The sequence below is a fragment of the Mus caroli genome, unplaced genomic scaffold, assembly GCF_978045245.1.
Source record: "Mus caroli unplaced genomic scaffold, Mus_caroli_1 scaffold_2, whole genome shotgun sequence".
Lineage (NCBI taxonomy): Eukaryota > Metazoa > Chordata > Mammalia > Rodentia > Muridae > Mus > Mus caroli.
The window spans coordinates 32,222,650-33,376,082 of NW_028227257.1; the positions used below are offsets into that span (position 1 = coordinate 32,222,650).

Here is a 1,153,433-nt window from a genome sequence, read left to right on the forward strand (position 1 = left end):
TCTCTCACACACACACACACACACACACACACACAGAGAGAGAGAGAGAGAGAGAGAGAGAGAGAGAGAGAGAGAGAGAGAGAGAGAGAAACAGACAGACAGACAGACACACACACACTTTTTCTTCTATGGTATGTTTGTTCTTTAATTTTCAATAATAACTTCTAGAACTCTATTTTGAAAATGTACTTCTCCATCATATTCTACAAAAGTCCCAAACCAATCTCTAGTTTGAAGTCTATCCTTGCTGACAAGCTCTAGTGTTCTAGCATCCACATTGAAGAGAAGAATAGGAAAAATAATATCAAGTAACCTAATAATTAACTGCCTGCCCCTATCTTTTTCCTCCCATGGTCTGGAGAATAATAGTCTGCTACTGCTCCAAGTGAGCCCGTATCCTGTGCCTCTCAGAGCTCCCTATGTCCAAACAAGGAACAGAGGCAGTTAAAATGTGGAAAATTAAGAAAATGCAGAACACATCATTAACTCATACGCTCAGGAAGCTGTGGCAATAGTGACTTCTCCTCACATAAGGCGCACTATAAAAGAAATATATATTCTAATTATTTCCAGTTTACATATTCCCAGTGTGCAATGCACAGCCTCAACGGCTCACTGTAGAAGAAAGTAAAACTGGGCAGCAAGAAGGCAAGAAGAAAGTTAGAGCTAATGCAGAACATTCACAAACCATCCTCACATTGCCCTGAGCAAAACTCTTCTTTTATTTTACAGAGAAAGCAATTGATTTCCCTTATGAACAGCCTCTGTGTTTAGATTCTGTTTACTCATGAGTTTTGACAGGTTTACCCCAAGCAGTTTTGCAAGCCCACTGCTCCTCTCACAGTCTCCATGCTTATCATTCTTTTAAGGTGAAGGGAAAATGCACAACGTCCAGGGCTCTCTGGGTTGCAAGGCAGGCAGCAGGAACTGTTGACATAGTTTATTTTTTGCATAGGATTTTCAATTATTGAGAATGCCATGGCTGAGAACTTTGATTCAGTGCTCCCCTTGCTTGACATCCATCAAGCAACAGAAAGGGCACCTAGTCACATCCACTCAGCTCAGGGTGGAAAACTCTGAAAAGTGGCAGATAAGGTCTCTGTGTTCCTAACTCAATGAAAACCAACAGGAGTTTTAAGTGCACAAGAGTCTGTGGTTTGGCAGTTAACCATGGGGTAGGCTCCATGGAGTGGAGAATCTAGAATTCACCACTCAGTACACAATAATGCCTACAGACTCTTTCACAGGCATAGCCCACACTCCTCTTGCCTCCTGAGGTGAAAATATAAAAGAAATTAAAAAGAAAAATCCTACCTCATTTTCTTCCAAGGATTTTGCTACCTGTTGTTGGCTTTTTTGGGCTTACTAACTTTATCCTCCTAAGTTTTATCACAATGGTTGTTTATGTTGAAAATCTTTGTCCCTGTTCCTGCTAGCACAAGACCCTCTGGGTTTTTTGGAACTGATGTTGTGTTCCACTCACCAATGATCTCAAGATCCCGGGTTGTTAGGGTGCCTGCAGAGTGGAGAGTCCTCTGGGGACCTTGGGGCCCTCCGCCAAGATCATGCCCAAGATCATGTTTTGGGTTTTAAGGGAATTTAAAGAACACTAGTTGCTGCCAGGCTGGGAATATTGTGGGGAAAGCGAGGAGCAGAAAGGGAGGAGAGCAAAATTGTTGGAAGAGCTAGGAGATAAAAATAGAAAGGAGAGGGGTTTTGATGGGGTGGAGAAAGAGGAGAGACACAGGTCAGCCACGAAATAATGAAGTCAGCAAGACCGACATGCTCAAAGTTCACCCTACCAACCCAACAGCATCGAAATTTAAACCTGAGCTGCTCAGCATCCAGAACCATACCTCCCCCACACCCCAAGTAATCTATTTCATGAAAAAAATTAGTTCTAGTGCACACCAGGACTCCATACTTTCATTGCTCCACAGACAGATAATATGTTTTTGAAATGAATATTTAGGTCTTTTTATACTATGTAGCCATTAGTAAATATTTGCAGCTGTAGCATTTTATGATATTATATACTATTATGCATTTTATAGTTTTATAATATTTTATGCAATGTATTTATTTTATAGTATGTTGAATACACTTGTTAACTTAAATTTCATTCTAAAGTTATGAATAGCTCAAAAGCCATTGTTATAAAAGTAGAGTATTCTGATTTTGATTATGCAGTCTTGTAGAATTTTATACTAGTGTATTCTTGTTTCAGCTTAAATAATTCCCATTATATTTTATTTAGAGGGCTGGCCTAGTGGTAATTGATCCCTTTAAATCTCACCTCTCTGTTGAAGCCCTTAACTCATTTAAGAAGACAGTGTGGTTAGGTGGAATTTTCTTTCTCTGGGAATTCTGATTGCATCACCCACTCTTTGATGACCTGCAAATCTTCAGCCACAAACTGCTGACAGCCTCGGCCATCTCTCAAGGATGGATTATGCTTTTCCTCTCTTTCTGCTTTCAAAGTTCTCTTTGTCTTCGAGTTTTGATCTTTTTTATTATTATAATAAAAGCTTTTGGTAAAGTCTCTTCTCTCTGTCTCTCTGTCTTTCTGTCTCAGTGTCTCTCTCTCTCTCTCTCTCTCTCTCTCTCTCTCTCTCTCTCTCTCTCTGTGCTTTTTCTTGGAAGGTTTTGAATTCATCTCCTTGAACACTCAAATCTTGCCCTAGGTTTGAGACATCTCTGTCCTAAGATTTGTTTTCCCTCATGTGGGCTATCTGTTCCTTGTTTGCCTATTGTTAAGCTGTTTGCTTGTGTTCCTTTAAGGCTTATTGGGTTTCTCTGAAGCAATTCTATTTCTCAGTCTTTCCTCAGGAAATGCATGTATATCCAATTCTCTCTGTCCAGTCACTAGACATTTACTATAGTCCTGTGCTTAGTGCTGCAGGACAAAATTAGAGTCTTCCCTGCATATTTCAGGACTAGCTTTAGTGAGGGAAAGGCTTTGTCTGTTAGGTTCTGTGGAGGACATAAGACACACTGCAGCATCAGGTGTAGGGGTTTGGTGCAGGATACTATAATAGCTTTAACTTAGCAATAGACGATCATTGTCTTTATAAATCAACTCTAGTTTTACTCAATATTTTTTTCTTTTTAATTTTCTTCTATTTGATTAGGTTTTTTCCCTACCTCTTTGGTTGTAAACACTAGATAATTTATTCTTGTGGGTTTTTTTGTAAGTACGGCATAAATGTATTTATACTGTTGCTTTTCATGCAGTGTGCTTAACTTTTAGATATTTTATGATATGATATTCATGACCTCCATTTTCTCTTTAATCTCTTTCTAAATGCACATTATAGTTTCTCAAGGATGCATTTGCTGTGTTTTTTTTCCCTCATTCTAATTTCATGTATTTTGTGGTCAGTGTCCTCTTCATAAAACTCCAGGTTAACCATGAGTAGGGACTCCAGTCTAGTATGATTTTAAAAACATAGACAAGCCTGAATTGAAGACTATTTTATGAGTGCTGGCCACAATATGTCAGGATTGTAAAAATCATCCAAAACAATGAAAGCCTATAGAGATTAAAGGTATATGGCAGCTAAACATGACAGATCACCTCGGACAGAATCTTGGAGCAGCAAGAGGAGAAACCAGGAAGGAAAAGGTGAATTCCTTGCAGAGTTCAGGTAGTGGTAACATGCAAGTGTGCTTTCCTTAGTCAGGAGGAAGATGCCATGGTCACATCAAGAGCAGGAGAAAACAAGTGATCATTTCATAGGAACTCTTCAGAGTCTTCGAAGAACTTCTAGAAACACAAAACTATTCTTTAGAAAGATTATTTGAATTTCTAGGACACTAAACCAAACAAAAATAAAATACTTTTCCATGTTCTGTCTCCCCACTCAGCACATACTGCTTAATGTTCCCACTAGCAGGCATGCTTGGCCAGTTCTGTTCTCCTCAGCCCTTACACAGTACTCAATGTTTGCCTGTTTCTCTTACTTCACCCAGAGAGCTTTCTGTAGGTCCTTCAGAATTCAACCAGGATCACTAAGGATGGTGTTCCCATATATTGCTTCCAAGATCCATGTATCATACACTCTTGTCCACTTCATAGTTTAATATAAATATTTTCATTAGAGTGATATACTTATGACCATTAAACTTAAAAGTATAACTTCTCCAAGTTCCTCTTTATTCTGTTTCCTTTATTTTTTATGTCACACATATAAGTTCATGTAACACACATATGCACATGGTATTGTTATTGTTGTTATCGTTTGTTTCCATTCATTAAAACCACTTTCAACTGGAGATGTTTTCATGGTTTAATCACTATTGTGACCTTCATAACTAAAAACATAGGTCACATAGTAATAATTCAATGAATGTTTATTGAGTAAAACTAGTCCTGTGGGAATGGGTGTTGCTTATCAGGATCCCAACAAAATGGTACCAATCTGACTTTGGTGTATAGCAGTGAGGATGAAATAAACTCAACAGTTTCTGGATATATTCAGAAATGAGATGCAACCAGGAAATTGGAATTAGCGATGAATTAGGTGTAAGACTTTTTTGAGAAAAGATGATGAAAGGATAACTTTTACATTTCTGATGAAGGTAGCACCATTTAAAGAACCAAGAAAAACTTCAGGGAGGCATTTGAACACCGGAAACCCAGAAAATTATTTGCAATATTGGATCTGAGACATTTCAACCTTGATGTTCCGAATGAGTTTAGACTTAGAGAAGACTGGAGCTAGAAAGAGTGGCTTGAGTAACATTAGTGAACAGATGGTCTTAAAGTTAAACTATACAATTATCAAAAGATAGGCCACAAAATAGTGGAGTACCATGTACATCTCACAAGCTCAAGCATGAAATGAAGGGAGTTATAGACTGTAAAGAGCATTAAAAGATTAGACCATGCACTCGGGAGTGGAACTCTGATCAGGAACAACACTAAGGGCTTTGTGAAGATATTTTAAGCAGAAAGCAATCAATAGTCTAGAATGTAGCCAAGAAGTCACTAAGATGAGGGGCTAAAGCCTATCCTTGGTTTGGCAAGACGGAGGCCAGTGATGCTCATACAGTGTTTTGCTTCTGCTTTTCCCTTGAAGTGTTGGGGGAAAGAAGACTACAGACAGGTATCTAGAAGAAAGTAGGAAATCTTGAATCAGGGAAGTGATGATAGCGTGGAAGGGAGGAAAAAGGCTGCAGAGTCTGCAAAGGTACATTTATCACAAGGCAATGATGTAGTACAGAATAGAGCCTATGGATGCAAATGTATGAAAGATACATTTCACTGCAAGATTTGACAGTGAAACACTAAGTAAGAAAAAGAAATAAAACTAATGCATTCCATCTTTATTCATTCAAGAAACATAAAAGGTTACAAATTAAAGACCAGTGACCCAATTCTTAATTTATACAATAAGACTAAATGAGTTAGATACCTCTTTTAATGCAAAAGTGTTTCAATTTTGATTTAGAATCTCTTCAGCTTTCCTGTCTATAAAACCCTGCTATATATAATATAACACAGAGATTATGGACAAAGGTTAATTCCACAAATGTCAACTGAAAGAAACTTGACATATCGATGATGTATTTTCAATCATTTTGCTTCTGATTAGAAAAAAGAAAAGAAAAGATTAGACAAAAGGTAACCAGAGTGAAACTTCAGACTTCATCAGACCTCACCACACTCACCTCTGTGATCTAGCAACACCTAAGTTGACTGGAACTGCTAAGACAATGAAAGCAGAAAGGCACTCACAGATTCCATGCTTGTCAAGGGAGGTCATTGAACTACTTGGACAGGAAAACCTGGTTAATTCTAGAAAGATGGTGCAAAGCAGCCAGAGCAGGGAGATGCTCAGGAGATAAAATGTATTGGAACTGGGATATACATGCCATCCTTAGTACATATAAAGTGTTCATTAAAACATGGAATTAATTATATCTGGAGATTGGCACCAGAAGAACAAAACGGGACAGAAAGCACAACAGTGGAGGTAATAAAGGGAACTTAAGTAATGAGTGACAACATCTAGCTTTTCCTCAAGCTCCACTAGGGTAAGCTCCACACTGTCCTTACTCCACACTGCACACGAGGCACGTGGAAGGCAGTGTTCAGTAAGAATGTGTTGAAAGAAGGAAAGAAGATGCTGATAAAGAGAGGAGGTTGAGAAGAGTGGAAGGAACAAATCAATGGGGTAAAGGAAGGAAGGAACACAGAGTTAATGGGAGGAGAATGAGGGAGTTGGACAGCCTGTGGAATACAGTCTGAGGAACATGGCTTGTGTTTTCTAAGTTCTCTTATTTGATAAACACTTATGTTGGAATTATTACATATAGAACACCCAAGCATCTTCAGGTGGAGCAGGACATCAGGGTTCTGAGTATTGGAATACTGCTGAAGTAACATGGGTGATGGTACAAGTTAAAAGTTTTCAACCTAAACAACTATAAACTGCTCCTGATAACATTCAGAGTAGTGGGATGATCATAGGCCAGATCGCATGCTCTGTCTCACCTGTCTCATTCTCATTTGCTTAAGTCCACCACACGTGCATTTCTGTAAACCATCACAGCATGTCTTCATAGCCAATTAGCTCAGTGGCCATTCCCTTCTGTTGTCCTTCACCTGTGTTCTCTTTCCTTTGTCCCTGCTTCTGAAATACAATGCTCCACATGCAATCAGCGTCCAGTGCAAGAAGTGACTGTCTTTTTGGTCCTGATCAGAACATCATTATTCCTCCAGTTAACTCTGTTTAGGGCACTGCATCCACTGGTTTCTTGGGATATGCACATGGCCATCGTGGCCCCCAATGCTGCTCACTGGAAGCTGGACAATTGTCACAGGTATTGTGTTCAGAGGAATCTGTCTGTCTCCTTTACAGTCCATTTTGTCTTTGGACTTGATGGAACCTGTTCCAACCTCATATTATATTTGTCAAAGAACAGAATTAATTAAGAACAGTTGGAATATTTATTTTGCCGTCTTTTTAAAAAAAATCTATGGTGAATTTTTCTTATTTTCTAATCTATTCATGGAATCTCCAGGTTTTAAAGGGTGAATTTGAAAATGACTGTTGCCCGCCGCTTTTGTTCCCCCTGGTAAGAACACACTCAGGGCAACCGGAATCTTCTGCGGCACAAGCTTTATTGCTTACCCCATCAGGAGCCAGTGGAGAAGAGAGCCAGAGAGAGAGCCAGAGAGAGAGAGAGAGAGAGAGATGGCGGAGCCCTCTCCCTTTTATGGAGGACTGTCCTCCGCCTCGGACGTGTCACTCCCTGATTGGCTGCAGCCCATCGGCCGGAGTTGTCGTCACGGGAAAGGCAGAGCACATGGGGTGGGAAACTACCCCAGCGCATGTGCAGATGGTTTGTTTACTACTTAGAACACAGGTGTCAGTGCCATCTTATAATGGCGAATGTGAGGGCGGCTCCTTACAAATGACTTCATCCTCAATTTCAACAAGACCAACCCTGATTTCATTTCTTTAAAATTTCAGCATTCTGCATGAAATGGAGGCACACTAGAGTCCAAATGGCACTGTCCTAACACATGTAATCTCCCGGAGGGATTTACAGCGTGTTCCTTCCTGTTTATGTCTACTGAATGATCTCACCCATTCTTCTTTCTTTTCACACAGTAAATGTTTTACCTTCTCCTTCATTCTCATCTCTCCATGCCCTCCAACTTTGTGGACACGACAATTTCCTCACCTCCATGAGCAGCTTCCCCTCAACTTAGGAGCAGGGTTGTGGGCTGCCTGTACTCACTTAGATTAGCTTATCCTCTGTTGCTCTGACCTTGAAGTTATGCCTGTGTTAGCACTTTGCATTCCCATTGCATTCCTTAAACTGTAGCCATCAGCCCAGTTCTCTTCCTGCTGGATCTCCCCGACTCCCCTCCTCTCTCACAGCATGAACCCAAACGCATGCGGTAATGGTCCATGTCTCAATGTCATCAGACCTACTCTGTTTTATGAGTTTAGGATTATCCAGCAAACTTGTAGTTTTGCCAAACAGCTCTAATATATTAGATTGGGCCACTAAAAACAGATATGTACTTTAGTTTTGTGAGATGTTACCATTGTATGCATAAATGGTAACTTATGCCTTGCTTCTTTCTCTACTACTTCTCGCCAGTCTCAATGAAGCTGAAAATTTCGATAAGCATTTTGACCACGAAACAGACAAATAATGATTTCATGTGACAAAACCTAACAGCAACCCCAAATGTTCATAAACAGGTTGCTTTTCTCCTCGTTGTGGATTTCTCCATGGGCTACAATGTGCTAATACAGATACCCAACTCCAGAGAGCCCAGGTAATTCTGCACACAGAATTATATCACACGGGGATTGTGCATAAACATTTAGTGAATCACACCATGGATTTAGCACTAAACTCTTCTAATCCAAGGTTGCCTCTAAGTAGGTCACCCTTTTGTTGATAAATGAGTTTCTTCTGAGTGTCCCATAACTTTCAGGGCTAACGAATATCAACGTTTGACATTAAGTTTAAAACTGGATGAAAACTCACTGTTACTTCCTTCTAAAAACTATTAATTTTAATAAAATCATTTTCTAGTTAAAAGTATCTCATGTATTTGTGTGTGTGTGGGGGGCATACATGTACCGCAGTATGTATATGGAAACTAGCAGACAGCTAACAGGAGTGCATTCCGCTTCCATGACCACATGGATCTCAAGGCTCTAGCTGGTATTACTAGGCTTGGCTGCAGGCTCCTTTAGCCCCTGATCTATGCCATTGTACCACTTTAATTTTAAAGTTTCAGACGGTGTTCATAGACTAGATCAAGCTGTGGATTAGATGCTGAAGGCGACTACACATCATTGACTCTCGGAAATCTAAAGATGCTTATAGGCTATGTACTTTAGTTACACATCTTTCCTGAAACTCCATTCTACCAATCACTCTAGTCTATTCTCTGACTAAAATTCCTAGAAATCAGCTTTAGTAATCATAATAAAGTAACATTTGTCACCCCAAAGATTTAATTTACCTGTGTTAGCAGTTGGGGGTGGTGGTGCTAATTTTGGGCTGTTTTCCATCGCATTTGTGAGTGTGTGTGTGTGTGTATATATATATATATATATATATATACACACACACACACACACATATATATATATATATCACGTGGCTTTATTTTATCTGATAATCTATTTTGCTGGTTTCTTCATAGTCAATACCAAAAGGAGAACAACTTGTTCTAAATTTGACCACCATCATTCAAGACTTTTTGTTTTTGATTTTTTAGAAATACTACATTTACAGAAGCCAATAGACAAACAAAATAATCAGGCTAGACCTGGCCCATTTCTCTTCTGTGAGTTTCAGGTTCAAGCGTCTGATTAGTAATGAGAAGATCAAACAGTTGTTTGAAGGAGCAGCAGAGTCAGCCAACCAGCATGATGGGACGATGATAGAGAGCATCCCAGAGTTCTCCATGGTGGGAAGGGAATGCCATATTTTCTCTCAAATTAGAGAGCGAGACCAACTGCTCTTATTATTTCCAGACAAACAATGAGGCAAACGCTGGAACAAGTTAAAGTTTATAAGGATCCACATAGCAAAGATGAAAAGAAGAAACACAGTGGGGTCTTGGTTGGGTAGTGCTAGCAAGGCTCAGTTCTGAGAGCACCCCCCCATTTCTACTCACCCCATCAAACACTTTATTTTTGAGGAGAGAGGGAGAGGGAGAGGGAGAGGGAGAGGGAGAGGGAGAGGGAGAGGGAGAGGGAGAGGGAGAGGGAGAGGGAGAGGGAGAGGGAGAGAGAGAGAGAGAGAGAATCTCATGATCACTGACTTTTCCAAAGGGTGTGGTAGATTCCCAGGACTGTGCTCGAAGCTCCTCTTTCACATTTGATTTCCATATCATGTTTCCCCTAATGCTCTTCCCTAAAGACTTGACCCCAGCCTTCACCTTTTTACTAGCCAGGTGTCTGGGAAGATTAGCATTAACTGTAAGTTACCTGGTGTTTGGAAAGCATCAAGATAAGCATCTCAGTAAGAGAGCATCACTCCCTGTTTCAGTAGGTGGCACTGTTGCAGTAAGGCTGTCTTTACAGTGAAGTCAGAAAGGAGGAGTAATCAGTAACTATTAGCACACAGCCAAATGAATTCAAGGGTGCAGGGTTTAAAACAGAGAAAAAAAAAAAACCAAAATACTTAACCAAGTGGAAAATTACTTTCACCCTGACTGGGACAAACTGCCTTTCTGGGTTGGTGCTTGGGACACACCCTACCTCATGTGCTGTTTTTTTTTTTTGTTGTTGTTGTTGTTGTTGTTTTGTTTTGGGGTTTTTTTTTTGTTTGTTTTTTGTTGTTGTTGATGTTTTCCAAAATTGCTTGGCCTGAAGATAACACTGAGCATCAGAAAAACTTAAAGGAAACATCCTACTAAAACTGGTTGGCATTGCTAAAAAGCATCCCATTTGAGAAGATTGAGTCATGGTTGGGCTCTAATCAGAGTAAATGTCACTGAATAAGCATGATGATTCAATACTTGTACCTGATCTTTGATTGGATGCTGGACTAGGGAAACAATTCTGCAATATAGAACATTACTGGAGCCCATCACAATATCTGCATGAGAGATAGAGGTTAAACAATGTCTAATTTCCTGACTCTTGTAGTGTAAATGAATGCAGAACTCATTGCTGCCTGTCACTTCCAGATGTCAATGAGAAGAGACAGGAATTGAATCTGTAAAACTGCACTTATTCAAAGATCTGACAATCTGAGAAGACAGTGGATTGACATCCTAAAATTCTAGCTTCATTACATCTGCAGTCAGCAGATCATGTACACAGAAGGGGTAAACAAAGACATCATATGGGAGTATGGCTCCTCTGGTCAGCTGGTGAACCATCTTTCTGAAACTTGTGATGCCTGTCTTCCCTTAGTACCCATTCACTTAACCCCTGGGTGTCTGAGCTCAGAAATTTCTTGAACCATTGAGTTGAGTTAAGGTCTTCCCATATCAACCTTTTATCCTCCACAGGCATCTAGTCTAGGAGGGGGTGTTAACCCAGAACGGTTAAGCCATTAACAGTATGCACATGCTAAGTACGAAATATGTATGTACTGATTCCTCATTACAACATGACATTCACCCATGTCTTTATAATAAAGAATACGAAAGTGGGTTCCTATCAACAATGGTCCTATAATTGCAGGAGAATAGTGCAAGTTTTGTGAAGTACATCCTAAGGGATCCAGAGAAAACATGGGTAATAAAGAAGTGCCATCAAATTATTCTCAAGTATTCGGTAAAAATGTTGTTGTACGTACCACATGTTTTCTTTATATTGAAACCATGTAAAAATAAGCGGTTTCCTATCCCCACTCACTTCTCTCAGCTGCTGAAACATGCCTAGCCTTTGCCATTGAGCACAGCTTCTTCATCAATCTTTTCACAGTCCAGGAACAGCTCCGAGTGACTTCCTGCTTCCCTCTGTGGTTCTCCCTCTCCAAGTCAGAACTGTCTGCAGGATCAGTTCTAAAGCAGGGTAGTTTGGTGTGATGATGTCATTTACTCTGCCATCTCTTGCTCCTCAAGTATGTTTGTGATTCATCTCCAAGAGCCAGCATACATGTGTTCATTTAACCAGGAGAGCATGTTTAGGAGGCAAGAGCCAAGGACCTACCAACATACAAATCATCACTCAAGTACTGTCTCATCTCACTTTGGGAGAAATGAAATGAAAAACAACAGAGGTATGACAATTTACCTGTGTTTAACCGAACACTTCAGTGCAAGACTCCACCCATTCATTTGCTTTGCTTTGTGCACAGGAGAAATGCATGAGATTTGAGGTCAAGTGCCATGAAGTCATAGAACATATTGCAAATGTTTCATGACCAAAAATCTGAAATATCATAAAATATTACATACACATAAATAGATAGATAGATAGATAGATAGATAGATAGATAGATAGATAGATAGATAGATAAATGCAATATTAACCCAAACATTTAAACCCAGACAATTCACGATTGTGTGGATTAACAGTATTGTATTAATACAGTTGTCCAGATGCTAAGGTTTCTCAGTTAGAAATACCTGAGACCCAGGTAGGTCACTCATTGAGTCTGCACAGCTCTTTAATACAGGTGTGCTAGACAAGCCTACTGGGTACTCCCTGCAGTGACAAAGTATGGGTCACACTATGAACAAATACAAAATGGCCAATGATTGCAGACTTTACCCACCTGACTCTCTCGGCTGCTCTGTAGTGGAGAGAGGAAGGGGGGGATGTCTTTTGAAGCAATCAGCTTTGCATAGGAAATGGAAGTCATCACTCCCTACACTTACCCACACATCCCTCACCTCAGCTGTATTTTCCTATTTCTGGTTTGAGGTGTTTAGAAGCCTGTAACTTTTCTGACCCTGTATATTAGAAAGCTAGAGGAAGGGGTCTCCTGCTAATCTTCAAATAAATGTTTTCTTGGTCTTTTGAGCTTTGCAGTGAGCTATCAGCCTTATACCACTAGAGCAAATTGAAGTCAGCCCAAAGTGGGAGGCAAAGGCCTGCATACTGTCATGAACAGGAGGCTTCCTTCCTACTTTATGGTGGGTGTACCCTGGCCACCTTCTCTGGCTCCAGCTTCCCATGGGTTAAGTGACGAAGCATCCCTGTTACCTTAGAGGTAGATTGGGTAAGGATGACAGAGAAAGAACAAGTTGTCATGTAGGGATGATGGTCTTCATTCACAGACTCAGGGAGGATGGTGCTCACACATGACATTCTTGCCCATTGTCTGCTGCTCCCTAAGTTTCAATTACAATAAACAGTAATTGCCCAAATGATCCCACTACAACTCTCGATCTTGGTGCTGCCTGTTTGATTCCTCTGCCATTAATAAAATGAGTAAGCACAGAGTCGTTTGTAGAGGTAAAATATTTTTGAAAGTCCTGGTAGTTGCATTTAGTGTGAGCTATCTTGCTGCATCATAACCTAAAAGAAAGTATCCCAAGACAAGGAGAGTAAGCATAGTAGACAAAAAAGTCTTTAATAGCAAAGCCACGCTGATGCTATCCATTAATCTAGTAGCCTGTGGGCTAACCTGCTCATGAGGGCAGAACTTTCCTAACCAATCATCTCCCAAATAGCCCATCTTTGAACCCTACTTCATCGGGGACCTACTTTTCAACACTGGAACTTGGCAGATGCCTCCCAAGCACAGCAATGGATGAGTTGCTTGGATCAGACAGGCTGTTAAGCTGAAAGACTTCATCAAGTGTGACTCAGGTCTATGCCTGAAAAGTCATCATACTTTTTTTAAACCATGAACTGCTAAATCATTTTTATTCTCCACCCTAACTTCTAATGTATGCATACACATAACACACACGCACACACACACACACACACACACACACACACACACACACACACAGACCTGTCCTACTCATTTGCTTCAAGCTTGGCTTCTAACTTGCTCCACTCAAACCAATACAATACTACATTCCATCTTGTAGACTGTATGTCTTAGAATAGTTAGCAACCTCTCTCTTGGTGATCTGTTAAGCAGGTTTTGGCTATCCTAGACTACATTTTGCTAAAAGAAGCACAAATTCAGCTTGGCAATCAAACTTCAGGGATGAAATACACATTATAGGTGTGGAACACAATTCAGTTTTTCTATGGAAAGACATCAAGGAAATTGGGAAGTTTATCTAATAGCACACATTTGAGTTCAGTGTTGTTCAGTGAGAGGAAGTGACATGGTTTGCTTTGCTCACATATACTATAGAACTTTCTGGCACTTGAAAAGAAAGGTAAAGAAAGATCGAAGAACACATAGGAACCTTATCTGGGCCTTGATTTCCAAGTGGGAGCTAGCAAGATGTAATGTTTTCCCAAGTCCATTGGCCTGGCATTAGTTAGAAGAATTAACAATGGCTGCAAAATGGCTTAAAGACCATGGATGAGTTAGAGAAAAGACCTGGGGTTCTAAAGAATCCAAGCAGACATGGCACGATAAAGGCAAAAGATATGCAGACATGAATGCAGATAGGAACATCATATTGGCCTAAGGCAGGGCATAAGAAAAACAGCAACAATTACTGGATGTTGCCAGTAAAATCTGAAATATAGAGCTGGAGAGATGACTCAGTATTTATGAATGCTTACCATACTTGCTAAAGATCTGGGCTCAGTTCTCAGCACCAACCATCTGTAGTTCCAGTTCCAGGGGACATTATGCCATCTGCTGGCCTTCTCCTGTATAAGGTATTCATATGGTACACAGATATATGCATTTTAAAAACCTAAATTAAATGCAGAACAGTGGTAACCAGAGATTAGAAAGGGTTGGAAGGGGAATAGATAAGGGGAAGTCAGTCATATTTTTACCCATCCACACTGTGTGAATGTGTTGAAGTACATCACATGACCCTATGAATGTGTACAATTAACTATGCCCATTAAAAAATTAAAATATTTCAAAAGGTAGAAATAATGCTTGGAATGTGGTTAAAGTGGCACACAAAGGTCACTTTTACATTTGCAGAAGAACTTGGTTTAAGGATTCTTACTTAAACAGGCAACCATTACTGTACTTAAGCAAAGAGGCCATTCTGTCTGAACTTATCCAGTATTCTCAGGCACCCTTTCCAGATCACTGTCCTTTGTGCTGGCATCATATGGCCTTCCTGTTTCACATTTCACAGGGATGCCAGACACTGAACTGATCATGATGATTTCATGAGAACTGCTATGCCTGACCATTCTGCAGGTCATAAAACCCCTCATGTTGAGTGCCTCTGTTCTCTCAGGCCACTTTATGATATTCTGAGCCTCCTGTCTTGAGCTGCATCTAGGACTCTTTACACTTTTGACTTGATTTTTTTTTTTTGGTCAGTTTTCTTCATTTTCATCCCTAATTGCCACCATAACCCTCGGACTGGTGATGCTCATTTACCTTTGATCTTGAATCATGTTGCATGGAGATCTACTCTAACCCACAATCCTGCTCACAAGTCACTTCACCCTTCAAGACCTCCATTCTATATTCTCCTCCACTCTATTCTGTATCCTTATGCACATCCCTGTCCCTAGTCCAATCAACAAAGCCCAAATTTAGGTCATTATCCTACATACCTCCAACTCTTCATTTGATCTCCTGATCTCAAGCCCCTTCAACTTACTTCCCTAAGATTTTCCATGCCTCCTCTAAGCTCAACAAATACTATCCTAGTCTCTTTTCCAGCTCTACACCAATGTATCTTCCATACACTTGCATGCTTTGTCAAAAATGACTTGCCAACACTATCCCTTTTGTTTAGAGGGGGAAAATCTTGTTGCTTTGACTTTCCCAAGCCTTGAGATTTAGTTCAAATTCTTATCTCTTCTTTGCTTCCCAGTGGTCTAATGGCTAGGACTGGGCTCTGTCACATAACTTCTTTTCCTCTTTCCCATATTCCCTCTTCTACCTCTCCTCTTTCTCTTTGTATTTTTTCCTTTAATCCTCTGTGGAGAACAGATGAAGTTCTGAGTGTATATGTGTTGTTGATATGTGAAGGACTTACCTCAAGCTCTTACCCATGACCTGGCTTAGGTAAATGGCAAAGCCTTTCTCTGGTCCAAGTACCAATGTTGACAGTGTGTGCTGAAAGCATCAGTCACAGCTTTCTTCTCCTGGATGTTCAGAGCCTGAGACCACTACAGAGTCTTCTTACTGAAGCTAACTGACCCCTCCTTTTTCTGCACACATAATAAATGTGCTGAGTTTCTGCACTGTTTAGTAGGTGCCCTCTATCAGAGTGAGTAGTATATCCCTACTCTTCGCAGCATTTCTGTATGTGTGTCTGCCATTTTTTTTTTTTAGTCTGTTGTGTCCTCATGCTCACATAGCCCTTGCAGAGTTCCAGGACTCAGACATGCAGAATGCTACAGTCCCCTTCTTTTTCTCTCCCCCCTCCATGTGTTCTTTCTTTCTCCTCTCCTTTCCATTGTGCATCCTTTCCCTTTTCTGCAATTTCATTCATGCCTTTGAATTCTCTCTTTTCTTTTTATCTCTTTCTGTCTCTCTTTCACTCCTTCCCTCTCTGCCACTCCCACCCATTTCTATATCATTGCATTTGATGTTCACATATAGTGGGTGAACACCACCTTTCTCCTTCTTCAAGACTGGCATTATTCTGACCCCTTGATTACAGAGCTTTAGTCTCCTAGACCAAATTGAAATGCTACTCTTCCATGTCCCTCTTGGGTTCTCAGCTTTCCTCCACTGTGATTATCTCCTTCTGTGCTCTCACAGAAAATAAATACCATGTATTCTTACCTTCCTTCTCTTAATCTCTAGCCCAGCACAGACCTGGGTCTTCTAAATTGTTTAACGAAACACAAGCAAATAAGTGAATGACATGGGATAATTCTAGGCATGGCAGCCTGCAGTGTGCCAGTGCTCAGCACAGAGGAATGCCCCCTTTCTTCCTTCTTCATGGTTCTGCTATGACTTGAGGAAGGCAGCCAAGGTCATGGCAGACCCAAGCCTCTGCATCGTCTCAGCAGCAGTGAGAACAGAGAGGAATGCTGACTTTGCTTTGACTATGGGAGACTTTACAAGTTCCAGAAAATTGATTTTTCCAGGCCTCCGTGGCTTGGCATAAAAGCCAGACGGGTCTTTATTGAATCTGGCCCTAGGTGGTTAGATTTTTGACCTTGACCATGTGGCCAATGGATCCAACCATGAATGCCTTTTGTTTTCTTCCTTACACTGCAGGGTCTCACTTTCCCAGATGGGTCAGTAGACTTGGCCACCACTGCTGTCCCTTGGGCTCTGTTTGCCCTTTTCCTGTGCTGCTATAATTGTGAATAAGCTGGGGAGCATTTCCTATGAGCAGTTCAATGACCGAGGCACAGGAGGCGATGTGTGCCTACTAGAGTTTGGTTGTTTATGTTTGCCAATGGTCCCTGTAACAAGGAGGCTGCATTGCCTTACAATGTTGCAAAGGGTAATAAAAGAAAATTAGGAATAACATATGAGCAGAACATCAGATCTAAACTACTGTTATTTTATGATTTTACACAAATACAATATATATTTGCTTCAAAAGAATCAGCATGACTATAGTGAATACTATACAGAGAGCTCAGAAGGTTCTATTTTGAAAACCAGGCACAAATATCAATTTTTTGTCTTTGAACATGATATAGTCCACTCTAAGAACCAACTCAATTAAGCAGAGAGTCTTTTTTTTTAAGTAAAAAGCAATAATTAAGAAGCTAAGAATGAGCCGGGCGGTGGTGGCGCACGCCTTTAATCCCAGCACTTGGGAGGCAGAGGCAGGCGGATTTCTGAGTTCGAGGCCAGCCTGGTCTACAAAGTGAGTTCCAGGACAGCCAGGGCTATACAGAGAAACCCTGTCTCGAGAAACCAAAAAAAAAAAAAAAAAAAAAAAAAGAAGCTAAGAATGCACCAGGAGATGAAAATAGATGCCTACTATGAAAGCCTGGATACTGCCACACTGTTCTAGGATTCTCTTTACAATACATATCATCAATCCAGGGCCTGCTAATTCAGACAGCACTCCTGTACCTACTGGAGAGATGGGGGAAGGAAGAGCAGAGGAAGGGAGGGGAGGAAGGGGAGGAGAAGGGAGAACAAGAAAACAGAGGGAAGGTGGGACAGAAGGCAGGAAGAGACAAAAGGAGGAAGGAGGTGAGGAAAGAAAGGGAGAGGAGTAGAAAGAAAAAAGAAAAGGAAGAGAGATGAGGGAAGGGGGAGAAGGGGGAGGAAAGTAGATCAGGAAAGTGAGGAGGGGAGAGGAAAAGGAAATAGGAAGGAGAGAAGGGGAAAGGACGAGACAGGAAGTAAAAGGGAAAGGGAAGGAGAGGGAAGAAATGAAGGATGTGGAGTAATGGAAAGAAGGGACATAGTAGAGATTTCAGAAGTGGTAGAGAGGTGAGGGAGGAGACACATTCACCAAGAAAACACCCAAGATTGAACTTTTTGGAAAGAGAAACACACTCTGAATATTCACCTTAAAATGGAATCTGAAAATATGATTCTCACAACCTACTTTGGTCTATGTTCAACAAAATAATTATCTTTTAAAGGATTCCTGCTTTGAAAGGGAATGGCTGTGTATTATCTAGAATATATTCATATGGGCACAGTAGCGGTCTTTGGAAGTTCTTTCACAGTAGCACTTACACCAGAGGCTGTGCTAGGAAATGTCTTCGAGATACACACACCTAGCAACAGGCATGTTCCTAGTGCAGACTTTGACAGAGTCCCAGTGTTATTCCTACACTCTTTTCCATATCCACACACCTGTGACATGTTTCAGTAACTCCTTTTTTTCCTTTCCAGTCATACCTTAAGGCACAACTGTCAAAATGAGTCATAAAAAATGAAAAAACTGTATATTGGTTTGCCTTGCCAATGATACTGGCCAAGCCTTTAGCATGGAGTCCATCCATTGTGCTAATAATCTCTGGAAATATGTCTGCTGTTACTTGTATATTTGTTTTTTATAGAAAATCTCTTGGGGTTGGGGATTTAGCTCAGTGGTAGAGCGCTTGCCTAGCAAGCGCAAGGCCCTGGGTTCGGTCCTCAGCTCTGGAAAAAAAAAAAAAGAAAGAAAATCTCTTGTTTATTATAATAGCAATCACTATTTATGATTATTTATTGCATCATTGAAGTTTTCTCTCCTTAGCCCCATCCTCGATGCCAGTATCTAAAGCTGCAAGGATACACTGTGGTCCAGGCTTGTAGTTGCTTCTTCTGGGTCAGTCTTCTAGAACCATTCAAGCACAGCCTGTGAGCTAGAAGAATAGAACAGGCTTGCACTCCCAGGACCCTAATCTTAGCTTGTAATGTCCTTAAGTAAGTGTGCTGCCTGCTCGAGGAACCAACTGGGGAACCCTGAGCTTCCTCAAGGAAACGGTCTGCTTGAGGAACACCCCTGACATGTTTTTTTGGCTTCTTCAGACTTAACGTGCTTAGCATCTGGAGCAGCTCAATATTCCCTCGGCAATGTTTTGGATACTTTAATGGATAGGAAGTGCCTTCTCGTTTTCTCTCCTTTGGGGAAGCAACGCTTATGTACAGAGTTTCCTCTTCATTTGGACTGAGAGGTCTGGAGTGCAAGCCAATTTTTTTTCTTTTATTCCTTCTCTAAAACATGCCACTTGCCTGTGGTCCAGGAACGTGCCTCTGGTGAAGATGGAGAATGACCTAAGGTCTGATAGGAGTAGAGCATCCTTGGATAGGGGCAGCCACCTTCTACCTACGAAGCCCCTTTACAGGTGACAGGGAAGATTCATTCATGCAATTCAACTTCCTGCTTTGTTGTAATTAGTTTTAAATTTATAAATCTTCCCCTTCTGGTTTTGAAGGGGTGTTCTTAAAAGTATTTTTCTTGGCTACCAGCTAAGGTTTGTTGAAAGCTAAAGCCAGTGTTAGAGGAAAATTTAGAGGCTAGGGAAGCGAGGGCCTCCCGGGGCCACTAACACTCATTTCCCGTTCTTGCATAGGCTGTGAAGGCATTTCACAGTCTTCATCTTCAGCCAGCAGGCAGGATCCTCAGTGTTGGCAGACAGGCTGAAAGATCTCCCAGTGAATTCAACTGCTATCAAATGCCAAGGAGAATTTCTCACTCTTTTACATGGGAATAACTCAAGGATAAAATATAAAGGTGACCGGAAAGAAATATAAAATCTCATCTGTCACAGAGAAGGAATATCCTGAAGAAGCCAGGACACTCATAAGCCAGCACCTACAGGTGAAAAGGTGGGGGAAAGATTTAACACCAAGAGAGGACCCTGTTCTGGGATGGATAACTTCAACTGTTTTTCTTTTCTTTTCTTTTCTTTTTTCTGCAATACTGGGGATGGAAATCAGGGCCTTGCCCATATTAGATAAATACTGTGACTGAGCAACACATCGCAACCCACACTTTAGTACACACTGCTTTACAAACGCCCCACTCTCAGTAGACAGAGCTTAGAACCCCATGGCAACTTATTGGGAACAGTGACCATAGCCTTCCATTCCCTCATTTCTCTGTCCTCAGCATCAGTATTAGACACAAGGTTCTGGGTGCTTCCAGACAGTGCCACAGAGGCCACTTCCCCTGGTGCAACCCTCTCTACCAGGTGGCCCGTAAGGGGAAATCCTTCCTCTCTAAAGCATTCAAAACACCAAGGTGCTGGAGAGAGATGGCTCAGTGGATAAAATGCATAAAGTGCCTGTTGAACAAGCATTAGCTTGTCATTTCAGTCGAAACAAAAGAAAAAAAATGTAGAACAAAGTAACCTGTCTAGGGACTGGGAGGATATCTAGGAAATCTTCCAGAAAGTTTGCCCAGATGCAAAGATACACTGAACTCAACACTTTCTTGTACCAAGCCCATAGGTAAGTGGAGGTGTCTCATATTAAAGTAATTTTTATTACTTTTATTTTTTTGACAGTCTAGTTGTTGCTCCTCTCCTGGTCGCCCTCCCACAGGTCCTCATCCTATTCCTCCCTCTCCACTGTCTTCAAGAGAATGTCCCCTTCCCCATTGGGCCTCCCCATTCATTGGGGCCTCAAGCCTCTTGAGAATAAGGTTCATCTTCTCCCAGTTAGTGTATGCTGCCTGGTTGGTGGCCCAGTGGCTGAGAGATCTCAGGAGTCAGGGTTAGTTAAGACTGCTGGTCTTCCTGTGGGGTTGCCTTCCTCCTCACCTTCTTCCAACCTTTCCCTAATTCAACCATAGGGGTTCCTGACTTCAGTCTAATTGGGTGTAACTATCTGCCTCTGTCTCAGTCAGCTGCTTGTTGGGCTTCTCAGCAGACAGCCATGCTAGGCTCCTGTCTGTAAGAACACCATAGCATAGTAGTGTCAGGCCTTGGAGCCTCCCCTTGAGATGGATCCCAAGTTGGACCTGTCAGTGGACATCCTTTCCCTCAATCTCTTCTCCATTTTTGTCCCTGCAGTACTTTTATACCAGTACTTTTAGAACAATTTTAGACCAGAGTTTTTGACTGTGGGATGGCAACTCCATCTTTCTACTTGATGCCCTGTATTTCAACTGGAGGTAGACTCTCCCAGTTAATTCTTACTGTTGCTTTAGGATTGCAACAAAGACTCACTCCAACTTCTAAAATAAAGTAACAACAAATTTGTCAAGGGGGTAAAAAAAAATAGTTCCAAAGAAAGCTTTTAATACTACAAAGCTATCAGTTTTGATGATAAAGTGAATTCTTAGTTGTGGCACTGCCGACTGGGATATTGGGTGGTGTCCGACACATAAAAAGAGTCCTTGGAAAACTGCTATGGCTGAGCAGTGAGTTAGTCAACTTTCCGTCATTATGACACAGAACCTAATGCACACAACTTCTAAGAAGAAAACGCCAGGCTGGGAGGTAGCTCAGTCAGTAAAACGCTTGCCTTCCAAGAATAAAGACCTAAGTTTGATCCCTCAGAATCCTTCCCCCCAAACCCGATATGGTGGCATGCTCTTTATAATCCCAAATCTGAGGAGATGGAGACAAGCAGATCCCTGTAGCTCTCTGGACAGCCAGCCTAGCCAAATCCTAGGTCAATGAGAAATGAGAGATAACAGCACCTGAAGACTAACACCTGAGGTTATCCTCTGCCCGGTGCTCCTGCACTCACTCATAGGAATGCTCAGAGAAGGAGACATTTAGTTTAGGTCTATGGTTTCAGAGATTTTGGCCAATGGTTGGTGGTCTTGGGGTCTGTGATGGGGTTTTCCATCATTGTTGCTCACCTCTTGGGGGACAGAGAACAAGGGAGAGAGAAACCTTTAATAACCTAAGTTCTTCTTACTATGTTCTACCTCCCAAATATTCTACCACCTGCCAATACTGTCATGGGCTGTGAAACCAAACATTCAAGACATTCAAGGTCCCAAACTCTAATAGGTAAGATCCTAGAGACTAGAGTGGGTGAGAAAAAAAATCACAGCTGCACATTCGAACATATACCAACTCAACTCAGTTCCATACACATTCACAAACACAGAGGTAAAACTATTAAAATGGAAAATAAGCCACAAAGAATTGGCAGTATTTCTACACGTTGTTATAGAACATTTTCTGGGTTGTGGTGACACTTAGCCTTGGCTGTCAACTTTACACACCTAGGAAGAGAGAACCTCAGACTAAGGCACTGCCACCATTATATGGGCTCATGGGCATGTCTGTGGAGATTTTTCTTGATTGCTAATTGATGAGAGAGAAAGCCAGGCCACTGTGGGTGGTGCTATACCTAGGCAGGTTGGTAGCTGAGCAAGCTGAGAAAATAAGTCAGTAAGAAGCACTCCTCCACAGCCTCTGCTTCTCCTTCCAGGGTGCTGGCTGAGCTCCTATCCATGCTTTCTTCAATGATGTATTATTATAAAGTATAAGATGAGATACTCTCTTTCCCCCGCCCCAAGTTGCAGCAACAGAACTCAAACTAGGAGAGTTGTATTACAAGGGAAAAAGAAAACAAAATTCAAAATATATTGAATTCTAGTGATGTTCAGAAAAGAAAGAAATGTGGTACAGACCAACACTCCTCTTGCCTCTCACTAGTAGAGAACAGCAATAGACTGTTTTCCCAGGATGAGAAGCTCTGCACCCTTGTTGTCAGTGTTCCATTATTTGGAATGAGATTTGGAGAAACTCACATCTTGAGGCATTGGGGAAAGCAATAGAAATCTTAGTGCTAAACATCTGAGAGAAGACTAAGAAGTGCAAGGTTAGTTACAATAAACAAAATGGCTGACCAACCAGAAGGTCACTGTGGAGAATCAGGAGAGAGATGGATGTGCTGAAAGGCCTGGCTAGATTTCTTTTTGAATATGGCAAAGGCTGTGCACATGGGTGAAGGTGCAGCTGTGGAGGAATACCTGCTTGGGAACTGCTGGTGCCCAAAGAGTGGGATAGCTTCGAAAGGCTCTCAGACTGCTCACAGTTCCACCTGCAACAGGAGAAGCTCTTACAGATTTAAATTGACAAGCTGCTCAGTCATTGTTGAATTTTAAGCTAGGCTGAGCTAGTGATGGCTGCTAGAAATCCAAAATTAAAATTAAAACAGAGGTGAAAACCTGGGCAGTGAGTCAAAGCTAACACCCCGTGGAGGAAGTCAGATTCACACAGTCAGTCTGGTCACACTGAAGATCAGATGAACCAACAACATCCAGAGACAACTAAAGGCTTCTGAGAAAGGAGAAATAGCCAGAACCTGGAATTGCTGCAACATGTGTTCTAAAATGTCCAGTTTTCAAAAACAAAACATGAGACACGTAAAGAAAAAAGAAAAAGTGGCAACAGAAAATGCCTTTGAGAGGAGCCAGATGTTGGATGCAGGATCCAGAAATGTCAAATGAGTTCCCATGAATGAGTTTGCAGAAGTTTAGAAAACCAAGGAACAGTAAATGGCAGTGATTTCTCAATGCACAATATCAATAAAGAGATAAATTTATAGAAACAAATGAAAATTCTGGCTTTAAGAAGCAGAATGTCTAATATGGAAAAGAAATCACTAGGAGGGCCTCAAACATATCATGATAAAAACAAGAAATTAATCCAAGACATGAATATAGATAAATGAGATCATACAACAAGAGTAACAGGAAGTTACTCCTGAAGCAGCCTCAGCAAGCGACCAGCACTAGGGTATGAAGAATTCACTGAAATACTTCAACTAGTCCCTCAAAGGTAAACAAATAGTGATAAAAGCCCAGGGCTAACCATTCACAGTGTCTACAGTACATAATTGAAAATGTCCAGTTTCAAGGGAAAGGCACAGAATGGCAAAGAAACCATAGGCTTCATACCAGGAGATGAAGTGCTTACAGAAGTACCCAGAGGTCAGGGTTAAGAGCAAAAGCTTCATGATATCCATGATAATTATGCTCAAAGGAGAACAACAAAGCATAATACCAGAATAAAGAATGCTATAGCATTGGGTCAAACAAAACCCCAAAAGAGAGGGGAAATGGCTAAAGAGAGGCAGTAGAAATCCCAGAGTTAAAAATAAATGTACAATGGGCTACATGGTGGCCAAAAATCACCTGGAGATCAACCCTGACCACCCCATTGTGGAGACCCTGTGGTAGAAGGCTAAGGCAGACAAGAACGACAAAGCTGACAAGGACCTGATAGTGTTGCTGTTTGAAACTGTTCTGTTCTCCTCTGGTTTCTCACTTGAGGATCCCTAAACCCACTCCAACCGCATCTACCACATGATTAAACTAGGCCTGGCATCGATGAAGATGAGGTCACTGCAGAAGAACCCAGTGCTGCGGTTCCTCATGAGATGCCCCCACTGGAAGGCGATGAAAATGCCTCTCGCATGGAAGAAGTAGATTAAAGACTCCTGGAAGCCCTGCCCTCTGTATAGTATCCCTGTGGCTCCCCCAGCAGCCTTGACTGGCCTGACCCACCTAGCTCTCTGCTCATGTCTACAAGAATCTTCTATCCTGACTTGTGCCTTAAGGCAGGAAGATCCCCTCCATCTCTAGCTGCATATGTATCAGAAGATGACCTAGTCGACCATCAGTGGAAAGAAAGGCCCATTGGTCTTGCAAACTTTATATGCCTCTGTACAGGGGAATACCAGGGCCAAGAAGTGGGAGTGGGGGGAGGGGAGTGGGGGGAGGGTTTGGGGGACTTTTGGGGTAGCATTGGAAATGTAAATGAAGAAGATACCTAATTTAAAAAAAAAAAGAATAGCAGGGTTAGGTGTTGTGTATTGTGGCTTTTTTGTTTGCTTTATTTTGTTCTGAAATTAAAAGTATGCAAAATAAAGAAGATGCAGTTTTAAAAAATGTACAGTAATTAGAACTTGAAAATTCACTGAGGAGATTCAGGACAAATTTGAACCAAGTGCAGACATAATGAGTATATATAATGCAGGTATACTTTGTGCGTGTTTTGAAATGACATTGTTTCATATTGCAAATGCATCTCAACAGCATATGCAAGTGTTAAAAATTATGTGGAATTCAAAACTACTTCTGGACGCACACACACAAAAGGAATACATAAGAACATTAAGGAACATAAGAAAATAGATGGCTGGCCCCAGTGGGAGATGGGGCTTTATTACTTTAGAATTTGTAGTCATCCTCTTCCTGGATCAGACTGATGAATGTTCAGACTTCAGATGTGAACCACAACACCCTCCTCTTTAGTATTCTTCGTTCCTGGTTAGTTGACTCCTTGGATAAAGAAATCACAGATATGAAGAGGTAAATACACTAAAAGTCATTGAAGGAATTAAATAATGCTACAGAAAGATGCAAAGGAAAGCTGTGAGGAGAAACGGAAGATGCCATGAAACACGGGAAGGAAAAGCCAAGATGGGATGGCAAGATGGAGATGCTTGCATGTAGGCCTGACAACCTGAGTTCCATCCCTTCCTAAAGGTAGCAGGTCCTCTACCCTCAACATATATCCCTGCAGGTGTGCTTCACACACGCACACACACACACACACACTCGAGCTGCCAAGCATAGAGACTTTTTAACTAACAAGTGCAGTCAGAAAAACTAACTAAGCAAATTAACAAATTAGTGTTTTTAGAATGCAGGGTGGCCGCAAATTCTGAGATAGCAAACTTCTATTGTCCAATGGTACAACACATCTATGGGAGGTATTTTCATAAAATTTTCTCTTTGTGCTTCTTAAAAACACAAAATCTCATATCATTTCCAATGTTCTAATTTTTGTTAAGGAGTATGTATAATACTAAGCAATTTATATCACTTTTAAATACATGTATGTAAACTGTATTAGATATACTTACAATGTATATACACACAACATATGTACATAGGTGTATGGATTTACATGTATATATATATTAATTTAGAAATTAGACATCAAACAATATTAAAAGCTGCTGATAGAAATCATAATGGATAAAATAGGTATAGAATCTGTTTTTGGGGGGTGCTGTGTTTTACTTATGATGACTGTTATCTTCTACAGTAATCTCTACATCAATCTCTAGTTTGACTATTTATGCTTCCAGTTTCTCTCCTATATTGGGCTCCAGAGAAATAGTATCATAACTGAAACTTTACAAACATTTGAAGAATAACCTTTTCAGCATTACTCTGTGCTGAATAAATGCAAGTTTAACATGAACCACATCATACCAGTGAGTAATTCTTTCAGTCTATTAAACAATTGCATGACTTTGTCCTAAGTATAGCATCTTGTATATAGCATTCCATTGTCTTTATTGTTTTTTTAGATAAATAACCAAATATAATTCATCCCAGAAAAAAAAAATCATGGATACCCAACAATCAATTTGCATTACAGAACAGGCCTACATCATTAGCTACTTCTAAAGTGGCCATTCTCAGTAAATTTTCAATGTTTTAAAAGAGATGTCCCACATACTTAAACAAAATCTCAGCACATGAGTTGCATGTGCCTGAATTTATAGATGTTGTTTTATTTACAGATTGATTTTGGAATTATTATTACAATACACATGTTTTATGATGACATTTGAGCGTGTAATCATACTGTACCACAAGAATATGCTGAAGTTGGAGGAGCTCTCCCATTGGAGGCCTCCGTTGTTCAAAGAGAAATTTCATGCCTTGAGTAAATATTTATTTACAAAAGGAAACCAACAGCAACAAAACTTCCTTCTGACTATTCCTTTTAAAAGTCAAGTTTACTTTAAGTGAAAACACAATAAGTCTTTGGTAATAAGGAACAGAAGTGAAGTTGCTGAATAAAAACTGCTTAATACCAGATAACAAAACAGAGTCGTTCAAAGGGAAGCTCATCTTGAACTATTTATAGCATAACCGTCCTCCTTTGTATGGAGGCTTTTATGTGCGATTTGGTTCTCCGAGTGATTCCTACCAACATATGTGTAAACCTTTTGTGCTATTTTGAAGGAAACTATTCAACAAATGCATATACATTTATGTTTATATATATACACACATACTACAACAGGGTCCAGATTCATCCGCTAACCTTGAACTCTCGTTTACACAACTATATCTGTGTCCTAGAGGCTATAGAAAGCTTTAGCTGATATTTTGCAACCATTTCTTTTACAAGGAAGCATTAATGCATGTCATGTGACTCCTTACTGAACAAGATTAGTGACTATACACCAGAAGTTTTAAGCTGAAATGTACATGAAAATAAGCTGAATTAAGTAGAGTTCTTACAACAAAAGCAAAAGCCTGGTGAATTCCCAAATCATGTTGAAAATCTGACATTAGTCACTCTTAACTTGAGCACATAGAAGTGGTACATGGAGAGAGGGCAAGATGGAGAAGTAGTGGGCTGGAGTCCTCTACTCAATTGTAGAGGACTGAGCCAGCATGCACAGATCCCTGAGTTTAATCACTAGGAAAGGGAAATGAATGGAGGAAGGGAAGGGGGGAGGGGACGGAAGGAAAGAAGGAAGGGAAGACAAAAGGAATAAGTAGTTACCTTCCCTCATAAACACATTGCTTCTTCTATGACAACTCTTGTTCCCATATCCCCTGATCCTGTGACATTCATTGAGAAAGTCTCTGGTTGAATGAAATTCTGGAAAGCCATCAAAAGAATTCTTTAATTTACTAAACTGAATTTCAGCTTTTTGTCTCTCTTGCACTACCAAAAAGAAGAAAAAAGAAGATCCTGATGATTAATGTAGCTCAAGTTCGGCCTTGCCTGAGGCCACAAGTGAGCTGTGAGCTGTGACGCCCTATGTCACCTTCCTAACTAAAGCCCCAGAACTCACCCACCACAGGCACACCTGGCGGAGATGCCAAGGAGGAATGGGACATGTGTCTGTGAAGGGATGGGGGCTTCCATTTTTCCTAAGGAAAATTGTCTGGGATTATCCTATTTCTACCATATTCAGGGCTTTCTCTGAATTCTAAGAAATTTCTCTCTTGAAGGATCCTGGTTTTTCAAAGCAATTTAAGAACAATTGCTTCTCAGGAATGCTCTGAAATGTCCAATCCCCTTCTAGACTGGCTCTGCCACACTCTGAATTTCTCATAGAGTCTGGATCTTCTTAGCAGGACCTTGTAGTGCTTTTCTGCCTTTCTTTGTTTTTAGGCTACAGTAGAATCAGAAAAGCAGACTGACCCTACAAACCCCTTGCCTCTGCTCTGGGGCTGCATGGAGATGTAGCCACTTCTGTGAAACAGCTCTGGAAGATCATCTTGTAAGACTGTATGGGCTGCTCTAAGTAAGCAATGCTGTTTAAAAAGTCTCTTAAAAGTCTCTTAGAGACTGCCATATCCAGGGATCCATCCCATAATTAGTCTCCAAATGATGACACCATTGCATACACTAGCAAGCATTTGCTGAAAGGACCCTGATATAGCTGTCTCTCGTGAGACTAGGCCGGGGCCTAGCAAACACATAAGTGGATGCTCACAGTCAGCTATTGGATGGATCACAGGGCCTCCAATGGAGGAGCTAGAGAAAGTATCCAAGGAGCTAAAGGGATCTGCAACCCTGTAGGTGCAACAACATTATGAACTAACCAGTACCCTAGAGCTCGTGTCTCTAGCTGCATATGTATCAAAAGATGGCCTAGTCGGCCATCACTGGAAAGAGAGGTCCATTGGACATGCAAACTTTATATGCCTCAGTACAGGGGAACGCCAGGGCCAAAAAGTGGGAATGGGTGAGTAGGGGAGTGGGGGGAGGGTATGGGGGATTTTGGGGATAGCATTGAAAATGTAATTGAGGAAAATACGTAATAAAAACAATATTTTTTAAAAAGTGGGGTGCTCATTGAAAAAAGTAATGTGTCAGCAGGTATCATTATCTTTTGATTACGTACACGCTGTTGTATTGGTAGAAAAATAGCCCTGCTACATACAGGGCTGGTATCTGTAATCCTAATGCTGAACTCAGAGCACCGGTGCGGTCATCCTGATCTATGTCCTAAGTTCCAGGCCAGCCTGAGATACAATGTGAGACTCGGACACAGAAGAAAGAAGGGAAGAAGAAGAGAGAAGGGGTGAGGAGGAAAAAAAAGAGAGAAGAAGGAAAGAAGAACGGAAGGCAGAAAGGAAGAGGAGGGGAAAGATGAAGGTGGGAGGATAGGATGAGTGGAGAGAGAAGTCTTATAAATACAGTGCTGGACATCTCTAATCTAGTGTTTACTCATATGACTTACAGTAATTAGGTAGTGCCTACTACTACATTCCTAATCTAAATTAAATGCATATATATTTATATTATAGATTATATATAATGTTATTGTATATTAAAGGTATATATTTGTCAAATGCATAGATATTTCCGAATTTAAAATACACACAAAACATATATTTTAGTTTAGCTTATATTTAGCTTTTAGTAATTTTTATGTGTACCACATGTTTGCTAGTGCCAAAGAGGGCACTGGATCCCTTGGAATTGGGGTCACAGGTAGTTGTGACTCAACCCAGCAAGTGCTATTAACCATTGAGCTATCTCTACAGCTCCAGGTTTTAATTTTTAAATAGTAATAAACAAAAAATCTACAAAAACTATGCTGCAGAGTAGATAGCGCTTACAAGACGATATATGTATTTATAACTTGTTATAAACATAAATCTTCTGAAGCATCAACATTTTGTCTACTAGAAAGCAGAAGTTATAGTTTTGACACTCAGTCCTTCCCAGGACTTAAGAGAGGAGAACAGATTAAATTTACAATACTGTTGCATGCTTGTGACGTGAATATGATGCTCCACCCCTTAGTTCACTTGGTCATACATGATGAGTCAACCCCACAGATAATGCACACTGAACTGAACAGATTAAATTTACAATACTGTTGCATGCTTGTGACGTGAATATGATGCTCCACCCCTTAGGTCACTTGGTCATACATGATGAGTCAACCCCACAGATAATGCACACTGAACTGAACAGATTAAATTTACAATACTGTTGCATGCTTGTGACGTGAATATGATGCTCCACCCCTTAGGTCACTTGGTCATACATGATGAGTCAACCCCACAGATAATGCACACTGAACGTCTTAGTCATAGAAACTGTGTAAACAACAAATGGCTCTTTTAGTGGTTAACTTCACAGGGAACATTTTAGTAGGTCATATGCAGTAGTACATTAATTAAGAGTGTGCCGTGAACTGCACTCTCTGGATGGAGTTGGATAAGACACATTTTTTGAATAACTTTCATAAAGCATAATATATGTAATTAAATGCCTAGAGACAATATGGGAAACTGGGTCCTCATTAATTATAAACAAAATGAAGCAATTATAACTAAAATGGAAAAGAATAATTATTCATTAAAAATAAAACACAGACAATGTAGGAGACAGGTAGATCCCTGGGACTCACTGAGTAGCCAAGGTAGCCAGGCAACTTGGTGACTTCCAGGTCAGGGCAAAACCCTGCCTCAAAAAGCAAGATGGACTGCTCCTACCAAACAATCCACTTGAAGGTGTGCTCTGGCTTCTACACACACACAAACGTGCATATACATACACATACAGACTAAGCATGCTCTTATACAATAGCTAAACACATTTGAAGATCATCAGTGCTAAAACTCAGTGGAAAAACACAAATGAAAACTACAGTGATATGCTATTGCACAAACACCTATAATAAGGGCAAAAATACAAATGACTGGCTCTGTCAGGTGCTGGCAAGGCTGTGAAGAAAGGGCTGTTGTGTATGGCTAGCAATGATATGAATGGCATGTCAGTTGCAAAACAGCCTAACAGTCTCCTAAAAAAATTAAACATGTGTTTTCCATTAGATGCAGTAAAAATGAATCCATATATTCACACAAAAGTCTGTGATTGAATTTTCCTATACACTTTATTTATACTGTTTAGAAAACTAGAAACAAACAATTGGCCATTAACAGTAGAGTATACCGTGCAGAAAATTACTTGACAAAAAAAAAAAAAAAAGACCAAAATAGTGATATGAACAATGGCACAGGTGAATGGCAGAATGATTACAGTCCATTAAAAAATGAGTGCAACTGGAATGGATTCATATATAGAAAATTCTAGAAAATGTAAATTAATCCAGGGATCTATAGTGCCAGAAACAGTATCAATGGTCACATCATGTTAAGTAACAGGGAAGTTACAGAAAGGGACGAAAGAAAGGATGGCAGAGGGGTGTGGAGAAATGTAGGGACTACTGCTAGATGTGTTCATTGTTTGGTTTCTGAGCAGAGTTCCAGGTGTCAGACTACATCAGTCGCACTTGGAGGGGGCTAGTGTATGTCAATCATCCCCAGTGAAGTCCTGAAAACCCTCTCAGAAAGCAGAGTCTGATCTTGCTCTTCAGATTTACTCGGTTCCCACCTGATGCTTGGGCAGTCCCTCTGCTCTATTCGTAGCTGGAGTGAAACCGATGTGACACCTTTCATCTGAATTTCTCATTTGTGTAATTTAATGATTGCACAAAGCACATTGTCATAACAAATACCCCAGACTGGATGGCATGCTTTTTCCGTGGTGGTGGAGTGTAGAAGTCCAAGATCAAGCTGACAATAGGGCTGGTTTATGGTGGGAATTGTTATTGGGCTGTAATGGCTGCTTCTCACAGTGTCACAGGGCCTCTCTCCACTGCCTTCAGAGTGCATGGCCTCTGCTGTATTTCAAGCTTGGGTAGAATGCCAGTTGTATTAGAGCCCCACCCATGCGACATCATTTAATTTTAAGCCCTTACAAATACTACTTGGGAATTCAGTTGTAATAAGGGTTAGGGCTTCAACATATGAATTTGAGAAGGGCCAAATTCAAGCAAAACAGTGATATTTGTTTTGATTTATAAGCTTTGATCCCAACATAACATCCAACAATAATTAAACATATGCAGGCCTCCTCTGAGGTGATCAGAACCAGGTCTAGCTGTTGTCAAGGCCAATATTCTTTGTGAATTAGACTATGGATGATTCAAAGCCCTGCTAAGCAGCATTTTTCTAGGTTCCAGTCAGGATTACTAAGTAAGACCAAGAGTAGCATTTAATAATAGGTATCAGAGCTGAGAAGATGGCTCTAGGTGAGAGCATTTGATGTGAAAGTATGAGGACCAGAGTTCAAGTCCCTAGCACCCACACAGAAGCCAGACATGAACAAACAGCATTTGGGGAGAAGTGGCAGGTGGGTTCCAGGCCATCTGCTAGCTAACCTAGCGGAGACTACAAGCTTTAGGTTCACTTAGAGTTCTTTGAAAGAATAAGATGATACTGGAAGAAGTTTTATGCCCTTCTCTGGCCTCTGCACACCAGCACACAGGCCCATACATACCTCAGATATGCACATGAGTGTGCACGCGCTCATGCTCACGGGCACACCCCCCCACACACACACACAAATAAAGCATCACAGAAGATTCTTGACTACACTAAAATTTCAGCATCTTTTACTGTGACTTCCTTCCCTTAATTTGACTAAGTGTAAATGCATAGACCATATGGATTGACAACACTCCACCACAGGAGTAAGAAGGAGATACATAAATACAGAACAAACAAGGTAGCTGTGTTTTAGCAAGCTACTAAAAAATAAAAGATAAAACAACAACAACAGGCAGGCCATCAAGTTGAGGGCCGTCTGATCACAAGTCAGCTTGTGTGTTCCTGGTCTCAGCAGTAAGTTGATGCCGCACACAAGAGCCAGTACCACTGAGCTTGGGCTTTATGTTTTCTACAAATAAGAGAAAAAACCTCAATCTTCTGAAATTTGGAATCAAAAAAGAAAGTCAGGGACCAATGAATGATTTGAAATATAGGTTTTCTGGCTCTCCTCTTTGCTATGGAGCCAAGGTTTCCAGGGGCCTAAACTCCATGTTTCTAGGTTCCCAGATACCCAAATATGCAAAGGGTAAGGAGGAAGATTTAGCATGGCTGAACTTTGTATGGTGTCACTGTCTGTTCCTACAGGTAGGTGAGTCAATGCTACCCCAGATCTGCAGCTGCTCCTGGTCTACTGGCTGAGGCCACGCCCATCACACCACGACTGAGAGAATTCCCATGTGTCAGTGAAATCCAAGGAATAAGGTGATCTTCCCAAAGCTGACCGAATCCCAGCCTCTTGGAGAGAGAGGCAAAAGGAGACTCTTTGGTGAACTTCAATGACACTAGGATCCAGATATGACACTCTGAGTTCCTCTGATCTGCTTCGTCTGTGCCAATCTGATTTTCCCCAGTGTATGCCCATCTCTGGAAGCCAAATTCTGAGAACCAAGTGAGGAAGGGAAAGGAACTAGTGCTTTTAGAATCAGGCAAGCCAGGAATTGAAGGAATACAGTTGCCATTTTTTTTTAAGCCAATGGATCTCAGTGAACATAGAAGAAACCATTCTGGTTGACCTCGGTTTCTCTATTTCCAAAGCTGCTAATTGAAAATCTAAATAAGAACCTCACAGAGTTGTTCTGAGCACTTGAAGTTATGAGCATGAAGACAAACTCAGTTTATAGGGCTCTCATAATTATATTTCAAAATAGGTAACACCAAAATGCTAAATGGATGTAACAAATGTTATTTTAAATATCCTGTAAACCTTAGGCTTTAGGAAATACTGTAGCACTTAGCCCAACCATACTGGGACAAGTGTCCTTCCCTGATAGCTTCTTATATCCATGGAATCTTTTGTTACCATTTAGAAACTGATGTGGATACAGCATTCAAAACTAAGGTCCACGCTTTGGGTTGCCTGAGTTCTCCTCTGATATACTTTCTCTACTCCAGAATCTTATTGAAGACTTCACATTAGATGTTGACCATCTTCTATACTGAGCCTTCTCTAGACTGACCACACCTCAGACTCTCTTTTATGACCAACTTGTGGATTCATAGCTAAGGATTTTGTAGGTTGAATGTCCATAAGTTTGTGAGTTGTTTGGATGCATTTCTCATGGTCAGATTTATCTAGTTTCTATAGTTCTCACCCATGGGCATTATGTTTCCGAAGATAAACTCATGTTGATTTGTGTGGAGGCTTCTGAAAATTACTCAGAACAACAAAGCCAGAATGGAGAAAGCTAATTAATATTGACCGAATTAGAGCAGTAATATGAAGGTGAATGTGGTATCTCTTCATAGACACAGGATTCTCCAAGAAAACATAGTACTTTCTACATATTTGTGCTTACATCAAAGTTAATTTAGAATTTTTGTTCAATAGGTGGGTATGAGCTAGAGTCCTCACTAATTCTTTAATTGCAGGCAATAAATATTAATAAAGAGTTCTAATTCATTGTTCTTCACCATTGTGTTGCATAATTCGCAAGCAGTTTTCTTGTCTATGTCATAAAAGTTAAGCAACAAGCCACTCCTTCAAGGTCAGTTAGCACAAATGTGAAAGATCTGACTCAGATCATCAATAAAATGTGACAAAATGAGATCCAGGTGGACAATCTGTCCTGTTCAAAAGTCTGAAATGAAATATGATCACCAAATGATACAGAAAATTTCATCAGCTAAAATCCAGCTAGATTCCTTAGAAAAAAAGCTGCCTGCCCTGGGTACCATCTGCTGCAGACGCCAGGGATGCCTTTGCTATTAAGCTGTATAGAGTGTCCTGTAAGTAAAAACACCACACTTCTTTCCCCACTATTGTCAGAACCAAGGCATCTGCATATTCCTGGAGAGAGTTGCTGTCCAGAAGGGTGTGCATGACAGACTTTGATGAAACTGAAGCCAACATCAAGAATAACTCAATAGGAAGGTCCTGTTCTTGGCTTACCTCACTTGTACACAGAGCTCTCATACATGGGAGCTGGTGATTTCGTGTGCGTATCCAAAGCCGAGTAGTTATTTGAGTTCCTGAAAGTGAAAAATAAAGAGTTTCCTCATCTGTAAAATGAGCAAGCAGCACTAAATGATCTCCAGGGTCCCTTCCAGATTGAAAACCCTAATGTCCTGTAATTCTATTATCCCAGCCTTTGATATGGAATACTCGATGAGAAATAAGTTCAAATCAGGCCTGACAGCCCAAATCAAATGTGCGGATTCAGCACTCCCCCTCCTAATGCATTTACTGAGTTAATGGGTCAGCAGTAAGACATGCCTTGCCCTGACAAATTCCATTGTGTATCTGGTATCAATACCCAGGCAGGGAGGGGCGTCCATCCTCTGTAAGAAGCCTGCCGAGTGCTGGAGGGGAGGAGGGGCTTGCCGTCCGCCTAGACTCTTAAAGAAAAGTACATGTCAGGAGATTTTCCAGGAGATTAGCTGAATTTTTCCACATTTGAATTTTGGGAACTTGGAAGTCAGCCCAAGAGCTCATAACTTGCTGGCAAAGGGCTGGGATGAGATCTGGGGAGGGTAATGGTGGAGTTCGGTTTACCTTTCTTGTCTCTTTGCAACGCTTCCTCCATTATCAGCAGTTCCTCTTCTTTCAGCAAATTACTAGCACAAAAATCAGCCAACACTGAAGACCTCCCAACCACCCATGATTGCCTCTGCCTTGCTGGAGTCACCAAGGTGAGATAATGCCACTTCCTGGCTGGCCCCACAAGCCTTCATGCTTAGCACAGAGATGTCTAACTTTGCACCGATATCGGCTCTGGGAGTCAGAGTGGACCCTTATGATAGCCTTTGCGTGTGACTGAGAGGGTTGTCCAGCCTTTGTGTCCTTCCTATATAATCAGAAGTAGGAAAGAAAATGCTGATACCATCTGGGAAGTATTAGCAATGCATATTCCAGGGCCTGCCTCAAGATGAACAACTAAATCAGAAGCTATCTCTAAGCAGGGATACAGGTGCTTTGTGTACATTCTGAATTTTGGAAAATTAAATAAATAAAATAAAAATAAAAATAACTTAGAGTTTTCCTTTCCTCTCCTTTCTGGTAGAAAAAAGAAACAGGCAAGTTTATATAGTCAGGACTTTGTGGAGGATAATTGGGCTAAGTGTAATCAACAAATGAAGAAGGCTTGAAACTTTCTCTGGATTCTTTCTGCCTATGAGGGTTAATTTGAGCTATTTCCTGTTGCTTTCTTCTTAGTAGTGGATTTATTCATAGACATGTCAAATTGCTGTTGGGAGATACTAAGACAATGGAGTTTTAGTCTCTGGGGGAGCAGTGCTTTCCTCCTGGGCCTTATGCACCGAGTACCATGTGCCCATTAAAACAAATATGGGTGTTGTGGTTTGATAGGAATGGCCCTCATAGCCTCATGCATTTGAATGCTTATTCATAGGAAGTGTCATTATTAAGAGGTAGCTATGGCCATGTTGGAGGAAGTGTGTCACTGTAGGGGCAAGCTTTGAGGTAATATATGTTCAAGCTATGCCTAGTGTGATACACAGTCTCTCCTTGCTGCCTGCAGATCAAGATGTAGAATTCTAAGCTCCTTCTTCAGTGTCATGTCTGTCTGGTTGCTGCCATGCAGCCATGATGATAATGGACTTAAATTTCTGAAATTGTAAGTCAGCCACAATTAAGTGTTTTCATTTATAAGAGTTGCCTTGGTCATGATGTCTCTTCACAGTAATAAAGCCCCAACTAAGTCAGTGGATCATTGGAAAGACTTAGGGAGCAAGAACCTCAGGCTCACTCTGTCACCTCCATCATGAGATCTACTTGAGCCCTGACTTTGCACACTGTGCTGGCTAGTTTTATGTCAACTTGACACAGCCAGGATCATTTTGAAAGAAAGAACCTCAATTGAGAAAATGTCCCCATAAGATTGACCTATGAAAAAGCCTGTGGGGGAAGCTTCTTGATTGGTGATTGATGGAGGAGAGTCCACTTCACCATAGGCTGTGGTCCTGGGTGCTACAAGAAAACACTGCAGAAGCCAAGAGGAGCAAGCCAGTAAGAAGGCCTCCTCTGTGACTTCTGCTTTAGTTCCTGCCTCCAGGTTTCTGTCTTGAGTTCTGCTTCAGTTCCTCCCTTGACTTTCCTGGATGACAAAATACAAACTGTAAGATAAAATGAACTGTAGCCTCTCAAAGTTGGGTTTGGTCCTGGTGTTTTATCACAACAATAGAAACCCCAAGACACATAGATATAACCATCTAGCCAGCAATGACATAGTCAGGTTTGACAGTGAAGGAAGACCTGTGGAAATATCTGTCTGCATCTTAGTTTGTAAAGGAGCTGCTTTATCAGGCCCTTCCTGATCCAAACAAGCTGGAGAATTTAAAAAATTCTAGCCTAACTCGCATGCTGTGAAGGTTGGGGAGAATTGGGGTGTATGTGAGAAAGAGAGAGAGAGAGACAGAGACACAGACACAGACACAGAGAGACACACAGAGAGATACAGAGAGAGACACAGAGAGAGACAGAGAGAGATACAGACAGACAGACAGACAGAGACACAGAGAGAAAGAGAGACAGAGAGAGAGAGACTTCCATGTGCCTTGGAGAAGAGCTCTCATGTACCCTGACATGCCCCACAGTTTAGGAACCATCTGGAAGGTTCTCAGTGCACATGGTGCCTGAATTTTGATTAGCTGTTACTCAAATTTCCTTTCCTCTGAAATTATTTTAAGGAATTTTTGGGGGGTGCCCTTTTTGATCACGGGTTCAAAGGTTAAGTAAACCTCCATCCTGGAGCCCACACTCATCTTAATTCCAGAATACTCTTCACAAAACATTAGTCTGCGTAACATACTAAACCATCTTGTAACTTGATACGTCCCTAGTTATATATCAAATTTGGTCCAAATCTGATTGTTCCTTTGAGAGCTCTGGGGCTGAGAGCAAAATGTTCAAGAGATTTAAAACAGAAAACTCCTAAAACAGAAAACTCCCATTTCTGGCTAGTGATATCCAAACCGTGACACAGTGATGCCTGATGGATTCGGAAACCTGAAGAAGCATGCCACGGATGTGCCTGAGCTTATGAGCAATTAAAAGGTGGATGAAGCCTCACTCAGAGCTACCTTTCATCTTTATGGATATCTGTATGTAGGTGTCATTCTGTTTTCAAGCAATGTGGCTTGTATGGCCAGTTGTCTGCCTTTCCAGAGCCCTGTGGTGTTCAGTGTTCAGTGTTCAGCAAAGTTCTAGTGTGACTGACCCAGGCTTGGGGGCAAAGTGCCAGAAGCTTTGCCTTCCCAAGGCCAGTTTAATTATTCTAGAAGGCAGTCTTCTTCTCAGTACTTGTTTTGTTTTACAGAAAGGGCTGAGTAGAGAGGTTAGAGAATTTACCAAAATGGTTCTTGGCTTCTACAGGAGTATGTGGTTCTCTACTTCCCAGTGTCTGTCCCTATGATAGGACAGGATCCAGAGGTCCTGGCATTTTGTTGAAGAGGTCACCAATTATTATTTCATAAGAGGAGCCAGATATTTCTAAAATTAAAAAAAAAAACTGGTTCTCTCACCTGTAGAAAATTTCAATTTCCTCTTCTACTTTCCCTTTAAATACAATAAATATTTACCATATTTATTGGATAGATTTAGAAAATTAATTCATAGCTAGAACAAGGAAGTTAACATCAAAGCAAAACCAAAAGGAGAAGAGGTTGATGATGGAGGTAAAAGTCTATCCTTATGAAGCAAAGAATTATCACTGAACAAGACACACAGAGAAGCAAAAGATGGGACCTAGAGTTAAGGAACAACAGGGCTGTACTTAATGATTACCTGGACCAAAACTCCCAGTTTACATGTGGAGGAAAGGAGACCCATAGATATGAGCTGCTTAAAAGCCAGGGTTTGTGTAGTACAGCTGTTCTGTAATTTTATATCCATAACCATAGCTGTGCTCAAAGTCAGATCCATACACCAACAGCAGATTATATGGTAGGATAACCAAGGAGTTCATGAGAAATGTAGAGTCCCTATCCCAACCAAATCTGCTGGCCCAGTGTCACTAGCCATCAGACCCTGCAAGCTCTGCTTTTAGGACTCTCCAGGGTTTCAGAGGCAAGGTGAGTTTGAGCCCCTCTGCATACACACCACATGCCATCTGCAAGCTGCTCAAAGAGAGCAGACAAGTTTTGCCACCCTGAGGATGTGTTGGCCAAAGAGTCAGTGGAAAGAAATATTATATTGTCAGGGAAGGTATGAGCCAATAAAGGATAATGGTGTAAAGTAAGAGAAAAGAAAACAGAACTCAGATTCCTGGTGGGGTGGCTGCTGAAACAGTGGCTGGGTTCTTGCATGGATCCTGGCCATGTAATCAAGACCCTTTTTTCCAGGAAAAAAAATGCAAGAAGACAGAAGGCAATGGGCACCTCTTTCCCAGTTACTGTGTATCTTCGGATAGTTGGTCCCTTGTGGAATTTCACACAAGTATAAGACTCTAGTAGGTTGGATTTTTCTCAGCCTTTCTCCTTTCATGCGTGGGCCTCAATATCTCCTTCTATAACTTGGTGGGGAGTGTGGTTTTCTTCTGGTGGTATAATGTCACTTGCCAGGTTTATGTCTTAACAGCTTATTTGTAAGAGATGAGAGATGCTTATCTCTGAGCTGTTGGCTATTGGAGCACATAAAATAACCTTCACTGTCCCAGCATGGTCACTCTCCACAACTTGACTATGTTCTGTTCAGACATAATAATTGACAGTCTCTATATCTCAAGGCTCTAAATTAGGCTAATAAAGTTAGGAATCTCTACCAGTGACATGTATGTGATTGAAGTAAGTGAACTAATGTATCCAAAGTACGGGGGGAGGGCTGTACATCCTTCTCATGGAGTTTATTTCTGAAGTCTTGCAGTCAACAGAAGATCCTGATCATGTATACATAATGAACTAGCCTGTTAGTGGCCACTCCACCATCTAAGGACAGAGAGTGGGGGACCCAGTTATTCCTTATTTGTAACAGAAAAATTGGTACCATAAACTCCAAAAAAGACATGGCTCATGATGACTTGGAGTGGAAATGTGAAGTACATAGATGCACACTAGGCAACTGGGCTTACATGCCATCCTGCTGTTGAAAGCCATGACACAACCATCAAACCCCAGTTGTCACTCCTATCTTATCAAGGAGAAAGCTGACAGCTTTGCTGATAACATCAAATATAAGACAGCTAGGATCTAACACCAGCACCCCAGAACCCTGGTTCTGCTTCCTATTACTCACATGATCACACTACTGAGAAGAGACTATTCTGAATGTGCATAAGTACCCTGGTGGCCATAGGAAGAAGCAGAATGGATAAGAGGCATCATGATGCACATAATGGGTGACCAGACACAGATGTGCCATATACCCTAAGTTTTTTTTAATCTATGAGAATAGCATAATTAAAGTTCAAGCATGATTTAGTTGGGAGTGGAGGGACTGAAATATGGAACTCTTTTGGATCTACTGCTGTGTCTTATTTTATTTCAAATTCTTGACCATATTTTATGATTTTAGGTCTGATTTATGATGACGTAGGAAATTGCATAGACTATCACTGCTAAGATATGTGACCATCTGAAAATGAAGGTGAGGAAAGAGCCCTGAATCCATTACAGACATTCATTTAAAATTTGAGGGGGGGTGGACAGAAGAAAAATCATGAAGGGGACAAGCAACAAAGTGAAGCTCAGCCACTCAGAACCTGATTGGAGAAGTGGGGAGCAGAGAAGCTGCAAGCTGTGCACAGTTGGAGAATTCGGGGAACGCTCATTTCAGTGGCCAGTTTTTGAACATGTCAGTTTAATTATGATGTATCACAGTTGACAGCGATGCATGTGGAACCAATTACAATGCATGTTAAAATCAATTATTGCATATTTCAGTTTTCCTAAACACTGCAGCAAATGCTCTGTGCATTGCTACAGATTTCAACTCCACTAATCATTTTTACTATCATGGGTCAGCAAGAAAGCACTCTCTCTCTCTCTCTCTCTCTCTCTCTCTCTCTCTGTGTGTGTGTGTGTGTGTGTGTGTGTGTGTGTATGTCCCCCTCCTTGCCTCTCCGTATATATATACGGAGAGGCATATATATATATATATACTGAGAAGCACACATTAAACATACCAACTTCAAATGCAAATAACAGAAACAGTAGCAACAGGTAGAAAAGTTTCAAATTTTCTCTCAGTAAAAAACCTAACCTATCATACCTTTGTGAAGCAAAATAACAACAACAAAAACTGAAATTCCTTAGTAGTTCCAAACCCAGTTTTGGTCCATTTAATCCACTTTAGCCTCTTTACCAGCAATGAGGTTGGATCCTAGCTTCAAGAACCTGGCTATTTTGGTCTAACATGTTTGCCTTAACTGTTTACTCTGAATTTGTGCCCTTTCTGCCCCCCTTTCAGTTTTTCAGCTTAAAATTTTCCCTCCGAATTCCACAACTTATTCATTTTTGGTTTGCTTTTGTGTGCACCAGCAGATCACTGATTTGTTGGAAATGAAAAGGAAGAGCTACAGGGTCGGGTGGGGTGGAGGGTGGTGAAGAACGAGAAGATGAGGGAACATGAGTGAGAATGGGATTTGCTTCCCTTGAGATCTGTGCACTTACGAGTTAGACCCATTCCCAGCTCTCTGTGCTGAGCTCCAAATTAGGCTTACTATGGAGAAGGGTTATCTTCTGCACACTTGGCTTTCTGCATCCTGCCAACTGTCCACTTCTTAGACTAGTTGCAGAAAAATCGCAGTCTCTGGACCATGTTGAGCGAGAGCTAGGCGACTCCCACTAGCCCTTCAAGGTGGGAATTCATCTACGTAAATCCTTTTGCTCTGGGATGAATAGCCAAAGCTCTGAGATGCCTGGAAATTCCAGTAAAAGCCACATGCCTTAAGAAACTTGGCCCCCAGGGAATAAGTGGTGTATATATCCTAGGAAAGAAATCAGCGGTGTCTGAGTCAAGAAGAGCCAAGTGGTCCAGGAGGGACAGAGGTAAACAGCTCATGTGGTTTACTCAAGAGAGCAGCGAGTGGGACATCTCGAACCCCAAATTCTGTATTCAGCTGCCTGCCCAGCTAGGGTGAAGTGCTCAATGCCTCCTTGTCTGCCAGTCTGTACCGTGACACAGAGTTAATCATGTTGAGATAAGAACCCACCCTCTGAATTACTGCTACTTCTGGAAGGTAGAAGGTTCTGTTGAAACGTTCTGAGGATCAGGAGAGAGAACCATTCCCACTTGCTTGTTCTGTAGCTGTACAATGACCGACCCCAACTCTTACCAGCTTTCTTTCATTTTTTAATGCATTTATTAACTCGTTCACTCATGAAGCATCTGCTTTGGCTTAGTCCTGGAGATCCCATGCTTTCTATTAGGGACCAAATAGATTTCCATTGAAGCAAATCCTTCAACAATCACAGGATATAGGAAGAAGGAAAATAATCCTGTGCCCCCACTTTATGTGCTGGGTGACCTAGTGTTGTGATGTATGAACACCTGTGGCAGCCACCTGCCACCTGCCACAGAGACAGTGTAGTGAAAAAAGGAACGGAGAATCCGCTATGCCTCTCTGAGAATTTGACCAGCACTAAGTCTTCATTGCAATCCCAACACTATAGGAGCTGCATTGTGTGTGCATCTAAGTGGTGATCAGGTTATGTGAAAAGGCTGTTGGTAGCCACTGAAAGTTGGAAGACATAATATTGGGAGAAGATTTTTACATTGGTCAGGGTCCTAGAAAAGTTAAGAATTCACCTATATGATCCCAATATTGACAAGGGAGCAACAACAGATGGCCTTGAAGACTGTTGAGCCAGTACGGCCTAGGGAAGCCTAAGAGCTGTTGGTAACCATTGTGACTCTAAGAGTTCCACAGCCATGCTCCTGTTTAAGAGAGAAGAAGGCAGTCACTGCTAGAGCTGTGACAAATCAGAAGGGGAGGAAAGAAGGGACCTGCCACATTCTTCTGCTTGATGACCTCAACCAAGGCAGCATGCGTGTATTGTGATTCACAATGTAGGCCAGTTCCTTGGCAAGTAGAAAGTCGGATGCTCATGGCTGGAACTGACCAGAGTAAAGGTTCTCTGGTCCAGGTCTTCCATGGTTAATTTGAGGGTTCAGGAATCATGGTTTCAGTGTATCTGTAACCAGAACTTGACCGTCACACTGGGAATTGATGACGTATGTAATTCAGTTGAATTAAAGGTGTGAAAATGGGTACAGAATGGATGTCCATTCCAGGATAAAAAATAAAAGCTTTGGGGGAAAGTGTAAAATGCATACAGGTCCTGCGGGATTTGGAATATTCTAGGAAATTCTATATTCTGGGAAATGGGAGGGGGACATAGGAACCTAGAAAACACATACAAAAAGTCTTGCATAGTTATGTATATTGAGAATGTAAGCTTTATTCTGAAGCAATGTCAGGAAAACAATAACAGTCTTCAAGGTGTAAGGGGTGGCGGTATTCCATCTCTCTGTTCAAAAACCCAAATGAGAATTTAACCTTAGTAGGTTCCATAGCAAGTGAAAGCTAACACCTTCTACCAGTCACATCTCACCAGGATGGAGACAGCATATTCACATCTAACTTTGGAGGGAACATGTGTGCAGCTGGCATTCTGTCTCATGTCTGACTGCCTGGGTTCTTGACCTAGTGTGACCCTGAGCACATAGCATGTCATGTCCTAGTTACATCTATAAAACTGTGACAAAATTAACACTGGCTAAACCTGGCATCAGGGCTCATGCCTTTATTTAGAGGTTGAAACAAGAAGATCATGTGGTTGAATCCTATCTGAGCCAGGGCTGCACAGGCAGATGTGGTCTCCAAATTAAAAATAAAAGAAACTCACTGACTTCATTAGATTGATCTGAAGGGAAAATTGAACCAGTGAGATAATGTTTGATTGTATATCTACTATTAGTGTCCATCTTCATAATAGTTATGGGGGATGCTCCTACAACACCTACCACTGCCATTAAACATAAGAACAACATCCTGAAGAGCAGCCATGGAAAGCATTCAGCATGAGAAAGGACTCAAGCAACACTACAAACCCTGAGCTACTGGCTCATCAATATTGTTCCAGCTTTGGGAACAGGGAGATAGTTCGGTGCATAAAGTGATTGACAAGCAAATCTGAGGACTTGAGTTCCGATCCTTTACACCCATGTAAATGTCAGGTGGCCTTGGCAGCCTAGTTATAATTCCAACACTCTAGAATGCAGACACAGGAGATGCCAGCTGGTCATATTAACTTTATATTCATTCACACTCTGGGTTCAATGGAGAGATTCTATGTCATTGAATTAGATGGAGAGCTACCAAAAAAAAAACAAACAAACAAACAAAAAAAAAACAAGCAAAACAATAAAAATAGAGCTATGGGCTTTCATGAAAAATCATAGTATGCACATGTATGCATACACATTCACACACACCTGCAAACAGGGATTCATACATACATCATAAACACAAAACAGTGTCCCCATCTGGTATCCTAGAGCAAAAAAGACCTGAGCAGTTTTCATGGATATTCCTGTATAAGAAGTCTTATTGGTCTGATGGAGAATGTGCACACATTGGGAGTATTTCCAGCCCTTCACAGCCCCTGGTGGCATGTCACAGCACTGGAGAGGCAAGTGTTCAATGCCATGCCAACTAAGGTGGCGCAGACCCAGGAGGAGTTGATGATGAGGCCAGCTCCTGGATTGCCTGTTCTGACTCCCACTGCCACGAGTCAGGAACAGTTTCTGTCATAGTGTCACTCACACACATCCACACCAATAAATAACTGTTACCATCCTATCTGACTCGCTAGGCATAAACAGCAAGCATGACTGCCAACACACACTCTGTGCCACATGTTCCCTTGAATGAAAAGTACAATGTGTCACTGTGCTTTCATGATCCTATGCAAAAGGTTGAATTTCTTTTTATTTCTTCCTCTTTTTTGAATCATAAATCTTTTTTTAATTAGGTATTTTTTTCATTTACATTTCAAATGCTATCCCAAAAGTCTCCCATACCCTCCCCCCCACTCCCCTACCCACCTACTCCCACTTCTTGGCCCTAGTGTTCCCCTGTACTGAGGCATCTAATGTTTGCAAGACCAAGGGGCCTCTCTTCCATTCCTCTTTTCCTTTCTCCTAATGATTTCCACAGCACCACAGCACCATGGCACAAGAGACCTATGGCCTTCAAACATGTATTATATGAAAGGACCAGAGGGCAGAATGCTAGAGGAAGCATGAATATGAGATAGGGCATTCTGAAGCTTGTCAAATTAAGTACTAAACACATGTTAATTTTTAGTACTTCCTCAGCCTAAGGTGAGACAGTATTGTCCCCTGTCTGCCACTCTTCCCCAGGTTTAATGTCAAGGTCATTTTTGAGGTTTCTGGACATGGACTGTATATCAGATTTTTAGACTACCCATTGAGCTCCAAGGTCAACATTTCTGAAGGATTTTTAACTTAATGGCTCTGATGCCTAACTTTATCTAAAAAGAGAGAACTGTGATTCTATCCACTGACTAAGCTGCCCAAGCCAACTGTGGATGTATGAGCCTTGCTGCTTTCTACACTTTTGGGATAGTAGATATTCATATAATCCACAAAACCCAACAGAGCAAAGAGCAATTACAAGGCTTACCAGAGAAGTTTTCATGTCACCAACCACACTAAAGGATAAAGACCATGTGTAGCAAGAATGCTCCAGAACTGCATGTGAGCCTGCTTGAGAACTGCTTGATATTTAGATTCTCAGTCCGACCTCTCTCCTGATGAAATCAGAACTGGGGGTCAGCCACTTGGGCATTATTCAGACCACTTAGTAATGCTGATCCTGACTCCCTGTGGGAATCACTGTTCTAAGACATGTATGTCGAATCCTGATCAAAAAAGACAAGTGCAAAGTTACATAAATCAAATCCTGTAGGGTGAAACCCTAAAGAACACAGATGCTGCTCAAATTGTTACAGACAGAACTGAGAGTCAAAATGGCAGCAGAAGAGTAATCTAATGACAAGACAGTGAGGTGCAGCCTGTCATCCATCATATGGACAAAGAGAAAAGAAGACATTACTGCTTCAGAGCCTGGCAAATCCAAAAGGTATGTCCTGGTCCATGACTCAATAGAGACATTTAGTGATTACAAAGCAGTTTCATTAGGGAGCCATAATGAATAAACAAGTAAAAACAGTCAGCTTGAAGAGAGAAAAGAAACCTTGTGATGGGTGAGATGAAGCCAGATTGAGCATAGTATTGGGTCCCTGAAGAGCAAGTTTGGGACCCCCAGTCTCTTAAATGGTGGTGTGGCCTCTCATAGCCATGTGACAAACAGAGAAGTCTGGTAGCAGATATGACTGGATAAATATTTGAGTTCTATCCTAGAATAGGAACTAGATATCAAGCCACCATCTTATTAAGAAAAAAGAACCTGCCAAAACCAGAAAATTAAGATGCTCACCTTTTTGCCTGGGGAGGGGGTCTATTGTGCAAGCAACGTCCTGGCCTACATGTCTTGACACTGTGTAAGCAAAGCTAAGGGCATCCACAGTTTAGGGACTGTGCATAAAAGAAGGATTGAAGAGCCTAGTATTGCATCACGGCTCTTAAGATGAGCTTGTCAGGGAATATAACTGACACCATTGCATACACTAGCAAGATTTTGCTGAAAGGACCCAGATATAGCTGTCTCTTGTGAGACTATGCTGGGGCCTAGCAAACACAGAAGTGGATGCTCACAGTCAGCTATTGAATGGATCACAGGGCTCCCAATGGAGAAGCTAGAGAAAGTACCCAAGGAGCTAAAGGGATCTGCAACCCTATTGTTGGAACAACATGATGAACTAACCAGTACCCCGGAGCTCTTGTCTCTAGCTGCATATGTATCGAAAGATGGCCTAGTCGGCCATCACTGGAAAGAGAGGCCCATTGGACTTGCAAACTTTATATGCCCCAATACAGAGGAATGCCAGGGCCAAAAGAATGGGAACGGGTGGGTAGGGAAGTGGGGGGGGGGTATGGGGGACTTTTGGGATAGCATTGGAAATGTAATTGAGGAAAATACGTAATAAAAAAAACATTATATAATAAAGTGTTTGAAATTCAAAAAAAAAAAAAAAGCATTTGGGCTTACTGAAAAGAGCTACAATGAGGCGAGCACAGAAGCACAGGCCAATGTCCCAGTACTCTGGAGACTGAAGCAGAGGCCCCTGGGCTAAGGTATAAAGTCAAGGCTCTCTTGGATATTTTAGATTTAACTTTGTCTCTTTTTTTTTTTACTTAAAGAGAGAGGCTCTAGGGCAGTTGTTCTCAGTCTTCCTAATGCTGCGATCCTTTAATACAGCTACTCACGTTATGGTGACCCCCCAACCATAAAATTATCCTTGCTGCTGCTCCACAATTATAACTGTCCTACAGTTATGAATTGTAATGTAAATATATGATATATCCAATGGTCTTAGGTGACCCTGTGAAAGGGTCTTTCGATGCCCCCCAAAGGGGTTTCAACCCACAGGTTGAGAAGCAGCGCAACTAAGGATACAGTTTGGTGACAGAGTGCCTGCCTAGCATGTACAAGGCCCTAAGTTCAACCCTCAGTGTCATTAAATAAGTAATCAAACAAACAAATGTATAAATAGACTGAAGATACCGTGACTAAATAAAAATATCAGGGTGCTCCAGCACCCTCCTTCCATTTATCCCCACACGAATTCTCTGTTTAGCCAGACAAGCCACGCTCATTGTCATGTTCCTTAAAGACTGGCCCTTCTCTTGCCTCTAAGCCAAGTTGTATGATGGAATCAGTCAGGGTGTCTATTCTCAGTTCCTTCCCTGGCCCCTTGCTTTCCTCCCTCTTTGCAACTCTGTCTCCTTGGTGTATACTCTCTTTGTTTTGTCGTTGTCTCCTGTGACCCTGTGTTCCTCAGTTGGACCTGTAAAGATAAAAGCCTCTCACAGTTCCTAGAGGCCACCCACTTCATTTTCTGAACTTTATCAAATGAAATTGCTAAAATAAAGGGAAGGTCTTCTTACGATGCTGTGAGAAAAATCTGTTCCTTTGTGTCTCTGCTAGGTAGAGAACTCACATCAGGGTTTCAGGACAAGTGGGGAAGCGCAGGGGCTCCTAGGCGCAGCAATGTGAATAACTAACAGACTGGAAAAGGCATTAGGAGCTTCCTACAGGCTGTGGGGGGAGGAGAAGGAGGAAGAGAAGGGCTGCAGTGTGGGGCCCATTGTGCCTGTCTGTCTACCCATCTATTTATCTGCATAGTACAAAATTATGTTGCTACAGTACATTATGAAATTGTACTGAGATAGTGCAGATGGTTCGGGAACTTGTGTGTTTCAGCTTCACAACAGCGCAAAAAAAAAAAATGCTATATACATTCAACAGAAACCTTACTTCAAATATTGAATTTTGTGGGGTTTTTTTTTTCCTTAATCATCAACATGTGGTTCTTACTCTGTGTTACTGGGCAGTGGCAACAAGTCACTTCTCCACATCAACTCCGCAGGGACAATGTGCAGACACTCCATAGGTGACATGTTGTTCAACTTGGATGTTTCATTATGTGTATTAAATGCAGTTGAGGCCTAAGCTGCTTTTAACACACAATGAGCTTGTGTAGGACGCAATAGCTTTTTTGTAGGACAGGGACCATCTATGTACTATTAACTAGGGCACTGGTTCAACAATGATAGCCAACCTCTACAAATGGTGGCTTATACAGGATGAAAGACTATCTCTATTGCTTCAGAGCTGGGGCACAGGTAACTCTTGGTGGTATCTGGGAACTAAACATTATCCTCAAGGTGGGAGCTGTGTTAGCTCTTACCACCACCTGTAGAGTACAAGAAACAGTGAAAGATACAGAGGTTAGTGTGAGGAGAAGAGGCCACCTGAGGGGCTACACTCCCTACCACATTGGCTCTCCTATTTTGTTCTTAGAAGTCCCGAAGATTAAAAGACCCCTCACCATACACACAGAATTACCCCTCTAACAGCTACTCATTACATAACAGCTTCTGTTTGGGGGAATTGTTTGAGGGTTTTCTTTTCCATTTCCTGTTCTCTGCCATACTGAACTGTCACCAGGACCTTGATTGTTCCCTATCTGTCACTTTATAGCTGCATGTAATCATATTAAGCTTATTAGAATTCATGCTTTTAAACATCTTTATTTGGTGGCTTTTTAAAAAAAAATCTGATACAAAGTCCCAGTACAATAGTTTAAATATTCTAATAAGCCAAGAGAAAGAAAAGAGAGGGTAAAGGAAGGACAGAAATTCTGAGACTTCACCCACAGCAGTGATGACACATGTGCTTAAAGATAGAATTTTAGTCTCATACACTTACAAAAAGAAAACAGCAACCACAAAAAAATAGCCTTGTAAGTTATCTACCCTCTCCATACACAATGAAAAAATAGAGAGAGATTTGGTTCAATTGAAATATAATACTTACACAGTAACTTGGCTTATATTTATTCAAACATACCATTTTAGGTTTTTTTTTAATGAGTTCATAGTTGGAGATCAGAGTTTTGCTATGAAAAACAATTAGTGTTGATTCCATTCCTGACCACTTATGCACAGAAAAAAAAAGTGTTGGGGTGGAAACAAACTGCTAAAGAATTGCAGAGATTAGGTTGTGGGTCTTTGTGCTTTCATTTGGGGCACAGTGATTTTGATTACCTGGGCAGTCAGGGAACTGAAATAGGTCTAGCAGACTGGACTCCATCATTGATCAACTTGATTCTTTTTGTAAACTTGGTTTTATGGGGGATAGGAAAACAGAGGGTTCATTCCTTTTGAGAGGAATGATTCTAGAATGTATTCTATTTCCGGCATTCACCCTATGTGAAGATGATCAAAAATATGCGAATTGGAAAAAAAAAAAAAGAAGAAGAGAGAAAAAGAGATTGCACTGATGTCCCAAACAGCACTGCCTGCTCCACTGAGGGCGATGTTTTCCCTTCGCCTATAATCAAGCTTCAAAGACTCTAACAGACAATGGCTAAGTCATCCCAGATGGTGGCTCAGACACAGAGGAAAGGAAGAGCCACACATGACCCAGCTACAACGTGCAGGAAGAGTTCCCTGTGTCCACCAGGAGGGTGAGGCAGGCTGGCCAGACAGGAGCTGCAGACACACAGAACATGCTAGAAGCCTCACAGTGAGCCAATTGAGAGGGCTCATTCGGATGCCAGTTGAGCAACGGGCACTGCCAAGGTTTTGCTCCTTTGCAGCTGCATCTCGTATTCATTAGCCTGCCGGGCCCGGTGCTACGGAGGCACAATGTGAAATGCATTAAATAAATGGGGCCCTGCTTTCCAAGAATTTATGTTTTCTTTTTAATATTCTCTTCTTCGCAGCCACGTTGGGCCCCCAAAAGGTTCACGCCAGACTCCCTTCTCCCTGCTGTAGCCCCAGGCTACATCTTCACCAGGTAACCCTCAATCAGGGGAGGCATCATCATCCCAGCCCAGCTAGAGAGCCTTGGATGTATTTTGCTTAAAAACAAATTCTGAGATGTTAGATGGAAGCAGAAAGTGATTTTTTTTCTTCCCCACAAAATTTGACCGCTATAGAAGAGTTTCTCAGAGAATTGGGTCTAATGTGAGCATTCTAAGCAAGAGGCGATTTACACAACGCCTATTCATACTCTTTTTCTTTTTTTCTTCTGAGAATTCGACTATTGTGTAGAATTAAATACAACCATATTGTTAGAGTCAACATAATTATATCAGTTATTTCATATAATAAAAACCACCAGTTTCATTGTGTCTTCTGGTTGACAAAGCGCTTTCCTAACTGATTCTGCAAGTGTCCACTGAAACAGTGAAGTGTTCCCCATCCAACACACACTAAGGAAGAGCACTGAAGCTTAAAGAGGTTAAGCAGCTTATTCAGCTTGCACAGCTGGCAGGTGACAGAGGAGGAGCCCTTTTCTCTGAATTTTCTCATTCTAGCTTTTATACTTTGTAATCAAAGAGACCATGTGTCCTAGCATGTTGCCCAGGAAAGTCCCTAAGGAATCCTTTCCCCCAGAATAAGTTTGTTAAGGGCATCTTCTTTTATTCACCAGACTGACCCAGTCTGGATGCCAAATGCTATTTTGATGCTAAATGACAACCAAACTGTTTGATGCCCTCAGTCTTGCAGACTCTTAGGATTCATCCTGGTGCCCCATCAGGGCTGGGAAGGGTAAAGGGTGGTAGATAGCAAACAGACAAGAGGAGCAGTTCATTGCTTTTCTCTCCTGGACAGGCCTGGTCTCTGCCTCCAGAACTCTGTTGCTTGTTGTTGTTTGAAATAAGATAGAAAATGGATGCCATTCTTCTAAAAGTTTAGAAAACCTTTTATCTGTAAATATAGCAGAAACTACTGTGAGACACATCAACTATTCAACCTACCATTAAAAGTGGAGAATAATGGACTCTAATGCCAACATTAAGAGACTTTATGCACTCAATAAAACTTAGCAAAACTCAGCTGACCCACCATTCTTGACTCTCACAGTTGCTATGAAGTGAAAATCCCATTCAAATTGCTATATGAACTAACCAGTACCCCGGAGTTCTTGTCTCTAGCTGCATATGTATCAAAAGATGGCCTAGTCAGCCATCACTGGAAAGAGAGGCCCATTGGACTTGCAAACTTTATATGCCCCAGTACAGGGGAACCTCAGGGCCAAAAAGGGGGAGTGGGTGGGTAGGGGATTGGGGGGTGGGTATGGGGGACTTTTGGGATAGCATTGAAAATGTAAACGAGGAAAATGCCTAATAAAAAAATAAATTAAGAAAAAAAGAAAAACATAGTAAACAAGAAGAGATAGAAGATAACGGAGATGCTGTGCTTAAGGACTAGAAGTGGGATTTCCTTGGCTACCTTGGCTGTCCACATTTGCCTGGCTGCTGTGGGGGATGCTGGGGTGGTTTTCCCCATCTGTGTCTCCCCACAGTGCAGGGATTGGATTGGACCAACCGTTGTAGCAAGAGATTTTTTGGTGTCCCTGATTTTTACATACAGTTTCTTTCCACTCCAAACGTGCTCATATTGGACCCCTCAGCTGTGTAGCAGTCTGTACCTGCTGTATGCTGTCTGGAAACTGGTTCAGGAAGGTTGAGGATGAGCTGCCCAGAGGAAGTGTGTGATGTGGGGCAGAAGGCAGAGGTGGAATCTTTTAGCCAATGCAGCACCTCCCCACTTCCAGAATCTGAAGTCCCCACATCCTTTTGCTATTCCTCAGCCTAGAACTTTCCCTATGTTCATCTCCGTGGTGACATTCGGTGTCGTTTTTATTTTGGCTTTGTTAGTTTTGCTAGAAGTTCATCAACTTACTAGGATGATTTTAAAGAACCAACTTTTTTAAAATTAATTTTCTCCTTTGATTTTTCTTTCCAATTTCATTAAATTCTTGTCTTGTACTCTTTTCTGCCTGTCAGCTTCAGAGATGTTGATTTTTTTTTTCCTTTGAGCATGCTATAAACTTTTTCTGAAAACTGATTTGCCTGTTCCTCCAAAATTTGCCATGCTTTATTTTTGCTTTCATTCAGATCAAGGTGTATTTTTATGATTCTCCTGAAACCTTGTCTTCCACGTTTTGGCTATGTGTGGTTTAATTTCCAAAGACCAGATGACTTCCTTCTACGCTCATGATATTGGTTTCTATCTAACTTCCATTTGTGGTCACAGAATACTTGTTGGTTTGAACAATTAAATCTGTTTGAATTTACTGAGATTGGTTTTCTGTGATCTGGCTTGGTAACTATCCACTGCACATTTGAGCAGAGTATGTATTTGCTGTAAGCCAGAAGCACTGACTATATTTGTCAACCTGACTGAGTTATTTAATAGCGTTTCCCAGTCTACATTCTTCTTAGCATACATTAATTGTGCAAAATGGTGCATTTTGTCTAGATATTCTTGTTTGTGTATATAATCTGCTATCACTGTATTTACCCCAATTCCCTTCTTTAATCTTTATGCATGTCCTCTTCTATAGTAATCTTTTAATAGTACCCCTTTCTTTTTATGCAATACGTGTGTGTGTGTGTGTGTGTGTGTGCGCGCACACACACATGTACATGTGTATATATAATCTAGATATCTGGACTCCACATGAGAGAGAAAATAGGATTAGTGATGATTATCAACTTTCTGAGTGTAAGTACAAGCTTGTTTCACATTATGTGAGGATCTCTTGTTCTGTCTGTTTTCCTGCAACAATGTGATTTTTGTGCTCAGTGGATGAATAAATCATTATTGGGAATATATGCACTACGTTTTCATTATGCATTTACCCATTGGTGAGGTTATTTCATGACTTAGCTAAGACGATAAGTATCGCTGATTTTCCTTCCATGTCATGTAAGTTATTGGGGGGACAAAATGTCTGACAAGGATTTGTCTAGGTTTTCAATTCTCTTAGTTATATTAGTTTTACTTTGCACATTCTGAAGCTTTGCAATGCAAGTCTTTTTATGACTTCTTGTGAAGTAGCTGCTTTATGTTTATATAATGTTTCTATCATTGGCAATTGAGTGTAAAATACACATTTTCAGGTATCTTTTTATTAGCATTTGATGGAATGAATGTCTACTTTCATCTACACTTGGCTTCTTACTGTTCTTTCATTCCTGGAGGACAGTTTCACTGGGTATAAAATGCTTTCCTACCATCTTTCTTTCTGCATTTGAAAGTTTGATTCATTGCTCCTGGATCCCACACTTTCTTGAGTAAGTCAGATCCTAGTATTTCATTGCAGTTTATTAACTGTGGGTATACCTGAACATCAAGCTCTGTGGTTTATACTCTTTGGGTTTGATCGGAGACTTTAATACTTTATTTATTTTCTCAAATGTGAAATATTTTCATCTACCTCTTTTTAAGTGTTTTCTCTTCATCACACATTCTCTCTTTCTCCTCCTTTTCTGGACTCTGATGACATGTTTTTATTTTCCCGTATTAAATTTTATTATATTCTTCATCTTCCACTTTATCTCTTTGATATTTAGGTTAAACAAATATCTTTGGAGTTGTCTCTAATTTTGCTGATCCTTCTCTTTCATCTCTTTACCACTATTAAATTCCTCAAGTGAGTTTCTGTTCAAGTAACTTCTCTTTGCTTGTGCAGGTTTTCTATTTTCTCATTCACTTAAAGAGTGTTTGTAGTTGATTTTTTTAAGACACCTGCTTTGCAACATTTTTGAGAGAACTCTAGCATAGCAATAATGGACACTGTACTGGAGAAACAGAAAAAAAATGCAATAGGGTCTATGAATTGGATATAATATTGTATCTGTTAACTTTGCTGATTTCATAACTGTCTTGTTTATATGAAGGAATATTTTTGAAGGACTTGAGCTAGATAAAATTGAATTCAACTTACACTTTCTGATAAAGTTACTTCATCCTTGGTTTCTTTTCCTCTAAGATGGTATAATAATATGACCTAACCCATAGAGTTGATTGCTCAGAGAACATGGGGCTGTATGAAAATTCCCAGCAGTGAGTCCCTTGTAAACACTGAATCTAAGGAGACAATGATAACAGCACCAACCTTACCTGCCATACAAATCATGCTTGCATTTGACACCACACAAATCTCATTAAACACACAGAGAAATAGGGAGTAAATATGGTCCATGGAAGAAACCTTCATTGGCCCAGAGAGAACTTTTAAGTGGGGACAGAAGCACTCACTTCACAAGTTCTCCTACAGTGTTCTGGTTCTGGAAGAGCATCTTAGAGCAGAGATAAACCAAGCTACAGAGGCTGCCTCAGTATTCCAGTGGCCGAATTAGGAAGTAAAAGAAAACAGGTGAAATTAATCCATTGTAAATGATATATAGCCCAGCATACTCCATCCCTTATCATTTCCATATGTGATCAAATTTCAGAACTATCAATGACACATGTTAAAATCTCGCATGCTTTTTTTTTTCACACCAAGTCTCTAAAACCTACTGACTTCCACGGTTACAGCATTTCTCAATTAAGATGACAACGTTTTGTCAGAAATCTTATCTTAACATGGATTTTATAAAATTTACATTTGTCCAGGTCCCACACTTCACCTGTTCAAAATGTCCTCATAAGTATTCATTGACCAAATTCAATTCTTAGATTTAAGTTTAAAATTTAAGAGCTAAATAACTTCATGTAGATCAAGTGTCTCAGTTGTAAGTTTCTTTCCCTGTTGCTCAGCATCACATGGCCAGGAGTCTGTTGAATAAAGTGGTACTATTGTTAAGACAGAAATTTCCAGGGGCTTCAAGACCTGGTGTGTGAATTCCATTCACCTTCCCTTAGTGTGAGTCTGCAAGAGTCAAAGTGTGATAAATAGGAAATGCAATAAAGCCTTCATTTCCCAATGATGGCACTTGAAACATGCTAGAAACACTTCTAGCCTAAAACAAAGTCTCCCACCATTTGCTTATATCACCCATTATGCCAATGACTCTACAACTGATTACTCATTACTGTAATGCTTTCTGTCAGGGACCCTGTGCATAACAGGGTACTCCACACAGGACATTCATAGTGTCTTTCAATAGCACAAGGTACCAACCTACACAGGGGAGTACCAGGATTCAGACAGGTACATGGCAGTAAGAGTCAGCAGCATCTGCAACATCATTCTTTTGGGACAGTGGTCCTCAACCTGTGAGTCATGACTACTTTGCAAACTTCTACCTCCAAAAATATTTACATTATGATTCATAACAGAAACAAAATTTCAGTTATAAAGTTACCACAAAAATAATTTTCTGCTTGGGAGTCACCACAACATGAAGAGCTGTCTTAAAAGGTGGTAGCATTAGGACTGGTGAGAACCACTGTCTTAGAAGGTTGCCCTCCCAACTATGGGAAAAAAGCAGAATTGTCTTGCCTCCTGAAAGATCAGTCAAGAGAAGACAACTGTCAACAGAGCACAGCAGACGGGATCTGGATCCTTGGGTAGAAATCAGAGGGAACAGCAGAGGGATGGGAATCCCATAGCATTTCCTGGAAGAAGGAGCCAGACAGACTTTGCTGCCACTAGGCTTGTCCCTAAGATGGATCATTTGTGCTAACCCAAGCTTCCTGAACAGGAGGTATGAGTTGAATGCAGTTCAGTTACCCTAAAAGTCAGAGGCCTGAGAAAGCATGACAGAAAATAAAAGTCTCTGCATCTTCACAGGCTCTGCATATCTGGTAGGGTTGGAGCTGTCATAACATGACTCAGTGTGTTTCAGACAATGCAGTAATAGAGCAGTGATTCTCAACCTGTGTGTAATGACCCCCACAGAGGAAGCATATTACACACCCTGCATATCAGATATTTACCTCACAACAGTAGCAAAATTACAGTTATGGAGTAGCAACAAAAATATTACTATGGCTGGGAGTCACCACAACATGAGGGACTGTATTAAAGGGTGGCAGCAGTAGGGAGGTTTAGAACCATTGCAATAGAGCATGAGCATCTATTTCCAACCCAGCTAGCTGTACGACAGGAATATCCGAGAACCAATGTCTCTACAAACCAAGTTCAAAGTCTCCTTCAGAATATGATAACTAAGAAATACCACTCAGTAGATTTTCCATGAGCCCAAGTTATTCATAGCACTTCATTTGTCTAGAGTATAATAAAATCCATTCTGCAGATGAGGTATCTGAAGGGCTAGCTCCACTTACTTAAGTTTATATAGGTAGTGTAGAATCATGACTAGAAGCTAGGGCTGTGTGTCTGCTGGTGTATGTGTGTGTGTGTGTATGAGAGGGGATAAAACCTAGACACTTAAGAACCCCAGGTAAGTGATTTATCCTAGTCTCCCAAATCTGTTTTCTTTTCTTTTTAAATTTTTTATTAGATATTTTCTTTATTTACATTTCAAATGTTATCCCCTTTCCTCCGAAAGCCCCCTAAGCCCCCCCTATCCCATCTCCCTTCCCCCTGCTTACCAACCCACTCCTGCTTCCCTGTCCTGGTATTCCCCTAAAATGGGGCATCGAGCCTTCACAGGAGCAAAGGCCTCTTTTCCCATTGATGTCCGACAAGGCCGCCCTCTGCTACATATGTGACTGGAGCCATGGGTCCTTCCCTGTGTACTCTTTGGTTGGTGGTTAAGTCCCTGGGAGCTCTGGCAGTACTGGTTGCTTCATCTTGTTGTTCCTCCTATGGGGCTGCAAACCCCTTCAGCTCCCTGGGTCCTTTCTCTAACTCCTCCATTGGGGACCCTGTGCTCAGTCCAATGGTTAGCTGAGAGCATCCACCTCTGTATTTGTCAGGCACTAGCAGAGCCTCTCAGGAGACAGCTATATCAGGCTCCTGCCAACAAGCACTTTTTAGGCCAGAAGTTTGGAATACCCAAGATACAATTCACAGACCACATGAAGCTCAAGAAGGAGGAAGACCAAAGTGTGGCTACTTTGGTCCTTCTTAGAAGGGGGAGAAAAATACCCATGGGAGGAGATACAGAGACAAGTGTGGAGCAGAGACTGAAGAAAATGCCACCCAGAGATTGCCTCACCTGGGGATCCATCCCATATAGAGTTACCAAACCCAGACACTATTTGTGGATGTCAAATCTATTTTCTTAACTACAGTCAGTATTATACTCAGTCGACTCATTTTAACTTTCCACACAAGCTTGTCCACCTAACTAGAGGAACGGAGACAGAGAGTAAAATCACAGCCAAAAGGTTGACTTGTTCATTTTGACTTTTCACTACAGTCAACCCAGGATGTCAAACACAGTGGGGGATGATTTAATGTTGTATTGTAGAGGGAATTCTTCTACACCACCATAAAACTTGTATCAGCTGTCCTAAAGGGGTTAACTGCTCAGAATGACCTAATTGAGATAGCAGAGTGGTATTTAAACATTTCAGAAGCATGTATTAGCATACTTGAGTCATTCTTTATTCCTCCCTGGTGATACACTGCAAATGAAATCCTTTTGTAGCAATGGGAGCAAAGTTGAACTGACTTTAAATTCTACCTCTGTCACTCACAAGTTTTGTGAACTGGAGGAAATTGCCTCATCGCTCTGAACCTCAGCTGTCATCTCTGGTGTGACCTTCATCATGTGGCTTTAGAGTCTTGCTGTGTCACTGAAAGGTAAACCATATATGGAGGACACACCTCCATGAAGGTCTCTGCCCCACAGCAAGATAGACAATAAAACAAGACATAAATCAAAAAAACAAAAAGAATGAATTGGTCTGGAGAAGATTATCCAACACAGAGATATATGAATATGCACACACAGATATAAGTAAACAACCCGATATTCATAGGCTCGAGAGATAGCTGACTGAGTAAAGTGTTTAATACAAACATGGAGACCTGAATTCAGATTTCCCAGAACTTCATAAAATCTGAGTGTAGCTGTGCATGCCTGTGCCCCCACTGTTGGAGGAGAGAGCTGAGATGGGTACCTCCCAGGTATAAGCTTCAGTTTCAGTTCAAAACAAAAACAAAAACAAAACAAAACAAACACTGAGATGAGGTCAAGAAAAGACATCTCATCATCCATCTCCTGCATAGGTAAGCATATGGGCACACATACGCAAACACAAACACAAACACATGTGTGCACACCCATGCACTTGCACTTCTTAAGAAAGAGAATATGACAGGTATGGGGGTTAGTGCAGTTGGAGCACAGAGTACACTCAATGCTTTCTTTACAACAGATTCATTGAGAAGTTGAATTTGAAGGCTGAGACAGAATGTCAGCCATCATTTGGAGAAACAGCAGACTCCATGCCCAAAACTGCCTATAAAGATGGGTAAGAAATCACCCAGAAAGGAGTAGGAAGCAGGTAATCACAATGGGGTACAGACAGGCACAAGAGTCAATGTTTCAGCTATGCAGTAGCAGCCTGCAAACACTTTCCACAAAGGATCACATCGCAAATACTTTTACCTCTACATACACTTTACCTTTACATACACTTTTTGTCCTAACCACTCAAGTGGCAGTGTATGACCTAGTTCCCTAAACCACTCTTGGATCCATCAGATTCGAGTCCCTGGAGGAGTAATGAGGATAAAGGCCTCTGGGAAAAAAACAAACAAACAAACAAACAAAAAACCCAAGTCTTTATTCACATAGATTAGGAGCCATTCTTCTGAATGCAGACAGGGAACGATGGCCATCACTGATGCTGAGTCACAAGCATAAAAACAAAAACAGGGATACATAAATGTGAGATGTGATGTAAAATTTAAGCTAAAGAATAGAGAGTATTGTGGGAAGCTTTGATTTGGACAGTGTCCATGCACAGGCAAAAATTCAGAGCTCCCAGCATAACAATACTAAGACAAGACAATCTCAAAGAACTTGAGTTCCCTAAGATTCAGGGGTTGGGGGATGCTACATGGGAATAGGAACAAGGTGACCCTACACTCAGAGCAGTATTCTTCAAACAAAGAAAGACCCCACAGGGAGGTTTGCCTTTGCTGCATAAAGAATTAGTTTCTCAGTGACTTTAAACCCATCATATTGCACCATCCATCTTAGAAGCAAATTTAAGCCTGGGTACCCTAAAAAGCAGAACATGTACTCTTTCTTAAGGCACCCTAAAATGGCATCCCTGAAGCTCAGTAGGAACTTTGTGCTTGTAGGATGCACGTGGCTGAAGGACCCTATAGAGAATAAAATCTGCATCTTGTGGAGCTGATCATGAAGAGGCCAAAAATCATATCTTCAATTTTAATAAAGTAATCACATCTAAATAAAACTAAGTTATATTACCTCTAATCAATTCTTTAGAAGCAGATGTAGGTCTACACACACACACACACAAAGAGAAAGAGAGATTCAGAAATTATTCTGATTGTAATGACCACCAGAGCATGTTCTAAAAATATAAACGTATGATCATGCACTCATTCCTTTATAATGTTAAATAAGAAGCAGGCCGTATGTTTATGATTAAGCTTGAATTTGGAATTAAGGTATTTGGAGACTGAATTGAGTAGCAAATCATTAACACAGAATCACCTCTCAAGAACATCATATAATAATATAAAATATGTTACTAGCCCAACCTCATGGTTCTCCAAATGGTGTATGAAGAAAGTGAGATGCAGTCCACATTTACTGAGTACCTGCTAGGCTTGAGACTGAAGGATTCTCTTCCCAGATACTTCCCATGACTAACTTTCATATTTCTTCATTTCCCAAAGTGCATATTGATATGGCCACTTTCAATTATAATTATTGTCTATATAAGATCAAAGTCACATGGAAAGAGAGCCAGTTCAGTTTCTGAACCCTCATACACTTTAAAAAAGCAGAGGAAAGGCCTGGAGAGATAGATCAGTACTTAAGATCTCTTTTTGCTCTTGCAGAGGACCAGGGTTCAGTTCATAGCGCCCACATGGCCACTCCAACCTACAAAGGCACTGCACACATGTGGTACACATAAATGCACATGATACAAATAAATTCATGTATTTAGAACATTTATATACATTTTTTTAAAAAAGCAAGCAAGTAAGCAGAACTGAAGCAAGGATGCAAAGATATTTCTGTGCATAAATTCACTCTAAAACTTGAAGGTTTTCTTCATATTCATTTACCTGGTAATTGCTACAGACCTTCACTGGATATTTTTCAAATTCACAAATTATGTTAATATGCTAATAACTGACTCACATCTCCACAAATTTCCAGAGGTCATTAAATCTTATTGTCATGAGATGTTTAAGCAAAACTCTTCCTATGTTCTACTCTGAATAGCATTAGAGGTGAATAGAGAAAGGCTCAGGTTGTGACTCAGTTTTTCTGAGTAGACAGCTAGGTTTCCAGGTGGTCCAATGTGTGAATGTTCTAGATCTATCTTCTTCCCTATGTCAGCTTTCCTCAACCCAGACTTGTCCCAGAATCTAATAGTTAGGATCTTTCAGTTGATTTGACTATCCATACGGGCTTGGGAGTTTTCCTGAACTAGCACACACCTAAAGTATAAAACTGATGGTGTGCATCTTCGAAAGAATGCTATTCAGACCTTACCACTGCCAATTCACCGGCATAAGGTGGTATTTATGAGAGTTTAACTTTCATTCACGAGGTGGGGATGAAGAAAGCATGTTCATAAATAATGCTAAATGATGGTCATTTTACAAACCTCAACAAGCATTGTGTGGCTTGTGACAGGATTTGCCTAGACTTTGGTTTCTGTTGCAAAGCTCCACTTCTTAGTTCCTGCTACAGGTTTAAAAACAAAAAAAAGGCTATACAGATGGTAGATCATTAGGGGAACACCCTCTACTGCTCCTCTGCAAAAGGGACACAATATTGAAGTGACTTCCAATGACTTCTCCTTAAATCTGTCTGTTAGTGTGTCTCTAAAACGCCCCAGCAGAGAAGATTCTTTTTTCAGTACTTATTAATTAACACAGAGACGCCCAGCTGCTCAAGGAGCAGAGAATCAGAGATTGGACCTTCCTACATGAAGCCTCTGTACCACACCCATCCTCCCAAACCTCAGGATCCTGGAGAAGATGGAATGAAAAGATCACAGGAGCCAGGAATAGTAGGTAACTCCAGCAAACAATGCTTTCTAAACACAATGGGCCTGATACACATATAAGCTTGCAGCAGTTGTGACAACATGCACAAGATGTGTGCAAGCTCAAGCTAGACAAAATTGCAGTATCAGTGGTGGAATTGGGCGTGAAGTCCCATTCCAAGTGAAGGAACTATAAGTAAATAATAGTTACTTGCAAAGGGAAGAGTTAGTTTTCTCTAAGGATGTGGGCCCTATATGTTGACCATGTGCCAATGGACACCCACAACACATAGAAGAGTATTTGAGCCACATACATTGGACTTAATGGGGATGTGGGGATTGCGGGGAGGGGAACAAACAACAGCAATAACAACAAAACAAGAGCCCACAGTTCAATGAGTCTGGAAGCAGCTGATTCTGGGAGGAGTTGGGGAAGCAGGTGAAGATGATCAAAATAGAATATATGAAATTCTCAAAGAATTCAAAGAAACTTTTAAAACAATTAAGTCTCACTATATAGCCTTCGTGAGTAGCTTCTAGGACCGGATTCTATTCTCATTTGGAATCACAACTGAAGGTGCTTTCCAGTAGCTGGCCTGCCGTGGTCAGCATATGGTCATTAGCCTGGCTGCTATTGTTTGGCAGCCTCCATCTCTTGCCCCATTTGAACATGGTCCCCAAAGGGAAGCTCAGCAAATTTCATTCCCCTTTTTGGTTATAAATCAAACACTGGACCAAGGCTTTAATTCTTTTGCTTTCAAAACTGAAGCAACATCTCCCACCACACTGACCTCAAAGCTACAGATACATTTCAGCTTTGAGTCTTACACTAATTGTCATGTTTTAGAAACACAAACACTTAAAAATAAGATACTTTGTTCCATTTTTCAATCTAATATTTTATCTAATAAAAATTCCTTTATTTTGTATCCCAAAAGTCTATGTAAAATTATAACTAATCCCAACCACTGTGTCTCTTTACAAATTATTTTGATTGTGTAAAAATGCCCACTTCCTCCTCGGTTTCTGTGCCAGGGTTTCTCTTGCCAGCAAGGTTTAACAGCTCCATGTTTTTGGGTTTGGGCTTTTTGTTTGTTTGTTTATTTGTTTGTAGACTCTATCATTCGCCATTGATAACAACCCTTAGTATAATACCTTCACTGAAATACTTGAGACTTATGTGTTCCTGTATAAATGTATGTAAACATGTGTATTTATATATTTTATTTTTAATTATGCTTCTATTTATTAGCTAAAAAGAACTAAAGCTGGGCCCTACTTCATTCTTTACTAAGTAGATTCTATACTAAGTAGTCTGTCCACTGAGAATTCCTTGTTACACTGATAGAGGGAAAGGTAAAATCAGAGACAAATGCCAAAACCTTCCATCATTAGAGTATAACAATAAAACACAAAAACACAAAAACTCAGTCAAATCCGAGGTGGGAGAGGCCTGTTTTAGAACCATACTGCTTTCTCCAAACTCTGTCAGGGGCCAAACACAATTTCTTAACCCAATGACATTTTTTAAAGTCTTCACAAATCTTGTTACAAGAATTCATTATATTTTCTGAATATAAGGAAAAAAAACTGAAACAGTTCTTTCAAAATAACATTTTGATGAGTTGAGTGTAAATGAACTAGAAACACACGGATTAAATTTCCCTGGAAATACACATGGGTTTCAAAATTAAGGGGAATTAACTTCTCCAAATGTTTTCAATTTGCCTAACCTCAGAAGTTTGATGCATGGTTTGAGACAGTTGGCTTTGTGCCAATTTTGTGCATCCTTGCCAGGGTTCTACCTGGGAAAACATTTTATTTTCATCTATCCTTAGTCCTGACAGCTTAACAATATGACTAATCAGATAGGTAGGGCCCTAAATTGTGCCATAAATATTATTTGAAATGAGCTTCTTGCCTATGCATTGGCTCTTTGACTTTATACAGTACTGGGTGTTAGGAAAGTCCAAAGCAGATGATGTTGTCAGGAAACTTCTGAGGATGTTTGGCAGTTTTCATCTCTTATAAGTGACTCTTATTTTCATAGGATATTAGAAAGAATAGAAACTTAATTTGAGATGAAATTTGTTGACACATTAAAACTGAAATTTTCTGATAACTTTTCCACTCTGTTTCTTTTCGCTTTTATTTTTGGTACTGGAATTATTAAGTAGATGTAGCCTCCGCCCCCCCCCCTTTCCCCACACACATAGGAAAATATAAGCCTGTACCTAGGAAGTCTACAAGATGGTGCACTACTTTAGTGAATTAGTTACTTTTCTGCGATACAATAAGAACCTTAATCTAGTACCACCCTTTACCCCAATTTGCATTTGCTTGAGATGTTGTAGAGACAGAAGTATATCATATGATCCTGAGTTTCAGGTTGACTTTTGGAGATGTGACCAATCACCCTTTAGCATATCACAGCTTAACCCAGAGCTCTGAAGTACATGAAAAAGCTGGTGTGTTTCAAGGTAGTTGCATTTTCATGTCCCATATTCTTGACTCCTGAAGAAAGTTTGGAGTCTGTCTAAACTGACAGTCTATAACTGAATACCACAGAGTAAGTTATTTATTAAGAACAGATGGGGGGCTGCAATCGGGATGTAAGGTGAATAAATAAATAAATTAATGGGGGGAAAAGGAACAAAGATTTATTCAGCACATGGTTCTGCAGGCTGAAAAGCCCACGGTAAAGAGATCACATCTGTGAAAGAACTTCTTGATAGTGGGGTCTCTCTTGGGAGAGACCTGATAAGGCACAAGGCATCATTTAAGAAAAAGGACAGCTGCATATGTAGCAGAGGATGGCCTAGTTGGTCATCAATGAGAGGAGAGGCCCTTCCTTGGTCCTGCAACAGTTCTATGCCCCAGTATAAGGGAATGCCAGAGCCAGGAAGAGGGGGTGGGTGGGTTGGTGAGCAGGGGGAGGGGGAGGGGATAGGGGGTTTTCGGAGCGGAAACCAGGAAAGGGGATAACATTTGAAATGTAAATAAAGAAAATATCTAATAAAAAAAGACACAAAAATAGGAGTAAATTGGCTTGTATATACCCACACTTGAGATGATCCTTTAAATCATGAAAGGATTAGTTCATTCTTGAAAGCAGAGTCCCCCTGAGTCTCTTAAAGATCCTACCTGCTCCTACATTTTACCATCTCACAAAGAGCTAAATTTCAAAGAGAGTTTATTGGGAGACATACTGTGTGAGACTTTCCCTAGGGAGGCTGATACATATTTCTATCCACCCCATATAGGCAACCCACAACAGATCAAAGTAAAAAATTACACTGAAGTCCAACTTGATGACTAAATGAATATATTGGGGCTATTTTCAACAGGGATATAGGTAAGGAGTTACCAACAGCAACAGGTATGACTCTAAAGCAATTGAATCATGAAAAAGCCCATTCCATATCATATAAGTGATAACTCACAAAAGCTGTAAACCTCTGTACAACTTGCAAAGAATGCAAGATATTAGAGTACTTCCTCTCGGTAACTTTGCTGGTCTGAACAGCCAGCCCCAGTGGCTGTTTACTGCTTCCATACCCTTTTGCAGGGTGGGGGGATGCTTTGTGAATCTTGTAAGCTTTATTAGACAAGGGAGGTTTGTTCACTCTCTGAATCTAATGAAACTCCACCCTTCTTCCTTGAGGGAGTGTTTCAATTCGGAGGAAATTGTTACACAACAAGGTATCATGAAGCCACAAGAATAAACTCAGTGACCCTGGGCTCCCACAGCAGAACATTTTAAAGAATGGACCAGGAAAGAAGCAGAGCCTCTGAACATTTTCCCATCTCTGAGTCTTATGTCAGTCTCCTCTCTATGGATGCATGAAAATGGATTTGGCCAGCAAATACCACCAGTGACCTGTTCTCCCCTGGAACATACCTCAGTTTGATTGTACAGGTTTGTGTATGCCAAGAAAGTTTTGTACATTTAAAATCAAAGTTAACAGGTGGGGAAACTTGAGGAAGTCTCTGTTTCTGTCTTTCTCTGTGTATGTGTCTCTGTCTCTCCATCTCTGTCTCTGTCTCTGTCTGTCTGTCTCTCTCTGTCTGTCTCTCTCTGTCTCTCTGTCTCTCTCTCTCTCTCTCTCTCTCTCTCTGACTTTCATAAGCTTGACAGCTAGAGAAGAAGCCACTGTTGTGTACAGATAAGTTCTGTAACAGTCAAAGACAATTGTACAAAAACATAGCTCCCCAGCATAGGTAGATGCGAATTTGTTAATCCTTTAGGGCAGTGGGATCTCCCTGGTTGACCCAGAATCATCCTCTTATCCCATACAAAAATTATGTGAAATGTGTGCTATTGAGCTACAGCACAGACCTACCAAGCCAGAGACTATGGGGTGGAGCCATGGCACCTGCTTCTTTACAAGCCTGCTTGCTCAGGTTTAAGAATCGTGCCTCTAGGGAAAGCAAAGAAATAGTAAAACAAAATCATAATTATCTATCATAACTACTCATACAAGCATGCAATAAATACCCAACAAGGGAAGTTCATCTACAATATCACAATGGTGCTTCCAGGTATTACTATATTATTCCTCTTGTTTCAAAAGATCTGAGCAACAGTCCACTAATACAAACCAGATGTGCCTCAATCCAGATGGACCGAATGAGTCATTTGGAAGCTTAGCCAGGGTTATCTGTGTGGGGTCTGCCCAGCTTCCTCTTCCCCTTTATCATGCCATCACTGGGCCTAGATAACAGTGTTATCCAGTTCAGGGTTATACATAGTACCCTCCTGTACTTTCAGAGTAGAAATCCAAGTCTCAAAGAGAACTTGTCCAGTGAATGAATGTGTCTCGACCACAGCCAGTATTAACTTGTATGAAGATCAATACCTACTTCAGTGAAGGTTTCTAAAAAAAAAAAAAAAAAAAAATGATCATGGTTTGTTTCTCAAAAATGAAGTCCCCATCTCTTTGAAAATTAATGAATAATTTCTGCCTTGATGAGTTCTTGAATGAATTATTATAGCCTTTCGGTAATTATGATGTCAATGTCAGTTCTTACTTTGGAGCAAGTTTGCAGCAGCCATGGTGGAGATACTGATGATCAGGAGGCTGCGAGCATGTGGCAGCAGTGGTATATGAAAAACTCTTGTCTCTTCCTCTTAATTTCATTGTGAATCTAAAATTATTCTTAAAAGTCTTTTAACTTTAAATTGCTCTTAAAAATGGATGTGGCCTATGAATCTCCTGCATGTGTTGTGCAAATTTAGGCTCTGTTTGTGGGTGAGGGTGAATCTCCAAGTTCGGTATTTATCAGGAGCAGGAACTAGATGCATCTGACTCATGCTCAGCTCACTTTCTCCACTCTTATGTCATCCAGATCCAAAGCCAGGGAATGGTGCCACCCATAGTGGGCTGTGTCTTTCTAGAGATGCCCAGGCTGCTGGTCCACAGATCACACTCTGAGAACCAAGGATCTAGGAGAACTATGCTGATCACACAGACACAAGCTTGAGCTCCCATCCTTGAAAACAACTTGGATAAAGCAGGTGACGGAGAAGCTCATAAGTAGAGATGTATGTGCATTCATCAAGCTCCCTAAGGACAATTAGACATTTTTAATGTACTGAGGTGGATTGAGAGGGGAAAGGAGGGGGCTGGAGAGATGGTCCATGGGTGAAAAGCCTTGGCTGTCTTTCCAGAGGACCTGGGTTTGGTTCCTAGCACCCACATCAAGCAGCTAGCAACCATCTTTAGTTCAAGGGAATCTTCTGGCTTCGGGGGACCCTCATGCATGTGGTTGCATATACATACACATAGGCTAAACACTCGTACAAATAAAATAAATAAATCTAAAAAAAAGAGTTTAGAAAGGGTAGGGAGGAAGATAATTCTTTCGATATCATTTGTTTAAACCAATAGTAAATCATTTAAGTCTAGTGCACTTATTCACTTTTATTAGTTTGTAAACAATGTGTATATATGACATTAAGATTCAGACAGTCACAGTACTTAAAATATCCTATAATTTTATTTGAAGAGTTGCAAAAATTAATTTTGTAAAATGTATTTGTTTGGTGGTTTCAAACATGCATAAAATATGTCTGCCTCAAAGCCACTGTCCAACTTCCTTCCTTAAAATATAAAACACTACCCAGTTTGTTACTATTGAAGAATTAAAGAATCACAAAATAACTTTCCTTTAGAATGAAATCAGTCAATTTTTTTTCTTTGACTATTTGATATTCTTTGCTTTTCCAAAACAATTCCCCAGGTTCTTTCTCAAGGCTTTGTTTGCAGCTCAGCTTTTCTGAACCCCTCAGCATCGTCCTGAGTTCTCCTGCATCTTCCCGGTGTTTCATTAGTCTTCCTGGGTCCTCTTACATCTCTGTGGTATTTAGTGTTTTGGGATTTGATCTTCATTGTGGTCTTGTGTTTCTGCAAGATGCCAGGTAAATTTGTTGAAATGTTTAACACTCAATATGCTAATCTGTAAAACAAAAACAATGGTTGCTTCCACTCCTAACATTCCTACTCAACAGAAATATAGTATGTGAAGCCCAGTATATTTGTCAGGAATTTCTAGAGAAACAGAATTTATAGAATGAATCTCTCTATGTAGATATAGAAAGGGCATTATTGGAGTGAATAACAGCTAACCCTTTGAAGGCTGGCTATGAAGGGAAAAATCCAAGAATCCAGTAGTTGCTCAGTTCACAGGGCTGGGTATCTCTTTGTTATCAGTGTATGCTGGAATCCGGAATAGGTAGGCTCTAATGCCAGTGAAGGAATGGACTTGCTAGCAAGGTGAGAGCAATCAGTCAAAGGCTTCCTTCCTCCATGTAATTATATAGGCTTCAACTAGAAGGCATAACCCACATTAAAGATATCTGCCTTCTCACCTCGATATCTGGATTAAAAATGTGGGACTTTCTAACACAACGGACTAGATTAGAAGTGGATCTTCCTTCTTCAAATAATGCAAAAAATTCCTCTCAGGTGCAACTCCAGTTTTGGGGTTTTTGTTTCAGATGTAGTCAAGTTCACAACCAAGAATAGTATCACACCTAGTTAGCATTGCCTGTTACAGTGATTAAACACTGCTCAAAGCAGCAGAATGACAGCTAGGGAGAAGTTTGCTTCCAACATCTTCTTGCCCAGATAATGGACACGCAATATTCATAGTGACCCTCCAAAGAAATGCCTCCCTGGTGTACTGTAAGTCATTTTGACACAGCAAAGAATTGTTCTTCCTTCAACCTGTTCATTTGAGGATGTCAAACTCACAGATCACAAGATGAACTCAGGAATCACCAGCTAGAGCTCACTTAATCACCACCTAAAGTGAGTCAGGTATGTAGAAAGATGTGAGCATTGTGTAAGGGCAGGGCTGGGTTTGTCACACATGTTATCATCTGCTGCCAGTATGCTAGCTCACTATATCTCAATTGATGGCAGCAGTTTAAAATGTTTATTTCTTTTACCTGAAGCTATTTCCCAAGATTATTATAATCCCCTACTAGAAAGCTAGGTTGGCATATATGCGATTTGGGCATTCATGCCATTCCGAGCAAACTTCAGAATGTGAGAGTCTTCCTGTGTGGCTAACCATTTAGTTGAAAATAAAAAGGGAAAAAATAATAAGAAATAACTATATTTTCCAATCAATATGTTGATTTACTTATTTTTGAGACTTTCACACATAGATACTGTAGCTATATCATTTCCACCACTTTATCTTTCCCTTCCAATTTCTCCTATCTCCTCCTACTCCTTCTCAAATTCAGGACTTTCCTTTCTTAATTATTTTATTTACACACATATATGCTCTCTATATGTATAATATATAACATACTTATATATAATATAGCCATTGCCACTGTCAGTCACACCCCAGATGATACTAATATGTATACATATACATTTTACATTCACATATATACATGACATATGCGTATACATATTATATTCGTATAATATATATGGATAATATATACCTATACATACATATAGACATATATATGTGTATATATACATACATATATATAGTCTTAAGTAAGTTTACACTTTTGTGTTGGACATACCCATAGTTATCTTGGGGTACATGTGGCCCCAGGACCTCAGGTTGGATACACCCAAGAGAGTCGCTCCTCAATAGTTTATGCTTTCTTTAACACAATTCCTGATGGGTGTGTGTCCACCTGTGGAAGACAGTGAACAGGCCCCACTGGAAATCAAACAAGAAGGGATCTCTAAGAGATTATTATATGGACCTGGTTTTGCTGGATTGTTGATTTTCAATCACAATCAAAGCATAACCAATAATGGCTGGTGTCAATCTGTAGAGCCACCCCTCAATTTTGACAGTGTGGGCAGATTCTTTTTCCCAAAACAAATGTCCACATTCCAGAGATTCTTCTTAAATAGCCCCCAAATTAGTGGGGCATCCTCATGCTCAGGAGACTGCATCTGCACTTTTTTTTCCTTCCCACAAATTTTCATGTGAATTTTCTGTGAATTGCCATTGCCTTCATTCAGATGTTTATTGACTGTGGCACTCCTGCATCTAGAGCTGTTAGTAGCAACATAGGTTATTTCCTACCCTCACCAACCCTTCACTATAAGTTGGGCAAGATGGTCAAGGGAGGCAGGGAAATGCAGGGTGTGCCACACAATTCTTCCATTCTCGTTTTTCTGTTGCTTCCTATAGTATTCATCTTCCACAAGAACCTGCATCCAACTCTGAAGTTTATTTCATAGAACTTGGATTTTAGGCACTATGAGATGGACAGTTAGCTACTACCATCTAGCATAAGAGTAAGAGGTGATATGATAGACAGCTAGACATGAAAAAAAAAAAAGAACAATCGTCACACCTAGTAAACACTGACTGTTAACATGATCAAACACTGCTTAAAGCACAAGAATGATTACAGCTAAGGAGGAGATTGCTCCCAACTTCATCATATGTGCACATCACATGTGTGTGTGTTTGTGTGTGTGTGTGCGCACGCATATTCATAAATATATAATATACAACTTTCTCAGTCTGTGTACCCTTACCTGGATGTATGTATTCAAGGATGAATATTCAGCATTGGACCAATTGGTTAATTGGTGTGCTCTTCTCTAGGGAAGACTGTTTTTACAACACTCAGCACCCCTTGGTTGCCTGTAGTTCTTTTTAAAACCCAGTTGATTACATCTGAAACTATGAGATCACCTTGATGCTGTGAGACCCTGACACCAGATCAGGAAGAGCAGAATGAGGCCAGCATAAGACTGCTCGCTGATGTAAGGTAGTAATTTCCATTGTCCTTCCCTTATAAAAATGTTAATTTCACCACAACTAAACTATGATGAATTTTTCTTTTACATTTTCACAAATACATAATTTATTCAAGCTATGGGAATAAAATCTAGTTTGAAACATTGTCAAAATTTGTTGCCAATGTTAATTAACCAAAATGTACAAGTTTCCTACTCAACAATTTAACACTGAGTGAGGAAGAACCTTGGCTATTCTTCTAGGCGACCTGGGTTCAGCACCCATATGGCACTGACAATCTCCTTATAGCTCCAGTTCCAGGGCATCTGATGTCCTTTTCTGGCCTTCAGTCTCTTGTGTGAACATGGTGCACATGCATAAACTCAGGTACACACACATATACACAAAATAAATAGATGATGGTTAGATAGATAGATAGATAGATAGATAGATAGATAGATAGATAGATAGATAGATAGATAGATAGATAGATACATACATACATACATACATACATACATACATACATACACAGACAGATAGACAGACAGACAGACAAGTTTCAGAGAACACAGTACACAGTAACATGTATTGTAAAACAGCAAAAAGTACCTAATTCAGGAAGGTAGATACTGTTTGATAGGTCTGTCTGGACGGTATCAAGGCACAAATGCTTCAGGGGGCTGGTAATATCTTGATTCTTGATTGGGTGTTTGTCATCCAAGACTACTCAATTTGTGGGAAACTCTTGAGCTGAAACTAGTGATTTGTGTGCTTTTCCCTAGGACTTCTATTTACAAAATTTACTGCCAGTGCCTACCCTGCCTGGTAATATCAGCACCAACTTGGTTTTTAATTCTGGCTACAACACTATGACCTTGACCTCTGATTAATTTCCATTCCAGGCTAAGCAGTTCTCAGAGCACCTAAACCGCAACTCACCAAGTAACAGGAAGGCAGACTCTCTGGTACTGGAAAATCTAAAGAAGTGATTTGTGCAGGCAGGAGCTTTACAGATGATTGAAGGCATCTCAGTGAGTAACATTTCAATTGTCTACTCAGCGGAAGCATTTGCCACTGTTTCTCTGTTGTCATCTTGAAGAGAGAATGGAATTCTTACAGCTGTCAGTCAAATTCTGCTTGGTGAGGGAATGGGCATCACACATGATTTAAAAAGCAACATTTCTCCAAAACTCACCTTATACTATCTAATTTTTGTGGGTGTTTTAAATGTTCTTGTTGCTACTCAAACACTTTTGAGACAGGCACACAAGGTTCCCCTTATCCCTTTAACAAAATCTTCAGAAAAATAGTTGAACAGACACAGCCTTCATAAGCAGCAATGGATGCTTCCCTCATCCAAGTACATGTCTTCGTACACGTTCTCTGAATGTGATGCTGCCAGGTTATACCGAGACACAGGAGATGGCTTGTCTTCACCAACTCAGCAGTCCAGCTCTGTTATGTGCCATGAGTTGTCAGCTTTTCTTATATCTCCTTTGGTTCTTTTGATTCCTTCCCATTTACCTTCTGAGTCTTGCTGCCCTGCAGTAGATGACGTCTGATGTGGTAATAGTGGCAAAGAAAGCTGAGACTGATTTGCTTATGGCTTTCTATGTGTGCATGTCAAAAAGTAACTGCTGTAATGGTAAAATGGTTGTTTACAAACCAATAAAAGAGACCACTGGAAAGTGACAGGACCAAAATTTCCCCTACAAGTCATTGCTTTACACAATAAATATGTTTGGGTGTCATTAGCACTTGTTTTAACATGATATTTTCTGAAAGTCCAACAGGGTATTTTATAGCAATTGATTTTCTGATGGTTTTCTCTACAAGTGTTTAGGAAGTGCCTGGGACATGTTCCTCCCTACAAATGCAACAAGAGCATCACAAAATGTATCACCTTGAATTTCCAACACACGGCCTTCAGAGAGATAATGACCTCTTCCTTGAAGGTTACCATTTGTTTAAGACAAGGAGGAAACTAGCAGATGATCAACCTATCCAGCTGGCTCAGGAGCAAGTCTGGCAATTGGACTGGAGTCAGGGAGCAGAGAAGATTCCATGACACTTGTCCTAAGAACTGGAAATAAGAGCGTGTTTTACCCAAAGGCTAAGATGTTTCATAGGTCCTGGGAATGGTAGAATTACACAGACAACTCACAAGTGGAGAGAACGTGAGTAGCAGAGCTGGAGAAATAGTCGATCAATCTGTAGAACTCCTTTCTTGGACTGAATAATCCATTTCCTTGTTTCTTTTGGTTCTAATCACTTGTTCTAGAGGTGTAAGAGAATTAACACAGACTCCCTACCTATATTGCCCAAGGAGATGTTTACAATGTTTAAAAAAATTAAAATTCTAAAAGCTGTATATTTTTGTTTAAAAAGTAGTGCCAACCAGACATGTATTCAGTACTAGAATCATGACTAGTTACATTTTATTTAAAAGTTTTCAAAGGATTTGACTGAATTTTACAAAATTAAATTTTAAATGTCAGCTTTATTTAAACAATTTGAAAGTTTCAATAGGGCAAATCTATGATAATGGTGCTGACATGGTTAGTAAAGAAAAAGATGTAAGGCTGTAAATTTGGCTGAAAACCAGAAGCATTCTTTGTGCCATGCAGGGCACATGTTTTAAATTTGTTACTATGAGACATGACCCAGCTAGGCCAATAGCAATGACAGTCCTTGAGATGACTCAAAATTGTATATGACATTTTCTGGACTTGCCCCAAAATGGAACATCTTGATCAAACACTATCATTTCTGACTTTAGGAGTTCTCTAGGTCATATGGCATATGCTGCCAGAATGCTGATAAAGAAATCCGATTTAATTCAAACAAGACACAAATGAACCAGAGTTAAAAGGGAAGATGCTCAAATGAAGAAGAAAATGTGATCTTTGAAAGAAAAATTAACCTTGAGTCTGCACTAGTCACAGTCATTTGGCAGGGGCTGAGGTTGCTACCATATTAGCAATAGTTGATAAAAACAGATCCAATTTTGGCCATTTTATATTTAAAAGGACTTTAAAATATAGATTTAAAAATCTGGCCTTACAGGGGATGGAGCAGAGACTGAAGGAATGGCTAACCACTAACCAGGCCAACCTGAGACCCATCTTATGGGCAAGCACCAATCGCTGACATTATTAATGATACACTGTTATGCTTGCAAACAGGAACCTAGCATGGCTGTCCTCTGAGAGATTCCACACAGCAGCTGACTCAGACAGATGCAGATACCCACAGTCAAACAGTGGATGGAGCTTGGAGACTCTTATGGAAGAATAGGAGGAAGGATTGCTGTGCCCCAAATGGGATAGGAACTCCACAGGAAGACCAACAGAGTCAACTACCTGAACCCTTGGGGCTCTCAGAGTCAGAACTACCACCCAAAGAACAAACACAGGCTGAATGTAGGCATTCCAGCTCATATGTAACAGCTTAGTCTTCAAGTGTGTCCCAAACAACTGGAGTAGGAGCTATCCCAAAAGTTGTTGCCTGTATTTGGAATATGTTCTAGCTGGGCTGCCTTGTCTGGCCTCAGTGGGAGAGGAAGTGCCTAGCCTCACAGAGACTTGAAATGCTAGGGTTTGAGTATTGGGGGGGGGGCTCACCCACTCAGGATAAGAGGAGGGGGATGGGGGAAGAACTGTAGGAGAGGGTGACAAGGAGGGGGGCGGTGATAAGGATGTAAAGTGAATAAGTGAAAAAAAAAGGATAAAATAAAGAAAAAAGTTGTCAAAAAGGTAGCCTTTCTTCCTAATTTAAAAGTGTGAGAACTATGGAGGAAAAAGAAAAGGATAAATAAATTAGAATAAGGAAACAAAACATTTGCAACTAAAAAAGGGAACCTTCCAATACAGATAAACCCAAATTAACTCTCTATGGAGAACAGCTCCTGAATGCTAGGTTAGAAAACTGGGAGATGGCATAGCAGCTAAAGCAAGAGGCCTGGATACTTCAGATACTCACAGCCCATGTCAATGCCATGGGCATGGTAGCTCACTTATCAATCCAGCCTTGGAAGGAAGAAGGGATCCTCAGAGCAAGCAGGGAAGCCACACTAGCTGTACTGTAAACCCTGTGTTTGATGGACAGATATACCTCAAAATAAAAAGGTGAAAGTGGGAGGGTGATCGGGTGATCGAGAAAGAGTTTCAATCGATGCAGATACCCATGTGAAGAAGAAAAAGGAAAAGAAATCAATAGTTTAAACTGAATCATAGATAGTCTTTTATTATATTCTGGCACTGAAAATTTAGAATGTAGATTATATGGACTACAAATCTCGAGTGCATGAATTTTGTTTTGGTTTGTTCTGTTTTGTTTTGTTTGAGTACGGGGATAGAACCAAGAGCCCTGTGAGTGCTTAACATATATTCTACCACTAGGCTACCTTTCTAGTGCCTGCTCCATGAATGCACTTAGCACTCTAAAGAAAGTGACAAATTTTAAACATGACTACAATGTGTACAGTAAATTTAAAAATTGCAATAATTTCTTGCTTGTCATATATGAGGGTATCATCATATTTGAGTACAGCCTGTACATTTCATTCACTAGTTAACCATTCCAGTAGCACATGAATTATGTTAAAAATCCATTTGTGTGGCCTTAGAAGACGTATATCTATCAAAATTGAAACTAAGTTCAGTAGTCTATCAAAGAACAGCAATGACTGGAGAGATCCACCAACTTAGCATTGTTTTCTATGAATAACAACAACAAGTCTTGACTAAGTCAGAATGATGGGTTCTGTCAAGGTAAAAGCCAGGAATTTTTGAAGGTAAAAATAAATCTTATAATTCATGACTTCACATTTAATCACATAAATATTGCTGGTATATTCACAATAGTAACTAAGTTCCACCCTGTTTAAAATTGGGTTGGCTTTTTGTCACATTAAAAGTCACAGTTTCTGGCTTACCATTATCAAGTTCTCCTTGCTAATGTAGAATATTATCTGTGTTATTGGAGGCTCATCAGTTTTAGTCACTGATTTTAAATGTTTTATATACGGAGCACCCTTCCTACATAGTTTCAAGCTTGCTGCTAAAATTCCAGTAATTCCTTATTTATTAGTTAAAATGTTTTGAGGTATTGGATATGAACACCAGGAATGTATACACACTAGGCAGGTGCTCACCACAGAGCTATATCTTCAACCATCAGTATAGCATCTACATCATTATCCCTGGGCTACAGGGTCTCCATCCTCCTCATGCTTGCACTACAGTGTCTATATTATAGCTCTTAATCTATAAAGTCTACAATCTGAGCCATTGGTCACCACTTAGATCAGATCATCATTGAACTTGCCCAGGCAGTACTCCAACTTAAAATGTTCTTTCTACCATCTGTCAAATACTTGGGTTAAGGTATATATGGACATTCTTAACATTTTATTTTTACTTTTTCATTGATGCATAGTACTTCTCTATATTTATATGGCACAACTCAATGTGTTAATCCATATATGCATTATGGAATAACCAAGTTAGGCTAATTAACATAGATGTCACCTCAAATATGTATTCATTTTTTGTAGTAAGAACATTCAAAATATTCTTCTTGTGGCTATTTTTGAAATAAAACATGCTATAGTTGACTAGATGTACTCTTCTATGTTACCAAACTCATTCCTCCCACCTAATTGTGACTTTCTACTTACCATCCATCCTACCCAGCCTCCATAACTTCTTTTCTGTTCTCTATTTCCGTGTAAACAGTCACCCACAGTCATGAGATCATGAGATGCCTGTCACTGTGGATCATTGTCTCATAAGTGAAGTCAATTCCATACTGTTTCTGCACTATCCCTAGCTACTCATTCTCCAGATCTCTCATGTCCCATACCCCTATCTCCTAGGAACGATGGTTTTCTGGATGTGTTACATGCTCCTCAATGAGTAAGATATGTTTGCTCTCTCATTATCTACCCAGATCACCATCCCTGACCACCTTCAATTCTGACATTATTCTTTCAGAAGCAAGGAGGGAAGTAAAGAGTGGAGATAATCCAGACTTCAAGGTATTGCTTCTCAAAACATGTGCAACTCTTTGATATACTTCTTTGAGATCTGCTGGTTCACCTGGTCCCCAGAGCTTTGGGTACCTTTTCACTGGAGGATAAAGATGAATGAGCAAACTCTCCAGGCAAGCACAGATCTTGCATACTGGAGCTACACATCTGGTGCACATTTGGGGAATGAAGAGATAAAGTAGAGAAGTAGAGGGAGAGAAATGGTCCCTTCTGAAAATCAAGAATCCTGGTGGTCCCATGCTTATCAGATCTTCTGCAGTTGTTTTTCCCAGAAACCAATAGTCCTTTCATCAGAAATTTTGAAACACTCAGATTGACCCAAAGCTGGCACTGGGCAAGGTTTTAATTTGGTTCAGAAGCATCAAACCTACAAAGTTGGACTGAGTTCTGACCCTCACAAAATGCACATTCCTACAGAGGTCACTTGACTTCATCCCCAAATAATCTGAGATAGAGCCCAGAGTTCCTGGTAATCGTTCTGCATGGAAGACCATGGAACTTCAATTTGGGGGAACCAGGCCTTCCCACATCATTTTGTGCATTCCTGTCTCATTGCTTAGGCCATTAGAAAGATGTGAAGATTTCCCTTTTCTGTTGTAGCCCCAGCCTCACTTTTCCCACCTTTTCCTTCTCACCCATCATCCTACACTTGAAGGGGTTTCGTTATGTAATCTTACTGGCCCTGTGCTTTCAGACTGTGAATCTGGTTCTGATTAGCAGCCCCAATTCACTAGCAAACACCAATATAACCGGAGTAAAAATAGACTACAAATGATTGTTAAGACAAGTAACCATTTTTGTTAGCAAAACTGTAGCCCAGTGATCATGATTTTCCTGTGATTTTTAGTTGAACCTCGTAAATATAGGCATCTGAATATTCTAGAATTATATAAGCTCTTACAGCTGCCTTATACACTAATGACAATGAATTTAGGACAGATTGCTCAAATGTGGACCTCTGTGGAGTGTTGAGTAAATTATCCGAGCCTGAAAATGCTCTCATCCAAAGAAACTGTACGGTGAGCATTTGTACAAACCAATCAGCCAGTGAGTGGCCCAAGAAGGCTTTGAAACATGGGCTTGGGTTGTTTTCCTTTTATTTGGGCTTTCTCTTGGTATATAGAAGCAACAATTCTTAGAGAACAGCATGTATTCCTCAAAAAGAAATACATCAAAATCTTGTAAGGGTTGAACTCTGTGTCCCAATGTCCGGAGGCATTATCAGAGGCATTGTTACTCTGTGGTATGTGTGAAACTGGGATTAGCTTTGAAATGGTCAGCCTACGTAGAAGTTCTTTCTTCATGCAAAATCTGGGAGACGTGAATTTTCTGAAAATTTTAAATAATTTTTTTTCTGTATTGTGTGTTCCAAGGCAAACATTTTGCCTGAGGTCAGTCAAAGGAGAGAGGATGGAAGGGGCCTCCTACATCTAGTGGCCAGGACCCTGCTGGGAAACCATGCTGGAGCCAGGCAAAGGCAAGCAACAAATTGAGAAGTGAGAAGGGAGCAGGATATGAAACTCCCTCTCTTCAGAGCTTGGAAGGGGGATGGTTATTGAAGGCTAAGCATGACCTCCCTTGGAAATCGCTTCCTGGAAGGGAGAGTCCTCCTCAGTGTGTGCTGTGAACTATGTGTTGAAACTGAGAGAATTGCATTTCCTTCCCCTAAAACTGCTCTTTTAGTTTCCTTGGCAACAATGTGCAGGTGTGTTCAGAGATCAGCACAGTTGAAGATAGCTTTTTCCATTATTTTTGGCCCAGAACCACTTTCCTTTGGGACTTGAACTAACCTTTTACCTACATGCTGCCCAGATCCTTCAAACTACCATCCATCCAGATGCTAGACCTCTCTTCACAGGAAGGAAAAACTGAAAGAAATTATGTTGAGGGCCCCTGCTTGCTCTTCTTGCCCCACTCCTAGCCTTCCCAGGATGCCACACAAACCACAGGGTTAGAAGGTGTTGGGTTTCTAGAGACTCTGGACAACTTCCCTGAGTCTCTCACCTTCCAAACCAAAGCAGCCTTTTCCCATTCTAACTCCCAGATCCAGAAACACTCTCTGTAGTTTCTGGGAAAATTGCCTGTTGAGAATGTCTCCAAGTGGGATGTTCTCTCTGATATTAGATGGGGAGTTGGCGATGATGTCAGCACATTCATGTTGCCAGGAGAACCTCAGTGTCTCCTGGCAACAAAATCAAATTTTCAGTTTCTCTTGTCAGCAGCTGGTGAATCAGCTGACCTACAGGCAGCTTGTGGGACGTTGATACAGTGACTTGTGGCGAGGTCCCCTAGGGAAAGACTTGGGTTCAAATCTAGATGCTGCCATGCCTTAGTTAGAGGCAGTATGAGCAACTCACCCAGGCTTTATGTGCTGGATTTCCTCAGCAACAAAATAAAGGTCCTATCATGTAAAGTACTGTATAAAGGGAAATGAATTAAAGTGCAGAATGCTCAGACCAGAAGCACCCAGCTTTCATAAGTGCTCAATAAATCATTAGCAGTTATTATCACCATCTATCTTTGCAACAGGCTAATGTGCTCCAGTAATGTTGGTCCTGATTCTCCACACACAACAGTGGTTACTATCGTCACTGGAAGAGGTCATTAAGTGTCATGGCACAGAGTATGTCACCTGGAGGATGACTCAGAGCACCATGTTACATGGTATCAGAGCCCAACTTGGGAAGTGACTGCTTTGATCTCTAGCACATACCTGCAGTGTTGTTATTCTTAATGTGTCCTTTAAAAGTGATCAGCTAGCTGGGCAGGGTGGATCATGCCTTTAATCCCAGCACTTGGGAGACAGAGGCAGGCAGATTTCTGAGTTTGAGGCCAGCCTGATCTACAGAGTGAGTTCCAGGACAGCCAGGGCTACACAGAGAAACCCTGTCTCGAAAAACCAAAACAAACCAAAACAAAAAGTGATCAGCTCAGTGTAATCACGGCACTTGGAGGACTGGAACAGGAGGACCACAGAGGCCAGTCTTTGGCTTGTCTCAAAAAGCAAACAAAAGAGAAAGATAAACTAACTGTACAAGAGGCAGACTAAAAAAGTACCCGAGGTACCAAACCATCAAAATGCTATTTTTCTAAACATATGTGAGTGTTTTGTCTGCATGTATGTTTTTATACATTGTGTATACCTGGTACCAATGGCGACCATAAAAGGGAATCAGATCTTCTGTAAATGGAGTTACAGTCCGTTGTGAATTGGTATTGTGAGTCCTGGGAACTGAACTTAGGTCTTCTGCAACAACAGCATTTGGTCTTAACTGATGAGAACCCTTAGAACATTGTTTGAAATAATATTCTTCTTTGGCTTTTGAAAAATGCATACATGCTGGTCTCAAAATCCCGGATTCAAGCATTCCTCCAGCCTTACTTACCCCCATAGCAGAGAGGACAGACAACTCTCAGTGTCCAGACAGATATTTTTAGAAATTGTCACAGCCATCTGGCATTTTTACAGCATCAAATATGTTAACATCTAAGTTTTCATTGAGATGAATCCAGACCAGTTTGGATGCGGTCAAACTTACCTAGAGATAAACATGAATGAGCTGGAGGCCAGCTGTAGGTCATGAGACCACACAGTGAGTCATGAAAAATTGTAAATTTCAAAAACACCTAGTCCATCACTTGGGAGAAGTTTCAGACTAGCAGGTTCTCAACAAAGAACAAAATACCTGATTAAACACAAGTCAAATTATAAGCACATAATGGCACAGAGTCAACAAACCTGGCATGAGTTGTAATTAGGATATAGCTTGGAGAAAGACTGTCATTGAAAACAACTTTATCCCATGTCATGTTTTAAGCCACTGTGATCCCAAATAATCTTTCCTGTAAACTCTTCCAAATGACACATTTCTCCTTCACATTCAATATGCCCCTTAAATCCTCATCCCATTTGTCATGGTACCTGAAGATTTATGAAGATCATGTCTTTAGGTTTTGTAATGAATTCCTCTAGTGTGTTCTAACTAGTATCAAAACCAGTTGTGGGGTTCCACTTGGCCTATCCCATTGCTAGAAAACAACTGGAAATTTGTTATTGTTGTTTCCGTGAGTAATGATTTAACTACTCTGACACTCCTCCCCATCCCTCCCCTGCCAGAGAATGTCAGAGCCCAGGATTCCTGGCAACACTGCTGCAATCTATGCTGTAAGATTAAAGTGGTCCATTCCCTAGTTTCTCCCAATACGAGGAGCATCCAAAGGGCAGCCTTGGCCACACCATAGTGACAGCTTTCCAGAGTGACCAGGCTGCTTTGAGTTCCTCTCTTCTGATTTTGAAATTCACACAGAGGAGTGGTAAATAGATGTCCTTGAGAGTCCCGACAGGAAGACGTGATGAAAGCTGTTTATAAGACTTCAGCAAATAGCCCTAACCACTGCCAATAGCAATGGCTGATGATCTTGCTATTTCAAAAGCCAGTGTTCAGTCTGTGACATCCCATTTACCCAGGCTGCCCTATGAGGATCTTTACTCTGAATAGTACTGATGATTCTGTGGAGACAATCAATCTGCAGTGATTGCTTCATTAGAAGAAAATGATGAAAGCAGTTCTGCCAACCCACCCAGACAAAGGAGAGGGCCTGAGGGAAAACTGGCCAGTTTATTAAGGGCCAGTTAAGTCTTCAGGTAGAGGAAGGCATGTAGACAATGGAAGTTACAGCCAACACTTGAGAATTATCACACAAGTTCAACTGTACCATAGATCTTCTCTGATGATGTCTTCTCATGAGCCAAACACGTAGATGGAATAAATAAGTAGTGCATGTTTGGGAGATACACACTAGTTTTCCATCCAAGAGGTCATTTACTCCTATGTAACTATGTTATATATATGCTGAAAAATGTGACAGCAATCATAGTTCAATGTGATCATATGTGATGGCTGTAATAGCTGGTCGCAAAGATATGCACATTTTTATCCCTTTACTCTTAACACACTGGCATATTTGGAAATTTTTCTGTGAATAGCTATTTTCATTTCCAAGAAATAAACTCTTGGACTTACATTTTTTTAAATATTTTTTGTTAGTTATTTTCCTCATTTACATTTCCAATGCTATCCCAAAAGTCCCCCATACCCTCCCCCCACTCCCCTACCCACCCACTCCCACTTCTTGACCCTGGCGTTCCCCTGTACTAGGGCATATAAAGTTTGCAAGACCAATGGGCCTCTCTTTCCAGTGATGGCCGACTAGGCCATCTTTTGATACATATGCAGCTAGAGTTAAGAGCTCCTGGGTACTGGTGAGTTCATAGTGTTGTTTCACCTATAGGGTTGCAGATCCCTTTAGCTCCTTGGGTATTTTCTCTAGCTCCTCCATTGGGGGCCCTGTGATTCATCCAATAGCTGACTGTGAGCATCCACTTCTGTGTTTGCTAGGCCCCGGCATAGTCTCACAAGAGACAGCTATATCTGGGTCTTTTCAGCAAAATCTTGCTAGTGTATGCAATGGTGTCAACGTTTGGAAGCTGATTATGGGATGGATCCCTGCATATGGCAGTGTCTAGATGGTCCATCCTTTCGTCACAGCTCCAAACTTTGTCTCTGTAACTCCTTCCATGGGTGTTTTGTTCCCAATTCTAAGAAGGGGCACAGTGTCCACACTTTAAAAGAGACATTTAGAGAGAATTGCGGGACTTTACACGAGCAAGAATAAAACAGGACATTTAGACTCATGTAATAAATGTATACATGTTCATCCATTGAGACAATGATATAATGTCCCTTCCTTTACAGTGGCATTTGGAAGTTTCCTCTCTCTGTGTGATTGTTAAGACATGTTTTACCTGTCACTTCTATGGAGGTGACTATGAACGCCAAGGCATGGAGACTGGGTCTGATGGTAGACAATGTGCTGGGAAAGAAAGGGAGACATAAATATCAACACATTTTTAATCCCATATAAACCCCAAAGCCTCAGCTGCTTTAGGTTAACTTAATCTTATTTGTCAAATTTCTGTCAGTGTGTGGTATTTGAAGCCTTTTTCTCTTTGTTTGTTTTGCAACCCAGAAGTTAACTGGAAGGATCTGAGAGGGTGACTTGTTATTTCTCTCTCTGTTGTTTTGTTATTTATTATTAATTTATCTTCTTGTTTTCCCCTCACAAAGAGCATGGGAAAGCTAGAAGCACTGTCTGTCAGCCCCATGCGCTAATGCCAGTCTCAAGTTGCCAGGTCTCTCTCATATGCTCTTTAAATGCCAGCTATGCTGGAAATGTCACCGGCCTTAGTTTCACATTGGTCACCCATAACATCACCCTCTTGAACATCTACCTGCTTGACACCAGGTTCTCCTGCAGCCTTCATCAAGGTACACAAGACAAAGCAGCAGCAGCATGAATTAGGAAACATCCTCTTTGGCTTTCTATTACATAGTAACAGAGTAACACTGTAGGCAGGTGGTTAGCCAGTCATGGTGTTTGAAGATGAATGGAGTCCATGAGAGCAAACACAGTGACTCCCAGAGGCACTTAGCTTGGGAGTTGCAACTAGTACATGCAAAAGAGCAAGGCAAAATCTTCAGGGTAAAGATGGAATTTTCCAACTGATGACTGTTGAGTGGAACTTGGAACATGGAAAGCCTGAACCAGCAGGAAGTGGCCAAGGCACATCATATGCAGCAAGCGAACATACCAAGAAGCCCACACTTCTAAAGAGGCACCCAGGATTTGTTGTGAAGTGTTATATCTGTTTAGAGCTGTGGTCCAGGGTAAAGGTCATTTCTAGCGATTTACCCGTATACAACCAATACTGCTTATTTTAAAGATTCCAGATTTTATAATTGTGGCACTTTGTGCCTGATTTGTCAGATTTCCTCTCAGTGCAAGTACAAGTTCTTACGATTGTGGAAGATTCTCATAACTTTAAGGTGTTGTTTTTAAAGAGTACAAATATTGCACTGAAAAGACAGAAGCAAGTGGGTCTCCAGTCTCAAGCCAGCCTACTCTATAACATTCACAGCTGATATGAAATTGGGAAGAGGAATAGGGAGGAAGGTTTCAGTGAGGAGACAGATAGGTAAGGACAGAAAGGAGGGGAGGGAAGGGACAATTAGCATTAAGGATTTTTGAAAAGTCATACAGAAACCTACTATTTTATAATATGTATGCACATTTATTTTTCATAATATATATACATATTTTATACATATTATATATTCTATTTTATATTATAATATAATTTATATGCTATTTTAAAATATAATATTTTGTATTATAATATAATACTATACTATATTATAGTATAGTATATTTTATATATTATATAGGATATAATATATGCATTTTATATTTGTAATATACACTATATATATATATATATATATATATATATATATATATTACATGAGTTCTATTGGAGTTACCCTACTCATGAGATAATGTTCCTCCAAGAAACCATTAAATTGACAACTAAACAACTAAAAAGCCCAGTGCTGGGATATATAGGATACTTCTGGAGTTGTTTGCCAGAGGGACCATAAAGACACCCCCTCCCAAACAATACAAGCTATTCCTCTTTATTGCCCAGCAGAACTTGATAGTGGCAATCATGTTGTTAAATACACAACACACTTTGGTCACAGGATCTGTAGAAATTAAATTGATGTTGACCACAATGTTTCCTCTCTGTATCTTTCATGGCCCTAGAAGTATTATGTAAGCTGTTGGGGGGGGGGTGTGGAAGAGGGGAGTCTTTATTATCTTATCCACCTGTGAGCTACAATAATGGCAGTGTGGTTAGCTATAACCATGAGTGAAATGGTGACACAACTGTTACGGGAATAACCAAGCTCTTTCTGATGAAATTTAAGCCCAGCTTCACAGGAGAAATCACATACCTAGTACTAGAGCTCTGGCTAAAACTCCATGATTAAAGATCTCACAGGCCCCAAGAGTGACCATACTACTACTGTTTTGCTAAATGGACAAACATCAAACTGTCCTCTAAATTCATATCTCTCTTCTGTCGATTTGAATAACTCTCAAACCTCATGAGAGACATTTCTTTGTGCAGTAGATAGTGATTAATCCCAGAAACTGACAAATGGTGAAAATTCAGATAACAGGTGTCACAAGAGTGCTCAGCCACAAATGAGAAACCTGTGTCATACCCCATCTGACCAATGTTCGGGTGCCATTTAGGAATCGGATGGGAAAACTGTAAGGGTCAGAGATCTGGGAGGATGTGAATGATACAAAATATTTGGGATATAACAGTGCTACTGTACTCATGAACTCACAGATGCTGTGGTTGCCTGCTGAAGATCAAGCCAGTCAACATTCTAACACAGAGGGGAAAGGCTCATGAGATAGGAGCAAATGACAGTTGATAGTTACTGATAGTAGGAAAGTCAGTTTTCTTTATGGTTGAGGCTGCTGGTAGGTTGAATACATTCCAGTGGATGGCTCTATACCTATGAGTATATGGGCAATACAGTGAGGTCGCAATGAGTTAATTTTTTAAGCACACAAAGTTGGGTTTGGTGGGAAGGTAGGTCTGGGGGGAGTTTTGGAAGGAGTAGAAGGTGAATATGGTCAAATTATAATATGTGAAGTCTCAAAGAATATACACATAAATGCATATGGATGTCTTGTTGAAGTGAAGGTCAAGCCATCATTTGGGTGTTGAACTATCACAAAGGCATGAGTTTACAGCTTATGATTCTCACAAGAAAGGATCCTAAGCACAGGAGTGGATGCTCACAGTCAGCTATTGGATGTATCACAGGGCTCCCAATGGAGAAGCTAGAGAAAGTACCCAAGGAGCTAAAGGGATCTGCAACCCTATAGTTGGAACAACATGATGAACTAACCAGTACCCCGGAGCTCTTGTCTCTAGCTGCATATGTATCAAAAGATGGCCTAGTCGGCCATCACTGGAAAGAGAGGCCCATTGGACTTGCAAACTTTATATGCCCCAATATAGGGGAATGCCAGGGCCAAAAGAATGGGAATGGGTGGGTAGGGAAGTGGGGGGCGCTATGGGGGACTTTTGGGATAGCATTGGAAATGTAATTGAGGAAAATATGTAATAAAAAATATTAAAAATTAAAAAAAAGAAAGGATCCTAAGTCATACAGCATCCATGTGGTTGCTTGTGTTATACTAACCTTGGACCTTAGGCAAAGAACGGCATTGATCACCATCAAGAACACCTTCAAAATCATGTCCTACCATGATACCATTTTACAGCTGAGGAGACAGATGCCTGCAGATACTTGGACCATCCTAGATAAATAAGGATGAATGCCAAAATGACAAAACTTTCAAAAGCACAGACTACAGAAGCAACTTAGATAAATAGTACCATATTAAATTTATAAACTTAGTCATAACAAAAACATCAACACAGTGAAGAAACAAACTCAGAATGGGAAAATATTTGTAAATTGCATTGGACATCCATAATATATACACAACTCATATGACTCCATAACAAAATATAATGATAATTATCAATATTATTAACAATGAATTTAATAAGAAAAGCATATGGTTATTGTTAATTTTGATGATTTAATAGTATCTATAAATGTTAGTACTTTATTGATAGTAATAATCGTAACATGTGGTTTTATTCTATTTATTTGGGTTTTGTGAAGCAGAGTTGGGATTTAACAAAGATATTTTAATGTAGGCTTAAGGATGAGAATTAAGAGAGAAAGGAGAGGAGCTCTCAGAAGAAAAGACAAGACACACCAGAGAGCATAGTTCTGTGGGCTTCCCAAAAGTCAGAGAAAAGAAAGATATCTAAGTGTCAGTTTGGGCTCCTCAAGGGAGAGTTACCTTAATCTGATTTAAAATGGGGGAAAAATACTAGTAGATGTTTCTCAGACAGCGTAAAATAGCCAAAAGGAAAATGAACAATGTTTAGCATACTGTCATTAGAGAAATGTAAATCACAACCACAATGGAATATCACCTTACGCTAGGTCAGTGGTTCTAAACCCTCCTAATTTTGCAACCCTTTAATATAATTCTTCATGTTGTAGCGACTCCCAACCATAAAATTATTTTGTTGCTACTTCATAACTGTAATGTTGCTACTGTTATGAGTCATAATGTAAATAGTAGATATGCGAGATATCTGACATGTGACCCACAAAGGGGTCATGACTTACAAGATGAGAACCACTGCTCAAGTTAGAATGACTAGTATCAGAGGATGAAAGATGACACGTATCAATGAGGACATGAAGATGAGAGAAAACTTACACACTATCAACAGGACTTAAATGATCACAGCCATTGTGGGAAACAGTACAAAGGAGACTCTAAAACTAAAAGTAAAATTACCATGTGATCCAGAAAAATGCAGAAATTCTAATACTGGGCTTGTATGCAAAAGGAAATGAAACCAGCAACCTCATTCTCATTACGTACAGCTCTACTTACAGTAGCCAAATATGAAATTAGCCAAAGGTCTGAGTGGATGGATGGATGGATGGATGGATGGATGGATGGATGGATGGATGGATAAGTAGAAATGTTGAATGTGTGTTTTTGAGAGATATAGGAAGAGATAGAGGGACAGAGGGGGGAGGGAGGGAGGGAGGGAGGGAGGGAGGGAGAGAGAGAGAGAGAGAGAGAGAGAGAGAGAGAGAGAGAGAGAGAGAGAGAGAGAGAGAGAGAGAGAGACTCGGGCATAAAAAAGAACAAATATCATTTGCAACAACATAGAAGAGCCCAGAGGAAATTGTGTTAAATGGAGTAATGCAATATCAAAAGACAAATACCGCACAACTTGACTCAGGCAGAATCTGAAAATGATCTCACAGAAGTAGTGGCTAGAACAACAGATACCAAAGATGAGAAGGATGAAAAGAAGACTAGTCCATATCATGGAGTTTAAAAAAAAAAGAATCTATTCTATCTATTCTGGTGATTGAGTTCATAGTAATTAACAATATTCCATATCTTAAGGAAGAACGAATTTTATTCTCTCGACAAAGAAAAACAAATCAGTGTTTAAAAATAGTCTGCCTGCTCTTGGGACCTTTTTTCCTCCTACTGGGTTGCCTTGACCAGCCTTGGTGTGAGAATTTGTGACTGGTCTTACTGTACCCTGTGCTGTGTTCAGTTGATGTCCCTTGAAGGCCTGCTTTTGGGAGGGAGAGGTGTAGATAAGGAGTGGATCTGGGAGAGAAGGAAGGTGGTGAGGAACTGGGGGAAGTGGAGGGACAAGAAGCTGTGATCTGGATGTATTGTATAAGGAAAGACCAAATAGATAGATAGATAGATAGATAGATAGATAGATAGATAGATAGATAGATAGATAGATAGATAGATAGATAATTTAAAGACCCATTAATCACTGTGTTTTTTACCCATTGTATGCTGATATCGAAATGCCACACTCAAAAGTATGTACAATTATTATGTTTCAACTAAAAAAAATAAAGTTGATTGATAGCAAGTCTTTGAAAGTAACATTCTCATCCTGTTGGAAACAATCCTTCCTCCTGTGGCCAACTATGAGGGTTCTTCCTGCTAAGAGGAAAGACAGAGAAAGGACTGATGTTGCCATTGGTGATGGTGATGGTGATAGTGATAATGATGGTGGTGCAGCTTTCAATATCTGGTACCGTGTGCTCTAATCTTAGAAACTGGAGTTGTCCTCTACTCCCAAACTATTCCATCTGGACGAATAAAAACAGGAAGGAAATGTGTAGTTCAAGTTGAGACAGGACATAGGAACTCGCTAAAGACTTAATAATTCTTAGGTACACTCAAGCTGAGATAAGATAAATAGGAAATGCTGACATTACCCCAAGACTTTTCCATCCCTAAAGGAAGAGAACATGAGGCTGCTTTAGGCTGGATGGTTTGAAACCTGGTCTTTTGTTTTTAATTGCTGAGTAGTATTCCATTGTGTAAATAAACTGCATTCTCTTTATATATTCTCCAATTGAGGGACATTTGTGTTGTTACCAGATTCTAGCTATTACAAATAAGGTTGCTATGAACATAGTTGAGCAAGTGTCCTTGTGGGATGATGGAGCATCTTTTGGCTATATGCTAAAGAACGGTATAGCTGGGTCTTGAGATAGAACAATTCTCAATTTTATGAGAAATTTCCAAATTGATTTCCAGAGTAGTTGTACAAGTTTGCACTTCTTACCAGCCATGGAGGAATGTTCCCCTTGCTCCACATTCTTACCATCCTGAGTTGCCCCTTGAGTTTTTTTATCTTAATCATTCTGATGGGTGGAAGATGGACTCTCAGAGTCATTTTGATTTGTGTTTCCCTGTTGACTGAGGACATTGAATATTTCCATCCTCAGTACTAAGGAAAGTGTGGCAGAAGAAAAAAGTAACTCACCCTAGGCAAGCACTGCCACTATCGGAGTTTTAAAAAACACCTTGTGCCCAGAGCCTATCTTAGTCAGTGTTCTTTTGCTGTAAAGAGACACCACAGTCACAGCAACTCTTATAAAGGAAAACATTTAATTTGGGGCTTGCTTCCAGTTTCAGAAGTTTAGCCCACTATCATCATAGCAAGAAGCATGGCAGCATTTAGGCAGACATAGTGCTGGAGAAGGAGCTGAGTATTCTATATCTGGATTAGCAAGCAGCAGGAAGAGAGAGAGAGAGACACTGGGCCTAGCTTGAGCCTTTGAAACATCAAAGCCCACCCCTAGTGGCACACTTCCTCCAACAAAGCCACATCTACTCCTTCTAGGCCACACCTCCTAATGGTGCCAATACCTAACGTCCAAGCACTTAACTATATGACCCTATGGGGCCATTCCTATTCTAACAACCACAGAGCCCAGAGACAAATATCCAATAAACAAACATCCCCGTGTGACTTCGAGGATGTTCATAAAGCCCCTTTTGTGTGTGTCTTTGTGATGTAGGGATTTCCTTAAGATATTGTATCTGCAACTTAGTTAAATGAGTTATTCTCTATTTCATAGCTTCCTAATTGACAATTTGTTCGCAATGCACCAACTCAATGAATTCTTCCTACAGCCTCCAGTTGTGTCCTTGTTTGACATCTGGTAAGGGAAGTGCTGAGAAGCCTAATGACTCAGCAGAAGATACCCAGGCAATGTTTTAAAATTATATTTTCACATCTAGTCCAATAGTTTTCCTATTTCACCAAATCAACCCCAGTATTATCTTCAAAAATTTATACTTGTTGCATCATTTAACAAACAGTTTGCCATGGAAATGTTGATCACTCTTTGCCTTATACCATGCTTGGATATCAGAGCCTAGTGGAGTCAGACTCACTACTGCCTACAGCAGCTGAAGTGTCTGGAGAACAGAGCTTTGCCTTTTCTGCCTTTTAACCACTTAACAGCTCTCAGTCCAACATCCCCATTCACCAAGTGCTCTGAAATATCCCTTGATTTCCTACAATTCCCAAGAAGCAGGAAAGCTGCTGACTTTGTGGCCCTCAGGACTATAGGAGAAAATGCATTTTAATCTCAATTGCCACCCACCTTTCTGCATTCCATAGTGATTAGGATAATTGCAGTGGATTCTAGGAAGTAGGTAGTACTAAGCAGCCCCTTCCACAGGTCCCATCTGTCTACTTAAGAGTTGTATCACAACTAATCAGCCATCATGGGGCGTTTACAGGATATAAGCATCAGTTCAAACAGAGATTCATGGTTCAAATTAATTCTGAGATGAGTGTAAAGACAAACTCAGACAACATGCTTCCAGAGTTCAAATCCCAGCACTGTTATGACCCTGGGCAAGTTTTTAACTACTTTATACCTCAGTTTTAGAATTAAGAACATTTGTAATACTATTGTTGGGTAGTAAAGACAAAATTAAACAACTCCTATAAAGAATTTAGATTGTATGTGAACAATCATATTAATTTTTTGGAGACAGTGTCTTGCTATGTGTTTCAGGGTAGCTTTGAACTCATATTCTCCCTGCTTCTTTCTTCCAAGTTTTAGTTTTGTAAACATATGACACACATTCTTTTCTATGTTAATTTTTTATTAGATACTTTCTTCATTTACATTTCAAATGCTATCCCCTTTCCTAGTTTCCTCTCTGAAATTCCCCTATTACCCACCCCTCTGCTCCCCAACCCAACCCACTCCTGCTTCCTGGCCCTGGCAGTCCCCTGTACTACTTAGAAGACTCAGGCAGAAGATTGAAAGTTCAAGGCCAATTTTAGCAATCTTGGGAGATTCTGTCTCAAAATAAAAAGCGATAAATAGTCTGGGGGTCTGGAGAGGTGACTCTACTGCTTAGCATCTAGGATAACCCTTGGTTTAGTCCCTAGGGTTGACAGGAAAGAGACACAAACACAGAGCAAGAAAGAGAGAAGGATGGGAGAGGGGAGGAGAATGGAAATGAAAGAAAGAAAGGAAGGAAAGAAGGAAGGAGGGAGGGAGGGAGGGACAGGGACAGAGGGACGGAGGGACAGAGGGAGGGAGGAAGCAAGGAGTAAGGAAGTCATGCAGAGTCAGAAATAGTTTTGTCACATGTACATGAATCTATTGGAAATTGAGGTAAAACATTTGGATCACCATCAAACTTTAAGCAAGGAATCTACAACTGTGCATTACACTGGCTCTGCTTAACACTAGCAGATCTGACTTCATTTCAGAGGTACAGATGAAGTTTTGCAAATCTTTTGCCTAAACTCCACATGACAGCGACACAAGCTTCCCAACCCTTGTGTTTCTCAGAGAGATGACATTTCCTGGCAGTGTTGCTACTGGATTTCTTCTACCAGGCATCGCCATCAGCATATGACACAGGGGGAAAGTTCAGTGGCACTGTAGGTCAAGATTTATGAGGAGAGATATTTCCTCCTGGGTGTCCATCACAGCTTTGCCTGACACCCTCACTGCCATACACCACATGACTAAATTATAATCAAAAGGCAAACCAGCAGGAATTCTGACACAGTGTCAGTCATTCAACATAGTACTTCCATATAAGTGGCTCTCATTATATATGATGGGACCAACTTAACCCTCTCTCCACCCTGTGAACTGTTTGCCATTGTCGGGAAGTTGGATAATGAAGTATATACAATGTTTTTTTTTGGGGGGGGGAAAGTATGTGATTTTTCTAAATGGTGGGAAGGTAGAAATCTTTGCTCATTTTTGGCCTGATATGACTTAGGAAGACAACAGTGTAAGGTCAGACTGGTAAGCCTACAGCTGTGAACCCTGCAGTGCTGTGTGGTGTAAAATGGCCACACAAGCATCAGGGCTCCCTGGGTCTCTCCAGTGAAAGTTAAAAGAGCTTTCCTGACATTCTCCTTGATACATTCTCACATGCTGTTTGAGCTCACTGAGAAACTGGCTAGGGAAATGGGGTTGCCTTCTGCCTTCCCCTACTTTAAACCCAATATCCTATAATACCTACTGTCCTGGGTCAGGTTGGCCCCCGGGCTCTGTAGTAGGAAAGTGAAAACCAGCAAGCAGCTAAGGGTATTAAAATCACTGCATCCTAGAAAAACAGCCAGAAGGTGAACCATTTATAGCAGTTACTACTGCTTATTCCATGTTATAAAAATGTGAGCAGTGGGTACAGGAAGCCAGAAATTCTGTCATGGGAAACACATCTTTGGAGAGCAAGCTCAAGCAGAAACTACAGCTGACTTCCTTAACCTCCTCAGTCAGTTTCTGCTGGATATCTATAATTTGATGGTGTTATGCCACGACACTCCAGCTGACCTGCTGCAGGTTGTAGACTCCTAATTTGAGGATGTTTTGCTGTCTGTGGCTTCTCCCTCATTTGAAACTAAAGATCCAGTTATCATAGGTCATTCTGTAGACCGTACAGCACATCCCCTTACCTGTCTGTAATGTGACACAGTTTCAAGGAGAAATGTTTATAGTCAGCTGACTAAAAACAGTAACTAGGTACAGTACCTTTATGAGAAATCTGTTCCTTTGTTGTTCGTTTTGTTTTGTTTTGTTTTGTTTTGTTTTGTTTTGTTTTGTTTTGTTTTGAAGTAGGATCTCACAGTGTAATCCAGGTCCTGCTTCAGCCTTGGGACTGCTGGGGTAACGGGTACAACAGGACATCCTACCTAGACACTCATTTTATAATGGATAAAACCATTGAACCATGACTTTAAACAACAAAGAGACATCAGTCCACTGGGATGAGTCTATCCAGATTGTTACTTGAATGCCATCTGGCCAGAGCAGAGAATCACTTCAAAATGATTCATGACTCCCTCTCATAGCTCTCTTCATAAGAGACTTCACAATATTGCACACATTTCTATCATTGACCAATCAGTAACATGTTCTACTGAATATGATTTATTTTATGGCATCCTAGTAAGAATATTTTGGGGGGAAAAGGGTTCTAAAATTGTTTGAAGAATTTACTTTTAAATTTACAATATATTCTAAGTGTTACTTGAGTGACAAAAAAAGATGAAGCAACCAATTATAAATAACATAAACCTACGTTTATTCTTACAAATCAAGAAAAAAGTCTGTTTTCCAACTTGCTGAGAATAAGGGCATCTCTTTTAATAACAAATACCTGAAGCACATCTGAAAACTAAGGAAAAGCCTTCAGGATGGTCTGCCCACTATTATCCCATTCTCTCAGGAGAGTCACAATGCTTCATGGGTCAGTGGAGCCAGAACCCAAAACAAACATGCAGGCAGTAAGTTATCCCAGCAGGCCCTCGATGTCTTTATCAGATCTGCCAAATGTCAGCGAGGAGGAAGACAGCCACTTGCACATCAGGGACTCAGTCCTCCAGTGAGTCACATGTCTACTAAAGCCCTGAACATTAATAACCAGCACACTGCTCTTAAATCCCACCACCTCAGGCCTGGCACTCGGTGGTGCTTCAGGGAAAAACTCTCCAGTTTAGCAAGAAGGCAGACTGATAACATGGTTCCAAGTGGCCATGAAGGCTCCTTTACATTTGTTCTTTTTAAATTGACTCCTTAAATTGATATACCAGATAATAAGATTTGTCATATTATAGAACTATCTGGTTATGTTTTAATAATATGTGTAGAATGTTGTAATGCTTAAATAGGGTCAAGGAAACATTTTATGTCAGGTATCCTTTCTTTGTATTGCACATTTCTAGATCCTGTCATCTAATTTTTGTAAATTCATAACACCTTATTATGTATAGACTTCCTACTGGGAGAGAGCAGAATTGCTTCTGTCTGCAACTGAGTAGCATTCAACCCATCCTGGACGCTTCCTCCTCTGGACTCTCTCAGCCATCCATTACCACCATCTTTCCTCAATTTCTCTGAGGTTATCATTTTTAGATTACAGGAATGAGTGAGATCAGCCCATACTTACTTACCTTTCTGTGCCTTATTTCAATTAGCATACTAATAGCAAATATTCTGACTCCACCCAGGTTATTACAAATGGCAGGATCTTGTTCCTTTCGATGGCTGATTGATATTCATTGGAAGCTATGTGCACATTTTGGTCAGGGACTCGCACTTTGCATAATTTGGTGATTATCCTGGTGATTAGAGTATAGACACATCATTATATACTGTCTAGTATAGTTTACACTGTTTTGTTTTGTATAAAGTATAGGAGCCCCATATCACAATTTTCATATTGTTATATGTATTGTATATATTCATGTGATAAAACTCTTAGTGTTATGACATCTGCTTTAAAGATAAAACTTGGCTGGTGAGATAGGTCAGCAGTTAAAGGTACCTGCGGCTATGTCTGATGACCTTAGTTAGATCCTTAAGACCTATAGGGTAAAGTTGATTTCTTGGGTGCATGCACATGCTTATGGGTGTGAGTGTGCACACACAGTCACTCACTCACTCACTCACTCACTCACTCACTCACTCACTCACTCACTCATTCACATATACATGTTTCTTGTGAATATCAGATGATAGCTGAGTTTGGCTAATGTCACAAACCCCCTTCTAGGATTGCATCTTTCCCAAGCTCATGCCATCCATCCCCTCCTAAGATTTGGCTTTAGCAACCTCTGTCCATCAGTCAGACATGTATGTTAAGGTGGGCAATTTTTTTCCTTTCATAGGAAACTATCTTCCACAACAATAGAAAAGAAAAATTTTACTCTTGAACACAGAAAAGTTAGTGCCCAAAACTATTTGCCTTTAATCAGAAGGATTAGTTTTAAGTTACTAGACTTATCAAATAATGAAAAAAAAGAACTTTATTCAATATTTCGCAATAATACCATCTTTCTTCTCTCTTGATTCTGACTCATTATTATTTTACGTAAGTTATGCTGTATCCTGCTTTTGAAGTATGTCTGCCCCACTGAATATTGTGCCTTCATTTCTCAGTAGTACTTCTGGATTTACAAAACATCTGCACGCCTTGTTCATCTGTTCATTTACTTCCCAATAGCAATCCTGGTTGGAGTTGTTTGTGCTCTGTCCTGGTGCTCTGAGAAAACATGGCCCTTGGCAGTGACTGTGTAAAGCACTTGAAAACAGAATGATGAAATGGGAATCGCAGTCTGCTCCACTGTACTCGTAACCTGGAAACACTTCTCTAAAGTGAAGGAAAGTAGAGCCTGTTGGTAACTAGATCAGCCATGGCTCCTGCTTGTTCTTATCTCAGAACAGCACTGGACAGAAACGTTAAACAAGTTTCAGCTACTCACTTCATGCACATCATTGGCATGTGCACGAAACATGGCGGACTACTTTAATATGTATTTATGCATACACACACATACACACACACACACGACATGGATAGGTGTGATGATTAGACAACAACTTGGGGAAACCATTGGTTCTCTCCTTCTATCACGTGGCTTCGGTAATAGAAATCAGGCCATTAGTCTAGGCCATAAGTGTCTTCACCTTCTGAGCCATCTTGCCAGCCCCAGTTTTTGTTTTTTGTTTTATTTTTGTTTTTCAAGGCAATTCACTTTGGTCTTGTGACTGTGTGTATACACAGCTAAGTGAGTAAATAAATATTTTAAAAGAAAGAAACAGAAACAGGATCTCACAATGACATCCTGGCTGCTCTCAGACTTGAAATTCTCCCTCTCCAGCCTTGAGTGCGGGAACTATCAATGTGATCCATGGTGGGTTTAATGATAATAAATGAACCTAAACCAGCTTCACCTGAGTGTAAAATTACGTTTCTCCATTTCATGTGATCCGTGAGAACTTACACACTTAGGCTATGGGGAGATATGATTCCCAGTGGGCGTGGCACCAACCTGAGAGCTACCTTTTCCAAGATGGAGGATTCAACAGGCTGCAAGACCACCTCTCCCTGCTTGGCAATAGCTGATTGCAATGACTTGCTAAACAATCTAACCCTCAACAAAAGAACAAATAGATAGAGTAGAGCCAAGCTCTTTCTGTTTTAAAACTAAGACACCCAACAGGACAGCCACAGAGGTGAGTGTGGGAGGCAAATAGTCCTGTAGACTTAGGGAAGTCATTCTCATGGTGAACATCCAAAGGAAAATTCACAAAAAGAGACTGAAAGACAGCATCAGAGGTCATGAGCCCATGACTGAGAGATCCTGTCCCAAAAGATGAAGTAGAGAGGAATGGAAGTTGATACCGTCCATAAACCTCAGGCTTCCCAATGCACCTGAAGATGCATGCACACACATGTAAATAAGTAATTAGATGGACAAACAATACAAAGGAAAATATAAAAATATAAAATGAAAATATAAAAAATGAAAGATAAATGATAAAATAAAAGTAAGCTACAGATTCAGCTGGCAGTGTCCCCTTGCTGTCCTTGAGGCTTTTTTGGTGCAAGGTTGAAAGGATACATTCAGCTCCTTGTGGTGGCAGAATTGTAGAGGTACAGGGTGGCAGGTAGGACTCTTCAAAGCCTCCAAAGGTCTAAACCCTAACACATTACTTCCACATGAATACAGTTTATTCAAACCAAATCACCTTGTCAATATCAAAGTCAACATACAGGAAATTTACACTTCCAGTGGTGAGATCATTACAAGCCTGTGAATGAGGGGAGAGACAAAAAAGGGAACCACACAATCTGCCATGGCCCAGGAGGTGAAAGAGTGCCATAGACAAAGGTCCAGGTAGAAGGTGGCATGTCCAAGGTACAGAGCTATTTGAAATGTTGGCTTACCAGGCAGTGGTGGTGCACACCTTTAATCCCAGCACTTGGGAGGCAAAGGCAGGCAGATTTCTGAGTTCAAAGCCAGTCTGGTCTACACAGTGAATTCCAGGACAGTCAAGGCTACACAGAGAAACCCTGTCTCAAAAAACCAAAAGAGAGAGAGAGAGAGAGAGAGAGAGAGAGAGAGAGAGAGAAAGAGAGAGAGAGAGAAAGGAAGGGAAGGAAGGAAGGAAAGAAGGAAGGAAGGAAGGAAGGAAGGAAGGAAGGAAGGAAGGAAGGAAGGAAGGAAGGAAGGAAGGAAGGAAGGAAGGAAGGAAGGAAGGGTTGGCTCACAGAGGAAGCCAAAACAAACAAACAAACAAACAAACAAACAAAAAAAACAAAACAGAGGTGGAGAGAGTACTTGGGCCTGAGCCCAAAACCAGTGGGGACAATGACAGTGAAAGAATGAGCAAGAGTTGCCTGGAGGGAGTGGCCTGAATGAGACAAGATGCCAGTGTGAAGGTGAGGAGGAGGCCACGACCCAGGACCATAATACAAGGTAGGGTGAAATGAGCCATGTATTGATTTATAGCGAGCCCACCTAGCCCAGTGCCAGGTAAATGTGTTGTGAACTCCAAAACAATGCAAGAGAAATCTATTTAAAAAAAAAAAGAAGTCACCACATTTGCAGCAAGGAACTGTTACATCAATGCTCAATCACATAGGAAAAGGAAAAAAAGAAAAAGAGAAAACCAGGATTACTCATCTTTCCAAGGCTCATATGTGCAGAACTTTGACTGTTAAAATTTCTTACAAATTCTTTGCTTCCTTGTACTCTATGGAAAATATTATAAGCATTCTTTTTAGTGCCATCAAATTTGTTATACCTCCCCACAAAAGGTACAGTGGTAATCTACAGACCACTGTCACAGCCTAGGTAGGAGCCAGCATGAAGAGGCCTCTGTGTCAAACACATCTGAATCCAGAGTGGAAAGCTCCATCTGTGAGAGATGCTCTGCACTCCAGCCAGGGACTGGGCATCTGCACTTCTAGGCTGCCTCGCCAGAGCAGCTGGAAGGGAACTGCACTTAGCTGTAGCCCTTGCAGTGCTTGCTGAAATTGTAGGGAGAGTGTGTTTAGGAAACGAGCGTATTTCAGAAACTCATGGCTTTACAAAATTGTCTTTAGTGTTAAGTAAAATGCAAGTTCATATCATATAGTGAGAATTCCCATCTACATATAAGCTGAGACCCAAGTAGAACAAGAGCCATCCCCACAACCCTAGCACAAGATGGACTGGGAAGAAATTGGTGACAGGAACTGAGAATCTGGCCATGTCTAGATGAGCTGTGTGACTCTAGAAGTCATTAAACCAAGATTTTCATCAAGTTAACTCACTCATCATTTGCTAAACACCTTTATTCCCCTGCTCATAACTGATACTACAGTTCCATCAGAAACTGCCTCATTTTAGGAGTAAATTTCAACCAAGTAAAGTTTAGAGGGACAGATTAGTGAAGGTGGTATAACATGGGAAAATCCACCAGAAATTCTGACCCTCTTTATCCCTCATTCCTCTTAAATGTACTTGCACACACATACACACATACATATGCCACATACTACACACATCCACATGCAAACATGTATACACATTAAACATACATCACACAAAACACATACATACTGTATCCACATGTCTACATAAATTCACACTGTACATACATTCCAAATACAATGCATGTATACACATACATATATTATGCATGGACATACATAAGCTCTAAACATGCATCAATCGAATATAGATACCACACACATATATATAGACACAGAAAAATAGTTCTTATAAACATGGACATATAAACACATACATACATAAGGCACACATGCAACATACACACAAGAAAGAATTTGTTCAACCATCATTATGGCTCAAACATTATTTAGGCTCCAACAACTTTTCACTGCAACACTCTCCCATTCAGATCCAGGGCTTGCTTTCAAACTAGTCAAGTCTTAATCTGCTTTGCACCCATTCAAATTGTGTTACATATTCTGAAGCAGAGAGAGCCATCAGGCTTGGAAGTAAGCTCAGAAGCCAGCTATAGGACCCCAGCTCTCCTGGGGCACAGATCATCCTTTGGTGATCTCAGGAGCTCCTCCTTAGGGTAGGAGACCAGCAAGTATGAAGCAGGGTAAGATGAAGGATGCATAGAGGAGGCTCAATGTGGAGCATAAAGACATGAATCCAGAACCCCAGAATTCATTTAAAGATGTGTGCAGTTGTTCATGAGTCTGTAATCCCAGGTCTTCTGTAGGGAGATGGGAGGCAGAGACAGGAGAATCCCTAGAAGCTTGTGGGTCAGATAGCCGATGTATGCTATAGTAAAGATAAGGGCAGAAGGTAAGGATGTGGTTCTCTGCCCTCCTTGCACACCTTTGCACGTGTGCTTGTGTACACACACACACACACACACACACACACACACACACACACACACCACATGCAGGCATACAAAAGAACACCAGGAGAGACTTGAGACAGCTCATTTCAATTTCATTTCCCTATGAAGATATCCAGACAGACTTGTTAGGCCAGGCTATACATTATTGAAGACAAATTCCTTTTTAGTGGGCTACACAAATAACCCAAGGAGGGCAGACCTACTGGGCTTCCCTGTATGGTTTCTTGGGAGCTGCTGATTTAGGAGTCCACATTTCAGAAATCCACTGGTGAGATGCAGAGACCTGCCTCCTGTGTCCTGCCTCAACATCCTCAACAGCAGGAATCATTCCATCACAAGCATGTGCATATAAGCCCAAAATAAACAATGGTGTGGGAATTGTACACATTCCGGGACTTGCTTAATTTACTTCCTCTTATGCTTTTAATGCATAATTGTTAAGAATGTACTGTAAAAAAGGAGAGACTAGGGCATTTGGGGCATGTCTAAATTAATATTTAATGCAGCCATATACAACAAATGTATGTAAAATACTCATATTAGAGACAAAACACTATTTCATTACTTCATTAAATAATTGTTTTAGTTAGGGTTTCTATTGCTGTGATGAACAAGTATGGCTAAAGCAACTTGGGGAGGAAAGGGTTTATTTAGCTTATTCTTCCATATCAGGAACAGAAACTAACAGCGCAGGAACCTGCAGGCAGAGACTGATGCAGAGGCCACAGGCTGGGGCAGAGGGTGCTCCTTACTGGCTTGCTCCTTATGACTTACTCAGCCTGTTTCCGTATAGAATACAGAAGCACCATCCCAGCATTGGCACCAACCACAATGGGTTGGATTCTCCTCGAATTGATCAACAATTTAGAAAATGCCTTACAGCCAGATCATATAGAGGTATTTTCTCAACTGAGGCTCCCTCTTTCCAGATGACTCTAGCTTGTGTAGAGCTGACATAATACTAGTTGGCACAAATATATTTTGAGACAGACATACTAACTGAGTTTATAAATCAAATGTACATCCGTACACCCAGTTACCCAACCAGAAGAGTTAACTTTTGTCAAAGAACATGGGAATGGAGGGTGGTCTTACTAACAGTACTCACGATTTCAGACCTCTCAAGCCCAAGATCCATTTCACTTCAAATGCTTGGGGTAAACAGGAAAGGGATATACTTGGGGGATGGGGACTTCCAAGAGTAGATAAGAGAAAACTGGTAAAATAGAAATGTCATGGGGTATCGATCAGAGAAGACTGCTTGAGTATGAATTTAAGCCAATTCCTAGGCAAATGGATGGACCTGGAGGGCATCATCCTGAGTGAGGTAACACAATCACAAAAGAACTCACATGATATGTACTCACTGATAAGTGGATATTAGCCCAGAAACTTAGAATACACAAAATATAAGATACAATTTGCAAAACACATGAAACTCAAGAAGAATGAAGACCAAAGTGTGGGCATTTTGCCCCTTCTTAGAATTGGGAACAAAACATCCATGGAAGGAGTTACAGAGAAAAAGTTTGGAGCTGAGATGAAAGGATGGACCATCTAGAGACTGCCGTATCCGGGGATCCATCCCATAATCAGTCTCCAAACGCTGACACCATTGCATACACTAGCAAGATTTTGCTGAAAGGACCCTGATATAGCTGTCTCTTGTGATGCTATTCCGGGGCCTAGCAAACACAGAAGTGGATGCTCACAGTCAGGTATTGGATGGATCACAAGACTCCCAATGGAGGAGCTAGAGAAAGTACCCAAGGAGCTAAAGGGATCTGCAACCCTATAGGTGAATATGAACTAACCAGTACCCCGGAACTTGTGTCTCTAGCTGCATATGTATCAGAAGATGGCCTAGTAGGCCATCATTGGAAAGAGAGGTCCCTTGGTCTTGCAAACTTTATTTGCCTCAGTACAGGGGAACGCCAGGGCCAAGAAGTGGGAGTGGGTGGACTTTTGGGATAGCATTGGAAATTTAAATGAAGAAAATACTTAATTAAAATAAAATTAACTTAAAAATTAAAAAAAAATCCTTATTAGCCAGCAAGCAACCACACAGGTTTTACAGAACCCAGTGTAGCACTGAGTCTTTCTCAGACACACATACACACACACACACAAAATGACTGAGTCTTTCTCAGACACACATATACACACACACACACACACACACACACACACACACACACAATGACTGAGTCTTTCTCAGACACACATATACACACACATAAACATACACACAAAATGACTGAGTCTTTCTCAGACACACATATACACACACATACACACACACACACAATGTTGGGTTGATATACTTCAGTTAAGAAGAACAGTTAGCCAGACGCTGGACTAAAGAAGCCAGAAGGTAAGATTAGTACATTTAGAGACTTTCCCGGAACTATGGACTTGGATGGTTTAGGCCTTTGTTTTAGGTTTGGCAGGTGATGTTGTCTGTGTGCTAAGATTTTTTATTAGACATTTTTATTAGATATTTTCTTCATTTACATTTCAAATGCTATCCCCAAAGTCCCCTGTACCCTCCCCCTGCCCTGCTCCTCAACCCACCCACTCCCAATTCCTGGCCTCAGCATTCCCCTCTACTGGGGCATATGATCTTCGCAAGACCAAGGGCCTCTCCTCCCATTGATGGCCGACTAGGCCATCCTCTGCTACACATGCAACTAGAGACACAGTCCTGGGGGTACTGGTTAGTTCAGTTTTACAGACTGAATAGTACTTCCATCATGGAGTCAGTTGTGCTAAGGTCTAAGGTCTGGAGACCTATTACATCCCCCATGGGACTTGTCAAATGAGTTCAAATCATAGACTCAGCCTGCTCTACAGAGGTGTGGTTGTTTTTTTTTTCCTTTTTTTTTGATTTTTAATATTTTTATTACATATTTTCCTCAATTACATTTCCAATGCTATCCCAAAAGTCCCCCATAGCGCCCCCCACTTCCCTACCCACCCATTCCCATTCTTTTGGCCCTGGCATTCCCCTATATTGGGGCATATAAAGTTTGCAAGTCCAATGGGCCTCTCTTTCCATTGATGGCCGACTAGGCCATCTTTCGATACATATGCAGCTAGAGACAAGAGCTCCGGGGTTCTGGTTAGTACATCATGTTGTTCCAACAATAGGGTTGCAGATCCCTTTAGCTCCTTGGGTACTTTCTCTAGCTTCTCCATTGGGAGCCCTGTGATACATCCAATAGCTGACTGTGAACATCCACTCCTGTGTTTGCTAGGCCCCGGCATCGTCTCACAAGAGACAGCTATATTTGGGTCCTTTCAGCAAAATCTTGCTAGTGTATGCAATGGTGTCAGCGTTTAGAAGCTGATTATGGGACGGATCCCTGGATACAGCAGTCTCTAAATGGTCCATCCTTTCATCACAGCTACGAACTTTGTCTCTGTAACTCCTTACCTGGGTGTTTTGTTCCCAATTCTAAGAAGGGGCACAGTGTCCACACTTTGGTCTTCATTCTTCTTGAGTTTCATGCCTTTATCAAATTGTATCTTATATCTTGGGTATCCTAAGTTTTGGGCTAATATCCACTTATCAATGAATACATATTGTGTGAGTTCTTTTGTGATTGTGTTACTTCACTCAAGATGATGCCCTCCAGGTCCATCCATTTGGCTAGGAATTTCATAAATTCATTCTTTTTAATAGCTGAGTAGTACTCCATTGTGTAAATGTACCATAATTTCTGTATCCATTCCTCTGTTGAGGGACATCTGGGTTCTTTCCAGCTTCTGGCTATTATAAATAGGGCTGCTATGAACATAGTGGAGCATGTGTCCTTTTTACCGGTTGGGACATCTTCTGGATATATGCCCAGGAGAGGTATTGCTGGATCCTCCGGTAGTACTATGTCCAATTTTCTGAGGAACGGCCAGACTGATTTCCAGAGTGGTTGTACAAGCTTGCAATCCCACCAACAATGGAGGAGTGTTCCTCTTTCTCCACATCCTCGCCAGCATCTGCTGTCACCTGAATTTTTGATCTTAGCCATTCTGACTGGTGTGAGGTGGAATCTCAGGGTTGTTTTGATTTGCATTTCCCTGATGATTAAGGATGTTGAACATTTTTTCAGGTGTTTCTCTGCCATTCAGTATTCCTCAGGTGAGAATTCTTTGTTCAGTTCTGAGCCCCATTTTTTAATGGGGTTATTTGACTTTCTGGAGTCCACCTTATTGAGTTCTTTATATATATTGGATATTAGTCCCCTATCTGATTTAGGATAGGTGAAGATCCTTTCCCAATCTGTTGGTGGTTTTTTTGTCTTATTGATGGTGTCTTTAGCCTTGCAGAAGCTTTGTAGTTTCATGAGGTCCCACTTGTCAATTCTCGATCTTACAGCACAAGCCATTACTGTTCTATTCAGGAATTTTTCCCCTGTGCCCATATCTTCAAGGCTTTTCCCCACTTTCTCCTCTATAAGTTTCAGTGTCTCTGGTTTTATGTGAAGTTCCTTGATCCACTTAGACTTGACCTTAGTACAAGGAGATAGGAATGGATCGATTCGCATTCTTCTACATGTTAACAACCAGTTGTGCCAGCACCATTTGTTGAAAATGCTGTCTTTCTTCCACTGGATGTTTTTAGCTCCCTTGTCGAAGATCAAGTGACCATAGGTGTGTGGGTTCATTTCTGGGTCTTCAATTCTATTCCATTGGTCTATTTGTCTGTCACTATACCAGTACCATGCAGTTTTTATCACAATTGCTCTGTAGTAGAGCTTTAGGTCCGGCATGGTGATTCCACCAGAGGTTCTTTTATCCTTGAGAAGAGTTTTTGCTATCCTAGGTTTTTTATTATTCCAGATGAATTTGGAGATTGCTCTTTCTAATTCGGTGAAGAATTGAGTTGGAATTTTGATGGGGATTGCATTGAATCTGTAGATTGCTTTTGGCAAGATAGCCATTTTTACAATGTTGATCCTGCCAATCCATGAGCATGGGAGATCTTTCCATCTTCTGAGATCTTCTATAATTTCTTTCGTCAGAGACTTGAAGTTTTTATTATACAGATCTTTCACTTCCTTAGTTAGAGTCACGCCAAGACATTTTATATTATTTGTGACTATTGAGAAGGGTGTTGTTTCCCTAATTTCTTTCTCAGCCTGTTTATTCTTTGTGTAGAGAAAGGCCATTGATTTGTTTGAGTTAATTTTATATCCAGCTACTTCACCGAAGCTGTTTATCAGGCTTAGGAGTTCTCTGGTGGAATTTTTAGGGTCACTTATATATACTATCATATCATCTGCAAAAAGTGATATTTTGACTTCATCTTTTCCAATTTGTATCCCTTTGATCTCCTTTTGTTGTCGAATTGCTCTGGCTAGGACTCCAAGTACAATGTTGAATAGGTATGGAGAAAGTGGACAGCCTTGTCTAGTCCCTGATCTTAGAGGGATTGCTTCAAGCTTCTGACCATTTACTTTGATGTTGGCTACTGGTTTGCTGTAGATTGCTTTTATCATGTTTAGGTATGGGCCTTGAATTCCTGATCTTTCCAAGACTTTTATCATGAATGGGTGTTGGATCTTGTCAAATGCTTTTTCCGCATCTAAGGAGATGACCATGTGGTTTTTGTCTTTGAGTTTGTTTATATACTGGATTACGTTGATGGATTTCCCTATATTGAACCATCCCTGCATCCCTGGGATGAAACCTACTTGGTCAGGATGGATGATTGTTTTGATGTGTTCTTGGATTCGGTTAGCAAGAACTTTATTGAGGATTTTTGCATCGATATTCATAAGGGATATTGGTCTGAAGTTTTCTATCTTTGTGGGGTCTTTTTGTGGTTTAGGTATCAGAGTAATTGTGGCTTCATAGAATGAGTTGGGTAGAGTACCTTCTGTTTCTATTTTGTGGAATAGTTTGTGAAGAACTGGGATTAGATCTTCTTTGAAGGTCTGATAGAACTCTGCACTAAAGGTCCTGGGCTTTTTTTAGTTGGGAGACTATTAATGACTGCTTCTATTTCTTTGGGGGATATAGGGCTGTTTAGATCATTAACCTGATCTTGATTCAACTTTGGTACCTGGTATCTGTCTAGGAACTTCTCCATTTCATCCAGGTTCTCCAGTTTTGTTGAGTATAGCCTTTGGTAGAAGGATCTGATGGTGTTTTGGATGTCTTCAGGATCTGTTGTTATGTCTCCTTTTTCATTTCTGATTTTGTTAATTAGGATGCTTTCCCTGTGCCCTCTAGGGAGTCTGGCTAAGGGTTTATCTATCTTGTTGATTTTCTCAAAGAACCAGCTCCTTGATTGGTTGATTCTTTGAATAGTTTTTCTTGTTTCCACTTGGTTGATTTCACCCCTGAGTTTGATTATTTCCTGCCGTCTACTCCTCTTGGGTGAATTTGCTTCCTTTTGTTCTAGTGCTTTTAGGTGTGTTGTCAAGCTGCTAATGTGTGCTCTCTCTAGTTTCCTTTTGGAGGCACTCAGAGCTATGAGTTTTCCTCTTAGAAATGCTTTCATTGCGTCCCATAAGTTTGGGTATGTTGTGGCTTCATTTTCATTGAACTCTAAAAAGTCCTTAATTTCTTTCTTTATTCCTTCCTTGACCAAGGTATCATTGAGAAGAGTGTTGTTCAGTTTCCACGTGAAGGTTGGCTTTCTATTATTTATTTTGTTATTGAAGATCAGCCTTAGTCCATGGTGATCTGATAGGATGCATGGGACATTTCAATATTTTTGTATCTGTTGAAGCCTGTTTTGTGACCAATTATGTGGTCAATTTTGGAGAAGGTACCATGAGGTGCTGAGAAGAAGGTATATCCTTTTGTTTTAGGATAGAATGTTCTGTAGATATCTGCCAGATTCATTTGATTCATAATTTCTCTTAGTTTCTCTGTGTCCCTGTTTAGTTTCTGTTTCCATGATCTGTCCATTGGTGAAAGTGGTGTGTTGAAGTCTCCCACTATTATTGTATGAGGTGCAATGTGTCCTTTGAGATTTACTAAAGTTTCTTTAATGAATGTGGCTGCCTTTGTATTTGGAGCATAGATATTCAGGATTGATAGTTCCTCTTGGAGGATTTTACCTTTGATGAGTATGAAGTGTCCCTCCCTGTCTTTTTTAATGACTTTGGGTTGGAAGTCAATCTTATCAGATATTAGAATGGCTACTCCAGCTTGTTTCTTCATGCCATTTGCTTGGAAAATTGTTTTCCAGCCTTTCATTCTGAGGTAGTGTCTATCCTTTTCTCTGAGATGAGTTTCTTGTAAGCAGCAAAATGTTGGGTCTTGTTTGTGTAGCCAGTTTGTTAGTCTATGTCTTTTTATCGGGGAGTTGAGTCCATTGATATTAAGAGATATTAAGGAAAAGTAATTGTTGTTTCCTGTTATTTTTGTTGTTAAAGTTGGCATTTTGTTCTTGTGGCTGTCTTCTTTTAGGTTTGTTGAGGGATTACCTTCTTGTTGTTTCTAGGGTGTGGTTCCTGTCCTTGTATTGGTTTTTTTCTGTTATTATCCTTTGAAGGGCTGGATTCCTGGAGAGATAATTTTGTGAATTTGGTTTTGTCATGGAATACTTTGGTTTCTCCATCTATGTTAATTGAGAGTTTGGCTGGGTATAGTAGCCTGGGCTGGAATTTGTGTTCTTTTAGTGTCTGTATAACATCCGTCCAGGATCTTCTGGCTTTCATAGTCTCTGGTGAAAAATCTGGTGTAATTCTGATAGGCTTGCCTTTATATGTTACTTGGCCTTTTTCTCTTACTGCTTTTAGTATTCTATCTTTATTTAGAGCATTTGTTGTTCTGATTATTATGTGTCGGGAGGTATTTCTTTTCTGGTCCAGTCTATTTGGAGTTCTGTAGGCTTCTTGTATGTTCATGGGCATCTCTTTCTTTAGATTTGGGAAGTTTTCTTCTATAATTTTGTTGAAGATATTTGCTGGTCCTTTGAGTTGAAAATCTTCATTCTCATCCACTCCTATTATCCGTAGGTTTGGTCTTCTCATTGTGTCCTGTATTTCTTGGATGTTTTGAGTTAGGATCTTTTTGCATTTTACATTTTCCTTGATTGTTGTGCCGATGTTCTCTATGGAATCTTCTGCACCTGAGATTCTTCTTCCATCTCTTGTATTCTGTTGCTGATGCTCGTGTCTATGGTTCCAGATTTCTTTCCTAGGGTTTCTATCTCCAGTGTTGCCTCATTTTGGGTTTTCTTTATTGTGTCTACTTCCCTTTTTAGGTCTAGTATGGTTTTGTTCATTTCCATCATCTGTTTGGATGTGTTTTCCTGTTTTTCTGTAAGGACTTCTACCTGTTTGATTATGTTATCCTGTTTTTCTTTAAGGATGTGTAACTCTTTAGCAGTGTTCTCCTGCAATTCTTTAAGGGATTTTTGTGCTTCCTCTTTAGTGTCTTCTGCCTGTTTAGCAGTGTTCTCCTGTATTTTTTTAAGTGTGTTATTAAAGTCCTTCTTGAAGTCCTCTACCATCATCAGGAGATATGCTTTTAGATCCGAGTCTAGCTTTTCCGGTGTGTTGGGGTGCCCTGGACTGGGTGAAGTGGGGGTGCTGGGTTCTGATGATGGTGAGTGGTCTTGGTTTCTGTCAGTAAGATTATTACGTTTACCTTTCACCATCTGGTAATCTCTGGGGTTAGTTGTTATCGTTGTCACTGTTTAAAGATTGGAGCAGAAGCTGTGTTCCACTCACCAGCAGTCTCTAAATCCTGTGGCGGGGGTCGTGGGTAGCTGATGGTACCCCGGTGCTGGTCCAGCTGTTAGAGGCCTGTGGTCCTACTTAGGCCGGTTTTCTGCTTCCCTAACTAATGCAGTCTCTGGTCCTGCGTGCAATTGGATTGGAGCAGAAGCTGTGTTCCACTCTCCAGAAGTCTTAAGATCCTGTGGCGGGTGTTGAGGGTAGCTGGCGAGTGTCAGCCGACCCTGCGCCCCAGCTGCCCAGGTGCTTTTCTGACTGGAAGAGGCTTGTGGCCCTATGTAGGCCGGGTTTCTCTCTCCCCAACCAGAGCAGTCTCAGGTCCCGCGTGATTGGACTGGATCAGAAGCTGAGTTCCACTCACCAGCAGTCCCAAAATCCTGCGGCGTGGGTCGTGGGTAGCTGGCGGGTGTCAGGCAACCCTGCGCTCCAGCTACCCCGGTGCTGTTTGTTCCGGCCGGATGAGGCCTGTGGCCCTACTCAGGCCGGTTTCTGCTTCCCTAACTAATGCAGTCTCAGGTCCCGCGCGCAATTGGATTGGAGCAGAAGCTGTGCTCCACTCACCAGAAGTCTTAAGATCCTGTGGCGGGTGCTGTGGGTAGCTGGCGAGTGTCAGCTGACCCTGCGCCCCAGCTGCCCAGGTGCTTTTCTGACCGGAAGAGGCTTGTGGCCCTATGTAGGCCGGATTTCTCTCTCCCCAACCAGAGCAGTCTCAGGTCCCGCGTGATTGGACTGGAGCAGAAGCTGTGTTCCACTCACCAGCAGTCCCAAAATCCTGCGGCGTGGGTCGTGGGTAGCTGGCGGGTGTCAGGCAACCCTGCGCTGGTGTGGTTGTTTCTAAGGACCATTAATTGTACTGAGCTGATACATAATTGGCCATAGAGCTTAAAGTGCAGGGCCTGTCATTTATTCAGTCAGAATGAGAATTAAAGGCTCAGCTGGTGCTGATAGATGAGTAGTTAACCAGGAAAACCAAATGAACAGGATATGGTATGTTGGTTTCTTTCTCTTTTTGAGGTTTTCTCCAATCCTGGCTAGACTTTCCTAATTCTTCCTGACTAATTAACATAGGAACAGTGGGTTTCCTCCAAAAGCCATACATAGCTTCCTTTAACTCAGGAGAATTCTAAGCCTTTTTAATTTTGTAGGAACAGATTTGGAAGGGAATCTAACTGTTGTTTTAATTTTAAAACAGAAACTTTTAACATGTCTACGTACTGATCAATCTGCCTGGTTAGTTTGAAAAGCATCAGAAAGGCACATTTAGCCAAACAAACATATAATACATGCCCACCAAGGAGTCTCAGGGCCCCAGTAATATTGAATTACCAGAAACAAGATTTGCAAGTTAACTCTGAATGGAAATGAATGATGTACATTATCTCCATTAGATATATCCCTAAGTTAGTAACTTGACAGTAGCTTCACAGACGGTAACTTCACAGCTTCATTCTCTTGTTGCAAGAAACAAGCGTGGTTACTTTACATTTCCTAGTCCCTCGGTATGAATCAGTGTCTGGCCACTTTGGAGCTCCTCCTCAAACGTGAAGTCCCTAAATGAAGCCGTGTCCAAGCATCAACCTCTGGGTGCTCCAAAGCAGTGCCCCAAAGATGGTGATAATGATGAGCAAAAACTAGAAGGAAATTAGTTCTGTTGCCATTCAAAGGATCTTCTTCTCTGTGACAGGTACTGTCGAGCTACAAAACAAGCAAATCACAAAACAGAAACAAACAAAAGCAGGATCGAGCAGCAAGGTAGGACCCAGGAACGGCTAGGAAGCCAGGAAGCCAGCAAGGCAATAAAGACCTGTGTTGGATTCCCACTGAAGTGCATTCTCCAGCACTCAGCATTGGCTCTGAGGAATCTCTCCCTCTGATGAGTGCCCTGCAGATTTCGTGCTGGGGCACCCACATCCTAGGCGTCTCTGTCTGTGTCGAAGTAGGTGGAGGTGAGGGGTAAATGTGACATTTTCACTGTGTGAACATAAGAAAAAAGAAGGAAAGAAAGAAAGAAAGAAAGAAAGAAAGAAAGAAAGAAAAGAAAAGCTCAGCTTTGAGAAATGAATTTGAGAGACAACTACTTTGGCTCCATTCCACAGCTGAGCTTGCAACGGGAGCTAAACTGTAACATCTTTTAAAGTGTCCTCATGGGACCCATATGCACTGCCTGCTAAAACTGTTAACGGACCCAATTAGGTTTTAATTTATCTTAGTTTCCTCGGGCCTGCCATTAAAAGTCACACCACCGAGCTGGCAAGCCTAGCATTACCAGTCCCAGAGTTTTGTCAGGTGCTTTCTCAGTGAGTCGAGCTACACACGAGCTGTAGAAACCAGACCTTCATCCAAACTAAGAAATGTCTAAATGGGTCAGGACCATTTACCCCAGACATCTGTTTGACGCATAACCTGAGGATATTTAAACGTCTCTTAACAAAACAAATAAAGGTTTCCACATTCCCAAGGACAGAAACCATTTAATCTACTTACACAGCCCTTTCAAGAATGTAATATTTTGGCAGGGCATGCATGTCAGTAAAGCAACAAGCATTGAGATTTATAGAGGTTAATTTATGATTGAGGCTGTTAGGACAAATTCCAGGTAGCCGTGCTCATGCCTGGCCACAGGTCCGTCCTGCACGTTGGTACTGGTGCAGTTTAGTGCAGCGGCAGGCTTTGGGAGATCACCAATTGCTCAGCACAAGCGCCCGCTGATCCATTTATTACGGAGGAATCAACACCTCCTGCGAGGTCACTCGCCTCCCTTTGGGTGCTGTGAGGCAGGTGATGAAATCGTGTATTTATCTACAACTTATTAGATTCATTTGACGGACTAGGGATCAATTTTAGCTTAACCAACTGTGTGAGTTGCCGGGTAGGAAGTTTCTTGGTACAGGGCCTGTGGCATGTTTCAAAACAGCAGTTAAAATAATTATCTTAATATGGGGCCACTGGGCCATTCTCAAACACATGTTGGAGAAGCGCTGAGGACTGTGCTTAGAACTAAAAATACCAAACACATGGAAAAGTCGTTGTGCTCCAGAGGCTCTGTGGCTTCTTTATGAATTAGGAAGGCACGGTAAATGTGTGGGATCACTCAGGACACCGGTGGGCCTTTCCTGCCATCAGTGAACTTGCGACCTTACTTCCTAGGAGGGCTGTTAAAGTGAAGTCAGAGGGCACAGGAGCTGTTTGCAACTACCTTTACATGTGTGTGGTCTGAACAACTAACAGATTTTCCCCCCGAAAGATGGGCAGTGGGAGTGGAGCTGAAGAAGCAGCTGGTGAATTCAACATTTAGCTGAAAATACAAAACCTACAACAAGAAACAGAGCTGCCCTCTGGCTCTGGCAGGGAGAGGGTCTCCTGCTTTGAAAAACCTGCATTTTTTCCATCAAGTATAGACCATCAGCACCAGAAGACCCAAGAGGCTTTTGAAACCCAGTTTGCCGCCATGATAAAGAAAGGGTGCTTCTGCTGCCCACTGAGGGCCAAAGGAGTCCTGGGTTTGCTACTGTGAGGAGAAAGTGCAGAACAGAGACCCAAGCAGCGATCGCCATAGTGAACTCCCACAATGCAAAGTGTCAACTGGATTAGAATGATTGACCCCCAAGTCCTTCACCCAAAAGAAAAAAAATGACCAATTTGTCTGGGCCTAGTATTACAGACCCAAAATTCCAGCCACTTGGGAGTCTAAGGCAGGAAAACAAAAGTTGAAGGCCAGCCTGGGCAACTAAGTTAGACCCTCTCTCAAACTAAAATGTTCAAAGAGGACTAAGATGGCTCCGGGGTCCACCGCTGGTCTGAAATGCATAAGACCTGAGTTGAACCCCAAGGCCACAAATAAAATAAGAATAAAAACTAGATCCCTTAGACTTGAATCCCACCAACCCTCGACTCTACCACCTAAGTTCTATAACATTAGCTAAGTTTCTGAAAAATGAAATGTACAAAAACAATCAGTTTATGGTCAATGTCTGGGCATGAAGAAGACAGGTGCTGAAGAAGGGAACCGAAGGTGACAGGGAGTGGTAGAGAAGACTGTCCTTGTGCCTGCTGAATTCTTCGCAACTTTCACTCTTCAGTACCATAAACAAGTTGCTGTGGACATTACATTGGTGATGATCTAGGAGATACCACTGTTACAGTGGAGAAGTTGGGGCATGGCTAATGGCCTTCATACCACTGAGAAAGAATTCTTCTGGGTGAGCCGATTCATTCTCTCTGGTTTCTGGGTCTAACTTGACTCCTGGGAGCTGCAAAGGGCCATACTTTCTAACCTCTTTTAAGTGGCAGGCTACAAACATAAGTTATGATGACAGACTTTTTTTTTGCACAATATAGAAGAGACAAGGAAATGAGTATAGAGTATAGAGAGTCTGTATGTGGCCTTTGGCCTCTGTCATACTCCTGTAGGCTAGTTCTTACTATGGGTTATAAACAAAAATAGACACTAAACTCACAATATAGGGGTTTTGGTTTTGTTTGTTTGTTTGTTTTTAGCTCTACAGCAAGGTACTAGAGTGATCCAGAATGTTCTCAAGATGCTAAAAAGCAAAAAACAAAACAAAAACTACATCCTTTGCAGATATGACCCCTCCAACCCCTGACTCATCTGTCTAGAGGTGGAATCTCTTGAACTTCCCCCGCCCCGCCCCTCGCCAAAAGTTCCTAAGCCAAGAGAGAGGATAGTTTCAATCTAGCTCCACCAGGATGATCAGATGAGTTCTCCAGATCTCTACAGCAAGGCAGTGGGAGAGCCCTGCTCTGCCAGCTGGCTTCTCCCATGTCCACTGGGCTACCAGGAGTGGTGGGGAATGGGGAAGGATTGTCAGCATATGGTTGATAAGGATCATTGGCAAGAAAATGGATACTTTCTTTTAAAAATATTCGCTAGAGTTGATTTGCCAGTTAATTATCACTTTTGTAAAAGAAATGGCACAGCTAAAGGTAGCACTTCTGTAAATAGACTCAGGACTCACTGGAGAGAACACGCAGGCCCTAAGCTGACTATGACTCATAGAACTGAGGTAGGCAAAGGACTTAGGCACGTGTATATTCCTCGGGGCTTTCAGAACTTGGGTGTGAAGTCACTTTTAAGTTAAATAGGACAACACTTTACCACTCATGTGTGAGAGCGTGGAAGCTTCATTTCTTGCTAACCAGTCACTTCATGTGGTCACTCACTAAGTTACTGCTGTAGGCCCCTTCATAAGCACACAGGGGCACACAGGCCCTCAGCAAATATTTGACGAGCTAATTAATTACCAAGTGAAATATACCCTCGGAGTTTATGAATTCATCTAAAAACAGGTTTAAAACGTTCCGTGGTATAAATCACTCTGCTCTAAGAAATTTACAACATTGATCATCCAATAGACTTGGCTTTAGAAGGGCCATTCCTGTTTAATTTCTATTTCCTCGTAAGCATTTTAATGAAAGTTTATAACCTGTTCACTGAGTTGTTTAAATTTTACAAGCTCTGAGTAGCAAATATAAGTTACCGAGCTTAGGTCAGCCCAACCTTTCATTGTATTTGAGAGTCTGAAACATCATTCTCCATCAGAAATGTAATATGGGTTACAGATGCAAAATTAAAATGTTGTGTAGTGGCTAGAGAGATAGCTTACCACTTGCTGCTCTTGCAGAGGACCCAGGTTTGATTCCCAACATGGTGTCTTTCAAACATCTGTAGCTCCAGTTCCATGAGCTCCAACACCCTCTTATGGTTTGTACAGGTACCAGCCACATATGTGATATACATACATACATCAGGCAAAATATTCATACACATCAAATAAAAACAAATAAAATTTTAAGATATTGTACACATTCAAATGAAATGAATAAGTTTTGCTACATTTATTTTTCTAATTAAGACGTTGAAATCCCAAGTGTGTCATACAACATATCTCAATTCGGACTTGCTGAACTCAATTTCAAGGTGGCTCAAAACTGCTCTATTAGACAGTGCAGGTCTAGGATTTAAGGTAAAGTAGAGATTCAAAACAATGATTTCTAAAACCACCTGTAGAGCAAGGAGTAGAACAAAACAATCCTAGAATAAACTCCAAGCCCAATATTATAGCTGACTCCATCACCACTGCTCTCCTGCCCTTACCTATTCCACTCCACCCATGACCCAACACCTTGCTGAGTGCCCACAGCAGAATTGATACCAGGATTCGAATGTTGTGCAGATTTAGCAGCCATTTGCGTGTATGATTCCTCATTAGTAAAACAGACGCAGTGGGCTCAACTTCATAGAGATGTTCGGAGGACCCTAAGGTTACACAACAGTCATTTAACTCCTACCAAATAATTCTCTCTCTCTCTCTCTCTCTCTCTCTCTCTCTCTCTCTCTCTCTCTCTCTCTCTCTCTCTCTCTCTCTCTCTCTCTCTCTCTTTCTCTCTCTCTCTCTCTCTCTCTCTCTCTCTCTCTCTCTCTCTCTCTCTCTCTCTCTCTCTCTCTCTCTCTCCCCCCCCTGGCAGGTTTGTGGGAGATTTTCTTACTGTCAGTTATTTAGCATCTCTTCAGGCATGTACCATCTCCATCCTGCTTGCTTAAGAGAATTACTAAGGCAACAATTTTTTCCCATTTGCTATAAACATCCAGGATGACCTAGGTATGGAACACTTACATCTAACCAGTGGGTCTAGCACCTAGAGACGCCTTTACCCACCTGAAAAGCATCAATAATATTTCATTGCAAACAAGGGTTGCCACCTGTAGTCATCACTAACTTTAATTCAACATTATAATGAAAATTGAGTGGAAAAGGGAATAGTATGTTGTGTATACAAACAACTGAGTATTTTTCAAGACTAAGAAAGCTAAAATGGTAAAAATGTTGTGAATTAGGTATGCTTAAGCTATTGAATTGGTGTTTATTGTTCCAAACATATTCCAAGCACTGGGATTTTTTTTTTTTTTTGCTTGCTTGCTTGCTTTTGGTTTTGTGGGGATTTTTGGTGGGGCTTTCCATATCTTTATGTCCATGCTCTGATGTAGGGGAAATCACAGGAGTCATAATCTTGATGTGGATCTTGTAAGAAAGGCAAAGTAGGTGGGACTCTCACCAATTTCAACTGCTCATTCATAGGTAAGGCTGGGCTGTGCGTCCAGTGCTCAGGAACCAAGTGCATAGTAACACACTTTCAGTGGAATAAAACTCTTAAAGAGGGCTGTGTGCCATCTTTGTGATCCTCCACCCCATTCAGTCCAATATATGGATTAGCCTTATAAATAATAAGAAGAGATTGTGTCTTACCTAGGTGTGGCACATTTTTCTTGTTTAGGATGGTTTTATATATATATATATATATATATATATATATATATATATATATATATATTAACATGGTGTTCAAATTGAGAAAGCAGAACTTGGAAAATGTGATGCCTTAGATTAAAAAGAAGGTAAGTGGTACCCAGGGAAACTACATCTGATCTCCTCCCTTGACTGAGAGAATCCCCACACACCCAAACATTATTTATAGGAAGTAAATTTACCTGAGGGTTAACAATTGCAGCCATGCAATCAAGCTCAAAAATAGGAATGAGGAGAAACAGGCATTTCTCATCATGGCCCCAAACCCCGAGACACATGTTCTTCCTGTGACTGGACTTACAACACCTACCACGAATCACACAGAGCACCACCAACTACTTTCAGCTGTTCCCCAGTGATGAAAAGTTTCAGACATATGGTCACAGAGATTAATATCTGTGCAGACCAGTTTTGAAACAGCCCAGAAAGCATTTGGGAACATGTGGCATTGAACAAATATAAATCCCGAGCCTTGCCGTTTCTTCCATGTGTCTCTCTCTTCCACACCTGGCTGTTCACAGTGAGTCACCCAGAAGACTCAGGGGAGTGAGGACAAAGGCATGGGTATTAGCACATGCTTAGATTCTCAGCCACTGAACAAAATCCACAGAAGGGGGTGTCAACCTTCATGGATCACAGGAGAAGGGAGCTCCAGGATAGCGCTGGCTTTAAGAAAGTCCTACTCTAAGAGAAGGGTCTGGGTAGGTAGTTTGAGAGTCTGCTCTGGGGGTCATCTCAGAGAAATGTCAGACTTTTATCAAGGTTCCTTCTCCCTCAGATCACATGGTGTGGGTTGTACTTTAGCTATTTTTTCATTTATCAAACAGTAAATTTCCCCCACTTTATTGTGACATTAACCTTAAAGTGATCCTTGAGAAGAAGGAAGGAATAAAGAAAAAACCAACACAGAACAGCGAAGATTTTCATGGCTGTCTCAACAAATGGTTTGCAGAAGTCTTATACACATTGATTCCTGCAAAAACACTATTTGAAAATGGTTTCAATTGTGGTCAGAAAGTATGTGCTTTGTGTTTTATAGAAGCATGAGCCAGAAACGATGGATAAGTCAGAGGTGGCGTTTCCAGTTTAGGTCTTGAAAATTTGTTATTTATTACCTAAGATAGAAATGCTTTCTATTCTGAGAAATGACATATGGCAGAGCATAAAGACAGACAGACAGACAGACAGACAGACGACATGCATTTGTACACACACACACACACCAAAAGAAAGTTAATTAAGTTGTGGCCAATAAAAATATTGAGGAAAATTTTATTTACAAAGACAAGGAGGCCAAGGAAGAGAATTTGAATTCTTGCCATCATGAGAATAGAACCAAGGAACATTCTCAGCTTGAACTCAAACACTCCAAGTCGTTCTTTAATAAAATTAAGAGGAGGGGGGTGTGGTGTTGTTGGTAGTTCTAGGGAAATTGCTCAGCTAAAGCTCTTGCTGTTTAAGCTTGAACAGCTAAATTAAGATGCCAGGAACCCACAAAAATACCTGTTGGCATTGCCAGCCAATCTATAATTCCCATACTTAGGAGACAGAAACAGAGGATCCCCACTGCAAGCTGTTTAGTTGATTGTCAGGCTCTGAGTTCAACTCAGGGACTTTGTTTCAGTGACTAAGGTGGAGAACATTTGTGGAAGACTCCTGACATTGATGTCAGTTCTCCACGTGCATACATGGGGAAAGCCACTTGCACACACAAACATGCACGTACACACACATACACACACACATGCACACACATGTACAACATACACACATTTAAATAAATAAATAAATAAATGGGTTTTTCTTTTAAAGAAATGGGGTTCTTTTCCTGTCTGCTGTAGCTCTTGCCCCACTTCATCTGAATGGCAAAATTCTCTTGACAGTTTTCTATCAGTCTAGAGACAGCACCAGGGTCTGCTGAAGAGGAACTCTGAAGCAATGTTGATCCTTTGAAAATGGTGTTTCTTATAAACTCCCTAAACATTGTGTGAGGTTAGCACACAGAAACGTAGTAGGTGTTTCCAAGTCCTTGAACTTCCTCAACACTATTTGGTGCTCATTTTATAAGGAGTAGATACATTACTCAGAGTTTTGGTGGCTGGAAGGCCAGCATCGAGGTGACAGCAGGTTGAGTGTCTGTTGAGGGCTTCTCTCTGTTTCCAGGATGCTACCTCCTTGTTGTGTTTTCCATGGTGCAAAGGACAAAAGGGACAAAGGCATTGCACTCATGCAGCAGGAGAAACAGAAGTGAAGCAGTGTTCAGTAGCCTCTTATAAGAGCATGAATCTCATTCATTACGGAGAAGTCACCCTGGCCCAGTTAGCTCCCAAAAGTCTCTGAGCACCCTCACCTAGGGTGTTATGATCTGGTATGTGAAATTTGGAAGGACACATGCATACAAGCCACAGAAGATACATTTTGTTCTGATACCTACTGCCTGAGTTGGGTTTTTATTGGTGTGATAAAACACTATGAACAAAAACAACACAGGAAGGAAAAGATCTCTTTTAGCTTACAGTTGTAGTCAGTTATGAGGTGAAGTTGGCTCAGGGATGGAAGCAGAGACCTCAGAGAAAGTCTGCCCACTGGCTTGCTTCCCATAGTATGCTCAGCCTGAATTCTAACGAACCTTAGACCACCTTTCCAGGACTGCAACCGCCAACATCATCTGGGAGTTCCCACATCATCAACCAAGAAAATACTCCACAGACCTGTCTACAGGCCAGCCTATCTAAGAGTCATTTTCCAAATTAAAATCTTCTTTCCCCAAATATGTCTTGATTTGTGTCAAGTTGACACAAAGACCAACCAGCATAGACAGAAAATCTCATAGGCAAAAAAAGTATATGTTATAGAGTTGTAAATTGTACATTGTGTTCTTTGTATCCTCTCAATAATTGTCACAGAAAAATTCACATGGAAGATCCAGTGATATACATTATTATAGGTCCTGAGGGTCTGTGAAGATGTAACCAGAATGAAGGGAAGAAATAAGGGCACTCCTCTTGCTACAGTCTCTGAGCTTCTGCTATAGTTACTGGTGAAGTATCTCACCTTATACACAGACATATTCCTATGTCATCCATGGATTTTGCATATAACCTACTAGATAAATAAGTGAATGTGCACCTGGAGGAGAGTTAAATTAAGAAAATACGGCCCAGTACTATCTGGATATCTTGAAGAGATGACTTTAACTTCATTAGGATCACACAGTTTGCAATGTGAGCGCTACAGTCAGGGTATTTGTTCACCCTCGACTATCATGTGACATGTAAGTCAGTTTTATTCTTGTGAGCTTATTGTGTAGAGGTGGCTTCTTTCTCCTAAATGAGACAGCATAACCAAGTGCTAAATACATACCTAATACGTGTATTAGTAAAATCTTTTAAAACTGCTTCAAGATAAGTAGGCCTATTTTTATCATTTATAGAACTTTTTTTAAAAATTATCAAAAAAATTAAGGATTATTATGTAAATCAGGAGAAAGGGGAGGTAAATATGATTGATGTGTGATACATTAATATGTTTAGTGGATATCCATTAACTTATAAATTACATTTCATAATCAATATGCACTAATGTTGTAATTTTAGAGATGAATTCAATCTTTAACTTGGTCATCTAAGCAGCTGCCCCGTAGTCCTTGGTCCTCAGGTCAACGGAGCTAACAGACAGGAATCACACTACGAAGCTCTTGTACCCTCACTTTTTTAAGTTCTTGAACTAAAACACAGATGAGCAATGAATAATGTGCTAGATCTGTACAATAATCCCATTTGCAGATAATGAAGTATTTATATCTTGTTAAGAACCATGCTTCCTCTCAGTCCTCTGTGTGTGATTCTAAAATATGGCCAAAACAACATACAAATCCTCCACCTGCTGCCCCAGCTCTCAGAAGTCAGCAAGATGGGAAACATGTTCGGAAGAAATCAGGAATAGTCATCTTGCTTCCTCTCTGCTAAATCAGTCATTGGCCATTGCGAGTGGATGGAAAAACCCCTGTAATCCTCAGGTGTGTCATTAAACTCATAAATTGCAAGCTTTCTAGGACATTTTATATTACAGTTGACAACGCTCCATGCTATGTTCAGGGATGCTAGCCAAAAGACGCCACTCTGAACATTAAAAAGGCCTCTTCACACTCTTTGTATTACAGAAAAAGAAGCCGATTCAGCAGCCTGTTTATGCAGCTAATTCCTCCCCGACCTTCACCCAGGAGTCCATTACTGCGTCCATGAAGCCATCACCATGTCATTGTGGAACCTGAGCCCCGCTGCTCCTGGCTACCAGTTACTTCTCTATATTTGGACTGTCCAACCATTACAGCTGCAGGGCCTGGAGAGTCAGACATTCAAGCCGAATAGAAAAGGGAAAGTGGAAAATGTGTGTTGGGTTTGTAAAGGTTATTTACTTAACCATCAAAAAATGACTCTTCTTTATGGATAAAAAAAAATGAATAAAAACAGGCTAACTAAAGGATTCCTCTTAGCCCTAGAGTGTAATATCTAAGTGAGTCCTTTAGATATTGTTTAAGAATGAAAAGGAAGGGTGTTTGGTTTTTAATGTACCATCCAACTTTCCTGAATTGTCAGGCTGAGGGGCGTCTTCTTTTTCAGAATGGTCATGATATGTTGAGACAGTGACACATCAAATAGTTTTATCTAAGTGGCGGCTCTCTGCACTGTTTTCATTAACTGAGCTTCTCCCCTTGAACTGAATTACATGTCCCTTTAAAGTGAAGGAACATGTTGTCTAGTCTTGGAAATAAACCTACAGCCCTTGCCTCCCTATACACCATGCCTGTATGAACTCCATAAAGTATGGCAGAAAAGTTAGATAAACGAAAATCTGCAACTGTTTCATAGTGTAACACTTCTCTTCCCAAGACTGTCACCATATATTTGAATACTGATCTGCCTTGGGGGAAAAAAATCATATGTAAAGATTTCTAATCTAGAAGTCACAAAATGCTCTCTTTAAAAATAAGTTAAATACTTGAGGCATTGAGGGCAGGGGGGGTGGGTTCACGCGGTTCATGACACACTCAGTTCTTCCATTACTATATGGTTGGCTTGTACAGATAAGCTTCAGTGTCTTACCAACCTTTAGTTATGAAAGCATGTAGGGGAGAATTTGACTGACAGGCAGTGATTTGAAGGGTCCTATCCTACATGTGTAAAGGGAAAATGAAAAAGTGATTTCCACTCATGGACCTTGATTAGATCAAAATGGCAGGCCAAAGCAAAACTCATGTGAGAAGAAACAGAAACACTGAGCAGGTGTGTTGCTGTTGAAGACATGGAATCCAGTCATCAGAAAAGCAACCACATTCTAATTCCCCATTCTAAGGAGGGACAAAGTATCCTTAGATACTTTGGTCTTCCTTCTTCTTGAGTTTTGTGTGTTTTGCAAATTATATCTTGGGTATTCTAAGTTTCTGGGCTAATATCCACTTATCAGTGAGTGCATATCATGTGAGTTCTTTTGTGATTGGGTTACCTCACTCAGGATGATACCCTCCAGATCCATCCATTTGCCTAAGAATTTCATAAATTCATTTTTAATAGCTGTGTAGTACTCCATTGTATAAATGTACCACATTTTCTGTATCCATTCTTCAGTTGAGGGACATCTGGGGAACAAAATACCTATGGAAGGAGTTACAGAGACAAAGTTTGGAGCTGAGACAAAAGGATGGACCATCTAGAGACTGCCCCACCCAGGTATCCATCCCGTAATCAGCCACCAAACCCAGACACTATTTCATATGCCAGCAAGATTTTGCTGAAAGGACCCTGAAGTAGCAGTCTCTTGTGAGACTATGCCAGTGCCTGGCAAATATAGAAGTGGATGCTCACAGTCATCTATTGAATGGAACACAGGGCCCCCAATGGAGGAGCTAGAAAAAGTACCCAAGGATGCTGAAGGGGTCTGCAACCTATAGGAGGAACAACAATATGAACTAATCAGTACCCCCAGAGCTCGTGTCTCTAGCCGCATATGTATCAGAAGATGGCCTTGTTGGCCATCATTGAGAAGAGCGGTCCCTTGGTCTTGCAAACTTTATATGTCCCAGTACATGTGAAGGCCAGGGCCAAGAAGTGGCAGTGGGTGGGTAGGGGAGAAGGGTGGGGGGAGGATATAGGGGACTTTCAGGATAGCATTTGAAATGTAAAGGAAGAAAATAGCTAATAAAAAAATTGAAAAAAAAAGAAAGAACAGATGGGAATTAAAGGAAGCAGATGTAAACTCAAAAAAGAAAAAAGAAAAAGAAAGAGAAAAAAAAGAAAAAGAAAAAAGAGAAAAGAGAAAAGAAAAGAAACCACAAGGAGAAGCCCAGAACCGAACAGCTTCCTGAATAAAAGCAACAGCACATTCAAAGACCAGCTGATCCTAGTCTTCCTGAGAAAAGAAATCAGCATCACCTGGATTGGAAAGCCTAATAAAGCCTAAAAAGGAAAACTGCACATAAATACTCCATATAGCGCTGATGCCAAAGTCCTTGACAAAAATGCTAGTAAACCAAGCTGAGAACCACTTTAGGAAGATTATAGACCATGGGTAATACGCACACTGCATTAAGAAAAAGAAAGAAAAATGCTCATGACCATTTTGCTGATGCAGAAAAGGCATTTGGCATTCACGTTTTTATATAAAATTTCTCAACATGACAAAGGCTATGTACATTTTGGTTTTGGTTTTGTGAGACAGAGTTTCTCTGTATAACCTAGGCTGTCATTGAATTTCCTCTGTAGACCAGGTGGGCCAGGAACTCAGAGATCCCCCTGCCTCTGCCTCTGCCTCTGCCTCTGCCTCTGCCTCTGCCTCTGCCTCTGCCTCTGCCTCTGCCTCTGCCTCTGCCTCTGCCTCTGCCTCTGCCTCTGCCTCTGCCTCTGCCTCTGCCTCTGCCTCTGCCTCTGCCTCTGCCTCTGCCTCTGCCTCTGCCTCTGCCTCTGCCTCTGCCTCTGCCTCTGCCTCTGCCTCTGCCTCTGCCTCTGCCTCTGCCTCTGCCTCTGCCTCTGCCTCTGCCTCTGCGCCTCTGCCTCTGCCTCTGCCTCTGCCTCTGCCTCTCTGCCTCTGCCTCTGCCTCTGCCTCTGCCTCTGCCTCTGCCTCTGCCTCGAGTGCTGATATTAAAGACATGTGCCACCACACCCAGCCTAAGAACATGCATTGTAAAAACTTCATAACTACATCATCTTTACTAAATAAAGAAGGTTAAAACATCCCACTAAAGTCTAAAAAACAAACAAACAAACAAAAGACCAAAAAACTCAGAGTTTTATGCCTTTTTCAATCCAGGAACAAAAATCCTAGTTAGAGCAAATAGACAAGAATATGAAATAAAAGCCTTTCAAATAAGAGAGATGTAATATTATATCTATGGAAAGATGTTATGATTTTACATATAGAAAAATCTTTAAATATTCACATATAAAAGTCTAAAAGCCAATAAACATATTCAACAAGGTAATTGGATGCAAAATTTGCACACACAGCTCCATTTCTCTGTATGTGTTCACCAGGAAAAAGGGAAATTAAGAAAAAAATTTTAAATAATAAAACTTTAGGAATTAATGAAGTGGAAGACTACACTGAAAACTGCAAACCTTGATAAAACAAATCATATTATTAGTTATATTACTCATTATTTAAGGCATAAGTAAATAGAGCAATGCCTAGTCTGTGGTCTAGGAAGTTTAAGATTATGAAAATAAAAATAATTCATAGGACTCAGAAATTTACATTTAATTTTAATTATAAAAAAAGAATAGTATTTTTTGAAGGAAAAGAATAGTTCATCCTAAAATCCATATGAAGTCTCAAGAGAGCACAAATAGCCAAAACAACCTTAAGACCAAAAAAAAAAAAAAAAAAAAAAAAAAAAAAGACATGGTTTGAGGACTCACATTTCTTCATTTCAATATTTATCTCCCATCTGTAATAATCAAAACACTGTGGTGACATTGTAAGAGAAGACATATGGGGCTATGGAAAAATTGGGAACCCAGGAATAAATTCCCACAATATGACATTTCTTTTGGACAAGGGAGCCAAGAGCATTCAATGGGCAATGAACAATCTTTTCAACAAACAGAGCTGAGAAAATTATTTGTTCTGAATAAAAGAGGAGGGAGTTGTATGTTTACCCAACACATTGTTTGGACATTAATTCAAACTGGATTATAGTCTTAAATATAAGGGCTGGAACTACCAAACTCCTTGAAGAAAATGAAAAGTTTCAGACATACGATTTATTAGGTATGATACCAAAAAACACAAACTATAAAATGCATAAATTTGACTATATAAAAATGTAAAACTTCTGTGCATCAAAATGCACTATTGAATAAGTAGAAAAGGCAACCCAGAGGATGGAATAATGCATTTGCAAATCACAGCTCTGCTATGGCATTAGTATTGAGGAAACACGAAGAACTGCAGCATGGCAAAAGAAAGACAAATAACCCAAGAGTAAAGGCAGGCAAAGATATACATCAGTGTTTTACTAAAGCAGGTGGACATCTGTCCAGGAAGTGTATGGAAAGAGGATCAACACCACTAGCCATTAAGGAAGAGTCAATCAGGCCCACAGAGTTTCCCTGTGATTTTCATTAACATTTACAAAGTGAAGACTCAGAAAAGAGCAAGCATTGATGAAAGTGTGCAGAAATCAGAAGTCTTGTGCACTGCTGATGGAAGTATAAAGTAGTGCAGTCACTATAGGAAACAGTGAGGGCCTCACACACAAAAAGCAAAGATGCAATTCCCATCCGATACAGAGACTCTGCTTCTAAGCATGGTCCCTAAAGAAAGTGAGGACTTAAAGAAATACCAGTATCCATATTGATGTTATGGGCTCAAGTGCCCATCAGCACATAATAAACGAAAGATGATATGATACTACATTGTAATGTTATTCAAACGAAAAAGTAAACAACATTCAGACACATACTGAAAATGGCTAAGTTCTAAAATGTGATGCCAAGTGGGATAATGCAGACACAAAGAGACAGACACTAGAGAATTCTGTTCATGTTAGTATCTGAAATACACAAATTCATAGCCATAAAGATGAAAAGATATTACCAGGAGATGGGGTAGGGAGGACACAATGAGATGTACTGCATCGTAGGTATGCAGGTCCTCTTGGGATGAAGAAAACCACTGAGATTAATGGTAATGGCTTCAGAATATTGTGATTTTACTTAATGCCACTAGATTATAGACTTAAATAACTGAGGACCATTCTTAGAGACTATTCTATCATGCATATTTTACCACAGTGTTTAAAATGCATGAAAACAGATATAGTTAGAAATATTTGTCAAGCTGGAATGCAAAGTCAGATTATGCAAGTGAACATACAATGAAAAACAGAAAACATTACAGAAAAGGGAGAACATATTTGTTACCAAATCAGAAACTTCAGATGCCAGCTAACAAAAATGAAGTCTAAATGGGGGTTCAGGAGTTGGGGACATCCTGTTGGAGACAGGGGGCAGGGAGGAGGAGGTATGGGATGTGGAACAATCAGAGCATAGTCCGGGAGGGGCAAAAAGACTGGACTGTTAAAAAAAAGATTAAAGAATTTTTAATATACTTTATTAGGTATTTTCCTCATTTACATTTCCAATGCTATCCCAAAAGTCCCCCATACCTCTCCACTCCCTTACCCCCACCCCACTCCCACTTTTTGGCCCTGGCATTCCCCTGTACTGGGGCATATAAAGTTTGCAAGTCCAATGGGCCTCTCTTTCCAGTGATGGCGGACTAGGCCATCTTTTGATACATATGCAACTAGAGTCAAGAGCTCCGGGGTACTGGTTAGTTCATATTGTTGTTCCACCTATAGGGTTGCAGATCCCTTTAGCTCCTTGGGTACTTTCTCTAGCTCCTCCATTGGGGGCCCTGTGATCCATCCAATAGCTGACTGTGAGCATCCACTTCTGTGTTTGCTAGGCCCCCGCCTAGTCTCACAAGAGACAGCTATATCTGGGTCCTTTCAGCAAAATCTTGCTAGTGTATGCAATGGTGTCAGCGTTTGGAAGCTGATTATGGGATGGATCCCCTGATACGGCAGTCTCTAGATGGTCCATCCTTTCATCACAGCTCCAAACTTTGTCTCTGTAACTCCTTCCATGGGTGTTTTTTTCCCAATTGTAAGAAGGGGCAAAGTGTCCACACTTTGGTCTTCATTCTTCTTGAGTTTCATGTGTTTCGCAAATTGTATCTTATATCTTTGGTATTGTAAGTTTCTGGGCTAATATCCACTTATCAGTGAGTACATATTGTGTGAGTTCCTTTGTGATTGGGTTACCTCGCTCAGGATGATGCCCTCCAGGTCCATCCATTTGCCTAGGAAAAGAATTTTTTAAAATGGAACAAATTAAAAAAAACATAAATGGGGTAAATACTAAGAGTATTAATGTTTCCCAGAGTCAAATCTGAACTGGATAAACTAACACTAAGCCAAAAGTCCACACAGTAGGATAACAGGGTCAGAGTGCACACAACATGGTATTTACTTACGAAGAGAAATACTTGATACAAAATCACTGAGGTGAAAATTTAAATTTGTATATGCTTGTACTGATATACATATGTGATACAAATTCAGGTATGTGTGTTAAGAGGAATCATATTGATATTATTTAGAAAACAGAATTCTAAGAAAGGTATAATTTGAAATTTTGTGTACTGATAATAGTATAATAATTAGTTATTATAATATGCTACAATATTATAGTACAAATTATAATGTATTGATACTAAGTATAAAATATATTATAAATTATAAGTATAGTATTTTGCTATAATTATTGAGAAGACTATAATAGTTATGATATTGTAATACATTTATTTAATGTATAACAAAGCTTACATAAATAAGAAAGCTGACAAAGTTACCCTCTCTGAGAACTCTTAAAACACTCCTTTTGTGTGAAATTAGACTCTACATGAATTAAAGATATAAAACATATGAAAAGAAAGAAAAATGAAAGAACTGAATCCTCTATTATTAATAGATGTGTTATATAATTTATATAAATGTAAATGGACAAAGAACTCCAATGAATAAGAGATAGGAATCTATAATCAATTCATTTAGATTCAACAACAAAACGGAGTGAAAGTCAAAGGACAGAGAAAGACATTCCATGTAAACAGCAATCCAAAGAAAGCTTGTGTCTATGCTAACAGGTAATATAGAACCTATGACAAAACGTATTAGGAACAAAGAATTGGTTTTTAGAAAGATAAAAGTATTACTCTATCAAGAAGATAGATAGATTATAACATCCATGCACCTAGCAACAGAGTAGTCAAACATGAAGCAAAATGACAGAATCAGAAATGAAGACAATTTAACATTATTAGGTGGAGGTTCCAAGACTGCTTTATCAATAATGGGTATAAACAACAAGACCAAAGAAAATGGGAGACTTGAGAAGCACTATAAAGCAACTAACATAATACCAAAAATATAGCCACCTAAACAAGACATACACAGTGACATCACAACAGGGAAGGGAGAAATCTTCCAAGGTCCCAATGCTAGATGAAGAGCTGCTAAGAGAGAGAGATTAAATCTCTTCAAGGATGTATATCCTGATAGGTTATCAATCCCAAGTGGTCATCCCCTAAACGCATGCACATATGGACTCAATAGGTGGCATTTATCTGTACATATGTGTGACTAGACATATATTTAACAATAAAACTTAAAGAATAGGTCATGAAGTTGAGAGGTAGTGGGGAGGGATAGAAAAACTTGAAAGGGGGAGTAAGGTTGAAAATGATATTAATATAGTACTCACCTATGAAATTCTTAAAAAATAATGATTTAAATTTTTTTGAAATGTTTAAAGTTATTGAGTTGTCCAAGATTAGATGGGTTCCATGGCAAGTTCTAGCAAATACATGAAAAATAAACACTGGTCTTTTATAGATAATTCCAAAGTATGTGAAAGAAAGTATGTGAAGTTCTTTTATAAATATTTATTTATTATTAATACTTCAAAAGGTTTTTATAAATAATTCCAAAGTATATCAAACAAACAAAGTATGTAAAAGAAAGTAATTGCTATGAAAGTACTAATATCAAAATCATAGACCGACATCATAAAAAATCTATAGACAAAATGTTGCTTGAAAATGTATGTACAAATAGTTACTCAAGGTCCTATCAAGCTCAAAACAGTAATCATTCACCATGACCATGCTGTACGTATTCCATAAATGTAATATTAGTTTAATATACAAAATGCAATTGATATAGCACACCATTTTAATAGAAAAAAAAAGGAAGGTGGCCATCCTGATTATCTGAATCAAAGCAAAACACTGGCAGAAATCAAACATTTGATATAGAAGTTAGAAATGAGAGGAAATTCCTACTATCCAATAGCATCTCCAAAACTCAGTGAATGCAATATGTTTAATGATTTTATTATTATCATTATGATGATGGTACTTATTCACTTTACAACCTGCTCATTGCCCCCCTCCCTAGCACCCCTTCCACTCTCCCTCCCCCATCCCTCATCCCCCATCCCCCATCCCCTTCTCTGAGCAGGTGTCTCCCCCTCTCCCACCCTGGCACATCAAGTTTCCTTGAGGCTAGGCTCATCCTCTCCCACTGAAGTCAGACAAGGAAACTCAGCTAGGAAAACATATCTCAGGGACAAACAACAGTTTTGGGGATAGCCACTTCTCCATTTGTTCGGGACCCACATGAAGACCAACCTGCACATCTGCTACATAAGTGTGGGGAGGTCTAGATCCAGTCTGTGTATGTTTGGTTGGTGGTTCACTCTCTGAGAGACCCAAAGGTCCAGGTTAGTTGATTATATTGGTCTTGCTATGGAGTTCTCTTTAGTGGCTGCGATCTTTCCTCCTATTCTTCCACAAGAGTCCCCAAGCTCTGTCCACTGTTTGGCTGTGGGTGTCTATGTCTGTCTGAGTTGATTGGTAGGTGGAGCCTCTCAGAGCACAGCCATGCTAGATTTCTGTCTGCAAGGATAATTAATAGTGTTAGGGATTGGTGCTGGCCCATGAGATGGGTCTCAGATTGGTCCAGTTATTGGTTGGTCATTCTTTCAATCTCTACTCCATCCCCAATCCCTGCATTTGTTGTAGACAGTGTAAGTTTTGGGTGGAAAGTCTGGCCACAGGAGGCAGCCTCCCGGCTCCATATCCCCAATGCTGTGAGTCACAACTAATGACACCCAACTCATTCTTGGGTGCCTTCTATTCCCAGGTCTCCATCTATTCCTGGAGATACCATACCTCCCCACCCCATCAGTTGCAGATTTCCATTCATTCTCTTGGTCATCTGGCCATCCCCCACCCCTCCCCACATCTGACCCTGAAATCTGTGAGTACCGTCCTGATTCCCTATCCCTCCTAGGTCCCTCCCTCCATCTGCCTTCCATGACCATTCCATTCCCCCTTCCAAGTGAGACTCAAGCATTCTCAATTGTGCCCTCTTTCCTGTCCAGCCCCACCCATCTCCTCTAGTACAATATTTAATGATGAAAGCTTTCCCCTAAGATGAAAAACAGGGCGAATATACTCACTCTCACAACTTCCACCCATCATCATATTCTGTTCAACCTAATCAGATTAATTCTTTTAAAAAATAATTAAAATCATCTTGCAAATTATATATTACAATATACAGAACAAAACATGAAAGATCCATAAAAACCCACTTGCTAGCTAATAATTTCAAGAAATTTGCAAGCTACAAGATGACTACATAAAAATTAGTTAAATTTCTATACACTGCCAATGAACAATCAGGAAACAAAATGAAGACAATAATACCATACAATACTACAGTAATTATTTTTAAAATATTTTAAAGTAAATTAATCCATACAAGAAATATATACTGAAAGCATAAAGTAACATTGAAACAGAAAACATGAGCAGAGAGAAGGCATCATTATACTAACAGACTGATAAGCTTAACATCGCTAGAATCATAATATTCCCCCAATTACTCTACTGACTCAGTGCAATGCCTGTGAAAATTCTACCTACCCTTTACTCAGAATTGAAGGCTCTGATTTGAAATCTCATGGGAAAAATCTGAGAACAGTTGGTGTGTCCTTTAAATAATGAGAAAAGCTAGAGGGCTGGCATTTTCTGATTTCAAAATAAAGTCTATAATAATCAAATAATGTGACTCTGGCATTTACAGGTATGTAGAGATCAATGGAACAGAACTGAAATTCCAGGGACTGGTTATTTAATTATCAATGATGGAGTCAATACAATTCCAAAAGGGAAGAATCATCCTTCAACAAATAATTCTGGGATAACTGGAGGTCCAAATGCTAAGGAATAAATATGAACCCTTATTTCATATGATGTACAAAACTCAAGTAATAATTAATAAAGCTCAGTATACAAAATGCTTATGGAAGTCTCTGCTGTAAATATTCATGGTATCATTGCTGGCAGTAGCTTCTTAGTTATGACTCCAAAATACAATCCAATCAATAGATAGTAGTACATTGAAATTCAAAATGTTTGTGTTAAGATGTGGTGCCACAGTCATGAAAATATAACCACAAAATGGGAGAAAGCATTTATAAAGTGTATCTCTGTTGAAAGCCTTGTGCACATATAATTCCAAATCCTTACAAGTCATCAATTAAAATAAGAATAACCTAGACAAAGAATTTCAATGTACTGTTCTTCAAAGAAGATGGATGAAGATCACCCAGAAAGGAGTTAGTGTCAGTATACAGTGAAAACTTAAGTGGGTACCAATGTGAGGCTGGCGGTTTCTCCAGCTATTAAATGTGGGCTTGCCACATGTCCCAGCAACTTCAGTCCTAGATACATTTGCAAGAGAAGTGGAAGCACATTTTAATACCAAGATTCACACACAAGTATTTGCTGCATAATAGGTAATAGCCAAAAAGAGGAACTGACACAGACATCGGTCTACTTATAAATGAACAAACAAATGTGGTACATTCTTGCTATGGAACACTGCAGAGCCATACTATAGTTTACCCAGATGGAGGGCTAGTAGCTCATGCAACACCACGATGTCTTTTTTTTATTAGATATTTTCTTTATTTACACTTCAAATATTATCCCCTTTACTCGTTTACACTCTGAATAATCCCTATCCCATCTCCCCTCCCCCTGCTCACCAATCCACCCACAACCACTTCCCTGGCCTGGCATTCCCCTACACTGGGGCATCTATCCTTCACCGGACCAAGGACCATCAATGACTCCTCTCATTGATATCCGACTAGGCCATCCTCTGCTACATATGCATCTGGAGCCATGTGTACTCTTTAGTTGATGGTTTAGTCCCTGGGAGCTCTGGGAGTGCTGGTTAGTTCATATTGTTGTTCCTCCTATGAAGCTGCAAACCCCTTCAGCTCCTTTGGTCATTTCTTTAGCTCCTTCATTGGGGACCCTGTGCTCAGTCCATTGGTTGGCTATGAGCATCCACTTCTGTATTTGTCAGGTCCTGGCAGATCCTCTCAGGAGAGAGCTATATCAGGCTCCTGTCAGAAAAATCTTGTTGGCATCCGCAATAGTGTCTGGGTTTGGTAACTGTATATGGGACGGATCCCCAGGTGGGGCAGTCTCTGGATGGCCTTTCCTCCAGCCTCTGCTCCACACTTTGTCTCTATATCTCCTCCTATGGGTATTTTGATCCTCCTTCTAAGAAGGACAGAAGGACTTTGGTCTTCCTTCTTCTTGAGTTTCATGTAGTCTGTGAATTGTATCTTGGATATTCTGAGATTCTGGGCTAATATCTACTTATCAGTGAGTGCATACCATGTGTGTTATTTTGTGATTGGGTTACCTCACTCGGGATGATTTTTCTATAGTCCTATCAATTACCTAAAATTTTCATAAATTCATTGTTTTTAATAGCTGAGTAGTACTCAATTGTGTAAATGTACCACATTTTCTGTATCCATTCCTCTGTTGAGGGACATCTGGGTTATTTCCAGCTTCTGGCTATTATAAATAAGGCTGCTATGAACATAGTGGAGCATGTGTCCTTATTACACATTGGAGCATCTTCTGGGTATGTGCCCAGGAGTGGTATAGCTGGGTCCTCAGGTAGTACTATGTCCAATTTTCTGAGGAACTGCCAAACAGATTTCCAGAGTGGTTGTACCAGCTTGCAATCCAACCAGTAGTGGAGGAGTGTTCCTCTTTCTCGACATCTTCACCAGCATCTGCTATCACCTGAGTTTTTGATCTTAGTCATTCTGACTGATGTGAGGTGGAATCTCAGGATTATATAAATTTGCATTTCCCTGATGATTAAGGATGTTGAACATTTCTTTAATAGGGTTATTTGTTTCTCTGGAGTCTAACTTCTTGAGTTCTTTGCATATATTGGATATTAGCCCTTTATAAGATGTAGGATTGGTAAAGATGTTTTACCAATCTATTGGTTGCCTTTTTGTCCTACAGTGTTCTTTGCTTTACAGAAGCTTTGCAATTTTATGAGGTTCCATTTGTCAATTCTTGATCTTAGAGCATAAGCTATTGATGTTCTGTTCAGGAAAATTTCCCCTGTGCCCATGTGCTCAAGGCTCTTCCCCACTTTCTTTTCTATTAGTTTCAGTGTATCTGGTTTTATGTGGAGATCCTTGATCCAGTTGGACTTGAGCTTTGTACAAGGAGATAAGAATGGATCGATTTGCATTCTTCTACATGCTAACTACCAGTTGAACCAGCAGCATTTGTTGACAATGCTGTTTTTTTCCACTGGATCTTTTTAGCTCCTTTGTCAAAGATCAAGTGACCATAGGTGTGTGGGTTCATTTCTGGATCTTCAATTCTATTCTATTGATCTATCTGCCTGTCACTGTACCAATACTATGAAATTTTTATCATGATTACTCTGTAGTACAGCTTGAGGTCAAGAATGGTGATTCCCACAGAAGTTCTTTTATTGTTGGGAATAATTTTCGCTATCCTGGGATTTTTGTTATTCCAGATGAATTTGGAAATTGCTCTTTCTAACTCCATGAAGAATTGATTTGGAATTTGATGGGGGTTGCATTGAATCTGTAGATTGCTTTCAGCAAGATGGACATTTTTACTATATTAACCCTACCAATCCATGAGCATGGGGGAGCTTTCCATCTTCTGAGATCTTTGACTTTTTTCTTCAGAGACTTGAAGTTCTTGTCATACAGATCTTTCACTTGCTTAGTTAGATTCGCACTAAGGTATTTTATATTATTTGCAACTATTGTGAAGGGTGTTGTTTCTCTAATTTCTTTCTCAGTCTGTTTATTCTTTGAGTAGAGGAAGGCTACTGATTTGTTTTAGTTAATTTTATATCCAGCCACTTTGCTGAAGTTTTTATCAGGTTTAGGAGATCTCTGGTGGAATTTTGGGGGTCACTTAAATATACTATCATATCATCTGCAAATAGTGATATTGTCTTAAAAATATTATACTGTCTGGAGGAGTTAGGGACAAGGGTGCATATTAGCAAAGTACATTGTATACATGTAGGAAATTCTCAAACAACTCAAAATATTATACCTTTTATAACGTTGTGCTAAGGTCCAGTGAGGTGGCTCAGAGAATAAAGGTGCTTGATACCAAACGTCTGGGTTAAATCTCTAGGAACTACATGGCAAAAGGAGAAAACTGGCTCTTGAACATTGTTCTCTGACTTCCATGACTATGTTGTGGCAGAGAAGCCCATGTGCACACACACACACACACACACACACACACACACACACATGAACAGATGAAAGAAAACTAGAAGGTATCGCCTACTTTGAAAAGTCACCTATCTTTTGTTATAGCTCTTTAGTTGTTAAGAATACAGGTAACCCAATCACAAAAGAACACACATGGTATGCACTCACTGATAAGTAGATATTAGCCCAGAAACTTAAACTATCCAAGATACAATTTGCAAAACACGTGAAACTCAAGAAGGAAGACAAAAGTGTGGATACTTTGTTCCTTCTTAGAATGGGGAACAAAATACCCATGGAAGGAGTTACAGAGACAAAGTTCAGAGCTAAGACAGAAGGAAAGGCCATCCAGAGACTGCCCCACCCGGGGATCCATCCCATATATAACCACCAAACCCAGACACTATTGCATATGCCAGAAAAATTTTACTGACAGGGCCCTGGCATAGCTCTCTCCTGTGAGTCTATACCAATGCCTAGTAAATACAGAAGTGGATGCTCACAGTCATCTATTGGATGGAACACAGGGCCCCTAATGAAGGAGCTAAATAAAGTACTCAGGGGCTAAAGGGTTCTGCAACCCTATAGGAAGAACAATGATATGAACTAACCAGTACCCCCCAGAGCTGTGTCTCTAGTTGCATATGCAGCATATGCAGTTGCATATGCATATGTATCCCTAGTCGGCCATCAATGGGAGGAGAGGCCCTTGGTATTGCAAAGATCATATGTCCCAGTACAGGGGACTGCCAGGGCCAGGGAGCAGGAGTGGGTGGTTTGGGGAGCAGGACAGGGGGAAGGGGGGTATAGGGGCTTTGTGGATAGCATTTGAAATGCAAATGAAGAAAGTATCTAATAAAAAAAAGCAAACAATCTTTAAAATGTTTTTTTTTTTTTTTAAAGTGACTGAGAAATGTTTAGAATCCTCAGAGCCTGGGTGTCCTATACATAAGCAACTCTTTCCAATAATGATGTAAAACCTGAATATTTAAATAGTTAATTTGTAAGAATCACTTTATTAGCTGAAATTATATTAAAATACACACACACTTCAATGTGCTGTCCCACCACAATGGACCCTTAAGGGGTGGTGATGATCCTGGCACCCTTGGCACACTTTATTTAGCAAAAACCAATGGATATCTAGGAAGAAAGAAGAGGAAGACTTCCAGATTATCAACATTAGATTTTGCATTTGGTTAACAAGGTCCATCAGACAATGCCAACTACAAGGTCATAATCGGAGCAGTAAACCAACTGTGAGTGAATTTGTGCACCGTTTAAGTTAATGTTAGGGTTACTTCTGCTGTGGAGAGAGACACCATGATCACAAAAACTCTTATAAAGAAAAATATATAATTGGGGCTGGCATACAGGTTCAGAGGTTTAGTCCATAATCATAGAGAGAACATGGCAGCACACAGGCAAAGTGCTGAAGAAGAAGGAGCTGAGAGTTTTACGTATGGATTGACAGGCACCAGGAAGAGAGAGAGAGACAGAGAGACAGAGAGACAGAGAGACAGAGAGACAGAGAGACAGAGAGACAGAGAGACTGAGGCTGGCTTTAACATTTGAAACCTCAAAGCCCACCTCTACTTCCTCCAACAAGGCCACAACTAATAGAGCCATTTTCTGGTGACCAAGCATTCAAATTCAAACTGCTACATACAATGAAGTGCAAATTCTAACTAAAAACAGTAAGTTTATGGGAAAAAGAATTTCATAACGCCCCCATGCTCTGGTGTTCTATAGATGGAAAGCAGGCAAAGGTGGGAAATCATCATCTGATGTTCCCAAAACAGCACACACCTGGGCATATCCATCTCCTTCCACAGGAGATCTTTGTCCAGCATCATCACAGATGCCCATGCTCAGAAGTGCACAGGTGGCTTTCAGAACAAGGGGACTCTGCTCTTCTATTTAGTGGCTTTCCTTAAACTCACAAACAAGAGACTTGGAAAGCATTATGTATCAAGGAATAAAGTTTCTAAAATCAGCCTTTCCCCTACAATGCTGATCTGAACACGTCACAAATTTTAATGACAATAATTATAAATTATATTTTTACAAAAGAATACAATTATAAATTTTATTTAAAATGGTGTGATAATTGTGCAGTATGCTTCCTGTAACAGAAAAGTTGAGAGGGAATTCAGCTTGCCTTGCCCAGTCTCTATAGGGAGTGCTCCTGAGTCTTGACTCCTACCTCACAGACCCTGAAATGGCCAGGCTTCATGTGGCAACCTAGCTGTCCTTCTCTCCTCCCTGTAGATCTCACTCCTCCAGCCAGAGCCTGGCAGGATCCTGCCTCACAGACTTTGTACTGCCTGGCTATTTCCCAAGGACTTTTCATATATTCCAGAGGCACGTCAATAACCTCTTTCCATTTTTAGTTCAAATACCACTGTGAGCATGGGCTCTCTCCTGACCACTCATCTTAAACTGCAGTCCGCCATCTTCTACTCTACCACCCCCTCCCCAGCTTCATTGTCTTGCTGTTATTTCACACAGTGTATATTCTTTCTTCTGAAAAAAATAGCTTTTATGTTGTCACAGTTTAGTGTTTCCTTTCAAAGCAGAGCCTATGACAAAGCCTTACAACAAGTTATTCAACCAGACGATTTCAGGTATCAAGAATAAAGCAGGGGAGAAGGGACCTCCAGCATCCATGGAGTGGTCAAAGTCACCACTGGCCACAGAAGGTGTTGGTGATACAAAGATTTCTGTGAGTACAGAACACACGAGTCCCTGAAGGAAGGAAGGAAGGAAGGAAGGAAGGAAGGAAGGAAGGAAGGAAGGAAGGAAGGAAGGAAGGAAGGCTGCTGCATTCATCTCTGCCTCCCAACACCTACTGGTAATTGTTGTCCATTCTAACTCCACACCCTCTATCCTCAATGAAAATGGAGGGATTTCACACTTCCTGGTAGAGGAGTTTCTGCACCTACTCAGATTGTTCTTCACAGCTGCAGCTGCAACCAATTAAGAGTGAGAGCAACAGACTAGAGATATTCACTCATTTGCTGGTTGGATGATCTAGAACGGACACAACTATTGTCTTCTCTGTGGTGGGAGCTGCTGTACCTGACACATAGACAAGTCTTTAATCAACCTATCTGCATGCTAAATGGACTCCAGATCCCTGTAATGAGCCATTTTCTGGTTTGACTGTGTTTCTCAAGTTCAGTGTTAGAAAATTAGCCCTCAAATGCATAGATTAATGGCATTTCAAGCTGACACGCTTGGGAGGTGATTAGAATTTGATAGCTTTTTGATAATAAAACTCCCAGATGCACTGGCAACCAACAAGTTGCTTGGGTTCTCCCAGTGATGCCCTCTACCACACGGCAGCTAGTACTCTACTACCCCTTGCCAAACACCAGTGCCACCCCCCTAGACTTCTAAGTCTCCATACCCGTGAGCCAAAAGAATGCATGCACTTCATAAATTTTTGTTACAGCAAATTAGATAGATAGATAGATAGATAGATAGATAGATGATAGATAGATATAGATATAGATATAGATATAGATATAGATATAGATATAGATATAGATATAGATATAGATATAGATATAGATATAGATATATCCAATATTTTTAAATCATAAGGAAGATATTGAAGGTTACCAGAGACAGATAGATGCTCTTGGAATAATGCAAATGCAGAGAAGTAAGGAGGATCCCTTTACTAAAGAACCTAGGGTGTGGTGACTATGGTACTCCAGGGTTGAATTGGCCTGATGGCTGCCTTCATATACACTGTGAGACATCAAGAGATCTCAGACTTATAGAAGAAAGAAGGAATCTGTCAGCTGTGAGCTGAAAAAAAATTGGGATGCTGTTGGCAGTTATTAACTCATCAATAGATCTGTTACCTTTTAAATGAGACTGACTTTAGCCTCTCGCTAAGCCTTTTATTGATAGAATCTGCCTTTGAACCTCAGACGTGTGTGCCAACAATAAGGCTTCCATAAAGACCCAGCAAGTTGCAAGAATGAAATGTCACACATCCACATACCCTTTCCTTTGATCGTTGTTATTTTAATCTTCCACTCGATGGTATAACACATGCATCCTTTAGTTTGCTATTTTGGTTGTTGCCCTGAACAACTTCAAATCTTACTCTCACTCAAACACAAGTATGTTCATTTCAGTGTTTCCAACATTAAAAAGGAAAGAAAGGGAGGAAAAAAAAAACTTCAGCCTAGTTACAGCCAATACATTAAAAGAGATTTGGTTTATTTTGATGAGGAGGTTTTACAGTTAGGAAATGTGACCATCTCCGTTGGCAAATGTTTGCACTGAATTATAAAAATCTTCAAAGACAGAGAGATTTTCTCCAAACTATTTAAAAATCTTCATAAGGGACCTCCCACAAATGATAACTTCTTTAAAGTAGAAATTGCCCTAAAGATGTACAAGTCTTCACAAAAGAATACCATCAAATGATTAGAACCTTACCAGACCCCATCTGGATTTAAGTTCTAATAATAAGGGTCAGAACCTTGTCCATACCTAGTTTTTAAAAAAAATACTGTAGGAAAGCACATATTTTACTATTTCCAGATGTAGACGGAACATTTTTCGTTTTGAAATACAATGAGAAAACTTTTTTCATGCTATTTTGGAGACGATATATAGGCTGAAGCAGGCAGAGAAAGTTATTTGAAAGTGGTCAGACCAATACGATTGGAAGGCAGGTGAGTCTGAATTGCGGTCAGAAACCAATCCGTGTCTTCTGCCCTGGGCCCACATAATTTTTCTAGGCTCATTTTTATTGGTCAAAATATTAGGTAAATATTTCTGGAGTTGTACTCATCCATGCTATGCTGTATAAAAATTAGCTGGGAGAAACTGAACATCGAGAAGTTACAGCTGAGCACAAGCAAGAACCAAAACAGAGTTAAAAGGAAATCCTTGGCATAGAAATCCACGTGCATACCCACACGTTCCCACCTCTTTATCTTTTAGTAAATTGCTCATCTGTGTTTAGTTTTGAACATATTTTGCAGAGATGTTAAGGCAAAACAGCAGCTCAGTCTGGCTGAATCTCAGCATGTGACATCTCACGTCTCCACTGGATCCCTTTTTATGCTCAGAAAGCAAGTATCTGGAGGTGTTACTCCCACTCATGTCCACACCACACAGATGTCCAGCAAAGACAGATTGTTATACATCTTCTTCAAGGAACTTCTCTCCAAAGAAGTCTTCAAACAGAAATCTTTAGAAGAGGGGGTCAGGGATCTGTGCTTTTGTACAAACCATTTGGTTCATGCTGGTAAACATAACAGCTTTGTGTTTAGACCATGCCTATGTCTGTGCAGTGTCTTGGCATATTTTGCTTTTAGATTTACAGTTTTATTTTTGCTTTCTTCCTACTACCTGGTTTGTTGTTTGTTTGAGGTATATTCATGCATATGTTTTCTTCAAGATTGTCATGTTAACAGTATTGTCCTTTCTACAACTCTTGAAGCTAACATCTCCCAATCCTTACTGATTCAAACTCATGAAACAGGTACATGTTTCTAGATTTAGGCTCAACTGTACTATGCCATATACAAAGTAGCTGGGAGACACAGAACATGGAGAAGTTACAACTGAATGTGAACAAAAGCAAAAGAGAGAGAGAGAGAGAGAGAGAAAGAGGAATTAAAAATCCCTTTACATAGAAATTCATATGCACAACCATCTTCAGAGCTTTTTATACTTTGGTAACAAAAAATAATAATAATAAAATTACCTTTTAGCCAAGGTCCTCAGTATTTCTCCAGTTAGAGACAATCCAGTTAGAAGTTGAATCTCATAGGGGCCATTTCTCGGGCCTTTAGTGCATGGCTTCTATTCTCTATTAGACTGTGTATTAGATACACAATAACCTGAAGCAGTCAGCAGAGGCTCCTAAGAAACCCAGTGCTAAGTCATCAAACCTGAGCAGGTCTTCAGATCCCAGGAATGGCCACCTCCAAGGATGGAATCTCCTTTCAGGCATTCTTTGTAGTTTCCGTGGGAAAAGCACCTACCTGCCCCCCCCACCCCCCAGCACCAGAAACACATGTGTTTGAGCACTTAATTCTAGCTGGTGACACTTGTTTGGAAAGTTGTGGGACCTTTAGAAGGTGGTGCCTCTCCAAGTAAGCCCTGAGTTTTTGTAACCTGATCCCACTTTCTGTATTCTCTGCTTCCTGTCCTATCAACATATCTCCCAGCTGTGCACACCCACATGTTCCATGATGATTGACGCTCTTAAACTGTGAGCCAAAATAAAACCTTCCCACTGTAGTGGTTTGAATAAGTTTGGTCCCTATAGCCTCCTGTGCTTGAATATGCTTGGCCCAGGAAGTAGCAATATTGGGAGGTGAACTGTGCTAGAGGATATCCACATTACATTCTAGCAAAGAGTCTGTCTGCATTCTGCCAACATCCGAATACTCTGAATGACACAGAGTTAAAAATTAATGGACTTACTTGTTTGGCAAAGGCAATTTCAAGGAAATGTAACACCTAAGATGTGGCACTGTGATTGCTCATTGCTCTTAGTCAGCTCTACATTGAGAAAGAGCACAAAGGTAAGAAAAAAAATGTACAGTTCAGCAAGCAGAGGACCATGAGAATGTTTAAGGTACAGAGCCAACAACCGTAATTCCCAAAGACATAAGTACCACTGAAGAGAAAAATGCTCTTCTGCATTGGAAAAATCAGAAAGGTTCCTGAGAGCAAGACCCCACCCACTAAAGATTCCAACTGGAGAAAATATCAATTCATTTGAGAGGAGAGAGAGCCTGAGACAAGAATGCCACTGAAATGGTCCTTGCTTGAAACAACCACTTAGGAAAGTGTTCTTTCACATTCAGCCACCAAGGTACACAATGACCTCTAGAGCTATGGGAGAGGGGAGTTATGCTATGTAGTGAATTGGCAGAAGAACTTGGCAGTGTTGTTCACATAACTGATTTTGCAGACTTGCAAAATGCAAGAGTTACAGGGTCACAGACTTGCACCACGAGTTCAGGAAGTTGCTGAGGCCAGCTAATGTATGGCAGAATAGTAAAAACCCGAATTTCAGCAAGGACCCCTGGATGTTGGAAATGGCAGGACCATTGCATATTTTCCAGGGAAAACTGTAAACACCAAGTGAATCTGGCCCAAGAAAGAAGCTACAACTTACTCAGGAAGCAAGCTGGAGAGAAAAGACTGTCAAAGGTCATTAGAGCTCAGATGAACCTGTCACTGGCCACAAATGCCAGCCATAAAGTGACAGGTTCTGTTGTTTTGCAGGATTTCAGTCCTGCATTGGCACAGTCTTTCCTCCTTGTCCTCTCATTCTTTCCCTTTGAAATGGCAATGTTTATTCTGTGTTGTTGGAGCTTGCAAGTACTGAAGTTCTTTTTCTATTTTACAAGTTCTAACCATTACCTAATAATGATTGCCTTGAGTCTCTGAAGGTACTTTGGACTTTTCAGTAGTGCTGAGGCAATTTTTATTTTATTTTATTTTAATAATCTATGGAGACTTTTTAAGTTGGAATGAGTGGATTTTGCATCATAAAATGGTCAATGAGCCTGCAGGGACCAGGAGAAGACTGTTGGAGAATGATTGTGAACTTGATCTCCAGTTGAAGGCACTGTTTTAGAAGGCTGTGGAACATTTAGGAGAGGTAGCCTTGTGGGAGAGAGTAGAACACTGTGAGAAAAGGGCATTGGGTTTTATCGTCAATCCCTTCCGATTTGTATTCCTTATGTTAACAAGATGCATGGCAGTGTGGTCCCAGCCGAACACTCCTGCCACCACACAAATGCCTGCTTTCCTCCTAATGCTGGCCTGTCCCCTCACACTGTGAGGCAAAATAAATACTTGCTCTCTTAAGTTACTTCTTGTCAAATATGTTTGTCGCAATAATAAATGAAGGAGTAAATAAGTTACTAACCAGATACCTTTCTGCAAATCCTCAATATAAATCCTTTACTTGTGAGTGGGTGTGGTTGTCTGAGTAAGAATGGCCCCCCATGGGCTCATATATTTGAATTCTTTGTCACCAGGGAATGGAACAGTTTGAAAGGATTAGGTGGTGTGGTCTTGTTGGAGTAAGTGTGTTACTATGGGTGGGCTTTGAGGTTTCAAAAGTTCAAACCAGGTCGAGTCTTCCTGTAGGTTCTCTTCCTCCTGCCTGTGGATCAGAATATAGAACTCAGCTCCTTCTCCATCACTTTATCTGCCTGTGTGCTTCTATGCTTCCCACCATGATCATAATGGACTAAGCCTCTGAAACGCAAGCAAACCCCCAAATCAATGTCTACGTTTTAAAGAGTTGATTTGGTCTTAATGACTCAGCAGTAGAACAGTGACTAAGAAGTTTTAGACAACAATAATGCCAAATTCATATAGTTACACTGGGATTGGGTGAATCAACAAAAGTACAGTGCTTAAACTTATGTAGTACAGTAGATGCTTAGAAATATTTGTGGTTTTTATCTGTGTCAAGTACTCTCCCTTGAAGTATTTCTCTTATCATTTTGTTCCATGTAGCTGTAACATACCTATACGTCATAGCATGTCTTTATCACCTCAGACAGAGAACCTAGTCTCTCTTTCCATGGCACCTAGGAATAAGCTTGAGTTGTGTCTTCCCATTCAATACACCTTAGACTTAGCATTCTTCTGAGTTCTAAAAATGGTTCTCTGAACATTGAACTCATGAGTATTGAGCCTATGAAGATGGCTTCGAGAAAGGCAATGGTTAAGGGTTCTGAAAACTAATGAGTTGGGTGTTAAGCAAATGGTAACTGGAATCATGGAATGATGCTACAACATGATGTCTACACTGCAGAAAACTGGCAAGTGCTACATACATATCAGAATGCTGTTGGATTCGGCTTTTTGAAAAGCACTGCTCCTCCACCTCCCTCTCTATCCAGGGGCATTCTGTTTGTCTCCTTGCTCCCATCTCACTCCTGGGTTTAGGTCAACCTTCAACAATAACTTTCCTAACCCCCCTGGGCCCCTCGAAATTTTTGAGCAGGAGACTTTTCAAATCTAGAGGCAAAACAATAATTTACATTCAGTCAAGGCTAAAACCAACCTCTACAAGAAGAATTTAAAAATCCTGGAAAAGAAATTGGGGTAGAGAGTGAGATTGCAAGGAGCAGAGATATGTGTTCCATACCAAAAGATCCTGAGAATAAGACTAGAGGAGATACTACTAGTCAGAACTCCAGATACTACTGAGCACCAATCAATACCTAATTCTGGACCAAAAACTCTGGACAAGAAGGGTTTTCTATAATATTCTTCTTATATCACATATCTCCTCAGTGCTGCTTTGTTTCAAGAGAATCTACAAAAGAGGCTATATTGAGTTGGGAAACTGAAATGTTCCTTTTTGCCTTCCTTTCACAAACTCTCCCCAATCCCCCCTTCATTCTTATCCCCATAGTCCTTGGGAATAACCTAGGACCTAGAAAACTCATTGGTTCCTCTTATGGCCTTTGCTGTGAGAAACTCAGAAACATCTACAAAGATGACTTGGCATGTGGGGCTGTGATGGTTTTATCCGTTACAGACTCAGACAAATCCAATAAAAAAAAGCATCAGTTGTCCCTGTATGTTTTCTTACCCATCTTGATTCATAAGCATTTATTTCACTTAATAGGGAAGACCAAAGCAGTACAGTATGTTTCATATATGTTTTTCACAATTATTTTCACAATACAAAATACAGAAAGCTTCCTGTTAGAAATGCCTACAAGGAAAAAATCTTTTAGAATATAAAATTCAAAAGAAGCATAGCTAACTCATCAATTCACCATTGTTCCTAATTTTTATTTGAGAGATAACAGTAGAAAATGGGGTTTTGGAAAGGAGAAAGCCACATTTTAAATTTTATTGTGCCTGTTTCATTTTCCCCCAGATATTTTAATTCTTTCACTAAAGTCACCTAACCATCAAACTCTTCTTTAAGTCATAAGTTTAAACAGAACACTGAGCCAATGCCTTTTCCAGCTGGTTTGTTGTCACAGATGATGTATTGATTGCAGGTTCGATACATGTGTCAGCATTGCACTGTTTGTCCAGAGCAGGCCCCATGGGCTGCCACACGGCCTCTGTGAGTCTTTGCCAGCTAGGTTCTGCTGGCACTGAGGCCCTTCAGTGTTTGTCCTGGCAAGACCACCTGGGAGGCAGCTGTCCCAGCTCTCTGTCAGATGTGGGATTTTTCAGAAATTGTGTAAGCAGGTCAGTGTTTGTTTCCAGAAGTCTGTGAGGCTGGTAGGTACCTCAGCCAGTTTGTATGTTCTTTGCCAAGACAACCAGAGGAGAAGCTCAGGGTCCCTACATCTACCAACCTCCCAAAGGCACCTGGCCCACGTCTGAAGCTCATGTGAACTTTATCCACTGAGAGCTCCCATCTAGAAAGACATGCGTGGTTTCACCAGGTTTCCTTAGCTCTACCAGTCAAGAGAGAGGGTACATACTGGCTTCTTGTTCCCACATAGACCTTTCCCATATTTCCTCTTCCTTCCTAGCCATTAGTCCCCTGGCACAGTGATTTCAATCACATCTTGAATTTAGGCATTAGCATTCTTCCATCTGTACAAACAACTAATCAAATGAACAAGCAAATTTTTGATACTTCTTTTGCTTCTTGACTTTCCTTCCAAATGACAGGGCATCACATAATTATGCTTGAATTTGATTTTGAAAAATTACCTTGTTTCCCCCAAAAGAACTCTGAAACTCTTTGAAGACTGTTTGGAATTATTCAAATTAAGTTAGACTTTGTCACACTTAGGTTTTTGCTATCCTAGATGCTGATGTTGGTGCTATATTTTGACGGTGAGATATATCCCACAAGCTCCTGTGTTTGAACACTTAGTCTTTAGATACTGGTGCTGTTTGGGATGCTTTATAGAATCTTTGAAGATGGGGTATATCTGGTTGATTAGGTCACTAAGGGCAGACTTTCAGGCCTGGAGCAGAGCCCTATTTATAACCTGAGTACTCTGCTTTCTGGTCTACAGATATGTGACAAGCCACAGTATAAAAATCTGCCACCTGCATCCCAATTGCCATGCTTTCCCCTTCATGGTGTGTGCCCTCTAAACTGTGAGCCAAAATAAGTTGCTTCTGTCAGATAGTTGACCAACAAAAAATGTATCTCATACTGTAGGAATGTAATTTGGGGGAAGAGTTCAAGCTCTAGCTCACCTTAATGCTTTTTGTCATTTGGCAAATCTGTAACAGGAAAAAAAAACCCACTAAGGATCTTTGGTTGCAAGCAACAGGAGGCAGATGAGTCTAACTCATGCTCAACAGGAAAGCAGAGTTTTTCTGTTTTGTTTCGTTTGTCTGCAGAAGTTCATAGCCTGGATGGAAAATGTGATTATAAAATGGAAATGAAACAGGATCCAGGGCAGGAGGCAGGGGAGTTCATCAGAAATTAATTGATCATCTCCTTTGAATATTTTGGAGCAAATAAAGGCCAGAATTTTCATCTCAGCTGGAGAACCAACAAGCCAGAAAAAAATGCATGGCTCTGGACAGAGTCTTGGCTGGATTCCTAGTGTGTTCTAAGGAGAAAAAAAAAAACCCAAGGGCAAGAGACCCTAGGGACCACACCTGCTTCTGTCTGGAAAGAGGGGGTGCCTAACATTCTCTTCTTCCAAGAAGACATGACATGAGGTAAAGCAAACTTCCAGGAAAGAACTCAGTCGAGGTGCTGTTGGGGCTGGACAAAGGGCCAGCTGATGGGCAGGGATAATCCAGAATGGCATGTATCCATGGAAACTAGACATGGGTTTTCCAAGTGTTCTGGAACTTAAGGTTATGGTGAAATTTAAGTCTGCTTTATGAAGTATTATTATCTAATGAAGAAGGCTTTGGGAGTATAGATATACAGGTACCCTGGGCAGAAGTTTTTATTTACTATGAGTTTCTTTGAATCTGCTGGGTACTAAGCACTGAATGGATCACATGAATAATTCTGGATGACTGGATGTGAGCTTGTGCTTATGCTTCTCATGGAAGAAGGGAGTGGGAAAACAGAGAAAGCATGTCAAATGAACTTTAGGAACAAGCACAGAACTAGAATTGGGCTTCCTTTGAAAATGGGGGGGGGGAGAGACTGAGGAGACTTCTTGGAAGACACGGAATTGATTCTATAGTTTTGAGGAAGGAAAAAGATTCAAGACCATGACTAGCCAAAGCAAAGAGAGAGCACCATGATTTGAATTAAAGTCTCTTGTGAGACTATGCTGGGGCCTAGCAAACACAGAAGTGGATGCTCACAGTCAGCTATTGGATGGATCACAGGGCCCCCAATGGAGGAGCTAGAGAAAGTACCCAAGGAGCTAAAGGGATCTGCAACCCTATAGGTAGAACAACATTATGAACTAACCAGTACCCCGGAGCTCTTGACTCTAGCTGCATATGTATCAAAAGATGGCCTAGTCAGCCATCACTGGAAAAAGAGGCCCATTGGACTTATAAACTTTATATGCCCCAGTACAGGGGAACGCCAGAGCCAAAAAGTGGGAGTGGATGGGTAGGGGAGTGGGTGGGAGGGTATGGGGGACTTTTGGGATAGCATTGGAAATGTAAATGAGGAAAATACCTAATAAAAAGGATTTAAAAAAAGATAAGGACATGAGATTTGGGGTAAGACAGGGATGCAGAAAGAGAAAGTTAGCAGAAAGGAAGGATGTGGTTTGACCCATGACTGTCCTTTCCCCAGGCTAAGACACAAACCAGTACTGGATATGGAATGACCAGTTTTAAACCCACTGAAATAGACAAAAGCCTCAAAGTCACTGCATTTCAACAGCCCAGACAAATTAGTAACGCCTTGTTTCTGTACAACTTCAGAAGATTCTCAGCCACAGGAATGTAACACCCTTTTCTTACCCCAAATCCAACCATTTGGGGTACTTACAATAAAATCACAGCATTAATCATCTTCCTAGCTCCAATTTCTGCCAAAAAAAGGAAAAAGAAAAAAAGAGGAAGGGCAGTGTAATTGCTGATATTACTATTTTGTGTGTTGGGTGAGAGTTTCCAAAACCAATAACAATTAATTTTCTTTGGTAGTGTTAGCCAAAAAGGCAGCAAGGTGCCAGGTTTCCAGGATCCTCTTAGATCATCTGGCGTCTCTGAACAATGACTGCAAGAAACCAGCCCTCAGAGGCCAGTAAAGTTCTGTTATTAACCCCAACCTCAGAGATTTCATATCATGGCCATTCCACATCACAGCAGGTACAAAATCTAGGATGGAAAATGTCAGGCTAGATACACATTTTGTCCACAGAAATATTGCCTCAACATAGCTGAAATCCTTGGAGATCTTCTCTACGTAAGACTTGAAACGCACACCAGCCTTGGCTTCCGATTCCTTTTTGACGCTGCTCCAGACATATTTAAGAAATGGGTCTAATTTTGAAAGATATATTTGGGCAGCCCACTAAGACCTAAAAGTGTAATATGCATCCTGATTTTATGCACAAAGAATTTAAAAAAAGGAAATAAAGACAGCCGAAACTGAAATTTCTAAAGGCATTCACACACATCAGATCCTCTTTCTGTCAGCTCTTTTACGGGAAAGTTAAATAAGAATATAGAGACAGTATGCTGTCTCTCTTGGAACAAGAAAATGCTGTCTTATTATTTGTCCACCTATGCTGCAAAAAGACCCCCACAGTATCATAACTACAACTTACGTTTGCTTTCAATACCTTAAAAACCCTGTGACAATTTCCCCTTAAGAATCATGAACACTAGGGATTGCCAAGCACATAACACTTTCTGAAATGCTAAGCAGAAAGTATTTTCCCCAGCTCTTTCTTTTATCTCTCTTGGGATATCTTTTTCTAAACAGAATACTGTCAAGATAAAGGAGTGAACTCCTTGGATGTCAATCAGACAGGGAAAATAGGAAACTATCTCAATTAAGCTGACTTAAGAATTAAAAGAACAAAAAGCACCGGGGTAGCTAGGGCAAAGGGTCGGCTGACACTCGCCAGCTACCCACAACACCCGCCACAGGATCTTAAGACTTCTGGTGAGTGGAACACAGCTTCTGCTCCAATCCAATTGTGCGCGGGACCTGAGACTGCATTAGTTAGGGAAGCAGAAACCAGCCTGAGTAGGGCCACGGGCCTCATCCGGCCGGATCAGCACCGGGGTAGCTAGAGCGCAGGGTCGGCTGACACCCACCAGCTACCCACGACCCCCGCCACAGGATTTTGAGACAGCTGGTGAGTGGAACACAGCTTCTGCTCCAGTCCAATCACGCGAGACCTGAGACTGCTCTGGTTGGGGAGAGAGAAATCTGGCCTACATAGGGCCACAAGCCTCTTCCGGTCAGAAAAGCACCGGGGTAGCTAGGGCGCAGGGTCGGCTGACACTCGCCAGCTACCCACAACACCCGCCACAGGATCTTAAGACTTCTGGTGAGTGGAACACAGCTTCTGCTCCAATCCAATTGTGCGCGGGACCTGAGACTGCATTAGTTAGGGAAGCAGAAAACCGGCCTGAGTAGGACCACAGGCCTCTTCCGGCTGGACCAGCACCGGGGTACTGCCAGCTACCCACGACCCCTGCCACAGGATTTTGAGACTGCTGGTGAGTGAAACACAGCTTCTGCTCCAATCTTTAAACAGTGACAACAACAACAACTAACCCCAGAGATTACCAGATGGCGAAAGGTAAACGTAATAATCTTACTAACAGAAACCAAGACCACTCACCATCATCAGAACCCAGCACTCCCACTTCGCCCAGTCCAGGGCACCCCAACACACCGGAAAAGCTAGACACGGATATAAAAGCATATCTCCTGATGATGGTAGAGGACTTCAAGAAGGACTTTAATAACACACTTAAAGAAATACAAAGGAACACTGGTAAACAGGTAGAAGACAATAAAGAGGAAGCACAAAAATCCCTTAAAGAATTGCAGGAGAACACTGCTAAAGAGTTACAAATCCTTAAAGAAAAACGGGATAACATAATCAAACAGGTAGAAGTCCTTAATGAAAAACAGGAAAACACATCCAAACAGATGATGGAAATGAACAAAACCATACTAGACCTAAAAAGGGAAGTAGACACAATAAAGAAAACCCAAAATGAGGCAACACTGGAGATAGAAACCCTAGGAAAGAAATCTGGAACCATAGATACCAGCATCAGCAACAGAATACAAGAGATGGAAGAGAGAATCTCAGGTGCAGAAGATTCCATAGAGAACATCAGCACAACAATCAAGGAAAATGTAAAATGCAAAAAGATCCTAACTCAAAACATCCAAGAAATACAGGACACAATGAGAAGACCAAACCTACGGATAATAGGAGTGGATGAGAATGAAGATTTTCAACTCAAAGGACCAGCAAACATCTTCAACAAAATTATAGAAGAAAACTTCCCAAATCTAAAGAAAGAGATGCCCATGAACATACAAGAAGCCTACAGAACTCCAAATAGACTGGACCAGAAAAAAAATACCTCCAGACACATAATAATCAGAACAACAAATGCTCTAAATAAAGATAGAATACTAAAAGCAGTAAGAGAAAAAGGCCAAGTAACATATAAAGGCAAGCCTATCAGAATTATTTTTCACCAGAGACTATGAAAGCCAGAAGATCCTGGACGGATGTTATACAGACACTAAAAGAACACAAATTCCAGCCCAGGCTACTATACCCAGCCAAACTCTCAATTAACATAGATGGAGAAACCAAAGTATTCCACAACAAAACCAAATTCACACATTATCTCTCCACGAATCCAGCCCTTCAAAGGATAATAACAGAAAAAAAACAATACAAGGACAGGAACCACGCCCTAGAAACAACAAGAAGGTAATCCCTCAACAAACCTAAAAGAAGACAGCCACAAGAACAGAATGCCAACTTTAACAACAAAAATAACAGGAAACAACAATTACTTTTCCTTAATATCTCTTAATATCAATGGACTCAACTCACCGATAAAAAGACATAGACTAACAAACTGGCTACACAAACAAGACCCAACATTTTGCTGCTTACAGGAAACTCATCTCAGAGAAAAAGATAGACACTACCTCAGAATGAAAGGCTGGAAAACAATTTTCCAAGCAAATGGCATGAAGAAACAAGCTGGAGTAGCCATTCTAATATCTGATAAGATTGACTTCCAACCCAAAGTCACTAAAAAAGACAGGGAGGGACACTTCATACTCATCAAAGGTAAAATCCTCCAAGAGGAACTATCAATCCTGAATATCTATGCTCCAAATACAAAGGCAGCCACATTCATTAAAGAAACTTTAGTAAAGCTCAAAGCACACATTGCACCTCATACAATAATAGTGGGAGACTTCAACACACCACTTTCACCAATGGACAGATCATGGAAACAGAAACTAAACAGGGACACAGAGAAACTAAGAGAAATTATGAATCAAATGAATCTGGCAGATATCTACAGAACATTCTATCCTAAAACAAAAGGATATACCTTCTTCTCAGCACCTCATGGTACCTTCTCCAAAATTGACCACATAATTGGTCACAAAACAGGCCTCAACAGATACAAAAATATTGAAATTGTCCCATGCATCCTATCAGATCACCATGGACTAAGGCTGATCTTCAATAACAAAATAAATAATAGAAAGCCAACCTTCACGTGGAAACTGAACAACACTCTTCTCAATGATACCTTGGTCAAGGAAGGAATAAAGAAAGAAATTAAGGACTTTTTAGAGTTCAATGAAAATGAAGCCACAACATACCCAAACTTATGGGACGCAATGAAAGCATTTCTAAGAGGAAAACTCATAGCTCTGAGTGCCTCCAAAAGGAAACTAGAGAGAGCACACATTAGCAGCTTGACAACATACCTAAAAGCACTAGAACAAAAGGAAGCAAATTCACCCAAGAGGAGTAGACGGCAGGAAATAATCAAACTCAGGGGCGAAATCAACCAAGTGGAAACAAGAAAAACTATTCAAAGAATCAACCAATCAAGGAGCTGGTTCTTTGAGAAAATCAACTTGATAGATAAACCCTTAGCCAGACTCACTAGAGGGCACAGGGAAAGCATCCTAATTAACAAAATCAGAAATGAAAAAGGAGACATAACAACAGATCCTGAAGACATCCAAAACACCATCAGATCCTTCTACCAAAGGCTATACTCAACAAAACTGGAGAACCTGGATGAAATGGAGAAGTTCCTAGACAGATACCAGGTACCAAAGTTGAATCAAGATCAGGTTAATGATCTAAACAGCCCTATATCCCCCAAAGAAATAGAAGCAGTCATTAATAGTCTCCCAACTAAAAAAAGCCCAGGACCAGATGGGTTTAGTGCAGAGTTCTATCAGACCTTCAAAGAAGATCTAATCCCAGTTCTTCACAAACTATTCCACAAAATAGAAACAGAAGGTACTCTACCCAACTCATTCTATGAAGCCACAATTACTCTGATACCTAAACCACAAAAAGACCCAACAAAGATAGAAAACTTCAGACCAATATCCCTTATGAATATTGATGCAAAAATCCTCAATAAAGTTCTTGCTAACCGAATCCAAGAACACATCAAAACAATCATCCATCCTGACCAAGTAGGTTTCATCCCAGGGATGCAGGGATGGTTCAATATACGGAAATCCATCAACGTAATCCAGTATATAAACAAACTCAAAGACAAAAACCACATGGTCATCTCGTTAGATGCGGAAAAAGCATTTGACAAGATCCAACACCCATTCATGATAAAAGTCTTGGAAAGATCAGGAATTCAAGGCCCATACCTAAACATGATAAAAGCAATCTACAGCAAACCAGTAGCCAACATCAAAGTAAATGGTGAGAAGCTTGAAGCAATCCCTCTAAAATCAGGGACTAGACAAGGCTGTCCACTTTCTCCATACCTATTCAACATTGTACTTGAAGTCCTAGCCAGAGCAATTCGACAACAAAAGGAGATCAAAGGGATACAAATTGGAAAAGATGAAGTCAAAATATCACTCTTTGCAGATGATATGATAGTATATATAAGTGACCCTAAAAATTCCACCAGAGAACTCCTAAGCCTGATAAACAGCTTCGGTGAAGTAGCTGGATATAAAATTAACTCAAATCAATGGCCTTTCTCTACACAAAGAATAAACAGGCTGAGAAAGAAATTAGGGAAACAACACCCTTCTCAATAGTCACAAATAATATAAAATATCTTGGCGTGACTCTAACTAAGGAAGTGAAAGATCTGTATAATAAAAACTTCAAGTCTCTGAAGAAAGAAATTATAGAAGATCTCAGAAGATGGAAAGATCTCCCATGCTCATGGATTGGCAGGATCAACATTGTAAAAATGGCTATCTTGCCAAAAGCAATCTACAGATTCAATGCAATCCCCATCAAAATTCCAAATCAATTCTTCAACGAATTAGAAAGTGCAATCTGCAAATTCATCTGGAATAACAAAAAACCTAGGATAGCAAAAACTCTTCTCAAGGATAAAAGAACCTCTGGTGGAATCACCATGCCGGACCTAAAGCTCTACTACAGAGCAATTGTGATAAAAACTGCATGGTACTGGTATAGTGACAGACAAATAGACCAATGGAATAGAATTGAAGACCCAGAAATGAACCCACACACCTATGGTCACTTGATCTTCGACAAGGGAGCTAAAAACATCCAGTGGAAGAAAGACAGCATTTTCAACAAATGGTGCTGGCACAACTGGTTGTTAACATGAAGAAGAATGCGAATCGATCCATTCCTATCTCCTTGTACTAAGGTCAAGTCTAAGTGGATCAAGGAACTTCACATAAAACCAGAGACACTGAAACTTATAGAGGAGAAAGTGGGGAAAAGCCTTGAAGATATGGGCACAGGGGGAAAATTCCTGAATAGAACAGTAATGGCTTGTGCTGTAAGATCGAGAATTGACAAGTGGGACCTCATGAAACTACAAAGCTTCTGCAAGGCTAAAGACACCATCAATAAGACAAAAAAACCACCAACAGATTGGGAAAGGATCTTCACCTATCCTAAATCAGATAAGGGACTAATATCCAATATATATAAAGAACTCAAGAAGGTGGACTCCAGAAAGTCAAATAACCCCATTAAAAAATGGGGCTCAGAACTGAACAAAGAATTCTCACCTGAGGAATACCGAATGGCAGAGAAGCACCTGAAAAAATGTTCAACATCCTTAATCATCAGGGAAATGCAAATCAAAACAACCCTGAGATTCCACCTCACACCAGTCAGAATGGCTAAGATCAAAAATTCAGGTGACAGCAGATGCTGGCGAGGATGTGGAGAAAGAGGAACACTCCTCCATTGTTGGTGGGATTGCAAGCTTGTACAACCACTCTGGAAATCAGTCTGGCGGTTCCTCAAAAAATTGGACATAGTACTACCGGAGGATCCAGCAATACCTCTCCTGGGCATATATCCAGAAGATGTCCCAACCGGTAAAAAGGACACATGCTCCACTATGTTCATAGCAGCCCTATTTATAATAGCCAGAAGCTGGAAAGAACCCAGATGTCCCTCAACAGAGGAATGGATACAGAAATTATGGTACATTTACACAATGGAGTACTACTCAGCTATTAAAAAGAATGAATTTATGAAATTCCTAGCCAAATGAATGGACCTGGAGGGCATCATCTTGAGTGAAGTAACACAATCACAAAAGAACTCACACAATATGTATTCACTGATAAGTGGATATTAGCCCAAAACTTAGGATACCCAAGATATAATATACAATTTGCTAAAAGCATGAAACTCAAGAAGAATGAAGACCAAAGTGTGGACACTCTGCCCCTTCTTAGAATTGGGAACAAAACACCCAGGGAAGGAGTTACAGAGACAAAGTTCGTAGCTGTGATGAAAGGATGGACCATTTAGAGACTGCCGTATCCAGGGATCCATCCCATAATCAGCTTCTAAACGCTGACACCATTGCATACACTAGCAAGATTTTGCTGAAAGGACCCAAATATAGCTGTCTCTTGTGAGATGATGCCGGGGCCTAGCAAACACAGGAGTGGATGTTCACAGTTAGCTATTGGATGTATCACAGGGCTCCCAATGGAGAAGCTAGAGAAAGTACCCAAGGAGCTAAAGGGATCTGCAACCCTATTGTTGGAACAACATGATGTACTAACCAGAACCCCGGAGCTCTTTTCTCTAGCTGCATATGTATCGAAAGATGGCCTAGTCGGCCATCAATGGAAAGAGAGGCCCATTGGACTTGCAAACTTTATATGCCCCAATATAGCGGAATGCCAGGGCCAAAAGAATGGGAATGGGTGGGTAGGGAAGTGGGGGGCGCTATGGGGGACTTTTGGGATAGCATTGGAAATGTAATTGAGGAAAATATGTAATAAAAATATTAAAAATTTTTTAAAAAAAGAATTAAAAGAAGAAAGAAGGAAAAACTTAGCAGTTGCAGAGGAAAGGATGACGGTAAGAAAGTTTCTCAAGGACTTCAAATACATGAGATAAAAATAAAGTGCACTTATTGGGGACAAGGAGTAGAAAAACTAAGAGGGGCAAGAAAAGCCTAAAGGAAGGAGAATCACAAGTGGGTAACTGGGGGAGGGAGGCTGGGGAGATGGCTCAGGGCTTAAGCTCAATGGTACCCGAGTGGCAGCTCACAATCATCTATAACCACAGTTCCAGGAGACTGAATGCCTTCTTCTAGATTCTTTGAGCACATAGACTACCCAAGTGGTATACATGGTACATGTGCATACATGTAATCAAAACACACACTCACATAAAATCTTAATGAAAAACTAATGGGATATGTGTGACAATTGGGAAAAAGGACTTACTTGGCCAGCAAGAAGGGGGAAGGAGACATGAGAAAGGGCAAAGGGTTAATTATGACATCTTCAGAGAGAGAGAGAGAGAGAGAGAGAGAGAGGTGCATCCTGATACATATGAAATGTTAAATATGAAAAACGTCCCATGTATGCCATATATAATCATAAAATATCAATATGAAAATGTCATAATTAACCCATTACTTTGTATGTCACCTTAAAATAAATAATAAAAGTGAAATGACATTCCCCCTGCTGTTCTACACCTTCACTGCTAACTCCAGGGTTGAGCACATGTCACACAGCAGACCCTGTGACTGCCTTAACTTACCATTAGTTTCCAGCATGGATGCTGATAGAAGATGAATGCTTGTCTGTGGAAACCTCAATCTAGCAGCTGGTGTTATTCCCATCTAAATCTCAGTGCTGGGTATCAGTGTTGTATCATCATGAGAAGCAGGATGCGTGTCTGAAAGATAATATGGGAGGCTGGAGAGATGCTAAGTGGCAAAGTGCTTGCTGCCTAGACAGGTTAACTTGAGTTCAGATACCTACACTCACACAAGAGCCAGGCGTGACAGTGTGTATCTATAATCACAGTTCCAGAGAACAAAAACAGGAGAATTCTCACTATCTAGACAGTTTTGTTGAATCTACAGACTCCAGATCCAGGGAGAGCCTGTTTCAAAACAGAAGATGCAAAGTGATAGAGAGGGTTGCACAGCGTAGATCTGTGGCCACCACACATGGACACAGACATGCCCCAGTGTACACACCATGCATACTCATGCATTTGTCACATACAGATATCTTTTAAATAAGTAAAAATTAAAAAGTTAAAGGTGGTGCTAAGACAGAGTCTTGGGTACACGACACTATCAGAGATCCAAACTTGTAAGAAGGAAGAGAAGAAGGAGGACCAGGCTCAAGATACAGTGTGGTATAGGCATTATAAAACTTGGCATGACATCACACATTGGAGGTAGAGGTTTATTTTGTTTTATTCGGCTGCTGGATGCTAACTGTTCTAAGAAGAGCAGACCTGGTCAGGTGGCTTTCTACTGCTGAAGCAGACCTCAGATAAAGGAGCCGACAGCAGGAGGCCACCTGGTAAGTACACCTCTACACCAAGGCAACAAGCCTTCATGAAGCTGAGCAACATCTCATCTGTAACCTAGTGACAATAGTTTCTTGCAGGCAACACAAACAAGGTTGTATGCATGAAGCAACATCTCCCGAAGAGGGAAGTAAATCATCCGTAGTGGTTTGAATGAGAATGGCCCCCATACACTCATAGATTTAAACCTCTGGTCCCAGGGAGTGACACTGTTTGAAAGAATTAGGAGACATGGTCTTGGTGGAGGAAGTCAGTCACTGGGGGTGGGCTTTTGATGTTTCAAAGAGCTGATTCTGAAAGCAGAGTCTCTCTTCCTGCTGCCTGCAGGACAGGAGGTAGAACTCTAGGCTCCTTCTCCAGCACTGTGTCTGTTTGCATGCTGCCATACTTGCCACCATGATGACAATGTATAAAACCTCTGAAATTGTAAGGAAGTTCCAATGAATGCTTTCTTTTACAAGCATTGCCATGGCCATAGTGTCTTTTCACAGCAAAAGTACACTGACTAAGACATAATCTGTGCTGTTAGGGATCGTTATAACCCTTCTTTCTCAGAAAAACATGATAGCCACTCTGTACTAGCATGCCAGAGGCCTTGTAGGTCCAGAGCTAGGAAGTTCAGAGTAGCTTTTTCCAATGTTCTCCCTCCCTGCGCTCTCTCTCTCTCTCTCTCTCTCTCTCTCTCTCTCTATCTCTATCTCTATCTCTATCTCTATCTCTCTCTCAATTCAGTAAAATTTTTACATGGGTTCAAGCCAAGCTTCTCATAAAATAACTACAAATGCAGCACTAGCTGAGACCATCAAACTTTAGATTTAGTACAGATAAATGTACCCTCCAAATGTCTACCCACAGTCTTCCACTTACTTGCAACTAGTGAGCGACAGTTTTTGCTGTTTTGGGGTAGGGTGGCTATAAGAAAGCCATTCAACTCTTCAGAGACAGATAGATGTCTATTCTGTGAAATAAAGATGCTTTTCCCCTCCTCCCCCTTCTGAGAGAGGCTGGGCCAGTGACCTTGCGATCTCACCTACAAATACTTCTCCCAGCAGAAGTCCATGTGTGGAATTAGACTTTGTTTCTCCTCCCCACCCAGCGTTTCCCCCAAGGCTCTGCTGAGAAGGGACAAATCCCTCTTCAGAACAAGAGAGATACTGGTGTGGTTTTCTCACAACAAATATCTCCGAAGAATTTCACATTTGTTTCCCAGCCACCAAATCAATGCATACAGATCATAACTGATGTGAATTCCAAAGTAGAGAGATGCTCTCAGCTGAGAGCACATGACCTGTGCACCTAAAACTATGGAGGAAAAGAACAATATAAATCGCAGCTATGCAAAATCTGGAAGAAAGAAATATTTAAAGGACTTCTAATTTGGCTAGAAAAAAAAAAGGCAACATGTTTCTTTGTACCATTCTGTCCACTCAAAGACAGAGATTTACGACTCAGAACATGATTACAGCAGAAGGCAAGGGAAAGGGGGGACAAGGAGAGGAGAGGGAGGGGAGGGGAGGGGAGGGGAGGGGAGGGGAGGGGAGGGGAGGGGAGGGGAGGGGAGGGGAGGGGAGGGGAGGGGAGGGGAGGGGAGGGGAGGGGAGGGGAGGGGAGGGGAGGAGGAGGATAAAGTAGTAGAGAAAGGAAAGGAGAGAGGGAGTGAAAAAACAACTCATGAGAGTAGAATATATTGATGGTCTCGAGATTTCAAGGTAAAGATATTTTTCGAATACTTTTTATTGTTGACACTCACACATACATTTATATACATATCACTGTACTTGGGTCATCATGTGTCCCATTCCTCCCCCAAAGAGTACCCCTTCTGCTTTCACTCCATACATATATGTGTACTAGTGTAGGTTCTACATATATACCTAGAGTTTTATAAGTGTGTAGCAGGGGCTGGGAAGATTGCTCTATGCTTTAAACATTTACTGTGCAAGCATTAGGATCAGAGTTTGGATCCTCAGCACCTATGTTGGTGCCAGGTTGGCGTGGTGGACCTGCTGTATTCCCAGCACTCAGGGTGTAGGATACCTGAGTGAGCTGGCTCACTCAACCAGATGAGTTCCAGGTTCAAGTAAGAGATTCTGCTTCCAGGTATAGAGTGTATAGAGACTGAAGAAGTCCACTTACGTCTGCTTCTGCCTTTTATGTATTTGCACATGCACCTACTTACACATATGAACATGTATACATCCATGTACAAACAACATGCACATACACACACAAAGAATATAACACCAGTTAACATAAAGGAAAACTTCTGTGAACCAACTCTATTTATTGAAAGTTGGCATTAAAGATGGGAGACAAATCTGGACAAATTTGGAAAAGAACTTTCCAGAATATATAATGAACCCCTGCAAATCAACAAGGGAAATCCAGAAAATGTAATTAGAAAATGGTCAAGAGACTCAAACTAATACTTAGAAAATAAGCCATAAAGTGTCCAACAAGCACAAGAAATAAAACTTTAACATCTCTGGTCACCTGGGAAATACACATTAAAACTACAACTCAAATGCATCATTCATCAACCAAATGATTAAATGAGATGACCGACTAATATGAAGAGCAAAGATCATATTAAATGTTGACAAGTACACAGAAATGGTTAACATGAACATTGTTTTAATAGTTATACATAGAAAGCAAGATAGGGTGACGTGTTCTTGTAATCTCTTCACTTGAGAAGATTTGGATTTCATGGCTATCCTTAACTATATATCAAATTCCAGGCCAGCCTGGGCTACATGAAATCCGGTGCCAAAAATAAGAAGAAAAAAGAAAGTTGTTACATTTTGTAGAATAATGGATCCAAATGTCTTCTTGGGGATAAAAAAGAGTTTAAATGGCTATTATTGACTGTAGAATAAATTTGTGTTGATTGTGTAAATATAATGAAGGAAGTTCCAGGAAGTAAACATGTACACAGAGCCCACACTCCCCACACAGTAGCAACAGTGGCTTTCTTACCCCTTTCATGTAGTAGTGGAAAGAAATGGAGCTGGCCAGTGGCCCCGTTGCTCTTCAACTCCCTCAATAATACACAGATGACCAAGTTGGTATTTCAACAAGGTATTATAGGAGACTGAGGTTCTGAGTGCAATAATCATCAACTAGAAATTTCTACTTGGTCTGCATCAAAGAAGCAGCTGTCTAAGAGAAGTGAACCCAAGATCTCAATCAGAGGAACCTTTCCCAGCTCAGCCCTTCGAGGAAGAATACAAGGTAGTAGTCTTAATGGGAAACTTTCCTGTAAGAGATTCATAAGGAAGGCTCGCAAGAGAAGGATGGGGACACTTCTAACTGCCATGCAGCCTGGACTGTGATTAGAAGGCGGGAGAGCAAGCTGTGGTTCAGAAGAGATCCAGATTAAAGTTCAGAGCAAGCCTCAGCCAGCACAAAGAGTTCCCAAGTGGAGGCGGATGGATCCCACAGCTCTCAGAAAGAGCTACTGGAGCTCAATGAAGTAGTTTACTGTGAGCAGCCAGGATGCATCATGGGTTTAGACTGTGTATTAGCTACTTTTCTTATGGCTGTGACCAAAAGACAGAAGAGAGAAAGAAACAAAGAAAGAAGTGGAAAAGGATAACACCGGGCAAAAAGCAACTTAAAGAAATAATGGTTTATTCTGGCTCACAGTTTGAGGGTGAAAAGTCTACCATGGTAGGAAATGCCTGGCTGAAGAAGTGTGAAGCAGCTGGTGACACTGTATCTATAGTCAAGAAGCAGAGAGAGCAGCCTCATTTCTTAATGAGGCTGAACTATAAAACCTCAAGGCCCACTCCCAGAGACCTACTTCCTCTATCAAGGCTCTACCTACCAAATACTCTACAACATTCCACAACAGTACCAGCAGCTGAGAACCACACTTTCCCTATGGAGTTCACACTCAAAATGCAAAGGCCTGCAAGTCAGCAGTGCCCTGTAGAAGATTCACTGGTCTCTTCCTCTTTGCTCCTTTTTATGACAACACAATTCTAGTACTTAATGGGAGCCAACTACTGATCATAGTGTAACAGTCATATTTCTATGGCAGAGATGAAACACCCAAGAAAATCACCTAAAAGAAATAAAGGTAATTATTTTGAGTTTATCATTTTAGAGATGTCGATCTATGGCCTGAAGAATGGTATGGGGTCGGGAGTGTGAGGCAGAAGAGGCTGCTCATCACTTAGCATCAAGGAAGAAGGGTGGGAGGGAGAGAGAGGGGAGGGAGGAAGGGGGAAGGAGGGAAAGGAAGAGAGAGAGAAAGGGAGAGAGAGGGAGAGAGAGAGAGGAAGAGAGAGAGGGGGGAGGGGGAGGGGAAAGGAGAGAGAGAGGGGGGAGGGGGAAGGAGAGGGGGAGGGGAGAGGAGCCAGGGACAACATACTCCCAGGGCACACCCCCAATGACATAATTTCTCCAAGATCATACCTATTAGTTTCTGCCAGTTCCCTCTAATACCAATGAACCATGAATCTAGCAATAGATCAATCCCCTGAGGAAATAAGAGCCTTCAGAACCCAATCACTTCCCCAAATCCTATCAGCTAGTCACCCACCCTTAACACAGAGCTTTCAAAGGGCATTTCAAGTTCAAACCCCAACAAGTCATTGTTAACACGTTCATCATGTTAGGTGGCACCAGCACATGCTTTCCCCAACATCCCCTTCAATATTCACTTAGCCGAAGATTCATAAACCTGGAGTGCTAAGTAGCCATTGTGATGGTGTCTGCGTGTAGATACATGCATGGTACTTTGTATCTTCCTGCTGTGGGGATCGAGAATGTTGTGTGAAACAGGAATCCTAGCAATAATATACTGTCTTGCCATTAAATTGCCACTAGTTTCCTCTCACTTTCTCCTTGTTGAACCTTATGTCACCTTTGCAGTCTGTAATTATGTCTTGTCTTGTCTGCAATAGATGGCCACCTCTCTTACCCACTGAGGGTGAAGAATGCTCTCTGTTGATTTATCACAACCTTTATGTGCCTTTCCCCATGAAAACCTCAGATAAAAATGTGATAAGCTAATGAATAAACCTTTTCCAGTTTCTCAGAGAGTCTGATTTTCATCACCTTCAAAATAAAACACCTAAGTCTCTGTGTCCTGCCATAATCAGGTAGAGATTATGTATGTGTTTATAGGCAAGTATGTATTTCATTTATAGCAAAACTAAAGGAAATAGCGTTAAGGCACTGTCGTCGTTGGCAGTCAGTTTTATTGTCAGATCTTGATAACTGGGAATATTCCGATTCTTCTTTTTGATCTTTCCCACATCTCTCAGCACCGTGGTAACAGATCCAGGCTGTTTCGAAACATAGAATCAGATGACCCAGAGTCTGGTGACCACAAATCCTGGCATTTTTGGAGCAGGATCAATTCTCAATCTTCTCTCTCATGTCATTTTCTGAGCAGACACATTCACGATTCATAAACAAAACATTCTTTGGCAGACAGATTCCCAATTTTTGATTCTGAAAATATGGTCACCAGATCCTCCAGACTTCTGGAAGGTTTCCTTGGGGATTGTTTAAGAGAACCTTGGGTTTCTGACTGAAAATAAATCTCAATTCACAGTGCCGATTTCCATGTGTCAGAGTTCAATCTCAAGAAGCCCTAAGAATCTCTGTCTCCTGCACAGCTGATGCATCCTCCACCTGCTTACACTTAAACTGGCCATATAGTTATGTTCCACTGAGCTCAAAGGCTTGCCTTCTCCACTTACTTCTGTGCTGTTCATCTTCATGTGCTTATACAACTTCATGTGGCCTGTGACACTTTCCACAGAACCTGAGAAAGTTTGTGTTGAGTCTACTAGCTGTCTTAGGTTACATTCCCCAAGGTAAAGTCCCTTTGACAAGAGACATTCAGGAGAGATGATCCTCAGCCATGCTAGATTAACCAGGACAGCAGAAAAGAGAGCAGTGAGACAAGGAAGGCCTAGAGAATGATGGGCTAAAAAAGGATGGAGTTTCCCAAAGTGTCACAAAGTCAGTCCCACTGGAAGCCCTTGGAAACATCTGGGGAGCCATCCCACAGAAGGGCCAGAAAGATGAACTTTGTATCCACTGCCCATCAGAGATTGGTTGTGACTCACTCCTGCTGTCTTTCCCCACTGCAATGTCTGTCTGCATGCCACTTTGTCCAAATCGACTGTGCTCCAATGACTAGGTGACTAAACAAAGTCCCTCCATAATCAGATACAGGTACTAAGTAAAGAAACCTAAGAGACTAATATCATCTACCAGAAAAGGTAAAATTATCTGGAGATGGGTCTAAAGAACTCAAACCTAGGCTTTGTGCTACAAGTTGATTCTGTGCTGCCTAAGTTCTCAGTCTCTGTGCCCACCCCTCTTGAAGTCCCTTTGTCCCCTAAAGAAAACTACTGCTGGCCTGGCTCATCAGTGCAGCCTTGGGCTAATGAGCAAGCTTTAAGGACAGCAAGACAGACTGGATTTCTACTACCATGCAGCCATATTTTGCTCCCACACTAGAGTCAGTCTGGCATGTCACCACAACTGCACATCATGTGCTAGGCAGTTGCTTCTCAACATTTATCGGATGTGACAATGTACTAGGTGTGGTCTTACCCCAGGGGGTTTAAAATCTAAACAAACCCCTGGCTGTCTTTGATGTGTGGTATTTTCTTTCCCTTTCATTTGGGGGTTCTCCACAGCAGGTGCTGACATTTTTATTATTCACACAGGCATCTCCAGGATCCCATCTCACCGGAACACTTCAAATATATGCAGGAACTTTCTCCCAAGGAGGCCAGAGCTCTTTAAAACAAACCATCTTTATTGTTGTCCAGAGATCCTCCATGCAAGGCAGTCCCCCATGTGAGGAAACATCTTTCCCCCAATTCTTACCTAGAAAAACTGAAGCCCACAGGGAGCCATGACTTTCCCACAGGCCTAGGGTTTTCCTGGGGCTAGGTCTTGGTTTCACAACTGTAAAATTGGGCTGGTCAGAGGAAATTAAATGAGATAACCCTGTGTAGATTCTGGACCAGGATGTAGTAACTGCAGTGGTGACTGTTAGGTTACAGAAAAACAAGAGCTTTTACACACAGTTTCTCCTAAATATACTACTTGCCATAAATCTGAGAAGAGTAGGAAAATTCAGAAGCTGGCCCCAGTGCCCATTGTACATGGAACCTCCCACTAAGGAAACTACTCCTCATCCCTCATGACAGTATCTCACCAGCATCACTGTTCCAGAGACTCCTGTAAGGCTTTGAAGACTATGATGCTGTTTGCAAAGGCAGGACAATGCTTTTCAGGTCTCCCTCTCTTTCTGCATTAGGACCTCGTGGCCTGAGCATGCCTTCTTCCCTTAACAGGGTTATTTTCCTCACGGCTTCACTTAGGCAATAAGATAGGCAGAGGAGAGAAAAGTTGAAGCCTGACTTGTACTATTTGGGGCCAACCTCTTTTACTTTAAGACTTTAAGTTGACATAGATTAGGCAAGTTCAGAGAAGTCCCCGATACTAGTGTTTCACCCTTGCATCTCAATGAAATCAATGGTAAAAATAAGCTTGTGGAAACAGCAATAGTTCCTATCATTAAATGCCTCCTCTGTGCCTTGGCATGGCCTGGCCCTCAGCCTTCAGTGCAACTCAACTGTCTGTCATTACTCTCTGCCAGTAACTGTGAAGAGACACAATGACCACCCGGTTTTACACATGTAGTAGCAAAGACCATTGGCCAGATAACTGATTAATACTACTCTCAAAGGAATGAACTTGTATTTTAAGAACATAGTATCTAGACCAGGTCCTAAGTCATTCTCAGCACATGGTAGCTAGACCATAGGGACTGTATCAATGAAGATCAGGGAACACTTCAGAACACCAATACAGAGGATGCAGAACTTCATGGTGGAGATCCTTTGCTACCACTAACAAATGCCACCAGTTCTGAGTTCCAGTGGAATTTTCACTAGCTATAGTCTTATGAAATACATCTTTAAATTTTTTTTCACTTGTACAGTGGGTTAATGTCAGGTATTCCCTTCTAGAGCCACTGTGGACTGGTTTGTTGTTTGTTTGTTTGTTTGTTTGTTTGTTTGTTTTGATACAGGGACTCATGTAACTCAAGCTATCCTAGAACTCACTAGAGAGCCAAAGATGACCCTAAACTTCTGATCTTCCTGCTTTCTGTAGAACCGGAATGCTAGGTTTACAGCCATGAGCTGCCGTGTGATTGTTTTATATTGAGGATCAAATCCGGAGCTTCCTGAATACTAGACAACCCTTCTGCCAGCAAAGCTCTATCCCTAGCCCTACCATTGCCTCTGTTCAGCAAATGGGCTTGAAGCAGGCCAATTAGGACAATTTGTCCTGAAGATCTCTCTGGAAAAGTGAAGCATACAAACGAGCAGCAGAAGTTCTGATGACAAATGTCTTCTTTCTTTGTGCTTAGCCCAAGAGTGGCTCTGAGGAGAATAGAGACCCTTTGTCACATTCCTATGAAAACAGCCAACTCTACTGCAAACAGGAACTCGTGGAACTCAGTGTTATATCTGAATTTACACTCTTAGATCAGCATCTCATGCTTTGGGCCCTTATGTCATTCCTCTCTTACTTACCCATGGGTTCAGAAACACTAAGGCAGCCAAGTAGGCACCAGTGGCACACGGCCAAGGGCAAATCAGCATGGCTGCCAACAACAGAATGGGTGGCCTCTGCTCTTGGGCCAACTACTGTCCAATAACACTTGTGCTTGGTGACCTTCCAAAAATTAAAAATACCATTCACTTTCATACCAGCTTCCAAGCTGCTATACCTATCCCTCCTCAGTCTCACAGTCACCTCCTTAACTTCGTTGGGGGACAATCTCCATAGACCTACTCAGCATACTGCCTTTTATGGGAATCAGCTTGTTCCAGAACTCAGGGCTCTGAGACATCTCTAAATGTGACCTTTGCACTCTCTCTTCTAAGCAAGGCCATGTTCTCCTTGAAACTCTCCCAGATGACTTAGACAGCTAAGGAGTCATTTAATAATGCTCAAAAGAAATATGCAATGTTGTGTTGCAATTTTAAGCAGCTTATAAATTAGAGCATACCCCATAGCCAAGCATGACTTATTGTAGCTCACCCCAGTGCCCTTTCTGGGGTCACAAACTAGGGCCAGCATATGAAAGCAGGGCAGAACCTATAAATTATTATTAACTCTTTGATTTTTGTCCTGAGTGTTTAAGACAAAGAAGTGGAATAGCTGGATGCAGGGTCTAGAAGTAGCTCATTGGCTGGCTTGCCTGTGTTTTAACCTCACAGCCCCAGTTCATCAAGAAACCCATAAAGAAACCTGAACTCATACACTTCAACCATGGCCCTGACTCCCCTAATGAACCCAAAATATCCACAGCAAAGTATGATTTGTGGGGAAAGGAATTCCAGTGTCTGTCATTTCGTCTTTGCTCTAATAAAGTCTCCTAGTCGACAACTTTATAAAACACTCTTAGAGGACCATAAAGGCAAACCACTTCTGAGGGAAGGTCAACTCAAGGTTGTCCAGTTCCTCTGTGGAACTTTTATTGGCAAAAACAGCCCACTGAAGGCCAACAGTGTGTATCACATAATAGAGCACCCCTTTATAAATAAATAAATAAATAAATGCCACTTCTTAGTATCAATGAAGCGAATTGCATTGAGGGAGTTCTGATGACATGCACACTTTTCAAATGGTGAAGTCTTTTTTACAGAGAGTGGGGAGAAAGAGAGACAGAATGAGACAGAGAGAGAGAGAATATAAACTAACTTCAGATGGCCGATTTTGGCCTCTACTGGTGGGAAATTGAAGAAAAAGATTGATTGAAAGTTCAAAAAAGATTACATTCTCATTTTACTTGTGACTGTTTCCAAGTAAACTCAAAACGTTCTTTTCTATATTTTTGAAAGTCACCCCAAGGACCATGAACCAACAGTCATCAGGACTCTGCATAAAGTAATACACATCCTGAGCTTTCTGGGTAGGATAATAAAAATTACATGTTACAGTCTATCACAGTGATTTAACAACCAGGACTCACACATTAAGGACTTCTTGGCACCAGCTCTTGACTTGTTTACACTTAAGACAGCCCACATTCTGCCCCCTTATTCCCACATCTTCAGAACAAGACACGCAGGTCCAGAAAGATGGAGGGAGCACCAATTATAAAACAGGAAGAAAATGTTGTAACTGCTGCAAGACACAGGTCACCCCACAGAAGAGGGAAAAGAACGATTTAAGAGTCATAGACTCATGGGAAAAGGGAGTGTGTTATGAGTCACCGTCATTCAGTTATGACTTTACCATCCCAACCATGAACACACAACACCCATGGAAGCCTGCAGAAGACTGAGTCCTTTGACTTTCCTTCATGGATAGAAGAGGCATGGATGAGATTCCATCTCTTTCTGAGGAACCAATGACCATTAATGTTTGCTGGAGGAAGAGGTTTTGTTTTCTTTAATCGTGTAGCTATTACAAGATGGGGTGGAAAGAAGGAGGGATTCAGAGGGAAAGGAAGGGGATACCAGAAGATTAATGATGATTACCTTGCATCTCTAGATTAATTTTTTAAAAACCAAGCTTTTATCACAGGTGTACAGATAGATACTGGCCTTTGCAGCCTGGAAAGCTCTAAGATCACATGTTACCAACAATAACAGACAGGATCCAGAGGCAGAAGGGAAGTCAGAGTCCTTGGAGTTGTTGTCCTGTGTCCTGTGAAAGACTGGACAGTTTACATACACTCAATTTAGTGGACTTATAGGTTCTATCATCTGGTTTTAAGTACACAAATTTTCAAATAATAGCTGGATAGTTTTAAAACACAGATCCCTGAAAACATCAATGATCCAGACTTAGCACTTGTAAAGAGAGCCAAGAGCCAGCTGAAGGCAAGCTGACACTCCTGTTCTTCCTCCTTAACAAAATCAAAACCATGAACATGTAACAAACCCAAGGCCAACAGTACTTAATGTTGGTAGCTTTCTTCTCAGTCAGGAGAGAGTGGACTGTGAGCTGCTAGCTCCATATTGAGGCATCAGAACAGGAGAATTTTGAGAGCATGGGTCAGACACCACTCAACCTCTTCCATTCCTGAGAAGAGAGAACTAGGCACTTACACCAGTCACTATCTCAGGACTACTTCCAAGGTGGGAGGGTTAGTGTTGTAATTAATACTTCATCTGTGCAGAAAAGCAGAGACACCTGATGTCCTGAGAGCTTCTCAGGTAAAAGGATGCAGGTAGTAGCTGAGGCAGTAAAGACAGCTTTATTGCAGAAGTCAGAGTGTGGGACATGAGCCCAGGACACCTACCTGATATGACCTCTAAGAACACAATTGACAGTTCTACTTAACTGTCTTCTTAAGTTAACTGTCTACTGACAGTGTGCCACCTCTGGTCTTGATCTTAGGCCCAAATAGCATGAGAGTAATTCATAAGTTGTGCCCTCCTCCCAAGCGATGGCTACAAGTCACTTGCCAATAGGGGGTGGAGGTAAAGCACACTTGGTTCAGTCTGAAAGTAAATACAAGGAGACATCCTTTTCAATGTCATTGATGTCATTATTTCTCTTCTTTCCTCAAAGCTAGAATGATGAACCTACATGAGTTTTCCAAATCTCCTTCATTCCATGTGTGTCCAGTGATTACTTTTGCTCTAAGTAATCAAGATGGGAAGATGGCCCAGGGAAGGATATGTAACCCCAAGCATATCCACCAAAGACCTAGCTTGGGTGCTGAAACTGAAGACCATCTCTTCCTTTGAGGTCAAGGTCACAAGGAACCAGTTCAGGTTCACTTAAAGCTACTATAGCCACCTGTCTTAATAAACCTAAAGAGTGAGGCTTCAATATAGGGAAAAGCAGCATCAAGACATGAAATTTGTCATTGTCCTAGGGTTAATATAGCCCATGATCTTTCATCCATCATCTACCCAAATGCTAGTGGTTCCTGGTGTCCTAAGAGAGAGGGAATCAGACTAGATCCTGAGTTACCAGTAAAAATGTCATGACCACATAAGTAGTGCTAAAGAGTTTAAGCCATCTCTCTCCTAAACAGACTGTGCTGGTAGTTTCTTGTTCTTGACTTGTCACAACCTAGAGTCACCTGGGAAGTGTGAAACCTCAATTGAAGAATTGCTTTGATCAGATTGTTCTGTGGCCATGACTGTAAAAGATTATCATGACTGCTGATGGATGTGGGAGATTCCACTCCACTGTGGGCAGCACCATCCTTAGGCAGGGCTGTCTACGAAAACTAACCAAGCATAAGCTGTTGAGCAAGCCTTTAAGTAATATTGCTCCCTGGTCTCTTGTTCTTACTCTGAGTTCCTGCCCTGACTTTGAAAGTGTAAGCTGAAACAAATCTTTCCTTGACCTCAATTGTTTTTTGTTCTGGTGATTATCACAGGAACAGAAGATAAACTAGAACACTGTTTCCAATCCCTACCCTCTTACACTACACATTGCTTTCATTGTAAAATATGTACACACAGATGTGCTCATGGCTTTTACACTGAGTCTTTGACCAACTGGGTTCCTATCTTCATGTTGTTATCCAATTGTGAATAGCTCCATGCTAGACCTGTTTTACACGTGTAGGTAACTGCATTGGGGTGGTTTCCAGATGAAATGTGTTGATCATCTCCTGGCTAAGGTATTATTCATTCATCAAGCTCAGTACCCCCTCAGCAATCATGGCTCCATTCTCTTTATTTCACACGGACTTTGTGGTTTTAACATGAAGTTAAAATTATTATGTATATTTAGGATAAATCACAGAGGCCAAAATGCTACCTTCAAACTCACTGTTCCATTATATTTCATATTATATAAAGATACAACATAAGAGAAAAGTTTTCTTGTTTTCTGAGGCTGAGGGGATGGCTCAGTCAATAAAGTGCTTGCCATGAGGACCTGAGTGTAGACTTTCAGCATCCAAAGCCAGGACTTGCAGCGTATAATCCCAGCTCTGGAGAAGGCAGAAATGAGGATTGCTGGCTAGTTATTTAGACTGAGCCAGTGACCTCCAGGTCCAATAAGAAAATTTTACTCAAAAAATATAAAATAAAGACACATGCACATGAACTGCACACTTGTGAGCTAGCATGCTCTCTCTCTCTCTCTCTCTCTCTCTCTCTCTCTCTCTCTCACACACACACACACACACACACACACACACACACACACACAAACATTCCTGTTTTCTGCATCTGTGTTAGAGGATGAGATTTTTGAGGGCAGAAAATATTGTTTCTATGACAAATCTCCCTACATTAGCTCTGGTTTTTGATCACATCGAGCCTTGTTGAATAATGATTGACTTGGAGAACTTGAATGGGGTAGGGGGAGAACAATTGGAATAACATTAACTATGGGTCTGCTGTGTGCCAAGCATAAAAGACAATTGACATAATTTATTGATTTATGCTTATAGAACTCTTACCACATGATTTCAGAGCTTACTCAGTAATCAAAACAGTGTGATATTGGTGTTATGGTAGCCATGTAGATCTTTGGAATAGAACCAAGAATTCAGAAGTAGGATTGCATATCTATGGAAAACTGATTTTCAACAAATATGAAAAAGAAACTCAGTAAAGAAAGAGTATTCTTTCTATTGTAACAAAAATATTTAACATCTACATGTTAAAGCAAATTCTCTTCATTTCATACTTTACACCATGAAACAAGAATAAAAAACATAGGTGTTGAACTTTCAACTGTAAAACATCTGAAAGGAAAACAGAAAACTTGAGTGATATCTACCGGGCAAAGGTTTACTATACGTTATTACCCTTAAAACAAATTGATCAGTCTTTTTTTTTTTTTTGACATTTTCATCTCTTTGAAGTACACTAATCAGGGTCTGGAGGGATGGCTCCACAGTGAAGAGGGCTTGCAGCTCAATTATGAATATAGGAGTTCTGCTCCCAGCAATCACATCAGGAATCTCATAACTACCTGTAATCAAGCTGTAGGGGACCCTACACCCTTCTCTGGTCTTCATGGGCACCCACACATAGGTATGCATGTACACACAGACGTAAGCAAATACATATAACAAAAAGTAAAAATAAAACAACCCCTTCTTAAGTGTACTTACTGTCAAGAAAATAAAAAAACAAACATTTGGCAAGAAGACAACTAATGAAAGATTTGTGTTCACAATAAGGAAACAAACTGCCTAACTTGAAAATAAGCAAAAAATAATAATAAGTAATAAAAAAAACTTTCCACAGGGAGATATTTCGATGGTGATGAGTTTATGAGTAGATGCTTTGATACTGTGAGTCACTGAGAAAACAAAATTTAAAACTATAACAAGGGATGAGTCCATAGCTACTAAAATACTAATGTTTAAAGACTCAGTCACCATACTCTTAGGAGGGTGCATACCTAGAAATCTGGTGACCGAAATAAACCACTTAGACAACAACCCACCCATTGCTATCTTACAGTGTTAAAGTATACACATCATGTACCAATTCTGCCTAGACTTACACCAAAGAGAAATGATGTATTGGGTATGAACATTCATCACACCCTTATCCCTATAGCTCCAAACTTAACACAACCCAAAAGTCCACCAATAGATGAATGGGAGCAAACTAAAATATTGTATGTCCCTAAAATTGTCGTTTAAAAAAACTGACAGGGCTCTTCCGGTCAGAAAAGCACCAGGGTAGCTAGGGCACAGGGTCGGCTGACACTTGCCAGCTACCCACAACACCCACCACAGGATCTTAAGACTTCTGGTGAGTGGAACACAGCTTCTGCTCCAATCCAATTGCTCGCGGGACCTGAGACTGCATTAGTTAGGGAAGCAGAAACCGGCCTGTGTAGGGCCACAGGCCTCATCCGGCCGGATCAGCACCGGGGTAGCTAGAGCGCAGGGTCAGCTGACACCCACCAGCTACCCACGACCCCCGCCACAGGATTTTGAGACTGCTGGTGAGTGGAACACAGCTTCTGCTCCAGTCCAATCACGCGGGACCTGAAACTGCTTTGGTTGGGGAGGGAGAAATCCGGCCTACATAGGGCCACAAGCCTCTCCAGTCAGAAAAGCACCGGGGTAGCTAGGGCGCAGGGTCGGCTGACACTCGCCAGCTACCCACAGCACCCACCACAGGATCTTAAGACTTCTGGTGAGTGGAACACAGCTTCTGCTCCAATCCAATTGCACGCAGGACATGAGACTGCATTAGTTAGGGAAGCAGAAACCGGCCTGAGTAGGGCCACAGGCCTCATCCGGCCGGATCAGCACCAGGGTAGCTAGAGCACAGGGTCAGCTGACACCCGCCAGCTACCCACGAACCCTGCCACAGGATTTTGAGAATGCTGGTGAGTGGAACACAGCTTCTGCTCCAGTCCAATCACACGGGACCTGAGACTGCTCTGGTTGGGGAGAGAGAAATCCGGCCTACATAGGGCCACAAGTCTCTTCTGGTCAAAAAAGCACCGGGGTAGCTAGGGCGCAGAGACGGCTGACACTCGCCAGCTACCCACAACACCCACCACAGGATCTTAAGACTTCTGGTGAGTGGAACACAGCTTCTGCTCCAATCCAATTGTGCGCGGGAACTGAGACTGCATTAGTTAGGGAAGCAGAAACCGGCCTGAGTACGACCACAGGCCTCATCCTGCTGGACCAGCACCGGGGTACCGCCAGCTGCCCACGACCCCTGCCACAGGATTTTGAGACTGCTGGTGAGTGGAACACAGCTTCTGCTCCAATCATTAAACAGTGACAATGACAACAACTAACCCCAGAGATTACCAGATGGCGAAAAGTAAACGTAATAATCTTACTAACAGAAACCAAGACCACTCACCATCATCAGAACCCAGCACTCCCACTTCGCCCAGTCCAGGGCACCCCAACACACCGGAAAAGCTAGACACGGATCTAAAAGCATATCTCCTGATGATGGTAGAGGACTTCAAGAAGGACTTTAATAACACACTTAAAGAAATACAAAGGAACACTGGTAAACAGGTAGAATACAGTAAAGAGGAAGCACAAAAATCCCTTAAAGAATTGCAGGAGAACACTGCTAAAGAGTTACAAATCCTTAAAGAAAAACAGGATAACATAATCAAACAGGTAGAAATCCTTAATGAAAAACAGGAAAACACATCCAAACAGATGATGGAAATGAACAAAACCATACTAGACCTAAAAAGGGAGGTAGACACAATAAAGAAAACCCAAAATGAGGCAACACTGGAGATAGAAACCCTAGGAAAGAAATCTGGAACCATAGACACGAGCATCAGCAACAGAATACAAGAGATAGAAGAGAGAATCTCAGGTGCAGAAGATTCCATAGAGAACATCGGCACAACAATCAAGGAAAATGTAAAATGCAAAAAGATCCTAACTCAAAACATCCAAGAAATACAGGACACAATGAGAAGACCAAACCTACAGATAATAGGAGTGGATGAGAATGAAGATTTTCAACTCAAAGGACCAGCAAACATCTTCAACAAAATTATAGAAGAAAACTTCCCAAATCTAAAGAAAGAGATGCCCATGAACATACAAGAAGCCTACAGAACTCCAAATAGACTGGACCAGAAAAGAAATACCTCCCGACACATAATAATCAGAACAACAAATGCTCTAAATAAAGATAGAATACTAAAAGCAGTAAGAGAAAAAGGCCAAGTAACATATAAAGGCAAGCCTATCAGAATTACACCAGATTTTTCACCAGAGACTATGAAAGCCAGAAGATCCTGGACAGATGTTATACAGACACTAAAAGAACACAAATTCCAGCCCAGGCTACTATACCCAGCCAAACTCTCAATTAACATAGATGGAGAAACCAAAGTATTCCACGACAAAACCAAATTCACACATTATCTCTCCACGAATCCAGCCCTTCAAAGGATAATAACAGAAAAAAACCAATACAAGGACAGGAACCACGCCCTAGAAACAACAAGAAGGTAATCCCTCAACAAACCTAAAAGAAGACAGTCACAAGAACAGAATGCCAACTTTAACAACAAAAATAACAGGAAACAACAATTACTTTTCCTTAATATCTCTTAATATCAATGGACTCAACTCCCCGATAAAAAGACATAGACTAACAAACTGGCTACACAAACAAGACCCAACATTTTGCTGCTTACAGGAAATTCATCTCAGAGAAAAAGATAGACACTACCTCAGAATGAAAGGCTGGAAAACAATTTTCCAAGCAAATGGCATGAAGAAACAAACTGAAGTAGACATTCTAATATCTGATAAGATTGACTTCCAACCCAAAGTCATTAAAAAAGACAGGGAGGGACACTTCATACTCATCAAAGGTAAAATCCTCCAAGAGGAACTATCAATCCTGAATATCTATGCTCCAAATACAAAGGCAGCCACATTCATTAAAGAAACATTAGTAAATCTCAAAGCACACATTGCACCTCATACAATAATAGTGGGAGACTTCAACACACCACTTTCACCAATGGACAGATCATGGAAACAGAAACTAAACAGGGACACAGAGAAACTAAGAGAAATTAAGAATCAAATGGATCTGGCAGATATCTACAGAACATTCTATCCTAAAACAAAAGGATATACCTTCTTCTCAGCACCTCATGGTACCTTCTCCAAAATTGACCACATAATTGGTCACAAAACAGGCCTCAACAGATACAAAAATATTGAAATTGTCCCATGCATCCTATCAGATCACCATGGACTAAGGCTGATCTTCAATAACAAAATAAATAATAGAAAGCCAACCTTCATGTGGAAACTGAACAACACTCTTCTCAATGATACCTTGGTCAAGGAAGGAATAAAGAAAGAAATTAAGGACTTTTTAGAGTTCAATGAAAATGAAGCCACAACATACCCAAACTTATGGGACACAATGAAAGCATTTCTAAGAGGAAAACTCATAGCTCTGAGTGCCTCCAAAAGGAAACTAGAGAGAGCACACATTAGCAGCTTGACAACATACCTAAAAGCACTAGAACAAAAGGAAGCAAATTCACCCAAGAGGAGTAGACGGCAGGAAATAATCAAACTCAGGGGCGAAATCAAACAAGTGGAAACAAGAAAAACTATTCAAAGAATCAACCAATCGAGGAGCTGGTTCTTTGAGAAAATCAACAAGATAGATAAACCCTTAGCCAGACTCACTAGAGGGCACAGGGAAAGCATCCTAATTAACAAATTCAGAAATGAAAAAGGAGACATAACAACAGATCCTGAAGACATCCAAAACACCATCAGATCCTTCTACCAAAGGCTATACTCAACAAAACTGGAGAACCTGGATGAAATGGAGAAGTTCCTAGACAGATACCAGGTACCAAAGTTGAATCAAGATCAGGTTAATGATCTAAACAGCCCTATATCCCCCAAAGAAATAGAAGCAGTCATTAATAGTCTCCCAACTAAAAAAAGCCCAGGACCAGATGGGTTTAGTGCAGAGTTCTATCAGACCTTCAAAGAAGATCTAATCCCAGTTCTTCACAAACTATTCCACAAAATAGAAACAGAAGGTACTCTACCCAACTCATTCTATGAAGCCACAATTACTCTGATACCTAAACCACAAAAAGACCCAACAAAGATAGAAAACTTCAGACCAATATCCCTTATGAATATTGAAGCAAAAATCCTCAATAAAGTTCTTGCTAACCGAATCCAAGAACACATCAAAACAATCATCCATCCTGACCAAGTAGGTTTCATCCCAGGGATGCAGGGATGGTTCAATATACGGAAATCCATCAACGTAATCCAGTATATAAACAAACTCAAAGACAAAAACCACATGGTCATCTCGTTAGATGCAGAAAAAGCATTTGACAAGATCCAACACCCATTCATGATAAAAGTCTTGGAAAGATCAGGAATTCAAGGCCCATACCTAAACATGATAAAAGCAATCTACAGCAAACCAGTAGCCAACATCAAAGTAAATGGTGAGAAGCTTGAAGCAATCCCTCTAAAATCAGGGACTAGACAAGGCTGTCCACTTTCTCCATACCTATTCAACATTGTACTTGAAGTCCTAGCCAGAGCAATTCGACAACAAAAGGAGATCAAAGGGATACAAATTGGAAAAGATGAAGTCAAAATATCACTCTTTGCAGATGATATGATAGTATATATAAGTGACCCTAAAAATTCCACCAGAGAACTCCTAAGCCTGATAAACAGCTTCGGTGAAGTAGCTGGATATAAAATTAACTCAAACAAATCAATGGCCTTTCTCTACACAAAGAATAAACAGGCTGAGAAAGAAATTAGGGAAACAACACCCTTCTCAATAGTCACAAATAATATAAAATATCTTGGCGTGACTCTAACTAAGGAAGTGAAAGATCTGTATAATAAAAACTTCAAGTCTCTGAAGAAAGAAATTATAGAAGATCTCAGAAGATGGAAAGATCTCCCATGCTCATGGATTGGCAGGATCAACATTGTAAAAATGGCTATCTTGCCAAAAGCCATCTACAGATTCAATGCAATCCCCATCAAAATTCCAAATCAATTCTTCAACGAATTAGAAAGTGCAATCTGCAAATTCATCTGGAATAACAAAAAACCTAGGATAGCAAAAACTCTTCTCAAGGATAAAAGAACCTCTGGTGGAATCACCATGCCGGACCTAAAGCTCTACTACAGAGCAATTGTGATAAAAACTGCATGGTACTGGTATAGTGACAGACAAATAGACCAATGGAATAGAATTGAAGACCCAGAAATGAACCCACACACCTACGGTCACTTGATCTTCGACAAGGGAGCTAAAAACATCCAGTGGAAGAAAGACAGCATTTTCAACAAATGGTGCTGGCACAACTGGTTGTAAACATGTAGAAGAATGTGAATCGATCCATTCCTATCTCCTTGTACTAAGGTCAAGTCTAAGTAGATCAAGGAACTTCACATAAAACCAGAGACACTGAAACTTATAGAGGAGAAAGTGGGGAAAAGCCTTGAAGATATGGGCACAGGGGAAAAATTCTTAAATAGAACAGTAATGGCTTGTGCTGTAAGATCGAGAATTGACAAGTGGGACCTCATGAAACTGCAAAGCTTCTGCAAGGCTAAAGACACCATCAATAAGACTAAAAAACCACCAACAGATTGGGAAAGGATCTTCACCTATCATAAATCAGATAAGGGACTAATATCCAATATATATAAAGAACTCAAGAAGGTGGACTCCAGAAAGTCAAATAACCCCATTAAAAAATGGGGCTCAGAACTGAACAAAGAATTCTCACCTGAGGAATACCGAATGGCAGAGAAGCACCTGAAAAAATGTTCAACATCCTTAATCATCAGGGAAATGCAAATCAAAACAACCCTGAGATTCCACCTCACACCAGTCAGAATGGCTAAGATCAAAAATTCAGGTGACAGCAGATGCTGGCGAGGATGTGGAGAAAGAGGAACACTCCTCCATTGTTGGTGGGATTGCAAGCTTGTACAACCACTCTGGAAATCAGTCTGGCGGTTCCTCAGAAAATTGGACATAGTACTACCGGAGGATCCAGCAATACCTCTCCTGGGCATATATCCAGAAGATGTCCCAACCGGTAAAAAGGACACATGTTCCACTATGTTCATAGCAGCCCTATTTATAATAGCCAGAAGCTGGAAAGAAACCAGATGTCCCTCAACAGAGGAATGGATACAGAAATTATGGTACATTTACACAATGGAGTACTACTCAGCTATTAAAAAGAATGAATTTATGAAATCCCTAGCCAAATGGATGGACCTGGAGGGCATCATCTTGAGTGAAGTAACACAATCACTAAGGAACTCACACAATATGTATTCACTGATAAGTGGATATTAGCCCAAAACTTAGGATACCCAAGATATAAGATACAATTTGCTAAACGCATGAAACTCAAGAAGAATGAAGACCAAAGTGTGGACACTGTGCACCTTCTTAGAATTGGGAACAAAACACCCAGGGAAGGAGTTACAGAGACAAAGTTCGTAGCTGTGATGAAAAGATGGACCATTTAGAGACTGCCGTATCCAGGGATCCATCCCATAATCAGCTTCTAAAGGCTGACACCATTGCATACACTAGCAAGATTATGCTGAAAGGACCCAAATATAGCTGTCTCTTGTGAGACGATGCCGGGGCCTAGCAAACACAGGAGTGGATGTTCACAGTCAGCTATTGGATGTATCACAGGGCTCCCAATGGAGAAGCTAGAGAAAGTACCCAAGGAGCTAAAGGGATCTGCAACCCTATTGTTGGAACAACATGATGTACTAACCAGAACCCCGGAGCTCTTGTCTCTAGCTGCATATGTATGGAAAGATGGCCTAGTCAGCCATCACTGGAAAGAGAGGCCCATTGGACTTGCAAACTTTATATGCCCCAATATAGGGGAATGCCAGGGCCAAATGAATGGGAATGGGTGGGTAGGGAAGTGGGGGGCGCTATGGGGGACTTTTGGGATAGTATTGGAAATGTAATTGAGGAAAATATGTAATAAAAATATTAAAAATTAAAAAAAAACTGACAGGAATGGGAACAGTCACAGTCACTATTAAAGTGGAGACTCAAAGTCATTTCACTCAAAGGAGAAAAGAATACAGTCTTTATGATTCTGCAATATCGTACTGTGCATATGATGAGCTGGGGAGATGATTCTGTGGGTGAAGTGTTTGCTCTGCAAGGGGGATTGGGGAAGAAGGGGAAAAGGGGAAAATGGGAAAAGGGGAAGGGGGATGAGGAAAGAAGGGGGAAAGGGGAAGGGCAAGAAACAGAGGAAGAAGGGAAAGATTATCCAGGGTACAAGACATCCTCAGGAGACTCCTAGTGTAAGCGTGCATGTACTGTAGATTAGATGACAGTTTTATAGGTGTACTCAATCTGGCAAAGCTTCTCAAACTGCACACTTATATACTTATATATAATCTAGTATAGTAATGTAATTTAGCAATTTCATAAACCAAGAGATGACTCAGAGGTTAAGAACGTGTGTTGCTCTTAAAGGGGATCCAGATTCAGTTCCCAGCACCCACATGGCAGCTAACAACCATCTACAACTCCAGGTTCACAGGATCTGCACCCTATTCCAACCTCCATGGGTTGTACATACATAGTGCACAAGCATACATGCAGGCAAAATACCTATACACATAAAATTTGTTTTGAAAGATTTCAGTTTCTTACCACAAGACAAACTCCAAAAGTGTTCTGGCATCCTTTCCATAAATTAAAAAAACAAAACAAACAAAAAAAAGGACACTAAGTTTAGTTGTCCTGAACATGGTTGTCTGGGAAAATAGCATGTATTTGAATTATCTTGGATGAATTCTCTATCTAAATGTATACTCTGAAGATTAGTCAATGGGTAAATCTAACATGATTTCTTCATTGATAATCTTATTAAAGATTTATTTAAAATTTTTAAAATCATGTATATGTATATGTATGTGTGCCTGTGTGTGGGTGTGTTCACATGAGTCCAGGTGCCTGCCAAGGCTAGAGGTGTCAGATCTTCTGGAGTTGGAATTATATATAGTTGTGAGCCACCTGACTTGGATTCTGAGAACCAAGCTCCTGGTTCTTATAATTGAGTAGCAAGCACCCTTTACCAAAGAGCCATCTCTCCTCTTCTTTTGGTACAGACAGTGCACCTATGAAACAGTGGTTCTCTCTCATCCCACTAAGGAAGCAGAGGGTGATGCTCTCTACATAAATGATGCAAAGACTTCAGCAAATTACAGGAGCATCCCCAGAAGCCACTGCCACTGTCCTCTGCCAGCTACCTAAACAGACACTTATAAAAGAGATGGATCTCAAAAAAAAAAAAAAAGGCAGACTGTATCCTGGCATCATAAATTTTACCAAACAGCCTTCTGAAAAATAACATTGGGTCCAGGAACTCTGCTAGAAAAATGTCTAGACTACCCTCAAATTTGAGAACTTTGAGAAGCTTGCATAACATCAGGTTGAGAGGCACTTCATACATCTTACTGTCTTGATGTTCTATTTGTTTGGGTAGAAATCAGACTGTCCACTTTCTGGCAAACCACACTATATTCATAGGTGTGGACTCTTAACAGAACTTTGTCAAGGTGCCATCAAACATATGGGCCTGCCTGCTGTGGCTCCCTAATACGCAACAAGGAGTTTAACTCATTACATGAGTGCTAGGACCCCACATCAGTAAAACCAAGGATGTAAAGAACAGTAAATGCTTTTGAGCAATCTAAATCCCATTGCCTCCAGTGTGAAGACAGAAGGGATGGGTGAAGGGGGCCTATGCTTTCAGTCTGTTTCTGTTGTATTCTTTCTACTTCTATTCCAAGAAGCTTGTGATCCAGACCTAGCATTATTGCTATTTTTCTGAATTTTACAAATTATTGCACTGGCAAGATGGATCAGTGAATAACGGTGACTGCCAAAAAGCCAATTTGAGTTATATCCAGGGACCAACATTGCAGAAAAGGAGAAAACAACTCAAAAGTTATCCTTGGATTACCATATATGCGCTGTGGTATAAGAGCAACTACATTCACACACACACACAGAGAGAGAGAGAGAGAGAGAGAAACACAGACAGACACACACATGCAAGAGGAGAGACAAGGGAATAATTAATTAATAATAAAACTACCAATTCATTTATATTGAATAATACATAATTCACATCATTATATTATGTTGTTACACTTTAAAATCCTTTGTTTTCTAGTTCATTACTTTTTAGGTCAAGAGTGAAATCCTATTATTTTGGAAACTTAGAGAATAAATTTATTCTTTTTCCATAGAGCTCTCACAATGTCTAGAAGAACCACATGAGCACCTAAATAAATACTACAATTCCCATCATCCTTCTCAGCCCAAGATGCACATATGAGTAAGTTCTGGCTCAAGAGATAGAAGCTGTTTTCCGGTCACACAATTCTGGAATCCTTGTGGAGAATTTCCTGGAGAGATCATTGTCCCCTTCTAGAGACACTCAGGGACACTAGGACATCCATTCTTCTTCCCAGAGCATGTATTTTCTTCAATTATTGAATCTCAGACTCTCTAGTTGATGCATTTTTGCAGGGTTTTACTAAATCCCCAAACAGGGTGATGGTCACACTGACAGACACAATAAAGTCAATGGAACATAAAAGAATCAGCAGAGAAATGACTTCTGACTTGGGGAATAGGAGAAGGCCTAAGTGGGGATAGCAGTAGGTTCTGGGTAAGGGATGCACCTGTGCAAGGGGGAGGGCACAAAAAGCAACACTGATTCAAAATAACCACCAAAGACACATACTGAGGAGTACTCTGCCTAGTGCATGCTCTGGATGGAGGCCAGTGCAAAGGTCTGAAAATGGTCTATCTCATCCAAAAATGAACACGTAAGATTTAACCTACAATGTGAGATGTTAAGAGGTGATACATTAAAAGATGCTTAGAACTCTGAGTGATTGTTATCTTGCCACAACCTGGCTTGACTTGCTGTCTTTGTAATTGCCACTCACCATGGATCCCTTTGCTGTTCTGGGAATCCCCTAGTAAGGACTTTTCCCAATGTATAATCTTCATCCAGAGCAGTGGACCAAAATAAACTTCATTTCTTTATAACTAACCCAACTGTGGTATTACTAGAAGCAGAAAAGTGAAGCAGGGCACTCCCTCCTATGTGTCTAACAGTGCACAGATGATCAGTGTGTGCCTCCTGGAATGCTGGCAAGAGGTGGCTGTTTACTTGTGTAAGCATGGTGTAGAATCACTCTTTCTTGGCATTTACACTCAAAATGGAATGACTCAGAACAAGGCTATTGCTTTATAAAAATGGAATGATCCGGGGCTAGGCATAGCTGAAAGTTGCCATTCCACACAACAGAGAAGAGCCCCGACAGGCCCAGCCCGTTCGCCTCTCACTGGATAGGTTAGAGGATAGCCATATTGTAAGCAGCTGTGGCATGTGCTGGTAGAGCCCTCAACCCAAGGAAAGGCTTTGGCTGAAAAAGGTCAATAGTAGGTGTGTTAGTCACTTTCCATTGGTATAAAAAGAAAACACCCGAGGCAGGCACTTTTAAAGAGGAAGGGTACTTTTTGATTCAGAATTCCAGGAGGTTTTAGTCTCTGCCAGTGTAACACTGTTGCTTCTGAGTGCATAGTTTTGTTGTTGTTTTGTTTTGTTTATTTTAATCAGAAATTTTCTTTATTTACATTTCAAATGTTATCCACTTTCCTCTTTTACTCTCCAACCCCCCCCCCCACACACACACACACTATCCTATCCCTCCTCCCCCTGCTCACCAAGCCACCCACTCCTGCTTCCCTGTCCTGGCATTCCCCTACACTGGGACATCGAGCCTTCACAGGACCAAGGGACTCTCCTCCTATTGATGTACAACAAGGCTATCCTCTGCTACATATGCAGCTAGAGCCATGAGTCCCTCCATGTGTACTCTTTGGTTGGTGGTTTAGTCCCTAGGAGCTCTGGGGGTACTGGTTAGTTCATATTGTTGTTCCTTCTATGGGGCTGCAAACCCCTTCAGCTTCTTCAGTCCTTTCTCTAACTCCTCCATTGGGGACCGCGTGCTCAGTCCAATGGTTGGCTGAGAGCATCCACTTCTGTATTTGTCAGGAGACAAATATAGCAAGCTCCTGTCAGCAAGCACTTCTTGGCATCCACAATAGTGTCTGGGTTTGGTAACTGTATATGGAATGGATTCTCAGGTGAGGCAGTCTCTGGATGGCCTTTCCTTTAGTATCTGCTCCACAGTTTGTATTTCCTCCTTTGAGTGTTTTGTTCTCCCTTCTAAGAAGGACCAAAGTATCCACACTTTGGTCTTCCTTCTTCTTGAGCTCCATGGGGTCTGTGAATTGTATCTTGGGTATTCCAAGCTTCTGGGCTAATATCCACTTATCAGTAAGTACATACCATGTGTGTTGTTTTGTGACTGGGTTACCTCACTCAGGATGATAACTGAGTGCATAGTTGGTAAGCTGAAAACTTTTTTTAAAAATTTATTATTAGATATTTTTTCATTTACATTCTGTTTCATTTGGTGGAACAGAGTGGCTACCGCTTCTGCCTGAAAGGAATCAGAGAAGGAGCTAGGGAGCAGACACACCTTCAAATGCACACCCACAGTGACTTACTTCCTCTACCCAGGCTACTTCCTAAACATAAACTCTCAATGGACAGAGTCAGCACCATCACAATCTAAATTATCCTCAATAGTAGGACCTTGTGGGGAACAGACCTTAGACACAAAAGCCATTGGGCAGTTTCTTTCCTTTTTTTCTTTCTTTTTTTTTTTTTTTTTCTGAGACAGGGTCTTTCTGTATAGCCCTGGCTGGCCTGGAACTCACTCTGTAGACCAGACTGGCCTTAAACTCGGAAATGTGTTTCTTTTTTTATTTTTATTTTTGGCACTTTTATTAGATATTTTCTTCATTTACATTTCAAATGCTATCCCCAAAGCCCCCTATTCCCTCCCCCCACACTGCTCCCCAACCCACCCACTCCTGCTTTCTGACCCTGGCATACCACTGTGCTGGGGCATATGATCTTCACAATACCAAGGGCCTCTCCTCCCATTGATGGCCGACTAGGCCATCCTCTGCTACATATGCAACTACAGACACAGCTCTGGGGGTTACTGGTTAGTTCATATTGTTGTTCCTCCTATAGGATTGCAGACCCCTTTAGTGGATTTTAGGCCAGAAACATAGACTATCCAAGATACAATTTGCAAGACACATGAAACTCAAGAAGAAAGAAGACAAAAGTGTAGATACTTCACTCCTTCCTAGAATGGGGAACAAAATCCCCATGGAAGGAGTTACAGAGACAAAGTTCAGAGTTGAGACAGAAGGAAAGACCATCCAAAGAGTGCCCAACCCAGGGATCCATCCCATAAAAAACCACCAAACCCAGATACTATTGCATATGCCAGAAAGATTTTTCTGACAGGACCCTGACATAGCTCTCTCTTGTGAGGCTATGCCAATGCCTGGCAAATACAGAAGTGGATGCTCACAGTCATCTATTGGATGGAACACAGGGCTCCTAATGAAGGAGCTAGAGAAAATACCCAAGGAGCTAAAGGGCATTTTCTATGCAAACTGTGATGGCCAAGCTTCCAAAGCACAGAGCCTTCTTGCCCAGGGCTAAGAGTGGAAGGGTCTTGCTATAGGAACTCATTGATTACTTATCATTTTTGTGTTCATCTCCCTACTAAAACAGTCCGGGTCTATGAAAAGAAGACTATGTCCAAAGTGTCTAGCAGTAGGCCCACTTGGCTCATCTCTGGCTGCAGTAGAGTGAGTACCAAGATGTTTACCATTTCCTGTCAGCCTGGCTGCCCCACACAGTGAGCCTTAAGGATGAGTCATGCCAGCCAGAGTTTACTGATTGTACTGATGAGGGGACGAGGGTTAAGAAGAGCCAGCCCTGTCCAAGGTCAGCCAAGCAATTAATGGTCATGCTCAAGTGCAAATCCAGCCTGTATATTTTCCAAGCCACTAGCCTTCCATCGTAGACCAGCCCCCCAATCCTACCCCTGGGGTGACAAAGTGCTTCACAGATCCCAGGTAAACATTGACTAAATGACCTAACTTGTAACTGGCTTCATTGGTGAGGTCTGTTTTACAGTAAAGAGGATTGCAGTCCAAGTTTCTCTCGTCACTAAAACCCTTTGGCTTACTTCCTCCAACCCACGTCTGAAGCTTTTGAAAAATTAAGTTTAGTGGATGCTTGTTTCTGGACCTCAGTTGCTGTTCTCTTCCCTTTCCTGGCAGCCTGGTCCAAGCACCAGATCCCAGCTCCAGAGTCAACGAGGAGCTCAGCACACACAGGGATGTCAACTCTTAAGAATGTTGAAGAATCATCTTAAGACAGAAAGTGTCCACTGAGTTTGTCTTTTGTTCAGTAAGTGACAGCTTGCTTTGAGGCCGGGAGATGATGCTAGACAAAGCTACTTAGTTCTGTACATTTTCATTAACTATTAGAAGGCAACTAAGAATTAACAGCTTGATATTCATTGGATAAAATAGAAAACTCCAAAATATTTCTATCTTTGGGGAGAAGAATGAAAACTATCCTATAGAAGCGAGGGGATTGTTAAGAGTAAGTTCATTTCCTTTCAGACCTTTCCCTCCTGGTGAATTCTGTTTCCTATCCCACCAGCTCATGATCTCTGGAATTTCTCTAATTGCATGTAGTCTTACAATATCACACGTGAAATCTTCAAATAAAAGTCTTTATAGCCTGTTTAAGTCCTCACCCTCCCCGTGTCTGCCCTTGCCCTCTGTGGATGTTAAGATGGGACCTAAGTGACAAATGGAAGCTTATTCTCCTTTTCACTTTCTGTTCTCTGCTTAGCTTTTACCCCAACTGCTACAACTATCCACACTCTCTTCTTATCTCATGGCCAGATGCCAACACTAGACATCTAGGTGGTGAGTTCTCTCTCCATGTCTGCCTACTTCCCTAACCCTGCAGTGGCTCCACAGTACTGCATTCTGTCTTATCATAGTATTTGAAGTTTTCATGATTCAGCCCAGAATTTTCTATCAATCCTATTGTCTCACCACAGGAGCCAGTCCAACATGCCAGGTCCAACTTTAAGCTGTGCATATTATTCCCTGAGTCACTCACTCGTACATGTTAAAAGTCTCCGTCCTCCTAGAAGTCTACCCTCAGTGCTCCCTCTGATTCATACTTTTCCTGACTCTCTCTCCTTACACCTTGCTTATTATCCTTACACCTTGTGGACTGCAGTATCTACCCAACAGTCCACACTTAGAGGTCAGGAGACCCAACATACCCATTCTGTAATCTAACACAAAGTAAATGTTCAATGGATATCTATTCGGAAAAGTGGATTTTGACTGAAATTCTTGGTAACATGTTGCTTTCTTTCTCTCAAGAATAGTGTTACTAAAGTAGCCCTAAAGATATTCTGTTGTCTAAACCAGGCTTAAGAGGTTAGATGTGGTCAAAACAGTGTCCCGACTTCTAGCTCCTTGCAGAAACCTGAGTAGATGGATTAGCCAATAAACAGACCTGGATTTTCCCAAACCTACTAACTCAGAAGAGGGCACGGGTTCATTTTTACTATTAGGGATAATTGCCATCATTAAGATTTTAAGAACCTCCTAAGCCTTTTATTTACAGTTCAATTTAACAGTTTCTAGGGCCTGACACTTACCTGCTGGGTTTTCTAGTCCCCAGAGAGTTTTGAAGCACAGAGTCTGTAATGAAAATTAATGCATCACTTTTGAGAAGGAAGGGAGGCTGGCTCTGATCCATTAGCTGAGCCAGGGGATAGCTGAATATCAAGGAGTAGGTTCTGTCTGGAAGCATGAGATGCAGCCCTGATCTCAGGCCGTTTCATTTTTTGCAAACCCTTCACTTACAGAAAACAAGACAAGGAGTGGTATTGTGTACCAAGCATCATATGAGAGAAGTGTCTTTGCACACCTATGCCTGGACCACCTCATTTCTGGCTTATAAGTCCCTCCTAGGTGTCTTCCCCTCCCTTCTGCCCCAGGCCTGCTGATGTTTGGAAGTTGTGTGGTCAGTTTGTGTTGTGGATCAATGCCCAGCACTGACTTGGATGAAAACAGCAGATCTTTTTGTCTGACTGCTGTCTACGTCCCACACAAACTGCCCTTTCAAGGCCAGAAAGAGCTGTTAACTCACTCTTCCCACCACTGCCTCATCTTGGGCTGTGGTTGGAAAGTTCAGTGCCCTCCAAAAGCTTGGCACTTGCTATGACTAGCTGCACCACGGCAGAATGGGCATAGCCAGTACGCAGTCACAGAGAGAGGCTGGGCTCCCCCAGCAGGACAGTATTCTGGGAACAGGAAACTATTGGGTCCCACAATGGGTAGACTAAGAAACAAAGGTGATCATGCGCTCTTCCACAGTTACTGTTTCTTTAAAAAGAAGTTAAATGATAATTTTTCAAGGTAACAATTGTATTTAAAAACAATAACAGCAACAACAACAACAAGATAAAAAAAAATCCTTCCATGGTCTGTGCAGTTTCCCCATTTCCTTCTTATTTAACGTGTCCTTACTACCATACTTCACTCTTCATGACTGTAACAAATCACTATCAATTCATAAAAAGCAGAGTCATATTCCCATAGACGTCAGTATAGAGTCAGAGGATTCTGTTGCTTCTGGTCCTATGGGAAGCACTATGTCTAGGTAGGAGTGTGTGGTGGGAAAATCCTTTACTCCCGTGTTAGAAGGAACTGAAAGGAAGAAAATACTGGGATCCCACAATCCTCTGTGAGATAAAGCCCATCCTGAAGGTCTCCCATGAGCCCCCACCCCCCTCCTAAAAGGTTACTTTGAGTACCAAACCCTCAATGCATGGGCCTTTGGGGGACATTTAAGATCTGAACTACAGTGTGTCCTAAGTGAAAATTTAACTCAGCACATGTACTGAAACTCATAACCTCCCTGGCAGTGGTGGTGCACGCCTTTAATCCCAGCACTTGGGAGGCAGAGGCAGGTGGATTTCCAAGTTTGAGGACAGCCTGGTCTACAGAGTGAGTTCCAGGACAGCCAGGGCTATACAGAGAAACCCTGTCTCGAAACCACCACCCCCCTTTAAAAAAAACCCTCATAACCTCTTAATAAGGGGTAAAATATAGTGATATATGTTATATTAGTTACTTGAAATATCTTTGGGTTTCCTGAAAATGGGAAAGAAATGAAACCATAAAAGAAAGGCTTATTATGTTTCTAATACTGTGATGGGAACTGTAAAATAAATTTTAAGTGACATAGTATAATTTGGAACATCAGTTACTTTTGATTACATTTCTTGATTTATTATACTTTTAAAATGTGTTAATTTTTTTTACAGACATATGTGTATGTGTTATGTATTTGTGCATGTGTAAATATTCTTTTATAGGGCAAAGGCTTCTTACAGTCTCTTGCTAAACTTCCTAACTTCAAGAAGAACTTTAAAAACTATGTGGCTCACAAGTTGCCACATAAGCAAAATGCAGCTGTGCCTAGACCTGAGTTGACTTAGCTTAAAGGGCTCAGCCCAGGTGGGTTGCACCTGCTTCAACTAATCAAGCAATAGTACAAAAAGACTGGAGACTAGAGAGAAATTAACATGCAAAATTATTCAAGTGATTGTTGCTGTATGGTAATTCACTGTAAAAAAACCAACATTGTTTAATGTTCATAGATTCTATGGACCATGCATTTGCTACCTTAAGACACAGTAATAATTTCTCAATGTCCATCAATATCTACTAGATTTGATAGAAAGTTTCAAACGCTAGAGGGTTTCCAGGGCTGGGAGTAAGAACAACATGGAGACACTTCAGCAGCTTCTCCTCACTGGAAGCTGCCACTCAGGATCCTGAGCCCAAGTGTTTAGGAAGGCCTGCAAACACAAGTATCTTAACAGCATGCCCACTGGACTTCCTAGATGAATGTCTCTGGAAAACAAGGTGCAAGGGATGACACCATTATGACATCCTTATCTTAAAAGGGATTCCATCTCTGTGGACAGAGCAGAGAGACTGTGCCATACAGGTGCCCTCATCAGCAAAGAAGCCAGGTTAATCATCTATGACACCTCCCATGAGTCAAAGGCTAAGAGCAGGTCCCAGGAGTCCCTATAGGGACTATGAACACCCATTGGCCAACAGGCAAAGCAGCAGTATGTGCACATAAATACAGACAATAAAAGCAGAGTCTGCCCTTGACACATAGTGTAATCTCAGAACTAAATGTTCTCACCATGGATGTTTTAAAGTTAATTGGAGGAGAATAGAAAGTAATCACTTTAAATGGCTATAACATCTGAGGTTTAGTAAATCTACAACTGAAACTAAAAAAGGATACCAAAGGTAAATTAACAATTTTACCAAGATGAATATGCCTTTGGTGACAGCCCAGGTCTCCTCACTGCTTCACTCAGGTGAAGCAGTGAGGAGACCTGTGACATCAATCACAGTTCATTACCCAGCTTACAGCTTTCACATGATGGCAGAGAGGAGGCTGCTCACACAAGCAAGATGCTTTCTGATGGCTGTGTTGGAGGCAGTAGAAAACTTGAGTACAAAAAAAAAAAAAAAAAAAAAAAACATGGCTCATGGCTTGACACTAAAATGGGACTCCTGTCAAAGGAGAATTATAAACTGGGGGCTAGGACATTTAACTGTTTTCTTCTTGTTTCTGAAAATCCTTTTTCTGTGAATACTCACTCATTCCAATAGAACATCTCTGTTGCATGTCCTTTTCAAAAGCAGCCTTGCTCTCTCCCTTCAGACCTGAAATACTAAGGTGTTGGTGTGAAGAGTGGCATGTAATCCCTACAGTGTCTGAAAATTACAAGTATTTCTTTGCTCAGCAAAGAAGGAAATCCATGATCTATTGTTGGGAATATTTAAAACACAGGCAAGTGGTTTGGCTATCATTAAAAAAAAATAAGATACCAAATATGGATTAGGGGAAAGAGAACTTTCACACACTGTGGACAGGAATACAAATTAGTACAGAGACCATTGTGGAGCTCCCCCTCCAGAAGTAAAAATAACATATGATCCAATATTTCCATTGCTGGGTTTTAGCTAAAGGAAATGAAATCAGAGTTCACAGCCCCTTGTTCACTGCAGCACCATTCACAATAGCCAATGTATGGTAACAACTTCAATGTCCATTAACAGGTGAGTGGACAAAGGAAGTAGAATGGAGAATTACTCAACCTTAAATAAAAAGAAAGTCTGATACTTACAACAGGGATAAATCAAGAGGTCAGGATAAATGAGATAAACCAGACTTAGAAAAACAAATGTCATCTGATTTCATTTACATTTGAAGCCAAAGAAATCAGACTCATGGAATGGAGAGTAGAATAGTAGGTGTTGGAATGGAGAACAGGGAGTGGGGAGATACTGGCCAAAAGACTCAACATTTTGTTTCTCCAAGAATGGGTATAGCAACCTACTATAGGACACAGCACATGTAGCAAATAATGCTGTGTTCCAGGGTTGAAAGCTGCTGATTGAAGTGTTTTGAGAAGGGTGAACATCATGCTAACAAAGATGATACAATGACATTGTGAGGCAGGGCTAACCTTTGGAAGGTGGTAGAGGGTTTGTATCATAACTGATGGCGGCTTCACAGGTAAAGTTTATGTGTCCCAAAACTCATCAAATTGAAAATAAGTAGATGTGTCTGGCTTATCACATGCCAATCATTCTCTAACAAAGAAACTCAAAACTGGATAAACAAGTAAGCAAATCCTAATCTAAATGTGATGACAAAACACAGAGTAAGGTGCAAATATGTGACTTGCTTCATCCAATTAGTCACTAGCAATCACAAAGTAGCAGGATAGAAATGCACTTGTGTGTATGACTTCTGCCATTGCTACAGAAAGTACCTTGTTGGGTCAGCTATATAATTCCTAGATAAAGACAGGAGTGTGACATCTAATAGGTACCCCAACCATGGTTATCTCACCCAATCATCCCAAGGATGTAGGAAGAAATGTAGCCCGGGCCAAAAAAGCCACCAAGCCCTGTTTTTGCAAAAGCAGCCATCCCTCCTTCCACCCCCAAAATTACAACAGCTAAATAAATACTTTATGGTATTTCCCACTGAGATCTTGTAGCTGTGATATGGATTTGGGGGGCATGAGCCATTGCAAGGACTTGGAACACTAAAGACTAAGAATGACTTCTATTGAGTCTATGTAATTTGTCATGAAATACATGGTATAAAATAGTCCCTTTATGGCCTGACAACATTTTATACAGTCTGTGCTTTGTAGACATTTTTCTTCTTCATTGATGCCTTTGAAAAGAGAAAACGTGTTGAGTTTCACGTCAGAGGACACAAATTCAGGTTTTGGGCCACATGAGCTGCCATAGATGAGTCCTTGAGGGGTAACTTCCCCCATGAACCTACAGGAATCATAGCAAGGTTTATGGGTTCCCAAGACGACAAAATTGCAGTGTTTGTGGTATTCTGAGCCCTAGGAGTTCTCCCAGATGACAGCAGCTGTTTAAGAAATATAAACTTCAAATCTCACCAGAGATCAGCAAGGAAATGAGAGGAGACATGGAGCCTCATACTTAAGACTGAAAGCACCGAAATGACCCTGCCAGGGCCAAAGCCCAGTTCAATTGACCAGTACCTTCAGTCAGCTATAATCTTGCACTTCTGTCTGTAAAATGTATAAAATCATGCTAACTTCTCTGCCCCAGCTACTTCCACTGTATACGGATTCATTTATATTTAGAGAGACTCTAAATACAAACACCCAATGACTACTTTCCTTATCCTATGTTGTAGCTTCACTTGCAGCATGTGGGACAGACCTCGTACAACTTCCAACCCTGGCAAATCCTTACAGGACATACAGGAATTCCTATTTCTCCTTCCTTCCACTCCTGAGAGTCACATTCCCAGCCCCTCTTCCAGCTCAGGCCCATACTTTCATCTGTTCCTCCTAATTCACTGTCCAGCTTTCTTCTGCGCTGAAGTCCAGGGTGTTAGCTTTTATGCACTACATCTGTAGCCTCTTTGTTCTCTTTCTGATTGAGAAGCCAGGGGCCCCATGGGTGTGAAGAAAACAGAGTCAGAGTGCTTAACCACCTCCCTTCTCAAGATCTCACTGTCCCCTGGATATATCATTGTCCAAGTATAACAGCTCCTCTTTGCATCTTTTTCTCCACAGCTCTTTGACTACACTAACCCTTCTCTTCCCTTGTCGTATCACACTGCTGATCATGTTTCTATTTCTGAGCTTTGCATTCCATCTTGGTGTTTTCTTGTACCCTTCTAGTGTTGCCCAGATTGAGCACGATCAATATGTTCCCTGTCAGAATCATTAGTATAGGGGTGTTTCCAGACTGACATTAAGATGGCATTCTGGGATTGAACAGCCCTTAATAGATGGAAATGAGATATAAAGGTTCATGGCACCAGCAGCATTAACATCACTCAGTCGTCACAATAGCTTGAATATGGAGAACATAGAGACAAATGTATTGGGGTATTGAGAACTGGTCATTTGTAGCCATGGAAACAATGATGCTTGTGAAGAATCAGAGCCTGCTTCTGATGGCCATGATCACATATACAGGAAATAGCAGGAGTTCCCAAGCCATATATATATATATATATATATATATATATATAGAGAGAGAGAGAGAGAGAGAGAGAGAGAGTTCCCAAGCCCCAAATACATACATTTATGCTGCAGATATAACTTTTAGTACCTCAGAGTGTGATTCCAGAGAGAATTAAGTTCACTGAGGTCATATAGTTGAACCCAAATCCAATATGACTAATATTTTGTCAAAAGAGAGGACACAGAGAGGGAAGAGCACATGAAGGACAAGGGGACAAACCTCAGAAGCAGCCAATGAATGCTAAGGGCACTCCATCTCAGACTTCCATCCTCCAGGCCAAGCAGGAAACAAACCTCTGATATTTAAGACTCTCAGTGTGTAGTACTCAGGTGATACTCTGCCAGCACGTGTGAAAAATTGCTAAGTACTTGAAGGAGTCCTCACAGTAGCTGGCATACAAGCTCAAGAACATCACTAATTGCACTGAGCAAAAAATAACGTAAAGGCTTCCAGACCAGGGGGTCTAAATATACAATTCAATAAGGTCAAATGTGTGTGTTCTCTTAGAGATGCCCACTCTCTGTCAGTCCCATTTCTAGGTTTTCACTCCCACCTTAAAACTTCCATACAATTTAGACAGCCCCCCTGCAGTCTCAGACTTCCAAAGAAGGGAGGCACAAAGCAGGATGCAGTGCTTGCACATTCAGCAGCTTCTCTGTTTCATAGACCCTTGGGAGCTAGATACCCTGCAAACTTCCATGAGTCCTAAAACTCAAGTCTAGCTCATTAAACTTTCATGGATATCTTTTAAACATATTATATCACAGCCCGATTTCAGAGGCAAAGACTAGTAAATATAGCTAGCCTTTATTCTCATGCTGACTTTATAGAATAGCTCTTTATACACTGAAAGAGTAAAAATGGTGATGTGCACTTTTAAAGAAAGAGGTGGTATAGGAAAACATACCAGCATCCCCCAAAAAGACAAGGTAAATAATTGAAATCATTTTTTTTTATAGAGGGAGAATATAGGATGACAAAAGTACAGCCTCTACAAGTTAAAATGATCCCAAAAAAATCATGATCAATATAAATATTAATTGAGGAGACAACCAAACATGGTGGCACATGACTATAATCCCAGCATGTAGGAGGTTAAGGCAGGATTTTGAGTTAGAGAGCAAGGTGAGCTATATAGCAAATTCAAGTCAAGTCTAAATTGTGGCAGTTCTTGTCTCAAAAACAACGAATATATGTAGCGGGTAGGGAATATTCTCTACAAGCAAAGGATTGTGGTACAACACAGAGGATCCAAGGTAGACATCCCCACTCTTGGTCACTTACCCATGCCCTAGACGCTCTGTAGGAATCTCCTCACCTCCCTTCTTGATCTTTTTCTGTGACTATGCCCAAAGAAATCGATATTGTGATGATTGCTCATTTCTCCTTGAAAAGCTCCTCTTTGCTGGTTGAGGCAGGCTGGGGTCCCCTCTGATGTTTGCCATCACTTCTACTTCAGCTATCATTTATTGCCCAACTTGGGCTCATTTCCATCACCTGGTGAATTAAATGACCAATTGTATTGTATCCTGTGACATCAGGGATGTCAGTAATCAGGGGTCCTCTCTTCCTTATTTACTTAACAAGATAGAAGCAGATTATGGGGCAATTTGCTAAGTAGAAGCAGCATGAAAGAGGGGTGCTAGATAAAGAATGTGAGAGAAGAGTCCTGTGAGTATGAACTTTGCACTTCTGGCCAGTCTGGTAGATGCTAATATGGTAATAGAACTTACTGGAAAGTGTTCTAAAAGACTAATGAGTAGGAAAGAACTAATAACCCCATTATTTTTTGCCTTTGCCAATACTATAAAAAAATTTCAAATATGCATCCACTCAAATGGAAAAAATCATCCCAAGCATAGGTCAGCTTGGATGACACCAATGTACCATATTAACTATGCAGAGTCAGCCCAGAGAGACTCAAACGCTAACCTAGAAATAATTGCCTGAGAGCCTTTGAGGGAAGACTTGGACACAGAATGGAGGACTGCATAGTGACTGCCTTCCAGGGAAACTTCCAGTCTACAGGCTATTGTGGTTTTCTTTCAACCTCAATATGATAATTTTTTCTTTATCATTTGTGCTGTTCTACACTCTGGTTATTTCAATTTCAGCATCATTCTGAACATTCATCTCCATGGCCACCAATTCTAGGCCATTCTACAAACACTCTAAGTGAAATATTAGTCACAGACCAAAGAAACTGATCCTACAAAAAAGCCAAAGTGCTTAGTGTTTATGTCCAGGCTGACATTTATCCCTAGCCATCCCTTAGTTAGGAAAAGCAGAGCCAAAGGAAGTCCAAACTCCAAGCATACCTGGTTAGGTAATGTGACTGGACAATAAATACCGTGGTGGCTTGATGTCTGATCAAGTCCAAGAAATATGAGTTGAGGATACATCCACCCTGAGTATGAAAATTTTACTCCAATTTGAGAAAGCAGAACCACTATAATCCTCATCAAAACCAGTTGTCAATCATATTGAACAGGCCAGTGCTTCCAGGGTGGCAGCCACTACCTACATGTGAATCATTTAAACATAAATCAAAATTAGTTTCCTTAATTAACACTAGTCACATTTCAATTTTCTAGCAGCTGAATGTATCCAATGATGAGAGCATTTGATCATACCATCATTGCAGAAAGTTCCATGTGATAGTGTTCTTGATCTCCACTTCCTGCAGGAATATCTCACATGCTACCCCACCTAATTATTACACAAAAACAGTGGGTAAGGGTTGGGGATTTATCCATATTAAATATGCAGAGATTGAGATTCAGAAGTCATCAACAATTCTTGTCATGAGATGCTTTCTTCCAAGAATAAAAGCCATTTCCATTCTCATCAGGGCAGTTGTGACTACTTTCAAGGAACCCAAGAGAACTGGCCTGTTGATGTTCCCTCACAGAGGAAAGAAATGGGGGAAGACCATTGAATTCCTTCATTTGAGAATTCAGCCACATCTGCCTAGACTCTCTGCCAACTTTGTAATTCTGTTCCAGCTACAATACTTGTGGTATGAGGACATACTACAGTATGTAGAGTACATTAACTGGAAGATTAACTTATGGGGTGACTCCATGATACTGCTTCTACCAGATCATGGCCCTTGGTAGTGTAAGACTTTGAAGTGATACATCTACTTTGGGGATCTTCCACTAAGTAACCCTTCACCTATGCTCTGTATGTAAACTTCTTAGTTTACCAAGTTGGATTTGTTAGAATCTCATTTAGTGTGCAATTGGTGCCCAACTTAGGGTGAATAGATGTTTGTTCCCATTTCCCCATGGGTACATTAACACAATACCTCCTCAAAGACTCCCAGGCATCCATTCTTAAGTACACACATGTTGGACTTAAACTGAGTACTCTGCTTAGATATCAGAGCTCTGTACCAAAGCAGCCAAACCATATACTGTAAATGGGGAGAAATTAAAGACTGGCACCATTTCCTGCTTAGACAACTAAGACAGTGACTGAAGTCTTTGTTCCACTTCAGTGTTATTGAAGATAAAGGAAGAAGGCATTGTCATAGTCTACTTAAAATCAATCACCTTAGCCTAGCATTCTCTCCAGTACCAGGTGGTTTTCATATGTGGGGTCAACCTGCCTCCGTCTCACACATGCATCCCCTTCCTTTCTTTATATTTCCTTCAGTACAGGTGCTAAATCTGGACTATGTTTTATGTTTTATGCTGATATTGTTGGCATTTTTGAAAGTTATTTGATGTCTAAGAAACTCATGAACCTTTTATTTTCTCCCTTGAAAATTTAAAAGAACATAACACGAAGAGGGAAGAAACACATTTATGCCCAGACAAACCTTGTTTCCAAATAAGATTTCCACTGTGTCTGATGATTCCTGCATTTGCAATTCATTCAGCTGCCACTAAGTCTGTGTTTTCTATACTACTTTTCAAGTCAGCATCTCCTAACTACAGTCAGTCCCCAGAACTATCACATTTGTGGAGAAGCTCAGCGCAGGAAACAAAACTGGTCAAATTCTTCCCTCTAGTCAGTCATCTCTGTTGGCTCTTTCCTTGTCTTTCTGACCCAGTTCCATCTTGCCTGCAAATTCTCCTGGACATCTGATGCAGGCAGCAGAGATGGGATTCACATGAGCCACAGCTGAGTTCACAGAGATGATTTGTGAGCCTCAGTATTTGCACATATGTGGTCATGCGGGACCTCTCTGGCCAGGCCAGCCGTTCTTCCCCCACATCTGTTAGTTAATCGGAAATCCAAATGTCCAAGACAGCACTGGGAAACAGAAGAAGGATTAGTGACCCACTCTGGAGAACTTCTCGTGCCGGAAACAAAAAGTATGCAGCTCTGTCTGTAGCTCTTTCCAGATAAGTTTGCACAAATGAATGTCATCATTTTTCTTTCAAATAAAAACCATAATACATAGAATAATGAAGAAGGTGCTGGACCCTCCAGCAGAGGCTGCTCACTACCATTTGAAAGCATTACCAGCAGCAGTGGATGGCTGCTCCATCTGCTTCCCATTGTTCTTCATCCTTCTGTCCATTCCTTGTTTCTGTTCCCTTGTTTCTCTTACTGTTTCTTTGTGTCTTTCATCTTTCCCTTGTCTCTGATCCCCAGAACAAGTTCAGGGACCAAACTCTGGGGAGCAATCCCCAGTGATTCAAATAATTAAAGAGTAAATAATAGTAATGAGTGCTGGCTCAGCTATGGAATCAGGAAAGCTCTCGTATACTATTGCAATGAATATTTTTTCTTCAATTATGGAGTACATCATGGAGGCTCCTCAAAATACTAAAAATAGAACCAGTTCAATCCTATTACTGGCTAAAACTCTAAAGAAAATTAAATAGGTATTTATAAAAGACACCTGTTCTTTGTGTTTATCTCAGCACTCTCATGATAGCCAAGACAGTCAACCTGAGTATCCAAAGATGGACAACTTAATAAGAAGAACATTGTGCATCCATACACAGTGAAATATTACTCAGGCATAAAAAGAGAATGAAACCCTGCTACTTAAGGCAACATAGATGAACCTGGAAGAAGCAGGACATTGTGTTAAATAAATTAACAGGAAGACAAACATCACATGGACTCCTTACATGGGATTTAAAACTTTGGCAACATGAAAGAAGAGGGTGGTATAAAGGTACCAGGGGCTGTAATGTATGAGAAAGAGAGAGGAAAATAGAGTAGAATGGTTGGCAATCATCTTCGAATTTTTAACTAAATAAAATAAATTGAGTGTTCTACAATGCAGTATGGCAGCCATACTTAAGGACTATTCATTGTATTCTTCAAAACAGCTACAAGAGAGGACTTAGAAATTTTCAGTGTGTAAATTGGGTGTGGGTGACATCATTTTAAGCAGCAGCATCAAGCACTTAGCACAGGCTAGTTCTTAGCATGATGGCCACATTTGAGTTAACACACTTTAGCTCAAAACCTTGTGGGAGATTTTATATGGTTATTCTTATTACATACTGAACTCAACTCTTTGGTTATAGAAATGAGGGGGAAGGGAGGGAGGGATGGGGAGAGAGGGGGAAAGGGGAGAGAGAGAGAGAGAGAGAGAGAGAGAGAGAGAGAGAGAGAGAGAGAGAGAGAGACTAAGAAGCATAGGCTAACCTCACACCCAAAGCAATTCTTCCATGTCAGCATCCCAAGTACTATTATAAAATGTGACCCACCCTGCCTAGCTCAGGAACTTTTTAAAAACCCTTTTTTCATTGGCTCTGGAACTTGACACACTTTACTGGACAGCTTCTCTTGGCTATTGGAAGTTATGGATAAACTCATTTCATCCAGATTAATTATGAATAGAAGGGAAGAGGACAATCTAGAAGGCTTAGAAGAGTCACAAAAAAAGTAAATTAAGGAATTGAAAAATTAAGCCTATGTTCAGTCCAATGGTTGGCTGTGAGCATCTGCATCTATGTCAGTCAGTATTCAGCAAAGCCTCTCAGGAGACAGCTGTATCAGGATCCTGACAGCAAGCACTTCTTGACAACCACAATAGTGTCTGGGTTTGGTGTCTGCATGTGGGATGGATTTCCAGGTGGGGCAGTCTCTGAATGGCCTTTCCTTCAGTCTCAGATCTACTCTTTGTCCCTGTATTTCCTTTAGACAGGAGCAATCCTGGGTTAAAATTTAGGAGATGGGTGGGTGGTCCCATCCCTCAAAGGGGGGGCCATGCCTAACCTCTGGATATGGTCTTGACAGGTTCTCCCTCCCCTTTGTGGGATATTTCAGCTAATGTCATCCCCATGGGGTACTGGGAGGCTCTTGCTTTCCTGGCATCTGGGACTTTCTGGTTGCTGCCTCCAGTTTCCCACCCCCCATTGCTACACACCTCTGTTCAATTTCCTGACCCTCTGTACATCTCCTCCATCTCTACTCATACCTGATTCTTCCCCTCTTTTGACTCTCCCCCTCTTTTGACCCTCCCCCTCTTCTCTTCCTCCCAAGTCCCTCTCATACTCCTCTTAAGCATAGGGACACCAGTGGAGGAGTTAGGGGAAGGAGCTGAAGGGGCCTTATCTGGCATCAATGTGAGGTGAGACCTTTGGTCCTGTGAAGGCTTGAAGCCCCAGTGTAGAGGAATGCTGGAGTGGTGAGGTAGAAGTGGGTAGGTGGGTGGGGGAGCACCCTCATAGTAGCGGGGTAAGGGAGAATGGGATAGGGAGTTGCAGAGGGGAAACTGGGAGTGGGGATAACATTTGAAATGTAAATAAATAAAATATCCAATTAAAAATAAAATTAAAGAATTAAGTGTAAACTGGTTGGATTGGCAGGTGGAAGTGAGTAGAGTGGAGGAAGGACAACCAAGAGCCAAAAGCTTGCAGGCTCCATGAGATCTCCCATTACTTCAGAGAATCCTTTACCTGACTTTACCCAGACCTTTGTGAGCTAGATCAAGCCTCAGTATCTTTATCTGAAAATGAGAAATCTGGTTTGGTCTTTCTTGCTCAAAAATTTGGATTTACCTTTACAAACCATTTTATGTTAATTCTCTTCAATGCCCACACTGATCAATGCAGAGTAAGAACAGACAGGTGCCACCAAAGAGAAATGGCTGCAGTAAGTGCATGCCAACTGGAGAAGCCATTCTTCGTCACAGCTACACATTGATGGCATAATTAGATAAGACTCTTCAAAAAGGAGCTTCTAAATCTAGACTGTTCTGGGTCCTTTGAAGTAAATGTTACAGTCCTTATCTGATATTCCCAAATGATGTATGACACTGGGAATGCAGAATAAGAACAGAGATATTTGCAGAGCACCTGCTGTGAGAGCTTGGAGCCCTGGTTCCATTGTATTCATTACAGTATGTAAACTAAAAGCTGTTCTACGTTCTATACTGTTGAACATTAGGATTATTAACTGAGTGTGGAAAACAATCTGCTAAAGCTCATTTCAATGAACGTCCAGGAGGAGGATCATAGGCCACAGGGGATGCATTGTAACCAAATAAATTTGAGCTCTGAGAATTCGAACAGCATCAGATTTCACATAATTTGTTGTAGAGGCATATGGAGTATCCACACATTCTGTGAATCAAACACTAAACGTATATGCATTTGCCTCTTTCTTTCTTTAACTCATTTTGCATGTTATCATGACAGAAAAACCTTGACAGTCGTCACTAATAAATTCTACAAGTTGTGGCAATGATATTACTAGTGTGACCAGTTCACTAGTGTCTTTGTAAGGACAATCTGTTCTATAAGATCAAATAGAAAAAAGTTACTGGGAAAGCTTCAAAATGCATAATCTAAAACTCTTCTCAGAAACCCAAGGGCATCTAATTCCTTGGGAAATTTCCTATGTGGAGTCAAGAGAAAAGAGGGGTAATCACCTTGAATAAAGATCAAACACGGAGCCACCTCTAAACCACGTAAGTTCCACCACATACCTCCCAGGTCCTGAGTTTGACTCCTAGCACAGTGAATAATGAGAAGCATGGGAAATAGGAAGAGGAGAAGGAGGACAGAGAGGAGAAGGAAGGAAGAGGAATAGAGGGAGGGAAAGAGGAGGAAGTTTTGCCCACTGGTACCTGGTTTCAATCTAAGACTAGAATCTGATGCACTAGACTATGTGGTCAGACTTCCCTTCTCAGGGGAGGAGAAAAAATAACCCCCACCTGAATCTACTAGAGTTACATTCTAGCTGTTTTCCTGACCCTTTGTCCAATTTTTATCTCCATCACAACCAGGTCTCTTGCCTAGCCTTCATCACAACCTGCATCTAAAGAGTAGGGTGCTCTTGGACCAACGTCTCATGTAGACCCGACCTTGGTCCAGGCAGATCCTCATGGCCTGGTCTTGGGAAAGTGTAGGGGCCCTGTAGACCTCAAGGAGCAGGGACTCAAAGAATAAAACAAGGCAAGATTTCTGACCATAAGTCAGTTCAAGCCCCACTCACATCCCATAGGAAGAGTGTGAAATAGCTGAATGGAGCTCTGCAGTCTAGTTGCAATGGTTTGGGTTTCAGGTCTACACTCACCACATTAGGTCCTTGGTGATTATTTTCAACCTTCTCACCCTTTGCTCTACTTATGTAAAAATGAAGATAACCAGAGTGTCTTTGGATGGAAATAATAAGCTCTTGTTTTTCTGTTTAGTTTTTTGCAGTATGGTGAACTGAAACTAAAGCCACATGCATGCATGCATACATACATACATACATACATACATACATACATACATACATACACACACCCCACTATATATATCACTAAGCGACATTTACCATCTTTCCTTTGCTTTCTATTTTAAGACAAAGTTTCATAAAATCTCATAAGCTAAATTTGAACTCACTCTATGAGGCAGCCTTGAGATCTACCTGCCTCATCTTCCACACCTGAGCTACCTATGATGTTTCAAATTGCCTGACTTACAGAGCACTTAAATTCACTCTTTTCATTAGTCATTAGGCTTAGGATGACTTCAAAATCCTTCCAGCAATGAGGGAATCTCAGTGTTAAACATTTGCAAGAATCTCATGGTCAACTCCATTTAGAAAACATAAGGATTGCCTGCTACACTATGATGTAAGCCCCAGTGACTGCAGGCCACACATGCCTAGGGAGATCTATTCATATCACACTCTTTGGTTCCTCCTTCCTCAAGTGGAGCATGGTAGGGTGCTAGGAGAAGCTGGTAACTTGTGAACTACTTTCAAAATGTCTCATTACATGTGGCTCACCCTTAAGGTAAAGAACTAAAATACCTAAGGCCATAACCAAGAGTTGCCAGTTCCCTAAGTAGAAAGATCCCAGGACTGAGGGAGTCAATTTAGCCTGTAGTGGGTGCAGAGGAGGTGTGTGCTATGACTTGAACATGTGTTGAACGTAATCTCCTGTGTAATGGTATTATGAGGTAGGGTCTTTGGGGAAAGTCATGGGGGTAGAGCCCACATTAATGGATTAAAGACTTTTTGAATGGACTTGAAGGGGTGAATGGTTAATACTTTTTGTTCTTCCACCATTTGAGGACACTGTATTCACCCCTTTCTCTTTGCCTTTCAATGCCTTCCACCAAGCCAAACACTCTCCAGATGTGCACCTTTCTTGGGCCCTTGATCTCTAACTTGCCTGACTTTATAACTGTGATAAATAGATTCTGTTGTTTATAAATTACTCGGCCTGTTTTCTGTTATAACAGCATGAATGGGCTCAGATAGAAGGTCTCTACAAAGAAGCAGAGCCAGAACAGGCACAGAGGGAAAAGACACCATGTGGCTCCTAAAAGCAACTCAAAGAGAGTAAAGCAGGCAGCAAGATCAGCTTCTGGGCTCCTGATGGTTTCCCGGTTCCTAGACTTGATCCCACCTCTGCCTCAGCTGTCTTCCTTGTGTAATTTCTATGCCCCTTCAATAAACTCAGCCTGATGCATGAGCATGTTTAAGACTGGTGTGCTCTTCCTTCAAACCAGGAATTCTAATAAGAACATATCCCTGTGGCCAAGTCTTACCTCAAGACAGACGTTAAAGCATCTCAGGAATTCATTCTGGACTGAGTAGACAGCAACACATCTATACTCTGAGCTCAGTAGGCTGCCTCACGTTTGCCCTAGGTTATTTTCAGTCTTTTTCATTTCTTAACATCACAGTCACACTTTTGAGTGCTGGGATGCAAAAGAAGACATTGAAATGTTAAAGGAAGATTGGACACTGGATCCAAATCCATAAATATGCACTGAGTAGAAGACAGACACACTGAGTTCACAGACCATCTTTATTGTCCTCTTGTTCCATTCTGGTGCAATTTTCTTTTAAGCCAACCTGCCAAATATTTGACTATGGTGCTATAAATAAAAACACATTGGGGACACCTTCAAAGCTAAGGAACTGTACCTCATCTTCCAGAAAATTCTCTTGTATATGATTATTGCTTTTAGACCCTTTCAGAAACCTGAGGAAAATAGGAGTCAACAACAGCCATTTCTGGGAGAAATTTAAGCTGTAAAATAGCTTCGAGACAAACTCCATTATGTTCCCAAGATTAATGTATGTTCAACTGTGGTCGGTAAAATAGGCAGAAAAATCTCAAGTGACCAGGAATCTGCGGATTTCAGCTGCTTCCTGATTTCACCAGGTGAAAGGACTGACATCCCTCAGTCCTAAGCCTCGGGGTCTCTTCCTTTCTGGCCCCACTCAGGGTAGATCATGCTGGAGAACTTGCTGAAGAGCTTTGTTGCTCCTCTCGGTTTCCTGTAAACTCCCCTTTTGGGGGGATGAAAAATCAACCTTGAAAACATTTTAATATGCATCAGCAATGATGGAAGCTGTGTTGCTGATGGTATTGTAAGGGTAGGTACTTACTCTATAGTTGTACCCCAAACTGCTCCCATCAGTCTACACAAAACCCATTTGACAAGCCATATGAAGTGATCCTATTTTGTAGCATTGTGAGGGCAGACCTTGTTCTAAGAAGTGGAAGAATTACTAGGTCTGGCTAAAGTTATAGCTTGATATGTAAGATGGTGCATGTACTTCAAAGCTGGTTGCTACCACTATGCTTCAGTTTTTAACTATCCTACTTCTTTCCTTTTTTATATTTTATCTCATGCTACCAACTAATTTGCTGATGTTTTCTGGGCATACACCATGGAAGGCATCACTCAGGTATATATAACTATAGATAAGTGAAGGACCCATTGAAGTCACAAGTTCCCAAAATGAACATGTCCTACAATGGATGTGAAACCTGCTGAAAAATGGAAATAACTCCTTGGTAATTTCAAATCAGTTTTGGTTGGATAGCTTCAAGGATGGATGTGGGATTATACAATAATGAACCATTTAACCAGTGGCCTAATGGCTGGTGTGAATAAGCCACACCCTGATGAGGAGCCCACTGGAGGCCACTCGAGCTTTCAGCCCAACCTCTCAGTACCTGATTCCATTTATGTGATATCATCTCATCCATGGATGATTTCACTTTTAGGGTCCCAAAGACCATGTGGAGAATGAGCAGCAATCCATTGAATAAAGCACCGGATGAGCAGCAATCCATTGAATAAAGAACCGGCAGCACAGAGCCTACCTTCCCTCATGAGTGTGGGCCACTCATATTCCCCATCAAGCTTGCCCTTGAACTTCTCTTTGTTGCTCCCACTCGAACAAACATGTAAGCTTTAAGAAGAAAAACCAAAAACAGCAAACATCAGTGAAATAGAGACATACTGCTATCACAGGAATCCTCAACACAGCAAGAGATCTGAGATAAAACTGGTACTTGAATATTACTTTGAGCCTTCCAATTTGGGGATGGACCATAATCAGAACAAGAAGGTGCCTAGAACTTCCAAGTGGTTAGAGGTTAAAAGATCTTCATGTCTGGAGCCATTTTCTAGACTAATAAATCCTGGGCCCAAGAGAATTAGCCAGTGCTGCTGAATTCCTGGCTCCCTGTTCTATAATGTCCAGTGCAACATCTGGCTCCTACAGTTTTCCTGCCTAAAACAGTTGGTGTTCAAGATCCCAGCCAAGTCAGCTTTCTCACCATTTAATGTTCCCTGTTGCCACATTCCTTCTTTTTCCCAGCCTGTGGTACCCAGGCAGGGAAGGGGGTATTCAGCTTTCTCAGGCAGAGACCCAGTTTAAGATGTATCAGTTGATCTCTGGCACCTGTATGCACCATGTAATGAGAAACAGGAGCTCTGCCCTCTTTCCAAACCCCTGGACTAGACCCCAGTGCTCCATGGCACCTGGCAGCTTGGTGTTTTCTCCCTTGGTTCTGCAGCAAGTCCTTTCTCTTGTTACATACTAAACCACTGCATTTTGGTCCCCAAATTCCTGTTGAAGTTCTAAGACCAGCACCTCATAATATAGCTGTATTTGGAGATGAGGGTCCTTAAAGTGAATTAACACAATATAAGTGATGTCATTGTGAGATGAGTTTAAAACATACAACACTGAGATGCACAAGTACACAGACACACATACACACAACCATAACATAAAAGCTAATGATTTTCAGCTGAAATTCCAGAACTTAAGAGGCTGAGACAGAAGTACCCCATGTTCAAGGCTAACTTGGGTTACATAGCTAGAGCTTTTCTCAAAAAACACTTTTAAAAAGTTGGTTTGGTTTGGTTTTGTGTTTTGAGACCGAGTTGCATGCCCCAGCCTGACCTTGAACTTTAAGGATAAGATTGACCTTGAACTCCTGACCCTCTTGCCTTTCCTTCTACCTCCCAGGTGCCAGAATTATGGGCTTGTGTCACCAAGCCTAGATTAAATTTTTCTTAGGTTAAAAAAAAAAAAAAACAGAGAGACAAAGAACTATTATGTTCCGATATAAAGAGATAACAAATAGAAATGACATTCTTGAAGGAACCAATCCTGTCACCTTGATGGTAGACTTCTGCTCTAAGAACTATAAGACTATAAATTTATTTCCTTTATAAGCCACATCATCTGTGATATTTTATCACTGCAGTCCAAGCAAATTAATAACTCAAACTATCACTTGTCAACACTGGAGCAACAAGGAAGAAAGGTCATTCATGAAGCCAGCATGTCACAAAGCTGATTCTCAGCACCCTATCCAAATTTAAAACAGGATGGAAATACAGACTACAAACTCAGGCCACTGAACTCTTTGAGTGATGTTCATTCATGAAGCATGCTGTGGGGTGCTGGAGTCTAGGTTGGTGTTTCCTGCTGGTTTCTCCTCTCTAGATTCAGCAAAACCTGCTTCCCCAAGACAAGCCTCTGTGCCTGTAGAGAAAGGGATAGGAACTTGGACCTTGCTTGATTATTCACTCCAAACAGATAAAATGGCAGAGAAACACCTGAAAAAATGTTCAACATCCTTAATCATCAGGGAAATGCAAATCAAAACAACCCTGAGATTCCACCTCACACCAGTCAGAATGGCTAAGATCCAAAATTCAGGTGACAGCAGATGCTGGCAAGGATGTGGAGAAAGAGGAACACTCCTCCATTGTTGGTGGGATTGCAAGCTTGTACAACCACTCTGGAAATCAGTCTGGCCGTTCCTCAGAAAATTGGACATAGTACTACCAGAGGATCCAGCAATACCTCTCCTGGGCATATATCCAGAAGATGTCCCAACCGGTAAAAAGGACACATGCTCCACTATGTTCATAGCAGCCCTATTTATAATAGCCAGAAGCTGGAAAGAACCCAGATGTCCCTCAACAGAGGAATGGATACAGAAATTATGGTACATTTACACAATGGAGTACTACTCAGCTATTAAAAAGAATGAATTTATGAAATTCCTAGCCAAATGGATGGACCTGGAGGGCATCATCTTGAGTGAAGTAACACAATCACAAAAGAACTCACACAATATGTATTCACTGATAAGTGGATATTAGCCCAAAACTTAGGATACCCAAGATATAAGATACAATTTGCTAAACGCATGAAACTCAAGAAGAATGAAGACCAAAGTGTGGACACTGTGCACCTTCTTAGAATTGGGAACAAAACACCCAGGGAAGGAGTTACAGAGACAAAGTTCGTAGCTGTGATGAAAGGATGGACCATTTAGAGACTGCCGTATCCAGGGATCCATCCCATAATCAGCTTCTAAACGCTGACACCATTGCATACACTAGCAAGATTTTGCTGAAAGGACCCAAATATAGCTGTCTCTTGTGAGACGATGCCGGAGCCTAGCAAACACAGGAGTGGATGTTCACAGTCAGTTATTGGATGTATCACAGGGCTCCCAATGGAGAAGCTAGAGAAAGTACCCAAGGAGCTAAAGGGATCTGCAACCCTATTGTTGGAACAACATGATGTACTAACCAGAACCCCGGAGCTCTTGTCTCTAGCTGCATATGTATGGAAAGATGGCCTAGTCGGCCATCACTGGAAAGAGAGGCCCATTGGACTTGCAAACTTTATATGCCCCAATATAGGGGAATGCCAGGGCCAAAAGAATGGGAATGGGTGGGTAGGGAAGTGGGGGGCGCTATGGGGGACTTTTGGGATAGCATTGGAAATGTAATTGAGGAAAATATGTAATAAAAATATTAAAAATAAAAAAAAAAGAAGTAGCAAATGCTCGCCCACCAGAAACATTCCACAAAACTGAAGAAGGAGGAGGAGGGGGAAGGGGGAGGGGAAAGGGAGGGGAGGGAAGGAGGGAAGGAGGAGGAGGAGGAGAAGGAAGAAGCCTGTTGAGTAGGCAAAATGATTTGCATGTCTGTCATCTTCCCAAAAATGTACTGTAACCCTATCTTCCTGCTGGCTGCCTTCTTTTTGCCATTCAGAAATGAACCTGGAGTCTCTTGAATGCATCTGTGCCCTTCACCTCAGACACTTTTCCCAGTAACTCATTCCACATGGACTATGCCCCATGCAAGATGAGCTCCACCAGGGCTCTCTATTTACTCTGAGTCTCCTAATTTTATGAACAATTTCCTAACAATAAGGCCAATTAGACCATGGCATCCTGCTCCAGGGACAGTGGCAGAATCCCCACCGAGAATGCAGTCCAGCTTGGCCGAGACAGAGCACTGTAGAGTTCTGAAAGGAAGACTCACTGCAGAATGGTGGCCAAGCAGACTGCCTGATCTAATTCTGTAGTTGTTTCTCCAGCCCTGAGAGCTCAGTGGTGCCAAGCACTTTCTGTGTCAGAGAAATGACTGTTCTGCCATCTTCAACAAAAGCAAGCGAAGTTGCTGCCTTTTCCATCATGAGAAGCCTATGTAGGGACAAGTCAGGTTCATGTTAAGGATTAGGAAGGCCCTGTTTTTGCATTACTGGAGTAATACCTGTCAAGTACCGACTATACAGAACAAACTGATAGATTTTAGGAAAGGTCAGCATGGAGAATAAGCCAATGCAATTCTACTGAATCAAATGTCCTCTTCAGGGGGAAAAAAAAGCCTCAATTCTCAGAGCCACATTTTTTATTAAAGTAGACTTTCAGTTGGTGCTGCAGACTTTACCAAACCCAGCAGTTTTGTAATCTTATGACCAGCAATAAATTTGCTTCAGGAGATCATTTTCCAATCAGTTCCATTACAGCAAACCTATGCCGTTGTGCTTACCTCCAAAATATACAATTACATGAATTAGCAGAGACCAATGAATTCTTAATTTCTTGCCTGTTAGTTCAAACCACATGAAATATTTCTGCAACCGGATATTTTTATTGAGACCAAAGCATTCACATTCCAAACAATGCATTTCTGTTTGGTCTTCTAAAGCCTAATCAAGTCTGTACTATCTGTTATCAATATGTTGTTATTCAAACCATTCTTTTGCTTGATGCTGCTCATTCTCCATTTGTGCATAGTTTTAGAGAATACCTACATTGCAATGTGTACCTTTTTCCACTGGGAACACAAAGAACAGCAAACGCATACTATTGATGTTACTATTCTATAGCTTGTAAAATTCGGGAATCACAGAGTTTTGAAGCTGATGAGACTTTTGAAAAACCTCACTTAAAGGCCACAAATTCAGTAGTTTCTCTTAATTTGGAGTGGTGATGGGACCACCTGTGTGCACTTGTGTACCTATGTGCACATGTGCTGAGCTCTTAAATGCAAAATGCAATTGTCCATAGTGAGAGGACATGCCAGCATGTGAAGAGATAGAGGAGCAGTGTCCAGATCACTCTGCACCAGCTTCACTGATGGTTCAGCTCTAAGGATTTCTCAGCTCTTCCCCAAACTAAAGCTCATTAGCACTGGTCTGAGCCAGGTGTGGTACTATGAACAAGCAGTCCCAGGAGGACTCCATTGGAGAGAAAGGGAGAGACCCTGTCTCAAAAAAAGAAAGAAAGAAAGAAAGAAAGAAAGAAAGAAAGAAAGAAAGAAAGAAAGAAAGGAAGGAAGGAAGGAAGGAAGGAAGGAAGGAAGGAAGGAAGGAAGGAAGGAAGAAAGAAAGAAAGAAAGAAAGAAAGAAAGAAAGAAAGAAAGAAAGAAAGAAAGAAAGAAAGAGAAAGAGAGAGAGAGAAAGAGAGAAAGAAAGAAAGAGAAAAGGAGGAGGAGAAAAAAGAAAAGAAGGAAGGAAGAAAAGGAGGAAGGAAGAGAGGGAGGGAGAGGATGGGAGAAAGAAGAGAGGGAGGAGGAGAGAAAGGAAGAAAGAAGGAAAGAATGAAGGGAAGAAAGAAAAAAGAAAGGAAGAAAGAAAGAATTCCTAGTTTTATTCTTCTTTTCCCTCCTGAATAAACAACATTCTTTTCAAATTCCCTGGATGTGGGTAAAGCCAAAGACTGATCTTATTCCAACTGATTTCTCTTAACTGTGTTGTTGTAACTGTCTTGTGGTTGAGGATAATACCTAGAAGAGTCTGCTTTGATCTCCCAACTCAGTCCCCTCTATCTCCTGGCTGAGATAGGGGTCCCTGCATCCTTTTCAGCAGTCATCCTGTGATCTCAGCTCTCCTGCTTGGTTCCATCAAGAACTCGGTCCAGCTGGGAACCTCAGCATTTCACCCAGATGTTTCTCCTTCCAAGTGCACACCTGCAACCCAGAGCTTCCCTACTCTCAAACTGAAATAGAAAGGACTGTCTGCATCATCTCCTATTTATCTTGGTTATATTTGCTGATATATTTCTTTTCTGGTCTTCTCTGCTTCTTTCTTTGACGTCCCTTCCCTAGTTATCCATCAAGATGTAGGGAGGCTAGCCATAGATTTATTTTAATTCTAAATGATTCCTGACCCTGGCTTTGGTACCTCAGGACAACAGAATCCTGGAATTCACAGAACTCCAAGATTTGCCTGGCTCTCTAAGACTGCTTCTTGGATATCCATCCCTAGACCCTGCTGGCTACTCCTTCCCAGCTGACAGTCCTTAACTATCCAGTCTCTCCTATCACTTCAGGATCCAAGCCACACCAGCCACACTCAGTCTAATTCAGAAGCTCTTTCCACAGCTCCTACATAATTCCAATTTACATTCTCAAAAAATGTACTATATATGTTAGACCTTTTCTATGGAATGAAAAATCATGTCGTTCTAGAAGATTCAAATTGCAATGACAGAGATCTTGGAGTCACTATGTCTCTACAGCATAGGTAGTATCAATCCCATCCATAACACAGGTGTACCAGAGGCATCTTCCTTCATTTCTTTCTTTCTAATCAATCCACATTCTGCCTATCAGTCTCCATCCCATCTGACTGACAACACAATCTAAAGTTGTCTTCAGGCTTCTCCAAGACCTACAAAAGGCTTTGTGAATTGAACAGACCTGTCTTTGGTCTTCTCTTCCTTCTCAGGCAGTATATGGCTTAAGCATGATTTGTCTCTGGGCCATGGTTCCTCGGATCTGACCACACTGGATCACTGGCTTTGGAACTTATCACTCTGAATTCCTGGAGAATTTATTCTAACAAGAAATACCTTCTTGCAAACGCAAATAAAATTTAAAATATGCAAACAACATTAAATTAAAACTTGACTAAAATTGGAAACATCATTGACACTTGTATTTCAGGTGTTTATAAATTTCATGCTTTGCTTATCCTATCTATGTTTAGAATTTAACAATTCAAACTTTAAGTAAATCACTTTGTAATCCAAAAATGTTTTTACAAAGAAGAGAAAAAGAAATGCCTTCCTAGAGATGCACAGACCATTCCTCCCAGCCCTTCACTCAGTATCACATCTGGATCAGAGATAAAGCCTTTCTCCAGTTAATCTCTTTTCTGAGGCTCTTACAAGAAAAGCCGGATGTCTTCAGGGTTGCTTCTGACTTCTGGCCTGTGCTTCACCCACCTACAGGAGGACACTTGACCATCTACAAATTTGAAAGACAAGAACAACAGAAAGGAGTCAGAGGTTACTTATCAAGTTAATGTCCAACCTATTTTAGCAATGTTCAACTGAATATTAGTGTACTGGATCCATTAGAAGTGTAACCAACCATCAAAAAGCAAAATTGGACTTCTTTCACACAAATGGGACACAACAGTAACCACACCTTATGATTTCCAATCTAGAAATAAGAACAGATATTCAGCTAAATAAATAGAGCTATGGAGGCAAGAAAAGGAAGGATAAATTTCACTCTTTTACTCTTTTTATCAATTGTCATCTTTTTCTGAAAGGATGAAAATGCTTTGTTCAATAACCTTCCATATATCTGGGCAGTGATGGTACATGCCTTTGATCCCAGCTCCTAGGAGGCAGAGGCAGGAGTATTGCTGTGAATTTGAGGCCAGCCTGGCCTACGGAGAAAGTTCCAGGATAGCTAGGACTGTTACAGAGAGAAACCCTGTCTTTTAAAAACCAATAAAACAAACAAAAACCTTCCATAGTATCCCAAAGGAACTTGACCTTCAAAAAAATCTGTTCTTGTTAGTCATACTGAGGTAGAAGGGGAGGGTTCTATAGAGCTTGGCAAGGGTACAACAAATCACAGGGACATGGTAGTAGGTGCTTTTATACAGTTTGTTTTATAAAGACATAATGAATATATGCAGCAATGCTGTGTATCCGAAATGCACAGCTCACTAAGGCTTGACACTCGTCCACAACCCTTCCATTGCCATCACGGTTAGATGCAGGGCTTTCTTCTTTCCTGGGGTCCAGCTAATCCTTTCTCCATTATCCTGCTGCCCATTGAAGCAGAGTAGTTTTGTCTTTAAATAGATCTTTAATTTCCCCCTGGGTCAAATCACGATGTGTATATTCTTTCCTTCTGTAGAGTCCTGCTTTGAAATACTGTACTTGGCTCTTCCACTTAATAGCCACTTAATAATATTTAATCATTATAAACACAGATTGCTCTCAGGCCTGTGGTTTTCACCATTTGTTGAGTTTGCAAATATTTTCACGTGGTTGGCACTCTACTCCATAGTCCCTCACTCCTGTTCACAATGAACATCTGAAGCATCATTTGAAAGAAAGCTATGTAAACTGACACTAAGTGTGCACATTTTCTCCCAAAGTAGAAAACTGAAATGAAAATGCTTTCCACGGTAAAACAAGCAGATATAATTTCTACTTCACGTCAGACTGGATACATAGTAGTAGACATGAAAAATGCTTTAAGTCATGCTCTTCATTGCAAATTAGTGTAAATGCACAAGAAATTCAACTTGCTTGTGAATGACTGCCAAGTGTGTAAGTATCTCTTCTGCTCCACCAGTCATGTCCTCTTGCAGGCCATATTCCTGGAAAGGGCTACCAAAAGACAAAGGAAGTGCCAAGGAAGTTGTGAACAATATCATTTGGATGAAATGCAACTAGACCTATGGGTTATTCAGCAAAATCCTCCAGCAAATTTGCTAGTATCAGTGTCCACCAATAGTAATAAGTATAATGATAGTCATAGAGATGCTATAATCTCAGCTGTAGACAACACAGGACAGAAAAGCCAGAAACTTACTTTATTTTAGGTGTCTGATTTTTCTACTTCAAGAAACTTGGTTTGAGTTCAGAGCAGAGCCTGAAGGAATGGCCATCCAGAGACTGCCCCACTTGGGGATCCACCCCATAAACAACCACCAAACCCAGTCACTAGGCAGATGCCAAAAAGAGCCAGTTGACAGGAGCCTGATATAGCTGTCTCCTGTGAGGCTCTGCCAGTGCCTGGCAAATACAGAATTGGATGCTCACAGTTTTCCATTAGATGGAGCACAAGGTCCCCAATGAAGGAGCCAGAGAAATACCCAGGGAGCTAAAGGGGACTGAAGCCCCATAGGAGGAACATCAATCAATATGAACTAACCAGTACCTCCAGAGCTCCTTTGAACTATACCACCAATCAAAGAAAACACATGGTGGAACTTGTGGCTCTAGCTATATATGTAGCAGAGGATGGCCTAGTCGGTCATCAATGGGAGGAGAGGCCCTTGGTCCTGTGAAGGCTCTAGGCCCCAGTATAGGGGAATGCCAGGACCAGGAATGGGAGTGGGTAGGTTGGGGAGTAGGGGGAGGGCATAGGGGATACGGGATTTTCGGAGGAGAAACTAGAAAAGGGGATAACATTTGAAATGTAAATTTGAAAAATCTAATAAAAAAGAAACTTGGTTTGATTTTCTTCTTCATAAATACAAAGATGCAAAAGCAAAGAATGAAGAAAATAAATGTAGCCATTATTTCTCACTAGTCCTTGCTTTTGCTTTTGCTTTTGCTTTTGTTTTGTTTTTGTTTTTATTTCCAGTTCCACACCACTTTGGTTACTGCAGCTTTTCTAGTTAGTTTTATGCTCCAGGAAGTGTGAGCCTCTTCATTTTGTTCTTTTTTAGGATTATTGTGGTTTCTGTGGTTTCCCTGGAGGATATAGTTCTCTATAGCTGAAAAAAATCATTAGAACTGTGGTAGTGATTATACAAACTTCTTTGGGTAGTATTGAAATCTCAGCAATAATTATTTTCCACCTAAGAGTATGGAATATCTTTACACATTTTTTATTCTTTCATCATTTTTTATAATACTTTGGGCTTTTCATCATGCAATTCTTGAACATGTCGGTTTTTTGATCCTATTATCAATGGAATTGCATTCTTAAATTTTTGGTTGACCTTCGTAAATATGTAGGATTTGTTTTTTGTTGGTCACTACTTTTGACTGATTTTTACTCTCTGTTCTAACTTTTTATTTCTTTCATTCTCCATCCTTGAGTTGAGTTTGTTCTTTCTTTGGCTTCTTTAATTGTAGAAACATTCCCCATGGGTCTCTCTCATCCTGGGCATTGCGTCCATGACAGCTCAATCATGTTGGTGTGTTAGAGGTTTGTTTGCTTTACTAAATAAATGTTTATCCCTTCAAGTTTGTTGATCTTACCTCATATCTTGTTATTTTAACACATACTTCATTTTAACACATGCTGGTTACACATAATAATGGGCTTAATGTGACATTTCAACACCTCTCTTGTCCCTTCCCCATTCCTACTGGTTCCCTACCACTTCCAACCAGTCTACCTTCTGTGTGTGTGCATTCGAGTGTGTGTGTGTGTGTGTGTGTGTGTGTGTGTGTGTGTTTCTGCCTCTACAGGTTTAGCTGAAGTTGCCTGCACATGAGGAAGACACCTACTGCTGAGGAGTTGCCTGGCTTTTGGTGATCTATGATTAGAACCCCCAGTGTTTAAAATTGTTAGATCTTCTTGATGTATCAAGCTATTTAGAAATATGCAGTGTTACTCTCCCCCTCCCCCCTCCTTCTTTCAGCCCTTTTAACTTAAAAGCTATGCTGTTTGGTTTTCATCACTCCTGCTCTTTTTTGCTTACAATTTTCTTTTTCATGGAAAAGGCTTTATGCCCCTTGGTGCCCTCTTGTCCCCTCTGCTTGTCTTTAGATCTAAAGCAAGACTCTTGAGGATAGCACGAAGTTGCACAGCACTGTTTCAGCCATTCTACCAAACTCTATTTTCTTGCTAGAAATTTAATTTTAACTTAAATCCTTACATTTACAGAAAATAATAATAATGGGACATGAATGACTACTGAAATGTGACAATGATTTCTGTAAGCATCACGGCTTTGTTGGTCCTTGTTTCTTAATTATGTTTGTTTGTTTTTGTAGTGAAACATGCTCCCCATTTTTTTACTCAGAGTCTCACTAGATAACCTGGCCAGGAACTTGCTTCCTAGACTATACTGACCTTGAACTCATAGAAATCTACCTGCCTCTTCCTTCTAATTGCTGAGACTAAAGGCATGCACTACCATGCTTGGCTTGAACCATGCATTTTGAAAACACACACACACATACACACACACACGAAGAGCCTGAGGAAGTTTCAGGCCAGGATTACACGTCTTCAAGACCTGAGCAAACCAAAGGCGGTCAAGGTCAGATCTCCAGATGTGCCAGGTCATGAGCTCCATCAACTGACCCCAACATTCCAAACTGAGGGAGAGAACCCATGCCCAAACTACCAGGGACCTCAGCATACCCAGATACCCATTAGGACCATAGTAAAGGGTTCTGCCTCAGCCATTATGAACAGAGTTGCTTGAATCTCTAGGTTACCATGTCCTCGCTGTCCTCTAGTGATTTTTATATAGATAAATTAGGAGATTGATTCAGTCCTTGGTAAGTGTAGCCCCACCTTCAAACCTCACCATGAGCATTTCTTTCTATGTAGTACAGTCCTGTGATCTTCAGAGGAGACAAAAATTCACCAAAGCAATGTATAAACAAGAGAGAAGACACCCTACCATCTCACATCATTTGCCAGACTTTGTAATATAACTTGAAGGGTAATATTCCTATAAAATTACCTGAAACAATCTGGAATAAAAAGTTCTTTAAATGGCCAGCTCCTAATATTGGCTCTTCTGACTCTGTATGACTCTCTCATCCACCCTGCATGCTCATTCTGCACAGTAGGTGAGTGGTGTCTAATACTTGACGCCATGATCTACCTGGAACGGGGTGGCTGAGTCCCAGTCTACATTCCCTCTGATGCTGGATTAGAGAGAGCCTTAGCCCATCCACTTGGGTGAGGAATATAAAAAAGAAAACCAGAAGAGAAATTCCCCGGCCTCGAACGCATGTGCTTTGAAGAATTTTTCACCCGGAAAGGCTGCTAGACTCGGGATGACAGCTCCAACAACGTGAATCTGCTGCCCGGTTCCAGATGATAGCACTTCCTACATGTTTCTGCCAGCTGCTGATTGGCCAGTAGTTCTGAGTAACACTGAAAGGCATCTCCCCACATGGTCTAAGAAATGTGTGCTGGGCTTTCCTAGGAAATATATGTCATGCAGATGGGAAGCAGTCTTAAAAATATTGAAAATGGCTTCCAAACATCCGGAGCCAATTCCAAAGGCAAAAGTCCTGGTTCTGTGAAATAAAATTAGGAAGCACAATAAACCAACATGGGTGGTAAATTCAATACAATTCCCCTTGATATTTATAGGAACTGGAGGAAACGGCCTAAATAAATGGATGTTTCCCCTCATTTCTGGTTACATGGAAGGAATCAAGTCTAGCAGGATAGAAGTTTAAAAAGCACAGAAGAGAGTCCCCATCATTGCCCACGCTGCTTGTGAGATGGAATGAGTGCTCACTGCCATCTCTGGCCTCTTCCAGCTGTGCTCCCTGACCTCAGCACTAATTCCACTTCATTGTTATTGTTAGCTAAACTGTCATTATTCTAGTATAATGTAAGGTGCATCAAAAAGAAGACTGGCTTTGTTTCACACTCTTCATTATGTCAGGAGAAAAGTTGCTGAGGATCTCCCAAAGCAGAGCTTGGAACAAGAGCATGAATGTGAGGATTTGTGTGGGAGGTGGCCACACAGAAGCCCAAGGTAAAGGAGGGAAGACAGACAAGAAGGGAAGGCTAGTGATCCAGGGTAAGGAAGAGTAGGTTATGACTCCGGACAATGGGATCTCAGCCCTCCTTGTAGCTACTCTTCCCTAGGCACAGCTCCTAGACCCATCCAGACTGCCCTGCCAAAAGCAGGAGAAAACACCTCACGGCTCAGAAGGATGACCCAGAGGAAGAGTGGAGCTGCCAGCAGCCCCACTATGCACACGCTGAGGGAAGACATGAGTAAATAATAATGATTTTTATCTCTGCTCAATTTCCCTTTATAATGTCATCATCTGTTAGGTGCATGGCTTTGAGCTCTCTTCATTTTCTTTGAAAAGCATCAAATGCTGGAACTGGGGGACATTAGTAAAACAAGTCAGACTCTGAAAGACATGTAGTACGTGTTTTCCCTCATGTATGTGCTCATTTTTTAAAGTCAGCTGGAATATACAGTATTAATTGCTATGAATAAAATGGGGATTCGAGGAGGGAGAAGCTGAAGTTTGAGAACACTATTATGGCTAAATGAAAGGAATAAGTTTAGTGTTCTTCAGAATGGAGCGACTAGAGTTCACAGTAAACTATATTCTTATGAAGAGCCCAAAAGTGTGGCACTTGGAACTCCAAACACAAAGTAGTGGTAAGAAACTTGAAAAACGATTTGCTTTCATTTGATCAGTTCCTATTATGTCTTGAAATATCATCCTGTGTCCTCCATAAACATATATGGCTATCTGTACTGGCTATTTTTGTGTCAACTTGACACAGCTGAGTTATCACAGAGAAAGGAGCTTCAGTTGAGGAAATGCCTCCATGAGATCCAACTGTAAGGCATTTTCTCAATTAGTGATCAAGGGGGAAAGGCCCCTTGTGGGTGGGACCATCCCTGGGCTGGTAGTCTTGGGTTCTATAAGAGAGCAGGCTGAGCAAGCCAGGGGAGGCAAGCCAGTAAAGAACATCCCTCCATGGCTTCTGCATCAGCTTCTGCTCCCTGACCTGTCTGAGTTCCAGTCCTGACTTCCTTTGGTGATGAACAGCAGCATGGAAGTGTAAGCCGAATAAACCCTTTCCTCCCCAACTTGCTTCTTGGTCATGATGTTTGTGCAGGAATAGAAACCCTGACTAAGACAAATTGGTACCAGCAGAGTGGGGTATTCCTGTGACAACCTGACCATGTTTTGGGAGGACTGTGGAAGGACTTTGGAACTTTGGGCTTGAAGATCCATTCGTTGTTAAGAGCTCTGTCAGATGTTGTGTAGGAGCTTGGAAGATAATGTTGAGAACAGTGCAGAAGATGGAGGTCTGGTTTGTGAAATTTCAGAGGGAAAATTAAAGACTCTTTTCAGGGCCGTTGCTGTTTTGTGAAGATTTTGTAGTTCTGGTTAGCTGGGGCTGAAGAATCAGCTGTGATTAACAAGATACCAGAACTACTAAAGCAAAAACTTTGCATTACTGGGACTATTGATGCTGGTTAGCTGGAGCTAAGAAATTAGCGGTGATTAAGAAGAGACCAGCATTGTTGAGGTGACATCTTCTGGGAAGTGTTTTCTGAAAGCACAAAGAAGCTGTGTTCCAGAGATAGGCAAGGTTGTACTCCTTCTGCAGCGGGACTTGGTAATGTGTAAGGGTCACCCAGGTGGTACTGGTTTTGAAGGCATGAAGGGGGTCATGCAGAGCAGCTGAGGCTAAGCACTGTGAGAGGCCATGGAAGGCCATTGGTGAAGGTGCAGCCTCAGTTGTAATTGAAGGCCCAGGACTGAAGGGGTCATGCAGTGTTTTGGAGATGCCAGTACCATGAGATGACCACCAAGAGCAGCAGCAGCAGTGGAGTACAGGCATCTGGAGCCCAGAGGACGACGTGTGTGCTACAAAGGGCATGGCTGGAGAAGTGACCCAAGCCCTTGGAGGAGCCCAGAAGATCGTGAGTTGGATCCCAGACGTTGGACAGTTGGAGATTGATTTTTGCTTTGATTGTGACTGTGCCCTGATATTTTCCCTCTTGAAGGAAGAAACTGTTTTAGTGGAGCCCACAGTTAAGAGACTTTTAATTGTAAAAAGACTTTGAATTTTAAAAGAGATGGATATTTTAAAGAGATTCAAATTTTAAGAATATGTAAAGACTGTGGGACTTTTAAAGTTATTTAGATCTTGGGGATGAATAAGAATGTAAGGGTTGAGGCTTACTAGTGATGTGTTTGTGTGTCAAGTTGACAAGGGGTCAATTGTACTGGCTATTTTTGTGTCAACTTGACACAGCTGAGTTATCACAGAGAAAGGAGCTTCAGTTGAGGAAATGCCTCCATGATATCCAACTGTAAGGCATTTTCTCAATTAGTGATCAAGGGGGAAAGGCCCCTTGTGGGTGGGACCATCCCTGGGCTGGTAGTCTTGGGTTCTATAAGAGAGCAGGCTGAGCAAGCCAGGGGAGGCAAGCCAGTAAAGAACATCCCTCCATGGCTTCTGCATCAGCTTCTGCTCCCTGACCTGTCTGAGTTCCAGTCCTGACTTCCTTTGGTGATAAACAGCAGCATGGAAGTGTAAGCCGAATAAACCCTTTCCTCCCCAACTTGCTTCTTGGTCATGATGTTTGTGCAGGAATAGAAACCCTGACTAAGACACTATCACATTCATCCAAAAATATTTCTTAATATTTAAGAAATATTTAGCCACTTAATATTTAGCCACTCTGACTGGATCAATGCATGCTGGATAAATGTATCAAATTATCACACTGTTCCTTTCAAATATGTATGTACAATTGGAGTAAAATGAAAAGAAGAACCACATCCCGACAGAGTAAGGTGGTGTACACTTTTAATCCCAGCACTCAATAGACAGGAGCAAGTGTATCTCTGTGAGTTCAAAGCCAGGCTAGTCTACCTAACTAATTCTTGGCTGGCAAGAGGCTACATGGTAAGACCCTGTCTAAAGGAGAGGGGTTATAGGTCAGTAGAGCACTTGCATAGTACCTACGAGATGCAGGGTTCAATCTTCAGCATTGTAGAATGGAAAAAAGGAAGGAATGAAAGTGGAGAGGGAGGGAGGGAGGAAAGGAAGGAAGGAAGGAAAGAAGGAAGGAAGGAAGGAAGGAAGGAAGGAAGGAAGGAAGGAAAGAAGGAGAAAGAGAAGGAAGAAGGGAGGGAGGGAAGGAAGAAAGGAAGAAAGAGCCAGAAGATGGGAGAGAAGGAGGAAAGGAAGAAAGAGCCAGAAGATGGGAGGGAGGAAGGGGAGGAAAGGAAGAAAGGGGGCACAAAAAAGGAAAGAAAGAAAGAAAGAAAGAAAGAAAGAAAGAAAGAAAGAAAGAAAGAAAGAAAGAAAGAAAGAAAGAAAGAAAGGAAGGAAGGAAGGAAGGAAGGAAGGAAGGAAGGAAGGAAGGAAGGAAGAAAGAGAGAAGGTTTCATTTAAGATGTCCATGGGATAGACCAGCAGTGCTGTCCCTGCTTCCCTGCTTAGCCAAAGCCCACACAGCTAGGGCAGGTGTGTCTCCACAGCTGACACCATTAGTGCTGATGCTCCACCCTTTCCACTTTGGCACCTGCTTTTACCAGGTAGAATATCCTTCATCCTTTATTCCTTCTGAGTAGGTAACTGCCACTATTTCCCAAGGTTTTCCCCAGAAATAGCTCCAGCCACTCACAGAGGGGTGACACAGACACACACACCCAGGGGTGGCTGCCTTCCCTTGCCAGCTCCACTCTGGCCACCTTGCCCTCCCCCAGCGTATTACCTTACACCTTGGTGTCAGCTTGGTGTCTGCCTTCCCATTAACAAGGCATACAGCAGTAGCTGTAGTGCATGCTGGTACATCCTCTGGAAATGTTCTCCCTCTAAAAATGAGGCAGTTGTGAGCAAGGAGTTCCAAATTTTCATTTTATAAAGGAAAAAAATTAAACTAGGGAGCTCCCGCCTGGGTGTCAGGAGATAAGAAACAACCTACTTTGCAAAGGCTACACTCACCAGCTCCCATGTGTGAGAACTGATCCAGTGACTTCCCTCAGCGTGCTTGTCCTCGGCCTGAGAATGAGCAGCCAGAGCCAAAGAGATGAGCCCCAAATGCTCACCACTCAGGCCTCCTCCTCAGAATATTCAGTCTGCTGATCTTGTCCAGGGATGTGGGCTATAGAAGACTGTCAAGACAGACACATCCCCACACCTTCTAAGCCGCCATCCACTAGCCTTGGTTCTTCATAAATTCTATCTGGTGCAGATTCTGTATGAGTGTCACAGGGCACAACAAGTTTTGGGGTGGGAATAGAGAACTCATGAAGAGTGAGGTGGTACCCAGGACCACTACTCTCCCGCATGTGCATACAAAACCCTGTGAGTATTTCAGACTTGACTCCTCAGCTGGTTTTACACAGTAAGAGATACCATGGGTAATCTAGCAATCAGTTACTAGCAATCAGACTAGTAACCAAATAGTTGTGGGTAAGGGAACAATGTAATCTGGCATCCTTCCCCTTCAGTCTCCTCTCTTCCAATTGAGCTGCACCTTGCCTGATCTCCGCTGTGGGGATGTGGGAGAGCCCCATCCTTCTGCAGAGCCAAATGCTGTAGCTTCACTGAGCCAGGCGCTCATCATCTGGACTCAGTCACTTCGTGGTTTATTGTTTCCTTATGATGATCCCTTATTTCATTGTCCTTGAAAATATTAATGTTTTCTATTTTGCATGTATATTTTAATTCTTGTCTTTCATCTCTATATTTGGGTTTGTCTTAAAAGTGCAGTTAAAAAAAAATTAAATCAACCAAAAATTTGCCAGACCTTTTAAATGTGGTCCCCACTACAGTTTTGAAGTTGTGACTTTAAGGCTGCGAATTTTTTTCTAGGGAATGAGAGTTCATCTTGAAAGGGAGCAAGGTGAGGCACCATATGGCAAGACTCCAGGCAGGGGGTGGGTGGAGGAATCTCCCATCTTCCCTTCAGGACAAGCTGCTCCCAGTTAACCCCTTAGACCCCAGGAGCACTTCTCAGGGTGCAATGTGGCCACGCTTGCATTTGTTTCTATGTAGACAATTCCTGCAACCTGAGTCAATGATCAGAAAGCTCCAGTTACCAGTGCATCGCTGGACAGATCAATAAGGCTGTACAAGGTGAGGCCTTTGAGGCCGCATTAGAGGCATGTGAATAAAGAGGCATATAACCAGGTCTTGAATCCAACAGCTTCTAACTTGACGAGTTGTGTGAGCTCTTCTCTTGATGGACTAGTCTGCAGGGCCCAAACAGTATTTGTGCAAGGAAGTGGTTGTATGCTCTTAGGGTCTATATCACCAAATACAGACCACATGAGAAGAAACCTGAGCCATACACTGGTGATGCTACTTTTTGCACAGATGTCACAGTCAGTTTACAGTGACTGCCTCCATGAGAAAACACCCTGAGCTTATACTCCAGCTTCCTCCCCCACCTGGTGAGCTCACTCTCCTCGGTGCTCAGTTAGTACTGAATATTCCCATCATGTTAAAGCGGCACCCTCTTTTTTTCAGAGTCCCTACACAATCCTTGCTTCCTTTCCGATGAGCTCTAAACAGTCAGAATTCTTTCTTTTCTTTTGAATTTTTCGAGACTGAGTTTCTCGGTACAGCCCTGGCTGGCCTGGAACTCAACCTATAAGCCAGGCTGGCCTCGAACTCAGAAATCCACCTGCTACTGCCTCCCAAGTGCTGGGATTAAAGGCTACCACTGCTAACAGAATTCTTGTGAGTGACTTTCAACCACCTTCAACCACTGTAACTTTTATTTCCTTCCTCTCTTCCTTCCTTCCTTTCTTCCTCCCTCCCTCCTTCCCTCCCTTCCTTTCTTCCTTCCTCATTTGGTGATGGTGTCCATGCTGGGGAGAAAACCCAGACTACTCACATGTTAAGCACATGCAAGAATCATCCAGGAAAAACAAACTTGAGTTCTGGAGACAGAATGTGGGGGAGCAAGATTATAACCAGCAGGTGAGTCAACCTGATCCCTGCTCGGTGTGACTGACTGTCATCACCCCCATTCCATGCCCAGCCTTCACTTCACTCTAGCCAACTTCTCTACCTAGGCTCGCACAAATTTCCATTTCTGACAGAAGCTGTGTATAGATTCAATGTACTGTGTGACCATCACAGCATGACAATGTGAGATCTATTCTCTTTTTTCTGTTAACACTTCATGTTTCGCCTTTAAAAAAATGTGTAACATATTTAAGGTAGAACCCCTATATTGTCCACATTTCTTGTTTTTTTTTATATTACTAATATTTATTTGGATGCCTTCAAATGTGTAATCCTACAAACTTTTAAGTTAAAATGTGCCCTATTTTTCTGGATTGGTTTTAGCATTGAGTTGATTTTGGAAACATGAAAGTGAATCAGCAAGAGAGTTTTCCTGGCTGTTCTGAAACGTGCTATATTCCATTTTCTCACTCTCTACACGACTTCTCAAAACTAGCCAGAAATAAAAACACTGGACTTAATCTCAAAATTGGCAGCTCTCTGCATCCTGGCTTGACTCCATGACAATGAGGTGAGAAAAGAACATTACTTCGGAGCTGTAAACTGACCGAAGTGAGTGAAAAGTGAACTGTATCACCCAGCTTGGATGATGGACTGCTAGGCAGGCAGCTCTGCCAGTCATGTAGTAGATACTGAATCTGGGCATCCTCCTTGGCATGAAACACATACAGCTCTGAGCACGTGATGCTTTGAAACTCTGCTGTTTTCAGTCAGCATAGGAGAAGGTGTCACAATGAATGATCACCTCTGGTTTGCATAGGAGAAGGTGTCATGGTGAGTGAGCACCGCTGGTTTTCACTGCTGTTCTCACTGCTCTGTCTTTACGGTGGTTGACACCATTTTATCTACAGCTTTCTAGAAGACGCACCGCTCTACGTGAATTTACTTACTTTGATTTGAAATTGACTTAGACAGTCTGTTCTTTTTGTGGAACTTTCTGCTTCTGGGGACACAGGGGAGAACAGCTCCAGCAAATGCCTGGGTGGCCTGCCACATCCCCTGGGAACCTGCCAACCCTGAGACAGCCACTTGGATGTCTGTGGGAGCTTCTATGATCCTCTGCCTGAGGCTTTCTCTGGCCATCAGAGTTCTAGGGTAGACTGGATATTTCAGGAACCTGATGCACCCTAAAGACCCCCAAGACATGGCAAATACATCCTATTTATCTGGGCCCTCAGTTGGTGATATTTCTGAGGTGTGCTCTACACAGTCTTGTGCATGGAGCCCCACAGTCCCTAAGACGGCCTGCTCATTAAAGTCCCATGTTGTGGCCCTTCTTTACTGTTCCTCTTAACCTCACCATGCATCGAAGTGGAAAGTTCTGGTTTTGTTGGAGACCCAGTTGTGTCATGTGATGATTTTCTGGAAACTGTTTTATGAAAAGATGTTTTGCTGAAGCAGACACATAAGAGGATGTTTTACTGAGCACAGACAAATGGTGTTTTTCTGGAAGCTGCCTGGTGAAAGGGTATGTGATGTTTTGCTGGAGCAGACATTGAGAGGATACATGATGTTTGGAAAGACTATAAGTACAACCCAACAGACAGTGGACAATGCTCTGGCATTGTTTCGCTTGCCTTCTTTTCCTATCTTTGCTTGTCAGAACTTCAACGAAGATTAGAATTGACCCAAGGACCTGTAAACAGGTCCACATCTCCCTGTTCTATTTAGTCATCTTCCTCCCGTACTTTTGGTCAGTGGGCTATAAGGAAGGTTGAAGCATTCAAGTAGGCTTCAAAAAATATAAGCCTACAACGCATCCTGAGATCACCTCCTGAGTAAATGATGTGCATTTTTCTCAAGCTCTGGGAAAATGCAGATTAAGACAGAGGCTTCTACAAGCTTTGAAAGTGGAATTAAAGAAAAGGTTTGTGGGAGCAGCTAGCAAATGGGTTAAAGAAAAGCAGACAGGTGCTTAATGAGTAGAAGCAGGCTAGAGCACCCACCTCCATCAGTTTCATATTAAGTGAGGCAGAGGTACTTGCTAGTTGACAGTGCAATTGTTACAGAAAAAATATGATTCTTAAAGTAAGATCAACTCTTGTGGGACCCAGGGCTAACTGAACTGGGAAGAAGTCTAGCAAAGTCAAGTAGCATTCCAATTAAACTTAGTGTGAGAGAGAAGAGCAACTTCAGCTCAGGTTCATGATTTGAAGTAGAGAACCTGCTCATTCTTCAGTGCCAGCTCTGGCTCACATGTGTTGTAGGAGTGCACCCACCCTTCAGCCCCAACTCCTGAACACCATCTGGGGTAAGGAGCAGGCCCATACTTAGTCTCAACTTTAATTCATCCTTTCAGGTTGGATATCCCACCCATATTTGGGTCCCAACTCCAGCTCCACATTTGAGGTTAAGGAGTCCTCCAATTATTCAGCCTCATTCCTGGTTGCCATTTGAAAGTGGACCTAGACATCAGTTCCCAGGTTGTCTTACAAGGTGAGAGAGTTCACAAAGAATCTGGCCTCACACCCCAGTCTTCACCCCCTCTATAACTACTCCATATTTATACAACCCACAAGGTCAACCAGTTAGACTACCTGATCCCATATCCTTCACACTGCCTTTTCTTTTTTTTTTAATTTTTAATATTTTTATTACGTATTTTCCTCAGTTACATTTCCAATGCTATCCCAAAAGTCCCCCATAGCGCCCCCCACTTCCCTACCCACCCATTCCCATTCTTTTGGCCCTGGCATTCCCCTATATTGGGGCATATAAAGTTTGCAAGTCCAATGGGCCTCTCTTTCCAATGATGGCCAGCTAGGCCATCTTTCTATACATATGCAGCTAGAGACAAGAGCTCCGGGGTTCTGGTTAGTACATCATGTTGTTCAGACAATAGGGTTGCAGATCCCTTTAGCTCCTTGGGTACTTTCTCTAGCTTCTCCATTGGGAGCCCTGTGATACATCCAATAGCTGACTGTGAACATCCACTCCTGTGTTTTCTAGGCCCCGGCATCGTCTCACAAGAGACAGCTATATTTGGGTCCTTTCAGCAAAATCTTGCTAGTGTATGCAATGGTGTCGGCCTTTAGAAGCTGCTTATGGGAAGGATCCCTGGATACGGCAGTCTCTAAATGGTCCATCCTTTCATCACAGCTACGAACTTTGTCTCTGTAACTCCTTCCCTGGGTGTTTTGTTCCCAATTCTAAGAAGGGGCACAGTGTCCACACTTTGGTCTTCATTCTTCTTGAGTTCCATGCGTTTAGTAAATTGTATCTTATATCTTGGGTATCCTAAGTTTTGGGCTAATATCCACTTATCAGTGAATACATATTGTGTAAGTCACACCAGTCAGAATGGCTAAGATCAAAAATTCAGGTGACAGCAGATGCTGGCGAGGATGTGGAGAAAGAGGAACACTCCTCCATTGTTGGTGGGATTGCAAGCTTGTACAACCACTCTGGAAATCAGTCTGGCGGTTCCTCAGAAAATTGGACATAGTACTACCGGAGGATCCAGCAATACCTCTCCTGGGCATATATCCAGAAGATGTCCCAACCGGTAAAAAGGACACATGCTCCACTATGTTCATAGCAGCCCTATTTATAATAGCCAGAAGCTGGAAAGAACCCAGATGTCCCTCAACAGAGGAATGGATACAGAAATTATGGTACATTTACACAATGGAGTACTACTCAGCTATTAAAAAGAATGAATTTATGAAATTCCTAGCCAAATGGATGGACCTGGAGGGCATCATCTTGAGTGAAGTAACACAATCACAAAAGAACTCACACACTGCCTTTTCTTTTGGCTCCCTGCTCTATCATCTTTCTTCCACCTCTCCCAAAGAACAAGGCTGCCCTGGCTTATACAGTATGACTCAACTTCCCAAGGTAGGTTGCTGCTCTTACATTCTCTGGTTGCATAGCTACCCTTCTCTCTTCAGCCTGATTTTAACCAAAAACCCAACACTTCACTCTCTAGAACCATTTCTCTGCTTCTGACTCCTTCTATGAACTTCCTATCTAGCAGCCTAATACTAACCACTAATCCCATTACGCTTTCATTCTTTGTCTTTATTTTCTCCACTCAGACCCACCATAACTGATATACTGGCACATATAGTCCTTTTGGTTTCCCTTTACCCTCTACAGTTGTGTACTTAACAAATGCCTGTTTGTAGTCATTTGACACTGTTTTCACAGTGGGTTTACTGATGGACAGAACCCATAGTTGCAGGCAGTACTCACATTGCAGTGGAGGTCTGGAGATAGAGCCTGGAGCCTTGAACGAAAATCTAAATGAGAAAAACATCTTCAGGACCCTATTACAACTTAGTCTCTCCAGAACACTGCACACATCATCAGAAGAGTGAGTTTAACTTTACATGCCAGTAGAGGTCAGAAAGATAGAAGCCATTAGAAGAATGGCAGAGGGATGAGCCTTAAGAGAGGATAGTGTATAAAAATGCATTGGACAGGAAAGTGGAGGGGGGATGTTGGAAGGAGGAAGTTCTAAACTAGGAAATCATGAAAATATAGGGAAAAGAAGAGGGCCTAAAACTGTGAATATATACAAACTAAACAGAAATACATTTCATAAGCTTACTGGGAAATTCAATTGAAAAACCAAGAGTTGGAATAGAGGTACTCTCTAGAAATATTGCTTCTAGGCTATTAAATGAAACACCCAGTACCAAGTTGTTAGTCATGGAGACCCCTAAAACAACACAGACTACTGACAGTGCTACCCACCATATGAATCAACTGCATGCTTTGGTCACAGGACATAAAGAAAGCATGCTAAAGCTGAACTAGAAACCTCATTTATGCTGATTGGCCTTCATAGTTCCAGAAAGTGTTGTGTAGTCTGCCGGGTCTGAGAGGAGAGTCACCAGCAGTCATAATCAGCTATGACTCCTGTCAGGCAAGGTGTTCCCTCTAGCACAATAGTGGTATGACTATCATAGGAGTAACCATTCACTTTCAGGTTGAATTTGAGGCCCATTTCACAGAAAAGAACTTATACCTGAGTCAGTAAATCTCATAGAGAACCCATGGCTAGCGACATAAGAGGTCCTTTGGAGAGCCCACCACCATATTTTTGCTAAACAGTCATGTTGTCAAATGTTCTCTAAATATTCATGTGTATACTTGTAGATTGAGGCTATACACAGCTAGTGCTCTGCCCTAAATGGAACAGCTGTATCACTCTCTCCAACAGGTACGGAACATTGTGAAAGAGGAGGCACAGACAATGTAAGAGCAGAGGATGGGGAGATGTGCAGCAGGAAGAGATCTTATGAACACAACACAGTGTTTAGACTCACGAACTCACTGCAAGCTGGTTGTCTGCTGGTTGCCTGCACAGAATCTACACAAAATTAGGCCCATCAATACTTCATTAGAAATCAGGGAGGGACCATTGAGTTCCCACTTATACTCAAGCAAGAGACTCTAAGCTCAAAGAATCACAGATAAAAAGACACAAAAGTGTGACAGTGACTTGTTGCAGATAAGGGTTACAATAAGAGAAAGGAAGGCTTGAAAAGGGGAAATGGGGATAAAATAACAAATTTCACCATAGAAATGTGTGAAAGTGCCAAAATAATGATTAGAAAGGACTTGTTAGATACTCAGTGGGTAAAGATGCCTGCCACCGAACCTGACAATAGTCAATCTCCAAGAAATGTGTGGTAAAAGGAGGAAGGAAAAAAAAGTCGCAAGCCTAAATAAAAGAAATCTTTCTGAGATGACAGATTACTAGAACTTTCCTACTCACTTTGAGGTCACTGCAAAGCTCAAATGGTTTTTGCTCCATTCCTAGTAACTATGTGGAAAAGGGAGAAATCCTAGCTAATGCTATTTCATCAAAGTGGTCCAGGCCAGCATCATCAGAGTCAAACCATTGACACCTTGTGTCTGAGATGACATTTAATGAGAGTAGGAACTCAACTCATCATACTTCCTCCCCAAAAAACAAAGGGAAGAAGGGTGAGGAAGAGCTGGGAAAAGGAGGGGGACTAATAGGGAAGGGACTGAAGTAAAAGTGAAAGAGAAGGAAAAGGATACAGGGGTAATTGAGGAAGAGGGGAGTAGAAGGAAAGGAGAAGAGAGAGAGAAAAAAAGTAGAGAGATGGGGGAGATGGATCAACTAAATTAGTCTTCAAAGAAGTCTTCTTGGGTCTGTTGGCCAGCAGCATGCACCACAAGTGTGAACAAACCAGGGGAATCCTTGTAGAAGATTCAGGATGCCAACAAAAGCCATCTTTGTATCCTGAGATGTCTGCCATGGGATATATTTTACCTTGCTCTCTTTTCCTAATTCCTGGCATGAGAAACACTAAAAATCTTTCATGTTTTACTTCAGTAAACACAGATTGATTGTCAAGTCCATTGCCAGGAACTGGAGATGAGCAAGAATGTTTCCCTGAAGCTGTGAGGAACAGAAACCCACAAACAAACAGAACCACTGATAGTAATCTGCACTCGGTGGGGAGCAGTTTTTGGAAGCAAGACACAAGGTGGCAGGGAGCAGGGGAAAGAAAACACTATAAAGGAAAGAGATGAGAGCAAAGGTGGGGTTCACGCATACTCTGGAGAAAGATGGGGGTCAAATCTCTGTGGTGATTTGGATTCTATGTCACTGCTAACTACCTAGAAGAAAAAGCCAGCATTATTGGATTCATCCAGCTTAAGAAAACCACAGAGCATCACTGTGGACCGCAGAACTGTGAGCATGTCTCTCCATTTGCTCTCCAACACCCCAAGGTCAGAAAGCCAGCATGAGTGACAGGTAAGCACATGTCAGTTGAGTGTGACGTCTTCCAAGTTCCCACTGGATTGAAAAAATGGATGGAAGGGAGGAAGCAGTTCAAATAGCAACAATGATGTCCTGGAACAGAGGGGCATGGGCTACAATGCTTCTGGGCTCCAATTCAGCTTAGCAGACGTCTCATGAGGGCTGACTGGAAAAAATATTTTGCAACCCTCCCATTGTTTCACCTTTTTCATGGAAGCCCTTCAAAAGAAAATAAAATTCTTATGTGTCTGTCACCACAACTTCTTGTAGTGAGAAATGCAGGGTGGGGCTTTGTTGAAAGGAAAAAGAAAAAGAAAAACAGCAGACCAGGTAGAGTATTGGGTCACCGCAAAGTACTGGCATGCAGGAGCTGGAGTCGTTTGTCTGCTCTTCTGACTCTTTTTATAACCCATTTTAGACATCATCGATGCTTCCAGGATGTGGAAATTAGCATGAAAACCTGAAAAGTGTCCCTTTGCATCCCATGATCCCATGGAGCTGCCGGGACCCTGGGTAAACAGTAATACAAAGACATTCCACAGGACTCAGGACAAGTCATCTGTTTGCAAGGGTGAAGAGTGTGGCTGGTTCCCTTCTGCCTGAAGAAGAGGCAAGGTGACTAAGCAGAGGATCTGTGAGCTTGTTTGTAGAACCTGCCTAGGAAACTGATATGCTCTCAAAGTGTCCCTTCATTCCAGTGTCACTTCAGTGGGGCAGGTAAAAGGATTATGCAGGGGCCCCCTGGCCTCCACCCATTGTCTGCAAAGGCTGACACTGAATGAGGTAATTTAACTCCCTTAGAGATAACCCACTGCTATGTGTGTTCACATTCATAGCTGGCAGTTCCCATGAAGGAGCCCAGCTCTTTTCCGGGGCCTCTCAATCCATTAGCAAAGTAGTAGCAGAGCCTGAGATGGTCCTGAACCAAGAAGATGAGGTTCTCTAAGAAATAAAGGCCCTGCTCTCAGTGTCCTGCATAGGACAACTGCCCTGGTGTGCAAAGCGGAGAAACGTAGGCTAAAACAATATAAAAATATACATGTTTTATTTGTGACTTGACTCAACATTTTCAATTTTTAACAAAGAAAAAAATGTGGCTTTAACTCCAAAGAAGGAGAACGGGAAAGGGCATTTTATAGCTTCTGTCCTCACAAGGCAGATGAAGGGGCCTTAAGTGTGACCTATATCCTCGCATTAGAATCTATTCTCCAGTTCAATAGTCAGTCCAAAATCACCTACACTGCTCCCAAAGGACTGTGGTTCCCTTTCATTGATGGAAATTTCCTATAATTTAAAAAAAAAAAAACATTATTATGTTTCTAAAACAAAGTCACAGAGGAAAGAAAGCCAAGAGCGTTCATAATCTTACCCTCTACATAATCCTTGTTGACAACGAAAAGAATGTTAAGTCCCACACAGGATGAAGAAGAAGCCAACCATGATGGGCGGTGGAAATACTTTTAAAACAGAATAAACATTTTCTCTAAACATAACCATTACCAACAATTGCCTTGCGTTTCCTGTCAGGAAAAACACATGTAGGTAGTACAAACCCCTCTCATTCAGTAGGTGATTGATGGAGGGAGACCCCAGAGGCCACGCCTATCCCCAGCCTGCCAGCAGCTTCTGGGAGAGTGCCTCGGCTCCACTGAGTATGTTTTGGCCTGACCCTGTTTCAGTGGCTCGATAGATGAATGCAGCATAGCGAATTTGCCTGGCTCCCTCGGATGCAAAATGAAAGAGACAGAGCAGCAATGTGGACTCGCAGCACATTCTCCAAACAGCAGCCATAGAATGGAATCTTTATTTGATCGGTCCTTAGCATTGGCCTGGTTTTCTATTGGAGACTCCTTAAGTTGTCAGTGTACATCTCAATTAAAAGCTCCCTTTAAATCTCACAAAACCTGGAATGAAATGCAGCTAAGCATGACAGTGATGTTCGGGATTCTGAGATGAGATGGTTCAGAATGCCTACAAGCAAGGGAATACAGAGACGATATATACTAACATTATCTAAAACATGTGGGAAGGCTTCAAATGAAGCCACAGCTCAAGTTCTGCGCTGAGAAGGTGCAGACAACATTTAGCCAAACACAGTTGCACTTCCTCCGCGCTGCCCGTCCCCCCACTGATTCTCAAAACACATCTTAAGGAAGGGGGCACACTGATGGAGCCTGTGAAGAGAGTCCATGGAGAGTCCTGTGCCAAATGGGAACTCACCAAGGATCTGACTGCTCAGGAAAGGAAACTAACACCAGACTTCAGGAGAAGGCTTCCTTTTGACCAATGTTTCTCAGGATGCTCCTCTCATACTGAGACCATTGTACCCTGACTTAAGTAGAAGCCACAGCATAGTAGAGCTTGAAGAATCATTCCACAAGGGAACAAAGTCAGTCCTGAGCTGGGCGGTGGTGGTGCACGCCTTTAATCCCAGCACTTGGGAGGCAGAGGCAGGTGGATTTCTGAGTTCGAGGCCAGCCTGGTCTACAAAGTGAGTTCCAGGACAGCCAGAGCTACACAGAGAAACCCTGTCTCGGAAAAAAAAAAAGTCAGTCCTGGGAGGGTCCAGCCCCCTTAGCACCCAAACCAGCTGATTTATTTATCTCTCCTTAGAAATTCACCAGCATTCAAAACTAAGTCAAGACAAAGGTGACTTGGGAAAGAATTAAGTTAATAAGATTAATTAATTCTTCCTAAATAACCTCATGAAAGTATCTTAAGGACCTCGGAGGTAGGGACATCTTGATAAGATGGAAGCTTAGACCACTTTACAGTCTCTAATTTGCTCCCCTGAAAGGAGAGTGAGCTAGCACGGTGTCACCTACGCAGCTCCCTTTAATTTGGTAGGACTGCCTTGACAACATTTAATAAATTAGACACTTTTATGTCAAGTATAACAACAACAAAAAAAGAATTTCCACTACCAAAGTAAATGCCATTGATGTGTTGTTCTCAGAAAAATCCCAATGACAATGTTTTCTTTAATTTTTATTTAGGAAGAGGGGTATTTAGAAGACCAAACAAATGTGCAGGTTAGCTGGGCTCTGAGACTGTGGCTTCCCTGCTTCTCCAACTCTCACCAATAAGGACCCAGGGTTTTTATCTGCATAATTCATTCAGAACCCACTGAAAAAGAAGCTCCAGGGTGGAAGGGCTTTTTATGTAAACGTCACTGGTACATGCAGCCATGACGGGGAAGGATTGTGGAAAGGGGTGACCAGGAGGGGGACAGTAAGATGTGTAAAGTGAAAGTTAATTAATTAATTTTAAAAATTGGGCCTTAGTATATCTTTCTCATGATCATTTTGTAAATGTCAAAGAAGATGAAGGAGAAGCTCCGAGCACCTGTTGTACCATTGCATTCCCAAGGAATAAAAGCAAGTCTCTGGGTACTAATAGATAACTTGGGCACAAACTGAATCTACAGTGTAAAGTAAAGAAAACTCGTGTTCTTCTTGCTTCTACTGATTGCTTTTTTATTTGTTTTTAAGACATCATCTCACTAAGAGGTTCAATATGGGCTTGACCTGGGTAGTCCAGGAAGACCTGAAAAGTAAGATCCCCCTGCCTCTGGCTTCTAAGTGCTGGGTGCAAGCATGTGGCACCATGCCCGCTAAAAAGATGTTTGGGTCCAAACTACCTTCTTGATTGCTTTCTGGAGAGAGAAACCTGAGCCTGTACATTCTCTGCACAGCCATGAAGAGCCTCCTGCTGTGTCAGGTGACCCTGGAAACCCACATTTCTGAGAAGCCAATTCCTCCAGCCAGTTTCTGCACGCAGGCCAGCTGAAACACCTCGGTACATAGTCACGTGTGTTCTGAAGAAGCTTAAAATTCTCTAAGAGCTTCTTCTGGGTCTGCTGCCCAGAGGACTCATCTTAAATGACAAATTTCTCAAATCAGCCGCCTATCGCTTTCCTCACCCCAGAAAGCAAGTGTGTGTTAGTAACTTGAGAAGGTAGTAAAAGACGCTGCAGGAGAGGCCACTTTTCCAGCCCAAACAAGACTGATTGATCCCACCTCAGCTTCCACAGTTCCATCACTCGACACCAGGTACCAGTCAAAGATGCACAATCACAGAGCTTCTATTCCTGGACCCAGGGCTCCAGTACAGAGCATCCCAACTCAGCACACACACAGATTCAGACAGTGGCTCAAAACTATAAGTCCACTAGATCTGTATTGCCTCTGTCTCCTTTCTCTGCTGATGTTAAATATTAAACTTCACAAATATCCAGCTACTCAAAAGATAATAGCAACAATAACATGTCCCAAAGATGATTAGAAAAAATAATAATAATTTCATGGCAGTCTTTGGACTCCCTTGAGGTGTTTATTTAAAGGCAACTGACAAGCAGTTCACAAAGAAGAAACCTTCATAACACGGTCTGGCCTGAACTGAACTAGTTAGCAGTTATAAAAATAGTTATTATTTCACTATATGCAAGATAATCTTACACAAGTTTAATATTGTACATATTAATTATGGTATATATATATACATATACATATATATATATATATATATATATGATTCTACCATTCTTAGCCAGAAACAAAAAACATTTGTTTTAAATTTAAATAGTTGTTTTTACTTGTTTGTTTTCTAAGGTTTGGAAACAAAAGTCTCACTATGCAGAATAACTGGTCTTGAATGCATTATGTAGTCCAGGCTGGCCTCAAATTTGAAATCTACCCTCAGTTTCCTTGTCTTTGGAATTATAGGCATGTGTCACCACATCTTGTTTAAATTACAGTTATTTTTCAGCTGGTACATCAAAACACAAAAAGAACACGGTTGTGGTGTCACATCTTGGTTATCCAAGTTTCTACCAGGCTGAGGCAGAAGGATTGCAAGCTAAAGGGTATCACTATTGTATCACTGTCAGAGGGTGTTGTGAGAGGTGAAGAGGGCTGACAGAATGCTGCCCTAGGTTTGGACACACATACATATTGCACATATTTGAATCAGATTAAACACTTCTGTCTTATCAAGCATTCATTCTTTTCTTTTGGTAGAAACCTTTTTTGTATTTTTCTTGTAAATGTACATATCTTTCCTGAAATGTACACTCTGTGGCTGTGACCTAGGATTCTCCCTCTGTACAGAGGAACCAGAACTTCTTGCAGTCCTCTGACCAAGCCCATCCTTTCCTGAAACTATTGGAAGAGATAGAGAAGTCACAACAGAAGCTAATTCAACTGGACTGACTTGCATCACTGCTCTGCACCCAAATAGAAGAGTGATTTTTCCCACGAGAAGATATTTGATATGTATTAAATCAAAGCTGTTCCTTTACAACACAGAAGTTTCCTTTCATTAGATAAACCCAATACTCTTGTCTATTAGTGGTGTCTAACACTCCTAAGATAGTCATACGAATTCAAACACACTTCCCCAAGAATCTCTGGTGCCCCAAAGTCCTTCTTGCTTTAGGGAGTAGATGCTATTTGAAGACTATCGATCCATTTAGCAATGTAAATGAAGGCGGCATCTGATCTGATGGAACTGTAACCGGCTATGATATGAAATACCAGTCACTCCTGAAGCTGTTCCTTGCATATTGGCATCATAACACAGTGTCTCTCTCATGGCACCTCAGTAAGCTCTCCTCTCTAGTTGGCTCTAATTAAAACTTGTTGGATGTCAACTCAATCCTGGGTAGGTCCCCTTAAAAGTAAATCCAAGACTATAGACATTTTGGAGAATGGAGTCCTTCAGAGGACCTTCCCACTTTCCCAGTGACTTCTTCAGGGGTACAGTTATTACATGAGCATTTCCAAGGGAAGGCTCAGCTTTTCCTTGATTTTATTTTGGTTTTTGTTGTTGCTATTGGCTTCTTTGTTTTGCTTCTCTTATCATAGTTTATTTTAAAATTTAACTTAATTTTTCAAGCACCTTTTAAAAATTTTAATCATTTTTACTTTTGTGTATTGATATTTTACATGTATGTATGTGTGAAAATTCCAGACCTTGGAGTTACAGACAGTTGTGAGCTGCCGTGTAGGTGCTGGGCTTTGAATCCAGGGCCTCTGGAAGAATAATCTCTTAACTGCTGAACCATCTTTCCAGTACCAAAATTGTTTTGTTTTTTGTTTTTTGTTCTTTTTGTTGTTTTTTTTTTGGTTGGTTGGTTTGGGTTTTGGGGGGTAGGGGGTCTTGGGGGGGTTGGGTTGTTTGTTTGTTTGGTTGTTTTTAGACAGTTTCCCTGTATAATAGCCCTGGCTGTCCTAAACTCACTCTGTAGACAAGGCTGGCCTCAAACTCACAGAGATCCACCTGCCTCTGCCTTCTAAGTGCTGGAATTAAAGGCATACATCACCACATCTGACCTCAATTTAGTTTTTAATTAGCATACAAAATAACCAGTTTTCTTATGGCATTTTCACACATACTTGGTTTTGATTGAGTCTCTGCCTGCCCACCCCAACCCTGATTACACCCTTCATCCTCTAGGACTCTCAGAAGTTGTATCTGTAAAAGCCCCCCAAGAACTCTGAGATGCTCCCAGTCTGATCCAAAGATCACAAGAAACAGAAATTTAACTCAGTGCTTTTGAAAGTGTGGTTACCGTTAAAATGCAGGCTTACTGTGCAGCCCACTTCAGAGAGCTTGATTTCATGAGATAATGACTTATATTCACATAAAACTCTTTAAAATAAATGGCAACTTTACTCATAGTCATCAAATTGCTAAAAATCTACGTGGCCTCGGTGGATGGGTGAAAAATGGGAGCTGTGGTGCTCTGACAATGTTCAGCAATGAACAGAAGTGAGCTGCTTGTATGTGCAGTCCCATGGCCAATACTGAGCAACTTGTGCTAAAGGAACAAAGTCAGATGGGAAGGGACAACTATAGAAATGTGTCACCTAAAAGCAGAGGCATCTGAGAAAATGCTATGAATGGGGAGGTAATGTTATTGTCATAAAGATCACAAAGTGTGAGTAGACGAAGCTACATGGTCTAGCCTGCTGCACACCTAACACATGGGAAAAAGCTGGTTTCTTTTAAGCAGCCAACATGTACCATGAACTGTTTTGAAGTGCATGGCAATAGTTAGTGTTCATGGATCTAAACATGGGAGAGATCTAATAAATGCACTGCACAAGTCAGATGTATTTTTTTTTCACAACTGTAATACCAGCACTCAGGAGGCAGGGATCAAGAGTTGAAGACCTGTCTGCAACAAGCAATTAGAAAAAAGACCAGGCTCTTCTGGCCGGACCAGCACCGGGGTAGCTAGAGCACAGGGTTGGCTGACACCCGCCAGCTACCCAGGACCCCCGCCACAGGATTTTGAGACTGCTGGTGAGTGGAACACAGCTTCTGCTCCAGTCCAATCACGCGGGACCTGAGACTGCTTTGGTTGGGGAGGCAGAAATCCGGCCTCAGTAGGGCCACAAGCCTCTCCAGTCAGAAAAGCGCCAGGGTAGCTAAGGCGCAGGGTCGTCTAACACTCCCCAGCTACCCACAACACCCGCCACAGGATCTTAAGACTTCTGGTGAGTGGAACACAGCTTCTGCTCCAATCCAATTGCGCGCGGGACCTGAGACTGCATTAGTTAGGGAAGCAGAAACCAGCCTGAGTAGGACCACAGGCCTCATCCCATCCGGCCGGACCAGCACAGGGTAGCTAGAGCCCAGGGTCGGCTGACACCCGCCAGCTACCCAGGACCCCCGCCACAGGATTTTGAGACTGCTGGTGAGTAGAACACAGCTTCTGCTCCAATCTTTAAACAGTGACAACGACAACAACTAACCCCAGAGATTACCAGATGGCGAAAGGTAAACGTAATAATCTTACTAACAGAAACCAAGACCACTCACCATCATCAGAACCCAGGACCCCCACTTCGCCCAGTCCAGGGCACCCCAACACACCGGAAAAGCTAGACACGGATCTAAAAGCATATCTCCTGATGATGGTAGAGGACTTCAAGAAGGACTTTAATAACACACTTAAAGAAATACAAAGGAACACTGGTAAACAGGTAGAAGACAGTAAGTGGAAGCACAAAAATCCCTTAAAGAATTGCAGGAGAACACTGCTAAAGAGTTACAAATACTTAAAGAAAAACAGGATAACATAATCAAACGGGTAGAAGTCCTTACAGAAAAACAGGAAAACACATCCAAACAGATGATGGAAATGAACAAAACCATACTAGACCTAAAAAGGGAGGTAGACACAATAAAATAAACGCAAAATGAGGCAACACTGGAGATAGAAACCCTAGGAAAGATATCTGGAACCATAGATACGAGCATCAGCAACAGAATACAAGAGATGGAAGAGAGAATCTCAGGTGCAGAAGATTCCATAGAGAACATCGGCACAACAATCAAGGAAAATGTAAAATGCAAAAAGATCCTAACTCAAAACATCCAAGAAATACAGGACACAATGAGAAGACCAAACCTACGGATAATAGGAGTGGATGAGAATGAAGATTTTCAACTCAAAGGACCAGCAAACATCTTCAACAAAATTATAGAAGAAAACTTCCCAAATCTAAAGAAAGAGATGCCCATGAACATACAAGAAGCCTACAGAACTCCAAATAGACTGGGCCAGAAAAGAAATACCTCCCGACACATAATAATCAGAACAACAAATGCTCTAAATAAAGACAGAATACTAAAAGCAGTAAGAGAAAAAGGCCAAGTAACATATAAAGGCAAGCCTATCAGAATTACACCAGATTTCTCACCAGAGACTATGAAAGCCAGAAGATCCTGGACGGATGTTATACAGACACTAAAAGAACACAAACTCCAGCCCAGGCTACTATACCCAGCCAAACTCTCAATTAACATAGATGGAGAAACCAAAGTATTCCACGACAAAGCCAAATTCACACATTATCTCTCCACGAATCCAGCCCTTCAAAGGATAATAACAGAAAAAAACCAATACAAGGACAGGAACCACGCCCTAGAAACAACAAGAAGGTAATCCCTCAACAAACCTAAAAGAAGACAGCCACAAGAACAGAATGCCAACTTTAACAACAAAAATAACAGGAAACAACAATTACTTTTCCTTAATATCTCTTAATATCAATGGACTCAACTCCCCGATAAAAAGACATAGACTAACAAACTGGCTACACAAACAAGACCCAACATTTTGCTGCTTACAGGAAACTCATCTCAGAGAAAAAGATAGACACTACCTCAGAATGAAAGGCTGGAAAACAATTTTCCAAGCAAATGGTAGGAAGAAACAAGCTGGAGTAGCCATTCTAATATCTGATAAGATTGACTTCCAACCCAAAGACATTAAAAAAGACAGGGAGGGACACTTCATACTCATCAAAGGTAAAATCCTCCAAGAGGAACTATCAATCCTGAATATCTATGCTCCAAATACAAAGGCAGCCACATTCATTAAAGAAACTTTAGTAAATCTCAAAGCACACATTGCACCTCATACAATAATAGTGGGAGACTTCAACACACCACTTTCACCAATGGACAGATCATAGAAACAGAAACTAAACAGAGACACAGTGAAACTAACAGAAATTATGAATCAAATGGATCTGGCAGATATCTACAGAACATTCTATCCTAAAACAAAAGGATATACCTTGTTTTCTGCACCTCATGGTACCGTCTCCAAAATTGACCACATAATTGGTCACAAAACAGGCCTCAACAGATACAAAAATATTGAAATTGTCTCATGCATCCTATCAGATCACCATGGACTAAGGCTGATCTTCAATAACAAAATAAATAATAGAAAGCCAACCTTCACGTGGAAACTGAACAACACTCTTCTCAATGATACCTTGGTCAAGGAAGGAATAAAGAAAGAAATTAAGGACTTTTTAGAGTTCAATGAAAATGAAGCCACAACATACCCAAACTTATGGGACACAATGAAAGCATTTCTAAGAGGAAAACTCATAGCTCTGAGTGCCTCCAAAAGGAAACTAGAGAGAGCACACATTAGCACCTTGACAACATACCTAAAAGCACTAGAACAAAAGGATGCAAATTCACCCAAGAGGAGTAGAGGGCAGGAAATAATCAAACTCAGGGGTGAAATCAACCAAGTGGAAACAAGAAGAACTATTCAAAGAATCAACCAATCAAGGAGCTGGTTCTTTGAGAAAATCAACAAGATAGATAAACCCTTAGACAGACTCACTAGAGGGCACAGGGAAAGCATCCTAATTAACAAAATCAGAAATGAAAAAGGAGACATAACAACAGATCCTGAAGACATCCAAAACACCATCAGATCCTTCTACCAAAGGCTATACTCAACAAAACTGGAGAACCTGGATGAAATGGAGAAGTTCCTAGACAGATACCAGGTACCAAAGTTGAATCAAGATCAGGTTAATGATCTAAACAGCCCTATATCCCCCAAAGAAATAGAAGCAGTCATTAATAGTCTCCCAACTAAAAAAAGCCCAGGACCAGATGGGTTTAGTGCAGAGTTCTATCAGACCTTCAAAGAAGATCTAATCCCAGTTCTTCACAAACTATTCCACAAAATAGAAACAGAAGGTACTCTACCCAACTCATTCTATGAAGCCACAATTACTCTGATACCTAAACCACAAAAAGACCCAACTTCAGACCAATATCCCTTATGAATATTGATGCAAAAATTCTCAATAAAGTTCTTGCTAACCGAATCCAAGAACACATCAAAACAATCATCCATCCTGACCAAGTAGGTTTAATTCCAAGGATGCAGGGATGGTTCAATATACGGAAATCCATCAACGTAATCCAGTATATAAACAAACTCAAAGACAAAAACCACATGGTCATCTCGTTAGATGCGGAAAAAGCATTTGACAAGATCCAACACCCATTCATGATAAAAGTCTTGGAAAGATCAGGAATTCAAGGCCCATACCTAAACATGATAAAAGCAATCTACAGCAAACCAGTAACCAACATCAAAGTAAATGGTGAGAAGCTTGAAGCAATCCCTCTAAAATCAGGGACTAGACAAGGCTGTCCACTTTCTCCATACCTATTCAACATTGTACTTGAAGTCCTAGCCAGAGCAATTCACAACAAAAAGGAGATCAAAGGGATACAAATTGGAAAAGATGAAGTCAAAATATCACTCTTTGCAGATGATATGATAGTATATATAAGTGACCCTAAAAATTCCACCAGAGAACTCCTAAGCCTGATAAACAGCTTCGGTGAAGTAGCTGGATATAAAATTAACTCAAACAAATCAATGGCCTTTCTCTACACAAAGAGTAAACAGGCTGAGAAAGAAATTAGGGAAACAACACCCTTCTCAATAGTCACAAATAATATAAAATATCTTGGCGTGACTCTAACTAAGGAAGTGAAAGATCTGTATAATAAAAACTTCAAGTCTCTGAAGAAAGAAATTATAGAAGATCTCAGAAGATGGAAAGATCTCCCATGCTCATGGATTGGCAGGATCAACATTGTAAAAATGGCTATCTTGCCAAAAGCAATCTACAGATTCAATGCAATCCCCATCAAAATTCCAAATCAATTCTTCAACGAATTAGAAAGTGCAATCTGCAAATTCATCTGGAATAACAAAAAACCTAGGATAGCAAAAACTCTTCTCAAGGATAAAAGAACCTCTGGTGGAATCACCATGCCGGACCTAAAGCTCTACTACAGAGCAATTGTGATAAAAACTGCATGGTACTGGTATAGTGACAGACAAATAGACCAATGGAATAGAATTGAGGACCCAGAAATGAACCCACACACCTACGGTCACTTGATCTTCGACAAGGGAGCTAAAAACATCCAGTGGAAGAAAGACAGCATTTTCAACAAATGGTGCTGGCACAACTGGTTGTTAACATGTAGAAGAATGCGAATCGATCCATTCCTATCTCCTTGTACTAAGGTCAAGTCTAAGTGGATCAAGGAACTTCACATAAAACCAGAGACACTGAAACTTATAGAGGAGAAAGTGGGGAAAAGCCTTGAAGATATGGGCACAGGGGAAAAATTCCTGAATAGAACAGTAATGGCTTGTGCTGTAAGATCGAGAATTGACAAGTGGGACCTCATGAAACTACAAAGCTTCTGCAAGGCTAAAGACACCATCAATAAGACAAAAAAACCACCAACAGATTGGGAAAGGATCTTCACCTATCCTAAATCAGATAAGGGACTAATATCCAATATATATAAAGAACTCAAGAAGGTGGACTCCAGAAAGTCAAATAACCCCATTAAAAAATGGGGCTCAGAACTGAACAATGAATTCTCACCTGAGGAATACCGAATGGCAGAGAAGCACCTGAAAAAATGTTCAACATCCTTAATCATCAGGGAAATGCAAATCAAAACAACCCTGAGATTCCACCTCACACCAGTCAGAATGGCTAAGATCAAAAATTCAGGTGACAGCAGATGCTGGCGAGGATGTGGAGAAAGAGGAACACTCCTCCATTGTTGGTGGGATTGCAAGCTTGTACAACCACTCTGGAAATCAGTCTGGCGGTTCCTCAGAAAATTGGACATAGTACTACCGGAGGATCCAGCAATACCTCTCCTGGGCATATATCCAGAAGATGTCCCAACCGGTAAAAAGGACACATGCTCCACTATGTTCATAGCAGCCCTATTTATAATAGCCAGAAGCTGGAAAGAACCCAGATGTCCCTCAACAGAGGAATGGATACAGAAATTATGGTACATTTACACAATGGAGTACTACTCAGCTATTAAAAAGAATGAATTTATGAAATTCCTAGCAAAATGGATGGACCTGGAGGGCATCATCTTGAGTGAAGTAACACAATCACAAAAGAACTCACACAATATGTACTCACTGATAAGTGGATATTAGCCCAAAACTTAGGATACCCAAGATATAAGATACAATTTACTAAAGGCATGAAACTCAAGAAGAATGAAGACCAAAGTGTGGACACTGTGCCCCTTCTTAGAATTGGGAACAAAACACCCAGGGAAGGAGTTACAGAGACAAAGTTCGTAGCTGTGATGAAAGGATGGACCATTTAGAGACTGCTGTATCCAGGGATCCATCCCATAAGCAGCTTCTAAACGCTGACACCATTGCATACACTAGCAAGATTTTGCTGAAAGGACCCAAATATAGCTGTCTCTTGTGAGATGATGCCGGGGCCTAGCAAACACAGGAGTGGATGTTCACAGTCAGCTATTGGATGTATCACAGGGCTCCCAATGGAGAAGCTAGAGAAAGTACCCAAGGAGCTAAAGGGATCTTCAACCCTATTTTTGGAACAACATGATGTACTAACCAGAACCCCGGAGCTCTTGTCTCTAGCTGCATATGTATCGAAAGATGGCCTAGTCGGCCATCACTGGAAAGAGAGGCCCATTGGACTTGCAAACTTTATATGCCCCAATATAGGGGAATGCCAGGGCCAAAAGAATGGGAATGGGTGGGTAGGGAAGTGGGGAGCGCTATGGGGGACTTTTGGGATAGCATTGGAAATGTAACCGAGGAAAATATGTAATAAAAATATTAAAAATTTTAAAAAAAGAAAGAAAAAAGACCAGATGACAGGCATTTTCAATTCCATTTAATCTGCTGGGATCACAGGGGCACACGTGGGCTATCATTAACCAAAGCAGTGTCATGTGATGCATAAGTACATCGTATGCATCAAGTTTTCCCTTTCTAATCTGGTAAAGAAGGTGAGCACGCTCATGGTTTCCAAAGACAGGGTTGGGAGAAAGGATTGTACATGAAGATTAAGGAAGTTTTGAAAGCTGACGATTCTATAGAACTCACAGGACTGGTCACATAATTATTCTATTGTCAAAATCCACAGAATTGTGTGTACACTGAAATGAATTCCTGAGTACACAAAAGCATCACTTCAGACAAATTTCCTCTGACTTTTTTAAAATTAAAAGTATAATTCTTGTTTTCTTACTGCACAAATTCTTCAAGACTATTCATCAGCTTTTCTGCTCCTCCTTCACCTTGTCAGAAGTCATCTTGATAACAGCAAAGGAAATCCATCAAGTCAAAGTGATAGGCAGATAAATTTTCTGTACATCAACGAAAAAAGACTTATATATAATATCAGAGAGAATTCAGATAGTGTACAGTCTAATATAATGTGTAGAACTCAAGAGCAGGTAAAGTTTCCTGGGTGGCTATTTAATTGTAGTTATAAAAGGTTCACTCCAGGAATCTGTCCTCCAAAACTACACACACACACACACACACACACACACATGAGTGCACACACATGCACACACACACTCTCATACACAGGGGCTGGACCTCGTGGCAACAGGCTTATAGTCCTGGTTACTGGAGAGGGTGAGGCAGGAAAACCACAAGTTCAAGGCATTCCTGGACTACAGAGTGATTTTGAGACCAGCCTGGGCAATTTAGTGAGATCCTATCTCAGATTTTTAAATGGCTCGGAAATAATACGGTGGTAGACCACTTACCTCACAATTGCAGCACTGTTATAAAGTAGCAAGCATAAGAAACTAGAGAGCTGTTGATGAGTGCTGAATCGATTCATAATTCCTATCTACACATGAGAGAGGAATAAGGGTGCTGAAGGAGGAGGGAGAAAGACAAAGGTCACAAGTGACAAGAAGTGGAAAGAAAGCTGGAGGGGGTGGGAGAGCACAAAGTGGGAGGGGGACAAGGAAGAAGAGGAGAAAAACAACAAAACAGTTTTTGGTAAAAGTGAATGAAAGTTTATTCCCTGGAAACTGATTTAAAAACAAAAATAAGTAAACTTATATTCAGAAGAACTGCATATTTCAGGCCTGTGGAGTTAATGAGGTTGGAAGTACTTGCCATGAAGAAGTGAAGACACGAGGCCTCAGAACCCATAGAAAACTGCTGAGCACAGGACCACATGCTTGTCATCCCAACACTGGGGGGACAGAGATAAACTGATCCCTAGGGCTCACTGGCCATCCGACTTAACCAGCAATGCCTGGCCGATTGAGAGATTTGTTTTCAAAAACAAGGGGGATCACACCTGAATAAAGACACCCATAGTTAACCTCTAGCTTCCACACAAATGTGCAAACACACACAAATACACACACACACACACTCCAAGTATTTAAAATATTATAAACATGGGCTCTTTGTTACCTAGATCCAAAACACCAAGAAGGAAAGTGTAAGAGATTTTGGTATCTTCTGATAGAACTCATAGATGCCAAAAAGAAAAATGACTACACTAGTTGAAATCATACTAGACACATGAAAATCATTGAGTGTATAATAATGTTTAAAACAAACACTATTTTTTAAGTACATGGTTGTTATCAGTAGCTGCCAGGACAACTCATTCTTCTGAAAATCAGGAAGGCAAAGAAAGAATCAAGCTATCCTCTTTGCAAAGAATCTCATCATTAATGAGAAAAATATTCTTTGAAAGACTCTAATAAGTTCAGATTTTAAAAATCAGCAATTTTTATTCCCCTTTACCATATTTGTATATGTGTAACACTGGCTGAGGTGGGAGGGGACTATTTGATAGCATTGACCTATTCCTGTACTGTACATGCTACCCTGTGGCTGTCAGCACAGTGTCACTAAACATTGCTCCAGCATATAATAAAATAAACATGTTGTCAAAGTAAAATATATATTAATGTTACTATTTTGAGTTAACTGAAAATTGTATAAATTTGTTTCCTTCAAAGGCATTATATCATATGATAAGGAAATTCAGGCTCTCGTAGTTGTCTTAGTTAATTTCAAACTGTGTGACAAGACAGCCTTCAAGAGAAAGCATTTAATTCTGTGCTCACAGTTCCAGAGGCTTAGAGTCCATGACTCTCAGAGCAGGGAGCTTGCAGCAGGCTCACAGGAACAGTGCTGGAACCATAGCTGAGAGCCACAAGCATAAGGCACAGAGAGATAACTAAGAATGGTGTGGGCTAGCCCCCAGTAGCACACCTCCTCCAACAAGGCCATTATGATGCCCAACTAGACCCACCATCTGGCAACCAAGCAACCAAGTACTGTAGCTTATGAGCCTGTAGGGCTCACTCTCATTCAAATGCCAAAGTAACTGTACAACGCCTCTGATTTGTTTTCTGGTAGTAGTGTCCTCTCTGATCTCTCTCTCTCTCTCTCTCTCTCTCTCTCTCTCTCTCTCTCTCTCTCTCTCTCTCTCTCTCTCTCTCTCTCTCTCTCTTTCTCCATAGTGGCACGATGTCTTTTTTTTTGAAGAGGGAAGAAATATTTTATTAAGAGAAATAGAAACATGTCCAATATTAAATATTTTTTGGAATTACATTTCATTTTATTTTTTATTAGATATATTCTTTATTTACATTTCAAATGCTATCCCCTTTCCTGGTTTCCCCTCTGAAAGTCCCCTTTCCATTTCACCTTCCCCCTGCTTACCAACCCACCGACTTCCTGGCCTTGGTATTCCCCTACACTGGGACATAGAGCCTTCACAGGATCAAGGGCCTCTCCTCCCACTGATGACCAACTAGGCCATCCTCTGCTACATATGCAGCTCAAGCCATGAGTCCCACCATGTACATTCTTTGGTTGGTGGTTTAGTCCCTGAGAGCTCTGGGGGTACTGGTTAGTTCATATTGTTGTTCCTCCTATGGGACTGCACACCCCTTCAGCTCCTTGGGAACTTTCTCTAACTCCTTCATTAGGGACCCTGTGCTCAGTCCAATGGATGGCTGTGAGCATCCACTTCAGTATTTGTCAGGCACTGGCAGAGCCTCTCAGGAGACAGCTATATCAGGATCCTTTCAGCAAACACTTGTTGGCATCCACAACACTGTCTGGGTTTGGTGATTGTATATGGGATGGATTCCCAGGTGGGGCAGTCTCTGGATGGCCTTTCCTTTAGTCTCTGCTCCACAATTTGCCTCTGTAACTCCTTCCATGGGTATTTTGTTCCCCCTTCTAAGAAGGATCAAAGTATCCACACTTTGGCCTTCCTTCTTCTTGAGTTTCATGTTGTTTGTAAATTGTATCTTGGGTACTCCGAGCTTCTGGGCTAATATCCACTTATCAGTGAGTGCATATCATGTGTGTTCTTTTGTGATTGGGTTTCCTCACTCAGGATGATATCCTCCAGATCCATTCATTTGCCTAAGAATTTCATAAATTCACTGTTTTTAATAGCTGAGTAGTACTCCATTGTGTAAATGTACCACATTTTCTGTATCCATTCCTCTGTTGAGGGTCATCTGGGTTTTTCTAGCTTCTGGCTATTATAAATAAGGCTGCTATGAACATAGTGGAGCAAACTTGAAGCAATCCCACTAAAATCAGGGACTAGGCAAGGTGCCCACTCTCTCCCTACCTATTCAATATAGTACTTGAAGTCCTAGCCAGAGCAATTAGACAACAAAAGGAGATCAAGGGGATACAAATTGGAAAGGAAGAAGTCAAAATATCACTATTTGCAGATGATATGATAGTATACTTAAGTGACCCCAAAAATTCCACTAGAGAACTCCTAAACTTGATAAACAGCTTCAGCAAAGTAGCTGGATATAAAATTAACTCAAACAAATCAGTGGCATTTCTCTACACAAAGGAAAAACAGGCTGAGAAAGAAATTAGGGAAACAACACCCTTTTCAATAGTCACAAATAATATTGCCTTGGTGTGATTCTAAGCAAGTGAAAGATCTATATGATAAGAACTTCAAGTCTCTGAAGAAAGAAATCGAAGAAGATCCCATAAGATCGAAATATCTCCCATGCTCGTGGATTGACAGGATTAATATAGTAAAAATGGCTATCTTGCAGAAAACAATCTGCAGATTCAATGTAATCCCCATCAAAATTCCAACTCAGTTCTTCACAGAGTTAGAAACGGCAATTTGCAAATTCATCTGTGGTACCACTTCTATTCTCACCTTGAACTTGAGGAATCATTAAATTAGCACATAGAATTTAAATCCCATTTTGACTGCTACTGAAACCTGGGCCACCACAGAAGAAGAGCTCTGAACTCTAATGCATGCTTCTATTAACTTATGCCAAGGTTCAGAAATGCTAGAACTGGGTCTTTTGTATTCTATGGAGAAATGAGAGTAGGACTCTCCAAGATGCAAAAGTATGATTATTAAATATAAAGGGATGGGCTCGGATGATACCATGAATCACCAGTGAGTAAATACTTGTGCTCTAGGGAGCCATTTAATAATTTATAAGCCATGTAAATTATGTCATACATGAATTATAAAATTGTGTAATAGTTTCCTGTTACAAGAAGATTTGGCATTGTTGCCATAAAATCTTACTTTCATTTCTAGGAATAATCTCCTCCATGCAGACTGTGGCTAATGAATGATCATCTCCTACCCCACCTGAACATCGCTGGCCATCTATTTCTGACTTCGGTACTGATTCTGCAAGCATCCCCTGTACTCAGCAAGAAATGCAAAATGAATTAGCTAACAGTGGCTGGTTTTGTGGCATAGCTAAGGGAAATTAAAACTTTTTAAGGTTGCTGAAGCCAACGTATTTTGTTAAGTGAATACAGAACACAGTTACCTTTGTAGTGGTTAAAATAGCACAGAATAAATTAAAACAGTCCTCATAAATCCTGAGAGCTGCTCTGAAACCCAACTGAAACTCAGCAATGGTGTTTAGTAAGCAGAATTACATTTGATTTAACTTAGCCACCTGTCAAGATGAGGCATGGGTTGTGGGTATAAATCTTCATCCACAAGCTTGATGTGCAAAAATCCATGCATCTTGTGGCCCAAGGGGTGAGAAAAATCTGGCTTCATTTGTGAAACAGGAAAAAGGAAAGTCAAATTAATATCTATGACAATGTTTCTTCTACATATGGGTTCCCAACAGTTTTTGCTACACAAAATTTTGTATAATAGCATTTTACACAAAAGTGATTTGTTTAATAGTCACTTAGGAGTATCTACATGTGCAGTACCCCAAGGTAAAGAGTACACAAGTGAAGAGACAGACCTGTTCCCACCCTTTTAGAGTAGATGAACTCATGTTAGAGGCAGGAAACAGATCAGTAGACATGTAAATCTTTCACTGGATTGTGTCCAGTCATGAGGGAGTCTCCACAGAGCACTGATGGAGATTACATAATCTAGGAGGTCGCTTTTGAAGGAATGCTCAAGGAAAATCATCTCAAAGTGTAGGCAATCAAGGGAAGGCATGAAGAATGAAGGAGGTAGACCCAGCCAAGCAGTGGAACTGCATCAATACAGTGGTGGCACACATGCTATTGCTGAGCTAGGTGAGCTCTGCATTTGTCAGAAGAGCATGCACTTGTTTTTTTTTTTTTTTTCCCCCTTGGGGGAAGGGTTGGGGGGTTTTGGATTTTTGGGTTTTTTGGTTTTAGTTTTTCAAGACAGGGTTTCTCTGTGTAGCTCTGGCTGTCCTGGAACTCACTCTGTAGACACCAGGCTGACCTCGAACTCAGAAATCCGCCCGCCTCTGCCTCCCAAGTGCTGGGATTAAAGGCCTGCACCACCACTGCCCAGCCAAGACTTGTTTCTTATGATGTGCTTTCAAATTTATTATTATAAAACCTCAGCTAAATGCCCATCCATCCGTAAATGAGATTTAAAAGAAGGTGTGTGTGTGTGTGTGTGTGTGTGTGTGTGTGTGTGTGTGTGTGTGTGTTCAAAATATAATACAATCTAATTAAAAAGGGAGAAATGGAATATTAGGAATATACTCCACTCTATGGATGCATCCTCCAAACCATTTCACTGACCAAAGGAATTCATACATGACTGAGCACTCAATTAAACTTCTGATAAAAGCCGGGGGTGGGAGGGGTGGTGGCTCATGCCTTTAATCCCAACAGTTGGGAAACAGAGGCAGACAGATCTTTGAACTTGAGACCAGCCTGGTCTACAGAGGGAGATCCAGGGCAGCCAGGACTACACAGAGAAACCTTGCCTTGAGAAAGAAAATAAATTTGCATTAAAAATTTGTAAGGTAACGGAAATGACTGGCCATCTTGCTGACCTGACATGGTGAGAGCTAGTCTGGTGAAGAGAGCTTTGATGTACATGGAATGTCAGTGCAGCACACTTCTCGCCAAAACTCCTCAAGTGCTCTTACTCTTCTTATTTCCAACACTCTGTTGGAGTATTCTGAGAAGGAACACTCTACACACTGTGTTTATTTCTCCTTATATTTATTTCTCCATTCTTCTAGAAAAGACATTTGTCCTAGTCTGCCTTCCTGTTACTGTAATAAATATCATGACCAACAACATGCACTTCTGGATCTCAGTCAATATTGATGGTCAGGGCAGGAACTTGGAGCAGAAACCATGGAGGAAGACAATCTATTGCCTTGCTCTTTGGCTTGCTCACTTCTACAGCCCGAACGCACTTGTCAACAGATGGTTCTGCCCACAGTGAGCATCAATCATCAGTCCAGGAACTCTCTCACAGACATGTCCACAGGCCAGTCTGATCAGGGCAAGTATTCAACCGAGGATTTTCTCTTCCCAGATGACTCTACACTGTGTGAAATTGACAATGAAAACTAACCAGTCACAATCAGCATTGTTGGTCCTTTATTCTAATTATATGGCTCTGGCCTACAGCTTCCCATGTGGGTTGCTGTTTTCTATTTAAACACATGTAACCACCATCCTGAAAGCTTTCGCTGACAACAGCAGCATAAGTGTCCACATGCAGAATATACCAGAAGTCCTAAACAATTAATACACATACAAATAGGCTTCTACCAATAAATAACAGGGGTAGGAACTGAATATCCCAAAATTTTTGCTGCTTTCCCAGAGTTCTCTGAAAGACTGATGCCACAAATCAGTCCAGAGAGGGTCTACCAGCTGTCAAAATAACTTAGCTTCCACTTCTCCTTGCCCCTCTGCCCACTCCCTTACCTCTGCATCCAGGGACCACTTACCAAGTAATGCATCGCATTCAAGTTCTGCTCCAAATCTTCATCTTCAGAACTCAAGGTTTAAGAAGTCCTAAATGCGGGCAGACATCTTGCTTCTGGGACTCCACTGAGAGTATTCTGCACAGGTGAGAGTGTGGAATACAGAAGCTGACAGCTTCTAGGACAGGCCGAAGCAACTCAGCTTCGGGGAGAGATCCAGTTTTGGGCCATCATTTTCGGCCAGGAGAGAGGTCCGAACACCAGATATCTGTGCACCTTCTCTGTAAGAGGAGACCTTGCCTAAAGAGAGTGCTCAGACCACTGAAACTCAGAGGAGAGAGCTAGTCTCCCACATCTGCTGATAGAGGCTAACAGAATCACCTGAGGAACAAGCTCTAACCAGAGACACTAAATCAACTAACTTCAGAGATTACCAGATGGCGAAAGGTAAACTTAAGAATCTTACTAACAGAAACCAAGACCACTCACCATCACCAGAACCCAGCACTCCCACTTCGCCCACTCCAGGGCACCCCAACACAACCAAAAAGCTAGACCCAGAATTAAAAGCATATCGCATGATGATAGTAGAGGACATCAAGAAGGGCTTTAATAACTCACTTACAGAAATACAGGAGAACACTGCTAAACAGGTAGAAGACCTTAAAGAGAAAGCACAAAAATCCCTTAAAGAATTGCAGGAAAACATGACCAAACAGGTGATGGAATTGAATAAAACCAACCAAGACCTAAAAAGGGAAGTAGACACAATAAAGAAAACCCAAAGTGAGGCAACGCTGGAGATAGAAACCCTAGGAAAGAAATCTGGAACCATAGATGCGAGTATCAGCAACAGAATACAAGAGATAAAAAAGAGAATCTCAAGTGCAGAAGATTCCATAGAGAACATTGGCACAACAATCAAAAAAAAAAATACAAAATGCAAAAAGATCCTAACTCAAAACATCCAAGAAATACAGGACACAATGAGAAGACCAAACCTAGGGATAATAGGAGTAGATGAGAATGAAGATTTTCAACTTAAAGGGCCAGAAAATATCTTCAACAAAATTACAGAAAAAAACTTCCCAAACCTAAAGAAAGAGATGCCCATGAACATACAAGAAGCCTACAGAACTCCAAATAGACTGGAACAGAAAAGAAATTCCTCCCAACACATAATAATCAGAACAACAAATGCACTAAATAAAGATAGAATATTAAAAGCAGTAAGGGAAAAGAGTCATGTAACATATAAAGGCAAGCCTATCAGAATTACACCAGATTTTTCACCAGAGACTATGAAAGCAAGAAGAGCCTGGACAGATGTTATACAGACACTAAGAGAACACAAATGCCAACCCAGGCTACTATATCCAGCCAAACTGTCAATTACCTTAGATGGAGAAACCAAAGTATTCCATGACAGAACCAAATTCACACATTATCTTTCCACGGATCCAGCCCTTCAAAGGATAATAACAGAAAAAAACCAATACAAGGACAGAAACCACGTCCTAGAAAAAGCAAGAAGGAAATCCCTCAACAAACCTAATATAAGACAGCTACAAGAACAGAATGCCAAATTTAACAACAAAAATAATAGGAAGCAACAATTACTTTTCCTTAATATCTCTTAATATCAATGGACTCAACTCCCCAATAAAAAGACATAGACTAACAGACTGGCTACACAAACAGGATCCAACATTTTGCTGCTTACAGGAAACCCATCTCAGGGAAAAAGATAGACACTACCTCAGAATGAAAGGCTGGAAAACAATTTTCCAAGCAAATGGTCTGAAGAAACAAGCTGGAGTAGCCATTCTAATATCTAATAAAATTGACTTCCAACCCAAGGTCATCAAAAAAGACAAAGAGGGGCACTTCATACTCATCAAAGGTAAAATCTTCTAAGAGGAACTCTCAATTCTGAATATCTATGCTCCAAATACAAGGGTAGCCACATTCATTAAAGAAACTTTAGTAAATCTCAAAGCACATATTGCACCTCACACAATAATAGTGGGGGACTTCAACACACCACTTTCACCAATGGACAGATCATGGAAACAGAAACTAAACAGGGACACAGTGAAACTAACAGAAGTTATGAAGCAAATGGAACTAACAGATATCTACACAACATTTTATCCTAAAACAAAAGGATATACCTTCTTCTCAGCACCTCATAATACTTTCTCCAAAATTGACCACATAACTGGACACAAAACAAGCCTCAACAGATACAAAAATATTGAAATTGTCCCATGCATCCTATCAGATCACCATGGACTAAGACTGATCTTCAATAACAAAATAAATAATAGAAAGCCAACATTCATGTGGAAACTGAACAACACTCTCTTCAATGATATCTTCGTCAAGGAAGGAATAAAGAAAGAAATTAAGGACTTTTTGGAGTTTAATGAAAATGAAGCCACAAGATACCCAAACTTATGGGACACAATGAAAGCATTTCTAAGAGGAAAACTCATAGCTCTGAGTGCCTCCAAAAAGAAACTAGAGAGAGCACACACTAGCAGCTTGACAACACACCAAAAAGTTCTAGAACAAAAGAAAGCAAATTCACCCAAGAGGAGTAGATGGCAGGAAATAATCAAACTCAGGGGCTAAATCAACCAAGTGGAAACAAGAAGAACTACTCAAAGAATCAACCAAACGAGGAGCTGGTTCTTTGAGAAAATCAACAAGATAGATAAACCCTTACCCAGACTCACTAGAGGGCACAGGGAAAGCATCCTAATTAGCAAAATCAAAAATGAAAAGGGAGACATAACAAGAGATCCTGAAGAAATCTGAAACACCATCAAATCCTTCTACAAAAGGCTATACTCAACAAAACTGGAGAACCTGGATGAAATGGACAAGTTTCTAGACAGATACCAGGTACCAAACTTAAATCAAGATCAGGTTAATGATCTAAACAGTCCTATATCCCTTAAAGAAATAGAAGCAGTCATTAATAGTCTCCCAATCAAAAAAATCCCAGGACCAGATAGGTTTAGTGCAGAGTTCTATCAGACCTTCAAAGAAGATCTAATCCCAGTTCTTCACAAACTATTCCACAAAAATGAATCAGAAGGTACTCTACCCAACTCATTCTATGAAGCCACAATTACTCTGATACCTAAACCACAAAGAGACCCAACAAAGATAGAGAACTTCAGACCAATTTCCCTTATGAATATTGATGCAAAAGTCCTCAGTAAAGTTCTTGCTAACCGAATCCAAGAACACATCAAAACAATCATCCATCCTGACCAACTAGGTTTCATCCCAGGGATGCAGGGATGGTTCAATATACGAAAATCCATCAAAGTAATCCAGTATATAAACAAACTCAAAGACAAAAACCACATGATCATCTCGTTAGATGCTGAGAAAGCATTTGACAAAATCCAACACCCATTCATGATAAAAGTCTTGGAAAGATCAGGAATTCAAGGCCCATACCTAAACATGATAAAAGCAATCTACAGCAAACCAGTAGCCAACATCAAAGTAAATGGTGAGAAGCTGGAAGCAATCCTACTTAAATTAGGGACTAGACAAGGCTGCCCACTTTCTCCCTACCTGTTCAACATTGTACTTGAAGTCCTAGCCAGAGCAATTCGACAACAAAAGGAGATAAGGGGATAAAAATTGGAAAGGAAGAAGTCAAAATATCACTTTTTGCAGATGATATGATAGTATATATAAGTGACCCTAGAAATTCCACCAGAGAACTCCTAAGCCTGATAAACAGCTTCATTGAAGTAGCTGGATATAAAATTAACTCAAACAAGTCATTGGCCTTCCTGTACATAAAGGATAAACAGGCTGAGGAAGAAATTAGGGAAACAACAACATTCTCAATAGTCACAAATAATATAAAATACCTTGGCGTGACTCTAACTAAGGAAGTGAAAGATCTGTATGATAAGAACTTCAATTCTCTGAACAAAGAAATTAAAGAAGATCTCAGAAGATGGAAAGATCTCCCATGCTCGTGGATTGGCAGGATTAACATTGTAAAAATGGCTATCTTGCCAAAAGCGATCTACAGATTCAATGCAATCCCCATCAAAATTCCAACTCAATTCTTCAACGAATTAGAAAGGGCAATCTGCAAATTCACCCGGAATAATAAAAACCTAGGATAGCAAAAACTCTTCTCAAGGATAAAAGAACCTCTGGTGGAATCACCATGCCTGACCTAATGCTGTACTACAGAGCAATTGTGATAAAAACTGCATGGTACTGGTATAGTGACAGACAAGTCAACCAATGGAATAGAATTGAAGACCCAGAAATGAACCCACACACCTATGGTCGCTTGATCTTTGACAAGGGAGCAAAAACCATCCAGTGGAAAAAAGACAGCATTTTCAACAAATGGTGCTGGCACAACTGGCGGTTATCATGTAGAAAAATGCGAATTGATCCATTCCTATCTCCTGTACTAAAATCAAATCTAAGTGGATTAAGAAACTCCACATAAAACCAGAGACACTGATACTTATAGAGGAGAAAGTAGGGAAAACCCTCGAAGATATGGGTACAGGGGGGAAATTCCTGAATAGAACAGCAATGGCCTGTGCTGTAAGATCGAGAATTGACAAATGGGACCTAATAAAATTGCAAAGCTTCTGCAAGGCAAAAGACACCGTCAATAAGACATAAAGGCCTCCAACAGATTGGGAAAGGATCTTTACCTATCCTAAATCGGATAGGGGACTAATATCCAATATATATAAAGAACTAAAGAAGGTGGACTCCAGAAAATCAAATAACCCCATTAAAAAATAGGGCTCAGAGCTAAACAAAGAATTCTCACCTGAGGAATACCGAATGGCAGAGAAGCACCTGAAAAAATGTTCAACATCCTTAATCATCAGGGAAATGCAAATCAAAACAACCCTGAGATTCATCTCACACCAGTCAGAATGGCTAAGATCAAAAATTCAAGTGACAGCAGATGCTGGCGAGGATGTGGAGAAAGAGGAACGCTCCTCCATTGTTGGTGGGATTGCAAGCTTATACAACCACTTTGGAAATCAGTCTGGTGGTTCCTTACAAAATTGGACATAGTACTACCAGAGGATCCAGCAATACCTCTCCTGGGCATATATCCAGAAGATGTCCCAACTGGTAAGAAGGACGCATGCTCCACTATGTTCATAGCAGCCTTATTTATAATAGCCAGAAGCTGGAAAGAACCCAGATGCCCCTCAACAGAGGAATGGATACAGAAAATGTGGTACATTTACACAATGGAGTACTACTCAGCTATTAAAAAGAATGAATTTATGAAATTCCTAGCCAAATGGATGGACCTGGAGGGCATCATCCTGAGTGAGGTAACCCAATCACAAAAGAACTCGCACAATATGTACTCACTGATAAGTGGATATTAGCCCAGAAATTTAGAATACCTAAGATGTAAGATACAATTTGCTAAACGCATGAAACTCAAGAAGAAAGAAGACCAAAGTGTGGACACTTTGTCCCTTCTTAGAATTCGGAACAAAACACCCATGGAAGGAGTTACAGAGACAAAGTTTGGAGCTGAGACGAAAAGATGGACCATCTAGAAACTACCACATCCGGGGATCCATCCCATAATCAGCTTCCAAACGCTGACACCATTGCATACACTAGCAAGATTTTGCTAAAAGGACCCAGATATGGCTGTCTCTTGTGAGACTATACCAGGGCCTGGCAAACACAGAAGTGGATGCTCACAGTCAGCTATTGGATGGATCACAGGGCCCCCAATGGTGGAGCTAGGGAAAGTACTCAAGGAGCTGAAGGGATCTGCAATCCTATATTTGAAACAACAATATGAACTAACCAATTACCCGCCCCCCCCCCCATGGAGCTCGTGTCTGTAGCTTCATATGAATCAGAAGATGGCCTAGTCGGCCATCAGTGGAAAGAGAGCCCCATTGGTAGTGCAAACTTTATATGCCTTAGTACAGGGGAACGCCAGGGCCAAGATTTGGGAGTGGGTGGGTAGGGGAGTGGGTGGGGGAGCGTGTGGGGGACTTTTGGGATAGCATTGGAAATGTAAATGAAATAAATACCCAATTAAAAAAAAAAAACAACTGGGACAGGATGAAATAAAATGGATGTACCTATCCAAAAAAAAAAAAAATTCCTAAATGCAAAGTTTGCTACATCCTAAAGACAACCCTCAATTTTATAAAATGGTAAGGCACAAATAACTCAATGGACTTGTTGAATAAAGTGGGGTGAACCAATAGCAAGAGAGACTAGTTCATGCAATTTTACTTCCCCATCCAAAATTTGTTTGGTTTGCATTCACCAGTACACATATGGACATTGAGACCAGAGCTTGATACCATGTATTTTTTTTTAATTTACTCTCCATCTTATAGTCTATACTAGGTCAGTCACTGACCTTGGATCTTCCCAATTACATAGAGACTCTCTGGCCAATGAGCTTAGAATTCTGTCTCTACCACCCCAGTGCAGCACTGGTGCAATAGACAAGTACTATCACCACAACTTCTTTACATGGATACTGGAAATCCAAACTTAGGAAGTCATGCTTGTATAGCAAACACTTTACTGATTCGGCCATCTTTCAAGCCCTATTCTCCAAAAGTTTTGTAAAAAGGCCTATTTGGGTAGGTGACAAGTCTTGGGTCAAACTTTATAGACAGATTAATGCTATTACCTAGAGTCCTTGTAGCCACAAAATTAATTTTTAAAAAAATCTAACAGCCCAGAAGAAAAATATTCTTTTCTGCCAGAGACTCCTACAAGGATTTTTTTTCTCATGAAAAGAATTCTATGAAAAGACCACACAGTGTCTTTACCTGAACCCAGGAACACAGAGCACAACAGTACACTCTGTCCCCAACAAACACAGGTCAGAATACAGGCCAGTACACATAGCTCTCTAGTGGCTAACACAAGTTGGGGGAGGGGTGTCACATTGTGTGGCTTGCCGGTGATGGTCTAATTTGGAGTGGGTTGAGACTACCAGAGTAGGGGTTTTCAAATGGGGTCCTACTTAGTCAATGGGGAAGTAATGACTGATAATTAGTCTAAAACTCAGTACCCTTCCTCCCAGGGCCATTGCCCAAATCCTACTCTATGTTAGTGAATTATTGAGTTGTGCCTAAGAGAAGCAACTTTTAAAGGGTGGATTTATGTGGAGTCATGGTTTGTGGTCAGATTGCTTGGTCAGCGGCTGTGGGAGCAAATGACACAGGCTGTTCACATAGAAGTAGTTCTAGAAAACAGAGAGAGTGACAGGAACCAGGGATCAGCTAAACCAAAGTTGATCAAAGACTCACTCCTAGTGACATACCTCTACCTGCCAAGCCCCATCTCCTAGAGATCCACAGCACCCCTCCCCAAAAGAGTGCTACTACATTTGCAACAATCATTCAAAACATGAGACAGGAACCCACAGAAATATCTTGAGAAAGCAAAGCCCAGGGTCTAGCTATCTAAGGATATGCTAGTAATTGCCCTTAAGCCAGAGCCCCATATCAAGGACATAGAAAACCCTAACAGCTTGGACTGTGCCACAGAAACCAGGACCATCTAGCTGCCTGCATATTGGTGTTTGCAAGACATAGTGAAATCCTTTCATTTATCCTGAAAGCCTCTGAGAAATGGTTTGGCGATGGTGTTGAAGCAGCCTTCATTTTCCTCGTTGTTTCTGAAGATAGCTTTGAAACATTTCTCACAGTCAACAGAAATGCCCTATATCACATCCCTGTCTTACTCAGTAGTATCCAAATGGTACCTGGGGAGACACCTGGCTTCCTTACAGCTTCTCATCACAACACAGAACTTCTCTTTTGCTCCATACCCTCTCTTTAACCCTCAGGAACCCTCCTTCTCAGGTGGTCTACACCAATGGGTCCTTACTGGTTCCAGGTGCTGATAGGAGCTGTGAAATGTCCAGATTCTGGGAAGACTGTGGAGTGTCTGAAAGAAGCATCTGTGGGGCACAGTGGCAACCTGGAAGCTCCCAGAACTCCATCTCCTAGCCTAGATGCTGAATCACCAACAAAGGATCATTTCCTCCCCTTCCCTCTGTGAAGCTGTCCTGATGTTGGTCATAGTTATAACCCATTTCACTGTTCAGAGAATCCTCAGTGAAGCTAAAGGATAAACGTTTAGCTGTTGCTATTTTTAAGGGGCAGTGTAGCCCCGTGTCCATATATATGGTCACATAACTACATACACATCTACTTCTTGATGTTTTTGAAATATAAGACGTGACACATTTATAGCTGCCAGACACATGTGTGCATGCACATGGGCGCTAAATTAACACATTCACCTTCTAGGAACACAAAAGTACGATGTAATCATATGGAACCAGGAAGCCAAACAAATTCTTCCACCAATATACCACCATGAAGATACACCTTCTGTAAGCCAATGGATGTGTCTGCCAAAAAGGCACTTAGCTCTGTACACTCAACAACCTGATGAAAAATAGGTACCAGTTGGGTTCACTGGAATGTTGACTGTATCCATACTGGTGTGTGAGGATCTTAGTTTGCTGCCATTTTCTCCATAGACAAGCAAACTGCAGAAGTCCTGGCACAAAGCTGGGAATTGATTGTTTATGGGACTGATCCAATGGTGACTGACCTTGTTTGGCTAAGCCAGGGTATGCAGTTGCTTAGTCAAACATTAGATTAGAAGTTTTGATGAAAGTGTTTGAAAGAGAGTTGGACATCCATGTTTCTTGCTATATTATTCACAACAACAAGGACATGGAGTCAGCCAAGATGTCCATCAACAGATGAATGGATAATGGAATGTGGCATGTATAGAATAGAATTTTACTCATCTGTAAAGAAATATGAAATTTTCAGAGAACTGGATGGATCTGAGTAGTATTATATAAGTGAGGTGACCCATACTCAAAAAGATGAAGCATGCTTGCCCTCTTGCAGATGTGGATCCTAATAAATAACATTTATATGAAAATACGGGCATGCAAGAGCAGTATAGACATGGAGCAAGATGGAGGGAACAAGAGATATTGAGAATCAGAGTGGGGGCATAGGAAGGTCCCGCGTGACATGGAGTGGGGGGGCTGGGGCGAAGGGAGAAAAGGGAGTGGAGGAACAATGTGGGAGAAATAACCACAAATTTCATTTGAAAAATGCAATAACAAAAGCTGATTCTCTGAATTCCAATAAACATGCCAATCAGCAGAATTCTCAGCCCTGAAGTTCATTTCCATGGACAGAAGCACACTATAATATTCATACAGTGAGTAGCTGAAGCACCAGCCAAGAACACCCCAAGGAAGTTGAAGCAACAAACCAGGTTCCCAGAGGGCACAAAGGGCTGGTCTTACAGTGGTGATCCTGAGTGAGAGAGACTGAGAAGAACCAGGGCAATGTGGTTTTTTTTTTCTTTTCTATTTTCTCTGCTTTTTTCTATTTTCTTTTACTTTTTTTCTCCAGACTAAATCTGGGACCTTGACATGGTAGACCAGTTACCCTATCACTGAATTATATCTCCACCTCCATAACCTTATGTTATAAAAGACTATATGTGGCTTCAGGCAAAACTAAAACAGTGGCTACCACAGGTTATAGAGAGAAGGAGAAAGAAGAAGAAGAGAAGGAGAGAGAAAAAACATGGGTCAGTGGGTATAAGGTTACAGACAGATGGGAGGAGCAGTGAAGCGAGTGTTTGAGGCACCAGGAGAGACTATAGTCAATCATATTGTACTGTATATGTAAAGTATCCAGAGGGGGAGAGGAATGTTTTCTTCATACACACACACACACACACACACACACACACACTAATGAGTGTGTCCGTTACCTTGATTTTGTCATTAATGTATACAGTGGATAAGTGTATTGGGATGCTACCCTGCAGCTAAAATGGTTTGTAACTTTATGTCAAGTAGAAGTTAAATTTTAAAATAAACCTTAAAGGAAAAAGCTGTCTGAGTTTAGGAAAAAGGCACAAAGGAAAAAGTAACCAACCATCAAAGCTCTGATCTAGCCCTGGAGACAGGAATGCTAGCATATCCCAGACAGCAGCAGACACTCGCATCTGCCTCCTTTCTGTCTTGTTGCCTTGAGCCACTGGCACCATCAAAACCCACTTTTTCAGGAAATGCTGCTCACCTTTTCAAGAATTTTTTTTGGGGGGGAGGGATCTCAGTCTTGCTTCTGCTTTTTTATAGTTTCTTGATAAGCAAACTAGCCAGCAATGATTAAACCCTGTCAGTGTATGACTTTACATTGCATTACTTTACATTGGGCTGTTAGATACAACAAGGCATTCTGTTTTTCTATTTTCTCAAAAAGATGCACCAAGATATTGTCCCAGACTTTAAATATAAAACTGTTGGAAGAAACCAAGGCTGTGCTTTCACAAGCCTGATGAGTCTTTGCACAGCCTGCTTCTCTCTCAAGACACGGAATTGGCCTCCCTTTTCAACACAGGCTGCTGCTCAGCCACAGAGACCTGAGCTACTTAGAAGACTACTCCACCCCTTGGCAGCAGTGACTTTGAGTCTACAACAGGGATCTTGATCTTAGAAGCTCACATGCTCTCACAATTTCCAGCCTCCTTCTGAACTTAACTTTCGCCACATTAACTCCACCTTAAGGAAGGTATTAGCCAGTCTCTGCTGCAGTGGTAGATAACAAGAAGTCCTGACTTTTCACTTGTTACAAGAGCAAAAAAATTATAACACACAGACACACAGGACTGTGAGTCCGTGAGAGCTTGACTTAACTTGGTTAGACGCCAAGCTGAGTTTATGTTTTGCACTGCTGTGAGTGCTTCCATTCTGGGTCACAGACTAATGGAGCAGTGGATGGAGCTTAGAAAAACAAAGCAACCTACACAAGCACATTGAAGTCCTGCAGTGAGGTGTGGCCTGTGTCACCCCAACTCTCTTTCCATTGAAAAGTTCCATGAGGGAACAAATGTCAAAGTAGAGGTGGGTTGTGCAGCTCCTCCTGAGCCGCCAGATGATCCCGCTGAGTCTCCAGGCAACGGGGATGAGTGACAAGCTCTGGTGTCAGAAGGAAGTGATAATTTGCCATCTCTCACTGATAGTTGTTACTGAAACCTGTTCATTTTTCACCCCGAGGTTGTTTTTATTTGTGTGAAGAGAAGCATTTAGGGCCATGCATGTGTGAGAACATATGTGTGGAGGTCAAAGGGCAACCTTGGGTGTCTTCCTGAGGAACTCCATCCACCTTCTTTTAAAAAGTCTCTCATTGACTGACCAATTAGGCTAACCTAGCTTACAGAGTCCCTGAAATTCCACCATCTCTGCATTCCCAATGCTGAAACCATAAACCCACACCTTGTAGCTTTATGTGGATTCTGGAAATTGAACTCAGGTCTTTGTGCTTACAAGTCAGGTACTTTACCAATGTCCAGATCCTGGGAACATTCTTTACTATTTAGCTCTGCTTATCTCACATGCTAGGATTCTAGGCATATTCATGGTTTATTTACTTTTATGGACACTCTGACGTCAGTAACCTCACTTCCCTTATTTAAAGACTACTAGGGATTTCAGCCTACCTCCTACCAACATGCAATTGAGAAAATGTCCCAACCAGATTGGTCTGTAGGTATATTTCTGAGGCATTTTCTTCATTGATGATTGATATGGAAGGACCCATCCTTGAGCAGGTGGTCCTGGGTGTATCAGAAAAGCAGGCTGATCAACCTATGAGGAAGAAGTAAGTAGCCTTCCGCTATCATCTCTGCTTCAGTTCCTGCCTCCAGGTTCCTGCCTTGAGTTCCTGACTTGATTTCCCTAATGATGAACTAAACCTTCAGGCCAAATAAACCCTTTCCTCCCCATATTGCTTCTGGTCATGGTGTTTTATCACAGCAGTGGGAAATGAACTAAAACAATGTCCAACCCACAGAATTACATTTCTTAGCCTCACCTGCCTTGAGCATGCTAAGTATATCTACATTCACCAATTTTGTAACAAAGTGCTGACTATCACATATAACTTATAGAATGCTGGGACCCAGAACTGAAGACACCAGAACAGCCCATGTTAAGTTGTGTAACTGAGGATGGTGGGCCCCTGGGGCACTGTGGCTCACTGTACATTCCAGCCAGGAGAGAGAAGCAGGAGAGAGAAGCAGAGCTGCATTTTGAGGTCTGGGAAAATTGGAATTTGTCTTCAAGTGCAGTCTCCACTCACGTCCCTTGCTTTCTCACCATTAGAAAGTATAAATACTGGAGAGGATGTGGAGAAAGAGGAACACTCCTCCATTTTTGGTGGGATTGCAAGCTTGTACAACCACTCTGGAAATCAGTCTGGCGGTTCCTCAGAAAATTGGACATAGTACTACCGGAGGATCCAGCAATACCTCTCCTGGGCATATATCCAGAAGATGTCCCAACCGGTAAAAAGGACACATGCTCCACTATGTTCATAGCAGCCTTATTTATAATAGCCAGAAGCTGGAAAGAACCCAGATGCCCCTCAACAGAGAAATGGATACAGAAAATATGGTACATTTACACAATGGAGTACTACTCAGCTATTTAAAAGAATGAATTTATGAAATTCCTAACCAAATGGATGGACCTGGAGGGCATCATCTTCAGTGAGGTAACACAATCACTAAGGAACTCACACAATATGTATTCACTGATAAGTGGATATTAGCCCAAAACTTAGAATACCCAAGATATAAGATACAATTTGCTAAACGCATGAAACTCAAGAAGAATGAAGACCAAAGTGTGAACACTGTGCCCCTTCTTACAAGTGGGAACAAAACACCCAGGGAAGGAGTTACAGAGACAAAGTTTGGAGCTGTGATGAAAGGATGGACCATCTAGAGACTGCCATAACCAGGGATCCATCCCATAATCAGCTTCCAAACGCTGACACCATTGCATACACTAGCAAGATTTTGCTGAAAGGACCCAGATATAGCTCTCTCTTGTGAAACTATGCCGGGGCCAAACAAACACAGAAGTGGATGCTCACTGTCAGCTATTGGATGGATCACAGGGCTCCCAATGGAGAAGCTAGAGAAAGTACCCAAGGAGCTAAAGGGATCTGCAACCCTATAGTTGGAACAACATGATGAACTAACCAGTACCCCGGAGCTCTTGTCTCTAGCTGCATATGTATCGAAAGATGGCCTAGTCGGCCATCACTGGAAAGAGAGGCCCATTGGACTTGCAAACTTTATATGCCCCAATACAGGGGAATGCCAGGGCCAAAAGAATGGGAATGGGTGGGTAGGGAAGTGGGGGGGAGGGTATGGGGGACTTTTGGGATAGCATTGGAAATGTAATTGAGGAAAATACGTAATAAAAAAAGTATAAATAAATAGGTAAATAAATATAAAAATGCTGCACCAGGTCATTCTGGACAGTGCTATTTCTAGGAATACAGTTCATGTTCAGGACTCAGGAGGTAAGTGTTAGCAGTACCACAATTCTGCAGACAAAGTTCAAGAGGTTAAGTATCTTCCATGTGTCACGCAGCTCGAACATGGCAGCAGGGCTGGGATCTGAACTCTGTGTGTGTGTGTGTCTGTGTCTGTGTGTCTGTGTGTGTGTCTGTGTATGTGTCTGTGTCTGTGTGTGTGTGTGTGTGTGTGTGTGTGTGTGTGTGTGTGTGTTCCTAGCCACTTCTCTTCACTGTTCCTGGAAATGTCCCCAGAGTGAATTGTAAATCATAACGATAGGCCAAAGCTTTGCTGTAGGTCCTCAGAGCAGAAACCACTTATTTAATGGAAGTTAGAGCTGAGAAACATCAGTATGTGGACCCTCATCTGCACCCAGGCCAGGCCTCTTCACACATCTAGGTCTTTCCTCTGGCCTCTCCATTCTCTTGAAGAGCCCCTGAGGAGCCATCTTCCCTCTCTGAGCGTCTCTAGACAATTTGGTTCAACAGATGATCTATGGGGCCAGTTCTTCCTGGCAAATTTTAGCTGAGACTCTGAAAAATGACTTCTGGCTGAGTCAAGTCTGATGAAAGAGATCTTGCTTGCTCCAATTCCTCTCTGGCTCTCCCCAAACTGTCTCAGAACTCTATGGTACTGTACCATAAGGACCAGTCTAGCGACCAAGCTCATGTCTGTCAGCAGCCTTGGACATAAACCTCACCTTTCTTTCCCTTGTATTCCCGAACACTGCCCTCTACTGGCCACTTCTCAATCCGTGGTTCTGATTCCTCCTTTTTTCTTCCCTCCCCTCCCAGGGCCTCCCCTCACCCCCTTTCCTCTTCTGTCCTCTCCTCCTTGATCCTCTCACCTTCTCTCCTTCCTTAACGTTTTGAATATGAAAGGTTCCCCCACAGCGAACATAATGATTCCTGGCTACCAGGACTGTTTGGGGAAGCTGTGGAAACTTTCTGAAGTAAGTCACTGAGGGTGGACCCTGGTAGATATATTATCCCAGACCCCTGTCACTCTCTGCTCCCTGCCCATCAAGAAGTGAACAGCTTCCACCACACTTTCCTGCAATCCAGCGGATGAGGCAAAAGCATGGGCTGACCCCGCTAATACTGTGAGCCAGAATAAATCCCTCCTCCCTCAATTTGCTTCTGACGGGTATTCCATCAAAAAAGATGCACACGTGGACTAACACAGCTTCTTTTACTGATTCTTCCTCTTTTCCTTTACCTCATAAGGAGGTGCTTGGGTATCCTTACCACATTCTTTCACCTGGATCCAATCACATAAGCCCCAAAGTCTGAGCACCAGCCATATCTATATTTAATCCCAAGCCCCTCAACCCCCGAATGCCTGTTCCTCATCTGCTTACTTCCTGTCTCCACTTGGAGGTCTAGTGAAGTCCCTGTCAGCGCCCCCAAATACCTGCCTTACTTCAGGCTTCCCTGTCAACCAAGGGCTCTGCTCTCTTGCGTATTTTCCAGTGAAAAATGCTTAGCGGCCTTCTGGGGCCCCTCTCCTCACACTCACATTCAGTCTGTCAGCAAGAGCCTGCTTCTTTCCAGACCATGACAGTTTCTCATCATCTCGTGGGACTGTCACTCCCTCCAACCCTCGCCATCTTATATAGCCAGATAGCTGCAAACAGTTCCAACAAGGGTCCCAGCCTTTGTGCCAGCAGAGAAAGAATCTTTGAAAACTTGTGTCCTACATAGAAATTGCTAACATCGTCACTTTTATTGTCATTTTCACCACAAAAATAATGCTAAATAAGCAAGGTAATAACTGTGATAGTTAGGTTGATTTAATAGTTCCTTGATTTAAATACAGATTAAACATTGCAATAAGCCCCATATAAATATAGACGAGTGTTATTTTCAAATTTAAAAGGTAAATTTTTAAAGATTCCCTTTTTTCTTTTTTTAAACAGCAAAGATTATTAAAGAGTATTTTTTTAAATACTCTTCTCACGACCCTGCTAGTGGCCATTCACACTCTCAGGGGCAGAGCAGCATCTTTAGTGTGCCCAATCACCACACAGCTAGTTCCTGCCTCTGCAAAGACACCCACCCCTCAGGATCAGGCTCTACTGCCCTTCTATAACGGTGTTTTGCCCCAGTCTTCACTAATTCTCCCCTGTGTCTTTATTCAGACATCACCTCCATACGTGGTTATACATTGACTAGTGGTCCCTAGTGGTCCCTGCCTAGAATTTTCCCTTCCCTTCTCTGCCCTGCCCCTACGTTCTCACCTCTTTCCCTTTTCATGAGGATTCATGTCTCCTTGTAACAGCTATGCAGTCCTAACCTAGACTATATGACTTTTCAATGCTCAGATGGTGGAAAATAATTCACAGTCAGTTAAAGTTATACATTAAACCTTCCTGTTGCCTCCTCCCAGGCCAGCAAGAGCCATGGGATGCTGTCCATCAATTCTGGGTGAAAGTAGTAAGCCATGCTTCCAGTCAGTGTCAACAATGACTTCCATGTCATCAGAGGAAACAGCTAACTGTACAGTGTGTCTGGCCACTAAAGTAGTGGTCCATAGGCTGGAGTGTAGTCAACCAGTTTACAACTTAAACTATTTCAACTTGTGATGGCTTTATTGTGATGTCACTGTACCTTAAACTGAGGCACATTTGAACTTATTTTATTGCCTGTTCCCTCTGCTTTGATACAAACCTCACACAGGTGTGTATTTTTATATTTTATGTCTTATTTGCTGTTGTATTCAGTGTTGTTCTTAGTGTGGAGAACAGTGCCTGACATGTAGTAGGTAATTGATAATAATTTCTTGATTATCAATGTTCTGTGGGACATTTCTCTGCCAGAAGTGAAGCCATTGTCTCAAAGGCAAACAATGCTTCAATGGCCCCTCCAGACTCTCAGGCTACTCTCTGTGGTTTCTTTAAGACCCAACCCCGATGGGTCTTCTCAGAAACCACTTGCCATTCTGATCTTGTGGAAGATCCTGACTCAAGAAAAATATTGGGTGTTGAGAAGATGGTTCAGTGTGTAAGAGCACTCATTGTGCAAGCATGAGGATCTGAGTTTTAATCTCCAGCACCTACATAAAACTCAGGTGTGGCCACAGATGCCAGTGATCAATGGTGAGTAGAGCCAGGCAGATCCCAAGAGCCCACTGTAAATTCAGCCTGAACATCAAACATCCAGTTCAGAGAAAGATCCTGTCTGAGAGCTCTTATGGCAGGTACCCCAAGTGCACTCTGGCTGCAGTCAGACACATGCACACAGGCACACAGGCTCATACAGTCATAAATGCACTTGGGCACAGATGGGCATTGTATTATAAAGACACACAGAAAGAAAGAAAGAAAGAAAGAAAGAAAGAAAGAAAGAAAGAAAGAAAGAAAGAAAGAAAGAAAGAAAGAAAGAAAGAAAAAGAGAAAGAGAGAGAGAAGAAAGAAAGAAAGAAAGAAAGAAAGAAAGAAAGAAAGAAAGAAAGAAAGAACAAAAAAAGAAAGAGGCAAACAGAGGGGCCATAATACACCTGACCCCCACCCCCACCCAATAGAATAACAACTTAGAATATTTCACTAAAACTTCAATTCCAGAATGCCTGTCTGTGGCAGCCTTGTACACTGCCAGAGTCATTTCAGAAGTCCAAATAGTAACGTTGCTGCCAACAGAAATGAACTGCCTGGAGAGAATTCTTTAGTGACCTGTCATCAATGGGTAGAACAAGCAACAGTCAGCTTGAGTGGGTTTGCAGTTGCTGGTCAGACATCCCCAGCCTTCTAATTTATGGTTAGCCATATAAGCCGGGAGTTCCCCTGGCTAATGGCTTCCTCCTGTGCATGGTGTGCTAGTGACTTCAAAGAGTCCAGGGGAAGGCTGGGAGCTGAGGCCTGCTGTTAAATGGAAGTTGGAACTTCAGAAAAGGTTATTGACACCCTTAAATGGGGAAAGGAGGACAAAGTGTGGGTTTTGTAATAAATGAATATGTGACTCAGTACTTACCTGTCCACTAATATGATCCTGACACTAATGTTCTTATTTGTGTGGTTATCCATTGATGGCCACTGTTTCAGGAGAGAAAGAACAGCATAGGTCATCCAGAGGCCTTCCAAAAACAAAGCAGCAGGTTATGTCATAACAGCTCGACTGGCCTTTGCAGTGTGCTGTGTGTCTGTTGCCATGGTAACCTTTTTTTCCATTTTCAGTAATAAACTGTTGCTCTGCTGTTCTTAATATCTACAGCCAGCCAGTGCCTTGTCAACTGTTCAGGGAATTAAAATGCCTCTAAGACACAGCTTCATCAAAGAACACATGAAATTTGAAAGGTGTGAGGTGAGGGGGGCATTCTGAAGGACAAATTTTTGAAGACACCACCTTCTCCTAAGGAAGCCCTTCCATTCTCCTTAAGTAATGAGATGGGGAAAATACAGCTTGGAGGTTCGGTTGACCTGAATTGGAATCCTACTCATTTGTCAACTTGCTGTGAGTTTCTGAATAAGTTGCTAGGACTTCTTGTCTTGTCTTGTCTTGTCTTAGTCTTCTCATCTGTAAAATGGGATGCCACCATTTTAGTCATGGTGGCTAAAATGAAATACCCAAGGTGGACTGTGTTTGAAGAAAGGAAACTTATTAGTCTATACTTTTAAGGGCTAATGGCCCAAGGCATGGTGGTCTACTGATTCAGGTTCTGGTGGGAGCCTAAGGGTGAAAGGTGCTGTAGAGGAAATAGCTGTGAGATTAGGAGAGCTTCTAGACCAAAGCAGAGAGGAGACTGAGGTCCCACATTCTCTTCTGAGGACATCCTTCAGAAGACCTATAGATCTCTGCATTAACCCTGCTTCTTAAATATTACACCACTTAATAACACCACAGTGAGGACCAAACTCCTATCATGAACCCATAGGAGACAAGCTTGGTTTTAGCCATAACCTATGTAAAAGTTGTTTGGAAAGAAACAATCAAATAATAGCATTTTTTAAAAAAAAAATTTCTTTATATCCTGGGTTAGACATAAAGAAATAATTCAGGAACTGTGAACAGACAGAAGCTTTCAATGTCTGGCTGAGTTCAAAACATATGTTTGTGTTTACTTGCCACCTCCTCTGAGAAGCTGAAAGAGTGCCTTGCCACCATGACACTCCTGTGACATGACAGCCCTGTGACTGTGACAGGACCTGGCATTACCCAAGACGTAAACCTCTGAAAATGTCCTCCGGGAGTCTTTAGATTGGGTTAGCAAAAACGGAAATACTTGCCCTTGTTATGAGTGGCACCACTCCATGGTTGGGGTCCACAGTGAATGAAGAGAGGATGTGGACTGAGGCACATCATTTGCCTCCTGTTTCCAGACTGCAGATGTGATGGAGCCACACTCCTGCCACTCTGCTGCACCTGCCACAGTAGACTGTGTCTTCAAACAGAGTACAAATAGTTCTCCCTTACATGTCTAAAACAAAAACAAACAAACAAACAAAGCTTAACATTTTCTTCTCTATTCTTTGAACACACGTGCATGGTTGCTTCTGAGAGTTTAGTCTTTCCTTCCACAATGTGACCTCTTCACCAGGCTAATCAGCAACTATCTTTACCTGCTGAGCCATCTCCATAGACAAGCTAGTCAATACAGCAATGCTGTAATTTGGACCTGAAGTGTCCTCAAAGGCCTCATGTTTGTTAAAAGCGTGGTCTCCAACCTCTGGTTCTATTAACAGGGGGTAGAAGCTTTAGGAGGTGGGCCCAGTGGGAGGAAGTAAGGCACCTGGGGGGGGGGGTCCTTGAAGAGAACACGAATATAGGGTTCTTTCATCTCTTCCTTCTTGTCTTTAAGATGTCATGAGAGGAGCAACTTTATTCATCACATGCTCCTGCTAAGGTTTTCCACGCTCCACAGACCGAAATTAAGTGACCTCTGAAAACATGAGTCATAAACCTTTGCCCTGTTTAAATACCTTCAGTGTTTTGTCACAGTGTCAGAAAGCTGGTAAACACACTGAGATGGCTAAAGTTATGTTTTAAATTACTATTCTTATGAGATCTATAAAGCAAAAAGTGCCTCTAACCTGTAGACCACACTTGTCCTGAGAAAGATAACGTCCTGGAAGGCTGGGTGCTCTTCATGTAGGATAGCAAACCCCATGTTTTTGCTTCTGTCAACAAGCTTGGTTACACCAACTGTTAGAAGTAAGTTCCAGGTAAAAGAGACAACACAGAGAAAGGAAACTCACTTGCTTTGTATTCCACCCCAGGTGGTGGCTGTGTCTTTTCCTCATTGGCTAGAGATTGGTCTCACACTTTAATTCAATTGGCTTGTCTGAAAATAATCATCACACAGGAAATGAAGGAGGAAATGGAAAGGGACCCTGCTCCAGACCATCAAACGCTTGGAGTGCAACAGGGGCCCATTTGTGCAAGTGAAGGTTTTCCTGATGTTCCATGCACACCTGTAAAACAGAATTAAAACGTTTACATAAAAGTCTTACGGGGATGGGGGAGACGAGAATAGTTGAATTCATTGCCCTAAACAAAAGTTCTATAGTATTTGATAGAAAAAAACTAGTATTTAATTTTTTTATACTCCCACATTTTTCCTCCTCTATTAGGGTCCCATTTTATAGCTCAGGATAGTCTCAACTTCAGAATATCAGAATCCTCCCTCCTCTGCCTCTTGAATCCTGACATTATTAAATACTGCCATTATAGGTCTGTGTCATTACCCATATAACTTCTGATTGAGAAGGTAGTTTAGTTGATAAAATATTTCTTCTACAAGCATTAGCTGATTTTTAACACCAAACACACACTAAAACAATGTTTCTTAAATGGTGGTAAGCTCTTAATTCCAGTCCTATGAGGGTGGAGGCAGCAAAGTCATAGTAATGAAGTAGCAATGGAAAGAATTTTATGGTTGGGGGGTCACCACAACATGACGAACTGTATTAAAGGGTGCAGCATTAGGAAGACTGAGAACCACTGCTCTCAACAATCCAACAATAACTGAGCGAAAACTCTCGGGTTCTAACAGTCAGGTACATTGCAAAGCCCAAATTTTCACTCTGGAAACTTCTCAGTGTGCCAACAAAGTACAGCAGATCTATATGCAGAAAAAATATTGAGTTCATTTTTTATACCTTGGGACATGGAAAGGCATCCCGAGCAATCAATGTCCTGAGAATTTAAGTCTACTTTGAGATTGTGTCTCCTAGAAATGGCAAGGAAGCTATACCCATGACACCTCAACAGTGTGGCTACTTAAATAAGCCACAAACAAGGGCAACACCAATGAGCACACTTTTGTGGGGGATGGGCAATACCATGGGGCCCCAACCTAGTCCAAGAACCAGAAGTAACTAAGCAATGCTGAAAGAGAAGAACTAAATCTTCAAGAATGAGCCCTCTAACTTGTTATGCAATACCAAGTAGTCAACCCTGAAATGGTACACGTGCAAGAAACACTCAGTGTCCTGAGCAGGTTGTATTTTTAAAATGTGTATACATGCAACAATAATAGGGTTTTCTTTTTTTAAAGAAAAAGAAAAGAGGCCATGAATTTGAGAGGGAACAGGTGGAAAGGACATGGGGGAAACTAAGGAAGGAAAGGAGGAAGGAAATGATGTCATCATAGTTTAATTTTTTAAATTGCAAAAAAAAAAAAACCTAAATAAAGCAAGTTTTCACAAAAAAAAAAAAACAGAAAGAAACGTGGGGGCATTTGAATAGGAGCTTCTAATGAGCAAGCTTCGTCATGGGTCACTGAGCTGGGATGTGTGAGGCCAGCCCAGATACTAAGAAGGCAAGCTGTGTCCTCTCCCTCCTGCCTGGAAGTTGCCTGCTCTGTTTTCCATTCACCGTTGCTCTCTTGCCACATTTGCCTTGGATTACTGTGAGTGAATTCCACTTCCTCGCCCAATTGGTGTTGGGCTTCTCCATATGAAATGTTTCGTCCAGTGAAATGTGGGCAGAAGTGACGGCAGCCACCTCAGAGCTCAGGTCCGCCGAAGCAACACATGTTTCTGCTCAGCCTTCTCACACATCTGCAACAACCATGAGAAGACGATGCCCTGGGTCATCCCGAATGGGAGGCAGATGAGAGAAACCTGACACTACGCTCATCCTGAATCCAAGACACTCTCACTGACCTGCCACCCCGGGGATGAAAAAAAATGATCAATTATCATCGTGTTACTTCACTGATGTGTTGTAGTGTTTATTGTGTAGAGTTACTGCAGCTGATATCTGTCTTTGAAACTCTGCCCAAGCTAAGAATTGCTCTGTAAATCTTGGTCTCTGCTTAGTGAGTCCTGCTGGCTCTTCAGCTACATAACCTCCCTCATGATCATTAGCAATGACTAACCACAGAAGAAGTTCACAAAATCACTGCCAGGAGAGATTTTTTTCCCCCAAAATCTTTATGTCTAAGCATTTACTGATGTGTCATTGACAGTTCAAGAAATCCAATTAAATTGATAGAGGAGGATTGTCTTTGGTCATCACAGACTTGACTGAAAGTCCTGGACATGCGGACATGCTGCCTTTCAACTTCTCGGAAATAAAAATGGAAGGCTTAGCTTATATTTTTAAAACCTTGTGTGATGCCCAAATCATTTTTAACAACTGCTGGATAATCTCAAAGGCTGGGTATAACCCTCAACAGTTCAGTGAGAGAGCAACCTGGAAGCTGGCCTGGTGCCTCCTGCTCCTCCTAGACTCCAGTGAGGTTTCTAAAGCACTATCCTCTCCCACAAGCCAGAGATGCCTCCTTTGTAGTGCAGTGGTACAGGTGGACCTTGGAAAGGGGGTTGCATGGACAGGACCCTCGAATGGGACAGAATTCAATGTCCTGGTGATGGGCTTTTGCTTGCAGGTAGTTCTGTAAAAGGCAGCTATGTTCACCTCTGACCCACACATAGTGCAACAAGCAGGGCATGGTTTGGGGCAGTCGATAGAGGAGACTTGAAAAGATTATTGTTGGGCTTTGAGGGAGGTTGACAAATCCACATTTCAATGGAAGCCCTGTTGCTTCTGTGAAATACTTGGAAGGCATTCAACACAGTTGGCTAACATGAATATCTATATAGTGCTGATTTAAGATATGAATGTCTTCTCACTTTTCTGAATGGTCCTGTGTAAGTTTAGTAGATTCTAGCTCCCATTTTTAATCTTCTTCCAGTATTTTAAAGGAAGGGCCTGGAGAAGGGAGGAAGCCTTGAGTGCATGAAGTCTTGAGCACATGTGTATCGTTTGACATGGACCTAGCCTCAGACTCATGGGAAAACGGCCAAGCCACCCCTAATCATTCACCCACCCATTCCCAGAAAGATGAGGCTTAGAGGGATGGCAAAGCCTTCCTTGGGAGTCTCAGTACAAGTGTTGATAATATGTGCACAAAATCTCCAAGGTAGCTTTCTCTTCCCAGATTGCTTACAGCCTAAAGAGTGCTCCCATAGAGACTGCTCCTACCTAGGTTAGCCATACCTCTTTCCTTGATCCATATCAATTGTATACCATAAACCCTGCCCTCTTGTTTATCTGTATGCAATAGCCCAGACTCTATATCTGTATGTGATAACCCTGCCTCTCTGGTCAACTCTGTACAATAAACATGCTGAGAGGGTTTCCAGGGTGCTACAGTTTCTCCATCAGATAGCCTAATCCATTCACTCTCTCACTCTCTCACTCTTTCTCTCTCTCTCTCTCTCTCTCTCTCTCTCTCTCTCTCTCTCTCTCTCTTTCTCTCTCTCTCTCTCTCTCTCTCTCATCTCTGTGTGTGTGTGTGTGTGTGTGTATGTGTGTGTGTGTGTGTGTGTATGTGTGGTGTGTGTGTGTGTGTGTGTATGTTCTATATTTCCTCAGTGCCCAGTTGAGGTCTAATCCCCAGGAGCTGTGCAAGGACTTAGCAGGGGGAGGATAATATTAAAATTCAACAGACATGAAAATTGAATATAGATAACACTTATTGACCACTAAGTAGCAATAATTTTTTAGGATTTTCTATTTCATATAAGCCACAAAAACCCTAAGAAATAAGTACTGTTAGAACTTCACCTACTCAATAAGGACACTGGCTTTGGAGACTGAACAACCTGGCTAAGTCCAAAATGCTGGACACAGTATTGGTGTGGTGGCTAGGGACCCTTCTCAAGCTGGATGCCAGGTTGGTTCACTTAGCAGCCATGTTGTGTTAGTAGAATACCCAAGAGTTATAGAGGTCTGGCCTTTAAAACTCACTCTTAATAATGAAATGTGCTCTCAGAGTTAGCTAAGAAGAAAAAGGAGAATGGGCCACCTTCCACAGGTGCCCATCATAACTACAAAGCCAATAACTCCAGTCCTCACATACTTGATTAATCAACTCATCAATTGGAAATTGAGCAACTTACATGGGTAAGACTTCAGTACCTATAGTTTCACTGGACAGAAGGGTCCCATCATTCTAGAACTTAACACCTAACAAGTTTATGGGGCTGAGGGTGTAGCTCGATGGTAGAGTATTTGCCCAGCACACACCATCAGAAAAAGAAGAGTCTGTAATGTATTTAAGTAACAAATGGAATTATAGTTACTATACTTTCTCATCAACTAGAGAGGAGCATGTTGTCAAGACATGGCCTTAAATGAAAGACATCTGAGATTGCCTATTGCTGATCCACACAAAGCTATCCAAAGCTAGCCAGGCAGTGGTGGCACACGCCTTTAATCCCAGCACTTGGGAGGCAGAGGCAGGCAGATTTCTGAGTTCGAGGCCAGCCTGGTCTACAGAGTGAGTTCCAGGGCAGCCAGGGCTACACCGAGAGACCCTGTCTCGGAAAAACAAAAAGAAAGAAAAAGAAAAAAGAACTATGGCACCTCCAACTATACCTTTGGAGGTTCTTTGTCTCATAATGTCATGTCAGGACTTTTCCTTTTTTTATTTTTTTTGTTGTTGTTTTGTTTTGTTTTTAGAGGCAGGATTTCATTATGCAACAGCTAGCTCTGCCTCTGCCACCCAAATGCTGGGATCACCACCACTGAACTTTTTTTTCCATACTATTTTTTTTTATGTTTACTTATGCTCTTTTGCCCTTTACACATACATTGTGCCTTCCAGTTTAGTGTCGTTTGGGTTTCCTGAGCCTGCAAATGAGTGGGTCTCTGTACCTATACCTTCCCTGTGCCTCTTCCCTGGCTCTTTTCCTTCTGTTTGTTTTGTCCTACTTTGATGTAGTATTTTTTCTTTTATCTTATTGTGTTTTATTTTATTATTTGTTGTTGTCTAATGAGAGACAGAAATGGGGTGAATCCAAATGGGGGGTGGGGAGATACTGGGAAGAGTAGAGGGAGAAGAAATCATGATCAGGATATGTTGTGTGAGAAAAGAATCTATTTCCAATAAAATTGAAACTGGGCAGTAGGACCATGAAGCTTTTTCACACTAGTTTTTAAATATATTTGAATATTTACTCAGTGAAAAGTCAGGTTGTTGGTTTTTTTTTTTTAATTCTGGTTTTCTTTGTTTTATAAAAAAGAAAACTGCATCAACTGATGGACAGGCCTAGTTGAACTGTGGAAAAAATAAGTCAGCCTTTTTAAAGTAGAGAGCCAGCTAGCTGGCTCACCAAGCAAAGGAACTGCTGGCAAGCCTGATCATCAGTATGTGACCCCCAGGATCATATGATGGGGGAGACTTGACTCCCACAAGTTGTCTTGTAGTCTTCAATCACATGGCATGGTGCACAGGCATACACACACATGTAAACATTTAATAAATAAAATACATAAAAAATATTAAGTAGAGAGACAAATTTTGAAAGGTAGTTTAAACCAACTAATATCTGTATGGCAAACAAAAAGTTGCCTAGTTCTTTAGATAATTTTGAGTATAGAGTCACAAAACAATTTGCCTATATTGTAAGAAAACCAAAACATGGTCAGTTCTATGACAAGTGAGTTCTACTTAGGTATGAATCAAAGTAACCTAAGACCCCATACCTTCCTCATATTAGGAGTGCATGGCAATTCCAAAAGGTGAGAATGTGTACAAACCTAATTAGACACCTGTGGGACCACCCCTTGAATGGCAGCGATCCCCAGTCAGAATTTCTAGGGAGCAACAAAGAGGACACAAAGGAGGGACTTAGGGAAACGTAAACTGGACTTCTGTTGAAACTCCTGAGGCCCTGGACCTCTAGTGGCCCAGCTCCCCTTTGGAGATCAAGTCCACTTTCTTTTCTCCCCTTTACCAGCAAGTGGACATGGGTACAAGGAGGGAACCAGAGATGGATCAAAAACTTTAAAAATACATTCTCCACCTCAGATCCATTCTCCATCTCTCCTAAGCTACGACTTGAGAGCCAAAAGATCACCTCGCTGAGCATACAGTGGCACAAGGGTAAATGGTACACTGAAAAGCAATGCAGAGGAGAAGAGAAAGGACCATATGTGGCCCCCTTTACTTGTGAGCTCAGGGAAGACTTCTGTCACAGATAAACACTAAACAGGTCATGACAAGTCTGAGGTCTTGGACGAATGAGAAAGGAAGGAGATAGGGAGGAGAGGACTTTTCCAGGCTGAGGAATTAGACCAAGAAAAATGCCTGAAGTATCAGAATGCGAAAGTCCCTCAGAAAATAATGATTAACTCTATTCAAGAGGTTAAGGATATCTGACGCAATCTAAGCCAGATACCTAGAAGTTGCATTCTGTTTATAGACTGCAAGAAACCAGAGTGATGACTGTTCCAGCAGGCAATGCCCATGGCTACAAGAAGTGGGATGAGAGACTCTGAAAACAAGTGACCCAATTGATAAAAGGTGAGAATCTAAGTAGAATTTCATAGAAGTTGGGGGAGGGGACCTAACGATATCATGGGTACCTCTGAGATTCCAGAACGATGAGGGAGCCAGTTGGATGAGCCCAGAGTGTTGAGCAGTACATGCGTGCTTCATCTTATACTGAGGTTATGCCCATGGTAAGCTGGAAAGAAATCATGAATCAGCAACACATTTAACACCCTAATTTATCAAACATCTTAGCTTTGCCCAGAGTGCCTTAGATGTGCTTAGAACACTTACATGTGCAGAACGTTGGAAAACTTCCTCTGACACAATGTTTTGTTTATGTCGAGTAACCACATGGTCATCATGGGATTACTGGCTTCTTGGGAGCTGTGGACCCATATTGCTACCCAACACTAGAGACTGACACCTCTGCCCAGATATGGGCATTAGACAGCTCATGCTGAAGTCATGTTGCGTTTAAAGAACCATAAACTCATCAGTCGGGCCAGCACAAGCCAAAGGTCATCTGCCATCTGCATCCCAAAGCAACATCAAACGATTTGATCCAAGAAGTCACTAGCAAGCTGGAGAGATGACTCAGCAGTTAAGAACACTTGCATTTGCATCTCTTGTAGAGGACCTGAGTTCAATTCCACTGTGCCACATTGGGCAACACACAACTGCCTGTAACTCCAGCTCTGGGATCCAATGTCCTCATTTGGTTTCTGAGGCACATGCACACATGTACAAACACACACACACACACACACACACACACACACACAAACATATATTAAAATGAATAATTTTTAAAGTCATTGGCACTTTCTAAACAGGGAAAAACATTTAAGCAAAGCAGGTCTATAAGCCTGGTTTCAACTTTTCCTTACTATTATTCATGCTTGTATCCACTGTGTACTTCATGGGAGTCTCTGCACCTGTTCTGAGATGCCAACGATGTTTATATTAGACTTACAGGTGGTAAAATGATACAAAGAAAATAAATACCACCTCCCCAGTTCTGGTCTATAGTTCCTATCAAAATATTTCATAAGTCTGGACCATGCACCTACCCTCCCCTCCCTAAGCAGAATGGAGATTGAGGTAGGAAACAGAAGAAGAGGCAAGCTTGGCTCACACTGCAAACCTGCATCTCATTTGCAGCTGGAAGGAGATGTGCTGAGATCTTGGTGCTAATAGCAAACAAAACTACAGTTGAGAAGGAAGAAAACCAATATTTGAAAATTATATTCATTAACTGTATTTTATCTATCAGCTAGCTCTGGAAAAGATTCCAAAACCCTAACTGAAGGGGAGAAAGGCTGGACATGTGGGTGTTTGATTTCACTGTATCTGTTTTTCATAAACTGGCATGTCGCTCTTTTCTCATCATGGAATGAGAGGATATTCTATTTGAATTCTCCTTTTCCGTACCATGTGGGCTATCATTTATGAACTAAAGAAATCTGTTTGTGATTTTGCTAGGGTATAGATTACACAAAAGTGGTACCTGAAACTTCTTTAGTGACTATTGTCAACAAATTGATTCTTGTACCCCTGCCTCGTGTGCTAAGCAGGATGGCAAGGGCTCCAGATGAGTATAGGAAACAGCAGCACACAGTCTTTTGTTGTGAAAGAGGAGAGATTTGGGGGCTTCACCCGTCTGGTCTATCTTGGCCTCATGCTGGCCAATCTCTGGGGTCTGATCCAGTGCATTCAGCTTCTTCCCATCTCTAGATCTTCTGAAAAGGAACCCACAAGTCAGATCCTGGCTTCAGCATCTTCTGTTAAAGCCCTGTGTTGGCAAGGGCTTTTGTTTATATGCCTCACACTGCTTACTTCCTTTCAAGCTTCTCTGTCTCCATTCTACAAGCCTTGTTTGCTCCTGGGTGCCTGTTCCTAACGCTTTGTCACATTCTGTATCCCCCTGTCCTCATACACAAAGATATTCACACAAGTGCACATGGATGAGCTCACACTGTCAAGTGTGTGAACAGTCTCCGTTTGTGCTGTGCCTCAGAGACATATAAGCCTTCCTCTGCTTTTCAGAGAGACTTTTGCCTGTCTTAGCATCCTCCTCTTATTCCTCTTTCTCCCATAACCACTGTGAAAACACTTTCACTTCCCTGATGTTTAGAGTCTAGCCAGGGATTCCTATGAATCATAGACACCCTGGGTCCTCCTGCATCCATCCACCACCTGCACCCCCCAAACTGTGGCTTAGAACTTTTAGGCATCGTTATATTATACACATATGATTAAATAATATGTGGGGGGCACTAAAATACCATAAACAAATGCACAATATAAGGCAGAAATTAAAGATGTCAGTTGTATACACTCAGGTAAGGATTTCCCAGGATGTCAGTGTGGGAGGGTCACCAAGTTCCTCCTAAGAACTGGGCAGCCAAGTCCCATCCTCAAAACAGGGTATCCACAGCTGCTGCAGAAATAGAAGCAAGTAAAGTATTAGGGTCGTTCATAGAGATCAAACCCCAAAGCCTTAAGCATCACACCAACTCATGCTCCTTTACTAGAATGTTGCCCTTTGACCACATTTAATCCCAAAAGAGGCTGTGAAATCATGTCTAGCTGGAAAAGGAGAAAATGAGTCTGGCAGTTCCCTAATAGGTTAGTTGTGCTATAAAATTCAATAATCATAATGATGAATACAGAGAGAAATGAGATAATTAGTGTGACTAGGGGTTGCAGAAGCAGTATCTGTAGGGAGTGAATGTACCCATGTGGCTGCACCCTTGACCTGAAGCAAAGCTATGTCCAAAAGGTTTCCAGGTTAAGAGACTAGCAGGGCCTCCCCCACAGCTGAGAGTGGGATGCTTGCTCAAATATGACATTTGTGTAACAGCTGGCCTTCAGCGGGCAAGCATCACTTACAGAAGAAGGCCCTTACTGCGCTTTCCTTGCTTCTAAAGACTGCATGGCCACAAGGCTATACTGCTGAGATCCCCTCTATGATTCGCTGGCCACTCCCTTGTTTTCCCAGAATATAATAAATGCTGCAGTTGCTGGTGCACCTCCATCTGAGCTCACGGCCCATTAGATCCCAGCTCTATGTTACCTGTGTCTGTTCTTCCTAATCTTCCATTGGCTCCAGGACACAGCCATGCAGGTGAACGCATATCTATTTAGATGCTGCCAAATATAGGTCTGTCTTGTTCTGATGTGGATCTTATATCATCATTTGCTATAGCTTAGAAAAGAGTTCCCCCAAAGGCTTGCTCCTGGCCTGGAGCACTATTAGAAAAGTGGTGAAACTTCTAAGGCAATAGAACCTAGAGGGAAGCTGTCTGTGGAGGACGTGCCCTGAGTGGATTATTGAGATCCTGGATCCTTGCTCTCACTCCTTACTTCCCAGATGGCATGAAGTTGGTAGTTCCCATTATGACCATTGGCTTGAAAGCAACAGAACTAATTGATCATAGATTGAAAGATCTTAAACCCTGAGCCAAGACAAACCTTTCCTGCTTGTCATGGCTAATCTTGGTTGTCAACGTGAATACAACAAGAATCAACTAAAACACAAACAGCTGGGCTCTCCCATGAGGACCTGTCTGCACCAGATTATCTGATAAAGGAAAGTGAACCGTGAAATGTGGGTGGCATCTTCTAGGAACAGTCCAGATAAAATGACATGAAAGAAAGAAATTTCCCTTTTTGTCTGACTCTTCTCACTCTTGCTGGCAAGCTTATCTATCCTGCTCTTGGGGCATTCCTTAACCAATATTAAAATGAACTTCTTTGGGGTTACAACCTAGACTGAAGACCAGCAGTTTCTCAGAAATCCCCCAGGCCTTCCATGCTAGATTAAGGCTGCTGAGACATTCATCCCTGTCTACTAAGAAACTACTGGATTCCAGGCCTCTTCAGTGTGAGACAGCCATTGTTAAACTACCCAGAGAGCATCCTCTAAGTCAATCTAATAAATTCCCCTTTAATATATATTCACTCTATCAGTTCTATTACTTTAGAGAACCTTGACTAGTACATTCATTATAAATTCATTATCTCAGGCATGTTGTCACAGCAATAGAAAGCTGATAACTGTAAATTGAAATGGAAGTGTCTTAGAGTTTTACTGATGTGAGCAGACACTGTGACCAAAGCAAGTCTTATAAAGGACAACATTTAATCGGGGATGGTTTACAGGTTCAGAGGTTCAGTCCATTGTCCTCAAGGCAGGAACATGGCAGCATCCAGGCAAGCATAGTGCAGGCAGAGCTGAGAGTTGTGTATCTTCATCTGAAGGCTGCTAGCAGAATACTGGCTTCCAGGCAGCTAGGACAAGGGTATTAAAGTACATACCCACAAGGCCACACCTACTCAAAGCTGCAAGAACCCACACAGGTTCACAAAGAATGGAGGAGACCAATAGAAGTGAGGTGGGTATGTTAGCTAGAGAAGAATGTGATAGGCGTTGAAGTCATGCCAACACACTTTTGGTTCCTGTCTTTTGGGGTTTCTAGAAAAAAGTTGCAGAGCTCACCCAGTGCTTGTAGATATCTCCCATCAGAGTGGGAAAGAGGCACACTATAGGATCAATGGCTGACAGTGCTAGTGGGCTCTGCATAGATTAAGGAGGCTGACTGCTAAGTGGGGCATAATGAAGAATGGCAGGTAGGAACTTTGTCATGGGCACAGTTTCAGTGGATTTCATGGTCATTGGAGAGGACCTGGTACCCTAGCCTCTTCATCCACAGTAGTCAGTCTGTGACTGCCCCTGCTCCTGGACTCTTCCAGGCTCAGGTGTCTTTTGTTATCAATCCTAGGACTTAAAGGAAAAGAGAGTCTTTTAACAGGAAATTTAGATTCAACATCGGAGTTAAGTTCATTCTTTCCCTCCCCCTAGTGACAAGATGAACTAACAGCTTCTATGGGTTGTTCCTAATTTGCATAACCACAAGGTGGCAGTTTTCCTAGGGAGGCCCTGCATCCTCTGGCATGCTGCTGTTCAGGAGATGGTGACAGTAACAACAAGGATAGTAGATATTATTCATCAAACCCATCAGGTGCCATCACTGGCCTAAGCGTGTTGCGTAGGCTGTCTCACTTTATTCACACTAAGTGAACAGGCTAATTCTGCCCATGTGCCACAGTTAGGAAGAATGCAGCCATCAGTAACAAAGTCTCCTCCAACCCAGTAGTCCCTGGTCTCCAGGGATCCTTTCTTGTGCCATCAAGTATCACTTGCAATCTTTGTGAACCAACGTAACAGCTAATATAGTGTTTTCTGCTGCCTTGATTGACAGTGTCCTGTGGCAGTTAAGTACACCAGAGGGTAAGGAAGGAGCTAAGGTTTCATCATGTGTAAAATGAGAATAATAACACATACCTCATCCTACTATCAGGGGGACCAAATTAAATTATACTTGTAATTCACTTACCCCCAGCCTGGCATCTGGGGACCGTTAAGTACATGTCGCCCATTATCACCCCTCAGTCACCACTCCTGCCATCTTTATTAGTCCTGTGGTTTTGAGATTTACTAGATTCCAGGTGCTGTGCTAACCTCCTTCCATAGACTCACGAATGTAATTCTCAAAATAGCCCCGTAAGGAAACAGGCACACAGGGTGTTGCAGGTTACTGAGGTTCCCACCTGCTAAGTGACCCATGGGGAACAAAGCTGAGCTGGCAGGACAAACATTGCCATGGTGTGTGCTGGCCATTGGTCCTACAGTGTGCCTCTTTCCCACCCTGGTAAGAGCTATCTGCAGGCGTTGGTATATTTACACTATATGGTAAGTATAATTTCTTTTAAAAGGTCATCTTCATCAAAGATTGTGAAGTTGAATGTGCATATATTTATGCTACAAGAAGTATACCTTCCCATTGAGAGACAAGGACTCTAACAGGTGGTGAAGAAACCATAGGATCATTGTGGTGTGAGTGGCAACTGAAGAATGTGGGATTTTAGAGAAAAGCCTGAATTAAAATTAATGAAGTCAAGAACAACTGAAGAAAGTGTCTATTAATTAATTAATTGATTGATTCACTAATTAATTAAACAAGAAAAATTCTAGCCTCAAAGTTTGACATCAAATATGGCGTGGTTAGGAACTTCCCAGATGCTCTAACTAATTCTTCACAAGATTACGCTAACTTCCATTCTGCAAATGGGAGAAAGAGAATCCACAGTCAAGTAAGCTGAGGAGCACTGAATTAAATAACATAAATAACTTCATTATTTGAGGACTTTTCAGAGTCTAAAATATACTAGTACACTCTTTTAATATAAAGATCTGGGCAGAGTGAATGAAATCTTCCAATTTCTTACTGTAAAAGCTTGTGTAGGTGGGCATCTTAATTCTGGTCTGGTATCATGAACATGGTCAAAACGCATGGGCATGGGAGTCCTATTCATGATGATGTGGTAAACTGTCATATTATCAACTCTTTTCAAAACATTTATGTTTGTATTTATAGGTTTGTGCTGCTCTCATCCTTGATCAGAGAAGCTTTGTATTGCAGAAGGTAGCAGTTAATGACAAGATCCCTACAAGCTGAGAATAAGGCACTGTGAGCACTCAGCTGTACATGGGACATTGATATCAACCCCCACCCCGACACCAAGGCTCAAGAAACATTACAGGAAAGGAGAAAGAAAGAATGTAAGAGCCAGAGAGTGGGGCTGAAAGCTGTGAAAGGTTGGCCTCTGAGCATGACATGTCTATTACACCCACGAACTCACAGTAGGTATGGTAGCCCTCATAAGACCTCCACCAGACCAATGGAATTTAAAATCCCAACACTCAGAGGAAAGTCACCTCTCTAACTTTACGGTAGAGTCAATTCTCTAGCCCAGTTGAATAATAGTACTTGATGACTGCTAAAGGAAGGGCCAGTTGGCAAGTTGCTCATGCCCCAGTAGACAACCCCTTCTTAGTTGTACTAACTGGACTTACTGAATTATGACCCAAATAAAAAAAGACATGAAATAAGAAAAGAAATGGGAGATATGTTGGGAGGAAGGAATAGTTTAAGGGGGGAATGGAGAATGGACATGACCAAGATACATTCTATACATGTATGGTGATTTTTTTTCAAAGCCAAGTGCTATCAATTAAAGATATATTTTCCACCAATGTTTATAAGCAAAATCAGTAATATATTTAGCATCCACATTGCCTGCAATATACTTTTAAAATGCATGTGAGGAATGTTGAGATACGTGTAGAGTAGAAAAGGCAGTTAAGTTGCTAGACAAGTGCCATGGAAGCCTGAGTGATAAGCCAAAGGGCTCAAGCTTTGCTCTGTAGATGATGAGTGAGCATTGAAGGTTTGTGAGATGGAAACTGGCTAGATTCATCATCTGCACAGACACTCTGGCTGTAAAATACAGGAAAGACGAATGAGGGGGGTAGAACAGACATCACTGTGAAATTGTTGGGATGTAGAAGTGAGAGGAAGTGTGAATAAGAAGCAGGCAACAGAGAGAAGCCTTGTCCAAGAATGAGTTTAGGTGAGAAGTAAGACATGGAGGGGCAGCAGATGGCTCAGAAGAGCAGAGCTGGCTTTGACTGCAGGAAATCATGTTGAAAGGGGGAAAAACTACTTTAGATAAGAGAATTGGGGAGGACTATGCCGGGGTATTATACTCAGATTTGGGTCAGGCAACACAAGAGTTCCTCAAGAACATCAAAGAGCAATGACTACCAGTCATTGAAAAGGTATTATGTTAATATCTCTTCAGAGTTTGAGTGGAAGGAACACTGGACATTAACAGTGGGTAAAGAGGCAGAACAGAGTGAAGAGCTTCAGCAAGTAAGTAGAGAAAGAAGAAACTCCTAGGGGTTCCCAGGTGGGCCTGTGAGCACAAACTTTGGTTCCCAATTATCAAAACCCTACTCTTCCTGATCCATCATCCCCTGATGATCGCTGATCCAGTTGGCTGTTCCCTTGTCTACCTTGTCTCTGTTGACACCAGCCTTGGAAGTTCAGTTTTTCCAAGCTCTTGGTTTGTTCCTTCTTTGGATAGAGCCACCACCCATAGTGTCCACATTCAGCTGGCTCAATATAAGTAACTTCTGAAGGTTAGTACTCACAAATTGGAGAGAGACAGATGAAGCTACCATCTTGATTTGAAGAGGAGTCAGCAAAGGGAACACTAATGAGCACATTTCCTCTCATGATCTTGAGGACTTGATCTCATTACAGAAGTAGGGATTGTACAAAGCATGCCACATAGCTGTCTATCAAGGACCACTTCCTGATGCATTAACTCTCAGAATTTGCAACTTCTGTGCGCCTGTGCAATAAGGCTCCCAAGACCAGGAAAAACTGGAGAAGAATCACAGAGTTCTCAGAAAGAAGATGCCAGAACATAGTTTACAGAAATAGTGGTGTACTGGCCTCTAGCAGCCAACTGAGCAGAAATAGTCTTTAAGAAGAGAAAGGGAGAAGGGAAGATTTCTCTCCTTGGAAACTGGTCAGTACCACTCCCAAAGGAGAAACCTCAATCAAACATGCTTGATGTTAAGCAGTGCATTTTAATGGTCCTGAAAGTATAGCAGTCTCCACCAGCACCAAATTCACCCTCCCTCTCCCCTACTTTGTACATACAGGTATAAGAATCCCCAGCCTCAAATGAAAACATTACCGAGCAAAATTTCTTCAAACATCAAATACACATCCTCAAAATGAAAACCAATCAAACCAAGGCTTAGAGAAAGCATGTGTGTGTATTTGGACTTACCCTATAAATTACTTTTAGCTATGATTAAATTCTTTCTCTCTAACAAGTTTCTGGACCATCAATTACTATAATAGACAGGGCTTCTGGACTTCTAAAACAAGTTTAGTAATTGCATTCAAATACATTCTTTCAAGACATATTTGGGATGTGGCATTTGAATGCCAGCCTGAAGGAGCAAGGGACATGAGGGCAACTGACACAAAAGAATGGTTGACCAGATGGCCAGCCTGTAAGCCTGACCCATGACCAACTATGTTTAATATTAAAATGCCCAACCTGGGTAAACTTTATCTCCATGGAGCATTGAATTCTTCAGAATTCTGGCAAATAAATACACAACTGTAGAATCATTTTTCTCAAGTATACTTAGGCAGCTATTGTTTGTAACAAAGTTCATGGCTATGTAAAGAATTTGTTGCCACAAGCATAGGAGAATGAAGAACAAGAAAATCAGCCCTGTTGGGGATTTTTTCCAAGTCACAAATTTAAGTGAAAATAAGTTAATATTGCCTGGATCCAATCTCAACAGGGTGCTAAAGTTATTTGGCTGAGTTTCTGGTATTTATTGCTCTTAGAAAATTTGTCTCCAGGGTAATATTTTTACAATGACAGATTCTTCATAAAAAAACAATTTCAAGGCAAAAATATATATTAGTAGAACAGACCCCAAGAAAAGTTGAGCTTCCTTGCCTATAAAATAGTGATAATACCTGTTGTGAGTATTAAATGCATTAGAAGCACTGAGCCAAGGCCTGGCATAAGAGAGAACTTGAATAAATCTGTCCACCTCCCTCAGGTCCCCTGAGAAGGCTGTGTTGCCAAGTGGGAAGAACACCATCTCCTTGGTTTGGATTTCTATATCATGGAGGTTCCCTGAGTAACATGGAATCATATATTTGCCATATGGACTAGAATTAGTGGAAAATTCTAGAAAGGCTATTGCTTCTGCATCTGACCCTAAGCCTGAAACCCTGAAATAAGCAGAGGAGACTGTCTAGAAGAGAAGTTGAATAAGAGAAGCAACTTAAAGGAAAATAAATTGTTTTGTCTCACAGTTTCAGGGATAAAATTCATCATAGTGCCAAAGGCACAGTAGAGCTCCTAGTGGTAAGCAAGCATGTGGGGAGCTCCACACATCTTAGTAGAGCAAGACCAGGCAGTAACCTTTAAGATACACCCCAATGCCTATGTCTGACAGCTAAGCCCTACATCCTAAAGGTTCCACAATTTCCCTAAATAATGCCACCAGTTGGAACCAATGGTTCAAACACATGTACCTCCTGAAGACATCTATATTCAAACTGTAACAGTGACCATGAATGAACCCACTAGAGTTGGAGTTCATTTTTCACCATACCCAACCTTGATAGCACAATGGTATTTAGATAAAACCAATGACCTTACCACCTTGAAGATCATAAAGGAGAAGATGGATGAGAACTATGAGAGCCAAGACTTGTCTCTGCCTTTACCTGCCATATGAAGCTACACATAAAAGAATCCACAAAGAAACCTGATGCCCTTTGGCTTGCCAGTCTCATGCAATTGAACCATAGAGCTATGCAAGGGAAGGAATGTTGGGAAGTGCAGTTTCAATAGTGGTTCATGTAAGGGGAATAAGAAAGCCATCACAACTTCCCTACATAATGGATTGGCATGCTCCTGGCAAAGTCAAACCCAATAATGCATCCGACATTCCCAAACTCACAAATTTAAGTTCCTGACAGTTCTGTATACAATGTGAGTGTCCAACAAATCCAACAAGACTATAGCACATGACTGATCTCTTGTTGTTTTGTTATGCTTTGTTCATTTACTTTTTGTGTATGGGCATTTGCCTGCATGCATATCTGTGCACTACGTGTGTGTCTGTGCCTCTAGAGGCCAGATGAGGGTGCTGCCTATCCTGAAACTAGAATCACAGATGATTGTGAGTCACCATGTAGATTCTGGAACTCGAACCCAGGTCTTCTGAAAGATCAGCCAATGATTTTTTTAAGACTTTTTTATTGTATGTATATGAATACACTGTGGCTGTCTTTGAACACATCATAAGAGGGCATCGAATCTCATTACAAATGGTTGTGAGACACCATGTGGTTCCTGGGAATTAAACTCAGGGCCTTTGGGAGAACAATCAGGACTCTTAACCATGGAACCATCTCTCCAGCCCCCTTCTGCATTTTTGAAAGATTTATTTCAGCCAGTGCTCTTAACCACTGAGCCAGCTGTCCAGCCCCATATGACTGGTCATCATTTAACAACTTCAGTTTATATTTGAAAATATATATTATGAGTGCAAAGACATTAACTTTTCATTAATATTAATGAGAAGACATTATAATGATTTCTTTTCTAACCCAAGTTTTAAAAATTCACAGGTAGAAAAAATATACCATTTGAATAACAAAACTAAGTACATGAGTAATAATATGAAAATTTAATATTTTCAGTATATCCATTAACTTTCTATTACTAGTAATAAGCATGAGATATCCATTTTCAGAGAAAATGACTATTTTATCTCATCAATTTCAGTCCATAATTAATGCCCTTGTTGTATTTAGGACACTGGAAAGGCCATAAATCATGGTGGCAGCATGTGACAAAACAAACCACTCACCCATGGCTGGGAAGTAAACGAGAAAATAAAAAGGAAGGGAGCAGGCCTTTTGGAGATACTGACCTCAAAAGGCCCCCCTCCTACTCAGGCCACACCTGATAAAGGCCCTGCCATCTCCAAACAGGACCTTTCTAGCAGCTCTTTCCCACACAAATCTCTGAGATGCGTGTAAAGTCCAAAGCATAGCAATGCCTAAAATGCAATGTAGGAATACCTTACTGTTCTGAGTCTGTTTCTTTCCTCTGTACTTTTTTTAATCTGGTTTTTTTTTTTTTTTTTCAGATTTGAGGAAAGGGAATTGTTATTTTGTATACAAAGCCTCAAAAACATAGGTTCATTTTTATTGCTACAAATGACTATAGGCAGACATTTCTCAACCTACTTTAGTAAAGGTTCAGCCTCCCCTCTAGTCCACCACCCACCAGAAGTAGTGGAAAAGGAAAGTTACTAAGATGTGGGGAAGTGGATCTGTTTAGAAATAGTTCCTTGAGTATGATTCCAGTCTTAATTGTTCTCAGTCCACTCCACTAGCAAACACCAAACGTGAATCACCAGCTGCAGTCCAGTCTACTTGGCAGACACCACATACGAATCATCAAGGGCAATTCAATCCAGAAGAAACCTCAAGGCTCACCAACCAGCTCCATGGAAGTTGCAGAAGCCTGAGGAACCTCATGGCAAGTTCTTTGATGAGTTTTGCTCTATGAAGTCACCACAAGTGAAGCATAACAGTGCAATGTAAGGTGAACCAATACATGTGTGTCATCAGCAAAGAATAACGAGGCAGAGCAAAGTGAACCAATATGCAAGCTCCCACTGGCTGTGGTGTCTTATTTATATTCTTTCTAAACTGCAATTGCCCTTTCAAGTGTTTTCTTGAAATTGTTCGTTAATGTTTCAAGGTGAGGCATCGTTTTAGCTGTGTCTACTTCAGCAAAACATTCTTTTATGTGTCTGCTTCAGAAAAACATCCTTTCACCTATGTGCCCCCGCAAAACATCATTTGAGAAAAATGGCTTTCCAAGGAAACCAGAGGTTCCTACTTCAAATGACAGTATTCCTTCACTTTAAAGATTAAAGAGTATTCCACATCACACATCTGGCAAATTTCTCCTAGTGACAAGAGAATAGAACTGCAGCTCTTTATATCTTGGCAAATTAGGAATCAGATTCAAGGCCAAAGGGACTCTGATGTGATCTAAGGAGGCCTATGTCGCTTTACACTGGAAATTTTTTCTTAGACAGATTGAAAACGAACTTATTAGAATCCCTGTCAATTTCACTTCCAGAAACACCACAACTGAGTAGCCAGAGCCAAAGGTCTACACAAAACAGACCAATGAAATCCCAAACTGGATTTTACAGGCATAATATAAAAAAGTCAGCAAAGCCTAGTGACAGACTGTAGATAAGGGGCACAGCAGAGGTAACCACAGAGACATCTGCTGTGTGTTTCATAATTTCCATTATAAAGTTTCCCTTTATTAATTTTTATCATCATCAAGTTTCTAATGGTTTACACAATCACATTTAAGTTTCAGCCTCTCCCTTGGGAAATAATATATAATTGAATGAAAGTTAGTTTTTAAATGATCAGCTTGATTGTAAATATAACAGTTTCATAATTATGATGAGCCTGATATTTTTAAGAATAAATTATTATCATCGTTGTCATAATGCAATACCTATTACATACCTTTCCTAGTGCTATCTCTTGTCCCAGTCCCTCCCTGTCTTCCCCCAAGGAACTTGAAAACGAAGCCTAGGAGCTTGAACATCAAAGGTTGATGTTGTATGTCACAGCACACCTGGATGAACTGGGATTCATCAGATGAGCATTTGATTTCACAATTGCATTGACCCTCTTCAGCCAGGGTGCAGAAGGCTACATTCCAATAGCCAGGGAGACTTGATCAAAAGATAATGTGGTGAGTGGGGACTTTACCAAGAACAAACCTCCTATATCAGTTACCCACATGTAACACATGTCTGTTGCAAGGAAAATATGAAGCCAGTATGCCAGTAGACACAACAGGAATGTTTAAAAAAAAAAAAAAGCCTTCCTGCAGATCTTTACTAGTAGGGCTAATGAGCAATAGAGACATGGCTATATTTTTTTTCCTTTTTTTTAAATTAGGTATTTTCTTCATTTACATTTCCAATGCTATCCCAAAAGTCCCCCATACCCTCCCACACACACACTCCCCTACCCACCCACTCCCACTTCTTGGCCCTGGCGTTCCCTTGTACTGAGGCATATAAAGTTTGCAAGACCAATGGGCCTCTCTTTCCACTGATGGCCGACTAGGCCATCTTCTGATACATATGCAACTAGAGACACGAGCCCCGGGGGTTACTGGTTAGTTCATTGCATACACTAGAAAGATTTTGCTGAAAGGACCCTGATATAGCTGTCTCTTATGAGGCTATGCCGGGGCCTAGCAAACACAGAAGTGGATGCTCACAGTCAGCTATTGGAGGATCACAGGGCCCCCAATGGAGGAGCTAGAGAAAATACCCAAGGAGTTAAAGGGATCTGCAACCCTATAGGTGAGACATGGCTATATTAAAGTCCTCCTTGTTTATATCTTGGCTCTGAACAGGTGGTGGTCAACAAGGGGGCACTGCTCTGTGGCACTGGGATAGAACATGGCAAGCATCTGGATTTCCAAATGGAAAAGACACTGAAAGAAAAAGTCACAGAGTATACAAGACACAGTAGGCCTGATGGTTAATCATGGCACAGACACATGTCAGAAGCATAGACAAGCCTCCACTCTACTCCAGGTAAACTGCACACAAAAATTAGGTGGTCTAAGATGTTTATGATGCTTGTGTGCAAATGGCCACAACGCCAGAAGAACATCAAGTGAAGAAATAATGCTTGTGGATCTGATCATTGAGTGCCCACTATGTGCTAAGCATTTGCAGATGCATCTTCACTCTCACAAAACACTCTCATTGAAGGAACTATTATCCCATTTTAGATATGACATTAATGATAACAACATCTCAAACCAGATCCCCCACAGTGGAGAAGTAAAGGCAGGAGGTTCTTTCAAGGCCTCCACAGATTTTGTTCATGTTTTCACAACCACTGTAAGCAAGAGTGTTGTATTCAGAAAACAAGTTCCTTACAGTCATCCACCACATCAGGATATTATAATCTTTCTGCTTTGCTCTTCCTCAATGATTCCTTGATCCACAGAAGAGAGGGTACAGTGTATGATGTCCCATTTAGGGATGAGGAATTCCTAAGTCTTATTTTCTGCACCTTTAACAATTATGAATCAGGATCTTAAAGGAACATTTCCTTTTTGATTTGAGCTTATAATAAATTTATATTTAGACTCTCACAGGGGCCTTTGAGATGGCTGACCAGGTAAAAGTGCCTGCTGCCAAGCTAAATTACCTGAGTTCCATCCATAGGACTGGCACTGTGAATAGAAAAAGCCAACTCAATCTTATTGTCTTATAACCTCTACACACACACATCAAGGCAGGCATGCATCCATGAGAACACATGTGCACACACACATATACACAAAAAAAAATTAAATGTAAATATTTTAAATAGATTTTTCAGGAAAAGCCAATGACAACTTTGACCTGGAGACAGCTGGCCTAGTGGGGTTCTAATCCTGTGACTGCTGAGCCATGAGTCTCTGAATTCACAGTCTTCTGGTGTTTGTTTCTATGTGTGCCTTGAGAGATCTTGGCGAAACTGGGGCTATTCTGTAGGCCATAAGCACAGTCCTGGGCATCCAGCTACTACAGTTAGACCAGCTTTCAGAACCTGCACAAGTGACTTTTCCCTCAGGATTTCAAACTTTAAGCCTGGATGTGGAGCATTTTAAGGACTGCTTCACCTGAAAATGACCACAGTACTTATTCTTGTCTGTGGCTTCATAACAAATTTCATCTTAAAATGATTGACTTACATATCTCCACAGTAGGCTTTGCAGAATCCTGTTGCATCTCTGTCGAGTCTCTCTTCCATGATACCTCTCTTACCTTCTTAAAGTCTATGTTTTCATGTAGACTTCCATCCCTCTCTTAGTTTGATTCCCTTCCTCAGCAATAGAACCCAATATAAGCAGTTTGCACAACTCACAAATGAGGGAGCTGGTTCTAAGAAGCACTTGGAGAAAGGAAAGCGAGATAAGTCAACCAAGACTCTGATGCTGAAGCAGTTGTCTCTGTGGACAACCTACACTCCTTCCCAAGGGACCTCCAGAGAGAGTGTGAGGAACACACCTCAATCCTTCCCTATTCTGAGATGAAATGCTGGGAAATTTACTAATACACTTCATCCCTTCATTTGTTGATCGTTTCTCCTGGGGTATTATCTCTTGCCATTTCTAGCCTACCCCACACCAAAGTTGAGCATGCTCCTGTAGCCTGTTCAAGAACTCCCTGAAGGGAAGACAGGTATAAAGTTGTGGACCCATAAGGAACTGTAAGAAAAGAGCGACAAAGTGCCTACTGTGAGCTTCTCCTGACTGACAAAACCAGGAGACAAGTCTCCTATAGTATACTATTCAGAACATACCCAAATGAGCAAAATCCATGAAAGAATGAGTCAATAAATAAATGAATTCACTAAAATTATTAGGTTGGTTCTGCCCAAGCAACACTACAGAGATGGTAACTATTCTTGTCTGTTGCTTCATAACAAATTTCCTCTAAAAATGATTGGCTTAAAACAATAAATGCGAATTCGGAATTTCTAAGACTCAAAAATTCAAAATCAGCTTCTCTGAGGGGGGTCTGTCTCAGGTTCTTCATGTGGTTGCAGCTACAGCCATAGCCATCTGAAGGCCCAGGTGGAAGATCTGCTTCCAGGATGTCTCACCTACATGACTGTAGCATAAGGTCTCTGTTGCCTGATAAATATTCAAGGAAGACTTGGCTTTACAACAACACATGGGTTTGTTTCTTGAGTAACTTTTATTTCAAGACAACCAATCTGAGACAGCAGAAGGAATCCTGAAAATCACAATCCCTTCCTCTCTCACTTCCCTTCCTCTGTACTTCAAAAGAAAGATATCAATTCCAGGGCAATCTGTACTATTCTACTCCATATCTTAAGGAGAAGGCCACAGGCTTTGTGAACTTTAATCCTCCTTGATGCCCTTATTTTACTCCAACCCCCTTTAAGCCTATCACCCTAAATCTCCTGCTGACTCTTTCCCAGACCTTACTACTCCTCCAAATAACGCTGGATATAACTGAACGTGCACTGTCTTCCCAGCCTTTCTCATCCAAGGCCACTTAACAGGAATTTTCTATACACATAAGGGCATGGTTAAAAATCATATCCATCCGGCTGCCCACCATGCTCAACTCACTGAAACAGCTTGGAAACTTGACTCTCCATCAAGGAGGCAAAACAGCGGCTACTCTAACTGAAATTGAGAGGTACCTCTTGCACCAAAAAGGACCAAGACTCAGTTCCCAGGTCACCACAACCAAAACCTTACAAGTCTGGTGCACAGGAAACTGCTCATTCCGCTCCAACCACCTTCCACAGGATGCAAGAGACCACCCGGTGGGGTAGCTGCAGTTTCCCAGAGGGGCACCTTTTTCTGGTTCACAGTCATCACCGTCTCCTTTGGCTACTACACATGGGTTGTCTTCTGGCCTCAGAGTATCCCTTATCAGAGCCTTCGGCCCCTGGGTCCCTTCACAAAGTACTTGGTGGACCACTATCACACCTTCCTAAGGAATGGGTATTGGCTTGCTTGGCTAATTCATGTGAGAGAGTCCTTGTATCTCTTGATTTTATGCAAGCATTAAGGAATCATATACACCCAGGCTCGGCTCCCCTGATTCCTACTGACTTTGTTGTTTGGTATAGCTCTCTTTCTCTCCATCCTGCTTGCTTACAGATCAAATCTCCAAGAACACACTTGAAGAAGAGAGCGGGGTTTCCTCTCCACTTCTTCAAGGCCTCCTTTCAGTGGGTCCTGGGTTCCCTGATGACTTCTCTGTCCTCTAGGAAGTGTCTGTGGTAGAACCTGTGTGAGACCCTATAGTTACTATTATTTTGGTGCTCTGACCAACCTTGAATAGACCTTTGTTGTTTAAGAAAGAAATAAGAAGAAGCCTCTTCCGGTCAGAACAGCACCGGGGTAGCTAGGGCTCAGGGTCGGCTGACACCCGCCAGCTACCCACGACCCCCGCCACAGGATTTTGAGACTTCTGGTGAGTGGAACAAACCTTCTGCTCCAGTCCAATCACGCGGGACCTGAGACTGCTTTGGTTGGGGAGGCAGAAATCCGGCCGGAGTAGGGCCACAAGCCTCTTCCGGCCGGACCATCACCAGGGTAGATAGAGCGCAGGGTCGGCTGACACCCGCCAGCTACCCACGACACCCGCCACAGGATTTTGAGACTTCGGGTGAGTGGAACACAGAGTCTGCTCCAATCTTTAAACAGTGACAACGATAACAACTAACCCCAGAGATTACCAGATGGCGAAAGGTAAACGTAATAATCTTACTAACAGAAACCAAGACCACTCACCATCATCAGAACCCAGCACTCCCACTTCGCCCAGTCCAGGGCACCCCAACACACTGGAAAAGCTAGACACGGATCTAAAAGCATATCTCATGATGATAGTAGAGGACATCAAGAAGGATTTAATAACTCACTTAAAGAATTACAGGAGAACATGGCTAAAGACTTACAAGTCCTTAAAGAAAAACAGGATAACACCATCAAAAAGGTAGAAGTCCTTAAAGAAAAACAGGATAACACAATCAAACAGGTAGAAGTCCTTAAAGAAAAACAGGATAACACAATCAAACAGGTAGAAGTCCTTAAAGAAAAACAGGAAAACACATCCAAACAGATGATGGAAATGAACAAATCCATACTAGACCTAAAAAGGGAAGTAGACACAATAAAGAAAACCCAAAATGAGGCAACACTGGAGATAGAAACCCTAGGAAAGAAATATGGAACCATAGATACGAGCATCAGCAACAGAATACAAGAGATGGAAGAGAGAATCTCAGGTGCAGAAGATTCCATAGAGAACGTCGGCACAACAATCAAGGAAAATGTAAAATGCAAAAAGATCCTAACTCAAAACATCCAAGAAATACAAGACACAATGAGAAGACCAAACCTACAGATAATAGGAGTGGATGAGAATGAAGATTTTCAACTCAAAGGACCAGCAAACATCTTCAACAAAATTATAGAAGAAAACTTCCCAAACCTAAAGAAAGAGATGCCCATGAACATACAAGAAGCCTACAGAACTCCAAATAGACTAGACCAGAAAAGAAATACCTCCCGACACATAATAATCAGAACAACAAATGCACTAAATAAAGATAGAATACTAAAAGCAGTAAGAGAAAAAGGCCAAGTAACATATAAAGGCAAGCCTATCAGAATTACACCAGATTTTTCACCAGAGACTATGAAAGCCAGAAGATCCTGGACAGATGTTATACAGACACTAAAAGAACACAAATTCCAGCCCAGGCTACTATACCCAGCCAAACTCTCAAATAACATAGATGGAGAAACCAAAGTATTCCACGACAAAACCAAATTCACACATTATCTCTCCCTGAATCCAGCCCTTCAAAGGATAATAACAGGGAAAAAAACAATACAAGGACAGGAACCACACCCTAGAAACAACAAGAAGGTAATCCCTCAACAAACCTAAAAGAAGACAGCCACAAGAACAGAATGCCAACTTTAACAACAAAAATAACAGGAAACAACAATTACTTTTCCTTAATATCTCTTAATATCAATGGACTCAACTCCCCGATAAAAAGACATAGACTAACAAACTGGCTACACAAACAAGACCCAACATTTTGCTGCTTACAGGAAACTCATCTCAGAGAAAAAGATAGAAACTACCTCAGAATGAAAGGCTGGAAAACAATTTTCCAAGCAAATGGTATGAAGAAACAAGCTGGAGTAGCCATTCTAATATCTGATAAGATTGACTTCCAACCCAAAGTCATCAAAAAAGACAGGGAGGGGCACTTCATACTCATCAAAGGTAAAATCCTCCAAGAGGAACTATCAATCCTGAATATCTATGCTCCAAATACAAAGGCAGCCACATTCATTAAAGAAACTTTAGTAAATCTCAAAGCACACATTGCACCTCATACAATAATAGTGGGAGACTTCAACACACCACTTTCACCAATGGACAGATCATGGAAACAGAAACTAAACAGGGACACAGTGAAACTAACAGAAATTATGAATCAAATGGATCTGGCAGATATCTACAGAACATTCTATCCTAAAACAAAAGGATATACCTTCTTCTCAGCACCTCATGGTACCTTCTCCAAAATTGACCACATAATTGGTCACAAAACAGGCCTCAACAGATACAAAAATATTGAAATTGTCCCATGCATCCTATCAGATCACCATGGACTAAGACTGATCTTCAATAACAAAATAAATAATAGAAAGCCAACATTCACGTGGAAACTGAACAACACTCTTCTCAATGATACCTTGGTCAAGGAAGGAATAAAGAAAGAAATTAAGGACTTTTTAGAGTTCAATGAAAATGAAGCCACAACATACCCAAACTTATGGGACGCAATGAAAGCATTTCTAAGAGGAAAACTCATAGCTCTCAGTGCCTCCAAAAAGAAACTAGAGAGAGCACACATTAGCAACTTGACAACACACCTAAAAGCACTAGAACAAAAGGAAGCAAACTCACCCAAGAGGAGTAGACAGCAGGAAATAATCAAACTCAGGGGCAAAATCAACCAAGTGGAAACAAGAAGAACTATTCAAAGAATCAACCAATCAAGGAGCTGGTTCTTTGAGAAAATCAACAAGATAGATAAACCCTTAGCCAGACTCACTAGAGGGCACAGGGAAAGCATCCTAATTAACAAAATCAGAAATGAAAAAGGAGACATAACAACAGATCCTGAAGACATCCAAAACACCATCAGATCCTTCTACCAAAGGCTATACTCAACAAAACTGGAGAACCTGGATGAAATGGAGAAGTTCCTAGACAGATACCAGGTACCAAAGTTGAATCAAGATCAGGTTAATGATCTAAACAGCCCTATATCCCCCAAAGAAATAGAAGCAGTCATTAATAGTCTCCCAACTAAAAAAAGCCCAGGACCAGATGGGTTTAGTGCAGAGTTCTATCAGACCTTCAAAGAAGATCTAATCCCAGTTCTTCACAAACTATTCCACAAAATAGAAACAGAAGGTACTCTACCCAACTCATTCTATGAAGCCACAATTACTCTGATACCTAAACCACAAAAAGACCCAACAAAGATAGAAAACTTCAGACCAATATCCCTTATGAATATTGATGCAAAAATCCTCAATAAAGTTCTTGCTAACCGAATCCAAGAACACATCAAAACAATCATCCATCCTGACCAAGTAGGTTTCATCCCAGGGATGCAGGGATGGTTCAATATACGGAAATCCATCAAAGTAATCCAGTATATAAACAAACTCAAAGACAAAAACCACATGATCATCTCGTTAGATGCTGAGAAAGCATTTGACAAGATCCAACACCCATTCATGATAAAAGTCTTGGAAAGATCAGGAATTCAAGGCCCATACCTAAACATGATAAAAGCAATCTACAGCAAACCAGTAGCCAACATCAAAGTAAATGGTGAGAAGCTTGAAGCAATCCCTCTAAAATCAGGGACTAGACAAGGCTATCCACTTTCTCCATACCTATTCAACATTGTACTTGAAGTCCTAGCCAGAGCAATTCGACAACAAAAGGAGATCAAAGGGATACAAATTGAAAAAGATGAAGTCAAAATATCACTTTTTGCAGATGATATGATAGTATCTATAAGTGACCCTAAAAATTCCACCAGAGAACTCCTAAGCCTGATAAACAGCTTCGGTGAAGTAGCTGGATATAAAATTAACTCAAACAAATCAATGGCCTTTCTCTACACAAAGAATAAACAGGCTGAGAAAGAAATTAGGGAAACAGCACCCTTCTCAATAGTCACAAATAATATAAAATATCTTGGCGTGACTCTAACTAAGGAAGTGAAAGATCTGTATAATAAAAACTTCAAGTCTCTGAAGAAAGAAATTATAGAAGATCTCAGAAGATGGAAAGATCTCCCATGCTCATGGATTGGCAGGATCAACATTGTAAAAATGGCTATCTTGCCAAAAGCAATCTACAGATTCAATGCAATCCCCATTAAAATTCCAACTCAATTCTTCAACGAATTAGAAAGTGCAATCTGCAAATTCATCTGGAATAACAAAAAACCTAAAATAGCAAATACTCTTCTCAAGGATAAAAGAACCTCTGGTGGAATCACCATGCCGGACCTAAAGCTTTACTACAGAGCAATTGTGATAAAAACTGCGTGGTACTGGTATAGTGACAGACAAATAGACCAATGGAATAGAATTGAAGACCCAGAAATGAACCCACACACCTATGGTCACTTGATCTTCGACAAGGGAGCTAAAAACATCCAGTGGAAGAAAGACAGCATTTTCAACAAATGGTGCTGGCACAACTGGTTGTTAACATGTAGAAGAATGCGAATCGATCCATTCCTATCTCCTTGTACTAAGGTCAAGTCTAAGTGGATCAAGGAACTTCACATAAAACCAGAGACACTGAAACTTATAGAGGAGAAAGTGGGGAAAAGCCTTGAAGATATGGGCACAGGGGAAAAATTCTTGAATAGAACAGCAATGGCTTGTGCTGTAAGATCGAGAATTGACAAGTGGGACCTCATGAAACTGCAAAGCTTCTGCAAAGCTAAAGACACCATAAATAAGACAAAAAAACCACCAACAGATTGGGAAAGGATCTTTACCTATCCTAAATCAGATAAGGGACTAATATCCAATATATATAAAGAACTCAAGAAGGTGGACTCCAGAAAGTCAAATAACCCCATTAAAAAATGGGGCTCAGAACTGAACAAAGAATTCTCACATGAAGAATACCGAATGGCAGAGAAGCACCTGAAAAAATGTTCAACATCCTTAATCATCAGGGAAATGCAAATCAGAGCAACCCTGAGATTCCACCTCACACCAGTCAGAATGGCTAAGATCAAAAATTCAGGTGACAGCAGTTGCTGGCGAGGATGTGGAGAAAGAAGAACACTCCGTTTTTCGTGGGATTGCAAGCTTGTACAACCACTCTGGAAATCAGTCTGGCGGTTCCTCAGAAAATTGGACATAGTACTACCGGAGGATCCAGCAATACCTCTCCTGGGCATATATCCAGAAGATGTCCCAACCGGTAAGAAGGACACATGCTCCACTATGTTCATAGCAGCCCTATTTATAATAGCCAGAAGCTGGAAACAACCCAGATGTCCCTCAACAGAGGAATGGATACAGAAATTATGGTACATTTACACAATGGAGTACTACTCAGCTATTAAAAAGAATGAATTTATGAAATTCCTAGCCAAATGGATGGACCTGGAGGGCATCATCTTGAGTGAGGTAACACAATCACAAAGGAACTCACACAATATGTATTCACTGATAAGTGGATATTAGCCCAAAACTTAGGATACCCAAGATATAAGATACAATTTGCTAAACGCATGAAACTCAAGAAGAATGAAGACCAAAATGTGGACACTGTGCCCCTTCTTAGAATTGGGAACAAAACACCCATGGAAGGAGTTACAGAGACAAAGTTTGGAGCTGTGATGAAAGGATGGACCATCTAGAGACTGCCTTATCTAGGGATCCATCCCATAATCAGCTTCTAAACGCGGACACCATTGCATACACTAGCAAGATTTTGCTGAAAGGACCCAAATATAGCTGTCTCTTGTGAGACTATGCAGGGGCCTAGCAAACACAGGAGTGGATGCTCACAGTCAGCTATTGGATGTATCACAGGGCTCCCAATGGAGAAGCTAGAGAAAGTACCCAAGGAGCTAAAGGGATCTGCAACCCTATAGTTGGAACAACATGATGAACTAACCAGTACCCCGGAGCTCTTGTCTCTAGCTGCATATGTATCGAAAGATGGCCTAGTCGGCCATCAATGGAAAGAGAGGCCCATTGGACTTGCAAACTTTATATGCCCCAATATAGGGGCATGCCAGGGCCAAAAGAATGGGAATGGGTGGGTAGGGAAGTGGGGGGCGCTATGGGGGACTTTTGGGATAGCATTGGAAATGTAATTGAGGAAAATATGTAATAAAAATATTAAAAAATTTTTTAAAAAGTATAGTAAAAAAAAGAAAGAAAGAAATAAGAAGACCCTGCCCTTCCAGCTCTGCAGACCTTCTGACTGAAGAAGACCTCAGGCCACTTCCCTGAGGTTTTTAGCTGAGCCATTTTCCTGCCTTTTGGCTGAGGCACACAAACTAGATTTATTTGTAGGTCCACCTTTCCTCCGTGTGGTGGTTTAAATATGCTTGGCCCATGGGAAGTGGCACTACTAAGAGGTGTGGCAGTATTGGAGGAGGAGGTATGGTCTTCTTAGAGGAAATGTGTCACTGTGGAGGCCAGACTTTACGGTCTCATATATTGGCTCAAGTCTGGCCAGTGTGAAACAGTCTCCTTCTGCTGCCTTTAGATCAAGATGTAGAACTTTCAGCTCCTTTTCGAGCACCATGTCTGCCTGGATGCTGCCATGCTTCCCACCATTGAAGATAATGGACTGAGCCTCTGAAACTGTAAGCCAGCCCCAATTAAATGTTCCCCTTTGTAAAAAAAAACAAAAAACAACCCCCCCCAAAAAAAAACACCCTATCCATCATCCATCAAAAGGCATTTCACCTTCTGCATGGAGTCTTCCCTATGGCTCCATTGAGATCCTTTAGTCTTTTATACGTACCATGGAAATGATGAGTTTTCAGACTTCAGATTGTACTAATATCTATAAATTTTCTTTCCATATAGACAGTAGCCTCCTTGTGGGGAGGCTCAGCCAAATCACAATACAGTCAAGAAGAGTCTTCTCCTGCATAACCCAATCCATATTGGGATCTAGCACAAGGACCAATGAATGTTTTCTGTAAAGAGACAGGTGGCAGATATCTAAGGCTTTGTAGGTTGCTTCATCTCTGACACTAATATTCACCCATATATGACATAGAACGGCAGCAGTGGGTAACCTATAAACATATGGGTGTGGCTTGGGGTCCAACCAAATCTTAACTCTTGTAATACTCAACTGGTTAGGTTTGGTCCAGGGGCTCTGGCTTTCCAGTCACTAAACTCAAGTATCTCCTAAGTGTCACCAAGCTGTAGTAGTCTGGGATTCAAATTAATGATTATTCTACATTTATACGGAATTTTCTCTACTATGCAGTTGTGTTTATTTTCTACCGTTTTTACAATATGACTCTGAGTGAATTTCCTATATAAGAAAAAGAAAGGGTATGTCAACTTTATGAAACTTCCTTTCATCATTTTAGAAGTCACTTTAAGGACTTAGAGGCTGAACATGGTATACATATATAATTATATGTCAGTCATTTTCTCACCATTCTTCTCAGACAAAAGTCGCTAACGTATTTCCCTACCTCAAATAGAAAGTAACCCATTTTATTCTCAGTTACAAGACTACAGGTCAGTCAATTACTAAACAGGAATTTCTACACAAAGTTGAGGATTAGGTCAACATTCTAAGAAAGTCATCTTAATTTCAGGTGTGACTCATATTTAAACTGCTTCTTTCCTGAGATATGCATGAATAGTGATACTTAAAGAGTCAGTGAGCCAGATCACATACATAAAAACTGATATAACTACTTACAGATTAAAGTTGAGCTTAATAAGAACATAATAGGAAATAAACAATTGTCTAGTTTTACTGAGACAGGAAGAGACTGCCAAGGATACACATTTAAAAAGCTAACACGAGTCTTTATAAGGAACTAACATAGTTCAACACAGCCACCCTCAAAAAACTTAGCTTGCCTTTATAACAATGGATATGAAGCTTGAAATACTCTGGTAATAAAGGAAACTCTCTGTTTTCAGGGAAATGTCAGGATGCAAAGTATATTCTTGTTTAAACAGAGGTAAAAAGGAAGCCACTGTATGTGTTTGACAGTGATAAATAGCTTCCAAAGAAAATAGAGCAATGGCTGTCTGCCCCGCCTTTGAAGAACCCGTTCTGCAGGCTGTCAAACCATTGGGTTCTTTTCTGTCTGTCTCAAGTGATCACAGGAAACAATCATGAATTATTTGTTGTCTCAAAATTTACATAAGACTCCTTATTTCAATTATTTCATGTCATCTGAAAAATATTGATGAGTAAATGTTCTAGACATTCAAACCAGTTTTTAACCCCATCTTTGATCACAGTGCTTCCATGACTGCCTGTGGGAGTTTGAGAAAAGCATATATAAAGTTTCAGCATCCTCAATAAAATGAATAGAAAATGTGTTTATGTCACTAAAAAAAAAAAATTCTATGACAGTGGCTTTGAAGGGTGGTTTAATTTGGTCATTATGTTCTTACTTTAAGTGAGATAGGTTTGAAAATTGACAGAAAATCATAGGAAGGTATTAACACAGTGAACAATGCTCTATTCTAATTAAAGGTGATAATTTATAGTTATGCTTTGAAGTAATGAGATCATATTGCCTAAAATAAGATGGATAAATTGTGGGTTGGGTTGAGTATTTTTTGGCTTGATATTGTGTTTTGTTTTGTTTTGTTTTGTTTACAATATGCTATTGCACTGCTACATATTTTAAATAGAGCAACTATTAATACCATAAAACAATGGATCGCAGCCAGGCATGGTGACACACACCTTTAATCCCAGAACTCTGTAAGCAGAGACAGGAAAATCTCTGAATTTGAGGCCAGCCTGTTCTACAGAGCAAGTTCCAGGGCAGCCACGGCTACACAGAGAAACCCTGTCTTGAAAAATGGAAAAATAAATCTCATACATAAAGTTGAGCAAAATCCAGACATAAAAGAACACTAATCATATAGTTCATTCATATGAAGCTGAATAACATAAAAACTAACACATCTGATGGAAGACAAAATAATGGCTAATTCTCAGTGGAGATGGAGTATAGGCAAGGAAGATGTGTGAAAATACATTGTTGATTTATAAATTTATAAAATCTGCTCACACTGTGTTGGTTTTGCTTCTTACAGCACTAAGGATTAAACCCAGGGCTTTGCACATTCTAGACAAATGCACCACCACTAAGCTACACCCGTAGCCCCATCAAGCTGGTCTTAAAGACTATTGTACTATAATCTTTACAGTACTTCCCTGTTCCTACACTAAGTTTTTTTTTAAAGTAAAGGTTGTTAGTGAAAACAACTCTAGAATAAGGAATAGAAGTTGTAGAAAAGATCCAACAGGAAACCAGTAAGTCAATAAGGGGTGTGTTAGTGACTTTTCTCTTGGCTGTGACAAAATACCTGGCAAATAAATTCAAGGAAAGAAGGATTGACTTTGGCTCATGGTTTAAGGCAGGATATGGTGCATCACGGCAGGAAGGCCTGGTGGCCACTGCATGTGGTGGCTGGTCACACTGGTTTACAGCAATGAAGCAGAGCAAAATTAATGCAGGTACTTAGCTGGTTTCTTCCTTTTTCCCATTTTATTCAGCCAGGAACTATAACAGATGGGGTAGTGGTGTTCACATTTGGTGTAGGTCTTCTCTCCCCCGTTAAACTTCTGTGGTAAGACTCTCACAGACATCCACAGTGGTGGGTCTCAAAGGACTTCAAGTCCTGTAAGTTTAGTCATCACAAATCCACCCCTTCCCAACTTGACACACTTCTAAACCGTAACCTTCCAAAGCAGGACCTAAAGGTTCATGGCCATTTCATAATGAAAGATGCATTATGTCCATCTCTAAGTGTCCCCAAACTCTTAAAAGTTATCCAAATTCTCCTTTGAGAGTCAAGGTAATCCTTTAACTGTGAAAGCTTTCACAGAAGAAAGAAGAAGAAGAAGAAGAAGAAGAAGAAGAAGAAGAAGAAGAAGAAGAAGAAGAAGAAGAAGAAGAAGAAGAAGAAGAAGAAGAAGAAGAAGAAGGAGAAAGAAGGAGAAGGAGGAGGAGGAGGAGGAGGAGGAGGAGGAGGAGAAGGAGAAGGAGAAGGAGAAGGAGAAGGAGAAGGAGAAGGAGAAGGAGAAGGAGAAGGAGAAGGAGAAGGAGAAGGAGAAGGAGAAGAGAGTATACAATGGCACAGAATAAACACTCCCATTCTAAATGGAGGAATTGGGGGACAGAGCAAGAAAAGATGAGGCCAAAGAAGACTGAAGTTCACCAGAGAAACCACCAAACCTCCAGCCATGTCTGTCACCTAGGACTTGCAGTGGCCTCAACAGCCTTGGGTAGCTAGCTATACACCTCCTACTCTGCTGCCTAAAGCACCTGTAGCTCTCAGTGGAGCTAATTCTATTCTGTGCTTGCAGCTTTCCCAGACAGACATCCCGCTGCCCTGGCATGTCCAATGTCCTGTGGTCTCCATTGCAACTTAGGTTTCTTATTCATGGTTTCATACAGTAGCCTCTCCAGTCATTCTTTTAGAGACTCGAACCCCACTACACAATGCCTGGCTTTAGTGGCTTCTGCAATGTTGGTGCTGGATAAGACCAGAAAGCAGAAACCATGAGACAGCCTGGATGTTATGATAACTAGAAGTTGCCTCCACCAAACAACTTGGTCTGTTAAGTTTTGAATTCAACCTCATTTAAGTATTCTCTCCCTCTCCCTCTCCCTCTCCCTCTCCCTCTCCCTCTCCCTCTCCCTCTCCCTCTCCCTCTCCCTCTCCCTCTCCCTCTCCCTCTCCCTCTCCCTCTCCCTCTCCCTCTCCCTCTCCCTCTCCCTCTCCCTCTCCCTCTCCCTCTCCCTCTCCCTCTCCCTCTCCCTCTCCCTCTCCCTCTCCCTCTCTCTCTCTCTCTCTCTCTCTCTCTCTCTCTCTCTCTCTCTCTCTCTCTCTCGTATGTGTGTGTGTGTGTGTGTGTGTGTGTGTGTGTGTGTGTGTGTGTTTATCAGTGCCTGTAGAGAACACAGACACCAGATCCCCTAAACTAAAGTTATAGGCAGTTGTGAGCATTCACTCTTAATCCTCGAGCCATCTCTTCAGACCCTGGTATCCTCTAATCCATCAGCAATCTGCTTTGCATCCACCCACCCAAAGGAACAATTAGGCTCTGATTACAGCACTTTAGAGTCTGTGCAACCCACAGGACAGGTCCAAACTGTCCCACTTCTTTTTGCAAACTAGTTCCATAAGCCTGTGAGTTACAGTCATAGCAACAGCCCCATATTTCCATATTAGTCACTGTACTCCCTGCTATGGAAAATACCTGACAAAAGCAACGTAAGGGAGGAAAGGTCTGTCTCAGCTCACAGACTGAGGACAGTACATCATGGCTAACCAAGGGGGAGGGGGGTTATATTGGATTTTTTTTTTTTTTTTTGCTTTTAAATCCAAATCTTTCTCTTCCTAAGCCCTTCTTTTAGAACTGGGATTTCCTCATACACAGTAACATGGGCTCTTGTACACCTATTCTTCCGTTTTTGATGAATCTGGTATGATAAGAATAAGAAGGGCCAACTTACAGGTAATATTCCATAACCTTCATGCTAGCAGTTTCTAATACATTCTAGTAAACACACTCTAAAGAAATAATCTGGGCTGGAGAGATGGCTCAGGACTTAAGAGCATTGACTGTTCCTCCACAAGTCCTGAGTTCAATTCCCAGCAACCACATGGTGACTCACAACCATCTGTACTGGGATCCAATGCCCTCTTCTGGTGTGTCTGAAGAAAGCAACAGTGTACTCATATAATTAAAATAAAAAACAAATAAATATTTTTTTTAAAAAAGAATCTGACGTAAATAAATGTGTCCAGCAATACTTATTACAAAGATTTGATTTTAAAATTCTAAATTTTATAAAACTCTGTGTTCACCTGGAGATAATTTGAGTGATTTAATATGCACCTATCATGAGTTATAATAAGAAAACTTGCCCACATGGAGAATGTATTCAACACTTGGCACAGATTATATCATCAAATTTTCATCAACCCTGAAATGTGATGGATTATTCACATTTTACAAAAATAAAAGCTAGGGTTCAGCTTGGCTATCAGCGGATGTCAGTTCCCAAACACAGGTTGAGTATGTTCATGACATGGAACCTGGCTTCCCTCAGAACATATAGGCCCATCAGAAGCAAAACAGGAATGTGTCCTTTATAAACCAATCTCAAAATCAGAGGCTACTGGAGGCTGGTAAGGTAGCTCAGCCCCTAAAATGCTTGCATGAAGACCTGAATTTGGATCCCCAGCATCCATGTAAAAAGCAAAGTTCAGTGGCACTTAACTGCAACCCCTTTTCTCAGGGGTGCAGGGAACAGGAAGAAACCTGAAATTCACTGGCTGGAGAGTCTAGCCAATCAGCAAGTTCCAGGCTCAGTAACAGATTCTGTCACAAGTTGATAGATAGATAGATAGATAGATAGATAGATAGATAGATAGATAGATAGATAGATAGATAGATGTTATTTTTTAAAAGGAGAGAATGATTAAGGTAAACATCCAGCATAAATCTCTGGTCTCCACGTGCACACACATACACTTGCATGCATATGCACGTACACACACACACACACACACACCACACACACACACACACACACACACACACACACACACATCACTTGCTGTTATTTCTTCAAGGTTATGTTGGTGGCACAGATCAGGCTTATTCAATGTCAGGAGGAGTTATAGAAGGACATAAAGCCTGGAAGGAGTAATTACTGAGGAGCGTGCCTCTTAAAAGCTGTCTGTCACAGGATAAACTCCCTAGAGTTTCATCAGGTAACTAGACACCAAACCACAGACTGCTGCTAGAAACTTCGCTCACATTCCTGGAAGCCAGATCCCTCCAAGCTATTCTGGAAGGCATGTGCTCAAAGACTGAGAAACAAATCTTTCCTCCTTTGACAATGTTGCAGACCTGGAGATGATGACTAGCTAACAAATGTGTATGGCAAGATCAAGTTGGTGCTAGCCCCTATAGGGGAAAAAGCTCTTTGGCCCACAACCCTTTCTATTCACTCAAGTAGCTATTCCCTCTCCTTGTCTACATACTTCTTTCCCACTTGGCATATTGATATTTTCTAGGCAACCTATTCACACACACACACACACACACACACACACACACACACACCACATACACACCCATACACATACACCTTTATTCAGCAACTAGGAGTGTCTGTCATCCGGGACTCACTGCCAGGTGCTGAACACCCAATGTGGGGCTCCAGAGAACTGGTAACCCCAAATTCTCAGCCTCTTAATGCAGTGTTCACATAACCACTTTAAATGATTTTAGAGGTGTACAGTCCAGCTTTTGGACAGCTTTCAGAGTGGAACTCTGAAAATCTGGACAACCAAGATGACTAGAACTGCAGATGTCTTCCCTGGGAGAAAGTGAATAGTGGGAGAACGTGAAGTCTCTGCTCAGAATGACTGATAAGGGTATGACTGGGTCCATAGTCTTCACGCTTCTCTTCCACAAATCCAGAAATCCCACTCCCAGAACGATCAGATATCAAAAATGATGGGAAAACAAGGTCTTGGGAGATGCCAGTGGATTCTCTCCTAAGTTCCCAAGAGCAACTGTTTTAAGGTCTCCTGCAATATAATTTAATTGACAGTAATCTGAAGCCCTATATGTTTTATGACCAAGGTCAGCAAAAGGACATGAGAAATGTGGGAAAATATCCCTTTCATTTATGCCTTGGGTAGCACCTTTCTCCAAGGCTCTCTGGGGCTGTTAGAACACTAGCCAGCTCTGAATACAGTGCTTCTGTTCACGCCTGTTCACTTGGATTAGTCAATTCTGTTCCCACTGTGGTTTTCTCTTTTTCCTTTCCTTCTTCATTGCTACTCACAGGGTAATTTTGTTCTGTCAAATCCATTTCCATTTCCATTAATGGCTTGAGATTTGTGTTTTAAGAATCTGGACAACTAAGATGACATGCTCAAAAATAGAATTTTTTTATTGTTGCAACATGATGATCCAACTTTTTCTATATTTCAAATTCAGCAAATACACCAGTACACCAAGAAATCTCAACAGCCTGCCCCACTTTTTGTCAAAGGGTCACTGAATGCACGTCCAGATGCTAAGAACAAAAAATGAATGTCTAATAAAGAAAAAAAATGTTCTTCCTATTGAGGGATTAAGTTCCAATGATTCTCCCCAGAGTATGACATGCAACTCAGGAATATCAAACAAACAGCTTTTATAGATTATTTGGCAGTTGAATGGGAGGGCATAGATGGTATTTAAGCCCACAGTGGGGCTTCTTGTACCCATATCTAATATGAAGATACCTATACCCCCATAGGTTGTGTTATCTGCATAGCTTCCAGCTAAGAAGATCAAAGTTCAAAGAGTTGTTAAAGGATCGTGGTATGTACTTAAAACATGGTGGTTTAGTGGGACGGAACGATTGCCTCACACACATCAGACTCTGGGTCTAACCCCAGCACTACAAAAAACAAACAATTGGTGGTTTCTGTTGGCTTTCTACAAAAGAAAAGATATTCTAACAAAGTTTTCTGGCTTGTGCTTCCTGCTGCTATGAATTAAGTGCTTATTTCCTCCTAGGCTGAGTTAGTTATCTTATAGTTTACAGCACAGCATACCTTTCCCAAAGGCAGTATATGTCACTGCCCAGTTTTTTCACCATCAACTGCTAGAGATCAATATTACCTGAACGGTTGCCTGCTACTATACCTCTTCAAACCTGTTGTGGCTATGGTGTCATGGGTGTATCTTCAGGTCTCATATTGTGTTCATAAACAAATATAAATGAATTGGGAATACTGTCTCACTAGAAATATGGCTTCAACCAAGCTTAGGGCAAAACCACCAAACACTAGCTAAGATGAACAAGCTTGCAAGCCTCTGTTGGCTTGGCAGCCATCTTCCAGCTCACTCTTTAGCTCCCAGCATGCTCTTTGTTGCTCTAGTTGAAGTGACAGTCTTCAGATGCACGTGGTATAAGGGTCTGTCAGAAGACCAGATTCAAACTCTGAGACTGCACTTCATGACGCCTCAGCAAAGCCATCCAGAGTCTCAGATCTGGGACCTAAAAGTTGAGCAATACAAATAATTTTTTACTAAAGAACAGCTCACAAATGATTCTGCCCATGTTGAACTACCTTATGACACATAAAAATTCCCTATGGAAAAAACAAAAGTTGGAAAAAATATGTAAAATGTCATGAGAGATAAAAGAATTGTGAATACAGCAAAAAAAAAAAAAAGTGAGCATCCATGACTTAAGACAGAAAAAAATAAATCTTTCTCCTTAAGAGATTTATGGACTCCAAAGCAGTAACCTGGGGCCCCCCAACCAGGAATGAGGAGCAGAGAGTGAACACTGAAATCCGAGAGGTGATATGAACTTTGAGCAGCCTCACAAAACTGAAGAAAAAATCAGGATTTGGGGTCTGATGAGAGAGAGAGAGAGAGAGAGAGTGTTCTAGAAAACTTCTGTGGCTATCTGGTGGAGCCCTGCAGCTTATTCCCTTGGAGAAAGGGTAAGGCAGAATGGAACACACCAGGGCAAATGACCAAGCTTCACCAAGCTAGCATGGTCTCTCTTCTCTCCAAACCTGTCCAAAGGGCCAGATGTGATAATGCACACCTGTTGAGGCAGAAAGATGGTGAGTTCTTAGTCAAATCAAGCTAAGTCATGAGAAGCTGGTTCAAGAAAAAAAAGGAGAAAAGCAAATAAAATGTCTTTCTAAAACACAGGGAAAGACGATCTAGAAAATAAATCTGTCCAGAGCCTTCGATCATCCTGAAATGCATCATATATAAAGTCTGATACCAAATAAAAAGCTCCAGGCATTCTAGAAGACATGACTAAATGACAATATTACAAACTTGAAGAAAGAAAAAGCAGGCCATGGTATTTGGAAAAGGTTAAAATAAGTGTGAAAAACATCTCTAAGACATAGAGGGGGGGTTCAGCACATAATTAAAACTAAAGAAGCTACAGGCAGCTTCTGTACCAAAAAAATGAAGACACTGAAGGTACAAGCAAAACAGATGGACTCTAATGTAGAGAACTGATCAGCTAAAAGTAACATCAGTGGAAATTAACCAAATAAGGCATGGGGGTAAAAATAGAGACATATGGGACACAGACGAAATATGTATCATATAATACATCTGGAATCTACAAAGCAGAGGAGCCAGAAACTGTGGCAGGTGACATACTTGAGATACCTAGAGACATAATATTCAGATTTATGAAGGATTGTGGAGGCTGAGAAAAGCAACATATGAAGAGAGGCTATAGTGATGCTCAATAGAACAGACCAAAACAAAAAAAAACAAAAAAAACAAAAACAGAAAGAAAAACAAAAGCCAGTACAGATCCAAGCAAGGCATTGATACATAGCACTGTTATCACATACTGGCTATTGCAGGGTATACATTCTTTTTCAGTTCATGTGAAAAGTTAGAAAGGTGGATTTAAATACAAAAGTATCTACTCAGGAGGTTAAAACATACAGATCCCTTGAATTCAACTTGAGCAGCTTGGAAAATCACCTCTCTAGAAGAAAAACTCAAACAAAGCAAACCTATGGAAAGTTGTGATGAGATTTTAAATAAGAGATGTTATATGTGCCAGACAGAGAAAATTCAAGCAATAAACTAATATTAAAATAATGACTGAAAGCCCTCGTGTCTGCAAAGTCAGCTGCTCTTTTTAAGGGCTCCGGCAAAAGGACGGGAGAAATCAAAGTAGAAATCAGAAAGTAAACAGAGCCAAGTAGTCACAAAACTATGATCTATCAAAACCTGTGGGCTGCAGAGAAAGCCACAATTAGAAGGAAATGTCTGGCTTTAAATGAATATTTCTGAAAAGAACAAAATGAGAAAAAGAAGACAATGGTGAAACCCAAAGAAAAGATGAATAAGCTAATGGAAGTTGGTGAAACAGAAAACTAACATAAAACAGAGAAGAATCTAGAAAGCTAAAAGTTGGCCCTGGGAAGCAAGAAAAGCAGAATGCAAAACACAAATTACCAAACTAAGGAATGAAAGTGGGGGTCCAGCAGATGAAAGTACACTATGAACAACTAACTCAAATGATAACCTAACAGATATGAAAGATAAATAAAATTCAGGTTAACTTTATAATAACAATTCAAGAAAATCTTAAATGAAATGTTACTGTAAAATCAAAATTTACTCAAAAAAAAGTACAGCCCCAGGTGGCTTGTCTGGTGAAGTTTAAGAAACAAAAAAGAGGGAAAACCAATTTTACACGAACTTTTCCAAATGCAGAAAGCCAAGAACAGTTCCTAAATCATTTCATAGCACTAAAACATGAAAAAGCCATTGCCAACCTAGTCTCCTAGAGGAGACTAGGCCAACCCCACTCCCAAAACACCTCAGCAAAGCATAAGACAATCAAACTGTTACACACAAAGAAAATACTCCATGATAGACAGTTTGAATTTTCAGAAAGGCAGTGTTCGTTGGCAACCAAATCAATTGATGTACACATCACTAGAGAGAGAACGATGACTGCATGAAAGATGCAGAGCCAGATTCTGGAGGAAAAAAAAAAAGAAAGAAAGCCCTCATGATAGAAATCAAAGTGGGGTCACTGAGATGGATCTGCAAGCAGAGGTGACTGAAGAAAGTGGGGACAGCAGTGAGGTAGGGACCCCCATGTCCCCATGGATGGCAGAACTAATATTGTAAACGTCTCTAGACTACAAAAAGGGATTCAACCTCATCCCCGTCAGAGTTCCAACACATTCTCAAAAAAAAAAAGTAGAAAAAGACACTAAAATGTATATGGAAGCACAGAACACTGTAAGAACAAGTAGCTAGAATAATAAGTTAATAAGTAACCTCTGAACAGAGGAGCAATAGTGGGGGTGTCTCAATCCCTGATTTTGAGTGTTACTTCTGAATTGAAGGAGTAAAATTCCCCTGACACAAAAAATGGTGCATGTTGACCAACAACGTAGGAGAGAGAACCAAGAAATAAGCCCACCCAACTGCAGATATCTGACTTGTTTCTATGGTTTCAATCATGTAGAGCAGGGCAAAGATTTCCTCTTCAATAAATGTTACTGAGAAATTGTACATCTGTATGTAAAATTGTTAAACTAGTTTCCTGTCTCTCACTCTCACCCTGTACAGATACCAACTCAAATGAGCTCAACCCTTTAACATGAGTAAGCCCTGAGACTCTGAAACTGCTGGAGAAAAACAGAGAGAACACACTGCAAGACAAAAGCTTAGGTTTAAAACAAAATCTGGAAAGGACCTGGTAGCTCTGGAAATAATCACAAGAAATGACATGCTTCTCCCCAGCAGACCAAGAATCATCAGGATTAGAGACTGTGTGTAATGGGAGAGATGTTCATGCAAACTGTGTGTCTCATAGAGATTAATATCTAGACTATGTCAAGAACTCAAAAAATTAGCCAGGCAGCGGTGGTGTATGCTCTTAGTTCCATCACTTGGAAGGCAGAGGCAGGCGGATCTCTGTGAGTTCAAGGCCCACCAGGTCTACAAAGAGAATTCCAGAAGAGCTAAGGTTACACAGAAAACCGTCTTTAAAAAAAAAAAAAAAAGACAAATCAAAAGACCAAAAATTTAAAATAATCTAACCAAGAAATAGAAATGATAAGATACTTCATTAAAGGTGAAGAACAAATGAGCAATAGATGTAACCGCCCTTAGCCATTAAGACAACACAAATCAAAACTACATGGAAAGATCATTTCATCCCAATGAGAACGACTATCAGTTTTTTAAACCCCTAGTGAAGATATTGGAGGGAAGGAGAGTCTATCCACAACTAGCAGGAATATGAACTACTATGCTCTCTGTAGAAAGCATACAGAGGTCCCTTGAAAACCTGAAGTAGAGCATCCATAAGATCCAGCTAACACACTCCTGTACATACCCAACAGGACCCGAGTCAGCCCACTGCAATCATACTGGTCCATCCATGATAACTGCTATGCTATCCACAATAGCTAGGATGGGGAACTAGCATAGACACTCATCAATAGATGAGTGGGTTAAGAAAATTCACATAAGTATAATGGACTTTCATTCAATCATAAGGAAGAACAAAGCTATGTCTGTCATCTGTGGGAAAATAAAATAAGCTAGAAATCACCACATTAAGTAAAATAACGCAGACTTAGAAAATCAAATGTCACATTATCTCTCATGTGTAGAACTTCGACAATTTAAGTATATACATATATGTAATAAATGTACATATTAGATAGTGTGTGTGTGTGTGTGTGTGTGTGTGAGAGAGAGAGAGAGAGAGAGAGAGAGAAAGATGAAAATATGAGGGAAGCGTGCGTCCATGGGAATGGAAGATTAAGATTCTGCATATCCTTCTAGATGGCATAAGTCATCCCACACATGCATGTGGTAGCAAATGAAATGAATTTGGAGATTTAAATCTTCCTAGTGAGTTTTTTTAATATCTATTTCAGATCTATTTTCCTTCACAATACATTCAACAGTTTGAAAGATGTTTTTATGGACCTTGTAGAAACTTAAACTCAGGTTCAGCATCCCTACCTAGCCTGAAGAGATCTATAGAATGTTTCCAGTTTTGAGAGGTGAGTTGTTGTTGGAGGTTTCTGCTTGCTTTTGGTTGGTTTGTTTTGTTTTGTGTTGTTTTTGCTTTTGGTTCTTCACTAGTTGAGCAACCAAAAGTTCATATTTATTAAATACGAAGGGGAAAAAATGAATTCCTACTCAAAATGGTATAGGAAAAATAGAGAACAAATGGACAAATAGAATCATTCAAGCACACAATATATATATTTTAAAAAAGACTATATGCTTGAAAACTCTAACATGTAAGGGAAAAAAGAAAACAATAAAGTGGGAGTGGAGCTTAGTGGCACCTGTAGCCCTGGCAGTCACATTTCAGTAATCTGAATGCATCAAAACCCACGAATGGGTTGGTGGCCCTGGCTGCCCTTGCAGATGATCTGGGTTTAACCTGCCTCTGCTTCTGACCTGAGGGGGCGCTGCATGCAACATGCAGACTTACAGACTTAAGATCTCTTGGGCCTATTGCTTTGAGTAAGAAAATGAGGTGTGTCCACACTTTGGTCTTCGTTCTTCTTCAGTTTCATGTGTTTTATGTAATTGAGGAAAATACGTAATAATATATATATTATTACATATATATGTATATATATATACATATATATATATTATATATAATATATATATGTATATATATATACATATATATATAATATATATATGTATATATATATATGTATATATATATATATATATATAAAGAAAGAAAAGGAGGTGTGAGAAGGAGGCAGAGAGGACAAGGAGAGGATGCCCTAGTACTGGAGAGATACTAAAAATGAGTCGTCAGCTAAAAACGTTTTTAAATGTATTTAACATGTCATTGTTTTTCTGCCTCTAGTGCTTCTTAAAGATGTCATTGTTCTCAGGCCCCACTCATACTTAGAAGTGTTTACATTGTAAAAATCTAAAACATGTGTCCTCCGTTTTTCTCTTTAAAAATCCAAAGATACATTCTCTTTTAAAAATTAAAATCTCCCCTTGAAAATTCTTCTTCTTCTTCCTCTTCCTCTTCTTATTCTTATTCTTATTCTTCTCTTTCTTCACCTTCTTCCTCATCCTCCTCTTCCTCCTCTGCCATCTCTTTTTTCTTTTTTTCCCTTCTTCCTCTTCCCGCTCTTCTTCCTCTTTTTTCTTGCTCTTCTTCCTCTTTTTTTGTTGTTTTTGTTGTTGTTATTTTCGAGACAGGGTTTCTCTGTGTAGCCCTGGCTGTCCTGGAACTCACTTTGTAGACCAGGCTGGCCTGGAACTCAGAAATCTGCCCGTCTCTGCCTCCCAAGTGCTGGGATTAAAGGCATGCGCCACCACCGCCCGGCTCCTCTTTTCTTTTTCTTTCTCTTTTTTCTTCTTTTTCTCCTTCTTCTTCTTCTTTTTCTTTATTTTATTATATTTTTTGATTTTTTAACCTTTATTTCTAATTTCAAAGTCTCATTTTTAATATCTTAAACTTGAATAATTCTATTTGATCTCTATTCCTTATTCTTCCTGCACTGTATTTTTTAGTAGAAATTCAAACTTTTCTCTCACTTAATGAATATAGGCCTTATCTAAAATTTTCGAAGTATAGAAAAAGGAAGGGAGGAATTTCACACTAGGGGGGAAAAGTCAGCAGAAAAAAAATGCAGAGTTGTAATTTTGATTTCTTGAATCCTGGGATCTGGGGATTTACAAATGCAGCCTGTGTTGTGGTTGGTTTTGATGTCCACTTGCCACAACTTAGTGACCTGTGTAGGGAACCTTACCTGAGGAATTGGCCTGATAGCCTTGACTGAGTCGGAAGACCTGCCCTTACTGCAGATGGCACCTTCCAGTGGCCCAGATAAAAGGGGGATTTCAGAAGGAAGAACATTGTGTAAGCTCTGCCTTCCATCTCACCACTGCTAATTGCTGCTACTTCTGATTCCTTCGCTGTTATCAGAGCCAGTGTTTCCATAATGGACCAAGTACGAACAGCTCACCAGGAACCTTCTAGAATTCCATAATAGATCAGGACTACTGGTACACCCATCCTTGTGAACTGAACAAGAGCTGCTGAGTTGTCAACCTTCCAAATGAAAGACTGCTACTGTGGAACCAGCTACTGAGACACCAGTCTTTTTAGGAATTTGCAATGCATGGTACTTTTTAAAACCTGTTCCAGGGACTGGAGAGATGGCTCAGTGGTTAAAAGCACTGCTCTTCCGAAGGTCCTGAGTTCAAATCCCAGCAACCACATGGTGGCTCACAACCATCCATAATGAGATCTAACGCCCTCTTCTGGTGTGTCTGAGATAGCTACAGTGTAGTTACATATAATAAAAAAAAATAAATCTAAAATAAAAAAAAAAAAAAACCCTGTTCCAGGGGCTAGGAGGTGGCTCATTGCATACTACATGCACACATACACACATATACATACACATACTTAAATTTTTAAAATTGCTAACTGACCACTTTGGTGAGTATTTTCAATACTTAGATATGTATGTTTTCATGCCTTTGCTTAATACTTGTACCTACAAGTATTTTATGTAAACCACTGTAAACTAGTGTTTGCATGTCTGCCAGTCTGCCACTGGGAAAATTTAAGCACAGGAAGAGCGAACAGGCCTCCTGGTCCCAGATGCAGGGTGTATATAGATGTATACAGATGCTGTGTTGTCAGTCTTGTGTTCCTCAAGCCTGGAATTCAGAGAGTAGGTGCTGTAGTTAGGATCTAGAATGCCTGCAAAGACCGTTGTATGAACAGCTTAGTCCACAAGCCTTGGCACTCTTAGGGGTAGTGGATCCATTGGCAGGTGGGCCTTGTGTGAGGTCTTTAGGTCATTTTAGTCACAGCCATGAGGAGGAATGTGGGACCCTGGCCCCTGTTCTGTCTCTTCCTTCTTTCTAGTTGCTAATAATGTCGGTGTTCTGGGTGTTCTGAGCCATGATGCTCTGTCTCCTCCCAGATCAAAAACAGTGATCAAATTAATCACAGACTGGAATCATCCGAACTGTGAGCCCAAAGCAACCTTTCCTCTTTATAAGGTGCTCGTCTGAGGCAGAAAGCAGCTAACAGCAAGTTGTATGTCAACTTTATTTGCCCAATTAGATCAACCACATCACATCAATCCAAAAACAAAAGTTCCATGTGTATTTCAAAAAGAGCCCAAAAATGTAATTTTCTAATTAAGTGATAGCAGCCAGTAATTGGTCATCTAGAACCCTGGGCTAAAGGTGCTTATATGATATCATTACTGGCTATCCTGTGGAACAGACCCATTTTACAGATGGAAAGCATGAGGCTTTGTAGAGAAGCTTCCCCAGTCAACCCTGCCATAGCAGCAGATTCCTTGCTGAATACAGGAACCACACTCTGCCCCCACGCTGTTCTGACACCATGACTGCAGTTTCTTCCCTCTACCAACATGAGCAGAACTCTGGATTTCAGATAGGTTGAGGAGCTTTGGTGGTCTGGCACTTTGTACACCCTTGAGTGGGCTTAGTGCTTGCGAAAGACTCAGACCTCCTGAGTGTATTTGAACTTGATGCCCAGGAAAGTCAAGGCCTGCTCTGTTTTCATTCAAAGACAACCATTTTTTTCTTCTCTTGCAAACATCAGGTTGTTTTCCTCATTCTCAACTGAGTTCCAAACCACAATTAAAAAAAAAAAAAAAACAGCAAAAAGCACTTATTGGGAAGAGCAGTGAGGATACAGCAAATGAATCTCAAAGCTGTGAGCATCCAGGTTTCACACAGGCTGCCTAAGCAAGTCAGGTGTTTCCACAACGCCACCCTCACCTAGCAGTGCTTAGGATCAGAATGAAGAGCTGCTGCATCAGGTTAAACTCTTGAGTCTTTGAAGAATCAAAATAACATAATCTATGAATCAGACTACATATGAAATTAATGCTTTCAGGGATACTGTAGACCTACAGCAAAGTCTGACAATAAGGTTTTAACTATCTACATTATGAAAGCCAAAATCAGAAAATATATGTGATATGTGTACCTTTGCATGCAGATAGATAGATAGATAGATAGATAGATAGATAGATAGATAGATAGATAGATATGGATCTACACGAGTAACTTGCTCTATTTCCCAATTTTTCTTCTACATCTTGATACCAAAATAAAATCTCAAACAAATGCTTTCATACCTACCAGGATCCAGGCAAGTAGGCAGAAGATATTTATTTATTGCTCCTACCCAATATCTAATTTGATAATAATCCAGCAGTACTTATTAATTACTAACTACAGATTTGATATCTAATGGGTATTAAATACTTGTCACTTCTTTTACAAGCTTTAATACTTTCTTCAGATACATGAAGGTATGGCAATTATATTTTTAAATAAAGGAGTAGTGTGTCTTGAGGCTCCTCCACACTGATAAAAACAAACGGAAGTGGATAGATCATTTATTACTTTCATGTATATTAAACTTCCACAAGAAACTTATTCCTTGACTGCCTTGCATTACCGCCCTGTTTTACTGCATTACAGTCATCAATAATCTCACAGCTGCTAGTAAAACCTGCCCCAAAACAAATTTTTTTAAACTAATTTGCTTCTGCTGAACTAAACAAAATGAAACTTCTGCAGCCAAACTTTCTCCTGAAGCTGAGCCAGTGTGATGTGAACAATTCCCTAAAGCTGTGTCATCACGACAAAACAAAATGCTATCTGCGTTCTTGACGGGGCTGGTTGAACTTTGATGGGTTCTCAGGATGACCCGGATGCTGTTGTTACCTTACACGCTTGATAGGATCCATCCATGGAGCCAGGGGGACCTAGCACTAGTCCTCATCTTCCTTCATGCAAATACATGTAAATATCATGCTGATGTCTCAACAGTTTCCCCTGGCCATGCTGCTGCTGGCCCAGAGGAAGAAACAAGCAGTGTGCCACATAGACCAGCCAGGACATTTACACAGAAAGGGATGAGTCTGGCTAGAAATCCCATGAGATTCAATTAAAATTAGGAACTCAGACTGCAAGCGTCACGCCGTTGCTTTCTTTAGGGAAACACCACTATCAAGCAATATTAATCATTATCTGGTGATTCCAATGACATCACAGGAGGGCCGATTCTCCCCTGTGTTGAATACGTTAGGCAACTTTGATTATTTCCAACAACTAAATGAGAACTAAAAACACATTGTAGCCAGCACATTTCCTTTTAATTTTTAAATTCATGCATATTATCCCAGAAATGAAATCCATGTGCCTATAAAAATCCATTTACACTTTGCACTTCAGAATATGTGACAGTCTCTTTATAAATCTTTTAATGTCTTTATTTACTTTTGGAAGCATCCGGTTTGTGAAAACAAACTCTAAATAATCAGAACCAAGCTGCCATATTCTATGAATATGCACCCTTCACACTTGACTGATAAGGCCACAAACATGTGGAACTGATTCATGAACACTCTTTGGCACAAAGAAGTGTTGTTAGGAAGACTTAAGAACTGCTTGGTCATGGATTTGGAGTATGTGTGCATATGTTGAAGGCTTTGGGTATTTGTGGGTGCTGGAAGAGGACACAGGACCCTTCTTCTCCTCGTGGCTCTAAGTATCGTACCCAATCTTCCTAAAGATTTTTTTAATGTAAGTTCTCCTGAAGGAACCAAATTAAAAGCTTTGTTGTTGTTGTTTAGGTCCCTGTTAGCAGCCAACCTGAGGAAGGGAATCAGGGATGAGGGCACATTCCAAACATGATGCCTTGATCTTAACAAAACTCATTTACCCACTGAGAAGAGTGAGACACAAGCCAGAAGCCAACAGGACCACCCATAATCAGCCTGCTAAAGACAACAGCAGATTCAAACTATTTCCCAGCTCCATGGAAACCTATTCCCCAGGTATCACAAGGTCTCTGGATACCCTTCCAGGTCTGCTGATGTGACACAATGCATGATCACATAAAACTAACCAAAACAAGCTTGATATAGAAAGTATTTCAATGCAGCATTTATGGCTACCTGCTGTCACAAATTCTCTCTGGCCTAGCCATAAGATCACCAAATAGCCTTAAGATCTTGGTGGCCATCTGCAGGTACCAGAACTGATCTGTAGCTGACAGGTGCTGCCTCTTCTAAGGCTGCTGATTGTTCTAGAGAACTCAGAAACTAGCATTAGCTATCTGGATAGCTGCTGGGTCCTCCACAGATTTTAACATACAGAAAGTATCATCTGCAGGATGGGGACATGAGTTAACTCCTGAGGAATGTTGGTGTGCTGAGCGAAGAAAACAAAGCCAGCATGATGGTACACCTGAGATCCCAGCACTCAGGAGACAAAACAGGAGGGTCTCAGATTTGAGGCTGGTATAGTAACGGTGTGACCAGCCAGGTCTTTATGACAAGATCTTGTCTGAAAGAAGGAAGAAAAAGAGGGCAAAAGGGATTTGGAAAGAAAAATAGTGGGAGAAACAATAGCAACTCTATGAGGAACTGACAGGAAGTCTCTACTCTACCCAGGAGTGGGGACTGAACTGTGGGGCTTTGCTCATTCTAAAGGGGTACTACTCCACCACTGAACTGCATCTCCAGACTTGGTTTTGAGTTGCTATGGTTTGGTTTGGTTTGGTTTGGTTTGGTTTGGTTTGGTTTGGTTTGGTTTAGTAGTTTGGCTGGTTTTGCTTTTTTAATTTTGGTGTAGACTCTTATTAAATTGCCCTTAAGTTGGCTTTGAATCAAAAATCTAAGATTATAGGACTATGCCACCAGGCTTAGGATTAAACTAATGCCTATTACAAAGTTTAAATATTACAATAGCCCAGACAAGGAGGTACAATTCCCATTAAACAGCTGAAGCTGGCAGTTTTGTGTAATGTCACCCAAAGTACACAACTGGTAAGTAGACAAAACAAGATCTGAACCAGCATTTGTCCTCCTGTGTCTGTCTCTGGCCACTATACTCTCTCATTTTCCTTAACGTCTCCCACAGAGCATTCTTCACGGTGGGCAGTTTGGGTCCCATATGTGGAAGTCCTCACTAGAGATGGTGAGAGAGTCCTCTTCCATCCACCCAAGAAAGAAATCGTCTGTATTCCATCTACAAACTCCTCTTAGGGTTTGACCCTAAAGGCGACTAACAGAAGACAGGCTCCTGTCTCCCGTCGCTCTTTGCAGTATCTGTAATGTGTCATCCCTCACAGAAAAACAGTGTGTGCAAGTTTAAATAACTGAAAACTTTTAAAGGATTGCTAGAAGTGGACAATTTTCTTGAATCCATACCAAAAAAAAAAAAAAAAAAAAAAAAGCTCAAATTTTCACAATTATAGATGAAATTAATTTAACTTCCTAAAAGTATCAGTTTAGAGTTCAGTTTAGAGTGGGATCCTATTAAAACTGATATCACTTGTTGTCCACTCAAAGAACTAACTGAAGACAAATCTAGATTGCAGTTGGGGTCAGAAGTGAGGTCTGTCTTTGTGTGGCTATTGGCATCTAATTAACTTATTTGATGCTTCCCATGTGGTTGGACCTAGAACGTTTGGGGCAGGAGAAATCACTGCCTCAACAACAAAAAGACTGTTCCTCATGTGTGGGTGTTCACAACTGGGAAGGGTGTGGCTTTCACAGACCAATTGATTGTTTTCCTGACTCAGTGTTATCTTCCTCCTTATCTTCGTGGAACAATGTGCCCGCCCCCTTGTGGCCAGAATGATATCTTTCCTTTCCTAGATAGCATTAATCACATCACAACTTACTTGTTTGCCCAAGGATTGGTTTTCTTTGTGCAAGGATTGGTTTTCTTTGTATTTTGTTTTCTGGTGTTTGTTTATTTGTTTTTGTATTCCACCAACTTGGTGTTCCAACTCAACTTTGAAAAAAAAAGCCAGTTTCCTCCCATCATTCAATATCTTGTTTCATTTTATTCCCAAAAGACTGCTGTTAAATCAAAACCAACTAGTTACCTGAAGGAGTCTCATTTTATTCTTTGTTATTTGAAAAATCTTATAAACTAAAACCTTGTCCACCAGCACTTGGAGAATCCTTGGAAGCTAGAACTGCACAATCCCTGTAAGAAAGACACTGGAAGTTATCCATCACATCAGTCGATCTCACCAGAGAGAAGGGAAATGGAACCTTACAGGATGGAAATGTAATTTAATAGCTGAATGAACATTTGATCGGCTTATTTCATCCCGAAGAAGAAAAGGGGAGAGTGGGGGCGACCCAGGTGGTTAAATTGTAATACAGTAGAAATTCTATCACCCATGAAAACTGTAATTGGGATTCCACTTTTGGATTTGGCCGACTCAGAAACAGATGTGTGTTTCAATGAGAATCCCAGGCTTCACCTCCTCAAGAAATGCTATTCAGACTCAAAACAGAGCTTTCAACTAGCCTATACTCCAAAGAAATAACTGGGATAAATTGACTGTAATTGTCCCAACTGTTTAGAATTCCCATGTTGGATTGGGGCTAGATGTGTGGTTCTCATTGTACAGGCTTGAAGAAGAAGACACTGTCGTTGCTCCCACTTCTGCTCTTGGGGGAGAGGGAGGGATAATACAAAAAACGGGAGAAAATGTCTTTGTCAAGTTGAGATCCAAAGATTTGAGCAGAAGTATCTGAGCCACGGGTCATTTCCTCAGTGAGTGGGGCTAGAGAGAGAGAGCAGGGTTGAGGTGAAGGCTTAATTTGTGCATAATTCACTCCCAGTAAGAGAAAGAAATCAAATTTTTCTCATTATATGGCCTGTCTGGGTGCACAAGCCTTTCAGCTGAGCTCCTCTGATGCATTCTGGCAAGACTCTAAATTCGTATTGTCCGCATAACATGGAGCAGGTAGCATTTCTTTTGAAAAGAAACTCTGGCCCGTGTAATTCTAGCTAGAGAAGCTGGTGCCAGGAAATTGACAGCGAACCAGACCACAGATAAATTCAATAAATCTCCATCTTTTTACAGGAGTCAAGAACAAGCCAGGGGAAATGCAGTTGTCATGGAGTGAGAGTCACCAGCAGCAGCCCAGCTCTTCATGGGTCCCAGGGAACTGAAGCTGAAGGTGAGTGAACTGCCTGTAACAATACTGGGTATTTCCTTCACCTTGGTTTGTATCAGCATTTATTCAGTGTCTCTCCCATTCTTTTCTTTCCTGGCCCAGAGAGATCTGACTTCCAACCCCAAGACTAGGAAAATCTAATTCATCAACTCCTTCCCTGGTCTGAAGGAGTCAGGTTACCTTCCTGAAGAACAAACCTCCATGTCTCTTGTCCCAGTTCTTTTCCTCCTGCATCTGTTGTCCCTCCTCCTTGCTACAAAGTAGCCACTTCCCCCAGGAAAGTTATAATCCAGTCTAAGTACTTCCTCCAGCAAACAACGAAACAAATCTAGTCTTTGGTCACTGGAAGCATGAAGCTGGCCCTCTTTACAAATATGGTGTTTTTACTAAACACTTGCTGGTATGCATCCATTCGAGAGAACAAAATGAATGCTGTAGGACTTAAGCCACTGGTTTACACGGAGCAGATATGTCTCCCGTGACTGTGTGTATGACACAGCTCTTCACTGGGTACCTGAGAAAGCAGAAACAAGTCCTCTGCTGAAAGAAGGGCATTTGGAAGGTGGCAAGAGTGTTCACCTATAAGAACAGAAATGAGACTACCAAGCAATTTTGAGTTTTCATTTTGATGACTCTACTGTGCATTGCTCCTGTCCTTTCAAAGCCACCAGAGGGCCATCTGAGTGATTCTGTGTCTTTCTTTGCATAGTTTTCTTTTTGATATGTCACTCTGTTTTTCCAGTTATTCTTAAAGTACAAAGTAAAAAGCAGGTGGTTGCCCAGAAACAAACAGCCTCTGAGTACTGATTCTCTCTCAAATTATTCTGCCCTTCTTGGTGCTCTAAAGTTGTGTTATGAGACTGCAATTCCTCTATAGCTCTAGTTGCACAGAGAACAAAATGCCATCTTTTAAATGTAATCTAAATTCTAAATTTAGATTTAGAATTAATCTAAATTAATTAGATTAGATTAGAATTAATCTAAATGTAATCTAAATTCTCCCACCAGTCTTGGAAATAATTCCCCTGCCTTTTTTTTTTACAGCTAAACAAATTCATCTCCAGGGAAGGCAAACAAAGGCAATGCCAGTCTTCTTACAGATGGCCCCTGCAGGCGTTATGGTAGTGGAAGGGTGTGTCACACAGATGGGACTCTGTAGCTAAAGGACACTACAGTCCTCTGTCCCTTAGACTGCTCTCAGAGGAGCAAGAATTTAAGTCAAGTTCATCGGGACTCTTCACACCTCTAGACTCAGAACAGTTTATCACTCAGTATCTAACATGAAAAGCCAAAGCCTATTGGTATTGTGACTATTATATGCATCTCTTATATTCTGCCCCGTCCCCCTGATATTCCTTTATAGCTCTAGATGTACAGAGAGCTCCAGAGTCCAGAATACTCAAAGACTTACTTTCATCACAGGGTATCAAAAACAATGGGGAATAGATCTGACGCATGTTTCCCTTTGCAGGTAGGACTTTAAAAAAAAGTTTCCAATTATCCTGAATTGGATTTCAGGAGTCTCCTAGCCTTTATGACTGAGCAGTCTACCATACAGTCTCGAATGCAAAGAATAAGAGAAGATGAAAATCAGAAAATGGAGTCTGTAGTATGTAGACTAATATAGATTTAGTGTGTATGTGTAGTATATATTGTATAAGTACTTCTCATATTTACAGAAAGGGTTGCAGTGCCTTCACCAGTCTAAGCAAGCCAGTACTTCTCCAGGAAGCAAGAAAGGATGCCTGAAGCTCTATGCCCAGGTTGAGTAACCTCCTCTGAGCACCTCAAGGCTAGCTGAAGTCACAGGCCCCCTGCTATTTTTTCACACTTCCCTCCCTCTCTCCTTAAGACCCACTTCTCTGCAAGATCTACTGGCATGTGGAAAGCTGGCCAGATTGCCTCAGAGTTCAAGTCCCAGTCCTGACTATTGGATGAGATGAGATGAGATGAGATGAGATGAGATGAGATGAGATGAGATGAGATGAGATGAGATGAGATCCTGTCACTCATTTCTATGCCCAAGCTCTTTCTTTGCAACTTGCTGTGTGATCCAGAAAGAGTTAATCTGTTGTTCCTTTCCATTAAATGGAACATTTAAAGTCCAGAGACTTTAAAACCTAAAAAGTCTCTGTGTAAAGAAAGGAAGTACTGTTTTATAACTAATAACTTCAACAAGTACTATCTTTTTAAATGCTGTGAACATCATTTCCCACTGGTCCTATGCATGGGAGCAGATCAGACAGCTACTGTAGACAGCGACACTTCCAAGCAATAACTTAACTCAAAAGTCTCTTCCCTGGGTTTCAGAAAGCCAAACACGGTGAGGCAAAAAAAACTAAAATAACAAAAACAACAACAAAAAACAAACACACAAACAAAAACAATCAGCCAGAAACTCCTTTGTACTTTAAAGATGCTTGTTTGTTTGGTAACCTGAGATACTTTTCTTTGGCTTTTAGAATGATAGAAAAGCCCTCCATTGTCTCCTTTTGACTTTTAATTTTTCCTTTCATTTTAGGATGGTTTCTGCACTTGGCTTTCTCCTCTGGTCCCCAAAGCTGAGCTGGCACTTTCTGGACCATGCTGGGGGGGGGGCGCAGGGTAGGGGGCACCAATCTGCTGGAGCCACTGACAAATGCCCCCATGCAGGTCACCTTCTTTTTCAGCGTCTGCCCAAGCAGAGCAGTGAGTACCCAAGAAAATCAAGAACACATCCTCTGATCGTGTGCATACTGGATGGAGCGAAGGTTAAGCACAAAACACCACAGAGAACACAGACTTTCTCCCTCACCAAGCTGGCGAGTTTCAGACTTTCCTTTATTCAAAGGCAGCCATGTTTAACAGGTGAAGTCAGACTCTCACCAGTAATATATTTATGACTACAACAATTGAATTATGCTCAGAGTCCCCGCCACCAATGCGCCTTAACTTGAAATCATTTAATAGCCCTCTTGCCTAGTTCCTGGGTTTTTGCCCACCCCAATTCCTTGCAAACCAGAAGCCAAAATGCACCTCACCACCCTGAAGCAGTTTGTTTTTCAAAATTAACAAATGTACTGAGCCCCAAACACCGGAAACCATGCTGATGGCTCTGGAGGTACATCAGGGAGTGTTGGGTGTATCCAGCTGAGAGATAAGCCTAGTCTTTAATTACTGAAAACACCACCAGTCCCAGCATCAATCCCAGAATCTCTTTCTCCTGTCCTGTCTTCTTTGGGGTGGCATTAACATAGAAACAAAGCCAGCCTAGTCACTGGGCACAGAAAAACAAAAGGATTCCAAACAATATTCTTGGGGTAGGGGCAGCAATCCAAGGAAGTTGTACTCTTGTTTGTTACTATAAAAATATATGATTAAGGGCTTTGGCTTTGCTCCTTGGTTCAAGCCCCACTCCCTTGGGACTGTGGCTGCTCAGAGGAGTGGGGGGAGGGGTATAAAGGAGAGTTGGGTCCTTGGAGAATGCACTGAAGTTTTCCTCGATTGAAGAAGTCGAGCACAGGAAAGCTGTAAAGACCTTTGATTGTGAGAAAAGTGTGTGTGAGAAGGGGTGGGGGAGAGAGAAGGAGAGAGAGAGAGAGAGAGAGAAAGGGAAAGAGAGAGAGAGGAGAGAGAGAGAGAGAAAGGGAAAGAATTGAGATGAGAATATAGAGGAGGGAAGAGAGAGAGAGAAAACAGGCGGAGGGAGGGAGTGGAAGAGGAAGAAGAAGAGAGAGGAAGGATATGGATGGGAAAAGACAAAACAAAAATAAATTGAGGTTGTGGATGCAGGAGTCTCTCTCCGAACTAGGAAGGTTAGGAGAACGCAGCCATCTAAAACCAAGACGCAGAAAGACCTAAAAAATTCCAGGGTTTCCTGAAGGAAGCACCGGCGGAACTGTTGAGACCGAGGCAGTGCAGGGCCCCAACTCCAGGATGCTGCCAGCGCAGAGGTCGAATGAGCTGAGCTGCATTGCCGGCCGGCTCCTCTGAACCGGGCTGTGGCTCTGCGAGAGGACAGCCCCTAGGAGGTCGAGGCTGGGATGGGCAGTCCGTGTAAGCTACCGAGTGCGTCCGCGGCCTTGCTTCCCGGGCTGGGGGGCTTCCGGTCGGTCCCTGCGGAAGAAGCACAGGAGGATCGGGTCACCTCCGAGAGCCTAGGCTATGGAGCAGGATGCCAGCAGGTCACGGACTTCGGGACGCTCACCCTTCCGTGTCCCGTTCAGGGAGCCACTCCACAAGGCGGGCTAGTGGATCTCCTCAACAGGCCGCTTCTCCAGTCATTCATTCCTGATGATGACCACAGAAGCAAGGGGTGGTGTGCACGTCTTCAGCTCCTAAGGAGACTTCGTGACTAACCTGGTGCTGACCCCGCAGAGCATGTCCTCCGGTCCCCGACTCACCGATCCACTCCAGACCCATGCGAGATAGGCAGGATTGAGGGGCAGCTTAGGGTGTCTGGAGGTAGGCAGGGTGCGGAAAACGGGCCACCAAACATTCTTGGGGGCCTCAGACTTGAGCCAAAGTGGAGCTTTAGGTAAGCAGCGGAACACTGCGGCCACAGCGCATCCTGGGGCCTGTGGGCCTCTGGATTAAGTGGCAGTGGGCTTGCCAGATCAGACGGTATTCTGCGCATTGCTCTATTATTTGGGGTTTTGGGAAGGGGCCCAAGTTTTGCTACTGGAAGCCAGAAAGTGACGCCACGATTGTGCAATCCTATTTTTCCTTTCTCCGGAACCCGGGGCCCGGCTGGCTGTGCAGCTTTTCCTCGCACCAGGAGGCAAAATGATCTCTGAAGGGGTGCGTTTTCGGTTTTCTTTCCCTCCTCTCGCAAAAAGCCACTCTCTAACGCCTCAATTCCAATTCGAGGAGAGGGAACTCTGATTTGCCAGCCCCAGGCAACTTTGACTGTCCTATTTCAAAGTAACAGTACACAGGCGCGCGCGCGCGCGCACACGCACACACACACACACACACACACACACACACACACCAGGTTAGTGCGATATTTAAAGAGATAGATATACAGACGGTCCCGACCAAAGTCCTTCAGGCGATACCCCACCTCTCAGTTCACTTTACTAAGCACAGTTATGACTGTACAACCAAATATCCAGACATCTTTTCCATCCTGATCACACACTTCAAAAGTGAGGACCTGTTTTTAAAACATCTGAGGCGAAGGTTTCTCGGGCAGGAATGACAAGTGGAGAAAAATAAACACCCAGGAGCCAGGAGATGAATTCCACCCCCACTTTGGGAAGATTCTCCCGTGTTCCCTTATCTCAGTTCCTCCTACCCCGTTTGAGGGGGGGGGGGAGTCTTCTGTAGAACTCTGGGAATGGGGGTACCTTCTGTAAGTACCTTTACCCCGGGGAGTCACTTGGCATACTCTAGTCTCTGGGAACTGTGACTAGGGAAGACAACTTAAAAATATGGGAATTGCAAGAACAGAGCATATGACAGAGAACCAGGAGAGGCTGGGACTCCACCAAAGGAGAGGGAATAGCAAGGAGTTTCATAATTTGCAAAGGCTAATTTGCATGACAGAATTCTCTTTTGGTATTGTCCAAGCACCAACTCTGGATTAGCAATAATCAGAACAAAATTGCAAATTCTCTTTAACAAATAAATAGCAAGTTTTCTTACGGGAAGCCTGAAAGTGACACTCATAAATGTGATTTTTTTAATTGCCCCCACCCCTTATTTTTAAATCCCTCCTGGGATCAGTTTTTGAACGTTAAAGTTTGCAGTTTTCTGAAACACGGGAATGCCTTTTGCCTTGAGAAGAAGTCAATGGGGTCCCTCACCTTGGGGAGGAAAGTACTGGCACAGAGACCTTTGGGTGGCTGTGGATGTTCTTAAAAGCCCACCCCCTTCTTGTGAAGAGAATAAGACTTCCTTATTCTTCTCTCAGTTCCTAAGAATTAAAGTTCCCTTTCAGGAGAAGGGAAGCATCAGCAACCATTCCTACTTTCTTGCCTCCATAGGAGGCAAAACAGATTCGCTACCTTCCACCAAGACAAAGGCAGTAAATCGTGAAGCACTAGCTGATATTTGATGAGGCTCCAGGCTGAATAATGAGTAAGGTGCCCATTTGCAGCTAACTGGAGGAACACGCTAGTGAAAATTGTATCCTGGATACGCATTGGGTCATCAAAATAATTTGATTTTTACTGGGTATATTTATATTCATATGAATACAAATTCCTATTGTCTCTGAAAAGACAATTTTGTATCAAAAGTTAACTAGTATTAATTTTACTATTATACAGTAAACGAAAAGTAATGACAGTAAACTCTCATGAAACAATTTTCTTTGAACACGTTAATTGTTTAAGAAATTGTTGAAAGCAAATGGCACTGGATTATATAACTTTGCTTTGACTCTTCAGAGTCCAGTTAAGGGGCAATTCTTTCTGCCCATGAGATGAATGTAAATTCATACTGCAAGGGGGTATGTAACTTTTACGTTTCAAAAACAGGTGCTTAATGAACACTTCTGTTTACAACCATTGAGCACAAATGCTTGCAAGCCAGCCTGAGAAATTGTTCATTGGGATGGGTGTGAATAATTCCTTTAACCCATTTTTTTAAGGCACTGTATGGATCAGGACACTAACTTACTAATTTAATAACCAATGTAGTTAACTTGGTTGTAGGTTCTGCATTTTATTGTAGGAGGCGGATATGATGGTCACAGGGATATTCTGCGAGTGAGGTGTTCTGTATTTCTGAAAAGGGGGTGTCTGATAAAGAAAATCAATCAGGAATTACCCCCAAATACAGATCCCTCCCAAGCTGACTACAGGTCTTTGGAGTTAGTGAGTTTGTATGTGAGGTGGAAGCACCCTCATGACCAAGTGGCCCTTCTGAAAACTCCTTCCTTTTGGAATCAGTGAACTCTTCAGTTTACTATGTCTTCCTTCTCCTTGGGACCAACCCAGGAGAAATCACTTAAATTCTTGACTAAATACTTTTAACTTAAGTAAACCTGCTCAGTTAAGCACTCTACACGGTGTGGCAAAGCTCATTTCAATATCCACACCAACAGTCCCATTTCGGTGTGAGAAACTGAGTGAGGGGGAACTCACCCTGAGACCCTTCAACTGTCCTTAAATGTAGGGGGCTAATGAAAGCTATTTTCAGGTTTCAGAATTCTTTCATGGACTTTTTTTTTCTCCAAGTAATGTTATCCTATTATTTAAACTAAATTAAAATAAAGTCTCTGACTCGGTCTAGACAAATGAGTGCAATCTTAATAGGCTAGGATAGAACTGTTCTACAAAGTAGCTAAGGGCTGGAGAGATGACTCAGCAGTCAAGAGCACTGACTTGACTGCTCTTCCAGAAGACAGGTTTCAATTCCCAGCAACCAAATAGCTCACAGCTGTTTGCAACATCTGATACCCTCACATAGACATGCAGATAAAACACCTTGCGCATAAAATAAAGATAAATAATTTTAAAATATTTTGAAATTTCAAAAGCTGTTTTCTCCCTTCAGTTTATTCCTGTGGGTGGTACCTAGTCTTCCCTTCCATCTCCCTGATTCAGTTACCTGGCCTCACCAAAACTTCTTGGAAATAGATCTTTTTGTCTGGGGACCACTATCATCTGTCTAGCCATGGGCGCAACCCCACCACGACCCCTTCCAGCATTGGTGGGTGTGAGACAAGTAAGATCAGAACTATTTCCTAATCCCAGAACACCCTTCTGGCTCATTCTGTCCTTTAGTTTGTGTGCATGGTCCCCTTCTCTGCTGGAGCGAAACTCCCTTATTCGAGTAGTGAAGTTTAAATATTCTGGTGATCAAAACCTAAATACGAGCAGGTTCATAACTATAACGGACAGATTTAAGATCAGGTGAATTATTTCTCAGTACAGTGAAAAACAAGAATTTCACAGACAGTATGATTTAATCCATGCTGGCCCCATGTGTTAAATCTCTTGGTTCACTTTTTAGAAAGCAGATTTTGAAGAGGGAGGGGGACTAGGCTCCAAGCCACAGCGCCCTAGAATGGAAAGAACCTGAATGCTTTCGATTTCCCCACCGAGAATGCGCTGAGGAACAAGGGTCTAAAAAAGAGAGCCGGGCCAAGGTTTAAAAGGAACTGAGAAGAAAAGGAAGGGCAAGAATCAATGGGGAGTCCAGATGTGGAAGTCAGGAGTGTCACTGATAGGGTCCAACCCCTCCTGTAGGATTGAAGTGCAGGACTCTCTCCACTATAGAGAGCTACAGTTTTCTAGGCTACCCAAATGTGGGCCTGGGATGTTTTGCAATTAACGCATTTTTGCAGTCTACACAAATGTGGGCGTTTTAGACCATTCTTGGCATGGAGAACATGAAGCCAGAACGGGCAAAAATTTGACCAAGAATATAAGAACTTCAATGACACCTAAAGTCTTGATTACCAGCCTGGCCCTCTTCCTTCTCTCTCAATAGATAAATAAATAAATAAATAAATAAATAAATAAATAAAGGGGCAGTTTAAAGTGAATCGCTCACTCTCCCTTTCTTAAGGGCACCTGCTAGAGATGAATCTACCCCAATCGCCTCACGTCTCCCTCCCCTACTTTTCCCACATCCCCCACTCATCACCCCCCTTCCTTTTTTCTGTCTTCCAAGCTCCTCTCCTTAGTTTCTAACCCCTCCAATAACCTGACACCTCCCAGATGGCGCCCCTCACCTTCTCGGTTGGGGTGTTTGAAGGTCATCGCCGCTGCAAGCTCCCCGCCGTGCACCGCCACACCAGCTCCGTGGGGCGCCAGTGGGGGTGCCTGGGCTGGTGGCCAGGGCGGGCCGGGAGATAGGTAGCCGGCTGCTGGAGCGCTGTACACTCCGTGCTGGTTGGAAGCCGGGTAGGCGCAGGCAGGCAGGAAGCCTCCCACTGCGGAGAGGCTGGAAGCCGACTACAGAAAGGAGACAGAGTCAGAAAACCCTCTGGCTTCGCCAGCACAGGCCGCCTTGGCACGAACTCTGTTGTTCTGTCACTTGTCACCGTTCTAGGACTCCCTAGCAATCTGATTTATAAACCTGATTTTAAAACCTCAGGGTGTTTGTTTGTTTGTTTGTTTGTTAATCGAAAGGCATGTCAATCTTCACTCGAAAGCCAGGCTGCTCTCAACTAGGACTGCGGGACTTGAGGACAGCAATAGGCCGCTGGAAGACGCTCTCTGCCCAGACTTCGCAAAACCTGGCTGGGAGTCGCTGCTGCTCTTTCTCCTCACCCTAACCCTTTCTGTGCCCACCCCCGCCAAGGTGACCTCTGCCCTGCATTCTGATTACCTGAGTATATTTAATGTCTGCCTCCAAGGCAGGTTTCTCGAGTCCATTCACTGCTGGCGAGGTGGGGAAGGCCGCACGGTTCACACCCGCCCAGTCTTCCATCTTGGGGGAGTAGGCAGCGCCTTCGCTCCCGGCCAGGGCCCCTGCAGGAACGCAGATGGAGTGAATATCTGTGCACTCGTGAAGACCTCCAGCTCAGACTTTTGTACAGGAGCCAATGACCCAACTAGAATCAGCGACTCAACTAGAATCAGCGAGCACTGCCAGACACCCCCTCCCACCTCCCAGAGGGTGCCACAAACTCCAAAGGCCTTTCTTTGGAGGTGGGGGAAGTGGCAGGGCCCGGCCTTTCCAAGCAAGGGAGAGAGGGGCTTCCAGTTCATTTCCTCCAACCCTGGCCCGCTTCCTACGAAAAAGCCTAAGTACCGGCGGGCGAGGCTCAACCGGAGGCAGTTTGTTCACGGCTCAGAAGCAGCAACAAAAAAGATTCAAGTTCAAGGCAACTTCACGAAAATTTTGTAAACCTCTGGATGTCTTTTATTAGCACCCAGAAAGCTAGAAGACCGTTTTGGCCCAGGTCTGCTTCTAGGGACATTCTTGGTCTCCCAAAAGAGACACCAACTCCAAGACCTACGCCAAGATGTCTCAAGCACAGAGCTGTTCCCAGATCAGGTGTGTGCCCCCTGCTGAGGGAAACCTTGAAAGGTGGGTGCAGACCTGGTAGCCACTTCCCAACCACCTGCCTTCTGCTGCTCCATGGATAGTTTTGGTTGGTGCTATGTTGGTATAGTGCCACCTAAATGAACAGTGTGCAGAGCCTCGGAGATTGGGCTAAGCAATCCATTTTCCCCAGCTTGTGTGTCCTGGGTCTGCTCAGGTCTGCTCCTGGCAGGGAGCGAAGGCGCTGTAAGGAAGGAAACACTAGCTGCTTGGGAAAGGTGCCAATGCTTCCAGAAAACACTATATATATATATATATATATATATATATATATATATATATATCATCCTAGGCAGGGCATCAAAGTTGCCTGAAACTTTCAGTCTTTTCCGTGCAAAAGAAATTACCAATATTTGACTGAATTTTAATGACAACCAGAGCACAAATCCTAGCAACTGCCCCAAAGAGAATGGGGAGTCATTACCTCTATTCTAATGGCAGGACATGAATGGCTTCTGAACCCAACAGAGGTCTAGCCCATACTTTTAAAAAAAAAGAAAAACAAAACAAAACAAGAAAACACTGACCACAGGGGTTCTTTCTCTTTTACTTGAAAGAGCTCCTGAGCCCGCATGAGCTCCTGAAGGAACCTGAAAGCTAAAGAAGGGGCTGAGCAAAAATGGCCCAAGCGGTTTGTTTGGCTTAGATTTGGCGATAGGCATTTTGCATTCTTTTTGCAAGAATGAAAAAGTTCAATTTCAGGCCTCCGATTTTGTGGTCTGCGTCTGCTCTTCTATTTAAGAAATATTTTCCATAGTTGTCATAAAAAGTTCAAGATGTCCGAAGACTCTCACAGAAGGTTCTGGACCCCCAGCCTGTGTGACCAGTCCTGAGCTTACTTTTGAGCCAAAGTCAGTTCTAGAAGGAGAAGGGCATGCAACACCCTCGCTCATCCTCCCGCCCCAAGTTCTGCCTTTTGTAGAAAATTACTGAAGACATCACGACTAAGACATCACGACTAACCTGTTTGCTCCATAAACGTCCGGATGCCCAGGATGTTGCTGACTGAATGTGCGGAGGGCCATGAACGCGGGATACTGACGTGGCCCGCAGAGCCGGGGACCCCGGGATGACTGCCCATCTTAGTGCCCGTGGGTGACACTGGGCTGGGGTAGGGGTACTGGTAGATATGATTGTAGGGCAGTGCAGGCTGCGGAGGCGGCTGCTTACTTGCTTCGTATGGCCCTGGCTGCGCCAGGCTGCCAATCTTATTTCGCAGGATGCGACTGATGGAGCTCACAGAGGGCACGTTGTACTTGTCACAAACGCCATCAGCCAGTAGCCGGTCACGGATCTCCCAGGCAAAGATGCCAGGATCGCCCTGTTTGTAGTCCCGGATGTGCTTCACTACATTGGGGGTGGTAACTCGAGGTTTGCTGCCCCCAATGGCCCCAGGCAGGATGGAGCCGGTCTCGTTGTAGCGCGCCAGGATTTTGCTCACGCAGCCATGAGAGACCCGCAGTTGCCTACTGATGTCACAGGGTCGGATACCCAGCTGTGCTAGCTCCACGATGCGTAGGCGGATGGCATTGGGCAGGGGACGGCCGTTGACGAACACGCCACCAAGCTGGTTCACTTCGCCGTACGTCTGCTCTGCAGACGCGCCGGATAGGAGTGAGCAGGCGAGGGAGAAAACACCGGCGGGTTACTCAAGGGTGACCTTGGGGGACCAATGCACTGCACCCTAGCACGACTCTGAGACAACCCGCAGGTCCACCCCAGCCTCCGACATCTCAGATCTAAGGACAGAGCCAGCCAGGGACAGGCTGGCACATGTCGGGGTCAGGGACAGACATTGTGCTCTTCAGCCCTTGGTGCCCTTTCACGACTTTAGTCATACCCTCACCTCCTCCCTGAACTTAAGGGACTGACCCATCGATGGCTGGGAGCAGCAGAGGACGTGGCTCCTGAGGACATAGAACCCTTCTGCCCAGGGAAAGTGGATCAGGAGGAAAGGAGGGAGGCAAAGAGTCTCAACCCAGCTCCGCACCCGCCCGCACCCGGGCTGAGGCTCGCCCCTTACCCATCGCGCGCGGGCCGGCCAGCTGCCTGGCGCCGGAGCGGCGGGGGCTGGGCCCGGCGCAGTCCGGGAGAGCTCGGGCGCCGCCACCGCCGGAGAGGCATAGAGGGAGGGCGCGCGCGAGCCGTGGGCCGCGGCGGCTGGAGACGCGCAGTGAGCCACTGCCCAGCGCGCCGCCCGCCCCAGGGCCTGCCGCAGCCGCCGCCGCCGCCGCCCGCTCCCAGGACACTCTCCAGGCCCGCGACCCCAGGCCCAAGGTGAACTTCATCCGATTGGGAGAAATTCGTCTGACCGGGAAGCTGCGGGGTGCGAGAATCAATTTGACGCGTCCTCCACGTCAATCTCTACAGTCACGCTGGAGACTCACGAATTGGCAGCTCATTGGTTCCCGTCACCGAGCCCGGCGTCCCCCTCCCCGCCCAGAAACTCTACCCCTCCTCCTAGTTCTTGGCTTCCCCCTCCGCCTTTCTCTACCCTCTCCGGAACCCTTTCCCCCCCCCACCCCCACCCCACCCCACCCCACCCACACACACTCACGAGGAATATACACCATGCTAAACCTGAGCCAGATCCTGGGATCATCCAATCTTTGTTGCTTTTTATGGCCTTCCTAACCTACTTCAGGAAAGGTAGGGGAGTCATCTCAAGTTGATCATACATTAACAATCACCTCCACCGCCATTACTAATAACCCGTTGGAAGGTAGAAGTTGATCCTGGCACAATCTTTTAGCATGTGGCTGTCTCCACCACCTGTTGCGCTGAGGAGAAGAGACAGATCAGGTGGATACAGAACCCAGGGAACCACCAAGATGAAAAAAAAGAGGTCCGGCTTGGTTGGGGCATCGAGGAAGGGTGGTCCACAGTGGCTTATGGAGCTGACTCTCCCAGATCCCATTTCTCATCGTTGTCCATCCTGTTCTCATAACAGGAGTGCCTTTTGGAGTAACATGAGGTGATTTCAGTGACCTGAAAGGAGCGCATTCCAGGTTCTGCCTCGAATGACAAAGCCCACCCACCAAAACTCATTCCTCTCCAGTAAGTGACACAAGGAACAAGCAGGAAAGACAGACTTGCTGCTTCCTGCCCCCAACAATCAGGCAATCTTCAAAAAACCCTAATGGTTGCTGAGCTCCTGTTCCGGATTCAGACGGTCTCTTTCAGACAGGCCAGGAGATCCTGCCACACAAACACACACACACACACACACACACACACACATTCCTCAGCAGTCTGGCCTAGACTTTCCCCGGCACCAGTAGTCTTCCAGAGGTCTCTGCTAAATGAAGCCTGACCTTCAGCTCTGGTATTAAAAATCAACTCTTCGAAATCATATCAATGCACAGTCCTGGGCCTCCAAGCTGACTTCCATAAAGGCAGCAATCCCAAAGGAAGCAATGAGATGGTCATGGAGTTCTGCACCTCGTGCCAGCAGAGCAAGGCCTGGGAGTTCCCAGGTGAGACAAGTAGACACCAAGAGCTTTGGGCTAGTCACAAAATAGCCTGATGGAACCCCAGGAAACAGCCACAATCCTGGACCTTCCATGGAGTTCAAACCACCCCTCAGGAATCAAGAAAATGCCTCTCCTCACCAACAAACATCCCTCCATCTCTAGCTCTTCAGAGCAGCCTGGAGACTGCTCACTGTTCAAGGGCAGTGATGTTGTTAAAGGCTCCTGCAGGTTGACTCTGTCAGCATAGCTTCAGGAGCCTCGCTGGAAGCCCTGACCACTTTTCTCCTTTTTCTGGGGGAGGGGAACTTTGATGGACCGCATTCAAACCATGCAAATGTGTGTCAGAAGGACCTTTGCCATAAATTCCTGGCTCTCCAGAGAAACTGTACAACACCCAGTAGTCTGGGGTTGGTGTGAAGGGAACGGTGAAAGAGAACGGGAGATTCGAAAGAGGAGGCATCTCTAGCTGGCCGCCCATAAACATAGTGCGAGCTCAAGCCCTAAGAGTTTCAGAGAGGTTGCTGGGATGTGGACCCGTGCACCCTTGAAGGTGCCCCAACCCCCCAGTGAGAACAGTAAACACACGGAACACCAGACCCATTAGAACAGGGCAGCCTTCCAGTAAAGACCTAGAGAACAACATAGATTTAAGGTGGGCATACTAGGTATAGGAGCTTTCGGTTTGGGGCGGGGTTGGGGGCATGCGGAGAGTTCAACAAGCAGAGAAGAATGAATGCACTTGGTGGGGGGGGGGGGGGGACAGTTCCGTGAGGCTTTGGGGAGTAAGGACACCTCTCTTTCAATTCTTTTCAGATCGTTTGGGATTTGAGAGCCTTTAATCTAGAGATTCATTTCCAGGATTTCTAGTCAGGCAAGGAATATCAAGAAATGTGTGATCCTTTGCTGTCTGACTCTGCTAGGTGTGAAAAACAGCTTCTATCCCTTAACCCAAAAATGCATCAAAGTAGCTAGCAAAAGGCTGAAGGGCTAGAGGAGGGCGGACGGTAAGCAAGCTCAAAGAGCAGCTAAAGCTAGCTATGCCACCAGAGAGCTGTTTCAACCAAACTACCCTTTGCTCAGCCTGCCACTTCGCCGGCAAGAAGCTCGGTCCAGACAGCATCAAACTCTCTAGAGGAAAGCCCACTGGTGATCCAGGAGAGGAGAAGGTGGAGGAGCGACTTAGGAGATTTGCACTTGTGGAGGCAGGCTCTCTGGAATAGCTGAACCTGCCAGGCTTCCCCATTACCATGTTCCCTCCTCAACAGCCAGCTGCGTGTGCCGGCTCGACCACACAGTGGTCAGCAGGTCTAGGCTTCGGAAAAACCTTACAGTTTGTCGCCCCCTGTCGGGTCCGGTCCCGGCTTGGCTGCGCAGGTTCCCGCGCGCAGCTGGCTGGATGAGGTGGCGCAAAGGTTGGAGTGCAGAAGGCAAAGTGTCTCTTCAACTTTACGCGTTGCGGCTTGGTCATCTCCACCGCTCTGGAACAGCTAATGGTCCACGAGGCGCGCGCAAAGGTAAGAAAGCTCGTATACTCCACGTTTGGTTTGATAAAATAGTATTGCATGCGGCGCTAAGCCCGGCGTGCAACCAAGTGAGCGAGTAGTGGTTTCCAGGAACGTGGAAGTTCCCGGGCTGAAGAACCTCACACAGCGAAAGCCTGGTCCGCCCTGTGCTGAAAGCTCACAGGGGCAGAGGACCAAGGTGAGGGTCTCTGGGGGTCCCTGGCTCAGGTATCCCAGGGCAGAGAAAGTAGGCGAGGCAAGCTTCATAGGCATTGGAAGTTAAAGAGGAGGTTAAAAAAGAAGCGAGTCTTTCTGGGGACTGGAGACTGGGAGCGGAGAAAGTCGCTAAGAAATATTCTGCCCCTTTGTCACCAGAGCCGTGAATGGAGGACCCTAATGTTCAGGCTGAATGAATCAATCTCCAGCTTCACTTCTCTGCACCATCTTGATTTTTGATGGGATGGTGCGGGAAAGTTATTTGGGTGCAAACGAAGCGTGCAACGGGCTGATTGTTCCCCGGGACTCACACATCTCAGGTCTCCAGCAGTAAACTAAACAAGCAGATGCAAGTTCCATTCTGGACCCGCAGGTGCGCAGCTTGATTCTGCCGGGAAGGAACCCAGAGTAGGAGCAAACACGCCGCTTTCGCAGAGCAGCTCTGAAGTAGCCTGCATCGAGCCTCGGTTTTCCAGCAGCCTCATCTGCTAGTCGGGGGCTGGTAGAACTGGGTTTCGCTGCTCCAGTCTCTCCTGGCTCAGGCCTTGCACTTTCGGTGTTTCATGAACACTGGGCAGTGCGTTGAATGGTTCGAAATTAAAGTCAAACAAACGATCTCTTTTCTTTTAAAATTCGTGTGGTGGTTTGTTTTGTCTTTTTTTTTTTAAGCAACGCAAGTTTCAGAGTACTTTGTAAGGATTCTGTGTAAGAACAGACTAAGCAAAGGACTTTGTGTAAGAACAGCCTACTTTACTCTTTAAGGGCATTTTACAATGGACAATTTTACCACTACACAACACTTAAAAATGAAAAAATGCATTTTTTTTTTTTAGTTTGACATGTGGCCAGGTGCAAGAAAGCGTTGGAGGCAAAGCCTTGGGGGACTACAGAACAGGAATCTAGCTCGTGGAAACAGTGTAGACTGCAACGAAGATACGCGGACAGTGGAGAGTGACTGGGATGAAAGGGAAGGATGGGGAGAAGGAAGATTCAAAGATTAATTGATCTCAAAGATCAAGTCAGCATAAGGCCTGTGTCCCTTCCCCACCTTAGGGAGCTAGTGTCCCGCACAGCACCTGTTTTCCCATCTGGAATGCAGGCTCCTCCCCACCTCCAGTCCCACGGAGTTTCCCCCAGGCTTGTATTCACCTTGCCTGTTTGAGTACCCTCCACTCTTTGCAGAGACTCTGTTTATGTCTGCTAGCCTGGAAAAGTCGGGCAGCAGCCTTAAAAGCTGCTCCCGCCTCTCATGGCCCCGTGCTTAAAAATGCATGGTTAGAGAAGCAAAGCAAAGCAAAATCCTTTACACTTTCTTCAAATGAAAGGAATAAATATGAACAGATAACTATTTTGAAGAATAAAAACAAAGTTGGATGCTCAGTCGGGTTCAGGGACTAGGGAAGAAAAAAGAAAATAGACTTGCTGTGTGAGCCCATTAGAAACAAACAGGGGGAAATTAGGCATGACCAGCGAAGATCAAGGATACTTCCTGCTTTGAAATGTAGGGGCCCGACTATTATATTTGTAGCTTAACTTTCAGAGTTTCAGAATGGAAGCATTAAAGGTTGCGCTTGGGTGATAAAAAATAAACTATGAAAGCCAGTAATGGTTTTGTTGGGGGTGGAATAGTGTCCCTGAGCTTTTGAAGTCGCCTGTCTTCTTGTCTTTGGTTCATGTAAATCCTTACCTGACCAAAAACCTGAGCACTGCATATTGTGTGTCTCCCTAACGTCCCTGGCAATGGGGAACATGTCATAAACCTCAATTTCCACTTCTGTAAAGTTACCCACATTGTGCAATTAGATTTATTTCATCTCACTATCTCTCTCTGTCTCTCCGTCTCAGTCTCTATCTCTGTCTCTGTCTCTCTGTCTCTCTGTCTCTCTGTCTCTCTCTGTCTCTCTCTGTCTCTCTCTGTCTCTCTCTCTCTCTCTCTCTCACACACACACACACACACATACACACACACATACCACGTCCATCAAATCCCAAGACATGGTCAAAACTCCACCTTTGCAATAATCTGTCAAAAATGCTGATATGTCCAAGCTAAAAATCAACATCAACGTTGGAAACATCAACTATGGATGGGGCATATCTCCTAAGAACTTGGAAATGTGGGGGAATCTAAGAAGAGCTGTGGGAGGAGAGTGTTTACAGAGGGAGCTGGGGGTGGTTTTAAAGGACTTCTTAAAAAGCAGGACTGGATGAGGGTCTCAGGATGCCCAAAGGATGTCCCTGCTGATCAGACTCACTCAGCTGCAAAGACTGACATGTGAGCCACATCCACTCTGGCCCAACCTAATAGGAAACAGCTTGAAGTGTGTTCCCTGTGAACTCGAGGGCAATGCTTCAGAGGTTTCAGCTTCTGCATGGACTTGGAACAAGGAGGCTGGAGATGGTAACTGGGAATTAAGTCATTGCAGTCTTTTGTCTCAATGAAGACAGTGCCTGTCAGACCTCCTCTGCTTGGACTTCTCTGATTTCTCATTAGAGGTCACTACTCTCCACTCTTGGGCAGACAGGATAATTAACACCTTGCAAAGGTGGCAGTTAGGTTTGTAGAGTAACTGCCGTCATCATTTTACCAGAGGACACTAAACCCTCAGGAGGGCACTGCCTAGGTTCCCTTCCTACTAAGTCAGAGGGAATGGAAACACTGCCCCACTTCAGTGACCTATTTCCTCATAATTAGCATATTGATTGATAATTACAAGTCCATTGTTTTATTTCTATCAACACATACCTCTGGGAAATATTGATATGCGGAAATAAAGTCTTTGCTCCAGTCAGTTTCTTTAGCATTAGCTCAGAAGTCCCAAAGCCTTCCCTCTTCATGTTCATTTAATTTTTCGTATTCACATCTTTGTAATCTCTTGCCACAAGGAATCGCTTTCCTTGACTAGAATCAAGTGTCTTTTATGCTGAGATTCCTTTAAGGCACAGATGGGATTTTTGACTTGTAACTTTTTATGACTTGTCTGCCCTATTCCTTTGAACTGATTGCTATTGGTTATCTTTTCCTCTCCAGTCCCTGCAACATCCCAACAATGCTACATACATATGCACGAGCGCGCGCGCGCGCACACACACACACACACACACACACACACATACATACACATATATTTATGTGTACATAAAGTATGTCCGCTGTTCGGTGATGGTTTTAATTTTCCTCTCCCTCCCCCTGGTGTATGGCCTATGGAGTTTTATTGAAGACCCGTAATGCCTCCGGTTTTGATTTAGTGTTTTGGAGTTTGTGATCTCATTGCCCAGTATGGAAAATATTAGACAGGGTCTGCAGATTGTACACAGGAAAAGACCCGAATCACCATTGTGGGGTGAGTGCTCTTCTCTGGCCCTGAAACAACACAATAGTGCAGCTGGCTCTAAACAAAGAGTCAGCTTTATGGTCATCTAATGGAGACTCCTGCAGCCTGCCCTGCCTTTGCGTGGGTTTTACGAAAAACTGCTGAACACTTAGGCAATCTAGACTCTTCTGACACCCAGAGACTGTGGTTGAAATTGAAATGGTTACAGCTACAGCCTAGAAACCAGAATTTTAAAGATGCAGATGGTTTTCAGGTGTATTTAGATTGAACACTCACTGCTTTGGAGGAAGGTGGGGGAAGGGGTAGGACATGATGCTCCTTGCTTTGTAGCAAAGTTCTGGGAGGCTTCCTCTGTGCTAACGCCCTATGAAGACACTTACAGGCATGTTTAAATCTTTGTCTGAACCAGTCTCTTCACATAGTTTCCTTCTGTAGTACTCTGATCCTCTTGGAAACTGCAGGGCAGATTGTGCCCCTTCCTCTTGTCATTGCTGGGTGCTGAGCTTCTGTCTTTAAGATCCCTGTCTTCCTGCCCTTGAATAGGTGATCCCTGGCTCTTGGTTAAGTGTAAACATCTGCAGAGTGTGCCAGGGTTAGCTCAAGAGCAATGACAAAGTTTGTCCTGAAAGTCTGTGGAAATGATTCATAAATACCCCACAACAGGTTTTGGGGATCAGGGTAATTGGGTCATCCAAGAAGCTGCGAACATCTCTGGTCTTGTAACACTCTAACATGGCTTAAATAATAGACACCTGAAGCAGCAGGGCTTCCAAGGTTATCTGAGAAATACCGAATGCTCTACAAGTTTGACGTAATTTTAGATTTGAAGCTTTCCCGTGGTGGTAATGGCAGACTGCATGAATACTGGAAAATACATGCAGACTAGGATAATGGTAGATAATGGTCTGTGGGTATCTTGGCCAGAGGATGGGCGGTAAGGATAGGTCCCCAAATCAGCTTACAAATCTCTAAAGTCTCAGAAATATAATTAGGTAATTTTCATTTTTATTAGGTTAGCTGGATAATGTTAAGGCCCAAGCTGCTCTTAACTTGATTTTTTTTTAATCATTTTAGGAGACTGGGTATATTCCAAATGACAAGTATAATTTCAGGTTTGCTTTCTACCCCCTTTCTGTTTTTGTTTTGGGGTGTTTGGTTGGTTGGTTGGCTGTTTTGTTTTGGTTTGGTTTGGTTTTTTTCCTGAGACAAACTATAGAGACCACTCTGGCCTCAAACTCTCAATCTTCCTGGCTCAGTTTTCTGAGGGTTGGGGTCACAGACAGGCACCAGCAACTCACCATTGGCTTTCTTTTCATTTTGCAGGCAAGTTTCAATATAGTCTTGGAGTCGCTGTCACTGCAAAACCTTCAACTTTGAAAGTACAGAGCTGCATGCAATGATTTAAAAAAAAAATCCTTTCTAGCAGTGAAATGCAAACCGTTAGTAAAGCTAAAAGGACAAATATAATTCAGCTGGAGTTTGGGGTATTATTAAGTGTCTTGGTTTCAAACCCATAGCCTTGGGCATGCTAGCCACCTATGCCATTCTACCACTGAGCTATGCATGCAGCTCTTGTGTGTATGTTTAAAGCATAGTATAGACATCTGTTGAGGATATCTCGAGTTATATATCTTATAATCCCTATCAATATATATTTTATAAACTCTATCAATTATTTCAAGTAGTCTAAAAATTATTAATGTTCACATTCTTTGACAAATTTACACTCATTGTAATAAGATCATATGAAAAAATAATTTAAAGATATATAAAAAATTGCTAACAATACTGATGACAGAAAAAATAAAATGCCCTTAAATTTGTCTGAGATTTCTCAATAGCAAGCAGAAGCTGAAGGCCGGAGGATGGTTGAAATGTCGTGACAGATGCTAGCAGAGCTACAAGCTGGTAGGTTGCATGAACAGATATGCTGAGAAAATGAGTCTTGACAGGACTCCTAGGCATGCAGACACTGGCAAAATGAGTTGAGTTAATATCCGCCAGCCTAGGACACACTCAGAATTTGTATTATTACTTCTTGGCAGGCCAACAGGAAAGGGGTTTGCCCCTCATCTCATGGGGAGCGTCAGAGGTTGCTGTCCATTCCATTTTATGTAATAACACCTCTATTTGAACCAAAACTCTCTAGTTTAATCTTTTTTCTGCAATTATGTTACACAGACTGTAACCCAGGTCGTGTGATGCGGGGCTGCTGGCCCCATGTGTGGGACATGTGTTCATGTTTGCAATCTCAGCTGACTGGTTTGAGCAGAACGAATCTGGCACTTTCATCTTAGTTTCTCTTTAAACTGGGGCATAGGTAACTCTGCAAGAAGGGCCATGGAACTTTCTGGAGCTGGGACGAAACAGAGCTTAAACTTTGATGAGTAGTAGCCTTAGATGGGATTTGATGACATTATAGTACAACTCTGGGCTTAAGGGTTTTGGGTCATGGAATTGGAGCCTGGATTGTATTGGTCCCATTGTGCTGTCAGAGGCTCTCTTTGCTTTTAAGCTGATGGGAAAGTTGTGGGGAAAGGGTTGACTTATGGTTATGCACGGCAAAAGTATGCCAGGATGCAGGAGCAGGGCTGTGGAGGGGTATGTAGGTAGGAGTGCACCATTGTGGAGCTCAAACACTTTTTCCTTTTAAAGCTTAGGATTATTAAGTCCAAACTGTGTATACACCTTACGTAGAATATCGACAACTGTAGGCTTTTATGTCCATCTGTTGGATACTCGGGTATGTTTGGCTAATAGAAATGCTTATAATCCAAGCTGCAGCACAAGGTAACTTGTGGAGAATGTGGATTTAAAGTACACTCCTGACTTTTCCTCTGTTTGCTGTGTCCCTTCATGGGACTGGTTCAACACACTGAAATGACATCTTGGGGACACAGAGTCACAGCACCTACTTTAAGAAGCTGAGTGACAGTTGTATGACTCGGTCTTCTGTGATTTGGGAAACTCGAGGAAGGAGGAAGGCCTACATTTGCCCAGTGACATGGACAGGTTGGAGTTCTTCATTTTTGTAGTTTCTGGTCAGTGAGGCATGCTGGGCCCTAATCTAAACAGGAGCCACAGTCTATTCTGCTTTTCCCAGTGCCATACGAAGCTCTGCCTTTTTTAGAGAGTGTCATTCACTCCTGTATTTATTCTCTTAGGGTTTTTTTTTGCCCCAAGTGGAGCCCCTCACTTCCTTCCTTGCCATTTGAAGATGTTCTGCCAGCAGGATCTCTCTTGGGGTTCAACCATTGGGTTCAGTCCCCAGAGAACCAAGCCTATGGCTCAGGAACTCAGTTCTATTAGCCCCCTGCATTCTACAAAGTTTGCCTGACTAAGAATAATGTTTGACTCTCTCCCTCCCTCATGAATTACCACTTGTCTCCAAAACTTATATCTTTCTTAGATTGCCCCACATTTTTAACTTTTCCCTATTTCAAGAAGTGCCTTAAATCCATTTTTTTTTTTGGTTAGGTGGCATCTTCTATAACCTTAGGATAAGCATCACACCAACCACTTATTCTTCATTAGGTAAGCACACTACCTAGTAATCTTATGGCCTCCATTGGCTGAGGTGCCAGATGCTTATGTACAATATGAGACACTGTCAGGTTCTGTTCAAATCTCCCTGCCAAGGACTCAAATGCTCATTGCTACAGGCTGAGACTATAAATGTTGATGCTGACGATTCACGTTGGAGACTCTTTCCAATTGTTCTAAGCTAAAGAGTCAGGGTGCCCAAGAAAATAGTAATCCCATGTGCACTGATGCTCACAGTTGGGGTATAAAAGCCTGTGAAACAGGGATTGAAGAATAACTTGGAAGGACCATCTCAGCTTGAGAGCACCAAGTGACTTTGCAGTGATTCTATTATCATCCTACTTGTCCTCCTACTTAGTCAAGCCCCACATCTCCCTCAGGTGCTTATCCCAAGAAGCTGAGCTAAATCTACAAGTTGTGAACACTGTCTGCGTTGCCAACCATTTGAATCTGTTTCTGGTGTATCTTTGTTGCGAGGATGAAGGTGAGGTGATATATCACTGTTGCAAAATCACAAGCATGGAAGCCAGAATGGCCCCTAGTAGTTTGCCAACCTCTTTGTCCTACTGAGGGACATGTTCTAAGCAGGTAGGGGTTCTCAAGAAAGAAAATGATTTGGCTTGTGGTACCTCAAGGGTAAGGAAGGGCCAAGGGGCTGGCAGAGTTGCAGTGAACACCATCAGATTAGCATTTAGGCTCTTAGAATCTGAGAAGCCAAAGAAAGGTCTCAAGTATGGAGGTGGGAGGGCTCCAGGACAAATACAGGGGTTTGAAAGTATGGTCTGGCTTTGTTTCCATCACAGGCAAATTTCTGAAATGGAAATACACAGAACCTCCAGGGCACTCCACAAATTAGAGCGTGGAACACGAGCCTTGTTGGTGGGCTTACACCAACTCTGCAAAATAGCTTCATTGAGCAAATTAATCAAGTAGTTTTGATTACAGGGGAAACATATCTACCAAGGGGAAAATGATTTTCAGACCCTTTCAGTGGTTGGGTTAACATGCAATTCATTTGAGTGAACAGAAGAAAGTTCTTCCTCTCGTCAGCACACAGCCTGAGTGACGAGCATTGGGGATGCAGCTTTTGCTCCTGAGGACTTCCTGTTCTGGTTGCCTGCTTCTGAAGCTGGTCATGCAGATTTCTGTAGTGCTCAGCAAGGGGTGGAGGAAGCGTCCAGCCATGGGAATACTCATCTCTCTGGAGTCCCAGTCTCACCTAATGATTTTGGAAAATAATGTTATGTTGATATCAAACATGCATAGATTCTTCAGGGCATAGATTAGGATGTCATTTTTGTCTTTGTGTTTTGGAAGCACAGAATAGAATGTGTCAACTGCCACCCTAGTTACCAGAAGTCTGTGCTTAGCTCCCATTCTGGAGTGTCAAGGCGTATGCCCCAAGTGTCAAGGGAGGCGCTATGGTAGAAAACTTTGAACTGTGCTGTCAACTCAACAAGCAGAGCACATCAGAGTAAATACAAGATGTGGGTGTCAAAAGGATGCTGTGCTGTGAAGCTTTGAAGTGCTCTGTCAGCTCTATAAGAAGAGATCATCAGAAGCAGCAACACAGGCTCTGAGGTAGGAGGACCGCAGGGCTTTGCAGGTGGGTGCTTGTATCCCAGATGGGCCTTGAAGAGTGGGTAGATGCTGACAAGTAGCAGTCCAGAGGGCAAAGGAGGGATGGCAAGTGGCTCTTGGGGAAGAAAAGTGCTGAGGCAAGTGGGAGTCACAGGGAAGATGTGACTAAAAAGTCAACCACTTGGTTTAAGGGGGAGCAGGAAGTGGTGGCACAGGAAGCAGGAAGGAAGGTTGGGGACCTTGTAAGGAGAGGCCAGAAAGGCAAAACATGGAAGCAGCTACTAGGCAGGGAGGCTGAGAGACTTCAATGCTCAGGTCTTTGGACCAGGGCTAGACATTGATATCATCCCAGAAACTGAGCTGCTAAAGATGACTCCAATCCCTTTTCCTTCATCTCAGGGCCCAAGCAAACCATCTAAACTCCACATCTCAGTTTTATATCCTAAATTTCACTTCACAGGAACATCCAAGGACTAAACTGTCTGAAGAAGATAATATGCTTAGCTTAGCATAGTGCCAGCTGCACAGCAAACGCTCGACAGAAGTGACTGTTCCTATATCACTCTAACAATAGATCATTCAAATATGTCGTGCTATACCATTGTACAGTTTTCAACACCAAATAATAAGGCTGTGAAAAATTAAGAGGGAGCCAGACGAGCTGGAGCTGAGAATTGCAGAAGAGAAAGATATACTGGCAGGAGTTTTGTTCAGCCAATTGTAAAATGATCTCAATTATTCACTAAGGCAGAATTTCTACAAGCCACAGCTTGCTGGCCTCCACTGTATTTATCCCTGGAGAATGGCCGGACCTCATTTTTTTAACATCTCCTTTGAGTTAAATTTGCACTTTCATAACTGTCTCCTTCCTCTTCGTACTCCTCTCATAAAAACAGCCTTAGGAACAGTCACAGGAAAGCACTTGGCGAGGGGCGTGGGGCACTGCCAAGGGACACATCAGGGCACAAAGATGCCCTGTCTAGAAGTGCATGGTAGCGACAAGCAAGGGCTGTGAGTAGAACCCCTTTTGTTCACCGTCACTTTTCACGAGTTTCTCCAGCAGAACATGCCTTCTTCTATGTCAGCTCAGCACTGAGACGTCAGGGTTCAGTGACGGAAAGGCTGAGCCCAGACTACAGGTGATGTGAATGTGGCAACAGCTCTGCAAAGTGCTCACTGCCAATTTCAGACCAGCCACAGACTTTGATCCTGCTATCTACAGACCTTTGACCTCTAGTTCCCCAACTCAGTCTTTCCTCTTGCTTCCCTTCTTTTCTTCTCCTTCCTTCAGCATCTGATGTTGTCCAGAAGACACCGACTGGACCAGTGTGTACTTGAAATTTCCTTCACTGTGGTCATCACCTCACACCCACATGGTTGAAAACAGACTCTCCTCCCTTACTCCTCCTTCTTTTACTCTCTAAGATGTGATTTCTCAGATTTCTCTTTTTTCAAAAATGTTATTTTATTTATTAGTGTGTGTTTATGATTTTTTGTGTGGTCTCACCCCTTTGCTAAGATGTGATTTCTCAGATTTCTCTTTTTCAAAAATGTTATTTTATTTATTAGTGTGTGTTTATGATTTTTGTGTGGTCTCACCCCTTTGCCACAGCTCACACATGGGGAGTCAGAGAACACCTTCAGGAGTCTGCCCCCTCGTCTGCTACTGGTTCTAGGTATTGAACTCAGGTCGCCAGGCTCGTCCCACAGGGGTTTCTACTCATAGATCCGTCTCGCTGGCACCCATCTTCATCCCGTCTTACAATTTTCTGTCTTCTCCATTCAAGCCTTCTTTGAGCCCTTGCACTAAAAGAATGAAATTGTTCCCAGTATCTCCTTAGTTCTCTCTTTCGATTATCTTTGATGCGTTTGCTGGTTCCCAACGTTTCGTCCCAATTGCTTTTTCTCCCCAGAGACTCATGGTTCAGTACTTTTTACTGCACCCGTGTCCCTTCAGATGCTGCAAAACTAAGGAGATACTGGAAACAATTGCAATTTTCTTTTTTGTGCAGTGGCTCAAAGAAGGCTTGAATAGAAAAGAGAGAAATGCTGGGGCGGGGGCTGGGAGAATGGAGAGTAACCTAACAAAATTAACTTCAAACTTAAAGGGGGAAGAAGCGATAATGAGAGACATTTCATTCTAATAAAAGGAGCAATTAATCAAGAAGACTATCCTAAATATATATGTACCAAACTCTGGTGCAACCAGTTTCATAAAAATGATTGATTAACATTAATCCATCAATACTAGGTGGTTTCAGAGCCCTACTTTCTCCAATAAAGAGGTTATCTGGACAAAAATAGAAGAACATTTAAAATTAATTGACACCACATCAAATGAGCTTAGCAGATATCTGCAGAATATTCCATCCAAATATGAGAGAGCATACATTCTATTCAGCAGCACATGGAAGCTTTCCTCAAGTAGACCACGTCCTGGAACAGAAACAAATCGTTACCAATTCAACAAGATTGAACCACTCCTTATAACCTATTTGAACACGAAGCAATAAAAACCCCTAGTATATACCCAAGCTCAGGCTGTATACGCATTTTTAAACTTTCTCACCTGTTCTTACTTTGCTTAAGGTGATTTTTTTTCCCACTTAGACATTCTAAGCTCCCAAGAGACTCAGAGATGAACTGAGAGGTAACTCAGCTGCTTAGCTAGTATGCATGGGTTCAATCCCCAGCAGCACATGGACCTGCAATCGCCTGACTCTTTAATGGAAGCAAGAGGATGGGGAGCTCAAGATCACACTCTGATACACAGTAAGTTTGAGGCTAGCCTAGACTACACGAGACACTGTCATAAAAGAGGAAAACCCACAACAATTAGTATTTATTCGCTTGCTGAAGTCTGCATTTCATGTCATGTCTAGGCACTTCTTCCCTCCACGATGTGCCCTCCTCTCATACATCCACCAGGCGTCTTCATGGCTTTTCATTGTCCACATTTAATCCATGGTGTGTTGAAGCTAGCCCCAGTATGTGGTACGAGGGGTGGATCTCTCTTTCACCAGAGGCTTCAGGGAAACAGAAGGAGTCTCTCGACTGAGGCTCTGAGTTTAAACAGAACCAAAGCCTCCCAGCCTGCTTCCATAGCATAAATCCTGCTGCCCAGTACCATTCCCTAAGGAAAAAAGGAGGATGGGTGATTGGCAGGGAGAGAGCAGGTGAGGGAGAGAGGGACTAGGAGGAGAGGGGAGGGGAAGCTGCAAGCGGGATGTTAAGTAAATAAATAACTTAATTTTTAGAAAGAAATGTGAGCACATAAAATTTGGGGAATATTATTCATTATTTATTCATATTGGTATTACTGTGTTATCTTTTAAAAGCCTTTTCATCTCATAGTCAAATACATAGAAATAGTTGCTAAAGGCACTAGGGGTCTGCCTTAACCAAATCTAGCAAATGTATTTGTTGTATGAGACTTTCCTCCGGAGCCACACAACAAATATATGTCTATCCGCTCCAGAAAAGGAACCGGTTACAGGCCAAAGTAATGACTGCATCAAAATCCAGCTTGGTGGACCAATTTTCATTGGGGTTACTCACAGGAAGGAGCAGGGGCGACTGGACACAGCAGCAGCATCACTCAAAAGCACCGCCGACACATACACACACCAGGGACATCAGGAAAGCGGCATCCTTGGAGCTCTGCACAGCTTTCAGGCAGCTTTGCAGTTTTAAGAACCTTTTCGGCGGCTCTCCTGGCCAGAGTCTTCTCCCCCAGTAGTTGTTTATCCCTATAAATTGAGGAGGACCCTTAGAGATGCACCCAAGTTTTCACTTTCCCACACAGGTGACCTTTTGTTTACCTTCTCAGTCTCATGAGCCTTCCCTTTCCTTCTAGGAGAAACTGCTGTATAACATGCGCATGTGTGCACGTGTGTTTAATCCAGCCTATGACCTCCGACGCTGCTCCAAATCAGCACCCCGAGTGCAGAAGTCCCGGGACGGGTTGAACTTCCTGAGTTCAGTCACATCCACTTGGAGGCACAGCTTGGTTTCTAGGGGTCCTTGTTCTGAGGGTTATCACCAGGTAAATTGGGTCATCATCTGAATATGGTAAGATTATGGTAGTCTGCTGAGGACAGGCATTCTTAGTTTTCATTTCAAACATTGTCAAACACTTCTCCCTATCCTAGTAGCTACTCTCTCCTTCCCCAAACAAAACCCTGGAAATAGTGGGAGCAAGAGCCTCAGTACTGCAATGTCTGAGTCCTCTGTGTGGAAGACAAGAAGGTAAAAACACTAAATAAGGCAGACTCATGGCCCCTTAGTCCTTCCTCTTTTCTCCAGCCTTTCTGGACATCTCTACTCCCTTTTGATACCCACACACATGCAGAACCACTCTCTACCATGATCTCCCGACACTCATGCTAAGCTGGAGCTCAGGTAATCGCATTATTCAGCCCACGTTAGAGAACCCTCTTCTTGCAGTAGATGAGAATTAACACAGAGACCCACAACTGGACAATGCACACCATGCGGTACTTTAGAACACTTGGCCCAAAATGGAATGTCTTCATCAAACCTCTCCCTTCAAGGCTCAGGGATCCATGCAGAAGAGGAGGCAAAAAGACAGTAAGAGTCAGAGGTGGTGGAGGACTCACAGAAACAGCATCTCCCAGACAGGATGGGACTGATGGACACACAGAGACTGTGGCATTGCACATAAGACCTGCACAGGTTCAAACCAGATGAAACTCCAGTATGAAGAAGGAGAAGTAGGCACAAGGTCCTATTCCTAACTAAGAAACTATTTGCAATTGATACCTACTGAGAATGGGAAAATTCCATTTTCTTTAACAAAATATCACTGGCATATAGCCACACTACAGAGCAGGCTCCCATGCCTGGGAGTAACTAGCCAATACAAAATGAACTCCATATATTTTCATTTTTGTTGTTTGGTTTTGTGGGTTTTTTATTTCATTTTGTTTTGTTTTTTGGTATTTTTATTTTGTTCTGCCAGAGTTTTGTTTGTTTGATTGTTTGATTTTTATTATTTTTATTTTTGTTTTTAAGAGAGAGAGAGAGAGGAGAGAGAGAGAGAGAGAGAGAGAGAGAGAGAGAACATGAAGTCGTGTGAGTAGAGAGGTGGGAAGGATCTTGGGGAGAAGTTGGGAAGAGGAAACGTCAAAATATATCCTATGAAAATATACTATGTAAAGAATTTACCAATGGTTTCTTAGACTTTTATGCTTTTATTTGTGACACAGTTGGCTTCCTAAGGACAGGTTAGAATCAATTGTTCTATTCTTCTTACTAAATGCTGCCTTCCTGTTCACATGCAATGTCTAGATCCACAAGCTCTATTCACTTACAATGCATAGCTCCAGTGTGCATATGGAACATGATGCACAGCTTTCTAGTCTTCACTTCTCACCAAATTTCAGGGAGCGGGGGGCACTAAAATACTCATTCGTCAGTAGTCCCTGCCCCTCCCCCCCTCCGCCCGAGAAGAAATTATAATTCCCTTCTCCATATTATCGCTCTACTCATGAACTGGTCTGTTTTCTCATTAGATGCATAACGTATTAGTCATTTTTCTCATGGCATTGGTAGAATAACAGATAAACATAAGTTAAGGAAAGATAAGTTATTTAGACTTGTGGTTTGAGGGGATACAGTCTGTCATAAGGAGTAAGGCATGGTAGCAGGGACACAAAGTGACTGAGGCACTTACACTTAGGAAACAGAGAGAGATGGGTGGTGCTACTCTGCGCTCTCTCTCTCTCTCTCTCTCTCTCTCTCTCTCTCTCACACACACACACACACACACATTTCCTTTTCCTTTCTCTTACTTAGTCTGGAGCCCCCCTCAGTGGACGGTACTGCCCATACCATTAAACCTCTCTGAAAAAATACTCTCAAAGACAACCCCAAAGGTATGTTTCCTAGGTGAGTCAAAGTCTGGTCAACTTGAAAATGGAGATTAAGCATTGCACGGGTCATATCTTCATTCATTTGTGACAGTTGTGTTGGAAATCATTGCTGAAGTATCCACTGCACTATCCTTTCATGACTTTTCTGTTTATTTAGCTTTGTTTATGTAGAACTTTATTGGTATGCTGATAAAACAAAATGAATATTTATAGTTTTAAAGGAAGCTTGCCCTGTGAAGGAGCTGCTATGTGTTGCTGAGCATGACAGTGATGAATTTCAAAGTTTTTACATTTTTATTAGATATTTTCTTTATTTACATTTCAAATGCTATCCCAAAAGTTCCCTATACCCTCCCCCCCTCCCCCCGCTCTCCTCCCAAACCCACCCACTCCTACTTCTTGGGCCTCTCTTCCCAGTGATGGCCGATTAGGCCATCTCCTGCTTCATATGCAGCTAGAGACACGAGCTCTGGGGGGGGTACTGGTTAGTTCATATTGCTGTTCCACCTATAGGGTTGCAGACCCCTTCAGCTCCTTGGGTGCTTTCTCTAGCTTCTATATTGGGGGCCCTGTGTTCTATCCTATAGATGTCTGTGAGCATCCACTTCTGTATTTTCCAGGCACTGGAATAGCCTCATATGAGACAGCTATACCAGGGTCCCTTCAGCAAAATCATGCTGGCATGTGCAGTAGTGTCTGGGTTTAGTGGTACATTTTTATTTAATTTTTTTTATTTTATGTATAGAGTGGTTTTGCCTGCAAGTGTCTGTGCATGTGACATCATGTACATGCCTGTGCTCTTGGAGGGTATCTCTCCAACCCCAAGTGTCATGGTTTAATGTAATAGGAGGAAAAGGTGGGAGTTAGCCTGGAGTTTGGAGGAAGACTTTGCTCAGTAGACAATTCTGTTCCATAAAATCACTTCAGCTATGGATGTCTCCTGTCCTGTGAAATGGACACTGGCCATTTTTATTCTACTCATTGCCCCCATTCTTATACTTAAATCTTCTGCTACATATTGCTTTGGACATTCCTAAAAACCACAGGCAGATTCTGCTTATGCCTACAGAGTGAAAGTAAACGTCAGTGGTATAGAGGCTGAAAAGATGGCTCAGTGGTGGTTAAGAACACTGGCTGCTTTTTCAGAGGCTTCATATTTAATTCCCAGAACCCACATGGTGGCTCACAACCATCTGCAACTCCAGTCTCAGAGGATTCAGCATCCTCTTTCTAGCCTCTCTGAGTACCAGGCACACAGGTGTTGCACAGATGTACATGCAGGTAAAATATCCACACAAATATAATTTTTCTTTCTTTAAAAATATTTATTTATTGTATTGTTTTATGTCTATGAGTGTTTTGCCTGCATATGTGTATATGTGCCATCTCCCTGTCTGGTACTCATAGAAACCCAAAGAGGATGTCAGATCTCCGGCGACTGGGGTTACAGATGGTTGTGAGCTATCCGTCATATGTAAGAACAATAAGTGTTTTTAACTGCTGAGCCAATTCCCGTCCATAAATAAAACTTTCAAAAGCAAGCTCCTGACCGTGTGCGTCCTCCTGTGTCTGTCCTTAGCCCTGGGTTTCCTTCATTCTTGTCTTTAACCCATAGCAACACATGGGGTTTTTTTCCTGAGCCAGGGAGAGCAGTGGCCATTTTCAGAGCAAGGAGATGTGAGTCCTCCCACCACTGATTGGCTAACATAAGCCATTTCCAACTTTATGCCTGACACCCTAGACAAGAGCACCCATGAAGAAAATGGCCAGCCGTGCTCAAATGTCTCCAGTCTCCACTTAGTAAGGGAATGGTTTCTTTTTTTTAATATTTTTATTACATCTTTTCCTCAATTACATTTCCAATGCTATCCCAAAAGTCCCCCATACCCTCCCCCCTCTCCCCTACCCACCCATTCCCAGTTTATTGGCCCTGGAGTTCCCCTGTACTGGGGCATATAAAGTTTGCATGTCCAATGGGCCTCTCTTTCCAGTGATGACCGACTAGGCCATCTTTTGATACATATGCAGCTAGAGACAAGAGCTCCGGGGTACTGGTTAGTTCATAATGTTGTTCCACCCATAGGGTTGCAGATCCCTTCAACCCCTTGGGTACTTTCTCCAGCTCCTCCATTGGGGGCCCTGTGATCCATCAAGGAATGCTTTCTTAAGTGCCCCTTTCTGCAACAGCATCCTAGAGTACCTCCAAAAGTGTTTTAATATTCTAAATATAAAATAACCTGATCTATGTTATGCTGCCAACCCAGGTAATCACCGCAAGGTAGACCTCTGAATTGTAAAAGTAATGAAAAGGATTCCTGCAGCAAGAAAACAAAAAACAAGTACAAAAAAACAAAACAAAACCCATGCATGGTACTGGAAAGATGGCTCAGTGGGTAAAGCACTTGCCACAAGTGTTCGGATCGAATTTGAATCTCAGGTCCCGTGTAGAGTTGGGTGCAGTAGCACACATTTGTAATCAGTACACTCCTACAGCATGATAGGAGGCAAAGAAAGCAAGAATTCTCAGAAGCTTACAGACTAGACTATTGAGCTCAGGTGTGAGCAACAACAGAAGAAAGACCCTGCCTCAAACAAGGTAGAAGGCAAGAACCCGCACCAGAGGCCATCCTCTGACCTCCACACACCGTGTGGTGACACTTTCACATGGACTATCACACAAACAGATGTACACACATACATCTCTCACACATACACACACACACTACACAAGAAAAATATGAAACCAATATTCAGAAAATGAAGACAAAGTACTTTTACGTTTGAAAACTTCCCAGAAAGAACCATACACAAAAACAGAAGCCATTTCCAGCACCAAACTTTATTGCCATTTTTTTTTCTTTTTAAGCCCTGCTAAGTAGCCCAGGCTAGCCTTGAGCACATGATCCTCTTCCTGCCATCTACTGAATTCTGGGATTATAGGCATGTGCTACTCTCCTCAGTCTCCCTTGCGACTGTCTTAGACAAGCCCGATTTCATAGTCACCTCCTGAGGGACAGAAGTGACGTGTGAAATGCTAGAAGCTGGCAGAAGCCGCAGATACAAAGCCCATGGGTAGCTAACAGAGATGAAAAGGGAAAAGACAGTTGCCTCTGAGAACAGAGTACATTCTATAGCCCATCAGTTGTTTGGAGGATTCATACAAACCCAAGTGGGAAAGATGCCAACTTGGATGCTTAGCTCCTTCAAGGACTAGTCACAACAGGTATAGGTCACTCAAGGTTGGGTATGATTACATAAGAAAGTATAGCAACTGCCTCCCTGTGTCATAGGTCACACTCTGGGACCATCTTGCTCCAAACCGACATAGTCTTCCCTGGCCTTGACTGTAAAAGCTGAAGCTATCTGAACCCCTCTTTAGGCCAGGCATGTATGAAGGATTTAAACAGACCATCTTGCTTGAGTACTCGTACTACCCTCAAAGGTAGGCTGACATGGAATGACTCCCCAAACACAGATGGGGAGATGGCACGTGAATGTTAACTCAAGGCTGCTGAGCGAGGATTTGAACCTGGCATCTGGCTCCGGTGTACACATCTATTCCTATTCAGGAGATGAAAGCAGTGGGCAGAGACTCCTGGTACTCAGTCCAGGAACTTTCAGCCCTCCTCTAAGGTTTTTCAAGCAATGCACTTCATTTCCCAGACCTAATTTCGGCAAAGTTAATCAAGCTCAGAATGCCTCTTCTCCCAGAAGCTGGCAGGAGGCACTTGAGGTGCTCTCTAGTGCCCCCACCTGGAGGTAGCTGGTAAGAAACAAGGTAAAGAATTCTCTTTTGAAATTTGGTGGAGACTCCCTTCCAGGTAGGTAGTTTATTAAGTGAAGACCTGATATAACTTAAAATTTTCAGTAATCCACCCTTTATTTTTTTTCTTGTGCTGGGGACTATATCCAGGCCATGTATAGACTAAGCACACACTGAACCACTAACTTATACCTCTACTCCCCATCCATTTTAAAGAGAAGTCAGGGGTCCCAGAAGTCATGGAACCACACAGCCTCTAAAAATACAGTCTCAATCCCTGCTTGTCATATTTTCTAGAAAGGCCATCTTTCATTCTCATCAGATTTTCAAAGCACTTAACTAAAAATGTTCAGAAATCATTACTCTCTTTGCTCTGTAGCCATGGGAATAAATTAAACATCATTGTGTGATAAGTGCCTTAGTGATAAATACAATGTGAGTGTAATTTATACAGTGTGAGGGGTTTTAGTCATTCTCTATTGACAGTCATGTTAGCATTTTGGAAAACACACTGAAGTTGGAATGAAACCCTGGTTCTTATGACAGCTGGGCTATTTACCAGTCATATGTTCCAAAGAAAGTTGAGCTTTCTTCAAGGTCTCAGCAGGTTCAGCTTCAAGGAGCGTGAAAAGATGTGCCCTGGCTGCTGCATACAGAACTCCACCTCTGGGCTTAAAATGCATGGTTGTCTAAGGAGCAATCTTTCACTCTAGAAGTGACCAGTGTTATACACAATATTTCCCTAAGTTTGGGGGCATGACTAGGAAGAGCCAACAGTCTCTTACCTGGCTAAACCACCTTTCACCGTTACAAAAGGTGGGCATTACAGTTAAAGGAAAGGCATGCCCTTGTCCATTCTCAGGTTGGAAATAGGAAGATACTACTGATTTCTCAGGTTGCCAGTCCCGTGATGAACAGCTGCCAATAGAAAAGATCACACTCCTGTTTCAGGTCACAGCAGTGAAGGCTGGTGGTCTCTATCTCCCATCATCTTTTTAATGGTGGTCCGTTGGCTTGGCACAGTTCCATTTGCAGATAATGACTCTCAAATTTGGTAGGAGTGAGGTCAGGGTCACAGTTTCTGGACCTAATCTTGTCCAGAAATTTGCTAACTAAATATGACTATGGAGTACATGTTCATAGTCTTAACCCCCTAAGTTGTCTACCTGTCTTCATAAATTCTCATGTCCCTAAACCCCAGAGGCTTCCCAAGACCCTTCTGAAGAAACAACTTATAATGTTTTTCAGCGTTCTCTACTTGAAATTGTTTTTATCCTTTGGTCTACTGGCTTTGTATCTGCGAGCCTAATGACTGTTTCTGTTTAATTTTCAGATGCTTAATTACAGTGGAACACTTCAACACCATTAAATTAAAACAAGCTAGTAGCTTGTTCTTGATTGTGGTCTGGAATGCTTCCAAATGACGTTGACAGCAATATCAGATATTTAATTCGTACCACACATTTAGCTAACTCTGGGACAAAATTGTGAAATGCCTTGCACAAATCTGCTTGTGAGCTAGGAACATTTCCACGAGGGAAAGACTTTGGGCAGCATGTCTCATCTGCTAATGAGTTTTTAGTGTTTTGCAGAGACCAGAGTCTCTCGTCTTAGAGTATAATGACTTTCCAATTTGGTTTTCATAAGGGCCGCTTATATTACATTTTGCAAAAAACTAATGAAATTACATATTTCTTGTAATCATGGTTTTATTTATATGGCCATGTGACCAAGCCTATTATTTGAAGTTGGCAAGTGAGCAGACAAGCCCTCAATCCGTGGCTTTCTGGTGTAGAAAGCAAGCTTTTTAGGCGCTGTGAAGCCCTGCAATTCAGGTAGGTGTGTTCGATGGGAGTTAGAGGCAACATAAGGTCCCTGTAAGATAATATTCTTGGGGGATGGATGTTAAGAGTTAGTTTGGGTCTTTACAACATCAGTCATATGGGTATTGTTTGCATCTGACAGTTTTTCTTTTAAGATTAATGTGCTTATGAAAACCTTGTGCGTTACTCCGCGAGGCAAGCTTGAAATCCATCAGCATTACCATCGGAATGGCACAGTGCTGGGGGAGAAAACCAAATGACAAACAGAATCTGGTTTTCAGAGGCCAGTGTGTGTTGAGGAGAAATGATCTGAAGCCAAAACTGGCCTCCTTCCAGAAATTCCTCCTGCTATTCAGTTGGCACGGCCCATAACAGGGGAGAGCTGAAGGCCAGGCAAGGGACAAGACATGCTCCATAGAGGATGCTCGACTGATGGAAAGCTTGCCCTTTGTAGTGGACAATGGTTACAAGTAAAACCAAGTCCCAGAGCTTAGATAAGCAAACAGACAAACAAACAAACAAATAAATGTGTTAAAAATAAGAGTCCCCCTGGATTATCAGGCAATGTTGTCTAACACCACCATTTGACCCCTAGGTGGTGATTTCCAGTTGAAACGCATGTTGGAAAAGTTTAACATCTAGTTGGATCAGAGAATAGAAAGGGGACAGTGGCTTAACAGGAGGAGAATGACAACGGGCCTCATTAGCATAAAAAGGCCTTCCTTTACATTTTACAAAAGGATACTAGCGCCCACAAGATGAGAGGGAAACACCTGGCTTGGTCTCCAGCTCAAGAGCAAGTCACACTGATGTCCAACCAGAGAAGCCCAACTGATAGCTATAGATGTAATGGCTATGTCAGGCCCTTGTAAGGCTCAGGATGAACTGACATCATACAAGAATGGAGATTGATGCCTGGTCTGGCAGGTACGAGGAGGCCAGAAAAGGGGATGGAGAGCCCTGCCCAGGCCTCTGAGTTGACAGCCCACTAAGCTGAGAAGGAAGAGGAGAGGTTTTACCGTTCTCTGCTCCCCCCCCCATCATGTTGGCTACCATTTTTCTTGATTTCAGACAGATTCTTTTCAGCACAATTTGGGTCGATCCTACTTTCTCAGCTCTGAAGGTGGGTGGCCAGAAACAGATGAGAACAACACTTGAGAGTTTCCTCGATGCACAGCTTTTCTGAGTCCCAAATCACTTCCAAATGCAGCGGCTCAGCCAAGCGCCAAGAGATCACGCTGCGTGAGGCAGCTGCACATTTGAGAAGGGAGGAATTGGTGGGACCCCGAGGCAGCCTCTGCCAGTGGACTGGGCCAAGAGGCTGTCGCTGCCTAGGCACGGGGGCAGCAGAGGGGGGCGGCTGGATTTCACACCATCTCAGCCCAGAAGACACTGCCAGTGAAAGGGAGTTGCCTCCTGTCTGGCCCCAGCCAAGACTAAGTGGCATGGGGAATAACCAGAGAGCAGATTCCGCCAGCTGCCTGGGATGCAATCCTAGACATCTGCGTCCAGGGAGCCCCTTCAAGGCTTCGGGCCTCAGAAGATGGTGAAGACTGGAATTCAGCCTGGCTGGCTGGAGATGGATTTCTCAACAAACAGTCTGCATGGGCATCTGTGTGGCTTTCAAGGAAGGGAGAGAGACCTGGTGTCTGACGCTGCTAAAGGTGCATAAGCCTCATCTCTTCACTTCCCCCGTATCTCACTGTGAGTATAGATGACGTCATCCCTGGAGCCTTCCTTGGGCAGGTGGGCTTCTGAACCAGTCCGAGGGGAAGTGAAGGCAGAAATTATTATTCTGTGCCTTGCTTTCCCAGGAGGTAGGAAGATGTCCCTCCAAAATGGCCTCCTCTAGAAGGTAACTGCATGGTGGCTCTGCAGGGAGGCCACTGGGCCTTCAGTAGTCACACCTCTGAATTTAACCTGCATGAGGTTGAATTTAACCTAGTCCAATAGAGGTAGGAATATAGTTGGTGTGCTGAGCTCACTCACTGACACCCACTTCCATACTGTCCCTGAGCAAACCATTAACAGCCTGGCACCTTTACCTCACATTTACAAAAGGTGCTGACAGCAAGGAATTCTTGGCTTACTGGGTTTAAAAATTATCATCACAAACCTAGTCTGTTGACAGAACACCGGGTTTTCTAAGAGTCAAGCTCGAAGTCTTGAAAATAAATAAATGGAATGTATTTAAAGACTTAAATGTCTTTCTCATGGTGGTTGTATGAACATATGTCTGCCTCATTCTGCTGAACTAAAACTCCAGGGGATTCAATATTTCTTTCATTTTCAATAAATATACCTCACTTTCTTATCTTCCCCATATGCCTCTACCATAGGCTGACTTGTTCTTCTGTTATGCCATTAAAATATCCCAAGAGGACATTACTCACACAGATCCTTAGAGTACATGGAATCATTTGTCTTTTATGCGTTGAATGCTGTATTTTGGAGATATTTGTAAACCGTGGGAATGGGTCAGTCATTCGCCCCATCTTCTGGGCACTCTATGTCTCAGGGAACCACTTCTGTGCATTCTGCCCAGTCAAGGTAAGGAGGATGCTCAAATATTGCTGGTCAGAGGGGAAATTTAACACCTTTTGAAAGAGAAACTAGACATGTCAGAAGGCTTTGAAAATAAGCATCTTATTTCACTAGGGATTCTCTTTCAAGAACTCCATAGCCCCCATCACTGCCATATTCAAATGTATAAGAGACTCCTGAGGCCACCCTCAGGGATAACCATAGAGCATAGCTCAGGAAGTGTAGTAGCAGTATAAATATATAACTGTGGGAAGCTATTCAAACCATGGTAGGGCCATCCAATAGACTAATATACAATCAAAACAAAAACGATGTATCTCCTGTAGAGCCAAACTGGACAGGAAAGAGCTTGGGAAAGTCCTGACTAAGGATGTGTCTTCTCCCATTTCATCACTGCCTCTGTTTCTCATGGTGAAAAACACCAAAGCATCACTCACTTGGGAATGGGAGAAATTTGACCAGAAAGACATAACCTGTAAGTTGATTGTCAGGTCCTGTACCCCGATAGCCAATTGTATAATGCAGATGCATTTGTCAAGACCCTTTGAATGACCCGCTGAAGACTTGTCCATTTCATTGTATGTTAATATCTCTTAAGCAAAAGGGTCATCAAGTTCTCTCTCTTTTTAAAAACATTTATGTGTATGAGTGATTTCCTGCATGCATGTCTGTGCACCACAGATATGCCTAGTGGGTCAGAGGAACAGGATTGGTTGGTTGGGAGCCTTCATGTAGCTACTGGGAACAGAACCCTAATTCTCTGCAAAAGCAGGAGGTGCTCTTAACCACTGATCCATCTCTCCAGCCTCAGGAGCTTCTTTAAATTTCTTTATTTGCTCCAAGTGACTCTCAAGATCCATCTTGCCGGCAGATGAGTGGATCTTGTGTTCCCTGTTGTGTGAGGGCCATACTGAACTTTCACTGACAAAGATCTTGTTGGCAGGCTTTGTCATCATAGACCAGTATTCCCATTTCTCATGTAGTTCCAGCAGCCTCTGAGATATGTTGCTCAATTGACAATGTTCCCTTCTTTGAGATCTATGGGTGGCTTAATGACAGTCATCTAAAATGTGATAATGCTCTCCACACTTGGACTCCTAACACCCCAATGAAGCAGTAGATCAAGTTCCAGGTCTTATTATCTTTGTTTCCTCTGGGAATGTTTAGTACCGAGAAAGGGTGAGGCCAGACTTACTATAATATATATGCTAAGTGAGCCTCGGCTTCTTAGTTACCTCAGAGCTGAATTCATAGGGCAGAAAAATAAATTCCATACATGCCATTTTTTGTGGATTTCTAAGAGGATGTTTGAAATGCTTTCTGGTTTGACACTTAGGTAGACAGTGCAGATTTCTTTTCTCCTGTTGGATTACTAGAACAAATTCTTGCACCTTCTCATTTTAATTTTAAAAGTTTTTAAATTTATACACAGTGGAATTCAATTTCCTGGGCATAGGGTCCTATGAGTTTTGAGAAATGCATCATCATGGAACCATGGCTCTAATCTGGATGTATTCTTTTTCCCTAAGAAGTCTTCATGCACATATCCAAGTCTTGCTGTGGTCAGTCTTTAAATGTTCTCTCCCAATTCATTTTCTACCTGGAGAAATGCAGGCCACAAGATGGTCTTGTTGTTCTGTTGCAAAGAAATATCGGGACTGGTATCTCCGGAGCATCCTCCGAATGAAGCAGATCGCATGACAAGAAATGCAGCTGAATAAAATGAAGCATGGGAGAGTCTGTGGGCAAGCAAATGAAGCATTTTCTAATAAGAATGTGTAGCAGGTGATACCAGGGAGTCCCAGGATTACTTTAGGTTAACTAAAGTTTGGATATTAAAGCCAAACTTCTTGCTTACTGTACAGCCTTGGCTAAAATACTCTACCTCTCTGTATCTCTATTTTCTCGTTTGTAAAATGACACCCACCTCCACAAGAGCATTTGCAAGAATCCAATAATAGATAATCAATAGACTATCAATATCAGCATTACTTCTGCATATTTTTAGAACATTTTTTGTGCATGATCCCGTTTCGAGTGCATATGCTGGATCCCATTATGCTCATGTTGCAAACAACAATGGAAGTTTGCAACTGACTTCAAGGCAGCTTGTCAACGGAAAATTCTACTGAAAGAAAGGGCTGGTAGAGAACATAGCTTTTTTGCTGCAGGGCAGAGAGGAAGCCAATTGGGCATTCTCTTTAAAATAGTTAACAAATCACATGCCCACACTGTGCCTCATGTAGAGCCAAACTGGGCAGGAAAAAGCTTAGGAATGTCCCAACCAGGGATGTCGCTTCTCCCATTGCATCAGGCTACTGTGGGAAGCAGGGGTGGGCTCCCCTCAAATGAGGCCTCCTTAGGGCAGGGAGCCCCTCTCAGGAAGGATGTTTCTCAGGCACTGCTCTGCTCAGTATGTCTCTCAGGCAGGACTCCACTAGGGCATGGAAGGAAGACTCCTCAGGAAGGAAGTCTCTGGAAAGGCTGTCCCTCCCCCATACAGAGAGTGCCTCAATTGCAAGGTGCCCCTCAGGCCGGGCACTCTATGCTTCCTAGAAACACTGGCCTTAATGAACAATTGCTTGTGAGATGTTTTCAGAAGGGAAGAGACAGGTTCATGCTCAACAGACAAATGTTTAACAAGAGGCTACAGCAGTGCCCATCATCTGAGAAAGATGCTGGGCTCTTGGCTGAATATGTTTCTCTAGATGCTGAAATCTCATATCCCCATCTTGGGGTGAAGGTTCCATTACCTATGTCTGGGCTCTGGTCTATCCAGCTGCCAGTCTTGCTGCTCATGGCTCCCAGTCCTGCCACCTCTGATGGAGTACTCTTTCTGCCTCTGGGGGTCCTTTTAGTAAGTGACCCCTATAGACACTTAAATTGAAAACAGCTCTTATAACTTCCTGCATCTTCCTGCAACCCAGTAGCTTCTCCAGCTGAAAAGAAAGAAAGAAATTGTGAAGGTGAGTGCAGGTGCACACCTATGTTTGTGTGTGTGTGTGTGTGTGTGTGTGTGTGTGTGTGTGTGTGTGTGTGTACATGGTATATGCATGTGCATGTGCACATATATACACTGGGCATCTCCCTCCTCTCCACTTTTTCTGGGACAGAGAATCACTATGTAGCCCTGGTTGCCCTAGTTGGCCTAGCATTTGTTGTGTAGACCAGGCTAGCCTCAAACTCAGAGAGAGACATGCCTGCCTCTGAACCACAAGTACTAAAATTATAGACATAAGTCGTTACACTTAGCTCTCTGCCCATTTATATTAATTATTGTTAATTGATTAACTTGTCTGCTGTTTTTTTAATACAGTCTTTGGGATGTGGGACCTGGGTAGGAGGTCTGTTACAGGGAGTGGGTTTTTGAAAGTTATTCCATCCTATGTTTCCAGTCTACTTTCTGGATAGCCTCCACCATGTGACCAGCCACCTCATGCTACCACCAACAGAGCCGTCCTCAATCACCAATCACCATGCCTTTCCTGCCATGATGGGCTGATGACCCCACCCCCCAAAGCATGAGCCAAAAGAAAGTCTTCCAACCTTGAGTTGTTTCTGTTAGGTGTTTGTCGCTGTGATGAGAAGAGAAACCAGCACAGGAGCTTTAGGGCATTTTGTTTGGTTGTTGTTGTTGTTGTTGTTGTTGTTGTTTTACTCCAGGAAGCCTAGGGTAACCTCCAACTCAAGATCCTCTTGCCTCTGCTTTTTGCGATTCTTTTAAAAGAACATTTTTTAAATTTTATACTAGTAGTGGATTTGTATAGTTTCCACTCCCCCTCTTTCCTCTAACACCTCCCATTATTTTCAATTTGTGTTTTAGAAGTGAAGTCCCAGGAGATAAGGGAATATGCATCAGGACCTTATAGCCTTCCTTCATTTGTCCATCTATAGCCCAACTCCTTAAAAATTATTGTATTTTTCCTGCATATATGTACATGCACCAGGTGTGTACCTGATACCCACATAGATCAGCAGATGGTAAAAGATCCCATGACTGGAACTGGAGTTACATACAGTTGTAAGTTATCATGTGGGTGCTAGGATTGAACCTGGGTCCTCTGCAAGAACACAAAGTGCTCTTAACCACTGAGCAATCTCTCCAGTCCCTCTGTAGCCTGAAATTTGAGATGGGTTGGGAAGCACTCACTCCCAGCTCCATCACTCTCTGGATCACTAGATGATGTTGACTTGTTTCTACTACCCTGAAATGATGTTGTCATGTCAGCATGGGAAATCTTTCCATCATTCCCCTGCATCCTAACAGCACTGAGAAAAATGTGAGGAGAGGTCAGAATCAGGCGTGTATTTCACAGGCAGGCAACTAGTTTACCTCAGGCTGGCAGCAACCACACTTTAATGTGTGGGTTGGTGGAAGTCATTTGCTTACTGCTGATCCACATATCTCAAGTGCCCAGGAGTGGCAGTTGCAACCATCTGCTCCTCTAAGCTGTGGCCAGGACAATGAGCCCATGGGGGAAGGGACATTAACTTCCCCACTCCTATTTTTTATCCTGTCTTGATCCACAAAGACACTGCTGGGTCTTCATCTCAATGAGTCAAAGTCCACAAGGATATGCTGAGCACTCTAATGAAAACCTCTCCTCATAAACTGAAATATATTGGAATTTTCTCAAAAAAACTGACTTTCCTTGAGGAAGGAAAAAGGATGAGATACAACCTGTTGTTAGTGCTGCAGCCCCACTAGATCTTGGACTCTTTGCAGTGCAAAAGGTAGACTCCACAGACAGAGCTGAAGCCAGAGAGAGTTGTGGGAGATGAATTAAGGACGCCACACTTTCAGCCACCTGTGGGAATAATTTCTGTGGAGTAGCTGGAGAAACCAGATGGGAAAAATATGGCTAGTACAAACTCAAGGCACACATGGAAACAGGATGCAAAACATAGTATGAGGGGTGAAGTGAAGGCTTCCCAGAATCAGAGAGACCCTGGAGGAGGAAGACCTGGGTATGGAGGAGTAATAGAAAAGTGCAGGTGACAGCAGAAGATGCTGACCAACTATCCTTTCTGACAGGTTGGGTGCAGAATGTTATCATGGGCCTCACCCAAAGCCGATGCCAGAATTTGGGCCAGAGAGTTGTCTAGCCCATATCTGAATCCATACTGGGCTACTCCAGGTCCCCTGAGTGAGTGCTGTGGAAATTTAGAGCCCTCTGACCAACCCGGGTTAATACTCAGGAGCTACTTGGTTGTGTAAAGGCTCAGTCCTGTGAGGTTGATGGAGGCTGTCTGTCCTTAAGTGTGAGTCTGAGTTTCACATCCTTCTGTCCCCACCTTTGCTTACTCCATGCCACACAGGTTCTGGTGCCAATGGAGCTCTTTAATGCACAGCCTGAACCCTCCACCTCAACTCAGAATCTTAATCCTGCAGCAGAGCTTTCCTACAGCCAGTGGAGTCAAGAATCCTCCAAAAGTGTAATGGACAATAGAGACCCATGGGGTGTCCAGAGGATGCTTAAGGTGCCAACATTTGGAGGGAGTCCTCAGGTCCAAGCCTTGGGCTTCTCTGATTCCTCTGCTCTAAATAACATTTTATAGGTAAACTAGGGGACGTGTAATCCCAGAAGTCCACAATTGTTGAATAGACTGGATGCAATCTGTCTGTGCTCTCCAATTCCCCAGTACTGGCTGCTCTAGGAGACCTGGGACACTTAGAAATGAAAACAGCAGGTAGCCAAGTGTATAATTGGATGGCTTGAGTTTAATTCACTAAAGTTACATGTTAGTACTGTGGAATTATCAGTTGAAGACCACACAATCAGAAGGAAAACAACCATAAGCACGTTGAGGAATGTTCCAAACTCCCATCCAAGGGTATCCTGGTCAAGCTGAATTGTCTGCAGTTATCAAGAAAAGATGGCATGACATTGCTGCATAGGGGTCTTCCGATTCCTCTAACTTTTTATTGCCACCCCCCCCCTTCTGTGAAGCTGATGAGCAGGAAGTAAAAAGTAGGAGCTTCTTCTAAGTAAGGCGAATGCTTCCCAGTGACTTGGTGTGGACGTGGGTAGTGTTCATCCATCCGTCTGACTTTTTCTGCAAGATTGGGGAATGGTAGAGTACAAGGCGTGGATGAAAATACAGAATAACTATACTTTGAATTCTATTAGATTTCTTTCAAAAATGTATTAATTTTGAGAGAGAGCCCCAGAATCAATCACCAAAAGTCAAACTTCAGAGAACAACAACAAAAGACCAGGGAACACACGCATACACCTGGATACTGGAAGAACCCGGCAAGCATGTAATGAAATGATCTAAGTCACAAATTCAAACAACCATGTCACAGCATCACTTTTCTATTATATCAGCAATAGTTAAAAATGGATACACCCAGTTTCAAGGGGGAAGGGCAAAGGCCATGTTTGTACAATGAGATGGGTGTGGACTATCTTTGGAGGAATGATTTGGTAACACCTGCTGGTATGCACGCCAACCTAGGCAAGGCAGGCTTCTGAATGTGTCCTAAAGAAAAGATTATGAGTAATGAGTTAAAATGTGGCCATAGAAATGCTGATTGCAACACAGTTTGTAAGTAGTGAAAACTGGAACCAACTGAAGTATACAACTCATTAGTTAAGTCTACCACAACATGTCTGTTAAAGAATACAATACAACCCAGAAAAGGATGGTGTGGATTTGGGTACCATTTCTAGAAACACTGACAGATTTTCTCTGCCTCTTCCACACACAAATGATATGCCCAGTCTGGAAATTTGATTACTTTCTCTAGGTCTCAGCTTTTTCATCACTGAAGACAACCACACAACCATACTGTCATTATAGGATGGGTGCCACCAGGAGTCATTGAGGAAATATTCTACAGAGGACTTGACATAAGGAAGTATTGGGTAAATGTCATAGAGTAACAATGTATCAATATGGAAAATATTCACTACAATTATTGATTAGGAAGACAAACAGCTCATCAACTGTGTTGAACAGACTGGAAGCTTCTTGAATGAGTTAAAAGACAAACACAAAGTGAAGATGTGCCAGAGTCCTGTGTTGTCAACTTATACAAAGAAGGTCATCTTCTTTGAAGCCATCTGGGTGTAATATTTAGCACAAACAATATCTTCTTTTGTTTCAGTCATCCAGACTGGCCCTTCCTCCATCTTTTCCTGGAAAAATATATCCACTCTCCCATTTTTTTTAAATCTATTTTATGTATATGAATATACTGTCACGCTCTTCATGAACATCAGAAGAAGGAATCAGATTCCATTACAAACTCTCAGGAAAAGTTGTCAGTGTGCCTAACTACTGAACCATCATCCCTGCAGCCCCCACGCTCCCATTCTTGCCTATGTTGAGGTTTCCTTGTGATCAGGAGTGACTCAAGGAATCTTGGGGAAGGCTGGTCCTGTTTCTACGAGAAGTAGTGCCTTTTTAGTTTGCATTTTTAATCATCTGAGAATTTCTCACAATATATTTTGATCATATTGAAGATCCTTTCCAACTCTGTCCAAATGGATCCCTTTTCCTTACTCCCTCAACTTTGTATCCTCTTTTTTCCCATAAAAGCCTATCATGTACAATTTGTTCTGCCCATATATTCTTGGATGCATATCCTTGCACTAGAGCATGGTTGAGGAGTCACACTACCAATGAAAACTAGCTCATTCTCTTTAAAATCTCTCAATTGTCAATAAGTCCTAAGAGGCGGGATTTTGTGTCCATCCCTACCTCTCTATGCTGGTATGTAGTCTGTCCTGAGGGTATGCAGGATCATGTGGCACAAAGATCCTAGGACAGGAAACATTTCTCCAGAAAATGTTTTGAAAGTTTATGATTTTTTCCCTGACAAAGATTTTTTAAATGTTTCATTTTCACATGTATAATTAAACACAATCATATCTATCCCCCATCTCTCCCTTCTAACATTACCTATATCACTTCTAACACGTCCCCACCTAACTTCATGGCTTGGTCATTTTGCTCTGATAACAAACTTCTTTTAGTGCTACCCCTGGTGTGTGTGTGTGTGTGTATGTGTGTGTGTATGTGTGTGTGTGTGTGTGTGTGTGTGTGTGTGTGTGTGTGTGTGTGCGCTCGCTCCGGTAGAGCATGATGAACCTACCAGGGCCTCAAAAAAAAAAAAAACAAAGAAGAAGAAGAAGGAGGAGGAAGAGGAGGAGGGGGAGGGGGAGGGGAGGGGGAGGGGAGGCGGAGGGAGAAAAAGGAGAAAAAAGGAGAAAAAAGGAGAAGAAGGAGAAGAAGAAGGAGGAGGAGGAGGAGGAGGAGGAATTCTCTCCCAGGCAACTGTGCACTGACAATAGCACCTCAGCAGGGGGTGAAGATTATCTACCTCGTCTATTTTGAGATTTTAGCTGGCTTGACCTCGTGCAGGTAATACATCTGCTGTAAGTTCATGAGTTTTATGGCCATTTTAAGTCTGGAAGAGAGCATTGCACAGCTCTTCTACTTACCCTCCAACTCTTACATTCTGTCTGTCTCCCGTTCAACCATGTTCTCTGAGTCTTGGTGGTGAATATAGGTCATAGAGTATACCTTAAAGCAAAATTGTGCTTGTATTGATGAGTCGCAGATGATTTTCCTGTTTTGAGTCCAAAAAATGACACAGAATCAATGCTTCTCACATATCATTTACATTGCAGGAGATAGTAGAAGCACTCTAGAGATGGTTGAACATATACAGGAAAATGTATGCAAATTACAAGTAACTACCATGCCATTGTATGAGAGGGACTCTACCAGCTTTAGACTTTAGTGTGTATGGAACCAAGTGCTGACATATATCCCCTATGCGTGCTCAGGGAAAGCTGCTATTCTTAGACATGAGACGGAAACAAGTGTGGTTACATGTAATTCAGACATCAATTCTCTTGAACAGACATTTTTATATTGTCTTACTTTATCAGAATTCCACCTAGATCTTTCCAATTTAGTTAGAAGGAAAATTGTGTTCATTTCATTCTATATCAAGGATTAAAGATAAATAGAATTTATCTTATTACTCTAAGTCATTTTCTAGTATGTAATGTTGGCCAAATTCTTCATCACAAAAGTCATAGTTCATTATGGACAACTTGAAAAGTGAATTAAGAAATATATATGTATATGTATATGTATGTGTACATATATTAAACACACATGTACACATACTCACACAGGTCACCACCCAGATCCAGTGACAATGAACACCTTGGTTTATTTCTATGCACACTTGACAATTCACTGTGATCTTTCACAGTATCCAGTTTCATGCCTAGCTTTTTAGCTTAATGTGATGAAATGTAATTTTTCAAAATATTATCCTATTGTTCAACCTTTTGCCAATTGTCCATAATTTTAAATAATGCTGAAATGAATATAATTGTTCATAAAACATTTTCTGTTGTTAGGGGAAATCCATGGGCTAATTCCTAGAAACTAGCCTATAAAGACTCAGAATGGTTTTTGGGCCACTCTGTTCAAAAGGCTTTAAAAATATGGTGGAGAATCTCTCACCAGTCCTGAATAGTTTCATGCTAATTGGTAGGCAATGTGACTTCATTTTTAAAATTTATTTTGTTTGTCAATGAAGCTGAAGAGAGTAAGTTATTTATTGAATATTGGTGGTTATACTTCGGTGAATCAGCCTATTTTTCCATTGCCTATAAATTTTGGAGAATGTGGTGTGATTTTTTTCTAATGAAATTATTCATCACTACCTATAAGGACTAACATTTTGTCATATGTTTCCAACTTGAGACCCATCCCATGGGCAACCACCAATCCTGATACTAGTAATAATACCCTGTTATGTTTACAGACAAGAGTCTAGTATGACTGTCCTCTGAGAACCTCTACTCAACTGCTGGCTCAGGAAGATGCAGACACCCACAGCCAAACAGTGGATGGAACTTGGGGACTCTTAAAGAAGAGTTGGAGAAAGAATTGAGGGCCCTGAATGGGATAGTAACTCCACAGATAGACCAACAGAGTCAACTAACCTGGATCATTAGGACTCTCTGAGACTGAGTCAGCAACCAAAGAGCATATATGAGCTCGACCTAGGCCTCCTTGCACATATGTAGCAGATGTGAAGTTTGGTCTTCATGTGTTTCCTGAACAATCCGAGTAATGGTTATCCTAAAAGCTGTTGCCTATATGTGGGATATGTTCTTCTAGCTGGGCTGCCTTGTTAGCCTCAGTGGGAGAGGATGCTCCTGGCCTCACAGAGACTTGAAGTGCCAGGGTGAAGAGAAACCCAGGGAGGAGAAGGGTAGAGGGATGGAGAAGGATTGTGGGAGGGAATGACCAGGAAAAGAGGCAGTGAGAGGGGTGTGAAGTAAATAAATAAAGCAACAACAAAACAGCAGCAGCAACAATAAGAGGCATAAACTCCGAAGAACAAGGAGGTGTGTTGTAGCAAGAGAAGTGCAGCTTGGACGAGTGATCACACTGGCCAAAGACTGCATGATGCTAAGGTTGAAATAGTACCCTGAAGGCCATGAAGACGTGGCAAGCCTCTACCAGTGACATGTTTGGAGTCTCATTTGAGAAAATTGTTTATGATTCCAGAAAGAATGAAGAGTTAGGAAAGCAATACTGGGATCAGGAGTAGAACACATGACCCCAGCCAAAATCCAGGCAAGGACTAACGTGAACCTGATCTAGCAGGACTGAGGGTACAGAGACCACTTTGTGGGTCTTCTTTAGTAGATATGGAGAAAAAGGAAGGAACAATGCTTCCTACTACCCTAGATATATGTGATCACAGAAAGCTCAAGAAAAACCACCCATGGGATTAAGCTGGGCATCTCCCTAGCGGTAAGTTATTCCTGTAATCCTGGGTAACTGCGTGGAGTCTATGCCAGGTGCCTATGGGATATGCAGGTGCAGCTGTCTGTTGGTATCTGCAGGGATTTATTTCAGAACCCTCCACAGATACCCAAATGTACCAGCACTCCAGTTTTTTACATGGATTCAAACAGCAGCAGCAAGCCTGGAGAGATGGCTGAGTCAGTAGAGTGCTTGCTGCACACACAGCAGCCCACATAAGGATGCCCAGGACCTACATAAAAATCCAGGTGTGGTGTTCCACAACCTCAGTCCCAGCTTTGGGGAGAGAAAAGCAGGAGGATCCCTGGGGCTCAGTGGCCAGCTAACCTGGCATAACCAGCAAGCCTGATTCTTTGTGAGAGATCCTATCTCAAAAATTAAGAGGGATGACAGCCGAGGTCGAACTCTGCCCTCCACACACATACACCCATACCCACGGGAGTATATACATACACAAAAGTAAATAAATAGTGTTTATGTTTAGCCTATGTACAGTTTCCTTACAATACCTAATAGAATAAGTGCTCTGTTGCATTATTTAGGGAACATTAACAAGAAGTCTGTATGGGCCCAGCACAGAACTATCCCTTTTACATGTTCAGTCAGTCTCCAGTTATTCAAATCTTCAGACGCAGAATCTTCACATACAGAAAGGCAGCTATATCTAGACCCCTGGGGTCCTGAAAAGAAATACCAGGAACTTGGTCCTGTTAGGCCAAGAAGTTTCATGTGTGACTTTTCTTGTGATAGCCTGCATTTTGCTCAGCTCCTCTTTGTGATTCTAGCATGCAGGCATAGAGGGCTGTTTTTCTTCCCCTAGTCCTGGGTTTCCTGGGGTTGACTGACAGCCATGCACATGAAACCAAAATTTAAGCCCCTTCACTGTGCTAACCCACGCTCCTCCAAAAGGCTTGTCTATGCATGCTCTGAGCAGACAAGAGGCTGTTTGAATTGGCTTAACATGCGCACACACTCAAAAATGCTGATGGAATAAAACACCCAACATCATATGACAGGCTTCAGGCCAGAGGTTTTTAGGTCAGTTAGAAAGCTGAGCAGAAGAGAAAGAAGACAGAGGGGGAAAAAACTGGTATTCTTTCAATTTTAAGGGTGACAGTAGTGTGGGGGTACCTTATATATCTGACATTCAAGTAATTACCAAACAGTAGTTATCAGAAGAAAACAAATGCCTATGTGTTGGGCCCCATTTTGGCTCTGGTTTGAGCCTTGAGGACAAACTGGAGCCTGGCTCAAGTTTCTGCAGCCTTGTGGGAGAGTCTAAGCCTGGCTTGAGTTTTGTGACCTGTCTCAGTCACTTCCAAATGACTCAGCAAGAACTATTTGTCCCTGCCTCTGCCCTACTGTTGTTGATGCAGAGTTTTGCCATTGGCCCTGTCAGTCACTCCATACCCTCTGTCACCCTTCCCTGCCTCTATGTCATCTTACCCCACTGAAAATCCCCCTGCCTATGTTCCGAACTTATATAAGCGAGAGGCTGATGCCTACTTTGACAGACTCCTTGCCCAGATGTGTTTCTTTTGGGCCATCCACACTCGCCATCCCACTCAGCCCGGGAGAGACCCTGGCAGGACTGGTACCTCTCTCCTCTTACCTAGACCTGCCGGCACCTAAGAGGAGAAAAGAAAATATACCACCATGTTTGGTGAAGCCACTTGCCAGGGGCATCTCAGAATAACTTTGCCCATGTATGTACTGCCATCTGGGTAAAACTACATTGAGTGGTTTTTCTGTTTTTGTTTTTGTTTTTTAATAATTATTATTTTGTTTTCTACATGATGAGTGTTTGCCTGCTTGTACCATGTGAGTGCCTGGTGCATACGAAGGCTAGGAGATGGTGCTAGGATCCTCAGCTGGAGTTACAGGCAGTTGTAAGCCACGGTGCCTAATGGACACTAAACCTGGGTCCTGTGCAAGAGCAGCCAGTGCTCTTAACTACTGAGCGAACTCTCCAACCTCCTTTGCTCAGTTGTTAAATATACACTTTTTTCTTTTCCAGTCCATTCCTATGTCCTTCAGAAAACAGTGACTATTAATAATTTGGACTCTTATTGCCATTGTCTCCTGGCCAACATTTCTTCAAGCAGTTCCATTGAGAATACTATACTAGGCACGCCTTTAATCCCAGAACTCAAAGGGGCAGAAGCAGGCAGTTCTTTGTGAGTTCAAGGTCTACAAAGTAAGTTCCAGGTCAGCCAGGACTACACAGAGAAGCCCTGTCTAAAAAAAAAAAAATTCTCACAAAAACCTTTAACTCACATATACTTCATCTTCCTATTTAATGGACTTTGACTAACAAGAAAAGTTTAAACAACAACCAAAAAAGTTCTGTATTAGATCCAGCAATCCAGTCAACTGGTAGGAAATTCTCTGGGAACTTATATAGAGATTAATCTGTTCTGGAAAAGATATATGTACATATTTCTACTTCCTCCCAAGGTCTCCAGGTATCCCCAGCAGACAGTGTACCTGGATGAGATGATGGGGTTTCAACACCGCCTCTGGGGCTCTCCATAACTGAGTGTGTGCACTATTGATGTTAACCTATGGGGGCGATGAAACCAAGGGTCAGAGAATTGTTCTTCAAGGCCATGCAGCTGCAGTGGGAAACTGGAATCTGGACTGGAACTGTAGAATCCTCCTCCAGCTTCTGCTGTGTTGAGGATGGAACTCATGGCTTCACACTTATTGGGTAAAAACTTTACCATTAGACTCTACCTCCAGCCTCTACTCTGACTTTTTAATCATTTTATTGGGCAACCCAGACAGTTAGCAGACCTGAGAGCCACATAGTCCTCAGAAAGTTTCTGTGGCAATGCAATTAATTAAAGGATGGACAGACAAACCAATCTCATGCACTGTATGGGAGCAAATACAAATTTGCTTCTTGGTTCTGCCACTGGTTTTGTCTTCGGTACCATCTTTTCTCTTGGTATACTTAGATTCTTTTATTATAAAAGCTGCAAGTTAGCCAGGCAGGGGTGGTACATGGCATTAATCCCAGCATTCAGGGGCCAGAGGAAGGAAGAGCTCCAGTCTACAGAATGAGTTCCAGGACTGCCAGGGCTAACCCAGAGAAACCCTATCTCAAAAACAAACAGACAAACAAACAACAACAACAAAAACAAACAAACAAACAAAAACCCTTCTGCCTAACACCTAGTATAAAGAGCAAATAAGACTGAAGCAATGAGGGCATGAGAGAGAGAGAGAGAGAGAGAGAGAGAGAGAGAGAGAGAGAGAGAGAAGGGGAGAGGGGAGAGGAGGAGAGAGGAGAGAAGAGGAGAGAGGAGAGAGGAGAGAGGAGAGAGGAGAGGGAGAGAGGAGAGAGGAGAGAGGAGAGAGGAGAGAGGAGAGAGGAGAGAGGAGAGAGGAGAGAGGAGAGAGGAGAGAGGAGAGAGGAGAGAGGAGAGAGGAGAGAGGAGAGAGGAGAGAGGAGAGAGGAGAGAGGAGAGAGGAGAGAGGAGAGAGGAGAGAGGAGAGAGGAGAGAGGAGAGAGGAGAGAGGAGAGAGGAGAGAGGAGAGAGGAGAGAGGAGAGAGGGAGGAGAGAGGAGAGAGGAGAGAGGAGAGAGGGAGGAGAGAGGAGAGAGGAGAGAGGAGAGAGGAGAGAGGAGAGAGGACAGAGGAGAGAGGAGAGAGGAGAGAGGAGAGAGGAGAGGAGAGGAGAGAGGAGAGAGGAGAGAGGAGAGAGGAGAGAGGAGAGAGAGGAGAGAGAGAGGAGAGAGAGAGGAGAGAGGAAAGTATTGTTGTCCCAGGCCCCAGGCTAGACTCAAAGTTTGTATCCTGGCTCCCAAGCACAGAGATTAAAAGATTACTTACATTCATTCATACAATGAGGCACCTTGGCAGGAAAGAAGGGGCACAAACTGTAAAAAAACCTGAGCTACTAAAGTCACCAAAATAATTTATTATGTCACTATCAGCATTGTTTAAGCAAAGTAGAACATAATAAAAAGTTTTAATCATTTTATAAGTTCTTATTTTAATTATAAACCATACACAGTAGTTTGCATGGTGGCTCACATTGAAAAATGTATTTCTGGTGTGACATATCTTCAAAACTATTTGAAATGCATTCATTTTTTTCATCGAATTCTTGGTAAAATGCATTATTTTTTTTAAGTGAAATCTCCTTGGACTGGGACACTTGTCTTCTCAGGCGAGCAGTGTTCTTCAGTGTCTATTCAGACAAAACACACAAAACATTTGTGGAACACACCATGTCACCAGAATCTGTCAGGTAAGGTCTTTCCAGGAATTGGAACATTGATGTTAATATTGCAGAGGATGGTGATGTTTGTGGTGCCACCTTTACTACCTGAGACATTAGTCTGGCTGGGTGAGATGACTCAGTGTGTAAAGATGCCTCTTGCGGAGCCTTGATGGCCTGAATTTAATCTTAGGGACACACAAAGAAGGAGAAAACAGATCCCTGGAACTTGCCCTTTGACCTCCACACCACATATGCACACCCACTCATGTGCAAAAACACAAAAAATAAACATACAAAACAAAATCAATGAAGTTGTAATAAAAAAAAAAAGGCCTCTAATCTATAATGTTCTAGAGGGCAGGAGTCTGAGATACAACATTCCAGGCAACTTTCTTTCTCTGAATTCCTTCCAGATTTCGCTCCTTAACCGCACCATCCCTGAACAGCACAGGCAGGCTTCCAGAAACCCAGTTTACCAGTCGCATCTCTCACATCCTGACAGCCTTTTTTATGAATCCTACCAGTCTCCACACAAGAGATTGGCTAGGTCTCCGTCTATCCATTCAGCAATTAGTACATTTGTTCTTCACCTGGACCTGGCTCCTCTGGCTTCTTCACGGGGGACACACAACCCCTGCCAGAAGAAGGACCACACTTAGCACATTTTTTCCCACCGCTGATGATTTTATGCCGTACTGGCAATGCTCAGTCGCAGCCTCACTGTTGCTGGATCGGAGGTGTGGTGCAGTTTAGTGTTTGCAGCACACCATCAGACTAACGTGGCTTCTCTGAGTACACTTTTCATTTAGATCCTGTCAAACACTGACAATTGGGGTGCACCGCCCACTTCAGCAGGTGCTTTTCTTTACCCAGCCCGCTACTACCACCTGTTGGTTGATGGAGGGAACTGAAGGAGCCGAATGTCACAAGTACCTCCCATTTACAACAAAACTTTGGCCACTGCAAAGTGATCACGATGAAGTCCTACATGTGGAGTCCAGTCTGGTGCCTGGCAAACACTCCTGTAAAACACGTCCTGGACCATTCTTCTTACCTTCCCTCAGTGTTGACTACGGAACTCAAGTCTCTCAGGAGTGTTTGTGCTAGAAACAGACAGAAGAGTAACCCACCTCTCTCTCTCTCTCTCTCTCTCTCTCTCTCTCTCTCTCTCTCTCTCTCTCTCTCTCTCTCTCTCTCTCTCTCTCTCTCTCTCTCTCCTTACTTAAAAGGGCCATATAGAAATGAGCAGCCATGTTCCCAGAAATTTTGAAAATTTCAGAGTTGATTATTTGTCTCAAGTAGGTAATTTTCAATGGAAAATGAGCAGTAAATCTTTTCAGTTGTCTATGTAACAGACCACCCCCAGACTATAACAACATAAAAAAATTATTACTAAATTGAGATATTTAATTTTATTTTAATAATTAACTTAATTATTAAAATATTAAGTTAGTGACTTAATATTAATATTAAGTTAGTGACCCAGGGACTGACTGGGTGGCTCTCACTCCATGCCATACCTGCTGAGGAAAGAGACGAAGCCATGGGCTGTCCTGTTCCATCCCACCAAGCAGATGGAGTACTGTATTTCCCAGGGTATCCACCCGTGCCCAGCCACCAGTCACTGAGCAGCCTCCTCATTTATCAGACTGACTGTGCCAGCATGACAGGGTTTCTGTTCAATTTACTCTTGCTGGTATTTAATAATAAAGGAGGGATGCGGAATGCAGAGGAGGGACCCAGCATTCAGAACGTAGAGACTGCATGACAAAGTCACAGGGCACATACGATAAAGCAATTTTAAGTAGCATTTGATACTTTGATACTGTCTTCTGGTTCAGAAATTTGCTGAGGGGTTTGGGTCATATCCTTCTCGGGTAAGGGGTTCAATACTTACACCCCCGCTTCATCTTGACTCTAAGTAGCAGTTGCTACTAGCATTCTACAGGTAAGCACGTCACCTGGGAGAGTGAAATTTGTTCCCTGTACAGTGCTCAGAGAGCACAAGGACGAGTTTCTGTGTCGATCTGTGTGTAACTGTGTCTTTAAAGCTGGTTACAACTCTTCCCTACCATATAGGCTCATAGCTCAATACTCTGGGATCTGTTTCCCTCTCCCTGGCTTCTGAGCTGGACATGCCTTGTTGCCACCAGTAGAATGAGATGGTGTGACATCCCCATTGTTCCAGTTTCAGGCCTAATGTCTATTCTTCTTTGAGGCACTGTCTCTTTCTGAAGGGTGGCTTCAACCCTAGGATTTTCTTGCCTCGGACTCCTGTGTACTAAGATTTACAGATGTGAACCACCACACTTAGCTCCAGGCCTCACATTGAAGCGTTTTGTCCATGTGGTGGAAGGAAAATGGTATGAAAACAGAGGAAAGGTTCTAGACACAAATCAAACAGACAGGAAAAGGTATAAAATATAGTATGTACCTAGGAGGGGAATCTGAATACAGATTCGGTAATGTCACACCAATGTGAATTGTTCCCCATTTTGATGTAAGTAAATGTCTTTGGTCACAGTAGATGCACTGAGTATTTTTTTTTTAGATAAAGAGGGTTTGTACCTGTGTATATACCTCAAATCTATATATATGGATTTAACAAAGATAGATGGTAGGCAGGCAAGCAGGCAGGCAGGCAGGCAGGCAGGCAGGCAGACAGACAGACAGACAGACAGAAGATACAGTGACTGTTCTTCTTCAATGTAAACTTGGCAAGACCTACAATCAACCAAGACACAGGCCTGTGAAGGTGTGTCCAGGAAGGAGTGACTGAGAAGGAAAAACTCTCCCCAGAGTGGGCAGCACATTCTGGTGGGTGGCCCAGATACAAAAACATCCCAGGAAAACCCAGCTTTTGCTCTTGCTGGTGGGTGTGTCTGTCCTTGCCACCACCACCGCTGCTGCTGCTGTCATCTTTTGTTGACATCACACCCTGGCTTCTTTAGGTTCCAACACAGATGAAACACCATAGACATTGCAGGAGTCATCTAGTCCTCTGGCATCATGGACTGCTGAGCAGCTACTGAGGTCTTAGTCTCCCCAGAACGTCTCTTTCCCCTGTGCTTGTGTGTCTGCAGCTTCCTCTCTTAGGAGATACTAGTTAGGAAATTTAGGGTCCACCCAGTAGAACCAGTCATCCTGTCTTGTGACATCTGCAACCATCTTTCCAAAGAAGATTATGTCCTGAGACTCCCAGCGAACAAAAATTTGGGAGAACACTCTTCATCTCAGTACATGTCATAATTTCATAATTATATTATGAAATTTGTATCCCAGTACATGTCATAAATTTCACAATTTACACAAGAAATTCAAGGTTTGGCAAGGCCTGGGAAATGCCAGTACATACCACAGAGCTGGTTGTAAGCATTTAACTGATTCCCATCCTAAGAAATCTTCAGAGCACAGGTGTGCTGTGTCCAGAACCTCCATGGCTTTTGTACTGCCTAGTTTTATGTCAGCTTGACACGAGCTAGCATCATTTTAGAAAAGGGAGTCTCAATTGAGAAATGAAATACTAGTAACCTGCAGGCCAGCCTTCGGTGTTTTATTAGTTGATGATTGATGTGGGATTGTCCAGGTCACTGTGGGTGGTGCCACCCCTGGGCTGGTGGTCCTGGATACTGTAAGAAAGCAGGCTGAGCAGGCAATGGCAAGGAAGCCAGTAAGTAGCATTCTTCCATGGCCTCTGCATCAGTTCCTGCTTCCAGTTTCTGCCCTAACTTCCTTCAATGATAGACTCTAATGTGAACATGGAAATTAAAGTGAAATGAACCCTTCCCTCCTCCAGTTGCTTTTGGTCATGGTGTTTCACCACAGCAATAGAAACCCTACCTAAGACAGCACTGTACAGGAGCAAGCATCCATTCAGTCCTTTGGTTCATAATCCTTTTAGAGGAAAGACACTTGGTTTACTTCACTGTGCCTCTCATTGTGGGGTTCATGTTTTTGTTTGTTTTGCCATACACCCTACCTAGCCATAATCCCAGTCCTCCCCAAACGAGCATTTCAAGATTTAAAAAAGACAAGCAGTTATTGCCAAAATTATTGTAAACATATAAATATGTTTGGAGCTCAACAATTATGATTTCCTTTGTAGTTATCAATACCTCAAAGTTGATCATTGTTTTTAGATTTGCTTAGATTTTTATGTACTGATTATTGCAGGATATTTGATCACACTGACACCCCCAAGATTGTGTTATTAACCAGAAAGACCTGGTTTCAGTTGTGGTGTGGCTCAGCATTAGCACGCACATTCCGTTGTTTCTTTCTTTCTTTCTTTCTTTCTTTCTTTCTTTCTTTCTTTCTTTCTTTCTTCTCTCTCTCTCTTTCTCTCTCTCTCTCTCTCTTTCTTTCTTCATATTGGTTATCTTATTTATGTACATTTCAAAAATTGTCTCCCTTCCCAGTTTCTCCTCTGCAACCCCCCATCCCATCTTCTCTCCCTCCTGACTCCATGGAGGTAGCACACCTTTAATCCAAGAGCTTTCTATTTGAATTTTGTAAACAGGATTAAATAAAGTCAACTATAAATTAAGAGGCCAAGCAAGCAACCAAATGACAGGAAGTAAACATAGGATTATTAAGAAAAAAAAAAACATAAGGAATAAGAGGGAATCAGGAGGATGGATACAGAGATGTACAGGAAGTAGAAGGGAGGGAGATTTGGTTTGAAGGAGGATTTTTGAGATGGTTTGAGAGAAGGCATCCTTCTGGGATGTCTACTAGAGAGGAGGAAAGTCAGCTGAGTTCTTTATCTGCCTCTCCAAGCAAGCAGGCTTCAACCCTAACATCTGGCTCCCAAGTCTTCATTAGTAAAATCAAGCGGTTAAGATTATGTTTAAAAAACAACTAATCATTAATTCACTACCAAATTTCATCAGTTGAATAAATCCCAGTATATAAGGTTTCTCTTCAGAGTCATCCCCACTTCCTAATGAGCTCTTTAGAGAGCATTCACAGGGCTCCAAATAAGTCCTATTTCTGTCTATGCTAATGTCACTCCCAGAGACTATGATGAGAATCTGCAATGGTGTGGTATGATCCCGAGCAGCTAAGGATCCTTTGGAAGCTACAGCCTCAGAGGCCATTGTCACTCAGAACTCCTGGGTCTGGTCCTCTCATTCCTGTACTTCCTGTTTTCCCCCTTTGGGGATGGTGGGAGTGTACTCCTGATTCTAATTGGAGGAAACAAAAATAGCCTTAGAAACGTCATTCCCATGAAAATGTCTTCACCTTCCGTCACACTGGGTTTGGTGGTGGTCCAGCCTGTAGTGGGTTCCATCTGGGAGTCGCTGCCTGGCTCTGGTATGTACACAGTGACCATTGCTGTCATCCTGACAATGACAACCCAAGACTTCCTGCTTCTGAGCTCATGTCTTCTGGCTCTCATTCATTCTCTGGCCCTTCCTTTTGTCTCAGGTGAGGTGACACTGTGATTTGTGCGATGGCCTGAGTTCATTTTTGCCCTTTCTGCTGGAAACTCGAGGGACAGTTATATTTTGGAAACCTGTTTCTATAAGTCTTGGAAAGCTTTTGAATTTTTCCAATCCAATATGTCTCCTCTTTTGTGATCCCCACTCCTGGAACTTATTACTTAGCACATTTCCTAGCCACTCCTCTAATTTCTTCTGTCTCTCTCTCTCCCTCTTTTCCTGCTCCACATTTTCTTGCACCTTTGTTTCAAGTCTTTCTTTGCCACCATACTGTTTCAGTTTCTGAGTTATGCCCTGAGTGCTTTTTTTCTAAATAACATCTTGGGTTTTTTTAATTGTTATAGTATATATATTTTTAATTCCCAAGGCATTAGCAGTACCTTTTTTAGAGTTTTCTTCTTCATGACTAGTCCATGCTTCCTCTATTTGGTTGTTCTCTGTATTTTATTCAAAGCCAACCTGTTTCGATCTCATTCTTTATTTGAACGAGAGATCATTTAGATATTGCACTTCCCTGCTCCACATGATGTCATGTGTCTCTGGATGGATGTTTTAGGCCAGCTTCTTGGGTGGACATTCTATTTACTCCGGAGATCACTGTAGCTGGCTGACTAATGCACTTCCCAATCCCCATTAGAGCTTCCAAAAGGAATAAGTTTAGCCAAAACTTTGAATTTGGCCCACGATATTGATCTCTAACTTTCACCCCCAGGACTGCAGGGGAATAAATATGTATCTATTCAAGCCACCAAATTTGTGATCATTTGTCATAGACACCATGGAGGAATTAATACATTATATCAGTGACTCTTAGTTGTCTGTTGTATGCCAATGCAAGGAACTCAATGGGAAGGTCTGAGTGTCAGGATGCTAGGCATCTGCACAGACTGCTGTAGAAGCACCTGGATAAGCCACTTTGCTGGAGAGCCACTGAGAGCAGCATCCGGGGATCTTTCTGTTAGAGTTACTCAGATTGCTCAAAGAATACTCTGCACATTACCTAACCATTGGAAATGTAATTGAGGAAAAGATGTAATAAAAAAACATAAAAAAAAAAATCTAAGCAAAAAAAAAAAAAAAAAAGAAGAAGGTACAACCTAGCTGCAACATCCTTGGTGGTCAAGCAGGAACACAGAGTGAGGCATGTTCCCTCTCTATGTCATTAATGACACTGATGTTCTCCAGATGGAATCCTTCTCACTTACCCTCTCCTACCAGTCTTTGTTGGGTAAGGTAAACCGAGATCTGACTACCCACGTATGTGGGTCCCTGAGTGGTCGCCAAAGAGTCTCCATTGGCCTTTCTCCTCTGAGAATCTCCTCTCACCCCTAGTTCCAGAGTTACCTGCGGTTGGGTTTATTAACCAGTAGCTTTCCTACGGTTTGTAGAATTTACAGCACATGTGGCCATATGCTCATTCCCATTTTATGAAAACTAAAGCTAAAAGAGATCAAATATTTTTACCCAAAGATAAAGTCTGATGTTTTGAATCTTGGCGTGAGATGCTTAGGTATGTTCTTTCAATGTCCCCCAGACTTGAAACATCCTAGAAAGGACAACGTCTGATGCAGTGGAAGCAGGGCAGGATGCTGAGCTATCCCAGAGATTAATTGAAGCCAAAGATTTTTTTGCAGTTCTAGATGAACCACAAATGAAAAGGGAGGAGGAAGAGATGAAAGAAGAGTAGGAGAAAAGGGAAGGCAAGGCAGAAGGTGGAATTAGTGAGGGTTCCCCAATGGAAGAGCCACTGAATTACTGATGAACTTCGAACGGAAGTGACACTCTGGGCTTCTGTTGCAGGCAGAATTATCCCGCTACTCAGAGCATCCACAGAGGATCATATCCATGTTGACTTTAACTTTCTAAGCTCTGAACCCACTGTTCTCTGATCCCCTTTATGACACTAGAGCTGGGATCCCACCTGCACATTTTCACTCTGCAAGTAGCCTTGCAATGGGACCTGCTAGTGGGACTCAGTAAAGAGACCCTGCCAGGGAAAGAAGCCCTCTCTTCCTAACCCAGGAACTTCCTGCTTCTGAGTATTTCCTGCTCCTAAACACCTCCTGCTCCTGTCAGCATCGCTAGTGCAATGATTCTCCAGCCAGGCAACAACAACTTCTGTCTGCCACAGCTACTTAGACAGCTTTGCAGACTGTCCAGCATCTGAGGAAACTGTCTCCCATGCTCCCTCTGTAAGCATCCAAAGAGCATCTCCATAAAGCTTCCATCCAAGCATCCGCATTTAGTTGTCACTTGCCTCAAAATAGTAAAAGTGTCATTGTGTGGATGTCCCACGGTACCTTTACCCATTCAGTCTCTGAAAGGCACCTGGGGTTTTCCCCGTTTGGAGTAATGTAGAGAATTCATTTCAGGTCTTTTTGTGTAAATGTAAACTTTTCATTTCTCTTGGGTAGGTTATACCAGAAATGAGTTTGAGAAGTTAAAAACATGAAAGTCAAGGGTTGGGTCAGGGATATGGCTCAGTGTATGCGAGTGTCAGGACCAAGTTCAAATCCTTAGAACCCATGTGAAGGTCACATGAGCCTCTGTAACCACAGCACTCCCACAGAGAGACCATAGGCAGAGATGGAGGGTGATGTAACACTCCAGGTCAGCTGGCTTAGAGCACACAGTGAAAGAACAACAAAAAGACCCTGTCTCAAACAAAGCAGAAGATGGGGACCAGCACCCAACACTGGCCTCTCACATCCACAAGTGCGCTATGGGACTTGCCCACCCACATCCACACCCATGTATGTACACATGCACACTGTGAGGGCACATGAGCACAGTGCGCACGCAAACACACACACACACACACACACACACACACACTTGGTGGAGAAAGCAAGCTTTAAGAAGCTCCAACAACTTTGTTTCTCCTCCCACAGCTTATATATCCCCAGCAAAATCTTTCAAGCAGTATAAAAGTCATAATGTGGTTCCATTCTGGTTTTCTTTTCTTTTCTTTTCTTTTCTTTTCTTTTCTTTTCTTTTCTTTTCAATTTTTATTAGATATTTTCTTCACTTACATTTCAAATGCTATCCCAAAAGTCCCCTATACCCTCCCCCCGCCCTGCTCCCCTACCTATCCAATCCCACTTCTTGGCCCTGGCGTTCTCCTGTACTGAGGCATATAAAGTTTGCAAGACCAAGGGGCCTCTCTTCCTAATGATGGCCGACTAGGCCATCTTCTGCTACATATGCAGCTAGAGATATGAGCTCTGGGGGTACTGGTTAGTGCATATTGTTGTTCCACCTATAAGGTTGCATATCTCTTTAGCTCCTTGGGTACTTTCTCTAGCTCCTCCATTGGGGGCCCTGTGATCCATCCAATAGCTGACTGTGAGCATCCACTTCTGTGTTTGCCAGGCACTGGCATAGCCTCACAAGAGACAGCTATATCAGGGTCCTTTCAGCAAAATCTTGCTGGCATATGCAATAGTGTCTGGGTTTGGTTGCTGATTATGGGATGGATCCCGGGGGGGGGGGGGCAGTCTCTGGATGGTCCATCCTTTCATCTCAGCTCCAAACTTTGTCTCTGTAACTCCTCCCATGGGTGTTTTGTTCCCTATTCTAACTGTTTTTCTTTAAGTGAAGGATTACAATGAGTATATGTAAGAAAAACCATAGTCCCTATCACCCTCACATGATCAAATGTTTCATATATTATGGGTGAAAAACAAATGTGAAAAATAAGTTATTCCCAAGAATCCACGTACATTTGTAACTAAGCAATTCATTATAGATTAACAAAGGGTAAGTAAGCAAGGTACTTTTCTCTGGCAGACTGCAGTTTTCAGTTACAAAGAAAGAATCAACTGTTTTATTATTTATCTTAAAAAGTAATCATAAAAATCTTAAAAGAATCACAAATCTAAAATTTTATATTTAAAAAAGTCATTTCTACTTTAAATCCTCCAGGTGCACATTGACTCATTAACATTTTTTATTGAGTCGTATCAGGAAGCTGAGAGCAAAAATGATACAAGAAAGTCATCACCACCTTGATTCCCAGCCCAGCCTTAGCAAGGGAGAGGCGTGTCATCTAGTAGCAGCCGGGCTGCCATTGCTCTTCTGCCCTGATCTCCAAAACCCCTTGCTCAGTGATTAAGGCTGTGCCTTTCTGAGCTTTAAATTGTTCCCCCAAGAATTTCTACAACCAAGTCCCGAGCAAAAACATCTTAACCTAACTTGACTAACAATCAACATCTCCAGATTCTTTCTAAGGGTGATGTTTAAATCATTATTCTGCTCCAGCAGCAATGCTCAAAAAAGATCAATTGCTATTATCTTAAGTGCCAATGACACTGCCCAGTGAGGGGCTGGAGACCCCTTAGAGTTTTTACACAACTCATAGCTTGGGAGGGATGTAATGACCGCGAGGGCAACCAGCAGATCGATGCTCCATAACAGCATGAAGTCCTCAGGATACGTAGTCCTCCTCAGAGCTCTGCCTCGCCAGGGCACACCCACTGTGTTTGTGCTAACTGGTAAGCTGCATTCCATGAGTCCTGAAGCTGTTCACAGCAAGACTCAGTCTCAAAACCAAAACTCAACCAACCTGCAGTGGCGCCACTGTGCATCCCTGTCAGGCACAAATGCTCTTCTTGCCATGAACTCGTTCTTTGTTTTGCATTTAGTTATTGTAAAAGATGCTTAGCACTATCCCCATTTTTTTTTATCTTTGTGAACATTGTAGATGATTTTAACAACACAACCTCAAAATCTGTTGGAGGGTAAATTTACCAGTTACTTTTTTAATAGTTACTACCAATCTCATAGGGGCATATAGTACTTAAAATATTTAAGGTTTTACGTTTTTATGATCCAAAGAGGTAAAAAGGAACTCGATTGTAAACAGAAGAGGACTGGGAAATGTGTTTTTGCTAGAAGTGTCTCATGTGGCTGCCTTACTGGGTAACTGAGACCAACTGTGGATCTTCCCTTAGCTCTTCATTGAAGCATCTTCGTTTCAGTACTGAGATAGAAGGGTATTCTATTCCCTTTCTTCTAATTTGGGAATGGGGGGATACAATTCATGAAAGCGCAACACTGATCACAGGTTGTAGGTGCCTGGAGTTTTGTTCCTGCTAAAGCTTTTACTAAGGAACTATCATCTTCAATTCAGTTTGTTCTAACACAATTAAAAACAATATAAACATCATCTGGGGCCCAGGGCCATCCCCCACACTGAAGATCTCAATGTAGATGAGACACAACCCTTGTTCCTAACGAGACTCAAGTTCAGTGAGACAGAGACACAGGCAAGACACAGGTTTGCGATGTGCCTGGCCAGAGAAGAGAGGAGACTATACTAGGTAGATTTATCAACATGAAATCCCCCCCAAGTCCAGTGGTTATCCTAGATCAATACAGGAGCAGATCTTTGTTCTTATGAGATATACTAGAATAGTTAGACATAAAATTTGATATGAAATGAATGTACAGAGAAAGCAACAGATGCTGAACAATAATAACTGGTCATCTATAACAGCTGAACCATTTACAAGGGCAGATTGCAGTGTTCCTGTGGTGTTTTCAAAGGCCATTTTTAAAAACAGGAAAAAAATGCTAGAAGGAATACAGGATAAGGGAGGCTTAGACAGTCCTGGTCCTATATCAGCTTTTAATTGAGCTAATTGAAATGAATGAAGTGATACATAGTAAAAAGCTTTAGGCAGGAACAAAACTCCAACCACAGATAGTGGATCCCTGTGCTCTTTCATTAACTTCTGCCCCTCACTCCTTTAATCAGCGGGGAGGGAATAGGCCACCCTCTTACGACACAGGCACGAGAGCTCCTCAGGTAGTGCTAGTGAGAGTCAACATGTCTTCTCTGAAGGTGGATTGCAGTGATGCAAAAGTGCATTACCCAAACTCCTCCCTTTCAGATGAACTCTCTGGTGAGTACAAATGTGTCAAGAGGTGCGTGCCTTACAGTTTCACTACATCCTTATCTTTAATAGCAGAAAATGTGAAAACACCTTAATGCCCATCATGAACACGTTCTAAGTGAACGAGGGTACGTTTCTGGCTTACTGGTCAACAGCACAGGCTCTTATGCAGGCTCCTAAGGGAAAAAGACAATCAGTAGTTGTTTCCAACCTATAGACTGTAGCCTATAAACCTCAAGTTTGTATGACCAGTGTGGCAAGTTATCTGTAGTGGCACAATAGTGGCAATTATATCCAGGAGACAACCAATAGCTCTGTAACTGGACTTCAGGCCCACTCAATAAGGGAGAAACCCATGCCTGATTCTGTAAACTTGGCCAACCACCCATGGCTTATAAGGTCATGAACTCCAGAGAAGAACCGGCTACTGCCACTTTTCCAAACCGTAATATAATTTAAACTCAATTTATACTAAATGATATTATGTATAATAGTGTAAGTCCCTTCTGCATTATAATGACTTATCCTTATAACCACAGATAAGTATAGCTTTTACCCCTAATCAAAGAAGCTTTTATTTTTTTAAGCAGGAAGAGATTATAATAGAAATCCACAACTGATCAAAATGCAGACCACGGGGTGTCCAACCCCAGTTAACACATCTACAATACAACTGTTACACCGATAACTCAGAGAACATCATGGAAGAGGGGATAAAAACATTTTTATAGTCAGAAGGCAAGCAAGTCTGCTGTGAGATCCTGTCTTCTATTTATGACAGTGAAGCTACAGTAATACAGTAAAGCTATGCTCACCTAATCATGACTTCCACAACACCAGTTGACATGCCAACATGGAGAGTGGAACTCTCGCAAGCCCCTACCTCTAGATTAAGATCTACAGGTGTTAAAGGCTACTGAGGGAGAATAAATTTGTCTTCTTTAGGGACAATAATACTGATGGTTATCAAATACCAAATGAATACATATATTAGTAATGCCAATGAGCTAAGCAGGCTCTGTGTGTGTGTGTGTGTGTGTGTGTGTGTGTGTGTGTGTGTGCCTACATAAATATGTGTGCATGAATGTGTGTTAGATAATAAAGAAGAAGGGCTCATGAATCCGAGAGGGGGTTAGAGGAACAGAGAAAGAGCTGAAGTGGAGAGAGGGAGGAACAGCAATGATGTAAATGTAGTACTCATGTGTGTGAACTTCTAAAAGAAAAGAGGAGTATATAAAAATAGTTATCAGGTTCTAAGGAGAGTGCTGGCTAATATCTCGTGTTCCAGTCTCACCATCACCCTCAGTGTGAAGGGGATGATAAAGATCTATGCTTTGGATTGCTGTTCTTAGATTGCAGAAGATTGCTTATGCCAAGCATTCAATACGGTGTCCAACACATAGCAGAAGCCAAGTGGTGGCTTATTAGCTTATTATTAGCTATTAATTACACAACTAATTTTTAAAACCAAACTTTTGTTTGTTTTTCAAGACAGGATTTCTTTGTGTTTCCTTGGCTGTCTGAGAACTAGCTCCATAGACCAGGCTGGCCTTGAACTCACAGATATCCACCTGCCTCTGCCTCCCAAGCTCCTGAGTGCTGGCATTGAAGGCTTGTGCCGCCGCTGATTTGATTAGTATTGACCTGGAATGTTATACCTGGCTCTGTGCTAAGTGTCAAAGCACCCTACCCAATGAGATGGAAGGTCTGACTACATTTAAATCAAGGTGTGTTCTGAATTTCCACTAAGTACGTTTATAGAAAGATGTCTGGAAGCTGATGCACTAAGTGTGAGACTTGAGTGACTAGAGTGGCCTGGACCCTGATCTTGCTTTGCTCTCTGAAGCTCTCTGTTTGTTTTTCTTTCATAACATGTGTAACATTTCTACAAGTGTGTTTATACAATTTTATAAAAGAATAAATCCCCAGGACAGAGATCTTGCTTGTTATGGCTTGGATTTGTCTGTGGGGTTGACCAGATGTCCTGCTAAATGAAGCACCACAGGTCATTTCTGTATACTTCTTCCTATATATATTGATATTATCTCCTTACCTTGTCCTAGGTGTTTTTCAGTTGGCTGCCTTCCAGGAACACAGTGAGTACATAGTACATATGTGTCTGGCTGTTTGTTCTCACTGGGGAACTGTTTGCTGCTTGTCCTGCTCAGTCTGCAAAGTGTCTGTGAGGCCTAGCCTTGCCCCAGGAATGACGATATACATGCAGAATACCCGCTGGAGGCTACCTCGGAGGGCACCTGAACACAGTCAGAGTAATTCCTAAAGGCATCCACATTGTCCTGCAGAAATCCAGCATTCAGACCCCTTCCCTCCAGGGTTGCTGGCTTCTGCAGAGGGACAGTTCACAGACTGCAGAGCATCAAGCTGACCACAAGATGGCAGCCTTTCCCTGTCTGAGTCCCACTGCAGCGCACATTCCCCAGCTCTGTGTGCTTCTGAATCCAGCTTCTGTTGCCCTCTGCCATTCTAGGAAAAAGATTCTTTACCAAAGAGACCTTCATTAAAGATGAGAACAGTGGGATTAAATGTTCGGAAACAGAAGAACTTGAAGAAGAGAATACAATTTCCCCAAACCACGTGCTTACCCAGCCTTCTCTCTCCTCAGGAGAAGTCACAACAGTCTTGTGTCCATTTGCAGTCGGGTTGAATTAGAATTGCCAAGCATCTCAGTGAGCTGTGAATCCACACTCCTTTATCTCTTTGTGCCACTCAAAGCCAGATATTGATGTCTGAAAACAAACTACATAAGCTTCATTATTTAAGTGCCTTTTCCTTAAACAAGACCGCTTTAATGCTTAACAAGGTAGGGGAGCTACATAATTTAAAATCTATGTGAACAGAAATAAGAAATTATTTGTGGTGGGCTCCACTTTTACACCCACCAACAAAGGCAGACATTCACCAGTTTTTGCCTTCCCAGGGCCCCAAAATACAACACAGGCCTGTTCTCCCGTCCCCGGCCGAGGCCGCAGCTGAAGCCGGTCTTTATCAGCGTTCCTTTCTCAATATTTACCAACCAATAAATCTTTTTCCCCCTAAGACAATTGACATTCGAATCCCATTCATGTGGAGGCTTGTTATCCAAATAATATTAAATAAACTGCTTCATGATCTACTGAAAAAGTATTAAGATGGGTTCTTTTTTTCTTTCTCTGCAGGTCAATATTGAAGAAGAGAGAGGGCTGTTTCTGTGTGAGGGAGGGCAGCTGCCTGCCTCCAAAGCGTGTCTCCATCTCCAGCCTCCTGCAGAGGTGCCTCCTTTCTGTTGCTCTTTGGGCTTCCAACAGTCTCTGCCCTGTGGCACCCACTCCAAGGCAAAGGTGACAAAGGCAAGCTTATCTGTGTCACTACTGTGGCCTCCAGAGTACAGGGAGTGTTTCCAGAGTCTCGTGTGGCTGGAACATCAGTCCTGAGAAATGTGTTGGTAGACCTTGTGTCACTGTGCAAACATCATGGGCTGTTTGAGGTATTCGTTGGTCTATCTCACTGTGCTGATAAAATGCTCAGCAAAAGTGACATAAAGAAGAAAGATTTTATTTTGACTTCTAGCCTGAGGGGACAAGCCATCGCAGCCGGGAAGAATGGCAACAAAAGTCTGGCCAAGTTGGGTTTGCAGTCAGGCAGCTGAGAGAAATGAACAAAGGATGGTGCTTACCGCCCTTTCTCCTTATTCATCCTTGGGCCCCAGCAGTAAAACAGGGCTGTCCATATCTGGGGCAGGCCCTCCCACCTCAGAGCAAACTTTCTGGAAACACTGTAACAGATATACCCAAAGGTATGTCTCCTAAGTAGCTCTCCTTACCCTCAGGGTGACAATCAAGATGGGCCACGGAGTTACGGAAATGGACTCAGTTGGTAAAGTGCTCACGGGGCAAGCCTGAGGACCTGAGTTCAATCTCCCAGACCCCAAGGAAAAAGAGCTGTGTACTGTGGTGTATATCGGTAATCCCAGCACTGGAGAGGCTGGGACAAGGGGAGAGTTCCTAGACTTGCTGTTTAGCTGTATAACATAATTGGTTGAGTGTGAGGCTAATAAGAAATTGTTTTGAAAGGGAGATAGACAGCACTCCTGAGACCTGAGGCCATCATCTGACCTTCTCAGGCGTACATGAGCCTCTCCCTCCCCCTCCCCCCTCTCTCTCACGCACGCGCAGCGCACGTGTACACACACTTTAAAAGTGATTATAACCAGTACAGTACATTTACCTGAATCTAAATGGTGTGGCTGCTCCCCACTTGGTCTCCCTGGTGATGCTGTCATTCACACACAATCGGCCACTGACTAAAATATCACAGGAAGCACAAAACTGAACTCTGCCCATTCTCTCATGGAGCAAGTCAGTCCTCTGACAACATTTCCAATCCCGCTGTTCCACAAGCAACCCCCGCCTTCCATTTTTTTGTCGGAATACATGTCTCTGAGAAGAGACATCAGAGGAGACAAGAGAACTGGAGCTAGCTCTGCTGTCAACTTCATGGTGTAACAAATCACAGGACTCGCCTTTCTGGACCCAAATTTCTCCGTTTATATAAGGACGTGCTCCTCTCTCTAATCTTGCCCTCACTTACTAAGGAAGATCTGGACCACTGGGACTGGCAAGTTGTTGCCGGAAACTACAAGCACTAGCAGCATCTTGATGGAGGCTGGGGAATCTTCTAGAGGGGAGAGGACCAGAGACTTTAGGATGTTGCTGTCAGTGGATAAGACTTACAAGGTGGTGATCCTTCTGTGCCAGGAGATACTTCAAGACATCATTTCATCCTTGAAGCACTCCATGTGATGACATCCATATTCCACTGGATGGCGCTAAAGCACTGAAGTTAAATAATGACTGCTCCCGGCATAGTTTGAACTGAACATCTATCTGCAACCAAGTGGCTTGGTTTCTGAAGCATGATCTCCTCTCAGCTACTAACAGGTAGTGAGGGCAAAGTACCACAAAGCCTGGCACAGCCTAGCGCAATGGTTAAGTAGAGCAGCTATTTCACACACTGGCTGCTGGAGAGCCTTGACCCATCTCCTCTGCTCCTCCGCTTCCTTTGCCTTTGCTCTCACAGGCACGGCTGTAGTCTGAAAATCCACGGTGGGAAATGGCCCCACATCTGGCAGCTTTTGAGCACCCACTTGTCACCATGAGTGCAAAGCCTCCCCCTCTGACCTCAAGTCACCACGAAAATGTGATGTATGTTGCACCAATAACCTCCAGCCTGTGTGTGTAAGGTGTAAAGGAAAGATAAATGAAGTTAATGTTTAGACTTAGGTCCTATCCCCAGAATTTCTCATTATCTATAATCAAATTCCAAGACCAAAAAGGAATCCAGAGCCCAGCTTCTAAGCACTTCAGAGAAGAAATTTCCCATTTCTGTACAAGTAAGACGTGTGTGGTGTTTCCTCATTGGATGTCAAAAAACAAAGTCAAAACTGCAAGCACTGCAGGAAAGATTTGAGGGCCTCTTCGAATAAAACATTTTGTTTGCTCTTCCCTACCAAGTGGAGCTGCTGTCATTTGGGGCTTATCCTTAAAAAAGCTTTCTCTGAACTATACACCCTTAGAAATTACATAAACCAAGGGTTGGGCAGAAGACTCGGTTGGTAGAGCATTGCTGCTAAAGCATGCAGATCTGAGTTCAGTCCCCAACACCCTGGGAAAAAAAACAGAGACCAGAGAGAAGTCTCCATGGCTAAGAGAGCTGCCTGCTCTTAAAGAGAAATACGGTTCAACTCCCAGCACTTTTGTGTACATGACGGCCCAAAACCACCTTAAACTCCAGTTTGAGGGAATCGTGTGCCCTCTTCTGGACTCTTCAGGAACTGCATGTGTATAGTATGTGCATACATATGTACATACATACATACATACATACATACAAGCAGAACACTCTTATGCATGAAATAAAAAGCTCTTAGGGAAGGACGGGGGGAAAGAAAGAGAAAAAGAAAGAAAGAGAGAGGAGGAGGGAGGGAGGGAGGGGGAGAGAGAGAGAAAGAGAGAGAAAGGAAAAAGGATCTATTTTTAAAAGCAAGCAAGCCAAAAAGAATTTCTGAGTTCTAGATTTAGTGAAAGGCCATTATCTCAGAAAGTCAAGGTGAAGAGTGATTGAGGAAGAAACTCAGTGTGCGCGTGAGTGCGCGCGCACACGCACGCACACACACACACACACACACACACACACTGCCATGTAAACGTGATTTGTACTTCAGTGAAGGGGTTGTGTCTTTTAATAATGTTTCCATCCTGGACATACTGTCTCAAACTTCCTTTCTTCATTTAACAATGCCCCAGGAACATTTCCCTGTTCCTACTCACAACCTGCCTCATTCCTTTTAAATACTGCAGAGTGTTCTACTGTGTAGGCGAAGCTTGGTTTGTTTTTATTACCCTTTTATAGATATTATGGTGTGTCTATTTTGTGTTATTCTAGATACTGTCATAATGGACTCCTCTCCACACTCTTCTTTGTGAATTACTATGGTTTAAATCTTGAATATCCCTGAAGGCCCTTTGTAGTGAAGACTTACATAGTAGTCTCCAGCCTGCGGTGCTACGGGATGTGAAATGCATAGGAGGCGGCGAGATCGTTGGAAGAGGGGTCCTTGAAGGAGGTTCTGGAACTCTAACCCCTCCCATCTTTATTATTTCCTGGCTCCTATGAGATGCCAAGCCTTCTTCAGCATGCACTCTCATCATGGTACCCATGCCACTAAGGGCCCAAACCCTGCAAAACAGAAATTTCTTTTCTCTTTTTTCTATGTAGATTATTTCAGATGTTTTGTCAAAAAATGGAAAGATGACCATTTATGCATGTGAGTCGATATTTGGTTGGTATAAATAATAAGAAAAATTGCTGAATATATAATATTATATTCATATTTATTCACACATATAATTATATATTATTAAACAACCCCAAATACCATCTAAGATTTTCACAAATAGTGGCACAAAATGTGCAAGACTTTAAGACTCTGAGTAGTGAGGAAGCATCCGTCAGTCAGAGGCAGGCAGTGAGCAGCAACAGTGATAAGCAGATGTGGGGAGATGGGTTGGATTACAGGACTGCTCAGCAAGGAAGCATGTCAGAATACAAGCCAGGGGACAGTGACATCAACAAAGAAAATCCTGAAATGCTTCATAATTGATGGAAAACACAAGAATTGCACTCAGACATGCCAGAGCGTGCTGTGGTGCTTTGCAGATGTATTCCCCGCAGTGCACACACCATCTCCTGGTAGCTATGCTTACCCTGAGCAACCAAATGCTGCAGCTACCTCTTCCCGTGGAGATTCCAAGGGCTCCTGGCATGTGTTAGCTAGGCATGGCCTATGGAGGAAAATTACCTGTCCTCCATGCTACAATCTATTGCTATGTGCTGGGCTAGTACAGACCCTTAGTCGACTGACTTGCTTAGAGAGAGAGAGAGAGAGACAGAGACAGAGACAGAGACAGAGACAGAGACAGAGACAGAGACAGAGACAGAGACAGAGAGACAGAGACAGAGAGAGACAGAGAGACACAGACACAGAAACACACAGAGAGAGAGATATGTCCAGAGTTATCCTCAGAATTTCTACTTGGACCAATGCAGTGAGATTTGGCCACAAGAGGGTATACCCCCAGGCACTTTAAAACCTACTTCGCATCTGTGAGAGACCGAAAATTGGATTTGCTTTTAGCCTGGTAACCCCAGTGCCAGCCTTTGCCAGGATGCCAGTGTTATCTATCATGTCCTATCCACCCTTTCCCTAAAGGAAACTCTCCTCTAATCTTCAGACCAACCTCGCGCTACAAAACAAAGAGTGAACGCTGTGTGGGCCCTTGCCTTCCCCTGTCTGCAAGCTTCTCCTTTGAAAGGCAGCCCAGTTCTTTTTCTCCACAACCAGGCTCCCACTTTTGTATTATCTATTACTTTTTAAAATCTCTGCACCTTCTCCTTTCCACACTTATCTTCATAAAACAGTTGTGGGTTTTTATTACTAGTTTCCTAAACTTATGTGGTTTCTAGTGTGGCCTTGGCATGTATGCTGAGCAGTAAGGATGTATGTGAATAGGAAAGAGAAACATTTAGAGCCCTCAGTAGCGATTGGACGGGGACTTCAGATCTGTTATAACTAATAGTAAACTTCAGCTTGACTTTCGACATCCATCTTAAGCTTTCCTAGTAATGCATTGTTATTGCGTTTTATGAAAGTGCACACCCACGTTGACTGAAGATGTTTCTCAACGTGATTTCTACTCTCTGTCTCCACTTTTCCTGCAAACCAGACAGCAGCTCTCCATCCAGTCAAGCCATTTCATGCTCCCTCGAGCCGACAGGTTGGGAAGTACTGGTCCTTGCTAGAAGGAACAGTTCCCTTCACGAGGTTAAGAGGTCAACATACCTAGAAACATAACCATAAAGACTCAATGACTAAGTCCAAGCATACCCAGGATCGTCCCGGACATTTTGGCCAACCTTCCAGGTCCAGGAAATGCATTCTTTTCGATCTAATGGCTGCACCCATGCACCTGGCAGAAAGCACGGTAGCAAGTGGCTCGGTGGCCTAGAGAAAGCCACCTGGTCGCAGCAAGGAACTTGAGGTACTTCAAGCTTATCTTCTCCAGTTCCTTAAGAGTTGCAGTTTTTCAGAGGTTCACAAGAAAGGCTTTGGCTCTCTGAACAGAATCTACAAAAGTAGCTAAAATTTCATTTTATCTTCTTTCTTTATTTACTTATTTATTAATTTTTCATAGTCTTAGGTATCAAACACAGGAACTCACCTATACTAGGCTGAGCTACAACCCAGCTTAACCAATTTCTTTTCAGGATTTATCTCAGTCCTTAAGAAGAATTATAATCCAGGGTATAGTGATACAAACTTTTAATCCCAGCCCTCAGGAGGCAAAGGCTGGTAGATCTCTGACATAGTTCAAGGCCAGTTTGGTCGACAGAGTGTGCTTCAGGATGGCCAGGGCTATATTACTAAGACTAAGCTTCAAAACAAAACAAAACAAAACAAAAATATTGCTGGTTTGGTAGTTCACACCTGTAATCTTTACACTCAGGAGACAGAGGCAAGAGGATCAAAAATAATTGAAGGCCAGCTTGAACTACATAGTGAGATGTTGTCTCAGAAGAAAATGTGACTGAACCCCTGCTCGATGCTATAATTATCTATTACTGGCTAGCAAGCCTCTGCAACATCAGTGACTTAGGCCAACAGCAATATGTGTTTGGCTCCTGAATTTGCTCTTTGGATGGAGAGTCACAGAAAGAGTCTGTTCCTCTATCTTAACTCCTCCTGACATCAGCTAGGCTGCCCTAAAGTTGAGAGGAGTCACCCACAGGCTCTTTGCTGCAGCTAGCACCTGGGCTAAGAGTGGGACACTGGGGTCCCCCTTGTACACCTCTCTGTCCCTCTGGAGTCTGCCCATGTGGTCTCACCAAGACAGTAGCTTCAGGTGAAGCCACATAAGCACCAGGTTCCCAAGAATGTGTCCTAGAGAGACTGTGACAAAACAGAACCACCTCCTATGACTGCTTCCAGGTTGTGTCCTCTGCTCACTGCAGCCAAACCCAGGCCAAAGGAAGAGGCCTCTCTGCTTCTTTAGAAATATGGGCAAGGCCATGTTGGAGGATGTGGTGGTTTGAATATGCTTACCCAGGGAATGGCACTACTGTGGCCTTGTTGGAGGAAGTGTGTCACTGCGGGATTGGGCTTTGAGATCCTCCTGCTAACCACATGGGGGTAAGACTTCTCCTGGTGGCCTTCAGATGAAGACACAGAACTCTCAGCTCCTCCTGCACCATGCCTGCCTAGGCACTGCCATGCTCCTGCCTTGATGATAATAGACTGAACCTCTGAACCTCTGAACCTGTAAGCCAACCCCAATGAAATGTTGTTCTTATAAGAGTTGCCTTGATCATGGTGTCTATTCGCAGCAGTACTCTAAAAAAGACAGTAGAATATTGTTGTATTTGCACAATACAGTTTATATTAGTCTGGTTTTCATGGCTATCATGAAATAGTCAAGGCAGGCTACTCTATAAGCAAAATTGCTATACTGAGTCCCCAGTTTTGGCGAGTAAAGTTCAAACAACATGGTGTGGGATGTTGCTCAGGATTTAGGGCAGATGGCAAGGGCATGTAGGGATATCATCATATCTCAAAGAACAAGCTGAAATGAGGCTGGGTCAGGCTAAAGCCAAGACCAGGACCAGAGTTTTATAGCACCTAGCTAGTTCTCCTAGAACTCAGTCTAGGAGACCACCATTCCCTTCTGAGAGCAGCATCAATGATGCAAACACTGCAGGTAGACCACATCTCTTAAAGTTCCATCAGCTCTTACACAGATTGCTAAGGACCGAGCCTCTAGCACATCAGCTTTTGAGAAGACAGACTTAGACCATCTCTAAGGCACGGCACAGTTTATTACCACAAATACACAGGAGCAAGGGAAAAGTATGCAACATGTTAGCTTCATGCATTGAATGAGCCCGAGTATAAGATATTTGGATCCTGCAAATACCCCAGGCAGAGGGGAAAGCCACTGGACCACTCTGACCATGGCAGACAACTGGAGCCATGAGCGCCAAGAAGAGTCAGTGGAACTTCTCTTGATGTATGTTCCAAAAACATTTATCCAGTCAGAGTTGTCACTTATCATTCTGGGGCCAACCCTAGTTAAATGACTCCACAGTACTGACTAGTGCCCTGCCAGGGGATCAATCAGCTCAAGTGCTCCCTCCTCCAGACAGTCCTCTTTGACCTTCCCTGCTAGTAAGTATCACCACCCCACCCAGTGGGGCCTCCACTCCAGCAATGAGCTCGGCCACAGTGTGTGAATACATTAGTGATGAGTCACTGGCTTGCCTATTCTGCCTGAATAAATTCCTCCAGGCCCAGGGCTACATTTTCTGTTGTGTCCCTCACTGTGCCTGCCTGGTGACTGCCACAAGGAAGCCACTGACCCTTGATTACTGAAAGAGGAAAAAGGACAGTAAAGTTTTAGAGATGCACCCTATTACCATTCTATTGGGTTCGTATTGATCTCCTTGGGACTCTCAGTCATATGGACATTCATATGTATCCTGGATGGTGGAAATATGTCTGAGTGTGCATATTTGTGCATGTATGAGTGTATGTTCTGTGTACATTTTGTGTGAGAATAAGCCTGTTAATGCATCGGTACATCTTTGTATAGAAAGATGTGTACATGTGTGTAGATGTGTGTTGGTATTGGTGCAGTGATCCATGTGTCTCAGTGTGTGAACATGCATGTGCTTGCATGTAATGTCATTGATGCTGAGCTTGTGTATGCTTGTGTGTGATCATGTGTCTGCATCTTTGTATGAGTATATATACACATATGTGTATGTATAGACATGTGTGTGTATGTGCACATGTGTAAGCTTGTCTGTGTCTGTGCACATTGATTTGTGTATGAGAGAGGGAAGACACACAAAACTAACCATCCAGAAAGCCAGCCATGGGTCTGCAGGCCTGAGCCTGAGGTACCCCGCCCTCATTGCTGATTCTTTTAGCATCCTCAGGGAGGCCATTCTGACTTCCTCTCTGGACAAGGAGCTAAGCAGAGGTCAAGTGACTTGCTCCAGACCCCACAGCAAGTGGTGGCAGCTCCGAGAGGGTCTGATTGCCAGCTCACTCTCCCTCCGCAGGGCCTAGCTGCCTCTCCGTGGTGTGTTGGCACCTGGCCCAGGCCTGGCTGCCGGGTTCTGAGAGCTCCCATTGTGGGTGAGACTCGGCCCAGAGCCATCGCCAGGGCCTGCAGGTGACAGCTCTGTTTTGAGAGGCAGAGGGAGGAGTGACTCCCGAGGAGGCAGGAAAAGGGGTGCCTCTGGTTCTGTGTGGGGAAGGGACTGAAAATCAGAGGCGTGTAAAGGCGGAATGAGGAGAGAGGAAACCAAAGCTAAAGAGGAATAATAAAGATGTCAGGAACTCATACACACACACACACACACACACACACACACACACACACACACACGGAACAGGGGCGAATGACCAACAGCGGGAAGCACACACACACCAACGCAACAGGAAGCAGAGTGCTGGAGGCCACATGGGCTCAGGAAATGTTTTGTTTCCTACTTTAATTGGTGACCTTGCTCACAGTTGCTGGAAGTGGGCACAGCTCAAGAGACTTGAGTGTTGGTGTAGGACAATAGGCAGCTGAATGGCACAGGAGAGCAGCCAAGAACGGTTTTCAGTTCTGTCTCAGAGATGCAAGGAATGGCTGGGCAGAGAAGGAGAGATCAGAACCCTGCAAGCTGGATCCTAGCTGGGCACTCTGTAGAAAGGCACCTAGACAGAGGTGGCCACAGCCAGGCGCACTGAGACGCAGGGACCGCTGCCCCCTACTCCACTTGGATGAGAGCACCCAGGCAGCCCTGGAAATGGAGTCAGAAGGGAACTGCATTCACCCAAGCTTGCCTCACCAAGTGTGACCAAAGGGAATGAATGGTCTCTAATAGGCTTCCTGAGGAGAAGGAGCCAGGCCTCTCAAAGAACAGGCTCAAGGGACAGCGGGCATCCTTAGAGTCTCATCAACAGCCACATCACTGGTGGAAACTGGTTTTAGTTCTTACAGATTGAGACCTGTGAGTTAGGGACAAGAACATAGTTACATGTAGCAACGGGGGAGGGCCACATTGCAATTTCTTCCCATCACCTTCTTCCACACCTCTCCTCTGACAAATAAACACGTGAAAGACATCAGTTGACAGGAACACAGAGTGTGTCCATGTCTAGTACCAGCTAAAACAAGGTCCTGCGGTAAAACCAGAAAAATTCACCTAAACCAGAAATGTTGAGGATGGACTCGGTGTAAGCAAGCATTTCTCTTCCTGCTCTCTCACAACATCTTTTTTGTTGTTTTTGGTTTGGTTTGGTTTGGTTGTTGTTGGTTTTTTTTTTTTTTTTGCTATTTTCTTTATTTACATTTTAATTTTTTTTTTTGTTTTTTTTGTTTTTCGAGACAGGGTTTCTCTGTATAGCCCTGGCTGTCCTGGAACTCACTTTGTAGACCAGGCTGGCCTTGAAATCAGAAATCTACCTGCCTCTGCCTCCCGAGTGCTGGGATTAAAGGTGTGTGCCACCTGGTTTCCTCTCTAAAAAATCCCTATCCCCTCCCAACCCATCCACTCCCACTTCCTGGCCCAGGCATTCCCCTATATTGGGGCATAGAACCTTCACAGGACCAAGGGCCTCTCCTCCCATTGATGACTGACTAGGCCACCCTCTGCTACATATGCAGCTAGAGCCACAAGTCCCACCATGTGATTTCTTTGATTGGTGGTTTAGTCCCAGGGAACTCTGGGGGTACTGGTTAGTTCATATTGTTGTTCTTCCTATGGGGCTACAAACCCCTTCAGCTCCTTGGATACTTTCTCTAACTCCTTCATTGAGGACCCTGTGCTCAGTACAATGGATGGCTGTAAACATCCACTTCTGTATTTCTCACAACATCTTTTAAGTGATGAAGAGACAAAGCAAAATATGCTTAAGAGCAAAATATGGTGGTAGGAAAACCATCAAGAAGTTTCAAGTGTCTGCAGAGGTCCAAAGAGTTGATACACAAGCCTATTGAGAAAATGGAGTTCAGAGTTCCAGGAAAGGAGGACCCAGAATGGGTGTTTGCACTCAGACTCCTAGAGGCTCCAGCTCCTGTGTCAGCAAACCCAAGTGTGGTGGTTGAGAGAACGGCCAGCCACAGGGCTGAAATTAAAGATCACTCCTCCGACTGTCAGTCATTGATCTCTCCCCATATCCTGTTCTATCTTCAGATTCTCTGCCCTAAGGAAACCATATGCCATGTCATCTGCCTTCCAAACGAGTGGAAGAGATGACAGAAATAATGCCACACACCCCCAGATTAAGCAAACCTTTCTAAAATTTAGAGTTACCCATAGCCAAACCTTCCTCTTCCTGGCCTAACCTCTCCTTCTTTGCCTCTTTACTCTAAAGCGAATTCTACCTGCGTGCACATCTCTATGTGTGTGTGAGTGTGCATGTGTGTGTGTGTGTGTGTGTGTCTGTCTGTCTGTCTGTGAGCATTGGATGTATGTGTATACATGTATGTATATCAAAGGTCAGCCTTAGATGCTGTTCCTTGGGCACTGTTCACTCTTTTCTTGTTCTTTTCCTTTGTCTTTTTCTTTGTCTTTGTCTTTTTTACAAGCACTCACTGGCACTCTGAGCATTTTTTGTGGGTTCTGGAAATCAAACTCAGGCCCTCTTGCTTTCAAAGCAATCACTCTCCTGACAAGAGATACCACATCAGGCCCATCACTTCCTTTTTAAAACTTAACAGGTGCACCGAGGATGCTAACTACCTGAAATACAAGATCCAAAGCAAAAAGAAACAAGAGACCCGAGAGAAATGGACCCAGAGTATCAATAAGACTTTAGGAGAAAACCTCTACATAGTATCCTTAGGGTAAATGAGGGAGTATCACAACTCCTAAGCAAGAATAAAATGCTTTTAACATGGAAGAAAGAACTTCATAACTAAAAAACATACTTGTGGATTTTAAAAATTAAATAGGCAGGGGGAGGTAAGATGAGCCAGCAGATAAAAATACTTACTGCCAAGCCTGATGATGTGAGTTCCATCCTTAGATCCTACATGGTGGAGGGATAAAATCAACTCTAATCTCCACACATAGGTTATGGCATGCACACACCCCCATAAATGAATGAATAAATAAATAATAAATAAATAAATAAGTTTTTAAAGAAGTGTAAGATTTAAACACAATGTCAATGTAGGTTACTAGAATACAGCATAAATATACAATAGCCAAAAACACCACAGAAACCCAACCAGCTAAAATTACTGGGGCAAAAAGATATAGTGTATGACACATCATGACACACTATGGTTTCCATAGTGTATTGGCTGGTTTTGTGTGTCAACTTGACACAAGCTGGAGTTATCACAGAGAAGGGAGCCTCCCTTGAGGAAATGTCTCCCATGAGATGCAGCTATAAGGCATTTTCTCAACTAGTGATCAAGGGGAGAGGGCCTAGCCCACTGTGGGTGGTACCATCCCGGGGCTGGTAGTCTTGGGTTCTGTAAGAAAGCAAGCTGAGCAAGCCAGGGAAGCAACCTAGTAAGCAGCCTCCTTCCATGGCTTCTGCATCCACCCCTGCCTCCAAGTTCCTACCCTGTGCGAGTTCCTGTCCTGACTTCCTTTGGTGATAAACAGCAATGTGGAGGTATAACCTGAATAAACCCTTTCCTCCCCAACTTGTTTCTTAGTCCTGATGTTTTGTGCAGGAATAGAAACCCTGACTAAGACACATAGTAAGATTTTTGGTTTGGTTTGGTTTGGTTTAGGAGGTTTTACGGTGTTGTTGTGTTTTCTTTTGTGGGAGAAGTTGCAAGGCTGGGGTTTAATATGGAGTACACGAGAGATGGGTTTGGTTGGGGTGCATGATGTGAAATTCTCAAAGAATCAATAAAAAATTTAAAAAATAATAAAAATAGAGTTAAAACAACGGTATGTATTCAATTATACGTGGTGTTAACTGTTAAGTCTTCAATAAGCAGGCTACAATCCTTACAATCTTAATCGTAGAGGTGAAGGACAGAGTAAGGGGCTAGGGGGCACAGATCTCCCAAAGAAAAGGAAATAGAACAGATAGTTATGGGTGGATGGGGGAACTGGAATGGGAAGGTCAAACAGAGAGGGAAGAAGAAAGGGGGTATGGTAGAGAATGTGAAGAGAGACAGGTAAAACCAAGAGACACTTGAGAGGTTTGTGAAACCCACTACATGGAGAAGTTCCTTACAATATATGTACAAATGAAAGAAATCTAGATGCAATCACTAAATGATGGGGAGACAAATCCCCAATTAGACATCTCTCACCACCAAATAAAACATCCAGTGCTGAAAATGGGTTATGTCTAAACAAGTCAATGGCCAAAAGGGCCTCATTGGAAACACCCCCCCAAAACAACCCAAACTATTGTCAAAGCTATTGGGTACTCTCCACAAACTGATGGTAAGTCCCTATTGCTGAAGACAACACCTACATAACTCAGTGAACACAGAGAAATCAGCTGGTGCCTTCACCCCTATCGACTAGTGTTCATGTTCCTGGAAGGTGCTCAGGACCTGACCAGAAGAGAAAGGTAAATACCAATCCAGCTGCAAACCTTCACTCTCCAATGGTGACCTTCCTGCAAAAATATGCCAGTACAATAATGGCACAAATGATGTAGGAGTAACCACCCACTGTCTGCTTGGATTTAAAGGCTACCCCATGAGATAGAACCTGTGCCTGACACTGTTCAAGTAGCCAAGAACATGACATTAGATAGACCATGGACATAGTCAAAAACAAAATGTTACTGAGGTCTACTAAGGAATGAAGCAATAAAATGATCCCTAAAGGGCATTTTGCTATACTCAGCCATTGCCATAGGCTTAGCCATTACCAGAGGAGCTTCCTCCTGCAATAGATGGGAGCAAATAAAGAGATTCACAAGTGGGATGGGATATCTCCATCAAATCCCTCCCCTCAGAGCTCAGAGAGTTTTGTAGAATGCTATGCCCACTCCAGTGAAGTCTGCCTGTTGGGGTCAAAAGGCCTGGAGGCATTCATTCACGAGGCAAAGAGTTTCAAGGAAGCTCAGTCTCCTGGAATCTTGACATTCTCATAGCCTGTATACTCAAACCCTATCCTTGCGTTAGTATGGTGTATGCTCTCTTTCAATATTGTTTTAAGTGCCTTTAAAGATTGAATTTTGACATAGGTAAGCTTCCACCAGTGTTCCAATGTCCTAAAAAATCCTTGAAGCCAACAAGCTAGGAATTCAGTAAAAATATTACCTAACATTCAAATTCACTTCTAGTAGAGACAGTGAAACTAATTAGCCATTACAAAGAACAGAGCTAGAATAACTCAGGGCTAGTCTACAAAGTGATTACTTAGGACAATAGCTGAGTCCCACCCAAACAAGGGAATACACAATGGCCTAGTGAATAGGTGGGTTAACCATGAAAGAGTTAGGGAATTCCCCCTGGGACAGGTTTCTTCACTAGGCCCAAAGGAACAGCATAATCAGGCATTTACTAAGAACCCATTGTGGTGGGTTTAACAATAGACTAGCATTACACCTGTCCCCATTCTATGTGGTAAATGGGGCCTGGTCCCTGCCTTCTTTTGATGTATGCATTCCTTTTGTTTTGAGACACTGTAACTCAGCAGATTTGTTCGCCTGGCTTTTCTTGTTTTTATATATAAAAAAAAAAGTCTGGTGTTCGTTTGGACGACACACTCAGATTCAACACACTCTCTCATGCCATGTCTGTTTGTCACTCGCCGACTCTATGCCCATCTGTCTGAGACCTTGATTCGCACAGATTGAGGAGGACCCAGACTGTAACAGCTAGTGAGAATGGAAGACACGATGGAAATAAGGCCTTCTAGATACAACAGGGTCACATAGACCTACACAGACTGTGCACTTTCACAGGGCCTGCACAGGTCTAAGCCAGATGGAGTCCCAGCACTGAGAGGGGAAGTAGACAACAGCCTCCATCCCTAACCCAGAAGCTGTCTCCAGCTGACAACTTCTCACACAGGAAAAATCAGTTTGTTTGTTTGTTTTTATCAACAGACTCAATGGGTATACACACCACATTTAAGTGCAGGTCAGTAGTAGGTAGCCCAAAATGCCCAAAACTAACCTAGTGGTATTTCAGGAGGCTTTTAGTCACAAGCTGCTTTGTCTGGGCATTTGTTGTTTCTTTCTTTTTGTTTTGCTTTGCTTTTTAACCTTACAGGAGATTTTTGTTTATATATTATGGTTTCCAGTCTCATGCACTTATGGGATCTGTGTGTGTGTCTGTGTGTCTGTGTGTCTGTGTGTGTGTCTGTGTCTGTGTGTCTGTGTGTGTGTCTGTGTCTGTGTGTCTGTGTGTGTGTCTGTGTCTGTGTGTCTGTGTCTGTGTGTCTGTGTCTGTGTGTCTGTGTGTGTGTCTTTGTGTCTGTGTGTGTGTCTGTGTCTGTGTGTCTGTGTGTGTGTCTGTGTCTGTGTCTGTGTGTGTCTGTGTGTGTCTGTGTGTGTGTCTGTGTGTCTGTGTCTGTGTGTCTGTGTGTGTGTCTGTGTGTGTGTCTGTGTGTGTGTCTGTGTCTGTGTGTCTGTGTGTGTGTCTGTGTCTGTGTGTCTGTGTCTGTGTCTGTGTCTGTGTGTGTCTGTGTGTGTCTGTGTGTCTGTGTGTGTGTCTGTGTCTGTGTGTCTGTGTCTGTGTCTGTGTCTGTGTGTCTGTGTGTGTGTCTGTGTCTGTGTGTCTGTGTGTGTGTCTTTGTGTCTGTGTGTGTGTCTTATGCTTTATCTTTGTTTTTTTCTATTTGTTTCGTCATATTTTGTTTTGATTGGCTTGTTTATTTGTTTTAGTTGCCTGTTTGTTTTCTAATGAGAGGAAGGGATTTGGGTGAGGAGGTAGACATGATCTGGACAGCATTGGAGGAGAGGAACAGAGTACATGAAAATCTATTTTCAATAAAAAACAAACATAAAGAAAGAAAAGATTACCAAAGAATGTAATCCAAGTCTTCATGTTTAATAGTCCATTGAGTACCAGCAAAATGAATGGAAAGTGATTCGACACTGTATAGACACTTTTGAAATGTTACATTATCAAGGATATAAAGGAAATATAAAATGCTTACAGGTTTAAAAAAATAGGTCATATACAAAGGATTAGGACCCAACTATCATCGACAAATCAAGGTACTATTAGACTGTGCTAAAAGCATTCAATCTCCTCTTGGAAAATTAATTTTTTTCATTCTTCTACACTAGCATTACTCTGTGGAAGCATTTTATATGACATGAAACTAATAATAAGTCTGAGATAAATTAAACCTGTTTTAATCATACAAAGACTTGGAGAGCGAACCTCTCAGAGCTATTCCTATAGAAATCATCCAAGGCTGCACCACAATAAAAGAATAAAAACTAGTAGAAGAGAATAGTGTGTAAAGAAAGTATAAAAGTAAAATTAATCCTGACATGCATATAAAAGGAAGTGCAAAGCTCAGAGTTACAGGGCAGATTGAGAAAAACCCCAATTAGAAAAAATTAGAAGTCCAAAATGGCTCCAAGAAGAAGAACGTACTGAAGAAAGACCTGTATGGGATGAGAGACATCAGTGCTTGTCTCATGGAGCGACTCTGCAGAAGACAAGAAAAGTAAAAGAGAAACAAGTGTTGAGCTAGCTTTGGCTATGAAGCCAGCAGGGGTGGGGGTGTGCCTCCAAGCAAAGGATGGAGCTAGCCGGGAGACACCAGCCCTGAATGCTAGAAACATTCTCTTTTGACTGATTTGAGAGTCTTGGCATTGAACTCCTGAAGAAAAAAATGCAAGCCAGTTTGGTTCTGCAATTAAAGACAGATTTTTTTTTAAAAAATAGATACAATATCTGTGTTTAATTGCTGGTTTTCAACTTTGTTGGTTTGTTTGTTTGTTTGTTTTGGTGCAGCGAACTTTATTGATGTATTCAGGAGAATAGGGAGGGCTCCCTAGGTCCCTCCTGTTATTATGGGGGTCTGGGATGGCAATTGTGAGGTAGATGCTCAATGTTGGGGGCAGAGTTGGGATAGGAACTCGACAGCAACCGAGGGCCTCTCTCTTGCTCTCAGTGTCCTTGCTGGGGTGGGTGGCCCAGGGCTTCTTACTCCTTGGAGGCCATGTAGGTCATGATGTCCACAACCCTGTTGCTGTAGCCATATTCATTGTCATACCAGGAAATGAGCTTTACAAAATTGTCATTGAGAGCAATGCCAGCCCCAGCATCAAAAGTAGAAGAGTGGGAGTTGCTGTTGAAGTCGCAGGAGATAACCTGGTCCTCAGAGTAGCTCAGGATGCCTGCCCTTCAGTAGACCCTCAGATGCCTGCTTCACCACTGCCTTGATGTCATCATACTTGGCAGGTTTCTCCAGGCGGCACATCAGATCCACAATGGACACATTGGGTATAAGAACACGGAAGGCCATGCCAGTGAGCTTCCCGTTCAGCTCTGGGATGACCTTGCCCACAGCCTTGGCAGCAACAGTGGATGCAGGGATGATGTTCTAGGCAGCCCATGGCCATCACACCACAGCTTTCCAGAGGGGCCATCCACAGTCTTCTGAGTGGCAGTGATGGCATGGACTGTAGAAATGAGCCCTTCCACAATGCCAAAGTTTTCATGGATGACCTTGGACAGGGGGAATAAGCAGTTGGTGGTGCATTGCTGACTATCTTGAGTGAGTTGTCATTCTCATGGTTCACACCCATCACAAACATGAGGTCATTGGCAGAAGAGGTGGAGATGATGACTCTTTGACCCCACCCTTCAAGTGGGCCCTAGCCTTCTCCATGGTGGTGAAGACACCCTCCACAACATATTCAGCACCAGCATCACCCCCATTTGATGTTAGCGGGGTCTCGCTCCTAGAAGATGGTGATGGGTTTCCCATTGACAACAAGCTTCCCATTCTCGGCCTTGACTGTGCCATTGAATTTGCCATGGGTGGAGTCATACTGGAACACGTAGACCATGTAGTTGAGGTCAATGAAGGGGTCATTGATGGCAACAATCTCCACTTTGCCAAGTGCAGAGCAGAAGCCAGCCCTGGTAACCAGGTGCCCAATATGGCCAAATCCGTTCACACCAACCTTCACCATTTTGTCTATGGGACAAGACTGGCACTACATGAGAAGATGCGGCTGTCTCTGGAACAGGGAGGAGTAGAGAGAGGTTTTCAACTGTTAAAATTAACTGATAGGACAAAAGCCAAAGGATTAAAATATGATTGTAAGATATAAATGTGAACTAAACACTGCAAATGTAACAGAAATAATAATAATAATAATAATAATAATAATAATAATAAGGAAGAAGAAGAAGGAGAAGGAGAAGGAGAAGGAGAAGGAGAAGGAGAAGGAGAAGGAGAAGGAGAAGGAGAAGAAGAAGAAGAAGAAGAAGAAGAAGAAGAAGAAGAAGAAGAAGAAGAAGAAGAAGAAGAAGAAGAAGAAGAAGAAGAAGAAGAAGAAGAAGAAGAAAAGCAGAGAAGAAGTGGAGGGCAGAAATAAGGAAATCAGGGGACAAGAAACAAAGTAACATGTTTTGCTGAAGGTGAACTGCCAGCTTAAAATTAAATCTTAGATATTGTTGGGTGCTTATTGAAGACTGAGTCACACTATGTAGCCCAGGCTTGCCTCAAACTCTTGATGCTCAGCCTCTGAAATGCTCATGTGCCACCGTACCTGGCTTAAAACCAACTCTTAGTTTGTGTTTACCCGGAAGCAGATCCTAAAATAGTGATTCCTCCACAAGTAAGGGGCTTGGGAGGTATACACCACCTTTAAAAGCAAGGAGGTGAAGAAATGAGGAAGGGAAGGGACCAGGTCAGAGTGGATCAGACTGCTTCCTGTTAAGTGGCAAGACACAGGTGAGATGGCTGAGTTAGATAGGTCCATGCTGTCACTGAGAGTTGGAAATGGGGCAGAGTACAACCAGTGGTGATGGTTACTGAATCATGGGCCGGGAGAGAGCATCTTTCTGCTTTTAGCAGGATGCTAAGACAGACTGGAGGGACCCACCTTTCCAGGGTACTAGGAAGCTGGTAAATATTATGAAAATTTCACACACATACACACACACACACACACTTGATACCTTCTTTGGTATCAATTCCTACTACCCCCTCCAATTCTCCCTAGACTCCCTCAAACACATCTGCCTCCCAACTTCATATTCTCTTTTTAAAATTATTATCAGCATCATCACCATCACCACCATCATCATAGTCCCCATCATCGTCACCACCACTAGCCCACTGAGTCTCATTAGTACTACCTATATGCACATGAATGTAGGGTCATTCATTGGAGCCTGGACAACCTACCAGTACCACCTCTCAACAAAAGTGACTCTTCCTCTCTCACAGTCAGCAACTGTCAATAGGTCCTCAGCTAGGGGTGGGACCTGAAGAGCACTTTCTCCATTTATCCCAGAAGTTTGGCTGACTTTACATTATCCAGGTCTTATACAGGTACCCACCATTGCTGTGGGTTCGTGAATTTAATAGGCACATCATGACCAAAGGATAACACTTCCCAGGGTTCTTCCCCCTTCTCTTTCATCCTTTCTGACCTCTCTTCCAGAATGTTCCCTGAGAGTTGAGCACTCTGTGCCACTTATTTTTAGCACTTTAAAGTTCTGAGTCTCTGCATTAACTACTGCACACAGCAATAAAAAGCAAATGGTAGATTCTGTAGGTTTATATGTGCAAGTGTCTGTGTTCCTGCAGCTAGCAATGGTTCAGGGGATACAGCATTGTGATGTCCTAACTAGCAGTTATTGAGCTCTCTCTTGCTGCTCTGGCTGGCTATGAGTAAAAGCACCAATAGTCTAACAGCCAGTCAGACACCCTCATGCCAGCACCAGCTATCCTGAGCATTCCATAGATGTCCCAAGGCAGGTAATACTGTATTAGGTAGTCCTGGCACCTGAATGTACAGCCCCAGCCAGGGCTGTTTGAAGCAGTTTGTACCAGGCTTTTGCAATTGCAAGCCTTGGTGAGCCAATTGCACAGCAGTCAAAGAAGGGCAGTGGGACATGTGCTAAGGTCAAACAAGTTGCTGCAATTGATCTAAACACTCTTCTCAAACTACCTAAGCAGGGATCACTGAGTGAGTCACAGGGAGACATCCTCTAGTGCCGCCTCTGCTACTGTTGCAGCACCATACGCAACAATGACTTTCTGGAGTAGCATTTCCTTTCTACCTTTCAGTCTTGCAGGCTGAGCCTAAGGCAGGATAGAGGGAAAACAGAAGGCAGCTGCAGCCATGTGGGCAACATCAGTAGCAAAGCTGCATGATAGCTAGAAAAGCTACGCTCCCAGGGCCATGACTTGCCACCTACACATTCCACTGGTGCTGCTCACAGGCAGGGGTCTATCACACAGTGTCACTCACAGGACCCTGGTACCTAGTTTCTGGTGCCCAGCTCTGAGCTTCCAAACAATCTAGCATATGGTCCCCAGTCCCAGCCCAGGGTTGCCACTTTGCTCTGGCGACAGTGTTTAGCTACTCAAAAAGTAGCCACCAAAGAGGGCTCAGACCCACCTGGCCATCGGCAGCATGTTCAAAGCCCAAATCTTCCTGCCTACTTACCATCACTTACTGCTCCCAAACTCAGACTGAAAGCTGACAGAGACTGAATGTGAAGACTCATTCCTTCCGTGATTCCCATGCAGGCACTAAAAGGAACACTCAGCCAGCTGACCACCCAGTTGTCTTGCCATCTTGGCCATCATCTTTGATGTGGGTATCATCTTAGATGTGGGTAGGGATAATCTAGGGATATTATTGGACCCACAATTTAACCAAGCCTCCCTAGATCCCTCCAAGAGATAGTCTCTTGGACCATCGCCTGGTCTTTCCTGTCCCTGGGTGAATAAGCTGAGGCCTTACCACGGAGGGGACTCCATGTGTAGGTGTATCCAAAAACATGGAGTGGTTAAGATGGGGACACCAAGACCTTATGGTTACAAACCCGTGGGAACTGAACCACTCAGAAAGATCTCCACATTACTATCTTCTGATCCCTTCATACAAGTATCTTTAATTATGGACATTAGAAAAGACTATAACCAAATCCATAAAATATATTCACAAAATTAATCGCTACTAACTTGCATCAACTTCTATGAAGTACCAACTACAATACTGTACATCTGCTCCACTTATCTTCTTGCATAAATAAGGCACTCTGAAATTTAGTGGCTTTTAAAGCCTATCATTTCTTTAGCTCATAAATCTGAAAGTGTATCCTGGCCAATGGAGACACCATCATTGGTATCAGCAGAGACAGCCACAGTGGAAACCAGGGGGTAGGATGTAGCTGGTGATCTGGTGCTGCCTGAGATGCCAGTTGTGGAACCATGGTATTGACTTCCAAAGCCAATGAGGGAACTAGCTAGGAACTACCTTACCTTTGGTGGCTTGGTCTCAGACATCACACATGCTCAGTTCCATCATGCTCTTGGGCCAAGACTGGAAGAGAAGTAGCACAAAGTTCCTCTGTTGGTGGGAATAGCATGGAAATCACACTGTAGGGCACAGCAAGGCTTGAAGAAGAGTCGCAGCCACTTTCAGAAAACCTAATGCCAAAGAGAAGTACTGTTACTGTTATTCTTGCATGTGGCGACTACAACCTTAAACCTCTCACACTCATCCACCTCCACTTTTACCAGCAAGAAGACCAGACCTTCTGTCTCTTGCCCACACTCAAGCAACAACTGCATGGCAAACTTTAACCCAAGTCTCTGGTGCCCTCAATGTCTTTCAGGCTCTACTGCCCCACCTCTAACACAGCTCTTAAAGTATTGGAATCAGAACAACAGCATCCTTTAACCCTAGGAGTCTGAGTTGGAACTCTGTATCTCATTGGTTCTCAGTTATTTTTCCGTTTTTGTTTGCTTGATTCATCCATTTGTTTGTTTATTTGAGACAAGGTCTCACTGCTCAAGCCAAGATGTCCTTAAATGCATTATCCTCCTGCCTCAGCTACTTCAGGGCTAGAATTTCTAATGTGCACAAAGAAGCCCAACTTCACTTGCCTCTGGTGTAAAAGGGGAGCTACAAAAACCCTTGTTGAAGTTAGCTGTGATCCCAGTATCTAGAAGGCTGAGGCAGGAAGATCGTGAGTCCATGGGCAGTCTGAACTTTATGTCAACACACAGACACACAAACAAATAAGCTTGTAAGTGACTCTCAGACCTGTTCACTGTTAAATAATAACAGGGCTGAACATTATCTGGCACACAGACAAATGGATAATCATAAATCTTTAGGACACTGGATTTCACATACTTGGCATTTATTTAACACTAGGTTGGGCACTTGCAGTGATCTCTGTTTTTTCTGATTTTCACAAGAACTCACCTACATCAATTAGGTTTCCATCCCTGACTAGACGCTTAAAATCATAGTCCTTCAAAGAGACTAACGGCTTATTTCCTCTTCCATTAACACTAGCAGATATTCCAAGGTTAACTTGGTGCCTTACCATGTCATCTGCCTCTTGCATCTTTTGTTCTTTTCTCCACAGCTCACAGCTTCTAACTTTAAGCTATCTCCTAGTCACAAATGGCTGCTGAATCCCATTCATCATATCTACGTCTAATGCCAAAGACAAGTAGGGGGAGGGAGCACAAAAAGACAAGTCCCGTTGAAAAACCTTTTAAAAGGTCTTCCCCAGAGCTGGCACGGTGGCTCAGTGAGTAAAGGCGCTGCCACCAGTCCTGATGGGGTTGGATACCAGACACTTCAATGATAAAAGGGAAAAACTGACTCCCAAAAGTTGTTTTCTGACCTCCACTCATGCACCCAGGCAAGCAGTAACATGCTCACTTACGAAGAAGGAGGTGGCGGGAAAGGTTTAAAATTTCTAAAGATCATTTCCCAAATGTGCCACCCAAGAAACTGCTCTTGTATCTCTGGTCAATTTTCTTCACTAGAGCGACTGGAAGATGGTTTTCTGGATGGGCATTATTGGTTTCTCTGTTGATGATACTGACAGCATCAGAGTGGCTACTGTGGCAGACGTCTACACGCTCTTGTTACATTACACCTGAGTGTTGTCTTGTCTCTTATCTGCCTGCTGTTGTTGCATTAAAAACCACTCCAAAACAGAGAGACTTAAAACCCCTGTTATTTCTTTTCTCACAAACCTACATTTGCAGTGGGGCTTGGGAGTAGAGACTCATCTTTGTTTAATGCAGTAGCCACTGGTGTGGCTCAGTAGAGAGTGGGCGTTGGCTCGCTAACATGGCTGAAAGTTCAACAGGATTAAAGGCAAAGTGCCTTGTCTCATCCCCGTAGAACCTGGGCTTTCTTAAAACATGATAACCTGGTTTCCTGGACAAAGGTTTTGACAGGCAGCTGCAAAGGCACACAGGCAGACAAACAGACAAACACACAGACATTAATAGCATGCTTTTTTATGACCTAGCCTTGGGAATCATATAAAATCACTTTCACCATGTTCAGTTCCTTGAGGCCACCACCCTAAGTGCATAGATTAAGTAGCTACCTCTCCGTAGAAGTGATGAAATTCTGGAAGAAATCATTGCTACAGCCATTCTTAGTGTATCTAATTTTCTGTGTTCAAAAGAAACATAGTAAATTACAGAGACAATTTTCTCCTTCTGTAGGCCATCTCAAGATCTCAGTGGAGTGACTTAGTGAATGAACCCCCACCTCTACCCTTAATGTGCACCATGAGAACCTCCTAAGATTATTTTCAATTTTTATCTCTGTGTATGCATGTGCACAAGTGTATGTTCAGGTGTACACGTGTGCATACATGTGGAGGCCAGAGCACATCAGATGTTGTTCATCAGACATTATCCACCTTTTTCTTTGAGACAGGGTTGTTCTCTGGCCTGGAACCCACCAATTAGGCTAAGCTGGTGAGCCAGGAACCCCCAAGAACCCACCTGTCTCTGCCTCCCAAGGACCACATCTGTAATGTTTTTACATGGGTTTGGGGAGTGGAACTCAGGTCCTCATGCTCTCAAAGCAAACACTGTACTGACTGAACCTTCTCCCCAGCTCAAGAGTCACTTAAATTTTAATGCTAGAACCCTCCCTCAGTCATGTCTATCCTCAGATGATCTCCAGATGGGAACTGGCTGTGGATTGGCTTAGTTCACAATTAATACTCATGGGACAAGAGGCATGAACGGAAGCTGCTGCAGATGTAGGAAATGGAGGACTCCCCAGGACAGTATGACATAGGACTGTACCATGGAGTAATTCCTCCTGACTGAAACATTGCCTCCAGGAGGAAGTAGAGAAGTTCCTGAAACTCAGAAGTCAACACACTTCATGTGCCTGGGAAATCCAAAATGTGCCAGATTCACCAGATTTCCCCACGGGGATTATAGAAGCCAAAATGACTGCCAAGGGAGGAGACTGACTTCCAAAGCAGCTAAGAAGAGATGGCTTGGACGTGTAGGGCTGCCTGCAAGTTGTCCAGAGAGTTCCAGGGCTGCAGCTCCCAGGGGTCATCACCCATGTTAGGATGGGTTTTTCCATGATATGGCTGCATTTAAGTCAGCTCTGATCCTGTTCCCAACCCCAATAAAAACTCATTGGCTCACCAAGTTGAATTTTGATGTAATCAACACTTGGTCTGTTGTGGATTCCCTTTCTGGAATAAATAAGAGAGTGTGTGTGTGTGTGTGTGTGTCTGTGTGTGTGTCTGTGTGTGTATGTTTGTGTGTATGTGTTTGTGTGTGCTCATGCACACACATGTGCATATGTGTTGTGTGTCCCAAGGAAAAGTCACAACAGAAAGTTCAAGACAGTAAGGTGAATGGATCAGGTAAACAGAAGAGGCTGCCTAATGTCCACTCCCCTACTTTTTTAATTCAAAGTGATTTCCAGGGATCCCCCTGATTAAGACAGGGTCTACAACTGCTGCCAGTATTCTGTCAACTGGTTGGAAAGATGAACACTGAAGATATTTAAATTCATTATATTTTCACAAAATCATTGCTAACACACTTCTTAAAAATGTCTCTTATTGTGGTAAATAACATTTATACATATTCTTTTAGTATACACACAAAAGCAACTATCACTGGGGATACATCTCAGTTAATAGAGCATTTGCTAAGCACGAAGCCCTAAGTTTGATGCCCAGTATTGAATAAACCAGACATGATGGTACACACCTATAGTTCCAGCACTCGGGAGGGGGAGGCAAGAGGATCCAGAAGTCTATTGCCATCTTTGGCTATTAAGTAAGTTCAAGGATAGCCTGAGCTACATAGGACCCTATCTAATAATAATTTTAAAACACACTTACTTATGTAATATAGTCTGACGTCTTCTATTTTCTTCTTCTTTATTCTAGTCTATTTAATCAGCTTACAGGTCAAAACTGACCACAACTCACAAACTTCACATTCTACTACTGACAAGCAGTCTCACCAGAAAACTGCCAAGCTGGAGATCTTTCTCCACCTATTTTGTTTCTTATTACATCAAATTGAAAAACACTTCCATCCACTCTCTTATAGTTGCTAGGGAAAAGTACACCCCATCACTGAAGACAAAGGAGTGAATGAAGCGATGAGACCCTAAAACTCTACAGCTCTCTCCAGCTAAGTGAGAAAATTGATTGCTTCCTGAGCACAAGATGCAAGAGCCTTCATTTAAATCTGAAAGATGGAACTAAAGTAGCCATCACCGTGTCCTCCTCAAATCCTCTAAAATCATTTTTACAAGGAGGGAGAGAGTTAAAAGGTATAAGGAGAACAGGAGAATGGATATCGACAATAAAATCCTGCTCAGCAGGTATGGGGCGGGAGATGAAGGGATAGTAGAGAAGTGCATGCCTGCTGTCCCCTGAACACATGGTGTTCTGCCCAGCAACAAAGCCACCGCACCCGTGAGGTCTGGAGCTTCAGAGATGGGGCCACAAATGGACCAGACAACAGCAGAACACACGTGCATCCTCACACAAAGCTGCTTCTTCCCCCTTCTTGCAGAAGACTGAGATTCACCCTCAGAAAGGCTAAAGCGAATGGTGTTAGACCTGGGTGGCAGCAGGCCTGAGGGAGGCTGAAGCTCATCTGACAGAAAGGTAAACATTTCACACTGTACACGGAAACCCTCAAACTACAGCAGACACACTGGCTGCTACAGAGAGCATCCCAAATGAAATTATCATAAATATTGTTTAGAGAAATCAAGAGAAGGTGGAATATCAGTGGTCAAAATAAATATCATATGTCAAGGGAACAATCAGAGGATAGAAAGGAAGAATTAAAATATGATACTAGAACCAGAAAAAGGTTGGCAACATCCTTTTTAAAAAATAAGAGAGGATTAAATGAAAAAAATAGCTTTGGTCTGCTGACACTCGCCAACTGCCCACAACACCCGCCACAGGATCTTAAGACTTCTGGTGAGGGGAGCACAGCTTCTGCTCCAATCCAATTGCGCGGGACCTGAGACTGCATTAGTTAGGGAAGCAGAAACCAGCCTGAGTAGGGCCACAGGCCTCACCCGGCAGGATCAGCGCCAGGGTAGCGGGAGCGCAGGGTTGCCTGACACCCGCCAGCTACCCACGACCCCCGCCGCAGGATTTTGGGACTGCTGGTGAGTGGAACACAGCTTCTGCTCCAGTCCAATCACGCGGGACCTGAGACTGCTCTGGTTGGGGAGAGAGAAATCCGGCCCACACAGGGCCACAAGCCTCTTCCGGTCAGAAAAGCACCTGAGCAGCTGGGGCGCAGGGTCTGCTGACACTCGCCAACTGCCCACAACACCCACCACAGGATCTTAAGACTTCTGGTGAGGGGAGCACAGCTTCTGCTCCAATCCAATTGCGCGGGACCTGAGACTGCATTAGTTAGGGAAGCAGAAACCGGCCTGAGTAGGACCACAGGCCTCATCCGGCTGGATCAGCGCCGGGGTAGCGGGGGCGCAGGGTTGCCTGACACCCGCCAGCTACCCACGACCCCCGCCGCAGGATTTTGGGACTGCTGGTGAGTGGAACACAGCTTCTGCTCCAATCCAATTGCGCGGGACCTGAGACTGCATTAGTTAGGGAAGCAGAAACCGGCCTGAGTAGGGCCACAGGCCTCACCCGGCCGGATCAGCGCCAGGGTAGCGGGAGCGCAGGGTTGCCTGACACCCGCCAGCTACCCACGACCCCCGCCGCAGGATTTTGGGACTGCTGGTGAGTGGAACACAGCTTCTGCTCCAGTCCAATCACGCGGGACCTGAGACTGCTCTGGTTGGGGAGAGAGAAATCCGGCCCACACAGGGCCACAAGCCTCTTCCGGTCAGAAAAGCACCTGAGCAGCTGGGGCGCAGGGTCTGCTGACACTCGCCAACTGCCCACAACACCCGCCACAGGATCTTAAGATTTCTGGTGAGGGGAGCACAGCTTCTGCTCCAATCCAATTGCGCGGGACCTGAGACTGCATTAGTTAGGGAAGCAGAAACCAGCCTGAGTAGGGCCACAGGCCTCACCCTGCAGGATCAGCGCCAGGGTAGCGGGAGCGCAGGGTTGCCTGACACCCGCCAGCTACCCACGACCCCCGCGGCAGGATTTTGGGACTGCTGGTGAGTGGAACACAGCTTCTGCTCCAATCTTTAAATAGTGACAACGATAACAACTAACCCCAGAGATTACCAGATGGCGAAAGGTAAACGTAATAATCTTACTAACAGAAACCAAGACCAGTCACCATCATCAGAACCCAGCACCCCCACTTCACCCAGTCCAGGGCACCCCAACACACCGGAAAAGCTAGACACGGATTTAAAAGCATATCTCCTGATGATGATAGAGGACTTCAAGAAGGACGTTAATAACACACTTAAAGAAATGCAGGAGAACACTGCTAAAAAGGAAGAAGACAATAAAGAGGAAGCACAAAAATCCCTTAAAGAATTGCAGGAGAACACTGCTAAAGAGTTACAAATCCTTAAAGAAAAACATGATAACATAATCAAACAGGTAGAAGTCCTTACAGAAAAACAGGAAAACACATCCAAACAGATGATGGAAATGAACAAAACCATACTAGACCTAAAAAGGGAAGTAGACACAATAAAGAAAACCCAAAATGAGGCAACACTGGAGATAGAAACCCTAGGAAAGAAATCTGGAACCATAGATGCAAGCATCAGCAACAGAATACAAGAGATGGAAGAGAGAATCTCAGGTGCAGAAGATTCCATAGAGAACATCGGCACAACAATCAAGGAAAATGGAAAATGCAAAAAGATCCTAACTCAAAACATCCAAGAAATACAGGACATAATGAGAAGACCAAACCCACGGATAATAGGAGTGGATGAGAATGAAGATTTTCAACTCAAAGGACCAGCAAACATCTTCAACAAAATTATAGAAGAAAACTTCCCAAATCTAAAGAAAGAGATGCCCATGAACATACAAGAAGCCTACAGAACTCCAAATAGACTGGATCAGAAAAGAAATACCTCCCGACACATAATAATCAGAGCAACAAATGCTCTAAATAAAGATAGAATACTAAAAGCAGTAAGAGAAAAAGGCCAAGTAACATATAAAGGCAAGCCTATCAGAATTACACCAGATTTTTCACCAGAGACTATGAAAGCCAGAAGATCCTGGACAGATGTTATACAGACACTAAAAGAACACAAATTCCAGCCCAGGCTACTATACCCAGCCAAACTCTCAATTAACATAGATGGAGAAACCAAAGTATTCCACGACAAAACCAAATTCACACATTATCTCTCCACGAATCCAGCCCTTCAAAGGATAATAACAGAAAAAAACCAATACAAGGACAGGAACCACGCCCTAGAATCAACAAGAAGGTAATCCCTCAACAAACCTAAAAGAAGACAGCCACAAGAACAAAATGCCAACTTTAACATCAAAAATAACAGGAAACACCAATTTCTTTTCCTTAATATCTCTTAATATCAATGGACTCAACTCCCCGATAAAAAGACATAGACTAACAAACTGGCTACACAAACAAGACCCAACATTTTGCTGCTTACAGGAAACTCATCTCAGAGAAAAGGATAGACACTACCTCAGAATGAAAGGCTGGAAAACAATTCTCCAAGCAAATGGCATGAAGAAACAAGCTGGAGTAGCCATTCTAATATCTGATAAGATTGACTTCCAACCCAAAGTCATTAAAAAAGACAGGGAGGGACACTTCATACTCATCAAAGGTAAAATCCTCCAAGAGGAACTATCAATCCTGAATATCTATGCTCCAAATACAAAGGCAGCCACATTCATTAAAGAAACTTTAGTAAAGCTCAAAGCACACATTGCACCTCATACAATAATAGTGGGAGACTTCAACACACCACTTTCACCAATGGACAGATCATGGAAACAGAAACTAAACAGGGACACAGTGAAACTAAGAGAAATTATGAATCAAATGGATCTGGCAGATATCTACAGAACATTCTATCCTAAAACAAAAGGATATACCTTCTTCTCAGCACCTCATGGTACCTTCTCCAAAATTGACCACATAATTGGTCACAAAACAGGCCTCAACAGATATAAAAATATTGAAATTGTCCCATGCATCCTATCAGATCACCATGGACTAAGGCTGATCTTCAATAACAAAATAAATAATAGAAAGCCAACCTTCACGTGGAAACTGAACAACACTCTTCTCAATGATACCTTGGTCAAGGAAGGAATAAAGAAAGAAATTAAGGACTTTTTAGAGTTCAATGAAAATGAAGCCACAACATACCCAAACTTATGGGACGCAATGAAAGCATTTTTAAGAGGAAAACTCATAGCTCTGAGTGCCTCCAAAAGGAAACTAGAGAGAGCACACATTAGCAGCTTGACAACACACCTAAAAGCACTAGAACAAAAGGAAGCAAATTCACCCAAGAGGAGTAGACGGCAGGAAATAATCAAACTCAGGGGTGAAATCAACCAAGTGGAAACAAGAAAAACTATTCAAAGAATCAACCAATCAAGGAGCTGGTTCTTTGAGAAAATCAACAAGATAGATAAACCCTTAGCCAGACTCACTAGAGGGCACAGGGAAAGCATCCTAATTAACAAAATCAGAAATGAAAAAGGAGACATAACAACAGATCCTGAAGACATCCAAAACACCATCAGATCCTTCTACCAAAGGCTATACTCAACAAAACTGGAGAACCTGGATGAAATGGACAAGTTCCTAGACAGATACCAGGTACCAAAGTTGAATCAAGATCAGGTTAATGATCTAAACAGCCCTATATCCCCCAAAGAAATAGAAGCAGTCATTAACAGTCTCCCAACTAAAAAAAGCCCAGGACCAGATGGGTTTAGTGCAGAGTTCTATCAGACCTTCAAAGAAGATCTAATCCCAGTTCTTCACAAACTATTCCACAAAATAGAAACAGAAGGTACTCTACCCAACTCATTCTATGAAGCCACAATTACTCTGATACCTAAACCACAAAAAGACCCAACAAAGATAGAAAACTTCAGACCAATATCCCTTATGAATATTGATGCAAAAATCCTCAATAAAGTTCTTGCTAACCGAATCCAAGAACACATCAAAACAATCATCCATCCTGACCAAGTAGGTTTCATCCCAGGGATGCAGGGATGGTTCAATATACGGAAATCCATCAACGTAATCCAGTATATAAACAAACTCAAAGATAAAAACCACATGGTCATCTCCTTAGATGCGGAAAAAGCATTTGACAAGATCCAACACCCATTCATGATAAAAGTCTTGGAAAGATCAGGAATTCAAGGCCCATACCTAAACATGATAAAAGCAATCTACAGCAAACCAGTAGCCAACATCAAAGTAAATGGTGAGAAGCTTGAAGCAATCCCTCTAAAATCAGGGACTAGACAAGGCTGTCCACTTTCTCCATACCTATTCAACATTGTACTTGAAGTCCTAGCCAGAGCAATTCGACAACAAAAGGAGATCAAAGGGATACAAATTGGAAAAGATGAAGTCAAAATATCACTTTTTGCAGATGATATGATAGTATATATAAGTGACCCTAAAAATTCCACCAGAGAACTCCTAAGCCTGATAAACAGCTTCGGTGAAGTAGCTGGATATAAAATTAACTCAAACAAATCAATGGCCTTTCTCTACACAAAAAATAAACAGGCTGAGAAAGAAATTAGGGAAACAACACCCTTCTCAATAGTCACAAATAATATAAAATATCTTGGCGTGACTCTAACTAAGGAAGTGAAAGATCTGTATAATAAAAACTTCAAGTCTCTGAAGAAAGAAATTATAGAAGATCTCAGAAGATGGAAAGATCTCCCATGCTCATGGATTGGCAGGATCAACATTGTAAAAATGGCTATCTTGCCAAAAGCAATCTACAGATTCAATGCAATCCCCATCAAAATTCCAAATCAATTCTTCAACGAATTAGAAAGTGCAATCTGCAAATTCATCTGGAATAACAAAAAACCTAGGATAGCAAAAACTCTTCTCAAGGATAAAAGAACCTCTGGTGGAATCACCATGCCGGACCTAAAGCTCTACTACAGAGCAATTGTGATAAAAACTGCATGGTACTGGTATAGTGACAGACAAATAGACCAATGGAATAGAATTGAAGACCCAGAAATGAACCCACACACCTATGGTCACTTGATCTTCGACAAGGGAGCTAAAAACATCCAGTGGAAGAAAGACAGCATTTTCAACAAATGGTGCTGGCACAACTGGTTGTTAACATGTAGAATAATGCGAATCGATCCATTCCTATCTCCTTGTACTAAGGTCAAGTCTAAGTGGATCAAGGAACTTCACATAAAACCAGAGACACTGAAACTTATAGAGGAGAAAGTGGGGAAAAGCCTTGAAGATATGGGCACAGGGGAAAAATTCCTGAATAGAACAGTAATGGCTTGTGCTGTAAGATCGAGAATTGACAAGTGGGACCTCATGAAACAACAAAGCTTCTGCAAGGCTAAAGACACCATCAATAAGACAAAAAAACCACCAACAGATTGGGAAAGGATCTTCACCTATCCTAAATCAGATAAGGGACTAATATCCAATATATATAAAGAACTCAAGAAGGTGGACTCCAGAAAGTCAAATAACCCCATTAAAAAATGGGGCTCAGGAGAAACCGGCCTGAGTAGGACCACAGGCCTCATCCGGCCGGATCAGCGCCGGGGTAGCGGGAGCGCAGGGTTGCCTGACACCCGCCAGCTACCCACGACCCCGCCGCAGGATTTTGGGGCTGCTGGTGAGTGGAACACAGCTTCTGCTCCAGTCCAATCACGCGGGACCTGAGACTGCTCTGGTTGGGGAGAGAGAAATCCGGCCTACATAGGGCCACAACCCTCTTCCGGTCAGAAAAGCACCTGGGCAGCTGGGGCGCAGGGTCTGCTGACCCTCGCCAGCTACCCACAACACCCGCCACAGGATCTTAAGACTTCTGGTGAGTGGAGCACAGCTTCTGCTCCAATCCAATTGCGCGGGACCTGAGACTGCATTAGTTAGGGAAGCAGAAACCGGCCTGAGTAGGACCACAGGCCTCATCCGGCTGGATCAGCGCCGGGGTAGCGGGAGCGCAGGGTTGCCTGACACCCGCCAGCTACCCACGACCCCCGCCGCAGGATTTTGGGACTGCTGGTGAGTGGAACACAGCTTCTGCTCCAATCCAATTGCGCGGGACCTGAGACTGCATTAGTTAGGGAAGCAGAAACCGGCCTGAGTAGGGCCACAGGCCTCACCCGGCCGGATCAGCGCCAGGGTAGCGGGAGCGCAGGGTTGCCTGACACCCGCCGGCTACCCACGACCCCCGCTGCAGGATTTTGGGACTGCTGGTGAGTGGAGCACAGCTTCTGCTCCAATCCAATTGCACGCGGGACCAGAGACTGCATTAGTTAGGGAAGCAGAAAAACGGCCTGAGTAGGACCACAGGCCTCTTCCGGCTGGACCAGCACCGGGGTACTGTCAGCTACCCACGACCCCCGCCGCAGGATTTAGAGACTGCTGGTGAGTGGAACACAGCTTCTGCTCCAATCTTTAAATAGTGACAACGATAACAACTAACCCCAGAGATTACCAGATGGCGAAAGGTAAACGTAATAATCTTACTAACAGGAACCAAGACCACTCACCATCATCAGAACCCAGCACCCCCACTTCGCCCAGTCCAGGGCACCCCAACACACCGGAAAAGCTAGACACGGATTTAAAAGCATATCTCCTGATGATGATAGAGGACTTCAAGAAGGACTTTAATAACACACTTAAAGAAATGCAGGAGAACACTGATAAAAAGGCAGAAGACAATAAAGAGGAAGCACAAAAATCCCTTAAAGAATTGCAGGAGAACACTGCTAAAGAGTTACAAATCCTTAAAGAAAAACATGATAACATAATCAAACAGGTAGAAGTCCTTACAGAAAAACAGGAAAACACATCCAAACAGATGATGGAAATGAACAAAACCATACTAGACCTAAAAAGGGAAGTAGACACAATAAAGAAAACCCAAAATGAGGCAACACTGGAGATAGAAACCCTAGGAAAGAAATCTGGAACCATAGATACGAGCATCAGCAACAGAATACAAGAGATGGAAGAGAGAATCTCAGGTGCAGAAGATTCCATAGAGAACATCGGCACAACAATCAAGGAAAATGTAAAATGCAAAAAGATCCTAACTCAAAACATCCAAGAAATACAGGACATAATGAGAAGACCAAACCTACGGATAATAGGAGTGGATGAGAATGAAGATTTTCAACTCAAAGGACCAGCAAACATCTTCAACAAAATTATAGAAGAAAACTTCCCAAATCTAAAGAAAGAGATGCCCATGAACATACAAGAAGCCTACAGAACTCCAAATAGACTGGACCAGAAAAGAAATACCTCCCGACACATAATAATCAGAGCAACAAATGCTCTAAATAAAGATAGAATACTAAAAGCAGTAAGAGAAAAAGGCCAAGTAACATATAAAGGCAAGCCTATCAGAATTACACCAGACTTTTCACCAGAGACTATGAAAGCCAGAAGATCCTGGACGGATGTTATACAGACACTAAAAGAACACAAATTCCAGCCCAGGCTACTATACCCAGCCAAACTCTCAATTAACATAGATGGAGAAACCAAAGTATTCCACGACAAAACCAAATTCACACATTATCTCTCCACGAATCCAGCCCTTCAAAGGATAATAACAGAAAAAAACCAATACAAGGACAGGAACCACGCCCTAGAAACAACAAGAAGGTAATCCCTCAACAAACCTAAAAGAAGACAGCCACAAGAACAAAATGCCAACTTTAACATCAAAAATAACAGGAAACAACAATTACTTTTCCTTAATATCTCTTAATATCAATGGACTCAACTCCCCGATAAAAAGACATAGACTAACAAACTGGCTACACAAACAAGACCCAACATTTTGCTGCTTACAGGAAACTCATCTCAGAGAAAAGGATAGACACTACCTCAGAATGAAAGGCTGGAAAACAATTTTCCAAGCAAATGGCATGAAGAAACAAGCTGGAGTAGCCATTCTAATATCTGATAAGATTGACTTCCAACCCAAAGTCATTAAAAAAGACAGGGAGGGACACTTCATACTCATCAAAGGTAAAATCCTCCAAGAGGAACTATCAATCCTGAATATCTATGCTCCAAATACAAAGGCAGCCACATTCATTAAAGAAACTTTAGTAAAGCTCAAAGCACACATTGCACCTCATACAATAATAGTGGGAGACTTCAACACACCACTTTCACCAATGGACAGATCATGGAAACAGAAACTAAACAGGGACACAGTGAAACTAACAGAAATTATGAATCAAATGGATCTGGCAGATATCTACAGAACATTCTATCCTAAAACAAAAGGATATACCTTCTTCTCAGCACCTCATGGTACCTTCTCCAAAATTGACCACATAATTGGTCACAAAACAGGCCTCAACAGATATAAAAATATTGAAATTGTCCCATGCATCCTATCAGATCACCATGGACTAAGGCTGATCTTCAATAACAAAATAAATAATAGAAAGCCAACCTTCACGTGGAAACTGAACAACACTCTTCTCAATGATACCTTGGTCAAGGAAGGAATAAAGAAAGAAATCAAGGACTTTTTAGAGTTCAATGAAAATGAAGCCACAACATACCCAAACTTATGGGACGCAATGAAAGCATTTTTAAGAGGAAAACTCATAGCTCTGAGTGCCTCCAAAAGGAAACTAGAGAGAGCACACATTAGCAGCTTGACAACACACCTAAAAGCACTAGAACAAAAGGAAGCAAATTCACCCAAGAGGAGTAGACGGCAGGAAATAATCAAACTCAGGGGTGAAATCAACCAAGTGGAAACAAGAAAAACTATTCAAAGAATCAACCAATCAAGGAGCTGGTTCTTTGAGAAAATCAACAAGATAGATAAACCCTTAGCCAGACTCACTAGGGGGCACAGGGAAAGCATCCTAATTAACAAAATCAGAAATGAAAAAGGAGACATAACAACAGATCCTGAAGACATCCAAAACACCATCAGATCCTTCTACCAAAGGCTATACTCAACAAAACTGGAGAACCTGGATGAAATGGACAAGTTCCTAGACAGATACCAGGTACCAAAGCTGAATCAAGATCAGGTTAATGATCTAAACAGCCCTATATCCCCCAAAGAAATAGAAGCAGTCATTAATAGTCTCCCAACTAAAAAAAGCCCAGGACCAGATGGGTTTACTGCAGAGTTCTATCAGACCTTCAAAGAAGATCTAATCCCAGTTCTTCACAAACTATTCCACAAAATAGAAACAGAAGGTACTCTACCCAACTCATTCTATGAAGCCACAATTACTCTGATACCTAAACCACAAAAAGACCCAACAAAGATAGAAAACTTCAGACCAATATCCCTTATGAATATTGATGCAAAAATCCTCAATAAAGTTCTTGCTAACCGAATCCAAGAACACATCAAAACAATCATCCATCCTGACCAAGTAGGTTTCATCCCAGGGATGCAGGGATGGTTCAATATACGGAAATCCATCAACGTAATCCAGTATATAAACAAACTCAAAGACAAAAACCACATGGTCATCTCGTTAGATGCGGAAAAAGCATTTGACAAGATCCAACACCCATTCATGATAAAAGTCTTGGAAAGATCAGGAATTCAAGGCCCATACCTAAACATGATAAAAGCAATCTACAGCAAACCAGTAGCCAACATCAAAGTAAATGGTGAGAAGCTTGAAGCAATCCCTCTAAAATCAGGGACTAGACAAGGCTGTCCACTTTCTCCATACCTATTCAACATTGTACTTGAAGTCCTAGCCAGAGCAATTCGACAACAAAAGGAGATCAAAGGGATACAAATTGGAAAAGATGAAGTCAAAATATCACTTTTTGCAGATGATATGATAGTATATATAAGTGACCCTAAAAATTCCACCAGAGAACTCCTAAGCCTGATAAACAGCTTCGGTGAAGTAGCTGGATATAAAATTAACTCAAACAAATCAATGGCCTTTCTCTACACAAAGAATAAACAGGCTGAGAAAGAAATTAGGGAAACAACACCCTTCTCAATAGTCATAAATAATATAAAATATCTTGGCGTGACTCTAACTAAGGAAGTGAAAGATCTGTATAATAAAAACTTCAAGTCTCTGAAGAAAGAAATTATAGAAGATCTCAGAAGATGGAAAGATCTCCCATGCTCATGGATTGGCAGGATCAACATTGTAAAAATGGCTATCTTGCCAAAAGCAATCTACAGATTCAATGCAATCCCCATCAAAATTCCAAATCAATTCTTCAACGAATTAGAAAGTGCAATCTGCAAATTCATCTGGAATAACAAAAAACCTAGGATAGCAAAAACTCTCCTCAAGGATAAAAGAACCTCTGGTGGAATCACCATGCCGGACCTAAAGCTCTACTACAGAGCAATTGTGATAAAAACTGCATGGTACTGGTATAGTGACAGACAAATAGACCAATGGAATAGAATTGAAGACCCAGAAATGAATCCACACACCTATGGTCACTTGATCTTCGACAAGGGAGCTAAAAACATCCAGTGGAAGAAAGACAGCATTTTCAACAAATGGTGCTGGCACAACTGGTTGTTAACATGTAGAAGAATGCGAATCGATCCATTCCTATCTCCTTGTACTAAGGTCAAGTCTAAGTGGATCAAGGAACTTCACATAAAACCAGAGACACTGAAACTTATAGAGGAGAAAGTGGGGAAAAGCCTTGAAGATATGGGCACAGGGGAAAAATTCCTGAATCGAACAGTAATGGCTTGTGCTGTAAGATCGAGAATTGACAAGTGGGACCTCATGAAACTACAAAGCTTCTGCAAGGCTAAAGACACCATCAATAAGACAAAAAAACCACCAACAGATTGGGAAAGGATCTTCACCTATCCTAAATCAGATAAGGGACTAATATCCAATATATATAAAGAACTCAAGAAGGTGGACTCCAGAAAGTCAAATAACCCCATTAAAAAATGGGGCTCAGAACTGAACAAAGAATTCTCACCTGAGGAATACCGAATGGCAGAGAAGCACCTGAAAAAATGTTCAACATCCTTAATCATCAGGGAAATGCAAATCAAAACAACCCTGAGATTCCACCTCACACCAGTCAGAATGGCTAAGATCAAAAATTCAGCTGACAGCAGATGCTGGCGAGGATGTGGAGAAAGTGGAACACTCCTCCATTGTTGGTGGGATTGCAAGCTTGTACAACCACTCTGGAAATCAGTCTGGCGGTTCCTCAGAAAATTGGACATAGTACTACCGGAGGATCCAGCAATACCTCTCCTGGGCATATATCCAGAAGATGTCCCAACCGGTAAAAAGGACACATGCTCCACTATGTTCATAGCAGCCCTATTTATAATAGCCAGAAGCTGGAAAGAACCCAGATGTCCCTCAACAGAGGAATGGATACAGAAATTATGGTACATTTACACAATGGAGTACTACTCAGCTATTAAAAAGAATGAATTTATGAAATTCCTAGCCAAATGGATGGACCTGGAGGGCATCATCTTGAGTGAAGTAACACAATCACAAAAGATCTCACACAATATGTATTCATTGATAAGTGGATATTAGCCCAAAACTTAGGATACCCAAGATATAAGATACAATTTGATAAACGCATGAAACTCAAGAAGAATGAAGACCAAAGAGTGGACATTGTGCACCTTCTTAGAATTGGGAACAAAACACCCAGGGAAGGAGTTACAGAGACAAAGTTCGTAGCTGTGATGAAAGGATGGACCATTTAGAGACTGCTGTATCCAGGGATCCGTCCCATAATCAGCTTCTAAACGCTGACACCATTGCATACACTAGTAAGATCTTGCTGAAAGGACCCAAATATAGCTGTCTCTTGTGAGACGATGCCGGGGCCTAGCAAACACAGGAGTGGATGTTCACAGTCAGCTATTGGATGTATCACAGGGCTCCCAATGGAGAAGCTAGAGAAAGTACCCAAGGAGCTAAAGGGATCTGCAACCCTATTGTTGGAACAACATGATGTACTAACCAGAACCCTGGAGCTCTTGTCTCTAGCTGCATATGTATCGAAAGATGGCCTAGTCGGCCATCAATGGAAAGAGAGGCCCATTGGACTTGCAAACTTTATATGCCCCAATATAGGGGAATGCCAGGGCCAAAAGAATGGGAATGGGTGGGTAGGGAAGTGGGGGGCGCTATGGGGGACTTTTGGGATAGTATTGGAAATGTAATTGAGGAAAATATGTAATAAAAATATTAAAAAAAAAAAAAAAGAAAGAAAAAGGAAAAAAGGAAAAAAAAAAAATGGGGCTCAGAACTGAACAAAGAATTCTCACCTGAGGAATACCGAATGGCAGAGAAGCACCTGAAAAAATGTTCAACATCCTTAATCATCAGGGAAATGCAAATCAAAACAACCCTGAGATTCCACCTCACACCAGTCAGAATGGCTAAGATCAAAAATTCAGGTGACAGCAGATGCTGGCGAGGATGTGGAGAAAGAGGAACACTCCTCCATTGTTGGTGGGATTGCAAGCTTGTACAACCACTCTGGAAATCAGTCTGGCGGTTCCTCAGAAAATTGGACATAGTACTACCGGAGGATCCAGCAATACCTCTCCTGGGCATATATCCAGAAGATGTCCCAACCGGTAAAAAGGACACATGCTCCACTATGTTCATAGCAGCCCTATTTATAATAGCCAGAAGCTGGAAAGAACCCAGATGTCCCTCAACAGAGGAATGGATACAGAAATTATGGTACATTTACACAATGGAGTACTACTCAGCTATTAAAAAGAATGAATTTATGAAATTCCTAGCCAAATGGATGGACCTGGAGGGCATCATCTTGAGTGAAGTAACACAATCACAAAAGAACTCACACAATATGTATTCATTGATAAGTGGATATTAGCCCAAAACTTAGGATACCCAAGATATAAGATACAATTTGCTAAACGCATGAAACTCAAGAAGAATGAAGACCAAAGTGTGGACACTGTGCACCTTCTTAGAATTGGGAACAAAACACCCAGGGAAGGAGCTACAGAGACAAAGTTCGGAGCTGTGATGAAAGGATGGACCATTTAGAGACTGCTGTATCCAGGGATCCGTCCCATAATCAGCTTCTAAACGCTGACACCATTGCATACACTAGCAAGATCTTGCTGAAAGGACCCAAATATAGCTGTCTCTTGTGAGACGATGCCGGGGCCTAGCAAACACAGGAGTGGATGTTCACAGTCAGCTATTGGATGTATCACAGGGCTCCCAATGGAGAAGCTAGAGAAAGTACCCAAGGAGCTAAAGGGATCTGCAACCCTATTGTTGGAACAACATGATGTACTAACCGGAACCCTGGAGCTCTTGTCTCTAGCTGCATATGTATCGAAAGATGGCCTAGTCGGCCATCACTGGAAAGAGAGGCCCATTGGACTTGCAAACTTTATATGCCCCAATATAGGGGAATGCCAGGACCAAAAGAATGGGAATGGGTGGGTAGGGAAGTGGGGGGCGCTATGGGGGACTTTTGGGATAGTATTGGAAATGTAATTGAGGAAATTATGTAATAAAAATATTAAAAAAAAAAAAAAAAAAAAAAGAAAAAAATAGCTTTAAAGTAAGCTCAGAAGGTTCTTTAGCCTACCATGAGAGTCCAAGAGCAAAAAGATGGGTAGACACATGGAGGTGTCCTCAAGCCTCTTCCTCCACAGCAGGAGTCCATGTCAAATATGTGTCACAGCAGGGGACATGAGGGCAGTGGCAGTCCACGGGATTGCTTTGTACCCAGCCTTGTGAGATGCATGAGTCTATTTTAAAACACAGTATACTTATATTTTAAAAGACTACTCAAATGCATATATTAAAAATTAAATTTTGCTTTCAGCCGCCACAGCCATCTTCCAGTAACTCGCCAAAATGATGAACACAAAGGAAAAGAGGAGAGGCACTGGGTATATGTTCTCTGGGCCTTTTAGGAAACATGGCGTTGTTCCTTTGGCCACATACATGCGAATCTACAAGAAGGGTGATACTGTAGACATCAAGGAAATGGGCACTGCTCAAAAAGGAATGCCCTTATGTAAGTGCTACCACGGCAAAACTCGAAAAGTCTATAATGTCACACAGCATGCCGTGGGCATCGATGTAAACAAGCAAGTTAAGGACAAAATCCTGGCCGCGAGGATCAATGTGCGGATTGAGCACATCAAGCACTCGAAGAGCAGAGGCAGCTTCCTGAAGCGGGTGAAGGAGAACGACCAGAAGAAAAAGGAAGCCAAAGAGAAGGGCACCTGGGTTCAGCTGAAGCGTCAGCCTGCGTCACCCAGAGAAGCCCACTTTGTGATGACTAATGGAAAAAAGCCAGAGCTGCTGAAATCCATTCCATAGGAATTCAAGGCCTAACGTACAAAAGGAAATAAAGTACCAAGATTACAAAAATAAATAAATTTGGGGGATCTGGGATCATGACTTAATCTCTAATGTGCCTACATGCCTTCATGTATAAGCATGAAGACCTGAATTTGGATTTCCAGCACCCACATAAAAGTTGGGTCCGGTGGTTCCCTCTATAACACCTGGACGAGGGGTGGCAGATGGGTTAGATGTAAAGAGAGGTGGACCTCTTGGAATTAATTGGCCAGGCAGCTAAGTTCAATGAGATACCCCGTCTCAACAAATAAAAGAGCAAGTTGTCTCATAGGATTAAGGCAGTTGCTGCCAATCATGAGCCCATATGATGGGAGGACAGAGTGGGCTCCCAGAAGCTGGCCCCTCATCTCCCCCTGTGCACTGTGGCATGTGAATATCCCCTTAATACAAAGAAATAGGTAAACATAAATAAATAATGGGGATTATCATAAAGAAAGACATTCGATGTTAATTTCTGGTACACACACACACACACACTCAACACACAGTCAAATACATAAATAAAATTGTTTTAAAGAGAAGAGAATTTAAGCATACAAAAAAAAGGGACAATTTTTCAAAACTCTTCCCCAGAGAGATCCAGCCAACTGTTTGATATTCATTTGTCCTCTTTTCTAGACACAATTAAGCCTAAACAGGAGCTCATTAAATCATATTTTAAAAATCTCCTCCCCTCAGAGGACAATATCCTTGTCAATACATGTGAGCAGGCTCGGAAACCTTGTCATGAGGACCATATTAACAATGGCTGAGCAGAGCTGTTTGGAGCATTAAATGCTTAGAGACGATGAATGTGGAATCACTATGCAAATTATAAAGCAAGATAAGTACTGTTGGTTATAGCTATAATTATGGTTTAAAAATATAGAAAATTTGATCAGAAGCCAAAGTGCTTGATTAAGCTTCATACTCCACGATCAGCAGATATCTCATTCCTCACACCCAGGGATCGCAGGAACCATGGTCAGAGCTGGAGTGCTTTCAATACACCTGAAGCACGGCGCACCGTGCCTTATTATGTAAAGCCAGGAGAAACGTCTCAGCAGATGTTCCAGATAATGGCAGTTTGTCATGGATATTATCTCCTCTGTCTGGAAACGTGTACTCATGTTTATAGAAGCCCCTCTCCACTTCCATGAACTGTATAATGGTGGAAATGATTCTTTAAAGTTCAGCTGCTGAACTACATTGGGTCGACAGGAAAGAAAAACAGAACGGAAGCTTTAGGCTGACTTGCCCACTCGTGGGGGATGGGCGCACAGAGCAGGGTGTGACCTGGCCCAGAAATGTGTCCTTCCATCTCCAAGAACCCATGTTTCCCAACCCCTAAAACAGTATAAACAGACTTCCTGTCCACATTTGTTATATAGAGAAGACATAGTAGGCTATTAGACTATTAAAGCATTTTTATTAAATGTTGATAATTTCAATATATTTATGTGAAAGAGATGCCAGAAGACAGCGACCTTTATCTCTCATGTTATTGCATTCTCTTTCAGCTAAAGAAATGACAAGCATTCAGTCCTGACACTTCATCTGAACCTGAATGTCCTGTGCTACTTACGCATGTCTCTGCCCAGTGGCATCCAGGACAGGTAGTGCTGTAACCAGCCTAGAACTGAATCAAGTTTCTGCAAGCTTCACCACAAGAGGCCTTGAGCACATTGCTTGATATCCCGACATTGTCTCCTTATCCGTAAAAAACGGAGGCAATAGTAGACAAGTCAGAGCTTTGCTATAAATATACCCTGGGGGGGTTGGGTATCGTAAAACTCCTAACACAGTTGTCTGCTTAGGTTTTTTTTTTTTTTTTCCAATTTTTTTATTAGGTATTTTCTTCATTTACATTTCAAATGCTATCCCAAAAGTCCCCCATACCCTCCTCCCCCCCAACTCCACTACCCACCCACTCCTAGTTTTAAGTGATCAATTAACCGTATTTAGTTTCACTACAGGACTCTTCCACACCTTCCTAATCTCTCTCACTAACAAAATCACCCCACTCCATGGATATTGCCAGAGGAATTATATCAAATGTAGGTATCAGTTATAATGACAGACAAGCATTTGCAACAGAAAAGAGTAACAGAGGCCTGGAATTAGTGTCAATGTCCTGATACACTGTATTCAAACTTTCTCTGAAGACTGTCATGAGGTTTAAATCAAAGGAGTTCAGATAGCAAATTGTTTTTATGTTAACCAAATTAACTAAAATGAAAGAAGCAGAAACAAATAAAGGGTTTGCACATCTGAGAATAGAATGTCCTTTTTTTTCAATTAGATACTTCCTTTATTTACATTTCAAATTTTATCCCCTTTCCTGGTTTCCCCTCTGAAAACTCTCTATCCCCTTCCCCCTCCCCGTGGTCACCAATCCACCTGCTCCCACTTCCTGACCCTGGCATTCTCCTATACTGGGGCATTTAACCTTCACAGGACCAAGGGCCTCTCCTCCCATTGATGACCGACTAGGCCATCCTATGCTACACATGCAGCTGGAGCCATGAGTCACACCATGTGTACTATTTGGTTGGTGGTTTAGTCTCTGGGAGCTCTGAGGGTACTGGTTAGTTCATATTGTTCTTATGGGGCTGCAAACGCCTTCAGATCCTTGGGTCCTTTCTCTAGCTCCTCCATTGGGGACCTTGTGCTCAGTCCAAAGGTAGGCTGTGAGCATCTACCTCTGTATTTGTCAGGCACTGGTAGAGCCTCTCAGGAGACAGCTATAACAGACTTCTGTCAGCAAGCACTTGTTGGCATTCACAAAGTGTCTGGGTTTGGTGATTGTATATGGAATGAATCCCCAGGTGGGGCAGTCTCTAGATGATCATTCCTTCAGTCTCTGCTCCACACTTTGTCTCTGTAACTCCTTCCATGGGTATTTTGTTCTCCCTTCTAAGAAGGATCAAAGTATCCACACTTTGGTCTTCCTTATTCTTGAGCTTCATATGGTCTGTGAATTGTATCTTGGGTATTCCGAGCTTCTGGGCTAATATCCACTTATCAGTGAGTGAGTATCATGTGTGTTCTTTTGTGATTGGGTTACCTTACTCAGGATGATATCCTCCAGATCTACTCATTTGCCTAAGAATTTTATACATTCATTGTTTTTAATAGCTGAGTAGTACTCCATTGTGTAAATGTAACTCATTTTCTGTATCCATTCCTCTGTTGAGGGACATCTGGGTTCTTTCCAGCTCCTGGCTATTATAAATAAGGCTGCTGTGAACACAGTGGAGCATGTGTCCTCATTACATGTTGGAGCATCTTCTGGGTATATGCCCAGGAGTGGTATTAGTGGGTCCTCAGTTAGTACTATGTCCAATTTTCTGAGGAATTGACAAATTTCCAGAGTGGTTGTACAAGCTTGCAATCCCACCAACAATGCAGGAGTGTTCCTCTTTCTCCACATCCTTGCCAGCAATTGCTGTCACCTGAGTTTTTTATCTTGGCCATTGTTCAAAACTCAAGTCCAAGTGAATCAAGGACCTCCACATAAAACCAGATACACTGAAACTAGTAGAAGAGAAAGTGGGGAAGAGCCTCCAGCACTTGGGCACAGGGAAAAGTTCCTGAACAGAACACCAATAGCTTAAGCTCTAAGGTCAAGAATTGACAAGTGGGATCTCATAAAATTGCAAAGCTTCTGTAAGGCAAAGAACATTGTCAATAGGACAAAATAGCAACCAACATATTGGGGAAAGAACTTTACTGAGCTGGAGAGATGGCTCGTGGATAAAAGCACTGACTGTTCTTCTAGAGGCCCCGAGTTCAATTCCCAGCAACCACATGGTAGCTCAAAACCATCCACAATGGGACCTGATACCCTCTTCTGGTGTGTCTGAAGAGAGGGATGGTGTACTCATATATATAAGATAAATAAATAAAAAATATGAAGTCACTTTAGAAAAAAAGGAACTTTACCAGTCCTACATCTGATAGAGGGCTAATATCCAAAATATACAAAGAACTAAAAAAAAAAAAAAAATAGACTCCAGAGAATCAAATAACCCTATTAAAAATGGGGTACAGAGCTAAACAAGGAATTCTCAACTAAGGAATACCAAATGGCTAAGAAGCACCTAAAGAAATGTTCAACATCCTTAGTCATCAGGGAAATGCAAATCAAAACAACCCTGAGATTCCACCTCACACCAGTTCAAATGGTTAAGATCAAAAACTCAGATGGAACAAACTTTTGCCTCTAACTTATCAGGTGGCCTTGGGCGAATCAGGTCTTTGTCTCTTTACTTGCAACATGATAGTGTCTCTCTATCCAGGCCTATATTCAGCACTTTCCTGGAGGTCTTAGACAATGCAATGAGATAAGAAAAGGGAAAAACCATGACCAAAATACATTGTATGAAAAGCAAGTTTTTAATAAGAAAAAAAAATAAGCCAAAGGGTAAAGGAATATAAAGTGCTACTCACAATACCCTTGGAGACGTGGCCTTCTGCTAGACCATGGTTGACTTACCACCAGTCACAAGCTTAAAGGAAGACTGAGTCTCCCTATCCTAGTACCCATCCATTGCTAACAGTTTCTCAGTTAGGTGTAGGACATTGTACCTGGCTCCCTTCTCCCATGGATGGATTTAATCTCCTGTGTACCATCACAACCACAATGAGTTTCTATGTACAACTTCCCTGGCGTGTCTGGAAAACCATTTCCTTGTAGCCACCTGTCACCTCTCCCTCTTACATTCTTTTTTTTAAATTTATTTATTATATGTAAGTACACTGTAGCTGTCTCCAGACACTCCAGAAGAGAGCATCAGATTTCGTTACAGATGGTTGTGAGCCACCATGTGGTTGCTGGGATTTGAACTCAGGACCTTTGAAAGAGTAGAGCCATCTCACCAGCCCCCCTCTTATATTCTTTCTGCTCCCTTTTGTACAGTGATATCTGAACCTTGGAAGGGGGAACTGTGACATAGATGTCCCTGAGGGTCTGAGCACTCTGCCATTCTTACTCTCTGCATGTTGACAGGTTATGCATCTCTGGTGGACAGTACACCGTACATAGGGAGCATTAGTGCTCAGTTTCCTTGGCGGACTTCCTGGAATGGGAGAAAAAAATTGGAAGTCAGTTCTCCAGAATCATGGAATCAAGCAGTAATGCTCAGTGCCCAACGCCAACTCTGGACGGTCAACTACACTAGCTAGCATAGAGGTTGCTAGCCACGAGACGCTATTTACATTTAAATAATTAAAGTAAGCCACAATTTAAATTCAGTCCCACAGTTTCACAAGGCACACTTCACTGAACAATGTCGCAAGGTGCTGGAGGGTGGTTGGCATGGCAGATAGAGAAGAGGAGGGCAATCTTCACCCGCACCTATGTGCTATAGAACAATTGATTTAAAGCCATGTTGGGAATGGGCTGGGTGTAACTCAGTGATAGAGCACATGGTTAGCAATGCATGAACACTGCCATCTTCAGCAATGAATAAAATAGAACTCGTGTGGGAAACGTACCTTCTAGCTTTTACTTGGGAAAATGTCTGCATCCTTATGGGAAGCAAAAGCCTGTGTTCTCTAGGAAGGGGTAAGCAGGAGAATGCAGGAGTGAGTGTCAGAAGCTCCTTCGGAGGTTACCATTTCACACAGTAAATGGCATACTCCGATGCAGTTCATGTGTCTGCCTTTTCAATTTAAGAAATGTAGAATGGGATTGGAGAAATGGCTCAGTGGTTAAGAGCACTGGATGCTCTACCAGAAGACCAGGGTTCACTTCCCAGTGTCCACATGACAGTTCACACCTTCCTGTCACTTCAGTTCCAGAGAATCTGATCCCCTCTTCTAGCTTCCATGGGTACCAAGCACAGACATGTGGTACACAGACATGAGTGCAGATAAAAATAGCCATACACGTAAAGTAAAATAGAGATAAGTTGTATATTAACATTTTCAGAACTCACTTCTATGAGAAGAAAATAATGCACTTAAATACATTTTTGGGAGGTTGAGGATGTGACTTGGTGCAGGAGTAATAAGGTACCTATGTGCACAAACCCTGGCTTCAAGCCTGACCCTCCCCCCCACGCAAATAAAACCAAAAGTCCTTTCTATCACTTATCAGTACCAGCTGGGATGGCATGACAGGTGGCAGCTGTGCCCTTTAGAGAGAGCCGTGGCGCTTGACTGTGTCACGTTCATATCCTGGTCTGAAGTCATTACATAGCCAGTGTGTTCGTAGCTCAGTAAGATGTCCGTACTTAGTTTTTCTATTACTGTTATCAATGGGGATCAAAACAGACAGATGCATTTACTGGTTTCCCGCTAACGATAATAAAAAGAAACAGTTTATAAAATCAGATTATATGAAAAATTGCCTAATGATAATAATTTATAAGCTCATTGGGGAATAATGATGTATTCAAGAGTTGTCGTATGATGAAAGAAAGAGAATATGAAAGATTCTCTCTGTGAAGAGTGACTACAGATGAATTGCACTAAGATACAATTCTTTGATAAGGGACAATAAGAACCTCTAGAACTCTTAATAATACACTACTCAGGGTGAATTGAGGATTGCAATAAAAGCCCATAAATTAAAAAGTTCTCATATGATTTCTGATAAAAGACATGCCAAGGTGAAATAAAGAATCATCAGAATCAACTGATATCCACCTAAAGCCTGGTCGGCTGCGAAATGGACATTCTAGGAAAGTGTAAAATACTTCTTAAGCTTGGTTTTAAGACATGGGCTTCACTGCTTAGAAGTCTGTGGCCAGTGAAGAGAATTCAGTGTGATTCTAATTATTCTCTTCCATGTTGAGTTCTGGAAACATGGAAGATAGTGTCTATGTAATTGTATGATTTTTGCAGGGTGACTTCAATAATCGACCCCTCCCCCTTTTTTACACCCAATAAAACCAGGGCACAAATGAAAAGCATCCAGGCCTGGGAGATGCTAAGTACCTTGTGGTTCAAGTGTTTATCAAGTTCTGGGTCTACACTTAAGGACAGATGGCTAAATATAACCATAGAGGAGTTACCACTCTACAAACATACTGGAGCAACACCACACAACATGGCAGCCAATAGGATAAAGTGAACTCAAGAATTCCCATGTGGAAATGGGAAATGGAAAAGGAAGAAGGAAATATTCCCTGTTTCTTAAGGCCTGTCACATTAAAGAGGGGAAGGGAGACAGGGAATGGAAGTAATACAATAATACATGAGCAGGAGCACGAGAATCCAATACTAATAGGCTATGTGTCTCTATTATGGTTGAATATGAAATGCTTCCTTGCGGTCCAATCACGTGCTTGAACTGTTTTCTCCTCGGGTAGTGGTGATGTTTGGGGAGGTTGTCCAACCTTTAACAGGTAAAGCCCTGCTGGAGGAAGTGGGCCACTGGGAGGTGGGCCTTAGGGGTTAGAACCTAGCCCCACTTCTGGCAGAGCATCTCTCTTCATCTGTCCTGTTCCTGTCCATCTCTCTAGATGTGACCTGTCATGCTAGCTGCCCCCCACCGATGCCTTCCCTACTGTAAGGAACTGCACTTCTTGAGCCATGAGCTAGAATAAACCTTTCCTTCTTTAGGTTGCTTTTATTCGGTGTTTGGTGGCAGCTATGAGAAAAGTAAAAAATACAATCTGTATGTGCATATTTGTGAATATAAATGTCAAGAAAACATACAGATACTAAATTGGACACTGAAGTGTAACAGCAGGTGCCTCAGAGAAGGGATTCAAGTGGGATGGAGGGGTGTCAGGTGGGAGGTTGCTTTTTTTTCTGAACACATCTTCATTGTCTTATTTGTTCTCTGGTGATATGTTATTGAATGATTTGTAGATCAGGTAAATATCTTAAGAAGAGTCTACAAAATACACACAAAATAGTTGTTTGTATTTCCGAACAATGTGACGCTCTTAAAGACATAACATCTTTAATGCAAATTAGTTTGGATAAAAGATATAAATGCCAGTCTTCTATATGCAATAGCTTCCTATTGGTAGTCAGACCAGGCACAGGAGACTGTGGTGTACAGTCCTGAGAGCAATTGGAAGGCAGCAGGGGGTGCTTCCTGGATGTGCTGGCTATGTTTTTGTCACTTGACACAAACTAGTCACCTGGGAGGAGGGAACTTGAGTTGAGAAATTACCTCCATTAGATTAGCCTTTGGTCATATCCAGGGAGCATCTTATCGGTTAGGGATTGATGTGAGAGGATCCTGCTCACTGGAGGTACCTACCCTGGCTAGGTGGTACTAGGTTGTATAAGAAAGCAAACTGAGCAAGCTATGGAGAACGAGCCAGTAAGGACTGTTCCTCCATAGTCTGTGACTCCGTTCCCACCTCCCAGCAGGTTCCAGTGTTGGCTTCCCTTCATGATGTACTGTCCTTTGAAAGTGTAAGATGAAGTAAGTCCTTTCTTTACAAAGTTGCTGTGGTCAGTGTTTTATCACAGCAAGAGAGAAGGTAGCTTCAACCCTGTGACAGCTCAGGTGACTGTGACATTTCACCCCAAATGTCAGTGAGACTCTGCTGTCCAAAAGAGTTTGTACACCAAGTAAGATATTGTAAGAAATCTATAAACCAGGATGGAATGGGTTTTCTTAAGGTTTATTTATTTATAAATGCATAAGTGCTCTGTCTGTATGTACATCTGCACACCAGAAAACAGTATCAGATCCCATTATAGATGGTTGTGAGCCACCATATAGTTGCTGGGAATTGAACTCATGACTCCTGGAAGATCAGTCAGTGCTCTTTACCACTGAGCCATCTCTCCAGCCCCATGGACTATTCAGTCTTGATTGTCAACATCATGCAATTTAGGATCACTTTGGAGACGTGCCTCATGACATATCTGTGAGGGAATTTTCAGAGAGAATTAATGACTTGGGAAGACCCACCATGATTTTTGACAGGGCTATTCTATGGGCTGGTGTCCCATGCTGAATAAAAAGGAGAACTAACAGAACACCGGTAGTCACCTGTCTCTGCTTCCTGAAAACTCGTTTCATGCTCCCACCATTATGCTTTCCTGCCATGGGGCAGCATGCTGACATAACTGTGAGCTGAAAAGAACCCTCCTTCTATAACCTGCTTTGGTCACAGCAATGAGAACCTCAGCACTATTGTCATTTTGAGCTGGCAAAGCCTGTTCTGGATTGGAGGGTATCTTACAACATCTGTGGCCTCTGCCACTAGATATCAAGGTCTTGCCTTCTCCACTTATGACATGGATACAGATATGAAATGTCTCCAGACATTTTCAAATGTCTCCTGAGGACAAAGTCACCCTTGGTTCAAAAGCACTTTCCTATGTTATTACATCAGGAAAAGTTGACACAGGCCATCTTCACAGCACCTTCTGAGAAGATACCTGTTGCAACTGGGGGTAGAAAGTCTTAAGCAAAGAGGGGCAGGAAGCAGTTGTGATGTAGAAAGAGACTTAATCCAAAGGAAGGGGTCTGAAAAAAGCCATGTGGAATTCTACTATCTCAAAACACACAAAATATATAATTGCCAGAATAGCAGAATTCATTAGATATGAAAGAAGAAAGGAGAATACTAGGAGTTGGCTGATTAATCAGGGAGGAGAAAGAAAAGGAGACAGAGGTTGGGTTAACCAAATCGAGAGAGAGAGAGAGAGAGAGAGAGAGAGAGAGAGAGATCTTACTAGTTAGTAAACATTTCAAAATATAGCTATTAAAAATAGTTTGAACGGAATTATCTTGCATGGTTAGACAGTGTCACTTTGAGAAATCATGAGTTGTTAAATGAAAATCACAATACAAAATATGTTGCCTAGTTTTAAGCCAACTTGATACAAGCTAGAGTCCTTTGGGAAGGGGGACTCTCAATTGGGAAAATAACTCCAAAACATTATCCTATATGTAAGTCTTGTAGGACATTTCCTGATTAATATTGATGTGGGAGGACCCAAGTCACTGTGAGTGGAGTCAACCCTGCGCTGACTGTCTTGAGTTGTATAAGAAAGCAAGCTGAACAAGCCATAAGGAGCAAGCCAGTAAGCAGCATTCTTCCATGGCCTCTGTGTCAGTCCCTGACTCTAGATTCTTGCCTCGAGACCCTGCCTTGACTTCCCTCAGTGATGGGACATAGTGTGAGGGTGTATGGTAGATAAACCCTTTCTCCCCAAGTTGCTTTTAGTCATGGTGCTTTATCAAAGCAATGTAAACCCTACCTAAGATAAGAGAGATGGAATACTTAACTATGACTTAAGTCCTCAGGGAGGCCCAGTGGTCTCCAAATCAATACAGGCTATTGTCATTGCCCTTAGCTACATACTGTAAGAGCATAGTAAAATATTACTGCTGAAGACACCACACACTTTGGCTGCAGGACAAAAGAAAATAAATCTCAAACCAAGCAAAGAACTTTCTATCTGATGGTTAGCTTTCATGGTGTCAGAACGTGCTATGGAGGCTACAGGGGGAGAAAAGACACCAATGCTCTTATAAAACACTGCATGTCACAAAAATGATCTGCCAGACAAGATCTGCCCATTGGTACAGTAGTATCACAATTGTTAAGTAACTTACTTTTCTATGCTTGGATTTGAGCTGCTTCACAAGAGGGATTTCATGCTTTCTGTTTTTGAGAGATTTATACATATAAGAAATGAAATATGGTCATATAAATCCATTCTTCTCATCCTCCAACTCTTGCAACATCACCTCAAACACCATATTCTTCCAACTTCATTTCCTTCTCCTCCTCTTTCTCGTTCCCTCTCTTACCCTTCTTCTCCTCTTCTTCCTCCACCCCCTCCTCTTTCTAAAGGCTACTTAGTCTAATTCATACATATTGATATGCATGAATGTGGGGCGTCCATTGGAACACTGGAAACTACCAATGGTTACATCCTAAAAAAGGAATGATTCTCTCTCCCCAGCAGTTACCACCTCAGAAGGTCTAGATAGAGGAAAATAAGAAAGAAAAGCAGTAAAGGCTATGTGCTGAGGAACTGAATTGTTCTGGGTTCAGATATTATTTATGTTACTTTTCCCAGGTACATGACTTAGGAAATTTAATCTTTGGTCATCTGAATTATCATTATCACTCGTAGCTGCAAGAAAGTCTGGAAAGTGTCACTTGGTTATCTGTTCAGCAGTAAATTTGAGGTTTGCTTTTACAGGGGAAAAAAAAAAGGCAAGACTATCTGAGCAGTCCAGGGAGCCTATCCAGCCATTTGAACCACAGGGTGCATTTTCTTGAATACACACTGGCCTTGGGGAATAACTCCACAGAAAGACTATCTCGATTTCTTGAAAAACAAAAACAAAACAAAACATCTAGCCTTTTACTCCACTCTGTTGACTCTTCAGGTTTGCACTCCTAGTGCTCTGGCGCTATTCCAAACCATAGACTAGAACCTCTTATGCTGAGCAGCCAACAGTGACTTAGGAACAAGCCTGGGGCCTCCATTTTGAACAGCCTTCCCCCTGTGTCTTACTTTCTCTTCTCTGAGATGCAAAAACAAACAAACAAACAAACAAACAACAGCATCAGCAACAGCAACAGCATCAGCATCAGCAACAGCAACAGCAACAGCAACAGCAACAGCAACAACAGCATCAGCAACAGCAACCTCCTCTGTGCTTCACTCGGAATGTAACCAGGGGCTGTTACACCTTGCCTAAGCCCAGTGTTTTGACAATGCAGCTGTACTACACCTGTTTCTGGAAGCAAAAAGTGCAACAGAAGAGAGCGAGAGATCCTGTTAACACTAGGTGACAGTGTGTGACATTTCCTGGGTCATCCACCCATGGCTGCCTTTAAGAACGGAACTGTACTTGGGGGAGATCCCAGCTCCTCCTTCTTCTGTGGGGCTCTTCTGGAAATGTGGAAAGACAAAAAAATTGCTTCTGTGAGAGGCAAAGGATTAAATATAAGGATTCCAAATCTTTTCAGCCCTGGCAACAACCATGTCAGCTCATGGAAGATGAAGTCAGGGAAGGAAGATGATTTATTATGAGCTGTTGCAGAATATATTATGCATGGTAGAGGCATGGAAAGGTCTTTGATATGTATCTGAAAGAGCTTCAAACCCATAAAAGAGATAAATTTTGTACGAAGAGTGTCACCGAGAGGCCCGGAAGAATCTCCAACATATCTTCATATCACAGGGAATAATGAAGGGTTGCTCCATGCACACAATCCGGGCATTAATTTCACTTAAAGAGGCCGTCATTAGCATATTGATGCACCAACTTCCCGTTATGAGCCTCTTGTGCTGTTGGGAAACAGAAGAGACTCTGTGTCAAGGCCCAAGAGACATGCTTTCTTGATTGATGGTTTCATCTTCTGATCTGATTGATCTCAGTTTCTTTCCTTCTCAGCATCCCAAGCCACAGTCTGAATACAACAAACTGCTTCTGGCTTTTCTCTTAACTCCCACTTTCTAACCAGCATCTAAGAACACTGCTTTTGTAGCCATGGACATGAGTGTGTTTGTGTTAGCTTCATCCTCCTCTCCGGGCTTGTTCAAGAGTTTGCAGGCAGTCTGTCTGCTTCTGTCCGGTGTTCCTCTTCTGGCCAGGCTTCAGGTAAGAGCTCTCCAGAGCCAAGCATGATTCTCTGGCACAGAGCCGGTTACTGCACCAACAAAATATTTGTCAAGAATGCTCCTCGTTGAATTATGGTTTCCGGCTCCAGGCGGCTGCTACTGCTTAAATTAGGCTGTACCTAATTATGGTTTTATTTGCTTTTCTAAAGAGATATCCGAGTGTGCAGAGACTTGTATACAAAACAATAATAACAATAATAGCAATGATAACAGTAAAGTGTCTCTCTAAACAGCTGCAATTAAGGCATCCATTGTTAATTGCATTAATTAACCTCCCGAGTGAAGCAGCTGGTGAGGTTTCCACAACAAGAAGAAAAGGATGGTTTCCAGAAGTCCTGGCTAAACAGCCTGCTGGCGAGATGACCTCTCGACCGCCAGCTTCCTGTACTTCCCAATGCATTTCTACTAAGCTGCCAGTCACTTAGGAATGGGGACTTCACCACAATCACCCAGAACAGGTACCCCAACATGCCCAAAACTCTTGCAGGTTATAAAAGCCTAGCATGAAGACTGCAGCTCATTGAGAAATGAGAACCAGATCTATGAGATGCCAATCACAGAAATGCCAACAGTACCGTGAGGGCACTGGTTCAGCCTGGTGCTTAGGTCTCCACCCCTTGCCGAGTCCGGAGAGCAGGTCCTTCCCACCTCGGTCAAGGCGTGGTATCTTGCCTTGGAAAAACAAAGCAAGAGGCCTTGGTGAGAAAGTGTGCACACACCTGTCTGTTTCCAAGGGCATTTTCCAAAGATGTGCAGTTAATATCACAACCTCACAAGCTCTGGAATATCCATCTGTGATCGTCTCGGTTCATATTTGAAGAAAGCAATAAGACAAGGAGCCAATTGCTCCTTCTAAAGGGATTGGCTCAGTCTTCTGCCTATCTACTCAGTCTATAAGCTAGTGAGGATATAGCCACTGCATCCAGATTGAGAGAAAGAGTGAGGTCCTATGGATCACCTGTAGTGTTAGTAATTAGTGGATCCATAATGCATCACTTAGCTTCTTACATGACCTGCCTTTCTCTCAAGTGAGCTTGCAGCCAGCATTGTTTATGCTTAAAGCAGATATAAAATGGAATACTACTAAGCTCTAAAGAAAAACACGGTCACAAAATCTTCATAGAAATGGATGCATTTTGAATGTATAATTAGTAAAGTCATAAATCTTAGAATGAAAAAAAACTCCACATGGTCTCCCTCATATTCAGAACTTGGCCAATGATATATGTATATATTTGGTACAGTACAACATGTAGAAAAGATGACGACAAGAGAGGTTAAATATTAGTTATTAGTAGGTGGGGAAAGACTGAGTGTAGTTCATGGACCTGAGTTATATAAGAGGATATAAAGCTAAATGTTTTTTTAGTTCTAACTCTGCTATCGATTGTTCAGGTTTGGTAGTAAATAGTGCATAAAAATACAACCTACAGTGTAAGTGTAAAATCCAACACAGCATCAGAATGCCTAGTCTAACTGCACTAAGATAGGAGGCTTTGCATCTGGTTAATATTAGTGAATAGTGTTTTTTTTTATTTTCAAGTTCCTTTTTTTATATAATAAAATTTTAAAAGGAGGAGGAAGAAGGAGGAGGAGGAGGAGGAGGAAATTTGTTCCTAATGCCATAGAAATTTCCCATCCTGCTTTAGTCTGCTAGGTGAATAAACTCAGCCACATCTAAGCCAGGCTCTGAAGTCTCGAGGGGTACAAGCTTTAGGGTCAACTGTTGGTGCTCAGTGAGTCCAGGTGATTACCTCAGTTTCCTCCCTCACCTTTAAACCACTGGGCAGCACAGCCCGAACTCCTCCAGATCCCCGAAATGGTTAAGTCGGTAAGACTGCACACCGAAAGCTCCTAAGCCCACACCTAATCCACACTGTGTATAAAACACACATTGTTATCCCCACCCCCCACCCCCAAAATGTGAAGTTTAAGTGCCCTTCACCGAGTACCCTCGTCATTCGGAAGACACTCTGTAATGTTTAAGAGTGCCTGGCTGCTAATCTTTAAAATCTCTTTTGCTCTCAGCTCACATCACCAGCTGCATAAAAAGTGTCCTTTCTTGTGTCCCCAATGCTTCAGGTCACATTGCTTGTCCACATAAAAGCCCATTCGAGAATCATTATAACCCAAGCAGCTTTCAGACCAGCGGCACATCCCCTTGGAAGGGTCCCGAGGAGGCCACAGAGAAGTGCCCCAAGGCCTTGTTCTCCTCCTGGGGTCAAAGATCCACCTGCGATAATTAGCCAGATTGGCGACAGACCCGACCGTTGTTGGTGTCTCCACAAAACCCTTCAACGTGCCACAGGAAAAAGTGTCGCTGACTTCTGCTCCCTAGTCGAAAAGCCACCTCAGAGCTTCGTGGAAAACTCCACTCATTAGCTGATTTCCACAGAAAACGACGCCTCAAAAGGCTGTTGACAACCGCGGTAGCCATGGTGCGAACCTACCCTTATCTTTCATTACCCAGCTTTTATTAGAGAAAGAAAAATAGAGGCCTTTGTTTTCACAGACATAACCACCCAGAAAGCTTTTCTACCAGAGGCACAAGATAAAGACAAAACCCTAACACACTTATTGCAAGGCGGTTGATACACTTGAAAGTGCAAAAGCAGTCATCCTGCTCTGTCTGTGTGAAGTCACAGCTTCCTTGTTACTGCCACCAAGCAGTCTCTATTAGCTATAGGAGAGAGTTAGGCAGCGCCAGGTTTTTAAAAAAAAAAAAAAAAAGCATATATTCATTGAAAGCCAATCTTATGCTATCCTGATCTAACTGACACAAGATTCCGATTCATCCAAAACCTCGGTTATTTTCCTAAGGCAGAAATTTATTTGTATTTTATATTTTTAGCAGATAGAGCAGGGTGCAGCGGCACATATCTGTAATACGGAGCATTCAGGAGGCTAAGGCAGGAGGATATCTAGTTTGAGACCACCTTGGCTACATGGCAAGTCCAAGGCTAGCCTACTCTTTACAGCACGACTTTATCAGAAAGTCTGGGGAGGAGTAAAGAGAAAAGGGGAGAAGAGAGGAGGGGAAAAGGGGGAAACGGAAGGGAGGGGAGGACAGACAGGCTATCTGTCAAATATGGTAACTGACATAAACAGATGCAACTGGACAAACAGGTAGATTGCCTGAGCCAATGCCCAGCTTCTTGCCAAGATTCAAGTCGGCAGGAGTATCTAACAACATGGCAAGCATGTGCTCACATTACTCCTGCTTTATGAATGACACACTGTTTAAGGTCTTTGATTTTCACTAGCCATCTATATGTTAAAAGGTCATGTGTTTCAGAGAAAAAAAATATTCATTTCCAATTTTCTCATTAAAAATCAATCTAGGGTCCCAATAGCGTTATCGAAGGGTGGGTCACAGTAGGAGTAATGCTAAGGCCAACCTGCAGGCTTGCAGGTCCAAGCAAGAATCAGCCTTCTGGGAGGAGCCACTGTCCCATCAGAGTCACCACCTGACCTCCCACATCCGGCCGCCCTGCCAGGCCTTTAGGGAATAACCACTTTGGAAAGCTGGGAGTGGTGAATAGTTTATTGGGAAAAGAGTGTTCCACAGTCAACACTGCAATTGTCATTCCCTGTGGATTCTGACTGTCCATTAAAATGTATTTCTAACCTCCATGTCCATACAGTCAGGATTTCCCCAGGAGCCATCCACCCAATGTTAGCCAGCCTTCTGCTACTATGATAAATACCCAAGAAAAGCACCGTAAGGAAAGGTTTGAGCTGGCTCAGGATTTTGGAGAATTCAGAACCTGAAACTGTATCTTGTGTCTGTGGTGAGTGTCTCATGGATGGGAATGTGTGCTAGAGGAAGAGCCAACTATGTAACTTCCCCCATGAGCTCCCTTCTCATAAAGACTTCACCATCTCTCAGTGACAACACAGGCTAGAAACTAAGTCTAGAGCACATGATTTGGGGGGCACAGTTCAAGTCCAACTGTAACATTAGATCAAGAAGAAAGGGGGTACAACTGCCTAAGGAGGAGTGGAAGCCAGCTCACACTAAAAAGGAGCAGGAAGTTTGGGGAAACACTAGGACAGCCATTGTTGGCAAATACAATCAACCCTTCTTGATGGCGGCATTCAAATGTGTTAAGACTGCCCCAGATGCACCATGTGGCAGAGTTGGTGGCCTACCTGCTGTAAGTAGATGACTCTATGTCATAACAGAATGGAGTCCTTGATCCCTGTAGCCCGAGGCCAAACTCTAGCCCTTCATGGGTCACTTCTTCCAGCTTTTTTTTCTCTTTTTTTAATATTTAAGATGGTGAATGGGTGGAAAGTTGAAGAGATTCATTGACATTTTCCATACCTTCTTCAGGTATCACTAAGGAAATGCTTGATTGCAATTATTGAACCTTCAATAACTTCAAAAGTGCAGTAACCTCAGCTTTAGCAAGCAGTCATAGGCTTATCATGGCACAGAAGTAAGCCACTGGTATGTGCTCTGCAGAGAGCAGAAATCCCTGCACATATGGGCTATCTCCAACCACTGCCTGTTCTACCTCTCCTTTCCAGCCAAGAAATAAATGTTTGAGTGATCTGAGTTCTGTTGAGTTATTGTTTTGGTATGCTTATTTGTTGTTTGATTGTTTGCTTGCTTTTCAACTGACCAAGGATTGAAATCAAATAGATCTTAAATTTTGTTTCTTCATTTCCATTCCAAATATGACGAGAAGACTTTATCAGTGGACCCAACAGACAACCTTAATATTGAAGACCCTTACCCAAATGCTCGGAGCCAGAGATGATCAGATTTGAGAGTTTAGAGCAATGGTTCTCAGCCTTCCTAGTGCTGCTGGGACCCTTTAGTGGTTTACAGTTCCGTATGTTGTGGTGACCCTCAACCATAAAACTATTGTGTTGCTACTTCATAACTGCAATTTTGATACTGTTATGAGTCATGATGTGAATTTCTGATATGAGATCCTGTGGAGTGCATGACCCACAGGTTGAGAACCTCTGCTTTAGATTATTTGCATAGATATCATGAAATATGGTTAATGGTGGGGCCCAAGTGTAAACATAAAACATATGTTTCATGTACAGCTACCTGGAGCTTGAAGGTAACTTTATATAAGATTTTTAGTTCCAACATGCTCTGGAGATGACCAATCTGTGAGATCATTGTGGAAATCTCCACTGGGGCTTCATGTCAGGGGCAAAAAGTTTGGAATTTTGGAACATGTAGACTTTGGATTTTCAATTTAAGGATGCTCTGACTATATAAAATGAAGATTCTAGAAAAACATCTTCAGTGTGGATATATAACAGGGATCTGTTTCAGTGTTAATTTTCTTTAAAATATGCTGAGATTTAATGATCAAGATTTTAAGAGAAATGAAGAGACACAGGGAGGTGCTTGCTAGTGCAGCCTCTGGATACAAGGCCAGGTATTCATTGTTCATCAGTCAGGTACCATGCTGGGCTGCAGGGCTTTGAGACAGTGAAGTTGCTCAGACAGGGTGCTATCCTCTCCATGGTTGTGAAAGGGGAAATAGAAGAGACCCTGGCTACCCAATAGACAGGTGCCAACAAGAGGTGCAGGGCACATTTCTGGTTGTTCATGGGACTGAAGGTAGCTTTGTTTCCATTGCTGGGTCTAAGCCAAGTATTCTGAACACAGGAGGGAAAGTCACATAAGTGTCGGCCATGTTTGGAAGCATGGCTTCATGTTGGCTGCTTGATGAGTGAGCCACATAAGGAGGTGGGAGAAGATCATGTGGACAACAGGCTGGAAAACAGAGCAGCAGAGATGCCAAAGGCACACAGCACCCAGGCTCCTGCAGTATTCTCTGCAGCTGGATAATGTTCCTCTGCAGTGGTTCTTATACACTAGTATCCAGAAGAAGACAACACAGCAGAGAAGGAAGATAAAAAGAGACCGTGAGGTTAGCAGCACATATCCAAAGTGTGGAGAGCTTGGTGAGGAGGGGACAAGAAAAGTGGCACTACTGCAAAATAGCACCAGAGGAGCCTCAAGCCCGCAGCAAGCTGCATCTAGCATTGATGGAAGAAGCCCCCATCTGGGAGACAGTGCAGCGAGTGAGGCTCCTTGCTTGTATTTAGCTGAAACCATACTACAATAACATTTTAAAATAACTCTCTGAGATTCCATTTTTGTTTCATTTACATCCTTGGTAAATAACATAATACATGGTGGCTCCAGTCTTAGAGAAGTGAACCATCACCAGTAGAAACTGCCAAGTCATGTAGAAAGGGACCCTGCAACTGAGTTGGAATTCTACTACTGGGGAGTACCTGTACTAGAGATCTGTCTTCTTGTTTGTGCACATATAAATGATCTTGTGTAGAGTCCAAAAGGACCACTGAGATTGGGGGTCTCCATAAAGAACTGTGTAGCTGGAAGCCAGAAAGGGGGTGGGGACTTTACTTACATCCGTTCAGTCATTCTCTTTCAATTTTGAGCCACACAAAAGTGTTGTTTTTCCTAATTAAAAATCAAAACAAAAGCTCCAGACTACAGGTAAAAGCAACTCTTCCATTTCCCAACACCCCACCCCCACCCCCTGGCCAACTTGGTCCTCAGTTCACAAAGCGTCCTGTTTCTATCCCTTCTCATTTTCACAAGACTTTGCATTTCAGCCTTAAGTTCCTGGCTTGAGTGTTTTTCTGGAGAAAAACACCTCATGTGAACAAAGTCGCACATGCAAGGAGTTCCCATGATGGGCAAATAAGGAAACCAATCCAAATGTCCCCCAGAGGAAGGCAAATCAAATGAATCCGCTGGGTTGTCTTATTCTTATTAGTGACTCAAGTCACCTGGGAAGAGGGAACTTCAACTGAGGAATTGCCTCCATCTGATTGGCTTGGGACTATCTGTGAGGTGTTTTGTTAATTAATGATTAATGTGGGAAGTCCTAGCCCACTGGAGGTGGGGCCACCCCTGGGCAGGTGGTCCTGGGTTCTATAGGAAAGCAGGCCAAGCAAGCCACGGAGAGCAAGCCAGTAAGCAGCATTCCTCCATCTCCTCTGATTCAGTTCCTGTCTCCTGGTTCCTGCCTTGAGTTCATGTTTTGGCTTTGTTCAGTGATGGATCATAACCTTTAAATCCTAATAAACCCTTTCTTACCCCCAAAATTATTTCTGTCAGTGTTTGGTCACAATAACAGAGAGTAAGCTAGAATACTAACTTATTTCCACTATATCCAACTAAGACGATTGGATTCCTTTTATACATTAAAACCTTGTATCTATTACTATACATTGCACATATAAATATGTTACAAATATGAATATATAGTCTATAGAAAATATGTATACTATAAATTAATTAGTCTGATACATTATACTTATAGCATTTATAGTTATACAATCAAATCTTATTGCATATGTCAAATATATATTTTATGTAACATTTTTAAAGTACCTTTACATTTGCAAATATTATATGTATATATATGTATATTTGTGTATGTATATGTACTCTACTACCAGGCATGATGACATATATATACCCTTAATCCCAATCCCAGTGCTTGGGAGGCAGAGGCAGGCAGATAACTGAGTTTAAGGCCAACTTGGTCTATGGGCAATTTCCAGGCCAACCAGAGCTACATAGAGAGATCCTGTCTCAATATGTATCATACATACATATATACATACATACAAAAATATCTTTAAAAATGGTTAAATATAAGACATGTTTCATATGTATGGATGAAGTATATATGTGTCTACATATCTACTTTTCTATCTACACATACAGAAATGAATACGTATGTAATAGATACATTAGTCATTTGTAAATGCATAGAAGACTTGTGGAAGCATCGTATAGTCAGGTAGAAAGATAGACAAGAGAGAAGGAAATGTGTAGCAGCTTGACCTCTAAATACTATAGGATAAAAATTGAAGTACTCTCTTGGTGCAGGCACGACATGCATCTGCCGCTAGAGGGCGCAGGAGATTGACAAATCATTCCCAGGGGCAGATGCTTCTCCCAGCTGGATGTCCAACTCTGGCTTGTGTGGAGGAAGCCTGCAGCACCAGAGGGCCTCTCCAGACTATTGGGAACCTGCATCACTAATCTGACCTCTGTCCCCGGACCTCATATTCGAGTCTGCAGATGCTGTTCCCATGCAGAATACAGAGGCAGTCACTGCGCAGAGCCTGATTTCAAGAAGACCGCCTGAGAAATTTGTGTGGGCCTTTGTGGGTCCTCAGTGACAACAGAGAAAAGGCTGGGCCTCTGCAGCTGGCAGAAAAAGACTGGATTTCTGAAGAGTCCCAAGTTCATCTTGAAAAGGTAGTAACACTGTCTCTGGTCCCTGGCTCTAGCCCCCAACTGTCAGACCTGAGGTATGTCCTGTCTCTACAGACATGTGCTCAAAATTCTCCCTAGCCTCTTGTTCTGTTCACTTCTCTTTCTCCTTTGCATTGCAAGGGAAAACTTTTTAAGGACGCGAATAAGTTTATGCTCTACGTTATTCATTTTAAGATAAAACAGCAATTATTGCATAGGTTTTTTGTTTGTTTGTTTGGTTGGTTGTTGTTGTTGTTTGTCTCCTATGTGATTCTGAGCCACGCGTGGTGATATCATCTGTGCTCCAGCTACCCAGAAGACTGAAGCTGGAGATGGCTGGAGCCTGAGTTCAAGGCTAGCTGAAGAGTACAGCAAGTTATACCAAAAGCAAACCAAACCATGATATTCTGCTGGCTGGAAATCTGATCGCCATTACTCCTAACAGAATTTCCTGCTAGAGCAGGGATTCTTCATCGGCCTGTACCAGGTCACTGGGCACGTTTTAAGCACTGTTACTGCCTGAACCCCATGGACAGATTCTGCTGGAACTGGTCTGGGCTGTAGTCGGGGAATTGGGTCCTTTGGTTCTGATGAAGCCAGTGTTGCGAACTGCTCTCTGGTGACCTGTAAAGGGAAACCCCCATGTTCTGTGGCATTCCCTATAAAGCATAGAATCCGCTTACATTGGAAACCAGCTGCACCAGAGTCTCCGAGGCCCTGGTATCTGTATTCTGTCCCCAATGGACAACTTCTAAGCAAGTTTAAATGAAGCTTTTAAGAAGTTTCTGAAGTAGACCGATCCAGAAGGCAAGGGTGTAGGGGAAATAACCTTTTCACGACTTCTCCCGGAAACCAAAATTTTAGATTTCTTTAAAGGCAAAAGATTTTCCTGTCTACAAAGTTATTTCTGACTTTTTTCAAAGGCTCCCATGTTATTATTTTGTTTTGGAGGTAGACTCTCACTCTGTGATCTAGGTTGGCTTTGGATGACTCCTGATTCTCCTGCCTCCGCTTCCCACGGACTGTGACAATAAGATGTTTACCACCAAGCCAGGTTCCCTCCTTGTTTTGTAATTCTTGGGTTTCTCTTTTAGTATTCATTGCCATCGTCCATCTAGCAGAGAGCAGTTGTGAGGGTGCCTGTGGAAATCTGAGCGGCAACTGTCCCAGATCGCCAAGCAGAGGCAGAGGTTTGTGGGTTTGCTGCGCATCATAACCGCACGTGCATATGGGATAGGGTGGAAGTTTGTTGTGCATACACATTGGACATGCTGAAGTTAGATCATTAGCATTTAGTCATTTTCTATAGTAAGTACACTCAAAATCCCCTCTTCTAACTGCTTTGAGAGATACTGCATGCCATATAACTGTGTTCCCTTTCCTGTGTCCTGGAACACTGAGACGAACCCCACCCACTGAACAGCTCACAGAGTCCTGGGAGCTGTACTTTCAAAGGGCCTTAAATAATAATATTATCATCTGCTGAAGTTTTAACATGCTTGATCTCTTACACAAACAAGCACAACTGACTCACAACCTGGATTTTAAAGTCAAATTATTATGTAAGATTACACAAGTTCACAAAAGCATGTAATATACTTTGAGCATACTCCCCTCCATACTCCACCCACTATCCTTCTCCTTCTCCCCCCACCCCCACCCACTAATTCCCCAGACAGTTTCATTATCAGTTTCTGATCATCAATACCTATGTGGATTTATATACCTATGAAATCTTGCACCCACAAAAGAAGAAAGCATGCATTGTTTTTGTTTTGTTTTACTTACCAGAGACGTCTCCCCAGTTAATTTGCAACTTGGTCCCAGCTTTTCATTCTCTTACCAAACAAGCACATCTTTAGGAACCTGACAACCTGCAAGGCTCTTCAGCAGAGACACTGGGCTCCAGATAAGCCTATGACAAGAGAGCCTCATGCTGTGTTGATCAAGCTCCACTCTACTGCATAAGAAAGCCCCTGGGCCTCTCACACCAGCTCCCTCTTTCTGAACAACAGCACCAGCCCTGCATTTGGCCAAAGCCCTCACAAGATGATGGAGTTCCCTGACCCTCCAGCCAGCTCTCCTTGTCCTCCCACCCAGGGAGGTTCAGCCCTTTGGCACAGAAGCAGTAAAGGCCATTCATGCTTTAGTGACGCCAGCTTCCTCCGAATCCATTCTGCCCCTTGGCATCTGACACCCCTACAATGGGCAGAACTGCAGGAGAAAAAAGGTTGACTGCCAAGCAGGGAAGACTGCCAGGTCTTGTCCAGGCATACCCAAAGAGGGCTATCTCCAGTGTCCTGGCATTACAAGGTCCTGTTTTATGCTTTTAATGGTTTTGCAAGCAGAATTAACAACTGATTGACACAGTAGTGTAAATATATCAAATCACACGTTGCGGGTGTATAATTGTAATGTTGAATTCATAATGTGAATGTACTATACAGATGTGTGCAGATGTGTGTACCCATCTCTCTAGAGGTGTAGCTCCAACTCTGTATTCATATAATCGTGTCCATGAATAGACAGTCTGTCTCACCAACCCAACAACTGCTCAAATAAACGAGTCCACCTTCTCTGCTTCCTGATGCATATCACCACATTCCTAACATGTCTCGCTGCATTTCTGCAACAAATTCTGGAGTCTCATCCCTAAGGCTCCATTAACCTATCCAAGAAATGGATATCAAAAATTAGCATAGTTATATGTGGCAGAAAGTGAGGCCTTGATGCAAAGATTTCCCAGAATGCCTGTCAGCTCCCATGGATAAATACTGGTGATAACCTGCGTGGGCCAGAATTAGGCCTTAGACCTGGGACCCGATTTCAGAAAAGCAAGTCACCTTGATTCATTTCAGGTGGTTCTCAACCTGTGACAGCCTCAGATCCCACATCTGGTCTCCGGTCTGCCCAGCAGGTCTGGCTAATTTTATTTACCCTGTCCATGCAGAACAAAAGGAGCACCATGAAAACAGGGTTCAGTTTTGCTTTATTTCATCTCATTTCATGGATCCTTGGGTTTCAGCGCTGATTCCCTATACCAGGCACATGGAAGGCCACATTTAATTTTGCTGGTGTGCCCCAAAGCCCCTGGTTTCCAATGGGTGCTTAATTATGACTGGAATGAAACAATTTATTAAAATTAAAATTTGACTATGCAGTGGTAAACTTCATCACTGTGCATTGAACACCCACTGCACACCCAACTTGGGCTAACTACCTGACATACAGTTGTTGCATTGGCTCTTCCTGACAACTCCAGGGAGCAAAGAGCCATGAAGCAAACTCACCTGACAATTAAGGAAACTTGGGGTTCAGAGAATCCAAGAAAGTGGCAAAGAACTACACAGCCCATTAAATGGTTCATGATTTATAACTGGAGGCAGCCTGGCTTCCAAAGTAAAGGAGGGTTTTGTAATGTGACTTTCTAATTCAGTGTTCTATTTTTTTTTAAACTGTAGTCTAAATAGTGTCCTGAGTTTTATAATTATAAATATTATAATTTTAAGCTGTTACAGTTTTGTAACACAAAGCTACATGGAACTGTGTGCATGAATGTAATTTTTTTCAATTGCCCTTTTATGTAATAATGTTGTACTTGTACAAATTTCTCAAAATAATTAAGTGAAAAATCAGGCCCATCTTCTAGGATCTCATTCAGAAAACCAAGGAAGATGTATTCTTTGGTTTGTCTTATGAAGCTGTCATGAGTTTGATAACAAAATCTGTAGTCAGAAGGAGGAAAATTATAAATGCAAAGCCAGGTACACACTCACAATCTCAACAATCTCAGGGCTCATTCAGGTGGATCCCAAGTTCCAGGTCAGCAGGGACAATACAGTGACACACTGTCTCAAAATAAATGAGGCCAGAAAGATGCCTCCTCAGTTAAAGGCATCTTTTTTTTACAAATCTGATGACCTGAGTTTGATCCTGAGACTTCATAGTGAAAAGAGAGAACCTGAAACTTGACCTCTCACTTCTACCCATGCACAGAGGCACACGATTTCCCATACATTACACACACCATCATCACTACCATGATCGTCAATAAAATTTGAAATTTAAACTGAACTGTATTTTTAAAAGATAAATAAAATGAAGGGAAAAGGGGGCTGGAAATGATTTAGTGGATAAAAGCACTGACTGCTCTTCCACAGGACATGGGGTCAATTCCCAGCACCCACACGGCAGCTCATAACTATCTGTAACTCCCAATCCAGGGTTCTGACACCCTCATGTGTCTTGGAAGAGCGAGAGTGCTCCTAACCACTAAGTATGGCCTCAGCCCTTTCATAGTAAAATCTTAAACGCTCTCTTTTGGAAGTCAGAATGAAGACAAAGATGTCCACAATAACCATTTCTCTCCAACATTTGCAGTGGGGTTTTCATCCAATACAAGAACACAAGAAAAATCCACATTTGTATTCTTTAACTAGAAGATCTTCTGAGAGATGTATTTCTAGATATCTTGTATAAACACCATAATTTGTGAACTTACACAAGGACAGCTATGATGCCACTAGCTGATATACTCATATACTGCTATACACATACACTGTCGTATATGTGACCTCCTAATGGCCTTCCAGCCATGTGCCAGTGACATGGAGCATATGATTATACTAAAAAGTATATGAATTTGTAAAAGAAAGAATAAGCACGTATTTTACAGGCATGATCATATATACATAGAAAGCTCAAAGAATATACAAAGAATTAGAAGTTATGAGTTTTACAAGGTTGCCCATTGCCAAACCAATACACGGAAATCAGCTGCAGGGTCTGGAGAGATGGCTGCATGGCTAAGAGTGTATAGTGCTCTTGAGGAGGATCCAAATTCAGTTCCCAACATTCATGTTGGTGACTCACAACCATCTGTAACTCCAGCTCCAGGAAATCTGACATCTTTGGCTTCCATAGGCACCTGTGCACACACACATTCATGCACACATGCATACATACACATGCACACAGAGAGAGTTTTAAAGAGTAAAATTTTTTTTAATCAGTGCCATTTCTCTAAATTATGAATAAATAGCTGGATTACCAAGTTAAAAAAAAAGCAAAAGATATCAATGATGTCAGCATCTAAAAAATATATCAAGGGTAGATGAGATGCCTCAGCAGGTAGGAATGCTTGCTGCCAGGCCTGATAACTTGGGATTTATCCCCTGAACTCACAGGGTAGAAGGAGAGAATTGAATCTTGCAAGTTGTCCTCTGACTTCCACATGCGCACTCTGGCATGAGCACACACTCAAACACACATGATAATGGACAGACAGACAGACAGACAGACAGATGAAAGAAAGAAAGAGAGAGAGAGAGAGAGAGAGAGAGATATTCCTTAGAAATACGTCTAACAAAATGATGAGACACCTATGCAAAAAATGATCACTTTTTAAAAGTAAGAGCTAAATATATGAAACAGCCTAGTGTTCATAAGTTGAAAGATTTGATATCATAAAATCACCAATCCTATACCAGATTGATGTACAAATTCATTGCTGTCCCCATTAAAATATCAGCACACAGATTCTAAAATGTACATGGACATCCAAAGGACCAGCAATAAGCAATAGTTGAGATGTTGCTGAACAAGAAAGTAGACAGTAGTTGGCTCTACTCACCACCAGGACCAATGATGGTAACTATGAAGATGTGAGGATGTTTGATGGTGAGCTCTGTCACACACTGTTTATCACCAAGGCTGACTGGCTGGCTGGTTGGCTATGTGAGTGACACCTTCCTCTCTCACTCCTTCATGTTCATTCTTCCTGTTGATGTATGCTTAGGTAAGGAGGATGCCCTTCCCTGGGCTTGCTTCCAGCCAAGGGCGTATGAGTCCAAGCTACACCCCCTGCTCGAACCCCCAGACAAGCCAACAAGCTCTCTAGGTTCATCTATAGGAGAACATTAGGCAGTCAGGATTCTTTTTAAAGAGAGAAAAAATAATCATAATGAGGAGGATGGGTAACTTAGCTGGGGCAGTGCTGGAAAGCTGGCCCTGGTGGCATGAGTGTAGGCACATCAGTCTTGCCCCTTGATGGCTGCTGCAGGCAGAAAAGCTGGCCCTGGCCCTGGGCCTGGCCCTGGCCCTGCCCTGATGGGCTGACCAGCTCAGTTATGACCCAGGCCCCAGATCCAGGGCTTTGATTTGGCCCACCCCAGCATCTTCCTCATCTGTGAACAGGAGGAGCACGTGAAGAGGCTGGTCCTGCAGATCCAAAGCTGCAGGATCTCCATGACACAGGACGACCATCGGATATCTAAAAGGAGTCTCAGTGAAGATCCAGTATTGATAGTATAGCCGAACCAGAGACCTCGAACCAGACCAATGACTCTTTGCAATGATCATTTGCAGGTAAAGCTGTTTGGGCAAAAGGGTGTACTGTGGGGCACACTGACACAAGACAGCTTCCACTTCCACAAGATGTTTTCTATGGTTTATTTTGTTTTCTTATGTGCAAGAAGTGGGAAGGTGCAAGGGTTGATGGTGGACATGGAGGGATGGGAAAATGAGTGGGATGGGGTACATAATGTAAAATTCACAAAAAAAAACTATAAAAAGGGTGTGTGTGTGTGTTCCTCTGGGAAATAAAAATCCTTCGTTGATCAAAATCTTAAAACAATTACCATAGCTACTGGTAAACTTTAATTTTATAAATATTCCTTTTATGTCTTTGTTACATTGCATTTTAACGAAGGCTAATTCAATTACACGGTCAGCTAATTCTCCATGTAGACTCACGCAGACTTCAGCTGCTTCAAAAGTGAGTTTTCCATAGGAGTGAAAGGGTAGAATTTGTCTTTCTATGCCTGTCATAGTTCACTTAACACATTTTCCTCTGGGCTCAGACAAATGACAGGTTTTCAACATTTTTATAGCTGTTGTACATATGCACTTTCCTTATCTGTTCATCTGTTGATGGGCACTTCAGTTAATTCCATATCTTGATTGTTGTGAACAACGAAATGCAAAAAAAAAATAGTTTGAGAATAGAATAGTGGCTTTGGTGGGGCTAGGAAAGGGGAGAAGGGGACAGTGGAGGTTGGTGAGATTACAAAGTGCTATTAAATGGGAGATAACTTCTGGTGAGGACAGTGAACACTTTCAAAGTAGTACTGAACTATACAGAACCCAGAGCATCACTTTTGTACCCTTAAACATGCCCTGCTCTTCTATATCCTTCCAGAATCCCCAGCAGCCTTCTCAAGCTGTGTGGTTGACTCAGTTTCCTCCAGACCCCTGCGTGCTACACATTCATGTAGGAACTGTGGATTCCAAACAAACAGAGCTCCATCATCACCCTGCACTTCCTGGATGCAGAGGGGCGAGCCCTATTCCAGTGCGTCCTTCCATGCAGCCACTGAGGCTCTTGGTTACTGTTTTAAATTCAGAATGATACGATGGAAAGCACACTGTGAGGTGTTTTATTTGGGTCTGGAAAATGCAAAATTGAATCGGAGTCTGAAATATTGCACCAAACTCCAGTAATAGCTTTAAAATTGGAAGTTGTTTTTAAGTTTGATTTGTTTGTTTTAGAACGAAAGGAGGGGAAATCAAGAAAGTTTGATTGGTTCTGTCCTGTGGAGAAGCGTGACACACTGGTCTAGCCACTAGAGCCAGGGTTCTCAACCTGTGGGTCACATCCCCTTTGAGGTCCAGTGAGCCTTCCATGTCGGGAGCAAATCAGATGTATATTTACATCATGATTTGTAATAATAGCAAAATTAGAGTTATGAGGTAGCAGCAGAATTTTATGTTTGGGGGTCACCACACTATGAACTGGATTAAGGGGTCACAGCATTAGGAAGGCTGAGAACCACTGTCCTAAAGGTAGGTGTGCACTGTGATGATGCTGGGGTGTGACAGTGTGTGTGTCACATACACACGTCATGGCTGGTGTGAGCTGGGTCAGCAGCGGGCACAGGGCTGACCACAGTAACTCAGCCGACAGGACATGGAGGAAATACAGGCAGGAACAGGGAACTCCAGGCCAAACTCCACACCCTGACTAACGGACTCCACGACCCCCTCACTACACTCCAGGCTTAAGGAACCCTTCACCAGGCAGAGAGCTTGCATTCAGCAGCCTGAGCTCTCTTCTCATCCTACCCCCCAGGGGCCCTGGGCAGTGTTTGCTTATGGGCTCTGTTTCGCTCTAATGAATTCAGGGGGAAATAACTTATATCAACACTGACCACATCTAAAATGCCTGCGTGTGAGAATAAGAGGTCAGAGTCCAAGAGGATGCGCACTGAGGCATGGGTGGCTGACAGCCAGGGGCTCTAGCTTCTGCTTCTTCTTCTTCACCCTGGAAAGACCCCAGTCCACTCAAGCCCCTGAAGGATACACACCCATCCCCTTCTGTATCCTTGTTCCTACTGGGAACTGCTCTGTCCATTCAACATATGCCTACAGAATCCTCTGCTTGGGTCTGAGAGCCACAGGGTAATTCGAACAGCTAGAAGAGTGTCTCACATCTGCCCTCCTCCCAGAAGACAAAGCTTTGGTCCCTGCAGAATCCTCAAGAGGTGGGGCACATTCTACACCATCGCTAGAGCCTGAAAGACATAGACTCTGATCCCTTACAATAGGGATCTGCCTAGTAACACTCCCTGTGTGACTGCCCCTCCTATCTCACACCCCTGCTCCCACTTCCACTGTCTAGCCTCACCTGACTAAGTCCCTGCACAGGTCTTTGTCACTCCCATTTATTCCAGTGTTCCTCAAACCCAGCCATTGATCCCCACATCATTGCACGCTCAGCAACCAGAAACTAAGCCAGGTGTTCAGTAGTTGCTCATGATCTCACATGCTGGACCAGGAAGCAACGGTCTGAGACTGTTGACATTTAACCTTTGCCCTTTGCTCTAGATTGTTAAACTCTTGAGCAGGGCCTAGACAATACCAGCCTTGTCAGGTAGCCAAGCTTCTCATTAAACTAACCAGGGGAGCACTCACCTGATCTAACTCTGGCAGGAGACGTGGCTGATTACCTTTTCACGCTAACACCTCAGCTTCAGGAAGTAGACGGTCCAGGGAAGAGGCAGCACTATGAACTTGACACACAGAGTGACAGGTGCTACCTTGACCTGCTTCAGGGGCAGATATTGTGGATGCTCAGGCAGCTGTAGCCTTATAAGACTTCACTTAAGCGCAGATCTTCTCAGTGCCTTTCATGTGCTGTTGTGCACTGAGGTCCACTCTGAGATACATCATTGGATGCAACCCCCTTCACAAACAGGATCACCTTACATACCTCTTCCTTTTGCTTTTCATTCAAAATGCCCCATCATTGCTGCTTCCTGGAGTCAAGTCTGAAAGGCTGCATGCAACATTACCGTGACTTATGTCTCCTTGCTGTAGGAAGTTGAACGTGGCTTCCTTCCAGGAAATGCTTCCACCCTAAGCCACCACGTCCTGTGGTTTCCCATGTCTATATCACCTCCCATCCCACTCATCTCCCAAACATAAGGTGTTGTCTAGGAATGTCCCCATTGAAGACACCACCCTTCCTAGGAGGTGGTGGAGACCTTCCTTCTTTCCTTCTGTTCTCAGCGAGGTGTTTGGGACCCCTCTGCACCCCTGCCCCTGTCAGGATATCATGATGCCCAGTGTGCTCTAACTCTGGCCCTGTGCTTCCTCCTCTGTCTTCACTCACCAGGGTCTGTGGCTCACCTGCTTCAACCACTGAAGCAGGGATTCCTTTCCCCTGACCAGCGAGCTGCTCAGTGCCTTCTCTTCCCTGTACCACACCATCCGGAAACCTTGCTTGTCCATTATTTCCTGAAAAATCTCTCTCTATGTAGAATTTTGCCACAAAATTAAACCCTTCAAAAGTCAAATCCCACCATCCTACTCAAAACCATCTCGATGTCTGTTTATGCTTTCAGGTTTGTGGAGGGGTTCTATCTGATTCTTTCTTTTTGTTGTTTTTTTTAAATTGGTGTTTTATTGAATTTTTGTGAGTTTCATATCATGTACCCTATCCCCACTCATCTCCCCACCCCCTCACGCCTGCCCTTTGCCCTGTGACCTCCCCCACAAATAAAACACACACATAAATGAACAAACAGAACAAAAATCAGTATAGAAAAAAATCTCATCATGGAAGCTATACTGTGCCCCTCTGTCCACACATCTTCACTTGCAAATGTTTGTTGCCATGAGTCATTAGTCTGGTTCAAGATCTACTGCTTCTGTGACACCATCAATATTGGATCCTCATCAGGACTCCTCTCCATTATCCTGTTCTTGTCCTGTGTCATGGAGGTCCTGCAGCCTTGGAACAAGGCTGGTCCTTTCATACATCCCAACACAATCACAGATAATATAGATTTTGTAGTGGGTCAATTCAAAGCTCTGGATCTGAGCCTGGGTAGCAGCTGAACTGGTCAGCCTGATGGCTCTCACCTAACTGCACCACTAAGATGAACGTTCCAGCACTTCTCCAGCTAGGCCACCCAATGCCGCCAGGGTCATCTCTCCTGCTCTTATTCCCTCCGGGCCAGCTTAACTGCACCCCCTGCCTCCAGATGCAGCCCATTCTCCCAAGTGCTGCAGCCTATGAGGGGCTGGGCTAGCACCCTGCTCTCACACCTTCTGGATGGCTCACATCTGTATCAGGACTAGCTCCACTGTGTTGCCCTGGTGAGGTGCTATGTTGAGTGCTACATCCAGTGAAGGGACAGGGATAGCTCTCCTGATCTCATGGCCCCAGGTTCAGTTCTCCCAGCTACTGCAGGTGGTGGTGGTGGTAGGGTATCATTCCTATACCCATACCATCTTATGGCAGACAGAGTGGCAGGGCCATCTCTCTCACGATCCTCAGGGCCAACTCAGCTGCCAACCCTCCGCCAGGGCCAGTTCTACTGTGCTTCTTAGGAGAGGTACAGGGTCCACTCTCCCAAGTGCTGCACGGGGAGGCAAATAGGGCCAGCTCGGCTCTCGTGACCTCAGGGTCAGCTCTCCTGACAGCCACAGGAGGTGAGCTGCAAGATGGGCAAGGCATCATCTCCACACCCATGACATCTCACTGGAGACAGAGTTGGTGGGGGCAGTTCTCCTAATCTGTCACCCTCAATCACCCCCAGTCAGACGTGCTGTCCAGGTGAGGTGCAGGGTCTGGTCTCCTGAGTGCTGCAGCTGGTGGGGGTCAGAAGAGCTCTCCTGAACTCATGACCCTGTGGGCAGCTTTCCTGATTTTGCCAGAGACAGTGAGGGGCAGCAGAAGCACACCACCTCTGTGGCAAGGTCAGCTCTCTCATACTCATATCCTTAGGGCTGTCTCACCTACACTGCTGCTGCCAGGACCAGCTTCACTGTGCTGCCTGGGTGAGCTGCAGGACTCCCTCTTCCAAGTGGGGAGAAATGGAGCCGACTCTCCACTACACCACATCCAGTGAGGAGCAGAGCCAGTTATACATACATAGCTCCTAGATAGCCATGTGGTTCCCCAGTGGCCGCCCTGATCAGGGACATCCCATGTTCTCTACTGGACATATGAGCCATGGACATTGACACCAGCCCCTATCACTGCATAGTCATGGATTCAGACAGGGCTGTTAGTCACAGCTCAGGTTGGAACCTCACCAGGGCACCCAGGTGGCAGGGCAGGCCAAGGCCACTCACAACAGGTTACTCCTCTCCACACGCAAGTCTCCAGTTCCATCTCTCTTCATAAAGCTCAAGCTATTCCACCTCTCTTTCTCTCCCATCTGACCATCACATACTTGCACATTGTGTTGTGGGTGGCTCCTGCTGCAGGCTGGCCACATGGCTGGTAGGCACCTGAGCAACATCTTCCATCCACGCTGAGTGGTGTGGTAACAAGCAGTTGTCTATGGCTCACCAGTGCCATGCACACAGGAGGATAGGTCTGTGGGTTATATGGCCGTTCCCTGTCTGTCTTCCTCCTCCTGTGCTGCACTGCCTGGATTTGATTTGATTTGATTTGATTTGATTTGATTTGATTTGATTTGATTTGATTTGATTTGATTTGATTTGATTTGATTTTTATGAGTCTTAGGCATAAGACAGCATTGTCACTAATCCAGGCAACAAGCTAGAGTGTAAAAAGGACTGCCTCTGCTCTGCCCCGACTGGTATAATATCAACATCACCAACAAGGTATCTCTTTGCCCATTTCCAGGAGAGCTCTTTTAGTTTTTTAAAACAGTACCTCACTCTATATCCCAGACTGGTCTAGAACTTACTCTAAACCCTCAGGGTGCTTCTCTTGATTCAACCTACCAAGTGCTAAGATTACAAGTATGAGATCTCGTACTTGGCTTTATAGTTTTGAAGGACTGTTGCTGTGTCTTTCACATCTCCTCCTTGGCTACCCACGACATCACCTCTGTCTGAGGTTTAAAAACGCTTAAGTCTTGAGATATGTGGTGGTTCATTCCTTTAATCCCAGAACTTGGGAGGCAGAGACAGATAGGTCTCTGAATTCAAGGCCGGCCTTATCCAAATAGAGAGTTCCAGGCCAAGCTTATAGAGTGACCTTGTCTTAGATAGATAGATAGATAGATAGATAGATAGATAGATAGATAGATAGATAGATAGATCTGGAGTTCAGTCACAAAATCTGTGGCATCTGAGCCCAGTGTTTCAGGGTACTCAGCACACATAAGAACGTTTTAGCTGCTGCCCAAAGTACCCCTGTAGGTTTATATCATTTAAAACCTACTTTTAATAAGGGTTCTTAAATGTTTTAACCTCCCTTTAGCCCACCACCCAGCAGAGGTAATGGAAAGAAAAGGTTCACGGGGCAAGGGAGGACGTGGACCTGTTTAGGAATAGTTTTGTGGAGCAAACCCAATTTGCGTTGTCAGGATATCAGCAGTTTAGTTTACACAAATTTTGTGTTGTTGCTGCTGCAGCTCTTGTGAGCCTTATCTGGCCTCCATGTCTTTCTTCCTTCTAGAGACCTTTTCCTAAAGTCTCTGTGGCCTTTGGAAAGCTCTCATCTTCAACAATTAGGCTGTCAGCTGTTGGTTTATTACCATGCATCAAGACAAAAACAGGAGGCAAATCTACCTGTCAGTAGAGTCTGTCCCTTTCTCATATAAGTCTGTCTAGTCACATGCAGCCCAGAATGCTGCCAGGTAGGACATAAAAGTCCTCAAGAGAGTATAACCCAACTTCTCTCATAGCTGTGGTTTCACCAGATTCCAAATCCAAAAAGATCACAGTCTCAGATCATAGCCATAGCCCTCCTGGTTTATATGGCAACAGTAGGGACCAAGGTGGAGAGAGGACTTGCCCTCAGTATGCTGCACAGATGAGTTATTTGGGCTCACATTGTATCACCGAGTAAACATAGCAACACCAGAAGATGATGGGTCCCAAGAGACAGGACCCTTTCTGACTATGTCTGCTTCTCAAGAACATGGAAGGGTACCAGTGACACTTTCTAACTGATATTCAAACACATGCTTATTTTAAAAGTCTTATCAAGTTCATGATTGCTGGGATACTCTCTTTGGAACAGTCTTCGAAAAGTGCGGCCATGGCATGGCAGAGACACCACAATGCCTCTCCACCACTCCAGCCTTCCACCCTCTGGAATTTGTCCCACACATCTATCTTAAGGTCAGTCAGTCCAATAGTTACTTGAATTGGATAGACATAGCTTACAGCCAAGACAAGTTTTTATCTGGATTTTAAATGAAATGTTCAAGGTATATATAAGTGATTTTTGACTAAAACAAAAATTTGGGAAGTTGTGCAAGATGGTTGAACTTGAGGAAGTGGCTTTCTGTATGCTTGAAGTTTCTGGAAACTCAAAGGAAGGAAGATCCAGCCCACCGCATGATTAATCCCCAAGCCTAGGTCTGTCACACAAAGGGATAGGACAACCATACTCGATGGTTGCCTTGTTTGGAAACAAGAGGTTTAGGGTTGACTACCTAGAAAGCTGTAAGTTTGAAGGATTATTTTTGTTAGGATGATCCACCCAGGGAACTCCAGGACTTTCCCCTTAAGACAGATAAACAGCTTTGTCTCTGATGATCTGAACATTCCCCAGTGAAGAGCAGTCACTGCCATTATACAAACCCAGTTCACCCTGAACAGGGAGACCTGGCAGTCACATGACAAGGTTGGGCCTGAAAGGGCCTTTACAATCACAGAGCATCCACAACGACCTTGAACAACAATTGTTAAGGACGGGGACACACTTTGCATCCTGGATAATGAGAGAGGATTGCACACAGAGACCTTAGATACTTCAGCCAAGCCCCGCTCTGGGTCGTGGTCCCTGGTGAATCCAACCTGCCTCATTCACAGTAGCCTTGGCCTGCATCCCTGACAGTCACTGTTACCACCACTGAAGCCACCTTCCCACTGAATGGGTGAATGGAGTACTTTGCTTCCCAAACCAGAATGTTTTGTGCTCATAAAAGCTATAAAGCAACTTTAGCCACTAGCAGAAAAGTGCAGAATTCAAAGGTGCTGCCTCCAGACAGCCAGCTTGCCCACAACAACAAAAGCACAGTAGTATCAAACCAGATGATGACTTCTGGGATGCAGAACTGCTGTATAAACAGTAAAGTGGGGGTCTATTTTGACTTGGTTTATTGTTATTGTTATTATTAGTAGTAGTATACAAGATTATAGGAGGCCTTTTTCATGCACATGTATGATACACCTGAGGCTATTCCCGCCCCCCAGCTCATTACTCTCCCAATTCTCACCCATCCCCCCTTTCCGTTAGTCCCCTTTGTTTTACTGGATGGATCTGTTTCTACTTTCATATCATCTATGCATAAGTGATTTGTATATATAAAGCCTAGGGCCCACAAGTGAGAGAAAACATGTAATATATGCTTTTCTGAGACTGACTTAATTTGCTTAACATGATTCTCTTTGCTTGTACCCATTTTCTTGCAAATGAGTTAGTTTTGTTCTTTTTTATGGCTAAAACATTTCCCTAGTGTCTATAAACCACATTTTCTTCCTCCAGTCCCCTGTCAGAACTCTAGAATGACTGCAAAGCATAATGCATGAGAGCAGGTTGAGCTGGGCATTAGTGTCACGGGGTGCTCTGTGATTGCTTGAGTTACTCACAGATGCACTGGATTTGACTCAGAAAATCTAGCAAGATATAAGCCTACCAAAGCCACACATGCTGTCCCTAAACTTAGTTTCTATTGAAAACTGGGAAATTCCATGTAAAATTTTAAGTTTCCCTCTAAAAATTTAAAAACAAAAACTTGAGTGTATAAATATGAGGAACAATTTAAAGGTCACAATTTGGATAAGTGTCCCTCAAAGACCCAAGCATCAAAGTGTGTCTCTTAAATCACACAGCAGTGTGCTATAGGGAGATAACGGGACACTGGAGAAGTGAAGACCAGTCAAAGAAGTTAGCCCACTGTGGGTGTGCTCTTGTGGGATGTCTCTGGACTCTCATTCCTTCTTTCTTCTATACTTCTCAGTCACATGAGGTGAACAGCTAGCCACTACACAAGGTGTTCCACCATGACTTTCTGTCCAGTTCTCTCTAGGTCTGGACCCACTTCACAGATACATCCAAAATAATGTTTTTTCCAGGAGTATTAATAAGTCTTGTCATTTCTGTGAGCAAGACTACCAGAGACAGCAATGAGAAAGAGGAAAGATTCGTGATAGTTCAGTTTCAGAACCCTCTGCCCCTCATGGCAGGGAAGGTGTGGTAGACCATAGTGAACAGGAAGCAGAGAGACAGAGTTATAAGAGACCTACGTGAGGTCTCCCAGAATGACCTACACACACCTACTTCCCACAATTAGCTCCTCCCCTGACTTTCATCTCTTTCATCAATATCATCATATTACACACCATCAAAGAATGAATTCATACATGAGGTCAGAGCTCTTGGAATCCAGTCACTTTCCAAAAACTGATCATCTGGGTATCGAGACTCTACTTCATATGTGAACTATAGCATCTGCTTTCTAGGTATTCCCTAATCCAGTCAAGTTGACCCTAAAATAAAGCGTTGTAATTGTCCCCAACAAGAAATGCCAACAGGTGCTGTGATGAAGCCAAGCAGAAGCCAGTGCCACAGGACTGCATCCTACCTCCTTCCATTCCTTTGACAAAGACCAAAGTGCAGGTGAAGGATCACCAGGAACTAGAGTGACTTGGTGTGAGAATGGGTCAATTGGGTGGGTGGGGTGGTGGTGACAGACCTAATCTGTGTTCTGATATGTGCAGTAGTCTCATGACTACTATATGCATTTGTCAAATACTTACAAAAATGCACACTAAAATATGAATTGTGCTCTAAGTACATTACATGTCGGTAAACTTGGTCTTGTTTCCCTGATACATGCACACACACACACACACACACACACACACACACACACACAAAACAGTCCTGGAATTGCCTTCTTACAGAACTTGGATAGCTGATCAGGAGAACCCTAGGCCCTCAAACAAAGAAGTTCATACTAATATCTTGGAATCCCCTAAACACAGCTCCTGAGATAGTCTTCTGTCTGTACATTTTTCCTGGGAGATCCCCAGAGACAGAAGTGAGGAAAGGAAGTTGGGGGAGCCAAAGGGGGCACTGGGGATGGTTTACTAATGACTGACTCCCATAGACCCAAGACTCTGCCCCATGGAGACCCTTAAGGAACATTCTAGAACCAGCCTTCATGTTGTTCACTTGCAGAATGGGAGGACACTACCTTTGCCAAACTAACTCAGGCTTCCTTCTTATCATGATTCTTTGCCTGGCAAATATTCTCCATTCCCAGAGCAGCCCTACCACTGTGCTAGGGTAAGAAAAATTCCTACAACCTGGGAGAAATTTCTGCTCTTGGAAAAGGGCTCACTGCCACAGGACCAGCAAGACCAAACTGTGGAGTACAGACATGGTGGGAATCAGAGGAACCACAGAGCTCCATGTAAGCCAGGTGCTTCGCTGTCTGTCCCATGAGAAACCCCTCAGCCTAAACCCTGACATCTGCTTTTATACTGAGCTGTGTCCAACAGGAATGTCAGCGTACCACTGCAGCTAGACATGAGCCTAACCATTCCTAAGAAAATTATAAACTGACCCCAGCACTCAGGAAACTAGGTAAGGGGATCACAAGTTCAAAGCCAGTCTGGATCATATAACAACACCCTGTCTCAAACAACCAAAAAGTAAAAAAATAATAATAATTATGAACAACAGTCAGGAACCATGAGGGAAATATGAGAATAAAAATTCATAATATTGGTTTTACATTTTTTTTAAAAAGCAAGCAAAGTCATCCACTTGTGTCAAATTGGCTCCAGGTTCAGTGAGAGATCTTGTCTGAAAAAGGTGGCTAGGGTGTTAAAGAAGAAACCTGGGAGTAACCTTTGGTTTCTACACATACATACGCATACAAACACAGCTACATGTACACATGAACATGCATGTACATAAAGTTACAGTCACATATACCTGTAACTTTATCTCTAGGGATTCAACCCCTCTGACCTCTGTGTGCACCTCTGACCTCTGTAGTTACAGACACACACATATACACATGATTAAAAAAGAAATGATGAAGCTATGACTGATAGTCTGATTGTCCTGAGTTAATCACTGAACATTGTATATGTCTATGAATTAGAACACTGCTCCCCATAAATGGGAGTCACTGTTTTATCAACATGAACTGTGTTTAGTGATGATGACTTTAATAAATGTTTGTACCATCCCAGAGAGAGCAAGCGCCCCAGCCTCTGACTAGGAGACAGGGAAGATATAACACTAGGTCAGAGGATACAGAGATACATCAGAAAAGAGGTGGCAGACAAGGGGAACTGGGAGAGGGTACCAGTGATGCCCCAGGGTTAGGCAGTAGTAACCATGTCCTGGGAAAAAGGAAAAACCAGGAAGGGCTCAAAAGAACACAGGGCAGGAAGGAGCCTTAGAGGTATTACCAGGCCCGGTTCTCAAAAGAGAAAAGGGTTATCAAGGCGACAGCTTTAGAAGCACAGAGCCCAGGACTGTCCCATCTGTGAGCACACAATGATGGCAGGGTGTGTGTGTCATAGCCAGAAATCACATACCGAGCCACGAAGCCGAGAGAAGAGGACAGATTGGGAGAGAATACACCCCAGTAACCTAAAGGCATCCACCTAAATCCACCTCCAGGATTCCACCACCTCCGTGGTGCTACTTTGGGGAGCACATCTTTAACACAGGAACTCTTTGGGGATGCTCTTCAGATTCAGATCACAGTGTTCTCTGTGTCTTTGTGCCCCTTTCTGTGCTCACAGGCAGCTGGGATAGTTTCTAAGGCTGTTCCACCCTCCAGATACTTGTGGCCTTCATCTTGTCTTGCACAGTGATGCTTCATAACCCAGGAAAACATAAAAGTTGCATATAGTGATGTATATCTGGACCCCTGAGCACTGGATAAATGGAGACAGTGAGACCCTAGAGCTTGCTGGCTGGCTAGCTAATCAGTAAGTGAACGCAGAGTGTAATGAGTGACCCTGACCAAAAAGATCAAGATGGAGAGTGATAGAGGAAGATACTAGACATCTACCTCTGACCTCTGACCTCTGCTCACCCAGGTGATCACATGTACACATGAACACACACCTGAGGAGAGGTGGCAATAAAGATAAGGAAATCTAACAGAATGTTGTTAAATGCAAGGAGTGTTCCATTCTCTGAAGTAGATACAGTTTCTTTTGTGTCTTTGTGTACTGTGCCTAATGCTAAAGTCATCTTAATGTGGGGCTTCAGGTTGGGATGCTGGAGTGAGCCATCTAAAGTGGCGTTCCTGGAGGGTCTGTAACCCAGTTTATTCTCATCTGGCCACCATTGCCAAAGACACCAAGAAGACATGCCCTGGGCTCACAAAAACTCTAGTGGTATCTTTTTTATTCTCTGTCTCCTAGACTCGTCTCCTGTCACCACAGGGAGAGCCCTTCCAACAAGCTCTCACTCCAATGTGGCAGCATCAGGCCAAAAGCCCTTAGGAGTCCCATAAGCTCCTCCTTTAAGAATAGGAGACATGGAGGACAGAAAAGACCACGAGCCTTCCTTCAAAGTACAGGTAGGCTTCAGGGCCACCATGGGTGACCAATCCTGTCTCCTGCCACGATGTAAGCATGGATGTTCGCCTGCCTAAGATGGACCAACACCAGAGTGACAGACAAGTCCAACCCTGAAGTCAGCCGCCTCACAGAGATACCAACACACACCCCGTGAGATACCAACACACACCCGTGGACCCCGCATCCTCTTCCTGGGGAAATGCCCGGCCTTTCTGTAGGAAAGCATATGGACCTGAGAGACCAGGCAGGAAACACAGACTTTATTTTATTTTATTCTGCATTTCTTAGGTTTCAAAACCATAGAGAGTCCTAGGAAAAGAAGAAACTCCATTGGAGCAGCTTAAACTTTAAAGGCCATATTATCCAAGAAGCAGCCTTCGTGGGGAAGAAAATAGGAGCAAAAACACAGCAGATGAAACTCGCGCGGATGAGATGCTTTCATGGACTCGCAGTCACTGGCATTGTTCCGTCTGAATTGCCCGTGTTTTCGCATTCACCGCAGACAATGAGTTCCTGTGACATTCTGGCATACATTATAGCTGGGGAGAAAATTCAACCCGCTTTGTTTGTTCCATTTTCTGCTTTTAGACGTAATGGAAACGTTAACGTGCTTAACACCCGTGGCCTCTCCTCGGGCCTCATTTCACTTTTCATAGTTATCCTGAGTCCTGGGGAGGGGAGACGGTGCTTCCAGACAAGAGCCGGTGCACACGAAGGCAGCAGCAAAGCTGGCCTGTGGCATGTCCTCTGCGGGCTCACTCCTCCTCTGGGCTTTTCAAGACTTCCACAGCATATAGCCTCATTATGGTTACAATGATCTCAACTGTCCTTCAGAGAAGAATGCGAGGCTGTTGATGACGGGAACCAGTTCAAGGAAAGCCTTCCGGGAGTCCAGGACATAAAGATCACCTTGTTGAACCCCCTTTATATGCATTCACTTACACCTGGTTTTAGAGCCCGCTCACTCAGCTCCCTGGATGGGTTTCTCATGCATTAACTGATGACTCGGTAAGTGTTTAATTTAGAGTTCATACCATAGGTGAGAGTCACATAAATAAACTATTTCAACCCCATGGAAAAAAAAACGAAAGAGGAGGTAAAAACACGACTGCTTTTGAAAGCCCAGTGTGCAGGTCTAGAACATGCAACCTGATGACTGTTCATGCTGCCTCTGCTGCCTGCTTTTGCCAAGAGAGACATGGAGACTTTTATAAGTCCTAAAACTGCATCCCCCCCCCCCCCCGCCGTGGAAAATTTTCCATTGTTTGTATTGGTTAGCTCTGCCTCACTATGGCAATAGAGCTGAGCAGATTAACAGTTTAGAAGGATTAGAGGTGCACTCAGCTCACAGTTTCGGAGAGTTTAGTCCATGACTGGCTGGTTACTTTACCTTGGAATCTGTGATGAGATGGGATATCATGGCAAAACAAAGCTGTGTGCCCTGTGGTTAGCTGGTAGCCAGATGGAGGGAGGGGGAGGGGGAGAGGAAGAGAGAGAGGGAAAGAGCTATCAGGCTTCGGCATCAATAACTTCCCTTTGAAAAGGCCTTTCTTCTAAAAGTTTCACCAGCTACCAAGAGCACCGTTGTCTGGGAATCAAACTTCAATACATAAGCTGTTGAGAGACACAGAAAACAAGCCATAACACCTGTTAACAGAACCAAGCCCTGTTTGGTTACCCTTCTGTTAATGCTGGCCATTTTTATATCCTAAGAAATGCAACTATTACCCTATAAGGGAGGGGAGCCTTGGGAACCTTGAGATACTGATGTGTCTTCTGCTAAACCTTAGAGGAGAGAGAGAGAGAGAGAGAGAGAGAGAGAGAGAGAGAGAGAGCAAGCAATGTCTCTCACCCACCATGATTTAGTAGCCCTCCTGGTCTCCTGTGGGGATCTGAGATGCATGGGTATGGGTATAGACATGACCTAAGGAGGACCACAGAACCCCAGGCTACTTCATGCAAGGTCGTGTAGCTAAATTCCTGAGATCCTAGGTTGGGTTCCCAGAATAGTACAGGTCCTTTTGTGGACTCCAAAGCCTCACACCACCCACAAGGGGATGTGAAGGGAGAACAGGAAGGTGCTTCTACATGCCGAGGAAAAGGCATCCTGACAAGTTACAGCTCAGAGGAAGTTGGCCACCCTGCTAAAGTCAGTCCCAGAGGATGGACATAACCTGATCCCACGTAACGTGCGCTGCCTCCTGGAGGCACCAAACCCACACGACAAGAAGCAGAGTGGAGAGTTCCAGGGGCTAAGTGGGAATAGGAAGCTGGTGTCCCCCGGGCACAGGGTGTTGGTTTTGGAAAACAAAACTTCAGGGATGGGTGGGGGTGGCTGTACAACACGAATGTCCTTTGATGCTCCTCAGGTGCACACTTGGTAAAGTCAGGACATCAAATTTCTTGCTATATATATTCTACCATGTACACACACAGGGTGGGGTGGCACTGATGCTCAGGGTAGGGTTGGTTGGGAGCACTGAGGACAGAGTGCTGCTCTGAGTGGAGGACAGAGGCACACAGCACACACACACACACACACACATCACATACATACATATATATATATATATATATATATATATATAGTTTGGGACATAAGATAGCATATGAAGTTCAAGTATGACTCCTTGTTCCTTTTGGGGTGCCCCACAGTTCCAGCCTCAGTCAAGCCCTGACAGACAGCAGCAGCTCTCGGGGTGTGGCTGGACAACAATGCCCACGGTCTCTCCCAGAGGCTATTTGCCCTCAAGTTCCCCTCAGGTTTCACAGGACCTGTGAAATCCCAGAACTCTTTTCTCTTGGCTCACGAGAATCATTGCCCATCAAGTAGACAAAAGAGATGGGACCTTTACACAAAGCACTAATACTGTTTCGATGCTAAAACACATTGAACACAGTTCATAAAATCTAGTCACACAAAATAAAATTAGTGGACTGAAGAGATGGATCAAGAGTTAAGAGAGCTTGCTGCTCAATCGTTAGGAACTGGAGTTCAAATCCCAACATCCATACTGACTGGCTCACAAACACCTGCTTTGCCAACTCCAGGAGACCATTTACTGGATTTCACAAGCAGCTGCACACATATGTGGACATTCTTACACAAGCCTGTGTGAACACACACACAAACTTTTATATTAAAAAGAAACAAATAAAATTGCTATACTCAGACGACACAAAAGTTTCCAGTGGCTCTCTGGCTTCTGAAAAGGAAACAATACCCAATTCTCCCTTCAAACGGTGGTGAGGTAAGTCTTCCTGGGGGCAGTAAAGTGTGAACCTTCTACCCTCCATGGAATCACACTTGTAGGATTTTTATAATGAGAAAATTATCATTTGTTCTGTATCTCTACCACCAAGCACAGCACTTGACACAAAGTAAGTGGTCAATAATGCTTATAATTCAAGTGCTTATTACTTATAATTAATATATTATATTGTATAAATTTTATATATTATAAAATTATAATTATTATATAATTAATGTAAATTAATTATATTGATTATATAATTAATTTTATACTAATAGATAATTAATATAATTATAAAATTATAATTATATTGTTTAAAGTGTTTATTTGTAATTAAAATATTACACATTATATACTTATGTGCATATATACATACTTGTATGTGTGTGTGTGCATGCATGAGTGTGTGTGCAGAGAGTTGTGACAGAAGTTTAGAATAGCTTGCCATGGACCCAGTCGATTGTTTTCACTCTTGTAGCCAATTATTTTTCAGACTTGAGTCTTACTCTATAGCCTCAGATTCATAATCCTCCTGCCTCAGCTCCTGAGTCTAAGTTTACAGGCACACACCACACCACAACACCAATAGCTGTGTTGACAATACTAGTGCTCCAAAGAAAAACAGGTGCATAATACTCGTGATTTCCAGGCAGTTTCCTGAACACGCCCTCCTGTGTCCTTCATATGAGGATCTTACCAGCTCAGATTTTAGATGGGTAAACATGACTTGTGAAGGGCAATTAAACTTGAAGAATACTCTTTTCTCAGGGTTTTTAAAGAGAGTCTTGAATAGCCCAAGCTAGCATCAAATGTATCCCTGTGTATCTGAGAATGGCTTTGAGTTCCTGATCCTCCTGCCTCCAACTCCCAAGTGCTAGAAATCACAGGAGGCTACCACACCCAGCTTCTTTCAGATGTTAGAAAAACAGATGTTGCTTTCAGATAGCAACCCGAGTTTGGTATTAGCTTTATTGTTATTGTAACAAAATGCCTGAGACAACCAAGAGAGAAAGCATGTTTGGGCTAGTATTTTCCAGGTTTCAGGCCATGATTGTTTGCCCCATTGCCACAGTGAGGAAGCACATTGCTGTGGAGGTTCATGGTTCAGGAAAGCCATCCGTCTACTCCACCATCAGGTGCAAAAGACAAGGCAAAGGCCAACCTCCCACAGTCCTCTTCCAGGCACACTTGCAACAACCTAAAGTCTCCCATTTATCCCCACCTCTCTCTGGTTCCACCACCTTCTGCAGTACCAGGCTGAGAAGCAGACCTTCTCCACATAGACAGGGGGCATTCAAAATCCAAAGTACAGCAGGCCCAATCTCCACTTCTCCCTGAATCAACTGCAACCCTCAAGATGCAAATAGTGCATGCAAGGGCCCTGGGGGTTTCTTCTGGTATGCATTGCTTTCTTGGAGACATGGTAGGAGCGTGCCTCCTGCCGCCCACCCCCGGGTGCTGCTGCAGATGTGTGCCCGTGCCTCCTGATTCCGTTCCTCTTTCTGCAGTAGGAGCTACTTGGCCTTGCCATCCTCTGCACTTAATTTGAGAATATTTGTTCAATTTGAGTGTGTTTTTGACCTGCCAGGTATCTGTGAAACAAAATAACTCCTACTGATAGCTTCTTATCAAGAGTAATTTAAAAACATCCATCATCGACCGCTGAATGTCAGAAGAAAGGTTGAGAGAAATTCCTCTTTCCCTAAATATGTTTTCTTTCTGGCTCCTGTCAGCATCGTCGTCAATCCTGAAATTATAGTGTGCTATGGGAGACCTCAGAAATTGAGGCTTCGGAAATTGTTACAATGAGAACATACAAATCAGCCTGTGGCTCCCAGAAGCCCAGGACAAAATCAACCGGGTAGATAGATAGGAGTCCCACCTTGTGTGGGCAGCACTGCAGGCTTTGAGGGGTTCATTAGCATTGGAGCACAAAATGAGCACCCTGGGGAGGCAAGGGCCCCTCCCTGCCATCCAGGCTTGAAGTTTAGCTGTAAATCAGTGACTCCGGGGCTCTGTTGACATGCGGGCTGTTCTACCTGGCTCCTGACAATGATTAAGCGGGATGAGGGAGAAAGGGACAAATGGGCATTAATAACACCTGCTATTTAAACAACCCTGTGATTTTCATTAAGGGGAAGTTGAAGGTTGTGTATTTTTAGTCCTTTCTGTCACCAAGCTAACAACTGGAGTCACTAGGACACCTGTCAACAGAGAGCCAAGAGACAGAGATGGGAGGAAGTGGCATGAGCATAAGGCACCAGCCTTAAAGGGAGACTTGCAGGACACTGGTGTACACTCTGCAGCATGTACCTGCTGCTGCTATGGATAATACATAAGAAAAAGAAGTTTGTTTAAGCTCACAATTTTGGGAATGGAAAGTCCAAATGGCCTTGCACCAGTTCTGATGATGGGTGCCATGGCTGTCACATCAAGGAAAATGGCATCAGAATTGTGAAAGCACCTCCCTGAGGGAGAGATCACATAGCAGACAGATCCAGGAGAACACAGAGAGATTGGTGTTCCTCTATCATAGCAACCGTCTCTTAAGAACCAACCTTGGTTGCAAAAGAACCACATTAATCGCCAACAACTATGCTTGACGTTCCACCAGCCCAGTATTGTCACTCTGGGAGCAGGCTCCTACGTGAACCTTTTAGATCCCACTCAACCCATCTCTAAACAATAACAGAACCCAACTCATGCTGAAAGACTTGGAAGTGGATGGTAAGCATGGATGGGCTAGCAACTCTGATAAGTGACCACACGCTTTTGCCTGCCATGGGGTGGCACCACATGTCCAGCTTCTCCAGAGACCGCAGAGAGCAGGGACATCCTGTGATTGCTCACCTGAGCAAGAAGGTTCTGAGACAAAGTTCCATCAAAGAAGAGGAAAAAGAAGAAGAAGAAGAGGAAGAGGAGGAAGAGGAAAGGGAGAATGGAGATGAAAAAGAAGGGAGAAGGAAGAAGAGGAAGATTAGCACAAGGGAGGGGAGGAAGTAGGAAATAAAGGGAAGAACACAACTCCTCCTAACTCCACTTTTGTGTGTGTGTGTGTGTGTGTGTGTGTGTTTTGGTTTTGCTTTTTGCTTTTTGCTTTTTGCTTCTTTTTGCTTTTTGCTTTTTGCTTTTTGCTTTTTGCTTTTTGCTTTTTGCTTTTTGCTTTTTGCTTTTTGCTTTTTGCTTCTTTTTGCTTTTTGCTTTTTTTCGAGACAGAGTTTCTCTGTGTAGCCCTGGCTGTCCTGGAACTCACTCTATAGACCAGGCTGGCCTCGAACTCAGAAATCCGCCTGCCTCTGCCTCCCAAGTGCTGGGGTTAAAGGCCTGTGCCACCACTGCCCGGCTTTTAAGACTTCTTTTTATGTGAAAGAAAAATAATCCCAAGTAGGATCTCTGTATCAGTTGCTATTAAGTTGCTGTAATAAAACACCATGACCAAAGGCAACTTTAGGAAAGGAGAACTTATTTTGACTTACGGTTCTGAAGGGGTGACGATACATTACGGCAGGGAAGTGAGGCAGTAGGCAGCAAGCGTTCAGTCGATGTAAGACGTTGAAAACTCACATGCTCCACTGCAAGCACAAAACAGAGAGAATGAACAGGAAGTGGGGTAAGTGTTCAGTCTCTCAACCCCCCAGTAACAGACTTCACAGTACCTCCCCAAACCCACAGGTCGGAACTGAGTATTTAAATACCCTAGACTTTGGGGGACATTTCTCACTCAAACCACCTATATCTTCCTCCGAAATCAAGTATTGTAATTCTCACCTAAATTAATCCCTGGTGGATCTGCCAACATGCTTAAGTTATACAACTTATTGAAGAATAAAGAAGCCATCTAAAGAAATTTCCATGAGCCTATGTCCTGTGTCCTCAACTGCAGGTACTTACAACCAAAAGAAGGGGGTTTGCAAAAGCAGGCGACATGACCTGTAACAGGAGGGTTGGCATGACTTCCAGATGGTATTTAAGATACTGAGGTGAGTGGGTTCCCCTTCAATATGGTTGAAATAAAAGCAAGCCTTCTGGTCTGAGGGAGGAGCCTGCTAATTGAAGCACCCTGTGGACAGTATAGACAGCAGGAGAGAGTCCTAAAGTGAAAGGAGGGCCTCTCTCTCAAAATACCACTCAAGTTCTTCAAAAGGGCTTCCTGCTTTCATTCTCACTGCGGAGCAAGGATGTCCAAGCTAGTGGGATACAGAGAAATCCATAGACATGAGCCAACCTTAGGATATCCTCTGAGGCAGGACATTATATATATATATATATATATATATATATATACACACATATGTATGTATGTGTGTGTGTAATTTTTAAGTAAAAGATTTTTAACTGTTTAATTTTTAATTGTTAGTGGTTTAATTAAACAACGTGAAACTTACAGTCTAACTGTGTTAGCAGTGAACAGCTCAGGGTGATGACGAAATCTATCGTGCTTTGCAGAAGACCTTCAGATTCTAGAAGGCTGATTCTCTGAGCCCATTTCCTTAGCTACAGTGTTATCATAAAAAAATAAAATAAAATCTTTTTTAAAAGAACATGGATGTAATAGCTCGAGGTCTCTCCACTGGAAAGGTGAGGTCTGTTTCCCTACCCCTTAGGACAATATGGTTTTTGTTTCCATTTGTGTGTGGTGTGCATGTATGTGTGTGTGTGAGTATTTAACGTATTTGAGAGCACATGTGTATTCATGTAAGTGCACATGTACATGAGTGGGACTGAGGTATTTGATGGCTCTTCCATATTATTCACTGAGGCATGATCTGTAGTCAGTTGCAGAGTGAGAGATACACCCTAAACAGCTTGCTCTGAGGATCCCATGTCTCTGCCTGCTGAAATTGCAGGTGGGCTACCAGATCCACCAAGCACTTACATGGGCTCCCAGTCCCCAGGATGGTCTGAAGGCACTTTAATCACATAGGTACTTCTGAAGCCTCAGGCTGGTTTTAATATGGTGCATGGCATGTTCCAGAGCTTAAGCCACAAGAGACCTTTCCATCCTTGCCCACTCTAAGAATGCCCAAGACATGGCCAGAATTTTTCATGGAGGGCAAGAGGTTGGAAGCTAGGTGGAAGAAGACACCCCAGGCAAAGAAAGCACGAAGAACAGCCATGAAAATGAGGCCATCTTGGACCTCATAGTCCAGCTAATCCAGAGATGAATGCAGTTGTATGCAGAGATGAATGCTCATGAAAAACAGCCAGTATCCTCAAGTACCCCAAGAAATGACAAATCCCTGTGGTCTTGGGTCACTATGCTTTTAGCTGGCTTACTATACAACTAGTTAATTGACTGTCAACATTAAGGCAGCACTGCACATACGTTAACATTTTAAAGACTTGTTTTATTTTACATTATGTGACTCTGTGTGTAGGTATGTGCACCTGATTGTGAATGTCCCTGGAGCTAAAGTTATAGGCAGTTGTGAGCTGCCCAACGTGGGTGCTGGGGACTGAACTTGGGTCCTCAGTAAGAGCAGTCAGTACATTTTTTTTAAACCACTGATCCAGCTCTCCAGATCGCAATGTTACAATTATTAGGTACATTACACATATATTATATCACATAAAAATAGATGGTGTGGTAATTTGGGAGGTGGAAAGATTGAAAATCGTAGGCTGATCTTCATTAAGAAATGTGGTAACTATCTTATCACTAGTTTCTCTTTCTTCTATACATAATTTACTTTTTATTTTGATTGTGATATATAACCCACACAAGAAAACTGTTCTCCCAAAATGAATGTTAACATTTTGTCATTAATATTAACATGTGTGAATACACATGTATTCTCATACCTGTGAGACATACACATGCACACCACACACACGTTGAAACACATATGCATAATGCATTTCCCGCTTTGGTTAAGATATACAAAACACAGAGTGAAAATACCTGTTCTCCAGACACTAGCCTATTTGCTTGGTTTGATCTGTGCCGTCAGTCAGGACTTACTAGGCAAATGCTGGTTTAAAGAGTAAAGAGAGAGGGTAGAGCTGAGTGGGAGAAGAGGCTGCATCACACACAAAGCCCTGAGATCAACTTGTAGCATCACAAAACTAATTAATTAATTAACCAATTAATTAAAGATGGCAAAGTGCCACTTAGCCTCCCACTTCAGAATCAGATCAAACTAGACCCATGAGGGGTGAGACCCCACACGGTCCCCACCTCTCCCTCAGTAGCTTTTGGCAGTTAAAGCTTGCTGAAGGAGGTAGAGATGTTTTCTTTCCTGGTGTGACCACTGGTAAGTTGCCCACCTCCCTGTAAATGACCCTTAATGATGTAGGCAACCCTAGGGAAGCTCACTGGGTCATCAAGAGAAAAAAAGATATGAAAGTAGAAGGGAGTTGGTAAGAATTGGGGGCAAGGGAGAAGAGAGAATAATAAAGGCATGAATGTGATCAAATTGTATTGTATACACATATATGTGAAAGCATCACAACAAAATCGTTACTATGTATAATTAAAATATGTTAGTGGGGGCCAGTGAGAAGTCTCAGCAGGTAAAGCTGCTTCATATTAAGCCTAACAGATGGCCTGAGATTGATCCTTCTAACCCACACGGTAGAAGGAGAGAACAGACTGTCGCAACCTGTCTGCTGAACAGACACACGCACTCGCGCAGTCACAGGCACCTGTGTTGGGGGAGGAATGAACTGGATTCTTCTTACATTAAAATATTCCCTGGTTACTCCAGAGGCTCTGTTGTCCCTGGTCCTTACTTATCAGTGTTTCTCCATCACTCTTCTCTCTCTGGATGCTCCTCCATTCTATAACCACCATGCTTTGTTTGCTCCCTGCCCCTTTCTTCCCTAGAGTGTGCATTTCATTTCCCCTCCCCAAGAATGGTCCCTGCTGACCTCAGGAAAAATATTTTGTCCTTGCCTCTCTTTCTCTGTGTGGTAAGTGCAGCCCATCCTCACATCTGTAACTGGAGGGCCAGATGATGGTAGAATATCCAGGCTGCCCTCTATTATTAGCAGCTTTCACCTGTGGTAAGACTTTACAAACTATGAACTCTGGATCAATGTTCAATCTGCTGTAAATTGGGAAAAATGCAGGCAAGGGAAGAAAAATAAATTCTTTCCATCTAAAGGAGAATTTGTGTGTTGTTAACTGCCTGTGTCCTTTAGTGTTTTGATTGTAAAATAAAATAAGTGCTGACCCTCAAAAAAAGAAAACAGAAAGGAAGGAAGGAAGGAAGGAAGGAAGGAAGGAAGGAAGGAAGGAAGGAAGGAAGGAAGGAACCATAAATTCATTGTACTGACCAGGAATTAAGTAAAGCCCAGCAGTGGAGCAGAACATGCTTTGGGTAAAGTATGCCCCTGACAAGGGAAAAGATGTCCAACACCATGGGCAGTCAACTTCTTTAACACAAAGCTATGTATCCTGTCCAACTTTTCCATAATTTGGTGCTAGTCACATTAGATTTTGCCTAAATAATCTCAGTGTTCCTGAGGCAGAGGCAAGAGGATTGCTGCAAGTTCAAGGCTGGCTTGGCCCATAGTGAGTTCAAAGCTAGCTATAGCTGTATAGAAAGTTCCAGACCAAGGAAATCTCATAGCTCTGAGTGCCTCCAAAAAGAAACTAGAGAGAGCACACACTAGCAGCTTGACAACATACTCTAGAACAAAAGAAAGCAAATTCACCCAAGAGGAGTAGATGGCAGGAAATAATCAAACTCTGGAGAAATCAACCAAGTGGAAACAAGAAGAACTATTCAAAGAATCAACCAAACAAGGAGCTGGCTCTTTGAGAAAATCAACAAGATAGATAAACCCTTAGCCAGACTCACTAGAGGGCACAGGGAGAGCATCCTAATTAACAAAATCAGAAATGAAAAGGGAGACATAACAACAGATCCTGAAGAAATCCAAAACACCAGCAGATCCTTCTACAAAAGGCTATACTCAACAAAACTGGAAAACCTGGATGAAATGGACAAATTTGTCGGCAGATACCAGGTACCAAAGTTAAATCAGGATCAGGTTAATGATCTAAACAGTCCTATATCCCCTAAAGAAATAGAAGCAGTCATTAATAGTCTCCCAACCAAAAAAAGCCAGGACCAGATGGGTTTAGTGCAGAGTTCTGTCAGACCTTCAAAGAAGATCTAATTCCAGTTCTTCACAAACTATTCCACAAAATAGAAGCAGAAGGTACTCTACCCAATTCATTCTATGAAGCCACAATTACTCTGATACCTAAAGCACAGAAAGACCCAACAAAGATAGAGAACTTCAGACCAATTTCCCTTATGCATATCGGTGCAAAAATCCTCAATAAAATTCTCGCTAACCGAATCCAAGAACACATCAAAACAATCATCCATCCTGACCAAGTAGGTTTCCTTCCAGGGATGCAGGGATGGTTTAATATACGGAAATCCATCAACGTAATCCACTATATAACAAACTCAAAGACAAAAACCACATGATCATCTCATTAGATGCAGAAAAAGCATTTGACAAAATCCAACACCCATTAATGATAAAAGTCTTGGAAAGATCAGGAATTCGAGGTCCATACCTAAACATGATAAAAGCAATCTACAGCAAACCAGTAGCCAACATCAAAGTAAATGGTGAGAAGCTGGAAGCAATCCCACTAAAATCAGGGACTAGACAAGGCTGTCCACTTTCTCCATACCTATTCAACATAGTATTTAAAGTCCTAGTCAGAGCAATTAGACAACAAAAGGAGATCAAGGGGATACAAACTGGAAAGGAAGAAGTCAAAATACGACTTTTTGCAGATGATATGATAGTATATATAAGTGACCCTAAAAATTCCACCAGAGAACTCCTAAACCTTATAAACAGCTTTAGTGAAGTAGCTGGATATAAAATTAACTCAAACAAGTCAATGGCCTTTCTCTACACAAAGGATAAACAGGCTGAGAAAGAAATTAGGGAAACAACACCCTTCTCAATAGTCACAAATAGTATAAAATACCTTGGCATGACTCTAACTAAGGAAGTGAAAGACCTGTATGATAAGAACTTCAAGTCTCTGAAGAAAGAAATTGAAGAAGATCTCAGAAGATGGAAAAATCTCCCATGCTCATGGATTGGCAGGATCAATATAGTAAAAATGGCTATCTTGCCAAAAGCAATCTACAAATTCAATGCAATCCCCATCAAAATTCCAACTCAATTCTTCAACGAATTAGAAAGGGCAATCTGCAAATTCATCTGGATTAACGAAAAACCTAGAATAGCAAAAACTCTTCTCAATGATAAAAGAATCTCTGGGGGAATCACCATGCCCGACCTAAAGCTGTACTACAGAGCAATTGTGATTAAAAACTGCATTGTACTGGTATAGCGACAGACGAGTAGACCAATGGAATAGAATTGAAGACCCAGAAATGAACCCACACACCTATGGTCACTCGATCTTTGACAAGGGCGCTAAAACCATCCAGTGGAAAAAAAGACAGCATTTTCAACAAATGCTGCTGGCACAACTGGCGGTTATCATGTAGAAGAATGCGAATAGATCCATTCCTATCTCCTTGTACTATGGTCAAATCTAAGTGGATCAAGGAACTCCATATAAAACCAGAGACAGTTAAACTTATAGAGGAGAAAGTGGGGAAAAGCCTCGAAGATATGGGCACAGGGGAAATATTCCTGAATAGAACAGCAATGGCTTGTGCTGTAAGATCGAGAATTGACAAATGGGACCTCATAAAATTGCAAAGATTCTGTAAGGCAAAAGACACTGTCAATAAGACAGAAAGACCACCAACAGATTGGGAAAGGATCTTTACCTATCCTAAATCAGATAGAGGACTAATATCCAATATATATAAAGAACTCAAGAAGGTGGACTCCAGAAAATCAAATAACCCCATTAAAAATGGGGCTCAGAGCTAAACAAAGAATTCTCACCTGAGGAAAACCAAATGGCTGAGAAGCACCTGAAAAAATGTTCAGCATCCTTAATCATCAGGGAAATGCAAATCAAAGCAACCCTGAGATTCTACCTCACACCAGTCAGAATGGCTAAGATCAAAAACTCAGGTGACAGCAGACGCTGGCGAGGATGTGGAGAAAGAGGAACACTCCTCCATTGTTGGTGGGATTGCAAGCTTGTACAACCACTCTGGAAATCAGTCTGGCGGTTCCTCAGAAAATTGGACATAGTACGACCAGAGGATCCAGCAATACCTCTCCTGGGCATATATCCAGAAGATGTTCCAACTGGTAAGAAGGACATATGCTCCACTATGTTCATAGCAGCCTTATTTATAATAGCCAGAAGCTGGAAAGAATCCAGATGTCCCTCAACAGAGGAATGGATACAAAAAATGTGGTACATTTACACAATGGAGTACTACTCAGCTATTAAAAAGAATGAATTTATGAAATTCCTGGGCAAATGGATGGACCTGGAGGGCATCATCCTGAGTGAGGTAACCCAATCACAAAAGAACTCACATGATGTGTACTCACTGATAAGTGGATATTAGCCCAGAAACTTAGAATACCCAAGATACAAGATACAATCTGCAAAACACATGAAACTCAAGAAGAACGAAGACCAAAATGTGGACACTTTGCCCCTTCTTAGAATTGGGAACAAAACACCCATGGAAGGAGTTACAGAGACAAAGTTTGGAGCTGAGACGAAAGGATGGACCATCTAGAGACTGCCATACCTCGGAATCCATCCCATAATAAGCCTCTAAACACTGACACCATTGCATACACTAGCAAGATTTTGCTGAAAGGACTCAGATATAGCTGTCTCTTGTGAGACTATGCTGGGGCCTAGCAAAGTGGATGCTCACAGTCAGCTATTGGATGGATCACAGGGCCCCCAATGGAGGAGCTAGAGAAAGTACCCAAGGAGCCGAAGGGGTCTGCAACCCTATAGGTGGAACAACAATATGAACTAACCAGTACCCCCAGAGCTCGTGTCTCTAGCTGCATATGTATCAGAAGATAGCCTAGTGGGCCATCATTGGAAAGAGAGGCCCATCATTTTTGCCAACTTTATATGCCTCAGTACAGGGGAGCACCAGGGCCAAGAAGTGGGAGTGGATGGGTAGGGGAGTGGGGGGAAAGGGTATGGGGGACTTTTGGGATAGCATTGGAAATGTAAATGAAGAAAATACCTAATTAAAAAGAAAGAAAGAGGGCTGGTGAGATGGCTCAGTGGTTAAGAGTGCCGACTGCTCTTCCGAAGGTCCGGAGTTCAAATCCCAGCAACCACATGGTGGCTCACAACCATCCATAACGAAATCTGATGCCCTCTTCTGGAGTGTCTGAAGACAGCTACAGTGTACTTACATATAATAAATAAATAAATCTTTTTAAGAAAGAAAGAAAGAAAGAAAGAAAGAAAGAAAGAAAGAAAGAAAGAAAGAAAGAAAGAAAGAAAGGAAGAAAGGAAGAAAGGAAGAAAGAAGAAAGTAAGTTCCAAGCCAGACAGAGCTATGTAATGATACCATTTCTTAAAAAAATAAAATAAAAATAAAGTTGGGCAGTGGTGGAGCACGACTTTAATCCCAGCACTTGGGAGGCAGAGGCAGATAGATTTCTGAGTTTGAGGCCAGCCTGGTCTACAGAGTGAGTTCCAGGACAGCCAGGGATACACAGAGAGACCCTGTCTTGAAAAACTAAATACCCTCTTCCGGTCAGAAAAGCACCGGGGCAGCTGGGGCGCAGGGTCGGCTGACACTCGCCAGCTACCCACAACACCTGCCACAGGATCTTAAGACTTCTGGAGAGTGGAACACAGCTTCTGCTCCAATCCAATTGCGCGCGGGACCTGAGACTGCATTAGTTAGGGAAGCAGAAACCGGCCTGAGTAGGGCCACAGGCCTCATCCGGCCGGATCAGCGCCGGGGTAGCTGGAGCGCAGGGTTGCCTGACACCCGCCAGCTACCCACGACCACTGCCGCAGGATTTTGGGACTGCTGGTGAGTGGAACACAGCTTCTGCTCCAGTCCAATCGAGCGGGACCTGAGACTGCTCTGGTTGGGGAGAGAGAAATCCGGCCTACATAGGGCCACAGCCTCTTCCGGTCAGAAAAGCACCGGGGCAGCTGGGGCGCAGGGTCGGCTGACACTCGCCAGCTACCCACGACCCCCACCGCAGGATTTAGAGACTGCTGGTGAGTGGAACACAGCTTCTGCTCCAATCTTTAAACAGTGACAACGATAACAACTAACCCCAGAGATTACCAGATGGCGAAAGGTAAACGTAATAATCTTACTAACAGAAACCAAGACCACTCACCATCATCAGAACCCAGCACCCCCACTTCGCCCAGTCCAGGGCACCCCAACACACCGGAAAAGCTAGACACGGATCTAAAAGCATATCTCCTGATGATGGTAGAGGACTTCAAGAAGGACTTTAATAACACACTTAAAGAAATACAGGAGAACACTGCTAAACAGGCAGAAGACACTAAAGAGGAAGCACAAAAATCCCTTAAAGAATTGCAGGAGAACACTGCTAAAGAGTTACAAATCCTTAAAGAAAAACACGATAACATAATCAAACAGGTAGAAGTCCTTACAGAAAAACAGGAAAACACATCCAAACAGATGATGGAAATGAACAAAACCATACTAGACCTAAAAAGGGAAGTAGACACAATAAAGAAAACCCAAAATGAGGCAACACTGGAGATAGAAACCCTAGGAAAGAAATCTGGAACCATAGATACGAGCATCAGCAACAGAATACAAGAGATGGAAGAGAGAATCTCAGGTGCAGAAGATTCCATAGAGAACATCGGCACAACAATCAAGGAAAATGTAAAATGCAAAAAGATCCTAACTCAAAACATCCAAGAAATACAGGACACAATGAGAAGACCAAACCTACGGATAATAGGAGTGGATGAGAATGAAGATTTTCAACTCAAAGGACCAGCAAATATCTTCAACAAAATTATAGAAGAAAACTTCCCAAATCTAAAGAAAGAGATGCCCATGAACATACAAGAAGCCTACAGAACTCCAAATAGACTGGACCAGAAAAGAAATACCTCCCGACACATAATAATCAGAGCAACAAATGCTCTAAATAAAGATAGAATACTAAAAGCAGTAAGAGAAAAAGGCCAAGTAACATATAAAGGCAAGCCTATCAGAATTACGCCAGACTTTTCACCAGAGACTATGAAAGCCAGAAGATCCTGGACGGATGTTATACAGACACTAAAAGAACACAAATTCCAGCCCAGGCTACTATACCCAGCCAAACTCTCAATTAACATAGATGGAGAAACCAAAGTATTCCACGACAAAACCAAATTCACACATTATCTCTCCACGAATCCAGCCCTTCAAAGGATAATAACAGAAAAAAACCAATACAAGGACAGGAACCACGCCCTAGAAACAACAAGAAGGTAATCCCTCAACAAACCTAAAAGAAGACAGCCACAAGAACAAAATGCCAACTTTAACATCAAAAATAACAGGAAACAACAATTACTTTTCCTTAATATCTCTTAATATCAATGGACTCAACTCCCCGATAAAAAGACATAGACTAACAAACTGGCTACACAAACAAGACCCAACATTTTGCTGCTTACAGGAAACTCATCTCAGAGAAAAGGATAGACACTACCTCAGAATGAAAGGCTGGAAAACAATTTTCCAAGCAAATGGCATGAAGAAACAAGCTGGAGTAGCCATTCTAATATCTGATAAGATTGACTTCCAACCCAAAGTCATTAAAAAAGACAGGGAGGGACACTTCATACTCATCAAAGGTAAAATCCTCCAAGAGGAACTATCAATCCTGAATATCTATGCTCCAAATACAAAGGCAGCCACATTCATTAAAGAAACCTTAGTAAAGCTCAAAGCACACATTGCACCTCATACAATAATAGTGGGAGACTTCAACACACCACTTTCACCAATGGACAGATCATGGAAACAGAAACTAAACAGGGACACAGAGAAACTAAGAGAAATTATGAATCAAATGGATCTGGCAGATATCTACAGAACATTCTATCCTAAAACAAAAGGATATACCTTCTTCTCAGCACCTCATGGTACCTTCTCCAAAATTGACCACATAATTGGTCACAAAACAGGCCTCAACAGATATAAAAATATTGAAATTGTCCCATGCATCCTATCAGATCACCATGGACTAAGGCTGATCTTCCATAACAAAATAAATAATAGAAAGCCAACCTTCACGTGGAAACTGAACAACACTCTTCTCAATGATACCTTGGTCAAGGAAGGAATAAAGAAAGAAATTAAGGACTTTTTAGAGTTCAATGAAAATGAAGCCACAACATACCCAAACTTATGGGACGCAATGAAAGCATTTCTAAGAGGAAAACTCATAGCTCTGAGTGCCTCCAAAAGGAAACTAGAGAGAGCACACATTAGCAGCTTGACAACACACCTAAAAGCACTAGAACAAAAGGAAGCAAATTCACCCAAGAGGAGTAGACGGCAGGAAATAATCAAACTCAGGGGTGAAATCAACCAAGTGGAAACAAGAAAAACTATTCAAAGAATCAACCAATCAAGGAGCTGGTTCTTTGAGAAAATCAACAAGATAGAAAAACCCTTAGCCAGACTCACTAGAGGGCACAGGGAAAGCATCCTAATTAACAAAATCAGAAATGAAAAAGGAGACATAACAACAGATCCTGAAGACATCCAAAACACCATCAGATCCTTCTACCAAAGGCTATACTCAACAAAACTGGAGAACCTGGATGAAATGGACAAGTTCCTAGACAGATACCAGGTACCAAAGCTGAATCAAGATCAGGTTAATGATCTAAACAGCCCTATATCCCCCAAAGAAATAGAAGCAGTCATTAATAGTCTCCCAACTAAAAAAAGCCCAGGACCAGATGGGTTTAGTGCAGAGTTCTATCAGACCTTCAAAGAAGATCTAATCCCAGTTCTTCACAAACTATTCCACAAAATAGAAACAGAAGGTACTCTACCCAACTCATTCTATGAAGCCACAATTACTCTGATACCTAAACCACAAAAAGACCCAACAAAGATAGAAAACTTCAGACCAATATCCCTTATGAATATTGATGCAAAAATCCTCAATAAAGTTCTTGCCAACCGAATCCAAGAACACATCAAAACAATCATCCATCCTGACCAAGTAGGTTTCATCCCAGGGATGCAGGGATGGTTCAATATACGGAAATCCATCAACGTAATCCAGTATATAAACAAACTCAAAGACAAAAACCACATGGTCATCTCGTTAGATGCGGAAAAAGCATTTGACAAGATCCAACACCCATTCATGATAAAAGTCTTGGAAAGATCAGGAATTCAAGGCCCATACCTAAACATGATAAAAGCAATCTACAGCAAACCAGTAGCCAACATCAAAGTAAATGGTGAGAAGCTTGAAGCAATCCCTCTAAAATCAGGGACTAGACAAGGCTGTCCACTTTCTCCATACCTATTCAACATTGTACTTGAAGTCCTAGCCAGAGCAATTCGACAACAAAAGGAGATCAAAGGGATACAAATTGGAAAAGATGAAGTCAAAATATCACTTTTTGCAGATGATATGATAGTATATATAAGTGACCCTAAAAATTCCACCAGAGAACTCCTAAGCCTGATAAACAGCTTCGGTGAAGTAGCTGGATATAAAATTAACTCAAACAAATCAATGGCCTTTCTCTACACAAAGAATAAACAGGCTGAGAAAGAAATTAGGGAAACAACACCCTTCTCAATAGTCACAAATAATATAAAATATCTTGGCGTGACTCTAACTAAGGAAGTGAAAGATCTGTATAATAAAAATTTCAAGTCTCTGAAGAAAGAAATTATAGAAGATCTCAGAAGATGGAAAGATCTCCCATGCTCATGGATTGGCAGGATCAACATTGTAAAAATGGCTATCTTGCCAAAAGCAATCTACAGATTCAATGCAATCCCCATCAAAATTCCAAATCAATTCTTCAACGAATTAGAAAGTGCAATCTGCAAATTCATCTGGAATAACAAAAAACCTAGGATAGCAAAAACTCTCCTCAAGGATAAAAGAACCTCTGGTGGAATCACCATGCCTGACCTAAAGCTCTACTACAGAGCAATTGTGATAAAAACTGCATGGTACTGGTATAGTGACAGACAAATAGACCAATGGAATAGAATTGAAGACCCAGAAATGAATCCACACACCTATGGTCACTTGATCTTCGACAAGGGAGCTAAAAACATCCAGTGGAAGAAAGACAGCATTTTCAACAAATGGTGCTGGCACAACTGGTTGTTAACATGTAGAAGAATGCGAATCGATCCATTCCTATCTCCTTGTACTAAGGTCAAGTCTAAGTGGATCAAGGAACTTCACATAAAACCAGAGACACTGAAACTTATAGAGGAGAAAGTGGGGAAAAGCCTTGAAGATATGGGCACAGGGGAAAAATTCCTGAATAGAACAGTAATGGCTTGTGCTGTAAGATCGAGAATTGACAAGTGGGACCTCATGAAACTACAAAGCTTCTGCAAGGCTAAAGACACCATCAATAAGACAAAAAAACCACCAACAGATTGGGAAAGGATCTTCACCTATCCTAAATCAGATAAGGGACTAATATCCAATATATATAAAGAACTCAAGAAGGTGGACTCCAGAAAGTCAAATAACCCCATTAAAAAATGGGGCTCAGAACTGAACAAAGAATTCTCACCTGAGGAATACCGAATGGCAGAGAAGCACCTGAAAAAATGTTCAACATCCTTAATCATCAGGGAAATGCAAATCAAAACAACCCTGAGATTCCACCTCACACCAGTCAGAATGGCTAAGATCAAAAATTCAGGTGACAGCAGATGCTGGCGAGGATGTGGAGAAAGTGGAACACTCCTCCATTGTTGGTGGGATTGCAAGCTTGTACAACCACTCTGGAAATCAGTCTGGCGGTTCCTCAGAAAATTGGACATAGTACTACCGGAGGATCCAGCAATACCTCTCCTGGGCATATATCCAGAAGATGTCCCAACCGGTAAAAGGACACATGCTCCACTATGTTCATAGCAGCCCTATTTATAATAGCCAGAAGCTGGAAAGAACCCAGATGTCCCTCAACAGAGGAATGGATACAGAAATTATGGTACATTTACACAATGGAGTACTACTCAGCTATTAAAAAGAATGAATTTATGAAATTCCTGGGCAAATGGATGGACCTGGAGGGCATCATCTTGAGTGAAGTAACACAATCACAAAAGAACTCACACAATATGTATTCATTGATAAGTGGATATTAGCCCAAAACTTAGGATACCCAAGATATAAGATACAATTTGATAAACGCATGAAACTCAAGAAGAATGAAGACCAAAGTGTGGACACTGTGCACCTTCTTAGAATTGGGAACAAAACACCCAGGGAAGGAGTTACAGAGACAAAGTTCGTAGCTGTGATGAAAGGATGGACCATTTAGAGACTGCTGTATCAAGGGATCCGTCCCATAATCAACTTCTAAACGCTGACACCATTGCATACACTAGCAAGATTTTGCTGAAAGGACCCAAATATAGCTGTCTCTTGTGAGACGATGCCGGGGCCTAGCAAACACAGGAGTGGATGTTCACAGTCAGTATTGGATGTATCACAGGGCTCCCAATGGAGAAGCTAGAGAAAGTACCCAAGGAGCTAAAGGGATCTGCAACCCTATTGTGGGAACAACATGATGTACTAACCAGAACCCCGGAGCTCTTGTCTCTAGCTGCATATGTATCGAAAGATGGCCTAGTTGGCCATCAATGGAAAGAGAGGCCCATTGGACTTGCAAACTTTATATGCCCCAATATAGGGGAATGCCAGGGCCAAAAGAATGGGAATGGGTGGGTAGGGAAGTGGGGGGCGCTATGGGGGACTTTTGGGATAGCATTGGAAATGTAATTGAGGAAAATATGTAATAAAAATATTAAAAATAAAAAAAAGAAAAACTAAATACATACATACATACATACATACATACATACATAAAAATAAAAGGTTAGTTACGCTTTTTATTACACATGCTATTATTATGATATCTCATTTCAACCTTTGAACTGAAGAACACATATGGGACTATGTTGTCCCCCTCACGGGAGCCATTCTAGCACTTTCTAATGGAACTTCTTATGATAAGTGAAGTGCTGAGCATCTAACATGCATTGGACTGCAGAGACAGCTTGAAGATCTGTGCTTCCTGTGGATGGAGGTCAGCCAGTCAGCTCACAATTCACTGTCACTCCAGCTCAAACCTCGATAGGCACCTGTACACATGTGACTTGCATACATACACATAAATATTTCCCCTTATAAATAAATCTTGAACATGTGTGGCTATTAACTCTTTGATATATAACCATTACAACTGAGAAAACTTCTCTTTAATGGTTTTATTTGTATTCACTTGGGGTTTTTCTTATTATCTGTTTATTTATTGAGACATGGTCTCGCTTTTATCTGAGCTCAAACTAGCACACTCAAGAGATTCTCCCATCACACATGCTGAGGTACCGTCATGCCCCACTGCACCCAGCTCAGTCTAGACTCAATGATTGCCTGTGGATAGTGCCTTTGAGCTTGTCAGTACTGGACACTGAAGGCAATGGCCCCTCCCATGTTCTTCACCAGGCCCACTATCCTCCAGTTTTTTAAATATCATGAATATGTGATTGTCATCCAAAGCAGAGATACCATACTCAGAATAAGTAGAGAAATCAAAGCATCTCCAGAGCTTGTACAATGTCATTCGGCTTGTATCTCACCCAGGAGATTCCATGTCCATAAATGATGGGCAGATGCACTTTCTCAGCATGGAGCACTGTGGGACTTTTACTTCTTCGTTTTCCACACCAGATACAAGTTTCCATGAATGGAAGACAGGAATACAATCTATTGTTTTACTCCCTCTCCCTCTCCTTCTCCCTTGCCCTCCTTTCTCTCCATTCCCCCTCTCTTCTTCCTCACTCTCCTTCCCTCTCTGTCTCTGTCTTTGTGTATGTCCCTGGGCATGTGTGTCTATTTGTGTCTCCCTCCCTTTCAAGTTGTGTCTCTCTGTCTCTCTCTGTCTCTGTCTCTCTGCCTGTCTCTGTCTCTTTCTGTCTCTGTGCATGTGTTTGTCTCTTCTGTGTGCCATTGTCTCTTCTCTCTGTGTCTCTCCCCCTCCCCCTCTCTCTTCCTCCCCCTTTCCTTCTGTGCTAGGAGCACATACTGATTACTACTGACCTTCTTGCCAGCTAAAGTCTCTCTTCCCTGCACGCCATCCCTCCCAGGTACATAAGCTGTATTTTTGTGACTACCCAAATGCAGACATGAACTTTTGGGTATCTTTTCTTTTGGGTTCCCAGTCATGAAGACCGCTGTGGGCTTTGGTTCATACCACCAGCTGAAGGCAGATGCTCACCTTGCTGGACAGTAAGAGGTGTCTATCTGGAAGAGGTGCTTGCCCTGAGAGAAAGCTGCCTTGCAGGTATGGTTTAAGAGAAAGTACTCTCCTCAGGATGGATTCCCGTGCTTCAGAAAACTCTGCTTGCTAATGCAGTCAAGACTTGGACCAGATCCCTTGCCGGCACCTTATGATTCCAAGTCATCTGAGAGCCCACCTGGTAGGACAATGATGTCTTCTAGGCAACACATGGAAAACTAAGGATGAAGATATTGCCTTTAACTTTCCAATCTGCCTGTAAGATAGAAAGAAAATAATTGTCAGGAAAAAAAAAAAAGAATAAACGTGACAAAACTTCTCTACTTGTATTTTTTTTTTACTTATCCTCTCATATGTTTCGTCCCAATCACAATTCCATTCCTCTCAGCTCCACCCCCACCTCCCCTCTCCCCACAATCCACTCCTCCTATTTCCCTTCAAAAAAGGGCAGGCTTCCCAGGGCTATCAACCAAACATGATATATCAAGTTCCAATAAAACTAGGCACCTCCCCTAAGGCTGGACAAAGTGACCCAATAGGAGAAAAGGGTCCCAAAAGCAGGCAGAAGAATCAGAGACAGCCCCCACTACCACCGTTAGGAGTCTCACAAGAAGACCAAGCTACACAACCGTAGCATACATGCAGAGGGCTTAGGTCAGACCCACGCAGGCTCCCTGTCAGTTGACTCTCTGTGAGCCCCCTATGATGCCAAGTTAGTTAATTCTGTGTGCTCATGACTCCTCTGGATCCTACAATCATTCCTCCCCCTCTTCCACAGAATTCCCTGAGCTCCACCTAAAATTTGGCTATGAGCCTCTGCATCTGTTTGCATCAGTTGCTGGATGAAGCTTCTCTTCCTCTCTCTCTCTCTCTCTCTCTCTCTCTCTCTCTCTCTCTCTCTCTCTCTCTCTCTCTCTCCCTCCCTCCCTCCCTCCCTCCCTCCCTCTCTCTCTCTCTCTCTCTCTCTCTCTCTCTCTCTCTCTCTCACTCTGATTGTGTTTGGCTATACCCTATGTCTCTGGGCTTTCCAGCCTCTGGTTCCTGGCTCTCTAGACAGCATCAGGAGTGGGCTCCCTCTGGTGACATGGGCCCCAAGATGAACCACTCTGGTTGGCCACTCCCATAATTTCTGCATCACCTTTACCCCAGCACATCTTGTAGGCAGGACAAACTCTAGGTGGAAGGTTTTGTGGCTTGGTTGCTGTCCCAATTCCTCCATTAGAAGTCTTGCCTGGCTAGAGCAAAAGGTTGGTTCAAGCTCCTTCACTCCCCCCACCCCAATTACTAGAAGTTTTAGCTGCGGTCACCCTCATAGATTCCTGGAACTTTCCACTGCACTACATACCTCCCCCAAAATGTCCCCCTCAATTCCAATTGTGTCTCCTAGTACTCTCTCCCTCCATCCTCCCCCCCGCCCAGATCCCTCCTGTTCCCATCCCCACCTGCCCCCAATCAACCGATAATATCTGTTCTATTTCCCCTTACCAGGGAGATCCATGTATTTCCCCATTTGGGCTCTTCTTTTTACTTAGCGTCTCTGGGTCTGTGGATTGTAGCATGGTTATCCTTTACTTTCAGCTAATGTCCACTTATAAGAGAGTAGAGACCATGTTTGTCTTTCCAGGTCTGGGTTACCTCACTCAGGATGATTTTTTTTCTAGTCCCATCCATTTTCCTGCAAATGTCATGATGTTATTTTTTTTTTGACAGCAGAGAGGTACTCCACTGTGTATCTGTATTTTATCTGTAGGCATCTATGAGGATCTGAGGAAGCCTTGAGTTACTGAGTCCGTAGTAGATGAAGTCCTGCATGCATGTGTATTGTTTCAATGGGCCCAGCCAAATCAAGTATCAATGTCTGATGTCCAAAGCCTATGGGAGTGGCAAAGCCTTCCTTTGGGCTGAGGTTCAGAGGGTGGACAAAGCCTTCTTCTGTCTGAATGTAAATGCTGATAGTGTATGTAAGCACAAGTGTTTACAAATGATTGACCAGTGTGTGCAAAATCTAACAATTAGCAGCTTCTCCCTCCCAGATCCTTACAGCCTGGTCTCCCACAAAAACTTCCTACTATGACTACCTAACTACTCTGCCCTGTAGGAGCTAGCTAACCCCTTCTCCCTGTGCTGTACATAAAAATCTGATTGAGGTTCCAGGGTGTTGTATAGTTGGTGCCACTCCATCAGACGGTGCACAGACCAACTTCTTCCAGCTTTTCTATATGTATGTCTCTGTGTCTGTCCTTTCTTCCTTCTCTCACAACCGGTCATGTTTCCAGGTCTCGGGCTATGCAGGAGGCAGCATTAGTGCTTGGCACATATGTAACATTATCTGTGTGCCTGGTGCCCTCAGAGGCCAAAGAGGGCATTGACAGGTGTGAGCCACCATGGGAGTGCCGAGAATTGTACCCCAGTCCTCTGCAAGAGCAGCAAGTAACATCTGCACCCTCTCTCCAGTCTGAGTAACAGCTTTATTTTTGGATTGACCAGGCAGAGCACACTGTTAGATACCTGCAGCACAAATGAACCATGGGAAACCAAGAACTATAAAACTGAGCATGTTATTTTGCAGGTTTATAGAGATTACATAAAATTGAAATTGTGCTCATTTGTTGTTGTTGTTTCTGTAGTCAAACAAACAAACAAACAAAAAACAGGTGTGCATTCATTTAGTCTGCTAACTTTGTAATTCAGAAATAGAGAGCCTGGTATGCATGAGCCCTTGTTTTAAACTCCACTTATACAAAAATAGATAATAATTAAGTACAAATCAATACATTAACTATAGGAGTGGCTTTGGTGCCAGGTAGTGAGTGAACAGAAACAGAAGCAAAATAGAAAAAGCTCAAACAACTGAGCAGTAGAAATTTTTGATCTTGACTTTGAGGTCTATGCTAATGAGAACTGACACAAAGAAAGGAAGAAGGTGCTCCCACCAGCTCGGGAAGGTGCTCCCAGCGGCTTGGGAAGGTGCTCCTGGAAGCTAGAGCATGAAATTCTTAGGTGGTGGCAGAACGTTAGTAAAGCTGTCAGCTGGTGCAGTTGTGCAGAAAGTGAGTGTGGTCGCCTCAGGAGACTTTCTAGCATAGAGGAAGGTAGCACTTGGTCTTTTCTTGCTTTAGTAAAATGTGAGACAAGAATAGGAAGTGAGAGGGGGGCTGGGGATGTGTGGCTTGTCCCTTATGAAGCCAGAGGTGGGCGGAATGACCTCTGTGCAAACTTAAGGAAAGTTCAGCCTCCGAGCTCTCCTTTCCACAGAACATTAAATCTAGTCAATGGTTTTCAGAACCTTGATAGTCTAGGAAACTTTCCTATCGGGATTTTTTAATTACCCTCTACAAAATGGGGTTCCCCTATAATATTGTTTTAAGAATAAAAAAAGATTTTAATTACAATTTTAGGCTGCTATTTCAGTGAGCTGGCCCCTGGGCTTACCTTCAAACGAGATGGCTTTGCTCACAGATTCGTCGTTTATTCACTAATGTTTAGTGTCCTGCTTTGTTATCTGAACTTCTTGAAAATGATGCGTGTTTCCCTTGTGTCCTGGGGACTTTATGTGTTGAGGTTTTTTTATTTAAAATATGGTATATGTCTTATTATAACTACGTAAGTGGCTGAAGATAAACAAATTTTGATGGGCATATAGAATGCAGTTCACTGAACTTATCCTACACAAAGTCACCTCAAAATAACTCACTATCAAAATTTGTACTTTTATGTTTAAGAACAAAACTACACAAGTTTGAAAGAATGGTATCAACAATCAACAAATTTCCAGTTACTCTCACTTTGATAATTTGCTAGAGTGTGTACATGTATATGTATATAAATCATGCATGTGTGCATATGTGGGCTTGCATATTTGTGTGCATGAATGTATATATGCATGTGTATGCATGAGTATATATATGTATGTGCATAGGCCATGCATGTGTGCATATCTGAATATACTTATTTGTGGACATGTGAGTGTATACTTGTGTATGCACATGTTTATGTCATGAATGTGCACATAGGTGGAGGTATGCATGTATGGAAGTGTGTATACACATGCATATCAGTGTGTTAGTGTATGATGATATGTATGCATGTGTATATGTTATACATGTGTACATGTGTGTGGATGCTGCTTATGTTCATATATGTGAGAATATTATTTCAGAGGAAGGCATAACTATAATGACCATTTGTCCCGAGAGTCTCACTGTGTGTTCCATAAGCTTGAGAATCACCACAGTAATCCAGGAAGCAAATCTTTGATTTAGAAAATTGAATGTTAATGAAATGGTGTTGTATATAGAAATATTAAATATATCTCATATTATCTTCACTCTCAACCTGTCATCTCAACACTCTTCTCCATAGTAATATTCTTTTGAATCCAGGATTGTATTTTTGTCCATGTTACTCTGGACAGCTGAGAGCTCAGGACGCCTTGTGCGGGGCTGTGCCTCTTGTGAGTTCCCGTGCACTCTCCCGTGCCTTGTTATCTCTGTTCCACTGCTGCACCAACACACTGCACTGGGCCTTCCTTGGGAATGAAAAAATCCTAGAGGGCTCATCCTCTGCCTTAAGGACCCTCCTGGGGCTAAAGCCAGCTCCAAGTGGCAACCAGACTAGGAAGCCTGCCCTGTGATGGCTGGGCTAATCACCCTCCCTTAGAGGATCCTAAGGAAATCCCAGAGCCTTGAGCTTAGATTCTGGAGCCAAAATGGCTTCTTGGGATAAACTCTTCGTAAGCTATTTCCTGCTTAATAAGGATAATAAAAGATCCTGTTTAAAAGATTACAAAGTAAATTGAAACAAGATAAATCAAGCAGAAACAAATGCACCTAATTGGATTTCAAATGAATAACAAAATCACACTGGAGGAAAGAAAGTGCTCAAATTTAAATAATTAATAAATAAGTAAATAAAGCCAGACATGGTGGTATTTACCTGAAACCCCAGTACTTTGGAAGCTCAGACAAGAAGTCATGAATTTGAGGCCAGCATCTCTCGAGATAGTTAAATTTCCAGTTACTCTCACTTTGATAATTTGCTAGAGTGTGTACATGTATATGTATATAAATCATGCATGTGTGCATATGTGGGCTTGCATATTTGTGTGCATGAATGTATATATGTATGTGTATGCATGAGTATATATATGTATGTATGTGCATAGGCCATGCATGTGTGTATATCTGAATATACTTGTTTGTAGACATGTGAGTGTATACTTGTGTATGCACATGTTTATGTCATGAATGTGCACATAGGTGGAGGTATGCATGTATGGAAGTGTGTATACACATGCATATCAGTGTGTTAGTGTATGATGATATGTATGCATGTGTATATGTTATACATGTGTACATGTGTGTGGATGCTGCTTATGTTCATATATGTGAGGATAAAACTTCCAAGCTTGACAAACTAAGTTTAATTACTGTGACCAACATGGTAGAAGAAGAGAACTAACTCCAGAAAGTTGTCCTCAGACTTTCACACATGCACTGTGGCACAGGTGTACCCACGTGTGTATATGTACCTCTGCAGACATACAAAATGAATCAACTAATTAATTAAAAATGTAATTTTAAAACATTTTTGTAAAATAAGAGTTTGCAGAAGCCAGGGATACACTATCAGACTCGAGTTTGAAAAAGCAAACGTGCGCAGGGCATGGAGGCGTACACCTTTAATCCCAGCACTTGGGAGGCAGAGGCAGGTGGATTTCTGAGTTCAAGGCTAGTCTGGTCTACAGAGTGAGTTCCAGGAAACCCTGTCTCAAAAAAAAAGAGAGAAAGAAAGAAAGAAAGAAAGAAAGAAAGAAAGAAAGAAAGAAAGAAAGAAAGAAAGAAAGAAAGAAAGCAAGCAGGGAGGGAAGGAGGAAGGAGAGGGAGAGGGAGAGGGAGAGGGAGAGGGAGAGGGAGAGGGAGAGGGAGAGGGAGAGGGAGAGGGAGAGGGAGAGGGAGAGGGAGAGGGAGAGGGAGAGGGAGAGGGAGAGGGAGAGGGAGAGGGAGAGGGAGAGGGAGAGGGAGAGGGAGAGGGAGAGGGAGAGGGAGAGGGAGAGGGAGAGGGAGAGGGAGAGGGAGAGGGAGAGGGAGAGGGAGAGAAGCAAACACACAAACAAATTAAACCAAGGAGCCAGATGCAGTGTTCCATTCTTAGACTGAAACTTCACAACAGGGAGGCTGAGTATGTAATGCAGTGACTACACGCACTTATCCTGCACATAGAAGGCCTTGGGCAGATAAATAAATAGGTAAATAAAACAGAACAGACTAAACAAACATCAAACACTCGCTAAACATTTATCATGGCTGTGTGCGCTGCTGTCCTGAGGCTTTCTCACAGTCCTGGGCCCAAGAGCAGAGCAGAGGGTGATGTGAGAAACAGCCAGCTCAGTGGTGGGGTCAGAGAGAGCATGAGCCGTCCAGGATGGACCTCTCACTTTTATCATAGAGGGATGGATGGGGAGGGGGGAGTTTAATGCTTGAAAAGACCTAAAAGCGGCAGTCTTCCAGTGCCTAGGTCTGTCTGATGCCTTTGAAGCATGAGACAGTTGTGAGTACCTGTGCCAGGACACACAAAGGAGTGCTCAAAAAATAATGGGGCTGGGGCTGAAGAGACGGCTCAGTGATTAAGAGAACATAGTGCTCTTCTGGAAGACCTAAGCCGATGCCCAGCACCCACAACATTGTGTGACTCCAGCTCCAGAGACTCCAATGCCTCACACACACACACACACACACACACACACACACACACACCCCACATTTAAAAATAATAAGTCTTTTTATTTTATTTTTTTAAGTTGAAGATCAGGGACAGGAATGATTGGCAAATGCCAAAAGGCATATTCCTGAAAACAATCTCAGGCGATTGAGGTGACAATGAGAGTGTTAGATTCTAATCCTTCAGATAAATTAGGATTCATGAGCTCCTGCACACACAACTTAATTATTTTACATCTTAGAAAAGGTGCTGTCCTTAATAAAATAACCCAAAGTTGCTGGGAAGGCCAAGGCCCTACCAAAGGCCTTCAGGTAGAAGACTGTGTCCTAAGCTGTGAGGAGCAGCAAGAAGAGCTTTTCTTCCCCAGTGGGTCCTGTGTGGAACAGGATAAAGGACCACAGTGCATAACCTAAAGACCAGGACTCACACCACAGGCTACCCTGCCCATTTCTGGTACACAGGATACCAGGATCCATTGCCTGGGAACAAGAAAGAAGCAAGCCCAGAGTGTGCTGTCTCTGCTCACCATGCCTGTCAGTTTTCTACTGCTGACTGGTCAGTCACCAGTGAGTGAATGAACAAGACAGTTAATCCTGGTGCAGGTGTGTGGAACCCTCTGCTTAGGGTCAACACAGGATGTCATTCCCCAAGAGCTCATGGTTTTCTGGGCTCACTAACATTTGGCAATATGTATTCCTTGTGGTTGTCGGACTGAAACATCCAACCAGGGTCTTCCATGGAGGCCTCCACTCCCACTGGAAGCTCTTGGCTGCTGGCTACATGGTTCCCACAGGGTTGCACTGGCAGATCCAGACCAACTCCAGATTTATTTCCAAACGTTTTGTTATCCTTCACTGGGATGGTGCGAATAGTTCAGACCTGCTCAGATAATCTGCTAATGATGACATCAAGGTTAAACAACTGGGAAGTGAATCACAGGAGTTCACAATCCTCCCCACAGTCAAGGGATGGTCATACACCTGTGTGCACTGGGAAGCTACAACATGGCAGCCACTGTATGATTGTGCCACTACCACCAGGAGGACAAGAGGAATTCGGTCCTGCGATAGCTAGCCACAGTACAGACAATCAGAGTGGCCTATACCCTAAAACTTAAATCAGTTGCTTAAAATGTGTCTTAAAAAATAGAAAACAGCAACGGAATTTTCAGTCATTTGTCTCAAGAATATAATTAAAAGCTACACACTGATATATACACAAAATAATGAGTAATGTCTGTAATGTCAATCATAAAATTCAAGACCAACTAAACAGCTGACATTCAGGGAACTGGGGAAGAAAGTTACAGAGCACCACTTGTAATGCAGACCTGTACTTGCTTACACAGAAAAGCATCTTAAAGACCTAGTCAAACAGAAAAGTGCCTCACAGTGCAATGCTATGGAATAGCCCCCATTTATTTTATTTATATTATAAATAAATATACCTGTGCATTTAAAATGCCAAAGCTGCACAGATCAAGTTGTCCCTGGTTTCGATCTCTCTGGGCTAGTATTATAGAGGTGTCGTCACCAGAGTGTTTTAGTTAGTTTCAACCTGTATTGTCTTCCAATAAGCCACAACATATTACGTTCCTTATGCTTTGAGAAAGAACAGGGAACCCCAGAGCACAGCCCATCAGCTGAGTCTTCCCATCAGGTTTGAGGCTCTAGGCTCAGTCCGAGCACTTGGAAAGAGAAGAAGAGTAGGGGACCTCAGAGGAAGACATTTTCTCTTTCTGTCATTAAAATGGCAAAGCAATCTTTTTTTTCTCTCCATCTTCAACTTTTTCATAGCGAGAAAAAAATTTCACACTACCTTATCTAATAATACTAAATTGAATGTCTTTTCGGAAAAGAATATTTGAGTTGCTTGCTGATGAGTGACAAGTCCTCAAACCCATAAAATGCACAGAGCTTTGGGACTCGTGGAATCAGGCGAAATAGAGCCAGAGAGCGTAATACGCATTTCTAGAACAATACGGCAATAACAGCAGGCTAAAGCACCATCATTCGCGTACTACAAATGTATTACTTGCATATTAGTTTCTGATTCATTTACTTCCAAAATTTGCTTATTCCTTCTGTTAAAACATTGCAAAAAAAAAAAAAGTCAGCCAGTTCATCTTCAAGAAAATGCACACTGGCTCTCGTGTCAGACTGATTTCTCGGTGTGTCATTGCGGTTAAGTTATTCTACATCCAACAGCTAATACTCTGAAATAATAACAGATTTCAGCCTTGCTAGAGTATTAGCTTCCAACATGTGGCTGTCTTTGCATGTTAAGAATTAATACAACCACCAGGAGCCTCTCGTTTGTTTGCCTCCCAAGTTCTCGTGCACAGGCTTATGGGCCTGTCAATCAGCTGTATTTCATCCAAATAATTCCACATTGTAGTCATATTTTAGAAATGCCAACTTGAAAAAGAAGGGATGTTCTTCATGGCTGCTGAAAACAACAGGAAGTGAAAATTCAGGTAAGCAGTGGGGGCCTTCTGGGAGCTCCTCACAGGAAGCCCAGACATTGCTGCTGCTGCTGCCTGCCTGCCTGCCTGCCCGGGAACTCATGCACTGAAGGTCATTGTGGGAACTGCTTCTTCTGAAAAAACATGTGGCTACTCTCAACTCCATCAAGATGGTGAAGTATTTTCTTAGGGGTGCAGTCCCCTGAGGAACTGCAGTAGTCCACAGGCCATCCCTGACAATGGTGTATGCCATCTAGATTGTAAGGCAACAGCAGTCCAGGCACCATCTGTGCCGCCAGATGTGTATGCTCTGGGCTCTGCTCTGCTCGGTGTAAGGGGTCAGTGTCCTAGCTCACATTTGGTGTCCTGCACAGTGCCCTCTGAGGAGTTTGAGAGCAATAAGGTTTCCTGCCTCTTCTCTCTCTCTCTCTCTCTCTCTCTCTCTCTCTCTCTCTCTCTCTCTCTCTCTCTCTCTCTCTCTCTCTCCCTCTCTCTCGTGTGTGTGTGTGTGTGTGTGTGTGTGTGTGTGTGTGTGTATCAGAAGTTGACATCAGGTGTATTGAGTCAGTTGTCACTGAACCCAGAGCTTAACTGTTTGGCTAGGCTGGCTGACCTACAAGCTTTGTTCTAGCCATGGGATTATGGGCACATACCATCATGACCAGCTTACATGGGTGCTGGAGATCTGAATTCAGGTCTTAATTGTCACTTTGTCAACTGATCTATGTCCCCAACCCTCCTGCCTGGTACTGCTGAGTACCATGTCCCATTTTACAACACATCTATGTGTCCATGCCTGAAACAAGCAACAAGCACCGGTTTCAGCTGAAATCTCTGAGTTCAGGGCTGACAACGGCTTAGTCTGCACATGGATAAAAGAGTAAGAGAATTAAAAGATGCCATTCACCCTTAGAACACACAGCTTTAATACATGACCCCTCCTTGCAAAAAGCCAAGCCTTGATCAAGCTAGAGAACTTCCAGCCAGTTTGAGAAACCATTTTGTAACTAGCAGATCTTCAAAGGTCTTGAGCAGGTTTTCCACCTGTAGCCTGTCTGGACCAGCAGATGACTGCAGTGGGAGAACTTGAGACCCACAGAACACATTCCTCAGCTGATAATGGTCAAGATGGGTGTGTCAATGACTGTGAAGCCATTAAAGAAAGGGATTCTTCAGCCCTGACATGGAAATGAGGACAAAAGACATAACCCTGTGACCATAAACATCTTGGTCTCAGCGACTAGACCAGTCTGAGGCAGCCTCCTGCAGGATGTAAATTCCCTTGACTGCTGGAATTTTGAATTCTACCCTGTGGTGAATATGTATGGCCTCCATCAAAAATAGTGTTCTCATGAGACCTAACATGCAGAAGAGCCACCATTGCCTGCTTTGGGGCATGGTGGGTGAGATGCTGTATCTACACCCATGAAATTTTAAAAACTTGGTCCCTGATAGGGAAAGCTGCCATCCAGCATCCACTTGACCATAAGAAGTTTCTTTTGTGTGTTTGGGAGCTACCACAGTGTGAGGATCCAAATTCACAAATGATGCATTTAAGTTACACTTCAAGAGGGGCTGCGGGTTAGCTTAATGATGGGGCGAATGCCTCACAGGTGACTCAAGTCCTCCCCACTGCACCCTCTTTCCAAGAAAACACCTTGGCGGGGATACGCAGACACACAGCACACTTCTGGAAAGTGTGAGGCTGGCCATCAGTGACATGAAGAGAGAACAGCTTTTGATCAGAGGACCCATGAACTCAGAGCCATGTAGACATGTGAAATGGATCTCAGGTCACATGTTGTCTAACACTCAGCTCCAGGCATGGTCACGCCCACTGTCTCTTGGGATTTCTCTTCTGTGCATTTGCGTCCCATCTGCTTAGTTCCTCAGTATCACTTACAGATCCCCTGCTTTTGAAAAAAATCATCTCCTTCAAGTTCATGGCTGTGTCTTATATCACAAGGCCTCCTCAGGTCTTACAGCACCCAGACCTGCTCTTGCCTCATCTAAATGTAAATTCCCTCTTATATGCCATGGTCAAAGGATTCCCCACCTGAGCTTAACCCTGCGGGGTCTGTGTCCACTACACACACACACACACACACACACACACACACACACACACACACTCCTGTTCTTTTGAGAAAAATTCAGAGAAATAGCTTTCTAATGCTGATAAAAGCTCCCCTTGTAAAACTGTAATGGAACTAGAGTTTGTGGGACAGTGCCAAGATGAACAGAAAGCAGAGAGCAGTCAGCCTTCCTCTTCTGCAGATGTCTGTGGTTCCAAGTCCTGGTTCAGGCAACAAGGCCAGCGACTGACGGCTGTAGGACAGAGTTCTTTCAAAGGCTGTGAAGAAACTTTGGAATTCTGTAAGATTTGCTGGTTCACCTCTTAGAAGATCACTTTCCAAGTGCATGGCTGACCAGTCATCGACAAACCCAAAGGCTCTAATATGATTGATATGTGTGAAAGTGCTAAGCAAAGGCTTTTAACCCCACAGCTCTTCTGAGAAACTTATAAATAAGAACTCTCCTAAGGGTTCAGAAATATAGGACTTTCCAGGTAGTTTTCTAGAACAGTATTTACTGGGATGAAATTTTGGGAACAACTTAACCTTCGTTATCAGGAATTAAGAAAATTTAAAAGCCAGGGATGGTGGCACACACCTTTAATCCCAGCACTTGGGAAGCAAAGACAGGTGGATCCCTTCCAGTTCAAGGCCAGCCCAAACTGCATAGAAATTTCCAGGATAATCAGGGCTACATAGAGAAACCTCATCTAAAAAAATCAATTAATTACAATTAAAAATTAAAAAAAGAAATGTTATGATGCATTGAGGGGAGGAATGGGAGAAAGAGGAAAGGAACAAGATGAAGGTATAAGTCATACAAAGATCTTCACGATGTAGTGATAAATGAAAGAAAGCATTGGAGGACTCAGGACAGCTGAGTGGTATGTAAGCAAGGGCTTAGAGTCAATGCCAAGAGAGGAAGGAGGAAAAAGAAGGAGAGGGGAAGGAGAGAAGTTAAGAAAGAAGCAAGGAGATGGAAGGTAAGGTATCATACAGCATGTGTACAGTATGATAATTCTCTCATATATAGATAATATACTATATATTCAATGTATATGAACATATATACACTATATGTTTAATTATAGGTCCAATGTTACTCATGTGGGATTTTGTATGAAGAAGAGAGTTATCTTTCTTCAGCACACATTATTTCCATCTGTTGAGGGGAGGAAAATAATAGATAAACAAGTCTGAAAATATCTAAACAGACAATTTTATTTCCTTCACAGACTATTTGGGAAGGGTTATCCTAGGTATGATCAGCTCCAGCAGGACACTAACTAGCTGTAACTAAACTAACCAGAAGTCCATCCAGTCCCAGCGCACCATCTCTAGGAGGACAGCAAAGGGCCAGCCATAAAGCTGCACTCCTACCCTTTGGGGAAAACCCAGGTCTCTCCCTGACTCCAGGACACTGCAGCCGCCATGTTCTTCCTGTCCATGGAGCCTACAGTTACTGCAGAAACTGCAAGATGAAGCAAACCTCCTCCTTCCCCTCCTCCTGTTCCTCTTCTTTCTCCTTCTTCCTTTCCTTCTGTGCCCACTCCTCTTTTTCTGCCCTCTTCCTTCATAGTCTTACAGGCAGGGACTCACTTGCAGCTCACGTTGGCCTTGAACTTGTGCTAACAGCCTCCCACCTCCTAGGATTACAGACGTGCACCATCACTCAGATCCTAGATTACTTCTCTAAAATATACTAGGGTTTTTTTTTTTTTAGTAAATAACTGGACATACACAATAACTCTAAATTCAATTTGAAACATTGGCACCACCAAACTGCATTTCTTTTCTTTAGCACTTAGAGTAGGATAGATAGATAGATAGATAGATAGATAGATAGATAGATAGATAGATAGATAGATAATTATAGGTGTAATTTTATTAATTTTTATTACAATTACTTATTTTTACATGCATGTGTTTGGGTACATGCACCATGGTACACATGTCGGGGGTCAGAGGACAACTTTTGGGACTCAGTTCTCTCCTTCTACGGTGTGGGTTCTGGGGATTGAATTCAGATGGTCAGGCTCAGTGGCAAGCACCTTTATTTCATCTGTCTCAAAGGCCTGGCAATTCATAATTTTACCCTTGAAAACACCAACTAGGGGCTGTCCAGCCTGGCAGTTTAAGTTCAACTGTCAGAACCCACATAAGGAAAGAATGAGTTCCACACATACACCGTAATATGTATGCATCCATGAACACATGCAGATGCTAAGTAATGTAATAAAAATAGATATTATAAAAGATATTACCAAAATGAAATAAAGTAAACATTCAAGCCAAAATTCCACTGTGTGTCTATGTAATGTATTCAGATACTGTGAGCATGGGTAACCATGGACACTAGCTAATGATACAGCATTTATGGGCTCCCCAGTGTGGGTGCTAGGAACTGAACTTGGGTCCTCTGGAAAAGTAGCAAGCTCTCATAACTACTAAACCATGATTTTAGCCCCTTATTTGTGGTCATGATTGACAAAAAAAAATATTCAAGATGCTGAACATTTAAAACTAGTTTATACTCATAAGCTTCAGAAAGATACAAGGATGATATTTAATCTTTACTTATCAATGTTTTGTTTTTGAGATGGGATCGCCTTACGTTGCCCAGGCTAGCCATAACTTGGAGTCCTCTCTCTTCACTCTCCTGAGTAACTGGGAAACCCAGTTACTGACAATAACTAGATTTTAAAAGACTAGTCAAATGAGGCACAGATGCCTGTAATCAAGCCTAAGACTTAGAAGGCAGAGGCAGGAAGATCAGAAGTTCAAGGCCAACTTCTCTTGAAGCCAGCCTGCCAAAGAAAGGAAAACAGAGATGAGGAAAGAAAAGAAAGGGACTGGGAATATAATTCCCTTGGGAGCACACATTCCTAGCATACACAAGGCCATGGGTTCAATTCTCAGCACTGCGCAAACCAGGCACAGTAGCTCATGCCTGTAATCCTAACACTCGGGATCTGGAAGCAGAAGAATGAGTCAAGCAACCGCCAAGCGAGTTTCCTTTCCTTCTAACCTCACCTGAAGGAACAAGTGAGTCCTCTTCTCTTCCTGCTTATACTTATTTAAAATCAACACTCAAAAATTATTAGTTATCCTACCCTACCCACCACCACAAAAAAAAAAAAAAAAAAACAAAACACCCACCAGGAAAAAGGGAAGGTAAATATATTTAAGTATGACGGGCATCTTCAAAAGTTCAAGATAGAGTCATGTAGCACCATCCTTCTTAGTACAAGTAAAACAAACTCTCCTGTTCAATTAAGGACCAGAACATGAGTCTATCAGTAGTGAAGTAGTGATAGATGCTGCATTCACAAAAACCAGCAGCTTTCTTGTCCCCTCCAGCACACCATATGTAACCACTTCTGGGAGTCTAAGTAGAAGAATTCTAGATAATGGTGTATGTCATGTTCTTGTTGTACATAGGACTCATCTGTTCTTGGCCACCAGGGCCTGCAGGAAGTCAGTGACTGTCACAAGACTGCTTCCATGTGAAAACCATGGCCCTGCACCTAAATGACCTCTTGATTCCACAGTCTTGGGCCAAGAGAAGAGGTGTGTTCAACATCTGGCTGCAAACAACGCCGAGGCTCGGACAATGAAGTGGTATTTCCCCCAGGATGGAAAGCCATGCTCTGGAGAATAAACAAACTTCTGAATGCTATCTGTAACAGCTCCATCTGCTGGTTCCCAGATAATGTTACAGATCTGACAGGTGGCCATCGATCATATTGATCCAATAATAAACACTGCATTATAATGGGAGTTCTGTCGTTTTTTTCTTCTCAATTCAGCCAGAACTGTGCCTGGGCCAGACACCAGCCAGCATACACAAACAGTGACTGGAGATGCCAAAATAGAAAAGAAGGGCTGCCTTGGGGGATGGTCTAGATAAATATAGAACTCTCCAGAATAAACGGCACCATAAAGGGACAGTGAGGCCCCTTCTGTCCCTCTTTGTGGCATTAGACAATAGTCCTTCCTCTTCTGTCCCTCAGGTTTTCCTCCCACAAGATGAGAATAATGACACTTGTAACTCCGGTCCAAGTGATGTTAAGAGGATTACTGTAATGAGCCCTTGCTTGGAATGCTATGAGCTCCTGAAAGCCACGAGCCTATGAAGACGAAGACAGAAGCATTGTAATTACATCTCAATGCTCAACTGGAGGTTATTAGTGAGCCAAAAATCTTCCATTAATTCAGTGAGAATTATACATCTATCAGAGACATGTAGTTCTGTGGTGAGATATCAAAGGAAGGGGTGCCAAAGAGAAGAGATGGTGAACACAGTGCGGGCAGAGCTCTAAGAGACCAGGGTCACAGCAGCTTCCTCAGAGGGAGCATAGGACCCAGCTACTTTTCTCTTTTCTCCAAGTTGTTGCTACACACATGCCCAATTTTCTAATGGAATTTGTCCAGCTCTGCTGTCTGTCAGTTTAACTGATACCCACGAAAAATGATCTTACAGAGAGAAAAGTTTTAGGAGTCTCCAACTGTGGTCACATAGATGGACCCATTTCTGGGCAGGATGCTGGGTGGCCGTGTTGGAAACAGAGGTCAACTGCTCACCTCATGGCTGTGAAGTAAATGGAAGCAAGATGGAAGAAGAGGAAGGAGCTGTGTTCCCACAATCCCCTTCTTGGGCACACTCCAATGACCTGAAGACCTCTCCATAGGCCCTGCCTCTTTTTTTCTATCTCATTTGATCTTCTTGTTCTTGTTATTTTGCTCAGCACATAGAATGAGTTTTGTTGTAATGTTTTCATATATATTGTTACACTTTGTTCTTCTTCTTCTGCTCTTCCCTCACCACCCCACCTCTCCCCATCTCCTCAGTCCCCTTCTCCTTCCCAAGCAATCCCCTGCTTTCATAAGACACATATTCCATATCCACCCACTCTTATCCCTCACATCTCCCTTCAAATGTTTTCTTCCCCTCTTGAAGTCCCATGTTTAACTTTCAAGGGGTGGGGAACAGAAGTCAACATCACATGTCTTCACATACAAGAAAAAAAAACATGTGATTTTTTTTCTTTCTGAACTTGGCCTATTTGATAACATGATTTCTAGTCCCATCCATTTTTTTCAGATGTCAAAACTTCACTCATCTCTACAAATGAATGAAAGCCTGTTCTGTATATACACCACATGGTCTTTATCCATCCAGCTCTTGTTAGAAATCTAGGCTACAATCCACAGTTCTGCTACTATGACTAGTAAGCTATAAGCATATTTTGTAAGTGTCACTGTGGTATACTGATGTCAAATACTTAGGGTACATTTTTTTGAGGAGCCACCATACTGAGTCCCATAGTGCAAGCCCCATTACCTAAAAGATACAATTCTCAATGGTGCCACTGCAGGAAACACACCTGAACATGTAGGGACAATGAAGATCCAAAGCAGGTCAAGCATGGTGATGCACATCTGTAATCCCAGCACTTGGGAAGCTGAGATAAGAAGATGGTGAATTCAAGATTACCCTAGACTACATAATGAGATGCTGTCTCAAAAAGGCAGAATTTTAAAAAAAAAGAAAGAAAGAAAGAAAGAAAGAAAGAAAGAAAGAAAGAAAGAAAGAAAGAAAGAAAGAAAGAAAGAAAGAAAGAAAAGAAAATTCAAATCAGGGGTTCTCAATCTGCAGGTCATGATAATTTTGTGGTTGGGGGGTCACCACAACATAAGATATTAAAGCATCACGGGGCAGCATTAGGAAGGTTGAAAATCACTGATCCAAACAATAGCAATATTACTGTCGTAGTTAGGGTTTCCATTGCTGAGGAGAGACACCATGACCAAGGCAACTCTTACAAAGGGCAACATTTATTTGGGGCTGACTTATAAGTTCAAAGGTTTAGTCCATTATCATCATGGCAGGAAGCACGACAGTGTCCAGGCAGACATGATGTTGGAGAAGGAGCCAAGAGTTCTACATCTTGATCTGAAGGCAGCCAGGAAGAAGACTGTCTTCCAGGAAGCTAGAAAGAGGGTCTCAAAGTCCACCCTCACAGTGACAAAGCCCCACCTACTCCAACAAGCCTACACTTTCTAATAGTGCCACTTCCTGGGCCAAGCACATTCAAACCACCACAATTACTATTCAAACTCTTTTATTCACTTAAAAGTTGCAGCTTTCTAAATGCATATGAAATACTACACAGCCAAACCCAAAGCATTTACACTCAGAGGCCAGCACTGACACTGGACTAAATATGGCATTGGGTCTTTAAGCCCTCCATGATCTTTAACATTCTCATCGCATCCAAAGCACTGATCTTTAGGATGCAACCATATTTGGAGATATTTACAGAGCTTAACAAGTAGACAGGTGGTCACTGGGATGTTACCAAATTGAGTATGATGGATCTCTTCACTTTTAAAAGCAGACGGTCTAGGTTGAAGTTGACGTACAATGCTAAAGCACCAGGCTAGCATGCACAAGGCACTGGATTTGATCACCACCACTGAGTGATCTCCATCCACAGGGTCTGGGGACAGAGACATTGCAGATATGCACAAGTGGAAAAGACATGGGAAGAACACAGTCATCTCTAAGCTAAGAATGGAATCCTGATCTTCTCTGCTTAGCATGTGGGTTTAGGGCTTTTGGCCTTCGGACTATAAATGATTGTTTAAGCCACTCAGTTTATGGTACATATTACTCAGTTCTAGCAAACTCATACACCAAGTGAACACAGAGCCTAAGTAAAAATAATTTCTGAAGCTAATGACTGGGTAATTTTTTTTTTCAAGAAACAAGACCAAAAACACTGTAGTTCCTCTACGACAGGCCAAATGACCTGTTTCTTCTTCTGCGAAGTCCTTACCATACAAACACTTCTGATATGATGCCAGTAGGGTGGCTCAGTGGTAAATCATGCACATGGTTGCTGTATCAACACCCAGTCCTGAAATAAAGAAAAAAACAGCCCAAACAATTTAAAGTCTTAAACTCAACAAGATTTACAAATTCTCTGATGATCTCTAAAATTGACAAGAAACGGGAGTGGTGGGAGAAACCTTTCCCTCCTCACCAAGCCCTTTATCAAATTCACCTCCATGATTTCCCATTGAAATTGAAAACTGTCAAAGAATCACTGAGATTTATGATGAGGGGTTTTTTTTTCCCCCAACAGCAGCATCAGCACCAGCTACAACTTGACAACCATGATCTAGATGACAATTTTGTGATTGGTCCCAAATGTAATTTTTTTTCTTCCTCTGATGCTGTAATTGCTCTGGCCTTATCATTTCCTTTATTGTGATATCAGCCATGATATTCACACACACACACACACACACACACACACACACATCCCCCCCAAAAAAAATCACTCAAAGAGCTAAACTCACTAGGGTCAGATAAATATAACTTCACCAAGAAAACCCTAGGGGGCTCAAAAACTAACTTGTAATTCAGCCAATGGATTGCCCATCACCTATGGGAAGCTCTCTGGATGAAGTACAAGGAAGTTTAATTTCCTACCTTCATCCTCTCACCCCTAACACATAAAAGGATCAGGGACAGTAACTACATGATTATTACAGGAAATACCAGTTGCACTTGATCTCTGTGCCTTTCTGTATTTTACTTCCAATGATATAAGGGTGGCCAAATTCCTTCCAAGGAAACATAAGCTGCTTTTTTCTCTCTGATTTTAAATGTCAAGCAATATGCCTTCCTTTGGTAAAGTCTCTCTTGGTAGGACACTCCCCAGGCTCCACCCATGCCCACCTTCCCTCACCCCACTGCCACAAGAAGAACAAATGACAGAGGAGAGCGGAGGATGTTGTCTGTGATTCATGAAGTGAGGAAGGTGAACAGTGAACCTGTGTGCAACTATGTTGTTATAAGAAACAACGCCCAACCTCTAGACTACCCTGAGCCTAGAACACCTAACTTTGGGACTCAGCCCCACTCCTGCCCTGTGACCTCTCTGTTAGAGAACTATGCTATTCAGACAGAAACTTCTGACCAGAAACCAAAGAGTAAGACTAGTCTTTAACATGCAAATATTAATATGCAATACTTCCAGGACTGGAAGGTATAGCTCAAAGGTAGATAGGCATGCTCATGGTTTTCGGTTGCAATAATCCTATAAGCCAGAGGTGCTGAAAATGATATGACTGCCCATTTTAAAGTTCACATCTTCTATTCCATGCACCTTTTTTACTAGAAAACAATAAAATGTGTCATGGAACAGGACTTTATTTAGTCCTGAACACTGGCAGTTGAGACAGTGTCCCTCACTGCTGTCAAAAGAGTGGACTGAAGAAAAAGAAAACTACAGCAGAATACAAAACAAAAAGGAACAGGAGCAGGCCAGGCATGATGGTGCACAACTTTAACTCCAGCACTCTGGAGACAGGGGGCAGGTGGAATTCTGGAAGCTTGGGGACAGTCTGGTCTAAAGTGAATTCCAGGATAGCCAGGGTTGTTACACACAGAGACCCTGTCTCAAATGAGAGAGAGAGAGACAGAGAGACAGAGAGACAGAGAGACAGAGAGAGAGGCTTAGCATGGTGACACAGGCCTGAGATCACAGCTTAAAGGGGGCTGAGCAGTAGTTCAAGGCCAGCCTGGGCTACATTGTGATTTTTTTGAGAGGTAGGGGAAAAGACAGATGTGAGGAGTGGAGGGTAGGGAATGGTAAAGAAACAGGAATGGAAGCAGAAAAGCAGACACCCCGAGAGATGCTGAAAATTGGTGTGGAAGCAGTTGGTGGTTATCGAGCATCTACACAGAAGCAAAGAACACTGGACCAACACCATGGAGTCATTCACGTACATGAATGACTCAGCGATCACTAACTCGCATGAGCTGACCTGGCAGCCAGCCATAGAGAGAAGTGATTTGCCTCCTTTCGAGACACACTCTGGTGCCCCACCTGAGGTGTCCTTAAGCCATGTGTGAAGCATGCTTCTATTAATGCTCTGGGACTGACACTTAGCTTGTAGCTGAACAGAGGTAGGATAGCGAGAAAAATACAAGAAAAGTAATCTGGCAAGGCCAAAGTATAGGGTGGCCTACCAATGCCCTGGATTCTCCAAAGTCCATGACAAGGGGGAAGAGTAGAAGAAAAGCAGTTGGCAGAGAAATAGTGTAATGCATTTCAAAAGAATAAAGACACTAACCAAGCTTTCAAGGCTGGTATGGCTCAGTGCTATAAACCTACTATATAGCCTAGGACCACAAGGTCCTATGGTCAATACCTAGTACCAATTAAAAACGTAAACAAATACAGACACCGAATATAACTCCGTGGTAGATGCAATAGATGATTCAATGCCCAGCGCCAGTAAAAGCTCCAACACAGTACACAATCCCAGAACAAGTCCTAGATCTGAAAACAAAAACAAAAACAAAAAAAAAAACTAGGCTGTTATAAAATAGATTTTGTTTTCAGTAAAACTTAAGCACTGTAAATAAAGAATGACTATCAGACAGTATTATGGCCTTGATACTATTGATGTTCTGAAGTGTGGTACTGCTATCGTGGCTCTCTTGAAGAAGATCCATTCCTGAGAAATACATGCAACTATATCCAGTGGGGAATGTGTCAGGACTTCTGAAATCTTAATGCTGAATAGTTCTGCAAAGATAAGGTGCATTTAGGATAGGCAAAACATTAATAGAGGTTGACTGGGGCGGGGGACAGTAGGCAGGTGTACATCCTGGTAGACTTTCAACTTCCTGTGTTCTTGAAAGCATTTGGAATAAGTGGACCAGGGGGTCATTGAAACAGGAGGACTATAACTGCAGGACCATTCTGGGCACCGTTGTAAAACTTTGTTTCAAAAATAATCAGCATAAAGTTAGGAAGATGAGCTACAGCTCAGACTCTCCTGTTCTTCCCCAGCTTCATTTCCACTCCTCCTATCTTCTAACCCAGAGGAAGAAAAGAGATGTTGGCTTTTCGGGCATCTTTGTTGAGACAAAAGTCATGAACTGCACAATCTATCTGTGTTGTGTGTACAGCTTCTGTCAGCTGTGATATATTTGCAGCATTGTGTGCCCAATACAAAAGTCCATTTTAGGAATTTTTCATCCTAACCACACATCTCCATACCCTGCAGATTTGCTCCCGTTACAGCTCACTACTAACCTAGCTCTGTTTCCAAAGGCACTGGATTTTCACCTCTTGAAGACTTGGCACAGGCTGCCAACTCTTTCACAAAACAACCCATTTGTGCTGCATTTGCTTCCTATGGCTCTCTGCAGGAAATAAGGGAGAACTGGGACCCTGCTTGGTCTCTGGAGCCTAGGAGACTCCTAAGCAGGATTTCGGTCTTCTGCTTCCCAACTCTGCTCAGAGTTCTGTGGGAAGAAAAGAAGCACGTATGCCCTCAAAGAACTCCAGTGTGTTCTGAACTGAACTAAAATACCTTTGGACTTAAAAAAAAAAAAACAAAGACAATTGTGCAGCTAAGTGTGACTGTGTGATTCCAAAAGGAGGCCCAGCCTGGGCTACAATGGACAGACTATGTCTCAAGAAGAAACAAAACCCACAGACCCAACCAGTCAGCCAAATTGTAATACCATGGTTCTCTCAGTAAGAAATGTTTGCTTTTCCCATGCATTGAGTTGTTACATGGCCAGTCTCACCAAGGAAGAGTGCCTTGTGTGAGAAACATGAATGTCCAGAGAGGCTCTCATGGAGGTGAGATCTGAGAAAGACTCTTGAGAAAAGCACACTTACAACAGGAGTCAGTAGGTACAACAGATGTACCTGCAAAAGTCAAGGATGCACAACTGGTGAGCATTTACTTATAAATTCCGAGAACTGCTCCCTCCCAGAGAAGAACCATATGAAGTCTCAGAACTGATACTTCAGGGAACTTTGTAGGACAAAACTTACCCAGTATGAAAGTTCTGTGAAGTTCAAGTCTTTGGATCAGACAGGAACATTTCCAAAATAGTAACAGCATTAGAAAGTTTGGTGGTGGCCCATGCCTTTAATCCTAGCATTCAGGAGGCCGAGGCAGGAGGTTTTCTATGAATTGGAGGCCAGCCTGGTCTACAGAGTGAGTTCTGGGATGGCCATGGCTACACAAAGAAGTCGTGTCTTAGGGGAGGAGGTGAAGCTGGGAAAGGTATCAGGGCTTGATGATCCTGCACAGGTCTGGAGTGCTTAGTGAGGCCAGGTTTTGCAATGGGTTTCTGAAGAAGCCCAGGGCCCTTGAGGAGATACAATGAAGCAGCTGTGTTTCATCTTCAGCTTGGTCCTCTCTACATCCTTTTTGCATCGAATTCTAACAATTACCTGGGTGGTCCATTTGCTCTTTCTAAATGGGGTTTGCCACCATGGGGATGAGATGAAGCCTGCCTGGTAAACGTGGTGCTTCATGTCTCTCAGGCTGACTTCTTCACTGAGCCCAACAAATTCCAAGCTTCTAAGACCCTCCTGTCCATCCCAGAACATAGCCTTACAGATGTCTGTGATGCCAGTGGGACAGTCTTATCACAGTGCACATCCATCCCCATAAGGCAACCAATGTAAAGGCCTCCCATCAACTCCTTTTGTATAATGTTGGACAGGCAGCAGGAAGTTCACCCAAAGGAACAACGCATCACAAACTCCTGAAGGTGGTGAAAAACCAAAGATTCTATATTTCAGTTTTTAAATATAAGTAATAACTTCAAATCCCTGGAGACTGACTACATCTCTGTGGTACAGTGCTGGCCTAGTTCATGCAAGACCTGGATTAAACCCTCAGAAACGATTTAATTAATTCAATTTTAATTTTTACTAATTTTCTAACCTCAACCATCCCTGAAGGCCTGAAGATTCATTTAGATTTTTCTAGAGTAACTGAAGATTTCAGGATAGTCTGCTAAGGTGTTATCCATGGCTGTGTCCAGGTGGGTTTTCTAGCTCTCTTGTGACCTGTTGAGTGCCCCGCCCCCCCCCCAGATTCACATATTCATTCTTTCTTTCCCTCCCACTTCTTTTCAATAGCATCATTTCCCGCCCCTAAGAGCCACCTAAGGACAGTTATCCAGGGAACGCGATGGAGGGGTACCTTGTAATAGTGAAGCCAGATGTTTATGTTTTTCCCTGCAGTAGGGTAACATTTTTCATCTCTTATTTTCTGTGGCCAGGAGGAAGATGCCATTCAGGGAACCCCAGGTGTTTTGAAGATGAGAAGGAAGGTAGGAGGCCTGGCTCAGTGCTTATTAACCACAGAGAGAGCTGGGTTCACTTCAAGAAAGAATCAAATAATGGCCAGGAGAGACAATGACTCTTAATGAATTCATGTGAGGGAAGTGTGAGGTGACCAGTTTGGGGACATGCAGTCTGCAAACTGCTTTCTGAAGGAGAAAAGCAAGACAATTGTTTTCTATTATGGTCCAATAGTACAATATATCCTTGCTTTCCTGAGGCACATGCGGCTGGCTGGGTTTCACATGCAACTGCTGGTGTGGCTTCCTAGGAGGGCCTTAGCTGCCTTTACTTTAAATACAGCCTGGGCTTGAGAAAGCCCAGTCCATGAGGAAGGAGGAGTCTCAGTTCTCTCTCCAGGTGAGCTACCCCTTCCTAGGTTTCCTGTCCTGATTCCCACCCACCCACCCCAATTAATTTCTCCCTAGAGGGTCTGGGAACCCTCACACTTACTCTACCTAGGTGAGAGAGAGAGCAAACCCAGGTTTCCTGGATCAGACCTAGGTGTCATGGGCTTTCTGGAAGAAAAGAGAGAGAGAGAGAGAGAGAGAGAGAGAGAGAGAGAGAGAGAGAGAGAGAGAGAGAGAGAGAGAAAGGAAAACAGCCTCCCAGACTTGAGGGATGGGGAAGGGGACAAGAGAGAGGAAACAGAAGCGGGTCTGAAGAGGGGTGGGGAGTGAGGTTGACTAATCCTGCACAGGTGGCACCTTGGCACAAATACTTCCTGGGCTGCAGAGAGCTGAACACCTTTCCCGGGAAGACTTACATCCCTCAATCTAGGCTGGGTAGTGCACCAGAGGAGGAGACTGAAGCAGAGGCCCAGAGGTCTGTGACCTCCTACGAAGTGCTATCTGCCTTGGACTCGCATATCTAGAGTAAATGCGCTTTCACACATAAATAACGTGCCACATCTGGCCCTTTGGTTTTATGGCGTCTTAGCGACCAAACAATTTATAGATGGCGACCTTGTTAACCAGCAGCCAGGGCTCGCCAGGAGCTACACCGCGCTGGGCACTGATGGGCACAGAGGAGGGGGGTTGAGTGCAAGGAAGACTGTGGGCCCGGGTCTCCAGCTCAGAGGGACGCCACGGAGAAATCCCACCCGGATTGGGGGAGAAGGGGCCACGGCAGGGTGGAAGGTGGAAACCCCCTCCCTCTCAAGCCGGCCATGTGGCAGCTGAAAGAGCCATCGAAGCCCAAGTGTGTTTGCGCTCATACCCAATTTATTACCGCTGAACATATGGCCAATATTTTGACTCACGTCAGTCGGGCTAGAAAAACAAACAGAGCGCTGCGCGGGGGAGCGGCCCCTCCGCGGAGGCTGCGGCTGCCGCGGGGCCCGGAGCGGGCGAGTGAGCGCGGCTGGAGCCCCAGCCCAAAGCTGGGAGGAGGGCGCTCGCCCGCAGCGCCACAACCCGGGCTCCCCAGCGGCAGGCCGGAGTACCCGAGGCCGGGAGCACAAGCTAGCCGAGGCGGAACCGCGCCGCCGCACTCCAGGTGAGCCTCCTGTTCGCGCACGTCCTGCATGCACGCTTGCTCCCGGGGCGCCCGAAGCTTCGGTCTAACGGCCCCCGGGCTGCAGAAGGAGCCGGGAGCCCAGAGCTCCCCAGCCTTCCCACTGCCAGGACACACTGTCTGTTCTCCTGGGGCTGACCGGCGCTGGGGTCGGTCTTTGCTACCGCCGGGACGCGACCACATCCCGGGCAGGGACCTCGCTACGCCTAGAGGACCAAGCCTCTGAACAGCTCGGCGAGGCGACCCTCTCGTCCATCTCTAGACTCGAGACCTGGCTCTGTCCCAGAGTCACGGAGTCGGGAAGCAGCAGGTGGGCAGACACAGGCATCTTAAGCCCTCCAAGGACTTGGCTGGTCACCAGGGGAAGGAGGCCTCGAGAAGGGACAGCCTCCTCCCTCTGGTCGCATCTGTCGTTGAGAAAAGTTTTACCTGCCACAGACTCCAGGTGTTCCCGCAGCCGCACCTGACAGCACGTAGGGCTGTCTTGGGGGCGGGGGGCGGGGGGTAGCTGGGCCGCTGCTGGAGTCCCCCCAGCTCCGTGGGCAGGAGCGGCGCCCACTGCCACCACCGCCCACGTCGAGCCCTGCTGACCCTCGAGCCCCGCCCGGGAGGCCTGCGGTAGGGGGAAGGGCGCAGCGGGAGGGGGCGTCCCGGGAGGTGGAGGACTAGATAAAGGCGGGTGTTGAAACGCCGCGGAGCTGTCCCCGCAGCGCGGGGAGTGGGAGGCGGAACGGGCGCGTCCAGCGCCTCGCCAGCCTCCTCCCCACCCCCCCGGGGCTCTTCGACTTTGCTGGCTGCAGTGAGGAAGGACGCGCCGCGGCCCCCACCTTTGAGGGGTGAGTCTCCTGGTGCGCGCCGCTGGTGACTCACGATTCAGCTTGGTAAGCAGAGGCCAGAATACCAAGGAATTTGGAGATGGCGCCTAATGAGAAAGGAAGGTTCCTTCTGGGGCGGAACTGGCACGCGAGTGGCTCCGGGAGCCGTAAGGAGCTGGAGGGTGAGCGGCGGGAATCAGATTCAAGGACCCACAGGGCTGGGGGCTGGAGCCGTAGATGGTGATCTTCGGGGAGGCGACGAAAACCTGCTGCTTGAAACATTAGTGTCTCCTGGGCCTCACCGGGCTCTGGACAGTTCTCATTTGTGACAGTAGAGATCGCCAGAGGATCAGAAATGAACCTTGGTGGGGCCTGTTAAAGTCAGGGTGTCTTCTGGAAGACCCCTCCACTGATCCTATCATACCCTCCCCTCCCCAGCACGCAGACTCACAAACAGGCCTTTCTATGCCTCTCGCTCCTTCTCCACTTTGGTGGCACTTGGAATTTGGTATGGAGAGGGGACGTTGCTTCCTGAAAAACCTTTGGTGCCAGGTTGGAGAGATAAGACAGAGACTCAGCCGTCCCTATTCAGTGCTCTGTGCGGGAGGCCCCCGCGGGTGTGTGTCTGTCTTTGCCTGCACTTAGCTCCGACTGAGAGCTTGCCTTCCTCTCGCACGGGTGACTGCGTTGCCCATCAGCCCGCCTGGTCTGTCTTGAAGTGCTGAATGCTAACGGGTTAGGAGAAGCAGCTTGGCTCCCAAAGTCTGTGGTAATGATTCTGTCACGTGTTAAGGAGTAAATTCAGATTAGAAAGTGCTCTCAGAGCCTTGCATCCCTGAGAAACCCGAATCTCCCGCATTGGAATCGCCTTTATCAAGGGAAGGTCGGGTTTGGCTGGAAGAACGTTCCTGAAGGCAACAGTGATGATGCATAATCTCATTGTGCCATATTTAATCATTAGAGCTGTGCTAACGAATAAAGGAAAGGGGTTCGCCCGCGGGGACGTGTCGTTTGGTTTCCCAATAAGCGATGATAATGGATTGGCTGGAACAAGGCTCCTTTGGCCCGAGGGGGGCTTAAAGCTACGTTTTTAAAGAAAATATTGGAGGGAGGCCCGTTCCATTTTGTAGTCTGCCCGCAGCCACATTTCGTGTTCAATTTAACATCCATGAAAGTTAAACGGCTTTTCTCGCCTCTTAGTTTATTGGATGCATTTTCAAAGATCTCATTAAAGTGCGTTTATCAAAGTCCTAACATATACCCTCGGGGTCTTATGCCCACACAATAAGGCTGATTAATACAAGAAATCCCAATTTCTATGACAATTTACATCTTAGGGAAATACTCCCTTTGGTGGGGGCAGATAATTGGTAAAGTGTTATATATTTTGCCTCGAAAAAGAAAAGGAGGACTGCATCTCTTAACTATCTTTCTCCTGCAACCACATTTACCTGCTTGGGGACCCCAGGCTGTAGGTCTCATGACTAGGTCTGATCATTTTTCACTGGTTATCTGCCAACATAATTGGAGCTCAATTCCTGGGCTTGGAAAACTTATTGACCCCACCTTTTTGAAGACATAGGGAACTCATCTGGTTAGTGCCTTTCATCCTACCTTTCCTGCTTTTAAAGAATTAATGCCATGGTATGTGCCAAAGACAGACAGGAAGGAAGGAAGGAAGGAAGGAAGGAAGGAAGGAAGGAAGGAAGGAAGGAAGGAAGGGAGGGAGGGAGGGAGGGAGGGAGGGAGGGAGGGAGGGAGGGAGGGAGGAGAGAAGGGAGGGAAGAAGGGAGGGAGGGAGGGAGGGAGGGAGGGAGGGAGGGAGGGAGGGAGGGAGGGAGGGAGGAAGGGAGGAAGGAAGGAAGGAAGGAAGGAAGGAAGGAAGGAAGGAAGGAAGGAAGGAAGGAAGGAAGGAAGGAAGGAAGGAAGGAGAGAAAAACTCACCTTAAGCTTGAACTCACAGTAGACTGTTTTCATCCAGCCAGCCTCCATGACTGGCCCATCTGCTCTATATGACTGGTGAGGTCAGGTTCTTCCCTGCTAGATGTCTGGCCTCCCTGCAGCATTCACACACCCTCTATCAGTGCACTTGCCCCAGGGGCAAAGGTACATGCCAACCAACTGAAGCTAGAGCTGACTTTCCACAACACCCCCCCCAACTTCATTTTCTGGGTTTGGAAGGGGGCTGAGTGGTACTCCTGGGCCACAGTGTCAGAATTTCTTTCACGTGGGATGGCAGGGCTGATACCCCAACCTCTTGCAACCCCAGCTCTTGCCAAAAACCTCCTTGGAGCCTGTTTTTGAGGATGCCTTAAAAAAAAAAGTGATCTTTATGACCACTCACAGGAATCAGGATGGGAGCCATTTTCCATGCCCCTCTATTTAGAGTGCATACCAGTCTCTGCCTCCAACCAGAGATAAAATAAACCTTTCTCCTCCGACAAAACCTTTGTGTGGACGCCGTTAATCATCGCTGGAACAGGAAGGTGCGCCGCTTTGTTTCGGGAGTGAAAGAAGACAAACGCTTGCACCTTAGCACTAACCAGACAATAAACTAATCCACTTGAAGGTTGTTATCTGAGATGGGGTGTGCAGGGCCTGAGAGCTCAGCCACATACTCTACCAGCAAGGGGAGTTCTTTTCAGCCCCTTTTATTCCAGAAAGAAAAGAAGGAAGGAAGAGAAAAAGAAGAAGAAAAAGAAAGGAAGAAAATAATAAAAGAAATGAAGTCAAACAAATAGTGTTCCAAATAAAGGGAAGAGACCTTGTATTTTTCATGATTGGAAATGCTTTGTAGGTGTGGAGGATGAGGGGTGCCCGAGGATAGCTGAAGCTTTGGGCTCTTCAAGGTCGCCTGCTCCCTTTGGACCCGACGCTCAAGATTCCTCACCCTCATCCCCACCCCTAAGACTTCATCTGTCTTTCCTTCCTCTGGAGAATGCACCTACCCAGCAAACGTTCACCAGCTGAGGGGGATGTGAACTCAAAAGTCCCAAGAGGCCAACCAGCCGAGATGGGAGAGTAGGGGTAGAACGCCACGCAAGGACGGCTGTTTGATCCACAGGTACACGGAGGGGCTCGTGCCAAAAGAAGGAAAGTGCCAAAGCCTCTTTGGACTTTCTCAAACTACCATTCTTCCTTAGGGTGCCTGCTGGAGTTTAGAACTCACCCCCTCCCCAACAGGGGGCGTAAAGCCACCGAGAGGAAAAGTGAGAGGCCCTGAAAGCAGGTCGCAGGTAGGTGGCCCCTTGCTCCTGAGCACCGAAAAGGGCGCTCGTGTTTGAGCTACCTGGAAAGTAAACAGGTAAACACCGGCCGACTTAGAGGGCCACTTGTCCTGGAGTGGGGCCACTTAGCCTGTGTACATTCTCTCCCCTTCTGGGCCTCCAGCGATTGTTCAGCTTGGCGGCCGTGCTCTCCAGCCCCCTGAGCGGGTGCTTCAGTCTGCTCCAGAGCTCAGCAACAGAAGTCGAGTGAGCCCTCACCCACGAGGCCTCTGCGCCCCCTAAACACCCCAAAGAAGGTTCTTCTGTAGCTTCCAGGGAGAGGGTGGCCTTCCTCTTGTCGCCCGCTGGTAACTCACCGCGCCTCTTCTAAGGGTTGGAAGAATGAGATCCTGAAGATAAAGCCCAAGGGTGCTGCAGGAGCAGGGCTCCGGATGTCAGGTTGACCCAGGAGAAGTGCCAAACAGGTCTCTCTCCAGCCCAGGGTAGCTCCGTGTAGAACTTTAGTGCCCACTTCAACTCCCTAAGTTTGCAACATCAGGAAAAGGCGTACAAGAGCGAGACTCTGAGGGCCGACCTACCACTACTGCAACTGAGCCCAAACACAAACTTGGCGACACTCAAAATGCTGTCTTCTCCTGGCCTCAACGCAGAGCTTGGAAAAAGCTTACTAAAGAATTCTGCGTGAACAAGACTAGCACAGGTCCTCGCAGAGTTGAAACCGGTGCCAGCACAAGCAGGCACTCGCATATCCTGAATTGAAGCGGCAAGACATTGATACCAGACTCTTCTAAGAGGGAAGGGGCAAGCGACTGGGTCCTCTCATACTGCTGGATATGTAGGATTTCGCCATGAAGATGGTCCAAAGGCCCAGCTGTGACTCTTTCTGGGAGGCCTTTTGGGTGTCCTTAGAATACAACTGCTTGTTTAATTTGGTTAGAAATTCCTTTGCCTCTAACCCGTCCATTCTTTTGACCCCAAGCTCAGCCCGCGAAGTCTGGAGGACGCTGGAGCTCCGTCTAGGCGGGAGACCAGTCCCCTACCTCCAGCTGTGCCTGTGCAGGCCTTCCCACGTCTGCCAGCTACCCCTGAGGGACTTGCATTTTATGATCTTCTAACAAGCCTGGTTTCTCCCCCTCAATTACGAGCATCCCAGCGGGTTTCCTACGTCTTTTCAATTGCAAATTTTAACGCTCTGGAAGCAGACGTGGAAACCCCAGGGGCCACGGAAGGGTGACGAACAGAACTCTCCGGGTCCCCAAGGAAAAGACCGAATGAGCACGTCTTGTTCGCAGCTGAAGGCAAGGCCCAAGTTTCTCTTGCCCTCCTAGTCTAGCTGTCCAGTGCCCCCAGACCTTCAAAGATGGCTTAAGTGGTGAGGGTGGAGCTGGGCAAGAGCCAGGTGGCTTCCTGAGTCCGCAGGGGAAGGATGGGTCCTCAGGCAATGCAGAAAAAGACCCTGTGGGCTGAGCTGCCTTCTGGTCTGCTTTAGTTGAGACCCAGGAGTGGGTATTCTGACAGCCCCGGCCTCTGTGAACTTTTGCTACCTCAGTGAACTGGGGTGGAGGGGCGTCTGTCCCAAAGCACCCAAGCAAGCACTCCCTCCCCACCATTAATTCCCAGAATTCCCTGAAGAAAACAAACAATTCTCTGGTGCACTTTGCTGGGAAAGGAGCGTGGTCAATAGCCACTGACTGCTTCTAAGAAGAAAGGCTCACTATGCCTAGGAAAAGCCAGAGAGTAAAGTTGGCAAAGAGTGCTAGGTAGTCTAACAAGGAAATGGACAGGGTCTAGGTGGCTCCCAGAGGAACACCCACATCAAAGACTTAAAGGTGACTCTGAGACTGGTAACAAGCGACCCCTTTTCCACTCATTTCAAGAACTGGCCTGGTCCAACCAAGCAGTGCTCTGGCCCCACATCCCACCCCCATAGAGGCTCCCCTGAACCTCAAAGAAGTCCCTTCCTCTAAAACAGAGAAGGAGGGGGAACAAAGGAAGAATTTTTTTCCTTGCAATGCTTGAGTTGAGAAACTATTTCTCCCCAGTATTTATTTAGCCACTGAGTAACAATGGTGTAGCAAGCCCATCCTGCCCCTGGATCCAAATTGCCCCCCCCTTCTGGAAAGCTGACTTTCCCCCCTCCCACCCTGCCGGGCAGAGAGCCCCAACCTGAAAAGAGGGAGGGAGAGGCAACAGGCTCTAAAGCTGAGAAAGAAGCTGGAAAAACAGAAGGGGGGGGGGGGAGACAGAGAAAGTAATGAGTCTGAGGAACACGTTTCAAACCAGATACTAATTCTTGCAAGAGGAAAAGGGAGGAAGAAAGGAGAAAAGAAAAGCAGGAGAAAGAGGAATGGGGAACGTCGACATGAAGGGGTTTCCTTAATATTGTGGACGGATTCAGAAATGAATGAAGAGATAGTCCATTGAAAAGGGTTGAATGCCATGACAACTAGGGACAACCTTAGATTTATTCCAAACAGTTAGGACACATTGAAAGAGAGCGTCAATCATGTATTATTTCGCCACTGAAATAAATGCAAAAACCGGGCCTGGACAAAGGCTTCCAACAGGAGCGGGACATTTGTCTACATTTCCCTCATTGTCCGCAGCTTAGCAATCGGTTTGTATTTGTGTTTGCCCGGGTCCGACCACCCAGGACGCGCCGACGTGGGGCTCGCTCCAACCTGGGCCATTGTCACCCACGTCACATACTGGGGGCGAGGCAGAGAGAGTTGCAGAAAGCCTCTGAGCAGCTCGGAGTGAGGCGCTGTCACAAGGCTCTAGAAACCCGGGGGTGGTGGGGGCGCCGCCGCGGCCCAAGCAGCTGTGAGCTTGGAGGACTTGGTGCCTGAGCAGTCTGCTTCGCCTGGACTAAAGCAACCCAAACAAGGACAGTTAGAGGGAAAAATGAAAAGAACCAATCCTGTTCTTCTCTGCCCCCGCCTCCCCTCCAGGCTAAGCCCACTCCTGATGTTAAGTGGGGCGAACAAGTGGTATGTAGCAAACTTGCAGCCTCGTACCTCCTAAATTTAAATAGAATGAAGGGGGTGTAAGATACAGCGTTTTCCTTCCCACCTTACAGAAGTTCAGTTCCCAGGTTTGAAAGAGGTTGTTGCAAAGTTCACACTAACCTAAAGCCAACTGGAAGCCTGGAGCATGCCCTTCCAGCGCACTCCCCGAGGAGAACAAAACTGGAGAAACTAAAACATTTGCACGTAAGAAGCAAACATAAAGACAACGCAGCAACATCCGCTAGACCTTCGACCTCGTCTCCGTGGATTTCTGGGTCTTCACCAGGATCGGAGGCGCGCGCGCACACACACACACACAAAATACCGCCTCTCTTTCTCACGGCCGCTCCACCTTTAGCTGAAGGTTGGGAGGGTAGAGGGCCTGGGAGGCTAGGATAATAAAAAGGTAGCAGGGTATCCAGGCTCTTCCCTTCTCCAGCTGGAAATAAGCAGAGGCCAAAGGCGCTAGGGCGCAGGTCCGAACCCTGCCACTGCTAGAGCCGCAGGCTCCCGCCCCTCCCTTCTCTAGACCGCCCGCAGAGCAGAAAGTGGAGAGCCAGTCTTCTTCCTCTACTAGGAAATTGGGGGCTGGGAGAGGGGGTGTAAATGAGTCTTTAGCAAATAAAAGGCGGCCGGAGGGGGGTGGTCCTCAGTGGTAGCTCTGGCATGTCCAAGCCTATTCCTCTCCTGGGTTTCCAGCTCTTTCGCGGTTAACTAGAATCAATTACTTGACTTGTCATTTCTAGTACTCATCCTTAAGCTTCAACCAAAATATTGACCTAGGAGGCTTACAGAAGTTGGGCTCTTGCCATTTGAACTGGATCTTGTTTAGGGAACCACCAGCGATGGGAAGGAGAGATTTCAGCGGCTCAGGCTTCACCCCCTCCCCCTTTTCCAAAGGCACCACAAATCGCTAATTTTCTGGCTAGTTGGGGGGCTGAAGGGGGGCTTGTGCACGGGACGTGGAGAGGTAGAAACCTGTGAATGTTAAAAAGGATTCTTTGCCCCCCTCCTTTCTGTTTTGTTTTCTTTCTCACCCCACCCCACCCCCCCCCCCCTTAAGATGCAATTTGTTAAAACGGCTCTTTCAAGTGTGTGGACTCGCGAGCGACGCGGTGGTCCTTTGTATGTAAATACTGAGGGAGAAAAAAAGCTCTCCCCATCTTTGCAATTAATTGACACGTTACACCTCTCATCTTGCTCTAGAGGGCCGTTGGCTGGGAGCGCAGAGCTCCCCAAAACCCACAATTTCACATCTGCAAATACTGTCTTCATCCACTTGACTCCCAAGACCCGCCCACACGTGGCCAACCTTTGCGGTTTTAATGTCTCTTCCCCCCTTTTTTTTCACCCCTCTCTCGCTCCCTCGACCCCCTCCCTCTTTTCCTCCCTCCCTTTTTCTCCCCATCCCCCCTCCCCAGGTTCGTGAGTGGAGCCCAGCCTTATATGGACTGATCGCTCAGGCAATGGCCCATTTTTTCCTCGCCACCAGCCGCCACCGCGCGCGGAGCGGCCGCCGGAGCCGGAGCTGACGGCACCTTGGCACCTCTCCTGGAGTTACAAACTGAGGCCGCGCGGCGCTGGGCGCGCAGGCCGCCAGTCACAGCCTACATTTCTGCGTGCTTTCCGAGAAGAGAGAGGCATCGGGTGGGCTTTATTATTTTTCCCCTTTCCCTTTTCCCCCCACAGTGTCCTCTCATTTTAAATAATAATTATCCCAATAATTAAAACCCATCCCCCATCCCTCCCCCCATTCCTTTCCTTAAACCCCCCTCCCCCGCCCGCTGGGGCTGGGGAGAGCCACGAATTGACCAAGTGAGGCTACAACTTTGTGGCATAAATTGCGGGGTCCGGAACCATGTCGCTGACCAACACAAAGACGGGGTTTTCAGTCAAGGACATCTTGGACCTTCCGGACACCAACGATGAAGACGGTTCGGTGGCCGAAGGGCCAGAGGAGGAGAGCGAAGGGCCGGAGCCCGCCAAGAGGGCCGGGCCGCTGGGGCAGGGCGCCCTGGACGCTGTGCAGAGCCTGCCCCTTAAGAGTCCTTTCTACGACAGCAGCGACAACCCCTACACTCGCTGGCTGGCCAGCACCGAGGGCCTCCAATACTCCCGTAAGTAGCGAAACTTGGCCTCAACGGCTGTGGCTGCCTCCATTGCTAAGGCAGTAACCCGGGTGGACGCTGGGAGTTTAGGGGAAGAAGCCATTTAATGTCCAAGTCCCATCCCGGATCCCTAGATTTTGAAACATTTGCTTAGTATGCCCTTTTCCCTCCTCGATAGGCATCCCTTCCCAGTCCCTGATGTCATATATTTTCTACGGGAGAAATTAAAGCAAAGGACAAGAGAGACGCTTTCTAAGAGCTGGCTAGAGATGTCAACCGGACTTATGGCTCTGGCCGGAGTACCCTGGACTCAGATGGCCCAGAGGACTTGGCTTTGCTTTCTGGAGCAGGGATCCCTGGTTAGGGTCCGGCTAGCAGTAGAGGGTGGAGGAGGCTTGGGGTATAATAGCTCATCCCTGCCCCTGCATGATTGTAAAAGAAAAAGAAAAACTATGTGGTGCGTGCAGCGGCGGGTGTGTGTGTCCGTCCAGAAAGCCCGAAAGCAAAAGCGAAAGCCCCCCAAACCTGCTTTACCCCGCCAAGCCCATCAATGCTGGGATTGTGAGGTTTTCCTTTTAAAAATCTGCCCACGTCTCTCCAAAGAGGAAACTGTTTAAGGGTCCAGAGCCCTTAACCCTCAATGACCGTCCACACTCTGCTTCGCACTAAATTCTCCTGAATAGTGGGAACCCCTAGAAACTTATGCCTCAGAGCCCCCGCTGCGCAGACTCTCCTCTGAACCTTAGCGGACCCCGACGGCTTCCTCGGGCGGGGATTGCTGCAAAGGCAGCGGGTCTAGGCTGGTCCAGTGGGCCAAGGGCCCACGGAAGAGCCCTGGGACTCCGGGTGACCCAGGTGGCACTTGGCCTCCAGCCGCCTGATGCGCTTCTCTTCCCCCCCCCCCCCCCAGTGCACGGGCTGGCGGCCAGCGCTCCCCCCCAAGACTCGAGCTCCAAGTCCCCAGAGCCCTCGGCTGACGAGTCACCGGACAATGACAAGGAGACCCAGGGCGGCGGGGGGGACGCAGGCAAGAAGCGGAAGCGCCGAGTGCTCTTCTCCAAAGCGCAGACCTACGAGCTGGAGCGGCGCTTCCGGCAGCAGCGGTACCTGTCGGCGCCCGAGCGCGAGCACCTGGCCAGCCTCATCCGTCTCACGCCGACACAGGTCAAGATCTGGTTCCAGAACCATCGCTACAAGATGAAACGTGCCCGGGCGGAGAAAGGTATGGAGGTGACGCCTCTGCCCTCGCCGCGCCGTGTGGCAGTGCCGGTCTTGGTCAGGGACGGCAAACCGTGCCACGCGCTCAAAGCCCAGGACCTGGCAGCCGCCACCTTCCAGGCAGGCATCCCCTTTTCCGCCTACAGCGCGCAGTCGCTGCAGCACATGCAGTACAACGCCCAGTACAGCTCGGCCAGCACCCCCCAGTACCCGACAGCACACCCCCTGGTCCAGGCCCAGCAGTGGACTTGGTGAGCGCCGCCCCTCCAAGACTGGAGGCCTTAGGCCCTGGCCCCACCCCAGCGGCGCCGGTGGCGAGGAGGACTCGATCCTTACCACGGTTGTTGTTATTATTATTATAATTATTATTATAGAGTCGAGTCTGACTCTCGACTCAGTTGAGGAGGCACAGGGAGGTTGCCTGTGCCTCCCCGAGTGGCAGATTCCATTGACTCTGCCCCATCGCTCTCCCCTTTGAACTTTTGGAGAGGATAGAACTCTAAGCCGTGTTTACAGAATGTTTGTGCAGCTTCGCTTCTTTGCCTCTCTCTCCCTGAGGGGACCAAACCATCCCAACGTTAACGTTGTCACTTGAAAAGAGAAAGGACCAGCCAGCCCCCACCCCCACCCCACCTCCCACCCCCGCACTGCTTTCGTGAATTTTGTAAACTATGTTTGTGTGAGTAGCGATATTGTCAGCCTTCTAAAAGCAAGTGGAGAACACTTTAAAATATAGAGGATTTCTTTTTTTATAAGAAAATGCTAAATATTTATGGCCATGTACACGTTCTGACAACTGGTGGCAAATTTCGCTCTTCGTTGTAAATATCGCTAGTGATCGTTGCCAAATGACGTTCTGGATGGGCCTGTATCCCCATCGGGCCTGCCTCTCTTTGTCGTTTGTTTTCGGTGGGTCAAGTTTGAGTTGCATCGGGTTTTTTTTTAATTTCTATTTTATTTTTAATTTGTTCAGTGCAAACATTTTTCAACTATGAAAAAGGAAAATATGTGTAGGGAGCGCACCCCCCGGGCCCCCTTTTCTCCTGAGCATCGGAGCTTGGAACTCAGCAGTTTCACGTGGTTCCCCAAGAGCGCCGGGCGCTGAAAGCTTTCGATTTTTTTAAATAAGAATTTTAATAAAAATCCTGTGTTTAAAAAAAAAAACAGACACAAAACCAAGCCCAGTTCTTGAATTTGTTAGTTTCCCTCCGGGCCTAATTGGAAGGGGCGGTCAACCTTAAATCTGGAGCCTAGGGCTGGCTGTATTCTGGGCTAGTACTGGCCTTTCCTCTAGCAGCCCAGTGGCCGCGGGGTTACCCAGACAGTGGAGGAGTGCTCGGGATAGGCCTCAAGCAGGCTGACCCAAACGATTCAGTGCAGGACCAGAGCAGCTTGGCCTTCAGCCTGCTTGCCAGTGGTCCAAAGTCCTTGTTGGCCCTGGCGCTCTCCGGCTTCTGTGCACTCTCTGAATCCCCAACAGGGGGAGGGAAAGTGACTTTGGGTAACGCCAAACAAGGAAAGCAAGCCCCCCTCACTCGCCCAAATCTATGAGTGGCTCCTTCAGCCTGAAAAGCTGTTGAAACCACTACACTTGATGGCTATCACTTTGTTAAGTTTAATTTACCTCTGGCTAAGGGGACTGGGGGGGGGAGTGTCTGAGATTGAGTCTGATGGCTTTCTCTTTGCACCACTTTCTCAATATCTGCGTACCAAGTTGAGGCCTAGTTGACCTCTAAGGTTTCTGAGGCTTTGCCTGTCTCTAGAAACTGGCTGAGCCCTGGGTGCCCGAACCAGATCTGGCACCTTCCTCCAAACTCTTTAGTCCCAAGAGCCAGGGAAGTAGAGCGACTGGGGATCCTAGGCAATGAAGTCTTCTCATTACTGATGCCCCATCTTGTCCATCCCTCTGGCCTGGAACCCGATCCGATGGAGCTGGATAGTTCTTGGTTTCTTGGTCATGGCTCTGGGTAGATGGTTAGAAAGTACAAGCTTGGGGTTGAGTGGAACTCCTGCCACCAGGGCTCCGGTAGGAGGACGGGCATGAGCACACTGAGGTGGCAATCTTTCCTTCCTCCACTGCGAACTGAGCTTTTGTCGCTTGAGCCTGGAGCACACATGGTCCTGCATCTCAGCGGGCACAAGCCTTTCTGTTCTGTCTCACCATGGCTTCATGAATCAGAGCCCAGCAATCTCTAAGATGCCAGGAGGTTGAAAGTCAGTCTATTTGGATCTAGTGTCTATGGTCCTCCAGAGCTCCAGCGTTGAGGTGAGGCTAGAAGGTAAGGAGGCAGCCGGCTGGGCAAAGGGAGTCATTCCAGATGATTCCCTCGCTCTTTCTCCCGTCCAGTTGGTGATCAGATTTAATTCAATATCTAAAGCAAACATGATTATCCTTGTGACTAAATTGGGACAACACACGAAGGGACGTGATTACACTATATTCTGCCTTGTGCACACACACCCCATCACTGATGGCAATTGGAGTCTTTCTAATACCCCCCTACAGGTCCTTTCCCATCAGCCCTGGGAAGGGGACAGTTTTCCCTAAATACTGAAAAGTCTCCCTTTGTTCTATGCACAAGCTTGGAAACTGTGGGGTTTTGTTTTGCTGTTTGTAAAAGCTAGAGAATTCACTGCCTATGTTTGCTGTGCAATACAAAAGGCAGATGTCCAACCTGCCCTGGAGCCAATCCTCTCTAGCCTAAGTGCAACTTCTCCTTAGCTCCGGGCCTCTGTGGTTGTCCGGAGGTCTGGTGGGCAGTGCAGGAAGGGTGAGTATTGGGTGTTCAGGGTCCAGGCTTTCTGCCACAAACACTCACAAGCGCTCTCAGACCGTCATGGGAGTGTTAAGGCCCAAACTCTTGCAGGTTTCCAGGGCCCATAGGCCTGCACTCTCAGTATGTCCGCTCAGGAGTCCTCAGGAGTTCTCTGTCCTCGGGTCCCCAAGGAGTCAATAAAAGCGCCCGTGGAGCCCTGTGTGGCCCTAACCCTAGCGCCCTGGGAGCGCACCCCGCTCAGGGTCCGCTTCGGCAGTCTATCTTCGCCCAATCTACAGAGGGCCGCACAAAACCGCACAATGGGAAAGCTGGGAGCTGGAGATGTTAGAGGCGTGCATATTAAAAAGGGACAGAGAAAGGATCGCAGGGGACAGAGAGGGGAAGAGAGAGAAGCCCCCCCAGCCCCCCACCCGCACCATTCAGCGCGCTTATCACGGGCAGTGAATCCCGGAGTCAGGCAGAAGTCTCCTTGGGGTTTTGTTGAGCCTGTCACTGGGTCCCTTTGTGATCCGCGGACTCCATGCTGGATTCCATATGGCCAGCTGGGCCGAGGGAGCGCGAGGAGGGACCCGCACAAAACCCAAATTGTGTCCGGCTTTCAAACCCTGTATTGTTGTCTGTGAAAGGAAGACGCATTAAAAATTCGTGCTATATCTATTGGGGAGGAGGATGGAGGAGGGGGAAAAAAGCCACCCTGTCTTTGATGGCTTCAGAGGGCGCTTGCCCCGCCTAGGCCCCATGACACAGAGTCAGTCTCTCTCTCTCTCTCTCTCTCTCTCTCTCTCTCTCTCTCTCTCTCTCTCTCTCTCTCTTTTTCTCCCTCCCTCCCTCCCTCCCTCCCTCCCTCCCTCCCCCCCCTCCCTCCAAACACACACACACACACACCACGGTTTGATTTGGGACCCTGGTGCTCACTATATCTGAAATGACAGCTAGGCTCTGGTTAGGTGCCCCATGCTGAAGCCAGGCCTGGGGTGCTCAGGAACTAGTTGGTACTCTGGCTTTTCTAGGGCTTCTGGACTTCTGGATATATGCAAACCATATATGTTCGTGCACCAATGGACTGATGGTCAAAGGGACCTCCACATACTTCTGGAAAGGCCCAAGAGGATAAGAAACCAGAGGGCTGCTCAGCCCAGCTAAGCTACAGCCACAGTCAGTTCCAAGGCATCTTTCACCAGGCAGAATCATTTGATAACCAAAGCTGGCTAAAGGGGGTGGGGGGTCCATCCTTACTTGAACTACAGAGGTGTAACCGGCTGGCATCTTAGTGGGGGGGGGGGGGGCGGGGACAGTTCAGAACCTTATCCCACAGCCTTCACCCTTCACCTGAAGAGACTCCATTAGTTCTCAGTATCTCCAGCAGAAAGCAATGCTTAGAAAGAACTCACCCTGTGTGGCCTTCCCTAAGCAGTCTGAGTTGGTTCTGAGTACAACCTCTACAAACACCACCCATATAAGCAACATATTTTCTAACCAAAAAAGTGTATAAACTGCGTTGTGAAAATAAAATAGAAATTGGATGTGTATCTCTAGAGAAAGTAGGAGGACCATGTGTACCACTAAATTGATGAAAATGTCAGGTTACCTCAAATTCTGTCCCCTTTAGTGCTTTGAAATGCCATCATGTAGATAGCTCCATAGAGTGAACACTCCCTTCTCAGTATTCCCCGTTCCCACCAGGGAAATAACTTATTTTCCTTACCTATTGACTGTTAGGCTTAGTTGAGACCTGGCATGGATTTCTCCAGCCTTTTCAAGAGCCTGGTCATTGAAAAAACTAATCCAATATTTGCCAAGAGTAAGGACATTTCTCAAACGTATTTATTAGGGCTCATCGTTTAGTGATCACTTGGACTGAAGACAAGGGCCAGGCAAGAAACGTTAAGGTGCCCTAGACCTCTCCAGGGAGGGGTGGTTTCTCTCCACTTCGAACTTAGAAGCTGGGTGCAAACTTGTGGGATGCTGGCGTTCTCTTCCCTGGCTTAAGTGGCATTGGATTAGATATTGTGTTGGGTGGTATTTCAGGAAATATGTACTTGTGGCTTCCCGAGAGGCCAGGCACAGTGACACTCTAAACCTCGTCGATATATCATCTTTTATCCAGGATCTGCAAATAAACCCTGATCCCCTCTGAGCATTATAGCTGCTGCTATCTCGCTAAGGAAGCGATCTGAGTTTTATTGCTTTTGCCAACACCCCAACACACACACACACACACACACACACACACACACACACACGGAGTCTGGATTTTAAAAGCCTCTATATTTTCCCTCCCAGGGCATCGTTATTAAAAGAGGTGAATAGGTCTCAGCGCCGCCATCAGAGCAAGTGCGGAAAAGAGGGCTTGCAAGGGAACGTTTCCAATGCTCAGCGAACCACGTGGGGTGAGGAAAACTAGGATTTTTCGTGTGTGGCCGCTAGGAGGCGCCCAAGCGCTTTTCTCTTTAAGCGACCCACCGAGTCCCTCTGTCCCTGAAACACACCCGGATTGCAGTGCTACTCCCACAGTCTGCCTGCTACCACGGGCAATCAGGCTCAAAACTAGAGTTAGTGTCTGACCATGGGAGCAGCTGTTCTATTTACAGTGTGTCCGGGTGGCCTGGCATCCTCAGGGGACATCACCATTGAGCATCCTGTTTTTCCTAGGTTGTAATCCTCCCGTCCCTCCATTTCCGCGCTGCTCTTTGCAGTCCCTACCCACCACAGACTCAGCAAAGTGGTTCCGTGAGCCAGGAGTGTGCTGACCCTTAGGAATTCCCATTTATAGCACTCAGGCGCCATTCCCATGATCCCGAACTGTCTCAGACCATTTTAGATGACGGCAGGGGAAGGTAGCTCAGTACGAGTGTAATGGAGAGTTCAGAGAAATTCTGACTTCGGTCCAACCTTCCCCGCTTTTCGTGGGAGGTACTAGAACGAAGAAACCATCGTTTGGCCAGCATGTAATTTGGCCTCCAGGTGATCCTATTCAACCCTCAAATCCAGTTAAGTTGTGGTGCATCTTACAGTCCAGAAAGGCTCCTTGGTCAGAGCCTTTGCCTTGACACTGCATGCTATACAGTAGCGGAATATTACCACCAGGGGGACACGCCGCGTGGACGCTTGGGGGCGGGGGAGGGCGCGGTTAATGGGAGGCTGAAACACCCCATCCTGTAAAAGTATGCCAACTCGGTGCCAATTCCTAAACTACATAGAGGCAGCGGTGTGGGGTGGGGAATCCAAAATGAAAGAGATACACGAGTCGGGATGCCTTCCATCTCTGCCCACAGCCTTTCCAAGAAGTTGGAGGGCACCGCAGTAGACTGGGAGCTCAGAAGATTATCTTCCTCAGCATCTTCTCAATCATTAAAAGCCCCCTGAACTCCCCTCAAACACCCAAACAAAACAAACAAGCATGAAATCAGTCCACCTTGGCGCTCCAGACACTGATCTGTTTACTTTCTTAAACCAGCATTTCAAAACCGACGGATGGATGCCAGGATCGAAGCTGCGGTGCCCATAGTGTCCGCAAGGTGGAGCGATTGGATAAGAAAAGAATTTCAGGTCGGGCGACTGACTCAGGCCTGGGAGCACAATCTGGCCATCTGTGGATTTGAGGGATGTCTGGGTAAAGTCCCTTTACAGTAGGACCACAATGCCAAAGAAAGAATTACAATTCTTTCGCTTGGTGCTTGTCCCTTGGAGTGTGATGAAAAGGTTGATGGCATTCAGCCTTTTTCTTTCGTCTGCTTTGTGGATGTCAACTGTCTCTGTTACTGTCACCACCACAATCAAGGCATATATTTCCACCTCTTCAAAATGTTTCCTGTGCCAGGAAAATGTAATTTATTCTAATAAAAAATAACCTGATACTTGTTGGTAGTCAATTGGAAGACATAGGAGGGATCTCTTTCTTTCTGTTTTTCTTTATCTGGGGTGATTTAGAGCCTTTCTTCATAAAGTGCTAAGAACCAGTGTCAGGTCTCTGATGTCACCACCATTTACCACTTTTGAAGGCACCTCCCAGGTTCCTCTCGTACATCATCACGTCGTCTGGTGTGAGCAATCAATTCACTTTACATGTGAGACTGGGTTTCACAGAAGTTACACTCCCAACACACATGAACCCAGAAAAAAAGCCCCAAGGGCAGAGGGCCCAGCTCGGAGGCATTCCATGCCATTTCTGGTGAAGACAGGGAGGGACTGGGGAGAAAAGTTCCCTTCTGTTCTGCAGAATTAGCTTGGAATCACCTACCAGGTTCCTGTTAGCAGCCACACACAGGTCCCAGAGTCCTCCAAGTTCTCATACTTTGTTACTGGAGTTGTAGGGTAGGGGGGCAGATGGCCAGTCTGGACCAGTAAGTGTCCTGTGGAAATTGAAGAGGCTGGACTTCAGTCCCCAAAACACAGAACCAAAATGTTAATAAAAGGTGTAAGAAGGAGGGGCTGGGGTCTCTCTCCAAGGGGCACGCCCCGAACTGTCTTGGTCCCATGACCTTCCATCTCATTGTCTTTGACACTAGTCTCCTCCTCCTCCTCCTCCTCCTCCTCTTTCCATTCCCAGAGTAACAGAAGTATCATGAACACAGACTTTTCAATGCCAGCAGGATCTCCTCTCTTTAATTAAGCACTTATCTTTTCTTTTAGTGAGGCAATGAGAAAAGGTAACACGTTCCTTGGGGTATCATTGTGCTGACCTTACATCAGAGGAAGGGCCCCATCCATCCATGCTGAGATCTGGATCATATCTGTAGAATGGACACCAAAATGGGGAGGTAGGTTTGTGAGGAAGAATTCTGTAGAGGCGCACCAGATACCTGAGAGTCTGGAGGTGCCTTTCAGACATCATTGGTGCACCCAGCCAGGGATCACATCCGCTCTTCCGGCCACAGGGAGAGCGTTCTGAATGAGAACAAGTGTCTGCGGTATCCCAGGAGGGGATGAATAGCTTCCCACTGCCAGGACCTCTAAGTCTGTGCCTTTAAAAGGAGCAAAGGGGGCTATTTCCAGAACAGGGGCCAGTGCCAAGAAGTTCATGGTTCCAGCCAATTGCAGGCACTGGTGTTGAATCAAAAGCCCAGCATCCTTGTCCCAGGTAGATGACTGAGCCATGTTCCACAGAAGCCCGTGGTAATGTGGATGCCAGCAGCCCTCAGAGACAGTCTGCTTATGGGACTACTTGTATAAACTTACACCCTTCCCTCCCCTGGCTCACTTCCTTATCTTCTCTACCCTCGCTGTGGGCTTGATGCTAGCCTCTCAGAGGCCATTTGCTGTCTGTAACTTGTCGCATATTGCCACATTCTCCTGCAGAGTGGGCACCCACCATATTTGTTAGAGGATGGGTAGTGAAGGAACAGTGATTCCAGGCCATATGATGAGGGAACTAGAGACAAGCTAGCCGCTGGTTGTCCCTCTAGCATCCTGCACACAAGCAGCCAGTCTTGTGCAGATGTAAAACCGGGATCTTGTTCCCTGGAGACCAGTGACCTGTTTGTTTTTCATCAGCCCCCAGCTTCTCCAGTGCCCTCAGCTCCTATACCTTTCTCCCAAGAGAGAGGCTGTGAGTGGGTCAGCAGGCACCTTGAGTCTGCAGAGCACCCCCACCACTGGCCGTCAGTTCTGGGTCCAGAACACCTCGTGTGCAGGTGACATCTCTGAAGACTGCTCTGGGTGGCCACTCTTGATAGCAGTCAAAAAGCCAACTTCACTCCTCAGAAGAGCTGTGCACTCCAAGTTAGGAGGAGGAGGAGGAGGAAGAGGAGGAGGAAAAGGAGGAGGAGGAAGAGGAGGAGGAGGAAAAGGAGGAGGAGGAAGAGGAGGAGGAGGAAGAGGAGGAGGAGGAGGAGGAAGAGGAGTAAGAAGAAGAAGACGACGACGACAACGACTATGAGAAGACATAGAAAGGATGTGTTTACATTTTTTAAGTATTTATTTTTATCTTATCTGTGTTAGTGTTTTACCTCTATGTATGTTTGTGCACCATGTGCATGCCTGGTGCCCACAGAGATCAGAAGAGTTCTTCAAATATCCCTGGACCTGGAGTTGAGGATGCTTGTGATCCACCATGTGGATGCTGGGAACCGAATCTGGGTCCTCTGCAAGAGCAACAAGTGCTTCTTAATGCCCTATCTCCAGCCCCTGGAAAGAGAAACTTTAATGAGGTAAGTTGGTTAAGACTGGTCCCATGGGCAGGAGGGAGCCCAGGAAGGACAGGGGTGGAGGAGACACTATCTACAAGCTTAGGAAGGGCCTCCGGAGACACTGACCCTCCTGGGACTTTGTGCTCAGACTTGCAGCCTCCGCAGAGTGAGCAATTGTTCTCTTCTTCAAAGCACCTGGTCTTCATGCTGCCTGTGCTCCCTCATCAACTGTACACAGGAGCTCCTGGAGATCCGCCCTGCCACTCTCCTCATCAACTGTAGTCGGAGCTCCTGCAGATCCGCCCTGCCCATGTATCTGCTTATCCACCTTAGACTTTCTTGTGTTGTTTTTGTTTTTAAAATAGTTTTGTACTTATTCTTTGACAATTGTCTAACCTATCTGACATGTTTTGGTCATATTTACACACACCTCGATTCCCTCCCCGCCCCCCCCCCCCCCCCCCCCACTGCCTTCAGAAACCTCCTCAGCACATCTCCCATTTACTTGCATAGGAAGAAGAAGGAGAAGGAGAAGGAGAAGGAGAAGGAGAAGGAGAAGGAGAAGGAGAAGGAGAAGGAGAAGGAGAAGGAGAAGGAGAAGAAGGAGGAGAAGAATCAAATAGCCACCAACTTTAATTAGGGGGACTTCACATTCATGGGTGTGGATTATTTACTGGGCCATGGGCGACTTAGTACCTCAGACATTTTTGTTTTTCTTTACCTGCGCACTGTTTGTTGGAAAGGGAGAGGGGGTGGCCTGGTGAGGGAAACATGGTCTGAGACCCGAGGAGCACAGTTGTTTGATTCTTCTGATTGCCTTCATATCCTCTCTCCCTCCATACCTGCCCCTGGCCCTGTACATATCTTTTTTCCTACATAATCTTTGGCACTTCCTCCATCTTCTCTCACCTCCGCCCGGTCTATTTGCCTCCTCCGTGTCCTCTCTCCTCCTCCATTTTCCTCTGGCCTCCTCCATATCACCAGTCCCCTTCCGTATCCTCTCTCCTTCGTACCCAACACATGCTCGTACTGCTGGCGGGCTCTCCTACTGCTTCTGGGCATCCAGAACAAACAAGTTAGCTCTTCTCTCCAGAACCCCCACAGCACCAGGAAAGCCTACAGATTTGGGGGCTCATTCAAGCTCTTACGCTCAAACGCACAGCTCCAAAATATCACACGGAGGAAGTCCATTGAGGAAGCTTTTGCCGGCAACCTTGAGGCTTGCCAAGATGGAGGTGGACTGCTTCAGCTGCCCTGGGAGGATGTGCTCTGCAATGCACTGAGGCTTCCTCTTTGCATGGTCAGTTACCTGCAGAGACCTTGCTTTGGGCTCTTTGCTAAGAACGGAATCTCTGCCCTCCACACTGTGAAGAGCGTTTCTGTGTAGTGTGGCACCAGTCGGTCTATGTGATTGGTCTGTGAGTCTGGCGACTTTGCCTGTGAGATTGTGGAAGACTGGCAAAGTCAGGTCCAGCTTGAAACGATGTCCAGCCATTGGCTTCCATCCTACTGTAGGAACTTCCCACACCTTTCTTTTCCCCAGTGCCGGGATGCATCCGTGGACTTCAGGAGCAGATGGGTACACACAGAAGCCTGACAAACATCCCAGGACCTAGAATCACAGTCCACCTGGGTAGCTTGATTCCGTGCCTTGGGAACAGGTGCCTTCTTCGGCTTTCCTATCTGTATCCCCTGTTTCCTCCCCTGACTTGGAACAGTCGTTTCCCAAGTTCTCTGATGTCTTGTTCTTCCTTCTCAGTTCAGTGTTTCTCCACACCAATGGACTCTGGAGATAATCAAGTTAGCATCGCTTTCAGACATTCAGCTACCCTGCCCAAAGTCCGTGTAAACCGAAGTATTCCCATAGAATCACAGTGTTGGCTCCTAACACTGTGCCTTTGGGGATTTCATGAAGAGGCTGCCGTGAGCCAACTGCAGAAGTCATGAGATGGAGGAAGAGGCTTCCATGAGTCCCTACAGTCTGTCACCAGGTATCTGTGTACGCCAGTGTCAAGTGTTCTCAAACTCTCCTGGTTTTGAAACAGGAAACAATGGAACCATGCCCATGGAAGCAGATTTCTCCCACTGGGAAAGCCTGGGGGCACAGGTGTGACCCTGCTGGCTGGAGGGGAGGTTGTGCTATCACCCCCATCTGGGACATCCCCCTCCAGCTAGTTTACACATAGGTGAGTTTGGATAGATTCTTGCCTCTCCAAACCCCAAATCACAGTTTCTCAAACTTGGGGGGGGCATAAATTAATCACTTGGAGTTTCCTACAGGACAGATTCTACTTTCACAACTCTAAAATCCTGCCTTTATCCTGATCCTGCAAGGTGCTGCGGGGCTGTAAAGCCAGCCTTTGGGTCCAAGGCCTAGATGCAACTCCAGGTGTCTCATCAGGGAAAGCATCTGTCCCCTGGAGAGAGGGAAGTCTGAGAGCTGGGCGGCTTTGCCTTCCTCTCAATGACACAGTGACATCTGCCAGAGACACTGCATGAGTTACCCTGGCCACCCTCAACACTCATTCACTGTCATGGATAGAGAGCACAAGTACAAGAAGCCTGTTCTGACAACAGAAGATGGCCACTGTCCACGTGTGACTTTGAACAAGTTAGTTACGTACACTCTGAACTAGTGCCCCTCTGGTTCACAAACAAAACCCAAAAGGCTCTGGGATGTGGTGGCATGTACCTCTTATCCCAGCACTCTGGAGGCCAGGGCAGGAGGATTTATTGTAAGTTCAAGACTGTCTTACTTAGGGTTTCATTGCTGTGAAGAGACATCATGGCCAAGGCAACTCTTATAAAGGAAGGCATTTAATTGGGGCTGGCTTACAGTGTCAGAGGTTCAGTCCATTATCATCATGGCAGGAAGCATAGCAGCATGCAGGGAGACTTGGTGCTGGAGCAGGAGCCAAGAGTTCTACATCCACAGGCAGTCAGGAGGAGCCTCTGTCTTCCTCAGGCAGCCAGGAGGAGGCTCTTCTCCACACTGGGCAGAGCCTGAGTACATGAGGAGACCTCAAAGCCCACCCCGCAGTAAAACACTTCCTCCAACAAGGCACTCTTCCCATGAGCCAAAGCACATTCACACCACCACAAACACTAAGCTGGGGAGTGAGACCCTGACTCAACAAACAAAGGATAGACCTACCCTTTGTGGCCAGGAATTGGGTGAGATGAAGGTGTGGGTAAGTCTAACATTTAGATAGAAGTTAGAACAGGAGGCAAAAGAGAAAGCCAGAGAAATAGGCCCAGACCAGACTCTCTTCTGCTTCCTTCTCCTTTTGCCAACTTAGGAGGGAAAGACACCCCACTGGATATATCCTAGGTTGTCCTTAGAAGGCATGATTTTGGAAGGCCTTCTACATTCGAGAAGCTATAGTATCAGAAGTCCATGTGGGCTGCGTGCAGCATGGTGAAACAGTAGAACAGTGTTTGCCTGAGGTAGTGCATTAGTTTAATGGACACATAGGCCGGGATGAGGGGCAAGAGATGGGTTGCCGCATTTGCTCTTAGATTAACCCTTCCCTTCTCACCATTCATTCCTTTCTGTGGGCACAATGGCATTTCATAAAATCAGACATGATATCTGCAACAGGAGAAAATAATTTAACAAGGCAAATTGAAACACCACTCGATGCAGACATGCTTTTAAAGTTTCCCACCCTGATCTCATGCAATTAGACAAAGCAATTATGAACACCATCGTCAAGCGCCCTTCCTAGCCCCACTGATACAATGAAAAGCTCTAATGGAGACTTGGTCCCTCGGGCTGGAGAGGCAGCCTGTGCGGGGGAGGGGGCTGGGGGTGGATATTGAAACAATTACCACCGCTGGGTTAATTAATCAAACGAGCAGACATGATAAAAACCCATCTTGCAGCAAGAGCCCAGCAAGTTCAAATGCAGGAAGTACAAAATGCGGAAGGTGACTCCCACCCCTCTGCGTCTCTCTTTTAATGACAGCAAAGTTGGAGGCTTCTGCTCTGACCGAGCTCACCTAGAGGTGCTGAAGGAACAGTTTCCTAGTGATTGGAGGAGGGGCTGCGGTGCTGCTCTCATGGGAAAGAGCACTTGCAGTGCAAATGCGAGGACCTGAGTTCTAACCTCTAGCATCCATCTAGAAAGTTGATCATGAGCTACTAGTTGACAGAGAGAGAGAGAGAGAGAGAGAGAGAGAGAGAAGGAAGGAAGGAAGGAAGGAAGGAAGGAAGGAAGGAAGGAAGGAAGGAAACGGAGGGAGGGAGGGAGGAGGGGAGGGAGGGAGGAGGGGAGGGAGGGAGGGAGGGAGGGAGGGAGGGAGGGAGGGAGGGAGGGAGGGAGAGAGGGAATAAATGTTAGCAATAGCTTCAAAAAAATATTTAAAATAAGACTAACCAAGGAAGTGAAAGATTCTACAATGAGTTTTAAGACATTGAAAACATAGTCAGGTGTGGTGGCACATGCCTTTAATCCCAGCACTTGGGAGGTAGATGCAGGCAGATTTCTGAGTTCGAGGCCAGCCTGGTCTACAGAGGTTCCAGGACAGCCAAGGCTACACAGAGAAACCCTGTCTCAAAAAACAAACCAAAAAAGAAAGAAAGAAAGAAAGAAAGAAAGAAAGAAAGAAAGAAAGAAAGAAAGAAAGAAAGAAAGAAAGAAAGAAAGGAAGGAAGGAAGAAAGAAAGAAAGAAGACATTGAAAACAGAAATTAAAAAGACACAGAAGATGGAAAGATCTCTCATGTTCCTATCGTGAAAGTGGCTATATTAACAAAAAAATTCTACAGATCCAATCAATCTCCATTGCATGCCCACAACATTCTTCACAGAACTAGAGAAAAGCACTCCTAACATGCTCAAGAAAGCAAAAGAGACCACGGCTATTCTGGCCAGGCAGTCCTAAGCAGGAGAGCACTGACCTCAGACTCTGGAGAGCCAGTGGCGTACAGCATGTCTGAGCACAAAAGCAGACAGGCAGACCAACAGAACATAAGACCCAGAAGTAAACCTATACAACCATGGCCACCTAATTTTTGACAAAGGTATCAAAAACACACACTAGACAACTTAGTTAAGAAACAGTGCTGACAAACCTGGATACCCACCTGCAGAATAATGTAATTAGACACATATCTCCATCCTCCATAAAAATATATTAAAGTGGATGAGATAGCTTAATGTAAAAATGAAATGCTGAACATTCCAAGGGAAAACAGAAAACACACCTCATAATAAGAGTACAGGCAAGAACTTTCTGGATAGGACTGAGTAGCAAAGGAAATGGCTCCCAAGAACTGACAGATGGACTTGATTGTAATTTCAAAAGCCTTTGCAAAGCGAAAACAAAACAAAGAAAAACTACTGCTAGAGTGAAGAGATAACCTCACAAATGGGGAAAAGTCTTTGCCAACTAAACTTCAGACAGGGAATTAATGTATAGAATATATAAAGAACTACCAATATTAAACATGCAAAAAGCTGCCAATCAATATATGGGCCAATTAAATGAACAGATAGGTCTCAAAAGAAGCACCAATGGCCAGTGTGCATCTCTGGGTAGGGGTAATGAGGTGACTCAGTGGGTGAAGCTGCTCACCACAGAAGCCTGGCAACCTGAGCTCCATCCCTGGAATCCATGTGAAGCCAGAAGGAGAGAACTGACTCTACAGAGCCCTCCTCTGATTCTCACTGTTCTCACACATGCATGCAAAGTAATAACAATAACAATGAATCCTTATTCATTAGGGAAATGCAAACTAAAACTACTTTGAAATTCCACCTAACTCAGTCAGAGTGACTATCATCAAGAAAACCAATTATGGGATGGTGGTGAACACCTTTAATCCCAGCGTTCAGGAGGCAGAGGCAGGTGATCTCTGAGGCAAGCCTGGTCTACTGGGCAAGTTGCTGGACAGTCAGGAGCTACACAGAGAACCCCTGTCTTGAAAAACTGAAAAAGAAAGAAAGAAAGAAAGAAAGAAAGAAAGAAAGAAAGAAAGAAAGAAAGAAAGAAAGAAAGGAGGGAGGAGGGAGGGAGGGAGAGAGAGAGAGAGAGAGAGAGAGAGAGAGAGAGAGAGAGAGAGAGAGAGAGAGAGAACCAGTTATGAGACTGGAAGTTTGCTGTGAAACACTCTCTCCTAGAAATAACTGCATAAACAAGACAAAAACAATACGAATACCAATAGGCATGTTGCTGTGGAAGGGAGGAATCCTATCCTGAGACAAAGTACTACAAGCAACTAAGGACTGCTGGGAGAAGAATTAGCCTCTCAGAGAGGTAAGCCAGTGCACAGTGCTCAGCCCTAAAACCATATACACATAAGCAATAATAACAGACTCAACACATCATATATATGTATGTATGTATGCATACACATATGTAGCAGTAATCAAAAGAGGTTATTAAGTTGAGAGTCGGAGAGCACAGGAGGAGCTCAAGGGAGGATAGCTGTGAGGGGCTAGAGGGAAGGAAGGGAGGGAAACGTGACGTAATTCTATTCCAATTAAATATATTTTTAAAAAGAAAATGAGTTGTGTATTTTCCCCTAGGTTTTGTATTTTGAAATTATTTTAAGTTTATAAAAAGTTGCAAAAATAGTTTGAAGAGTTTTTTTCATCCCCCCTTGCATCTGGGTCCAGCTAATGTCTGTGCTTTGTGACTATAGTATGACTATCAAAACCAGGGCATCAACACTGGTGCACCACACCTGTGCAGACGTGGCTTCCCCTAGTTTCCCACTCCCGTCCTTTTCCTAGTCTAGAGCCCCACTCGCCCTTCAGCTGCTCCCCTTAGTCTTTCTGTTCAAATTTGGCATCTCTTCTTGGCATCACATATCTTCCCTGATAGTCAACAATTTAAAGGTTGGTCGTCTTGAAAATGTTTTTTGGTTTAAAGTTGCTTAATATTTTCTCATGATTGAGAGCAAATCATGTATTTTGGGCAACAATGCTCCAGAAGAGATGCGAGGCTCTCAGCATGTACTGTCACAGTTAACATTGACCTTGGTCTTCTAGGTAAGATCTCTGCCTTGTTCTTACATCTTGAGGTCACTGCTTTGTTATTAAAAGCTATCCTAAGGGGGTGCTTAGTCTATGCATGTGTCCTCAGACATTTGCTCTCTGACTTTAGCATCGGTCTGTCCATGGATCTTCCTTGCAGCAGTTATTATTGCTGGTGGCTTTGCATTTCCCCCTGAACACTTTTGAATAGATAGAATGGTACCTCAAAATAAGGTTCATGCAGGCCAGTGGTGGTGCACGTCTTTAATCCCAGCACTAGGGAGGCAGAGGCAAGCGGATTTCTGAGTTTGAGGACAGCCTGGTCTACAGAGTGAGTTCCAGGACAGCCAGGGCTATACAGAAAATAAACGTCTCAAAAGACCAAAAAAAAAAAAAAAAAAAAAAAAAAAAAAAAAAAAAGGTTCATTACTCAATGACTTTTTCTTAATATAATGTCCAAAGATTTTCCTTCTTCTCCTCTCTCCTCTTCTCTCTCTTTTGACAGGATCTTGTTGTGTAGTCCAGGCTAGCCTCAACCTCTCCATCTTCCTGCCTCTGGGCTTGCATGGGTACACCAATATACCCTTTTTAATAATCTTAAAAATTTATCCTAGGTTCACATGTGAATATCAGCTTCTCTCTTCCTCCCCATCAAATTTCATGGTTAAAGTTTGGTCACATTCCGATGGTTTGCTGCATGTATCCGTATCTGTTATTGGTCAGGCTCTAGCACAGCCACTCAGGAGATGCCTATACCAGGCTCCTGTCAGCAAGCACTTCTTGGCATCAGCAATAGTGTCTGGGTTTGGTGTCTTCGGATGGGATGGATCCCCAGGTGAAGCAGTCTCTGGAAGGCCTTTCCTTCAGTCTCTGCTCCACTCTTTGTCCCTGTATTTCCTTTTGACAGGAACAATTCTGGATTAATATTTTTGAGATGGGTGGGTGGCCTCATCCCTGAACTAGAGGCTGTGCCTATCCACTGGATATGGTCTCTACAGGTTCTATCTCCCCTTTGTTGGGTATTTCGGCTAATGCCCCCCCCCTGTTGGGTCCTGGGAACCTCTTGGGTCCCTGGCATCTAGGACTTTCTAGTGGCTACCAGTGCACAAGAACCCCAATGGAGGAGTTAGGGGAAGGACTGAAGGAGCTGAAGGGATTTACAACCCCATAGGAAGAACAAAATAACAACCAACCAGACCACCCCCCCCCAAAAAAAGCTCCCAGGGACTAAACATCAAGCAAAGAGTACACATGGAAGGATCCATGGGTCCAGCTGCATATGTAGCAAAGGATGGCCTTATCTGGCATCAATGGGAGGGGAGCCCCTTGGTCCTGTGGAAGCTCAATGACCCAGCATAGGGGAATGCTAAGGTGCTGAGGCAGGAGAGGGTGGGTGGGTGAGCACCCTCATAGAAGCAGAGGGGACGGGTCGGGGAGGAAATAGTGACCTCCTACCCTAAAATGATAGAGGATCAGAGATGTCCAAGAGCCATTGAGTACTCGAATGTCTTGAGGAAAGCAAAGGTGTCTCTGTTCTTCATGAGGAGATGTAGTGAGAGTTTTGGTTTCTTTTAAAACCCAGATATGTTATGTGAATATGTTTTTGTTTTCACCCCAGGTGTGGGATAAGAGGCTGATTCACAGCAGGGTGATTATAATTTGCTTCTCATGTGCTAGCAGGTGCAGGATTTTGCCAGCTACAGGTAGTTTAATTCTGGGAACTCTGGAGAGGGTATAATTGGGGAGCTTCAAGAGAGCCCGTGGCAGCTGCTCCTGGTTCCTGTTGCTGTTGTTTGTCAATTGTTGGTGAACAGACAAGAAGTTGGAGATATCCTGATGAGAAGACTGGGCTTGCCCCAAAGGAACGCAGTGTCCCTAATCAGCAGGAAGTAGTCTACTTTGTTGGCCGAAAGAGGCCTATACCCACTTTCCTCTCTAACCTTTCTTTCTTACCTAGTGTTGGGGGTTGGAAGGGATTAAGGTGGAATAAGGGTTGGAAGGGCAGTAGAGGTATAAGGACCTAATAAAATAGTAAAAACAAACAACAAAAAACTGTCAACAAGGAGACATCTGGAAGCAAAGGGCACTTGGAATACAGTTGCCAAGCATATCTGTCCAGCCTGATGTAAGCCAAAGTCTCAAATCTGAAGTCTCAACCTCCTGGTTGAGCTGCTAGTCTCCTGCAGGAAGCCAGGAGATGGTGTGGCAGCCCTTTAAACTTCCGGAAGCATGAAATTAAGCTGTGTCTTTCTAATGAGAGCTGTTGGGATCACAGGAAGTTAATTTTAAATGACAACCGTTCATCTCTCCTAAAAGCTAGTGAGTTACAGTCATAGCTCACATTTGTAGAGGATGTACCATATGCAGTCACTGTTGCTGATGCTTTATATGTATAGTTCATTTAGCCCTCGTCAATTACTTTAATCCTTGTTTAGTAGATACTACCCCATTTTATAGGTGGCCAACTGATATCATGAAAAGCCTGTTTATCTGAAACAACCCAGTGAGTGGCAGATCTGTAATTCAAAATTACAATGCATCTTTTAAAAAACTTTTTATTGGCTTTGTGAATTTCACATCATGTACCCCACTCCCACTTGTCTCCCCACCCCCTCAAACTCGCCCTCAAACTTACCCTTGTAACCTCCTCTGCAAAAGAAAAAAAAAATTCTCATTGTGGAAGTTGTAGTGTTTCAGTGTGCCACAGTATACCCTCTGTCCACACTTCTTTGCTTGCAAATGTTCATTGCAATGAGTCTTTGGTCTGGTTTGAGGCCTCTGCTATCAATACTGGAACCTCATTGGGACTCCTCTCGGATGTCCTGTTGTTGCCCTGTGTCATGGAGATTCTGTAGTTTTGAATCGTAGGACCAGCCTCTTTATGCACTCTAGAAGTTCATTGATTAAGTAGATGCTGAGACGGGCCAATTCAAAGCCCTGGATCTGGGCCTGGGAGGTATCTGCTACCTCCCCTATACCACACACCAGGGCAAGCTCTCCAGCCCTGCCCAAGTAAACTCATCCAACACTGCAACCAGCAAAGGGCAGAATCACCTCTCCCACAATCCCTCCCTCTAGGAAGCTCACCTGTGCACCCCTCCCCCATCATCAGGGTTCTCTCTACTGAGCTGCCCAGGCAAGGTATAGGACCTGTTCTCTCAAGGGCTGCAGCTGGTGAGGAGCAGGAACAGCTCTCCCTGCTCTCGTGACCCCAGGGCCAGCTCTTCTGCCTGCTGCAGGTGGCAAGGGGTGAGCAGGGGGGACTGCATCTTTCCCTTGTCCTTGTCACTGCAAGGGAGGGAGAGGCAGGGCCAGTTCTCCCACACTGTACATTGCTTAGACATCAATATGTCCCCCCAGGGGGGCAGCCTAGACCTGATCTTTGGTGATAACAGAACCCTGCTGCTGCAGGGCCACTGACCCAGACATGGCCCATAGTGGTATCACAGGCCAGGGCCTCACCATGGTCTTAGGTGGCAACACCAGCTCCTCACATCAGGCTGTTCCTCGTTACCCTCTAATCTCCAGATCTGTCCCCATCCTTCTGTATCTCTTTGTCTTCCATTTCTACACGTGATGCCCAGGCCTCTATCAGGGGTCGTCTCAGGAGTGGTATCAGGAGTGCTATGCCCTGCCCTTGCAGTGTGGCCCCTGGCAGGGGTCATCTTAGACACAGTCTGCCCACCTTGGCCTGAGTCACCCCAGTCTAGTTCTTGTCTCAGGGTAGCTCCCTGTTCATGCCCCATAGTACTGGGCTGCTAGCCATTTCCAGCTTATTCCCCGCCTCAGTGTGCATGTGGCTTCTGGGAGTTGGTGCTTTCCTTCTCCCGTGAGGATCCTGGAGAGCAAACTCCAATGTCAGACTTGGCAGCAAGACTTTTTTACCCACTCAGCCATCTTGCTGGACCCAAATACATCTATCTTACTCCCCGTGTTCTAGTGTCTAAAATAAACGGAATGATATAAAAGGCAAATATCACCCTCTATAAAATGAAATGTCAAGGTCAGCATTGACACATCTTCATGCATGAGTGCAAACTTCCCTAAAACTTAAATCTTCCCAGGGGCCTTAACCGCCTGCCTTTCATCACAGGGGTCAAGTAGAGATCAAGACAGACCCACCTGACATGAGCCGTCTGTGATATGTCCAGCTCCAAACAAGTAGCTAATTTCAGCTACTGTGAGGACTGAGTAGCAACATCCAATGCAGCCCTAATGTTAGAGCTGAGAGCAAGCCCCACTACAAGGCCTTACAGTACAATCTTACCTGGATGATGATAGAAAAAGAATAGGGCAGAGTAAAGCCATGAGAGAATACACTTTCTTCAGGTTTTTCTTTTTGCAATCAAATCAATAGACCTGACTGCAGCCTGGGTAGATCCTCCAAGCTGGGCCATCACTGCTGCAGTGGACATGGGAAGGGTTCTGCTCACTGTCCTCCCCAGTCAAGAGATTAACACTGTGCCGCCTGCATTTGCTGAAGAAATGGCATTTAAAAAAAAGGCCCATTAACATCTCATAAAGAGCTACTAGAGCTTGCAAGAAAGGAAGAATTGGAATTGGGACTCTTTCTTCAGAGAAGGCAAGTGTTTTGAGAGAGGGAGGGAGCTTGGTGTGGTGGCACATACCTTTAATCCCAGCACTGAGGACACAGAAGTAGGTGGATCTCTGAGTTTGAGGCCAGTCTGGTCTACAGAGCATATTTTAGGACAGCCAGGACTACACAAAGAAAATTTTTAAAAAAAGAGGAAAGACTAGGAAGTGCCAACATGGGGAGACCAAATGCCCTGGCATGTCCTTTAAAGCACATACAATTCTCATCTAGATTTCTACTCCTGTTTCTTTCATATTTTTCAGTTCTCCAAGATTAGCCGCACTCTGAGATGTTGGGAAGAATGTTGTCATTTAGTTAATTTAAATGTAAGAGTCTGTGATATCAACCCTCCAAGGTCTTGGCATTTCAGGAAGAAAATGAAGAGTTCAATTTTGTTGGGGTCTAGACAAGGTTGTAATGTGTTAGACCATAAAGTCCCACAGCAGAGGCCTGAGAGTAAGTTCCAAGTCCCTGGACACTGCTTTATTACACCACTCACTGTTGATTTGAGTTGTATCATATTATCTGCAGAGCACATGGGTACTGGTCGTTTCTGTCTGTGGGTTTCAGTTTAGAGAAGTTCTCAGTGCGGACAGTCAGTTTTTAGTTCGGTATAAAACACCATCTGATGCTGTAGGCCAGGAACCCAGGTATGGCATGGGAAGAACTCTTGGGGTTCGCTCCTCTGTGTTCCAGACCTGAGATAGTCTGCTCTGACGGCTAGAGCTTCTGATGGTGGAAGAGTCACTACTAGGCATTTCTTTATTCCCATGGTAGTGCCAGGCTAGGAAGACTGAACGACAGGCTCAACTCAGGCTCTCACAAAACGCCAACCAAATGCCTGCCCAAGTGTGGCTCTGCCCTCCCTCATGGTGATGTCAGAATAATTAGACTTCTTACATGGAGTGTTTAGGAGACCAAGTGCTCTCCAAGAGGAGATGGATGGTGCTTTGTGAGTAGGTAGCATGGCCTAAAGGCTGCAATGCACTGCTTCTATCACACTCTGTCAAAGAAGCCAGAGTCTGTCCTGACTCAAAGGGTCATGACACACCCCACATTTCACAGTCTGAATGTGTCCCCGCAAATTTTGTATCTTAGAACAAAGCATGCCATATGATAGTATTAAGTGTGGCAGTTTAGGAGGTGACTAAGTCATGAGGCCTCTGTCCTATGGGATGGGATTGACCCTATAAGAGGGCTTTATGACATTTTATTCTCTTCAACTTCATGGGGACACGGGTATTGTTACCTCTGGAGGACACAGCAACAAAACTCCATCTTGGAAGCATAGGCAAGCCCTTCTCCAGATACAAAGCTAAGAATGTCTTCACTTTGGACTTTCCAGCTAGAATTGTGAGAAACAAATATGTTCTTCATAAAAATTACTTAGTCATGGGCTTGGTTACAGAATCCAAACCAAAGGATATATAAATGATTTCTAGTCCGCAGCCATAATGGGTTGCTTTTCAGAAACTGAAGCCCACTTCTGCCACATGCTCATTTCCAATGACAATTTTCCAGATAGCCATGTAGATACTGCTCTGGATATATTCAAATTGTTCTTAAACACTAGGGTACCTAAGATTCAGTGGATAGCTTGGAAACACACAACACCCACATACCCCCCTGACACACACACACCTCTGCCCACACATTTCATTTCTCTCCCTGATCTAGTGATTGCCAGTCCTCTACTCCTACCTCAGTCTGACATTTATTATTAGAGAATGTATGCATAATAAATATATGTGTGCATGTATTTGTAAGTGTGAGTGCATGATAAATATGTGCATGTGTCATATATGCAGAGAGCCAAGGTTGACAGAGAGAGTCTTGAACTTCATTCCACCTTATTCATTGAGGCAGGGTCTCCCAGTTGAACCCAAACCTTGCCAATACAGCTAGACTAGCTTACAAGCTTGCTCTGGTGACCCACTGTCTCTGTCTTCTAAGCCTTGCAATTATAAGCAGGCTGCCATACTCACCAGCATTTTGGTGGGTGCCAGGATTCCAAACTCTAGCCCTTCAGTCTCTCTCTCTCTCTCTCTCTCTCTCTCTCTCTCTCTCACACACACACACACACACACACACACACACACACAAAACACTCATATACATAAAAGTATTTAAAAAAAATGTCTCACAGACATTTCTACAGAAGACTCTGGTGGAAGCATCTTCTCAGTTGAAGTTTGTCCTTCCTAGACGACCCTAGCTTGTGTCAAGTTTACAAAAATAGAGCCATCACACCAGGCAATGCCTCTCAGGGTTAGATTCCTTGCATAGAGGTCCCAAGAGGTCTTGCATAGAACTGTGAACGTGAAGTCTTAGTTACAGTAGGAGACCAGGATGTTTGAGATGATGGAACCATGGGATAGCTGCAGAAAAAAGCTCCAGACACAGAGTGGAGCCAGACGAAGAGAAAGGGAGTGTCCACTACAGGCGGCACAGACGCCAAGATGGACTTCCCATGGCCACTGGAGCCTACATGATTCCATCAAGTGACCAGATATAGACATTCTATAGGGTTTTGTAGTAGCCCTTTAGGGTTTCAGTTTTGCACTAATCTGGTCTTTCTTTGCAATGTCCTCATTCTTCACTGTTGGAAAGGGGATGCTCACTCTGTACCAATTCATATTGGAAGTATATAACTTGGTTTTTTGTTTAAAAATGGGTTCGACTCACAGTTGAGAGATTGTCTGAGTCTCAGAAGATACTCTATAACTTAAAATACTTTAAAAATCAAAGCTTTGTTTATTTTGTGTGTATGAGTGTTTGTCTGTAGGTATGTATATGCACCATGTACGTGCTTGGTGCCGGTGGAGGTCAGAAGAGGGTGTTGGATCCTGGAGTTACAGATGATTGTGAGTCACTATGTGGCTGTTGGAAATTGAACTTGGGTCCAACATAAGAACAGAAAGTACTCTTAACTCTTAACTCCAGATAGTTTTACATGTTTGAACAGGTACTTACATTTCTGAACAATTTGGAACTAAGATTCTGAAGACTTTTAGAGATGGGTTAAAGGTATTTTTCATTATGAAATGAAAATAAGGTTTGGGACCAGGAGTGGAATGTTACGTTATTATATAAAAGTAATATATTTCATGTCAAGTTGACAAGAGGTAGGCTTCTAATGGTTACTCTATTTGTTAACTAGTCAGAACTTAAAATCATCTAGGAGACAAACATCTGGACATGTCTCTGGGAACATTTCTACAGAGTTCTGATGAGAAAACAAGTGGGGCATAAGTACTTATCTCCCTTCCTAGCTGGAGGCACAGTGAGACCAGCTGCCTCACGAGTGGCAGGACTTCTACACAATGATGAACTGTGCCTCAAACCATGAGCCAAAATATTCTCTTCTCTCCTTAAATGGTCCTTGTTGTGTATTCACCACAACACAAAAACAACCCAGTGCTAGGGATGCTGCCCACTAAGACTATCAAAGCTGATGCTCGTCCTTCACTTTGGACTCTGAACACATAGAAATGTGGATTTATCATTGGTAGGTGGTGAAATGTGTGGGTCATTAGAGTTAATCCCAGGAGGAGATTACCGTGGAAGGACAATGGCTGGTGTACTGAAACCTCATTCTTGTCTTCACTTTCTCTTCTCCACAAAGGCTGTTCTCTCAGTGGGCCTGGGCAGGGAGCTCAGTGGTAGAGAGGTTGTCTAGCATGCAGAAGGCCTTGGTTTTGATCCCAAACACTAGGTAAGGAGTTTAGGTTAGTTGTGTTGCTTTGGAAGAGAAACTAATTGTTCTGGGCCCTAGTCTTTAGAACAAAGCATCCCTGGCAGACTTGCCATATATGGAGAAACAAAAATGGGATAGTCAGAGAGATTCATGCTCAAACTCTATGCAAGCAGTGTCAAATGACCACCAGAGAGATATTTGTATAACGTGATAGCATTCCTGGATACTCCAAGGAATATAAAGGAAAAAAATGAGAGGAGAGGATGTTTTATAAGGGTCTTAGACACATTTGTCAATATTTATGGAGAGAATGGTCATCGAAGGGTGAAGACACAGAGCAAACAGCTGGCTCTCATTCTGAAGCTCTCCAGGTCCCCACAGTTCACACCGTTCACACCAACTCAGGTATCGTGGGAAATGGTTTGTTGTGGATAACAAAAGACGTGCCTATCACCCCTGCCACTCTGCAGACTCCAAGGTTTTAAACTAAACTCTATGCCAGGACTCTGTGTGTGTGTGTGTGTGTGTGTGTGTGTGAGTGTGTGTGTGTGTGTGTGTGTGTTTATACACATATACTTGTTATATCTCAGATCTGCCAGAATGTTATCATGTCATGAATATTCTCATTTATGGGCTTTGTTAGACAGGTGCATAATTCAGTTGATACATATATGAGTGGAATTGCTACTTTTCTAAAAATTACCATATTTCCAGATGAATTTGTGGTTGATTTAAAATGTCACATATACAATAAAATGTATTTTAAATTTTAGCTTGAAGCAGGGGATTGGTGTGTGTTCCAGGCACTGTGACCTACAGCATGAGATTGTATCTCAGAAAAAAAGTTGTTTTGAAAATATAACGTTCCTATCAATATGAACTAACCAGTCCCCCCAGAGCTCCTTGGAACTATACCACCAATCAAAGAAAGCACATGGTGGAACTTGTGGCTCTAGCTATATATGCAGCAGAGGATGGCCTAGTCAGTCATCAATGGGAGGAGAGGCCCTTGGTCATGTGAAGGCTCTAGGCCCCAATATAGAAGAATGCCAGGACCAGGAATGGGAGTGGGTGGGTTGGGGAGCAGGGGGGCAAGGGATATGGGGATTTTTTTGTAGGGGAAACTAGGAAAGGGGATAACATTTGAAATGTAAATAAAGAAAATATCTAATAAAAAAAGAAAATATAAAGTTCCTAAAATAAATGCCAACAAAATGTTAGCTATTATGCCCCAATATGGTTTATGACATTTACAGCATTTTTCTCAAAAAAAGCAAACCTATTTCTAAATTAGAGCTTAAGGCTTTCTTTTGGGTTGCCTGTCTACTTCATGTGCAAATCTTACTTTTAATAATTTTGGGAGTTTTGGAGAAGTCAATGTTTTATGGACAAGAATGTGACTTGTTTTGTTGAGCATTGCATGTGAGCGTGAGAGGAATGTATAGTCTGTTGAGGTTTAATGGAGTAGCCAGTTATCTCCATTAGATCCAGTTGATTGATATGTTTAGTTCGCCTATATCCTTGTTGGTTTTCTGCCCATTAAAGCCATCCAGTTCTGAGATAATCACTGAAGTATCCAACTATGCTGGTGTGTTCCTCTATTTCTACAGTGTTATCAGTTGTTGTTCCGTGGGATCTGACAACCTTGTAAGGCACATGTATGTTAAGGATATGTCTTCTTAAGGAATTGACCTCTGTAATTTCATAATGCTCTTCTTTTTCAAGGGTCTGTTTTTGTTTCATGTGTTTGTTTTCATGTACAACTGTGCACCACATGGTATGCCTGGTGCCCATGGAGACCAGAAGGGCATTAGCTTCCTTGGAACTGGAGTTACAGGCAGTTGTGAGATACCATGTAGGTTATGGGAGCCAAACCCATCCTCAAGAAGAGCAGCCAGTGCTCTTGATCACTGAGCCACCTCCCCAGCCAAGTCCTAGATAACATTTCTTGCTCTGAAATTTCTCTGTCTGAGGTCTGTGTAACTATTACCAGTTTCTTTCTGTCAGTGTTAACATGGTGTGTCTTTTTTTTTTAATCCTTTAGTTTTAATCTACATGTGTCTTTACATTCAAGGTTGGTTTCTTATATGTGGCTTGTTCTTCTGATCCACTCTGATTATATCTTCCAACTGCTGCAAATGGCCCATTAATATTCATAGTTGACTGATATAATTGAATTAATATCTACTATACTTTCACTGTTTCTATGGTCTGTGATGGTTAATGTTAAGATTAACTTGATTGAGTTAAGGGATAACTCTCTGGTAAAGCATCAGTTCTAGGTATATATCCGTGTGGGTGTTTCTAAAGAAACTGGCACTACAGTCTATAGATTAAGCCAAATATGACCTTTCCAACATACTGACAGCCCAAATGTTTTTAACAACAAAAGAAGCAAGCAAACAGCAGAGGAAAGGTGGATTTACTTCCTTCTGGAAGGAGAGTCCCTATTTTCTCCTCCCCTCAGACATGAAAACTCTAGGTCTTTGGATTCCAGGACTACACCCTAGCTCCTCAGGACTTGAGTCTCAAGTTGAATTAAATTACCAGATTCTCTGGTTCTCTAGCTTAAAGATGGCACATCCTGGAAATTCCCAGCCTTTATAATCACATGGACCAATTGTCATAGTTATGCCTGCCTGTCTGTTTGCCCATTGGCCTATTGGCTATTTCTTCACAGAATACTGACTAAAATACTGTTCTTGTTCTTTGTTTTTATTTTTGTTTTCTACTCTTTTTCTGCCTCCTTTGCTCTTTAATGAGCATCCCAAATGATTCTGTTTTCTCTCTTTAATGAATATCTCAGTCTTACTTCTTCTTTCCTTCTATTGGTGGTTACTCTATACTGTTTGTAATGTATACTTATAACAATCCAAGTCCACTTTCATAAAACACTACACTGCTTCCTAGGTCGTCTATCTACAGGAGCAAGGGATCCTAATCCTCCCACACACACACACACACATTCTTTACTACTATTACTTGCTTTGCTTTTGTATATAAACATGTGTGAGTGTCTGTACACATAGGTAGACATACATAATTGAATACATGATCACTAGTGTTATTCTAAAGAGGCTATATATTGGTGCTGAAGAATAATAAAATAAAGCCTCTATTCCCCCTCCCATGCTCCTCTTTGACACTCTTTCTATATACAGGTCTAAGTTTCTATACCACTGTTCCTTCTCTTTAAAGAACATCTTCTAATATTTCTTACAAAGTGTGTCTAGTTGTAACAAATTCCCTTGATTTTTATTTTTCTGAGGAAGTATTTCTCTTTTAACTTTTAAGTATAGTTCCACAAGGTACAGAATTCTATACTGGTATATATTTGAGAATCAAAACTTCAAATGATTCATTGCACTTTCTGATGGCTGGCATGGTCTCTGAAACATCATGTATACTTTAATCATTACTCTTTTATAGGTAGTGTGTTCTTCACCCTGTTACACTTGCGTCAGGACTCATTTATTTATCTTTGATTTCTTTTAAAAATTAAAAAAAGATTGGTTTGTTTTATGCATATGGGTATTTTGTTTGCATGTCTGTCTGCACACCAGAAGAGGGCATTGGATTCTATAGGGGTACCATAGTTATACAGTTTTAGATGTTTGTGATTCTCCACGTGGGTGCTGGGAATTGAACTCAGGAAGAGTAGACAGTGCTCTTAACCACGGATCCAGGGTTTATTCTCAGTTGTCAGTTGGGAATCTTGTCATTTTGTTCTCCTCCCGTGTGTTTAGGATGGAAGGGATGCTGTCAGAACTATATGTGAGTATTTCCCTTCCTTTATTTAGACTCTGACAAAACTCAGCAATTAGGCTTTTGCTAAAGTTTCTCCTTTGTTAAGGACATGGAGTGTTCTTCTGTATTTCAAGATGATTGGAGTCTTTCTGTCCCATGCTGGAAGTTGTTTGCTTTGAGAACCTGAGAGTACTCCAAAAGGCAAGTCTGATAAATGAATACCACCACTGCCCCGGTCACACTGGATCCACCTTGAAGTTTTTGTTTCCCAGGCTTGTCCATGCTGAGGATACACCAATTTATCTGTATACAGTTCAGGTGTTCTGTCCCAGAATTCGTTCCCATCATGATTGTTGGTTATGGGCTTCTGTTCTGGTAAATTACAATTCTCTGTATTTACCAGCTAGTCTCTCTAGTTTTGAGGGCAGCAGTGTTGTTTCCCTCATGGAAGAGTTGTTTTCGGTTTGCTTATTTGTTTTTTATGTGTATGTGCATGTGTCTGCAGATGTGTGCATGTGCCCACAAAGGTCAGAGAGTGTCTGATCCCCTGGAGCTAGAGATCAGGAAGTTATGTGTTATCCAACGAAGACGCTGAAAACCAAATTCCAGTCCTCTTTAAGAGCAGCAAGTGCTCTCAACCACTGAATAATCTCTCCAAACTTGATATGCTATTTTTTTTCAGATTGCAATAGCATAGTAATTAAAGCTTCTTAGCATGTTAGTCTAGACATGAGTGCTCAGCAGCAGTCTGTATGTATACCGTATAGTTACTATAAAGTAAGCTGTATATATGCCTCCATAGTACAGTAAGTGTGGACAAACTCCAATCAGATTTTACTATTAAAAAGGATAGTAACAGATCTGTATTATTAGCCTTGTTTTCAAGCTCACTTTGCTGGGTTTGACAATATGGTATGTTTTTATAAGATGTAATCATGGGGGGGTGGCTTGATAAAGGTTACAGTCTATATTATTTTTAATTACTATCTTAAATTATTTAAATCACTACAAGTCTTTAAAAAGAACTAGCTTTGTGTTATGTATTTCTTTCCACCTTGTAACCTACCATCACCTATGAAATTGAAAATATTATCTCAAGGTTTTATAGCAATCATTTAAAAATGGCTACACCATGCTTACAACCTGACCATTGGATCCTTTAAAGCCTCCAACTTTGACTAAGATAAACCAAAGTAATACTTCAATTAATAAGGCACCACATGGGAAAAGTCAGGCTGAACAAGAATTGGACTCCAACGGTAACCGCAAAATTCACTTCATTAGTAAGATTCTTTCAGAGAAGGAAAGGGTATACTGGCTGAGTGATCTGTTTAACAAAAATCTCAAAATTCAGTTCAAATATTAGTTAAACTTTTATATGACAAACTTCTGGTCCATTAAAGACCAAAACCCTGGCATTTTGCATAGATATTCTATCTCATCACCAAAGTCTTTGCCTTTTGACCCAGGAGTTTCCTGAGTTTAGATCTTCATTCGGCAGATATCACGAACCTTATTGGGGCTGGGGGCTGTCAGAGTTTGAATCAGGGGTCTTGATATATAGCCTATGCTGGTGTCAAAACTACTAATCTTGCCTCAGACTCCAAAACAGCTAGTGGTGTGTGCCACCATACTTAGCTTGATCATCCTACATATAGCATGTGTGAGGTTGTTCTGAATAGGAGTGTTGGTAAGAGCAACCAGTGAGTGTCAGAGGAATAATGCCAGGCTATTACAATGCTGCTTTAAAGTAAAATAGAGATTCTTTTCGAATCAATTTGCAAAACATCCAAGATATGTGGTGAAAATAAAAATGGAAGTTGCAGTACTCAAATGTGTACAATATGCACACTATGTAGCCATATTGGTTTATATTTACATAAAATATACATATAAAACACAGTAATTGTCCATGGGTTTAAGAATGTGGGAATTTTCTAAGAGTAGAAGAAGGCTAAATGTGCATTGAATATTCATTTTTGTAAGTGATTTCATTTGATTTGTGAGATAGGTTTTCTATTAATATTTATGATATACTATTTTCTATTAAAAACACAACTGTTTTTTAAAAATAAAATTACACATAAGTGAACATGGCTACTTGTGCAGTGTCTGTGCAATTTCTGTGTACTTACCATAGCAAACTTGCAGTAACGTGGAGAAATGATGTCACTGCATAGCCAAGGCGTGTTTAAAGAGACAGCTATGCACAAACATGCATTATCCATTGCACAAACAGCTTTACTCTTCCCACACAATTTAGACATTTAAGATGTTATTAGTTTCGGTACTCTTCACCCTGTTGTATGAATATGGTGGCATCCTGGGTACAACAGATTCGCTGTCGTGTTCATAAAGTCACTGACAACTCTGAAAAGTCTTCGGCTGAATAGGTACATATTAAATCACACTTCTGAAAAGTAAGTAGGAAAAGAGGATTGACTGTGAAGACAATGATAAGTGTAACCTTCGATTGTCAGGGATGTGAGGTGGTTGCCTGGATGCACACAGTGATGATGGGATGACGAGTGTGTCCATTTCCTGCTATTACAGAACACCTAAGGCTGCATGCAGTATCTTAGAAAGAAGAGGAGATTTATTTATTTATTATATGTAAGTACACTGTAGCTGTCTTCAGACACTCCAGAAGAGGGAGTCAGATCTCATTACGGATGGTTGTGAGCCACCATGTGGTTGCTGGGATTTGAACTCCAGACCTTCGGAAGAGCAGTCGAATGCTCTTACCCACTGAGCCATCTCACCAGATGTATTCACTGATAAGTGGATATTAGCCCAAAACTTAGGATACCCAAGATATAAGATACAATTTGCTAAACGCATGAAACTCAAGAAGAATGAAGACCAAAGTGTGGACACTGTGCCCCTTCTTAGAATTGGGAACAAAACACCCAGGGAAGGAGTTACAGAGACAAAGTTCGTAGCGGTGATGAAAGGATGGACCATTTAGAGACTGCCGTATCCAGGGATCCATCCCATAATCAGCTTCTAAACGCTGACACCATTGCATACACTAGCAAGATTTTGCTGAAAGGACCCAAATATAGCTGTCTCTTGTGAGACGATGCCGGGGCCTAGCAAACACAGGAGTGGATGTTCACAGTCAGCTATTGGATGTATCACAGGGCTCCCAATGGAGAAGCTAGAGAAAGTACCCAAGGAGCTAAAGGGATCTGCAACCCTATTGTTGGAACAACATGATGTACTAACCAGAACCCCGGAGCTCTTGTCTCTAGCTGCATATGTATCGAAAGATGGCCTAGTCGGCCATCAATGGAAAGAGAGGCCCATTGGACTTGCAAACTTTATATGCCCCAATATAGGGGAATGCCAGGGCCAAAAGAATGGGAATGGGTGGGTAGGGAAGTGGGGGGCGCTATGGGGGACTTTTGGGATAGCATTGGAAATGTAATTGAGGAAAATATGTAATAAAAATATTAAAAATCAAAAAAAAAAAAGAAAGAAAGAAGAGGAGCGTATTGTCTTACCATTTTGGAGACAATCCAAGATCCAGGTGCCAGAGTGTGGTGTCTAGCTTGCTGCACATCTTGCTGCATCCCCACACACTTGGTAGAAAATAAATAGGTAAGAAAATAACAGAGCAACACAAAGCTGTTTTAAGAGATTTAATTCCATCAGAAAGGAATGAAGCCTTGCGGCGATCTGACCACCTCTTAAATACTTCACTTCTTAATACTGCCTGTCAATTGGCAACACTTGAGCTTTTGAGTATCATCCAATGTGTAGAGGGAAAGCACAGACAAGGTGGAGGAATTTGCTTCTGTCTGATTTAGGATGCTGGCTTTCTCTTACCCTAGAATATTGGCTCTCCTGGTTCTCAGGAAAAGCCTTTGACCAGGGCTTGTAGGTATGACTCCAGATTACATATGACAGACTGTAGGACTACTTACTTCACTCAGATAACTAATATATTAGAGAAACTTGAGAATTATTTTCATTTTTACAACATACATTTGGAGGTAGACAGTCTAGAAACAGCAAAACAGTTCTATAAACTCATCAGGAACCCAGATCTCTGAAGCCATCTGTTCTGCCATCACTAGACAACCCTTTATCCATTTCCTCTACATGACAGATTTATTATTCATGGAAAGTTAGATAAAACTTCTGAATGTCTTTGTGGTCATTTATATTTGGGAAAGATGCTTTGTTCTACTCTGTAGAATTGAAGCTAGGCAGCTAGTAAAGACAATGATCGTATTAACTACACCAAGAAAATGACTGGCTCTTTATGCTGGAACTCCAATGGCTCAGGCTCTAAGATCAAGAATTGATAAATGGGACCTCGTGAAACTGAAAAGCTTCTGTAAGGCAAAAGACACAGACAATAGGACAAATCAGCAACCTACAGACTGGGAAAAAAATCTTCACCAAACCTACATCTGATAGAGGGCTAATATCCAGAATACATAAGGAACTCAAGAAGCTAACCTCCAAAACATCAAATAACCCCCCAAAATGGGATATAGAGATAAACAGAGATTTCACAACAGAGGAATCTCGAATGGCCAAGAAGTACTTAAAGAAATGTTCAAAGTCCTTAGTGAACAGGGACGTGCAAATCAAAACAACCCTGAGATTCCACCTTTCAGCAATCAGAATGGCTAAGATCAAAAACTCGGGTGACAGCAGATGCTGGCGAGGAAGTGGAGAAAGAGGAACACTCCTCCATTGCTGGTGGGATTGAAAACTCACACAACAACTCTGGAAATCAATCTGGAGGTTCCTCAAAAAATTGGAAATAGATCTACCTGAAGACCCAGCTATACCACTCCTAGGCATATACCCAAAAGATATCCCACCCTGCCACAAGGGCACGTGCTTCACTATGTTCATAGTAGCCTTATTTGTGATAGCCAGAAGCTGGAAACAACTCAGATGTCCCACAATGAAAGAATGGATACAGAAAATGTGGTTCATATACACAACGGAATACTATTCAGCTATTTAAAATGAGGACATAGCCAGGCACTTGCCTTTAATCCCAGCACTTGGGAGGCAGAGGCAGGCGGATTTCTGAGTTCGAGGCCAGCCTGGTCTACAAAGTGAGTTCCAAGACAGCCAGGGCTGTACAGAGAAACCCTGTCTCGGAAAAAAAATGAGTTTTTCAGGCAAATGTATGGAAAAAATATCATCCTGAGTGAGGTATCTCAGACCCAAAAGGACATGCATGGTATATACTCACTAACAATTGGATCTTAGCCAAAAAGTACAGAATACACAGAATACAATCCACAGAACTCAAAAAAGTTAACAAGCCAAAGGGCCCAAGTGAGAGTTCTTCAATTCCACTTGGGAGGGAGAAGAAACAAGAGGGCAGAGGGAGGGGGGAGGAAATGAGTGGGGAAGGGGGAAAGGGGAAGGGAGGGGGAGGGGAAAAGGGGAACATGATCAGATATTGGGTGGGACCAGGAGTAAATCCCCCAGGGCCACCAGAAGGCACGGAAATACACATACAACCTTGGGAGGTGGGAGGTGGGGACCCTCTAGAATGGACCAGAGAACTTGGAAGTGAGAGAATCTCAAGACTCAACGGGAGGGACCTTAAATGAAATGCTGAAGAGCTGGGAGAGGGAACCTGTAGAATCTACCTCCAGTAGAAAGACAGGGCATCAAGTGGAGGGATGGGGTTGCCATCCCACAGTCAAAAACTCTGACCCAGAATTGTTCCTGTCTAAAAGAACTATAAGGACAAAAATGGAGAAGAGAGTGAGGGAAAGGCGCTCCAGTGACTAGCCCAAATTGGGACCCATCTCAAGAGAAGGCTCCAAGGCCTGACACTATTACTGATGCTATGATGTACTTATAGACAGACGCCTAGCATGGCTAATCTCCGAGAGGCCCAACAAGCAGCTGGCTGAGACAGAAGCAGGTACTTGCACCCAAGCAATTGACTGAAATCAGGGACCCCTATGGTTGAATTAGGAAAAGACTGGATAAACTGAGGAGGAGGTCAACCCCATAGGAAGACCAGCAGTCTGGACAGACCTGGAACCCTAAGATCTCTCAGACACTGAGCCACCAATCAAGCAGCATACACCAAGCTAGTCTGAGGCCCCCCACACACATATACAGCAGAGGACTGCCTGGTCTGGCCTCAATGAGAAAAGACACACCTAATCCTTGAGAAACTTGAGGCCCCAGGGAATGGAGAGGCCTGGCAGGGTGGTGGTAGGGTGTGAGGGTGTGGGGACATCCTCTTGGAGATGGGGAGGGGGGGAATGGGATGAGGAACTGTGGGAGGGCAGAACAGGAGGGGGATAATGACTGGATTGTAAAAATAGGTTAACGACAATAACAAAAAGAAAAAAATAATCAAACAGTCCATTTCTCAAAAAACTTTGGATAATTTTTAATCACAAAAAGCAGAACATCCCCGTTACCTTAGGCGAGTTGAGGAATTAAGGGGAAAGCACACATGAGGAAGGAAGGCTTTGTTCCCATTGTTTCCTATTACTTTCTTATTTATTTTTATTGAAAATATTCTTCTCTCATACAGTCCATCCCAGCCACAGTTTCCTCTCCCTCTACTGCTCCCAGCTTTTCCCACATCCTCTATCCCATCCCACTTCCCCTAAGCTTCCCTTCAGAAAAGAGCAGGCCTCCAAAAAAACAGCGACCAAACAAGACAAAACATGATGAGACAAGGCAAAACTCCTCATATTGAAGCTGGACAAGAAAATCCAATGGGAGGAAGAGTCCCAAGAGCAGGCAAGTTTTTGAGGAATTCTATTATTTTCAATAAAGTTTACTATCTCTTTGTGTCGACTCTTTTTTTGAGATGGGGTCCTAACAGCCCACACTAAACTTGCACACAGGAGAGGATGACTTTGAACTTAGGGCCCTCCTGCTTCCACCTCCTTCGTGCTAAGATTGCAGGCATATACTACCACACCTGACGACAGAACCCAGGGCTTTGCACAGGCCAGGCAAGCAGTCTGAGTTACATACACAACTTCTTACATGTTTTTAAAAGGAAAATTACTTATTGAGGGTGCATACTACAGTGCACATATGGAGATCAAAGCACAACTTGTGAGTCCCAGGGATTTAACTTATTGAAGCTTATTGGCAACTACCCTTACTAAGCCATCTTGCCACCCTAAACAAATTATTATAGAGAAAAAATTGTCGCGTGGTTAAGAACTAAGGCTATACCAGTTCTATTCACTGGGGAAGAAGCAGGATTGGAAAACTTGGCTCAGTAAAAGCTTAAAATTTGCAGTCTCCTATTCCTGACCTTTTGAAGATGTTTGGGGTCACCTATTTGAGGTAATGAAAGTACAGCTTTAGCACCCTGCTATGATAATATTCTCTGGCACTGAACACTGAACATACCTCTTATTTTAAGTAGAACTCATTTGTTTTCTTCATGACTTATACTTTATTAAAAGCCTAAATCAAGAGACAGTGGCTCCCTCTCTAAGAGCCCAGTCCGTGGTTAGCAAAGAGCAGGCTTAGACTAGGTTGTGGTTTACCCTCCTTAGTGGTTATTTATGATTCTTCTGTTATGCTTATTCTAAAGTCTACTATCGTCTGAGCAAATTTACTTTCAACTCTCCACTGAGTTCACCAAAGACAAGTAATCCTCCTGCAACTGGCAGGGCTGAAGTCTAAGCCACCCGATATGCAATTAAGCATATCCCAAGGTTCAGCTGCTATGCTACAGTTTACATTCATTACAGCCATTTAGCAAGGTTCTGCTGCTTATGCCCTGCTCTGGATGGGGATTTGCATCCTTCATTAGCATTCTGGTGCCAGTGAAGATGCTGGGGCATATTCCACTATCAGGTTGAATCACAGTATTATGAGATTATGGCTGCAAATTTCACCCTTCTGCTGCTAGCGGAGCCCTCTAGGAATAGGCCTGTTCAAGCAGCTGTGCCAGTTTTTGATGGGAAAGCTGGAATGAGTTCCCTGTAAGGAGCATAAACCAGGGTGGGTTAGACTGGTTGTACAATTTTGAATGAGAACCCAAAATGGGTACACATAAATATAACTTGAAAATCACCAATTCAGCTCTCTGCCTGCTGGTGCCGTGAGGGAAGAAGCGTTGCTAAAGGTGCTCATCCCTGCTGTCCCGTCTAAGTCAGAGCATCCTAAGGACCCAGAGCAGCTGCGGAAGCTCTTCATCAGAGGGCCAAGCTTCAAAAGAACTGGCGAGTCTTTGAGGAGTCATTTAAGCAATGGGAAGCTCACCAACTGTGCGGTAATGAGAGATTCAAATACCAAGTGCTCCAAAGGCTTCGGATTTGTCACCTACACAGTGACAGTGGGAGTGGATGCAAATATGAATGGAAGACCACATAAAATGGGTAAAGAGTTGTGGAACAAGAGAGAGTCTGTGTCAAGAAAAGACTCTCAAAGACCAGGTATCTGCTTAACTGTGAAGATGATCATTTTTGGTATTGGAGAAGAAACCAAAGAACATGACTTCTGACATTATTTCACTTTTGGTGACCTTGGCTCAGTGAATGAGACTGTCATTCAGAAATACAATATTGTAAATGGCTACAACTGTGAAGTAAGAAACGGTCCAATGAAGCAAGAAATGGCTAATTCTTTATCCACCCAAAGAGGTCAAAGTGGTTCCAGAAACTTTGGTAGTTGTCTTGTAAGTGGTTTTGGTGGCAGTTACGGTTTTGATCACAGTGGTCTTCAGTGTCCATGTGTCTTTGGTGGCAGCTGTGGTGATAGAGTATGGTGACTGTGGGGGTGGTTATAATGAATAGTAATGATGGAAGCAATTTTGGAGATGTTATAAGCTACAGTGATTTGTGAAATTACAACTATTAGTCTTCAAATTTTGGAGCAGTGAAGGGAAGAAACTTTGAAGGCAAAAGTTCTAGCCCTTATGTTGCTGGCAGCCAATATCTGTTAAGTCACAAAACCAAGGTGGGTATGGTAGTTCCAGTATCAGTAGCTGAAATGTTCTAATTCTTGCCAGGACTTAGGAGCCTATCATGAGGAGAGGCAGAGGGCAACAGGAAAACTACAGGTTACAACAGATTTGTGAACTCATTCAAGCATAGTGGTGGTGAGGCCTAGAGTCTATAAAAAGGATATATTTTAGACAGTTCTGCATATGGGCAAAAACCCTTCAGAACAATATTTGTGACTAATTTAATAACTGGTTATTTCAGTTTCTGTTCTGTGGAGAGTGTAAAACACTTTACTGTATACTTTTTATTATTACCCATACTGATAACTGCTAAATACAATAGTCTGATCATGAGACTGAACACCATGATACCTTCTTTTCTTTTTTTATTATTTATTTATTTGGTTGGTTGGTTGGTTGGTTTTTTCGAGATAAGGTTTCTCTGTGTAGCCTGGCTGTCCTGGAACTCACTCTGTAGACCAGGCTGACTTCAAACTCGAAATCTGCCTGCCTCTGCCTCCCGAGTGCTGGGATTAAAGGCATGTGCCACCACTGCCCTGGCTTTTCTTTTTTTTAAAAAAAACAGGGTTTCATATTTATTTCAATAGTTCAGCAAATATATACACACATATGTATATGTAGATACACATTATATATATGTCTGTGGAAATTAAGACACAAAACACAATAAAACACTACAACTGGGATTCCAGCTAAAGAGTGTAGTTAAGTTCACTGTACCTCCTGGTACTTTGCTATAGCTTGGGATTTTGAACACAAGGACACAGATTTCAATTATCACATAAAGTTAGTTTACACTGTTTACAAATAGAAACACTGGCAATAAAGTGATATTTTCGGACAATGGAATTCTGGGAAAAATAAGTTATGAAGCAGAACCTCACAGGAGTTCCTGATACTGCAAGTATCTCCACTCAAACACAAATGCTGAATTTTCCTTTCTAGTTAATAATTATATAGATTATACATTTTTTCTTGAGAATATATTTCCAAACTAGGAAAAGGTTAAAAAAAAACTGGAATGAAGTATATAATTTAAAAATTTTTTTTCATTAATTTGTTGTGAATTTCACATTATGCACCCCGGTCTCACTCATCTCCCTGTCCCTTTGTATCTGCCCTCTGCCATGCAACCTCCCTGCCAAGAAAATAAAACAAGATAGAATAAAAAACTCAACAACAAAAACCCTATCTTATCATGGAAGCTTTCTGTAGTGTGTCACAGTGTGTCACACAGTGTACCCTTTTGTCCACACATCTTTACTTGCAAAAGTTTGTTGCAATGAGTCATTGGTCTGTTTTAAGGCCTCTGGCATCTGCTACACTGTGAATGCTGGATCCTCACCAGGACTCCTCTCAGATACCCTGTTGTTACTCTGTGTCAAGGAGATCCTGCAGCTCTAGATCTGTAGGACTAGACCTTTCATGTGCTCCAGCAGTTCATAGATGAGGTAGATGCTGGGATGGGTTAACTTAAACCCATGAATATGGGCCTGGATGGTAGCTGAGTTGCCACCAGCCCTCCTGCTCCCATACTACCAGAGCTAGCTCTCCAGCACTATTTGAGTATCTTTCTTTTGGTCACCAAGGCAGTCTGGCCCTGGGAAGACACTTCTATAAAATATTTTTGAAGAAAAATCACTACACATGAGTGTGTGTGTGTGTGTGTGTGTGTGTGTGTGTGTGTGTGTATGTGTGTGTAAAAACAAACTATTTTGCTTTGCAAGACATAAGGAAATTTTTGCTAAGGAAGTCACACATGTACTCTGAGCTAATTAACTTAGTTTCCCATGAGATGGTTCTGATACAATCACCAATTCTCATCACTAGATAGTTTGACACTGGGTGATATATTTTTCTAAACAATACCACAGATTATACAACAGGCCATAGTGTTTCACATATATTCTGTACATGTAGCATAAATGTTACAGTGAAAACTTGTAAGTTTATCTTACTCAAATATCATTTAAAAATTGATTCATGAGACCTGGGTCAAGTCATGTTACCTTTCTGGGAACCCATCATCAGATCACCAAATGCCTTCATTTTAAATATGCCATGTCAAGTTAGTCTACTTTGAAGCCATCTTGGTTAACTTTTTCAACAGTCTGAAGTTAGAATTCCTTCACCGTAATGTCATGTTCCATTTGAAATTTACTTATGACTGTTTGGATAAAGAAGCCATTATCTTTAGAAATCTTAGTGTAGTTAAACTACTAAGTTACTGTTGTGATATTAATGAGTTTTTCCATTCAAAGTGTCATCCAAACAAGTCACAGAATTATTTGGACCAGTCTCAACTTATCAAGACCCCTGAGATCTCTCAGACACTGATCCACCAAATAGGCAATATACGCAAGCTGGTCTGAGGCCCCCAACACATATACAGCAGAGGAATGCCTGGTCTGGCCTCAGTGGGAGAAGATGCACCTAACCCTCCAGGGATTTGAGGCCCCAGGGATTGTGGAGGCCTGGCAAGTGGGGGAGGGGGGACATCCTCTTGGAGACAGGGGAGAGGAGGAATGGGATGAGGAACTGTATTAGGGCAGATCAGGAGGAGGTAACGACTGGACTGTAAAGAAAATAAAGGTAATAAAAATTTTTCAAGAAAAAATAAACAGATGAGCACCAACAAAAAAACATAGTTGTTGGCATATCATATGTATTATCAAAACTGAATGATGGGAAAAGGTAAAATAATAGAAAAGAATGTATCTTGTGTATCATCCATTGTCATGTGTCAAGGACAAAGGACACAAAACAGTGATGAAGGATGTCATACAATTTATCAGATGGGACAGAGTCTTGAGGAAGATTTTGGTAATGATGATAAAAGGGAATGAGTCAATAGGTCACTCATTTAAAGGTCTGCTAATTAGCCTCCCTGGCAATGGGCAAAGAGATACCTCGGTGTGGTTCTTATATCAGTCAGGGGCAGAGCAGAATGCAGTTCTTTGTTCATCCTAGCTTGATGCCTGCCTTGGTGGCCAAAACTCTCTTATACCTAGATCTCATAAAAAATCAAATCCAATCCAAACAGCACAGCACAGGAGGAGAAAGATAAAAACCTGTGGACCACCATGCCACCCATAAACCTGCCCTCCAGTGTGCATGGCACAAGTGGGCCATGGACACCCACCTGTCATCATGCCATGCAGCACAGGGGCCCACTAGCTGTGTAGTCAGCTTGCAACAGGAGCCACATGCACCACAATGTGTGACTATGGGGTGGTCAGATGGGAGAGAAAGAGAAGTGGAGACGCTTGAGCATTATGAAAAGAGATGGAATTGGAGATTCAAGAGTAGAGAGAAATAACCCGTTGTGAGTGGCCAGCCCTGCCACATAGGGACATGATACGGTCCCAGCATGAGATGCCACTGAGGGGCATTTCTGAGTCCATGGCTACACAAAGGCAGTGGCATGTGTCGATGTCCACGGCTCACATTACCACTAGAGAACATGGGAATACTTCTGGTTGAGGGATCGTGTGGATATCAAGGGGCTGTGCATAACTGGCTCCACCCCTCACTGGATATGGCACTCTGGAGAGCTGTCTCCATCTCTCACCAGCAGCAGCACATGGGAACATAGGCTCTGTACCTCACCCAGGCAGCACAGTGGAGGCGACCTTGGTGGCACAGTTCTGGGTGAGCCATCCCTAAGCCTGAGTGTGGAAGAGCTGCCCCCATGAGTTGTCTGCTGTGAGGTGTCATGGATGCAGGAGGGATGCCTTCCTCCACTTGCCCCTCACCCACTGAGGTAGTCTGGAGATCTAGCCTCAGAATCAGGAAAGTAGAGGTGCCCCTGCCCCTCATTGGATGTAGCACTTGGGAGTACAGGCCCAGCACCTCATCCGGGCAGCACAGCAGTGCTGCTGGCCTGGTCAAGGGGGAGCAGGTAAGACAGTCCTGAGGACAGAGTAAGGGAGAGCTGACCCTGCCACTCGTCTGCCATGAGGTGGCGTAGGTGCAGGGACGATGCTTTTCCCCTCTTGTCCTTCACCATGTACAGCAGCTGAAAGATTGGGCCTTAGGACCATGAGAGCAGGAAAGCTGTCCCTGTCCCTCACCTGCTGCAACCCTCAGGAGAGAGGGCCCTAATGACTGGGAATGCAGGTGAGCCAATCCTGAGAGTGACAGCTTGGGAGAGTTGGCCCCACTACTTGTCTCCAGTAAGATGTCATGGGTGTGGAGATGATGCCTTGTCCCTCTTGCAGCTCACCTCCTGTGGCTGTCAGGAGAGCTGGCCCTGAGGTCACGAGAGCCGGTGAGATGACCCTGTTCCCCTCCTGCTGCAGAACTCTGGAGAGTGGACCCTGCACCTTGACTAGGTAAATCTTGTCATAGATGGGAAATCAGAGTTTTACATTATGATCTCTGTAACTTAAGAGATCTTTCAGCTGGTATGGAAATTATATATTTAGATGAATTTAGTATTGAATTAATATACATATAAACCAAGGCTGGAGAGATGACTTCATGGTTAAAAGCACTGCCAAGTTTGGTTCCCAGAGCCCATGTCATGCATCTCACAACTGTTGAGCTCTGGAAGGGGAGTGGAGGGGGGCTCAATACCTCCTTCAAGCCTCAGTAGATACCTGTACATACATGGCATACATTCACAGAGAGATACACACAAACAATTAAAAGTAAAGCAAGTCTTAACAAAATTAAAAAGATTATCAACAGACTACAAGCCTACCATGCAGGTGCATTGCCTATAATCCCAGTAGTTGGGATAATGAGACAGGAGTCCAAGACAGGCCTTGGCTACAAAGCAAGTTTGAGGCCAGCCAAGGCTACATAGGACCCTGACTTACAAACAGAAATAATAATGAGTAATTAAAAGACTAGAATAGTATGCCCTCAAAGAACCTCTTCTCCTTACTATTATCTTCAGGGTTGTTGAGGGCTGGTCTCTGCTGATCTCCACATCACTTTCCTCTTGCATCAGCATCCAGACAGCCAGGCTTCCCTGCTGTTCCCTGTGCTTGGAAGATTTGGAGCCCACACAGTTGCTATTCACTAGACCAAGGTGCTCTTTCCCTGAACACACACACTGCTCTTGCATTTGCTTAATGTGTGACTTCAGACAAATAGGGTCCCTCCTTAAACATGGACTTCACTATGCCATTCCCAATTAGTCTTGTTTTTATAAGTATAGTCATTTGTTATCCAAATATGGTCAGGAAAACTATCCGAGAGCTGGAACTTTGGTTTGCTCCTCAGCATATTCTTAGTGCCTAGCATCAAGTCTGAAATACAAAAGGTACTGGAGTGGATATCAAATATGTAAACTGATATATTATACTATAAAATACATAACCACAAAGGAACCTAGAGAAGAAAATGTGTTATTCCAGTGTTTGGTTGGGGATATTAGCTCAGTGGTAGAACACTTGCCTGTATGCACAAGGCCCTGGGTTCATGCATAACAACAACAAAAGCCTTGAATGGATAGGAGAATGGACTCACAATCCAATTGTGAAAGAACTTATATACCTTATTCTTACAGGCAAAGGGGAATGTTTCTAGTAGTTTTCTATGGCTTTTGCTTGACAACTGTTTGGTTTCTCTCTCTCTCTCTTCTCTCTCTCTCTCTCTCTCTCTCTCTCTCTCTCTCTCTCTCTCTCTCTCTCTGTGTGTGTGTGTGTGTGTGTGTGTGTGTGTGTGTGTGTGTGTGTGTGTGTGTGTAGCACTGGCTGTCCTGGAACTCACTCTGTAGATCAGGCTCGCCTCAAACTCAGAAATCCGCCTGCCTCTTCCTCCCAAGTGCTGGGATTAAAGGTGTGCACCACTACTGCCCAGCCCTTGCTTGACACTGTAATGTTTAACCCAAGTAAATAGTAACAGTTAATCAAATAAAACTATACCCACACTTGAGAATTTTGTTTTTTATTGAGTATCAGATTTGCTAGTGTGGGTGGAAATGTTGCCTGAAAATAAGCTTTAAAGAAATTGTAGTTACTGGATCTATTGGCTGAGTTGATTCCTTTGCAGGTAGGCACCATAAAGCTGTTTCTTGGTGTGTGGCTTTCTTCTACATTAACAATCTAAGACCGGGAGCATCTTATGAAACACAGAATGGAAATGATAAGTTAGCTGTGAGAAGATTATATGCTGTCTTTCTCCATGATTAATGAGGCTCTGATTCCAAAGGTTCAATTTGGTTTATGTGCAGTTTTCTCAAGTTATTCTGAACTGACAGCTAAATATGCAGCCTCTTTGTTGGCACCCTTTATGGGTAGGTGCAGCTGGATGAAACTCAGCCACAAAGGAGGTCCCTGTGTTATCATTAATGGTGACTTAGTGTAACAGATGTTGTCTACATATTAGGCAGGCTGCTTAACTTGCCTGTTGCAAACACGAAGCCTCTTGAAACTATAATGTACTACACACTGTCTGAAATGTTCCATTCTTTTGTAACAGTCCTCCTTCAGAAGAGCAGCAGTTTACAATTCAAAGAACAAAAGAGAGACTCAAATGAAGAAATGCTATGTTCTTAACATTTGTGTTCATCATGATTACAAAGAGGAAACAGAGAGGAAAGACATCATGGGAAAATACATGTATTAAAAACAAAAGTTTAGGGAGATGGCTCAGTGGTTAAGAGCACTGACTGCTCTTCTGAAGGTTCTGAATTCAATCCCAGCAACCACATGGTGGCTTACAGCCATCTGTAATGAGATCGGATGCCCTCTTCTGGTGTGTCTAAAGTCAGCTACAGTGTACTTACAAATAATAATAAATAAATCTTTAAAAAACATAAAATAAAATAAAAGTTTAAATGAATAGGTGCTGAACAAGTGAGGGGATGGGTTCTGTCTCCTGTGCAGTTCTACATGCAGTGTCCCCATTAACATGTTTAGGATAATAGAATAGATGACAAACGATTAGAAATGTTGCCTATCTGTTAGGGGAAAACTTCATTCTCTCACATCATCTGGTTATGTCTGTCTCATTTTTAGGCAAAGGACTAGTAATTTGTTAACAACCATAAGTGCAAGTTTTCCACAAACCCCTCCTCTACAATGATACCATATACCATATTTTTCTCTTTGCTTTTTAAATAGAAATGCACATAAATTCCACTGTTATTTTGGAATAGCTAAGGAAATTGGTATATGTATCAACAAATTCATCAGTTCCATATTTCCCTCACTAAATAAAAGGTTATCTTCATAAAACCATAGGAAGATTGTAGGCAAGTGTGTTGGTACAAACCTGCAATCATAAGACTCAAGATGCTGAAGCAGGATGATCAAGAACTCTGGGCCAGACTGATCGACATAGTGAGAACCTGCAAAGAATAAAGGTGTATATGAAGAAATTATGCATTTTGGAAACATTTGAAAATTTTATCCAAAGCTTAAAAATATTCAAACATTATGACTCAAAACTTGAAATATATTCCTTTTCTTTTCTTTTTTTGTTTTGTTTTTTTGTTTGTTTGTTTTTTGTTTTGGTTTGGTTTTTCAAGACAGGGTTTCTCTGTGTAGCCATGGCTGTCTCGGAACTTACTTTGTAGACCAGGCTGGCCTCAAACTCAGAAATCCGCCTGCCTCTGCCTCCCAAGTGCTGGGATCAAAGGTGTGCGCCACCATGCCTGGCTGAAATATATTCTTAATAGTTAAAAAATATAGTTCACAAAAATATACTTTTTAACAGCATAAAATAAGCAAATGCACATTCTTATGTCATACCACACTGAAATAAATTATTACCTAGTAAAAGACTCTTTAGCCATCAAAACTATGGATATGACAACTACACAGTAACATGATAATTATATTTCATATTAAATGGGAAGGATGCAAAATTGTATATAAGTATGATGATGTTTAACCAGGATCTGGGACCTGGTTTCCTGTGTCCCAGACGCTGCCGGGGACCTCAAGGAGTTGGGAACGGGAGTCCACAAGTTCATGAGTCCATGCCTCCCCTAGGCCTTCTTTGGAAGATTTAGGTGAGGCTCTTTATAATGAAGGCCTTCTCCAGCAATGTCGATCCTTAACAAAGGAGACAGCCCTTGTTTGTCCAAAATGCTTCGATGGTGGGTGTGAATTCATACATCTTACTCAGGGTGAACTAGGGATTAAAAACCTTTTGTAGAAAGAACCCAGGAAATGAAGCTCATTGGCTAAACACTAGAGGCCTATCTAGACACCTCATTAGCATAGCAGGTTTTTATGCTATGTGACTGATTGTCATGGGCCTCTTAGTTGGGTGTAGTGGTTACATGTTCCAGATCAGGTAGCTTGGCAGGGAGCTGGCCTCATGCCTGCTGTCCTCAGTTCTGAGATTTTCCAGGATTTAGGCTTTACCAGTTCTTTTGTCTGGTGGGACAGTCCACTTGCCCCACGGGTAACATGCATTTCTCAGAAGGTACCATGTTTATGTCCCAAAGAAACTGAATTCTTACCTAGATCATGTATAAGCACAGCCTAAAGATGCTTCAGACTTTCAAGGAGGGAAAAGGCAAGACCTGATCTTAGGCAGGAGGGCTAGAGACGTCACAAACACTGCCTCACTTCATTCTCATAGCAATCCTTTCTTCTTTCCCCCCCTTGCAGTCTGGTTAAACAAGCTCTCTACCACTAAATCCCAAGGCAAAACAAAATGCCAACAAGGACAAGAACAAACAAACAAACAAAAAACCACCAAGTAATTTGCTAAGGGCAGATTTCGGATTTGAATCCAGATCTGACCATGTGTCTTTGAAGCTCTTTCCAACTCACAGACTTTTTTTTTTAAAGGATCCACAATTTCAATTATTTTGTGTGTAGGCCAGTATTTGACATGTCTTCCACAATCCATCTTCACTTTTTTCTGAGGCAGAGTCTCTTCGCCACGCCTGTAGCTCAACAATTCAGATAGTCTAGGTAGCCTGTTTGCCCTAGGGAGCCCATCTTCACCTCCCAAGCATTGGGCTTGCAGGTGGGTCAGCACATTTGTTTTTTATGTTGGTTGCTGGGGATCTGAAATCCAACCCTTACACTTGCTCAGCAAGACACTTACTCACGGAGCTAGCTGCTTCTCTTTCTTTAAGTTTTAAAGTTCCATGTAGAGTCCATATCCACATAACTCTTATTCTTGCCCAGACTCCTTGGAATTCCTGCAGCAGAGATAGATACTGTGAAATTCTGTAGGCGTGGACATTGGTAGGGACTGAGAGCACATTGTCTTCATTGAGGCCTAGGAACAGAAAGTGGCAAGCAAGACTGAGAGACCAGAGTGACCAAGATCTGAGAGATCAGCAGATACATCCATTTGAGTAAAACTATAATTAATGTGCCCATGTAACTGCCCATTTTAAAAACAAACTTTAATACAAAGATTATCAGGAATTCAAAAGAACAGACAACAAACCCTCATTTGTACATATAGAAGTTTGGCCTGGTTCTTCCTCCCAACACTATGCTCCCAGTAATAAGACTCCCTGAGTAATAAGACTCAGACTTAAAATTTATTTACAAATACTTTGGCCATATAGTTAAGCTTTTCTCTGACTAGATCATAACTTAATATAATCCATTTCTTCTGATCTACGTTCCGCCATGTGACTGGTTATCTGTGCTCAGGTATCATTTGTCTATCTTGACACATCTTCCTGGGCAAATCCTCTCGTGCCTCACTCCATCCCAGAACTCTTTCTCTCTCCTGGATGTTCCAACGTTTATTCCTATAGGCCATAGGTTGTTTTAATTGGCATGTTATACATCCATACAATACACAAGATACTCTCTCTACTTGTCCACCACTCAGTTTACCTATTTACTCTGATATTGTCACATTTGCTTCATTTATCCTTTTTCATTGTTTTCTTGCTAAAATGATTTAAGGCAAAGTCTGAGCACGTGGTTTCTCCCTATGGGTACTTTCTTACATAATGGTAATGCCCTGGTCACATTGTTGCAGAGATCATTGTTTTACATAGCTGACATCAGGTAAGTGAAGGGTGGAGCTGAAGGCTTGTCACAGAAGGAAGCATTGCTCTCTGGGGCCATGCTGTGTTATCTCCACAGGACAGAAACATTTTAAGGTATGCCCTCTAAGACACTTCACTCACCTCAACCCCAGACAAGTTTGTTTTTCAATACCCAGTCTTTAGTCATGCTGCTTTCAATTTTTCTTTTAAAATTTTGTTTGTGCCTGTTGGTAGTTATACATGCCTTTAATCCCAGTATTTCAGAGGCCGAGGTAGGTGGATCTCTGAGTTGGAAGCCCACCTGATCTACAGAGCGAGTTCCAGGACAGCCAGAGCTGCACAGAGAAAACCCTATCATGAGACAAAATGAAAATTGGTTTGTTCAAATCTGAAGTTTAAAAGACACTATCTTTAAAGTGCTGAGAATAAGTTGAATGCTAAATGAGTAATCTCTATCACTTTCTCAAAGGCTCAAGGAACATCACGGAGAGGAGGGTAGAAAGGCTGTGAGGGACAGAGGACAGAGAAGAGCTATATGAAGCACTGTCTGAATATGGCATGGCTATCACAATCTCAAACACAACAGTTGTGACTACACATACGTGCATGTCCACACATGCACACACACATATATACATGCACATACAACATGGGGTTAGGAGAGGATTTGTTGCAAAGAAGAGTCAGTCAGAGCAGAAGAGAAAAAAAGAGAATAATGAGGGATGAGTACAATTTCAGTGCATTATATACACCTTCATAACTGTCAAGTATAAAATTTAAAAAGCCACCACTTGCTTTCAGACGCTGTATATCCGACTTTGCTCAAGGCACAGTTTACTCCTTCTTGCTTCTGGATATTGATTTGTTGTACAGACTAGCTCACACTCTGCATTTGTTTCTGACATTTGTAAAATTTGTTTCTATGTTTCCCGAATTTCTGTAACTGATGTATGTGATGATTCAATTCTCCATTGATAAAAATATTTACTTTATCTATTTTTAAATAACTGATACAAGCTTACCCATAGTTTTTAAGACTTTTTATTGATTTCTGAGGTTCATATCATGCACTCCAGCCCCATTCGTCTCCCCATATCCACCCTTGTAATCTTCCTCCCCCACCCCCAATAAAAAACACACAAACGGACCAAAAACTAAAAACAAAGCATAGAAAATATCTCATTGTGGAAGCTATAGTATGTCACAGTGTGTCTCACAGTATACCCCTTCGTCCACACATCTTCACTTGCAAATGTTCATTGCAATGAGCCATTGGTTTGGTTCAAGGTCTCTGGCTTCTGTCACACCATCAATATTGGATCCTCACCGGGACACCTCCTGGTTGTTCTATTGTTACTCTGTGTCATGGAGATCCTGCTCAAACTGTTCCACTTCTCTTTCTCTCCCACCTGTGTACCACCTCCTTGCACCTTGTAGTGACTCCAACTGCAGAGGCCACGCAGCTGGCAGACTCCTAGCTGACCTCTTTTGTCAGCACTTACAGCCCACCTGGCATGGCAGCAGGCAGATCTGTGTGTGTTTTTCTGTGCCAGTGCTGCATGGCACCGTGCTTGGCAGGTCTCTGTCTTCCCATAGAATTATCTTCGAACTCCTGTTCTCTGCACCTGCAACTGTTTATCCCTTTGTGGTTTGTAACAGCTCTTTTGTTTCCTGACTACAACTCTATTTTATCATTTCAAAGGACACCTTTGAATTTTACTGAAATTTAAAAAAAAAATGTTTTCATTATTTCATTCCTCTCTCTATGATCTTGGCACTCTAAAGAATCATGAGAGATCTGCTTGACTGCCATCAGCTCTGAACCCAATTAGTTCTGCCCATACTGGAGATGCAGCCTGGCCACAGATATGACCACTCTTCAGCAGGTTTCCATGAAAACATCTGAGATGCAGCTTCTTCTTTCAATCAACTCCATTTGTTTTGCATTCATCATTTTTACAAGCAGAGAGATGGCCTAGCAGTTAGAGATGCTGGCAGCTCTTGAAGAGGACCCATGTTTTGTTCCCAGCACCCATGTCAGGTGAATCACAATCACCTTTATCAGGTTCCGGGAGATCGGACAGCCTCTTGTGTCTTTGGGCACCCACGGTAGTGACATACACATACACACATAAACAAACAAAATATGATTATTTAAAACAACAATAATTACAGGATAAATATACCTTTCCTGAAATATTTGGGACCAAAAGTTTCTGACTTTATACATTTTTTTTCAAATTTGGGGATATTTGTATTTTCTTTTATTCATAAATTATTTTATTTTTGAGATTATATTTACATCATTTCTCCTTTCCTTTCCTCCCTCCAAAGTCTGCTATATGCACTGCCTTGCTCTTTTCCACGTTTATGAAATATCCTTTAGTTGATCATCTAAATCTGTATACTGTTACTTGGATAAATGCATAATAAGATGTGGTATGTATATAGTCTGGAATCCTATTGTGTTATTTAAAATGTGAACTTTACAGGTAAATGGGTGGAATTAGCAAAGATCATAATGAGGGAGGTAACCCAAACCCAGGAAGACAATGTAGCATGTTCAGACTTGGCAGAAGGCTCCTGGCAATGAGGTGTACTTCAGATGAGAGTACACACACATCCTGGAATAACTGCACAGACCAAGAAAATAAAAGGGGTATATTTCCAGAGTGGGGTGTGGGAGAGCAATAGAGAGGTGAATAGTGGGGTATAATTAACCTTATTTGAAAATGGGTAAAAGGGGGGCTCTAGGAATGGAAGAAGGAAATAAATATAGGAGGTAAGAGGGTAAAATAACAGTAAGGATGTGTGAACAAGTCATAAGGAATAATGCTATTAACTATTTACCTAGAAAACTTATAATACATGTAAGTCAATAAATAAATTGACATATATAGCTTAAAGGAAAATTTCCCATCTGGGTTGAGAATGATCCCCTTCAGACTGATAGAATACATGTTTCCATATTTCACTTATTTCATCTATAATTGTTTCTTTTAGGTTTTATGTATACAGGCGATATAACATGAACAAACTCAAGACTGGATAACTATATATTTCAGATGAAGAAACAACGTTGCTTATTTGATTTGCATTATTGGTATGAGATTCAATTTTCTTTACGATGTAGATATTTAAAATAAATGACTAAACTTCATAATGGTTATTCTAGCTTGATAGATATGTATCTATACAGAATATGAAAAGTTAAATGTTCAGAGTTCTTCCTTAGCATAATTTCTAATGATGATTTCAGTTCCTGGTAATTATTTCTTGTCAAACTGTTTCTAAAGTATTTGGTTTTGGCCTGAATGAGGCAAGCAAGTCTCAGCTAATCTGGCTCCTATCAAAGCCTCTAAAGAACAGCTTTTACCCCTGAAGAGGTTATCTATATGAAAATAGAGCATTGTATGTATATGGTTGCTGCTGATTTTTCTGTATTAAGCTATCTTCTAATTTAATTTTGTCTCAGGGTAACCCATTTCTTTCAGACTTAGACACCAGTTGGGGAAAACCGTCTCGTTCTGGAGAACTGTAAGCACACCATTTGTCAGTACTGAGTAATGCTGACGTTAAGTGCCATTGCTTTATTTAGAGAACAGTACATTATATGATAAGTTGTCTATCTGAATATATTTTTACTTTATAAATATGTTATCAGTTCTTTTTTTTTCCCTGAGACAGGGTTTCTCTGTGTAGCCCTGGCTGTCCTGGAACTCACTTTGTAGAGCAGGCTGGCCTCGAACTCAGAAATCCTCCTGCCTCTGCCTCCTGAGTGCTGGGATAAAAGGCGTGAGCCACCACACCCCATGTTATCAGTTCTTTATATCAGAAACCTTTAATTATCTTCATTTAAGAGAAACTAAGTTTCCCAAATGCAGACCACTTTTCTAAAAATGATGTGAAAAATTTAATATTTGTATAATTAAGATGGTCCATCAGACAAATATTTTACAGACAATACTAGTTTCTAGTCCTAAACATTTGCAAATTAACATAGCTTGATATATATGGAGCTTAAATGACACATATTTTCCCACATGTTTCTTTACCTGCACTTGAATTTTCTACCTAGAATCTTGGCAAATGATTAAGTACTTTACTAAGTACTTAATCCTGATTAAGTACTTGATTGTGGTCAGTGATTTTTGAAGCTTTTCAATGGTTTGCTTAAGTTCCACTTCAGACACTCTGTGACCAACCTCTGTATCAATTCTCCTGCATCCCTACAGCAAATATGTTCTGAAGGATGCTCATATGGACTTGACCATACCTCTGCTTTAGAAAGAGCTGAGAATCAAACCATCTGACCTAAAATCTGGAGAGCTGGGTATTACATGGCTTGGCAGGCAGGAGCTCAATTATATATTTTTCATTTAGCAGACTAAGTAATTCTTTTGAAGAATCTTAAAGAGATTCTTTAGGCCACATAAGGCTTTTTGTGAAAACTCAATAGACGGCTCTCCATCAGATTAAAATTCTCAATCTTCTTTCAGCATTTGCAATATCAATCAATACCATTTTGTATATCTATGATTACTTTTCAGAATTTCACCAGGGCAAAATTCTGTCCATGAACAGCTGGGTTTTTTTCTCTCTGAACCTTAAATAACACTGCTTGTAATAACTTCCTCTGCCTCACCCCAGTTAACAGCATTTCTTTGGATAGTTGACTGCTTTTAAATAATAAAATATGTTATATTAAGACCAAGAAATGGTATTACTCTATTATCGTACCTTGAAGAATATGCACAGTCTTTCATTTTATCATAACTTGAAGAATATTCCCAGCCTTTCATTTACCCTGCAACATTTTTTAGATGAAATAGAATATTATATATTCAGAAAGGACTCAGTGTCCTGCCCCACAGATACTTGCTCAGCCATGTCCATTGGCACTCCTATCCACAACAGCTGGGTAATGGAATCAAGCTAAATGCCCTTCAGCTGATGAATGGAGAATGAAAATGTAGTGCCTACATATTACGAAATACTATCCAGTTGTAAAGCAAACTGAGATAATGAAATATTCAGGTAAATGCATGGAACTAGAAAAAATTATACTGAGTAAGGTAACCCAGATACCAAGACCAAAAGACAAATACCATATATTCTCTCTCATCTGTGACTCCTAACTCAAAATCGTTAAAGATAAATAAGTGTAGCTCCCACCGCTCATCAAAGAAACTTTTCTTTGTAACAGAGACCATTACAGAAAACCACACCAAATCAATATGCAAATAACAAGTGATCCTGCAATACCCAGCCCCAACTAATTCATCTACAGCACAATTTCTACACATAGGGCTCCAGGGAACATTAAAGAGGGAGGAAGAAAGATTCTAAGAGCTGGAGGAACAGGAAGTCTGCTATGAGATTGTGTCTCCTAAAAATGTCAATGAAGTCTCATAAACATGACTGCCTAAAACAAGATGTGAGAAAAAAAACAACACCAACCAAAAAGTTCACATGGACAGAGAAATCTCTAAGAGCCCCAGTCCTAGACAATTTTATATATAGCCTAATGGCCTATCCTATTTCCACCTTTTAAACATATTGACCACCTTTAAGGTTTTAAAAATCTCTTTAGAAGCTCTGTGGCTCCCGCCTGTCCCAGAAGCTGTCTGCTTCTGTGTGCACACTCTCACCACATGAAACTGAAGAAGAACGAAGACCAAAGTGTGGACACTTTGCCCCTTCTTAGAATTGGAAACAATCACCCATGGAAGGAGTTACAGAGACAAAGTTTGGAGCTGAGACAAAAGGATGGACCATCTAGAGACTGCCATATCCAGGGATCCACCCCATAATTAGCCTCCAAACGATGACACCATTGCATACACTAGCAAGCATTTGCTGAAAGGACCCTGATATAGCTGTCTCTTGTGAAACTAGGCCGGGGCCTAGCAAACACAGAAGTGGATGCTCACAGTCAGCTAGTGGATGGATCACAGGGCCCCCAATGGAGGAGCTAGAGAAAGTATCCAAGGAGCTAAAGAGATCTGCAACCCTGTAGGTGCAACAACATTATGAACTAACCAGTACCCTGGAGCTCTTGACTCTAGCTGCATATGTATCAAAAGATGGCCTAGTCGGCCATCACTAGAAAGAGAGGCCCATTGGACATGCAAACTTTATATGCCCCAGTACAGGGGAACGCCAGAACCAAAAAATGGGAATGGGTGGGTAGGGAAGTAGTGGGGAGGGTATGGGGGACTTTTGGGATAGCATTGGAAATGTAATTGAGGAAAATACATAACAAAAAAAAACTTAAAAAAAATAAAAAATAAATAAAAATCTCTTTATTGTAAAATCTCTTTTCATTCATGCCAGAAGATATAATTTGTATTTGAATAAATATAAGATTAATTAAAATACTTTATGTACCTATTAATTACAGATTGAACATATGGAAATAAACTGGCCAAACAAATATATGAACAATTTTTAAGACTATTGAAATAAATATTTAAGGAAATTTCGATTATTGAGAACTCAACAAAGGACATTATGAAATTTAGTTAATCCAAATAAATAAATGGAGTCAGATACACTGAAGAGACTCATCTGAATGAACCATGTCCTATAGCTGGAAGAACTAGAATCAGCACTCCATGGGTCAGGGATTCAGGCCCAACTCTTGAGACAGGGGCTAATGTCACAGTGTTGAGCCAAAATGTCTTCACTGGAAATCTCACTCTGCTATTGAGACATTTCTACATATTGGCAGGAGCTCACAAAAAGGTAAAGAGAAAAGAGACGTTTCTTTGATGAGAGGTGAGGACAACATTTATCTCTGGGTACAAGGACAAGTGTGTAGAGTGTAGCTAATGATTAGGTTTGTTTAGTAAAATGCTGTAGTAGGTTCTCCTCCTACTATACTCCTACTACTAGTAGTCTCCTCTGTGACCTCTCTAGTCCTGGGTAGTTGACCAGGTTTCTAGTACCAAGCATGGTTTCCCTCTTGTTTAGTGAGTCTTGAAGCCAATTAAGTAGTTGTCTCTAGGGAAAAACCTATAAACTGATTATCCAACACCACAAGGTTAGCCCTGAAAACATATATACCAATACATTATACAGACTCTCTCTCTCTGTGTGTGTGTGTGTGTGTAAATGTTTGGCTTTCGGTCTATGCATTAGTTTCCATCTGTTGCTGGGTGAAGTCTCTCTGATGACAGTCATGTTAGGCTCCTCAGAATATCATCAATAGTGTCAAGGGTAGGCTCACCTTCATGCATGGGTCTCAAGCTGGGACACACACACACACACACACTGGAGCAGGGATATCTCTGACTACATTGTCTGACCTTGAATCACTTTTTCCTAATTGGACTGCCTTGCTTAGCCTCAATAGATGTGTCTAGTCTTACTGCAACTTGGTATGTCAAGGTTGGTTGATATCCATAGGAGGCCTCCCCTTTTCTACAAAGTAGAGGTGGAAAGAGATAGAAAGGTGAGGAGGCGGCACTGGGAGGAGAGAAGGGAGGGGGAACTGCAATCTACTGTAAACTCTTAGCTACCTGTGTTTCACAACACATCCCCTTTTTTTATTCTTTGTCTTTTCTGGTATATCCCATATTTTTTCTCTTTTTTTTTTCTTTTTTCTTTGTGGTTGTTCCTCAAGACTCATCTTTACTTTCTTTGCTTTGTATTTACCATTTTTCCCCTATGAACACAAGTTAGTTTCAATCGACTTGATACAAACTAGACATATCTGAAAAGAGGAAATCTTAAATGAGGAACTGCCTACATCAGACCATCTTGTGGCCAAGTCCATGGAGGCATGTTCTTGCCTAATGATTGGTATGGGAGGTCCCAACCCACTTGGCGTTGCTGTTTCTGGGTAGGTGGTCTTGAATGGTATAAAAAAGCAGGCTCAGTAAGCCATGAAGGACAAGTCAGTAAGCAATGTTCTTCTATACAATCTGAGTTTCAGTTCTCCCAGTTCCTTCTTTGAATTCCTGTCTTGATTTCCCTCAGTGATAGCCTGGGGCATGGACATGTGAGCTAAAGTAAAACATTCTCTTTCCCAAGTTTATAGGTAAGTTGTCTCAGCAATAGAAACTAAACTAGTTCACAGATACCTGGCCAACCTTGAGTTCCAGTACTACATTATCAACCAGTCGAGAGCTTTCACAGATATTCCAAACTAATGATTTCTCCCTTTTCAAATATATTTCAGTCACTGAAATCCCTAAGCATTCATTCTAGTTCAGTAATGCAAGGCTGATACTCCTCACTCATTCATGATCTCTAACAGGGCTCATTCTAGTGCACTAGAGGTCTGCCAGAGTAGCTAGTACTAACACCACCATCCAGCTTCTTACTAGATTGTAGTTGAAGTCCTTGGCAGATAAGTCAGAGTGCCTCAAATCCCTTGCTGATCTAGGGGTAGTGCAATGTCTGCCCCCTAACACATTTCCCCATCTCTCTTCATACTTCTTTTACTTGGTTTCTCACTGTTACATCACATGGCCTCAGTTTCTTGTTTCTCTCTCTTCACATGCTTGCTTTTCTCTCTGCTCTTCCCTTAGCCCTCCATCTGACAATCCAACTTATCTCCAGGCCCAGTTTAAATAACAGTTCCATCATAAATCTTTCTTTCCAGTTCCCTCCTGCTATATTTGATTGGACTAGATTTAATTCTCTGGGCCACCATCATGACTTGATTTGAACTTTTGTTTTCATGCTATCTGCAGACTAAAATTGGCATGGCATATGGACCTGTCTCACCTTCCATATTTTTAACTCCAAGGAGGTGGGGCTACCTATGATCCAATTCTTTTCATTTCTAGCAACTCCCAAACACGTGGTAAGCTGTCAACAAATGTTTCAGATCACTTTTATTTCTCCCCTGTTACAACTATGCCAATTGCCCTGAGACACTCAAGCCAAACCTGTCAATTTTATGTTGATGTGCTTCTGTTGATAAACCAATCACAACTTACTCCTTTCCCTAGCTTCACCTTTTACCTCTGCTCTGTCCTATTATGCATTATTGTACTATAATGGTATTTGCCTTCCTTTTTCTTGCCCTCATCTGTAGTTTGTCTCCCTCCCTTTTTATTCTTTCTCCCTCTTGCCATCTCTCATCTTCCTCTTTAATGCCCCCCACTTCTGTTGTTATGAAAAAGGAGGATCTTGTTATGTAGGCCAGGCTGATCCGAAACTTAGTCCAGGTTTAATCCTCCAGTTTCATCCTTCTAAGAGCTGAGATTACGAGCTGTGCTAACCCTGGCTTACCCTCTTCTCTGAAATGTGCTCTTTTGAAAGAGGTGGGATTACACTTTGACTTATAAGGATAGGTAGACGTAACAATTAAATTCTCTTCAAAGACTTTTATACTTTTCTCTTGTGACAGGACAGTCGGGAGTGGAGAAAACTACATCAAGGTTAATATTTGGAAATCCAATGAACAAAGCATAGAGAGGTTGGGGAAAACTGTGAATGGCCATAACTGAGTGAAGGGATTTGGGGGGGTGCTGTTTTCCTCAACTCACTAACCCACTTCTATTCCTGGGAGTGCTCTCTATTTCTAGACCTAATGAGTCCCTGGGATACAAAAGCCTGAGATCAAATATCTTCTGATTTATGTTTGCAGCTTCTAAGCATATTTTCCTACCATTCTTCACTGTTTCTCTGACCTCCATGGCTAACTTTAAAAGGCATGAGTTTTTCTCAGTTACCCTTTCTGGTGGTTGCTGGGATTTTTAGTTTGTCTATATTGTTGCCTTTATTTCAAAATCTAATAAAATTGCCCTCAAACTTTCTTCTTAGTCTTTTGAAAATCCTTTTATTTAAGAGATTACAACCCCCACCCCCAAATGGAATCTCATTTTCTTTACTAACAATATTGTCACTATTCTTCAGCCCCTACTAGGTGAAGTGTTCTGCATCGGTGTGACCCTGTAAGCTCTAGTGACATATCACAGAGCATCTCTGGAAATTCTAACTTACAGACCAAAACAATGACACTCAAGAGAGGTTAGCAAACTTGTTCAAGGTCATCTAGGCAGTTGGCAGCAGCAGCCTTTGAGCCCACTGTATTTTCAGTTTTCATCATTCCTATGAAGAGAGCTTTACACATCACCACTCACAATGCTGAAACAGTTTCCCATGAAAACCCATTTCACAACACTAGCTCATCTTATCTAGAGCCATTCATTGTTACAATTTTTGATTGCTGAATGTATTATATTTTTCTATGTTTGCTAAGTAGGTTTTCATATATTGTAAATAATGCAGAAAGGCAATGTCTCACATATGGGAACTAACTAAACATCAGTCTTTATTCTGTCAGATAATTGCAAAATAATAAACACCTGAAAAAATCAGATATAGTTTCTATACTCTATTGTCTTCAATAGCAGCGGGTTTGATTAACATGGGGGAAAAGAGCCGAAACGAGAAAATAGAAGAGGGTTATTTACATCCTGGTCTGTTTGTACATCCTCAAAGAGGCTGTAATGCAGCACAATTTCAATGATTGTCATAAAATTGGTAGTTCTCAACAGCACCTAAGATTCTCCATTGACCTGATTGTTCCTGGAATTCATTATAAAACAAAGATAAGGATAATTTTCCTGGGATTATTGTTAAGTGTCTGATTGTGTGTATAAGCAACTACCATTTTCAGTTTTCTGAATATAGAAGCATGGCAAACAGAAAGCAGTGATTAGGAAGAAATTCAAACTTCATGGTATGTGCCAGTATTTGTTCTGTTTTTAGAATTCAAATTCAGAGAAAAAGAAACTATATCCTTTTGGTTTCATCTTTACTTAATTTTCACTTCCTAGAGCTCATGTAAGCATTCTACTTACATTTAGCATGCATTTGTCCTTTATTTTTTATTTGTTTTAATGGTGAATTTTCTAAATAATGCACAGGGCATTTCCAAGTAAAATGTCTTCTTCGACACTTAAAATAAGTATATCCAATTACAAGCAAAGGCCCAGTGATGGCTAATTTGAGTTTACTTGTATAATCATTAACGTGAAAGTGTTTCTCACTCTACAAGAAGGCCTTTAAGCAGGAACATCTTGGTTTAGGTTCTTCAAGAAGTAAATCCTGGGTATCCTAAGTTTTGGGCTAATATCCACTTATCAATGAATACATATTGTGTGAGTTCTTTTGTGATTGTGTTACTTCACTCAAGATACAATTTGATAAACGCATGAAACTCAAGAAGAATGAAGACCAAAGTGTGGACACTGTGCACCTTCTTAGAATTGGGAACAAAACACCCAGGGAAGGAGTTACAGAGACAAAGTTCGTAGCTGTGATGAAAGGATGGACCATTTAGAGACTGCTGTATCCAGGGATCCGTCCCATAATCAGCTTCTAAACGCTGACACCATTGCATACACTAGCAAGATTTTGCTGAAAGGACCCAAATATAGCTGTCTCTTGTGAGACGATGCCGGGGCCTAGCAAACACAGGAGTGGATGTTCACAGTCAGCTATTGGATGTATCACAGGGCTCCCAATGGAGAAGCTAGAGAAAGTACCCAAGGAGCTAAAGGGATCTGCAACCCTATTGTTGGAACAACATGATGTACTAACCAGAACCCCGGAGCTCTTGTCTCTAGCTGCATATGTATCGAAAGATGGCCTAGTCGGCCATCAATGGAAAGAGAGGCCCATTGGACTTGCAAACTTTATATGCCCCAATATAGGGGAATGCCAGGGCCAAAAGAATGGGAATGGGTGGGTAGGGAAGTGGGGGGCGCTATGGGGGACTTTTGGGATAGCATTGGAAATGTAATTGAGGAAAATATGTAATAAAAATATTAAAAATCAAAAAAAAATAAAGATATAGTTTCCTATCAAAAAAAAAAAGAAGTAAATCCTGCTTTTAGAAAGACTTTTCATCTTGCAAGTATCTGATGTTTCCTTGGATTCAAGCTAATACTCAATAGAATATGTACAGGTGATGTCATCTCTCACTCAGTATTTTATTTGAAAGCATACAATGTTTTCTCATTGGCTTCTGTCTCTCTTTAGTATTGTTAATCATGATCACCTAATTACAGTGTGTCTAATTTCTTCTAATAATAAGCCACCTTTAAGAAGGTAATTTAAGGGCACACAAATGACTGCTACTCATCAAAACTTCTCCTTAGGACTGGCCAAAGGACAATAACCTATATTTAGGAAAACATACATTTTGTTGTTCTTTTACATCATAGAGTGAATGTAGCAATAATGCATTTGTGTATTTTTTAAAAACATAGACAAGTAATTTTTGATGGTTTCACCATAAAGGTAACAGTTTGAAGAGATTATTTACTTTTTTATTTTGATTTGAACATAGCACACTGTAAGCATGAACTGAAACAACACATGATATCCCAGAAATATGTACTCTCTACTTACCCATCTTTAAAAAATACATACATAAAAGCATAAAACACAAAACCACCTGCAAATTGAAATCTGGTAGTGGTGAATGTAAGCATTTAAGCTGAGGAGATGTCTCAGTGTGTAAAAGAGCTTGCTCTGTGATCATGGGATCTAACCTGAGTTTGAATTCCCAGCACCCATGTAAAAAGGCAGGCAGGCATGTGGGTGCCTGTAACATCAGCATTGATGGGCTAAGACAGGTGAGTCGAGAGAATTCACTGGCCAGCCAGCCTAGTCAAAATAGTGAGCTTCTGGTTCAGTGAGAGTCCTTGTCTCGAGGCAGTAAGGCAGAGTAATAGAGGAAAATGTCCTTCTCTGTCATCCCATCCATGCACACACATACACACACACACACACACACACAACTGCACATACATACACCATACAACCCTCACATCAGCACACACTAAATAAAAGTAACTGAAGAGCCAGGCATTTTTGCGGTCACAGAAGAAAAGAGCTGGCAGGTATTAGGACAACTGGGTGATTATATAGAAAAGGCTAGATTTTATCTATTCCTTACACCGTAAGAATTTTAAATGGATCACTTTCACTATAACATGTAGTGGGGCATGGCTGTAATCTCAGCTGGCTTCATCTTTACTTAATGTAATCTTGGGAGGCTGAGGAAGGAAAATTGCTATGAATTCAAGACCACCCTGGGCTACATACAATGCCAGCTGGAACCACAGTCCGCACCCTACCTCGAAACAATTTTTTTCAGCATAAAAAAAAAGAAGGAATACCAGGGGAGAGGGATGGTGGGAAACCAACGTGAATGTCTCTATAATCTAAAAATGAGATTAAGACTTTAAAATCTAGAAAGGGACTTATGGTATAGTTCTGTTGATAATGTGCTTGTTGCACAAGTATAATAAATTCAATCTGAATTCAATTTCTAGTAGTCACATAAAAATTGAGCCATGGTCGTGCATTCTTGCAATTCTAGTGCAGACAGGGATGCAAAGACAGGAGGATCTAGGCTCACTGTCCATCTAGTCTAGCCTAATTGGCAAATCCCAGACTCCAGTGAGAGAATCTGTTGTTAAAAGACCTAGCAGATAGCTCCTGAGAAATGATACCCTAGGTTGTCTCTGCCCTAAACATAAACACATATGCAAATGCATCTTCACTCATATGTACACCATACACACAAAAACACACAAACACAAATCTAGAAAGGATAAAGGAAAAATAGCTCACAAACAGGCTCCAAAATGGCAGTCTGATGGTATGTTTAAAGATGGAAGATCAGGTCCCACCATGGATGTTTTTGCTAGGAAACAGAGATCTAACCTCCAATGTTTCTCAGAAAACTTCAGCCCTCAGTCTCATTTCTTCCTGCAAAGTCCCTTAACTAACTCACAGGTTGCTTTGGCCTACAGGCCACCTCCCAGGACAAAATTGACAAATCTTTTCCTGTCAAGCTGCTGCTTTCTACTCTAGTAGACTTTGGACAATTTATCCACCAATAAACTTTTCTTCCTGTCTAGGGTGGCAGTTTTGCTACACTTGCTAATAAAAATAAACTAGGAAATTACTTTTGTTATTTATAGCAAGGCATGCAGGGTTGGCATTCTTATATAGGAAGAGAATCCAAACAAAAGAAAAGGAAACAGTCAATATCCCAACTTTAAAAAAAAAAAAAACGACCAGAACTTTTAACAGGAAATTCAAACTGCATCCTAGTTTGCTTTATATTACAGTGATAAAACACTATAGCCAAAAGCAACTTGAAGAGGAAAGGGTTTTCCTTACAAGTCACAGTCCATCATCAGGGGAAGCTAAGGCAGGAACTCAAGGCAGGAACCCAGAGACAGAAAGTGAAGCAGTGATCACAGAGAAAAACTGCTTACAGGCTTGCTTCAAATGGCTTGCTCAGCCTACTTTCTTATAGCACCTAGGCTGTGCCCTCCTATAGTTGCCTACAGGCAATCAGATGGGACATTTTCTTGACTGAGATTTCTTTTTCCCTGATGACCTTAATTTGTGTCAAGTTGACAAAACTATCCAGCACAGCTGAGGATATAACTCAGAGAATGTGCTTAGCAGGATAGTGTCTCTGGGTTCATTCTCTTGTGTGACAGGAAGAAAGAGAGGGAAGGTGAGTAGGAAAGAAAGTCTTAGCCATGGGAAAAGGTCGTTACCACATAAAAGGATGTGGACCTTCCTTGCAATAAGGGAAATATAAATTAAAAGAATACTGAAATAGCATTTACCAGATTAAAGGAAGTTATCAAAAACAGTTGTTCCAAAATACAAAATGACACAACCTTCACTGAAAAAGAACTTAGAAATATGTTGTAAAATTACAAAGGCGATTCTTAACCCCATAATTCCATCCTATACCCCACACACATCCTGGGAAAAAACATAAAATGATAATATATTATTCACTACAGTATGCTTTGTAATAGTAAAAGACTTGAAAGAACTCAAATTTCAATCAGAAGGGGTCTAGGTGAATATATTATAACACATCCATAAAATGAAGCATCATTTACCTATTTAAGAAATAGGAAATGTATATTACCTCCACACAGTACTCTCTAGGATATACTAATATGTGAAAAAATAAGTTTAAGAAAAGTTAATGTAAGCGTATACAGTATACTCCCCAACACACATCTTCATTATAGAACACCAATTGGATTATTATATATCATGAGTTATTAATTCTGTAAATGTCTAATAATAGCACCAAAGTTTACATTCTTTAGGAAAGAGATATGAAAATATGTACGCCAGAAGACCAGAAATAGGAAGGGAAAACTCAGAATTCAAAACCATGTACAGATTGGGAGGGTTCTGTTGGTGGTAGTGATAGTGTTGGGGCTGGCTGGTGCACTGTCTTTTTTCTTTCTCCCTCCATCTCTCTCCCTCCCTCTCCTTGGCCTCTTCCTCCTAAGTGCCAGGATTACCAAGTCTAGCTACCCAACCCACTTTGAATCTGAAGCCACTTTTGTAGCACCCGTGAAATAAGACAATAGTAACCACTCCCAAGAGATTTAATCTGTCCACCAGGCACCTCAATTCAGTTTTACATAATTATTTGGTACAATTTTCCTTTTTTCCTCATATGATTTATCATTGACATTTTTGCTAACCGGTAAGAAGGACACATGCTCCACTATGTTCATAGCAGCCTTATTTATAATAGCCAGAAACTGGAAAGAACCCAGATGCCCCTCAACAGAGGAATGGATACAGAAAATATGGTACATTTACACAATGGAGTACTACTCAGCCATTAAAAAGAATGAATTTATGAAATTCCTAGCCAAATGGATGGACCTGGAGGGCATCATCCTGAGTGAGGTAACGCAATCACAAAGGAACTCACACAATATGTACTTACTGATACGTGGATATTAGCCCAGAAACTTAGGATACCCAAGATATAAGATACAATTTGCTAAACGCATGAATCTCAAGAAGAACGAAGACCAAAGTGTGGACACTTTGCCCCTTCTTAGAATTCGGAACAAAACACCCATGGAAGGAGTTACAGAGACAAAGTTTGGAGCTGTGATGAAAGGATGGACCATCTAGAGACTGCCATATCCGGGGATCCATCCCATAATCAGCTTCCAAACGCTGACACCATTGCATACACTAGCAAGATTTTGCTGAAAGGACCCAGATATAGCTGTCTCTTGTGAGAGTATGCCGGGGCCTAGCAAACACAGAAGTGGATGCTCACAGTCAGCTATTGGATGGATCACAGGGCCCCCAATGGAGGAGCTAGAGAAAGTACCCAAGGAGCTAAAGGGATCTGCAACCCTATAGGTGGAACAACATTATGAACTAACCAATACCCCGGAGCTCTTGACTCTAGCTGCATATGTATTGAAAGATGGCCTAGTCAGCCATCAGTAGAAAGAGAGGCCCATTGGACTTGCAAACTCTATATGCCCCAGTACAGGGGAACGCCAGGGCCAAAAAGTGGGAATGGGTGGGTAGGGGAGTGGGGGCGAGGGTATGGGGAACTTTTGGGATAGAATTGGAAATGTAAATGAGGAAAATACCTAATAAAAATATATTAAAAAAAAGAAACATGACCTCACAGCTGATTGTTATTTTCTCATCAAATGGAAAGTAAATTAATCTTTTACTAAGTAAAGGAAGAGACAGGAGATAAGAGGTAAACTGGTTGTTTGCATTTTTAAAAAGGAGACAGAATTGAAAGTGTTTGGTTATAAAACCAAAAATTAAATATAAAAATTATTCTATGTTTTTTTAAAGAATTATTTATTTACTTTATGTATGTGAGTGCACTGTAGCTGTCTTCAGACACACCAGAAGAGGGCATCAGATCCCATTACAGATGGTTGTGAGCCACCATGTGGTTGGTGGGAATTGAACTCAGGACCTCTGGAAGAGCAGTCAGTGATCTTAACTGCTGAGCCATCTCTCCAGCCTCTATCTATGGTTCTTTTTTTTTTTTTATTACATATTTTCCTCAATTACATTTCCAATACTATCCCAAAAGTCCCCCATAGCGCCCCCCACTTCCCTACCCACCCATTCCCATTCTTTTGGCCCTGGCATTCCCCTATATTGGGGCATATAAAGTTTGCAAGTCCAATGGGCCTCTCTTTCCATTGATGGCCGACTAGACCATCTTTCGATACATATGCAGCTAGAGACAAGAGCTCCAGGGTTCTGGTTAGTACATCATGTTGTTCCAACAATAGGGTTGCAGATCCCTTTAGCTCCTTGGGTACTTTCTCTAGCTTCTCCATTGGGAGCCCTGTGATACATCCAATAGCTGACTGTGAACATCCACTCCTGTGTTTGCTAGGCCCCGGCATCGTCTCACAAGAGACAGCTATATTTGGGTCCTTTCAGCAAAATCTTGCTAGTGTATGCAATGGTGTCAGCGTTTAGAAGCTGATTATGGGACGGATCCCTGGATACAGCAGTCTCTAAATGGTCCATCCTTTCATCACAGCTACTAACTTTGTCTCTGTAACTCCTTCCCTGGGTGTTTTGTTCCCAATTCTAAGAAGGTGCACAGTGTCCACACTTTGGTCTTCATTCTTCTTGAGTTTCATGCGTTTATCAAATTGTATCTTATATCTTGGGTATCCTAAGTTTTGGGCTAATATCCACTTATCAATGAATACATATTGTATGAGTTCTTTTGTGATTGTGTTACTTCACTCAAGATGATGCCCTCCAGGTCCATCCATTTGGCTAGGAATTTCATAAATTCATTCTTTTTAATAGCTGAGTAGTACTCCATTGTGTAAATGTACCATAATTTCTGTATCCATTCCTCTGTTGAGGGACATCTGGGTTCTTTCCAGCTTCTGGCTATTATAAATAGGGCTGCTATGAACATAGTGGAGCATGTGTCCTTTTTACCGGTTGGGACATCTTCTGGATATATGCCCAGGAGGGGTATTGCTGGATCCTCCGGTAGTACTATCTCAATAGTCACAAATAATATAAAATATCTTGGCGTGACTCTAACTAAGGAAGTGAAAGATCTGTATAATAAAAACTTCAAGTCTCTGAAGAAAGAAATTATAGAAGATCTCAGAAGATGGAAAGATCTCCCATGCTCATGGTTTGGCAGGATCAACATTGTAAAAATGGCTATCTTGCCAAAAGCAATCTACAGATTCAATGCAATCCCCATCAAAATTCCAAATCAATTCTTCAACGAATTAGAAAGTGCAATCTGCAAATTCATCTGGAATAACAAAAAACCTAGGATAGCAAAAACTCTTCTCAAGGATAAAAGAACCTCTGGTGGAATCACCATGCCGGACCTAAAGCTCTACTACAGAGCAATTGTGATAAAAACTGCATGGTACTGGTATAGTGACAGACAAATAGACCAATGGAATAGAATTGAAGACCCAGAAATGAACCCACACACCTATGGTCACTTGATCTTCGACAAGGGAGCTAAAAACATCCAGTGGAAGAAAGACAGCATTTTCAACAAATGGTGCTGGCACAACTGGTTGTTAACATGTAGAAGAATGCGAATCGATCCATTCCTATCTCCTTGTACTAAGGTCAAGTCTAAGTGGATCAAGGAACTTCACATAAAACCAGAGACACTGAAACTTATAGAGGAGAAAGTGGGGAAAAGCCTTGAAGATATGGGCACAGGGGAAAAATTCCTGAATAGAACAGTAATGGCTTGTGCTGTAAGATCGAGAATTGACAAGTGGGACCTCATGAAACTACAAAGCTTCTGCAAGGCTAAAGACACCATCAATAAGACAAAAAAACCACCAACAGATTGGGAAAGGATCTTCACCTATCCTAAATCAGACAAGGGACTAATATCCAATATATATAAAGAACTCAAGAAGGTGGACTCCAGAAAGTCAAATAACCCCATTAAAAAATGGGGCTCAGAACTGAACAAAGAATTCTCACCTGAGGAATACCGAATGGCAGAGAAGCACCTGAAAAAATGTTCAACATCCTTAATCATCAGGGAAATGCAAATCAAAACAACCCTGAGATTCCACCTCACACCAGTCAGAATGGCTAAGATCAAAAATTCAGGTGACAGCAGATGCTGGCGAGGATGTGGAGAAAGAGGAACACTCCTCCATTGTTGGTGGGATTGCAAGCTTGTACAACCACTCTGGAAATCAGTCTGGCGGTTCCTCAGAAAATTGGACATAGTATCTATGGTTCTTAACAATAAAAAATTTGTGGAAAAATATTAATTCATTTTTGGAGGCAGGATGTCCTAGGCTAGTCTCTAATTTACTATATAGCTGAGGCTTGCTATATAGTAAATATGAACTCTTAATGTTCATGTCTCCACCTCCTAAGTGTGTGTATTAAAGTTGTGTAACATCATAGCCAGCAAAATATTTCACTTAAATTAAAAAAAATTGTAAGTGCAAGTAAGATTATACTACTAACTTTATAAATGTTAAAAAATGAACTATAAAAGTGTGCCATTATTTGTATATAAAACTTGATTACAATAATAACAGTGATGAGAGAAAAATACAATTATACTAAATCTCTTGACTAATAGAAGATATTTCCTAGAAACATTGCTCGTCTAAAAAGTGTGAAAGTAATTACTGGTAGATTTTAAGACAGGAATATGTCTTTTTGATCACTGAAAGTGCAGAAAAATGCCCACGACCATTTATGAAAAGAAAAAATAGGGGGAAAAAAAGAAAAAAACAAACAAAACAAGATGACAAAAGCAAAGTAAGTCATACCAATTATAATAATAATTAAAATATTTTAACAGACAAATCCCTTGACTCAGTAACAACAATGTCTCATCAAAAAGACCAAAAGGTCAGGTGAGTATTAATCAGGCAATTCAAAGAACACAAAATCAGGTTACAAAATTAATATCAAACAGCTAAGAATTTAGGGCAAACATTAATTGGGCAAAGACATTAAAGCAGATAAAAGAATGTTTCAAAATGAATTCGTTTCATTAAGTTGTATTTTCTAAGTAGAATTACATTAAAATATACAAAAAATATATATCCATAACTTGCATTTGAGTTTCTGTAGCTTCTTGAGATGTTTGCAGACCAGTTTCCAAAGATAGTAGGAAAGTTTTGTTGTCTAAGCACTGAAGAAAGGAGAGTGGGTTATAAGGATTTTTCCTTTTATAGAATTATTTTAGGATTCATGTGCCAGGTTTGTGACTTTACATACTGTAACAGCAAGTCCATCTATGATGAATACTTCAACCAGAGTACACCAACGTTTTATTCATGGCAAATGCTGAAACAAACGCAAATGTTGACTGTTCTGGTAAATATTTGGCGGTTTCTACCCCACCTTTGATCATTTAGTTCCCAATAAAAAAAACAAACAACCTATACATTTATAATAAGCCGTAAAAGCACTAGTGGGGGGCAGATTTCAACATTCTATGCTGTTTTGTCTACTTCCCTGTCAATAACCCTGAGATGTAACTTGCCATGTTTTACCTGGGGCACTCCTACTCCAATTGACCAGCCCTCATGGCCATGTTCTCACGATCCACCTACTCCATAGTGTCTTCTTCTCCCCTATCCTCCTCCTGGTCTCTGCCTTAGACCCCAAGCCTGAGAACGGAAGCTCCACCTACCTCTCTCTTCTGCCCGGCTACAGGCTGCAGTCATCTTTATTCAGTCAATACACCAAATGATGCTATGTAACCTTGCTCCTAAGTTTAAAACTATTGACTATATAAGAATGGCTACAGACAATTACTGGAGGGATTAGAGGTAGGTTCTTTTGAGTGACCTGGTTGAAATTTGCAGAGGAGAATGGTGGAAGCCATGATGAGAGGAGGTGAACCATGAATACATGGCCAGGAAAAACAGCAAATATTTGGGGTACACCGCTGGGGAAACAGCCAGACAAGCAGTTAGGAAAGTAGATTAGGGGTTATCCTCCAATAATTGTCAAATCCAAATAAGTTAACCATAGTCTGAGTCTCATTCATTCATAAGCTAGACATGGATAAGTTTAAATTGGTTCAACCACAGTTGACAAGTTTGTCATCTGCACAAATGAGAGTGTATAATAGGATAGCAAGCATATGCTCTTTGGGAAGATAAAAGATGGCAGCAGTCTTACAGAAGACATGAAACATTTTAAGTTAAGAAATATACAAGGCTAGCAAGACCACCTGGCAGCTCTTAGTATTTTTGACTTGTGTTCATCTCAAGAACCAGACCGTTTCTTCTGTAACTAAAAACAGACTACTCATCCCCTTCTAAGTCTAACTGGACTGCAGAACTGTTTATGGTTATGAATAAAACCTAAATAACCACAACATAAAACAAAAACAAACTACCAAATTTTTATATGAGCAGTAGTTGTAAGAGGCAGAATATACATAAAGAAAGACAATGATTGTGAAAGATCCACAACATGAGGACTCCCCCACGTTCTGACTCAGGAGAGGCAACACCCCAAACCACTTACGGTCTTGATGCAAACTGCAAGAGGTTTATTCTGAAAAGACCAGTGCACTGGGGACGACTCCTATCCCATGCAGGGGTAGAGGAGTCAACGCTGAGCTCAAGGGGTAAAAGGCAAAAACTGCAAACACCTGGCATTGGGCTATAGAAAGGCAAAAACCTCAAACACCTGGTATCCTGGAACAATGGGGCAAGTTCTACTCCCTGCCACTAGTGAGGTCTATTTTGGACACAGGTCTAGGGGCTTAAATACTTTTTCACTCTCTCTCAGGATCTTTCAATTGCCACTGGTAGATCAAATAAACAAAAGGTAACTCTTATGGGTCAGGTTCCAAGAGACTCTGAGAAGTTACTGCCTGCAAGAGATTTATTGGGTGCACTCTTAAAATTGTGAGGGAATGGTGAAAACTGGATTAGTACAAAAGGAACCTAAACTATGCTTGTAGTTACATTAAGCACCATATATCCTTCAGGAAGCTCTGGAGCTGGCAGGATCCTTCAAAACAAAATTCCCATTGAAAGAAAACCAAAAAACCAAAACAAAACAAAAACAACAAACAAACAAACAAACAAACCAAAAAAAAAAAAAACCCACAACTTTGTATTTCTTTATCAGTCTCTGAGGTGCATAATACACCCCAGAAAAGCTTAATCTCTCTACTGAAAACAATTTCTAGAGACTGACTCAGCTCTAAGTTAAAAGCTGCTAATAGTCATTACTGTGTCCAGGGCAAGGGGAGTACTAAAAAAGGAGAAGCTAGAATTTCATGAGGACCACTGTATCAGAGTGGGAATATATGGAATGAGAGGTGAACTGGGCATCTATCCCCCAGATTACTCTGATATGCTGCTCCCGATCCAAGTCAGAAGCACTAGAATCTAAATAATACAAAGTTAAAAGTTGGCTTAAAAATATATTGTGCCTTTCGGGCTGGAGGGCTGGCTCAGTAGTTAAGAACACCAGATGCTTCCAGAAGACTGAGTCGAGTCACAGCACCCACACGGAGGGTCACAATCTTCTGAAACTCTAGTTCCAGCAAAACCAGTGCCCTCTTCTGGCCTTCACAGAATGCACAGACATACATGCAAACAAAGCATCTATGCACATAAAGTAAATAAATAAAAAAAATTAAATGCTTTTAAATTTAAAATTGAACTGTTTCCTAGCCAGCATCTAGGCAGCATTTACATTTTTTTTTACCAAATACTAGATTATAGAAAATGTGTTAGTACATTAAAAGCATATTATTTCCAATATTGTACTAAACATAATAATTATAAGAGACAATTATCAGCAAATTGTAAGACAATAATCAGCAAAAATTAAAGCAGAGTCTAAAATAATAAGGGTAATCAAATGAAATATAGTCCAGTCTTTCCAATTGAATTAGAGTACCATACAATTTCATGCTGAACTCTGAGTCACTTGAAAATAACTACTGAAGAGCAGCCTAGAACAAGTTTTCACAAGTTAACAGTATCTGATGTATTAAGAATTCAGAACATTGACTAGCAATGTTGGAGGATCATAATGTATTAAAATTTAACATTTTATAAAACTGATATACTGCCCACTATGCAAAAAACTGATTAAGATTTAAGATTTTAGATATCATTTATTGGGAACCATGGCTGTTACGATCAGCTTTACACTATTATAGCACGGTTTCATCACTGAATTATGCTTATTTTTATGAGCAGTGACACACATTTCTCTTTCTATAGTCCCCATGTTGGTGTATTGAAAGCAGTTTTGATATGCTACAATCATGACATTGGCTATATTATAGTACATGTTTTTCCATACATAGAACTTGCTGAAATTAGAGTTTGCTGATTTGATTCTATGTGACACAATAAGAAAAATCTATAATCTCTTTGCATTTTACTTTGAGTTCTAGTTTTAAGTGCAGTAAGCCAACAGTATCTTATTAGATTATTGCCTTCATTTTATGTGACAAATTATATAACATATTTCCAAAATTTGATCAGTGGCTATTTTTCATTATTTTAAAAAGTATTGTTTTTAAGTGTGTATTTGTGTGTGTGTGTGTGTGTGTGTGTGTGTGTGTGTGTGTACAAATGAGTTCAGATGCTTGTGGAGGCCAAAGGTGTTGGATACCCTGGAAGCTAGCGATACAGGTATTTGTGAGCACCTGGCATGGGGAAACAAGGAACCAAACTCAGATCCTCTGAAAAAGCAGTAGGGGCTCTTAATTGCTGAGTCATTTCTCTAGCCCTTATTTTTATTTTCTGAAGTATCTATATATCAAGTTTTCATTTTTACCAAATATTTCCAGCAAAAAAATCCTTTGATTCCATGAACTTGATCCTGTTGAGCAGTCAGTTTCTGGTTTGGAATTCTAATAAACAAAGAGAACACAAAGGAGTTTTATTGTGAAATGTGCTTGATTAATGCTTTGGGAAAGAAGGCAAACTTTTGTAGATATGATTTTAAAAGATACAGTATAAAATAAAAGACAGACAACTAAGCTTTAAAAACAAGTAACTACAAAACATTTATGACTCAAGAGCTTGGTTATAACAACTTTTACAGAATGCAAAAGTTAATTGCATAGCATGAAGTGGCCAAACATAAGTAATGAGTCAAATTTATCTCAAAACTAAATATTCTCTCTCTCCTCTCCTCTCCTCTCCTCTCCTCTCCTCTCCTCTCCTCTCCTCTCCTCTCCTCTCCCTCTCTCATACATGTGTGTGCATATACACACACATGCGCAGACACACACACAATTCTTATCCAAGTTAAAAAAAAAAAACACTGAAATCAAATGGCCATTTACACTCCACAGAAGCAGATATATCTATAAAAAAAATTCTCTATTATGTCAGTTTGTACTGTTGAAAGTGGTTACCAAGAAAGACAGAAAATCTGAAAAGCAAGCAGTTAAGGGCAATAACTGCTGCCTAAAGAAATAGAATGAAATTACTGACAATGATGGAGTGATTTCAGGAGGAAATGAGAAAATCATATATCAGCAAATAGAATTTTCACAAAGGAAAATAGCTCCAGTTTATCAAAGCTTTGATACTCACTATTCTAGAAATAAATGCACTGCTGACGACATCTGCTTCACAGAACATTAGTAACCTAATCACCACGTACCGGAGAAACTCCGAAGACTGGGGCATTACCGTTAGAAGAGTATAAGGTCACTGTGCACCCAGATGCTGATAATCACTTACGGTCTGTCTCAACATAAATGTCTGAGCTATCCAGCTATCTCAGGCTGAGTGTGATGAATATCCACATCATGATCTTGGGAGCTACTCACGTATTTTTTAAGGCAGGCATTTGGTTATTTCTGGCTATTAACAACCATTAAGTATATCTGAGTATTAACTCACCTATGAATGAGTGAATCCTTTTCCCATCTGTCGTCACTTAGAGGAACCTATGGAAATGGAAATGAGACTGCTCAGAAAAATGGAGACCACTAGTTTTTTTACTTCTGACTATCTACATTTGAGTTTTCCCTGTTCTATTAGTTGTCTTCACATCTGGACAAGGTGAGGGGAAAGCCTAGGTACTCCTTTCTTGCTTTTCTTGATCCATGTCAGATTTGTTTGGAATGCCTGTTCTGCTTTCTCCAGGACTACTTATGTATGTAACAGAGTTTCTCATACCTTCTTGGTGTGTTAAGTCCCTAGTATCAACACCTGAAACCGATTTTGAAAAGGTGTCCATTCTTTTTCCCTGTGGTAACAGATTGGTTCACAATATATGTGCTGAATAGGAATTCTTTCCCCTGGATTTTGGTGGTGGTGGTGGTGGTGGTGGTGAGCCTAGCCTTTAATGGCTGAGCCATTTCTCCAGCCCCTGGACTTTTTCTTTAATCAGTAAAATCCAGACTGCTGGTTAGTGTTTTTACAAATTACAGTGCTGGTATAGATTTAGTGACAGCTATAGACACATGTACACCCGCCACCCCCCAAAAAAGTCAATTTAATGACAAAAGGATCTATGTCTAATCTGCTTAGGGCGCATTCAGAACAATTGTGGAAATGACTGTGAAGACACAACACCATCAAACTGGACTCCTGGTCTTACCTTATTTATGTGGTGTTCATAAGATTCTATGTAGGGGTCTCAACCTTCTTGATGTTGTGGCCCTTTAATACATTCCTCATGTAGTAGTGGCCTCTGACCTCTACTGTTATGAATCATAACATAAACAGCTGATAGGTGACTCCTGTGAAAGGACTGCTCAACCCCAAAGGGCTCATGAGCCACAGGCTGAGAATCACTATTTGGTATCGTTAGCTCTGTTTAGAATGACTTCATACTATATTACCTTTCTCCATTCCACCATTCAGCATTTTCATAACAAGACACATCCTCTGTGCTTAGATTTTTTTAAAAAAATCATTAAGAATATCAAAAAGATATCGAAAAGCATTTCAATATCTTTATATCTGAGAAAAGTATGAGAAGACAGAAGCTACAAAATAACTATATAAAAACTTTAAGTTCTATTTCAAAAGAGACAATACAACCAAAATTTACTGACAAATTGAAAAAAAATGTCTGCAATATATACACAGAGCAAAGTATTAATGTGTGTGTTTAATAAAGAACCTTTTAAAACAATTTATTTTTATTATTTTAAATTATGCATATGTGAGTAAAGAGGCCAGAGGCCAGATCCCCCTTGAAATTAGAGTTACAGGAAGTTGTAAGTCACCCAATATTGGTTGCTCCCTTCAAAGGAAATCAATGTTTAGGTGTACAAAGATGTACATACAGTGACATCAATGCAGTTGCTCACAATATTTGAAATTTTGATTAACATTATTCAACAAGGACAATATAAACTGAAAAATGATATAACTATACAGGAACTTCATGTGACAGCGAACATGGATATTACCATCAAGTACATAGACAGAGTCTGCGTATCATCTGGGGGCAAGGGAGAAAAAAAGGAGGGAGGGAGGGAGGGAGGGAGGAAAGGGGAAGGGAAGAGAACAAAAGGAACGGGAAGGGAAGGGAAGGGAAGGAGAGAGACTGGGTAAGTGTTGGTGAGTATCTATAAACTCAGTATCTGGGAGGCTGATGCAGGAGGTTGATCAAGAATACAAGGCTGCCGGGGATGGTGGCAAATGCCTTTAATCCCAGCACTCAGGAGGCAGAGGCAGGCGTATTTCTGTGTTCGAGGCCAGCCTGGTCTACAAAGTGAGTTCCAGGACAGCCAGAGCTACACAGAGAAACCCTGTCTCGGAAAACAAACAAACAAACAAACAAACAAACAAACAAACAAAAAAGAAGTCAAGGCTATCCTGGCCTCTATGAGGAGAGGGAAAGGGGTAAAGAGAATATAAGATAATGTAGAAGACTAAAAACTGTATTTTTTAAATGGCTAACCCTGACATCATGTCTTGGGAAGAGACTAAGGAAAGGCGTGTCTAAGAGTTGGGGGATCATTTATACAGGCTCCCCATGTGCAACTCAGACACAGAACGCAAGGCAAGAGATAGAGCTTGCGAGTGAAATCAGTCTCGTTTCGGCTCCAGATGGCTTCACCCCCAAGAACTGGGATATTAAGGATATAGGGGTTTTCAGATACAGGATTTCCCTATAGGTAAATTATCAGCACAATGAAAATGAGTTGCTGAATCTGGAGAATTAGACACATTTTATTTACTACTTACTACCCAGCTTGTTATTCCTGGTTGTAATGTTTTCAAGAGAGATGAAAGTCGTAATCTTGGGCTGGGGGCAGAGTACAGGAGAATTACAAAGTTCCATGGAACCCTTGTTAACCAGACCTGAAGCCTGGAGCAATAACTTGTGCTCTGCTCTGGTGCAGGGTATAGTAAAGACGGCAATTGACTTTGTCAAAGATTGAGGGAAATGACATCAAGAAAATGAGTTACTGGGAAAAAACAAACCTTAAAGGTTATCAACCAGAATAAAGGGGTCTGGGTATCTGGCAAGCAGAAACTACACAGTATATTAGTATATGAAGGCGACCTGGTACAACCTTCAGCAGATGTAGTGGATGTTTCTATCTGTAAGACTAGATCAAACTTTTTGGAGTCAAGTGCTCAATCATATACATACAACAGAGAAAGAGGCAGGTAAAGTTGGTGAGTGACTGTTCTTTTTGTCAAGACAGAGATCAAAGTTTCCAAGGCCACAGAAATGGTAGCTTCTATTGCCACCCAATGATAGTTTAAACATAAGAATCACTGGGGGATGGTACAGGAAATGTGTATCAAGTCACCTCACATTTCTTTTCACTCCTCAGTCATGGTGGTGTCCAGAGTGATTGAGAGCCTCTGGTAGTATAAAGAGAATCTTCCTGCAACTGGCAACAATGTCCAATAAACAGTTCCAGGTGCTGGAGAAAAAAAAAAAAAACTGCTTAGTAATGGGTCCTCTATCCCTAGCTCTCTGCACTAACAACAACAATAGAAACAAAAATCTATCTATATCTAAGTATAGCATGAAGGAGGGATTAGTTTAGAAGCCAAACAGCTGGCATGATACAGGTCTTGTCAAAAACCACAAAGAAAAATTGCTTCAGGTGTACACAAGGGAGAAGTTGGAGTCCCCCCTCTGGCTTAAGGCACATTCTTACATCTCAAATTCATTTAGATAATATGCAGATAAAAACAAAGAATCATTTGTCAGAAGTTCAGAGATGCATTTCTACTCTAAGTAATATTTTATTCTTAAATATTTCTAATATTGAAACAGATATTTCTAGAAACTGGAATGTAATTATAGGGCTGTGACAACCTGTGACAAGGATAGCATACATCTCATTGTGATATTAGAAAGACTTCCAGATGGCAAGTTTAAGCATGTTAACATTTTCATTTCATTATTCTGGCAACACAATTGGTTTTAGGATATAAGTGTTGAAAGGGTTCATCCAAATATAATCTCTTAATTTTGCCTCTGATATATAAATGTCAATGCATATGGTTGGTTAAGGCATCTTTTAAGTTAAAAGATCTAGAGAGAATATATAGAGTTACTTTTCACTTTAAAATGTTTACATTTATTATTTTTTATTTGTGGGGAGGCATTATGCACAAACCACAGCGCATGTGTGGGAATTAGGAGACGCCTTGCAGGACTCTCTTCTCTCCTTCTACCCTATGGGCCCTGGCGACTGAACTCAGGTCCTCAGTTAGGCTTGGGAGCAAGCGCTCTACCTACTGAGCCATTTCATCAGCCCTCATTTGTATCTTTTTTGCATGTCACTGATTAAATAAGTAGAAAAATACTGTTAACAGTGTTATGTCTTAACCACACTAACTTAAAATGTACAGGTCTTAAGTTTCAAAGGAATATGTAGACTTTTAGCATCTATGTGGTGAACAGCAAGGAAGCAGGGGATGCTGTGCCAATGCTACTCAAGCACCTTCAGCATGACCTGAGCTGTGAAGAAGCTGAGAGCAGAGAGTAACCAGCTCTAGGGAACCACTCCCCATGGATCTGATTGGTTAGAAAATGAATTCCTGGTAGTTAAGCCAACCAGGAATTAAGCTGCTGGTATACTGGTTTCCAAACAGCAAGCAAACAAACGAAAATGCCCTAACATATAGGTTTTCAACATTCTGTGATAGGAATACTTCCATTATATTTATTTCAAGATATAAGAAGACACCCTTAGTTTGGTGTAGAAGAGACACCAGCTTTGCCTTTCTCACAAGTCATTTGGAGCCAATCTGAGCAGGTAGGAGCCAGTGTGAGTTTGAAGCAAAGATCCCAAAAAGAAGCACATAAGAAGAGCCTTTTACTTTCTCATTGTTGTGACAAAAAAAAAAAAAAGCCTGATGTAGAAAAACTAAAGGGAAGCAGGATTTATTATGCTCATTGTTTCATATTATTCATTTGCTTATCGTGGAGAAACCATACCAGAGAAGCTCACATCATGAAGAGGAAGCAAAGAAGGAGGAATACCGATGCTTAGCTGGCTTTCTCTCCCTTTATTCACTCTATCCAAATACCTAACGTATATAGTGCTGTGGCCCACATTCAAGTTAAATCATCCGCTTTAAATGAATCCTCCCTAGGAATAAAGACACACCTCACCAATCCCCTGAATTAGTCTAAACGCAGTCAAATTGACCATGAATATTAACTACCACAAGTCCATCCCTTGCCAACTTGACACACAAATACATTACTTTAAACCATAATTTCCCACCACTGTCTCCCCAAAAGGCTACGTTATATTTCTACACAAATTTCACTAGCCTGGTATGAAAAGTCTCTGTAGTTCCATTCAAAGTAATTCAGTAGACTATGTTCAAAGTCCATACTAAAGTTCAAGGCATTCTCTTGTCTGTAAATTCTTGTAAAATAAAAGTATTCCATATTTCTAGTATACAGTGATACAAATATTCCCTATTCTTAGTAGAAATTTTTAAAATGACTCATTTTATGTGTATGAGTGTTTTGGTTGCATGTATGTCTGTACAAATGTATGCACTATCACTAGACTGATGCCAGAAGAGGGCTCAGACTCCCTGAGACTGGAGTTACAGACTGTTGTGAACCACCATATGGGTGCTGGGAATCAAACTCAGGTTCTCTAAAAAGGCAATCAATGCTCTTAACTGCTGAGCCATCCCTCCAGCCCTAATATTCCTATTCTTAAGAGAAGAATGGAATTGTCTATGGTGGTGACAGTGCATACCTTTCATCCCAGCACTTAGGAGGCTGAGGCAGGTGAATCTCTAAGTTTGAAGCCAGCCTGGTCTACAAAGTGAGTTCCAGGACCGCCAGGGCTGGAAAAACCAAGTTTGAAAAGCCAAGTGTGGGATGGAAAGGAATGGGGACACAGAAAGGAAAAATCAGACAAGAATAAGACCAAATACAGTAGGAAAAAACATTAAATCCCATACCTTTTTGTCATACATCTAGAACATGTGGTGACCTGATGTGGGCACTACCAAGCATGGGCAGTCCCATCCCTATAACTTTACTATCTGTAGGCCTATATGGCTTCTCTTATGCTGTGTTCACTTGTAGCCTATAACTTTTTTCTTGGCAGACATTCTATACTCCTACTATGTCCAACATCCTAGTGTCTCCATTACAGCTTAGACTTTAACCTAAGAGCTTCACACATTGATCTCTCACGGACTTCTTGCGATAGAATGTGAAACACTGACTGCTTTCTAGGACTTCCTTAAAACTACATGTCTCCATGATTCTATAATTTGTATTCTACACGCCTGCAAAAGCAGCATCACATGAATGATGGAATTGCTAAGGATAAAGTCCCAATACTTAATATTTAGCAAATATTTAGCAAAATTCTTTATCATCTGGATCCTATCAAATTTTCCAACTCTATCTCCCATTGATTCTTAGTTTGAAGCTTATACTCCAGTTGAATGAAACAATGTCTTTCTTGAACACTGTACATCTTCTAGGGCTTGACATATGTCTAGGTTTTGCTGCTATACTAAGGTATACAAAGCTGTGCACTTATTAAGAAAAAAGGTTTATTTAACTAAGAGTTGTGGAGGATGAAAGCACAAGATCAAGAGGTCCCATCTGTTTGACATCTTATGAAGGGTCCCTTGGCTGTATCACAACATAATAGGAAAATTGACACATGTAGAGAAGTCAATAGTAAGAGTATCCTTGCTTTAATACAATGCACTCTTTTAAGACGTGATAAGTGGGGCTGGAAAGATGGCTCAGTGGTTAAGAGCACTGACTGCTCTTCTAGAAGTCCTGAGTTCAATACCCAGAAACCACATAGTGGTTCACAACTATCTGTAATAGAATCTAATGCCCTCTTCTGGTGCATCTGAAGACAACTACAGTGTACTCATATGCAAAAGATAAATAATAAAGGCGGAGGAGGAGGAGGAGGAGGAGGAGGAGGAGGAGGAGGAGGAGAAGAAGAAGAAGAAGAAGAAGAAGAAGAAGAAGAAGAAGAAGAAGAAGAAGAAGAAGAAGAAGAAGAAGAAGAAGAAGAAGAAGAAGAAGAAGTGATAAGTGAAGTCCCAAGAAAACTGTATTAACTCCATTCAAAGGCAATACCCTAAATGGTAAATTTCTATTTTAAAAAAATGGAAAATCTATAAATTTCCTGTTTAGTACTAGGCCTCCCTCCTTCCCATTTTTGGTGCTAGTAATTGAATTTAGGGCCTTAGAATGCCAGACAAGCACTCCTCCACTGAAATGCATCCCCAGTCATTGTCCCTCTTAAGAGTAACTAAGTTTTCAGCATATGAAGCTTTGAAACACAGACTTACACATAAACCATAGCACTAGGCACTAAGTAATCACAGATTTAAATTACCAGATATGGTGATATTTGCCTATACTCCCAGCTCTCAGAAGGCTGAGACAGGATTGTAAGTTCAAAGCAAGCTTTGGTTACATAATAAATGCAACCTTTTTGAGTATACTCAAAAGATATTTGTATACATATCATGCATACACATATACATACATAGCTTCTATAAATGCTCCAGAAATGCTCTTCTGTCTGGAATATGACTTCCACCTTCTATCTCCTCCACCTATGAAGTTCATAAAGTCCTCATCTATGGTTTCCTAGGACAGAATTCTCAATGTTATTCTTCCTTGGAATGTAATTATCCACTGCAAACCATTTGCTTAATAGAATTTGATTGATTCCAGGATTATACAGTCATTTTCGTCTAAAAATACAGAGGGAGAGAGGATAAATGGATGGATGGATGGATGGATGGATAGATAAATAAAAGAAAGTAAGGAGTCTAAAGAGGAGGGCACCTCTTTTATGCCTGGAGATATATATTTTTTCTCAACAAGTAGAATATTATCCACATCTTGGCTATAGAGTAGCATGTGACAAGAGAATGGTATAACTGAAGGAGAAATGTCATGAGATCACAGTAAAATGGCAGCCCTTGAAGAAATTAACCTTTCTATGTATCTAGATTTATAAATATATTAACATTATTACTAAGCCATCACTATGTACATATAGGTCCCCAAATGTCTGCAATAAAACAGCATTTTTGGAAGTAATCTTTTTGTTGTTCTTATAAAGGACTGAAAGGAAGACTAAAGTGGACACCTTGGGGGGAATTCTATGACAGACAATTTAACCCATTTTATCTGTCACATATTTACAGTTAAGAACAGTGAAATTCAAAAGGCTTAAGTAACATTTGCCACCAAAATTTACAGTTTGGTGAAGTAGGATTCAGCCAAAGTTCATGTAATTCTAAAATATAATTACATTTGACTATACAATACTGTTCTTAAAATAATGAGGATAAAAATGAAAACAACATTCTAAGCTTTTTTTTTTTAAGTTTGAATACTTATATAGTGATACTCCTGGACATTATTTCAGGGAACAGTCTCTTCAGACTTTATATATTCTTTGGTTAATTTTTTTTGTTCTTTTAAAATAAGTGACAGTATTTTAAAAAGCAGAAAAGTATTGGAGATACTAAAATAATTATCTAATAATGAATTAGTATTAAAGGGTTTAAGGCTTGAGAGATGACTCAGTGGCTCAGCCATTTGCCCCCCAAATGTAATCAATCCCAACCCATGTGATAGAAGGATAGAACTATTTCCTACAAGTTGCCCCCCTCACTAACACACACACACACAAATGCATGCACGCATGAATGTTCTCTCACACATGTACATGTGCATGCATATGAGCACATATTATGGCACATATATGCATACACATACAAACATAAACACAAATAAATGTATTTTTTTAATTTAGCAATTAGCTAGTGTTGGTGAGGATATGAAGATAAAGTTTATGAACTCTTACATGTAAACTGATCGTTTTTTAAAGGCAATCTGGCAGTCTCTACCAAATGTAAGAAACTCTTATTTTGATTAAATGTTACTTCTCAAAACTGACCTTGCAATGGGGGAGTTAGAGAAAGGACTGAGGGGGATGAAGGGGTTTGCAACCCCATAGGAAGAACAACAATATCAACCAACCAGATCCCCCAGAGCTCCCAGGGACTAAGCCAGCAACCAAAGAGGGACCCACGGCTCCAGCTGCATATGTAGCAGAGGATGGCCTTGTCAGGCCTCAGTGAGAGGAGAGGCCCTTGGTCCTGTGAAGACTCAATGCCCCAGTGTAGGGGAATGCCAGGGTGGGGAGGTGGGAGTGGGTGGGTGGGGGGATGAGATGGGGGTTTCCAGGGAGGGAAACTGGGAAAGGGAATAACATTTGAAATGTAAATGAAGAAAATATTCAATAAAAAATATGTACCACAAGGAACTATATGTATGTTACATATAGCACTGTTTATAATAGGAAAGAAAAAGGGAGAAAAAGAGCAACAGGAAGTAAGGGAGGAAAGAAGGATAGAATGAATGAACAAACGAACAAACAAATGAGGAAAAGAATAAACATATATTCATTGGAGACTGGTAAACAACTTATGTGAACTCATATTGTGAAACAGACTGTGATCATTAGAAAGAAGATGGAAAGTGGGCATGGCGGCTATGCCTTTAATCCCAGCTCTTTGGTAGGCAAGAGGCAGGTAGGGCCAGTCTGTTCTACAGAGCAAGTTCTAGGACAGCCAGGGCTACACACAAAGAAACCCTGTCTCAAAAAATAAAAAAATAATAATAAAAAGGAAGAAGAAGGAAACCTATAAAACAAGGAGCATACATATAATACTGACAATTGATAGGAAATATAGTTGAGTAAAGGAAATCAGAGCATATGTAATGATACCATTACATTAAAATGTAAAGATGTTCTAGATACATAAAGCTACAAAATATGAACATGTTTGCACATACATATTTGTATATTTATGCACACATATATAGAGCAGACTATATCACACCTCTATACACAAATATGTAAAGAAATACCTAAAAAAAAAACAGCACATAAAAACCTTAATAGTGATTAGTTCTTGAGACACATATGTGATTGTGTATAGCAAAGGTAATTTTCCATTTTACTAGCAAGGGTTGGTTAATAGCACCTGTTACAAATGTAGGACTATGGGACATATAGTCTTTGTTGTGGCTGCTTTGTTGCTATGTTATGAACACAGCTATAGACAAATGAGTGTAAATATGCTCAATAAACCTTTATTTATGAGTACTTAAATATGAGCTTTATGGGGTTTAACATCAGATAAACTAATATTATTTATTTGACTTAATTGCTGAACATGGTAATCCCAGCACTGAGGAAGCTGAGACAGGAGGATTATTATGAGTTTGAGGCTAGTCTGGGCTAGTGGATACCAGACCAGCCAGAGAGAGAGAGAGAGAGAGAGAGAGAGAGAGAGACCAGTTTAATTGAGAGAGACCAAAAGAAAGAGGTGCTAAGCCAAATCTGATGTGCGAATTTCAGATCAGTGTGAATTTCTTTGAAAACATGTATTTGTAATGACAAGTAATATACATACATTTAGATGTATAGGAAATTTGAATAAAACACTATAGGAGCCCTGCCTCTCAATACAGTAATCATGAATGACACATGGCTACTGAGCCCTTGAAGTATGGCTACTCTAAGCCAGTAGTAAGCATAAAACTGCAAAGGTCTAGCACATAGAGAAAAAAAAAAAGCTTAACTTTTCATATACAGCAACTTCAGACATGGATCAGTTAAGAGCAATGGGTGCTCTTCCAGAGAACCAGGGTTCAGTTCCAGCCACTCACATGGCTACCCACAATTGCCTGAAACTCCAGTTTCAGGGGATCCAACACCCTCTTCTAGCTTCCCCAGGCACTGCACACACACATTGCACTGACATGCTTGTAAAACACAAACAAAAATAAACAAAATTTTTAAAATTAGCTTCATGGATGAAAATAGTATTTCAGACATATTGGGTTAAGAACAATCCACCTACTCACATTATATGTACTTGTATATATACTTTTATATTACTTTGCAACAAACCTCTCCTTATTACTTATAATCTTAATAATACCAAATTGACATCAATGATCAATAACAATGGTCTGTAAATTTGTAATTCACTGTAACATGGGAGATTACACTGTTAAATTTTCTAAGGAAATGATTTTAATCCTGAAGAATCTGTAGGAAAGGACCATCTTTCATCCAGTTACCACTTACAAGCAATTGCAACTTTCTATTACGCTCATAATATAAACGTATGTATATACACATATCCTTATCTGTGGGATGACCCAGGGTTACAGAGGAATGGACGAAGGAGCTTCGACCCTGGATACCTCATCAAGAGGACAGCAGGAGTTGGCTACCCGACCCCTGACTCCAAACCTGGAGCCATAAAGCTAGCTCCCCAACCATCAACCCTAGTAAGAATTTATTACCATGACAGTTATCAGGATTTACTCATTTGACCTTATAAGGTCCCCAGACTCCCAGCCCCATCCCCAGATCCTACAGTCCTGAGTATGTAGATGAAGATCTTCCAACACCCCTGCCCTGGCCAATGAATGGTACATGGATGGCCACACAAACCTTGCCCCAGAGACTCTGGCCACCTCCCCAGGGGCATAAATGCCCCCTTTTCTCCTACCCCTAATAATTGAATCAGTTCTCTGCAGCTGTTCCCGGATTACCCATGCATTCATTGCTGACCAAGATCCTGCACTGCATCCACTTTTGCCCAATTAAGCTTCCCTCCCTCCAGGCCAGCTCTGTGTGCAAGTTGTCTTGCTATCCCAAAGGAGAGGTAGATATGGGGCAGCACATAGCCATCTGGATAAAAATATCCACCTGAGTATTAACTTTGTAAACTTTGTGTAAGTAGTCATTAAAGTGATCAGGCAATATAAAAATAGCCTCTAACAGTTGACACTCAAAGATAGCATAAACCTTGACCCATCACTGTTTCAGACTCGGAAGAAAGAGATGCACAATTTTCTGAGACCTTCTTTCCTCTCCAATTCAGAATATTTACTTAATTCTATACCAATGTCAATCACACTTTTAAGGTTATGTGTGTATCAATTAACTTAGACAAACACATAAAACTCATGATAGCGCTGAGTATATTACAAGACATAAGTGTTAGCGACATTTAGAATTTTAACCTACTGCCACCTTCCAAGTAGGACATGTTCTGAGAAGCTGATAAACTTAGCAGACTTTATAGTCTGTATAGTTAAATATTTTTCTTCCTATACCTTTAATAAAGTTCTTATTTGTGAAATCTTGATAACCTGCCATATATTTTTAAGAGTCAGAGAATAAATAAACTGCATTTTTCCGATACAATTCCTGCTGGGTGTCAAAATATCTATGTGACAAATAGAACTGGCTTGAACACATACAAATGATGCAACCTAAATAAGTAAAGATAAAGACAGTTTGTGGTTAGCTTTCCTTTCCTTTCCTTTCCTTTCCTTTCCTTTCCTTTCCTTTCCTTTCCTTTCCTTTCCTTTCCTTTCCTTTCCTTTCCTTTCCTTTCCTTTCCTTTCCTCTCTCTTTTCCTTTACTTTCCTTTCCTCTCTCTTTTCCTTTCTTTCTTTCTTTCTTTCTTTCTTCTTCTTCTTCTTCTTCTTCTTCTTCTTCTTCTTCTTCTTCTTCTTCTTCTTCTTCTTCTTTTTCTTCTTCTTCTTCTTCTTTTTCTTTTTTAAGATTAGGTCTCACTATGAAGCATAGGCTGACTTCAAACCCACCATCTTCCTTTATCAACCTCTTTACTGCTGGGATTAAAGGTGTGTGCCATGCCTACAGTCATAAATAGATTTTTGTAGTCATGAAAAGTGTTTGACTTTTCATGAATGCTTTACCCATGTCCATTTATTATCTATGAGGATAAATTCAGTCACAGAGACTACATTGACTATACACAACATTCTTTATTTCTTTACTAGTATGGATATAAAACATATACCCTGATTTGCCATTAAAGAACTATAGTCAAATAATCTCTTTATGCCACTGTTTTTTTCATGACAGGGCACTTAAAATGACACTTGTTTCTGCTAAACCTGGTTTTATGCAAAGATGATTTCAGAGGGCACGAGAAGCCCCAGGTTTCCCTTCCATCCTTCAGTGTCTTTAGAAAGCAATTTCTAAAATCACCATTTCCACTACCCTTTTAATCTCTACAAGTCATTAGTAAAAGCTATGTCAAGGCAGTCTGCCAACAGCAGCTCAATCATATATGCACTACCATTGATTATCCAAAAGAAATAGTGTAATTAAGAGAATCCATATATACATATATATATATGTATATATATATATAACAGATTGTTTATATAAAGACAAACTTCAGACATATCCCTTGTATTTAGTATTGTTTATATTGTCTAAAAGTTAACTGTATAAAATTATCAATTAGATTTTTAAAAAACTTCATCTTTACTACATAATTTGTCTTCACCCATTGAGGCTCACCATTTTTTATTATTGAATTAGTGTTGTTCTTAAAACTGATACTGCAGGTTTAGGCTTTTCATTATAGAAATGGTAATTTACCACTTTTGTCTTTATTAGATATTATTATACATTCTTAACACCATACCAAGAATAAATTGCTTTTCATTTAAACTAGTACAAAATTTCTCAAGCAAATCTTATTTCTCTGGAGTTGTATTTTAGACCGAATTACAATGCCCTGTGCTTTGTGATACTTTTGTGTTTTGTGAAATTCTTCTATTTTTCTAAAAGGAAAACAAACAAACCTTTCCCATATAGCTGTCATATTACTTCCTATATTCAAATTTCATATTTAGTATTTTTTAAAAACTTTAAAATAAACATTAGATTTGTCAAAGGGTCAGATCCCATTCTCAGTTTACTTCACAGGTAGGTACTTTAGGGAAATAATTTTCAAGTCTATCTGACAAACATTTTGTGGGTTTTTTTCACTGAGGGTGTTGTTCGAAGCATTTAACCTTGGGGTTGATCCTCAGTACTTCCGAACTGAACCAGCATTAAAACCTCCACTGATATCTATTTGCTTATTTATCGACAGGATCTCCACCTATAGCCCAAGTTGGCTTCAAGTTGACCATAACACACAGGCTAGCCTTGAACCCACAATTCATATGCCTCAGGTGTTACAACATCCAACTTGATTTTATTTTTGAGGCAACTTTATCAATCAGATTTTCCTGATGGTACTCACAATGAATGGAGTAATTAACTGTTTTGTATCAGGCTTTTTAACGCATGTTATTGAGCTAATAATTAAATTGTTTGAATTTTACTCAAACTGTTTTATGAGGTAGACACTTCCTTGTAAGCACAATTATCAGTCAAGTATTCAGACTGATATACATAAACAACTCCTAAATAACATTAGCAATATAGACAAAAAAGAAAAAAGTGAAGAAATTATTCTCTGATTGTAATATTGCTCTAGGTTTTTCTTCTAAAATGTACATAGTACAGCTTTAATAACAATGCAACAGCCTCATAATCAACTCACCAAATGTCAGGCATTGGAGCTCCCTTCAAGTAAGTGATGACAACAAATAACCTAACTGCACAGCTCAGATGTGAAAAAAACACCTTCGATGGCTGCAAGCTAACTTGTAAAGCTAAGGTGATACACCATTAATGTAATTTGCATTGAAGTCATTGAACTAACTTAGACTGGAGAAATTGATTGTGTATGAAGTTATGGATGTATATTTTTTTAAAGGATATGTGGCCGGGCAGTGGTGGCGCACGCCTTTAATCCCAGCATGTGGGAGGCAGAGGCAGGCGGATTTCTGAGTTTGAGTCCAGCCTGGTCTACAGAGTGAGTTCCAGGACAGCCAAGGCTACACAGAGAAACCCGGCCTTGAAAAACAAAACAAAACAAAACAAAACAAAACAAAACAAAACAAAACAAAACAAAACAAAAGGATATGTGTAGTAGTTCCTATTAAGAATGTATAGAGACAAAAAAAATAGATTTTTCTCCCTGCATAAAATAATAGAAATTATTTTTCTTAAAATTCAAAGTATTCTTTTTTTATAACAGGAATTTAATGACATTGTAAAATATGTGAAAAATAAATAGAAATAACAAAGTTTTAAACTTTCAATGGTAGCAAGGTATACACATAAACTTGTTAATTAGAAGCAAAAATTATATTTCAATATTGTTAGTTTTCCTATAGCATATATAACTTTATATATTATTTTAAAACTAACACATTATTTTTAAAACCATAGAAAAGTGTAAGTACCTAGTTTAAGTTTAAATTCCCAAGGTAAGAGAATTGGAATGTAGTAGATGTATTTATACATCTTGTTTTATATACATATACACATATACGCTATTATTTTCTGCTGCAAGTTAAAAACTAAGCTTTCCTATAATGTTAGAAGTACATTGTTTGGTGTGGGTTGCTTTATATTATTTGTTTGTGGAGGGTTTGTTTTGTTTTGTTTTGTTTTGTTTTTGTTCTGGGGTAATCATATCAAAAAGTCACTATTATTATTTAGCCAATGGTAATACTGCTGATATTTTCCATTTGTTCTCATGCTGTTGGAAAGATGCACTACTAATAATTGTACTAACGTGAAACAAACTCATTGGTTACACTCACCATTGGCGAGAAAGCAGAAAACAATTTCTCATCTAAAAATATCTGAATATTTTCAGATTCATTCAAGTGTCTTTTTGTAGGTAGTTAAATCACGAAGATTTTGCACTTTATAAAGAAAATATGGAAGTAGCACTGTGTAACAGAGAAAGTCGTAAGTATAGGAGTAAAGTTGGCCAAAGAAACGTAAAATAATTTAAGTAATCAATTAAAACTAAAAGTGTCTAGGAAAACTAAAAACAAAATTGGAAACTAAATTCCAGAAATTGATAAAATTATCAAAAACTTAAGAATAAACTTCATTTTGTCTCCCTAGCATTTTGTTTATACCTTCAAATTTTGCTGCACAAAACAAGTCCTATTGACATGATTCTTTACTCCTTTCCAAGTAAAAAAAAAATCGCAGTTCTTATATTCCAGCTACTTCTCCAACATGAGAATTTCACTAATCAAATAAGTTTACAAGTATTCCAAACTAATTCTAAGTGCAGCAAGTGTCTCATTTCTACACAGCACTTAGATTCTTGGTTATTCAGCAAAGAGTAATATTTTCAAGAACAGTCACCCTGATGCAGAAATCCAGGAGCTATTGACAATCTATGTGCCACCACAGAAAGACAAAGTCTCCCTCTTGGTTCTTGCTGGAACTCTACTTCAAAAGGGGTCTGTCACAGGTTTCTCCTCTCTCCCCAGGCCCTCTGGCTGAGCTGCCTGACAACTGTAAATCCCAATTGCAGGGAAGACTCTTGCTTCTGATTTTAGAACTTTAGTTTAGATTCTTGTTAGGATTTTTGTTTCTAAAGTTAACTAACATATCAGAAATTTTCAATAAATGTCAATTTTTGGTTTTTTTTTTTTAAGAATGAACCTATTGAATCTTTTTGTCTAGCAGTTTTTTTCTGCTATAGGCTGTCTTATAGTATGTTTTCAGGGTTGTGTGAAACTACAAAAATCTAAACTATGAAAAAGATTCAAGGCACCAAAAACCAAATAAATGCTGTCCCCTGTATGTAAAGTAGTATTGTGCTTCAAGACGTGGAGCCAGTCCTAGCAGAATACAATGTCAAGTGTTGTGAGGAGAGGAAATGGGAAAGGAGACTAGATTAAGAGAGGGAGAACCATCTCTTTTCACTACTGTATTCTCTTTAAGAGTTTCTTTCTTTCCTTTCTTTTGCTAAGTGCTAAGCAAAGGGGAGGGAATAACAAGAAAGCATTCCTGAGAAATACATTTTCGTGACATATAGTCAACAGAATTTAACTATCACTAACTATAAATTTCCATTCACAGTTTGAGCTGAGAATAATTGGATGAAATGAGTTTGATGGAAATCTTCAACAGAGTATCAAGCTATTTTGTCACTAGTTTGATATACTAATGTATACATCCTCCATAGTCTATTATCAAGCTCATGTGCACACATCCAAACAGCAACTACATTTTAAAGGTATGAAATTTCTAGGGTAAGACACAAATAACTGATAAAAGAAAATGTGGAGGATTTTAAGTTTTTTTTTTTTTTCCTTTCAGAACATTTCATGTCCAGGAAAAGAATTTTACTTGGCCTATGATGTTCCTAAACAGTCAGAAAGTGAATTTCAGCAGAAATTCTGTTTTGTTTTATATTTTCATTTTATAGTGGGAAACCTCCAGATCTACGTGCATTGATAAACTGAACAAAATATAGTATAAGCACTTATAAAATTGCCACACTGGAGTTTTACAAATAAAATGTCACAAGATAAATGTATAACTTGAAAATAGAAAATTAATCTGAAAAAGACCTCTAACCACATTTTTCTGGCTTGGCTAGCTCATCAGCATGAAGTTTATGATAATTGCTTCATGTTTGAAATGTGTCTAAGCCTGAAAAAATAATGGTTTGCAAGAAACTTTCATATTCACAGATATTATGACAACTATATTTACTTACCTTATCTTTGTTTAAAGTTTAAGATTACATTTTGTTGTTTTTAAGCTAGTAAGTAGTAAGGAATACAATTTAAAGTAAAAAAAAGTTTAAAACCCACATTGTAAAAGGATCCCAGCATTTGAGTGCCCTCCCCCCTAAAGGTTTCTTTGTGTATCATTAGTTCAAGAAATATAAGTAGGCAGTTCCAGCATAAGTGACCTAACTCAAGTGTCCCAAGTCGAGGAAAGACCTGTAAAAGTAGCATTGTGTCAGAATGTAGCAACACTAATCTTGTTAAGACAGTAACTGATGTCTATAAACAACTGCTAGGACCTGGCATTTTGTTCCACAGTATGTGTTTTAAAATATTAACCACTATTCTGGTTGTCCTTTTCTTTCCATGAGTGATCATATGGCCTTTTTTTCTCCCTACAAAAGGCAGATTCTTTGCAAAAGTACACTGAAATGAACACAGTTGTTGACTAAAATAAAAAGACAAAACCACCAAGGACATTCAAACCACAGGACTGAAACCAAGAAAAAGCTAATGTGGAGCTGTTCAGATCTTCAAGGCATGCGAGTCCAGGTTAGACTTTGGTGGTTACGCTTTTGTTTTTAGATACAATAAAATCTTGCATAAGAAACACTTTTCTTTCTTCTACTCCAGTTTTGAGGAAAACTTTTAAAATGTGTCTTTGTTTCCCCTGCTCATCCCCATGTTTTCCATTTTACTGGTACCTGCACACTTCTTTGTCTTTTGTCTTGTTCAGCACTTACTGTAAGTTCATAAAGTATAAGTTCTTTGTTATGCAGGAACATTTGTATACCAAGAAACGACAATTTTTTTAAAAATCAGCTTATGGGTTTGAATTTTTTCAAGAGAGCTGTCGTTTTAACCTGCTTCCTGCATCCACATCAATGTTGATACTTTTTAAACAGGTTATTTCCCCAACACCACCAAAAGATCCATTACAAACAAGTAGACATACTTGAATTCTCTCTCTCTCTCTCTCTCTCTCTCTCTCTCTCTCTCTTTTCCTCCCTCCCTCCATCTTTCCCTCCCTCCCCCTCCCTTCCCTCTCTCTTTTTCTCTTTCCATCATTCTCTCATATCAGGAATGTGACAGAAGAATAAACCCTAAGTCAGATTCTGGGGATGGGGACAAAGAAAAGATAGCAGTAATGAAGGTGCAAATTAAATATGAAACGTTTTTTAGCAAATACACTTCATCTTGTTCAGTTTCTACCCTGAGAGTAGGAGCACCATACTTACAAGTCAGCATCTCTCTCTGCGTGTTGTACCTCTTCTTTGGATTTGGATACTTTGAGCTAATTTGGAAGTGTCCGTTAGGTTGGCTACAAAATGATGCTTTAAAGGATCTAACGATGCATAAATTAGAGAGCCCTACAATGGCAGAGGACGGTCATTGTACCTCTCCTCTTTATGTGCTCTTATGGTGGGACCCAAGAGCCCCCTTTATTTTTAACACTTTAGATGATGGAGCCAGTGAGGGGCTGGTAGCTAGAAAGGAAGAGAACCCTGAAAAACATCCCCCTCCCAAACTTAACAGCTGTTTGTCCTCCCCCCTCCACCACCCCTCGACGTTCTACTGAACTTTGCCACAAAGTCACTTTAGGAAAACTCACAGTCTGCATGAAACAAGCGTGGCTTTCAGTGGGCTCTGAGTTTTTTATTTCTCTAGGGCTAAAGGTAACCCGGAAAGAAGCGCGATGGATGGAGCTAGAAAGGGGGGCAATCTTTTCCAGAAACACCCAACTGGCCCTTTACCTTTTTTGCCTCCGTTATCTGGAAGGGGGGTGAGAGAAAAAGATGTCAATGACCATTGTTTGCTCGTTGGGGATGTTGCTCCGCCCCCCGAGTCTGTCGTAAACCTGGCGCTGGACTAAAATAAACCCGAGATCCCGCAGCTCGGGGGCTCGCCGCGCCGCGGACAGCTCTCCACTGGCGCTGCCGCCGGGCCGAAGTGGCGGCGGCGACGAGCGGCCGCCGCGTCCCGCCCGCGCCCGCCCCGGGCCCCCCTACCTGGCCGTCCGCCGAGCCATGTCGTTGAGCCCCAAGCACACGACGCCCTTCTCCGTGTCCGACATCCTGAGCCCCATCGAGGAGACCTACAAGAAGTTCGGCGGCGTCATGGACGGTGCGCCGCCCGGCCTGGGGGCGCCCCTGGGGGCCGCTGCCTACCGCGCGCCACCGAGCGGCCCCTCCTCGCAGGCGGCGGCCGTGGCGGCGGGCATGCAGCCGCCCCACGCCATGGCCGGACACAACGCGGCGGCGGCAGCAGCGGCGGCAGCGGCGGCGGCCGCGGCGGCCGCCACCTACCACATGCCTCCCGGCGTCTCGCAGTTCCCGCACAGCGCCATGGGCAGCTACTGCAACGGCGGCCTGGGCAACATGGGTGAGCTGCCCGCCTACACGGACGGCATGCGGGGCGGCGCGGCGGCCGCAGCCACCGGCTGGTACGGCGCCAACACGGACCCGCGCTACTCGTCAAGTGAGCGGGGCCAGACGCGCGGGACTGAGGGCGGGCTGGCGGCGCGGGCTTTTCCCGCCACAGCCGGGGCGCGAGGGTGCTGGCGTCCTGGTCAGCGGCGCCCGAGGGTCGACGCGCGGGGGGTCCTGGCACGCGGCCTCGGGCTCGTGAGGGGTTCTGGGGCCAGGCTGGGGACGCGCGGGGCGGCCCGGGACGCGCGGGGTTTCTCGGGAGCCCCCTGGGGCGCACGGGGGTCGCCGGGCCCCCGGGCGCGCGGAGGGAGCGGGGCTCGGGCCGCGGCGCTCGTGGGGCGGCGCGACCCAGTCGGGGGCCCCGTGCCGTCACTTAAAGCGAGCGGGGCGTCGGCGGGAACGGTTCTCGCAGGCCCGGCGCTCACCGGCCGTCCTTCTTGGGCCCCCTCCCCAGTCTCCAGGTTCATGGGGCCGTCGGCGGGCGTGAACGTGGCCGGCATGGGTTCGCTGACCGGCATCGCGGACGCCGCCAAGTCGCTGGCGCCGCTACACGCGGCCGCGCCGCGAAGGAAGCGCCGAGTGCTCTTCTCGCAAGCGCAGGTCTACGAGCTGGAGCGGCGCTTCAAGCAGCAGAAGTACCTGTCGGCGCCCGAGCGCGAGCACCTGGCCAGCATGATCCACCTGACGCCCACGCAGGTCAAGATCTGGTTCCAGAACCATCGCTACAAGATGAAGAGGCAGGCCAAGGACAAGGCGGCGCAGCAGCTGCAACAGGAGGGCGGCCTGGGCCCCCCGCCGCCTCCGCCGCCGCCGTCGCCGCGCCGCGTGGCGGTACCGGTGCTGGTGAAGGACGGCAAGCCGTGCCAGAACGGCGCGGGCACCCCGACGCCTGGCCAGCAGCCGCAAGCCCCGACGCCCGCGCCAGAGCTCGAGGAGCTGTCGCCCAGCCCGCCCGCTCTGCATGGTCCCGGGGGCGGCTTAGCGGCCCTGGACGCGGCCACCGGGGACTACGGCGGAGGCGTGCTCGGCGCCAACCTGCTCTATGGCAGAACGTGGTGATGAGCCCCGAGGGTCTGCCTGCGACTCGCAGGATCCGCCAAGAAACTGCAAGAACGGATGGGGGAAATGTACAGAAGCTGACCCTTTAGTGCATGGAGATAAGAACGAATGAGTCACGGAGAGGGTCAGGCTGCTCTGAACCTCTTTACTGGGGGTGGGAGAAGGCAACAGCCCCGGACCGAATAATGTGACACCACACTCTGAAGTGGTGATTTCCCTTCTTTCAGAAGTTCCTAAGTTATGCGGAAGAACTGACTGACGGAATACGCATTCACCACGTTCCTAACCAAAGCTCTCAGAGTTTTAGAAGTCGGAAACTTTGTTGGTGTTTGTATCTCTATAAATCAACCAGCTTTTCACGATGAATCCTTGAAGTGGAATTTATTTTGGGAGATTAATTTGCAAAGCCCCTCCCCTAAGTGCAATTTCGTTAATGCTTGATTGAAAGTAAATTGAATTGTAGCCCAAAGTGGATCATATACACAGCAACGTGATTGCTGAGGAGTAACTGCCATTTGGGTAAAATAGAGAAATGGAATAAAAAGAATCGAAACACTAAGTATACGGATTGTTACCGTTTTTACACTTAAATGCTGATTTTAAAATATTTTGTTCATTATTAGGCAACCAAGTAATTGTATATTATCCTAGAAGAGTACAACCCCCATCCCGACCCCAACCCAAGATGCAGCTCTTTTTTTTTTTTTTTTTTTTTTTTTTTTGGTTTTTCTAGACAGGGCTTCTCTGTATAGCCCTGGCTGGCCTGGAGCTCATTTATATAGAATCTGGCCTTTCCAAATCAGCTGATAAAACATACCCTTTTATTCTATAAACATGGTATTTATTTTCTTTAAAGTATTTTTACTTGAATTTGGTCTCCTTGACAAAGTACTAGAAAAAACAAGTAAAACTGACACTATTACCACCAATCTACTTCAAAGCAAGTTAAAAAGAATAAAGGTGATTTATTGAATTGTTATCATACTATACAGAAAAAGTAAGATAATTATACGTTTCCATCATATTTAGAACGTAGTAGTTGCACCAATTTTATCGGTGTTTTATTGTATAAATAAATATATTTACTCTTTATTATGCCAATTAATATTTTCAGCATTTCAAATGAATATTTAAATATAACTTTAAAAGGCCTTAAGTACTTTTTCTAAAAGTCAAGAGGTCATTTCTTTTTAAGTGTTGTAGGGATTTTTTCCTTTTTTCCTTTGGCCAGTGTGGCAACACAGCTCTTTAATCATTAAAATAGTCATATTGGAGGAAATAGAACCGACTGAATAGTGTGAACTTATAGGACTAATGGAAGTTTAAGAAATAATATGCGCAAAACATGCTTTCAAAGAATCAAAACAGATGGTCACCAGAGATACCAAACCTCTTCTAAATTTCTATGTTTTAGAACAAATCTGAGTGTGAAACACTATTTCCTCTCATGGTTTGAACATTTTTCTGGAAAGTTCAAAGGGACTGCATAGAAAGGTACATAGAAGTCAAACTTGCACTTTCTCCAAAATGTATTTTATAAAGTAAATTCTCTCTCTCTTTCTCACTCTAAATTAACTCCAGTTCCTTTCAAGGCAAGAAAAGGGAGGGGCCATGAGGCAAAGAGATTTGTCTTTTATCAAACCACCGTTGTGCATTTTTGGAGAATGAGATTTAATTTTAAAAGCATTTAATAAAATCTCAGTAGACAAAATAGTCTAAAAATGGTGCGATAAACACAGAAAAGTCTCCCAGGTTGAGTTTTTGCATTATGTAGTAGATTGACTTCAGAAATCAGTATTAATCTTTACTGGTAAAGCTATTACTGATGTGCTGTAGTTCAAAGTGCTTTGTTTTCATCTGTTTGATTACACTACCTCTAGAAATTCACACCATTTGCAATATTTTTTTTTTTAAACAGGCCATCACTTACAAAAACAATAGCTTTATAGTCCATGGGCATGAAATGATGCCCTAAGAAAAATAAACCTATAACAGTTCTACACACACACACACACACACGTAGCTTATTTCCAGACAAAGAATCCTTTAAATTAAATGAACTCTATTGGAAATAATGTCACCAGAAGCAAACAATCTTTTTTCATTTGCTATTTTCTGAAAGTATATGTACTGTAGCCATATCTTTTTCCATTCAGCATTTCTTAAGTAGGAAAAAAAAAAAAAAAAAAAAAAAAAACAAGCTTGAGGTAATTGCTGCGGAGGGCTTAACATTCTACACCCAGAGACTTACTGAGCACGTCCTGATAGGAAAAGGTTCGATTCCTGAAACATTAAAAGAAATGTTTTTTACTATAGAATTCCACTTTCTGATTAATGCAAAGCAAAAGCCTTTTCCTTCTTTTGCAGTTGGTGCTTCACAGATCCTTTATAAAAATACAAACGGCTAGACTAGGTGAAACTCATTAACTGAAGAGGAGGATAAGTGTCTCCACAGCCAAGAGGGAGAACTGGAGCAGGGGCTGGGTGGAACAAAGCCCTCTCAAAGTTTAGCAGAGGCCATAGCAAAACCGGGTTTCAGAAATGCTAACTCTGCAGATGTGACATTTTGCAGTACATTTTGGGGTCTAGCATCTTTTCTAGTGGAGGAATAGAAACCAAAATGCAGAATGAAAGTTGCAGAGGGTAACAGCAGGGATTGCAGGTACTTCCCTGTAATCTTCATTAGAATGCAAATTAAAGTATGGGAGTGCGTGCAAATTTGAAGGACACAAGAAGGATGTTTTGTAAACGCAAGGGTAAGAGTGTAACCCAGTTGTCCTATTTAAGGCTTTGCTTAGAACTACAATCTAAAGGTCAGGACAAATAGTTAACACAAATGCGTTCAAACTCCATTCTGCTAGTAGCTGTTTACTTTCAATTTAAAGCAAATCAGAGACTCAATTCTGTTCACCCAATACAAATATCTTACATAGGCTTGCTTTATTAGCTGCACTGAACAGTAATGCTTCTAAAAATGAATCTGGGTCCATAATTTTATTAAAAAGCATATAGATTTGATTTTTAGATGAGTTTGTGCAGATGAGAAAGTAATGCATTATGTGGTAGCAATATAAATCCCAGTTCAGATACAAAGCAAGGATATTTCCTTGCCATTTAGTGCCACAGTATCATGGTGGACCTCTGTATGTTAAAATTTAGGTTTTTTTTTTTTTTTTTTTTTTTTTTTTTTAAACGCTGTGAATGCCATCCTCAGGCCCAGCAAGCTAGACAATGAATACATTTATAAAACGTAAGCAGCCCTTTTACGGCTAGTGAGAACTGATGAGTAGCTATCTGGGGACATTTCAAAGATCCCCAGACTGGGGAACCATTTGCACAAGTCACCTTGTGCTCCTCTATCCAGTGAGTGTGGAGAGTTCTTTTTGGTCTCCAGGTTAAGTTTTCTAAATTTAATGGTGATGAAAGTTTCTGGCATAAGGGTTTTAGTTTTGCTCAGTTTTGCTTTAGATAATTTATCTGTAATGAAGTGAAACTTTTTTTTTTAATCTCTGTAACTTTAGTAATTGTTTAGGTAACTTCTAATAAAAAATCTGTTAAGCTGTATAAGCTTAAAGTGCACAATTTCACAGTAGTGCCATTTTATACATACAAATTAAGGCATGTCATCTTTTTTCTCCAATTCTGGAAGTAGGGTAAAGAAAAACAGCCACAGAACATGTTGAAATTAATGATGAATGGACGAAGCATATTTCAAGAATGGGCCACTTGTTACTTTGTTAGTTCCTTGACCTTTTTCCTGGTTAGAAATAGAGGACAGAGTCACCAGGAATACAGCATCTTAGTTTTCTGACCAAGCGTGGGCAGAAGTCTTGAGAATCAAGGCAGAGTTGCAAAGTCACCCTGTGGCCTTTAATTGTGGTAGACTGACTCTCGAGAATGTCTAGATTTTAGATTTCTAGGCACAGCTAAATTTGGTTACAGTCAAAACTTCGAATTTTAAACAGGAACCTGGTGGGGTGGGGCCAATGTTTCTGACTTTCTTATAGGTTCAGCGTGTTTTCTTGCCTGGAGAATTGTGAATATGCAGACTGCAGTACTGCATCCAGGGAGTGGAGAAAGGATGCTACAATGCCCCCAAGATTGAAGGTCTGAGATTCCACACACTCACTCTACTCCACATTTGTCTATTCCTGGGTAGGCTGTGAGGCTTCTGAGTCCTAGGCTTAGGGGAGACACTGGGCCAACTGCCTCAGCCTCCAGATTCCACAGGGAGGTGAATCAGGACACAGCCCAACCTTCACTATGAGGGGCAGCTCACAGTAACCTGCCAGCCCTGTGCTCCCAGGCAACTCAGCCTCAGCTGCAAAGTGCTTGTGCATCCCAAACCTTCATCCTAGCCAAATCCCTGAGCATCTGACCTCCATCTAGAAAGGAGGATTCCTACCCAACACCCAGCTCTGTTATATCCCAGGTCTTTGCAAAAAAAGAATTAACCTACAGGTCATTATATCCTATCTGCCTTTGAAAAGCTTAATGGCAGTCATTAACTATTTGCAGAAGGTTTTATACTTTCACATCACCCCTGTGGGGCTCTAGAACTAAGAAGGTTGCTTTTTCCTTACTAGGTCCTCTCAGCATATGTCTCCAGGTACTGACTTAAAATAGTTCAGTGAGAACCTCCCTGAAAAAAGATGCCCCAAAGGTAACATAATGGAATACAAGTAGCAAAACTAGCCTGTTGCCTGTAACACTAAAACTTGAGGGAACATTTACATCTGTAAATATCCTTGAAAGCTTTAAACAGCACTTTACTGAAGTAACAGCATTTTTCTCTTCTAACACTAAGAGATGGCAGAAGAGGAGAATCTAAGGGTTCAGGAACTGAGCAGATGTTCTCTGGGCACACCCACCTGTTTCACAAGAGAGAACCTACTGTCAGCTAACTTCATTATGCCCTTTACTTGGACTTCTTCAGGACCTGTCAGCCAAAACCAAAATTTAAAAACTAAACCAAAACCAGGGAATTGAGGAAATAAAACGCATTAGTGTGGGTTTGGAGAATTCATGAAACTATATAAAGACAGACACATGTTCCCTTTGGAAGATAGAGTACTTTATTTAGAAGGCTAAATGAGAGACATTAATAGTAGGATTCATTACTATAATGTGGCATGAAGGTAACACACAAAGGTTGACAATTGCTAATGGCTACTCTTTGTTCCAACAATAAAATGACCCTGCTGCTTTCACCATCATCAGCAATGAATTTAAGTTTCAAAATGCCTGTCTATTCAAAGGTGGATTGTTTTCCCCACATAATAAAAAATTAACAACTGTGCTTTAGCTGTGTTCTAAAGAACCAATGTCCTAGGTGAGATGGTCCCAACGAAATCTTACTTTACAATATTAGGCTAGAAAAGCTGAGACAAAGAAAGCCTCAGTCTTCACAGAAACGTAACCGGTCTAAGTTTGTTTTGGTAATGAAATGAAAATAGCTGTGTCAACTCTAAACATGCACTTAGGGAGTTAGCGTGCTCAAATGAAAGGGAGTAAGATCCAGACTGAATGCCACTGTAAAATATCACTTAAAATATGCTGAGTATTGATTCTTTAGCTAAAAAACTTCAACTTGAATTTTTAAAAATGATCCCTAAATAAGAGATTTAGAAGCCCTTAAAACTAAACCACAAATATGAAATTTGTAAAAATGTAAATATTCAAAGATTTACTAGTAAAATACTAATATAATAAATGCTGCTCTTGAAGCGCTAACCGTATCCTCTTAAAACATACCTTGACACTGACTGGCTCTTGACATTTAACTGTAGGAAATGCTTTCTGTGTAAGCTGGCACTGTAAATAAATCTGCATAGGCACCATAAGTCAAGACTTTCAGCTGAGATAATCAGACACCAGACACCAACATTTTTAAAGTTTAGCTTTATTTTTATTTTTTTTTACTAAAGTCCACAAATTTCTGTAAGTCAAGTACTTTAATGAAATGTTTTCAAAGAAATGTTGAGCAATTTATGCTCTAGTCTGCAGAATGTGCAGCTCAAATGTCCATACCTAATTATTAATGTGCATTAAAATCAGCATAGAGCTGTTTTGAATTTTAACCATAATGAAAACCCAGGACTCCGAATTTCGTCAAATGTGTTTACAAGCAATAATAAATTCAGACCCACTGTATTATGCCATACACATCTCTGGAAAGCAACATGAAACAGTGAGATCAGATCAGTAAAAATATACACACAGTTAAAAGAAATACACAAAGTACTGTAGTTTTATTAAAAACTACTACTTGAGAAAGAAACCTTTCCACAAATAGCATAAAAATGTAGACTGGAAAAGGAATGTGGAAAGCTTTACAAAAGCCTAGTTCCAACTGTATCTTCCCGAGGGTGGTGGCAAAGGGTATTTCCGTCCTTCTCTGGGATATCCCTGAAAGTAAACAAAAGAAAGAATTTATCTTCAGGATTAATAACCCCTAATATAGACATTACTCTCCGTGGAAGAGCACCTCCTCAAGAAGCCGCAGACTTTTTCTTAAGGTACATCCCATGGAAAGTCTTCAAAAGTCTGTGTTCAAACAAAGCTGAAGACGCAAACAAAGTTTGAATTATTGAACACTAACTCCACAGCATTAATAACAACCACATCTAGGAAACTCCCTAAAATGCAGACAAATGAACAGTGAAATGCATCTTGTAAGTGTGTAGAGTGGGGTTTATTTTTATGTCTGTATCAGTTCTTTGAGAATTTCCATGTATTGTGATTATATTCATTCCCTTCCCCTACTCTTCTCAAACCACCCAACTTGTCTCTCTCTTTTTTTTTTTTTTTTTTTTTTTTAACCCATCAAGTACAATTTGTGCTGCCCATATATATACTTTTGGCTGTGTGACCTTTACTGGTAGTCAACCTACCAGGATCTACACCCTACCGGGAGCTAAACCCAAAAACCATTCAAACATTCCCTCTTTTTCCCAGTGATTTCTAGTTGCCAATAGCTCCTTAACTAAGGGAAGGAAGGACTTTGTGTCTACCTCCCCTCTCTATGCTGGATTCTGTCTGGTCTCGGTCTGCAGATATTGTGCATGCTGTAAAGACAGTACTTTAAAATTTTCCACCATTCTGAGTCCTTGGTAGGAAACTCTCTTCATTTAACCAAAGGAAGGGACTTACTGAGGCCTAATGGCCAGTTATTTTTAAGAATATATATATATGCTCAATGAAAAACAGAACATTAACAAAACATTATTAAAACGCTTACAAAACATTTCCATACAAAAACAATTCGTAATTCTTTTCCTAAAGGTCTGGGAATACAGCTCAGAAGTAAGAGCATCTGCTGGGTGGGTGTGGCACGGGTTTGGGGCTAAAGGGAAGAGGAGCTTCCTACTTAGGACTCGAGGTTCTAGTTGATCACTTAAACAGCTTACACTCACTCTATGGCATGACAGATCCTGGAGGCTGCAATGTGGGCTAAGGACGTGTTGAGATATATTAAGGTCACTACAAATAAAATGAAAGCATCATTCCCTTTAACAATAAACTCTAACTTCAATAGTTGCAATTTAACAAACACTACATGGAAACATGACTAAAACGAATGAGTTATTTCCAAAAAAGAATCTTCCAACTTGTTTACATATCTTCTCAGCAAAGAATTTCACCTTTTCCAACAGCAGAGTCCCTCCAAAAGGAAAATCTCCTTGGCCACTTCCTGAGGAAAGATGAACTAACTGGGGTTCAGTGTCCCCAGCTCTGCCTCCAAACTATGAGATCACAGGCTTTCAGTTCCTGACTGTAAAACGAAGTAACTGCACACAGAATCTTCCATGGTTTCTCATGTCTTCATCTTAAAATGCTGTTATTTTAACTGCCTAGTGCCACCTAAACTCCAGTAGCACAGACAGCAGTAATTTCCTAATAGGACTTTTCAAAGGTGTTGGGTAGAAAAAAATGTAAATTCTGTGGAATGATTTAAATGAATCAAACAAAATTTTCTCAAAGGGCATTGACTGTAAGTAATTAAGGTGACCATTTTCTTGTATAGTTGAAACAGGCTTACAAAAATACACTTTTAAGGTATCAAATGGTTTTCCTTCCATGTCAGAGATCTTGGATTAAAGGGGTGGGGGCACAAAGTAAGAAAAAGAAAGTAGAAAACTAATATACAAAGTACTGCCAAGGCCTGCAGGCAACACCAAGTAAGCAATTTAAAACTCCTCATGCACTGCAGGCGCCTAACTCCAGGAAGACTACACAGCGGAGTTGCAGTGTTCCAAACCCTGTCCCCTACCAAGGATTGGATTAAAGTACGAATCCTGCTCAGGCTCACAGATGGCTAGGGGGATCATATTAAACAGACCTCAGCTTTAACTTGCTAAGACTGAATGGAATTAAGAAGACAAAGCTACATCACCTCAATGTATCTATGAATTATAATGCTCTTCTGCATCACATGGCACTTTTCATTTAGCAAGCAGAAAAATGTGTGGAAAAATCTGCTTCCACAAGGAGGGACTCAACGACAATCAGTTAAGAAAATTCTAGGATGAATAAAGACAACCAGTAAACAAGCACTTTTGTGTTAGTTTTATTTTATTTTATTTTACTTATTTAATTTACTTTCAGCTTCCAGGCAGTCTTCATTTGTTAATGACAGACCTAGTTTAATAATACAATATCCTCTAAGCTAAAAAGAAGTGTTTTGGTGACTGTGACTCCTGTTAATCACCACTGACAGCTATGATAAAGGGGGCTCCTAGGATGGAAGTCTTGAAGACCTCCCATATATAAACTATTTAGGTGAGATGCTTGACATCAATGTGTGTTTAATGATGACAGGAGTTCACGTAAGCTGCTCGATTAACAATTTCTCCAGAAATACTGGTAACAACATATGAATCCCTAAGAGACAAACGGAACAGTGCGCAGTATGCTGCTTTCCCTCTACAGCCCACATTGTATTTCTTACCTGTCTCCCTCCTCGATGGTCGTCCCGTCTGGGTGGATAGCCTCCAGGTCCTCCCAGCATCTGGTACTGATTTGGCTGAAAGGCTGCATTTTGGTTCTGGATCATCCGGTTCCATGGCAGTAGAGGTTCAGCTCCAACACTTCTGTAAAAAGACATTTATATCAGAAGTGAAGCCTGCTTTATTTTACAACACAAGCCTAAAATGGACAGGTTATCTCCTCCTACATTTAAGACAACTCAATTTACCTCGATGTGATATACAGAATGTGTAGTATGATGGCCTTTGTGTCTCAGGTAACCAGTGACGTGTACTGCATTCCATAAAACACCACAATTTATTAAAAGGGATGTTTACAGCTGATGGCTCAGAGGGTCCAAGTGCCTGCCTTACAAGTCTGATGACCCAAGTTCAATCCCCAGAACCCAAGCTGGAATCTCCACATGAGGTAATATCCCACCACCACCACCACATTAGTATGCACATAACGCAATAAATAATTTTTTAAAGGGGGATGCAAAAAGCCAGCTGATAAACTTTTATAAAATATTTTTTATGGTTTTAAATGTGAAGTTTCTTTGTATCTGGATCCACAATCAGCAAGCTGATTACATTTATGATGCTGTCCAAAAAAGTAAACATGTTCAAGTAGGAGAAAGAGGCTTTATTTTAAACAATGTCTGACTCGTTCTTAGATTCTATTCTTTCTAGTTAATTGCAGGTTGCAAGTGAATTCTTACTGCTCAGTATTTTGAATCCAGGGTAGGGAACTTGGCAGTTTTTTCCCATCCATTATTCTGCTCAATATGTCAGAAGGTCTGATGGTGAAGAAACCTTTTCAAGTTCTATTGATGCAGTTTTCAATTGACCATGGTGACCTAGCAACATGAGCACTAATTGGCATGGGCTGACTGGCATTTGGTGTACAGTTTACATGGGAACACAGATTCAACAGCTATTATAACCCAGTTTGCTGTCCCAGATTACTAGTTGAAAGACATGTTTTAATTGTCTTCAAGTGCCTATTTTAACTTTTAGATACACAACAACAGGTAGAAGGCATTAAATCATAACTTAATTAAAACCTGTCACATAAACAATGTAACAAAGATATTTCTAAAGACAATAATCACCATTTAAAATGGAACTTTCCCAATAAGAAGTTTTTAACTTCTACTTACAGTCACAAAAAAATAAACAAACAAAAAAATGTTCCTGTATACTTTAACATTAGAAATTTTGGGGCCAAAGATGATGCCAGGAAGAACTCAGTAAAATTTCTTATATTCACCAAGGTTCTGAATAGCCAGCTTTCACTATAATGATATCAGCATATGAATTTCACTTCTTTGTGGGAGAGAAAATGTTAAGGATAAAAGCCTGAAGTTGGGCTCATTGGATAGTAGACTAATTCTTCTTACAGTTAGCTATTCAAATCTGAAGCTATTCTACTTTCCCTTCAGTTACAACAAGCCTTCCTAAATCAAAACAACAAAAAAGCGAAATAATTATTCTTGTGTAACAGTTCAAAGACAACAGCTGTCTGAAGACTCAAGGAAGGGCAAAGCAACTCTTTATAGACAGGAGTGAACCCAGAGCTCAGATACAGCACACTGCATGTGATTCAGAGTCAGTTCAAAGTCAGAGTGAGGTGCCGATGGTTACGACTTATAATTATCTTGAGGTTATTATCAGTACGAATGAATTCTGGCACGAATGCCCCGTCTGACTGAGAAGAACAGCTCTGTGCACACATAAGGACGGACTCTTCTGACCTCTGCCGAGCTCAGGGACCTGCTGGTGATGGATACCATCAGGGATCATCAATGTGGGACACATGTGCAAAGCCTACAAACCAAAACTGCAGCTCAGACCCTGTACTGTCAGGCATTTTTCTTTTTAGTCTTAGTGAATTTCATGGAATTTCGTTAGCATAATATAAACTGTAAATAAAATTTAAAAGCATTTTTTATATTCTAAAGTTAGAAGGCAAACCCATAGTATAAAACATACAAATTTTCTTTTTGTTCAAAATAATCACTAATGTTTTGGATCAAAGATAATTTCTATGATGAAAATCATTAGTAATAAAATTTCAAGAGAAAGAACAATGTAACAGTGGTATATACTACCATTTTCTGTTTGCTGGCAACAACACCTGTATTTATTTACCATCAACAATCATTTTTATGTTAATTATATTAATTTACAAATATAAGCAAACTGAAACTTTGAAACAATGTTTCTAAAATGCGAGGTGGAAACCCTAAGGTTGGCCTTCCCTAACTTCTAATAAATAGGACTACATGTGGTGGTGCACACCTTTGATCTGGAGGCAGAGGCAATTGGATCTCTGTGAATTTAAGGTCTACTTAGCAAGTTCTAGGCTAGACTACATAGTGGGAACTGTCTCCAAAAAAAAAAAAAAAAAAAAAGCAAAATAAAAATACGAGGTGGTGGTTGTGCAGCCCTTTAATCTCAGCACTTGGGAGGGAGATGCAGGCAGATCTCTGTAAGTTCAAGGCCAGCCTGTTGTACAGAGTGAGTTCCAGGCTAGCCAGAACTACACTAAGAAACTGTCTCAAATATCAAAACAAAACAAAAAACAAAAACAAACACAAAAAGGCATAAATAAATAAATAAATAAATGCAAGAGTTAGTGGTTATAAACTGAGGTAACTTATAAGGCAAGGCACTACTTGCTACTGCAGTGACAACAATATTCTTTTATAAAATTTTTTCTTAGATATTTTCTTCATTTACATTTCAAATGCTATCCCAAAAGTCCCTATACCCTCCCCCCAACTCTGCTCCCCTACCCACCCACTCCCACTTCTTGGCCCTGGCGTTCCCCTGTACTGAGGCATATAAAGTTTGCAAAGACCTAGGGGCCTCTCTTCCCAATGATGGTCGACTGGCCATCTTCTGCTACATATGCAGCTAGAGGCACGAGCTCTGGGGGTACTGGTTAATTCATATTGTTGTTCCACCTATAGGGTTGCAGACTCCTTTAGCTCCTTGGGTACTTTCTCTAGCTCCTTCATTGGGGGCCCTGTATTCCATCCAATAGATGACTGTGAGCATCCACTTCTGTATTGACAACAGTAATCTTTTTTTTTTTTTCCTGAGACAGGGTTTCTCTGTGTAGCCCTGGCTGTCCCGGAACTCACTCTGTAGACCAGGCTGGCCTTGCACTCAGAAATCCGCCTGCCTCTGCCTCCCAAGTGCTGGATTAAAGGCGTGTGCCACCGTGCCCGGCTGACAACAATATTCTTAAGCTCCCAAATTATTGCTCTATAGAGTAGATGGTAACTAAGGCCCACCGATTTGGATAGTTTAAATTTGTATGGTGGTTAATCATATTGTTTAAAGATTTTTTTCCCCCATAATTTAGTTGAGTAACCACAAGTAAAAAAATTAAAGTGAACGGCTGTGTTGTACAGGCTGAAAAGAAACTCAAATGCTGGCTAGTCCTGCATAGAGTCAGCACCATTAACTACAAGTTATTCTGTTTGGGAAAGAGGAACAATGGCTTGTTTTTGAAACAAATCTTTCTGTCTCAACCTTCTCAGTGCCCAGATAACAGATACATGCCACCATGCCTATCTCTCTTTTTTTTTTTAAAGATTTATTTATTTATTATATGTAAGTACACTGTAGCTGTCTTCAGACACACCAGAAGAGGGCGTCAGACCTCATTACAGATGGTTGTGAACCACCATGTGTTTGCTGGGATTTGAACTCAGGACCTTTGGAAGAGCAGTCGGGTGCTCTTACCTGCTGAGCCATCTCACCAGCCCCAACCATGCCTCTCTCTTACTGATTTTTTTTTTTCTTAAGGAAATCACGTGTATTTATTTTTGTGTGTTCACATTTGCCTGTGTGTATATATATGTGTGAGGTTAGAAGACAACTTGCAGGAATTAGTGTTCTTCCACCACTGAGTCCTGGGGACACAAATCAGGTTGTCAGGCTTGGTGACTGTTGCTTTTATCCACTGAGCCCTCAACCAGCTGTATTTTTAGGTCAAAGGGATATATATAGATTTAAGTACTGTCCCAAGGGAAGAAATAATTCAAGACAATATACTATAGTTTAGGAACAAGAGACACTCAAAAGTCATGTTTTAATAGGATTCTTAACAATGCCCCAAAATAGTACACTAGAAATGCTCTAAACTAAGGATTAGAGAAACCTGACTCTCATAAGACTACCACCATCTGTTATCTATAATCTTTTGGTAAAGTAAAAAATGGTTCCTACTCTGTCTTGTAAGGTCTGACCATCGAGAATGACAAGGGCTATGGAAATGAGCAATAAGCTGTGACCACTTATTAGCTAAAGAAGTTTAAGAGAATAAAATGGTTTCCTTCACTAGTACCTGGGAGGCTGAGGCAGAAAGAGTGCAAGTTACAGACCAATGTGGCCATATAGTGAGATCCTACCTCCAAAAATAAAGAGTTCCATTCCCTAAATAACAATTAATGATTCTATAAATGCTTATCTTTAACTTTTTCTTTCAGGGATGATGTTAAAGTATCTAAAACTACCCACCCACCCCACAAAAACCCAAACAAAATGTTCCTTACTTCTGGGTTCACAAAGTCAGGGTAATAACAGTTCTTGGTGAGGATAGAATAAGAACAAGAAAATGATAAAACAGCAGAGCAAGGAAGAGGATACAGATGGCAGTCCTAGACCAACTTTCCATGTGTACAGACCAGAAGGAAAGCTGCTGCAACTACAGATAGAGCCCCAGAAGTGGAGGCTAATCTTTCCTTTCCTTTGATGTGCTGTGGCTTTAAATTATGTTCAGAGTAAATAGTCCGATGAGTTCTGTTCTACTAAAACATTTCTTGGTAACGAGAAACATGGAAGACTGACCTTGGATAAGCTACTGAATGTGTCTCAGTTTCTGTAATAATGAAAATTAACAGCATATCTATGAGAAGATTTTAACACAGTGCTGATAATGTGAAGAAACACATTGGAAATTTTTATTAACATACTGAAGAAGTTAAGAATGATATGAAAAAAACAAATATAACAATTTAGAAGAATTTATCCCTTTATTTGTTTTAAAACGGTGTTAAGCTAGTCATGGTGGCGCATACCTATAATCCCTACTCTCAGACTTGAGAGACTAAGTAAGGCAGGAGGACTGGAAGTTCGAGGTCAGCCTGGGCTATTTTGATGATAATTAAATAGTATGTGCAGTATTCTTTGTGCATGTACAACATATACTTACCAATCATATTCGATTTAAAATATGATTTGCATGAGGTGGCTGACACTATCAGGTGAGTTACACAAATTTTTGTAGCAATCTTGAAGAAAACAACAGAAGGCAATTTTGGAAGAGGTCAAGAGCTGCTAAGTATTTGTGCAAGAAGAGCACTATTTCTGGAACCATTTGTTAATGCACTCCATTCATTGAAGATGTGAACAGATGAAAATGGCTAACTCAGCAAAGTAAAAACAGATTGTAACTGGGAATGTGAGAAAGGAAGCTTTACTTTCATGAAACTCCATTTGCTTTTACATTTATTGATGCTGTCAAAACCAGCTTGGAACAATACATTACACTCTTAAATAAATGATTCTACAGATGATAATATAATTATTCATAACATGCCCATCTGACTTCTCATGGCAGGTTCATCTGACTTAGGAACACAGAACTTATGAGTGACAGAACACATGTCAAACATCCCTTGTTATTAAACCATGTCACATTCTTCCTAGTCCATGGTACTTATTAGACTGCAGATCCCATAATCCTCTTCCGAGTCCCTTCTGCATTTAATTCAGTTCAGTCTTAAGTAGTTAAAGAAACTGTTTTCAGTGGCAACTAATAACTACTGACCTACAGTGACACTGCCCTACAATAGGCCTGTCAGCCCTGAAAAAGTTGTACCAAAGAAGCTGATTAGAACTTGAAGAGGTCTGTGGTAAGAATCAATAGCTGGTCTGTACTAACGCTGTGCTGCTGGCAGACGTGATAAAAGTGGAACACCATTAGTTATGCCTCATTAAACTGCACAACCCTGCTAAAGAGAAATTTGTTTAGCTTGACAAAAACCTAATACAATTTTAAGCTCTGTGTTGCATTTTTTTAGACTACCTCAATGCATCAATAAGATAAAGTCCAAGAAAATCAAGAAACGCAGGAAACTATATAAACAAGAGCATTTAACAAAGGATTGATTACATATTTCCTAAAAACAAGTGCAAAAAAAATATTTGAGGTGAGAAAAAGCATTCTTTCCAACCAGGTACGTTTGGTTTATAAGTAAGCAGCATACCCCAGATATCAATACAGGAAGCATCTAAAGCACAAAAGCTTTATTTAGCATTACCTCTCAAATCTATGCTGCTGGAAAAGAGGAGGAGGACCTCGCCAGGAATCTTGGGGCCTCATATCTGGAAAATAAATGGGAGGAGTTGACAAAATGCTTGCGAAAGCGTCTACCATCACCTGCCAACATGGGTTATAATTCAAAGTCCCTGAAAAAGGAAGGAGATAGCATGTAAACCAAGTAAGCGAGCCAGAATCAGAATTAGCCATTAATGGAAAATAACCAACAGAAAGAATTAGCACAGACTCTCGCTGGTTATATTTTTGTGGCTAACAAGGCAGTTTTGGTAACAACCTTAGCTATACTTACACTTCTCTCTCACTTCCTGTAGTGCGTGGCTATGTATCACATACATAGACTTTTTATGTGTACTTTAAATGTTATAAAAAAAAAAGAAAGGATCTCAGCCTTTTTCATGACTGTACACTGAACTAGTAGGATTAATTCTAATGGAACTATGACACTTGTCTCATGAGTGTGCCAACTGCAACACCATCAAATAGAAAGCATACAATCTTTCCAAAACATACCATCGAGAAAAGCTAATGAAAGAACCCCCTATTTTTCTGTAGTTTCCTCATCATCAACCCCCCACCCCCACCCCATTATTGCAAAGCAGAACTGGCAGTTTTATCTACTTAGATAAAACCAAATGGCTGCTGCTCTCCTACATAAACTGAACATTACAATGAAGGAAAGGTCCATCAAGTCCTGGTCAGGCTCAGCATTCACATTTAAAACACTCAAAGAGGGTAGTATCAACCAACCACTGCTCCTGACTTCTGCCTTCCAGTTATCATCTGCCTCTAGCATGATCTGATGTGACCTGATTAAAACAGCTAGGTCTAAAAGTTGTGCATTCACTATGTGAGGACAGTGGCCACCTCCAGACTACCAGGAGCAAGAACACAGCTTACCAAAACATTTTCAGGCATACAGTGTAATGGAAACACAAACTAAAACCATGCTTTTCAAAATTGCTTTCTAAAAGAAGAAACGAAAGCTTAGACCTAGTTAAAAACCAAAAATGTACAATTTGGTATTACAAAAGAAAAAGAATCCAAAAGGATTAATGCTTTTAACTTTTTTATAAAGCACAAATGGGCCAAGTTAAAGTATGTGATAACTGATGACTGTAGCATGACACAGCTGGCATCCTCTGCTCTGAGCTTCCTGCCCTGCTCCACAGGTCTGAGAAAGCCAGCCTGGGGTTGTTCTCTAGATATGGCCATACTACCCAATAACTGGTACCAACCTGCACAGTTTCCAGCACCAAACTAGGGGGCTCCTCTTTCAAAAAGGAGAGGAAGTCCTTCACCAGAAAAGCAAGTAGTCTCTCTAGCTGAATTATATCCTGTTTTACTGCTTAAAAATGATATCACTAGCAGTAAAGCTGAGTCACAATGTAGAAAAAGCTTCCAAATGGTCCAAAGATGTAAAATAGGGCTCAAAACCTCAGTGGAAATTCTGGAAGCTAATTATGCAGGTCACAGAAATGGGAGAACAAAGTTCCTTATTCTGGGACCAGAATGATTCAGACTAGAAATTGTCAGAAAAATCAGTATTTTATCTTATCTTTTGAGACAGGGTCTCATGTATCTCAGGCTAGCCTCATAATCTAAGTAGCCAAGATGACCTTGAACTTTTGATCCTCTTGCCTCTATTTGTTTGGTATTAGAGTGAGCTACAGGACCATGCCTGGTAAATATGGTGCTGAAAAATGGAGCCCAGGGCTTTAGGCAGGACCAATTACCAAGTGAACTAAACTTTAACCCCAAAGGAAATCTTAAACAGGTAAAGCCTAGAAATTCATATAAGAATGACAATTGTTTCCTTTGTGAGGCTTCCTTAGATGGAAAACTTAGGACATTTACTAAACAATGACCTGCAATCTATGAGAAAATAGACCACTGAAAATTAAAATAAATTATTTGTACTTTTTCTGATTTCTTCGTTAAACTTGACGACCAATGACCTATTCAGATGGTATACAAAAATTAGTAAGAATCCGTTAAAATGTTTAAAAACTTGTATTTTTTATGTCTTTACATTTACAAAATTAGGTAAAAGACCGACAAAAGTAAACAAAACCAAACCACCAGAATGACTGATTCAGATGCTGTTCAGCTCTACTTTGCATGCCTGCGCTTCACCCTGGAAACATGTTTATCATTAAGACTTCATTCTCTAAGTCTGGTTCCATGGTGTATCCTAATAACCACAGAATGCATACCCTACACAATACTTAGAAAAGCTTTCACATGAAAACCCGATTTATTCAAGATCAACTAAAGGCAATGAAAAGGACATATGCACATTAAAATAAACTTTCAAGAGCCATTTACCCTAATGTTTTCTGAAAATGAAGGGGGAAAATGTTTATTTTCTCCTAGAAAGTATGTAATTGGAGGATAATGGCATCTCAACCATCTCTTCACATATATTAAATTCAAACATGATGTACATTAAATTAACCATAAGATTATTTTTAAGAACTAATACAGTAACACAGAAGCATCAAGGGCGAGCATTTCCTAACAGTCTATAAGTGCTAGAAAATAGTGACAAACATTCATTCCCATGTCACCATTTGCAGGTACATCAAGTGCTTCCATATTTAATTCTCATTTTCAGAACAACCCTTTTTCACATAATCTTAACATTAGCAAAAATAGTGTTTTGCTAAAACTTGAACTAATAATATAAAATTTAAAATTTTTCTCTCATATATTATTAAACATTCTTTGCTTTTAATCCAAAAAGAAAAGTAAAAAACAGCCACAAATATTTTCAAAGCCACCTTTAAACAAATTTTTTCATGTAGCTCTAAGTAATACACATAGCTCTTAAGTATTCATAAAGTAGAAATATTTCTTGGCTTATAAGTAATGAAGCAGACAGTAAAACACACTTATTACCATTCATTTGTATGACTCTAACAGAAGATCTTTTTGAGTGGGAGGAAAAAAACCTACGAGACAATGAGTTGCACTTCAGAAGGCACAAGAACAAGGAAGGGGCAGTTAATATTTTTCCTTTGGTCTTTAAAAAGGTAGTATCCCTTTTCTAGAGCTCTAAGGCCACATAAACCAGCTTCAACAACAGTTTCTCAAGTGACAATTTACTTAATCAGCATGGCAATCACAGAAAAGATTTCACGTTAACTGATTGCAATAATAACAAGTCACTTTTCAAATGCAGATAAGTGACAAGTTTGCTGATCAAAATGAAGAGAAGTCACGTGCCACTTTCTCTAGAATGCAAAACCTGATGCTTTATTCATATTGACTACTCAGGTCTACACCCGATTCCAAAAAGTTATCAAAAAACAAAGAATTAATTATATATAATGTGACCCAAGCTGTCACATTAAAGGTAAACTAAAGACCAACAATAAGAGACACCAGCTGATAGAAGAGGCACTTTGACCAAATGGTTCATCTTCAGTGTATTTTACACCATACCATATTAAATAAAATAATTATGACACGAAAAATGCTTTTGAAAAGTTAAGTGGCTTAGTTTTCAATTTTACTAAAATAAAACAGTTTCTAACCAAAACTTCAAATTTATAATTTATAATTAGTGATGTTCTATGGGTTATGAACTCCTGTTAAGCAAAGCACCACTAACCTAGGCTAGCACTTACCAAAGAGGGATATTTTACACTTTGTTTTGTGGGTTTGGGTTTTGTTGAAACAAGGTCTCCCTCTGTGACTCAGTCTGACCTCAAATTTGTGGAATCTTACTCCCACCTTTGTTCCACCAATCTGCTAGGATGTATGCTAGTAAACCCAAAGCAACTAAGTTTTGGTATTATGCTTTTCCTGTGTGCGTGCACGCATGCGCGTGTGCTAAGATTTATTTTTATTTATCTGTTATGGATGTTTTACTTTCACACATCTGTCTACAATGTGCGTGCTATGCTGTCAAAGTCTAGAAGAAAATAGCAGATTCCCTGAAACTGGAGTTACTGATGGCTGTGAGCTACCACATAAGTGCTGGGATTTGAACCATGTCCTCTGAGAGTGATGGCATTGTAATCAATTTCAGAGAGTCATGCAAACCAGCAAAGTCACACAATCAGACACCATACCTGATAACAAGTGAGTCCTGAGAGAAATGAGACCTTCAGAACCTATTTCTTCTCATGTCCTATATCCAAACGTCTGTGCTTTAAGTTAGAAAATGGTTTATAAATCAACTAACATTAAAACCATGACAGGCACAGAGCACAGACACTTCTAACAATTACCTACTTTAGCAGCTGGCACTCTAACAGCTAGCTACTCAGCATACCTAAAAGTAACGCCTGGCTCTGTGGCATACAGCACTGAGGTATTATTCGGATCAAGAGTGGTTTAAGTCTGGTGTGGTGAATACATCAGAAATCTAAAACAGAAAATTTTCTGTAACTCTGAGGCCAAGCAGGGCTATATACTGGCTAACAAAACCTTACCTCAAAAATAAACAAACAATAGTAATAACAATTGAGTTGGAAAGTAGAGAAGTGAAAGGAAGAAGGGAGAGATTTAAAGATTTTTATGTTTTCTGCATTAAAGCAGCACTTTTTATTCCAGGTCGTAGCAGAGATCAAACACAGAACCCTGACAAGAAAGATAAGGGCTCTGCTGTTGAGCCAAATCCCCAGCTCCCACCCTTCTTTTGGAATTTAATTTATAAAATACTACAAACATTAAAAACATAGATTTTAAGTGTCAATGCCCCTCAAACATAACAAATGCTAGTTTCTTGCCAATGCTTTTCTCCCCCATGCTGTCCTTGTCTGGTTGGGTAGCAACTATATGAAGATAGTTTAGAGAACCTGGCCCATGATCTGTATCTTCCTGATGAACAAGCACAGCCATGGATCTCAAATGTAGCATTAAGTAGGAATAAAATTAAAATCAGTGGTAAATAGCATATGTAACACTCAACTATTTTCCTTCACTACTATGGAAATCAAAATATACTACTTCCTTTATGGTTAGCATTATCAACTATTTATAACTCAGGTTTTGAGAGGTGAAAGAGGCCAAGGTTTTTTCAGATGAGAGATATTACTACTTAACACCTGGCTTTATGTTTGGTAAAACTAACATACAATTTGGTCCAAGATAGGAATACTTTTGTCTATCAGCATCTAAATGATCACTATTTTATATCTAATAAACCTATTTAACTGTTTGAATACTTTAGTTATCAATGGATAAACACATACCTCTTCCTGCATAGGTTAACTCAGAAATAGGTTTATAAATAAAGAAAAGGAAGATTCAGTTCACCTTATTCAGTAAGCTAAATACAAACAAGACAGAAAGTAATTGAAAGAATTTGTATAAAGTATTCTCTTACAAGTCTTCTAGCAATGTTTAATTCTATCTCTAAATCAAAGCAACAATCTTTCTTGGCAGTGAGGATGGGAAAGCAACCTTTGCTGTCGTAGTTTATTTAGAATATACAATGACCAATCAGTAAAAACTTACTTGACATAAGTTTTGGGATCTGAGCTTGACCTCTCAGCAGTGGCCTGTAAGTGTTCCCCTGGTAATTGGCAGGTGGTAGTGTAGTGTTCGTATAAACACTCGTTCCCGAGCCTCTTGGTGTAACATGGCTGTAAAAGAGACCCTTACATAAGAAAACAGAGAGAGCTATATACAGAGATTATACTAATATGTTAAGCTGACAAATCAAACATTGGTAGTTTCCTCTTTATTGTTAGACCTGATTAATATAAAAATGGGGTTTGAAATTAAACTAAGGTTCCAAACTATACACAATTGTAATGGTGATAGGAAATGTTCATCTACCACATTAAGATGTGCATAGTATTTGTTCAGTTGCTGTCACTACTAATCACTATTCTATATTTTGCTATTTCAATTTACCATCTCAAATACTGCCAGGTGGTTTTCATTACTCTTAATAGCAATAGCATAAAAGCTTTAGACTATTTCACTATGTTAATGTCTCATATTTTACTAAACCTTTTCTCATTTAGAGCTAGTATTACATATGTCGGTGACCAAGACATTACGTGTACAGCTATGCTACTTAAAACTATTTTCTCGAGGTAAGCTCCAAGTAATAAGAATTTAGATAAAATATCTTTGAAACTCAGAACTCTACTTAGCCACCACCTTGTCATCATGAGGTAGGTGCAATTATTATCCACTTTACATATTAGGGAACTGACATGTAGACGGTATAGTAACTTTTATAAATACAGGAAGAAGCTTAGAAAAAAAGGAATCCTACTCTTAACCTCTAAGCCACAATTTTCTATTATTTGATATATAAATTACATGCTGCTAGAAACTTTCTGCCTGAATTACCTTTTCACTTTTTAGGTGTCTCATTAACATCAAAATACCTATAAATGAGTTATTTTAATTCCTGAATTGTGAGTTATTAACATTTCCTCCAGCAAGCTGCTTTGAAACAGGGTCTTGCTTTGTAGCCTGAGTTGGCTTCCGACTTGTGATCTTGCCTGAGCTTTCCAAGTACCATAGGCATGTGCTACCACACCCACCCCAGACCATCTATTTTTAATCCCAGCCTGAACTTTCGTTGTTTCAAAGTCCTCTAAACATAGTTTCTTCTATAGCTAAGAAAAACAATTCAAAAGCTAATAAGGGTAAAAGATAAAAACCACAAATTTATATAGGAAATACAGATGACCAAATAAACATCTTAGCTGGCAAAACATTGGCAATGCAAACATCAATGATATACCACCTTTCATGCATAAGTAAACACTAATTTAAGAGCCTAGTGCCTTTGTTTTATTTATTTAATGAATGTATTGGTTAACACGTCATCAATTATTTATTTAATGAATGTATTGGCTAACACTTCATAAAGACACTCTTGTAATAATACATAACAAATCCAAAACTTGACAGTAAAGACAATATTTCATTCCTTTGTCTGTTAGAAAACTAGATAAAAACCTGTTAGGAGAATATACTCTTCATGCAACATATCATCAGCACATAGGAAATACAGAGGTGAACATCTAAAAAAGAAGTTAATCTGCACTCTGAAGGCAGAGGCAAGTGGATCTCTGGGTGTTTAAAGTCAGTTTGATCTCTGTAGTGAGTTCCAGGCCAATGCTACAGAGAGATACTGTCTCAATAGAGACAGAGATATATACACAGACAGACAGACAGACAGACAGACACAGACAAGGCAGGAAGAGGAGGAAAAAGATGATTATCAAAATCACTAATCTAGATACAAAGTGGTATGCTGTGTCATCTCTTAAATATCTGTAGCAGTAATACTGACTTGTTTATGGAATAACTCAAGAAAACAATAACAAAAACCTCATAATATACAAACAGGAATTACACAACTTACCCTAAAGTTCTAAAGGCCGCCTGGTCCAGGTGAACAGGCCGCCGGTCTCGGTTAAAGCCAAGCTGAGGTTTCCATTGCCGCCCATTGCTGGATTTTTCCCAGTCACCAGGTTTCAGAACTGTTGCTGGCTTTCTGGCCATTTAAAAATACACTATTTAGGATACAGGGATGAACACTGCCACAAAACACACGTCTTAGGTAGGTAGTTTACTGTTGTTACCTTGCTCCTGGAAGCATTGCAGCTTTAAAAACATAATCTTCAGCAAACTGTGGATCTTTAAAATTAATACTGAAAGAGAACAACGAAAAACTGAATGATCTGATGGTGTCATTGGTTTTAATTTTCAAGGAAACAAAGACACTAAACAAAGATGTCTAACCAGAATAACTAAAACTGAAAACTGTCCAAATTGTTATCGTAGACAATGATTTTGTCAAATGGTTAAATATCTTCCTTAGCAAACTACCTCTGATCTCTATTGCATTGTCTTCAGGTAACTTTCTCTATAGAAAGAGCCAGCTTCTAGATAACTGTAAATGATCACAGAAAAATAAGAAGACATTATCCCAATTCTTAAGAATTTCCAGTGTAATACTGGAAATGCTGAGAAAACTTATAACAAAATATAAAATGTGTACACAAATATTTGATAATCAAGTGTGCTAGACAGTTTTATGGCAACTTGACACAAGCTACAGTCATCTGACAGGAGAGAACCTCAATTAAAAAAATGCCTCCATAAGATCAGGCTGTAGGCAAGCCTGTGGGACATTTTCTTAATTAGTGATCGATGGGAGAAGACCCAGCCTACCAAGGGTGGTGCCAATACTGAGCTGGTGGTCCCAGATTCTACAAGAAAGCAGGCTTGAGTAAGTCAGAAAGCAACATTCCTCCACAGCCTCTCCATCAGCTCCTGCCCCCAAGTTCCTGCCCTTTTTGAATTCCTGTCCTAACTTCCTTTGATGATGAAAAGTGACATGAAGTGTAAACTAAATAAACCCTTTCTCCCCAAGTTGCTTTGATCATGGTCTTTCATCACAGCAATAGAAACCCTAATAAAGACAGCAACCAATGAGGGGAAACAAACATTAAGAGCAACACTAAACATCACACACCCTAATCTAATAAAGTTTTGGTTAACACTTAAAGCTATACTGAATAATTCAATTAAATTCCCTTTCTGGTGGTGGTAGGTGTGTATACATAGCCCCCTAAATTGTTAGGTATATATCCAAGTCTTTCTTCTGACTCAGCGATGGCCATTCTAGAAGTTTAGTTATATATCAGGTTTATACTCAAGAATGCTTATGACATCCTTATTCAGCATGTTGTAATTTATAATCTAAATGTGTGAATTTCAGCTTATTAAAGAAAAAAGGTTCATTCTTGGAAGACAGGTTAAAAAAACAGCAAAATATGACATGGGCAAAATATAAACACAATAGAACAAACATGTTTCAATTTATTATCTATGATTTTCTCTGTATAATCACTATCTTCTTGTCAATCCTATCTTTTTAATATTTTTCCAAATTACTCTTAGGATTGAGGTTGTTATAGTCAGTAATTTTTTTTTAACTGAATCATTTAGCTGATATTTTGAGTCAGCTAATTCTTTTCTTTCTTGTTCAGTTTCACCATTTTTACAATTAGGATCCATGTGTTACAGAAGAAAAAAAAAACTTACCCATACTGAGACCTCAATTGCGTATTTTAAATACACAAATCACACTTAAAATAAAAATTAGCACAAGTACAAGAAACCACTGAACAATACTTCATTTAGTCAGTTGGTTCATCTTCCGTTTACTTACGACTCTCTTTATCTCTAGTGTGTCTTACTAGGCTAGGTGGAAGGAGGACAAAACAGGACCAGCAGTAAAATGTCTCAGAATAGTGTACTGAACACAGAAATTATGTGTTTGCTGTCACCGGGGCTTTGCAAACACAAGGAGGGAAACACTGCTATATACTCTCTCAGGTACTCAGTCTCCTAACAGCTGACATACTTCCTTCAGTATGTTTCCAATCTGCTAGGTTTCCAATTATACACACATCAGGGTGGCAGTCTGGACACAGACTGATTAGGCACCAAGCTATCTCCCCTTCTAAACTGAGAAATAAAGAATGTTTCATAGTTGTCTTACAAATAAGGAGAGTAGACATGCAATAAAAGACACAGAACAGATGACAAGTTAAAGCTATGTGTTCACCTGCCTCCTATAAACCAAGGTGTACATGAATGAGGGAGAGGGGGGGAACAAGGGAATTCTTTTATCAGGGGATCAAGGAAAACACAAGGGGCTGCAATTTAAGGTACAATAAGTGAGACTAATTATGGAATGGCAGAAAAAGATACTGCAGAAATCTACAAAACACCTGAAATTAAAACCAATCTTACTCAAACCATTCCAAAAGACTGAAAAAAGAGACTATGTCACAATTTATTCTATGAGGCTAGAATTAATCAAACACCAAGTTACATATAAAGACATATCGCAAAAGTAGCATACAAGCTAGTATTTCTGATGAACACATATATAAAAATTGTCAACAAAATCCTGTCAAGCCGATTCTGACAGCACATCGAAAAGATCAAACATCGGGTTTATCCCAGAGATGCAAGAACATTCTTACAAGTCAATAAAGGTAGTGCCTCTGGGATGGTTTGAATATGCAATGTCCTTCATACACTCATGATTTGAACTTGGATCGCTACTGCACGGTTACACCATTTGTGGAGGTTGTAGAAACCAGGAGGTGACTACCTGGAGGAAGCAGGTCAGTGGGGAGCGGGTCCTTGTGAATATGCATTTATGGCTACTTCCTACAACATTCTGTTTCCTGGTTAGTCATGAAATAAAACAACTCTCCTCTGCTTCACATTTCCATCATCATAATGTTTTGCCCAAGTTTGTGAGGCCAAACAGCTATGGCCCAAACTATTTAAAACCGTAAGCTCAAATAATCTATCCTCTTGTTTCAGGGATTCTATCATAGCAACAAGAAAGTAACTAAGGCAGCATTCCATTAACAAAGTGAAAGGCAAAACAGTATGATCCTCTTAATTAATGTACCCAATAAAATCCAACATTCTTTCATGATAAAAACCCTCAGCACAGCAGGAAAATATGCCAACATAACAAAGGCTATGTATGAAAAAGCACAACCAACTTTAAGCTTTAAAGGGAAAAGGTTGAGTGTTTCCTCTGATAGATGGGAAAATACAAAGATCAACACTCATATCTAACATAATTTTGCTATGGTAATAAAGTAAGACAAAGAGATAAACATCATCCCAAGTAGAAAAAAAATCATAAGCCAGCTAACACTGTTGTCAGATTAAATGCTCTTATATAGAGAATCCCCCGAAGACTACCAAAAACCCAATGGAACTGATAAATCTGGTAAGGATACAGGATATAAAAATCAACACACACACACACAATGAGAAAGAGAGAGAAAAGAGAGGGGAGAAAGAGAGACAATCCCCCCAACCCCCAATTACTAACAAACTCTTGCTGAAAAACAAATTTTAAAAAAGCAGTCTCGTATGGCTAAAAGAAATGGCTCAGCAGTTCAAGGCACTTGCTGCTCTTTGCAGAGGACCTGTACCCACACCAGGCAGCTCACAACCACTATAACTCTAGTTCCAGAGGATCCAGCATCTGCTTCTAACATCCTCAGGTACTTGCACAAACATTCAAGCACACACACATAAAAAGCATTTTTTAGAGGCCGTATCATCCCCAATATTCAATGTTTTAAAGGAGGAAAAACTAGGAATAAATTAAACTAAGAAAGTAAAATATATCTGCTATCAAAATGATGACAGTGACAAAAAGTTCACGATATACAAAAAGGTAGAGATGTATCCCAAGCTCAAGAAACAGCCTTTAATATTGCTATAATGTTCATATTACCAAAAGCAGTCTAAAGGTATAAAACAATAGCCATGAAACTACAAATACCACTCTTCATAGTATTATGAAGAATAATCACATAATCAACATGGGATCCATAGCAAATAAAGCATCCTGAGCAAAACCAAACAAAGCTGACATGCCACAGACTTTGACTTCAAAATGCAGACACAGAAACCAGCAGACCATGACAAAAACTTCAGAAATTAATTTGTGTCTTCACAGCCACCTGAGTTTGACAAAGGTATAAGAACATACAATGCTCAACAAATAATGTTGGGAAAATGTATATACATATGCAGAAAAATAAAAGCTAGCCACCATGTTTCACCTTAAACAATTAACTCAAAAGATACAAATATATGACCAGTGATTATAAAACTACTAGAACAGGAAAAATACTTCAGGATTTAGAGTAGGTAAAGATTATTTATTGAATGGAAGTAAGTATATGCAAACTATTAACCAGACAGAAGCTATAATACCCAGATTATGTAATGAAATGACAAAATTTAAAGGCTAGTGGATATCTCTCAAAAGACAAGACAAATGGCTAGCAATTATATGAGGGAAACAGAGTCACAAGTCAGCAAGGAATTCAAATCAACCAGAAGTCCTTCCAATTCAGTATTACAGCTTTACTATTAAAAAGACAAAAAGTAACAAATGTTGATGAGGATCTAGAAAGGGGATTTTTAAAAATGGTTAATTTTTTTTAAACAGTAGGCTTGAGTTACTGCTGCTGCTTTGTGGTCTGTGAATTTAGGATCTCATTTTTAAAAAATAATCTTTGCCTACTCCAAATCCTGAAGTATTTTCCCTTTTCTAGTAGGTTTAACTGCTGGTCACTACAAACACAACCCAACTGGCCATAAACTCTTGTTCTTCCTGCCTGAGCCTCCTGAGTCCTCAAGATGGACAAGGAACTCTCACATACTGTGGGAACACATGTTATAGCTCCATTATGGGAAAAGTTTTACAATTCTAAAACAAAACAACAACAACAACAACAACAACAACAACAAACAAAAAAACCCTAAAAGACACAATGCCTATAAGGCAATCCCACTGCCAGGTATATAACTAAAAGAAACAAAAAGATGGCTACATCTCCACATCTACTGCAGCAATATTCTCAATAAACAAGATACAGTCACTAATATAGCCTTGTACAAAAATAATGATAAAGAAATGTGGTGCATACAGTGGTATACTGCATTTACAGGGAATTTTTAAAGTTGTGTTGTGCACAGCCCCAAAAAAACTATATCACCTGCAGTACACTCACAAGTAAACACAAGTCAAAGATTTCAATTAAGGTATTTTTTTAAAGGGAACAGAGACATGGTCTTCTTCCCAAGACCAAAGAAAAGCTTAATTTAATTGAAGTAGTCCTTCTCAATAGAGATCTATGAGAACTGTAAACCCTACAAAAATAATGTACTTACCAAATTCTCCCAAGGAACACACAAAGCTAGTACTATTCTACAGTACATACAACAAATGTCTAAACTCTCCAGTCTTTATTGTCATGTGGAAAACACCTAGCAAGTTTAGGCGAGAGCCTTCACTAGGCATCTGAGATAATGTGGAGCTCGTCAGGAAGCACATGCAATGTGGAGATGAGACCAGAATGATGTTCCAGTTCAAATGAGAGGCTGAGATGCAAATGTACCAGCAAGTTACCTGTGGGATGACCTGAAACTAGAATAATGAAGAAAGCCAGCCAAAGAATAAGCTCCCAGGAAGAGAAAACAGTCCTGGGTGCGAAAGATCATTTCCTCTAAATCAGTAGACAAGGCTGGCCTCAAACTCAAGAAGTCTGCCTGCCTCTGCCTCCTAAGCTCTGGATAAAGGCGTGCACCAGCACGCACTTACTGAGGTAACAATGAGATTTGGTTAAGAGCTCAGACTAGCATTTGGGAAGAGAGATACACTTATTTACAAAAAATATGCAAGTAACTTTATGTACCGTTGCTTTAAGTGTTTAAAATGTTCAACTTCCATACTTAGGCTCTGAAGGAAAAAAATTTTAAGCCAATATAGAAAATAATTCCCCAAACTCCTCTCAGAGCCACACCCACACAATAATTTTTATATTAAGATAGTACAAATCATTTAGAAAGAGAAAAAGTACCTAAGAGTAAATTCTGACATTCTAATTCAGGGGGCAAGGATAATCTTAAAGACTAAACCATTCTTTTCTTTGAATATCTGAGGCCACAGTAAGAATAGTCTTTCTCCTAAAGTTAAAGACTTCTACAATTTTAAATAATTCCTTTAAAAGTTCTTTCATGGTTTTTTTAGAAATGTAGTTTCCAATGTGGTAACGTTAGCCACAGCACAAACTTATTTCCGAAAGCAAAATACCTAGTAGGCAAGATCCAAAGAGGAAAAAAATCTATTACAGTTCAAAAGCCTTTTAAAAGAACATTTCATCTATTGATATATTTGTTTATGCAGCAGCACATATACTGTTGTGGCACAAGTATGAAGGACAGAGACAGTTTGTAGTTTTCTGGTTCTCTACTTCCATGTGGGCTTCAGAGACTGAACCAGTCTACCAGGTTTAATGGCAAGCACAGTTACCGACTGATATATCTTTGGCTACGGATGATCTGTTATACAGGTCCAAACATTTCAGATTCCTTCACTTCTCTCAGGTTTATTATTTTTAAATTGTTCAGGTAGAGCACTGAAGAGAAACATACAGATGACCATCTACAAGCTCCACAACCAGAAACAGAAACCAGGTGTGCACAACTTATCCAGGAAGAGGAAGCAGAGCAACAGCTGAACCCTCACTTTAGGTCCAATGAAAAGGAAAGACAGTATACAAATGGCCGGTGGCAGAAGGCCTATAGCTGTATGGTAGGACCCTTGCCACAAAGCCTTAAACAAAAGCACCTAAACCAGGCCAGCCTGTAGACTCAAAAGGCTGCTTAGCCAAGTCAGAGAACCATGTTGAGATTTACATTATTCCATGCAACTCTATGCACCTGAGAATATTTTCACCTGCTTTTACCTAACATAGATGTAACCATGCTGATTCAACATTGGTTTCCTCCTACCAGCTGAGAGTATAACACACCCCTTCCTTCCAGTTGTATTTCTCTCATTTTAACTTCCTCACAAATGTGATAGAGGTGAAATTAATAAAAGTGTAGATCCTAAATATCGTTGAAAATAAACTAGCACATTTATTTGTATACCATACAAGATCCTGTAGATGCATGACATCTCTTCTGACTTAGTTCATTTTAAGAATTATTCTTAGGAGCTGTCAAAATGGTGCAGAGGGTAAAGGCACTTACTGCACAAACCTGGTGATCGGAATTTAATCTCTGAAACCCACATGAAGGTAGAAGAAAAGACCCAACTCCACAGAGCTGTCTTCTGACAGGCACATGTGCTTGTGCAACCTCCTCCCCAACCCCGCCCTCTGAGCTCACCATGTACCTGCATGTCTCATAACAAATTTTAAAACAAAAAGAAATTATTCTGACAAATGCTATTTCAACATTACTGTTTAAGAATGGGAGCACTCTATTCAAAGCAGGGAGAAAACTCCAAATGACAACCTTCATTTTTCTTCTACCTTTCCCTATCCACTCTGGGATTAATGCTAACCCAGCATGGCAATGCAAACTATTCTTGCAGGGAAGTTTTGATGATTCATACACTTGACATTTTAAAGCACTTAAAGAGTTTGCAGAATTGTGACATTCTATGAGGAGAGGTTATCTAGTTCAGTGTCCTACAAAGGACTGCAGGCAGTGTCAGCTAAACCCTCCCCAGTGGTTTCCGCCATGCAATCTGCTGCTGAGTGTATGCATTCCACTTCCTTCAGGCTTTGGATTCATAGTTACCTATCTGCCAGCTGTGAGCCTTATAAATACTGTGGTAATCGTTACATTTAAAATTCCATTATACACAATCCAATTAAAAGAAAAATAACCCTTCCTGAAGACGTGAACTTGAAGTACCCTAGTAATTTGTGTAATAACACACTTTCTCAATACTAAAGATAAGACCAGATATGACAGGAACCAATCCAAAGTCAATCTGAGAAAAGAGTTTCTCAAGCGGGAGGTAGACACTGACTGGAAGGTTCTATTTTTTGGTCTTCATTCACCAAACAAATGTAACTGCAACTTGCATATGTGCACGCACACACACACACACACCCCACTGTAGAAAACCGGATCATGGTCTCAACACCATTTCAGGGAAAATGCTGAAAATTACATTGAAAGATAAAAATTAGCTCAAGTTTTCCACAAATCTTTACAAAATTAACACAAAAAGTTCCATGTTTGAAGTTAAACTTTCAACATATAGCTGAATTTGCACCTAGATCTTGGATTTGTTTTGTAAATTTAATGATCACAGAGACTCATTCATATCAAACATTATAATGCCCTTCAGGTTCAGAAACAATGAACCCGCAGAGCACCATCTATCACCCCAACATACTGCAAGACTCATCCACGGCTCTGTAACTCTCCTCTGGGAAACGTTCTCTTTCCTAATTAGAAGCTTGAGTAGAATTAACTGTTTCTAGAGGGCTAGTTAGTAAGGTCTTTGAAAAATGAAGAAAACCCAACTAATACGAACAAAACTGTGACAATTCAAAAAGAAAACTAATGTAATTAACTGGGCTGAGGCACCAATGAGAGACTGAGATCCCACAGGTTAATGCAGTGTCCACAATAAATGTGGCAGAGCCAGATTGTTTGTGATGGGCTTATGAGCATGGCTTTAAAGTCTGTACTTCTCCCTTAACAAAAGAACACGAAGACAGAGAGCGAGAACAAAGTATATAAAAAGGAGCAGAGAAAAAAGTGTGTGTGTACACACACACACACACACACACACACACACACACACACGACCTTTTAGAATGGCAATTAGCTACTAATTAAATCCATTTAGGCCACCAATTAAACTGGTAACATTTTGCAATGAAAAATTTTAATTAAAATCTAAAGTATTTCCTGAAAGTATGAGCAATTTTAACAATGTGTCAGGGAGAAAAGACTAAGAATTATCATGTATTTTCCAAATCCTTAAATGTGTCTGCTTTAGTCTTGCCTAAATGATAACAACAAAAATTCTGGCAACAAGATTTGCAATTATGCCACAACAAAAAACAGAGTGCTGGCTTTTCTTTACAGCAGTTAAATTATGTTATTTATTTTTTACTCAATAGAAGATGCTAAAGTAAGAGATAAATTTTCCAGCTAATCTTAAGTAAAATATACTACATATTTTTATTTTCTAATTCTGCAGAATCACAATTATAGTAATAATTATAACAAGTAAGGCAGTGTGAGCCACTGGGGCACAAAGGTCTGCCTGCTTCTGTATGACATGCTACTCACAAACCCCATTTCTACCTCCCACTTTTCTAATCCTGAAAGAATCAGAGGTTGTCAGGGGAAACCAGAAAACAGATAAGCATGCTTGTTAAATCAGTAACCTTAACAATATACATAATTTAAAGTCAAGAGGCTCTGCTCTGAGGTCTGCAACACAAGGACTCTCAATCTCAAAGAACTGTGAATTAACACTGCCATTTCCTTGTAAATTAAAGATCTGTTAAGATTCACTTGTAAAAATCTAAGCTGTACCCTGGATGAATGCTCTGAATTCTAGAAAACTTACCTGACTGCAGTGTTCTGTGTCAGGTCCCGCAACATGGGCACAGGGGAACATACTGTTCTAAAGAGAAATGAGAAAAATCACCTGTGTGCACACTGAAACTCTGTGGACAAATAAGATATGCTGTTTGTCAGGGTTTTGAAAAAAAAATAAGTCATTAAAATGTACTAATGAAAACAATACCTTTACAAGATGATCCAGTTTATTATAAGTGAAAGCAATTATGGGCAAGGGTTTGTATTACAATCTGTAAAACTGAACAGCCAAAGACACTTTCCCCTTCCCTGATTAATCCAAATGGGACAGGAAGAGATTAGCCAATAATAATAAAAGTTGAATGGGAGCTGGAGAAAGGGCTCGGCAGTTAAGAGGAAACAATGGTCTTCTGAAGGACCCAACTTCAGTTGTCAGCACCCATGTTAAAGTTCATCCCAGGCTAGGGTATCCTGATGCCTTCTTCAGGCCTGCACAACTACGTGCACTCACACACAGTTAGCCACACACAGATAAGAATTCACATAAATAAAAAGGATTAAAAAAGAGAGAGTTTAGTAAAGAAGGTCAATGTAACTAGTAATATAGTAACAGGAGAAACACAACTGTAAACCATAAGAAGCCAATAGATTAACAGAAAGTTATGATGATGTCTCAGTATCAGTATCTCTCACAAACTACCATTTACTAGATTATGATACTATATCATAGATATGACATTATATTGTAGCCACTTTGAAATACCCAACACACTACGATTAGTGCCCTGAGTAACTGTCTAAAAACTCGTGTCTCAGAAGTCTTTTACATTCTTGACAATTATGCAGTGGAGCTGGGGAAATGACTCAGTCAGTAAACTGCTATACAATATGAAGACCTGAGCTCTAATCCCAAGCACCATGTAAGAACTGAACAGAGCCATCTGTCCTCATAATACTAGGGCTGAAAAGGTATAAACAGAAGTATCTCAGGTACTTGCTGGCCAGCCAGTGTAGCCAATATGACAGCTCCAGGGTCATAGAGAGACAATATATCTCAAAAAAGAAAATGAAATAAAACAGTAAAGAGTAAATGAGGAAGTCATCCAATATAGCTATCTAGTTCCCACAGGAATGAATGTATGTACACACTTGTACACACACACACACACACAATGAGAGGGAAAAACTATGAAGGATTTTGAAGTATTTTTATGTAAACTATAATCAAAAAAATTTCGAAATACTAAAGTAGCATAAGTAATATTCGGCTTTTAAACAACTTTATTTTACAAAGCCAAACTAAAAGAAATAAAAGTATCATTGTTACATTTTTAAAATCTAAATATCTGGCTTATTTATTTCAGTTGTCTTTTCTTTTTCTTATCCACATCTTGCCTCTGAAAACACTGTGTATTCAAGAAAAGAATGGAAAAAGCAAGTGACATTGGAATAGGAGTAGCAGTGATGCCAGCTCTGACTGTGCAGGTACCTTAGTTTCAGGAACCCAGGAAGCCCCATACATAGAAGGCAGCAAAGCTGCTAGATGCTACAGCTGGCCTTGGAAACCATGTCCTTATTTTAAGTTCAGCAGAATTTGTTGTAAGTATAACTTTCACAGTAATAAGTATTACTAGAAAATAAGGTAGCAAACAAAAAGGAAACGCTAACTAAGCTTTGTTCTAGTTGTCTCACTCAAATTCAAGTGGGTCCTTACTGGTCTGGAAGAATGGCTTCTTCATCCAAAGAAAACGTCCCTTGAATCCCGTGACACAATTCAGGTGGCACATCAATTGGCTGTGGGGGGAAAAAAAAAAACACATTTTTATACTATAACTGAAAGAATGGACCACAAGGACGCAATAGAGATTTGTGTGCCTTCTCTTAAGTTTGCTTAAGTTAGGAGGATTATAATTCAAAAGAGCCAAACTAAGGTGAAGATATATCAGCAAGTGAACTGATAAAGTGTGGCCTTTGCTTCTTACTGAAAATTAATCAGTCATTATTAAGAAATGACACTTCAGTCTTGCCTACAATGTGGATAGATAAACTTTAACACATTAAGTGAAATGAGGCAGTCTACTGAGGATTCATACCATTGGAGTCCTGTTACATGAGGTATCAGAAATAAGAAAACTCATGGAGAAAGATAAATACTTGACTCTGTGGGATCACAGAATGGGGAGATGCGGTTTACTAACTGTCTAATGGTACAATTTCTGTGTGAGTAAAAGAAAACGTTCTATAGATGGACAGTGCTGCTAGCTGTACAATATCATAAATATACTCAGTGTTACAAAATTTTGTACTTAAAAAAGTTAACACACAACCTGTAACTTGTGTATTCTTAATTAGTAAACAAACTACTACCATACCTCGGTGGAACCCGTCTGATACAGCTCTAAAATGAAGTCGCGTAGTGGATGAAGTTTTCCCACAAACAAAACATCACCTCCAAGACTATTTCTCCTATCTAAATAAAAAGCATAAGAGCAGTCAAGCAAGTACATCTAATAAAACTTATCTTTATAAAGCTATAACAAAAGCAAGCATCTATACCCTAAGACTAATGCAGCACAACACTGAAGAAAAGCACTTTCTAAGTAACAAACTTAAATGCATGCTGCGTGGCTCTATGGAAGAAACACTATTCTGAAATGAGTTTCGACAATGAGTAAACCCAAGAAAGAGGTCATTGCTGAGACATACATGGGCGCATTGCATGATAAAGGACAAGACTTTCTTAGTTATAAAGTAGCTGACTTATTGCTTAAGACATAAACATTCTCTAAGGAAACACAAACAAAAAATGAATCAACAGTTTCTTAAATCCGTTATATTTATACTTTATAAAATTTTCAAAACTGAGTTCAGCATGACAATTTCCACGATCTAAATACTCTGCCATAATTATAAGATACTACTTTTTATGCAGAATAACATTTCAAGTTAGCCCTCTAGGAGTAAATGCTTGTTCTACTCAACTCTTTCAAGAAGAGTTAATCCTCTGAATGATAATTGGAAGAAAGCAGATGGAGAGAATGGGGAACGCCTTCCTAAGAGGCAGTAGTGTGTGTGTGTATGTCATTAAGAATCAAAAAGTCAAAGGGGAGTCTTTTTTTAATTAACCTAGGAATGTTTATTTCCTTTTTAGTTTCTTCAAGGACCAGTCATTGTTCTGTAGTGTCTTGTTTAATCTCCAAGTTTGTGGATGCTCTATGGTTTCTCTTACTGTTGATTTATAGTCTTATTACTGCAAGATCGAACAAAATACAAGTAATTATTTCTATCTCCCCTTATTTGTTAAGACTTGGTTTGTATCCTAATATATCATCTATTTTAAAGATAGTTCCATGGTCTGCTAAGAAATAAGTGTATTCTATAGTCTGAATGGGATGAATGTCCTCTGAATTATCTGCTCAATACATCTGATCCAGAATGTGATTTAATTCAGATATTTTTATGTCAGGATTGCTGGGGCTAATCTGTGACCTTATCTCTAGCAGTACTCATTGGATCAAACTGGATGCACTTATGTTGAGGTTTAGAATATGAGCATCCTCTTGATGATTGTTCTTTAATCAGTACAAAGTGAGCACTTTCATGTTTCCACTAGTTTTGGCTTAAAATGTATATCGTTAGATATGATACCTGCTTGTTCCTAGAATACCTCAAGAGATATTCATGAACTATAAGTTTTTTTTGAGGGTCTCATCCTGTAGCCCAAGCTGAACTTTAACTTTCAACAATCCTCTTGCTTTAGCTCCCCTCAGTGCTGGAATAACAGAATTATGCCATCAAAGCCCAGATGAACTTTTAATCTTTAACAACTTTAGTAAATACTTTTGAATTAAAAATGATAATTATTTAGTACTCAATTTACAGGTAATAGGTTAAGAAGGAAAGTTACTGCCTATTATAAAAGGTAAATCAATAATTTATGCCTCCTATATGAGAAACTTTCCAAATGAAAAAAAGTCTACTTCTATACAGAAATGAAGTTTGTGCTGCACAGACTCCACATTGATCAAGTGGGCGTGTGACTCTTACTCTCTTCTGGAGTGAGGTCTGGGTACACCTCTTCTAGAGCCGCTCGCAGCCTTCGCTCATCCACAAATGGCAATAGAGCAACACCTGGAGAAAACAACCATTTGACCATTACAATCACCTGATTTCAGTTCATTGTTTCAAATAAACATTCTAGCAAAGTATCTCTATTGACACAAAGACACTTGGAACTGAACTCTGTCATGTATCCAAAACTCAAATGTAAATATTTTCATATGTGGTAGTAATGGCAAAAATGTCCCCATACTCTGCACACTTACAGTGCTATCTATCACCTTACTAATGAATGCCCTCAGGCCAACTACTAGCTCGTCTTCCTTGAGCTTGTCCTTAGGCCTTCCTGATTCTTTGTAAAATGATGTCATTTACCTCACATATCCAGTTCTATTTCCAGACTACAGGAAAGGTCCGTTTAATTTCCAAGCTTCTACAACACTCTGTTTATAATTAATCTGATTAATTTGCATGCAAACATTCTTTAGAGCTTGGTCTAAATAACTTACTACTAGTTGGGAACAGAACAGACTGTTCCTGTCGGGGCTGGAAACGGCACCCCGAGTGTGCTGAATTAAAGGCATTATTTCACTTGAGCCTACAGTTACCATTTTCAGAGACATTAATCTAGTGTCTATTATATAGTACTAAAAAATGTTACTGGACCACATCTTTGTTCTTCTGGAATTCAGAAAAACATAGTATTTGGGGTAAATAAAACTTAAAAATAAGTAACAACAAATGTGAAATAGAACTAAACAATTCTTTTAAAAAAAAAAGGACTACTCCAAACTACTGTATTTGAAAATTTAAGAAAGGAAAAGGTTTCCAAAGCAGACATTACTAACTTAGTTACTATTATTTTCTCAGTAAAGAAGCATTTGATTTTACTGCTATGAAAGAATCTAAGTTCTGGTATAAATTTTGCAGAGCCTAAAAGAAATGATCTCAAAATTATCATCACCTGTAATCTAGACAAGGCTAATTCAATTATTAGCAAACACAGGGAAAGGAGTTGTTCAAATTTTATTGAGTCATACACTTGAGAGAAATATACCAACAAATACCCAAATCATTATTTATCTTTTATTTTCTACCCATTTGACTTAGGATTTAAAGAAAGCTCTGTAGGGCTTTCCTATAACAAAACTTCCTACAATATTAATTCCAGAAGCTGAATCTAATCAGGAAACAGCTTGCAGTGCCTCTGACAGTAATAAAATCACCAAAGAACAAATCACCTTCGTGGCCTGGGGCAGGAAGAAATGATTACCAGCAATGTGCTGGTAGTAAGCACAGGAAGGACAGAGGCCCCATCCTTGACCACTGTGGTCCATGCACATCCTCATCTGATCCTCTCATTCATCCCAAACCAGCTCAGGCACTGGGTACTGTCTGATGACAGTCACTTCAAGAGAGCTCATCGAGAATCAGACTCCCTCGGTTTAGATCTTGGTTTTGTCATCATTAAATTTGATAAAATTACCTAAGCTGTCTGTTCATATATAAAACATAAAGAAATCAAAACTATAACATGTAACAAATTGTATAAAATCATAAAATTGCTATTAAATTATTTAAGTATATGTTTTCAAAGTATACACAGTCAAAAATGTTTGTTTTTTTAAACAACTACATTTCTCTTCCTATCATTTTAAGGTATAATCAACCCAGGTAAACGCTTTACCAACTAATATATTAACATTGCTTCCACTAAGTTTTAAAGTTATGTTTAAAACTATGTTTCTTAATAGTACTAAATTTGACATTTTTGGACTATGGGTGGAGTATAAGTGAAAATATTAATGTAATTTGATACATAAAATATAAAATAAAAAGTAAGAAACTGACGTTTAAGCCATCCTAGAACATAAACTTTCTAAGAGACCCTGCGATGGTTAATCTTTACCATCAACCTGACTGGCTTTGGGGCCTCCTGGAGACACCCCTTTGAGTGTATACATAAAAGTGTTTCCACTGAGGAGGGAAGAATCCCCTTGAATGTGGGAAGAACTCTCTTACTGGCAGGAGTCCCCAGTAACAAGAAGAGGAGCTGGCATTCATCTTCTGCTTTCTGACTTCAATGACAGTAACCAGATAGCTGGTTTCCCCCTGGTTTCCCACACCCTCCCCTGGCTAGGCTCAGTCCCTGGAGGCATGAGCCACAACACAACCTTCCTTTCTTAGGCTGCTTGTGTCAAGGATTTTGTCACAGTGTTAACTAATTAATACAGATCCAAAATACCCTAGAAAAATCCTTGTAGGGGATTGGTCTGTTGCTGCTTGTATTCAAATGCTAAATTCTGTACCCCAAGATCTGGTTGCCCCCCTCCCCAACAAGGAGAGCCTCCAGAATGAGGAGATCCTCACATATACCAGCTTTTGTGGTACAAACGTGCCCTCAAGTCATCCCTGACTGGTCAATAAAGATGTCTACCACCTGAGCTAGGCAGAAGAGAAGGGGCAGGGCGTGGGATCTCAGGCAGGGACCACTAGGAAGGAGAGGAAGAAGGCACCGTGGAGATTGTGAGTACATGACTATGAAAGGCCCGCCTGTTGGAGTAGGGGCAGCCCAGGTGAAACATGTTAAATAATATCTCAGGGATTTTGACAGGGAAGTAGAGAAAATGGCATAAATGGTTGACATCTGCCCAGCTCTAGTGTTTTAAGGCTTATATAACTCTAAGATGACTGACTGTCTTTTATTTGGGAACTATATGGTCTAAGTGCAGAGGAAAAAAAAACCCACCAAAATAATATTTACTACAACAAATCCCAATTCCCTACTGAGCAAGAATAAAGTTTCTGACTTCATAAAATATGTAAATCATTAAAACAGTATGGTACTGGGATAAAATCAGACATAAAGACTAGATTAGTAGCCACAAAAATAACCACATGATTTGCAACAAAGAGTAACAAGACTATTCAATAGAAAAAAGCCTTTTTAACAGCTGGTTCATAGAAAAATAGTTAGCCACATTATGAATGAATGAGACTGGATCCCTATCTTATACCATATACAAATATTAAGTCAAAATAGGACTGAAAACTAAAATATAAAAGCTAAAATTATAAAAAGTTCTAGAAAATATGCAAAGGTTCACAATACTAGACTTGGCAAATGATTTCCTGGCTACACAAAGACAAGCAAAACAGATAAAGCAGAGCACCAAAGTGTAACCGTTTCTGACATTAATGGACACCAGAACAAGGGAAAAGAAAACCACAGAACTGAAGGAAATACACAAAAATCATCATCAAATGCTTAAAGGCTATAAATTTTTAATGCAACAACTAAAACCCGACACAACCTAAAGGATTTGACTAGGATTTCTTTCTTTAAAGATCTAAGTACCCCAAAGCCACATGAAAACATGTTCACTCTCATTACCAGTGGGGAAATGTAAATTAAAGCTATTGTGAGTTACCATTTCATAGTGGTTAGGGTAGCTCAAAAAACCAAAACAACTACAACAAAAAAATCCAGGAGAAAAATATTAGCAAGGATATGAGGAAATTCAAACCACTGGGCATTATTTTATCTTCTTCCTAAAATTACTATATTGACAAGATTTATTGTCATTGATATAAATACTATAATAACTATGACAACATAAATTGGCAAGCAATCTGTATGTTTATATATTTAAATATTTACTTGTTTATTTGTAAACCTAAGCAAGCAATGAATTATGTACTTAATAAACACAAATAGATTTACTTATTAATTAACTTATTTTAATTAGCCCTCCATTTCCTCACTGCTTCTCTTTAATTAAATCATCCTCTACAAAGTTCCTTCAAAAGCCTTTGGAGACGCTAATCCATTTACATGTGACCAAAGCACATGTTAAATAGCCCCAATATATTGGACACATTCTTCAGTAACATTATATTAAAGTAATAAGAAATTATCACTACTATTTAAACCAAAAGCTAACCCCCAATTACAGTATGTTTTTTGTTGTTTTTGATTTTGCAGGGACCAGGGGTGGGGGTGATGAGTTTTGTGAGGTTTTGGGGGATCAAAGGCACTTGTGCATGCCAGGTAAATAATCTCCCACTGAGCTACTTCTTAGCCCTTCAATCTGTAAATTGATGATATGCCCCCTCTGCCTCACAATCCTGAGCTTAGTATCCAAAAAAAGGATACAGCACAAGAAAGTGTCAGAGGAGAATTTGATGAGCAAGTGTTTTTTACTGTGTGTTATACTCAATGACCAACTTTCGTTGAGTAGTGATTAACATCTTAAGTTTAGTGTGAATTTTTAAATTGCTTTTCCACATAATCTATTCACATAAGGAATGTAAAGAACGGGCGAAACATAAAATGTCAACTGCTAAGTTTCTACTATATATTTCACAAGTTTCCATAACCCCAAACAGAATGACTGTGTTTCTTTCTTAGCAGTTTTGAAAGGTGGCAATGGGTTACTGATTGGAGAAAAACTCACAAAGAACACTATTTTAACCTATTTCAGAAGTTACCGTTTACCATATTTTACTATTAGAATTACTATTGATCACTGATGATTATGATTGAATATTTATATCTACTTTTCACATGTAATTATGAAAGTATGGTTTCCAGAGTTCTTTTATCCTGTAAGTCATGATTGATCAACTTCGTTAAAAACTTTAAACAAACAAGGTGATGGTGGTGCACACCTTTAGTTCCAGAACTCAGAAGATAGAGGTAGGCAGATCTCTGAGTTTGAAGCCGGCCTGGTCCAAAGAACTAGTTCTAGGACAGCCAGGGGTACACAGAGAAACCCCCAATCCAAACAAACAAACAAACAAACATCAAAACAAACAAAAAGGAATGATATCTAAATTTTACCTTGCCATGCATATTTCTTCCCATTCAAATCAATAGCAAAATCTTCAGGGTAGAAGTCAATTATACTGGAATCCTGTTTCAGGAAGAAAGTAAAAGAATCAAAATCAAAAGCTACATACCTTGTCTCAAAAAACATGAAATAACTTTAAACAAAGAAAAGAGTTTTAGAACTGATAGTTATGGAATACAGGCAGGCAGTGAAAGGTTTAGTTACTCAACATTTCCTACCTCCTGGCTGGGTCTCACTATGTAACCAGCACAAAAGAACAAGCTTAGAGTTAATTTTAGGTAAGTCAGACAGAATGTTTAAAGTTCTTATAGGGTTGAAAGAAATAAAAATCATTATGCTGGGTGTGATTAACTCACAACTTTAATTCTAGTACTGGGGAGTCAGAGGTTGATCTCTGTGAGTTCAAGGCCAGCCTTGAACAGGGGGAGTTCCAGGACTACATAGTAATTCCCTGTCTCAAAATAATAACATGTAGATTGAAAACAAATCAGTTTTATTTACTGGGTAGGAAACTCAGAGGCAAAGAAAGTACAGAATACCACATTATGCAGTGAAAAGCAAAGAACACATTCTTTGCATATTTCAGCTTTTTAAAACTATAACATGCAAAGTCAACTTTGCCTAACACACTTGAAAACACTAAGACTTACAGGGTCACTCATGAGCTTCCGCCATGTTGGAGGTAGAAAGTTACCACTTGCAGCTGGGAAAACCCCCATTAGTTGTTCCAGTGGCTTAAACTGCAAGAGAGGAAAAGGTTAAAGACTCCCAATTATTATGAAATTCAAATTCCTACTCCTCATCGACTTGAAGCTTACCGGTTTTGTGCCCTTTTCAAATTCAGAGGACATGTCTGCAATACCTTCAAAGTCTGAGGCAAACGGTGCATAATGGAATGGATAATACCACTTCCAGGAAGCACAGCCCTAAAATCATTAATGACAATTAAAAGCAAAATACATCTTAATGATGAACATGGTAAAAAAAAATAGATTATGACTATCAGTCTATAATATCTTATTTGTAAAACATGATTTCTGGCATATACTCCACTCATTAATTTTTCTGAGTTCAAAATACTGTTTAACTGTCTGGTTCATATCAGTGGTTCCTTTATTTAAAAAATATTGTAAACTTTCTTGAATAATCAGTAATTAATATCAAACTTTGTATTTACAAATACAAATTCACTAAGATATTTATCCTTAAAATATATTTGATGACATTTCTTTCCAATCTCAGAGCTTCTGTCATCAAACAAAACCAAACACAGGTTTTAACCTGATATTTACTGAACAGGTAGTAGTAGTAGTTTCAAACATCAACAGTAGCTGAGAATCAAACAACCAAAATGTACTATTATACTTCCATGTGGCAACTTTCTCTTGACTATAAATACACTAAAATCAAAACAAAAGCAAGTTGTGCTCATGGAAAAAGAGAAGCCTTTTTAGTGTGCTGTAAAACAAGAAGGAAGATCTTTCCACCACTACTCAGTGCACTGGACACACTGACCCAATTCATCTCATGTAAAATCATAGTAATATAAGAGAATTGTTACAATCAAATTCCTTTCAAATTTTTATTGGTACGCAACATACTGCATCCTTTCTTTAGTTTCTTACTGACTGTCAAATGCCCTATTGGTTTTAAACTCTTTAAACAACAAACACACAAACCAAAACCCACTTAAACTTTAATAATATTAATGACCAACTCAAACATTGTAATCCTTAAATCCTTTAACACAACAGAACCAGGTTTTACTGATAGACTAATTCTTAAGGAACTTCCAAGTCTTTACAAATATTATTCATGGTAATAATTTTTAGTAGAAAGTTTAAAACTGCAAGTGTAGGTTTTATCTAAGGATATTCAATATTAGGTACAATTATAGAAATTACTTGTTTTCTAAAATGATCAGCCAAAAACTTAGGAGGAAAACTTCTTTTGATACCTGGTAATAATATCGAAGAACCCAACACAATCCTTCAACGTAGGACTGAACAACCTTACGTCGGAATTTCTCATCAGCTGCATCGACATCAAATTTGTTCTTGTAGTATCGTTGCTTCCAACCAGCTTCCCATAACCTAAACCAGGTAAAGTAACATTATATGTAATTAATACATCTCTGACTAAAGATTGTCTACTGATTCCCAAACTAAATCAATTTATGTTTAATATCTAAGGGATAGTGAAGAAGCTGAACAAAAAGCTAACAGGTTCATTAGCTTTCTAGGCACTCCATTTTCAGCATTACCAACTTAAAGATAATTAACATCAGAAACCCAAATACCGACTCTGATGAGTACATTATGAAAATACATTTAAAAAAGGACAATCATCCATTGAGCAAATGCATGATTCTTGTCTGTGCCAATTTTAATACTGCGTTCCATATTTGCTTTAATTGTGCAATAACTCTAAAACTATGTTCTAAGATTAAAATATTGAATACATTTTGTATTTCAAAGTCCTTATTAATATATTAAAGGTATGAGTTAAGTCATTTTTAAAGTGGTGGTTATTTTAAATGTTAATAAGGCATAAAATAATCTATGGAGTAGGCAAAGATTGTATACATAATTTTTCTCTCTATCCTTGTTTGTCTTATTCCTCTTTCAACTAAGAGTTCTAAAGTTTTACTAGGAGACAGATTTATTTCTGCATTGTCTCTCTTCTTATCTCCTCACTTATATCCTGGTATAACCTATAAGCAGTCACTTATTGTTAACAATGAAAATACACAATCACCTTTTATGTTTATGTACCTAAGTGTATGACTAAAAACCACATGCATGTCTCATGCCCACAGGCACTGAATCTCCTGGAATTGGGGTTACAGACTGGCTGCTAGCTGCCATGCAAGTACTGGGATTCAAACCCAGGTCCTCTTCGGGAGCAGCTCATGCTCTCAACCTCTCATCTATCTCTCCAGCCCATAGATTGTTACCCAATGGATTTTGTTTTATATTTTTATATTCTAAAAGATTTAGACACTTTATCCAAAGAACAAGAAAAAACTAAAGAACACTTTTTGGAAATCAAAACTGGCCAAGAGCATTGAGTCATTCTCCATTAACGCCTTTTGCCCAAGTCTTAAACTTTAACAAAGTAACAGTAGAGAACACACTATCCTCTCCGAACACCTACCAACACCAAAGGAGTCACAGAACTACAAGATATGGCCTATACTCTAACTCTACTGTTTTACATAAAAATATAAATGAAACAGTCAGTTCTTAATAGAAGAACAGTTCTACCTTAATTATCCCAAGCACCAGTAGTAAGCCATAAATTACTGAATAAATCAAGTTACATATTAAACCAGTGTTTGTCATGATGGCTACATGATAAGCAAAATACAATCTAGTTAGGTAAGATATCACATGCCTTTAATCCCAGAATTCAGAAGCAGAAGAAGCAGGCAGATCTCTGGCAGTTCAAGACCAACCTGGTCTACAAAGCAAGCTCCATGCAAACCAAAGTTAGACAATAAGATCTTGCTTTAAAAAGAGGGAAGGGCCACCGAGAGGCAGCTCAGAGTTTAAGGGCACTTTCTGCTCTTCCAGAAGACCCAGATTCATATCCCAGCACCCAACAATCACCTGTAACTCCAATTTCAGGGGACCTGACAACCCTTTCTGGCCTCTCCAGGTACCAGGCACACATGTGGTACACATACATACATCCAGGCTAAAACACATTAAGGGGGAAAAAAAAATGAAGAAAATTGAAATTTTTAGGATGAAAACCAAGAGTGACAGAGATGGCAAAAACTATAGCAAGATTAAATAAATGTTTATCTCATGGTTACTCACTAATCGGATATTAAAGGATATTAGAAAAGCCACATATGACCTATACATGAAGTTTTTAATCATAAATAAAAACCTCACATTTTATCTCCTGTACAAGAAGTATGCCTTGATGAACTTTGAAACACACTATTTTCCTAAATTCTTTGTGAGCTACAATTTTTAAAATTGTGTTCTTTTGTACAGAAAGCTCAGGGTAATCTGGACCTAGGCGTAAGAGAGGCTAATAATCTTTTAAAGTAATAATTCTAAGTCCAGTTTCTAAACCAATTACAGAATCAACGTTTCCCACTACAAAATTTAAATATGCAGTTAAAGGAAACTCCTCTGCCATGCAACAAAATTGCACATGTGCAATTGCGTAGTTCTTTTTAAAAAATACATATTTATCTCTTAAAATGATTTCTGCACATTTCATTTTTAAGGAGGAACCATTTCAAGGCAACACAAACTATATTACTGTCCAAATGTATCTGAACTTTCTAGGTTAAGCAACCTGAAAATTTAATCTGTAAACAGTAACATTCAGATCATATCATCAGAGCTAAACATTCGTGCCTCCTCAATCTAGTGCTTGGTCTCTGAGGGAAAGTGGCTTGGAGACAGTAAGCTTGCCTGCATACTAATCTAGATACTTGGGTTTAACAGCAATAGCTTACACATCTCCCTGGAATTAGTGACTATTCTAACTCTCCACATTAATTACTGCTGGATAAAAAGATCATAGGCAAGAATCTGAAGGCATTGCCACTGTAAGCTAAATAGCATTAATTAGACCACATCTCTTTCAGCAATCCGCTAACCAAGTGCTACCCCAAAAAAAGGCTTTACCTGACGTTATCCTCTGGCTCTGGCTCACTGTCACTGTCTTCTGCTTTTCTCTTAATTCCTCCTAGTGGAGATGGGGAGCCATCAGATGCAAAACTTGTATTAGGAGATATTGAAGGACTCTGCAGACAATTATGATATTACAGAAAGATTTCATTATTCATTTTATGTAAGAAGGCATAATCAAACACCTACCACTTACCAAGTTTCATGGTAACAGCTTTTAAAGCTATTAAACAGATAGAGCAAACACATCTAGAAAGAACAGACTGGTCTTATCCCACATCAGTCCTCTTCCCAAGAAAATTAACAACCAAAGAATTAGGATAAAACTTGTATCAAAAGAAACATAGCTTAACAGACATAAAAAAAGTTATTCAACTTAAATCTTATTTTCCTTTGGTAGTTTTCTGGTATCATGAATTTATAACCATTCTCTACTATCAAACAGTAAAGTTCTAAAAACAACAAAAAACAAAATAACCCAAAACCTCTGAAGGAAAAAAAATGATCAATATGGTATATATTACCTATAATAAATAACAATCGCACACACACAAAACTCATGAGAATACAATCAAATATGAAGTGGTCAGCCATACTCAACTACCCAGGAAAGAAGCAATTTAATGAGATTCCATCTGAAAACTGCTAAATCATTTTACATGTATTTTTTAATACAGCATATAAAATAGAAAAGTGGAAATTTTTATTAGTATTGTAAAAACTTGGATAATACTTTAGGTTATTAGTTTTCCCTTGCACCAAATTCGAAGAATACAATAGGATCATAAATATTTTAGTACTTAATTTTTAAAAAATTAAAAAATTTTTCTAATTATAGTTACCATATATGACCAAAACTGTCATAACAGAAAATATTTTCATAGTTAAGTTTTCTTTCTGTTAATCACAGCAGATTAGTTATTTCATGTAAATTGAACTACTTTAAAATTGAGAGCTCATAAGGCTCTCAAGGCTTTAATGATATTAGAACAAAAACCTACATACCAAGTAAAGTTCAGCTATACTTAGAACTTAAAAGCACTTTCAAATATGCATGCCAGTTTTGATCAGAAGAATGTATACCCAAGCCTTATGTATCTATTTGGGTGACCTTTGTATCAACTGTCTAAGTCACTGTCCTCTCTAGTCTCAGCCTTGAAACATTTGGGTGTCCCAGTCATATCTCTAGCACCATCCACTACTCAGTGCTTCAGGACAGAGAAGAGCAGCTATAGACCATTTGTATTATAGGAACACCACAGTCACGTGGCTATCTGTTTAAACTAGCTTGTAATGTACTGACTAACTCATATACATTTTTTTCCACTTCATTTAGTGATTTTCGTCTTGAAAAAGGTAGATTTAATAAAGTTAAAAGATGTTGGGAAAACCCGTAAAACAAAACCTGAGGAGGATACAATGTTCATCACTCAACATCACACAGAAGTAGTAAGCCACTTACAGAGTTTCTCTGCATCCTCATTTCATAGGCTGCTTGTCTTGGATTACTGGCTACTTGACAACCTGGTGAATTTCTTGAACCCAAGGCATGAGGTGTTAATATTCCACTAGGAGTAAAAGCTGGTTGATCTCTCTAACGTAAATAGAAGGAAAATTAAATTATAACACAGTCAGTGACAGGAAGCAAAGAAAACAATGGAATAGTCCTTATTTTACTGAGGTCTTTACTAGTAGTTGAAAATTACATGGATGTTCATTAACATCACAGGGTTACTTACATCTTCTAAGCAACAGTCTGTAATACTTAATAACTCTGCCCTAAAGTACCCATAATAATATGTTTGTGTAGTTTTATGTCAACTTGACACACAAGCTAGCATCATCTGAAAAGAGAGAATCTCAATTAAGATGCTCCTGAAGAGGACCCAGCTGTAGACAAGCCTGTAAGGCATTTTCTTAATTAGTCATTGATAGTGGAGGGCCCTGTACATTGTGGGTGGTGCTATCCCTGGGCTGGTGGTCTTGGGTTCTGGAAGAAAGAAAGCTGTGCAAGCCAGGAGAACCAAGCCAGTAAGCAGCGCCCCTCCATGGCCTCTGCATCAGCTTCACCTCCAAGTTCCTGCCCTCACTGTTTTTGATGATGAACTGTTATATGGAACTGTGAGTGAAATAAACCTTTCCTCCCTGAATTGCTTTTGGTCACGGTGTTTCATCACAGTAATAGTAACTCTAACTATGACAGTCCTCTTGGAGCCAAACGCAATGGTAAGCATCTCAACACTCCTCCCTTTCAGTTTCCAGATACCGCTCAGTTCTTATAAAACATAATGAAGGTAACAAGTTTCAAACTCCATCTGGTAAGGGGGGGGGGGGGGGGAAGGAAGTGACTATAAAGTATTATGCAACTAAGTATAGAATCAATATCACAGACAGAGAAACAGCAGCAAACTAAGAGAAAGGACTGATCAACACTAGGAGCAAAGCCAACCAGGGAGGCCCTGTGTGTGACTGGAGAGAGTAGCAAAGGCAGATATGCACGTGGATGTACAAATGAAGGGAACACACACATAGGTGAATTTGGAAGACAGCAGGAGATAAGCTGGACAGTTAGACCAAAACCAAAGTAGAATTGAATTCTGGAGGGATTGAGGAGTCTGAAGAGATTTCAGAGGTGAGAAACGAAGCTTAGGTCACATTCTAAGAGAATTAATTTGACAAAGATGAAAGAGAAAGTGAGTGTAGAGTAACTTCCAAGAGACAAAGGGCCAACTTCTTACTACAAAAACTACCTAATATTTACAAATAATTCTAACAGCAAAGTGTCACTTGCTGCCTACTTTCTATTAGGTAGAATCCTGACTCCAAAGCATAGGAAGGACTTCTTTAAAAATGAACCATATTTTTAAAGAAAATGATGACACATACTAGTCTTTGTACTTGAGAGACCAAGGCAGAAGGATTGAGAACTCAAGATCAGCTTGGGCTAGATAGACAGATACACATACTTCCTATCAAAACACACACACACACACAGGAGGGGAGAGGGGCACACACAGAGACAGAAAAACAGAGAGACAGAGATACCAATATTCTTTTCTCTCGTTTTTTTTTGTTTTGTTTTGTTTTTGTTTTTGTTTTTGAAGACAGGGTTTCTCTGTATATCCCTGGTTGTCCTGGAACTCACTCTGTAGACCAGGCTAACCTCAAACTCAGAAATCTGCCTGCCGCTGACTCCAGAGTGCTTGGATTAAAGGCATGTGTCACCACTGCCAGGACACCAGTATTCTTTTGCCAGCTCCATGACAGCTACTTGGATACAGATTTCTTGACTGAACAAGGAATAGTTACTGCACTGAATAACATCCTTCAAAAAAGTTAAGCTATGACTAATCTCATATGATTAAAGTTAAAAACTCACCTTCATCCTCTTTCTTTTTTCTTTCTGTCGTCTTCTAAAACTGTCCTAAAAGTATAAAATCCACATATTCTGTCAAATAATTACACAAAAATATCAGAGTTAAACATTAGCAGGAGTGATTCGAAAGACCGTTTATCTGGGTATATGACAATACTGAGCATCACACATACATACGCACACACACTATATATATATATATATCCCTGTTTATGAGAACTCTAGATGAGCAGAAAAACTGAATTCAGATACAAATAAACTATTCTTAAAGTTTTAGGATCTTAAAAATACATGTTCAGGAAAATATAAGAGCTATGACAAAGATCTTAGGTTTATCTTGGATGCAATATGGAAAAAATACAAGTTAAGAAAACAACGAATCCTAAGTTGCTAAATATAACTGCCATTTAAAACCTCTACAGTGGTGGTGCACACCTTTAATCTCAGCACTTGGGAGGCAGAGGCAGGCAGATTTCTGAGTTCGAGGCCAGCCTGGTCTACAGAGTGAGTTCCAGAACAGCCAGGGCTACACAGACAAACCCTGTCTTCAAAAAAAAAAAAAAAAAAAAAAAACCTCTACAAGGCAATTGAATAAATACACTCTGCTACATTACTAAAGGCTAATCAATCACTCCTAATTCCAGCATGAATGGCAAGCAAGCAAGAAGTGGAATTCCACAAAGACTAACCCCTTTCATCTAAAGCTATCAATAGAAAAAAGGGAATTCAGATCTATTGTTGATTCTGGGCCAAGTTAATATACAGGGTAGGGTTCTTTTTCTCTCTTCTCAAAGAACAGCCATGATTTCGATTCTCTGGAATTGGGCTGATATTGCTTCCAATTAACCATGGTCTATTCCACAGGTTTACAAACCCATACTCAGCAAAGTGAAACAATAGTAAAATGCTCGTGGCTGCTGCTGTGCCCTAAAACAGAAAAAAAGCCAGCAGGTACAAGTACTGGAGGCTACCCCAGGCAGATGTACTTGTGTCTCTTCTAAGTGTATCCTGTCAAGTGCAATACAAAACTTTAAAGAGACCTGAAATTGGTGTTTTCCGCCACGAGGTGGGTTTTGTTGTGGTTGGTTTTTAAGATAGTTTCCTTGTGAAGCCCAAGCTGTCCTGGAACCCAGATATCTACTTGCCTCTGCTGGGATTAAAGGTGTGCACCACCACACTCAGCTCAGGAGAGGGCTTTTAACAAAATATACTCCAGGATGAGTACATGAAACCTCCAGATTACCAGTGTGGGAACTGGTAATTTCTTCCTCTTTTATTTCTGTGGTTCTGGAAATCCAACCCAGAGAGAACAGTGTGCATGAGTGTTTGTGTGCACGCTCCAGGCAGGTCAGAGAACAAGTTCTAGGAGTCTGTTCTCTCCTACCACAAGGGGTCCAGAAATATGAAGGGCATGAGGCTTGGCAGCAAGTGCCTCTAACCAATGAGCTATCTAGCTGGATCCCTCACTAAGGGCTCTAATCAAGCTTTTCTCCTCCCTCTCTTCAAAGTCTCTAAGCCAGCTGTAGACTGTGATATCTTAGTCTTTTTCAGAACTTCCTTGAATCACACACAGTCTTTACCAGGCTTTCCTCTGGGCTCACTTCCTGCCTTTGCTCAATGTTATTGCTCCCTGGGGCTCAGTACTTGCACCTCTTTCCACTCTCTTCCCATGGAAATGAGCACCTGCTGTCTTGGCTTTAAACACTATCCATATGCTAACCAGGATCTCTTCCCCTTCAAAATCTCCCTCTGGGTACTAAACAAGTCCAAAACGGAATTCTCATCTCCACTTCTAAGCCATTCCGGCACCCTAACCTTAGAGGAGCTGCTCCACTTTCTAACTGCTTGGAAATATCCTGTGGTCATTCTTGACACCTCATTTCTCTCTTACAACCTACATTTGGCCCACTGGCCAGCCCCATTGGCACTGCTTTCAAAAAACAAGTGCTTGCCTCATCTGATGAAATACAATCTCCATAGCAAAGTAAGGAGAAAAATCAGATCGGATCAGTTTTCTATCTAGAACCTCCCTTTGATATATAACAAAGCTAAGTATTTAAAATAGCCTAGATTGGTCCTCTATCACTTTTTAGAACTTCACACCAATACTCTCACCTGTCTTGGCTCCTCTCCTATTTACTGCCACATACTGCTTGCCCCTTGCTACTCAGAGTACATACAAGGCAGCACTTGTCCAGAGCTAGTCTCTGGGCTCTAAGTGCTTTCTTTAAACATCTGCGCGGCATACACCCTCACACTATTCGTGTCTTCACTCATCTGTTGGTAAGGCTCCTTGCTGTGTTTTTTAAAACTACAATATTGCCATTACCAGTTTGCCAGATACTCTCAACTAGTTTTTATCTTAATGGCATTTAAAAGTCCACCACATTATAAGGCTGAGCTGGCTACTATGTTTGTTGTCGATCTTCCCCTAAAGAATGAAGGCTCTCAGAAGGCAGAATTTTTGTCTAGTTTTTGTCTGCTGCCTTATCACTGGCAATCGAAACACTGATACATAGCTAGGCTGATCATAGTAAAGATTGTCAAAGCTCATGAATTACATAGCACCACAATTTAGGCTTAAGTGTTCAATTTTAGTAAGTACCTACACATCCTTTTCTGAAGCCTTCCATTCTGCTGCCCAATGAATATATGGCTCTAAAGGCTGGTGGTCACACATAAACAAAACAACACACTGCTGGTGTGAACAGTATTGGTCTTTAATTTTTATGTGCTATGAACACCTTCATGAATTTACCAAAAGCCACAAACATACTTTCTAGAAGTTTCATACTGAAATTCTGATGTTTCTTCTGTTGTGCAGCCTTGAGAAAAGACAATATGACTGACTTCAGGGACACATTCTCAGCTAGGTCAGCAAGAAATCACACTACATCTAAAACACTAAACTTAATGCTAATTTAATGCTAAGTTAGCACTAACATTTAATGGTACAGCATTTGCTGTAGCACACATAAAGACTGCTTTTCCATGGTTTTTTTATACCAAGCTATAACATAGTATATGTTATTTTTTGTTAAGTATCAACAGTAAAAAAGTGAAAGATATAATCCTGAAGATATAGTCAAACACACCCCACAACCTCCCACACCCCCACACACACTCCACACACACCCCAAACAACCAACTCCAAAACAGTTGTTCCAGTAGATACTAGAAAACTTGATTAAATACTGAAGACAATTGGAAAAGATGCTTACTTAGCCAACTCATAGGTCCAAAGTCCTAAAACTAAGAGAGCATAATTGTGGTCCACAAAGTTGAAAAACACAGAAACAATGTAATTATTACTTGCTATTTGTTCAATATAGCCATTTGTCTTTTTTTTATAAAAAATCAGCTTACAAAAGTTTCTCTTTAAGAAGCTACTATCAGCTCATTGCCCCCATTCTGGTCTTCTCTGCTACCCCTACAATCAATCTTCAATCCCTCTGCCTCTAGGTTGCTGCCCTTCCCGCCTATCAGCTTCCTGAGGTTTTGCACCTCTGGTCAAGCACTAGGTAAGTAGCATGACTACATCACTCTAAACTATAGCTTCTTTTCTATTTAGGGATCGCCTTCTGCCTCTCTATAGCTGACTGATTCCTTATTCTTACTAATGGTCAATGTTCCCAGGGTTCTTGTAGAGGCACTTTCATTCCACACAAGCCCACAGAATCTCACATTCCCACTCATGGCTTCAAGTACTTCCTTCCATCGACCAAAGTTCTAAAACTGTTTTCAAGACTTGCCCCATGTAGGACATCCTGTAGTCCCCTCATACTCATCTCTAAAATGAACACTTTGTATCTGTCCCTCACCCCAATTTCCTATACAGAAATCAACAAACTCTGAATTGCCCAAAATAGAAGATGGACTCCTCCACAAGCACTTGTGGATCCTCCATGAGCAATTTCCAAGTGCTTTGTTACTTTAGTTTCTTCCTTTATGTTTTCACTTACCTAAGAGCCATCACCCTCCACAGAGCCTCCATTTTTCTGCCATTCAACCCTAGCTTATGCCATCCAACTCAGACCCTACACCTGGACTTCTAAAATACAAACTCCTAAGACTTAACCCTGAGTATAAATACTTCTTATAAAAACATGATAGCTTGCCAACTTAGGCTTCAAGTTTTTGGGTTTATACCCTAAATAAGATTAGGAAAAGAAAGCCTGCAACACAACTCAAATAATGTACAATACACAGTTCCAGCCAGCAAACACAGTCTTTATAGAATAACCAAGTACAAAGCTTGACAGTATATCAGTGACAACACACTACAGTGGTATTATGACACTCTCAGATGGGTAAAAAGTACATCACAGTCTACGAAAGACAGGAGCAATTTCAGCTACTACAATGTATTTACCTCATCATCTTTTCTCTTTTTAAAAATGCTATCCTCAACTTCACCAACTGCTAACATGATCATCTGTACTCTTTGCAGATTGACATAACCACTCTCTGTAAGGTATCCCTGTAAGTGATAAAATACATGTAAAATCATCTTCTTAGAAAACCAAATACTTATGTTTTTAAATTATTCAAGAATAAACTTACCCCAGTTTTGTGTACCACGTTTTTGTATATGTTAACCAAACGATCAATTGCACCTTCCCTGCCACCAGGAGACAAACATTATTCATTAAAACCAACGGGCTCTGTAAAGTCAGGAAGGCTGAGACAACCACTGGCACAGCTCACAGATTCACATACCTAATCTCTAGTGACGGCAAGTGAGGAAGGAAGTCATTCCCCACAAAGAAGCACATGAACACCCAGTCATCAATGCTCCTCTCCACATCAAATGGGAATGGTAAGCTGGCCATGGTGAGTTCTCTTTCCAGATACTACAAGAAAAGAAGGCTAACATCAAAGCAATGGAAAGAACATGTTTTATGAATGCCAGTTCTAATAACCATCAAAACATACCTCTCGAAGGACATTCAGCCGAAGGAAGATGAATTCCCCTTCTGCACAAGGAAGACTATCTGCAAGTTCATCATGCTGTAAGAAAGACAGTGGAGACTGTGTCCAATCTAATCCTGTAGGTTTCCAGCCATGCAAATCTTAAAAGAGGTTTTCAAATTTAAGACCCATTTAATATTTAAGTACTAAAAATTTAAAAGTTCACCAAACCATTTTAAAATAATCACATCTAGATCAGAAGTGAGCAATTATTTGGTATGAAGGGCCAGCAGTGAATATGTTATGTTTGGAGAGACACATACAGATGAATATTCTTTCATGTTCTAGAATACTTTTAAACACCTTTTAGAAAATATAAAAGGAGCCGGGGAGATGGCACAGTGGTTAAGAGCAGTTGATGTTCTTTCAATGAAACCAAGTTCAGTTTCCAGCACCCACGTCAAGAAGCTCAAAACATGTGTCTCTGTCTCCTCTCTGTCTCTGTCTCTGTGTCCGTCTCTCTCTCTCTGTCTGTCTCTCTCTCTCTCTCTCTCTCTCTCTCTCTCACACACACACACACACACACACACACACACACACACACACACACACACTTAAATTAAAACCTTTTCAAGAAAAATAAAAAACCTTCTAACTCACAGGTTACCATGAAAGGCTGTCTCTCCAATATCAGTATTCGGATGTGTATTACCCAGATCCATGTATACCTCACTTATTCTGCTGTCTGTCCAAATTCACATAGTATACTATATTTAACTGTTTTTTCAGTTTCCCCAAGCACCAAATTTTTCAAGTAGAAACACATGTAGAAGGGTCTTCAACCAACTAAGTAAGCCCACAAAAACAGAAAACGGTGAAGTATCATGATGTTTGTAGTTCCTTCAAAGGAAATAGTAATCATTCCAAATATCTTCCATAAACAATTCACATTCAATAGACATTGTTATCTATGGGAACTTACCGTCATGGAGACATAAATTATATTAGAAAAATGTAATGTAGAAGGGATTACGTGTGTATAAGCTTGTGAATACAGCCTTACTTCACATTATTTCAAAAACTACATTTCTGTGAAATATCTTTATGAGGTAGTTTGAATAAACCTGGTGGTTAATGGCACATTTTAAAATGGTTGAAATGGTATACTTTGTGGCAGTGTGCATATTTTCCCATGATAACAGATTTTTCAAATAGGGTAATATCTATCTTAAAGCTCTTACCTTTCCCTTCTTTTCTCTTGGCAGACCTTCACAATCCTTGACCTCGTGTCCAAACTGATTACAAAGAGCACATGGTTTAGGTTTATTTGGTTTGAATTCTTCTCTGATTATGGTGAAGTTTGGTTCATGTGTAGCAAGACCAAGCATAATGAGATCAGCTATCAATAAGAAAGCAACAAATGAATGGTACTTTGGATGGATCCTGTACCATAATCAAAGTACTACTAAACAGTGACACAAAAAAAGTCCCACTGAACACAGAGCACAGCAGCAAAATCAAAAAGCCATCCAGTAGTAGTTTTCAGTCTATAAAGTCATTCAGAGACATGGACCTACAATAATAAACCACTAGGGATTATGTGGGAAACTGTCCACTGTAAACTCAATGACAAAACATCTAAAGCTTAAAAAAATAAATAAATAAAATAAATAAAATTCATCACAGGTTAACCAACCACAGTCTAACAATGAGTCAACAGTCATTCCTTCTAAACTTAAGTAAGACATCTGAGAATTGTCAACCAACCCTGAAATACCCACCACACAACAACCTACTAACATACTCTGGTTTAAACCAAGAACAATCAATTCTTCAATCAAGAAGAAACTTACCATCAGCTCCACACAAACAATGATGAGTATTTGGGTCATGGTTAGGCTGGGCTAAAAAAAGAAACAAGTATTTATAGAAACATACAACAAACAACAGAAGAACCACAACTTGCCAAGTATTTTCTAGCTAACGCCTTTTTGTTTGTTTTCAGTCAGTGCTGGGATAAAAACCTAGTATATTTGCATGTACTAGGTAAATCTTCTATCACCAAGCTACACCCCTGACCTGGGTTATATTCATTATAATCAAATTCTTTTGAATTTTACCTCTTTGTCTTCTAATGTAATCCATGATTTTGTGTTCTCCTTCACCAGGTGCACTAGCATCAGATAATATAACCTATTAAAAAAGGGTTCATACGTTTAGTTCACCTCCCTAGTTTCTATCAGAACAAAGAGGAAAAAACAATTTCCTCAATGTGTATTAGTAGATGGAACAATCACTAACGAAGATGTGCTGAACACTAAAGCCACAGTACTACTGACTAACCTACCACAAAGGATGGAAAAGAATAGAGTGACTCGTTCACAAGGTCTAACTACCACTACCAAGGATACAGCACCAAACTATCAATGAAAGAGTTATTAAGTCCAATTATCAAGTCTAATTAAAGAGAAACACTCCTTAAGCTACAATAACTAAAAAGTTCACTCAAGTTTTACTTAAGTCTTCATGAGAAATATCCATTTGTAAATACAGTCCCACAACTTTTATTTTGCTACATTTTGATATCTAATGACAAATCTACTTTCTAGTTAAAAACTACATTCTTATCTGTATTTTTAAAAATTATGAATCCCATTTTACAGCTTCACAGTGACGAGAATAAAACTGGCATTAAGAGAAAATTCAGCTATATAAAGCCTGACCATGCAAGGCAACCCATTTCCAATAACCTTGAAAGTTTCTCTTTTCTCTGATAGTCAACTAGCATTTTATCGGGGGAAAGGGATAAATAATATCAGTCATATCAAAGTACAGCCTCAAAGGATCACTCTAATCTTTCTGAAGTACCAAACTGTGAAACTTACTGTCAAATTTTTCCACCCAGGGTCATTATTTAAACGATCAGCTATGTAATAGCGAAGGCATTTAGCAAGATTGTCCATGAACTCAGTTCCCTAAAATGATAGAAAGAAAAAAATTAACCTATAATTTAAGAGTTAGCTGTAGCTAGCAAAGCCTGAGACTACTTACTGGTGTAATACAGTTGCTGTCAAATCTTTCTTTTATTTCTTCTGGAGGAAGAAAGCCACCTAGACGAAAGAGGCAATGTTTTGTTTTCCCCATAAAAACTGAAGTACATTAATCAATATTAAGGTAAGAGAGTAACAAAAAATTTAAATATGAAAGATGTTATAATCTTAAGAAAAAGATGATCCACTCTCTAAGAAGAAAACAGCATTTCTCCCCGTCAATTTAAACTAAGCTTTAACTTAGTGGTTCTCAACCTTCTTTGGTGCAACCCTTTAATAGTTCATGTTGTACTGACCCCACCATAACCTTATAACTGTAATTTTGCTAGTTATGAATCATAATGGAAATATCTGATATGCAGAGTATATGATATACAGACCCCTGTGAAAGGGTCTTCCCACCGCCCAAAGGGGTCGCAAACCACAGACTGAAAGCCACTGCTTTAACAAGACTGTCAAAAATACAGAGCACACAAAAGATGCTACAACACAAAACATAAAAATCATGAGGTTCTTCTTTTGTAAGAGAACATAAGCATTGATTAATGGTTTTAATTTTGACAATAGTTCTCAATAAATCATTAAAATATCCTATCATAAACAAGCTGCAAGAGTCTTAACTACAGCCGAGCAGTGGTGGTGCATGTATTTAATCTCAGCACTCAGGAGGCAGAGGCAGACAGATTTCTGACTTCAAGGCCAGCCTGGACTACACAGTAAGTTCAGGGACAGCCAGGGCTACAGAGAAACCCTGTGTTGAGGAGGAGGCAAAAGGAATCTTAAGTACAAGCCATGGCTAAAATAACTATATATACTTACACACTTTCCAGCAAATTAAAATGGCACAAATAAAATTTATAAATGTAGGCCCATGACATCTTTTTCTCCAGACATAAAATGCAATTTAGTGACAAAAAAATAAAAAAGTTGGTGTGTGTATGTGTATATGTGTGGCCTTTTCTGTCTACTATACTGCTGTACTGCTGTGGATAGCACACACCAACAAGTAAACCTGATAAAACCAACGAAAATGCCACACTACAGACATTGGGTGGAGGGAGAACTAGTTCTAATTGGCCTCAGCATCCCTCTCCAACTTTGTTCTCTGAGACTTAGCTTTAAATAGGTACCCAACAGAAATTTTAAAGCACTGCAGAAAAGGGGGAAAGTTCAACTTATTCTCCTTACCTTTTGCAAGTATTTCCTCTCTGACTCGCTGCTTCTCAACTGCTGCTTCCATTCCTTCCTTTGATGCTCTGAACCTCCTTGAACGCTGCTGATTCATTTTTGCACGTGGTGCCTATAAATGTATTATCTCACGTTTACATAATGCTATTCAAAATATTCCTAAGCATCATTTCTAACCTTCACTTTTTACCCCATAGTAAATCCAAACTGCCTCTTCTCCCAACACCTTTGCATGTGTCACTTTGTACTTCTAAGTATCTAAATTCACTCGGTCTATGTCACTTTAAAGGGGCAGCCATCAATCAATAATCCATAGCATTGCACAGCAAACAACAAAAGAAAATGTCAACGAATTATTAAGTATGAGACTTTTCTATCTGAAATTAACCACAGTCGACATTTTTTTACTATTCAGCTGACTTTCACTGAGATATTCAGAAAATAGTGAAACAAAAATAGAGGCTTCAAAATGATTTTTTTAAGTACTTACCACTCCATCTATTGCCATGTAGAGAAGTCTTCTTGGTCTTACAATATTGAAAAGTCTGTCAATGTACTCAAAAATTGCAACCATCATTTCATCTTCATTTTTTGGTGCTGGTCTATAATGATAAGCAGACAATATAATAGAATACAGAATTTCTGCGACTTGTGCTATCAAGGCTGAAATGGATTACATACTTGTCTTCAGGATGAGTGCAGGGATGGATGATTCCATTCATATCCAAATACAGATTATCAAACTCCACATCATTTGGATTAGGTTTACTGGCATCAACTGGAATCTTTACACCGTTGCATTCTTTTGGCTATGAAGAAGTGATAAATAATATTTTAATTGTGCAGATCTAAACATGACAGGTACTAAGCACAATATGATTTGATTTAGTTTCAGAAGTGCAAGTATAAGCGGAATCAAATTGAATGTTCCCATTAAAATGTGAACAGCTTCTAATTCGAGTTAATTGTGTGAGAGCGCTGACATAATCAAGTAAGGTCAAGGGAGTTGTCTTTATCGTGTCTCTCACCATTTACACTAACAAGTTCTGTCAATTTAACCTAAAATGCTTTTCCATTCATCTCCTTTCATGCTGTAAGCATGATATCATGCTATCACATCATACCTAGAAAGTAGCAACTACCTTCATACACTCTCATTTCCAGTCTAGTGTTTAACAGTTAGATACAAAAGCATTTGTGTCATCCTTGCCTACTTTCCCAGTGCTTCCCACACCAAACAGCTAAACAAGCCTGACCCACAATGATATTATGGAGGCCCAGTCCATTTCTCAAAAGCTCCTACAAGCTAGGTGTGTAGTAATTGGCACCTAAACACAGCTGAGAAAGGAATTGTCCTGAGTTTAAGGCTAACAGGCTATACAGTAAGTTCTAGAGTTAGAGTAATACCTCATCTCAAAAGAAAGTCTAAAAACAAAACAAAACAGCAAAACACAAGTTCCAAGAAAATGCTGTCCTCTCGCTACTTCCTTCTGTTGCACCTCTTGGTAGAAAGTCTTCTTCCTCTCTACCAACACTCACTTCCTAAAACCTCAATAATTTTTCAGAGCCCAGACTCAAATCAAACGTCACTAACTTCACAGTCCATCTGTAACATATCACTCCCCAAGCAATGAACTGTTTCCTTCCTGAACTTCTGAGGATTTTGCTTACACTCTTGTAAGATCATCATAGTTTTATGAATAGTTTGTCATTTCTACCTAATTACACTGTGAGTCCTTCAAAAAGTAGGGGTGTACTCTCAAAGGCTCTCAATCATACTTTTATAATGACAGTACTTTTGTCTTTTTCTTCCAGAACGTCAATGGAAGACATCTTGTGTTAACAAGACCCAATTTTTGTCTTACTAATAGTATGAGTCCTTAAACACATACAAAGAAACTGGGGGGGCGGAAGCACATTAAAAGCCCATCCATCATGTACATGCTAAATCACCGGTAATTTAAAAAAAAATTGTGCTAAAAGATAGCAGTCACCTATCCTGTGTGATTGTATGAAAGACCACATCCTGTATGATTATATGAAAAAAGTTATCATGGAGAAGTCTATAGAAATAAAAGGCAGATAAGGCTGTGTCAAGCTGAATGTGAAGAAAGGGGGAGAGAAATGAAAAGTGAGTATTAATGAGTGTCCACTGTTTTAGGTAGGAAGGAAATCTAAAATTATATAACAGTAATGATCACACAACTCTGCAAATACACTAAAAACTACTAACACCAATAGGCATAATGGTGCATGCCTTTGATCTCAACATGTGGGAGGCAGAGACAGGCAGATCTCTATTCATGTGAAGACAGACTGGTCTATGAAGTAAGTTTTCAGACAGTTAAGACTGCAGTGAAACTGTTTCAAAAGCAAATAACCCAAAACAGACAAAAGAAAAAAAAAAAAAACTGGTATTTTAGGCAAGTGAATTTCATGATATAGAATTTCTACCTCATGGGTAATGGGACATGAACATGATTAAAATAATTTTACATGTATGAAAATTATTATTAGTATGTGTACCTAGTATGCAAATAGGTTATACCTCATAAAGCTGTTTAAATAAAATTCAGAAGCTAACAGAGAGTACTGTGTATCCATGTACTGGACTGCCAGGCCAAGTAAGATCTAAAAAGCAACTGGATAGTTATGAACACACTATTGAACAAAAAATTTAAGAGGCAGAAAATACACATTAATTAGATATCGTTTAGGGCTGAATACATATGCAGCAAATGCACAGAGAATAGCAATGGAATAATGAGATAAACTATTTCAGAAAAGTGTTTACTCAGAGGGAAGGACAGGCATGAAAGCAAGCTTCAATGTGTATTGTAATTGACAGTGAGGGATATGGAAAGAAGAACCTTTAGACAGTTCTATAAAATATGCTGAATCAAGCAAGAGGGCTCAGAGTTCTTTCCAGGACAGTGTCTCCAAAAACAAACTGTACTGGCTAGTTTTGTGTCAACTTGACACAGTTGGAGTTACCACAGAGAAAGGAGCTTCAGTTGGGGAAATGCCTCCATGAGATCCAACTGTAAAGCATTTTCTCAATTAGTGATCAAGGGGGAAAAGCCCCATGTGGGTGGAACCATCTCTGGGCTGGTAGTCTTGGGTTCTATAAGAGAGCAGGCTGAGCAAGCCAGGAGAGGCAAGCCAGTAAGGAACACCCTCCATGGCCTCTGCATCAGCTCCTGCTTTCTGACCTGCTTGAGTTCCAGTCCTGACTTCCTTGGTGATGAACAACAGTACAGAAGTGTAAGCTGAATAAACCCTTTCCTCCCCAACTTGCTTCTTGGTCATGATGTTTGTGCAGGAACAGAAACCCTAACTAAGATACAAACAAACAATAAATATATGTATATATCTGCAATCCTTGGAAATGGTTCTAAGAACAAACAGTAACTTTACCATATTAAAAAAAAAAAAACATATACAAGGAAAGAGCAGAAAAGTCAAAGAAAGATTGAAATTAATCCAAATAAAAAATATAACAGAAGCTCTATGAACTCCAAAATACACACATCACAGTAAAACGCTGAAATATCAAAAAAAAAAAAAAAAAAAAAAGATATGAGAATACACTGAAGAACAAAGGTGGTGGAGGAGGCAGTTCAGACAGGTTAGAGAGTTGGCTCAGCACTTAAGAGTACTTTTTGCATCCTGAACAATAAAAGAACACCCAGAGGTATCAGCATCCCTGATTTTAAGCCATACTCTATAACTATAGAAATAAAAGTGGCATGGTAATGGCATAAAAACAGACAGGTTGATCAATGGAATCAAATCAAATCAAAGATCCAGACATAAGTCCACACACCTATGAACATCTGATTTTTATAAAGAAGCTAGAATTACACAATGGAATCTTCAACAAATGGTGCTGATACATGTCTGCATGTAGAAAAATACAAATAGATCCATCTCTATTACTTGTACAAAACAAGTCCAAATAGATCAAAGACCCTACCATAAAACCAGACACACTGAACCTGATAGAGGAGAAAGTAGGGAATAGCCTTGAACACATTGGCATTGGCACTGGTACAAAAGACAACTTCCTGAACAGAACACCATTAACACAGGCACTAAGATCAACAATTACTAAATGGGACCTCATGAAACTGAAAAGCTTCTATGAAACAAAGGACACTAACACTTAGAAACACTTAGAAATGGCCAAGAAGCACTTGAAGAAATGTGTTACATCCTTAGCCACCAGGGAAATGCAGATCAAAACTCTGAGATTCCATCTTACAACAGTCAAAATGGCTAAGATCAAAAACACAAGTGACAGCACATGCCGGCCAGGATGTGGAGCAAAGGGAGCACTCCTTTATTATTGGTGGGAATATAATTGGTGGGTACAGCCACACTGAAAATAAATATGGTGATTTCTTAGAAAACTGGGAGTCAATCTACCTCTAGACCCAGCTATACCACTCCTGGGCATATTCCCAAAGGACATTCCATCCTACCACAAAGACACTTGCTCTTCATCTTCATCACACCTTTATTCATAAAAGCCAGAAACTGGAAATGACTTAGGTGTCCCTCAACTGAAGAATGGATAAAGTGTGGTACAATTACACAATGTGGGAGGGATAAGAAGGTGGGTACTAGGAGAAATGACTGGAATTGGAGTAGAGTGGCATTTGGAAGGTGAGGTAGAAACCTAATGCGATGGAAACTTCCTGGAATTTAGGAGAGTGACCCTAGTGAAGTCTCCTAGTAATGGGGGATACAGTGCCCAAATTGGCCTCTCTACTGTAACCAGGCAAGGCTCTCAGCAGGACTGGGACATCAACCTAGCCACAAAACCTTCGACCAACACACTATCCTGACTGCAAGACATGCTGGGGCAATAGTGACAGTGGCACAGAACTTGTGCAAGTGGCCAATCCATGACTGGTCCAACTTGGGGCCTATGCCATGAGAGGGAATCCAGACCTGACACTGCCTGGATGGCTAGGAACCAAAGCCAGGAGAGCCCAGAGACCCAGAATAGAACCAAACACACTGACCCAGAAAAGAAAAAAAAAAAAAAAAAAAAAAGTCAATAAAATAATTCCTAATGATATTCTGCTATACTTATAGATCCGTACTTAGCCCAACTGTCATCAGAGGGGCGTGAGAACAAATGCAGAGCCACACAGCCAAACACTAAGTGAAGCCAGGGAAACCCTACAGAAGAGGGGGTGGAAAGATGTAAGAGTCAGGGACTCAAGGACACCATGAGAACATGGCCCACAGAATCAACTAAAGCAGAGCTCATAGGACCTCTAAATGGGTCTGAGCTAGGTCCTCTGTATATGCCTTATGGTTGCATAGCTGGATGTTCTTGTACAACTGGGGGAAATCTCTGACTTTTTTGCCTGTGCTTGGGGACCCCTTCCCTCCTACTGGTTTGCTTTATCCAGTCTTGCTGTGAGGGTTTGTGCCCAGTTATATATCTTATTAGGGTATTTTTGGCGGACATCCCTGGGAGGCCTTTTTCTTTTTTTCTGAAGGGAAACTGATCTGGGGAATTGAGGGTGGGAGGAAGGCAGGGGAGACTGGGAGGAATAAAGAGAGGAGAAACTGCAGACAGGATATAATATATGAGAATAAAAGTTGAAAAAAAAAATAAAGAGTGCTTGTTGCTTTTGTGGGGGACCCAGATTTGATTCCAAGAATCCAGCTCACAAGTTCTGTAACCCAATCCCAGTGAATCTGATGCCCTCTTCTGAACTACGAGCACCACACACATCCATGTAGGCAAACCACTCACACACGTAAAATAAGTCTAAAACTTTTAAATAATTTAATAGTAAATGTTTAGTAACTTTCTAGGGAACCTCAGTAAGACTAACATCTTACTGAGGATAGCATAAAAGTAGAAAGTGTTAACCAAGGAAAACTTTTATCTAGGAAAATTATCATTAAACAGTAAAGATGAAGTCCAGCAAGATAGATGGCTCAGAGGGGGGAAGCCCTTGCTACCAAGCCTAATGACTTGAGTTCAACCCCTGGAATCCACATGGTAGAAGGAACTGACCTTCATATGCATACCACGGCCACTTACCCACTGCCACCAAATAAATGTAATTTAAAACACATAGGCCAGTGAAATGGCTAATCCTGGTCACATGAATTCAATCCTCAAGAGGTCACATAAAGGTGGACAAAAGACCCAAAAAGTTGTCCTCTGGCCCCCAGGTACATGATCTCAGAACTTGGGAGGCAAGGGCAAGGCCAGTCTGGTTTACAGAATGAGTTCAAGGACATCAAGGGATATAAGAGAAACCCTGTCTTGAAAAACTGTAAGAACAAAACAAAACAAAGAACAACCTTGTCTAGCCTTTGGGCATTGAGTATATATATGGTGTATATACATAGACACAGGCAAACACTGATATACATGAAATAAAAACAAGCCTTAAAAAAAAAAAAAAAACCTCAAGTCAAACCAGACAATATGGTAAACATCTGTGTTCCAACAGTTGAAACAACAGGATCCTGAGAGTTTGAGGTTAGCTTTGCTTACATAGCTAGACTACGCAATAATGACGACAACGATAATAATAATAGTAATAAATAGCCAGTTAGCCTCGCCTAAAAAGTGAGCTTCCAGTTCGGTGGAAAATCCTCTCTTAAAAGAATATGGTGGAAAGTAAGAGAATAAGATATTCAGTCCTCCTATGTCCTCTTCATACACAAGCACAAGAACCACATACCCCTGTGCATGCACTGTGCATATAATCCCAAAATAAAAGATGATAAAACACTGAAGAAACTGATGCAGACACTAGATGATGAAACTCCCCCATGCTTTGTACCAGCCCAAAGGCAATCTACAGATTCCATGTAATCCCTATCAAAGTTGCAATGACATTCTCCACAGAAAGAAAAAATTCACATGGGAGTACAAAAAGCCAAAGCAATCCTGAGCGTAAAGAACAACACTAGAGATGTCACTACACTCCATCTCAAATTACACAACAGAGCCATGGTAATAAAATCAGCAAAGTTATGAACTACAAAAACAGATATGTAAAAAAGAAAAGAGGACCCAGAAATAAATAACAATAGCCATCATGGATTTGGCAAAAGTGCTAAAAAAATCCCAGTTTTTTCAAAACACAATGCTGCAGACTTGAGTATTTACATTCAAAAGAGCTCTATCTCTTGTTCATTACAACATAAATTCAAAATAGATCAAAGATTTTAAATATCAGACCAGAAACTATGCAACTACCAGAAGAAAATATATGGAAAACACTTTAAGATAAAAGCACAAGCAAGGACTCTAGTTGTCAAGGAAATTTCTAGGAAAAAAAGACAAATGAGAATCTGAAGAGATGGCTCAGTTGGTTGAGAGCACTTGTTGCTCTTCTAGAGGACCCAAGTTTGGGTCCCAGCACCAACATGGGTGGGTCACATTTGCCAGAAACTCCACATCTAGGGGGAACTCCAATGCTCTCTTGTGGCACTCTTACACAGACATGAATAAAAATAAATGAAAAAAAAAAAAAAAAGATTAACAAATGAGATACCATGAAACTAAGTCTCTGCATAAAAAAGCAAGCAACTGGTAGTGAGAGCATACAGAATGAAAACCATCCCTGACAGTTATTCATCTGAAACACACACACAATCTAATTAATAAGTGAAATAACCTTTTAAAAGATAAAGTTGCCAATAATATGAAAAATAATCCTTAGTTGTCAAGAAATACAAATCAAAACTACAATGAGGTTTCACCCCAGTGAAAATGATTATCATAAAGAAATCAAGCGTCATATGCTGGCAAAGATACTGGGGAGTGCTGACACACACACTGCTAGACAACAGCCATCATGAAAAAAGAAAAAAATAGAAAAAGGTAGAAAGATAGAATTAGCATATGCTATGATCTCGCTATTATACCACTCTAGAATATAGACTAAAAGGAATCCAAGCCAGCATAAAACAGAAATATCTGTACATTCATATTTATTGAGACTATAAACTGCCAGTGTACAGTTTATAAAAACAGCTTAAGAATTTCATGAACACTGAAGGAAGATGTGTGAATACATACACTGGAGTATTATTAAGCCACAGAGGTGATGAATATTATGCCATTTGCAGGAAAATGGATGGAACTGGAAATCATTATGCTAAACAACCAGACTGAGACAAATAATGTGTACATTCTGTGGTGATTTGAATATGGTTGGACCATATAGATGGCACTGTTAGGTGTGACCTTGTTGGAGGAAGTGTGTCACTGTACTGGCAGGCTTCGAGGGCTTCTAGTGCTTCTAGTGCTCAAGCTCCTCCCAATGTGGAAGAGACTCTCCTCCTGACTGCCTGGGGAAGAAAGACAGTCTCTTCCTGGCTGCCTTTGGATCAAGATGCACAACTCTCAGTTCCATGCACCATATCTGCCTGTAAGCTGCCATGCTTCCCACCATGATGATAATGGGCTGAGCCTCTCAAACTGTAAGCCAGCCCCAATTATATGTTTGCCTTTTTTAAGAGTTGCCTTGATTGTGCTCTCTCTTCACAGCAATAAAATTCAAACTAAGACAGTCTCTCACGAGGATTTTTGACTTCTGCCAAAATAAGGCAATGGGAAGGAGTAAAGAATAAAGTGTGCAACATATGCACATGAGAATAAGATAATGAAATTCATTATATATAATTATATATAGTACAGCAACACTATATTCAACAAACAAATGTATTTTAACTTTTAAAGCTGCGCATAGAAAATGACAATGTTTCAAAAATGAAAGATGGTTAATACATGAACCAATATCAACTAATCTCAAATTTTAACTATGTAACATAAAAGTCAATGAGCCAGGAAGAATAAATAGCATAGAGACCAAGCAGAAGGTGCTTCCTTAGAAGAAAGAACTGACTTCAAAGTTGTTCTGACCTCCAATACACATGCCAAGGCATGTCACTGTCCCTCCACTCCTGTCCTGGGAACTTGTGTCTGTGCACATACATACATACTTAAAAACTTTCAGCCCGGCGTGTTGGCACACACCTTTAATCCCAGCACTTGGGAGGCAGAGGCAGGCCTGGTCTACAAAGTGAGTTCCAGGACAGCCAGGGCTACACAGAGAAACCCTGTCTTGAAAAACCAAAAACCAAAAACAAAACAAAACAAAAAACAAACAAACAAAACCAAAACTTTCACCAGGTGGTGGTGCACACCTTTAGTCCTAGCGCTCAGTAGGTAGGGGCAGGTAGAACTCTTGAGATTGGAGACCAGGCCATCCTGGTCTATAGAGCAAGTTCCAGGAGAGAAACCCTATAGAAGAGAAAAAAGGGGAAGGGGAGAGTGTGAGCAAGAAAGCTCGCTCTCACCCATATTCTTCTAAACAACACTAACTGCCAGCTCCCACACAGAAAAAGTCAATGTAGAAAGGTTAGTTGACCTAGAAAAGAAAGATGTAAAAGAAGAGTGGATGGGGTCTAAATATATTATGTAAATGTGTGCAAATGGCACAATGAAAACACTGAAAATAACTAATACAAGCACGCAAAAAACTGATCAATTCTGAACAATGAAAGGGGAGGGTCATAAGTTAGGCACATGACCTTCCCAGTTTTCACACTGGTACTGACGTTAGCTGAATAGGTTATGAAAAATATTGAAAAATTTCAAAAGCTTGAAAAACAATTTTCCTTTCCTTAATAGGTACCTAACAACCTAATATCAATACAGTGCACAGAACAGTGTCTGATACATGGTAAATGCTACCAAAAACCTGGTTAAATAAATGTCACAAAAACTGGCAGGCCTAGGGGCCAGACCTTTAATCCCAGCACTTGGGAAATTAAAGACAATCAAATTTGGGGCCAACCAGAGCAACACAGTGAGACCTTGTCTTAAAAGAAAAGATCTGACTTTTCATCAACAATAACAGCTGGAAAGAGTGTTTCCAACATCTTCATGGGAAATGGTTTTCCAGCTTGGACTCATACTCATGGAGAAAATAAATTTTGGGACCTACAACAACAGAAAACTCAGATCACACAGTGGCATTTCCTAAAAAGTCAATTCAAACGTAAAAACCAAGGATAGCTTTAAGCCAAGAAAGATGAGCTATTTAGCGAAGAGTAATTCTCAGGAAGCACACTGAAAAAAGTGCCGTGAAGAAAACAGACAGAAAGACAACTCCAGGCGGGGAGTGGCCGTACACAGGCAATCCTAGCTTGCCTGTGTGTGAGGGCCTGGAGTTTGTGGTTATGTAGGGAGATCCTAGCTCCAAAGACAAAAATTAATACTTAAAAGAGGCGCAATGGACCAAAAAAAGAACTTGACGGAATGCCTAATGAAAGAATTTGGATGGGGAACGGTATAAAGTGTACCCAAACTAGGGGTGAAAGTAAGCGGGTAAGGGAGGAGCTAGCTCGAGTAAAAAGATAAGCAGCCTAAACTAAAAATCACAATTAAAAACAGTCAACAACACTGCTTCTATCGAAGCTTGCATGGTCAAAGGTTTGACAATCTTGAATGAGAACTAAAATGTACAGGGGAACCAAAAAGTTAAACAGCTTGGGGGGTGGGGGGTGGTGCGGGAAATAACATCAATCTTAGCAATCGAAATGATACTTTGTATAGGCGATAGACTTTTTGTTTATTTTGCAAGAGGGTCTCATTATGTAAGCCTTGGTTTGCTTTGAATTCTGTGTATATCTGGCTGACCTCCAAAACGCAAGCCTACCTCTCTCCCAAGTGCTGGGAGTAAAAGTATGTGCCACACCTTGGCCCGATATACGTTTAAACGAGTTCTCCGTTAAATTACAAAATTTACCGTCAGGTTTATGGATTAGCATTAGAAAAACAGGGGTGGTGGTGAATAAATAGCTAATTCCTCTTCTACCCAAAATTAGATAGACCTAAAACCGATAAATCAAACTTAACCATATTAAGAGACACAACCAAAACAGTTCAAAGTGTCTGTTACGAAAAAGTGGTTCTCCCTTTGGAAGACCCCCCCACCCACCCCCCAAGGAGAACACAATGTTTACAAAAGAAATAATGGTTCAGCTTAGCAATTTGTCTTTGGAGAACACAAAAATATACCAGGATTGTCACCAAAACAAAGCCTTTGGTTTCTTCTAAGACAGGAAATGAGAAAGTAAATAACTTCAGCGGGAGAAATAGGTTCTTGGAGAGAGGCGGTTCTAAAGCCGAAAGTGGGAGGGGACACATGTGCCCGGAACTTTTCCAATCCAGAAATTCTAACTTAGAGTACAAAGTCGAACTCGACAGAATTGTGCGAACGACAAAAGCAACACTCACGAATCGGAAGGACTAAAAGTCTGCCTGTAAACTAGCTAACTAACGGAGTCAGGAAGTGAAGCACAGCGAGCTGCCAGCCCTCCAGGGAGAAAGAGCCCGCGCACGCTTAACTGCAACAAATGGCCAGGCTCCGGTGGAAAACAAGTGATCCAGCCAACGGGAACTCCGGGCTCAAGACAGTGGACCAACCAGCGGTCCCTACCCTGCCAACCTTGCTGCCCGCTTTAGGGGGGCTGACTAGCCAGGGCGCCCTTTGGAGCTCAGTGAGCGGCGCAGAGGGAACAAAGCCGTGGGCGGAGCCTGGGGTGCCCCGCTTCGCAGGCGGGGGAGGAGCCGCCCAAGCCCCCAAAGCCCCCTACTCGCCCTCGCTCCGCCCAGACCGCCTCCGGAACCGCGAACCCGCGAAGCGGCCCGCGAGGCAGCTTGGAGCGGGCGCCCATCCCCGAGGGCCGCGGCCTAGACGTGCCGCGCCGGGTTCTCAGTCCGGCGTACTGGCCGCCACCTCACCTTCTCCTCCACGCAGTTGACAATGATGGACGGGTACTTGCGACTGAGCCAGCGGAAGAACGCCGGGACTCCCATGACCAGCGGGCAGCTCAAAACAGCAGCCGGGCCAGCGGGAGAGTGTAACCAACGAGACTAGCAGGAGCGGCAGGCGCGGGCACCAGCACTTCCTCCCACGTGCGTTCAGCGGCCGGAAGTTACGTCATACCACCACCGCGGGGGATGCAGGGAAAGGAGCTCCGTTAAGTGGGAGTTCATTTAGACTGCACAAGTGGAGGCCGGACTGGGCGAGCTGTAGACCTGGCTCGCCGCGTCCTCTGGTAAAGCTTTTGAGAGCCGACTCCTGGCGGATGCCTTCGCCCGCAATCCAGCCCAGAGCGCCGGCCACAATAGGCCGGCGGCCGCAAAGTCCTTGTGTGGCCGAGACTTTGGAAAGGCGTGGCCTATCTTCCTTTCTCACAATCAGTCTTGAACTGAATAGAAGCATCTACACTCTAGTTTCTATTTCCTGATTTCACTCATTTCTATGCTGCTGTGCCTGGCCGAACTATGAAAAAGCATCCTCAAGTGTTTTGCAATTTTTTAAAAAAAATTTGCTTTGCATAAGCAACTTTTTAAAAATATGTTTAAGATTTATTTTTTGGTACGCAATGTGTGTATATCTACATGTGGCTTTGTGAACGAGTGCTGGTACCTGTGGAGGCCAGAGGTTTCAGATCCCCGGGAGCTGGAGTTACAAACAGCTAAACTCAGCCTGCTGTGGCTGCCAGCAATCAAACTCTACTTTGGAAAAACAGAATGAACGCTTTACTACTGAGCCATCTCTCAGCCCAATGAGTCACTTTAAACAGTTGCAGAGTCTAGCCAAAATTTGGTGTTAAACAACCTTGTCACTATGCTCAGTCTATCAACATTTGCTAATATCACGTTCTAGCATTTATTGAGTACCTATGATGTGTTCAGGCAAGGAACTAAAGAATTGTCTTATTTAATCACCAGTTGAGCCTTCTGTGCTGGCTGGCTGTGTCATTCGGGTGACTCCAGTGTGAAAATATTCTCCAAACAGAAAAAGCAGTTTATTAGATCCAGTGCATGCAGCAGGCAGGAAAGTAAAAAGCCGAAAGGGGCTGGTTTTGAGGAAGCCTGTTTCTATGTGGGCAGTAACAGCCTGGCCTTGAGGCTGCGATTGCCTGAGTCAGGCACAGTGTAACAACTCCACCCATCCTGTGGTCTTGCTCTACTGTTATTTTGGGTTTTGGTTTTTTGTTTTTGTAACACATAACAGATAACAGGTTATCAAAGAGCTAAATTGTTTGCTTATTCATACTGCTTGTATTTCACTTTAACCAAGGATCATTTAATCCTCTGTTCTCAAACCTACATGATATTTGTATCCCTTCTTTTCTGGTGGCTTCAAATGTACCCTATCATATCCCCCATCCTATGTGCAGCATATGAAAGAAGTCTTGAAAGAGGAGGTATCTGTGCCCATTTGCTCAAGCTTGAAAGTCTCTTCCCTGAATCCCCCTAGGCCTGACAAATCACAGTCACAAAGGCTCACCTTAAGAGACCTCTGTAAAGTGTTTCTCTGCTACCTGTCAGGCAGTAAATGTTGCCCCTTCCTCAATGGTTTAATGATTTCATTTAAATGCTAATGTAACTTAAATGCTTAGAGAGGTAACTAGCCTATGTTTAGTTTAAGAATAGTGTATATATACATATGTGTGTGTGTGTACACATATGTACTGTGTGTGTGTTCAAGAATATTATTTGGAAATAGCCCCTTCTTAAGAATTTGGGTCCTCTGGGATGTGCTATGTTCTTATATGAACACAAATTCATAGGCAGTTGGATAGGAGCAGGCATCTTGCTACATTGAGCCCCTCCCCCAGAGTCCATCACAAGTGGTTTTGAACTTTGAAATGTAAAAAAGGCAAAGCTGCAGAAGATGATAAGCACTGAAACTTCCTAGTCTGGCAAAGAGGCACACACCAGTAATCCTAGCACTAAACTGGCTGAAGAGGCAGGAGAGTAGCCTGGGTCAAAAAACAAAGGAAACATACAGAAACATGCTACTCTACAGTGTTAGGCTGGAACCCCTGGTCATCCCTCTGCACAAGCTGGGAAACCCTATTTGCCCTCCTTCCCCACCTCTAGCCCCTGCCACTCAGAAAAAAATTCCCCCACCTGCTTGGAAAGAACTCCCAGCTAACAGGTCACCATGCCTTGTCTCCATGTTTCCCACAACCCACCCAAGAGTGCCTACCCAGAGACTCAGTTTTTGACCATATGTAGACACAATCCCAGCTCCTGGTTCACACCCTGAGCCCAAGACTCAGAAATGCCCCTGCTTCTACCCTAGCTGTTTGACTTCACTGACCTCCACCTATGAGACCAGTGAACCCACCTGAGAGCTGCTTCCTAATAAGCCTGCCTTTAACTACTTTGCATGTGGTCTAATCTGGCCCATAACTGCATCACTGAGGGAGAGAAAAAAAGCCTATCATCCAACAACAGGTCTAAGTCTGGTTCCAGGGGGTTTGGGGCTAAAAAACCTCTCTTCTTGTAATGTGATTGATAGGTGTGGTTTGTATGAGATGTCCCCCATAGTCTCAGGCATTTGAATGCTTGGTCCCCAGTTGGTGGCCATTTTTGGAGGAGTAGGAGGTGTGACCTTGTTGGAGTGAGTGTGTTACAGGGCTTTGAGAGTTTCAAAAGCCAGACAACATTCCCCGTCTGCTCTCTCTGCTTCTTGCTTGCAGTTTAAGGCAGGAGCTCTCAGCTTTCTGTGCCAGCTGTCATGCCTGCCTGCTGCCATGCTTCCCAACCTCCATGGTGATGGATTCTTCTTCCTCTGAAACTGTAAGCTCAAATAAACCGCCTTGATCATAGTATTTTATCACAACAATAGAGAAGTAACAATAAGTTTGTACATTACATGATCCTTTCCCACCACCCCCAACACACACACAGTGCTAAGCTATTCTGTGCTAAGTTCCTGTCTATTGTAAACACTTGTCCTAATAAGCCAGTTACAAAATTTCGGGAAGTACTCAGCCCAATTACTTGCATAGTGAAATGATTTACATAGAAGAGGTAGAAAAATTTGACATTTGGTGCTCAGCAGTTAAGAGTACTTAACTGCTCTTGCAGAGGACCTGGGTTCAGTTACCAACACCCACATCATGGTTCATAACCATCCATAATTCTAGTTTCAGGGATTCTTTGGGCTTTTTCTGGCACAAGGCATGTGCATGGTGTACAGACATATACATGGGCAAAACATACATATGTATAAAACAATAAAAAATAAATAAATCTCTTTAAAATTTGGATGTTTGACATTCAGAGGAAAAAAAGAGTAAAGAAAAAAATAAAGAGATGGGGCTGGCAAGATGGCTCAGTGGTTAAGAGCACCGACTGCTCTTCTGAAGGTCCCAAGTTCAAATCCCAGCAAGCACATGGTGACTCACAACCATCTGTAATGAAATCTGATGCCCTCTTCTGGAGTGTCTGAAGACAGCTACAGTGTACTTACATATAATAAATAAATAAATCTTTAAAAAATAAAAAATAAAGAGATGGAACCCAGACAGTGGCAGAAGAATATGGACTAAACCTTATAACACTTTCTTCAACCCAGTGTGTCCTATGAAGTCTTAATATTCAAGCTTGAATTTGTCTTGCAAACATTAAAGAAGAGACTGAGTCTGGGGTGTTGCATCATTGTGGTCTGGAATCACAAGTGTGGTCAATGAACAGCTCAAGAACAGGAGAGGTGATAAGTGTTTGTGTTGGAAATACACAGGGATGTTGAACCAGACTGTAGGCCTCTACAGACTTAGAAACCAGAAGAAAGCTTTCAACTGATACCTGAATCACATTCATGTAAAGGATGATATGTAATACAGAGTGTTAGGTTTTCATTATACTATGTAAATCTAGATTTTTCAGGAACTAAAAGTTCCTAAACTACCATGAAAATATACTTTTCATAATATGACTCAATAAAGGTAACTCTCTAAAAGCTATTGATTCTGTTGCTGACAGCCATGGTCTGGGCTGCCACTGGGCCTGTGATGCATTTCACTTGGTGCATCCCATTCCCACTCATCTCCTTATCCCTCAGTATCAGTCCTCCACCCTTTCTTGCAACATCCTCCCCAAAATAGAAATAATAATAATAAGCATGTTGTTATGGAAGCTGTAGTATGTCACAGTATGCCCCACAGAATACTCTTTTGTCCACACATCTTCACTTGCAAATGTTTATTGCAATGACTCACGGTCTGATTTGAGGCCTCTGACTTCTGCTACACTATCGATACTGGATCCTCACCTGGAAGCCTCTTGGATATCCTGTTGTTGCCCTGTATCATGGAGATCCAGCATCTTTGGATCTCCAGGGCTGGCTCCTTCACATGCTCCAGCAGTTCACAGATAGAGTAAATACTGGGGTGGGCCAACTCAAATTCCTGGATCTGGGCCTGGGTGGTAGCTGAGTTTGGTCAACCTGACAGCTCTCCCATACAAACTACATCAGGGCGAGTTCTCCAGTACTGCCCTAACTAGCACACCCAATGCAAGGCTAGCAAGGGGCAGGGCCATCTTTCCTGCCTGTCACAGGCTTAGAGGAGCAAGCTGGGGAGGGCATCTCTCCTTCGCACCAACTCTCCCGTGCTCATGGCCTCAAGGTTGACCTACCACCACCCTACTGCCAACAGGGCCAGCTCTACTGTGCTACCCAGATGTGATATAGGGCTGGCTCTCCTGAGTGCTGCAGCTAGTGAGGTGTGGGGCCAGCTCTACATGGACCTTGAACATCAGCATGGTCCCAGGTGGCAGCCCAGACCAGAGATGTCAACATGGCCTTTGGTGGTAACATGAGTCTCAGTCATCAACACAGATCACTGCTGCTGCATGGCCACAGACTCAGACCTGGCCCTCAGTAGCAGCACAGGCCAGGACTTAATTGTGTCTCCTACTACTGGTGGGCCTTCAGGTCAAAAGAAACTCTTTTATTATACTGGTTTATTTATTTGAGGCAGGGTACATGATGTAATGAATGTGTGGAGATCAAAGGACAAAGGACAAATTATCCTACCATATGGGTCCCTGGATTCAAACTTGAGTCTTCAGTCTTGGCAACAAGCACCTCTACTGGACAAGTAATTTCACTGGCCTGGTAAGGGCAGCTCTTAAAAAACAGTTATCCTAGATGAAAAGCTTCCACAGTATATGTTAGAACAACATGAACACTCCTACTTTTCAGGGGAATTTTATAAGCAAACCTGGGGCAAAGCCAAATCTGGAAGGAGAGGCTGCTAAGCTCTCTGGAGGTAGAGTGGGGAGAATGGATGGGAAATAGACCCCCAAAGGTTCATGAACATTTAAAAATTCATTTTAATTCCCATTAACATTGTAATTATCACAGAGAATATTGTTTGGTTTTGCCTATTATTGGTGTCTAGATTATTTCATGCTTTCTTTCTTTCTCGATCCTTATCAGTTTTGTCCAGTTTATATCTCCACAGTACACTCTTTGTCTGTCAGTCTCATCCAACCCAGGCTGGCCACAAAATCTCTTTGTTGCCAAGAGTAACCTTGAACTTCTGCTCTTCTTCCCTCTCTAAGTGCTGGGATTGTGGACATACACCACCATGCCCAGCTGAGATATACTTGTTTTTCCTTAAGATATAAAAGTGAATCGTAATTGTGTGTATGTGGCAGAGATGTGTGCATGCGACTATCCTCAGATACCCTGGAACTGTCCTATGTCAGTGATAGGAACCAAACTTGGATCTTCTATGCTCCTTTTAACCCCTCCATCAACTCCTCCAGGCCCTAGCTGAAGTTAATTCTTTTATTTATTTATTTATTTATTTTATTTTATTTTATTTTATTTTACTTTCACAGTTTCAGAAGCCCAAGACCAAGGTGCTAACTGGTACTGTCTCTGTGGTCTTATCCTGGATCTTCCTATGACTTAAGTAAGGTCATTTTCCTTCTGTGTGTCTCAGTCCAATTCCGGAACTTTTTAAAGGTAAATAATATGGCTGTATATAACCCAGGCAAACATCAAACCCCAAATCCTCTTACGTCAGCCACCTCCAGTTGCTAGAATTACATGTATGCTCTACCTCACCTGGCACCAAACTTCCCTTTCTATCAGGGAGGCCAAGCATCACGGCTTAAGACCTAATGGCCTCATGTAATTAGATCATTAAAGGTTCTATCTTCAAATACATTCACATCCTGAGATATTAAAGGTTAGCAGCATTGACAAACTGTTTTTCTCTTCTTGGGCTCTTTTTATTTGTTGAGACAGTACCGCCAGGTTGGCTTTGAGCTTGAAATCCTGGGTGTTAGGATTAAAGGCCTGTGCCACCTTGTTAGCCTTTGTTTTACAATCTCTCTCTCTCTCTCTCTCTCTCTCTCTCTCTCTCTCTCTCTCTCTCTCTCTCTCTCACACACACACACACACACACACACCTTTGCCTCCTTGGTCTTAAGAGTAGGAACCAGGACTCTGTTCCTAATGGCATTACATCTGGTGGAGCTGAGCACCTCTGAACAGTGACTCAGTTCAAGTATGAAATGAGCCTTTGTCATGACTTTGGAATGAGAAACATTCTTGTTGGGTATAAAGTGCTAGTGTCCCCATCACGTTTTGCCAATCCAAATAGTGCTCATTAGTCCCTTTCTCCCAGCATAGAGACCCAGCCTAGCTTCCACATGCACTCATCTTCCGTATAAATTCAGCTTATCAGCAGGTGGCACCACGTTTTAAATCATTTCCCAATTCATTTGTGAGTATTCATTTTCCACTAATATATGAGGATAAAGGTGAGATTTATTACAAGGACAAACAATTCTGAAATTTGCATTTACCACATGTGAGGTGAGGCTCCGGGTCTTCCTATAGTGATATTAATCACAACCAGATAGGAATAAGACCACTACTACAATTTTTGAGCCAAATTTGAAGCAGTACTTTATTAAATACGGGCCAGGATGATGGGCACTGGCCAGGCCCATTCTGGAGATTTCCAGAGTATGGCAACAAATTACATTAGTCAGAGGCTTATAAAGGCAAAACTGACAAGGCCACATACTTCCTACCTTCAGGGACAAGTATACACCCTGATGTACTTCCTGTCTATATACCTCCTACCTACATGTGATCTTGCACCTCCTGTGCAATTGGGACAATAACAAGCAAAAACATGTGGCTTGTTATCTCACATGAACAACAGCCGCTAGTGTTCCAAGAATTCATTTGTCCTTGGATAAGTGGAACTTACAGCTTAAAGGCATTTTGTTTCATAGCTCTTAAGCATAGTAATTTAAACTCAGAACATAACATTAGTCCTCACAGTGACTTTGGGGATCTTGTTGCTTCTGTCCTTGATTCTTGTGGTGGTTTGAATGAGGATAGCCTCTGTAGGCTCATATGTTGGAATACTTGGGTCCCTTGGTGGGACTATTTGGGAAGGATTAGGATGTATGGCCTTGTTGAATGAGGTGTGTCAGTGGGAGCAAGCTTTGAGGTTTCAAAAGATTCCCGCCCTTCCCACTGTGATCTCTGCCTCTTGCCTGTGGATCAAGATGTGAACACTGGATTGTTTCTGCCTTGATCATGGCACTTTATTGCAGTAATAGAAAAGTAACTAAGACAAGTCTGCAAAGGCAACATTGGGGAAGAAGGGCTGAGCTGGACTTTTTTTTTTTAAGAGTTTAATGTCTTTATTTTTTTTAATTAGATATTTTCTTTATTTACATTTCAAATGTTATCCCCTTTCCTGGTTTCCCCTCCAAAAACCCTCTCTCCTTCCCTCTCCCCCTGCTCACCAACCCACCCACTCCCACTTCCTGGTCCTGGCATTCCCCTACATTGGGGCATAGAACCTTCACAGGACCAAGGGCCTCTCCTCTCCTTGATGACTGACAAGGCCATCTTGTGCTACATATGCAGCTGGAGCCATGGTTTCTCCATGTGTACTCTTTGTTGGTGGTTTAGTTCCTGGGAGTTCTGGAGATACTGGTTAATTCATACTGTTGTTCCTCCTATGGGGCTGCACACCCCTTCAGATCCCTGGGTCCTTTCTCTAGTTCCTCCTTGGGGAGCCTGTGCTCAGTCCAATGGTTAGCTGAGAGCAGAGATGAATGTTTTTAAGAGCCAGGCTTAATGGTAGCTTATGATACATACACTTAGCATCCACTAGGCCCAAACCTGTTGGCCCCAGCCCAGGTGCAGAGGAAGCCTGGACAAGGTTCTAAAGTAGTATCTTTAGTACTTAGGAATGGGAAATAGGATTGGCTGGACCCAGCATTATCTCTCTTATGTTTAATTACAAATAAAGTTACTAAGCATCTAAGATCCATAATCTTAAGGCTGCAGAGATGGCTCAGCATTAAGGGAGCTGTGATGGTTTGTATATGCTTAGCTCAGGGTGTGACAGTATTTAGAGTAAGTATATCACTGTGGGCATGGGCTTAAGACCCTCACCATAGCTTCCTGGAAGTTAGTCTTCCACTAGCAGCCTTTGGATGAAAACATAGAACTCTCAGCTCTGCCTGCGCCATACCTGCCTGGATACTGCTATGCTCCCACCTTGATGATAATGGACTGGACCTCTAAACCTGTAAGCCAGCTCCAATTAAATGTTGCTTTTTTTTTTATAAGACTTGCCTTGGTCATGGTGTCTGTTCAAGGCAGTAAAACCTTAAGATAGGAGCCCACTGCTCTTTTGGAAGAGCTGGGCTGGGTTCCCAGTACCCACATGGTAGCTAACGAGCATTTGTAACTCCAATTCCAAGGGATCTTGATGCCCTATTTTGGCCTTCATGAACCCTAGATGTGACATACAGACATACATGCAGACGAAACACTCATACATTAAAAAGATCCACAGTCTTTCCTATATACCCTTGGATCTATAAAAAGGGAAAAATTAAAATACCACAATTAAACTATCTTTAATAACTTAAAAGTTAATTTAAAAAGAATGAAATATTGACATCAGGACCAAACACAAGATATAGCCACAAAATATGAAGTATTGTGTAGCAGGACCCAATGAACACTACTGAAATAGATCCCAATGACAGCAGTGTGCCTTCCTCAGTACCTGGCCCAATGTTCTGGGTTCCCAAGTGAAATAAACACACACAGCCTTTATACTTTGATATGCCTTAAACAGATCAATGGCTAGGCCACGTTCTAACCTCCATGTGGCTGATCCATCTCCACTCCCCCATATTCCCAAGTTGGTTACTTTCTGATCCTATATTCCAACTTTGCTGCTCTAAACCCAAATGTGCAGCCCCCTTAGGCTGTAATTCCCAATTCTTTCATGACCGCTAGGCTCTCTGTTTTCTGTACCTCTCAGGCATGGTCTCTCTTCCTACCCTTGCATGGCAGTTCTCCCTCTTCCTGCTCCTTCCTTGGTCTCTTGCCCAGGAAATCTAAAGTCCCAGCCTAGCCATTGACTGTCAGCATCTTTATTTACCAATCAGAACTAACTGGGGTTGGGTCACAGCAAACAGGTTTTGAGGGAACCTAATTAGCATGAGAACACAGGCAGCTACATAACATTGTAACTACATAACAGTTTACAGCACAGCATTTAATTGGATTTCAAATGAATTTGCCAGGTCATAAAACCTGCACCTATTTAGAAAAAGTAGAGCTCTTGACATCTAAAAAAAGCGTCAAAGCACAAGGAAATAGAAAGAGTCTTGGACTGTTATTAAGCTTTGGGTGAAAACAGGGAATGTGAACAAGAGAACACCGATTCTGGGGTTGGAGAGATGGTTGGTTAAGAACCCTGGCTGCTCTTCCAAAGGACTCAGCACCCACATGATGGCTCACAATTGTCTGTAACTCCAATTTCAGGGGAATCTAACACTTCTTTCTGATCTCCTAGAACATCAAGCATATGTGTGGTATATAGACAAACATGCAGGCAAACCACACATACATATAAAATACGTTTTTATTTATATTTATATAAATAAGTTATTCATTTTTATTTATTTTTTTGAACAACATTCTCACTATATAATCCTAGCTAACCCAGAAGTTGGTACAATAGACTACCATGTGCTTAGACTCACAGAAATCTGCCTGCTTCTGCCTCCTGAGTGCTAGGATTGAAAGCATGAAGCACTATGCCTGGCCAAAAACAAAACAAAAAAAACAAAAACAACAAAACAAAAAACTTTTAAAAATAAGATAGTTTTTTTGGAGACGAGGATAGTTCTCTGGTTTGATTCATCATGATACTAAAATAGATCTTATCATGATGCTAAAATAGATCTAAACAAAAGTGTTTTTAAAATGTAATACTTTTACTTAAGAGTATAAAGGGGCCCTACAGCCAAAGACACTGAGAAGTTATATTTTAGACTATGAAGCTAGAGAAGGGAACTCTGAGTTGCTGTTCCTGGAACCCACCCAAAGCTCATCTTTCGGATTTCTAGGGTTTTGGCATATTCAGTCTCCACTTTAGATGCTCTTCACTACCTAAAATAATCTGTAGTCATTGTGGTGGGAGTGACTTTGCCTAGAGCGGAGGTTCCTCGTTAGTTGTGCTAATCTCTTTAGGAATCACAGACCTTCGCACCCCCTCCTCGTCTGTCCCTTTAATTTCGCTCACTCTCCTTTCCTCAGCACACTGCACATTTCCCCACTGTTCTCAGTGTAAACCTAGCTAGCACAGAGAGTGGTAACCATGCCACAGCCTGAATGCTACACTGTCTTGCGATCTCCTCCGCCCAATAACTTAATTTATCACTTGAATCCAGGTTTGCTCAAGTTTTTAGGGCATGGACAAAATGAACTTAAGTTCTTCCTAAAACTTAACAGAAATGGCCTCTAGTTCAGCTCCAGTATTCAGAATCCTTATTCTACTCTGAGACGTCATAAGCAATTTTCACTGTTGGCCTTTTTGTCCACAGTCTAGTCCTCCACAGATCCACCAGAATGGTCCATTAAGCTCTGCTTACAATATTCTGAGGTTTATCTACCCCACAGATCCAAACTCTTTCTTATCCTTCCCATGAACTGGTTCCTTGCGCCTAGGAACCACATGACCATTTCTCAGTACAATTGACTATACTCAGTCTCTTTTTCATTGCTGTGACAAAATCCTGGTAACAATGTAAAGGGAAAGGGTTTATTTTATTTATAGTTGGAGATATTATATTCCAGAACATCATGGAAAGCCTTGTGTCTAGGCAGAGCTGGAAGCAGAGAGAGATGAATGCTTGTATTCATTGGGTTTTCAACTTTCCTCAGCTTGATTCAGGTTAGGCCCTCTGCCCTTGAGATGGTGCTCCCCACATTGAGGGTGATCCTCCTCAGTTAATCCACTCAGGAATCAGTCTCACAGACAATCCAGGAGTTATATTGTCTAGATCAATAGTTTTCAACCTGTGAGTGGCATCCCCCACAGCGATCAGATATTAGATACCTACATTATGATTTATAACAGTAGCAAAATTACAGTTATGAAGTAGCAATGAAATAATTTGGTGGTTGGGGGTTACCACACATGAGGAACCAACTGTATTTAAATTTCACAGCATGAGAAAGGTTGACAACTACTGGTCTAGATGATTTCAAATCTAGTCAAGGTGGCAATGAAGATTAACCATCATAATTGCCAAGTGTACTTCAAAGACAAAAGTAAAAATGACCTTGATGAGTAAGTATTCAGAACATGCTTGTTCCTATACAATTCTATTCTCATTGATCTTTACAATGTAGCTCAGAAAAACAAGGACGGAAGTGTAACACAGAAATGAAATCATTGAAAGATGCATCTTAAAGCTCCAATAAGTACACATTGACACATATGGTCAGAAGGATTATTTAATTCTAAGGTTCCACTGTTTATGCTTGCATCTTAAGTCAACTAAAACCATATAGCATCCTCAGCCACAAAAACCTAACAATGAGTAATGTAGTAGTGGTTTGAATATGCTTGGCCAAGGGAATGTCAGTATTAGGTGTGGCCTTGTTGGAGCAGGTGTAGCCTTGTTGTAGGAAGTATGTCACTGTGGGTGTGGGCTTTGAGATCCTCCTCCTAGCTGCCTGGAAGTCAGTCTCCTGCTGTCTGCCATTGGACCAAGATGTAGAACTCTCAGCTCCTCCAGTACCATGTCTGCTTGGACGCTGCTGTGCTCCTACCGTGATGATAATGGACTGAACCTCAGAACCTATAAACTCCAGTTAAATGTTTTCCTTTATACGAGTTGCTATGGTCATGGTGTCTATTCACAGAAATGGAAACCCTAAGACAGTAGTATGAAGTTTGTGAGAAATGTTCTTTTGTGACGTAGCCTGGCACTTACAACTAAGCAGACTACATTTCTAGGGTCACCCTCATGCCTTTTTACTAACTGTTCTCTAAATTTCTCTGACAAGGAGAATACTCTTTTTACAAAACATTTGCATTCTTTAGCTGCTTTGAGAAATGATGCTGTATATATAGATATAGGTACCTGCTACTACTGATGCATTTAGCAAGTTGTGCTACATGTACTGGGTTTTAGAGAGAAAGATATGGTAAAACCCAGAAGTCTAAATCCATACTTGGTATTACGTAGATTTAGATGACAAATCCTATGCTTGAGTCTAAACTATAACCTAAGTGATCAGAGCCTGCTACAACATGATTTGCTTGTTTGTAAAGCAGGTACAAGATGTCCTACATCCAGTACAATGCAAGGAGCCTACTCTATTTCTTTCTGTAATATGACATTTGAAGAAATTCTGGCAGATTACCATTTGAGGCCACAGGTTGTATTGTCTCTTAAAGGGAGACGGGAAGTTGACAGAAGTCACATATTCCTAAGAGTGAGCAGTGTAATTCCCTCTGTGGTACAAATGGAAGAGTCTCGATGGAAAAGACCTCGGCTAAAGGATAATCAGGTGTAAAGCACTCTGAGAAATGTCGAAGGTAAGACCTCAACCCTACAAGCTGATAAGCCAGCCCTGACTTTTATTTACTGACATGAGTGACATTTATCTGCCTTTCACTAGAACATCTAATCCACTTGTCAAGGTGTGTCTTTAAATGGAGACCTGATTTCTGGTCAGAGCTGGCAGGCTTCGAATACAAATGTGACTGCCCTGGCTGAAATTCCTTATTGGAAAAAAAAAAAAAGAGAGAGAGAACACGGAGACACGAAATCCTCACACAAATCCTTACAAAAGCAACACTGCTTTGCCTCTAAAAGACATCCCCTGAAGAGATTCTTGCTGCTACTGTGCCTGCTTTATGTTCTGCCAATTAAACAGAATGAAGGATAAAGTATCTACAAATCACAGTACTCCTTCCTTGGTCCCCTGTATAATCATAGAATTATAGCTTCTTCTCCTTACTTCCCAATTATCCACCCAGACCAGTTTTGGAAACTGAAAATCAGGATGGCTGAAGAACATCTAGCTCTACGTGAGAATCTATGGGAGATCCAGGGTCCAATGTCAGTGTAAGGAGCTTATGTTCCAAGTGCATATGTAAACATAAGTACATTTGAAGTTAAGTAACTCTAAGCAATTAGTGAAGGAGGAGACTGTAAATATTTACAGATAAACAGAATTTAGTATGGGAGTTCAAAAGAGAGGAAAAAAGGCCAGGCGTGAGTGCCAAAGAATTGAAACAAGAATCAGTAGAGGAAGTAGGACATGAAACAGGTCTTCATGGAGTAGTGGAATAAATAAGACCCCCATTAAAATGATGTCTTGCTGGGCGCGGTGGCTTACGCCTTTAATCCTAGCACTCAGGTGGTAGACAGTCTGATCTCTGTGAGGTAGAGGCCAGCCTGGTCTAGGCCAGTGAGGGCTTATTACACAGAGAAACCTTGTCTCGAAATAAACAAACAAACAAATAAAAAATATAAATAAATAAAATGATGTCTCATTAACTATAAGAAATAATGTTCTTTCTCCCCCATTTTTCTCTGCTCACACTCCCCTTTTCTCTTTCTCTCCTTTGCTTCTTCTCCCATATGTATTGTTGATCACTTAATTCATTCTGTCCATGCCATGAGTTTGTCTCGCCTCATCCTAAATCATGACACCTCACAAAAGTCTCCTCTGTTTGTTTCGTTTTGAAACAGGATCTCACTCAATAGTCCAGGCTGGCTTAAATCACAGTCATCTTTCTACTTGGGCCTTCCAAATGCTAGGATTACAGACCTGAGCAATCAATCAGGTCTGGCTGGGAAGTCTCCTCTGTTTCTTTTGTTGTTTGTTTAAATGTGTTATTTTAATTGTGTGTGTCTGCGTAGAGGTATGTACACAAATGGTGGTGCCCATGGAAGCCAGAGACACTGGATCCTAACTGAAGCTGAAGTCACAACTGCCTGACATGAGTCCTGGGATCTAAACTTGAGTCCTCTGGAAGTCCAGGACATGTGTTAAGTTCTGAACTATCTCTCCATCTTGTTTTCTTTTGCTGTTAAGATAGAGACTCACTGCATATCTCTAGCAGGCCTGGAACTTACTATGTACATCAGGCTGGCCTTAAATTCACAGATCTCTGCCTGCCTCCTGCCTCTGCCTCTGCCTCTGCCTCTGCCTCTGCCTCTGCCTCTGCCTCTGCCTCTGCCTCTGCCTCTGCCTGCTACAATTAAAGCTGTGTGCCACCATGCCTGAGCCTTGTTTCTTCTTCAGGGAATACAATACCCTCTTTTGGCCTGCACATGTATGTACATAGTGCATAGACAAACACACAGGCAAAACACACATACACAAAAATTAAAAAGAAATACATCTTTTTTTAAAAGGAGGTACAGGCATTACTTAGGTATAGTTACACACATTAAAATGTGCTTTAATGTAGGGCTCAGTAAGTTTGAGACCTGGCATGAATATACTTGGAAGTCATCACTAGTCAAGATGTAAAATAATCCCATCTCCCCACAAATGCGCCTTGAGCTCTCTGCTCACTCCTGGAATGGAGCAATCACTGAGCTGAGTTTTGGGGTATAGATTAGATTTTTTTTCCCTAGATTTTAATCTAAAAGAAATCACCCACTTACAGTCTTTATCTGGCTTATTATAACTGTGTGATGTTTTTGAAATCTATCTATAATTACATAAATCAGTTTTATATTTTAATTGTTGTGTAGCATGCTAGAAGTTGCTTTCACATAGCCTGATAGGGAGTTTCATTTCTGTTTCTATGATTTAAACAAACAAACAAACAAACAAGCAAACAAATAATCCACAACAACAATAAGAAGAAGAAAAACAACAACAAACTAAACCATAACAAAAATAACTAAGTAGAGAAGGGGCATGAATTCATCTTACAATTCCTGGTTACAGTCCATCATTGTGAGGAACTCAAGGCAGGAACTTCAAAAAGCAGGTCACATCACATCCATAGTCAAGAGCACGGAGAATTGAATGTACACTTGCTCTCTTGCCTGCTTGTGCACAGTTTTCTCCCCTCACAGTTCAAGAATCTCTTCCTAGGGAGTGTTGCTCCCCACAGTAGGGTGGATCTTCACTGGTCAGCTAATTAAAACAATCCCTTAAAGACATATCCACAGACTAACCCAATATAGATAATTGTTTTAGTTGGGGTTTTACTACCTTGAACAGACACCATGACCAAGGCAACACTTATAAGGGCAACGTTTAATTGGGATTGGCTTACAGGTTTAGAGGTATGGTACATTGTCATCAAGACAGGAACATGGCAGTGTCCAGGCAGATGTGGGACTGGAGGAGTCAAGAGTTCTACATCTTCATCTGAAGGCTGCTAGGAGAAGACTGGCTTCCAGGCAGCCAGGATGAGGGTCTTAAAGCCCACACCCACAGTAACACTCCAACAGGGCCACACCTTGTAATAGTGCCACTCTCTGAGCATATGCAAACCATCACAATAATCCTTTAGTGAAACTCTCTTCCCAGATTTTAGGTTGAGTCAGGTTGACAAATCTAACCATAAAATGGAGGCTTAGGGTGTTTCTAGTTTTGTGGATTAAAACTGTTACTGGGGAAAGTGAGGTTTCCTATTGGGCTTTTAGTCTAATTAATAATAATAATAATAATAATAATAATAATAATAATTTCATAACTAGCTTAGAAGAAATCTCAGTGACAAATTTATTAGCCTTCCAGAGGAAAACAACAGATTATGCACACTCTAAATCTTGGTAGCTGTCTAGAGGATGAGGATGGAGGAAAGAAAATGAGAAAGCCAAACCTTTCCAGTGGAGCAACTGCACAGCACAAAAGGAGGGGAGAGGGCTTCAGATAAAGTGTGGGAAAGATAAGAGTGCCTGAGAAAGCATGCTTGAGCTTTCGGCTGGTATCCCAAAGAAAAAGAGATAAAAGAAAAAGAAAACTTTAAACAGGCAAACTCTACAGTGCTTCATGGATGGAAGCTCTGCCAACAACTGCCTGGAGGGAGAGGCTTCTGGAAAGGACCAGCTCATTATCTCAGGAGAGGGATAATTAGTCCTGCCTCCTTTAGCCTGTTTTTAGGTGCTGAGGGGTAGATGTGGTCAGGCGATTTTCAAAGTCACCACTATTAACTCTTAAAACCAGGAGACAATGGGATATTAGGTTTTGAGTAGCTTAGAATGTCAGGTCTCTACCCAGGGCTGGAGGTAGAATACGATTCTATTGACCAAGAGGAAGTAGCTTTGCCTTAGCAAACCTCTATGAAGCCTACCTAGACAGGTCCGTACTTCTATGGTGATTTAAATTCTAAGAAGGAGCAAAGTCGGTATTTACCTTTCTGGAGTTACCAGGTGGGGAAATGGGAGGTAGAGTCCAAAGCTGATGATGAGGAAGGGGGAGTACAGCCAGAACTATTTTCCTGTTAAAGCCCTAAAGTCACACAAGAACCAGATCATGGGCCAAAGCCCCCACATACTTTCAGCATTTCTGGTATCCAGTCAGAATAGGACTGAGGATATTTCTGGCTTCAGACCAAAGGCATGAATCAAGTAAGGCCCACATTCCTAAACTGCCTGCCTCATTTTTATCTTCTCTTCTCATTGTTCCCCCTCTGAACAGATAACCCTGACTGCCATGTGGGAATTAGATGGTGACAGGTCTGGATTTCTCTTGCTAGGCAGAGTTGTTGGGTGTGCTGGTTGGAATGCCTGTCCACTGAGCCCATCTAAGCATCCTTGGAAGGGCATAGGCAGTTTAATTTGAATAAAACTCAGCTGAGTTGAGAAAAGGAAGTCCTTAACTGGCACTTAGACAGAGATATGGGGAAGAAGAATCAAAGCAAGGAGAGTGGGGATTCCATTTGCATTGAGTATGTTGGGGTGCAGAAGATTTAGGGTTCCCTAGACTTTCAAGCCTTGGAGGGAAATCAAGGGGACCCAGATGGTTGGAGTTAGGTTGTTACAGGACCATCTGAGTGGGAAACTGACTGTAATATGAGGAAATAAAGCTAAACAATGTTAAGTGCACATGGTCAAAAGATTCATAGAATCATTATTTAAACTATAACAGGCATAACCCATTTCCACACAAGAGTCCAAGGTTGCTGGTTCCGTGGCGTTTGGTGTGGTTTTGGCCTAGTTTTGTTGGAAATATTAGCAGAATTACCAGAAAAGTTACAAGGATCATTTTGTTTACAGTTAGGTCTTGCGCGTGTCCAACTCGACCAGCAAGAACGACGCTGCAACAGGATCCTTCTGCACGCGTTTATTGGGAGAGCTTGATTGCAGAGGCGAAAAGACCCTCAGCCCAGCCCTGGTGCTGCTTTATATAGGCCTAGGAGAGGCGTGTCTCACACCCGGATTGTGTTGTGTTTGGTTGATACTTACAACCTCATTTGCATTCTTACATCTGATTGGTTACTTTCTCTCTTATCTGATTGGTTACTTTCTCTCTCTTCTGATTGGTCAATTTCTCTCTCTTCTGATTGGTCAATTTTGGTCAATTCTCAAAACCTCATCTTGGCAAAAAACTTTCCTGCCTATGTATGCGTGGTGGCCAGCAGAAGCCTGTGCCACTTTGCAACGGCACATGTGGCTTCCCACATCTCCCCCTTTCTGTTTTAATAAAATGAGGCTGGACTAGGCCTGTGCAATTATGTCCATCTGCTGTGGCTCCTGTTTTAGGTCGTTCCTCCAATGTCACAGTCTTTTCCCGTCGTAGGGTAACCCTATCGCCACCGGGCCCCGTGCCTTAGGTTGGCCTGTGCATGAGGAAAGTTGCCCGTCTCTGGATACCCCAGTGCTGTGTGACAGTAACTGCTAAATGACCTAGGGCGAACTCTGCAAAAGAGGCCAGCCAAAAAATGAATTAGTGGGGAACTCATGATCACCCTGTCGTATGCATCAATGTGCAAGGGCTGATCAATGATTGTTGAGTCTCTCTCATGCGCAAGAGCAGAGAACTCAGATGCCGACTAATTCTTGAGCATAGATAACCAAACTTTGGGGGAGGCGCCGTTTTCAATAGCCAATAGTGCCTGAGTTATAATCACCTTGTCACGTTTTTGTTGTGTTCTAAATTTGCATACCAACCAGAGCATGAGCGCCAGTCCACAGCATATGGCAGCACCAAACAAAATCACTCCCACCCATTCCTTAAAGTAAGAGAAAGCAGAGGAAAGCCAAGAGGTAAAGTCTCCAAAGGTCACAGGTTCCACTCTGGTTCCATTAAGGTTCAGGATCTGTATCTGCAGCCTCTTCTGCAGCCTGTCCAGTTCCTGCGACCAGTTTCCCTTCAGATAATTCGATAGGTCTGTACTTTTAATAAAAGAATTATTAATATACCTATTGGGAGTAATGCATACATGCGGAGTGGATGCCACACAACTCATTTGAATGACATCCATCATCTGTTCCATGTTATGCTGTAAAATATCCACTCTCTGATTCACTAACATTAATCCTGAGGCGATATGAGAATCCACCCTTTGCAGAGTGAGCAATGCCTCAGATGTTTTTTCTGCTATCTGACTTATGGTATCAGCACTATTAACTTGATTGGCCATAGCAATTCCTGCGGTAACCGCTGATGCTGCAGACACTACAATGGCAGTGACAATGGCAGCTGTGATTCCAAAATCTTTCTTCTGCCTAATTAGACTCATTATTGGGAACTTCTCTGGATCTGCCTCAACAGGTACAGGGACCAAGATTGGTAGCTGTACCACTAAGGCTAAGGATTTGGTTCCATTCCAGCATTGCATCAAAAAACAAGTGATATTTGTACAATCTAACCATTCTGTATCATTTTGAAATTCAGCCAATATAAAGAAAAATGGAGAACTAACACAAACTTCTACTGGAGAGGTAGTCATATTTCTGATAACTCTATTAGTTGTCACATTATCTAAATGAGCAGAGGTATTGGAAAGTGTGGCAGAAACATTCAGTATCTCATGAAAGGTGCCAGTCAGCAGTGCAAAGGCTGACAGACTGGTACTAGCACCTGCCTCATTACTTAAAATCCATTGGTAATATGGCCAAATATTTTCTTTTCCTGTAGCATCTTCCTTATCATTCATTACAGAAAAATCTAAAGGAGGTGACAAAGCAAAACCCTTTGCTATTTCTTTTCGAGGAAAAATTTTTGATTGACAAGGTGAAAAAACTATAGGAAATGTGAGGTCCAGATGACACCAGGGCACGCTGCGTTTAGCAGTAGCATTGCCAACAGGCCATCGTGATCTTTTGGGAATAGTCACCTTTCCCTTTATCATAATAGTGGTGATGTTTATAGGTGAAGTTATATTATTTCCAACATCACCTGAGCCTAATTGCTCTCCTTGGATGACTTGCGTTAAAGCATTAAGTAACACTTCAGAGCTCACTTTATTTTGGATAATGGGGTCTGCCCAATTAGAGATAACCTTTTTCTTTAAAAATATACAGGGTGTAAAAGGTCTATCCACATCATGCACAAAGCATAGTGTATAATTTAAATGAAAACTCGTACTATTATACACCCGTGGCTCTTGAGGAGTTTGTCGTGCACAAGGCGCATCCAGAAAACATTCTGTTGCATAAAACAAAGGCAAGGTGAAAGAATTGGAATGTACCGGTAAAGGTACTGGCCATGATCTTACTATGGCCCACAAAGGTATACTTATCCCGGTCTCAATCATCAGGAGCAGGAATAGCTGGATCATCTTGGGATTCATCTTGCTCTTTCACGGTCCTTGTCAGTCGCGTCGGGACCCAAAGTAGATTTTCTTCACCCTGTGGAAAAACACAAATAGCTCCCCGGGATCTGATTAAGATAGGATCCGGGCCATACCATTTATTATCAAGGACATTTTTCCATTTGACCATTTCATTGGGCGATTGAGGCCACTGTCCGTGCCTTTCGGCTGGTGATCTCCCAGCATCATCCAATTTTAAAAAATTAAGAGTAAATATTGTAAGGGATAGAGCCATCTTTGGCGTCATAGCCTCTATTCCCCCTTTCTGTTTTTGCAAATATTGTTTCAAAGTACGATGAGCTCTCTCAATGATGCCTTGGCCCTGTGGATTATAGGGCAGTCCAGTAATATGTTTCACTTGCATTTGTTTGCAAAATTGGCTAAATTTAGAAGAAGTATATGCAGGACCATTATCTGTCTTTAGCACTAGGGGCTTACCCCATGCAGCCCAAGCCTCTAAGAAGTGAGATATGACATGAACTGCTTTTTCCCCTGACAAGGGAGAGGCATGTAGGACACCAGAACTGGTATCGATGGACACATGTACATATTGTAATTTCCCAAAAGCTGGGATATGCGTGACGTCCATTTGCCAAACATCTAGGGGTTGCAATCCGCGAGGATTAACGCCCACGGAAGGTGCATTAATGAATTCTACACACCTACCACACTGGAGGACAATATCTCGAGCTTCTGTTCGTGTGAGCTTAAACTTTTGTCGTAATGTAGAAGCAGGGACATGATAAAGTTGATGAAAATTTTTTGCACTTTCTATAGAATTTTGTGATAGGAAAACCGTATCTCTGGTGGCTGAATCAGCAATTGCATTACCCTTAACCATAGGTCCAGGTAATGATGTATGTGCTCTAATATGTTGAATATAAAAGGGATGCTCACGCATCAAAATACAATTTTGTATTTTCATCAAAGTTTCAGTTACTGGACTAGACTGCTTAAAATTTCCAACAGTCTCTAACATTAGTACAGCATTAACCACATAAACAGAATCAGAGATAATATTTATGGGCATAAGAAATCTTTTAAAGACTTCTAAAACCACCAAACATTCTACCAATTGAGGGGCTCCTGGTGTAAATTGCAACCTTACAGCCTTTTCATTAATCACATAACTTCCAATTCCTGTTTTGGATCCATCTGTATAAATATCAATGACTCCCTTTATAGGAGTGTTAGCCGTTACCTTTGGAAATATCACTGGATGTAATAACAGAAAATGTAATAAAGGATGTTTAGGATAATGATTATCAATTAAACCAGAATAACTGCATCTAAGAATAGCCCATTCATCTATATTCACACACAATGTTTGCATTTGTGCAGCAGTATAGGGGACAATTATGCTATCCGGATTTTTTCCAAAGTGAGTAATTGAACTTTTTATGCCTTTATGGGCCATATTTGCCACCATGGTGGGATAATGCTCTATAGTCTTATTAGGGGATATATGTGGATGTATCCATACTAGAGGACCATCTTGCCATAATACAGCAGTTGGCAAATTTATGGTTCGTAATATGCATAGGCAAAAAGGTTTTTGCTCATTTATACGATTTAGCTGTGCTGTTTGGATTGCTTCTTCTACCTTCCTAAGAACATCAGAAGTCTCAGGTGTTAATTGTCTCAATGAGGTAATATGTGATTCACCTTCTAAAATTTGAAATAGAGGTTTTAATTCCGAAGTAGGGATCCTTAAATAAGGTCGAATCCAATTTATATCTCCTAATAATTTTTGAAAATCATTTAATGTCTTTAGATGATCTTTTCTTATACTAATCTTTTGTGGGGTAACACACTGTAAAGTAATAGTGGCTCCTAAAAATTGACTAACATTAGACTGCTGTACTTTTTCTGGTGCAATAATCAAGCCATTATTTTTTAAAGTTTCATTAAGAAAGCCATAAGCTCGCTGTATACTTTCTTCTTCAGGTCCACAAATCACAATGTCGTCCATATAATGACAAATTTTTAAGGAGGGGAAACCATCTCTAACTGGTTGTAAAGCTTTTCCTACATATAATTGACATATGGTAGGGCTATTTGCCATTCCTTGGGGTAACACTCGCCATTGATACCTTTTATCAGGCTCCATATGATTAACAGAAGGTAGGGTAAATGCAAATCTAGGTTTATCTTTCTCGTTTAATGGAATGGAAAAGAAACAATCCTTAATATCTACTACTATAATTTTCCAATCTTTAGGTAGAGCTGAAAGTAGGGGGAGTCCTCTTTGTACAGGACCCATAACTTGCATTTGTGCATTAATGGCTCTGAGGTCATGTAACAATCTCCATTTACCTGACTTTTTCTTTACAACAAAAATAGGGGTGTTCCAGGGTGATTGTGTGGGTTCTACATGTCCCAAGTCTAATTGTTCTTGTACTAATTCTTTAGCTGCTTTTAATTTCTCAGAGGATAAAGACCACTGAGGCACCCACACCGTGTCCTCTGTACACCACGGAATGGGCAAAGGCTCCTCAGCGGCCCCTAGAAAAAACCCAGCCCTTTCTTATCTGCTTTTACTGTGGCTTTAACTGGTGAAATTCTACCTTGTAAACTTTTTCCTAGACCTAGTCCAGGTATATATCCCATTCCTTTCATCATTTCCTTGCTTTTCTGAGAATAATCATTAGTCAGTATAAAGTTCATGGCTGACATCACATCTCTTCCCCATAAGTTTACAGGTAAAGGGAGTACATAAGGTTGAAAAAGCCCTGTCCTTCCTTCTTTATCTTTCCATTGTAAGGATTTTGCACTTATAGTTGGTGTAGCCTCATATCCTAATCCTTGAGGCTATGTGATGATTGATTAACAGGCCAAGAAGCAGGCCACCAATTACTAGATATAATGCTTTTATCTGCTCCTGTATCCATTATACCTTGAAAGGTTTTTCCTTCTATTTGTAATGGTAAAGTGAGACGATTATCCAAATCTAAAGATATGTATGCCACATTAGTTCCTGTAGAACCAAGTCCCTTATCTCCTCGGGAATCCTGGCTACTAGGGAACATGTTATGCAAACTAGGAAGAATCAGCAATTGAGCAATGCGATCTCCAGGAGAAATGGCTACGATACCTCGGGGTGCAGAACACATAATCTTAACTTGTCCCTCATAATCTGAATCTATAACTCCAGGGTGTATCATTAATCCTTTCAAAGCAGAAGAGGACCTACCCAACAGTAGGCCCACTGTATCCTTTGGTAAGGGACCTCTAAAATCTGATGAGATAGGTTGGCATCCCATTTGAGGTGTAAGAATTACTCTGGAGGTGGCACAGATGTCCAATCCTGCTGAACCCGGAGTGGCTCTCCTCGGTCTCTGGGTGGCCTCATAGACACTGTGGTCTGGAGTGCCCCATACATTTGGGGGCCCTGGGGACAGGGGCCCCTTACTCCGTTTTTTGGCTGTTGTACTTTAAACTGAGGTATTGGCCTTCCTTTTATATCTCTGACTGATCTACATTCATTTGCCCAATGTTTTCCTTTCCCACATTTTGGACAAATTCCTGGTCCTGTCTTTTCAAACCTACTCTTCCTACCCTTTGTACACTGCTTTTGCATATGCCCTGTTTGTCCACAATTATAGCAGGTTATTTCTTTTGTTTTTGCCATTAAAACTGCGGCAGCCAGCCCTGCATTTGAAAGTGGTCCTCCTATTTCTCTACATGCTTTCATCCACGCCTGTAGTCCTTTCCCTTTCCAAGGCGTGATAGCATTTCTGCATTCTTTGGTACATTGCTCATAAACTAATTGTTCAATTAGCGGCAATGCGGTCTCAGAATCACCAAATATGCGCCCTGATGCTTCCATCATGCGAGCCACAAATTCAGAGGATGGCTCATTAATTCCCTGAATAATTTTTGTCAAATTACCAGATACCTCTCCTCGATTAGGCAATGCTTTCCAAGCTTTCACTGCTGCCTGATTGATTTGATCATAGACCTGCACTGGGTATCCTAATTGATTGTTTGTCCACATACCCTGACCTGTAAGCATTTCAAAGCTCCATGCTGGTTGCCCTGCAGTAGCATTAGCACGGGCCTGACTCAAACACAGATCATGCCATATAGACTTCCAATCTAGATACTGTCCCATCGTAAGACATGCCTTTACCACACTCATCCAATCCGAGGGAGTCATGGCATTGTGAGCCAGTCTTTCGATCTGGGACTGAGTAAATGAGGCATTAACTCCATAGGTCCTTACTGACTCTACTAACTCTTTCAATTGTTTATGCGATATTGGCTCATAATACTGCTGTTGAGCTTGATCCTGAAAAACAGGAAAAGCCTGACATATTTTTCGCAACCCTCTAGGAGTGCAAAAAGAGTGCCCATTGCCAATTGCTTTCTTATCTGTATAAGGTGGAGGTGGTGGGGGAGCACCAAAACTCCTCCCTATTGTACCATATCTTTCCACTTCATACTCTGCAGCAGCCTCCTCCAAATCTTCCTCCTCCTCTGCTGATAATTCTGAGTCCTCTGAGCAAGATAATTCTAATGACTCAAAGTCCTCAAGAGGAGGGTAAATTGACTTAATTTTCTGTTCTTTATTTTTTATACTATCTTTTATATCTTTACTTTTTGGTTTCTTTTCCTTTTCTCCTTTTATTTCTTTCCCTTTACTTATCTTTCTGCGCGCGCCTTCTTTTTCATACCTCTCTGTTTCTGACATACTTTCCTGTTGCTCCTGTAAAAGTCGCTGCCCTTCCTTAACAGCTAGCTCACATTTCTTATCCTGAATACAAGCCTTAATTAATTTCCATAACGGCCTTGTTCCTGCCTTCACTTTCCCTTCTGCTTCCTCTCTTGCTATATCTCTCCCTAACTTTTCCCAACTAGGTAGCATCAGCGACCCAGTGGGGGCAAACCAAGGAGCGAGTCTGTCTATCTCTTTTAAAAACCCGTTCACTGTGCTTTCTGAAATCTTTAAACCTCTTTCTTTAAGCAAGGCTTGCACCGGCCCCACTAAAGGAATAGACTGGCCAGTACCCATGATCGTCCTGGACTAAAGCGTTATCTGCGTGAAATTATTCCCAGCAGATACACTCGTGCCCTGGGCGGTGACAGTTAAGGCAAAGGCAAATTATCAAGGCAAGAAAAAAAGCGAGCAGCACAACCCCAGCTACAATTATCGGATCTATTCCATAGGAAAGCATACCTCTCAGAGACTCATATCAATTTCTTTATACTTACCGGTACCACCGTTCCTCAGCTGAAGAGTTCTGAATCCGTGCCGGATCCTTCTCAGCAGCCTGTTTTACGGGAACCTTTATTAACCACTCCTTCCCCGCGATGCAGTTCTGAATCCTCCCTGTAGCAGGGGGTCTTCGCTCGTGCCTGAAGATGTTTCGTCCCAGGTTCTCGGCACCACTTCAAGAATGGCACTGCAACAGGATCCTTCTGCACGCATTTATTGGGAGAGCTTGATTGCAGAGGCGAAAAGACCCTCAGCCCAGCCCTGGTGCTGCTTTATATAGGCCTAGGAGAGGCGTGTCTCACACCCGGATTGTGTTGTGTTTGGTTGATACTTACAACCTCATTTGCATTCTTACATCTGATTGGTTACTTTCTCTCTTATCTGATTGGTTACTTTCTCTCTCTTCTGATTGGTTACTTTCTCTCTCTTCTGATTGGTCAATTTCTCTCTCTTCTGATTGGTCAATTTTGGTCAATTCTCAAAACCTCATCTTGGCAAAAAACTTTCCTGCCTATGTATGCGTGGTGGCCAGCAGAAGCCTGTGCCACTTTGCAACGGCACATGTGGCTTCCCACAGATAGGAAGGGCAAGAGAGTCATTAGTCTGAGTCCATCTGGGGAGGCTGGTAACTACCTGGCATGTCAGCAGCCCATACGTGGGGTTTACTGGAGAACCCTTTAAGACCTAGATCATTGGTTGTCTTTTTAAAAGTCTAGTTTAGAGTTTGTTTGTTTTATATTCTTACCAATAATTTTAATCTTTGCTTATTTCTGTTTTTAAAACCACGTAGGTAGCCCAAACTAACCTTGTTTTGTTTTGTTTTGTTTTATTAAGGGCATTTAGGGCCTGATCCTCAGGGTCACTTGGATGTGGCAAGCAACTCTGACTCCTTTAATCTTTCATTTGTCGTAGTGCCATCTGCTGGGATGAGTCAAGCCCTTCTTGTAGGGAACATTCCTCTCAGGGTTGTCTCTCTCCTTTGCAGAACAAACACTGGGTATAAAAGTGGTTTTCAACCTTCCTAATGCTGCAAGCCTTTAATTCAGCTCTTCATGTTGTGGCCCCAGGCACAAAATTATTTTTATTACTACTTCATAACTGTAATTTTGCTACTGTTATGAATGACAACGTAAATATAGGTGTTTTTCAATGGTCTTAAGGGTCATCATTTGACCCCCAAATGGGTCATAACCCACAGACTGAGAACAGCTGGGTTACAGTCTCCTATCTGCACCTCAACACCAGTCTCCCTGATCAAGAGGATGGAGCCTAGTTAGAGCTGCATTACAGGGCCTTGCAAGACATGCACTGTGGTTCCCTGGGACCTCCTTGACCTTGGAGAGCAAGGACCAAAAACATTGGCTATCCTTTCTGTCCTTCTGTTAATATTAGATTAGGGCTTTAAGTATGGCTACAAAAACACCCAGATTGTTAGTTTCACAGCAGCATTGAAGAATAAATCACACCTTAAAAATTAGCTGTTATATAATGCTTAAAGCTTGGTGAAAACACTGTTAAGTAAACCTGACTTAGGACTCAGTGCTTATTAAGAAACCTGACACACTTGGTACGAACTATAGACAACTATGTTGATAAAGCACAAAATCTTAAAAAGGGTATTATTTAAAGAAAGCTGAAAGCACAGAACTAAGTCTTTTGTTTTCAATCTTTAGATTCCAAGAATGACAGAGTGTAAAAGTTTACCCCACAGGTGGGGACAACTGTCCATGAAAGCTAAAGTTATACTCTGAAGCAGAAGACATTTTGTCCTGAGAGCCAGTCTGTTTTTCCAAGCAACAGATATATCTGTTGGCTACTTGTGAATAGTAGTGTATGAGTCTTTGTGAACTGTGTTACCATGTCTTTGTCTCAGACACCTAGGAATAATGGTTGCATGGAAGAAATACATTGAACCTTATAAGAACTACTAGACTGGTTTCAGAAGGACTTGAGGCATTTTTTCCTACATGTGATGCTTCATATTTCTAAGGACATCATTACCACTATTTTCAGGGAACACTTTGCTCAGCTTTGGCTCTCTCCCATCTACTTCCCTTTTCAGATTCTATCCTCCATTTGCGCTTACTCCCTTCACTCATACATTGTTGACCACTTGTTGGCCCATGGCTGAGCCATACCTCAATGACAGTGCTTCCATTAGCTATATTGCTGCCCATGTGGTCATGACACACAATTACCAGCCACAGGGATCAGTAGAGTTCAATAGGGCCAGTGCTGGGCACCATGTTGGAGATGTGACTCACCATGTTCTTTGTTGTGGGAAATATTTTTTAAAAAATGAACCAGCCAACTCTCCTCAGGGTCAGCTTCCATGCTCCTGCTGGTCCGCCAACTCTCTGGCTATGTCCCAACCACAGGGCTCCCGCTGGGCCATCCCTCCCCTGCACGGGGGCAAGTTCCTATCACTACCACGAAATGCCCTATGCACCCCATGGTCAGCCATCTCATAACAATACCCAGTACCCTGGTAGATTCATGACTCTTAATGCTTAATTAACCAATCATATTCATGTATTTAGTCTTTAGAGATTCAGTTGGTAAATATTCAGTTAGCATCTACTATATATAAAGCTTTGAGGAGTGGGACCAGGGTTTTCAAATATGCAGCATCTTTGCCTGATGAGACTCATTGCAAATGGGAGATCCTAGCAGATTACTGTCAGAGAGCCTTAGGTGACTGTGGTGGTTTGAATTTGCTTGGCCCATGGGAAGTGGCACTATTAGGAAGTGTGACTTTGCTGGAGTAGATGTGGCCCTGTTGGAGGAAGTGCATTTCTGTGGGGGGTGAGCTTTGAAGCTCTGCCCAGTCGGGAAAAAGTCTGTTTCTCCTGGCTGCGGTCAGGTCAAGCTGTAGAACTCTCAACTCCTTCTCAAGCACCATGTCTTCCCAGATGCTGCCATGCTTCCTGTCATGATGATAACGGACTGAACCTCTAAAACTGTAAGCCAGCTCCAGTTAAATATTTGCCTTTACAAGAGTTGCTTGGGTCATGGTGTCTCTTCACAGCAATGAAAACCCAATCTAAGACAGTGACTAAGTACACTGATGCAATTTTAGCTGAAATACAAACTAGAAAATTGGATTGTATGGCCCATGATTATTATGGAGAGGAGACAGTCAACTGTAGCCTCTCCTGTCATGTTATTCATCTAGCAAGTAATTATAAATCATCTTTTTGTTGATGCCAAATAGACATGAAGTCTAGACCTATTACCAAGTCATCACAGGTGAGATTTGGATTCATAAAATCTGGACTCAATTTGTTATGTCTTTAAGGTAATACTGAAAACAAGGTAAATGGAAAACAAGGATGGGTGAGAAAAAGCTGTCTATTTTAAAAACTACCAATAGCCATATTTGCTTAGTAATGATGATATCAATTTGAAGCCTAAAACTCTAATGATTTAATGCCATTTGTCATTTTTGCTGTCTCTCTAAACTGATATACCCTGTCCCACAAATCTCTATACTTTCCTGAAATGAATCTTCCACATGAAACAGTGTGCTTCCTTGCCCAATGTGGGTCTCTTAAATAGAGTCATTCAAGAAACTTGAATAAGAACTAAAACACTGGACTGAACACTTGTATTATGCAAAAGCAAGTCATTATCTGGCTTGTGCCGCACAATGCAGGAGCGCCTCACACTCCAGAGTTTAGAGGAGCACAAAAGGAGAATGCCTGAAATTAATTAGTGCTCTCAGCTTGCGACAAAGATAAGGATCCAGAAGCTTTGCCTGCAGTGAGTGGCAGGAACATGTTTCTGTGTTCCTATCATGGAATCAGTTGTTGAGTGAGAGCTAGCTTAGAAATCTTTACCTTTACAGAGAGCACATTGGTAGAAGGGGTTGGAGGTGGGGCGTGATGACACTGAACAGCCAAGAACACATTTTACATGGCTGATCCTACCACCAAATCAAATCAAATCATCCAAAACTAAAAATAATAATAATGTATACATAAATTAACCAAGTCCTTTCCATTTGGTACAAGGTGTGAACTTTACATTAACCATGCCATTCAGTTTCATTAATTTTCTATCCAGCAGCAGGGGATGTGAGGCAGAGCCCTGTCTCAGGACCCAGATAGCATGGTCTGATTTTAAAACCTATTCTATGTGCCCTGTAACAAGCTCCTTTGCATCTCTGTTAGATTCCCACAGCCCTCAAGAATGGAAGAGGTAAACCAATTTGTCTCCAAAGAACCTTCTAGATCTGAAGGCCCAAGGGAGACCCTCTCTCATTTGTGTCATTTGAATGTGACACCTGTAACCTGCATTTAGTACTGTTAGGAAGGAGGATAGTTACAGGAAGTATAGAACAACAGGTTCCCCCATATAGGACATAAGGAACACTGGGTGGACCAGCTCAATGGCCTGAAACAGGATGTAAATCTAATGGTGGTGGTCAATTCCAGCTGGGCCAGCTTAGGGCTTCAAAAACAAGATGTAAGGGACAGTGGGTGATAGTAGCCCATGCTACCTAGGTTAGTTTAAAGCATCTTCAAGACAAAGTCTACAGGGAAGCACATGGCAAAGTGTTGTTGTCCCTTTCCCTAGTAGTTTTCAACTTTAGGGATACTTAACCTCACTATATATTATTGTATCATATATATATATATATATATACATATATTAGTGTGTGTGTGTGTGTGTGTGTGTGTGTGTGTGTGTGTGTGTGTTTTAAAACAAACTGAATTCTGGGGAAAGTGGGCTTCTGGGAAAAGCATGTCCTTCTCCCCAAAGCACTGATGCTGAATGAAATGGGGGTGGGGATGGGGGAAATAACAGGAAAAGGTATAATCCCAAAGACTGCCAGGCCTCAGCAGATGCTACTCTATCCAGCCCGCTCCTTTTCAGAAGTGTTTCCTTAGTGTGTGTTTTTTTTTGGGGGGGGGGTGTCCTGTGCCCCACCCCTACTGAGGAGCTAACAGCAATTGGCTGTCATTAAAAACGAAGAGGACCTGAACTTGGAAGGGAGTTTTCTTGAGGAGAGTAGAAGGGGAGAAGTCGAGGTGGTGTGGGTGTGACCAAGATGCAGTGTAAAACTGTACAAAAAATTTCAAAGAAAATAGAGTATATGCCTGTGTCCTTAGTTAAGCCCTTGACTATTTGATATACTGCTATGTTCTGTCTAAATACATTTAGGAGCCCAAGAACCAAGACCACTGAGGTTGAGAGTAAGGAAACTAGAGATCTTCTATTGGGCAACTTTCCTGCAGAGCAATATGAAGATAAACTTTCATAAACTAATATTGTTTAGATGAACCAATGATTTTATAGAATTCCTCATTTGATTTAAATAGTTTTAGGAAGTTAGGGTAGTTGATAGAAAGTTTAAAGAGATGATAAGTTGTTTTTTTGGAAAGATAGAACAAAGTTAGAATTAAGAGCAGAATATGCCCCCTCCCATGTAGAACACTGAGGGCTGCATAGGTTACACAAGGCACAGAGTGAGCTCTCATGGGTTTCAAGCACTTAATTATAGTTGGAAGAGAAAAATAGGCTTGGGACAAGTTAACAGACAAAGAAAACATTCATTCTAGGTTGGGTCTGAGTTCCTGGATCTTGTGATTAAAGGGTTACAGCATTAACAAGGTTGAGAACCACTGGGCTATACAGATGTGGGGACAAAGAAACAGGTTGTAGATAAAGATCGCAAATATCTGGCTTCTTCCTCATCCTCTTTACATGAGACAAAGACCTTGTTTGTGTGCTTTTTCTCCTGTCAGCAGGGGTTCTCTTCTTGGTGATTGGTCCAGGCTAGTCCAGGACATGTTTTCCTGAAACTGTGGGCCTTTCAGTCAGGTCCTCTGGCAGCTCTTCCTTTTTCTTCTACTAGCACAGTTTAATTCTAAAGATTTCAGAGGAGAGAGATTCTTTGAACCAAATACGTTTTATTAGTCAGCTTCGAAGAGTACGGAGGCAGTTGGTCCATGCAAAGTACCCTGAGACAAAAGCAGAGAAAACATCTAAATATCCATGAGATGGAGGAGAGGCAACATCCGAAGCACAGGCTACAGATGGGAAAGTGACTGGTGAGCACAAAATAATCACCAACGTCAACCTCTGGCCTCTAGGAGTGTGCACACACACCCCTACACATGTGAAAATGCACATGCCACACAGACATGCACATGCAAAGAAATAGGGGGAAAAGAACTACTGAAGAAAACTCAACCTGAAACACTGGGAATGGATCATGTGATATATTAAACAAAAGCTCAATAGAAAGCCTTACCAACAGGACTGAGGAGAGGGAAGACTGCCCAAGAATGGCACAGTGGAGGAATTGATATATTCCATTAAAGGCACTGATAAACATTTCAAACACATGAACAGAACATGTGAGATCTTTGGGCTATCGCAAAAAAGGCCAAATTCACAATTATAGTCACAGAAGGAGAAGACCACACTAAAAGCATTAAAAACAAACAAACAAACAAACAAACAAAAAACAAAACCAATCTTCATGACCATTGATTGAAAGCCACAAGGACAGTATTGTTCATGCTGAGTAACTGGATCCTTGAAGAACCTCTCAGCCTGGTAGGTCTATGCAATCCAGACCTGGAATGAACTGGAATAATGTGGTCTACAATTTGAGGTGATGTTCTGTGTGATCTTGGGGTCCATTCTGGCTGTCTTCCTAGCTCCTGGCTTGGACTGTCACCCCCACTTCAGTTTGCTGGCACTTCCATCCTCAGGTATTGCTTTCACAAAGAGACAGGCCCCCTTATGGTGTGAGAACATTCTCACCACTTACTGGAAAGATGATGTGCTAAGGTGGCTCATCCACACCCAAGGTGACTCAGCTCGCAGCTGTCCTCTTGCAGAACTGGGGCCTTTTGTGATTCAGCCCAAAGGCTATGTCCTTATCTAAGCTTGAAATTTTCTATTCACAGGTAATCTGTTAATATCTTCAGATAGATGGGAGACAATGTGCCCAAGTGTTAGGATTCCGGTATACACTTTTCTGGTTCTGAACCTGAACATTTAATCACTATGTGGCTCAGCCTCTCTGGGGATGCTCCTCTTTCAATACTGAGCACATGGTGTAGCAGACAGTCAGTTGCTCAGCAAAATTCCTTCCTCTTCTCAGCAGCATGTGTCTAGATGAAGATGGTTTTCAGACTTGACAGAATGTAAGAAGGAACTCTCCTTTCTCTGACACCTACTCTTACTGCCTATAGCCCAGGTTGGCAACTGTCCTAGAGTTTCCATTGCTGTGAACAGACCCCATGACCAAGGCAAGAAAGGACAACATTAGGGCTAGCATACAAGTTCAGAGGTTCAGTCCATTATCATCAAGGCAGCAAGCATGGCTAGTATCCAGGCAGATATGGTGCTGGAGAAGGAGCTGAGAGTTCTACATCTTGATCCAACTGCATCCAGGAGATGCACTGGGCATAGCTTCAAAGCCCATCCCCCCCAGTGATGCACGTCCTCTAACAAGGCCACACCCACTCCAACAAGGCTACACCTCCTAATAGTACCACTTCCTGGGCCAAACATATTCAAACTACCACAGTAGCATAGACCAGTATGGTACCCTGGTGGTGCTAGAAGAACAAAATGGAAAGAACTCTGACTTCTGAGTTCTAAAGTCTGCCTAAACCAAGTGAACAGAGCCAGCCACCTGCTAACCCTGGGATTAATCTGTGGTTAGAGAATAAACTTCACTATTCCCTGAGTCACTGTATTTGGTTGTCCATTTGTCCTAACAGCTGAAACACCACTTTAAAGAATTCACATTCAGGTGATCTATTCTTTTCGCTATGAACAGACAAGTCCATGGAAGCAGAGAGCAAATCCATCTTTCTATGTCTGGCCTGTAGTAGAATCTGGCAAACCACAAGTCCTCCTAGATGGATGCTCCAATGGAGTGAGTAGTTAACTAAATGATTACTACACTGTTGCAGAAATGCCAACGAGAAGTGTTTTGCATTGAAACTGGATGCAGGCATATCTGAAACAGGAGAGAGTCTGGTCCTTAGCCAGAGTCCAGACCACATGTGGAACTGGCAGCATCCTTGTGGAACTGGAGGGAGGAATGCAGTCAGATTTGGGTTGACTTTATATGGTGGTAACGTACACACTTGCCAGTGCTAGGAAGGCCTGCCAGCAGGACCCCAGGAGTGCCGTTTTGTGACCACTGTGGTGATTAAATGTAGCATACTGCACAGGGGCTCCCTAGTTCTTGTTCCAACATGTTCTCCTAGCTGAGTAGCTTTATTTGGGAAAGCGGGAGATGGCAGAGGTACTGTCCATCAGTATCATCTGTCACCATCTTTGAGCTGCCAGCATGACAGCTGGGGAGGAGTAGGATCAAGTTGACTGGCAGAATGCTTTACATCTAATGAGTCTGTGCACAATGATAGTATAATAAATAAGGCTCTAGAGGAACGTGGTTATCGCTTGCATTCCAAAAGTGAGATATGGACTTACCAGAGCCATCTGTCATCAAATATTAGTCTTTGTGTCCATGGCTGGCCTGGCCTGAGGAAATGGAAAACATCAGCAGAGGGAGGTACATGATGGCACCATGTCTTTCAAAAAGATTTAAAGGGAGCTACCTCAAGGAGCCAGAGATTTCCAGATGCGTTTGAAGCAAATATCTACAACCACTACCTAAAGCAGTTGGACTTGAAATCTTAGCTGCTGAATGCCAATGAGCCTTTCCACTGGACAAGGTCTGCCTGTCACTGGGGTTAAGTTATTGAGTAATATCGTTCTTATCTGCCTGGATTTGGGACTGGAATTATTGCAATCATTTTTAATGTGTTTTTGCCAGCTTTATCCAACTGATCCAATGAAATCTGACTGTCACCAGAATACTTTGCTAAGGACACAACTATTGGTGACAGGGATATTGAAAGTGAGGAGAAGCTTGAGAATTAAACGAAAGCAGTTAGGATTTGCAGTTGCTTAGTCTTGTCTTCCTTGTTGTTGTTTGAGGAAAAGATGAAGAAAGAGAACGGGAGCCTAAATGAATCTTGTCAATCAATAACACAACTAAATGCTGAGCATAGCAAACCCCACAGTACTGGAGAAAATCAGAGGGCAGGGTGGCATGCTGATCGCTTTAAAGGAATCTGAATGTAGAACAATTCACTAAAATGAAACATTTGTTAACTAAGATCTAGTGGCTGCAGATACAGGCAACTGTGTGAGGCTTAAAGTCTCCAGGTAAGATTTATCTTCATAGGGTTTGTGACTTGATAAGGTATGGACAGTTACAGGATGGGTTCCTAGGGATAGGATCAGTGAACTTAATTTTAGTGGTTTATATAACTCACCTAGAATTGGGTTTCTCTGTTGAGAACAAGTATTGTATGGCACTATGCCCGGGCAGATGTTAACATCTGTTCATTGCAGATAGGGAATGGATTACAGATGAAAGTCAGGATACCACCAAAGTCCAATTTGGTGAACCGATGTTCTACTATGGAAAATTTCGTATGAGAGTTACTTATAGGAATAGCTTAACTCAAAGACAGTTTCATTACCAAGAGACTATCCATCATGGATGACAGCTCACAAAAGCTGGAAATCTGGAGGTTACAGTACCACCTACAGGTAGTTTGGCAGCTCCAAATAATTGAGACTCTCAGAGATCTATTTACTTATATAACCCTCATGGTAGAGGAGACTAGTGAATCTGCTCAGTTTTAGGGACTTTCTGAGTTTTTTGAGTTGTTTATTTCCTGTCTCTCAAGGAGCTGTGAAGTGAAAATTTCTAGTTTCTTTGGAGACTCAGTTGTGTCATATAATGTTTCTCTGGAAACTGTCTTATGAGAAGATATTTTTTGCTAAAGCAGACACATGTGATGTTTTACTAAGAATAAACACATAATATTTTTCTGGAGGCAGCCTGGAAGAAGGACATATGATGTTTTGCTAGAGCAGGTGCTTGAGAGAACACATGACATTTAAAAAGAATATAAATATAGCCCAATGAACAATAGATGATGCTGGATGGTATTTGTATGCCTTGCCGCTCTTTGCTAGTCATGTTTGAGCTTTGCTGACGCTGGTCTCTGCTGATGACATTGGAGGATATTGGTATGCCTTACCATTCTTTGTTGGTCATTGTTTGTCATGACTTCATAAAGAAAAAAAATGCACCAAATAACTTCTGGTGATGTTCTGGCAGCTTCTTGACCCTTTCACAGCCTTGGTCTAATTGGCAGAGCCTTACAGTTTCTTCTGGATCAACCTGACATTGGTGATTCATGGATGGTGTTTGTAAGTCCTGCCATTGTTGATTCATAAATGATATTTGCAAATAGATCAAGCTGCTGTTGTTGATTCGTGTAAACTAAACTACTAATATCCTGACAATAGCAGATTAGATTTGCTCCAAAGAAATATTCTTAAACAAGCCCACATGCTCCTTTATTCTATTAACCTTCCCTTTCTACTACCTCTGGTGGGTGATAGACTAACAGAGATGTTAAAACATTTAAAAACCCTTGTTAAAAACAGGTTTAAAAAAATCTAAATCCACAGAGCTGCCACAGGATGGAATGCGTCATCGCCCTTACCATACAATTTACTTACAATTCTTCCCTCCAAACTTTCCTATATAACCCTCCCCACTCTCCTTCAACTTTATAGGCTCTTTGTGCAGTATTTGTTAGCGTATACATAAATACATACACACACACACACATATATATATATGTGTATACATGCATATATATGTGTGCGCACACACACACACACATATATGTATATATATACTTCTAAATATAACTAGTTGAGTGCATTTGTGGCTTTAGGGCTGACTGCTTGACACTGGACAATCAGGTGGTACGCTCTTCCCTGGGGAAGACCACCTCTCTCATTTCCACTTTCCCTGTTGCCTATAGTTCTTTGTTATAGGCTGAGGGCTTGTGGGCCGTTCCCTGCCCACTTTGACATGTTTGTTGCTATCATTCACGTTTTGGCAGCTGTGTTGCTGAGACTTTATGGCAGTAGCGCATCTGTGACAGGTGATAACTAGTAAAGTCATTATAAGGAAGGGCGATGGGAAGGAAGAAGCAGCTGGCTTGAAGGAAGCAGGGCAGGAGATGGTGGATGATGCACAGAAGCTGCACATTTACGGTTTTAGTACCTCTTACACAGTATGGTTATTTCTTGTATATTTTACTAACGAAGCATATAATAAAAAAGTACTAAACTAGTTTCATAAAGACTGTAATTCTACATTGCACATTCTCATTGATTAGCAAAATACACAAACTTCAGGAAGTCCCCTGGTAGAAATGAACAGAACCTAGATCTGACATCATCACAAATACTTGAGAAAATAAACATATATACTACAACTTTAGATCCTAGCCAAGTTTTTAGAAAAGAACAGCAACTCCATGCATGGACACATTTCTTTCTTTTGCCTTTTGTATCAGGTTGATAAACAGTATAAGCAGATAATGAAGTTTTCTAAATAATGTTCAAGAACTTGTTCTTCCGATTTTGGCTTCAGATTTTTCTCCCTTAATTGCATCTACTTGTCAAGAGTGCTGGGGTTCCAACACCTGATTAAGAAATCAGACCTTTATTCCAGTTCCACCTGGTGTTCAGCATCACTGCACCCATGTCTGCATTCATCACCTTGGGTAACACATTTTCAAATCTTTGATACACAACCCTTGATGAATGATCTTCATCTGGGGCTCTGGGGGCAGTTTGGGTGGACAGAACACCTTAGGCCAGAACTCTTAAGCAATGTTAAAAACTTTAAAAATCAAGTCATAAGAGCTGGAGAGATATATGGCTTAGCGGTTAAGAGCACGACTGCTCTTCCAGAGGTCCTGAGTTCAATTCCCAGCAACCACATGGTGGTTCATAACCATCTGTAATGGGATCCGATGCCCTCTTCTGGTGTGTCTGAAGATAGCTACAGTGTACTCATATAAATAAAGATAAATAAATTCTTTAAAAAACCAAGTCATAAGCAAAATGTTGTATGAACCAGCAATCCTACTTCTGGATGTGATCACCCCTAAAGCGAAAAAACAAAACAAAACAAAAAAACCCAGGAATATCAAAGAGATAGTTGTATATTTATAGTCATGCCAGTATTCTTCACAAGCAGCTCAGCTGCTTATCCATGGGTAAACGGCTACAGACAATGTGGTCTGTGTATGGGACAGAACATTCTTCACCCTCAGAAAGGAAGTGGATTCCGCTTCAACAAACGAAACTGAACACATTGTGCAGGGTGACATAGGTCACAAAAAGGGACAGGTCCTGGATAACTGTCAGAAACCCAGGGTGTCAAGACAGAAAATTTAAACATGGTTGCCAAGAGGTGAACAGAAGTAACAGTTTAATTCTGGTGTCAGCTTTACAAGATGAATGTTCTAAACACCGACTCTATACATAATAAGATTCTAAATTTTACCAAAAACATTTTTTTTTGTCTTTTTGAAGCAGTGTCTCACATAGCCCAGGTTAGCCTCAAGCTTACCTTGTAGCCCAGGATCCCTTCCAGCTCCTGATCTGCTGCCTCCACCTCCCAAGTGCTGGGATTGAACCAGGGCTTCATGCATACTAGGCAAGCACTTGGTCAAACAAGCTACAACCCCAGCCTTTATTTACTATAACTTAAAAAAAAGAAAGAAAGAAGAAGTGATTTAACTGTTGTGCTTGTATAGAAAAGAAAACCCAGGACAACTAAATCAGCTAAGGATTCCCCAAATTCCTTGACATGTAGAAGCTGCCTCCTCTCAGTCATTTCTGATTCTGAGTGGCTGATGTCAGTGTTTCAGTGTTCCAGTGTCACCCACAGTGCATGAAATCAGGTGTCCTTCCATTGTGTCATATATGTTACTAATTGTATAAAATATTCAGCAATGTGTTTCTTTTTAACTAATTAATTTCATATGTGTACAGGCCTATGCACAGATGCAGAAGCTACCGATGTCAGATGTCTTGCTCCATCACTCTCTACTGTATTCCTTTGAGATGGGGTATTTCAACTTGAACCTGGAACAAGCCGTAGCAATCCTCCTGTCTCCATCCCCCCATAGCCCTGCGCATGTCACCACACTTGGCCTTTATGTGGGTACTGGGATCCAAGCTCAGACGCTTGTGCCTGTGCTGGAAATACTCTGACCAACTGATCCAGCTCCCCAGCCTCTAGAAACGAGGCTTAGTAATTCCTCTGGCAACGAGCAATTCTTCTTATCATTTTCTTATTCCCCAGTTTCTGCTACTTCAATCAACACTAGCTAAATTGTTGACTGTTTCTTTTGAGAGCTCTCTATAGTGAGTGGCTTTGGCCAGTAGGATAATAATAAAACTGTAAGACAGTAGAATAATGATAAAACTGTAAGACCAAGTCACATGTCATTTAATACCTTCCAAGAACTGCCTTAGAATATGTAACAAGAAAACGGGAGAAAAACAAAGTAGTAAGCTTAAAATGATGTGTGTGTGTGTGTGTGTGCTTTGTGTGGTGGGGAATTACTGCACATGTGCATATGTGTAGAGGTCAAGGGTCAACTTTTAAGAAATGGTTCAGTTCACCACATAGATCAAACTCAGGTCATCTGTCTTAGTATCAAGAGCCTTTACCCACTGAGCTATCTCACTGCCCCTTAATTATTATTATTTTTTTGTTGTTGTTTGTTTTGTTTTTTGTTTTTCAAGACAGGGTTTCTCTGTGTAGCCCTGGCTGTCCTGGAACTCACTCTGTAGACCAGGCTGGCCTCGAACTCAGAAATCTGCCTGTCTCTGCCTCCCAAGTGTAGCCACCACTGCCCGGCTTTATTGTACTTTTGAGTCAGGGTTTCTTTGTGTAGTCCTGATTGTCCTAGAACTTTCTCTGTAGACAAAGCTGGCCTTAGACTCAGAAATCTACCTGCCTTTTTCCTTTAAGTGCTGAGATTAAAGGCATGCACCACCCCAACCCAGCATTTGCTGGCCCTTAAAATGTGATGTTTTCATCCAATATAGCCAACACAATCATTTTAATATGGATCCAATATAAAATTAACTTTATTTCTTATATAAATATGGATTTAAATGAATGTTATGCATTTCTCAGTGTTGAGTAATCACATTTTAAGCAGGCAGAAGTTACTCATGGCTGGTGACAACTGTATGGGACAGTAGCACTAGAGAAATGGTTCTCAAACAGTCTAATACTGTGACCCTTTAACACAGCTCATTAGGTGGTGACCTCAACCACAAAATCATGTCCTTGCTACTTCATAACTGTAGTTTTGTTACTATTATGAATCCTAACATAAATACCTGATAAGCAGGGCATGGGTTGTTTGTCTTACTCTTCCACATCCCAGTCCACCATCAAAGGAAGTCATGACAGGAACTGAAGCAGAGACCATGAAGTGATGCTGCTTACTGGCTTGCTTCCTGAGGCAATCCCTGTACCAGTCTTTTTAAATTTTTTATTTTTTAAAATCAAATACTTTAAAAGTTGTCTTTTTAAAGCATCTAAATCTCTTTTGACATTCAGTCTCTCTAAAACATCCAAAGTCTCTTTAAAATTACAAACTCTCTCTACAAATCCAAAGTCTCTTTTAAAAGTACTAAGTCTCAATTATGGGCTCCTGTAAAATCAAAAATAAGTAAGAAACTTTCTTATCACTGGAGGGAATAACAAGAGCAGTTAACCAAACTAAAGCCAAACAAGTCCACCAGTGTAAAACTCAGCCCAGACATCATCTGCCCTGCATGGGTTTGGACAGTTCTAGTCTCCAGCTCTGCCCTCCGCAGTGCTCACAGCTTATCTCATTTGTTTAAGCCAGCTCTACTCCACAGCTGCTGCTGTGCTTGGTCATTATCTCATCATGCTGGCATCTCCAAAATGCTGGTGTCTCCTGCTCCAACTGGGCTGCACTTCACCGTTACCACCAGCTTCTGGGCTCTCTTCAGAGATCTGGACCTTACCACATGGTAGTAAGCCTCAACTTCTTATCCTGGAGTTTCTACTGCAACTTCCCCAGTAGCCTCTCCCATATTCCCCTGGTGTCAAACCTCAGCTGCTCTCTCTGTCTTCAAAACCAGTATCACCCAGGGAAGTCTCTGAGATATGACCAAGTTTGTCTGTCAGCACAAGGTACAGCCTTGGCCCTCTCTGGACTCCATTTTAGTTGCTATGAATAACACTTTCATGGACATTTTAAAACACATTTTGGCATAGATATAATTTCTCCTGGAGTGGAATGGTTAAATGGCAGGGCAAGTCTGTGTTTAACCCTTTGAAGGCTGTTTTCCAAACTGCTGTACCATATCCTATCCAACCCTACCAACAGCCTGTGTGATTTCTTCACATCTGCACAAACACTTGTGTTATCTCTTTAGACAACTGTGTTATCTGTGATTTTGACTTGCATTTCCCCACAGACTAATTGCTGTTTAGTGTCCTTACTGGCCCAATCTATCTTTGGAATGGTGTCTAGTCAAATCATGTGTGACAGGGTCTGCCTTAGTTACTTTTCTACTGCTGTGACAAAACATGATTGAAGCAACTTATAAAAGAAAGCATTTAATTTGGCGCTTGTGGTTCCAAAGGGTAATAGAGTTTATGACCATCATGCCTGGCAGCATGGAAGAAAACCGGCAGACATGATGCTGGAGCAGTAGCTGAAAGCTTACCTGTTGAGATAACAACCATGAAACAGAGAAAGAGACCAAGCTAACTGGGAAAGGCATGAGCTTCTGAAAACTCAAATCGCACCCGGAGTGACACGCCTCCTCCAACAAGGCCACACCTCTCAACCTTTCCCAAACACTTCCACCAACTGGTGACTGAGCATTCAAATATATATGCCTATGGGAGCCATTCTCACTCAAGTTACCAGAGGGTCTAAGTAGTTGACACTGGCCTGGAACTTCTGGCCCTCCTGCTCTACCTCCCAAGTGTTGGGCTGACAGGCTCTGGCTAAGTAGCTCAGGATGGCCTGGAACTCACCATCCTACTGCTGCCATGTGCATCACACTGGCTCCTCACAGGGCTCCCTGGTGCTAGGGATCAACACCCCAAGCCCCTCATGCTAGCTAGGCAAGTGTTGTACTGTTCAGCTACTTCCCAGACCTTGTTCACATTTCTATCATGGAATCTCACTCGAATGATAGTCTGTTTTCCCCTTTCTCAACTAGCAAACTTAGAAGGATATGTTTATGTTGGAAATTACACCTAATTACAGTGATGCTTTGTTTTAAAGACTTTATTTCTAAGCATGCAACAGCTCATGTGTCATAAAAATCATCAAAATCATCAGGCATGTCATGGTCTCTAGGACGTAGAGCAGCTTCGATTTCAGAGTTACTGTCATCAGACTCCCCCCAGAAGGCTGGAAGAGAAAAGAACATGGCTTGTTAACTTTTATATTCGTATGTAGGAGTTTCAAAACAGCAAAGCAAATATTTGGTCAGAATACTGAACAGTCTAGCAGCACTGTGTCACCTGTACAAATTTACATACTTCATGCTATATTCTTCACAGTGTTCAGTAGGCAGGGTGCACCGATTCTGACAGTCAATGCCAAACAACCTGCACCTCCACGGTCCTTTCACTGAAGGTCCTGCTCATAGGCAGCTATGCGGGCTGTCCCTAGGCTGACAGGACATGGCAGAGTCCTCACACAAGGACACAGAAGACAAACAGCCAACACAACTCTTTTGGTCAAGATGAGAAATGAAAATTAGTGTCTATTTCTTACCATTTGACTTTATGGTGGTCACTGGGTCCCTTTTGCTTTCGTGCCTATAAGATAAGAAAGTGAAAATTGACAGCTGGTCTGAGAGTTTTTACAGGGAGCTGTTGGGGAAGAAGCGTTTATGGTAAGGAGAGAAGTTTTATATGTCCTTCCTAGGCTTTTAGAGCATAAAAGTGTCAAGGCTCCAGGTGGCTAGAGGCATCTGCTGAAGAAGCCCTGGCCTTCCATGGCCTCACCAGCCTCCAGTGCACTCCTCTTGGCAGCCCCTGCCCTGGGGGGAGCCTGGCCTACTGTGGGCTCCACTGGAGGGCCATCATGACAGCAGCAGGCAGGGGGTGGTGTCTGTCCAACAGTCCTCTGGAAAACACTGTATACGAAGTGTCAGTGCTTTCGAGCAAACTCAAAGTGGAAAACCTGAAGAGAATTCTAGGTGTTGAGGAGGAAGTTAAAGTACCTCAGCCAAATCAGCAACAATGCTAACAGTTTAACAAAGTCAGGCGCCCCAGACACATTGTGGGAAATAGCCAAGTGCTGCAGGCACCCAACATATCCATTGCTTTCCTCATATCCATTGACACAGATGCTAGAGTCTATAACTTTTGGTACCTAGCCTCCTCTGCTGAATGTAAGAGGACAAGACTGGCTCTTCCGAGTGGAATTTCTCAGTGTGCCTTTTCAGGGCTTTGTGAAATTTAGAGGGTTTAAAAGAGCCCTTCTGGGAGAATCACTTACATTTTGCATTATACCTAAATTCTCCAAGTCTCATGCTGAGAGATAAGTGGCCAATGAAGACATCAGGGGAGAAGCTTACTTTTCTAAACAAGTCACTGCCCTCTCATGGCCAGGACCCTGATCATCGTGAGAGGGAAACCTGAAAATTCATGCCCCCCTCCCCCTTCGTCCAAGTATGGTCAACCTCCAGCTTATGCATATACCCTCTAATACACTCATCACAGGAAACCAGGCTCTCCTGGGGGTCCATTTTCCATGCTCTACTGTGCCCTGCCATACTCCCTTGGCACTTGGTACCTGCTGCTGACCAGGTCCAGCAGTAGTGCCCATGGTCATTCTCTACAAACAGCACAACACCCCTGTGACCTTCTGAAAGGGGCCAACAGATAGGCAATAGTCAAGCTACCACTGGGGCGGGCATCAACAAAGTGAGCCTCAAAGAATCCTTTTTATGTAAAGTCTATAAACACATAATGACCCCACGTGGGCTGGGATACTATTTACCTACTTCCACTACCCTTGTGCTGGGTAGCTGGACTGGGTGCCGGAAGGCAGAGACAGATTATTAAAATGCCGGGACACAGGTAGTCTTCAGACAGCTGTGCTCTGCATAAGGGGATGCACAGGAAGAAGATCAAACCTGTTGTCAGCTGGGACTGAGAGGGCAAAGAGCCTGGGGGCAAGAGAGGGCTGAGAGCTGCAGGGTCCCCAGAAGGCAAGGTGCTTCTAGTTGAGAAAGAAGACACTGTAGGCCTGGACTGTGGAACGGGATGTAACAGCTGAATGTCTTAATGCAGGAGCAAAAAGACAGGGACAAGCAGGCCCAGGCCAGATCCCTACAGCTTTGGTGAGTTCCAGAAACAAGTCCAGTGTACACCTGGTAGTCCCCCCTTGCCTTCTTTCAAAACAAATTGTAGTCAAACTCACCATCCTTCTTGTGTGGTCTCCACCCCACCAGGGCTTTCCTTTCTCTCATATCTCAGCATATGGTATCCCCAACTTTCTGGTCCCCCAATATCCCTTGCCAAATATAGTCAACTTGGCCTCCTTAGCAATTCCTTACATATGTTTATCACATTGGCAGACACACTGAGAAACTCCAACATGGATGCTTGCAATGGCTTCACTGATGATACCACATCTAGTCTGTCCCTCTGTTATCCACCTTCCACTGGCAGCAAGAGTGAGATGCTGGATACAGAAACCTTACATTTTCTGATGAAAACTCTTTAATACCTTCCCCACTGTTTTTGCAAGAAAGACCTAAATGCTGATTGGTGCTTCCCAAGGTGGGCTCCCAAACAATGCTGGGCTTCCTAGTTCGGCATCCCCCTGCCCCACCCACTGCAGTCCTCAACAAAGTTGCTGTTTTCCATCTGTTCCCTCTGCTAACTGATAGGCTATTCTTTACCCTCCAGGCTGCAAGCCGAGACCATCTGTGTTCCAGGTCACCTGGACAACCAACTCCTTAGCAATTAGCAGGTGCCTGGGGGTGAAATGGATAAATGAACTTTACTAAGCACAGGGCCCTACTGAAAGGCTCTCGATCAATATTCAATGATACAGAATGTGACCAGCCGTGTTTCTGATTAGCATGTGACTTCAGAATCAGGTTGTTTGAGTTGTCTCGCCTGCCAATCCAGGGTGAAATAGCCAGGAGAGGAAAAGAGGAAAGAAAATATAGCCTAATACAGTGCTTCAAACGTGGCCATGGCCTTTTGTGAGTGCCCTCCATGCAAGTGAGTGCTTGTAATCACTCATCAAAAGGGAGTGAACTGAGTCAGCATCAAGGTCAGGTCCCACCGTGGGGATGTGACCCACAGAGCATGCCAGGGACCCTCCTGCTTTGCACAAGGTATTCTAGGCATGCCATGTCTCTATGAGGCAACTTGAACTTACCTTTTCTGTTTGCTCTGTGGTTATGCAGTGTGGCTTTGAATCATTTAAACCATTATAAGCAGGAAACAACATCAGTGAACTGTGAATTAGTTGTACAGTGGTTCTAATTGTCAGTTTTCCTAGTCTTCTTACAAGAAACCTACTTCCTAACTACATAAGCCATAGTTCATCACTGAGAAAGGTGAAGATGCTCTCAAGCGTTTTCACTCTACCCAGTGTCGGTTTTCTGTAGAAACCCATGTCTAAAATGGATGTGACACTGTAATTCAAGGTCAACATTTATTATGTACAATTCTTAGGTCTTAGGGTCAACACTTCTTCCATGTGTCTCACCCAATATGCAAAGAAAAACGACAGGCACAGAGGAAGGACTTTCCTTGGAGTGCTGGGCAGAGTCAACTTGTTAGTCATATAGAGTAAAGTATATGTGAACTTCCCCTTTCAGAGTAAGAAATTAGGTTTGAAGTTCCAGGCTATACAATTAGCCTATCACTCCACCAAAGTGCTTGGAATCAGACTGCCTAACCTCCACATGTATGTGAAAGCAATACATCTACCTTGTAAGGCAGAGGAAGGCCAAGGAATTTACTAGTAAATGACTTGTAAGTTACCAGTTAGTAAAAAGTTCAGGCTCTGTGGGCCACTTAGTCTTTCATAATTACTCAGGTCTGTGATCACAGCTGCATGTAAATGAATTGATATGGTTGTACCTCAATGAAACTACATATAGGGACAACGGCACTTGAATTTCATGTACTTTCACATGTCATGGAACAGAACTTTTCTTTGGGCTAGTTTTACAACCATTTAGAAGTGTAAAAGCTGCCAGGCAGAGTGGTTAATCCCAGCACTGGAGGAAGGCAGAATCAGGCAGATCTCTTGAGTTCAAGACCAGCCTGGTCTACATAGTGAGTTCTAGGACAGCCAGGGCTATATGGAGAAATCCTGTCTCAAAGAAGGATAGACAAAGAAGCAAAAGGTAGAAGTATAAAAACCACTCAGCTCATAGTACAGAATCCCTCCTGAGTGTCATTTACAGAGCCTTTTACAGATCTGGGACATAACAGCATAGAGCTTCCAATACCCAACTCTGTTTACCATGTACCCTGGGCCAGTTCCATTGGTCTCTGAGCACCAGTCTGGTTGCCTATAAAATAGATCAGCAATGCCTTCCTTCTAGTGTTCTGGTAAGTTTACAGATGATCCCACATGACAGCCTGTATGAGGTGGATTTTAGCAAGCAGTGCCATGACATTTTTGACACATCTGGATGAACAAAAGTCCCTGGTCATTGTGGCATGCAGGTATGAATTCCAAGTAGAGATGACAAATCAGGCACAGAGCAAAGGAAAACTAAGGTTTGGGCTGGACTGAGAGGAGACAGGATTAATACACATTTTCTTTCTAAGTAGCCCAAAAGGTAGGAGCACTGAAGGTGACACGTCAGACTCTGAGAGGTAGAAAACTGCCTTCCTCCAGTGGTGGGCATGGCATCTAGTTTGAGTTTCGTTTGCTCATTCAATCATTCTCTACAAAAGAATATAAATAGAATGGTGTGGAAGACATGAGTCACATTTTGAGCTGGGACAGCAGGGTACAAAATTCCAGGCACCTTCCAAGAAGAGAAGAGGATTCCCTGGGAACTAGCTCACAAAGGAATAACAAAGACCACAGTTTTGTTATTTTGTTGTTTGTTGCACTGTTGAGGATTCAGAGAGCAGCTCTGGCATTACTGTAATGGAGAAGCAGATGGTCTCATTGAGTAAGGTGTAAACTGCAACGCTAAGGCAGGAGAGAACGCGGAAGCAACGTGGCCTTCTCAGGATCCACACAGGCAAAATCTCACCTAGCACTTCCTATTACCACCTGAATTTTATAAACCCTCAACACTGTAAGATGCCAAAAATGCAGGAGGCTGGAGAATGCCTGCAGCTAGGAAGCATGCAATCTATAGAAGACAGGTCAAAACCAGAAGCAATGAACGTGTAAGCATATGGTGACTCAGAGACCAGGTGATAGAGTAACTCATGGTAGTGAGATGCCTACAGGATTCCCACTAGATTACAGATGACCTCGATCAGCCACTATTGGTCAATCCAGAAAGGAAGGTTTGCAGAGATAGCCTGTCTCCCAAAACAATCTGTCCTGCTAGAGACAGACAGTTTCTGGAAAGAGACTATGAACACCTACTGAACACCTACAGCCCTATGGCTGCACCACTCCCCTCCTTTCCAAGCCCCTCACTTGTATAAAGGGCTGCAGCCTCCCTGCTCCCAGGCCCCGCAAGTTCCCTTGCTATGTGTGCCAATAAACATAGTTCTGTTGAAAGTGAGACTGGTTTCTTTCTGCCTTCTGCCTCTTTCTGCTGCCTCAGAAGTCTAACATCAGGAGCTGTGTGAAAACAGGTGGTGAGTTCAAGAGCCTGTAGACAAGTCTGTGGTGCATCTTCACTAAGGACTGACTGCTGTGGGAGGGCCCAGTCCCCTGTGGGTGGTGCCACCCCTGGATGGGTGCTCCTAAAAGAAAGAAAACTAAATTCAAGACTTCAAAGCCCTAGCCAGAAAGTTTATTCAAGGTCCATGACTCATGCGGCTTGGGCTTAGAGCAAAGAACAAAGGCTGTAAAGTCATCCCAGGAACCAACTAGCCATAAAGATAGAGAAGACATACAAGAATGTCCGGACTGGCCCGGTGCCTCCCTATCTCCCACCCTTCTCTCCTAAGTTAAATGTTAACCAGATGGTCTGCTGTTACCTCAATCTGCATGTACAGTCTCCTGATGTTTAAATGAACCAATCATGTGAAACCATACCAATTCCTCCCCCAGCCCCACCCCTTTTCTATAAAAACCCCTAGCTTTCAACCTCGTGGTCAAATCCACTGTCGACCCGGAGCTCCGCCATTAAACTACCTTGTGTATTTACATCAAGACGGTCTTTTTGTGAGTCTTTGGGTGCACACTGAATCGGGAAATTGAGTGGGAGTTTCCCCACTAGGTTCTTTCACTCCTAGTACAGATTGGATGAGAAAGCAGGGCAAGTCAAGGAAGGTCTCTAAGCTGCATTCCTCCATGGTTTCTGCTTCAGTCCTGTCTCTGGGTTCCTGCTGTGAGCTTCTGCTCTGATTTCCTTAAGTAACAGACTGTGGCCTGGGATGTGTAATCAAATACATTCTTTCCTCCCTAAGTTGCTTTTGGTCATGGTGTTTATCCAAGCAAACTACAACACTCACTAAGTTGGAAAGTCTAAAAGAAACAGATGCATGTCTAGATACACGTGGCCTACCAAAACTAATAGTGTTGGCAGAGGTTTCAAGACAGCCTAGTATTGACTATGGCATGCGGTTGTGGTTGCTAGGGGTCACTCTTATGCAGATCTCCAATGAAAAGGAGAAAGTGGGGCCAGGAGAAATACAAATGTACAGTGTGAGGAGAAAAGGAACACCAGGGAAGAGGGTGCCAGAGCCAAGTCCTCAACTGCAGGAGATGAGCTGGCTAAAGAAAAGCCTGCCTGCTGCTAAATGGAATGAAGGAGTGGTGCCCTCAGGGCAAGATATGGCTTACTGAGCTCCCAACTTGTAAAAAGGAATCAAAGGAACACTAAAGTCTTGAAGGGACCCATCCACAACAGAAAGCTGGTGCACTGATATTGAAAGAGGGGGCCAAGTTCCAGCCCCAACAAGCAGAACTTGGCAGCTTTGGCCATGTGGTTCTGGCTTAGTCAAGGATACAAAAAGGGTTGTGGAATCTCCCTCCTTAGCTAAAGAAAGCTTCGTGTGTCCCTGCATGGGGGCTGAGCGAGGCCACTGCATGAAGCTGTGAAAGTGAAGCCTGGATTGTGTTGGAAATGCCAGATTTGTGGGATACCTGCCAATGAGAGCTGCAGATTGGTGTGGGACCAGTCTAAGAGAAAGAAATGTGTTGCAGTCAACAAAGCTGAAAGGAGTTGGAGAGCTGACGAATGCTTTGACACCACACTCGGAGATGAGATGCAGGACTTGGAGTTTGTCCTGCTGCCTTTTGTTCTTGCTTTGGTACAGGATTTCCTCACCATGCTCTCTTTCCAGTCTTTTGAAATGGTAAAGTATTTTCTGTGCCACCGTAAGTTAGAAGTATGTGATCTGCTTTATTTTTAATTTTAATTTAATTTAATTTAATTTAATTTAATTTTATTTTATAGGAATTACAGTTAAGAGATTGCCATGAGTCTCAATAGAGACGTTTTTCAGCAGTTCTAGGACTGTGGTAGACTACGGGGATTTTTGAAGTTGAACTGAATACATTTTTGCATTATTATATAGCTACAAGCCTATGGGGGTCAGGAAGTGGAAGGTGGTGGTTTGAATAAGAATGGCCCCCACAGACTCATATATTGGGATGCTTAGTCACCAGGAAGTTGAATGGTATGAAAGGATTAGAAGGATTAGGAGGTGTGGCCTTGTTGGAAGGAGTGTGTCACTGGGAGTGAGCTTTAAGATATCAAAAGCCCATGCTAGGTCCGGTCTCTCTTGCTCTGCTTTCAGACCAGGGTATGGCTCTCAGCTATTTTTCCAGCACAAAGCCTGCCTGACACTGTGCTTTCTGCCATGATGATAATTGATTGAGCACCCAAGTAAATGCTTTCTTTCATAGGAGTTGCCTTGGTCACTGTGTTTCATCACAGCAATAGAACAGTGACTAAGCCAGTGGCTCAGTAACAGTGAGACTGATTTAAAAAAACAAAACAAAACAAAAATCCTGGAGGAATGGGAGAGACTTCCATCAGTTATGAGAGCACATGTTGCTCTCACAGAGGACTAGGGTATGGCTCTTAGCACCTGCATGGCACTCACAAACATGGATAATTCTACCTCCAGGGGACCCAGCACCCTCTCCTGACCTCTGAAGACAACAGGCACACATGTGGCACACAGATATACGCAAGCAAACATCATACACAAATATAATAAATGCATTAAAAAAGGTCTGATTTACTAGTCCAGGCCTAGATGGATTCACTGGTGAATTTTACCAGACTTTCAAAGGAGAACTAATACCAATGCTTCTTAAACTATTCCATAAAACAGGAAAGGAACATTTCCAAATTCTTTCTGTAATGCCAGGATTTTCCTGTGTCAATAAAGGTACAAAAACAAGACAAATAACAGACCAATCTCCCTAGTCATGGGCGCAAAAGTTCACTACACAACGCTTGCAAACCAAATTCAGTAAGACATCAAAACAAAATTAAAAACACTCACAACCTACAGCCAACACTGCTACAGTACACAGGGAAACGTTAAAGCAGTTCCAGTGAGATCAAAAGAAAGACAAGGCAGTCTTCTTTCTCCACATCTACTAAATGTCCTGAAGGTCTAAGCTAGAGCAGAAACACCAGAGAACCAAATAGGAAATGAAAAAGTCAAATTATCTGTGCTTGCAGATTCTATAAAAAAGAGACCCTGCAAACTCCACCAGAAAACTCCTGGAACTGATAAGCACTTTCAGCACAGGGCAGGGCACAGAGTGAACTATAAACGCCAGCAGCTCCTCCCTTATCTCACTAACACACACTGAGGAAAGGGGGAAGCAATCCCTTCACAACCGCCCTCCAGCCATACATAGCCTTGGGATAAACCAGGCCACGGAAGTTAAAGACCTTTCTAATGAAAACTTTAAAATACTTTAGAGAAATTGAAGAAGATATCAGAAGATGGAAAAAGTTTCTATGCTCATGGATCAGTGGGGTCAATATTATGAAAATTGCTATTTTGCCAAAATCCACAGATTCGGTGCAATCCTTATCAAAATTCTCGTGCTGTTTTCTATGGAAATAGAAAAACCAATCTTAAAATTTATTTGAAAGCACAAGAGACTTCTGATAGCCAAAACAATCCTGGGGGTGGGGGGAGGTTTGGAGGCATTATCATACCTAATTTCAAGGTATCTTACAGAGCTATGGTAACAAGAACAACATGGTAATGAACAGACACATAGATTAACAGCCACAGCTATAAGATTTCGGGGCCTAAAAATAAACTCAAGACAGAAACCTGGAGGCAGGAACTGCAGCAGAGGCCATGGAGCGAAACACTTCTTACTAGTTTTATTTCTTACGGGCCTTGCTCTCCGAGGCTTACTCAGCCTGCTTTCTTTTACATCCTGAGACCAGGCTCAGGATTGCCTACAATGCGTTGGGTTGGGCCCTCCCATATTAATCATCAATCAAGAAAATGCCTCACAGGCCAATCTGATGTGGGTGTTTTCCAATTGAGATTCCTTCTTCCAAGTGACTCTAGTTTGTATCAAGTTGACAAAAACTAACCAGCACACTGAGTGTAAATGAAAACCCCATAGGGAACTTGGCACTTTGTAAGAAAAAAAACAAAGTAGAACACACTCCAGTTCTGCCTTCAAAAGTACTCACTGAAGACAAGGGCACCCGTCGGAGGGCACAGTTGGGAATGCTGCCTCAGGTCCCTGACATACACCAAGAGCCTCCACATCCTCATGAAGGGCAAGACCAAGACAAGTCTCCTCAGCACACAGGCCAGAGCCAGGAAAGACCCCGTGAAGGCTTCCGGCAAGCATGCCCACCTCCTTCCTGTTCCCTGAAACTGTGCCTGCAGATGGATGGCATTGGAACAGTTTGGGAAGGCAATCTAATTTGAAGTGAGCTAAGATTTCCATTTGAAAATGCATACGCCTCTCCTACACATATCACTTGTAGATAACTGGATAGAATACATACTGTCCCGCAGACCAGGAAGGTGATCCAGACAGAGGTGAGGCACTTTGCAAGTGGCTTGTATCACGAAGAAGGCTTGAGTGAACCGCTGAGCACTCTCTCAGAAAGCCCAGCAGTTACCCAGCTCTGCTGATAAACCTGCCAGACCAATGAGAAGCTCACATGGGGAGGGGAAACAAGCTCCTATACCTAGCTAGGTGGTGACAGAAATGCCATGGGGCCACTAGAATGGTATATGGCACAGCCACCCTTTGCCCAGGAAGCATTTGGGTAGGCGTATCCCAGCCAAACAACAGAAAGGCCAAAGGCATGGAATAGCATGTTGCATTAGGGCATGGCATCTGACCTGGTACCATGAAGGACACCCTTTAAGTCTACATAGTCGGCCAGCAAGAGCACTAGAATGTGGCTGTTCTATCTGGAGGGTGCATGCAATAAGCCTCTCAAAACCAGCAACAGCAGAAGAGCTGGGATGGGGCGTGGTACTCACTTCTGGTCCTGAAAGGTGGACAAATTTGGAGACTAGAAGACTTGGGGAATATGGTAATGTTAGCAACAGACTGACTGCCATTCCCTCCCTTACACAGGGGGAAAATCCACATCCCACTAACAAACACACCTGAATTACTGGATTTGGGGTCCACTTGAATTTGGCAATTAACTCTGAGGTTCCTGCCAAGAATACAACTTGTGACGTTGAGGACAATTAAGAAATGGTCCTCAGTGGGACTGTCCTGTTCTAGGGCCTAATTGTAAGACTGGAGGGCCAGTGATATCGCTTGGTCAGTACATGCCTACTGTGAAACATGAAAACCCAAGTTTGGATCCCCAGTGCCCATGTCAAAACTGGATGTGTGTCTGTAACTCTAGTGCTGGGGTCACGGTGGGATGGAATCAGGCAGCTTCTTGGAACTCAGTGGCTGCATCTGGGCAAATGGATGAGCTTCAAGTGCACTGAGAGAACTTGTATTGAAAAATACGGTATAGAGCTATCAAGAAAAACATCCAGCATTAACCTCTGGCCTACACACACACACACACACACACAGGCATGAAAGGAGAGGCAAGTCCACCTATGAGAAGATGTATTATCTTGGCTGTGAACCACAAAAATTTCTGTGGATTTGTAATCAGTATTAAAAATTTTCAAATAGCATCTTTGGCTGGATTTTCTTTCCTTCAAAAATAGACATTTTTTTCTGGGAAAAATGTAGGAGAAAAAAACAACCCAGAAAGAAATGAAAGTATAAATAATAACCATACCAACAAATCTCCACAAATACCAGTCTTAAGTTTTAAAGGTCGCCAAGTCTGAGGCTGTTTAAATTGACAAAGTCTGAGCGCCCCCTGATGGCCAGTTGGAGCTCCTACAGCACATGCTGTAATTTTTGCTGTCCTTGCGCCAGCTAGTTTACTTCTTCCCGTCAAATAAAATGACTTTTCTTAACTGTAAGGTCAATGCAGACTTCCTAAGCTGGAGATGGCGATGTGCACTTTATAAAGGTACATGAAGGTCTGCCAGAAAATTTTCGTTTTTACTTCAATGGACAATTAGTATCTAAGTATCTTTATACTGCTCCAGGGAAAATAACAAATGACCAGACAAGAAAGAAAAGCTGTGGCCACCAACTGATCATCAGCTGCACGTTGGCGCCCTCCGCTGGCCAATCCCATGGCTGCAGGGCTGGCAAGAAATGCCACCCACGGTGGCCCTGTTAAGGGGTGCGGGTGGCCCGCTGACTTTTAGTACCTTTCCCCTGGGCAATTATGCTGCAAGCACACACTCTTTTCTTTCAGCAAAAATCTTATCTTGATTCAACCAGAAGGCCGGAGTTACAAGGGAACCGGTAAGCTGAACTTACAAGGAAGCTGTGAGGATACACTCTCCATTGAATAAATGGATCCTGGAGAGTGAAGCCGCTTCCTGGGGAAGGTAAAGAGAGACAATGTTTGCAGAGGAGAGGAAGCTCTGGCATGCACCCCGGAACAAAAGGGAACAAGTGGTCTTTACTCGGAGAACAGCTTCCTATTAGGACTCACTCCTTCGTACATCATGCCTTTCATCCCCACTCAACCACAAAATGATTTTACTGAAGCAAATACAATGGTAGAAAAAGATTTACACTGAAAGAATCTTTAATAATAAACTGTTGCCGATCGGCCTACTTGCCCGTGATTTATAATACAATAAACATCGGATTCTATTACGGCTCATACACTGAAGCCTCTGCTCTGCAAAACGGCATCTAAAAGCGTGGGGACGCCGCCGCCGTCACAATGAAATGAGCATGTATAAATGTGCTAAGAGTATCTCTTTGCATCTTTTATAGCTTGTGTGTATTAATCTGTAACGCTTATTAAGAAAGTCATTGCTATGCAAAGCAGCACCCAATCCCTTTCTCTGGCTTTTCAACAGAGTGCACTGTTTAGCCAATAGGAGGGACCCTCTGGCCCTCATTCTGCATTCATCACAGGCAACATTTGCACAATGTATCTCTCAAAGGCGGCTGAAAAGAAGGCCTTAATACTCATGTAAACAACTGCAAACCAATTACTTAATGAATCAGGCCCACACATAATGAGGTGCAGACAAAGAGCTATAAATGCATTTTTGCGCCCAAGCCCCTGCTTTAAAGTAAAATCCCTCAGCTGTAGTTTGGGCTTAACTAGCACATCATAATTATTGTCTCTAGGACATCAGAGGAAGCCATTTTTTTTTTTAAGGTCCAACAGGGTCTTTTTTTTTTTTTTTTTTTTTTTTTTTTTTTTTTTTTGAGATTGCTCATCAGCTCACTGACAAAACAGAGCAAAGAAGAATTTTTAAAAGTGCTACAGCAGCGTAGCACTGTTATGTTTATTCTCAAGTACTGGGTTTCGAGACCACTTGTAAAAGCAATAAAGCACAAGGAGTGACTGCAGTAAGTGGGATCCTTAAATGTAAGCCTCTAAGAAATTTCAGCAGAGCCAGGCACAAACAGCAAAACCTGAGCTCTCCAAAGCCCAGGGTGGGGTATTAACAATAAGAGAGCCAGCACAAGAACCAAACTGTGCGGAACAGCACACCAAGCCACACTCACCGTTCAAAGCCTTGCATGCTAGATTACCATCAAGTGTCCAGAACTGAGGGCTCCTGGAGGACCTTTTAGTGGGTTTCTTTTTCTTAAAGGGGCCTGATGAGATTACTTATGATTTATTTGAAAATTAATTTCATACAGAAATATAATAACAAGAGGTTCCATACTTTAATCTGTAGAAAAACAAAGTCTAATTTTCCTCTGTCGAACTGGGGCTAGGTATAAATGACCAGGCTGAGAAAATGTCCTATCTGATCCTATTATTTTCTAAGTGTGTTTAAGAACTTCTCAAAGGACCTACATAAAGAACTTGTCTTAATGCTAGGCACTAGTGGTGCTCGCCTTTAATACGGATCTCTGTGAATTTGAGGCCAGCCTGGTCTACAGACTGAGTTCCAGGACAGTCAGGGCTACACAGAGAAACTCTGTCTCAGTGTGTGGGATGGGGACTTGTTTTAATGTCTTTAAAACATAATGGGGACAAATACTTCTGACAGTCTTAAAAACTAAAGGGATACATTTTTAAGCCAAATGGTAACATTAAAACTGGAAACTATCTGTAAAATTTACTGACCTTTAAAAATTCTCTTAAAAGACATACAACTTGAATTTATTGTATAACCCAATGATATAGTATTCAACATTCTCCCAAACCCAGTAAGTTCCTACTTTCTCAAAAATACAAACAAAAACCTGGTATTAAAGGTAATTTCTTATAAACAAGAAAGCATTTTGGATACTCATAAAGTTTTGAGAAAGTTAACCCATCCAAGTAGCCCAGGTCCTAAAATACTGCCGTGCTTCTGTAAAATACAAATGAACAGATTTTTTTTTTCCATTTTCATTTCCTTTTAATATGACATTTCTGGATCAGATCATTTTGTTATTTGGACATTACACAAAGCAGAAGCGATGTAAAGGTCATGTTTTAACATTTTAGCAGGGTCAAGTAGTAAATTCAAAGGTAATGCAGTCATCTAAAGGACACTTTTTTTAATGAGCAATGCAAAGGAGGCCTGCGAGGCTGTTTGAAATAGTATTTACTCCAAAGTAAAGGAGTAGGCGCTGCATCAGGCAATTGTTTAGCTTCACATTATGAATGCTTCCTAAGTGACTGGAAGTCACTGCATTATCACTATCAGAAGCTGATGGCAAATTCAGCACAGAACTCGCTTATTATAGCTCACAAAACTTGCAAAAAGTGTTACATTTTAGCAAGTGTGAAAAGATACATTCTGTCCTTTAAGGGGAGTAAGCAAGGACACATAAGAAGGAGTGAGTAATGTGGCTGGAAGACTTGCTTTAAAAAAAAAAATCCATACATAAAAACTAATACAGAGCAATTGCCGAACGGTCCTCTATCAATTGTCTCAGAAAGAAGAAACATGCCACTTTATTTCTCTTAAGGCCTGATGTCTTCTCCCTGCCCTTTTCCTGACAGCCTCCTTTGTGTGGTCTCTAAGCAGTCCTACTGCGAGCAGCTGTAGACGCTAATTTGTGGTTCACTGAGGTGTCAATTGAGTCTTAAACCAAGGAAACAACAGCTGCAAAACAATACTTGGCTCTGGGGCAAATATTTTCAAAGGTAGACTAAAGTTTCAGCTGTTATTTTATATAAACAAAAAACCCCAAACCATAACCCTCCATCAAGTCACACACAAAATAACACGCAGCCAGGGCTGAACTCATTGCGTAGTGACATTTCTCATCTTGTTACTGCTATTCAGAAGGGGTTTCACGACTTTACCTTGACAAAGGACTTCCTTCACTAGATGAAAAACTAGCTTCCGAGGCGATTTTGTGGGCTGTCTTTGTTGTGACCATGCTGCCACCAATATCCAGACCTGTGACAAACACAGCCAAGGGGAGTGAGAGTTAGCCACCACAGTCTCGAGACACATGCACACACAGTCTCCCAGAAAATTTGGAAACTCAAGAGGAAGATCCTGTTCAAGCCACAGAAGGTTTTGGGGGCTTCTAGGCCCAGAGACAAACTACTCATAGAACACTGAAAAGAAACGGGGAATCTTCTTTATAACACTAAAACTAAATGAAATGAAATGGAAAAACAAAGCTCTAACTACCCACAGCGCTCAGCTTCATTTCTCACTTTAACCCCTCAGTCCCTTGCTGTAGTTGGGACTGAACCTGAGCCCTCCTCAAATGTGCTAGGCAAGCACATGACCCAGAGCTAAGTCTTCAGCAAGCTTTGCTTTAAATGGCCAGGATGTGCAAATAAGAGCAAGGTTGATCAATTCACTTTGTTAGAACACAGGCAGGGATGGATGGCTCACCAAGACAGCAGGTACAGGGAACCAGGTCTCAGACATAAACTGACACTCTGGGATGACAGGCTCCTACACTATCTACTCTTAAGCCCTTTGCTAAATCCTGTTTCTTATCCCACCAAGAATAAATTTCCACTAAAAGCTACCAAGGCCACTCTCAGCCTGTGTTGAGGATGTGGATACACAACACACTATTTTCCCTGGGGATGGAGGCTGGACTGTCCCCACTGTCCTCAGCCTTGGATATTTTCTGAGGCACTTGTTTTTAATGGGCAGTCACCCCAGATCCTAGAGAGTACACAGGCAGCTTTGCCACAGGCTTGCTGAGCTGCTCACCTGTGAATGGTTTGCCTGCATATAATCTCTGTGGCAAGATAACTCTTTCAGCGCCATGCCCACGCTCAACTCAAACAGGGTCTCCACACTTGTATAGGACAGGACTTTGGGTTATGAAAAGTGGGGCTCAGAACTTAAGTGGGTTTTCTCAGTAACAGATCTGGAGACAGAGGCCTAAAACATATAACTCAGAAAGTAACTGAGATAGGAGTGCTCCTTTAGGAGTGAGAGGTGAGGCTGAGATCCCCACCCTCTGGTTTTTAGTGGGAGGTGGGGTGGCAAGTTTCCCTTCACCCTGTCAGATAGTCACCTGTTCTCTGCAGCTCAGGGGACTACAGGGCAGTAGAAGGCAGGGGAGAGTGAATGCAGGGCACTGTCAACGCTAAGAGCAGCCAACAGCATCAGAAGCTCCTGTCAATACTACACCAGACTTCTGGGATCCTTTCAGGTATCATCGTGAGATAGACCGAGGAAACTGAACCTGCCTGTGCTTAGCCATACCACCTGTCAAGTGCCATTTCATGTATGAAAAGTTTAACAGAATAGGATCAAAATACATTGTATTAGTATATGAGCTGCTCAAAGAATAAATATTATTTGAAATAAGCTATTAATATATTTAATAGTAGCATAATTTTTATAGATAACCAAGAGATGACAATTTATGCCAAATACTTGTCTTTTGTACCTGCCAATTAGGTATCAAAATACACTTGCCATCTTGCACACAACTTTAATCTCAGCACTTGGGAGGCAGAGGCAGGTGGATCTCTGAGTTCAAGGCCAGCCTGGTCTACTAAGAGAGCTCTACCAGCCTGAGCTACAGAGAGAAACACCATCATGAAAAAAAAAAAAAAAAAAAACCCAAAGAACCAAAATACACTTGCCCAAACTACCTGCAGCCCCACCTTCTCAGCTCTACATGCCTGCTGAGCAGTTCTGCTCTGAGCAAGGCATTGCTCTCCTGAGACCTCATTTATAAAATGAGGGCGTTGGACAAACGCCTCAATTCAGACTGTATGTCCCAAATGTGACCCGCACTAAGATCTTTCTGAAGCATAAGTGGCATACTGAATCATTAAAGCAACCAAAATAAATGACAGTGCCACTGATATTACTAAAACATGTATTCTCTAAATACAGACAGATAGCACATGCCTTGAAAAAGTATCTGTCAGAGGAAGACATGTTTGAGATAACTGGAAACCTGAATATGGTTCATGAATTATATGAATTGTAAGAACTCACTGTGCAACTCTGATATGAGAAATAGAGTATGGTGATCATAGAAAATTAAAGCCACTCTGAGCTGCAAGGATGGCTCAGTTGGTGGTTAAGAGTACTGGTTCTTCCAGAGGACCTAGGGTTCAATTCCCAGTACCCCCATGGTGGTTCATAACCAACTGCAACTATGCTTCTAGAGACTCCAACATTCTCTTCTGACATCCATCAGTACCATACATGCACATGGTACATATTCACATTGGCAAGAACAAGGACACACATAAAATAAAACATGTAAGTCTAAAATTTTAAAAAATGCATATATACTTTCTTCTATATTATGTTCCTTCTATAATGGATATTAAATTGAATATATGAAAAGAACATATAATAAAATGAAAACCACATGTACAGTGGGAGAACGTAAGAAAATTAAAATTGAAATGAAACCCTAGACTAAAGAAACTATGTTTAAGCCTAAATGTTAGCTTTCTTGGAGTCTACAGTCCTTTCATTATAACACCGGAGAATCTCCCAGCACTCCCACAAGAGTGGACATGCAGCACAGAGCTGTCCTTACGAAATAAGGAGATATAGTAAGGAGCAGTTTTGAGTATCTTCTGCAGGAGTTGGTGAAAAGATACCTTCATGATACACCAAATAGCTTCATAGGGTCTATGAGAGCTATTACCCTGCTTGGCCGCATGTAGCCAGAGGGCCCCTCCAAATGCTTGTCTGTTAAGGATGAAAAGTTCTTGCTCACTCAAGACTCAGTAATACTCATTATAAAGAAAACTCTAAAACCATGCTCTCTAAGCATCATCCTGGCTGCTGCCCCCGGCCCCCAGCCACAGGATTCAAGTGCTGAATCTGTCCCAACTTACTTGAAAACTGACTTTCAAATCTCTCTTCAGCTTGATTTGAATTGTCCTGAAGGGTAGACTTCTTCAGTAACTGGTAGGCTTTTGTTTCTATAGATGAAGAAAAGCAAACTGTTCATTAGTATTTCTTAAATTCCTTTATGAGGCTAACATTTCTCAGATGCATGGTCCCCCTAATTAGGATCTCTATAAAAGGTAAACATTTCTGAAATGCACGCTTTCCCTGTGGAACCCAATCTATCTTCAAACTTGTAACTTCCTACCTCTTCCTCACAAGTGTATGTTTCAAATAAAAATTGAGTTGCACCTAAATTTTAAGACTCAGGGGCAAACTTTAAGAGTTCATTTGAGGCTACAAATTTGTCATTTCAGTGAATCTGTGTATAGATTCACTATCAAAATCAATCAAAATTCACTATTCTGAGCTTGCAGAAGCAGCATCCTGGTAGGAAAGTCTCTGGGCTCCAGGTCCTGATTCTCGGGCTCTGAGAGAGGGGAGAGAGAATGCAAAAATCTCAGGAGGGTTAGAGGCAGACCTACTGGTCAGATTCAGTGAAAAGTCTAATCTCAAGGGCTAAGGAAAGGGTGGCTGCCTACAGAAAGCAAAGCTAGGTACACAGAGGGATCAGCAAAGCTGCAGCCACAGGTACAAATTAGACACTAGGGAAAGGGCTCATTGAAAGGGTGAGGACCTGAACACTGTCTGGAGGCTATGTGAGCCATAAGATGCTAAGTGATGGTGGGCCAGCCTCAGACTCTGCAGGCAAGAGGGCACTTTTTGCTAGAGGTTCTTGAACAGTTCCTTCCTAGAACAGTCTAGAAGGCTTAGTCAGGAAGCCAACTTCACAGTGCAAAAGGGCCAAACAATGCATATGACTTTTTTTTTTTTTTTTTTTGGTAACTTGGGCCCAGGCTCTTCTGGAAGGAAAAAAGGAGAGCAAGGAAGTTAAAGCTGCAGTGTGCTGCTGCCTCGCCAATCCAGTTACAACACGTGAATAAAGGAGAAAAAGTCACATGCAGAAATAAAAGCTAGCCTGCTGCAAACATTGGACTAAGAGCCCAAGAAGCTCATCCCAGCTGCAAGCAAGGCATAAATCTGAAAATCTGAGGACTAGGTAACTGTAAAAGGCTTGATGTATACTGTACCCTGTGCCCCGGAACTCCAGGGAAACACTTCTCTCATTTGTAATGCTAGCCACTCAAGAATTACGGAGTAATTAAAATGATTAGATGAATCCAACATTTTAAAAGAAGCCAATTCTTTTCATATACAGAAGCATGTATATATGTACACACACACACCCTCAAGTTTTTGGTTCTGAATCCTGTAGTCAAGCACTATTATATATTCAACTTTATGTCAAATTTTAGCTTAAGAAATAGAAAATATTGCAGTTTAAAACATACAAGGCAAGGGGTCTACATCCCATGTAGTATCCAGCCCAAAGATTAAGACCTATTCTTTTTATTAATTCCATGCTGATGACACAATGAGGTAAATATATTTCCTCTACTTTGTTACCTAAGCTGCCAGAGCCCACTCATCCATCTTCCTGCAAAGCTGAGGGATCACTAAGAGGGTTGTTTTTTTTTTTTTTTTCCTTTTTGATATGCATTTTGGGTCTAGAAAATAGAAGCAGCTAGAGAAAAAAAGGTAAAAACATGCTGAATAAAGGGGGTAGGACAGAGAGGATGCTGAGGAGAGGAGAAAGAGAAAGCCTCAACTTCTTATCTTTTATTCTCTTTTATATGCAAATGTACACCTGCTAAAATACTCCTAAATCTACAAATAAAAAGAAAATATCTGATGAACAAGTGCTTTTAACAGCCCATTACAAGATACACATGTGTTTCCCCAGCCTCTAAGGAGTGTATGGAGGCAAGGAATCTGCCCATTGCTTTTGCAGAAATCCTTAATAAAAAAAAAGAAAAAAAAAAAAAGAGTTGGGTCTGGAAAGGAATAACAAAGGGAGACGCAGACAATGCTATCACCGCAGCAAGGGAACCAGACCTTGAACCCACAAAGAACCAGGGCGCTCAACTGAGGATGTTTAAGTACTGTTCCTATATGAAGTGGGCAGAAATTCTAAAATTAAAATTGAAAAATGCTTTCAGTAGAAAGAATGCTATGGTTCTATTTATTACTTTTCCTGTATTTCTACACATGTTAAAATGATTTTTCATCTTATATTAGATGCACTGACGAAACAAACTCAGTTGCTTTTGCAAAAATAACACTAAAAGCAAAATGGTATTTCCAAAATTAATTCAAAAGATATGTTATCACTTTAAGCCCATAAATCAGTTATCTAATAAAATGAAAAAAAATTGAATATGGGTGCTTTTACAACTTAGGAAATATAATAGAAGATGCTTGCATATTTAAGATTTCAGAGAAAGAAGGCCACATGTCTCTGATCTCAGGCAGATTCAGCATAGGTCTACACAGGGGAATCTTCACGTCTGGACTTCCAGTGCTAAACTTGTCCACCAAGAAGGAGCCTTGGGTTAGCAAATCCACTGTGAGGCTTCTCTATCTGCCTTCCCCATGAGTGCTGCTAATACACAAGAAACTCTCCTAATTCACAGGGGCTGCCTGGGGCAGTGTCAGAAAAGACATTTACATTCTAGTTTTAATCTCTGTGAATCAACTCAACAATTAAACCTGAAAATCAATTCGAGGCTTGTAACTGACCTTTCATGGCGGCTCCCAAGCTGAACTGAAACAGTTCTGAGGGTACTAGATCCGCCTCTCTGTGTCCTTCAGTTCCACATCCACCAATCCAAGACCAAACATGAATTAAAAATATTTGGGGAAAAATGTTAGTATTGGATATATACAAACGTTTTTTTCTCATCATTATATCATAAATGACACACACATACAGCATTTACATCATATAATGTATTAAAAGTAATCTATAAAGTATATGGAAGATGTATGTAGAATATGGAAATACCAAGACATTAGATCTCACAACTGCTTGCTGCTTACCACTGTTTAATCATAGGAGGTTAATTTTCAGTTCTCAGACTCAGGAAACATTTAACTTTTGAAAAACGTGAGTGATCTCTGTTAAAAGCTGGGTTTAGTGGTATAGTCCAGTGCTTTTCATTATTTCCCAAGGGCTCATGCAAGCTAAGCAGGAGCTCTACTACTGAGTCACACTCTCATTTTCAACAGTTTTGTAAAAACATTTCTAGCAACTGATACTCAATAATTTATATGATGGGAGGAATCAGAAATATTAACATTATCTTTCTTACTTATAGAATAGCCAGGAATAATGGATATGAGGTGACCCAAATGCTAGCAATGTAAAATATCAAGAAAATCCTTCTCAAACCCTATAGTGGGCCGAATACTGCCTTCCTCACCTTCAAATTCAAATCCACTCAAACCTCAGAATATGATCTTATTTGGTAATAAATGATTGTAGATGCATTAGTTCCGGAAGGCTAGATGAGATCACCCTGCACTTTCACTGGTCCCTAAGCCCAAAGACTGGTGTCTATTCCATAGGAGCAGCAGACACAAAGACACAGAAAGAAGGCAGTGAAAGCAGAGGCAAACAGAAACACTCAAGAGATGCATGCTAACATGAGTCAGAACCACTGGGAAGAAATCTTCCCTGGAGGGAGGGCTGATGGTACCTTGGTTTTTTGTATCCTGAATGGTGACATAATAAGTCTATTAATTTTGTTTTCATTTTTGAAATTTTGCTGCTCAGGGAAGCTTCACATTAATGCCAATGCTGTTTCTGCTGCAGCCTGTTGAGGATCTGGGACTACAAGTTCAGGGCATTGCAGCCGGCAAGCTTATGGTACCATCCATCGGGGCAGCTGGAGAAAAAACAATGCTCTCCCTGACTCCCGATTTTGTCAAGCTGTCTAAACCCTCACCTCATTGGAATTGTCTGCTAAAGGTCCTTTGACGAACTGACCCACAGAGCCTCTCCCAGCTGTAGACTCCTCCTCCACAATTCTCAACCTAGAAACTGACTTGGATGTGTAGTAAGATGCCTATGCCTGGGACTTACACTGGTCAGTTCTGATGCAGCACAGCACAAAAAGCCCACATGGAATTTTACTGTGTATTCACTGGGAGAATGTCTCCTTGGTTAGGAGTTCATGTCCTCAAATGCAGGACACAAACCAACAGCCCTCCTCAGAAAGGTCTTTGTATTCTTTCACATCCGAATTAAAATCCTCTGTCCCCCACCTGAAAGCAGCAGGCAAATAGGTCCAATGGCCGAGAGGCAGAGGTGCTGACTACCATGGACAACAATGCAACAGATGATATCCTGGTTTCACATTTGTTGCAAGTTCTCCGACCTGCACAGAAGATAACATGTCTCTGCTAATTCTTCCGGGTAAAGCATTGCTGGGACAAGGCAAGACAGAAGCATTTTTAGTGAACTTGCCGTCCTGGAGGTTATATGCTATTACACTTGGGTGGCCCAAACTTGTCACTGCATTCTTTCCTCCTGGGGTAAATCCAGTCACCAGTGACAACCTGGCCATTGTATCTTTTCAGCTTCCTTTCAGCTTGGTATAAAACAGAAGCTGTAATGTTTGGGGAAGTGGTGCCAGAACCCGGAACCCAAGCAGCACCCTGCAAGTAGATGCTGACCCGCACAGCCTCTCCCCAATGCTTCCGTGTGATGACTTAAGAGTATTCCAGCTGGCCAAGGAATATTGAGGAGGAAGGGCACTGCGAAGCAACACTTTTAACACAGCTTGACCATCAGAATTGGTGTTAAAAGAATGAGAGGCTGAATGGACATTCTTAGAGGCTTAATCCTCTTGAGATAAAAGCGACGGCCCTTTTCACATGCAGCTTAAGGAGATGAGTTTTGCCAGGATGGGCACGTGGGGTGGGAAAAGTGGTGGTGGAGTGAGTGACTGAAAGAGATACTGTTCTGGCCTGAATCAACAAGCATTTAAGGAAACTCCTTAATTCCCCACTTTAATTCATTTGTTTGACAAATTGAGGGTTCACTCTATGGCACATACTATGTAAGGTGCTGGGATTTTATGGTTTTAATATAAGTTCTATCACTTGCTTAAATGAAAGCTTGGTACTGAAAGGGACATTGGTGTGAATGCAAATAAAATGTCATCACTGTGGGTGTGCGTACTGCAGAGGAAGATGCTCTCCCATAATCTTACTAAGCATTACTTCCTTCCTTGCTTGCACGTTTCCAGGGAAACTGACCAGCCCATCCTGCATCCTTCACATGGTTTCAGAGGTCCCGTTGTGCTCAGGCCTGGCCTACTTTATAAAAAGCTAGCCTCTTTTTTTGCAAGCTGTTCACTTCTCTAGGTGTAGCGAAAGAGAAAAGAAATGCATGGCTGCTTATCACTGCTCCCCAGAGCATCCTTGTTAAACTCACCTTTTGCCATGATACACACTGAGGTCTACTTGACCCAGATGCCCTGATACTGCTGCCTTTCTGCTACTAACACAAGACTCAGGGTGGAGGAATGGAAACACTGAATCCTCAAGTTTGAGTTGGATTCTACATCCACTGAGCTGGTCCCAACCGTTCTAAGTTTCTATTTGACCAGCAGGATGAGTTACTCAAATTGAGTCCTAATGGATTATTATGAAAGTTAGAGCCAGGCAGTGGTGGTGCACACCTTTAATCCCAGCACTTGGGAGGCAGAGACAGGTGGATTTCTGAGTTCGAGGTCAGCCTGGTCTACAGAGTGAGTTCCAGGACAGCCAGGGCTACACAGAGAAACCCTGTCTTAAAAAAAGAAGAAGAAGAAGAAGAAGAAGAAGAAGAAGAAGAAGAAGAAGAAGAAGAAGAACAAGAACAAGAACAAGAAGAAGAAGAAGAAGAAGAAGAAGAAGAAAAGAAAAGAAAGTTAGAAATGGTTGAGGCTTACTGAGGGCAGGGACAGTCTTTTCTGTCCTTGGTATCCCAAGATTCAGTCCAAGTAATGGGCTAAATATATTAAACATATAAATGGTGTATTACTTATCATATACAGAAACACCTTTATAGATTTAACATTAATCTTTGTTTTATCTCAATTCTTTAGTAAGAACACGAGACTAATAAAAAGGGGCAGACTGTTAAGAGAAGGTGAGTCTGCAGGAATACTCGATTTTGTTGACTGGGGAATATGTGCTGTACAGGGACAGTCCATATAGGAGAAAACACTTTTTCTACGATGACTTAGGAAGCAGATGCCTTTGAAGGGATAATGAATCTTTAAGGGTGAACGTCTCTGCTAAGGTGGCTTAAGTTTGGGAGGATATAAACAAATAAGAAGGGGAAGTGATGACATTAGAATGTTGGTTCACTGATTCTCTTAGTGTACAGAGAGAGCCACAGCTTCAGCATGAATGAGTGACATATTCTATAAACAAACATTCCTTCTCTAGGCCTTGCTGTGGTTCAGGTTCTCAGCCCAGAACCTCATACCTAGAAGACTCTTGGCTTTGTTTTATTAAATAAAGAGCTAGAGAGTGCCCTTGCTACAGACCTACACCCCACCATTACGCACAGTGAATGGTGCGCATTTGCAGTTTCTCCTCAAGTATACAGACAGAGCTAATTTCCCTCCTCCTGTTAATAAAAGTCTTGAGGACTCAGCTGGAACCTGCCCTGGATTTTACCTTGCCCTCTTGCTTTCCTATGTCCTTCTAAAATGAATGCAAAACAAACAGGTATATAGAGAAAGAGCCACACTGAAGAGCATTTCTGGTCACCAAAGTTATTATAGCCTTCTGGTCAACCCAAGGGAGAGTTTTATCAGTAGCTTTCAATATTAACACTCCAATGTGATTTGATCAGAGTTGCCCCAGTCTAATTAGAAAGCAGTTTCATCTACTAGGGAGGTCCCCCCGCCCCCATGAGATGTAGAGAAACAGCAAGGATAACTTTAATGTATTGAGAAAGCTGATATAGGGGCTGGAGAGATAGCTCAGAGGTTAAGAGAAAGCTGATATCCCAACTGGACCTGCTATTTTCTTTTAAAAGGTCCCATATATAAGCCTATATTTTTCCATAGCATGTTTCACACACACACACACACACACACACACACACACACACACACACACACACAAAGTTGTTGGTCATTAAGAAGAACTTCATCCAGCCTGGTCTATACATCGAGTTCTAGGACATCCAGGGCTACAGAGAAAATCTCTGCCTCAACAAACAAACAAAGAAGGACTATTTTCAGCTACATGATACATTGTGGAATAGCAGCACACAATTTTCAGTTTCAGAATGTGAACATTCTTTTGAGAGCCTCCATCATGATCCTACATATTATGCACACTGCAGAAAATAAGAGACCATCCAGGGGTTGGCCTCAAAATGTTATTTCCCCAAGTATTTTCTACACAGGGTGCATTTTGGATAATGCTGCACTCTCCATCAACATTTATGAGACAGCACATCAGGAAAAGCCTGCTGCACAGCCATCATGTAGCCTCCAGAGAATGTCTAGGTGCCTTCAGTGTATTATCCTGTCACTTTGTCCCTGAGTCATAAGGTAAACGAGGACAGTGCTGCTGTGATTCCTTGGTGTTGGCACCTCCAGCAGTAGTGCTCAGCTAGTTCTTTCAAGAAATTGTCACTTGAGAATACAGCTAATGATTTGACTCCAGAAAGATATTTTTAACTCATCAGAAGAAAGTTGTGGGACTGTGAAAGGCAGCCTGTTTTGGTTGAATGAGGCTTGCTCTGGAGACCCAGTAGAGACCTAGTAGAAAACTCTACAAGGGATGGAACAGTGAGCCACATTCCCAGAGACAGGTGCCTGATACTACAGAGCCCCCAACTTCCTAATTCTGTGACTATAAGTCACACAGACAATGTCCCAAGCTTCTAGCATTCTGGCTAGATTTATTTTCACAGTTACCTGACTATAGCCAGGTATGCTCCTCCCCACAGTTACCTGGCAACAGCAAGGTAGCCTAGCCCACCTTAAAAGGGGCTGCTTGGCCCCTCCTCACTCTCTTTACGCTCTCACCTTTCTTACTCTCATCTCTAGCTCTCCTCTCCCTCCCTTCCCCCTTCTCTCCACGTGGTCATGGCCTGCCTCTCTCTTTCTTTCTATGTTCTCTCTTTCTCTCTGCCTTTCTACAATAAAGCTCTAAAACCATAAACTGTCTCTGCTCATTAAGGCTCACAGTGCTTGAACGATGAGATAGGCTTTCCCCTAAAGAGCGGCATCTAACCTCCTACCAGAAGGTCTTCCTGCACTCTACCCATGGATCAGGCCAAGGGCTCTCACCCACGTGGGAACCACCCAGCACCCCCTCTTCTCCGGCCCTCTCCTCCCTTTGGCCCTGGGGATGACTGAGCTGTCCCCATGGCCCCCATTTTATTCTCATCTCTTCCATGGTATCCGGCTGTGTCTGGGATGCCCAAGACTAGAACCTGATATCTCTGGCCTCGGTGAGGCTCAGAGACCTCGGACTGCCCCTTGTCCACCCACGGGTGGGCTGGGTTCCGTGGCTTCCCACAGCCAGAAACCCACCCGGGGCTGTGTGGAAAGCATGTGGCAGTTCTCCCGCGTCTGCCCACCCAGAGCCCTGGAACTCTGGCGGGACACAGGTTTTCTCACACACTCCCTTTATTCCCCAACGCCCACTGCCCAGCATAAAGTCTTGAAGGATTCTGAATATGTTTGGATATTCCAGGAAGTTCATAAGGTGGGTTTAGTGATGAACTGCAGGCTAGCTCCTGGGACCTTACTGATTAGGATGTAGGTCTCCGGTTCTTGTACCAAGAGCCCTTCAGCGACTATGCCTCAGATGAAAGTTCTGCAAGGTGTTTAAGGCACTCAGACGTGAAGTTCATGGGAGGCCCCAGGGTGCTTAGAAGGACAAGGTGAGGACAGAACAGCAAGGCTGTAGCAAGAATATCTTAAAGTTTCCAAGACTCCCAAGCTAGGTTTGTTTGTTTGTTTGTTTGCTTAGAGACAGGGTTTTTCTGTGTCCTCTGGCTGTCCTAGAACTCGCTCTGTAGACCAGACTGGCCTCCAACTCTGAGATCTCCTTGCCTCTGTCTTCTGAGTGCAGTGATTAAAGGTGTGCACCACCACCAGGCCTGACTCTCCTGTGGTATTTTATAATGGCCAATGCTTTAGTATGCTTAAGGCATACTATTCTCTGCCAACTATTGATAGTTGGAGGGTGGGCTGTTAGAATTATCACCACTTTTAAATAAGTTTACAGATGACCCTTTGTGATCACAGGCTTACAGTCGTAATTGAACGTCAGAAGACATTAAATACTTCTGCACTCAAAAGTAAATATAATAAAAAAATAGCCAAATGACTTTATGGATATCTGCAACTTAGGGATCATATATATTTCTTCCTTTAACAACAAAACAAAAACAAACAAAATTGAGAGGGAACCCTATCAGTATTTCCTCAAAATGACAATCAAAACACAATGAACATTATTGGGAAAAAATACTTAAAAGTAAAGAATATATTTGTATACTGGAGTGAAATATTACACATACATAACAACTGCTCTGCTGTAAACTTCATTTTCAGAATAAGTTCACTACAGAAACTTGAGTTTAAAAATTAATCATCACGTCATGAATTATATTACCATAAAGCAAGACATTCCCTTTTGCTTGTAAACAAAACAACCTCATATGCAGATGCATGCCTCAGAACCTCAGCAATAGTGTGTCTATGTGTATAAATATTTAAAGTCAGACCTTTGAATTTATAATGAAGCAACATGCCACTTTACAAAAGAAGGATCTAGTAATTTAGATGTACAACAAATAAGGTTCTGTTCAGAATACTAATTGCTGCTTGCTGATATTCCAAGCCAAAAAAATTGTAATGACACAATTCAGATTCCACCTATAAACACACCTAATACATGTGCACAAGTCTTAATAGGTCTTGATGGATGAAACATGATTAGTAAGAATTTTAAATTGCCAGACAGGCTTCTGTACCAGAGGCACAAGCAAACTCTCTATCTAGTGCATTTTTTATAATATCATTTTTAAGTTCAATTTCTACAGGAAAGAAAAAAGTAAAATTAGAAGCACCTACAGTTTGTCACCTAGTCTCTTACCCTGGCCAAATGATATCCTCTCATGGTTACAAGTGCTGAAAGGCTGTCTGTTGGGCGATGCTTACAGATTGAATACTTAAACTCGAGATGAGAAGCTCACTGGGTACAGTCATTTACCAGCTTGGGTTACGCTAGCACAGCTTGTATGCAGAAGTCGAGTGCATTCTCTCTTCCATCGAGAAGTCACTGGACCCAGCAATGACCAACCCTAAGTCTTCTGAACATGCAGCGAGACTGCATTCTGTGACTGAAGCTGTTAGGTACTGGTAGCTTTACCTGTGACTGGAGCCGCAGCTATGCTTTCTTCCTTGCTCTCATCTCCACAGCCACTTGAAACTTCTAAAAAATTAAAAGCATAAAAAATATGTTTCAAAACTATGAAATATTTGTTCTTTAGCACTGGGGGGTGGAACCCAGGGCCTCACACATGTTAGGTAAGCTCTCGACCACTGAGCTACACTCCTAGACCAATATGTTTTGTTTTAAGATTTATTTTATGTGCAAGAACGTTTTGCCTGTATGTATGTATGTATGTATGTATGTATGTACGTATGTATGTGCACCATGTGTATGCTGTGTCTGGTGCCTGCTGGAGACCAGGAGAGAGCAAGAGTAAACAGACAGTTGTGAAGGGCCATGTGAGTATTGGGAGCCCAACCTGAGTCCTCCCCAGGAGTGGCCAGTGCTCTTAGCCATAGTAAGCCATCTCTCCAGCCCCCTGCATGTGGAGTTTTAATATAATTCTTTTATTTTTTCACTATCTCTTCACTTACAGTTTTTGTTAATTTATTTCTTGTCTAAAGGGTACTGTTAGCGTTAAGTGACTAGGTTAAGATTTCTTAACTTTATTTTACTAGAAGTTCAAGAGAACTACATTTAGGGTTTCCACTAAGAACATACACATTAACTGGAAGGTACCATAAAACAAGCAGCATGCTATGCACATAAAACCCGAGATAGGCTTTGGTTGAGAGTATTTTATATGTATGCCTTGAGAAAGGACGTTGCATTGACTCTGAATGCCTTTTTGCTGTGGACACTGCAAACAACAGTTACCTTGCTCCCTTGGAAGAACACTGTTGAGCCGCAGAGCGGGTTTTGCCTCCTTTATTCCATTATTGTCATTCAGAATAGATGGCATGCTGCAAGATGATTCAGTACTGTGAATAGCTGACCTATGGTCACATTCTTCTGTAAGGGCTTTTTTCAATAATGTTGTTGCCTACAGTGTTTCAAAGAAAGCACACACACACACAAAATGAAAACAAACTGGAACCCTGTTCCTCTTGCTCTCAAAGACGCAGATTCAAAATTCAATTTTAGGTTAAGCTTTACTTAGAATTTAATTTCTTTCCTGACATTAAAATGTTCTCAAGATCAAAACAGCAGAGGAGGGCAGAGGGAGAAAGAGAACCAACATGAAGTTGGGTGGGTAAGGAGGTAGGGGGATCTGGGAAGAGTTCATGATCAAAATATATGAAAAACATTTTAATTAAAAATAATACCTGGTTGTTTTCTAGCACAATTTAATTCAATACAACAATTTTCATTTACAATAATGTTTTTGAAGACTTAACCTTATATACTACACAAATGTCCTACTTGAGAAGTAGTTCTGTAAGACGAGATCACCTCTGCTTATCTGAGCTAGCCTATTCTCCCTTTGGTATACATAAAAGCAGACCCTCAGACCTCCTTTCTGAAAGATTTATTCTCTCATTGCACAAATTCTGATTTCTAGACTTGTAACAGAGTGTTGGTTTAGGGAATGGCGAGAGGGCTCAGCAGTTAAAAGCACTTGCTGTTCTTGCTGAGGACTTGGGTTTAGTTCCCTCTCCTACATCAGGCAGCCTATAATTTCAGTTCCTGGGGATCTGATACCCTCTTCAGACCACTGCAGATGCTACTTGCATGTACTGTACATATAGACATACATACAGGCACATATGACTAAATAAAAATGAATTAAAGAAATATACTAAGCAAATGATAACTGACCTGTTCATGAGTCTTAATCTTTAGCCAAGGATGAAAGTCTATGCTTGCCTTTGAGTCCCCTGAGGAGCTGGAGAAACTCACTTCCTACCAAATATCTTTTTTCAAAGTACATTAACTATCCTATCTGTACAGGGAAATCAAATTTAATCACAGCCTACCTGAGAAGCAATGTGAGGAAAACTGGCAATGAACATGATCTGATGTTAATTTCTTAAGAACAAGAGATGACTATCTAGCAGACAACGTCTACCACAGTGTCTGACTGCCAGCGCACACTCTCTATTAGAGAGCAGTGACTCACTACTCCTGGGGATAGTGCTGGTGACCTTTTGGTTGATGAGTATAGAAACTATGGGTAGTGTCCACCCGATCTGCAAGAAATAGGCCCAAGACATCACAAGCCAGTATGACTGGTAGAACTGGACAAAGGACCTCAGGTTCTATGTACTTGACTGACTGTGTAACAAGCAATTGTCCAGTAAACTAGGAGGGAATGACCAATTCTTTGTGATTAGCACAGCAGAAGGAAAAGATGCTCTGATCTGAGGGTCATAGGAGCAGAGAACTGAAGGTGCAGCCCTGAGCATTTAGCTCAGAAGATCCTTTAAGGCTACTGTCCTTGTCTCTAACATCACTTAGGTAGATCTCATGGACGTAGGGCTTATGACAGGAGGTAGAGAAACTGGTCTGGAGTGGTGAGAGAGCTGTAGTTCTTGCCCAAAGGCCCTGGAGTTGTTAGCTCTGTAGCTAGGACCTGGACTGCAGTGCTGATGACCGGGCTCTTTGCCTTTACTTGTATCAGCTGTCCCTGGATTTTACCTCTGCTCTGACAAGTCCATATGGGTGAACTGCTCAGGACTTCTGTTTTGGCAGACTGGCTACAGACATGGTTCCCTGCCCCTGAAGCTAGGCCCAAGCTGGCTCCTATCAGCTATTATTCTGTGTATGTTCCTCAGGTCTGCACAGAAGCAAGCAAGCATCCTTGAATTGTATCCTCATACTGCCCAAGGTGCTTTTTAGACCCAACCTGACCATATTTGCCAATGCCCCAAAATCATATATATTAACAAAGCATCTTAAAATATGAATTAAAAACAAAACCTCACCTTTAGAAATTTTGCAGTTAAATCTATATCTTTTTATTTTCTTCAGTTTAAAACAATCTATGCAATTGATACAACTTTGAGTGTGCACTTCTAAATTATAATATGTGATGTAATTGGTAATCATTTTTCTTTTTATTCTTTTTGCTGTTGTTCTTTTCAAGATGTTTCTTTTTATATACTTGCCTACCCTGGAACTTACTTTGTAGACCAGGCTGGCCTTGACTTTACAGAGATCCACCTTCATTGCCTCCTGAGTGCTGGGATTAAAGATGTACCCCCCCCAGAGGTAATAATTTCTTAGCCTCTTAATAATACTGTCATAGTATACATTTAAAAAACAAAATTGCTAAGTGTGCAGCACCATTCTCAGATTATTTCTAAAACATGGGCTCTGGAGATGAAAACTAGGTTGCCTTTACTGACTGAGCCATCTCCCAGCTTGGTAATTATTCTTTTTTTTTTTTTAAGATTTATTTATTGATTATATGTAAGTACACTGTAGCTGTCTTCAGACACCCCAGAAGAGGGAGTCAGATCTCGTTACGGATGGTTGTGAGCCACCATGTGGTTGCTGGGATTTGAACTCCGGACCTTCGGAAGAGCAGTCGGGTGCTCTTACCCACTGAGCCATCTCACCAGCCCTTGGTAATTATTCTTAAGGCATGCCTTTTGCAGATGTTCCAGAAATGTGCATTTTCTGAGGAACTCCCAATGCAAAGGAGCTTATCCATTACAGAGACTCCCTCACACCCGCAAAGGAACACAGGCCCAGAGAGGTGGCATTAGAATAACCAGCTGTTTTGCACACCTTACAGAATTGAATGGGCTCTGCAGACTTGAGACTTAACCCCTTTGTTTCCCATGGCTCATGCTTATAAACAGCCCATGCACACAAGGGCTTTAGCTCGTCTGCTATTAAGACAGGCTCGCTTTTAACTAGGTAAAGTCTGGGAAGGAAACTGCTCTCAGCAGTCTGAAGCCTTAGTCTCTACCACAAGCAGGTGCCTTGTCTGCCTGGAGCCAGGAGACGGTTTGAGAATGAGATGCCAGGGCACACACACACCTTCTGTAAAACGACTGGTGTTGACACTTCCGTCTTTCAGAGTTAATGATGTCTAAACTTTTCTTGAGTTTCACTAAGTAGTATTCCTAAACTTACTGGCTCAATTCTTTTGGAATTTCATCAGTTCAGTTTAAATATGGATCCTGCTATGTTTGGAATTACAAGAGTCATGTGGGATGACCTTTAATGTATATCCCAAAGTTTGTCAATTACTATATTCAAGTACCTAAAAACGTATAAGTAGATAAATGAAACTACTAGTAAAAAAGATATCATATCCACAACACTCTCTGATGAAACACAAAAATCAAGTTGTCAAAAAAAATACTGCAACAAAATGTGTAAATCTATATTTAAAAGTTCTTATAAGTCAATAAGGAAAAGACATTGTTCACCTAGTAGAACAATGAACAATGAACAAGTAGGAAAGGGGCTGAGCACATCGCAGCACAACGGTCACATGAACACAAAGAAATGGACTGCCATCTTCACCTCTCAAAATGGACCAAAAAGGAGTCGATTATTTAATTTTAGAAAGAACTCGAATAAACGCTTTATCCACCCATTATTTTTTAACTCTGTGACTAGAGTAAGATCTAGTAATGCAAAGTAATTCTACACCTGATAATTTATTATTTTATACCTATGAGTTCATTGTAAGGAAATATGAATACTTAAAATCTGAACTGTATCTATATTCTATGAGCCTCTCTTAGTGTGTGGGGAATAACAAATTTAAATGTTCAACAGGCAAAAGAAAAGTAGTCAGAGTACTGTGCAAAGTAGACAGGGCTACATAAAGTCATTCCAAACGAAACAGGAGGCTGTGGGATCCTATTAAAGGAAATTCACTTTGTGGGAAACAGGCAAGTGAGGTTCCTAGCAAGGCAGTGCAGAACCCAGGCCCACCTTTGTGTGTGCCAAGCAAGTGTTCTGCCGCTGAGCTCTGCTGCTACCCAATCTGTAAATACCTGAACATTAAAGGCATCCCTCATTTCGGTAAGACTGCTTATGGACAGTAGCATTTTTCTGTTTGACATTTCAAAGTTTTGTTTTTATTTTTCTGCTTGTTTCTTCAAAGAAGTTACATCTAATTCTAAAGAAATCTGATTTGTATAAGGGCAACACAACTCCAAAGAGAAACTAAGTGTGAGCGCACTTAGCAGAACTAATTCTCATCTTTATGTGGACAGTACCACTCATACACTACTGCCGCACAAGGGCAACGGATGACAGTTCCCAGATTTAACTACCATGTCCTCGAAATCCTTCCTCTTAGTTACAGAGAAATATATTCCAGTGTTTAAGGAAAAACACATGTACTAGTGCTGATTATATTTAAGTTAAAGGAAGGGATTTTATTTATGTAGCAACTAAAAGATGGAAAAATAATCACAAGAGCCAGAATATGAATATGTATGAGATATCAGAAAATAATCTATCATTTAGGAACTATGTCTTCTGGTAAATAAAATCTGTGTGGGGGCAAGACCAGATCCATTCTGAGTGATATCAGAAAGTTGTTTTTCTGTGTCAAAGTTCTCCCATGTGGAAACAGACCTCATGAGAATAAAGGCGTGCTAAGCTACTTTGTATTTCAATGACAATCTCAACTCATTTTGTTCCCACACAAAGTAATTACAAATTTTTATGAATTAAAAGCACGTAGCTCAATTATGTAATTGCCTAACAGGTTATGCGATGCTGACAGATCTTATCTGGTCTCCAGGGGGCAATGAGTTTCTATGGCTTTGGTCATGTGTTTACTCAAGAGAAGGGATTGACTAGAGCTGACAGCACAGAGACCCGCAGGTAAACATAATTTACATGCGGCTGTTTAATTAGCCATTTACCCAAGAGATCAAAGCAAATACTTCTAGGCTTCGTTAGACTTTGATTTTTCTAATGGAGCTTTCTTAAATTTTCAAAATCACTTACTTTTAAGATTTTCTCTAAAGAGAGAGCTATTTAACCTATGGTTTCTACTAAATATCTATCCTTTTTCAATACACAGAAACAACTCAAGATATCCCAGTTAGGTAATCATGGAAGGATGATAGGACTGGGAATGTACAGAGAGTAATGGTAAAAATGTGCTTAACATGAACAAGACTCTGATCACTTCCCAGCCTCCCTCCTTCCTCACCCTTCTCATGAAGGTATTTATCTACACGGGTGCACTACATAAACCAAAACAGCTTCAGAAATTACAAAAGCATTTTGTCCTCAACTTTACAGGGCATTTCATCATTTTGGTGATAACACTGTACTTTGGAATTGTACATTTCTTCAGCTACACCTCCGTGTTTCAGAAACTGCCTATTCACTCCCATTTTTAAGGAGAAACTATTCTATTTATGCTCAAAAGTCTGCAGCAACGTTTAAAACTCTAGGCAATATATACCCTTCTTTTGGCTTCCACAGGCACCTACATTCACTTGCACATACAAATAGACATGCAGATACCCGCACATATAATTAAAAATAAAATAAACAAGGAAAAAAAATGGTTCTGCTGCCTCGTGTGTCAGGTTTCCTAGTCTGTTCTTTGGTTCCTAACAGTCCTTCCCTGTCACCCCAAACATCGTCTCCAGTCTCACTTTGTCAAAAGCCTTTTTCTAAAGGGTCACCTTGCATGTCCAGATACTCCTTCCATCCTAAGCTCTCCCCAGTGCTTCTGCACGTAGCTGGGCTCCCTTTCTGAGAGCACACATTCTTTGCCATTTTGTTATGTGCATCCTGGTAACCAGCCCTCAGAAGGAGAGAGACACGTTTCATGTATTTCTTTCCTTTTAATGTATCTGGGCTAGTACCTGTGTTTAAAGTACAATAATGGCCAAAAATGTATTTGTTGGCTTAACATCAATGACTTTATAAATAAAGAACGGCAGACAGACAGAAAACCACAATGTTATAGATGCTTCTGAACTCTGAAGATTTTGTGGTAAATACATTTACGCTACCTCTGGGAACCAAATTAATATTAAGTCAGAGGTTAGATCCTTCCATAGAACCTATAAAAGGTCTAAGACCATAACGTTAAAAATATCCTCAGCCAGCTATGATACCTCACTTACCACTGTTACCACTTTTTCAAATGTTTATCATTCAGAATATATCATTTCCCCAAACAAAAAGTTTTTATAATCTTGGAACTTAAATAAAAGTTACTACTAACCCCAGCCCTTGTTTTTAAAAGAAAATAACCTCAGCATATACCTCTTCCTTAAGAGAATTATCATGTTCCTTCATACATTGCCCTCGAGTCTTCAATAAGTGACAATCTGGTACTTTTTCAGGTCTGTAAAACAGAAATAGTAGAGACACTATAAATCTGTAAATATATGTTTAAATGCATGAATTAGAAGATTCTTACATTTTTTTAAGGTCTTATAGCCAAGTTGCTAGAACAACATTTATCAAAAAAAAAAATCTGGAACTTAACATTTAAAATTACAAAACTGTGTTCAAATCCCTTCCAGAGGTTGAGTATGTGTATGTCTGTGTATATGTATCCATGCGTGTGTGCATATGTGTGTGCATGGATGTCTGGTTGCACTTGCTTGTATATGCACATGTGGCGGTCAGAGGCCATTGGGTCTTCTGTTACTCTCCACCTTGAGTTTTGAGTTTTGAGACAGGCTATTTCAATGAATCTGGAATTTGCTGTTCTAGCTAGATTGGCTCTCTGATGTGTTCCCAGGATCCACATACCTCTTGACCTGACCCCATTAAGCTGTTTTTCTCAAGCTCCTCTTTTTGTTTTTAAACTTATTTTGTTGTGATATTATTGCTAACAAGCTTTCTCAACTTTGTCTGCACATAGAAACAGCCAACAAGTTTTCTAAAGTCTAGATACCTAATGCCACTCATACTGAGTCTTTAGAAACAGTCTATACTGTGACCCAGACACAGTATATTTTAGGACTCACAGCATCATCCTAAAGCGCAGACATGTACTCTGAAAGCATGGTATGGTCGGTCTCCTACATGTCAGTAAGCGACATCAATCATATTGCCATCACAACTACACCTTTTGTGACATTTTTATTATGACCTATTTACACTGAAAACAAGTAAGGCATTATTACAGAAGAGTGAAGAAGGCAGTGTGAGCCACACATTAATACTAAAAGGCAGCACTTTAACTAACGAGAGGATCCCTTCCAGCTTAGTTGCGGGAAACTCATCAGATGTACCCAAACATCATTCAATACTAGAAACTAAGGATAATCCCAACAATAAAGACGAAGCCTGTGTTGAAGGGGCTCCCACAGGCTGGCAGGAGAATTGAATAGCAAATATTCACACACACACACACACGGGAATATGGGGAGTATTATTTAATGATTTAATGTAGTTCTATATTATCTAGGATGCAGAAGTGGATCCAGACATGAAAAAAAGCATGTACATCAACTCATGTCTGAGTCTGGCTTATTTTGTTTAATAAGGTGATTACCACCTGCATTTATTTCCCATCTAAGAAAATAATAATTTCATTCTTTATGGTGGAATGTTACACAGTATTATACTTGGTTTATCCATTATCTGTTGTTGTCAGACAGCTGATTTCATAACAGCTACTTTGAAGTGCTACAGTGAACACCTATGCACAAGTTTCTCCATGGCATGCTGACTTAAGAGTCCTCTGGATACATACTAAGGAAGGTAAAACAGGACTCGATCATAGTTCTATCTTTAGTTTTTTTGAGGAACTTCCATACTGGTTTCTACAGTGGCTAGACTAACTTTCATTTCCTCCACCATTATAAAAGAGTTCCTCCTTCCAACCTTCCCATGCCCTTCATCCTTGCATTTGTCTGCTTAGTGACAGCCTATCTCATTGGGTAAGATGCACTTAGTGACAGCCTATCTCATTGGGTAAGAGGCACTTAGTGACAGCCTATCTCATTGGGTAAGAGGCACTTAGTGACAGCCTATCTCATTGGGTAAGATGCACTTAGTGACAGCCTATCTCACTGGGTAAGATGCACTTAGTGACAGCCTATCTCATTGGGTAAGATGCACTTAGTATAGTTTTAGTTACATTTCCCTCATGGCTAAGGGTGCTCAACAGTTTTTCATATGTATACTGGCCCTTTATACGTCATCTTTTTTTTTTTAATATTTTTTTATTACGTATTTTCCTCAATTACATTTCCAATGCTATCCCAAAAGTCCCCCATATCCTCCCCCCCACTTCCCTACCCACCCATTCCCATTTTTTTGGCCCTGGCGTTCCCCTGTACTGGGGCATATAAAGTTTGCATGTCCAATGGGCCTCTCTTTCCAGTGATGGCCGACTAGGCCATCCTTTGATACATATGCAGCTAGAGTCAAGAGCTCCCGGGTACTGGTTAGTTCATAATGTTGTTCCACCTATAGGGTTGCAGATCCCTTTAGCTCCTTGGGTACTTTCTCTACCTCCTCCACTGGGAGCCCTATGATCCATCCAATAGCTGACTGTGAGCATCCACTTCTGTGTTTGCTAGGCCCCGGCATTGTCTCACAAGAGACAGCTATATCTGGATCCTTTCAGCAAAATCTTGCTAGTGTATGCAATGGTGTCAGCGTTTGGAAGCTGATTATGGGATGGATCCCTGGATATGGCAGTCTCTAGATGGTCCATCCTTTCGTCACAGCTCCAAACTTTGTCTCTGTAACTCCTTCCATGGGTGTTTTGTTCCCAATTCTAAAAAGGGGCACAGTGTCCACACTTTGGTCTTCATTCTTCTTGAGTTTCATGCGTTTAGCAAATTGTATCTTATTTCTTGGGTATCCTAAGTTTTGGGCTAATATCCACTTATCAGTGAGTACATATTGTGTGAGTTCCTTTGTGATTGTGTTACCTCACTCAGGATGATGCCCTCCAGGTCCATCCATTTGCCTAGGAATTTCATAAATTCATTCTTTTTAATAGCTGAGTAGTACTCCATTGTGTAAATGTACCACATTTTCTGTATCCATTCCTCTGTTGAGGGGCATCTGGGTTCTTAAGAACCCTGTATTTCATTTGTTTATTGACTGTTTGGGTCTTGCTTAGTTCGGGTTTTCATTGCTACGAAGAGACACCGTGACCAAGCCAACTCTTACAAAGGATAACATTTAATTGGGGCTGGCTTACAGGTTCAGCGGTTCCGTCCATTATCATCAAGGCAGGAGCATGGCAGAATCTTCATTGGAAAGAAGCCAGGAACAGACTGACTTCTCAAAGTCTCAAAGCCCACCTCCACAGCAACATACCTCCTTCAACAAGGCCACACCTCCTAATAGTGACGCTCCCAGGGCCAAACCCCACCACAGGTGTTTTGTTTTGTTTTAGTAGCCATACGTTATATGTTCCATAGTTACATATTTTAAATGCACCTGTCAGGGGATAACTAGCTTAGTTTTCCCCACTATGCAGGCAGCAGCTTGACTTGAGCATTTCCCTTTAGTATGAAGCTTTTTTGGTTCATGCAATAACATTACCAAGTCACTGGAGTCCTTTTCAGAAAATCCTTGCTTTTGCCTGTGTCTTGAGGTCCCCCACCATATAGTTTTCTATATCAATTTCTGACTTTCAAACACCACACTAAAACATTTACATTGTTCCCCCCTCCCAAGGGTGAGAGACAGGGCTCAAGTGTCACTCTTCTATGTGTAGACATCCAGTTTTCTAGCACTATTTGTTGAGACAGCTGTCTTTTCTCCAATGTGCACTTTTGGACACTCTGTTAAAATCATGTGACTGTGGTGGCATGGGTTTAATGTGGGTTTTCTATTCTACTCCAGGGATCCATGTGTCTGTTTTTGTCCTAGCTGGTTTGTTCCATGGCTTTGTAGTACACTTGAGATTTTGACACACTGGCATTCTTCTCTTTGCTCAGGATTGTTTTGAGTATTCAAGGTCTTCTATACTTTCCTATGAATTTTAGATGTGCTCCAATTTGTTTGAAGAATTTCTCTGGGACTTTGAAGGGACTTGCACTGGATCTGTAGATGGCTTTTAGTAACACACATTTTCAGTATATTAATTGTGCTGCTCTGTAGCCATGGAAGGTCTTTCCATCTTCTGATGACTTCTTCACTTGTCTTTTTTTTTTTTCCAGTGTATTAAAATTTTTATTATAAAACTCCTTTGCTTCTTTGGTTATGTTTATTTCTAGGTATTTTTTTAAATAATATTGTTAATGGATTATTTCCTTCTTCTTTCTACCATGTTTGTTATTGGTATATATGAAAACTCCTGGCATTTGCATGCTGATTTTTCATTCTGTTACTTTGTTCTAAGTGTTTCTCAGTTCTGTTTCCTGGTGAAGTCTCTAGAGTGTGCTATTTACAGGATCATATCATCCACAAAAATGTGCAGTCTGACTGGTACTGGGTGTATTAGAAAGCAGGAAGAGCAAGCCAAGAGGAGCAAGCCAGTAAGCAGACCCTCTGTGGCCCATACTTCATTTATTTATTTTTTTATTTATTTTGGTTTTTCAAGACAGGGTTTCTCTGTGTAGCCCTGGCTGTCCTGGAACTCACTTTGTAGACTAGGCTGGCCTCGAACTCAGAAATCTACCTGCCTCTGCCTCCAGAGTGATGGGATGAAAGGTGTACACCACCACACCTGGCGCCTCCTATACTTCATTTATGTCTTCAGGATTCTGCCTTGAGTTCCTGCCCTGACTTTCCTGAATGATGGACTACAAGCTGTAAGATGAAATAAACCCCTTCATCCCCAACTTGGTTTTGGTCATGGTGTTTTACCACAGTAACAGAAACCCTAAGACTTAAGCTGTTTATATCCCCTTGATTTAATTCTTGTGTATCATATGTGTCCTCTTCTAGATCACAGGTGTTCATTTTTTAGTTCATTTGAATACAGGTTTTCAAATGAATGCTTTAATTAGCCCCTGACTTATCACGAATATTTGTTTTAATGTCTAACTTTTCATCTCACATTTTACTAATTTTATTTGGCTTCCCACTAACACTCCTGGCTTATAACTATATAACCCTGGCTGCCCTCAGACTTACTGCAATCCTCCTGCTTCGTCCTCTTGCACACTGGGATTGTAGACAGCATGACTGTTAAGTGTCTGCCTCTTACTGTTAGTTTGGTTAAGGGCTTAGCAATCTTATCTTTCAAAGAACTAATTTCTTGTTTCATTAATTCTTGGTATTGCTATTTTGATTTTCATTTCATTACTTTCTCTTTGATCTTGATGATTTCTTTTAATCTACTGGTTTGAGGTTTGTTTTGTTCTTGTTTTTCTAAGACCTTAAAGTGCATCATTAAATTACTTGAGGTTTTTTTTTTTTTAATGTAGGCATTATAGCCCTAACCTTCTTTGTTAGAACTCCTTTCATTAAAATCCATAGGTTCTGGAACATCCTATTTCCATTCTCATTTGATTCTAGATATTCTTAATTCCTCCCTGATTTCATCAATGGCTCATTCCTTATGCAGCGGTATGCTGTTCAGTCTCCATAAACTGTGTGTTTCCGTAGCTGCTCTTGCTGCTGATTTCTAATTCATTCTACTGGGGTCAAACAGACTACTTGAAATTAGCTAGGAATTGCTTTGTGTTCACCAATGTCTTCAGTTTCACGAGCTGCTGTATTCTACAGGGTTTGAATGGGAGACTATTAAGAGTTTCATTAAATCATGTGATCTATGTCATTTAGCTATGCTATTTGCTAAACTTTAAGATTTAAAAATATTTTAATATTTTAAGTGTGTGTGTGTGTATACATCTGTTTATGTGAGTACATGCAGGTTCCTGTGGAGGCCAGGGGTCTCAGATTCCCCTGTAACTGGAGTTACGGATTGTTATGAGCCACCATGTGGGTACTGAGAACCGAAATTAGTCTGGAATACAGCAAATACACTTAATCACTGAATCATGTCTTTGTTAATTTTTCTGGTCTTTCTGACCTGTCTACTGGTAAGAGTGGGAAACTGAAGTGCCTGTAATTATTGTGTTGAGGACACTATATGACTACATCTAGTACTATTGTTTTATGAAACTGGGTATAACAATATTCAGCACATATATGTTTAGAATAATAGCCACATAAGGACTATTTCTTTTTCATTTAAAAAAAAGGCTTTTAAAAAATCTATTTTATGTATATGAGTGCTCTATTTGCATATACACCATTGTACCAGAAGGGGGAACTGGATCCCACATCAGATGGTTGTGAGCCACCATGTGGTTACTGGGAATTGAACTCAGGACCTCTGGAAGAGTAGCCAGTGTTATTAACTGCTAAGCCATCTCTTCAGCCCAAAGATTATTTCTTTAATCAATATGAAATCACCCTATCTCTTCTGACCAATTTTGGTTTGAAGTCTATTTTATAAGATACTCAAACATAGATAACTGAACATGTTCGTTTTCTAGTTCCCTGTAATGGCTATTCCTGGTTGTCAACTTGACTATATCTGAAATGAACTAGAATCTAGAATTGGAGGGCACACCTGTGATCCAGATCTTGAGTCTGGAAGACCCACGTTTCCTGACCTGGATCTTGGCATGGAGATCTTGAGGCATAGTGACCATGAAAAGCTTAGGCCCAGGCCAGGTAGTACATGCCTTTAATCCCAGGAGACTGAGGCAAGGAGATCCAGGTATGGGGGTAGCATACCTTTAATCTGGGCCACACCTTCTGCTGAAGGCCTACATATGGACATTGGAAGAAGGAAGACTCACTCTTTTTCAACTCCTTGCACTTACTTGCCAGCATATCTGTTGGAACCTACTTCTACAGAAGACCAGCTGAAACAACTAGCCTCGTGGAACTGAGCAACTACTAGATTCTTAGACTTCCCATCCACAACTGTCCCTTGGTGGGTTAGTTGGACTAATTGTAAGTCATCACAATAAATTCCCTGAATATATAGAGACAGTCCATAGTTCTATGACTCTAGAGACCCCTGACTAATACAGTCCCTAAAAGGAATAAAGAAATGCAATCATGTAACCTAAGACAATCACAGCACCTAAATGCTAAAAAGCAGGGAGCCCCTCAGCTCCAGGACAGCATGTACCCTTTGAAGAAGCCTATCTTTAAAGATTTGTAAACAGAGAAATATTCAGGTTGAACTAATGTTTCATATTGGATATTAAGTGGTATCTGTCTCTATGTGGTCACTCACTTGAGTGCAGACATGGACTATCTATTTGGGTCAGAACCTCTGTGGTACTTACATTCCTGGCTGTTCTTTGTGCTGTTGGCCTTGAAATCATAGGGTACATGGGCAGGGCAGAGGGTACCATGACTAGAGGTGCCTTTCCATCTAGAGGTGTTGAAAGGTTGTCAGCAAGCCTTCTGCTGGCCTGCCTTAGGTCCTCAGGTTTAAGCCTGAGTCTTAAAGCGAGGACTGCTTGTCCCTTTTCTAGAGACCTAATGAGTTCACTGTAGTTTGGCTGATTCAGACCAGACTTCTAGGATGTGGAGCACGGTGCAGTTCTCACTCAGAGCCCCTGAGCTTGTGACTTCAGAAAGTCAAGCTAACAGCAAGCTTTTCTGCAGATTTGTTTCAGGACACCTGGGTCAAGGACTTTACAACTGTCCTTGAATGGAATCTTTCCCATGTCTCTACATAAATACACTAAATGTGAAAGTAGTACAAAGAATTGAAAGGAATTTTATTTACTTTATAATGTAAGTTAGATATCATATAATTTAGATACTTTTCTAATTATAATCCAAACAAATGTATCAGCTTTTCTTTAACTACAACTGACTTATTACACATTGATAATTTGACCAATGTTTTAAAGGTCACAAGATTTATTCTGAATTTAGGTAGAATAAAACAAAGAAAATTTTGTATTCTTTGCAAATAATGTAAAGCTTACTCCATGAGCTTAAGAGAATGATTATATTTGAAAGTAGATACTAAAAGAGAGAATTAGCTCCACCTGGAAAACTACAACAAATGATGAGCAGCTTACTACATTTTTCATATGATAAAACTATTTAAACGCTGTTGTTGAGAAAAAAAGTGAATTTAAATAATTCAATAGCCAAATGATGGGAATCATATTAATTCATAATTGTCTAAAAGAACTTGGCCATCTACCTAGTAATAGTAAGCTTTGTATATGAAGCTCTTGGCATAACACAAAATTAATCCTTGGCTTAGCGTAAATCAATAATGATGAAAGCAGTAGTTTTATCTTTTTTCTTCTTATTATTAATTTGCTTCTTTATGTGAGTAGGAATTCAAAATCTTCCCATTCTCTTCTGGAGTATGTTCTAGGGTAGGTGTCCTACTTTATGGGTAAGATTAAAAAGACATTTATGAGTGCCATGTTTTGCCAGGAGCCAGGCAGGGCCATGGTCACACCAACATTCATATATTCAAAGACTTTAAGGATTTATAACCTGCTAAGCCTTTTTGCCTTTCCTGCCTTATATCTGTGACATTTGAGTCATTACCTATTAGACAACAGAGTAAACCATTCTTCCCAGGTCTGCATCTCTGGAATTGCTCATCAAGATGGCTTGCTGACTTTTTGGCCCTGGGAAGATCACAGGAGGATTTTGTTTAGGGAGGTTCTCTGCTACAACTCCTGGGTACTAGGGGGTGCAGCAAGGTTGTTGCAAAGAAGGCAGAGGAAAGCCTGGTGTTTCAAATTCACCAGAGAGAGTTTGTGTTCCAAAAACTGACTGCTTGTCTTCCATACGACACAAACAATATTTTCCCAAGGCTAGAGTGTTTTATAAACAGCACCTTTGGTGACAACATACACTGTAACAGAGCATAGTGTTGACATCAGACATTTCTGACTTCATCTGTCTTTAAAAAATTATCACAGTAAAGAAAAGTCTTAAAGACTATTAATTTTAGAATTTTTATTGGTCATAAAGAATCAATCACATCTTATGGAAGGCTGATGTATACATAAGTGTAGCTTGAAATCATTTATTATGGAAATCAGTGCCTTGTTATGGATGAGCAATCCTAGTTTAGTCGATGTAGACCTATCATCACCATATTCTCAGGGTTAAGAGTCACGTGGTGCATCATTTATTGTAAATTCAAATGCACTTTCCATATTACAACTGTGGGTTATGCCAAATTGTACCTAGAGATATAAAAGGCAGTGGTAAAAAGCCATAAGAGTGGTTAGAGAGCCTGGTAACCTGTACTCACCAAGCAACCCACAAAGCTCAGAAAGACCCCTCACCACCTTGTGAAGCAGGATTTTAAGACAGCGGGTTTTATTCTGCATGATAAAAAAAAGTGATAGAAAATGAAAAGTTACTGACCAGGAAGGTCACTTCTACCCTGCTTCAGTTCAGAGATCATAAATGGAAATACAGAAGTATTGTAAATTGGGGCCACCTAATCCACTGAAGTTTTCTGTGTCAAGATCTCTCCAGAGACAATTATCCTGACTTGTACCTAGCCCATGATAGAACTATGTATCTAGATTTAAGGTAAACTCTACTCTTAAAAAAATGTACTTCTCTTCCCTGTTTACATCACATCAGCCTAAGCAGCCCCTGAAAGACAGAGAAGACAATGTTAGATGGAAGGGAAACCAACACAAAACTGGTCTGTTTCTTAGCTCATAGCGTCCACCTGTGGTGGTCTGAATTAGAATGATCCCTGGAGACTTCCATGTTTGAGTACTTGGTCCCCAGATAATGGAACTATTTGGGAAGGATTAGGAGGTGTGGCCTTATTAGATGAGGTGTGTCACTTGGGGTTGGCTTTGAGGTGTTAAAAGATTATCATTTCTAGTGTCTGTTTCTGCTTTGGGGATCTAGATGTAGGTGCTGCTCAATGCCATGCCTGCCTCTCTGCCATGCTCCCTGCCATGATGGCTCCTATCCCTTTGTAAATAAACCCTTCCTTATTTAAGTTGCCCTTGTATTTGGTATTTCATATAACATTTCTATTATTGCTATAGAAAAATAACTAGGAATAGATTTCTGTCACAGCAAGGAGGTATATGAATCTTGGTTCAAGTTGTACTCACTCTTGAAACCAGTAGCCCTCTCACTTTCTCTCATCCCAGCTGTACATTCGTTTAAAGTTCTTAAACTGAAGGGCTTTAAATAATAAGAGCTCAATTAGGCCCCGCCCTCAAGTTCCTAAGTCACTGCATCTAAGGTAGGACTTGACAATGTGCTTTTTAAAAAGAAACCACATTTCAAAGACCAGCTTTGGACTAATGGGTCTAAATCTAGAGTGAACATGGAAATCTGGGATCCACTTGCTGAGGACCTCCTTATTGGTAGCTATGGTGGATAAATCCAGGGTTGCTCACCTGATTGTACATAAGGCTAGACCTCCCTCCCCCTGCCCACTAAAGTAAATGTTCTTATACTTAACGGACAAACCCAATCTCAGAAACACTGCTACAAGGAGGTGCTGAGTATGTAAGTTTACTAATAATAAGAAACAAATGCATGTATAGACAAATAGACGAGGCTGTCCATCAAAAGGCTGAACAGATGGCTACAAGCGCTGGCAGTGTAGACTAGTTTCACCACTTGTCAATGTTCTGATTTTGAAGCACTAGGGCAGGAAGGATGTCTCGCTACAGCAGTCATTTCATGCCAAGTGCCGTGTTCTTCTTCACTGCTGTTGCCCTAGCTTTGAGTCTGGGAAGTTGTGAAGGACAGCTGTTCTGCAAGCTTCAAGGCCTTCCTTTAGAAGGTCACTGTGATTACAGAGCCTATAAAATAAAACAGGTGCTGCCCGAGATGTTTATTTAAGCACAGACTGCCTGTTTCTAGAGGCTCCAGTGGTTCTTTGTGGTTTATTGAAATTTATCTGCAATATAATCTAGACATAAAAAATGCAGCAACTATACGTCTCTCCACAAAGATGTAAAATGAGGCAAATTGAAAAACTTGCTTGTGTGTTTGTGACAGCTTTACATGCACTGGAAGAAGTAACTTTTAACTCTTTGATGACTTTAATGAGGTTCAAATCCACAGCTGGACAATCTCATTCCATATTCCATATAAATGATGGGAACGCTGATAAGCTTAACAGCAGAAAAGGCTAATTTTATATTGTCAATCATTATGAAGTTAGATTTCCACAGCCTATGAAATTTACTTAAGTTGTTACCACTAAGAAATTGAAATTTCTGGCTGAAGTGTGGCTTACATCTTTTACTCCTAAGCGCAGGAAATGACTATTATCTTCCATTCAGATTACTCTGCTGTAAGTTTCTTTAATTTTAGTAAGAACTAGAAGGTATGGAAGAATAAAGATGCCTATTTTACTCACTGGGAAAATCAACTTGGCCACTACTTTAGATTACTCTGTCACTGTACCAAGAAGCCTATCAGAAGGCTGGGTAATTATTGCCTCAAACAATGTCCATTGGTAGGAAGCATGATTCTGAACTACTATAGGACAAAATATTAAAGCCAAAACAGTGTTTCTATTTTGAAGTAGCTAATCACATTGTAAGTTTGGAATATCCAGCACACATATACAGAAAAGAAAATGATGGCTATTTATAAAACTACTTATTAAAGCAATATGCTAACCTGCTTGTTGGTAATATTTAGGCATGTTGTTGAACTAATGTGTGCCTGATATCACAAAGATAAAGAATGCAGGCTGGCTATGACAGGGTGAGGCCCATGCAGACTTGTTCCCTCCAATCCTGAAGCAGGTCTTTAGAGAAAGGAAAACGTAAGTGAGCTACTGGAGTCAAGCCCTTTCTTGACTGTCATCTGTGATCTTGGTGCTCCAACCGCAACCAAGTTGCAAGCTTATACCTGGGTTTTTCGGTCTCTGGCCTAAGTCCTGTATTGGGTCCTTCAGCACTGAGGTCTACTGCCTTAAACCTTCCAGACCCCAGGCCAATCTGAATCCTGGATCTTCTTGGAAGGGCTTCATCGAGTAGCTACTTCATTCCAGAGGAATACCTGTCCCGAAGAAGAGGAGTAGGGTCCCCCAGAAGTAAGCCAGTTTCAGAGCAGTAAGGGGATTCCAGAGTCAATGGTGAGTGTCACCAGGCAGGTGAACGGACTATCTGGAGCTGTGAGGTAAAATAAAGAACCCTGGAGACAACTGGAAAGAAAGCAATGCCAAGTCAGGCTATTTGAAACACATGAAAAAAGAATAATTTTTTAATCACAGAAAAAAAGATTATGTGTGGCTTTTTAAAAAAAATTTCAGTACTGCAAACTGAGGATTACTTAGTAGAGAATATATGAAATTTCTGTGTGAAGGGCTACGGAAGTAAAGCTCCTCATCTTTGAACTGATGACATCCTGTTTCTGTGCATGCTATCTTTTGGAAGACTTCAGTTTTGTCTTTCAGTTGCTGTGAAGTATGCTTGACCTGGTGGCTTTATTTTCCACGGGTAAAAGCAGTTTCAGATGCTCAAATTGTTGAGCTCAGTCACATAATGTTACTTGTTTAAAGCTTTAAATAATATTTTAAATAAGACAAAATAATCATAAAACATTGCATTTGTTCATACCTAGAGTAAACTTTTAAGGAAGTGTCTTTGTCACTGTTCCACTGTGAAGAAACACCAGAAGCAACACAACTCTCATGAAGGAAGCTTTTAATTGAGGGCTTGGTTACAGTTTCAGAGTCTTGGTCTATTATCATCATGGCAGGGAGCCTGGCAGCAGGCAGAAGTGGTGCTTAAAAACTAGTTGAGAGCAACATCCTAATCCCAAAGCAAAGAAAGAAAGAAAGAAAGAAAGAAAGAAAGAAAGAAAGAAAGAAAGAAAGAGGAAGAAAGAAAGAAAGAAAGAAAGAAAGAAAGAAAGAAAGAAAGAAAGAAAGAAAGAAAGAAAGAAAGAAAGAAAGGAAGGAAGAAAGAAAGAAAGAAAGAGGGAGAGCCTGGGCCTCATGTGTCATCCTCAGTGACTCAATTCCTCCCACAAGGCCACACCTGCTCCAACAAGGCCATACCTCCTAATCCTTCTCAAAGAGTGTTGTTCCCTGAAAATCAAGCATTCACATCTATGAGCCCATCAGACCACCACAGGAAGGAAACTCAATTTCCAAATGAACAACAACAAAAGGCATCACCGTTTAAAGAGAATGTCCTGAGTGATGAGTGATTACCTCAGGAACAGCCCACACCACAGAGGGAAGAAAAGAACAAGAGCACCTTCCAGTCCCAGTGTCTGCTGAGAACTTCCACCACTCAGGAGTTTAGCCCCATCTTTCCTCCTGGTTCAGGTTCAAGGAGATCCGGCCTCCCCTCCTCCAATCCCTGTTTTCCTCTACCTGCCACAGCTACCACAGCCATTAACAGGAAGAGCTCTGAGGAAAGGGGTGCTCTGATTTGGTTGGAGCTGGGGTCAAATGGTTCCTGTTGCAGTTTGAATGTGAAATGTCCCCAAGGTGGTGCTGCTTTTGGATCTAGCTAGGGGACTTAGGCCATTAAAGGCGGTGGTGGGGGTGGGGTGGGATGGGGTGGGGGGTAGTTAAGAGTTAGAAGCTGACCTTATTTCTGCTTTCCTGTTCACCACATAAGGAGCTCAGTCACATTTTCCTGCAGCTACAGACTCCGCCATGATAAACCAAAAATTATGAACCCAAGTCAGCATTTCCTCTCTTGAGCTGTCTCTGTGAGAGGAACAGTAAGCACCAAGAGTTCCCAGCAGGAATAGGGAAAGGTCAGGTCAGAGTAGAAAACCAGGATAATTCCTGTAAGAGCTCTGGGTAGCTTGTTTGCTTTCTGCACTAAACTTCATTCAGCCTTACAGACACAAAAAGACCAAAGGTCTGTTGAAAAACTCTGGTCTGTGTGTCCATATTTTCTGTCTTTGATTTTTAATAAATAAATAAATAAATTTAAAAATCACTTTCTGGACAAACTCATAATAGAAGTTCCTTTTAAAGTACAAATTAAAGATGGGTTCTTCTGTGGATGTTCTGTTTTTATTTGGCCTATATGCACAGATTTACAAAAGTAAAAAGAACAGGTATTATTCCTTTATAATTATTTCACTCCTAAAACATCATCTCTTGCCTTTGTGAGGCTGAATGAACAGATCCAGTCATTGTCTCATAAACTCTGAATGTTAAAAAAAATTAAAACTAATCTAATTATAGTTGTTTCCTTGGAGTCTCCAACGGCTCTTTGCCTGGCTCAGCTCTCCTGGAATGTCCAAAGTCGATTCTCCAAGGCTCAGTGCACCAAGACACTGCTGTCTCTTCCAAATACCCTAAGCTCTCCAATATCCTTTCACTTCATGCATTCAACTCCAGAGCATCCTGGGACTAGTACTGCCCCTGCCTCATCTTACCTAGTGTTGGGGTGATGGGCAAGTGCCACTATGTCTCACAGTTCTCTTAGCACTTAGTAAATAACTCTGTCTTTCTTCCTTCTGCCTGGCTTGTGTTACATGGAGAACCTGGAGACTGCAGGATCCTTTTAAACTATATTTCCGATCCTGGATACTATAATAATCAACAATCCATGCAATTCTTTTTGCCTCAATGATTTCAGTGGCTAGAACATGGTCTCCTATAGGCACAAGTACATGTTTTGTGAATAAATGACCAATTGTTTTATGATGGAGAAATTGTGGCATTGGTGATGAAGTAGCCATTAAAATATCCCAAGTTTTCTATTTCTATTCCCACCAAGTATCTTTTATTAAATCCAGCTAAATCATAACTGTTTTTTCTCCTTTATACACATGACCTAGCTTCTTTTGTAGCCCTTCTGTATTCAGATTCACTGCAGGTCAGTGCTGGGTTGCCAAGACTCACAGAGCCACTCAGTGCTTTGTGTTGGTGAGAAGACAATTTCATCTGCTGCCTACAGGGCAAGCTAAGCAAGGGATACCTTTAAATTGAAACTATATGGTATGGACAGAAAGGATTACTTTTTAAAACTACCATTCCCTCAAGTTCCTTTTTTTTTCTTACGTTTCAGTTCCAAAGAAATCTGACTACAATTCACAACATTTAAGATCCTCTAAAGACCATGAAGTTTCTTAGGTTTAAATATTTATAGAAGAATATATTTATACACAAGGGGCCCACCTGCTATAACATACAACTAACTAAGCCAAAGCAAGTCTGAAACACTAATCCTATCTGTGTGGCATACTGTCACCCAAAGCTGTTTAGCACCTTCACGAGTCAGAGAGAGGTCTCCTGACCTCCCACCCACAGGTACACAAATACAACAGGGCCAAGAGGTCTGTAACGTTAGGATGCAAATTAAGATTTAAGCAGTGGAACAATTGGTTAGAGCTAATCCTTTTACAGAGGTGTAAATGGCCATTGAGAATTGAATTCCAGACTACTGGCTTTTGTTGAGTAGTATCACAAATTTTACTGGAGAGAGCCACCAGCTCTGAGGACTCCTGATAAAATAGTTAAATGAAGCCAACACAACTTGCTTGTGTTGATATCAAATTTCCTGGCCATAAATCCAAGAACATAAATAAAACCACAGCAAGAATCAGTGCCCTGGGAAAATAAACTGGTTGTGACTATCTCAAGCCTGACACCCTACGGCTAGAACCGCTGTATGTGAAGCCACTGTGAAGTTTGTATACCCGGTTTTGTTTGCTACACAAAAAACGATTGTAGAAAGGACAAACACATACATAGTTAAACAGTATTTTTCTTTTGACAGGCTCTCTTACAAAACCTATGTTTTGGTAGCTACCTCATCCTTATTGTACAGCCCCCTGGGTGGTCCCTTCCAGGGGGCCACTTGAAGGGAGCACAATGCCCAGAAGGAGAGAAGGAGGGGACAGCAACACAAAGGCCAACAGAGCAGGGCGGTCTGCTGCAGGCTGAAGAGCAGGGGTCAGCAAACATCGCTGCTTCTCTTTACCCAGGAAACAAGGGCTCCTTCTCTTTACCTGGAAGCACTGTGATTAAGCTGACAGCTCGAATTATGGGCTACCTTTTGTAGGGTGCCATCCGGCTGTGCTAAGGTCCCCTTCATTGTCACCAAAACTGCACAAGTAACACCCTGGCCTTCCCCGCCTTCGGCCTCCCAATAGGCCTCATCATTCTGTTCCACTCCCATCCTCAGATCCAGGCCCCTCCTGTACTACATCCCCCCACCCCCAAAGTTTCTTAATGAGGAGCTGGAAGGCCTGGGAGAATTTATAATGAATGTTTCCCTCCACCCTTGAGCAGAGATAAGCAGCCTGAACCTGTCACTGTTTCTAGTAGCCAAGAATCATTAGTGACAGCTGTAGATGTCTTTTAAGGAACAGATAAGTGTTTTCAGGCCATTCTCTTTGATAGCTATGGATTCCACACTTAATATGCAGGTTGACAAAACCCTAGCTGCAGATGGTTGCAAGTGAAGATGGGAAAGGAGTGCTCTTACTTCTGTGGGTCTCTTTTAAAACGGCACTGACTGGCAGCGGGCTTTAATTAAAGGGTGTTAGTTGAGTTTTTCACCAGGGGAGAAGAAACGGATCTCTGGGACATGCAGAGGCTAATCTTACCTTGCTTTAGTAAAAACAGTGTCTAGGGTAAATGTCTTATAATCATAGAACTGCATACCTCTTCAAAATCCAACATAATCCAATCCTGTATTTTGGAAAAGCCTTAAAAGTACTATAGTCATATTACTTTTAAGTATATACTAGATACTATTTTAAGTAGTTCTGGAAGCTCATCTAGAGCAGTGGTTCTCATCCTTTATAACGCTGTGACCTTTAATACAGTTCTTCATGCTATGGTGATCCCTAACTGTAACATTATTTTTGGTGCGACTTCCTAACTGTAATTTTACTACTGTCTGAATCATTCTATAAACAACTGTGTTTTCCAGTGGTTTTAGGGGGCTCCTGTAAAAAGGTCATTCAACCTCCAAAGGGGTCATGACCCACAGTTTAAAAACCACTGCTCTATAAGGTCCTTGTGGGGAAAAAACCCACCTCATATGGTCAAGGAAGAACCATCTTTGCTGGGGCCTAATGACTCATACAGCAGCAGAAAGTAAAGCAACCATCCCCCTGTGCTGTTGCACTCTGCGTCTGCATACACACCCGTGTGCACACAGGAAGGAAGACAGGGTACTCAGAGCACATGGGAAGGTTATGCTCTCTAAGTAGGAAAGGGGAATTGCAGTTAGGCTTGCTGGAGCCTCAGGCACCATTCACAACTCTTAAAGAAGATGGACATAGTGGTGCACGCCCACAATCCCACCATTTCAGAGGTGGAGGTAGGAGGATAGATAGTAAGTTTAAGGCCAGTCTGGGTTATAAGTGACACGATCTCAAACAAGACAAAATGAAGATACAAAATTAAAATGCACACATCCTTGAAATATATCATTTTCCCAGGATAAATGAGTCTCTAAGTAGGTCAATTAACTCTAAGGAATGAGAACAAGTTCACCATAGAGCCTCATCTTCTGCTAGCTCGGGGGTGAGGGGTGGAGAGATGATAAGAGGAGTGGAGCAAGTCCTTCCCAGTGTTCTGACTCTGCGCTAGGCCCACCTTTAGGGTACCAAGGAAGTGAGAGCAGCCAGGGCAGGTACCCTCCAAAGGACTCAATGCCAGTAACATTAGCCTCCTCTGATGAGTACAGTAGATGCAAAAGAGAACTGCTGAAAGACTGTGCTGGGCTATAGCTGAACCCTTCAGAGTCAGTCAGCACTGTGCTTAACGGAAAGTGCTGAATCAATTTATGATTCAAATACTCATTCACTTAAGAAGCTGCTGAAAGGAGCCACCAACAAAAAGATGAGATAAGGAACAAGTGGAAAAACCCACAATGTCGTGAATAAACAGATGGATGAATTGTAAAAGGCAGCAGGCCAATGCAGTAAGAAAACAACAGGAGCTACTGGCTCTCCTATGTAGAGTCTGAGAGCCAGATGAACACAGTGCTCCAAACTCGGTTATTAGAGTTCAGGGAATGTGTGCACAGTCCAAATGTTTCCATTTTTCTTTTTTATTGTTTAATTAATTAAGTAATTAACTTTACATTCTGACCACTGGTTCCCCTCCCTCCTCTCCTCCCACCTCCTCCCCCATCTATTCCTCCTCCCTTTCTCTTCAGAAAACAGGAGTCCCCCCATGGATATCAATCTGCTTTGACATATCCAGTTGCAGTAGGACTAGGCACAACGTTTCCTATTGAGGCTAGACGAGGCAGCCCAGTTAGGGGAAAGGGTCCCAAAGGCAGGCAACAGAGTTAGAGATAGCCCTTACTCCCAATATTCCACATGAAGACCAAGCCACATAACTGTATCGTATGTGCAGAGGGCCTAGGTCAGTTCCATGCAGGCTCTGTGGTTGGTAGCTCAGTCTCTGTGAACCCTTATGGGCCCAGGTTAGTTGATCAAATGTTTTCATTTTTTAAAATGGCAGATAGCAATTTCACATGCAGCCCCAGCTAAAGACGGGATGATGTTACTGAAGCAATGGTGACCAGCACATAACCAGCTTTCCAGTAAAGAATATCAAGGCCCCGGACCCAACCATTGTCTGGAAAACAGTGGTTTTCAATCACTGAGATGCAGAAGACTCAAATTCACATTTTTTTTTCAAAATATCACTGAATACATAAATTGGTAAAACATTTACTAGTAGGTAGTGTGTGTGTGTTTGTGCGTGTGTATGTGTGTGTTATAAGAATCAAACCACTGGCACATATGGCCATGATTTCTAAAAAAAAAAAAAAATTAAAAAATTTAAAAAAATCCATGCTAACAAAATCATCTATTTCCAAAATGCTATTCTTTTTTATTTTTTTCCATTTATTTTGTTATCTTCTAGTAAGCAAACTCTAGCAGGGACCGATATTTTAGTAAAGGGATTCTTTTTTTAGGTGAGTGAAGTGTGGGGCCTTTCCCAGGCTAGGCAAGCACTCTTCTACCACAGCTGTGGGTCACTATCCTCATGATCCTTAGGGTATCACAATGCTGTTCCCATCTTGCAATTGGAGTGGCAATGCTCAGCCATGCAAAATGTGGTCTATTAACACTCCCCTGGAGCAGATCAGGGAAGTCATTAGACACTCATCTATCTGGATCACAGTCACTCCCTCCCAGATGCACGAAGCCTCTGGGAAGTGCTGGAGTGCATAGGAGATAGGCTTACTGTAGAGGGCCTCTGCACTTCACTAATGGGGCTGTGGGATAAGACATTTTCACCCAAGTTTCTTTCCAGTGGTGCAGATGTTTGGGGCGGGGGGTGTCACTCATATTCCTGTAACTAAGCCACATAAACTCACTGGTTCACCAAGCTGGACATGGATGAAATAATTCCTTTGGTCTATATTGGTAACCTATCTGGGGTTTATAGATATTTGTTCACAACTCCTCAGAATGTCATGCCAAGAGCAACTGACCAGTTGTTCCAACTCTAGTAGGATGATTTTGACAAAATTTCCTAAATTACAAAGATTCATTTCCTTTATAATTTAGGACTTTATTTAAAATTCACCATGAAAAAAAGGAAACAAGTTCAAATCTAAAACCACTCTTACCATATTCAATCATACAGCTTATTAAAAAGATAGCCAAATTTACAAATTTACATTGGGAAAAGAAAAAGAAAAAAACTAGTCAATCTTTGAAAGTCAAGAAAGGGCTTCAGAACTGCTCATCATATATCCTATGTGGGCAATGCTCTGTCCTTTCCAAGAATCAAAGTAGTAACGTTCAGTATAAAAGTGCAGAAACGTAATAGGCCCCACTCTGTCCATTTGGCCTATCTGCCTTTTATACTTGCCTCGCACTGAAGGGTAGCTCTCCCATTCCAGCTATCAAGTTTCAATATTACTTTCAAATCCCTTAAAAAAAATTGTGACATCTGCTACAAAAGAGGAGAGAGGCTAGGTCCAGCTCCTGCATGTTCTTTGGTTGGTGGTTCAGTCTCTGTGAGCTCTGTGAGTCTCTGTGAGATTAGTTGATTCTGTAGGTTTTCTTGTGGTGTCCTTGACTCCTCTGGCTTGCTCATTCTATCCCCCACTCTTCCATAAGACTTCTCAAGTTCAGCCCCACGCCACCTTGGGGGCAAACTCAGTGGACGGTCCCAAGGTCCCCAGAGGATTCTCTATACCACAGGCACCCTAGCACACCCAGGATCTTAGGATCACTGAGGAGAGTCAGCCTCCAGAGAGGGTTCTGACCCCGGGACTCTGATGAGAGCATCATCTTGTATCCCACATCTCTCAGAGACCAGTCCTTGCAGGACAGCATGCTGGCCACAGAAGCAACAGAGTTTCTTGGAGAGGGTCCCTTTGGGGCCTTCATCCTCTGCCAGGAGATGGAGCTAAGACCCAGACCTCTGGGCACCTTCCCCACCAGAGGAAAGTTGGCCTCCAGGGAGGGCTCTGACCCAGGGACTCAGGCGAGATCGCCATCTTGTATCCAGGATCCCTCAGAGACCAGTCCACACAGGAAAGCGTGTGGGCCGCAGAAGCAACAGAGATTTTTGGAGAGGGCCCCTTTTGGCCTTCATCTTTAACCAGGAGGTGGATCTGAGCTCCAGACCTCTGTGCACCTTCCCTGCAAGAGGAGAGCTTGCTTGCAGAGAGTGCTCTGACCACTGGGACTCAGGAGAGAGTTGGATTCCCAGGAGTGCTGACGGAGGCTAACAGAATCACAGGAGGAACAAGCTCCAGCCAGAGACAGCTAGAACATCTAACACCAGAGATTACCAGATGTCGAAAGGCAAACGTAAGAATCTTACTAACAGAAACCAAGACCACTCGGTATCATCAGAACCCAGTATACCACAGCGAGTCCTGGATACCCCAACACACTCAAAAAGCAAGATTTGGATCTAAAATCATATCTCATGATGCTGGTAGAGGATTTTAAGAAGGGCATTAATAATTCACTTAAAGAAATACAGGAGAAGTCGGGCGTGGGGGCGCACACCTTTAATCCCAGCATTTGGGAGGCATAAGCAGGTGAATTTCTGAGTTCAAGGCCAGCCTGGTCTACAGAGTGAGTTCCAGGACAGCCAGGGCTACACAGAGAAACCCTGTCTCGAAAAACCAAAAAAGAAGAAGAAGAAGAAGAAGAAGAAGAAGAAGAAGAAGAAGAAGAAGAAGAAGAAGAAGAAGAAGAAGAAGAAGAAGAAGAAGAAGAAGGGAATACAGGAGAACATTGTTAAACAGGTAAAAGTCCTTAAAGAGGAAGCACAAAAATCCCTCAAAGAATTACAGAAAACACTGCTAAACAGGTAGAAGACCTTAAAGAGGAAATACAAAAATCCCTTAAAGAATTACAGAAAAACACAACCAAACAGATGATGGAATTGAACAAAACCATCCAAGATCTAAAAAATGGAAGTAGAAACAATAAAGAAAACCCAAAGGGAGACAACTCTGGAGATAGAAATCCTAGGAAAGAAATCAGGAACCATAGATGCGAGCACCAGCAACAGAATACAAGTGATGGAATAGAGAATCTCAGGTGCAGAAGATTCCATAGAAAATATGAATACAACAATCAAAGAAAATGCAAAATGCAAAATGCAAAATGATCCTAATTCAAAACATCCAGGAAATCCAGGACACAATGAGAAGACCAAACCTAAGGATAATATGTATAGATGAGAATGAAGATTTTTCAACTTAAAGGGCCAGTAAATATCTTCAACAAAATTATAGAAGAAAACTTCCCTAACATAAAGAAAGAGATGCCCATGAACATACAAGAAGCCTACAGAACTCCAAATAGACTGGACCAGAAAAGAAGTTCCTCCTGACACATAGTAATCAGAACAACAAATGCACTAAATAAAGATAGAATATTAAGAGCAGTAAGGGAAAAAGGTCAAGTAACATGTAAAGGTAGACCTATTAGAATTACACTAGACTTCTCACCAGAGACTATGAAAGCCAGAAGATCCTGGAAAGATGTTATACAGACCCTAAGAGAACACTAAATGCCAGCCCAGGCTACTATAGCAGGCAAAACTCTCAACTACCATAGATGGAGAAACCAAAGTATTTGATAACAAAACCAAATTCACACAATAGCTTTCCACAAATCCAGCCCTTCAAAGGATAATAAAGGGAAAACTCCAACACAAGGAGGGAAATTCTGCCCTAGAAAAAGCAAGAAAGTAATCCTTCAACAAACCTAAAAGAAGATAGCCACAAGAACAAAATCCCAACTCTAACAACAAAAATAACAGGAAGCAACAATTACTTTTCCTTAATATTTCTTAATATCAATGGACTCAATTCCCCATTAAAAAGACATAGACTAACAAACTGGCTACATAAACAAGACCCAACATTTTGCTGCATACAGGAAACCCACCTCAGGGACAAAGATAGACACTACCTCAGAGTAAAAGGCTGGAAAACAATTTTCCAAGCAAATGGTCCAAAGAAACAAGCTGGAGTAGCCATTCTAATATCAAATAAAATCAACTTCCAACCCAAAGTTATCAAAAAAGACAAGGAGGGGCACTTCATACTCATCAAAGTTAAAATCTTCCAAGATGAACTCTCAACTCTGAATACCTATGCTCCAAATGCAGGGGCAGCCACATTCATTACAGAAACTTTAGTAAAGCTCAAAGCACACACTGCACCGTGCACAATAATAGCGGGAGACTTTAACACCCCACTCTCACCAATGGACAGATCCTGGAAACAGAAACTAAACAGAGACACAGTGAAACTAACAGAAGTTATGAAACAAATGGATTTAACAGATAGCTACAGAACATTTTATCCTAAAACAAAAGGATATACATTTTACTCGGCACCTCATGGTACCTTCTCCAAAATTGACCATATAATTGGTCACAAAACAGGCCTTAATAGGTACAAAAATATTGAAATTATCCCATGCATCCTATCAGATCACCAAGGACTAAGGCTGATCTTCAATAACAACATAAATAGAAGAAAACCAACATTCACGTGGAAAATGAACAATACTCTTCTCAATGATACCTTGGTCGAAGAAGAAATAAAAAAAGAAATTAAAGACTTTTTAGAGTTCAATGAAAATGAAGCCACAACATACTCAAACTTATGGGACACAGTGAAAGCATTCCTAAGAGGAAAACTCATAGTTCTGAGTGCCGCCAAAAAGAAACTAGAGAGAGCATACACTAGCAGCTTGACAGTACACCTAAAAGCTCTAGAACAAAAGGAAGCAAATTCACCCAAGAGGAGTAGAAGGCAGGAAATAATCAAACTTAGGGCTGAAATCAACCAAGTGGAAACAAAAAGAACTATGCAAAGAATCAACCAAACAAGGAGCTGGTTCTTTGAGAAAATCAACAAGATAGATAAACCCTTAGCCAGACTCACTAGAGGGCACAGGGACAGTATTCTAATTAACAAAGTCAGAAATGAAAAAGGAGAGATAACAACAGAACCTGAGGAAACCCAAATCATCATCAGATCCTACTACAAAAGGCTATACTCAACAAAACTGGAAAACCTGGATGAAATGGACAACCTCCTAGACAGATACCAGGTACCAAAGTTAAATGAGGATCAGATTAACTAAACAGTCCCATTTCCCCTAAAGAAATAGAAGCAGTCATTAATAGTCTACCAACCAAAAAAAGCCCAGGACCTGATGGATTTAGTGCAGAGTTCTATCAGACCTTTAAAGAAGACCTAATTCCAATTCTCCTCAAACTATTGAACAAGATAGGAACAGAAGGTACTCTACGCAATTCAATCTATGAAGCCACAATTACTCTGATACCTAAACCACATAAGGACCCACAAAGAAAAAGAACTTCAGACCAATGTCCCTTATGAATATCGATGCAAAAATACTCAATAAAATTCTCGAAAACTGAATTCAAGAACACATCAAAACGATCATCCATCATGATCAAGTAGGCTTCATCCCAGGGATTCAGGGATGGTTTAATATATGGAAATCCATCAACGTAATCCACTATATAAACAAACTCAAAGACAAAAAACACATGTTCATCTCATTAGATGCTGAGAAAGCATTTGACAAAATCCAATACCCATTCATGATAAAAGTCTTGGAAAGATCAGGAATTCAAGGCCCATACCTAAACTTAAGTGGTGCATGCCTTTAATCCCAGCACTTGGGAGGCAGAGGCAGGTGGATTTCTGAGTTCAAGGCCAGCCTGGTCTACAAAGTGAGTTCCAGGACAGCCAGGGCTATACAGAGAAATGTCTCAACCCTCCCCCCCCAAAAAAATAATAAAAATAAAATAAAATAAATAAATAAAAGCAATATACAGCAAACCAGTAGCCAACATCAAATTAAATGAAGAGAAACTTGAAGCAATCCCACTAAAATCAGGGACTAGACAAGGCTGCCCACATTCTCCCTACCTATTCAATATAGTACTTGAAGTCCTAGCCAGAGCAATTAGACAACAAAAAGAGATCAAGGGGATACAAATTGGAAAGGAAGAAGTCAAAATATAACTATTTGCAGATGATAAGATAGTATATATAAGTGGCCCTAAAAATTCCACTAGAGAACTCCTAAACCTGATAAACAGTTTCAGTGTAGTAGCTGGATATAAAATTAACTCAAACAAATCAGTGGCCTTTCTCTACACAAAGGATAAACAGGCTGAGAAAGAAATTAGGGAGACAACACCCTTCACAATAGTCACAAAAATATAAAATATCTTGGTGTGACCCTAATTAAGGAAGTGAATTATCTGTATGATAAGAACTTCAAGTCTCTGAAGAAAGAAATCGAAGAAGAGCTCAGAAGATGGAAAGATCTCCCATGCTCATGGATTGGCAGGATTAATATAGTCAAAATGGTTATCCTGCCGAAACCAATCTACAGATTCAATGCAATCCCCATCAAAATTCTAACTCAATTCTTCACTGAGTTAGAAAGGGCAATTTGCAAATTCATCTGGAATAACAAAAAACCTAGGATAGCAAAAACTATTCTCAACAATAAAAGAGCCTCTGGTTGGAATGAATCACCATGCCTGACCTCAGGCTGTACTACAGAGCAGTTGTGATAAAAATTGCATGGTACTGGTACAGCAACAGACAGGTAGATCAATGGAATAGAATTGAAGACCCATCATGGTCACTTGAGCTAAAACCATCCAGTGGAAAAAAGAAAGCATTTTCAGCAAATGGTGCTAGCACAACTGGTGGTTATCATGTAGAAAGAATGCAAATTGATCCATTCTTATCTCCTTATACAAAGTTCAAGTCTAAGTGGATCAAAGAACTCCACATAAAACCAGAGACACTGAAATCTATAGAGGAGAAAGTGGGGAAAAGCCTCGAAAATATGGGCACAGGAGAAAAATTCCTGAACAGAACAGCAATGGCTTGTGTTGCAAGATTGAGAATCAACAAATGGGACCTCATACAATTGCAAAGCTTCTGTAAGGCAAAAGATACTGTCAAAAAGACAAAAAGGCCACCAACTGAGTGAGAAAGGATTTTTTACCAATCCTAAATCTGATAGGGAACTAATATCCAATATATACAAAGAGCACAAGAAGCTAGATTCTAGAAAATTCAAATAACTCTATTAAAAATGGGGTACAGAGCTAAACAAAGAATTCTCAACTGAGGAATACCGAAGGGCTGAGAAGCACCTGAAAAAATGTACACATCCTTAATCATCAGGAAAATGGAAATCAAAACAACCCTGAGATTCCACCTCACACCAGTCAGAATGGCTAAGATCAAAAATTCAGGTGACAGCAGATGCTGGCGAGGATGTGGAGAAAGAGGAACACTCCTCCACTGCTGGTGGGATTGCAAGCTGGTACAACCACTCTGGAAATCAGTCTGGCAGTTCCTCAGAAAATCGGACATAGTACTACTAGAAGATCTAGCAATTCCTCTCCTGGGCATATATCTAGAAGATGTTCCAACTTGTAATAAGGACACATGTTCCACTAAGTTCCTAGCAGCCTTATTTATAATAGCCAGAAGCTGGAAAGAACCCAGATGTCCCTCAACAGAGGAATGGATACAGAAAATGTGGTACATTTACACAATGGAGTACTACTCAGCTATTAAAAACAATGAATTTATGAAATTCTTAGGCAAATGGATGGATCTGGAGGATATCATATTGAGTGAGATAACCAAATCACAAAAGAACTCTCATGATATGCACTCACTGATAAATAGGTATTAGCCCAGAAACTTAGACTACCCAAGATACAATTTGCAAAACACATGAAACTCACGAAGAAGGGAGACCAACATGTGGATACTTCATTCCTCCTTAGAATGGGGAACAAAATACTCATGGAAGGAGTTACAGAGACAAAGTTTGGAGCTGAGACGGAAGGAAGAACCATCCAGAGACTGCCCCACCCCCACCCGGGGATCCATCCCATAAACAGCCACCAAACCCAAGCACTATTGCATACACCAGCAAGATTTTGTTGACAGGACCCTGATATAGCTTTCTCTCGTGAGGCTATGCTAGTGCCTGGCAAATACAGAAGTGGATGCTCATAGTCACCTATTGTATGGAAAACAGGGCCCCCAATGGAGGAGCTAGAGAAAACACCCAAGGAGCTAAAGGGGTCTGCAGCCCTATAGAGGAACAACAATATGAACTAACCAGTACCCCCAGAGCTCATGTTTCTAGCTGCATATGTAGCAGAGGATGGCTTAGTTGGCCATTAATGGGAGGAGAGGCCCTTGGTCTTCAGAAGATCATATGCCCCAGTACAGGGGAACGCCAGGGCCAGGAAGTGGGAGTGGGTGGGTGGGAGGCAGGGGAGGGGGAGGGTATAGGGGACTTTCGGGATAGCATTTGAAATGTAAATGAAGAAAATATCTAACAAAAAATTGTTTTCCATGTTCATGATTTTTTTCTTTAAAAAAATTGAGTATATTATAATTACAATATTTCTCTCTTCCCTTTCTTTCCTCCAAACTCTCTCCCATATTTTTCCAAATTCCTGGCCTCATCTTCATTGTTATTATGTGTGTGTGTGTGTGTGTGTGTGTGTTTGTGTGTGTACACATATATATTCCTAAACACACTCTGCTCATCTATATAGTGTTACCTACATGAATGTTTTCAGGGCTGACCATTGGTATTAGATAACCACTTGGTGTGTTCTTCCCTGGAAAAGACCTCTTCAGCTCTCAGCATTCCAGAGTTCCTGTTGTTCTTTGTGTAAGGATAAGGTCTGGTGGGCTTTTTCCATCTACTTTGGCATGCCATCCTTGTTCAGTTCATGTTTGGGCAGTCAGGTTGATAAGATTTCATGGGTGTATTTCCTGACATTAATAGAAGACATCAAATCGTTTCTTTAAAACGAATCTGTTTCGTTACAGAAGTCTGTCACCAATAGCTTCCAAGTCTTTTCTTCAAAGGTAATAATGAAACAGAGAATAAAAGGGAAGGTGGGCCATGTGGGACCAAAGAAGGATGTCAGTGAAAAGGAAGAGTGAGCCGGGCAGTGGAAGCGTATGCCTTTAATCCCAGCACTTGGGAGGCAGAGGCAGGCGGATTTCTGAGTTCGAGGCCAGCTTGGTCTACAGAGTGAGTTCCAGGTCAGCCAGGACTACACAGAGAAACCCTGTCTCAAAAAACAAAAACAAAAACAAAAACAAACAAACCAAAAAGAAAAAAAAAAAGAAAAAGGAAAAGAAAAGAAAAAAGAAAAACAAAAAGGAAGAGTGAGGTCATGACAAAGTGGGATAAAGTGCTGTGATTTGCCATGCAGTCACTAGGAGCAGAACTCATTCTGGAGGAGCTACCCCTCCAAACCCATGTACACTGGGTAGGGTTTGAGGTGAACCATGGGGTCCAGGTATAAGCTGATGATGCACTGCCCTTGTTACTGTGGTTATGCAGTGGTGGACATGTGCTGTGCTCACAGTCAAGGAGAGCTTCTGACTTAGCATGCCAGGACAAAGACCTTATGTTACAGTCCCTGAGAGCCAACCAAATCCAAGAGGAATGGAGCCAAGAGACAGACAGGATGAGTCCATTAGCACCTACCTACAGGGTCTTGGGCAAAGGCAGTCTGAAGACTGGACTGCTGGGTTTCACTGACATTCTTAGCCTTGTCTACTTGCCCGCCCCCCTTAAAAAAGCTCAAAATAGATTCTCTACAACACATAACAGAAAAACCCTCAATGGACACATAGAGAAAATCAATTTTAAAAAGAGAACAAGGCAAAATACAGAATAACTTATTGTTTCTCCATCAGTTTTTCTTTTAGTGTAGCATGCTAAACATCTGACTATAAACTGTGGCATATTTTGAACAGCATGAAGAATATTTGGGGTGTGTGTGTGTGTGTGTGTGTGTGTATATTTAATGATCATTAAAAGAGCATTCCCACTATATGATGATTTTCATGGCCACAGATAAAAGCTGTGATGCGTGTTATCAACATAGAGCCTAAGATGATTTTGCCTCCATGAGCAAAGACCTAATAGCTATGGCTATGTATTTAAGTTTTAGGTTCAAGAGACAGTTTTTTGTTTTGTTTTGTTTAATGTTAAAAAAAAATATTTGTTTTTGGGGCTGGAGAGATGGCTTAGCAGTTAAGAGTTCTTCTAGAGGTCCTGAGTTCAATTCCCATCAACCACATGGTGGCTCACAACCCTATGTAATGGAATCTGATTCTTTCTTCTGGTATTCATGAAAACAAAGCATATATATATATACACACACACATATATATATATATATACACACATATATATCAAATAAATAAGTAGATAAATCTTTAAAACATATTAGTTTATGTGTATCAATGTTTTTTTGCCTGCATATATCTATGTAAGCATATCATGTGTGTGCCTCATGCCTATGAAGGTCAGAAGGAGACACTGGATCTCTTGGAGTTACAGATGTTACAGATGGTTGTGAGCTATAGATATGGGTTCTTGGAACTGAACCTCTTGCAGAGATCAAGAGCAACAAGTGCTCTTAACTGCTGAGCCACCTCTCTCATGCCAGGAGACACTATTTTTATTAAACAGTTTTATTAAGATATAATTCACATACTATAAAATTAACAAATCTAAAGTAACTATGTCAGCAATTTTTATTGATAACTTACTAGGTTGTACAGCTACCATACAATTTCAGTCTAGAACATCTACAAAACATGATTTTGAAGGCTAATTCTACTTCACTTTTTCCCTTTGATTATAAAAGTGGTATTCTTTTATTATAACATTGTTAAATGTGGCATTCGTACTATAAAGCCACCACAGTCACATGTCAAGAATTTTTCTAGAACTAAGCCTGGTGGCACAGACCTGTAATCAGGGTCCCTGTAAGCCAGGCTAAGACAACAGGGCCATAGTTCCAGGGCTGTCTGGGCTAGATGAGTTTAAGGATGGCCTAAATGACTTATTGTAAGAGCAGGCTCAAGGTTCAATCTCCAGTACCAAAAACAAAATAAAACTCCCTGAGTAGAGTTCTGTCTTTATATCACATCATCATTGTAAGCTCTTTGTCTGGCTCTTTCTTGCAGCCACAACCTCTTTTTTCTTCCCCAGGACCTCATGTATGCTAATACACACCCTGCCATTCAACTACATCCTTGCCCTACAAGCTCCTCTTTTGAGTAACTTCAGTGACAGTGCAAATGACAACTCAATGTCCCTTCCCCTTCTTTCTTTTCATGGAACCTCATCTTTGGTTAGTAATCAACATCTTCTCATATAATACTCAGAGGGAAAGAGCTCCATGCTTGAGTCAGGTATAGATCCTAAAAAGTCTAAGCCAAGGGTCAGGAAACTATTAGTGTAGAAGATATTTAGTCTTCTACAAAAGAAAAAAAAAAGGTCTTTTCTACTTTAAGTCAATTGTAATACACACTGCCAAGGATATTTTCATAATGGACCTGTGACCAAATATGATATGAAGAGATCTCAGTTCAGCTGAAGGATTTCCCTGTTCTTCACAAAAGAAAAAAGGAGGGGGGGGTCTTCTTATCTTTGAAAGCTGAAGAGTCTAGATGAAATCCTTGGCTCATCTAGTAAATTAGACTTCTCAGAGAAATACAATAAAGTGCTGTAGATAAAGAGCTTCAGTGACCCAAATCAACACCTCTCACTTCCAGAGGCTGGGAAGCCTAAAATCAAGAGGAGGCTTGGAGAGGAACCACTTCTAGATTTATTTGCAAATGGATACCTTCTTCCTATGGTCTCCCAGAATGGAGGAAAGAGCTTTCCTATGTCCTTGTCTCTTAAGAGCACTTCATTCTACGGTGAGGACCCTACTTTTGTGACCTCAGCTCATCCCAATTACTTGTCAAAGGCCTCACCTCCACATACCGTCACACAAGAGATTACAGATTCCATCCACAATAAAACTGCTATTGCCATTTTGCTCATGGCCTCATGATGAGGCCAACAGAAAACGACTAGACAGAAAAATGAAAAGTACCTGTGTGTCTGTGGACAGAAGTGAATAAAGAACCAAGGGACACTATACATCTGGCAGAACAAATGTATCTGTTCTTTAAGACATTCTGACACAGTACTCCTGTTATGAGACTCCAATAATGTCCTGACACATCAATGTAGCCAAGAGCCGAATGTACAAGCTTAGAAAGCTAACTGGAAAAAGACCCCTTATGGAGGCTTGTTAACATTCAGATTACTTTTGTTTAAAACATATTTAAGAAGTATGCTAAAATGACAAATCTATGACCTTCCTCTGCCCTGTCAAGTCTTCTCTTGATGTTTTTTTTTTTCCCCCAAATGTGAGCCAGGGCTGAAGAGATAGATAGCTTAGTGGTTAAGATCTGATTGTTCTTCCAGAGGACTCAGGTTCTATTCCCAGTACGCACATGGTGGCTCATAGCTGTGTCTGACTCTAGTCTCAGGGGGATATGATGCTGTCTTCTGACCTCCTTGGACACTATCTACATGTGGTACACAAGCATACATGCAGCCAAACTGTCCATACATATAAAATTTAAAAATTAAACAAAAATTGTATTTTAATTTTAACGAACTAACAGCAGCATCCTTGCCCTTGGCATGTCTTGGCCATCATGAGTTAGGACTGTGTGAGTGCTCATATGATGGGGCTGGAAGGACAGGGAAGAGCTGTGCTGCTCCTGAAGACAATCTTTTAGTGCTGCTGGGCACTGCTGAGCTGAAGTAGCCAACATTTCCTTAGACAAGAGCCTTAATGGCTGTCTCCATGCCTTTGCAGCCCTTCCCTGCAATTCAGGATGGCCAACCTCTTTCAATAGCCAAACTAACCTATCATGGTCTATGATACCATAAAACAACTGAAACTTAGTGGTGGAAACAACCAACTACTTTTTATGATGCTCATGGTTTCTGTGGATCAGGAATTTGGAAATGAGTAGGGCACAGTATAGGTTGGACTTATCCCTTGCTCTACAATGTATGATGCGCAGATTTGACATCTCAAAGTGACTTTTAATGGAAGAATAAGAAGTATTTGGACCTTCCTACACTTTTATCTGTGGTCTAAGCAGGGATGACTTTAAGCTCTATTGAGATATGATTAGACTTATCCAGTCTTTCTCTGAAGACTTGTTAAATTTCTTGAAAACCTGCCCATGTTCTGTTCTCTCCTACCTTATTTGGGTCTGAAAGAAACAGGATCTGACTCACAGGGTCTTCTCTCTAATTGTTCCACTCAGAATAAACTACTCTGAAACTCAAATTTGTTTTGGAAAAAGCCTACTTTTGCTGTAGCTCTAAGAGGATCTGGCCTGACGGTTAGCTCACAGCTAGACAGAAATCAGCCTGTTTGCTCACTAAGCTCTGTTCCTTAGTCACCTTAAGCCTCCTCTCTTCCGTTTCTCTCCACTCCCTTCTAGCATGCTAGCATGGAGTACTTCAGTAGCACCACAGTAATGTCTTTTTTATAAAATCTCTCTGAGAGGCTAGAGAGATAGTTCAGCAGTTAACATTTGCTAATCTTGGAGAGGACCTAGTTCAGGGATGGATACATACCTCCAGTTTCAAGAGATCTGACAACCTTTCCTGCCCCTCATAGGCACCTTACACACACAGTACATTTACATACTCAGAGGCACACATGTAATACATACATATACACATCCACATACATACATACAAACGTACAAATTACTAGGTAAATTAAGAAAAGGGGATGTTTAATACAATATGTCAATTACCTTGATAGTATCATAACTTACATATATTCAAATATTACACTGTACCCATTAAAATATTTACAATTATCCACACACCAAAAAGAAAAGAATTGAAAATCAGGTGTAGTGGTGTACGCCTGTAAACCTGGCACTCGGGAGGCTAAGGAAGGAAGATGAGGAAGTTTAACTCTAGCCTGTGATATACAGTGAGATCCTCTCTACAATCATGAGCAGAAGGGCTAGATTATTATTAACACTTTAGATGTTAACTTATTAAAATATTTTAAATAAAACACATTGAGAAAAAGTCTCAAGAAAAATTAGTGGGCTGGTGAGATGGCTCAGTGGGTAAGAGCACCCGACTGCTCTTCCAAAGGTCCAGAGTTCAAATCCCAGCAACCACATGGTGGCTCACAACCATCCGTAATGAGATCTGACTCCCTCTTCTGGAGTGTCTGAAGACAGCTACAGTGTACTTACATATAATAAATAAATAAATCAAAAAAAAAAAAAAAGAAAAATTAGTAATAAAGGAGGGTGTGTGACAACCTACCAAGATCAAATCATGAAAGACAAAAAGTCTAGCTGGATATATCCAGTACTCACAGCTACCCACTAAAGTGTGAGATCAGGACCTGATGCCTCCCTCACTGGTAGTTTCTGCAAAATATTTTAACATCAATCCTTCTCAAACTCTTATAAAATGGAAAGTTTGAAATTCATTTCATTAAGCCAGTATTACCCTGATGCCAAAGCCAGACGAAGATACAACAAAAAAGAAAAGTACAAACTGATATTCCTAATGCAAAACTGTCAATAGTCAGGTGTGGTGTTGCATGCCTTTAATCCCAGCACTCAGGGAGCAGAGGGAGAGGCAAGTGAATCTTATGATTTCAAGGTAAGCCTGGTCAGTCTACTAATGAATTCCAAGCTAGTGCAGACTATACTGAGAAACCTTATCTCAAAACACCAAAAACAAAACACAACACAACACAACACCCCAAAACTAAAACAAAACAAAGCCTCCTCCCAACTGTCAAGCACACTGTCAACATCAAGAAGATTACACACCAGTATTCGGTGGAACTTATGCAAGGATTAAACATACATCAACATACAACAATCGAGCAATGGTGCAAGGAAGCTGGGGGCAACAGCTCAATGAGTAAACTGTCTGACAAGCCTGAGGACTCGGGTCCTATCCCCAGCACTGGTAATAAAATGCACTTGCCATCACAGTGCTGGGACAGCACTCTACCACTGCCACCCTAGTCTAAGATATTAGTCTCTCTTTCCAGATCACACGGCTCACTGCTTGTACCCTTTTCTTCAGTTTCTAACACAGTAGTAAGTTGCGGATTTGGTTTAATGCTACACATATTAAGTTAATTTGGTTCCCCAAATTGCATGAGAATCCACACATAAGAAACTGAGGGCTGGTGAGATGGCTCAGTGGGTAAGGGCACTGACTGCTCTTCTGCAGGTCCTAAGTTCAAATCCCAGCAACCACAACCATCTGTAATGAGATCTGACGCCCTCTTCTGGTGTGTCTAAAGACAGTTACAGTGTACTTACATATAATAATAAATATTATTATGCTGGGCAGTGGTGGTGCATGCCTCTAATCCCAGCACTTGGGAGGCAGAGGCAGGCAGATTTCTGAGTTCAAGGCCAGCCTGGTGTACAGAGTGAGTTCAAGGACATCTGGAGCTACACAGAGAAACCCTGTCTCAAAAACAAAAACAAAGAGAGAGAGAGAGAGAGAGAGAGAGAGAGAGAGAGAGAGAGAGAGAGAGAGAGAGAGAAACTAACTGAGGGACCCTGTCCCCCCCCAGTTGGTTTTGATTGGTAAATAAAGTTGCCATTGGCCAATGGCTGGGCAAGGAGACAGAGGCAGGACTTAGGATTCCCATCAGTGGACTGAGGAAGGAGCTGGGGGGGAGAGTGAGCCTCCATGCCGGGAAAGGAGTAGAGGCCACGCCTGAGATATGGAGGACAGAAAACACAGGTGTGAGTGTTAGGGAATTCAGCCCAGGAGGGCTGCAGGTCTGGGTCTGGGCAGTAAAGATGGAATACAGGTTTTAGTAAGTAATAACTCAGGAATATCAGAGGGGAGAGTGTTAGACACGTTGAGGTTTGGAAGTAATCCAGCAGTGTGTGTGTGTGTGTGTGTGTGTTGTAGGGTGGTGAGGACAGTGCCACCACCACCAGAACAGTTTGAGTAGAGTTATTTGGGTTCTTCAACAGTGTCCCTTCATTTTCACTGAAGTACAATCCAAAATTCTGCGCATGCCCAATAAGACCCTTCATGATGGTGCTGGCTCCTGCTTGGCTTCTTGTGAGCTCACCTTTTCTGGGCCAGCTATACTGGCTTCTACTCTTCTTGAAAACCCCAAATACACTCTTCACAGCCTCTGTTTGGTGTGGTTCCCTTTATTTGGTATGTTCTTCCTTCCCTTTCTCAGAGATAGCAGAAAAAGGGATTATAAATAAAGGAAAAATTATAACAGGGCAAAAATAAAAGATAAAGCACAGAGCAGGTTAAGTGGATAGAGAATATATGAACACAAGTAATATGGCTTCCCAATATACTTCAGGTCTCTCCTCAAATTCCACCTTAACAGAGGGACTTTTTCTTCCTACCTTCTATTAAAGGTACCCATGTCTTTTCTAGCTACTCAACATTCTTATTCTTTTTCATAATACTTTTTATGCATAATGTTCATCAGTTTATATTTTTTTCTTCCCACTTCTACACATGCTTGATCAATACCACCACAAGAGTAAAAACAATCAATCCTGGTATACATCAGAGGTTCAGGCTTACTGTTCAATTAACATACTGCCTTGTCAGTTATTTATAGGTCCATAACCAGCTACACCCAAAACTCGATAAGTTAAAACTACAACTTAGTGTACCTCATAATTTTGTAAGTTAGGAACCAGGCTGAGCTTGGTGACTGAACTTCTGTATTACACTATCATGAGAGACCATTTGATGATATTGTAGAATGACTTGTTAACCAAGTCCCAGAAGGCTTCTCCTATGTATCTGGCACCTTGGTGGGAACAGCTGAAATGGGAAGGCTCAGCTGGGAAAACAGAGCATCTACACATCATTCCTTTAGCACAGCAGCCTCAGAAGTCAGATTTCTAGTAGGATGGATCACGGCTCAAAACTGAGTGCACTGGCAAACATGGTAGAAAGATGCATGGCCCATTATAATTTAGCTGCCTGTTATAACATGGCTGTTATAAGCCATGTATCAGCTATCCCATCATGCTTTACTTGTCTAAAGAAGACATAAGCACACCTAGAATCAAAGGAACACTGAAGAATCCGAAGGCAGCTTGAACAGTCACAAAACCCCTTATCTCACAGGACAGAGCGTTGAGCTTAAGCAAATGATCAAGAAATTTTGGTTAAAGTGAAAACTTAAAGAAAGTAAATTCTTAATTATGACAGTGTAACTAGAAAAGAGAATAATTTAACTTTAATATATAGGCATAGAAAGAATAATTTTAAACGATCTATCCTCCTCTTCTCTTCACCACTGTTTTGGTTTTGTTACTGTTACTTATGGAGACATGGTCTCACTGTGTAGCCTAGACAACCCACTACCTCATTATTTTCCTAGCCTGGCTCAGTCTGCCTGTTTCAGCCTCCCAAGTGCTGACAGGGAAGGGCCACCATGTCCACCTCATCTACATAATTTCAAAACAAAAACGGTAAGAGGCAAACTCACTGCAGGAGGTCTGTGGTGCACTTGAGTCGTGAGTGCATCCTATCCTATCCCTGAGCACCTCTGTGTACATGTTCAGACTTAAATCTTTATGTCAAAACCTTTTGTGAGAACCAGTCAGAATGGCTAAGATCAAAAATTCAGGTGACAGCAGATGCTGGCGAGGATGTGGAGAAAGAGGAACACTCCTCCACTGCTGGTGGGATTGCAAGCTGGTACAACCACTCTGGAAATCAGTCTGGCAGTTCCTCAGAAAATCGGACATAGTACTACCAGAAGATCCAGCAATACCTCTCCTGGGCATATACCCAGAAGATGTTCCAACTTGTAATAAGGACACATGTTCCACTATGTTCATAGCAGCCTTATTTATAATAGCCAGAAGCTGGAAAGAACCCAGATGTCCCTCAACAGAGGAATGAATACTGAAAAATGTGGTACATTTACACAATGGAGTACTACTCAGCTATTAAAAACAATGAATTTATGAAATTCTTAGGCAAATGGATGGATCTGGAGGATATCATCCTGAGTGAGGTAACCCAATCACAAAAGAACACACATGATATGTACTCACTGATAAGTGGATGGATATTAGCCCAGAAACTTAGACTACCCAAGATACAATTTGCAAAACACATGAAACTCAAGAAGGAAGACCAAAGTGTGGATACTTTGTTCCTCCTTAGAATGGGGAACAAAATACTCATGGAAGGAGTTACAGAGACAAAGTTTGGAGCTGAGACAGAAGATAGGACCATCCAGATACTGCCCCACCCGGGGATCCATCCCATATACAACCACCAAACCCAGACACTATTGCATATGCCAGCAAGATTTTGCTGAAAGGACCCTGATATAGCTGTCTCTTGTGAGGCCATGCCAGTGCCTGGCAAATACAGAAGTGGATGCTCACAGTCATCTATTGGATGGAACACAGGGTCCCCAATGGAGAAGCTAGAGAAAGCACCCAAGGAGCTGAAGGGGTCTGCAACCCTATAGGTGGAACAACAATATGAAGTAACCAGTACCCCCCAGAACTGTGTCTCTAGCTGCATATGTAGCAGAGATGGCCTAGTTGGCCATCATTGCAAGGAGAGGCCCCTTGGTCTTGAAAACTTTATATGCCCCAGTACAGGGGAATGCCAGGGCCAAGACATGGGAGTGGGTGGGTAGGGGAGCAGGGCAGGGGGAGGGTATATAGCATTTGTAATGTAAATGAAGAAAATATCTAGTAAAAAATTAAAATAAAATAAAAAAATCTTTGTGAAAAACCCCAACTCTGCCTTAAAAAAAACAATCTGTGCTGAGCTTACTAGTAGAAAGGAAAAAACAAATTGGAGGAGAGGAGCAGCAAGCTGCTCTAGCAGGCAAAGGTGCATGCGCACTGTACAAAGCTGATTGCCTAAGTTCAATCCTCGCATCTCACAATGGGGGAGAAAACTGACACCCAAACGTTGTCCTCTGAGCTTCACAGGTATGCACTGGCACTAGCACACACCTGCACACACACATGGGGTGATGGTAGGAGAATAAAAATTTTAACAAGTTTTTTAAAAAGAGAAAAAAAAAATCTAAGAGGCTAAGGATGCAGCTGAGTGGCCGTTTGCTTAGAATGCGCACAGTCTAGGTCTCATTGCTAGCATTACATATAAAATAGTTAGAAAGCCAGAGAGCAGGCATTGGCCAAGTGAGACATCGAGACAAAGGTTGCTGCTTCTTTCTTCCTTGAGCACCGGAGTTTGGAGTCAACATGGGCAAAATGGAGAAGATGGGGAGGAAAAGCATGAGATTCAGCAAACTGGAAGATAAAGTCAAAATAACCCAGAACTGACATGTAAAGAGAAAGAAGGGACAAGGAACTATGAACTACCACAAATGATATGCATGCCCACTGTGGAGAAAGCAGGAGGAAAGCAAACAAGTAGAGAAACAGAGAAAATACCTAAAGCAACAATGACTAAGAAGTCCAAAATAACTAGCACACCTCAAACCAGAATCTGAAAAAGTCAGAGAATACCAAGATAAATGCCAAAAAATTCTACATATAGAAGTATGTCCATGCTCAATGAAATTAGAATGCATAGATTAAAACTGGCAGACTCTTAAAGAGATAAAACCACAATTACAGTTTAAGACTTGAACCCCCCTCTATCAGTACTCACTGACCCAGTGTGCAGTCAGTCATGAAGTGGGCAAACTAAACAGCAGCATCAGCGACATACAACTGAAATGTGTGGACCACTACATCCAATGCCACCAAGATCTAATTTCAAACTCAGAGAGCATATACTGAGAATATCACACATGTCTTGACAAATTTAAAATAATAAAATAAATATTATGATTAAGAAGTATGATTGTAGGCCATATGTGAAAGATACTATAGACTTGGTGGGTATAACTCAATTGTATTTTTCACAGTTTTTGGGGGTGGGAAGTCCAAGATCAGGGTGACCAATTCAGTTCCTGAGAAGGCCTGCAGGTGGCCACCTTCTATGTATCCTTATGTGCAGAGGAGAGTCTGGTGTTCTTTAAAGGCACCAGCCCTCTGAGATTAAGGTGCCACCTTTATGACCTCAGGTAATCTTTGGGACCTTCTCACAGGCCTTATTTCATATATTGGTAGTTAAGAGTTTCAACAAAAGAATTGGTGTGTATATGGGAGGGGTGTGAAGACAAATATTTATTTATAGCTGGCTAGCAGAGGATAGGGAACAAATATCAGAAGTCACAAAATTCATAAATGACAGGTCTTCATTACTGATGTTACAAATATCAAATGGAGAATAAAAGAACAGAATATGAACAAATATATGTCAAATATGATAATTAGAGGAAATGGACAGATGACTTAAAGGAAAGAATCTATCACAATATAGAAAGAAATATGTCACTTAAATAGGCCTACAGCAATAGAATAAGCTTAATCAATGTTTAACCTTCCACCTGCTTCATTGGTAAATACTAGCAAACAGAGAATGAATTTTACCAAGTCTCTGCAATCTCTTCCTGGAAAATAAAAATAAAAAACAAACAAACAACAAACAAAAAGGGCTAGAGCCCAAGAGAAGACACACTCCCATTTCATAAAGAACTAGAACTTAAAATTAAAGCTAGTACTCAAAATAGAGAAATTTTAATTAAAATTCAACAATAAGAAAAATAAGCAGTTAGGATTAAAAATGGAAAAGAGAAGGCTGAAGAGATGGCAGTAGTTAAGGGTAGTTGCTGCTCTTTAAGAGGACTCAGGTTCAATTCTCTGTGGTTACATGGTAGCTCAAAATCTTCTGTAAGTCCAGTTACAGATCCAATGCATTCTTCTAGCCTCTGTGTGGATGCATGTAATATAGAGACACACATGTAGGCAGAATACCCATATATGTTTTTTAAAATAAAAAAATTAAATGGACAAGAGATCTATATAGATTCATTAAAAATATATAGGTACAAAATAAGTATATGAAAAGAATCCCATTATCTTTTCACATTAATAAACTGCAAATTAATGAGATACTATACATCTACTTAATAACGAAAATTAAAAACAGAACCAAGAAAACAAAATGCAAATGCTGATACAAACAGGAGCAATCTGAATTCTCAATCACTGATGGTGATAATGTAAACTGATACAGTAATTAGGAAGTTTCTTTTAAAGCTAAACTGAGACTTGGCTGGGCTCAATGACCCAGTGGCCGCTCTCTTGATTATCCAATTAAGTTGAAAGTGTGTGTGTCCCCCATAACACACACACAAAAAAAACCCCAAAAACCAAAAAAAAAAAAAAAAAAAACCAAACCTGTACATGGACTTTTACAATAGTTTTCTTTACAACTAATAAAACCTGTAAGCTACTAAGGTATCCAGTAATAAGCAAGTGAATACATAAATTGTGACACATCCCTATACTATAATTCATTGTTAGAAAAAAATTAACCCAGCAAGCTACAGAATGACAAGAGGAAACCTAAGATGAATACTGTTCAAAAAGCCATTCTGAAAGGCTGCATGCCACATGCTTTCACCTCTGGTACACTCAATAGCCAAAGCTATAGAGATGGTAAGAACAGTGCCTGAAAACCACACCAGTCAGAAAGCACAGTTGTGCAGCCTGGTGTGATGGCTATATCTACAAAACAGAACCTGCACCTACGGCTCAGGGGTTCTTGTAGAAGGCGGGTAGGAAGACTCTAAGGGCTGGAAGAATGGGAGTTTGCTATGAGATGGTGTCTGTTAGGAATGTCAGACGCTATACCCACAATGTCTCATCAACATGGCTGTCAGAATATGACCTGAACAAGAACAATAATAGATATACCAAAGTAGACAGGGAAACATCCTCAAAGCCTCATCCCTAGACCAAGAACTACAGGCAACTAAGAAATGCTGAGAGAAAGAGAGAGAGAGAGAGAGAGAGAGAGAGAGAGAGAGAGAGAGAGAGAGAGAGAGAGAGTCTTCCCCAGGGAAGCCCAGATCAATTGGTTATTCAACACCAAATGGTCATCCCAGGAAACATACACAGAACTAACATTATACAGACTAAGTTGTATTTATGTGTTTAGGAATACACACACACACACACACACACACACACACACACCATGAATTTGAAAGAGAGCAAGGGGAGGGGTACATGGGAGGTGCGAGAAAGGAAGAAGGAAATTGTGTAATTATATTATAACCTCAAAACTTTTTTCAAAAAATTCAATATTTAAGAATGGATAGTGCTTGCCAACAGTTCAAGGAGGAGGAGAGAGCTGTGTAGATGGAGCATGGGGATTCTAGACAATGAAAGTATTCTAACCCATTCTGCATACTACTGTGATGTGGATATATGTGTTTGTAAGAAGAACAAAAGACAAAGAACCTCGATACATGCTACACCTCCTGGAGACAAACCAGAGAAGCACTACAGGAGAAAACCTGCTGTTGGCACAGATGTGCACAACTACTTTTCTTGTCTCTATCCACCATGCTCTTCTCACTCAGGTCTGACCACGGGGGTGAGAGGTGAGGGAAAGCTCGGCTTATCTTGGCTACTGGGCTCCCCTCGACTATATTCATTGTCTCTCCGTGCTCTCACACCAAAGCCTACACATACGACTCAACCTTCTCACTGCCATTATGGACAGGTGCTTCTGCTCATACAATCCTTGCAGAGGTGCAAATCTCACTTCCAATTCTTATATTTACCGTCTACTGCTGTGTAGCAAATCACAACTCTGGCACCTAACGCAAATTTATTAGCTCACAGTTTCTACAGATCAGGATCTTGATATGGGTGACTGAGGCCCTTTGCTCAAGTCTCATCAGCCTGAAATTAAGGTGTCTGCTGGGGCTGCAATCTCACCCAAGGTCCACATCCATGAATTCCTTTTCTTACCTCTGGAGAACTGAAATGCTCCGTGCCTGGAAGGCATGAAAACTATTCCCTACTACAAGATGGCATTTTGCTTCTCTGAGTCTATCTCACTTGCTCAAAATCTAATCTCTTTTAGAAAGTCTCATCTGATTAGGTCAGGCCCATCTGACTAATCATGACTAGCCCAAAGTCAATTGATTCAGGACCTTCAGGAAATCTGCAGAACCCTTTATGTGTCATATAATAGTCAGAAATGAAATCTACCAAACTCTCTGACATTTGAGGCTGGGGGATTATGCAGATGTGCAGTAAGAGGCGAGAAACTTGGAGCCATCTCAGAATTCTGCCTACCATGTAGAGTTAATCCTGAGGAAGTCAGTGCTGTCTAACCCTTGTAAAGCAAGCCACTCCTCATACCATCTTCTTAAAACAATCTTCAACTGTCCCACATGACATAGAAATTGAACTTCAAACTCATTATTCAAGGACCATCTGCACTTGCCCTAGTAGATGCTGGAACCCTTAACTTCCAGAATCCTTCCTTAGTGAGTTCTCACAGGGGTTAAGAAGGTATGGACCAAGCCCATACCTTCAGTGTCCTTCGTGTCTGTACACCTGCCCTTTCCCTCCTAACTTAAAGCCTGTTCAGACTCCAAGAAGCTTCACTGAGCCTCCTACAAAAGCTTTCCTGACTCTCTGAATCCTCGTTGAGCTTTTCTTGATCTGAGTTTGCTCTGAAGTATTAGAACAGACTGAAAAAGAAAACCATATACTTCCCAACCCATGTATACATGACTTTGCAATGCAACTTTGAGAGCCTAAGAGATGGACTGGGTCATGTGACTCTTTATCCAATGTAATGTCAGCAAGCATGATGCAAGAAGACGCCTGCACACCACCCATGCAGGGCTGAGTCAGCTCTGTAGCAGAACACTTGCCTAACATGAGGAGTCCAGATTCTAGCTAAAAGCACAGAACAAAGCCAAAGCCAAGCACTTGGGAAATTGGGCTTTCCTTCATGCTGTCGTGGGTCCATACCACCACTAATGACAGGCCATACTGACCTTCCAAATGATAAGAGACAGGTCAAGTCACTCCTATGGCCCCCAAGTGACCATGGACCTGTCACATGGAATATAACAAAGGTAATGCTTCAAACCATGGGGCTACATACCAACTTGTACTTCAATTTATTTATTCTTTAAAATAAGGAGATTCAAAGTCACCTTTTTTAGTAACAATTGCTTTACTGTTTCATTTTAGTATATATTTTGTTTTTTAAAATTTATTTACTGTTCGTGTGTGCGCGCACGTGTGTGTGTGTGTGTTTATACATACTTGCACGCATGTGTGGTGTGAAAGGTAGCATGTCGCAGAGTGCATGTACAGGTCAGAGGAAAACTTTGTGGAGTTGATTCTTTCCTTCCAACTTTAAGCGGGTTTCAAGGATTGAACTTTGATAGCCAGGCTTGTAGAGCAAGCACCTTTAAATGCTGAGCGATCTGTGTCCAGCCCTTGGCATGTTTTCTTTGAAGAAGAATTTCTTCATTAGACTTTTGCTGGAGAAACCATATGAACTGGTTTTCAATATCTGAAAGCATCTATGAGACTGGGTCTGGAAACTTATCCAAACACTTGGCTTAAAAAAGAGAGATTTTATTTGCTTGTATATTATTTATAGTGAGACAGGGTTTCACTATGTAGTTCCTACTGAACTCACTACATAGAACAGGAGAGCCTCTAACTCAAAGAGATCTATCTGTCTCTGTCTTGAAAGTATTGAATTTAAAGGTATGCAATACCATACTCAGCAAAATTTTATTTTTCTACTTATAAGTATATGTGGGCCTGTTGTGTAGGTTTCTTCTGGCCTACAAAGGCCAGAAGAGGGTATTGGATACCCTGGAACTGGAGTTACAGGAGGTTGTGAGCTACCTAAAACAGGGGCTAGAAACTCAATTCAGGTTCTCTACAAGAGGGTTGTATGCTCTTAACTCCTGAGCCATCTCTCCAGACTCTTAAATAAACAAATTATTTGTGGTATGCCCATATATAGAAACATTATTCAACCAGAAAAAGAAATGAGATTTTGATACATGACTTAACAGGGATGAACCTCAAAACCATATGCTAACTGGAATTAGGTACACATAAAACGGGCAAGAATGAGTTTATTTACAAGAATTATTTAGAGTACCAATTTTAACTATACACCATTAATGTAATTAGTGTCACTGAACTGTGTATTTTATAATGGCAAATTTCATGTTATATATTTATTATAGGACTTAAAATTAATGGTGTAATATACTCAAATCCATTGAACTGTATACTCTAAACAGAGACTTGAATAGCATATGAATTATATCTTAATAAAACTATTTTTTTTTTAAATTAAAAGCATACAAATCAGCACATCAGGCCTGAGGGTAAAGGTGCTTGCAGCCAAACCTAATGGCCTGAGTTCACCTCCAGGACCCACATGATAGAAGGAAAGAACTGACTCCTACAAGTTGTCCTTTGACCTATATTTATGCCATAGCATGTCCAAGCCACTGCCATATACATACTAAATAAATAAATGTAATAAAAAGAAAACCCCCTTCAACCTAATACCTAATTTCTAGAGAGTGCTTTAACCACCCAAATTTAACAGCACAGACAGCAATGAACTACTGTTGACTGATCTCTTTATTTTGAAGAGGGGAGGTTATCAATGTGAATATTGAAAAAAATCATCAAATGCCTATATTTTCCAGTGACTGTTTGAAAACTATATTGAAAAACTCAGGTACTTAGATTTAGGATTATAGGAAAAAGTCATTCATGCAGGAGATTGGGACAAAGAATATTCTTAATTTCAGTATCTTCCAACTTTTTTACCTCAGAAAATCAAGTCCTATATAGTGGAACTTTCTGCAAGCCACTGGTGGTATAAATTGTGACACAGAGGCTATTAGTATAATTTAAAGCTTAGGTCTTTGGCTGAGATGTCTCCAGCTAGTGTTTAACTTAAACTATTCTAGTCTACAACCTGTCTTGTGGCTAGGCCTATATCTTTCTCTGTTCTGCTGCAGTTGCTGCCTGTTCTTCTCCTGTGTCTGCTCTTGAATCTCCAACTATGTTTTCTTCCCCTGTGTCCCTCTCTGTGTCTGGGAAGTTCTGTTCACCTCCTTCCTGTCCAGCTATTGACCGTCAGCTCTTTATTACAACCAATCAGTATCGAGACAATCTAATGCAGGTCTAGATTGCCTTAGGCAGGTGAGGAAGAACAAATATATACAAATGGAAAATCTGGCATAGAATTGGGGCATAGAAATAACAACACCAAAATCCTGCCGACATTTAGCATTTAGAATTTACAACTGAAAACACAGAGGCACACCTTCACACATGTGAAAAAAGGTTACTCCAACAGTCCTCCTAAGTTAGCCTAGGTACAACCCTGCTTAGCACATTACCAGAGGAACAAGCCTGCAAACACAAAATAGACACATTCAATCCCTAGTCATAAAGTCTCCGATGTGCTTCTGTATGATGTAACACCTACAAATTCTTTAATGTAAGAAACACAATAATAGAAAAATCCTCCAGGCTTCTCTCTCCAAGACATCCAATTTCTCAATGAGAGCAACCAGCCAGTTCTGTGCACAGGGCTTATACTCTGCTCTTAAAAGAACATCCACTTTGACATTCACTGCCCCACACTGCTAGGATGGAAGCAATCAGCATGTTGGTGCAACTGAAAGCTGGGGGTTAGGAGTTAGAAGGCAAGCGCTCTCTCTCTCTCTCTCTCTCTCTCTCTCTCTCTCTCTCTCTCTCTCTCTCTCTCTGGGGGGGGCATCAGGAGTTAGGCAGGCAAGCTCGCTTACCCCCCACCCCCATGATCTGCCCCGAGGTCTATGTGACACTGCTACATTCCTGGGCTTGGTCTTAGTTTACTCACTTATAAAAGGGAAGGCCTATTTTTTTGTTGTTGTTGTTTTGTTTTTGGTTTTTCGAGACAGGGTTTCTCTGTATAGTCTTGCCTGTCCTGGAACTCACTTTGTAGAACAGGCTGGCCTCGAACTCAGAAATCTGCCTGTCTCTGCCTCCCAAGAGCTGGGATTAAAGGCGTGCGCCACCACCACCCAGCAGGAAGGCCTATCTTAAGCTATTTATTTAGGCTCTTTTTCCTCCTAAAAGAGATTTGATTGGTTTGTTTTAATCACAGAATTTGTCTTCAATACCTAGTAAGTATTCAATACCTAGTACTCAGAGAATACAGAAAAACTTCTATTTGGTCCAAATTTTCCAATTAATTGTAAAATCACATACCTCACCTTTTACGAGTTGACATTGTTAAATGCCCAAAATGTACCACACTGAAGCTCTAATTGAACACCAGGGATTCTCATATTTACACCCAGAAAAGGAAGTCTGACTTAGAGAAGCAAGGGTAAGTATTACCTAACTTTTTTGATAATTTGTTTTTATTTTATGTGCATTGGTATTTTGCCTAATATATGTGTGAGGGCGGAGTCACAGACAGTTGTCAGCTGCCATGTGGGTGCTGAGAATTGAACCTGGGTCTCCTCTGGAAAAGTAGTCAGTGCTCTTAACCACTGAGCTGTATCTTCAGCCAAGTATTACCTCATTTAATGGCATGGGGAAAAAAGATAGCATGGAAAGCAATACAAAGATTAAGTGTATATTTAGATAAAAAGTTTTGAGTTCCTAAAGTTGAATAGTAAGTTCAGTTACTTTTTTCTTTTATTGGGGACAAAATGTCAACATCATTTGAAAAAAAAAAGAATAATGGTGGGGGGTTGAAAAAAAGAAGGGTAAGAGTTAGGTCAAGCGACTTGTACATTTACTAGGATTGCCTGGGTATAATTATAAATGGTCAATCACCACTGTTCAGTGACACTTAGACTTTTAAAAGCTACCTTAAAATTTGCAAAAAGGAAAGGAAGAAAGAAGGAAAGAAATGAGAGTTTATCCAAAAGCCTACTTATAAGATCAGACAACCTAAACAATCTTTGCTGGGTATTCAAGAATATTTTCCAAGTGCGATGAACTCTAAAAGACATGTACAACTGAAAATAGAATGATGATGAAAAAAAGAATGGCTTACTGTCTTGGTGAATCTGGGGAGGGTTCTCTTTTTGAATCAGGAAAGCTTTGGGTCTGCAAAACATATTCAGTGAAGAGTGAATCTTGTCTTGGTTCAGTGTGGACCGCTCGAGAGGCCTGTATTCCATCTTTACCCACCATCTTGGCTCCTGGATTTGACAGTGCCGCCAGACTCTCTAGAATCAGATCATCTTCACTGACGGAAACTGTGAGGTCGCTGCTGCTGCATGAGCTTTCCTCCTCCTGCTCTTCCTCAAGTTTCAGGAAGGCCTTCTGTGACTTTGGGTCCCCGTGGTCAAGATCATCTGCAAGAGGAGAAATGTGCGCATTGCTGGTCACAGAATTCTGAGAGTCCAAGGGACACGGGACAGAATTTCATCCCTTTAAAAATATATAGAAAGCTGTGGTGTTGTGATGCACACCTTTGATCTCAGCAGAGGTAGGAGTAGCTCTTGAGTTCAAGGTCAACATGGTCTACATAGAGAGCTCAAGGCCTCCTGGGGCTACACAATGAGACTGAAAAGACAAAATGAGAAGAAAAAGACAAAAACAGAAACAAAAAACCAAACCAAACCTAAACAAACCCCAAAGCAACAAACACACAGAAGCACAGAACTGGGAGATAGCTCAGTCAACAAAGCGCCTGCCTCAGAAGCATGAAGCTATGAGTTCAATGCCCTGCATGCACATAAAGATGCAGGCTCCATGGTATGCTTATAATCCCAGGCCTGCTGAGGCCGAGACAGGGAGACTGTGTGCTTCACTGGCCATTCAGCATAGACGAATTGGTGAACTCCAGGTCAGTAAGAATCCCTGTCTCAAAGGAACTAGGTAGCCTTTCTTTCAAAAGTTGACACCCCGTCTATTTTGAGGGCTGAACACTATCAACCCTCAAAAATGTTTTAAATGCTTTTAAAACATGATTTTAAAAATTAGTGAATTCATCTTTTGAAACATTTCTATAAACACATATAAGAAGTCATTAGGATGAAACTCATTGATTAAGTCACTTCTTTGTTCAAAGAGAAATTTATAGATCACAGTGAGAAAAGCAGGCACTAAGAGAAATCAACAAACAAACTCGGTCTGTCATCTCACCTGAGGAAGCTTCCCAAGCAGAATGCTTCTCTCCAGCCCACTTCTTTGCAGATGTACAGTGTTCTGAAACTGCTATCACGGGGACCAGCGGGCCGGCTCTTTCTTCCCTGACTTCAATATGTTCTTGTGTCAGTATTTCTCTGTCTGATCCCTCTGATCTGCTGGAACTGTCACACTTTAAATCAGTGATGCTGTTCTCTGGACTTAATCTTTCCTGTAACGAGGAATGGAGTTCAGCAGACTTTCTGCCTTCAGATAAATTACTCTTGCTGTGCTGTGTGCTGCTTCCTATCTCCAAGCAATGAGTTTGTTCTTCTGCAGACAATACATAGCTTGTGACTGGCGCCTTCTCACCAGTCTGAAGAGATGTCTTTCCATGTATTTTGTCAGACTTATTTAAGCACTGTGTGTCACCATTAGTCTGCACTACACAGCTGTCTGTCACACAGCTGCTCTGGGCTGTCTGTTGGTGTGAATGTGGGTCAGAGATTGAAAAGTTCTTTGTGGGTTGGTTAGATTTCTGCTCTGTACTGAAATCTTCAATGCTTGAGATGGCTGACATTTGGCGGCCCATAAAGATTGTTGCTGGTTGATACAATCCTCTTGACATAGCTGTCCCCGAGTTAACTCCTGCCTGCACTGCATCCTGCAGAAAAGGTGTGAGTTAGACATGTTGCATATGAGCAATAAAGTTGAGAGGGAAGGAGGAAAAGGAAGCATAAACATGGGTGTCAACTTCTACCACTGATAAACATGCACTCCCACTTAATGAATTAGCCAGCTCTGCTATAGTCCAGATTATTACTGTAATACAATGTTGTTGCACACAGCAACTATTGCCAATGAACTATGGAATTCATTTCTGAAGAACAAAAGCATGTGTTTAACCCAGCTGAAGTACATGGCTAAAAGGAAATGGCATTAGTAAATTTTTGACTATGCATATAGTACCCCAGTGCCAATCCCTAAAAAGTGGTGAGTTTTGAATGCACTCTATACAGAGCTCATTCATCACTGCTATAAAGAAATGTGACAGGAAAAAAAAAAAAAAGCAAACCAGGGGAATACATAGGACAGAGAGTAGTAGGGTTCAAACTCTATTTCTAGTGCTATATAGAAAATAAAAACCACCAGTGGTGACCTTCATAATGACATTAAGGCATATCACAACATACATAGAATATTAATATCAAAATCAAAATTTCCTGAACATCTTTAAGAAATTTTTAAGTAATTTAGATTTACTAGTATGTTTATGGGAAACGCTGAGCCTGGTCTTTGAAGGGTAGGAAAAAAGAGAGAAGACAGAGGCAAGCTGAGCAGAAAACATGGCTGGGACAGGGAACATGGTGACAAGCTGAACTACAAGTCTTCAGAAGTTAAGTGCTTTTCTTTCAGAAGGAGCAGAGCACTCCTACAGGTGGAGTACTCCTTCCCACAGGCCCACACTGCAGCTGGGGAGATGCAAAAATGTACCTGCACCTTTCCTACACAGATGGAAATACCAACATCCAAACTGCAAGACAAGAAGTGTCAAGAGAGAACAACAGAATCCAGGCCATATGTCTCTTCAAACATTGTCTCTTCTAATCTTGGTATAACAAAACGAAAGTCACTCCTCCACCTCGCCCCACCCCACCCATAAACACACAGATCAAGGATGCCAGAGCAAGGTAACGAAATCAAGAGTACTAAACAGTCTCTGCTTTGTAGCAGAGCTGAGGAACCCTGAAAAGCTCTTTGGAACTCTGGAACTTGACCAGCTTTCTAGAAATCTGGGGAGCATTTATTTAAGAGAACCAGTTAGACCTTGAAAACACAGTAAGCTTCTGGGTTCGCAGGTGCTGGCCAACTTGACCACTGTGCTCACAGAGAAAACCCAGCCAACCAGCCATTGGAAAAAAAATGGAGGCAGAATTCTTTCAAGGCCCCATTTTCTGACAACAGTCATCATTTGGCTATCTGGTAGTTCCTTGGGGGTACTCCATGCAAAAGACTGTTTTGACTTGACCCAGCTTTGAACTAATCCAGTGCAAATAGCTTTGATCCCAAGCCAAGTTTGTTGAAAATAATCAGAACCAGTTTTTTTTAATGTGAAAGCTGCCCAAGGCAGTACCACGCAAAGTACGGCCTACTGGGTTGAGGAACTCCAGAAGGTTCTAGTATACTCCTGGGACTCTATCTAGATGACTACCCACATGCCCCAGCTATAGGAAATGTTCAAGAAAAAAAGTTTCCATGAAGTAACTGCCTGAGCTCTCACCTCTAGCTCACTCTGAGGCTCTAAGCAAGAAGTGAAAGCCAAGGTGGAGCTGTGAACTGCTCAGCAGAGTGTGAATAAGTCTAATGTATACCTAGAAACTCTTAGCAAAGGTGACGAGAATCCTAGTCTCAGGCATCAAAGAAAGCTAATGGTTATTGAGTAAATTTAATAGAAACCTCAGTGACCACACATGGAAAACAACACACGCCGGGCAGTGGTGGTGCACACCTTTAATCCCAGAACTTGGGGGCAGAGACAGGCAGAACTCTGAGTTCAAGGCCAGCCTGGTCTACAAAGTGAGTTCCAGGACAGCCAGGGCTATAGAGAGAAACCCTGTCTCAAAAAAACCCAAAAACAAACAAACTAACTAAAAACAAAACAAAAAACACCAAACAAAATAAAACACACACACACACACATTCCACATATCTAGGTCACAAACAAACGGCAATTAACAACAGATACTGAGAGGGCAGAACGTTCACAATTGCCACATTGAATTACTTGAAAACAAAATGGAAAAAAAAACCCACACGGTCTATTGCAGTAAGCATTTCTGATCAGTAGAAACTATCTCTGAGGAAGTCCAAGTATTAAACTTACTAAATAAAGACATTAAATTATCTATAACTAGCTAAATAAGCCTAAACAGTTAAAGGAAACCATGTCCATAGAATTAAAACTATCCTAGCATCCAGAGCCTGACTCTAGAGGCACACAGATGAATGAATGACCTTGAAGCCAATAGATATGTTTACTGAGACCAACCTCAAAAGGGGGATGAACAAGGGAGAGGGAGAGACAGAGACAGAGACAGAAAGAGATTTTTAATATGAGAATACAATGTTCTCAAATAGAAAACATTATAAAGATGCATAAATTATAGGCTGAAGCCAGGTATACTTGCAATCCCAGAAGTTAGGAGGTAGAAGAAGGAGAATAAGGAGTTCAAGGCCAGTCTAGCCACACAGAGATACATGAGATACTAAGTCAGACTGAGATACATGAGATACTATCTCAAAAGAATTTGAAAATATTTTAGGGCTAGCATGGGTATGGTAGGACATGCCTTTATCCTGGCACTCTGGCAGAGACAGGCAGATCCCTGGTTTCAAGGACAGCCTCATGGAATTCAAGGAGAATTCCAGGCCAGCCCAGCCTACATAGTGAGACACTGTCTACACAGTGAGGTACTGTCTCAAAACAAATTATAGGGCTAGAGATGTAGCTCACTTGCTAAGTGAGCTAAAGTGAGTAAAACGGAGGTTTAAAGCACAGCACAAGAGACATAAATCATTTAAACCATCATTGAAATGAAGACTTGGGGCTCGGCAGCAGATCTAAACAGAATTAGCAATGCTGAAACAGGTAGACTGAAATTGTGTAATCTGAGACAAAAAAAGAACGAAGAAAGCTTTGAGCCTCAGAACATCATTTACAATATCAAATACATTAAAGCCTAGATGAAAAGAAAGGCTATGGGGGAAGAAGGCAGCAATAATCTTTACAACTTTGGAATAAGCACATTTCAAGGGTACCAGAAAGTTAAATACAAGTGAAAAGGTATTATTCTCTAAAAACCCTAAGCATGGCTCATATATGAATTTTATAAAAATATCTATTTTTCAGTCATGGTTTGAATCTGGAACACAATTCCATACTAATGATACTAACATAAGATGGTAGTTACCAAATCAGGTTAGTTCACCAAAAACCAATGTAATGTTTTTATAGAAAGAAGATTTTTCTGAATCTGAATTATTATTTGACTACAAATACAAACTGTACTAACACCTGGACTGTCTTCTCACTCCCATATAACTTCCGGCTTCAGCCACCAGATGCTGAAATCTCAATAGGTTTTGGGTTAAATAATCACAACCACTACACAGATGGTCAAAGGGGACTGGGAATCGTTCTTTGCTGGTCATGAAAGGTTACAGTTATTGGTGATCCTTTTATAGTTTAAGGGGAACCATAACATCTGAAAACTAGAAGATACCAGGATGAGGACAGACCAAGTGACTGCACTGGAACATGGCCCTAGACTTCAGGAGGGGTGCAGCAGCCAAACCACTCTCTACTCTCCTTCCTCACAAGAACAAACAGTTTTTTACCTCAAAAGTCTTGTCAATGCTTGTCTTTTACTGTAGAAAACAGTCTGCCCCCTTAATGGGAACATCACAGTTTTCAGAATACATGCTATATGCATGCACTCAGAATTGCTTGAAGGGTTTGCCTCTTTGTCTTCCTGTATCTGAGTGGAGAGGTGTGGAGGCTTTTGGATATTTTCTTTTACAATGGACACAGTCTGTTTAAAAACAATCCCATTATCTTTATCATCATTTGTTTCAGCCACTTCTGATTTGTCTTTCTAAAAATGGCATACAAACTGGCTAGGCCCTGGCTGGTGCAGGGCTTCACAGAAGGGTCAGGAGCGCCCCATGAAGCCCTTTTCTCTTTTTCCTTCTAGAAGCCTGAAACCTCCTCTTTCATATAAGGTAAAGCGGATGGGGACCGCTATAATGAATTCTTTCTTCAGCTAATCTCTTCCGAAGTAACTTTTGTTTCCTTTTAAATCACTCTTCTATTTTTGGCCCACATTTCCAATTCTGATTATCCCATTTCACTGCTGGATATGATGGCGAAGGAAATGGCACATTCTACTCTTTAAAAAGCTCTACATGTACTTTTTCTGTTGGCATAAAACAACACAGCTGAAGTCTTTCACCAAAACGGTAGTTGTTCATTGTTTCCACAACCATCTTGGCAACATCGTCAGACTCCCACCCCACAAAGGAAGAGCTACAGCTATTTCCAAATCCTTTTACTTTTGGTCAGTCTGAGTCTTGTAATAGTGCCAAACTGGGAGAAATATGCATGGATCTAGCTTTTAAAAAGTGCTGGAGGGAGGTGCTCCAGCTTGCTCAGGAAATGGGGGAGTCATGTGCATATGTGTCCATGTTTGTGCATATGTATGTATGCACAAGGAGGCTGGAGATTGATGTCAGATGTCTTCCTCAATTTTTTCTTTCTTTCTTTCTTTCTTTTTTTTTTTTTTTTTGAGACAAAGTCTGTCTGAACCTGGGGCTGTCTGACCAGTAAAAGGGATCTCCATTGTCTCTGTTCACTAGGCTGGGATTGCACATGTATAGCACAGTGCGGGCTTTTTTACATTAGATGCTAGGGAGCCATCTCTGCAGCCCCTGTAATATTTTTCTTGAGATTTCTGCTTTGTTGAATGTTGGCAAATCTGTTTCATCTCCCTCTGAAACTGAGTCAGTCTTCTTTGCAGACTGACTCTGGAAAAGACTTGGCTTAGCTTGGCTAGGAAACCCCATCATTCTGAAGGTGGTTAAGCAGCACAGTTTCACACAAGGCTTTCCAACAATAGAGTTCTGAAGAAATAAGAAGAAAACTTCCCAAATTAGATGAAAGGCATGACCCTACATAACAGAGTTCAACAAAGTAAAGGATAAACCAAAACATATCTATACTCATTAGCTTCCAAAGGAAAATTAAATCCAAAGCAAGACTAAAGATAACAGCAAACATGCCATTCAGAGAACAGAGCCACTAACAGTGAAGCAGGGAGCCAAACCGCAATTCTTTGAAAAGATCAACCAGTTAAAAACCTTTTGAATGCTCTCATCAAGAGAAAAGAGCAATGACTCAATTCACTACAATCAGAAATGTAAGTGGATAGGTAATTTGCTACTAATCTTTCATTAAAAAATCTAGGAGAAATCCAGGAGTAAGTTTATACTAATAAACAGAAACACTGCCTCAAATTCAATAAATTCTTAGAAAGGTATTACCAAAAAGAAGTAAAAAATCTGAACAGACTTATAAGTCAAGTGATTCACTCAGTGATCATAATTTCTCACCAAGACAAGTCCAGGAACAGTGGATTTTACCACATGTTTAAAGGAGGATTTATGCCAGTCATTTCCAAGATCTTGTAAAAACAGGCAAGGAAGAAATATTCTCTCTCTGAAACTGATTCTTCACACTAAAACGAGGCAAGAACTCACAAAAAACTAAAGATCACTACCATGCTTGTAGGTGAGAAATTCCCAGTGGAATAGAGCAAACAGAACACATTAAAAAAAAAAAAAAAAAGAGTAGAGAGCTCAGAATATCAGATATCTTTCCCACAGTCATAGAGGCTACAAAGAGCAAGATCAAAAGTAGTGGCAGATTTAGGGTCCAATAAGGCTTCTCTTTTTCTTTTCCTTTTCCTTTTTTTTTCTCTTTCTCTTTCTCTTTTCTTTACTTTTGTTTTCTTCTCTTTGTAGTTCTATTTTCACCCTTTGTTTGGAAAACAGGGCAACATTAAGTTTTAGATTTTTTAAATGAATTAACATGGTAATAAAAGTATGGCCTGAATTTGGAGAGTAAGTGGTTTTCCAGTTTGGGGATAGGAGATGCAAGATCATCTCCAAAGGAGAAGAGAACACATACTCAGTGAGCCACCAAGGGTTTGGCTTCCCCTCACTGAGGGCAAGCAGTGCAGTCCAAGCTAACCATCCATGATCTTTGTCATAGCAAATCAGACTCTCTAATTGTTCAAAGTAATGGTAGGTACAAGAGAGAAAGCAACTCCAGACTGACATATTAATTAATCTGGATGACTATGAAGTGTCCCCTATTTCTGAGGTGGCAGAAATCTTCAGAGCGACTGCTGGAGCAGGGAACCTTTCATGCGCTCCCAGTTGTTTTACAGTGCACAGAGACTGGTGAGTGTCAGCCCTGCCAGGTGGCTGAGTGCTATTCCTCAGAGACCACCTGTCCATTTATACAACATTCCTATCATGGTTCCAGCTGTTACTATGTTGAGGTCATCTTCTGCACCCCGTGTTTTCTCAGTGATAGCACCCAAAGCACTACAGAGCAAAGCCAGGGAACCCAGAGTACTAGCCCAAAGTGCCCCCTGCCTAGTTACCATATTCAAGATCTGTACATTTCTTGGTTTGGACCAGGCCATGCGGTTTCCTTCAATCTGAATCAAAGACCATTCACTGCCCCAATGCAGCCCCTGTCATGCAATATCCTCCAATGGTAAAGAAAGTTAATTCAAATCTGCCTCGGGTTTTATTAGCTCCAGTTGGCAAAATTCATCAGTATCCTGAACGAGAAAGCATGGATCCACATTTAAATATGGAGACAGGGGGTTCATACCAGTCAGTGTATTAGTAACCCGCTCCTTGTGCTCCAAAGAAGCCAACTAACCCACTGGTGGATTTGTTGCCACTTCCTCCACCACCCTCCATGACATCGCAGCAAATAGGGTAGGCTTCCTACCACCACCTCAGGCCGGGGTTGTGTGCTCAAATGCAGCCCTGACAGCAACAGTGGGAAGATTCATGTTACTACTGCCCCCTTCACAGGCTCATGGCTTCTTTTTCATGAACTGTGCCTTTTCACTGTGTCCTCATGTGGTGCAAGGCTCAAACTCTTGAGAGGTCTTTTCAAGAGAGCACTAGAACCAAGTATGAAGGCTCTGCACTCCTAACTTAACCACACCTCTAATACCTCGGTCTCAGGGTAAGGTTTTCAGCATATGAACTGGTATTAGGACACAAAGAATCAGACCACACTAACTGCTACAGTTAGAATTAAAGCAATAGGGGCTGGTGAGATGGCTCAGTGGGTAAGAGCACCCGACTGCTCTTCCAAAGGTCCAGAGTTCAAATCCCAGCAACCACATGGTGGCTCACAACCATCTGTAACGAGATCTGACTCCCTCTTCTGGAGTGTCCGAAGACAGCTATAGTGTACTTACATATAAATAAATAAATCTTAAAAAAAAATAACAAGTGTAGCTAAGGATGTAAGGACAGCAGAGTTATCACTGCAAAGAATATAAAAAGTTACAGCCACCTTAGGTAAAAAGTTAGGGAGGAGTGAACAAACATGAGCTTACCGAGAAATGATTCATATGTCTAATTTAAGATTAGAAAAAGAGGGGGCTGGAGAGATAGATCAGAGGTTAAGAGCACTGGCTACTCTTCCAGAGTTCAATTCCCAGTAACTAGATGGTGGCTCATAACCATAAGTAATGAGATCTGGTGTCCTCTTCTGGCCTGCAGGTCTATATGCATGCAGAACACTGTATACACAATATATAAATTAAAGGGGGGGGGCAGCTGGAGAGATAGCTCAGCAGTTAAGGGTACTGTCTGCCCTTCCAGAGGTTTTGAGTTCAACCCCCAGCAACCACATGGTGGCTATCTGTAATAGGATCTGATGCCCTCTTCTGGCATGCAACTGTACATGCAGAAAGAGCATTCATACATAACTCTTTAAAAAAAAATAGGAAAAGTATGCTTGTGCCAAATGATGATGTGGAAGAATATGAAAATGTGGGACAGACAAGACCTACTTGAATTTCAGTTCTTCAGTTTTCATCCCAGAGACAGCATCACTGCTAAGTAAAAATTACCTGTTGGGCTGATGAGATGGCTCAGTGGGTAAGAGCACCTGACTGCTCTTCCGAAGGTCCAGAGTTCAAATCCCAGCAACCACATGGTGGCTCACAACCATCCGCAATGAGATCTGACGCCCTCTTCTGGAGTGTCTGAATACAGCTACAATGTACTTACATATAATAAATAAATAAATCTTTAAAAAAAATTACCTGTTACTATTACTCTTGCTCAAATTCTTTCCATATTCTAAACAAACAAGCAAGCAAGCAAGCAAACAAACAAACAAACTGTTCATATAGATGGTTCCAAGGAATAGGCTACTATGGAATGCTCTAACCAACTGTGCCAAGGCCTTGATTGGAAGCATAGCAGTAGTTATTAATAGTGATCTGAGGTAAATCAAAGGTGACAAATCTAAGTCTCGGAGTCCGTTGGTTTTTTACTTTTAAGACCAAGTTAGGGAGTTACCAGATTGTCGACTAACCCCAGGAAACAGAGGATTCAGCAGTTCTAATGGTCTCTCACTTTTTTTGTTCTAAGACAGACCAAGACACTAACAATAGGCCAATTATAGCTCAGGTGTAAAAAGCCACAAAGCAAAGACCAATTGAAGCATTACTGAGTAATTCCCCACAACCAGTAATTCTCAAACCTCTCTCTTTCTGACCCACTAAGAGAAACAAAAGACTTCAGGTCCATTCCCACTGGACAAAACCCAGAGAGCCAACCCAAATTCAGACAAGTTAAAATGTCCATTGTACAGTGAGGGGAAGTAGCACATGAAGGTTCCACCCCATGGCAAGTGAAAGCAATGACTGCTCTGTTAACACAAGTTTGCCCCCAGCAGAGGGAGCGCAGCTCGCTGAAGCAGTAGGTTCAGTGTTCTCTGATTCACCCAGCATGACCAGAGTTCCCAGAACTCTGCATTCTAATTCCTCACAAGCTCTAGCAGACACTAACGAACGAGGTTATCAGAGTTTACAGGCCTGTGGTAAGTTAAGAGTTACAGTAAGATGGCCCTAACTGCACATATAAATGAAGGCCCACAGTGGGACATCACTCAACCAGGCAACTCGTGGGGATCTATGACAACTCAAGAGGGAGGTCCTAAGGTTTTAATTTGGTCTGTTGAATGTCTAGCTGTCATTGTCTATTTGAAGTAATGTGTGTGAGCACATCTATGTCTGAGAATTTGAAATTTGATACAATTTTAAACTCACAGAAGTTACAACAGTTATAGAAAAAAATAGCCTAACACTCTTTAACAAGGCTGACCAATTGTTTGCATTTTCCCTATTGGCCATTCTTCCATGCTCTATACATATGTGTGTGTATACTTACATATGTACACTAGTTCTGTGTTTCCTGAGTTCAAGGGCACTCTTTGTCCCAGTGAGTGGGCTTCATTACTACAATTGGAAAATTTAATGCAGATATCATTTTGTTCCTATTTTGCAGTTCATAGTTTTTAGTCAATTGCCCAAATAATGTCCTTTATAACTAGTTACCTTTGTTCTAGGTTGAAGATTCAGTTTAGGCTCGTGTCTCCTGAGTCTCAATTAATCTGCAGTAGATGGCTAGCCTTTCTTTCCCATTCTTGACCTTGACATTCCTTAAGAATATAGGTTATCTGACTGGATATTGTCTCTCAGTGTATTTGACTAATGTTTCCTTAAGGTTACATTCGTATTTTTCATTTTCTGTAGTATAATCACAAAGAAGTGTTTCTACTTTGTAAGAAAGAAGGATGAAAGAAGGAGAGACTGGAAGATTGATTCCTAGTGTTCAACAAAATAATGAGGAACACGCTCCTAAAGGGTGCAAGACTGAAAACAATGTGAAACCATTTTATATGTGTTAAATTAAAATTTCAAAAATCATACTGAGAAAAAGTATCTGCCACCAAACCTGATGGCCTGAGTTCAATTCCTGAGACTCACTGTGTAGGAGAGAACCAACTCCCATAAGCTGTCCTGTAATTCCTACATGTGCACCATGGTGTATGCATGCCTTTACACATAAACACATACACATACAAAATAATAAATAATGTAGTAGAAATAAGATTATAACATTAAGTACTAGACTGGGCCCAGGGATATTAACAGAAAACCTGGTAAAAATATAACTGAAGTCAGAAGTTTACTTGTTAGCAAACCATGTTCTTGTGTTTCTTTCTTGGATAATCAACTTCTGACACTGTAACATGAGATGCTGACGGTGGTGAGAACAGAGTGAGGGGAACAGAGGCCCTTCTCACACTAGTTCTGTAACTTTTCTGCAAATCTTAAAACTTTTAAGATGACCACAATCATGCATGTTTTGTAATCCAAGCACTTGGAAGCTAGAGGCAGAAAGACTGTAAATTTGAGGACTGCCCCACATGCATTTATATTTGAAAAAGGTCTAGCATTGCGAGTCTTTCTGATTCAGTAACTTGGTATGGAAATTCTTAAGAAAATAAACCTAACAGAAAAATCAAACAAACAAAAAAACCCAACCAACCAAAACAACAACAACAAAACCACTGTAGAGACCTACTAATTCACGTATAGATCATTTATAATCAAGAGAACTTAGACGCAACCTATAAATACATGATCAGGAAGCATTATGACATCATCAAAATGAGAGCCGTGAAGGTTAATGGAGTAATGAGGGAGATGCTCAGATGTGGTGAATGAAAACCAACAAAGAAACAAAGCTGTACCTAAGTAAAGATCACGTTAAAGAATAATAAGATGTGCTCATGTAAGACTATGTCAGGAATGTAAATATAGTTATTGTCTTGCTCTTTCAGTTAATAAGTTCAACTTGATTTGAACTTTTAAAACTAGCTTTATCAAAATGTAACTTACATATCATAAAATCTCCTTTTCAAAGCACACAACTGGGTAGTCTATAATATATTTAGTGTCTTTACAGAATTATATAACTACTGTTAGAATTTTAGAACCTTTTGGATCACTCCAAGAAGAAACCCCACATGTTTTAGCAATCTTCCTCAATGCTCTTCAGCCAGATCCCCGCCTTGGAAACAGCTAACTTTTCTAACTTTATAGATTTGCCTATACTGAGCAATTTGTACACATGAAATTACACAGTAGGTAATCTTTTTCACTTTTTTCACTTAGCATAATGTTTTCAAGGTTCATTCATGGTGCAACATGTATTAGTATTTCAATCCTTTTCATGGCTTAACAAAGATATATGTGTGTGTAGGTGTGTATACATATACATATATTTCACCTATGTCATATATATATATCATATTTTGTTTGTCCTTTCATCAAATGATACACATTTGAATCATTCCTATTGTGGCTATTGAAAACGCTCCTGCTGTGCACTTCGGTTCAAGATTTAAGGAAGATATGTTTTCCAGTAAATAGGTATGGAGTTTGTGGCTAGGAGTTGTTAAAACTGTTTCCTAAAGTGGGTACACTGTTTACACCCCAGCCAGCAAGTGTTTAACAAATTCTTTCACAATTGTTCATTGTTAACAGTTTGTTATCAAAAGTTGTATGAGACACTTTTAAGTAACTTCCACTTGCTATGGGGTTATTTCATACTTGAACTGACTTAACATTTGCAAAATAAAACACTCTGGTGAAGGACAAAATGGGCTTCTACTGATTGGCAGCTTTCCCATTTGCTATAATCAGGTTCTAAGACAGACTTTTCTTTTCTTTTAAAATTAATCTTCACAACAGGATAAGCCTTTTAAGTTCTGAGTCTTCTCAGAGCAGTTTCTGACCCAGGGAGAATTCCCAACTCTTCATTCTTGTTGACACTGCACCAGCATAAGGAATTCAAAGGCTTCTACGAGACACAGCCAAAAGAAGGCACTTGATCCGTAAGTGTTTAAGGACCTGGCATAATGTCTAGTTTGACTATGCTTTTCTATTACGCTGTAGTTATATTATAACCTGGCAGCAAATTCACCATTTGAGATTTCTACTTTGTTCTTCCTTTTCCTGCCCCAGTGATCCATCTTCCACCTCCTAAAATTTGGTGGAACTGGGAAGAGTAAGAGCAAAGCAAATGAACATAGCTGACAATACTTACAGATGACCAAAAGGCTCTCTAATAGCTAAGCTACTTTTACTAGTGGGAGAGAAAGGGGACAGGCACACGGATATCAGCAAGTTCAGAACTGGTGTACTTAGAAACTACAATTTCAAAGTAGGTAAGTCTTTGTCCTTATTCTACTAGGAAGTGATGTATTTGTTTACATCAGTGTTTTGAAAATTGCTAGGAACATTTTAATTTTTCTTACTTTTTTGTTCCCCTACATCCAGGGGAATGAGAAGTAGTAAGTTGAATGCAGAACAGAAAAGGAGCCGTCACAACAAGCTTTCATCTGCACACAGAATGGCTTTCCTAATGACATAGTATTTTACTGAATATAAGTACATTGAGATTTGTAGCAGACCCTATAACAACAATAACAAAATCAATATATGTTTTCCTCTAGAGCTTCCCTTATACTATGTCAGAAGAGGAGCAGACAGTTTCCCACAGCACACGGCTGTCTTAGCTAGGTTGGTTCCTGCTTCCCATTGCCCTCCCACCCTCTTTTCAACTCCTTGCTCCACAGGACATGCCCTGTATATGAGTGTAAGTGTCCCACTTGCATGAACCTTTGCAACTTCACGTGCTTTCACACACTCTCACCACAGAAGAGAGCAAAGGAAGGTAACTATCTAGAAGAAAGTTCCCACAAAGGGTGTCTATACTATGGGAAAGAAGTTCCTTTAAGACTGGCCCTTTCCTGGGGCTGGAGAGATGGCTCAGCGGTTAGGAGCACTGACTGCTCTTCCAAAGGTCCTGCTAATAGTGCAGGCTCCATCTGGCCTGTTGCGCAGATGAAACAGGACACATCTTTCACATGGAGAGAATGGCCCTCAGAGCTTTCTCCTTTGCTCTGAGTGGGCTATTAGCACCCTCTCTGTCCGTGTGCTGAGAGAAAAGCATTTCCTACACAACCCTGAAAAAATGGGTCTGTGTACTTAGTTTGTAGAAGGCTTTGGATTTGTTTAAATAACTCAATCCTCTTGAGAAACTACTATGGTTCAGCTTAGTCTCTAATTATTTTCTGAACTACTAGCATATAAATTAAAAGGCTATGTAAAGGGCTGGGGTGTGCCTCAGTGGTATTGTGCTCACAAAGCATTTCTAAGGGCTTGTGTTCAGACCTACCACTGAAAAAATATTAATAGAAGACACCAAGCTGAACACAGAATGACTGTCTTTACTCATCATGGCCCAGAGTCAAACACCATTCCAACTTTGAGGAGGTCATGAGGGAAGGTCACCAGCCCCCAAAGGCCAACTGCTCAGAGACTCACTCTTGAAAGAGTCTATATGTTTCCCTTTGAGCAGTGACTACTCAGGAAGCCATGATGAGGGTAGCACTGTGAACTGGTAAGGTAAGAAGCTGGCCTTTCTAGATATCTCTTGATAGTAACCTTCTCCGCTTATTTCTCAGCAGCTAGAAGAGGGCCAGTCCCAAAGTCCTGGGCTCTCATTACCCTAGGTACCTGCCTACTATTATCCTATGCTATACCTATGCTTCTTGGCCGGTGAGCTTCTGTTGACAGCTATGTAGCAACCAGAAGTGGAGTCAGACACATAGCTCAGTGGCTAAGCTGGGGGAGAAATACCTTCTCTTTCTTCCCCTAAGGCAGGACACTTCTGGAACATGTTTTGTATAGTCTTCCCAGGGTCCCCAGTGGGGCTCAGTGCCAGGTGCTCACAGCGATAACCTAGTCGATCATACACCCACTGGCTGCTTTCCCTTCTCGGTCACTACCCTCCCTCCATGACTGTGCTTCTGGGAGCACCTCTTAAATAACCACTTGCAATAAATCCTTGTCTTGGGATTTGCTTTCAGAGGATTCCCAAGTTATTGGCTCTTTCGATAGGGGCATGTCAGCTTTAGGATTCCTTTCCCTCTTCCCAGGGTATTTATACCAGTTTTCCTTCCACATGCTCCCTTACCTCTCGGTGAGGAACCTTGCACTGCAGAGCCTGTCCTGATTTTATGAACACTGCTCAGATGCTCACAACAGTAGCTTCTCTCCTCGAGCAAGGAAGAATCATCCTCACCATCTAACACTAGGGTGCTGCCTCTCCTACAGTTGGGCTGGCTCCTTTGCTAATGAGCTCAAGGCAGTGGCTAAAGCTGCTGCACTGCTCTACCATGACCAGCAGGCTCACCTTGACTCTGGTGTCAGTGCAAGGTTTCTCCATTCAAATTCTTTCTTCTGTGCAACCAAGCCAACTAGAACAGACGATCCTATTATTGAAACATGAACAGTTTGGAGATGGGCCCACTATAGTTCATCTTATTCAGCTGAACTTACAGCACCAAGTCAGACCAATTCATTCCTAAGGTAAAAATACAGCACCAAAAGCTTCCTTCATCTCACTGCGAATCTGCCCTAACTCGATGAGCATTTCCCCAAACTTTGTTGGAAGGAATTGTAGCAACAGCAGAGCTGACAGCCCACATAACCTTCAGTCCCGTGATGAGCTTCTTTGGTTCTCTGCAGTTCTCCAGCCCTGGAGAATACTATCTGTACCATCCTGAACTTTGGATGTTTCTACCTCTACCTCCCAAGTACAGGGATTACTGATGTGTACCACACCTGATTTATGGAGTACTGATAGACTGAAAACAAGGTCTTTTGCTGCTGGGAAGCACAACTGAGCTGCACCCCTAAAACCATTGTTTTTATGATATAGTCTTATAGCTTTAATCTAACCTCTCTCCTCCATCAATGACTTCCTCTGCAATGACTACCCTAATACCTCTCAGATCATTCTTCTCATTTGACCCTGATTTCCCCAGGTTGATCCTGGCCGGCTTCACTCCTGTGATATAACCAGCCTATGCTTCTTTATTTGTCCCAACACATACAGGTAGGCACACAGACACACATTATCGTTCTAGGAAGAAAGTTCAGTTCTTAAACAGAAAGCCTTAGTAATGGGTGCCTGAATTTCATGGTACCCCTGTCCAAGCTCATTTGTTAGTGTGTCCTACAGTCTCTTTAGATTTCAGCCTGACTAGCCAATGACCTCTGGGCTTCCCTGTTCCTACTCTTTTACTGGTAGTGCTACCACTACCAATAGTGGCCACACATACCAAAGACCAACATTCTGTGAATCCTGCAAAGCACCACGCCCTCTAGTAAGGCTTGTGTTACTCACTGCAGAGGAAGCAGCCTCATCTTCCTCCTACAGCTCAAGTTCATCCCCATAACTAAGTGGCATTTTCTGCACACTACTCCATGCCTCAGAAAGAACAATGCTTTGTGAGAAACATCTTGAAAGCAAGAATTAAGACATTCTTGAGGATGCCTACCGTGGCTTCTCAAGAGAACAGTTGCACAACTATGCTATGCATTAGAAAGTACCAGTGACTAGGCACAGAGACAAATTCCTCTGACTGCGTAAAGGGGAGGAGCTTGGATTCCAATAAAAAGTACAACCTAATTCATAAGATAAGGACTCATTCAGGAATTAGCATTTAATGAGGATTAACCAAGCCATGTTTTGCTGCAGTGCATTTACCTTTTTTAATTGATTAGATATCAAGGGAAAATTAGAAAAGGCAGGATACAAGTTCCTCGAAATGTTATCTAATTGATTCTTATTGCAGCCAATAGTCAAAGTTTTTGAGGACATGACAGCTTTCAGTACAAAGAAAATATCCTGTTCTAATTATCAAGTGGAGACCCCATAACTATAGGCAAGGCAAGGAGTCAGTAGTGCAAATGGGGGGTGTGTATGAGGAGGCTCTCTCCCATTTTACTTAAGTGTCATTGATACTGCCACACTAAGAATGTGTCTATCGGGAACAGCGGAGAAAGAATAAACTGGAATATGTCTATCAAGAACAGCAGAGAAAGAACAAACTGGTTTGTAGATTAAAAGTATGTCAATTATTTCCCGACCAAACGTCAAACAGTTTCCATCGGTCTGGTTGGGAAGTCTATCACATCACACCACATTTGCCCTACATCTAATGGTGTATGAATCACTTATCATTAAAGGCCTTTTTATATAGGTCAAGGTTGTGGGGCTTGGTGTTTTGTATCTTACTGTTTAAAGAATGCTCTAAATTCTAGCTTTTTAACTTTTTAATCTATGGGAAAAGAAAACGAAAACTTCCTGTAAACTCAGATTAATGCCTGCTAATGCCAGGAAGAAAGGAAAACTAAACCTTCCTTCTACCATAAAACAAAATAGTGTGGCCTCTGTTTCTTTTCTGATAAGAGTCTTAAATACCAAACAGTTAACTGCATAATAACATTTACTGGCAGCCAGGCAGCCTGCTTAGCAGATATATAAAGCAGGTAAAAGGAGAAAAAGTTAATTTCTTGGCTGAATGATTCCATCGGTAGCTATAGGGCAAACCTGAAAGTCTTTTAGTAAAGTAGCAGTTGATTCTTCTATCAATCTGTAGCACACATACTCTTCCAAGGAAAGCATTAAATATGAAAATCATATCCCGTTATCATCTGTTTCCAGCTTTCAGCCCAGTAAGCTTTTCTTAATGAATGCTGCAGCCTAAGGAACAAGCACGCTGTTGGCTTCTCTGAATAATGGAGTGATGCTACCATTCCTGCTTATTACAATATCGACTGGCTGAGGGGGTTTCACACATAGTCACAAGTGACTACTCTTGCCAGCATGCTCCAAGTTATTACAAGATGTTTTTAGACATTTCATCTAAAAGAGCTTTACTGCTTTTAGTGAAGAAAACATCTATGGTCTTGAGCAGAATCATTTATATGGAGATAGGCAGAAGGATTAGAAGCCTGTATTACAGCAGATATATGGCAGAATTTATTTAAGTATTCCTTGCTGGTCTTTTTGTCTATTGCTTAGATATGCAATCTTTTCTTTCCACTTTGTCTGTGAAAAGGTTCAAATTTACAAAATTATGCATACAAAGGAAACCACACTTAGTTTATTTTCATTTAAAACATTTCTCAATCCAATAAAAAGCAGCTATGAAACAATCATGAAAATACAATTTTACCTCCTGAAACCCTGAGGTTTTCTTTGAAATCATAAGTCCAAGGGACTGTCTTTTGGCAAATTTAATTAAATTAGACATTAAGACAATATCCTGTAAGTAAAATTCTTTAGATAATCATAGTTCTATCAAAATAATCTCTATAAGAAGATGATTTTATTTAAAAATTTCAACATATAAACATTCTAAGAATTTTCTGGAAACATAAAATCCCCCGCTTCCCTGAGCTACCTTTGCTCGGTCTTCGTCACTCGTTCCCAGGCTATCCTTTGACAGGAGGCGCATCCTCTTCACTTCAGCCTCATATTCAGTCTAAATATAAAAAAGTCGAGTTTTGTGATAGACGCTATTGCAAGTAAACTCACCTATATCTCCCCTTACTTGCCACATAAAAGGTTCAAGGGAGAAAAAAAAAACTGACATTGCCAAGAAATTCACCTTACCTTGGAAAACAGGCAATCAGGCAATTTCACAAACATATGTACCAAGAGTTGAACTCTATAAAATGTTACATACATTTTAAAATAAAACAAGGCTTCATGGATTTTTACTGAGTCTTCTGTCTGTTTATGGAGTATAACCTCAATCCTCAATATACACATACCAACAGCTTGATATTTTCTTTAAGCTATCGTGAAAATCCAGTTACATGATTATAAAAGTTAGATATTAGGTATCTATTTTCAAAGCCTAAAAAAGAAACAAGTCCTACCATTTGTCATTACATATTACATCTTACATTATCATGATCCCCAAACTCACAGTAAATCAGTTTTATTTTCTAGGAATAAGATTATAGTATAAGTAGTCACCACTATCATCTGAATCAAGTTTGCTCTGGCACTAGTAACTTCAAGAGGTCTGCATCATTACCTCACTCTAACTGATGAAAATGACTCAAAAAATAAAATGTCTTTCTCTAAAACACACAGCATGAAAAGTACTTTGATTCAAAAGATTACTACTCAAAGCTTTAAAAAGCCACTGATTGCAGCCCATCACAGATAAGTATCAGGATGTTTCTGAATTAAGCAGTTAGACAAACAATTTGAAACATACCTATCAGATAATAAATTAAAGGCTGGTTCCTTAGCTTTCAGTCTGAACAGAAAATAGGTCTGAAATTTGTTTTAACGGAAAAAAAAAAGCATAAGCAACAATAACCCAAACTGAACCTTAACATTTTAAAAGGTATTATTCATTTCTGCATTTTTAATAACATGGAGGGACTTCTTCTTCTAACAGGTGCCATTAATATAACAGAGGTCAGTAATGATCAAATAGATATGTAGCTACAATTTAAAGGATCCGGGCAAATGATACAGTAGGATGATGAAGTAAACAGAGATCATGGAATAAGACGGTTCTGATCAGTGAGAATTAGACCAGTCTGGTCATTAGGGAGTCATTTCAGAGCCACCTCCCAAACACAGACAACTTTCTCACAGCAAAGTTTATCTCACAAGGATTATTTGATTTATTATGTTATAGCAAAACGTAAATAATAAATGCATAAGAGTTTCAAAAGAACAGTAAAGAAACATATCAAGAGCCTGATCTAGATTGTTCTCAACACATTTGAAAATTGAACTGAACTCTTTCTAAATTATGGATCAAAAACTGTTTAATAAATTTTGAAACCAGAGTGAAGCTACCATAAATTGATAGTAATTATATCTCTATACCCTTTAGAAAAATCATCATCTAGAATATTCCGTTCTTTTTCTTTGCCCTAATAGGACACTTAGTAATTACCAGATCTTCTGAATGCTAGAAAGTTTCCAACTGCAGGCTATGCGCTCCCTAGTTCCACCTTCTCTCCCACTGCAATTAAGCGAAGGGTTCTACTCTTTTTAAAAGTTCATTTAAGGATGGACACACACCAGCACATCCTAGCACTCAGGGGAAGGCAAAGGCAGGAGATGGTGGATTCAAGTGTGCCTAGGCTTCACAAGACATGTCTTAAAAAGTTTTGTTTTTATTTATTATTAAGGTTGGTCCTAAAATATTATACAGATTAATTTTCCCAAAACTGTTCTTGCTAAAAAATATATAATGTGACAAAGTGTCTAATAGCATCAGAGGACATGTCCTTGTTTCTATCTTCTCCTTCAACTGTCACTCTCTTGTTTCATTCCTAATTTCTACTCTCATCAGGCCTTATGTATTTTTTTCTGTTTCCTTAAAACATCAGAGCTTAGAATGTATCTTTCCTAATGGAGACCCCTCCAGCTTTTGTTTTCTTCCTGACACATGGACATTTTATGGTTAGACTTATTGATCTGACAGGCAGGGAAACTCATGGCTAGTAGCATCGTCTAGTCCAGAATTCCTAGGATGACCTCCTTATCATTTCTCCCCAGCCTGGGAAACCTGTTTTAATAAACGAACAGCACTGAGTTAAGCCATGTGCATTCCATCAGGGACTGTACTGCTTCATGGCACCGGTGATGCTGCTCATAATTTAAGAGGACCTCTCTGTTCGCTTCTGCATATGCACAAGCAATTGATTTCAGCTGAATCACTAGGAGCTATTAACGACAGGATGGGCCTTGGGAAAAAGAGACAGGCATTTTTACCGGTATTTCAGGTTTCTGGGATATCCCTCCAAGCTCACTGCCCTTTTCCCTTATTTCTCTCTCTGATTTCTGAAATTGCACAGCTGATTCTCCAGTTACAGACTGAAGGTGAGAGGGGACAGCTAAACTACACTTAAGATATTGAAGATCAGTGCCCCCACTTCCACATTATAACTCAAGATGGGCACAGTGGCAAATTGTTCAGTTTGATTCTCAGATGAATCTTTGGCTTTCTCTCCCCTTATTTCTTCCAGTATACATGCTTATTCCTGGATAGTGGAATCTCACTAGAAGATACGCGAGAACATGCTTTTTTATTCAACTAATACACTAGCAAGAAAGACATTCTGGTTGCTGAAAATGAGATTTGCTATATATTTTTCCTTTTAGGACCCTTAAGATCATAGCTTGTTCGTGTCTCTAGCTGCATATGTAGCAGAGGATGGCCTAGTTGGCCATCAGTGGGAAGAGATACCCCTGGTCTTTCGAAGATTCTAGGCCCCAGTATAGGGGAATGCCAGGACCAGGAAGTGGGACTGGGTGAGTTGGGGAGCACGGGGAGGGGGCATGGTATAGGGGATTTTTGGAGAGGAAACTAGGAAAGGGGATAGCATTTGAAATGTAAATGAAGAAAGCATCTAATAAAAAATAAATCTAAAAAAAAAAAAGCGAGAGTAGATCATAGCTTGCCCACAGTATTTTTACATGCTTAGTCAGGAACTAAATCTCTCAAAAGGTTTGTCTTCAAATGTTATCCCTCCTGAGCATATAACCTCCTGACAACTGTCCAGGAAAATCACATCTGTAAACAATGAGACTGTATCTTCAGAGTGACTCACTATTAAACATAAATGCCTCTTCCTGGGAAGGTATACCTAGGATGTAATTAACACCACATTAGCTCCCACACAGGGGATTATAATCCAGAAGAGAATCAGTCCCAAGACAGAAGAGTTAACTTTTAATTAAGTCTCGTTGTTTAGTGAGTGCTCACATTCTGGGTGGGACAGAGCACTGACATACTAAGACAAGGAAACCACAGTGAAATAAAAAAAATATGCATAAACAATTAGAATACCATGAAGGAAGTGCAGAAGTAACACAGACTTAAATCAGAACAAAGAAACAAAGGCAGGTGTGAGATAATGTGGGGCATCCAAGGAAATGGAAATTGCTCAGCAGGTTAAAGCATGTGGGTATGTGTGACCATGAAAAAGGGTGCACATGTCCAGCAGAAAAAAATGTAGGGGGAAAAAGGGAGGACACAGGGATGGGAGAGAGAGAAGGTAGTGAGAGAAAGGGAGGGGAGAATATGTGTATGTAAGTATGGGGGTGTGTGTACATCATAGGCTGAGGCTGGAGGTAGTGCAGAAGTAGAGAACAGCACCTAGGCTCTATCCTAAGACACCTGGGCTACCCGCTCATGCTGAGTACAGATGTAATCGGATGAGTCTTGCCCTGGTGTTGACTGTTCCTGAATTCTCTGACATGCTGGTGCCACACCTGGTACAGTGTGGTAGGCTGTGCATATCTTAGTTAATAAATACTTCATACTTGTGTCTGGGATCTTTCTCAGTGCTAAGTTCCAGTATCTGAGTATCTGTGTCTAGGGCTTCTCAAAATCCCATGAGGCTTCCCTGTCTACAGGAATACATGACTAGCTTTCCACTACCACCTGCACCTCTGCCCATCAGCTCTCAACTCACGTTACTCCAGAGTCGCTGCAGATAATTTTAAATGAGCCATGAGATCAGTTAATTCTTTTTCAGCTTTTAGGCCATTCTAAAAAAAATTCTAGCATTATATACATACATACATACATACATACATACAAACATACATACATAGTAAGGTGGGATGAGTTTATCTCTACAAAGGTGGAGAAATGGACTGAATGAAACTTGAGAAAACCCTCCACCTCTCAAAAACTCCTTCACCCTATCTCCTTCCTGGCATTCTACTGTTTTGAAGTTCATGTGCACTAACTGTCCTCCATTCAGGGACAAACTCTGTAGCATTAGAGGTGTGGGCAATGCACTCTGAATATCTTTCTCTTTAAGCAACTTACCTAAGGTCCTCAGCAAAGGAGATAAAGATCTGACATCAAAGTAGAAAAGCATTAAGAGGGAGCAGATGGCTCTGCTGTACCTACGGCTAATGCTGGGGACTGGCCTAAAAGATCAACATCTCCCATGTCAAACCTCAGCTTACACCTAAACTAAGGGTTTAGCTGGGTTTCTGACATTAGTGTTGGGTTCCATGGACACGTGGCAGGCACGCAGCTTTGGATTCCGAGTGACTGCTAGATCCTAGTACTGCAAAGATACCAAGTCCTTCCATCTGTAGCTGCATGGTCTATTTTTTTTTTAATCTCACCAACAGAATTGTTTCAAAAAAGAACTTCTTACACAAAATTCAAAGCAACATAATCTAAGTGATTTTTGAAGCATTGTGTAAACAAAACTTTCCATATTTTTATACAGTTTATTGTTATCTTCTGAAAAATGGTCCCCTGGGCTGATACTCTTTCCTAGCTCATTATACAAGTTTCTAAGACATTATCTGTTATATATAACTAATGCGCTCAATTTAAAAATATTTACAAAAGATTATTCCAAATCTTTCCTCCTACATTTGATTATAAGAAGAAATCAATAATCAGATAAGACCATGATATAAAAATAAGAGGTAATTTTCTTTTACTTCCTTTATTCCTGTTTTGCCCACTGCTTTATTTTCTACATGACATCTCTGAGTAGTTTACAATGTGGATAATGGCAACTGCTTCTTAACCTTAAGCATTTGACTGGAGTACAAAGAGGCAAAACTTGTTCAAGCTTAAACACAGCTAATCCCAGAAGTTGGTTTCTAAACTCTGCTCCTCACTTCAAGACACTACAACTCGATGGGTAAAGGCTGTTTGCCTTTAGTAGAGAAGACACGAGGCACACTTAACAGCATCTTGCTATGCTCCAAAGAAAAGAAGGCTCAGAATCCAAATGGTCATACAGGAAGGGAGCCACCTAAGCACATTTAAGGTACTGGCTTCAATCCCCAGGGCCCAAAAATAGAGTTCCACTGGCTATGTATAGAACAATAGCAACAAAAGTAACTACTGATAATATGCTAATTAAATAAAAACTCACATGTTCATCATGCTATTGAAAAGGAGGGAGGGGCAAGGAGGTAATTTCTTTTTGTTACAGAAGAAAGTCAGTTAATGGAAGATATAACTGAAAACCGCCACTCTGGCATCCTCCATTACAGTAACTCTCTCAGGAAGGCTCAGTCACAGATCCCCAAACCAGTGGGTAAAAATCTAGTGAAAACATGATCTTCTAGTGATGCCAAGCCATCACCCCACAGACTAGTTACTATGTTCTAAGGTACCTTAGAACAGATCTCCAGAGATTACCATCTTAACTCACGACTCAGAAGACTGCCTCACTCATACAGAACCATGACGCCAGGCACTCTTTTAATGGACACTACAGGAAGCATGATCTATCTGTGACTATTAACACAAATGAATTAAAACTGCAACGTAGTGCAAGCTACACCATCAGGATTTGACAGATATGTATGGCTGGCTAAGTTGATGCTTTATCAGAGAACATTGCATAGACATAGAAGGTTCTGCCAGGCAGTGCTAGTCCAAACCACATTTTCAGTTCACAGGGGATAAAGTCAGAGGTGAAGGCAAATTCTGGACCAGGAAACAATAACTCAAATTCTAAGTGACAAGCAATTGGCTGACTTTCTCAAAATAACTAATGCCATTGAAAAAAAGAAAACAAAACATCTGAGATTAGTGAAACAAAATATATTCCAGGGACTTCAACCTAAATTGTGGTAAATGTATGATATGATAAAACAAAACCCAAGAAAGGAGAATCCTATAGTTGTGTTTTGTAAACTACAAAATTGCTAGAATATGTTTTCTTTCACTAGGCAGTCTCCCCTCTCCTTATTTCTTACATTATGGTTAACTTCTGGAGCAGCGGGCTTATACTCAGTTCTCTTTTCTCAGGGTCTGCCATCAGGATTCCTGCACATCAGCATATGAACAATGCCCCTGTATATTTTTCTCCACTTTATGAGAAAAGCCTGACTCCTCAAATGCATTGTCAGAGCCCTACCATGTGCACAGGCATTCTGCACACACAGAAACACTGAGATCCTCTTAATAAAGGAATGGACAGCCTTCTGCACATGGGCGTTTGTGAAGAGCCCAGTTCCTTGAGATTCTTGCTTTCTGAATACTCTGTGTTCAAGGTCACCCACAATGAACACTCTGTGTTTAAGGTCACCCACAATGATTCCTAAGGGATCTCTTCCCAGTACTTAGACTGACTATCACAGTCACCTAGAAGATCAGTCACAAGGCTAGAGAGATGGCTCAGTGGTTAGCAGTGTGTACTGTTCCTGCACAGGACACAGATTCCCACAACCTACTTTGAGAGAATCACAGGTACCCAAGGCTCCAGCTCCTGGAGATCCAACGTCTCTTGTCTCCTACACCTCCATACACAAACCCACACACAGACCAAGACCCACATATACCTAATTAAAAATAAGTATTAAAGAAGTAAAAAGAGCTCAAAGCAGTCACAAGCCACAGTTATTTTATTCTACTTGTTTTGATCTAATTCCATCATGAATGTGGTTTGTCTATTGGTAGTTGCCATACCTGTGTGTGATGGTCATTAATACAATTCATGCTAGTAAAATGTGCACATATGTTTCTTACTTCACTGTGTAGAAGTGATTTACTGATGTCCTATCATGATTTTTATGCTTGTCTATTATGTTCTTTTCTAAATCCACAAATAAACATCTTATAGTTTTCCAAAATTTTGAAATTAGACTAAAATACACTTTAAAGGATCATGATGATAACAATATATATCTCAAATAACATATAAACTCTAATGGGTTGACTTTTTAGGGGAACTGGAAAAATCTGAGTATGAGCTAAATATTAAATGACACTGTAGATTATTTGGTTTTAAGGATGATAACATGAGTCTAATTATAAAGGACACTACCCTTGTGCTTAAGAGCTTAGGAGAGAAGTGCCATGATAGGAACAGGAAACTGCTTAGAAAGAAAAGCCCACATGTGTACACAAAGCAAATACAGACACATATTTATAACTGCAGTATCGAGTGGAGATGGTGTCCATTAGAATAAGTCCTTTCATTTTTCTATAAATTTGAGTATTTTGCAATACAGTTAGGCTAGGGAAAAACTGATAGAGCACAAAGAAAAACCCAGTCAAACCACCTTCTCTGAGTGCTCTGTTGGGTTACCCTGGACTATGACCCTTATCATTACAGACAGCAAGCAAGAAGTCCCAGCATCTGGCCCTCCAGATGGCGTAAGTTGCAAAGGTCACACAAGCGTGCGTGGAAAGGACTAAGGGCCAGAATGAAAGGGAGCCTTCAACAGCAGTCATTGCACCCCAGAGCCCAGAAGCAGGAAGGTGATATCCCAGGGACATGTCTTCCCTCAGTGCTCCCCTCCCCTAATGGACTCCTGCCCTGAAGAGAGAAGCCCAGACCAAAGAGAACAAACAAACCCAAGGACTCAATATAAAGAGGGAATTGGTTTCAAAATGGAACTTAACGCTGCTTAAATTCACACAATCTACCAACAAATAACCCTATTCAGATAACTGGAAGTGGTGCCTGCCACTCATCTGGAAAAGCTTTTCAAAACACAGAGCAGAAAACAAAATGTTACCTTCAGTTTTTGAAGCTTCTCTGTATTTGTGGTCAAGTGTTCAACGTACGTCTGGACACACTCAAACTTCTTTAAATACCCTTGGTTTCGAACCTGAGCCCTCCTCTCAGACTCACATACTTCCTTCAGGTATTTCTTTAGTTTTGCACATTTCAGCTTAGCTCTTAAAAAAAAAAGTAGATCCTTAATAACAGAATTCAAACAAACTTAAGAACAGTTTTCTTTAACAAAAGTGTTAATGAGATGATTAAAAATCTAAGAAATTTACTCAAAGTCCAATAAATTGAATACATATGTAGTTTAGAGAAAGAAAATTCAAATAGTTCTCACTATTGTATAGCATTAGTCACGATTGCCATACCTCCCCTGAGAAATGCATACAATACCATTTGGTAACACAGTAAAGATTCATGTACTGTTGAGACAAGTCTCACTGTACAGCCTGGGATGGGCTGGAACTTGCTACCCTCCTTCCTTGGCTTCCCCGGTGTACAGATTACAGGTGTGCAGTACCCTGCCCCACTGCAGCATTCCCAGATACATGGGTTGGGTTCCTTTCTATCGTTCTTATTTTGTCTGCTTTACTTTGTTCTTTTACACAAGACTTCTCTGTGCAGCCCCCTAGCTGTCCCAGAACTCTCTCTATAGACCAGCCTGGCCATCTGTCTCTGCCTCCTGGGAATGCTGGGATTGAAGGTGTGAAGCACCATGCCCAGTTCTAAATGTATTTCTTAAACTGAAATATGGACTAAAGAGTAGTGTCTCTTTGGCCATATTCAGAGGCATACATAGCCTATGGGCAGTTTATATATGACAACCAATTTTTAAATTAATTGTTTATATAAAATGAAACTATAAACTGTAGTCCAAAAAATTTAAGAAAATTGAAAATCTAAAATACAAAAGACTATAATTTAAATAATGTAAAAATGTATTAGACACTGCACCAAACATACTACTGAAATATTTTGTAGTAATATACTAACTCCGAGAAAACCTTTGGAGATTCTTATCCAGTTGTAATACTAAAAGACATACGAGAGCTCAACGTACACAACCTCCTCTTCTTAGACCAATATGCTAAGTTTCTTCCTTCTTCATAACTCCCTGAACCCTAAAGGACACCTATTATGGAGTTTATACTATTGGTACAGTAAGATATTTTATATTCTCTCACTCACATATTATTTACCTTCTCAGCAAATTTTTGGAGATGAGTGAAATTTCTAAAATTAATCAACAACAGACCTTAAATGTCTAACTCTAGGCTAACAAGTTTTAATAAATCCCCCCCTATCTCTGGGGAGGGAGTTATGTGTGAGTGTGTTTTCCAGTGTAAGTCAGAGGGCAGCCTCAGGTGCCAGTCCTCACCTTCCATCTTGTTTGAGACAGGGACTCTAGCTGTCCACCATTGCATATACCAGACTAGTTGACTCACAAATTCCTGAAATGCTCTGCTTTCTGCCTACCATCTCCATGTGGGATTCCAGACCTGCACCACCATGTCTGGATTTATGTGCGCTCTAAGGATCTGAACTTAATACCTTAGGCTTGCATGGCCAGGATTTACTCACTAAGACATCTCCGAAGCCCAGAAGATTTTTATCATGCTAATGACACTGTGCTTTAGCTGTGGTTGGCTGACTTCAGTTTTCCTTCTGGATAATACAATCTACCACTGTTTCCCCTGCTGCCCATATCTTCATTTTTGACCCAAATGACAGTAATGGAGGAAGACCCTGACATACTCTTATTTGGTGCTTAGTAAAGCTGCTTAGTAACCATGTATTCTCACCCAAACATACTACTGTATGTTTGAATGAGTATGCCCTCATTCTTGCTATTCTTAATAAAGCTGGCATCCATCCATCCAAGCAATCATTGATAAATTCTGCCGTGCAAGCATGAAAACTGTCTACCTATAGGAAAACAGGCTATTGCAGCATGGTGAATGCTCTGAGGGAAAGTGAAAGGAGCCTTTCAAAACAACCTGCCTGCCCTAGCTGAAGAAGCAAGGAGGCCCTCCCAGGGGCAGCAAGGGGCCTCCTTTTTTTCAGGAAAGGGCTAAAGGATGATAAAAGCTAACAGATCAGCTATAACAATGACATGCTTTACTCTCTGCAGAAGCTAAACATGTTGAAATAAGAATCAAAAAGACAGCCTTTGGTGCTAGTGGTGTGTGCCTTTAATTCTGCACCTGGAGGCAGAATCAGGTGGATCTCTGAGTTCAAGGTCAGCCTGGTCTATAGATCAAGTTCTAGGGCTCCACAAAGAAACACTGTCTCAAAAACCCCAAAAAGAAAGGAAAAAAGACTACACTGCCTTATTTTAAAATATTTAAGCAAAACCACATTCCTGAACTAATACAAAAACAAAATAAAAATAAAATGTTTATTAATAAATTATATAAAACTATACAATTTACTTCAAATTATTATGCATTAAAAATAAAAGAATGATAAAAATATTCCAACTATAAAAACTATGACATAATAGTAGGGTTGTTTGGTTTTCTTTTTAAATAGAGTCTCTCTATGTAGTTGTAGATGGCCTGGCACTCACTATGTAGTCCAGGCTGCCCTCGAACTCACAAAGATCTGCCTGCCTCTGTGGTACGGATTATATTTTGGCTGACAGCTGCAAAAAAGCTGGACAACCATCACTGTCATCTCTTACCTGCACTTATCAGATTTATTGTATTCATAAAGCTTGTCTTCCAGGTCCAATCTCTTCTTTTCACTGTAATACAGAAAATATATGTCACTGTATTGTATTAACTAGTGGATTTAGACCATGGTGTCCTCTGAAACCACATCTTTATGAGACTGTCCCATCCTTCTATTTAAAAAAGGAGAAAATGTCATGGGTGGCTGAAAGAAAGACCTATCAAGAAGCAAGTAGAAGAAACAAAGGCAACACCAGTATGAAGCAAAAACTCAAGACTCTCAGCATCAGTGAAGCACTGTAGTACATGCATGTAGACCCACACTTCAGAGGCTATGGGAAGAGGATCAGTACTCTGAGGCCAGCCTGGGCTACATAGGGAAAACCTACCTGGAAAACAAAAATTGACAGGGATTCTCAAATTAAGGAAAAATGTTGAGGCCAGAGATACATGAGGCCTTGTTTCAAAAAGGAAGTAAACAAACTGAACTCAGAATACAAATGACAAGGACATCATATATTTATTTCCACATTAGAAATCTTTACTGACATCTTGATTATTAAACCTTCAAGGGTTTTATAACCAATTGGGTGCCTGACTTGTGAAAAACGAATGGCTAGATGGTACAGGGAATTTGTGCTTAAATTACAAGGACAGGAAGATCTTTAAATACATCTAGGGCTCTATACTGCCATGGTATTACTGCCAGACTGAATGACTGAAGTCTGATCGAGAAGAATCATCTAAAGGATCTAACCTGGGGTCACCTTCTAGAAGACATGCTATACTTGAAAAATTAAGAACATGACAGATGGGGACAGACTAAACAATCATTCCAAGAGGTCAGAAGCAACATGGCACACCAAATGTAAGCCATGTTTCTCAATTAAACCCTAGACCAGAAAGAAATACTTAATAGTGATGTGTATGTGTGTCAAGTTGACAAGGGGTCAATTGTGCTGGCTGGTTTGTGTGTCAACTTAACACAGTTGTAGTTATCACAGAGAAAGGAGCTTCAGTTGGGGAAATGCCTCCATGAGATCCAGCTGTGGGGCATTTTTCTCAATTAGGGATCAAGGGGTGAGGGCCCCTTGTGGGTGGTGCCATCCCTGGACTGGTAGTCTTGGTTCTATAAAAGCAGGCTGAGCAAGCCAGGGGAAGCAAGCCAGTAAGGAACATCCCTCCATGGCCTCTGCATCAGCTCCTGCTTCCTGGCCTGCTTGAGTTCCAGTCCTAACTTTCTTTAGTGATGAACAGCAATGTGGAAATGTAAGCCGAATAAACCCTTTCCTCCCCAACTTGCTTCTTGGTCATCATGTCTGTGCAGGAATAGATACCCTGACTAAGACAAATTGGTTTCTAAGACAACTTATGTCTGGCACTGAGTGTGTGGATGGACACACAGCAAGGCTGAAGGGTAACTGTGAGAGCTGTACCATGGTTATATAAAAGAACATCTTTCTTTTTTTTTTAATAGTACATTGAAGGTTTTAATGACGTGGACCATCACATACTCACATCACAGTTTGAGGTATTTAACAGAAGAGCACTGATTTTAGGTAAGTGTATGGGAAAAGAAAATAAAAATATAATATCGTTGGGACTTCAGGAGAATCTTGATGAGGGAAATGCTGGGTCTTTGTCCCATGTTTGCAACTTTTCAATAAATTTGAGTCTATTTTAAAATATTTTTTTAAAAATGATTCTGCAATCTAGGGAAAAAGGGCCATGTTGGGTTTTGTTTGTTTGTTTGTTGTTTTGGTTTTTTTTTTTTTTTTGAAATTCCATCACCTCCAAAATTGCAAATTCTTTTTAATAATGATGGAAAGATCTCTGTTCTCAGTTCCTTCTCTCGTGAATGCAGACACCTGCTGGTCACACTGCTGGTCTCTCTCTGAACACTTCATATCTTAGCAACCACAGACACGTTGTGGCTCTCTATTCCACGCAAAAATGGTGCTGATCTTGTCAACTCCTCATCTAACTCCCTCCTCCATGCTGCTGCGTCTCCAAATGGTAATCCTTCATATGAGTTTTAACATAAGGCCTAAACACTGGATATTTACCTGAGTAAGAAGTCAGAGGGAAGGCTATGGGTGGGATCACCGTAATAATCTTACATATCAAATCCCTATTTCAGAGTCTCTGAAACGCCCAAACCTGAGATACTTACAGAGTCTTTGTTTCAGTCACTTGTACCCTCATCGGGGTTTTCACAGCTGGCCTGTTCTTACAAAGCTGAATTTTCTACATTTTAAGGAACTTAGTCTATTTGTGTCTCAATACCACAGTTTTCCATCACCCTCAACTGTACTCAGCTAATATCTCAGCGTCAATTCTGGACCATTATGATATGTTGCCCTGAATCGGTATCACCATTGAAAATAACTGGGGCTGGTTAATGGACCTTTCAAAGGATGTTTTTATATACAGTAATTGTTAAGTATCAGCTGCACTTATATGTTTCTACCACACTTGTGGGCACTATACACACTGCAACATGTCACTCCATTAGACTCTTTCAGATTCAATTACAGACTTTCACAACAATGGAGAGAAAGCACTACACACACATAGAAAAACATTCAAGCTATAAAATTACACCTATGTGGGAATACACAGGAAAACGACTGGAGTTTAAAATACAACAGTTTCGATGAAAAAGCTCAGCTATCAGATCAGCTAACATTTCAATGACTGCCTCTAAAAGGTCCAAGAAGGCTGAACTGTACTTATTGTTGCTGTTAATCTCCTGATTCCCCAAAGTTTCCAAAGTGGTAAAAGCATTTCCAACTGCTGTGAAATTCACAATATTGAAGATGAACATGGACTTTCAGGAAATAGTGGTCCCTATGATGAGACTGGCTTTAATTTTTAAAATGTTCTTACATTTAGTGTGTGTGTGTGACCCTTGGTGAAGTCTCATGACTTGTCATGGGCCAGAACTCATGTTCCTACTCATTTACTACAGCCCCCTCTCTAAAGTTATTTGCTTCTATCTTGTGTGTAGCATGCATTAATTAGAGTCACTTACAGATTCTTAAAATGAAAAATGATCACACAGAGCAACAGATTTACACTGACTTAAAAATAAAACAAATCTTCAAATGCAGGACCATGAACAGGCCATAAAATCTGACTCCAGTTTCTTATGTAACTTCAACAACCTTACCTTGCTTCCTAATTAAAGCAAGAAGTGCTAAACATAAAGTGGATAATCATTACAGTTATTGTGCCATAAGGACCATAAAGAACCAGGTGCTTCCAGCATAGGAGGCAAAAATAACTCACCACTAACCTAGTTCAAAAAGAATGTCATTTAAATCAGTCACATTTTAAGAGCAGATCTTTGCCTACAAAATGCAAATAAGTAAAGGCCCAAGGTAACTATACCACTCTTAAAAATACAACAGACAATGAGATAAAGGCACTGAAACTAAAGTTCTTGCTTTTAAATTAGCTGATGCATATATATATATATATATGCAGAGATCTAATACCACCACCTTGGGTAACTGGAAAAAAGATCATTATTTAGTGACAATATGAGGTCATGGCATTCCACATAAGGCATTTGTAACACCTAGACACTGGCTAATTGACTTTTGGATTTAACCCATAAATTCAAATATTTTACAAAAACACCTCCTCCACCATTGTACTACACAGTGAGCAAAAGGGTATGCTAGGTGTTGCTTCTCACCTAAAATTCTCAATGTAGGCGCACTTGAGCTCACATGTGCGCACACACACACACACACACACTCTCTATTGTATTCTTCCTGAGATCTCAGTAAGCACACTGAAGGTGCAAACATTAGAAAGTATTGAGAAAAGAAAAGCTCTGTAGGAAAAATAAAGGTGTGTATGTGTGTGTATATATATATTGGAGATAGGTTCTCACTATGCTGCCCTGGCTGGCTTGTATCCCAGGCTGGCCTTGAACCTGTGGTCCTCTTATCTCTGTGTCTTCAGCATAGACCACCACCAGCATACGCATAACTGGTTAATTTTTTTTTTTCTTAAGTGGGAGATTAAGAGATCCCTAGAGTAGGTGAGCAGGACTGTGTCAGAAGGAAAAAAAGAATGTAGAAAGAAGATAAAACACGGAAAGAAGAGTTAGGGCCTGTGGGAGTTACTTAACAAATAAGTGGCAAAAATTAAGTCTAGTGTAAGATGCAATTCCTTTGAAAAATCACTTACTTTACCTCACCTGCAATTACTGTTATGATCTTAGGATTGTTACAGCCCTCCTGTTCCGTCTGAATGGTTCTGTAACTTTAACACCCACTAAATGTTTTGTTTATCAAGAGATCCAAAAATCTATTTCCTTTCTTGTCAACTAATGAGATTTCTAAGTCCAATTAATTTGGCAGCTAAATAAGTGTTCCAACAACTTATCTTTCCATGTGGTTATTTATAGTCAATTGCTTTATACTTTTTTCTATTTATGCATTCTTAGATCTAGCTTTTTCCAATGGTTCTCATCTTTCATGTCTTAATCAAAGGCAATCCCAACCCTCGAAGCTGAACTCGTTGAAAATTTTATCCTTTTACTAGAAATTTAGTCAGCCTCAGACACTTCTAAAAAGTGTCACAGAGCACGCAAACACACACACATACACACACACACCATTCCAGGCTGCGTTCCTGGACCTGTCATCTTTGATGCAGTGCGGCTGTCAAAGTAGGATGACAACTTGAAGAGAGAGTGAGGAGGGGGCATGTAGGACTAGAGAGGACTAAAGAAATTCACAAGGTTTGATCAAGACTGGCAGGCAAAAAAAAAAAAAAAAAATCCTCCCACTCTCACTTCCGGCCGCATCCGCAGGCTGAGGGACCTGGCTTTGGTTGCCATGAGAGATTACAGTCTCTCTGCGCTTTCAAACAAGGGGCATCCGTGGTAAACTTGTGCTCCCAACCCCGGTCGCAGGCGAGTTGGCGGGAAGTGGGCCGGACACGGTACCCCGATGCTCTCAGTGGTGCCGCTGACTCCCTGCCCCGTCCCGCGGCCATACCTGTCCCGCAGAGCCTGCTGGAGCTGGCCCACCCTTTCGTAGTAGCTGGGGCTTGCCAAGGGAGCAGAGGTGGCAGAGGCCTGGCGCAAGCCACCACCACCGCCACCGCGCCCTCGCGGCATTGCCACAGGGCAGCTGGCGGGCCAGCGTTGCCCAAGGAGACCGCCCCAACATGCACCGCGGGTAAACAAGGCGCCTAGCGGCCTGAAGAGGGCGAGGCGAAGGGCGGGGCGCCGAGGAGGCGGGGTTAGCCGCGGTGTGGGTCCGGGAGGTGGGAAGACAGAGAGCCTAGCAAGGTTGGAGCAGCCCTGGTGGTACAGGGACGAGAAGACAGGAGAGCTGTGTCACCTTCTCTCTGCTACCGCTGTGTTTCTCTTCCTTGCTTCTGCTACAGAATCCGTCCTAACTGCATTCATTTTATCAGATGCAATTTCTTATTTACCGTCCTAGAATTTGCAGTGAGAGACCCTGTGACAAGGTTGTTTTGATACCAGCACTTAAAAAGCAAAACAAAAAGCTAGAAGAAAACAAAATTTAAGAACCGCAAATATGCCCTTAATCTCAGCACTATGGGCAGAGGCAGTAGGAATTCTGAGTTCGAGGCCAGTCTAATTTACAGAGTGAGTTCCAGGACAACCAAGACGACACAGAGAAACCTATTTCTCCAAAAAACAACCCTTGCCCCCAAACAAAATAAAACAAACAAACAAACCAAATATTCAAAAGATATATACCATCCCACGCTGGAATGTTTTTCAATGCTCAGGTTGCCATCAGCCTTTTCAGGGGAGAAAGATTTGGTTTCTAACTAGGTCCTTGTGAATCAAACCGTTTACTTCTGCAGTCAATCCTCCAACAAGGCCCCCAGCCAGACTACATTGGCATAAACCCTATGTCCCACAACTCAGCTGTGACCATACAAAAGCCTAGGTGCCCCAGAGTGAATTGGGCAGACTATTACAGCAAGACTAACTTAACCTTAGATCAGTTCAGAGGAACTAGTGGTTATAAAGGCCCAGAACGTAGAATCAGTCTTTATTTTTGCCTCCATCAACATGGCAAAAGGCTTCCTGAAGAAAGAAAACTGGATTCTAAAACCCACTTGGAATAGGAAATTAGAAGAAAAAAAAATGTACACACGTACTTGTAGTCAATGTGGTTCCTTATCCTAGACTTTTAATTTTAAGTCTCTTTTCTCAAGTCAGTAGTTTTATTTTCATGCAAGGCATCACTTACACGAACGTTTCTTTAATAGTGTGTCAGGACTCCATGGGAATTGCACTATATCTGAATGGGTTAGGGATAGGGAGCTGTGTGTCAAAAAGTTCAGCAACAGTAAACCGTTCCTGAATGTGTAATGACCAAAACTCAATTGAAAAATCAAGGCATAATGAATCCAAGCTGCTTCTGACGGCATGTGTCCATGTCTTGTCCCACTATAACATGCTCACTATACACTGCACATGTCCATTGCGCTCTGACTTACAGTACCATACTGACCATTAGGGAAAGCAATGAAATGCTCAAGTCAGCAACCCTAAATTATGATTTTGCTTATCCTTCCTTCCTCATACTGTCTGCCTAAATGCTGAAAGGTAGAATATATCCATGTAATCTCAGGACTCAAGGGGAGAGGCAGGAGAATCTCTAATTCCAGGCGGGCTTGACCAACCTTGGTTTAAAAACAAAAACATGTGGACCAGGCGATGGCTCAGCAAATGAAACATGCTTTCTTTGCAGGTATGGCAATCTGAGTTTGATTTGATTCCCGAGAGTTGTTCTCCAACCTCTACTTGTACACTCTAACACACATGCATACACACACACACACACACAAACATGCACATGGACATGTGTGCACTTTATTGAATTAAAATGTCATAAATCAACATAATGGGCTATAAGCAAAATAGGGTCTCTGCTCCTGTCTTGACCAATATACCTTTTTAAGAACATGGACTGTATTTCCATGTTCTCTGATTCTTTCCTAATCCACCCCCTAATTTTCCACCCTAATTTAATTAATAATTCCCTAATTTCAGGGTTGCATGATGAGACACACCTCACTCACAGTAGGGATCCATGTGCCCTGCCTTCTCCCCATTCGACCAATCCCATCTGTATCCATATGTTGGTCTCAGCCTCCTTTTGGCCTAAAGCTAAGTACTAGTGATGGTTCCTTATAAGAACAGCCCAGGAAAGAGATCTCTGAAGACCCTGGAGAGCAGTCTGGGACCCTCTGAGTAGGAAATGCCTGGATTCTGGGTACCTGGGACTGTGTTCTAGGAGTTATGTGTGAACTGCCATGGGCATCCACTCGACCTCACATTAAGTGGTCAGGAAGGGACAAGAGCAGGCCTGTAATATGCAGATCTAGTGCAGGACCCTCTTGCCCAGTTATAAGGTTAGCACTGAGGTGGCTTTTAGTTACTCTGTCAACTCATTATATCACATTGATGTAGTGCTTGTGTACTGAGGTTAATTTACAGACTGTAGTGTGATGACTAACCATCATCTGCTTCATTGGATTTGGAATCACCTAGGAGACTCATCCCTTGGATGAGGATATTTCCAGAGAGATTTAAAGGAAGGCAAAGATCCATCCTGAATGTAGCCTGCAGCATCCCAGGGGCTGTAAGGTCCAGGTGGAATAGAGACAGAGTAAACAAGAGAGCGTCAGAATTCCCTGTTCCTTGTTTCCTGTGTCTACCCAGATGTGAGGAGTTTCAGCAACACACTTTTGCTATCATGAACTCTGACATCCCTTTCCTACCATGGCAGACTGTTCCCTCTTAACCCACAAACCAGAACTAATCCACCTTAAGGTGCTTCTGTGAGTATTTGATCACAACAGTGAGAAAAATAACCTATACATATCTAACTAAAGTTTTACTACAGTACTTTGGTAAGTCCTTCAAGGCCTGTGGATGACTAGGCCCCAACCCCAACCCCAATCCCCAGACTATTCTAATCTAAGTAAGGGCATGGCTTTTGGGAATATGTAGAGATTAAAATTTTACCTTTTAAAAAAAGTATCGTGTTCTTTTTAAAAAAAAAATTAAATTGAGCCTTGTGCATGTTAGGTATTCCACAAAGCTTTCTGTAGGATCCATCAAATCAAAGGACAATATGAAATATTATGTTTAAAATGGCTTGAGTCGCCTTTCTCCTCGTTGGGCGTCTGAAGGCAAGATGGGTCACCAGCAGCTCTACTGGAGTCACCCACGGAAGTTCGGCCAGGGTTCCCGCTCTTGCCGCGTCTGCTCCAACCGCCATGGTCTGATCCGCAAATACGGGCTGAACATGTGCCGCCAGTGCTTCCGGCAGTACGCGAAGGACATAGGCTTCATTAAGTTGGACTAAGCGACCTTGAATGGATTCGACTGACTACCAAGTGGAACGGATCATGCTAGTCTTTGTGCACAAAGAATAAAAATGTGAAGAACTTAAAAAAAAAATGGCTTGAGTCAAAGCTGACCACCGAACAACACTTTTGCACCTGCATATGAGATCATTATGTTTTTTGTGTTTTTGTTTTTCCTTTATAAGCTGACATAAAAAGGCACTCAATGCCATGACTCCACCCCTGAGTTCTGATGTATGATCCTGATCAATCAATATTAGGGCATGCATTCAATAAACCATACCCATCTGACTGGGGTCAGCATTTGTGTGGTTTGGGGGATGACGCCTGGATCCCAACAGTTTTCTTAGATGTGTTTAATGTTTAAATACGAAGAGTTTGAGTAAAGCAGATGGCCCTCTGTTGGTTTATTTTCTGTGCTATAACAAAGTGTATGAGGCTTGGAACTTTATAAATGAAAAGGGTTTATTAGCTTATATTTTGGAAGGCCATAAGACCAAAGTCAAATGACCCCTTGCTTGGGTCTCAGCGAGGGCCTAATAGCAGATGACATTAGAATGGTGAAGCAGCTATGATAGAGATCACATGGTGACACAGGAAGCCAGAAAGTTTTAGTAGTTTCAGGGTTCAGGAAATTTTAACAGCATCATACTCCAAGGAGAACAGCCTGAGGTCCCACAAGAGCTGTCAATCTGAAAGAAGCACCTACAGAGGCAATGTAATTACTCTGCATTGAGTGTCAACTGCGAAACATGTTACCATTTCAAGACCAAGACCATGATGAAGACTTAGCTCCCAGAACATGAACACTTGGGGGAATACATTGAAATCATATCTAATTCACAGCATCTCCGTATCTAGATGTGTCAGATCTACTCAAAGGACTTAGGAAACAAGATTGCTATCTCCTGCAGTCTGGCAAGCCAGTTCCCACCCTATTCCCCAAGTATTGCCTGCTTGTTCTGTTTCTCTGTAAACCTGGACTAATATGGAAAGGTATGGAATTGCTCAGAGACTCTGAGACAGTAAGATATATCGGTGGGCCAATAAAAGGACAGAGAATTCATGTGTGAAGTCCTGGTTTCAATTCTGGCAACATTAGTAAGTAAATAGATGAAAATGTCAATAAATAAATGTTCTTGTTTTGTTTCAAATCAGAAAAACCTACAACTACTAAAAAGAATATCTTGGATACTTGAGCTACCAGAAAGCCAAATAAGAGCCAAAATACACTACAAGGGTAGTAGCAGAAGAATGAATGTTAGAGGCATTGCTTAATGAGACGGACTCACTGTGTCTCGACATCCTTGTCCACCTACAATTAAGTCTTTGAATCATCGCCCCTGAGTTCTTCAGGACTATGCCTCTGTAGGAGCCCTCTGACAGGCTAGCCCTAAAGCAACAAATCCTTGTACACTTTGCTCTCTGAGGAGCTGGTCCATGGCTCTGTGCACCGGCAGGGACAGGTCTGCAGCCCTGAGTGTGTGAGGGTCAGATTATAGATGTTGACAACCCATGTGAATTGATCTTACAATGCCAAGATTCTCCTCAAAAATCATTTGGTGGATTTCATAATTGTTTGCCACTTGCATGCACTTCTCATCAGGGTTCAACAAGTACTCCTAACTACAAGGGTTGGGAACAAAGAGACACTCCAAGCTTCTCTCACGATGGTACGATCACAGGCAGGTTGAAACTAAAGAGTTTTGCATAATAAACGCCATTTAATTTGATAGCTATGTGTTCACGTTTGCAGGGTTGAGGAGGCACCAGTGGAGAATGTTACACTTCTCATCATGTTCAATTATCCATGAGTCTTTGTAGAAATGTAGGCTTCATTCATTCTTGGGGCACCTCAATGGTGAAGCCATGGAGAACCGTTCTCCCTACTCCAAGTACTTACACTGTGTCCTTGAGAGTGGTTGCACAGAGGTTGAGAATTTTGACTCAGCACATCATTGATGTGCTAAACTGTTGCCTGCTCTTACAAAGTGTGTGCTTTGGGCAGAATGCTTATCTTTGCTGTGTCCCAAAGCTGTCACTTATATAAGGGTGGCAGTATCAGTGCCCTCCTCTCTCAAGGCTGTTGAGAAGATTAAATGTGGTAAAGTGTGTGCTATTTTATTTTATTTTGAACGTGCCTGGTAGAGTTATTCCACTCAACACAAACTGGCATTGTTTCTTTGGAAGGTGAGAAAACAGCCCTGCAGGAGGCAGAGTGGGGTCCAAAGGCTGGGCCTTGCTTATCTCATGGTACTGCACCAAGCTATGGCCTAGGTTTTTTGGTTTCGCTTTTTTGCTTTTTTTATGGAGGCTAGTTTGTAGGAGTTCCCATTCCTCATTATTGTATCAGAGGCAATAATCATGCAAATTCAGGTGTAAAAAAGATATATTGTGAAAAATACCCTCTCATCTCTGCCAGCAATCCTCCAGTTTCCTCTCCTGCTTTCTTAATGTGGTCTTCTTGAGCAGTTGAAGCATGTGTCTGTCTGTGTCTGTAGGTGGATATGTTACTACTTTAAATATATTTTTTAATTTAAGTCTTTTTTTTTTGAGGGTTGAGGGGACACATGCTACAGTATGCCTGTGGAAGTCAGATGACAACTTATGGGTTCTTTCTTTCTACCACATGGGGTCCTGGCCATCAAGACCAGGTCATCAGTCTTGATGGCAAGGTCCTTACCTTATGAGCCATCTGGCCAGCTCCACTAACTACTTCTTACTCGCTGTTTTGTGTTTTGGCCAGTGTGTCTTGGAGAGATATATAGGCATCTATATATTTACATCAAGATTTATTTTATATTTTATTATCTTATGTGCATATGTGTGCACTGGGGTGTATGTGTGTGCACCATAGGCAGGTGCTTGACGGGGGCCAAAAGAGGGTGTTGGATAGAACTGAAGTTGCCGATGGTTGTGAGCCACCTGATGTGGGTGCTAGGAGCTGAAGCCATGTCCTCTCTACAAGAGCAGCAAGTGCCATATCTGGAGGCCCATACCTCAAGATTTTAAATAGCTGTGAGGCATTACCTGTTGTGGGTACTACCTGACACAATTCATCTAATTAGCCCTTCTTTGATAAGCTTATTTTTGTTTCAGATACTGTGACAGTGATGTGCTGTTTAATGCAGTAACTTCTATTTTTTTAAATTCAACTTTGAAATGTCACCAGGGCCGACATCTTTATAAAATATCACAGACCCATCCATGATTTCACCACTCAAGAGGTCATTTGTCAGCCATGCTCAAGTACTGTGCGTGTGATAATGTGATCACTGTGGCAGGAGCAAAAGTATTCTTTCTTAATGTTTATTTATTTGTTTTCTGTATGTGAGTACACTGTTGCTGTCTTCAAACACACCAGAAGAAGGCATCGGAACCCATGACCGATGGTTGTGAGCCACCATGTGGTTGCTAGGAATTGAACTCAGGACCTCTGGAAGTGTCGTCAGTGCTCTTAACTGCTGAGCCATCTCCACAGCCCTAACAAAAATGTTCTAAGGAGAGATATTTGTCTCTTTCCCTTTAGCACTCATACTATTAAATCATTGGACCCCAAGAAGTTGACATTTCCCCACAAATCTTACACTGGGAGGAAGAAAAGGCTTAAGCCTGGTGCCAACCAGAGGGACAGCTCTGACATGTTAGACTGGCCTTCAGGAGAGACAATAATGGGTCAGTAATGGGCAGGACCACAGCTTGACTGGGACCACTTAGTTACACATACTACTTAGTTATACATACCTCTTGCCCTCTATCTGATCCTGAACCTTATGCCAGTGCCCCAAAGGTGGACTTGAGGATGCCGGGTCTGTCCCACTTCCAGGTGGCCGCATGAAATAAGTCCCTTTCCTCACTTTTCCCATTACCTGTCTTCTTCTTGAGGACAAGTCACCAAGCCTAGCTTGCTAAAGCTGCCAGGTCCCAAGATCTGACCCTAACAACTCCAGTAACACAAGCATGAATTCTAGTAAATGTTACTGACCAACACCTCAGTTTTCTGAAACCTGTAGCATTGTAACATACATACAGATGTGCTTTACTGCTGAAAGCCCCTCCATTTCCATGGGATTGTTTTTAGCACCCGATACCATCTTTACTCCTATATCTTTGAGATATTATCCTTAAGTGGCTTTTGAGACCTAAACCCTAATCTTTTCTTGGATTGCCAACTGTTTTGGACCACTGGAAGCCACTTACAGTGAGACACATAATGCCTGACAAAGTTAGTGCTGCACTGTTAGTGTCAACCATAGATCTCTGAACACGGTGTCCTGGGTGACCTGAATGCACCATTCCATTTAAGGGATGGCTAAAAGACATAATGTAGAGTCTGAAGACCTGTGTTTCTGTGGTGGTTTGAATATGCTCAACCCATGGGGTGGTACTATTGGTAAATGTGGCCTTGTTGGAGTAGGTGTGGCCTTGTTGGAGGCAGTGGTCACAGTGGGATGGTCTTTGAGACCCTCTTTCTATTCATGGGGGAGACAGTCTTCTGTTTGCCTTCAGAACAAGGAATAGAACTCTCAGCTCCTCTAGCACCATGCCTGGACCCTGCCATGCTTCCAACCATAATAATAACAGACTAAACCTCAGAACCAGTAAGCCAGCCTCAATTAAATGTCCTGTATAAGGGTTGCCTTGGTCATGGTGTCTCTTTATAGCAATGGGAACCCTAACTAAGAGAGTTCCTATCTTAGCTTTACTCTTAATCACCATTTTCCCAAATACCTGTTTTTATTTCAGTTCTCCAAAATGTAGCCCAAGACAAGGTTTGGGGGCATGACTCATTTATTTAGGAGGAGGGCCCAGGAAGTAGTTGAGAGAGAAATGATGTGAAACCCAAGGGAAGACAGCAGATATTAGGAACCTTACTGGGCAAATGATCATGACAGGCAGCTATGGCTCAGCCTGTAAAGGACCTTGCAGGAACAAACAGAATCATCTTGACTGAAGATTGAGGAAGTAGGCTCTTGCTTTCCCTTTTTAGTGCTGGGAAATCTAGGTTCTTTGCATGCTAAGCATTTGCTCTGTCGCTGAGCTACATACCCTACTGTAAGCAGGGTATTCAGTCTACCTGCCCACCTTCATACTCACTGAGGGTCATTTGCTCCTGAGAAAATTTCTCAGGTATGGTCTTCTTATTTGTGTCCCTCCAAAGCTTACAGATTGAAATACAGTCTTTAGGACAGCACTGGATGTGGTAGTCCAGGTCTATAACCCCAGCACTCAAGAAACCAAGACAGAATTATTCCTCTGAGTATGAGGTTAGCCTGGGCTATGATTCAGTCACTAGCTGTGTTCTTAAAATACAGGACCCCACGGTTAGTACTACAGTGCCACAAGGTCTGCATTTCTTTTCCTAGCACTCAGAGTTTATACTCTTGTTCAAGTGTCATAGGAGGCAGAGAAATAGAGGCTAACCCTTTATAATCTGCATTACATTTCCAGGGAAACAGTACTTGTCATGCAAGCCTCATGATCTGAGCTCAATCCCCAAAGCTTTCTTTAGAGAGACCAATTCCTGAAAGTTGTTGTCTGACCTCTGCATGAGTGCTGTGGTATGCATGCTTATACACACACACACACACACACACACACACACACACACACACACACACACACAGAAAGAGAGAGAGAGAGAGAGAGAGAGAGAGAGAGAGAGAGAGAGAGAACAAAATTTAAAATATTAGGCTACAGATTTATGGGGAACACGAAAACCAAGCAATATCATTCCAGTTTCTCCTAACTTGCTGAGAACATGGGGGAATGAAGAGCAATGTACAAACCCAATTGTATTTTTATATAACAGGAAGAAGCAATCAGAGGTTGAAAGGTTTTAAATACCACTGTTTTAGCCAAGCTTCCATCTCCCTAACAGATCCTGGAGAGAGCTTAAAAGGAGGACAGATGTCTCTTGGATCACAGTTTCAGAACAGCTTGCCTCATGGAAACAGAGGAGAGTCCCTGTGTTAGTGGGATTCTTCCTTTAGCTTTAATTCCATTTTGGCATCCAGCCTATCCGGTGGTGCCACCCATATTCAAAGTGAATCTTTCTCCCTTAGTCATCCATCTTGGCAATTGCTCTTGCAGGTAAGTCCAAAAGTATGCTTTACTAACCTTCTCAAGCCAATTATCTTGACAGTTAAAGCTGATCATCACAGCCAAATAGTGATGGTGCTCACATTTAATCCCAGCATTCAGGAGGCAGAGGCAGGTAGAACTCTATGGCTTCCAGGCCAGCCTAGGTCTACAGAGCAAGTTTCAGGACAGCTGGGACTGCACAGAGAAATCCTGTCTTGAAAAAACAAACAAAAACCAACCACACCAGAACAAACCAATACAAAAAACTGATCATCATGCTAGTTACACTATGCTCTTATTTGAATATCTCTCAAACTCACATTGTCATTTAGTTCCTCAGGGTGACAGTGTTGAGGACTATACGACCTTTAACAGGTGACTGGCATTGGTAGACTCTCAACAGTGAGTGGGTTGTCATGAAATGAGACCACTCTGTGTTGTGAGTTGTCATAAAATGAGTCCACTCTGTGTTGTCCTTTTCCCAACACACCTGCTTGACCTCTGCTTGTCCCCAGGTAGAATGAGGCCCTCATCAGATACAGCTGATTACTCTTAGATTGCCAGCATCCAGAACCAGGAGACAAATAAAATTCTTTTGTTTATAAATTACTCAGTCTCAGTTATAACAACACAAGATGGAGTAAGATATGATAAGCATTTTAAAATATGAGCTACCTCAGGATAAACCTGGTGTAAAATGTGAAAATCCTATATGCTGAAAACTGTGAGACCTGCTGAGAGAAGCTGAAGAATTTGTAAGTAGCCTGGTGGCACATGCCTTTAATCCCAGCACTTGGGAAGCAGAAGCAGAGGCAGAGGCAGGTGGATTTCAGTGAGTTCAAGGCCAGCCTGGTCTACAGAGTGAGTTCCAGAACAGTCAAGCCAAGGTTAAACAGAGAAACCCTGTCTTGAAAAAAAATATTTTTTTGTAAGTTGAGAACAAGACTGAAGAGTACATGCAACATGGCTGAGGGAGCAGATAGCCCCAGATTAAACGAACAATTCAACGGAATCCCAATAAAATTCCCAGCAGTTTTTTTTTGAGATACTGATAAAATTATTATAAAATTCATATAGAAATGAAATACACAGATCTAGAAAAGAAACAAACAAAAAATCACCAAGACAAACTTTAAAAAAGAAAGAAATCAGACTATTTTCAAATTTATTATGGGGGCTAGAGAGATGGCTCAGCAGGCAAAAGCGCTGACTATTTTTGCAGAAGACTCAGGTTCCGTTCCCAAAACCCATATGGAAGCTGGCTGTCATCTGTAACTCCAGTTCTAAGGGATCCTGAGCCTTCTTCTTGCCTCAGCAGACACATGGCGCACAAAACATGCAGGCAAAACACACATATGCAGAAAATAAAAATAAATATTTTTAAAAGACTTATTATGGGGTTTCTATCATTTATTGCTGTAATATCAGGTGTTCTCCACATCCAGGATTTGTGTTGAGGAAGTTAATGGGCACATTCTGGACACTGGAGGGAGGACTTTGGACATGAGCAGCACGTGCTAATCTGTGCCAGCCTTGTGTTTGCCCTCCCATGGCTTCAAAAGATGTCACAGATCTGCTGAATTTCTGGCTTAAGATTAGAAATAATACTCTTTGCAGCTCTCTTCTTCAGACTAAAATATATGAACTTAAAACAAGAAGCGGGAGGAAGCTGAACACAGTGGCACAGGCCTGTGATCCTACTACTTGGGAGGATGAGGAAGTAGGAGGATCATGAGTTAGGGCCATCCTTGGCTATGTAATGGGTTTGAGGCCAGCCTGAGCTACATGAGAATCCACCCCACCCCAAGAAAAAGAAAAGAAAAGAAAAAGTAGATGAAGTAAATGAGACAAAGTAATTTTATACTCTGGAAGTACTGATACAGACTGAGAGAAACTCAGGCCAACTAGTTATTGAAAAGCACATAAAATATGTTAACTCTCTAGAAAATACTAGGACAGTAACTCAGTGGTCTCTTATGATTCAGTTTCTTCTCCCTCCTTCCTCCCTCCTTCCCTTCCTTTCTCTGTTCGACCTTCGTCTTTTCCCTTCTTGTTTGTTTGTTTCTTTCTTTCTTTCCTTCCTTCCTTCCTTCCTTCCTTCCTTCCTTCCTTCCTTTCTTCTTCCCACCCTCTTCCTCCCTCCTCCTTCCTTCTTCCCTCTCCCCTCCCTCCTTTCCTTCTCCTTTCTTCTTTCTCTAATACTGAGGACTGAAGTTAGGATCTTTCACATGCTAGCTAAGTTCTCTATCACTGAGCTACTACCCTAGCCTTTTATTTATTTATTTTTAATTAATTATGTTTTTAAATTTACATCCCAAATGTTGCCCCCTGACACTAGCCGTTTAAAAATCTTTTTATCTTGAGACACATTTTTGCTACGTTGCCAGGGTGGGCCTTGAACTTAAAATTCTACTGACACAGTCTCCTGAGTAGCTGGCTAATTTCTTCTTTTTCTTTAGCTTATTTTATGATTTCAGATGTTAATTTCTTTGTAAGAACATACTTCTAATTCACACACTGGAAATTATGATACCATCATCTTTGGGCACACACCCACAAACATACTAAAAAAGTCATTTGGCGTGGTGGCACACACCTTTAATCCCAGCACTAAGGAGGCAGAGACAGGTGGATTTCTGAGTTCGAGGCCAGCCTGGTCTACAGAGTGAGTTCCAGGACAGCCAGGGCTATACAAAGAAACCCTCTCTCTAAAATTTAAAAAAAAAAAACAAAAAACCAAAAACCAAAACAAAACAAACAAACAAAAAAACAACCAAGAAGAAGAAGAAGAAGAAGAATTAAGAAATTATGTTATCAGCTTTGAAGGTAGTAATGAAATACAACTTTAAATCTCAAAAAGAAAAAGTTGGAGCTAGGAATCTGAGAACAGTAGACTTTTTGTTTTCTCTATAGAATTAGGTCAATGTCACAATTTTCCAAAAGCATCAACAAAAACTATCATTAAACCACAGAGAATTTTGAGGTTTATTTAAGCAACCTGATCATGAAACAAAATAAACTCCTCACCTTAATTCAACAACTGTTTTGTTTAACTTTATAACCTCTTCAGGCCCTATTTATTAATAATTCAAAATCTTTTCATATTGTCTTATGTGGGTTTTATTCATTATTATTTACTTATTATTCTGAATTTTGCTTGTCTTGGCAAGAACAAAACACACATTATAAATTTAAGGATTGTGAAATCACTTGTAAATGATCCTTGGGAATCTGAGAACAATAACGTTTGGGGAGAGCTGAAAGTTAAGTGTAGGAAAAATCACTATGGTGACAGGAGATGGAGGTAAAGGGTGCAGGATGTGGTAGCCAACATCGTTTCCCTTCTGATTTCTGACAAAGGTTGGTCATTGGTTCTTGTGTTACTAGGTTCAGCTAAGTGGTTTTGTCCATGGCCCTTATCAGAGTTCTTAACAGATCAGAGAAGCAATCATTTTGTTTTATTTTGTTTGTTTTGATTTGGGATTTTGTTTCTTTGAGACAAGTTTTCTTTGTGTAGCTTGGTTGTCCTAGAACTCACTCTGTACATCCAAGCTTCTGCCTCCTATGGCCTGGGACTAAGGGCATACATCACCACGCCATGCCAGAGAAACAGCCTTCAACACACACACACACACACACACACACACACACACACACACCCCTGGGGGAGGGGGTGAGAGGGGAAAGGGGGAGGGAGAGGGGAGGGAAGGAGAAGGAGAGAGAGAGAGTCATCCCTCTGAATCTTTGGGTTTTACATTACATTATGGTTTAACCAACTGAGAATAGAAGACTAGAAATCATTCATTCATTATTGTGTTTATTCCTACACGGGGAGGTCAGAGGACAAACTTGTAGAGTGAATTCTTTTCTTTTACCTCTACCTGAGTTCAGGGGATAGAGCTCAGTTTCCAGGCTTGGGAAGCAAGTACCTTTATCTGCTGAATCTTCGAGTATTTTTGTAAAAATGTCACACCTTTGCTGGTGTGTTTAGTTGGGCCAACAAAAATGGCATCGGTATTGAACATGCATAGACTTGTTTTTCTTTTCATCAACCCCCAAAGAGTACAATGTAACAACTACTTAAATACTTGCTACTTAGGTATTTAAGTACTTAAATTTATAAGCACATAAGTACATAAATACAACTACTTAACAGTTTTGCTAGTGCTGATTTACAGTATAGGCCAGAAGCTGGGCTTGGAGTTACACTGGTGCATTTCCAGCACTCAGCTGTCAGGCAGGACAGTCACTGTAAGTTCAAGGCCAGCCTGGCCTACGTGACAAATTCCAGGCAGGTTAGAACCACATACTAGAGCCCTTTCTCACAAATAAATACACAGAATAAAATATATGAGGAAGGCGTGTTCTGATTATATGCAAATATGATGACTATTCACACAGGAGTCGAACACCCATGGATTTTTTTTCTTTGAGTCTTCGGATGGTCTAAGGACAAAGATCTAAGGGGTATTAAAGAATGATTGTGTGTGAGTACGCATATATATTTAGATGTGTTGGTGCCTGTGAATGCAAGGCTTGACAAATCTGAAACCTACAGGCCATTAGGAACTCAGGTGGGAATTGATTTGAGGCACAACTAACAGCTCCAGGACACCTGCTTTTACTGGGACAGCGGTTAGCTGGTTGGCTGTGGCCACTCACATTAGTGAGGCTACTTACTTCCTGGTAGATTTTATGTTCTAAAAGAGGTTCAGAAAACAAAAGTGGTTGATGGAGAAAGTTTACAAAACAGAACTGATTAAAATTTTACAACTAGCTCTCGGAAACTGGGCTAGGAAGTAAGAAATGTGAAGGCCCGCTTTAGCTGTAAATTAGGAACAAGCTCCATAAAGCCCCCGTATTTAGTTCCTATCCCAGAAACACACCTCTGGTATTCCAGAAGCAGTCGGTAATGTGTACAAAAGCAGCCATAGAAACTGGCATGGTGGTACAGACTTTTAATTCCAGGACCAGAGGGGTAGAAAGATCATTAATTCTTGGCCAACCTGGCTACTTAGTGAAGCCTTGCCTCAAAAAGTCAAAAACAAAGCAGAAAAAAATGATAATATGAACAAATAAATGGAATTATTTTCCCCATGTTTAGGCTTCTAGTCAACTAAACTATTGTGTTTCTATTGTTTTGAAGGCATTTCATGTAGTGTAGTTCCTCAATCCACATTTCAGATGAGGACAGAACCAAGCCCTCTAATTCAGATTATGCTCAAAGTGTCCATGTTTAGAACAAAGTCTTCAGATACAGGCATTTGCCAACAGCCCTCTTTAACTCCTAGGATACAGAGTGATCTCTCAGTCTCTGACAACACATGTCCCTGTCATTCAGAACAGAAGCAACAGACACAGGCATGACTCCCTGGATAAAGAGAGTGAAGATTTCTTTTCCCTCCATTGGCTTACAAAAAAAAAAAAAAAAAAAAAAAAAAAAAAAAAAAAATCCTACCTTATTATGTTTTCTCTCCTCCTGCACTAGGCTTTATGAATTTCACCTAGCAGTGCATGTGTGTGTGTTCAGTTTTGATACCTATCTATCTCTTTGTGTGTTAGTGAGTAGGATAGAAAAAATGCAGACAACAGAGTAACAGAAAAGAAAATATCTTATGAATAGTCTTAGACACAGTTAATATTATTGATGATATTCTGTAATAAAGTGGGACCATGGGACCAGGGTTTGTATAGTTACTTGCTTACTGAATTGGCCCCATATGCCAGGAGAAAAATTAAATCTATTTTAGTTTCTAAGGATTTTGAGCATATCCTGGTTTGTTATTTGTTTTATTTTATATTTTTATTTATTGGTTTAAGTGGATTTTATTTTTTATTTATTTTTTTTCAAGGTCTTCTGTAGGTCATGCTGACCTCCAGCTTGCTTTTCAACTAAGAATGACCTGGAACTCTTGATTCTTTGGTCTCTACCTCCCAAGTGCTGGATTACAGGCAAGCACCACAGCATCTGGCCTATTTCATATTTTTAAAGAGAGTACAAGTTGGTTGGATCTAAGATTTGTGCAGAAAACTTTTAACTACTACCTAGCTTCATTGTAGTCTCTGTCGACAGAGACTGGCCCCTCCTGGCCCTCCAAGCTCATTTTAGGGAAACTGGGTGTGAGAGTTAGATTCCTTCTAAAAGTGAATTTGACAATAGTTTAGAATATCTATGTCGGTTGACAGATTGGTATTCCTTCCCAACATAGGGGTGGCTCCCTTTTTTTGTCTATTCTTTCTGCAGGCCTATGAGCCTAAATGCTGAGGGCTGGCCGCAGTGCTCTGCACCAAGATAAGGTTTGCTACGCACTTGTTTCTTATATGTATAATTAAATCATAATGTAACACTGATTGGTTTGTTCATTTTAAAAGATCCAGTTAGTAGAAATAGGAAAAGGGGGAAGCATGAAAATAAAATAAGTTTATGGTTTACAAATAAAACCCCCAAATAGGTATTTAACAGAAAACATTTATTTATTTTTTCTTTATTAGTACTTGTGGTGTGCAGAAAAACAGGACAGCCTCATTGCACTGGAGTTAAGAAAACCATCCTTGGAAATGTCTTCACCGATCTGGCTCCATCTGTATTTCAGACACCTCAACTTCACACTATCCACAGTGAGTAAAGAAGACACAGGGACTCGGTCAAATCCACCCTCCAGAAAAACTGCAAAAAGGATACTAGTAGTTGAAGTCGACTCTCGTCTATGTAATTCCCTCAATTAAAATCTAAATTTTAAGAAAATGGGAGATGTGTATAGGCTTCCAACAAACTCTCCGCTGAACTCTAAAGCTGGGACTACGCTTTCCCAAAAAAATTTTCCTAAGCAAGAGGCCCCATCAATCCGCGTGGGGCTTGCGTATCTCCTAAGAGTGGTTAGAGAGCCCCCATCCCCCAAATCTAGACGCATCCGGCGCTGGGTGAACCATTCTGGGCTGTCAAAACACAAGGCGCCGTGCTCAGTCTCAATAACTCCAGTGATGATTAATGAGCGGCTTGATCATTTAATATCTCATGTGATTAAATTATAAGGCGTGGGGGAAGGGAGCTCCGCACACTCCCGGCCGCGGTGGGGGACATGGACCAGCCAGCGGGTACCGGCAGCGCTCCAGCCTTACACTCCAGCTTCGAAGCTTGCCTGGAGAGGCTCCGCCGCCGTGGGTCCGCGCCTTCCCAAGGTCAGTGGGTCTGCGGAGAGGGAGGGAGGAAGAACCCGGGTGGGGGAAGGGGTCGCTTTCAGAGGGGGGGGAGGTGTGGACCCTCGGTAGCATCGGTCAACGCTGCCCACTCTTCTCATGGCAAAGCAGCTAGCTGGTCACAGGAAAACAGTCGCAGGCAGGGAACTGTCAGATCTTAAATCTCCTTCCCTCTGCCGCAGTCTAGGGTGTTTCTGGGGCTAAGAAGCCCTAGGAAAGAAGGAACCCAGGGCCTGGAGCTTGTGCGTCTCCACCCGGCCCCCGCCCCCACTCATCTTGACCTTGAATGGCTTTTCCTATACACACCTGGTGACCGTCGGGTGGGACCACCCGAAGCCACTCTTCCTGAGCCCGCAGTCCCTGGCCCAATCTTGGGCTGAGCTGTGTTCACGCCAGCCCAGGGTTCAACCTGGAAGGTGTGTGCAGCCGCCCCATCAAACCGATGTGCTGGAACTGCAGAAGCCTCAACAAAACTAGGGGTTTCCTAATTGTTTGGGGGAACAGAACCAGAACCGTGAGGAAACGGGTTCCTTTACATTTTAAAAGGGGTTCAGCTGAGATTCGGGTGTGACCACCTCTTACCTCCCAAGAAGAGAGCTCAGGGCCGCGCTGAGTAATAGCGCGGAGGCTGGACGTTCCGCAGAGGCTGTAGCTACTCAGTTCTGCCTCCAGCGAGGCAGGTGGCTAGCGGCCTTTGCAGTTCAATAGGGCTAAGATTCCCCGCTGGGGACAGAAGCCCCAGAGGGGTCCTGAGAGGCAGCTGGTGGGACCCGGGGAATGCCACCTCTTATTTCACAACCCTATTTTAGGCTTTACCATTTAGCCAGAGGTGAGCAGGCCCTCCTGGAGTAGACCCTAAGAAACAGAGATATGTTGAGAGCCAAAGTAGAAGGATAAAAATCAAAATACCATGTCCAGAATTGCAGAAGGCCCCTAGCTAGGCTGAACTTTCAGCTCAGAAATGGTCACGGGTCGGGGTGGGGGCTCGAGAGGTAGGGGAACCGCGGGTGGAAACCAGGATGCCTCATTTCATTTAACCAGGAATAAAAGGGTAAGGGTCTGCGAATAGCGCGTTGGTGTTCGGTGCTTTGGGCTGTAGATGTGGTGGCTATGCCTCCGTCAGAGAAATGATTGCAAGCTTCCTAAGGCAGCTCCTTGGATATAGAAAAATGACACCCCTCCCACCTAATTTCATTTGAAAATAGCACCACTATTTTCAAATAGTGGAGGGAAGAAAACCACTAATAACTAAGTATACCTGTAAATATGCCGTGATATAGAAAAATGTGCCATAAGCACGTATGTATATGTATGTATCTTATTGTGCATGCAAATGTATATATGACACATTATATATGCTCAAAGAAAATTAAAAGAAGCCTACCCATCTAGAGCCGAAACAAGCCCTATACACAAAGATTTGGCCTGAAATGACTCCAAGTCATTTTTAAAGTCTTGTTAACAGATGTAGACTCACAAGAATTTCAGGATATTCTTCCTCCAGGGAGAAAAAATTCTGAAGGGGGAGGGGGTGGTTGGTAGAAGGGAAAATTGTGAAGGGTGGGGAAGTGAAGGGGCCTGGAAGGTGAAGGGCCTGGAAGCTGCTTTGGTCCTTGGCCTTAAGTGTTGTGGCTTAAAACCTGGACAGACCTTCATTCTAAGGCTGCTCTTCTGTCCCGGGCTCAGGCTCTAAAGAGGCCACTCCCCTCAAGGTGTTAGAGAGGGTTTAAGGTCAAAGCTGTTGTCTCAGTAGATAAAAGCAGAAGTTTGAAGAAAGGCTGGCCCAGAATATTGCCTTTGTGACTCTGGGGTACTGTCACGCCCTAAGGCTAACATGTAGTTTCCGGTGGGACACTTTTGTTCCAGTAACTAAACCCATCCTTTCGTTTATCTCTCATCTGTGCTTTACTCAGACACTGCTGGCCCCATATCGGGTTCTACCAGAAACTGGTTTGGATCTACAGAGAATCATTTTTAAAGTCTTGTGTGAACCTTTCTCTCCCTACCATACACACCAGATTGCTGTCTGGTGCAGGCAGCTCCTTAAACAAGAACTAATGCGGGCTCTGAAGAGACCAGACAGGGAAAAGTCTAGAGAGTGTGTCTTGGAAAGAACTACTGTGTTCTCAATATTAACTTGGGACAAGGAGGTGGGAGCATGGCCAAACTGGGTTTTACAATCTTGGTTATCTGTTGGCTCAACAATGCGGCCAAGATACTAAGGATTCCTAAAGTTTCGAAAGGAGAGTCAGTTTTATTCTCTTATTCCCAAGATCACTTCAGTTTGATGATGTCGGAGATCTGCAGAATAGCGTCCAAATCGGTGATGCAATCGGCCGCATTGTTCGCTAGACTTGTGGGTAAGCGATCTAGAGGGACCTTTTCTTCCTCTGGAGCCCGAGCTGCGTGCTTTGATTTCACCCCTCACTCTCCGCCCTGCCGCCCAGCATCATTTAGGCCAAGATCGGGTATAATGGGAAACACCATCAGCAGACAATTACCCTTTCAGAGGATTCACTTCTCCTCACAGACACTGTTATTTGAGAAATAGGATCATTTGATTTCATATTGCACTAAATAACACCCAGCCGGTTCAAATTGCCAGCTTCTTAAAAACCGCCCATTGGAATAAATTGCAGCGGCCTCTTTTGCTTTTCTGGCCAATACTGTGGGTACCGGGCAGAACTTGCAAAAATAACTATAAAGCCAACTCCGAGCAGTCTCCATCGTGTTCCCCTCTCCCAACTTTGACAGGGCTCAACCACTTGACTTTGGAATTAAAATGCACAGCTTCGGTCGCCCCAGGAAGCGCTTCGAACCACAAGGTGCATAAGTGTTCATCAGAGAAAGACAGTGCGGGACCGAAGACAGGGAGTTCTCTCTGTCCAGCTAGGTCGCCTTGAAGAGTTAGTGTGCTCGAGGACTGCTACAGGTCTGGGCTTCACTAGCGGTGTCTCGCCCTTCGGGTCCCGGGTCTCACCTCCTCAGAGCCTTGTCACTACCGCCACCGCCAGCAAAACTTCACGCACGGCTTTTTCTACTCTAGCGGCTAGAGCCAGTCTGGGATCCATGACCCCAAGGGTCCGCCTAGACAGCCGAAGGAGGAAGCTGCATTGGGGCATCAGGCTCTAGTGGAATGGGAAGGAGGAGAAGACCAGAAGTGAGCAGAGAACATTAGTTCACTGAACACGCACCACCATAGACATTTTAGAAAAAAAAAAAAAATTAAGCCCTCTGAAGTTGACCGTTTTGCTCTGGCTTAATTGACGCTGTTCAATTGAGTGACAATTGTTCTGCGGATGGGGCCACCCATCCCCACCTCCCGCACTCAAAAAAAAAAAAAGTCTTTGCTTCTTGGTTCCTTCATGCCAAGGGGCAAAGTGTGTTTAAGACAGTTTTGGCAAACATGTCCTTTGGAGCTTTGCTTTGTTAGATTTGTGTTTATATACTTCGGAAAGGTGGATTAGATTCTTCCTCTCCAAGATAAACTGAAGGCGGGATTCTGGTGCCTTTCCCTGGCGCACCCCCATTGCTGGCAGGAGCAAGAAGGAACCTTTTGGTGGGCCAGTTATACTAGGCGGTTAGTGACCTACTGGGGAGCCTTTCCCTTTTGGTGGGTCTGGGAGGAGCAAGGGAGAAGGGAGCTATGGGTCTGGGCCCTTCGGTAAGGTTCCAAGAGCCTCGAATTTCTCTGTATTCGGCTGGCGCTTGGGGCAGGGTCGGTGGAGTCTGGGAAGACATGGGCTGTCCAGCTACGATGGGTTGTTGGGGGGAGCAGAGGATTTCACTGTGCATTTGGCCTTGTTCTGAGAACCCTTAGCCTCGGAGCTCCATAGCATTCGGTCAGGACAGCTTTTCTTCCTCATCAATAAAAGTCTATCCAAGAGCCCCAGTGTAACACCCCCCACCCCATACAAATCTGGGCTGTGAGCCTTGGATGATGCCCTCTGGAACTGAGGAGAAAAACGTAGGACTCAGCTTCCCAAACCTCCAGATCTGGCCTTGCATATCCGGATCCAGGACAAGTCTGGGACTGACCTCTGCATCCCTCTGGCGCCAGCTCCAGGCGGTCCTTAACATTAAGGCGATCGTGCAGCCCCTGGCGCCGCACTTAGCCCACCTCGAGAGCCTCCAGGCGGGTCATCCTCAATTGGAGTGCCCCCTTTCAACTCCCCACCTCTTCCCGGTGGACTGCAGAACCCACCCCCCACGCACCCCCCTTTCTGCCAAGTGCTAAGGCCACAAGGGCAGCTTTTCTAAGAGGTTGGAACCACGCGGTTAAATTCCGCGGTTCAGGAAAAGCGGTCTTAAGGCGATCCAAAGTTCACTGCCTGTGCAAACCGAACCTCAGAGTTTCTAGTTGAAGAGCCGTGCGCCCTAGCAACGGACTTGGGGCCGCTGGCAGAGGCTGCTGAGTAGTAGACTACGCCCCGGGAGCCACCGAGGGGACTCCCCGGAGGATGTGGGAGGAACTTTCCCTTCTGACAAGCCGGAGGATGTGGGAGGAACTTTCCCTTCTGACAAGCCGTGACACTCTTCTCCCCGGCCAGAGTCGGGAGAGTGTAAATTAGGGCGGACCTCCAACATCAGCTGGGGAAGTCTTGCCCGCCCGGGCTAGGCCTAGGAGCCTAGGTGGGACAGCTGTTACAGCTCCTGTCGCTTTGGGGAGTGGCTAAGTAGGTCAGCCACTTTGCCCACTATTACCGCCCCCCACGGTCGCTCGCGTGTCAGTGCCGGTCCCCGCGCCACCCTCGCTAGCGCGTTGTCCCTTCAGGTCGCCGCGTTTACCAGCGCGTTTTGTTCCGCAGTTGGATTCCAAGCTGAGGGGCTGTAACCGTGCTCTCCTCCGACGGACGCTAATCAAGTAATTTCCCCATCCCAGTCCCATCAAATTGCTCTTTAGCTGTTGAACCAGGGAGTTTTGCTCGTCTTTTCACATGCTAATCACGCCCATTCAACGGCTCTCGGTGGGGCTGTTTGTCGTGGGATAAATCTCCTTGTTTGCCCGCTGCATGATTAATTGATATTGTTGTCTGGCTTTTGTGGGGACCGCCAGGAGCTGAAAGGCGATGCGTTGTGGCTGCGCCGGGGGCCGCTGGAGACATCTTCGGGCTGCGGAGGTCCCCGCAAGGTCGGGCCAGGGCTGATGACATTATGCGCCCGATTTGGTTTTCCTTATTAGAACGATGATGAAAGACTTGGAGACCCCAGTCTTTACAGCTCACCACCCGGGCGCAGAAAGCACACAGCATTTAAGCCACAAGCGCAGACAAAGCCCTGGCATTTGCTCAATTCAGGGAAATGAGTTGGGTGTCCAAACAGGAGACAATTACATCTTCTTTCGGCCCACCCGGGATTTCAGTGGAGCTGAATGTGGAAATACCAAGTAGAGGTTTGGGTTTTCAAACAAAGATTTTTTTAAGTGTTTATTTATTTATTTATTTATTTATTTATTGAGGGCGCTAAAGATGAGAAAAACAGTTAAAGAACCAGCAAAGGGAGCCATCGCTGCTGCAAACAGCGGTCCAGCAGACGCCTTGCAAAGGCGCCTAGGCACTGGACACTGCTTGTCAATTTGCAGAAGTGCGCTGTTCTGCTAACCAGCTTGCTAGCCACCACCAAAGTCCGCCCAAATGAGGACTAAGGCCCCAGTCACCCTGCAAATTCCCATTTTATTTGACGGCATCGTTCCCTACTCGATGCTGTATTTTTCTGTAGTGCAACCAAACCTCCAAATTCCTTTGCCCTTCTTCCCCCCCCCCTCAGCCCCCGCACCCCTCTTCTGCACCCTGGGGTTTTATCCTCCACGGACATCCCTAAAACTCGGAGATTCAATTAAACAATTCCAGTTACGCAGAGCTCCTACGGTCTGCTTATTGCAAATATTTCCTTTTTCGAGTTCTTAAAAGGAAAAAAAAAGGCAAAGCAAAGAAAAGAAACTGTCGCCTTCGCTTTCACTGCGCGCGGGGTAATTGATAGGCGCCATCAGAGGTCAGAATTTGCATAAGAATTAAGAGCAGTAAATTAATTTAATATTCCGTGCACATCTCCAATTATTCCTGGAGACCTTTGTCTCCGCGGCTGCCAGAGAGGGGATTCAGCTGCTCTTCAACCAAACAACATCTGTGCGGTTAATAATTTGATAAACAGCTCATACAAATAGTTTCTGAATTATCTGGCTGCCCAATGACTATTCAGTTTGGAAACGTTTTGGCAGGGTCTCCCTGAGTCCTCTGAGGGTCTCGGGCTCCCACCCTGACATCAGCAGAAGACAATGTGTAAAATAAGTCATTATCATTGAGTAATAATCCTAACCCTTAAAAAAAAAAAAAGCCACAGCCTGGGTGTACAGGGTTAGAGCAGGTCATCTGTTAGAGATGAATAAACAGGCGGCGGGGCTGGGGGGGGGGGGCAGAATGTAGAGCACACTATGTGTAGGAAAGCCTTGGGGTGCTGAGGAGAGTGCAGAGGTGCAGCTAGACCTCAGAGAAGTCTTGTGGAAAGATGAACTAGAAGAAAACCAAGGTGTGGGGGAGGAGCAGATGGAGATTAAGTTTTCACTATGTTGCTTCGGTATCTTTCATTTTTCTCTCTACACATGTGTTATTTTTTAAAAAAATAATGCACACAAAAAGTCACAGGCCCAGAGAGTAGGTAAGCTATGTTGGCCCCTGTGGGCTTTGACTCATTTGTTCCTATGCTCCTCTTGGAACACACCTCCTCCTTTCCACCATGATTCACCCACCAGTGTCCTGAAAACAGCTTCTCACAAAGCCCAGGTGAGAACAAGGCAGATGGAGAGGGCCCCCAAAAAGCTTTAAGTTGGCCCAAATAGAGAACCAGCCATTATAAGATGATGCTGTCCTATCTCAAACGCAGTCCCAATTTAGACACAAACCCCTCACAGTTACTGTCTGTAACACGGAAGATGTCATGACTGTCATTGTGCTCTTTTATCTTCCTGCCGCCCTCAGCAAAGCCTCTTCCTGACAGAAAGTCTAGAAAGGAACCATTTGATCTTGAATGAGACTCAGACTGCTGTAATTCTTGCAACCTGTGCATTGCAGCTGTTTACAACGTAGATGCGTTTGCCCTGGAATTGTTCTGCAGTGACTTCAACGTAACAGGGGGTTCCACAAGACTCTTTATCTCTGTCTATACATTTCCGGGCGTTTGATGTACACACCTCATACAGTCAGTATTTGACTTTCTATTTCCCACATTGCTCACAATCTAAGTACTTGAAGGCACTGAAAACTACCCAGAAGTTCCGAGGAGTGTGGAGCCACTAATATGATAGTAATGAGCCCCTGGTAGCACTGAGCTTGAAAGGCAGGCAAACCCTTCAGGCTCTAGGTCTAGACGCACAACGTTACAATGAATACAATGCTTGCCTGGGCTCAATTGAAGGATTCCTTTTCCAGAAAACAAGTCATCATGTCACTCGAATAGGACAATAGTACTTCTACTAGGCACATCCATTTCTATTTTTAACATTTTCTTCTTGTATTTCATTAAGTTTCTTTCACAGAACTGTAGATACAGTGGGGCCTTGAAGGCTTTTATATGCATACATATCATCTCTGTTATTGATTGGGAGGATATCTGTATATTATTATTATTATTACTTTATTCAGACTTCTTTAGTCACTCCAAATGATTTGAAAACATTTATTTTCTTAAATGGAACATTATCAATTCTTTGGGGAGACATTCTAATTTTAAACACCGTCATATTCAATTGCTTAATCTCCAGCTCTGATGTTACTTGTTTTTATGCTTACAACCTATTCCTTTAGGTTCTTTTACACTCTATATTTATCTTCCTTAAATGTTTGACTTTTTTTTTCTTTTCTTTAAAGCAGCAAGGGCAGAAAGGAGGTTAGTAAATAAGAAGGCAGATGACATTACATTTTTGACTCTGTGAGAAAAGACACAAATCATGAAAAGTTGAGATTCTTCTCTTACTCTTGAAACCCTGTTTAGACAAGCTTTCTGCACACTATTCACGTTAGTAAGTTCGGAAAGCTTGCCTTTATAAATGCTTGGCCTTTTGGTGAGGAAACATGTATTGCCAATGCAGTCTACTAAGTTAGGTATATCTTTGGAAGGAGGTCTGAGCATAACTAGAAATTGATCCATTCATTGTGTGTGTGAAGGTAGCCAACTTCTTGTGTGGAGTTCAAATAAGAAGTCACCCTTCCTCTTCATGCTCATGAGCACTTCAAAATATTCGGGGCCATTGTAATGATCATTTGGTGATTTAAAGGACAAAAGTCTTAGGGTCCACAAGATGGCTCAGCAGCAGGTAAAGGCACTTGTCACCAAGCTTGCCAATCTGAATTCCAATTCTCTAGCCTCACGTGGTAGAGAGAACTGACTCCCACAAATTGTCCTCTGACCTCCATACGAATGCCATGGCACGTGTGGTGTCTTTTTTTTTTCTCTAGATGAATGAATGAATATAGTTTTAAATTTAAGAACCCCCCCCCCCCTACACAGAAACTTTGATAATTTCTCACTGAAGTTGAAAAATAAAACACATACCTATGTCTTGGGGAAATTTTAAATGCCAAGAGGTAGAATGAGGATTTAAAGATTCAGTGTATTCTTTATTAAAATAAAGAATTTTTTCCCCCTTCCAGGGCTGGGAAGCAAACCGAGGCTCTTTAAGATCATCCGACTAGGATGTTTTTTTTTCTTGAAAGAAACAATTAGTGCATAGTCACAAAAGTTTTCCTATAGATAAATTCTTCTGACTTACTTACTTCTGTTGACCTGAACAAATATATTCTTTTACATATGTGGTCAATTTAATACTTAAAATATATATATACACATACATATATATATATACATATATATAAAGGAATATGAAAAAAGGATAGATTCCTCGACATGGCATTTGAGAACTTCTATAGCACGGCTGGAATCAAAGTGAAGTACAAAGGAAAGGTTGTGGGCAGAAAAGGTAATGGTTCCTCTTGTGTCTTCACTAGCTGCAGGCAGTTGAGTAATTGCCTCATTTCCAATGTCACAGACAATAGTCTGCCACTTTTCATCAATTTATTTTCTTCTTGTAGTATATACATGGCTGTCCATCTGAACTGCGTTTCTTCACCTCCTTTGCAGTTGTATATGGCCCCTGGGACTACATTCTCACCAAAGGGACACAAGCAGATTGGTGTGCATACTCTCTTCCTTCTTGCTGTCTGGGACTATGCTAATGGAAGCTCTGGGGTCCCATGATGTCCTCCTGGATCAGAATCATCTCTTTTACTGGGGAGAAATGAATTTCTATTTTAATTTAAAACTTTCATAGTTTCATTAAAATTTTTTATGGCATGTATCCAAAGCAATCTTCTAAGCTTTGATTTTCTTAACTATGGAATGAGAATATAATAGTTTGGATTTCTTCAAAAGCAAGCAGTGTTTTAAAGGATGGTCCCAGAAAACACCATTAGTTGAGAGGTGGGAAGAAAGGCAACTTTCTGGTATCAGGGAAGGGGAATTCCACTACAGTATGCTCTAAAGCAAATTATTATAGTGGGCAACTAGAATGTAATTCTTTGGAAGAGCTGGGGAGACTGTGAGCCTGTATGAATTGGAGTATTCGTGCTCTGGCCACCCTTGAGTATAGGTGAAGGTTATACTTTGTGAGTATGACTTTCCAAACACTCTGGCCTATTACATAGGCAAAGTTAGCTTCTGAAGGGAAAACCAAGGTGCTGGTGGTTTGGACATTAAACTGGTACACACTGGGTAGCACTTACCAGAGGAGTTTAAAATAGGTGGCCTTAAGTAGATTCCTGTATTAAAAAGTTATTTGGGTTCAATATTAATATGTATTCTTCTAGCTGATATCTGAAATGCCTACTACAGCTGAATTGGTTTACAAACTTAAGAGTTTCTCAAGTATCATATGAATTTGTTCTTATTTTCCTTCTGTCTTTTCATGGGGAAATCAGTTACTTACTCTTGGATTCCCTTCATTAATGCTGAATCATTTATCTATTGCTCTTTAAGCAACCACCCTGGGACTTTACAGCTTAAAGCAACACTTCTGTGGGTCAGAAGTCCAGGCAGAGATTGCTGGGCATTTATTCATGGAGGCTCAGCATTTATGTAGAAATTCTAAGATGACTGCTCATCCCCTAGAACCTACATTCACGTGACCTCTAATCATTCTATGGCCTAACACCTGCACAACGGTTGGACTGTAAGAGAAAGACTGTGGACAATACTGGTCTTTTAAAAGCTGAGACATTCTAGGATCCAGGAAATGTCCTTCTGGTCTCATTCTATTGGCCAAAACAGTCACAAAAGTCGGGCTAGGTTCCAGGGAAATTGGCTCCTCTCCCTGATGATAGGAGTGTTGTTAGATGGGAGGAACTTGGGTACTGTCCACCCTGCCCACAAAACCCTCTTTCCACTTATTCCAATCCCCAAGACACATTTTTATCCTCCATCGTGTAGGAAGCCACTCCTACCATGCTAGCCCATAAGGGTCTTCTACTCTATTGTTAGGGCATTTATCAGCTGTACTTATTAAATTTTCCTTAATTACTTATTGTCTTGTGAAATTCTTTGTGGCAACCTATTGTTGGATCTTCCAGGACAGAAAATAGAAGATGGAGTTCCAAGATCCCCTTAAACAGTTTGGAGCAGGTGGTGGATTCTTAGTTCATGTTCATGCTCAAGCCGTGAAGGCCAGGCAGAGAGAGTGAACAACATATATGCTCTTATATTAACATCTAGAGTAGTAAAACTCATTACTAGTGTCTTATTCTAGAGTATTCAACTATACATTCTGAAAATTAGTATTTTTTAAAAATCCTCCTAGCATACACAAGACCTGTCTGGATAACATCCATACATTTACACTCAGAAATTCTTGTGAATGTAATGAGTCACCTGGAATGCCCAAACAGCTTCCTCTTCCCAGATGCTAGAAGCTCCACCATGATGTTCTAGCCTCCTGGTTAAGCAATAACTGCTGGTGATAAAATTGATACAGGAAGGGTGTAAATTTGAATATCTGTGTCTTGGTGTAAAGTAACTGATGAGAATAATGTTTCTTTTTTCTCTTACAGAGAAAGCACAGCAGAATGAGTGTTCTGGAAGATCAGAGGTTCCTGGTGCTGAGGAATGGAGACATGAGAATGAGGTATTCCCATGGATGAATCATCTCCCTTCACTTCAGCCAGGCTTGTGGGCCAGGAGACATACCAAATTACGTGTTGTCCTGGGCAGTAGGAAGTAGCACACATGTCCATGGAAAGCAGAGAGACATGAAAACATGGAACCAAGGGAAAATTTAAGAACAAATAAAAAAGTTTATATGGCTTGGTAGTCGGTTGATGGATAGTCCTCAAGTCTCTGGACTCTAGACTCCCAGGTTGTGATTCTACTCTTAATCCTTAGGTTTCCAAAGGCAAAAGAAGCCTGTGGGAGAATGGGCCATCATGTCCCTATGTCCCTCAGATACACACAGGTTCTCTCTCTCTCTCTCTCTCTCTCTCTCTCTCTCTCTCTCTCTCTCTCTCTCTCCCTTCCTCCCTCTGTCCCTCCTTCACCTCCCTCTTCTTTCTTCTCTCTTCTCCCTCCCTTCCTTTTCTTCCTCCTCCTTATTCTTTGCTCCTTCTTTTGGTACAATCACCAAAAGAAGCGCTGTAGACAATTGGAATGACCAGAAGACTGGCAAGACTTCCTCAGTTGATCCTACTGACCAGGGTGGAGTCTGTTTATGTAACTTCTTCAAAATGTTCTTTCTGCAAATCTTACCCACCCCCCACCTCCTAAGTAACTGGCTTGAATGATCATTTCATATCAGAAGTTTACTGTATCATCTAAAGACGTCTTGCCTCAGCTGTCCCCCTGGCTAAGGGTATCAGGCGAGTCCAGGATGTTTCTTCACTCTCATTGCCACGGTTAGCACCATTTCATGTACTGATAACTGGCGTGCAGAAACTGTGTTCTTTGGGGGTTCTTGGAGGTTTGTAGTGGATATTCTCTGCTCCAAGGAGGTAGAATAGAACATACCATGGATCATACCTAGGTTTAAATTGCTCTGTCAGTAGCTACATGATTGTGGGCACATTGGAATACCTCTTTTAGATATATGAAGACATTTCCTCATCTGTAAAGTGAGGGGTAGACACACTCAACTCACAGGATCGTTGGGAGTAGTATATAAGTAAGGACACACTGATTCTAATAAATAACTTTTAAAACAAGAGTCTTCTTGTTATTTGTTCTCTGATCATTTCACTATGTCACCATGATGCACACTCTGCAGATACAGGTCCCACCAGTAGACTTACACGTAAGTACCTGAGACACGTAAAGATAGAAAAGAATGCCGGAGTAGGTAGACTTCTGACCCTCCTGCTAATTGAGGAGAAACTTCTGGTGCCAACTTGGGGGAGAGTCATAAAGCAGAGGAAGGCACTTACACCAACCATAACAGACAGGGATTCTGTTTTATAACACGTGAGCTGGTGTAAAACTCGAAGATGTACCTTTCGCCTAGAACATCCACTACCAAATTACATATGGACTAAGCATTCTTCCTCTATGTCATCACCCTCTAAGATTATAGAGGAAACCCTTCCCATTGGATAGGATAACCCTTGCTTTTGAGTCACCAATGTGCTCTCCCCTTTGAGAGCTACTCACACTGACGCTTACTCCCCGCTGGGAACGTCTGTAAACTCTCCTTGTTCCATTATTATCCCTATGAGTGACCAAACTCCTCCACACAGTCATCCCTCCAAAAAGAAGCCTCAAGTAACCCTCCTAACATCTTCTCTTCAGGCTATTTGTCAGTTGATGACACTACAGAATTTGCAGTGTGCTTACAACATCAGTGGAGCAAACATCTCTCCACTGACTCCAATTTACCTGAAGCACTCTGATGAGGGTGCCTTTGTTTGTCCTTTTCAATTAGTCATTTGTCAGAAAGCCAGGACCAGGAGATTTCAGGAAGGACAAAAGGAGCCCTATCTCTTTACAAAACTCCTTTCAAAAAAAAAAAAATGGAGAGGAGGGAAAGTGCCTGGAGAAAATTAATTTTAAAAAGATAAATAACACACTTATCTGGAAAATTGCAAGAACTGGAAATTGCACTCGGATCTTCAAGCTTCCGGAGTGTGTTTGTATTCTTGGGTGTCATTTCCATCATTATGGCGTGTGTCCACTTCCAAGGGTGGATCTTTCCCAGAGAAATCGAGGCGTTTGGAATTTGGTCTTCTGTGTGCTGTTATGAAAAGCTCACAAAGGGCAGATCTGGACAGCAGTCAGGAGCATAAGAGCAGCAGCCCCTTAACGCTACTGGCTTGAGGTGGTACAAGCGTTTGGCAGCCCTTAAATCCCTAGCATTCGTACAATTGAAAGAAAGTTGTTGCTTCAACGCACAGTTATGAAGTTTTGTCCACAGTTACTAACAGGGGAAGGGGAATCAGGTATCCTTGCTGAATGCACTATTTAGAAGCTTTTATGACTTTATCTCTACTTTTTTGTGGGGGGGGGGGATAAAGGGTTTGCACAATCTCTTCACTGAGTTTTTAATCGAGTTGCTTTTCCACTCTTCCTTTTATGGAGCCGCAGAAGTGTCTGTAATGAAAGATTAAAATGGTCCCATGCAGTGGTTCGAAATGGCTCTGCCCAAATAAAATATGACAGCTCTCTCATAGGGCCTGTATGTAAGCAGAGGCAGTTTGGGGGCAGGGGGGCTGCGTTAAACTGCTGTGCATACTGATTGCAGATTGTATGGGTTTCCTGAATGCCATAAAAAAAAAGGGTAGAGGGGTGTGTGTGTGTGTGTGTATGTGGAGAGAGAGAGAGGGAGAGGGAGAGGGAGAGGGAGAGGGAGAGGGAGAGGGAGAGGGAGAGGGAGAGGGAGAGGGAGAGGGAGAGGGAGAGGGAGAGGGAGAGGGAGAGGGAGAGGGAGAGGGAGAGGGAGAGGGAGAGGGAGAGGGAGAGGGAGGAGAGGGAGAGGGAGAGGGAGAGGGAGAGGGAGAGAATTTCTTTTCCTCAAATTACTGTGGTCCTAACATACAGCAAGAAATTGAGCAAAGATGTTTATATTTCCTGTAGCTGAGGTAACACACACACACACACACACACACACACACACACACACTGACAGACTAATGGCTACTTTCCCAAAGAGTGGTGGAAAGAAGTAGTAAATGGGACTGTGTTGATGCCAGGAGAAGACCCGGGCAAAGATCAAGATACCCAGCAACATATCGGATAACACATAATTGGCGGGTCACAGCCAAATGAGTGTAGTCACGCATCTCCGGGCAGGCCTTTGCTGGCGATAAAGACACTTGTAAACAATTCAGTCCCAGAACATGGCAATAATATGTTGATCCGGCGTGTAATGAGGTGTTCCTGGAATCAATAAGCAGTCATGGAGAGCAGGGAGCAAGGGCAGCGGCTGGCTTTTTGATGACCTTTTTCTCGCCACCAAGGACCCCATCTCCCCTGAAGAGGACTTTTCTCATTTTGCAGCAAGCTCCAAGTGTCAGAACTTCCATTCGCAGCCAGCAAATGAACAGCCAGGCCCTGCATGCTAATGAAGTCCAGGCTATTTTGCACCTTTTCATCCGCACATTATGCTCTTGACTCTGGAGAAGGTGGGAATTAGGCCGGACCCCGGTGTCAGACTGCCTGATGGCTCGGCTCCGGAAAACTGGTAATTGAAGCTGATGACTGATGCGAGGGAGGCCTGAATTTGGAAATAAACAGTTTCAAGCACTGCATGTCATTTCTAGAGAGACTGCTGAGAGAATGGAAATGAGCTCCTTTTCTTGAATCTAATGCAGTTTCTCAGCGGGAAAAACAACGTCTTTTAGACAACAATGCCAGTCATTAAGATTTAAATGTTCTGCCGATAATAGACGTACTGGCCTTGGTGTTCACAAACAGCACTTATGTAAATGTCTTTCAACACCCAGATCTACACTTAATCCACACCCAAGAAGATAACTGGGTGGGAAAGCGGAAGCAAATGCAACTACAAGTCTATAAATATCTTTCATAAGTGGAGAGAGAGAGAAACAAACAAAAATGTCACATTGCTTTGCCTGTCAGAGCTGATGGAAGCAGCAACCCCCTTGTTGAAACAATGGAAGGGCAGAAAAACACCCAGAAGCTACACTTTACCAGATTATTTTCTCAATGTTGTGTTTTAATGGCATCTAAAGCCTTTCATGAAGAAAAGCCTGATGTTCTCCAACTATCTATCGAGAGCGCTCATGCTATGGGCTCTCCAAGTTTAAGGTAGCAAACACTTGAATCTGGACTCCTTTGCTTGAAATTTTGAGAAAGAAGTTCTCTCCTCTCTTCATATCACCAAGAATATCACAAAACCCAGGGCCAAACATGGCGAATCATTGTGGTCTGTCTTATCCTTCAGCTGAGATGGATTGGACATTGCTGTATGCAAAAGGAAAGGCTTGTAACCTAAATACAGGCTTGTGCGTTTTAAGAGGTCTTAAAAATCATCTTTACTAGACATGCCACCAGCCCAGTTCCTCCTGTGCAGGTAAAACACCTTCAGGGAAAAAATTATGAGGCCTGAGAAGAGGAGAGCAAAGATGCTGTTATTCATGGTGGCAGCCTGTCAGTGATTCATGAATAACCATTCCTTGCCTTTTTCTCACTTCCCTTCCCTGCCAGAAGTGAGGTTTTGATATTTCAGGCCTTTTTCAATTTAAGAGTGACATACAGGATTCTCACATGCAGGCCCTGGTTTGTTAGAGACATCAAGGATATGAGTACAACTTGAGCTGGCTTGGGTGTCATTGTCACTTCAGTTTAAAGGTAGCAAACCTATCTCACAAAGGATCAACACTGAATTATTTCGACATTTCAAAAATACAGGTAAGTAATGCATTTCTAATAGCACACTTGCAGATGCCGGATGGATCAATGAATATTCAGCAATTCTTTGCATAAAGTATATAAACCTCAAGAAGAAATAGGTTAAGTATTAAACAGGCATGCATGCACATGTGCATACATGTGCACACACACACACACATACACACACTCACAGTCACCTGCCCTTCTCTAGGACAATGGTGCTCTATTCTGAGATTATTTTCATGTCTCAGAGGATGTCCAAATCATAATGGTAGAAAAGAAGGAGAAAATTGGGGTCACCAAAATCTGATAGTGATAACTATGGGCTCTCTGAACATGGTGGGAATACATACACTAGGAATTCAATATTCATACAATGAGTCCTTCCATGTTCTTTTAGGAAAAGCTTGTGTGCACTTCATCACTGACTGGCTTCTCACTGTAAGCTTATGGCTGATTTACTAACACTGAAGAAAAAGAAGGCAGGGAGAAATTATGTGATTTCTTTCTTTCTTTTCTTTCTAAAGATGTATTTATTTATTTTATGTATATGAGTACATTGTAGCTGAACAGATGGTTGTGAGCCTTCATGTGGTTGTTGGGAATTGAATTTTAGGACCTCTGCTTGCTCTGGTTGGCCCGGTTCGCTCAGGCCCAAAGAGTTATTTATTATTATACATAAGTACACTGTAACTTGTCTTCAGACGCACCAGAAGAGGGCGTCAGATCTCATTACGGGTGGTTGTTAGCCACCATGTGGTTGCTGGGATTTGAACTCAGGACCTTCAGAAGAACAGTCGGTGCTCTTACCCGCTGAGCTACCTCACAAGCTTGCTTGCTTTCTTTCTCTCTTTCTCTCTCTCTCTCTCTCTCTCTCTCTCTCTCTCTCTCTCTCTCTCTCTCTCTCTCTTTCTTTCTTTCTTTCTTTCTTTCTTTCTTAGATCAACAGCAACTATCATGGTGAAACCAAGATCAGAAGTCTGTGTGGGTAAAACCACAGCTGTTCTGATTTCTGAAGGGATACAGCCATGTCCTGCCTGGAGGATAGAGTCCCACATCAAAATTCTTTCCTAGAAAAAGAGATCACTCAATATATTTAAAGGGATAAGTCCATGGTCTTGTCTTTGTTCAAAGTCCTGGTTCCATCATCATATCAATGATCACAGAAGAGCCGAGTGGCCTTGCTCATAGAACAAAAATTAACAGAGTCATCACCTAGGGTGGAAAATATAGTTGCTATGATGTCTGTGTCCCAGGTTTCTTTTGTATTTTTAGTCCACTTGGTTTCCATCATTCCAGTCCAATCTCAGGTTCACCTCAAGGTCACCTTGGGGTTGCACAGTGGCTGCTGCAACCTTGGTCTTCTCATCTGAATACAGAAGAAGGAAGGATATAAAGGCAAAAGAGCTGGGGAACACCACTCCTTTACAGGAGTTTTAAGAGACACGTCCAGCCTTGGCTTTGTACCTATAACTAATTTCTGTCTACAGAAAAGCTGGGAAGTGTGGATTTGAGCCTTGGCATGTTATTACCAGAATGAGGAATTATTTTGCCAAGAAGAGAACAGCAGATATTGTGAAATTAATTTTTAAGAAGAGTTTGTCTCTACCCACATTAATGGGGCTCTACCAACATGTTCCCCACCATGATATTGCCTTGCCCCAGAGCCAAGCTATAGGGCCAACTGACTGTGGACTGAAGCCACCAAAACTGTGAATCCAAAGTGACCTTTTCTCGTTCTAAGCCAATTAACGGTAAACTGGCTGACACAGGTTATAAAAATAAAACTAAATTGGTTCACAAAATGTGCTTATTGGCAGGTCTTAGCATGTAAATGTTACTATATGGCAACCCAGGAAATAAAGCATGAAAGTACGTTCACCTTACTAAAGACTGGAAAGATGGAAATAAAACACCTTTCAGGATCCCATGTCTCTTCCAAATGACAACAGTGACAATGAACAATGATCGTGGCCAGCAAGGCTGCAGGGAAATGGGCACTTTCAAAAACGATTAGTGGGATATAATTAAGACAGTGATCTTAGGGGACAAATTGGCAAGAATCCTTCTCGGAATTCACCTTAGGTAAAATATCTATGAAGAGTCCTGTCTGTCAACACTGCATAACAAAGGTGACAGTGGAGGAACCGGCCATAGCCCAAAGGAAGGCCATGCTAAACTGGCACATCTCTGTCATGGCTCTCTATGTAGCAGATTAGAAAGAGGAAGAGTCATCGGCATGGAGACAAGGAGAGAAAGGGGAAATATGCCAAGAATCTGTTTAATAAAAGCAAATTGCAAAATTACATGTAGGGTACAATGTGTGTTTGTATATGTCTCTACTGTGTGTGTGTGTATACTACATGTATGTGTATATATATGTATTATATGTACTATATATGTACATAATACCTATATGTATAGTATTATATATATGTATAACACACATATATATATACACATACATGTATATATTCATATATACTACACACATTTATACATACTATATATGTCACATATATAACATATATCTACATATATACTCATATACATATACATATATATCACAAATAGAGGTTTGTCTAGGCAAATATGTACTGTACTTTTCTAGCAACTGTTCTAGAAAGGTATGTACCAAACAAATCACGGTTCACTTTGGGCCCAGGAGAAGGGGACTGTCCAAGGACTTTTGTTTTCTGGCTTGTCTGTAATACTATTGGGAGGTAGTTTGATATTAAAAAATATTTTTAAAAAATTGAACTGACAAAAACAAAGGCACATGTTAATGTGGTGCAGGTGATATTTTGATACATGTATACACTGTAGAACATTTAAGTTAGCTTGAGCATACTCCTCCTCCTTTCTGTTGAGAAGTCTGGGCTGACTCCATGACAGGCTTCAAATTGGCAGTTCAGGAGACTAGGCCTAAGAACTGGCCAAGTCCAGGCAAGCCCAGGGAAGTCAGTTACTAGAAAGAAAACAAAACAAAACAAAACAACCCAGGCTTCAAGCAGCTAGTCAGAAAGTGCCCTGCTATCAGAAGCTGCCTTACCACCTGGCCTGAAGCAAGGGCAATGGGTCAGCAACAGTTTCCAGCCCCCATGCCCCGTAAAGGTACTGGAACGTCCCTAGAGATGGAGGACGGTAAAGGTCACCTACCCTGGAATTCCCTTAATGTGCTTTAAATCAGGCCTGCGAGCTCACTTCGTTGTCTCCATCTTAGAAAGGGAGACCCCAGCATGCTGGACTTCTGCAGAATAAACACTCTTCGCTTTTATATACTATTTGAGTCTGGCGTATCATTCTTCAGCAAATCATTGACCCTTATACTGTATGTCAAAAATATTCAAAATCCTTCTTTTAGGTTTTTGAAATATATACTTTATTATGGGAAACTCATCCATAGAGAGAAAGCTCAGTTAGAGATTCCGGCTGACTACCTCAACTTCTCCAGTCTGTGTATGTAGGATACTGTGAGCACCTAATTTCACTATTATCAACTCTAGCTACTGTCACTTCTTTTATTTTGAATCCTAGCCTGAGGGTCCAGTTGACTACCTGTGTAGGATTTCCCCACTTGATTTCTGCTGGATGTTTTGAGCACCTGAATTGATGATGTTTTGTTATCTGTCCCCCCCCCCTCCTTCCCCAGCCCCCATTCCCATGGCTTGCTATAAGCGAAATAAACCCAATTGTTCACATCAAAAGTACAGCCATCCCAGATCATTCTCTAGAGTGTACAGAATACCTTGGAAGATAGAGCAATGCACTCTGAAGAGAGGCAGTATTAAAACTGGCAATATGTTCTTCCAGAGAAGCATTTGAATGGTTTACTTGTGGTCACTTTAACAGACTGGGGTTTTCCAAGTCTGATGCAAACGTTCTGTGTGTATGTTACTCATGAGGGCTAACCTCCATATTATCCTTGTGGCACTTTGTGGTACTTTGTGGCCATGTTGATCAGCTGCACATATGAAGACATGGAAACTCATGGTTCCTATAAGCAATAAAGTCCTTACCTCTCACAGGAGTCATCTATGAGCAACCATGAGATTGAGGCAAGCTAAAATCACAGATTCTATAATTTACCTTATGAACAAATATAAAGAATACAAATAGTAAGTATACCATTGACTCTTCAGAAAATGGACTGAGCAAGCCAGTGAGTAGTGCTCTTCTGTGCTGTCTGCTTCAGTTTCTGCCTCTAGCTTCTTGTCTTGGCTTCACTCAAAGATGGACTGTAAGCTGTGAGCGCAAATAAATCCTTTCCTTCCCACATTGCCTTTGGTCATGATGTCTTATCACAATAATAGAAAGCAAATAGGGACAGAAAGTGGTACCAGAAAGTAGAATCTTGCTGTGATAGACCTGACTATGTTGGTTTTAGGAGGGATTGTGGAAGGATTTGGCTATTGAGCAGTGGGAATTTGAAAGATAAAAATGTCGATGGAGGGGCTAGAGAGATAGCTCAGCAGTTAAGATCACTGACTACTCTTCCAGAGGTCCTGAGTTCAATTCCCAGCAATCATGGTGACTCTCAACCATCTGTAGTGAGATCCAGTGCCCTCTTCTGGTGTGACTGAAGACAACGGCAGTATACCCACATACATGAAATTTAAAAAAAAAATGTTGATGGAAATTCAGATGAATTTCCTGGCTTGTGAAATTTCAGAGGGAATCAAAGACCCTGTTAGGGTTGCTTGTGTGATAGTTGGCATTAGCAAATCTGTGGAAGTGAAACCTACTTGTGATTCCCTGTGACAATGGATGCTGGTTAGCTGGGACTTAAAAACAAAACAAAACTGTGATTAAAAAGAGACCAACATCATTGAGACAAACTATTCTGGGAAGTGTGCCATTTCCTGAATATGTTGGTGTAGAAATCTGACTGGGCTAACAAGGATATAGATATGTCTATAAGCTGGGATCAGGTGGGCTATGCTTATTCTGATAGAGTGGTACCAGCTATCTATGCGTGTCCAGGAATCTCATTGCATTTATTATGTACAACACAGGATGGAGCTTAGCTAATCTCAGTAGTTGCTCTCTGTGGGAGTACAGTTGCAGGCTAAAGTAAGCTGGGAGCAGAAAGCTGCAATGCCTAGTTTTGCACATGCCAGTCAATTCTTTGTAAATACTCTTGAACCAGAGGAAGGCTTTGCCAATTTCCAGAGTCTCATCTGGTGTGCTGCCTAGTTTTATGTCAATCTGACACAAGCTAGAGTCATCTGAAAAGAAGGAACCCCAACTGTAAAAATGTTTCTGTAATTTCGGGCTGTAAGCAAGCCTGTAAGGTATTTTCTTAATTAGTGATTGAAGGAGGAGGACCCAGCCCATTGTGAATAGTGCCATCCCTAGTCCTGGGTTCTATAAGAAATTTGGCTGAGTAAGCCATGAGGAGCAAGCCAGTAAGTGGCACCCCTTCCTTGGCCTCTGCTTCAGTTCCTGCCTCCAGGTTCTTGCTCTACTTGAGTTCTTGTCCTCACTACTTTTGATAATGAATTCTGTGGCAGTTTAAATAAGAATGCCCCCCCCCCCACAGACGCATATTTGAATGCTTAGGGAGTGGTATTAGGAGGTGTGATCTTGTTGGAGGAAGTATGTTACTTGGGGGTGGACTTTGAGGTTTCAAATGGTCAAGCTAGGCCTAGTGTCTTTCTCTGTCTTCCTGCTGCCTGCCAATCCAGATGAAGAACTCTCAGCTCCTTTGCCATCACCAGGTCTGCCTCTCCATTACCGTGCTTCCTATCATGACAATAATCACTGAACCTATAAGCCAGCCCCAATGAAATGTTTTCCTTTATACGAGTTTCTGTGGTCATGATGTGTCTTCAGAGCAGAAGAAACTCTAAGACAAACTGATTTATGGAGCTGTGAATGAAATAAACTTTTTCCTCCCCAAGTAGCTTTTGGTCATAGTGTTTCATCACAGCAATAGTAACCCTGACTAAGACACCCGAAGAAGGCTTTGCCATATGCTTTCGGCACTGGTATTACTGACATGGCTGCGTCCATGTTAACAATACACGTCCATTCGGGACTTCCTTTATCCTTAGACATCTACTCAGGACTTCTTTCATCCTTTATGCATCTACTCAGGCTTCTTCCATTGCCCATAGGAAGTATTTCCTTAGGGTCAGCACACAGAAGCTGTGGTTGGGTTCGCGGTGTTGGTGGTGGGTGCAAAGTCACACATCAAGCTGGCTGCAGAACTTGTCAAACATTGTTCAAGAGAATCTCACAGGACACTGGTTTTGAAGGTGTGAGGGCTCATGGAAAGCACCCGAGGCTTGGCACTGTGTGAACAATGTTGTTCAAACACAACCAAATGTTTTACAGTTTATCCATCAGGCAAAGTCAGTGGGTCTTTTCTTAACTGTTAATTAATGTAGATGGCCTAGCTCACTGTGGCTAGTGCTATCCCTTGGCAGGTGGGCCTGAGTTGTATTTTTAAAGCAGCTAAACGAGCCAGCTGTATGTGGGCATTACTTCTATTGGTGAGAACAGAGTAGCTCCCACCTCTTAATACTTGGTGATGCAGTTTCAGCATGAATTTTGTAGGAATAATGTATTAGTTTCTTTTCTGTTGCTGTAATAAAAATACCTTAGCAAAAGCAAGCCAATAAGTTCCTCTAGAATTTCTGCCTCAGTTCCTGCCTCCAGGATCCTGCCTTGGCTACTCTTGATGGTGGAGTATAACCTATAAGCTAAAGTAAGCCTTTTTCTCCCCAAGTTGCTTCTTGTCATGACTTTATCACAGCAACAGAGAAGCAAACCGGGACAATATTATTACTATTATTATTGTGTGTGTGTATGTGTATGTATGTGTATATATATATATATATATATATATACACACACACACACATACATACATACATATATACATACATATACATACATATATATATACACGTACATATGTATGTATGTATATATATATATATATAAAATTGTGGAAGCTTTGACTATGAACACTTTAAAATCAATGATATAGTGACCCTTTATGCTTCCAGAATCCAGTTTCAACTGCCAATTTCTGACATTAAATTATAATTCCAACTTAGTCACTAAAGATCAAGTGTCTTAGTCTTAGCAGACAGACAGCGGCAGCACGGCACAATATCTGTTCTCCATAGGAGAAACATTGTAATGATTGACATTTCTGCGGTTTGAGTGTTTGCTTCTGTGTCTGTTTAAATGAGAAATGTCCCCTCCCCCACGCTCAGGAACCCTTGGTCCCCAGTCAGTGGTGCTGTTTAGCTATGCTGCCTGTAGGTGGTAGATGTCTGTCACTGGAGATGATATTTGAGGATTCATAGGCTGCCCTCACATCCTGTTTTTTCTCTGTGCCTACTTCTTGTGTGTGGATAAAAAAATGTGACTAGCTAGCTTTCTGTTCCTGCTGCCATGCGCTCCCCGCCATGATAGACTCTGTCTCTCTGGAACTGTAAGCCAAAAGAAACTCTTTCTTTCCTAAGTTGCTTATGTCTTAAAAAAAAAAAAATCAAAGAAAGTAAAAGTTACTTTATAGAGTGTTCCTTCAGAGTTCATGCTGAAGCCTATCCCCAGTGATAGTCCTAAGAGGTGGGGGATCTTGTGGGCGGCGGAGAGTGATTAAAACATGAGGCCTCTGTCCTCATGAATGGAAGTAATGTCTATATAAAGTAACTGCACAGACTTTCATGATTCATCTCCTACCCTCCACACTATTTATTAAAAACGTTTGCCTTTCCTCTTTGGATTATTTTGGCATCTTTGTTGAATGCTAACTGACTATACATTTGTGGGGTCTACACTTGACACTGGTTTATGTTATATTGGTCTATGCCTGTGTGTTTGAAGCAACACTATGCTGTCTTCACGAGCATAGTTTCACAGAAAGTCTTAAAACATGTTGTTCTTTTTTCTCTTTTTTTTTTTTCCTAATTTGGGTCCTTTATATTTCCATATATATTAAGAATCAGGTTGTTGTTTTCTAAATAAAGCTGCTGGAACTTGGATTAGAATTATGTTGAGTAAATCTGTATGGGGAGAATTTCCATCTTTACAATATTGAGCCTTCTAAGCACTAAAAATTATCTCTCCCTTATTTACATTTTCAGTTTTTCAAATAGTACAGTACTGTAAATGTGTCACAACTCTGGTGCGCTCATATCTGGGTACTGGATGTTTTTGATGCTACTGCAAATGACATTTCAAAATTTCTTTTTCTGGGGAAGGGAAGATGACACAGTGGATAAAGCTCTTGCTTTGCAAGTAGGAGGGCCAGTGTCTGAATTCTTAGCACTTATGTAGGTCTGGCAGCCAGCTTGTCATCCCTCAGCACTAAAGCTGAGACAGAGGATCCCCAGAGCAAGCTGACAAGATAGATTAGCTCAATCCGTGATCTCTGAGTTCAGTGAGAGACCCCAACTCAAATATACAAGGTAGAGAGAAATCCAAGAAGACACCTGATGTCATCTTCTGTCTACATACACACAGGCACGAATATATATGCACACATACCTGTACACACATGTGCCCACATACACATAACTATGCATACACATATTTACACCATGGACACACACACACACAGAGACACAATCTTTTTCCACTTATTTGTTTATGGTATACAGAAATAAAACAGAAATAAAATTATCTTTGTACATGGAACTTTCATGATGGCCTTATTCCATTTGTTCTCATCATAAGTATCTTTGGATTGTTCACACTACAGTACATCATTTGTGTGTAGAGACAAAATGTATCCTTTTATGTGTTGATGATCTTGCTTATTTGGTCTGTTTTTTTTTTTTTTTTGTCTTGCCATTTATTTCAGTGCTTTCTGCTTCTTGAAGGTCTCTCATCTTAGTGTCCAGGGTCCCTAACTGTGGATCCTGCCTGTTTTCTTGTATTTTGTCTCTAGTGGGTCACAGTTGTCTAGAATGTGCCTTTGCCTTTCACTTAGGTGATAGGATGTCAGCCATTCATCCAAACAGAAAGACTATATACAATGAGGACCGTGCTACAGGAGAGAAGATGGAGATTCAGGATTTGGACCCACTGATTTGAGATGCCCATTTTTTAAATGGCTCAGGTCATTAGTAGAGAAGTGACACCAGAGAGGACAGGCAGGTCTTTTTAACCACCAACATATATTGCCTCTACTCTCTACTTAATATGATTGCTCTCTGGTTCTTAATTTTTCCCCCCATTTCTCTACTAAACTTGATACACTAGATGAGGCCTTGGCTCTTCATCTTCCTTTTATCAGTAGGCCTTTTGTGCCTTTTCTTCTGGAAGCCATTACCAACTTTCCATTTAGTCTTTTCCACTAAACAGATGTTGCAGTGACTACACATTTGGGAAATCTCTTGCTTTCCGCACATGGAGCCAGACACTAGTGTGTCACTTCTCTAACTGTAAATATTTTTTCCTTTTTTGAATCTGGATGCATTTTTTCCACCATTGATTCAACCTGAACCACGTCGATTAAAGACAGAATAATAAAATCCATATGGAAATCCTCGTGTGTGAAATGGAAGCCTCATCAAATATTAAACCACACACGCGCACATGCGCGCGCGCGCGCGCGCGTGCACACACACACACACACACACACACACACACACACACACACACACACTTTCAACACCTGAGTCTCTCTTTTATCCCAGTAACAAGGGCGAGAAACTCTTTGAAATCCTCCCTGAATTCCATGTAAATGACCATGCCAGTTAGGCAGCAAGTGATCTTCAAAGCCAGTGTCCTTCCAATAAATGTTCGCCCTGATTTCATTATTCCTAAAGGCTCACGGATGCCAGAAAGAACAAAGAGATAAGGGGGGAAAGTATCTCTTTGATTGCCCCCCTTGGTGTGTATTTTAGAATGCAGACATGATATTGGACCAGTTCTCTGGTCATTTAGGGACTTTCTGGCATTCTTTATTGCTAGTGGATAAGAATGGGAACTTTCACATGTGCTGGTGGGTGGGGTAAAGACAAGCTGCATTATAGAGTCAGATGTCCCCATGTCCTTTCTCCTGTTTGTTCTTTACACCATTGGGGGATTAAGCTGTTTGAGAAGAAGTTAAAAGTTAGGGATTTAATCTCCAGAACCACAAACAAAAACCAGGAGCAGACAGACAAACAAACAAACAAACAAGAACTACACAAAGGAGTGGAAAGAGTCAATAGTTATTCTGACCTAATACCGACGATTGTTTGAACTTTGAACCTTTAACCCTTGGTGCTGTGATGTTCATTGCTTTCATTTCTAATGTGACTTTTCCGTTTTTAATTTTATTTTGTAATATAAGAAATGTATCCCCAAAGTAGTCCTCTGAAACTCTACAAGCCGTCAGACTCCTTATTGTCACAGTAAAGACTGTATCTCAAAGATGTTCCAGAACCAAAAATCCTACTGGACCTTCCTGGACTCACCATACTACAGAACAAGAAACTGGAGATGTTGTTCACTTAGTCAATGTATATTAATGAAATAAAGGATATCAGCTGCCTTACCCAGGGGACTTCCTAGCAGCCCGAGAGGAGGTAACTTAGATGGGGTGGTGTTGGGGAGGCAAACTAAGCTAGTTTTTTTTTGGGGGGGGCGATGGTGGCAGTAGGAGAATACCAGGATAACAGTATTAACTTTTTCATTATGGAGAAAAAAATTTCTGACCTTTAAATTCTGATATTTTAAAAAATTATTATTAAGAAAACTATTATTAAGAAAATGATTATTAAGATAGCTTGACTACATAACAAGTAATAAGAAAATTACTAACATATTAATACCTAGGGAGCAATGGTCTGGTTACTTTAATATAACTACAGAGAGCCCAAAAGAAGCCAGAACCTTAACTGTTTTGGCAAGAGGAAGCTATAACTTAGTTTGTGCACTGGCTCAACTCTGGTGAATACTGGTAGGATAAGTTACCTGAATTCTGCCCAATAGACACGTGGAAAGAAGCACACACATAGCTCACTAATTTTTTGTCCTACCGTCAACTCCCCAGAAGAAACAGGTAAAATCAATTCTATAAGCATAGATCAGTTATCCCAATAGATTTAAAAGAAACTTGTTGAGATGTTTTAGGTTTTTTTTCTTCTTCTTGTTCTGTTGCTGAATGCTAATATATATTCAACACTGACAACCCAGCTTAAGTTAGACATTGCAATTTTAGTGATTGAAACGACATTTAACCTTATCCAAACAACACATAAGCAGTAACATATTTTATACACCTTTGGTTTTAACTCTCACATAAATTAAAATGGGAAAAAATTAAAAACCAGTTCTTCGCTCCCAGCAGCCATGCATGTTTGGCAGTTGCATGTGGCTGCTAGCAGTTTTCCCCAAACGCTGTTTCCAGTGTGGCCCTAATCAAGCCTCTCTCCAAGCCTTCAGCGAGAACTTCTTATGTTGGACCATATCCAGCTATGGAGTTGAATTACATTCTTGCCAAATTCATGCTGAAGCCCAACCCTCGGCAGCGCACAATGGGGCTGTGTTTGGAGAAGGGCATTTAAAGACGAGATTAAGGCAGAAAATGAGGCATCTGAATGGTGCGCTTCTTCAGAGAGGGGATTTGGACACACACAGACTCCAGAGGTGCTTGGACACAAAGAAAAGCCAGAGTGACAAGAAGGCTGGCCACTTGTGGCCCCAGGAGGGAAGGCGAACCACAGCCTTCTGCTGCATACACTACCTAGTCTACCGAACCGAGCTGTGACAACGTAGCGAATAAGAAAGTACGCCAGCTGTGTGGAAGGTAAAAAGTTCATGTAAGCAGTCTACTATTCAGAAGTAGAACTTTCATTTAGCCACTGGCTTTGGAGTTTGATATCCCATAGACTCCGGAAGCTTGGCTTTCAAAACACATTTTAAGAAAACAGGTCCACAGGCTGCCCTTTTTGGTTTGTTCCTTTAAATGGCCTTGGATTCATCCCTTTTCGGCTAGGATGCTGTGTGGGTTTTCCACTTGGAAGCTTGTGGGTGAGTGAGACGGCCCCCCAAAATAACAAAGCATACAGCTTTGAGGCTCAAGGCGAAGTGCCTGCACCTATCAGGTGGAGTCCCTTGCCTTCGTCCACCGCAGCTCAGTCTCTTCGTGATTGCCAAAGTTTGTTAATAACATTTGAGCCTATGCTAATACAATCAGAAAAATTATGCAGCCGGCCTGTTTCCTCCCGGAGAGAGCAGGGTGATCAACCATTAGTGATTCACACTGATGAGCCTCTACTAATTGCGCAGAATGTAATTAGTGATTATATAATATTTGAGCTCTTGCAACTGTCATTAATGTCCACAATTCACCAGAGATGGGCCCTGCTGAATGGAGTATGATTGTTGCATGCTAAATCTAGTTAATCTGAGGTATGGTAATCAACACCGGGTGCACTTTAGGCAGTGCTTAAAAGCACTGGTGACCTCAGGAGGGGAAAAAAAAATCACACCCCTGCCATCTACCAAAGACTGAACTGAATACAATAGAGATCTCTTTCAAAAGAGGAATTTAAAAATGAAATTGCCTGGAAAATTCAAGGGCAGGGTTATTGCATGGCTTTAACCCCTTTAGATTTTTTATTTTTGTAACAGATACAGTGATCAAAACGTTGTATTGGTGCTGACATGAATTATGATACGTTAGATTACTGATTCAGGTTGCGTTGTTTGTTAAAAGTACTGATGGTTTCATCACGTGGCTAAGAAACTGGATTAAGAAATAGCTCTTGAGGGGCAGGAGAAGTACTCAGCATTTAGGAGCCCATACTCCTCTTACAGAACACCTAAGCTCAGTTCTCAGCACCTTTATCAAGCAGCACATCTTGGGTGTGGTTCTCTGGTAGAGAGCAAATAAGCATAGATATGTGAAGACCTGAGTCTGCTACTCAACGCAGGGAAAGAAAGGGAGAAGAAACGGCATTCTTCTTCCTAAGAGGAAGGAGGAGGATTGTCAAGATGGCTTATGGGGTGAGGGTGCTTTTTTTTTTATCAAACCTGACACGCAATCCACAGGGTAGAAGGAGAGAACAAATTACCACACATCATCCTCTGACTTCCACATGGGTGTTGTAGCATGCCTGTAAAACACACACACACACACAATCACATGAGTGCAAAGAGTATAAATGCTCCTCAAAAGGGCCATGTGCTAAAGATGTGCTCTTCAGTGTGGCACTAGTGGGAGATAGTGAAACAGTCAAGAGATCCAAAGAAAGTCTTTGATCATTAAAGGCCATGTCTTTACTAGGGATAAACTCCAGCCCTTGTTTCTTCCTCTATTTTTTTTCCAATCTCAGTTATGAATGCCTTTGCTTATATTTCCAACCAGGATGTGCTGCCTCAGGCTCAAAAGCAGCAGAGTCAATTGATGACAGACTGAGATCTCTAAACCTAAGAGCTAGAACAGTTTATGCTTGTAAGTTATCTCAGCTCTTAGGTGTAGTGAGATATGGTGCAGAGGGTGATCTACCGCAGACACACTTTCAGTTTTGAATGAGTGAGTTTATTAAGTCCATAGAAAGCAAACTTAAATGGACGAGTACCAGGCAGCAGACAGACAGAGACAGGAAATGTACAAGGAGACATCCTCAACTCAAGAGTTCACAACGTCTGGCAGAGATGACTGGAGTAGACTGACAGAGAACAAACGATAGTAAATTGAGGGACTTACAAATGCCCAGAAGAAACTCACTGGGGAAACAGAGGCAGACAGATGGAGTTCCCAACTGAGCCTTTTCTCATGGATGAGCTTTTCATGGCTGAACTTCTGACTTTGTGTTTCCATGGAAGGTATTTTACACTATGTGATAAACAACAGCAACCTTTATTGGAAATGGTTTCTCTTCTTGCTGTCAACAAGGGCAATGTGCTGACTCATGGGAGATTTTCTGTTCTCTCCCCTCCCTGTCAGTCAGGGAGACCAGGACATTTTTGGGCAAGGGTCTTGGAGGATACTTGATATAAGAACACTTGGGTCTGGTATACATGTTCCCCCTCCCCCTCCCCTCCCCCTCCCTTCCCCGCCCCTTCCCCTTCTCTTTCTCCCCACCCCTGCCTCTGTGTTGTGAACAAATTCACTTCCAAAGGGATCCTCTCAGTGAGCGCAAACTAAAACAGCATGTACCACTTTACTGATAGAGGGTACATTACACAGTACATAGTACACACACACACACACACACACACACACACACACACACACATTCTTTTAGAGGGCCTCCAGCATCACTGAATACCATTTGTGCCTGGTATTCAGTGGTAACAAACGCATGGATGCTGGCTTTTCTGGCTTTTCTACATCTCCATTTCACTTTCTGACTCCCTTACTGCTCAAATTCATGGCCTGCATAAACCATCTAACCTCAAGCCCCTGTTCCAGGTTCTGTTTCTGTCTTTCCATCCTATCTCAATACCCTCTCACCATAAAGGCGATATTACAACCTACAAAGACACCTAAGATCTGCTTACACAGTTAGCAAACTCCAAGTGGTCCCCTCTTTAATATGTGTTTACTAATGCGTTCATACACACTGAAATCTTTTGTATTAACTGCAATCTGTGTAGGAAGTTGCAGAACCAATCAACATCTGGGGAATTCCAATGTAAAATCTGTGCTGGTTTGTAAATTTCCAAGGCCTGAGCCTTGGAAATAGGGCTCTATTTTTCAAAAGATAATCAGGTAAGTATAGACCCTGAGGAAAACAGCTTGTGATTGAGGTTTTCTCCTTCCATGTGGGGCTTTTATGTAAAAACGGAAAATATCTTGCTTTCTAAGGTGTATCTTAGTGGCAGTTTGACCAGGTCAAGTTTCTCCAGGTATGGGTGTTTAGACTCTGGGAAAGTTCTGTTGAACAGAAATGATAACAGGGATTTGTACGACCATGCACTCTGTGATAGACTATGGTCCAAGCTTTCTGCTTTAAGAATTATCACAGTCTCCAGTTACAAATGGGGAAACATAGCTTTAAAAAGCTAGGTAGACTGTTACCTAAGAACACCTGTAAAAGTATCTTTTATTTGCCTGGTGTTAATTTTTGTCTCAGAGGCTTATTCTCTCCATCTGTTAACCCAGGCCTAGTCCTGGAAGCTTCTAGACTCCATAAATCTTATCTAGGCATAGAATGTTTTTAGCTACTGAGATTTGCTGAGTGAGGGCACCCCTTCCTAGTTCTTTCTGATCTCTGGCTGGCTGGTAAACTCAGCTGTTCTGGGTCAAACTCCTCTCCAAGCTAACTGATTCAATCTGGCTTCTCTCTGCTTCTACTGAATTGTGCTGGTTGACCTCATAATAACTTTCAGGCTCTTTCTCATTCTCTGACTTGTTCTGTCTTCACCTGTGTCTAGTTTGTTCTCTTTCTGCAACCTGTCCCAGTAAAATTGCCTCCTATCCTCTGCACTGCTTTCTTAAGGGGTCTCTTTTCTCTCTGTTCTCATGAGAGTTGGGCAAATCATAGTCTGCCAAATCTTTCTCTGATTCGTCACTTTGTCTGCCACACAATCACTTTCAAACATAGGTGCGTCCTTCTACAAACTAACTATACCTTCATTGTTTGGGATTAAAGGTGTTTACTAAGGGCTGAGCCACACCACAACTAGAAATAGTCCTCCCTCCCCTAAGTAAATAACACAATCTCAGGGTTCACAGTGTGATCAAATATCCTACAACCAATACCTGACCTGTAAGTGATGATGAGGAGAGCTTGCTGTGATCTGACTTGCTCAGAGGCCTACCATTGGTTTTTGAGGCTGAAAAATCAAAGCTATCAGCATCCCTTGCTACTGCTTCTCCTTCATGGCTAGCCTGAGGAAAGGGCTGATAGAAAGCAGCAAACCATTGTATTTGCCCAGGCCCTCTCATATACATTGCTCTCCCAAAACCACTACTGATAGGCTGCTCCCAAGACTTTTTTTTTTTTTTAATCACATAGTTGGTCAGTAGAAGTTCTTAGAATTTTTATCTTTGTAGAACACCTCTTACAGGGTTATAAAAATGGTGGCATTTCATCTTGCTGTGGACATGTTGTAAAAGGACCTGTACTGAATCCATATGCACCCCTGACCCCACCAGACTCAAGCAAAATTACATCCTCAGAGAATTTGTTTTGACACTTCACTTTTTGTATTTTTTCCTACCCTTCCACAAATCTTTAAATGATGCAGACACAATACCTCATTGGTGGGAGTCCTTCTGGAGACCTGAACCTAACACAGAACCTAGGAAAATACCTATTAATTCTTGAAGCCAAAATCACTCAGAAAAAACAAACTATAAGACAAATGTATTTTAGTAAGTATGAACAAGGTTAACCATTGTTCAAATACAATTTGCCTACAGTTGGAAACCATTTACATATCTTAGTTAATTGATTAACTCAACAAATGATGACACTTTCATTTAGTGGAATATAAAACCATAAAAATGAAGACACTCCACTTTCAACCAGCAAGAATTTAGCTCAATCTATTTGATTGAAAGGGAAAGAAAATGAAAAGAAAATGTGGAAAACAGAAGGTACAGAATAAGAAGGCAAACAAACTCTTAAGACATTGGTATTTGCTATAAATTTATGTACCTTAAAAGCACAGAACATAGATGAGTGAGATAGTTCAGCAGGTAAAGGCACCTGCTACCAAACTTGATGACATAAGCTTGATTCTTTGGACCCATATGATGTAAGGAGTGAACTGACTTCTTCAGACTATCTTGTGACCACCACATATGTGCTGTAGCAGGCATATCTACACATTAAATAAATAAATAAATAAATAAATAAACAATTTTTAAAAGCACAGAATCTAAGAATGAATTTGAAACCCAAATAACGTTCATAAATATTCTTTGCTTTCCTTCCTTCCTTCCTTCCTCCCTTCCTTCCTTCCTTCCTTCCTTCCTTCCTTCCTTCCTTCCTTCTTTCCTTTTTGGAACAGGCTCTCACAATATAGATCAGGCTGGCATGGAACTCACAGAGACCTTTCAGCCACTGCCTCCTAATTGCTGGGATTTGAAAGGAATGTACCTCCATACCCAAACACTCTTAAAAGATAAAAAATGTTTAAATATAGTAGGATGGAAAAAGTTGGACTTTATAAGGCAAACTTGAACTCAAAGAAAGCTGAAAGCAATCTTTATACTCACCCAAATAAAATGAAAAGCAAAAATATTTTTTTGTTTTTATTAATAATTATATAAAATGTTATTTAACTGCAAAAGTCACACCAGAACAAAAACTATACATTTACCCCCAATTACACATGGTCTCTCCTTAACCCAAAGCTGACTGAACTATGATCAGGAAGACTACATAATGTATTGTTTTTGAAGAGTTTAAAACAATCCTTTAATAAATCTATTACATGAAGTAGATTAAAAGTAAGCACAGACATAAATGTTTGAAGAAAAAAAAACTCCAAATAACCTTGAACTCATAGATATCTGCAGAAATGAAACAAAGAGACAGAGATAGACAAGCAAACATAGACAAAGAGAGTCACATTCATTGTGGAGGATATTCTCACTGAGTATAGAATTCTGACAAGCAGGTTTTTTTCTTCTTCAGTACTTTATCTTCAAAGAAGCAAGAAATACTTATGAGAGCATCGTTTTGCCATCTCACTTCTCTCCAAATAACCAATAGCCATATTTTCTCAATGCAATTAACAAGTGAACAGTACATTATTCAATGTGTTACTGAATCAAACGTATATTGCCAATTCTTAAGCTTGGGAGAGAGATGATCATTAACGAAAGGAATACTTATATTTCTTCTTCCAAGAGTTGTTGGTTCTCTTTTTGAGTCTTGATGTTGCTGACTTGTAGGCTTAGTTTTAGAAATGCTGAACTAAGTTGGAGGTATTGCTCAATGGTAGACAATTTGCCTAGCATATGTAAAGACTGAAAAAAGAGAGCACTTAGGTAGAACTGCTGTCTCAGGGTTGGGGGCAAAGAAGGTATAAATGCTAGAAGCCTCATTTTAGGGTCCCTTATTGACCCTATAGCCATGGAGGAATATTTACAACCTAATGATAATGATACCATACTTTGTGAAATGTGTGGCTCATAAACACAGCACCCAAAAGCTTCTTCTTTTAGCTTTTAATCTCATTAATTAGGTGCTAGGGATATAGTTCAGTGGTGTAACATGTTAAAACCTTGGTCTAGAACCCTAGCAGCATTAGAAAACATATATATTAATTAGGAGACAAGAAAGTTTAGTGTGGTAGGCAGTTTTCTATTACCATAACAGAATACCTGAGACAGTCTACTTAAAAATAGGAAAGGGAGACCCCCAGCCCACTGCTGATATTCAGACAGCCCCCACCTGCCAGCATATGGTGGCAGGTGGGGCAGAGGACACCCTGAGGCTCAGGAGCCACAAAGACGAGCAAGTAAGGAGTGGAGAGATGGGAGAGAAGCAGAAGTAGAATTGTGTGTGCATGATGAAGGTGGAACTGGAGACACTATGGTAGTGAGGAACAGCCTCATGTGAACCTGAGGCCATGGTGAGGTTCAGCTCATACTGCCACTAAGGACCATGTTGTATTCTGTGGTACTGTAGCAGCAGGGGTCTGTCAATCTCCATGGCCCATGTTACCACCAAAGGATATGCAGATGTCCCTGCTCTGGGCTGCTGCCTGGGGCCACCTTGATGTCAGAGTTCCACAGAGCTGGCCCCACCCCTTATTGGTGAATTGTCCCCACCCCTTGCAGGCTTCAGTACTCTGAAGAGCTGCCCCTTACCTTGCCTGGGCAGTACTGTAGAGCTGGCCCTGGTGACATAAGCACTGGAGAGCTGGGCATGAGAGCATGAGTCCTGCCTCTTGCCAGTTGTGGCACTGAGGTGAGCTGGCCCTGGTGGTGTGGGTAAGGGAGAGCCAGTCTAGTTTTATGGTGTCTGCCAGAAGCAGGAGCACTGGCCCTGCCCCTCACCTGGGCAAGGCAGGAGAGCTGGCAGGATAAACAACACAGACATCCCCCAGGCCCAGATCCAGGGTTTGGCGTTTGTCCACTCTAACTCTACAACATCTACCCCATCTCTAAACGGATGTCTAAGAGGAGTCTTGGTGAAAATCCAGTATTGGTAGTATAGCAGAAGCCAGAGGCCTTGAACTAGACCAATGACTCATTGCAACAAACAATTGCTAATAAAGCTGTTTGGGCAAAAAGGTATACTGTGGGACACACTGTGACATGCTGCAACTCCATAGTGAAACTTATTTACTTAATTATTTTCATTTTTTGTTTTCTTTTGGGCAGTGGGTCCAGATGAATGGGATTGGGGTACTTGATGTGATATTCTTTTTTTTTTTTTTTTTTTTTTGAGACAGGGTTTCTCTGTATAGCCCTGGCTGTCCTGGAACTCACTCTGTAGAGCAGGCTGGCCTCGAACTCAGAAATCTGCCTGCCTCTGCCTCCCGAGTGCTGGGATTAAAGGCGTGCGCCACCACACCCAGCGTGATATTCATTATTAAATTAATCAATATTTTAAAAAAAAGAGAAAAGAGATTTTAGGCTTACAGGTTTGGAGGTTTTAATCCATTGCTGCCTCACCCTATATTAAAGGTTCTACTACCTCCTACAATTGCAAGGACTGGAGACCACACCTCTAGACTTCTAGGCCATTGGAAGACAGTCTAGACACAAATCATAGCAGTCAATAACAAGGGAGTCAACTCAGAACTTTCAGAAAAACAGAGCAGGTAAGTTCTAAGGAAGCAATGAGTGAAGAGCATGTGGTCATGAAATAGAGAAATACAGCTGGTCATCAAAGAAAACTTCCCTTTAAAAAGAATAATATGCACTGAAAAGATTAGTAATATAAGAAATCTCTGACCCCTGCAAATAAAAGAGAGCACAGGACAGTAGACACACAGAGTATTTAAAGTGAAAAGGAATTGCTTTGCATATATATCTACATCCCATGAGATGGCTTAATTTATGAAAATCCCTAGCATCCCACACTTACTGTAAGAAGAGCTAACTCCAAAGTGGTTTCTTACCAATAGTGAGGCAAAACATTTAAATTAATCCCAAAGAAAACAGGAGAAAGGAAATAGTAAGGACAACACCAGAAATTAAATACAAAAGAAAATCAACCATTTAAACAGTTAATTCAATGAAAAAAAATGATAAAAATCTTAAAACTTCTAACAAGATTTACCAAGAAGAGAAATAAAAAATGCTGCCCCTTATTCAAAATAAGCATGAGAAGAAACTTTACCTCCTACCGTTCTGCACCATTTTGTCATCTACTGCCCAGACCACTGTGTCTCTTAGCAATCATCTGAGAAACTTCTATTTGGAGTAGATGGTGATTAACACAGAGATCCACAACTTGCCAAAGTGCAGCGAATGAGACTGCAGAATGTTCAGTGCTAAAGGGAACATATATACTCCCCACTCCTCAAGACTCAGGAATCACTGCAGAAAAGAAGGATAAAAAGTGTAAGAACCAAGGAGGTGGGTAAGGACTAGGAAACATCTGGCCACAGCAGGGAACTCATGTTGATCACCACAACATGCACAAAACCTGTGCAAGTCCAAGTTAGACCAAATCCCAACATGGAGAGGGGAGTTTGGAATATATAATCCTATACCTAGCCATGGATGGAATGGTGGCTGCTGGGAATAACAGTGATAGTTTTCTCTAAGGATCTTAAGAATTCTGGGATAAGGTGGCTACTCTCCTGTGGAAAAGCACATGCCCAAGAATATCTAGGCAGCACAAATAGGTCTTGAAGTAATAAAAAAAAAGGAAAAGGACACAAAATCGTGTAGGGCAGGGATGGAGTTGGCTCTGGGAAGAGTTGAAGGAATAAATATGATCAAAACATGTATAGAACTCAAAGCTCCCAAAGAACTGATAAAAGTAAGCAAGATGATATTACTAGAGAGACTTTAAAAAGATCAGAAGCAGATGTTTTGAACAACTTATCATGAAAATGAATACATGAAGAAACAAAAAATTTAAATATTTTAAAATGAAATTAATGACTCCACTCCCTGGGGCTACAACCCAGTCTGCCTTCCAGAAGGCCTACTACCACCCAGGACAATAAGGTGAGATACCCAAACCCCAATCTCCCACCTGCTGGGATCCCTGCAAGCCTAGCAACCAGGAACCCCCCCCCCCCCAATCCCTTCTGTGCTCCATTTTCTTCTGGGCTACACTTCTACCTGCAATCTTGGATCCACACTCCACTCCCCAGGCCACAGGAACTTTCTGTTTCTTTGGAGACCTGGTGCAACCCTAGACAACCAGAGGCATGCTGCCATTAGGGACTGCCATTAGCTCTACCTGTATTTGCAGAGGCCTGCTACAATCAAGGATTAACAGGCTAGTGTCAACACCAGAGACAACCAGATGGCTAAAAGATAGCGAAAGAACAGAATCAACAGAAGCCAGGGTAATATGGCACCATCAGAACTCAGCTCTCCTACTACAGCAAGCCCTGGATATCCTAACACACCTGAAGGACAAGACAATGACCTTACATTGCATCTTATGAAGATGACAGAGGCCTTTGAAGAGGAAATACATAATTTTCTTGAGGAAATACGGAAAATACAATCAAACAAATAGAAACCTTTAAAAAGGAAATAAATAAATAAATAAATGTAGAGAAATACAGGAAAATACAGCTAAATTGGGGAAAGAAATGCATAAAACTGTACAAGACCTGAAAATAGAAATAGAAGCAATAAAGACATCACAAAAAGAGGCAACTCTGGAGATGGAAAACCTAGGAAAGAGAACAGAACTACAGATGCAAGCATCACCAACAAAATACAAGCAAGAGCTGGCAGAAAGAATCCTAGGGGTAGAAAAAAAAATAGAAGAAACTGATACATCAGTCAAAGAAAATGCCAACTCTAAAATATTTCTTACACAAAACACCCGGGAAATTTGAGACACTGTGAAAAGGCCAAACCTAAGAATAATAGGAATAGAAGAAGATTCCCAGATTAAAGGCCCAGAAAATATCTTCAATAAAATCATAGAAGAAAATTTCCCTAACCTAAAGGAAGAGATGGCTATAAATGTGCAAGAAGCTTACAAAACACCAAATAGATTGGGCTATAAAACAAAATCCTCCAGCCACATAATAACCAAAGCACTAAATATACAGAACAAAGAAAGAATATTTAAAGCTGCAAGGTAAAAAGGCCAAGTAACATATAAAGGCAGACCTATCAGAATTACATCTGAATTCTCCACAGGGACCCTAAAAGAAAGAAAGGCCTGGACAGATACAGATGCCTTCCAGATCCTAAAAGACCACAGATACCAGCCAAGACTACTACACCAGGAAAAACTTTCAATCACCATAGATGGAAAAATCAAGAGAATTTATGATAAAATCAAATTAAAATAATAACTTTACTCATTCAAACCTACAAAGGATACTAGGACAATTCCAACACAAAGAAGTTACTAATTACAAGAAATTAATAATTTCACAGCAAAACCAAAGGAAGAGAATCACACATGCACACAAACACACAAAGAATACCAACATCAAAATAACAGGAAGTCACAATCATTGATCATTAACATTAACTAATGGACTCAATTTCTCCATAAAAAGACACAGGCTAACAGAGTAGATGGGTAAACAGGATCCACCATTCTTTGCAAACAGACCTAAGAAACAATCTGAAGTAGCCATTCTAATATCTAATAAAATAGACTTTCAATCGAAAGTAATCAAAGAGATGGGAAAGGACACTTCACATTCATCAAAGGAAAAATCCACCAACATGACGTCTCAATTCTGAACATTTATGCCCCAAATGCAAGGACATCCACAGTTGTACAAGAAACATTACTAAAGTTTAAATCACTCAATAGAACCTTAATAGAGGCCTCAACAACACATTCTTATCACTGAATGGGCCATTTCAACAGAAGCTAAACAGCGATATAATAAAACTAACAGAGGTTATGAATCAAATGGACCTAACAGATATCTATAGAATATTTCATCCAAACACAAAAGAATATACTCTCTTCTCAGTACCTCATGAAACCTTCTCCAAAATTGACCATGTACTTGGTCACAAAGCAAGCCTCAACAGATACGAGTAAATGGAAATAACCCCTTGCATCTTACCAGGTCACCATGGATTAAAACTGGACTTTAACAACAACTGAAATAGCAGAAAGCCTACAAACTCATGTAAACTGCATGACTCTACTGAGTGACCACGGGCTCAAAGGAGAAATAAAGAAAGAAATGAAAGACTTTCTAGAATTCAATGACAATGAAGGCCCAACCTACTCAAACTTATGGGATACAATGAAAGCAGTACTAAGTGCCTTCATAAAGAAACCATTGAAATCTCATAATAACAATTTAAAAATACACCTGAGAGATCTAGAAAAAAAAAGGCAAACACACCCAAGAGAAGTAGATGGCAGGAAATGATCAAACTCAGTACTGAAATCAATCGATTAGAAACAAAGAGAAAAATACAAAGAATCAACAAATCCAAGAGCTGGTTCTTTGAGAAAAGCAACAAGATAGACAAACTGTTAGCCAAACTAACTATAAAGGGCAGAGAGACAGTATCCAAACTAATAAAATCAGAAATGAAAAGGGAGGCATAACTATAGATGCTGAGGAAATTAAAAACATTAGTGTTTACTTCAAAAGCCTGTAATCCAAAAAATTGAAAATCTAATCGAAATGGATGCTTTTCTAAATAGATGCCACTTACCAAAGTTAAATAAAGATCAGGTAAACTATTTAAATAGTCCCATACCTCCTAAGGAAATAGAAGCAGTCTTTAAAAGTTTCCCAGTAACCACCACAACAACAAAGCCCAGGGACAGATGGTTTTAGCACAGAATTATACCAGACTTTCAAAGAAGAGATAGTACTAGTACTTCTCAAACTATTCCACAAATTAGAAACAAAAAGAATATTGCCAAATGCATCCTACAAGGCTACAGTTACTGTGAAACCTAAACCACACAAAGACTGAACAAAGAAAGAGAATTTCAGACCAATCTCCCTTATGAACATTGATGCAAAAATATTCAATAAAATGCTTGCAAACCAAACTCAGGACCATCATACACCATGATCAATAGGCTTCATTCTAGGAATGCAGAGGTGGTTAAAATTCATGAAAATCCCTCAATGTAGTTCACCATATAGACAAACTGAAAGAATAAAAATCACATTATCATTAGATGCTGGAAAAGCTTTTTACAAAATCCAACATCCCTTCATTGTACAAGTCTTGAAGAGATCAAGGATACACAGCACATACCTAAACACAATAAAGGTAAAATATGGTTAGTCAATAGCCAAATTAAATGGAAAGAAAATTAAAGCAATTTTACTAACATCAGGGATAAGGCAAGGCTTTCCACTCTCTATGCATCTCTTCAGTATAGTACTTGAAATTTTAGCTAAAGCCAAAAGTCAGATAAAGGACACCAATTTGGAAAGGAAGAAGTCAATGTATCGCCATTCTCAGATATGATAGCATACATAAGTGACCCCAAAAGCTCTACCAAAGAACTCCTACAGCAAAGTAGCTGGATACAAGATTAACTTTAAAAAAAATCAGTAGTCCTCCTTTATACCAATGATAAATGGGCTGAGAAAGAATCCAGGGAAACAATGCCCTTCACAAAAGCCACAAATAATATAAAATAGCTTGGTGTAACTCTAACCAAGCAAGTGAAAAATCTATATGACAAGAACTTCAAGTCTCTGGAGCTTCAAGTCTCTGAACAAAGAAACTGAAGAAGATATTTGAAGTTGGAAAGATCTTCCATGCTCATGGATTAACAGAAAAAAAATGGCCATTTTACAAAAGCCATCTTCAGCTTCAATGAAATTTCCATCAAAATTCCAACACTTTCTTTTTTTTACAGACTTCTAAAGAACACTTCTCAGCTTCATATGGAAAAAAACAAAACCCAGCAGGATAGCTAAATGAATCATATAAAACAGAACAGAACAAAACAAAACAAAAACTTCTAAAGGTATCACTATCCCTGCTTTCAAGCTGTACTACAGAGCAATAGTAATAAAAACAGTATGGATTGATATAGAAGCAGATAGACTGATCAATGGAATCGCATCCAAGACCCAGAAATAAACCCACAAACCTATCCACACTTGATTTTTGACAAAGAAGCCCAAGCCATATGTTATAGTTTGTATACACTTGGTCCAGAGAGTGGCACTATTGGAAGGTGTGGCCCTGTTGGAGTAGTTGTGGCCTTATTGGAGTAGGTGTGTCACTGTGGGTATGGGCTTTAAGACCCTCATTAGCCAGTATTCTGATAGCAGCCTTCAAATGAAGAGGTAGAACTCTCAGCTCCTCCTGCACCATGCCTGCCTAGATGCTGACATGTTCTTGCCTTGATGATAATGGACTCAACCTCTGAACCTGTAAGCCAGTCCCAGTTAAATGTTGTCCTTATAAGAATTTCCTTGGTTATGGTATCTGTTCACAGCAGTAAAACCCTAATTAAGACACCATTCAATGAAAAACGAAGTATCGTCGACAAATTATGCTGGTCTAACTGGATGTCTACATGTAGAGGAATGAAAATAGATTCATATTTTTCACCCTGATCCACAAAACTGAAGTCCAAGTGGATCAAAGACCTCAACATAAAACCAGATATACTAAATTTAATAGAAGAAAACATGGGAAATAGCTTGAACACATTGGCACAGGGGAAAATTTCCTGAACACGACGCTACTGGTCCAGGCTCTAAGATCAACAATTGATAAATGGGACCTCATGAAACTAAAATGCTTCTGTAAGGCAAAGGACACTGTCAATAAGACAAAATAGCAGCCTACTTTTGGGGAAAAGATCTTTACCAATCCTACATCTCACAGAGAGCTAATATCAAAATATATAAAAGACAACAACAAGTCAAATAACCCAATTAAAAAATAGGGTACAGAGGGGCTGGAATGATGGCTCAGTGGTGAAGAGCACCGACTGCTCTCCCAGAGGTCCTGAGTTCAAAGCCACCACATGGTGGCTCACAACCATCTGTAATGGGATCTGATGCCTTCTTCTGGTGTGTCTGAAGAAAGCTACAGTGTACTCATATAAATAAAATAAATGAATCTTTGTTTTTTTAAAATAGGGTACAGAGCTAAACAAAATTCTGAGCAAAGGAATCTCCAATGGCCAAGAATCACTTAAAGAAATGTTCAATGATCCTTAGTCATCAGGAAAATGCAAGTCAAACAACCCTGAGAATCCATATCATACCCATCATCATGGCTAAGTTAAAAAAAAAACTCAAGAGACAGCACATGATGGCGAGGATGTGGACAAAGGGAACACCCCTCCATTGCTGGAGGGGGTGCTTGTATAACCACTCTGGAAATCAGTCTGTTTCTCAGAAAACTGGGACTAGTTCTACCTCAAGACCCAGCTATACCACTCCTAGGCATATAACCAAAAAAATGTTCCACCATGCCACAAGGACATGTGTCCCCTATCTTCATAGCAGCTTTACTCATAATAACTAGAAACTAGAAACAACCCAGACATCCCTCAACTGAAGAATGAATACAGACATTGTGGCTCATCTACACAATGGAATACTACTCAGCTATTAAAAACAAGAATATCATGAATTTCACAGGCAAATGGACTGAACTAGAAAATATCATCCTGAGTGAGGTAACCCAGACCCAAAAGGACATGTATGGTATGTACTCACTAATAAGTGTATATTAGGCAAAAAGTTCAGGATACTCACACTCCACTCCACAAACCCAAGGAAGCTAAACAATAAGGAAGGTCTAAGAAAGGATGCTTGAATCTCATTTCAAAGGGGGAATAAAATAGTCATAAAGCAGATGGGGGGAAGGAACTGGGTTGGAGACAGGATGCAGTGACATGTTCAGGATCAAGTATGGGGAGATGCAGGAGAGAGGGCTAGAGGGCCAGGAGAATGAATGGAAATCAGTGGCTGGTGGGAGTTTGTGGATGGAAGCCCTCTTGGACTTGCCAGAGACCTGAGATAGAATATCCCAGGAGTTTATGGGGTTGACTTTAGCTGAGACTCCTACCAGTGGGGGGTATGGAACCTGAAAAGGCCACCTCCTATAGCCAGGCAGGACTCCCATTGGGGGAATAAGGACACCAACTCACCCACATACTTTCCACCTAAAATTTGTCCTGTCTACAAGAAATGCAAAGACAAAGATGGAGCAGAGACTGAGGGAATGGTCAACCAATAACTGGCCCAATTTCAGGCACCAATCCCTGACATTATTAATGTTACCCTGTTATGCATGCAGACAGGAGCATAACATAACTGTCCTCTGAGAGGCTCTACCCGGCAGCTAACTGAAACAGATGCAGATATCCATAGCCAAACATTGGATGGATCTTGGAGATTCTTATGGAAAAGTTGGGGAAAGGATAGAGGGTCATAGAGGGGATAGGAACTCCACAGGAAGACTAACTGGGACACTTGGGGACTCTCAGAGACTGAACTACCAACCAAAGAGCTAGACATGGGCTAGATATAGACCCTTCACAAATGTAGCAGATGTGCAGTTTGGTCTTCATTTGGGTCCCCCAACAACTGGAGCAGGGGCTGTTCCTAAAGCCAGTCTAGATCCTGTTCCTCTAACTGAGCTGCCTTGTCTGGCCTCAGTGGGAGAGCATAAGCCTAGCCCTGCAGACTTGATGTGCCAGGGTAGTGGGATGAGGGGAGGGTTCACCTCTCAGAGAAGAAGGGGAGGAGGGAATGGGGGAGGGACTGTATGTGTGTGGGGGAACCAGGAGGAGGGGGAATAGCAATCAGGATGTAAAGTGAATAAATAAATAAATTAATTGAAAAAATGGAATTCATGATTTGATTTTCAACACAGGGTCTCATTTGTGCCAGCCTGGCCTTGAATTCACTATACAGACGAAGACTACCTTGAACTCCTGTTTCCACTCCCTCCACCCTGAGAGTGCTGGGATGACAGGTGTATGCATCTTACCCAGTTTATACTGTGCTCAGGACTGAATACTGGGCTTTGTGAATGAAAGACAATTACTCTCCCAGCTAAGCTACAAGTTCATGTTTGAAAATTTACCAGTAAGCATCAGGAGAAATGGCTTCATTGTTGAAATCTTCCAACATTTAAAGAGCATCTAACACTAAACTTACATAAACTCAGAGAAGAGAAAGGGAAACAGTTCCCGTATCTGGTCTGTGAAGCCAGAATAAGATAACACAGCACTCTCACAAGAAGAGACTGAACCAAGACAAGATATCTTGTAGATATGAAAACATTTCCCATTATTAGCAAAGCCAAATTCAGCAATGAACGTATGAAAAGATAATCATGATTGGTTTGCTGGTGATCCCGAGGATTCTAGCTTTACTGAATATTTAAAAACAAATTTATATTATTCACCATATTAATGAAAAAAATCAAGATATAAAATTATTTCCTGTGTCCAGATGTGGTGGAGCACACCTATAACCCCGCGACTGCGGAGTCAGAGGCAGGAAGATTGCTGCATATTTGAGTCTAGCTAGAGTCATAGCAAATTCCAGGCTACCAAGGCTACACCCTGAAACTATCCCAACAAAAGCCAAAACCAAGTGTTGAGGATATAGCCCAGTGGTAGATTACCTGCTTAGTAAGCATAAGGCACTATGTTCAATACCCAGCATGGATAAAACAAAACCCACAAACAAACAAATGAAACCAAAATTACTTCCTCAAAGCAAAAGTAGTTCCAAGTTATGAGCATAATTAAAGGTCTCACAGCATATGAGGAATACAAGAGAATGCAGGAAGATAGAACCCCCAGATGACCATGGCTGCCCCATCTCTTCTCCCCCTTACTTATAATTCTGGGGCAGAATGTGTCCCAGGTGTGCCATCTGGAGGCAAGGAGAAAATCTGTACGACAGACTCTTTCATCCTAGAATATGATGTCTCAACATGCTTGTGCTCCACGGCACTGGGGAGTGTTTTCCGGGCCTTGGTCAAGGTGCTGTGTGGAGCATGCGCAGATGAGACTGTCCACGCAAGCCTCTAGGAACTGGTTTGCCATGGATCCCAAGTGTCTGTTTATCCTCACTGTCCATCTGCTGTAATAAATCTGCTCTGCCTGACTTATGGAAGTGTTCTGTGTCAGCAGGCTTATGCAATTGACAGAAAACCTTTGCAGAAAACTTTTGTAATCTAATAATGTATATGTATCTATGCTCCCACAGAAAGCCTCACAGTTAAAGCTGAGTTCCTGAGAGCTTTCCATCCATAATTGGGAATGAAAGAAGGATTGCCTGCTGGCACCACACTTCTTCAATACCATAACGTAGTTCCGGCCAGTGCAAATTGGAAAGAAAAAAAGGAAGGTTACGGATGTTGGAAAGGAAAAGAAAAAGAAAAAGAAAAAAATTAATAAAACATGACACAACTTGTACAAAGAAAAGCAGAAGCAGTTTACAGATAATTAGATAATAATTGGGCTTAGCAAGACTGCAGAATTGGTGACCACTCGGTAAAAGCAGCCTTATTCCCGTGACAATGCCAAGAATCAGATGGGATCTTTTAAAGAATTGTGCTATTTCTAATGTCTTTAAAGATGAAATATTTAGAAATAAACATTGATATGTGAGACTTCTACACAGAGGGCCATGAAACCGAGAAAACCCCTAATGGTACAAAGATGCTAATTCTCTCTAGACACCCAAAGTTTTAATGTAAAAGCAGAAACTGCGTGTGTGTGAATGGGTTTGGGTGAGTATCTGTGTGAGTGAGTGTGTAGGTGTGAGTGTGAATATGTGTGTGAACAGATGTGGGTGAGTGTGATTGTGTGTGTGTGAGGGTGTAAAAAACAAAGTTTACACAATTGTGTGTTATAAGACCACATGGAAGAGATGCAAGATGGACAGACAGCAACAAAGCCCAGAAGCAGGCTCCAACACACTTACCCATTGACTTTGGTGGAAGAGTACCATTGGAACTCAGGGGAAAGATGCTATTTTCTACAAATAAACCTGGGTTAACTGATCACTCAGAGGAGAAAAAAAAATCGTTGGCGCCTCCCTACATCACACACAAAGATAAATTCCATCTAAAAATGAAAAATAAAATAAACCTAGAAAGTAGCATAGGGCTGGAGAGATGGTTCAGAGGATACAGACAATGGCTGCTGATCCCGATGACCCGAGTTTGATCCCCAGGATCCCCAGGGTGGAAGGAGAGAACTGGCTCTCCAGACTTCTCTTCTGACCTCCACATATGTGCCAATGCATAAGCAACCACACTCATAAACACACACTCACATGTGCATGCGCACACACAATAAATAAAAATGCAATGGGAGCAACATAACAGTATCTTTGTATCCTTCAGAAGGAAGATATTTCAAAGACAGATGCAATAATCATCAGTTATAGGTTGGAAAGTTGACTCAGCCATTAAAAGCACTTAAGGACCCAGGTTCTGTTCTCAGCACCCACATGGCTGCTCACACTGGCTTGTAACACCCGGTTCTAAGGGATCTAATGCTTTCTTCTGGACTCTGCAGGCACTAGACATACACATTATATACTTACATACATTACGGCAAAACATTCATTCCTACATATAAAATACAAATAAAACTTTAACAATAGTAATTGTGTGTTGGATAGTTTTCTGTCAACTTGATACAAGCTAGAGTTATCTGAGTGGAATAGAGAAAAGGGCTTCCATAAGATGTAGCTGTAAGGCATTTTCTTAATTAGTGACTGATGGGGGAGGGTTCAGCCAATCGTGGGTGGTGCCTTCCCCCGGCTGGTAGGCCAGGGTTCTATTCAAAGCAGGCTGAGCAAGCCATGGAGAGCAAGCCAATAAAGCAGCCCCCTCCATGGCCTCTGCATCAGCTCCTGCCTCCAGGATCCTGCCCTGTTCAAGTTGCTGACCCGACTTCCTTCAGTGAAGAAATATTAGCCAAATAAACCCTTTCTTTCCTCCCCAACTTGCTTTTCAGTCATGGGGCATCGTTGAAGCAAAAGAAATACTAAGACATCTAGACTGAAGCGGGAGTAAGAAAATGAAAACAAGTATAGCAGAAAAAGTTTATAGGCTCAGTTCAGAGTCAACATCCACACACTGTCATTTTAGAAATAAAGAAAGCCAATTGAAGCCGGGCGTGGTGGCGCACGCCTTTAATCCCAGCACTGTGAGGCAGAGGCAGGCAGATTTCTGAGTTTGAGGCCAGCCTGGACTACAGAGTGAGTTCCAGGACAGCCAGGGCTATACAGAGAAACCCTGTCTCGAAAAACCAAAAACCAACCAACCAACCAAACAAACAAACCTCACAAATAGGACTCAATATTTTCTTTCTTGCTCACTGGATTGCCACCACTGTAGGGGATTTGGGCTTATAGTTATGTCTGTGTATCTGCGTAGCAACAGGAGACAACCAGATGAGTTCTGGGTCCTTACTCACCTCTGCCTTTTCTTTTCTTTGAGGAAGTTTCTCTCTCAGTGGTACCCTCTAATTCATGATCTTCCTGCCTCTGCCTTCCGACTGGGAAGATGACAGACCTGCAGTGTGGCACTCTGCCAGTGTGCCTGTGGTGATTCAGCTGCAACAGCTTACATCACCCAGGACTCCCCAGATCCACTGTGACTATAAACTGTGTATTTTCCTAGGCTATATGTGCCCCCTTTAAAAGGTGTCTTCCTGTCTTGTTCGTTCTCCCGGTCTTTCTGTCTGCCTGTCTCTGTCTCCTTTTGTCTCTCTTTCACATCCCACTTTTTAGGCTCCCTATTCCCCCAATAACTCTCTTGTGTTGGCTCTGTTGTATGGTGGATCTCTTAGCAGCACACCTTGGTCCCAGACCCGCCAAAGGTATCTTCTGCTGTTTTATCCTAAAGAAGCCTGATTCACCCAAAAACCTGTATGAAAGGAGTGATACCTTTCTTTCTTTCTTTCTTTCTTTCTTTCTTTCTTTCTTTCTTTCTTTCTTTCTTTCTTTCTTTCTTGATTTTATTTAGTTATTTTATGTATATGAGTACACTGTAGCTGTCTTCAGATAGACCAGAAGATAGCATCAGATCTCATTACAGATGGTTGTGAGCCACCATGCGGTTGCTGGGAATTGAACTCAGGACCTCTGGAAGAGCAGTCACTAGTGCTCTTAACCACTGAGCTCTCTCTCCAGCCTGAGATAGTTTTCAAAATCTACACACACACAAACCTGTCAACTCTTCCTTCAAATGCTGTTCTGGTATCTTTGCTTTATATCTTTCTGATTTTTAGCTACTAAAATAATTTTTTAACTCATCCTTTAAAAAAAAAATCTATGCACACTCTGCATTATCTCAGCAACCACTTGTATCCGAGATTAACGACCGCAAGGAGCAGGAGCCCTGCCCCTGTCTCTAGCGAAGTTCTGTCATTAGTGTTCGGTACGGTGTCGAACAGAGCAGTCATGTGGACCTTGGTTGAATGACTGAGTCCGAGTGAATGAGCTGAACTGTAAAGGCTGACAGCTAGTGAACTTGGAAGTCTGTCTAAGATTATGTAATAACTTTCTGTGTCTGTCTGTCTGTCTATGTATGTGCATTTTGCTGTGTCTCATATAAACATCCTTTTAAACCTCTTCCCAGGCTAAAGATAACTTTCCTGCCCTTGGAAAATGACAATATCCTTTATAGTTGGCTAATTTCACTTAACATTCATTTCCCTCCACAACTTGGCAATTTCTAAGCAGGTAACTGAAACACCAGCTGAAGCCCCAGCCTTTTCTACCTGTGAGTCCTGCAGGCTGTGATTCAGCTTGTTGCAGCATTTCTCCCAGAGTGGATGCCACTGATGGAGACTCAAGAAGTTGTCTGCCTAGTAAAGGGCTTCTTTCAAAATGAGCTGTAACCCCGAGGGTTGCTCTGTGGCACACACACTCTCTTGTTTCTTAAATTCTCCCTGTCTTCTGGAAGAAATCCTGCACACAGCATTCAGTGGATCAGAGTGGGCTCCTTCGCCCCCCCCCCAGCCTCAGCACCTGTTTGTTTAGAATTACCATGGACCCCTGGGGAGCCTTTTTCCTCTGCTGCCTTAGACTGATACAGTTGGCCCTCTGTATCCACCAACTCCAAAAAAAAAAAAAGATTCTAAAAATGTCTGTACTGAACACATGCAGACTTTATTCTTGTTATTATGCCTTAACAATACAGTACAACGGCTATTTGAATGGCATTCCTACAGTACTGGGAATTGTAAGTAACCTCCAGATGACTTAGCACACACTGGAGGATGTTCATAAGGTCTGTGCAAAGACTGTACTGTTTTTACTATTTTATTCGAAGGATTAAGCACGTATGAATTTAGGTATCCAAGGGAGTCCTGGAGCTGATCTTCAGACAGATATTAGAAGACTTCATCACACAGACACTATAGCTAAATCTAAACCGAACAAACTGACGACGGCTACAAGCAAGACCTTCGAGATGTAAGGTCTTCAAGGATGAAGGAATGTCTGCCTACCAGGGAAAGAATGTGTTAAAGTCTGTCTGCCTGGATTAAGGGTCTCCTGGCCTGTGAGGTCTGCCAGGAAAATTCTTTCCTTTGTCTCAGCATGCCCCCAGCTGGCAGACGGAGCTTACAATTTGTTTTCAAATATCTTGGCGGGGCTACAGGATCTCGTATTTAAAAGGAAAAGGGGTACACGAAGATTTCCCCTGCCTGCAGCAGCACTCTGTGCAAATAATAATCGTCTGGGGGGTGATCTTGGGGCTGTTGCAACACGTGAGGATTAACTATTGAAATAAAATTCCTTCTGTTTGAGAACAAGCAATTCATTCAGGCCGGGTCTTTCTGCTGCGGGCTGAGGTCTTTTGCATTTTTTGCATCAATGTTTTCCCACTCTCTCTATCCATTCCCCTCCCTCCCAGGAGACAGAGTGGGGGTGAGGGCGGATAGAAATCACTGTCAGGGTACCACTGGCTCCTTTACTGTATTAGGAATGAACTTGTCACGAGTGGGAAAACTCTTCATTCTGAGTTTAAGGAATGTGGCAGATGCTGTCAGGGTTCTGCCCATGCTCCCTAACTCACAGTCCCCTTGCTTGGTACGCTTGCTTCTCTCTGTTTGAGGTTATCAGAACTCAAAGGGGGCAGAGCACACATGCCATGGAATTAAAACCCTAGAGATGACCATCAATCCTAAGATCCTTGCTTCTCAGTTCTTTACAAGCTCTCAGAGGATTACCAGGGATGGAGTTATAGGGGCCTATGGCAACAACCCATTCACTGTTGCCATCTGGTTCCCTCTTGACTGGTTTTCATCACTTATGGACTTCCTGGACTAGCTCCCCAGCAGGTCCTCTTAACCCAAACCCTCATTTCGGGCTCTATCCTGAGGAAACACATACAAACTCAGGCAGCCTGTCCCATGGTAGGAGATTCCCAAAGGCAGGCCAGAGAGGAGTAGACAGGATGTAGGTTTGTTGGTAGACTGCTTGCCTGGCATGCATGGAGACCTGGGCTCACTCTCCAGTACCACATGGACCAAGTGGAATGCAATCCTGACACTCAAGAGGTGGAGACAGAGAGGAAGATCAGAGGCTCAAGGTCATACTTGGCTACTTAGTCAATTCAAGGCTAGTCTTGGATACAAAAGACCCTATCTCTAAAACAAAACAAAACAAAACAAAACAAAACAAAACAAAACAAAACAAAACAAAACAAAACAAACATCAAGCCAGTCTTCTTTGCATCCACCCCAATATTTGGGGATGTCTACAACTTCTTTTCCCATTTAAAATCAGTTCTGGTCCTTGGTTGACAGCCAGGATGGTCCCAGCAGGATAATTTCTGAAGTGCTCCTGGGTATATACTGAAGTTGTCCACTTGGGAGAGTAACTGGTGGAAGCTGAATGACAGTCCTGTCTGGGTCTGCCTTTATCCACCAAACTCTGAGTGTAGAGCTGGGTCAGCAGAAGAGAAGCTCTTTGTTGACTGGTTTATGTTGGGTTACAGCTGTTGGCTCTGCCCAATTGCTACCTAGCAACAGCTTACCCTCACAGCCTGCCAGGTTCTCCCTCTCTGTCCTTCTCTCTTCCCTCTGTTCTCATAGCTCTGTTTCCCAGCTTCTCAGGGTTCCATTCCCTCCCCCTCATAGTAAATCTACTTTATACTAGGCCTGTCTCATGGCATGATTCCTCAGGGGAGCACCTAGGCATGGGCTTGCCAAGGTCCTCCTGCCGCTGCATTATACCGCATTATAAAACATGACAGTCCACTCACCACTAATCATGGCTAATCATTGCATCGCAGTGACAAGGTTCTGATTTGCCCAAAGATTATTTAGGTCTAGCATCCTTGGCAAATGGAGAATCCCTAATTACACTGTCACCTTCTAATGGAAGATGCTGTTGACTTCTCAGGGTGAGCTCCTAAGGCAACTTGAATCCTTTTCCCAGGACTTTGCATTCCAGAGATCGTATTCTACTGGTTGGTTTCTTACTGCTATAATACAATGCTGGAGGCAGGCTACTTTATAAAGGATAGAGGCTCACAGTTTGGAAAGTGCAAAGTCTAGAGACTTCTGGTGATTACTTTCTTATTGACAGGGTCCTGAGGCAGCAAAAACCATCAAGTGGAAAGAGACAGAGAGTCCATGTGTGGATGTGTGCCTCTGCTGGTACACTCAGACAACATTATCTGAATCTATCTATCTATCTATCTATCTATCTATCTATCTATCTATCTATCTATCTATCTATCTATTTATCTATCTATCTGCACTGTAGTACAGGCATGTATAATTTTGGTTGCATTGGTTTTTATAAGCTATATTCATGTTATTAAAACAGCATATACAAAGCCTTATGTAATCTCCACTAAAATTAATTACATGAAACCCAGAAATTCTAGTTCAGACTTAAGAGAAATAAAAGGGTGTATCTATAATAAGACATGTTATCACTCATACTTTGATTTCAAAATGTAGTACAAAGCAACCGTCATTGAAACAGCATAGCCTGACGCAGGATAGACACATAGGCCAGTGGAGCAGAAATGAGAGTACCCCTCACATACCTATGGTCTAAATGTTCGCTCCAAGTCTCTGGTTGAAACAATATTGTCAATGTGATAGTATCAAGAGGTAGGATGGTTGGGAGGTGATTGAGTCCTGATGGTGGTACCCCAGGAAATAGGATTATTAAGTTCCCACACCCTTTTAAAGGGATCCTTCAATACTACTAATGCTACACAAACAGTTGTTCTTGTCTGGAGTCTAAACAAGACTCCAACCAGGTCCTATAAAATGCCTCTAAGGTGTGAATTGCATCATGGAGTTGATCTTCTTTGAGGCATTTGTGAGTCTTATAACACATGTGATGTGCTCATGGCTGGGCTCATATAGCCTAGTGCCCATGGACAGGCTCACAATCTCCTGGGAGGGTAGTGTTCCTATTGGCTGAAGGCAATTCTCTAGAGAAGGTGGTGGCTGGGAGCTGTTGGTACCATCACTCCCAGCAGCTGGGAGACAGGACATGATGTTATTTGGTGGACCTGGGCTGTGCAGGGTCATGCATAGAACTTAGTGACCTTTCTAAGAGCCTTAATGCACCTTTTTCCTAGTATAAATGGATTATCAGTTTTTGACTTAAAACCTTTGCTGTTTTCTCAGTCTTGCCCATCCTATTTCCAAATACTTAGATGGAGATATGTTAGAATAAGTTTCAACTAAGTGGCAGCAAAATTGGCACATAAGGTGTAATGAATGCATCATGAAGTATTTCAGAATAAATAATAGACATTAGTGAGCAACACCCTTTCAGGGATCCATAAAAAACTAATTCCCAAAGTCATCTGAAGTTACTGGGGACTCTCTTATGTGCAGATATAACCTCAAATCAATACCTATCTCTTGTTCTCTGTCCTGGGACATCTCTGTCATTATAGTGTGGAACATCCAAGGCCAGCTAAAGTGGGTATCCACTAAGATGGTGGCAATTTGTTTCACTTCCTAGTCCCAGGAGGTTATTGCAACTTGCATCCCTTCCAGTCAGGATGCCATCGATGCCTTAAAGTCTTCTTTGGCTCTGCCACTCTTGGTTAATTATTGCTACAGTTGCTCCAGGGTCTCTTCAGAAGCTCACAGGGATTTTCCAGCTCAGTTTCTTGAGTTCTTCTGGAAGCCCTGGGAATAGTGACAGGAGTCTCTTCTTTGCTTTTCCACCTCTGAGTACCACTGGGGTCATTGTTGCCTTCCTGTGAGCAGCCTGAGAGGCAAGCTCTCCCTCCGTGTCTCTCCTATGCTGCTTATCAGAACTGGCTTGCACGGGTTTGAAGAAGAGCATAGAGCAGTCTGTTCTTGGTTCATCTACCTGAGGAAACAGCCATTGGGAGAAGTGATTGTCAACCTCCCTGACCCCACTTCTCTTAGCCTTTGGTGATACAATATGCAACTATAGTGCCAACCTCACTGATTGCTATGGAGTTTCAGGGAGTGGAGATAAGAAGACATCTGGAACAGTGCCTGGCTCATGGGAGGTGGGGCTACAGGAATGCCTATGAGAGCATCACTTCTCAAGTTTTATGGTTAAATGGACTCTATGAAAAGGTTTAAAATGGCAGAGTACTTGCCTAGCAGATGTGAGGACCCACATTCCATCTCTAGGACTTAAAAAGAAAAGAGAAGAAGAGCTGGAGAGTTGGATCAACGGTTAAGAGTACTTGTTGCTCTTGCAGAGAACCTGGGTTCCATCCTCAGCACCTACATAGTGGCTGACAACCATTAGTGATCCCAGTCTTAGGGGATCTGCTGAGCTCTTCTAACTTCTACAGGCACCAGGTACCCTGTGGTTCACATATATACATGTAGGCAAAACAGTCAAACACATAAAATAATAAATACATCTTTAAAAATTCAAAAAGTAAAAGAAAAGAATGCCTTATAGTCCTGTCCTGGCTAGTTTTGTGTCAACTTGACACAGGCTGGAGTTATCACAAAGAAAGGAGCTTCAGTTGGGGAAATGCCCCCACAAGATCCAGCTGTAAGGCATTTTCTCAATTAGTGACCAAGGGGGGAGGTCCCCTTGTGGGTGGGACCATCTCTGGGCTGGTAGTCTTGGTTTTATAAGAAAGCAGGCTGAGCAAGCCAGGGGAAGCAAACCAGTAAAGAACATTCCTCCATGGCCTCTGCATCAGCTTCTGCTTTCTGACCTGCCTGAGTTCCAGTCCTGACAGCCTTTGGTGATCAACAGCAATGTGAAAAGCATAAGCCAAATAAACCCTTTCCTCCCCAACTTGCTTCTTGGTCATGATGTTTGTGTAAGAATAGAAACCCTGACTAAGAGAAGTCCTAAATTTATATTAAACATATTTGGCTCAACAAGGAAAGCCTTAGAAAATACTCAAGAAGTAGACCATACAACTTGGAAACTGGAGGCAGGCAGAATGCAGCCTAGCTTAATTCAAGCATTACAGGATTCAGAGCTGCATAGACCTGCTTTGGAGTTCTTGCTCATTCTCCTGAAACTCAATCTAGCTGATAACACAAGAAAGCAATGTATCTACCATAAGGACATTAGTTTAGGTGAGAAAGTATAGCCTAAGGTCACAGTAAGATCTAAAACTAGACAACATGGTATGTAGTCTTGGTTTGTATCACCTCTTCATTGAGTAACTGAAAGGTTAATCTCTCTGTGGTCTCAATTTCCTTCAGTTGTCCAACTGATAATGGTAACTTTTAATTTTTATTAGATTGAACATGTACATTTACATCCGTTTGGTTTTGTTCTAGTATTGAGGACTGAACCTAGGGCTCAGGCACATTAGAACTGCTGAACAATGAATGACCTTAGTAATATAACATCTAGGGCCAAAACATAAAAAGCATTTATATTTGAATGTTTTTATTATATATTATATTATTTTTAACAATGTAACCATGCACTTTTTCGTCCATACTCCAGTCTCTAAAATAAAGACGCTGAGACGTAATTATATATGGACAAATGCTTAGGTCATAAGCTTGGGCTTGTTCCCTGACTATCTTGTAACTTAACTAACCCATTTATTGCATTCTATGAGTACCACATGGCTGGTTACCTTTCCTCAGTTTCATGAATCTGTCCCCTCAGAGTTAAGGTTGAATCTCTTCCTGTGCCTGATTCCATCCCAAAGTTCCTCTTTCTCTATAGGAATGCCCACCTTCTATTTCCTGCTTCAGCTCATTGGCTAATCAGCTTTTCATTGATAGGTGATGCTTCCATACAGAACACAAGAGATTCTCCCTATACATAATGTTAAAAAATATTAGCTATTGTGATGATTAATCACAACTACCAACTTGACTGGGCTTGGCATCACTGTGAAAACATACCTCTAGAGTGTGTCTAATGAGGGTGTTTCCAGAATGGTCTGACTGAGGAGGGAAGGCCTACCTTGAATGGTACTGCCCATAGTCTAGGTACTCAGACGAAATGCAAAGGAGAAATGAACAGAGTGACTACATGCATCTCTCTTTGCTTCCTGGGGACACAATGTGACCAGCTGCCTCAGCTTTCACCATCATGCCTCTTCACTGTGACAAAATATATGCCTCCTAAACTATGAGCCAGAATAAAGCCCCCCCTCCCTCTCTCTCCCTCCCTCCCTCTCTCCCTTAAGTTGCTTCTGTTGCTGCAATGAGAAAACTAACACAGTAGTATCAACTAGGATTATAAAAACACAAGTCATGAAAGTGATATAAAGCAATTTTAGGTGTGTTTAATTTAGTATAATGTATAATATTAGTTTTCTATATTTTACTCCAAATCTGAAATAATGTAAGTCCCTGAAATAATGTTTGAGTTAGAACATTAACAGTGTCATTTCAAAGCTGACAGGTTGAGTGAATTGTGTTCTGTCACCATATGGCTAGCAATCAGAAATGCTTACCTCCTTCCCTGAGATGAATGTTGAATTATGGAGGCTTTGCATTCTGATGTTTCTTTCGGAACAATACCTTTTGCATAAACTGCCACCAGCTTGTATACAAAAAGCCGATGAGCACTGTCTGACATAGAGAGGAAAGCTTCGTGAACATCAATTACCATGAACACATCGGCTTCAGTAATATACCAAGCAAATAACTTCAGTTCCCATAAACTTAGTTGAGTCCCTTTCCACCAACAGCAGAGAATCCATTGGAGAAGAAAAGCAGATGACAGGACAAGCTTGATGTTAGCACCCAACCTGATGTTAGCACCCCTGTGGGGATCTATTCTTACTAGCCGCCCACTGGAGTCACTGGGCACCAGTTCCACCTTGCCATATGCACAGCCTGCCTCTTTGACCATGTTCTGAGAGCTGTGACATTGGTGTGCCTTTTCTTTATCATATGCTATATTGTCCAATAGAACTCCAGATTGTTGGGACTGTGGTCTAGACACTAATAGTGGGTCACTTGGGACGGGCCTTAAAGGTTATAGTTGCTTGTGGTGCTGGCCTGAGCTCTCTGCTTCTTCATCAGCCAACACGTATCTCTGCCTCACACGCCCACTGCCACGATTCCCCATCATGTCTTCTCCATCATGATGGACTTAAAACTAAGCAAGACAAAATAAATTGCTCATCTCTTGTTGCCACTATAGGTATTTCATTACCTATAGTGATGAGAAAAGTAACTAAATTTCCAAGTAATGGGCAAGAATTGGAATATATATGTATAAGTATATGTGTATGTATATGGATATATATTCCCATTTTTCACTAATAAAGGGCCTGCCTGGTCTGCTTTTCCCTGGCCATGCAGACCAAGATGGAGAAGCCTCAAGAAGAGAGTAACCATGACTTTTGTAAGAAGTTGACAATTAGTTAATGATAAATACCAGGGGGAGGAATAACATTCGTGATATGAACTCAGAATACTCACAGCACTCCCATTAAGGAAGAGAATGTATTCAAAGAAAGAATGTATACACAAGGTTTTTGGATGTAGTATTATGGTTGTATATTGCTATGCAACATAATGCCCAAACTTATTGGCTTAATCTCTAGGTACCACTACTACTGTTTTTACTACTGTTCATTCTTTCTGTTGGTTTTAGAATCCAGGAAGGCACCTTTCATGGAACTTACATGTAAATGGATGGATGGCTCATTTACATATGATGAGGAATCTCTTTCTATGTGCTCTGCACAGGATTTCTGTGTGTCTTTGGATATGGTGTCCTCTGTCCATCATGTTTCTATTGTGGCAGCTAAAAGTCTGTAACAGCAGGCATTCCAGTCCCCAAAGAAAAAGCTACATTATTTTTTATGACCTTGCCCTGAAGTCATTTCTGCTGAACTCTGTTGAGTATGAGCAAATCTCAAGACAGTACAAATTTAAAGGTAAGTGAATTGGAGTTCAGTTGTTGACAGAAGAATAACAGGGTTTAGAAGATAACAGTGAAGTGGCCATGGTCAGAAAATAACAACCTGTGCCCTCCACACTCGTGCTTGTGTGTGTGTGTGTACATGTATGAATTAGTAAATTCATTTATCTTCTAATACTATGAAAGTATCTACAGAAAAGTAAATGAGCACAATCAGTACAAAGAACTTGACTGATAAGATATATGCAAGCTGTAGCTGGTGAGATGGCTCAGAGGAGGAAAGAGCTTGTTGCCAAGCCCAAAGACTCAAGTTCAACACCTAGACCCCACATGATGGAAGGAGAGGACTCCCATAAGTTTTTGACCTCTACATCAGTTACTTGGCACATAAACACACAGAGACAGACAGACAGACAGACAGACACATACATATCTGCATACACGTACACATGCCCACACACTGTACCAGTTCAGTAACTGTTTGAGGTTGTCTACCCACAGCCACTGCCAGTGAACCTCCTGTATTTTCCAGCCAGCTATAGTGAATGCTTGTGTATTCTTAGATGAGAGAGTGTTGGCTAATGACTATCAGCAGCTCCAGAAATGAAGGAAATCAGTGATACAATAAAAACTCTAATTGCTTGGCACTGGTGTTTAGGTCTCATTAGGTAGATCTGTAACAGCTTCAAGAGAAATAAACTCCTGCGTAAATAGATAACAAGGCACGAAATAGGCTATTTCCTTCCTGAAAGGTATAAAAGCTTCCCATGGCCTGATCTACTCACTTAGTAGATTATTTCCTGTCATCTCAGTTAATTGAATTTTATCCCTTGCTCTTAAAATGCTTTCCTTCAAAATAAGGCTATGAAGTTCAGAAAAGTCATATTTGAAATCATGGTCACAGAAGGCAGAAATCATCCTTATCAAGAAAAAATGTTTCAGGATGAAGAAGAAGGAAAAAAAAACCCTCAAACTTTTGGAAGATCACCTTTCTCCCAAGTATGTGGGTTCACTGACATTCAAATAACATCTAGAATACAACTTGTGCTACAGATCCCAATTTAGAATTTGAGATGTAAAAATTACGTTTGGTTGCATCTATAACCTTCCCTGAGAATTCTACCCAAGATTTTGTTTTTAAATGTTTTTGTCTTAGTTAGAAAGGAAAAAAAGATCAATTCTGGCTCCAATATGAATTTGGTTCTTGATGTGCTTTTGGTTTGGATTTTATTCTTAAATGGTTTTGTCTTAGTTAGAAATGGAAAACAATTCTGATCCAACTCCAGTATGAATTTGGCTCTCAATATGCTTTGGGTTATATTTCAGACTTAGTTTTTAATTCTTTGTAAACCTTTCTATCTTTCTAGATTTTACTCAGCATGAGAATCTCTCTGTCTCTGACTCTCCATCTCTGTGTCTCTGTCTCCCCCCATCTCTCTCTCTCTCTCTCTCTCTCTCTCTCTCTCTCTCTCTCTCTCTCTCTCTCTCTCACACACACACACACACACACACACACACACACACCTCTGTACTACACAGTTAGAACTGGACGAAATAAATCATAATGGCTCACATCTGGATTTCAAGGCTTAAATTTTGGTTTAGTTGATCATCATACCTACTATCTATTATCTTTAAATCCTTACTTTCTTAAGATGAAGAAGCCAAGTACTTGAAAGTCCCCCTGCTTGCTTAGAATATATTCTATAGTTTCACCCAGACCCTTCCATACCAGCCTCTCAGAAGCTCAGAACTGTACTCAGTAGAAGCAAGTGGAAATTAACACCTTGGACAATCTCCAGGATAGACTTTGACCAGAAAAAAAAATGTAAAAATTCTTCTAAGCTACTGTTTTTCTTTCTTTTATGCTTCATCTAGTGGTTGCTTCTAGGCGGGTGATAATATGCTACAATGACCATTGCATTAATTTTGCTATAACCCACACCAGCAACTATGCTGATAATTTCTAGTTCAGGACCCAACCTAGGGACTAGAGCTACCCACTCTTAGGGTAGGTCTCCATACTTCAGTTAACCTACTCTGGATAATTCCTCATAGGCATGCCAGAAGATTGCTTCCTAGGTGATTCTAGATCTGGTCAAGTTGGTAATTCAGTGATAACCATTGTACTTCAGTTAAACAGAGCATGTGTTTAAGTGTTATTAAGATAGCATAGAGGCCAGGGGAGCAGGCATTCCTGAATCCTGCCTGGACCACAGAGATTTCTAAAGCTCAAAATTATGAACTGCAAGTCAGTAATTGTTCTAGGGTCATTTGCATTCTCAAATCTCTAGTAGGGGGATTTCAGGCATCTTTGAGGAAGTGGGTATAAGAGGGAATGAAGTCTCAAAGAGGTCACACTTGGTCCTGGGTCTGTTACTCTGGCTTGAGTAAATACAGGTCCCTTTAGTGACTTCATGGCTGAAGCAATCCCCTGAAGTAGTGGGGCTGAAAGGACCTTGGAGGGTGGACAGATTAGCTCTCCTTATCTCAGCATCAGTCAGGCGGCAGCTGAATTGAAGGTCAATATCTGGGATTCTCCTGCTGGAAGCAGGTGTCTAGAGAGCATAGATTTTCTGCTATGTACACTCGACTCTCCCCTTGTTATTGGCCTACATCAGGCCAATTTCAAACCCGTCAAAACACATTATTAGAGAAGACATCCTTGAAGGAAATCCTATACATAGCACTTCTATAAGCCAGGGCTGTTGCTGTGCAGCTCTCTCTCTTTCTCTTTCTCTCTCTCCCCCTCCCTCTCTCCCTCCCTCCCTGCCACCCTTCATCCCTTTATCATTCTGATTTTGTTCTTCTTTTCTTGCTTTCTTTCATTCACGATGATAATACACCCTCACCAGCAGCAGGGTAGTGAGGAAGCTGCACCATAGACACAGTTATTTTGTTTTAATTTGTCACTCTTCTCAAAAATCATGGATGGTGTCTGAGCATCCTCTGGACTGGAGACCCACTAGATAAAGTTTACAACCTATAAACCCAGTGTGCTGGCCACCTTGAATGACCAAAGGGTGCTCAGATATCTGGCCCATTCCTATTGTAGGTGTGTCTTAGCTAGAGGCCTATGGCTGTGAAGAGATGCCATGACTTCAGCAACTCTTATAAAGGAACAACATTTATTTGGGGATGGCATACAGTTTCAGAGGTTTAGTCAACTATCATCATGAAACATAGTGAGAAACATAGTGGTGCACAGCTAGACATGGTGCTGAAGAGGTGCTGAGAGAGTTCGACATTTGGTTTGGCAGGCAGCAGCAAGAGAGAAGGGACCTGGTTTGAGCTTCTGAAACTCCAAAACCCACCCCCATAACACACTTCCTCCAACAGGACCACATCTACTCCAACAAGGCCACACCTCCTAACGATACTTCCCAAACATTCAAATATATGAGCCTATGGAGCCAATCTTATTTAAAGGACTCTAGAGTGTTTCTGTAAGGGTACCTTGGGTACCTTGCATGAAGTAAGCATTTAAATCAGGTATAACATGTTAGCCTACCTAATGTAGGCAGGCCCCTTCCAAACCACTGAAAGATCGAATAGGATAAAATGTTGTTCTTCCCTGAGCAAGGGAATTCTTCTTGTCCAAAAAAAGAAGCATTAGCTCTTTACAAGGGTCTTGAGCCTGTTTTGCTTAGGCCTGGGGCTGCATCATCAGCTCTCCTGAGGTTGAGATCTACAGGTCTAGGCTGTAACTAAACCATTGACTCCCACAGATCTCTAGATTGCTGATTCTCTCTGCTGATGTTGGGATTGCCAGTCTCCATAAGTCAATGAGTCAATTCTTTAGAACGAATCTCATAAATATAAATATGTATTTATATTTATATGTGATATATATATACACACACACATATATAATCAGTCCCTTTGGTGGTTTGAATGAACATAGCCCCCATAGGTTCATAATGAGTGACATTACTAGGAGGTGTGGCCTTGTTAGAATACGTATGGCCTTTTTGGAGAAAGTATGTCACTGGGGTCAGGCTTTGAGGTTTTTGATCCTCAAGCCAAGCCTAGTGGCTCACTGTCTCTTCCTGCTGCCTGCATGCTATATTTAGGCAAAACTTTAAGATGGACTTTATACAGATGAGCAGAGCTTTTTCTCATACCTTCATCATCTTTAGCATCCTGCTCCTAGCATTACAGCCCAAACCAGGCCCAAACTTTGATCTATGATTCCTCACGTCAGTGTGTTTGATCTCCACCTCTCCATACTGTGATTTTAAAAGATTTTTTAGGTAGACAGGCAGGACATAGAGTCTCTCTGTGTAGTTCCCGCTCCTAAGAGCCTCCATTCCAACATGTAGGAACAGTTTTGTCCAGTTTACTAATGGTCTACAGTGGAAGTGCTCATGTAGTACTTCTCCATCATGGTGGGAAGTAGGCATTACCTGGCTGTCGTTCTAATGCTCTGGGATTTGGAAAAAGCCAGGTATGTCTTCTACATTCTTTATACTCATTCAGAGGCTGTTACTTCAGGCTGGAAGAGTCTGGGAAGCACGCCCCTGTGCTGTGGATGGATCATAACCTTAGAGGGGTGATAGTGTGTGGTGAGGGACTCTGCTCTCATCTCTCCATTTGACCAGCTGTAGGATAGGGTGACTTTCTCTTTTCCTTTATATTCTCCTTTCTCTTCTCTGCACCAAAGTTCATGCTATTTGGCTTCATGACCCTGCAGACATAACAAGCTCTTCTCTCTCTGACTTTTCCTTCAGCCCATCATGGCCCACAGGCTGTAGCATAAGGGTGGATTCACAATTGCCTTCTAGCTCCTGAGGCTGGACAATGGGACCACCATGGAAAGGTGCCAGTTTGGCCTCCAAGCCTGACCCCAAAGGCTTTATCAGCAGGATCAGGCCATATGTCCTCGTTAATCCAACATTTGGGTCAGAGGGTGAAGGAGAGGATAGAGCCTGGCTAATACCATGGCTTACCTCCCCTCCCAAGTTATAATCTGGGCTTAATGGAAGGGGAAATTTTGTTATTGAGTAGGAACAGTGGGCCTGGTAGAAAGCAAAGCAGATTTCAGAAAATACTTCAGGAGAGCACAATGGGTTAATTGTCATCTCCCAACCTTGCCCTGACAAAAATTAACTAGAAAGAGTCAGGGTGGGTAAGAAGAGAGAGATTTTTCATAGGACTCTAGACTGTGATGTTCAACTTTGCAGCTTTTTCTTGAACCCAAACCACATATACATTATATGTCACAATATATTTTATATGCATACATAACAAACACACATCGTTTCCAAAGTGAAATTTAAATTTAACTTACTATAATTAAATCCCACTCCTAATGTTCATAATATAGCTCTGGGAAGCTGGCTCTTACAGCTAACAAAAAAAAAAAATCTGTCTCTTCAAATTAAAAAGATGATCAGGTCTCGGAAAGAACAAATAATTGAGTGAAGGCTTTTAGATGTAGTAATTTTAATTATGTATTCACTCTCCCCATAGCCACAGCTCCACTTCAAGTTTACTCACCACTGGGTAAAATGTCTACATTCCAGAGAGACTTTCCTCTGTGGTCGAGTTAACAGTCATAAGTAAACTGGCCAAAGAGCAGTTGGTGGGTTTTACCTAATCAGAAGTGCAATGTTTGAATCTTGAAGATTGGTAAATCAGAGGCTCTTGGGAAACATGGGATGGCCAAGCCTTTCCTTCCAGCAGAAATATCTTGAGTGGAAATTGCTGGTTTTCCTAGAATTATAGGATGACAGGCTTTGAGCTACTCACTGAACATATAACAAAATAGGGTCCCTACTGAATCACACCAAGCAGCTCTCCCCTCCCCCTCCCCTCCCCTCCCCTCCCCTCCCCTCCCCTCCCCTCCCCTCCCCTCCCCTCCCCTCCCCTCCCCTCCCCTCCCCTCTCTTTTTGAGACAGGTTTTCGTGTATAGCCCTGTCTATCCTGGAACTCACTCTATAGACCAGGCTAGGCTCAAACTCAGAGGTCCATCCACCTGCCTCTGCCTCTCGAGTGCTGGGATTAAAGGCCTTTACCATAACTGCCTGTCAGTACCAAGCAGCTTTCTGTCAGAAGGATGATGAATTCACTTCTACTGGACTTTTGTCTTGTGGATATGAGTGAGGGTGGATGCTGGCTGTCCAGGACTCCATCATAACTGGAATCTGCTCTGCTAGAGCAGATCTCTGGAGTGCTGAATGTCACTCTGGCACAATAAATATGTCTCACAGTAGTTAACTCTTTAAGTCCCCAAATATAACAAAATCATTTCTGTCTAGAATTTTGAGGTGGGCCAGGTAGGGATGATGACCCTAAAAATTGAGAAATGATGGCAACAACGAGTGCAGCCTCTTGTTCCCTGATCTTACATTGGCATAAACACGTACAGGTAATTTGGGGAGGGAGATGGGGTTAAATGATAAAGGGGAAAAGTATCCAAAGGACAGCAGAGACCCTAGGACTCTGAGTTATGAACCTGGAAAAAGCTATCTCTACCCAGCAGAAAAATCACCCATTAAGAGGTTAATGATATCACAATGTCTCTTTGATTTGGTACCATTATAATTTTGATTATACATTAGTGGGTTTACACACATGGGTGCCACAGAGAGAGAACATTGGGTTTCTTGGGGCTACAGGTGTTTGTAAGCTGCTGGACTTGTGTGAGGAGATTGACTGCACTTGGGTCATATGCAAGGACAGCATATGCTCTCTTAACTACTGAGGCATCTCTCCATCCCATGAGAGCACTTTGAAATATCACCTCTGGGTGTGTGTCGATTCAGTTCTTCTGGGTCTGAAATGTCATCTAGGAACTATGAGATCCTTCTGAGACACTAAAAGTGTCAGTGACCAACATCAAAACACTGACTGAAAAGTTCTCAGTGTGTATTTCGGTGTGTGTGTGTGTGTGTGTGTGTGTGGTGTTTGTGTGCATGTAGTTCACTCAGTTGATACAGTGCTTGCCTAGCAAGTACAAAACTCTGAGTTCAGTTCCAGCACTGCCAAAAGCTTGATATAGTGGTATATACCTATAATCTCAGTATTTGAGAAGTAGAGACAAGAGGATACAAAATTCAAGGTTATCCTTAGCCACATACAGAGTTTGAGGTGGGATCAGGATACGTTTGAATCTGTCTCAAAAAGGTTTGCTCTGTTTTGCTCTCTCACTTTGGAGCCAAAGCTGGCCTGGAATTCTAAAGCTCTGGCTGGCATGCAATACACAGCAACCCTCTGCCTCAGTCTCCCAAGAGCTGAGGTTATATGTGTGAAATACTAACATCAGCTGAATAAAAGAATTGTTAGTAGAGAATTGGGGAGATTGCTATGTACACATAAAAGGCTGGACTTGATCATACATTCTTGCCTGCAACCCCAGAGCACAAGAGGCAGAGATAGGTAGATCACTGGGGCTCAGTGGACTTGACCCAAATCACGGAGCTCCAGACAGATCCTGTCTCATAAAACAAGGTGGATGGCTACTGAGAAACAACTAGAAATGACTTTGGACTTCAAAGCCTCCACCTTCATTCACAAAATAGTTGTTAGTGGAACATTTTAAAACCCAAGTTAATGTGTAAAAACAAACCCTAGGACAAGGAGACTTGAATTGGTGATTTAATTGAGGTTGAAAATCAGTCACTAAGCTTGTGGCATGCGTGGGGTCTGACTCTCTCTGATGGAGAACACCGCCTGGCCTCTGAGATGTCACCAAGGGAAAGGCCACAGCAATAAATATGGGTTACTTTTAATTTATTGTTTATTTCTGCTTTTCTGAAGGCTTAGGCTATGTTCTAAGGTATTGCCAGATACCAAGATCAAAACCACAGAGAGTTAAGGGCAGGGGAATCCACTATCATCCATAACAACTGGGAAGCAGCTGTTTGTGAGATACTTTACAAAGCAGCTCGCAGATAATCAGTTGGGAGCAGGTTTATGAGGTAATGCCAACTGTTTCCCATTTTAAAGATGTAAGATTTCAGGTTGAGAGAGGTGATGTAAGTTGCCCAAGGTTGCAGAGGTAAGCTGGGTTATATAGACACTGGTGTACATGTCACCAGGCAAGACGTGGCCAGAACTGTTGGCAACTCAGAATGAATGCTACAGTGGCTGAGAGTGAGGAGAGGTCACACTTGATGTCACTAATAGCAGGATCCATGAGGTGAGTGCTGGATCATTGTGAGATTGGAAAGGTAGCTAGGCGTCTTTAGGAACACATGGCAGATGGATGCTTACGGTAGATAGATACTTCTGCAGGTGATGCTCAGGCCAACTTGTGTCTGTTGCTGAGGTCCCCAGTTCAGTATGGAGTATAGGCTGCTTGTTGTACTCTGTATCCTTCTGTCATCGCTGGCCACCAACCCAAAAAGCCAATTTCTGTAACTGAAAACAAATCAAGATAATATTGGTGTGGAAGTTGAGGTAGGCCGAAGGTTCTGGAGACAGTAGTACAGGGAGTCTGTTTTGGAAACGGGGTGAATAGGGATGCCTGTGAGTGAATAGTTGGCAATAGAGATGACAGAGCAAGAGAGCTCATAGCTTAAACTCTCAGACACTATGAAAGCCAGGTCTTAGAGGCTCTTCCAGGCTCCACAGTGAATTTCTGTTGCTATTTTCATTCTTCCGTTTCTATTTTATTGTGGTAAGAATAGACACAACAAAGTCAGTCACCTCGTCTATCTTAAGAATGCAGTTCAGTGCTCTGAAGTGTCTTACTAATGTCACGCAGCCACCTGTCCCCATAGCCCTTTCCTCTTGCAAACCGAACCCCTATACCCGCAAGACAGCTTCTCATTCTCCCTTCCTCTTGCCCCCGGCAATAACCACTACCTCCCTTCTCTCCGAATCTGACTGTTCTAGAGGCCTCGCACGAGAGTGTTCTCGTGGCACTTGTCTGTTTCAGCTTAGACTCTAAGGGTGAGCTCACGTGTCAGGGTGTCTTTTAAAGGACATTTTATATGTATGTACCATATTTTCTTCACACGGTCATCTGTTGTTTGGCATCTGGGCTGCTGTCACTTTTAAGTAACTGAGAATGATGCTGTAATGAACACACATACAGATACCTCATTCACACCCTAGTCTCAGTGGTTGCCAGTATATGTACTAGAGTAAAGTTGGTAGGTTATGCAGTAGTTCTATTTTTAATGATTTTTTTTTTCAAGGAACCACTTGTACTTCTTTACACAGTAGTGTGTCATTTTAGATCTGACCAATAGGATGCAAGGGTTTCCATTTCCCTGCATCCATATAAGAATTAGTGATATTCAGCATACTCCTCTGTGCCTGTTTGTATATCTTTTCTAGAAAAACATCAGTTCAAGAACTTTGACAATTTTTTGATTGGATTATTTGAATCTCTCTCTCTCTCTTTCTCTCTCTCTCTCCTCCCTCCCTCCCTCTTCCTCTGTGTGTGCATTGGTTTGAATAAGAATGGCCCCCACAGGCTCATAGATTTGAATGCTTGGTGATTAGGGACTGGTGCTATTTAGCAGGGATTAGGACTCCTTGTTGGAGTAGGTGTGGCCTTGTTGGAGGAAGTGTGTTACTGGTGGTGGGTTTTGGGGTTTAAAAATATTCAAACCAAGCCAATGTCTCTCTCTTCCTGCTTGCACATCCAGATGTAGAACTCTCAAGCTACTTCTCCAGCACCAGGTCTGCCTGCATGCTGCCATGCTTCCCACTATGATGATAATGGAATAATGGACTAAACCCCTAAATGTAAGTAAAGCCCAATTAAATGTTTTCTTTAATAAGAGTTGCTGTAATCATGGTGTCTTTTCACAACACTAAAACATTGACTGAGTCTCTCCCACTCCCTCTATCTCAACAGGGTTTCATTTGATTGGACTGGGCTTTCCTTGAATAGGCTATGTGGATAAAGATGACCTTGAACTTCTCATTCTCCTATTTCTATATCCCAAGTACTCAGATTGCAGGCATATGCTATTATGCCTTGTTTTGTGCAGTGTAGGAGATAGAATCCAGGGTTTTGTGTATGCTGGACAAGCATTCTAATATTTGAACTAAATCCCCAACTTCTAAAGAGCTGATGAGGGACCTATGTATGTGTTTGTTATAGAAGCACTACAGCTGTTTAGAAAAAAGTTAGATTGTTGAGCCACCATGCTACATGACAAGATTATCTGTGATGAATTGATTAAGCACACACATATTCTGTAGGGCTTGTGGACCCTGTCACCAAAGGAATTGGCAGGATAGAGCAAGTTCGAATCCCAGAAATCTCAGAACTTGACACCTTCAGCTAGCTCCTTCCCTGTGCCTCAGGGCACAGACTGATCTCCAACCGGAAGGCCACAAGAAATCAGTCACATACCCAACATCTGGAACGCCTCTCCATGCTAATGAGGCATCTCAGTAGCCTTAGCCTTCAGCCAATGACCCTTTGCCCAAAACTATATACCCTTGCTCACTCTGCATGAAGTGTATGCGTTCAAACCAACCGCTAAATAAGATACACTAACAAGCTAAGATCTACTCAGAGAGCTGCTTCATTAAAGATCAATAGGGAAGGTCTTTGTCTAAAATGATGATAACATAATTTGTCAGGGACTCTGCTTTCCCACTCTAACCTTGAGGGCAGCAGGGTCAGATGCCCCAGAAGGAGGGGCAGACTGGGAACCCCACCCATTCTGAAATCATTCTGTCCTGTCCCTTCCAAAATGCTGTATAGGTGATGCCCTGACGTCCGGAGAGGAGAGGCAGAACATGAAGCCACAATATTCAAATGAGTGAGTCAAGGGAAAATTAGAACTTCCCAGCTTGTTTGTAAGTAATCAGAGTCATCGTGACTTTATTTTGGTTTGATAGTGGCTTAGCTGTCCTCCCTTGCTGTTAGCCTCAGAGAGCGTATTTTGGTTTCAAAATGAGAAGGCAGGGGAAGAAGAGATAGGATACTAAAGTCCATGAAATTAAGAGCTTGGTTTATGGAGCTGGGGCATTTCTCTGATGCTCAATGGATTCCATGATTTTGATTTCTGAGCACCAAACTACATAAATAAATTGAGGAACACACATCAGGAACTCACAAGAGGAAATGTCATACACAGTGATCAGTCAGTCTAGCTCTAGTCTCTGGGATCAGCAACTAGACTTCACAGAAGGACCATGAGTGAAAAAGCAGGCACCAGGAAGTGCTAGCCAGACAGAGATCTATTGGCACGCAACTAAGAGAGACATACTTCAAACTGACTCAGCACCAAAAGCAAGCATCATAGTGATATATTAGGCAATGGTGAAGGCCCATGAAGTATTCTCTCTCTCTCTCTCTCCCTCTCTCTCTCTCCATATATATATATATATATATATATATATATATATATATATATATATATATATATGGAAGGGTTCATAGTTGTTGAGAGATCCCTGATCTAACCACCCATCTTTTGCACTTTCAGCTCTGAAAATTCCAGAGCAGGATTTCAATCACTATAATCACTTGCCTCTCGATGGCCAGTCAACTGTGGCTGGAATAAGTAGGGATATATCAGTATTGTCAATCAACCAGACCTTCATGATTATGTTAGAACAGTTTCTTCCGAAGAAGGGACTCTACTTTGTGGAAAGAGGAATAGATGCAAACACATAAGGAAACAACCTGACTATTCTGTCACATCAGACATGAGAAAAAGCACATGTAGGACACCTAGTGATGTATCAGTATGGATACAGGCAGGCAGGAGAGTCATGAACATGAAGTGTCTTCTCATAGAATGAAGCTCATGGGATGCCATGACATTAATGGAGTTTCTGAGCATCTACAAACTTCACTCAGGGATAGGAGGGAATTTGGGGCTAGAAGAGAAAAGTTTTAGATTGTATTTGATCTCCCCAAAAGAGATTCTGAACTTTAGTGTAAGAAATTTAGTTAAGAAGTGACTGTAGTAGGCTTCAGGTCCAACTCAGTGTTAGATTATTTGCTGTGGATGCAGGAGAATCAGTTTTCAAACCTCAATGCTGTAACAAAAAATTCAATAAACCAATAAATAAAATTGGTTTCTAGGAAACTCAGTAAGGAGAGGGGAAATGGACCAATAAGAAGCTAAGTAAAGATATGATGTCCAGAAAAGATACAGAGGGCAATTCTGGTTCAATACTCCAGGGGCTTTGGAGTCAGGGTCATGCCCCAAAGTTGTCGTGCTCAGAGGCAGGCATGGAGTTTTCACACATTGTCTGCTCATCTCTCATGAATGAGAAACCCCAGGTACACTCTCTTTCTCCATGATCTCCAGCAAAGCTTCTCTGATACTCAAGGTTTGCCTGTCTTTGGACAAAGAAGGGTAGAGGCTGGCTGTTGGGAGTAACAGCATGCACATAAAAGTTGCAAGAAATTCCAGGGGATATTGTCAGGGCACTGAAGTCACATGCTACACTCATGTGTGTGCACAAGCACACTCTTACATGTTCAGCTGTCAAAACAATGAGAAGTGTCGTTTCTAATTGAGTTGTGTACCTGACTAGGGGCCAGCTTGTTAACATGCCTGGTTTGTAACATGGTCAGCTTGTTACATGGCGAGGTGGACAACCAGGAGCATGAAGAGAGCCACACAGGACACCAAGATTCAGGAGCATCTCTAACATGCCAGTTGACAACTTTTGGATTGTTTAGCAATATGAAAACTTGTGGCTTAATAACAGAAGATAACTTTTTAAAAATTGTTATTAGATATTTTCTTTATTTACATTTCAAATGTCATTCCCTTTCCTAGTTTCCCCTCTGAATATCCCCTCCCCCTTCCCCCTGCTCCCAAACCCATCCACTCCCACTTCCTGGCCCTGGCATTCCCATATACTGGGGCATAAAACCGTCACAGGACCAAGGGCCTCTCCTCCCATCGATGACCCACTAGGCCATTCTCTGCTACATATGCAGCTAGAGCCACGAATCCCACCATGTGTACTCTTTGATTGGTGGTTTAGTCCCAGGGAGCTCTGAGGGTACTGGTTAGTTCATATTGTTGTTCCTCCTGTGGGGCTGTAAACCCCTTCAGCTCCTTGGAAAAGATAGTTTTTAAGAAAGAGGTCTCACTGTGACTTGGTGGGTGCCTGGCTCCTGATGCTGGCATTGTCTGAGTGGTTCTTTTGGGCCAGGCTGACCCATAATAGACCCTTGCTAGTAGACATTCTCGAGGTGTGTGGTGACTGCATAGAAAACAACTTTATTCACAAATATGGCAGTCTGGAAGACTGTTTTTCTCCCAGCATCCCATGCTTGAGCAGGCTATCTGGAGTTTGTTTACTTGTGGGCACAGCATAAGGCCAGCGAGGACTGCTTTTCAAGTCTCTGCTTGTGCTGCCTCTGAGATAGCCATTGGCCAAAGAAGTCACACAAGACATTCATCTGGGAGTCACTACACAAGGGGCAGAATGGGAGCAGGGGAAGGTCGGATCCTTTGCAGTTCTCTCCGCAGTGTCTGCTGGGCACTGGCATCTTGTATGCAGCTTTTCAGCCACACAGTCTTCAAAGAAACAGAAAGGGGGAAAGGCCTGTGCTCTTTTGCACAAAAATTATTTCTTTGAAGCTTTAAAGTATGTGGAATATTAAAGAGTTGTAAGCGATAAAACAAGTTGCCAGAATTTGAAATATGAATGAATATGTTTAAAAAGGAGGTGTAAAAATTGGGCTTTGGACATTCCAATCTTTCCAGGTAGCTTTTTATATATTTCTAAATCTCTCTCTCCATATATATATATATATATGTATATATATATATGTTTCATAATTAGCTGAACAACTCTATTGACTTTTTAGAGACCTCTTTACATTGTATGTGTGCATGTGTGCACGTGTGCACGTGTGTTAGTAATAAATCCCTGACTTCACATGGGTTTGTTTTGCAACCTTCCTATCCAGTGCTCATGATCCCTGCTTAGTATCTCCTTTCATTTCCAACTTTGCCCATATTTCATTTGACATTTGAATTTAGTTATGGGATTAACTGGCTTTGTGATTATAATCTTTTCAAATCTCTTTCTATTTAAAAAAAAAAGTCTGAGTAACATTGAGATGATAACCACATCAGTGCTCTATCTCCCTCCATTCCCCGAGAGAGCGAGCGAGGGGAGTTGCCCAGGCAGTTTCCTTCTCTCTACCTGGACTGAAGGTGTGTGAGATCCTGCCTTAGCACATGCAAAGCCCGAAATTCCATCCCCTCTACACACACTCCTACACATAAAGAACAATAACTGACATGGTTTTGCAAGCGTGTGGCAGTAATGTTCAGTAACGAAGAGACCCCAAGAAGTTCCCGGTGGTGCTGAATACAGGCTCTGAGGATTAATGGTCAACCCATTAGCTCTTTGATGGAGCACAAATATTTTCTCAGTCGATGTCTCTTCAGGGCATAGCAATGTTCCCACGCCTCCTCCATTCTGGGAGTTTCTGACTACATGCCAAATGTGCTCCTAAAACTCATTTCTTCGGCGAAATGTCTCCTCTTCAGCAACAACCTTCAAATTCTATCTCTTCCATTTTCTTCACATTGAACAGATTCACCGACTGACTACAGAACCTGTATCCAGAAATGAGTGGCATACTAATGGTACCTGTCCTCAGCCTTGGATTCAAAGTCTGCATCCAAATTCATCCTGCCTGCCAGGTCAACCTCAGCATTTAGGATTAGAATTTAGGGTGGACCCACCCGCAGAGCAAACCGGTCAGTGTGTGGCATGATGGCTTGACCTACAACTGCAGCAGGCGTCTGCCTGGCTCTGGAAAGGTGGCACACAGCCAAGTTCCTGCCTCTACTGCTCAAGGACTAACTCAGGGAGTAGGGAAGGCCTTGAAGCCAAGACAGGCCAGGCAAATTTGGACTCTCAGCTAGCAGCTACCATAGCAGAAGAGCCCGTGAGCTCGAGGCTGCAGCCTGTGACAGACAGCTCCTTATTTGTAAGTAGTTAATGTTTCTTAGCAAGCACTTCTAAAGGAAATTGGTATGTAATGACGGCACTCACTGGAAAACAGGCCGATTAGAAAATGCACTAACTTATCTAGTATTCATTTGAAAAGTAAATGGATGCGAGGCAAGGTGAGAGTTCACTACAATTCAAATATTTTCCCTTAACAGGCTGTAGCACTCCTGCCTTAATTCAAGCAGAAACACAAGTATGAATAATCAAACTAGATGACGCTCATCAAGAACCTTTGTGCCTTGCACCATTTCAAATGGTCATTGAAGCTTAATGGCAAAAAATTTACATTCTCCCTTTAATTTGTATTCTGTTCCTTCCTTCTGAGTGATGTGATTGTGGCTTGCTGTTGCCCGCTGTATTATTTTGATGCAAATATTGTGTTGTGTGTGCCTGAGTCCAATTTCCTGGCTTTTGCTAGTAAGAGAAGGGACTGCAAAAATAGTTGAAAATCAGGGTTATTTAAGGAGTTTATAACTACCGCTCCTAATAACTGAAACAATACAGTTGATGAGCCGTCTGCTTAGAGACACTCTGATGGCTGTAAGTTAATAGAGCCCAACAAAGGAAGATAAAATCAACAGGAAAACTATTTACTCTTCTGTTTTCTCTACCCTGAATATTAGATTTTGTTCTGATGGCAGAGAGAGAGAGAGAGAGAGAGAGAGAGAGAGAGAGAGAGAGAGAGAGAGATATGAAATTCAAGTGAAATTCCCTTTCCTGTGACATACTCACCCGGGAAAGAAAGCTTTATTGAGATACAGGGGGTTGCCGCCAAAGACTGAAAACACTGAGCCCCAAGGGTGATCCTTGAATGTAATGTATGCACAAACTAATTTATGATACTGTGACTAATTTCCATTTCTTGTGCTTAGAGTTGCCTAGCTAATTACAGAGATGTTTTCTTAACTTTAGTAATTACGTTCTATGATTTCGACAGGCAACGGAGCAAATGAGCAAGGCCAGATTGTGCAGTACTTGGGAGACAAGCGCGTCCAGGCGAGAGGAGAATGTGCGCTGAGCTTGCAGGGCCGGCCAGCATCCTTGATCAGAAGCCTCACCAGTTTTGACCAGATCCCACAAGCTGCCTCGGAAGCATCTGGAGACATATTTGATGGAACACCCCATAATTAGACCGGCTGGCTTAATTAGGAGAAGTTTGTGGGTAGAGGGCTGCTGAGGGGCTGTGCTGGGATCTGAAGGTTTGCTGCCTCCTCCCAGGAGGCCTGGGCCACAAAGCTCTACCCGCTGAGTGTGCACCGGTTGGTGTCTGAACATCCAAGACAGCTCGGTCGCATCTGTGAACCCAAGGCAGGGGACTACTCCCTGCAACAGAAACAACAGCCGCCTCCTTCACTCCCCCACCCCTTAGATATAACAGGAGGAACACTCGGATATTCAGATGTGATCACTTCCTGCAAGCCACTCTGTAAGATGTGTTTTGAAACCGTCTTCAGGAGGCTGGTGGCAGGATAAACCATGGTGTTCCTCGTATTCTCGGGAATCCCTCCTGTGGCAGAAAATGCATCACCCTAAGGTGCTAAGGACTCCTTGATTGTGGAGCCTTACCAGTGAGGGTTTACCAGGCACTGCCCACAAAATCAGCTCCCAGCAAGGCAGACTGTATGTAGAGCAGGGGTACAGGGACAGTGTACATCTGGGAGACATCTGCGCATGATTTTGAAGCAAAAATGGACTGAGCAGTTGCAAACTTTTGGATTCTAGATGCTGTGGTTTGAACGTGCACAGGAGGATGAGGGAAGAATGGGATGGAATCCTTCCATGGCAAGGAACCGCAGTGGCCTTAAAGGAAACCCCAGTCAGCTGTACATCCTGAACTCCATGTTTACCGGCTCTGCTCACATTTCTAGAAGTGGCTCTTTTTCTACTCACTCAGGATAAGGAAAAAAGAAGTGTGTGTGTGTGTGTGTGTGTGTGTGTGTGTAGGGTTTGTTTCCCCTCAGGTCAGCAATTTTTGTTTTCTGGGATATGAATGCTATTTATTGCTAGCATGCTATTAGTAAACAGGAGCATGGTTCCAATAATCTGTCCCCACTTTACCAAATTAAAATGATTTCCCTGCTCTATCGAGATGAGGTGGCTTGTACATCAGGCCATCCAGGATATGAGAAATGAAATGTGTTCCCTAACTATCTCACTGGGTATAAACATTTGATGAAAATGAAACACACTTCAAGCCACTCATGGTATCAATTTTAGACTGAGACATCCAGGTAACTGGCATGGAAACAGGCCATGTGGAGGACTGAGCTGTTGAATTTTTAATGTGCCGTTGAAAAACATTAATGGGTTTTATTGTGAAATCCTTAAAATGGATTTCAAATGGATTTGAACAGAATTCTTTACAAAATGATGAAATCTAAATTCCAGCTACTCACAACTCAGTGCCTTGTTTTTCTTTTAATCTTTACTTTATCTCTTATCATATATGTTCCTATGATGTGTGTGCACGTGGTATGTGTGGGTGAGTACCAGTGTGGTCATGCCAGGTTATGAATGTGGAGGTCAGAAGACAGCTTTTGGGAGTCGATTTGAGGTCTGAACTTGGGTTATGAGGAGAACTTGTGCTGCAATGCCCTTAGCTGCTGAGCCATTTTGTTGGCCCGTAATCCCCTTTAAAATCTCAATCTGTGTGTTAGACAATCAATGTGTCCGAGAACTTTGCCTCTAGTAAAGTGTTGAGAAAGTGTGAGGAAGTGCCAAGAGCATGAGGAAGTGCCAAACATATTAACAGCTCATCCGGCATCAAAGACCTTTGCAGGGTAAAGAATTTTCTTATGAAAGAAATGACACCAGCAAAGCCAAGCTTCAGGTAGACTTAGATCCTGAAATGTCTTGCTTCTCTGTCAGCCATGACAGGCACAGGATGCCTTCTTACCCTTGGGTATGGTACCTCAGAGGAGGCCTCACAGAAAGAAAGCCATCTTTTCATCTATTCAAGGCATGAGGATGTGCCTGCTTCTGTGATGTGGAAGGAAGCAACACAATAAAAATGTAATTATTTTGACACGTTCTTTTTAAAAGCTTATTATTATACTTAATGCCAAGTGGTTTTAGACTGCCATTATGAGAGTGAAGCCACTGTCCTTGGTCCTTAAACTGTGAGCATTCTAAAGATGGGAAGCCAGACACAATCAGCGGCCTGTGGGGAGACATCATTCTCAAGCTTGGAGAGATGGAACCCTTTCCTGCTTGTGCTTCCCAGCATTCCCTTTGCATCAACTTTTGTTCCATTCTACAAGCCAAGGCTCGTTTATCCGCACGAAGAGAGAACAGTTTGGAAGGTGCACTTTCCCTGCTAAGTATTTATTCTGCAACACCTTAGTGTGAAATGCCACATACACTATTCCTCAGAAACAGATCCTGGGTGAGAGCTTGACGCCTCTGGAATCATCACCATGCTTCCAGACCACTGAGAGCCGTGATGGGGGTCCTGAAATCATCCGTGGAGTTTCTCATTCTGGGGAGAGGTTCAACTACTTTTGTCCCATCCCCATTTGTCTTGGTTTGATGCTAAGAGATGCAACCCTTAACACGCCGCCAATTTCTTCCCTTTCTACCCACCCCATGGTCATAGAGGGGGCTCAGACGGTTTGTGGCAAAACACCATTTGAGTCACTGATGAATAATTTACATGCACAGCAGGTGGCGTCAAGTTAGTATCTAAAGGTCCTTTGAAGAGGAGGGGAAAAATATTGCTGCCTTTCTTAGAGAACACTGACCTTGGCAGCAGTCTGTGGGGGAAGCCTTTCCAGAGGGAAGGCAAGGTAATGCTTTGCAAGTGTCTAGAGGGTCTCATGAGCACCCCAGTGTGGGCCTTGCAGGCTGGAACTGGTTTTCAAACACACAACTTGTCCATATGTTATCCCAAAGGTGAAGGAGTCAGACTCTGAGTAAACAGCTGTAGCCAGAAGCCTACAATACAAGGATTCTAGCAAATCGAAGTTTCACTGGGTTTTCACATCCTAACAGTTGCCTTTCCTTGCTATGTCCACTCTTATCTCCAGGGTTTCTAATAAAGTTATTTGAAATTGAAGACAAGCTTTAAAACTCCACCAACCCTGAAGAAGCACACCAATTCCCCTGCAGAGTAACAATTATATCTGGAACAAAAGTGCTCATAGGCGTATATGTATCTGAATTAAGCAAGGCTGTCAGCGTCTTTTAGTATATATGGATTTTTTTTCTCCTTTTCAGGAAGTAGGCATAAGAATTGGCTTTTGACAACAGTAAAATTCATGTATCTAAAAGGAAAAAAAAGCAGAGAAAGAATTAAAGATGCACTTAGCTTTTTATTTAAGACCAAGCATCTTGGTCCCCTAGTCTGTCTTAATTTTAGATGCTGACATCATGCATGCATTTTAAATTATTAGGCAGATAATCACTTCCTTATAATAATTTCCACGCTCAGCTACAATAAAATAGATGTCTTTCAAAGACCCCTTAGTAAAATGTGCTCAGTGTTACGTTCTGTATCATGCAGGTCAATTTAATTCAGCGTGGCTCTCTCTACCCAGCTAAACAATTGCTTTTCAGTCTCTGGAGAGCGTGGTGAATGCAGCCAAGAATACCCATCCAGAGACGGCCTTGGATACTTGTTCATAAAAACTTGACATCTGAAGTCCCACTCTTTATTAATCTCTTGTCAAAGAGTTAGTCAAGATTTCTGGGGGGAAAATGTCAATGTCATATAAATCATTATTAATTATTCAATAATGAATGAGATTAAAATGGAAGAATGGACCATTTCAAAACTGGTCAGGCAAGCATCCCATTCACTAGTGGCCCCTCCCACAAGGGCTTCACCTCACCATCTGCAGTCTGCACTTCTCTGTAGCTGCAGACTGTGACAACTATTTTTGTGCTTGACAGTTAACATAACAAGAGCATAGATGGCTAGTCAGGTGCTTTGGCTTAAATCTGTTCCCTAAGGTCCCTTAGCTAGAAGCTTGATCCTCATATAATTGTACTAAGAGGTGGTAGGAGTAGCGGTGTGTGGTTGGGTCACAGAGGGTGGTTCTGCCTCTCAAAGGGGCTAATTTAGTTTTCTCAGGACCCCAGTTAATTCTTGAAACAATAGTTTCTTATAAAGTGAGACCACTCAAATGTGTTTACCTTTTGTTCCAAATTACCTTTCTAGGTTCCCACCATGTTTTGATGTAGTGAGAAGGTGGGTCAGGGACAGATGGAAAAACTTACTAGGGGTTAAATAGATAGGTCTACATGGTTTTTGACTTTCATTTTCCAAAATTATAAGCTAAATAAATCTCTTTTCCTTATTAATTATCCAGAGTCAGATATTTTGTTAGAGAACTATCTTACAAGGTATCTTAATTCATGAGTCTCTGGAAGCTGAGACTCACAAAAAGGTTTCCAGCACAAATAGTTTACCAGCAGATGACTGGAGACAATGCAGGTGGAGAGAAACAGGTGAGAGAAATAACCAGTCTTTGTATTAGTGGGCAGGTTACAGTATGGCCAGCTGGGCATTAGTGCTGCCGAGGACTTTGGGCAATGGTGTGGAACACACAAGGACTGCTCAAGCATACGGTAGCTGGATTGCATAGCTGCCAACTCTCATTCATCAGTGGTTGAAGGGTCAAGACTGTAATTCTACCAGAGAGAGCCCCCTCAAAAGTTTCCAGCCTACCTTGGAACTGAGAGCACCAGAAGAAATGGGAAGAACAGCAGCAGTTTCTCAAAAAAAAAACCCCAAAATCCAAAAAAACAAAATAAAACAAAACAAAAAACCAGACCAAATAGTCAATGCCAAGACACTGTTTAAGGTTCAGGCTCTACCCCTTCAACTGTTACTTATGAGCTAGGAGTGCCCTGCAGGAGCTATCTTCCTCAGGCCTGTGTGATTTGAACTTTAACAGAATTCTTGAGATGCTCTACTGTGCGGGAAGCGGGTGCGGCCGCATGGGCCAAGATGGCGCCCTGGCCCATTGCCAGGCCCCGTGAACCCCGACATGTTTACTGCCTTGCCCAAGCATAAACTGCATGCCTAAGCTGCCTGCCAAGTTGGACTATTCCTTGTGATCCGGATCTGTTAGCCTATCTGTGTTCGACCTGAGCTCGTGCCTGGAGCGTGTGTGATTCTGATTGGATGAGGTGGTGTGGATCGAGATGAGGTCAGTTGCTGCCCCGAGTATAGGAGAATTGCCCTTGCCCTAAGTGAAGAGAGAGCTGTAAGTGAAAAAGCTACAAGAAGCTGCTGCGTGAACCCGACGTGGTGTCCGTGTCGTTCTCGTCTCTGCGGGTCGGAGACTGCAGCACTACTGTCTCCATAGGGGCCTACTGTAGCTTTGCATATCATTTAAAAAATAACAATATTTATTATGCTAAATTAAAGCCAGGAATGAAATAGTATAAAGAATAAAATCTTAAGCCAGGAGAAGGGTCTGTATCTATAATATCAGCACTTATGGGGAGAGGCAAGAGGATCAGAAGTTTAAGACTCACCTGGACTACCATAAGTTCCAGGCCAGACTGGGCTATCAAGCAAGACTCTATTGCAACCCACACCAAAAGAAAAGCAATCAAACAAACAACAACAACAAAACCCAACCAAACACCTTTTGAAGTTTTTACTTTATCAGCCACTCACATCCTTAATGTATTACTTTAAGGACTACCAAAAGGACTTCCATCTTGGTGAAGGCCTGAGTGTTCCTGCTGCCTGAGGTCCTGTTGGTCCTGGGCCTACAGATCATCTCTCTATATATAATACAGTAAGTTGGGTAAGAGTGGTTGCCCGATCATGGGGAATCAATCAGAAAAATCTGGCTAAAAATGTTTTATGGCTTGACTTGAAAACATAAGGTATAGTAATTGCTGTGACTCCTTCAAGGATCTGAGCCATGGGGCAGAGGAAAAGTCTCTATGAACAGTGGTCACAGAAGGCAGGAACCTATAAAGCAGAGTCTCATTAACAGCTACAAAGCACACGGAGGACTCAGGAGCAACCCGGGCACAGGTAGATACATGATTGGCTCAGTACTCTATTGATCTGTACATCCAACTGACCCAAACACGGGACTCCCAGGATGTAAAAGAGTGTCTAGCCTACAGTAGCTCCTCAGTGGACATTTGTTGAGTTGATGGGTTGAATCTGTCTGGAAATTCAAGTGACGGAGGAGCCATGCACAGCACAGCACAGCACAGCACAGCACAGCACAGCACAGCATAGCACAGCACAGCACAGAAGCTGGCAGGAAAGACAAGAATCAGAATCAGAACTCAGGCATGGAAGTCCTATAATGAATGCACCAATGATATGTCCATCATGATATGATCATAGATTCCAACTTCATGTGTTAAGTGTGGTGTGTTTTTGAATCAACAGGTAAGAAAGCAAGTACATGGAGAGATTAGATACCTTTCCCAGGAGGATGTAGTTAATACTGGGAAGAGCCTGGATATGAACCAGGCTGGCTGTCTCTGCAAAGTGGCCCTTCATTCTTTTACCTCTGCTAATAATTGCAGGTCTCTTTACACCCACGACAAGTTTCAAGGTCAATGTGGCCCAGCCAACCTTGGATTATTATTTGACAACATGCTTCTGCTTCCCTGTGCTATATCCCTATAATAATGTGCTCTTTCTGTCTCCTCAACCAGAAATTGCTTCAATGGGTCACATTTTTTTTTCAACCAAAAAGCAGCAACACAAGAGAGCATTAAGCAGGTTCCCTGTAGCTCCCATCCAGATATTTAGCTTTGGCTTTCTGATAACCCTTCCAAACGGTATGGTCTTGAAGACAGAGGGCATTTGTCACATGTATTCTGAGATATCACAGGAACTAAGACATAGCACTGCCTTATACATGTAGATTATCTTTTGCTTCATGTCAGGTTATTCTAATCTCTAGCAGCTCAAAATAATGGCACATTTGTTATGTTATGAGTCTTCAATTTTAGTAGGGCTTGTAGATGTAATTGTATGCACTGTGAACCTCCAGGAAGTTCACAATGAATTCTTTAATAGACAGGACTTCAGAATATAATCATGTTTACAGACAGATTTTAAAGAGGCAATCAAGTTGAAATGAGGTCATGAAGGTACATCATTAATGACATTAATCCAACATGACTGATATCCTTATAAAGATAGGAAATTTGAACATGTACACAGGTGTTGAGAAGAGACTTGGGGAGAAAACACCACGAACAGTCAAAGAGACAGGTCTAGACTGTATCATTCCCTCCAGAAACTCAGAAGGAATCTACCAAGTAGAAACCCTGGTCTTTGACTTCTAGCCTTGAGAAGTGTGAGGAAATAAATTTCTGTTGTTTAAGCTATCTAGTCCATGGTATTTTGTTACAGTACTATAGGAAGCAAAAAGAGCAGAGGAAGCTCATCCATGCTCCAGATCAAAGCATGCAGACTGAATTCACTCAAAATTACCCCATCAAATATGTGATATGTGATGCTGACCATTAGCTGAACCTCAATTGGGACTGTTGGCTGCCATCTCCCCATATGACCTATCCTTGAACTTGGGCTGCCTCAGAGACCACTGGCTAATTTGTGAAAGTAGAGCCTGGGAGAGGAAATTTTAACAACTATGGCTTAGCAGTTAAGAGGTCCTGAATCTTCCAGAGGTCCTGAATTCAATTCCCAGCAAGCACATGGTGGCTCTCAACCATCTGTAGTGGGATCCAATGCCCTCTTCTGTGTGTCTGAAGAAAGAGACAGTATACTCACATACATGAAATAAATAAATCTTAAACAAAAAGTGAACCAAAAAGGCAAGTTTATATTCAATAGATAGAAACTAGAATCTTCAGTTTTGATGAGATGACGGTAAAAAAAATAATTTGTATATTTCAAAAGCACAATCCAAGAGGTAAATCAAGTAAATCCTTGCTTGCTATTCTATGATTCAGAGCATCTTAGGCTGCTCTCATTTTCTATCTTACGGTTCACATGAGTAGGTTGCAGAAAACACCATCCTAAAGGTATAATTAGAAATAGTCATTTGTTAGTGATTAGCAGAACCATCAAAAAATGATATCAGATATTTGTAACAAACAGAAACTATATAAAATATTAAAACTTTATCATCACCAAATCACGGAATAATGCTAACCCCAATCTGGCCTGCACTGTAAAAGTGCAGCCCTGTGTGATATCAAAGTATCATGGGTCACAGGAAATCCAATCAGCCAAAAAATGTCAGTGCCTTGCCCCCACCTCGGGGAATTGCTTGTTTATTTCTACTGTTCGGACTCAATGATGATCAAATCAAAGATCGACATGTAGACAACTGTAGGCAAATGAATTAATGAGGTACAGATGATGACCAATACAGCTCTACTAATATTTTATGCATGAAAGAAAGATTGGTGGGAAGGAAATGGCATGTCAGGGTAAGAGCTGAAATCTGAGTGTATAGGAACATAGGAAATAAATTTAGAAATCTTTGGACACACAGCTTGCCAATGAAATAGCTTACCTCTGACTTCAGCACATTTGAAGCTCCTGTCTGGGGAATGGAGAAAGACTCCTCTCTATTAGATACTAGCTCTCTTTTTAGCTGTTTCCCCAACATTTTCCTTGGCAGTATCCCAAGTTAGCCAATAGCAGAATTCAACACCCATGAGTGTTTTCACCAATAGCTGTCCTAATTTGTTTCCTATTGCTGTGATAAAACACCACGACCAAAAGCATAGTGTGGGAAGGAAAGGGTTTATTTCAGCTTAGAATTTATGGCCATCACACAGGGCAGGAGTTCAAGGCAGGAACCTACAGGCAAGAACTGAAGCAAAGACCATGGAGGATTATTGATCACTGGCTTGCTCAATATGCTTTCTTTTTCTTTTTTTTTTTTTAAGATTTATTTATTTATTATATATAAGTACACTGTAGCCGTCTTCAGACACACCAGAAGAGGGAGTCAGATCTCTTTACGGATGGTTGTGAGCCACCATGTGGTTGCTGGGATTTGATCTCCGGACCTTTGGAAGAGCAGTCGGGTGCTCTTACCCACTGAGCCATCTCACCAGCCCCTCAATATGCTTTCTTATAAAGTCCGAGACTACCTGCCCAGAGGTCGCACCTTCCACAGTGGGCTGGCCCCCCTACATCAATAATTAATCAAGAAAATGTCACATAGACTTGCTCACAAGCCATTCTCAAGGAGATAATTTCTCCATTGAAGTTTCCTCTTACCAGATAACCTTAGCTTGCATTGAGTTGATGGAAACACTGATCACCACACAAGCCCAATTTCTCTTTTCTTACCATGAGTACTCCTTAACTCTACCATGTCCATGCCTGAGAATTTCCAGGACATTCATTACTCCTAAAGAAGCACTGGAAAATACATAGTGCTTATTCTAGTGGAGAGAAGAATGCCACAAGACAGTGGAAAATGTCCCTAGAGAAGCACATGGTGTCTGCATTAAGCAGTGTCTTCACCAAAGGGATGACCTTGAATACAAGAGTGTCATAGGTATTCTGCTGACTCCAGATCCATGCCTGAGTGCTAGAGTTCTAGGGTAAGACACACAGGGATTCACTATTGAGAGTATTTCCTGCCAGCTCTTCTGTATCTCTGTGCTCTACAGATCTTCATATTCAACCAACTAATGGTCAGGTACTATATATTTAGGTCTGTGATGACTGTGTCTGTCCCAAACATGCTCAGATCTTTTTATTCCCATTATTACCTAAATTTTGCAGTGTAATGCCTACTTATATAATGCTTGTACTGTGTTGGGTCTAAATAAATAGTCTAGGTGTGATTTAAGTTATATAGGAGAATGTGTGTATAAGCTATATATAAATAGTATATAGCCTTTTATTCAATACATTTGAATATTCATGAATTTTTGTATCTAAGGGGTTTTTGGAGCTAGTCACCATGCACAAGAAGGAACACGTTTAATAAAAAAGAAGAAATGCAATGACATATTTTTTAAAGAAATTATTAGCATAGATTAATATTAATATTATGTATTTTGCATATCATAGTAACAAATACTTGATTAAAAACAACTTGATTAGAATGAAAGACTTACTTTGGACTGACAGGGCACTTGATTGAACTGGCCACATTGCTCCCACCATCAGAAAGCAGAAAGGGACAAATGCTGATGGTCACATTGCTTTTCCCAAATCTCTTTTTAGAACAGGTGCCTATGGGTTAATGTCTTAGGTAGGGTTTCTTGACCAACTCAGAGCTGACTGAGAACAGGAGCCCTTGGGTTGATATCTCTCACATTCCAGGTGGGTCTTTTTTTTTCCTTTTTCCTTTTCCTTTTCTTTCTTTTTCTTTTTCTTTCTTCTTCTTCTTCTTTTTTTTTTTTTTTTTTTTTGGTTTTTCGAGACAGGGTTTCTCTGTATAGCCCTGGCTGTCCTGGAACTCACTTTGTAGACCAGGCTGGCCTCGAACCAGAAATTTGCCTGCCTCTGCCTCCCGAGTGCTGGGATTAAAGGCATGCGCCACCACGCCCAGCCCGGGTGGATTTTATCTCCTCAGTTAAACCTCTCTGGAAACGCCCTCAAAGATGTGTGTCTCCGGGTTGCTCTAAATGCTCTGGCTGGCAACAATGATTAATAAGTACGTAGGGCAGTGTCTAATGATACAGCATTGTTGCTTTTTAGACTCTCTATAAAAAAATGCTAAAAGCAACACAGAGGTGTTCATTGCCAGAAACAACATTTTATTTAACCTAGCTAACTTTGGAATTCCTGAATAAATGGAAAATAGGGGCAGAGTGATAAATTAAAATTCACAGATAGTCTCTGCTCCTCCCTGTTCCATAGACAGCCATATCTTCTTGTGCAGTGCCAGCCTTGTCCCGTAGACAAAATGGTGAGGGTCGGTGTGAACGGATTTGACCGTATTGGGTGCCTGGTCACCAGGGCTGCCTTCTGCTCTCCACATGGCAAAGTGGAGGTTGTTGCCATCAATGACCCCTTCATTGACCTCAACTACATGGTCTACATGTTACAGTATGACTCACCCACGGCAAATTCAATGGCACAGTCAAGGCTGAGAATGGGAAGCTTGTCATCAATGGGAAGCCCATCACTATCTTCCAGGAGCGAGACCCCGCTAACATCAAATGGGGTGATGCCGGTGCTGAGTATGTCGTGGAGTCTACTGGTGTCTTCACTACCATGGCGAAGGCCAGGGCCCACTTGAAGGGTGGAGCTAAAAGGGTCATCATCCCCACCCCTTCTGCCGATGCCCCCATGTTTGTGATGGGTGTGAACCACAAGAAATATGACAACTCACTCAACATTGTCAGCAATGAATCCTGAACCACCAACTGCTTAGCCCCCCTGGCCAAGGTCATCCATGACAACTTTGGCATCGTGGAAGGGCTCATGACCACGGTTCATGCCATGACTGCCACCCAGAAGACTGTAGTTGGCCCCTCTGGAAAGCTGTGGCGTGATGGCCGTGGGGCTTTCCAGACCATCATCCCTGCATCCACTGGTGCTGCCTAGGCTGTGGGCAAGGTCATCCCAGAGCTCAACAGGAAGCTCACTGGCATGGCCTTCTGTGTTCCTACCCCCAATGTGTCTGTCGTAGATCTGACGTGCTGCCTGGAGAAACCTGCCAAGTATGATGACATCAAGAAGGTGGTGAAGCAGGCATCTGAGGGCCCACTGAAGGGCATCTTGGGCTACACTGAGGACCAGGTTGTCTCCTGCGACTTCAACAGCAACTCCACTCTTCCACCTTTGATGCCGGGGCTGGTATTGCTCTCAATGACAACTTTGTCAAGCTCATTTCCTGGTATGACAATGAATACGGCTACAGCAACAGGGTGGTGGACCTCATGGCCTACATGGCCTCCAAGGAGTAAGAAACCCTGGACCACCCACCCCAGCAAGGACACTGAGAGCAAGAGAGAGGCCCTCAGTTGCTGAGGAGTCCCTATTCCAACTCGGCCCCCAACACATCTCCCTCACAATTTCCACCCCAGACCCCCATAACAGGAGGGGCCTAGGGAGCCCTCCCTAGTCTCTTGAATACCATCAATAAAGTTCGCTGCACCCCCCCCCCAAAAAAAAATCACAGATAGCCCAAATTCTGTAAACCACTGGAAAGGTTTTGAAGATGGACAGGTGTGGTAATTATACTTCGGTATGGGTATGGTCAATGTCACTGAACTGTACCCTTGATGCTTAAAATGACAAAATATCTATATTTTAATCACAATAAAGTGTTGAAAAAATATATTATGTTACTAGTTTCAACTTCATTCTGGTCTGAGTCAGGTTTTTATGCTTTTATGGGCTTCCTGTTGATCTGATCTCAGCTTTGCTCCTCTGTGTAAGGTGCTAATGAGCTGTGGGAGAAAAGAAGGGGAGCAGCTGGGGATGGGGGCAGGGTAAGAGTTCCCACCATCAGGTTTGCTTAATGAGTGTGCTGCCACCAGGGGTCTTCTGAAGGTGAGCACCTTCTCTTTTGAGTCTTTTGATCAGCTCGAATTGTAATCAGCTAAGACATACTGTGCTTTCCTGTTAAACAAACCCAAGGCTACTCCTGGAATACACTCCAAAGTAATATGTGGCAAACGCTAATAAATGAATCCTGTTTTTTTTTTTAAAAGGAATGCACACTTTGCCTACTTCTAAAAAAGGAATTTCAGGCAGTGGAAAAAGTTCTGATTGAAGAGACAGGAAAGAGATGTGTGTCCCGAGGCCTGAATCTTACTACTCATCCTCAGCCTGCCTGCAGTCTCCTGTGGACAGGATCTAGGAATGCCAATGGGCTTGCTATGTCTCTGTAGATGGGTATCTTGGAGTGTAGGGATAATGTCTCCAGGACACACACCCCATCAATAAGGGACAAGGGTCTGTAGGCATTGCTGGGAGAAGCACTGGAAGCCCAAGTGTGAGAATGAGTTTGGATCCCTGGGGCTCACATAAATGCAGTGTGAATGTGGTGATGAGCTTGTGGCTCCAGGGTATGAGAAGCAGACACAGAAAACCTCTCCAACAAGCTGCCTAGCCGAACTGGTTTCCTCTTTCTGTGAATTACTTTGGCATCCCAGGGACCAGATGACTTCTTCTGGCATTTACAAACTGGGATGCTCTCCCTGCTAAGAGTCATGAGTTATTCAAGGGCTTGGGCTCATGTTGGGCCCCCAAAAAGTGTTCCTCGAGGAATGAAAGAGTTTATAAGGGCTCTGAAGAAAAACTAAACAAGACAAAGCTGACTTTCCTAGTAAGAATGGGATGGGATGAATCGCAGAGGGATAACCAGAGGCTGTGTTTGTTCAGTCATCAGCAGAACCCAAAGGCACTTAGCTGGGCTGGTTTTAGTTCCTTAAAAACACATATAAAACTCTTTCCATTTAACTTCCCCAAGGCCGCCAATTAGATAGATGACAGTAGATGGATAGATGTGACTCGGGAGTTCCTGCCCTGCTTACTTACACCTGTTAGGTTTTCTCAGCCCAGGTGGCAGGAATTTGAGTAAAGCCATCTTCAGATGTTCTATGCTGTAGCTACCAAATCACTGCAGCCACATGAGAAACTCAAGGATCCAGCTGACCACCACGTTCATAAGTGAAATAAATCCCTCATTCTCCACTCTCTTTCTCTTCTTCATCCTCCATCTCCTCCTCTTGCTGTTCCCCCCCACACCTCTTTTTTTTTTTTTTTTTTTTGACACTGAAGGTCAAACTCAGGCCTTTGTACGTGCTAGATAGGCATCCTTAGCTAGATCAGCCAAGCTGGACCTCCAATTTCAAACATTTGTGAGTTTTTGTTTGTTTACAAATCAACATTTTAGGAAGATTGCCACAGCAACAAATTAATTTGATGGCGAATGATTGAACAGCCAACTACAACGTAGCAGGTGTTCTTTTTGTCTACACAGAGCCGGGGGCTGAGCTGTTCTTGGGCTCATTGCTTCATCTGCTCAGGAATGTCAAGGCCTCAAGGCAGCATGTTGGGTAACATTTTGGCTTCTCAGCATTCTTCTCAGACAGCAAGATGGCTGCTTCTGATCTGAGAGGCACAGAACTCAAAGGTGGCAGAGGGGCTGCTTCCCCATACATCTCTCTCCTTATGACTCTTCAAACACTCCTTTTGCAGATTGTCCCCATCAATCTCCTTGGCTATGACTTATTGCCAGGATGCCTGGGCAGTAAACATCATTATTTTAGTTTCTAATGTAAGAGGGTGGCTCTGCACTATGGGAAGACAGTGTGTACTGGCCAGTGACTAGCACCCACATTGTTATTTTAAAACGAGGTTCTAGGCAACTGGAGTTTCCTTGTTAGGCACAAAAGTTTAATTTAGTAACTGACAAGGTACAAAATTTTAACCCTTTATAATGAAAGTCTAAAATAATTCTCATTTTATATTTCCTGTTGATGAGGCTGTATACCATTCTCCAGAATGACTTTAACAATGCCCTCAGCAATCTCTTCTGTCTTGAGCTTTTGTTATGGTTTCTGAAAAGAATGGGTAATTGCCCCCTAGTCCCTGTTTTTGTTTTTGTTTTTCAAGACAAGATTTCTCTGTGCAGCCCTGCCTGTCCTGGAACTCACTCTGTAGACCAAGCTAATCTTGAACTCAGAGATCCACCTGCCTTTGCCTCCCAAGTGCTAGGATTAAAAGCATGAGGTGCCACCACCCAGTTTCCTCACACTTAAAAAATTATTTTACTTCCTCTTGGCTGTGTATGGTGGCAGGTGAATCTCTATGAATTAGAGGTCAGCCAGGGGTACATAGTGGAGCCCTATCTCAAAAAAGTCAAAAGTGTGTGTGTGAGAGGGCTGCGTAGACATGGGAGGAGCTGGGAGAAAGGAGGTGGGGTGGAAATTATATAAACAGTGCTCACTCATGAGATTCTCAAAATATAAAAGTTTTGTTTTCTATATAGAATGTGTTACTTAAAAATTCCAGCTATTGTTAGTTCTCTTATTCCTTGTGGCTTTAGGGACCCAATCCAGGTCATCTCAAAGCTATGCAAGTGTTTTACCACTGAGCTACATGCCCAGCTTTAGTTTCTACTATTAGAAGATGTTCCTGGTACTTTTGATTATCTTCTTTCAGATGTCTTTTTAACCTATGGATGCAAAACTTTCCCTGGCTATAGGATGTTTGTAGGTTTGAATAAAAATGGTCCCACGGGTTCATAGGGAGTGGTGCTACTTGACAGGGATTAGGAGGTGTGGCCTTGTTGAAGGAAATGTGTCAGCAGGGGTGGGCTTTGAGATTTAAACTATCAAAGCCTAGCCCAGTGTCTCTCTTTTCCTGCTGCCTTCAGATCTGGATGTAGAACTCTCAGCAACTTCTCCATCACCATGTCTGCCTGCATGCTGTCATGCATCCTACTATGATAATAATGGACTGAACATCTAAAACTGTAAACCAGCCCCAATGAAATGTTTTCCTTTATTAGAGTTGCCTTGGTCATGTTGTCTCTTCATAGCACTAGAACATTGACTAAGACAGGGTGCTTTGAAGCTCTGCCTCAGATGGAGGTAGCTGTTGAGAGAGGACCTGAGCGTCACTGTTCCCACAGCATCAGGGTTCAAGCTGTCCTCTTACAGATCTTAATTTCAGATCACATTCTTGTATGCCTTTCTCTCTCTTCCAGCTCAGAATCTTCTTCCCTTTCCTCTACTCCCTGGGAATGCCAGAAGATACCAGCTTAGGAAGTCTAGTTCAGGGTTTGGGAGAATTTACTCTTAGACAATTGTTGTCCTTACTAAGAATAGATGCCTTTTAACAAAAATTTTGTTTGTTTGTTTGTTTTGAGACAGAGTCAGAATGACCTTGAATATATTATCCTCCTACCAGAGTCTCCAAAGTACTGGAATTGTGGGTATACACCACCATACCAGGCCCTTGTTTTCTAAATTCTGGACCTATGTTTTTAAACTCCATCTTAAAAAAGAAAATCAAGAGAGAATTTCCTTTTAAGATGACTCAAGATTTTAAAGTATGCAGCAAAACTTAAGGTAGCCAATCCACAATGTAAAAGAGAGGCTCAAGAAACAGAACAAAGGGCAATGCATTTACTTATCTACTAAAGCCCTTGTTACTACTACATCTGCTCTCAAGCACCTAGATATTTTGAGCATCTAAAGAGGATCAAGAGTGCCAGATATTGTGTGCTGATGACATGTTAGGAAGGTCACCGACCTTTTGAATTTATAGAGCTGCTAAGCTCATGGGAAGCCTTCCTCTAGCAGTTCTGTTGGCTGCTCCCATCTTACTGGAAACATGAAGAGGGAGCACAAACCTCTGCATTTCAATAGGCATGTGTTTGGTTCATGGCAACATCCTTAAGTGTGCTTGTTGCTAGGATTTCAGCTTCTCATATTATATACAAGGTAAGGCTCAGGAGAAGTGTTCATTAGCTTATCAACAAGTTGGCAGTGAGCTTGCTTTTTCTTTCTGATGCCTATACATGTCTATTCTATAATTCTCATCCATGGCTTGAGAACTACTAGGGAGAAGAATGTATAGAAACTGTACTCAGAGAGTCTTGCTGCCTTGGTCATGTTGGTTAGTTATAGCAGTCTCCAGTTGGCAGACACTTGGGATCTCACTTCTGTAGTAGCGTCTGTTGACAGTCTGGTGCACATCTCTTAAACCTGCACATTGTTCTGGAAGAAACATTTTCTTGAGACCTTTCTTTGGGATACATTTACAAACAGAGACTGGGATATATCCCTCAACAATGTGACAAATGATTACCTGGAATGAACACTTGTGCAAGGGCCTCCCAATATGTTTTTCTATGCAAGAATAGGCATTCCCAAGAACAAAACATTCTATGCCAATGATAGCAGAACTCTGCAAAAGTCTTTCTGTGTGTTTAGAGGCTACAAATTCAGGACTACTGGTAGACCTCCTTTCCCCCTCGGAAAAGGTTCTGTACTATTCCCCTACACCTTCTATTTCCATCTTTCACAGCAAGATTTTCCACACATTCCATCTTCACGAATGCTTGTTTCTTTTGTTTTTGGTGGTTCCAGTGAAATCTGGAAATTTAAATTCCCATGTAGTGCATCTGTGCTTATATTTCTTCCCTCCCAAAATGCATAATACCTTTCTTAATGTTTTCTTTAGATCAAAGCTCTTTCAACTTAATCATATTTGGGGCTTTGTTCCCTTTGGTATCATTTAGATCAAGGTTGTGGCTAGGTCCACAGTTTGTCCACCAGCTGGCTAAATTCAGTCAATTCACCCAAACCAGGGGTCTTTCTTTTCATTTTTTTCAATTTTTTTTCCTTTGTCAAGCCAGACATAATAACCAGACAGGAGTAGGGTTATCTAAAGAATCCAAAACGGTCTCCTGAGAATTTTCTGAAATTTAAATGAATGCCTGGCAGTTGTTACCTGTGGCTGTTCTGCAACTAAAGAGATAGATAGTTGCAAACAATAAAGAACAGATCTAAGTAATTGGAAGGTATTGCAGGGGTTCCCGTCCTTTCTGTGGCACATTCTGTAGGAAGAGGTCATAGTCACGTGTGCTCCAGCATCAGCCTATCATGGTTCTAGGAGAAATCTACCATCTATACTCATCAAACGATGAAGAGTGCTGACATCAATAAAAGAACCTAACCCTCTCCCAACCTCATTGTTACTAATGGGAAAAAAAACTACTTTCAGAAAAGGTGACTATCAAAATTTATCAAGTCATTACAATTATTGCCTGGTTCTACCAGCAATGCTGGGAAGAACCTCTAAACTGGAGAAAGAACCCTGTCTCTTCAAAGAAATGCTTGTGATCCTGGTGGTCTATGATGCTATTGTACATATACCTCCTTAGGAGCGACTGCATGTACTGGGAAATCTTGCCTCATAGCTAACCTTTATGCATCTGGTCTTTATTCAGAAATACCAGGGGAAGGCAACTATTCAAGAAGTATTTTTGTACACCTGCATAGTTCTAACAATTGACAGGAGCTGAGAAAGAGTTGAAGATGGAGTTACCCTGGTCCCTGATTTCTAGAAGCCTATGCCCTTGTTATGATTAAAGTCCACTTGTTACATACATATACAGACAGTACAATCCATTTAACAAAGACCAGGGTACAGATTATGAGGAATTTGAAAACACAGAGAAGACAAGTCCCAGTCAGTGGCAACTGATACAGTCAACCACCAAATGTCTGTAGTGTATACCATGGAACCTTGGATATCTGGTCTACATTCTCCAACTGTATTCCTCTCAAATGAGAACTCAAGCTGATAGAGATGCTGACCTATTTGGATCACATGGCTTATAGGCTTGTTACAGCAGATGAGGGAGAAGACCTGAGCTGACCTTTTTCCTTGAAATTTACTTTCACTGATGGTTGTCCAGTAAAAGGGTCCATGTGGTTTCTGTTCACATTTGCTTGGTCTAAGTTATGGAGGTAGAAAAATGCAGAGGATTGCATGGTCATCTAGAGTGTTCTGCTTCAAAACTAAGACTCATGAGGTCCTACAATGTCACTGTCTCAGAGTAGCCACTTGCCATAGTAATTCAATCTAGCAAAGGGTATATGAGAAAAAGAGCAACTTGGCTATGCCTGGAAGAAACAGGAAGCTTTAAATTGGAAGAAATAGTTGGAAGGAAAGGAACAAAATCTATCAAAAGATGCTTTGGTAAAAATGATTGGAGAGAAAAGGACAGAACAGGTTTGAAACACAGAAAGAATTTAGTCTTCGGGAAATACCAGGGCTGGTTATCATGTTGGGGTCAGGTCAGGCCATGAAGGACTTTCACACCATAGACAAGTGTAGGATTTGCTTGTGGGTGATGGGAGCCTCTTGGTGAATTTTACTCAGGGAAACAGTGTCACAGTCACCATCCTTCTGGGAGGCATTGCTCACTGTGCCTAGCGTATACCAGGCACCTCTCTGCTTTATGTGTATTCTCTAATTTGTCCTTTGGGAAGGCACATGCCTTATCTCTACTACACAGATGAGGAAGCAGAACTTCCGAGAGGTTAAAGAACATTTCCAAGTTTGTACAGGTACCGAGTGCCAAAGAAAACCCTTTGACCTTAAACACAATTTTTAATTGCACGAATTAATTCTTTACTATTGGTATATTAAAAACAAAAACACTGCCCTGGTTCCATGTTTAACAGAGATCAAAGTACCAAATGAGAATTAAATGTGTACACCACTGACTTCTACTGTAACTGTAAGTGAGCGAACACTAACTTAATGAATGTCAAGTCTGGACAGATAAGATGAATCAAACAGATTGCCATAAGGAAAAAAATAGAGGAGGTAGAGAGTTAGTTTGAAGACTATTTAATCAACCTGGGGACATCTCCATTTTGCTTTGGAACCAAGCCAAGCAATTTACATTTCAGAGCCTGGCCCAACTGTACATGACTTTGCCTGCTGAATTATGGCTCCTCTCTGCCCACCTCTTTTTCATGTTAACAGGGAACTTGGGACCTGCCCTCTGGAACGATCAGAGACAGTGAGTTGTATGCTCTGTGAGCTGCTATCCCTCTGGGATGTTATTACCAGAGATAAAAATGTTTCCCTTGAACTTTATTGTTCAAATAGGGAAGATACGTATAAACAGTAGTTGTGAAGGGGAGTCCTTTTCATCCTCGTGGCTTGTATCAGAGAAGCTGCAATCCCAAAGCAGTGCGGAAGAGTTCTGGAGTGTTTGTAGGAGTTTGGGAGCTCAGAGGTTCCTGAGTTTTCCGCTCCTGTGGATGTTGTCACGGGTCCTGAAGAGTGTAGCACAGCAGCAAGCAGGCATCCAGTGGATTCTATCACTTTCTTAAATTTCACACACAGTCTTAAGCATTTTTGTCCACAGACAAGCGATCTACAGGGAACTACATTGGCAAGACCCTGAAGATGCGAGCACTTTTTCCTTCTGGGGTTTTCAGTCCTTATCCCAACTCTCCATCAATGTGACAGATTTACTTACCTCTGAATGCTTAAGAATGGAACTCTTCACACACATCCTCTTACATTTTACCTATTTCATTTGTAGCCTGTTTGTGAGACCCATCCAGGTAGTTAGAATTCATTCATTCTGACAGAAGATAGCATTCCACCATTGAACAGTTCCTGATGTCTTTGCCCATTCTTTTTGTGGTGGGTTATCTTTATTTAGTTCAGCAGTATCATAAAGGCTGTCTCTATAAACAGTCTACTCATGTTTCTGGTTAAACACATACCTACATCTACTTTGGAGAAAAACTGCTATGCTCATGTACTTCTGGCTCTAAGAGAGGTTGCTGGGTTTCCACAGTGACTTTAGAAGCTAACATATGCGGCAAGTCCTAAGTTTCTAAGGCATATATGTTTTGGTATTTTGTGGAAATATTACTCTCCTAGAAGGTTAAGAGCAGACCTGGAGTAAGTAGGGGTGATCTGACTTGGCTGATGTCCTGGGGAAATACTACACTGGTCTGCCCATAGCCTCAGCAAATAATGCTGTACAGTCAGTCACAGTCATGTTTATAAGCTTCAGCTACCCCTGCCTTCTTGAACGCACAGATGTTCTGGGAAATTCTTCAGGAGGTAAATCTGTGCAGACATGAGATTAGCCAATGGCAAAGCTCTTGCGAGAGTGATCCCTCCTCTTCCCCTCCCTGCTCCTCCCTCCCGCAAGGCCACCACAGAAGGCTCACTGTGAAGCTGACTTCCATGTCTCTTTCGGAATAACACAGCATTTCCTCCGCCTGTCCGACAGCCAGAGACTGCTCTCCCGGCGTGCACAGTGCCTGGGTTTGCTTGCCAAGACAGAGCCTGACGAAGCTTCCACATAATCATTTCCAAACATTAAAATGGCCCCATTGTCATTACAGCAGGGAGATTGAATTCGTCTCATCAAAGCGGAGTGTGACAGGTGACTCAATAGGACAGTGCCAAGCGCAGAGGCAAGAAGATTAGCAGGGCACTGATATCATTATTTCCGCCTATCACAGATTCGGCAGGGAGGCAATTGTAATTTCTGGGCTTATTAGTCTACATTCGGAGGGAAAAACCGAGTGATAAAACTCACGGTGACAGCTAGGCATTTGTGCAGCAAGTGCTGTCACCGTGACACTTAGAAAATGCCAATGTGACTACGTCCTCATAATCCTCACTAATAGAGGTTAAAGCCGGGCACAAAGGCGCCCTTATCAGTGATCAGTCCACTAATAACATTTGCATTTTTAAGTTAAATATGGTAAGGAAAAGAGTAAGTAGTTCTTTGCAGTCGGAACAATTAATTTCACACTGGAATTAGAAAACAGAGCCGAAATGTTCCAGGCTCCTTATCTCTTTGATCGCTTGCAAGAATCCTCCAAGGGAAGAGATGAGTGAGCGGCGAGCAGTATGGAGAACAATGTTACGGGCGGTATCTACTGCCCGTGAAGCTCGACAGGAGAGCACCACTACTAAACTCCTGAAATTAGATTTCTGCCCCCCTCCAGCTAACACACAAAGCCGTTCAAGGACTTAAAACTAACCAATGCAGTGGAAAACATCGTTGCATGCTTAACATACTCCTGTTTAACGGTTCCTGTTTTGCCAGTCAGTGGTACATTATATCATGTAATCCCAAATCTAAAGGGCCAGAGCAGGTCAGACAGCACAGCCATGGCCAACAGACACAGAATGCCACTGGCTCTGAGAGTCTTCCCAGTCCACCTGATCTACATGAATCTTCCTGTAATGAATATGTTTCTCAAAAGACATTTTCCCCTCATGGCATTGACAATGACAATATAAGAAGCCCGAGATTCTTCTTGTAGAAAATACTAGAATGGCATTTTCATAGCTAGACCTTGAAAAAAATTTCACCTAGCTTGGGGAAATGCATTAGAATCCCAATTTGATTTTGCTAGAAACATTACAGGTGGCAAGCCGTTACTTCCCTCCCTTTAAATAAGAGACCAATTAAGAAGACTATGTAATTCAATTCTTGAGTGAGTGCCACTGAATTCAATTTGTTTCAGGTCAATGAATATAATGCAAAGTTATTAACAAAAAGGTCAGGATCTGTGTGGAAAGCATACACACAGAGTGGGACACTGGTAATTAGTATACATTTTGAATGTGCGGCTGCGCTGGCATACAGTAGAGGCAATCTTAACAGATTAGATGTTAATAAACTTTTAAGTCTGTGTCCCTGCCTTTATAACAATAAACAAATAAATAAATACTTAAATAAAGAAATGTCACAAGTTATACCCCTGTTCCCAGCACTAGAAAGTAAATACAATGATTGCTTAGGAAAGCCATACATATCGATGAATAACCTTAACAAGGGCTTGGTCAAAGCCATGCCCAAGTCAAAGGTCTAGGATTTCCGATGGCAAATTGAGAAGCTGAGTACACTGCCCTGGTATTATAGGGGCCACCTACATGGGCCACCGTTCTGAGCCTAGAAATCCTATTTTCAAATGTGTAAAACAAGGCCAGCTAAGGATAACAGGGCTCATGTGTACATGATCCTGTGTGTGTGCATGTGCAAGTGTGTATATATTTGTGTTCATTTCTATTTGGTATAGGAGAAAGGCTTCCAAATGTCACAGATACTGTTCAAAGCTCTATGGATGTGAGGCAAAGCTGAGCACAGTCTGTGTATGCAGCACAAGCACAGACCAGCATGGCAGTGACCCTGGACACACACATGCACACATACATGCACACACACATACTGTGTGTGCCTCATTGCCACAATGAGACAGTGTGCCTGCTCCAACTAACTGACAGTAGTTTGATGTATATATTGTGCAGCATGCTCCCATGACTGGATGCACGGAGCCTCTTGTCTGTCTCACTTCTTCCCATCAGCATCTCCTGACAACACACCTAAGATACTCTGTGTCCTGCAGATTCAGATTGTTTCTGGGTGACTGGAACAAAAGGGTAAGCAGAATCAGTTAAAGGCAGAAGAAAGACAGGGCTGGTTCCCATCTCTGTGTGTGCACACTTGTGCATGTGTTAACTATCCCTGTCTATGTGTCCACACATGTCAATCCTCGCTATGCTCTAGTCTAGAGTCTCTCACCCCTGAGCTCCAGAATTCCGCTGTCAGTCTACCCTGTATTGAGCATTCTTTCCCTCACTGACAGCCTCAGTCCTCTACTGTTATCCTGTTACTGGTTTGCTGTGCACTTCCCTGTGTTCTGCATACTTGTGACTCCCACATTTCCATGCTGAAGCCAAATCTCCAGTGCAATGATATTTGGAGGTGAGGTGGGCCCTTTGGAGGGTAATGAATGTCCTCATCACAAGGATGGTATGTTAGTCTAAGAGGGCCTGGAGTCCTCCCTATTCATTCTGTCATGTTAGGACATGGCTTTCCTATGAGCCAGGATGCAATATTCACTAAAACCTAAGTATGACTTATCTGAGGGTTTATGGACTCTAGAACAAAGATATGAAGTCCTGTTGTTTTAAGCCACCCAGTCTCTGCTATCCTGTTACAGTATCCTGAGCTGACTCACTTGAATTCTGGCCTCAGACTCTTTTCTGGGAGAATACAGGATGTACATTGTGTAGCATGACCTGGAGAATAGAAAATTCTAAGCACTTCTGCAGAATAATAACAGTATGTCATGTATTTGTGTGTTTCATTTTAGGACAGGGTCTTGTTGCATAGCTCAGGCAGGCCTGGAACTTGTGATCCTCTTGGTACATACACTACCTGACGTCCAACCATACTTATTACAAGCTATGATAATTAAAGAAGCATGGTAACAAACAATAGATAGGTTCTCCAACAGGATAGAAGAGGGACCCAGGAAAGACCCACATGTGTATGTCCTAGTGACTCTCAATAAAGGTCCAAGAAACTACAGTGGAAAAAGAGTGGTCTCTTCAGCACATGCTGTTGGAAAAAATCAGGCATCTTCGTGCAAAAGAATGGAATTAAGCTTTTGAGCTACATACAAAACTCAGCTCAAGGTAGATTAAACACAAGGAGAGAAACTCAAGGGCTACAGGGGAAACGAGAAGATGAGTGTTATAAAAGATTGGGCAGTGAATGTTGACTTGACTCCCAAAAGCACAAACATGAAAAGCAGAAATAGAGTCTTCATCAAACTAAAAGATATGTTCACAGCAATGGAAAAAATAACACTGCGCAAAGACAACTTATAGATCGGAAGGAAAATACAGAGATGATATAACATGAATGTCCAAACTCTATAGGAGACAACCAACTCAGTAATAACAATAATTAATACAAAGTTTACAGTCTGTGGGCATTTCTCGAATGGACATTTCTCAAATAAAGACACTCAAATGACCAGCAGACATGTGAAAAATATTCTATATAGTTCATCATAAGGTAAACGCAAATTAAAGCTACAGGGAGAAAAAGCTTAGCCTATTAGAATAGATATTGGGGAAAAGAAGATGCCAAGAGTTGATGAAGGTGCAGAGAAAAGGGAACGTCTTCACTCCGTTAGTCAGGGTAGAACCTGTAATCATGATAGAAATCTGTACAGAAGATCTTTGAAAAACTAAATGCACAAACATCACATGATCCAGAAATCACACTTCTGACATTTACCTCAAAGACTTAGGTTTTTATGTTGAACAGATTTCTGTCACCAGTTGATCCAAGTGTTAATTAACAATTATAATGTTATAATTGTATAATATAAATGTAAATGTATAATACAGGCATATATATTATTTATATATGTATATTATATATACATATAAAATTATGCACATATATATTTTATATACACATGTTATAGATTGTATTATGTGTTAGTATTATATATTATGTATTATATAAACACATATATATGTTAAAACACCTTTTTCCTCTGGACTTAATACCCAATGGCTATCATCTCATTCCCTTAAGCTCTCTATTCCACTATTTTAAATTCCATGTGTGTGTGTGTGTTCCATAATCTATATTCCATTTAGAGTTTATGTATATATGTAAATATATATGCACACATATACAATTTCTATTAACTAGTGTAAGGATAGTTGAAAACAGAGTGTTACACATTTCAAATTGCTAAGAGGAAAAATTTCAAATGTTGCCAACATACCCAGATGTCATAGCCATACCTCCAATCCCAGAACTCAGGAGACCAAGATAGGATGACCCCAAGATTGAGGTTAGCCTGGGTGATAAAATTTTATTAGGATATATTAATTATATATGATGTGTTTTATTATGGCCTATTCATACATGTATGAGATAATTCTACTCACCTGTTACCTTATTCAGTCCCTTTCCATTTCCACAGATTGTTTTTTTTTCCCTACATAGTCCCCTTCTATGTTCATATCTTTTTACATTTGGTGTGCGTGCATGTGTGCGTGTGTGTCTGCCTGCACATGACACTGAGTGTGTGGAAGACAACTGAAAAGGACTGATTTTCTTCTTCCACCATGAGGAACCTAAGGATCACACTTGTTGGCAAGTGCCTTTATTTGCTAGACCATCTTTCCACCTTCATGCCTTTATAATAGTATTAATTCCTGTGTATTAATTGGTAGCCATTGTAAATGGAATTGTTCTGTTAGGGTTTTGTGTTTGTTTGTTTAAGGGTATTTTGTTGTTGTTGTTGTTTTGCTTTGTTTGAGACAGGGTTTTGCTGTGTAATCTTTAGCTTCTTTATTAAAGATAATGCTGTGTGACACTATTTCTGTGAATGAACATCTGCCACCCCAGATAGGAAACTGTCAACATATCAAAGCATGTCCAAATTTTAACTTGGTGAGCCAATGAATTTGACTGGTGTTCCTTATAGGAATAAAGGTAAGAGTTACTTACAGTCACAGACATGTCTCAAAGACAACTGCATCACCAAAAGCCCATCCCATCCCAGATGTCAGTTCACAAAAGCTGAAGCCTGGAGCACTCTGCACAGTCTACAAGCAGCTCAGCAGATCACAGGGTGTCCTCTCCTGGTGCTTCAGTTGGTCTGAGACTCAGGAAGCTGGGTTGGTCTTTGATTTTTTTTAGGCAGTTAGGCTGGTTACTGTTTCTTTCAGACTGCCTGGTTGTTTTGTTTTTGTTTTTGTTTTTTTTTCTGTTTTTGTTTTGTTTTTTGCTTTTTCCGGGCTCCTTGGTTGTGTTTTCTTTATATATGGTTGGCTCATCTTCAGTTTTCTTTGCAGCATAGCTTCTCTGAGAGTGACTTTCATCAGTCTTTACTGTTTATATAATCTTGGACAGGAAGCAGTCTAGTGAATCTTGTTAGTTTCAGGGACTTCCTGAAGCTATTTTGAGTTGTTTACTTCCTGTCTTAATGAGCTTCCCTCCACAATGGTGTATTTTACCTTTAGAACATCCTGTTGTTTTATACATATTATATGTGTTCATATAATCTGCAAGCAATGACAATTTCCCTTTTTAAAAAATTCCTATTTTGGTGCCTTTTTTTTTCTTCTTCTTGCCTTATTTTTCTTGCAGAGATTTCTAGTTGACTAGAACTGAGCATCTGCATTGTACAGAAAATACTTAGTTTTCCATATGGATTATGTAGGATAAGCAAGAGCAATCTAGGAAGGAAGTTTAATGTCTCAACTAACAACTTAATTTTATACTGCAAGGAATGAGAAGAGCAAACCCCATAGTCATTAGCTTGAAGGAAACAAAAGAAGAAACAGACAAACTAGAGGTGAGAGAAAAAACAACTGAGTGATTATTGTTATTATTATTATTAAAAATATTTACCGGTGGTGGTGGTGGCACCCACCTTTAGTCCCATCACTAAGAGGTAAGTGGATCTTTGAGGCCATTCGGGCCTACGGAGCAAGTTTCAGGACAGCCTGAGAAAAACCTGTCTCAAGAAATATATCCTTATTACACTCGTGTGTGTGTGTGTGTGTGTGTGTGTGTGTGTGTGTGTGTGTAAATGCTTGCTATAGCATGTGTGTAGAGATCAGAGGACAGTTCTCTCCTTCCACTTCGTAGGATCCAGGAAATAAACTCCAAGTCTTTAGTCTTGGTGAGAATGCCTTCATCCACTGAGCCATCTTGCCAGCTTGTGGGGGTTTTGTTGTTGTTTTGTTTTAAAGAAACAGACACGGTGGTCAACTTCAAGGAAACAACATAGATGCACCACAGTTTAATGAAGGCCAACTATAAGATACTCACAGCTAACTTTAAATTCAGTGGTGAAAATTAAACTACACCTCATAATTAATTGGAGAATGTCAGAGCAACCTTTTAGTTGCCTTGTTTGGTTTCTTATTACTGAGTTTTAGTCCTTCATGTGTATGTCTTAGGGTCAAGGCTTCCATCTGGTATATCTCTTCTTGTCTGCGATTTATACTTTCATTCTCTTAACAATGCCTTTTGTAGAGATGAATTTTATTTCTTCCTGAATCATCTTTAATATGGTATCTAAACAGCCATCACCAAATCTAAGATCGCATAGCCTTTCTCCTATGTCATCTAGGAACTTAGTATTTTGCGTTTAGGTCTGTGATCTATTTTGAATAACATTTGTGAATGATCCAAATTTAATGCCTAGGCTTTAAATTTTAATTAAGAATTCTTTTAAATGTGAGTGTCAGGTTGTACCATCATCGTTTTATTAAAAACACTACTTTCTGCATTGGATTTTGTTGTTGTTCCTTTCTTAGAGAACAACTGGCTATATTTGCAGGGGTTTAATTCTGGTCTTTAATTGGTTCCAGTGCTAGTTAATAGTTTGTCAACCTGACACAAACTAGTGTCACTTGGGAAGGGGAACTTCGGTTGAAGAATTGCTTCAGTGGACTGGCCGGTAGGCATGTCTATGGGGCCTTTTCTTGATTGGGTTTTGATAAGGGATGACTCATTGCAGGAAGTGAGTCTCTGGGGTGGGACTTGAGGTTTATAAACCTGGATCTACTTAACTGTTTTCTGATTCTTGACACTGGAATGTGACTGGCTGCCAATCATGGTTGCTCTGCCTTCTGTGCCATAATAGAATGTATCCTTTTAGACTGTAGGCCAAAATAAACTCTCCCTTCATTAAATGTATCAGGCATTTGATTACAGCAATTAAACAAATAATAAATACACATTGCACACTTACACAGATATCTGCACACCTATGGTTATCATCTCACTATTCATAATAACCAAGATATGGAATCAGGCTATATGTTCATCAACAGAAAATAGGACATATGCATGCAATAGATATTATGCAACCAGGAAGAAGAAAATCATGCTGTTTCAGGGTAATTATCTAATTAGCATCATGTTAAGAAAAATAAGACAGGCTCAGGAAATCGAATATTGTTCATTTTCTCTTCTATATTAGATCTAGAGCAGAAAGACGTGACAGTTGGGGGGGGATGATGTCTTAGTTAGGGTTTCTATTGTTGTGAAGGGATACCATTACCAAGGCAACTCTTAATAAGGAAAACATTTCATTGGGGCTGGCTTACAAGTTTGGAATTAGTCCATTATCATCATGTCAGAAAGCGTGGCAGGTGACAGGCAGACATAGTATTGAAGGAAGAACTTAGAGTTCTACATCTGAATCATTGGGCAGCAGGAGGAGAAGTGACACTGGGCCTTTGAAACCTCAAAGCCCATTTCCAGTGACATACTTTCCTCAGCAAGGCCACACTTACTCCAACAAAACCATGCCTTCTAATAGGACCACTTCCTATGAGCCTATGGGGGTCATCTTTATTTAAACCACCACAAGGGATTATTGGAGAAATGTAAGGAGCCTGGAGGAGGGGAAGAGGGGGAACAAAAGAGACAGTAGTATGAGGTAAATAGAACTAAAGTACATTATATGCATTTAGAAAAGTGTCATAATGAAGCCCAATACATCATACAATTAATATATGTAATTATTAACATCTAAATCTAAAAGGGGGTCTTTCAGGTTTTATTACAGTAGGCTCAATCCTGGGTTGGGGGCACAGACACTGGCTACCTTGAACTTGAGAGTTAGCTCATGTCAAACAGATAATGCAAAGAAGGCTGCTGATGCCAGGAAGACCTTAGTGATTAGTGAGCAAGTTTTTTGGTAAGATGATTATATTTGGCCACCCACCTCTGACCAACCTACCTACCTTTCTTCCTTATTTTCTCCCTCTCTCTCTCCTTTTCTTTATTTCTTCCTTCTTTTTGATGCTTTGCCTACCATGTTATTTTAAGAGTTGACTGGGACATGATGATCCAATCAGAATCTTTCTCTGTAAATTTCCAAGCTGGAACAACTCACCTCCTCGTGATCGTTGGGCTTTATGACATAAATCTTTTAAATGACATAAGACCATATTGTCATCTTAAAAGTTAACAAAGGAACAGAACATAAGCACATAATATACAATATTATATGTATATAATAATATATTTTAAATTTATAAAAAACTTGATATAAAATTATATAAGATTTTTATATTTTATATATATATATATATATATGTATATATATATATATATATATATATATATATATATATATATGTATATATACAAAAGAATAATACAGATGGACAAAGAGTGACAAATCCAGGAGGCGAAAAGTCTGCCTGGGAGAGGTGTGTGTCCTCTGTCTAGTTGTCCCAAAGTATCCTCTCACAGATCCAGGTGAGTCATACCAGGACCACAATGAGGGAGTCCTCTCTGTATTTAAGCCAGTTCTAGATGGGATTCTGTTACACTCAAAACTGTCATAACAAACAGGCGTAAGAACTCAAAGATGAGGGAAATGATACTGAGGATGAAGGATGTGTTTTAATATGTAGTGCTGGATGTACATTCCATACTGGGGATGGGCAACTTTAACTAGTGAGTGCACAGTAAGCCATGCATGGTATATGTTATCAGGGGTTCTACAGAAGGGACCTTTAATAACCATCTCGAGAAATCAGGAAAAATCTCTCTCTCTCTCTCTCTCTCTCTCTCTCTCTCTCTCTCTCTCTCTCTTTCTTTCTGATGACAGAGGACACAGTAGCTGTAAAGAAACTAGGCTGACATGGTGGCTTCAGGTTGCTTCCGACAGTTCCTGGTTGTTGCCTCACAGGCCCAGGTTTCATGAGGTGAAATCACCTCTAACATTGGGGTACCAAGAAGCCAGCAGGCCAGTTGCCTGGCACACCACCTCTCACCTGAAGCTTCAAGGTCCAGGTCAAAGACTGATGATAATTTTCTCAAGAACAGTAAAAAGCACGATTTCTATTGTTGACAGTCTGGAAGTGGGAAACTGGGAAGTGTCTGAGGTAGAGCCAAATGAATTTTCACATCATTTTATTCATAATTCAAGACAACTTCTTAACAACTGAAGGAAAACAGGCACAGATCTTTTAAAAATGAAATTCACGGACAGAGGAGAGTGTCTCCAGCTGCCAACAGTGCTGTTTGTAGAATCTGAATCCTTTAGGCCCTCTTCAAACCCTAGCACTGTGTTCTGCTGCTGTATTGTTGTGTGGGGGGACCCCACTTCTTGTCATACACAGTACTGTACTCCAGGAAGGACCACGGCATTTAAAGGGTCCTCAAGCCATTTCTTGCTGCGTTAGGTACCCAGAAAGACAAACGAAAGAAGGCAACATAAGTGTAAAATCACAGGGGCCTGCTTGAAACCACTGCAGATGGGTAAACTGAGGTTAATTCAAAATAGAAAATTAAAACAAAAAAAAACAAGAACAAACAAACATCCACACCTTCCCTCAGTGGCTTATCTGAGGAATGATAGCAAAATCTGAGAATGTGAGCGTGGCTGCAGGAGCCTGGTGACCACTGTGGCCTGTCCATGCTTCACCTCTGGCTTCACAGTGGTTGGTGTGTGCTAAGCATGTCCTAGGGTCCTGCTCATTTTGGTGGCATTCTCCTTAATCCTGGAGATTGTCCCCACTTGTCTGGAGACAATGACTTGGAGGTAGCCCTTAAACAGGAGCTAGTAGAACTTCTAAGATAAACTCTTCAATTTTTGGTCTTTTCCCCTTCTTTGTTACTGTTTTTTTTTTTTTTGACTCTTTTGTTTGTTGTTGTTTTTAGTTGCAGTCAACCTTTTTATTAATTAAACTTTTTTTTTGAGGATTGCATATGAGCACTGTATTTCTATCTCTTGCAACTCCTCCCAAGTCCCATGTCCCTGTTAATCTTTATGAAACTTGTGACCTCTTCTTAAATTAGTTACATATAAATGTACACATACAAGAGCACGCACACACACATATATGTACATGCATCTGTGTGCTCTCATGTGCATATATGTTTAGGGGTGACTGCTTGGGATTTGGTAACCTATCAGGAGGCTCATCCCTAGAAAAGACTGATTCTCTCTCTCTCTCTCTCTCTCTCTCTCTCTCTCTCTCTCTTCCAACCCCCAACCCCCACCCCAACCCCCGCCCCTGCAGCCATCGATTGTCTGTGGCTCTTCATCTAGGGGCGGGGCTTTGCGATGTTTACCTCATCCATGCTGGCACATCAAGTGGTGGTGTTACTACGCTGGTCTTGTTTAAGTGACCACATTGAGATTCCGTAGCTACAGCTCCCTTGTCACATACAGGAAGCTCTCTCACAGCAAATGTCTTGGTCTTCTGTCTCTTACAGTCTTTCTGCCTCATCTTCCACTATGTTTTCTGGGTCGTAGGTGTAGGGCTTGCATTGGTTGGTGAGGCCATTGGTCCTGGAGAAGAAAGCTGTTACTGTCACTTTCCTAATCCAGTGTCGTTTCTAGTAACTTCTGATGTTTTGGAGAAAAGTAGTGAAGTGTGCATTCAGTGTGACTTTTCTCAGCGACTCACAACGTTAGCAAGCTCATTCACATACACAGCTGCTCGTCCATTTGGTGAGTTCTGTACATCTGCACAGAGCAGTTATAGACATTCCTCCCAACACAACTCCCTAAGTTACCCTGGTAACTTGTATTATATTATGTCATCTAGAGATGAATTAAAGTATACTGGAGGATGTTCATGGGCTCTGTGCAAACATAACATCATTTTATAGATGGAGCCTGAACTCCTGGAGATCCAATGGAGATCCTCGGATCTATGCCCTGCGGATACTGAAAGAGATCTCTATTTTACTGGATTTTGGTATTGTGTAAAACTCTCTTCACTCTTTCCCTAGAATCTACTCCCAGACCAATGACCAACACCTAGGTCCTTACCCTGGCTTTGTGTTTTGTGGTTTCCAAGCCAAGAATATACATCTACTTCCTCTTTTCATTATCATATCATTTCAGACTTGTTTCTAATTTTTTTCCAAGACACGGTTTCTCTGTGTAGCCCTAGCTGTCCTGGAACTCACTCTGTAGACCAGGCTGGCCTCGAACTCAGAAATCCGCCTGCCTCTGCCTCCCAAGTGCTGGGATTACAGACGTGTGCCACAACTGCCCAGCTTGTTTCTGATTCTTAAAAATAAAATCCAGCTGGGCATGGTGGCGCACGCCTTTAATCCCAGCACTTGGGAGGCAGAGGCAGGTGAATTTCTGAGTTCGAGGCCAGCCTGGTCTACAGAGTAAGTTCCAGGATAGCCAGGGCTACACAGAGAAACCCTGTCTTGAAAAATAAAAAATAAAATAAAATAAAATCCAATTGCTCCAAAGGTATTTTTAAATTGAACTCACTCTGTTTAAAAATGAACTCTGTTGTTCATTTTTCTTTTCCTCTGAATCACCAGCTAAAACTGTTCCATGCTCACTCTCAAAATTTCTTTGGCTAAGACTGTTGAATGAACCCCAGTGGGACAGCCCATTGATAACCTGAGAGAAATGGTAGCTGTTTGCTGTGATCCTGCTTTGTGTTGGCCCTTATTATACAATATATACATTGGTTTGGAATGTTCCTGAAAGGAAGACTTCAACGGCCCTCCTTTCTAAATAACGTTTAATGTTACTCAGCGAATAAAGTGGTAGACAGGGATCAGCCCAGACACACAGAGACCCAAAGTCCCTGTTATTTCAGTGGCTCTAGAATTGTTTTCAGTTTCCACATTTCCTTCTATGAACTTTTCTTGTCTTATATTTTGCTTTCTTCCAACTGAACCACCTCACACTCTTTCCAGAGTGTCTTAGGGTTTTATTGCTGTGAAGAGACACCATTACCAAGGCAATTAAAGGAAAACGTTTAATTGGAGCTGGCTTACAGCTTGAGAGGTTCAGCCTATTATCCTCTGTTAGGAAGTAAGGCAGCATGCTGGTAGACTTGGTGCTGGAGAAGGAACTGAGAGGTCTACATCTTGATACAAAGGCAGCCAGGGGGAGACTATCTTCCACACTGGATGGAACCTCAGCACTAGGAGATCTCAAAGCTCACCTATACAGTGATGCACATCCTCTAACAAGACCACATCTCCTCCAAAAAGGCCCCACCTCTTAATAGTGCCATTCCCTATGGTCAAGCATTCAAATACATGGGGCCAAACCTATTCAAACCACCACACTGAATATCTATGCACTAGGGCAAAGGTTATACCTAGGTCTTGATATAGCTACTGATCTAGACCGAAACTGACAACATAGAGCCTAAATATGGAATGCTATAGAACCCAAAGTTGCAGTTTATTAGAGTGCAGTTTATGTATATACCAGGTAGCATACAGAATTCTGGCCAAAATCCACCCCACTGAGTGTCCAATATGTTCTCACCCCCAACTGATGAGTTATTCTTCCCTGCTCACAGGCATCATCAGGATGGGGATCCTCAGCTGCTGGCTGGATTCTCATCTTGACTCCCTGCTGTGAGGATTAAGAGGGATGATGGAAGGGTCCAAGCGAAAGGCCTGAAACTGTTCTTCTTCTGTCCCGGCTAAGGTAATCAACCAGAAGAACACATCCCAGGAGAGCCCCGGTCACTTTCAAAGACTTTAAAAATGATTATCATCCAATTCATTTGTAGGAAACTGCAAAAGTGGTCACAGTGAGGCACCACAGACTTAGCCAGATGGCATAGCACAGTTGCAGGCTGAATGCTGATTCTTATTGGAATAAATAAATATCGCCTTTGGAAGCTCATATGTGACCACCGCACCCGTGAACACGCTGTTTTTAATTCCCATCAGAAAAAGGCAGCCAAAGCAGTGTCTTTTATGAGGGAAGGACAGCAGCATACATTTCCCCTGAGATATGTAGACTTTCCTGTTCTCTGTTACAATATAAATCACAAAAGCTTCTATTGCCAGGATCTGGTGAACAGCACATTACAGATGTTCTTAATATCTTAATTAAAAACATTTTACAAGAAGGTGTCCAATAATCCTTACAAAGATCTCTAGAGGATCGTTTTATCAATGGAGTCATCAGAAGTTCAACGATCCGTAAGCATGCAGAGGTATCCTTTCGAGTGAGAAACTCATGTCCTTGTTTCTCACATCTCCTTACTTCAAGAGAAAGGAATGGAATTTGCTGAGTCTTCATGGCTTTTGGGAGAAGCATAAATTGTCATTGCAAATGCTGCTATGAATTGTTTTATTTTCTCTCCCATGAGTCTGGTCTTCAGGAAAGTTTAAAGTAAGCTCATTTTGCTCAGGTTGTATAATCACCAGACCCGATGACTTCAGATATACCTGTGGTAGATAAAGATGTTGTCTAGAATTAAAAAAAAAAAAAATTCCTCAGAATAGAGTTTTGACCCCAATCCTAAGGATTCCCAAACAAGGCTATGCCATTTGTTCCAAGAAACTGTTTCTAATCTTTCATCACCTGATCATGGAGCATGGAATAACTATGCAACTTCAATGGCCAATATAAATGAGTATCCCTAGTTTTAGCATGCCCAGTGGGTAGGCTGACAAAGCACAATTCTAATGCACACTGCAAAAGTCTAGAGGGATTGGGCCTGAGTAATTCCAGAAGATGCATTGTCAAATAAGTAGATGGTCCAGTGCTATGGGTCAGGTATTTGCCCCTGAACACATGTGCTGGGAACTTAACATCAAAAGTCATATGGTAATGCTGTTTGACAGTAGCCTTTGGGGACTAAGATTAGATAAAGTCTTATAGGTAGGGACCCTATGAGTCATCAAGGGTTTTCTAGTATGAGGGGAAATGACTTAAACTAGATTCTTGCTTTGTCTTGTCATGTGATTCCTTCCATTGTGTTATTGTATGACAATAAGGCCATTACTACATGACCAGCTTCATGTTCTAAGACTTCCCAGACTCCAAACTAAATACACCACACTATTTATCAATTAGCCTTAGAACTTACTTATTTTGTTACAGCAACAGAAAATGGACTAAGACATTAAACATCTATGCAAACTGTTTCTGTAGTTCTGTCCTAGGGTTTCATTGCTACGAACAGACACCATGACCAAGTCAACTCTTATAAGGACAATATTTAATTGGGGCTGGCTTATGGGTTCAGAAATTCAGTCCATTATCATCAGGGTAGGAACATAGCATTATCCAGGCAGGCATAGTTCTGGAGGAGCTGAGAGTTCTACATCTTCATCTGAAGGCTGCTAAGACTGATTTCCAGGCAGCTAGGATGAAGGTATTAAAGCCCATGCCCATAGTGACACACCTACTCCAATAAAACCACACCTCCTAATAGTGCCACTCCTTGGGCCAAGCATATACAAACCATCACAAGCTCTAGCATTTCACCTCTATGCACTCATTTGCTTCAGTGAAGGAGGAATGGGGAAGAATATGCATGGGATTGATCCATATGGAGTATAATGTGACAAGCTGATGTATGACTGCTTTCATGAGAGCTCCATCCTGTGCTGTTCCTGATAAAGGAAGAACTTTTTAGTGGAAAAAAAAACAGTGATTGTCTACTTTGTTTTGAGACAGAAGTGAAGGAAGAATATGGGTGGATTCCTTGATAGTGGTGAATGGGTTAACTGGTTGAGCAGAGTAAAGAACAAGATTGGATAAAGGAAGAGAGGGCAGACTGGGGAATGGGTATGTGTGTTGGCCTGTGAACATGATATTTTTGCATCTTATCCCAATGTCCTTTCAAGGCAGGCTCTTTCTACTGGATGACTCTCCCCATGAATGTCACCTAACTCTTCCAAGGAAAATCCAGTGTTCATGATGAGGCTTCCTATGTTGATCACAGAAATGGATACTAGGTTTGCATTACCTAGCTTCTGCTACATATTGGTGTTTATCTCATCAGCTGAAGAAACCTTGGCATCACCCCTCAGACTTCAAGACAGCAAGCTGGTTTTATCAAACTTCTTCAATCCCAAAAGGAGAAATAATTTGTTCTTACCTAAGTCAACAGCACTCCGAACTTCTTCAAACTCAATGCTTCCACATTGCTTTCTTAGGGTTGACAGACATATGATTCTACATGGATCCCCTGAACACTGTTGTCTCACAAAATGGACAGTTTAGTGGCAAAGAATGTGGCACAGTAGGAAAATTACTATGGGATCAATCGCTATTGACAGAAATATCCAGCCCAAAAGAATGACAAAATATCCACTGAAGGAATTAAGGTGCTCTTGTATTCATTGAGAAAATACTATAGAGTGTATTTATTGAGAAAATACTATAGAGTGCTATGTCTTTATCAGATTCATGAATGGGGAACTTTAGTTAGGATGATTGACGCTCCTTCCTCTCACTCCTAGTTATCCACTTTTAGGTGTTGTACTTCCTGTCTTCCAACTCTTTTCTCTGTTCATTCAGAGGTTCTGGCTTGCAGAAGGTTTTTTGTTTTGTTTTGTTTTGTTTTGTTTTTGTTTGTTCGTTTGTTTTTTCCAATGGGGCAGAAGAAACAGTTCACTGAATTAAAGCCACAAACCTGATTATTTTTGGCTCTTTGTGCGTCATAATAATTATTCAGAATAATTATTCTGAAGATTTGGAACCACTATGTTGGGACCACTATTAGTGGTTTCGTGACCAGATATAACTGTAATTGTAGAAGCTGGTTAAGGATAGAACAACCATAGATTTGGTTCTTATGTGGATGAATGTGTATATTGCCCCATAAACAAACAACCTAGACTACTTGATGGCTATGGAGTTGAGGACTAGGGATATCTGAATTAGCAGATCCAAGCAGACCAACACATGGGCAGTATTGGTTCTTTATGCTCTATGCATATTTTCTTTGACTTCTCTCCATTACAACCAGTAATGTGGTGATCACCTTAGGGTACCATGACAATAGTATATTTTAGAGCAAATCTGGGAAAATGTGCAAGTGTTATTTCATTAGCATTTCATACAGAAACACTTGACCCATTGGAATAGAAGTCAACTAAGATAGACTGTTCCTTCCTCTGTCCAAGTCTCTATGGGACATTATTTTTTAAAAACAATATAATGATCGATGTGGTGGTTCTGGCCCACTGTGGATGGGGTCACCCCTAGGCAGGTTTTATAAGAAAGCAGGCTGAGGAAGCCATAGAGAGTACGGCAGTAAGCTAAGCAGCACTCCTCCATGACCTCTATTGCAGTTCTTGACTCCATGTAATGCCTTGAGCTTCTACCCTGACTCCATAATGTACTGCAAACAACAAGATGAAATAAACCCCCTCCTCCCTAGGTTGCTTTTGGTCATGGTGTTTAATCACAGCAAGAGAAAACTAACTAGAATACATGGTTTAAGGTAAGGTCAGCCTTAACCTTAGCCTGTCATCCTAGGGTTGGTGGTCTCTTGTCTTCATGATTGCCCTGGCCCAACTAGAATGTTATGTCTCCACCAAGGTCACAGATTCTAGTCTCTTAACCAGTAGAGGTTTTTCCCGCTCTAACATTGTCTAATACACCCTGGAAAGGCCATTTAGATGTGATCAAGCTCAATGTCTTAAAATGCAGAGAATATAGTGCAGTGTCTGGATGGGCCTGAAGGAAATGATACCAGAGGGGAATAATGAGAGTATCAGGGCCAAGGCTAAAGGAAGGGAAACCACAGAATCCAACATCCAGAAGAGACAAGGGACAAATTCCCTCTGAAGCTTCTAGAAGAATCAGCCTAGCTCCCTTGGTGTTCAGTCCTTTAGGACCCACTTAAAACGCCTGACCTGCAGAACTGGCAGGAAACAGATCTTCACTATTATTAAGTCACTGTGTTTGGGGTAGCCTGTTACAGCAGCAATGCGACATTTACACTGTCAAACATCATTGAGTATCCTGTCGGCATACAACTAGACCTGTGATCAATGCCGAGGTTAGTGACCCTCTAAGAAGCTATTATCATAATTCAAAAATATGTTTGGCATCATGATATTACATTATTAGTAGAGGAATGAGCCCAGCAGAATTACTAGAAAATCGATACGTGAGTAATACAGAATTCAAAGAAGTATTTTTTTAAAAAAGGAATTTGTCTCAGCTTTCTTAACTCTGCTATTCATAGGGAAGACAGATTTAATTTACTGAAAGATAGTATCGGGGTTTCATAACATAGGTTTGTTAACATCCCCACACAGGTACAGTGATCCTGTGATATCGAGCCATATAAAGGCTCTCTGAAATGCTATCAGATCCTGCTGGAAAAGCAAAGAACCTGTTAACTTGTGCAACAGGCTGGAGTTAGGAAGAATTCCGGGCGGAGATGACGACTCTATGCAGCCAATACAGCAGGTGCTGTGTTGAGTGATTAGATACAATTGCTGTCTCCTCAGAAAGATTCAGGAGCCATGGCTCATCTCAGGGAACCAGAGGGGATGCAGCCTTTCAGCTGAGCAGGGGCAAGGGGTCTGTCCACAGCCATTGTTCCCAGTTCAGATAAGTTGCTGAGGCGTGACTGCTCACAAGTGATCGTCAGGGACTCAAGTGTCACTGTGGTCTGAGAGGCCTAAAGGAGGCTTGGATAATCGAAATTTCTGCCCCGTCTTCTGTGAACAGATACTGTGAAGACTGAGTCTCATAGTGTTATTGAAAACACTTGGTCCATGGAGCTGTGAGCTACAGGCTTACACACCATGTCTGCTATTGTAGTGGGCTTGAGGAGGAGGGGCAGTTATAGAAAAAAGGAAGAAGGTCCTACGGAATGGGACTCTTAGGCATACCAAAAGCCAAGGGGGTGTGTTCAAGACACAGCATTTGAGAAGCCAGTGGCTGGCTCTCTAGGTCTGGACTGGGACTCTCTTTGCTCAGTAGATGGCACTTAGAAACCAGAGGTTTGAGGTTATTCTCTGGGCCTGGGCGACTCTGCAAAATGGGCTTAAGAATAGGAGGCATCCAGTGAGGGCCTGGGGGAGAAAAATCCACCAGCAGGTTTGCAGAATCATATCAGGTAGGGAAGAAAGGCTCCAATTGTGTCATACACATCTTTAATCCCAGCATTGAAGAAGCAGAGGCTAGTGGATCTTAGTGAGATCCAGGCCAGGGCTACACTGTGAGTTCCAGGAATTCAGAGCTACCTAGTGAGACCCTGTCTCAAACAAACAAACAAACAAACAAACAAAACCCAACAAAATGCTATATTACCGGTGGTTACCACTGTCATGGAGGCAGTGCCAGAGAATGTTTAGACATTAAAACCTGTAATTAACAGGAGGCCAGCAGAAACAAAACACAGAAGGGAGTTCTACCCACAGAGGCATGCAAAAGAAGCAAAAGGCATGCTCTCTCCTTCCCCAGGGTTTGGAACCCAGTCCCAAATGCCTTCTTGCTGGTGACGGGGGACTGCCTTTTTCCTTATCCTTAAGGGCTATCCTGGCTTCTCTCACCCTTTCTTCTTAGACTCTTAATATGCCTTTATTTGCAAGCCAGTGCTCTTGCTGTCCCGGATGTTATCACCCTGACAGTAGCTGCTCTGGGGCGTACACACTGGGAAAACAATCGAGACTACAGATAAACCAAGACTGCCAACTTTGCCCACTCAACAAGTCCTCTCTGGGGACAATTAGGGCCAGAAAATAAATATTGACACATTAGACTATTTCCTCGTTGGTTTTCTGGTGATTGTCTGAGCAATCTGATGGGGGCAAAATTCCACTTTTCTGATAAGCGATTCTTGGGCTAATAGAAACAAATAAAGTAAAGGCCTCTGTCCACAATGGGCTGGGCAGGCCCATTGTGCAGAACTGCTAATCGGATTAAATGGACTCCCGGCTCTATTTGCAGCCACCCAAAGTCTCCTGAACATTCTCTACATCTGAAGGGGATCCATCATGGTGGCTCCTTTGCTGCTGAAATCAAATGGGGAGGTGAAAGCAAACCCTGCCTTTCAGCAAACAAAATACAGGGTTGCCGAATCCTTGAAATGAACCAGGCAAGCCGCGAAGGTGGTTCTGGCCACAGAGCTGCGGAAAACAACGCTTGTCCTTCTGAATATATTTCCCCCCTGATTTCCATTTTAAAAAGGGATAAGGAAAGAGGACGGTAGGCGTGTAACAAATCGCTACATGTATGAGAAGCCCAGAAGTCTTGCAGAAGTCGTTCTTCTCCAGCGTCCTGGGGGGCAATGCATCTTTCTGATTCTGCCAATTTATCTAGAAAATATTACAATTTAATCTATGTTAATAAAAGACCAACAGTGTAACAACGCCTGGGGTTTTATGTGTCTGGCTGGCTTCTATTAGCATTTAAATCTGCGTCCATTACATCAGTCTCTTAAAAATAAACACAAACATTTATGCGAGTGACAACTCGAGTTAGCCTTCGTCAGTCTTAAATAATGTCACTCAACTCGGCATTTGGACCCAAGCCTGTGAATCATGAGGTGTATTTTTGCCTACAGTCTGATAATTTTCAAAGCTATTGGCAACCTGGGAATTTTCCTTCCTTATCACCAGGGCTCAGCTAACTTCACTAAGACTAATCAGGCCGGGAATCATTCATTCAAGGATTGCATGATCATGTTTTTCTTTAGCTGTGACAGCTGCCTCAGCCACATTAGCAATGCAGATTAGCCAGCCTAATAGGTTAATGCAGAACACGCGAAAATTAGGTTTAATCCCCAGTGAAATAATCTAACATTTTCACATTTCTTGATGTTGGGATAGAGACATTGCTTGTGACTCAATTAGGTGTAATGTAGATCAAAGCAAATTTACCTTCTGGCTGAACCTTCCCGGAGTTTTGACAGAAGAATACAGCCAGGGCCCTTTGCTAATTGGTGAATAGCTGTCAGAAAAATATTGCATTAGGAACATGTAGGTTGTGAGCAGAACTCTTTAGGCCTACCTAAGACAGACAATTGATATATTTTGCAGATCTTTGCATCCATCACTTTAGCATCCTGGTCAAGTTATAGCTCAAAAGAGAGGCAAATGCTTTGTGTGCAAACCCATCCATCCTTTGAGTGAAGCCTCTCTCTCTCTCTTTCTCTCTCTCTCCCTCCCTCTCTCTCTCTCCCTCCCTCCCTCCCTCCCTCCCTCCCTCCCTCCTTCCCTCCCTCCACACCTTCTTCATGTCCTGTTCAGGAGTATCACAATTGTGTTCTGAATGAGCCTTCATTGTGCGGGAAACAGAAAGAGAACAAGAGGGTGTCTAATGTTTTCATTCTGGCGAATAGCATATCAAACACACATCTCTTTCAATCATAAAAAGAAGGACACAAAAATTACATGCCCTCAGTTGCCAAATTATTTTTTTGCCTTGACATCTTAATTCTTAATCCTTGTGTGTGGTCAAATCAGTCTACTATAGGCAACCAATCAAGCAATTATTTCTAAATTATATTTGCCCAACTCACATTGATTGGCCATTCTTTTCTTATTGGGTTAGCTCATTAATTCTGAGCAGCTCGCTTATTATGCCTTCCACATCATTTTCCTTCCGAGCCTATCTGCTCCAACCAGCCTGCTGATGTTTCAAGATGCCATGGGGGGGGGGGGGGACCAGCGATCTACGCATTGTCTCCTCTAGCAATTACAATTCACATTGCTGATTAACTTTGATGTGAAAACTAATGAGATAAGACAAGTTATCAAGGCGGGCCTGATCGTCATTCCATTTATACAGCATTTGCCACCGGTGAATGACAAAACCTAATGAAGACGTATCTGACAGCAGGCTGAGCCAAGACAGGTTTGGTACTGTCAGCCAGAGCTCTGCCCCCTTCTCATGGTCTATCTGAGACATGCTGGAATTAGCTTAATAATGAAAACACTTCATCTAAATGGACACATGTTTACATTAAAATAACTACATGATAAATAGATGGTGGAGATTTTATGCCTTCTTGAGTCTAAACAACAAAGTAAAAATGTGTGCTAGGATTCACTAAATCATTAGGAAAATTCAATTTAAGCTATTGCCCTTGTCCTGGAGCATTTCCCCGTTTATGGGTAACAAATGTTGGGTTTTGGAGGGAGGAGAAGGGATTGGATCTGGGAAGAACAGGAATGATTTACTCTGCTAAGATGGTAATAGACAGATAAACAGAAGTACAGAATTGGTGAAGCTAATGAACACTGTCCCCTGGCAATAACTTTGTGGCGAGGCAACCCGCTGTGATGAGAATTCAGGCTGTGCATTTTCATGAGGTCTCTGCTTTTCTGAGCCTCAAAACCGGCAAGCCGCTGGCTCTCCGTCCGTCCGCTGTGCAGAGCTCAGAAGCCTGCCACGCCTGCATCTGATTATGTTGCAGATGCAAAGCATTTCTCTAGATACATTTGTATGCATTCCCCCTAACAAATTAACAAGGAAAGGCCTATTACACTGGAAATGTACATTTTCTTTTGATACAGTTTTTGGGGCTAAGCATTAAATCTTATCGAGAAAGAAAGTTGTCCTTAAATTGATTAAACACAAGGATCATACTTGATCTTTGCTGAAATTCTTGAGTATTCCTGTGGCTAAAGAATACAGAGGCTTTTTTTCCTTTGCCTCCAAAAATCATGTAGGTTACACTAGCCTTATGGATACAAAAGGAAATTAAATGCTGACTTGTTTTTTTAGATATTAGCTTCTCCAAATGAATCATGTTATTGTTTTGATTAAATAGTCTTCAAAAATATAAAAGACAAAAATGTCCATTTTCCTAGAAGAAGCCTTTCCTCTTACTGTGTGCATTTGTATTCTGTTTTGTTTCTTTTCATAATAAGCATCATAGCACATTATTCCATCCAAATAGCATGGTGAAGTTGATATAAAACAGTGAAAATAGATGCTAGCATATCTTTTTTGAAAAAAAATAGATGGTGAGTTTTATTTTTTGTTTTCTTTAGCTAAATATGATTTAAATATGGTTTAAAATATTTTAAAACAACTGTCCACAAATAGCACTTCCAGTTATACATTTGGTATTTTTAAAAGGAATACACGAATAATATCAGCATCGACAATCAAGCTAAACCTCTCCTATTCCTGCTGTACTCACCCCCCAAGGATCACAGACAGGCACCACAGCAATCACAAAACAAAACACAGAATCAACACAAATCTACATTTATCTTTGATGCCTTGTTAAAGAATTCTATTGCATTTGATAAAAGTTAACAGGATGTAGCAGTTTAAACATGAAGAGACAAATGGGTACTTCGGTGAGGGTTTAAGTTTGAAGGCTCATCTCAGAATCTATGGTAAAATCTTACATATCAGAAGACACTGTAAAAAGTACTTGCTTTAGAGCTAAAAGTACAAGTGGGAAGTTGACCCCCAAGATGGCCTGATGATGAGGTGCCAAGTTTATAAAATTCCCCTGTAATAAAGAGTCTGCAACACCCACTAAACACAGAAGCAATTGCACTAGAAAACGGGTTTCCAATTTTGACTCAAGTGACAAAATTAAACCCATCTGAAGAAAGGCTGAGGAGTTCTTTCGAACCCGCCTCCTTCCCCTCCCCCCCTGATACTCTGGTTTCTTTTAGCCCATTTCTCTGTTGAATTCTCTCCTGGTTATGTTTACCACTCAATTCTAATGTTAATTAGAGACATACACATCCGTATTAGTAACCCACGTTTTCATTAGCACAGCCCACCCTGCCAAATGAAAAACCCAGGAGTGTGTCTGCCCGTGAGCCAACAATGCAGAGATGGCTGTATTATTGAACACGCATATCTTACATTCTTTCCTCCCTGGTGTTAATTTTCCCTTTCTATGTACTCTTATTATGTTCTCTCTAACACGGGTGGCGGGTTCCTTTTTAGTCTATTTCTTTAATCTATTTTAATAAATAATTACAGGCAGGCTACAGAATTTATTCATTCCAGAGAGCTACCTTCTTCGCATTTTTTTTCCCAGAAGCGCAGCTCAAGGAGACATGGTGATAACCAGGGAGGCCTGGAATCTCTTCTACACAATGTCATTATGAGCCCCCATTTAAAATGAAAAATGTACATTATACTTAAAATCAGTGCAAGGTTAGCGCCTCTTCCCAGGGAATACTTAACAACAAATCGCACTGGTTCCATACTCGGGGAAGGAGACAGAAGTAAATGAAAGGAAGGAAAATTCATACAAAATATTTTAAGGATATACAAGGCCCTCATCAGAGTCCCATACCCTTTGTTTTCTCTATAATAGGGAATCATTTTCATCCACTGGACTGTTTGAAATTTTCATTCCTAAGCCAATTAATCTACTCTTGCTAGTGCGATACTTGTGGACTTTTTGTTGGTATTATTAAAACAGACAGAGAGAGAGAGAGAGAGAGAGAGAGAGAGAGAGAGAGAGAGAGAGAGAGATCTTATCCTATTTCTCAGGGTTTTTTTTTCCATATGGCATGGAATGAAGAATACTTTCTAATATTTTGATTTAGATCCTCATGGAATAAAATTCCTTCATCTGCTTTTTTGACCCTCATCCTACAAACAGGTGTGAATAGACTGAGGCTGTAGCCAGCCAAATCTCTCTATATATATATCTCTCTCTCTCTCTCAAAAATTCCCCCATGGATGTATAATATGCTTGAGTGTTTTCCACCCCTGAACTTCACTTCTTCAGAGTTAAGCTTTACCCTGGTCTTATCTATGCACCAGGGTAGTCAAACAGGAAACCAACTTCAGCGCTTAGCTGCACAGTGGATTTGTAATATTTATCCTCAGTGGAATCGAGAATACATTTCTTTGCTAAGTGCTTGTTTGCTTGCTGGGAATGTGTGGCCAAACAGCTCCCCCAGTATAAATCCTAAAATTTGTTCACTGGGTTCCTGTCACATAAAATATTTTGATAATGAGTGGAGACGGGCTTCCTTTCAATATATATATTTCAGTCCTGAGTAATGTTTTATTTAACAGAGTTACAGCACACCTTTTGATTCAGAGCTTAAAATAAATAATATTTGTACATCTGAAACATACTCAAGACAAATGAAAAGCCTCTACACGCTTTTGTGTGGAATGCTGAAGGGCTCTACAAACTTAAAAGGACAACCTCAATTAAGCTCATCTTCATCTGGAAAAAGTGGCAACCGAAAGCTGAATATATTAGATAATACACACTTGCTGAACAGCATTCTCGCAGCTTTAAAAAAAAAATAAAGAGAAAAAGAACAGGGGGAGAAAAGAGGAATAGTCCTGATAACCAGCCCAAAGCTGCTGAGTGTCGCTGGATGCTAATTTTGTTTGAAACTGTTCAACTAACTCTGAATAGATATCCACATTCAACAAAGACATAATTAATGGCAACGTTTCCTCCAGCCTCAAGACATCATAACAAGCTGCAAAACACAAAAAGATTTTTATGGGAACTAATTTAAGGACAAAGGGTTGACCTCTAGCGTTTTCATTAAATAACAGGAGGGGAATAGGAAAAGAAGAAGAAGGAGGACGGCGCTCGGTCTCCTTCATTTCAAGCAGCCAATTTCAAAATGCAAATCGCAATCTGCAGATGCTGGAGGCTGATAGAGATATTTTAAAATATCATTTGTTCAATTTAAGGACATCAGACATTTGAATTTTAAATAAAAATCAAAACCAATTTTGGGATTCATTTTTAGTCAGGGAGTGAATGTATTCATGGTACATGGAAGGTCTTTAGGTTAGCTCTGTTTTCAAGTGTCTAAAGCTATTCTTGTAAACCATTAATTTTATATATTATTTCCAAAACCTTTTAATGGAGAAGCCCCATTAAGACACACATTATTCCTCATTATTGGAGCGATCGAGAAGTGGTGCATTTTGAGTACAGAGCTGAGACGGATCAAAGCAATCATCCAAATCAGACACCTGACTCAGATGATTCGCACTCAGTGGGTGAGGACTCTACAGTTTGCTGCAGTTGGTACCAAAATAAAGTCTTAGAGATCTGCCTTCCCAGGACCTGCCCTGGCATGAAGACAGCCAAGCACAGTGCCCCTTTTACAGTTCTGACCATTCCTAACTCCACTCTGGCTTGCTTGCTTTCTTTTTCTCTGTGCGCTCTTCCCTTTCTGGCCATGCAGTTTACTTTTTGTCTGTTCCTGTCCCCCTTTAAAATTATTGAATATACACTTCAAGAAAGCAGGAGTCTTGGGCCAGTGAGAGGGTTCAGTGGGGAACAGTACTTGCCAGGTAAGCCTGGTGATCAATCCCTACAAGCCAGGTAAATGTGGAAGGAAAGAATGGACTCCACAAAGTTGCCTTCTGACCTCTATGACCTCACACACAAGTGCACATGTACACACACACTTACACACACAAACACACACACACACACACGTATGCACACATTAAGATTTTTTTTTATTTAAAAAGAAAGCAAGATTCTTTAGTTATTCTACTCATTGTCAAATCTTGTTTAATCTTGTACTGCAATGGTAGCCACAGCAATGGTGGGCCAGACTTTTCCTAACAAGTGTAGCTTTTAGCTTGCACCCATAGGTATTTTGGGCAGAGAATGGTAGCTATTAAATTTTAATTTAAAAGCAATTAATAGTAAACAAATGAAATTTCAGGTTTTATTTTTTTAATTGTAGTCACCATCCTTCAAATGCTCAGGAGCTACGTGGCCCGATGGCTGCCATATTGGACATTGTAAATATAGAACATTCTCATTACCACAAAAAATTCTACCGGACAAAATTGTCCCAACAATTCTGGCTGGGCATACATTACACACTTAATAATAGTATATACTTAATACGTTTTTGTTGAAATTGAATCAGAAGGCCTGGAAATAGCTGCTTCCAGGATAAGGCTTCTCTCTGTGACCTCTCTGCCGCCTCTGTTTGGATTGAGGAAGGGGAGCATGGTTTGGCAGAGCGCTCTCAGCATGCTGCCACACAGCCTTGTACACATTTCATCAGGGAAGGTAGTTCTGAGCCTCTGGCTTTACTTTGACTGGCTGAGAACAGAAATGATCATGCAGTGTAGTTTATGAGGTAGGTTAAGGAGACAGCACCAGCCAGTTTTAGCGGGGATATGAAGGCTCTGAGGGATTAAGGTCCCCGTAATGAGAGGATAGTGCACATGGAGATGCCTGCCTTAGAGTTCACAACTTCTTGTGCAGACTGGAGTTTTCCTAATGAGTGCAGCTTTTAGCATTCACCCACAGACATTTTGGGCAGAGAATAAATCTTACATCGAGTCAAATTAAATAATAACATTAAAAATAATCAAGATGGGGATGGAGGTTGAATGGGTCAGAGGTTAAGAGCACTTGTGGCTCTTGAAGGGAACTTGAGTTCATTTCCCAAGACTCATGTTGGTCAGCTCACAGCTACCTGTAGCTCCAACTCTAGGGGACCTGATGCCCTTTGGATGTCTTAGGCACAGACAGGCACGCATGTGCAAATATGCATGTGTGTGTACACACATACAATTAAAAATAAAATAAACCTTCCACCCATTAAATATCACTATTGCTAGCATTATTTATTAATGACTCTATGCTGGGCGACATATGAGTGGCTCACTTCTTTTCTCATTTAATCCTGACAATACTCTCCTATTGTGGTTTAAAATCCAAAATATCCCCACAGGTTTGCTGATTGAATGCTTGGTCCCCAGCTGAAAGTACTCCTTTTGTTAGGCCTTTGGGAGATGGGGCTAGCTGGAAGGTCACTAAGGGAAGGCCTTTGAGGATTATAGCATGCTTCGGATTCCTGTGACACTGTGTGCTTCCTGGTCTGCCGTGATATGAGCAGCCACTACCACGTGCTGCCTCTGCCACATGCTGCCACCACCATGACGCAAGCTCCTTCATGCTTTCCTCACTGTGATTGACTGAAACTCTCTGAAACTGTGAGCTTAGATATGTCTCTTCGCCCTGAAGTTGATCCTGTCAGTTTTTTTGTCACGATGATGCAAAAGTCAAGTCATTAGCAAACCTGTACTATAGATGATGCTCTCTCAAACCTGTATCTGAGGAGGAAGTGCTGAGAAGCAAAGAAGTAATTAGTGTACTTTCATTTAGAGTCTAGATAGCAGATGACCAGTTCCTGGGAACTCGGACCAGATTTGGGGATACTGTTAGCCACCTTCTGCTTCTTTGGCAAGAATCTGCTGCCAGATTTCCCTGGGCTAATACTTTACTTTTTCCCTTAAGCCATTTTGCCTTTCTTTCCCCTGGTAGGTAAGCAAATTTTATAGCATAATCAGGCCTGTTGGTGTATAAAGAAAGACTCAACCAATACATTTGGTGCTGCCATGTGGAATATTCATCCAGAACTTTGAAAGGCCTTGTAGACTGTGCTGAACAGATTAGGAGGCTAAGAGCAGAAGAGAGGAAAGGCCAAGGTGGGGACACACATATCTTCCAGCTCTCTACCTGCACAGTTCTGCTCATTACGGCGGGGACAGCATGGGTTGTTATCATGACAGGTAGTCATGAGTGGGGATGGGGATACTCGCAGCAGGAGGAGAGGGCTTAACTTATATGAACTTACACACTAGGTACTCTCCATGAGCTAGGCTCAGACTGTCCATTTGGCATTATAGCACCACTAAATCAAGATTATTCTGTCTTTGTCTGAGCACCCCATGAGGGAAATAGCTATAAAAACAGAAGTCAAAAATGGAGTGGAAGCCCATTTAAAAATACAGCGCAACTCTGGAGTGTCTTAGCCTACACTCTTGACCACTAAATTGGCTAGATAGAAATAGAAGGAACTATCACAAATGTTATGAATAAACTCTACAATCACATAAACAGAAGATTCTAATAGCAATGAAAAAAAGAAAGGCTTGTGGGAGCTTGAGAAGATTGGGTCTGGCAACGTGATCTCAGCCCCTGGAGATGTTGGCTGGTCATTAGGGTCATTTCCAAAGCGAAAAACAGAGAGGCTCAAATATTCTTGAGGATTCATAAAAGGGAAAAACTGAAAGTTGAACACACACATATGTCCACACATGTGCCAGGGGCATATGTCCACACATGTGCCAAGGGCATATACCCACACATGTGCCAGGGGCATATGTCCACACAGGTGCCAGGGGCATATACCCACACATGTGCCAGGGGCATATGTCCACACATGTGCCAGGGGCATATGTCCACACATGTGCCAGGGGCATATACCCACACATGTGCCAGGGGCATATGTCCACACAGGTGCCAGGGGCATATGTCCACACATGTGCCAAGGGCATATACCCACACATGTGCCAAGGGCATATACCCACACATGTGCCAGGGGCATATGTCCACACATGTGCCAAGGGCATATACCCACACATGTGCCAGGGGCATATGTCCACACAGGTGCCAGGGGCATATGTCCACACATGTGCCAGGGGCATATGTCCACACATGTGCCAAGGGCATATACCCACACATGTGCCAAGGGCATATACCCACACATGTGCCAGGGGCATATGTCCACACAGGTGCCAGGGGCATATGTCCACACAGGTGCCAGGGCATATGTTCTAACCCAAAACTTAGGACATTTGGTCACAACTGATCAGTAACCATTTTCTAGACTAAGCCTTTGTGTGACAGGCCAAGAGACATTGAACTTCTAGTGTGTGGGAATGCTGCGTAGAGTAGCTTTCCTCCATTTCTTCCAGAAAACAAAAACATAGCAAAACATTTATGTTTCACCTTTAGATTAATATAGATACCCCGAGAGTCACAAAATGGAGATTGAAACATTCCTATTCCCAAATAGAACCTTAGAGCAAGAACTACGGACATTCTCATTTGCTATGGAGAACAAATGTGAAGCTATGCTTGCTTCCTCTCTTCCTCTCCCCCTCCCCCTTTCTTTCTTGAGACAGGGCCTCACTATGTAGCCTTAGCTGTTCTGGAGTTCACTATGTAGACCAAGCTGGCCTCAAACTCAGAGAGCCTACCTCACCTGCCCCTGCCTCCCCAGGACATGCGCCAGCAATCCCAGCATAACAGTACTTTCTAAATCAAGGAAATCTCAGAAAATTGAGGAAATGAGACCTCTTATACTTATTATCCATTTAAGGATTTTAAAAAAGTCAACTTTATTTGTAGTGAATATGTGACATCATATAGAGCCATTAATAGAACCTCTACTGAGAAAAAGATAAATATGCAGTGTAACTGGTACACACTGTAATAACCCAACGTTGAAATAAACTTGAAAAAAAGAAAAAACAATCTAGCCTGAAGCAGATGCTGGGTTCATGTGTCTGTACCATCATGCCTGCCTCAGAGGCAGCCTCATACTGTGTTTCTGTCCCTTTCTGCTTGGACCTTTATCCAGGCTTTCTACATGTTATTCTGACTCCCTTCTTCTTCCTACATGTTGGGGTGCTCTGGGTTATTAATAAGAATCGTTGAGGGATACAGACAAGTTTCATCACACCAGGTCATTGGCAAGGCACCCACCACAAACAGGGCATTTCTGAACAGCCACAGAGGAGGGGAGCCTTTGGGCCAAACTGCCCCCTCCCTCACCTCTTTCTTCTCTTCACTATAATCCATCAACATGTTAAATAATAATTTATCCCCAGTTCCCTGCACTCTCTATGCTTCTTTTACTTGGATGAATACTACCCCGTAGAGATCTGTGCTTTATTTCTGTTGTGTTTGTGTTTTCCTTTTCTCTGGGGAACGTGGTAACAGTGGGGACAGTGCTCTTTGTGTGGCGCATGGATGTTTCCCATGTGTGTAGATCAGTAACTGGCATATCCTGGCTATTTGGTCAGTACCTGGTGAATGAGTAAATAAACACACTCCTTAAAACTCCCCATTAGGACTTGTGGAAGGAAAGCCTACCCTGATTTTCTTTCTCCATTTTTTTAGCCCCACTCTGTGCTATCCTTCCCTCCCTGGGTACTCTCCTGGAGCAGGAAAACCCCCACAATTTATGTTCCTGAATCTTTCTGTCACACACCATGATCATTGGCCTCCCCCCACCCGCCGCCATCTTATTCCTCGTAGGCCAATTTTAATACATCTGGTTTCTGGCTCAGAAGTATGTGATTCCTCTCCTGGGGCTAGAAAAAGCTCCTGGCTATCAAGTAAAATGCTTCAGTTATTAATACCACACACCATTACTGCATCAGATTGGCTGTAAGCCAATGACATACTAGCTGCCATGTGGACCAAACTCAAGGTCTCATCACTTGATTCCCCAGAGTGCAACCTTCTTTTCTATGCCATTCTTTGACTCCATCATGATTATCTCTCTAGTTCACCCCATCACCACTTTTTTCCATTGCACCTCTGTTTCACCTGGTTCTCCCTGACCCCTAGCATGTGATCTTCAAAAGCCTGCAAGGATTCAATGTTGTGGGGAACCACTCCCGTGACACAACCCTCTTCTCCTCAGCCATTCAGAGCCCTTCTTGGGCTCTCAAAAGGGCAGGCCCTGGTTAAAATCACAGGCCAAGTCAGCCTTTGGCCATCCTTTCCTAAGCTCCAACATGAAATGGATTTTTAAATGGTCTCTTCCTGCCACCACCAGAATTAGTACCTTTAGGGGCTTCCTCTTACAAAAGCCTTTACATGTTAAATGAGGCTACCATGGAAGAGCAGTGCTGACCTTACGTAGAAACTTCTTACAGTGGCAGAAGGAAAGAGAGGCTGTCATGGAGTCTTACCTCCTGCATTCCATCACTGTTTCTCATTTGATCCAGCCCTATGGTTTATCTGTGACATGGATGGACAGACTACCTTCATTCATCACATTCCCATCAAAAGCAGAGGTCTGACTCTGCAACTACCTGGATGTTGTTGGAATGCACTGTTAACATTTGTAAGTGGCAAATTCCCAAGGGCTCCTTCTAACCAATACAAAGAACTATCACATAGAATTATTGAATTATTTAAGGACAATAAATTTTTCATTTTACACATCTATACATCACACACACACACACACACACACACACACCATTCTTTGCCCATAAGAGGACACACTCTGCTTAGGCCCTTTAAGAATGAAATTCCAGAGTTGAGACAAATATTCTCTTGTGGGATTCGATTTAGCAACAACAGTTCATTTTCCCAGAATTTAAGAAAGGCTATAGGATCCGGTTCTTAATTGGTCAACCTGATCTCATCATCTAGTATGGAGACAGGCTCTCCTCTTGACTTCAACAAAGCCAGACCTTACCAAGGTAGATAACAGTCTAAGAGGAGGCCATGCATGCTTACCAGTTTCCCTCTATCTCATGTCAGTGGCCCCTGCAGATGTCTCAGGGCAAAATAAATGAGTTATAGATGTGAAGAAAGAATTAAATACGTTCATGCAGAAGTGAAGGGGACATGGTTTGCCTTATGTTGAAGTTGCTCGGAAGGTAGAATGAACAACGAATTCATTCTTAATACGTCACAGAAAATCTTACACAGGAGGAAATGATTTTTTATTTTCCAAGCCGGGAAACCGAAACATAATTTCTCACTGAGCACCATGGTTTACCTTTTCCAGAAAAGCACCTGATTGCCTACCTACCAGTCTGATTTCACAGTTCAATGTTCCTACTTACATTTTAGAACATCAATTTAAATTTAAAATTTTGGATGTCTTTATATACATTACATAAAGCAAGGTTACTTCTGCAGACCTTCTGTCTTCACTGGGGCAGGCATGTCATGTCTTGAAGATACATTCAAAGAAAAACTGTGATGTCTATCATGCTGGGTGTCACAAATAGCACAGTATCTGCTCTTAGAAAAAGAGTGAGGACTTTTCTTTTTCCTTTCAAGGTACCACCATTTATAATTGGATATTGGTGTGTGTGTGTGTGTGTGTGTGTGTGTGTGTGTGTGTGTGATGGTGATACATGATGTTGCTGTACCTAAAATGTAAGTCACATTGAACCAAGATAGAGCAAGGATAAAGCCAGACTCCATTCCTACCTCAGCTCCTCTCTGTTCATCTCAATCACCAATGAACTCTCAGCCCACTGTATATTCCATAATCTTGAAGTCCATGAAGATTTTAGACTGGAACCTTGGTTTTACACTTGCCCTTTAAGAAGAATGTATCATAGGTGTTCAATGACATTTAAGGAAGTCTGGGTCATAGAATGGTGCTATAGGAAGACACCATGGCTTGGCACCACACTCTTATCTTTTTTTTTTTAAGATTTATTTATTTATTATATGTAAGTACACTGTAGCACTGTAGCTGTCTTCAGACACTTTTCTTCTCTCTCTGGTCCCACTTGGTCAGCCCTGCTCGCTCCAGCCCAAAGATTTATTTATTTATTTATTTATTTATTATATGTAAGTACACTGTTGCTGCCTTCAGACACCCCAGAAGAAGGCATTGGATCTCATTATAGATGGTTGTGAGTCACCATGTGGTTGCTGGAATTTGAACTCTGGACCTTCGGAAGAGCCAGTCAGTGCTCTTAACTACTGAGCCATCTCTCCAGCCCCACACTCTTGTCTTATGATATGTTTTCTCACTTGACAAGGACATATCACCAGAACCTCTCACCAATACCCCTAGGATAAGAATTATATCTCAAGTCAGATATTTTATGTATCTAAAATCAAAAAACTAAGCCTTATCCAGGATATCCCCTCAGTGCATAGGATCCCCTGTCCACCATATACCTGTTTCCAGCATGCAATTAGCTTGTTTTCCATAAGAATAAGCAAGCACAAAAGTCTAAAAAGCCAAGGGAAACATTGGCATGGACACACAAGGCCCTTCTTTACCTTGGTCATCCCTGTTCAGTTTCAGTGTCCCTCTTCCCATCTGAAGAGACATGCGTGACACAAGGACTTCATTTTGTGGTCCTTATGTCTAAAGTAGATCCTGGTCTGTTTTAAACACTCCACTCCTTTGAAAAATGAAGAATTGTGGGCCACTGTGATTCTTTCCTTTGGACATCAGGAAAATCCAAGTGACTTTTGACACTAATAACTAACAATGAATTAGTGGTCATACATGTGATTGAATAATTTGGAAATACTGGCCATACTTTGGGACCAGCATGGTACAGTCACTCATATCTATTTAATAGGACTCAGAGGAAATTAATGTCTTCTCAGAGAGGAAATAAGCAAAAGATAAAGTGGCAGAACCCTAGAAGATGTATGTCGGTTATTAATATTTTAGCACTCATACAAATGAATGTTCTTCAAACCAATTAGGCCCTTTAAAGAAAACAACCTCTAACTATGTTCTTCAAATTAATTCCAATCACATCTTCAAGTCCATTTACAGCCAGGCTCAGCGTCCTCCCCTTCCGTCAGCTGTTGACTTTCTAAGTGTTCCAGGCAGCTGCGTGTCTGTCTGAGATTCCCTGCGATGCCTTGCCAAACCTAGGTTTCTTAAGACTGCTGACTTCTATGGGGCGCCCTGACAAAGCCTCCACTCTATAGGGGCTGCGAAGCCCAGGCTCCCAGCCAGCCTGCCTCGGGAGTTCAGGGAGTTGGGGAGGCCTCTTTAAAACCATGTCACGCTCGTGTGACAACTGCTCCTCTGTGCTTATTTGAACTATCCCTCCCAATTAGCAGTAATAAGTGACTCCGTAAAGATGAGCAAACACTGTGCCTTCGTTAGTCTGCACCAACTCTCCCAACCTCTCCCAAGTCTGCATTCCCTGGCCTGTGCCAATCAGCTCCAGCAAATCCCCAGGGCCCCCCTCCAATAGTGTTTGGAGAAAGCTAAACACGTCTTACTCCCAGCGAACGAGGACCGCCAAAAGGCAAATTAATGACAACCCATTTGAAGAGCTTGCTTGAAATTATTGTATTCTGCCTATCCACTGAAAAATTGATTACTCCCAGGGTAGAGGAAAAAATCCAAATCAATAGAGTAAAGCAAAATGGTCAAAAGGCATGCACCAAGCCCATTTATTTTATCTATTTACCCTTCCTAGCTGCTCCCTTCCTCACTCCCCTCCCGTATATCCCCTGGTCCCTTCTCCATCCACACACATTTTTTAAAGAAATGAGATATAATTTACAGGGCAGGAGGTGTTTGTCCTTTTCAGATAAAGCGCTAATGGCAGTCTAGGGATTGCTGCACAGTTATACATCTCCCAGATGAACTAGGGCCTGTGAACACCTCTAGTCCCTGGTTCATGAGAACAGTGTCTGATGTCGGGTGGGTTACTCCCTCGTGGCCTACAGCCTAGCCTGCCAGACAGATATGCAGATGAGGCATTTGGCTCAGGAGTCAGGCACACAAACTTCAGTGTACCCCCATTTTGTAGTTACTGTGAGACTGGCAGAAGCAGCGTTTCCTAATATACCAGGAAGCAAGACACCTGCTCAAATGAATTGCTCCCTGATCTTAGAGTATCGCCAGCATTTCTGCATCTCACCATACTCAATGGAAAAAACAGGTACAAAAATAACAAATTTGAGCTGGGTATAATGGTGTGTGCCTACAGTTATAGCTACTAAGAAAACAGGAGGCTCCTTGAACCCAGAAATTTGAGGCCAATTGGATAACAAGTGAAACCATTCCAAAAGCAAAACCAAAATCATCCAACAAAAAACGCTTACCAATTGGTCTTAAGGTGGTAGAGTTTTATGTTCTGACAGTGTTGGTCACTCAAAGAACTGCAAGGTTGGCATGAGAAGGAGCCTAGGACTTCTAGTTGGCTCACTGTTCACGGGAACATCTCAGAAGCCAGAATTCCCAAGTAGTTACTGCTTTTGAGCACTTCCGGTTCTTGGCAACACCTGATCAGCCTTGCTTCCAGTTCCGGGTTGCCATGCAAGGTCCTCCCATGAAAACAATTAACAGTTGTCCTAGCACTTCGGGATCTTAACTCACTCTGCCTTCTGGATTTCAGCTCCTCGTGCACCCGCCCCCATGCCTTTGAGTCTCAATAGTTAACAACCTCTTGCTTCCTTATCTCCCAGCTTCAAGGAGCTGTTTTCATCGTAGATCCCTTGTGTTTGACTCTTTTTGTTGCAAAGTGAACAACTATTTAAAGGCCATCAACTTGGTTAAAATAAATACAGACAGATCTGAGCTTTGTCTTCCACCGAAAGCTGAAGCTCTTGGGAATGAGCAAGATAAGATAAAGACATTAGCAACTGGAAAGGAGTCAAAGGGCAGATTGGAAAGAGTTAGGAGGGCAGTAAACAAGAAAGTAATGGATATTGGAAGAGAGGGGAAAAATAATTACAGACTTAAACTTTCTAAAATGAGTAACTGGAGGAAGTACCGCACACTCAGGTGGGCAAGGTCAACATTTTCTGATGTCCTTGGCCCCAGCATTCATCTCTTTTCTCTTTCTTCTGATTGGTCCAAACAGCCTAAAGTTCAGGTACTGGGTTTCTGTGGAAGAGATCCCACTAACAGCAGATGGAAACAAACACATGTCCAGTTTTTGTTGAGTGCATGAAAAGATGCTGGGTGTAGGTTCAGAGACAATGGACAACCTTGGTCCAGTTTCAGTCCTGATGGATTTCTGTCACATGAATGACTCAAAATATAATTTTGACTTAAGCTTTTCTTGTGAAGACTAGCTTGAGTTGATTTAAACAGCAACTAACACTCTAAGTGGTGATGCAGAGAATGTGAATGGAAAGGAAGTTTCAAAGGTAGGTGAGCTCGGTCTTAGACCAGTTCTGGGGTTCCCAGATAAGAAATAGGGATTGTTTTAAGAATATTCACCACTTGAGCTGTTTTTAAGAGTATTAGGAGTGCTTGGAATTTACATTGTCCACAAGGTGGAGCTGCCATCACCTCCTCTTTAGGGATCTGACTCTTAGATCAAAGATCTTTATAGCTTTGAATTACTTGTCAATGGGGTTATCAACAGGTTTTGGTGACCCACAGCTTAAGATAGAACAATCCAAACACGGCCATTTTAAAGACTGATTGCTGACACATCAAACAGCAATTACCTTAACACAGAGATAGGCCTAAAATGTCAAGTCCCACTTATGAGAAGCTCTTTGATCACCATTCCACTACCCTCCATTTTCCCACCTTTCAGAGATGCTGGTGGTAGCTTAGGGTTAGGATTAGAATCTGACCCTAAGGTGAGTTTTGAATACAAGAAGTTTACTGAACAATCATGCTAGTCTATAGGCTTATATTTTTCAAAACCTACTTTAATAAGGGTCCTTAAACACTTTACCCTCCTTTATAGCCCACCAATCAAAGGTAGGGGAGGAAGATGGTTAATAGGACAAGGGTGTGTGTGGATCCGTTCAGAAGTAGTTCTTTGGGGGCAATTCCAATTTTCGTTGTCAGTAGTGTAGTCCACTAGCTAAACATCACACATGCATCAGCAGTGATTTAATCCAGAGGAGATTGAGAGGCTCTGCTCATTGGCACGAGTCTGCTGAAGTGACAAGAAGCAGCCAGAACACCACCATAAGTTCTTTGGTGTGCTTCTGTCTCTGAAGTCACAACAAGCAAAGATCAGCAAAGAAAGCAAGGCGAACCAATGCCAGAGCATTGTCCACTGTCTGTTGGGTTATACTTATACTCTTTCCAAACATCATGTGTCCTCTCAATGTCTGCTCCAGCAAAACATCACATGCCCTTTCACCAGGCAGCTTCCAGAAAAACACCATATGCCTGTGCTCAGTAAAACATCCTCTCATGTGTCTGTTCTCAGCAAAACATCCTCTCATAAAACAGTTTCCAGAAAAACATCACATGACATAACTGGATCTCCAACATAACCAGAACTTTCCACTTTACTAGTCAGCTCTAGGAGGAAAGTGTTGAGGTGACACAGGAGAAGGGGGTATTAAGTCCAGCTGGGAACCCCTAGGGTTGTATGTATAATGTACTTTAGGCTAATCCTACAGAGTCCAATGCTCCCATTGGTTAATCAATACTTAGAAGTGCTCACATGCCTGCCCACCCCGTGGAATAGTCAGGATATGTTGACTGACACTCCTGTCAAGGTTGAACATACCGGCAAGAGTGACAATGAAATGAGCTACTTGGATTGAGCTCTTCACAAGTGGCAGGCATATAGGCTCAGCTACCCAGTGCCCACCCTGTTGCCAGGTCACTGTGGGGAGGAGCATACCTGGCTATAGTCAGGTAACTGTTGGGGTGGAGTCTAGTCAGAATGCCAGAAGCTTGGGACATTGTCTACCTGACTGATAGTCATTGAATTATGGACAGGCACCTGATTCTGGGAACATGGCTCGCCTTTCTGTCCCTTGTAGATTTCTTTACTGGGTCACCAGAGCAAGCCTCATTCAACCAAAATAGGCTGCCTTTCACAGTCCCACATGCGGCTACTGTTCTCATTTTGCTGATGAGGAAAGTAAAGCTCAGAGACGGTAAGTAACTCACCTGATGTCATTCACCTCTTTCCCAACGTCATTTATGATACTGGGGGTGGGCCTCAAACCTAGCAGCTTGGGACTCTAAGCTTGGCATATCTATACTGCTAACTTTTCAATTCTTGTAGCATTGTAGTTATAAGGTCACGGGTTCCCAAGGGGGAAATCCAAAGCCTTCTTACAGCAGAACACCCAGGCTGTGCCAGGAAGCACACAGAGGAGAGTGTTTGGGGCCAAGATCTGAGATCTTGGAGAGTCAGTAACCATTAAATTCAAAGTAACCTACTACAGGTGCAGATCGCACCCCCGGTCAGATGTGTGTGACACAGACTTCCTAAAGTAATTTCTTATAAATAGGTACCTGGGGACCAGTGTCATTAGAACCCCTTGAGAACTGTTACCACTGTTGCCTCTTCAGTCCTTGGACCTGACTGGGTTAGAGGCCCCTGAGTTGAGCTACATCTTCAAACACAGTGCAAGGAAAGGACCACACATGTGGTGTGGTTGCGTGCCCTGTCCTCCATCTTTGAACCTCCTGTACAACCAAACTGCCATTCATCCAATGGCCTTGAAAACCACTTACAGAGAAATCCTCCTTAAAAAGACGTTGAAAATATGGCTAGCCTGTGAATCAATGGAACATACAGGGCAGGTGCCAGATATATGACTGTTGTTGAGAACAAAAGACAAGGCACAAGGAAAAGTCATATGGTTCCTGAGGGGGAGTCTGCCCCCTCTATAAAGCAATTTTACCAAGAGAAAGATTCTTCTGGGAGAACTTGCTGCCTTAAGACTGTGTTCACTCAATTTAATCATAATGGGATTTAAGAATTATCTCTAATTCAAATGAAAGAGAATTTTGCTCTAAAATTTATATGCTTGCCTCTCTTCGTTCAGGCCCACCTTTCACTCCTTATCAGAGAGCATTTCCATACTGTCTCTCATTCCCAATGTAGGCATTCCCAGACATGGCTACCATCTGGATTGGTATAAAGAACATTCTAAATGGTTCTGCGGTATTTCAAAGAATGATTTAAAAAAAAAAAAAAAAAGCAAAGACAAAATGAAAACCTTTAAAACACAGTTCCATCTTTTTAAGATGGAACTTTTAAAAACTTTTAAGTCTCGGGATAGTGCAGAAGATCAAGTCCTTGCTGTGCAAACGAGACTGTCTGCATTTGGATTTCTAACACTCACACCAAAAATAGCCAAGCAGAGCCATATGGACCAGGAAGGTAGACAGGAAGGATCCTGAGGCTCAATGGCCAGCTCGTCTAACTGACTCAAAAATTAACGTAAAGAAACAACAGAGGAAAATGTTGGTCTTTGATCCACACACCACACCCACATACAAACACACCACAAATGTGCATGTTCACACACATGTGTGCAAAGACACAAGCATGTACACAAACCTGTACACACATACACAAAAAATTGAATTTACACACTCCTCATTTTTCATTTTCCTTCTTAAACTTTTGGGGAGCTCAATTTGGGGTCACAAATGCTTGGTGACCCCAGTGGTTAGCTCTGCCCTAAAAGCAGGCCAATGACCCATTGCAGGAATTCCCTGCAATGATGCTGCCTCTGAACTTATTGGAAACTTTGCCCTCTCACTCAACAAGTAGACTATCCACTTATAGAATTCTGGGACAATAAAATAAAATAAAAGAAGATAAAAAGATAAAAAGTCACAGTAACCACCTTAATGTGTTTTTTTTTTCTTTTGGTTTTTCGAGACAGGGTTTCTTTGTATAGCCCTGGCTGTCCTGGAACTCACTTTGTAGACCAGGCTGGCCTCGAACTCAGAAATCCACCTGCTTCTGCCTCCCATGTGCTGGGATTAAAGGCATGCGCCACCATGCCCGGCTCCTTAATATGGTTCTTTACTACAAGATGTGGTATTGGTTTTTTCCTGATCCTTTTTCCCCACAAAATGCAGAGGTTTCCACCGTGGTTCTTTATCACCTGAGAGAAAGAACAGTTCCTATTGTCCCAAACATATTGATCCTGTAACTGAAAGTAGAAACTGCCAAGGACTAAGGCACCTCTGGGGCCATGTTCTTTTCATCTAAGACCAAACCAGTTTGCCATACTTGGCCAGTCTCTCTAGTCTCTGCTCTTTCTACCAGTCCCCATACACACCAACATATTTGGTGAGATTAACCCTAAAGCTGTACACTACAGCAATTTCCTGGAACTTAGCAGCTATCACCTAGCTAGCCAAAGGTGGTTTGGTTTAAGTCTGGTTCTTCAGAAAATGACTCAGAAATAGAAATTTGTGACTAAGTAATTCATTGAGGAAAAATTCGGTATGGAAACCATAAAGAGAATGGGGAGGGAATGTAGAGGCAGATCAAATGAGATGTTTCTCAGTGGGAAGTATACATTTTTAGACAGTGCCCAAAGTGAGTTCTCTTAGCCTCAGGGAGGATCTCTAAGAATGAGACAGGTGTGTCTTAGGAAAAGCAAGGACCAAAAAAGGTAGTAATATGTTGCTAGGCCCATGGTAGAAGCACCAGCTTTGTTTAATAAAGAGAAGTGGTGTGTATGAGGAAAAGGATATAGGAGATAAAATGGGATGTGTTCAAGATATAGGAAATCTACAAACCTTCAGGCCACTTCTTGATATCCCAGTCTTTATTGGCAAAGTTTCAGTTTTATCTACCAGGGATTCATCTTGTATCATAGAAAATGTTGACATTGGAAATTTGACCCATGCTGCAACTCATTAATATATTTAAGACCATTCTTAGACATGCTTTTGAATGAACCCATTGTGAAAATTCTAAGCAGGAAGGACATTGTTCAGTGGGGACACATTGTGCTCCCAAACAACTGCTTCCAACTGCATAACCCAGACATAGAACTTACCCTTTAGTAACTATAAATGATTCACTGTTGACTTGAACACATGCCTGATTCCTGCAGTCCTTGTCCTTTTTTCTTCTTTAACTGCTCTATAGCCTCCCAACTCCCCAAAGACTCAACGTTCATTACCATTACACTATTGCTTACAGTAGGATTACAACCTTCTATCTCAAAGTGATACTTTATTGCTATCCTGATCACAATTGCAAGCATGTTGCAGATCTTCTGCGTGACTGGTTTCATGCAAACCCCACTCCTGGTCCTAATTTTTGTTGGTTACGAGGAGCAGAGGGTCACTTGAGTTAATTAATGCTTGGGACATTGGTAACTTAATACAGATGTGGTTTTGTATTTGGAATGCTAATAAAACCCATTAGAAACTTTTGAATTCTGTTGGAATTTCTCTTTCCTCTTTTTAAATCTTGTTTTCCTATTAGTTGGCTCTGTTTGTTTGCTATCTCTCTCTTTTTCTTAGTCTCATGGCTTCTACCTTTGCATGGTTTGTGCTCCCTTCTAACTTGAGTTTGAATTAGAACACCATAACCTCTATTAATACCATATATTTATTTGTATAGTAGATTCGTACTAGTATCTGGCAAATTCTTTGTCATTTTACCAATATATGAAGAGATTTTAAAATTACCTGCCTTCTTTTGTTGTTCTTGGAACACATTGGCTTCCATAGATAATAAGCCTTAGTTGGCAAAGACTCCTTTGCCAATGGCCTGAAAACCTCTTTTCCTACTAGTGCATTCAAGGTCATCCAATCTAGATGAGACCACAGCTGACTACTGTCATGTGAATGAGCTCAAAAAGAAGCAGAAGATGAACCACAGAAGTTCTGAGTTCAGAACAAATCATCAATTCGCAACATCTTAAAGCTACTTTGAAGTCAACAAGAGCTTTGTTATGCAGTAAAAGCTTCTGTATCAAAGAAGTCAATGGACCAAGTGTGGTGTTATTGGCTATAATCCTTTAAGAAGGAAAATACTGTATCTGGAAAATAATGAAGCTATCATGGTATCTGTGAAGGAGTTTATATCTTATTTAGTAGCCTTGTAATCTAGAACATTATTGGCAAGTGTGTTGAAGTGTTGATAAATAAATGTCACAGTAATGAAAGGATAATCTCTGTCTTCAGCGGCTTATTGCTTATCCACATAAAATAAATGTTCCTGTTTCAAAAATTTAAAAGAAAAACCATCCAGGCAATAATTAACATAACTAGTCCAGGATACTCCAGGATACTGATCAATACTTTACACATCAGTTGTGATTAGAATTATTCCCTTTCTAAGGCCAAGACAGTGAGCTGCTCAGGCAGAGATAGGTTAAGTTGTTTGGGAGTCAAGGAAAGAGGTAGAAACAATTGTTATCCAATCATTGGACAGCATAGAGTGCTAGTGGTGATGCTTAGTCTCAGCAGATGTTTAAGGCTGGTCATTTTGCTCAAGGACATTCTAGGTTCTTCCATTTCTCTAGAGATCTGTCATCTCTTTGCTGATGAAAGCACCTCCCTTTAGATGGCCACTTGTGATTCTTTCCTCAAGAAAAATGTGCTAGGTAGCACCTCCACCTCCATTCCTTATGGTGATCCTTCTGCTTCTTCCGATGATGACCCCACAGGAGTCTCATAAGACTCACAGGAGGCACTAATTCATCATTTGTCTTCAGAGATTCTGGAAATTAAAAGTCTCCAGTGTATTCATCTTGGGTGGCCTCTGCTATTAGAATAGCTGGCTTGTTTTGTCCCCTTGACTTTTCCATTATTCCTTAGATTTACGGAGAATGCAGGGTTACACAACCTTTTCTTCAAATCAACAGTGTGGGATTCTGGGAAGCAACCCTTCAAAATAATGATTCTTTCTTTCTCTACTGGTCTCCAACTTGTTTATTCCAAGTCTTAGGTAAACTCATTAAAAGCCATGTGGCCAGGATTAATGACTTTTAAAGACCTGCTTCATGAACTTGTAACTGAGTGGGAACAAAACTTGATTAGGACTGAGACCTTCTTGCTGCTTGAGCATCTTGTTAACTTTCATTTCAAATCAAGGAATCAGTGGTGTACACGGCTGAATAGCTTGCTAAAGTTAAATGGTAGAACATAATTCTGCATGGAACACTCTGGCTCCAAGAGAAAAAAAAAATTCTAAACAGAAACTATCTTTAAGGGAAAATAAAAGCACTGAGATTGAAATTTCTTTTTTTATTCTCTATGTGTGGCTGTACACAATAAATTTTCAACAGGCATTCATATATGTGTGTCTTTACAATCAGAAAAGTTGTTTTAAACAGAAAATGTGGTACTTTACACAATGGAGTACTACACAGCTATAAAAAAAACAATAAATTTATGAATTTCTTGGGCAAATGGGTGTATCTGGAGGATATCATCCTGAGTGAGGTAACCCAATCACAAAAGAAGTCACTTGATATGCACTCACTGATAAGTGGATATTAGCCCAGAAACTTAGAATACCCAAGATACAATCTGCAAAACACAAGAAAATCAAGAAGGAAGACCAACGTGTGGATACTTCATTCCTCCTTAGAATAGGGAACAAAATACCCATGGAAGGGGTTACAGAGACAAAGTTTGGAGCTATGATGAAAGGATGGATCATCCAGAGACTACCCCACCTGGGAATCCATCCCATAATCAGCCACCAAACGCAGACACTATTGCATATGCCAGCAAGATTTTGCTGAAAGGACCCTGATATAGCTGTCTCGTGTGAAGTTAGGCCAGTGCCTGGCAAATACAGAAGTGGATGCTCACAGTCATCTATTGGATGGAACACAGGGCCCCCAGTGGAGGAGATAGAGAAAGTACCCAAGGAGCTGAAGGGCTGCAACCCTATAGGTGGAACAACAATATGAACTAACCAGTACCCCCAGAGCTCATGTCTCTAGCTGCATATGTAGCAGAAGATGGTCTAGTTGGCCATCATTGGGAAGAGAGGCCCCTTGGTCTTGCAAAATTTACATGCCCCAGTACGTGGGAACACCAGGGCCAAGAAGTGGGAGTGGGTGGGTAGGGGAGCAGGGCAGGGGAGGGTTTAGGGGACTTTCGGGATAGTATTTGAAATGTAAATGAAGAAAATATCTAATAAAAAATTGAAAAAAAGAAAAGTTGTTTATATATATGTATATATATATATACATATATATGTATATATATATACATATATATATAAATTTTTATTTGTGGTATGCACATGTGCACCTGTGGTTCTCTTCTTCCATTATGATTGTTCAATGAGTCAAACTCAAGTGACCTGGGCATCACAGAAAGAACTGTGGAGCTATCTCACCTGCTTTAAATGTTCTTTTTGATTGGCACCTGATGTCAGTACACATTTATGGTGTACAATATGATATTTTGATATACACACACCTTGTGTAATGACTAAATCAGTCTAATTAATGTACGTATTACCTTAATCATTTATCATCTTATTGTATTTAGGGCACTCAAAATATCCCATTTTACCTTTATGAAAGACTTGCTATATCACTGTTGACTGTAGCTACTGTATTGCTGACCATAGTCCCATTTGGCTATGGTTATCTTACTGTACAACAGATCATTGTAAATTATTTACCATATCTAACTGTAACCTACTACTTATTTGTGGCCTCCCTTCCCCCAGCCTGGAACCTGCCTGCTCAAGGGTGGAGCTACCGGCTCATTCGTCCTGCCACGCCCACTGCTGGAACCTGCCTTTGCTGCCTGGAGTCACACACGTGTTCGTCCTGCTACTGGACCCTGAGTTACTTGGCGGGAAATTGGGTTCCCTCCCCCTTCCTTTATAAACTGAGTGTCTGAAATTAGTAAAATTGAGTCTTGATCAGAATGTTTGTTGTCTTGACTCCATTGTTTCTTCCGCCCCGTCTAGTTTCCTCTCTTTTCAGCCTGAACTGCCTTTCTCAGTGAACCGTTCGTGTTGTGGACTGCGGGCGGGCCGCAACACTTATTGTCTAACCTTTGCCCATCCCTTCCTTCCCTTGCAAGAGAAGCCATACTTTAAAGCTTGCTATAAAAAAATCATTCAGGGCTTTTTGTTGTGATGAGAAACTCCAGTCAGCAATATTAGATAAGAGGCTGTTGAAATAGTCAAGAAATAAGAATATAAGAATATCAATCATAATACTTGCTGAAAACTTGCTGAAGACCAAACACTATATTTTATGCCATTCTTATTTGACACTCCCTGCTTCGAACATCCTAGAGGCACATACTCCTGTTATCCCCTTTATGTAATAGTTGAGGACAGAGATATAGCTTGTTGACTCTCTCAATACACGGTATGTGTCTTGAGTATAAGAACAAATTACATTTACATGTTTATATCAATGCCTAGGACAGAGGTAACACGTGCAATTGCCTCGTACAGACTCATCAGGGTACTGAGGAGAAAGCTATGATGCTTGGGTGATAAGTGGAAGATGCAATGAAGTGGGAGGACACCATGATGGAACCAGGCAGCTGTGTAGATGGGAGAAACATGCATGACTCTTACCATATTATTCAATCATGTCCTTACCAACATTCACACACAAAAGGAAGACTAAATAAAAAGTTCAATAACTTGGGTGAGAAAAGTAGGGAATATTCAGGAGTGAAAATGGTTTCTAAGAGGCATCTCAAAGGCCAACTGAAAGGGAGATGGTACAATAAAAGAATCGGGCCACATGGTCTTCAAGGTCTCAAGAACTCAGAAGATGTAGAAGATTCATAATTGTCCCATTTATTACAATTTGAAACACTTCCTTATCCTATGCCCTCTTCTCATTTCTCAGAGCATTCCTAACCATGTTCTTGCAGTAGATGTAAACACAGGTCAGAATAAGGTCATGCTACAGCACACCATAATACGAATCATCCTGGAGGAGCAAAATCAACTAAGTCCTAAGACACAGCTACCTGGGATTAATACAAAGACATTTTAGAGGACTCAGGCTGTGACTACATGGCAGAATTTCTGGCAGTTCTTGGTAAACATTGTTTCTTTTAATCAAGCCTTTGATAAATATTGAGTGAGCCATAGAGTTGTTAGAATGCAGTCATTCACTACACCGACTAAATGCCAACTTTCACTCAATGGCATTGGCTACGGGACAGTTGTGCTTCCAAATTGTTTGGAAAGCTTGACAAGGACGACTGCCTCCATGATAGTAATTAGTCTCTCCCACAGTAGTGTTGTAGAGCAAGCCATGGAAACCCAGTGCTCAAGGTAAGAATCAATTATGCTTATAATGTCCAAGTTGGCTAGATGCAGCAGTGGTTGGCTCCTAGCAGCAGACTGGATCTTGCCTCCTGTCATCTCTCCTTATTTGTCATATCTCCAGTGGATTAGTTTGAGCTGGACAGTGTTCTTCTCAGAGCCTTGGGAGAAAGGTAAGAAAGGCAAGGCAGGCTGCACTAGGTCATTCCTTATTCTCGCTTCTCTCATGCTCATTAATCCTCTGCTGGTGAAGCCAAGCTACGTGACTGAACACAAATATCAAGGAGACACACCAAACCAGGTTGTTGCTAGGTTTGCTAGTTTGTTTTACCAACTGGAGGTGCTTAAGCCTGAGGCCAATCACTATGTTTACTGTTAGATGATATTGCACGTCATGGGCACACCTGCAGGGTAAAGCAGGACCCAGAAGCGAAAACAAACAGCAGCACTGTGGTAAATCTCACAAGCACAATGCTCAGTGAAAGAAGCTGGACACACAACAGTGGATAACACAGACTTCCATTCATACAGAGATTCAAAGAGAGGGGCAGCTATGGCTCAGTGGTTAAAACCGCTTGCCGTTCCCCCACCCCAGGGAACCCAAGTTAGATTCCCAGCATCTGCATGGTGGCTCATATATCATCTGTAACTCCAGCCACAGGATCTTATGTCGTCTTCTGGCCTCTGTGGACACCAGGCACACATATGGTCCACAGACATACCTGCAGGCAAAACACACGTATAAATAAAGTTTGGGGGAAAATTCAAAGCCGGAGAAAACATGTCAGGTTCATAAGTTTTCTTGGTAGGGTGTGGAGAAAAAAGTGAGGGGTTAGATAGTGACTGTGGTGTGTGTATCTCTGAAAGTTCAAACCTGCAACTGTGTTGAAATACAAGTTCACATACATTAAAAAAAACACCCAGAATTTCTTTTCTCTACTTAAAAAATATAAGTCTCTATAAAGCATTTCTCATATGGTTTAATATGTGCTGCAAAATGATGAGAAATACAAACTAATGTCTCCCACTTCAAAAATTTCACAAGAGAATATTTTTCAATGCTAAGAAACATGCCTAGGTCCAAAATCCAACTGTTAAAATATCACACTCCTATTTAGTACCAACGTTCAGAATAATCTGGCTGCTTTTCTTCCCAGTAAGTGTTCAAAATCTTGGATTCCACTTAGGAGGTCTTAACAACAACATCAAATGGTATGGACAGTTTCAATGTTAAAAGGTAAGAGCACTTAGAAAGATGAACTAGGAAGATGTCCATGATGATGGGATGCATGATGAAGGTATCCATGATGAAGGGATGTGTGATGAAGGCACCCATGATGCAGGCATCTGTGGGGAAGACATCCGGGAAGGAAAGATTCATGATGCAGGCATCTGAAAAGAAGGGATACATAATGAAGGGATGTATGCTGAAGGTACCCACGATGCAGGTGTCTGCGAGGAAGACATCAGGGATGGAAGCATCCTTGATGCAAGCATCTGTGATGAAAGGATGGGTGAAGAAGGCATGTGTGATGAAAGCAATCATGATGCAGGCGGCTGCCATGAAGGTGTCTGGGATTAACTTTAAAAGTTGGTCTGTGTATTTCAGAGAATAGCAGATTCTTTTCTCGAATCTTTCAAGATAATTTTAATGATTAAAAACAGACAAAATCCAAAACTCAAACTAAAACTCTTTCCCATTTCTCAAGAGCACTTTTTTTTTGCTAACCTATCTCATGAGTCACCCCTTGGGACCCAATTGAGAAGCACCCCTGACTAAGCTTTGAAACTTCTACACCCTGACTGTGTTTGGCCTCAGGCAAGGTGCTCCATGAAGCAATAACTCCAAAGACCTCCAGTTCTTTGTTTACAGAAAAGAGCACACACACTTCAGGGCAAAAGCAGTGTCTTAGGTTTCTAGGTATGGCAATCTTTCAAGACTGGAGAGGTGGTACTGTGGAAAATTGTTATGAAACATGGAATAAGTGCCCTGGGATGCTGCCTCTTGCTCTCTTCTCCTTCAGGGTAGCCAGGCCCATTGCACACAGACTGGAGTGGAAGAAAGAGGAAGGAAGCTTAACTGGGCATGAGTGGGTGCAGTGCAGGATCTCAGTAGGTGGCAACATACCTGGGAATAGCTTCTGAGAACTGGTTCATTTATTGGGGATATTTATGCTCCTGTGGAGGTGGCCAGGGTCTCTAGGGCAAGGGTTATGTGGCCTTGTACTATAAGGCAGGGCTGAGGTGTTAGAAGATACTTCATCTACATACTCAGGGGCTCTGTTGGGGGAAGAGCTTAGTCTAAGAAGAGGTGAAGCCTGATAACTGTCAGGGTAATAAATCCCTGGTAGGGTTGATGGTGGGGGACCTGGCTTTATGGTGCCAGGTTGGGAGGGGGCAGATAGCCAACTCCTGCCATCCTCATGTTTGAGGTATCCCAGATGAAGCTCTCTCGACCCTTCTTCTGTAACTTTGAGCCATTACAAACCATCTTGGGATGAAAATGTGAATGCTAAATGCAAAAGGGAAGAGGCTGGCACTATGGCTTGGGTCTAGAATGTCCCTAAGGACCACACATTGAAGTCTTGGTCCCTCTCCAGTGGCTTATTGGGAGATGGTAGAAGGTCTAGGAGGCAGGACCTTGTGAGAAGAAGCTAGGTCATTGAGAACATGCCCTTGAGTGACACATCAGTCCTCTTGACCCCTTCTCTCCCTCTTTTTACTTCCTGGTTGCCATAAAGTGAGTAGCCTCTGCCATGCCCTCCTGTTGTGATATGTTATCTCACCACAAAAGCAAGCTACATGGCTAACCTGCTATGGACTGGAGCCCCTGAAACCGTGAGCCACAGTGGATCCTTCATCATTCAAGTAGCTTATCTTGGGTATCTCATCACACCAAGCCAAAACTCATTCTCACCGTTGTGAGCACTGGGGGCTGTCTCAGTGTGTGCTGAGTTTGGAGGTCTCCCTGTGGGAACCATAACACTTAGTTCAGAAGTATTTCTCCCAACATGTTCTCTGTCCAGGATGAGCTTTGGGACAGATGACTATCAGAACTTCTCTTTCAAGGAGCTGACCTCACAGCCTCCCAACCACCTCTGTGCCTTGTTGTCACTTGTATTTTTGGTGGACTAAAGTTGTGTTCATCCAGGTGACCCTACCCAACAAAGGCCATCAATTCATTAGCTGATCAGCAGAGTGTGGATGAGGCAGGCTCCTTGGTAATAAGCCAGGGGACATTTTTCTGCCTTCTTAAACCGTCTTTGTTCTTTAGTTACTAGCCTTAGGTCAGTTCTGGTGAGCACTGTATTTGTATTTACAAATGATGTTTGATAATCAACTCTAAAGCTTTTGTAAGACTATTGGGTTATTTATTTTAAAAAGCCTTTGTCTTTTTGATAAAGTAAAACACACGTAATGAAAAAATGCATGGCTGCACATCCACCCATTAAACTTGTACAAAGGAAACATTTCTGTGCAACCAACTTCCTAAAATAATTAAAACTCACCATGTCCCTTGGCTAGTTCTCCCACACAAGAGCCTCCCCATCAAGGGTAACCATTGTTTTAAAAAATTACTCTGTGTGTGTGTGTGTGTGTGTGTGTGTGAGTAGGCATACGTGTGTCACAGCAAGCATGTAGAATTCAGAAGAGTCGGCTCTTTTCTCCCACCTTGCATTCCAGGGATTTAACTCAGCTCATCAGAACTTCTACCTGTTGGGTCATTTCTCCAGCCATCTTTTTTGTTGTTGTTTTGACAGCATCTTACCATGTGGCCTAGGCTAGTCTTGAACTCACAAGGTAACTCAAAGTAGCCTTGAGTTTGTGACACTCCTAACTCAGATCCCCAGATGCTGGGATTATACATGTGGGGCAGCACACCCAGCTGAGGGTAACTAGACACTTGGCCTGTTGTTGAACTTCATGTGGAAAAGCAACGTATTCTTTTGTGTCAGGCACCTTTCTCTCAATATCATATTTGTTAGGTTCATCCACATAGACAAGAGTAGTTCTGGGTTCTCTTTCTGATGTCCTGAAAACTTCTGGAGACATTCCGTATCTCTGCCAGAATCTGTTGGTTGCACTGGTACCATGAGTGACCTCCAGGTAGGTGCCAGGGTGAAATACTGTTGCTATAATGGAAAGTATGATCTTGGGTGTACATGGGACACATTCCTGAAGGGAACATCCCATTGTTTGTGTCTTGATCAGAGAGACATCAAGCCTTTAGGTTTCCAGGATCATGTAATGCTTAATCACAGTTTCTAGGTCATAGTGGTTCCATCTGTGCTCTAGAGATGCTGAATAGTGGCTGATACTGGATATGTTGCTGCATTGTCCCAAACTTCCATTTCCCTGGATGTAACAGAGATACCAATGACTTCCTTATGGGGTTTTTGCTTGAATAGCATGAGATGCCAAGAGAGTGTTTGATACTGCATACTCTATACAGCTGAGTTCTTTAATATTGGTATGCTGGCAACTGGACCTGTATTCATAAATGTGGGTTTGTCCTGGGTACAAAATGCCAGGTCATAAGAGGATTGCAAAGAATCTGAGTGACATGCTTTTCTGAAGAACCCTGCCTGGCACCCCAAGAATTTACCCACATGGGTGCCACCCTGGGGAAGACATCCAGTCCTGGGTTTACCACCTGTCCATGGTGCATCTGGGACCACATTTCTCCCTCCTCCTCCTCCTCACCTGCCCATCCACCCCTTTCTGCTGCTGCCACTGCATTATACCCTTCTAATGGTCTCTTAATTCCTTGCCCACTGGGGATGTTTTCTCCATGCACTGAATACAGATTCTTTCCCGCATGACGCCATTAGCAGAAAGAAACCTGTTCCCATAATAGCTGACTTCTTAAGACAGCGCAGCTGTCTCAGTCAGGGGTCACCACGCAGACCAGAAAACAAGGCAGCAGTTTATAAAACACAGTTGTATTTGAATAAGGCCAGTCCACATGGGATTAATTAGACACAATCCATGATGAGCAAAGAGAGGTGTGCTGTTGGCTTTGCTCACCCGCCTTGCCTATCACGGGGCTGGAAGGCTTAGTTTCTGTTGCTTTTGTCTGCATGGGATTAAGGAGGAGGAAGAGGTTGGATGCAGTTATTAAAAGAAAAAAAGAACTTGCCCAGTGACCTAATTCCCTTCTGCGTCTTTATCGTGCACCAGGATGTACAAATCCCACAAGGGACAATAATGTAAATGAATTTTTTTTTTCTGGAGAATAAAACATTTGGGAGGGAGGAAGGGAGGGAGGAAGATACACACACACACACACACACACACACACAGAGAGAGAGAGAGAGAGAGAGAGAGAGAGAGAGAAGAAACCCGAGTTTGTCATATAACACCACTGCAACTAATAATGCTTAGAGATTTTTTTTTAAATGACATTCTATCATGGAGTTTTATTTCCTGTCCCAGCAGGCAGCCAACTAGGCATAACAATTGAGAATTCAAATACTGTACAAGGATATACAGTAACCGAGGTTCTCTGAGGATTTGGGCAAATGTCAGAAAAGCATGCCTCAAAGCAAATTTATTAGTTGGTGCAGATATCTCAGTTTTACATGGACACTGATAAAGCCATCTGGGAAGCCCTTTCACCATCAAGTGATTTAGAGTTCCCTACAGAAATTCCCTTGTCTGCTACATCTCACTAACGGTACAGACAGCAAGCAGCCAAAATAGGAACGCTCATTATTTACTCATTCCAAAGGATACATTTTTTTTTCTTTAAATACTTCCCCCCATCCTAATGTAAGACTTATAGATAGAGGGATTTCTTCTGAAATCTGCCAGAGCCAGAATGAGAGATGAGAATACAATTTCAAAAGCATGGTTTGGGGTTAGAGAAAACGCAGGAGTCCTGCAGAAGCATCCTGGGTCTGGATGCCTGCTCCCAGATTGTCCCCAGAGTTCTGTAGGAGAAGAAAGTTACAACTGTGAGCTCTCCTGTCCAGCAGAGTGGAAGGCTGAAAGGCCAGATTCTGTGACCAGAGTTGCAATCTACACCAGCACGGATGGGCAGGACGGTCTTTGACAAGCACTTCTCAATCTAACTGCATTCCCAACATGGAATGAACACTTGGACAGACTTAGCAACATTTCCTTCTGCAACAGCTAAGGATTTGGGGCCTGAATCCTTTCTCTAGCTGTGACCTCTCTTCCCTTCCAGCAAACATGTGCTTTGTTCTCTCGTGACTGTTATTTTATTGCTGTTAAGTTATTATGCAGCCCACCCCAGCATTGCATTGCCAAGAAAATGTCAAAATGCCATTTCCCCTCTTTCTCCACATTCCTTCCATGATTGTTGAAGCGGGACACTATCTAAGAATTTGGGGATAAAATTGGCTCAACAAGCTTCTGATTAGTATTGCCAACAAGAAGTTCTGGAAGAGGTGGGGAAAGGGTGGGTGAATTTTTGCATCAAGCTTATGCCTTCGAAAAAAGCCCTTGAAGATTCTGACCTAGCTCTGGAGAATGCAAAGGTAGCTTCTTGCTCAAGCCTTCTTAAGGGTGTCAGGTGTGAGGAAGAGCAATGCAGACATGAATAAAGCAGGGGATACTTCCAGTAGGAGGCAAGCAGCCAGGCCATTATAGTGTGATGGATATGTGATGGGGAGAGAGAAGAGCTTTCAATCATGGAAGCCTTTAAATTAAACTACTGATAAACTTAGCTTTATCCTTGAGGCTTGCTTTAGAATTTTCCACAACAGAAATTCAGGATTGAGTTCCATTTCTATTAGATTGTTCTACTGTTGTGAGGTACCCACCGAAGAAGACTACTTGCATTTGAGTTTAAGTCAATAGAAAGTCAGGATTGTCCAGCAGATAACTACTTGTCCAGGACCTGATCACAGTCCAGAGTCTTTGGACTAAGTCAACACTAATACACTTAGAATGCATTGTTCATCTTCATTGTGGGCAGAAATTGATGATAGAAATATGGACTTTGGTTTTATTTTTTCAAACTTTATAGCATTCAGTACTTTCAAAATGTTGTATCTTAGTAGATATTCTAATAAATCCCATGGAGTTATAACAACAATACATGCTCCACTATGTTCATAGAAGCCTTATTTATAATAGCCATTCAACAGAAAAATGTATACAGAAATGTATCGCAATGTAACTTTTTAAATGCTTCGTCTGATCCTGCAGGGACGTCTAGCATTCCTGACTTGGGCCGGGGTATCTCACAACCCAGAGTCAGCAGGTAGAACTACAAGCACAGACAGGCTGAGAAGATGGCGAAGGGTTGAAGATACAGAGCAGAGTCAATCTTCCCTAAAGTCGCTCCAGGACCTACCGGAAGGAAATAGAAGCAAAGCCTGGGATAAAGGCATCTGTGGGAGCAGGGAATGAAGGTGGAGAAAGTGAACCTTGCACAGCTTAAAACGATGGCAGCAAAAGCCACCATCTGGAGAGAATGAGTTATGACAAGAGGGGAGTTGGGGCTGGAGAGCTGGTTCTGCTGAAGAGAGCTTGTGCTCTTCCTGAAGACCCCAGATCAGTTCCCAGCACCCCCATGGTCGTTTCAGACTCAAAGCCAGCTGAAATGCCAGCTTCAGGGACTCGGATACCCTCTTCTGGCTTCCGAGGTCACCTGCACACATGTGGTATGCACACTAACAGCTAAATAAAAATGAAAGAAATCTTCCTTTTTTAAAGGTGGCTAACAGCAGTGCCGAAGGGCCGGTTTGAAGATGAAACCATGAAGTTCATTAGTGTCCTGAATTATGGAAGAGTTTGGAAGGTAGGGGATCATCCACTCTAGAGGAATCCAGGGAAACAAGAGCAGATTCAAATCCAGCAACAGAGACCATTTAGTATTTTGGCAAAAGCAGGATTGGTTGAACCTTAATTTTTTTTTTAAAAGGAGCTTAGTATTTACTTAATATTTTACATTTATTTGACAATGAGAATTATGAGCTATGTGAAAAGGCCATAAAGAAAGGGTTAAATAACATTTGGATTTACTATTATTGCTCAAAGGAGCTCATGTCTTACTCGTACACATAAGATATTTTATCATGCTATAATATAATGCCTCCTCATTTCAATTAGCAGAGAGCTCCCCATTAGCTAACTAATTAAGGCTATTCCCTCACATCTATCGTCTAATTACAGTTACCACTGAGATATTCTCACCCTAGTGGCCGGCAGTACTGTGGATTTATTTTAAATTTAGTTTGACAATAACAAACAACTAATTAATGTTTATAAATATGACAAAATCCCTCCTGACAAGTTGTGGGCATTGCATACACTAGCAACCAGTTTATTAAAACATTAATTGCAGTTGGATTTGCTTTGGGATTCCTCCATAATCCATTTAGTACAGAGCAGGACTAACTCATTTTGAAGGGATTATGAAGGCAATCCTCCACAAAGTCTCTCGTTTAATTCACGATGTAGTCAAGGCAGGAGAAAGTTTACTTTCATCAAGTCTGTGACTCTTCAGACTTCTGTGTGGCACTTCATTCATTCACTCGGTTAGGATTGTCAGAAAGGTATTGTGTTCAAGGTTTTGGGATGACACTCCAAAAGTATGCCTAGGTTCCATAGATCAAACCTGCAAATTCCATTAATCATATCTTTACAATGATAGTTGACGAGGTTCATTTGTGAAACTGTAGACAGCTCCTAGCTCTCCCTCTACAGCTATCATGCAATTATGTCTACCTTCATAATTTTACTCCTAGGTGTATAGTTAAGAAAACTGTCCACGTGTGCGCTAACGGAACACATGTTAGGATGTCTGTTACAGCATTATTGTAATAACCCGCAAATGGAAGCTATCTGAAGTCTCATCAACAGTAGAATAGATAAAGTGTGGCATGTTCCCATAGTGAAATAGTATATAGTCGTGAGAATGGCAACTGAGAAGTTCAGAGACACTAAACTAACCTTGGTGCAAGAAGTTCTTTGGAGTTATGTAGGAAATAGTAGCTTCCTGAGTTCTGATAGGGTCTCTTGGTTTGGGCTCTGTTTTCATAAGTGTGCGGTTTGTGAGTATTCACTGATTGCTTATGATCCATGAACTTTTATGCATGCTATATCAATTTTATAATTTTGTGTCTGCAAAATGAGACTCACTCCATTTGCTACAGTCTAACCTTTTTCCTGTGTGTTTGTGCTTATTCAAATGTTGAATGTCTACATGATAATTTGAACTCGTTCATCCATCACAAAAGCATTTCTTGAGTACCTGACAAATTTGCCTGCTCATGGAGGTAAGTATATAGAAAGACAGATAGGTCACATGAAGCCTACAGACAGTGCTTGAAGTTTGCGCAGGGCATCACTGGTGGGCAACGGGATAGCAGAACCAGTTTATAAGAGAGATAGTGGTTCAGAACAGGGGCTCAGGATAGTTGCTGCTATGCTGCCTGGACAATCCTTTACCTGACTAGGTACCAGTCCCAGAATTTTATTTAGAAATTACTTCATCATTCACTGGTTCACTGAGGACCAAGCCATTGGCAGAGCATATGACACTAGCCAGAATCAACCTGCACATGCCTCCCTCTGCCAGTTAGTTCAAAGATGAGCATGGACCATAAACTACCCTGTTGCTAAGGAAGAAATCTCTCCTCCTTTGAAATCTAGAAGATGGTAAGCTGTGGCAGAGGTAGTTGGAATGGATTCACTTCATAGAGATAAATAAAGCTGGGTCCAGAGGCCAAGAGAGCCTGTCTGTCAACACCACTGGAGCCCACTTGAGTTGAATGTTTTGGTTTTCAAATGCAAAACTGAAAGGCATTTATCAGATACTGAAGCTTTCTAAGGGCCTGATGTTCCAAAAGACCTTCCGCAGTAAAAGTGGGGGTTAAATGGGTGAAAAGGGGGGAGCTTATCCCAAGCCAAAGCCTACATGCCTCCAGAAACAGGGGTGCTTGAAGCCATCAGGGGCAGCTAAAGGAGCCCAGGAGTCCACCTTGCTTAGCCATGTGGAGTTTGAGTTGCTGGGCTGAGAAAAGGGAGGTAAGAGCTGCCTCTGTTGGTGTGTCCCGCTCAGAGTGCCCAAGACCATCATAGCTTTTGTACTTGTAAGAGCATCCCCTTCTCCTCGGGTGCCTTAAGTCGCTGTCCACACACACACACACACACACACACACACACACACACACACACACACACACAGAGTCAGCACCACGATGGGCAGCCTGCCTCCCTGCACTATATGGATGCTAGTGAGAAGCACACAGCCTCTTTACATCTCAGGTAAGTTACTTCGAGGCAAGTTTGACACTGTCACCCAGAATCCACAGAGTGACAGTCACTTGTCTCACACTGATTCATTTCAGCCATCTGTTACTGCACAATGTGTCACTCCCACATGACAGGGATGTCAACGCAATTGCAAGTTATTGTTCTGACCTCAAGGGTCAGGAGTTGGGTGTGCTGCTATTCCACACAGGGTTGCTAGGGTTCAGTAGGCCAGGGTGGAGCGGGAAGGTTCAGGGAGATTCCATTCAATGCATAGTACCTCCATTTTGTCTTTCCTTAGTGCTTTCTTGTCATTGGTCTAACAACAACAACAACAACAACAAAAAAGCTATAAGTTGCCAATGAAACAGATCCCCAGCAGAGAGAAAGCAAAAGGTCCCATCCCTCTGCCCTGAGCTAAAAACAAAAACAAAAACAAAAAACAGAAAACCTCAGCCACATGCTATTAGTCAGAACAATTACAGAGCCTGGGCCAGACTCTCAGACAAGTCATAAGTGCCTGCTACAGACCCAGTCAGCTTGCCCTGGAATGAAAGAAGTCTTATTCTTATTCTTGCAGAATAGACAAAGTTTTCATTTCTCCCTACTCCAAGCTGTGTTGTTTTCCAAACCAAGGAAAATCCAGACATCAGAGTCTGCTTGTGAGAAATGCAACCTAAGGTGGTTTAAATGTTTGAGTTGGCTGATAAACCCAGTTAGAGCAGGCTGCTAATAGCTTGAGTGTTTGTCTCTTCTACAACTCAAGCAGAAGTTTAATTGCATTGTATCAGTATTGAGAATTGGACTCTTTAAGAAGTATTAAGGCATGAGGGCTCTGTGCTCATGGATGAGATTAATATTGTCAAAAAAGGTAAAATGAGTGCCTCCCACAAACTGCTGTCTCTCATCTGCTCACCCTCCACCATATAATGGCACAGGAAGAAGAAATTTCAGAATTTCTTGAGTACATTGACCTTGGACTTTCCAGCCTCCAAACCTGGGATTCCCAGGCTTGGAGCTAGAGAGAGAGAGAGAGAGAAAGAGAAAGAGAGAGGAGAGAGAGAGAGAGAGAGAGAGAGAGAGAGAGAGAGAGAGAGAGAGAGAGAGAAAGAGAGAGATCAACTGGTACAGTTCCATGCAAACATAAGGACCCAAGTTTAGTTCCTAGAACTTGCAGGAAAAGCTTGGTATATGTGCCTGACATTCTAACACCTGAGAGGTGAAGGCAGCACCTGGTTCACCTCTGGTCTTCACACTCAGGCACACGCACTTGCACACATGAGTGCACAACACGTGGATACACACACATATAGATACAAAGATAAATTTTAAAAATTATCCATGCTAGGTATTCTGTTACATTCTGAGATGCACTCAGACATAGCCTGGTTTTAGTTTCAGAGTTAATATTCATTTTGCTGGTATTTAATCCCAACAATTGAAGGTATATTTTTTATTTTAAAAAAGATTCTAGCATAATGCACAAGCTCTGTGGTGGAGCATCTACTGGATTAAACCCTGTTCTGCTCAGGGCCCCTAGTCATCAAGCTACCCTAGAGTGGAGCATCTCTAAGGCCACCACCCCTGAGAGTCTAGTGGCTCAGTCTGTGTTGGGAATTTACCGTTTCTTCCCTTTTGTGATTAGTCTCTCCTAAAGTTCTGATAATTTCATTAGTCCTCAAACTGCCGGTTTCGACTTACTGGATTTTTCTCTACTGTATAGACATCTGTTTCCTTCTTCATTAATTTTTTTGCTCTACTTTTCCTGACTTTTGGAGCTAGTAGCTTAAAGCATAGTGTATTAGCCACCTCCTTTTCTACAATATAAACTTTAGGCTTTAGTTGTACCCTGTGTTAGGTACACCTTGGTTTGTCTTATACATCAGAAGGGCCTTCTATCTTCCTGGGCAGTTTCCTATGATGTAGTCATTCCCATGCAACCCTGTGGCTCAGATCTGGAGTAGTGTTGGTGGAGCAACTAAAGCAATCTAAAGATGACCCACATGGTGACAATGACTTCTTGTTTATTTTGGTTTGGAGGCAGGGTCTCACATAGCCCAGGCTGACTCTGAACTCCTGATTTTCCTCTTTCTATCTCCTAAGCACCCATCTGTTCCCTTCAACATCCTGGCTAGCCACACCTAAATGCCCACACCAATAGCTCAGTACAGCCCTGGCCCCAATGACAGCAATCCTATAAAATAGATAAATCAGGAGTCAACACTCTGTTGTGTTGTGTTTTTATGAAGCAAAGCCTTAGGCAAGGATGGGTTGCCTGGAAGGTGAAATGTTGCAGGAGCTACCTCAGGAAGAAACCTGTGAAGTTAGACTTGGACAAAGCACAGCTGTGGCCTCCTGTGTGAACAGGAAGGAAAGCTCTGCAGCTGTTTTGCACAAGTCTCCTTTTGGAGCAACTTGTCTTGCCCCTGAGATGTAGGCAGTTGCTATCTGGAAGCTGCCTGGGGTGGGAAGAGGGACTTGTGACTTCCTGGTTGTGACAGATCTGTCAGCTGAGGGTAGGCTGACAACGGGAAGCCTCTAGTGCCAACAGCACAGATGGTAGGTGCTGGCCTGGTACTGGGTTCTACCATATGCACCTACTTTACTAAGGAGCAACTCCGAAGCCCCATGATTGCCCTGATCGCAACACCTAGCAACAAACAGGCTTCACCTCATGCTTCTCACTTGACTCAGACAGCAACATGGTGCTTTCCCCGAGGTCTCTCCTGACAGCACTGAGCTGGGGGGCGGGGGTAGGCCTGCTGGTCTCATTCACTCTGAACAGATGGCCTCACCCTTTTGGTTGTGTACATCATCAGGCTATTTTGATATTTATGATGTGAAATGTCACTCAGATCATTATTAATTGTAACCTGGATGTCCCCAGGTCTCACTGGGCTCTAGGTACAAATGAGGTCATATTGACAATTAGTAACCAATTAAACTAGCTCATTAGCCCTGGTCCCTTTAATGGCTGTAATCCGTGCCAAAGTTGGTTATTTCTGGGGGCTCCCAAGGGGTCCCATATGTGCTTGTTACAAACTCTAGCCTGGTCCTCTCAGCTGTACCAGCACATTCCATGGCTTACAGTCAGTCCCTGAGGTCACCATCAGTTCCCCCTCCTCCCTAGAGTGTCAGCAATATGCTATTTGGTAAGCATCATCAAAGCCTTTACTGGAGACATGGACATTTTATATCTCTCTATTAAAACTATGTATTTACATTTTAAACATTTTTCATTAAAAATGTTAAACTTAAGCAAATTTATTAAACCAATGACACTAAGTTTAAATTTAGTTTACCATGTCTTATTTTGAGAACACCAATTGTTTTAGTTATATATGACTACACATATAGTCATATACACACATTATATATATTAAATTGAAGATTGATCGAAGAAGATGTCTCCACAACTGCACAATATTGACTGGTAGACAAGTCTGTAGGGCATTTTCCTGATTAATGATTGCTGTAGGAGAGCTCAGCCCATGGTGGGTGGGGCCATCCCTAGGTAGGTGGTCCTGGGATAATAAAAAAGAAGCTGAGCAAGCCATTAAGTAACATTTCTCCATGGTCTCTGCTTCCATTCCTGCCTTGATTTCCCTCAGTGATGAAGTGTGTGAGAGTTGTAATCTAAAATAAACCCTTTCCTCTCCAAGTTGCTTTCAATCATGTGGTTTTGTTTTTGTTTTTGTTTTTTATCACAGCAACAGAAACCTAACCCAACAGCTACTGTAAAGGCAGTGGGCTATAGGACTTTTAAACTATAAGAGAGTACATACGCTCTTTATTTTGAATTCTATGTAGCCAATTGATTTTCTTGGGCTGTTTTGTTGATTTGTGTGTGTGTGTGTGTGTGTGTGTGTGTGTGTGTGTGTGTGTGTGTTGGTGCTGAAGCCAAGCTGTGGTTGTAACTGATAAGAGGATGTGAACATTTCTAAGATCACGGTGAATGATGGAATGCACAGCTCACCTGCTGATCCAGATACTAGTTTTTGATTCATAGAAGAATATTTCCTACATTTTCTGAGTTCAAATGCAATGAATGCATCGAGCCAGGCTTCCTACTGCTATGCCTTCCCCACCTGATGCAGTGTCTTCTCCACCATGGTAGACTCTGTCACTCTGGATGTAAGCCTTAAGTGTGTTCTGCCTGGGTATTTTTAACACAGCATCAAGAAAGTTACAACAATTTATCTTGGCATTCTTGCTGAAACAAAATTGATCATAGATGTGTGATTTGGTTCCTGGATCTCATTCTACTTATTAATCTATATGTTAGTTCTTATGTATAGACCGCATTTTCCTGGATCCTAGAGTTTCCCAGTATGTTTTGAAATCAGGGAATATCAGTTTTACAGTGTTGTTCTTTTTTTCCAATTGTTCAGACATTCCAGGACCCTTGCTTGTCCATTTCTAAAAAGGCATTTGAAAGGCATTGTGTTGAGCCTATAGATAAATTTGGAAGATATTGTCATCTTGACAACACTAACTCACCCGATGCACGAACACATCCTATTTATTTAGTTCTTCCTTAATTTCTTTATACATATGCATGGTGTCCATGTGTGTGTGTGTGTGTGTGTGACTGTTCACATGTGTGTGGGTGCACATGTGTGCACACCAAAGTTCACCTCAGCACGGGCGACAGCTCACAAAAGCAGGGAACCTGCAGCACAGGGCCCAGGCAGAAGACAGCTGAACAGCTGTGTTCCCCAGGTGTCTCAAAGTTCAACACCAGGTATTGTCTTGTGTGAGGAATTGCAGGCTGGTCTCCAGTAGAGCTGAGGTCTGAACCCTGATGGTCATAATTCACCTTCATGACACAGTAGGCATTCCCTCATGCTCCTGGAACTCTGGCCCTGCCTAAATTACCACCTCCCACAGCCCCCACAAAGAGAAGCATGGTCAGTAGTCATGTAGACAATAGCCCAAGCTTCTGACCTTCAGGCTAAACTCCTCCCCAGTTACCTAGCAACAGGGAAGACCATAAAAAGGGGTGTTCAGCTCCCACCTTGCTCTCACGCTCTAACCTCTTACCCCTCTCTCTCACCCTCTCTCTCCCCTCTCTTTGTCTTCTCTCCTCTCTCCTCTTTGTCTTCTCTCCTCTCTCCTTTCTTTCTCTCTCTCTCTCTAGCCTTTCACCCCCCCCCCCCCGTCTCTCTCCCTCTCCCCCCCCCCTCCCTTCTCTTTTTCTCCCTGCATTTCTATAATAAAGCTTTTAAACCATAGAGAGTCTCTGTCCCATCAAGATCTGCTGCACACTCTGGTCAGTGTTGAGAACCTCTTCCCTCATCCCTCTCTCATATAACCCCGGGGCAACAGGGTGTTTCCTCGGGGTCCCCGGTAGGGGGCTACCCCTTCTCCACCTCCCACCGCGTGGGTCAGAGGCTTGTGTGCCCACTTGGGGCCGAGGGGAAAGTGTCCGGCAGCTCTGCCTGCATCCACCTGCCCAGAGCACAGGAACTCTGACCGGACGTTGGGCCCCTTTTCCCTTCCCCACTTCCCCCCCCCTCCTTATTTTGTTCCCAACAGCCTTGATCACTCTTCCTTGTGTTTTTGGAGGCAGAGTCTCTCATTAAATCTACAGCTCCACTACTTTAGCTATTCTAGTCTGCCAGCTTGCTCTGGGGATTCCCTATTCCTCCTGAGTCCTGAGACTACATGTGGACCACAGCTGCCTGGCTTCTTATATGGGTACTGGGGTTCCTAACTCCAGTCCTTATGCTAGTGAGTGTTGTGTGACCAGACTTTTCCCGGGGAGACACAACCTATACAAGTCTACTCACCCCAGATAGGAAGCCCATACAAGACCAAAGTATTGATACCACCAAAGTCTAATTTGGTGAACCAATGAGTTTTATACTCAGAAGAATGTGGGTGAGGGATTATTTATAGGAGCAGAAGTGACTTAAAGACAGAGTTACATCACCAAAGTTTACCTCAGCACGGATGACAGCTCACAAAAGCAGGGATCCTGCAGCACAGTGCCCAGCCTGAAGACAGCTGAACGGATATCTTTTCCAGGTGTCTCAGTTGGACTAAACCTGTTCTAGGAGGCTCAGCTGGTTTCTGTTTCTTGCAGGCAGCTGGGCTGGGCTAAGAGTAACTCTCAGCAGTCTTTGCTGCTTATGCCTGGGAGGCAGGAGCCCTATTGGGGTGAGTAAACATTAGCTGGCAGCTCCCTAGGAAAGGTCACACATCACAGGGTCTGCTGTGTAGCCCAGCGGGTGACCTGGAACTCACTCTGTAGCCCAGGTTAGCCTCCAACTCATGATCTTCCTACCTTAGCCTCTTAAGTACAGAGATTTCAGGCATTTGCTAACATGGCCGTTGTACTTTGCATTTACAAAACCTCCATTTGGCTTTCTTTATAGTTTTTATCATGATTAATAGTCCATGTTGTGTTTAAATATTGTTTTCATACTTCCTATAAGCTCTTTTAAAAGACCTATAATGGTTTCTTTAGGCCTAGGTCTAGTAAATGCAGGGTCTGCTTCCTCTGTGGTAGTTTTTCCTGTGTGTGGGGTCTTGTTGACTTTCTTATTCCTTTATCTGACCTTTAATACTTTGTTGTGGACAGTCATTTAAAATAATATAATGCACAAACTGAAGGATGCAGATTCCTGACCTCCTCTGGGTTTTTTGTTGCTGTTGAGTGTTACAGTTGGTCTTGGAAGGAATTCCATGTGGCTTTGTCTTTGCTGGGTATGATCACTGCCATTTCTGCTCAGCCTAGTGATAGACAAGGTGTGGGAGAGCCCCTTAAATGCCCGAGGCAAACATTTGCCTAAGGTCTGTCTATGTGCTTCGCTCATAGCTCAGCAACTCAGCTTCCATCTTTGCTCTTCCCTGTGCAGACCCCTGAGGTCCTTCGGAGCTGAGCACTTAGTGGTTCCTCAGGTCCTCCAGAGGATTCCCACAGCTATTTGGTCTTTGGCACACCTGTGACCTTTCACATGGTTAGGGATATGATAAAAAATTCAAAGATCCTACATACTGTCCCCCACGCCCCATATTTCATTCAGCCTTTGTGTCTGTGCTTCTTGGTTAGTCTCTTGTTGGCCTCAACTGGTACCCATCAACTGAGTCAATTGTGATGTGAAACAAAACAAAACAAAAAAAGCCAGGCTCCCTTCTTTTCTTCTTAAGGCCTATCACCATGAGAGTTCAAATAAGAGCAAGCACCTTAGGTGGGGTTTCCAAGACAACTTTTCCAGTTGAATAATATCAAGTAACGCACTTCTCTGGGGATGAAGTTCATGCTGCTCCCTCTGGTATTAAGAGCACAGACTCTTATTTTTTCTTTTTTCTTCTTTTCTTTTTAAAGATTTATTTATTTTATATATTTGAGTACACTGTTGCTGTCTTCAGACACACCAGAAGAGGGCATCAGATCCCATTACAGACGGTTGTGAGCCACCATGTGGTTGCTAGGAATTGAACTCAGGACCTCTGGAAGAGGAGTCAGTGCTCTTAACCACTGAGCCATCTCTCCAGCCCAGACTCCTATTTTTTAAGGTTATCACTGAGCTGAGAAGGGACAGGGTTCCAGTCATCTCAGTGCCACATGTTTACTATTTTTACCATGATTAAGCCATAATTCCTGATGAAATCTTTCAAGGATTCTAGAAGCTTTGGGTTAATTTTCAGAAACCTGAAAGTGTTGATTCTGACTACATCTGATTTTTATGGAAGACTGAACTTTTAGAGGCCTTTCCTACATCATCCTCACTGATGTCACACTTATTTCTACTGCTTAGGATTCGGAGCACTCGTTTCTTCTGCTACTGCTATCAGGGAATACATGATTTTGCAATTCTTTGCAAGCCATCCCCTACCTGGTGTAGCCTGGTCTCTCAAGTCACATTTCTCTGAAAGAAAATTGGATGTAACAGTCACTGTCTACTGTCTGATTTTTCTCCTGAAGGAAGCACACAAGCTCTCCTTCTTTTGCAAAAAGTTTTACTCCTTTCAAGGAAAAAAAATAGAGTTCAAACACCCAAACAGTAAGCCACTTTTCTCTAGTGTGCCCATTAGCTCTGCTCCACTACCACCTCACTTCTGGGTGTCGGGTAGGACAATCTCCTCCCTTCCTCTGCTTTATATCTGACCCTTCAACCTTGACCTTATTAGATTTGTGTGGTCTTTCTATTCTCTGACTTGTTGTTGATCCCTCTTGACTTTGGGCAGGTCCTACTTTTCCTCACCTTTCTGCAGTAACACCTCATGTTCTTCCAATGGCTCAACACTAGCCGTTAGCTCACCAAACAGCCCAAGAATTATTCCTTTATTAGGAGGATAATCTGTGACAAAGTGAATAGATCTTCCTGATGTGGCCTGTTGGTTTAATTTGTGGGTGATGTTAAGACTCTGCCTCCATCTCATTGGCTCACTACAAATGCCACTTGAACCTTAAATAAACTCTGCTTGTACATGTGGATGATTTTCTCATACAAGGAGGGGGGTCTTTCTCTAGTCACTGGATAGTTTCACTTGCCAGAGGGTCAGGCTGGGTGTTCTAGAAGGCGAATGCCTTTGTGAGCCCCCAGCTTCCATGGATAAGACAACTCTGACACATGTCATTGAGAGCATCTCCCAGGGTTCCTGCCAGGATTAGACCCCAGTCACTTAAAGCATTCACCTGCTCATTAACATTACTTATTTTTGTTCTTTTCCTTCCCACACCTCCTTGCTTCCTTGTGGTACGTCATGGACTCAGCTAATTAATAAGCTACTTGCTTTCACATTCTTACCTCAGGATTGACTTTTTAATAAACCCAAATTCAGACAGTTGAACAAGCAGCTTCCCTCAAACTCACCAAAGACTATTATGCTTGGTAAGAAAGCCATGGAGGGAGAAGGATGTTAGATTATGTCTGTAGTAACATACTGATAAAACCTCTTTTCCAAGATATACTAACCTGAGAATTTTGTCCATCTTCCAGTATGAGACTGAGTTGAGGAGACATCATCCTCAAGTTGGGGGGGAAGCTCAGGAAACCAAGACAGTTCTAACACCAACCCTGCCCCCAATTCCCTGAGATCTATCCAGGGGATGTTTGAATACCACAAGAGCTTGTATGAGGTTGAAATAAGGCAGCCATGGCAGTACAGTGATCTTATATCAAGGACTCTGCTTCTCAGACAGAAAAATCTCTATTTCCTTTTAGTGTAGTAGAAGAGGCACTGGTGTGGTCTTGCCGAGAGCCAAGTTATTATCCCATTCCAGTCAACAGTCACTTAAGAGCCCTCCTATTTTTTTCTAAGAGCTTGAAGTTTGGCAGGTGATGGTAAGAACAACTTTACTAAATGCCACTTACTGCCATGGTGAGTTGTGAGGGCAGCAGAGGGCATCCTTCAAGTCACAAAGACTCATTGAGTTGTTAAAGTTGGAGAAGCCTTTCGCACACCTTCAGTTGAAGACTTACCTCCACGAGACTGGCCTCTGGGCATGTCTGTAGGGGCATTTTCCTGATTGTTAATTGTTGTAGGAGGTCCTAACTACTATGGAGTGTGCTGCCCCTAGACAGGTAGGCCTGGGCTGTAGAAGAGAGGTAGCTAAACTTGAGCCTGCTAACAAGTAATAGTCCTCTGTGTTCTCTGCTCCAACCTCTTGCTGTTTGAGTTTCTGCCTCAGCTTCTTTCCTTGATGGAGTCTAATCTCAAGTTACTTTTTGGCTCAGTGTTTATCACAACAAAAACACCACCCAAGACAGCTGCTAAGAAACTGGGGAAACCTATCTGCATCTGCATGTGTAGTCCTGGTGAAGCTAACTGGAAGTCATTGATACAAAAGTTATGAGTGTTCTGTTTCATAATGCCCTTTAAAGAGGAGATTCTGCAAACACACTTTCTGGAGAAAGAACTACACCTAAGACTGAGGGGGAAAAGATATGGTGATGCTGTTATTTGAGTCTAAGAACAAGAGTAACAATACATGACAAGAATAAAAAAGAAATTCTTTATGTCATCTCTCTTCCTTGCAGCCCTGAAGTTGAAGAGAGCAGCATGCTATTAGATATGATACAGGGAGCTGTTCTCTTCTGTTCTCTAATTTTATATGTGTTTGCCTGCAGTAAAGCCTCATGCTCTCTTATTCCCCAATGAAAGGAGATGGGACCTGAGATTCTGAGAGAAGTTGTGACTAGCAAGATCTGAGAGTACAAACTACTTGTAAGTCCTGCTTGTAACCAGTCTTCACAATGGGTCATTGTTCTGCAGATCTGGATTTATCTAGTACAGCAAGGAGAGCTGTGTCCTATGCAGGATGGTCCAAGTTGTATGGGCAATGGTGGTGATGGAGGCTACCACCTAGCTCTGTCTCTCCACTTTTGATATTTCCTGGGCTTGAGCTCTAATTCTTCTTCTCATGATGGCTATCTTTTTGTTTCCAACTAAATGTTCTAACAACAGTTGTTTTTACCATGTGTTCTGGATTATTTATTCTTTCTCTAAATGAAAGCTTCCAAGTTGGAAAAAAAAAAAAAGAAAAGAAAAGAAAAAAATCTCCCCAAGACTCAGGGTTTCTGACAGTCATTTCACGCCCCACCTACCACTGTATTGTCTTTCCACTGGAAGTCTAAAAACCCACATTCCCTAGCCTTCACAGGCTCCCCAGTAGACTCTTGGTTGGAGATTTGCCAGTGAAGTTTGCTCACACAGTCTGAATGAGGGACACAGAGACTGTGGCCAGTGGGCAGCTTTTGGTCTCTGCTTTTGCAGTGTGTGTGTGTGTGTATGTGTGTGTGTGTGTGTGTGTGTGTGTGTGTGTGTTAGAGGTTGTCACAATGGCTCTGGTGAGTGCAGAAGCTGCTGCAGTATGTGTAAAGCTTATGTAGAGCTGTGCTCTCATTGGTGGTAGTCCTTGCCTCCATACCTCCTTTTAGGTTCCTTAAGTTCCAATGTCCTGTATTAAAAGATGTGGGGGTCCATATCTCTTTATCTGGATTCCTTTAATCCCAGCATTTAGAAAGCAGGAGGAGGATCTCTGTGAGTTCATGATCAGTTTGGTCTACATAACAAGTTACAAGAAAGCCAAAACTGTATAAAGAGACCCTGTCTTAAAAAAAAGAAAAAGAAAAAAGAAAGAAAGAAAGAAAATAAATAGAAAAAGGAAAAGGAAAAGGAAAACTAAATAAAAAAGCATTTTAGCTTGACATAGTTAGAGTATGATTTGATGCTGAAAGAATGTGATCCTCCTGCCTCAGTCTTTAAAACGTTAGGAACACAGGCACTACCATGCCTGCTTTACATCTGATCCTTTTTATTCTGCTTGGAACCAATGGATTTGCTGGCACACTTCCTTCACTTTTCTCAGCTTAAGTTCAACCCCACCTTTCCAAGCACTGAAAACACCAGCTTCCAGATCAGTGGTTCTCGTCCTTCCTAATGTTGCAACCCTTTAACACACTTCTTCTTCTTGTGGTGACCCCTCCCTCCAATCATAAGCTTGCCAATGATCTCCTCACGTTCCCCGGGTTCCTTACAACGTAACCACCTCAGAGTAATTGAACTTCTTACATGGCAGCTTAAGACTCACTCCCACTGTGTATTTCTCAAGGCAAACAGGTGCAACTGAACTTTCCTGACCTTAGGATCATGCACTGCCACAAGCTCTTTCTTCTCTCACTGGAGCAGATTCAAGAAGGGACACTGCAAGGTCTAGGCAGGCAGGGCATAAAAGAACTGATGGACAGGATTAGAAACTCCTTAACCCTGTTTTCAAAGCCATCTCCGCTGTGGCTAAAGAGCTAGCTGTGTGCATTTATTCAGATAATGAGATTCTTGGATCTGCCTCAGCTTCAGACTAACACCAAGTTTTAAGTTAGAAAAAAAAGACAACTATTTAACAAAGGTAGAGATAAGAAAAATAAAACCTACCTACCATATAATTCAAGGGCACTGAAGGGTTGGGACTGAGCTCAGTGATAGAGGTAGCCCAGCTCTGGGTTCAACTCTTAGCACTGGGGGCGGGGGGAGGAAAAAAGAAGAAACTCCCCCAAAGAAAAAGCTTTAATATATTTGTCCAAATAATATTTTAATAAAAAGGAATCAATATAGGGATGTCAGCACATTTTGTGCCCAGACAGGCCTTCCATGGGTCAGGTTCAGTGGCACAATAAGGACACTGTGCTTGGCTGGCACAGCACGTACCGCAGTCTATAATGAAATATTTGTGTGATACTTTCTACCAAACATTGTATAAATTTTCAATCATACAAAAGTAGACCAGAGAATATCATGATCTGCCAACCCCACTAGCACCAGCATCAGTATTTTATTAATTCCTGGGCAATCTTATTTAATCCTATTCCCTGTCCACTTCCTCCCTTTTGTGTGTTATTTTGAAGGAAATCCAAGACATCATATCATCTTATCTATAAATATTTTAGGGTGTATCTGTTAATAATAAAGTCTTTTCCTGAATCATAACCACAACACCACCATCACACCTAACATAAGAACAATGACTTTTCAAAAGTAAATATCTAGTCCGTTCCAAATTCCAGTTATCACACAAATGCTGCACTGTTACAGCTTGAATTAGGGTCTCTGTAATAATCTACTGTAGTAATTAGTATATATATATATATATATATATATATATCTTTCATTGTCTATCTCCTTTTGTCTTCTACTTCATGTGGTTGTGAGAGGGTGTACTCAACTATTCTTCTGGTGCTGTTTTTGCCATTCCTATGTCTTCCTGTGTCTATCTGCCTGAGGACGTTAGACATGTGGTCCAGCAAAGATAAAGAATATAAAATGCTAAAGATCTAAGCCCCTGTTTTGTCCCTTAAGCAACCTTTAGATGATGGGAGTAGAGGATGGAGGAGGAGGATAAGAGGGATAAACATTGTGAGCCCATTCTCCAGTTTTCTTACTTGTAACTGATCCAGTAATGAGGCAAATCCACTATCCTTCAGAGGCTATACAAGAAATATTAAGTTTATGCCCCTACCTGTACCTTTTTAAAAAATTAATCATTTTATTCACTTACATTTCAAATGATATACCCCTCCAGGTTTCCCTCTACAACTCCCTCATTCTATCCTCCCTCCCCTTTGCCTCTATGAGGGTGCTCCTCCACCCACTTATCCACTCCCGCTTCACCGCACTAGCATCCTCCTATACAGGGATAATATACCTCCACAGGACCACAGGCCTCCCCTCCCACTGATGCCAGATAAGGCCATCTTCTGTTACATATGTAGCTGGAGTCATGGGTCCCCCCACGTATACTCTGTGGTTGGTAGTCACTGGGAGCTCAGGTTGATATTGGTTTTCCTATGAGGTTGCAATACCCTTCAGCTCCTTCAGTCCTTACCCTAGCTCTTCCACTGGGTTCCCAGGCTGACTGTGAGTATCTGCATCTGTATTAGTCAGGTGCTGGCAAAATCTCTCAGGGGGAGCCATACTAGGCTCCTGTCAGCAAGCCCTTCTTGCCATCGAAAAATAGTGTAGAGGTTTGGTGTCTGCAGATGGGATGGATCCCAAGGTGGGGCAGTCTCTAGATGGTCTTTCCTTCAGTCTCTGCTCAATTTTTTTGGTCCCTGCCTTTCCTTTAGACAGGAACAATTCTGGGTAAAAAATTTTGAAATGGGTGGGTGATCCCACCACTCCTCAACTGGGAACAGTAGCTACCTACTAGAGGTGATCTCTATAGGTTCTATTTCTTCTTTGTTGGAAGTTTTGGTTGATGTCGTCCCCATTGGGTCCTGTGAGCCTCTCACTTCCCTGGCATCTGGGACTTTCTAGTGGCTACCCCCAGTTCCCCATCCCCTATTGCTACATATTTCTATTCAATTTCCTGACCCTCTCCACTTCTCTCCTATCCCTTCCCATACCTGATTCTGCCCTCCCTTTTTCCCTTCCCCTCTCCTCTCCCTCCCAGGTCCCTCCCTCCCTGTACCTCCTATGATTATTTTGTTCCCCTTTTTATGTAGATTGAAGCATCTAAACTTTGGTCTCCCTTTTTCTTAAGCTTCATATGGTTTGTGGGTTATGTTGTAGGTATTCTAAACTGGAAATAGTTCTACCTGAAGACCCAGCAATACCACTACTGGGCATATACACAAAAGATGCTCCAACATATAACAAGGACACATGCTCTATTATGTTTATAGCAGCCTTATTTATAATAGCCAGAAGCCAGAGACAACTCAGGTGTCCTCAACAGAGGAATGGATATAGAAAATGTGGTACATTTACACAATAGATTTCTGCTCAGCCATTAAAAACAATGACTTCATGAAATTCAAAGGCAAGTGGACGGAACTAGAAAATATCATCCTGAGTGAGGTAACCCAGACACAAAAGAACACACATGGTATGTACTCATTGATAAGTGGATATTAGCCCAAAAGCTCAGATTACCTGTATCTTTTGCTGGACTCCTTTTCCTTCTTTCTTCTTCCTCTTTCCAAGCATCCATCCATGTACTTCCTCATTTCACCTAGAAAAATGTGTTTACCCATATATTTATGCTGAACCCTCTTTGGGTTAATTAAGATGAGGTAGTAAACCACTAAGGTACGAGTGATCATTAGAGGTTTCCTTTGACAGACTAAGACCCAACAGGTGTGTTTTCTTCAAAGGATGCATAAAGGTGAGAGAATCCATGGAAATCCTATTCAATGTGAATTCAAAATCACAGTGATTGGCTGCAATTCAAAGCAGAGTCAAGCTTCTCCATCCACTACAGTTTCTCCTGGGAGGTAGGAAACAGAAATGCATACAGCTCAGGGCTCTCCAATCAGGGATTCAACTATAGTCACCAGGACAGGTTCTGCTTTTAAGAAACCAGAGCTGTACAATCCCTTTAGGAAAGATTTTCCTCAAAGCCAGTTTAAACTGAAAACAGAAAAGAAAAAAAGGAAAGGAAAGGAAAGGAAAGGAAAGGAAAGGAAAGGAAAGGAAAGGAAAGGAAAGGAAAGGAAAGGAAAGGAAAGGAGACAATTCTAGCATTTGAAGGGGATCGTGAGCTTCTATTATTTTGGAAAACTCACTTGTGAAATCAACTCACCCCTGGATAATATCAGCTAAATGAGACTGGATTGTTCTGACACCTGCACCAACATTCGTCTTGTTTCTGACAAGGTGTGGCTGAGCATTGCCCATGAAATGGGCTCCTCATTATCCCTGTTATTGTTCCAAGAATCAAAGCTATTGTCAAGACCCATTCAGCAGTCTGCATAACTCAGCTACAATAGAAGTGAGAAAATAGGTGATAGAGCGAATAATAGCCTCAGAATGGCATCTCCCAGCTAATTCCTTTTTCATTTTGATTTTTTTTATTACCAAGGTTGTGCACGATCATAATAAAAACACAAACAATGAAGACACATATGAAGCAAAAGACCCCCCTCCCCTTCTGCAGCCCTTATTTCAGGGACCAACCTCTATGGCTTTGTGTTGAACACCTAGTGAGATGCCAAGAATATGCACGGGCTTACAAAATAGCCCTGTCACCACTGTTGCATCTTCTCCATGGCCATTTGCCCCAGCCTTCTCTCTATCACCAGCATCATGTTCTTTAGATGGTCTCTCAGAGATCTCCATCCACACCATGACCAGTCCATATTTTATCCATTCTGTTTGTGGCATTTAGTCTGTACAAATGATTAGATAATGAAAGTTTTTGCACTTTATTTATGAGAAAGTTTCCACAAAATGAGTTGTTCAGATTGGAATAACTAGGCTTAAGGACAAGTACTTTTTTAAAAAAAACTTGTTTAATACTTACAACATGCCCTCTAAATTAGTCCAAAAAGTGTTTATTGCTGTCTTAGGTTGACCAAAAGCAACTTGGGAAAGAAATGGTTTATTGAAGCTTCTAATTTATAGTCCAGCATGAAAGGAATTCAGGGCAGGAACTCAAGGCAGAAGCTGATACAGAGACCATGGAGGCATGCTGTGACTGGCTTGTCCCTCATAGCTTGGTCAGCCTGCTTCTTACAGAACCGAGGACCAGCAGCCCAGGGGTGGCACCACCCATAAAGGGTTGGGCCCTCCCACATCAGTCATAAATCAAGAAAATGATCTATACATTATCTACAGGCAATCATATGGAGGCAATTTCTCAATTGAAGTTCCTTTTCCTAAACAATGCTAGCTTTTTGTCAAGCTGAAAAGAAAAATAAGACAAAACAGGACAGGGCAGTCATTCTTGACTTAATTTGCATTTCTCTTAAGATTGGCTTCATTTGAGCTTCTTCCCCTCATGTTTGTTGGCCACTTGTATTTTTCCCCCCTATGAACTGTGTGGAATCAGTTGCCCAAATGAGACCCAGGAAGGGCTTCTTCTCATTGAAAGCTTGAAGCGACAGGGGTTGGCCATATCACTTGCATTAGGTAGACCGTTAAGGCAGTCAGGAGACTTGGGATATTTTCTACCAGAAGAAAGGGGATCTTTCTATTCTAGTGTACCTTGGTTGGAGGTTGTTGGCCAAAAGAGGCTGGAGAGATGATAACTAGCAGCCCAGTACCCTATGTAGTTGGTTTGGAAAGCAAATTTGACTTTTCTTGTTTGGTCCCAGGTAGAATATTGGCAACAACTGGGGAAGCTATGTCATTTACTGATTAAGTTCTAGATTATAGCCTGAGATTATAGTTTTGCTTCCTGGACATTTTTGCCACAGACTGTGCATTAGAATGCTGTAGTTATATGACCCGGTGTTGCCTATTCATATAGAGGGTCTCTATATGAGTAAGAGACTCGGTGCATGGCTTTCCACTTTCAATGGTATGAAAACAATATGTACTCAGTACAAACTGAGGTCTGTATTTTGAATGTGGCAGCTTTCCAGGCTAGTCACATTTGGTACATTCCTCTGATATTAGGCAGTGACACAGAGCCTCAGCTCACGGATGACCATGCAACCCAAAAGGGAAGAAAGGTTGTGTTGCTAAGCAAAAAAGGTCAAAAGGTGTGTGTGTGTGTGTGTGTGTGTGTGTGTGTGTGTGTGTGCCTGTGTTTGCATATGTGGAGGTCAGAAGAATCTCTGGTGTTGCTTCCCTGGTATGTTATACTTTTGTCTATGGCCTAGAACTTTTTTTTTTTTTTTTGGTTTTTTGAGACAGGGTTTCTCTGTGTAGCCCTGTCTGTCCTGGAACTCACTTTGTAGACCAGGCTGGCCTCGAACTCAGAAATCCGCCTGCCTCTGCCTCCCGAGTGCTGGGATTAAAGGGGCCTAGAACTTTTGCAATCAGGCTACTGGGTGGCTTATGAGCCCTGGAGATCTGCCATTATCTATCTCCATCATCCATCTTGCTATCAGTAGTATTAAAAACATGAACCATCACATATGGCTTTTTTACATGGGAGTATGAACTCAGGTCATGATGTTTGTAAGGCAAACACTTTGCTGATGGAGCTATCTTCCTGGTTCCTTAGTGTGTTTTCCCTTTCTGACATTTTCAACTTAGGATGCTGCTTTATTGCCTATGCGTCACTGTCAGTTGAGGAGCATAGGGTAGTAACTCTCAGTCCCTCCACTGTGTCTTCATTTACCTTGCCTGTATTTCTGCTGACGTATTGATCTTTATCCCTCATAGCTGGGGCATGATTATTGCAGCTTCAGCCTTTGGGATTCTGTTACACAATTAAAGGAGGGAAAAATTATGTGTGTCAGGATAGACTTTTCAAATCACAGAGTGTAGGTGTACACTTCTCTTCTGCAATACAGGTAGGTTTCGCTGTTTAATAATGATAATTTAAACCTCTTAAAATATTAAGATTTGTGGAGATAAAAAGCAAGCCTGTTTTGTCCTTGTACAAGTCATGTAAGGTTAGGTGCACGTATACAACTGGGAACAGAATTTATGGAAACTATGAAGTGGACCAGAACAGGGTTCTATGGATGCCTTGTTCTTCTCTGTTGCTCTCTTTTCATACATGGATCAACAGGCACATAAACAAGCACCATTCTGAGCACCAGAGGGTATCCCTAGAAGCTTTCCCCAGAGCAAGATTGAACATCCAGCTATGACATGAATAGCCCCAGATGTTGATATTTAAATCCTGCTTGTTATGCACACAGTAGGTCAATAAATCACAAGGCCCACAGCTGCTCCACTGTTTAGAACGATTAGGCCCCAGGAGTAAAGCACACAGGGGGGAGGAGGCAGAATGCACAGAAGGCTCCTTGAGAAACAAATACTTTCTTATGTGCATCTGGATCGGCTGTGGATAGTTGATCTCATAAAGGATATTTTATGAACCGAAATAATAAGAAATTGTATAAATATACATAACAAGCCTCCACAAATACATATGGAAGGAATAAAGAAGAGCTAAGTAATGGTGAATTAAGTGCCCTGAAGGGTTCATCCAGCCTTTTATTAAACCACGAGAGAGGCTTGTGTATTTATGGCCTCACCTTGGCTCTGAAGGTTGTTTAGATCTCTGAGCAAGGACTGCTTGGGTTGTCCCTCAAGGATGAAGACTATCTGAGAACGTTTGAGACCAGCACTAGGATGCAGGCTGTTCCAGCTTCCTTTCCTGTTACAATAATAAAACACTCTGATCAAAAGAAAGTTGAGGAAGGAAAGGGTTTATTTCGACTTACATTTCCAGGGCATGGTCCATCACTGAGGGAAGTCACGATCAGGAACTCAAGGCAGGAACCATAGAGGACAGCTGCTTACTGGCTCCCTGTCCAGCTCATGCTTGTCTAGTTTTTTTTATACATCCCAGACACTCCTGTATAGGAATGATGCACCTCACAGTGGGCTTGGCCTTCCCACATCAATCATGAGTCAAGAAAATCTGTTACAACATGACCATAGGATAACCTGATCATCGCAGTTGTGACACAGCCAAAGTTCAGTCTTCCCAAGGTGAGCTTAGGTTGTGTTGACAATAAATACTAACCAGCACATGAGCTGACTGCACATATACACACATGCTTTCATGACTTCATTCATTCACTCCTTTGTCCTGCCATGTATTCAGTGTGTGCTAATTGGATGACTGGCCTTATACATACATGGCTTGGAGGCTCAAATGCTGATGATCCCAATCCCATGTGCTTATAGTTTGGAAAAAAAGAACAGAAATAAACTAGTAAGCAAATACATAAAGCTGGGTGTGGGGTGCCCACCTATCATCCTAGTGTTCAGGAGGCTGGGGTGAAGAATCCAGCCTGTCTGGACTACATAACAAGATCTTGTCTCAAAATAAAATAAATCACCTGAATATATAATTGCTGCCTGTGAAAACTGATCAAAGACATACAGTCTATGTCTGAAGATAGAATACTGAGTTAGGAAGATGGACAGGAAAACACCTATGATGTCTGTGGTAGTTAATTTTAGGTCAACCTGGCTGGGCTAAGGCATGTCTTGATAGCTGGCAAATGCTGTTTCAGGTTATGTCTGTACAAGTGCTTCTGGAAGAGTTTAGAGTTTGAACGGGTTAGTGAACAAAGCAGATGTCCCTCCCTATTGTTGTGGGGACATCAGTCAATCCCCAAAATCCTAAAGAGAGGACAAGTGAAGGGGGGTGTGTGAATTTTCTCTGAGCTGGGCTAGCTACCTTCTCCTCAACTTAGATATCAAAGATCCTAGTCACCACATACAGCATCAGGAACCATTGGCCCCATTCTCAGGCCTTCTAACTCAGATGAAACTTCCTTATTGGTTTCTCTGGTGCCCCAGCTTACAGACAATGGATCATGGGTCTTCTCAGCCCCCATAATGGTCTAGTTCTCACGATAAGTCTTTTATTGTATGTTATCTGTCTACACTTTAGTGATTTTCTTCCTTCCTTCCTCCCTCCCTCCCTTCCTTTTATTAGATGTTTTCTTCCTTCCTTCCTTCCTTCCTTCCTTCCTTCCTTCCTTCCTTCCTTCCTTCCTTCCTTCCTTCCTTTCTTTTATTAGATAGTCTCTCTCTCTCTCTCTCTCTCTCTCTCTCTCTCTCTCTCTCTCTCTCTCCCTCAGTATGTGCATAGTTGGGGATGGGTGGTTACATGCAGGTGAGTGAAAGTACACACAGAAGCAAGGAGCCACCTGATGTGGGTACTGAGAACTCACTTGAGTCCTCTTAAAGAACAGTAAATGTTCTTAGCCACTAAGCAATATTTCTAGCCCCCTATTCTTTTTATTGGTAATCTTGACTAATATGCCTTTCAGTGCGACATATTAATGCTTTAAAACACTACTACTGATTTATGTGAACATAGCTATTTTATCTGGCAGCTCTACATCCATATAGGTTGGCTATATGATATGTTCTGGTCAGCAACAAATGAAGAGGAAGCAAAGGCTCAAATGTACTGGGATGTAGGGCATCTGTTTTCATTGTTCTCAGAACCCTATAGCTGTCATGATGCTACGACTAGCCTATTACAGAAACATTCCCTAGTTACACCCATTATCTTGACAATCAGTCCATCGTACTTGATAGGTAAGTGGATCCAGGCTGTCACTCCACAACCAGTTGAGTAAGAGCTAGCCATAGATGCCAAAGAGCCTCTGGTACCTTTGGTACTGGGGGTACTAGTATGGCTTGGATTATACTTCTCTCCTAGTTTTCTTCTAGGACATGTATTTCTCTGTTTGAGAGACTGGGAAGTCAGTGATGAAGGCACCAACAGATTCAGAACCTGGTGCGTGGATGCACCTAAGTCCTTTCTGGTGCAGTGGGCAAGGTAGTCTTCCGGAGTGACTGTTGGTGAGGGGGCCACCTCTCTGTGGTCTCAGTCTCAAAGCCCCATCTCCTAACCCACAAGACTGGTAATTCAGTTTCTGAAAATGAGTTGGGAGGTATGTAAACCTTCAGATCAGAGCATTTTCTGATTCTCTTTTGGTATTCATACACATCCCTTTTTAAAGCACATGCTGATTCCATTCTTATATTTTGATGGACTAAAATTTTTTGTTCCAATCAAAGATTTGGATGTATATACAGAGTGGAAAGAACTAAAGCCACAGAGTTTAAATGTCCAGTAATGAAACTGGACCAAAACAAGGATTTCAACACATACTTCTTTCCCTCTTTCTTCATCAAAGCACAAATCATGAGGACAGGAAGGTCTCAGATCTAGCTTGTCCCACCTGCAGCCTATGATACTATGAATATTTTAGATAATGATTCCTACTCACAAATTTAAATGTGTGGTTTTAAGGTTGGTGGGCCATCTAAAAAAGCAGTGGAAATTATTTCTAAATTCCCCTCTAAAACTAGGAGAGTCCACAGAGATGCTTAAATAGCTCAGGGAACACAGTTCTTGGCTCCATTCCTCTAGGATGCCATGAGTGTATCGGACATCAGCACCCAAGGACACCAGACTTAGAATGGCTGGGGTGGGACAGACCATAAGGGAAAACAAGAAAGCAAAAGACCCTCTTCTATTGTCCATGTGCTCAGCCTTCCATATTCAAAGACAGATTTTTAAATATGTATCATCATTCCAGCAAACAGAGCAAGCTTGCTAATAACAGTGCCATTCAGCGATCCCCACTTCAAATAAATACATCAGGCATGCCATTACTGTAATCAGATTAGCAGCTGCTCCTCACATCCTGCTTTGAATAATCATTTAGGTTTTCCTTTGTTAACTTGACAAGTATAAGGAGAAGTTTCTTAAGCATGTTTTCTGTGCATTGGTTATTAGTCCATGTGTGTGTGTGACTTGGTACAGTAAAATTTCTAGAGTGCTCAGTTTTATTATTGCGCCAGGATTTCATTATGCATTACAGAAGTTTGTCCCTTTCTGAGAACAATGCTATGATAGGTTAAATGTCATTATTTTCAAAACTACTCTTACAGATTATTAGCTGTTCCACCCTCCCTCTGAATACTTTCAACTCACATATCCAAGCAGTCGTTCATAATTGCATTATTCTTTGGGCTGATTCTTCTCACCAATAAAGCCTGAAAAACGCCTTTTCAATAGCCAGATACCTACTCCTGTGAACAAAACTGCCTTCACCCATTGGGAACATTGGGCAACAGCTGGGATCTTTTATAAACAAATTGAGATCTAGTGATGAGTCTATTTGCTATTGTAGTTGTATTCATGGTACAAAAGCCATTGAAATTCAGAGCTGTGTTATCTGCTGTTCAGCATTTTTATAACTTATGAAATCTAAGAGGGAGAAACATTATAATCATTTATTTAAATTTTTATCAAAAACAGAATGCTGTTTTTTTTTTCTTCTGGCTCAGTCGCTCAAGAACATTAAACTCCAATAAACACTAACAGACTTGTTAAACTAGGTTTCTGCGAATATATACTGAACTCCCACTCTTCCAGAGCAGAGGCGAGCACTAGCAATGCACACTAATAGACCTTAGAAGAGGAGGACGTCAAGCTCTGAGTTGATTTTTATTTCTTTTGCTCCATTCCCTCTGACAGTCACTTGACTCCCTCTTCCCATCATCTTTTTTTTGGTCTTGAAAACATCAAATACAATTATAATTCATCCATACATATGGAAAATCCTGAAAAAAGCAGCCAATAGCAATTGTTTAGAGTAGAAGCAAATCATAAAGCCTTGCTAGATTTCTCTACTTCTGTCTGCAAAATTCACTTCTCCACTCCCATGTGCTCTCCATTCTTCAGAGAACTCAAGAGCGTTCCTCTGGGCTTGGTGCTATCCATTAACTTGTGTGTCTGTTAGTTATGACTGTCTCCAGCAGGTATCCCTGTTACCCATTAATGTCTTCAAATACAGCAAGAGACTATGAAAGAGAAATTAATTTAGAGCCATGGCCACTGCCAAATTTACAAAGGAAAGTTGAATGTGGCTCCATAGTATGACAGTTCATACCATGTCTTTGCCCTACATAGCAGGGTATGGGTGAGTGTTGCTGCCCGGCAGTCCGCAACGTGAATGGTTCAACTGAGGATGGCAGTTTGAGCTGAAAAGAGAGGATACTAGATGGGGAGGGAGAAAGAACGAGGCCAAGACGATTTCATGTTCAAAGCCCCCCTTTACTAGTTTCGACATTCAGTTATAAAGGAAGGGGGAGGGAACCCGATTTCCCGCCAAGTAACTCGGGGTCCAGTAGCAGGATGAAGACATGTGTGGCTCCAAGCAGCAAAGCGACAGGGTCCAGCAGTGGGCGTGGCAGAACGAATGAGCAGGAAACTCCACCCCTGAGCCAGCAGGTTCCAGGCTGGGGGAAGGGAGACCACAGAAACTCCACCCCTGAGCCAGCAGGTTCCAGGCTGGGGGAAGGGAGACCACAGGTGAGTGTTGGACTATGTTCTTAATGTGGATGTGTGTAAAGTTCTTGCAGGAGAAAAGTAGTTAACAAGTACTTTGCTTCTTCACTTGTAGCATCTAAAATAATAATAATAATAATAATTGATAATAATAATAATAATAATGATAATAAAAAAGTCCTTGAGCCAAACCCAGACATAGGACTGACAGTGCATCTTGACAGTATTCTAACCCATACTCCAGGGATCAGGAACCTCAGAAGCTGAAGTTGGCTCAGCAAGTGGAGAAACCGAGAGGATAATGGGATACAGGAAGTAAGAAAGCAGTTACTGAGACTTACTGGAGGATCAGCTAGATTAAAGCTAGAGCAGAGGGAGTCCAATCAGGGAGGAAGACAAATGAGGATGACTTGAAGGGACATGTGTGCATAAAGATGCTTTGAAGACACCTGTTACTGTATATGCTAAGCTAAAAACTAACTTTGAAAACCTTGTAAAACAAGTTAAAGAAGCTGGCTTACCACTCTGCAGTTCTGGTTTTGAGCCATCAAGATGGTCAAATCCATCTTCACAGTACAGGAGGAGATGACACCAGTGTGCCTCTGCAGAACAGAGCTAGGGGACAGGGATGTGTCTGCCTTTGGTTTCATTGTTCCTGTTTGAATAATTTTAGCATATGAGTATAATACCTACTCAAATGTTGTTGTGAGTGGGATTTAGAAAAGCTGATCTGGGGAAGGAGTCCACAAATAGTCCACAAACGTCATGCCCAATGCTGTTACTACTGCAAGATGGTGCATAGCCTTGCCCTGGCCTCTCCCTCAGAGAGTTTGCCCGAGTCTAATGAGAATCATCAGGCTTGAACAAGCCAGGAAGATGGCTCATCCTGATTTTCCCTGGAAACCATCCAGATGTCCCTGCTCCCCCCAGGCAACCCCTCCTAAGTCCTCAGGACTGAAACCTGAAAGCAAAACCAAATAGGAGACTAAATCAACAGTTGCTGTGCCCATCTGTCACTTGACCAGTGCTAGCCAAGAAATGCCTCAAGTGGTCAGGGACCTTACTAAATGCACTGGCTTCCTAGTCATGTGCTCCTTAAGTGCAATGATTTGTTTGCATTTTTTTCCTTTTCAGTTTTGAAGTACTTCCTGATAATATCCTATTGAACTCGGCTGATCTTAGACAACAGCTTTGCTTATTTTATTCTGGTCTCACTGCTAACCTGGTAGGGAATGATACCAAGAATGGAGTCAGCTTTGCTCTCAAACACTGATGGGGCCAGAGACAGGCTTTGGGCAGTGAATTAAGGAGGGATGAGACAGGCCTGGGGTGAAGGAGACATAGATGTACAGCTCCTACAGTGAGCATTGTGTGATTCCCATCCGGGAAGGGAATCAAGATGATGTGGGGTTAACTCCCACTTCAGCAGCATGGATGGGGAAATGGCTCCCTCCTAAAAAAGAAGTCAGCTTCCTAACACTTCAGACCAGCACTAATAGTGAGCCAGAAAATGTTCCAGCAAAGAGAGCCAGTGTTGGTAGGCAAGCTTTGTGGTCAGTGTGTACTGGGGAACAGTGTCACAGCAGACTTCACACCCTCCATCTGCTAATTAATGCCTTTGGTTTGTTTATGAATGCACAGGTTCGGTCTTGAGTTTTCAGGACAGAGGAGACAGATCACTGGGTAAAGTGCTTGTTATTCATGTCTGAGGGCCTGAGTTCAGATCCAAGAACCCTTGTTAAAAGCTGGGCATGTCTGAGGGCCTGAGTTCAGATCCCAGAACCCTTGTTAAAAGCTGGGCATGGTGGTACAGACCTGAAATTTCAGCACTTGGAGGCAGAGAAAGAGAAAAATCCCAGGGATTGATTCATCAGCCAGCCTAGACAAGTAGTGAGCCCCAAGTTCAGGGAGAGACCCTGCCTCAAAAATTAATTTGGAGAAAGGCATCCTCTGGCCTCCTCCTCTCACTTCTACACATGCATATATGCATACACACACACACACACACACACACACACACACACACACTTTTGTTGTTGTGTTTAGGAAGGTGTTGTTTTGGGGAAGGTTATCTTGGGGTTTTGTTTTTGTTTTTGGAGACAGGGAGTTATTATATATCACAGGTCAGCTTCAAACTTGCCATCAGCTTCCCTAGACCTGGGTTCACCACCACGCTCACGAAGAGATGGTTTAACAGCAACTATTAAGTGTTATTTTGATGGAAGCAACTGTTTCAAGAATTTCCAGTGAGCCCAGTGCAGGATTTGCAGGAAGGAGTCCTTCTGAGAATGCACTGCCACTCCAGTGGGAGACAGACTCTCACAGCTTCTGCTTTAATTGCACAAAAATGATAAAGGGCTTAAACAAAGCCTGCATTTGGAGATTCTGAAGACAGCAGGGCAATGCTGCGGGGGAAGTGATAGAAGAAACAGTGGCCTCTGTGGGTCATCTAAGACACTGATCCTGACCCTGGACTGCACAAGGTGGGGTGAGGAGGACCCCCGGGCTCTTTCTCTGTAACCTGCCAATCCAGGTAAGGCACAAGTGCACACAGCTGTCAAGGCAAATCCTAGCTGCTAAGTTGGAACAAAATAAAGCTGTCAGTCATCCTGCCTGAGTGAAACATGGTCCAAAAAGTACCACAGGCACAAAATGCCATGGTGTCATTGCCTGATAAAGTCCCCTGCACTCCCCTATACAATCCCCACCATATCCTATGACACCTCTGTTGCCTGTACAACTGTGTCTTGGGCCAGTTGCTCTTTTAAAGACCTCTGTAGCCTTGAGCAATGATGTGGGGTTACAAAAGTCATTTCTATAGACATTTCATCACTAAGATATTTCACAGGGCCGGTGCCAACCCTAGTACCTTCCCTCTCTCCCCTGTTCCCACAGCATCCTAAAACCAAGGGCTGGTGTTTTGCAGCCCACCATGATGAGCTCTGAAGGCAAGTCCAAGGCACCAGCAGGTGCTCTGTTTTTAAGTTAATAAAACTCCTTGCCAGAGGAAAAAAATCGCAAGGCTCTTGGGGTTGGAGGCAGCCTTACTGCTCAGTTCAAAGGCAATCGAGAGGTAACACTGGACATTTTACTAAGAGAGAGGTGCCTGCAACGTTCACGGCAATGAATAAATACACTAGAAATAAGTCAGAATCACCTAGGCCGAAGCCTGGACCTACTAGCAGGTTCAAAATCCAGAGCCTACTCGTGGCTAAAAATAAATTCCACCCAGAGAATTCTTGGTTTCTCTGGCCCTTTCCTTGGGTCTTAATCAATCATTAAGTTTCCTCAGAGTCAAACAAATCTCCTCATTATGATGTTCCCATAAAACCAACTTCCTGTTGCTCTGGGAATGGTGGATAATGGCCCCTGATATGTGGAAATTTGAATGCAAACTGATAAAAATCAGAATTTCTACCCGAGATGGATATTAAAAATACCAAACTTTTATGATTTTTTTGAATGTTAAGCAGCATCCCCAGGGCTGAGGTGACCCTGAGGCGCATGATACGGTGAGCGGAAGAAAGGCAGGGTAAATGCCCTCACATCTTGCATCTTTAATAATTTGCCTGTTTAGCCAACAACCGGTGTGGTCTGTTCACACTCAGCCCACCCAGCCCCAGTTGTTGGCATAAATAGCTCATTGGCAATAGTTTTTTTCCAAGGGCTTTTGTCAACCCACAGTCAATCTGCCTTCACAGAACTTCACAAGAGAAGTGGTGCGGCCAACCAACTTCCATTTGGGAATCTCTCCGGACACGGTTAATCTAAACTCGAGAACAAAAGCATTCATATTTGTCTCTGTATGACAAAGATTACCCCCATTGAAATCTTTATTATCCGCTTGTCACTTTCTTTCCTACTTAATCTCTTTCTCTTGTTCAATGGGCCCCTCTTATTTTCTTTCCTGTAAGAAACAGGAGACACCCCGCCCCCACCTCTTTTTAAAGAAATGCAGAGTTAAAAGACCAGCTTAGCTTGACCACCTGGATGGATGGGGGCACTGTCCACCCAGCACCCTGCCAGCAGCCAGCTGTGACATTATATGCTGCCAGCTTTGTTAAGGACTTGCTTGCAGGATTGTCCTGACTCTGTTGACAATCACCCCCTACTCTGCCAATGTCCCGGTCTGATTGTCTCCAACTTTTCTTGTTCAGTGCTGTTTTGCACATTATTAAGCACGGAGAGTCTGTTAATCACAGTTCATGTCCTGTGTAAGGCCACACAAGGGAGGCAGAGATGGGTGGGGAGGCCCGCTGACAGGGCTGAATGTCTTGTGGTAGGGTGGCCTATTCACACTCCTAACGAGATCATTACCAGTAACTAAATACAAACCTGGCCTCGTGACCCTCTGGGGATGAAGAAGGGGAGAACTGCAGGATATCTATGCTGTCTCAAAATCCTGCTCAGCTGCTTTCTGGCTAGAAGTTATTCCTGAGGTCAAAAGATCCCTAGCCCTGTTCTGGATTCCCCAACTCCCAAACCTCAAAGTATCTAAGCAACACCCCTAGTAGGTGTTGCCTTCTGCCTGCCCAGCCCAAATCTTCAGATAGCTCTGTTGTGTCTCCTCTCTGGGACCACCTTGAGGCTGGCTTGTAGGTGACCCCACCCTAGCCAGCCTTCCCACAGCTCTGAGCAGAGCCTGGTCAGATGAGTAGCCTTTAGTCATTAGACCAGGCCAGGCACGTAGAGGTGAAGACTTAGTGCTGTTGCTTTAGAAACCTCCAGCCTCCTTGGGTAGCCTGAGTTTTATCAGTGCTCACTGAGCCTGTGGAGGCTGGGACTCACACTCCTGAACAAAGGGTAAGCAAATGTGTGAAAATGTGTGAGATCCTGTGAGCCATCTGTGAAGGCCAGTATGCACTGGTGTTTGTGTGAGCATGTGAATATATGTGTGCACTTGTGAATATGATTATCTTTATGCACAAGAGTGTGGGAAAATATGTTTGGTTTTGTGTACATATGTGAGTTTATTGCTATGTTTGTACAAATGTGTATGACTGAATGAATGCATGCAAGTGTGGTTGTGAATGTCTCTGAGAGCATACAAGGCATGAGTGCTTTTGTGTGAACAATAATACATTAGTGTATATATACATTTATGTATAAGTGTGCTATAAATGAGTGTAAGCAGAAGGGGCATCTGTATGTATATGAATATAAGCTTATGTGTATAAATATATTTACTGTGTATATGAAAATATGAATAAATGATCATCTAGAAGCACATATGTACATATATGAGAGCCTGTATATGTGTATGTTTGCATCTATTAGTGTGTATATATGTGTTTGAATATGCATGTGAAGAGGGAAAGTCACCAGCTACTGGACATCCAGTGATAAAGGATCCACAGGACCATTCTGGATGATAACATGGCTCTCAGTAAGATGTCAGAAATTCAGATCCCTGTAGAAGGTGGAGCTTGGTGACCAACTGCTTCTTGCCAGCTACAAAGAAACTATGATATCCTAAGCAAAGAAACATCTTCAGTTGCAAAGAATACATTTACCCAGTTGTACTATGTTTAAAGCCATTTATTCTGACAGATTCCCAAACCAAACCCTAGGAAGGACATTCAGATTCCCTTCTACATTCCTCGAGAATGCAAGGACTGCTACTGCAGAAGCCTGTTTACAACCATTCTTCAGGTTAGAATCCAGTTCTGACCTAATGGAGCTGACCCTTTCTGGTGTGTTGTTGGATTTCCTTTTCCTTTAAAGCAAACACCTCCTTTAATGGCCTACCGAGTTAGAATACACATCCAAAATGCCTGAAGACCTCTCAGAGAAATTTTCCTTACTGAGGTCCCAGTATTTTTATAGTCACTATATCCAGCAGGACCCAGGGACGTTTAATGATACATTTAAGCCCTGATGTATTTGAACAGTAATAATCTATAAAAAGAGGATGTGGGTAGGAGGGAAATGCTGGAGGCAGAAGTATATAGCCTCAGATAGAACTGCTGGCCTTTATAGAAATGACCCTGCACAGATCAGGCAATTGGACCCCAACCAGACACAAGAGGCTGAGCTCTGACATTGTTGGCTATGAATGCTTGATGATATTCTATTTAAAAAATAATAATCAAAGGAAGTTAGACTAGGTTTGAATGTTTTCTTTCTTTTCCTTCCCAATTTGAAAGACTGGCCACCACACTCCCAAGTTCCACCGGGTGTAGGGTGACTGGAGGTGGGCTTTTTACCCTGGCAAAGGCACATAGTGTTTGTGGCCCTTATACTCTCACTTCTAATCAGAGAGTAGTCACTTCCCTTCCCTCTTCCTACTCTCTTTCCCTATCCTCATCTCCCTTCCTCCCTTCCTCTCCTCTCTTGGAACAATCCTCACAATGGGGCAGAAAGGAGACACAGAGCCCCTCATGGGAGTGGCAGTGCCCCTAAGTCTGGGTCATTCTATTTGGTCCTTGTTTGTTTGTTTGTTTGTTTATCTCAAGTGTGCCGGTGTGCTGAGAAGACCACCAAACCAATCTAGACCTCCTCACTTCTTCCTTAGTGACATGTGGATCTGAGACTTCAAACAGCAAATGTTATTCTAGAGTCCCTGGTGACCACAGACAGCCCTCTGCCTACACCTTGACTCAGAAAGATGTCTGAAATGATCATCTCAGGACTCACACAGAGCAAGACTCAGGATTCTTTGCAACTGAGGATGCCCCAGGGTGCTGGCTACTGTGATGTTTGTCCAAGCCTTCACTAAATGGAGGGAAGAGAAAAACACAGTCATAGAGGGTTTAGTCTCCCATCTTCTCAGTCATGCATATTCAGAATTCATTTAATATCCCCCCATGGGCATTTTAATGTCAGCAGACTGCTGTCCAGCTACCACTTATAGAAGGAGAAGATGCGTTCATGTATAAAATGACCCCAGTAATTTGATTTCTCTGGACCAGACTCAAAGCTGTGAAGCCTGAGACTTGCTACTTTACAAACTGGGGCAAGGTCATGGCTCTGATCTAAATTGGCCCACAAAGGTCCATGCACCAAAGGTGTGGTCCCCAGTGCAGCCCTGTTCAGAGATGGGACCTTTGGGGGACTGAACCCATGAGGACTTGACTTCATCTACAGACTAATCCATTATGGGTAATTAGAAGGTGACAGAAATTTTAGGAGGTGGAGCCAAGTTGACAGAACTGGATCCTTTGAGGACATGCCCTTGAGGACTATATTTTGTCCCCACCTCCCGTTTTTCTCTGAGATCCCCTGCAGCTGGAGTAAATAGCTTAGTCTCACCACAGGCTCCCTTCCGTGATATTCCACCTCACAACAGCTCCATGACCTTGGCACAATCAAATGACGAAGAATAAAAGCCTTTGAAACAATGTGCCAAGAATACATCTTTTTTCTGTTGATTGTCAGTAATTCTATCACTGTGACAGAAAGATGACTACCATAGACCGCTGGGCGATGAAATGCCTTCTTCTCATTGTCAAGAGAGTCATCAATATTGCCCTCTTCTATGTCACTGAAACAAGCTGCTTGAGCCCCATGCTTTCCATGGAGACTAAATTAAGCAGAACTTAAACCTTTAACCCTTTCTTCCTTGAGCTTGAACGAAAGAGTTGCTGCAAAGAGTAGCTTCCTCCAAGAAAACCCGGGGAAAGAGCACCATTCTTCATGGTTAATGGCATGCTTTTAACTAATTCATTGTCTTATTTTATGCCTATTGGTGTTTTGTCTGCATTTATGTCTGTGTACCATGTACACCACAGAAACCAGAAGATGGTTTGGGATTCTCTAGAAGTGATGTTTCAGACAGTTACCAGCTCCCATGTGGGTGCTGGGAATGAAACCCAATCCTCTGGAAGAGCAGCGAGTGCCCTTAACCACTGAGCCATCTCTCCAACCCATGATGGCATCTTCCTCTCAGAGTTGCCTGGCAACCCCTGAGGTAACAGCTAAGTCAAGACAGATAAAGTAGAAAGTAAAAGTTTTTTTCATTATACCCTTTTTAAGCGTTATCATCATATATAAGACTTTTCATGATGAGAAAACACAATTTTCAGATTCAGAGAACCTGAGTAGAATTTGGTCCACCTTTTTAAGGATATGGCTTTATCAATGTGGGTCTGTTATTTTATAACACATGTCTGCTTACCCTCCTCAGTATTTAGTTTCTTGTCTTCCCATTTGTCCAGTGCCCCAAGGTTGGTCCCACCATAGGGCCTTTCCATTTCTCTTTTCTTTCAGATCTTCCCATGATTCTTTTCCCACTTATCTTTTAGCCCAAACATCAGTACCACTAAGTGCTCCTGACCACCAAGTTGAGTTGTCTCTCCAGCCCTATACAGATAGCCTTTGCTGTGAAGAACCCATGAATGTAAATCCAGCATACCAAAAGCATGATTTCACCACATAAAAAATAAAATCCCGAAAGAGAACTGTCTAAAGAGGCATCAAACAAGAACATCAAGGACATTTTCTTACTCTCTAACTGGTGTTCTACCAACAGATATTTCCTGTGTGCCTATTATGTTCAGTTAATTGCATCAAGTAATTGCTCCAAGAGAATGTGAAGCAGACATTCTGACTGTCTAGCATGAGTAGACCCTGCCCTACCCTGCTGACTTGGACACACCTTCCTATGTTTAACTCTCTTTCATCTCCTTGTTCATCGTCTCTCTCCATTAGAGCCTTCCTTGTCTTTCATTTTTCTGGAGCAGTTCAGCTCCAACTACCTGTAACTACCTCCAGAGAATCTGACACTTTCTTCTGGCCTCTGTAGCACCTGTATGTATATACACACAGAGAGGGAGGGGGAGGGGAGAGGCAGAGAGAGACAGAGACAGAGAGACAGACAGAGAGAGAGACAGAGAGAGGTTATAATTTTTTCCTAATTATCTATGTATGGGACTAGGGTATATGTCTGGTGATAAGCTGTGTCCTTAGCATGCACAATGCTTTGGTGTTGAGGATTTTGGTGGTGCAAACCTGAAATTCCAGTACTCAAAAGGAGTGGGAGGAAGAGAAATTCAAGGTCATCTTCACCTATATAGGGAGTTGGAAGCCAGCCTGGGCTACATGAGGCCCCGTCTACATAAGATTGTGTACTCTCTATTACCCTTCATTAGTAACCAAATGTCTGCTGTGATCTTTCCCCTCCTGTTTATTATCTGCACACTAGACCTACTTCAAGTTGCTCCTATGCTAAGAACCCATAAAAGCATTTTTTCTGTAAGAGCTTTGAAGGATTGTTTGAAAAGCTCAATTCTACCAGGTTTTCCCTCATCTCTCCAGGGTTCGTTTTGCACAAAAGTGCCCTTGCCCATGCTGAGGAGGCTCTGAGGAAGTAGAGCACTCCAGGCTGAGACAGGTTTGGATTCACCAGCCGTCCCTCCGCTTTCTTGCGGTTCTTCTATCCAGCTGAAGTGCAGTTTGCGTCTGTTTATCTTTAGCTTTAGGGTTTTTGCACATAGTCCTTGAGAGCCATTCTGAGCACATAAAATTTAACATGGATGGAGAGTCCACCCCTCATCCTTTCCGCCCATTCATAGCCTATCACCTCGTCCATCCTGTTCCACGATGTTCCAAGAGTCAGTCTTACTAGGTTCTCACTTACTCTCCTGCTATATAAAATTTTATAAAGAAACATGCCTTTTCTACTCTTTAGTATATAGAGGAGACATTCTAAAAATACCCTTTTTAAATTTTATTTTTCACTGAAGTGCAAAAACACACTCCATCTCAGTTCACATGTCATCTACCTCAGTATTTTCACAGCTGCCTAGCACTCCTATTTATGGCTATACCAAGGTTTGTTGAAACATTTTCCTCTATATAGTACTGAAAGGTTCTATGCAAGCCTCCAAGGGAGGGAAGCAATGAATAGTCCTACCCAGCTGTGATGCTTATACCACAACAATCAGCATTGCACGCTAATCCTGAGTGCAATAGTGGCACTTATATCTTGGCAGTAACCAATAGGTCTCTAATTGGATGTAAGACCTGATTAGCAGGAAAGAAACCATGCCTAGTACTGGAAACCTAGCCAACTCCCTGGAACCAGGGAGGTCATGGATCTTAGAGGAGAATCGACTCCTACCACTAACTGCATTCTAAACATTTGTTCTTATATCCACAGAGAAGTATAGAGGAACTTCTATTTGCCGCAGAGACTACTACAGAAAACCACAACCAGTCAACATGCAGAGAACAACTGATCATAGAGTGCCTGGCCACAGTTGATACATCTACAGCACAACTCCAGAACCTTGAGAGTCAGGAGACCACACAGAACAGAGAGGTGAAGAGATTGTAAGAACCAGAAAGTCTGTTGGGAGATTGTGCCTCCTAGCTATACCCATGGCACCTCAACAACATGGCTTCTTAATCAAGACTTAAAGAAGTACACTAAAAGGCATGCTAGCATGGAAGGGGAAAATCTTATGGTGCCCCACACAAAAAACTACAGGCAATTGAGAAATGTTGAAAGCAGGAAAGACAGTCGTCCTCAGGGGTGAGCTGCCTCATTGGTTTTTCCAATAGTAAGTGGCCAGCCCTGAGATCATATGCATACAAGTAATACTAAGTGGTTCAGCAGTATTTATATATTTATGTAAATATATGCATATATTATGCATATATGCATTATAAATATACACACATCAGTAAGAAAGAAAAAGAAGCAATGAATTCAAAATGGGAAAATGATGTGATTACACTTTAATTTTTAAAGTCTACACTAAGAGAAAAAGAAATGCTCTCCTTTAGATGTCTATTAAATATTTTTAAATTATGAACAATGCTATAATGAACTGCCTTATGCCTGTGTGTTCATTTTCACACCATGAAAGGGATAGTTCAGAGTCAGTTCCTAAACTTGGTATTCCTTGGCTAGAGAACATTTGTACATGCAGTCTCACTAACTACTGCCAAGCTCCCCCATTCCAAGAGTCCTAAGCAACTGAATTTTCATCAGTGCATAAGGAAGTGTCCATACCACAGTCTCACAATGGTTCCTAACCACATAGACAAGGGGTTTCTCTGCTTTGCATTAGCAGGTGTCTCAGTAAGGAAGAAATTGAGCAGGATTCAAAATACTCAAGAGCCTCTTGTTGAGAACTGTCTGTTCTTGTCTCTTTCTCTGTTCTAGACAATGCTGCTTTTTTCTGTTCAGTTATTATAGCTGTCTCTTGTGAGGCTATGCCGGGGCCTGGCAAACACAGAAGTGGATGCTCACAGTCAGCTATTGGATGGAACACAGGGACCCCAATGGAGGAGCTAGAGAAAGTACCCAAGGAGCTAAAGGGGTCTGCAGCCCTATAGGTGGAACAACAATATGAACTAACCAGTACCCCCAGAGCTCGTGCCTCTAGCTGCATATGTATCAGAAGATGGCCTAGTCAGCCATCATTGGGAAGAAAGGCCCCTTAGTCTTGCAAACTTTATATACCTCAGTACGGGGGAACGCCGGGGCCAAGAAGTGGGAGTGGGTGGGTAGGGGAGTGCGGGGGGGGGGTGGCTGGGGGACTTTTGGGATAGCATTTGAAACGTAAATGAAGAAAATACCTAATTAAAAAAAATAAAAAATGACAATCTCAGCAGAGCACAGACAGATGAAGAGAATGCTTTGCTCCATGAAGGTCTTGGTGGCCTGGACTTTCCAGATAAGGTGGGTTATAACCCATCTGATGGAGGATAACCAAGACTGAATCATGAGTCTAAGGCTAGCCTGGTCTATATAATATGTTTAAAACAAGCTTGAGCAATGCAAAAATGAAAGACTATGGATGTAATTCCATGGAGATCATCTGCCTAGCATGTTTAAGACCCTCGGTTTAATTCCCACAGTGCAAATGAAACTAGAGAGAAACTATCATGGGCCTGAAGCATTGACCTGGAAGGACATACAGACAGATCTTCTGTCCATGACAATGACTGGTTCCAGCTGAAGAGATCTGCAGTAGCATCAGGCCTTTGTTTGTTCAGGATGTGGGTATATCTGCACTTCCTGGGACAGCATCTGAGCCTCTTGATGATCCATTTCAGCAAAGGCATCTCTGAAAGAACTGACAGATGGCAGCTTTCGAAAAGGTGGTGATTTGGGCTTTTTCTCCTACCTGAGTCTCTTCCATAGGTCAGAATCTTCCTTCATGATCTCTTCTAAATTCATCCAGAAAAATAACAATGGCAATAGAACCTTGTGTCTTTGTGTGCCTGGGGATATCACCAGATGTGGGGTTTTTGTTTTTGTTTGTTTGTTTTTTGACTCAGATAGTATATCCATTTTGCAGAGGCAGAAGCTGAAACTCAAACAGGCTGTTACACGGTAAAGCTCTGCAGTAGATGCTGGAGTCGTCGTCAGGGCACGGTTTGTACCCAGCACTCACCTTCACTATTATCGTGCCTGCTCACCAGCAAGACAAGTTCTTATTTATCACGGTTTGATGAGCAAGAAGATTTGAGAAGCTTATGATGTTGAGTTTTCATTTGCTTTTCTTTCTTTTTCTTTTTTCTTTTCTTGATTTTTTGAGACAGGGTTTCCTCTGTGTAGCCCTGGTTGTCCTGGAACTCACTCTGTAGACCAGGCTAACCTTGAACTCAGAAATCCATCTGCCTCTGCCTCCCAAGTGCTGGGATTAAAGGTGTGCACCACCACTGCTCGGCCTTCATTTGCTTATTTCATGACTTGCAAAACAAAACAAAACAAAAAACAAAACCAGAGGGGACTCTGCTGATTTGCTCCACAGTTCTGGGTCACTACAACTCATCTCAGACATACACAACAGGAGAGTCTAAAAGAAATAGACTGATTGAGCAGTCTAGATCATATCTTCATCAATAACTGCTATGAGCTTTTCAAAGGCAATGCAATATTAAAGAAGAAAATAATTTTGTAGGTAGAATGGGTGTTGTTTATGGATTTCAAATGCAGACAGTATGAGCTGCCTACACTTATAAAGTCCCAGAGAACAGCTGACTACTGTTAAATACAAAATGTTCTCCTGTCTCTAGCATTCATTTGCCAGTCACATTGTCATTTAAAAGTAGTCATTTTGAAAGCAGTAATTCACTCTCTACAGTCCTTCCTTAACACAATTTTCAGCCTGCAATTTAGATGATAGGAAAATTACAACCTCAGTGCACTATATTATGTGATATAAATGTTATTGCAATTAAGCCTGCTAGGAATACACACACACACACACACACACACACACACACACACGACATAAATACAACTGGCCTGCAATTTAGTCTAAGTAACTGTTTCCCTTGCCAGGAAGGAACTTCTTTTATTCTAAAAGAATATGGGACCCAAACAAGGCTCAATGAGGAACCAATCGACCAGGTTTGAACAGAACTGGAATGGATGAAAGGCCTAAGTTTCGCCTTTACTAGTCAAGGCATGGGCAGATGGAATGGGCCTCTATGTCAGTGATGACTCTGAAGCAGACTAGCTATTAAAGCTAGAAGCCAGAATGATCCAAGGTGCCCTCCCCTACCTGCTCAAAGACAGCTGGTTTCCCACGCCTTGAAAGCCTTAGACGTGTCAATTCTCCTGCAGTCTCTGAGATTCCACAGTGACTTTCTTGAATCAACAGATCAAAGTTGGTTCTGGGCTGTCAAGGTCACTCCTCAACTGTCCTCTTTGGAGGACACCTTCCCTATTTGCTTCTTTTATTCTTGACTCTGTTGTGTGAAAACTGGATTCTTTGTAAATCTAATCATCTTACTCGCTGGTTCCAAAAGCCTTCAAAGTCTCTCTTGCCAATGCCGTGCCTTGTTGGGCTTGGTACTCCGGAACATACCTCCCACTTATACTGTCTTATGGGCACTCTTGGTTGGCTAGGCTGGACCTCTATCTCATCTAAAACTCCCATGGAGTACTTAAGTCACCCACTTCATCTGTCTGTGTTCTGCTGAGGTCTTTGCTAAATATACATATTGTGGCACTTAATGCTGTTACCAACGGTAATTACTGAGTCTCATTGGAAACAGCGACTATGACACAATCTGAGTTATTTTATTTCAGAGCATTGCTACCATGTTGAAAAGATCTAGAAATGCCAATGTAAGGTATAGTAGCTTGAATAAGACATGGCCATTTTAGCTCCTGTGCTGGCTAGTTTTATGGTAACTTGACACAATCTAGAGTCATCTGAAATGAAGGAACTCCAATTGAGAAAATGCCTCCATAAGATTGGGCTACAGACAAGCACCTATAGGCTATTTTGTAGCTAGTGATTGATAAGGGAGGGACCAGCCCCTTGTGGATAGGGATGAACTGATGGTTTGGGTTCTATAAGAAGCCAGACTGAAAAGGCCATGAGGCACAAACCAATGAGCAGTACTTCTCCATTGACTACTGCATCTGCTCTTGCCTCTGAGCTCTCCGGAAAAGCAGACAGTGCTATTAACCTCTGAGCCATCTCTCCAGCCCCATTTAAATAAAAGTGTCTACTGCTTTGCCAGAGGACCTTAGTTTGGCTTCTAGCACCCACATCAGGCAGTTTACAAGAACCTGTAACTCCAGCCTCTGGTCACTTTGAACACTCACAGGAACATGCCACACATAGGCAAGCATATCACTAAAAATAATAAGATTGTCTGCACAGAGTTATCAAAAAGAAGAGGAAATGGTGAGAGGCTTCCACTCATATCCCATTGTCAAAGCAGTCACGTGAGGATTCATAACTTGTAAGGGATGCTGGGAAATGTAGCCTCACTGTGCCAATCTATACCTAAAATAGAAGAGAAAGCTTGGGGTAAGCTTGGGGTGAGTCTCCACAATGACTTGTATTAAAAAGGAATTGCTATGCTTACAGCAAAAGGCAATATTTAATGTCCCATAAAAGACAACCATGGTGATAACAATGATTTCCCGAGTGCTTACTGCATACCAGGCACTAACTTCAGCATACATTGCCTCGTTTTAAAAAATAAATTGCAGTGTAGATATTATCTGGGTTATTTTTTTCCACTTTAAAAATCCTAAAGCTCAGAATGAGAAACAATTTGTTTGAGGTCACATGAGAGAGTAAGAATTCATAGTTGTGCCTCAGCTGTCATTTCATCTTTCCTAAAAAAAACTTAACCTTCAAAACAGAGTCTATATCACACAATGAACTTGGGAATGCAGCAATGTTACCTGTTAGAGAGTAGGAAGAACTTCAGTGGCACGCCCGATTGTCCCCCTCACTTTACAGTTGAGAAAACTGAGGAGTGCAGAAGAGGCAGTGCCTGGATGACAGAGCCACTCTGATATTTAGGCTTTCTCAACCTAAGTCAAGTTCAAAGCAGTTACAAAAGCAGTAGAATAACCAATGGGTGTGTTGTTTGAAGTTAATGTTTAGAGTGGTAAGCACATCTATCCATGCTTGCCCTGGTTGGGTTTTGTCCATTTGACACAAACACAGACATATCCGAGAAGAGCAATTTTTTTTTAATTATTCGCTTTACATCCCACTCACTGCTCCCCTTCTGGTCGCCCCCTCCCACAATCTTTCCCTACCCCCTCCCCTTCTCCTCTGAGCATATGCCCCCACCCCAGGTATCCCTCCGCTCTGGAACATCAAGTCTCTGTGAGGCTAAGTACATCCTCTTCCACTGAGGCCAAACAAGGCAGCCAGGATAGTAGAACATATCCCACATACAGATAACATCTTTTAGGATAGATAGCCCACACTAAAGTTGTTCAGGACCCACATGAAGGTCAAGCTGCACATCTGCAACATCTGTACAGGGAGGCCTAGGTTCAGCCTGTGTATGTTCTTTGGTTGGTGGTTCAGTCTCTGAGAACCCCAAGAGTCCAGGCTAGTAGATTCTGTTGGTCTTCCTGTGGAGTTCCTATCCCCTGAGGGGCTGCAATCCTTCCTCCTGTTCTCCCAGAAGAGTCCCCAAGCCCCATCCACCATTTGTCTGTGAGTGTATATATATCTGAGTCAGTTGGTGGGTGGAGACTTTCAGAGGGCAATCATGTCTAGATTCCTGTCTACAAGCATAACAGACTATCATTGACAGTGTCAGGGCTGATTGTCTATGGATGGGTTTCAAGTTGGGCCAGTTATTTGGTTGGCCATTCCCTCTGTCTCTGCTCTATTCCCCAATGTCTGCATTTCTTGTAGACAAGATAAATTTTGGGTCGAAAGTTTTGTGGGTGGGTTGGTATCCTTTGCGCTCCACCAAGATTCCTGCCTGGCCACAGGAGGCAGCCTCCCCAGGCTCCATATCCCCAATGTTGTGAGTCACAGCTTAGGACACCCGCACTGATTTTTGGGTGTCTCCCCTGTCCCAGGTCACTGTCTGAGAAGAGCGAATCCAAATTGTGACAATACCTTCATAAGAGTGACCTGTATTAAGTCCGTGGGCATTTTCTTAATTAGCATTTGATGTGAGAAGGTCCAGCCCACTGTGGGTATTGCCACCCTGGGGCTGGTGATCCTGGGGTATATAAGAAAGCAGGCTGAATAGACCACGAGGAGGAAGCCAGTTAGCAGTGTTCCTGGCTTCTCCAAAGTTCCTGCCTCCAGGTCCCTGCCCCGGCTTCCATGGAGGATGGATTGCAACCTGTAAGATGAGATAAACTCTTTCCTTGTCTAGTTGCTCTCAGTCATGGTGCTTTGTTACAGCAACAGAACCCCCTTGCTAACATAATGCTAGACATGAAACAGTTGCCTCTTTCAGTTTTGCTCTGTATTCTTAATATAAGCCACATTAAATAAACTGCAAACATGGTGAACTACTAATACTAATACAATTCAATACTAATCCTCTGCATTTAGGAGTCTGAGATGGAAAGATGACCTTGAGTTCAAGGCCAGCCTGATCTGTATAGAGAGACTCTGTCTGGAAGACACAGAGAGACAGCAATGAGCTTGGACTTGGGTTTAGATGGGTTCTAACGAACCAAGGACAAGCGTCTTGGTTCTTGAAGATTTTCACCGGGAGGGTGGTGCCTTTTGTGTCCCCTTTGCTACCATTCGCCTTCCAACACAACACAGGATATGATACTGCTCTGCACGTAAGAGATTTTAAGAGGATTTATCCCAAGCAAAGCAGAGATACCTGCTAAAATGTGTGTCTCTACATCTGTTATTTTGCTATGGGTGAAACGTCCCTTTCATACTTCAATCTGATCATTTGTAAAACCATTTGGTTTTTTTGTTGTTGTTGTTCATTTGTTAACCTTTTTTTTTTTGCCCTCCCTTCAAGTTTTTCTACCTTATCGGGTAGAAAAAGATCTGTGAAAGATCCCCTTCTTTCTATGTGTTGTATAAATACAGCACATCTGAGCGAAGATTCTACAGGGAAGAGAGTTGGGACAGTCGGACAGACTTCTGCACTGCCTCTGTCTGGGCTCCTCCATTCTTCCAACCCAGGAGTCATTTTAACCTGACTTAGAGTAAAGCAGGTTTTCAAAGCTCTGAGAAATGCTATTAATTCTGTAAATTAGCCCTGGCTCACCTGTTTTGTCAATTAATCCACTGGCACTGAGCTCATTTGAATTCTGTTCAGACTTGGAAGCCCTTTGCTGCAGACGGAAGCGAAGCACACTGCCGGAATGAACCGGCTGGGGTTTATTAGCTCGCTAGGCAATGTTTTCTGAGTGAGCGTATATGGTGTGAAAAGCCCAATTTTGATAATGGATGTGCCTCTCTGAGCTTTTAATTCCATGTTTAATTGGGCACAAAATTCAGGCTCTCAGATTTCGTGGAGGTGCTGGGCAGAACAATCAAACTGACGGTGTGATGAGTGGGTGCAGGGGGGCGTCCGACTTCAACTCAATGACACCAAGGAAGCCCCCAACCGAAGACTATTGGTTTAAAGCATGTTTTAATGAACAGAAAATTAGGAGGAATTGTCTTGATTGGGCTAAGTGTCTCACTGACAAGGAAGAACGTTTGAAAAACAAAATTTTAACAGAGGCTTTCTGACTCTGTGGAAAAGGTTAGGACCTTCTGAGCCACAGGATGAGGTGGATGGTGACTTCCCACTTCCACCTCAGCAGTGCCTGGACCCCATCCTCTCTCCACCTCTAGCTGAGAGGCCTTTTTGTGGCTCAAACCATCCTGAAAGGTCCCAGTTAAAACTCTCTTGGGCCGTGCAAAGTCTTTATGAGAAAAAAAGAATGAAAAACAAAAAAATACATCCATGAGTTGAGGTCAGAGGATTTTGTCCCAAACAAAGCAGACATACCTGCATAAATATCAGTCTTTACAGCTGTTATTTTGCTATGGATGGAATGGCCTTTTTATATTTCAACCTTTAATGCAAATCTGATCATTTGTAAAAATGACAGTTCATTTGTTGACCATTTTTTGCCAAATTATTTACTACAAGCCACAGTTGGGAACAAATAATTCCACTATTTTTATATATTAGTATATATTATGTGTTATATGTTATATATGAAATATTATGTATTTTATAATTACATTGTTTATATTTTCTATATTATATAATATATACAATATATTATATACATTATATGTTATATTATACATTATACATTGTACGCTATATAATATGTCATTATATAATATGTAGCATATAAACTATGTACTCTATAATTTTTATATATTAGGGTTATATTACTTTCATTGTTTCCTACTCTCTAAAATAGAGGAAACTTTGTCTGCATTTTCATGTATCATTGATTGCTGGTTGAGTAAATTTTAGTCAGAGACCAGATCACCAGTCTATTGGTTATTTGAGATTTGAGACTGTGTTGATGCATTCCACATAAGTTTAAAAAGAAAATCTCTCTTTTTCCTACAGGTCGGAGGTATCTGCGTCTTTTCAAGCACACATGCTTGTTGGTTTCTGTGAATCAGTTTGTTGTGTTAGCCTGAACAATTTTCAGTTCACTAGGAGAACTAGTTACGCCATGCTTGTAAATGTACTGATCCTCCTCCTCTTGTCTTCGCTTCCTATATGTCAGGGTGGAATCATTAGGATCATTCCTGAAGAGGAACAGAGCGCTGTCCGCCATTTTCTTCTCTCCCATTTTATTCGTAGCTGTAAGGTGAGCTGTTTTGCTCCATCACAGCCTTCCCCCACCATGTGCTGCTTCACTGCAGGCCTCAAAGCAACAGAGCCAAAAGATCCCAACCGAACCCCTAAACTGTGAGCCCAAACAACTCTGCTCTATTTCCCTGTTTTCTTTTTTAATCCAGCAGCAGTAACTTGATTAAGCATTGCCCCCTCCCAGTATAAACAATAGATAGATAGATAGATAGATAGATAGATAGATAGATAGATAGACCATAAAATATCAGGCATGGAGCCATATTAAAACAGAGACAGACTGGGCACATTGGTGGACACCTTAATCCCAGCACTCAGGAGACAGAAGCAGACAGATAGATGTCTGTGAATTCGGAGCCAACCTGGTCTATGTAGTTAGTTGTGGACACAAAATGACCAGCCACCTCCAGGTCCTGCCACCAGCTTCCCCACTATGACAGACTATACCCTCAAACTGTGAGCCCACAAAACCCTCCCTGCCTAAGCTGCTTTGCTTTGTCTGGTGTGTTGCCTCAGCAACAACACAGTGACCTCTGACCTGCACATGGATCTGTTGATACCTTGACCCTTTCCTATGGTTAGAATACACAAAATCCTTCCTCCTGACCTTACACACACACACACACACACACACACACACATACACACACGCACCATGCATTATCAATAGCCAGCCTTCTGTATAATGGAGCACTGGAGCCTATGTCTTCTTTGTAATGCTAACTTAGTATCTACCAGCAACCTTCTCCTGTTCATTCCTCTTCTCGGGATATGATTATTTTGATCATACTTACTAGAATTTTTTAATACAAATCTGTCACATATGCCTTTTTCACTATGACATCTTCAGTCTAAATTCTACTTTTCTACTAATTTTCTTTAACTCTTTTTTAAATACTTATATTAATCATGTGTATGCCCGTCTGTGAGGAAGGTGGGCTGCGCATGAGTGCAGTTACCCACAGACACCAGAAGAGGGCGTCTGATACCCAGGAGCTGAAGTTAGAGTTGGTTATAAATCACCGGTTGTGGGTGCTAGGAACTGAATTCCAGTCTTCTACAAGAGCAGTGTGAGCACTTCTCTGCTAAGCCATCTTACCATATCCTTCTTTGCCTCATTGTTATTATTTATTTATTTATTGGAGGTTTTTTTGATACAGCATTTCTCTGCATAACAGCCCAGGCTAGCCTGGAACTCACAAAGACTCACCTTCTTCTGACTCCTCCTGAGTGTGCGTATCAAAGGTGTGCACCGCAAACCCCAGATGCCTCAATTTTTTGAAATATTAATCTCTTATTTTCAACCTTTCTAAGTCACTTTGGGATTGGGATTAAGCTCATCTGACTTATTGTTCTATTCAAACTTCACAGAAGTCAGCATTCCGTTAGGAATTTAGCCTGAATTTTTTCCTTAAAGGAATAACTGTTGAAATCAAGGTTCTTCAAATACTTGAAATAACTTAAAAAGTTATAGGAACTGTGGAAACAAAGTGGTTCCCTTCTTTGATTGCCCATCTGGACTTGGAAGCTGTGAACAGCAGGAGCTGCTTCTGGCTTGTTCTCTTTGGGGGGATCTTGGGCCACAGATCCGGGAGGCTCAGGTCTACAGATCACTCCCCGAGTCGGAAGGCAACAACACTGTAACAGCGCTCCACGCCCTTCAGGGAGGAAAATGTTTAGATGAGAAAAACCTCCCTAAAAGCATTTGTGAGAGATGACTGAGTGTTTTTTTATCAGTGGCGATAGGGACTTTTCCCCGTAAATATATGGCATTCAATAACACAATCTCCTTTCCCAGCTACATACGCGTGTCCTTCAAAGCACTCTTCCTCCAACCATGTGACCATTCAGCAGAGAAAAATCAGCCCGTTTACATAACAGCCGTTAGTGTGAGCGTTGACATATTACTTCAGGGCCTTCCGTCTATAATGGGTTTTTCAAATGTGTTGCCATGTTCGGTTGATTAGTTGTGGGTGATCTGAAATGTCAAACTATTAGCCTTGACAACTACTGCCGAGGTTACTATCTTTGGAAAATATCTTTTTAATAATATAACTGTTTGTAAGTGGAAAGAGTGATGCTCAAAACACAGAGACTCAGTAAGTGTGAATTACCAAGCCACCAATGGTCTCCGCTTCTCCTCGTGCTCCTCACTGATACCTGGGTCTCTGGGCTCCTTTTTAATGAGAAATCTCCAGCAGGGGACCCCCAGGCTCTTCTAAAACACACAGATGAATTTGGGGGTTGGAATCTGAAAGGAGGGAGGAGAGGACAAAAACCTTCCGTGGGAGATTCTGGCTCCTGCCTCCCACCTATGGCTAAAATGTCCTGATTACAAAGTCACTTCAAAAGCTACCCAGAAATGAGGGGTTTGAATCAGGCTTTGGAATGGGGGAATTTTAAATTTTAAATCTGCAGATGTCAGTCATTAAGACAGATGGGATGACATCAGTCTTTGCCCCTTCTTACCCCATTTCTTCGTTGTCTCTCGCCCCCACTGCTCTGCCTAAGAGCACACTATGTCTATAACACTGTCTCCTAATCATTCCCTACTCAGTGCATCCTTCCACCTTTCCCATTCATGGTCCCAATAGGCAGGGTAGCCATACAATCTTCAACGTAGGACATGCTCAAGAGTGGAAAGGACACATGAACTACAATGGACAGATTAGCCTGAGGTGCCCCTAGACACCCGGATTTGTGGTTATTCCACCAGTAAAGGCCATTTGTCCCTCTCAGGAATAATTTCCTTCTAATATGGACTTTCTGGAAATCACATTTGAGCATGGGGGTTTTGCTGGAATGGGAAACACAGTAAGCAAAATGTCACCTACCTTTTATGGTTGGAATGGCATTGACTCTCACACGATCAAAAAAAATTAAGACCCACTACTGGGCTAGACCTGCAGACACCTGCTGCCTCCCCAACCTCTCCCAAGCCTGGACTAACCCCCATGGCCGAAGCTTCAACAGAAGAAAGAAAGACCCATGGCCAGGAATGTGTTCTTTGTGTTGTTTTCACAACGAAGTCAGTTGACCTCAACCACCTACACCTCTAACATCCACTGGGCAAAGTGAAGAAGGAGTTTACATACAAGGTTTTAGAGCGAGTCTTTTCAGAATCACCTTCTGAAACAAGGATGCTGGTACCGTACCCTAACCCAAAGTCAGATTGATAATGGAAATCTTAGGTTCTGCCAGGTTGCTGGGAAAGATATCGGGCAGGGGGAGGTGACAGAGCAATTTCTATCATCAGTTAAAGGACTACAGGCCACAGCCAGCTCTTGTAACTGATACCTAAAGACAGGCACCGAAGTCTCTGTTTCATTGAGACTCTAGCCTTGCAGATCTACCCTCCTCCCCACTCTACCCTCAGGAATACAGAGCGGTCCGAGAAGCTGACTCTGACATGTTTGTTCTGCTTTCCTTCTGCGAATTTTGAAATGTGGTTTCATCATCTCAATACAAAAAAAATGCTGAATAAAAACTGTAGTGAACATGGATTTTGAAATTTATTATAGATTCTTAGCCCGGATATGGGCATCCACAGGGGATTTAAAATACTGAGCTGCTCTGAGTGAAGATTATGAATGTGTAATTTTGTTCTTTGTGAAGGTTGTGGTCTTTTGTTGTTGAGGGCAGCCTCAGAATGATGCTTCTAAGGTGGGGCGAAACATACAGGCTGACAAGGGAAGTGGGGCTTGAAATAGCAGTAGTCTGTGTGTTTATTAGTACATTAAAGCACGGGACCTGGTGGAGTCTAATAGCTCTGGATATAGTGATTCAGATAACGGCATCTCTGCAACAAGAGACTGATGTGAAAATACCTGCCTGATTTTGATTGGTGGCAAAGTCACAGGTTCAGGTGTTGATATTATTGTGGTTTATTGTCTGTGTGCATAATTAAAGAAAATGTCAAAGTTCAGTCAGAGGCTTGTTAAAATAATAAAATAATTTGCTCTTCATCTGAGGTTGCAGGCCCCTGGATTCCAACCATTGACTTCTTAGAACCTCAGATTAACAACAAATATCATTCTTGCAAACCACAGCCTCAGTATGTCTGCAGCCTGCTGGGTATGAAAGCACGACCTGCCGGCTGTTTGTCAGCACAAACCCTGCCCTGGCCATCTTCATTCTCAATGGAGGCAATGACTCACATCCTTAGGGAATACTTCTAGATTCCATGCCAGTTTCTCCTGTTGCAAAGGCACTTTGCTCACGTATATAATTCTTCCTGAAATAAGTTGAACATAGAGTCCCCTAAAACTGTCAATCATGGATCAGAAATTTGATAGACAAGTCTTCACAATTCAGTTTCTCTGGGGGAGGGGGAGAGAACAGAGAATTACCACCATCCCTCCAATTTCTTTTAATTAAGATTGTTGTTGTTGTTTTGTTTTGTTTTGTTTTTACTTGATGACTATCACTAGAGACATGAACAGAATCTGAGTCATGCTAAGACTCAATATAGCATAGGTGGCATCAAATAAGGTCTTAGGGACCAAGCAGACTTTGGTTCGTTCCCATTGTAGTCAGGCATTGACTAAATGTGACTCCGGATAAGTGTTTTGTTTCTGAGTTTCAGTTTCCCATGACATAAAATCCCAGAGCTGTGTTGGAAGGAATATTGAGGTGCTGAGACCACGCAGATACTTGGGCAGGGCCTTGAATGGCAGGCAGTACCTGCCGCTCTAACTCTCTCCAAGGACAAGCAGTCTGTGCCTCCGTTAGTTGTGTGGGTTCTTTGTACATGAGCCAATTTTCTCATCAGTAAAATGCTGCTCCCTACTCTCGAGGTTTCCAGTGAAAATGTTCATTTGGAAAACATAATTTGGGGGATGGAGTGATGGCCTGAGGTTAAGTATTAGCTGCTCTTGCACAGGCCCTAAGTTTGGTTGCTAGCACCAAGGCCAGGTGACTCACAACTGCCTGTAACCCCAGCTCCAGGAGATTCAAAACCCTCTCCTGGCCTCCACATGCACATGCACACACATACACAAGCACACATGTGCGTACACATATACATTTTAAAATAAAAACATTTAGAAAAAAAGAAAAACTCCCATTTTTTACAGCATACAACTCCTCAACCAGGAACACATGCTAAGTGTTTTGCACGGAGAAGAATCTCAAAAACAAATGAGGAAGGGAAATCAGAGCTGGAAACTACTAAGAAACAAAAATATTCCACAGAGGGTTTGGGAAGCAAAATCAGAAAGAGCTAAATCAGAGTTCCCGAAACCAAACTCAAAGGTTACTCTTCAGCTCTTCATGGCAATGCTGCTGCCGAATCAAATAATAAAGCACACACGTAAATGCCTGGCATTTCCTTTGTTTGTTTGTTTGTTTGTTTGTTTTCTTCTTGTTGTTGTTCTTGTTTTCAGTCTGGCAAAATTCGTTGTTTGAACATTGCTTCATGTCAACAAAAGCAATGCATTGTTGTCTTAAAGATGCCTCCGTTTAAAAATAAATATAGTTTCTAGCTTCTATCTCATCCAAGGATTGGAATATAACCATAACAGATTGGTTCTGTTATGTGAGAAGATGTTATTATAGTTTGAAGGAAAAAATGTCCCCACAGGCTCGTATGTTCTAACACTTGGCCCCCAGACGGTGGAGCTATTTGGAAGGGTTTTAGAACACAGACCAATAGAAGTCACAGGGCTTTGAGGCCTGTATGTAGCCCAGCCCCACTTCCAGGCTGCCCCCCGCCCCGCTTTCTTGTCAGCAATCAAGATGCAAGCAAGCTGAGCTGCAAGCCACAGCCATGACCAACTGCCCACACATGCATTCCCTGCCGTGATGGACTGTGTGGCTGAATCAGGAGCTGACATAGACCCCTTCCTCGTGTTTCTTCTGTCAGGTATTGGGTCACTGTGACAGTAACTCTCCAGAAAACAGTGGAGTTTTATTGTGCCATTAGAGAGCCCACTCACAAGGTAAGCAAGATGGCCTGTGTGCCACAAGCTGGCCTTCTTCCCTCCAGCTTCACGTCCTGGGCTGTTCAGTGATGGACTCTCCGGGGAAGGTAGGCATGGCTCCTCAGAAAGATCTCTGTCTCAAGAACTTTGCTGAGATGAAGCATTTGGGAGCTGTTTTTGTTCCTTTTATCAATAAAATTAGGTTCTATTAAGTACAATAAGGCAATAAAATTATAAAGCAATATTCCGTGCTTATTGCTTTTATTTGTGACGCTGGCAATTGCCTGTTTTGGTGAGTTTTAATATTTAATAGAGCTTCTTAAATGACTGTTTTTATTTTTTACTGAGCTTCCACCAACCATTTTTTTAATTAAATTAAATTAAATTAAAATTAAAATTAAATTAAATCCAGAGCCTCGGACAAGCTAGGCAAGTGATCTACCATGGATTGTATTTCCAGCCTGTTTTATTTTATTTTGAGACAAGGCTTCCCTAAGTTGTCCAGGTCAGCTTCAAATTTACCAAATTCAAAGGAGACTAGACATCTCTGAGTTCTCATAGTTGGTAAGTAGGGGAGCTGGGATTTGAACCCATCCCTCTGGTTCTCCTGTAGCCCCCACTCTGGAGAAGCATAGCAACAACCCGGGGAAGCCAACTATGTACAAAAGCTTGACTGTAGGACTTACCTGCGAAAGTAGAGGGTTCTCTGAAGGAACAGAAAGTACAAAGACTGTGGAAATATACAAAGAGGCTACACGGCATGCCTTTTGAAATTATCTTAGCATAATTTTAAAGCTTAAATTTCCCACACTCACCAAGTTTCAGGCAAAGCCAACTTGGGTTCATATTTGAATTGTATTAATTTATTCAGCAGCTTTTCCCATTTAGGCCATAACAAATAGGTTTTAAAGACCTCAAGAGTGATGGCTCCCCCTTTTATATTCAGATTGACTTCTAATGCTATTCTAGGGAATTACTCAATAATAACTCTTACCACATCTCGATGGAAAAGATAATGTTATTTCCGTGGGGTTTCTTTCCCTTGCCATGGGTGAAAAACGAAAGCACATAAAGGCTAATGACGTTATGTGAGGTGAGCAGCAAATCAAATGAAATTATAGCTGTGCGATAGCTTTGCAAAGTAGAGAGTGCTATCCAAATATAAGGCACTATTATGAAGAACGCTGGCACTCCATAACTTCCTGGCCATCATAGCCCAAGTAGTTTCCTGACTCCAGCTCAGGATATTCCACCTGCAGTGTAATTTTCTAGTTCTTTCAGTCATTTAGCAAACTCGAAGGCCAGATGCCATACTCTTGAATTAAGAGCCTAAGAATATAGCAGCAAAGGAGTGAAAGCTAAGGAAAAAAAAAAAAAATCTCGTTGCCCGGGGATGGGAGTGGGGTTGGGGAGGGGAGAGCAGAATTGAATAAACGGTATCATTAAGGCACAACATATTCAGCAGTCAGGGATGTAATAAGTGGATGTTGATTCATTGGCTGGGTGAAGCAGAGTTGCTGAGGCGTGTTGAAAGCTAGCAGGAGTTAAAAGACGTTTAAGCCATTATTCCTCCTGCCTTTTCTTTCCCTCTTTTCTTCCCCACCCCACTTCCCTTCCCCATCTCGACTTCCTCTCACCCCTCCCTTTATATGCTTGCTTTGTTTGGTTTCTTTGGGGTAAGGACTTACCATCTAACTAACCTAGGCTGGCCTTAGACTCATCCTCCTCTGCCTTCGTGTCCTAAGCTCTGAGGTGACAGGCAAGCAGCCCCATGCCTAGATGACTCCTGGTTCTATGGTAGAAGAGCAGATGTTTGAACCCTTTATGACATGTAATTTTACTAAGTTTTTTTCTCAACGTTTTCCTAGAGGGCAAAACTGAACCCATATTTTTTTGTGTGTTTGTTTGTTTGTTTCCTCTAACAGTTTGAATGAGTTCATGTTTACTGTTATGATTTTTTTTTTTTAAGGAGAGAGAGAAAGTCAGAACCACTGCTGTTTCAGACTTCCATTCTTATTTAGCAACCGAGCTTGTCAGAAGATTAGGACGGTCCTGCTCATAAGCCATGAAGCCCATCCAAGCTCCAACATCCCCACCTTCAGGAAATAATGCAAAGCTCACAGCAGTGCCCAGGACCTTTTTGATATGGGAGCACATCGCACACCCTGAAACAATCTCCTCTGGGTTCCCCTTCCCTGTTTTCCCCGTCTCCTCTCAGCTCTCATCACACAGAAGCATGCCAACTCTGATGGTAACCTAATCTCCAGCCAACTGCTCCCCTCCCCACCAGGTCCAGAAGATGAGAGCAAGAAGAAAGAAGTACCCACAATCCTCTGCTACAGAAGAACAGGCTTCTGTAGATGGTCATACCAGTTAGATGATGCTGCAGAGACTCAACCTCCGAGACCCACCCCCCCCCTACTTACTGCTCTAGAGCGGAAAGGAACAAGAAAAGAGACTGGGGAATTCCACACATTTCTCTGGTGTTAGAGAAAGTATTGGCAAAGGTTTCAGAGAGTCTAAAGTTAACAACTGAACGATCTGAGAAGGGCTGAGGCCTACAATGAGGTATTCCAACAATGCTCTCTTCTCTGAACACTTTCTGTTCCTTTGTGAAGATTTGTTGGATTCCACTTTAGCCAGTGAACAATTCTATTTGTGGCACTCCACCAACATTAGAGAAATTCACGCAGCTCAGGGATGGGCAGATGGCTTATCACACCCCTATTTCCCACCAGCTCTCTAGACTGGCATGTCCAATGGAACTTTCTAGAGTGTGGAAGATATTCTTTACCGGTGCTTATTTTTTACCAATACAATAGCCACTGGCAACATGCGGCTCTGAGCACAGGAAATGTAATTAGTGGGACCGAGCAGACTGAGCATGCAGTCTTAGGGGTTGTTGATCTGTGTGCTTATTTATTTACATTGCAATAGCTTCAGGAAGCCAGCAGCCACTGCCAGGGACAATCGAGTCTATGACAGTAACATCACAACTAGAGTTGGGAATTTGCTCATGTCCCGAGTTGGGTAACTTTTATCAGCATATTTACAACATAACTGCTTCTCTTTGCCCCCTTTGTTTCTTACACAGAACATTCCCCACCTTCATCTTCTAACACCTCCATGCTTCAAAACTTGCCCTTCCCCAGAGGAACACAGCTTTAGCAGAAAAGTGGGCAAACATATCAGAGAGACTTAAGGGCTCACAGTTTTGGGATTTTTTTCAGAAGTTCCTTTTGTTTCCATGTTTTATACATCAACTAATAGGGCCAAACTAGCTGGGAATTTGGTGACAGTGGGTTTGAGCTGAGTAGCCAGGCTCTGCATCCAGAGATTTAACTAGCCATCGATGGGAACAAATGGGAAAAAAATTACATCTCTGCCTATTCATGTGCATACTCCATTCTTGTTATTACTCCCGACCCGATACAGCACAACAACTACCTACACAGCATTTACACTGTTAGGAGAGCTGAGAATAAAGTATATGAGAGGGCATATCCGGGTTGCATTCACATTTTGTGCCTGAAGATTTTGTCATGGGGTTCTGGGGCCAATCCCTTTCTGTATAGCAAGGAGAAATTCTAGTCCTCATTTGGCCTTCAATTTTCAGGTAGGAACGTCAGGGCCAAGAAGTGGGAGTGGGTGGGTGGGGGAGTGGGTGGGTGGGGGAGTGGGTGGGTGGGGGAGTGGGTGGGTGGGGGAGCGTGTGGGTTGGGGAGCGTGTGGGGGACTTTTGGGATAGCATTGGAAATGTAAATGAAATAAATACCCCCCCCCAAAAAAAAAATAAAAGAAAAATTTATAGGAAGTCTGTAGTAACTGGTCTACAGGAAGTCTGCTGTAACTGGTCTACCTTTCTAGCAGACACTAACAAAGCATTCATCTGTGTTTTCTGAAATGCCCTGGCATGAGAATCACCTGAGAGCTCCTTAGAATAAGTTTGGGGCTGGAGAGATGACGTCTCAGGCAAATGTGGGTGATTCCAGGACTCTACATAAGGATGGATGGATGGAGAGAACCAACTTCGCTAAGTTGTTCTCTGACCTCCACATGCACACCCGTGGTGGTGTGCATGTGCATGTGCGTGTGCGTGTGCGTGTGCACACGTGTGCGCATGCGCACCCACGGCACAGGCCATAGAAGACATCAAGAGAAGAGGAATCCAATCCACGACACCTCTGTAATGATACCCGTTGCTCTGTGCGTAGGAACTAACAGTCTGTGTCAAAAGCTTATTACCTTTAAGTGTTCTTAATACAACAATAATAACAGTAATAACAATAATGGAGTAAAAGGAGACGGTGGAAATCCCAATGCTGAGAGTGACAGAGTCTCCTGTACACACTTATCTCAACCGGAGTTAGACATGTCAATCACACCCTGGGAAAATGCTATGAGAAAAAAAATCTCAAATTGATAGGTTATATATACATTCTAACTTGTTTGGCAAATTTCATGTGGGTTTGATGCTTCATATGGATTCAATCCCTGACAAATCCTTTCTCAGTCTTCCTTAAAAACTCCAAGCTAATAAGCCTTGGGAAAAATGTGTTGTGTGAGGCTTCTGGGGTCAAAGGAAGTATGCCTAATCTTTACAGTGAGGTTTCTGGGGTTTAGAGCAAGCCAGGAAGCAGTCTCTCACTCACAACAGTGCCTTGTGGAAGCCCATTTCTATTGGCTCATTTAAAAACATTGAAATTGTCTGCCCTAAGAGCCAAAAGATGTTGCCCCTCTCTCAACAATCCTTTCCCCCCACACCCCACTGTAGATTTAAACCAAAGACTAAAACTACTAAAGACCCAAATTATACTGCCTCCATCTTGTTCCCCCTGGTCAAGAAGCGCCTCCTCTCCAGGGTGGGGAACCAAAATTTTCAAAGCTTTCTTTTGTAAATGTAAGAAGACAATGTCGGATATCAATCATGCCAGTGTGAGGGTGAGAGTAGGGGTGGGAGTGGAAGAGAAACAAGCTCATTAGCCAAGCTATGCTGTCAGTCACATCTATCTACTAAGATTTATTTTATTTTATTTTATTTTATTTTTTGCTTGTGAAAATTCAGCCTGAAGCGAACAAATGTGCCATTTTCTTCAGAGGTGTGTTACAATTAGACTCGATCTTCTTGCCCCATCGAGTATTCTGTAATTCAAAAGCTTTCATTTTATTCCTCCACTAGAAACTTCTTGGGGTTCTCTGGAAATGGAGATCTGAAACCGAAGAGGGTTTCCTTCCTCCGTTTGTGACCCTGGCCTTTCAAAGAGGTAGACTGCACTAGAGATGGAGACAGACAAGGTATTTAGACTCATGCATCATTCACTTGGTGCCTGGACACTAACATGCTCATAGTGATTCTGGGGGGCTCTTGTTTTCTGCCTTTGAGCGTTTCCGTCCTTGCAGTATTACACTTCTCCGCCTCTGTCATTAGGTGCATCTGCTCAGACAAGTTTGCTATCGTTTATCTCACTTACTGGCACATGGAGCACACCATTAGTGCCACTGAGGATTACCCCAGCTCCAATGAAGATGCCTTAATAGTTTTGAAGGAAACTCACCCAAATTACAGGGCATGGGGGTAGAGTTCAGCCGTCTATAGACGTGAAGATCTTCCAGCGTTGTGCTGCATTCTCTTTCATTCATTTCCCATAGAGCAGGTTAAACCTCTTGAAGTAAGATCTATGCTCAGATGCCAATGGAAATGGAGTGTGCACAGAAACGGATGTTTACTCGAATGTGTCTACTGCTGAAGTGCTGCTTCTGCCTTCGTCCTTTTTCACGGCCTGTTCAAGCTCTCAGGAAGGAATCCGGTATTCCAATTATTTCATCGTTTCTCCCAAACCTGTGGTATTTGAGCCTGCTGACAGCTACAAAGACTTTTGTTTTGTTGTTTTGTTTTTAAAATAATAGCTCTGGTTGGTTTTTAAAAATAATACCCGTGGAAAGAAGCATTAATTTCAATTAAGAGGTGTTATAGGATACAATTAAGAGATGCTGTGTAATTGCCTTTGATTCTTACGGTAAAAAAGAACTCATACTGCCTTTTAGGTGTCTGCACGCCTCTTTAAGTCGACTATAGCCCAAGGCCACAGTCATTCACTCCTGAATTTGTACATTGCTGAGGCAGGAAGTGAATTATGGCCAAGAGCCGAACTGCACCCACAGGGTCTCTTTTTCTATCATGCTGTGCTTGTGTGCCCTCTGCTGTCTTATTTAATGATGACAGCTCTGAGAAAGGAGGTAACAGATGCCTAGGTGGAATAAGACAATAAAGGTGGCTAATTATTTTTTTAACTATTTAAACTTTAAGAAGCCAAGATGCTCACCTAGATGGACAAGAATATATATTTTTGGAACCTGTCTCCTTTCCCTACAACCATCCCAAGAACTTAATATCCCTTTTTAAAAGGATACCTGGTACAGTTGTAACATTTATCTTTCAAAAATGGAGGCTCTAGGCAGGCTACTTAGGCATGTGAGAGAGGTCTGTGCACAGGCATGTGCATGTGTGTGCATACCTCTGTGTGTGTGTGTGTGTGTGTGTGTGCAGGTACCCCATTTCTGGCTGTTTTGTTTTATAAACGAGCAGCTGACACTGCCTCCACTTTCCATAAGGTGTTTTGTAAGCTCAGACCTACTATTGCCTCTTCCAGCCAGACGACTGATACTAAGGTGAAACTGAATCGCTCACCCATCTCACATATAGTACATTAAAATGTTAACTGACATGTGCATCCTAGGAAAATGTACCATATGGTGATTCTAAAATGTGCTTGTACCTCCAAAATATGGTTTATTTTTTACATCAACCACTCTGGTAATTGACTACTTCCAGAAGTGTAGACACTATACTCTGGATGGCCAGCAGAAGCCCAAGCCACTATCATTTTAGGATCCCAACATTCCTGGATACAGAGGGAGAGATGGGGCTGACCTCTCCGTGGATGCTGGAATAAAACATCACTAGTGTAGATCTGTGCTCCCTTAGTACAGAGATCAAAGGACAACTGTCTTGGATCATTGCAGAAGAAACATGGCTTGAAACCCTTGCAGGGGTGTCAGGGTTGGGACATGGTACTTCTCTGCTTCCCTGCTGTGACTGCTCACAGTTGGGGGTCACCAAATCACCTGCACCCCAAAATCATCTTCACAACTGCTTTGCCCACTCACCTCCACTTGTCTGTTCTACAATTTGCTCTTCTATTCTGAATTAGATTCTTCCCCAGAACCCCAAACTACTCCATCTGATCCTCTGGATCAGAGATTTCAGTTGCTTTTTACAAATACTAAAATCTTCAACAGAGCTTCCAAAGCCAGTAAAGACATATCTCCCCCACCAAGCTCAGACCTGCAAGCTCCTCTTGCACCATGTGTTTTACGGGTACATCCAACATTGAATTTTGAAGTCCATAAGGATGAGATAGGATCCAACAATGGTATCTATGCTGTCTGGTGCCAAGGCTGCTGTCTAGAACAGGTTATAATGAGTGTAGGCCTTTGGGGACTAACGGGAAGATGTGCCCTCGGTGGGAGAACTAGTAACAGTAGCCAGCTCTCCTTGAATAACCAACCACAGATTTCATCAGTTTGGTGCAGATAACAGGGGCCCACATGATGTAACTAGGAGAACGTGGTAAGGAGAACCTAGACTTTATCTCCTTAAGTGTTGAGAACTTCTGAGAGCATCAAAATTCCAGAAAATTCTCTGCTGGATGACAGGGCTCAGGGGCCAATGCTTTCTCACTTTGTTATCATTTGTCAAGATTTTGGGAGTAGATACATCCAATGGAACAGCAATCTTTCTGGGCGTAGGACATTGGAAGAGGACTGTAGTAGCTCAAAGAATGATCAGTGAAAAGGGCCATTTGTTTTAAGCCATTTAGCTCATGTTAACCCATAGGATCTTCACACAAAAGCTTTCTTGGAACGGTTGAAATACTCTCTTATTTGCTTACACTTCTTCTAAGTAGTAGAAACATAAAAAAAAAAAAATGCCCATAATTTCAAATCAGGTTGAATTATAGATCTAGGTTCTGTGAGATTGTGTGTTCTTTTTTGTTTGTTTGTTTGTTTTGTTCTGCTCTGTTCTGTTCTGTTTTCGAGTCAGGGTTTCACTATGTAGCCCTGGTTGTCCTGGAACTCACTCTGTAGACCAGGCTGGCCTCGAACTCAGAAATCCGCCTGCCTCTGCCTCCCAAGTGCTGGGATTAAAGGTGTGTGCCACCACTGCCTGGGGGTGGAAAAAAAAAAAAAACAACTTGATTTCTAAGGAAGGTTTCCAGCTCCGCTTCTCTTTCTTGATATTGCAAAACAGGAGCTGGATACGAAGCCCAACCCACTGAGGACCACACCCCAGTTATGATTTTACCCCTTGCAACTTAACAGGACAAACCCACAAGATTAAACCTCAGTCCCTTTAACCAGACCCTCTGCAGATTGGTCATCCAGCTTTGCCTTGCAAACTGATCCCACAGCTTTCCTTTCCTAAGCCTTCCTTCTGCCAGTCCCACTTCCCAGACAATGCATCTGAATGAGCATGCAGAGATGCCTGCTGGCCAGAAGGGTCTTAAGCAAGTGACGGTCCGGGTGTCCCAACACAAGATCCTTCCCTTGGCTTCCCCACAAATGCCTCGACTGCCTTCTGTTGTTCTGCACAGTGACTTCTATTCTTATGGGAGGTCACCCTCAAGGTTAGGGTGGCCGCATGCCACCCACACCCCAGTTGCCTCTAACTTAAGGCTGTCCTCATTGTCTTGGTAATTGTTTGCTTTGCTAGGAGGGAGAAGAGTCCATGAAGGGGCCTTATCGTTTAAGTGCTTTTTATCCCAGGAGCAAGCAGAGAGGTTCACCTTTATCTGTCAATGCCAGCCACCCAAAGGTGGATGAGCATCTGGATCCGCAAACCCTTCTGCACGGAAACAAAGTGACCTTAGAGCAAACCTGGAAAGACGCATTTCTTGTCTTTCCCCCCAGATCCAAGAAGGTAAGTGTCACAGGCCAAGGATAAGAGCACAGTCTTCTAACTCACAATGAAGAAGTTTCATATTGTCATGCTTGGAAACAGTGGGAGGCTCTGGGTGGCACAGGGGTGGCTGGCTACTTACACGGAACTATTGCCTCTACTTTAAAAAATTCTTACTCAGTGCAGCTCTTGTGGACACCACCCTGCTTTTATTTAAAATAGACTTGACTTTTATTTCGCTTGCATTCAAGCCTCTGGTTAAAAGAGGAAGAACTAGAAATAACAGTGCTGGGCAGAAACTCTGGCAACATGAAACTTGGTCCCCAACACAGAGCATTCCATTGACCCCAGGTAAGTGGCCAGAACAAAATCACTCTAAGTACAGGATTCTCCGTCTGGACTCTGAGCCCCATTTCCACTGTTGTGAACACCAATTTCCAGGAATTCTGTCACCAACTGGAGGACATTTAGCTGGTTTCAGCAGACAGAGCCTTATTTAAATATGACACTTGAATCTAAGGCTACCTCTCCTCCAGAGGCAAATATTCTCCTAATTTATCTGATACTATCCTAAATGCACATGTGGAAGGAGCTACCCAGGCCTGGGGTGTGAAGATCTCCTACTGAATGGCTGGCATTGACATAGGAGCTTTGCTTGGGGGAGAGGGGGGCACCTCTGCCTCCCTCCTCAGCTCCTCCCCTTCCATCTAGACATCAACACAAAGATTAGATGGGAGGAACACGATGTGTGTTCTCCCCCATCTCTCACTTTCCCCCTGGGTTTTCCGGCAATAGGAAGTCTCCAGATTAGAGGAGAGTTCAGGCAGCTCTGGGTTCAGTACTTGTCTCTTAGACCAGCCATTCTTAGTCCATTTGACAGGTGGTTCTGTGACCAAAGGACACCATACAGACCAATGCTACCCCCACATCAGTCTGGTTTCTTCTGTCTTATTTCTTGACCTCAAAAGAAGCATTATAAAACTATGGCAAGGTGTTATGGGGGGGGGTCTGCTTTTGCTTGCTATTGATGTTTGTGTTTTGACACAGGGTTTTAGTCTGTCCTCAAGGTTAGCCTGGAACTCACCATGTAGATCTCTCTGTTTCAGATTTTATAGTGTTAGGATTATAGCCATGAGCTACCATGCTCAATTTCTGGAGGGTTGGGGTGGCGGTGGGGGTTGTTGATTTGTTTGTTTTGTATTTAAACAGAATTACCAGAGATCTTATAAAAAAAAAAACTTTATTTATTTGCTTGTGTTCTTCACCCCTCCCTCTTTCTCTCATCACTAATGTTCTGTGAAAACCAGGATTTCTCTCTATCCTCAATACCTACAATAGTCCATGGCATACAGTAGAATCTCAATAAATGTGTGTCGGGTACTGTGGTCTAAGTAAGGATATTTTAACAAAGCATCAGGGTTTGGTATACACACACACACACACACACACACACACACATATATATATGATATAGATAAAATGATCAAATTGGACTGGGTCAGAAGAGTATAAGATGAGATTTCAAAGATCTAGCTGTAAGCCATGAGCAAAGCTAGTCTCTGACAAACAAATCCACCCCCACCCCTGCCTCCGAGATGAAACCTTCAACCAGGCTTCCTAAGGTTCAACAGCATAAGGAAGGCATTAGGGATTTTGTTACTAGGCAGATTCTAATTCAAGGTTGTAGGAGTGGGGATACCCTGATTCTGCCTTTCCAACAAGGTCATGGATGATGTGATGTCTATGACACTGGTCGGTGAACCACATTTTCAATAGTGATGCTATCCATGACCAATATGGTCAAAAACAATCAAGTCCTTCACTTCATCTTCAGGACAAAACACTGGCCAGAGGGTGATGTTAACTGTTTTTGTTTTGGTTTGTTTTTATTCATCCTAGACCCCCAGAAGGTACACACACAGGTAACCACAATGGAAAAAATACTCCAGATATTGAATTAAGCAGTTTTGTGATTGACAGACTGCTCACTACTTCAGTGGAAAAAATAATGTTTGAAAGCTATGACTACAGTTTCATTTCCATTTGATACGCTGCCCTGTTTATGGCTGTTGCTGATGTCAAACAAACACACTCAGTTCTACCCGGAAAGGAATCTCAAGTCTTCTTCACACATACTATTTCATTGCTTCACAGATGTTGGGGGAGGAAAGAAAAGTGATTCACAGACCCAGAGTGACTCCTTCAAGGCCACCCCACACAGATTTTCCAGTTCCTTCGCTGGTGCAGCCCACACACCAGTTTGCCTCTTTGTGGGAGAATATAAGATGCATTCTTCCTTGACTAGTGCAGAAATGATACTCAGCCCTCCAGATGTTTATATAACAGAGAGCTAAAGACTCATAAACAAAAGAAGACCAGTTGTGCACCAGAGACACTGAGGGCTCTATTCATCGGGATCCACCCGCTGACTTCCACACCCAGCCAAGCTATTTATTCTAGAGTCACCCAGACTATTGAATTCTGTTTGGTGCCCCTCCTCCTTGCTTCACGGGTCCCAGCATCAGAAATTTGAAAAGGAGTGGCCATCTTTAATCTCCTTAGGGAGGGTCACTAGAGATGCCAAAGAAGGGACAATGTTGAGTTCAGGGTCACATAAAAAGTTTGATTTCCAGTGACGTACAACCTTATCCCCCTTCCCAGACTAGACCACATCTTCTGACGTGTGACACCTTACTTCCCAAAAGCCATGACGATCTAGACAGGGGCTCCATCTGACACTGTGTCCAGGGTGAAGAGCACTATCCTGTCATTACTTTCCCATCAGTTTGCCTATCTGGTGGGTGGAAATTAAACACAGAACGGTGGTGCCTTCTGAGGAAATGGAAGTGGGCTCCAATCATGGTGTTGACAAGCACAGTCCACTGTTGGAAATACATAGAAATTTATTCTGAGATAGCTGTCTACCAAGCAAGGACATCTTGCTGCCCTGCCACGTGCATGAACACTTGAACACACTGGCAAGCCCTGCACAGACTTACTCCATATGCACTCAAATGCTCTTAGACACACGTTACCAACCACTTACCAGGATCATTCCAGACTGTGGAATGACGGTTCCTTTCCCTGATTAAAAATCTCTCCCAGACTTCTAAACCCAATAACATCTAACCCGCTATGCTTACCATGGAAATGCCCTGTCTGGTCTCCCAAATTCTGTGGTCTACAGGGAAAGGAAATTAAGATGTCCTACACAAATACTTAGAGATGTCATAATTCTTTGATCCATAAGCTATGTTGGGTTATAGCTCCGTTTGGTTCTACTTGCTCTCTGAAGCTTTCAGCATCCAGAGCTCTGTTCTCACACCTACAGCATCATCTATATTCCCAGGTGCCTGTCTCCTTTTGATACCTTCCAGAGTCTCCTATCTTCCTAGTCCTGAAATACTCTCCAGCTCTTGCCCTTCATATGGTTTAATGTATTGTGTCTGCAGCTGACAGATGTCATCAAGGCTGACCACCTGCCTGGGTTTCCACATAGCCCCTACCTCCATTGCTTGCCTCTGTGTACATGTCTGTCCCATCATTTGGACTCCCTGTCACTTCTTGCTGGACTCCCCCCACCCCAACCCTAATGGTTGCCTAGGTGACCACCGGTTGCCTAGCACCATCTTTTACCAACCAGATGGGCTTCCTGTCCTTGACCATTGTGTATCTATCTCTGCCCTGCCACACCTGGAGCAGCGCGTTCTATCTCCCAGGCTGCCTGACCCACGTTTCTGCATCCATCTATGTCAAGGGAGGAGATTCTTAGATAAGTAATAAGATGGTCCATTCTGCTAACCTTGTGGGCTAATAACGCCACGGTACTATTCCAACCAAGTTTGACTACCTACGAGAAATAAATCACAAAAGCTACCCCTAAATGTCCTTTAGGAAAATTTCATTTCTTGTCACAACATCGCTATTACAGAGATCACAGTGTTCTCCAGATAAATCAGTTTTCATGAAAGACCCACTAGGTACTCCTAATATTGTGCTCTTAAATCCCTCTATTTTCTTGATTTGGGAAAATTAAAAAAAAAAAAAACATTTAAAATCAACCTACTGATAATTCAGAGAAGTAACAATACAAAAGTGGTATCAATCACAAATACAGAGGCTGCTACTGAAAATAAGTTGGTCTTATTTTGTTTAAGACAGGGTATCATTTTTCTAGGCTGTCTTTGAACTTGCTATGTAGCAAAATGACCTTGAACTTCTGATCCTCCTGCCTCCACTCTACCCCCACACCCCAAGTACTGGGATTACAGACATGTGTCATTACACCACACGTGGTTTCTACCACCATTCTGAGGGACCAACCCCAGAGCTTTGTGCATGCTGGTTGAGCACTCTACCAATTGAGCCATATATCCAGCCTAAAGCTAAACTTTTAACTGCAGAAAAGCACACACACATGTGCTCAAAGTGGAAGTAAAAAGTCATTAGCATTGCCAATTAGAAGCTATCTGGTTTGCTGACCTGTTTCTGTGAATCTGAGCCCATTATGTGAACATTTACAGAACCCTTTTCAATGTGCACTTTACCCTTTCCGTGAAAATGACAGGCTCTAGCAGAGGTGCCAGATGATTTGAACACCTGTAGCTTATTTGGAGAAGGGGATGAAGCCGGGAGACTGCCAATAGTCCTAGGCAGTAGCACTGCAGAGGAGAAAGGGGAAATGTGGAAGGGAGAAGGAGAGGGGGGGTGTCTACTGAGTGAGGATGGGAGCTTTTTCATCCTGTCCTATTCCTGCCTCTCAGTGATGGGGAGGGCCAGAGTTCAGCTTTCAGTGGCCACCTATCAAACAATACCACTTAAGAAGGAGCAGGGACTCCAACTTCAAGGGATTTTACAGATAAACAAACAAAACAGCTAAATACATATGTATACCCACACATGTTATACACACATATGTGTGTGTGTGTGTGTGTACACTCTAGTGTGAAGTGATAAAGGATTTCCAAATAGAACTCTGAAAATTATTCAGAGCATTTCAGTTTGAAAGGAGTAATAGCTGATTCCCTGCTCTCTAGGGAGTCAAGAGTTCTTGGATGCTTTCTGTAAACTGTAGAACAACTGTTGCCCTGCACACTTAGTTCTCTGAGTTTCAGTCCCAGAGCATCAGAGATGGAAGGAAGGGCAGACCATTCACAGAGCAGGAGGGGCTGCAGGCATTTGGGAGAGTGAGGCCTTTGGCTACAGGGTTGGCAGCAAGTTCAGAAGGGCTGTCAGGGAAGTATTAATGGAAGCCATACAAGCTGCCCTTGGGTAACTTCCCACCACAGTTTGACCTACAGCTCTAAAGAAGGTGAATAGAGGTTAGATTGATGGCAGCTCTGGCTTGCCCTAGGTCTTGTTCTTCAGACTTCTCCAGAGGAGCAACCAAGTTTAGGGGAAAAGGAAGTTCACTCAAGAGGCTCCTTACACACCCAGTACAAGTCCAGACAGCACCAGAACATCCTTGCAGTCTGAGATGTGAATTCTTTCTAATTTAATATCTAATTAATGATGTTTAATTTGTAATAGAGAAATATAGCTACCTTCTGAAATTCACACAGAGTATTGTTTGATTCCTGGCTGTTGGATCTTTTCAGGTCGGCGGCTGTGACTGTTTAGATAAAATGGCAGGCCAATGATCAAGCACTGAGGTGCAGCGACCAGCCCTGGACATGCTGGACCTTATCAAGGTAGCCAGGTTACAAGATGGCCACACCTCTTAGTTCAGCCTCACTGGGGAAGCTCCCAGAAGCTTTCCATCCAGGAAGCAGACATCCAGGAATGTCCTCCTGTTCCAGACATTGTCCTTAATTTCCAAGACCTTTGAAAGCTCAAACCTTACAGAGGACATTTTTTCTTAAGACTGGGACTCTGTGTGGATGCTAAACCTGCAGGCCCTCACTGAAGACAAAGAACGGGAGAACAAAGCCCTGTAAATGAAAAGGGACACTTCACTGTGCCAAGTAAGCTGGAAAGGAGATTTAGTTGCTTCCCCAATATTCTCATTCTCTCTCTCTTTCTCTTCCTTCCTTCCTTCCTTTCCTTCCTTCTTTTCTTTCTTTCTTTCTTTCTTTCTTTCTTTCTTTCTTTCTTTCTTTCTTTCTTTCTTTCTTTCTTTCTTTCTTTCTTTCTTTCTGTCTCTCTCTCTTTCTCTCTTTCTCTCTCTCCCTCTTTCTCTCTCTCTTTCTTAGGAAGGGCTTCACTATGTTGTCCAGAATGTCCTCAATCTCTTTGGCTCAACTGAGTCTTCTAGCCTCAGTCTCCTAAGTGCTAAACCTGCAGGGATGTGCTGAACTATTTGTCTAATGCAAAAACAAATGTGTGAAGCCTAAACTTCAGCAGGGCTCATCCCAGGCCAGCCCTGCCTTGCAGGTGAGTCCTAAGGGAGGCAAAAGGAGATTGGGACCCCTGGTCTCTGTCAGGAGATCATATCCTCATCCATGGCACTGAACTCACGCTGCAAACTTACTGCATGTAAGTCATGCGAGCTCAAGCCTCAGTCTCTCCATCTACAAAATGGGGATAATGGTAATTATCCTACTTACCTAGGATAGTGCACAAAGCTCTAACACTTACATGTAAAAAGTGCTGTGTGTTGCAAAGCCCTTCTGGCAGAAATGTTTTGTATTAGTCTATTGACATTCATTCAGAGAACGGGCCTGAAACACCACTTAATTTATTTATTGTTTTTAAACCAAGAGGAAGTGAAGTTCCCTGAGGTTTTAAAGGACTGCTGAGTGATTTGAACGCTCTGTTCTCCACCTTGTATGTCAAGTGGACCCTCAGCATGGTGAAGTGGCTGAACGGCCTAAGCATTAGTCATGCTCAATCAGGGAGAGGAGAGCAGGGGCCACCTGCAGAGTGGAGTTCCTTGCTGGGAATCCAGGCAGACAGGAAGCAAGCAGGCCTTCATTCTAACTCCGGAACACCTTGAATACGAAGCTGCCAGATAGGCCTCCTCCATCTGGTGGACTGGCAGCAAGAAAGACCTGTTTGGGGACATGACAGGTGCCCTGAATGTATCACCTGAGAATCTGCATTCTTGACCCCAACTGGTATTGAAAGGGGGCCAGGTTCTGAAAGGGATAGGAGTATTTGGGAGAGACCAAACCTGCCTCCTGTCAAAGCTGGACCTACCTACCAAATGATTTGGAGTGGGGGGTAGATTGAGAAGTGGATGTATCTCAGAAGCTAGAGACAGGCTTTTTGACCATGAATATTCCTACAAAGATTGTCTACTAGAAATCTCCAAGATCAACATCTCAAAAGGGTACATAACTTAAAGATCAGTGAGATTAAGGCAAACTGAATTGTGCTCTTATCTTACACAGTTTTTGACCAGGAGGACTCCAACTACAGGCGTTTGTTTGTAGGCAGGAAGTGTAGCTAAATGGAAGAGTGTGTATCCAACATGCGCAAGGCCTAGGGCTTTGGTACCCAGCATCACGGAAGAAAAGATAATCTTTATCTGCCTCATTTGCAAGTGGATGTGATTGTGTCGATTAAAGTTCATCTATAGCTAGTGGCATGCTGAGGAATGAACACCCACCCTCTGGAGCTGTGCCCCCTGCAGGGAACCCCTATCTGAAGAAGTCTCACTAGAGCTGAGAGGTCAGCCACTTTCCACTCCTGTTGCGGAACAAGCCACATCTAGCTTTGTTGCTTTAAATAGTAAACGTTGATGCTGGAGAGATGGCCCAGGAGATAATAGCATTTACTGTTGCATCAGAGGACATGAGTTTGGATCCCAAAGGAGAATTTACAACTGCCTGGAAGTCCAGCTCCAAGTGATGACCCCAGTATCTGACCTCTGTGAACACACACACACACACACACACACACACACACACACACACACACTCATCTCTATACACACAATCTTAAAGAGTTACAGTAATATTCATTAAGTAGTATTATGACTCGCTGGGTTGGCATTGCAACTCTGGAGGGAGGCTCCTATAGACTCAATCAGATAAACACGTAGTTCTATATCCAGCTGTCCATCAGCTGGGTGACTGAGACTGAGGCTTTCAGTGCTAATGACTGGTACATCAGCAGTGCCTAGACCATGTGTCCCTTGTTCTCCACCAGCCTACCCAAGGCACACTCACATGGTAGTTGGATAATGTTTTGAGAAAGAAAGAGTAGACATACAAGACATCTTCAGAGCTAGGATCACAATGGTCACATCATGGCTATTGACACGGATAAAGTGACAAAATCAGTCAAATTCAAGGGTTAGGGAAGTTGGCCTCACATATGGTGGGAGGGACTTCAAGGTTCATGGTATGCATGCAGGGAAGAGAAGAGCTACAGCCATTTTTTTTATTTGCAAGCCATTTGCAAAAGCATCAACCTGTAACAATTCCTCTCCTTCACGAGGTAGTACAGGACACTCTCCAAGCTCTTACTCAGACTCTTGCCTTTGTTTCCAACCTGTAATGAGAAGCTTTGTCTCAGTCCCCAGGAGCCATCTTTCTGAACTCCCCGAAGCCTCTAAAATCTTGACAGCAACTTTGACCCAACTAGCCTTCTTGTGACTCCTTTCTCCTGTGCTTTTGGTAGCTCATTCCCTGGTCTAGAAGACTTCCATGGACCTGGGTGGGGGGTGTCATGCTCCACAGTGTCACACAAGTCAGTGACAGCAAAGGAATGCACCAGTCCTGGGACCCTCCATTCTTGTTCAGTCTGCACGCTGCTCTGTTACCTGAAGGAGAGGCTATGTGGGAAGCGTGTACCTGCTCCCAGGATTTCTATGGACTCAAGAGGTCTTTTCAAGAAGGAACTTTGAGGGTTACTTGAGCTTAATTTTATGTGTCCATGAACTAGACCACACACCCAAATACTCAATCACATGTCATCGTAGACGGTCTCATGGAGATATTTGTATATCAGATTAACCTGTAAGTCAGTAGTCTTAGAGTAAAATAGATCACTCTTCAGTATGTGGATAGATCTCTTTAACTCAGTCGATGGCCTTAAAGGTAAACCGGGCTCTGCCTAGCCAGGAGGAGCTCTGCAGCCTCTGAACTGCTTCTTCCCAGATCCCCACAGTAGCCTTTCTGCAGATTTAATGCCAACTACTTACAAGCAATATCTTCAAATGCACACTGTTGATTCTGACTCTCTGGGGAGTTCTTGACTAATCCAGGGGAGAAGAAAAGTCTCACCCAAAGCACACACCTAATACCAGCATCCAGCTGTCTGACGCTGAGGCTATGAACCTAAGGTCAGCCTTGGATTCATAGGAAGACCCTATCAAATAAATAAATAAATAAATAAATAAATAAATAAATAAATAAATAATAAAATGAGCTACCGTGGTGCTTACTTTAAGTTTATACCTTTCACTAGAATAATCATTTAATGGGAATGCTGAGTATATCTTCCAGAGAACTCAATAGGTTTGCTTGTACCTAAGTTGTTTACTTTCTAAGAACAGAGTCAAAGATGCACGTGTGTGTGTGTGTGTGTGTGTGTTTAAATGACCTTATTTTCATATAAACAAGACCAAGAAACAAATGTTTGTGAAAACAACAACGGACAAAACTTTTCCCTCCGTGAGACTGTGACAAAGTTGTCATAAATCTTTGAGTTAGAGCAAAGCACTGCAGTAATGTTTTCAGAAAGGGAGCCTGATGGAAAATTCCAGAAGCATCGAAGTCCCAAGACATGGAGATCTGGAAGAGGGAGCCACACTGCGATCTCTGATCTCTGCCCTGTGCTCCGAGGAGTGGCCAAGATGCTCAGCTGGGCAGCTGTGTTCAGCCCCTGAGAGCTTTGTATGCAATACAAATACTCTTCTGGAGTGGAAAGTGACCCCAGTCTCATCCCTGGAAAGGGATTTTATTTTCTGGTCCACACTGCCACCTCCTGGTGATGGCTGTACCTCTAAGCCAAATGTTTGCAACTTCCTTTTAGGGGGTTGTTCAAGGAGGTTGTTACAACCTGCATGACATTCTTCCTTTAACCCCTGCTAAGCCGTACATGGGATACAAGGTAGACAAGACAAGTAGACAAACAGAGGGTATGCAGCAGAAAAACCTTTGAGAAGCTAAAAATAACAAGGTAACGGAACATTCCAGATCTCATTTGGATAATTAGCACCTACACTTGTTGGTTGTTTGATTGCTTGATAATTGCAGTTAAAGTTGAGCAGGTAAATCTGATGGGTTCGTATTTGTTTGTGGACAAGGTTAACAACGCTGTTGATGAAGCAGTCCCTCACCAGTCTTCAGGAGGCCCATGGTAATTAATGGGCTGTTAGGGAGATTTTACATATGCAAATCAACATTTAATAGGGAAATGTCTTCAGATGACAGACAACAGGTTCATGAGAAGCAGCAGTTTGTCATTAGCATGCTCTACTTCAGAGACATCATTTGGTACAGGTAGCCAGGAAACTGTCAACATGTATGTGAAAAAGCCACTTCAGAGGTCGTCAGAGGGAGGAAGCCCATCAGTTGTCATATAGGGAGTGTCGCCAAGTCTCTCAGGGCTGGAGAGTCGCATCCTCCCGTGTCGGCCCTAAAGTTACTTCTTTTTCCATCATCCCTATGTAAATAAGAAAAAATATACCTGAAGCTGAGAGTAGCCTGGGTACAATTGTGCGCCTGAAGGTGAAACTCCCAAGCTGCTGGATAATATATTGAGATAAAGGGGGGTCTTAAAGAGCCCTGCATTTGTTCTTCCACCAAAAAGAAAACAGATGGAGGGACTTTCAATGAACAGAGAGCTTTCAGGACACCTGTGTGAATATACAGCATATTCAGTCTGTGGCTTCGTGAGGCAAGGGGATGGAGGTAGGATCAGTCCACGGGACCCCACACAAGAAGAGGATTAATGGTCCTCGCTCAGTTGAGCCTTGCTTCCTGTGCCCAGTAATACAATTAACTGATAGCCAGTACTGCTTTACCAACCAGATAAACCTATAGCTTAGAACTTGCTCTGAGATAGTCAATGGTCAATAGGCCACCACTTGCTCAAGAAGTAAGTGGTGGCTTCATCCCACTGACTAACCTGAGTCACCCATGCAGCATGCAGGAAATGGCTTGGGGCTCCGGGATGCTGTCTCTCACTCCTTGCTTAAGACTGACTTTTGATTAGAGTATGACTTGAAATCAGTACTATGTGCCAGGCAGTTGGGATTATGAATCTGCCCTGTGCTCTTAAATGATCAAACTGGCTTTTCCACCTATTAAACTAGTAATAGACCTTCCAAGTCATTCAAAAATCCTCTTTACCCCAAGGACAAAAGAAATGGCCATTGAAAAAGGCACTGCAGTGAGGGAATGTGGGAGGCATTGATAGTTGTCACCTCACAGCCTTTAATAAGTGGTTTACCTGCTCAGGGGTCTGGACGCCCCATTCTGTGCCCTTCATTACTTCCTCTTAGGTACCAGCTTTTGACTGAAAGCCCACATAGAAAGCCTTGTCTGGGGTCCCTTCACTGCAGCCCAGATTTCCAGTGCACCCATTTTCATAGTGTGTGTGGTAGTGGGAGGAGTGGGGATGGTGTTGGGATGTCTTCTTCCACAATCACTTCTCCATCTTATTCTTTGAGACAGGGTGGCTCAGCGATTTGGCTAGGCTGGCTGGCCAGCAAGCTCTAGACATCTGTCTGTCTCTACCATCCCTAGTGCTGGAGTTACAGATCCACAATGACTAACTCAGCTAGTTTGTGGGGGTGCTGGGGATCTGAACCCCAGTCTTATGTTGGCATGGCAAATGCTTACAGTCTGAGCCATCTCCTTAGTCCCATATTTTAATTATACCAAGTTATGGAGCACCTTGTGATAACTAGACACATGTATAGAGGATGTAATGTCCATCCAGGGTTGTGAACATTTCTGTCTTCTCAAACTTCATATATACTGGTGAACACATTTAACTGCACACGTATTTGGAACACTGCGAAATTCATTTACATGTGCACGATATGTGTAGATCCAAGCAGCACTGGCTTCCGCATCTCTGGGGAACTTACCCAGACCGGGAACCCATTTATTCAATTACTGTAGTCCATTTTTTTTTTTTTTTTTTTTGGTTTTTCGAGACAGGGTTTCTCTGTATAGCCCTGGCTGTCCTGGAACTCACTTTGTAGACCAGGCTGGCCTCGAACTCAGAAATCCGCCTGCCTCTGCCTCCCAAGTGCTGGGATTAAAGGCGTGCGCCACCTAGTCCAAATTCATTCATAATAACAGGTAGGGTGTTGACTGACAGGCCCTTGACCTCTGTAGACACCTTTATGAATGAGACAGAATTCCATCACCCAAAACAGCCTCTCCACCTTTCCTGCCTTTCTACCCCACCAAAATCCCGAGCTTTAATAAATCTCACTTCTGGTACCCGAGGATGAGGAAGTGAGAAGAAAGTGGGGGTGGGGAGAGGATTGGAATTCCACAGACTATGTGCTAAAAATGTTACAAGCAATATTGTGATTCCTACCCCAACCCCCACAAGAAAATCCTACAGATGAAAATAACTGCAATTCAAAAAGGGTCTAAGGCTGGCCCAAGAAGGAAAGTGTTCGAGTCCTCGTATGAGTTCAGACTATTTAACACCAACAAGAGGCATCTGTGCACGAAGAGCAAGCCATGTAACTGAAGTTCTAGATAGCAAAGCAAACTTCTCAGGGTTTAATCCATTTAGCGTAGACGAGCCAAGTGTGGTTAGTAGATGTTATGCTATCCATCTAAGCAATTCAGAGAGTGCCAATTTGCTTTTATACATATACATATGTCCACATTTTCATTTATATACACAGTATGTGTGTGTGGTGTGAGAGAGACAGACAGACAGACAGAGACAGAGAGAAGGGCTGGTGCGACTCAGTTTCTGTCTTGCTAAGGAGTTGATGTCACAGCTGGGAAATGTATCCCCTCAGTGTCCTACAAAGAGGGTACAAATGACCAGGATCTCCAGGTGCTGCAGCTGACTTCATGCCCCGAGGCTACCCTTCCTACCAGCTGCATTTGGCCATGACAGCATACAGCAGAAATACTATCAAGTCAGTCGTTCCATTTTGTTTTCTGTTCCTGTGATAAAACACCATGATTGTCTTAGGGTTTCTATTGCTGCAACAAAACACCACAACGGAAAAGCAAGCTGGGGAGGAAAGAGTTTATTTGGCTTACATTTCCACACATTGCTGTTCGTCACTGAAGGAAGTCAGGACAAGAATTCACACAGGGCAGGATTCTGGGAGCAGGAGATGATGCAGAGGCCATGGAAGGTTGCTGCTCTCTGGTTTGCTTCACATGGCTTGCTCAGCCTGCTTTCTTATAGAACCCAATGACACCACCCAACATAGGCTGGGCCCTCCCACATTGGTCACTAATTGAGAAAATGCCTTACAGGCATATCAGGGAGGCATTTCCTCAACCGAGGCTCTTTCTTCTTTGATGACTCTAGCTTGTGTCAAGTTGACACAAACCCGGACAATACAGTGACTAAAGGTAACTAGGGGAGGAAAGGGTTTATTTGGCTTATATTTCCAGTCACATTTCTTTATCAAGGGAAGTCAGGGCAAGGACTCAGTACAGCAGCCCGGAGTCAAGAACTACAGCAGAAAGCTCAGAGGAACATTGCTTACTGGCTTGCTCCCTGTGGTGGTGTGAATAAGACTAGTGCACTTAAGCTCATGTATTTGAATGCTTAGGAAGTGACATTAGGAGGCATGGGCCTGTTGGAGGAATTGAATCACTCTGGGTAGGCTTTGGGGTTTGAACCGCTCAAGCTAAGCCCAGTGTCTCTCTTCCTGCTGCCTGTGGATCCAAATGTAGAACTCTCAGGCACCTTGCTAGCGCCATGTCTGCATACATGCTTCCTGCCATGGTGATCATGGACTAAACCTCTGAAACTGTAAGCCAGCCCCAACTACATGCTTTTCTTTATAAGAGTTGTCATGGTCATGGTGTCTCTTCGCAGCAATAGAGTATTAACTAAGACAGAAGTTGGTACCAGGAGTAGGGCATTGCTGTTTCGTCCTGGCCATGTTGCTTGTTAGTGGAAGGTGGACTTAGACTAGGGAAACAGTTGAAAGGGCTAGATAGATGGCTTAGCTGTTAAGAGTGATATCTGCTGTTCATTTGTCCTGAGTTCAATTCCCAGCAACCACATGGTGGCTCACAACTATCTGTAATGGATTCTGGTGTGCTGAAGACAGCATACTCATATAAATATAAATAAATAAATAAATAAATAAATAAATAAATAAATAAATAAAGTTTGAGTTTGTACAGTTTAAGGAGAAAGTGGGCATCAGGAAGTGTGAACAAGTTCAAGAAAAGCCTAGGAATAGAGGAGATGCAACAGCCAGCTAAACTTCCAGCTTGTGAAAGGGAATTTTAGAAAAGTTTTGGGCCAGTCACAGCGGCACCTGCCTTGACTCCCAACACTCTAGAGGCATAAACAGGTGGATCTCTAGGTTTGAGACAGGTCTGGTCTACAGAAAGACTTCCAGTACAGTCAAGCATAGGCAGTAAAGGAAACCAGCAAAAACAGAAATCTGGTGAAAATGTATTTGAACAAGGGGAGCCATGTTCTAGCCTCTGTAAGTTGAAGAACTTGGTAGCTTTAGCCACATGGTTCTGGCTTTAGAGTCCAGGATACAAGGAAGGGATTATGTAGGCTGAGACTAAGGAAAGTCACTGTGGCCAGATGTGTGGCAGGGGTGTCCCTGCATGGAGGCCCTGAGAGGCCATTGCATAAAGCTGTGAGGTCAAAGTCTATATTACCTTGGAGACCCCAAGCTATTGGAGATGACAGAGTCAGCGGATATCTGCTGAGGAAAGCTGCTAACAGGGAGTGGAACTAGTCTAAGAGAAAGAAATGTGCTGCAGTCAACAAAGCTGAAAAGAGCTGGAGACCTGAAGAGCATTTGACATCAGACATGGAAATGCACAGTTTGAGGTTTGCCCAGCTGGTTTTCATCCTTGTTTTGGTTCACTATCTCCTCACTTTACTCCCTTTTAGAACAGCAGTGTACATTCTGTGCCATTATATGCCACAAGTATGTGATCTGCCTTTTCTGTTGAATTTACAGAAGAATTGCCGTTAAGAACCTGCACAAGTCTCAGAAGAAACTTTGGATTTTTAAACAGGGTTGAGACTGTTTAGACTATGGGGACTTTGAAGTTGGACTGAGTGCATTTCTGCATTATGATGTAGCGACAAGCTTATGGGGCCTATGCAATGGAATGTGGTGGTTTGGAAGAAAATGGCCTACATAGGCTCATAGTGAATGGCACAATTAGGAGGTATGGCCTTGTTAGAATAGGTGTGGCCTTGTTAGAGTAGATATGGCATTGTTGGAGAAAGTATGTCATTGGAGGTGGACTTTGAGGTCATAGTGCTCAAGCCAGGCCCAGTGTGCCTAGCATGGTGACCATGAACTAAACCTCTGAGCTATAAGCCAGCCCCAATTAAATTCTTTCTTTTATAAGAGTTGCCATAGTCATGATGTCTCTTCACAGAAATAGAAACCCCAACACAAAGAGTGAACCAAAATTTTATTTCTCTGCTTCTCTCCCTGTGTCTTCTGTCTGTCTATAGTTTGTGGTCTATGACTTGTCTATTGTGCCTGTGTGTTGTCCCAGCCTGTTGTATGTGCCTCTGAACTCTCTTTCCTGTGTTTGTTGCTAACAAAGGGTTTTATTCTATACCTATTGAATAGCAATGAAAGCATGGTATAGAAAAGATATGAAAAATAGCTTTGTACAGAATTTCTTTAACAGGCTTTTACAAAGGGAAAAGTTACATTTCTGGCCCCTACTGACCCAGAATGGCACTCAAACCCCAGAATAGCTCTCAATCACAAACCAAAGTTATCAACCTCTCGATCCACTTATTGGCTACAACATTTATTTGGTTCAAGGTTGCTTTCAACCTGTTGGTGGCTTTCATCAAATGATTACCACAATGCACATCACATATGCACACACTATTCTGGGTCACAGGCATAGAAGAGCAAATAAGTTAAAATTGAAGCTATGCATTAGCTTATATAAAGTTGATTACATGGGAAATTCAAGGCACAGCATGGTTAGGGACATCACTTTCTTAAGTGGCTAAACTTAAACAGGGTGAGTAGGTTAAGTACATCATCTTTTATTAACTGGCAAAAGTTCAGTATCTTTTAAGATGAGGGATATTTTCAGAAAAAAAAATATCACCACTTGGCCAGCCCAGTGGTCACCAAGGTGGTCTTTGAGGTGGTCAGCTACAGTGTTCAGTGTGATGGTCAATGACAGAGATCATTTTTGTGGTCCTCTATATGATCAGCCACAGTGGTCACTTTACGATCGCTGTCCTGATCGTTGTATGATCCACTGTGAGGGCCAGCCACTGTGGTCATTTTTGTGGTCACTTTTGTGGTCAGTTGCAGTGTCCAAGTTGCTGATCAGCCATACTGATTACTGCTATGGTCACTTAGGGGGGGACAGTTCTTATTTTCGCTTTTTGTGGTCAGTTTTTGGGTTTGTTTTGTGGTCAGGCTAATCTGATGGAGGCATTTTCTCTTCCAAGGTTCTGTCTTCTCAGATGACTTACCTTGTGTGAAGTTGACAAAACCCAACCAGCACCCCCAGGAACTCTGGCCTGAGGAGTCCCGCTAAGGATTGCTGCTGTCTCTCTCACCTTACCTCCCTCCTCACCCACCAGAGGGTCTCTCCTGTCAACAGATCATTCCCTGTTCCCTGCTAGGGTTTGTGCTAGTGTGGAGACACTATGTTACAGTCACTATGGAGGCCCAAAACTGCCCCAGATGATGTGAATAATCTGCACCCGAGAGGAGTGAGCAAAGCCACTCGGAAACAATTCCTTCTCTGGCAGGTATGAATGTTCCCGCCAGGAGCAGAAGAGTGACCCCTGTAAGGGCTGGGTAGTGACTCTGAGCACGAGAACGCATTTTCTTTTTGATTGGTGCCAGATGCTGTTTAGAGAGGCGTGGCACCCCACACTGTGGACTGTTCACACTTCTGCAGTAGACTTAAAGTATTTTTTAAAAGATACAAGACACCAGGCATATTGTGGAGCACAACTGTAATCCAAGTTGGGAGACTGAGTCAGCAGGATCTCACGTTGCAGGCTAGCCTGAACTACAGAACAAGACTGTCTCAAAAGAAAAACTATAATAAGCGCGCGCGCGCGCACACACACACACACACACACACACACACACACACAAAACTGTATTTCTGTATTCTTTCTTTGACCATTCGCAGAATCATCAAACAATGAGCCCTAACTGCAGTTTCACAGGGAACAAAGGAAGGGGACTGAACTCTGTAAAAGTGTCCAAGTTTATCACAGGGAGAAGTTTGCTCTGCAAAAGGATCTGTGTATACAACACGGATGAGGAGTCTATGGTACAGCATATATTTGCAGCTTAGGAATCCATCTGCAAAACACCGAATGAAATCTTGGTTTTATATAATATCCTTAACTCCTTTGGTTCAAGATTGAGTGGCTTGGGCTGGGTTGTAGCCCATTGATGATACATTTACCTAGTGGCTACCACACGTGGGTTGGATAGAAAGTCAAAGAAAGACTTTCACTTTATTAACTCCAAAGCAGTGTGGGAACTGAGAAACAGAAGATACAGGAGGCACCAGGATCTGTTCTTCCGTTCTCAGTGGCTGTTTTTCCACCTGCTATGGGGCCCATTTGTTTCCTCTTGTGTCAGGCTAGGACGATGCCACTCGGGAGACCAGACTGAAGGCAGACTCCTCCTTCCTCTGGCTGACAGCCTGAAACTGCTTTTTCTAGGAGAGTTACAAGTTTTAAGAGTATCCCGAGTTCCCTGAGACCCCCAAATGACGAGACTTATCTCCTAGCTTTCCTAAGCAATTCTAGATCTTCTCCAGAAGAGGGCGGGCGCGAGGAGCTGGTCGAAATGTGCGCCCGAAAGCATTAATCAATAAAACAGCAGCTAGGTGATCCCAAAGAAGCGGCGGTGGCAGCGGCTGCTGCTGCTGCTGCTGCTGCTGCCTTTGTTCCTCCCCCCCCCCCACCCCCGCTCGTGATTTTCCACCCCAGCGCGCAATGCCCAGCCCTTCTCCACCACTGATGGTGCAGGAAACAGGTCCTGGAACATTATCCCAATCCAAAGTACAAGCTGTCATGATGGTCAAACTGAAGAACTACTTGGAGCTCAGCATTTTGTAGGGACCCATTGGGGAAATCTCCTTTCACTGGTCACAGGTTTCTCTGCATATCTCAGAGTGAACCTCCATTTCTTATAATGCAGTTTTTTTTTTCCCTTGCTCTTCCCCAAACCCCTTGAGGGAAAACTGAGAGCTCACTGGGGGAAATAGTTACCCAAGACATTTTCAAACACTACAAGGTCACTTGAGTCGACACTGAATAAAGCATGTTGTTTGAATGCGTCCAAACAGTATCATTAAGAAGCCAACATTTTATTCCCTTCATTAACCCCTCAAATATGTCCAAATTACCAATGGATTTAATGAAAATATGCAAAAAGAAAGGCTTTTTTTAAAAAAAAAAATCATTGTTTCTAATTAAATTGATGGATTTATTCTGATTTGTTTCTCTCTGGAGGCCTGTGGAATCTCTCAGTCTTGGTTGTTGAAGGGAATGCTGCCACCTGGCGGCTTTGAGAGGTACTATTCGCAGCTGACAGCTAGCTTTCAGCAAGCTGACCCACCCAGGGGACCTCCCCTGCCCAAGGGTGTAGCCATTCCGAGGTGTAGCTCGTCTAATGAATGGACAGGATGGTGGCTCTGTCTCTGTCCTTGCTAGTAGGTTGTGTCAACTTGACACAAGCTAGAGTCATTTTGGAAGAAGGACTCTCAACTTAGAAAATACCACCACTAGGTTGGTCTGTGAGCATGTTTGTTGACTGATGATCGATGTGGGAGGGGTCAGATCACTGCAGGCAGTGCCACTGTAGGATGGTGATCCTGGGTGCTAGTAGGAAGCAGAGTGAGCAAGTCAGTAAGCAGCACTTCTCCATGGCCTCTGCATCAGCTCCTGCTTGGAGGTTCCTGCCCTGATAAACCCTTTCCTCCCCAAGTTCTTCTTGGTTGAGATGTTTTGTCACAGCAACAGTAACCCTGACTAATACATGTCCCTTGCCCATGTGGGGGTGATTCTGAATGTACCTCCCCCGACCCTGGTGCCATCCCTACTTTCCTGCTAACTTCCAGAAGAAGGGCCAAGTCACATTGTCCTATAGAAGAAACTACATGAGAAGGACAATTTGGTGATTGCGATATGGTACCCAGTCTCTGGTCACCCATGACCATTGTGCCAGCATCCCTCCTTCCACTCAGACTAAGGGACAGCCTAGTAGTACCAACTGACAAAGGATAGAAAGGCAGAACTTGTTCTGTGGGAGTTATTTTAAAATCCAAAGCATCCCCCCACAGGCCCGTATTTGCATGCTTGCGACACTAATTTGAAGGTCACCAAATCTTTAGGAGGTGATGGCAGACCGAGGCCACTTCTAGGTCCGTGAAGATTATGACCTTCCCTGGCGGTGGCCTCCATCTTTGCTTCCAGGTCCACAGTCACAAGAAGAACCTCTGGTTCTTGCTACTCATATACCCACACCTACCCTACCATCATGAACTGAAACCTCTAAAACATGAACCAAAGGAAATCTTTCCTCTACTAAGTTGTTGTGATCAGGCATTTTGTCACAGTGACAAGAAATAGTGCAGGATGAAAATTGGCAGCAAATATACTCAGCCCCATTCAGTGCGGTCACAAAACATAGTCACAGGGGGCTATTCTCTAATGCAACATATTTCTTTCTCTTGCGCTAGTTCCACTCCCAGTTAGCATCTTTCCTCTGGCAGGTATCCTAGGGATCTGGCATCTCTAACATCTTGGAGTCTCCAAAGCAATCCAGGCTTCACCTTCACAGCTTCATGCAATGGCCTCTCTGGGCCTCCATGCAGGGACACCCCTGCCACACACCTGGTCTCAGCAACTTTACTTAGTCTTGGGGGTGGGGATGGAGGGGAGAAGGAAGAATTATTGACTCTAAAGCCAGAACTACGTGGCTGGAGTCTCAAGTCCTGCTGCTTGCTGGGACTGGACCATGGCCTCCTTACTCAATTACATCTCTACCATCTTTACGTTTTCACTGGTTTCCTTCATTGCCAAAGCTTGACTGTCCTGGAACTTGGTCTGTAGAACAAGCTGGACTTGAACTCAGAGATATGCATGTTTCTGTCTCCTAAATGCTAGGATTAAAGGCATGCACCACCACATTTGTACCTAAGCGTTTCTTTAATTCTTTTTATTATAGATCTTTGTCAGCATTGCTACCTCAAGATGTGGATTAAAGGCATGTGTCAATCCAGATCATGGAGGTATGTCATCTCACCTCAAGATCAGGATCAAAAGCCTATGCCTTCCTGCCTCAAGATCTGGGTCATATATGTTCTCTGTGTCTGGATTGTAGTTCATTCCAGATATAGTGAAGCTGACAACGGAGAATAGTCATCACATCTGGCCATAACAGTAGATACTACAAATGATCACAAAAGTTGCCATTATGACTACCCATCAGAGAGGATGCTACTGCTGACCACCAAAATGACCATGGCAGTGACCAGAATAGCTGACCATCACAGTGGATGCTAGAAGTGACCACAAAAGTGACCACTATGTCTGACCTTCATGGTGGGTATTATAGCTGACCATCAAAAAGACTACTAAAGTTGACCATCACAGTGGAAACTACAACTGACCACCAGAGTGACCATGACAGTGACCACTATGACTAGCCATCATAGTTGACACTATCACTGACTACCAGAGTGACCACAAAAGTGACTGCCATAGCAGACCATCTAAATGAACACTGCAGCTGACCACCTCACTGATCATCATAGCCACCACTATAGCTGAACATTGCAGTGAAAACTACAAGTGACTCACACTGGTCACCTCAGTGACCATCACAGTTAGCACCATAGAGACCACAATTGCTGACCACCACAGTGAACACTACAACTGACCACTTTAATATCCCACATAATGATCCCACTCTAGCTGACCATCACAGTGACCCAAGTTGACCACCATAGTCACCTTTATTGCTAACCATAACAATGAATACTTCCTCACACAGTGACTATGGCTGACTATCACAGTGAACACTATGACAGATCACCTCAATGACCAACTTAGTGACCACTCTGACCAAAAATGGTAAATTTTTTTCTGAAAATATCCCTCATTTTCAAAGATACTGAACTTTTGCCAGTTAGTATAAGACTATGCATTTAACCTGCTGTTCTACTGTGTATTCACCTTGTTTAAGTATAACCTATTAAGAAAGCAAAGTAACTAACTATACTATGCATTAGATTTCCTATGTAATCAATGCTGCAAACTAAGCTAATGCATGGTTTCATCAATGTTAACTTAATTGCTTTTCTATGCCCCTAGTCCAGAATAATATATATATATATATATATATATATATATATATATATATATATATATGTGTGTGTGTGTGTGTGTGTGTGTGTGAACTGTATTGTAATCAAATGCTGAAAGCCTTGAACAGATTGAAATCAAACTTGAACCAAATAAATGTTGTAACCAACTAGTGGACTTTAGCAACAAAGGAAGACACAGGTCACACACACCTTCAATAGGCAGGCACAAAACTCAGGTACAATAGATAGGCAAAAGGGACAGTTCACACATATACACAGTAGATAAGCCACGGACCACAAACTATAGAGAAACAGAAGACACAGGAAAAAAAGTTGAGAAATCAAACTTTGGTTCACTTATAGTCAAATTAATCCAAGAGGAAGTCTATTGATCTTGTTGTTTCTTAATGCAACACTGGCATATTTTGGTTCTCTCTCTCTCTCTCTCTCTCTCTCTCTCTCTCTCTCTCTCTCTCTCTCTCTCTCTCTCTCTCTCTCTCTCTCTCTCTCCCTGGTTTCCTTAATGCTTTAATTCATATGGACAATGATGGTGGGAGCAGACCATGTCAAGGACTGCTGAGTTGTGCATACCTCTTAACCTCATGTCAAGACCTTGAAGATGAACTTGGGAGTGTGGTCACTAGACATATGTGTCCTTCCTAAGATGACCACTTGAGTAAGTCTAGTATTGTTCGTTACAGATAAACCTTTCTCATGGTACCTTAAATTGAATTTCAAGAATGTTAAATGCTACACATGAGTGGATATTGGACAACAAGCTTACACTCTCTACAATGCCAAAATCCTTCTCTGTGAGGGAAGCTTCTTTATACTAAACCCCTACCTAGGACCTGACTGGGATTCTGCATATGCACAATATGGCTCCCAGGGCAGTTCTGACACACCATTCCTTCACTCGTACTTTTTACAGCCCACTCCTAGCTAATTGTATAGTTTCCTCCTGTTCTATCAGTCAATGTAATTCCTATACTTCCCATTTTCTATATATGCACCAGCCTCTTTTATGTACTCACCAGGGATCCCTAGGGCAAAGGTCTCTTTACTTTTATGGGCTCATCTCTTTTTGAGTTGTTAGGTGAAAAGGGACTTACATATGATTAAGTGGAGCACAGGAGTGAATTTCACTGGTTATAACTAGTTTAGTTTCTGTAGGGGTGGTTCTGATGCTCCTGTTCCCCAATTGGTTCTTGATCGATCAGTGAAGATGCCTCGGGCTAATTGCTGGTCAGAAGGAATAGGTGGGACTTCTGGGTCCCTGCAGGCAAGCTAGTAGATGCAGGAGAGGAGGGAGGGTTTTTTTTTTTTCTGCCATGCTTTAGAAGTAGGCAAACCAACCAGCCACAGGCTGCTTCTCCAGGCAGGAGGATGAGATATTGAGGTGGGACTAAAGGTAACTGAGCAACTGGAGCTAGGTAGACTGAGAGGTGATGAGCTAAGAGTATTGGGAAGGGCACGCTAGCTGTGGTAGATTGGAGGCACCCAGTCATGGAACCAGTAGGGCAAGTTAAAATCGAGCAACATGTGTGTCTGTGTTTTTCATCCTCAGATCCAATATTCTCTGGGCAGGAGCTGATAGCACAGTCCACCCAGGGCTTAAGTCAGGGTAGCAAAAGCTACATGCCAACAAGTTTTACTTATGATAGAAGAAAACTGAATAGAATGATCAGTGGTCCAGGAGACTCCGCATAGTCCCCAGTGGTTGCCTGGCTCTCAGCAGAAGACATTCTATAAACCTAGAGATGGACACATACACTTAGTGTCAAACTCACTATGCTGGATGTCCATGCTGTCTGCTGAGTGGCCTGTGGGCACTTGGGAAAGGAACACAGACGCAAACACATTTTTAGTACAGCTGTATGATAATATTAATTCAGGAGAGAGATGTGATAGGCCCAAGGATTTGCTGTGTCCATAGCACTTAAGAGATGACAAATTAAAAATGGGTCATTAAAGAGAGATTATAGTGTTCTCATCAGTAGTATAAAATATACCTGTTTGTATAGATTAAGGTTATATTAGGTGGCTGGTAAATATGGTGAGGGATAATGATAATAATGGGAAAATGAGAAAATATCATAAGATAATATGATATGTGCTTCAATCTGAGCCTGAAGGTCTCAGAAGCAGGGAGCAGGTAACATAGGAACCATCTGAGGGCAGGAGAGAGTGAGGGGTCCCAGCTCCAACACTGAGGCTGAAAAACGGGAGGCTAAGTCTTAGTCAGTGTTCTATTTCTGTGAAGAGACATCATGTCCATGGCAACTCTTAAAAAAGCATTTAGCTGGGGCTTGCTCACACAAAGTCGAGTCCCTTATGGTCATGGCAGGAGGCATGACAGCACACAGGCAGACATGGTGCCAGAGAGGTAGCTCAGAGTATTGCATCCAGATCGATAGGCATCTAACTCCTGTGACAGACTCCCATCAACAAGACACAACAAGGCCACACCTCCTAATACTGCCACTCTCTGGTGATCAAGCACTCAAAGCTATGCACTTACGGGCACCATTCCTATTCAAACCACCACAGGAGGCAAATTCTCCTTCCTCTGTTTTTCCCTTCTGTTCTAGGTCTCAGTGGTTTGAGTGAAGCCCACTCTTGCTGAGAAGGGCCTCAGCTTGACCTAGTTCACAGATTCAAACGCTAAACTTTCCCCAAAACACCCTCCCATGCACCTAAAAGTAAGTTTACTGGGATATCCATGGCTCTGCTGACACAGAGACCTGTCTCAGTGGCCTCTCAGCTGGGGTATGGTTCACTAATAGTTCCTACAGAACTGATATTTGTCTGAACAAGAGATTCTCTTAGCAGGGTGGAAGATCAAGGGCTAGCGGACAGCACCAGCTCTAAGGATGGAGATTCCCTGGAGGAATCATTTCTATCATACCATGTTTGTGAAAGTTCTTCCTTTTTCGGGAGACTTGGAAAACACTTCAAGTCTCATGTTTCAAAGGAAAGGAGAGAGAGAGAGAGAGAGACAGAGACAGAGACAGAGACAGAGACAGAGAGGTAACAGCTTGTGTTTCATGCTAATTATGTTACCCAAAAAACCTGTTTGCAGTGTCCCATACATAAGACTAAAGGAAGCCTGTCCCCAGTTGGGTTTTGACAGGTCAATAAAGTTACTGGTGGCAATGGCTGGACAGGGAGACAAAGGCAGGACTTTTAGGATTCCTGGGAAGGGACTGAGGAAGGAGGAAGAGGGGTTTCTGCTATAACGAAGGGAGTAGGAGACAGACCACGCAAGAAAGGTGAAGTAGGGACAGACAGCAACACATAGGCACAGGGGAAGTGGCTCCAAGAGGGCTCCCAGCAGGGTCCAGGGCAGCAAAGATAAAATATAGATTTAGTATTAATTTAGGAATATGGGAGGGGAGTATGTGTTAGCCACATGGAGTTAGGGAGTGGCCCAGTCATTGAGCTGCTTAAGGTATTTAAAATAAAAGGCTGTGTAGATGTGTCTTTCTTTCGGAAATCCAGAACATTGGGGCAGTAGCTAGAAGCGCATGCTCACCTGCCAGGGAGTTTAGAGAAGATTAAAATATTACCACTTCAGAAAGAAAGAAAAGAAGGAAACAAAAGGAGAAAAGAAAGGAAAGGAAAGGAAAGGAAAGGAAAGGAAAGGAAAGGAAAGGAAAGGAAAGGAAAGGAAAGGAAAGGAAAGGAAAGGAAAGGAAAGGAAAGGAAAGGAGTTCAAATGTCTAGAAAAAAAAAATAACAAAACGGGACAAGTCTATTTCAGCCACATATTCAATCACGGTGACTCAAGTGACCGGGCATCTTAGCATCTTAGCTACTTCCCTTGACATTCCCTGCCCAGGACAGTGTCCCAGGGCCACACATGTTCCTGGATTTTTGATGGGCAGCTTTGAGGATTATCAACAACTGCCAAATGCAAATATATTATGGCTTCCTTGGTTATCTGTCTGCTCCTGTGTTAGGACAAATTGAGAAAATGAGTCTGGGCATACAAAAATACAATAAATTAGCTGAATGCTGGCAACACACAAGGGTAGAAGTTATTACCCCAGTAACACACAATGAAGGAACTCTTTATTTTAACAGGAAAATTACAGGCTTGCATCTAGGAAAGCGTGTGAATTTAGGTTCGCTTGTCAGTTTCTGGATGGTGCCCAGGGTGCTCACAGCTGTGCACTCTGTTAGAGAAAACCATTAAAAAAATTAATCTATTTCTCAAATTAAAATGCTCTTTTCTCCTTCTATTATTATTTCCAAGTATACCCCCATTGTGTGTGAGTATGTGAGTACTGGGACTGTGTGAGTATATGGGTGTGTGTGTACTGGGATTGTGTGAGTGTGTATGTGTACTGGGATTGTGTATGAGTGTGTGTATGTACTGGGATTGTGTGTGAGTGTGTGTGTGTACTGGGATTGTGTGTGTGTATGTGTGTACTGGGATTGTGTGTGAGTGTGAGTGTATGTGTGTGTACTGGAATTGTGTGTGAGTGTGTATGTTCTGGGATTGTGTGTGTGTGTACTGGGATTGTGTGTGTGTATACTGGGATTGTGTGTGAGTGTACTGGGATTGTGTGTGAGTGTGAGTGTATGTGTGTATGTGTGTGTACTGGAATTGTGTGTGAATGTGTGTGTGTGTGTGTACTGGGATTGTGTGTGAGTGTGTTGGGATTGTGTGTGACTGAGTGTGTACTGGGATTGTGTGTGAGTATGTGGAGTGTGTGTGTGTGTGTGTATACTGGGATTGAACTGTTGTTTTGTGCATTCTATGTGAATACTCTACCACTGAGCTATATCCCCAGCCCCAATCTCAAATCTTATTTTTTACATACAAAAGAGTTATTTATTTTTATTTTATGTATATGGGTGTTTGTCTGCATATATGTATGTAAACAACATGTGTGCCTGGTGCCCACAGAGGCCAAAAGAGTGCACTGCAGTCTCTGGAACTGAAGTTACAGATGATTGTGAGAAATACCGGTTCTTTCATCTTAATGAACTCCTTCCCATCACTTGGTAAATAGGAAGCCGAGAAATGGAGTGAGTCTTTTGAACAGAGAAATGGAGTGAGTCTTTTGAAACATTTTTGGATGAAGTACCACTATTTAATGGAAATGGGGTTATCAAATCCATGGTCTAGATTGCTGAATTCATATTGTCTAGTCCCCACAGTTTTCAGAGAGAATAATATGTCACTCGGGAGCTGGAGAGAGTAGGAAGACCTGCCTGACTGAGTGAGTACAGGCAGCATCTTCCAGTACGTTGGGGACATGGGAAAGAATAAAAGAAGGGAAAGTGAGCTAGGGTGTACAACGTCCACTCTTCATGAGTGAGGACATCTGTGGCTTCTGCCATTGCCACACACATCACCACACTCAGCCTCTGCAGCCATGCCAGGTGGACTCTCACCAGAGAGCTTCCAAGCCTCCAGCATCCAACTGGGGCTTCTAAGGCTTCCTGCCTGGTTTTCTACCTCCCAGCAAGCAGATGGCCATTGGTAAATGGTCCACCCCAGTATGGTGCAAACCAAGCCAATAAACTCTGTTTTGAGAGACTGGGGGTGGGGGTGGGGTGCTGACTAGTCTTAGGTCAACTTAACACAAGCTAGAGTTATCTGGAAGGTCAGAACCCAGTTGAGAAAATACCTCCATAAGATCCAGAGGTAGTGCATTTTAATCAGTGATTGATAGGAGAGGGCCCAACCCATAGTGAGCAGTTCCATTCCTGGGCTGGTAGTCCTGGGTTCTATAAGAAATCAGGCTGAGCAAGCCAGGGGAATCAGGGAGCATCCCTCCATGGTTTCTTCAGCAGCTCCTGCCTCCCAGTCCCTGCCCTATTTAATGTCCTGTCCTGACTTCCTTTGATTATGAACAGTGATATGAAAAGTGTAAGTCAAATAAACCCTTTGCTGCCCAGCTTGCACTTGGTCATGGTGTTTTATTGCAGCAACAGAAACCCTAACTAAGACAGGGTTGGAGAGAAAGTTTGTTGATTTTTTTCAATAATGAATCCTGCTTAATACTTGTGGTTGCAAAGGAACCTGTTTTTCCAGTTCATCTGTTGCTATGATAAACACCATATGACACCCCTCCCCAAAAGCAATTTCGGGAGGAAAGAGCTTAATTCAGCTTGTGGGTTATAGTCCAAGCGAAGCCAAGGCAGGGACTAAAGCAGAGACCATGGAGGAATACTGTACACTGCTTCCCCTGGCTTTCTCAGATACCCTTCTTATACATCCCAGACTCACTTTCCCAGGGACTCATTCACAGTGAGCTGGGTCCTCCTGTATCAAGTAACAACCAAGAAATTGCCCCATACACACTTATTATTATTATTATTATTATTATTATTATTATTATTATTATTATTGGTTGTGGTGGTTTCCTCTTCCCAAGTGTGTCAAGTTAACCAGGATTAGCCATCACAGGCTAACCTAGTCTACACAGTGAGTTACAGGATTAGCCATCACAGGCTAACCTAGTCTACACAGTGAGTTACAGGATAGTGGAGTTGTACAGTGAGACTGTCTGAGAGAGAAGGAGGGAGGGTGAACCATAGAGGCTATCTTTTAATTGAGGGGGAAAACAACGTTCTAAGGTAGAAATGAAGAGTGGATGGTTGGTAGGCATGTTGGGAAGTCTCAATTCTTCATTTTAAGAAATGCAGACTCTATTTTTTTTTTTAGGTCATGGTGTAAAAGCCTCAGCAAGAATGAAGGGGTTATAACAACTTGTGCCCCATCATTTGGCTACTGAACTGTTGAAACAATGGGCACCAACAAATTGGAACATCCTCCAGAGATGCATGCTGGTAGAAGGAAAATCCTGAAGCCTGCTGCCAACCAGAACAGGGTCTTGTCTCCCAGAAGGAGATTTTACACCATTCTAACAAGCTGACTGAAAGAAAGATGAAATTTCAAGACCTGTAAGTCATATAAAGTACTCAGAAATTGCTGGTTGTTTGTGAGCCTAGAGGCTGCCTGGGGCTGAGAAAAAAGAAAAACAAACCCGGGTATGCCCTGTAGTTAAAACATTCCTGGGAACAGTTTAACCTTAAAGATAAAGAGGAATGTGAGGACATAACAGGGCTATCTGAACTGAGTCAAATTGACCAGATACTCTGTTAGCATTGATAAACATCCAACTCACAGAACTCTGACACCCTGCATGTACATGTAATTTTTCAGCTGATGTTTGAATAAGCCAATAGTGTGTCGCTATGCTGAATTCCACACCCCTAAGCCTCTTATCCCATAAAAACCCCTAGCTTTCAAGCCTTGTGGCCGACATCCGTTATCTCCTGTGTGGGATACATGTCAGTCCAGGGCTCCGTCATTAAACTACCTCATATAATTACATCAAGACAGTCTATTCGTGATTCTTTGGGTGCACACCGAATCAGGAATTGAGTGGGAGTTTCCCCACTAGGTTCTATCATTTGGAGGTTCCACCGAGATCTGCGTGACACCCAGGAACCCTGAAATACCCCTTGGAGGTACGTTTGTTTGTGTGAGTCTTGTATGTTGTCTGTTGTCTAAGTGTCTAAGTGTGGCACCGCTGAATTTGTGTCTTGGTTTTTCAGTTCAGGAATTGTGGGTTCGAGTCCCACCTTGTGTCTTGGTTTTTCAGTTCTGGGATTGTGGGTTCAAGTCCCACCTGGGTTCCCAGTTCTGGTATTCTGTATTCTGGCAGCTGCCACTGTGGACTGTGAGGATCTAGTGCCTGCGGGAGGAAGACGTCCTAAGGCCCCGCAGGCTGCAACCCTGGAAGACATTCCACGGGTGGAAGGGGGTGGAAGCATAGCCCCCCTGCCCCCCCCCGCTCTGTCAGCAAGGGGGTCGATGTGGAATCCGACCCCCATCAGGAAGTTGCGTTTGGCTGGTTGTACAAGTCCAGGCATGGACGAGTGTGCTTAGATATACTGGTGTCTTTTTTTCCCCTCTGTTGCTATCTTGTTTTTGTTTGTGGTTTTCATCATGGGACACAAACACCGTACATCGGAGGTAAAGTGGAATCCCTCCCTGCCTGTCTGTCTGTATGTCTGTGTGTCTTGTTCACTTGTGTGTCCTCCATTAGATCACCTTCTGATTCTGTTTTGCTTTTGGTTTGTCTGTTTTCAGGGCTGGTTTTGGTCCCAAGGGGTTGACTGATTATCTTGGTTTAGTTTTAGGCCTGTCTCAGGTTCTGGGGGCCTTCCCATGGGGAGAGGTCCATTTGGGTTGGTTGCAGTGACAGTGAGACGTGCCAAAACATTGCAGGCCACAACGCTGGAGGATGCTCCGGTGTCAAGCTGGGAAGTTAGATCTGAACCAGTCCTTCTCAACCCAGCAGCAGCTAGGGTTCAGTATATGCCTGGAACAGATAGTGTCAGGCTTCTCTGGAAATCACGTGTAAGATGCCCTGTATTGGTCTTGCTTGTGTTTGTCATTTCTGTGGTACTGTGATTCTATGGTGGTTGCCTGAAAATGGTTTCTGTGTATGTCTTGTGTGTCTCTTTGTGTTCTGACTTGGACTAACAACTGACGACTGTTTTTGAGTTATGCCCTCTGGAATAAACCTAAGAATCCTGTCAGATCCCTATGCTGACCACTTCCTTTCAGATCCTCAGCTGCCCTGCCTCCCATTCCAACTCCAGGGAGCAGCTAGTGGGTCACAGTGGTCCCGCCCATGGACCTGGGGCCTAGGGAGAAATGAGCTCAGGAAACCGGAGCAAAAGAGGGGTGGTCCCTGAGAAGTCAGTGGCCCTAGATGTTGTGGCTGCTTCTCATTCCCCTGTCCCCTGCATCCCATCTCTTGTTAACAGAAAAAGTGCTTTCACTTTGAGATATCAGTGGCCCAGTACAGCCAGCTGTGAGAGCTGCACTCCCTTCCCTGCACCGTGTGTCTTCTCAGCCCCCCTCCCTGCTGGCCATGAGCCTGTTCCAAGCTCCAGTGAGGGAGGCATAGGCCCACTTGGGGCTTCTCCTGTCCAAGGTAAGGAGCACCTGAGAGTCTAATCGCCAGGCTCTGATGGGGGTCTTGTCTCTGTGGGGCTAGAAAGTGCCCCAACAATCTGACCGAGGTAACAGGAAGTTACAGAAGTTAAGAGAAGGACAGGGTAAGTCGGTAAGAAAGTTAGTATAAGTCAATAAGAAAGTGCAGGGGAGGAGAAATGAAGGAAGGATAGAGGTCTGCAAAGAAGTGAGCTAAGAGCAAATCTTCAGCAGACTCAGGAGAGATGGATGACAGTGGCAAATAGAGAGTTTAACAGTGAGGAGAAGTAAAAATAGAGATGAAGGAGATTAGAGAAGTCTGAGATGAGAGAGTTACTCTGAATGAGAAATATTTAGAGTAGGAACCAGTAAGTAAGAGACAGGCAAGAGGAAGAGTTGAGGAAACATGAGGCTGACAAAGACAGAGACCAGAGTCAGAATCAGAGATGTGCAGTGAGAAAGAAAGATAAACCAGGGTAGAGGTGAACTATGAGAGAAGATAAGTAACAGGATATAGATGTGATAATTAGATAACATCCAAAGGAAGCAAAGTCAAGAAGGAGGAACAAAAAGATATATATATATATAGAGAGAGAACATTATATGAGATCTCCATTACAGTTAGGAAACAGGAGCAAAGAGAGGTAAATAACAAAGACTAGAACCTGAGAATTTGGCACATGCTGATAATGCTAGCACTTAGAAATGATCTGTAAGAAACAGGAGGCCAGGAAATTAAAAAGAGATAAGAGACAAGAGAAAAACTTAAATGAAATGCTGGCCACAAGAGTCAGGAAAACTAGCAAACTTAGATAGTACCTGGCAACTACGGAAAGCTTTTGGCTAAAGATCAATGTGTTTACTGTAAAGAAAAAAGGGGTGCTAACACAGAAGCCAAGTCCTTGGAAGAGGCCAGTGGCCTACCTGTTGAAGCAGCTAGAAAAGAGACTGTGCTTCATATTTCCCCACCGACCAGTGCAAAACAAGTTAGAAAAGTTCCTGGGCAGTGCGGGCTTTTGCAGACTGTGGATTCCAGGTTTTGCTGAATTAAAGAAATAAACAGCCCTATGCCATTAAGACTGCCCTAATGTCGTCCCCAGCTTTGGGCCTCTTAGATGTGACTGAGAACAAAGGTATTGCCAAAGAGGTTCTTACTCAGAGATTGGGGCCCTGGAAAAGACCTGTGGCATACTTGTAAGAAATTAGACCTGGTGACTGTAAGATGGCCTGCTTGTCTGCACATAGTGGCTTCTGGTCAAGGATGCAGATAAATTGACTCTGAGACAAAACTTGGCGCATGACCTAGAAAGTGTGGTCTCTCAGCCCCCCTGACCGATGGCTGACTAACACTCTTGAAAACATTATCCAACCATTCCCCTGACTGATGGACACATTATCAGAGCTTTTTGTTGACTGAAAGAGTGACCTTCGCTCCCCCTGCTGTCCTCAATCTCCCTACCCTACTGCCCGAGACTTCACCTATTCATCACTGCACTGACGTTCTGGCAGAAGAAACTGATACTTGAAATGATCTGAAGGATCAGATCAGCCTTGGCCTGAGAGTTCGAGCTGGTACATGGATGGCAGTAGCCTCACAGCTGAAGGTAAGTGGAAGGCAGGGACAGCAGTGCAGTGGTAGACAGAAAGCTGAACTTGTGGGTCATTAGACCTCTTTATTCCTCATTCCAATGTGGACACGTTGTGGTGGGAAATCTCCCTTTTTCTGCTTTTTGTTATTACCTTTGTCTGTTTAATTGGTATCTGGAGGACAGGGAACAGAGAGCCTGGCTTGTTGGGCCTGCCAAAATCCAGGCTCTGACCCTAATAAAATCATTAACAGTGAGGGATCATTGGTGAGTTCTGAGTAGAGGAGGGAGGTGATTTGGTATAGAGGGGGAAATGTGGCAGAACAGCTGGAGAGGATGTTCTGCAGTAGGAAGCCACAGAAACAAACATGTACCTTAGCCTCCAAGTGCTGGGAACCCCAGGCTGCTGGATGGAGTGGCTTTAACAAATACCTGCCCTCAACTTCAAGACTTGAAATAACCATCCAGCTAACTGATAGCATTTAGGCTGAATACAAAAAATGATGCCAGCATTCCTTAGTAATGTTGCCTCATTTAAAACAAGCAACGTTGTGTGAAAACAAGCAACGTTATGTGACCGGAGAATCACCCGAGTGAGGGACACCTCTCCTAGAGGACCTTCTCACAGAAAGAACCAAATGAATCACTGAAGACAGGTTAATGGGGTTGTAATGATCCCCCTGTACAGGGAAAAGATAGTGCACCTTGCAAGAAGGGGCAAGGCCATCAAGTCAGGAGAACAAAGAAGCTTCAAGTCTTGGGCGTGGTTCTTATTGAGATTGGTATGAAACTGTATTCTGCCCAGGATGACTTGAAATCTGTCCTCCATCTTGTCAGACCAACTGAGGAGGAAACAATGAACTGCATTCCATTAGCGTTGGCTTAACTGCTCAGCCAGCTGAAGACTGGTCAGTGTAGCTCACACTTGGATGAGTGTTTGATGTAGAAGATAGCTAAGCACATTCATTGAAGAATTTACTCTTAGGCTTTGGGCCAGGGAGGCACAGCTATCCACTGCCATCAGTTTGCCTTTTAGCCTGTGGCTGGTTTAAAGCCCCTGCCCCTTGGCTTCTCCCTAATGTCACAGTTACAAGTCCCCACTGTTCTTCTTGTTTGTGTTCATCTAAGCAGCAACAACCACCTGAAGGGGTTATCCTGTGTAGCCATGACTGGCACTAGCACTAGCAGCAAACTTCTTGACTGATTCAAATTTCTTCTTTGTGTGCAGTTCTAGTTTGTTTGTTTTTTTTAACTGTCAGCTTCTAAGGTGGGAAAACGCACTTTTGAAGTATTGCCACTTTGAGGGGTTGCCTTCCTGCTCAATTCCTTAATTCCATACCTTCTGAAATCATTTTATCCTCTATTCTTTACATTCCAGTTCTGGTTTTGTTTTGTTTTGTTTTGTTTTGTTTTGTTTTGTTTTGTTTTGTTTTGTTTTGTTTTGATTTTGCTTGTGATAGAGTCTTGTTATATAACCTAGATCCACTCACTTCAAATTCAAGATTCTCCAGAGGTCAATTTTGAGGTGTCTTCCTCTATTGCTTTCTGCCTTTATTTATTTATTTACTTACTTACTCATTTACTTATTTACTTATTTATTTAGCGACAGGGCTTCTCTTTGAACCCAGAGCTCATCAATTGGGCAGACTGGTTAGATTGACTGGCCAGCGGGCCCCAGTGATCCACTCACTCTCTCACTCTGCCTCCTTTGTGTTAGAAGTACAGGAATGCACTGCCACACCCATCTTAAACTGGATGCTGAGGATCCCAGATGAATTCTTTGTGCTTGTGAAGAAAGCACAGTACCCACTGGGCCATGTCCTTAGCCCAGGTGTCCTCTCATTGAATCAGATTGCAAAGTCTCTTAAATTTGAGTAGTGGACAAACTGACTTGGAGTTTTGTCATCCTTAGCATGCCGGCATTAACTCACCTGGAACCACGTTTCTGTCACTGAGATGTTCACAGTCTTTACACCTGAAAAAAACAAAGCCCATCCATGCAAGATGAAACAATGAAGGGGCAGATGAAGCATATGGACCAGCATGCACAGACTTCACTGAAACACTGAAGGGGCAGATGAAGCATATGGACCAGCATGCACAGACTTCACGGAAACCATAGTGGACTCATTGTTGATCCAATGGAATATCTAAATAAAGTCATTGTGACACGCTCTGGGTTTGTGACCGTTATATAGCTGGGTTGAAAATATTGGTAATTTTGAGATCCTTTTAATGATTTCCAGAGACAAAGGAATAGAGTATTTGAAATTGGAATTGTTTTGGAAGCAGCTTTGACTGCCTGGCTTGACTGTCTATGATAGGAATGTTCAACAAGTTTAGGGTTTATGTTAGAACTGCAAGAATGTTCTCTTTATGAAAGGACACATAAGTGGCAAGGTTAGTTTATAGTAATCAATATTAAAAGAAAAAAAAGCTGGCACTAGGAAGGGAAATGACTTGAAATGACCTCTTTGCAGGCTTTGGAGGGGGCTTTGCAGACTTCTGCCCAGGAGGAGGGACTTCTGCCCAGGAGGAGGGGTCTCTTGTTGACTACTTAGAGAAGGGGAGATGACTTAATACCTCACCCTTGCCCTAGACTCATTCCCTCACAGCAGTGTGGCTTACTTGCTTAAACCTCATGAAGATATACTCTTTGAGGATCTAAAAGCCTAATTTGGTGGAGGGACACTATAGAGATGGCTTAAATAAAGCCTTTGCACAGAGAACATGAGGGCTGGAATTCAGGTCCTCAGCACCACGTAAATACCAGGTGGGCATGGAGGCCTCCCTGTAATCCCAATGTCCAGCAAGCTGCATAGGGTGACCTGTGAAGCTCTGGGTTCTATTGAGAGACCCCGTTCTACATATATACACATGCACATACACCACACACACGCAAAAACAAGCAAACTCAGTAAATCCTGGTTTTACACAGATGTATTGGTATAGGCCTACAGTCCCAGCTCTTATGAGGCTGAGGTCAAAGATTGTGAGTTTGAGCCTACCTGGGCTACATAGTGAAACCTAGTGGGGCTGGGGCAGGGCACAACACCTCAACCCCCAAACAAACAAAATTCCTTGTTCTCTTCTTTAAAAACTGGGATTCCACTGCCAGATAGCTGTTGAACACTGATGGGGGTCAGAGCAGGCACAGGGCAGCTCTTCACAGACTAGTCCTGTTTTTTAAAGATAACACTCCATCTCAAACTCTGCATTTCTTGCAGAGGAAGGAAACTGTCACACAGCCACATAATTCCAGAGGACTGAAGGGATCAGTAGTCTTACAAACACTTCCTTTTTTCAGGAATCACATGGCAATTTTATCTCTTCCAAGGTCAGTGCACTGTATGAACTCCACCTAAGCAGGAAGAACCTCATTTCCCTTGATTTTGTCGCTCCATCAAGAATTTACCTTCCACAACCACCAAATCCAGACACTATTGCATATGCCAGCAAGATTTAGCTGACAGGACTCTGATATAGCTATCTCTTGAGAGGCTATGGCAGTGCCTGGCAAATACAGAAGTGTATGTTCACAGTCATCTATTGGATGGAACACAGGGCCCCTAATGAAGGAGCTAGAGAAAGTAACCAAGGAGCTAAAGGGGTCTTCAACCCTATAGAAGGAACAATATGAACTAACCAGTACCCCCCAGAGCTGTGTCTCTAGTTGCATATGTAGCAGAGGATGGCCTAGTTGGCCATCAATGGGAGGAGAGGCCCTTGGTCTTGCGAAGATCATATGCCCCAGTACAGGGGAATGCCAGGGCCAGGAATTGGGAGTGGGTGAGTTGGGGAGCAGGGCAGAGGGAGGGTATAGGGGACTTTCAGGATAGTATTTGAAATGTAAATGAAGAAAATATCTAATAAAAAAAAAGAATTTACCTTCCAGGAGCTAGAGACATGGCTCAATGGTTAAGAGGGCTAACTGTTCTTAAATTCACAGAACCTGGGTCAAATTCACAGAACCCACATAGTGGCTCACAACCATCTGTAACTCTGTCACTCCGAGTCAGGAGCAAACTTCCCTGAGACACCTCATCAGCTAGGCAGAGTACATCCACCTAGTTCTGGACAAAGGCATTTACCACCATAAGCTTTTTAAAGGCTTGTTGATTCTCCTTGGGTTTCCAAAGATAAGTAAGCCTACCATTGCCCAGACGTCTAGTGGAACCTGGTTCCCTGGAACCAGGGAAGTTCATATCTAGCTCTGGAATGATCTAGAGAAAAGCATCTTTTAGCTTGGGATAATCTTAATTCTCTAAATAAACACTGATTCAAAATTTCCATACTGATAGAGCTTAGGGATAGCCATCTGGCTGGAAGAAGGATTAAGGGACTTCAACTGGAGCCTTTTCAGTATGTTAAGTGGCCCAACATCACTTGAGTTGTATGTTATTTTGGGGTGGCTTTGGAGAGGCACAAGTAGATATTACAAGGAAACTAAGGATGGCACCATCCTTCCTCATGACCCAGACATCCTATAGATAAAAGAATCAGGCAACAATGAGGCTATAACAAAGCCAGTGCAGAGAGACTTGACTTTATCTGGTTTGTTTTTGTAGGCCAATTGGGCAGTCTCCATTAGAAAGAATAACAACCGCTGCTGGATGCAGAGGAAGAGCTGCTGTTTTTACTGTTGTCATTTCTATAAAATCCCCCAAAGCAGGCCCTACTATCCAGACCTGAGCCTGCATCCCCAGATGGTTGTGGCTATAGAAATGCCTCCATCTGTCTAGCCGTGAAACCGTGTTTATCACATCATTGGCCCATCTGCAGAGACTGTGGAATTTATGACTCTCAATAGTTCCCTGAATGGGAACAGATGTTTTATCAGAAATTCATTGTCGAAGAGAAACATTTAATACTGGCAATTAGCAAAGGAAAAAGAGGTCAGACTACCCAATTCAAATGGAGATTCTTCTCCACAGGATGCGTGTGACATTAAGTCACATTGACATAAAGTGAGCTGAAACCTCCTCTGCTTTCCTTTTCTATGTGGATCCAGGAGAGCTCTGGCTGTGATTTGGAGAAAGAAGACCTCTATCAAGAACATTAACACACACATGCACATACACACACATACAACACATAAACACACACACACATGCACACCAGTGAAGAGATGAGCCAAACACCTGAACATCTACTTGGGGAACAGCTGTTGGTATTATAGGATATTACAGTCAATAACCACTAGATTTCTCCCAAGTATTGGGTTGCCTCAGCTCAGAATCTAGGATGAATGAATATTCATCCAAATGGGTCCAGTCCAAATCTTATCACCGCATGGCTCATGATGATTCTTCAGTTCCATGGCTTCTTCACTGAGTTCTGAAGTTGGACACTGTATATAGATACATACAATACAACAGTTGATACTGTGCTGTGCTGTGTTATTCTCTGTTTGGCTGCCTACACATTGATCCTGAATACACACTTACAAGGCCAAAGCCATACTTTAAGCAAATGTCCATCAGGGGTCTATGTAGGGCCTCTTACTGTGTCTCTTCTTTTTTTCCTTTTTCTTTGCCAGTCTCTCTGTACAGGGTAGTTTCCAGAGCGTCAAGGCTTAGAGCCATGAGCTAAGCCATTCCAAAGATAGCTTTCTGCTCTAGCATTTGCACAATCCTCCCACTTCCTCTCCCTGGCAGCATGGTGCTAGACTAGCCGCCATGGACAAGTATAATGACATGTTCTTTGACCAATATTGAACATTTGTTTCCCAATGTAACTGGTGCTTTCAGACATTGCTGGTGAACTACAAAATGGTATAGCCCTGGGGCTAGAGAGATGTGGACCACCAGTTAAAAGCATTTCTTGCTCTTGTAGAGGACCCAGTTTCAGTTCCCAAAATCCACATAGTGGCTCACAACTATCAGGAATTCCAGTTCCAGGGAATCAGAACCCCTCTTCTGACCCCAAAGGTATCAGGCATGCAAAGGCACATGTATTCAAACACACACACACACACACACACACACACACACACACACACACACACACACACCACTCATACACATTAAAAAAAACCCCTAAATCTAAGTTGTTTTTTTTTAATTGCATATACCATAAGGAGAGGTAATCACGTGTACATTTACCCTTTTACCTCATGGTCTTGTGTCATTCTCACACAGTATGACAAACTTGTAAAATGCACATATGCAGTTATTTATTACAGCATGGCTTATGATAGTGAAAGGTTATAAAGAGGTGAAACACCTGCCAACAGGAGACCACTGTATTAAACCAGCACACTCATACAATGGAGTCACTTAAAGGAACGAAGAACATTACAATGGTTAACTTTTGTCTTTATTTTATTTTTATTTTTATTTTTATTTTTATTTTTATTTTTATTTCTAGACAGGGTTTCCCTGTGTAGCCCTGGCTGTCCTGGAACTCACTTTGTAGACCAGGCTGGTTTCCAACTCACAGAGATCTGCCTGCCTCTGCTTCCCAAGGGCTGTGATTAAAGGCATGTGATACCTTGGAGAAGCACAAGAGTTACCTTTCAAGAGTTACCTTAATTGGATTATGGGTACTCTGATTTTTGGTTCAGAATAATTACATTGTTCACAATGTTTCTGTGACGGTATTGTTGGCTGAGAATAACAGCTTTGGAATCAGTGAGCTGAGAAAATCTCCTTCTCTACTGTAGCTGGGTCTCATCTAATTGGTTGAAGGTTTGCAGAAAGCTCAAAGCTTGACTTTTCCCAAAGCCAGGTGGAACCTCTCCTTCCCAAAATTTCCCTGGAATTGAATCACTGGTTTCTCCTTCATCTTAACTCAAATGACTACATCAGCCTTCCAACTGGAAATATATACCATTGGCCTCCTGCGTCTCTTGCTTGCCTGCTTTCCTTAAAGATATTGGGACTTACCAGATTCCATAGATGCATGCAATAAACCATATCTATCATCCACCATTTGCCATCTATCTATCAATCATCTATTTATAATATGTCATCTGTCTATCAATCATCAGCATCAACAGATCCATGCCACACTGATTCTGCTTCTCTGGGGAACATGGACAAATACAAATGTTAACATTCACCACTATGGAGTCATCTCTGGGATAGTTCAAAGTGGGAAGAGGTACATATAACTGGTTAGTGCTTATCCAAAAGTACTGGGGGCTACAGATCTTCTAATATTTTACTTATTATTTAGTGGAAAGATAAATAAGAAAAATCAATAACTTCCTGTAGGAAAGAGTCAACAGGAGGGGAGACATGATAGCAAGTAGCAAGCATCATCTCTTCAACTGGCAAGCATGAAGCAGAGAGAGAGCAACTGGAAATGCTCTAGCTCATAAACTTCCAAAGCCTGCCTCCAGCGACATTCTTCCTGCAGAAAAAACACACTTCCTAACCACCCCCTAAACAGTGCCATCAACTGGGAACCAAGTGTTTATACATGAGCTGAGGGAGGACTTAATTATTCAAACCACCTCAGGGACCATGTTAGAGCAAGATAAAATCTTGTGTTGTCTAGCTTGATGCTCTGCGGGACCAAAGAAACAAGATATGTGATGCAGGAACAAGGCAAGAGGCCATTTGCTTTGGGCTGAGGTTCTGTCTGTTGACCACACAGTCATACTCAATGTTGCTTCCTGAACAAATGGCTGAGTCACTCAGCCTTGGAAGAGAGGTTGAGGCTGCTGAAATGACTCTAAGAAGCAAGCACTTCTCGAATTGGCATAAGTCTGTGTTATGGAATGAAAGTGTTGGTATGGACAAGAGATGGGGCAGTCCAAGCCAAACAATGATCCCACTAAGCCCAGGAGATGGTGAAAATCCAAAAGGCAGAAAATCATACAGACCTGGAAGCCTGTTAAAGTGCAGAACCTTTGCATGCAGAATCCAGCCTTCCTGAACTCCTCAGGAGTAGCTGTCCATGATGTCTCAAGAGAAAACATGAACCGAACTTGTGGTACTTCTTGTGTAGCTTGAGATTGTCACAGACTTTCTGGATAGGGTGGACATCACCCACTGTGGTGACATAAAAGAGGTTAGTAGACACCTCGCTGACTAAGCTAAACCCAGACACAGGAACTAGCCAATCATTTGCAATGAAGTCTTCAGAAATGGGTCAAAGAGACAAAGACATGGTGTTGTGGATAGCCCTGGGGATAATTATATTTGTTGTTAATTCCATTCTCCTGTGAGTGGTTGCAAACAAGGAATGAATCAGCACTCAGGTGATTCCCTGTAAACCTGCTTGCCACCTAAATTTGTAAAATAAAGGAGAGCTGATGATTGGGACAGATGAAAGGGAAGGTGGAGTGGAAGGTGAGGGAGAGAAGAAGGAGAAGATGGAAGAGGGAGAGGATGCAGAGGAGGAGGAGGGAGAGGAGGAAGAGGAAGAAAAGTGAAGCAAAAGCACGTGGCCTGGAGAAACCACAAGTTCTAAGGCGTCTCATAGGTGTGGAAGATGGTAGTGTAGCAGTAGATCTGCTCAACCTAGGCTCACAGCATGTATTCATATTAATTAAGTTGTGTTTTCATTGCCAGGCATAATTGGGTTGGCGATTTACCTCAACAACACAGCACCTTCCTAGGTCTCAGAAAGTCCCCTAGGACGGGACAACCTAAAGAACTGTTCCCAGGGAGATCTTGTACCCATTGTCCAAATGGTAACTTCTTCACTAACATCCCATATTGAATGCTGTCTCACTCATCTCTCTCTCTCTACCTTCCAACAGATACGGACTTCCTCAGGGTCTGCTACTCAGAACACAAAGCCAAACAGTCCCAGGGATCTACAAGCTCTCTAAGCCCAGCAGCTTATAAGAGGGAATCCATGCCCTCTTCCTCGACAAATCACATCAGAAGCACCATGGAATATTGATTCCAGGTGCCAACTCAGCAAGATTAAGTACTAACTGGAGAATAAGCAAAGCCTTACTGTGGGTGTGGCAGTGAAAGCCTAGCAGGGAAATTGGTAGACACTGTAGGAATGGCTTTCCTTCAACCAGGAAGGCACTGTGCAATCTGCTGTAAGTCTGCATAGATCGTTGAAGCTGAGATATACCCTTCTTCTCCTGTACTTGAATATCAGAATGTCAGACTCTGCTACATCTTATCTGAGCTCCAGGACTCCCTAAGCCAATGAGCTCTGGAATCATGGGCTTTGGACCTTGAACAGGAAGTTCCATCTTTATCTTTCCCATTCTGTGGCTTTCTGGACGTGGTCTGAACTGGAGGACTTGACACTCCAGTCTCCAACTTACAACTGGCCTATTGTATGCTTCTGTAGTCATACAAGCCAATTATCTTATACAAGATCCTCTTATTTATCTTTATGCGTTTCTTTCTTTTTAGTTCCTGTCTCTTTACAGAACATGATTAGGGCTGTGTGGAAGTGATCCAGAGTTGTGGACACAGATAGCACAGTAGAACCCAGCTGTTGAATCCTGTAGAGCCAATAGCAGATAGAAGCTGAGCCTTCATGGGGCAGCTGGTGTGTGAGTGTAACCTGAGCTAACCAACAGTAGTCTCCTGCCAAACCCTGTCCCCTCAGAGTTCAGAGTTTTTAAGGGTGCTCTTAAAAAACAAGTCCAAGTTCAGGAAAATGATATTTCTAATGTGACTGTATCTCTAGGCCATAGATATCAGTTCTTTAAACACCCTGGGTCACTTTGACCATTGAGTCTTTGACTGTGTACAGCCTGGTGCTCCTCTGAAGCACACTCTAAGGCAAATGGGTGGATCCATCTGGTATACATATGTTTAGGTAGAGTCATAGTACATTCCTTATTCTGAAGTTAATATTTCATTTTCAATATCCATGGCCCAGTGCATACAATGGCCTCATTGTACAGCATACATAGGCACAATCTCCACATTCATAGGGTTCAGGTTGTCCTTATGACTTTTGTGGGGATTTGCAAAATCCTTAGGAAAAACACCACAGTTTACAGACTGTCTTATGCCCTTCATCTCTGCCATTCATAAAGACATTTTAGATAGTCCCAACTATCACACACAAAGTGATTGCTGGAATGAATGAAGGAGTTCAACCCAAAGCTGGGGAAGGCATGCTCTTATCTTTTTCCCCTTCTTCAAGGCTACTTCTCTGTCTGCTTTTGCTTCTCATTTCTCCTGAACAGTGTCTGTGCTACTTGAAATGCAAGAAAGAATGGAAAATAAATCCTTTGGCCAGATGAAACTCCCACATTATTGACTGCATGGCATCCTGCCTCAGTATATCCTGGAGGAAAGTAAGAAGAGATCTCTGTCTGTTGTGGACAAGAGAAAGTCACTCTGGGGCCAGGAAGGTAGTTCAATATGACATCAGTTCAGATCCCAAACACCTATATAAAAAGCCAGGCATGGCAGTGTGCAGATGTAATACTCAAAGTTAGGAGGGCAGAGACATGGGGATTCTGTAGGGTTTGTTAGCTAGCCAATCTAGCCAATTAGTGAGCTAGCTCCAGGTTCAATGAGAGACTCTGACTCAAAGATAAAGGGGTGGACCAAAGAGATGGACTGGAGATGGGGTACGGTGGGCAAATCACTTGCCATGAAGGCCAGATGATCCAAATTTGACCCTGGGATCTGTAAAGCAGAAGGAGGGAGCTCACCCTACAAAGTTGCCCACTGACCTCCACACGTGTGGAGTAGTGTCTATGTGCTCTGCCATCATAGACAATAATAATAATAATAATGATAAAGAAACTAATAAGTTTGAGACACTATTAAGGAAGACATCTCCATAAAACTTTGGCCCTTCGTGTATAGGTGTATCAACACACACACACACACACTCATACACACACACACACACACACACACACACACACATATACACACACACACATACACACACACACACACACACTCATACACACACACACACATACACACACACACATACACACACACACACATACACACACACACATACACACACACATACACACACACACATACACACACACACATACACACACACACATACACACACACACACATACACACACACACACACACATACACACACATACACACACACATACACACACACACACACATACACACACACACACACATACACACACATACACACACACACACACACACACACACACACGAGAAAAACTCACCCTCGCTGTGTTTTTTCCAGCAGTTATAGGCTGTTTTCTGGCTTCATTCAGAATTGTTACAAATCCTCGGTTTTAGATACCAATCAAGAAGACCTGCTCTTGGTCCACTGACCCATGACTTCCAGTGGTCAAGTGGACTTCCATGGACAAGTGGTGTTGGAGCTTATTCGAAATGCAGAATCTTAGTTCCTTCCTTGTTGTACCAAAAGAAATATTATTTTAACAAGAACCCCAGATAACAAAACCTGATATCTGCAGAAATAAGTAACTAAATAAACCCAACAAAACTCTCTCTGTTAAATGTTCCAAAAAGACAGAGTCAATGGGCTATTTTAGACAGCTTGGAAGTGGGGAAAGAGTGTCAAATCTCAGGCTATTTCTGCAGTTTCTAATACTCTAAAATTCTCTGAATATGAGCTTGGAGAAGTGGTTCCATGGTTAGGATCACTTGCTACTCTTACAGAGGACAAGGGTTCAATTGCCAGCACCCATGTGATGGCTCATAACCATTCATAACCTCAATTCGAGAGGATCAAATGCACTCTTTTGACCTGCTCATGTACCAGGTATGCATGTGGTACACAGACAGACACGCAGGCAGAAAACTTATATACATATTAAAAAACAACACAAAAACATAAAAGGCTGAATCCTTAGATATCCCAGTGAAAACTAGAAATTAAGGGACACAGTATGGGGAGAACAAAGCTTTTGTTTAGTGTGTTCTTAGCATGGGGACAGAGGGTATAGGGAGAACCACAGGTAACATTAGCCCTTATGACCTCACTGAATGCCACCCCAGGGCCAAGAACTCAGAAAGCCTAGAGGTGACAACTTCATCAACCTTAATAAGCTCAGTCACATGCCACGAATTCATATTGCTGTTTAAAATGTTTTTCTTTTCTTGGAAATATTTTTGTTCCTTCTCTTTTTAAATTTGGTTTTGCAGAGCAGAGAAATCTACCCAAATAAATATATTTGTTTTACACTACTGGAAAAATGGAAGGCAGACACATTCATTCCTACAGTGTTCTTTCTGCCTTGCTTACGTTGTTCCCCAGGAGTGAGCATGTCACTAGCTCATGACAGCTCTCGGGGTTTCCTCATTCGACCTGCAACAGTGACTTCAGCAGTTCCCTCTAGACCAGTCATTCTCAACAGGGGGAGACTTTCTTTCCCCACACCCTTAGGGATATTGAACAATGCTTTGAGACTTTGGAAGTTTCACATCTGGGGCTAAGGAGTGGGGGTTGACATCTGTACCTAAAGACAAAGGAACTTGACGAAGGATCTACGGAGCACAGAACATCTATCAACCAAGAGCTGACTCCAAATGTACAAATTGGAGAGGTTGAAAATATCCTGCCCTAACCACATCCCATGGCCACCATAAAGCTTATTTCACAAGGATACCCCCAGTCTGCCCTGCCCAAATCCACCCACACTTCCCTTTCATTTGGGAAGACATGAGAATTTACTAATCACATTTATTGAGTGTATTTCTGAATGTGCTTTATTTGGATTTTCCACCAGGTCCTTTATGCTTTATACCAGACTTAGGAGCTATTAATGGAATTCAACAAATAAGGAAACTGAGACCCAGAGGTAAGGGGTAAAATCAGGATTTGCACGAAGCACACTGTCTGTAAAACTCTCTTAACACAACTCAGTTCTGATTAGTAAATATTTGCAAGTGTTCTCAGGGACAGAATTTCCATAGCCAAATAGTTTATTGCGCCATATCTGAACCCCAGGAGCTGTGGGCATGTGAACAAGGACTTCCCTCCTCAGTACAGAGTGCTCTTTCACAAATACCACTTTGTCCCTGGAGCCTGGCAGATTATGGGAAGGGAAGGAAGAGAGCTGGTGTTCATTCTGGGAAATGGGGGTGTCTGTGTAAGAAACTATGGGGCTGTGTGAGAGCCCAGTAGCTGCTAGCATGGTGGTGGGTAATGGTAGAGAAAGCTGCTCACAGTGTGGCTAGGAAGAAAATAAGACAAGCAAGCAGTACCCCATTATCCTTTCAAGGGCATGGCCTCTGGTACCTAACCTCTTTCCTTTACGCTCCATCTCATAAAGGCTTCTCATCTTTCCAACAGTGCCAAGCTAGGGACTGAGCATATGAGACTTGGGGGACATTTCCAGTTCAAGCTATAACATCATACATCTGACATCTGATGATGAGGAGGAGGAGGAAGAGGAGGAGGAGGAGAAGGATTGAGGATAAAGAATCAAAGAAAGAGAAGGAAGCTGGTCATGGTGGTATATACCTTTAATACCTGCACATGGAAAGTAAACTTTGTGATCCAAGGCCAGGTTCATCTACATAGTGAGTTCCAACCACATAGTGAGACCCTATTTCAAAAACAAGGCTATTTGACAATAAAATACTATACTATTTGAGTCTTACATGTATTATAGGCTTGAATTGGTATCTGAGGCAGGAAAATTATTTCTTTGCACCTAATCTAGGCTACATGGCAAGACTGTCTCAAAAGAAAAGAACAACAAAAACAAACAAAAACCCCCAAAACCCAAACAATAAACACACACACACACACACACCATCTAGTTGTGACACATCTGAGAATCCAGTCCTGTCCTGTCCTGTCCTGTCCTGTCCTGTCCTGTCCTCTCCTTTCCTCTCTCTCCTCATTCTGCCTCAGGATGTAACTCTCAGCTACTGCTTCAGTGCCATGTGCACTACCATGATCCCTGTCATCATGATAATGGATTAAGCCTCTGAAACTGCAAGCAGGCCTCCAATTAAATGCTTTCCTTTATAATGCCTTGGTTATGGTGTCTTTTTAAAGCAATAGAACAGTAGCTAAGACAGTGCATTTCTAGAGGCGCTAAGTACAGGTTAACACAAATACAGCATCAATGCAGGAAAGGAATATGGAAAGCAAAAATCAATTGTTTTTTAAAGTATACATACATGAAAATGTCATAATGAGACATATATATATATATATATATATATACATCACATATATAATTAATATGTTAAGAAAAACATTTCAAAAATGTAAATAATAGAAAAAAAAGTCTGTAAGACTATTCAAAAGTCTACTCTAACTCTAAGAACCTTCTCAAAACAATCATTAAAAACAACCTACTGTTTTTAATGACGTGTATAGACACTGAATTTTTCCTTGCTCCTAAATAACACAATATAACTTTCATACGTCATTTACATTATTTTGAGCATTATACATAATATATGTGTGAGGAAGATGTATACAGGTTCTGTACAAATACAACATTTATATGAAGACCGTGTAAGTAACCCCAATCAACTCATTGGTTCACCAAACTAGATTTTGGTGAGAGAGGAGGCTAGAGCCCATCCCTCAGAATAAAGACACAGATATACTATGTGCTATGTTATGGTTTGCCATAGATTAAAACATTCTATCCTGGGGAAAAACTCATTAAGATTCAGTAAATCTCAAAGACTCTGGAAATTCTTAGAGGAGACTCCTTAAGAGTCAGGAAGTAACCAAATCAGAGGTCTCAGGAGGTCCCTGAAATTGATCAAATGCAGTATGCCTCTCTCTCTCTCTCTTTCTCTCTCTCTCTCTCTCTTTCTCTCTCTCTCTCTCTCTCTCTCTCTCTCTCTCTCTCTCTCTCTCTCTCTCTCTCTCAGATCATACAAGCAATAAAGACTAATGGAGAAAAGCAGACCAACTGAGCTGCCTGAAAGCAATACTGTCCAACCTGTTGAGCTTCCTGAGAGTTGGGCAGTGAGCTGTACTGAGATCCAGAGTTCAGCATTCCTAAGCCACTATCCATGCTGGGGTGGGCCTTTAGTGGCACAGCTTCCTTTGAGTTGTCCCTGACCCTGAAAGTCACCCCTCACCCACATTCCTGTAAGCAACCCCAATAAACTCATTTATTCATCAAATTGGATTTCAGTAGTGTGGCTATCTTGTTCTGTTGTTGGTCCCCAATCTAAGGTGAATAGATGTTTGTGTCACTGTATCCCGAAGAAAAGTGTCACATGACAGCATGTAGAGAGTCCAAGGAGTTACAGAGCTATTTGCTCTACCACACATATTCTCTGTATTTCCCATAGTTATAATACTAAACTTTGTGGGCTGGAGAGATGACTCAGCAGTTAAGAACACTGACTGCTCTTCCAGAGGTCCTGAGTTCAATTCCCAGCAACCACATGGTGACTCACAACCATCTGTAATGGGGATCCGATGCCTTCTTTTGGTGTGTCTGAAGACAGCGACAATATACGCACATACATGAAATAAACAAATAAATCTTAAAAAAAAATACCAAACTTTGCAAAACCTTTGCTTGGGTCATGAAGAATAAAGTTCATTGGTGACTTCAACGTGCACTGAAGGCAAGTCAGAAGTGATTCTCAGAATGGTCTACCACAGCCCCATGCAGGGGATTGCTTATTGAGTTGTTTGCCTTTCTTTCAGAATTTTTCTCTCCCTCTGAAGAGAAGTTTCTGGAAAGAAACCTCAGGGATCTTATGTCTGAGGTTCTCAGAAAGATGGTAGATGGGTTCAAGAAAGATATCTCTCCAAAAGTTTGCTTGGGGTTCTTGTGTTTAGCTTAATAGTTGTTCATTGCAGAATCAAACCCTTGAAGTCCTAAGAAGTGATATAGCTCAATTTTCCTGTTTTGCTTATTGTTTTACTTGCTCATTTGCTTTCTAGCTTTTAGAATAGTTTTGTATTTCCAGATGAATTGAATAATTTTGTATTTCCAAATTTTCCATACACCTGTTGTTGTGCATTATTCCCAGGGAACAAGAAAGTGCTCGCCTCAGATAGGGAACCAATGACAAACCAAACTAAGGATGCCACCAAATTTTAACCTGGTGAACCTGGTGTTTTCTTGGAGTTATTTAGAGAGATATGTATGAGGGATTCCTTACTTGAGCAGAAATGACACAAAGACAGCTGTATTATCAGTACACACAAACACAGGTGACAACTGGTAAAAGCTGGAGTCCCTGAGTTTAATGTACTTATGGCATCTTAACAGGATGAAGTGTGCCTTTTCCAGCTGAGGAGCCCCTCTCTGCCTCTTTCAGCCAGTTCATCTGCTCTGTCTTCTAGACAACTTGGTTAATCTGACTTCCAGAGAGCTTGTCTTGTTTGAGAGTGTTTCTCAGCCGTTCTTGTTGATTATATAAGTGTGGAGGAGCCTAGTGTGTCTGGCCAATCTGAGGGACTTCTGACACTTCTACATGGTTTAGTTCCAGAGCCATAATGAGCCTCCTTTCACAACATCCTGGGTCTTAACAAATCTGTAGGTTGGGCTGTACCAACTTGGAGACAGTTGATGTACCACATCCACTGTACGTTGATTATAATACTCTAAATTACACTAAGTACAGTGATTCCACTGCCACTAAATTATGATACAGTATGCTTACTACAGCTGGGGATCTAATGTTGACATGCTAATTAAGTGCATTGTTTACTTGAATGCCTTTAGTTTTATCCTCATGCATTTTTGTTCTAGGTCCCATCCAAAATACGTTACCTATAATTAACCATGTCTCATTATGCAGATCTTTTTTTTAAAAAATGTTTCTTTTTAAAGAAAATTAAATTGAATTTTTTGAGATACATGAATACTACATTTATATCATTTCCACCCTGCTCCCTCTGCCGCACCTTTGTCACTCGGGGAAGTGAGGCTTTCCTAAAAGAAGCAGACACTAACAAAAACCCCAGCGGCAAGCATGGGAGACCTCCCTTCTAGATGACGGTCAAGGGAGTGCAAGAGACTCCCAAGATAACATAGGCTGTTTCTTTTGCTCTTGGTTACCCCCAAGAACTTGAAAGTCAGTCCCTGTTTCCCTGTTGCTGAAGACACCACACACTTTGGATACCTTGGAAGAATGTCCCTGTTCCTTCTCAAATTCATAGCATCTTCTTTAATGTGTGTGTGTGTGTGTGTGTGTGTGTGTGTCTGTGTGTAAACAAAGTCTGTTTAGTGTTGCTATAATGTGTATTTGTTTAGAACAGACCCCTTGGGGTTGGATAACTGCCCAGGGGGCTTATCCCTGGAGAGGATTCACTTTTCCCTTTCTCAGCAGTGATTAATTGCCTGTAACTCTGCCCGTGCCCCTGTAACTAGGGGTAGGAACTGTGAGATTTTCCCCAACCACATTGACGTACCAACTGCTCTTGACATTGTGTAAGTCTCATTTGTACAATCTCTTTGGAGATCCCTTTCCTGTCACACATAGAAGACACTATTTCACAGCAGACATCTGGACCCTCTGACTCTTACGGTCTTTCTGCCTCCTCTTCAGTGATGTCCCCTGAGCCATAGGTGTAAGGGCTGGGTTGTAGACATCAATTGTGGTCGAGCGCTCCACAATTAGTTAATCTCTACATTTCAACTGGTTGCGGCTTCTTGAACTGAATAAAGAAGCCTCTCTGACGAAGGGTGAGAGCTATGCTTATCTGTGGGTATTAGGATAAGTGTTTAGGATGCAGTTTGAAATTATATAGGTTTAGCAAAGTGGTATTAGGTTTCCTTTAGTGGCCATGACTTCACCAGCCATGGGTAGCTGGTTATGTTTACAGTAGTATCAGGCATGAATTCCCTCCTACTGAGCATGCCTTAAGTCCAATTAGACAGCTGTTGTCTGTGTCCCCAAGATACATGACACTATTGCACTCCTGGGAGTATATCGCCATGTTTGTCATTTTTGTGGTTCACAGGCTCTATAGCTGGGTAGGACCACTGATTGCTTTTCTCCCTTGGCTGCTTGCACAGCTCCTTAGACACTATGAGAGTTAGTCCTCAGGGAGGGATCTTTCAGGCCAGATTTAGCTAGCCCATTTCCTCCAAAATGTCTGAAGTGTGTAGAGTCTTCAGAAATGGGGATTTATCTTCAAGTCCTCAGAGAGAACCAAGGGCAAGAGAAAAAGCCTATGTTATTTTGGGGGTCTTTTCAACTCCCCTGACCATCAGCTCCAAAGAAGGATCCCCATGCCTGTCACTGGGGTTATTTATTAGCTTGTGCTTCTTAGGGGAGTGTTACCTCCCTAAGAGGCATGACTTCATTCAAACTGCAGTTCTCAACTATGGTAGTTTTTCAGACCTTTTCTCTATCATCGTTATTTTGTACCACTGTGACTAAAATACGAACAGAACCAACCTATGGTTGGAAAGCACTATTTGGCTCACAGTTTCAGGGATTCTCAGTCCATCTCAGCAGGAAAGGCAGTACAGAGCAGCCAGTCCACAGTAGCGGGAGCATGTGAGGGCAGGTGGTCAAATGGCAGCAATCAAGGATGCAGAAGTCGAGGGCCGGGCAGTGGTGGCACACGTCTTTAATCACAGCACTTGGGAGGCAGAAGCAGGCGGATTTCTGAGTTCAAGGCCAGCCTGGTCTACAAAATGAGTTCCAGGACAGCCAGGGCTACACAGAGAAACCCTGTCTCGAGCCCCCCCCCCCAAAAAAAAGAAAGGAAGATGGACCACACCCTCACAGACTCACTCCTGGTCACCTGGTCTCATGAGACCCCACCTCATAGCATCCCCAGACAACATCAGCATCAGAGGAAGAAGCACAGGAAACATTAGCCCTTAGGGCCATTTCATATTCAAATCATTACATCTTCTTTCTTTGATGATACCGGCAGTTTGGAAGGCACTGGTTGCAGTGTGGAATATGCTGCCTCTGCTGCCTCTCCATTAGGAGTCACTTGCGATTGTTCTCAGGGTTACACTAAGCATTGGGGTTTGGTTTTATGACGGTAGCTGTTGGTATTTGCCTTGATCACTTGGCTTAGGTAGTACTTTCTGCCTTTACCCACTGTAAAGCTCCTCTGGGAGACAATCCGTGTCTGCTGCCCCCACCTAAGGAGTGAGGAGTGACGTTCGGCCTCCACAACTCACTTAGAACTGTTTTTGTGGTCTCTCTCTCTTCTCAGCCATTAATTAATTTATCAGTTTTTTTACTGGTATGGATTTTTATTTGCAGATGTTTACAAGTCTCACTAATAGATGTTTATTAACTTTATAGATTTAAAAGCTTTTTGGCCTCCACTTTCGTTGATATTACATTATTTTTTTTGCTCACTTTGTTCCATCTTTAGTTATTCTTTGGGAGTGTTTTAAGTTAGAGAGAAAGAAGGGAGCGGGGAGAGAGCCTGCGCACTTATCCTGGTACTATATGATATTGCAAATTGAACTGGGACATTTCCTGCTCTAGCCATACAGTAAGACATTTATCCAAGAAACTGATTTGTGACTCCTTTTATTGGACGATGGTATTTATAGCAAACCCTGAGGACCAATTTTGCTCATTGGTGCTGGAATATCATTGTTGCGAGGCCAAGCAGAGATGCATCTGTATGTATCCACTTACCTGAAAATAAAGTTGAATGGGATCATCTGTATCTATATGGAGTAAACGTGTTTTTATTGAGGTCTTGTACTCGAATCCATCATCACACAAATCACCATAGTCTCCTCTGAAGTTTTAGATCTAAATAAATCCCAGTACTGAAACACCTGGTTCCTACCATCACCACTTATTAACTTAATTGTTTGGCTTCAAACATGTACAGCAGTATCCAATGTTTTAATTCACATCCCTATAGAAGTAGTATTATCAGTGACAACACAAAGCTTATAAAAACCTCATTCTGCATTATTGTATGAGTTATATTAATATTATAATTGTTTTATTCAGTGTTTCTGATACCGTGAAGAGACACCATGACCATAACCATGACTAGGACAACTCATAAGAAAAGCATTTAATTGGTGCTGCCTTATAGTTTCAGAGGTTTAGTTCATTATCAGCATGGCGGGAAGTATGGCAGCCCCTGGGCAGACATGGTCCTGGAGAAAGAGCCATAAATTCTATATCTAAATCTGCAGGCAGCAGGAAGAAAAAAGAGCCACTGGATCTGGCTTGAGCTCTTGAAACCCCAAAGCCTCCCCTACCACACACACACACACACACACACACACACACTCCCTCCAACCAGGCTACCTATTCCAATAAGGGCACATCTCTTAATCCCTGTCAAGTAGCTCCACTCCCTAAAGACCAAGTGTTGTGGTTCCCACAACAACCAAGTACTCAGATATATGTGCCTTTAGGTACCATTCCTCTTCAAAGCATCATAATAATTATAAATATGTTATATGTTATAGGAATTATATGAATCCCATTTTCAACTCGATCTCCCAGACACTACTCATGCATGCTCCCACCACCTCCTTTGGTGAAGTTGTTTTGTACATTTACAAATACAGTCCATTCTCTTGTCTTACTATTTCCTTTTCCCTCTGAATTGCTTTATTGTTGTTTGAGGCAGGGTCTGACTCTGTAGCCCTAGCTGTCCTGGACCTCACGGAAATATGCCCTCTTTTGCCTTTCTAAGTGCTGGGATTAAAGGTGTGTTCCTAATCTGCTTTTAACTTAATATATTCAACGTAATTTTTCTCTGCCCAGGTGTTCTCTTCATTGGATGGTGTGCTGGATAGTTTTAAATCAACTTGACAAAAGCTATAGTCATCTGAGAGGAGGGAGCCTCAGTTTAAAAAATGTCTTCAAATGAAGACCAAAGTGTGGACACTTTGCCCTTTCTTAGAATTGGGAACAAAACACCCACGGAAGGAGTTACAGAGACAAAGTTTGGAGCTGAGACGAAAGGATGGACCATCTAGAGACTGCTACACCTGGGGATCCATCCCATAATCAGCCTCCAAACACTGACACCATTGCATACACCAGCAAGATTTTGCTGAAAGGACCCTGATATAGTTGTCTCTTGTGAGGCTATGCCGATGCCTGGCAAACACAGAAGTGGATGCTCACAGTCAGCTATTGGATGGAACACAGGGCCCCCAATGGAGGAGCTAGAGAAAGTACCCAAGGAGCTAAAGGGGTCTGCAACTATAGGTGGAACAACAATATGAACTAACCAGTACCCCTGGAGCTCGTGTCTCTAGCTGCATATGTAGCAGAAGATGGCCTAGTTGGCCATCATTGGGAAGAGAAGCCCTTTGGTCTTGCAAACTTTAGATGCCTCAGTACAGGGGAATGCTAGGGCCAAGAAGTGGGAGTGGGTGGGTAGGAGAGTGTGGGGGGGCGGGGAGGTATGGGAGGCTTTTGGGATAGCATTTGAAATGTAAATGAAGAAAATACCTAATTAGAAAAAAAAAAAAAAGAAAAAAATATCTTCATAAGACTGGCCTATAGGCAAGACTGTAGGGCATTTTTCTTAGTAATTTTTGAGGGCTCAGCTCATTGTGGGTGGTGCCATCCCTGGGCTGGTGGTCCTTGGTTTTTATAAGAAATCAGGCTGAGCAAGCCATGAGGAACAAACCAGAAAGCAGCACCCCTCTATGGCCACTGCATCAGCTCCTGCCTCCAGGTTCCTGCCCAGTTTGAGTTCCTGTTCTGATTTCCTTCAATGGTAAATGGCGGTATGGAAGAGTAAGCTGAAACTTCCTTCCTCCCCACGCTGCTGTGGTCTTGGTGTTTTATCACAGCAGCAGTAGCCCTAACTAGGGCAAATGGTATCAATTGAGGACTTTTAAAATAGCAAATTAAGTCTTACTTGTTACTAGAAACATTTCTGTTGAATGCATGCTTTAAAAGTTTAAAAGCCCAGGCCAAGTGTCAAAGGGAGATACTTTATACCCCTATTTTCTGGAAGTGGGTGAATGAATAAGTTAACAATTAACAGTTTGTATCAGGAAGCTCTGTCTGGTAACCCACACCTGTCGCCTCAGCACTCGGGAGGTGGAGGCAGAGGTACAAGGTCATCCTCAGCAAGCTAAAAACATCGAGGCATTCAGGAGGCCTGAGACCCTGTCACAAAAACCAAATCTGTCAGAACCAGGAAAGGAGAAAGGGGTTCACAAGAGGGGAAAAAGAAAAAAGAAAACAATCACACACACACACACACACACACACACACACACACACACACACACACACAAACCCTTAAAAGAGAGAAGAGTAATGAAACACAGGTGATTTGAAGGGGGAAGGGGGAATTTTGAGGAAGGTGAAAGGGGTGAGCAGGGAGGGGTAAGCAAGAAGACAAGAGAGAGGGAGGGGTGGTGGGAGGGAAAGCCAACCAAAACCAAGTATGTATGGAAACGCCATAGGGAAACTTGCTACTTTGTAAGTTAACTTAAAAACAGTAATACTAGTAGTACCCGAGCCGGGCGTGGTGGCGCACGCCTTTAATCCCAGCACTCAGGAGGCAGAGGCAGGCGGATTTCTGAGTTCGAGGCCAGCCTGGTCTACAAAGTGAGTTCCAGGACAGCCAGGGCTATACAGAGAAACCCTGTCTCGAAAAACCAAAAAAAAAAAAAAAAAAAAAAAAAAAAAAATACTAGTAGTACCCTTTTAAATTCATAAAAATGTGTTGCTTAAAAGGAAAAACACACCAGCACTTTATATTTGGCCTAGACACAGAGAATGGGGAAAGTGGATTGAAAGAAGAATAAACCGAGGAAAATACCTTGCCCCTGTCTTTATCTTGCTTAGAGTAAACAAAGCCACTATGGCATCCTAGTTCTCAACAGTCAGTGCCACCCAGGACCCAGGGGCACCCACCTTCCACTCCCTGAAGGGAGGCTAGAAATGCAAAACCTTGTACAAAATCACAGTTTTACATTTTGGAAACCTACTCAAATATTCGCGTATACTTACACACACACACTTTAACAGGATGTAGACCAAGCTCACAGCGTCTCTCTCTGTGAACTCTGGCCCTCACTCTACCAAGCTGCAGTCTCTGCAGAAATTAAGGGAAACAAACTAACCCTTGACCACTCTTTCCTCATAAAAACGTTATTCTTTGCCAATGGCACTTTCACGGATCTTCCTTTTGTATTGGGTTGGATTTACCAGGCATAAATAGAAAGTGCATCCTGGCATGCAAACCTTTACTTCCTGGACGAGGCGAGGAGAGGAACTTTCCTATTTAATTGCTGATTCCACACTTCTTGAAGCCTTTTCCTTTAAGAGCTTGCCTATCGCATTCCCTCGGGGCACAAGACTACCCTTTTTGAGAAAACTTGGCAGATGTTATATTTAGAAAAGTGTGGACCAGACAAACTCCCCTATCAGCTGCTGAAACACATGACCCCACAGGAGCCAGAGTCTGTGTCCTATTATTTCTGCCTGCCCTTGGAAAGACTTTATATTAAAAGATAAACAATTGGGCATTAGTGGTTCATATATCCAAGAGTTTATATGCCCCAATATAAAAGAGCGTTATAGTAACTCCTTGTAATAATTCAGTTGGCTGATTTTATTGGTACCATAATTGCTAGAACGTGAAAAAAGAAGGAATTTCATAGATACTGCCAAGCTCACTTTAGACAAGAGCTCTTTTTTCTTCTCTCCCCTGGTACTGGGGATAGAAGTCAGGACCTTGTACATGCTGGGCAAGTGCTCTGCCACTGGCCTATTGCCCAAGTCCCTGGGTTTCTTTCTTAACCCTTTCAATTCCTACATTCTTCTATTTGTAAGTAGACAACATGCATTCTAATTCAACACATATGATGTTTTCAGCTTCCAGAAAAAGCTACACAGTGGGTTTACACTCAAGTAAGAATTTGCTTACCCTGAGGCAAGATGAGGAATAAGAACAAGCCATCTTCCACGTTCCCCTACACTGAGTAAAATCTCACAGGAGCTGGAATTTCAGTCTTGGTGTCTAGAATCAGGAAGAGCTTCCTATCCCTCATTCTCTGATCCATCAAGGGGGCGTGTGATTCCCCAGGTCACAGGAAATCATCAGTCCCTTACCTTTATGAGTGTTGTGGATTGATTTACAGCCTCCTTAGACACATATTGATTTCCTAACCCCCAGAACTTCAGAATGCAGCTGTATTAGGAGATGTATCAGTCCACTTTCTGTTGATATAACAAAATATCCAAGACTGAGTAACTTATAAAATAGAGAGGTTTACTTAGCTCCTACTTGGGGGTGGGGGTTCCTGTGAGCGTCCCTTGGCTGCATCACAGCATGGCAACAGGATAGGAATGAGCATGAGATTGAATGGTGAGCAAGGTGGGAGAAGGAATTCCATCAACCCTTCCAAGATCAGCAGTTCAAATTGTCCAGTCAACTCCAAACTCCAAGCCATCTTCTGAGGTTGAAAATAGAGGCAATCAAGCTTCTAGCACACTAGCCCCAGGAAGAAAAATAAATCCTATCCAAACAGAAGGAGACAAGGTCTCTACAGAAAGGTAGCTAAGATGAGATGACGTCATACAAATAGACTCTAATCCAGTACGACTAATGTTCTTATGAGCAAAGGAAACTGGTTCAGAGTCACATAGGGGAGGACATACTAGGACACAGGGAAATGACAGTCACCTGCAAACCAAGGAGAGAGGCCTCTGAGAAACAGAGAGGCCAGCACCTTGATTTTGGACATCTAGTGTCCAGAACCAAGAGAAATACATTTCTGTCATTTAAGCCACTTGACTTTTAGTGATGTTATAGTGACTCAGCAATTTCACATGGGGACATGTAGCCGCTTTTGTTCCCACTGTTAACCTCACTACCTATCACTCCCCCTGAATCAGTTGAGACCACCATTGCTTGTGTGCAGACCCCATAGCTCTGACTGTCTGGGTAGGACACTGAGAAGAACTCTGGTTTTAGATGCTGCTCAGGTTGCCTTCCTTGTTCTGACCTTTATGGATGAAGGTCATGAGACAGTCTCCAAGGCTAACTAAGGCTGCTGGACTCAGTGTATAGCTGTAGGAAGGGGCCCTATGAGAATGAAGCCTGTGTGGGCGTACATGAGTGTATCTGAACATGTCTGTATGTTTGTGCGTGTGAAACATGCTTAGATCTAGGCTATCACCATATTCTCTTATTCAAATGTCAGTTTGTTTCAGAAAGTAAAAGCCAGTCTATACTCATCATAAGATGTGGGATAGGAAGGGGCACTGCTGGGAGTTTGAGAAGACTTAGAGAGTAAAAGAAATGTTTTGTATTTATTCAAGCCATGGGTTTTGGATCTCAGACATATTTATCTCTAACCAAATTGTTAAGCTGTAACCTTTAAAGCATGTCCATTATTTATTGTATTAAATTAAATCTATAAAATTGACTTTTATTTTATTATTTTTACTTTATGTATATGAACCAGGCACAGTGGTACACTCCTATAATCCCAGCATTCAGAAGGCAGAGGCAGACAAATCTCTGTGAAGTCCAGGTCAGTCTGGCCTGTATAGCAAGTTCCAGGGCTCCAGGGCTCCAGGGCTTCATAGTTAGACTAGATCAAACAGATTATGTATATGACTGTTTTGCCTGATGAATACGTGCATGTAATGCCTGCTGGAAGTCAAGATAGGAGTCAGATCTTTTAGAACTGAGCTGCTCAGGGTTGCAAGCCACCTATGTGGATGCGAGAACTGACCCTGTGTTCTTTGGAAGAACAGTGATTGCTCTTAACTAATGGGCCATCTCTTCAACCCTAAAGTTAAATACATACATACATACATACATACATACATACATACATACATAGGTTCATTTTCAGATTTTCAACATCCTTGGGATATGATAAAGTGATTGGAAGACTTCAGCCAAATTTTAGAGAGAGCTCAGAAACCTGCTGCAGTGCAGTCTGTGACTTGAATGTGTGACTGGTTTCCCTACTTTCGTGGCCCAGCAAATATGGAGTTGGAAGGCGAGGACTGGCTGTGTGGGCGAACGCCTACACTGACTCTGCCACCCAGGGTGAGAAATCAGTGTGGAATGAAGGCGCCCAGCAGCCACAGAGGAAGCATCAGACTGCAACAGCTGATTGCTGTAACAGGGATCCCACACCTCAGCTTCAGGCAGGATAAAGAAACACCTCCTGGTCCAGGTCTTTCTTCTCCCTCCCAACGTAAGCTCAGTTTCCACTTTGGAATGCAGACTTTGATATCATCAGCACAGGTATTTAATGAGATAATGCCATGGTAAGATCAGCTGGAAGGAATCGTGGGAGCAACTGGTAGGGACATGTTCAGAACAAGCCCAAGCCCTTACATCACTTTTGCAGGTTAAGTACATGATAAAATAGGCAAGAGTAGATGGGACCACTATTGTCCTATTAATTCAAAGCAACAGAGTTTATACAGCCAAAGTTTTTTTAAAAATGTCTGAAACCAGAGGCAGAACTATTTACTGTTTTCCTGTCCAATTACCTTGTATTGTGGCGTAGCATATATGCAGAAATATGTACCAATTATAAAAGAACAGCTCTCGTGTTCAAAAATTTCCATGTCCAATTGTTTTATTAATCTGTTTGTAGTTATGGAAACAAAATACCTAGTCTGGGAAACGTATAAGAAAAAAAGAACAAGTTGATTGATTGAGCAGTTGTGCTTTTGGCGAGAGTGGCAAGAAGCTTGGTCTCATAAGGTGGGAGATGAGCGGAAGAGAACAATCACATGACACATGACGTAACAGGAATCGCATGACGTAACAGGAAGTGAGAGAGATTCAGAAATAAGCCTTGTTCTTTTATAACAACTCTAGGGAAAACTGCCATGAGACCAGCGTCTCCCAGGATAGCATTCAGTGACCCAACCCCCTCCTCCTAGGCCCTGCCTCTTCCTGATTCCATCACCTCTCACATCACTACTCCCCGCCCCGCAACCTAGCTCCCAACACTCCAAAAGAGACAGTATTTCCAGTATTCCGAGAGCTCCTGCCACCTCCCAGTCCCTGTCTTTTCTTCTGCTCTCTAGACTTCTAGAGACAGGAGGGCAGTTGTAGTAATTTTGCTTCTGAGCCATGTTGATCTCCTTTGGCTTGAAGGATTCAGCGTGTCAACAAACCATACTTTTGGGCACTGTGCAGCCCAGACGGCGCTATCATAAAGACTACTGTCATAAACACCTTACTGTATTTGGGTAGATGATGCCACGTCAAGAATTCTGTTGAGTATACTTAAATGTTGAATGGACTGCTCAGATGTTTGTTTTCAGGAAATTCTATCAAATAATTTCCTAAAATCACTGGAGCATTGTTCAATTCTGCCATTTGTATGAGTTCTTACTGATGGCCTTCATGCTTGCCAGCATTGATTTCTTACCATCTTCTCCATTATAGCCATTCTGTGGTGTGTCATAAAGTCTTTTGAGAAAAAGACATTGGAAAAGAATAGTCTTCATAAATATTTTCTGAACATTATGCACATTTTGTTTTTCCAGTATATAAGTATATAGAAAAGTGTTTAAGCCCTAGATAATCAATTGTATACTTACTAGCCAAAGACCTCAGAATGTAACTGGGCTTAAGACTCAATTATGTTGTATAAACAATATCGTGATCTTGTTGCAGAAATGGAAGTTGGGACAGCAATTTGAGGCAATTACCTGAAAATATCTGCTTACATTTCAAATGCCCATTGACTGTGTTTCCCCCTTTGAAACTAATACTATAAGAATATCTACGTTTATGGGGTTTATGCAGTTGTATTAGTTATCCTATTGTTCATGATAGCAGAAAAAAACAACAACAACATGGTTTGTCAGCATGGAAATAGTAAAGTGCCAATATTATGGTCTACTGCACAGCCGCTAAAAATAATGCTGTAGGGCTGGTATTTAAATTAGTATTATTTTTACTAGAAGTAGTGTTTTATTTTATTTTATTTGTGGTTGGGAGGACCTGACTCTGGACCTTGCACATGCTAGGCAAGCTTTCCATATCGTGGTGGCTTACAGCTATCAGTAAGTCCCCTTCCAGGGCATCTGATGTCCTCTTCTGGCCTCCAAAAGCATGGAGCATGCAGGTGGTGCTCATACCTATATGCTAGCAAAACACTCCTATGCATAAAATAAACATTTAAAATCTAAAACCATGAGATAAAATGGGGGGAAAAAACGACCAAAGAATTCAAATAGATATTTCTCTAAAGAAAATAAACAAATCTCCAATAAACACATGAAAAGATGCTAAACTTCTCTAGTTCTTAGACAAATCAAAACCAAGAGCACAATGAGATAGCCCTTTGTGTTCCCTGAGCTGGCTATGCTTCAAAGACCCGTGCTAAGAGGACTGTGGAGCGTGTAGAGAAGAAGCTGAAGCGAAGTGATACAACCACTTAGGAAAGCAGTTTTGAAGTTTCTCAAAAAGTTAAAAATAGAGTTGCCGCATGACCTGGCATTTCAAATCTGAAAATACTCTTAAAATAAGGGCAAGAGTGCAGAGGGTTATTTTTGAGATACCTTTGGGAAAAATTCCCAAGGAGGCAAGAGCTAGGGTGTGGGGGTGAAGAAGGAAGGCCCACCAAAGGCCCTTAACCAAGACGATCCCTCACTGAGACAAGGGGAGCAGTCTTGCTGGGAATCTGTGGGAGACAGGGAGCACAGATCTTGGTTGTCCAAATCAGTGGGCTAGTCTGGTGACATGCTTACTAATCCATTCTCACTGGTCAGGATGGAGGCCTGCCCTGAAGGAGAGAAGAATGTTCCAGAAGCTCCAGGGGTTTTCTTGGCGAGTAATGAAAACATCCATTGACCCATTCCTACTGCACCACGGGGAGAGGGGAAGGACCTTCCTTGAGGAAACAGTGAGACTTTAGGTCTGTGAGCTTTAGGTCTGCTGGCACCTAGCTCTAAGATCACAGACTGAGGCTGGGGTGCTCTGTAAAGGAGACATTGAGGGACTGGCGATGCAATCTGAATTCCTTGTCTACACAATTGCTTGGGCAGCTGAGTCGCAAACAGGATGTAAGGGTCTGGGCAAAGAAGAGGACAGGACAAGAGCAGGAAGTCGACCCTGCATTATGCCTGAGAGTGATCATCACAGGACTGATAATCATGGAAGAACTCTGATAATAATCATGGAAGAACTCTGATAGCCAGAGCGGCGATTCTGAGAGCCTACGGCCTATGGGCATTTGGCGGCTTCTGGCCTGTGCTGTAGGCCAAAGAAATCAAGAGGCTAACTTTGGGAAGTAGGCATATAAAATGCTCTCATTAAGTAGCCTGAGGTGGGCAGTTGGCCCTGATGAGCTGCTCTGAGCTGGGCACCTGTTCCCTTGCTCTCTATCACCAAAAGCCTTCAGGGCAGGAATAAGTGTTCTGGCAACTGCTGGTCCTCCCACCCTCACGCCAACCCCATCGCCCCAAATCCCACACAAAGGAGGGGCGGAGTCAACTGCTGCCAATAGTAACTGTCCCTCAAACTGTGTTTCAGTGAATGTACATAGTTCCTCCTGAACAACCACCTTCAGCCCTGTGATTCTCTAGTGGACATTGGCACAGAAGAGGGGAAAATCTACCCTAACTGCCCTGCTCAGGGCATCTATCCAGTGAACTCTGGAAGTTATTAGATGGAATCGTACCCAGCCTTTTACTATTTTTTTTTTATTTTGATTATATTTATTTATTTACTTTTGGAGTATATGATGAGACACCTGCTACCGTGCCTGACAACCTGAATTCTATCCACATGGTGGCAGGAGAGAAAAGACTCCCATAAGTTGTCTTTTGACCTAAATTTAAAACAAGAAAGAATATTTTTGCAGGGGAAGGTGGTACAATTGAATACTTGACATGACCACAAATATGTATGTGTGTGTGTGTATATATATATATATGTATATATATATAAAATGTATGTGTATATATAATATATAACACATATAACACATATAATATATAATATTATATATATACATGTATATATAGACTGATGTAAGCCATTTAGTGAGATTGTGAAAGTGATATCAGTGTGAAGATGAGCATGCCCAACTGTTCTCACTGACTGTCACTGTAGTTTACTAGCTGTATGGAAATCTACCTTTCTGGTTTCTGAAAATCAAGTCTCAGAGAGTCTGAGACTCTGCGGGGCCTGCAAGTCCCTCTTTTTCTTCCCTGACACGTGGAAGCTGGGTACTGAGAGTCATTTCAAAGGCCCACGTGAGAGGCCAGTGTTTGAGTTACTACAGCCGGTCCAGGATCCAAGGAACAGTGTAACAGTTTCCTGGTAGTAAATCACGAGACATCAACAAACTGATCAAGGAGATACAAGATACTGCGTTTCCTCCTTCCTTGTCAGAATTTAGTCAAACAGGAATTTCAAAGGTCACTTGTCTTGCCACACCACCAGTGACTTTAGTGCCCTTACAGCAGCCATGAACACTTCCCTGAAGTTTTAATGACTGAACAACCCTTGCAAGACAAATGTCAGAGGAGGAAATCAAAGTCTTAGCTTGGAAAGTGGGTGAGAATATGCTTGGTAAACAGTCAGAAGTGAGAGTCAGCGGAACAAGCCGAAGATACTTAATCCCACCTGGTTATCTATACAAAGGCTGTCCTATAAATAATATAATGGATAACTTTTAGTGAGACAATCATGCAATCACTCAGTACTATCTATTGTGCTCCTAATAGATTCCGTACAAAGTTCCTGCCTCAGAAAACTTGCATAAGGGCTGGAGCGATGGTTCAGCAGTGAAGAGCACTGGCTGCTCTTCTACAGGCCTGGGGTTCGAGTCCCAGCACCCATAAGGTAACTCACAACCATCTGTAGCTTCAGCTCCAAGGAATCCAACATCCTCTTCTGGCCTTTGCAGGCACCCACGTTTGTGTGCACGTACCAGAGTACACACATACACATAAATAAAAGTAAAATGAGTGTTTTCAAAATTATTTTATTTTCACTTTATATATGTAAATGTTTTTGCCTGTATGTATATCTGGGCACCATATGTAGTGGATAGCTTTTTAGAAGACAGTAGTGCGGGCTGGAAAGTTGACTCAACTGTTACGAGTACTTGCTGTTTTTTCAGAGGATCAGGCTTGATTCCTAGTACGACCCACATGGGAGCTCGCAACTGTCTGTAACTACCGTCCCAGGATAGCTGGGATCTGATGCTCTCTTCTGATCTCTTTGGGATCCAGTCATACACATGGTACAAGGGGGGGGGCATACATACAGGTAAAACACTCATGCACATAACATAATCAAATAAATAAATCTAAAATATGTTTAAAGAAACTGTGATCATAGTTGGTGGGCACATCATAAATCCAAGTTATTTTTAATCTATTAAATGAGTTGACAGTTGGGTCTCCTGTGTAAGGATGGTAACTCTTGGCTACAATCATCTCTCTCCCTTCTCCCTTTCTTCCTTCGGGGTTATAAATCAAACCAATCATTTGCTACAACCTACCATATTTGTCCTAACTAGACGTGATAAAGTATTGTCTCATTTTTCAAAGGTAGAGTGGCAGTGTCTCTGCCTCTGACCTCTGTGGTCCTGCTTTGTTGGTCTTGCTTTTTCCCTTTGTCCTCTTTCAAAAAGGAATGTGAGACATGCACACCCAGATTTGGATGAGCCGTAATGAGGCTCTGTCATTAATTGATACTCTAACTAAAGAAGCCGGTAGACATGTTCAAATGGATAAACATCCCAGCTCTGATCGCTCTTTAATGAAGCTGTTGTAATTCTCCTTCTAACTCTAGCGACAAACCAAGTCCCATATCATCAGCTGGCACCTATGTGTGGTCAAAGTTGTCTTCTGGCCTTCCTGCAGAAGCTGCCTTCAACTGGATGCTGCTCTGAGCCAAATTGGCTTCTTTCTCCTTCATTCTTTGATTATGGGATTGAATCATATGTGTTTATGACTGTAATTTGGATTAAATGCAGTTGTGTGTGGTGTCATAGCTAACTTGGGTTTCCAGTTGACATGTTAGGAAAGAAGAAACTCAACTGAGGAATGGCTTCCATTGGGTTGGCCCATGAGCATATCTATGTTTTGTTTTGTTTTGTTTTGTTGTTTGTTTGTTTTAATTAGTGATTGATATGAGAAGGTCCTCCACTGTGAGTGGTATGCCTAAGCAGGTGGACCTGGACTGTATAAGAAAAGTAACTGAGTAAGCCAGGGGGAAACGAACCAGTAAGCAGCTCCATAATCTTTCCCTGGGCCTTGGCTTCTCTGGGCCTTGGCTTCTCTGGATGAGGGACTATAACTTCTTAGCAAAATAAGCCTTTTCTCCCCCCACGTTTCTTTTGATTAAAGTATTGATCACAGCACCAGAAAGTAAGTAAGAGCATGTAGTATATGTGTACATGAAGCACACATGAGTACTTGTGGTCACACATCTGCATGTGTGTATTGAGGCCAGAGGCCCACCCATGCCAGGAGTCCTCCTAAGTCGCCCCTGCATTACTTTTTGAAGCAGGGCCTCTCACTGAACCTGGAGCTCATTTATTCAGCTAGACTGGCTGGGCAGTGAGCTCTGAGAATGTCTGCCTGTCTCTGCCCCCAGCCCAGGGATTAATGACATACCCTGCTGTGCCCAACTATTATGTGGATGCTAGAGATTGAAACCCACGAAGCCCACGTCCTTACGCTTGCATTGTAAGCACTTAGCCAACTTAGTCATCTCCTCAGTCCAGATTAATGTTTTTTAATTTTTGAAAATATTTGTTCTATTTATCTATACATGAATGTTTTGCCTAAATGTTTGTATGTGAACCAGAAGGTGTCAGATCCCTTAGAACAGATGTTTGTGAGTCAGGATACGACTACTGGGAACTGAACTCTGGTCCTCTGAAAAGCAGCAAGTGCTCTTTAACCATTGAGCCATCTCTCCAGACTCAGATTAAAGATTGTCAAGAGTCTTCTTTGACCAATTTCTACTGTGACAGTGATAACTCCTACCCCTCAGCATCCTTGCTGCTGGGGACGTTACCACAGCACTGCAATGCCCTCAGTCCGTTCATCTACTCCTTGCCCTAGGTTCCAGCTTAACCTTTCTGTCTTCCTGCCCAAGTTGCAATTCAACTCTGTAGATGATATTTAGACAAGAAACCCTTTTAACAGCTCTATGAGATTTTATTTTTACCACATGTGTAGTGTATGAGTGTTTTGTCTGCACATGAATATGTGTACCATGTATGTACCTGGAGCCACAGAGGCCAGAAGACAGCAATGGATCCTCTGGGACTAGTTATCTGCAGCTGTAAATCACAACGTGGGTGCTAGGAATTAAATCCAGATCCTCTGCAAGAGCAGCATATTCCTTAGCCACTGAGCTATCTCGCCAGCCCCTGAATTGTAGATCTGAAATGTTTTCCAGAGTCTCATGTGTTAGTCTTTACGCATAGACTGATGCTGTTGAGAAGCAGAGCTTTTAAGAACTGAGACTTGCTGAAAGATACTCAAGTCACTGAAAGTGCAGCCTAGGAGGTTAAGAGTCCAGCCCCTTTCTCTTTTACTCTCCAATAATAGTGGGGTGGTTTTGCTCTGCCTTGTGCTCCCATCATAATGTGCTCCCCCACATAACTTCTTACATTAAAGAGAATGCTATGGAAACTCAAAAAAACTTTGAGCCAAACAAAAGTGAGGCAAAGCTGACTAACCCATGGTGCTTAAATCTTTGGTACTTTGTAGATATAGAGAGATGCACAATATATCAAGCTTTCTACCTGCTGTTTAAAAACTTACCATTTTCAATTTTATGTGTATAAGTGTTTTACCTGAATGTACATTTGTGCATTACTTTTCTACATGGTGTCTGCAGAGGCCAAAAGAGGTCATTGGATTTCTGTACTAGAGTTATAGACAGTTGTGAGCCCTCATCTGGTTGCTGAGAGTTGAACCCAGGACCTGTGGAAGAGCAGTCAGTGCTTGACCCCTGAGCCATCTCTCCAGCCCCTACACTCATTAATTTTGCTTTCTGTTCTATACATTTGTTATAATTTTTGAAAAAAGTATAACAGACTCAAGCAAAAGAGTCCCCAGAATACAGTTGTATTTTTTTTTGAATAAAGTAGAAATTTATTGACAGCATTACAAAACAAGCTAAGACTGAAAGCTGCCATAACAGCAACAGATATTGGTGTAGCTTCCTTCCTGAAGAGGGTATGCACTCAAATCATCAGACCAAAGATAAAACAAAGACTAGATTGTCAAAGACTAACCAAGGGCTACATTTTACCTAGTAATAGGAAAACATGCTAAAGGCAAAAATGAGATGTTTACAAGTATTTTTTAATGCTATGTTCACAGAAGTAAAACAAGCTGTGCTTATGAAAACTTCGAACCCAGGATATAGATGTAGGGTGACTTACACTGGTAGGTTTTGTATCTAGAACAAAATAGCTTGTTCTGCCCACAGAGATCATAGAACCTCTTGATTACTTTTGGACAAATCCCACCCTTGGTGCTATGACAGTCCCCACCTTTGCAGGCTTTGCAATAGCCTGTAGCAGATACTGTTGGCACTCTGCCCACATTTTCTTGGATGTCTCTCTGTGTTTACGCGGCACCCCAACCCTTTCCTTCCCTAGGGTATATTTTCCTCTAATAGTCTGATTAGCCACTCTTGTTTAAGTTGTGCTCTCTAACTTCTGGAACCATTTTGCACAAATGGAACCTCGAATTGCTGGCAATTACTCTCAGCCAGTGGTGGTTAGATGCTGGACTCCCAGCTTCCTGCCTGTACTTGGAAGAAGTTTGGGGTCTAGCATACACTAGAGGTGCCTGCAGAATCAGATAAAAGCTACCCTCAGGGGGACTTTACTGGATCTTACATGTGGGACTTCCTCCCTCTCCCTCTGTGTTTTCTATTCTCTTAGTGCCTCCTTAAGAAACCACCTTCACTTAATCTTAAGGGTTGTTTAGGGGACTCTGAACTATTTTGCTTTCTGTTCTATATGTTTGTTATAATTCTTGAAAAAAGTAAAACAGACTTGAGCAAAAAAGTTCCCAGTATCCAGTGATACTTTTGTTTTGGTTTTGGTTTTTTTGCTTAACGACCAAACCATCACTCCAGCCCCATAGTCTCTTGTGTTTTGAGACTTTGGGCTTTAGGTCCTAAGTGACCTTATTTTTCTTGGAAACAGATTCTTGGTTCTTTGAGGTCTCACCAGGCAGGAATACAGCAGGAGTAGCTCATTGGTAGAGAATCTGCAACCAGTCTTTTCAGTCCATCTTGCGTGTCTGGTGCACATAAACTTCCTTATTGACCTATTTCCTGTAGCTCAGGGAAGGTTTCATCAAAGGAAGTACATGTCATAATTACACCATGATCCCAATTGTTTAAAGTTCCTATTATGGCCAATTAATTATAATGAGAAACAGGGCTCTCTACTTCTCCCTGATGGTATGCCTTGGGAAATGGCAGGCAGCATGTCCCAGTTTTGAGAGGATGTTTGTAGCAGGAAGTTTCATAAGAAGAATTTGACAAAGCTCTTGTGTGTATTATGCCCTCAGCTGTATTTGCAATATCATTTCCTATTGTTGATTATCCCGTAATTCTGGTCATGCTGCAAGGCTGGTACTGGTGATGTGTTTATTTTCAGAGGAGGTAGTTTGGGTGGAGACGGGGGGGGGGGGGGCAGCTAAAAGGTTATTTCTGGTGTAGTTAAAAACCAAATTAGAGGCTGGAGAGATGGTTTCACGGGTAAAAGTGTGTCCTACCAGAGGATTCAAGTTAGCCCCATCCTCCAGCTCCTATGATGAGGGAGAGCTCACAAGCCACATATCATTTCAACTCCACGGGGATCTGATATCTCTGTTCTCCACAGACACCTGCACTCACATGAATAGACCCATACACAGACACATAACTAAAAATGAAATACATTTTTTAAAAGACAGGTTAGCCTGGGTGCAATTATCTTCATTTCCTTTATTTATTTATTTATTTATTTATTTATTTATTTATTTATTCTTCATTTCTGTTTTTGTTGGATGATGAGAGAGAAGTTTATTGATCTATGAGATAAACATACTAAATTAATTTTAAGTAAATTGGGCCATTGAAAACCAAAATGAGGGGTGAGGGATATAACTCAGTCAGTAAAGTGCTTGCCTAGCTTGTGTGAGTTCCTGAGGTCAATCGGCAGCAGAACATGAACAGGACATGATGGTACATACCAGAAACCTTAGCAGATGGGTTAGAAGTTCCAGATCATCTCTGGCTACATAGAAAATCCAAGGCCAGCCTGGAATATATACATATATATTCTCCTTGTCTTAGTAAATAAATATCTCAGCTGGTAAAGGTGCCTGCCTTCAAGCCTGATCCAATCCCAGGAACACAGTGGAAGAAGGGACCTCACTTTCACAGGTTGTCCTTGATCTCCATACATGCAGTGTAGGACATATGCCCCCTTCACACATACACATAAGCAAGCAAGCAAGCATATAAAGCCAACTTTATCTAAAGATACCAACATGAGGTTTAGAGGAGAATATCTTTACCCTACAACCCTGACCCATCTGCATCAGAACTTCTGGGGACTCCCAGTTTGCGATCAAATTTGTCCTGTGACATAGGGGAAAGGGAAGAAATGGTGACCTCAGAAAGATTAACTTTTAGTCTAGGTTCCATCCACTAATCTTGATCTAGATAAGGCTCTCCAAGAATCAGTTTTCTGCTCAGCAAACCATCCTGACTTCATAGAGTGGTTTATGAAGCTTAAATTAGATCATGTTTGAACGGCAACTCTCAGTTACTACCAGCAGAGCCTTTTGTTGCCTACTGCTCCTTCCTCCATTCATCCAGCCATCTCTTCCTTCTTTCTATGCTAGTGTGTTCAATGTCTCCTCAATTCCATTTGATCTGATGTGTCCTGCTTTCTCTCTCTCATGTATTTGTCTCCTTTCCTTCTTTAAACCCTCTACAAATCCCAATCCCTCATTAAGCCTTCCCAACTACTTAGAAAGTGCATCTTGCTTATCAGTTTTCATTTAAACTTATCAGTCAATTTCCATGACTCATTTGATATCAATTATGCATTTATTTCTTCCTCCAGTCATTTGATTTACATACTGGCCCAATGTTTTCTGTTTTTCTTTATGACTGTCTCTGCTGGTATCAGAGTTGAAATTTTACACGTTTTTAAGAACTTCATATTTTGCTTTATTATATATTAGCTCAGTGGGGTATTGTGACATCAGCAGGAAAGATATCATCATTTCCCATTTCTATAAATACAAAAGCAGGCTCAAGGGAGTACATGACTTGCCTATCGGGATCACAGCACTGGTTTCGGTCAATCACGTACCTTAACCAATTTTGATCCAACTCTTACTCATGACCTTCAAGAGATCCGTCTTGCCCTGCTGTAAATGATCCTAATTCCAACAATAAAGTTGTCAAGTGCCAAGCCCCAGGAATCTAGGTCTTTGTGTACCTTCACCACGTTTCCAGACTACTCCATAGAGCCTATTTTAAACCCACATTAATACTTAAATATAAAATCCACTTGTTATAATCTGAAATCATTTAAGTGTAGAAGAATTGGAAATATTGCTTTAGGCATTCCAACAATTAGAATTACAAGGAGTTATACTTAGATCCTGGCGGTAAGTTGAGATCTTCAGCAAAGCATTAAGTTTTGGCTTAAAGGAGTGGCAAGTTCTTTGACCAAACAGGTTCAACCATCCCTGACTATAATTCATGAGTTGGAGAGACTGTTTACTTTTATTGTAGTCAAACCTGTTTATTCCTTATCACATAAATAGTTGCAGTACATTTAGATGACACTGATCCTTATTCTCTGTGACTCAGTTTCTATACTGCTCAGAATCTGTACTATGTCTCTAAAATCCCCAAATTACAATGATCTCTGATAATTCTCTAATTATAGTTGGATTCTAGAAGAGACTGTATGTGAAGGCATTTAGATGCTCAGGGACAAATCTCTGGAATCTTGATGACCTCATTTGTGTCCTGTGTCCCCACTGTCAATTTGATGAGCCTAGTCATGAGACAAGAGAAGACAAGTATAACATTGGAAAACACATTCAGTTTTTGAAGGATTTATGAATGTTTTTGCTGGTATCAGAAGTAAGTCTTGATTCCCTTCTAAGTCACGTGTTGGCTCGTGTCTCATTATCTATTTTCATGGCTGTGAACCTCTCTTAAACTGAACATATTTCAGAATATTTTAGTTTCGAAATTATGATATAATTATATCATTTACCCATCCTTCTCTTTCCTCTCTCCAGCCCTTCCCATATATCCCTCATTTTCTCTCAAATTACACACACACATATTTAAATGTAATCTGCTCAGTCCATATAATTTTACCTGTATGTATATGATTGCAAGATTTCAGAGCTGACACCTTGGTACTTAACCAATCAGGGACTCTTTCTTAGGAAAGACAATTTCTCCTACTCTCAGCATTCCTTAGCTGCTTGTGGTTCTTTGATGAGGGTTGACCCCTCTGAGCTTTCCCCTTTCCATGTAAGCATCTGCAGGTGTTGTCACTGTTCAGGTCTTGTTCAGGCAGAGATGAAGCTTAAATGGGCATAGATTCTCTGACACTTCTAGAAAACACAATCTCACAGCAAATGCAGTTTCCCTGGCTCTTACAATCTTTTTATCCCTCCTCCCCTCTGCCACCATGATCCCTGAGCCTTAGATGTAGGAGTTGTGTTGTAGATGTATCCATTGGGACTGAACATCATAAAATCTCTCTTGTTTTCTGCATTTTGATTGGTTGTAGTTTTCAGTAATGGTTTCTTTGTATTGCAAAGAGCCGTATTCTTGATGAAGGGTGAGGACTACACTTATTTGTGGATATAAGGACAAATATTTAGAATTTAGTTGGGGATTATGCTTGCTTAGTAAAGTGTCAGTTGTGGGTTCTCCTTGAAGATCTATGACACCTCTATCCCTAAGTAGTTGGCTAGGATTCTAGTACCAGACATGATTTCTCTCTTGTTGAAAAGGCCTTAAGTTCAATTAGAGAGCTGTTGGTTGCCACCAAGGTCTATGCACTATGGGGATCACTGGAGTGTTCATAGACAATAAGGTGACTATTGGCTGTGCACATTCCTCAGAAGCTTGAATGGTGTCCTCTGGTACCATGTTAGCTAGTTCTCAGGGAAGAGAGTTTCGGATGAGATCGAGGTCAGTTCCTCTGGGTCCTATTTCCAAAGTGCCTGGAATGTTGCAGCAGTGGAAATCTACCTTTCCCCTCTAGAAGGCAACCAAGGAGAACAGCAATAACTGATAATGTGCTGGAAGTCTCTTGGACAACCCAGACAAACAACTCCAAAGAGGCCTTCTCTAGCCTGATATTACGGTTTCTGTTAGATTGCCCACGTCTCTAGTTGGCATTTTCAGCATAGGTGAGAAAATTTCATTTAGACTATAGATGTATATGTATACACCAACTTCTATATATTATATGTACTTTTAGGTGGGTAGATAATATAATGTCTTATGACTGTTTTCAGACATCCTTAGTTACATGTTATTTTACCCTCCTTCCTCCTTCTGTATTTATCTCCCCACTCTTCCCTAATTAAGGCTGCCCCCCACACACACAATTTTTCTCATTTCCCCTTCAAGTCACTTGTCTCCTATTATTCTCCTCTCTATTCCCTACCCCCACCTCTATGATCTCCTTTTATGTTCCTGGTTGCTGCAGTTATTCCAGGTTATTATAACTATATCTGAAGTACTGGAGTTAGGAACCACTGATAAGGGAGAACATACAATGTTTATCTTTCCAGGGCTGGGTTACTGCACTCAATATGATCTTTTTTTTTAACTATTTACCCAGATAGATCCTGATGAAGGAGACTTAGGTCATCTTTAGCACTTTGAGTATGCTTGTGACTTTTTATTTTATTACCAAATGAAGCTTTTGATGGTTAACATAATACAGGAATTGCAGGTACTAATATTTCTTGACTCTTCGATGACCTCATATACATGATGAATTTTTGGAATTGAACTTTCAACGTACCAGTATATAGTGCAAGTTTACTTTGCATTAAGCAATGAAGAGAAGCAATATGTAAATATGGGCTTGACTGAAGAGTACATGAGTTGGGCTCCTAAAATATCAAATTATTAAAGATATCTTAAAGCACTGAATGGAATATAACTAATTAATAGATGAAAAAATTCATTCTATTTCTATCAGAAAGAAATTGCCAATGTGAACCCAAGGTGTTGCAAAATTAGTGCCCCACAAAGGCGTATGAGATGTTGTCTTTTGGGTTATCAATCTATCAGGTATCATAAATGACAGCAAAGAGAGTTTAGAACATATGCCAAGATGTTAGCTGTTTGTTTCGGTTCTATATTGCGACAGAAAACAAGCACCTCAGAATCCAATAGCTTACAACCAGCAACTCTGTTACTATGGTTTTTTTTTCAGTTATATAACCTTGCTTGGATCACCTGTGTGATCTGTCCCCTGTGATGCTGATTGAAACCCCTGCCAGCTCCACAGACACGTGACTGAATTGGCTGTCAACTGTGGAGAACTCACGCGGCTGGCGCTTGCTGTCGATTGTTAGCTGAGAGCTAATACGGTGCCATAGATCAAGTGTTCCCACTCTGCATACGAGCTGAACTTCTTACACAAGTACCTGTGTTCTAGGAAGAAGGAAACAAAGGCTTCGGGGCCATTTAACGTGTCAAAAGTTTCAGGTCATGGACTTCCCTGCAAAGGCAGTTCAGATACAGGAAGAGAAATGAACAGCATTTTTCCACAGCAGAGGAATATGTATAAAAGGAAGTGAAGGAATTTTTTTTATGATGGTGAACATTGAAGGAATATGTGATGTTGATTATTGGAGACTATGAAAGGAAAGTGTGATAATGATCGCTGAAGATTGTCTACCCAGAGCGCATGCATACCCTCAAGACACGGAGAACAAATTCAAGACCTTTCGTGGTGATAACCCTGCTATGCTTGCTGCTGGCAGCTCTGCTAGCAGCCTCCTGCCTTTGCCTTCTTCCAAGCTGAGTTTTCCTGTAATCTAAACCTGTAACTTCTAAGTACAATCAAACCTGGAATGCCTGCATCTCTTCTGGAATCAAAAGCCTTCTGCTGTGGACTTGCTTTCCTAGACCACAGGGCATCTTCTTGTGTAACAAGTTCTCTCTCTTTCATCTCTATTCAGGACACTGATGCTCAGTTCCCTCTAAGGGTCTTCAGGAACACCTAGTTCTAGCTTATCCATGTAGAATTTGAACTGCTTCTCTTAATAACCTGCTTTTAACACTGATAGAGCATAGGATGGACAGATAGCCATACAAGGGCTTAAGAAATTAAACAAATACTGACTTAGCCAAGGACTTAAGCGCATGAAGTTTGCAGAACAGAGGAAGAGAGAAGAAAGACTTTGAAGAAAGGTAGGGTGCGTGAGAAAATTCATGTGTGGCGCTAGGTGCTGACAGCCAGGCAAAGTTCAGATTTGATGTGATATGTAGTGGTAAGCCACTGTACATTCTTGAGATGAGGTGTGGCTTGGCCAAATGATATCTAAGCAAGATTAGTAAAGGGATGGAATGTAGGGCATAGTGGAGAAAGCAAAATGGAAGAGGCCAGTGGTTACTGGGCTCAGGGGGTGATGAGCACCAACATGAGAGAGGCTACAGTGGAAATGATGGATATATTGCCTTGAAGGGGAACAAAACTTCAGAGTTGCACTTTATTTATTCATTTACTTGTCTACTTTTGAGACAGAGTCTCACAATGTAGCCCTGACCTCACAGAACTCACTATGCAAACCAAACTGGCCTGGAACCCACAAAGGACCACCAGCTTCTGCCTCCTGGGTGCTGGGACTAAAGGACTATAGGTTACCATGGCTAGTGGCAGTGATTTCTTGGCCATGGGAAATTCTAATGATCACCAGAACATAGACTGACAGCAGTGTGCACAAAGCAACGGACTGGGAAAGACTCAGGGAAGAAGTCTGCTAAATAGCTTACTCACCTAGGATGGCAGATACTGGCCTAAGGAGTAATGACTCAGGACAAGTGAAGGCTGGGGAGCTGGGTTTTCGTGACTGTTTTAACTGAGGAGAAAAGGAGACAGAATGCAGTCAGAGTGACTCATCTGGGCCTTGACAGCTGTTGGCCCTATCAGCAGAAAGATGAGCATGAAGAGGGACACAGAACAGACCTCTATCATCCTACACAAACTGTCTGTCCTGGTTACTAGGTCTGAGGGTTCCCCTAGGGATCATTCGTATCACTTTGCTCCAGACAAATTTGATGCCAAGGATTCCAGTCATCTGTCACAGGTAGAGGAATAGGCTGGGATGCTCAATCATCTATTGGGCAAACAGCCAGATCCACCAGACCCTGAGCTGCAAAGTGGCACTGCACTAGCTCGTCCTACTTTCCTGCCACGTCACAGAGTCTGTCTCATCCTCAGGCTGTCTCTGGAGGAATGAGGCCCCTCCTCTTCCCCTCCTCTCTCTTTTCTATTTAAAGCTTAGCACATAAATGCTGTTATCATTTGTCTCTTTCCCTTTTAATGGGATTTAGCCTTCACCTCTCTCAATCAATGCCTAGCATCTAAAAGTCTCCATCATTCTCAAGTTCTTAACCAAGGAGAAGGCTTCTTCCTTTCCGCTTCAGTGCATGTACTCTGAGAGGTACAAGAAATATTCTCTTATATAACCAATGCAATTATCACCTACTTCTTCCTATTACTAAATATAAATTTTTTGAATCACACATGTACAATAGAATGCGATTTCCAAATTGTAACACTAAAGATAAAGCAGGCCATTTAACCATTCGTGTCTCAATTCTGACTCCCAACATCCTTCCAAAGCACATTAGTGTAGTGTTTGTTTCCTGTCTTTTCAAATATGTTTGTTTGGTTGTTTGTTTTGCAAGACAGGGTTTCTCTGTGTATCCCTGGCTGTCCTGGAACTTGCTCTGTAGACCAGACTGGCCTTGAACTTGGAGATCTTCCTGTCTCTGCCTCCTGATTGCTGGGATTAAATGCATGCACCACTGCCAGGCTCGGATGCATATATTTTAAAGGATATATTTATATATGAAATATATAATTATACACATATACACCTAATAAAAATTGCTAACATATTAAAACAGTAAACAGAAACTACTGATACCTTCAGAATGGATGGCTGTAAATGTGTTAAACCAATGGAACCCAGACTTAAAAGACCACATATTGTACAATTTGACTCATAATATTTTGCAAGAGAAGAAACTGTAAGAATAGCAACATGTCAGTCAGGCAGTGATGGCCCATGCCTTTAATCCCAACAGTTGGGAGACAGAGGCAGATGGATCTCTGAGTTCAAGGCCAGCTTGGTCTCTCCAGGATAGCCAAGGCTACATAGAGAAACCCTATCTCAAAAGCTCCAAAAGGAAGGAAGGAAGGAAGGAAGGAAGGAAGGAAGGAAGGAAGGAAGGAAGGAAGATACTAAAAGCCAACTGTTTGTTTGTTTGTTTGTTGTTTTTTGTGGTCAACCATTGATTTAGCTGTGTCTCTACTATTATGTAGTAGTAGAGTTCATTCTTTTTTTTAACTGCTATACAATTCTTCCATTACACACATATTGAATTTTTCATTTATTTAGTCCTGGTACTCATGGTTCTTTAGATTCATTTCCAGTTCTCTGCTAATAAAAAGACAAAGCGATGGATAGCATTGTGCACATCTGAGAGAGTGACTGCACGGTGGACATATTGACATGGTGATAGAAGAATTAACATGAGTTAGTAGTTTTTACTGCCCTTGAAGCTCTAAATAACATATGCTGTGCTTTGCTTCTGCAATCTCAATTCCTTTCTACCTCCGATAACACCCCTTAACTTAGAAAGAGATAGTTACAAAACAGCAGTTCTGACCTCAGCATCTCTGATTCTATAAACATGCTTGCTCGTGAACCTTAGCCGGGTGGCACAAAGTTCAAACCTTAGCCCACCAGTAAGAGGTCAAAATGACGCAGTTTAGCCTACAAATGTTGAAAACAAAAACATTGGATCTGGGCCCAGTCTCTGTCCCCAGAATTCTAGCTTCCTGGGTGTGCTGGCTGGGTCTGCCAGAAACAGTTCTCCAACTTTCCAAATGCACGTTTGGTTTCTTGAAGGTCTGATATCTCCAGCAGTAGCAGTGTTAAGAGGTGAAGTATGAATTGTGGACTTCATAAATGTTTTCAGTGGCCAAACACACTTGCCCTTTCACTAAAATACTTACTAACTCTTCCTGTCGTCAAAGCAACAGATGCTTACTCCTCTAATTCTGCTGTTAGAGGCCAACACACCATAAAATTATACTTTCCTTTATTTTTGCTAGAACGTTATACTGCAAGTTAAGCACAGCCAGAGACATACCTACCTACCATTCTAACGTTTAGATGTGCACCTTGAGCTAAAATACACCCACAATCTTATTTCTGTTTTGCCTTCTTAAATTATGATCTTAAACTGAGCATGCTCAGAATGCAGTACTTATCTGGGCCTTCTCAGGACTTGTCTTCTCCCTTAAATGAATATGTGTAGGTTGCCTAAATAGAAGCCCCAGGCTTTCTTTGTGGAGGGCCCTGCTCAGTTCTGCCTCTCTCCACTCACCAAGATGCAATCTACTCTATTATTCACTTACACTACTAACAATGTTTTGCTTTGTTTGAGACAGGGTATCATATAACTGGAGCCTTAAACTGGATCTAACTCCTGTGCTGGGATTACAGGTCTGTGCCACCAGACCCAGCTAACATGGGCTGCATCAGCCTCTGCTTGAAAATGGGATGGAATGGGTACCCAAATGGATCTCAGTGCCATAGTGTTGGAAGAGGTTCCAGTGTTTTGCCTGTTGACTGCAAGGGGATAAACTTGCTTATCAGGAAAAGAGCCAGATATTAAGGGTGAGAACAGATAAAGAGAACCACAAAGAACTGGTCAAAGACATGAAAGAAAGCATAGTAGTGTAAGCCATGTTGTCTTAGTTACTCTTTGATTGCTGTGATAAAACACCACAGCCAACCAATGTATAAAAGAAAAAATTCGATTCAGCATACAGTTACAGAGAAAGTACATACAGGCTAGAGTCCATGGTAGTGGAGCAAAAGGATAGATAAGACTCCTATCTTGGTCCACAAACAAGATGGAGTGGGGAGGGGAAGAAGGAGAGGAGAAGAAGGAAAGGAGAGGGAGGGAGGGAGGGAGGGAGGGAGAGAGAGGGGGGAGAGGGAGAGAGAGAGAGAGAGAGAGAGAGAGTGAGAGAGAGAGAGAGAGAGACCCAGTGAACACACTTTTTCATCCTTCCTAAACAGTTCCAACTAGGGACCAAGTATTCAAACACATATGTGGGACATCTCATTAAAACTACCACACCATGGCAAGATCTTGTATGATGTTTAGAAGCAAATGGGCTTCTGGGAGAGCAAAGATGTATTTACACCAACTAAGTCTATTATATAGAGGAGCGTGTATTAACTGCTCTGCACACATATTTTATTTAATCCTTATGAGACTTGAGAGACTACAAAAGGATAATCTGCCAGAGAAAGAAAGATGATCATTATGCACACAAGATGTGCCCTCCGACCATAGATTGATGTTCCAAGAGCCAGCAAGGCATCCAGGAGCCAGATGATGGGAAGTATCTGTAAGACAGACAATTTCGTCATAGGACAGTAAGTGATTAGATTAGGAGAATTGGAAATTTATTATCTGTTAGTCAGAAGTGAATAGGACCTCAAGACCAAGGCCAAATGATAAATCTCTGTACAGTTCTGCTGTGTTAAAAATGTGTGATTCAGCCAGACTTTGGGGTCCATACCTATAATCCCAGGACTTGTTAGTCTGAAGCAAGGGTACACCATGCAACCCTGTCTCAAAAAAGGGGGGGGACAGAAACTTCTACACAGTGTATGTGGTTGAACTCCAGGTATCAGTGGTAGGAGCCATTCCTCTTAGGAGTTAAAGAACCTCAGAGAACTAACATGCCACCCAATGATGGACAGATATAGGAAACTCTTGACAATGTCTTTCTAACATGCTGGGCTGTGAATTGGCCTCTTCAATTCTAGCACACTTTTGGGAGTGCCTCTTTTTTGTTTGTTTTAAAGTACCTCTCAACTCCTGAATTCTCTCCCTCCGTTAACAGGATGTTATTAAAAATGAGCCAAGTTGTCCACAGACTTTCAGGAGGGGATCAGTATGCACAAGCACTTGTCTGTCCATTTTGTATTCCCCTGGAGTGGTTCTGTCTGTTCTCTTCTAAGACAGGATCTGACCTCCCTCAGCTCAGATGGGACCCACTCCAGCCCCTCAGCCCTATGTGTAGAGGTTACAAGGCTCACATACAACTACCATTGAGAAGCTGCCAGTGAGGGAGAGGGTGGTATTCTGGCCTCAACACTCAGCTTCTGGCTGAATCCCACGGATCTGATTGTTGAGGGTGAGAGCTGGGGAGGAGATGCTATTGTGGAGAAAGTGGGAGGCCACTTTAAGGAATTTACATAGTACCTTCGAGTTGGTGTTGGCAGGACTGTATTCATCCACAGCCAGCGACCGGCTCAAAGGCTTAACTGACAAAGCTCCAGCTCCTTCCCTGAGCCAGTTAGAGGAGGCAGTCTAAACTCTCTCGCTTGAGTAAACTCACAGTTCCTACTGGTTCCTAGTCCTGAACAATATCTACAAATAGGGCGCCAGGCATTTCCTTTATTGGCAGCATAGTGACTTTTCCTAGGATAAGCTCAAAATGGAAGGGCCAGAGGCCAGTCTGTACTTAATGGGGGTGGGGGTGGGGGACTGTAACCATAGCAGCAGCAAGAATAACACTAATAGTAGGGATTATGCATGGAGCCCTCTCTCCAGGCCAGGCCACAGTAGGTGGCCTTCATGAGCCCAGACAACCCTTTATCATCAATGGGTCCACATTACCTTCGAGGAAACACAGTCTGAAAGAAGGAATTTGCCCCAAATCCTAATCCTGCAACTGATAAAAGACTCAGCCAGGAAGCCAAAATTAATACCCAGACTCACGTTGTATCTGGATTTCTCCTTCTGAATTTTTTTTTTTCTCAAAACCTTTGGTGTTAGGATTTAAAAGACAAAACAAAAACAAAAACAAAAACAAAAAAACAGGCTGGTGACAGCTCAGTGATAGAGTACCAGCCTAGCATGTTCAAGGCCCAAGCCCCAAAAGACAAGAAAAAACAAAAATGATTTGGTGCCGTAGCAGCACAGGTAGGTGATCCTAGCACTTAGGAGGTAGAGGGCTAAGGATCAGAACCTAAGGTTAACTTGGTTACAAGGTAGATTTGAGGCCGGTCTGGGTTACTTGGGACTCTGTCTCAAAGAAACAATAACAAATAGAATAAAAATTCAAAATGGGTGGGGGATTGGATGGGGTGGGTGCTAGAGAGATTGCTCAGCAGTTTACACACGCACACACACGCACACACACACACAGCATTCTTGCAAGGAATCCACATTTAGTTCTCAGCATCACATTGGGCAGCTTACAACTGCCTATGTCTCGAACTCTAGGGGACCCCCACCTCTTGTTTCTGTGGGCGCCTGAACTCATGTATGCATATACACATGTAAACACATAATTTAAAAAACAAGTAATAAAAAGAAATGAATCTTTGGAGCTGGAGAGATGGCTCAGCAGTTAGGAACATGATTGCTTTTTCCAGAGGACCCAGCACCCACATGGCAGCTCTCAGCTCTCAGTCACTCTAGTTCCAGGGGATCTGACACCCTCACACAGACATGCATGCAGGAAAAACACCAATGCACACGAGCTAAAAATAAATATTAAAAAAAAAAAAAAAGAAAGAAAAGAAAGAGAAAATTCACACAGAAGGGCAGAGGAGAGGGCGTGAAGATAGAGTGGGCAATGGTCCATCCTAGACTGTAGTTGGGTGAGATTCATTCTAATGCTCTAAAGCACAGTAGGATTACTGTGGTTGACAGTACTTAATATATGCTATATAATAGCTGGTGGGAAGATCTCAGGTGTTCCGAGAATAAAGGATCGGTGTTTGAAGTCACCAAGCATGCCAGCATCCCTGACACTCGTCATACACCAGTAGTAAAGTGTCACTGCATACCCTATAAACGTGCCTGATTATTATGTCACTAAAACAAGCGTGCGAAAGTAAGCATGCATGGTAAGAGACAAGTGGTCTGAGACCAGTCTCTTCATTCATGATGAATTCGCAACCAGTCCAAAAGAAGCAGAAGATTCTGAAATTCCACACTGGCGCAGAATCCTTGGTGTTTGACATGTGCCCGCTGTGGATTTGGTAATTTGCCATTCAGTAAGTTCTTTGTGCACAACTTTCTCCTTAAGCTGGATGACCTTTTTGTGAGATCTCTGAGCTGCTGACTCTCCCCTTAGCACTCCACACTGATGCTTGTTCACTTCCCAAATTACCACTGAGGAACTGCGGCAGAGTGGGAGGGCCTGCCATCCCCACCCCACCCCCTCCATCCCCACTACTCTACCCCTACTCCTCCATCCCCATTCCTCTACCCTCGCTCCTCCATTCACACCCTTCAACCCCCACTTCTCCATCCACACCCTCCACCCCCACCCCTCCATCCCCACTCTCCACCCCACTCTACCCCAATTCCTCCATCCACACCCCCTACCCCACCCCTTCATCTCCACTCCTCCATCCCCATTCCTCCACCTCTACTCCTCTACCCCCAGACACAAAGAATAGATCTACAGAGATGTTCACTTGAGTATGCTTTACCCATGAAAGGCAAGGCTATTGAATACTAAACTGTTTCCATACAGCAGTTTTTTCTTTTCTTTTCTTTTTTTTTCTCGAGAATTCAAGCAAGACTTCAATCCGGACAACCTGGAGCAGTGATTGGGATTGGGACTGGAGCATATCAGCCTTATTTCATGAGTATTTCACTCATACCCCAAATGTGTGCACATTCCATCCTGAGGGCAGCCAGGGGGCTGGAGGTAAGCTTGTTTCCTGCAGACTAATGTTTCTCAAGGGGCGACCATTTCATGTGTCTACCCACGTGCCACTGTCAGCCCAGCCAGAAGGCCATCTCCTAAAATTGGTGCTGGGAGACTAATTGGTTTACCAAGAATTATCAAAAATGCTAGTGTATTTTAGAAAACAGGAGCACTTACTGCATTTCCTGCTGTTTCAGGATAAGAACACAGACAAAATGACTCCACAGTATTAGTTAAAAGTGAGTTTTAATCTGATCGGTTGGGATTTTGTTTTTCATAAACCAGATTACATAATATGCTCTCTCTGCCACCTTTAAGCCTGCTTGGTCCACGCCAAGCTGTATTCATGCTAATCACTTGCGACACAGTACCAGAGTAGACTCCCTACCATACCGATTTTAGTTGGCAGAACTCAGCTCTTGAGACTCCGTGCTCTGTCCCCATTAGTGTAGCGATATTGCAGAGCATCACCCTCTTACCCTCTGAAGCAGCACTACGTTTGTCACAAACCAGTGAGTCCCATGGCAATGGGAAAAAGTAATAAGATGCTGTTAATAACGAAGAGCTCTGAAGTTCTGAGGTCCTGGGTCACATGCCAAGCATCTTGGAAGAACATTCATTTAATCCTCCTGTCTCTCTCTCTGCTGCTGAGGCCAGACTGCATCCAGAGGGCCAGCAGGGAGTTCACTAAGGGAACATTTACAGAGGTGAGGGCAGAATGCTGGGACCCACGTGGGATGGTGAGAGGCACAGCAACAATGGGAACTTTTCAGGACATATAAGACCGTAGGGTCAGGAAAAAGGTAAGGATGCTGGTGTCTCTCCTGCTTCTGACAGCTCCCATTGGCCACACCCAGGGCAGAGGGCTCTGGGGAATATTAACCAGAGAGTTCATGCTCTTGGCATAGATTAGGGAAAAAAAAAAAAAAAAAACCTGGACCCATGAAAAGCAAGCAGAGAAAAACGAGCATAACATAGTGGTCACTGTTTTCATTCTTAACCTAAAATATTCAGCAAGAGATGGGGCAGCTGGGGTCAGAGTGTTGGGCTAATTTCCCCCAAGTCAGCTGGAGATTTGGAGCTGAAAGAACCTAATGGGGAAACCCCCACTCAACTCCCGATTCGGCGTACACCCAAGAATCACAAATAGAACACAACGCCTTGATGTAACAACACGAGGTATTTTAATGGCGGAACTCCGGGTCGAAAGGTATCTCACATAGGAGACAGTGGATTCAACCACGAGGCTTGGAAGCTAGGGGTTTTTATAGAAAAGGAGTGGGGCTGGGGGAGGAATTGGCGCGGTTTCACATGATTGGTCCATTTAAACATCAGCAGCCTGTTAACATTTAACTTAGGTCAGAGGGGTGGGAGATAGGGAGGCAACTGGCCTGCCCGGGCATGTCCTGGTCTGTTCTGCTATGTTCTCAGCCCCAGGTTTCAAAGCTCACAAACAACTCTTTGGGCTATTTGACATACATTACATGAATCACAGGTCTCAAGTTTTATTTCCTTTCAGAGCCAGGCTTCCTGACTTAGGTTGCCCTTGATATGGTCTCTGTGGTTCATTTACTTTTTCCCATTTTGGACTCAGATGAGCAAAACTCTGCCCATTGTCCAAATCCATCACTTTCCCTGTAACAAATAGGAGCTTACTACAGTCTCTTGGGCCAGTTTTCTCTTCTAAGGAAGTAGTTTTGAAGAAGTATTAAAAAAGTATAGCAAAGTAAAAACAAAATTCGAGGCTTTTGGGCCCAGGCTTGGGAGTGTAGCCTTTGTGGCTTAGTGCTCCAGGTACTGGTCATAAAACAGATAGCGACATTCCTCCACCTACCCTCTTCCTGGGTTCAATTCAAAGAATGGCACCCTGACCATTACTGGAACCTGCAATGCAAATGTGCTATCTTTAGGGGCTCTTAGATTGTTAGGGGCTCTTAGAAACTGTCTTGAGAGATAACCTGACACTTGTGACTTTATACTTCCTTGTGACTCTTAACTGGTATTTTTGGTATTTTCCAACAACACCCTCCCCACCTCCATGAATTGTGGTTTCTTCCTTTAAATACCCCCTTACTCAGCTACTCGGGGCGCCATGGTCCTCTACCCCTGCGTGGTGTATGACCATGGGCCCGAGAACGCTCTCGAATAAAAATCCTCTTGCAGTTGCAGCAAGATCGTTTCTTGTGGGTGATTTTGGGGTGTCGCCTCTCCTGAGTCAGAACGTGAGGGAGTCCTCACGTTGTGGGTCTTTCAGATTCAACTCTTCAACTGCCAGACTTGATCTTAGTGCCATCTTACAGAGACAGACATACTTCAGTGCACTGCTGTCCTCCTGGCCTGACGCTTGTACCAGTTTGTTTTCCATTGCTATGATGAAGTACCTGAGGTTAGATAACTAATAAAGAAAAGGAGTTCACTTAGCTTACAGTTGGGGAGGTTTACAGTTTAAATAGTACAGTGCTAGATTTGATAAAGGCTCCACAACTGTATCACTTCATGACAAGTAACACCATGGAAGACGCATCACAGGATAGATCACAGGATAAGACAGGAGGCCAGAGAGCCTCTGGAATCCAATGAGCTAACTCCCTGACTCAGGTTCACCTCCTAAAAGTCCAACTACCTCTCAACATCCCAGTGTTGCCCAGAGGCAATGACCTTCAGAGCATAATAATATTGTATATGAGATCCCCTCTCATATTGCATCCTATACTATGGAAAAGGTGATGTAGATGAATGTGATGTCCCGAACTGTTCCCGTCCTTTCTTGGTACTGACAGTCCTGTATGTGATTGGGGCCTAGTGAGTTTGCCTAACTTAAAATATTTCTGCTGCATTTTCTAGGAGTTCGTGTTTTATATTCTCTAGTGGTTAACCTCTTTGTTTCATTTTGCTGAATGGAAGCAAACTTCAAAATATTCACATAATAATTTCTAAAAACTTTATTGTTTCTCTAATTTTTGAGGTTTTTTGGTGTTTTTTTTTCCGGTTTTGTTTTGTTTTGTTTTTAAATTTCTCATACTTCTGCCTTTCTTCCTAATCAAAATAGTTGTCTGGGTGAGGTGAGTGAGTTGGGTGGGGTGGGTGGACAAAGCCAAAGAATCCAGTACTACAGAGTAGATGGTAGAGGTAGAAATCTTAGTGTAGGCAGCTCCCAGTCAGAACACTCTGAAATGGCCTGATATAGCAGTCTAGGAATAACCTCAAGGGATATTTGCAGTCATCTCTAACTCCACCCATGGCTTCTTAATTCTTTGTGCCCTAGGCATTCTCTGGCCTTCAGGGCCTCTAACCAGCAAAGGGAAGCTTTCTCTGTACAGGGGGTTTGAGTTAATGGCCTAAGCACAAGAATTGGTGGATAAACATGTCAGTCCCCATGTTCCCAGTAGAGTAATAATTATGTGCTATATTAAACACACAGTTCCTTGAGGAGCTAGGGAGGTGGACTTCTCTCCAGCTCAAACTTCATAGCCCTCTGGGGACAGTCCTTGGCACTTGATCTTGCCTACTTTCATCACTCCCTAATTGTGAGAAACTGATGATTGGATTCAGTCCATGACTTTGGTCCTGCCTAAACTGTCATAGGTAACCACAGCTCAAAAGCTAAGTAGATATTTATCTTACTAAACCCAGTTGAAGGTCAATATAGTGGTGCACACCTTTTGTCCAGAAGCAGATCTTTGTGAGGCCAACCTGGTTTACATTAAGAGCTCCAGGCCATGCAAGATTACATAGTGGGACCTTGCTTTAAAACAATAAAAATACAGTTGAGGGGAACTTAATGAGCCACCCTGGACAACTTTAGAAATGTTCAACTTTTTAACCCTTTCCAAAAGGGAAAAAAACCAGGAAATCCACACTTAATCAGACTAACCCAAAACACAGGAACACTTACCCACGAGGAGGAGCCACTAATTATCCCTCTGGAAGTTAGTCATCACACTCTCTGTCAGCAGGGGATTAAGGCAAATCCCTCAGTGGTCACCTAATTTCTCTATTAACTTGGTGAGAAATGTTGAGATTGCTCTGTAGACCTGCATGGGCTTGAAAGGGAAAGTATTTAACAAAGAAGCTGGATGTTTTAGACAGGACGTGGCCCCGCCCAGCCATTAGCATCATTCTATTTTAAGGGAATACCATTCAAGTTCCTACTTATTTTATTTTCAATAATGTTTTATTATCAAGTGTAATGTGAGAATCTGCATTGAATCTAGAAAAGCACAGACCAGGAATTAAAACCCACTGCATAAAGTCCAGGTAAATATCTTGGGGCATGTTTTCTCTCTGCCTTGTTATAGAGCATTGTAATATATGCATACAAAGGCTGCTGTGTCTTTAATTTTCCATTTTAAAAATTTTTTAATCTACTTTGGATGGTTGCTACACAGAGTGCAAATATATTAGAGACCAACTTTCTTTCTTATCAGACAGGCTATCCCAATACTATACTTTCAAGGATCATTTCTATAGTGCATTATTAGAAAATTTTATCTTTCTGTGTAAAGTATGGAATACATTGGGATGGAGGTATACTACTAGATACAGGGGTAAGTCAGTGCTTCTCAACTTTCCTTAGGC

At 42.0% G+C, this 1,153,433-nt stretch overlaps 7 protein-coding genes, 3 long non-coding RNA genes and 3 pseudogenes across 12 annotated transcripts; 7 read left to right on the forward strand and 6 right to left on the reverse strand.

Annotated features, from left to right (window-relative positions):
• Positions 1-323,295: 323,295 nt before the first annotated feature.
• Pax1 (paired box 1) lies at positions 323,296-331,659 on the reverse strand. The gene is made up of 5 exons (XM_021156291.2): positions 331,380-331,659; positions 330,320-330,949; positions 328,637-328,779; positions 328,038-328,260; positions 323,296-323,464 (listed from the first exon to the last, which is right to left on the reverse strand). The coding sequence occupies exons 1-5, from the start codon at positions 331,642-331,644 to the stop codon at positions 323,373-323,375; spliced, it is 1,353 nt and encodes a 450-aa protein (XP_021011950.1). The 5' UTR covers positions 331,645-331,659; the 3' UTR covers positions 323,296-323,372.
• A 71,454-nt stretch (positions 331,660-403,113) lies between these two features.
• LOC110289602 (uncharacterized) lies at positions 403,114-524,966 on the reverse strand. The gene is made up of 5 exons (XR_015046067.1): positions 524,777-524,966; positions 489,538-489,814; positions 473,603-473,698; positions 407,434-407,601; positions 403,114-404,167 (listed from the first exon to the last, which is right to left on the reverse strand). It is a non-coding gene; the product is annotated as an uncharacterized LOC110289602 (long non-coding RNA).
• Positions 403,594-946,305, forward strand: LOC110289197 (glyceraldehyde-3-phosphate dehydrogenase-like; annotated as a pseudogene).
• Nkx2-2 (NK2 homeobox 2) lies at positions 523,420-531,478 on the forward strand. 2 transcript variants are annotated; one of them, XM_021155884.2, is made up of 3 exons: positions 523,420-523,678; positions 524,580-524,891; positions 531,122-531,478. In XM_021155884.2, the coding sequence occupies exons 1-3, from the start codon at positions 523,420-523,422 to the stop codon at positions 531,295-531,297; spliced, it is 747 nt and encodes a 248-aa protein (XP_021011543.1). In that variant the 3' UTR covers positions 531,298-531,478. The 2 variants fall into 2 exon arrangements, with proteins under 2 accessions (XP_021011543.1, XP_021011542.1); XM_021155883.2 differs by lacking the exon at positions 531,122-531,478 and having other exon boundaries at positions 524,580-525,142.
• Positions 567,687-603,554, reverse strand: LOC110307978 (uncharacterized). The gene is made up of 6 exons (XR_002379492.3): positions 603,468-603,554; positions 599,262-599,378; positions 596,383-596,429; positions 595,304-595,379; positions 568,981-569,056; positions 567,687-567,825 (listed from the first exon to the last, which is right to left on the reverse strand). It is a non-coding gene; the product is annotated as an uncharacterized LOC110307978 (long non-coding RNA).
• Positions 615,478-617,477, forward strand: Nkx2-4 (NK2 homeobox 4). The gene is made up of 2 exons (XM_021156627.3): positions 615,478-615,928; positions 616,334-617,477. The coding sequence occupies exons 1-2, from the start codon at positions 615,478-615,480 to the stop codon at positions 616,936-616,938; spliced, it is 1,056 nt and encodes a 351-aa protein (XP_021012286.1). The 3' UTR covers positions 616,939-617,477.
• On the reverse strand, positions 621,996-687,244 carry Xrn2 (5'-3' exoribonuclease 2). The gene is made up of 30 exons (XM_021183010.3): positions 687,066-687,244; positions 675,944-676,071; positions 675,753-675,864; positions 675,263-675,374; positions 674,076-674,134; positions 673,910-673,999; positions 673,145-673,217; positions 672,878-672,928; positions 672,266-672,423; positions 671,049-671,123; positions 670,833-670,966; positions 670,677-670,734; positions 670,486-670,593; positions 666,117-666,161; positions 664,200-664,331; positions 662,735-662,853; positions 660,040-660,175; positions 658,901-659,008; positions 658,733-658,822; positions 658,073-658,145; positions 653,218-653,301; positions 651,543-651,640; positions 650,885-650,964; positions 649,199-649,255; positions 639,828-639,896; positions 639,608-639,739; positions 637,732-637,859; positions 632,246-632,309; positions 625,889-626,030; positions 621,996-623,346 (listed from the first exon to the last, which is right to left on the reverse strand). The coding sequence occupies exons 1-30, from the start codon at positions 687,138-687,140 to the stop codon at positions 623,281-623,283; spliced, it is 2,856 nt and encodes a 951-aa protein (XP_021038669.1). The 5' UTR covers positions 687,141-687,244; the 3' UTR covers positions 621,996-623,280.
• Positions 728,636-844,817, reverse strand: Kiz (kizuna centrosomal protein). Of its 2 annotated transcripts, XM_021151189.3 has the most exons (15): positions 844,635-844,817; positions 839,628-839,690; positions 836,952-837,114; positions 828,859-828,939; positions 810,882-811,527; positions 809,922-810,088; positions 809,785-809,837; positions 763,786-763,867; positions 757,456-757,621; positions 756,676-756,738; positions 749,014-749,079; positions 746,322-746,408; positions 743,337-743,433; positions 729,164-729,207; positions 728,636-728,794 (listed from the first exon to the last, which is right to left on the reverse strand). In XM_021151189.3, the coding sequence occupies exons 1-15, from the start codon at positions 844,754-844,756 to the stop codon at positions 728,691-728,693; spliced, it is 2,004 nt and encodes a 667-aa protein (XP_021006848.1). In that variant the 5' UTR covers positions 844,757-844,817; the 3' UTR covers positions 728,636-728,690. The 2 variants fall into 2 exon arrangements, with proteins under 2 accessions (XP_021006848.1, XP_021006841.1); XM_021151182.3 differs by having other exon boundaries at positions 809,785-810,088; positions 844,635-844,816.
• On the reverse strand, positions 817,817-818,417 carry LOC110285220 (mitochondrial import inner membrane translocase subunit Tim23 pseudogene; annotated as a pseudogene).
• On the forward strand, positions 847,802-847,997 carry LOC110290257 (small ribosomal subunit protein uS14). The gene has a single exon (XM_021156761.2). It carries the CDS (start codon positions 847,827-847,829, stop codon positions 847,995-847,997), a length of 171 nt encoding a protein of 56 aa, XP_021012420.1. The 5' UTR covers positions 847,802-847,826.
• LOC147005789 (uncharacterized) lies at positions 861,024-872,575 on the forward strand. Its single transcript, XM_085829181.1, has 3 exons — positions 861,024-861,261; positions 863,553-863,639; positions 872,373-872,575. The coding sequence occupies exons 1-3, from the start codon at positions 861,162-861,164 to the stop codon at positions 872,540-872,542; spliced, it is 357 nt and encodes a 118-aa protein (XP_085685307.1). The 5' UTR covers positions 861,024-861,161; the 3' UTR covers positions 872,543-872,575.
• A 153,597-nt stretch (positions 946,306-1,099,902) lies between the features above and the next one.
• On the forward strand, positions 1,099,903-1,102,214 carry LOC110290432 (uncharacterized). Its single transcript, XR_002377437.2, has 2 exons — positions 1,099,903-1,100,056; positions 1,101,951-1,102,214. It is a non-coding gene; the product is annotated as an uncharacterized LOC110290432 (long non-coding RNA).
• Positions 1,102,215-1,153,294: 51,080 nt separating this feature from the next.
• Positions 1,153,295-1,153,384, forward strand: LOC147005790 (small nucleolar RNA U3; annotated as a pseudogene).
• The last annotated feature ends 49 nt before the right edge of the window (positions 1,153,385-1,153,433 follow it).

What these genes read in the sequence shown, in the direction of transcription:
- LOC110290257 (XM_021156761.2), top strand. Translation starts at nt 847,827, where the DNA reads ATGGGTCACCAGCAGCTCTACTGGAGTCACCCACGGAAGTTCGGCCAG.
- Kiz (XM_021151182.3), bottom strand. Translation starts at nt 844,756, where the DNA reads ATGCCGCGAGGGCGCGGTGGCGGTGGTGGTGGCTTGCGCCAGGCCTCT. An exon ending in AGCTGCGGCTCCAGTCACAG is followed by an intron (nt 749,080 to 756,675) that starts GTAAAGCTACCA and finishes GTGGAACTGAAG; the next exon opens with GACACAGAGAGGCGGATCTA. An exon ending in ATTTGAAAGTCAGTTTTCAA is followed by an intron (nt 743,434 to 746,321) that starts GTAAGTTGGGAC and finishes TGTTTGTCACAG; the next exon opens with GTCTGGATATTGGTGGCAGC.
- Pax1 (XM_021156291.2), bottom strand. Translation starts at nt 331,644, where the DNA reads ATGAAGTTCACCTTGGGCCTGGGGTCGCGGGCCTGGAGAGTGTCCTGG. An exon ending in GGCCGGCCCGCGCGCGATGG is followed by an intron (nt 330,950 to 331,379) that starts GTAAGGGGCGAG and finishes GCGCGTCTGCAG; the next exon opens with AGCAGACGTACGGCGAAGTG. An exon ending in CAGACATTAAATATACTCAG is followed by an intron (nt 328,261 to 328,636) that starts GTAATCAGAATG and finishes TCCTTTCTGTAG; the next exon opens with TCGGCTTCCAGCCTCTCCGC.
- Nkx2-2 (XM_021155883.2), top strand. Translation starts at nt 523,420, where the DNA reads ATGTCGCTGACCAACACAAAGACGGGGTTTTCAGTCAAGGACATCTTG. An exon ending in CGAGGGCCTCCAATACTCCC is followed by an intron (nt 523,679 to 524,579) that starts GTAAGTAGCGAA and finishes CCCCCCCCCCAG; the next exon opens with TGCACGGGCTGGCGGCCAGC.
- LOC147005789 (XM_085829181.1), top strand. Translation starts at nt 861,162, where the DNA reads ATGGACCAGCCAGCGGGTACCGGCAGCGCTCCAGCCTTACACTCCAGC. An exon ending in TGGGTCCGCGCCTTCCCAAG is followed by an intron (nt 861,262 to 863,552) that starts GTCAGTGGGTCT and finishes CTTATTCCCAAG; the next exon opens with ATCACTTCAGTTTGATGATG. An exon ending in ATTGTTCGCTAGACTTGTGG is followed by an intron (nt 863,640 to 872,372) that starts GTAAGCGATCTA and finishes TTTCTCTTACAG; the next exon opens with AGAAAGCACAGCAGAATGAG.
- Xrn2 (XM_021183010.3), bottom strand. Translation starts at nt 687,140, where the DNA reads ATGGGAGTCCCGGCGTTCTTCCGCTGGCTCAGTCGCAAGTACCCGTCC. An exon ending in CTGGGTGGAAAAATTTGACA is followed by an intron (nt 673,218 to 673,909) that starts GTAAGTTTCACA and finishes CTTTTTTAATAG; the next exon opens with GTTATATTATCTGATGCTAG. An exon ending in GGCTGAATGTCCTTCGAGAG is followed by an intron (nt 670,967 to 671,048) that starts GTATGTTTTGAT and finishes CTTTTCTTGTAG; the next exon opens with TATCTGGAAAGAGAACTCAC.
- Nkx2-4 (XM_021156627.3), top strand. Translation starts at nt 615,478, where the DNA reads ATGTCGTTGAGCCCCAAGCACACGACGCCCTTCTCCGTGTCCGACATC. An exon ending in GGACCCGCGCTACTCGTCAA is followed by an intron (nt 615,929 to 616,333) that starts GTGAGCGGGGCC and finishes CCCCCTCCCCAG; the next exon opens with TCTCCAGGTTCATGGGGCCG.